This window comes from Cervus canadensis, chromosome 28, assembly GCF_019320065.1.
Source record: "Cervus canadensis isolate Bull #8, Minnesota chromosome 28, ASM1932006v1, whole genome shotgun sequence".
In the NCBI taxonomy this organism is placed as follows: Eukaryota; Metazoa; Chordata; class Mammalia; order Artiodactyla; family Cervidae; genus Cervus; species Cervus canadensis.
In genome coordinates, this window is record NC_057413.1 from 14,066,835 (window position 1) to 15,120,849 (window position 1,054,015).

The window sequence follows — 1,054,015 nt, forward strand, 5'->3', positions numbered from 1 at the left end:
GGTCCCGTTGCCATTTACTTTGTTGTTTTGGGTTCACGTTTATACAACCTTTCTGCATTTCCTGTCTAGAGAAGATCCTTTAGCATTTGTTGAAGAGCTGGTTTGGTGGTTCTGAATTCTCTCAGCTTTTGCTTATCTGTAAAGCTTTTGAGTTCTCCTTCATATCTGAATGAGATCCTTGCTGGATACAGTAATCTAGGTTGTAGGTTATTCTCTTTCATTACTTTCAGGACGTCCTGCCATTCCCTTCTGGCCTGGAGGGTTTCTATTGATAGGTCAGCTGTTATCCTTATGGGAATCCCTTTGTGTGTTATTTGTTGTTTTTCCCTTGCTGCTCTTAATATTTGTTCTTTGTGTTTGATCTTTGTTAGTTTTGATTAATTACTGTGTTACTTAGGGGGCGATGTTCGTTGGTTTATAACCGGTTTGGGACTCTCTGGGATTTTCTTGACTTGATGAGCTATTTCCTTCCCATTTTAGGAAGTTTTCAGCTATTATCTCCTCGAGTATTTTCTCATGGCCTTTCTTTTTGTCTTCTTCTTCTGGAACTCCTATGATTCGAATGTTGGGGCGTTTCACAGTGTCCCAGAGGTCCCTGAGGTTGTCCTCATTTCTTTTGATCCTTTTTTCTTTTTTCCTCTCTGCTTCATATATTTCCACCATTTTATCTTCTACCTCACTTATCCTATCTTCTGTCTCTGTTATTCTACTGTTGGTTCCCTCCAGAGTGTTTTTGATCTCATTTATTGCATTATTCATTTTTAATTGACTCTTTTTTATTTCTTCTAGGTCTTTATTAAACATTTCTTGCATCTTTTCAATCTTTGTCTCCAAGCTATTTATCTGTAACTCCATTTTGTTTTCAAGATTTTGGATCATTTTTATTATCATTATTCTAAATTCTTTTTCAGGTAGATTCCCTATCTCCTCCTCTTTTGTTTGACTTGGTGGGCATTTTTCACGTTCCTTTACCTGTTGGGTATTTCTCTGCCTTTCCATCTTGTTTAGATTGCTGTGTCTGGAGTGGGCTTTCTGTATTCTGGAGGTCTGTGGTTCCTTTTTATTGTGGAGGTTTCACCCAGTGGGTGGGGTTGGACGATTGGCTTGCCAAGGTTTCCTGGTTAGGGAAGCTTGCGTCGGTGTTCTGGTGCGTAGAACTAGATTTCTTCTCTCTGGAGTGCAATGGAGTGCCCAGTAATGAGTTTTGAGATGGGTCTATGTGTTAGGTGTGACTATGGCAGCCTGTATGTTGACACTCAGGGCTATGTTCCTGCGTTGCTGGAGAATCTGCGTGGTATGTCTTGCTCTGAAACTTACTGGCTCTTGGGTGGTGGTTGGTTTCAGTGTAGGTATGGAGGCTTTTGGACGGTCTCTTATTACTTAATGTTCCTTGTAGTCAGGAGTTTTCTGGTGTTCTCAGGTTTTGGACTTAAGTCTCCTGCCTCTGGATTTCTGTTTTATTCTTCCAGTAGTCTCAAGACTTCTCCAACTATACAGCACTGATAATAAATCTTCTAGGTTAATGGTGAAAAGATTCTCCCCCGTGAGGGACACCCAGAGAGGTTCACAGAGTTACATGAAAAAGAGGAGAGGGAAGAGGGAGATAGAGATAAGCAGGAGGAGAAAAAGGGGGACTCAAGAGGAGAGAGACAGATCTACACAGTTGTCTGTTCCCAGAGTGTTCTCTGTAGCCCAGACACCCACAGAGATTCACAGAATTGGATTGGGAAGAGAAGGGGAAAGGAGGAAATAGAGGTGTTCTGAGCTAGCAAACAGAGAGTCAAAATTGGGAGAGAATAATCAACACACTCCTGAATAAAAATGGGTACTGAATATTGGATTCTTAAATGTCCAAAATTTATATCACATACTGAAAAACAAAGATTAAAAATCTAGAGTAGAGGTTAGACTCTTAAAAATACAATATTAAAAACAAAAACCAAAACACACACAAAAAATTTTAGAAATATATATGAAGTTTGGTTTGAAAATAGGGCTTCTCTTTTTTTTTTGTAAGGTTATAGTGTAATGAAAATGAAAATTAAGGAGTAGTAGAGGAGTAATAGAGGACTCTAAAAGGAAATAAGAGAAAAAGAAAAAAAAGAAAAGAAAAAAGAAAAAAAAACAAGAAAAAAATTCTTTTCCTAATTAAAAAAATCATAAAAATATATGAAAATGAAAGTTAAGGAGTAATGGGGGAGCAATAGAGAATTTTAAAAGAAAATAAAAGAGAAAAAATAAAAAAAAAGAAAAGAAAATAAATTTTTTTAATTTAAAAAAAAAGTAAAAATATATCTAGGAATTTCTCTGGGGCTGTTGCGGTCAGTGTGGGTTTGGCTCAGTTTCAGATAGCTCCTCGTTCCAGCTTACACTTCTCGATATCTACAGGCCCCTTCCGGTGTAGTCAGTGTTATCTACAGGGATTTTAATCTGTTGCACCTGTCCCTTCTGAAGCGGTTCCCTTTGTTTATTTGGCTTCTGTTTCCCGGTCTCCTCAGTGCCTAATTGCCGCCCTGACACAGGCGGGCGGAGGTGGTCTCTTATTCAGGTCGCTAGTTCCGTCGCGCTTCGGGGAGGGACGGGCGCTGCTTTCCCCGTCTACGCTGCTCAGGCTCCCGGCTGCTCTATATGGAGCGTGCTCTGCGCTGCGCGCGGTTCCAGCCCTCGGGTGTTCCACAAAAGCGCGGAGCAAAAAGCTGCGCCTGCTTTTTGTGCCTTTCCCGTCAGAGCGGCTCAGGCAGCCAGGAGCTTGACGGGCGCACTCTCCCCGGGTGCGGCGCGCCTTCTCCCTCCGCGGTCCCAGTCTCAGTTTCCGCAGGCGCCAGTGGGGTGCGTGCGCCCCGTGTCTAGCTGCGACCCTCCTGGCGGATGTCGACCATCCAGAATCTCAGGAGGTCTTTGATTAGAAACTGGAGGCCTGCTTGCAGTGTGGTAGGGGATGCGGTCCTTAGGGCCGAGCCTGCCCCTTTCCCCTCCCCCCTGCCTCCTGTCTCCAGCGGGGCTGGGCCAGTCCGCAGCCGGCTAGCTCCTCTGGACTTGCTCGGTCCCTTTGTTCTGTGAACGGCCGGCAGTGTGTTCGGGCTGGTTAATTTTCTCTCTCTCTTTTGCTGTCCCACAGTTTAAGTTGGTAACTCACAAAAGCTCCCTCCGATTACTCTCAGGGCACTCAGGCCCGGTCCTTACCCTAAGCAATGCCGCCTGCTCCCCGTTCCGCCCCCACTTGCTGGTGGCGGGTGCGGGCGTCTGGGGTACTTTTCTGCTGGGAGTTGCTTTTAGGCACGTAATCTGTGGGTTTTATTTATTTTTCCCTCCAAGTTAGGTTGCCCTCCGAGATTCAAAAACTTCCCCCAGACCCACCAGTGCGAGGGTTTCCTGGTGTTTGGAAACTTCCTCTATTAAGACTCCTTCCCAGGACGGATCCGTCCCTAGCTCTTTTGTCTCTCTTTTTATCTTTTATATTTTGTCCTACCTCCTTTCGAAGACAATGGCCTGCTTTTCTGGGCACCTGATGTCCTCAGCTAGCGATCAGAAGTTGTTTTGTGACATTTGCTCTGCATTCAATTGTTCTTTCGATTAGTTTGTAGGGGAGAAAGTGGTCTCCCTCTCCTATTCTTCCACCATCTTGGCTCCTCCTCTCTATCGTTACCATCTTTTTAAATTCCATATATATGTGTTAGTATATTGTATTGGTCTTTATCTTTCTGGCTTACTTCACTCTGTATAATGGGCTCCAGTTTCATCCATCTCATTAGAACTGATTTAAATGAATTCTTTTTAGTGGCTGAGTAATACATGAAAAGATGCTCAACATCACTCATTATCAGAGAAATGCAAATCAAAACCACAATGAGGTACCATTACACGCCAATCAGAATGGCTGCTATCCAAACGTCTACAAGCAATAAATGCTGGAGAGGGTGTGGAGAAAAGGGAACCCTCTTACACTGTTGGTGGGAATGCAAACTAGTACAGTCACTATGGAGAACACTGTGGAGATTCCTTAAAAAACTGTAAATAGAACTGCCATATAACCCAGCAATCCCACTCCTGGGCATACACACTGAGGAAACTAGATCTGAAAGAGACACATGCACCCCAGTGTTCATCACAACACTGTTTACAATTACCAGGACATGGAACCAACCTAGATGCCCATCAGCAGACGAATGGATTAGAAAGCTATGGTACATATACACAAGAGGTTTTTTCTTGCAGGAAGAATTATCTACATAATTTGTCTCTAACCCGGTAGAGATTGCTGTATGTTTTGCAAAGATATTGAGCAGTCAGACATCGGGAAGACTTCCAGTGAGAACTCAGTAAGAAAACATGGCCGAATTCAAAACAAATCCTTTTTCCTACAGTGGCTAGGAAAATACATCACTCTGCCTACCTGTATTAAGAATTTGCTTACCTTATCTATACCTCAATTAAAAAATGCTAAATTTTAAAAAAGAAACATTTGTAAAATAAATTAGTGAATGATGAAACTATCATCCAAGTTAATTTTTTAAAATTTTGTTCAAATTTTTGTACAAAACTTTTGATTAATAAATTTCTTAAATTAAAAAATATTTTTATATTCTTATTTTCTACTTAAGTTCTTACTGGCTTTGCTCTGCTCATAGCATTTTACTTGTGGGAATGACACTTTGTGGGCTACAGACACACTCAATTATTTTTCTGAGAATTTTTTCAGTTATCTACAAGGAAAAAAAATGAAGAGAAATGATGTATATAAAATTAAAATTGAGATCTTTACACTGAAAATCACAAAACACATAAAAACAGAGAAAAATTAAAGGAGGTCAAAACAAAAGGAATTTGTGGTGCTGGAGAAGACTCTTGAGAGTCCCTTGGATGGCAAAGAGATCAAACTAGTTGACCTTAAAGGAAATCAACCCTGAATATTCATTGGAAGGACTGATGCTAAAGTTCCAACACTTTGGCCACCTGATGCAAAGAACCAACTCATTGGAAAAGACCCTGATACTGGGAAAGATTGAAGCAACGGTGGGGGAGCAGTAGAGGATGAGACTGTTAGACAGCATCACCAATTCAACGGACAGGAATCTGAGCAAACTCCAGGAGATGGTGAAGGACAGGGGAGCCTGGCGTGCTGCCGTCCAGGGGGTCACAAAGCATCCAAGATGACTTAGCGACTGAACAACAACCACAAAATGGAGAGCTTATACCTCATTCATCCAAGATTATACTTCGGATTAGAAGACTCAATATTTGCCAACATGACAGTTCAGTTCAGTCACTCAGTCGTGTCCGACTCATGGCAACCCCATGAATCGCAGCACACCAGGCCTCCCTGTCCATCACTAACTCCCGGAGTTTACTCAAACTCATGTCCATCAAGTCGGTGATGCCATCCAGCCATCTCATCCTCTGTCATACCCTTCTCCTCCTGCCCCTAATCCCTCTCAGCATCAGGGTCTTTTCCAATGAGTCAACTCTTTGCATCAGGTGGCCAAAGTATTGGAGTTTCAGCTTCAACATCAGTCCTTCCAATGAACACCCAGGGCTGATCTCCTTTAGGATGGACTGGTTGGATCTCCTTGCAGTCCAAGGGACTCTCAAGAGTCTTCTCCAACACCACAGTTCAAAAGCACCAATTCTTAGGTGCTCAGCTTTCTTCACAGTCCAACTCTCAAATCCATACACGACTACTGGAAAAACCATAGCCTTGACTAGACGGACCTTTGTTGACAAGGTAATGTCTCTGCTTTTTAATATGCTGTCTAGGTTGGTCATAACTTTCCTTCCAAAGAGTAAGCGTCTTTTAATTTCATGGCTGCAATCACCACCTGCAGTGATTTTAGAGCCCCAAAAAATAAAGTCTGACACTGTTTCTACTGTTTCGCCATCTATTTTCCACGAAGTGATCACTTCTTCTCAAATCAATCTATATCTCTGCTACTGTGGCTACTCCATTCAAGTGCCCAGTTCCTGAATGGCCAATGACAGGGGGCCTTGCTCATGTCAACTGGCTAGATGGCATCTCCCATGACCCATACTTTCTGATGGTTATAGTGACACAAATATCTTCACATTTTGTACCCATATTCATACACCCAACCATAGGCCTCTAATCCAGACCTGTTTGTCACCAAACTTCCAGGCCACTCCCTTCCAAGCTCCCGACCACACTTCCTGGATTTTTTCATTTATTTGACTGCACTGAGTTTTAGCTGCAGCGTGTGGGATCTCGTTCCCTGACCAGGGGTGGAACCGGGGTCCCCTACAATGGGAACGCAGTGTCTTAGCCACTGGACCACCAGGGAAGTCCCCTTCCTGATCTTATTTGATCAGTTTGAATTATATTTATTCTTCTGTGCACATCACATCACAGGCCAGAGAATTCTGCCTGCATGATGGGGAAGGGGGCCAGACCACTAGCCAAGACCTTCCTGCCCAAAGGTTTATCTACTGGGTGAGAACGAGAGTCAGTTTTCCGGCAGTAGTAGTGTCATGCTGTAATACATGATCTGAATAGATCAATCAAAATAAAACATAAGCTTTAAAGTGCAAATAGCTTTAGGGAACACTAGATTAAATCAGGTTTTTTAAATCTCTCTCTCTTTTTTAAACCAGATATTGTAATGCTTTTATCGTGCTAAGTTACACTGTGAATTCCAGTAAAGAACTAAAATAGTCACTACATCCAAAACTTAGTTGACCATAGACCTCCTTGCTTTTCTTTTGTGAACATCTCTCCTGATTAATGTTTCGTGGAACTCGCTTTAAGACGTGCCGTTCAATAGTTATATGATGAAAACAACACAAGTGCATTTTTGTTTCACATAACAACTTCTCCATTTTGCTCTGCTGAAGCAAATTGAAATTACCATTTATTGTGAAATCTGTATCTCTTTTCAGTCTTTTTCATCACTGGTCCATTTGTAGTACCACCTTCTACATCTCTACTCTGCATCAGGGGCGTACCTTCATTTTAAATTTCAAATTTTTCTGCACTTATAGATCTACTTCTGAAGAGTTTCAGTGTTTAATAGAAGATATAAGACACTCAAATAACTATGACAGATAACTAGAAAATGACTTAGAGATATTATAATAAAAATAAAAATAATCATATTTAAATGTATTTATAAATTATGATTCAACAGGTATGAGTTTAGTTTGTGCTCTCTGCCGAAAATATTCAAATAAACACTTTACAGTGTTATACTGGTATATGTTTAAAAAAAAAACTCACACTGAGTCAATCCATTGACCAATTAGATAGGTGATGTGTTTATGAGTAACACTAGATGACACACACTCTACACGTGTACTACATTACTATGTGATGCAATGGTTGACATGAAATACAGCTCTACCAGAATGGTAGAGTTGTGTTTAATGGGAAAGTGTTTCACACTGCTTTAGGTTTCTAAGTTAAAATGAAATAAAATGTGAAATATAGTTCCTCGGTTACTCTGGCCATATTTCAAGTACTCACCAAACACATGTGACTAATAGTTACCATATTGGCAATAGTGAAAGGAAATGCAGGGTCATGGGAAAGCGTCTCAACAGAAAAGAGAGACTTGCACACTTTGTACATGGAAGGGATGCTGCTGATTGGAGAGGGCGAGTGGGTGCCTCACAATGATGGACAAGGTCCCCAAGGAGACATGAGGATGTAGGATCCAGAGAGACCAGACTTGAAGAGGAGGAACATATTACTTCAGCTCTGAAACTACTTCTAGACCCTCATACTCCATCTCCATGTACCCCATCCCTACCACTCTAAGAACAGTACATAAAGGAAGTTTAGAGCCTCTGAAGATGATTGTAAAGGAAGGGCTTTTAAAAAGAACATAATCTGTGGCATCAAACAGATCTGGGTTCAAATCCTGACTCTATCATTTACTAAGTGACTTTTGTCAAGTCATTTAAACTTCTTAGACAGTTTTCTTCTTCTTTTTTTAATTGAAGTATAGTTGACTTACAATATTGTATTAGTTTCAGGCGCACAGCAAAGTGATTCAGTTATATATATATATATTTCAGATTATATTTCATTACAGGTTATTACAAGATGTTCAATATCATTCCCTGTGTTATATATAAATCCTTGCTGCTTATCTATTTTAAATACGGTAGTGTGTGTCTGTTCATTCCAAATTCCTAAGCTATCCCTCCCCCAAATGTTCCCTTTGATAAACATGTTTGTTTTCTATGTCTGTGAGTCTGTTTCTGTTTTGTATACAGATTCATTTGCATTTGCATTATTTTTTAGATTCCACATTTAAGTAATATCATATAATGTTTGCTTTATCTCTGTCTGACTTATTTCACTTAGTATTATATTCTCTAGGTGTATCCATGATGCTGCAAATGGCAATATTTCATTCTTTTATGGTTGAATAGTATTCCATTTTGTGTGTATGTGCGTGTGTGTATACACATATACATCTCCTTAAATCAGTCACCTGTTGATATGCATTTGGGTTGTTTCCATGTCTTGACTAAATAGTGCTGCTATGAACACTTGGATGCATCTTTTCAAATTAGAGTTTTCATCTTTTTGATATATGCCCAGGAGTGAGATTGCTGGATCATATGGTAGCTCTAGTCTTAGTTTTTTAAGAAACTTCCATACTCTTCTCCATAGTGCTGAGCCTGTTTTCTTATAATTAAGATAGGGACACTTCCTGTCTTCAAGAATGGTGTGAGAATCAAACAAGGTAATGCACACAAAGAAATGTTTCATGTGGTACCCACCTCATTAGAAGCACTCAATCTTTCACAACAGGTAGTAAGAACACCTTTCACCTATTTCTGCCTGAGACTGTATCTGATAGCTGTGGGGAACCCCAGGTCAGGCAAATCAAAGAATACTAGTGAGAAATCTGGACATTTTCTAAAGTACTTTCCCATAAACACCATCCTTTTCTGTGAGGCCTTCTGCAGCTAAACCTCCTGCCCTCTCATTCAAAGCATACTATGAGACAGAGGAAGATAAGGTAGTAGTAAAAGATGACCAAGTTGATACCTTGGTGATACCTAGCTGGGTATCGTACACTTGGCCCTTCTTCCCTGTATCTCTGACAACCTAAATGTGACATGACATTTCACAAAATATTTAAGAGGTTTCTCCCAATTTTGTGGGTAGAAAACCTTTCCTAGGCTCTTGAAAAGACATTCTTTAGTCCTCCAGTAGCCAGATAATCTCAGAAGGAACCTAACCAACACCTACCGCCAAGGGGAAGGGACTCAGAGAGAAAACCATGCAGATTCCTCCCCGCCCCACTCCCACTGTGCACAACGACATCAACAAGTTTTGGTGATGCTAAGAATAGACAAGTTCTTGAAGAACTGTACAAAAAAGATCTTCATGACCCAGATATTCCTGATGGTGTGAACACTCACCTAGAGCTAGACATTCTGGAATGTGAAGTCAAGTGGGCCTTAGAAAGAATCCCTATGAACAAAGCTAGTGGAAGTGATGGAATTCCAGGTGAGCTATTTAAAATCCTAAAAGATGAATGCTGTAAAAGTGCTGCACTCAATATGTCAGCAAATTTGGAAAACTCAGCAGTGGCCACAGGACTGGAAAAGGTTCAGTTTTCTTTCCCATCCCTAGGAAAGGCAATACCAAAGAATGCTCAAACTACTGGACAGTTGCACTCATCTCACATGCTAGTAAAGTAATGCTCAAAATTCTCCAAGTCAGACTTCAGCAATACATGAACCATGAACTTCCAAGCTGGTTTAAACTGTTCAAGCTGGTTTTAGAAAAGGCAGAGGAACCAGAGATCAAATTGCCAACATCCACTGGATCATCAAGAAAGCAAGAGAGTTCCAGAAAAACATCTATTTTTGCTTTATTGACTATGCTAAAGCCTTTGACTGAGTGGATCACAATAAACTGTGGAAAATTCTGAAAGAGATGGGAATACCAGACCACCTGACCTGCCTCTTGAGAAATCTGTATGCAGGTCAGGAAGCAACAGTTAGAACCAGACATGGAACAACAGACTGGTTCCAAATAGCAAAAGGAGTACATCAAGGCTGTATATTGTCACCCTGCTTATTTAACTTATATGCAGAGCACATCATGAGAAATGCTGGGCTGGAAGAAGCACAAGCTGGAATCAAGATTGCTGGAAGAAATATCAATAACCTCAGATGTGCAGATGACACCACCCTTATGGCAGAAAGTGAAGAAGAACTAAAGAGCCTCTTGATGAAAGTAAAAGAGGAGAGTGAAAAAGTTGGCTTAAAACTCAACACTCAGAAAACTAAGATCATGGCATCTGGTCCCATCACTGGGGAAACAGTGGAAACAGTGGCTGACATTATTTTGGGGGGCTCCAAAATCACTGCAGATGGTGATTGCAGCCATGAAATTAAAAGACGCTTACTCTTTGGAAGGAAAGTTATGACCAACCTAGACAACATATTAAAAAGCAGAGACATTACCTTGTCAACAAAGGTCCGTCTAGTCAAGGCTATGGTTTTTCCAGTAGTCGTGTATGGATTTGAGAGTTAGACTGTGAAGAAAGCTGAGCACCTAAGAATTGGTGCTTTTGAACTGTGGTGTTGGAGAAGACTCTTGAGAGTCCCTTGGACTGCAAGGAGATCCAACCAGTCCATCCTAAAGGAGATCAGCCCTGGGTGTTCATTGGAAGGACTGATGCTGAAGCTGAAACTCCAATACTTCGGCCACCTGATGTGAAGAGCTGACTCATTTGAAAAGATCCTGATGCTGGGAAAGATTGAGGGCAGGAGGAGAAGGGAACAACAGAGGATGAGATGGTTGAATGGCATCACTGACTCAATGGACATGTGTTTGGGTGGACTCTGGGAGTTGGTGATGGACAGTGAGGCCTGGAGTGCTGTGGTTCTTGGGGTCGCAAAGAGTCAGACATGACTGAGCAACTAAACTGAACTGCCCCTCCAAATTCCCCACCCCTCTTCCAATCACTTTCCCTACCTCCACTAACTGGTTGGAAGTTCTCATCCCTCTAGCCTGTCATTCTGGTGGTATAATTTCCCCAGTGGTAAATCAAAACACTGATAAAAAGAGTGGGTGTACAGAATAATTTGATGACTTTAAAAGTGATCATGGCTTCAGAAAGCCTGTGTACAGGTGTTTTATTATGAGGTATTTCAAACAGACAATAAACCAGGGAGAACAAAATAATAGGCTCTTAGTCACCACCATCCAGATTTTTCTCATTTTCCCCATGTTTATTTCAGATGTTTCTGAGGAAATAAAATATCACAGATGCAGTTGAAGTCCTCTTTACACCTCTTTTGGAAGTTGCAGTTATTATTATTCTTCAAACTTTATAAACACTAGGTTGTGAGCATGGTAGTAATAAATCTGAAAATAACATTCAAAGGCAAAGTGAAATTTTTCTTCTCCTGTTACTATGGGCTTTAATTTAACAAGTCTTAGGGCATGCTTTCCTTGTCATTTATAGGCCTTTTTTCCATTCTTTTCCAAAGAATCTCATACCCAGAATTAGAATTCATTGTGCTACTAGGCTATAAATAAAAAACAGATCTGAATGTGCTTTGAAAATTTTCTCTGCCTTCAATCTAAGTTATTAAAGTTTAAGATGCCCAAAAATATCATAAAAATCTTGTATAATTTCACAAGTTAAGATATTTGATTTTTTATTTTATTTCCCTACAGAGTAGCCATTTAAAATTGCAAAATTTCCTGCAAAAATAACTGATATCTCCTCTTGCCCAACTGAATCTCTTCCTATTCAACTTTTTACTTTTTTCCATCAAAGTCTGAATGGTAACTTATCCATCAATTACATAACTCAGGGTGAGAGCCCAGCATATGTAATAAATATGTATTTTTAGTTATTAATTAAATTTTAGTTAATATTGAAATTTTCACATTCTAGAAGACTAGACTATCTAGAAGTTTAGAAGCTTTTTTGGGTTATCTTCCAAGGACCCATTTGGAAAATCCAAACTTCCTTATCTTCCCCTCAATTTCATTCATTCTAATTATTTTTCCTATAAAACTTTGTGCCCATTCTCCTGGAAGGAAATCTCCACACACATGTACTCCCTCTCTTTTCCCACCTAGAGGTCAAAGAGTAAAACAACTCATAATCTTTCCAAGATATTTCCACCCCAGGTTCTTAAACCTTCTTAACTGTACAAAATTATCTTATTTTCCTCCACCATGGGAATTCCTGTAACACCTTCTACCACTTTTAATTTGTTCCTACATTCTACCCTATACAGTAGTTATTTGTGAACAACTCTCATGTCCCCTTACAGACATTGAATATCTTAAGGGGCAGGTATATACGTTACCCAGTCTTCTTATCTTGCATAACACCTAACTGTGCTTTACAGAGAGAATAATGAATAAAACAATGAATGACCCCATAAACAAACACATCAATTTTGGGACAGAATCTCATTCAGCCCCATTCTGTCTTGGGTATATAAGAAAAGATGACAAGCATAAGAAGACACGTTCTGGAAGCATGGTGTAGGGTAGAGTGGTGTTGAAATATGGAAAAATATGACCTTGGGAATCAGATTCTGGCCTTCTCCAATTCTAGCTCTGTTCCTAGCCCATCAGGAAATTGTTGGTTAAATGATATTTAGGCTTAGACTTGCTTTCTCTTTCTCTAAAGTAAAGAGAATAACACCTATTTTGTAACGATGTATGAATATTAAGTAACACAGTGTAAGTGAAAGTGCCTTGCTCTGATAATAAATAAACAATAATTATACATGGTTGTTCCTGGAGAGGGAGCTTGCTCATAGAAGGATGGAAGATGTTTCCCACCCAGCTCTAACACAGGCTGGCCAGCTGTGCAACCTTGAGGCAGTCATCACCCTGTCTGGGATTCCCTTTCCTCATTTGTGAAATTGAAAAGTACATATAATCCTTGAGATGTCTTCCAGCTCTATGACTTAGAAAATAAGTGTTTAATGTATCAGCTCCTTATCACAGTATGTCTGGGTTGAGGAACTCCATAATTCTCTTTTTAAACAACACAGTTGACAAATTTATAGTAACCACCACTTCTAAATTTTGTTCCCCTTGTGAGAAGAGTTAAGAATCCAACTTAAAAAAAAAAAAACCTATGCATCTTTCAGAAAAGAATATTTAATTGCCTTTACATATGACACCATCCATTGAGCATATTTTTGCTTCAACATAGTTTTGCTGAATGAAGGAATGAATAATACTTTAGTGGGTGTTTGCCAAAAGTTCCAAGAATAATAATTCAGGTTCCCAACTAGGCTTAACTCTTTATAAACAGCCAGCTTAACTGTTTTTTTTTTTTTCTCCCCAAATTGGCTTTGAGTCACTGATATGATTCACAACATTAAAAAAAAAAAAAAAACAGGTTGAACCTGAAATTGCCCTGGCAGGCAGGAAATGAGCTTAAAAAACACAGTCCAGGTGAAAGAGAGATGCCATCCGCCCCCCCGCCCCCAACCAGTAAAAAAAGATGAGTTCTTTTTTTATTTTCTAGTTCCCAAAATGAGATGACGACATGTCAGCATGTAGCCTGATTCTCATCTCTCTGATCACACTGGTTGAAATAGTAAACTCCAATATGAAATACAGAGCAATTAAATGTCTAGGCACCTTTTTTTTTTTCAGATGCGGTTGGTCTTCCCACTCCTCCCCCAGATGAGTCACTCAATAGGAGGTAAGCAGAGGAAGATGAATCAACACTTCTGCCAGAGAAAAGGCGCATACCAGGTCAGGTCTTGACCCACACAGAAGTCGCTGATGTCACACAGAAAGATACAGGTGGCAAGAGCTAGAGATGAGTACCAGAGAGAGGTGATGATGGTTGAGCACAGGTCGCCTGCTGACATCCTTGAAAAGGGAAGAGATGGCAGAGAGCCAGCAACACAGGGGCCACTGGGAAGGGGGTCTGCCTGACCAAAGGAGTCCAGGCACTTGCTTGTTTCAGAAAGTCTGCCATGTTTGAAGGAGGATCCTCAAAGGTGAAAGGGTGGTTTCAGTTCCGTTTTCGACATCCTCTCTGCAGCTCAAACTTCCGGTAATATCCGGAAGCTCCTTTGCCTTCTCCTGGCCTGTATATTCCCATGAATAATGGCATATCCTCGTGTTTGTCCAGAAGCTTATAAAAGCAATTATCTTAGGAAAATAAACAAGATGCACTGGAGAGTATATATTTTAGTAATACTGTTAAATAGGAGTGGGGTGGTTTAAGCCCTTCGGCAAGTACCCGGAAGTTACCTGTGGGTTACGATGTGGGCAAGAAAGTTTCCTGCCCTGGACTCCATGCATAGAAAGCTCCCTCTGGCTCTTCTATGTCCATCACCCCCACCTTCATGGGCAAAAGGACACACCAACCTGGAACTCATGACCTCTCTCTGAAGACCTTGGTGTTCCCTTCCCAAATGACCCCGAGCCCTCTTCCAAAGCTTGCCCTGGTCTCTTCTCTGGGTCTGGTGTAAGGGCAGACAGAACAGCCAGAATACCCACTCCCAGCCCATGGGACAGCTGTTAAGGAGGAGGCAGAATGTGGACAGAGATTCTGTGCGAGACTAGGGTGCCCACATGTGCCAAATGCCACAAAGCGCCCACAGTACTGGATGGAGCTGGTGATGGGAAGACAAGAGGGATGTCAGGGGCTGTATACATTCAACACGAAGTGGTCTAAGAATTCTAAATCTAACCTTGATTTCCAATCATGAAAGTACATCCATCGATATAGGAGGATAGAACATGTTTTGTTTAGCAAGTCGTTAGCTTGGTTTAACCTTTCTAGGGATCCCCAACCTCTGGGATCCAATGCCTGATGATCTGGAGGTATAACTGATGTAATAATAATAGAAATAAAGTGAACAATAAATGTAATGTGATTGAATCATCCAGAAACCATCCCTGCCTCCCCATCCATGAAAAAAGTGTCTTCCAAGAAACTGGTCTCTGGACCAAAAATGTTGGGGACTGCTGTTTAAAGCTATGCCATGTGGGTTTGTATTGTTGCTTTTGCCTGGGCCATGCAAGTGTTGGAAGTGGGCTGAGTATACCATGCACTTCAATAAAAGGTTGGTTATTTATTGCTTTCATGATGACAAGGATTTGAATTTGGTCAGTAGTATATGGCTGTTTCTTTGAAATGTGTCAACTTATCATTCTGTTAAGGAGATTGGTATGCTCTATACCCTAGAGCAGTTTATAACTTTTGTCAATAATTCATGACAATACCAGAAGAGGGGCTATGGTTTTTAATGTAAAGGAAAATGAAGGTGTCAGTTTGGATTATGGTTTCGAGAAGTTTCTAGTGATAGCTGCTCAATTTATTTAAATTTCTAGACACTTTCTTCCTAGATGTCTTTACAAAAGGACTTTTCGAGGTCTGAGTATTTAGTAAATTACTGAATTTTTGTTTTAGTTTATTTTAGAGAGAGCACTATCAAAATATTTAAACATCTTTAATTCTAAAAACTGTTTAGTAGCTCTCAGAATTTGCACTGGTTATTACTATAGTAACTAGCTTGGGGGCCGGGATCACTTGCCTTGCTGCTCCACTCATAAAAATACCAAATAGACACCAAAGTCTTGTTAAATGCATCCTGAAAAAGTACAGAATCCTGTTTTACAGTCTGTCTCTAACACTGTTTAAGTGACTAAGTTGCCAGGGAACCTCATTATCAGGGGATCTTATCTGTTCCCTGGCCCTAACAGCCATCTCGGGCAACAGCATGGTTGTAAACTGCCAATTACCATGAATACAGAAGTTTTCAAAGTCTTTGTGAAAAGGGGACAGGATTTTTTGTTTTGTTTTTTTTTTTTAACTTTTCTTAGCTCCCTCTCCATATTATTAGGCTTTGGGTATTTAATTAAAGATTTGATATAAGTATTAAATTCCATCCTCTTATTGGTTTGGTCACACAACATACAGTGGTAAAAGAATGTCCTGAAGAGAATATACTCCATTGGCCAAAGAGTTCACTCAGGTTTTTCTGTAACATGTGGGAAACCCAAATGAATGTTCTGGTCAACCCAGTAAGTTCACTCACCACCCAGATGAAACCGAACCCTGTAAGGATCGTTCCCTTTCAAGTAACAAACGCCCATAACTCAATCAGAAGTCTTCAGGAAAAGGGGTCAGATTCTCCCTCATTTCTCCCCTTCCAGAGGAATGCATGGACCCCAGGTAAACCCTTTTACCAACCCCAGGTTTTATTGATCAGGTTTCTCTTCATTGCACTCAAGTGCCATGTGGCTTCCACTCTCTCTGCGGGCCCTCTTGGCTGCCAGTCACCCTGCCCTGTCAACCACCAAGCTGGCACTTACTTCCTGACCACTGGAACCCAGTAACGGCTGTGACAGCTAGCCTCACAGACATCCCCCTGCCAGTGGCATTTCTCATTGTGCCCTGCCAGCCATCACCGACTCTGTCATCACTGGCTCTGTTGGCTCTCTCATATTAGTTCCTTGAGAAGCTGAGAACAGAAGGGACATCTCGGCTGTAGACATTCTGTTGCCCAATGCAGATCCTCGACATTGCTCTTTCTCTGAAGAGGTATGAGTCAGGCCAACTACCTATTCTTTCACACAGGTAGGTCAGACAGTTTCATTCATGTTCTTTGATTAGCAGATGTATAATATCCTCTCCTTCAGGCTGGCCTTTTACCCTCTTGTATGTCCCTTATCACAACACTTGTCTGTATCTCTTTGCGTTCACTTGTCCACTGGTGCAATATGGGCAGGACTGCATCTACCTTGCAAACTGTTACATTTCTAGCACCTGGTCCTCCCGCACCCCATAAATCTTCCTTAAACTGAACTGAACCTCAGAAACTTAGGGCAAAAACTGCACAGGCATCTTTCAACATGAAAGCGTGTATCTCCAGAACTTCTTTTCCAGCCATTATGCCCCTTCCCAGCTCAACAATCACAAATTTTGATCAAAGAGGAAACACCTTTTCTGTGGGGTCTTATCTGTCCTGGGGGTCCCACCCAGGGCATATGCTGGGCTATATTATTCTAGATGGTTGGGGTGAAGTTTTGTCTCAGTGACTGAGGTTTCAAAACACCTACTCAAAATTAGGGGTGTGACTAGTGACTAGGAGAGGAGGGGAAAGCACCTTTCTGTTTAGATCTGCAAAGGACACTGCATAATCTCCCTGCTGGGGAAGCCAGACTCTCCACTGAAAGCGTTTCAGCCTTCGAACCACAGCCCCACCATGTCTGCCCACCTGTCTTGGTGGTGAAATGAGATCAGGCATATAGAAATGGAATAGAAGAACATAATATAGAAAAGGTGTGCTTCCATGTTCATTCTTAGCCCAATAAAGTCACAATTAATTAAATTACAACTTCATTTTCCTCTAACAGGAGATATTTCTTTTTTAACTTTTTATTCTGTATAAAGTTGCACAATTGGCTTATAGCAATTACAGCCAGTTTATTCAGTAAATGTTATGATAGAGTTATATTTGGGCTTGTTTATTTAGTCGCTAAGTCGTGTCTGACTCTTTACGACCATATGGACTGTAGCCCGCCAGGCTCCTCTGTCCAAGGGATTTCTCAGGGAAGAATATTGGAGTGGGTTGCCATTTCCTTCTCCAAAGGATCTTCCCCACCCAGGGATCAAAGCCGTGTCTCTTACATTGTCAGGTGGGTTCTTTACCACGGAGCCATCAGGGAAGCCCATTCCTAGTATGCCTGATTGCAAAACAGTCAGGGCTTTGCTGGCTGCACAGAGCCCATTTTCTCTGTAGCATCTCTCAAGGGTGGACAGTGATCACAGTGGTGGGGTTCCATGTGCGGATTAGGCATGCCCAAGTTAAAGGGCTAGGTCAGTGGTTCATCAACAGGTGCGGAAGGGGAAGAGGGCTGGGGAGGGATGGGGGTTGATTTTGCCCTCAGGGGACATTGGACAATGTCCAGAGGCAATTTTGCTCCTCATAACTGGAAGGCATCTAGTGAGCATAGGCCAGTGACCCTGCTCAACACCCTATAGGGCACAGGACTGCCTGCCTACCACAAAGAAGTGTCTGGCCAAAATGTCAATGGTCCTGAAACTCTGCTCGAGTTTTGAACTTCCAAAGACTTTCTCAGTTTTCCTCACGCCCAGGTTGGATGCCGGAGAAACTTCGCTGATACTCTCTTACGACCCTCACCATATTTTAGCTCGTTTTAGTTATTGAATAACTTGTTTCATCTTCCCTGTCTCCTGATTAGTATTTGGAATACCAAAAAAAAAAAAAAAACAGGACCTCCAATCAGACTGGGGGGAGTGGTATTAAGAAATGCTTCCAAGGTTGATGTTTAAAATGAATCTTGAAAGCCAAGTATGACATGGAGAAAGGAGGAAAGACAAGGAGGAGGGAGGAAAAAGCAGGGGCATTCTGGGGAGAGGCCTTAGTACATGCAACAGCATGGAGGTGCCACATCTTGGTATGTCCTGGGAACCATAAATATGGCTAGAGATAACGGTGGGTTGCAGGATAGTGGGAGGTGGTGCTACATAAGTCAGGCGGAGCCAGATCATGCCATAGCCACTGTGCTAAGCTCAGTTTAGAGGACCACAGACTGGCTCAGGCTGTTTCCTCTACTGTCAATACTACATAGGGCAGAGAACAGATCTTCCTTGTACATTGCTGTAGCCTCAGTGCCTAGAATGGGATAGACTCTCAATAGGTGTGTGCTGGACAATTAGATTAATTTATTTATTGGAAGGAGAAGAGTGTTTCAATCAAGTACAGCTTTTAAATTAAATTAGATTAATTATTTATTGGAAGGAGAAGAGTTTTTAAATCAATTACAGGGAAGGACAACTTTTATTTATATTAGCATACAGTTACTGCAAAATTTTTTAAAAATGTAAAATACAACAGATACTTTCAGCTAAAGGTAAACAATTTTTTTTTGTTTTTTGAAAATAAAGATAAAATTGGAAAGAAGCTAGACTCACCAAGAAAAAGAGAGAATTCAAATAAATAAAATCAGAAATGGAAGAGGAGACACTATAACTGATACCACAAAAGTACAAAGATCATAGGAAACTACTATGAATAACTAGATACCAACAGATTGGACAACCTAGAAGAAATGGGTACATTCCTGGAAGATACACAACCTACCAAACTGAATTATGAGGAAACAGAGAATTATCAGTAAGGAGATTGGCTCAGTAATCCAAAACCTTCCCCAAGGGCTTCCCTGGTGGCTTAGTGGTAAAGAATCCACCTGCCAATGCAGGAGACACGGGTTCGATCCTTGATCTGGGAAGATCCCACATACCTCTGAGCAACTAAGCCCAAGCACCACAACTACTGAGCTTGCACTCTTGGGCCCAAGAGCCACAACTCCTGAGGCCTGTACACCCTAGAGCCCGTGCTCCCCAGTAAAAGAAGCCACTTCAACGAGAAAAGCCCATGCACCACAACCAGAGAGTAGCCCCTGCTCTCCTCACACAGTGCACAGAGAAAAGACAGTGCAGCAGTGAAAACCCAACACCGTCAAAAATAAATCAATAAAATTATTATTTTAAAAAACCTCCCCCCAAACAAAAGTCTAAGAGCTGAAGTCTTCACTGTTGAATTCTATCCAATATTTGTGTGTGTGTGCTCAGTTGCTCAGTCACGTCCAACTCTTTGCAACCCCATGGACTGTAGTCCACCAGGCTCCTCTGTCCATGGAATTTTCCAAGCAAGAATACTGGAGTGGGTTGCCGTGGCTTCCTCCCGGGGATGTTCCCGACCCAGGGATTAGACCCACATCTCCTGTAGCTCCTGCACAGGCAGATTCTTTACTGCTAACACCACCTGAGAAGCCATCAAGCATTTAAAGAAAAATTAATGCCAATCTTTCTCAAAAAATTGAAGAGGAGGGGACACTTTTGAACTCATTTTATAAGGCCAATTACCAAAACCAGACTAGGTCTCCACAAGAAAGGAAAATTATACGCTGATATCCCTGATGACCATAGATTCAAAAATTATCAACAAAATCTTGGTAAGCAAAAATCAACAATACAGTAAAAGGATTATACACCACGATCAAGTGGGATATTATACAGGGGTGCAAGGATGGTCTGACATCCACAAATCAATCAATGTGATGGACTACATTAACAAAATGAAGGATACAAATATGATCGTCTCAATGGATGTTGAAAAAAAACATTTTACAAATTCAACATGTGTTTATGATTAAAGAAAAAGCTTTCAAGACAATGAGTTGTTCTTAAGTGAATAGACATTTTCCTTAAGTAGACAGGTAGATGTCCAACATTTACATGAAAAGATGCTCAAAATCACAAATCATCAGAGAAATGTAAATAAAACTCACAATGAGATAACACCTTACACCTGTTAGAAAGCTATACTCTATACACCTGTATAGAAAGCTATAAAAAAAAAAAAAAAACCATGTTGCTAAGAAAGTGGAGAAAAGGGAAACTTTTTGCACTGTTTGTGGGAATTAAATTGGTGCAGCCACGATGGAAAGCAGTATGGAGGTGCCACACAGAATTAAAAATAGAACTACCATATGATCCAGCAGTCCCATTTATGGGTGTTTAGCCAAAGGAAAAAAACACTAACTTGAAAAGACTCTGGCACCCCCATGTTCAATGTAGAATCACAGTTGACCCTTGAGCTACTTAAGTGTTGGGGCACTGGCCTCTGCTCAGTCAAAACTTTACATTATAACTTTAGAGTTAACCCTCCACATCCAAGCTTCTACAACAGCAGATTCAACAAACTGATGATCTTGTAGTACTATAGTACATATTTGTTGAAAAGAAATCCAGTACAGGTGGATCCATGAAGTTCAAACTCATGCTCTTCAAGGGTCAACTGCATTTACAACAGCCAAGACATGAAAACAATTTAAGTCTTCACTAATGGATGAATGGATGAAGAAAAGGCATATATACACAACGGAGTATTATTCAGCCACAAAAAAGAAGGATTATCTTGCCATCTGCAATAACACCGAAGGACCTTGAGGACATTATGCTAAGTTAAATAAGCCAGACAGAGAACCATAAATACCATATAATCTTGCATATATGTGGAATCAAAAAACCAAACTCATTGATACAGAGAAATTGGGGAGGGGGGCAGAAGTGAGTGAAGGTGATCAAAGGTACAGACTTTCAGTTAAAAAATAAACATCATGGGGATGTAACATGGTGTATGGCGACTGTACTTAATAATACTATATTGCATGTTTGAAAGCTGCTAAAAGAGTAGACTTTAAAGTTCTTACTACACACACAAAAAAGACAACAAACATACAGTACCTACCACAATTAGTATAAAAAAGATTTAGATTCCATCAAACAGATCTCTTAAGGGTGCAAGGAGTTCTGGGGAGTGGGGTCCTTTTCATGTCTCCTTAGAAACACAGCACAAAGTATCTTTGAAGTTTACAGAGCTGGACAAGTGTCCCCCAGAATTTTAATTTCACATACTATGTCCCCTGCAATATCCCTTAATTCCTTGTTTATCTAAAATTCAACTTTAAATTGAATGTTCAGAATTTCATGTGTCAAATCTATATTATAGCCTTATAAAATACTGACTTATGTTAAACAAATATATTTAAATGCTAATCTTCACAGAGCCACTAAATAGATTCTGGTAAATAATATTTCTCTGAGAGGGAACTGAATGTGCAGTTTTTCTCAAACTTAACAGAAATTCGTGTTTAAAGTGAACATCCCCAAAAAAGTTAATTTGGAGGGCAATTACTCAACTATCTCTGGAGGTTCATCACCTTATTCACTAAGTGTTTCTATAATTTCTTATTGCATTCTGATCAAATCATTTCCCCATTTAATATTAGTAAATCGTTCCTTCCAAGAGAAAGTCTGAAATTCTTAGCTCGAAATACAGGCTTCCCCAATCTGTTACTCACCTTTCCAGCTTCACTCCTAGGTTTTCCTCAAACACACCCTACCTTCAGGTCTCACTGAGATCCCCTCCACCCTCTGAACATTCCGTATTCTTTCAGACCACTGTGGTCTTTGCACGTATTTCCAGAAATGCTCTTCTCTGGGCCCCTGTCTTCTCAGTAAGCCATTAATCACATAAATGAATGAAGATGTTTCTGACTCCTCACTGAACAGTTAGTCATTCATTCATTCCTTCTTTCTCGCACAACACTTGGTACATCTGTCTATTAGTACTAACCTTTCTGTGTTACAATTTATTTATAGGTCTGGATCCCCCTCCCTCACCCTCACCAGTAGAGAATCAACTTTCCCAAGAGAATCACTTTATTCCATTCTTTTCTATTTATTTTATTTTACTTTTTGGCCATGCCATGCAGCATGTGGGATCTTAGTTCCCCAACCAGGGATCGAACCTGCACCCCCGGCAGTGGAAGCATGGAGTCTCAACCACTGGACCACCAGGAAAGTCCCTATGCCATTCATTTTCAAAGCAGGGGATTTGACACATATATGCTGGAAAAATGATTTTGGAATTAATGAATAAATCATAAATCTGATTTTTAAAATAGAAGATTCAGGTTGTGGCATGCATGTGTGCTCAATCGCTTCAGTCATGTCTGACTCTTTTCGACCCTACAGACTGTAGCCCACCAGGCTCCTCTGTCCATGGGATTCTCCAGGCAAGAATACTGGAGTGGGTTGCCATGCCCTCCTCCAGGAGATCTTCCCGACCCAGGGATCGAATTACACATAGTGCCCCCCGGGAAGCCCTCGGGTTACGGACCCTTCCCCTTTTCCTCAATCCTCTCTTCTGCTTCTGCAGGAGACCTAGAATGCCTTCCAAGAAAACAACTATTTAACCAATAGGTACCATTTTATAGAAGTCAACCCAGAATTCTAATGCTTCCTCTGAAAAGAGTAAGATGCAATGAAACTAGGTAAATGTCTCCAAACATAGTACCTATCTCTCTATGGATCCTTGCCTTCCCATGGATTATGATTATATGATTAAATTATTTAAAACCTGTTTTTCTCTAATTACATAGTTACATATTCAAGGAGTTTTACTGACATTCCATTAACCTGTTATCTTCTACCTGTTCCATGTGTGAGGTATTACTATTTTCACTTTAAGAGGCTTGAAAGTGTAAGAAGCCACACCCACATGAGAGGAAACCCCCTTCAGGCATCCATCGGTCTAAAGATCTTGACTGATTGATCCACCTTCAACAACCAATTAGGGGCTTCCCTGGTAGCTCAGATGGGAAAGAATCTGCCTGCAATGCAGGAAACCCCAGTTCGATTCCTGGGTCGGGAAGATCCCCTGGAGAAGGGGTAGGCTATCCACTCCACTATTCTTGGGCTTCCCCCATGGCTCAGATGGTAAAGAATCCACCTGCAATGTGGGAGACCTGGGGTTGATCCCTGGATTGGGACGATCCCCTGGAGGAGGGCTCTGCAGCCCACTACAGTATTATTCCCTGGAGAATCCCCATGAACAGAGGAGCCTGCAGGTTGCAGTTCATGGGGTTGCAAAGGGTTGGACACGACTGGGCAACTAAGCATGCACGTGTGCACACAGACACACACACACACATACACACACACACACACACACACACCAGCTAATTAGAGACCATAAATGTTGCTCAATCTGATTCAGGTACCTCTCTTAAGAGTATATGAAGAACGACTTCAAAACTCAGGAATATATAAATTCAACAAAAAGATTAACCAAGACTAATGAGCCCACTATGTGGAATGAACAACATGCAATTTACTAACTACAGGTATATATTATAGATAAAAGAGCCAGGTGTATGTAACCTTTTCCCAATTGGAATTTTCTCTCACATCAAGTCCTGATATGTGAAGATTTATTTTCCAATATATTTTCAACAAAAAAGAGAGTTCTACTTCAAATATTAAAAAAAATGTGTATTAAAAGTTGTGATTCCCTCTATGAAGGAAATTGAAAAAGAATTAAAGGCAGAAAAAAAGGAAGTAAAATGAGTGATACAAGCATCATTGCATGCATGCTAAGTCGCTTCAGTTGTGTCCAACTGTGTGCAATCCTATGGATTGTAGCCCACCAGGCTCCTTTGTCCATGAAATTTTCCAGGCAAGAATACTGGAGTGGTTTGCCATGACCTCTTCCAGGGGATTTTCCCAACCCAGGGCTTGAACCCATGTCTTACACCTCCTGCATTGGCAGGCAAGTTCTTTACCACCAGCACCACCTGGGAAGCCCACAAGAGTGATTATTGGTATATAATATTTGCTGACTTGAGTTGGATCAAGATAAGGACATTGAGGTTTATGTAATAAAGTGAAGAGAAAGATACATTAAAAAAAAAAAGCTGAGGGAAAGTAAATGCAGGCTTTAGAAACACACTACTAGGAATGAGAAGCCTTCGATGGGTAAAGGAGGATCTGATGGCAAATTGATTGACACGAAGCCACCAAGGGCTGCAGGAAGGCTGGCTGCAAAGTCAGGCAGGCTGCTGAGCAACACGGGCCTGTTGGGGGTCAAGGAAGCTGAGCAAGGCTGATACAGCTCTGCTCACTGCCAGCTTTCAGTGATTATCTCTGCGGCCTCATAGGGATCCTACAATAAAAGTTTATTTATTTGAGAAGTAAACTGTCTGGGATCATAAAATGAGAAAGACATTCGCTCTGGGATGGAGGCCCAGAAAGACACAGAGGAGCCTCAGAGCCCCGCTGAGCGTCTGGCAGGACAGCTCGCGCAGCTGCTGGTGAGCAAACGAGGATGAATGGAAAGTGACTCCGCGGACCTCACGGTCTGTAAGGGGCATGGACGTGATCCTGAAAAGTGTCCTTATTTAGTCCATTGTCTTTCTGGCTTTATCCTTAGGGAGAGTGACAACTCAGCTTTCATACTCCAGGCTTGTTCAAGGGGTTTTACATAGAAGTCATTTAATCCTATTAACAACCCCGTGGAGTTTGTACTCATGATTTTCATTTTAAAAACGAAGAAACTGATACATCTCTTGAAAGATCTCTTGGCAAGTAAGTGATGGAGAGAGTAGTCACTGGAATCTAGTTGGTCTGTGCACGTGTACCCCCAGGGTGAAGGTTTCATGGTAACTATCCAGCCATCCTCCTCCAAGGGGTGCTGGGAATGACCAGGGTGGTGACTGTCAGGGTGCACTGTAGGGGCCGTCCCACACAGACAAATGCACCAGTGGTCGTGTCTGTGCTAAGCCAACATCCACTACAGAAGCTGCTCACTCCAACCCCAAGAAGGGTTTGTGACCCCCTCTAGGTTAACAGATAGCCCACGTCTTGGCTACAGTATGGTCCAGTAGTCCAAGCGTCAGAATCCCATATGAACTGTCTGAATCCTTCCACAGGATCTTTGCAACTGAAATTCAAAGATGAAGAGACATCTCTAGCTGCAGATCTTTCAGGATGTGACTTTGACAGTTGCTGAAGGCCATTTTTTCCTACTGGGCAGATAATGTCCATCTCTATTAACAGAGAAGGAAGCTTAAGTGGAACATATGAGAGAGAGAGAACCGGCGAGGGAACAACATTTGGGTTCTAGTCCATGACACTCCAAAATGGCTGCAGGTCTTGTGACGGTCCTTTGAGCTACTTCTATGCTCTTCTGATAAATTGCTTGTTTTGTTTAGCCTAGTTTGGATTGGTTTTCTGTCCCTTGCTGTTCAAAGTGTCCTGGCTGAAGACTCTTCTCTCATTTTGCATCTCCATCATCACATCCTGTTTCTTCATCAGCTGAGGTGCTTCTCCAGTGGACCACAGCCCATGGCGGTCCACCTCCTACGCTGATTCGCATCTGTCCACACCACACCCTATGCAATCCGATCCGTGGACTGCAGAGGAGAGCTCAGTCATTTATACCTACAGTTCTCAAAGTTTAGCTTTCAGACACATATGTATAATACTCACATTGTCATCCCTCTAGATATCCCCATTTTAATTGCTATTACACAGATTAAGTGGGGGTTATTACATTGATGCCATCTTAACTAAGTACATATGCAAAGACTATTTCCAAATAGGGTCACATTCCAAGGTTCCAGGTAGAGGTGAAGTTTGAGGAGATACTATTTAACCCACTATAGGAAATGACTGCTAAACAGATATAGGGTTTCTTTTACAAGTCATGAAAATGTCCTAAAATTGACTATGGTGATGACTGCACTAATCTACGAATATATTAAAAACCACTTAACTACATACATTAAATGAGAGCACTGTATGGGATGTGAATTATATCTCAAAAATAAAAACTATCTTAAGAAGCAAAAAGATTAAGATTCAACAAACTTCCAGTAATGGAACTTCTAAAAGATGTATAGGAAGAAGAAGAAAAATGATCCCAGGAAAAAGATAAGAAGTGTAGGAAAGTTGGAAGTTAAGTCCCTGAAGGTCAGAGATTTTGTTTTGTTTACTGGCTGAGTCCCTAAGTTTATAGTTGATGTTCAAAAATTATACATTGGGGAACTTCTCTCGTGGTCCAGGGGCTAGGATTCCGTGCTCCCAATGCAGGGGGCCCCAGACAATTCCTGATCAAGGAACTAGATGCCGCTGCCACTAAGAGTTCGCATGTCGAAACTAAAACTCCCACACGCTATAACTAAAGATCCTGCATACTGCAACAAAGATCGAAGGTCTCACATGCTGTAACTAAGACCTGTTGTAGCCAAATAATTAAATAAATAAATATTTTTTTAAAAAATTGCATATTGGAGAAATGGTTGATGAGCAAACAAACTGGTAAATGGGCACATAAATCTAAATAAACATTTTCATTAAACAATAAATTCTAACTTTTATGGTTAAACCAAAAAAGAAGATAAAACAAAAATAGTGGACAATAGCATGTAAGCTGGGAGAATATGATCAGTTAGAGCAATGAAATGCCTTGGCATTTTTGAGGCATGGGTTAAAGCAACTGATGGATGACAGATTTTATAAATGAAATAAGCATGAAAATATTTCAAAAGGAACCATTGCGAGAATAAAGAGGGTATAACTTCCTAGCTAATTGAGCAAAAACTTTAAAAAAAAAGAGAAAGGAAGCTCAGTTAATCCAATGGAATGTTGGAAAGGAGGAAAGAACAAATAATGTGGGACAATTAGAAAGCAAAACAGACAGGGCAGAAAAAATTCCACATGCATCAGAAATAGATGTAAGTGGACTAAGCCTTTCATTTAAAAGACAGGTTGTTATATTAGATTAAAAACAAATCCAGCTATGTGTATTTTTTCATAAATTTTATAAACATTGCTTTGCATCTACCCAATATATCATAAAAATATTCTTAAAAAATTAAATCTAGCTAAATGCCACCTAAAGATACATTTCTAAAACAAGAACATGGGGGAAAATATACATATAAAACATATATTTTATGTATTTAATTATATATGCAACTATATAAAATATATACTATATATCATATAATTTATAAATATGCTTATTTTATATTGTATTTGTTAGATAACATATAATGTGTATTACATATTTTATATATTATATAGTTTTATATATTTTATATAAGTATTTTATATCATATAAAAATGTGTACACACACACACACAAGTCTTTGATCCAAACCGTAGGATAAAATGTTTCCAAATTCATATTAATTTTAATTTATTTTAAGAAATTAATAGAGGTATGTGTTATACCTACATAACACCCCCAGTGGAGGAGTTCGATGCAGCACCTTTTAATCAAGCACAATAATATTTCTGAAAGAAACATGAATATTCACACTAAGTGGAATAAAGACCAAAGAACTTCACATCAGCACAGATCAGGTTTTGTTGCCAAATGAATCATGGAAAAAAACTTTTTCCAGAGCTTTTTGATCTTCAGAACTGCAGATAGGGATATTACAGACTTGAAGCAGGCAAGTATTAGGCAAAAGAACTGGTATTCCTAAGGTAATAGCAAACCAAAGAAGTTCTAAGGCAAATAATTCTATTAGGGCTTACCAAATAATATTTCTAGAAGCTTCTGTCCACCAGGAGGGTATAACAACTCTAAATGTATATATTCTTATTGAGAGAGCCTCCAAACACAAAGAAAAACTAATAGGACAAAAAGGAAACTTTGGTGAACACATAAAATAATTTCAACGTATGATATATTCTGTTCAGTATTTCAATATGTGTTTTGTCACCCCAACTAGATTGCAATAAATCAGCGATGAGTGGGTGTTTTCCTTCCCAGTGAAAGGCCCTTTGTACTCCCGACCTCCTTTGAGCTTCATGCCCCCATGCAGTAGGAATGGTGTGCCCTTGCTGCAACAAAGGAGATAAAGTAATCTGTCCAAAATCGCACTGCTAAGTATCAGAGTTTGGATTTAAATTTAGCTCTGTTTGACTCCAAAGAGCCAAGACCTTTACAGTGGATCCTGAAATAAGCATAAGACATCATTGCCTTTGCACGCACGCACGTGCCTGCTCAGTCGTGTCCAACTCTTTGCAACCCCATGGACTGTAGCCCACCAGGCTCCTCTGTCCATGTGATTTCCCAGGCAGGAATACTGGAGTGGGTTGCCATTTCCTTCTCCAGGGGATCTTCCCAACCCAGAGATCGAATCTGCTTCTCTTGGGTCCCCAGCATTAAATGCAGAATTCTTTACCACTTGCAGCACCTGGGTTACCATCCCCTGAGTTAGCGAGATTAAAATGGCAGTCATTGTATAGAAGAATTGCAATTGACACTAGCGACCTATACATAATATCTGTCATTTTTCCAAGAGGCATATTATCAGGAGTCCACGCACAGGAGACACCTTCTAAAGTCTTGTACAATCATCATCCTCCTACAGCTCCCCAAATCATGTCATTTTCTCCCTGACCTTCAGATAGCTTTGAAATGAGCTGAACTCACAATCCCAAGACATTCTGAGATTTCTCAGCCTTAAAATCACATTATCCCTGTAACACAAAAATGCAGAGTTGTTTGGGTTAGGAATGAATTCATAGTTTAAAATGTAAAGCCTTTTAAAACCTGTTTGAAATGGATTTTCTGCTTTCATTCACCAATTATCCTCCATCAAACAGAAAGAGAAAATGAAAACTAAAACCGGTGACAGTAACAGCAGTTGGCAGAAAAAAAGAAACAGAGAAAAATAAAGTCTAGAAATAAAAACAACATAGTTGTCCTTATGTTTCAAGAACCAGAGACCTCTCAAGGCGGGGCCTGTTTCTCTTCCCCAGGGATGGCAGAGGATGCTCAAGACAAACCTCGGCTCATCTCGTGTCACAAAGAACCCTGGAGCAAGATGGAGACGTGCATACTCAGAATCCACCACAAGAGGGTGCTCATCAAAAGGGAGTGAAAGGTCATCCTGCCCTAAATATGCACCGGAAGAGTAAATCCCTGTCCGAAAAGCCTGAGAATATTTTTATCATCAGGCGCTGCTGCTAGATGGCTTGGTAAAACAATGATCCAAATTAAGATTTTTTTTTTCCCTTCCAATACTATTTTTGTGTCGTCAATCCCATTTCTGTAATGAATTCTAAGAGACATTCTATAAAGAATGAAAACAGTTTCCTGTCTGTATGGCAAAACAGAAATCAAATAAACTGCTCACATAAAATAATTACAGTAAGAGTCAGCATTAAGTGAATGTTACTTTAGGTAGACTTAGTAAAAAAAAGGGGGGAGGGGGAATAAAAGGGATTCTGCCTGCATTTCCCTTTTAGAAAGGGAGGGAGGGAAGATGTGAATTTAAATTTTAATTTCTTATAAACTCTTGAAGAGTGAAAAACTTGAGTTCAAATTCCAGTTTTATCTTCCAAACATGTTGTTCGCAGCTGTCTCAGCCTCACTGATCTCCATATCATTGGTACAGGGTTTGTCTTGGATGACTCTCCTTCAAATGACTTCCACTAATAAAGCCGTTGTTGTTCAGTCACTCAGTCCTGTCCAGTTCTTTTGAGACCCCATGGACTGTAGCCCATCAGGTTCCTCGGACCATGGGATTGCCCAGGCAATTTTACTGGAGTGGGTTGCCATTTCCTTCTCTAGGGGATCTTCCTGACCCAGGAATCGAACCAGCTTATCTCGCTTGGCAGGCAGATTACCACTGAGCCACCTGGAAAGCCCAACAAATCCATCCTATAGATCTAATCTGTCAACCAGGAATCTGTTAGGTTTCCAGGTGCCCAGCAGCCAAGAAGTGGTGTGTGTCCTACAGGCCAGAACAAGCTCTTGGGTCAGGCATTTCTGTGTTTGATTGCTGGCACTACTTCTTACCAGATACTTGTAACTTCGGGTTAGTCTTTTAATATGCCTCAACCTGTTTTCTCATCTGTAAAATACAAATAATAATACAGCATAGATAAGGATTGGGAATTGGAGGTCTAAACTACCATGTGTAAAATAAATAAGCTATAAAGATATATTGTACAACACAGGGAATATAGTCAACCATTTATAATAACTATACACAGAGTATAACTTTAAAAATTGTGAATCACTATGTTGTACACCTGAAACTTACATCAGTTCTGTTCAGTTCAGTCGCTCAGTCGTGTCTGATTTTTTGCGACCTCACGGACTGCAGCACAGAAACTTATATAATATTCATCAAGTATACTTCAATTTAAAAACTAACAGAGTACAGAACAATTGTAAGGACTCAATGAGATTAAATGATATAAAGAATATAGTAAGGTGCTTAGTCCAAAACTGTGCCCAATAAATGTTAATTATTAGAATTCATTTACTCACAAATATTTATTGATTGCCTTTGCTGTGCCAGGTATATTCTGAGTGCTTGGGATACATCCATGAACAAAAATACAAGTGATCCCTGCCATTGGGAGTTTGTAGTCTATCAAAGGAAGGCAGTCAGTCAACAACAGGCATTATAAGTAACATATGCTAGAAAGGAAGAAGGTAACCAGAGTCACGGAAAAGAAAACTTGTGGCCAAGTAGCGCTAATGATAAAGAACTGCGTGCCAAGGCAGGAGACTTAAGAGATGCTGGTTCGATCCCTGAGTCAGGAAGATCCCCTGGAGGAGCGCATGGCAACCCACTCCAGTACTCTTGCCTGGAGAATCCCTTGGACACAGGAGTCTGGCGGGCTACCGTCCATAGGGTCACACAGAGTTGGACGTGAATGAAGCTACTTAGCACGCAAACACGCAAGATTTTCTCTGCACGGTGTACAGTTCTCCAAGCTTTGACAAATGCATGTGGTTACGTTGCCACTGTCATCGAGATACAGAATAGTGAGGGCACTCTACTGAAACATTCTGTGTCTCCCTGTGTGGTCAGCCTCTCTCTCTGCCCATGGCAATCATTGATCTGTCTCTGTTCCTATAGGTTTTGCTTTTCTAGCATGTCGTATAAATGAAATCATCCATTATGTGATCTTTTGAGCCTGGCTTCTTTCACTTAGCATAACGTATTTGAGATTCATCCATTTTGTTGCAAATACTAGTAGTCTGTTCCTTTTTCTGTTGTATGGGTGAACCAGCAGTGTGTAGAGCATTTAAACTGTTTTCAGTTTCGGGCAATTATGAACAAAGCCGTTGAAATCGGTCATCTTCAGGTTTTCATGTGAATGTTATATGTTCATTTTTCTTGGATAAACATACAGAGCATATTGTTGGAACATAAATTGTTGGAGCGGATAGTGTATTTAACTTTTTAAGGAAATGCCAAACTGTCTTCCAAAGGGACGGTCACCGTTTTACATCCCTGCCACAATATAGGATAGTTGTTCTACATCCTCAACAGCACTTGGTATTATCAGTTTTTTCTTTATTATTGTTATTTTCCCAGTTCTGGTAGGCTTATTTCATTGTGGTTTTAATACATATTTTCCTAGTGACAATGTTGAGCATCTTTTCACATGCTTACTTCCATCCGTATAAGTTCCTTGGTGAAATGTCTATTCAAATCTTTTGTTATTTTTAATTGCTTTGCTTGTTTTATGATTGGGCTTCCCTGGTAGCTCAGATGGTTAAAAAAAATATATATATGCCCGTAAGACAGGAGATACAGGTTCGATTCCTGGGTCAGGAAGATCCCCTGGAGAAGCGCATGGCAACCCACTCCAGTATTCTTGCCTGGAGAATCCCATGGACAGAGGAGCCTGGCGGGCTACAGTTCCTGGGGTCGCAAAAGAGTCAGACACAACTCAGCAACTAAACAACAACTATTACAACATATACACCAAAACAACAAAAACCTAGATCAGATAGAATGTTCAGAAGCCATATTAAGGGAGAAGCAAGGAAAAAATTCAGCTGCAAACTTGCAATGAGATGCTTATTTGTTCTCTGAGCTTCCTATATTATCTTCCAGAGCAAAAAAAAAAAAAAATTCTTTTGGTTGTTAATTGGAGGAAAATAATTTTTTTCATGAGAGGAAAACATTTTCCTTCACTAATTCTCAGACAAATTTGTCACATAATTTCTTATATAAAAGATCCATAAGAAATATTGACTAGCATCATGAAAACCAGTTTTGCAAGAGATGCAAAAATTTCTTCGTAGGAAATTGCATCGCATTCCACCTTCCAAATAATCTATCAGAACACAGAGTGTAGGAAAAGTCAATGTATTCATATCCAGTCTCTCAAACATGGTCTCTGGTACATGTGGGTCAAAAACCCCTGGTGTTATTATTTGTGTGTGTGTGTTAGTCACTCAGTTGTATCTGACTCTTTTCCACCCCACAGACTCTAGCCTCCCATGCTCCTCTGACTATAGATTTCTCCAGGCAAGAATACTGGAGTGGGTTGCCATTCCTGTCTCCAGGGGATCTTCCCAACCCAGGGATTGAACCCAGGTCTCCTGCATTGCAGGCAGATTCTTTACCAGCTGAGCCACTGGGGAAGCTGGTGTTAGTTGATACACATACAAATTCCTAAACCCCATCCTGGAAAAACTCATTCAAAATTGGAGTAGACAGCGCCCAGGAACCTGGTACAATGAAGTTTGAAAAACCACCCCGATTAAAAAATATGGCTACTTTTAGGTCCCATAGCATGCAGAAACAGAAATGGAAGGATTTGGGAAAATGAATAATTAAATAACATGCCCTTTAAACCATCTCTCAATATTAATTGCTTCCACTGTGCTTTTGGCAGCCAATTAAGTGCTGAGTTCTTTGGTAAGTGCCTGGGGTGCAAACCTTCAATATTATTGACTGAACCTTGGCAATTTAAATACTTTGAAGTGTGTAAGTCTACCAAAGAAGCCGTACTATAGATCATCTCTTGAAAAAAAAAGTCTCGATAAACACTTGAATTTTTTAAAAAATGAGGTTGATCATATTTTCACTTCTATTTGCCCAAGCTATCAGCTGTAAGCATGTTAGCACACTATATGTTAGTGTCTGCACCACCCATCACAAATGGGACATAAATTTTTTTGTGAAAGTTGCTCAGTCGTGTCCAACTCTCTGCAACCCCATGAACTATACACTCCATGGATTTCTCCAGGCCAGAATATTGGAGTGGGTCGCTGTTCCCTTCTCCAGAGGATCTTCCTAACCCAGGAATTGAACCCAGGTCTCCCCCATTGCAGGCAGATTCTTTACCAGCTGAGCCACCGGGGCTTTTTTATTTTACTTATTTGTTTCTTGCTATTATAGGTCTTCCTTGTTTCTTGGGTTTTTCTCTAGTTGCAGCAAGCGGAGGCTATGCTTCTTTGTGGCAAGCACTGGCTTCACATTGCAGTAGTTTCTCTTGTTGCGGAGCACAGGCTCTAGGGTGCTCCGGCTTCAGTAGTTGTGGCTCCTGGGCTCCAGAGCACAGACTCAATAGGCAAGGTGCATGGGCTTAGGTGCCCCGAGGCAGGCAGGATCTCCCCAGGCCAGGGATTGAACTCGTGTCTCCTGCACTGGCAGGCAGGTTCTTTACCACTAAGCCACCAGGGAAGCCTGCAGATGGACATAAACACAGACCAGGAGACCCTTAACTTGGAAATACCTTGCCTGAAGCTTTAGTTCACGTATGAGCCAGAAAGTCACAAACCACTGTTCTTTAAAACTATTCTCAAGTTTAGATTGTACTCACACACTTTGTTGAGGTTATTGAAGTGTTACAGTCTATGTTTTGTGAATCTCTGCATTCTTACTTCAGCAAACCCCTGGAGGATTTGTCAATTTTCTTGTTAAAAACAGGATAAACAGAAGAGGTGAACCAAGGAGAAATAAGTAGAAATTTCAAGTCTATTGCATTTATTTTATAATCCCATTTATATTTAGATCCAGTGCATGCCCAGAAGACCTTGATATACATTTATTTCCTTTGGAGGAGATGCCAGCCTATATAACAATATCTGCAGTCATTATCTGTGTCTGGTAGCAGATCACATTTGTTAAGCCCTGTGGGCATGTGTGAATGCTGAGTTATAATTCTTCTATAAGTGTTTACATTCTAGGGGTAAAAAAACCCTCCATGTTAATGTTGAACGTTGGAATAACTTGGATTCCTAAAACCCAGTAGAAAATTAGGAAGACGACTCCCACTGAAAAGAACATGCTTTTGAACTTTAAATCCACGCAATTAAACATTCCACTTTTCCTATCAGAATATGCAAAGAAAACGAATAACCACCAGTCATTGTTTGCTTTGGAACGATTGGAAAAACAAAATATGTGAACATTATATTTGACTTACGATTAGATTTAACTTTAAGTGCCATTTAACCCAATCCTTTTTGCCTCATGAGCTGAAAAATTCTGTTTCTCATTCAATACAGACCATCCTTTCTTCTCCCCACCCCCAACTTGAGCTCTCAAGGAATGTATTTCCTAGAGGAATTTTATGGTCTGTGTTCTCATTCCTGCAGTGCATACTGTATCATGCATACACGTAAGCATGTACTCTGTGCTGTTCACCCTTACAGAACTGATGTGGATGGTTACCCTAGCACTTGATTCCTTTTCAATCATGCAGTTGATAATAGCTGGAAGTTCCCTTAGAGTTCCCCAATTTTTAAACATTAAGTCTTTTAGACTCATTCCAGACCATTTCCTTTTCTAGTCTTTGACTCTTTCTTGAAATGACCCCTTTTAGTTCAGCCAAATGTAAACAGAACTGAATTTTAGCCCTGCTCTTACAGGGCTGTGTTTAGATTGTGATTTACTTCAGGCCAATGCTTTCCAAAGGAGGAGATTTTGATCTCTGGGAATCCTTGAAGGTGAATGATGACAAGGATTGGGAAGGCAAAATTAAAATTTTATATATATATATATATATATATATGTTCATCATTCTTATGTTAGAAGTGGAAAAACAAGATTTAGATGCAAGTAAAAAGCATCTAAGCATGAACAGACACTGTCGTAATTAAAAAATACAGAACTATTAACCATTAAAATAACTGTTTACTTATACCTCCATATTATTTCAAAATGAATTTTATTATGGTGCTCAGTCACTCGGTCGTGTCCGACTCTTGTGACCCCATGGTCTGTGGCCCACCAGGCTCCTCTGTTCATGGGATTTCCAGGCAAGAATACTGGAGTAGGTTGCCATGCTCTCCTCCTGGGGATCTTCCCGATCTGGGGATCGAACCAAAGTCTCTTTTGACTCCTCAATTGTAGGTGGATTCTTTACCACGGAGCCACCCAGGAAGCCCTTAATTTTATTATGTGATTCCATTCATATGAAATATCCACCATAAGCATATCTCTAGAGTCAGAAAGGAGACTGGCAGTTGCCTAGGTCTGGAGGGTGGAGATGGGGGGAAATAGGGAGAGGCTGCTCGGGGTGCAAGACTTCTTTTGGAGAAGATGAAAATGTTCTGAAACCAGATAGTGGTGATGGTTGCCCAACTCTGTGCATAGACTGAAAACCACTGTACTGTACACTGTGAAAGGGGGAATGTTATGGCTTTGTGCATCATATCCCAATAAAGCTGTTATTTTTAACATGTACATGGTTCCCATCCAACAGTAAGAGGATAATAAATAACCCAATAGAAAATGAGCAAAGGATATGTATTGGGAACTCTCAGAAGAGGAACCAGAATTAGATGAATAAGTGGTTTCCCCCCACAAAGGACTGGGGTAAATGCAGAGGGCAAACAACAAGGAGATAGGTAAGCCCATTATATTGGCAAAAACGGTAACAATTCCAAATGATATCAGGATGTGAAAGTGAAATTCTCACTTTCCCACACAGCTGGTGGGAATGTAAATTGGTACAAGAGCTTCAGAGGGCGATTTGGCAACATCTCAAAGTTAAAGATAAGAATACCCTCCCACCTGGCACTTCCGTTTCATTTCTCAGCACACTCACACAGCAGCGTGAAGATATATAGACAGGGACATCCATTAGCATCGTTTGTAATAGGGAAAAAAGGAAACAACTGAACGATCTATCAATAATGGGATGGGGAATTAAATTGTAGTACATGTTTACAACAGAATACCGTATAGCACTAAAATAAATTAGATTCACTAGGGAACCTTTAGCAGTCAATGCAAAAAAAGGAAATTTGATCAATCACAGAATCAGACCGTGATGGAAAAACACACAACTCTTCCTGACACTCAGATCCAAGGGAAACTTCCCCCAGGGTTTTCAGAAAGAGACAACAACCATGGAAGGTGAGTAATTAGCATCCTTGGTGTCAATCTTTCATTCATAAGAGACCCTCATTTCCACAAAGACACATCCCCGTGCTTCAGTCTTCAAGAGTCTGGCTTTGTCAGAATATTCATTTTCGAGAGCAGGGGTTAGAAACTGGGTGCTTTGCTTGGCCAGCATGGTGTTTAACATTTTTTGATTTGAATGCCTTCAGATGGGACATACACTCCTTGGAGGAGCCTTGCTAAAAACTCTGCGGTGATGAACATGCTCTGTTACCCGCACTGTGCAGTGTGGAAGCTGACAATCCCATGCAGCAACTTACTAAGTATGTGAAATGTGGCTGGTTTAGTAGAAGAACAGAATTTAAATTTAATTTCATTTTAATATGAATAGTCATGTGTGTCTCGTGGTGACCCTGCTGGGCAGTACAGCTCTAGAAGACCGCAGGTCCCACCATTTTCTACTCTATTAAACCTCCCACCCTCCACATCACACGTTTAGGCTATCTGGCCCCTAGAGGTATTTTTTTTTTTCATTTATTTTTATTAGTTGGAGGCTAATTACTCCACAACAGAGGTATTTTGTGTGTCACTCATGTTGTAAAGCACCACATTTTGAGGAAGGACAGATCGTCATTTTATTGCATATCCGCTTTTGTTCATTTATTCAATACTCTTTCTACATATATCAGGTCCAGGCAACAGATCACTGACCATCCCGGGGGTCAGCACAGACAAATCCATCTATGACAGCCCTGCAAGGATGGGTGATGTGTGTGTTGGGGGAAAAGCAAGGTCCTTGGAGGTCACACAGGATGGAGATGCTCTGTAAGGGAGAACTAGGAATAAGTGTAAATCAGCTGTGGGGAGGAGCAGTTTTCAGAAGAGGAAACAGCATGGCCTCCTCTACAGATTCAAAGAAATTCACTAGAATTTAGAATGTGGAGGTAGAGGATTGTGAAAGATTGTCAAAGGGTGAGATCATGCAGGATGTTTGACCTGACTTTGGACTTTGTCCTGAAGGCAACGGAGAACCACTGAAACATTTTACACAGAGAAGTAGATTCTTATGATATCTACATTCAAAAAACCCACAAGAATTACCATGTGATCCACTAATTCCACTTCTATAGATACCAAAAAAAAAAAAAAGAAGAAAGCACAGTCTTGAATAGGCATTTATATGCCCGTGTTCATAGCACCACTATTCACAATAGCCAAAAGATGGAAACAATCCAAGTGTCCATCAACAGATGAGTGGATAAATAAAACATGGTCTATACATACTGTGGAATATTATTTGGTCTTAAAAAAGAAGGAAATTCTGACACATGCTACTATATGGATGAATCTTAAAGACATCATGCTAAGTGAACAGATTAGAGACAAAAAGAGAGGTAGTATATGATTCCACTTATATGAGGTAACTAGAACAGTCAGATTCATAGAGACAGAGAGGAAAATGGTGGTTACCAGGGACTGGAGAGAGGAGGGAATGGGAAGTTATTGTTTAATGGGTACAGAGTTTCAGTTTGGGAAGATGCAAACTGTTCCAGAGATGGATGGTGGTGATGGTTGCATAACAAATAGGAACATATTTAATGCCAGTGAACTGTATACTTAGAAGTGGTTAAAATGGTAAATTATCTGCTATGCATATTTTATCCTAATAATAAATGAATAAAATTAAATAAACTCTTCATTATTTCTTGCACAAACTATGTAAAACCCTCCTTACTGATCTCCTTGTGACCATTCTTGATCCCTTATACAAAGTTTATTTTCAACTCAATAGAGCAAGTGATGGATGAAACATGAGTCAGGTCACCTCCTTTCTGGCTGAACAGTTTTCAGTGGCTGGACAGCCTCTAGATATCTGGTCCCTTATCACCTCCGTGGCCTCCCTTCCTCTACTTTCCAAAGGCTGACTCCACTCCAACCTCACTAGTCTCTTTGCGCTTATCAAGAAAGCTCTTTTACTTTAGGTCTTTCTCATTCTGGAACATCCTTTCCTCTGATGTTCCCACCTAGTTTGCTTTTTTACTTCATTCTGAAGGTAATATTACCCTTCAAACACCTTCCTTGACCTCCTTACCTAAAAATATGGCTCCCTTGCTTTCCTTTCTAGCACTCAACCCACCCATCATTTTAGTAAATATCCGTTTGTTAATTTCTTGTCTGTCTCTCTTGCAATATTAAGTTCCATGATGACTAGGACTTAGTTTTGGGTGCTACTGAATCCCAGTCATTGAAACAGAGGCAGTCATACAGGAAACATTCAATAAATATCTGGTGAATGAAAGAATGAAGATAGTTCTGTTACAGCACGATTGTGAGGATGGATTGCAGTGGGGACTCGAATGGGAGAAACCGGGTTGGGTGGCTGCTTCTTAATCACACAAGTGTTGAGACAGCCAGGATGGATGATGGTGGGGGTGGTGCACAAGGAGATTTGGGGAGACAGATATTTAGAAGAGTGAATCAAGCGGCGGGACGGAGGGTTCATTCAAAGAAGTAGAAGAGTCAGAAAGAGGGGCAGGTTTGCAGAAGTGAACTCCGTCTTCAACTCAGAGTGGACTTTCTTCATAGAAATATTCAGTGGGCAGTTCAATTTCTTCAACGGAGAAATCTGGGTTAGAAATGCAGATTTGGCAGTTCATAAATATAATCTCAGTGGAAATTTTGATAACTGTTGAGCAGCAGTTAGTTGGAGGTTATACTGTTTGAATAAGTATTTAAATGTACATATTCACTGTTGCCAATTAAACAGACTCATGTGCTCTCACAGTCAGCCAAGCTGGTCATATTTTTTAAACTGTAAGGAATGCAGGAAATGAAACTTTTATTTTAAAAAAATTGGGGTAATGCTACTCTTTTTTTTAATTGTAACTGGGTCAATTTTAATGGATGATATCCAATCCTTAAACCATATATTCTATAATTCACCTAATTAAAAATACAGATTAATGTTTGGCCTTTATGGGAACATTATTATCCTTTATATTTTAAAAATGGCTCCTAATTCAACTCCATCATTTCACTTATGTGGAAATAATATCCTTTGGATGTTAGTGATCCACCCATCTGAAAGTGAAAGTGTTAGTTGCTCAGTCATATCTGACTGTTGGTGACCCCAGAGACTGTAGCCTGCCAGGCTCCTCTGTCCATAGGATTGATTTCCCAGGCAAGAATACTGAAGAGGGTTGCCATTGCCTCCTTCTTTGACCCAGGGATAGAACCAGCATCTCCTGCATTGCAGGCCAATTCTTTGCCACTGAGCCAGCAGGAAAGCCCAACTCACACAGGTGGATGTAACAAAATAGAGCTGGAATCCAGAGCTCGTACTATTTCTCAGTAGCTCATAATTGTGGGCACACTGTTTTGATTTCCGTTTCAGTGTATCTTTGGAGGATTTCTTCAAAACTGCTCATCGCGACCGTATATGGTTTGCCAAGACCAAAGCTACCCAGAGATCCTGCGGTTACCAGCTGTCCCACCCAGGGAAGCATTGTTAGACACCAAGTCTTCACTCTTTATTACTTTTTCTGCAAAGGCGAATATGTACAAGAATTGCTTGAAAATAGAGATATGGCCTCCAAGACATGCTCAGGATTTCACATTACTAAAAAGGGCAAGGCATTTCTGCCTTCTTGATTTAAAGTCTGGACTTTGCAACGACTCCAGGCCTCTTCTCCAATGTGTTTCTTACTTCATGGAAATACATTTTTAGATGATGTCCCTAAGGATCAAAGTTCAGTGCCCACATCTAGCAATGAAACCTTACTTTAGAAGCAGAATAAAGAACCATCTCAATTGTAAGTGTCACTCAATCAGAGCTGGTCATTTTCTGACCATAGTGGAAACTAATTATGGAAGACTCTTTTATCACATGTGTGATTACGAAGGCAATCAACTTTTTTTTTGAACTTTTTGTTTTGTATTGGGGTGTAACTGATTAACAATGTTGTGATAGTTTCAGGTGAAGAGCAAAGAAACTCACCCATGCATGTATATGTATCCATTCTCCCCCAAACTCTCCTCCCATCCAGGCTGTAACTGCCGCAAACTCTTTAAATGGTTACCCCAAGCCTCCCCCACTTCTCAGACCTTCCTACTACAAATTCCTGAAGCTATCTGAAGTGCAGATAGCCAAGGGACCCAATTCAGATCCATGAGACATAAGTAGAGGTCTTCCCAGGCAGATGCTGGTCGTTGGCGTGATCCTGTTCCCATTTCCCTTTTTATGAAGAAAAGGGCCAAGCGAATCACACAATAGGGGCCCTCCCATTGTCTCACTGCTGAACCAAAACCCACCAATGCCAGATCTCTCGAGTGAGAAAAATTATTCTCTTTTTGTTTAAGCCAGTGTAGATGTATTTTCTGTTTCCCACATCTAAATGCAATTATATTAGATTATTCAATCTAATTATGGGGAGGTGGTGAAGTGATAGAAGAAATGAGAGAATTGGATTCTTTTAGTTTAAGTAAGTTTTATTATTTTAATTTTTAAAAATAAATAAATTATAAATAAATAGGATTATACCCAAAACACTAATGAAACAACTCAAGTTGAAAGGGTTGGGGACGGGGGTAGGATCTATCAGAATATTTGTAGTTGGAAGCTAGTGTGTATATGAGTGTACACATTATAAGTCTGTGTGTGTGTGTGTATATGTGTGTGTGTGTATATAGCCGCCAACACCTTCTCTCTCAATTGGGAATTATTAGTGCATAAGATTGTCTTCCAGTTTTATCCTTTTATACCACCATAATCAAGCATCAAAATAAAATTTAAAAATTTTAAAAAATGACCTAGAAAGTCAATATCCGAAGACAGCTTTCATACACAGGGAAACTTTCCTAATTTGTTAAAGACTGAAAATTGCCCCTAAAATTTCAGAAAATATCCTAGGAGCATGAAATTGTACAAACCATTAGAGATCATCTTAGGCCATTTGTGAAGCTCTCTAGGGCTGCACCCCCAGGACCATGTGCTGAAGAGATTAGGGAAAATCTGCTTTGCTCAGCCTGGGACGCGGGCTCCACGCGTGTCCTGACATGACCCTGTGACAGCCCACCCCCTCGTCTGTGCAGTACGCGGGGCCTCCGCTGACTAAGGAACTGCGAGCCCCGGACTCTGTTGCTATCAACACCTTGGCCACATCACTGCCAACCATCTGCTGGCTTTCCCTGCCTCCATCACTCTGCGAAGATCACGGTTCAATCTGTTCTTCCACACCGGGGGCCGAAGCTCCCTGATTGACAATGCTAGTCACCCCAGAAGTCAAGATCTTGCCAACAATGGATTTTTTTCTTAGGTCCTTGGGGGTTTTCCACCCAGTTCTACAAGTAACAAGGGTAGGAGGCCTTTGAAATCCAGAGGCATTTTCTTGGTTCTCTGACTTTGCAGGTAACAGCTGAGCACGTGTCTCAGCATTACGTTGTCATCCTCGATTTGACCACCAGGCTAAGAAACACCGAAATGGGTGAAGTCAGCCCACCCTGGCTCTGTTAGGACACCTGCTGGCACCCTCAGAGCTTCTTCTTCTCCCAGCTGCCACCTGATGACTCTCTGCCCAGCCAGTACCCTTCCCTGGAAACTCTACACACAGGTGTCCCCAGCCAATCACTTGCCACACTGGGGAGAGAGGCCCTTCGTGGGTTGTATGCCATGTGGGCACTGGTTCTTTAACAACCACCCCAAATCCAAAAGCATGAATTGGGTGGTAGTATTTCAGGCACCAGTTGACAGGCTGCTGGGAGACATTCTTCAGCAGCAGCTACCCCAAGCATGTCTAGATCCAGCCTGCCTTCATTAGAAGCCTCTGCATTCTCACTTTTGTCAGACATTTTGATTCCTCTAGCACTGAAAAATAGCAAAATAAAAATAAATACAACCTGCACATGTTTTATGTGTCCTCTTTCTACTATCAACTATTTCTTAAATCAAGTCATCTTTTTCACTAATCATAGGAGTTGTAAAACAGTGTCAGTGTTTGCTGGAAATCCTGGAAGCTCACCAAACTAGCCAACCTCTAGGTACACTACACTGTTGTAACCACACACAGGCAAAACTTGTCCAAGCAAGGCAGAAAAACAGCCCATTGGGTCACTTTCCTTCACATTAGCAGCATTTTCCAGCGACCACTAAGAGTCATCTGGTCGGTCTCTCTAATGAATGTTCCCTATTGTGACGTTGTTGTTGTTCAGTCGCTCAGTTGTGTCTGACTCTTTGCGACCCCATGGACTGCAGCCTGCCAGGCGTCCCTGTCCTTCACTATCTCCCACAGTTTGCTCAAACTCATGTCCATTGAGTCGGTGATGCCATCCAACCATCTCATCCTCTGTGATCCCTTTCTCCTCCTGCCTTCAATTGTTCCCAGCATCAGAGTCTTCTCCAGTGAGTCAGCTCTTCACATCAGGTGGCCAAAGTATTGGACTTTCAGCTTCAGCATCAGTTCTGCTAATGAATATTCAATGTTGAATTCATAGTCTATATTTTTGTTTCATGAATTAATTTCTTTGTTTTTTCTAGTTAATACAAATGAAACATCACCTGATTTTTCTCTCATTCAATGCAGCATCAACTCCCCCACTAGCTCTGCAAATTATTTTTTTCAGTGGTGTGTGAAAGCTGGCAGAATAAGCGACCTGTTATTTGTCTTGCTGCAGTGGCTTATGAAGAAAAAAGCATGACAATTACAAGAGCAATGTTTTCGGTACTTAAGGTTGATGTCGTAACTAATTTCAAAAGTCCTTCTGATCATCATAAGCTTCTCTCCTACCTTCTGCCAGATCATTTAGGTCCTGTTAAAAGAGCCTCTAAAATCATGGGAATTGTGTTCAAAGTAATTTAAGAAAACAAACTTTACACCTTTGCAAAAATAGTCCACTGGGAATTATTGGTGTCAGTTTTCAGCTCCGACAGACTGCGTGGTGTGAATTTCACCTGTCATTTGTTAAGGATCCCAAGGCTTGATTCAGGGCAGCCAGGGGAATCAACAGGAGACTCCTCACAACATAATTAGAAGGGAACCCTTTGTCCCAGGAGTATTTTTCTCTTTTTTTCCTGCCCTCTGCAGTATGGGCTCCAGGTCTAAAAATGCTACTTCTTAGAAGAAGCATAACAAGCAACAGGCAAACGCATTCTCGTCTATGATGGAAAGCAAGCCCAACACTGCTCACTCTCACTGGGATAAAAACAAACCAACACGGAGACAAAATGCATTACGAGGCGTACGAGCCCATGGGTGGAAGATTTCATCTCAGAGGCTGTTTCTGTCGTGATGGGCAGGTGCTCGACGGCACCAGTTCTGTTAACCAACCCCGCTGTGTATGCCCTTCTCTCCCCCTACTTCCCTGGGTGAGACATCACACGAAGCCTCTGCCCTCCCAGGTGTGAAACAAGCACGATGATAACCTCACACACCAGGTACCTCCGTGAGGACTGGGCTCACAGTCACGCCCCCGTCTACATCTGTGTCACTTTCCTCGCCTGTGCCCGCAAAACCCCCATGAAAATCTGCAAGGGGAATCTCTGTTTCTTTCTCTGTCTTTATCACAGCCTCTTTTTCTATTCCCACTGTTGACACAGTCTCTCTAGTTCTACACACTTCCATCTGGCAGCCAATTCATTCCCACAAAGCCAGATGGAATTACAACCCAACACTGCACCGTTCAAATGTGGATTTCCTCCGTGTCCCATACATCTTAGCTGTACTTTGATAAAAGGAGACTCTTTGGACATCATAAAGTGATAATTACTTTGTAGTGTTACATGTTCGAAGGTCCAAAAGAAATACAGGAGGGAGAGTCCTTTCTAGTTTCTTATTTTTTTAATTTTTTCTTTTTGACCACACCGCACAGGATTTTAGTTCCCTGACCAGAAATCAAACCTGTGCTCCTTGCTTTGGAAGCACAAAGTCCTAGCCACTGGACCACCAAGCAAGTCCCCAATTTCCTTTGTAAACTGTATGCTTCCAGTCAATCTGATGGGATTACATAGTGAACTTGTATAAGAAGTAATTTTGCATCTATTGCCTGCTAATCTGCAAAAAAAAATAGGGGGAAGAATAGGACTATTGTGCAATGAATTAGCTCAGTTTTAACAAGTTTTGTTAGGTAAATGATATCCTCAAATGTTTAAGGATTAGAAAATCCCAGCACTGGAGGTACAAAAACACATCTGTCAAACAATGCCAACCCTGTCAGCTGTTTTCCTTACCTTTGCATCTGGAGGGAATGGAATTCAGTATTAATTTCATGACAATTTTTTTCTAAAGCTAGGATCAAATCATGGCTCTTCGAAAAACTTTGAGAAAAATACATTTTTAGAGGCAGGGTTGTGAAAGTCGCAGAGTTATGTCCAACTCTTTGTGACCCCATGGATCGTAGTCTGCCAGGCTCCTCTGTCCATGGAATTCTCCAGGCAAGAGGCAGGGTTACCTGGAAGTACATAGAGGCCAAGAAATGAAGCTTTAGACTAACGTAGATTCACGTTCCGTCTCTTCTACTCATCAGCTACATAACTTGGACAGGTCACAAAGCCTTGGTTTCCTCATCTCAAAAAGAGGAATGAGAGCATTTTTTGTAAGATTTGTGGCATTGTGTATATAAAAGAGGCTGAGCACAAATACTGGAGTTTTCGACTTGGGATTGGATCCTGGCATTGTTATGTGACCTTGACCTTGCTATGTATTCCAGCACCATTATAGCTTAAAGGGAACCATGATACATGTCTTACAAGACTGCTGTAGAATTAAATGAGACTCTACTACAGGGGTCAGTAAACTTTTTGTAACAGGGTAAGATAATAAATATTTTAGACTTTGCAGGCCTTGAGGTCTTTGTCACAACTATTCAGTTCTGTCCTGGTCACAAAAAAGCAGCCAAAGATAATGTTGAAATGAATGGACATGGCTGTGTTCCCATAAAAGTTTACTCATGAAAACAAGTCATGAGCCAGATTTTGTCCACAGGCTATACTTTGCCAATTCCTGCTCCAGAGAATGATTAATAAAAGATAAAAACTGTAGTAAGAAACACAATCTTTTTAATTCACATAATGGATAATACATGAGAGAGAAAGAGAAAGAACTGAAGATTCAGTCTTTCCTTAGACATCCATATGCTTTTACATAATTATTCTATGTTATGGTAGCTCAGCTGGTAAAGAATCCACCTGCAATGCAGAATCTGGATGGATTCCTGCATCAGGAAGATCCCCTGGAGACAGGCTACCCACTCCAGTATTCCTGGGCTTCCCTAGTGGCTTAGACAGAAAAGAATCTGCCTGCAATACAGGAGACCTGGGTTCGATCCCTGAGTTGGGGAGATTCCCTGGAGGAGGGCAAGGCAACCCACCCCAGTATTATTGCCTGGAGAATCCCTATGGACAGAGTGGCCTGGTGGGCTACAGTCCACGGGGTCGCAAAGAGTCAGACACGACTGAGCAAGTAAGCACAGCACAGCATGTATCCATGTGAATTCTATGAACAATAATGGTGCATATGTTGTTGTATAGCAGAAACTAGCACATTATAGACTAATTATAGTCCAACTTAAAAAAACTTTAAAGTAGTGCAATAAACAATAAAAATACATGTACTCCAGTATTCTTAGCAGCACTGTTTATAATAACCAAGACCTGGAAGCAACCTAAATGTCCGTTGACAGATGAATGGATAAAGAAGATGTGAAGATGTGGGGTGTGTGTGTGTGTGTGTGTGTGTGTGTATAAATAAATAAATAAATAAATATAATATATATATATATAATGGACTATTATTCAGCCATAGAAAAGAAAGAAATAATGCTATTTACAGCAACCTGGATGTACCTGCAGATTATCACACTAAGTGAAGTAAGTCAGACAAAGACAAATATCATAGGATATCACTGACATGCAAACTCTAAAAAATGATACAAATGAACTAGATAAGTTTTACAAAACAGATAGTTTTGTAAAACAGAAACAGACTGACAGATATAGAAAACAAGTGTATGGCTATCAAAGAGGAAAAATAGACAGTGATAAGACAGGAGTTTGGGATTAATAGAAACATACCAGTATACAAAACATAAAATAAACAACAAGGTCTCATTGTATATTATGGGGAAGTATATTCAATATCTTATAATAACCTATAATGGAAAAGAATCTGAAAAGAAATTTATGTATATCTGTATATCACTGAATCACTTTGCTGTATATCAGAAACTAACAGAACGTTATAAATAAACTTCAATTTAAAATGATTTTTAAAGTATTTTCATAGTCTGAGTCCAAATAAAGCAAGGTCATGTGGGTTACGATATATATTTTGGACTTCATCCTGAGGGAAATGGAGACCTCCTATGGGGTTTTAAGCAGGACAGTAGCAGAAGTCAGATTTGTGTTTCAGAAGACATGGTGGCTATGTCTAACGGGAGAATGGACCCGTTAGGAATCTATTGCATAGTCTGGGCATGATGTAATGGTAGCCAAGACAGGATCGGTAGAAATGGTAGAGAAGAGTGAATGGACCAGAGAAATATTTAAAAGGTACAATTGACACAATGTTAGATTGGTTTCTGAGAATAAGAAGGCATGGGAAAGACTACAGTGAAAAGAGGATAACAGCCTGGGAGAAGACAAGGAGTGGATAGATGGTCACGTTATCTAGTGAGCTAGGGAAGAAGAACGGGTTGATTTAGGGACAAGATGCTTCCGTTTTGCACATGTGTTTGATGGAACCATGAGATGCCCAGTTGGAGAAAGCTTGTACCTCACCTTCTCGGCTGCCCACCTCCCGCCGTGCACCTCTGACCTGCTTCCTTTCTCCACTTGTTCTCTTTCTCTCCTGAGTTTAAGGCCTCCCAACCTCAGGTCTTTGAATTCCCATCAGAGGAAACAAAAATAAAAACATATTTACAAGAAGGACTCATAATTAATTCTCCCTAGAGAAGACGTGACAATTTCACATCAGAGTCTGAAGTATCTGCGTCCATTGATTGGATGGTATTCACTGGTCTGGAACGTCCCCACAATAATGGTTAGTTATATGGTTCATCTCATATCTGTTGATTAAAAGTGGTCTCCAGTGGGTTCTTTCTCAGAAGACAGCAAGACGATCACTGAAATATGTTTTTTTTTTTTTTTTTGAAATATGAGTTTTAACTTCTTTCCTAGAACCACCTGGGATTTCAACTACCCTGGTAGATATCTCACAACATATTTATATTAGAGCTATGATTTTTACACAATATCTAGTTGTGGAACCCTTTTGTCTAAAGAAAGTTTCCCTAGAATAGAAGTTCCCTAGCATAGAAGCTGAGATGGAGATTCTTGCACAAGTGATTTATGAAGGAAATGCTCTAATAAACTAATAAAAGGAGAGGAGGAATAAGAGAAGGACAGGGCAGGATGAAAAAACTGAACAAGGACAAGGATGCTGTCTCAGTTGGAGCCTAGCTTCAGTTTGATCCCCAGGGAGCCTGGGAGCCTATTTACACCAGAGTCAATTGCGCGTTAGGCAAGGGGTCAGCCTTTTGTATCCCACCAGTTGGTCACTGACTGGGGGTGGCTGAGAGGGGTATAACCTCCAGGCAGCTCCATGCCGAGGGCAATTTTTTGGACCAGGAGGGGCAGCAGTGGGTCATAAACAGTCAACGTTCCCTGCAGTGAGGGGATGGGTGCATCCATCCCCCTAGATTACCTGGGAAAGGTAACCTAGATAGGGAACTCATGGCTTTCTTCAAACAAGATCTTATCAGGAAGCCCAGTGTATGTAAAAGAAAACACATGCTCACATACACTGCTGATGCATGACACCTTCACCGAAAACTTTTTGACTCCTTGTCACCCCCAGAAGGAGAGAAAGCTCACCAGTTTGTATGAGACGCCTACAGGAGTAAATAGTAAATATTGTGTTTAAATACCTAATGTTTAAAAATGTGAGAAAAGTAACCAAATTAGGTAAGATGATCATCATCTCAAGATATAAAGAGCTTAAAGCACATTCTAAAAACCCGATGAATGAAAGAAGAAAGAATAGCAAAAATAAAGATAATTTTACAAGGAGGTGCAAGAAAAGTGTGTGACTAGTTCGATTATTGAACCCAATCCACACTGGGTACTTAATAAAGATGTGCTGAATTGAATGGTTGAATTGAGTATCTCCCCAAAACATCATCCTCTGAATGTTTAATGCTTTGAATTCGTTTGTTGAAGTCTTAACCCCCAGTATCTCAGAATGTGACCTTATCAGGAGACAGGTCTCTACAGAGATAATCAAGTTAAAATGAGAACATTAGGGCGGGCCCTGATCCAGCATTGCTGGTGACCCTATAAAGGGGGAAATGTGGACATAGACACATAGAAGTAAGACAATACGAAGAGAGATTGGGAGAAGACGCATGTCTGCAAGCCAAGGAGGGAAGCCAGGAACCACTCCTTCCCTCACAGCTCTTAGCAGCAACTGAGTCTGCCAACACCATGATCTTGGACTCAGCCCGGAGAACTGTGACTCAACAAAGCTTTGTTGTGTAAACCACCTGGTCTGTGGTACTTTGTTAAGGTAGTCCCAGGAAACCAATACATGTGCCAAGGATCATGTTTGGGGAAAACACTGAGGGAGGGGTTGACAAGGCTTTGCCTGTTTGATTATAGGAAAACTAAGAGTTGTGGGACTTCTCTGGAGGTCTAGTGGTTAAGGCTTCAGCTTCCAATGCAGTGGGGGCAGTTTCGATCCCTGGTCGGGGAGTTAAGAGTCCCACAGACCTCACGGCCAAAAATTTGAAACATAAAACAGAAGCAATAATGCAACAAATTCAACAGACTTTTTAAATGGTCCAAGTCAAAAAAGAAAGGAAACTAAGAGTTGCTATCTCACTGCTGGATTTCAAAGTGAAATAAAGTCATCAAAGAATAATCAAAGTTATAGTAAACAGCGAAAGTCTAAGAATACCAGCAGACCATGCAAGGAAAATATAGACAGAAATAGAATTGTACTTTGAAATGATGGTATTCCACATGACAAATCTGAAGGATCGAGATTGAACAAAGAAAGTGTGGGGTTGATTATTATTATAAATTAGGTATAATTAACAGACATAGAACACAGAAGTTAAACTTTGTTTAAGTACGATGGGTCATCAAAAATATCAATCAAATAAAGCACAAAAAATTTTCTTCACTTGAATAACAACAAAAAAAGAGATTCTACACACCACGTTCCCAAAGTAAAAAATAGTGCAACTTGAAAGAATAAACAATAGTAGAGCTGATTAAAATTTTAAATAATAATCTACATCAGAGAGGAAATCCACTATATAATACAGTATGTTTTAAACAACACATCCATTTGGTCTAACACCCACATGTGTTTGATAAAGCTTATACATGACTGTCACAAAATTTTGCAAATGCAAGTGAATGCATCAAAATAAACATAGTTGTCTTTGGGTTGTCAGACTCAGCCCTGATTTTCCTTATTTAATGAATTTTCTAAATTATCAGTTTAAAAAAAAAAAAAGAAAATCATTAAAAAAACTAGGAAAAGGAGAACTAATAAACTAAGCATAAATAAAGAAGCAAAAGGTATAGAATGAGTAACAGGAGGTTCTTTGACAATTTCTTAAAAAGTGTTAATCAATGAAATAAAAAGAAAACCCGGATTAATAATATTCAGTCCAAAAAAAAAATAGCTATCACAATTCAAACCAAAATTTTTTTATTTCAGTAAACTGGAGGACTATTATTTTCAACTGTATGTTAAAATACTTGATAACCAAAACAAAATGGATGAGTTTTCAAAAATATAAAAGCTAACAGAACTTACAGAAATAAAAGGTCTCATTTTGATTACTGTAGTGTCCTAAAGAATATCTCACGAGGTTTTCTGAGAATGTCTTTAAAAATTAATCTCCAAGCACCAAATACCTTTGTTATTCCAACTTAGAGTGAAAAATTAACAACAGGAACCAAAATTTTTTTATTTCAGTAAACTGGAGGACTATTATTTTCAACTGTATGTTAAAATACTTGATAACCAAAACAAAATGGATGAGTTTTCAAAAATATAAAAGCTAACAGAACTTACAGAAATAAAAGGTCTCATTTTGATTACTGTAGTGTCCTAAAGAATATCTCACGAGGTTTTCTGAGAATGTCTTTAAAAATTAATCTCCAAGCACCAAATACCTTTGTTATTCCAACTTAGAGTGAAAAATTAACAACAGGAGATGATTTATTATAACACTTACTATATTGGGTTGGCCAAAAATTACATTCAACTTTTCTGTGAGATGTTACAGAAAAACCAAGGCAAACTTTTTGGCCAAACCAATAGCAGAGAAAAAAACGCCCCAACAGAATTAAATAGAAGGGGGATAAAAAGGAAAAGCTTTTACAATGAAAAAAAAAAAAAGGAGAAAAGGCAACTGACCCTGCTAAATTTGCGGATCTTTCCAATAATAAATAATTCTGTCACATGTTGTTTCAAAAATGGAAAAAAACAATACGTTTCTGACCTGACTTTATAAGTTAAACGTGGATTTATGGCCCAAACCTAGGGCCGGTAACAAAGAAAACTATAATTATCAGCATATATGCAAAGGAAGAAAGGGCAAAAGGGAGGAAGGGGAAAAGGTGAGGGAGGAAGTGAGGTAGCAGGAAGGAGGAGAATGAGATTGTTCCAAACATCTAAACACAAATAATCACTGATGACTGAGTTAGGTTTATTTCAGGAATGCAAGGTTAATATAACATAAAACATGATCAAGACCATCATTATATTAACAGGAAAGAGTAAAGATCATATAATTATATGAATGGGTACAAAGGAAGTATTTCATTAAATACAAAATATTTTCTTGATTAAAACTCTAGGAATTTTTCTTTCTTAATCTGATAAAGAGAACATACTTAAAACCAATAGTAACTATCACACATAGCATAGAACTTAGCATTAGAAATGTTCAGCTTCAAAATAGGAAGATGACAAATTTCCCTTTGTCATTAATCCTACTTAATATTGTACTAGAAAAATTGTCCATTGTTATTCTAAATAAAAGAGATGCAAATACAGACAAAGGAAAAGATAATCTATGACTTTTTACAAAATGTTATATATGAGTTGCATGAAGAAGCAGGTTATAAGGAAGATCCATGCATCTTAATTGGATTGTCATAAATTAGTGACATGCCTTAAAAAAACAACCAATGAAATGGTACTAGATGTTTGTTCTAGAAACCAGGAAACAATGATTAACCAAAAAGAATACAAATCAGGAAGAGTCACTTGTTAATGAGTATTATTGGGATAACTAGCTATCCATATCAAAAATTATGTGGATTATTACATTATGTCATACAATGAAATAAAGCCTATTTTAAAAACTAGAAGCTATAAGAGTATTACAGCTATGGATGGCTGGTCATCACTGTTGTCAAAGATAAGATTTCAAAAGAGATGAACGGGTAGGATGAGAAAATACAACAAGACAACGCATACAAAATTCACAGGCTTACCATTCATTATGAAAATCAAAATTGAATAACTCTAGGATCCACCTTTTAAATCAGCTAAAATTTATTTATATAGCAAAAATCCAATACACTGGGATTGCATGCAGAAGGGCATACTAACAGCTACCTAGAAGCATGTCTCTCCAGGAAGCACTCTGACAATATTTAAAAACATCATCAAACTCTTCTGCACGTTGACAAATCTATTCTCATTCTCCTCCAAACTCCAAATTTTAGGAATAATAGTTTACATAAGAATGTTCAGGGCAGTGGTTTAATAGCAAGCTATCATAAACAGCTTAAATGCCCAACCAGGAGTAGATGCTTAAGCAGATGAAGGCAAGTGCTGCGTGAAGTGCTTGCTTTTCCCCTTCACCCCCTCTCTCAGTGAATGACAGCGCCTCCCACACAGGAACCCAACAGAGAAACCTAAGACTTCTCTCTTTACCATATCCCAGCCCTCCCCCCATCTGTTAGCTTCCTGACTGGTCTGGGCCTCCAAACTCAGACTCCTCCAGGTCATTTTCCGCAACAGTGCCAGAGTGCTAATTCTGAAACTTGAGTCTACTTGAAAGAACTATAGCGCCCATCCCCCTCTCCCCAATCGCCCATAAAATTAAAATCCAAACAGCATGGCATCCAAAGTTCTCCCAGACCTGACCCTACCTAGCCGGTTTATTTCTTCACACTGCTCCCCATCCCCCGCTCCCTACACACACACACACATACAACCCTGTTCTCTAACCATCTGGACCATTTTCAGTTCAGCAAGTTCATCACGCTGTTGACAATTTACAATGCTGTTTCCTTTGCCCGGAATGCTCTCCCCTCCCTTCTTGTCCTCCTGACAAACACGCCTCACCTTTTAACCTTCACTCAAGCTTTACTTCCTTATAAGTCCTCCGTCACATAGCAGGGGTAAAATGTATGCACTTTTGTCTCAGATAGGCAAAAATGCATTCCTCCATTGATTTCCCCTCTGTTGTATTACTCCTGCTAGGGATAGGGGCAGTACCAAAATGTATTGATAATTCTGGCTCTTGGGGTTTAAAACTGTTAACTTTCAGGAAGATTGGGGAGGTTCCAACATCTCAGGAGTCAAAATTCTTCTTTTTCAAAGAAACTTATGCACCCCCACCACCCCACCCAACACTGCCTGCAGGGACATCCCATATCTTCACCACGATGTGTCTGAAGATAGGAGTCTGCAGACACCAGTCTCCTTCCTGGCTTTGCTGAGATGGCACCTGCCTTGTGGGTTCTCTGAACACAACGAACTAGTAGCTGCTGAATATGGTGTCGACCTTGTCTGAGGACATTGTAATAAGAAATCCATGACCTTTGGCATCATGCCTATATTCTAAAGCCTCCTCAGTCTGAGCCCAGGAGTCTTTCCAGTCTCCTGGCTGAACAGTCCTGCTCCGACGTGTATGTGGAGCTTCTGGAAACCTCATGCCATATGCAGGCTTCCGGCACCTGGTACTCTGCAATCAGGCTCATCCATGGTCCACCCTCTGCCAATGCCATCCTATTGTTCTTGAGAGATACAGGGTGCGTTGATGTGATGAACTGCCCCCAAATAATACCCAAAGAAACAAGGGATCTGCCCCAATATAATACCAGACTGTTTCTACATCTTTTCCCAACCCTGAAGATGAAGTTCAACAGTTATAACTCAACTCTTGCCCTTCACCTCCTCTCTCCTGAGTGCCTTCTCTTAGTGCTGGAATGGGTTTCTGATGTCCCTTCCCAACTTAATAGGAATTACTTACATCAGTGCTTCTCAAACGTTGATGTGAATATAAATCCCCTGGGAATGCTATTAAAATGCAGATTTCTAAGTCGATAGTTCTAGAGTGGGACCTGAGGGTCTGCATTTCTTACGAGTTACCAGGTGACACCAAGCAGGCTCGTCAACCACCACTTTTTCAGGAACCAGGCTGATCCATCCTCGTTCACTGGATTGTATTTGTTTCCCCCCACTCCACTTCCCTGGGAATAGCAGAGATGGCTCAGAGAAAGAAAAAAGGCACTCAACGGGAAAATGTCTTAGAGGGTGTTCCGCCAATATTATCTCAGTCCACCACCTTTTCCTCTCCCACTGGAATCCTCCTGCTTCTTATCTGCTGTACAAATTTCAGCCACTGCTCCTGTATCTGATTCTCTGCATTTCTCTAAGTATAAGTTTCTTGAAAGTACAGAACAGAATTCCCAAACTGGTGGCAAAGGCCTGCATATGGTCCCACAGATGTTTTGTTTTACCATCACAGTGGTTTTAAAATATACGAACGGGTTGCCAAAGGTAAAGCACTGATTCTCACCCCCAAATGCACATTAAAATCACCCAGAAAACTTTCAAAACATGTCAGTGTCTGAGCCCTACCCTCTGAGCAATTCCACCTTAATTTAGTGCAAACACATCAGTGCTTGTTTTTAATAAACTTTTTTTTTTTCTTACCATGCCACGCAGCATGCAAGATCTTAGTTTCCTGACCAAGGATCAAAACCCTTGTTCCCTGCATTGGGAATGGGGCATCTTAACCAGTGGACCACCAGGTAAGTCCCTTTAATAAACTGTTTATTCTAGAACAATGTGAGATGTAGAGAATTATTGCAAATGTGGTGGCGGTTTAGTCGCTAAGTCATGTCCGACTCTTGTGACCCCATGGACTATAGCCCGTCAGGCTTTTCCATCCATAGCATTTTCTATAACAACAGACAATAATTTTTATTCTAGTTACAACTACATTTCCTAGACTCCTACACAGCAACTCTGGGAAGGGTGGTCCTGACAAACTTACTTTACCCATCTTGGAAGGAGGCATGAAGCCACATGAGGAGAAAGCTGGGCATAGGGAGAGCGGTTTTTCTGGCCAGTACAGTAATGGAGAAACATTTGGTTATTCAGAGACCGGCGGACCTGATTGGGGCCTGGAAGCAGCAGCCAACGGAGCCGGCCAGTCCTCAGTGTGCTTCTGGGAGCTGTTCCCCTAAACACAGCCTCCTCGATCTATTCTTGCATCTTCCCAACAATTTCTCCCTAAATTTATAGCCTGGATTCTGTCATCTTCATTTATTCCTCTTGAGTGATAGAATAATTGGTCTGAAACTGCAAATTGCCTACCCCGTATCTATTCTCTTCTTCACTAACTTCTATATTTGGGAGGTGTAAATATGTCCTGCTTTGAAAACATATGCTCCATCTCCATATCCCTTCACAGAATGAATGGCCAAGGAGATGAAATGGAAGAGTTTGGACAGCACTTTTGGGAAAGATCTAGAGGCAAGACCTCAGAGATACTGCAGGGTCGGTTCCAGACCACTGTAAGCAAGTGTATAGTACAATAAAGCCAGTCACACCAATTCTGGGGTTTCCCAGTGCATCTAAAATTATGTTTACACTATACTGTAGTCTCTTAAGTGTAGTCTATTAAGCGTGCAGTCTGTTAAGTCTATACTGTAGTCTGCTAAGTAGCACTATGTCTTAAAAAATATACAGACCTTAATTTTAAAATACTTTATTGCTTAAAAACATGAGTTAACCATCATCAGCTCATCTTACTGAGCCTTAAGCAAGTCATAATCTTTTTATAATAGTCATATCAGAGATTGCTGATCACAAATCACCATCACCCATATAATCATCATGGACAAGCTTGAAATCCTGCTCAGAGGTAAGAAGTGAGCAAATGCTGTTGGGAAAATGGCACCAATAGACTTGCCACAAACCTGCAATTTGTTTAAAAAGAAAAAAAAAGAGTTCAGTATCTGTGAAGGACAATGAAAAGAATCTCCATAAAACGAAGTGTGCCTGTACTTGCTGGCAAGCATTCATTTGTCCACAGACCATCCTCCAACTTGGACGAGATGTTTTTAACACCAGCTCTTGTGAAGATGGAAGCCATGTGCTAAGGATGGCAGAGAAGAAAGCCAGGAGGAGGAGGCTGGATACTGATGCCACAACGGTGCTATCACACCAGCCCTCGACTGCCTGCCTCCAGCCTTCTTGTTATGTGAGCAACAAACGGATCTTGTTAAAGCTACTATTATGAGGGCAGGGTGGGGAGGGGGGTTTCTCCTTTCCTAGGCATTTAAAGCAGTTCCTTCATAATATAAACATAATGCAATAAAATATCCAGCTGGAAATGAAACTTTTTGAGTGATTTTTGCTCTAGAGAAAAGTGGAACTAGAAAGTCAGCTTGGCCTTTTCACCTGCCCAGGCTAATCTCCTTCCAGCAGTCAAGAGGGTCTCCCTCCATCTTCAGAGCCAGTTTAAGGTCTGGATGTTCACCCAGGTGGTCAAGGTTGAGACGATGAAAGACTGCCCTATTATCTGGCAAGGGAATTCTTTCTTTTTAAAAATAAAAATTATTTATTTTTTTGTGTGGAGTTTTTTTTTCCTTTAAACTTTTTCTAGTATATTGGAGTATAGCCGATTAGCAGGGTTGTGAGAGTTCCGGGTGGACAGCCAAGGGACTCAGCCGTACATATACCTGTATCCTTTTTCCGTCAAACTCCCCTCCCATCCAGGCTGCCACATAACCCTGAGCAGAGTTCCCTGTGTTGTACAGGTCCTTGTTGGTTACCCATTTTAAATAGAGCAGTGTGTACCTGTCCATCCCAAACTCCCAGACTATCCCTTCCCTCCATCCTTCCTGCAAGGGGACTCCCTGTCATCAGCCCTTTATCCAGACTAAGCCCTGTGGAGAGCCTGACTTTGGATTCATTTGTTTATTCAGGGCTTCCTAACTCCTCCTTGTGTGTCCCACACAAACACTGTGTGTGCCAGACACGGTCTGGGCAGTAAGTGTCAACAAGGAATGAAAGATCAGGGTCTACCCTCAGGGAGCGGGCACTCTGGTGGGGACGCTGCTGGGAAGCCGAGCTGAGTTACAGAATCAGCCAAGAGGAGGTGACTGCGTGGGTGAAAATGGAGAAGAAATCTCTGCCCATGATGGCTCTGCAGCCTGGGACAGAGCCCCCTTGCCCTTTAAGGGAGGGTTTCTCTCTCAGGCCAGCTGTCGCTGTCTAATCTGCCCTCCCCACCGTGATCCCAGCTGGACCCACGGCTCACTAGCTTCCCTGTTCCTTTGTAAATTATGGATAGGAACTCTAGCCCTCATGTTCTAGGAATAGGAGAGGAAGCTGGGGTACAGTGAGCTTAGAGAAGGAGGGGCAGAGGTCTGGTTAGGTAGTTATTAAATCTTGGTTTTTAAAGACAGGTTTCTAATACAATATACACACTGATTATAACCATTTATTTTATAATGAACACAGACCATGGCCTGCCATGTCCAAGGCACTTGATCTTACTCAGTCGTCACAGAAACCCAGAGAGTGATACACTATTATCTTCATTTTACAAATGAGATCAGCGCTCAGAGAAGTTCATTATCTTGATTGGGTGCAGTAAGAAATCAAAATTGATCCATCAGGCTCTAAGGTCACTTCACCGTTCTGCCTCCTTCATGCCAGCCTGCAATTCAAGACCTTGGATCCTGGACAATACAGCCCGTTTAAGTTTTGCCAAGGAAATCATACAAATTGAAAACACAGCCACAGCAATCACCCCACAAGAACTGATGCTGAAGCTGCAAGTGGGCTGCCCAGCTTGGAGGAGAGCACTGGAACCATATGAATCCAAGAATTCAGTGTTTTTCAATAATTATCCCTCTCAAGAGTATATCCAGCCATAAGAAATATTTGACAGAACAATAAATTGCTGCCTTTTCTTTTTTTTTTTTTCGGTAATTTACATGACCTATTCTTTCTGGATGAGGGCTTAAGGCCAGTTACTGCTGCCCATAAGACAGAAAAATATTTTTTTTCTCACCATTTCACCTGCTCAGTCTTTGATTAACGCTGTTGGGTCTTCAGAAATACCCACCGGTTAATGAAAATGCACAGACGAGGGGAAATTGGAGAAGAAAAGGAGTTACCAGAAACTTTTTTTCCAGACCACTGGCTCCTCCTAGAACTAATTAGCTCGAGGCATGGAGGAAGAGAGATTATATGTCTCGTGGTCAGTAGGAGTGTAGGTTAGTCACCAACTGTTACCCTCTCCAGGCTGAGGAAACTTACTCCTCCAGACAGAGTCAGTGGCTCTGCTCCCATCACAGGGGAAGGTATCTCTAAATTTGTACTTAGCACACACCTGCCTCCTCAGTATCAGGAATGGCGTCATTTATGTCTCTGTGTCAAAACTCTTGAGTTGTTGGTGGCAAAAGACAAAAAGTTAATTCAAACTGGCATAAGCTAAGAGGAAGTGTGGTTTGTTTTTTTTTTAAAGGAAATCTATTGGCTCATGAAACTGAAAAGTTCAAGGTTAGTACCAGATTGATAAAGCCTGGACCCAGAGGCTCAAATAGTTATCTTCAGAATTCCATTTTTCTCCATCTCAGCTCTGCTTCCCATGGTGGGGGTTAAACGCTATGAGCTGACTGCTGGCAAGGTCAGGTTCACTTCATTCTTACTATTATCAACCCGAGAAGATATTAATGTAGTGCTAGTGCTTCCCTCCTAAGTTCTGGGTTCAATCTGATTGGGGAAACCTGAGCGGCTCAGCCATTTCTGAACCAATCACTAGCCAGGAGAATTCAGTGCTGCTATTGGTCAGTTTTGAGGTTCATGCTTCATCTCTGAAGTGAGGGATGGAGACTCTAAACCGTTGGGACTGAGCAAGGTTGGATGGGAGTAGTTCCCTAAAAGAAACCCGTGGAGCTGTTACTGGAAGAAAAGGTGGAAGGGATAGTAAGTGATCAAAATGTTACTCTTTGTGACCCCATGGACTGTAGCCCACCACGTTCCTCTGTCCATGAAATTTTCCAGGCAAGAATACTGGAGTGGGTTGCCATTTCCTTCTCCACTGATCGAACCTGGGTCTCCTGTATTGGCAGGTGAATTCTTTACCATTGCTCCACCTGGGAAACCCCAAAAACCCCCACATATTCCTGCAATAGTCCCACTGCCTAACACAGTGTTTGGCACATAGTAGGAGCTCATAAGTCTTTATTCAGTTTATTATTGCAGTGAGAGGTCTTCCTGGTGCAGATCTGTGCTTGGAGGAGTGCCTTGACTCTAGCACCCAGTGGTGTTGGTAAGAGATGCCCCTCTTGGCTTTCTTTACTCTCAGCCCCTATCCTCTGAGTTCTGACTTGATTCTCACTTGATCCTGCATAATCTGCTCTGCTTCACAGCATACCTTCCATTTCCTAGTCGTAACCAGTCAACCCTCTTTCCCCTGAGGTCCAGCTCTTTAGAAGGCAAAGTCCAAGTTGCCTCCCTCCCTGGTCTTCAGAACTCAGCTGGCCTGAGCTGTTCTGGGTGGTGAGACACAAATTGGGATGAGTGCATTGCTACACCGGGATGAAGGACAGGGAGTAAAAAGATGCCAGAACGGGGGTTCTGTTCTCTAGCTCCTTCATTGCATCCTTTTTCTGAGCCACCCAGGGCCTCCTTTCCACAGTTTATCTGGTTTGTATCCTGAGAATAAGTCCGGTGATCTTCCAAGATGGCAGCAGTTAGTGTCTAAGAAGTATAACTACACTGGTAAATTTCCACCTCAGAGTGTTTTACTCACTGGCCAGGAAATATTGTACCCTTGAAATAGTCAAAAGCTAAACCCTGTCTAGCATCTGTAAGAAGACACACTCATTTCCTGACTGTTGTCATTTTAGAGGTGATCCCCAAAGAACTTAAAGTTGACTGAATCGTCCTGAATTATAACTCTCACACACTAAGTTAGCCTAACAGGATGTTAGTAATATTCTTTTTCTTCCCACAATAATTAATTTTTTTTCCTCTAGATGTCTTCCTAATTGATCAGTTCAGTTCAGTCACTCAGTCGTGTCCAACTCTTTGTGATCCCATGGACTGTAGCACACCAGGCTTCCCTGTCCATCATCATCACCCGGAGCTTACTCAAACTCACATCCGTCGAGTCGGTGATGCCAAATTGATGCACTCATTTAAAAAATTTACATTGTATAGAACAGCTATTGACCTTTATCATGAAAATTGTGTTCCAGAAGGTAAAATATCCAATTCCCTTATTTTTACCACCCATATTATTTTTAAATAGGCCTGACATTTAAGACATTAATTATAGAAATGCATTCTAGTTCAGGCATGGTAGAAGAACCTGGAGGAACAAATAAACTTTTCATTTCTTATGCATTCCAAATAAGAACTTGAAAAGGAGAATGGGGAAGCAGTTACCCAGAACAGTGGATTTTAATGGGTGCTTGAGGATTTGTCTTCAAGTATTACTTTACAGTTAGAGGAAACCGAAAGTGAAATATAGCGTAGCTTATGATAAGAGACATAGTCTATGTCTGTACCATGCATTTCCTCACAGAATGTTGTAATCCTTATCTCAGTCATCTTTATAACCACAAGGGGAGTTGAGTAGGCGGTCAATGATTCCATTCTACAGATAAAGAAATTGAGGTACAGAATAATTGAGTTTCCCAAAGTCACATACATTAGAGATAACGCTGGGAATAAAATCCACTCTTAATTATCAGCCAGTCTAGAAACAACTCATATTTTTCAAAGCAAAAACCCACCCAGCTTGGTTATGAACCTTTATTCTGCACACTGCCGTTCTTTCTGTCTCCCTTGATTTTCTTCTCAGGTATCAATTCTCTTCCTGACACCAGAATCTTTTTTGTCCCCTAATCCTTGGTTGTCTCTGAGTATGAATTGATTTCCTGTTTGTGTTCCTAAAGCTCACGAGTGCATTTATTTTTACCAGCTAAAAGACATGAACCAAAATCCTTGTGACATACATTGAAATGCAGCTGAGTTGTTAAGTGGAGCACAAAATGTTGTACAATCAAAATACAATGGTTTGTGGGTGCAGAGAGTACAGGCCTTATGCTATTCAGCCTTCATTTCCAGGAGGCATGTGTCTGCCCTTCGCTGATGGAGGGCTAAATTTGACAAATTGATTTTTTTCCAACCAGGGTTAAATAACAATTAATTTCCCAGGGGGTATAACTTTCCTTAGGGGTTGTAGTCAAATGTCCTTGTCATTTCCATGGTTAGGTGACAGAAAAGTTGAATCTTTGGTTTTTAAATAGGCATTTGACAGCAAACGTTCAGAAAGTGTCCAAGGGCTTACGCTAAACACCAAACTCTTCCTGGATCACATCACTTATTCTTAAACATATTGCAGATTCCAGGAGGGGAAGCTTTTATTTAGCATGAATCGCCTTCTAGGTGTCAGGGTCTTCTAGACACTGTTTCCCTAATCGAAAATGTATCAGTGAAAATGAAGTAGAGAGAATAAAGAATCAATATTTGAGTAGGCTTTTAATAGGAGGATAGAGTGTGTTGATTAACAGCAATGGGCTGCAGAGAGCTGTGGACTCAGAGCTTAGCTCTCTGCTGCCTTGGGATAGATAGTTGATTTCCTGTGCCTGTCTCCTCACTTTTAAACGATGTTGATGGTACCCAGTTCCTAGCATCCAAACCGAGCCGAAGTGAGCATGTAAAGCATCCTTGTAATACTCAGTGGATAGCAACTGTTTGAGAGTATGCTTAAACATTTTAAGAGGCTGTTAATTGCACTAGTGTGTATGAGAATATTCAAGGCGGTTTGTCCCTGATGATTGGTGCTAACCTGAACTTTGCATCCTTTTCTGTTCATCTTGTATACAGTTGTATGTCTCAGACACAAGGTAGCAAAGTCACTGTGTGTCCATTTATAATTTGAATGAGTGCAGATGGTCCAGTTGTCTCACAGGCAAGTGGTAGAGCTTTCAGTTTCTGTAAGAAATAAGAGCATTGATTTCCAATCTTTTCTAAGAGGAGGGAGACAGAGTTCCTTCCACTTCCCTAGGGTCACAGAAAGGTAGTGGTGTATCCTTAAAGATTAGAAAACCCAGCTGGTTACCCTTTTGCAAGTAGAAAATCTTTGTAGATGTGATGGAATTGAATTTTATTTTTGCAGATGATCTAATTTGAAGCTCTGAGGTTAAGAGGGAAAAATCTCTTATTTACTAAGAACTGAATTAGAATTGGAGCTTATGATGTGTCCTTTGACACCCCCGTGGCCGTAAGGCAGCTGAGCCATGAGGACCTGGATGTAACCCAAACTCAATTTCTCTTCCATCTCTTGCTCTGCCGGATGTATTCTGCAAATGCTTAGGAGAATGCTTTGGCCCCCCTGCACCTTTTTACAACCAACGCGGCATCTGGAATTACCAGCAGCTGCCACTAGCAGAACTTTATGCAGGGGTTTCTAGGTCATTGCTTTCGGTTCACTCTGATACAGGTGTATAAAGCCCGGCAGAATCCCTGCTGATCAGATCACTGGTCATGGCATGCACGGAGCTCATTAGCACTTTTCCTGTGAAATGTGTTGGGACCACTGCCTTGGTGTTCGATTGGTGGGAGTTAGTTAGCCACAGTCAGACCAATTACCACCTATAAAGTCACTGTCTCTCTCTCTCTCACACACACACGCACACACACACACTCACACCCACCACCAGCTGCCCGACCTGTGGATAAACAGCCTCATCACATCCCCATCACAAGGTCAACGCCACTACTAACTAGGAAGAAAGACCAAGGACTCCTTCGTTTTGGGGAAAGTGGACAGTCCTACCCGAGGACGATCCTCATACCATCATTACTGGGAACAGCAATGCAAAGTGTATTGTAGGAACAAGGTAGGAAGAGTAAGGATTGGAATGATTCAGGAAGCAGGAATCAGAGATAAGCATGAGGTCATATTGGTTAGCTATTATTATGGCACTTAAAAAAAAACAAAACCACAGAATGTACTTGGGTGTACATGAGGGCCCCAAAAAAGTCAACTAGTATCCATTAAGCAACAACGTTGATCACAATATTGAGTTGGATGTGGTTGGAAGCACATTAGAAGTATCTGAATTCCACCCACCTTTTAAGGCCTAACTTAAGTACCACAGCTTCTAAAAAACCTACCAAGAAGAATCCTCTGAACTTCTATTTCTTGTCTGCCAGAAGTTTTCAAACTTTATTTTTACCTTGTTTTTTTTTCCCCTGTGCTATACAGTGGGTTCTCATTAAGTATCTATTTTATACACAGTATTTGTGTGTGTGTGTGTGTATATATATATATATATATATACACATACATACATACATATATATATATATATATATATATATATATATATATCCTAATCTCCCAATTTATCCCCCACCCTTGCTTTCCACCCTTGGTGTCCATACATTTATTCTCTATGTCTGAGTCTCTATTTCTGCTTTCAAAATAGGCTCATCTGTACTAATTTTTTTCTAGATTCTACATATATGCGTTAATATACAATATTTGTTTTTCTGACTTCACTCTGTATGATACTCTCTAGGTTTATCCATGTTTCTATAAATGGCACATGTTCATTCATTTTTATAGTTGAGTAATATTCCATTCCAGCACTTCATGGCAAATAGATGGGGAAAAAGTGGAAACAGTGGCATATTTTATTTTCTTGGGCTGCAAAATCACTGTGAATGGTGACTACAGCCATGAAATTAAAAGATACTTGCTCCTTGGAAGAAAAGCTATGACAAACCTAGAGAGTGTATTAAAAAGCAGAGACCTCACTTTGTTGACAAAGGTCCATCTAGTCAAAGCTATTGTTTTTCCAGTAGTCATGTATGGATATGAGAGTTGGACCATAAAGAAGGCTGAGCACCAAAGAATTTATGCTTTTGAATTGTGGTGCTGGAGAAGACTCTTGGGAGCTCCTTGGATAGCAAGGAGATCAAACCAGTCAATCCTAAAGGAAATCAATCCTGAATATTCATTGGAAGGACTGATGCTGAAGCTCCAATACCATGGCCACTTGATGCAAAGAGCTGACTTATTGGAAAAGATCTGATGCTGGGAAAGATTGAGGGCAGGAGGAGAAGGGGATGACAGAAGATGAGATGGTTGGATGGCATCGCCAACTCAATGGACATGAGTTTGAGTAAACTCCGGGAGTTGGTGATGGATGGGGAGGCCTGGCGTGCTGCAGTGCATGGGGTTGCAAAGAGTCAGACACGACTGAGCGACTGAACTGAACTGATCATTTACTTGGCAGTTAATTGGCATACACTGTCTTATGCTTCCCCCTGATTCTTGTAGGTTTGCCAACTTGATTACAAGTTTCTAAAGGGCAAAGATTCAAATGACAAGAGCAGAAATAGCAAGGGCTAGGAGCCAGAAGATGGAAGTTCTGGGCCTGACACTGCCAGGCATCAGGCCTTGCATATGCGTCCACTCAGTGTGCTGGGCCTTCGAAGACCAAACTGGATAGCACATAAGACATGTGACCCTAATTCCCAGTATCCCATGATAGTCTTGGTTTCCGTGTGCTGTAGATCAACGACTTAATTATTTTTAGGGCTCCTTTCTGGGAGTGAAAGGAGCCCTAAAAATATCCTATGGGCAGAGGAGACTTGCAGGCTACATTCCATAGGGTCGCAAAGAGTTGGACACAACTGAAGTGACTTAGCACTCACTCTCAGAAGTCTCCCGGTTTGGGATGATAGTCATATGACTTCTCTCTTTAAGGCTTCTTTTTAATTTTTTTTAAAAATATTTATTTATGTATTTTAATTTTTTGGGCTGTGCCAGGTCTTACTGTGGCATGCAGTATCTTTAGTTGTGGTATGTGACCCCTTACTTAGTTGCAGCATGTGGGATCCAGTTCCTTTGGCCAGGGATGACACCCAGGACCCCTGCCTTGGGAGCGTGTATCACCAGGCAAGTCCCATGGCCTCTATTTGATTCATGATGCTGTGCTGGTCCTACAGTCTTCCCTGATGGCTCAGATGGTAAAGAATCTGTTGGCAAGGTCGGAGACCCAGGTTCAATCCCTGGGTCGGGAAGATCCTCTGAAGAAGAGAATGGCAATCCACTCTAGTGTTCTTGCCTGGAGAATTCCATGGACAGAAGAGCCTGGCAGGCTAAAGTCCATGGGGTGGCAAAGAGTCAGACACAGCTGAGCAACTAACAGTTGCATGCTGGTGCCTCATCTACACATTCACACACCCTAACACGTAGACACACACACCCTAGGATCCAGCACTGGGCTTAGGACATAATAAGGACTCAATGTATATTAAATTAATTCATGGTAAGACATAATTATTAACCTAAAGGGACTCAAAACCTAGCTGAGGAGATGACTTACATGTATGAAGCCTCTGGAAATCAGTACAAACCAGTGTCCAGGGAGGGCTGGTAAATTGCAAGACACACGAGAAGGCCTGCAGGCAGATCCCACGTGCTCAGGACCACAGGTGGTCCTTCCCATCACAGCAAGTGAGATTCTGAACATCAGAGCCAGTGAGAGAAGCCAGCTGAGCAATGGCCAGGACCCAGACACGGCAGACCACCAAGTAGGAACCGTGACTGGGGCCACAGGGATTTCAAGGTAGTGAGTATCAGGGAGGCACAGTGTGGGCCTGGTTAGCTGGCTGGCTGGCTGGTAGCACTCACAGAGTGAGACAATTGACAGCAATCCAGGCAGGCAGCGGTGTCAGTCAGGACCTTGTGTGAATAGGCCAACAGCAGTGGGGTTAACGCGGTAAGGGCAAGCCAGGCCTTGGGTCCAGGCAACCCCATGCAGCTGCCAAACCCTGGAAAAGAACAAGGCATGTTGGGGGAAAGTGGATGCTCTAATTTGGGCTGATTTGGCCAAGGGACGTGCTTGGATCTCAATGGTGGCTGAGAACTGAAAGAATGAGCTGAAAGTTGGCAGAGACCAAGAAGTGGGATTAATGTGGTTTTAGGCATGGCCCCAGGGAGAGAAGCCGGATGTCCAAACCACAAACTAGGGTCTGACGTGGGTTAGCACCAGTGTTCAAATCTGGCAGCAGAAGCCCAGTCTCTGCCTCCTGTTAGACAGAACCAGGCAAAACCACTGGGGCTAATCCCACCAGATATAATGGCACCCTGGGCATAGCACGATTTCCCCAGGGTAAGCATTGCAGTGGGTGAGGCTGAAGGGAGAGACTTTTTTAATATAAATTTTAATATTTACACTGGATGTATTTTAAAACTGACTTTGTATTTGACTTCATTGAGCTTCCCTGGTGGCTCAGCAGTAAAGAATCTGCCTGCAATGAAGGAGCTGCAGGAAGCATGGGTTTGATCCCTGGGTCAGGAAGATCCCCTGGAGGAGGAAGTGGCAACCCACTCCAGTATTCTTGCTTGGAGAATCCCATGGACAGAGCCTGGTGGGCTACAGTCCATAGGGTCACAAAGAGTTGGACACGACTGACATGACTTAGTATAGTATAGTATATACAAAAAAAAAAATATTTCACAGGAATTAGATATAATAAAATATTAGGTGGCCAGTAGAAATGTGCTCCTAGACTCTAATAATCCTATAAAGAAGTATTTTCACTCTTATGCACCTACAATTCAATCTCTGTGGCATGAATAGCTTCTTAAGACAAATGAATGAATAATATCTGTTGACATAATCTCTTCAGCTCTATTGTTACTAGGAAAGACTAACAGCACTCTTAGTAAAGACAAATCTTTATAATGTTCACAGCAGCACTGCTTACAACAGCCAAGATATGAAAACGACCTAAGTGTCCATCAACAGATGAAAGGCTAGAGAAAATGTGGTATATACACATAGGATGGAATACTACCCAGTCATTACAAAGAATGAAAATGTTTCCATTTGAGACAACATGGATGGACCTGGAGGGTATTACGCTAAGTGAAATAAGTCAGACAAAGAAAGCAAATACTGTATATGATATCACTTGCTTGTGGAATCTAAACAATAAAACAAATGAACATAATGAAACAGAAATAGATTCACAGGTATAGAGATCAAACTAGTAGCTACCAGTGGGGAAAGGGAAGGAGGGAGGGATACAATAGGAGTAGCAAGTTAAGAGGTGCAGACTACTATCTATACAATAAATAAGCTGCAAGAATATTATTGTATAGCACAGGGAACAGAGCCAATATTTTATAATAACTAATGGAGTATAATCTGTAAAATTTTTGAATCATTATGTTGTACACCTGCAACTAATATAATACTGTCTATTAACTGTACCTCAATAAAAAAGTAAAAAGTAATAAATTTCAACAAAAAATCTTAGATGGCAAATCTAAAACTAGGTCATACTCAGTCAATGAAAAGCCATGAACTCCTTGTTTACTACCAATATAACCCTCCCAACTTCCTCTTCTGCTCCATAAAAGCGTCCTCTCTCTCTTGCTGTAGGGAGACTTAACATGGCTCACCATGGTTGCAAACCCCAGATTGCAATTCTCTGCTGATTCCCAATAAATTCATTCTGCTGGGAAAAACAAATAAAACTAGGTCATATAGCAAGGGTTTGATTGAGAAAAGTTTTTGAGTTAAAGAGCCCACTGGGAGATCAGGAAACTAGGGGAAAGGGGTGAGGAGAGCAAGGCACCCAGGACAGCTTCTGGGGCAATTTCATGACAAAATCTGAGCCCCTAGAGTGGTCTTTATATGTAGCGGTCCCAAGAGGGAATGACATAGATGCGCTTGAGCCCCTGAGAGAGGAGCCAACAGCACATGGCAACAAGCACCTGCAGATAAAGGTCAGGCAAGCAGTCAAGCAGGAGGGGGGCTCCTGGTTCAATGAGAGCCTGATCAGCTGAGCACAAGGTCGCACCAGGCAGCTGAGGGAACAGGTGCAAAAGAGGAGGGTAGGGAAGGAACGAGGCAGGATGCGAGGGCTTCAGCAAAGCAGACCGGGAGTCAGGCTGGAGCTTCGGGCTAGGAGGAAACGTCAGAATCGAGGACAGAAGCACAGGCACACGGACGAGGCACAAGGCAGTGAGGAGAGATGTGAAGCCAGAGCATGTTGCACCCGCCCAGGTCCACAGATCCTGGCCGTGGGCAGCAGGACTGCAGGGGGGTGGAAGCTGGCGTCCGCTCTGGACTCAGACTAATTGGGGTTTTTGCCCTGATTCTACCGTGAGCTGGCTGTGAGTCTGTCGACGGGTTAATTAACATCTCTGAGTTGCGGTTGTCTCATCCTGAAGATGAGGATAACAACATGGACTTGGCACACGGTGGCTGTGAAGATTATGTGACGGGATGTGTGTGAAGCCCTAAGCCTGGTGCCTGGCGCCATGCTAGATACTCTGTAAACAGAGCTATTACTATCATTAAGACTAAATCCAAACCACACCTACAGGGAGGAAGGCGGATGGAGCCTTTCATACGCTGCCAGGTTGGTCCAGATCAACAAAGGAAATGGATGATGCCTAGCCTGGAGGCTGGATGGTGCTGAGACAGAGGGACCAGGAGTGGGCTTGGTCCTCTGGAGAAAGCAAGGGCTGTGTTTCTTAAAATAGGAGTTCAGGTTCAGAGAAGAACCAGTCATGGGGTGCTGACTCACTGGCCTGTTTCCAGCTCAAGGAGCTCCGAGCCTATAAGCAAGGTCCAGACAACCCTTGCAGAAACAGGGAAGGGATGTGGGATTCAGCAAATAAACAGCTCATCACCTTGAGAGCCAGTGGACCCTGCCATCCAAAAAATACCCCCTCACCTTAATTCAGGACCATTGGTACCTAAAATTCCATCATTACATGTTCATTTCTTTGAGTTAGATGTTCTCCCTGGGCGTAATTGTTTAAAACATAGGCCTTGGAAGATGTGGAACACACTGAGGCACTCATAATTTGTGTAACCAGACCTCAATCTGCTGAGATACCTGCAACCCTCCCAGAGGATTCACGTGGGCACTGACCTTCCCCAGACCTGGAGCAGCCAGCACCAGAGGAGATGAGGAAGCATCTTTAGGAAGACTTGGGAAGAAAGTGAGAAAAGACGGAAGTTCACACAGCATTTGTTCTCTTCTTCCTCCTCACCTCGGGGTTTCATGGGGTCTATTTTCTAGATTCAGTTCTCAACGTAAGGACTACAAGCATCTGGTCATAGGGAAAATGGCCTGGAAAGGTAAGTAGAGGAACATTGTCTCTACCACTTCTTTTTTTTGTTGTCTAAACCCTGATGAGACTTTCCTTCATTCTCCAGACTTCCCCTGACGAAGCTAATACTTGGACACAATCTGGCTGAGGCAGCTTTGAATTTAGGCCCCAAAGCTACATGAGAAATGTATGTGTGGTTGGCTTGCAAAGGTAAGTTTCTGACCTGTAGCCTGTGTGGCTCCTGAGCCCTCGAAATGTGGCTGGTTCAAACCGAGATGTGTTATAAATGTGAGTTACATACCAGATTTCAAAGACTTATTACCAAAAGAATGTAAAATGCCTCTTTAATAATTTTATACATTGATTACATGTGGAAATAATAAGATTTGGAATATGCTGGATTAAATAAAATATATTATTGGAATTTAATTCCACTTTTCTTAGGTTTTTTTAATGTGACTACTAAATTTTTTTAATTTCACATGTGGCTTGCATTATGTTCCTATTGGACAGTACTGTTTCAGATAAATTGATAACTTAGTTTTGTCCAAAGAACCCCAGCCCCCAAAGGTCTGGCCACCCCCACGGTGACTGGTCAGTCAGGTGGGTACCTGACCTCTGGCCAATCACAGAGGGGCAGCTCCTCTGGTGAGAGGGAGGCAGTGACTCCAGGTAGGCAAAGATAACTGAACATTCCCTACAACAAGGGAAGCTGTCAACAAAATGAAAAGACAACCTGGGTGGGAGAAAATATTTGTAAATGATATAACTAATAAGGAGTTAATATCCAAAATATATAAACAGCTCATACAACTCAGTATCAAAAGAACTGACCCATTAAAAAATGAGAAGACTGGAATAGACTATCACCTTACACTTATTCAGTTCAGTTCAGTCACTCAGTCGTGTCTGACTCTCTGCGACCCCGTGAATCGCAGCACGCCAGGCCTCCCTGTCCATCACCAACTCCCAGAGTTTATCCAAACCCATGTCCATTGAGTCAGTGATGTCATCCAGCCATCTCATCCTCTGTCATCCCCTTTGCCTCCTGCCCCCAATCCCTCCCAGTATCAGGGTCTTTTCCAATGAGTCAACTCTTCGCATGAGGTGGCCAAAGTATTGGACATCAGTATTGGACATTCAACATCAGTCCTTCCAATGAACACCCAGGGCTGATCTCCTTTAGGATGGACTGGTTGGATCCCCTTGCAGTCCAAGGGACTCTCAAGAGTCTTCTCCAACACCACAGTTCAAAAGCATCAATTCTTCAGTGCTCAGCTTTCTTCACCGTCCAACTCTCACATCCATACATGACCACTGGAAAAACCGTAGCCTTGACTAGATGGACCCTTGTTGGTAAAGTAATGTCTCTGCTTTTAAATATGCTATCCAGGTTGGTCATAACTTTCCTTCCAAGGAGCAAGAGTCTTTTAATTTCATGGCTGCTATCACTATCTGCAGTGATTTTGGAGCCCCCCAAAATAAAGTCTGACACTGTTTCCACTGTTTCCCCATCTATTTCCCATGAAGTGATGGGACCAGATGCCATGATCTTAGTTTTCTGAATGTTGAGCTTTAAGCCAACTTTTTCACTCTCCTCTTTCACTTTCATCAAGAGGCTTTTTAGTTCCTCTTCACTTTCTGCCATAAGGGTGGTGTTCTGAGGTTATTGATATTTCTCCTGGCAATCTTGATTCCAGCTTTCTTCTTCCAGCCCAGCGTTTCTCATGATGTACTCTGCATATAAGTTAAATAAGCAGGGTGACAATATACAGCCTTGATGTACTCCTTTTCCTATTTGGAACCAGTCTGTTGTTCCATGTCCAGTTCTAACTGTTGCTTCCTGATCTGCTGTTAGAAGGGTTTAATCAAAAAGAAATAAGTGTTGGTACGAATGTGGAGAAAAGGGAAACTTTGTGCACTGTTGGTGGAAGTTAAATTTATACAGCAACCATGAAAAGCAGCATGGAGTTTTCTAACAAAATTAAAAATTGAACTACCATGTGACCCAGTAATTCCACTTCTGGGTATATATTTGAAGAAAATGAAAACATTAATTTGAAAAGATAGATGCCCTTCAATGTTCATAGCAGCATTATTTACAATAGCAAAGATATGGAAGCAAACTAAATGTCCATCAACAGATGAATGGGGAATTCCCTGACTTAGGGGCTTAGGAGTCTGCACTTTCATTGCAGAGGGCCAGGGTTCAATCCCTGGTCAAGGAACTAAGATTCCACAAGCTGCATGGCACAGCCAAAAACAAACAAAAAACCCCAAAAAACAGGTGAATGGATTCAGAAGATGAGAGTGTGTGTGTGTGTATACACACACACAATATATATATATATATATATATATATATATATATATATATATATATACACACATAATAGAATACTACTCAGTCATGAAAAAGAATGAAATCTTACCATTTGTAACAACATGGATGGACCTAGGGGGTATTATGCTAAAAGTGAAATAAATCAGACAGAGAAAGGTGAACTCCATCTGAGCTCACTTATATGTGGAATGTAAAAAACAAAAACAAATAGACTCACAAATACAGAGAACAAACAAGCAGGGAAAAAAAAGGTGGAAGGAGCAACATGGTGTAGGGGATTAAGCATGGAAACTACTATGTATAAAATATGTCTAAATAAGCTACAAGGATATAGTGTAAAAAAAAAAAAAGGATATAGTGTAAGCACAGGAAATGTAGTCAATATTTTATAATAACCACTAATGGAGTATAACCTTTAAAAATTATGAGTCAGTATGTTGACACTATGTTGAACACACATATATATAAGCTTATAGAAACTCATATAATATTATAAATCAACCAAACCTAAAAAAAATAGACTTTAAAAAATAACTGACTTTCCTTTTATCCCTGCTGTTGGGATCTGTTGAGGAAGTGCCATCTTGCTTCTTGTCAGACACACAGGACACTCAGGCAGCAGGAGAACCACTCCTACCCTTTCCCCACCATCAGCCTCTTATCGTTCCTGCCTGTGTGTGTAGAAATAGAAATTCTTAACTCTCTATTTCACCAGCTGGTACCTTGGAGGACACAACCTCCATTAAAATATCTTGCCAGAGCTCTTGACTCTGCTAGCACCCTCTCACCTAGATCCCAAAACCTGTTCTAGCTACACCTCTGAAACTAGAAGAATTAGTCCTTGATTAGATTACTAAGGACACAGACCTTACCTCATTTCTTTATTCATTCAACAAATATTTCTGCAATGTCTATTCTATGCCCAGCATTGAATAGGAGAGCTATCAGAACAGGCATCTGGCTCTACCAGCAGAATTTGATGAGTCCACCTTGAAATTTCCTTCCTGAAAAACTTGCTCCTTGTCGCCCCTAGACATCCCTTTTTCTTAGTTATTCCTACTTAACTGTCCAGTCCTCCATCTCTGAACTAGTTCCTAACTGCCCCAATCTTTTAATCCTGGAGCTCCCTCAGTCTTCATACCTCATTATTTACCGTCACAAACTCCCCAAGTTATAACTATCTTCCAATGCCTGCAAATTCAATCTATGCTGCAGCAACATCTCATCTCCATGACCAAACACCTGGTCCCACCTCCCCCTTGGACCCAGACTCATATATCCAGCTTTGTTTTCAACATTTCCACTTGGATGTGCAGTAACCATCTCAAATGGAACACATCTAAAGTGAACTTCTGCTTTCTCCTCTAAAATCTACTCCAACTTGATATATTGAAAACCCATTCTTCCAGCTGTTTAGGTCTGAAAACAACTCTGCTCAATGTTTTGTGGCAGCCTGCGTGGGAGGGGAGTTTGGGGGAGAATGAATAGATATATGTGTATGGCTGAGTCCCTTCGTTCTGCATCTGAAACTATCACAACATTGTTAATTAGCCATACTCAAATATGAAATAAAAAATTTAAAAAGACATGGAGCAGTCCTCCTGCCTAGAATGAAAAATTAAATAAAAAAATAAATAAAATAAAATAGGAAAAAAAAAAATCTTGGCATTGTCCTGACTCCTCCTTCTCTCACATCCCATTTCTAATCTGTCAGCAAATCCTACCAGCTCTATTTCAAAATATATTCATTTTCTGATCATTCTCTCCATGGTGACCTCTACTCCCTTGGGTCAAGCCACAGTCATCTCCTATGGGGGAATAGGGAGGAATATTACAGTTGTTTCCTAATCAGTCTTCCTACTAGTATCCTTGCCTTCCTATATGGTCTATTATTAAGTCAAAGGGCCAGAGCAAGCCTTAAAAAAATGTAAGCTATAGCATTATCATTCTCAGAACACTCCAGCCTTCCTCTCTCTAAGTGAAATCCAGTGTTTACTGTATCGACCAGGCCTACCATAGTCCCCCTGTTCTCTCCAATCCAGCCACCCTGGTCCCTGGTATCTTTGCTTTCTTCAGACATACCCGCCAAGATGCTCACACTTCAGAGGCTTTCAATTTGCTATTGCCTCTCCCTAGAAAACTCTTCTCCTAGACATTTTCATGGCTTGCTTCCTTACTTCCTTCAAGTCTCTACTCAGACGACTTTCTCCAAGAGGCCTTCCCAAACCACCTCTTATAAAGTAGCACTCTATTCCTTGCTATCCCCTTCTTCTGTTTGATTTTTTTTCCCTGATGCTCATCAGTACCTGTTGTATATTCACTTCCATGTTTTTTTGTGTTTTGTGTTTTGGCTACACCATGCAGCATGTTGGATCTTAGTCCCCTGACCAGGGATCAACCCACACCCCTTGCATTGGAAGAGCAGAGTCTTAACCACTGGACCACCAGGGAAATCCCTCACTTTTGTGTTTATCACCTGCCTCCTATTAGGATGTGAATTCTCTGACAATAGGGAGTGTATCTTTTTGTTCACTACTGTCTCCCAGTATCAGGTATAGCACCTGAAAGTGAAAGTGAAGTCACTCAGTCGTGTCCGATTCTTTGTGACCCCATGGACTGTAGCCTACCAGGCTTCTCCATCCATGGGATTTTCTAGGCAAGTGTACCAGAGTGGGTTGCCTTTTCCTTCTCCAGGAGATCTTCCCAACCCAGGGATCGAACCCAGGTCTCCCTCATTGCAGGCAGATGCTTTACCCTTTGAGCCAACAGGGAAGCCTGGTGAAGCATTGTTGTAAATGCTTGTTCAATATTTGTTGAATCCACAGAGGCAAAGAAATGGTTTCCTTCATGAAGATAATCATTGTAAGGGGCAGACAATAAACAAGAAAAGAATAAACACATATAATTACAAGTTAAGATGAGTGCTGTGAGGAAGCTAACAGGTACAGTGATGGAGAAACCACTTTAAATAGGATGGTCAAAAGGGATCTTGGGAAAGAAATGATGTTTAGGATTAGAAGAATGAGATAGGGCCAGCCCTGCAAAGTAGGGGGGAAGACCATTCTGGAAGGAAAAAAAATAATAACACATTCAAAGACCTTGAAGTGGAAATGAGTTTGACATCTTCAAAGTATTGAAAGGGTACCCAGAGTAAAGGAAAAAAATGACAAGAGATGATGTTGAAGAGGACCTGATAGACTATAGTAAAGTTTAGATTCTATTCACCATTCTAAGGCAAGATTTGTTAGCAGCAAGTTGAAAGGAATATCAGAGATGGTGTCCAGAGATGGAGCATGGATTTCTGGCCTATTTCCTTAAGTTTCTTAGTTAGGAATGAGGTGGTCTTCACAAGGAGAGTGCAGACTGGTCCTCCTACAACAGAACTGCCAAGATGCCATTTTCCATGCAGGCAGAAATGGCATCCTCTCTCTATGGGAACCAGTCCCCAGCTGCGGTCCCTCTATATTTATGTAGCCAGTTTCTTCTCCCACCACAACAATATATCACATGACATCTTCAGTCCAGTTGGTCTGGTCCCTATTATCTTGTTTACATCCTCTTGGCTGCCTCCCTAGGCCATTGCTTATGCTGTTTCCCTGCAAAGAAATACCCTGGCCTCACCCACATCTCCAAAACCCAACTCTAATCCTGAGACAACCAGAATATCTGACTTATAGGCCTGGCTCATGATTTTACATTTACTAGCACAGAAGCCTGAATAAATGTCCCCTCCTACTGCTGTCTCCCCAGATACCTAATCTCTCTTCAGAGGTTAGATATCCTAATCTCTGGAGCCTGTCAATGTTATTTCCCGTGGCTAAAACAGGACTTTGCACATGGGTCTAAATGAAAGATCTTGGCATGGGGAGAGTATAGTCCACTGTCTGGGCCCATCCTAAATGCCATCACAGGGATTTTTATTAAAGAACAGTAGAGGGGAAAAAAAACACAGACCAAAAGGGGAAAGGCAGTGTAATCATAGAAACAAAGATGGAAATGATGCAGCCACAAGCCCAGGGATGCCAGCAGCCACCTGAAACTGGAAGCGGCAAGAAATGTATCCTGTATCCTCCCCTAGAACCTCTGGAGAGGGTGGCCATATGACACGTGGTTTCAGCCAAGTGATTTTGACTTCAGTTATCTGAGCCTCCAGAACTGTGAGAGAATTAAGTTCTGTTGTTCGAAGTCACCAAGTTTATGGTAATTTGTCACAATAGCCATGAGAAATGAGCACAATTACACTGCTCTTTCACTTAGCGTCTTGTCCCTTTGGGAGGTCACAGCACCTTGCTGCTGGCTTTCCTGGTGAATTGCTAGATAATTCCTATTCTTAGGCTTCTTGATGTGATGCCCACTCATGTTTGTTGCATCCTAATTTCACAGTTTTCTGCATGGATGTTCTCCCTCTTGCAATCTTCATCTGAAATCCCCATGTCCTAGCTAGTCAGACTCCAGGCAAATCATTATCTTTATGATGCGGGTGGCAGAATCCAGGATAGAGTGTACTCAGCAGGTCTAGAGGCTAGTTCAGTCATCCATGGGGTGTGGACTAGTAGGTGGTTTGAGCTAGTTGGGTTTTCTTTTTTTTTTTTTATTTTGATAATACTGGGCGCCTAGAATTGTGATGACTAGAGGCAGATAACAAAGGCTGCAGGCTTTATTGTACCCAGGGACTTGATGACCTGAAAGGAAAGGGAAGAACTAGCAAAACATAATAGCTGAATGGCTCCAGGGGGTAAATAAAATAGAAACACAAGGTTTTAAACCTGAATCACTGGGAAGATAAATAGTAGTACTATTTACAGAAAGGGAAATATCAGGATGCAATGAGAGCTGGGGAGAGAAAATTATAAATTTTTTATTTGAAATGTTGAGTCTTAGGTAAATGGAAATGGCCACTTGAAAGGTCATCCCCTATGAGAGGGTTCCTCCTCACCTTTGGTGCTTTCAGAATCCTCTGGTTATGCGTTAATTGTAGCCCTGATGACCCTAAAGCATGATTACTGGCTTTTCTGTCTCCATAATGGGCTTCCCAGGTGGCTCAGTGGTAAAGAATCCACCAGTCAATGCAGGAGACATAAGTTTGATCCCTGGGTCAGGAAGATCCTCTGGAGAAGGAAATGGCAACCCACTCCAGTATTCTTGCCTGGGAAATCCCATGAACAAAGGAGCCTGGTGGAGGCTACAGTCTGTGGGGTCACAAAAGAGTTGGACACAACTTAGCAACTCAGCAACAATTGTCTCCCTAACCGCCTGTGAATTCCTTAGGGGAAAAATGGTGTCTTCTTATATTTCCAGCACCAAATACACTATCCAGCACCTAATAAAATCTCAATAAATAAATTTTCAATGAATTAACGAATGAGATGACCCTCAGACAAGATGTTCAGGCTTCAGCCAAAGTCTTGGAGTTAATAGCCCACTTTCATCGGTAAGCAGTGAAGCCATGAAAAATAGCACAGTTGAAACAGATGACAGCTTGTCATCAGTCGGGTTCTATAACAACAGGAGGTAGTTCTAGGTAAGTAGATTTGTAAACTTTGACCCAATATTCAGGTGTCAGGGATCACAATAATCAAATAAAAGGAAGAAGACAGGAGTCTGAGACATTATCATCCATCCAGAGCTTTCACGAAACTAAAAGTAATTTTTCACTAGCCAGGCAGGTCAAGGTTCACTCACCCTTATCCCTGTTGTCATGCAATCTTATAATAAGCTGCTGTCAGAGGCATAAAGATATTCTTTATGTGATGTGCCTGACTTCTGGGGACTCGTAATTATATTTTATGCCATATCAAAGATCTAGTCAGAGCAGGAAGCTCTACAAGCAGTATACTTTCTTTGTTGGATAGTTCTGCTCCTAAAAAGCTGCCAAAGGTATGGAGTATTCTCTAAAATGCATTTCAGGCACTACTGGAAAATGCTCTTTCTTAAATTCCCAGCCAGATCCTTTTTGTACCTCCTATAGATATCCGGATATGGGGGTCAACTTCCTCTGAATGCCAAAAGATTCAGATAATAATCCTGGCTGTTTCAGATACTGCTTTTACCTTCATAGCCTGGATCTATCATTAGATTTCCTTGGGCATTTTATGATATATTGATTGAACCTAATTAAGTCAAGAACTTGCTTACTATTATCTGCCTTCACAGCCTCTGCACAGAGCTATTCAATTCAAACAACATTTACTAAGCTACTAATAAGTACAAAGCTCTGGGCTGGACACAAAATAAATAAGACACAGTCCCTATTGTCTGGCAGACCATGGTCTCAGAACAATTAGGGTTTGTATGCATATACTCTAACCCAGGAAAACTAAGGTAAAGTACTGCAAAAGCAGTGTAGAGGGATCAACCTTTTTCACAAAGTTACTGGGTTGAAATGGTAAAGATCTGAATTACTTGTTGGAAATAGTAATGACCCTGCCCACAGATTTGTATGCACTTGTTCCTGAAACAGAGGATAAGGAATACTGACTCATGTGGTATTATGTACCTCAATCACTTTCTTCACGATTAACCCAGACACATTCTTCTGGTAACCACCTCCGTTGCTGCTCTGATTCCGGAGCCCGTGTTTAGACAGACACAAAAAGGTGTGGGATTATGTCCTAGGAAAATGCAGGAACATTTTTAGGATGACCTTGGAGGGCTTTGTTTCTTTATTTTTTTAAATAATTTTATTTATTTGTTTTTCTCTGGCTGTGTTGGCAAGATGGATGTTTGAGGAGGCCTTACAAATAACTGAGAAAAGAAGAGAAGCTAAAGGCAAACAAGAAAAGGAAAGCTATACCCACCTGAATGGAGAGTCCAAAGAATAGCAAGGAGTTAACAAAACCTTTCTCAGTGATAAATGCATAGAAATAGAGGAAGACAATACAATGGGAAAGTCTAGAGATCTCTTCAAGAAAATTAGAGATACCAAGGGAACATTTCATGCAAAGATGGGCACAATATAGGACAGTAATGGTATGGACCTAACAGAAGCAGAAGATATTAAGAAGAGGTGGCAAGAATACATGGAAGAACTATACAAAAAAGGTCTTCATGACCCAGATAACCACGATGATGTGGTCATTCACCTAGAGCCAGACATCCTGGAATGCAAGGTCAAGTGGGCCTTAGGAAGCATCACTATGAACAAAGCTAGTAGAGGTGATGGAATTCCAGTTGAGTTATTTCAAATCCTAAACGATGATGCTGTGAAAGTGCTGCACTCAGTATGCCAGCAAATTTGGAAAACTCAGCAGTGGCCACAAGACTGGAAAAGTTCAGTTTACATTCCAATCCCAAAGAAAGGAAATGCCAAAGAATGTTTAAACTATCGCACAATTGCACTCATCTCACATGCTAGCAAAGTAATGCTCAAAATTCTCCAAGCAAGGCTTCAACCGTATGTGAACTGAGAACTTCCAGATGTTCAACCTGGATTTAGAAAAGGCAGAGGAACCAGAGATCAAATCACCAATGTTCATTGGATCAAAACAGCAAGAGACTTCCAGAAAAACATCTACTTCTGCTTTATTGAGTATGCCAAAACCTTTAACCATGTAGATCACAACAAACTGTTGAAAATTCTGAAAGAGATGGGAATAACAGACCACCTTACTTGCCTCCTGAGAAATCTGTATGCAGGTCAAGAAGCAACAGTCAGAACCAAACATGGAACAATGGACTGGTTCCAAATTGGGAAAGGAGTATGTCAATGCTGTATATTGTCACCCCACTTTTTAAACTTATATGTAGAGTACATCATGCGAAATGCTGTGTGGATGAAGCACAAGCTGGAATCAAGATTGTCAGGAGAAATATCAATAACCTCAGATATGCAGATGATACCACCCTTCTGACAGAAAGAGAAGAGGAACTGAAGAGCCTCTTTATGAAAGTGAAAGAGAAGTGAAAAGGCTAAGATTATGGCACCCAGTCCCATCACTTCATGGCAAATAGATGGGGAAACAATGGAAACAGTGACAGACTTTATTTTGGGGGGGCTCCAAAATCACTGTGGACAGTGATTGCAGCCATGAAATTAAAAGATGCTTGCTCCTTGGAAGAAAAGCTATGACCAATCTAGACAGCATATTAAAAAACAGAGACATTACTTTGCTGACAAAGGTCTGTCTAGTCAAAGCTATGGTTTTTCCAGTAGTCATGTATGGATGTGAGAGATGGACCATAAAGAAAGCTGAGTGCCAAAGAATTGATGCTTTTGAACTGTGGTGTTGGAAAAGACTCTTGAGAGTCCCTTGGACTGCAAAGAGATCCAAACAGTCCATCCTAAAGGAAATCAGTCCTGAATATTCACTGAAAGGACTGATGCTGAAGCTGAAGTTCCAATTTCTTTGGCCACCTGATGTGAAGGACTGACTCATTTGAAAAGACCCTGATGCTGGGAAAGATTGAGGGCAGGAGGAGAAGGGGATGACAGAGGACGAGATGGTTGGATGGCATCACCGACTCAATGGACATGAGTTTGAGTAAACTCCGGGAGTTGGTGATGGACAGGGAGGCCTGGCGTGCTGTGGTCCATGGGGTTGCAAAGAGTCAGACACGACTGAGCGACTGAACTGACTGACTGTGCTGGATCTTCGTTGCTGTGCAGGCGTTTCTTTAGTTGCAGTGAGTGGGAACTGCTCTAGAGTTAGCATGTTTGGGTTTCTCATCGTGGTGGCTTCTCTTGTTGCAAAGCATGGGCTCTAGGCTCACAGGCTTCAGGAGTTGTGGATCCTGGGCTCTAGAGCACAGGCTAAATAGTTGTGGCATCAGGCTTAGTTGCTCTGCAGCATGTGGGATCTTCCCAGATTAGGGATCAAACCCGCGTCCCCTGCATTGGCAGGCAGATTCTTTACCACTAAGCCACTGAGGAAGCCCTGTTTCTTTATTTTTCTTTATTTCTTTTTTTTGCAAATTATCATACACCCATGAAATCAATTTTAAATTTCTGAGGGGAAATGGTTATTTTTTATTTTGCTCTTGACATCTTAAAACCATTCCTAGCTTTTTAAAGTTATTACTTATCTTTTTATTTTTTTCAAATTGGAGTATCATGCTGCGTTAGTTTCTGCTGTGCAACAACATGAATCAGCTACATGTATACATATATCCCCTCCCTCCTGAGCCTCCTTCTACTCCCCAGCTTTCTTTCTTTAGCTGCACAGTCCTTTTATCACATTCTCATTACTTGATTTCCAGTTCTGGTGGCTCAACACCATGTTACCTGGAAACATTTGAGAGCTAAGTTTCAACAGTTGTGTGTGGACTCTCCTCTCTGTGGGACTCTCCCTGGTATCTTAGCAAAGACTATTGATGCTGAGTTAACATCCTTCACAATTCCTTCTCACTCCTTCTTTCTGGGAGTGGCTAACATTCTGACATATCTCCACCACTGCCAACACTCCAAGACAGGCACTCAAGAAGTGGATGAATCCAAATCTTCAAGCAGGCAATTCTGTACCCTAAATTTTGATAGAAAATTATGTTTGTGGAAACTCATAGCTATTTCTCTAGAATATTATTTTACATTAAACTTCAAGGTAAGTGGTGCTTGCTTATGTGTGTGTGTTCATATAGATAGATAGATAATCTATGTGCAAACTTGTAACTTTGAACTTCATGGTTACTTTCAAAAACGATAGCTGTAATTAGAGCAGCCTATGACTGGGCATTAAGTGCATTGATTGCATCTCACAGACTTCCAGACTGCAAATGTATGGGTGGTTAATTTAGAAAGAAATTACCATGCTTTTCCTATACATAGTAGCTTGAACAAGTCACTTAACCTAAAACTTAGCCACCTTTTTATAAAATGAAAATGATGATATCTGCCCTTTTGAACTTTAAAGTGATTATGAGGAACAAATAGAACCATATTGGTAAGACCACCTTATATGAAACAAAGGGATTGTGATGATAATGATTCAAAAGTGTTTTCTAGACCTTTGGGTTCTTTGCTCTCTGTAGACCACTTGGCAACCTAGCTATTGGCATTAAAGGTGGACTTCTTTGTGTCTTTCCATTAAAATTACTTATAATCTTGAACCCCAAACATCTAAGACTAGAAGGTATTCAACTCAGAAAATTCAGAAACTTGTGTGCTGTGCTTAGCTGCTCAGTCATGTCTGATTCTTTGTGACCCCATGGACTATAGCCCGCCAGGCTCCTCTGTCCATGGGGATTCTCTAGGCAAGAATACTGGAATGGGTTCCCATGCCCTCCAGGGAATCTTCCCAACCCAGGGAATGAACCCAGGTCTCCTGCATTGCAGGCAAATTCTTTACCATCTGAGCCACCCTGTCAATTATTCAGTATTGTGTGTTATTAAATGTTCCTCTGTGCCAGGCACAGCAATAGACCTTGGAGATGCTAAGACAAATAATTCTGAATTCCTGCCTATAAAGGGTTTGGAATATGAATGAAAGAAACAGATAAATGCAATAAAATTTTATTGTTGGTATATAGAAGCTTGTATGGAGAAGAAACAGCACTCAGGAGGGAGTGGTTGAGTCCAGCATTGGTTGGGAGTTGGGGGGTGATAAATTTTGCTGACTGCCGAGCTAACAGTCACCCCTTCCCCTTCCCCAACTCTGCTACCCACTGCACAGACTTGAAGGTCAAATATTCCTTTTCTCACTCTCCCAAAGCAACTAAACATGCATGTGACACAGATGTGTTCAGTGAGACACAAGAATAAATTTACTAGCATTGCTTTCTTAATAAAAGCATTCATGGAAGATTGTATTTTTCAAAGATGGCCACAACAAATGGTATAGATGAACTCATTTACAGAGCACAAATAGAGATACAGGTGTAGAGGACAAATATATGAACATCAATGGTGGAAAAGGGTTGGGATTAACAAATACACTACTGTGTATAAAATAGAACTATTGAGAACCTACTGTAGAGAGCAGGGAACTCTAGTCCATGCCCTCTGGTGACCAAAACGGGAAGGAAATCCAAGGAAGAGGGGTTATATGTGCACGTGTGGCTGACTCACTTTACTATACAGGAGAAACTAACATAACATTGTACAGCAATTATACTCAAAAAAATAAGTAAATAAAGGTGGCCACAACCATGGCTCTCAGTCCTATGCTCTTCTTACAATGTGATCTTAAAGCTTCTCCCATTCAGAGATGGGGTCAAGGTCCCATTCCCTTGATCCTGGAGTGAGCATTGACTGTCTTAGGCAACAGAGTGCAGTAGAAGCACTGTGACATTTGAGGCGAGATCATGAAATTGCCATGTGTTTCCATCTTGCTCTGTTGGGATATTTGCTTCTGGAAGCCAGCCACCATGTTGCAAGAAGGTCCAGACTGTGCTGGGAGACCACAGGGAGAGACCATGCTTCGGTGTTTTGGACAAGACAGCCCACTGCACCAACTACAAGATGTGTGCATGAGGACATCTCTCAGTGACTGTAGCCCCTTCCAGGGAATTGTACCTGGCCTTCATCCTAGCTGAGACCCAAGACATGGTGGAACAGAAACCATCTTTCTCCCCTGTGCTCTGTACAAATTCCTATAGAATCTACAAGCAAAATAAAATGGTTCTTCAGGGATAACTAGATAACTAATGAGAACCAAATATATATCACAGGGAGCTCTACTCATTGCTCTGTAATGACTTAAACGGGAAGGAAACCCAAAAAAGAAGGGATGTACGTATACATATAACTGATTCACTTCACTGTACAGCAAAAACTTATACAATATGGTTAAGCAACTACCCTCCAATAAAAAATTTTTTTAAAATAAAGTAGCTCCTTTTATGTTACTTAGCTTTGGGGTGATTTGTTCACATCTGGAGTGTAGATATAGCTGGCCTGACCCTTTCTTTCTTCTTCCAACCTTGATTCTAGGAGCTGAGCAGAGTGGGAGCAGCAGAAATCTTACAACCATGTGGTAAAAGCACGATCTTGGCCTTGATACCAGTTGAGCTGCTGAACCAACACCCACAACTATCTCTCTCCAAACCTCTTGAAATGGGGAAAAAATTAACACACTCTTGTTTGTTTATGCTGCTATTTATACCAGATTATCTGTTACTTACAGTTAGCCTGGTGAGATCTGGTGGATTTTGGAGGGATAAAATTTGATTTTAAAATATTAGTGACTGTCTAATCAGAAAGTGGAGGTAGCAGTTGTAATCTACTCTTCTGAGAAATTTGACTCTGAAGAAAATAAGAACATGAAGTGGTAGCTGGGCTAGGGGTGGGGGATCCTATGGGAAAATTTTATAATCCATGAGGCACTATCTAACGAAGCCTGAGAGATTAAAAACTGGAAAAAGGATGACCTCAGCAATTCTTGGCACAGCTCAATCTTCCTTTGGTTCTCTCTGTCTTCAGCCAGCCTCCCATCCAAGTACTAATGAGGTCCGACCCTGCTTAGCTTCTGACATCAGACAAGATCGGGCACGTTCAGGGTGGTGTGGCCGTAGACCAGCCAGTCTCAGAGACTCCCTTGGAATTGTTAAAAACAGAGCCAGGACTTTCCCGGTAGTAGACTGGATAAGAATCTGCCTGCCAATGCAGGGGACATGGGTTTGATCCCTGGTCCAGGAAGATCCCACGTGCTGCAGAGCAACTAAGCCCATGTGCTCCCAACTACTGAGGCCCACGCACCCTAAAGCCTGTGCTCCACAACAAGAGAAGCCACCGCAATGAGAAGCCCACACACCGCAACTAGAAAGTAGCCCTGTTCGCCACAAGCAGAGAAAGCCCACACAGAGGAACAAAAGGCAGATGGCCCAGCACAGCCAAAAATAAATAAATAAAATCATCTTTAAAAAAACAGGGCCAGCTTCCAGGGCATGCAACCTGTACAGCTGCCCAGAGTTTTGTGCTGAGAAGGACCTCACGTGTGAAGTAACGCTCTGCTCTGTCTTGAATGTCTTGATTTTTGAATAAGGGCCCCCTGTTTTCATTTTGCAGAGTCCTACAGACCATGTAGACAGTCCTGCCTAAAAGTTTCTTGCTCCTACTACCCACATATGTGAGGTACTAAGAAACAACTTGGACTTTTATTACTAATGGATTTTTGTCTTAAGGGTACTATATTCCCCTGGCTTTAAATAATGTGGCACAGGGTGTCATATAAACAGATCCCCAGATGGCCATCAAGAAAGTGGCCTCTAAAAAAAAAAAAAGAAAAGAAAGTGGCCTTTTCCATCTAGGAAATTTTCCAGTTCCCACGAGTCTTGGGCCAGATGACCACAAGGGAAGTGAGACTCTTGTACTTCCATATTCAGACCATTCATTCGAGCCCAAGAATCTCTTGCCCAACATCTGCATCACAATGTCAAATGTGCGAGCAGACCTATGAATTAACTCCTCAAGAGCTATACCCCATTATACCCTGATAATTGGGCAGTTGAGTGGCCCATGGCTGACTAATACCTTCTATGTGACCAGCTGAAATATTCTTCCCACAGTAATTATGAATTCTCTGGTCCATCCAGCCCATGACTACAACTGCATCCACAGGATGAGCTCCTGGTCAGTCTCTAGGACACACTTCATGGGGCAAAGGCATGGTATGAAGTCTTTGAAAAAGAATGCAGCTGATTAAAGGGGATTCTATATGGATGCAATGACCTTGGTTGCCATACTCATTATATTTTATCTCTCTAGCTGTTCAGAAGACCTCAGGATGTCTCTCTGAGGACGTGGAGAGCTAAAAATAGTTAAGCAAGTGATCTGATCCGTCCACTCTTACTGATGTAGATGAACAAAACACTGTTCTCTTTTTCCTTTCTATGTTTAAGATTACCAGAAGCTGGGACTTCACCCATTGCTCCCCATAGACACCTTTAAGGTGGGGCAAAGGGGACAACAGAGTGTTTTGCGAAGCTGTCATTTACGAGCTGTCAGGTGTATTAAACAGCAGAGATATCATTTTGCCAACAAAGGTCCATATGGTCAAAGCTATGGTTTTTCCAGTAGTCATATACAGATTTGAGAGTTGGACTGTAAAGAATGCTGAGTGCCAAAGAACTGATGCTTTCAAACTGTGGTGTTGGAGAAGACTCTTGAGAGTCCCTTGGACAGCAAGGAGATCAAACCAGTCAATCCTAAAAGAAACCAACCCTGAATATTCACTGGAAAGAATGATGCTGAAACTCAAGGTCTAACACTTTGGCCAAGAGTGTGAAGAGCTGACTCATTGGAAAAGATCCTGATGCTTGGAAAGACTGAGGGCAGGAGGAGAAGGGGATGACAGAGGATGAGATGGTTGGATGGCATCACCGATTCAAAGGACATGAATTTGAGCAAACTCTGGGAGATAGTAAAGGACAGGGAAGCCTGGCATGCTGCAGTCCATGGGGTCGCAGAGTCAGACATGACTGAGTGACTGAACAACAAGGCATATGCCATAATTGTGGATCAGGAATCCCAGAGCTCATTCCCATTCTAGATAAAGACACGGTGACCAGGTCTCCAGCCTGCTGGGCTGAGCTTTAGTCCTACTGAGAATGGAAACCAAACAAGGGGGTGGGAGGTCTGCTGGGGGTGTGGCCCACAGATGATAAGGGTTTGATAAGAACCAGGGTCTGCATGTCCATGAGGGTGTCTATGGCCCCATTTTCCAGAAAGAAAGCAGCAGACTTTTCCCAAGCTCCCTCATCCTCCCCACCAGTGGGCAGAGAGCCGCTGACATACACCACCTGCCCTGACTCTAACTGGTTCAGGGAAGCAGATGGTCATCTCTAGCAGATGGGGGTGAGTGTGCCTGTGAGATGAGGGCGGTGAAAGCAGGAACTTCCCTCCTCTCCCCTTCCTTCTCTCTGTGCTAACGGAAAAGGCTGAGATGAATTTATGCCTCCATAGCCCTTTATGCAGGACTCAGCAACCATTAAAAAAAATAAATTTTAACACTCGTTTTTAATAACAAACACTAGCAAAAAGGCAGAAAACAGAATGCTACTCACTTAGAGGTGCTGTGTTTAGTCACTCAGTTGTGTCCAACTCTTTGCGACCCCCATGGACTATAGCCCGACAGGCTCCTCTGTCCATGGGATTTTCCAACCAAGAATATTGGGGTGGGTTGCCATTCCTTTCTCCAGGGGATCTTCCCCACCCAGGGATCAAACCTGAGTCTTCTGCATTGCATGCAGATTCTTTACCATCTAAGCCACCAGGGAAGAGGAAAAACTGGTAAAAACCGTGGGTGGTTGATAAATGTCTTCAAGACTCATTTCTGTGCCCACAGTAGAGAGCCCCGTGGTCTAATGCTTGCATATCATAGCAGCCTGAAATCACTTCAGCCCAAATATCTTGACAAGCCATTATGACATCCTTTTAAAAATCTTTTTCTTCTCTCACCCGCTGTTCTACACTCAACAGCTCACTTCTCGATTCTCAAAACCCTTCAGAAAATATCCTCCTCGCCCTAGCCAATATGCCTTTCCTCGTAATACTCATCACAAAGAGCCCAAAGGAGTTCATCTGGCAAGACAGTCTCTTCCACAGAGTTTGAGGGAGAGAAAATAAACCTCTCAGGCAGTTAGAATTCTCCTTTGCAAGTGGAGAGAGGGGAAAGTCGAGCTCATGTTCTGGTCATCATCTTATATGTGCATTAAAAAAAAAAAAAAGAATGCTTTTCTACATCGATCAATATTCTATGTCATAATTTTGACTGGCTTCATTGTATTCCATTGTACAGAGAAACTATAGTTTATTTAACCAAGCCGTTATTTAATTTATTTGCAACTTTCACATAAGGTCTATAATAAACTTCATTGGTTTTTAAATCTTTGCACATATCCTCAATTACTGACTTAGGGTAAATATCCAAAAGTACAAATCCAGAGGCATTACTTAGGATATTTTGGGCCACATGTGTGACATAATGGTAGCTTAGATAACATAAGAGTGTATTTATATCTGGGATAAAATCAGAGTTGGGATGGTGATTCTGCATCATGACATCCAAGATCCAGGTTCTTTCCATCTTGTGGCTCTGCCATCCTTAGACATTTCTCTTAGCTATGTGAGTGAAAGACACACGTGAATGCCTGGCAAGGAAAAGGGGGAACAAGACACTGCACCCCTACACTCCTGCCCTTTTAGGGTGCAATCCTGATGTTACACACATCACTTCTTCTCTCATCCCATTGGCCCGAACTTACTCATGTACCCATTCTTTGCTGCAGGGGAAGCTGGGAATATGATCTTTATCCTGAGTAACCTGGCTAAAAATTCCATTTCCATAGAAGAAGGGGTTAACAACATACATATTTTTAAGGTGTTTGATATAAACTACCTTATTGATCTGCAGAAAGACTGTAGCTATTTATATTTTCCTCTCTTGTGCCAACACAGGACAATTCAAATATCCTGCCAAATTAATAACTCAAGAAAATGATCATCATGCTATTTTATTTTGCATTTTCCTAATTTCTGATGATATCTGTAACATTTATTTTTCTGGTGAAATACATCTCAGAAGTGGCTTCTGAGATTCGAAAGGCAGAGGCAAGTGCACTCTCAGGAGTGGCCCTTTTTCTTTTACCAGGTATGGATCTACCGTTACCAAGTAGGTACCCACGGGTTTTACTATTTCAAAGACTTCATGGCATGGTGAGGCAGCTCCTTTGAGGCTAGGGCTGAATTCCTCAGAACTTAAAAGGTCTGTTCCTCCCAGGAATTCCAGGTAAACTAAGTTCAGTGTTATCTTTGTTCCTTTAATGTTACCAGTCACCCAGGACTCCCAGTCCTAACTGAGAGCCTGATCCAGGACCACAAAAATCGCTGCCAGGTCTGGGAGATGTTCAAAAGTATCTGTTATGCCGAGGTAACAAACCCTTCTGAATTTCAGTGGCTTAAAACAACAAAACTTTTTCACGCTTACACCACTGTCTATCTTGGGACCATTTAGGAGTAGCGGGCTCTACTCCACGCCCGTCTTAGCACGAGACCATGTCTAATAGAGCCTGACCATGCGGAACATGGCCAGCCCCTAACACAGCAAATCATGTACTTGCTCACAAAAGGTTTTTCTCAGAAGTGACGTGTGGGGACCTCCCTGGTGGCACGGTGGATAAGAATCCACCTGCCAACATAGGGGACACAGGTTTGATCCCTGGTCTGGGAGGACTCCGCATGCCTCGGAACAGCTAAACCTAGGCGCCACAACTATTGAACCTGTGCTCTAGAGCCCTGGAGCCGCAACTACTGAAGCCCAAGCACTGAGAGCCCAGGCCCCACAAGGAAAGAAGCCAGCGTGATGAAGAGCAGCCTCCCTTCACCTCAACTGGAGAAAGCCCAATCAAAGCAACTCAGGACAGCCAAAAATAAATAATACATTTAAAAAGTGACATGTACATGTGTTCCCCATCCTGAAACCCCCTCCCACCTCCCTCCCCACACAATAAAGAATGTTGTCTCTAAAAAAAAAAAAAAAGTGACATGTGACTTCCACTCGGATTGCATGGACCAAAGAAAGTCATACGGCTAGACTTCATTTCAAGGGGGAGGAGACGTGAAATTCTACCATGACCCGTGAAGGAGGGGAACCAGAAACACTGGAGAACAGCACTAATGATGATCAGACTCATTCCCAGGGATGTAGGGGATGGGGAATGCACTTCAGATTTTAGGAAACTTCAGAGTCATCTTGGTTGGTTTTCTAAGGGCTTTTAGGTTTGTTTTCCATTGTCCTTATGAACCTGCCATCTCCTTAAGATACAATCTTGTCTCATTTGCTTTCGATCCCCAACACCTGGCACATCTCCTGGCAATTACTCAGCAAATATTAATTGAATGAGGGATGAGAGAGGGAATTGCTCTTATATAAAAAGTGCTGGAGGATGGAGAGCAGAGGAACAGAATGCTAAGAAGGGTGACTGCCTGCTTGGGGCATTTCAATTCACTGCATGAAAAGAGCCAGAAATAACAAGTTTATATAACTAGGAGGCATGAGTGAAATGGTGGATAGCTGGCTAGGATGGAAGGATATTGACCCACTATTCTCATCATCACACACTCAGACTCATATCACCTTAACTCACACACACACTCTCAGTGCCTCTGAGTTCACATGTGTATCAGTTTAAATTCCAATTACCTCATAATGTTACATGGACACATCAACACACATATACATACACCCAGCACTAGCTGGTCATAAATGTCTTTTTCATTTTTTTAAAGGCTTGGTAATAATTACCATCACCTTGAAAAAAGAATTTTAAAAGCTCAAAAAGTTTCCATGATTTAATTTTTCATAGGCAAGAGGACAAGATTGATTTATTCTTTATGTTTGAGCTCATTAACCTTTTAAACTAAACAAGCAATACATGTTGTGTCAGTAAAAAGATAATTTTGTTGCAAACTGCCAAATCAATTTCGGGTAACTTAAAAACCAAAGACAAAACAAATAGAAGAAGCTGGGTAACCCTAAAATCAAAGAAATTCCTAAATCCTCGAGAAAGATAGAAACCAAGGAAGTTTCTGGTCTCTCTTTTAACACGGCCAACAGGAAATTCGACTCTAAAACCCATCTTTCCCTACATTATCTGTATCAAGATTTAGATTCCAGGGAAGTACCAGATTGGCTAACTTTAGGTGATATCTATCTGCTTTTCTGTTGGGTGGGATAGAAGGTGGTAAACAGAATCACACGGATGGAAAACAGGGTAGTTACTCAATAGAATGAACACCGATTAGGAAAAAAGTAATAGCTGTTTATGACATGTGCTTATACTTTTAAAATAAAAATAAATATACAGAAAGAAACTTTCAATCACCTATATTCCCAAGAAGTTTATATTCTGGTATATAGCCTTTCAGACACTTCTCCAATCATATATTTCTTTTCCTTGCAAAATTTGAGTCATACTGTATATCCTGCATTATAATTTGCTTTTTTTTCACTTAAAATGTTCAGTTGGCCAAAAAGTTCCTTTGAGTTTTCTGTAACGTGTCATGGGAAAACCCAAAGGAACTTTTGGACCAACCTAACACCTTGTGAAAACTCTATATAAATAGCAACAAGATCGAAATATAGTTTTTAACTCAGAGTGAGGAGAATCAAATGAATTGTAATCAAAGATAGTGACCACTAATCAACATTAGAGTAAAAATTTACAGCTATGCTTTCCAGATCTATATTCCTACCCAAGAACAACTACTACCAGTATATCTGAATTTCCATCTCTTTGTCTATGTATCTTTCTACCTACATACATACCTATTCATCATCTGACTAGCGACCTACTATATCAGTCATGATGGACTAACTTATGCTCCAGTAACAAACACCCATGAAATCTCTGTGGCTTAATAAATGTATTGCTTCATCCAACCACATGTCCAATCTAGGTTGGGGAGATTCTGTTCACCTAAGTACCTGGGAACCAAGGTAATAAAATTTCCATTCAACCCAGCAGGGACACCGAATATGGCAAAGCACATTCTAGTTCTCAAAGCCTCACCCAGAAGTGATACATCTTTTTACTTCCAATCATAACTCATTCACCAAAGCAAGTCTCATGGCCAAGCTAACCCTACGGCAGCAGTCCTGCCATGTGACCCTGCCATGTCCTCAGAAGAATGAAAATATTTGTGAGTGGCAAGTGGCAGAGATGACATTTTGTTTTTTGGAGTTTATAAACAATTTAGTAGTAGAAATTAGGTTTGGAATGGAGAATAAAATCTTTCCCAATTTGCAAATCCTCTAAGAGGATCAAATGATTTAACTGTATTAGTCAGAGTGTGCATCATAAATCATTTCCATTTCTATCTCAAACTGTATTTTTCCCTTGCCCTAATTCCTCTGTTCCTCTATTACCAAATGAACAAGAAAGTAAGGATGTGGACAGCTGGTGTCAGTAACTCGCACAGAAGATGACTTTGTGATATGCTATTAAGTAAAAAGCCCAGAGTTATTCATTCTAGGTGATCTAAAACAAATCCTGAATAGTTTTGATTATTTAAACTGCTTTAAAAACTAACCCGAGAAAAAAAAAAAAAAAAAAACTAACCCGAGGAATAGAATATTAATATTAGAGTACTATCATCAGTGATTCAGACCAGGAAACTATTATGAAAATACGACCTATAATAGTAGGTAGCTCAGGGACCAGTTTATTTCAAGGGTTGCCTACCAAATATATTAACTGATTAATGTTTAAAGTGTTTTTTAAAGAAGTGATATATTATATGGCTTTCCTGGTGGCTCAGTGGTAAAGAACCCGCCTGACAATGCAGGAGACATGGTTTGATTCCTGGGTTGGGACAATACCCTGAGAAGGAAATGACAATCCATTCCAGTATTCTTGCCTGGGAAATCCCATGGACATAGAAGTCAGGTGGGCTACAGTCCATGCAGTCTCAAAGAGTCAGACACGACTGAATGACTGAGCACGCGTGCAGATATATTACACAGAATATGGGAAAGCAACATCTTTAGCCATTGTATGATGCAACTAAGATATATCTAACTGTAACTTTCATTGGCAGATCCCAAAGGGTACAGTCTTGGGGAAGAGAAAGATGGACAAGGTCATCTTAAGAGGCGATCTGAGTCTAGGACAAGTTGGGTACCAAAGTATACAGCCCTCTGAGTTAGGTGGCTGCAGAGATGGAGGCAAAGGTAGCTGATTGAGTCATACTAGAAACTATGGATTTGAGGCAGACAGGTTCCAGGGATGACCTCTGATGAGACTAGACACAAATGCCCTTTCTAACCAATCTCGTCAACTCACTGGTAAAGGGCAGGAAAAGGAGAGATGATGGGATGACAATTGGCAGCCCTTGGAATGGGGAACCGAGCCAGCAGTGGGCACACAGAGGACTCCCTGAGGCCCAGGGCAAGTCTTACTGGGATGTGGGCAGGAAAGGACTTCTGCACCTGGGATAGCAGAGGAGGATGCTTCCTAGAAAAAATTCATGAAGACCCTGAAGAACCAAAGCTTGCTGCAGAGGAAAATTCCGAGCTGGGGGTTGAGGCCTTGGTTTTCACTTCCTGGTCCCTGCCTTCTGGTCCCTGAGCAGGTTAGGGATGGTGAAACTGGCCTCTGTCACACGCACACTTCTTGCCAGACCTCGGCTACCCTGAGCAGAGAAGTGAGGGTCTGCCAGTCCTAAAAACGGAAGGGACAGGCTGAGGGAAGAGGGAAAGATGAGGCGAAACTGGATTCAGAAAAATGCTGCCAATTCTGCTACAGCCCAGTTAGTCCACCCTTCTTTTAGAGTCCAGAAGGTGTATGTTTGGTGATATACATGCAAGTTTCAATCAAGCCAGCAAGAATTTTTTCAGTCCAATATAATAAGCAAAATGGTTGAGCTATCTTTTTTAGTGCATCAAATATACTGGAATTTTGAAAAAATATTTTGTAATTATAAAATTAATATCTGAAAATTTCAAATATTTTTGGAAAAGCAGAAAACTGTAAAGAAAAAAATTTAAAGTAACCATAAGCTCACTGCCAGGAGATGGCTATTGTTAATGTTTAAAATAGTTCCTTCTCATCTTTCTCTTTGCAATTTTTAACAATCTAGACTTGCAAAAACATTTAAAATTATATTTTACATAGTTTGGACACTATATTTGTCAATTTTAAATAAAATATGAATGTCTATATGTTGGAAAACTCTAACACTATTTTAATAGCTTTACATCATCTTAGTGGTTCACTAGCATTTATTCATTTTCCTATTGTTAGTCCAATATTGTGAGTGCAACATTTCATTATTATAAGCTATACTGAAAAGCATTCATAAATACATTTCAGTATAATTTAAAAACATAAATATGTATTAAATATAAGTATATTATATTATACATATATATAAGCATATAACTTTGTCCACATTTTGAATTGTTTCTTGAAGGTAAATTCTGAGAAGTGAAATCCCAGAGTCAGAAGACAAACATTGAAGTAGTTTTGAAACATGATCCTGAAATTCTCTGACACTCTTTCTAGGGATGACTGGGGGTCTATATCCCTTCTTCTTGAATCTCGGCAGGTTTGGGAAAACTTCAACCAACAGAGTAAGCAGAACTGATGCTGTGTGGTCTCTGAAATTTGATGGCTGGAGCACTCACACCTGAATCTCTGAGCTCTCATATACACAACATGACTACCCTACGGCTACCATGCTGTGAGGAAGCCAACCCACATGGAAGCCAAGTGAGGACTTCAGGGGACATGGCTGGCCTGTGCATCACTGGTTGAGAAACCAAACTTGTGAGTGAGCAAACCTTCTGAAATTTCCAGCCCCTGGCCACTGAGTCACCCCCAACCTTCAGGTCTCACTAGCTGAAGCCTCCACATGTCATAGAGCAGACAAACCATCTGCTCGAATGACAAACCCACTGTTTGAATTCCTGATTCCCAGAATCTGTGAACTTAATAAAATGATGTTTTAAGCCAAGTTTCTGGGTAATTTTTCATGTAGCAATAGTAACTGGGTCAAACATTTTCAGGGTCCTTGTTTTATCCTGTCAATTTGTTTTCTAGGCAGCTTATGGCAATTTGGCCTCCCACCTAGAGTACATGAAACCGCCCATTGCACTGCACTGATCCACACTGACGTATTACAGACTTCATTTCTTGTTTTATCTTTAAAGTTTTAACTATGGGAAATGAACATTCACAAAATGAGGAACTAATATATGAACGACCAAGTACCCATCAGCTAGCACCAATAATTCCCACTCTTACATCTCTGCCCCTTCCTACTCCCATTTCTTCTTTCTACCAGCAGAGCTGTTATATTTATACATTATTCTTCTTAAATAAAGACATATTTGCTCCTGTAGTCAATGAAGACCAAGACTTGCCAGAAATAGCTTCATTAAACAATAAACAATGGAGTAAGGAGATTGCTAAATACATGTTAAATACTACATATGAAATAGTTACAACAAGCAAGGCACTATTGTATCACATGTAACTACTTATTTATGCCTCTTAGGAATTCTAAGAGGTAGGTCAAATTAATTATCATCATCCCATTTTACAGATGAGGACACAGGACACAGAAAACTAACCTGTTCAAGTTTGCATAGCTAACTAGGAAGTGGTAGAGACAGAAATGGAACCCAAGCAATTTGGCTCCGAAGCCCAGGCTGATCATCACTCTCCTACTTCACTGGTCTTGAGGAAGCCTAAATTTTGTGGTTGGTTATAGCAAATTAGTTTGTATGGCACACTGCACTGATCCTCTAATCCACCATCATCCCAGTTACTAGGAAGATATTTCAAGGTTGAAGATAGATACAGCACCATTTGATGAGGTGGCTCAAGTAGAAGTATTCCTTGTTTGTGTGGAGCCTTGTAAACAAAAAAGCCAGGCTAGAAAAAAAGACAATTGTGTTATAGGCTCATGAAGTCAGGGTTTCTACTGCATATGAAATAGGTCTTTTTATGCTAAAAGGAAAAAATACAACTTCTGGATTAATATGGTAGAATGAAGCTGAATCTTATTGTGCTCCTAGGGAAATAATGGGAAAAAGTAGAAGCAAGTCCTCCAAAAATTCATCAGCAGAAATCCAGTGAGGAAAGGAGCCTATTCCACTGCCATAAACCTTCAAACGATGGTCCAGAAAGAACACAGACTCGGGGTCAAGCAGGGTTGCCAACCCCAGTTCCTTGGATCCCAAGTTACCAAACTCTAAACCTTCTCATCAAAACTTCATATCTGAAAATCCATGTGATTACCCTTATTTTTTTCTGCTTTCTGGATTGCAGGGAATGGAAATGGCTGCTGAGGTAAATTGGGTGAAATAGTCAATTGGAATAACCTGGACGGGGAAGCTTCCAGGCTACCCTCTAAACCAGGGGTCCCCAACCTCCAGGGCCTAATGCCTGATATTCTGGGGTGGAGCTGATGTAATAATAATAGAAATAAAGTGCACAATAAATATAATGTTCTTGAGTACTCCCCTGGTGGCAGAGTGATAAAGAATCAGACTGCCAATGCATGGGACACGGATTTGATCCCTGGCTTGGGAAGATTCCACCTGCCACAACTACTGAGCCTGTGCCCTAGAGCCCAAGCTCCACAAGAGAAGCCATCACAATAAGAAGCCTCTGCCCTGAAAAGGAAGAGTAGCCCCCATTCCATGCAACTATAGAAGACCTGAGCACAGCAACGAAGACCCAGAGCAATCCAAGCAAAAAATTATATAAATAAATAAATGCAATGCACTTGCCCCGATCCATCACACAATCACCACCATCCACTGAAAAATTGTCTTCCATGAAACTGGTCCCTGGTGCCAAAAAATTGGGGACCACTGCTCTAAACTGGAGAAGGGATCCAAAGCCTGTAGAAATGCAAAATGTGGAATGAACTCAGAGAGAAGCACAAAGCCCAGGTTTTCCAAGAGGGCTCCAGCCTCAGCAGAGCCCCCCTACCAAGGTCAGAGGGTGCAGAAAAACAGGAAACACACCGAGCCCTCCAATTACCCCACCACGCCGAAAACAAACTGGTTTCAGATAAGGTGGGAAGACAGTCACAGAGTCACCCACACACCATCAGAGCAAACTGGGGGGCTGACAGAGCTGCCCGAACTTGAGCAAGATGAAAAGCCTCAGCACTGGTGAGGACGCACCGTGCCTTGGGGCTGCGGGCGGAGTGGGGGTGGAAGGAAGCAAGTGGAACAAAAGACAAATACACTGCAGCTGGCGTGAAGATGGAACTCAAGGAAAAGAAAGCTTGACCTTACCAGAGTCTAGGACAAGGCAGCGGGACCTTTGAGAGAGGAGAGAATGGAGGAGAGGAGAACCAGTCAGAATGTGTCCACCTGAGACAACGCTGAAGACCCAGCTGGGGATGCTTGAGACCTTATTCCTTCATGCAATTCAAGGAAGTGAGCCAGCTCCAGCTTTAGGACTAATATTGAACCCATCAAGAGCTTCCCAGGTGGCACAGTGATAAAGAATATGCCTGCAATCACAGGAGACGCAGGAGACTCGCGTTCCATCCCTGGGTCAGGAAGATCGACTAGGGGAGGAAATGGCAGGCCACTCCAGTATTCTTGCCTGGAAAATCCCATGGACAGAAAAGCCTGGTGTGCTACAGTCCATGGGGTCACAAAGAGTTGGACACAACTGAGCATGCATTCACTCACACGTGCGCGCGCACACACACACACATACACACACACTGAACCCTGCAGAAAAAAGACAGCTATTTGAGTACCATAATGTATTAGGTACTAAGCTCTTTTTCTGCAGTAAATCATTGAATCTTTACAGCAATCCTATGAGATTATACTATTATCATCCCATTTTACAGATAAAGAAATTTACCCAGGGGCTGGAGAGGTGCATTCAGAATCTACCCTCTTAGCCATTATACTCCCCTGGGTCCCCTTTACTCAAAAAAAAAAAAAAAAGAATCTTCTTCTAGAGCTAGGGGAACCCATTAGATCTACTGGACAGACAGGAGAACTAAACACAGCCTGCCTATCCTGAGAGAAGTTAAGAGTTTTCTTTGATTTTCTTTTCCTTCCCACTCCTATCCTCAGAAACAGGTAAAGAAGGAAAGCATCAGCCACCCACTTGGTTACACTTTTGCTAACAAACCTTATTGTCCATGTAAAAAACCAGGTGAAATTAATCTGATCTCTGTTACGTGTTAAGAGCTTTCTCTTGGGTAAATGAAAATCCCTCCACCAACAGGTTTGGCTTCCCAGGCTGCAGACTACACCCATACATAAAACACCCACAAAGGCACACACAGCTTGCAGCCGTGTTTTAACACAGACATAATTATGACTCACAGATAACCATGGCTGGAGCATAAAGCACTCAACCAGAAGTTACATAAGCATGGATGACATCCATTTTCTACTAGAGCAGTACTAACATGATGCATCGTGGGTTGGAGATTCAATTAACAGAAGGCAGAATAGGCCATTTATTGTAATGAATTCTTGAAACGGGGCGGGGGAGGGGGGAACTGTCTTGTAATCACTAGTCCACTGCGGGGAGCGTAATATTTCAGCAATTAACAATAAACTCAGCGATAAGCCCAAACGTTTCTTCCAGAGAGGAATTTGGTCTCCAAACCAGTGACTCTGACTCAATATTTCGTGTTCTAGAGTTGATTACCCTTAAATAATTCCCACATGTGAATGATGATGGTTTCTTTTTGATATCTCCTGGAAAGTACCTAAATTATATCAAACTTCTCAAATCCAGAATAGGAGAGAAGGACAAAGCCCGGGTTCTCAGCTCAGAAGCGTGAGGGACACAGGAAATACCTATAGCCTGTGAGGCTGCAAAAGCATTTGACCCAAATGCTGTACCCTCCTCTCTGTTTTATTTGCTCCTTGATCCTTCTCTAAAGTTTTTGGTGTACGAGTGTATGGAAAACTTGTGAGAATAGGAAGGGTAGAAGGAGCTGATTATTGGAGACCTGATTATAAGAAGTTGACTGTAAAAAATAGATCGTTGGGGACTTCCCTGATGGTCCAGTGATTAAGAATACATACGTCCACTGCAAGGGGGTGTGGGTTCGATTCATTGTTGGGGAACTAAGATACCTGCATGCTGCCTGGCGCAGCAAAAAAAAAAAAAAGTCATTGGCGGCCCTATCCTCCGTGACCTATTCTCTATAAAATATCATTATTATTCCTTTCTCTATAGTACACCCAACTGTTGGCACATGTAAAGTTGTTAGGAAGATAAGGAGGAAGAGAGATCAAGTGACGTCAAAAGGAGGGTAGTGGCTGAAAGCGGTGTTGGCACCAGTAAAACTTCCCCCTCCAGCAATGAGGGAGTGCTTTAGGAAATGATCTCACATCTAGGGAGACTCTGGGGCCCTCCCTGAAGCAACCAGGAGTGTTTAGACTGTAAGTTAGAACAAGTCGGCAAGAACCACTACTATTTAGAATCATCAAGGATATTTAAGTACTTGCACTGGTATGAGTGTGGGGGACAGAAGAACAAAGTGCATCAGTGGAAGAATCGGGAAGAGTGAGAAGAGGGAAAAAGGGGGACCAGTGAAAAGCAATTACACGGAAGCCAAGAAGGTAGGGAGTTTCAAGAAGAAAGTTAAAAGTGTCCAAATAGTAGGTGTCTTGAAACGTTTATGTCTTTTAAAAAAAAGTCCTTTCTGAACCCTACACATCTCCCTGTGCTCTCTCCCAGGTACTGTCCAACCACGCTCTTCCTCAAGAGAAGCCCACTGTCCTTTCGTCACTCTCCACCCTGCTTCTGAGTAATTCCATCCACTCTTGTACCTCCTCGTTCAAGTACCCAGGTCACAGTATCTGATGCACATTTTCTGAGTTAATTTATAGATGAGAAAACCCTAACCAAATGGAAGAAATAACTACTTGATAATCATGAGCAGGTAGTCCCCACGCCTGCTGAAGCCTAAGGTGATCAGGTTAATACCTGTGACATCTGTTACCTCACCACGAACCAATCAGAGGATGGGGCATGAGTCTTACCCTGGAACACATCCCTCCCACTCCTGCCCCACTTACCTGGCCTTTAAAAATGCGTTGCTGAAACCTTTGGAGGAGTTTGAGCTTTTTGAGCACTAGCTGTCCTGGATCCCTTGCTTGGTGCCCTGCAGTAAATACTGCACTTTCCTTCACCACAATCAGACTGACTTTACTGCACGTGGGTGAGCAGATCCAAGCTTAGTTTGGTGACATTTCCATTATTTTAGACACCTCTGGTCTACATGTTCAGACTCCCAGATTAATCCCACCTCTCTCGATCTCTCCCTGAAGTTTAGGCAATTTTTTTTCTTTTTCAACTACTTGCTAAACAATTTCACCAGGATGTCCTACTGACCCAAGTGAACAATTCTCCCTGTCTGTAGCTTTCAGCTAGACGCACTACCATCTGATCACTACCGAAGCTGGAAACCTGAAAGGTGTCTTTTACAATTCCTTGCCACCAACCCTCATTTCTGATCCCTGAGAACTGCCTCTTTTGAATTCTAAACATTTCTCAGATTCATTATCCCCTCTCCAGCCTGAGTGCTTCCTGCCACTTCATCTCTCCCCTCCACCACCACTATGCATACACATGTGCACACTCAGTCAAGTCCGATTCTTTGCAACCGCATGGACTGTAGCCTGCCAGGCTCCTCTGTCCATGGGATTTCCCAGGCAAGACTACTGGAGTGGGTTGCCATTTCCTTCTCCAGGGGATCTTCCCTACCCAGGGATTGAACCCGCGTTTCCTGCATTGGCAGGCAGATTCTTTACCAATGAGCTACCTGGGAAGCCACCACCACGATGATCTCCTATTACTGGTCTCCTCTTCTCTAGTCTTGCCTCCCTCAAAGCCATCCTTCCCACATTCTCAAGGGCAGCTGATGGCAAAGCTCACCATTTCACTCTCCTCTTTCAAACTTCTCTGGGACTTCCCTGGTGGTCCAGGGGTTAAGAATCTGCCTTCCAATGCAGGGGATGCGGGTTCCAACCTTGGTGGGAGAACTAAGACCCTACACAGTGTGAGGCTACTGGGCCTGCATGCATGGAGCCCACAACAAGAGAAGCACACACAGGGGTAACAAAAGATCTCGCATGCCGCAATGAAGATCCCACGTGTGGCACTGAAGAACCGATGCAGCCAAATAAATAAACAAATACCAAAAAACCCAACTTTTCAATTGCTGCCATCACCCATGGACACTATGTAAACAACTTAAGTGTCCATCGATGGATGAAAGGATAAAGGAAATGTGGTATCAACATACAATGGAAGACCATTCAGCCATAAAAGAGAAATTTTGTCATTTGCATCAAAATGGATGAATCTTGAGGGCATTATGCCAAGTGAAATAAGTCAGAGAAAGAAATATTATGTGATCTCTCTTATATGTGGAATCTTAAAACAATAACAACAACAAACCCTCCTCAATAAAGAGAACATATTGGTGGCTGCCAGAGGCAAGAGGTGGGTGTGGGCGAAATGGGTGAAAGTGGTTAAAAGATACAAACTTCCAGTTATAAAAAAAATAAGTCATGGAATGTAATGTACAGCATGGAAATTACAGTTAATAACACGTGTGTGTGTTAGTCACTCAGTCATGTCCGACTCTTTAAGACCCCATGGACTATAACCCGCCAGGCTCCTCTGTCCATGGGATTCTCCAAGCAAGACTACTGGAGTGGGTTGCCATTCCATTCTCCAGGGGATCTTCCCAATCCAGGGATCAAACCCAGGTCTCCTGAATTGCAGGCAGATTCTTTACCATCTGAACCTCCAGAGAAGCCCATAGTTAATAATACTGTGTTGCATATTAGAAACTTGCTAAGAAGGTAGATCTTAAAAGTTATCATCACAGGAAAATATTTGCTATGTATGATGACAGATGTTAATTAGACTTACTATGGTGATCACTTTGCAATATATGCAACTATCAAATCATTACACTGTATATCTGAAACTGATATAATGTTATATGTCTATTATATCTCAGTTGAAAAAAAACTTCACTTGCTTCCCATCATGCATTGGATAAAAGTTCCACGTCCCTCCATCATCCAGCCCCTGTCTCCCTCTTCCATCTCCTCCCAATGCACTCTTCCCCAAACTCCAACAATAATGAAATTTATGAGGTTCTAGTTACATGAGATGCTACTTATTCCTCTATTTCTCTGCTCATACCTCTTCCCTGAACCCAGCTCACCCTGACCATTCATACTTTAAGACTCATAACTTTCTCCAAAAAGCTTATCTGGTCCTTCCAGGCTATTTTTCCTCCAAGTACCTTGTACGTTTTTTAGTTCATGCAATAAAACACTCAGAACTGTACCTAACACGCGGCCTAGAGTAATAACTCCAGTACACTACATAGCTACTCTATTGCATCCCACATCATATTAATAGTTCCTGTGCTTATTTGTCTTAGATACTGAGCTTAGATACTTAGATACTTGAGGACTTGCAGGATTCCTTTCATCTGTGCATCCAGATTCACTTCACCCTACTTCTTCTTGTTCTGCTTGAGGAGGCTGATGTACGGAAGCATCAACTGGGTTCCTCCTTCACTGGCTTCCAATCGGTTTGAAAGGGACCCATCAGGGTGAGGAGGTCAGGGTATTTATTCCCCAGCTCCCTGCTTGCTAGTTTGTCCTTGGTTGAATGGCACTCTTGACTGACAACCACACCTAGGCAGGAAGCATCTCTGCTTACCTTCCTGGTCCTCTTTCTCCTTCACCTCCCATGTTCCAGTAGCTCTGCTCCCCATCTCCCCCAATTTCATGCCAAACAATGGTAAGGGATTGCTGCTGTTACTAGTCTTAGAGGACTACACTATCCCGTATGTTTTCCTACACTCTGTCTGCGTTCTCTTCATTTTTTAACTGTCTTTCCACCATCTCTTTTTTTTTAGATTAGTTTTTATTGGAGTATAGTTGCCTTGTGATGTTGTGTTAGTTTCTACTGTATAGCAAAATGAATCAGTCATACATATACATACATCCCCCCTTTTTTGGATTTTCTTTCCATATCAGGTCACCACGGTATATTAGAATTCCCTGTGCCATATAGTACGTTCTCATTAGTTGTCCATTTTATACACAGTATCAATAGTGTACATATGTCAATTCCAATTGCCCAATTCCTCCCACCCACCGCCACACCCCACATTCTCTTCAACTTACCAAGTTTTAAATACCATCCATTTTCTACTGGAATCCTAACTGGTACAGGATAGTATTTCTGGATATTCCCATCTAGCAGTGTGCTTGGCAGACAGTAGGTGCTCAATAATGACTGCATGAATAAATACGTCATCCTGCTGAAGTTCATCAAGTCACAACTATGACTGAGGCAAGAGTGATAATTAACAAAGTAACTAACTTGGTTCAAGAGGAAATAGAAAGTGAAACTGAAAGTGAAAGTGAAGTCGTGTCCGACTCTTTGCGACCCCATGGACTGTAGCCTACTAGGCTCCTCCGTCTGTAGGGTTCTCCAGGCAAGAGTATTGGAGTGGGTTGCCATTAAGAGGAAATAGAAATACTATCAAAAGCCAAGGAAGGGGAGTAGTCCCAACAGAGGGACTCATAATCTGTTAGAGAAAGCAGGGATGGTCTTGATCTTCCTGGTAAATATAAGAGAAAGGAAGTTTACATTTGGAATGTAAAGAAGGTTGGAACTACTAATGTGAAGAAGGAGATATGGTAGATACAGAAAAAAGAACTATCAATTATCAGGGAAAGCTGAGTTGGCATTAGTAATTGTTTATATTTGCACATTTCTATAGTATGCCAGGGTAGTGACTCTCTAATGTAAATAGGGGGATGGAATCCAAATAAACACTGTGTTGAGTACTCCCATGGGTCAGGCGTTAGGGTATAATCTGGAGACATAGTAATGAATGAGATGTGATTTCTATATTCAGATAGAAAAAGAATAGTAGAGAAGACAAATACAAAAACAGATCATTTCAGGGCCACTTGGTAAGGCCGGTCTGTGGGGAGCACCAAAGGACATAGGAAGGGTTATCAAGCCAGCTTGGAAGAGAGGATGGGAAAGAAATCCAGGAAGACTTCCTGAGGCAGTGTCCTCAAAGAGTCAGCCAGGTGAAGAAGAGCAGCCCAGACTTGTAGTAAGTACAGTGAGCAGTGTATGAGAGAGTGAGGAAGTCAGTGGGGTAGAAACCCAGGGCTCATACACTCAACTCCAGACCGAAGATCCAAATACCAGGGGCTGCTTGGAAAAATTTGTTGTCTATGATTTGCTTTAATTACAAAAGTTATCATTAAAACATGTCTGTAAATAATTCAAAGAAGCCAAAAGAGGATTTACAAAGTAAAAACAGAAAGTCTGCTCTCCCCTCACTTTCAGTTCCCCTCCATTCCTTAGCGGTAAACCCCACTAATAACTGGGGAGGTTTCCCAAATTTTCTTCTGTGTGTGGGGAAATAATATGTTGATATATTAATCAGGGTGATTTTGTCTTTGATATTTGTTTTCCTTTCTTTTTTTTTTTGTAATTCTTTTTTATGTGATAACTCATTTAGTCATACTCCCTATAGACCCTACACACACACACACACACACACACACACACACACACCATGAAAACAGGACTGTGAAGCCAGGGCAGCATAGGAATCAAGGTCACTCATGGCCAAAGTTTTCGAATCCAGTGACCTGATATAAAAGTATTCTCAGTTCCCAATTCTTGATGGTATGTATCAAAAGCAAAGCCCTAAAATGCTGTGTTGTGCTTAGTCATTCAGTCATGTCCAACTCTTGCAATCCATGGACTGTAGCCTGCCAGGTTCCTCTGTCCATGGGGATTCTCCAAGCAAGAATATTGGAGTAGGTTGCCATGCCCTCCTCCAGGGGATCTTCCCAACCCAGGGATCAAACCCAGGTCTCCCACATTGCAGGCAGATTGTTTACCATCTGAGCCACCAGAATGCATTTTTTAATATTTTTGTGACTAAATGAAAAGTACTGAAGTTCTTGCAGGCAGCATAAGGGTATTAGTGAGGGATCTGAGTCAGAGACAACAGAATCACTCTAGCCAACCATGATAGAAATGGATTTATCACTGCTATATAAGCTTAAGGAATTTCCAAAAGGGCCGGGACCAGGTTTGGCGGCCACAGGGCCAGGAACAATACCTTCAGGATAAACACCCAACCGCACCAGGACCCTGTCTAACACCCACTCAGCTGCCGCTAGGACCACTGGACACCAGACAGTTGTGCCACCATCAGGTGGCCCTGGAGGGATCATAGTCTTCACCACAGAATTCTCTCTCCCCATGGGCTGCCAGCTCATGTCATTTGCTCCACCTTCTGAGTGGCAGAAGCTACTTACAAATGAGTTTGCAAAGTGGATTTTAAGCTTTCTAGTCTCCGAAGTACAATCCAGAAGGGCTTGGAGTGAGCTCTACACAATCAACTGGAGAAGGCAATGGCACCCCACTCCAGTACTCTGGCCTGGAAAATCCCATGGATGGAGGAGCCTGGTGGGCTGCAGTCCTTGGGGTTGCTAAGAGTCGGACATGACTGAGCGACTTCACTTTCACTTTTCACTTTCATGCATTGGAGAAGGAAATGGCAACCCACTCCAGTGTTCTTGCCTGGAGAATCCCAGGGACGGGGAAGCCTGGTGCACTGCCGTCTATGGGGTCGCACAGAGTCGGACACAACTGAAGCGACTTAGCAGCAGCAGGAGCAGCTATACAATCGACAGATTTCACTACAAGGAAACATACTTTTTCTCCCTAAAGATTCAATAAAGTTTTGTCTTCTGTGAATGAGGGGGTGAAAAGAGATATGATTTAGAAATATCTTTATTTTTGCTGAATTGGTCTCTTACAATGTGTCCTATACATGAGTGCAGGGCTGTGAGAGAGAATTAGTGGCTCCAGCTATAAGAACAAGGTAAGGGGACTTCCCTGGTGGTTTGGTGGTTAGGAATCCACCTTGCAATGCTGATGATGTGGTTTTGATCCGTGGTCGAGGAACTAAGATCCCACATGCTATGGGGCAACTAAGCCCAAGGACTGCAACTACTGAGCCGTTGGGCCTCAACTCGAGAGACTGTGCCACAGCTAAGACCCAACGTAGCCCAAAGTAAATAAATAAATAAATAAAAGAACAAGGTGAGAACTGGAAACCGGTGAAGATTCAACATTCCCAAACCAGGATAACTGATCACCTAATAATACAGATATGACAGTAATGGACATCCATGGCATTGTTCCCCCTCCCCGCCCCCAGCACTGACTTCTCTGCTCCTGAGAAGTGCCCTCCGCATCCCTACTCCCATCTATTCAATACATGGCTACTTCAGAACTTCCCTTGTTCATCTATGCTCTTTGTCATTCTTGCATGATTACATCTCCCAGTCAAATGTGGCTGAGCGAAGGGGTGGCAACTGGATCCAAACCAAAATAATGTCTACCTTTACTGGTGGTTTTGAATTTGTGACTTAGTGGTGGAACCCATAAGATCTGACCCAAGAGAGCTATTGGTAGCCCTGTCTCTTACTAGTCTGCAGTGAAAGAAATAAAGCCAACCCAAATGAGGGAAGCCATGGCCATAGACAGAGTTCCAGTAGTACTTGAGCTACTGGTTCAAGTCGTTCCCAGGATGTACCTGCATTACAGGCCTCTGTGACTTACCATACCTGATGAAGTTTCAGACACCATCATAAAAAGTTGCACCACATGTTATGTATGTATTTTATGTAAATATACTTGTAATAAAACAGTAATGTTCCATCAATTATCAGACTCATTTCAGAGTTATTTTTAAAATTGTAATGCAAATTTTAGAATCAATGAGATAGAGTAGTTATTCAACTCTTCCTTGGCATCTAAGCAAATTCAAGTTGGCTTGCCATGAATTACAATGACAAGAATAACTAATATATTATAGACTTACATATGTGAATGATGCAGAAAAAAGTTCCGACCTGGGAGTAGGATAATGTGAAAAACACACGGCAGTAAGTATTTCTTAAGGGAAAAAATATTTCATGCAAGAATTATAAACAGCATAAATTACCCTGAAAGTAAGCGTGAGTGCCAGTGTCCTCATTTGCCCCAGTATTACTTGGAAGCACTCTGGTGCCCCATCTTGAGGTGAAGAACTAATGACGGTAACAATAGTTTCAAGCAAGTCAATTAAGCTGTTTTCTTATAATTATAAAACAAACACAATTTTGGATATTGGTTCATACACATAAGCATCTTCTCAAGAGTGAGAAAGTCCTCAGAATCCAGCCTCTTTATATAATAAATCATATTCTAACAATTAGTGATGAGAGAATAATTCAAACTAAAGAAAGCTTTGTTGTTGTCCAGTTGCTAAGTCGTGTCCAGCTATTGGCGACCCAATGGACTGTAGCACTCCAGGCTTCCCTGTCCTCCACCATCTCCTGGAGTTTGCTCAAGTTCATGTCTATTGAGGTGATGATGTCATCCAACCATCTCATCCTCTGCTGCCCTCTTCTCTTGCCCTCAGTCTTTCCCAGCATCACGGTCTGTTCCAGTGAGTTGACTCTTTGCATCAGATGGCCAAAGCATTGGAACTTCAGCTTTAGCATCAGTCCTTCCAATGAGTATTCAGGATTGATTTCCTTTAGGACTGACTGGTTTGAGAACCAGTAAAAATTAACTTTTTTAAAGAAAGCTTTAAAACTTTACAAATAAGCAAACTTTCTTTGGGAACAAAACCATTGAGAAACTCAGATTTACCTTTGTCAGCACAGGTAAAGGGGACCAGGGGGAAGACTACAGAGATTTGCCAACGTTTAAAGGTGACAGTCCCACCAGAAAGAATTTACGGAGCAAAACAAGAACTCATTCTTACAGGTTCAAGTGTCCTGTAGCTCACTTTCATTTTAAATTTGATTCGTGGTCTCGCTTCTGCCATAGCATGAGCTGCAAACTCACACACTCTGACAGATGGCTGTGGGAAGCCCATTAGTTATGCATCACACATCCTGATCAAAACTGAAAGAAATTATGCTCAGATTGAGGAGAGATGCTCGAAAGTAAGGCAATGATTAGAATTTTCTGTATTTCTACAGAAGATTTCACATCATCACTGTCCATAAATAAACTCATTCTTATGATCTACAGACCCAAATTCTGGGATTGCTGCCAAAGGAACTCCTCTCATCGTTTGGGTCAAAACACGCACGTCCCTGTGATATTCATTACAGAATGCCATGGAGTTGATGCCTTTTCAAGGTTATCTCAAAAAGTCTGAGAATTAGACTGCAAGATAATACATTAAACATTGTGCCTTTCAGAGGAGGTCTGTTTTTTAATGCATACCGGGGAGGAAGAAGAGGAATTCAGTTACAAAGGAAGCTTATTAGAAACTTCAAGAGAACAAACTTGAAAATCAATGGGAAATGCAATGTATAAATATTGGTGATGAGAAAGATACTAAGCAGTACTTTGAAATGAACTGAGGGACCCAAAGTGCATACAACAATATCAACTAATTGCAAAATATATAATCTTTGAAATAAAATATAAGATCATATTTGTTGCTCAACAAAACCATCAGATTGTATTGTAATCATATGTTACCAGTTTTCTGCTAAGTAGGAGACATTCATATAAGGGCTTATTCTAATGTACTCTCCCAAGAAAAGTTCTGTTTTGTTAGTGCTTAAGGAAAACCAATTACTGTACATATGTCCATGGAAGCCAATCCCAGCTCCACTTGGTATTCTTCTTTTGGCAAAGAGTGAAATGAATATCTATTCTAGTCCTTTGTTTCCTCATCTATGAAATAAAAATTAAAATACCTATCTTTCGGGATTTCCCTGGTGGTCCAGGGGTTAAGACTCTAGGCTCCCAATGGAGGGGGCCTGGATTGGATCCGTGGTCAGGGAACTATACCCACATGCCACAACTAAAGATCCCACATACTGCAATGAAGACCCAGCACAGCCAAAATGAAAACAAAAACCTGTCTTTCTCCACCCACTGGGATGCTGTGAAGAAAAATGACAGAAAGGGACATTTCAAAGAGGGGAAAGCTCTGTCTTAGATGAAGAGAGGAAAATATCTGTCTGTCCTAGTCCCAAATTTTCTGAAAAAGCTAGACAAATGAACACTCACTGAGCATCTATGATAACTCCAAATCAGCTCCAAGGGAAGCTTAGAGGACCACAAACAGGCAACTGCAGAAATAGAAGTAGAGAAAAATAGCACAGTGGTCCAGGGTGAAGATGGCCCTCCAGTTGTAGGAGATGCAACCTATATATTCCCTGCTCCTATGGAGCATCCAGCCTAGTGTCCAGGGGAACCCTGGAGATGCAGTGTCTAAGCCTGGAGTGTCTCCATTACATTCACCTGGGAAGCATCCTACGAACACAATCCCTGGGTGCCTCTCCCCACATCCAGTGAACTGGAGCATCAGGAATGAAGAGGGATGTAACAGGTAGAGAGGTGATTAGATGACGTCCTGGACTTCTCATCCAAATTCGCATCACTGAGGCTCTGCTCTTATTCTATTCAGCAAGATCCTGGTTGAACAGAGAATTCATCATCTAAAATAAAATAAAATTAAATTAAACTTTGATTTTGAAACACCATAGATCTAATGGGCATTCTCCTGGACAGAAGATTATTTCTAGAGATTCATTCATTCATTCATCCTTCATGCCTTCAACAAATATTTCTTGTATGTCTCTTGCAGCACTAGGGTCTCAACAGTGAAAAGGACAAAGTCCCAGCTCTGAGGAAGCTCTCACCAACATAAACTGGGTATCCAGGCCCCCAGCTTTTGTTTTGTCAGGTTTGATTCTTTAACTGAACCAGATGTTCTTCCCATAATTCCAAACATTCCTTCTCACCCTACCCCCTTTCTGCCACCCTTTCTTCCCTCCAGAAAGTCATTTCTATTTATTCGCAAACACAGGTTTTAACATTTGCTCATCTGAAGTCTATTAGTCTCTGCATATTTCTGCCCTTGATTCTGTACTAGGCAGTGCAGTAAAACAAGTGCATCTGGGTAACACGTGCTTGCTCCTTGCTTCATTTTCTTCGTTCTATATTCAGGATGACATGTGGGAAAGACGTCTTGGAGCAGGATGTTTACATGTACGGAGCTTGGGTAGATACAATTTGATGGGCAATGTAGACATAATCAACCGACAAAGACTTACGAGACATTCCTGAACATACAAAACAGTATTCTCATTCTCAAGAAGTGTGCCAAGCTTCCTATGAGGGACAACACAGTCAAGGTAACAGAGACCTACCCTCTCCCTTCAGTAAGGTGAGTGGAGGAGAGGAGGGATTTTAAAGGTGGCAGGCAAATTACCTCCTGTTGAATTAACAGTCCAAAGTCAAAATAATAATTGCCTTGTACTGAACAGTTTCACATTAGGTACTATTTGTGTGTGTGTGTGTGTGTGTGTGTGTATGAGAGAGAGACACAGAGTAAATGAGAGATGCAAAAACAGGAATCAGTTCAGTTCAGTTCATGGGTACCTAAAGGGATGACCTTTTCACTGAATATCTTACCAGCTTTGGGCAGAATGAAAATAAGGTCACTTCTTGATAAAACCAACAAAAGGAAAAATAGGAAGGTAGCCCTGGGAGCATCCTCTCCTCCTTTGTTCCTCCTGCTTTACCCTCAAGTGGGCTTTCTCATCACCATCGCCTCATCAGCACCCCTCCTATCTTTCTGCTCCCAGACACTGCTACCCACGGTCCTACTGTTTGTCTTGCCTCCTCACTAGGGTATGAGGATGCAGCATTCTATCCAGGCCCCTCCTTCATTCAGCAACAGAGGAGGTCCAACTCTTCCGGTGGATGGACCTCCCTTCCTCCCTGCTTGAGAGCACCGTCCCCCTCCCCATCCGTTAAAGCTGACTGGCCAAAGAAGAGGATGACCTTCCCAGACAGAGAAGGGCTGTTGTCCATATAAAGAGTCTACTGGTCTCTCCAACATCCTCCAAGCTCAAGTTATTGTGCTTCTCCACTACCAAATTTAGCCTCTCTGATCCAGATTCTTTGACATTGCTGGCAAACTTTAGCAGATCAAGTAAATCATTCCAGGCTATTCAGCTCATGGGAGAAGAGCCATGGAGAATCTAAACACTTATCAGTTACCTCTCTCTCAGATGTCATCTGTGAATTATTACAATCTCTCAAAATAATGATGTCCTGACCTTTGTTCACTTAACCCAAAGAATTGACTGTAAGAGAAGGAATTTTAGGCTAGGGTAGACTGAGCGACTTCACGTTCACTTTTCACTTTCATGCACTGGAGGAGCATGAAATGGCAACCCACTCCAGTATTCTTGCCTGGAGAATCCCAGGGATGGGGGAGCCTGGTGGGCTGCCGTCTACATGCTTTATACACTTTCTGCCATAGTTTAAATTTAAAATGTTTTCACACAACCATAATGTGTAAGTAGCTCTCTATACATTCCCCCCCCCCCGCCAAAAAAATAACCTCAGAATTTAAAAAGAAATGTTTTTGTAATAAATGTTGGGAGAAATAATCATAGGGATTAAATATCAACTACTTGCTCTTAAACCAAGAACACATCATTTTTCTTTGAACTCTGAAACCATCATTGAGTAACTGAAAGATAAAAATCATATTGTTTCTGGCTTTTTATGAGTGCTTTCGTTTTGTGTTGAGAAACTTAACATACAAACAGAAAATACTATCCTGGAGAAAAGAAAGTGATTTTTTTTTCCTTTGGCAAATAAGATGTTAGCAAAGACATTTACCTTTGTAGAATTGATTAGAAACAAATTTACCTGCTGTGTTAGTATCCTAGGTTGCTGTCATGTAGGTATGTAAAACCAATGAAATTTATTGTCTCATAGTCCTGGGGGCTAGAAGTCTGAAATCATGGTGTCAGCAGGACCATACTCCGTCTGAGAGTTGTAGAAGAACCCTTCCTTGCCTCTTCCAGTTCCTGGTAGTTTTCTGGCAATTGTGGGCTTTCTCAGCTTGTATCTACACACCCCAATCTCTGCCTTCATCATCACACGGCATTTTCCCTGCCTGTGTCTTCACAAGGCCATCTTTTTATGCAAACACCAGTCTTACTGGATTAAAAGCCCACCCTATTCCATTATGACCTTGTTTAACTTAACTATGACTCTATTTCCAAATAAGATGACCTTGTGCAGCACTGTCAGTTGTTGTTATTCAGTTGTTAAGTCGTGTCTGACTCTTTGTGATCCCACGGACTGTAGCGCACCAGGATTCCCTGTCCTCACCATCTCCTGGAGTTTGCTCAAACTTAAGTCCATTGAGCCAGTGATGCCATTCAACTATCTCATCCTCTGTCGTCTTCTTATCCTCCTGAGGGCTAGGACTTCACTGTATCTTTTGGGGGGGAGGGACATGACTCAAGCCATAACATCCAGAATCTGCAGTTTTATTTGAGAATGACTTGGAAACCAGGTAAGGCTCTCTGGAGGAGCTGGGTACTCGGTCTAGACCAGAGATCCATTTTCAGAGCTCTGTTATTTATAGGTCACTGGGCTCCCATTTAGATGGTATGAGTTGTAGAAGTGTCACTGAATCAAGTGTAGGAACATTGGAGTTTGAAATTCAGCTCTGCCAGGGGAGTTTGGAGGAGAATGGATACATGTATGTGTATGGATGAGTCCCTTTGCTGTCCACCTAGAACTACCACAATGCTGCTAATCAGCTATCCTCCAATATAAAACAAAAAGTTCTTTTTTTAACAATTAAAAAAAAAAAGAAATTTAGCTCTGCCACCTAGCAAGTGTATGATTTGGGGCTATACATTTGATATCTGTAATCTCTTGTGTTACAGAGGGTAAAAATACCTAGGTTTTTCAGAGGATTAGACACACCTATGTATCTCAAGAGGCAAAAGCACCTAGCCGAGTGGGTTATTGGGAATATTTTAAATTGTTCAAAACAAGACTGTATTCATAGATTAAAATACCTACATTAAAAAGCTTAAGGCTTTATAATCTGTAAAGCACTCCCAAATTAAGATATTATTACACTTAAGAAATCATCAGTCAGTTCAGTTCAGTTGCTCAGTCATGTCCGACTCTTTGTGACCCCATGGACTGCAGCATACCAGGCCTCCCTGTCCATCACCAAATCCTGGAGTTTATTCAAACTCATGTCCATTGAGTTGATGATGACATCCAACCATCTCATCCTCTCCTTCTCCTCCCACCTTCAGTCTTTCCCAGCACCAGGGCCTTTTCAAATGAGTCAGTTATTCCTATCAGGTGGCCAAAGTATTGGAGTTTCAACTTCAGCATCAGTCCTTCCAATGAATATTCAGGACTGATCTCCTTTAGGATGGACTGGTTAGATCTCCTTGCAGTCCAAGGGACTCTCAAGAGTCTTCTCCAACACCACAATTCAAAAGCATCAATTCTTTGGTGCTCATCAAACCCAAGGTCTTAAAAATATTAATATTCTTTCCATAGCACCTGCCATTTATCTTAGACATCACTCGTGCAAGTAAATGGCATTTGACGCAGTTTTGTCCACAGCACTCCTACAATTCCACCTCTTTTTCTTCTTTTTGCCTTTCACCTTTCCCATTTGTTCTTTTTCTGCCTTTTCTCTATTGCTTCTTTCAGGGTTGCTTCAGGGTTGCTTCTCCGCTCGAGGGCATTCAGGATTAACAGAAGCAGCTGCCCACTAACACGGAATGGGTAAGGGTGTGGCCTGCCCACTCAGTTCACTACGTTATACTTACCGCTCGCCTGTGATTGCAGAGCAACTGTGCTGGAGTGCTCCCCAAGGCTGCTGCCCCTCGCGTGTGAGCCCAGCACCTCCCTACAGTTCTGCTTGAAGTTTTCTCCCAAGGTGAGGAAGCCTACTCAACTGGGTGCACCAGCAGCCCTAAATTCTGACACACGAGGGATCAGAGATGCTGGGTAGATGCCTTCGTCTCCCTTCCTTGGGAGGGGTGAGTCTGAGACGGTCTACCCAGAGGGTCCCCAGGTCATCAACAACCCCTCTTTATTGGATTTTGCTCTTTCACTGTCACTGCTTCTTCACCCTTGCTTTCTTCGCCCAAATAAGCCACCCACACCCTACTCCTTATCTCTGGCTATGGAGCTCAAACTAAGACAACATCTGATATTAAAAAAATAAAGAGACAACATCTCATAGACTTCAACTCCATAAGTCTTTAGATATGAATTGTTCCATTTGCATTAACAGAAATCCAACTCACACTAGATTAAGCAAAGAGGGTCCAACTCATAACTGAAAGTACACCTAGGCCTAGGGACTCTAATTGTATTGTTAGTACTTGAATTCTTTTCTTTTTATTTTTCACTTGCATTGTCCTTTGCACTGACTTCATTCTCAGGCAGTCTCTCTCTAAATGGTGGTCTCTAGATGATTTAGACATATACCTTCCCAGTTTAGAATACAGTAGAAAAAATTCCTCTGTTCCAATAGATATAGAAAAAAAAATCCTGAGTGGAGTTTCACTGGCTTGGTTTAAGCCATATGCCCACCGATGACACTCAGTTCTACCTCATCTTACCTTAAGAAAAGAAACGAAAGGCAAAAGGAGAAAAGGAAAGATATATCCATCTGAATACAGAGTTCCAAAGAATAGCAAGGAATGATAAGAAAGGCTTCCTAAGTGGACAATGCTAAGAAACAGAGGAAAATGATAGAATGGGAAAGACTAGAGATCTTTTCAAGAAAATTAGAGATACCAAGGGAACATTTCATGAAAAGATGGGCACAATACAGGACAGAAATGGTATGGACCTAACAGAAGCAGAAGACATTAAGAAGAGGTGGCAAGAATACACAGAAGAACCGTACAAAAAAGATCTTAATAATCATGGATAACCACAATGGTGTGATGACTCACCTAGAGCCAGACATCCTGGAATGTGAAGTCAAGTGGGCCTTAGGAAGCATCGCTACAAACAAAGCCAGTAGAAGTGATGGTATTCCAGCTGAACTATTTCAAATCCCAAAAGATGATGCTGTGAAAGTGCCACATCCAATATGCCAGCAAATTTGGAAAACTCAGCAGTGGCCACAAGACTGGAAAAGGTGAGTTTTCATTTTAGTCCCAAAGACAGGCAATGCCAAAGAATGTTCAAACTACTGCACAATTGCATTCATCTCACACGCTAGCAAGGTAAGGCTCAAAATTCTCCAAGCCAGGCTTCAACAGTATGTGAATTGAGAACTTCCAGACATTCAAGCTGGATTTAGAAAAGGCAGAGGAACCAGAGATCAAATTACCAACACCCGTGGGATCATAGAAAAAGCAAGAGAATTCCAGAAAAATATCTACTTCTGCTTCTTTGACTATGCTAAAGATTTTGACTGTGTGGATCACAACAAACTATGGAAAATTCTTAGAGATGGGAATACCAGATCACCTTACCTGCCTCCTAAGAAACCTGTACGCAGATCAAGAAGCAACAGTTAGAACCAGACATGGAACAACAGACTGGTTCCAAATTGGGAAAGGAGAACATCAAGGCTGTATATTGTCACCCTGCTTATTTAACTTATATGCAGCGTATCTCATGTGAAATGTTGGGCTGGGTGAAGCTCAAGCTGGAATCAAGATTTCTGGGAGAAATATCAATAACTTCAGATATGCAAATGACACCACCCTAATGGCAGAAAGCAAAGAGGAACTAAATAGCCTCTTGATAAAGGTGAAAGAGGAGAGTGAAAAACCTGGCTTGAAACTCAACATTCAAAAAACTAAGATCATGGCATCCAGTCCCATCAGTTCATGTCAAATAGATGGGGAAACAATGGAAACACTGACAGACTTTATTTTCTTGGGCTCCAAAATAACTGCGGATAGTGACTGCAGCCTTGAATTTAAAAGACGCTTGCTTCTTGGAAGAAAAGCTATGACAAAACTAGACAGCGTATTAAAAAGCAGAAACCCCACTTTGCCGACAAATGCCCTTCTAGCCAAAGCTATGGTTTTAAGTAGTCATGTATGGATGTGAAAGTTGGACCATAAAGAAAACTGAGCACCGAGGAATTGATACTTTTGACCTGTGGTGTTGGAGAAGACTCTAGAGAGTCCCTTGGACTGCAAAGAGATCAAACTAGTCAATCCTAAAGGAAATCAACCCTGAAGATTCATTGGAAGGACTGATGCTGGAGCTGAAACTCTAATACTTTGGCCACCTGATGCAAAGAACTGGATCATTGGAAAAGACCCTGATGCTGGGAAAGACTGAAGGCAGGAGAAGGAGACGAAAGAGGACAAGATGGTTGGATGTCATCACCAACTCAATGGACACAAGTTTGAACAAGATCCAGGACATGGTGAAGGACAGGGAAGCCTGGTATGCTACAGTCCATGGGGTCGCTAAGTGTCAGACATGACTGAGTGACTGAACTGAACTGATCTTATCTATCATATTATTTTTGGTATCACACAAGCACAGGACAAGCGAGCCCTGTTCCTATCCCTACAGGGATAAATCTTTCAATTTTACTCATGGATAGCTCTCCAGTTTTGGGTAGAATGAAAGTAAGGTCAACTCTAGGCAAAATCAACGGAAGGGAAAGTGGACCTCTGAGCTCTGAAGCAGGAAAATCTAAGGCTTAGGAAAGACTTAATGGCCAGGACCAGGCCACATTTGAATTTCATTTAATTTTTCACATCATGGGATATATTCTTCTTTTGATTTTTTTTTTCAGTCATTCAAAAGAGTAAAAAGCCTAAAAATTGCTCTTAGATTGTAGGTTGTACAAAAGCACACAATGGCCAGATTTGGTCCAGAAGCCAGACTGCCCATCTCTGACCTAGATCATTGCCACGGTCCTGGCCCCTCTAATACATTCCCCATCCTGCCACCAGAGGAATCCTTCTAAGACCAAGTCTCATCATGTTACACACCTGTCTCAGTGACCTTTCATTGCCGCCAGAATAAATTCCACATCTCTTGTTAATGGTAAGTTTCTTCACAATTTCTTGCTGAAACGCTTTCATTTCCTCCAACAAGTCATGCATCCCATATTCCCTGCTCCGACTCCACAATACTGAAATAATCCCTACTCATTCTTCTACCTACTTTTTTCCTCCAGGAAAACTTCCTTAAATTCTTCCCCAAGCCTGGGTTAGGTGTCCTTAGTGTTTTGATAGCACTGTGTAGTGCTCACCTCACAGCACCTATTAAATATGATATCATTAACATCATAATATGTAATTACAATGACCATGTTATTATCATTTCCTGTTTGCCAGCCTGTATCTTCAAGCTGGATGAAGACATCCTTAAGTCTATCTGTTTCTCACTTATATCGCAGTTTCTGAATTGGGGTCTGGCACAAAGATGATGTTCAACAAACATTTATTTGATGAATAAGTAATATGAGGAGAGCTATCTTAGGAGACTTTGCAGAGAAGATGTTCCCTGGGGAGAGTTTTAATAGATGAGTAAGAGTTTATAAATTTGACAGGGTGACTTCCCTGGTGGTCCAATTGCTAAGTTTCTGCATCCCCAATGCAGGGGAATGGGGCTCAATCCCTGGTCAGAGAACTAGATCCCTCATGCTGCAAGTAAAGATCCCTCATGCTAAGACGAAGATCAAAGATTCCACATGCCAGAAGTAGGACCTGGCTCAGCCAAATAAATAAATAAATATTTTGAAAAGTTTGACAAGGAGTGGTAGGCATTTTTAAAGTAGAGTGACAGTTATATTAGACATGGAAGTGGGAGAGACCATTTGAGATACTCAAGTGTGAGTACAGCTTGGAGTTCTTGTTGCCTACTGGAAAATGATGGGAAATAAGGCTAGAGAGATAACTGGAGAACTTGTAGGTGAAGATAATGACTTTAGTCTTAACTTTTCAGGTAATGAAGAGCCTCAGAAGGACAGTTTGTTGGATTTACATTTGAGAAATTTCACTTAGATTTCATTGCACATGGAGATAGTCTAGATACAATGAAAGTGCCTAGGATAAAGTAGACATGATCATTCTGGCAGTAGAGGTAACTGGACTTTGATGCCAGCCTCCTTAGGAAATAATATTGGAGTCTGCAGTGACAATGTATGTAAGCAATAAGGTCCATGTGATTAAAGGAAATGTCAGTGGAAAGTTAGTGGAAGTGTGTATTTAAAACAGGAAAAATGGCCAGATTGGAAATACAGAATTAGGAGAAGTCACAGCCTGTCAATAACAATGTCTGATTTACTAGCCCACATGTGGCTATTTAAATTAAGTTGATTAAAATTATATAAGGGGCTTCTCTGGTGGCTCAAAATGGTAAGGAATCTGTCTGCATTGCAGGAGACCTGGGTTCAATCCCTGGGTTGGGAAGATCCCCTGGAGAAGGAAATGGCAACCCAGAATTCTTGCCTGGAAAATCCCATGGACAGAGGATTAAAAACTCAGCTCATTTGTCAAATTAGCTACATTTCATGTGATCATTAGCCACGTGTGGTTAATGGCTATTGTATTGGACATGCAAAATTATAGAACATTTCCATTATTGTATAAAGTTCTATGGGACAAAACTACACAGATTGTTGCTGACATTGTAGCATATGTCAAGATTGTCCCAGGAGTTCCTCAAAAAGTTAAATATAAAACTACCATATGACCCAGAAGTTCCACTGCTGGGTATACAAGCATACTTCATGTTATTATGCTTTGGTTTACTGTATTTTGCAGACATTGTAGTTTTTTACAAATTGAAGTTGTGTGGCAATTCTGCACCAACAAAGTCTAGCAGCACAGTTTTTCCAGCAGCATTTGTTCATTTCATGGCTCTGTGTCACATTTTGGTAATTCCTTCAATACTTCAAGCCTTCCACCAACAAAAATATTATGAATCACTTAAGGATCAGATGACAGTTAGCAGGTTTTATCAATGAAACATTTTTAAAGTATGTATATTGTTGCTTTAGCATAATGCTATTGCACATTTAATAAACTACAGGACAGTATAAACATATCCTATATGCACTGGGAAAACAGAAAATGTGTGTGGCTCACTTCATTGTGATATTTACTTTGTTGTGTGGTCTGGAATCTAACCCTCAATATCTCCAAGGTATACCTATATATCCAAAAGAATTGAAAGCAGGTACTTGAACAGATATTTGCGTATTAATATTCATAGCAACATTATTCACAATAGCCAAAAGGTGGAAGAAACCTGAGTCCACCAGCAGATGAATGGACAAACACAACGTGTATACATATAATAGAATATTATTCGTCCTTAAAAGACATTCTGACATGCAACAATGTGGATGAACCTCAAAGGTACTATGCTAAGTGAAATAATCCAGACACAAAAGGACAAATTATCTGATTCCACTTAAATGAGCTACCTAGAGTAGTCAAATTCATAAAGAAAAAAGTAGAATAATGATTACCAAGAACTGAGGGAAGAGGAGGATGGGGAGATAGTTTAGTGGATACAGAGTTTTTGTTGGGGATGAAAAAAAAAGTTTGCTGTATAGATAGTGGCAATGGTTATACAATATGTATTTAATACCACTGAGTTTTACCCTCACAAATGGTTAAAATGATATCTACTACGTTATACAGATTTTATACTAATAATAGTATAAAAGATTACCCAGAGAGAATGAAGAGAGAAGGAAGAGGAGAAAGAGATTTGTAAGGAAATAAAGAAGAAAATGAAGCCATCAAGGAGATCCAGAAGGTCAGAGGGCTACAATGAGAAACCAGAGGTAGTGCTGTCAAGGAAATGAAGGTGGAGAATAAAAAGCGCTTTTCTGCCCACAGGTCCATTTGTGACATGCTGCCAACCACGTTCCCTATTTAAAACCCACAAGAAAGAAGTACGCCCAGATTACCAAGTCTGAAAAGGTAGCTTGCATCCTTCTGCTTCCTCCCATCCCAGATCTCATTCTAGCCATTACCTAAGGGGATTAAGGACCTTGACTCCACTTTTCTTCTTCATTTTTTCAAGTTCTCTCTGAGAAACTGAAAAGAAAACAGCTCATCACTTTACATATACATATATATACACCCACACATATGTATTTGACTGTGTAAGGTCTTCCAGGATCTTTAGTTGCAGCATGTGGGATCTAGTTTCCTGCTGGGATCGAACCTAGGCCCCCTGCATTGAGAGAGCAGAGCCTTAACTCCTGGACCATCAGGGAAGTCCCTCCCTTAACATTTGTTGGAAACATTTTTTGCTTATGTGGCATTGTTTCAATGACACTTCAATGTGGCAGTCTCAAAACAAACATTTAAAAAAGAAAAGGAAAGGTAAATCTGAACAAGAGGATGAAGCAGCATCATTTTTCCATCTCTCCTTACTCCCACATGAGAACAGAGAGACATCTAGATAGGAAAACCGAAACCCATGGGCTACAAGACTTGGTGGCACTGTTATCCCGGGAAGCCCAAAACGCAAATGAAGGTGAAGCAGCCACCAGCTGCCCTAAGAACTGTGTGGTGTCAGCCCCTGTATGTGAGGGAGGAGGGAAGACCTGCATGGCACTTGGTGCCTGCTGGACCTAAGAACAGGAGAACACCCACCCCTCCAAGAGACCCAGATCTTCACTGGGATGTGAATGGACTGATGGGGTAATGGTGGCTGGAACAGACAGTGGTTTTGCTTCCCAGGAGCACATAAGAGCAAGGGGCTGCAGTAGGAAAGTCTAGAGGGACCACAGCAGTCTTACCCAACTCCCCTCAAAACCGACCTCAGGGCTCCCTTTTAAGACAGAGAGGAAGACCAAGGAGGAACTGCTGGGAGTGGAATGAAAATTGATCAGGACAGCATGGAATCAACTTAAGTGTCCACTGACAGATGGACAAAGATGTGGTGTGTGTATCTAGATATATATAGTGGAATACTACTTAGTCATGAAAAGGAATGAAATAATGCCATTCGCAGCAACATGGATGGACCTAGAGACTGTCATTCTAAGTAAGTCAGGTAGAGAAAGAGAAATATCATATGATATTACTTATATGTTGTATGTAAAATGGTTCAAATGAACTTATTTACAAAATAGAAATAGACTTACAGACATTGAAAACAAATTTCTGGTTAACAAAGGGGAAGAAGGATAAATTATGAGTTTGGGATTAACAGATACACACTAGTATATATATGACAGATAACCAACAAGCACAGAGAACTACATTCAGAATCTTGTAATTACCCATAATGGAAGAGACTATATGAAAAAATATATACATATATATAACTGAATCTCTTTGCTGTTTACCTGAAACTGATGCAACATTATAAATCAACTATATTTCAATAAATTAAAAAAAAATAAACTTTATATCAGGGCTTCCCAGGGGACACTAGTGGTAAAGAAGTCACTTGCCAATGCAGGAGACTCAAGAAATGCAGCTTTGATCCTTGGGTTGGGAAGATCCCCTGGAGAAGGAAATGGCAACCCACTCCAGAATTCTTGCCTGGGAAATCCCATGGACAGGAGCCTGGTGGGCTACAGTCTGTGGGGCCGCATAGAGTTAGATATGACTGAGCATACAGTAAGGCATATCAACATTTTTAATGGGCATGACTAAATTATATTTCCTGGAGATGCATATTTGGGTGACAAACTTTTTTAAAAACAAAGAAGTGAAGACTTAAAACTACCAGGCTAATGGTACTATTTTGGGAGGGAAGGGGCTGTGATCAGGATTTGGGGAATGCAAAGGGCTTCAGGGGTGCCGATCAAGTTCTACTTTCTGACTTGAATGGTGCTTACAAGAGTGTTCACCTTATAATAATTCAATAATCTGTGATTTGTTTTGTTTAGTTTTCTGTATCTGTATTTTTTTGTTTCAATAAAAGCCTGGTAACTACTGTGTGATCCATAAGATTCTTCTAAGAAATTCGGCTTTTTAAAGATAAAAATACCACGCTGAGAGGGGTGACTTACTTATATCCCACACTAATGGGTGGTCACTCTATTTATAGGATCTTTAAAGTAAGTACATTTTCAGTGAGCTAAGGTGAATAAGGAGACAACTAAAAGTTGTCAAAAATTTTAAAAAGATTAAAATCTGCTTCGAGACAGCAAGGAAACACACAACTTTGAGATAATACCATTTTTTCCCCCATCCAGTATATTGTATCTAAATTGTTAACTGAGCAGCAAGAGCTTTAGTAGAAAAGGCAATCTGCAATCACAGTACAGTCTAAATAAATAGTTACACTAACAATGGTTAACATTAGTTGCTCAAAGATTCTATATACAAGAGAATTGTCTATGTCATCATTGCCTAGGAAGCCAATGCATAGAGCAGAGACTGCTGGGGCATGTATGCCTGTGTGGCAGCGTTTCCCAAAGTGTATTCTGTGGACCACCTGCATCACAATTATCCTGTTTGTGATGTGGATTCCTGGAGTCCAACCAGAACTTCAGATTCAGTAGATGAAATGGAGACTAATGCTCTAATGCAGGAAGTTCATCTGAGATTTGTTTAAAAACACAAAAGTTCTATCTAAACAGTACCTTCCTGGTCTGGTCAAAGAACTGAAGACAAGAAACTCTACACTGGCACCTAAACTATCTGTAACAACTATAATGGTCAATTTTCAAGGATGAGCACCTAGAAATTTTGTTACTAGTGTTTGCTATGGTACTGGCTTAAGGACATGCTCCTTTTCTCTCCTAACCAGGAAGATAAAAAAAACAGAATGCTATTTCTATGTGGGCAACCAACTGGATTGCAATAGAAAACCCTTACATTCAAATCTTTAGATTCAAAACTCTATACTCTCAATCTAATGCAGCAACCAGATTTGGCTAAACTAAATTAGAGGCACAATTTAAACTTTAGATGTTCCAAAGACTATCTGGGTTTGTGAGCAGTTTCCTTAATCTTGGAAACCCATAATTTTTCCATCTGAAGATTTAACATTGAATTCCAAGACAACCATTTAATATTGAATAGTATTATTTCTTGGGAGTTACTTATATAGATCTTATGGATGTTGGCCAAATTGTATTTGACACTGAAAAATGAAGGCTTTTAGAGAAACCTGTAATGTCAAACTTTATGCCAGTAGTGTGTATAATGTGTGTGCATGTGTATATATATATATATATATATATACACATATATATACATATGCATATTACGTTGCTTCAGTCATGTCCCACTCTTTGCAACCCTATGGACTGGGGATTCAGGCAAGAATACTGGAGTGAGTTGCCATGCCTTCTCCAGGGGATCTTCCTGACCCAGGGATCAAACCCTTGTCTCCTGCATTGGCAGGTGGATTCTTTACCACTAGTGCCACCTGGGAAGCCTGTAAATGTGTGTGTGTGTGTGTGTGTGTGTGTGAATAAAGAACTTGTTAGAATAAATGGCAGGATAAGAAGGTGCAGTAAGAGACTGGAAGCACCCATCAGGGTATTAGACATGGGGGTGGCAAGGCTGGCTGTAGCAATGGGAAATAATGGCCAGACTATTTGATCCTGGCCATCAACTCTAGAGCATAAAGGACTTACCTGGAGAGACTCGTTAAATGATATTCTCAGGCCCTGTCTCAGGGATTCTGATTGGCTGGGGTAGAGCTCAGGAATCTGCACTTTTATAATCTCCTAGGTTAAGTCTACACCAGGTGGTCAGCAAGTCATACTTTGAAGAATTTTCAACAGGAGCTATCACCCAGGCTGGCAATGAATATCATCCGTGTATAGTAGGGAATGGTATCTTGGCAACAATTCAAAACAGGATGAGTAGCAGCTAAGAGGTCTGAGGCTCAGGTAGGTAGGTTAACCGACCCAGGATTACCATAATAAATGACCATAAATGGGGGAGCTGAAAACAACAGAAACCTACTCTGTTGCAGGTCTAGAAGCCAGAAGTCCGAAATCAAAGTGTTGGCAAGGCTCTCCTCCCTCCAGAGGCTCTAGAGGAGATTCTGGTCCTTGCCTCCTCCAGCTTCGGGTGGCTGCTGGCATTCTTCAAATTCTGCTCCTCATTCCAACCTCTGCTGCTGTCTTCGCATGGCCATCCCGCCCTCTCTACACGTTTCCCTTCTGGGTGTCTAAGAATACTTGTCATTGGATTTAGGGCCCATTCAGATAATCCGGAATGATCTTGTTTCAAGATTCTTAGCTTAATTATATCTGCAAAGACCCTTCTTCCAAATAAAGTCACAATCACAGGTTCTAGAGATTAGTACGAAAATGTGTTTTGGGAGCACTGACACCATTCAAATGGAATCAGGGGCCAATTCTGGGACAATTAGTTGCCTTGAGTCACTGTCAGAGCAAGGGAGAGCGTGGGGGTGATTGGCAAGAACAGTCTGGCTCCAGTGCTAGAGCAGCCTGACCTTTGAGGGAAGGTCTTGGGGCTCAGATTTAGGGACCAGTCAGAAGCTGGCCACTGACAGATGAGCGGGTTGGAGTAGGAGCTGCAAAGTTGACCTTGTTACCTTGAACTTCTGAGTCAGGATTCTATAATCTCCCCTAACCAGGACTCGACTGTGCTCCTGCCCTTGAACAAAGCTAAGCTGCCACGGCAAGTGGACATCCAGTGGCAGTGGGAAGATTAGAGGCTGAGTCAGAACTGGACCAAAAAGAGCAATTGCACAAATTAGCAGAATCATAAATTGTTGTTTGTTGTTTAGTCACCAATTCACGTCCAACTCTTATGTGACCCCATGGAGTGTAGCCAGGCTCATGGTCCGTGGGATATCCCAGGCAAGCGCACAGGAGTGGGTTGCCATTTCCTTCTCCAGGGGATCTTCCTGACCCAGGGATTGAAACCAACTGTCCTGAACAGGCAGGCAGATTCTTTACTGCTGAGCCACTGGAGAAGCCCAGAATCATAAATACCTATTAATTAAAGTGCTATTATTATTGCCCCTTTTCATCATAATCTTGTGATATCAGTATTAACAATACGGGATCTCATTTAACATACAAGAACACAAGCTTTTAAAGATGAAAGTTAGATAGCCAGTAAGTAGAAGAGACAGAATTTAAACCCAGATCACTCTGGCTCCAAATCCCATTTTCTTTCTACTAAAACATGCTACCTCTCCACAAATTAACTTCCAGTCCTTCCTCTTCTCTCTTTGAACCCTTCCCACCCCATCCTGGGGTTCACTAAGCATAACATGTCAAAACATGTCTTTTTCCACCAAATACCTTACATTAAAAAATGTAACTTGGCTAAGGTAGAACGGTAAATATTTCAAAGCTTTCTAAACTAGAACCACAGGGGTGGGTCTAGGTGGTGAACACTTGATACCTGTGACTATGTCCTATCCATCTTACTGTGGGCAGTAAGGAGGAGCGTGAGGAGTTCAGGCAGAGATCCTGTGCACAGTCCCAAGTCCTAAGCTTGTCTCTCATCTTAAAATCAGGTCTATAATGAGAGTGCCTGTTGCCCATCACTCCTTCCACAATCCCCACAATATTCACCCAATTCATGCTGCCAGTGACGTTGTTATTGCTGTTCAGTCGTGTCCGACTCTTTGCAATCCCATGGACTGTTGCCTTGCCAGGCTCCTCTGTCCATGGAATTTTCCAGCCAAGAATACTGGAGTGGGTTGCCATTTCCTACTCCAAGGGTTCTTCCTGACTCAGGGATCAAACTCATGTCTCCTACAATAGAGGATTCTTCACTGCTGAGCCCACAGTGAAGCCCAGTGACATTCTACAGCTGGTGATATCCAAGTAGTTACTAGTTTCTTCCACAGTGACCCACAGTGGAATGTAACATTGATGATCAAGACCAAGGAAGTCGCTAATACCTTATGCCTCTAGCCCAATGAGGCATTGATGCCCTACAAATACCACCTAATCTGTCCTAAAGATAGTGTCAGTTTGATGACACGTATCATTTATGTTAATAAAGGTTTGGGTACTGGGCCTTGGATCCTCAAACAGCTTGAATGCAAAAACTAAAATTTTCCTGAGCCTGGTGCAAGTTTTAACAATCCTTTAGCTCACCCTATTTCAGGTAATAAGACTGATATATCTTGTCAGGCTTTTCATAGGACTGAGTATATGAGTTTTGGAAATTAATAATAGTCTTGCAAAAGGGCTGGAGGTATTGCAATGTTCATCACCCAGTGAACCAGATCAGCAGTTATTTTGTACAATTCTCAGTGACTGGAACTGTAAATGATGACCTGACCTATGTACACCTTTTCTCTCAACCTGCTTGGGGTCCTTTTCCTGCTTAGTCTCAAAGGCACAATCTTCAATTTAAAAATCCATGAATACTTGTAGCAGTACAAAAGTCAGTTTGACAACAATTTAATATTTTTTCTGGTGGCAATGTCTAGTTTACTTTAAAAAGTTCTTTGAAAATATTTTGGAATAGGTTTGGGTCGTCCTGTCTGAGAACTTGCTAGGAAACCAAAATTGTAAAGTGCTGGTGCCAGGCGTGCAGCGTTTGTTTGGAGCAAGACGTCATCGTGGGAAGCATGTACTTCTTCGGATTACCGTTCGGCGGATTAGAAACCCGCCGAGCAGTCCTAGGTTAGCCCAGATTAACTGCCCTGGGTGCTTCTGGGCCAGAGGGTGAGGGGTAGGAGGTATCTGCTGAACTCGAAATTCGTTATAAGATTTCACTTGGCAAAACATTTGGAGTTAATTTTTACTTAAATCCCATCAGGCTAATAATGAAACTACCAGAAATGATCTGGAATGGTAACTAAATGGTGCCCGCAACCACGTCAGTCGAACCTTCTGCCCCCACGATTCTGTCTGCCCACATGCTTCTGTCTGTCAGCCTCGGCCTCGGGATCAGCTCTTGCCGCATTGGTTGGATTTCAGGAAGGGGGAAACCCACGATTTAAAGGGCTCAGTTTCCACCTGCCAGGCGTCACTTGCAAGGTCCAACTTGCCTTTGGCACATACTTGGGAGAATCTCTCGCTGTCGTTCACCTATTACGATTACTGGTCAGGCGAAAGCGAGGCCCCGAAAAGTGTCCCCTTGGTCACCTTGACAATTTCTAAAAGCGAAACTTGCGCTCTAGGTTAAATCCACACTGAGTCTGCGGGGCGCGGAGTCCCTGCCCAGGTCAGCAGCGCCCGCCCGGCTGGAGGGCGGGTACGGGGGAGGAGCCTGTACAAGGCGTGGTCTTCCGTGGGAGAGAAGGCAGACTTTACCCCCCACCTTCTAAAACCCACACTCCATCCCAGCCAATCAAGGAAGCCTATGCAAATAGGGGCCCTGTCGCCCCGGCAACCATGATGCGCGGCAGCCAATTGAAACCGGTAAGTTGCGGCCCTGCTCCACGATTGGGACGGAAGGGATGAGACAGAGGCCCAATGGGCTGTGGGAACGGTCCTCGGCGGGTTGAGGGGCGGGGATATGCAAATATGGTTTGAAAAGCCGGCGGGAAATCTGAGTTTCGCGGGAGGACCTTGGCGCGTAAACCGTATCCCTTCATTCATTGTCAGCAGCAGCTTCCTGGAGCCATTTTTCAGCTGCCGGCCGCAGCACTCGGGCTGCCGCCGCCGCCTCGCAATCCATTGCATCGGCCGCCCCCGACGCCTTCATCCCCCCTCGGGGCCCGATATCCGTGCGGCCGGGACCCTCCTCTCTCCAGGGCCCCGATTATTTTTGGCCCCCGGGGCCCGTGCGGTGCGGAAAAATAAAAAGAAAAGAGAGAGAAGGGGCTCGGAAGCGCCGGGCGGGGAGGAGAGAAGGAGGAGAGACTTGGAAACTCCGACTGCAAATAATAAAAGAAATTGCAAACAATACGTTAATATTACCATAGCAATAAAAAGAGCAGGAGCGAGAGATGAGAAAGGGGATCCAGCCCGCCCTGGAGCAGTACCTGGTGACCGCCGGGGGTGGGGAGGGGGCGGCTGTCGTCGCCGCGGCCGCTGCAGCCTCCATGGACAAAAGGGCACTGCTAGCCAGCCCCGGCTTCCCCGCCGCCGCCGCCGCCCCGAGCGCGTACATCCAGATCCTCACCACGAACACTTCCACCACCTCCTGTTCCTCTTCCCTCCAAAGCGGCGCCGTCGCCGCCGGCCCCCTCCTCCCCAGTGCCCCCGGCGTGGAGCAGACCGCTGGCAGCCTCATCTACACCACGCCGCACGGACCCTCCGGCAGAGCCGGGCTGCTGCAGCAGCCACCAGCACTGGGACGCGGCGGCAGCGGCGGCGGCGGCCCTCCGGTAAATGCCCTCCCGTCCCCACCGTCCCCAGCCCGGGCGGGAGGTGGGCTCGCATCGCGCGGGGTGGTGGGCGCGCTGCGGGCGGCCCTTGGTGGGGAGCGCGGGGCCGAGCGTCTCGGGCTTCGGCGGCTGCCCCTCCAGCGAGGGTTTATTGTTAAAGACTCGTGTGTTGCCCCCCGCCAGCGCCCGGAGGGTCGGGGGGCTCCGCCGCGAGCGCGGGGCGGCGGGGATCGCCTAGGCGCGAACCACATCAAACACTCCGAAACTTTTCGTGGCCCCCCCTACTCTTCTTTTCCTGCACTTTTCCCTACCCCCACTCTCCCCTCCCCTCCAACTCGAAGCTTCCTCTTTCTCGGGCGTAGGAAGGGGTCACGCCCCGGATGGAGAAGGGGGTGGAGGAGGGAGTAGGGAACTGGGGAGTGGGAGACTCCGGGGGGTGGAAACCGGGGTGGGGGTCCTGGGGCTGATGGCCCCCCTTCCGGCCTCCGAGGCCCGTTGGCAGCCGGGGGTCCCTAAGGCATGCTCGGAGTGCAGGGGCTCTTGCCAGGTTGCGTTTTGACACATTTGGGGATCTGTTAACTCCCGGCAACAAAGGGCCTGGGGGGAGTGGAGGGGGGCGGTGGAGCAGGGAGCCGGGTGCGGGCCCGGGCGTGGGCTGTCTGGGGGGTGAGGGGCTCGCGGGCTGGCGGCCCCGGCCTGGGCGCATCCTGGCGGTGGCCGCGGCGGCGCCCGCGTGGCCCGAGCGCCCGGGCCTTCCTCGCCGGGCCCCGGGCCTGCCCTTGACCCGCCTCTCCCCTTGCCCCTTCCTTCCCCCCGCCCTGTCCCCCTCTCCGCCCCCCGGCGACGGAGGGCGGGGGCAGCCGTGTTCCCGTCCCGCCGCCTGGGTCTGTCCCTCTCCCCGGGACCCGCCGGTGACGTTTCGCACACGTGCGCGGAGGACGCGCCTGTGACTGGGGAGGAGGCGGCGGCGGCGGGAGGGGGCGCTGGAGGGGGAGAGGGGGCACCCACTTCCTCCTGCTCGCCGGCTCCCTGGCCTGGGACCGTCCCGGCGCCCTCGCACCCGCCCCCGGCGCGGCCACCCTCCCTCTCCTCTCCCCGGCACCCCCCCCCCCTCCACGGGCGCCCGCCCTCGCCCGGCGCCGCCGGTCCGCTCGGCCCTCCGGGCCCCCTCTCCAGCCGGCACCCCCCACCTCCCCCCCGGAGCCAGGCTGGTTTCGGAAATGCCCTTACAGCAGCAGGTTAGTGACCGGGACGGCTCGGGGGGCCGCCGCGGCCGCGGGGGCACCGGATTCTGTTGGGGGGCTGGAGCCGTGAGGGTAGGCGGTTGAGCGGGGTTTTGGAGTGGGAACGGGGGGTTGGGTGCTCGAGGGAAATGAGTAAGCAAGAAAAATGTAACTAAGTAAATGCCCCGGCCTCCGGTTCTAGGAACCCGGGGGGCAGGAGTGTCCGCCCCAGGGGGTAGGTATGGCGTTTACGTGGATTTTTTCCTAGGGGGGCCGAGGGATGGGCGATCGGAGGGGGGCTTCTCGCCGATGGCCGAGTTGAGCTCTGTTTTCTGTCTTCCTTCCCTTGTGCTGGAGGGGGAGGGGGGCGGGTCAGAGGGTAGGGTGTCTGTAGGATTCCCAGGCCACCCGCCACCCCCTCCCTTTGTCCCTGTAATTTATAAAGCGCCTTTGAGAGATGATTTAGGTCAGTATGCGGCTTCTTTTTTTGTTGATACTAGAAAGAAGTGTGGCCGGGAGGTCTTCCCCCTTTCTCCTTTTCTCTCCCGCATTCCCTTCCTCCATGCCTCCAGTCTTCTCCCGCGTGGTGAGGCTTGGCCCCCACGAGGCTAGGAACAAACCAGACCCAGTTTAGATAAATGGTGGGTTGGTCGTACCCGTCGTTGACCTCACCTTGTCTCGGCTCCGAATGGTCTGAAATTTGGGGAGACTCAAGATTCTGCAGAGGTCTTTAAGAGCAGCAGCACCCAGGCAGCACTTCGGGGGCAAGAGATGCGTCTGGGAAGAATGAAATATTTTATTTCCTGACTCTTCTCAATTTCTCCTAGAGTTGGGTCTTAAGTGCTTTTCAGCCCCGGAGATACTTGCTAGGGATGTGTGATACCTTCTCAGTCAAAGAAGCTCTCCTCGCGTTTAGTGACTAGGGTCTGCCAGCAGGGGGGAAAAGAGTATAGGACCTGCTCACACATACAGTATCCACTGTGCCGGATTCTCAGTCACAGGAATATGCCACGCTTTTACTGGCATTAAATACTATTACTGACTTGAACTAAACATGCTTGGATATATTTCAAGCATATATGCCCCCTACTCGGTTCTGCGCCTATATCATAAACCTAATCTGAAACAACCAGCTATTGACATACTTCTGGGATTGGATTCAGATTTATGGGAGGGTAGTTTTGATCATGGGAAATTGAGACCACCGGTTTTTTTTTTGGTTGTTTTTTTTTAACTTTTGAATTTTAGCCCACTTGGGCTGAGTCTTTGAAACTGTGTATCCAAACTTCTCTGTAGTTCCTTGTATTTAAGTATAGAAAATTACCCTCACCACCTTCCAAGCTATTTCAAAACTTTATCCTCCTTTTCATGAGATTATTATTGTAAAGACACGAAAACTGTATATAAAGTTTGGTTTCTTTTTTTTTTCTTATCAAAATTGTATTAGCCCTCTATTTAAGTCTTGAACTTTTGTTGATATTCTTTCCCTAAGCAGGGAGAGCTAAGTGATTGGCTGAGCAAAGAGATCATTTAAACACTTTCCATCCAAAACAGGTTGAGAAATCCTGTTGAGGTTGCCAGAGTTGCAGACCTACCTGGTTCTGATTTCCATGTTCTGTCTTTGGAATTTAAAACTAAGAGCATACTCTTCACCTTTTTTTTTTTTTTTTAATTAATGTGGGGGAAAAGTCCATATATATGTGTGTATCTATTATTTGTATATATATAATATATATATTATATATATATACACATTTAGTACGGTCTTACTAGCTGCAGTTGCCTGTGTCATTTACAAGTCATCAGATCTTAGGCAAATAATAATCTCTCTCACAACACCACTGTAAAAAAGGGGCAATAAGAAATATGAACATGAAAGTTTTTTTTAGGGTTAAATATGACAGTGCAAGTAAAACTTAGCACTGAACCAGGCAAATAGTAGATGCCTAATAAAATGAATATCCAGAAATGTTTGTGTTTTTTTTTAACTTAGAGAAATAATGTAAGAACATGTGCACACTGCCCCTTTGTTGACATGTGTGAGTAAAATGGCTAAAACTCTTCTAAAGTGGTAACATAACTATTTATACCTGATTAACTTGAGTGTTTAAATCCATATGTCACGGCGATCTTCAAGAATGGTTAAAATAGGGACACATCACTAGGACAGGCCTGTGTTAGAGATGGCGGTGATGTACTGCCCAAGCATGAGCTTGTGCCTTGAGTTGTGACAAATCTAGATCAACTCACCCTCACTTTCTGGCCTTGCTCCTCTCTTGATCCCAGGGACCTACCACCCTTGGGTGCAGCCTGTGCTGTGTAGCTTTTGTAGAACTGAGCTCTTCATCATTGCCATGTCAGGGATAGGCACCAGGTAAATGCAGTTTCAGATGGTGAGCTGTTGGGCACAGAAGCGGTCTAGGGAAACCACAGTCAACAAGTGCTGTTTTCTAGAACAGAAGGGGCTTCATCATTTTCTACCTCTGCTAAAAAGCAGCTGAATGATTTCATCCCACTTCTAGAAAGTTTGGGATCTATTAATGCAAGAGACAATGACCTGTCACATCTGATTTAATTTGATCCAGTCACAGCAACCCGCTGATTAGACTTTGGGAAGGAACCCACAATGCTTGAAATTTCCCTGTAAGAATGGAGAAACCATAGGTGCTACAGCTGAGTCTTTTTTTTTTTTTTCCTGTATGAGTATAAAAGAAGAAAAATGCTGGGTTCCTGTGGTTCTGTACTCAATAATCTTGCTTCTGCTGAGATAGATGGTTGGTGCCAAGTTTAAGCTAGGAGAGAATTTTTAGTCACTACATACCCCAAAATGGAAGTTTTAATATAATGCAGTGCCCAGACTCGGGCAGTACAAATAGCTCCACTATAATCAGTACCCATGGTGCCACTCTAATCATCCTCTGAAACAAAGCACTCTTAAATGTGGCTCTGTGAGCTAAGGAACCCAAGCTTGCGAACAGGAAAGGATTTTTTTTTTTTCTGTTTTTCTATAAATCGTCACCTTGTATAATACTTGGAAGAGTAGATTCTGAGATTAATGTTGTGTTGTGTAAAAGCTAACTTGAAAACAGAAAATAATACTCTAAGCTTAGACATGAATAAATAACAGCACCTGGAGATTGAAAGGTTGTAGAGAAAAGTGGCTTTTATTCTCATTTTTACAGGTATAATGCATAGTTGTCTTTTATTGCCACTCCCAGTGATACACCATCCATACCTTTAGCCTCTTTCCAAAGGACCTGGACCCATTTGGCAAGGCTTCAACTATTCATAGTTGATTTTCTGACTGCTTTTCTAATTTGATATGAGTTACATATATTCCATTTGTATGTCCAGTTTTCATCCACTTTCCTAGGCTGACCAACTCCCAATTCTTTTTTAACCACCTACTTTCTACTAACATTTTAAACTAGGATGAGTGAAAAATCAACCACTGCCTGTGTTCACTAAATCATGTCCCTCCTAGATGCACATGAAACCACCGCAAATAGTGCATGGCAAAGAAGGTAGATTGCAATTCTTATCAGATGCTGTTTCATTTTAGTTTTTAAATAGAGGAACTTCCCTGAATTCTTTGAAGTACTAGGCATGTGGCTTAATGCATATTTTTCATGCTTGTTAGCAGCTTAAAAATAGTGTTTCGGGTACTGTATTTACAATGGCTAAGACGCTTTTTTTTTTTTAACTAATCATTTTTCAGGGGAGTAAGAAGTCCAGCTCACTGGGAAAGTAGTGAGTTTAGGAAACCACCAATGGTATCTCCTTCCTCCTACCCTGACCCCCTCTTTGGCTTCCAAGAGTGACTTGGAAAATGTATCTTACACAAGGACAAGTTGTACAGCAGAAGAGAAAAAAGCGGCAACTGGGATGGGGTCAAGGAGTCCACAAAGGGCACGGGATAATAGAGAGGGATCATACATACAGCTTCTGCATCAGTAAAAAGGAAATCGGTTTATTTTCTGTTGGCACTTTTGCTTCAAACGCTCTTCCCCCAAAGCAATGCATTTTTAGAACTCAAAGAATGTGTGAGTTACAAGAATGTATTCTCAGGCCGCCTCCAACTTTACCTGGGGATCAATCTTGTTGCTGTGGCGGCTACGGTTATCTACAGTAGGGGTGCCCAAGCTCCTGGATCAAAGAGGTAAACCCTCTGGTCACCAGATTGTAATCACAAAGCCTATGTACCTTGCTTTGCTGGAGAACCTGGGTGAAACAGACCACTGCTTAGGTTTAGGTCAGCGGAGGTTGATAGAACAGACAGCTGATGGAATAGAGAGGACTTCAGAGGAGGTAGGAAGAATAAGTAATTGACTTCCGTCTGCTTTCTATTACTTTAGCCCAACCATCTGGGGCCATTTCTAGTGTCCCGGCAGCATTCTTATAACAATTCTTATAATTAGCACAGGCAATAATTGATATTCTTGATGGTCTTTGAATCATAACATGTGAGGGCTGTAAAAGAAGAATCATCATGTGACCCAATACCCTTCATTTCACAGGTGAGGAATTAAGACCCAGTGCAGTTGAGTTACTTACCCAAGGTCATAAGCTAACTAGCGACAAAGCCAGAACTGAAACCGGAGACTTGAATTCTTAGAAGCCTCATTCGCCAAGAGAAAGTTAACTGTGTCCCATGTGCCCTGTATGGGAAAATTGGGATGAGTAGAATACATTTCAGATTGCCTTCAGGAATGGTTACACTTTTTGAAAATAGACACATACAAAAGTGTCCTTTGAACAGTTGGCTTTAGAGTAACAGCTCATTCTCAAAGATACAAAATAAGTGAAGCTCCTTTAGATGTTCAGTGAAAGGGAATTTAAAAAAAAAAAAAAAACAGAAGGAATGACTGACTCATAGAAACGTGATAGTAGCATGTTTAAAGCTTTATGTGTTATTTGCAGACTTCTGTGGATATGACACTTCCGGTGCTCGGAAAGTGAAACATATACTTCACTGAGAATAGAACCTGGAAAGATTTTTGCCATCCTCTTTGGGAGAGGGGCACGCCGTCGCTCTGGTGTTGGAGATCTGTCTGGGCCGTCTACATCCTGGGTGACTGCTGTGTTTTTTAGAGGTCAGGGGCCCTTGCCTAGTGACCTTAGACCAGGTGCCCTGCCGTCTTTGAAGATTGCTGGCTAAACAGAATGGCCGGTCAGTTTAACTCTTTCAGAGGAAGTCCTCATCCCCTAAAAGCCAGAACTAATTTCCTTAAAACGTCTTCTTTTACTCCTGAAATTGAGAAAGCTTAAAAATAGAATCACTTCAAGCCCTGAAGCCAAAAAGTGAAACATAATCCAGTGTGGCGGTAGTCCACTGACTAGTTAGGAGGCGGGGATATATGGCTGGTCTATAATCCACAGACCGGAAAGGTGCCGCATGCAGGTACAGTCTAGATCAGGGCAACTGTTGGTGAGACCTGTGGTCAACAGTGAAGCTGATTTCCCCTGGAGGGCTCTATGGAGGATGGAGTCCATCTCTCAGGAAGCGGGGGAGCTAACCACCCTTGGTGCTCCCAGCCAGCTCATGCCTGGCTACCCAGGAGATCCCGTTGGCTCTTCCAGCCTGACTGCTGAGAAAGGCTTCTCTGAGCTCTGGTTTTTATGATCCTGAATGTTGCAGCTCTGGACACTGGGGGTCACGGGAGGTCCACTCAGAGCCTGTAGACTTCACCCCTCCTTTGCTCCTTTTCTGTGTCTGATGCTTTGAGGCTCCAGAAATAGAACCCGAGCAGCCATGCTGTGGCCCCATCCCTTCTGAGCCTTTCTAGGTTTGGCGGCCCTTAGGAGAGGTGAAAGCTTCTACGTACCCAACCCATACCCTCCACCTAAAGGGCAAAGTAAACGGCAGCCAAGTAGAAGATTCAGACGATGGAGCGTGAAGCCAGTGTCTGGGTTCTTATTTTCTCACCAGCTGTGTCACTTTGGGCAAATCCGCCTAACTTCTGCATCTTCATTTCCTCCCCTGTAAAATGGGGGCATCATCATACCTACCTCATGGGATCCGGAAGATTAAATGAGTTCATATCGTAAGGTGTCTAGACCAGTGCCTGGCCCATGGGAAGAATTCTGTGGATTCTTGATGAAATTGCTCTTTCCATTCATGCTGTCTCAGGCCCTTCCTCCGGTGGTTTATTTTCAGAACCAGCCCCAGCGTTCATCCAAACCCAGTGATGCCTCTAAAAATGACGGTGATGGGGAGGAGCAGTGAACCACGAGGCGGGTTCTCCTAAACGTATTCTTTAGGATTTTTGTATGTCTTTATAAATTGTGCATGGACTTGGGAGAAAGAGCAGAAAAATAAGCTCTTTATTATAATAGCCCTCTCAGTAGTGATAGTTTCATGACTAGAATTTTTATTTCTGTGATTATTTGTGCTACGAAAGTTGCAACTATTAACGTGCTGTCACCTCTGTACAGTAAACAAGGGCTTAAGACAGAATGGCGGAGATCAGGATGTCTGAGGTCTCTGGGCCCCAGCAGGATGGGGAAGTCCCCACGTCAGTGTGGGGGAGGGGGTCTGTCTCTGGGTGGACCCCACCCCCACTCCTTTCTCATCACTGGCTGGCGGTGCCCGGTGGTTTGGTGTGTTATGCCTGTTCCTGCCACTTATCCCCTCACCTCTCCCTCTGCCTGGCGTTTATAGAAGGATGCTCGAATGACTTATCAAATTAATTACAACCTCCTCCCTACCGTTTGAGGTCCCGGGAAATCTCGCCCTTCCCGTTCTTCTTCCCAGCTGGGATGCTGGCGGGCACAGCGTTTAAGGTGCTGCTGCTTTCCTTCTTTGTTGTTCGGTCGCTCACTCATGTCCAACTCTGTGACCCCGTGGACTGCAGCTCGCTAGGAGCTTTGGCTCTAGTGCATGTATTTGCTCGCTCTTCTCTGCTCTTCCCAGTGGCCTATCAAGGACACGTCCTGCACAGAGACTCCACTGATTCCCGGGGCCTCGGGCTGCCTCCCCTTCCTCGAGTTCCTGCTTCCTTCCTTCCTGTAGCACTTCTTAGTTCTCCTTCCATCCCTATCAGCCGTGCCCTTGACTCGCTCTTCCTCCAAACCCACAAGCTTCAAGAAAACCGGCCTGTGGTTTGTCTTCATGTTGTCCTTGCTTTGGCTTCTCCATCGTGGATGCTCAATTATTTGAGAAGAGGCCTTTTCATCAGGCAACCATAATGTGATTGGCACCCCAGTCTTCCTGTCGAGGACGCAAAAGAAGTATGAGGTGTGCGATCCACCCACTCTGAGTTTACAGTCTGTTTGGGGAGCCAGGCTTTAAACACAAGCTGAGTCGCAGGCAAGACTAAACAGGAGTCAGGATGAAAACACGACTCATCTCGTCCTCGGATGTACAGTGTCGACAGGATGTGCCTGCTGGGCCAGCAGAATGGGGAGGCCATGGCTCCCGTGGTCACCAACCTTAGAGCACATGCAGGTGTACTTCTGGATCACCTGGGCACTTTGGAGAAGTACCCCCTTCTAGACATGAGATTTTGAAAGTGTCCCAGGTCATTTTAATGTGCATTCAGTTGGAGCCTCTGGACTAGGTGGACAAGGAGGGCTGGGGAGGCTGATCATGGCTGGGGAGACATCACCAGGCCAAATAGGGAGGCAGGAAGTAGGCATAAGGAGACCAGCTGGAGCAGCGTCCGTACAGGGAAATATTCAGACCTGACACTGGATACATTGGGATGACTCGTCTAGAATAGAGATTGCCTTGCTGCAAGGGCTGGGGGTATGGGAAAGTGAAAGTGTTAGTCCCTCGGTGTCCGACTCTTCGCGGCCCCACAGACGATAGCCCGCCAGGCTCCTCTGTCCATGGGATTCTCCAGGGAAGAATACTGGAGTTGGTAGCCATTCCCTTCTCCAGGGGCTCTTCCTGACCCAGGGATCAAACTCAGAGCTCCCGCACTGCAGGCGGATTCTTTACTGTCTGAGCCACCAGGGGTGGGGAGGGGCGGGTATGGGAAGGTGAGAATAAGTAGCATGGGGGTTGGTCTTGAACAGAGAAGAAATGCCCTTTCTGAAGAGTGCCAAGGGACCCCGCCCCAGGTGATGGTTGCCAGAGGGGAAAGCAGGCTGCGTTTGTTGCCAGGTCTTCAAGTGTCTTAAAATGGCCAGGAATCTACCAGTTTTTAAATGTTGGCTCAATTAAAAAGGAAAATGTGCAAGCCAAACAAAATAGGTCTCTAGGCCAGATCCTGGCTTCAGCGCGGCCTCTCAGCAGTCTCTGGTCTATGGGATAATAATAGCTAATGTTTATCAAGTGCCCGCGCGTGGAGGGCACTAAACTAAGTGCTCTACGTGCATTAGCACATTATCCATATAACCTGTGAAGTGGGTATCATTATCATGCTTATTCTTCACAGGAAGAAGCAGACAGTGAGGGGTTAAGAGGCTAGCTCTGGGTTTCACTGAGGAGTGAGGCAGGTGAAATTGAACCCAAGGAGCCTCGCTCCGAGGTCTCTGCTTATTTTTTGTCTTTATCCTCTATGGTCTCCGTTGCAGTAATGATTCCATAGTACGGACCCGGATACCTGTCACAAAGAAGGGATCCGTGTTTATTCCAGGCTACTCGAGACTAGGAATTGCCTGCAGTGTTCCAGATGCAGGTGTCCAGGCACTTTACCCTCAGTCAGAGAAGTGCCCTGGCCTTCTGGAACATTTGGGAAACACCGCTGCAGGTGGTTGAGCACAAGCAAAGGTTCTTGCAGCTGGAATGAGCTGCAGAATCAGGAGCTGCCTCCAGAATCAGCGCACATTCCATTCATCCCAAGTCCTTCCTCGCAGACCCCAGAAACATGGGCCAGGTGCACCGGTATCCCATACCTCCCCTTTTCCCAACTTCTGTATTTCTAGCTCATTGCCAAAAGCAAACCATCCAAAGAAATGTGACCCAAAACCCAAAGGAGGTGAAACAAGGACCTCCCAAAAGGCCAAGAATCTTAGGGGGTCCAAGTGAGCATTGTTGCCTGACCCAACACCGCTGGGAACCATGGCAGTTCACTGGACACCCTGCCCTTGAGGGATTTGCTTTGCCTGATAGTAGGAAGGCTTTCCATTCTGTTGGGTCTGGGCCTGCCTGGAACAGGTTACCAAGTGGACAAAAAGCCAGAAATCCCCCTGGAAAGAGAATTGGGGCATACCATTTAGAGCCTGAGTGCTACAGTGTCAATGAATCTAGACGCAGGACAGCAACAGGGATGGTGTGAAAGGCAAGGTGGAAGAGAGAAGAAATACATGACCTTGGCTCCCAACATGGTTAGCTTATGGGGCTGAAAGAATGGAACTGAGTTTTTCCTCCATCAGGGTTTTGCACCACGTGGAGGGAATGATGAGTTTGGAATGTGTTGGCTGTGAGGGATGCCAGGGGCCACCCAGCTTTCTAAGAGGCTGGGACCCAGCACTAGAAATATGGCTTTGGCACAGAGGTTAGAGGGGAAGGCTTGATGAACAACAGCCAGCCAAGAACTGATCTCCCTAACTTTAAAAAAAAAAAAATTAACGTGGTGCCACATAAAACCTTTCATTTTCACTTCTCCCTTTATAATATGAAAACGAGACAGATTCATCAGGTTGATTTGGGGTGGGGGGGAGATCAATACTGTCAGGGCTCCCAGAGACGAGCCATCAGTTGTTATTTATGACGTGCTTTCCCAGGTCTGGGCCTGGCTCCTGGCTGCTCTGAGAAAGCCCACAGTTTGCAGGCTCTCAAAGCAAAGAGGAGCCAGCTGGAGAGAGCTATGCATAGAGAAAGGTCACATAATTATGTCTTGAACTAAGATGGCTTTTTTGACCATGATTTCCTAGGCTCTCTGATTTTACAGGTTAAAAAAAAAAAAATCTTGGATTTATTTTCTTAAGTCCTAGCATATTAAAGTTTAAAAATGAAAGAGCCGTGTAAATTCTTTGTTATTGATTTTTAAATAGGTAACTTGTGTTTAAGCCTATTTGCAATAACCCTTGAATTGACCGATTTTTGTTGGTGTGGTGGATACCCAAACTTGTGATGATTCCACTAATAATGTGGTAAAGTTTTCAACCTTTTATATTCCTGTTTTCCTTGCCAGCATCTCAGACACTCTAATCCTGGGACTGGTCTTTAGGAGGGAGGTTTTCAACTCTGGGGACCCATGGCATTGGTTGTGGGGTACGGAAGGAGCAGAGGGCTTGGCGATCTGGCTCCAGAAATGGGCCCTGTCAGTTACCAGCATGTGATCCTTCACAAATTCCATCTATGAGCTGTAACTACCGAAAATAGTGTTCCTGTCTCCTTCAGTAATTGAAAGGATTCAATGAGCTACGTTTATAGGAAGTGTACTGTGCATTCCTAACTTAGTGTATACACCCCACCACCCCTCCTCCGTGGTAGGAGCTCTTGAGAATTGATTACATCTGAATTCTCAGTGTTTTTACCCATTTGAGGGAAAACAAACTACAGGACAGATACTGAACACCCACTTTGAGCTGACTGGGTTCCCAGTATTCTGGGTGCTCCAGTGACTAAGATACTCTTGCCTTCAAGTTCATCAGGAGATAGGGGAGATGAAACAAGTTTTTCAGTAACTAAGATGAGACAAAAATGGTGAGGGCCCTAAGTGAGTATCGATAAAGTTTCTCAGGGATCCAACCCTAGCGGTGAGGATGGAGCAGGCTTTTGGAGGGTCAAAACAGGAGCAGCGTTTCGGCACCATTGACGTTTTGGCCAGACTCCTGTGTGGTGGGCAGGCAGTCCGGTGCATCGTGGGGTATTGAGCAGTGTCACTGGCCTCCACCCACTGGATACCAGTAGCACCTTCCAGTTAAAATATCTCTGGACGTTGCCTCAGGATCCCCTGAGGGCAAAATCAGCCTGCACCTCCGCCTGGCCCCCTCCCCCGGCCTGTTGATGAACCACTGAACTAGCTCTTTAACTTGGGCATGCCCAAGCCCACATGGAACCACATGGATCCCAGTGCTGGGATCACTGTCCACCACTGAGAGATGATATAGAGAAGACAGGCTCTGTGTAGCTAGCAAAGCCCTGTCTGTTTACCAATCAGGCAGGCGTACTAGGAATGGGCCACTCGAAGCCCCTCCCTAACCTGGAGAAGAAGGGATCAAAGTCTGCAGTTCCACGAAGGCCAAAGAAGTTTTGCATTTATCATTGACTCAACTCGGTAATTAAGACTTTCTGAAAAAACAGGGACCTTCTGCTCAGGACCAGCTTCTCCATAGATAGACTAAGGACTTGGTCATATCACTTACTTTCTAACCTGTTTCCTCACCCATTAAATGAGGAGAATCAAGTTTCCCATCTCATAGGTAGTTGTACAGATTGAACGCCCTAATGCATGTTAAGTGCTGGCTCCAGCGCTAGCCGCGAACTATATACTCTGACATGTTTGTGGTCATCATGTGTATCGTTATTGCTGTTGTTGCAATCATTGCTATCAAGCTGAGCTTCCCTCTCAGAGCAGTTCAGCTATTAAAAGCCTTTCCCTTTGTTGCTGGTGTTTCCACAAGCACTTCCCTCGCACCTCCATCCCCGTGCCGGCCCCAGTTTCCACCACGGGGCAAACTGATCCATTTGACTTACTTAGCAGGTATGTTTGGGGCACCGAGTATATATGCCAGCCCCTGTTCTGAGTTCTGGGGATGCAGCAGTGTAGACACAAAAATCCCCTGTCTTCATGTGGCTTGGATCACAATTGATGAAAATCTTGCCACATTTTGGCAAAATACCCACCTCCCACCGTTCCTGTCATTTTTTTTTTTTTAATTGGAGGACAATTACTTTACAGTATTGTGGTGGCTTTTGCCATACGTCAACATGAATCAGCCATGGGTGCACATGTGCCCCCTCCAGCCTGACACCCCGCTCCTTCCACCTCCCTCCCCGCCCCATCCCTCTGGGTTGTCCCAGAGCACCCGTCCCTGTGTTAGATGGATCCTGTTTTATGTTTTTTTTCTTTTTTTTTACAATGTTGTTTCTTAAATCTGTGGTTCTAGATCAGCAGCAGCACTTAGGCTGTTAGAAATGCAAATTTTGGATTTATACCCTAGACCTACTGACTCAGAAATTCTGGGTGTGGCCAGCAGCTTGGGGTTTGACTGGTACCCCCAGCCCAGGTCATTCTGAAGCATCAAGTTTGAGAGGTGTGGTTTGGGGAAAGATGCCTCTCAACAAAAAAGACTAGGGGAAACCAAGGTCTGGGTTGGGCTGTGTTACGTGCTACCATCAGAGAGGGAGTTGCCCATAGTGTGTGTGTGTGTGTGTGAACCCATAGTGTGTGTGTGTGTGTGAACCCATATATGTGTGTGTGTGTGTGTGAACCCATATAGTGTGTGTGTGTGTGTGAACCCATATAGTGTGTGTGTGTGTGTGTGTGTGTGTGTGTGTGTACCGCTCAGTTGTGTCTGACTCTTAGCAACACCATGGACTGTAGCCCACCAGACTGCTACCATCAGAGAGGGAGTTGCCCATAGTGTGTGTGTGTGTGTGTGTGTGTGTGAACCGCTCAGTTGTGTCTGACTCTTAGCAACACTATGGACTGTAGCCCACCAGACTCCTCTGTCCTTGGAATTCTGCAGGCAAGAATACAGAGTGGGTTGCCATTCCGTCTTCTCCAGGGGACCTTCCTGACCCAGGGACCATACCGGGGTCTCCCCCGTTGGAGGCACATTCTTTGCTTTCGGAGCCACCAGGAAAGCCCTGCCCCATATAGTACATTTCCCAAAACAGCAGAGCTTACGAAAGACAGTCTTAGATGTATGGAGACAGTTCAAAACTGGCAGTGTGCTTTGATCTCTTCTGGGCCTGGCCTCCCTCCTTAAAATAGGAGGATCCTGCAAGCCACAGCGCAGAACTCAGTCACAGACATTCTTAGCCTTCTTTGGACTTTTCCGCATCCCGTGAATGGGAAAACTGCTTCCTTCCCTTTTCTCCAGAGGCTTGTGATGTATGTGTTTGACAGTTATGCTCCTTCTTTTAATGTCTTCTCTTTTAATCGCCCTCTTATCTATCTGAAAGTGAAAGTGAAAATGAAGTCGCTCAGTCGTGTCCTGACTCTTTGCAACCCTCTGGGCTGTAGCCCACCAGGTTCCTCTGTCCACGGGATTTTCCTGGAAAGAATACTGGAGTGGGTTGTAATTTCCTTCTCCAGGGGATCTTCCCGACCCAGGGATCGAACTCAGGTCTCCTGCACTGCAGGTATCTACCATCTGAGCCACCAGGGAATCCCATTCTTTTCTATCTAGCACCAGAAGAAAAAAAAAAACCCTCACATCATAAGCCAGCTAGATGGACCAGGCTTCCCTGGAGATGAAATGGTAGCTCTCCTTACATGTCTGGTAATTTGGGTATTTAAAGATACCGTGAGGAGTAAATGAAATGAGAGACCCTGGGCCAGCATCCAGCCTGGAGCTGGGCACAGAGTGTCCAGCCACTTGATAAATTCCCGCCCCTGTTCCCAACTCATTATGAAAACCAATAAAGGCATTAAATAGATACCACAGTTATTTATGTGAAAAGCTTTTGACTATAGACAGTTTGAGTATGAATAACCATCATATAAATTATAACCAAAATCATGGAATCAGAAGTTTTGATCTGTTAAAACTTGTATTAAATATGTATGTAATTAAATAAACTTAGAGACCTAAAAGAAGTAGATGTTACCTGATTTTTCTTTTTCTTTTTTTTTTTTTTCATGAAAATGGATTTTTTTTTCTTTGTCTGAAAGAGATGTGGGATCTTAGTTCCCTGCCCAGGGTTTGAACATGCACCGCCTGCGTTGGAAGCGTGGCATCTTAACCACTGTACTGCCAGGGAAGTCCCAAAGATGGATTTTTATTTTTTTAAAGCCCTAATCAGATTAACAGAAATTCTTTGCTTCACTTACCCAAACCTGGTTCTGCTTATAGGGAATCTGTTAATATAGCAGCCATCTGCAGTTTACAAATGCTAATTAATTACTATTATGTTGATTATGTTAAAAGGCGTGCTTGAGGTGGACTGATGGTTCCTTTTGATAAAGGGTTGTGTCTTGAAAATGCACATGGAAGGTTATAAAGCTTTACTGTGGTCCAGCTTGATCCTGTTGCTGTCCTCTTCTACAAGTGTCTCTCCGGCCATTGGTGGGCCTTTCCTGCACCCCACCGCCCTTCCATCTGCCCACCTTCAGCCAAAACAGCTTCTGGTTACAGTGATGGTTTCCAGTTTATCATTTGTGGTTGATTGTATTATAGAGGTTGGGAAAATAAGGCGAGCAGTACTCATTTCTTGCTTCCTGCCTCGCTTGAGAATAAGGATCGGCTTTTCTCAGTCCTTGACTTTCGACGTGGGCTCCTGTATACGGCGAGGGTGGCCAGGGTGTGGCCCTGCAGTGCCGCCACCTCTGAACATCTGTCCTGACTCGGCGCCCCCCACCCTGTCCAAAACCAGGTCTGGGGACCAGGGTGTGGGCCTCCCCTGTGCCGTGCAGAGTCAAAGAAGTATCTAGACTAGAAGCAAAAGACTGGAGCCATGCTGGCTGCATAGTTGAGTTTGATAAATAATTTTTAGGCGGATCTAAACTCGCATTGTGACATTTGACAGTAACAAGTTACCAAGTGCTGGAGTTTTGCTGTAATGGAAGAATAAAGTTACAGTGGTCAGGTTGTGGGCTGCCCCCCTCAAGTCAGCTAAATCTCCAGCTCTTTGCACCTTGGAGAAGGGCACTCAATCAGACTAGACATAGACCCCAACTTGGCAAGATTAAGGACTTTATTTATTTATTGCCCTGGGGACTACTTGGTGTAAATCAGAGTTCTAGAGGTTGATGAACTGGAATGCAAACTTACTAATTTACTCTGAGAAACTTAACTGCCAAGTGGACAGTTGCAGAAATTGGTCTTGCCTTGGGTTTGCGATCAGAAGGTTATTAGCTGAGTCAGAACACAGGGGTTTGACTCATCCTGTTAGCATCTTCCCACTGTGCCGGCTCCCCTCTGGAGCTCACCTGCAGGGTCGGGAGTCTGCCTTCTGCTGGAAGAACATAATGGACACTGTCATTTACTCAGGCATCCAGTGGTGTCTGTTAGGATAACACTGACTAAGTTGCCTTTTTTTTTTTTTTTTTAAAGGGAAAATACTTGTTTTTAGTCCAGGTTTGTTATTTAAAGAAATCAAAGATGATCTAAGTCAGTGAAGTAAAATTTGAAATACCCTCTCCACTCCCTCCTAATCCTGCTTCACTTTCCAGAGGTGACTACCACAGCTTGGTTTGTCCCTTTTATATCCACTTGCAAATATATATCTTATATGCAGATGCAAATTGCAGCTTGCAGTTTGTACTTAACAGGTATTAGATGTATTTCCATCTTGATGTCCATTACACCTTGTATGTGAAAGTCGCTCAGTCGTGTCCGACTCTTTGCGGCACCATGGACTATACAGTCCTTGGAATTCTCCAGGCCAGAATACTGCAGTGGGTAGCTGTTTCCTTCTCCAGGGGATCTTCCCAACCCAGGGATTGAACCCAGGTCTCTTGCATTGCAGGCGGATTCTTTACCAGTTGAGCCACCAAGGAACTGCTGCCCATTATATGGGATATGCCAGAATGTAGTTAACTCTTCCTATTTGATTTTTTTTTTTTCCTATTTGATTTTTATAATCCTTCCTATTTGAATTTTATAAATAGTTCTACACTGCTTATCCTTGTACATATGTTTTTGTGTATGCATGTATTTCTGAAGGCTAGATTTCTTTAAAATTTTTTTATTTCAGGTATAGTTGATTTACAATATTATATTAGTTTCAGGTGTACAACATGGCGATTCGAATTTTTTATAGCTAACACTCCATTTGAAGTTCTTATATGTAGACTTCTATACATATATTGAATTTGTAGATTGTATATATTATATTGAATATGTAGACACATTCATATCTATGAATACATATTCATATATTGTATTGAATATGTAGATTTCTATACATATATTGAATTTCTGTCACAGGACACATATAGTAAAATGCTGGATTGTTGTTGTTTAGTCACTAAGCCACGTCCGGCTCTTTTGCAACCTCATGGACTATAGCCTGCCAGGCTCCTCTGTCCATGGGATTTTTCTAGGGTAGACTACTGGAATGGGTTGCCATGTCCTTCTCCAGGGGATCTTCTCCACCCAAGGATTGAACTTATGTCTCCTGCATTGGCAGGTGGATTCTTTACCACTGAGCTACCTGGAAACCCAAAATGCTGGGTAGATAAGGCCAAATTGCCCCCCACTAAAAGCCAAAGCTGTTCTTCTTCCTCTCACCAGTTTGGAGAATGCTTCTTTTCTCGTACTCTTTACAATTTGAGATCACCTTAGTTGTTTTGCAGTTTTGCTCATGATGGTTTTGCTAGAAATGCTAGATGCTATCTCCTGATTCTTGTTTTGTGTTTCTTTAATTATACGACTGTCATCACCACCACTGCAGCTATTATTACTGCTGCTGGTTAATAATATTTGTTGGATGTTTTATGTGACGTGATTGTTTTAAGCACTTTAAATGAAATTTACTAATTTAAAGTTCAACATCCCTGTGAGTTTGGTATGATTATTGTTGTGATTTTACAAATGATGAAAGAGAGAGGAATTAGTCAATTTAAGCATCTCTGCCCAATGTATTTCTGTGAGTTGCTTCTTTGAATCCTTTATCGTTTGTGTTTATACAGCTATTTATAGTTTTCTTACTGATTTATTGGAGCTTCTCAGATACTGCACTTTCTCTGTATGTATGTGTGTGCATACGTGTGTGTACTAAATATTTTTTTTGCCAGTTTGTCATTTTTCTTTTATCTGTGAGATGTATTTCTCTGTACAGAAATTTTGCTCATTTTTTAATATATAAAATTATAGTCTTTGCTTTTGTCAGTTTGGAGGCCCTTCCTAATCCTCAAATTATAAACTATTCTCTGTGTTCTTCTGATCTTATAATTTTATTATTTTGATGCTTAACCTCTTTGGAAGGGGTTATGTGTAGGTGTTAAAGATCTGACCCTGTATTTTTCCCAAATGGATAGCCAGTTATACTAGTGACATTTATTGAGTGGTTCAGCCTTTACCCATGAATTTGAAATGCCACTTTTGGTGTGTGTATGTGTGTGTGTGTGTGTGTGTGTGTGTGTGCATGTGCAGCCTCATGCATGGATCTGTGTTGATCAGTACCTGGACCTTCTACTCTGCTCTACTGATACCTTTGTCTCTTTCTAAGGAAATACCATCCCTCTAAATACAGTAACTTTATGCTATATTGTGCTATAAATTGGAAAAATCCCATCCCCTTTCATCTTATACTTGGTTTTTTCATTAAAATTGCTTTTCATTGTTGGTTCCTTACTGGTTTTCATTATTCATTCTTTTTTATACATTCTTGCAATTGTACTGACTGGGGTTCTCTCTCCCCTATCCACTGTCAATTTGGGGCCATAAGAAAGATAACAGTTGCCTATTTTATTGTGACTAAACCACCCCCACAACAACCTGATTGAATAGTTTTGTACACGAGGAATGGCAATGAATGTCTTATATATATTATTTCATCTTGTAAAGCAACCCTCCTTCATCTGTAAAGGGTGAAGGTGAGGCTCAGTGGTTAAGCTGTTTGTCCTCAGCTACACCTCCAGACGAGAAAGGATTTCAAACCTCTCCCTTAACTCTGATGGTCCCCGCCCACCCCCAGACACGTGGAGTGTCTTCATGGGATACCTACAGGCCTTTGTCTGGGGTGGGTTATCAACTGTTTCTATGTTCTGTGGGGCAGTTGATGGCACTTAAGCAGTCTTTATTGTGCGAAGAAGACCTAACAAGATCTCACACAGTGGGGCAGGAAGAGTTGAAAGACCTGGCTTTGCCAAGAGTAGTTTTTCCAATTTAGGATGAGTCAAGGTGGGGCCACCGTGTAAAATATAGAAAGTGAGAGGAGAAAAATCACTTAGCAGATGCTTCTTAGGCATCTGGATAGGCAACCAGGATACTGATTTAACTCGTCCTCGGCTCTGAGAGTATCTTTGGGTCAGGGCATGGATCATACAGAGGTGAGGCATACACAGCCCTGGATGTTAAAGGAAGGGCAATTTTGATGGAAGAGGCCACAGACAGGACCCTGGGAGCTTCTACATTTTCAGAGAAAGGGCAGCACGTGTTGGAGGAACAAAGGCCTGCAGAGATCCTAAGAGGAGGGTTTAAACAGGGACGCTTTCTCTCTGTGTCTAAATCCATCTTCCTACCAGTCTATGGGGCTTCCTAGGAGGTGCAGTGGCAAAGAATTCACCTGCCAATGCAGGAGACACAAGAGTCACGGGTTCAATCCCTGGACTGGGAAGATCTCCTGGAGTAGGAAATGACAACCCAGTTCAGTATTCTTGCCTGGAAAATTCCCCAGACAGAGGAGCCGGCGGGCTACAGTCCACGGGGCCGCAAAGAGTCGGTCACGCCTGAGCACCCGAGCACCAGTCTAAGACTTGCCATCCCACTGCTGGTTGCCTCTGGATTCAGTTTCTCTCGGGTGTCTTCTGTGGGTTTTTAAGGGTGAACATCAGGAAAGTAATTTTCTTCTGAGAACTTTGAAACTGCCTCCCAAACAAGTCCAGCTGAGCTCCCCCCAGGAGCCGTGGAAAAGTAATCCTATTTATTAGTAGTAGTATATTGATTTTGTGTGTAAAATGGACCCAGAGGCCTGTGACAATGAGTCCATTTGAAATTATAATTTAAAATACCTAACAGAATAGCCGGGGAAGAACTACTACCCCCCGAATGTAAATTACTAGATGCTTAGTGAATTTCTCGTGTGCAGTAAATTGGCAATCAGCAGGTCAAATTTTGTTTTTTAATGTCCTAAATTCTTTCATTTTTTTCCCTTTTCTTCAACAGTCACAGGTGTAAGGATAGAGGCGTAGCTATTAAATCTCAGGGACCTCTATAAAAACAATAATACATAGTTGTGTTTTGTTGTTCACTTGTTTGATCAGCCCACTTTACCATAAAACACAAGGCACTTCATCAAAGAATTCTTTTGCTACATGACTGCACTCTTAATTTTGTGAAAACTTGCAAGGTTTCCTTCCAGACTGAAAGGTAAATGTATGATTACTTTATTACCTATTTAGCACTGGCTGCCCGGCCTTGATTTTAGGTCTGCAGTGATGGCTGGTACATCCGTTTCAGTCCCACCTGCCCACTGGGCAAATCTTTCCAGTCACCACCTACTGTCCCGGGACTGTGACCCCCAGGTGGGCCGTGGGGGTTGCTCTGGCGGTGACCACGTGGTGCCAGGAACTCTAACGCCCTGGCTTCACCTCTGCTGACCTGGGCTTTCCCTCGCTCCTGGCGCTGAAGTTTTAACTCTGCCCACTCTATTAGCCGTTCTTCTCCATCTTTCTTTTAAAATATACTTTCACTTTTTCCTTTCCATCCACGCCCCCACCACCCCCAGTACAACTGCCCCGGCATCCTGGCTTTTTCCATTCTTGACAAATGATCTGTCCGCTGTAACCGTAGCTCCGTTGTGCTGATATCTGTTGAAATTAGACCTAGAATCTAAATGCGGCTTCATGGAACGATGGGTGAGACATTTTTTCTTCGAACAGCCTGTGTGATCTACTGCTACTCCAAACCACCTATCTGTACCTTCCCCACTATGATAACTGGGGGGGTAGGGGGAAATAGGGAAATAGACTTAGAATTAAAAGTTCTGTATAAGGCACTGCGTTAGCTGGTTTTGCCTCCATAATAAAGCAGCGGGGTGTTGCCCACCATTGCTAACTGCTCCTTCCCCTCAAGCATATTGAATGGACTTCAACCTCATTGCATTTCTTATCCTGTGATAGGAATCGAGAGCCTTCCCTGTATTCACACCCACAGCTGCTTCTTACCCCAGTGGGACTTTGTAACCCAGAGATGAAACGTTTCACTTGTGCTTTAGGGAATGTGCTGCCCAAATGGCGTTTTCCTTTAGAAGTTCAAAACAATAATTGGGTCCCGAATCTACTCCTGCAAAGATAGGTATGTGACAAATATGACTGTTGGAGGTGGGCCAGACTGCGCGGTGATTTCTTGGGAGGCTGCTTAGGAAAGAAGGATGGGCCAGGGCCCAGCCTGCAGAGGGGTTTGCTGGGGGGTCAGGGTTCTCGTGGGGACCTGGGGCCTGGTGGGGCTCACAGCTTGGAAGGGCCAGATCAGTTCTTTCACACATTGGCTCATTTCCGATCTGTCAGGTTTGAGCGATCTTTATGGCCTCCTTCTGCTCAGATCCCCTGTGACTTTGTCCACTAAGCTATGGGAGGACTTAGGGACTCAGGGTAGCCACTCAGCTGCACCCATGCATTGGGTGTTCCACTGGAGGTGACTGGGCCCCTGGCAAGGAGGGGAAACCACTGAGGGCGGGGTCCTCCCGTCAGTTACCACACCCTTTCCCAGCCAGACTTGGTGTCGCTCACTTCTCCTCTTTTCAAGTCCTAAGGGTTAATTATGCTGTTTACTGTTTACATTTGCATTCCTGATTGTGCGCTTTCACCGTGAGTTGGCTCCAGTTCATTTTCTAGTCTAAGTAGATCTCAGAAGCAGGGTGTGGTTCTTCTGGCCTTTGAGATGGGCACAGTTCAAGTGCAGCAGGCCTAGAGAATGCCACAGTCATTCAGAAATCGCTGAAGATCACCGCCTGCCCGCACCCGGGACTTTGATCCCTGCCATCTGTCTAACAACTCGCTGAACTGAAATTTAAATTCTTGCAGCGATTCTGAGAAATACTGAGAAATGTTATTTCTGGGTTGCAGGTGAGGAAACGGAATGAAGGTCAGAGACATTTAGTGACTTGTTTTTCCCCCACCTTGAGGTTAAGAGGTTAGAACTTTGCAGTTACTTAGTTTTAATATCTCTCGAGCTGCGGGGGCTCAGCAAAGTTATTTCGCTTTTATAGACCTCAGTTTACTCATCCATTAGGTGGGACAATTCATGGCCTGCATCTCCAGGTTGATGGAGAGACAGACGAGAAGGTACATCATATAAAGTGACCAGAAGGTTAGGTCTTCCTAGATGTGGTGAGTAAGTAGGAGAGATGGGGCTGAAAACAGGTCTCCAGTCTAAACCTTGCATTAGCGCTCCACTTCCTCATATAAAGAGAATTAGAGGTGTCTTTAGATAGATAGACCTGTTGCATTTAATTATACTATAAATATGTTTAGAGCAATTTTGATCATCATGGATTTGGTGCCTATTTTGTTATAGCTTTTCTTCCCGCCTTCTCTCTGTTATTCCAAGCTGCCCTGCAATGATACTTTTAAAAATTGCCGGGAGCTCAGGACTAGAGAGAGAACCAAGACACTAAAGGTTCTCCTAGGCCAGTGGTTCTCAACTGGAGCAGTTCTGCCCTCCTGGGGATGGATATTTGACAATGTCTGGAGACATTTTGGGTTGTCATAACTGCAGGTAGGAGGCTGCTATGGGCATCTGGTGGGCAGAGGCCGGGGATGTTAAGCACCCCAAAATGCACAGGGGCAGCCCTCCTTGCAGCAAAGGATTGTTGTTGTTTAGTCTCTAAGTTGTGTCTGACACTTTTGCGACCCCATGGACTGCAGCCCACCAGGCTTCTCTGTCTAGGTAAGAATATTGGGGTGGGTTGCCATTTCCTTCTCTAGGATATCTTCCTGACTCAAGGATTGAACCCATGTCTCTTGCATCTCCCACCTGGGAAGTCCAGTGTTAGCAGTGCTGAGGTTGAGAGGTCGTGCTCTCAGGTAATCCTACTTCTACTGCATTCAGACTTTCTTCTGTTATTGCAGAATCATTCAAATCTTTCCAAACAAGGTGTACTCATTTCCTAAGGTATAGTGTTTTCCATGTAAGCTGTCTTCTAAAGTCCTGAAAACCTTGGACCATGTCTTGGACCGTAAGGGAAGGAGGAGACAGGAGAGGAAATTGTTCAGCTCTTCCTCGAGGTGTGTAAAGCATTCAAATCCAGTCATATTTTCTCAACAACTTTCTTTTTTTTGTTTCTTTTCCCCCCAGGGTCATATAGCCTACATTAATATTTTAGTTTTTGTAAGCACTAGGTAAACAGTGGCAAGCTATACAAATAAAATGGGTTCTTACTACTTTTTTTTTCTTACTACATTTTAATTGCTCTTTTTTTGTATAGGTAGTTTATGACTTTTTGTTCCTACACATGGATTTCAGGGGAATTTTAATACTTATTCTTAAACTTTTTTATTTCTTTCAAATTGAATGGCCATAATTGTTAGAATGAACCGTCAGTTCTAATGGGAATCCTGTCTATTAGAATAGCAGCTTATTTGAACTAGTCACGCTTTTGAGCATGTGGTTTATAGAAGTTAAAATAGTAAGTTTAAATTCTAAAAAGAAATCTTACTTTTAAATCCTAATTTTGATAATTTTCCATTCTGGGATATTAAGGTAGGTAGGATTGCCATATAAAATAAAAGATGCCACGTTCAATTTGAACTTCAGATAAATAAGTACTTTTAGTTTAAGTATGTCCCATGCAATATTTAGGATATACTTATAATAAATTATTTGCTGTTTGTGTGAAACTAATTCAGCTGAGTGTTCTGCATTTTTATTTGCTAAATCTGGCAACTCTAGTGATAGAACTCAGAGTATTGGAAAATACCAGGAAATACCACTCATGTCTGGCATCTCCCTGCATAACTTCATCTTGGATGCTGTACTTTACAAAACTGTTAAATACTACGTTTCAGACGATTATTTGCCAAAAATATGGAAATAATTTTCTGAAGGCAATTTAGAAAATTCGTTCTGTGATCCCATTCATCGGTCTTTAAGGATAGCTTGAATAAACTAGAAGTAATCTCATCTGAAGTTCAGAAGTGCCATATATCTGACCTTAAAACCCAGCTTCAGATATTAAACCTGGATGGGAAAGAATCCTTTCTATGGTTTGCCTTCCAGAGATTACCTGAAACTTAAATGAGGACTTAATAATCTCTAAACTCTTTCTGCTGCTCGTTAAGCAGTAGAATTCCTTTCAGTGCTGAAGGGCCAGTTACATCAAATGGAACAGGTAGATTGTAAACGACTTTAGACTGGCTTTGGAAAATAGCAAAACAAAAAAACAAAAAAAAGCCAACCAAAATTCTTCTCTGAAAGACAGAAGTTTTTGTGGGACTTCACTGGTGGTCCAGTGGTTGAGACTTTTCGCCTTCCAACGCAGGGGGTGCGGATTTGATCCCTGGTTAGGCAGCTGAGAAGCTAAGATCGATCCCACATGCCAACCAACCATAAAACGTAAAACAGAAGCAATATTTTAACACTCAATAAAGACTTTAAAAATGGTCCACATTAAAAAAAGAATCTTAAACAATAAAAGGATTTGCAAGAGTCTACTGAAAGCCAGCATGCCCAAGTGAGTCTTCTGTAACCTTCCTCTCAATTATCTACTGATACCCATATTTACCCTTTGGGAGGAAAGCAGCTGTCATGGATGCCAACATCTTTTACGTCTTTGTGGCCTGGAAATGGGTCCATCGCAGAACGTTGCTGTCTTAAGGATGTTTTTGCCTCTGGAGGAAGAGCCAGCTGTGTCAACTGTCGTCACCTAACTGCACGTTCCCTCGGGTCCCATATCTTCTCCCTACGGTCCACCCTGTTTTCAGCAACCTCCGGTGCCGGCAGAACTACTTTTTGCTTTCTCCCGAGGAGCTTCTCTAGTGCCACACGCACTGCAGCCTACAAGTCAAGGGAGCTAACACCCCTAGAGGCAACCCTCCACTCCCTGGGAAAGGAAGGAAGCCATCAGTTAAATGGCCCTGCCTCCCAGAACAATTTTAGGGGGTATTCTGTTACCCATGGCTGTGAACTGGGCCACACACTCTTAAACAATACACCTGCCTCCTGCCCCCTGCTGCCCACTTCTCCCTGGGAACACTTCCAAATAAACTGTTTGCACCCAAATCCTTGTCTCGGTTTTTGCTTTTGGAAATGTCTAATGTTAAGACACCTGTTGCATTAGTTGCTAGGGCCGTCATAATGAACTATCACTGACTGGGTGGCTTCAGCAACAGGAATTTATTTTACAGAGTTCTGGAGGCTGGCAAGTCCAAGATCAAGGTGAGGTTCAGTTCAGGCCAGCAGGGCTGGTTTCTCCTGAGGCCCCGCGCATCTTGGCTTGCAGATGGCCACCCTCTTGCTGCCTCTTCTCATGGACCCTGGGCATGTGGATCCCGGTGTCTCTCTGTGTCCAGATCTCTTCTTCTAATAGGGACACCAGTCATTGTGCTAGGGCTCACATTAACGGCCTCTTTTTCACTTGTCATCTCTTGAAAGACTCACTTTGAGGTACTGGGGGCTAGGGCTTCAACCTGTGAATTCTGAGGTGGACTCTTCAGCCCAGAACACCTGTGAAGAAGAAAAGGTTGATGTAGAAAACAAACTATTGTGAAAGTTAGTCACTCAGTCGTGTCCGACTCATTGCAACCCCATGGACTATAGCCTGCCAGGATCCTCTGTCCATGAGGTTCTCCAGGCAAGAATACTGGAGCAGGTAGCCGTTCTCTTCTCCAGGGGATCTTCCCAACCCAGGGATCAAACCCAAGTCTCTGGAGTTGCAGGGAGATTCTTCACCGTCTGAGCCACCAGAGAAGCCTGCCTCACCATAAATATTTGGTCCCAAGTTTGTGGCTGTTTCCACAAAAATTTTCCATCTTGTCTATCCTAGAACCTTGGAGAGGTAGGTCTAGGAACTTGGAGTGGAAAAAAACTACAGTAGTTGGCTATCTTGCTTTAAATTTAGCGAGCAGCCTGTATGAGTCCACTCCCGCCCCCTATATTCTGGATCAGTCATGCCAGGCAAGGCTGCCTCTTAGCCTGAGCCTGAAGGAGCTTAATGTCTTAAAGAAGAAAAAGAGATCAATAGACATACATCAGCAGAAAACTGTTTGAGATACAACTGACTATATGGTACAGTCCATGAACTTAGAAGTTTAGGGGAGACGGGCTGCTTTGGTGGGGTTGAATTTCTTATCCCTGAAAGAATGATCAGATTATGACAGGTCATGGTTGAATTGGGTGATTTGTGGAATTCCTACCCTGAGATTCCCTGACTGAGAGATCAGTGTGGCCTGGAGTGTGTGAACACGTGTGATAGATGGAGGGAAGAAGGGACGGTTACGGCAGAGATGAACAGAGCATCTTTTGGGGTCTTGGAAGAGACCTGAGGGTCTGTGAGAGGAAACGCTGACAGGTCATGGTGCAGTCAGGTGTGTGGAAGGAGAAGGACCTTTTTATGTGTTTTCTCGAGGGTCCCACAGCACAAAGGAAGATGCTCTGGGTGTCTTGTGGGAGGGAAGGGGGGTCTAGGGAGTAGAGCAGCTTTTTAGAGGGAAATAAGTTAGGAAGTAAGAAAGGCCTGAGCCAAACTTCTTCCTGCCTCAGGGCCTTGGTACTTGGTGTTCCCTCTGCCTGGAATGGCCTCGCTCACGTCTTCCCACGTGGCCGTGGTTCCTGGTCGTGACTGACTCAGCCGTCCCTTCAGAAAGGGCCCTGCCACCAGCCAGTCTAAAAATTCCCCTCTCCCACCAGCCACTCTCTCCTCTTCTTGTGTTTTATTTGTGTCACATCAACCAGTCCATCCTGAAGGAGATCAGTCCTGGGTGTCCATTGGAAGGACTGATGCTGAAGCTGAAACTCCAATACTTTGGCCACCTCATGTGAAGAGTTGACTCATTGGAAAAGACCCTGATGCTGGGAGGGATTGGGGCAGGAGGAGAAGGGGACGACAGGATGAGATGGCTGGATGGCATCACTGACTCAATGGACATGTGTTTGAGTAAACTCTGGGAGTTGGTGATGGACAGGGAGGCCTGGCGTGCTGCGATTCATGGGGTCGCAAAGAGTCGGACACGACTGAGCGACTGAACTAAACTGAACCTCCACCTGGACCCGGGCTCTTCACCCAGTTCTTAGAATGTCGCCCGCCACTTACCAGGTGCCTGGTGAATATTTGCTAAATGAAAGAACTCGATTGGGCTCCAGGGCCTGGACCACCCAGTTGACCAGCTGTCCTCGTGGACTTGGCTTCCAGGTCCCATGCACCGGGTTTGTGAGTCTATTGCAGTGTATTAAGGATACATTTCTTTTCATTTGCTGGCAGTGGGTGGACTAGCTGAGATTTGGGAGGTTGAAGGTCACTGAGAGTTTCCTCAGCATCTTACTTTTTTTGTTGAAGGTCATATTTACTTAGCCTAGTTCAAACATTTACTGAGTGCCTGTCTTGTTGCTGTGTGTTGTGCTGTCCTCTGCTTAGTTGCCCGATGGTATCGGAGCCCACCAGGCTCCTCTGCTCATGGGATTCTCCAGGCAAGGATGCTAGAGTGGGTTGCCATGCCCTCCTCCAGGCTGTGCATTAAGCTTACTGTGAAATAGGTCTCAGGAATCACAGAGCAAATAAGACCTCAAGGAGATCACAGGTCAGTGTATGATCCTTCTTTTTTTTTTCTTTTTTTTAAGTTTGCAGTAACTTGTTTTTCATTCAACAATTTTATTTATTTATTTTTGGCTGTTCTGGGTCTTCGTTGCCACGCTGGCTTTTCACTAGTTGCGGAGAGCAGGGGCTATGCTCTAGTTGAGGTTCACGGGCTTCTCCTCGTGGTAGTTTCTCTTGTTGCAGAGCACGGGCTCTAGGGTGCTTGAGATTCCGTAGCGGGCTCCGTAACTGTGGTTCCTGGGCTCTAGGGCACAGGTTCAATCATTGCGGCACACCGGCTCAGTGGCTCCGTGGCATATGGGGTCTTCCCGGGTCAGGGATTGAATCCACGTCTCCTGCATTGGCAGGTGGATTCTTGACCACTGAACCACCAGGGAAGGCCCCAGTGTATATGGTTCTTGACGAGTTCCCAAATTGAATTCTAGATTTTCTTTCTTTATTTTTACTAGCCTCTAACTGAAATTTGGGGCTTCCCAGAAGGCTCAGTGATAAAGAATCTGCCTGACAATGCAGGAGATGCAGGTTGCATCCCTGGGTTGGGAAGATCCCCTGGAGAAGGAAATGGCAACCCACTCCAGTATTCTTGCCTGGGGAATCCCATGGACAGAGGAGACTGGCGACCTATGGGGTTGCAAAAGAGTGACACATGACTTAGCAACTAAACAACAACTGCAATGACTGAAATTTAGCCTTTCCTTTCATTATGAATGTAGGCAATAAATCAGAGCAGTACTGACAGTACCTGTGACTTCATCACCTATAGAAATCACAGATATTCTCATATCACATTACACTTGTTGGCAGATATCTTGAAATGCTCATCACAGCTTCAAAATGACAGTGATTTTTGGACCTGCTACTGGATATTTTATTGAATGCTTAGTAAAACACACAGATTACTGTATCATAAATGTCTTTTTAATATTTTGAGTAGCTGTATCTATCTCAATACAAGTGTTTCCTTTATAAGCGTGTGTTATTTTATCTTAGGCATATAAAAACATTAGTCTGAGCAAGCTTTCATGGGCTTCCCCAGAAGACCAAAGGAAGCTCATGGCACAAAAGAAGTTAAGAGCCTTAGTGGAATTATGTAAAACAAACAAAAAATACCCGGGTCCTATCACGTTATCTTAAATTAGGATAGTTAGTAATTCCTATCAAAAATGGCCCCCTGCTCTGGGCTTACTGATTCTTTTTGAGTCTTCTTCCAGCCCCCAGGATCTTTTGTAATTTTGAGATGGACCTTGTGTGAAAGATTGTTTTTTTCTCACAGTTTGATTGGAAGATGTACTCACCTTGACAGGACTGTAAGAGGATATTGCAAGCTTTGATGATAGAGCAGAAAAATCTTAGGACAGCTGGTCAAAACAAGCTTGTCCTGCCTTGTGGGAGGGACAGGGCTTTCAAATGATCTTTTGGTTTAAGACCTTAATTAAAAAACAGCCTAAATTCACTTGTGGCAAGAATTTATTAAAGGAAAATAACCATGAGTAAGTCTGTTGTGGTCTAAAGAAAGGAGCATGCCAGCAGTGGTCAGGAGGCTTGAATCCTGGTGAACCTGGTGCAGAGTACCCAAGAAACCTCGGACAGGTCACTTAACAGTTTGTGATCCATATAATTAGGGGGTGGTTTGGTCACTAAGATCTGAGAGTCTCTGAACCTGAAGACACGATGATCTGTGACATATTTACGTATAGTTTAAACTGTGATGTCAAGGTATTAGAAGAACAATTTACCAGTGAAAGATCTCAGTTTCACTTCTCATGCAAGACACCTCTTAGACCCACAAAAAGCGTCTCAACGCATCAGTGGATTCTTCAGTGTTAACAAAAGTGTTCTGCTTGTCCTTTTCTAGATGATAAATAGAGCAATGCGGGTTTCTTCCAAAATGTCCTTTTATTCAGTTTAACTGTCATACCTTGGAAGCTTCACTTCTTGGTCTCATTTGGGACCGGAAGGGGGCCAGGTAGCTGAATATCCTTTCCCTGCCCGGACACCCCATTCACTGCTGCAAGCTTTTGAACGCCTCTGGGCATCCTCGGAATGACTGAGCACTGGGGACCAGCCTTGCACCATACTGGGCAGAGCGAGTAGCTTCTCCCCTTCAAAATCAGCAGAGGCACATGCACACAGTCAGAGCCTGGCACATGGAGAGGAGGTGGGCAACCTAGAGGGTGACCCGTTCCAGGCATACTCCATGGAGAAAGGCCCTGGAGTGCGGCGCCAGAGCCAGGACAGTTGGCATCTGCCCCCCGCCCTCGGTACAGCACTGATGTGCTAGTGGGTGTCGCCATGGATGAGTGAGGTCCCACTGGATTATTTCAGAATATTTCATGATGGTTTTTATGTGCTCTTCCCAGCAACAGCTCTTTGAAGTAGTTTACTAGTGGGTCCATTTTACAGAGGACGAACTTGAGACCTAGGTTGGTTATAACTTGCCCAAAGTCATGTAAAAACCTAATAGTCCACCCTGAACATGTGGCGACTTGAATATTGCTTGGGCTTTTTGGCTTGATAACAAGACCAGACTGCTTTAGCATAGTAAAAGTTGTAAAAGTTTACTAAGTTGGTTTGTTAACTTAAAAAAAAGAGGGAACAATATGCGTTACTAAAATTCTTTACACTGGCTGAATACCGTGATTAAAGGGATACCGGACGTAAGAAGAACGAGCTCCTTTTGTTATTCCAGAATAAAAAAAGCGTTGTTGTTAGTCCCTCAATCATGTCTGACTCTGCAACCCCATGGGCTATAGCCCCAAAGGCTCCTCTGTCCATGGAATTCTCCAGGCAAGAATACTAGAATACTGGAGTGGGTTGCCATTCCTTTCTCCAGGGGATCTTCCCAACCAAGGGATTGAACTCAGGTGTCAGCAATTGTTATTACAGCTCCTTCTTTCCTTGCTTTCTTGTTCCTCTCAACCTCCCCTGGGGAAGAAGAGAACTTTATCAAAACTAAGATCATACACCAAAGAATTGCCTTTGTGAAAAAGGAATATTTGCGTTTTCTCTTAGAACATTTACAGTAGAATGGAAATCCTAGATTTTCTTCCTCTCTCTGTACATGAGAAGCTTTCTCTCATTAGCAGCCCTTTCCCCCCTCCCTTAAACAAAAGTACCAGGCAGGAGTAGGAAAGCATGAAGGTAAAGAGATCACAGTGACTGTAATTCAAGCCCTTGAATTCCAGTAAAGTTCTAATATGGACTTACATAAAATTGTAGCCATTAAGTCCATTTAGGGAGCAAGGAAATCTTTCATACCTTTAAAACATCAAAAATCAACATTCCCAGGTGGGATGTACTACTGAGAAAATGAAGTCTCTTGGTTGGACCTAACTGATAATGGAAAGTGAAAGAAACATCAGTCATTGCCAATTACAGGTGACCGGTTATTTTGAGTAGAATTTATCAGCTTTTGAAATGGCATCAGTTTTAAAGGAACAATGTTTCTCTCTAGGGCAAGACCGTTCTTATTCTGGCTTCTGATGCCCTTGATCTATCAGAAGAGTATAAAAATTGGCTGATGCAAATCCAATTTGGAAAAGAAACAGTATTCTAATCTACAGAAAACATTAGATGATTCTCAAAATGTTGGTTCTGCAGTTTGTTCACATATTGCTTTACTTAGGTTGGCCAAAAGTTGGCAAAATGCATTTCATAACCCAGTTTCTGTTTTGATCCCTGGTCCAGGAAGATCCCCTGGAGAAGGAAATGGCAACGCAGTTCAGTATTCTTGCCTGGAAAACCCCATGGACAGAGGAGCCTGGTGGGCTACAGTCCATGGGGTCCCAGAGAGTCAGACAGGACTTAGCAACTGATCAACAGCAACAACTACGTTCTGTTTAGTTGGGGAGGACGGAGAGTGATTGACTTGGAGAAGCAGCTAATATCCAGAAGGGGAAGAAATTCAACACGGAATTCTGAGTAGGCATGAACAGAAAAAAAGTGAAGCCACTCAGTTGTGTAACCAACTTGCTCTTGAAAGGACTTTGGAGATTCTCTACTTAGTACTTCTGCTTTACTATTTAGGAACTGAGTCAGAGAAATCGATTGTCCGGGGTCAGAGAAAGCCAGTGGGAATGCTGCCTTCTTCATTACCACCTTCCCCGTACCATCTGTATTCTCCCGCCGAGCTTGGTTATAAGATTTATTTAACGACATGTGTTGACCTAGGATTATTTGTGATGGTGAATACCACAGATTTGACCGGGTAATGTGATCCTTTTTATTTGCTTTAAGTTAACTTTAGCCCTTAGCATGTTGGAAAGGGCACTAAACTTGGATCCAGAAGACTTGAGTTCAAGTTTCAGCTTCGACCTTAGCTTCTCTTCAGCAAATCTGAGAGCCCTGTATTCTTAATCCATAAAATGGGGATAATAATACCCAATGTACCCTCCACAGTGTGAGCATTAGTTGTGAAAAGCTTTGTAAAGTATAAAGTAGTAAATAAGCATAAGGGTATTCATGTTTTCAAATTTCGCTCACCCTAATTTGCATGAGATGGCTGGATGGCATCACCAATTCAGTGGGCATGAGTTTGAGTAAACTGCGGGAGTTGGTGATGGACAGCGAGGCCTGGCATGCTGCGATTCATGGGGTCGCAAAGAGTCGGACACGACTGAGCGACTGAACTGAACTGAACTGAATTTGCATAATCAATACAAATGCTTTTTCTCTGTTTTTTACTGAGTATCTTTTCCCATTAGAATTTCTAGATGCCAGGAATGATAGCATCTCTCTTGATCTGGCCTTTGTCTCAAGGTGTATACACTCAAAGTAGTACCTCTGGTGCAATTTGTCAGTCCTTTGATCTGTCTTAAATTTTTGTTTCATTTGACGTGAGGCAAATGTTCAAACTTATATTGTGAAAATCCTAGCTTGCTCTCCACTGGGGAAGTGGAGAACGGAGTATGGTTTGTGATAAGATCATCGCTTTAAAACAGCCCACCTAGGCAATGCAGATTGGAAGGAGATCTGGTAATCACACTCTTTTGTTCTTCTATGAATATAGCCAATCTGGGCAATTTGGGCACCAGAGTGAATTTTTAGGCATGAGTTATCTGGTTAAGTTAGCCAGATAATTGCCAGCTGTCTCCTCTGCGCTCTGTTCTGTAGACCCCGGCCTGAGTAATTGTCTTGTTTACTCATGCAAGCAAGTTGCTGGTTTCCATTTTCAAACAAAACCAAACTACATACTAGAATGGTATTTTAATTGAGCTATTTTTGCCACTGATTCAAAGGCCCCCCATCTCTTGCCAAAGGAGTTACCCAGATGAGAACTCATGAATTTAGTTGATTTGGGGGGCTCCCTTGTTGACTCCAGGAAAGACTTACATACAATAAGAGATTTGGAAGTTGATGGTCTGAGATTTTGTGAAATATTCAAAACTTATCTCACATTCTGACCAAATATTTTTCTACTAATTTTCCTAACTAAATGGAAACTCCAGCTGTATAAATAATGATTTTTGTTTGAAAATATTTCTTCCCTTGTTTTTAGAACCATCAGGGGAATTAAATTATAAATAAGTAGCAGCAAAGCGCTGCTTTGTCAATGTGAAAACAAATGTAAAATGGCTGAAATTTTGAACTGAATTCTAGAATGTAGACACCACCCTTCCACATGGGTTGACAAAGCAAGCTCTCCTAACAAGAGGGAGGAAGATGCTTACTCACATGTTTCATTTTGTTTGTATGTATGTTTATTCTTAATTTATTTGCTCATTTCTCTGTTGGATCTGATTTTAATCCTGCCGTTCTTTCCACATACTTTTAACTGATTACCAGTGCAGCGATGTGTCTGTCTGTACCCATCTTTTTTCCTCCTATTTTTTTTCTTTAAAAAAAAAACAAAAGAAAGAAAGAAAGAGGGACTTCCTTGGTGGCCCAGTGGTTAAGACTTCTCCTTCCAGTGTGGAGGGGTGCAGGTTCAGTCCCTAGTCAGGGAGCTAAGACCCCGCGTGCCTCAGGACCAAAACACTCAAACCAAAGCAAAACAAAAAACAGAAGCAATATGGTAACAAATTCAATAAAAACTTTAAAAATGGTCCACATCAAAAAAAAAGACTTTAAAAAATTCACCTTTCACTGACCTCACCAACCTCATCCTACTTAAGCATATGTAATGAAAATACTTTATGACCCATGCTTTCTGTATATTTGTATTTTGTTTATAAATTCCAGTGGAGAAAGCAGTGAGCCATCAGGGTGCCAGGGTGTTCTCTGCCCAGTACTTCACCTGTTGCTGTGAAATCCCCTTATCAAAACATTATATGGGGACTTCTGTAAGTGGTCCAGTGGTTGAGACTCCAAGCTCCCATTGCAGGGGGCCTGGGTTCAATCCTCGGTCAAGGAACTAGATTCCACACACCGCACTTATGCCCCAATGAAGACTGAAGGTCCTGCATGCTATAACTAAGACCTGGTGCAGTCAAATAAGTAGAATGAAACTCAGTTATAATGATAAAATAAGCAGAATAAATATAAAGAAATAAAATTAAAAAAAACAACAACAAAAACACGTCTTGTGCTATTAGGACCCTTCGTCGCACTTTCTGAACTCCCGTCACTATACATCAAGGATGTAGTCACATTATTGAACTATAGGCTTCAGAGATTTTGAACTCATCTTTCATTGGAGGGAGTTGTATTCATCATTCCACAGACACTTAACCAATGCATATTTTGTGGCAGAGATATTACTACCAAAGAAATGGTAATAATGAATTATTTTTATTTAATTATAATAACGTAGGTTAATAGTGTCACCATTCTCTTACATTGAACTTTACTGTAGAGTTATTCAGTGGAAACAAGTGGTTGCTGTGATTATTATTATTATTTTTTTTTTTTTTGCTGCGAATTTTTACCTTAGCCCTAGCTTACTTCCTATCATGAGAGTTATATATCCATTTGTCCAAAAAAGAGGAGAAAATTTAGCCCCTCTCCTGTGTCCATCAGGGAGAGCAAAAACCATCTACATACCTCGAGGCTTCGCCTCTGTCTCTCAGGGTTCTTGGTAGGAAGTCAGTGACACCAGTACAAAAAGGCCGTTTTTCTTACTTAGGATTTGGTCTGCTCTCTGGAAACCAGTGGAGACACTGAAGTTTTCTTTCCATAATGATCTGAAGTGTTGGTAGTTACCGTCTCTGTGAAAACTCGTTAGGAATGAGTTCTTTTCCTCTGGACTGGGAAGTCACAGGCTGGAGCTCACAGTGGAACAACAGGCCGGAGGATCACAAAGCTGCTTTAACTCTCAAATTTATTTCAGCCTACTTCTGCCAGGAGTAATTTCAGTGGATATCTCACTGAGTACAGATGGTCAAGGAGAGGGAAAGTGGCCAGGGGTAGGGGTGGGGAGACCCAGCAATCCAGTGGAGCCCACACCGGGGAAGGACCTGCAGGGGTGAGCATATCCTTTAGGAATCTTTGTTTAGTTAGTTTGTTTTATTGTGGTAAGATATATATAACATAACATTTGTCATTTTTAGGTGTATAATTCAGTGGCATTAAGTACGTTTATAACGTTGTACAACCTTCACCACTATTTCCAGGATTTTTTTCAGCATCCCTAATAGAAACTTGCTACCTGCCACACAGTAATTCCCCACATCCCCCACCCCCCAGTCCCTCGTAACCACTGTTGTACTTACTGTCTTTGAACTTGACAACTGTGAGTGCCTCATACAAGTGGAATGGTAGACTATTTGTCCTTCTGTGTCTGCCTTATTTCACTTTGCCTAGTGTCTTTGAGGTACATCCATGTTGTAACATATATCAAAATTTCACTCCTTTTTATGGCTGAATAATATTCCATTGTGTACATAATACACCCGTTTGTTTATCTGTTCATCTTTCAATGGACTCTTAAGTTGTTTGCATCTTTGAGTTACTGTGAATAATCCTGCTATGAACACTGGTGTAGAAACATCTTAGTTCCTGCTTTCAATTCCTTGGGGTATAGATCCAGCAGTGGGATTGCTGGATCATATGGCATTTCCGTGTTGAACTTTTTAGAGGAACCTCTGAACTGTTTTCCACAGAGGTTGTTTTCCACATTCCCACCAGCCTTGCACAAGGCTGGGAATCCTTGTTTTGACCCCTCTGAATGTCACCTAACTCTGATTTGCTCACCAGGCCTCATTCCTCACTGGGTTTCCCATGAGTAACTGTTTTTCACTATCTGGTGAGCTGGCTGTGGTTGGGGAAAGGAGCGTTTTTGTTGTGTTGTTACCTGGTTGGACATGGCAGCCTGTTGATGAAGGGTAGGAAGGCTTCCTGAGGCCTGGCTGAGGGTGCTGTGGTCTCTGGGTTCTCCACTGTAAGGGAAGCCGCATGGCAAAGGCTCACCCTCCCTCCAGAAGCAGTCTACTTTCCGTCTTTTCATTCTCTCGGTAACCGTCTTAATAGCTGCTGGGTCGTCTAAATGAAAAATTTATCTAGTGCTGCTCACCCAAAGGAAAGGCTCCTCACATGTCAGATATTATTTTACCAATTATCTTGGTAACTTCTGTACTTTTCATTTCTTCAAGCAAAGGTTAGAATTATTTGAGCCTCCATAACCTTCAACTTTCTGCACCTTTTTATAATTAGTAACAGTAAACTAAGCAAACTTTAGAATTATTTGAAATGCTATGACACCTTCAACTGCATATATGTTTGTGTCTGTGAGTGTGTGCTTATATTTGGACATGATTCTTTTCCTTCATCAATGCATATAAAGCCTTTCATGTAGGTTTGCCAAATAATCATTTTTATGGAAATCTAAGATTTTTTAAAATTAGTTAATTTAATTAAATTTTAAATTAATTTTTAAAATTAATTGATATAATTGGAGGCTAGTTACTTTACAATATTGTAGAGGTTTTTGCTGTACATCAACATGAATCAGCCATGGGTGTACATGTGTCCCCCGGGCCCAAACGCCCTCCCTACCTCCCTCTCCACCCCATCCCTCTGGGTTGTCTCAGAGCACCAGCTCGGGGTGCCCTGCTTCATGAATTGAACTTGCACTGGTCATCTGTTTTACATTTGGTAATGTACATGTCTCAATGCTATTCTCTCAAATCTTTCCACCCTCACCTTCTCCCACATAGTCCAAAAGTCAGTTAGTTCTTCACATCTATGTCTTTTTTGCTGTCTTGCATATAGGGCCATCATTTCTTTCTAAATTGCATATATATGCATTAATATACTGTATTGGTGTTTCTGTTTCTGACTTACTTCACTCCGTATATTAGGGTCCAGTTTCATCCACCTCATTAGAACTGATTCAAGTGAGTTCTTTTTCACGGCTGAGTAATATTCCACTGTGTATATGTACCACAACTTCCTTATCCATTCATCTGCTGTTGGACATCTAGGTTGCTTCCATGTCCTAGCTATCGTAAACCTATGAAAGCTTTTATATTGTCACCTTTGAAACATTTGTATGAAGTAGGTAGCTTGGGCACCATTTTTTTGGCAGATGAAGTAGTGAGCAATGAGGAAAGCTGGACCTGCCTGCATTCCCTTGGGGTATGATGTGGGAAAGGCCAGTGTAGACTGAGTACCACCATCTGTGGTGGGAGCTGTGTAGACACAAGTGGGGGCAGAGACATCTGCTTTCATTTCTGTCTCTCTCTGTAGCCTTATACTTTTTGGGTCCTCATTCTTTTTCTCTTCCTGAATTACTATGCTGGATATGGACATAACTGTCCCACATCGCAACTTGTCGTCTCCCCATACCCTCACACTTTACAAAATACACACTTTCTTCATCTGGAATCCCCAGTATGGAGATAATCCCCATTATCCCCAGGGATTTGGGATAATGTTTTTTGAAAACTGTAGTGCTTCAGATGCTGTCTGAGCCTGTGTGAATTCCCATGGCTTTATTGCCTATGGAAATTATTTGACTGTGTGTATACTAATATAGGGGCTTCCTTGATAGCTCAGTTGATAAAGAATCTGCCTGCAGTACAGGAAACCCTGGTTTGATTCCCAGGCCAGGAAGATTCACTGGAGAAGGGATAGACTACCCACTCCAATATTCTTGGGCTTCCCTGGTGGCTCAGCTGGTAAAGAATCTGCCTGCAATGTGGGAGACCTGGGTTCGATCCCTGAGTTGGGAAGATCCCCTGAAGAAGGGAAAAGCTACCCACTCCAGTATTCTGGCCTGGAGAATTCCAAGGACTGTATAGCCCATGGGGTCGCAAAGAGTCGGACACAACGGAGCGACAATATGGGCTTCCCTGGTAGCTCAGACAATAAAGAATCCACCTGCCATGCAGGAGACCTGGATTTAATCCCTGGGTTGGGAAGATCCCCTGGAGAAGGGAATGGCAACCCACTCCAGTATTCTTGCCTGGAAAATCCCATGGACAGAGGAGCCTGGTGGGCTACAGTGTACTAATATTGCATGTCTTCCGTAAGTTAAAAGTTAGTGGTTATTTTATTTTATTTATTTCAGTTTAATTTCCTATTAACTATTTGATCATTCTTTAGCTTGTAAGTTTTGTTGAGATAAAAGTTCCATATTAGTGCCTTGTACCTATGAAGACACATCAGTGTCTTCCCTATGGTGTCTTGTACCACACATTTATGATTTGATACAGTACTTTCGAGCAAAGAGGTATTTTGTTGGGAGGGGGAGGAAGGGTAGGTGCTACAGCATGCAGGATCTTAGTTCCCAGATCAGGGATTGAACTGGTGGCCCCCTGTACTGGGAGTGTGGAGTCCTAACCACTAAACCACCAGGGAAGTCTCGCAAAGAGATTTTTAATATTAGATACTCATGATTCATCACAAGTTCAGCCTCTGTGAAATAAGCTTCATTCGGACCCTTGAAATGTCCAGTGTGTTTTGCAGAAGAGTTGCGTAGTTGACACCTTGAACAGATTATGCCAGCCAGTGCGTGCTCAGTTGCATCAACCTCTCTGTGACCCCACGGACTGTAGCCTCCACCAGGCTCCTCTGTCCATGGGATTTCTCAGGCAAGCATACTGGCTTGGATTGCCATTTCCTACTCCAGGGGATCTTCCCAAGCCAGGGATCGAACCTGTGTCTCCTGCCTCGGCAGGCAGATTCTTTACCAGCGGCTCCACCTGAACAGTTTAAAGGTTTATCCATCTCTTAGTTCATCCCTTCACAAAACAAGAACATCTAGTTTCTAGTATGATCCCTAGTAGCCCTCAAAAGATGCTAGTTTCCATCTCCACCTGTCCAAGTCATGGGTCTATTTCTCTTCATCCCATTGTGTCAATTCCTTACGTGACTGATTCCAGAAGAAAAGGCAGGAAAGCAGAGTGAGTGCCATCCTGGCAGTTCTGCCCACCTTGTTCACATCCTTACCCAGTAGCGGCAAGATCCTCGGAAATGAAATGTTATGTCAAAAGACAAAACAAAAAGAACAGAGAAAACACATTTTCTTTCTTGACCGTTCAATTCAAGACTTTCTACCAAGTCTGAGGAAATGATGCAGAGTCAATCCAAAGGCCTTGGAAAGTCACCCTGAGTCATGAATGTGTGTAGTTTATGGCCGGGACGTAGCATCAGGACCTCTGAGCTTTCATTCTGATGCTAAGTTCCCCGAAGGCAGGTATCACACGGGACCCAGGTCTAGCCCAGTTTCTCCCACATAATAGGTGCATGTTTTTTGAAACTTAACTGCCTTGGTCCTGCCACGCCTTGAACCCTTGGTCAAATCACAGCCTTTTGAACCTCAGGCTCCTCTGCAATCAGGGTGGGAAGTGGGGAGCAGGTCACTGTGAGTTGTCGCTTTTGTGTAAGAATCAGTGTATTTTCTCCATTTTCCAAGACATGACATTTTTTGGTGGATGTCATTTGCCTCTTAGCATTGATCTCTCCATTCATTAATGAAACGATGGTACATCTTGCAATCTGGGCTTCTCAGAGCCAAGGACTTTGTTTTCTCATCCACTCTTGGTGGGGAATTGGGTATTAGAGAGGCAGGTTCTGGGACTTAAAAGACAGGTTCAAGTGGCTGCTCGCTTTGCCATCGTTTCCTCATCTGTGCCACAGGAGTTCAGGAAAGATGAAATAATAATTTTGAGCACCCCAATCCAACTTTCAGCAGAGGCTCATTGCATGCTAACTATAATTATTTCACCAAAAGTTTAGGGACTTACTCCTGAAAGTTCAAGGAACACCCTCTTGACGAACATACAGGGGTTGGGTAATACCACGGGCAGTGCTTAAGCTGGACACATTACTGACCCCTGATGTAAAACACCTGTTTCTGGATTAGAAAACGAAAAGTGAGGTTTGTAACCCACCCTTTGTCTCATTTTTGACAGAATAGACAACTCTCTCTCTATATATATATATATAGAACCTAGAAAGTTTAAGAACAAATAAACCTTCATGCCATAAAAGCAGCTTTATAAAATGTCACTAGTTTACTGCATCTGTATAAAGAAACGCAGCACCTTGGACCCAGAAGACATTAGTTTTTAAAAGTTTCTTCCTTGGCTAATATCAGGATATAGTATGATAAGTTAGATTAACGTATTATCTTAGCTGTGGCTTCAGAGAAAACAGGGAGGTCCTCAGCACAGAGGCGAGAGGACCCTCCATGCCGTCTTGAATGCCCTTGGAAGGGGAATAGGACCAGCCACTGCCTTGGTGTTTTGCAGCTTTTCACAAACTTGGGGGAAGGGCCCAGGCTCTCTTGTGAGGTTTTTCGCCCATGGGACAAATGAGCTAAGCAGTACCGCATTATTGGTTGTGTGTGTGAGAGAGAGAGAGAGAAGCTCATAGTGGCAGAGCTGAATAGGTCCTGCCATTTTGCTTTACATCTGACCAGCCAAGCCACTGCCTTCTCTGCTTGGGCCTCTCAAGGAGGCAGTTCCCCCACTGCCCCCGACAGAGACCCACGGCGATCTTCTGGGATAGTTTTTCCTGAGTGTCAGTGATTTGTACTGATCCAGCCTCCAAGGGGAAGGGGACAGGATGAAATAGAGAATTTATTTTTATATTATGTCATCTCGTGCAGAGACTGCTACATAATCGGGAGTCGGAAATCGAAAGGATTAGGCCGTGAAGTCACTCTGCCCACGAGCTGGGTTACAACACACTCATTCATTGTAAAGCAACAGAAGCCACTGTCGTTGCCATAATTTATTCGTGACAGAGTAAGCTCGCGGAATTAAGCAACTTGGAGTTCCCGTCTCTGCTGGAGAAAGCTGGGGAAGACCTCTGTGAGACCTCAAGTACCACCACCGCCTTCCGGAGATGAGCACAGAGAGGCCCAGAGAGGAGCAGTGACTTGCCCAGGGTCACGCAGCAATTCAGGGCCGTATCGAGGGTTAGGAAATGGGTAGTTCTTGATACTGTCCTTGGGTCTTTCTAATCCATTTCCTGATGACACAGTGGATAGGATTTTGCTCAGATTTCCTTCTTTAGGGTTGAAGTGAAAGGTCTTTCACTTGTCCAACCCCATTCTGTTTTTCCAAGTAGGTTACAGGTAGCAATTGTAGAAATTGAGCAAGAGATGCTGGAAAGCTAGTTTGTGGAGTAGGTGGTTTTCTGTTTCTTTGTTTTTTGGTTTGGTTGTCAGGAGCACTCTCAGTGCACAGCCTAGAAACACCTCCCGGGAAATGATCGTTGGTTCTCCAGGGAGTGCTGTGCAGTGGCCGGGACTCTGCTTGCTGATAAACGCCCTTTTGTAGGTTCCTGCCGCTGAGAGTCCATTCAGGAAAGGTCAGCTGACTTGTTTTCTTTCATTGATATGTGACACAGAGTCATGGAACTGTAACTCTAGTGCCTTGACATGTTCCCAGAGTAAGTTAAATGTGTTTGTTTTTATTTAAAAAAAAATTTATATAACATTTATATATATAAGGTTTATATTAACTTTAGTTTTTGTTTTTCTTCCAATTTTATAGAAATGTTATTGACATGCAGCCCTATGTAAGTTTAAGGTATACAGTATAGTGATTTGACTTACTTACATCATCAAATAATTACCACAAGTTTAGTGAACATCTGTCATCTCATATATGTGCAAAATAGAAGAAAAGAAAAAAAAGTGTTTCTGGAGCTACTGGTAAAGAACCTGCCTGCCAATGCAGGAGACATAAGAGATGTGGGTTTGATCCCTGGGTCAGGAAGATCTGCTGGAGAAGGAAATGGCAACCCACTCCAGTATTCTTGTCTGGAGAACCCCACGGACAGTGGCGGGCTGTGGTCCATAGGGTCGCAAAGAGTAGGACACAACTGAAGCAAGTTAGCACCCTTGGCAAATGAGGAGAACTCAGGATGTACACTCATAACTTTCATATTTAACATACAGCAGTGTTAATTATATTTCTCTTATTGTACATTATATCCTTAGTATTTATTTATAACTGGAAGTTTGTACCTTTTGACTGCCTTCATCCAATTCCTCCTCCCCCCACCCCTCATCTCAGGTAACTACGAATTTAAGTTTATATTTACCTTATAAATTTTATGCGGCAACAGTCTGAACATAGAGGATGATTTTAAAATAAGATACTCCAAGGATTATGTAAACACTGGCATCTCTTCAGGGAGGCATGGAGGTATTAAAAATTTGGTTACTGTGACTTATTTGTGTATTCTATGTATTGTACTTGGTGCAGTATCAAAAGATGTTTCCTGGTTTTGAATTAGAGAAAAGACAGGTCTGGGGGGTGGGGAGAGGCTGTCATTCTTGATCTGATCTAGGGAATTTTATGTTCCTGAAGTCTATAATTAGGCGCTTCTGTTGATTGTTTATTTATTAAAGCAAAAGTGGGGGGAGAGTGCCACGGAGTGAAAAACACTGGATGGTAAACATCTGAGTGTGGCTTAAAAGCATGGGCTGCAAAGAAATGGAAATTCATTGACTTAATTGGAAGAGAATATTTATAGCAATTGAATGATCCAGTAAAATTAAAAGCCTGGCTTCTTTCATCTTCAGAGACCTGTTGTAGTAAATGCTCTTCTGAAAAGCCCTTGCTTGCGGAGTGGACTTTGCCATCTAATGTCTGGCCTCCTAGAGGTCAGTGATTTTGGCCCAACCCTATCACTTGACTTGTATTTGCTAAGCCCTTTTTTTTAATGGGGGCAGGGTGCAGAGCTTTGAAAGGTGCTGAAAACATGTAAAGGAAAAGTACTCACGCACACCAAAGTTTTCTCATGTTTTAAATAGTACTACACTTTGATTGGGGCTTCCCTGGTAATAACGCAGATGGTAAAGAAACGAAGCAACGCAGCTTTGATCCCTGGGTCAGGAAGATCTCCTAGAGGAGGGCATGGCAACTCACTCCAGTATTCTTGCCTGGAGAATCGCATGGACAGTGGAGCCTGGTGGGCTACAGTCCACAGGGTCACACAGAGTCGGCCACGACTGAAACAGCTTAGCACAGCACACTTTGATTTCAGTCACTATTACAGAGGATATCTTATGAGAAGGTGTGTTTGCAAATCTTACTCTCAGGCCTGTTCCCATTCACCACCCTGCCCTCCTGTTTCCATTCAGTTCAGGTCAGTCGCTCAGTCGTGTCCGACTCTTTGCGACCCCATGAATCACAGCACGCCAGGCCTCCCTGTCCATCACCAACTCCCAGAGTTTACTCAAACTCATGCCCATTGAGTCAGTGATGCCATCCAACCATCTCATCCTCTGTCATCCCCTTTGCCTCCTACCCCCAGTCCATCCCAGCATCAGGGTCTTTTCCAATGAGTCAACTCTTCCCATGAGGTGGCCAAAGTATTGGAGTTTCAGCTTCAGCATCAGCCCTTCCAATGAGCACCCAGGACTGATCTCCTTTACGATGGACTGGATGGATCTCCTTGCAGTCCAAGGGACTCCCAAGAGTCGTCTCCAACACCACAGTTCAAAAGCATCAATTCTTCGGTGCTCAGCTTTCTTCACCATCCAACTCTCACATCCATACATGACCACTGGAAAAACTATAGCCTTGACTAGATGGACCTTTGTTGGCAAAGTAATGTCTCTGCTTTTTAGTATGCTATCTAAGTTGGTCATAACTTTCCTTCCAAGGAGTAAGGGTCTTTTAATTTCATGGCTGCAATCACCATCTGCAGTGATTTTGGAGCCCCAAAAATTAAAGTCTGACACTGTTTCCACTGTTTCCCCATCTATTTCCCATGAAGTGATGGGACCAGATGCCATGATCTTAGTTTTCTGAATGTTGAGCTTTAAGCCAACTTTTTCACTCTCCTCTTTCACTTTCATCAAGAGGCTCTTTAGTTCTTCACTTTCTGCCATAAGGGTGGTGTCATCTGCATATCTGAGGTTATTGATATTTCTCCTGGCAATCTTGATTCCAGCTTGTGCTTCTTCCAGCCCAGCGTTTCTCATGATGTACTCTGCATATAAGTTAAATAAGCAGGGTGACAATATACAGCCTTGACATACTCCTTTTCCTACTTGGAACCAGTCTGTTGGTCCATGTCCAGTTCTAACTGTTGCTTCCTGACCTGCATATAGGTTTCTCAAGAGGCAGGTCAGGTGGTCTGGTATTCCTATCTCTTTCAGAATTTTCCACAGTTTATTGTGATCTACACAGTCAAAGGCTTTGGCATAGTCAATAAAGCAGAAATAGATGTTTTTCTGGAACTCTCTTGCTTTTTCGATGATCCAGGGGATGTTGGCAATTTGATCTCTGGTTCCTCTGCCTTTTCTAAAACCAGCTTGAACATCTGGAAGTTCACAGTTCACATATTGCTGAAGCCTGGCTTGGAGAATTTTGAGCATTACTTTACTAGGATGTGAGATGAGTGCAATCGTACGGTAGTTTGAGAATTCTTTGGGATTGCCTTTCTTTGGGACTGGAATGAAAACTGACCTTTTCCAGTCTTGTGGCCACTGATGAGTTTTCCAAATTTGCTGGCATATTGAGGGCAGCACTTTCACAGCATCATCTTTCAGGATTTGAACTAGCTCAACTGGAATTCCATCACCTCCACTAGCTTTGTTCATAGTGATGCTTTCTAAGGCCCACTTGATTTCACATTCCAGGATGTCTGGCTCTAGGTGAGTGATCACACCATCATGAGTATCTGGGTCATGAAGACCTTTTTTTACAGTTCTTCTGTGTATTCTTGCCACCTCTTCTTAATATCTCCTGCTTCTCTTAGGTCCATACCATTTCTGTCCTTTATCGAACCCATCTGTGCATGGAATGTTCCTTTGGTATCTCTAATTTTCTTGAAGAGATCTCTAGTCTTTCCCATTCTGTTGTTTTCCTCTCTTTCTTTGCATTGATCGCTGAGGAAGGCTTTCTTATCTCTCCTTGCTATTCTTTGGAACTCTACATTCAAATGGGAATATCTTTCCTTTTCTCCTTTGCTTTTCGCTTCTCTTCTTCTCACAGCAATTTGTAAGGCCTCCTCAGACAACCATTTTGCCTTTTTGCCTTCCTTTTCCTTGGGGATGGTCTTGATCCCTGTCTCCTGTACAATGTCACAAACCTCCGTCCATTGTTCATCAGGCACTCTGTCTATCAGATCTAGTCCCTTAAATCTATTTCTCACTTCCACTGTATAGTCATAAGGGATTTGATTTAGGTCATACCTGAATGGTCTAGTGGTTTTCCCTACTTTCTTCAATTTAAGTCTGAATTTGGCAATAAGGAGTTCATGATCTGAGCCACAGTCAGCTCCCAGTGTTGTTTTTGCTGACTGGATAGAGCTTCTCCATCTTTGGCTGCAAAGAATATAATCAGTCTGATTTCGGTGTTGACCATCTGGTGATGTCCATGTGTAGAGTCTTCTCTTGTGTTGTTGGGAGAGGGTGTTTGCTATGACCAGTGTGTTCTTTTGGCAAAACTCTATTAGCCTTTGCCCTGCTCCATTCTGTACTCCAAGGCCAAATTTGCGTTACTCCAGGTATTTCTTGACTTCCTACTTTTGCATTCCAGTCCCCTATAATGAAAAGGACATCTTTTTTGGGTGTCAGTTCTAAAAGGTCATGTAGGTCTTCATAGAAGCGTTCAATTTCAGCTTCTTCAGCACTACTCGTTGGAGCATAGGCTTGGATTACGGTGATATTGAATGGTTTGCCTTGGAAACGAACCGAGATCATTCTGTCGTTTTTGAGATTGCATCCAAGAACTGCATTTTGGACTCTTTTGTTGACTATGATGGCTACTCCATTTCTTCTAAGGGATTCCTGTGCACAGTAGTAGATATAATGGTCTTCATTTCCATTAGTGTCTTGTGAATTCTTCCACTGTTTGTGCAAACTGAAAAAACTGAATATTTTAATTTTCCTCCTTTTCTTATAAAAGATGACAGCTGTTGTTATTCTGCACTTTGTATTTACATTTAATGAAATAACTTTTAAAATTTCTGTTGGCGTATAGTTGATTTATAATGCTGTTTCAGGTGTATAGCAAAGTGAATCAGTTATACATGGACATATATCCAGTCTTTGTTACTATAGATTCTTTTCTCATATACTCAGAGTAGCGAGTAGAGCTCCCTGGGCAATACAGTAGGTCCCTTAATGAGATACTTTAATGCGCCTTCCATGTCAGAACATACAGAGCCACCTCATGATTTTTAGAGGTAAATAATATTCCGCTGCATGGAAGTGTCAGTTACTAAACCAAGCTTCTGTGAATAGTCTTATAGATTCTGTCATTCTTTTATTACAAAGTTGCAGGTATATCAGCTTCACCCACTTGCGACTGTAACTACAGAGCAGTTTCCTGAAGAAAGGGTCAAAATTTTGATCAGAGAATATGTTCACACATACTTGATGTTGTTGATTGCGCTTCCTAGGGATTGTTTTATTTTGCTCTCTTTCCTACAACATACAAGAGTTTTACCAACGGAGTGAGTTTTCACACTGTTGAAATTTTGCCAGTCTGATATGCAAACCATATCTCAATATATATTTTACATTTGCATGCCTTTTTTAAAGAGTGTGAGATGAGACATCTTATCCATTTAAAGGCCATTTGTATTTCTTTGTTTGCAAACTGTATCTTCCTGTGCTTAACTTACTTTTCTACTGAGTTGCTGGTCTTTTGTTATTAATTTATAGAGCGCTTTATCTAATAGGGAGATTAATTAGCTCTGAGACCATGATATGATCTCCAAATATTTTTCTCAGTTTATCATTTTCTTTAGTCTTTAAGGTTTTGATTTGCCACACTTGGAAGTCAATTTTTATAAAGCATATTTTCTTCCATTCTTTCTTTGTTGACTTCCAGATTTTGAGTCACAAAAAGCATCCTCCACTATCCCCCTTCCACATACACATACAAAGTTGAGTGCCTTTTTTTTGCAGAATTATGTAGGGTTTGTTTTTTTTTTTTAACATTTCAATATTTGCTTCATTTGAGGTTTTTCCTGCTCTTTTATAAAGCACAGACTCAACTTTGTTGTTGTTGTTTTCCAGATACTACTCAATGATCCTGACCACTTAGTTAAAAAGCCTACATTTACACCCAATTAAATGCTTCCCAGGTGGCACTAGTGGTAAAGATGCAGGAGATGTGGATTCGATCCCTGTATTGGGAAGATCCCCTGGAGGAGGGCGTGGCAATCCACTCCAGTATTCTTGCCTGGAGAATCCCATGTACACAGGAGACTGGCTGGCTACAGTCCATAGGATTGCAAAGAGTTGAACACAACTGAGCGACTTAGCACACACAGCAGAAATGCCACATTATGAAATGAGCATTTTGTGTATGAAAAATAGCCACTATTTTTTTCTGAAACAGGAAACCATGGGGGGAAAAAAAGAAATCATGAGTCGGTGTTTTTGTGAGGGCAAATTTTTTAAGGTCTTCCTCTTTTAACTTGAGACATCTCTTTCATTTTCTCCTCTGAGGGTAACATTTACTCACAAGTGAATGAATGAAGTTAACCCATCTGTACGTTTCTAGGGGGATGATACAGTTTTGCCTCTTGACATAAATCTCAAGATTTATCTTAATATCTCGTTTCAGTCAAAGTGAGTTTTCTCTTTATCACAAAGCCTGAAGCAAGACAGAAGCATTTCTTGTTACTTCAGAGCATGCCATCTGTGAGCCCTGGGGACAGGGGTCCTCAACATGTGGTCCCCACACCAGCAGCATCTGTGGCACCCGAGAACTTGGAAATGCAACTTCACATCCTCAGCCTCTAGAATCACAGATCTGTGCTGCAGGGTCCAACAATTTGCATTTAACAAGCCTTGTGGGTGATTCTCAGCGTGCTTAAGTTTGGGACCCATGGCCTTAGAAATTATGTTCAATCTATGAATGGAAAATTGCAACCTTAGTGCACTGCCTTTAGGGTGGATAGGTTTGATCCTTATCTTCTTGCCATGGGAAAATTAAAGACTGGTAAGAAATGACAATATCTGCACTTTAGCAGTAGTAGTCTTAGAATAGACATCTTTCTGGATTCTCCCAGAAGTCACAGAGATAATGTCATTAGTGCTTTGGACTAGTACATCTTCCATCCAGAATTCAGCTGATTGGGTCAGTGCTTCCCTTTGTCATATAATAAAAACCAGCAAAACTGGTTTCTATCACACGCTAGGAAGTTTTGTAGCATTGAAGACCTGCCTTACTCCTACAAAAGCATCACTGTTCCTTCTGTCTGTTGCCCTTCTGCCTTTAAAAATAATTTGGTATCAGAACAGAATACATATTTCCCTCCGATGAGTGTTCACTGTACCAAAATTGTGCTTCTATTTGGCAGGTTAAGGCAGACTTCCCATAAACAGCAGTACCTTCTGAGCCTAATTGCCAACCAGGGTTTACCTTAGAGCCATAGTTCTGAAACTTTGCTAGGCGTGAGACTCAGTTGCAAGGCTTTAGAAACTCTTCCTACCCATGCAGCCACATGGATGGACCTCGAGATGATCATATTAAGTGAAGTAAGTCAGACAGAGAAAGACAAAGAAAATATGATATCACTTATATGTAGAAGCTAGAAAATGATGCAAATGAGCTTATTTACAAGACAAAAATAGACTCAGACATAGAAAACAAACTTAGAGTTACCAAAGGGGATGGTGAGGTGGGGATAAATTAGGAGTTGGGAATTACCATAAACACACTACTATATATAAAACATAAACAACAAGGACCTACGGGATAGCCCAGGGAACTATATTCAATATCTTGTAATAACCTATCATGGGAAAGAATCTGAAAAAGAATATATATTCCTTTTCAGAATATATATATTCATATATATATTTTGTACACCTGAAACTAACACAGCATTGTAAATTAACTATGTTGTTGTTGTTTAGTCACTAAGTCATGTCTGACTCTTTCGCGACCCCATAGACTATAGCCTGCCAGGCTCCTCTGTCCATGGGATTTTCCAGGCAAGAATACTGAAGTGGGTTGTCATTTCCTCCTCCAGGGGAACTTCCTGACCCAGGGAACAAACTTGCGTCTCCTTCATTAACAGGAGGATTCTTTACTATTAAGCCACCAGGGAAGCCCAAATTAACGATACTTCATTTTAAAAGGCTTAAATAAATGAATATGAAAAACAATTTTGCCACCCAAACCACACCCATATACCTAATCAGTATCTCAGGGGTGGAGCCCAGGCATCAGAATTATTTAAATGTCCCAGTTGATTGCAATGTATGTCCAAGTTTGGGAACCAGGACTTGGGTGTTTATTTTACCGTCTTCCCGGATATTACAACAAAGACTCTTAACAGTGACCAGACATCACATGCAAGAAAAGGGTCCTGAAAATGCTAAATACAATCAGAACAAGAAACTTGTAGTTGAAACAGCAACTGGCTTGAAACTTAAATCACCTGCTTTGGGGATGACTTTCTCATCTTTTGACGATTCCAGGTGGTAGCATGTGTTTCTCTCCAAACCCCCTGTATTTCGTGGTAACAGTCTTGCTGATTTGGTTGGCTGCAGAGAAAGTGACAAAGTGCCAGGTGGGTCATTATTGGACTTTGCCATTGGCTCTGCTTTCATGCATTTAGTGGGTTGATTCCAACCCTCTTTGGAAACTTTGAACTCCCGAAGGTTCTGCTATCTGAGCGCCTCTGGGAAAGCCGTGGTCCCTTTCAGATCTTTTCCTGCCTTTTGCCCATCAGATACTGCTTTCTCTACAGCAGAAGTAGATAATCAACGCCTAGAAGTCTGTGACTTTATTAACTGACTGCCATATAATTTTCTCTGTAGAGAATCATAGTTGGCCGAAAGGGAAGGTAAAGATTGAGTGCAAACTTTCTGAACATTCTGCATTCCCTGAAGACAGGGCACTGTTCATAATAAAGCAAACATTCTTTTGCACAAGCCCTGAGGCAAGGGTGTCCCAAATGCTTTGACAAGGGTGCCATTTGGTCATAAACAGTGTGATAACAGGGTGGGGACAGAAATGAAATTCTCTCATGCCTTTTACATCTCCAGACAAGTCTAGCACCAAACCCTGAGGAACCCAGGGAAAGAGCTTGGGAAATGATCCAGAGGTTGCTTACATACCCACACACACACGTTGGCCATTCAAGTTTAACGGTTGAAGCAGCTGGGGAGAGGGCACAACTGTGTTTGGCTACAAAGTCAGTCACAAATCAAGAGACTTTTGCTCTTCTTAAATTTCTGCTTCAGGATCTATACAGCTTTTGAAGTGTCTTTATTTTCATAACTAATCTAGTAAAAATTTCTGGTGAATTTAGCACTTCCCAGGGTCTGGTTAGAACCCTCTTATGGAAGGGATCTTGCTCAGAAATGTAAATACAACTGAACTTTATTAGTAGATGAAGTTTCAGAGATGTTCACAGGCATTAAGGCTCTGGAACAGTATTATAGGGATCTTTCTAGTCCTCTCTTCACTGTGTACAAACAAGGAAACTGAGGCCCAGAAAGCTCTGCTGCTTGGCCAACGTTTCTTGCCCTTCCTCCACAGTCTCACTGTTAAAAGAAAAACCTTTTTTTAAAGTTATATTTTGTGAACTGACAAAAAGAATGATATACTACTGTGGTAGAAATAACAGTAATGTATATGTTCCTGTAGCTTCTTATTTTATTCCCCTTTATAAACCACTCTGAGAATATCAAAATAAAGAACGTTCTCCAAAATTGGAATGTGACTCAAATAGCCCTCTTTTCCTCTCTGCTTTTTATGAAGTGGCTGCCTACACTGCACATGTCTTTCAGTGAGCAAATGCAATTGTGAGTACAAATAGAGATTTTTGTGAAAACTCAGTGTCAGTTCATGAGTTGAAAAAAGTACCAAATTACAGGATTCATTAATAATATGTTTAATAAAAACTATCCAGGTTTTTTTTCTTTCGATTGGTTCCGTTTATTCTATAAAAATCTTAACATCCTCAGGTCAGTAAACGTAACTGGTTTGCAGAGATCAGGAAATTTGACTTATCACACAGATAAGTTGTTATTTTTAATAACTAGGTACTTACTGCACCTTTATAATAACTAATTGTGGAAAAGTTTAACACAAGTTATAGGAGTCCCTAGATGAACTCTGAAGTGAGACCTCCGGCCATTCTTTAATGTTCGCCAGAGGTCCTAGGTCAAGAAAAGCTATGCATTTCCGGTTTGTGACCTCACGTTGCTCACCGCGAGATTTCCTGGCCGAGAAGGCGCAGGAGGAGGATTGGTGAGAGGTCGCGATGCAGGTACCACTTCAGCGATGAGGAGCGTGCTTGTGATTCGTGCTTCCACCATGCCGGCATCTGGAAGTAAGTTCAGTCGTTCCTCGGTTTCCCCGGGAGATTGGGTCCAGGACCCTTGCGTATACCAAAATCCCTGGATGCGGAACCCACTGAGCCAGAGGGCGGACTGTATACAGACTAAGGGAGAAATTGTTCTCCAAGTTGTCAGGTTCAACTTGAGTCATTTTCGTGATCTCTCTTTTTTCTCCCAATTAACATAATATCTATCGAGATAACATCCAGGGCTCCGAATAAGGTACATAGGCTAGAGGAAGTAAAAAGATAAAAGGGGTTATTAAAAAAAACTCACTTGTAAAAAAGGAGACAAGCTCCATTGGCCCCTAAAAAAGAACCTGATTTATTCCACGACTGAGCTTAAGCGCTGTTCAGATAAATCGCTGCTTTTCCTGTAATTACCAAGCTGCTGAATAGAGCCAGGTCCTTGATAAGCTTTACAGTTTGTTATTGATTTTCATCATTACTAAAGGTTAACATTTATCATCATCTCCTATACAACGCAGTAGCTTTTTTTTTTTAACTCGTTGAGATAAGAAACATCTTTGCCCACATGCTCTTTGAATTCAGTATTATCAAGTTTGTACGCTTTTAGAGCTATTGTAGCACCAGTGTTCAGTCCCACGTTTTTCATAGCATTTATTCCTAGTATGTTTGCAAGATCTTTTTATGTGCGTTTGGGAAATGAACCGATTTCATATGTATTCATTAGCCATCACTGCCATAGGCCTTTCTGTTTGATTTTCTTCTGGACCTCAAAGGTAGTGGCTCATTATGAAGTAGAAAAAGCTAAGACCTTGTTCTGAACCTTTCCTGGGTAAGTGAAAGGATTCTGAATTATAATCTCTATCAAAATGTTTACTCATGTTAATATAACAGGGAATTAAAGTCCATTTCGTGTGTCAGAACCTGAGAAGTCAAAACTGCAAAAGTGAGTGAGAGAATTTGACTCCTTTCAAAGGGTTATATCTTTTTCTATCTTGATGGTTGTTTTGTTTTGCCCTGCAAATCTAAAAAGAGAGGATCCATGCTTTGTGTTCCCCAGACTGAGGGCTGTTTAAAACCTAGGTCAGGCAGCACCTACTCTTCAGGAATTGCTCCGCAGCTAAACCAGGGCCCCCACTCAGCCAGCCGACTCCTCTCCTCCCTTGCCTCAGACCATTTCTCCATTTCTTCAGCTTTAGAAAATTCACTAGCTGTCCTACTTGCTGAGAAATTTCTATTCTTTATTATTTAAAGAATAAAAATTTAATGTTTAAAGAATAGAAATTTAACATTGAAAATTCAACATTTTAAGAGTGTTGAATTCTCATCTTAGAGCCGATACATGTCTTATGGGTATTATTTTATTCATTTTCCAATGAATCCATTCTGTCTTTTAAACTCTGGTAAGTTTCTCAAGAATAGGTAGGCCTGTTGGTAAAATTCTGTCATTATAAAGCAGGTAAACTTGCATTTCTTTGCAAGTGGGTAGTTCATTTAAAATAATTTGTTCCCCAGAAACAGGAAGTTTCTGTAAAAGTTATTGGGGAGGAAACAGAATAATGAGGGTCTTCTATCATGTGCTCCCTGTCTGGGTGTTTTAGGGTGATTCTCCCATCTCAAAAGTTGTTTAATCCCATGTTTACTTTGTTGGGGATCATATGAATTGGGATCTATGTTAAATTTTCCATAAGTGTTTGCTCTTCAGTGATCTTGCCACGAAGAACACCAGTGGGCGAAATGAATTTACAGGGATTATCTGAAGAGACTCACTAATCCCAGGATAACCTATAAAAACCAAGACTCCCTTATTACCATTTTATGGAGAGACTACAATCAGCCCTTCCTATCCACAGGTCCTCCATTTACAGATTTACCAACCTCAGATTGAAAAAATATTCTGGGAAAAAATTCCAGAAAGTTCCAAACAGCAAAACTTGAATTTGCCATGCACACCAGCAACTATTTACATAGCATTTACATCGTATTTACAAAGCATATCAGATTTTATAAGTGATCTAGAGATGATTTAGAGTATATGGGAGGAATGTACATAGATTACATGCAAATACTATGACATTTTATACAAAAAAATTGAGGGTCCTTTGATTTTGGTATCCTGGTTGAGGGGCAGAAGGGTGGGGAGGCAGTCCTGGAACAAATCTCCCTGTGGACAATGAAGGACAAAGGAATTCCGAAATTCTCCAGTTACTACTGTATTATGTTTAATATTGTGCTTCTAAATAGTCAGTGTATCTGAGAATTGACATCACTATGTTTACATTGGTTTTGTTTTTTTTTAATAAAAATAAATTTTCATCTTAACAAGTGAAAAATTTGTCAGAGGACCCACCTTTCCTTAGTTAAAATAATCTATATGAAAGTACACAGTAGGCATTGGATAATCAATTTCCTTTCTGAAAATTTGAAAGTTACCTAATTATAGGGAAGCAGAGAAGTGATATTATAGAAATGGTCAATAATCCTAAAACCTGAAGGCTCTCATCCCCTTTTTTCTTCCTTTCTCTCTCTTATCCTTCCATCCTTTTCATAGACTTGATTCTTTGTCAGTCTTCACGGAGCTTCCGCCCACCCTACCTCCCAGAAGCCCAGCCATCCCAAAACCTCATCATCATAAGGGCCAGGGCTGGCTCTCCCTCACACTTCTCATCTTTAATTTCTAGCTCCTCACATTTGTCATTTACAAATTCCTGGTCCCTAGGCATTTTTGTTTTTAACGTTTCCTCTATTAATATTCTTTTTTAATCAGTTTTTAAAGTGAATCACAAGGTAGAGTATTATGATACACCTTCTAGCAGAAGTCTATAGATCCTACTGCCTTCCTTCACCCCTCACCTTCCTCCTCGTCGATGGACTTCCACTTAGGCCTTTTCTGTGTATTTTCAATGGTGGTGGTTTTTGCTTTTACATAGGATACCATAGGGAAAATACTGTTCTGACTTGCTTTTTATTTTTCTCTAACTAGATGAAGACAAAGGTGGATTTCACCATAAAATACTGCAGCTACATAATGTGGGTGTATAATGTAACGTTTTACCTAACCATTCCTCAATTAATGAACAACAGACATTTAGGGGTTTTTTTTCGCTTGTTTGTTTTTTTAGCTTCCCCCCCCCCCCCACAGTTAAATACATTGCTGTATTTAAATCCTTGTACTTACCTCCCTGTGCATATGTTTTTAGTATATCTCTAGGATAAATTGGTTCTCAGAAGTGCAGTTGTAGGGTCAAAATGATGTGCGTGTCTAAAATGTTGATCACAGCCAGATTACCTTCCAAATTCTTGGGCATGTACCTACTCTTTTAGTAGCCAACTCCTGTTCATTGTGTAATTTTTTAAAATTTACTGTAAAATGTTTCAGGTACAAAGGGTACAAAAAAATAGCCCCATGTAATAACATGAACATTTTAAGAGTGCTGAATTTTCATCATAGAGCCAATATGTGACTTAGCAGTATTATTTTGTTCACTTTCCAGTGAATCCATTCTATCTTTTAAACTCTGGGAAGTTTCTCAAGAATAGGTAGGCCTGTTGGTAAAATTCTGTCATTATAAAGCAGATAAACTGGCATTTTTTTTGTGAGTGGGTAATACATTTAAAATAATCTTTCCCAGAAACAGGAAGCCTCCATGGAACTTATTGGAGAAAAACCAATTAGAATAATAATGGGGGTCTTCTAATGCCAAAGAAGCTGAAGTTGAATGGTTCTATGATGACCTACAAAACCTTCTAGAACTAACACCAAAATAAGATGTCCTTTTCATCATAGGGGACTAGAATGCAAAAGTAGGAAGTCAAGAGATACCTGAGTAACAGGAAAGTTTGGCCTCAGAGTACAAAATGAAGCAGGGCAAAGGCTAACAGAATTTTGCCAACAGAACACACTAGTCATAGCAAACACCCTCTTCGAACAACACAGGAGTTTACTCTACAATGGAGATCACAAGACGGTCAATACCAAAATCAGATTGATGATATTCTTTGTGACCAAAGATGGGGACACTCTATACAGTCAGCAAAAACAAGACCAGGAGCAGACTATGGCTCAGATCATGAACTCCTTATTTTCAAATTCAGACTTAAATTGAAGAAAGTAGGGAAAACCACTGGACCATTCAGGTATGACCTAAATCAAATCCCTTACAATTATACAGTGGAAGTGACAAATAGATTGAAGGGATTAGATCCAGTAGACAGAGTGCCTGAAGAACTATGAACAGAAGTTCATGACATTGTACAGGAGGCAGTGATTAAGACCATCCCTAAGAAAAAGAAATGGAAAAAGGCAAAATGGCCTGAGGAGGCCTTACACATAGCTGAGAAAAGAAGCTAAAGGCAAAGAAGAAAAGGAAAGATATATCCATCTGAATGCAGAGTTTCAAAGAATACCAAGGAGAGATGAGAAAGCCTTCCTAAGTGATCAATGCAAAGAAATAGAGGAAAACATAATGGGAAAGACTAGAGATCTCTTCAAGAAAATTAGAGATATCAAGGGAATATTTCTTGCAAAGTGGAAGTTGCTCAGTCATGTCTGACTCTTTACGACCCCATGGACTATACAGTCCTTGGAATTCTCCAGGCCAGAATACTGGAGTGAGTATTCCAGTATTTCCCTTCTCCAGGTGATCTTCCCAACCCAGGGATCAAACCTAGGGCTCCGATATTGCAGGTGGATTCTTTACCAGCTGAGCCACAAGGGAAGCCCAAGAATACTAGAGTGGGTAGCCTATTCCTTCTCCAGCAGATCTTCCCGACCCAGGAATCAAACTGTGGGCTCCTGCATTGCAGGCAGATTCTTTTATGCAAAGGATTCCCATTTCATGCAAAGATGGGCATAATAAAGTCAGGGATTCCCATTTCATGCAAAGATGGACATAATAAAGTACAGACCTAATAGGCGCAGAAGATATAAGAAGAGGTGGCAAGAATACACAGAAGAACTGTACAAAAAAGATCTTAATGACTCAAATAACCAGGATGGTGTGATCACTCACCTAGAGCCAGACATTCTGGAGTGTGAAGGCAAGTGCATCACTATGAACAAAGCTAGTGGAGGTGATGGAATTCCAGTTGAGTTTTTTCAAATCCTAAAAGATGATGCTGTGAAAGTGCTGCACTCAATATGCCAACAAATTTGGAAAACTCGGCAGTGGCCACAAGACTGGGAAAGGTCAGTTTTCATTCCAATCCCAAAGAAGGGCAATGCCAAAGAATGTTCAAACTACCACACAGTTGCACTCATCTCACATGCTAGCAAAGTGATATTCAAAATTCTCCATGTGAGTCTTCAACAGTACATGAACTGAGAACTTCCAGATATTCAAGCTGGATTTAGAAAAGGCAGAGGAACCAGAGATCAAATTGCCAACATCAATGAAAAAAAAGCAAGAGAATTCCAGAAAAACATTTCCGTTGACTACGCTGGAACCTTTGACTGTGTGGAACACAATAAACTGAGGAAAATTCTTCAAGAGATGGAAGTACCACACCACCTTACCTGCCTCCTGAGAAACCTGTATGCAGGTCAGGAAGCAACAGTTAGAACCAGACATGGAACAATGGACTGGTTCCAAGTTGGGAAAGGAGTATGTCAAGACTGTATATTGTCACCTGCTTGTTTAACTTATATGCAAAGTACATCATGCGAAATGCTGGGCTCGATGAAGCACAAGCTGGAATCAAGATTGCTGGAAGAAATATCAACAACCTCAGATATATAGATGATATCATTCTAATGGCAGAAAGCAAAGAGAAACTTAAAGGACCTCTTGATGAAGGTGAAAGAGGAGAGTGTAAAAGCTGGCTTAAAATTCAACATTCGAAAAACAAAGATCATGGCGTCTGATCCCATCGCTTCATGGAAAATAGATGTGGAGACAATGGAAACAGTGACAGACTTTATTTTCTTGTGCTCCAAAATCACTGCAGACAGTGGCTGCAAACATGAAATTAAAAGACGCTTGCTCCTTGGAAGAAAAGCTATGACCAACCTAGGCAAGGTATTAAAAAGCAGAGACATTACTTTGCCAACAAAGGTCCATATAGTCAAAGCTATGGTTTTTCCAGTAGTCATGTATGGATGTGAGAATTCCCCCATAAAGAAGGCATCGCACTGAAGAATTGATACTTTTGAACTATGTTGTTGGAGAAGACTCTTGACTCCTTTGGATAGCAAAGAGATCAAAGCAGTCAATCCTAAAGGAAATCAACCCTGAATATTCATTGGAAGGACTGATGCTGAAGCTGAAACTCCAGTACTTTAGCCACCTGATGCAAAGAGCCGACTCATTTGAAAAGACCCTGATGTTGGGAAAGCTTGAAGGCATGAAGAGAAGGGTATGACAGAGGATGAGATGGTTGGATGGCATCACCAACTCAATGAACGTGAGTTTGCGCAAGCTCCGGGAGATGGTGAAGACAGGGAAGCCTGGCGTGCTGCAGTCCATGGAGTCACAAAGAATCTGACCTGACCGAGCTATTGAACAACAAATAATTCCATCTGGCATAATTTCTTTTCACTCGAAAGACTTCATTTAATATTTCTTTTAGTGCACGTATACTGGTTAAAGTTTTTTTCAGCTTTTGTGTCTCAGAAAAAAAAATCTGTTTTGCCTTTGGATTTTGAAAGATATTTTTGCTTGGTATGGAATTCTGGTTTGACAGTTTCTTTTCTTTCAGTGCTTTTAAAGATGTTGCTCCACTATCTTCTGACTACATAGTTAGAAATGGGAAAGTTCCCATCATTTTTATTTCCTTTTTTAACTTGTCCTTTTTTTTTAATCCCTCTGGCTGCTTTTTGGATTTTCTCGCTCTGTCATTGAGTTTTGAGCAATTTGATTGTGATGTGCCTTGATACAGTTTTCTTTATGTGTTTGAGATTCTGGACTTCTTGAATCTGTATGTTTATGTCACTCATGTCTCTACTTAACTTTTTGAACATATGGAATATAGTTACATTAACTTTTACATATGTCTTTGTCTACTATTTCTAACATTTGTGTTGGTTCTAGGCTCATTTCTGTTGATTGATTTTTTTTTTTTCCTCTTAAGTATAGGGTGGGATTTTCATGCTTTCTTGGAAGCCTGATAATCTCTGGTTGGATAACAGTCATTGTTGGGTGCTAGACATTTTTGTATTTCTGTAGATATTCTTGAGTTTTGTTTTGAAATGCAGTTTAGTTTCTTAGAAACAGTTTGATCTTTCAGGTCTTGCTTTTTTGGGTGGGACAAGAGCAATCTTTATTCAAGGGCTACTTTTGCCTCAGCAATGAGACAACACTCTTCTGAGTTTTCTACCCTATACCTCATGAATTATGGGTAGTTTTGTTGTTGTTGTTGTTGTTTTCTTCCAGCCTGAGAACAGTTGTAGGAACAATGTGTCTATGGTTTCAGGCCCTGTGGGAATTCTCAACAGTGTTTTCCATCCCTTTTGGGTGTTTGTTTTTCCTAGACTTGATTCGTGTCTTCACATGTATCAAAGGATCAGGGGTCTGCTGAATTCAAGGGACCTTCTGCAGATTTCCAAGATTCAGTCTTTAAATAGTTCTTTCCTTTTTGGTCCTTTGTCCAAATTGTAGCTATTTTGAACTCCCAGACTCTAAGCAACATCTTCTCAACTCAGCCTTCACCTGAGTTCCTTCCTGCTGTACTACTGCAGCCTGGAAACTCCCAGCCCTCAAATATAGGAATTGAGTTTGCCACAAAATGAAAGTTGAGTGAGTAGGAAAGCAGCACTTTTTGGCCATCAAGTCAATTGTACAGACTATTGCTGACATGATTTGACACTAGCAGATGTTAGCTTTATGTTCTTTGTATTTCTTGAAGTAACACTTTACTACTTTAAGAAGGAGTTCTTCAATTAGTTCTTAGGGTCATGAATCTTCCAAAACCATTCTTACTTCTTGAAGTCCATTTATTAATATCTTGCTTCTGTACCAGGAGATAGTTTTTGAATCTATGTCCTCCAGAGCCAAGTGCCCTGTCCCTTGAACCCTGGGTGATAATTAAACACATGCTGTTTTTCTGAGATTTAAGGTACCAGCACTGTGCTGCAAGCTATTTTAGCAACTATGTTTTGAAGCAAGCTTCTGTGAACTCACCAGTCTAGATTCAGAACAATTACCCTCATATGTTAACAGTAACTCAATGGGAGAAAGATTGCTGACATTTTTTGGTGCTAGTAATGAAACAGTGAATTACTGCTCTCTAAAATTGATCCATCAAACCCATGGTAAGAATTTGTTTATTATCTCTTTATTACATCTATAAACTATCTTTTTAGAGGTGAATGGTTGAGGACATAAAAAGAAGTACCTTTGTGTGTTTAATTATCATTGTTTTCCATGGATGGGATGAGGTCCAACTATTCAAATGGATGGCTCAGAGTTGCTTTTATTTTTAGTACTTGTTTTGAGTCCTCACAGATAACATTAAGCACGATAGAGATGTAATTTCATTAACCCAAAAGATGATTGGCTTTGTCACTTCATAAAATTTTAGTGTTTGGTATGAGCAACATAGATGTCCTTTGGTAAAACATAATGAAAATTTGTTAGGATGATAATGATTTATCCTGTGAGTCCATAGACTGTGGCCCAAGGCCATATCTGTTCCACTGCCTGTTTTTAAATAAAGTTTTGTTGGAATAGAGTCAGGCCTGTATATGTATGTGCTCTGGTTGCTCTCTTGTTACAACAGCAGATTTGCGCAGTCACAGCAGAGCTGTGTCCCACAAGGCCTGAAATATTTACTGCCTGGTCTTCCTGGTTTATTCCACTGCTGATGAAAGGAGGTAAAATCTGAAGGAAAAAAACTAGGAATTGGAAAGGGAAGTAGAGATTAAATAGTACTCCAGTGAGAGCAGCAGAATGAGAGCCTGTTTCCTAACTGCCCATCACTGAATATATTTTAAATACTTTTGCCAACCTCCAAATTGGAAATTCAGGTGTCTGAAGAGAAGAATTCTTGAATTCCATTTTATGGGCAATAACTACATATTCAAGTCTAGCAATCATTTAAATTAAAGAAGAACACATTATGAATTTGGTAATATGAATAAATGTAAAACTGTCTTTTAAGTTAGCAATTTAATTGCACAATTTTCCCTGTCATTTATTTTTCTGTAAGAGCATAGAAAATTCAGACTTTGAAGGGAGCAATAAAGCTTAAGCATTGCAGAGGGGATAAAAATTTTTTGCCCACTCTGATTTAGAGACCTCTATGACTCACAGATAAAAAGGGTCATCATAGTGTTTATTATTAAAAGTATTACTCACTTTTTCTTATTTCATCTGAGTAGCATTAGGTCTATATAACTTATTAATCATTACTTTGTCTTAAACTTCTTACCCATTTACTCTTAGTTTGAGATATATAACCAGACAGACAGATTGACAGAATTAATCTGTTAAAGGTTTTCAGAGGTCTTCACTTTTTAAGAACAGCATATTATTAGGGGTAGAAAGACATTAGAGCTTCAGCTCCTATTTGCAAAAGAAACAATTGCCTTTATTATGTGGGTCCGTTTACTGATACAAAGTGCCAAGCACAGTGCCTTATACTTAGAGACACAATAGTGTATGTGTCAATCCCAACCTCCCAACATATCCCATTCCCCAATTCCCTGCGCCTGCTCTCCCCGCCTCGCTCAGTGTCCATACGTCCTCTACATTTGTGTCTCTATTTCTGCTTTGCAAATAGGTTCATTGGTACCATTTTTCTGGATTCCATATTCAGGCGTTAGTGAATGTACTTAGTGCCACTGAACTATAGTGTTAAATATGGTTAAAATAGTATGTTTTCTGTTATGTGACTTTCACCACAATTAAAAAAAAAACACCTTAAAAATAATTAGTGGTATTAGGCTTTGCTATTCATGAAACAAGAACAACATGCTATGAAAATAGGTTGAGGGAACGAAACAAATGTCCCTGGAAATTAAAAATCTAGTTGCCCTTTTTTTTTTTAAGTCAAATAAAAGCTAAATTTGGTGTAAGCAAGTAAGTAAATTTGATGTTAGTGAGTAGAACAACAACAACAAAAAGACATGGAAAATAGAAGATAAAAGCTTTAGAGGATCAATCCAAGAGCAATAGGAATTCCAGAAAGATTAGACCACAATGAGAGGGAATGGCTTACAGCATAAATATTCCTCACAGCTGAAGGCCAAACATGTAGTTTCTAGAAGCCCACAGTAAGTGAAAAAAAGATGCACACCTATGTGTTGTGAAATTTTGCAAGTGTGAGACAGGCCTGGAAGCTTTCAGGAAGTTAAAAATTGAAGAGCTTCAAAGAAATGAGAATCTGTGACCGCAGGTTTCTCATCATCTACTCTGGACATCAAAAGCCTGGGAGCAGTGACTTCAGAGTCCCGAGGGCTGCTGAAGGTCAACCTTCAATTCTTAGCTTAGACAAACTATCAAGTGTGAGGGTGGAACATACGTTTCAGGTACATAAGGGCTCAGATTTTCTCTTCCATGCTACTGTTGGAAGGTGTTCCAGGAAAACAACGGATTAACAGCGGGACCAGGAAACTGACTCTGTTACAAGCAATAGTACTCAACTCTGGCCAGCTTAAGCAGAAAAGATGTTTATTGAAAGGATATTGGATAACTCCACTGAATTGTCAGGAAGATTAGAGAACCAGGCTTGGCAAACAGGCAGAAACAAGGAAGGATCTGTAGCCAGAACCACAGCTAAAACATTTCACCGCAGCCATCAGCCGCCGATCTGCTATTGTGCTGGAGCAACTCCAGATTCCAGATCCAGAGAAGGTGTATCTGCCTGTCCCAGCCCAGGGAACCCTAGCCCAGGTTCTCGGGAAACTGGGAGAGAGGACTGGGAGTCTTCAGTTTCTGTGGTTGATTCAAGAGGGGGGAATTTCTCCCCTACCCCTCTTGAGTTCCTTTGGCTAGTGTAATGATTTAATTGACACAAAACAGATTAACAGGGGGCGGGTGGGGAGAAAAAAAAAAAGCAATTCATATGCACAAGGTCTCAGAGGACTAAGGTCCCCAAAGTGACCAAAGCAGGCTGTTTATCATTTTAGACGAAGAACCAATTTCTTGTGAAAATTTAACCACAAAGGGGCTTGTGCTTGGGGTAACAACCTGATGAAGAAGTAACAAAGTTTGTTTATACGGCTTCTTTACCCTTGAATTCCCTAATTCTGATGATAAGGAGGCTTTCTATACCTTCATATGAGAGAGTATTTCCCACTTTAATGGGGAATGGGGTGGGGGTTGGGGGGACAGATAGGGTTTGTTTTTTTTTTAATATATTTTTTCCCATCTATTTCCCCAAGTAACTTTATTTTTTAACTTAAATTTATTTTTAATTGGGGAATAACTGCTTTATAGTATTGTATTGGTTTCTGCTATATACCCACATCAATCAGCCATAAGTGTCCATGCGTATGTCCCCTCCCTCTTGAGACTCCTTCCCACCTCCCACCTCATCCCACCTCTCTAGGTTGTAACAGTCAAGTAACTTTAATTCAAAGTTTTTAAATATAGAAAGGAAGGTAGTCACCAGTTCATAAGTAACTGACTTCTGTTCCAAGAGTTGTACATCAGTTTAAGATCTCTTTTCCTCTAGAAACACTCTTGTGTACCTGGTTAGATTCCCAAACTAGTCCACGAGTACAAGTTAGAGTGAACTTTAAAATGCCTAGATCTGCTGTTTACAAATCAAAAGAAGCAACATGGTCAATTTTGGGGTCCATTCTAGTAGTCCAGTGAGAAATGATGAAAGGATTTGGCTGGGGCCGTGAAGCAGGCGTGGAGGGGGACACCTGAAAAAGAAAAGAGACTATTCTTCCCACCAGACGCGCGTGGCTGGAATGTGGGACGTGAGGCGGCATCTCCACCGAGAAAAAGGCACACTGGCTACTGCCAGTGCCAGGTGCTCACATGTGAGCTTCCTGTGCGCTGTTCATCAGCCCTCGGAGATATGGTTTCTGAGTAGGCTTCTCATCTAACAGCTACTCTTGATAGATTCTAAACCTAACCTGTTGCTGGAAAAAACTCCTGGGAAGACCAGAGTTCTTGCTCTTAGGTAACCTCATGTTCAATGAAAGATGGATGCTGGCAGTGTGGTTATTAGTCTGGTACTTCAGGGACGATGATCCGGCCCTTTTTTCATCCTTTGCACCCAAGCTCCCCTCCTCACCCACCAGCCCCCCAAACGAGGGCCCTTGCAAGTCACTGAGCTTCTGGTGCTTGGACAGCCTGCTTAAGGCCTCCAGCTCCCACTCCCTTTTTAAATGGTTAACCAGGTTGAGTTAATATGTAGTCACAGCTGGAAACTAGGTATTCTTTTCTTAAAATCCCCCTGCCCTAACCCACTGACCTGATGGCCAGAATCCAAGTGAGTTTCGAGTGTGATCTGGTCTCAAGCTGGAGATCGCCTCCTTCGGGTTATTTCACTGTTGCATTGAATCTGGTCCTCATGCTATTTATTTAAAGTCTGTTTTCCTCTTATTTCCCTCCCTCTGTTCAGAATGCCCTGTCTTGCCCTTGACTTTGAGACAAAATATCTCTAAATTCTTTCCTTTGCTCAGATCTGTTAACCAGGGTAAAGGGAGTTTATCTTAATGTTCACAGCATGATTTTTTTCTTGATTTGTCTTTTTTTCCCTATGACTCAGTTGAATGCTAGATAAGAGTACCCCTTCCCTTCCCACTATGAAAATGGGATGCCTGTTCTGGTAGCACACCCCCATTTTTGTTTTGAACCAGTACAGTACCCATACACATTGAGTGGGTATAAACCACTAGACTTCTTTTGTTGAACTCCAAATGGAAGTGATTTTTATTTTTCTTTTTATGCAAGAAACCCACAGTCACTTTAAAGTGACTTAGTAATATTAAAAGTTAAGAAGAGGACTTCCCTGGAAGTCCAGTGGTTAAGACTCTGTGCTTCCACTGCAGGGGGCATGAGTTCTGTCCCTGGTCAGGGAACAGTGAGGCCAATAAATAAATAAACCCTTTTTTTAAAAAAAAAGTAAAAAAAGTTAAGAAAATAAAATCACTGTAATCCTACCACCCAAAGATGAATACTCTTAAATTGTTTTGTTATTATGTATCCTTAGATACTTTCTTTCTATGGATATAGTTTTCCCACAGAAGTAGTAAATCTTACTGGTTACTGCTTAAAAAAAAAAAAATTACATGCATAAATGTACATTATTAATTGCGTAACATTCCATTATATAAATGTAGAATAACTTCCTGAATTTTTCTTCTGAGATTGGGCATTTATGTTGGACATATGTGGAAAAGTATAAATATTCAAGAAACTGGGTGTGCTGTTTTTAATAGACAAACTGTAGAAACAACATAAATGTTCTCAGAATATACTCTGAAAAGTGGAAGTGTTAGTTTGAAAGATATAAATTTAATGTGTATACAGACACCTCACTTTGTGAAATCCAACCAAATATTATAGAACTATAAACATGAAATCATTACCTCATATTTAATTTTACTTCTTAGACATAATCTCCATTAACATTGGATGTGGATCTTTTCAGACTTCTCTCCTCTGTGGATACATGGGAAATTTCATATTGAGGTCTATAGTTTTATAGTTTTTTACCCCCATGAGATAATACTATACATATCCTTGTATAACCTTAATTTTCCCCGTTTATAAATATGTCTTAAAAAAATATTTCCAAACATGTAGATGTATGTATATGTGTGTGTGTGTATGTATATATATGTATATATTTATCTCTTCTATAGGTTGGTAATGTTGGAGCTTTGTGATTTACCTGCCAAGAAACTTTGGGAATTTATTCCTCAAGTCATTGAAAATAAATACGTCAGTTTGATTGAGTGCATACCATATGCAAGGCTTTGGGGAAACTAAGCTACTTAAGATCTGAGCTCATGGTCCAGTGTGGAAACCTGGAGAGTCTATGTGTTATGATAGTGAAATCATGCCCCGACAGCTCAGAAACCACTATGGCAGCAAAAGAGGGACATGTCAATCAGTCCAGGGAAGTCATGGTCACTGACAAGCTATTTGAACAGATTTGAGTTCAGTGCTGGTTTCTGTGATTTATTAACTGAGATTTTAGGTAAATCCTTAACTTCTCTGCCTCAGTGCAAGATGGGTTTAGGAATGCCTAGCCCACGATGCTGTCATGAATATTTATTGGGGAAGTGGTTATAGCATAGGAGTGTTGAATGCCCATTAGTAGGTGTCTGTCTTAAGGAAACAAATCATGATATATTTTGATGGATACACTATTATGCAGCTCTAAAAAATAAAGTCATTCTATGTATACTGATAGGGACCAAACTCCAAGACATTATTAACAGTGTGTGGTTTGGTACCATTTGTGTAAAAAAAAATTTTTATAAGGTGTGATGGTTTAAAATTATATGTACTTATATTTACACAGCTTATCTAAAAGGATATCTAAGTAACTTAGTAATGCTTGCCTTTGAGGAAGGGAATTGGGGATCGAGAATGGGAGAAAGACCCAACATTGAAAATCAACTATCCTCAATAAAAATTTTAAAAGGAACAGAAAAGAATGGGAGAAAGATTAGCTGTCCAGGTATATCTATTTTTGCTGCTTGAATTATCTTGTGCATTTATTATGTAAAGGAAAGTTTTTTAAAATTATGAATAAAATAAAACAGGTTTATCATAAAGTAAGATGGTATCAGTTTAATATAACTTCAAATATTTTTATATGCTAATCTTTCACTATCATTTTATGGAATGGTTATAGACACAGACTTTGGAGTACATATTTACTGACTGTGGGGATATTGGAAAAGTTATTTAAGAAATCTAAATCTCCATTTTCTCCTGTAAAGTAGGAAATTATATTAACCATTTTATGGGGTTGTTGTAAAAATAAGATACATAGTCGAGTGGAAAGCGATGAACCTGTTATATGATATATTGTAAGCACTCAAATGTTGAGTGTGCTATAGTTAATACTGAAAGGCTGTATCTAGGACTCTTGGTTGCAAGTGATAGTAATCTAACTGTTGTCATTTACCAAAAAGGGACATTTGTCAGCTCACACAAATGAAGGTCCAGGGTAGCTCTGTCTTTGGGACTGGTGACATCTAGCAACCCCTTTGAAGGGACTCAGTCTCCCTTCAGCTCTTAACTCTGCTTTCTTCTCTGTTGGCTCATCTCCTAGGGAGCTCCAGGCTCACGTCCTACCAGCCTAATAACTCACAGTGAAAAGAACCCAGTACTTTCCAACAGAAATCCCGTTACTGTCTGTTTCATCCTGCTTCGGTCATGGGCCCATTCATCAACCAGTCAGGTTAGCCAGCCGACTGGACCATGCTGATGGGTGGGCCCAGATTAAGGCCACCCACCTCTGCAACCTTAATGGGAAGAGCCCGCCTAAGATGCTGAGCAGTGTCAGGCATTTTGTTCTCAAGCTTGGAGACAAAGAAACCACCTAAACTAAGAACTGTGAAGAAGTTCCCCAGATGAAAAAATAGGAGCAACAAATACCAAGGTAGACAGAAAGCATGGATGTTCCCCTCAGCCCACTGCTTGGCTGCCTGACAGTTACTCCTGTTGTTTTCATGTGTATATTTTCTGAAACGCTTGATGGTGCAACTCTTCCATACAGAGTCATGTCACCATAGTTGGGGCTGAGGTCCTGAAGTTAGCACATACTTCCTTTCCAGTAAAAACCACCCTTGATAATAACAGCTCAGGAAGATGCTGCATGTCTCATGGTCAGCATTTACTCCTCCTCAGGACCAAATGGCTGGGCCTTCTGTTAAGTACCAGATGTATTAGTTGCTTTACTGGTAGGGGGCATGTAATATGAAGATCCCTTTATAAACAGGATAGCTCTCCGTTCGGCAAGACGTTCACACTAAGAGCAAATAAATACTGAGATAACCAAGAGGAGATTTTCCTCTGCGCTGATGCTCTGCCCAGGGTAGGTGGAGGCTACCTGCCCTGTTTAAATCCTCCCATCTGGCTTCTTGTTTGTTTCAGCAAGCATGTGTGCTCGAACTTGCTAAGGTAACCATTAAAGTAATGTTGCTGCATCATATATCAAAATGTGGAGCCCTTCCCCCAAAAGAGTCTAGTTATTGTGCCTGTCTTAAGATCTAGGACTTGCACAAGTTATGTGTGTGGTTCAGTTGAGTCCCTACTCACTGCATAGTGGAGGAAAGGTAACAGAATAACCGGAAACTTCCATTTGAAAAAGGGGAGATTACACACGGAGGTCACCTCCCGAAGGGTATCATGTCCTCCCCACAGCAGAAGGCTTTCTGGAGATGTGACCTGCTTGTGGGGCCAAAATGGCCACTCTGATTTCTATCCTTTGGGAGGATTTTTCTGAGGGTGCCCTTCTTTCATAGCTCATTCACAGGCTTAGTGATTGATTCCCTTAGAGACGGAGGTCTCATAGGCCATTGCTTTCTTGGGGTGCCTTTCAAATTGAGTCGATTTTCTATCTAGTATTGAGATTTGGTCCACTCTGGTTTGGTGCTTGGTTACCAAAGTCACACAGCCTGACTAGTTCTGGTCCTTGAAGTTGAATCTGAGTTTCTTAGCAACAGATCTCAGAATTTCCCCCAGCCCGCAGCCTACTGCTTCCATGGACCTTAGCCTCAGAGCAACTAGAAACAACAGCCTAGGATAGGGAAGCAAAAACGAGTATGTCCCCAGGCTGCTGGCCAGTGGATGGTTCTTCATTGAGGAGTCAAGGAGGATGCAGCCTGTAGGGTGCAGGAGTTTAGGATCCCAAGCTCTTTTCCCATTTTACTTTCCTTCTGTGGGTGCTAGCCCAGGCAGAGCATACAGCCCTCTTAAGTTCTTGGATTCATTTTTACAGAGAGAAAGCATCTCTAGAGCAGAGCTGTAGAGCTTTTCTCCTTCTCTACTTTTAGGTAAGCCTCAAATGAAGCTTGTCTCTCCCAGTAGTAATTTCCTGAAGACCACAAGAAGTGGCCCCCACACCCTGCCCCTTTTTGTGCTGGAGACCGTTGTGACTCAGCCATTCTGCCCACCTCACCTTCCTTCAGGAAGTCCTTCCTTCAGAAGGCCCTCGCGAGACCTTCAGGAGCCCAGCTCAAAGTGCTCTGAGGAAAAAAAGAGGCTTTATTGGCTAGTGTAACTGAAAAGTCTGGGCAAGACCAACCTCATGTCCTGACCCAGAGTTCTGAAGGATGACCTCAGGCTCCTTTTCCGCACTCCACTTTCCCCTGGGGAGGCCTCATTTTCAGGCCGCTTCCAGCTAATAATTTAACCTTACTAACAAGCCATACTCCTTCCTAGCAGTAGTTCCAGAAAACTTCCTTGGGTTGCCTTGTTCACCCAGGTTTGGTCCTAGGTCATCTGACTCGATTCACTGTCGGGGAGGGTGGGGATGGAAAGAAAGACCAGCCCAGTCAGGGTCACCTGTGTGCACGGATACACCTGCCTATGGTAAGAGATGCTCCCCAAAGAACAATCAGGGAACTTGCCCGATGAAGAGGGAATGTTTGCTGGGCCAACCAAAGCAACAGGCCCATACAAGGATTTGACGGACTATTTGGGAGCAGATGATGACATGCAGAGGGTTTCCCAGGTGGCGCTAGTGGTAAAGAACCCGCCTGCCAAGGCAGAAGGCATGAGACAGGGGTGGAGGGGTGCGGTGTTCAATCCCTGAGTCCGGAAGATCCCCTGGAGGAGGTCATGGCAACCTACTCCAGTATTCTTGCCTGGAGAATCCCATGGACAGAGGAGCCTGGCGGGCTTTGCTAGTCCACAGGGTCATACAGAGTCGGATACGACTGCAGCTGCTTAGCACTCACACAAGGTTAATTTGCTAATTGTCATTTCTGGGCCTTTGGAGTGATGATGTTTAGCTCAACACTGCTCAGTGGAAAGATAATGTGTGCCACAAACGCAGGCCACACTATAAAAAGATATACATGTGTGTATGTATATAGATATGGAAACAGGTAAAATGATTAATAGTAAATTATTTAATAATTTATAAAGCCAAAACCGCACCATTTTAACATGTAATCAATATAAAAAATGATTCATGAGCTCTTTCACCCATAGTTTTTGAAATCCAGTGTGTGTCTTAAATGGACAGCACATGTCAGTTCACACGAGCCTCCTGTGGCTCACGGCCACTGTAGTGAACAGAATGAATTTAGCTGATAACTTTTCCGTAGAGAAGCTGGGTATGTGTCATCAGCTGATAAGTTGTTACTTTGGTGTCTACGTCATGGGGAATTATTTTGAAATTGTGAATCTCCTTATTAGAAGAATCCGCCCTGAAATGAGCCTAAATGCAGATTGCCGTGTGGGTGTCTAGTTGGTACCACCCCTGTCTGAATGCCCTTCACACCCATGCAGTCAGCACTCAGCAATTACTTACTTAATTACCTGGCTTCTCTCCTGGTCTCTACACACTGGGAACCAAGGGACTCTCTATCTGTCTTGCTTAGCTCTGTTCCCTAAGCCCAGAGCCCAGTACACAGAAGACCCAAAGTGGATATTTTTAAAGTGAAAATCAGATGAAAAAGTTGGGTGAGAACTTACTCGTTTGCCTAGGTTGGTAACAAAATGCAGAAAGTAATCCTAGTGGAAGCCCAAGATTGAGTGTTTGTGGTGTTTTTTATTCTGATGAATGACCATTTGTAGTCTGTGACTAGTTGTGTTCCTATTCAATCACTCTTTCGTTCATTGAATATATCAATATATGTATATATATAGAGAGAGACTGTGTGTGTGATTGAATACTTACAGAAACCTAGGCTCTGTGCCAAGCCCTAGGTATGCAGAGATAAATGGGAAACAGTCCCTGCCTTAAAGGAAATGAGAAACAGATAAGTAAAATAACTCTTATATCCAGCAAGTGTTATGATACCAACAAACACAAGAGTGTTTGGGGGAGCACATGGAAGGGGCTTCAGTCCAGGTCAGAGATGGAGGTGTAGCAGCCGAGGTTTGCTGGGGGAAAGTGAATTAAAGTTCCACGGTGCCTGCGGTATTCTCAGCCTCCAGCCCCACGCCTGGCACATGTGTTGAATCCATGAGTAAATGAACAAAGTGGCTGCAGAGCCTGAGCCTGAAGGATCGTTGGATTTGTCCATCTGTGCACGGGAGGCGAGAGCCCCGCCTCAGAGGGTTCCGGGGAGCCCAGGCTGCAGGGAACTGAGCCCCAGAGGAGGCTGAGGGGCCCAGGGTAGGGCTGGTGCGAGCCTGCTGCATTTGGCAGGAGCCAGGCCGCAGCCTCACTTGTGACCGTCCATGTGACCCGCGACCAACAACTGTGCTGTCTTATTCCAGGCAAAGCGCAGGCTGGAGCTAGGAGAAAGCGGTCAGCAGTACCTCTCAGATGGTTTAAAAACCCCCAAGGGCAAAGGACGAGCTGCACTCCGAAGTCCAGACAGCCCAAAAAGTAAGGATTCTGTCCTCTCTCCCTCTCCCAGGTGGGAGCTTCCCGACTTTCAGAGCTTGTGGCTGAAGGGACGCCGAGGTGTGGACAATTTTGGCATGTTTGGTCCTTTTTCATTTCTGTCTTTGCCTGTCCAAAAAAATAAATATAATGTCTGCAGACACCCAGTGAAAGGTTTACAGAGTGAGTCCTGTTACCTGTGTGCTGACTTCAGGGGAGGCCTCTGCTGATGTGCGCAGTTTCATTTTTCAACTCCGAATGCAAACTCTTTGGCACCATTCTGTAGTCAAAGCTAACTTTTAACTTTCCTTCATGGACCTTACTTGAGGGACCAAGGCCAGCTGGGCGTTAGGTGTTACCTCTGTTGGCCTAAATCTCTAGCTCAGCATATGGCAGCATAAGAATTGATGGAGACCAATGAATTGCAGCTAGTTTGCATTTCCATCGACACGATCATTGTTTCTTTGAGAGAAAAGGAGGTTGTAAATAGCTAAATCGTCCTTTATGTCTCTGGCATTTAATGTGGAGGCTAAATTAATTTAGACTTCATCCCCTCCTAACCTGTAGTTTATGAATTAGGCAGTCCACAAATTGTGTGTCACACTCAGTTAAACCCTTGACCTGTATACCTATAAGAGAATAAATACAATATTAAATGGGGATATATTTCATACCAGAGGGATGGGGAGATGGGATTGAAAGACTTTCCTAGGCATTCTTCATCTACATTATTTGAAAAGTTGGTGAGCAAGTTATATGCAAACAGATAAAGGAGTCTGAAAAGCCAGTTAGGATGGGTCTGTCCTCAAAGGCTGGAGAGGTTCACAGTCTGAACCCGTTGAGTTAGGCTCCCTGTGTGCTGATTCCATGAGGCTACAGCACTTTTCATTCATTCAGCAGATAGTTTTGAACACCTACCATGTGTGAGATACTTCACTAGTCCAAGGGACTAGTCAAAATAGAAATTACTGAGAAATTCACAGTGAAACACTTTCATCAAACAGGAATTTTTACATCCCTTCCCTTTCTAATAAAGCAGTTCATAGCTTTCTATGACTCACCGAAAACATCAGCAACAACAGCTTTGCTTCTGACGCTAATGGCTGGGCTGCTGGGGGAGCGGGGGCTTGCTTGACTGCAAAGAAACCCTTCATTTCTTTACCTTTCCCCGTATCCCCCCCACCCGCTCGGTTTTTGTTTTTCTTTAAGCTCCAAAATCTCCCTCAGAAAAAACACGGTATGATACATCCCTTGGTCTGCTCACCAAGAAGTTCATTCAGCTACTGAGCCAATCCCCTGATGGGGTCTTGGATTTGAACAAGGCAGCAGAGGTGCTGAAGGTGCAAAAGAGAAGGATTTATGACATCACCAACGTTCTGGAAGGCATCCACCTCATTAAGAAGAAGTCTAAAAACAACGTGCAGTGGATGTGAGTATGGGTCACCCGCCCACACACCCCCCAGTTCGCTGGCTCTGGGCTGGGGTTGGGGATGGGGTTCTTTGCAAACTGCAGCAGGGTTTCTCCCAGCCCCAGCTTTCACACTCATGCCCACACTTCATTCCTTTTTTCTCCTACTCTCTTCTTCTCTCTCCTCTCTTCCCTCCTCAGTTCCATAGCCAGAAGTTCAAAGTCTCTTTACAAAGAGACCTTCTGTTTAGATGATGTCATAGATAACAGGATTTATATTCAATTAACCTCAAGCAAGGGGATCCTGGGATTAAATAGGGCTCTGCAGATGTATAGTAACACGCTGTTCAACTATCACCGTGATATCAGCATGTGTGCTCCCATGTAATCTAATAGATGCTTACACAGGTCTCTGGCTTGTCTCTAATAGGAATTTAGAAACTATCTATGGCTGTGTTTTAACACATACGTGTATATACACAGTATCTTTATCCATGGTTCTCACTGCAGGTTAACTCACTTTCTGTGTAAGTTAAGTCAAGACTTAAATGCCTTGGTTCCTTCTGGAAAGCTGAGATGATAATACTTGTCACCTACACACCCACACACATGATTAAATGTGTGATCATGTCATTTGTGAATTATGGACAGAGAATCTGAACACCCAGTATTTGAGAAGCAACTTCCAAAGCATTATTAGAGGGAATAAGTCTGTTATGGGTTGACTTTGAAAAAATACTACTTCGAACATAATAAAACGAACAGGTAGTTTTTTTGTACTTTTTGGAATTTTGTGACGATTCAGTAACCCATTTTAGCCAGCGGTTGAGACAGACCTATTGGGGATTGGTCTTTGTTCTTGCATCCACCACATCTGTGTTTCCTTAACCTCCTTTTCCTTTTTAGTTGTTGGTATAAGACCCTCAGAAATTACCTAGGTTTTTCATGCTTTTTTGGGATGATGTTTGGTTGAATTTTTGAACCATTCCGTCTTTTCCTTCCAGTCTTTCTACTTTGCTATTTCTTGCCTTTCCCCCTCCCATTTCTTTTCCCCGCTGGGAGGCACGTGGCGGGAAGAAGAGCTGCCTCCTTCTGCCTTTTGAATTTGAGTCTTCTAAAGAAACAGGCCTCCTATGGAGGAAAGAAACCTGAAAATAGCAGTGTTTCTTCACTTAATTTCTATGGTGTGAAAAGTGAAGGACCGTATGTATAAAAAAAATATGTATAAATGTTCTAATTTTAACACTTGGCTAACAAGCAATGTGACCTCCTGCATCAAGAGGGGACATTTACCCGAAGGACCATTTCTCCCAGCCCTCCCTTTCACTGCCCCCCCCAACATCCCCCCACCTTTGGCCTGCTGAACAGCCAGGCAGAGTCTGTGTTTGGATTTCCAGGGGCTGCAGTCTGTCTGAGGACGGGGGCATGCTGGCCCAGTGTCAAGGCCTGTCAAAAGAAGTGACCGAGCTCAGTCAGGAAGAGAAGAAATTAGATGAACTGATCCAAAGCTGCACCCTGGACCTCAAACTGTTAACCGAGGATTCAGAGAATCAAAGATATCCTTTGTGCCACCTGTTCAGTGGGGGTCAGTGCTTTCTAGACTGTTTCCAGAGTTGACCATCTGACTTTTATGTGCAAGGGAGAATTTTACCCTAGTTTCGTCCAAGTAAGTGGGGGGGTGGGAGGAGGCGCACGTATGTGTATTCAGTATTTATGAAATGATAGTTATTAGACTGCATCCTATCACCTCTCTTTTGATAACCAGGTAGGAACTGTTTTTTAAAGCGTTTTATTCACGTGTGGTTGGGACATACGGGTACATTCATAGCATAGGGCAACACTATTAATGAGATCCATAAGGTATCAGTATTCATATTACTGATAACATTCAGCAGATTCATCTTAGGCTTCCCAGATTTTGGATGGGTATTAGCTGTCATTGTTGGGGTTCTCATATTCTATTTTCTTTTCATCAGATATTGGAAGCAATTGGAATTTATTGACTCTGTGTGACTGAACTATAGTTGAAGGAATTGAAAGAGTGTAAGAATTGTTCTATAATTTTTAAAGCACATTATGGTGGCTCAGCGGTAAAGAATCTGCCTGCCATGCAGGAGAGGCGGGTCAGATTCCTGGGTGGCGAAGGTCCCCTGCAGAAGGAAATGACAACCCACTCTAGTATTCTGGCCTGGAGAATCTCGTGGACAGACGAGCCTTGTGGGCTACAGTCCATGCGGTCACAGAGTCAGACACGGCCGATCGACTAAACAACAGCGCTGAATCATAGCACTGAAGACTGATTTCAGAAGCACCCTAAGGCTTAAGAAATCTCAGTTTATCCATTCTTCTAATCCTTGGAAGTAAAAGTATTAAAAAGCCAACTCTTTTTCTTAACTGGCTGACAATCTGTTGACTACCTGAAGGAAACTTACTGGTCATCACTTCACGTCAGACCATAGGGGAGAGTGATTACTTCATTGTGTTGACAAGAAGATTTTGCAATCTTCTCAGTTATTAGTAGAAAACAAAACCAGTATTTTAAATAATCCTATCTCTAGTTTTAGCTCCACATTTATCCTTGTTAGACAAAAACCAAAATGTGACCTGCCCAGTTTGTAGTGTCTCATCTAAAGTAGCCTTTCCCTTAAAGTTATGGAGACGTTTATTTTCCAATTCAAGCAGTTTTTTTAAAAACTCAGTTGTTCATTTCCTGTTGGCCCAAGGATTAACCCTGTCAGCTCATGGTTAGTGAGCTGGAGAAGAGGTGTGATGATTTGACGCCCATCCCCCCTCCCTCTGTGGCCAGGGTGGGTTTACAGGGGAAGAAATAAGAATAGCTGTAGCTGGGCTGTTTCCTCCATTGTGTAGTCAGGAGCCCCTTAGAGGAGGAGATGTGGTTTTTACACATGATTGGCAGCTTGGAGCCTTATCACCTACATTAGCTTTCTCTGGGGCCTTTGATGCAGAAGGTGAAAGCTTCCTTGTAGTGGGCTGCTATCCCAAGAAACAAATTCAGGAGGGAGCCACAGTGGAAGCACTTTTAAGTTTGTAAGAGTAGAGAATATGTTTGCACAATTTATTTCAATTTGCCATTCAGTTCCGAACGTGGTACAGCTTGTTCACAGATGTGTTGAAATTTTCCTTCCTGCAGCATGTTGGGTAATTGTAGATGAGCTTTTATTTTAATAAGTTGTTGTCAGATAGCTTTCTGACAGTGGGCTGTGGGGCAAGTACCTAGTTATTAGTTTCCCCACTGTTCTCAGTAAAAATCCACAACCGTCAAGTCTCCCATTAAGATAGAAATTGGCTTCCGTGATGAGACCGATGATGACCTAAAACCCGGAATCCTGCATGAGCTGTTCTGTCAAGCTCAACAGTAAATTAGCTGTTGTCTGAACTTCTGAGACTTAACATGATAGTCTGTGAGATGCTGGCTGCCCAGTCGCTTTAGTTGTGTCCCAGCTCTTTGTGACCCCGTGGACTATAGCCCACCAGGCTCCTCTGTTCATGTGATTCTCCAGGCAAGAAGCCTGGAGTGGGTTGCCGTTTCCTACTCCAATAGTCTGTGAGAGATGCCCCTAAATGTGCATGCAGGGACTTCCCTGGGGGTCCAGTAGTTAAGCCTCTGTCCTTCCACTGCAGGGACAGGTTTGATCCCTGGTCAGGAAACTATGATCCCACATGCCACACAGCGTGGTCAGGAAAATTTTTTTAAATGTGCATGCAGATTATGGGTGAAGGTGTTTTTTCTGGACAGTAGGTTCATAGCTTCCTTTAATTTCTAATAAAAAGCTACTAATCTGAGGGACATCATTTCCTCTAGGCTAAGTCCTATGACTATATCGAACATATTAGATCACAGACTCCTTTCACTATGTTACCTTTGGGAATGCCTTCATTGGCTTATGATTTGCTGTTTCATCCTAGGCATTTTTTGGTAAGTTAATATAAAAAAGCAACTGGCTAAAGTCATTGTAGATTAATTATGTTATTCCATGTCCCTTGTAAAAGAAAGCTATGTGACCTATCCTCTAGTGGCACCAAGTCAAAGCCTGTCTCTCTAAGCAAGCTTGCACAAATACTTTTATCATATAATAAATACCATATTCTTTCATAATATCCTCTTAGGTTTGACTGTCAGTCGGGGCACTTTAAAGAATTGTTCAGTGCCCAGAAGTAGCTACCGAGAGTACTGAATATGATTTTACTCTCTTTTCCTCAGTCATTTAGTTTGCAGAGCATCTGGAAGCTGCTTTCCTCCTTGTGAGCACTGAAATATTGTAGTTAATAATATTATACAAAGGACAGTTTTCCTAACAGAGAAATAATGACACTCTTATCAGCAAGCAGTCTATAACACAACCAGCCCAGGTGCACTTAAGAAAACAAGCTGTCTGCCTGAGTGGGACTTGGAGTTCTTCCACGGATAAATGTATTTGCTACTCATTCATTCATTTTGGGTGGCTGCTGACACTTTCTAATAGCAGAGTAGCAGATAGAAGTTACTGCAGTTTAAACAAAATTATGGCTAATAGAGCTCAAATTTTTTTTCTGTAAATTGGGATTCTGCCATCATTCAACTTGAATGACAGAACACTCGGAATCTGGTTTGAAAAGCCCTGACCAAACTGAGTTTTAGTTTTCTTTTGAGAGTTTAACTATTCTGTTTCTGTGTTTATGTTAATATCTTAAGTAGCCATGGACTTTTTAGAAATGGGCAGGAAAAAAGCTATATATTTGATTTGTTGTTTGGAAGATCTAGAAGAAGATATCACTATCTTCTTATAAGACATAAAACACTTAAAATTTTTTCCATGCATCTATTTTGTTCTGTTCATAATGGTTACATCTGAGACAATTAGTTGGAAGAGTTCCTTAACGCTCATCACGTTAGCTTATGTTACATATCAAGATATTCGAAAAATTAGTGGCCTTAAAGACCAAACTGTTATAGTTGTGAAAGCCCCTCCAGAAACAAGACTTGAAGTGCCTGACCCAATAGAGGTAAGGAGATAATATCTCTGCTCATCTGCAGAGATCTTTTTGGAATTCCCGGTGTTTTTTTGGTTTTCTCCTTATAAACTTTTTATTTTGTGTTGGAGTATAGCTGATTATGTCCTGATAGTTTCAGGTAAACAGTGAAGGGACTCAGCCACGCATAGATATGTGTCCATCCTCCCCCAAACTCCCCTCCCATCCAGGCCGCCGCATAGCACTGAGCAGAGTTCCATGTGCTGTGTGGTAGGTCCTTGTCGGTTATCCATTTTAAATATAGCAGTGTGTACCTGACCATTCCAAACTCCCAGCTGTCCTTCCCCCGCAACCCCGCGACCCCCACAACCACAAGTTCGTTTTCTAAGTCTGTGAGTCTCTGTTTTGTAAGTTGTAAGTAAGCTCATTTGTACCATTTCCTCTTAGATTCCCCACATAAGGGATGTCATACGATATTTTTCCTTCTCTCTCTGACTGACTTCACTCAGTATGACACTGTTCGGGGTCCGTCCATGTTGCTGCAAATTGGAATGCCTAGTGTTTAAAGAATCATTGACGTCAGTTAATATCCTTATTTTCCTGAAAGCTTGAGAGTTCTTCCCCATCTGTTTTACTTAATCCTAACCTTAAAAGCATATCAACAGCTTGCTATGTATTGAATGTCCAAAAAGTCTAATTTTAACATAGCAGGGCCTTCAACTCAAAGTGGTTGATAGTTTGCAAAGTGGTATATGGGGCCCTGTGCCTCTTGTGGATTACCCTTTTTCATAATTTGTTATCTGGTGGTTCTGATTGATTTGAACCAGTGGGGACTTTTATGTTGATTACCCTGGATATGGTCTCCACCATGAATAGAGATATAGATGTTTTAAAGTAGCTCCTTACTTTATCTTAGCTCATTTAAAGAATTTATTCATTTATAACACATGAACATTTACAAAATCAAATGAGACTTTGGGTTTGTTGATAGATGAGAATATTATAAGAAAATAAGGAGCATATTTTTGTGATTGTTTTCAGATATACTTTGATAATATAAGCTTAGACTATAAGATAAAGAAATGTAGTAAAAGAATGCACACAAAATGAAAAGAATGAAATTTATAAACTCCCATCTAGGGTAGAGTTCTCACCTTAAATGATCATAATAGGTTTATGCCCTAGATGAAGAAGAATTTTAAATATTAGTGTGCTGTATTCTTTTATTAAACTCAGTTCCTAGCACTTAAGACTACTTACTATTCATGCAGTGGCGATTAAAGTTCAATATTAAAAAACCCTACTCTTCAGGAATGAGTAACATGGAAATATGGTATTTGGAACATTTAAAAGACCTTTTAATAGTTTGCATAAAAGAAATAATTTTTTTTAAAAGATTCACCTCCTCTTGGCAGGGATCAGCAAAGTTTTTCTTTATAAAGAGCCAGACAGTAAATATTGTTGGCTATGTGATCCCTATAGTCTGTTGGGACTACTAAACTGCACAGCCATACCGTTATAGCATTTAGAGAAAAAAAAAAAGAAGCCAGAGGCAACATGTAAACAATGAGAATGGGTGTGACTTTTCCCAATAAAACTTTATTTACAAAGCCAGTTGGTGGACAGGGTTGACCTTTAGGCTGTAGTTTGCTGACCCCTGCTCTAGAGGTTGACAGTCATTGACTGAGATAGACTACCAGTGGAGAAGCAAAAGCAACAATGAAAATTACCCTGACTTCCCATTTTTCCATGAAAATTACAAAACAGCTTCCAGTTTGTACTTTTCTCACTTCTATTCATAGAGCCTACAGATACATTTGGCAAGTACCCAAGGACCCATTGAGGTTTATTTGTGTCCAGAAGAGACTGAAACACACAGTCCAATGAAAACAAGCAACCAAGACCACAATGGGAATATCCCTAAACCCACTTCCAAAGGTAAAAATTCCACTTTGTCATTTGGAAACTATGTTAAAAATGAAGGTAACTAGAAGGATCCTTTATCAGAATCACAAGTCTTGGCAAGAAACAAAAATTTCTATCATTAATGTTGCATTAAAAAAAAAAATTCCAAATAGTTTGCAGAAGAAAATAATGATCTTGGGCAAACGGCTCCTCCACCCACTAAATGGAGTCCCTTCAGGCTTTTGCTATCGGCAGAAACCATTTCTTTGCAGTGTTTTGGAAAATCAAAGTGAAGAGTGAAGGTGTGAGCTGTCCAGCTGAATCACCAGCTATACTTGGCTGCATACCTCCGAGTGATATCACAGAGATCATTGGAGAGGGAACTGGAAAAAAGTTGGGAGAAGGAAGCCTTTTGCCCAAGAACTTTTATCTTAATTCCACCCCCCCAGTGTGGTGGGGAGAGAATAAGGGAAGAGAAGAAAAAATAAATATAATTCTTCCCTTCATTGTCTCCACAGCAAAGGAAGCTCTTTATAGTCTTTTTGTTGTCTCAGATTGGAGATATGTACTTAGTTTTTTTCTCCCTCCCAAGATAGCAGCAAGAAGTGATTTAAGTAATCAGATCTGACTCAATATTGAGCAAAAAAAAGAAAAAAAAGGTACCTCAAATGGTAAAACCAAAGACCACTTTTTTCCCCCACCCTAGAACTTCAAAGTGGATGTGTCCTTTTATTTGTATTTTTAGAATTATCTTTAATAAGCTAGTTGTTCAAAAAAAGACTAAGTTAAAATCAGTGATCTCTACTTGGGAGCCAACTTTTCAGTCTGCGTGTTTTGTTTTCTTTTGTTTTTCCTAAAGGATGACTAACTGGTATCAGGAACTTGTTTTTGAACTCGTTAGTCTCTAATCTTTGAAGCTACCTGTATTCTTGTTTGCTAACAGTTGATATTTTAAAAGATGAGTGAGTAGACAAGAGCAAAAAAAGGCTGACCAGAGTCCCTACTTAACAATGCCCATTAGTATAAGAGGTGATCTATACCATAATGTCAGGCTTCACTAGTGGCTCAGTGGTAAAGAATCTGCCTGCCAATACAGGAGACATGGGTTCCATCCCTGTGGTGTGAAGTTCCCCTGGAGAAGGAAGTGGCAACCCACTCCAGTATTCTTGCCTGAGAAATCCCATGGACAGAGGAGCCTGGCAGGCTACAGTCCATGGAGACACAAGTCAGACATGACTTACAGAGTAAACAACAACAATGTTGTAATGTCGTCTAATTGCCCTTAGCAAAAGAGTGCATGCGTCTATAAAAGCAAGAAGTATATGCTTCCTCCAAATTAGATTTTCACCTGACTTATTTTCTTGTTTCCACCACCTTTTTCTTTCTTCTCAGACTTGGCTTCAACCAACTCAGGACATAGTGATTGCTCAATTTCTATGGCAAACCTTTCTCCTCTGGCCTCCCCGGCCAACCTTTTACAGCAGACTGAGGACCAAATTCCTTCCAACCTAGAAGGACCATTTGTGAACTTACTGCCTCCCCTGCTCCAAGAAGACTATCTCCTAAGCCTCGGGGAGGAAGAAGGCATCAGCGATCTCTTTGATGCTTACGATTTGGAAAAGCTCCCGCTGGTGGAAGACTTTATGTGTAGTTGATTATGCTTTGTGTGAACTCCCCTTATAAACCAATATTTTTTTATTATGGAACCAGAACATGTGTCATGCAGTGTTGTCCCTTCCTCCCTTCTTCCTCCAAGATAGTATCATGAAGTAAACTACAGACTTCAGAACAAAGCTGACATTTTAATGAATTAAAAAAAACAAAACTGTCTATCAACGCACAGTTGCAGGCTCCCTTGGGAAAGCCCTGCCTTGCCCCAGGCTCCAAAATCTCCTGGATGAGTCAGCAAGTGAGAAAATGTGCAATCAGGTGTCTCTCACCCATCCTCTTCCTCCCTCCCTCCCTCCCGGATTGGCTTGCTGTGCCTGACGGATGGGCTGTAGAATGGGGTCTGGCCACCTGGCCCACTCGAAAACAGCAATCTTCCTTAATAGCATTTCAAGCCGTGCCTTCTCCGCAGAATGCATGTCTTTGGGGTCTGCTAATTTGGGATGGAAACTGCAGGAACTGTAAGCTTGAAGTCATGCAAAAGTATGAAATGGATTTCTTCAGCTCTTCTTAGGAATATTTAAATTACTGTCATAATTCAGTTTAAGCTATGGACCGCGTGTCCCACTCGGAGGCCAAGAGATCTTCCACAGCCTTTCGGATGAAGAAACTGTTCTCCAATATTCATCACAGATACAGAAGAACAGTCGAGTTCTGCCCCTCTAAGCTGTTGTGGATTATCCTGTCTCCATAAACCACTCCCACTCTCTTGCCCCCAACGTATTTGTAAGTTTGAAGTTTATAGCAAATGCCTACTTAGGAGTTCTTTGTGGATTTTTTTTTTTTTTTTTCCTTTTTTAGCTGCCATTTAAGCATTCCTGTGGCACCCATCAACCATTTCAATTTAATTGTTTACTTTGAAGCAGTTTTTGCTAATTCAAATTATTTTAAGCAGAGGTAGAGAACCTCTACTGATCAGAGCATGTGTGATCTAAGGCTTAATAGCCTTGGTGAGAAGCTTTGCCCCATCTCGCTTCCTTCCCCAGGAGGGGGTGCTCGGAGCGAGTGGAGCTCGCTGACGGGGGCGGCCCATTGGAGAGAACCAGGTCAGACCCCAAGAGCAGCAGGTATGGATGGATCCCTCTGTCCCTTGGGCTTCCCAGGCCCCCTGTGACCGGGGAAAGGGCTCTTACACTGCACTCAGGGAGACCACTTCTCAGGATGGGGTCGGATGGAGAGGCCTCTGGGTAGAAGGACATCCCCCGTCATGAGTAGCATGCTATCAGTGGCACTTTGCTTCAGCCGTTGAGAGCAGGGAGCTCCCACTGTGTCGGGGGCTACAGGAGTCCTGGCCAGAACCCCTGTTCCCCCTTCCACTGTGAAGGAGAAGGTTGGACCAAGGAAAGCTGGGGCTGTAGAAAAAAGGCAGGGCAGGATGCCAGGGCATCTCGCACTTAACTCTTCGGGAATAGTGTCCCAGGTCGGAGGCTTCCTGATAGCAGCAAAATCCTACCAGTTGAGTCCAAGAATGGCTTTGTCCATTGGCCAGGGGGCAGATGGCCATCTCCCACTGGGAATGTGGCAGAGTACCTCACGTCCATTCCTTGGATGCTAATGACTGTGGGAATGAGGAGTCATCTAATAAATAAATTAAACCTCAACACCAAGAACGGTTGAGTTGAATTGCTGTTCTGCCTGACACAGTGGGAGGCGCATGGTAGGCACTCGATTCAACGGGATGGGAAAAAAAAAAAATACTGGGTTGACCAAAAAGTTCATTTGGGCTTTTCCATACCATCTTACGGAATATTCCTTACTTATATCCCTTAGGAAAAGTACAAAACAAAACCCATGAAAGCCCCAGCCAATTTACTCTAGGTAGATTTCCACAATATGCAAAGTGGTGGTGGGGTCAACACAAGTGACACCAGCACTTTAAACTATTTGTGTAGGTATGCATGGGTGTGTGTTTGAGAAGAAAAACAAAGGTGCAGTTTACCCTCCTTTTTCTTCGGCCTCCACCCCCACCCTCCTCCCCTGGACACACACTGGACATGGTCCGAGATGAAGCATTGGGTGGGGGAGGGAGGGGGAGCTTCGTGTCAAGTGCCTACTGGAAATGCACTGTGGGGTTTTTTTCCTGTATGGGAAACCATTTATGCCAAGCTTTTCCCTATTTCCCATATTTATCTCATCTGGTTAGCTGCCTCTGCTTCCAGCTTTGTGTCCTTCTCTTTGCCAGCTGCACAAAGCTGATTTCTTTCCAAAGTCTAAAGACTGAGCTCACCTGGCTAGGTGGTTGTGTGTTTGCTTGAGTTTCTTGTTAAACCTTTTCGTAACGTGATGCCGTATTTATTGTTTTAAAAAACGAAAGGAATCCTAATAAGTCTTAAAAGTTCCTTCATGCATAAGGCTTTCCCAGTTAATGGGCTTAACTGGTGTACAGTAATTAGACGTCCATGCTGTATTCTGTTTGCATTAGTCATTTTTCTTTTTGACAGAAGTTTCTGGCACACGAAGTGGGTTAGTACTACAGTATTTGTGTTACTTTAAGTACTGAGTATGCAGGTTTCCTGGTACCATTGAGTTGCTGCTATTAAAGCTCACACATGAAATGGCTAAAAGTTACAAGTGTGCGAATTATGACTGCGTGAGCCTTAGAGAGTAAATTGTATAAAGAGCAACACATGAGCTGTCAAACAGTGTTAGGTGTGTGTTTATATGTACAGATTTGTGCGTAGTAATCATTTTATTTAAGTTGTTACGCAGTCTCCTCATATTTTCATTATCTAGCAATTTTGTACAAAAATAGCAATTAATTTGTAAACACTGCCAGAATATTTTCTAGCTGGTTTGTAATTTTTTAAGAGTGTTATTTTGTTTTTTTTCTTGTTGTTCTTGTTGTTGTGGTGGTTCTTGTGTTCATTTTTGTTGTAAGTGTAGATCTGTAAATACAATTGCAGTATTTAAAGCTTTAGCTTTCAGGAAAAAGAAAGTAAGAACTCAGTGTGTGCATGACAACTTGTGTGTACGAAATGAGGGATTTGAAGGAAGATGCCTTGCAGAGTGAGTCGGGTGGCAACTGTCTGATTGTGGGAATTTCTTTTCCTGTGGGGTACGAGATTTTGTCAAAAGAAGTATTTCTCCCAGAATTGGGAGTATGCAAACTACTAATCAGTTTAGCTTTGTGTTGTATGCTAGTTTAAAAAAGAAAATATGTAATATAATGTAAAAAAAAAAAAAAAAGCTTTTATGATGGATTTTGTAAATAGATTTGTTACAGGGTAACCTGTTCTCTAGCTGTGATCTTACCACTTCAAATGGGTGTAATTTGAATAAATTTTGTATGGTAAAGGATCAATAAAATGATTTTTTTTTTAAGAGTTCAGCCTTGTGGATGGTTTCTTACCATTGTCTTATGCTCCTACATTATATTTCTAAAAACGTGCTTAAGTTAAGGGGAAAGTTTGAAAAAAAAATTCAAAACATCATACGCCTTACCATTTATTTGGGATCTGGGGGACGTTAAGCAAAAAGTTTTTTGACCACTTGTGAGTGTTTGCCACTTTAGGAAGCAAAAGAACTTGCCATGTCTGATCACTTGGAGAAGCCACCCCAGGTATGGAAGGAGGATTTGTACACCGAGAAAACACCAAGTCGTCTTCCTCATAAGGAGCTTGAAGCCAGTAGATTATTTCTCAATACTGGTAATTGCCTCCTTTGTTCTAGATTCACTCCATGTTCATTAAGAGAAGTAGTTGTTCATTTATTCATTCAGTCATTCTTTGAATAAGCATGAAGTGATTACTATATGCCAGATAAGTTGTAAGTGCTGGAGTCCAAATAGAAAAAGACATCGATTTTTATCAGCATGAAGAAGCTTACAGTCTAGTAGGGAGAGAAATAAGTTTTAATTAGGAGAATTAAATTCTGAGGACAGGTTCTTAAGTGATTTTTTTCTTCTGAAGCCATATTTGGAAGACTTAAGGATAGATGCTTTGAGGCAAAAATGGAAATGAAGGGAAGATAAAGCCTTGCTATTGGAGAGCTGTACAAGGAGGAGAGATTCTGATCCAGAGAACTTTAGGGGGCTATGCATCGGATGCAGGAGACTGCCTGGGTGGGCACAACTCAAACTTGAATAGCCAATGGATTCATCTAGGATCTGGGGAGCTGGGGAGCACCTGAATCCAATCTAGACTACAATCCATGAAAGAAAATGGAAAGATTAAATTGTAGGTCATGCCTTGAGATACAAATGAGAATCCCTGCCCTGCTTACTTAGAATTAATCAGCCAGGAGTCAGTCAGAAGTTAACCGAAATACCATTAACAGCAGGAAGTTGCAGTGATCCACAGAATGCAAAGAGCAAGCTTTCTGTTGTGCCCTTAAATCTGGGACTTGAAGACTGAAAGGCAAATAGAACAGTTTCTTAAAATATTCTGGAATGTTTATAACACTAGGAATTACTATTATACTTTGTTGTGCAAAGAGTACTATCAAAAAGTTCTGGAATTCCTTATGCTGGGGTGTCTGAAAAGTGTGGGAAACAGAAGGGACAAAGTCCCATGTTATTACGTGCCTTAGAAACAAAACTGGAAATCCTGGCATGTTGGGCTTCTGTTGGGCTGTTTTAGGACTTGAGTATATACAACAGAAAAGACAGAGTTAGTTCCTAGGGAAAAGGGAGGATGTGTGTGTTTTCTCTTTCCTACATCAATTTCAGTAGCTGCCTGCACACATCAGGAATACAGAAACAAGGGGATCAGAACCATGTTTTAATTTAAGCAGGGAACTCAGATAAACCAAAAACATTAATTAAGGTCTACTTTTTTCAACTTGAACAAAACCATGTCAACTGATAATGACCAGAGAGTCACAGGATTTGAGTTGGAAAGCAACCTGATCCTGAACAAGGAGCTGGTTTCATCATGTGACAATTCAACCATCACTTTTTTTTTTTCATCAAAAAAAACCATCTCCAGAATCCTAATCCAGTGCTTTTTCTGCAATATTTTAAAGTCTCCTAGTTCCTCCTCCACAGACACACATATCAGAAACCTGCCTCTTCCCAGTTTTACTCTTGGAACCACAGCCTGGCTGACGTGGTTAATTCATCCTTCTGAGTTAACATCACCTTCTGGAAGATCTGTGACCATCCTGTCCACTGGCACTAATTCCTTGTACTCCTCCCCATCATGTCTCATGGATGCTATCACTGCCTTCTGTGCACAGTTACAAACAGAGAGATGGGAACCATTGGAAGGCTAAGTCGAAGGACACCTCAGTGGTTCTTTTGTCCTCAGTCTTTGATAAAAATGGATTTGCTGTATTTAAACAGAGGAAGAATTGAATCCACAACAGCTTCTAAATAGGATGTTCCATTTCCCCCTTGAAAGACTCAAACTTCTGTTCCTGTACAGACTACTTTGCAGCTCCAGAAGCCTTTAAGACTTTTTTTCTGCATAATCAAATTCAGGAATAGTTGCCTCAGCTGAAACCTAAATTATACTATATCTCTCAGCCTTGAACAACCCTTAGCATTGTACAGGGCTTTACAGTTTACAATGCATTTTCATCTGCCTTATCTCTGCATCTAAAGCCATTTGTAACTGATGGCATTAGCTGCAGAAGTAACTAATCAATCTAAAAATGACAGAACAGTATGTGGGCAGTGATATGAAGAAAGGACGAAAAGCAGTTAGCATTAAGCCATATTCTGGAGACCCAAGGAACAAGAAAGAACACTGTGATTCCACGGGAGAGATCTGAAATAAAGACATCAGTAAGTAAAAATTAAACCATGTCAACAAAGAGAGCATGTTTCAATGGGTTAGGGAAGGGAAGAGAGGTTGTATGTGCTGAGAAATGGGAGGAAGCAGAACGAGACCCAAGATGCTTGAAAAGAGCCACAGCCAAATCCTACCCTTGGCAAGACACCAAAGTACAGCTGTTCTTTAGTCAAAGAGACGGTACCATCACCATTGACTCAAAGTTTGGTTATCTATCAAAGGAATAAAGTGAGTACTAAAGACGGGGACAGGCATAGGGGTGCAACAAAGAAAAGGCGACAATAGAAGTGTAGAAATGATTCCCTTACCTGATCCTGAGAAGGAGCTAAACCAGCAACAGGGGAGCAAAGTAATTTCTCAGTGAAGAAGAAAGAATTGGATAGGACTCCTGCTCTGGCAGTATGGCAGATTAAATGGCCAGGAAACCCTCCTGTTACACAACATCTAGACTGCACAGAAAAAAATTATACTGCTGAGATTACAAGGAATTCCCATGAGCCAGAAGAATAAAAAAGAACTGAGCTAAAAAGAAAGATTGAAAAGCATGTAAACAATAAAGATAGATAAGCCTAAGGTTGGCTACCAGTTGCATTTCTAATACTGTTGCTGGAATTGAGGAAAAAATGTCTCAGGTCAACAAAGAAAGCCTGAAGAACTAACTTAAGATTCAGATTAAACCAGATAAACTGGAAGAAGGCTCTAGTGCTCCAGCTCAGAGTCATCTCTCTGGCTTTCAGCAGAGCAAACTCACCCATATTCTGGACAAGACCACATAGGACCACAGACTGTATCTGCCAAATAGAGTGTTGTTCACTCAGTCGTGTCCGATTCTTTGTGACTCCATTGACTGTAGCCCCCCCAGGCTCCTCTTTCCATGGAATTCTCTAGGCAAGAATACTGGAATGGGGTGTCGTTTCCTTCTCCAGGGGATCTTCCCAACCCAGAGATCAAACCTGGGTCTCCTGCCTTGCAGGCAGAGTCTTTACCATCTGAGCCACCAGGGAAGCCCCTAATATAAGATCACAGTGAAAGGTCAACAAATACAAAAGGAAACAAACCAGCATTGATAGCAGAAGCAGAAAACATCAGATTTAGACCTCAAAAAATTCAAATAATGGAATTATCAGATATAGTATGTAAGATAAATATGTAAGAAGTGTTTAAGAAACAGTACTACAAAAACGAGTGACCAAGAAGAAATGATCAAAACCTGCCGCAGAGACTTGGAAAAGAATAAAATGTTAGGAATTAAAAATATAATTGTTGAAGAAAAGAAATGATGGCTAAACCAGCAGTTTAGATACAGCTAAAGAGATCAAAATGAATTGGTATGACAAAATTACCCAAAGTGTAGCACAGAGAGAAAAGGAAACAGAAAATATAAATACATTTTGAGAGATCCAGATAATAAATATTTTAGGCATTGTGGGCCATAAGGTCTCTGTCAAAACTACTTAACTCTGTAGCATGAAAGCAGCCATAAACAGTCAGTAAATAAATGAGCATGGCTGTGCTCCAATAAGAATTAGGGATGCTAAAATTTGATTTTCATGTATTTCTCACTTGTCATGAAATAATATTCTTTTGACTTCTCTCAACCATTTTAAGAATGTAAAAACTGTTTTTAGCTCACAGGTTGTACAAAAAGAGGTGGTGGGTGGTTTCCAGTCCAACATGTAGAGTGTGGAAGCTGTCACGCCTGTCCGCAAAACAAGGAAAAGACTGAACAATGTGAAAATCAACAACCGTCAGAGTGCATTACAAACTCAAGGAGGGCTCAGACCAAGGGGCACCTCCCAGGACTGCTGCTGCCAGTGCCCCCGCCCCCACGGTGAGACACTGCGACCCACGTCTTCACAAGAAACCCTCCAACACTAGCAGCTCTCCACTGTTTCCCAATGGACCACAGAACGTGTCACATAGGAGCACCTCCATGAATGTTGACTGCTTTACCTAGTTTCTTTCTGCCCCCCATTTAACAATAAAGAACCCGAGACCCCAAGAGCTTAGGTGATTTGCTCAAATTCACAGGGTTAGTAAATGGCAAACTGGAGATGTGAACCCAAGGACACTTGACTCCAATGTTTTTTCACTCTGCCATACCACCTCCAGAAGCAACTAACACAGGTGGGCAAAATAGATCATGCTAGTCTTATCTGGAGACGCTGACACTACACAGGGGAGGTGCAGAGTTTTTTAACACATTTTTTAAACAAAAAGATGACTTCCGTATAAAAGACCAAGCCCTTGCTGACCTCACTTACTTCCAGAATATTCTCACACATTGTCTCTCACAATATGTCTCAACCCTTTGTGACACAGACACATATCACAACCTGTACCTCCCTGCTTCCTGGCCACACAGTTGGACTGCACTTCCCAGCTGCCCTTGCAGTGAGACACGGCACATGGCTGCCTTCTATGCAATGGAATGGAATGAATGAAAGCACTGGCTATCACCTCCAAATCTGGCCTTTAAAACACTAAAAAAAAAAAAAAAAAAAGACAGCCAACTGTATGTTATTTATAAGATATCTACTTTAAATATAAAGACAGCTAAATTAAATGTAAAAGAATGGAGAAAGATATGCCATGAAAATACTAACCAAAGCCAAGTGGATTCGCTATATTAATTTCAGATACAGCAACACCATTTGAATTAGTGCCCCCCAGAAACAAATACTTAGGCATAAACCTAATAAAATATGTATGAGATCTACATGAGGAGAACTGTGAGGCTCTAATGAAAGAAGTCAAAGATCTATATAGATAGAAAGCTATTCCGTGTCCATGGATAGGAAGACTAAAAATTGTTAAGGGATCAGTTGTCTCCTATTTGACCTATAGATTCAATCCCAAATTAAAATTTCAGCAAGTTATTTTGTGGATATCAACAAAGAGATTCTAAATTTTATATGAAAAGAGAAAATCCCCAGCATAGCCAACCCAAAACTGGAGAACACAGTTGGAAGACTGATACTTCCCAACTTGAAGAATACTATAAAGCCGTAGTGATTAAGTCAGTATGACACTGGTGAAAGAATAGACAAACTCATCTGTGGAACAGAAAAGAGAGTCCAGAAGTAGAACCACAAAAATGTAGTCAAGTGATCACTGAGAAAGTAACAAAGGCAATTCAATGGAAAAAGGACAATCTTTTCAACAAGTGGTGCTACAACAATTGGACATCTACATGCAAAAAAAAAAAACAAAACTAGACACAGTTTTTACCCTTTTCACAGAGATTAACTCCAAATTAATCATAGGCCTAACGTAAAACACAAATCCATAAAGCTTTTAGAAGATAGAAGAAAATCTAGGACCCCTTTGGTTTGGTTATGGGCTTGAGATACAACACCAAAAGCATGATTTGTGAAAACTGTTTTGATAAGTTAGTCAGTTTGATACGATAGTCATGGTCCTTTATTCTTAAAAGTAGGTAGTGAGTTCATAGGTACTCATTTATTATTAAGCATGAATCTTACATTCACCCTGCACATAATACTTTGTAAAATAATTACACAATTTTTTTCTTAAATTTTGAGGTTGGGCCTCAAAATGTCAGAAGGATAAAGGTAATGGATTGGCATGTTCCGCAACAACCAACTGATCTTTATGGTGGTTTATTCGCTAAGTCATGTCTGACTCTTTTGCCACCCCATGGACTGCAGCCTGCCAGGCTTCTCTGTTCATGGGATTCTTCCGGCAAGAAGACTGGAGTGGGTTGCCATTTCCTTCTCCAGGGGATCAAACCCAGGGATCAAACCCCGGTCTCCTGCAATGCAGGCGGATTCTTTACCAGCTGAGCCACCTGGGAACCAGATATGATAAATACCTGATATATTGCCAACCCACCAGAGATTGATTTATCTTTTTTTTTTTTTTTTTCTGTGCTGCACACTACAATAAAGCCTTCTGATAGATAAAAATAAGGAATTGGGTAGAATTAAGAGAAAGGCAAAGCTTTACAATTCATTATTTTTTTTAAAGCCAAGAGTTAAATCAGAAACAGAATGCTTAGAAGAGAAACAAGTAGACAGAAAAAATTAGTTTCACCTCAGCAGGACGACGGCATGCTCTGCCTAGCCCTTCTTTGAAGCGCTGATGTGTGCAGACAGAGTTCCACGAACTGCCCTCGATTAAAACTGCTTTTCCTCCAGGCCCCTTGTCCAGCTGGGTTCAGTTACCTTTTCAAAGGCCCCAGGCACAACCTGCTTGTGGATGGGTGCCAACAGGGTAGAGGTCGGTGAGAGGAGGAACCATCACTGATACTGAACTGTGTGCCTTGCCCCTTTTGTAGTAATTTCATGAAAACACTCCACAAAAACTGGAGTAAGAAAGGATTTTTTAAGCCATTCTTGCTGATTTATTCTCTCTTGCCTCTGTCTCACCTCCAAATTTCACAGCTCATATCATATCATCTTTGCCTTATCTTACTTCTTTCTTCCTTCAGGCCTGCTCTTTGTCAGAAGATCACAACCAGTGTGAACTTGATTCAGAGGCATACTGACCCAGCACTGACTTCCCACCCCTGAGCTCAAATCCCCTTTTACCACCCAGAGTTAACATTTCACATCTTAGACCTTAATATTCCAATTCTGACTCTCACCGTATGCACTAATGAAAGAGCAGAGACAATCAAACAATATTGCATTAACTATTCTCTGGAAAGAGCCATTCAACTCATTTTACAACCTTCTTTGGTTCGCTGATCTTTTTTCCCCCCACTTATTGTACTTTGAGGGAAAATTCTATATAATCTATATACTTTTATCCTTTAATTGTTTAGTTTCTTCCTCTTCTTTGCTTTCAAAATAGATTTTTAGGTATTATCAACATTTGGCTTAACACATGAAGGTCTAGAAGCATCTAAAAGTTATTTTTGACATTTTTTCATTTAGCTGCTTATGTTTCAAAAATCAGAAACCCTATATTGAGTAAAGCTGCAGTTGTGTGGATTTTGTCACGGAAGTCTCACGTTTCCTCCTAAGCAGTCAACCAATATTCATCATCAAGCCCAATTCCCTACCACCTGCAAGTTCAATGTGGCCTCTTCTTTAGTCCAGTGCAAACTACCCACATATACACACATTAAGAGTCTCCAAGTCACCCACAACACACAATAGTCAACACTCATCTGGTTGCTAATTACAAGTCATTCTTCTTGACACTGCCTACTAGCTGTTTTTTCCATTTCTCCCACAATACTCAAAACAACAAAAGAAACAAGTTCCTATTCCCTAGATGCGGAAAAAAACCTAACTCTTTACACCTTTTTTTATACCCCCTTATTCTGTACCCTACCTTTGTAATTTAGAAGGTTCAGGGTCTCCTTCACCTCTGCTACAGGCACCAGCACCCAGTTCCTGGTGGATCCAGGAGAGACTAGCATCAAAGTCCTACACCAGCCATATTCAGTCACCTTATCCACCAGAGGCAGCTGCAGAGCCCAGGCCATCCTGGCTCCTTCCTTCTGTGATTCTCCCCAAGGAGGGCAAGACTAGAAGATTCCAAATCAATATCTCCCACCTAGTACCGGCCAGCCACGCCTAAGTCCGACCCGCACTGCCTGCACCCTTTGGCTCCTGGCTCTTGGCTGCACTGACCTTAAAAATTTCTCTTCCCAGTTCTCTACAGCTGTGCGAGGTCCCTTTGGCTTAAGTCTTCCTGATCATCTGGAAGCACCCTGGACTCCCCACGTCCCCCTTGCTGGCTCTCCCCATAAGCTTGTGCTTCCCAAACAGACCAGTGACAGTGACCTGCCTGCCACCTACCCGGTGCTCTCAGGCGACTTTCGCACCTTTTCTTGCCCCCTTCAGACTGGAAGCCCTCTCCCTCCTGGGATCTTCTCTCTCACTTCCAGCCATGCCTAGCTTCTGACCATCCCAAGGTCTTTTCTGCTCACCCTTTCTCAACCCAGGACCCTTAGAACCAAATCCAAGGTTCTGCTGAGCCGACTCCCTGCCCTGTGCAGCCCCGTGTACCTGGAAACAGAGATGGAGAAAACCCAGCTCCAGCTTGAAACCAGACTAGCCAGGCTCCTCCACCGCCCCAGCTATCTAGCTTCTGAAAATCACAAAGGTATTTTGTTTCTGGTGAAATCACAATTTGGTCTTCATATATATATACATGATTATTTGACATAACTGAAATAGTACTAATGCTATGTCATTTATGAAAACTTTTGTTTTAGGATGACTATTTTTCTTTGTAGGGTAAAAAGGTGATATGATAATAGAAAAAGAAATGGGGGCTACTTCCCTGGTAGTGGTTAAGACTTTGCCTTCCAATGCAGGGGTTGCAGGTTCAATCCCTGGTCAGGGAGCTAAGATCCCACATGTCTCAGAGCCAAAAAACCAAAATATAAAACAGAAGCGACATTGTAACAAATTCAATAAAGATTAAAAAAAAAAAAGGAAATGGGGACCACTCTCTGGCCTCTCCCCATTTTGTTATGTACCACTTAGAGCTGCTACTCTGGAGATGCCTGGGAGATGCTGAACAAACATCACATAGAAAGCCTCAACTCTTAGTGTTACGTACATAATAAAGTTCCTATTGCTTCAGTTATCTAAAATATAGTGGTTTCAATGTAACCTCCTAAACTTAATTATATAGCTGTGTAGTTAAGGAGATTTTCCAGATGGTTCAGGAAAATTCTAGTGCCATCCATGTTTATTGAACAGATTAAGTTATAATTACAAAGACCCTTTTCTCAGTTCTCGTCTTGATCTCAGCAACTCTCTCTTACTTTAACTCACTTTTTAGCCCTGCCACCGCCAAACAAGGCTTCCCTGGTGGCTTAGACAGTGAAGAATCTGACTCCAATGCAGAAGACACAGGTTCGATCACTGGGTTGGGAAGATCCCCTGAAGAACGGAATGGCAATCCACTCCAGTGTTCTTGCCTGGAGAATTCCATGGACAGAGAAGCCTGGACAGCTAGAGTCCACGGGGTTGCAAAGAGTCAGACACGACTGAGTGACTAACACACTATACAATATACCCCCAAACAAAGAGCTTCTTCTAGAAACCATTACGTTTGTAGATCTGAGGAAAACAGCAGTTTTTGGAGGCGGGGGGACTGTGCCAGGTCTTTGTTGCTGTGCATGAGCTTTTTCTGTTGTGGCGACCTGGGGGCTACTCTCTAGTTGTGGTTCATAGACTTCTCATTGCAGTGACTTCTCTCGTTGCAGAGCTCTAGAGCACTCAGGCTTCAATAGTTGTGGTGCTTGGTCTTAGTTGCTCTTCAGGATGAGCAACTGACCTTCCTGGACCAGGGATCGAACCCACGTACCCTGCATTGGCAGGCAGATTCTTAACCACCTGACCACCAGAGAAGTCCCATAGCATGTGTTTTAAGATGGTTTTATGGAGAACAGTTTAAGCCGGTTTAAAAAAAAGCCAGTATATATACGCATGTGTGTTGTTGTTTCAGATGTGTCCGACTCTGTGCGACCCTATGTACAGTTGCCTGCCAAGCTCCTCTGTCTATGGGATTCTCCAGGCAAGAATATTGGAGTGGGTTGCCATGCCCTCTTCCAGGGGATCTTTCTGACCCACGGATCGAATAAGTCTCCTGCATTAGCAGGTGGATTCTTTGTCACTAGCGCCACCTTGGAAGCTCCTGTATACATATACCACATCTTTATCCATCTATCTGTCAATGACTATTTACAATAGACATTTAGGTTGCTTCTATGTCTTGGCTATTGTAAATAGTGCTGCAATGAACATGAAGGTGCCTGTATCTTTTTGAATTGTGGTCTTCTCCACCTGAAAGGTACACCATATTTAAATCAACTATACTTCAATTAAAAAAAAATGCCTGGAGCTGTTTTGACAACACATTGCATCATTGAGCACTTGGCTTTCCTTATGCTTAATGGTGAGAGATTGATGATATGTGCTATTTCTTTTGAAACTCTTAAAAGGAAGGCTGGAATGGAATGGATGTGAGAATCAAATCACATGATTGTAGCGGTGGCTCCCCAGCCCAAATCCGAGGTGTGATGATCCCTTCCCTCTTCCCTCCCTGGACTGGCTAGTGCTCTCTGTTTGAGGCTGGGGCTGATCCATCGCCCCTTTCTTAGCCCAGTTGCGCCTAGCCCACTAGGCCGCTGCTCCCACCACCCACCGCTGTACAAACTGGCAGACGGGAGCTCCACTCTGGAGGTGCCAGCTCCCAGACCACCTTGTTGGTCGCGAGGTGACTGGTGGGGCCAGCGAAGGGCTGAGCCCACGGTTCCCGCTGCCTCAGGCAGTGATCCTGGTTAACGGGTGTGTCAACTGCCTCTGCGTGGCCTTCACGATCTCTGCCGCCTGCAAGCCTCACTCCACTGAGGGCTGGAGGATGACGTTGCTGGAGTGGCGGTTACTTCTTCGGACCTGGCAGCTTTCTGGAGTCACACCTTTCAGCTCAGTGTGCTGTGGTGACGAGACGGGCTCCAGTAATGGCGGGTACGAGTTATAGAGGCCGTTGGTTGGTGTTCACATCGCCCCTCCCCCAAGCGAGCGACCAGTAGTGAGCAACTGTCAACTACTGACCGTTAGCGCTCCTGCTCAGCCATTGGTCGGTGCCACGGGGCTCCCCCTCCCCCCTCTTGTATATAAAAGGAGCCTGAATTCTGCAAGAGAGAAGTTGGTTTTTTGAGAGGCTAGTCTGCCGACTTCTCAGTCTGCTAGCTTTCAAGGAATAAAATCATTATTCCTTGTTCTGAGAACTCATCTCCCAATTTATTGGCCTGTTGTGAGGTAAGCAGAACAAGCTTGGGCTCAGTAACATGATGACTTTAAAAAAAAAAAGACTGGTCTGTTATATGGATATCCTATGGGTTCTGTTTTCTGGAGAACTTGACTAATGTAGCATCTATATAGTAAGAAATTGTGTCTGCACCTCCTCCAAAGTCAAACCATTGAGTCAAAACTGGTGGGCCCTCTGATTAATATTACATGACCCTCATTTCCTAGACTCAGCTGATTGAACGAAGTCTCTTCTCTAGGAATTGGAATTAAAGTTAAGAGAAATTCATATCTATTTCTTGAATAGAGGAGAGCAAACGATTCAGGAGTGTTGTGTAGCCATTTTTCACATGAAGTGAGTAGCAGAGGAAGCCATGGCAATTAAAGAAAAAGGAACTCCAGAAGTTAAGAGAAACTGAAGTAAGAGAGCTGTGAGTTCCACATGTTTCCTGAGGCCAGCAGCCCTCCAGCCCTGAAATTCTTCTTATAATAAATTCTTCACTGCTTACTTGGGCTTGAGTTTTTTGTATTACTGGCAACCAAAACCGCTTAACTAATTTAATAACCTAGTGTGTCAGATAGTTTATCAGCCAGTAGGGATATGGAGATTAAAAAAAAAAAAGATATTGTTCTTATCCCACCAGCCCACAACTCTCCACCAAAAAAAAAAAAAAAGACGTGGTCCCTTCCTGCAGGGAACTTCCAGTACCCAAGGGAGAGGTACACATGTAAGCAGATAAAGTCTATACAGTATACTAAGTGAGGAGATACATTGTGTTGCCAGATTTAGAAAACAAAAACAAAAGCAGGATGCCTGGTGAAATTTGAATTTCAGATAAACAATGAAGACATTTTAGTATAAGTGATTCCCAAATATTTTATCTGGCAACCCCAATGAAAGGATAAACCACAGACGGATGTTAGAGAAATGTGTGTGTGTGTGTGTGTGTGTATGTGTGTGCGTGCACGTGCTCAAGCATGTCTGACTCTTTGCAACCCCATGGACTGTAGCCCATGAGGTTCCTCTGTCCATGGAATTTTCCAGGCAAGAATACTAGAGTGGGTTGTCCTCCTCCAGGGGATCTTCCAGATCGAGGGACCAAACCCGTATCTCTTGTGTCTTCTGAATTGTCTGGCGGATTCTTTACCAACTGCACCACCTGGGAAGTGCTGTCAGAGGAGGGGGGTACTTAATTCAAACTATGTTGTCTCAGAAATCTTATTTATTTTTATATCTGCTTGGTTAGTTCTGGAAAAAGATCACTTGGGTTGAGTTTTAAAGGACAAGTGTGAGTTCACCAGGGGAAGAAAGGCAGGAAGTGTATTTGAGTGAGAGAGAGAAAATAACAGGACTAAAGGCATAGAGGCACGACACGGCAGTGTGTGAGAGGGGAACACAAGCATTTTGCTATCACCAAAGCTCCCCAGTGCAGGCAAGGAGATTTAAAATGTCAGTGAATGTTCAGGGATTCAGATAATACACTAAACATGATGGTTTTCTGTCTGTGTGTGCGCCTATTGGAATGTCAGGAAAGATATTTTTAAAAATGTAATTCATAATGACACAAGAAATGTAGAAGGGCTGTAGGCAGCAGATAGAAGAGTTGAGGGATTCATGGAAAATAGAACATTTATAGCATCACATTAGCAAAGCAACAAAATGGAGAAACTATAGGCAAAACACAAATAGGAGAAAGTCACTTCAGGAATATCTCAAGAGTAAGAATGAATTTTCCTAAGGAAACCCCAAGTTCCGTTGTCCATGCATAGAAAAAAGAGAAAAGAGCCTGGATACATCAAAATGGAATTACTGAAAAGTCTGACTTGGGACAGCAGGATCTGTTGGATCTCCCTCCCCTCCCTATGTACTTGCCAACAGTTTGCTCCCAGAATAAAGGCCTGGGAATGTTTTTTCTAAGCGTGGCAAGGCATGATTAGGGTTAGAATTATCATGATATTTGGGTCAGAGAGCAAAGCAGGGAGGTGCCAGAGGTAACTCTAGACTTTGGCCAAGACTATGGAGGGTGAACAATTCCAAATTAAAGTCAGGAGCACTGCTCTCTAAAGAGAATTGTATTTCAAAAGATAGGTAGAGGCCTCAGGTAAGAGGAAGGTGCCTCCAAAAATCATCCTCAATCTTTCTTCCTCTCTCTCTCTGTATATAAACAAGTACATACATACACGCATGTATATTATGTATATATCATCTTTCTACTTTGACAAATACTCCTTCATAATAAAAATTTTCTAAGTATTATATTCAAAGCCATGGTTTGCAAAATATTCAAGATGTCTGACTTTAAAAGTATTGCATCTGTCTGGATGGTCAGTTTAGGGACCAATCATGCTTAAATGTGCAAAAAAAAAAATCTATAATTAATAAATGATTATGTATTTAATCCATAGCATTTCTTTTTCTTGACCATACCAGCAAACTATTATTATATCAATATTTTCACAAAACTCGTGCTCTACTGGCAGTTATTATCTGAGGGATTAAAAATATAAACGTTTTATTATTTTAATGAAAATGTGTTTGAAAATATGAAAATTGTTTCTTATATAAGGTTTCAAGTGTTATTTTTTCTAGTTTTAAATCATTAAAATGACAAACTATAAATTTAAGTTAATGCATATTGAATTTTCAAATCAAATTACTTTTAAAACTGAAATTTAATCTTATTTTAAAAATTTTATTTAAATGTTAATAATTTTAAAATAAAATACATTAAAAGCTAGTCACATATTTAGTTTTTATTATCCATCTGGTTGTCAATAGAATCAGCATCATGTGACATGCCTATTATGTCTAAACATGTACATGTATATATGCAAATTTAAGAGTAATATGAATGATAATATTGGGAAATTTTATTCACCTGTACAATTGTTACAAATGTTGAGCTAATGTAAAAGAATCTTCAGATTCACAAAGGCAGGCAAGAAAAATGGATGCTGAGCCCTCTTAGAGAATAATCCTTCATTATGCAAGAATCTACTGCATTCACCTTGAGAGGAAGGATTTGTTACAAGTATTATTTTGTATTTTCTCTCCCTTCAGTGTTTCTGCCTCTTGAAACCTCCCTGCTGAAACAATACCCATTTCTGAAATTGACAGAACACAGCTAACAAATGTTCAGGGCCTTTGGACAGGATTGCTTTTTTTTCCATTTCAAGGTGTCAGACTTGAGGGAAGGTACTGGCATGACAGCCGTTGTTTAGGGATGCAGATCTCAATGTGCCAGGACTGAGTCCCTGTCCTGAGTAGAAAAGGCACCTGTGTTCTCTTTAATAATTTATTTCTGTGCAGAGTCTTTCATGCCCAAGTGTCAGAGTGTGAATGCTCCTGTTGCCCCATGACCCAGCTCTCACTTGCCATCATCAGAAATAGGTTTCCATGATCAAAACTTAAGCCCACTGGACTTCCCTGGTGGGCCAGTGGTTAAGAATCCACCTGCCAGTGCAGAGGACACAGGTTTGATCCCTGGGCTTGAAGATTCCACATTCTGCGAGGCAACTAAGCCCATGCGCCACAATTACTGAGTCTGCTTGCTGAAACCAGAGAAAACCCACGTGCAGCAACAAAGACCCAGTGCAGCCAAAAATAAGTTAAAAAAAAACAAAAAAAAAGGCAGGACCTTCTGTTTAAAAAACAAACAAGCAAACTTGAATCCACTGATAGGTAACCAGAGAGTCTCATTTGAGTCTTCCCAGGTGGCGCTAGTGGTAAAGACCCACTCTGTCAATGCAGGGGACAAGATGTGGGTTCCATCCTGGGGTCGGGAAAATCCCCTGGAGGAGGGCATGGCAACCCACTCCAGTATTCTTGCCTGGAGAATCCCATGGACAGAGGGGCCTGATGGGCTACAGTCCATAGGGTTGCAACGAGTCAGACATGACTGAGGTGATAGCACACATGCATGCTCATTGGAGTGTGGAAACAAGATGTTTAATTTAGGTTTACACAGCAAACATTAACAAGAAAGAAAAAAATGAAAAAAAGCAAGATCCACCAAACATCTGGGGAAGATCAACCCTTTGAAAGAGCGGCATCAAGTGCAGCAAGTAAGAGAATTAATTCTTGGTTAGATTGTGTTCATTAGAGGAGAGACAGACAACAGCCGGGTCCTGACAGGCCTTTCTGGTCATGCTAAGGAGACTGGATGGTGTACAGCTGTCAGAAGGCCAGGAAAGGTTTCATCAGGGAATGCCTTTATCATATTTGTGTTGTAGACAGGTCACAGGCTGCAGTGTGAAAAACAAGTTCCAGGGGAATAAGATTAGAGGCAGGAAATAATTTAGGAAACTATTTAACAGTCTAGATGGGAGTTGATAGATGGAGGCCTGAACTAGGCAGTGAGAGTAGGAATAAAGAAAATTATCTGAAAGTCCTTACAGATATTATTATTAGAGCATAATGACTGATTGGATGTAAAGAGGAAGAATGAAAGCAGTCAAGGATAATATCCAGTTTTCTGGTATTTTGACTGTCTGGATCATTGTCTTACTGATTTTAAAAAGACGACAGAGGAGGGGAAACAGATTTGGTTAAAATTAAAATTAAAAAAATAGTCACAACAATAACCACAAATAATAATATAGATGACATCTCATGAGTTTCCACTGTGTGTGTGTGTAGTCATACAATTGTGTCTGACTCCTTGCAACCCTTTGGACTGTAGCCTGCTGGCTTCTTTGCCCATGGGATTCTACAGGCAAAAATACTGGAGTGAGTTGGAGCTTCTACTATGTCTCTATAATTGTTTTATTCTTTGAAATAGCTGCATCTATTATTCTAGTTGATGTTACAGACATTCTGAAAAATGGGTACTATTCATTAGTCCCTTTTGACAGATGAGAAAACAGGATAGTAAGGTTAAATAACCTGCCAAAACTCACAGACAATACCCTTAACGAACAGTGTTACTGGTATTTTAGCAATAGTTTATTAGGGTCATTTCTTTTAATGTCTGCTTTAATCTATCACTGCATAGCAAAATACCAAAAGCTATTGGCTCAAAATGACAATAAACATTTATTATCTCATACAGTTTCCATGGGTCAGAAATTGGGGAGCGGCTTTGTTAGGTGGTCCTGGCTTGAGGGTCTCATGATGCTCCAGTCGTCAGCCAGGGCAGCAGTCTTCTGAAGGCTGGACTGAGACGGGAGTATCCCCTTCATGTTGGTTCACTCGTGGTCAGTATGTTGGTGTGGGCTTTTGGCAGGAGGCCTCAGTCCATCCCATGTGGACCCCCTCATAGGTCTACTTGACTGTCCTCAGCGCATGGCCACTGACTTTCCCAGGGTGAATGCTCTGAGAAAGAAAAAGATGGAAGCTACACTGTTTTTTATGTCCTAGCCTTCCAAGTCACACACAGTCATTTCCTCAATATCCTAGTGGTTCTCAAAGTCAGCCAGATTTGGTGTGAAAGAGGAATATATAAAGTTGAGCCTCTTGGGATCATCTTGGACACTGGCTGCCGTATGTCCCCTAACCTCACCTTGTGGCATTAAGTCATGAAACCTTTCAACAGTGTAATCTAGCTCTCAGCTCATCTGACTTAATCCACGTGTGTGTGTGTGTGTGTGTGTGTGTGTGTGTGTGTGTGTGTGCGCGTGCGCTAAGTTGCCTCAGTCATATCCGACTCTGTAGCCCACCAGACTTCTCTGTCCACAGGATTCTCCAGGCAAGAATACTGGAGTGGGTTGCCATGCCCTTCTCCAAGGATCTTTCTGACCCAGGGATCGAACCTGTGACTCTTAAGTTTCCTGCATTGGCAGGCAGGAGACAAGCATGCACTCCATACCCATAAGGCAATCTTTTACTAATATTGAACCTGTCAACTGAGCTTTAGTCAATGTTGAGTATCAGAAAATTTGACATGGTAATCACTGACTGGTTCCTTGAGACCAATGAAGCTTTCTTGGTGGCTGTCAGTATAGAAGGACTAGCATAGTGGGTCTCTGTCTACCTCCTGTCAGGCCACTCTCTTCCCATTCATATATTCCAGTTTCATTGGCCCTTTTTTCCACTTCAGAGCCTTTGAATCTGCAGACCCCTCTGCCTAGAATTTTTTTCCTTGCTTCCTCACATATTCTCTCTCCTCTGATTTCTTATTCTAGGCTTCAGTTTACATAGCACTACTTCAGAGAGTACTTTCCTCTTCATATGAGATTCAAACGAGTAATGGCCTCTCATAACTGGGGGGCCCTGAAACTGACATCTTGCCATGAAGCAGGTGAAAAGAACTCTGCTCTGATTGAGGAACGCAGCTCCATTAACACCCACATGGGGAAGAAATGGCACCATTTTTACAGTTATTATGAAGGATGATAAAATTACTGCTACTATTTGTCAGTACTTAGAGAGCAGTTGTACCCTTGTCCTCGTCTCTTTTAAGAATTCATAAAAACAAGAGTGAATAAAAGGGACTTTACTAAAGATGTCATGGGAAGAATGAGAAGAAAATAATCTGCAAATATATCTCCGTTTCTAAGCAACTTTCTTTGCTGCTTTGGTATATTTTATCTAGTGTTAAATGTTTACCAACCAGCTCTTTCAGGGGTAGAAAGGACTTATTTGTAGAGTTGCCAACTGCTGTGGTGTAAATATTCTCACCATAGTTGATTTAACACTATCAACATGATATCACTGAACATGGAGTTATGAAGAAATGCCAATCATCAGCCCTTGGGAGCCAAGAGGAGCCAACTAGAGCACCCTACTATCCCCTTAGCACCAACCACATCGATTCTTTTCTTCTTCCTCACAGATTTAACTTCTCTCTCAGCTCCTGACTATCAAACATCCCATATCTAAACCCTACTCAGAAAAACAAAGGGCCTCAGTCAATAAGATTCAACCTTCCTAAAAGGCAGTATATATATTTTTTATTTGATCAAAATTATTGAACTGCAACTATGTGCCCAAACCTTGGAATACAGCAGTGAACAAGGAGGACAAGCTTTCTGTCCTCATGAGCTTATAATCTAGCAGCCAGCCAGCCAATTACATCCATAATTTTAACATTACTATTATAATAAATGCTCTGAAATAGGCCTGGTACTAAAGTTTTAACAGTACGTCTTGACCTTCATTGAGAAATCAGACAAGGTCTCTGTGAGGAAGAAACACTTAGGATTAGCAAGGTGGGAAATGGAAGAGTGTTGCAAGCAGAGAGAACAGCCTGTGTGCCGGCTCTGAGACAGGAAGACAGTGAACAGAAAGCCAGCCAGTGTGACTGGAACATGGGGAACAAAGAGTGGGTGATGCCAGGCAGAGGCTGATTTACACAAGGTCTTTGGATGTAGGACTTTATTCCAAAAGCAGCTGGAAACTACTGAAGAATCGGCAGGAGGAAAGTTAGATGCTTAGGTTTGTTTTCCAGAGCTCACTCTGCCATGTGTGGAGGTTGTTGTTGTTTAGTTGTGAAGCCGTGTCTGACTCTTTTGAAATCCCAAAGACTGTAGCCCACTAGGCTCCTTTGCCCTTGAGATTTTCCAGGCAAGAATACTGGAGTGGGTTGCCATTTCTTTCTCATATGGCAGTATATTTTGTTGGCATAGCTTGACTCTTGGGATCTTAGTCACCAAAGTATTTCTTCTAAACTCAAATGTGCTAGGTCATAAGAGGAATTCAAGAGAACATTATCTCCTCTCTCTTTATTCATAGGTCATGTCTTATACCATGGCTGTCATTTGGGATATTATTATCTCAGTTTACCAATTAGGAAATTGAAGTTCAAGGAGTTTAAGCCATTTTCTCAAACTCACTGAGATAGGAAGTGGAATAACTAGGATTTGAAGCCAGCCTGTCTGGTTCCATTTGTGGGCTCTTGATCTTTATCTTACATTAAGTGCACCTGTGAACCATGCTGTGTCACTGAGCTCTGGCTGAGAAGCAATGATAGAGTCGTTTCTCGATCAGCCCCACAGTCTTTTCAGGATGTTGCTGGAGAACAACAGAATTAATACTATGACTCAAACTGTTTTAAATATGGAAATTCAGAAAACTTTTCTTTTGTGTCAATTTAGTGCAAAACACAAAGCCAGACAGAGCTGTGAGTATAAACTGTAACTAAGACCTTTTCAACATCTGTAGAAAAGCAGTGATTAAAGTATTTTAGGCCAAATTTCACAGGGTGCTGCATCTTGGAGGCAACCCAGAGGATCATTGTTAACTGGACAAAGGGTCAACATATTAGGGGAAAGTCTTAGAAAATCAGTTCATTCTTCCTAAACTGTTTCTGATGGATAGCATCCATTCACCCGTCTTTTAAAAAGAACGCTCATTTTATTCTGTGAAACCTTGCCTCCCCAACCTTCAGTCCAGGTGCTATAGGTGGCATTTATTCCATGTCCCACTTCCAAAGAGTTGGTGTGGGATAAACTTTATGGCGTGTGAACTTTATCTCAATAAAGCTGTTATTTAAAAAGTAGAATTCATGCAACTTAGACTGGCAAATTAAAACATTACATTTTCCTGGCCACAGTAAATTTGTTCAGGGACAGTTATGCAACTTAATCAAGCTAATAAAAAGAAATGAGACTTTTGCTGGGATTGTTGAAAGGCACACTTAAAAATAATTTTTTTTAATTGAATTGAATCTAGGAAGATGTTTCTACAGGTAGCCATCTCATTACCTCATGGAGCCAGAGAATAAGCCCAGGCTTCTCAAGACAAGAAATTGAAATGGTGTTTCCTGATGACATTTTGTTTCTCTTTTCTCCCAATCCAACCTTGATTGAAGTGGGATCTTAATCAAGAGTTCACTAACAAGCCAATAACCTATCTTTATTTAATCCAATGTGGATTATAGTTTCTGTTATTTGCAATGACAAAGAAGTTCTAAATGATGAAGAAATGCATACTAGAAGGACACTAGACTGTAGAACAATCTAGGGTAGGGTAGTTTCAAGAAGAGTGAAGAATCCTTTCTCCTGGGCTAGAAAGTTGGTAACTCTTAACCTTTCATGTAAAGTGGTAAATAACTGATCAAATGACTATCATGTATTTTATCTTGGGACTCAGACTGTTTATTGACAGAAGGATGGAACATCAGAGGACAAAGTAGAATGATGTCAGAATTTTAGAGTATACTGGCTATTTCTTGTGGCCTATGTTCTTGTGCTCCAAAAAGGAGGGCTTAGGTTGTAAGTGATTCATTATGAAATCGAAGAGCCAGCATGAACATTTTAAAAACACTCCTAACCCCACAGATTCAGTCTAACCACCTTGCAAAAAGCACTTCTGCCTGAGAAACTGAGCAAATACTGTTTACAAAAGAGTGGCTGGAGCAGAAGAACCTCACCTACCTAGCCCAGCACATCATTTTGAACTCTTCAAGACAGATGTAGAAAGAAACGTCACTAAACTAAGGGCTATAGAAGAACAACAGGGCACTGAAACCCGCTGCTAGGAAACAGAAGTCCATAGATCCTGTTCTAGACTCAACTAGTAGTCTGGCTTTGGCTGTTAGCCCAGAGAGTTGCAAAGAAGCAAGAGCCAACTAAACTCCAAGTCTGGCAAACAAAGACTAGTGATTATCTCACATCTGAATCTCTTGCCACACTATTAGTAGCTAAAGAGATATGGAGGGACAGCCTCCCCAAAGTCCACCTCCAAAATAGCCATGGAGAACAGGGACCATTTTGACCAATTAAGAAACAGACTCCACTGCTATGATTGGGGACCTTGCTATTCCTATTCAGCAGTGTATGATCTATATGAACTGGGGACCACTGTGTGTTTTTCCATACCTTTTCCTTTTTCAAAAAAAGGGTTGATGGAAGCTTGGTAACAAAGACAGATCATGACTTCACTTTTATTTCTGATTCTCTTCCCCAGATAACTTGAAATTCGGTTTAGAGTGTAGTGTTGGTTCTAGCCTATCAGGAAGCAAATGCTGATGAAGTCAGAAGTGCAAAAAGGTGTATTGGCCAGGGGTTGTGGGGTGGGAGGAATGGAGAGTGCAGGTGGGGAGAGCTTTATACTACTTTAAAAAAATTTATTGGGAGTAATGTCTATAAGGGCTTCCCTGGTGGCTCAGTGGTAAAGAATCCACCTGCCAATACAGGAGACACAGGTTTGATCCCTGAGTCAGGAAGACCCCCTGGAGAAGGAAATGCAACCCACGCCAGTATTCTTGCCTGGGAAATCCCATGCACAGAGGAGCCTGGCGGGCTACTGTCCATGAGGTCACAAAGAGTTGGACATGACTTAGAGACTAAACAACAACAACAACAAACGTCTGTAAAAGATAGAGGGGGAGCAAGTTGGGTAGGGAAAACCTTCAGTTGACAACAGCAATCAAATGAAGTCTAGGTCAGTGCCGTGGGCAGTTTTGTAGCAAAAACTGAAGTCAGAGTAATGGCTACATATGAATAAGTCTATCAAGTTTCATCATTACCTGGGGGCGGTTGCTCAGGAAGAGCATGGCCTCAGCTGAGAGGCTGGGGTGGATCCTGAAGGCGCTGCTGCTGAAGCTGGTAGCTAATTGCACTCTTCACAGCTTTCTTGAGAGCAGCCCTGCTGGTTGCACTTCCATGACTGCCACAGGGTGGTGACCAGTTGATTTGACCATCTGAGCAGCTTGTGTCTCTCATTACCAATAATATATATTGCATATGTTGGTGTGTGTGTGTGTGTGTGCATGCACATGCACACGAGTTATTTTTATCATTTAATTTGGACTTTGCTAGATTATATGGAATCACTTAGAGGACTTAGACATGTATTTCAATGGAGCAACTAGACAGGCCTTTGAGTTGTCTTAAGAATGGAGTGGTTGTGTTTTGGTTCCATATGGTATTCCTGTATACAAGTGTGGGCATGTTTTCAGGTGTGCATATGGAAAGAAGGGTATGTTGGAATGTTGAGTTGCTGAAAGGAATGAAACGACTAGTGAAAATCCATTTTTCTACCTAGTACTTGGTCATCATTCCAATTTTCCTCTATGGAGGCCCCCTATCCCACACCAGTGCGGGTGGTTTAGAACGAGCTTGTTCCACACTTGCATCCAGGGGTGAGTGCCACTCAGTCATTGTACTGCAGCCCCCATGCCATAGCAACTCTTCAAAGAGAGGCACAATACCCAGTCAGAGCCGACGGTCTCCAACGAGACTTTTGTTTTTAGATTATTTAGTGAAAAGTAACTTTTTCTTCTTTTCTTCTGGATTTGAATCTGGAAATTGGCCTGGAAACTAATGACAGAGTCTGAGAGTGAAAATGAGGTCAAAATGAATGACAGAGTCAAGACATGGAGGGAGAAATTGGTTGTGGGTGAAATTATTAGAGGCTCTAAATCTATTTTTTGCCTGGAGCATGAACCTTCCAAAGATTTCAACATCCAGTTTTACTTAAGAAAATCTGGTTAATGTGTATTCACACACACATCATTCCCCACAGACCTAAAATGTATATACACTCATATATACACATGCTGTTCTGTTTATATTTTCTTCTATATCTACTTCTATATTAAAAATGAGTTCACAGTGACATCTCTAATTTAAATACAGTACCACAGGGTTCCTCCTTATTTTGTCTGTTTTCATATTTCTCATTCTCTTGCTAGTGAGAAAACTTGGCTCCCATTATCCTCAATAAATTATTTGCTTGATCCTCTTATATGTAACTAATCTCCCATTGTGGCCACCATGCCTCTTCCCCTGTCATAGACACCCTCTCACCCTTGGAATCCCACCCTCACCCTTGGCAGATACTCTTCTTACTCAGTCTGAGTTCTGATACTTTGCGCCAGGTTGGTACAGGTGCTGTCCCATACAGATATCCTGGGTCATCCCTGGCAGGTAGTGTCCATAGTATGGAGATACCATTGTTCATGGAACCATTTACCTGTTGAAGGATGTGTTAGTTATTTCCAGTAATAGTGTGTGGTATTACAAATAAAGCTGCTGTGGACAGCAGCATGTTTCTGTGTTAACATGGGTCTTCATTTCTTCGGAATCAATGTCCAGAAATGTAATTTATAGATCATCTGATGTTTAGTTTTTAAAGAAACCACGAAGTTCTTTTCCAGAGTGGTTCTACCCCATTACCTTCTCCTAGTCTAATGACTTTTTCACTAAATTGTTCAGGCAGAGCAGAGCAAAGCAGGGAAAACAAGGGAAGGGAAGGAAAAGAGGAAAGGGAAGAGATAGTTGTAAACTATCACCTATAGTTAAGTCTATGTCTATGTCTGGTTTCTTTGGGCTTCCCAGGTGGCTCAGTGCTAAAGAATTTGCCTGTCAAGCAGGAGACAAGCTTTTGATCCTTGGGTCAGTAAGACCCCCCCTGGAGAAGGAAATTGCAATCCACTCTCAGTATTCTTGCCTGGAGAAGTCTATGGACAGAGGAGCATGACGGCTGTAGTCCAAATGGTCACAAAGAGTCAGACACGGCTTAGAGATTCAACAGCAAAACACAGCTGCTTTCTTTAATTTTTTTCTTTTGCTCTGGATTTCTGTTTTCATGCTACTAACATATCATTTTAATTTTAGTCTATAGAATGTTCTTTTATAAGAGCATTGTTTTGCATGTGCTTGCATGCTGTCTCTTCAGTCATTCCGACTCTTTGTGACCCTATGGACTATAGCGCGTCAAGCTCCTCTGTCCATGGTATTCTGCAGGCAAGAATACTGAAGTGGGTTGTCATGCCCTCCTCCAGGGGATTTTCCCCACCCAGGGAATCTCTTGTTTCCTGCATTGACAGGGAGGTCTTTTATCACTAGCACCACCTGGGAAGCCCAAGAGCACTTTTTAATCTATTCTTTTCAGAATTATTCTTCAATATTTTGTCCATTAAAATTTTTAAAAATCCAGTTTTCAGTTCAGTTCAGTTCAGTCGCTCAGTCGTGTCTGACTCTTTGCAACCCCATGAACCACAGCACGTCAGGCCTCCCTGTCCATTACCAACTGCTGGAGTCTACCCAAACCCATGTCCGTAGAGTCGGTGATGCCATCCAACCATCTCATCCTCTGTCATCCCCTTCTCCTCCTGCCCTCAATCTTTCCCAGCATCAGGGTAATCCAGTTTTATTGAGGTATAATATGCATACAATAAAGTTCAACATTTTTGGTGTGCAATTCTAAGAATTTTGACAAATGCACAGAATCATATAACAACCATTATTAAGATATTGAACATTTTTTAACACCTTAATATGTTCTCTCACTGTTTACAGTAACCCTTTCCTTTATTCCCAATTCCTGTCAGTTGATGTTTTCTGTTTTTATAGTTTAACCTCCAGAATTTTATACAAATAGTATCATGTAAGTATGTAACCATTTATGTGTTTTTCATGCAGAATATTTATATGTATTAAGGAATTCATTTCTCTTCCTGAATAATATTCCATTAAATGTCTGTACTAAAGTTCAACTATTTAGTAGTTGAAAGACATTGGGTTGCTTTCAGGTTTTTCTGGTATTTGAAAAAAGTTTATGAACATTTCCTGATTTCTACAAAAATTCTTTTGATACTAATTATTTTCATGTATAGTTTTACATTATTTTTTATTTGCTTGCCATGTCTATGTTCTAGCTTCTAATTATTGTTTTTTCTCTTTACTGTGTTATATCTGTCACTTGTTGTAGTAGTCTCTTTTAGAAAAATCAGCTGTTGATTTTGTCATGTGTTTTTAATTTCTAATTTATTTTATTATGCTTTTATTATTTTTTCACCCAAGGTTTAAAAATCTTACCTAAGATCTTAATTTAATGTTTATTTAATTATTAGTAACCAAATAATTTAGAGGAATATCTTCTCTTTTTTTAATTTTTTTTTTTTTTTTGGTGACATCGCATGGCTTGTGGGATTTTAGTTCCCCAGTCAGGATTCAAATATGGGTCCCCAACATCTTCTGCCCCCACAGTGGAGGCATGGAGTCCTAATCACTGCACTGCCAAGGAATTCCCAGCGTATTGAATTTACTTCCCTTTTACAGTTTTTGAGAAGTACTTTATTTTTTAAATTAAGTTGTTATTGTGTTCTTTCTGCTTGATAAGTCTAATATTTAGGAGAATTAAATTTTTTTGTATGTAACTAGGCTTTTTTTGGTTTAATATTTTTGTTATTAATTTCTGTTTTTATCACAACTGATGGCCTGGAGAACATTATGTATGCACTATAAATAGAATTCCTGCACCTCATTTAATTTATTACAAACATCAATTAATTCTGTATTTGAAGATGTCAGGACCTTTTATATAATACTTCATTCACTCATTCTCTCATATTGACAATGGAGAATTAAAATCTCCAGCATAATTTTGAGTCTGTCACTTGCCTGTATTTCTAACAAACACATATACACCAGGGTTTTGACACTTGGGTCACGTTCTCTACCTAATTTCTGCCACTTCTGCACATAAATTACACATTCCATTTCTTACTGTCAGAGTTTCTTAGTCTCACTCCAACTCTTACTTCCTTTCAACAGCTCACTCCCCTCACCATATCCTGGACTTTATTACGGTTTGGGGCTCCTCCGCTTATGACATTGCTCTCTAAGACCACATCTTTCTTCTTGATTCCTGACTCCCACAAAGCAACAAATTAATCTAACCATGTCCTATAGCCTCTCAGCTCTTTTCCTTCTTCCAGTTGGATTGATCCCATTTGGGATTCTCATTCCAATTTGACTCTCATTTTCAACCACTGCAGCTTCGTTTTCACTGGTACCTTGAATTTCCTTTTCTTCTTGGTCCTTCTATTCTATCTATCCTACAGATCCCCAACATTGGGTCAAGATGTTCATCTGCCTTCTCTGTCAATACACTCATTCAACTACGTTCAGGGGTTGCAGAATCAGTAAGGATTCTTTATTGACAATGAGAAGTTAACTGGAGCTAGCTTCAAAGGAAATTATCATGAATATTCACATTTGCACCCGCTCAGGACTTCTCTCTTCATTTTTATCTCTGTTTCTGTCTGCCTGAATGCTTCTTTCTTCTCTCATTCTCTCTCTTTGGATCAGCTTTCTCATCTCCCATAGTCACATGGATTCTTCTTTACAAACAACTCTTCTGTTAGATGTCAAAACTGATATTGGACTCTTAGTCTCAATTTTGACTTCATAGGGGAAGACCTTTGATTGGGCCAATTTTGGTCAGAGGTCAACTCTAGATTAATCTATTAGGGCCAGAAGGGCATGGTCATGTTTTTTTGTTGTTTTGTTTGTTTGTTTGTTTGTTTTAATTATTTATTTTTGTTTGCACTGGGTCTTTGTTGCTGCACATGGGCTTTCTCTAGTTGCGATACGCAGGCTTGTCATTGAGGTGTCTTCTCTTGTGGCGCATGATCTCTAGGGTATGTGACCTCAGTAATTGTGGTGCATGGGCTTTGCTGTTGCATAGCATGTGGGATCTTTCCGGACCTGGGATTGAACCCATGTCCCCTGCATTGACAGGCAGATGCTTAGCCACGGGACCACCAGGGAAGTCCCATGGTCATGTTTTATAAAAATGGCAGCTGGGGACTCTTGTTACCAAGGGATTGTGTTACCATGTGCTCATCCATGAACTTATGGCCAGGGAGGATAAGATATGCTGATGGGGCTTTCCCAGTTATATGTAAAATCCAGTACTGTGGTTGGAGGAATTCTGTGTTCTGATTGAACTGGTCTTAGTCACTTTCCCACTAATAGAGGCTGAAAGTAGTCCATGGCTGCCTGAACCACACAGAAATAGAGTAGGTTCTTCTGGACAGAGAAGAACAATGACCATCTGATGTAGTTGCTAAATGACAGATAATGAAGCTGAGAAACTTCCTGGTACATCTGTTTATTGGAAATTTTTTCATATGCAGGGCTAAGCTATGATCTAAGTTTTTACTCAGTATGTTTTTGTTGCTTTATTTGAAGTTTTTAAAAAGATCTTAGCATGTTAAAAATATCCACATTCATTGCCAAATATCAAACACTTTTTTCAAAGTCAAATATAAATGACCTTAGATTATTTTGGATTAACCACATCATTGTTTCCCTCCATTAGCCAAGATAATCAACAATCAACTAAATAAACTTATATGTCATTTGTCTAATAATACATCATAATTTTGTCAAAACAAGTCAACTTCAGGGAATACAGTTTTGTTTTGAGCAAATTCATTTAGGATATGAATTTTGCCCATATTTACACATAACATAAATATATCCTTTGAAAATAAATGCTTTAATTATTCAGTGAGTGTCTTTTTTTAAACAGACTTTTTTGCCTCCTTACAAATTATTTATTGAGAAATTAAAGTGGGTAAATATAAGAATACAACAAAAAGAAGACAAAATGTCTTGTTTCCTTCATTTTCCTTGCTTTTCCTTTTGATCTTTGTTCTTACTTTCTGGTTGAATGGACAACAAACTAAAGGGGGTCTTTGAGAAATTTAGAATAATCAAATTAACCATAACTGGACACTCTACTTCCTCCCCTCCTAACTATTGCAGCTTATTTACTTATTTTATTTATTTGGCTGTACCAGGTCTTAGTTGCAGCATGTGGGATCTAGTTCCCTGAGCAGGGATCCAACCTGGGCCCCCTGCATTGGGAGTACAGAGACTTAGCCACTAGACCACCAGGAAAGTCCCTGCTGTTGCAGTTTAAACCTGATTTCTCTGTAACTTCAGGGAATAAATTCTCATGATATCAGCTATGTGTTGATAGGGTTGGGTTGTAAGAGTTGTTCTGTTCTCTGGCATAGAGATTCTGACTAGTACTGTCCTCCACAGACTTTATCATTCTCACCACTCACTCTCAAAGAGATTTTCTCTCAGTGGAATTGCAAATCTCTGAATTTCCCCTACAGATTTATCACTTGTAAGAAAGTACTTGGAAAGAAGCCAGTGAGAGATATGACTAATAGAGAGCATTTAATGAATGCATCAAACACACACACATACAAGCCATGAGTATCCAATGGTTAAGGAGAAAAAAAGAAAAAAGGATTTTCTGTCTCTACATTTTCCTGGCAATGATCACATTCTGCTATTTTCCAGTGAAATACATCTCCAATATAATATATTAGTTGACTCTTGATGATCACTGCTAAGGTCTTACTATTTCACAGAAAGTTCTAGTTATTAAAAAGTCACATTTCTTTAAATATGCTTTTTAAAATAACATCAGGCAAATGTATTTGATTTTTTAAAACTAGGTGAACAACCTTTATTTAGTCTCCAAATATTTACATCTCAGGTACTATCATATAATGCTTAGAAAATCGTCACTGTCCTTTCTCAGAAGTATGACTTCAGTAGTTTTTCCCTCTTTGTACAGTACCATGAATTTTCCCATCTCCAAAGGATCATTCTCATTCAACACATAATGATGCTCTTGTTTTTCCTATCTTGACAAAATTTCCCTCCCTTTGAACCCACTTTCTCCACTTTTATAGTCCTGTATCTTTGCTCCTCTTTTAAAAAAATTTATTTTTAACATTTATTTATTATAATTGAAAGATAATTGCTTTACATTATTGGTTTGATTTTTGCCATACATCAATATGAATTAGCCATAGGTGTACATATGTCCCCTCCTTCCTGAGTCTCCTTCCCACCACACCCACCCCTGCCTCGTAGGTCTTCACGAGCACCCGGCTGATCTTTGCTCTTCTTTGTGGTAAAACTTCAAAGTTGTCTCTAAGTCCTACCTCCAGTTATCGTCCCTTCTTCCCCTTTGAATCCACTTCATTCAACTTTTACCCACTCCCATCTACCAAAACTACCCTTCCAAGTTGCTCAATTCAGTAACTTTTTCTCAGGCTTCCTCTTGCTTGACCTGTCCACGTAATTGGACACAGCTGATCACTCACTCCTCCATAATATACTGTTATCATTTGACTTCTGGGATACAACCCTCCTAATTTTCTTCCTACCTCACTGGTTACTCCTTATCAGTTTTCTTTGCTGGTTCTTCTTTCCTCTTATCTTAGTATTGGAGTGCCCCAGGTGTCTCAGTCTTTGATCCTCTTCACTTCTTATGTCAATTCTAATCTCATTTAATATTTTGGCTTAAATATCATCTAAATTTCTCACCCAAACCTCAGAATCACAATTCTAACTGCCAAGTTAACAACCCAATTGGATGTCTAGTAGGCATCACAAGCTAAATAGTTTTAAAACCGAGCTCCAGAAGCAATGCCACTTGATAGCAGTGAATGCACCCAATAGCAGTGAGCTCACATCTAGTTTCTAAATACCATTTCCCCCTGAAAGGAACCACAACTCCTTGGAGAACTGGCTGGTTCCAGGCATAGGACAGAGCAAGTGCAAGATGAGCCTAGGGCATGTTGTGCTGCCAGAAAATGAGGTGCAGGGGGAGGGGGGAAAGGAGTAATTATCTGGCAGTCAAGTGGTTAGGACTCTGTGCTCTTGCTGTCAAGGGCAGGGGTTCAATTCCTGGTGAGGGAACAAAGATCCCACAGGCTGCTCGACATGGCCATAAAAGAAAAAACAATGCGGATGTGTCAAAAGAGCACAGAAGCTGACCTGAAGGCCAATGGTCAAACCTGGAATAACATGAGCATCAAATTAATTCTGGTAGTGGATTATAAACCAGAGAATAAAGTAAGTATCTGTGAAGCCATACTAATATAAATAATTGAATAGGGACAGCCCATTTAATAGTAAAACTAGAAGGAATAATGGAAATGGAAAATGACCTTTGTCAAACAGCATAATAATAGCTGTTGTCTATATTCCTAGATCATTAAAGGATACTAAAACGGAGGCAAATACATGGTGGGAAACAATATTTATATACTCTTAAAGTATCTTCCCACAAGACACTTACTAATAACAATGGGAAATATAGTAACCTTACATTGCAGAAGCCATGTTCAGAGTACATCACTGGTAAGTGAGACCTATCAATATCGAGTACCTCCTTGATATGATGGACCGAGAGGGGCACAGCATCACTGCTGGAGAGTGTTGCCAAAAATTTGTAACCTGAATTTGGTCATCAGCAAACATCAGACCAGCTCATATTGAGGGACATTTTACAAAACATCTGATCCATATTCTTCAAAAGTGTCAAAGTCACCAAAGACAAACGGAGAATGAAGAACTGCCCTAGGCTGGATATCATATCAATGTTAATAGTATTGTATCAATGTTAATTTCCTGGTGTTGATAATTATACTTTGTGTGGGTATGTGTTAGTTGCTCAGTTGTATCAGACACTTTGCGATCCCACGGACTATGACTTGTCAGGCTTCTCTGTCCATGGAATTCTCCAGGCAAGAATACTGGAGTGGGTTGCCATTCCCTTCTCCAGGGGATCTTCTCAGCCCAGGAATCAAACAGGGGTCTCCTGCATTACAGGCAGATTGCTTATAGTCTGAGCCACCAGGGATTATACTTTGGTTATACAAAATGCTATCCTCTGGGGAAGCTAGGTGAAGGTTATACATGAAATAATTATAATAATTTTACAACTTTAAAAAATCTAAAAATTTTTCAAAATAAAAAAAAGTAAGCAGATTCAAAAATACCCTAAGTTCCTGATCTCCCCCTTCAGTAGTCTGTTCCATTTCCATTGATAGCAATTTCATTGTTCTTGTAGTCTAGGCCCCAGACTTGGAAGTCATCATCCTTTATTTCTTTTTTCTCCTGATACCCTAAATCAATCCACAGGAAATTCTAAGGACTGTGTCCTCAAATATGTCCAGAATCTAACCACTTTTTATCACCCCCTACTCATGCCCCCTTAGTCCAGGATTCCATCAGTGACTCCCTGGCTTATTTCAACAGCTTTCTAACCAAACTTCTTCATCTGCCCCTCCTCTTGGGACTCTCTAAAGTCTCCCGTTTCTTGAAAAGTCAAAGGTCTGAAGACACTTGTAGTTTGGTTTTGTTCAGTCTCTGACATCTTATTACTTACTCTGTTCCAACCATGCTTATCTTCCATCTCTTTTCAAAAAGATTGTTTATTTATTTATTTTTATTGAAGTATAGTTGACTTACAGTACTATGTAAGCTATAAGTGTACAACATAGAAAAATTTCAATTTACAGTCTTTCAAGGTCATACTGTTTATAGTTATTATAAAATATTGGCTATATTCCTTGTGTTGTACAATATATCTTTGAAGCTTATTTATTTTATACATAACAGTTTACACCTCTTAATCCCCTAATCCTGTCTTGTCCCCCCACTACCCTCTCCCACTGGTAACCACTAGTTTGTTCTCTATATCTGTGTCTGTTTCTTTATATTTGCTCGTTTGTTTTATTTTTTAGATTTCATATGTAGGTGATAATGTATAGTATTTGTCTTTCTCTGTGTGACTTATTTCACCAAGCATAATACTCTTCAAGTTTATCTATGTTGTTGGAAATGGCAAAACTTCATTCTTTTTTATGCCTGAGTGGGTATCACATCCTCTTTATCCATTCATCTGTTGATGGACCCTGCTATCTTTTGAACATGACAGGTGTGCTCTTTCCTTAGAGACTTTCCCCTGGCTGGTACCTTTTATTTGAATGCTCTTTCACACACATTTTTTTGCTAACCTCCTTATCTTTTTGAAGTCTTTGCCTAAAGGTCTTTTTCTCAACAACCCAACCAATGTAGGCTTAAAAATTGCAAGTCCATCTTTAAAAATTGCAGTGCTCACTCTTGGTTCTCCTTAATCTGCAGCAATTTTGAGGTTATTTTATCACCTCTGAACATACTATATAATTTTAATTTATATCATATTTATTATGTATTGTCTGCCTCTTACCTGCTGTCATATAGACTCTGAAGAGGGATGAGATATTGGTCTGTACTATTTCCCCTGAGTGTTAAAACAGTTCTTGGTGTACTGTATATACTCAATAAATACATTATTATATAGCTCAATAAATTTGTTATTTGAGTCATATATTACTGAAGGATAAGAAAGGATAGAGAAGGATAGAGAAAATATCATATGTCTCTTCTCCAATCAGGGAGTTAGACAACCAATATCAATTGTTTAAAAGCTAAGAGAATATGTAAAAATAAGATCATGAAAGTGTTAGTTGCTCAGTCGTGTCTGACTGTTTGCAACCTCAAGGATTGTCCAGGCTCCTCTGTCCATGGGATTTTCCAGGCAAGAATACTGGAGTGGGTTACCATTCCCTTCTCGAGGGGATCTTCCTGACCCAGGGATCGAACCTGGGTAGCCTGCATTGCAGGTAGATTCTTTACCATCTAAGCCACCAGGGAAGCCAGGGGTAAAAAAAAAAAAAGATTAGCCAGGACTCTTTTGGTTGCAATTGAAAGACATCTGCTCAAAGTAGTTTTAGGGATGAAAAGGGGAATTTATTTGTTCATAAAACTGAAGAACTCAGAAGTAAACCTAGCTCCAGGCATGTGGAAATAGGGGGCTTACAGCTGTCTTTAGAACTTCTTGATGTCTCCCTACATCACTCAGCTCTACTTTCCTCTGAAATAGCCCAGGTCTCAGGCAGGTGTTGTCCACGTGGTGGCCCTGGAAGTTCCAGCCGTAGATTCTCCCTCTGACTGAGAGCCCAGAATCCTCTTTGGCTTGGCATGGGTTACCTGTCCTGGGGCAAGGCAGTGTGGTGATCTCATTACTCTGGCCTGGGCCATAAGAACAGCCCCCAACCACCCACAGTGAGAGTGGAAGAAGGGAAAGATAAGATTAATTATAAAATTGAGCTAAACCAATTTGTGTAAATTGATAGAACAGGATAGCTGATACTAGAAGTATAGCACTCTGACCCCTAGTGGTTAGATTACACTGAGAAAATTCATCATGAGCCCAAAGACAATAGCAGGTTAATTTATTTCACATCATGTTTTTAACATGAGGTGTCTCAGATGATAAAGAATCCTCCTGCAATGCAGGAGACCTGGGTTCGATCCCTTGGTTGGGAAGACTCCCTGGAGAAGGGAACGGCTGCCCAGTCCAGTATTCTGGCCTGGAGAATTCCCTGGATAGAGGATCCTGGCAGGCTACAGTCATTGTGGTCGCAGAGTCAGACACAACTGAGCAACTTTCACTCACTCACTTTTTCAATTTATTTAAGGACACCAGTGTCCTTTTTTATCCTCTACATTGAAACATTCACTGATTTGGAACAAATGTTCCAAACGAATGTTCTTTTGACTATTCTTGTATCCTTTCTTAATTCTCTGTTTCTGCTATCATCTTGGTTTCACATTTAGACTATAGTGATAATATCCTTATTTTTTATCCTTTATGAAAACAAACACCTGAAACTCTTACTAAAAAACTGCTTTACTTGTATGGCATTCAGCTGGGAAATTTACCTAACAATTTATCAAACCCAATCAAAATCCCTGGGTCTAGAATTAATTTTCATGTGTCCCCTCATTCTTCTGTAGTTGAGAAATCATAGTTAGCTTTCTACTAACTAACTATGGTGGGAAGGTAGCATATGTAACAATATATTTACATAATACATGTTGACCTTCTGAACCTTAAAAATTGAGAACATATATATAAATAGATTAATTCATTTTAAATTTCATTCTACTAAACTTATCTAATATTCTACACAGAAAATTTCATATATATTTATTATCATTTTTCAAGAGTGAATTAAATGCATGATTTATCATAAAGAGATACTGATTGGAGCAAATTTATAAGTATGCCAGCTAATTGCCCAAATCATAAACTAAATGTTAAATATGGCTCCTAAATTTTTATAACTTTCATATTTTATTCTTTCTTTCTTCGTTAGTGGCTGAGATAGTAAGAATTCTCTAACTTCATTCTTGCCCACATTTTCTCTTCAATTTTCACTGTGAAGAATAACATTAAAAGATTGAGTTAATCACTCTGAAGGTTTATAATTTTACTCCATATTTCCCTTTTCATTCTTTTCCTTTTTTCTCCAGTGATTTTCTTTATTTGAAATTTTGCATTTTAAATGAAAGTATACAATTTCTTTCTTCTGAGTTATTTATATAGAGTTGAAACAAGCACAAAAACCTAAAGTCAGACTGCCTAACCTTCGGTTTTCTCTGTAAAAAGGGGATAATGAGACTAATACTAGTACTGCTAATTTATAGGGTTACTTACAGAGTCGTTGTAATGAATACATTTGATAATTCACATAAAGGACTTAGGGTGGTTACTGGCACGTGTAAATTCTCAAAATATGTTAGCTTTTACAATTATTTTATAGGCTCAGTTGCATGTTTAAATGTATCTTTTTATACACCAACTGGTTTGTCTACCACCAATCATTTATAAAGCATTAAAAATATAATATTTTAATATTATATTGTTGGCTGGAAAAACAATAACAATATGGAGTGTCTATTCTTAGCAAGTTTAAAAGCTAATTTGAGAAACAAAGCATGAATATTTAAATTTATAAACAAAATGTGCTATATACATAAATGGAATATTATTTACCCTTAAAATGAAAGGACATTCTGACATGCTGCCATATGGATGAACCTTGAAGACATTATACTAAGTGAAATAAGCCAGCTACAAAAGGACAAATATTGCATGGTTCCACTTATATGAGGAAACTATAGTAGTCAGATTCATACAAAAAAATTCTATAGGATGGTTGCCATCAGGGTTTGGGAAAAATGGGGATTAGGGGGCCATTGTTTAATAGGTAGAGAGTCTCAGTATGGGAAGATAAAACAGTTCTGGAGATAAATGGTTGTCTAAAAATGTGAAGGTACTGAATGCTACTTACTGAGCTGTATAGTTAAAAATGGTTAAAATGGTAAATTTTATGTTATGTACCTCTTAACATAATAAAAAGATTTGAAATTTAAATGTTCATAAGAAAAAAATACAGTGTAGACAGATAAACCAGTAAATAATAAATTATCAAATAAATTATCAAATATTTAATTTTATTTATAAAATGCATCCATTTACTTTTTGAATAAATAATACATCTGCATGGTCCAAAAATGAAAGGTTCAAAATGACATACATGGAAAAGCAAATCTTCTTTTAGCCATTCAGTATCTTTTCCTAGAGACATGATTATATTACCAATTATTTATACATCCTACCAGAGATTTTATACATGTATAAAACTGTAGTTATAGCTGTATTCACACACTCTTTTTCCACTTAAGAATAGTGCATAAAGAAATTATCCTTCAATTAAAAATAAATTTAAAAAAGAATAGATAGTGCATTAAAAATAACCTTGTTCTTTTTCAAGAACTGTATAGATACTATAAAGATATTTAACCTATTCCCTACTGAGAAGCCAGAGAGTTTTCAGTCTTTTGCTTTTGAAAGCAATCTTTCAAAGACTAATCTGGCACATATGTCATTTTGTGTAACCGTGAGCATTTCCATAAGTGAAATTCCTAGAAGTAGTGTCACTGGCTTTTCAAATTATTCAGATTGAGTGCCTTAAAGAGACAGATTTCACCAAAGAAGTGCTAGTGTCAGCTGCTTTATTCCCAAACTTGGAAACATCCTTGTATCCTCTCTTTTACACCTATCAATCTCTAAGGCTTGCTCATTTTACCTTCTCAATATCTCTTCTGTCTTCTCATTTCATTTTCCCATTGCTCACAGCCAACAACTTCATTTAGGCTTTTCGCTGTTTGTTCATGTTTGAAATGTCTTCAAACCCAGCCTCCTGCTCAGGTCCTTTCATGCTACCCAATACAACCAGGATTAAGTCTAATGTCTTAATTTTAGCAAACAAAGCTCACCTTAATCTGGTCCCTGCACCTTCCATTTCAGCCTTTTCTGCTCTCACCCAACTTTACTCTTTTTGCTTTTATAATATATAACAGTTTATAGTTTTAGGCCCCCATCTATTTGCCCTCACTGTCTTCTGAGTCTGGAATACCCTCACGGCACCCCAGGGGGAAGTACTGATTTCCTCAGGTAAGAGAAGGAACCCCCCTGTTGTGCCCACAGGCCCCTTGCATCCGTCTTCCATAGGGACTGCTCTTCTCTACTGAAGCTATATCCTTGAAGTAGCCTCAAAGAGTGGTAGGGAGTTGTCATTTTTCCTTTCTAACCCTATCATCCAGCATCATCTTGCTTGAGGTCACATGGCATGCACTCCATACACTTTCTTTGATTGAACTTAAATCAGATCTTGTGGAGAAGGGGTGCACTCATTTCTTCACCTCACATGTTTATTTGGAGGTTATTAAGTGCAAGATTATGTATTAAGCAGTGGGATTACCACCAAGAAGAAGAAGAACCAGGGCCTACTTTTGGTCTACAGAAAGAGGTGGGGCAATGTAACACACAATTCTAATTCATTTGGGTAAACACTGCCATGGACCTTATGTCACAATTTAGAATTTTTTTATAGATAATGATGAACAAAGTATGGCATTTTAACTGGAGGGAGTTGCACTAAGAAATGTATTTACAAAACAAATATAACCCCAATAACCCCAAATCAGTGTGAAACCCAGAGTCAGGCATAATTCTGAATTCCTGTTTGTGGCCTACTGTCTTATATAGTGGAGATGCTTTTTTGGTAAAGAAGGTCAAATATGATTGATGTCTAGAGTAAAGAATAAGGTGAGATAACTCATGTAAAAGGTAACCAGGTCAGAATCTGTACATACCCCTTATTAAAATTCTCTTTTTACTCTAAACTTCTACTCCTAAACTATCTTCTGACCGTTAAAAAACAAAAACAAAAACCAACAAAAACCCTTGCTTGGTGTTAAACGATCTATATTAAGTTTAATGCCGCTGTTCTTGCTTTACCCTTTTCCATGTTCGTTAACACAACCTCTTATCACAAAAGGCTGAGGAAGCTGGGAAAATGTAATGAAAAGAACAGGTTCTTTGGGAGTCCGGCAGAATTGGATTGGGTATGGAGGACAGTCACTACTAGCACAGTTATTTTGGACAAGTAATTAAACTCCTAGCTTCCTCTTCTGTAAAATAACAATGAATAAATGGGGAGACAATGTTTATATAAAGCGTCGAACACTGTCCCACAGTAGTAAGAGCTCGGGCACGTATGCATGCTCAGTGGCTCAGTCGTGTCCCCCTCTGCAACCCCATAAGACTGTATGTAGCCCGCCAGGCTTCTCTGTCCAAGGAATTCCCCAGGCAAGAATGTTGGAGTGGGCTGCCGTTTCCTTCTGCAGGGAAGAGCTTGGGGAGGTTAGCTATCAAACGATTCTAAAGAACTCGGTGTCTTGAAGGTCGTCTTCTCCCTGCTGGCGTCAAAGGAACTGTTAAGTGTAATCGGTTAAACCTGAACGCGCACGTTCGGCGCCGATGTAGTTTGACCTCTCCGGGCCGCCGTCTGCGAGCATGCGTATATAAACGTGGCGGAACGTACGTGTCATGGCGAGCTCCAGCTAAAGTCTCTGCAGTTTCCGGAGAGTGGCGTGTAGGTTCTGTTACTTTTGGTTGGCTTGTTATTTCCCGACTGCTGGGTAAGGGTGGCGGGTGGATCAGTGTGGGGCAGAGTTTGGCCAGAGCTCCTTTTACGGCAGAGTCGTGTCCCCCCCAGTTTCAGTCCTTTTCGTGGCCGTTCTCTGGTTTGTTTCTCGAAATTGAAAGGAAACTTACCAGCCGGGTTGGGAGCATTGGGAAGCAGCGTTGCCTGAAGTGAGGACCGGGACGTTGGCCGTAGGTGCTGCAGGACTGTTAGGAGTACTTAAGAGATCTCGTTGCTTACTGTCAAATTTAATTTCCTCCGTTCTCCCACTTTCTGCGTTAGTGAGTTCGTGGGACGGGATAAGGCTTTTTACAGTTACCATGCTTTCACAAGGCTGCATCTCAATAAAAATTTAAACTGAAGTTAGTTTGAAGAGTAGGTGTCTTGATTTTTCACTTTTCTTTCGTGTTTGCTGGTGAAACCTGTCTCTGAATCTCGGGACGACACGTGTCTTTCGGGTGTCTGGTGATATGGACACCTACTTCTTTGCTCTGTTTTGTAGTGTTCTTACTACTGGATCACCACGCAGTAGTCTAGTGCCGCATAGTATTTATAACTAAGGCCATATGCTGTATCTCAGTCATAGCAAATGTGGCAGATGTCAACATACCTGTCCTAATCAGTAAGAAATTGGGAGTAGTACGGAACACCGTTAACCTTGCTGTATAAAACAGCCTTTTATAGAATTTAATCCCTTTTAGGTAGTTTTAGAGGCCTTACTGTGGTTTTGTAAACTTGTTGCGAACTTTTTTTCTAAACAGTTTTTATTTTCCAGACTCATCTTTCAAGACGATTTGAGGCTAATTGCAAATAATCAAGGTACTCGTTTATTTTAAAACTTTTATGTTGGGAGTGATATTTACCCAATGTAACATGCAAAGAGGTAGCCTAACTTTAATTTCTTAGTGATTTTGTCGCCGTCATTATATGGAAACGCCAAGATCTCCGTATCACTAAATCCAAGAAACATTTTCACTCATTTTACTCAAGCTTTCATCACTTGCATCACAAGCAGCACTGATCATGTCCACCTGTTTGACATACTGTCTTCATTTTCCTTCTGTGACCCACTGATTTTTGTCCTTTGGTGACTGCTTCTTGATCTCCATTATAGGAGGTTTCTCTTCTGTTTGGTAGGTAAATTTGGAGTTCCTTAAGGCTTGGTCCATCACCTTTTCCAATTAGAAGAAATTCTATTCTTTTTCTCTCTGGTTGATCTAATCTGCTTCTTCAGCAACACTATTCTTTTTTATTTTAGCCATCCTAGTGTGTGAGAAGTGTCTTGTGGTTTTGATTTGTATTTCCTTGATAGCTAATGATGTTGACATCTCATGTTACTGGCCCTTTGTATATCTTCTTTGGAGAAGATACATATTTGCAAATATGTATCTTCTTGATGGTGTTCTTTGAAGTCCAGTCTTTTTTCCTTTGTTGCTTTTCTTTTGGTGTCATAAGAAAGATGTCATAAAAATGTACACCTATGATTTCTTGTAAGGGTTTTATAGTATTTCTTAAATTTAGGTCTGTAATCAATTTAATTTTTGTTTATGATGTGAAGTTGGAATCCAGCTTTATTCTTTGCATGTAGCCATCAAGTTGTTCCAACACCATTTTTGGAAAGCATACTCTTCCTCATTGAATATTCTTGGCACCCTTTTAGAAAATCAGCTGACTAGGTGATGTGTTTTTGACAGGCATTCTAGATGATTTTTATGAAAAAAAACAAACAACAACTCCAGGACAATTATTTTCAAACTGTAAGTGCATGTCAAAATCACCTAGAGGGTTTGTTAAAGACTGCTGAGCTTTACTCCAGGTATCTGATTCAGTTGGTTTGGAGGGGGACCAAGACTTCATTTCTAGGAAGTTCTCTAGTGACACTTAATTGTGCTGGTGTGGGAACCATACTATAAAAACTACGGGTGTAGAACTTTGGTTCCCAACTGTGGCAGCACATGAGACTTACTGGAAAGTTTTAAAAAATATTGATGGCTAGGCTGAGTTCTAGAGATTGATACAACTAGAGCAAGGCTCTAGTTGATAATTTTGTTGTTGATAATTTCTATAGCTCCTCAGGTGACTATAATGAACATCAGCTGAGAACCTTTGTAGAACAGTGGTTCTTAGTGGGATGTATAGTGGAATCACCTGGACAGGTTTTACATACCCACCCTTAAATTCCACTCTGGAGATTCTAATTCAAAATGGGGCCTCGGTATTTGCTGTTATAATACCTCTCCTAATAAATCACCTCTGTGAATAGCCAGTACTCTGTACTCAATCTATTCTTCATCATTTTCCATGTCTCCTTTTTCACTTTGTTTTTATTTCCTTTATCAAGCTTGATTTTCTCTACTTTTAAGAGAGAACTTTATATGATTCATTCTGTAGCACTTAACTACTATCTTACTTTCCTTCTATTCTCACACTTTCATTATTATTCACTTATTTAATATTTTCTGAAGGCTAACAATTCGCTTTACCGGTTTGTTGGAAGTAAAAAGCTTGTTAATAGTGATAGGTGAGTTTATTCAGGTGTTTATGATATGCGGCCAGGTTTAGGAATCTCTGCGTTTTATATTTGTCTCTTTCGTCTCCCTAGAGTGAATTTCTAGAAATGGAATTGCTGGGCTAAAGGATATATATGTGTTAAAGTTTGATATGTATTTAGATTGCCCTTCAGAAAGGATATGGCAGTCCTACCATGCTTTTAGCTAACAGTTGGGTTTTTGTCAGTCTTTGTCATCAGTGGAGTAGATGGAAAATAATTTCTTGTTTAAGCTCATGCCCTTAGTGTGTTTGAGCATTCTTTCCTATGCTTAATGGCTATTGACTTGCTTAAGTGTGTTGCCAGTTTTTCCTTTGCCCATTTTTTTCTGGGATGTTTTTCTTCCTTAGGGTCATCTCAGACTCTTGCATTGTTTGTGCTTTGCCAATGAAACGGAGTCATCTGGGGAGATCTTGGTGTTGAGAGAGGGTCCAGTTTTAGCTCTGTCAGTGGACAAATCTTCTAACTCCTCTGGACTTCTTCCATCTAGTGTAAGAATTTCCTTCTGTGTTATAGAAAGACTAGCTAAATTCAGCTTAAACAAGGATTTATTCATCCTTTCGTTCAGCAAATATTCTGCACTTGCTGTGTGCTAGGCATTGTTAAAAGTGTTGGTAGTTATAGTGGTGAAAAAGACAGGGCACTTCTGTTCTGAAGCTTACACTCTAGTGAAAAGACACAAGCAGTTATATACTTGGAGTCAGGTAAGTGTGATGAAGGGAAATGAAGCATAAAGTGGAGTTAGAGGTTGGTGAGAGTGTGTGGGATGCCTGATCAGTGTGTGGTTATTTTAGATAAGGTCATTAGGAAAAGCCCTCTCCACGGAGGTGTTATTTGAGTAAAGGAGTAGGCGGCAAGCCATCCAAATATCTGGGGATGATATTCCAGACAGAGGAAGAGCAAGTGTGAAGGCCCTGAGTCAGAAACTAGCTTGGTCTGCTTGGAGAATGTCAGAAAGGTTATTATAGTTGGGGCAGAGTGGGAGGTGGCAGAGGGACCATATTTTGTAGACTGGGTTGTGGACACTTAAAAAAATTTTTTTTTTGAGAAGTTGCAGTACGCTAGGTAGTTGTAGGCACCACCTGGGATAAAGCAGTGAACAAAACACTCAAAAACCTCCCCACCCCCAGAGTATATATCCTAGTAGAAAGAGAGTAATAAGATGATGAAGATACTGTCATGGAGGAAGAAATTTTCCTCTACAGTTCTCAGTTCTTCTGGTTGGTCTAAGAATTAAATTGACAGATTAATAGGAGAAAATCAAACAAAAGTTTAGTAGCATGTGGCATGTATACATGAACTTCCCTAGTGACTCAGGGGGTAAAGGATCTGCCTGTAATGTGGGAGACCTGGGTTTGATCCCTGATTGGGAAGATTCCCTAGAGAAGAGAATGGCTACTCATTCCAGTATTCTGGCTTGGAGAAGAATGAGTGGATACCTACTCCTCTCCTCCATGGACGGAGGAGCCTGGCAGGCTATAGTCCATGGGATTGCAAAGAGTGGGACATGACTGAGCAACTAACACTTTCACATACATGGGACAGACCCGGGGAAACTGAGTAACTTGCCAAAATGGCTGAAACTCTTACCTTAAATATTGTCTTCAGCTAAAGACAAAAGATCTTGGGGGTAGTGGTTTGGGACCTCAAAGGGGAGGAAGGCTGTTGCCGTGAGATGGAAAAGCAAATGTTTGGTAACAGTTTTAACAGACAGACTTTGCCTGGTTCCTCCCCATCTGTGCACATAGTTCATACTATAGTTATCTATGGGATCGCATCCCTTCCTGAAACATGTCTTTCTTTACATTCTTTTAGCAATTAGAAGGAGGGTCAAAGTTTCTTCCTGGTCTTAATTTGTCTTCAGCTCAAAATAATCCACATGGCAAAGAGACATTTTCGGGTGGCAGGTTTGCTCCTGTTTAGTATCTAAGCATGTGGAGAAGTGCTATGGTACGAAAGCAAGGCTGGGGGGAGGGGGACAGGAGGTGTGTGTACGTGATGAGGTGGGGGTTGTTCAGAAAGACCTCGCTGGTGACATTTGGACAGAGTTCCAAAGGGCTTGAAGGCATTCCAGGCATGACCAAGACCTTGAGATTAGTGTGTGCCTGGTGGGTGTGAACTAGCCAGAAAGCCCATGTGTCTGAGTGGAGTTGAAACTGTGCACCTCAGATGGGACTTGAATCCACGGGCTGGGACCCAGACCTGGCCAGAACCCAGACTGGGACTTGAACCCACAGTCTTAATTGAGATCATGCACCTGGTCTCAGGGCTTCCCCAATGGCTCATATGGTAAAGAATCTGTCTGCAATGCAGGAGATCGGGGTTCGACCCCTGGGTTGGGAAGATCCCCTGGAGAAGGGAATTGCAACCAACTCCAGTACTGTGGCCTGGAGAATTCCATGGACAGAGGAGCCTGGTGGGCTACAGTCCATGGAGTTGCAAAGAGTCAGACACGACCAAGCGATTAGCTCGTAACACATACCTGGTCTCAGGACTCTTAAGAAGCTCATGTTCTTCTTATCAAAAGAATTCAGTGAGAGACATAGTAATAGGTAAGAAGTGGGTTTATTTAGAGAGAAACACACTCCACAGAATGTGGGCCTTATCAGAAGGTAAGAGGCCCCAAAATATGGTGTGGTTAGTGTTTATGTCTGGGTAATTTCATAGGCTAATTTCATGGGCTTCCCTTGTAGCTCAGTTGGTAAAGAATCTGCCTGTAATGCAGGAGATCTGTGTTTGATTCCTGAGTTGGGAAGATTCCCTGGAGAAGGAAATGGCAACCCACTCCAGTATTCTTGCCTGGGAAACCCCATGCACAGAGGGACCTGGCAGGCTACATGGAGTCGCAAGAGTTGGACACGACATAGCGACTCAACCACCAGCCTCTAATTTCATGGGCTAATGAGCAAGAGGATTATTCTACTTATTCTGGGGAAGGGGTGGGGATTTCCAGGAGCTGGGCTGCTTTTCAGCCTTTCACGGGTGGCTCTGAGCTGCCCTCTGGGGGCTGTGTTGCTTAGTGTGCTGGGAGTCCAGGGAGCCTGTGAGGCCCAGGGCCCAGTGGGAGCTGAGTCTTCTGCCACCTCGGACCTAGTTGGTTCTTAGCAGTGTGTCCTGTGGCTAAGTCATTCTTTCCAAGGCTGTGCCCTGCCGCCTTCCCTCCTGTTTTAGAGTGAGGCAGGAGCGTGGGAGTGGTGTCCTGTCACTTTCACTTTTCTGAGGCAGGAAGCTGATTATGTCCTTGTAGAATTTTTTTTAAATATAATTTTATTTATTTTTGGCTGTGATGGGTCTTTGTTGCTCCATGGATTTTTCTCTAGTTGCAGAGAGTGGGGCTTACTCTTTGTTGCAGTGCACGGGCTTCTCACTGCTGTGGCTTCTCTTGTTACAGAGAATGGGCTCTAGGGTGCACGGCCGTCAGTAGTTGCGGCTCCCCGGCTCTAGAACACAGTATCAGTATTTGTGGCACATGGACTTGGTTGCTCCATGGCAATCTTGTGAAATCTTTTTGGACAAGAAGGGATCAAACCCGTGTCTCCTGTATTGGCAGGTGGATTCTGGATTTTTACCACTGAACCACCAGGGAAGCCCCTTGTCCTTGTAGAACTTAGTAGCAGTTTTAACTCTGGGCTTTTTACTCGGAGATGGAATACCAGTGGAAGGTTTTGATCAGAAACCTGAGATGAACTTAGGTTTTAGAGGGATCCCTGGCTTATGTACAACAAGATTCCTTTGGGAATTGAGGGTAGAAGCAAGGTGACTATGACAGTAATCCAGGCAAGAGTTAATGTTGGGACCAAGAATGTAACAGTGGGTATGGTCGGAAATGGTTAGATTCTGAATATATTTGGAAGCTCAGGCCAATGGGATTTTGCTGATGTATTGGACTTAGGGTGAAGGAAAGAGGAGTCGGGGATGATGCCAGGATTTTGGGCCTGAGAGGTTAGAAGGGTTGGTATTGCCTTTCAGTGAGATGGAGAAAGTCGTGGGAGGATCTGTGTGTTCCTCCTGGCTGCAGGTGGGGTGAGAATCAGGAGTTCTGTTCTTGATTTTAAGTTTGAAGTAACTCTTAGCCATTCAAGCAGGGTGTTGAGTAGGCAATTGGAGGGACATCTGAGCCTGAAGTTCAAGGGAGGCCTGGGACTGGTTATATAAGCATATAGCTAGTATTTCAAGGCCACAAGGCTGGATGAGATCACCTAGGGTGCGCCTGTAACGGAGCCCTGGGGGTGTTCTGACCTTGAGAAGTTGGAGAGATGAGGCACGGACCACGGAGACTTGGGGAGGGGCTAATGCGGTAGGAGGAGAACTCAGCATGTGGGACCCCAAAAGCCAGGGAAGAAGATACCTTGAGGGAATGAAGGGTCAGTAGTGTTAAGTGCCGCCGGTAGGATCACGTGAGATGGCTGAGAGCTGACTGTTCCGTACGTTGCTGCGAGTCATTGAATCAGGTTGGCAATTTTGGGGTGGTGGGGGTGAAAGCCTGGCATATGAGAGACTGGAAGGGGGAAACAAGACAGTTCTTGCAAGGAGTTTTAAAGGATAGAAATGTGATGGAGACAGTAGGTAGAGAAAGTGAGGCCACGATAAGGTTTTTGTTTTTTTTAAATGGGAGAAATAACAGTATCTGTATACAATTAGTGATTAGGTAGGGAGGAGCATGACTAGAATTCTGTGCTCAAGCAGGTTAGAGTAGAGGGGTGGTTCTTAGAGGGTGGGTAGTTCCTAGTAACAGGTTGGTATGTGGGCAAAGAACCATTTCCTGTTAGAGAATGCAGTCTTCTGTCTGCGGAATGTAGGATGTGATCTGAGGGTGGGCTTCACTCAGGCCTCCTGTTTTCAGTACCATCTACAGCCTCATGAAGAGGCAATCCATGAGAAATTAATTTTCAGAAACTTTCTAAGATAAATGAGTTTGTTTCTTTACTGTAGTTCTTCCCAGTCTTGCTCTCATAGTATATACATACATGCATGCACACACATCCTGGGAGTCTGCGAGAGGCAGAATTTTCCAAATTCATTTGACCACAGAACTAGTTTTTCACTGCTGGCTCATAGAACCAGTTTGGAAGAAACTTAGTTCATCTCACCTTCCCTAGTGTGCTGAGTCAGCCAGGGCTCTTGTTGGCAAGAGCAGAAAGCCCACCTCAAATGAATTTAAGCCTCGGGGAATTCCTGAGCTCACATGAATGGGCAGAGCAGGGCTATGTCTGGCTTCAGGCATTGGTTGGATCCAGCTGCTCAAGTATCTTATCTCTCCAGCTCTTATGAGACTTCCTGCCTTGGGTATTCTTCTGCTTTGTGGTAGGGAGGATGGCCCCCCAGTAGCCTCAAGTTGGCATCCTCCTAACTGAGCCACTTCAGTGAAAGAGAAGTTAGCACTGGCGTGGAAGTCCTCGTGATGATTGTGACTGACTGGGCGTGTTACGTCCAGCCCTGAGCCGGTCTTTATGGCTCAGGGTGAGTTACTCTGGCAGGTGTGGGTCACGTGCGCCATTGCCGCGCCTGGGGAGGGAGGACGCCTGTAATTGACCGGTGGTATGCGTGCTGTGGTGTGTTACAGGTTTGTAGTGATATCTCATTGTGGTTTAGTTTGTATTTCTTTGATTGCTGATAACGTTAAATCTCTTTCCATGTGCTTCATGTCCCACTCAGTAAGATTTGTCTGATTTATCCGATGTTTCTTGTTTTTCAGTATCTCTTGTATTTTCTGTAAAAGTTGAAGTAAAAATCTAAAGGCTTTATTAGATTCAAGTTTGGCAAGACTATTTCATAGGTGCTATGTTAAACAGATGTTCTGAGGACTCATGCCTGTATCATTTATAACTTGTTTATACGATAGAGAAGATGCCTTCTGCATCCTGTGATACATTCCTGGATGACATAGAAGATATCGTGTCCCAAGAAGATTCAAAGCCACAAGATAGGCATTTTTCGAGAAAGCACGTTGTTCCAAAGGTGCGAAGGCGAAATACCCAAAAATATTTGCAAGAGGAAAACAGTCCACCAAGCGATAGGTAAGCTTTTTTTGAAATTATATTCAGCATCATACCTTGGGAGAGGCTGTCACTACTGTATGTGATATACATAATGTATCTTTTAAAAGAATCTTTGAAGTTTTGAAAGGAAATATGTAGGGTTTTTAAAAATTTGAATGGTTATATTTAGCAAAGTCATTAATTAAAGGTGTCGAATTGCATATTGGCCTAGGGCAGTATTTGGCACAAAGATAGATCTCCCTGCCTCCCACCCTCCTCTGGCCAGATCTCTTTGATATCACTGTGGTTGGTATGTTCTTGTTACTTCCGCATTAATATTTTTATTGGAATTTGTGATTCTTACGAGATAGTGGTGGTTTGGGCATGTGGTTTTTCTTAGCAACATTTAAAGTACTTATGAATTAACTAAAGGCTTTGGACACAAATTCTTGTGCTGTTTGCACTATTAGGTGTCTAGTGAAATTCTAATGCAACCTAGCCAGAAAGGATTAGGCAGTTATATAGTTTTAATATGCTTATATTTGTATATCTAGTAAACTTGAACATTTTAATACATTTGGTTATTTGGAACAGAGTCATAAAGTCAATGAATTTAAATTTACTTATTTTAATACCTGAAATTTATTAAATTTGTCTTGAACATACCATTAAATGTAATGTCTACTTAGTTGTTAATTATTTAGGGCAATACAAGTTGAAAGTCCTTTTATTCCCTTTCTAAAAATTACATTTTTTAGAACTCTATATGTGGAATACTTTTATTATTAATAGTGCTGTACGGTGACAGATTTTCATTTTGATTCAGTTATTTATGTCTAAGTTATAAAGATTGTGGTTAGTATACAGTAGTCTTTAGATGTGTTTAGGTTTTCTTTATTTGCTGTTGCTGCTAGAACCATTTTCTGTGCTATTGTTGTTTGTACCTTTCCAGGAGTTGAACTTACTGGTAGTATTTAGTAGTATTGAACTTAAAATACAACTTAGAGAAAAGATATTCTTCACATAGAAAGAGAGTCTTAGAATTTTATACTGTTATTTTATCTTGATTTTAGACTTTTGATGTAACAGCAGATTATGTATTAAGTTGGTACTTTTAATGAATAACTTATGAATAGAATGCAGTGAGTGTTTTTGCATAATATGCCTAGAAATTAACTAGTGCTTTTTATTTTAAAAAATCCCTTAATGAGACTTATTTTTTAAAATTGATTAACAGCACTATTCCAGGCATACAGAAAATTTGGATACGAACTTGGGGTTGTTCTCATAATAATTCAGATGGAGAATACATGGCTGGACAACTGGCTGCTTATGGATATAAAATTACAGGTAATGAGATCTGTAATGTGTTTTATTGATTACATTTTTTAAAGCCAAGGTTTTTAGAGATAGAAGTTCTAGCTTTAGCACCTAAGGAATATTTTAGCATGACTTAACGATTTTTTTGTGTGTTTATTTTTATTAGTTGGAGGCCAATTACTTTACAATATTGTAGTGGTTTTTGCCGTACATTGACATGAATCAGCCATGGATTTACATGTGTTCCCCATCCCGATTCCCGCTCCCTCCTCCCTCCCCATCCCATCCCATCCCTTTGGGTCTTCGCAGTGCACCAGCCCCGAGCACTTGTCTCGTGCATCCAACCTGGGCTGGTGATCTGTTTCACCCTTGATAGTATGCTTGTTTCAATGCTATTCTCTCAGAACATCCTACCCTCGCCTTCTCCCACAGAGTCCAAAAGTCTGTTCTGTACATCTGTGTCTCTTTTTCTGTTTTGCATATAGGGTTATCGTTACCATCTTTTTAAATTTCATATATATGCGTTGGTATACTGTATTGGTCTTTATCTTTCATCTTTCTGGCTTACTTCACTCTGTTTAATGGGCTCCATTTTCATCCATATCTCATTAGAACTGATTCAAATGAATTCTTTTTAATATTCCATTGTGTATATGTACCATAGCTTCCTTATCCATTCGTCTGCTGATGGGCATCTAGGTTGCTTCCATGTCCTGGCAATTATAAACAGTGCTGCGATGAACATTGGGGTGCACGTGTCTCTTTCAGATCTGGTTTCCTGGGTGTGTATGCCCAGGGGTGGGATTGCTGGGTCATATGGCAGTTCTATTTCCAGTTTTTTAAGGAATCTCCACACTGTTCTCCATAGTGGCTGTACTAGTTTGCATTCCCACCAACAGTGTAAGAGGGTTCCCTTTTCTCCACACCCTCTCCAGCATTTATTGCTTGTAGACTTGGATAGCAGCCATCCTGACTGGTGTGTAATGGTACCTCATTGTGGTTTTGATTTGCATTTCTCTGATAATGAGTGATGTTGAGCATCTTTTCATGTGTTTGTTAGCCATCTGTATGTCGTCTTTGGAGAAATGTCTGTTTAGTTCTTTGGCCTATTTTTTGATTAGGTCATTTATTTTTCTGGAATTGAGCTGCAGGAGTTGCTAGTATATTTTTGAGATTAATCCTTTGTCTGTTTCTTCATTTGCTATTATTTTCTCCCATTCTGAGGGCTGTCTTTTCACCTTGCTTATAGTTTCCTTTGTTGTGCAAAAGCTTTTGAGTTTAATTAGGTCCCATTTGTTTATTTTTGCTTTTATTTCCAATATTCTATGAGGTGGGTGACTTAATGATTTTAGGAGAAAATAAAATGCTAATATGTTGTCTAGACTCTTGAGCAACGTGGCTTTGAGCTGTGTGCCACTCATCTGGGAACCTTTTCCAGTGCATATGCTACTGGACTTACAGTCTGGGGCTGGCTGAGTCCTAGAATGTGGAGCTCTCCAATAGGAGAGCCAGCTATGGCACTGGTTTTGTGTCAATTGTGGTATTGGCCGCAGGTCTGGGAACCCATCCCCTGCAAGCACTGAGGGATGACTGTATATATCTCATTTAAAAAAAGAAAAAAAAAAAACCACTCATTTTGAAATAAGTTTGGACTGACAGAAAAGTGGGAAAATTAAGTTTGTGTATGCCTTTTATATCTTACGTGGTTATGGTATAATTCATTGGGAAGTGAGCATTAGTGCAATACTATTATCTAAATGACAGAGCTTGTTTGGATTTTGCCAGGTTTCCCACTTACATCCTTTTTATGTTTCAGGATCCAGTCTAAGATCTCACCTTACATTTATTTGGAATGTCTCCTTAATCTCCTCCCATCTGTGCCAGTTTCTCAATTTTTTTCTCACTTTTTGTGACCTTGACACTTCTGAAAGAGAATTAATCATTTTGTAGAATGTCCATCACCTTAGGTTTGTCTGGTAGTTTCTCATGGTTAGAATAAGGTAATGAATGCATTTCTGGCAAGAGGAGCATACAAGTGATATTGTATCCTTCTCAGCTCATCGCGTAAGGGGCTTCATGATGTTAATACACTAACCCTTATCTGCCAGATTTCTCCTCTGAGTTATTTTTCTCATTGTAGCCAATAAATCTCCTGTGTTTCCTCAACCTTTTGCATACTAATTTTAGTATCTGTTGGTGGATCTTGTCTGCAACAGTTGTTACTATGATAGTTGCGTAGTGGTGGTTTTCTATTTTCTTTCCTTCCACATTTAATCGTTTGGATTCTTCTGATCCTCTGGAGAAGAAAATGGCAACCCACTCCAGTGTTCGTGCCTGGAGAATCCCATGGACGGGGGAGCCTCGTGGGCTGCAGTCCAGGAGGTCCGTGGGGTCACAAAGAGTCGGACACAACTGGGCAGCTAGGCTTGCACACATTCTCCTCTAAGGAAGCGCTGGCCTTTGGCCACCGTTTTACCTGTTTGCATCAGTATGAACTCACGGATATTTCCTCTGCAGGGTACAGTTGAGTGCTGTCATCATGGTGTTGCTTGTCTTGTTCCAGCTTTGGCCACAGGACCTCATCAGGCTGGCGCCTGTGTCTTTCAGACAGGCCCGCCTTGCTTTCTGAGCACGTCCTTATTTTCTGGCACCACAAGAGGTTCTGGTCTTGTATTGTCCCTTTCCCAGCCTCAGAAGCAACCACTTTTGCGAGGAATCCTGACGCTTTTCGTTAGGAGACTCGTGTTTAGAACCGGACCGAAGACCTGGGCAGTAGGTGTGCTCATTCCACCACGAAGTCCCAGTGCTTCTAGGTCCTGTCCGCAGACAGAGCTGGGAAATACGTGGTGTGCAGACTGGCGCACACGCATCTCTGTTTCTGCTGTGTGTGTGGGGTGGGAACAGAGTTTGAGTGCTTTGTGACCGGCAGTGGCCCAGCGCCTTATCTGTGTCATCATGCTTGTGCTCTGCTCAGTCGTGTCCACCTCTTTGGGACCCCATGGACTGTAGCCCTCCAGGCTCCTCTGACCATGGGCATGGACAGAGACAGGAATACTGGAGTGGCTTGCCATTTCCTTCTCCAGGAGACCTACGCAGCCCAGGAATCAAACCTGAGTCTCCTGCATTGGCCGGCGGATTCTTTACCACTAGCACCACCTTTAGTCCTTGTGAGATAAGGACTTACTAGTATTCCCACCTTTATAAGTGAGAATGCAGAGAGGTTGTTTCTTTAAACCTCATGGGCACTGAAGTCCATTACTCCAAACACTGCTTTTGACCGCTAGTCTGTGTCACATAGCAACTTGCTTTTGCATGTGTAATTGGCTGGTCCTAGGTTCAATGCGGATGTTAGGAGTAGGGAGGATTGCAAAGTTAACTCCTTTATAGCTTTCTTTCCTTCAATAAGCAAATGATCATATATCATTAATTTTGTTTTTGATAACATGGTTTAGAGAGCAAAATCAATCTTAAAACAGGTAAAAAAAAACCCTCAAAATCTGCTTTTAGAATCACTTTTCTGGGTTCATTAGTAATTTTTGTATAATTTAGCCTAGACTTGTCTAATACCTTCTGATGGTGCATTTGAAAATTAAGGAAATCACTTGAAAGGTAATTTCCTGAAACATTAAAAAAATTCAAAGTTTGATTTATCCTGTGTGTGTGTGTTAGTCGCTCGGTCGTGTCCGACTCTCTGTGACCCCATGGACTGTAGCCCACCAGGCTCCTCTGTCCCTGAGATCCTCCAGGCACGAAGACTGCAGTGGGTTGCCGTTATCCTGCTGCTGCTGCTGCTGAGTCACGTCAAGTCGTGTCCGACTCTGTGCGGCCCCACAGACGGCAGCCCACCAGGCTCCTCTGTCCCTGGGATTCTCCAGGCAAGAACACTAGAGTGGGTTGCCATTATCCTAGGTGATATTAAATATCCAACATATTTTAATGTTTTTGTCTATTAGCATTTTTTAAAAATTTTATAACAGTACTCTTCTATGTAAAGTAACAGTCTTAATGTGTTTACACAAGAACGTTAAGCTTTGTTATGCCCACCTAATTTTGGTTTCTCATTTGGGACTACTAAAAAGGGAGCATTAAGGAACTAATCACTTGCATATGAAATTTATTTTTCTTCATGTGGTTTATTTTATATGCCTGTGTTACTCATACATACTTGTATTAATTTTATATGCTGTTGATTTTACCCACTTCAGAAATCATAATCGATTTCAGTTTAGTATGGCTTGCATGCAGTAGACACTAGGACCACTTTTCATACTTGTCTGGATGCTGTAGGCCCAGAAAATATAAGCATTATCTTCAGTAGGACATTTAATAAGGAAATCTCTAGAAGAAATCTCTCATTTAAGTTAGATATATCAATGATTTCTGGATGCCTATGCCAGTGGTCTCTTTTGTTATTGTGAAATAATGGGAGTTTATAAAAAATATTATTGCTTAATAGCTTATAACTAATCAAATGTAGACCTAAAATGGGCTTCTCTGGTAGCTCAGCTGGTAAAGAATCCACCTGCAATGCAGGAGACTGCGTTTTGATTCCTGTGTTGGGAAGATCCCCTGGAGAAGGGCATTAACAACCCACTCCAGGATTCTTGCCTGGAGAATCCCATGGGCTGAGGAGCCTGTTGGGCTACAGTCCATGGGGTTACAAAGAGTTGGACATGACTGAGCATCTAAGCATTGCACAGACCTAAAATATTTTCATTTAACTCTATAATTGATAAGAATGAGGTATAAAATAGTTTATGTATAATGTACACAGAGGTTATTGAAAACAATACAGAGAAATTCAGAATTCTCAGTTACCAATGGTGGATATTTTTACTATTTGAGGAAAGTGGGTATTTTTTAGTATTTGAGGAAAGAAGAGAGATTATGTCAGTATATACTTGAACTGGCTGCTTTTGTGTAAATCTAGGAATATAATTACTCCACAGTAACACTGCACAGAGGCTTGTTCAGAGTAGTAAGTGCTTGTTTGTTGACTCTTTCAAACCCTTTTTATTTTGAGGAGAAGGTGATTTAAACCTTAGAAAATAATTCCTGCTTGCTTTTCATTTCATTTTCTGCCCTGCTGAGGGAAAAATGATGTCATTCCCCAAAGCTCGGACACCTGTTTACATGATACAATTAAATTAGTATCATGGAAAGCAGTCAAACTGTCCTGGTAGGTACAGTGGCTTTTAAAAGAAGTATGATTTGAACGCATACATTTCATGAGTGTATTCTTCAAATGAGCGATTTCTTATAGACTAACTAGAAAATGTCCTCCCCTCCTCACCATAATGCTTCCTTTGGTTATTGGTTTTGGATTATTTCTTTTGGAAAGTTGTTAAATTATTTTCAGTGTCCTCATTCGTTCAGTTCAGTTCAGTCACTCAGGCCTGTCTGACTCTTCGTGATGCCATGGACTGCAGGATGTCAGGCCTCCCTGTCCATCACCAACTCCCGGAGTTGACCCAAACTCATGTCCATTGAGTCGGTGATGCCATCCAACCATCTCATCCTCTGTGTTCCCTTCTCTTCCTGCCCTCAATCTTTCCCAGCATCAGGGTCTTTTCACATGAGTCAGTTCTTCGCATCAGGTGGCCAAAGTATTGGAGTTTCAGCTTCAACATCAGTCCTTCCAATGAACACCCAGGACTGATCTCCTTTAGGATGGACCGATTGGATCTCCTTGCAGTCCAAGGGACTCTCAGGAGTCTTCTCCAACACCACAGTTCAAAAGCATCAATTCCTTGGCGCTCAGTTTTCTTTATAGTCCAACTGTCACATCCATACATGACCACTGGAAAAACCATAGCCTTGACTAGACGGACCTTTGTTGGCAAAGTAATGTCTCTGCTTTTTAATATGCTGTCTAGGTTGGTCATAACTTTCCTTCCAAGGAGTAAGCATCTTTTAATTTCATGACATTTTAAGGGTGATCTAGTATGGACATTTAATAATATTAATGGCTTTAATGATTAGAGTAGTTGTTTTTTGCTGTCCCTCATTTTGGAATTTCTTCTTTTGTATGTAGTAGTCTCTTCTATGTAATCCTTATTAGAAGCCATTTTTCTCCTGGAGTGGTGGGCGAGAGGGATATATACCACTGGACTCCATGCTGCAGGGATGTGCACAGCTTTTTCTGTTCTGAGTGAGGAGTTGGGATTCACTGTTTAGTTACAGACAGTGGTGTCAGCTGAGAGCTTCCTGGTCCATTCCTACCTCCTTGATTATAAGGTCATTTCCCATCTTCTTGACTTTTGTATTCTTGAAGTTCTAGTGCAATTCATTGAAAGAATCATCAGCCATCTTAGTGCAGAGCTCTTAGCTTGCCTTCCATGGACCTCTGTAATTTAGCCTTCTTGCCCCTTCACCATCTCCACAATTATTTACATGTGGGTAGTGTCTTACAGTTTGTAAAATGCATTCATATCTAATTGTTAGTTTTATGTAGCTTCGGGATAAAGACAGAACAAAGACTTTGTTGACCTAGGCTTTGGAAAAGTTATTTAAAAATATCCTGACATATAGGTGGCTGACTTAAATTATATATATTAGTCATTAATGTTTACAATGAAAGGTTTGGTTGTGTGCTGAGTAGAACATTTTCTTAATGTAATACAGAATTTCCTTGCAGAAACTCTTTATTGTGTAGCCAGAGATAGTGCTTTTATCTGAAGGTTTTGAAGTCTGTCTGGAATTACAGTGAAAGTAAATTTTACTGTGATCATTTGCAGAGTGCTTGTAATGCAGAGGGGACTGCAGCTTATAGATTGTTGAATCTTAGCGTTATTTTAAAGCCCAGAAGTTAAACATAGAAAGGATTATATAAAGGGAAACAAAGCCTTTCCTCCACTAAAATAGAAGCTGTATCTGATCTGTAAAACGTCCTCATGTGGGCATTTCAGGCTAATATTATAAGCTTTAACTTTTTATGTATATCATATGTTCTAGAAAACTAGACTCTTATTTAAAAGTACTTTGTTTTAAGTAAGAAAGTACTTTTAAGAAAATACTTCTTACTAACTTCCCAGTAATTTACTTTCATTTTCTCTCCCTGGTTATTGTGGAAATACTATATTAGGTGCTTTTCATGTAATATTGTAAGAATATTCTTCATAAGTCATAAAATTTTTATGGTTACTTTTTGCCACTATTAAATCACTATTAAATGGTTACTTTTTGCCACTATTAAATCACCTAGAAAATTGAGAATTTTATTAAAAGCTGGTCTTGTATGAAGAACTGATGGTGCAGGGGTAGTAAGAGTAAACATTTTTTCAACAAAATAAAAGGGATGAACCAGTTGTGGCAGGGATGACAGTTGGTATTGGATCACTGAGCTCTGTTCTTTCTATGGAGTCTCTCTCCAACAGATTCAGCTTTTAAGGATAGAGGTCTTAAAGAGAAGTCTTAAAGACCCTTTTTATCTGCTCAGACAGAAGAAAAACCAAAACAACTCAACAATGTTAGAATTTGTAGGCAGAAGGTAATTTGGTGATATCTATATCTTAAATCTAAATATATATTATTTACTTTTATTTATTGGGATTGAAACAGTCAAACCAGAAAGTCAAACCACTTTCTTTTTGATTAGACCTCCTGTTCTGGGTAGCGCTTCCCTGGTAGCTCAGCTGGTAAAGAATCTGCCTGCAATAAGGAGACCCTGGTTCGATCCCTGGATCAGGAAAATCCCCTAGAGGAGGGAATGGTTACCCACTCCAGTATTCTGGCCTGGAGAATTCCATGGACTGTTTAGTCCACGGGGTCGCAAAGAGTCGGATATGATTTCCTGTCCTGGGTGGGTGAGACTTTGGCATCCTGTACTTGGAGTTCTGGAGTGGCTTACCTGAAACAAGAACATCCTTTTGTGATCTCAGAAGGAATCAAGTCAAGACAGTCTTCAGCCACATCCCTCTTTTGTTGAAGAAAGTTGATTAGGAATGGTGACAAAGTAAAAGATGCAATGGTTGAAGTGTGGAAGATGAGCAGCTATTTCAGGGGGCTAAAGTATGATTTTTAAAGTGGAAGTTGCAGCCTACAGATTTGATTTCCTAAATAAAACTAAAGACTGAAATGAAAGTCAGTGTAGGAGAATTAATTAGCCGAGGGTGTGAATGTATATTAATGAAAGACTCCATCATTTGAAAGAATGTGGACAAATGTAATTGAGAAATCATTTTTATAATTGGGTCTTAAAGTGCTTCCTTTTGGGAGGCCATTGATACATATAATTAATTGCCATATGTTGTGCATCACTTTCTGGAAGACTATCAGCTGTTGCCTTTGTGAGCTCAGGGAGTAAGTAGACTTCATAGAAGTGTTATAACATTGTTCGGTTACCTGAAAATGGAACTGAACATGTACGTTTCATAAGTGTTGTAATAAAGATATTGCATATCTTAATTGGCATATTGTGATGAATGGTTTTCCTGTAAGTTTTCTTTCTTTTTTTTTTTTTTTTACTTTTAAGCAACTTTATTGATGCATAATTTAGATTATATTTACCCTTAAAATTTACCTATTTTCCCTCTAAAGTCTTGTAAGGAAATTGTCTTTATTTTAAAATGAGCCTGAGATGACTGAGAAAATAGGAGAAAATTGCTTTTTGTTACATAAGGAATAATCGTATGCTCTATATTGTTAAAAGTGAATAGCTTTCTCTATTCAAGTGCCTAAAATTTAAATTCTGTATACTAAAAGTTTACTTAAATCCTGCAATGCTTTAAGTGGAATGAAACATCTCAAAAAGGTGTGTTGGGACTCTGTTACTGGGATAGAGATCGGGATACATGCTGGGTTTTTTTTTATCTTTACATTCTAGTTTTTTCTTCTTTAAATAGAGCATGGGAATATTTAGTTTGTTATTTCTCCTCTTTTTGTCTCAACAGGAATGTCCTCCTATCATAATAAGAAGCACAAAACTACATGTGTTTCAGACAGCAGCCAATGAGTGGCACTGGTTTTGACTGTTCTGTTGTCCATGCGGGTTAAGTAGTGTCAGCTTTGTCATTGCTGTTTACATCCTGAGCAGTGTCTCCTTGTATCTGAGAGTGAACCTGCATGGTTGATTAGAATCCTCACCTTTTTCAGCGATACAGAGAAAATCTAGTTTACTCTTGTGAGTTCTAAAATATTTTGGCTCCAGTTTGTGAATGCCCAGTAATAGTTAATACTGTGCATGGTAATCAAATTATTTGGATAAAAGGTCTGTGTTCTTTTTCTTAATTTTCTCACCAATAGGTGTGGGGAAGCTTTACCTTTTTTTTTTTTTTTTTAATCGTCTTTCTTTGAAAACGTGAAGATCATTTTTCATCCTGCTCCACTTTTGGCCTGACCTTTTCAAGTCACTTAAACTTCTTGTTTGCATTTTTTTTAATTAATTAATTTTGATTGGAGGCGAATTACTTTACAGTATTGTGGTGGTTTTTGCCATGTAGCATGTAAGTGCTAGTATTCAACTCACACATAGTTTCATTAATTTTTGTGAATAAACTGCTGTGGAGTGCTGAGTTGTATTAAGATAACGTCTTTCCAGAATTGCTAGCATTCTGGTACTGAACAACTTAAAATAGTTTCTAGATTCAGTATTTTAGAATTTTTATGAGTGACAAATTGACATAGACTGATAGATTTTCAAAAACTTTTGCTTATTGCTTAATAATTCATATGCCCTTTGGGATTTTATAAAACTTTTTTTTGGATAATTTAGAAATAGGCTGTTTTAAAATTTTATTTATTTTTTAAGAAAATGGGCAGATGAGTAATTACCACGAAGGCTTCACTTCAAAATCTTTCTAGGCATTGTTTTCTCTGATTTTGGGGAAAACACTTTTTTGAGATATTGACACCAGAAGGTGTAAAATAATGTTGGCTTTTTTTGGCCTTTAAATTTCAGTGGGCTTGGATTAGAGAGACATGTGTTTTTAGCTCTTGGACAATAGATGGCAGTGTTACATTACATGATCACTGCAGCTGTATCATTACTAGGAAACGTGAATTTCATGTTACAAATAGTCTTCTAATAAAATTATGAGAAGTCGTTACGTTTGTTAACTCTATTTTATTCTGACTTACTGCTTTTTAAACTTTTTAGTAGGACTTGTGTAAGAATTGGACAAATTGACCTTTTCAGAGGCAGCATGATTCAGCTTGGATACAGCCCACCATGTGTACGCTGGACACTGCATGTGAAATTACTCTTTCATTGCGTACTACTTGACATCCTTGTTGCTCTGTTGCCCTGACTGTGGTTCTTCTAGAATGTGGTTATTGTCCTTTTGCTGTGCTAAAGTGGGAGATTTTGAATCTGAGGACACACATTTGATTCCTTTTGCCATTATATTGCTTTCATGCTTAACTAAAAACTAACCTTTGTGTAAGGTACATCTTGAGTATCTCATTACTCCCCAAATCTGCTAACAAATATTGAGGTTAACGATGTTCCATATTAAAGGAGAATAGAGTGAATTATAGCACTTTAAAATTTCCCCCTCATTCCTGCTTTACCAACATGTGTTTGGTTAATTCAAGATGGTTTGAATGTCCAGGCATTTTCAGAGACTTTCCGTTTGGTCCTTTCTTCATCGTAGCATGGTGATTCTCAAATTGAAGAGTGTCTATGAATTTTTGTGTCGTGTTGTATACACCGATTCATGTATATGGGTGATTTAAGGGCTGTGTGTGTGTGGTGTGGTTATTCTTTTGATCACCTGATCTGATGATCATTTTAGATCCATTTTAATTCCTTTTACAGCTGTGTCTCCACTTGCTCTGCTACAGTTTGGCTTACTTCCCTTGACTTAACGTAGTAACTCAGCTACTTCCTGTCTTAGGATGATTTATCGTGTTTTTTCTTTTTTTTTACCTTTTCTCCCCCATGGTGTATGAGTTCCTTCTGTCTTAATCATCTTTGCCTTTGTTTGGCATCTCCGAGACATTGTAGCTTAGTGATTAAGAGCAGACTGTAGCCAGCTATTAATATTGAGCCAGACTGTGAAACCAGCTACCGCAGTGTATTAGCTTTATGACTTTGGGCAAAGGACAGTACCTCTGTGCTTCAGTATTCTTATTTATTTAATGAAGATGACAATAGCAATCCTTTCTAAACATTAAATGTTAGTATATACAGAAGTGTTCAGTGTGTGGTTTCATCATTATAATCAAATTCAGTACCTGGCACACAATAAGAATTCAGGTGTTTTTTTGTGTGTGTTAGTGAACAAATGAAAACTACTTTTTGACTATAATGAAGTTAACTTTATTCTTTATGCTCTAAAGAATATTTGTAAAATATACAAATTAAAAGTATATTCTAAAGGTTCAATAAATGTGTGTGGTGTGTGTGTGTGAGTCCCTTGAGTTTTTTCAGTAAAATCCTATTTAGTGGCTGTCAAATCCAGACTGCATGGTCCTGACATATCTTGGTAAGATCCTCATATTATCACTTTGCCTGGCATGGACACGGCAAATTATATTGAATCAGCAATCTAATTTAATCCATTCTTATAAATTGGAAGTAATTGCTTTCAATTTAGTGGGATTGAATTCAGCATTAGAAATCTTGATGTTCCTTCAAATGCAGTAAAATTTAGTTACATATATATTTTCATGTATCTATGTGTGTGCCTGTACATTTGCAGAGAGAAGTGACCTTGGAGCATTGCTTGTAGTCAAATGAGTTATTTGCAGGAATTGGTAAGGGGGCATATAATACAGGATGTCAACGAAAGTGACCTTTTCTCCTTTTTTACCCTTCCTACCTAGGGTAAAAAGCAAAAGAAATAAAATTAAGGGCCTTCAAAATGGGATTTTCATTCATTCAGAAATAGTGGAGGGAAATTGAGAGTATCTAGAGAAGATTTCTATGTTATTTACTCTTGAGGGGTGGGGGTGCATTCAGCCCTCCCAGGGATGAAAAAAGAACTGTGAGGGTGAAATGGAATCCTTCAAAAATGTATTTAGTATGTTTATATTCAATCTTTCCCACTAAGTTATTTTTAGAAATGGCTAGCTTTACCAGCTTTTATGTCTCACTGTGCTTGTTCTTGAATATATTAGGAACAAGAGGTGAGGCTACTTAATGAACATTTCTAGTTAATGTCTGATAATTGCATTTGATTGTGGAGTTTGGTTTCCCAGAAGATGTAGTACTTCTGACTCTTTCCTCTGGCTTGCTCTTTGCTTTTACTCTTTCAGTATTTTCAGGAACCATTTTAGTTACCATCTTACCAGCTCTTCTTTTGAATTGAGTGGCAGTATACAGTAATTTAAGGACTCATTACATATATTAACTATTTCTGAAATTTCCATAAATTACTATCAATGACTGCACTTTGAGTAAAATTCATAGTAACAAATGAATCAAAGATAAAAGACTGTTGAATATTTTCTTTTTTCCACGTGAGAGCTGAATTCTTAGTGAGCTTACAAAAATAAGGGAGTTGTGAAGGTGTTTTAGAATAAATATATTACAGTCTCATAAAAATTATTCAGGAAATCAATGAAAGAGATTAAAAATAGAAGACATTGAAAATGCTCTACAGACGTCTAAATATGAGATCAAATTAAGACAGAGAAGCTTTAGGGAGAGTATTTGAAGCTTATCATTTCCATCTCATCTGTAAGCAGCTTTTTATCTTGTGTCTTAGGTAAGTTGCAAATCACGTGCAAGCCATAAACAAGGGCTTTTTTACCCTGAGAGAAAAAAAATGAGAGAAGGTTTTTTAGTTTTCAGTGAAGGTTTTCTCTGTTAGCATAGAGGCAGGAAGAATACTGTGTTAGATGAAGGGTTTTTGTGCTTGTAAAATGTAAACAGCTGTGTGAAAGTAGTCAGTGCATGTTCTTCATGTTATGATTTAGACATAAATATCTTTTCTTTGAAAGTGTATACAAAAAACATTGTACAAATAATCGTTATTTTGCAAAATCTTATGTAGAGTGGAAATGTGTGCATTATTGTTCAGTTCAGTACAGTGCATTATTGTAACTTATGGGATTTGACTGATTAAGGAATTAATGTTGAAATTTAAAAACTAGCAGTTTCAAGATATTGAGGACTCAGCCATTCTTAACTGAGGGATTATTTGTGTCAGGCATTAACATTTTCTGAACCTCAGTTTTCTTTGAAATGACATGGTGGTCCGCCAACCTCATGAAAATGAAATGGAAGCATATACACATGAGATAATGCTTCAGTTTTTGAAAATATTTTTAAGTTTTAAAACAAACAGCTCATTTATTACACTTTAATGTTATTAAATTGTAAACTGGTGTTTTTAAAATTTCTCTTTCATCTGTGTATATTTAAAGGTATTTTTGTACAATTTAGAAGCTCAGTTCCTAAATATACCAAAAGGTGGCACTGTTTACATATGTATACTCTGCTTTTTGATGGGAAAAAATGTTGCCTGTTTTATCTGCAAATGTATTAAATTGAGGTTATATTTTTTACATTTAATTTTCTGTTTTGTAAATGGATTTTTAATTCATGTGAAGTTTGCTAGGACCAGGTTTCATTTTTATTTGGAAATGGTTTGGAAATTCAGATATTTAACAATCATCTTGTAGACATAAACTCCTGTATAATCCGGTATAATTAATGATAAAACCTTGTATTAATGTGACAGCCTGATGTTTCATGGAAAACACAGTTGCTTTTGTGTAGCAAAAACCATTAATTTTTTTTAAGCCTCTAAAAACTATCCAGTGATTAAAACATAACAGCTATAAATAAATGATTTGTGTGGCTTTTAGGTCATACCACATAGGTTATCCATTCTGCAGTGTTATTTTATGGTAAAAATACCTTTGAAAATTTACCAAGATCTTTCATTGCTTGAATTTCCTACTGGCAGTAGTGTGATGAAAGGAGACTCTAGATTCTATGAATAGCTTCTCTAGGTGAAGAATGCAAAAATTAAATAAAGTGAATTTGACTCGGAGTGAGGATTATTTATATAATAGGATGTGGTGAATACATTTCCCATGCTATTAGGTGAAAACCTCCTGATTTTTTTTTTTTTTAAATTCATGGAGCGTATTACATCCAAGTAGTTTATGACCCAATAAGATAATACAACTATTAATGTTATATTTTTAATGTCCAATCAAAGCTATCTGTAGTTTTTTTTTTTTTTTTAATATAAATAGAATTTGCCAGTGATTTTTGCTGGATGTAGACTAGCACAGAATGCTTCTGTGACTAGTATTATAAAATGCTTGACTTTTGTTTGGGGGTAAGATTAAGAAATCTAAGACAACTTCAGGTGTGGTTCCCCTGTTTCCTTTACTTAAGAGTAGAAAATGTTTCCAGCCAACATAGCTTGTATATTTCAGTTTATGTTATTTTCTTAAATATCTCTTTTTAAGGTACTAATCCTTAGAAATGGTTAACATCTTGCTCTATTAAAAACTCATCTTTACAGCGCTGACGTGATTGTCTCAGTTACTAAATGTATGTAGCTTGGGGGAAGTGAAGACATACTTGGCAGTTAGAGGGGTTCATTATGTTTATGAGAGTGTATGTGCTTATATCTAAATGTTCACTCTTATTGCTGCTCTTGCTGGTGTTACTAATATGATACATGTGTGATTTGTCTGAATTATTTAAAAAATGCATAATTAAAGGAGGATTTGACTATTCAGCAACTGTTTCAGTAGCTAAAAACTATCATTTAGACATTTTCTTCCAGTGGTTGACAATTTTTCCGTGAGCTATGGAATAGTATGAAAAATTAAAGGAAAGTATTATGACACTTTAATACTTCAGAGCCCATACTCTTAGGAAATTCTTATTGTAGAGGTTAATAGTGTCTTAATTATTCAGCAAGAGACAGATATGTTTTTTTTTTTTTTTTATAGAAAAATTCTTTAATCAAAACAAGTTTACATGTTGACACTTATGGCTTAACTAGAATAAATTTGTCCAAGTTTAAATTGTGTAAGGACCAAACAGATGTAATATCCAGAGTTCCGTCAGAACAGTGGGTCCTAGTTCCATTGTAAGGCCTCTCAAAAGCAAAACTCCAATTACTGAAATGATTCCAAGTTTTCATCTAAAGATGAAAAAAATTACCCGAGAGGTCAAAGCAGATATGTTTTTTAACCTAGTCTTTTAATATATGTAAAACTTGTGGGTTTGGTAAATAACAGATTATTTTCCTAAATGACTTTGGGTTTACAGATTGGTTGTAAGTTAGAGCAAAAATGCACTCATAATAACTTAAAAAAATTGTTTCTGTACATGAAACTGAGAGACAGCTAAGTGTCCTCAAAATGCTTTCAATAGGTTGCCACCTACCAGCCCTTCCCCAGGCTCCCCATAGCTTCAGATGTGCTTCTCAAGATAAGAGCTGAAGTAATAAAATGTGATATTATACAAGCAGTTTTTTTCCCTAAATAATGCTTGTGATTAAAAGAAATCCAGTCAATCAGCATTATATATTTGTATGGAAAAAAAAGATCCATCATACAAATTTTGTTTGGCTCCTTTAGATGCCTTCATAATGTGCTAATTTATGCTGCTGGTCTAACGATATGACCCTTCTCTGTGGCCTAGATATGTAAATCTGTTATAGCTTTTTAATTTCAGTCATCTGTGTTGGTTGAATATGCTTGTTCGTCCACCGTACCACTCACCAGTCTATGTCAGGGACTGGAAAAGAACAAGAAAAATGAATCTCAGAATCAGTTTCTTTAAGCATGCATTAGTAATGAAGGAAATTACAAAATAGACATAATTTTAATAAGACTGTTACATCTGAACATTCATTGAAAATAGTAAGTACTCCAAGTACTGTCAGCTTTTAATTAGGAAAGGGAATTGGATCATTGGTTTTATTAAGCAGAGGCTTATCAACATCTTTTTATTTTTTAATTTTTAAAAATGTCAATGAGAAAATATCTCAAGAGAAACAGACATCATAGACAGTTTCTAAGAAGTCAACCATTTTATTATGCTTCTTACCTATTCTGTGAACTTTGAGGGTCATGTATCCCCAAACCCCAACAGTAGAAAAATACTACCTGTGGTTGAAAATTGCAAGACCTTATGATGAATATGCGATGAGGATGACCAAGGCTTAAAATATGGGTGACTAAAATATTTTTAAAAACGTGTTAAAATAAAAATTTCATAGAGAACAATGTATATGACTTAAACATAAGTAATTCAACTTACCCATTCTTCTTCATCCAATGAGAATTACAAGGTATCTTTAGTCTTTCTATTCTTTCTATGAAAAATAGTCTGGGGGGGATTATTTATCCTTCTATTATTCAGCCCTTTATCTGAAAGTGTAATGCCCCTGTAGCTCTGTCTTGGAATTTTTGTTCCCCAGTTTTGGTTCTTGTCATAATCTGAAAGACACTGATCAACTCAGATGCTTGAACAACATGGGGTAATTTTTAAATATGCATACTTAGCATCACTGAGTAAGTATTTCTCATACCTCTCTGAGCCTGTGATTCCTTGTCTCTAAAATGGGTTATGGGGTTGTTGCAAAAATTAGTAAATGGTTGATAAAATGTTAGCTTTTGTTAAGTATTTAATAAAGAAAATTCACCATTATGTTTTAAATTTGAGTCTCTGCAATGAACTGGTAACTTAATGAAATTTAATTTAAACATGTGTTTAATTTACTGTAATCTATTTAAATATCTCTTAAAGTATTTCTCTTGCACATCTTTTTCTTATGGTGAGTGTTAATTAGGACATGAGGCTAGTATATTGAAGTAATGTATGACTTCTTCAGGGAACCAGCGAGGCAGAGTGGAGTGATTTCATAGAAGGAATAAGAGATTAGAAGTTGGGAGATTGGAGGTCTTGCTTCTAAGATGACATGGATTATCAGGGAATTTATTTATCTTTTCTTTGGCTTCCCCACCTGTTTTTTTTTAAATTTTTTTTACGTTGGACTGTGATTTTGTTGTTCAATCGCTCAGTAGTGTCTGACTCTGCAACCCCATGGACTGCAGCTTGCTGGGCTTCCCTGTCCTTTACTAGCTCCTGGAGTTTGTTCAAACTCATGTCCATTGAATTGTTGATGCCATCCAACCATCTCACCCTCTGTCATCCCTTTCTCCTGCCTTCAATCTTTCCCAGCGTCAGGGTGTTTTCCAGTGAGTCAGCTCATCACATCAGGTGGCCAAAGAATTAGAGCTTCAGCTTCAGCATCAGTCCTTCCAATGACTATTCAGGGTTGATTTCCTTGAGGATTGACTGGTTTGATCTCCTTGCTGTCATTGAACTGTAGTTGATAGTGTATACATTACATAGGCTTCCCAGAAGTTGCTAGTGGTAAAGAACTTTCTTGCCAGTGCAGAGATGTAAGAGACATGGATTCGATCATTGGGTTCAATCCGTGGGTTAGGAAGATCCCCTGAAGGATGGCATGGCAACCCACTCCAGTATTCTTGCCCGGAGAATTCTACAGACAGAGGAGCCTGGCGGGCCACAGTCCACAGGCTCGCAGAGTTGGACACGACTGGAGCCACTGAACAGATGCCCACAGTGTTAGTCTCATTACACATACACACGCATCTTGTTTTTGACTTTTTAATTCTCATTTGTGAAGTAACACATTTTGACAATGTGGAAATGTGAGGGGCGAGTGGACAGATCATGTTTTTTCACGTACTTTGTCTCACTTTGAAAGAGGTAAAGCTCCAGGTTAGGTACCAGGTGTGAAATCTTGCTAATTCCATTCCTCCTTATCCCATCTCCCTCACCACACCTCCCAAATCAGGCTTTTTCCTTAACACACTGTTACCACCAAGATCATCTTTATCTTTGCTTATAGCACTCATTAGACTCTAGAGTTATTTGTTTACATATCTTTCTCTTATAAAACTGAACTTGAGTACAGAGATAGCCCTTGTTTCTTGTATTCTTGGTACCCATTACCCTATTTGGCCTATAATAAACACTCAGTTCATGTTTGTTGAATGAATTTATATCAATATTCATGTCGCTCATGAGAAATGGATCAAATTTACCGAGTGATACCATGAAGTACTGAGGTGGTTTCTCATTTTCGTTGTCCTTTCTTTTACTATTAGGTGTAAACCACCGAGGGTTTCTTAACCACCTGAAAGAATTAAATTTAGCATTTTTTTTTTAGATCAAGTAGTCTTAAGTTTTTCAGATCATTTAATGAGCCTGACCATAGTAAGGGGCCTTCTTGGTGCATTACAAATGCTGTGATTCATGGGCACCTTAAGCATAGATTTCCTGCCTGAAATGACTGAACAGAATAGACACATTGTTCTTTGTTAGTTTCCTGAATTGGTTCTTTTAATTTTCCTGTTCCTACTGGTGATACCTTAAGGCATCTGGCCAGTGCTGAGTATTTCTTCCTGACTCATCATTTCTTCTGCCACCTGCCAAAGATATGCTTTTACTTTGGTCAAGAACATCTGGGGCGAGTTAGATTTCATTATGGTGTAGGTTATGGAGCACCTGAGAAATCTAAGCATGTTATGCTAATTAGCCTTGACTGGCAGCCACTAGAATGCTTAATTCTGGTGTTTTGCTTTTTAAACCTAAAGGTGTTATGGAGGATGGAAAAATCCTTTATCGGATTATGAAACTAGCTACCAAGTTTGAATACTTTACCCCACTCCCAGTATGGTTTTTACATTGTGTGAAGTTCCTATAGATTATACTTACTTTTTTATAATCCTTCAGGATTGTTAGAAGTTGTTTCCTCAGGTATATTTAAATCACCCCTTTTTAAGATAATTTAGAAAAGGGGACACTGAGGGTTAGTGATTAAAAAGGAAGAAAAATGGCTCCTAGATCGTTGGTAGAGACTTTAACCTTTCACACTGGAAGAGAGAGATACTTTGGGGCCCTAGTGCTTATCATCTTTTATCTGAGAGATGGGAGGAAGCTGAGATAGGTGCTGGAGGGTCCCTGGGACCTCTTGGGACCCCTCCCTGCAAATGGGAATCTGTTGGAATTCCTAGAAAGAATCTATTGGACTCATAAATGTTTGGATACATCCTGAGTATGCGTTTAATCTGCTGCAAGTCAAAAGAAGTTTACTCATATTTGAATTAAACTATACAAAGGAAATCCTGAATTTTCTCGGGAGCAGGGGAGGTTAGAGAACCTGAAAAGTGCAGTCTTCGTCATTACGAACTAAAAGTAAAATGTCACTGTTCTTTTCTTTTACTGTGATATCTTCATTAGATTGTAGTAAATTTTACAGATATTGATAGGGGCTTCTGTGGGTTCTTTTTCTACCTTTGGTTTCCCTGTCCTGTCTTCCAGTTAGATCTTAAATTCCTTCCAAATATATTATTCTCCTGCTATGGGAATCTTTAGAAACATTAGCCCCCTGATTGGGGAGGGTCTACTTTGCATCTGTATTTCTTAATCTCTAGAAAGATCTATGTTGAGCTTAAAGAATAAGTATTAAAGGTGGGAGAACAAGAAAAAACTCGATGTTAAAGCAGCATCTATTGTGTTAGACTCTGCAGGGCTGACCAACTTGCCTTGTGATCTTAGCCAAGCCATTTAATCTTTTTGGGTTTCAGTCTACTTATATCTAAAATGAGTGAGTTGAACTCCAGTGTTGTCTGGTTCTTTATAAATTCATTTATTCATTAGATATTCATCGTGTGCCTATGGTGCTGTGTATTCATCAGTGAACAAGGCAGATACAGTCTCTTCCTTGTAAGAAGACTTCTATTTCTCCTGTCTCTGCTGACCTGTCTTTCTGCCTGTTCTTCGCTTATCTAGTAATTGGGTGGATAATGAAGCAATGAAGCAATGTGAGGTGATTAGTTACAAATTTGGAGGCCCTGCTTATTTATGTACAGAATGGATCAGTGTTTTTTTTTTTTTTTTGGTGGGGGAACAACTTGTAAAGAACATAGTTTGTATATATTAAAAAGGTTATTAAAATGAAGTGAGTTATCTGCTAGTGGAAATGATAGGGTGACTTAGGAGTGAGAACTGAAAGACGGCTAGAGAATGATCTTGTTTGAGTTTAGGTGTGCCAGTTATAAATGGAATAGATTTATCCCTGGTCTTGAAAAGTAGTTTAAGAAGTGAGTTTTTGTAATATTTACTCATGCTGAAGGTCAGATGTAATTTTTTGGGGTGGCAGAGGGGTGGGGGGATCTCCTTGGTTGAATCAACTCTAATATCTTGAGCTTTATGCCTTTAGTCGGAGAACTGAATTTATCTCAGAAAAGGGGAAAACAATTTGAATGGAGCTAATTGAAATGAATGGAGTAAATTTTTACTTAATTAAGAAATACACTGAGGCATCCAAAATGAAGGAAACTCCTATATTTGGCTTCTGCATCTGAAGTGATCCTCTAGTCTGTGTAGATTGGTTCAAGAGCATTTTACTCTCTTGGAGGCCACCAGGTTAGCTTCATAGAATTTAAAACTCTGGCTTTTCCTGAGATACTGACGAAAGCAGCTAAATTTATTGGTTATTAGGGAGTGAGAGTAAGTTCAATTTTCTCCAGACTTGTGACAATTAGAGGTCGGTTCTAGCATATCTAATGCTTCAGTTTCAAGGCTCCCTCTATTTGAGAGCTGTTTTGGGGAGATAACCCTGTAACACATACATTTTAATGAGTACATTACTTTTACCACCTGCTGAAGTCGACTTGGAGTGACTGCTGACCTGAAGTGAATGCTTGTGTTCAATATTAATATGGCATGTCTGGATCCAGACAGCAATCTTTCATTTTGACATGCACATAGTCAAAGTAAATTAATGTTTAAAACGTGAACACTTTAAGTTCAGCCAGTGTGTGCATTCCATAATAATCCTTCAGAAGCAGTTTACACAGAAACGCTGAGTGCTTTCTTATACTTTATTTATCATATGTATGTGTCCACATTGCTGTATTTGTAACAAGATTTGTCCAGTGCTATTTTTTGTGACTCGTCTTGAGGTGGCTAAAGAAATTAATTATTTTAGATTTTAGTCTTTGCATGTTTTAAATAAAATTACACTATTTTTAAAGATATTCCTGGCAAGACAAGTAGTCTAATTTCAGTTATATTATTTTCAGATTTTTTTTTTTAAACTAAGCTAATTCCTTCCTTTATTTCTGCTCAAATCACACATTTTTGAAAGTATAGTAATTTCTAACAAACTAGGCCTGGAAATAATGCCTATTTGTGACTATTTATGTAATAAGGATATTGTTGGAGGATTTTTCTTTTCCTTATGTACCATTTTCCAACCTTGCTTATATTGGTTAAAGAAACATTCATGGCAGATGTAGTAATGGGAAAATTATATTAACATTTAAGTATTAAATTAGCCTGTAGCCAGTCTCCTACTAATATGATGACATTTAGTGAGTTTAGGATTTTAAGGACCACGTTGTGCAACTCATTGTTACACATTTCCTGTTTGCCTTTTTAAAAAAGTATGTTAGATCTGCCTTCTCAGATGGAAACTTTCCATTGTGGAATACAATATTCTTATTTTACCTTGCTTGTCACTGTTTGGTGCTTATGTATTAAGAATATGTGTATACATATTTACACACAAGTAACAAATGTGTGTGTCTGTATATATGTGACTATATATACACATTTACTATACACACATTCTTAATACATAAGTAAGAAACGCTGACAAGCAAGGTGAAATAAGACATAGATAAGCACACGTAGTGACCATAATGGGAATAGTATGTGATTGGCGCCGTCTGCAAACAAGACAGTTTTCATAACAGTTTTACAGTTTAATTTCAAAGAAGAATCTCAAGTTATATTTATTAGCAAACATATTTCAGTTAGCAAGCTTTTCATCCTTTAGAAAGATGGCAGATGGAAGTGAACCTAATATGTGTTTAAAGAAAATACACTGCATTTGTTTTAAATTCTATTTTTTAGAATCAGCCTCATGCTTTTTATTTTGTCTTAGAGTTGTAATAAATGGCATACTTTTGCTGCAAATATCAAAATTAGGTTTCTGCTCTGTCTGATAGAATTTTCTGTTCAGAAATAAATCATCTGGTTTAGGATATAGACCATCAAATAACAGCTGTTAGACAATACTTTTTTTAGTACAGTTTTAGTGTCCTGGATCTTGGATATTCCTCCATCAGAAAATTATGTACTTTTACCCATGATCCAGTGGGTTTAGATCAGATTTGGAATCATTGTATGGAGAACACTCTATTGTTTCCTGTGAGTGATGTGTGCCCTCCAGACCTGACCTTTGACCTTTGTGACCCACCGCTCTTCCAGTGCTCATGGGTCTGCCCTGATGCAAGCACAGTCTTTTGCTGGGTCCTGTTTTCAGCTCTCCTGTGTGACAGCTGGCTGGCAGAGTTAAACATCTGCCTTGTGGCTATGGAAGGCAGGGTGGCTAGCTGGCTTATCCTGGCTTCAGATTTACAGCACTGGCTTGGTGAGTATTATGCTGGCACTACCTGAGCTAAAACTAGCTGTGGATAAATTGCCTTATACCATATGAACATGCTCAATATCTTTTTGTTCTGCTGCATGGGGAATTTTTGTCCCTCCGTAAGGTTTTGTAAGAGGTTTTGTGTCTGAGTTTGGAGTCATTGAAAAATCAGTATTTTAACACCACCTCTTTTCCAGCCAGAGACTTTGTGAGTAACTTCCACAAAAAAGAGACCATATAAGATTATATGGTCAGGCCTATTATTCCTGATCTGACTTTTTATTTGCTTATTTTATAATTTTCTACCAAAAAAAATCCCAAGCAACCCAGCCATATTTTACCTCTAGAAAGGATGAGTTTAGCTGGAATATATGTACATGTAGATTTTTATGGAGGGTTAGACATCTGTACAAACACATTATAGAGGAAGTGCATTTTGTTGAAGTAGTAAGATCTCTCAGAAGTAAGAGGTATGGAGGCCACAGAAGTCTTGGACAATTTTGTTGGAAGCTACCTTATGCCTCCATCGACAGATGATGAGGCAGATATTTTCTTTGGTGAAAAGTAGTTCACAACAGACTCTGATATCCACCTCTTGCAGCTTTATGGACTTACTTCAGAGGGCTGGTTACTGAGAGCAAAATATGTGCATGATTATGTATAATCAAGGTTAATTTTTATCAAGGGTCACCATGTTTTCGCCATGGTCTGACAATCATGACCTACATTACAAGAGCCCTGTGGGTCTGTCTGGTGTATTTTTGCTTGATGTCTGGGTAGTTTATTTCAGATGCTTGTCAGTTTCATTATATATTATTGTTTGTGGCTCTTGCTAGGTTTTCAGGTATACCATAAAAACAGTGCTCTTTGCAATTAGATTGTCATGAGGGAGCTTCTGTTTTATGGTATGTAAACACTCTTTAATCTTGAAGGATGAGTAATTTGGAGGACGTTTTTCATTTGGTTTTGTGTTATATTCACTTGGTAGATTATTTTCAAATAGAACAGACTTTAGTTCTACAACCAAGATTCCATAATTGATTCAGTTAATTCTTTCTTAACTCTTCTTGGGGAAAATATTTTGGAGTTTTCAATTCAAATGCATTTTCCTTGCTTAAGAAAATTCCAGATGAGTAGTTTATTTCACAACTAGCAACTGGGTTGAATTTATAAGTCAGAAATTTACAAATATTTTCCCCTTTTGCCAGTACAAAAGGAATGGTAAATAGTGTTTTTAAAAAATGTGATTTAGGACATTTTGGTGACTCAAAAGACAAGACTTAATGGCTGGGTATTTGGTTTTGTAGCTTGAAATCATATTTAATTTTGGCCGTATCTATCTTAGAAGTTTAAAGGATAAACAGTTCAAACAGTAAGAAAAAAGCAGTTTGTGTTTTGTCAGTTTTCAACTTTAGATATCAGTAAATCATTGCTGTAGCCTTCTTTATCTTTTGTTTGCACAAAAAACCTGTTAGAATTATGTCTGAGGGGACCATCTGCTGTGGTTCCCAGTCTCGTCAGTGTGATAAGGCATAAGCTGTATAAACAGGGGCAGCCAAAAAAAAGAAAAAGAAAAAAAAAGCAGGCTGTTTTCAGGAAGGGAGAAGTATGGTGTAGGTTTAATTTTATAATGTATCCACAGAAAGTCGTAGGATTTTGCTCATAGTCTATCAGGATTGAGGGTGTAATGTATTTATTTAGAAACCACAGGTCCATGTTATTTGAATGGTTTATCTTCACGTTAATATTATATCTTCCTTTTTGATTGCAGGGTTCCTGTTTTGGAGGTCAGGCTTGTATAAGTTCTTTGAAAATATTTCACTATAACTCTTGACATTGCAGTATTTTCCAGATTGTTCAGTTTTTGGATTTTTTTTTTCCCCTAGCTGTTAATGTTTCTCGGAGTTGAATCGCCAGAAATCATCCTATTCCTTTCTCATTTGCCATGAAGTCATGGTGCTTCATAAGGAATAAGCCAGTCATTTCCATGGTAACACACTATCAAAACATGGCAAATCTGTCTTGTCCCTTACCTTTAAAGTCTCAAGTGCAGGAAGAAGGAGATGTGTAAGCAGTGGCATTATTCTTAGAGCATATTGGATTACAGAAGGGTTGGAGGAAGGAGAGGAAAGTCAATTAAAAAAATTAATCTCAAAAGTACTTTAAATTTACTTTGTTATACACATGTGCTATGTGTGTGTGTATGGTTGACTTTATTTTGAACCAAACATTTTTTTTTTTTAGGATGGAAAAATGAAGTTTCCAAAAAACTAATTTGAGACTGGTCATTTAGTGTCTATGAGAACAGCAAAAGAAGAAAAAGTAACTGAGTTGTATTATCCATGTAAACATATTAGTCACTCCAGTCAAGAAAAGTCTACCTTTGCTTAAAGGCTCTAGCACATTCTCATCCGTCATTTCGGCTTAAGGCAGTTTTGTTTCAGCATGAGAGTAGCACTTGAACTTCACAGTGAGTTCCAGAATTTTGTCAGTTTTTTTTTTCCCCCTGTTGGGAGGAGCTAGTGAGATGATGTGATTACCACTTGTTTATGGAATAGGAGGATAATGGGTGTTGAATCATTCTGAATCATTACGCACCCCCTGTTGCAGACTTGTGCTGTGTCTTCTCCAGTCCTGACTGTAGAGTCTACCCGCTGTATTCCTGCAGTTGGCACCCCTGACTATCCCTCCTATTTGGATGGCAGGCACTTAGGAGGCAGGAGCTTGTTTTTCTCTGGGTGAAGGTTGCGTGGAGCAAGTGTTCAATTAACATTTGCTTAGAGAATAGAGATCAGAATGAATGGAGTTAGTTGTTTATGATAAACTATTTTTTTTCCTATGGCAAAGGTATATATAGTCCCATTTTTTTTTTCTGTGGATATATAAAATGAAGTTGAAATATGTCCTACACCCCAGGCCTAACACATAGCCGTCACTAGAGAAATCTTAGCCTGTCTCCTCTCCCATTCACTTCCACTTCTGACCAGCTAACCCTGGCATCTCTAAGTTGTCTGTTGTGGGAGAAGCAGCTGCTGGTGGGGAACGTTTTCAAAGTCTACAGCCACTACTTGGCGGGTTGCATTAAATTTTTTGATTACAAAATACTCGACAGAGAAAAAGAGTTAAAAGAATAAGGCACAGAACAGCCATGTACTTCCCCCAACCCAGATTTAGAAACAAATGCTCTCGGTACAGTTGCAGCTCCCTTAGGTATAGGGTGGAGATTAGGTGGGAGTCTATTTTTCATTCTTTCTTTCTGCCTGTTTTCTCCAGAAAAGCTCTAGCCTTCAAAGGAAACCTTCCCCCTCCTCTGTGCTTTCAGAGTACTATCCTCCAGGCCTCTGAACCCAATATATTATGGCCATCTGTTCAGATGTCTGTCAGCTCTGCCAGGCTGGGCCTCACCTTTGTGTTCCCAGCACCGCACCCAGTCACCGGGATGGAATAGGTGCTCAGTAAGTGCTTGTTGCGTGAACGAATGAATGAATAGGTGCAATTCTTTCCTAACAAACACCATTTTAATGTAGGATTCTGTTCTGTTCTGCAAAACTGTTTCCTTGTCTAGGCCATAGTTATAGGGCCTTGCCGCTCTGATTTGAACAAATTGAATTAAACATAAAATCCTGTAGAACAGATGCATTTACAAGTCTCTGCTCACACAGCTGCTCGCCTATTTAATAAAAACATTGCTGTTTTGATTGAGTATTCATAGTCTTTCTTTCTGTTAACTCTGTTAGCATCGTGGTATAAGCAGAGACAGCAAACTCTCTGCCTTGAGTGGAAGAATGAGCCAGTGATCAGAACTGAGAGAGACAAGAGGAGATGGATGAGGTGGATATAAATAGGAGGTATGCTGTTACTAGAAAGAACAGATGCATATATTTGTTCTCCGTAGACTATAACTCATTAAGTTTTGACCCTAAATTTCACAATTCTTCTAGTCTTCCTTCCCCTAAATCACCTATATAACATCCCTAACTCTCATTTAAAAAGAGGTATTTGCTTTTTTAGTAAAAAATTCAGGTATAATTTATATCCAATAAAATATACAGGTCTTAAGTGTTCAGTTTGATAAATATTTCCCATTTTGTGTATCCATGGTCCAACCACCCAAAGAAGATGGAGACCATTTCCATCATCCCAGAAAACTTTGTTGTGCTTCTTTTCCATCCATCCTCCCTTTTCCTTCCCATCCTTAGCAGCCAGTTTCTGATACCATCTCTGCTTGTTCTTGGGAGACATGAGCAAAATCATACGGTATGTACCCTTTTGTGTATGGCTTCTTTTACTCAAAAATAATGTTTCTGAAATTCATATTGTTGCATATGCAAATTCTATTTGCTTCTGATAACAAAATGTGTACACTCACAACCAAATAAAAATGTATTTTTACCTAAAGCCGAGAGATTGAGCAGTGCTTTTTCAGGAGCATTGTTAATAGAAGTAAAGACGACAGCTCACACTGATGGAGTGCCAGCCCTTATGCTAAGCTCTTTGCACACATTATCTTATTTAGTTGAGTTCTGTGGTTATGTGTTTATTTAGTCCTCTGTGGAAGACCTGTTTGGTGAAAGTCTTGACATCTGATGAAGGACTGTCTTGTGTTGTAAAATTCTAATTGTTTTCCTCAGGACTGAGCCATGTTTATGGCAGGTATTGATGAGCTAAAGCATGAACCAAGAGCAGAAGCATAAGAGGGCCATGGAAGAGTGGCACCGGGTAGGGAAGACAGCTGTGCGGTAGCTCTGCTTAGATTCCCCTGACGTGACTGCAAGGAAATAGCCTTTGCATATATGAAAAGTTGTTGTGTTAAGACTTTTTAAAGATGCTTGTAATAATACAGAGCCCTTCTTTTTGTAAAGGATTTTCCATCCAGCTTTGAGTTTTCATGTCGGTTTTGTTTTGCTTGCACTTAGGTAATTCCTGCTGTGTGCCAGACACTGTCCTAACTGATTTACGTGTATTCTCACAAATGTGCAAAGTGGGAACTTTTTGTTCTTAATTCCTGTTTTGCACGTGAGGCTAAAAGCCTGGACCAAAGTCACGTGAGTCATAAAGGTGAGCTGGGATTCTTACCCTGGCTGGCTGGTTTCAGAACCCACGCTGCGTTTAGTCACTACAGTATAAGCCACAGTCCCCCAACCAACTTCTTCCTTTTGCTTGATCTTGGTGGTGATACTGGCTGAGTATTGGGTTAGGGAGGATTGACAGTATTTACACAGAGGTAGTGATTGGGACTTAAATGAAGACTTGTGTAGTCCATGAAATGGTGCTTCTTCAAGCCTTTATGCACAGAGGATTGATGCTTCTCAGCTAGTTGTCTGTACACCCTGAGGGTGAGAGGCTCAGCAGATTCGTTGTAGGGAAGGTCTCTGAATATATGTATGTGTGTGTTTTCTTAGTCACTGGCATTTGAAAGTAGTAAATCAGCATGTGGGGTCTTGTGCTTGGAAGGATTGGACACATCTGCACTAGGTCCTTGACGTTTGTGAGCTTAGCCTTCGGGGTTTCAATTATTTTCAAGCACCCAGAAAGTCTATGACATTTGGTAGTTTGTTATGAGAATACTATCAGTTTGGTAGTTGTAGGAGTTAGCTGTCAGGAGGTGGGATTACAATTTCTAGTCCTTTTGTTAGCCAGTGACCCCAGCTGAGGTTCCCATCTGCCTTTTGATGTTCATGAATTTGGGAGGATCTCAGAATTCATCCATTTGCCGTGTCAAGGAGGCACTGTCACTCTGGTCCATACCGGCACAAATTTCTTCCCTGGATTTAGGCCCTCAATGTAACTTTCGCCCCCTTGTCACTTATGGGGCAGTTCCTTTTTACTCCTGTTTGGTCTTTCAGGATGAAATCCCTTTATCATTTATTGTCTGTCTCCCCTCTCCAGGTTGTAACACAGACTGTTTATGGCTGCCACCTTTCTTAGCTGTGGGTTCAAGCATTCTGGATAGTATTTTCCCTTTTTCACTCTGCTGTAACTCTTGGATCTCTCCCTCAACTCATGGTTAGGTTGGCTTCACTGACGTTTTTTCCTCTCTCTAATTTTTTTCATCTTAAAATACATTATTAATGTTTGCAGGAGGAGCCCAGATGTTTTTTCAGCACGGCCTTCAGAACCTTAGTAGTGCCTTGATGCAGTAGATCATTTCTTTGCTTCCTACTAACTTGGAACTTCGGACCTTGTGGAAACCTGGAATGGGGTTATTATAATAACAAATTTTTCTTTTTTTTCAAAGTCATACTTAAATTTCACTGTACTGTAATTTGGGGATAAAAGGTTATCTCACATTTATATCTTAACAAATATACCATATGTCCTGTCTGGTAGAGATTATTTCAAATTCCGAATTCTTTTGTAAAAGAATATTTTTTCCTGTACTGACTCATGAGGTATACTGCCTGTGTTTGGTTCGGTAAACAGGCCAGCTTACAATTCTCTGAAATTCTTAGGAGTCGTTTTCGTAGCATCTGTGCAGTGTGTACTGAACTGTGTAAAAGATACTGAGGTTTGTGTTTGGGGGACTTGGAGATGAAACCTTGTCTTCCCTTCTTACAAAACATTCATCCTTTTTTAAAAGGTGAAAGGTGTTAATGTTTTGGGCAAACCAAATATAAATTCCTTTTGTTAGAGTATGGGTAAAATTTTGAAGAACAATTCTATACATAATCATTAATTTTTCACAAATTTCATCAACCCTCGTTTTTAATGCTGTTCCTTATTCCTTTAATGCTTTTCCTGCATTAATGCAGTGTAGGTATTAAAGTGGCCCACGCAGTGTGGCAGTCAGCAATGGTGGCGCCTTCAGAACTGAGCAGATTTACGACCAGTGCGAAGTGCCTGCAGTGGTCTTGAAGTACAGTTTCCAGTTTGGGTATTATTTTACTTACGATTTATACTAAATATCATGAAAAAGGCAGGTTTTGCCTTTTTCAGTAAAGTACAAGTCAGTAAACAACCTTTAACACCCTAGTTTTGGTTTAGCTATTCCTGGTAATATTGAAAATGTACTTAGCTTTTACTGTATGCTAGGCAGTACTCTGAATGCTTTACGTATATTAGCTTCATGTTAAGCATGGTTTTCCAAAAAGTAATACTAAATCTTTCTGGGAAAATAGAACAAAGCTGTCTTGCAGAACCTGGGTTTGAAAAGCCTAGCACTGTATCCCCAACTCCTTTTTTTAGGGGAAAAAAAAAAGTGCTTACAGATGTATAAATATATTTTCAAAAGAAGACCTACTGCAATTTTCCAATTCATGTATCTAATGCATAAAATGCTATTTCTTTCACAAGACATTTTATATCAACCTTTTCATTTATGTGAAGTCAGTTTTAACATGTTGCTTAGCTATTGAACGAATCTGTGAGATACACTGCTGCGGGTTGAGAGAAATGATTTTAAAAATGAAAAGATTCGGTCTTTGTCATTATTTTTTTCAATTATTGCAGGTGGCAAATATGTATGATTCTGATATAAAGTGGTGCCCTTGTTTTCCCAGTGAGTAGGTTAAGTAAAGTGTTTTGACTAACTGGAATATATAAAGTTTAGGAATGCAGATGAAATTGTCACATATCCTTATATTAAGTTATACAGGTGTGCTTTAAAGTTGCATCATATGAAGTAGTTTTTAAATGTTGCTTTGCTCCCCTGGCTTTTCGTGAAGTGATTTAAACACTTCGAGGGCATCTTGAACATAAGGGTTTTTTTCTCCCTCCTTAAATCACTTTGAATTACCTGACAGTTTTCAAGACTTTACTTCCATTTGACTTGTTTGAAATCCAACACATTTTGAGTCTTTGAGGTCCCTGGAAATTGTCTCCCTGGTGCCCGTTCTTATAATTAAAGGACAGTTGGTTTTGTCTTTCCTCTTGGAGAAGCATATATGTTGATCTCTAAAGTGTAACCACTTATTATAATGCTTTGTAAAAATTTGTCTTTGGAAGGACTTGTTTACAGTGAAATCAAATACTTGCCAGTGTCAGGTTGTATCCTTCGGAGTTAAATCAGGCTTAAATCCTTTACAGCCCTTCTGACCGATTCAGGTGACTGATTCAGGCAACTTCCCTAGGCTTCCAGCGATCCTGTTACTTGGGGTAACTTGAAGTGGTACTGTAACTCACAGTAAGGGGATGGAGAGAGTAAGAGCTGCGGTAAAAAAGAAAGACTTGATGTGGACTTAATAGGAATGTGAAACAATTTTCTCTTCTGAGGGATAATTGTTCTAGGAAAAATAAACAGTACCTTTGCATTTGGGCTTTTTTTTTTTTAATAGCTACCTAACACCTCGTGGAGAGAGTGGATAGTTGTATTTTAGCCCACTTTTTTCTTACTGTACTGTCACCATTGCATACTTGCTTTTCCTTGCCATGAATTTAGTTCTTTTTACCTGATTTTTATTTTTATGTTTTTCGGTTTCATATTACCTTGTTAGATTTTTTTCCCTCGTCAGGTGAAGAACCATTTATCACTATTGATGTCTTCAGGATCATAAATATCTGTAACTCTTATTTGGGGCATTAGAATAATGTTCTATTGGCTAAGATTCTACCAACTTGACCTCTAGTACATGTTGATGTATTTCTGGAATGAATGTTCCTGTGTTCCATCCTTGCACATCAGAAGTTTAATATTTGAATTCAGACCTGTGTAGTGCAGAAAGACAAAAGACGCTTTTAAAATATTTGCATGATAATCTAAAGAACAAAAACATTTAGTGGGAGTGGTGGTAGAATGTTTCCAGGATCAACACTTGAGTGCTGTAGAAGAAAAAGGAAATTATTTTAATGGATGGCAGGTGGCAGAGTTGAAAAACAGGTTTTTTATAATGGAAATGCTAAGAGTCTTAGCTATAGTGAATGGTATTGTTACACTAGATATAATAGATGTATTGCATTATCTTATCTAATCAGACACTTTTGTTAGTCAAAGCGTCCCCCCCATTTAGTTTCAGCATGCTTATTGCAGAGAATGATTCCTCTCAACAATTTGAACTACTTACAAAATTTTTGAAAGGCTGAGGATATTATTTTATCTTTGTCAAGTTTTAACAGATTTAATAAGCCTAAATTTATTTGGTTAGAAAAATACTACGTTAAGCTAGGAAAGCAAGTATAGGAAGCAAACTAGATGTAGTCCAGATTAGAGGGGACTTTGGCCCTTTCATGAACATCAGTAATGTTGACTGCTTTTTTTTTTTCTAATGTTACTACTCCTATTTCACATTTGATTTGTTTTCAATGCCCTTACTCTTAGAAAAGGGCTCAGGAAATTGAATTACGTTTTATATAGTTAATTTCTAATATTGTTCAAGTTTTGTATAATTTCTGAAAGCTCTTTGTAAACAGGGGTCTGTAGTGTTTGCAAGTTCAGGAGGCTAGGAAGGGAAAGACCACACAGGAGCTGGGTTTGATCACAATGAGAAAGGCACTCTATATGGTATGCTTAAAGGCAAAGAGGCTCAGTATAGTCTAAGAAAGGAGAACCACTTGGTCTGTCCTGAGTAAACAGACCACTGTCTGATGGGGGGCATCAGTCAAAATAAAAGTGGGTTGTTGCCACTTGGGGATTTTAATTCAACAGGCAGGAGACACTTTCTGCACAGGGAAGCTGGATATGTGTATCATCCTCCCACCCCATCCTGGAGTAACAGCGCTGTGTGGGGAGGGCAAGGCGGCGCACTGTGGTTGGTGATGACTGACACCTTTTCTTCTGTGGCATGCTGAATGTTCTCCATACAGAATGGATTGGTAAGTCCTGCACAAGTCAGGGCTTAAGCTGAGGTCCCTGTGTAGTCAGGTAGTTCCAAGAATATGTTTGTTGGATAGAACTCTTGAATAATTTATTGTGTGCCAGCTTGCTGGTGTTAGGAATACAATGATGACTGAAACACAGTTGATTCCTTTGAAAAGCAATGTCTAACGAGGCACATAAATGTTTAGAACCATCAGAAGAGAATAGTCACACGTTCCCAATACCAAATCCTCCTGTCTGCATGAATTTATTTCACCAGCCTACCCTGGCCCCTCCATGGCCCTTGATGAATGGTCTATGCACCCTTCTGGTGAGATGGTTGGATGGCATTACTGACTCAATGGACATGAGTTTGAGTAAGCTCCAGGAGTTGGTGATATACAGGAAAGCCTGGCATACTGCAGTCCATGGGGTTGCAAAGAGTTGGACATGACTGAGTGACTGAACTAAAATGAACTGAGGCCAGCTTTATCACTGTGAACTCACCTCCTCTCATCTGCTCAAGGACGTTCCTGCTGTTTTCTCCTTCCTCTATTGAACTATTTCCCCTCTTTATTGGATTATTCCTATCATCAAACATGTCATCTTAAAATAATCTCCTTCCTTGGTACCATATTTCTCTCCAACTGTTCCATGTCTTTTTATAGGTGGCAAAAACTTGTAAGCAGTTGTTTATACCTACTGCTTCCCCTTCTGCCCCCAGCTTACTCCAGTCGTACCCCTTTACTAAAATGCTCTTGTCAAGTTCACCAGTGACCAAATGCAATCAGTACGTCTTTGTCCTCTTAGTTTTTATCTGTTTGCATTTGTCATAGCTCTTTCCTTCTCGAAATGCACTCACTGGACTTCCTGGACACCACTCCCTCTTGGTTACTGGTTCTCTTCCCATTTAACCGGCTGCTCCTTGAGTCATATTTGTTGATTTCTTCTCATTATTATGATATCTGAATGTCAGAGAGTCTCCAGGGTACTTCTTTGTTTATCTTCTTGCCTATACTCACTGATTTGGAATTTTATAGAGCTCCACAGCTTTTAAATAACTATATGCTGGCATTCTCAAATATATTTTTCTGAATTTAATCTCTCCTTTGGACCCTAAGTTCTCTGGTTATGTATTATTTGATCATGGATCTTTAATAGGCCTGTCTATCTAACATATCTAAAAGTTCTGATCTCTCCAATAAATCTGTTCCTTCATTGTCTTCTTATCTCAGTAAGAGGAGTCCACTTTTCAGTTGCTTGGGCGCAAAATTTTGGCGTCAAGGATAACACCTCTGGTTTTCACACCCCACACTGAATCTGTCAGCAGATCCTAGTGGCTCTGTCTTGACATCTGGAGTCCTGCTAGTTTTATCACCCACACCTAGGCTACCATCTTACACTGAGTCAGCAGCATCTTGTTGCCTAGAGTATAATAGTTGCCCGACTTATTTCCTTGTTTTCACTCCTACAGTCTGTTTTCCACCCCGCAGTCAAGAGATTCTTTGAATACCATATTTTGCTGTTCAGCTAAAAAATCATAGCACTTTCCAATAAAACTTTCTAAGTGATGGGAATGTTCTGTTTTACATTGTCTAATGTGGTAGCTGGGGCTTCCCAGATGGCTCCATGGTAAAGTATCTGCCTGCCGGTACAAGAGATGTGGGTTCGATCCCTGGGTTGGGAAGATCCTCTGGAGGAGGAAATGGCCACCCACTCCAGTATTCTTGCTGGGATAATCCCATGGACAGAGGAGCCTGGCAGGCTACAGTCCATAGGGTCACAAAGAGTCAGACACAGCTGAGCATACATGCATGCAATATGATACCCATTGACCATAGGTGGCTGTTCAGCACTTGAAAATTGGTTAGTGTAACCAAAAACCTGAATTTTAAATTTTATTTAATTTTAATGAATTTAAATATAAATAGCCATGTGAGTAAAAGCCAGTTTTTATCGTGACTGTTGAGGTGTTGGATGAACACCCTTTTTGTTTCTGACTTCATCTACCACCACTGTCACCTTAATGTTCTTGCTGTTCCTTGAACACAGGAAGTATGTGCTCACACTTACTGTTCCCGTGGCCTGGACTGTTCTCCTTTCAGGTATCTACTTGTTCTGGTCTCACATTTCAGACTTTGTTCAAATGTTACCTTCTCAGAGAGCCTTTCCATGACTCCATTATATGAAATGGCCTCTTTCCCTTCTCTCTCTGTCTAATTTTCTGTATTTCCTTTGAGTAATGGTCACCAGCTGGTAGACTTATTTGTTTGTGATCTGTGTCTTCCTCACTAGTGTGTAAGTGCTGAGAGAGCAGGGGCCTGGGGTTGCGAGCCTGTTTGTAGCTCCAGAGCCAGAGCAGTTGTTGGCAGTCAGTAACTAGTTAATGAGTAAGTGATTAGAGTCAAGGTGATGATACACTCTTGTTGACTGATGAGTGAAGGCGTCTTGTCGTTATGGAGGAATTAGTAATGACTTCAGATTCAGGACTAGGACTGTCTTCATGGAACACTGAAACTCGAATTAGGCCTTAATAGAAAATTGTCTTATTTTAGGAGAGATAAAATTAATGTGACTTAATTTATATTTTGTTTTTACCTCGTTTTCAACAATGGTGACATTTAGGCAACTCAAATGAATACACAAGTTCTGTTGTGTGGTGGACTCTGTGCTGGGTCCTAGTGAGATAAAGAAGATTAATATGATGTTCTTGCTTCTTTCCAGGAACTCATTGTATGTGATATAGTGATATTTACTGATTGGAAAGTAGTGAAAAGTTTAAGTTCAGCTCTTTCTATTAGCATTTAAGTGATATATGGATTATTTAATAATTAAGAGATTGACATATAAAAATATATTGAGAAATGTCTGTTTGATTCCATTAGTACCGATAATGACCATTCCTCCTCATGGTTGATTTGCTCCAAGCTGTTGTTGATGGGGATCAAATTTTTTTTCTTTTTTTTTTTTTCCTACCTCCCTCCTCTTCTCATTGTGGGATCGGGTTCTGTAGAAATCTAAGCAGGCCAATAAAACTCATCAGTTGTCTATGAACTTTCAAAAATTACAAATCTGAATTGTTAAGATTTTCATTGTAAAAGAGGAGCACTAGCTAGGTTGATATGATAATCTTGGATTGCTGCAGAGTAGATACTATGTAAATACTTGATAAATTTAATGCTTTTTAAATTCTAGTAAATATAAACTGAGGCAATGTCTTAGTACCCATTTCCCAGTGTGTTATGGTTCATTTAGATGTCCTGGGTGACAAATGAGCTTTTCAAAACTACTTCCTTTTCTTCAACCCAAAGAGTATATTCTTCAAAGTCACCTTCAACATCCCTCCCTCACCCAAGAAAACTCATCTTTCCTCCTAGCTGCCTATGTTCCTCTTAATTCTTTGAGCCCACCTTTGAATTTTGGACTTGTAAAATTATAAACATTTGTAAATGTTTGATCTCTAAGTCCATGGAACAGCTTTAAAAATCTTCTTTAATCTCTGAGATGAGGCAGTCAAGAGTCAGGCATCTTCGATTATGGAATCTCTTTGAAGTTTTCTTTCTGTTGCAGTTTTTCCCTCTAGCACTCCTCCATTCAGTGGCTCAGAGGTGGGCTTTTTTCATTAAAACATTTTTTTTTTCCCGTTTCACTTAGGTCTCTTTGGCAGTCTTTCAGAAGTTCAGAGGCAAAATTAGTAAAATTAGGCTTTGAACTTTGTTTATTGTTTTCAGACTCCACCTCTCTACCAAGATTATTGCTTGAGTTAGATCTCCTTTTAAAGTGTTTTTTAAAATCTATTTTACATGTTATTGCTGCTTCTCTTGTAGGTATAATAGTCCTAAGAACAAGCTGTTGTTTTCCTTGTCTAGACTAGAAAATTCAGTTAATCAAGATGTCTTGAGTCTAGTCTAGCTACTATCCATTTCTGTTTAATAGGATTATACACATAAGTTTTGAAATGAAAAATCTGAAAACTTACAATGTGAGATTTTATTTTGTGGTTTTACACGAATCAGAGTCTTGGGCCAGGGAATAATATGAAAACTCTCACTATAAAAAAGAAGGTATCTTGTTTTTCCATTCAGGTAGCCCTGAGTGGGATTATTGGTAGTCTTTTTGTCTCATGTCTACTCTCCTACAGTGAGAAATGTGCTTTGCTTTTCGTTATCAGATTCACACGTTATGAATGTCCAGGGTAAATAGCGTTAGTCAGAGCTGTTGTACTACGTGTATCGTAATGCCTTGGTGATGGCTTTGCCTCTGCTTTCTCCTTTATACTTCGTACACACACATACACACACCCCTTCTCGTTTCAGATCGCTTGCTACTTGATTTTAGATGTCGTTAATACTTACTGAAAGTCAGTGAAATTGAAAGGCTTAACTTTGTAAGAGAGTTTTTGTTTCTTTAATTCTATACTTAATAATTATTGTTTCTCAAGTTTCCTTTGGTAGGTATTCTCATGGAACATTCCAGGATCCTATAATACTTCTTGTTTGATTAGAAAATTATCCGTGACCTGTCTCTCAGTTCTTTAGGAAAGTAGAGAGCCACCCTGTTCACATCAGTGAGACTGAATTTCAGAAAAAGAACATATTGCACAAAAATACTTAAAAATTATTTTGTTAGGTGAGTTTTCTCTTATTTCGGTGAAATTTTATGAAGCTCAAATTTACGTTTCCGAGGTTTACAGAGTGACTCATTGACTGTAGAACCGCATTCTGTTACTTTGGACCTTAGAGGGATGGTGTAGGAAAGCAGGCACCAGGCTGCCTAAGTCCAAGAGCCACTTCGTTACTTATTTTCTTTGTCACCTTGAATAAGCTGTTTAACCTCTCTGTACACAGTTTTCTCATCTGTTAGGAGGATAATAGTACCTATTCTGTGTGGTTGTTATGAATAATAAATGAACTTAGATGAAAACATTTCAGACACTTAGAAAGGCACTAAAGTACACTGAGGAGAAACAGTCCGATAGTAATGCAGCTGCTACTCCTGTTATTCTTGTCCTTGTCAGTGTTAACAGTTCTGTGCCTGGGTTCTTGCTTTGTCGTTGAATATTTATGCGACTCTCCCAGCTTACTTTACTTCACGTCTAAGTTTTCATCTTTAAAATGAAGATTATATTATGTTGTACCTAATAAAAGTCATTAGGAGGCATAGACGCATATCCAGATGATCTGCTACACTGATCTTCAAGCAGAGTGGGCATCATAACTTTATTACTAGCAGTCGTATTATTTAGTAATTTTTTCTCTTGAAAATCCTGCCTGATACCCATTTTCCTTTTTCTTTAACCTGTTGTAATGTTTCACTGTATCCTGCTAAATGAACAGCTAGAGAGTTTCCAAAAGAGAGGAACGCTTTTGAAATTCAGGACTTCAGATGGAATTGAAATAAATGTTGCTTAATTGCTGGCTGTGGGAGAAACATGGTGGGGACCATTATGGTTTCACCACTGACGCAGTGGTGAGGATGTGAGTGCTGGGCCGACATTTCCCCTCTCCTTTATCTCCTGTCTGTCTGCAGACAGGCCCTCCTCTTTGCCCGTTATTGTATCTGTTGTGAGGTTGTTACAGTGCCTGGAGTTACGGTGCAGACGCTATGATATGAATCACAGTCCTTTTAGAGTGTCGGCATGGGGCCACATAAAACTGTAAAGGCATTAAAGGATTAAATGAGTTTCAGAGGCACTGTTAGAAAGATGAAGTTGCATTTCCTTAAATTCTTACATTTGTCATGGTTATAGTTACAGAAAGCATGGGAATAATCTGGAACCTAGGGAAGGCTGTGGCATGGGCTAGTTTTGTGTCAGAATTTGCTTTTGCTAATGTCACATGCTGATTTTCTTTTCTCTGGAAGGCAAAATTGTTTCTAAACTGAAACCTCAGCTTACTGAGCTTAATATTGATTTTGAGGGCTGTATAGTGATGACTGAAAAATAGGTTACAGCCATTTTTGAAGCGAGAATGTGTTTGAACTTCTGCACTAAGAATGGCATGTGCTGTGTGTCTGACACATCTAGCTGAAGCAAGTTGGTAATGACGTGACCTCCTGTCATGAGCGCAGACACATGCTTTAAATTCACAAATGGTGGCCCACTGAGAAATGTCTACTGTGTTCATTAAAGTATACGTATGAAGCTGGAATCAAATTAAACATTTCAAACAGCTCATTTTATCAACTCTTAATAATTAATTAGTTTTTAGCACTAAGAATAAAGGTAATTAAAATAGATTTACTCCATGCTATAAGATTTCTGCCTCAGGAAGATGAAAGAGGACATTTATTTTTCATACACTTAAATATTGGCATTTTTGCTTTTATTCTCTGGGGCCTTTATATATAACAAAAGAACTTACTGAGTTTTCTAAATTAGAAAACTATAATTGTAAAATATATTTAATGCTTTTTTAGTCTACCTAAGTTCAATTACAGTCTGTTGAAATGTTAAAATTCCTTCTTTAACTTCTGCAGTTAATGAAAAGGTATTTTCTGCTACTGTGGTGTATTGTCAAATCATTTTATTTACATTTTTCTTAGTCTCTAGTGTGGCTTATGTCTTCACATGGTTTAAAATACCCAAGACATGAAAAGATTCATAGACAAAGGTATGTTCCTGTCCGAATTCATTCCTTATTTGCTCTGTTCTCATATCCTCTCCTTGTGAAAAACATTGATTAGTTTCTGTGTATCCTTCCATAGTTTAAAAAATGCAAACAAATACATTGTCAAATTAAAAAAAAAAAGGTAGAGATCCAGGCATATAAGGTAATAGATAGCAAATGTTAGATAATACCTTGGAAAGAACAAAGTCAAAGTATTGTTATTCTTGGAAATCATTCAGTTGTGTGTATTACCCGCTCCCCTGTTATTGCAGGTTGGTGTACGTGTTTGCTTCATCTTCAGAATAGAAAGTTCCTGGTGAAGATCTACCCTATCTGGAACTGTTTCTGTTGGACCCATCCTATGCAAACTTACTCAGTCATGCAAACACTGAGTGCTTTATACAAATATTACCACCTGTATTTTTTATTTGTGTTTCTCAAAGGAGTTTTTGGTAAAATTTGCATAGTGATTCAGCTCATCTAGTTTTGTATATTGTTAGGAGTTCAAATGCTGTGGATATGAAACATTATAGTGTGTACCAAATAGAAAAGTTCTGTGACAGGCAACGTTCTCAGGATAACTCTGTCTCAGATATTCAAATTTTAATTTGCATATTGAATCTAGACCTATGATTATTAACCCAACTCCATTTACAGTTGATGAAGATTTGCATAAAATTGGCCTGCTTGATAGCTTATGGTATAGTGAGCAAAATTTTAACTCCTTATTTATGTAGCATGTGCAGCTCTGACTGACTGTCATGATGAAAAGCTAATCTAAGCACATTTAGTTTACTGATAATTTTTTCTGGAAATTAGCTGTGGTATCATGTCACAGTGTCAGACACATGTCTGACAGGTTTGCCTTTTCACACAGGAGATGGTGGATGGCATGTTTCAAATCCTAGAAGCTGTGCCGTGTTAAATCCTCTCTATATGGATCTTTCAGGAGAAGGGTGTATTTTATAATTTTGAAAGAAATTGCACTAATTTTGTTTACTTCATGTTGGCTCTTGTTTCATTGTAGGCTTTATTTCTGGTGTTAACTGATAACTTCCCAGTCATCTCATCTTTTTTGTTATTGTTTTTAGAAGCGGATTCTTTTTTATTAAATACTGTGTGAGTGTATGTGTGTGTGATGATCTACTGGAGGCAGTGAGTGAGTGAGTGAGAGTCGCCCAGTCGTGTCTGACTCTTTGTGACCCCATGGGCTGTAGCCCACCAGGCTCCTCCATCCATAGGATTTTTCAGGCAAGAATACTGGAGTGGGTTGCCATTCCTTCTTCAGGGGATCTTCCCAACCCAGGAATCGAACCCGGGTGTCCCACATTGTAGGCAGACTCTTTACCATCTGAGCTACTAGGGAAACCCTCACTGGAGGCAGTGAGCTTATATAAATCTTTTCAGATAAAGTTCCTGGTTATTTACAAAGGTTGATTACTTTTGAAACAGTGATTGCCTGAGATTTGCGAAGGCAGAGGAAAATCACACCTCTTACTTTACCTTTCTCCATCTGTTAAACCTACTGTAAATATATTGGTAAGGGTGTTAGGCCATTGACTGGGCGGCTGTATTTGAACAGTTTGATTCTATCAGTTCCACTGAGGTCGTTATTCTCTGTACGACCTCAGGATGATATCAGGTTCGAGGTAGTGGCTGAACAAACATCAGTCCTTAAGTAGCACAATTTCAATTAAATTTCTCCTTTTATTATGAATAGTCTCTATGCCTTCTAAAGTAAGTTTTTAATAAGATGGTAATTGAGTAATACTCAAGATACTTGTAAAGTTTTGGCTGCCTTGAACAAATCTAATGATGTCCAAAAAAGCCTTGAATTATAGATATATAAATATAAAATATTTTGTAGCATTATTTATAAGTTGTTTCTGGCTAATGTGCACTTCTTAGTGTATTTAAAGTATTAGATTTGTAAAATTCACTTTATATACAATATTAGTTTAGGACGTGTGTTACATAAAGCCAGGCTTTATGTGTGTTATGTAAAGCCAGGCAAATGCCTCTGTGAAACCTGGCAAGTTTTTTTGTTCCCAAATTCTGTGTTGTGTGTACTGAGTGATAAACAGTCATGTTCTTAGTCAGGTTGATCCTGGATCCCCTGAGGGAACTGGTAATTTCCCTTGAATGGCATTTCTAAATTTCTAGTTTCTTCCTAACCTGTTCTCCGTGTGGCCCACACTGAGGTCAGATTGCTGAGACATTCAGTGTTACTGACGAATGCTTTGCACACAATTATAGAAGTCTCAGGACCTCTGAGAAAGAGGAGAGATGTAATTAAATGCAAATGGTAGTAACTTGTTTAATTTTGAGTTAATGTAGGTTAATCCCATGCCCTTGACCACTTGGGGATACGGGGTCTGTCTAATAAATGATTCTTAGTTTTCCTTTTAGATAAATTAATGTTTGAGTATAGCAAACTTTTATTAAGCTTGAGCAAACTTTTCCTGGGAGAAGGGTAAGTAGTGATTAAAGTTTTGAGTTTAATAAGTGGAAGGAAAAGAGAAGTCCCGAGAATTTATTTAAATTTGTCCTTGGAGGAATGGGAGTACTCAGAGCATCCCTGGTAGTGAGCTGGTGTGTGATGGTGATGAAGGTGGTGATATGAGTAAAAACCTGGGAGGATCAAGCACAGGTACACTAATAACACAGAACTTAAAAGTTTGCTTTGTGATTATAGAATTGTAGAATTGTAGTGGAGGAAGAAACTCTTGCCAGCACTTAACTCACACATGTATTGTATTAATAGGAAAACTGAGGCCCATAGAGAATAGGGAACTTGTGCCGAGTTATTGAACTTATAAGTGACCACTTGGATTCCAGGTCTTACTTGTTTAGCCCAGCACCTTTTCTTTTGCTACTATCCTTACTTGTTTGTTGGTTATATGGAATAATTATTGGGCTATCAGATGGTTAGGTGTGATTGAGAAAGGAGGTGGGAAGACCTCCTTTTTTCACAGTTCTACCGAGGACCAGGGTGGCTGACAAGCATAGTAGCCACTGTAGCATCGAGGGCTTGCTGGCTAAGAGCCATGGTGCAGAGAGCTTTCCATGTACTTGCCTGTAATCCTCGAAAGAGATCTGGGAACTAGAGAGCATTGTTATTCTATTTTGTAGATGCAAAAGGTAAGTCTTAAAGAGATGAAGTAATCTAAAGATAAGTATCTGCTGAGTGTAGGAGCGCAGATCTGAACTCCTGTCATATCCCATTCTGCTCTCCATTGTATGTCGGTCAACGTCTAAGGGAAGGCCTTTGAAAAAACCCAAAGCCCTTTCTAGCTCTTAACATCTAGTGACCACGGAATTTTAGTATCTTTTCTTCTGTTTTTCAGTTATAATGGGAAAGTTAGCTTATTGGAGCTCACTCTAACTTCTGAGTGAGTAGACTCCTTCATGTGATAGAGCTCGTGCTGGATGGTCTGATAACCCTTAGAAAGGGAGCAGTGAGGTTAGGTTGATCACAGATAAGCAAATAAATATGTAATTTTGGTCCTCAAGATTTCAGCCTTCCCCTGACTGGTTAGTGATTACTTTGTGAAGTGGTTTGAAACCATCTTTAAAATGGCTTCTTTACAGTCCTCTGAGGATTAATGGCAAATGGACAAGTTGCCCAGTGTACTTGATCTTTGAAAATTGGAATATTTACCTACCTTTTTGTCTTCCCATGTTTCCTTATTTCTCCAAAACTTCAGAGATTAGTGATGGATTCGGCAGCCTCACCTGCTTGTTCTCTCATTACCTGAGATATCAATCACCTGGGCTGGATTTAGAGCAGAGACACTTTATTCTTCCTCATCTTCACAGCTATTTCCTTTTTGTCACATTCATTGTTTTCTTCTCTGATCTGAAGAAAAGGGTCACATCCAGTTTCTCAAGGCAAGAAAAAAACTCAGTAATCATCTTTTCTCTGGGTCTCCTTTCTTGCTTGGGACTGTAGTCCTGGCACACTGATGAAATCACAAGGGGATAGATTTAGGGAGCAACATTTGCTTGTTCCCTTTTGGGAGCAAAAGTTGTATTCTGTGATTTTCTCCCCCTCCTACTTTTTCCTTTTTCTTGTGACTATTTGCCTCTGGCAAACACCAGTAAGACTCACAGTGCAGACGTCAAGGATTTAGAGGCAAATCTATGGCCTCTTCTGCAGATAATGATTCTTTTGAGAAATAGCTGCTGGCCTATATTGGGCCTTACTGGAGACTGAATATGCAGTCATGAGATACCAGGTGACCATGTGACCTGAACTTCCTGGGCACTGGGTATTGTCTAACCCATTTGGCCAGAGATTGGGAGTGAACAGCAGCAGTCTGTTATCAGATGGGAATGGTATGTGAGATATGGGCAGGTGTGGAATGTGTAAGTTGGTTGTGTGAGTGGGGCGGGGGGGTGTCCAACGCCTTCAATGCCAGCTTTTGTTGCATTGCTTCTTCTTTCTCAGTCTGTGTCTGTGGCCTCTTCGGAGTTCCTTATGATCAGTTGAGCAAAGAAGAAAACGACTTGAGCCTGGTTTACAGATGAGTCTGTGTGATATGTTGGTTATCACTCAAAAGCAGACACTATAGCACTAAAGCCCCACTCAAGATTAACCACACATGACAATGGTGAAGGAGAATCCCTACAGTGGGCAAACTTTGAGCAGTATATTTTGTTGTCTGCTATTCTTGGAGTGGCAGATGACCAGAGAGAAAGACCTAGATTGATTAACAGGCAGTTGCAGATGTTTTGTGTAGAAGGAACACAGTCTGAAGATTGGTGACAAGGAAGTCTAGGGAAGAGGTGTATGGATGGACCACTCTGAATATTCAGGCTGTGAAGATTGTTTCCCTTGTGAATGCCCACTAAAGGGCATTACAGCAAATGAGTTAGACAAAACGATGTATTCTGTGGATGTCAGTTAGCTTCTTTCTCCAGCTTCCCTAGGTCTTGTTCAGTTGGCCTATGAAAAAGTGACTGTTGGTAGGGCTGGAGGGGTGCTCATCGTTCAACAGTGTGGACTTTGTCTTAACAAGACTGACCAGACTTATGCTATTGCTGAGTGCCTAATTTGCCAGCAGCAGGTCCAACATTGAGTCCCTGACAGGACCCTGTTTTCTAAGGGAACCAGTCATCTGCCTGCCAGTAGTTGATTATATTGGACCTCTTCTATCATGGAGAGAACAGAGGTTTAAACCTTCACTGGAATAGTCACATACTCTGCATATGAATTTGCATTCTCACCTCTAATGCTTCTGCCAGCCCCACCATCTGGGTTCATAGAATATTTCGTCCACTGTCTGGCATCCTGTGGGTTCCCTGGTGGCTTACCTGTAAAGAATCTCCTGCCAATGCAGGAGATGCAGGTTTGATCCCTGGGTTGGAAAGATCCCTCGGAGAAGGGAAATGGCAACCCACTCCAGTATTCTTGCCTGGAAAGTCCCATGGACAAAGGAGCCTTGTGGCCTACAGTCCATTGGGTTGCAAAGAGTTGAGCACTACTTAGCGGCTAGACAACAGCAACGTGGCAGTCTATATTGTATTGCTTCCGGTCAGGGCATTCATTTCACAGCAGCAAAGGTGTAAAATAGGCTCCTGTCCTTGGAATTAACTGGTCTTGCCACGTACCCTGTTACCTGAAAGTGGCTAGCCTGACTGAAAGGTGGAGTGGCTTACTGAATACTCCATTACAGTAGCATCCTTTCAATACCACGAGAAGATAAGTTCTGCATTATAGGATGCAGTCTAGACTTTGAATTATATAGTTCTCTCTCTTCCACAGTTAGAATTCATGGCTCTGGGAATTAAGGATTGAAGTGAGAGTGGCGTTTCTCACTGTTTTACCTAATAATCCACTTGTAGAACTTTTGCTACCTGTCTTGGGAATACTAAGCTCTGTGGTTTTGGAGATCTTAGTCTCCAAGGGAGAATGTTTCCACTCGGGGTAATGACGGTGGCTCTGCTGAATTGGAAGATGAAGATACCATTTGGCTATTTTAGAGACGTTGTGCCATTGAACCAACATGTGGTGAAAAATGAGGCTAACTTATGCACTGGAGTGATTGATGTTGATTACTAAGGGGAATTTGGGTTACTGTTATTTTATGGAGTCAAGGAGACAAAATCTGGAACCCAAAGGGTTTTGGGGCATTCCACTGAGTATTTTTATTCATAGTAATAAAGGTCACTGGAAAACTGTATCAGTCAAAAAAGGACAGTGATTAATGACTCGTCTTTTAAAAATGAAGGTTTGGGTTCACTCTGCCAGTTGAAGAACTCAGAGCAGCTGAGATAGTTTAATCTCTAGAGATTCAATTTTTGTTTTTTTTAGTCTCTCAGGTCTATGCTTAATTTCTTGAACGTATGTAGTATAGTTATAATAACTTTTAAATGTTTTTATTGGCCAGTTCTAATGTCTGTGTTAATTCTTGGTCAGTTTTGATGTACTAATTTTTCTCCTCATTATGGGATTTTATTTTCCTTCCTTTTTGCATGGCTGGTAATTTTTGATTAGATGCTAGACATTGCAGACTTTGCCTTGTTGGATGTGGTATTTTTGTATTCCTGTAAATATTCTCAAGCTTTGTTCTGGGATCCGGCTAAGTTACTTGGAAGCAGTTTGGTGCTCTGGAGCATGACCAGAGCCATGCTTGATCAGGGACTGCTACTGAGGCAAGACCTTTCTGTGTACTCGCCACAGTGTCCCGTGAATCGTAAGGCTTTTCCGTCTGGCTAGACAGAATGGGCATTATTCCAACCCCGGGTGAGCTTTGGGCACTGTCGCCTCCATTCTTTTGAGGTCATTCTTTTTCTGACTTTGGCTTGTTTTCCTCACATGTTTGCACTGATTAATGCTCAGCCGAATATTTGAAGAGTTTCTTCCACAGATCTCTGGAGTTCTCTTTGTAGTTCTCTTGTTTCCGGTACTCTGTCCTGCAAACCATAGGAAACCTTGGTTTCTCCAGACCCTTAACTCGTCTCAAGACGAGTCTTGATTCCTCTAGACTGTCTTGGTCAAATACATCTCAGACTGGAAACTGTGAAGGCAGTAAGCTGAGGCAGTTGAGAGCCCACCTCCTTTGTATCCCATCTTGCAAGGCTCATTGTCCATCACAGTGTGATGTTCAGTATCTTAAACTGTTGTTTTGTATATTTTGCATGTCTTTTTTTGGTTGTTTCAGGTAGGAGCTTTTAGTATAGTGTTTGAGGCCACATATTCATGTGACATTTAATAGGCTAAGATTAAACAGAACAAAACATATTGATTACTTCAAAAGTCAAAAGAAAACCTTTCTGCATCATGGGAACCTGTTTTTAGCCATTATTATCCACTTCTTAATCTTGGCGAGATGTATTTTTATTGAAGATTTGTGTGTCTCCAGAGTGTTTTTTTCATAAATTCTATCAGTAGAACACAGAGAAGAGAGAATGCAGATAAGATTGACCTGATTGCCTCTGTAGGTTTGTGTTTGCAGAGCAGTTCAATGTAGAATTTCAAGGTGATAGAGAAGTTGAGAGGAGAGTTTCTGAGCACCAAAGAATCATTTGTAAATAAATGTGCGATGAAAACGAAGAATCAAAAGAGAAGCTTTTAATGCCCAGTATTCCTAAGGTCTTGTCTTCAGTATATGTTTCTGTGTTTGTTGTTTATTGATTTGAGATCAGCTTTGCGTACGTTGGAGAATTTATCAGGCTGAAGGAGTTGATCCAAACACGCTGCAGAAAAGCTGGGTAAGAAATGGGAGAGCAAAGAGCTAACTTTGTAACTTTTCATAGAATCGATCTCAATTAAGGGAGAAAATGGCAAAACCTTGTGGCTCCCACTGTGGTTTTGAAGGCTATTTTGGTTGTTGGTTTGAGTCTTTATGAAGTGAGGTTTTTATTCTTTTTAACTTCTTTTTGCCTTACTGTATGTCAGGTGCTTTCCCTGGAGAAGGGAATGACTGACTACCTACTCCAGGACTCTTGCCTGGAGAATTCCATGTTCTCCTCTGTAGCCCACCAGAGGAGCCTGGTGGGCTACAGTCCATGGAGTCACCAAGAGTTGGACACGACTGAACAACTAACTTTTTTCATTTCATGCCAGGTGCTTTACATATATTATTTCATCTTTTTTTTTCCTTGACAAATCCTGTGAAGTATTTGGTGTTAATCTCATTTTTAAAATGGAGATTTTTGAGGCTTATAAGGGTTTTAGGTAGTTTATTTAAGGTCACTGCTGGTTAGTGAGCAAGGATTGTGCTGGGGTTTTGACTTCATAGACGATATTCTTTATACTTGATCACATACATGGGTTGTGTGTTTATACCTTCCTTCTGAAGGTAATAGATAAAGGTTTCTTTCCGTGGGTAAAGAGCAAAAACTGAACCGAAAGTACTTCTTAGGTTATCTCAGTTTCTTCTGGCCACCAAATTAACAGAAAAAGGGAAGTATAGACCGAGTAGCCTGTCTAACACCCAAGTTTTGTGTTTTCCCTGTTCTGACTTAACGTACACTTTGTTGAAATGCCCAGAGTCACTGTGTTGAAGTGGACATATATGTTTCTAAATAAAAGTCACATTTTTTTTAATGCATTTTTTAAACTAGCTAATCATGCATTCTTGTAAATGATCCAAGGGTTAAAGTAAGTTTTTGCATCAGATAGCACTTGGAGTCATAATTTTAGTATCTCATGAAGATTCAGGGTCCATTTTCCAAATAAAATAATCTGATCTTGAAGCACAATTGAATAATACTATAAAAGCATAGTTGTTATGACTGGGGGGTGGTGGCTATACCTTTTCTTGAAGGCGGTGTAAGAATAGAGTTGAACACATTCAATGCCAGCTTGTATTCTTTTGTTAAAGCCTGTTGCATTATTAAGAATGTTAAACAGTGGTGTACTTAGATAGCTTGTGTTACTTTAAGTCTGGGTATGTTCTGTAGTTCCTAAAATAACATATGAGTAGTAGATTCTGAGATATCACCATGTGGACAGATGGAAGTTTACTGAGGAAGGCAGTTTAGTGCTCATCATATAAAAGATATTTCTGCTTTTAGTAATGTATTAAAGCCTGTGGCCAAAGTTGAGAAGATTCTTGCACTAATAAAAATAATTCTCATTGTGTGATTGTGACAGTGAAATTGGCACTTTGTCTACTTTTGTTTTCCTTGGTGTACTCTGTGTGTGTGTGTATGCTCTGTCATGTCTGACTCTTTGCAACCCCACAGGACTGTAGCCTACCAGGTTCATCTGTCTATGGAGTTTTCCAGGTAAGAATACTGGAGTGGGTTGCTATTTTCTACTCCAGGGATCTTCCCGACCCAGGGATCGAGCCAGTGTCTCTTGTGTCTCATGCATTGGTAGGCGGATTCTTTACTTCTGCACCACACTGGAAGCCTATATACTTGATATTTGAGGAAATTGAAAAATTTAAGAAATTGAAGATCTTTTTAGTACTTTTTAGGTTCCTGGTTCCAAATCGGTATCAGTTTTTATAACTGCATTGTACTGTGTTTTACTCTAGCCAAAACCAAAAAGTAAATAAAATTCATTGTTATATCCTTGACAAGAACACTATTTTGTTGCTGGCATATGGTTAGTCATTAGTTGTATTCAGTACCATACCTTCCTCATTTAATGGCACCATCTGTTAAAACTATGACTGATACCAGTAGAGAGGAAGCCAATTATTTATTTAGTTTGTAAGCATGGAGTAAACGAGAGTATGTATGAAGTTGCCTGCAGTCAAGTACTTTACAATGGATTTAGTCAAACAGTTGGTGCTAGTGCTACCTTGGGAAACCAGATCAGGAAAGAACATGATTTAGCATCTTTATTTACTCTTAGCAAAAGGGTAATGTGTTATAAAAAGTAAATAACACTTGATTAAGTTATTTTAAAAGATGTGCATGATATGCTTTGTTTTTAATGCTCTCGAACTACAGGTGTTTGTGGTTTGTGATTGCAGCTAATATGCTGAGGATTCAAAAAGGTGTTCATACAATGAGGCAGAAACTTTTACAAGAATGATTTTTATAGACTTGGATTTAGGACAAGTTTGTACAGTAAAATAAATCTTAAGAAAATTATTAGACATTTATGATTTGCTCCTTTTCATGGCTTTGACTCTGTTGTGAAATAAAAGTTTGCATTGCCTGTATGGGGCACTAGCACACTTAGAGGCCTTGTTGGGGGGTGGGAGTATACACATTGCTGGGTTGTGGGGGTAGTAAATGTGCATGCTGTCACTCTTCTGGTCTCTCCCGCTGGGCTCCTGGAACAGTTTTATTATTTTTTAAATAGATTTGACTTTGAAATTACTTACGGTTGTGCTTTTGTCTGGTGTCCTCTTAACTCACCCTTCCTGCCCAAACTAATTCAAGGACCAATAACCAGTATCAGATTAGGATTTGCCTTCCCTCTCTCTCCCCCTCCTTTCCCCCTTTCTCCCTTCCATGAGTAAATCTTATCCAGGTGACGAAACCAAAAAATTAACAAAATATAAAAGGTAGGGAGATATGGCAACAAAATTCACCTTTGACTTAGAATCTGTCCTGAGTCATTGTGTCTGAAGAGGTCTGCGGTAGTACACTGTCTGTTCCTCCTTGACCAAACATGATTCACACTCGTTGGAATGGACGTAGTTTTCTAGACCGAAAATGATTTTCCCTCGGATCTTTGAGGCATTCTTTCCTTTTAGAGTTCAGTCTAATAGATTAGAAGTCTGATGACAGTCTGGCTTTCTCTCTGTAGGTATCTTATCTTTTCTTATCTTTCCTTTTTAGAAAACATTTAGGACTTTATCTTCAGAAAGCCTCAGTCTGAAATAGCAAAAGGGTATTTCCAGGTGTGGATGATCTTTCCGTTACCATACTTAGCACTCTATTATCAGTCAGAAGGTTCCAAAGTCTTATCTCCAGGAAATTTTCAATTTTATTCTTTATTTCCATACCTTATTTCCTTTGTCTTTTTCTGCCAGTCTTCTTATAGATGTTGTGGACCGAACTTCTTTGCCTTTTAACTTATTTTCTGTTTATCTTTTTGCTTTCCAGTGGTACACAAAAAGATACCTGGTAGCAGTTAACTTTAGTGCATATTTAAAAATTCATATGTGCAATAACTATATCTAAAGAAATAAGTTTTCCATATTCCATATTTTCATGCAGATTGTTAATATATTCTCAAATTTATATATACATAAACAGTGTTAATTTTGTGTGCTAGGATGACCACCTCTTTATCAACAGTGACTTCTGGGCTCATCTTTCATGCCTCTCTGGAATTTTCTCTCAGTTCTCTGCTGTAGGTTACTTTCTTTTAACTACTCAGCCATCTTTTGCTTTTGCTGCCTCTTTCCTAGCCTGAGAAAGTGTGTAAGTGCCCATCTACCCACCCCAGAATAATTTTCTTCTAGTTGTGACCATTTCATCATCTTACTTCTTTAGTGCAGGGAAAGATGGCAGGCAAACCAGACATTGTGCCTTGATGATAGACTAGTAATCATAATGAGCAGTTAGTTGTGCCTGCTACTTCTGTGGATGTAGGAGGAATTCTAATAGTCTGATTGAGAACAAATTAGAGATTATTTTTAAGTGATAGTATCATTGTCTGGCATCTTAACTTTTTTATCAGCATATTTTGAGTAGGGAGGACTTTTTGTGACTCAGGACCAAAGCATTTGTTATGTCTTTCAGTTCAGTTCAGTTCAGTAGCTCAGTCGTGTCCAACTCTTTGCGACCCCATGAACTGCAGCATGCCAGGCCTCCCTGGCCATCACCAACTCCCAGAGTCCACCCAAACCCATGTCCATTGAGTCAGTGATGCCATCCAACCATCTTATCCTCTGTTGTCCCCTTCTCCTCCTGCCCTCAATCTTTCCCAGCATCAGGGTCCCTTTCTATGAGTCAGCTCTTCACATCAGGTAGCCAAAGTGTTGGAGTTTCAGCTTCAACATTAGTCCTTCCAATGAACACCCAGGACTGATCTCCTTTAGGATGGACTGGTTGGATCTCTTTGCAGTCCAAGGGACTCTTAAGAGTCTTCTCCAACACCACAGTTCAAAAGCATCAATTCTTTGGCGCTCAGCTTTCTTTATAGTCCAACTCTCACATCCATACATGACCACTGGAAAAATCATAGCCTTGACTAGACGGACCTTTGTTGGCAAAGTAATGTCTCTGCTTTTTAATAAGCTGTCTAGGTTGGTCATAACTTTCCTTCCAAAGAGTAAGTGTCTTTTAATTTCATGGCTGCAGTCACCATCTGCAGTGATTTTGGAGCCCAGAAAAATAAAGTCAGCCACTGTTTCCACTGTTTCCCCAGTTACGTCTTTCAGTTTTACATTAATAGTGTATGTAACCAAGACTCTGGTGTTTACTATTGCCATCATGCTTTTGAATCAGATGGAGAATATTTAAAAAAAAAAAAAGTTTTTGAATGGATAATTTATTCACATGGGACAAAATTCAAAAGGAATGAAAGGGTGTACAGTAATGTCTCCATCCGCTTTAGTTACTAAATCTTCCTGAAGAAATCTGGTTTTAAAATTTCTTTCTCTTTATAAAGAAGGACTTGGAATTATAATGATAAATGTGCATACATAATCACACTCACATGTGTAAACATACGTGTTTTTTGCTTCCTTTTACCTAAAAGCTGGCATATAATACACATGGTTTTGCACCCTTTTTATTTAACAGTATGACTTAGTGATTGTTTTTACCATTTCATTTGCAAATTTCCTTATTTTTTGAACTAGTATTGTATTCTACTGTATAGGTATAGGATCTTTTTTTTTTTTTAAACTGGACTGTTTGTTTTAGACATTCACACTGCTTCTGTTGTCTGTTACTGTTACCAACAGCACTGCAGGGATACACACATCCTTGTGTTTGTGTGTTATTTTGCACATATATATGTTGAATGAATATCTGGAAGTGTAATTATTGCGTCAAACAGTGTATGCATTTATAATTTTGGTTGCTGCCAAGTTGCTTTTTTTGCTAATGTGATGAATGAAGCATGGTATTTCAATGTCTTTTAATTTGCATTTCTCAGAAGAGCTATTTTTATCTCTTGTGACCTGTCCATATCCCTTTATCCTTTTTCCACTGGGTGATGCTTACTAATTGGTAGGCCATCGCTGTTTGGGAAAGTGTTCCTTTGTGAAATGATTTCCAGATTGTCCCCTCTTTATTGTACTTTTGTTTATGGTTGCTTTTGCCATGAAGAAAGTAATTGTTTTTTTATACAGTTGACCTTATCAGTGTTTTCTTTTATACCTAGATGATCATCATAATTCTCTCATCGCTTCTGTTGTGACTTTAATGGTTTCATTTTCCTACATTTAAATCTTTGAGCTGCCTGGAATTCATTTTGATTTATGTGTGACATGTGGATCCAACCCTCCCCCTCTCCCCAGTTGACTAACCAGTTCTCCTGACACTATTAACTGAGTCATTTATCTTTTCTCCTTTAATTTGAAATGGTACCTTTACCATACACTAATTTTGTATATGCATTTGTAGTTTTTTCCATATTAGGAGTTATGTTTGTTTATTGTAAAAGTGCAAATATCCACACAAGTAGAGGGTATAAGTTGAGTGAACCCTCTACACCTATCAGCAGGTTCAGTAATTAAAATTTATCTTTCTTTCATTATTTGTTTCCGCTTAGGAATTTTAAAGCAGTCCCAGATATGTTATTTGACCCTTATATAACTTTTGCCTGCAACTCTAAAAATACACATATTTTAAAAGATAAGTTAAATATTTGACTTTTTAATTTCAAATTCAAGAGAAAAAACATTTGAGGCTAACATTTGGTGTCTCTGTGCTTTTATTAGTCATCCGTTGCTTTAGAGGGTGATGTCATATTAGCCCTTCGGTTGTTTAGTGTTGAATCATCATGAAGTTCTCCTCCTGCACTGTTTTTTTTTTTTTTTTTTTGAGGAGCCTGGATCTGTGTACCATGGGTTTTGAGAAGTTTTTATTAGTGTAGAGGTGTTCAGATGATTTCACTAGTGGGCTGCATAATGACCAGTCTGTGTGTAGGGTATGTGAATAATAAAATTGTAAGTGGCGGTTAAATATAGCCAAATGTATGGATGAGAGCAAGGGAGTGATACATAAGCAGTTAAGCTACGTCTTAATCTATTTCTGACACTGTGGAGGAGGCTAGAAATCGTGCTTGAGAACCAGGGCTTCAGATTGTGTGTCCCGTTTGTTTCTAGAGTTCTATCACTAACGTTAGTGCTCAGTTTCAGGTGTGTCAGTTTCATATGAGAAATTACACGTCCACGATGCCAGATGGGTACAAATGTTTTACATAACCATAAATTTCAGTTTAACTTATATTTGTCAGATTTCATGGCTAGTACATTTCCTTTCAGTTTAATCTTAAAACTGAGCTAACTTCATAGAGCTTGTTCATAATAATTCAATTATATCCTCAGATTTACTTCCAAAGGCAGCTTCAGAAACTTAAAACATGTCTCACACTATAAAACTTTTGGAAATGATAAGCCATTTTCATCAAATAGCCCTGATACTCACTATGATTCACCAAATATCTTACTGTGATATAAAATGAGTTTGGAATTTAGTTAGCATTTGCACATTTCATATATCCAATTTGACTAGGAATTCTTCCTTTTTTTTTTTTTTTTTTTACCATTCCTTGATTTTCTTCAGTTTCACAGTGTTGTATATGCCTTGTTAAAATCTGTTATTGTCTAGTGAGTCTCATAGATATTTGACTAGTTAGGTCTTCCAGAGCCCTACAACTCCCAGAAATGATCTGTGGAGGCACTTTTTCGTTTATGTCATTGATTTTTACTATTTAGTCATTTGATTGAATTGAAATAAACTATCCATATTCTTAAGCTTTTAAATATCCCCTTAACTTCTGGTGTGTGTTCAGCTGACTTGGAAAGGTTATAGCACAATCTCTTAATGAATAATTTAGTGGAAGTCTAATCACACCTCTCTTATTTGACTTGAATAAACTGTTTGAAATAGTCTTTTCACCCTGTGGCAAAATTATCTATGGCAAATGGACTCCATTTTTCCATGTTAGACAGAATTTCTTAGTTTCCTTCTGGTAGGTTTTTGTCTCTTATTAAAACATATGTGCTGGCTAAGTAGATAAAACAGAATGTGGGCTGAAAACCTTACTTTTCTACATATTAAAAAACCATACTTTGAGGAAAAAACAAACACAAAACCTCAATCTGTTTGAGGGAAATGGTAAAAATCTCAAAGTAGGATCTAGGCATTGTGTACTTAACAAGATAGCTTTTCAGTTTTTATAAATTTAAACTTCTTTCAGAACTACTAAATTCAGAATTATTGAAAATAATTATTAATCCAGATCCTTAAAGACTTTAAATATTTGTACCATCTCTTAAGCTTCAACAGTTTGCTTCACAATTTGCTCTATCTTGTCCTAGTAACAACTTTGTGTATATCATCTTTAATTTTGAGAACAAATCCACAAACTGAATATTATCCCCGTTAGATGAAGAAACTGAAGCTCTAGAGGTTGTCATTGCCATTCACACTACTAGTATATGCAGAGTGAAGATTCAAAGCTACATTTCTGAATGCAAAGTTCTTAACTTTTCAACATTTGATGGTTTCTATTGAATTCATGAAGATGAAAAAACTGTCGATAGCACTCTGACATTTATTGTACTTTTATTCCCTGTCTATCTAACTCTTATTTTTGCGGGGTAGATTGGAGAACTTTAAACTTTAAAATAGTGAATATTTTTTCTTACTATGCTTTTTTGGTGGACAGTTTTAGACTTAAAGGTTAAACATATGGTACAGAGTTCATATATATGCCCCTACTCCCCCATGCATTCCCTTATTATTAACATATTAATATGGTTTATTTATTACAATTAGAGAGCCAATATTGATGCATTTTTTACTAAATCCAGATGTAGGTTGCCAGGCTCCTCCTCTTCAGACCAAGAGGCCGCCACTCATCTCTGAGGAAACTGCTCTGAAGAGGTAGAGCAGAAGCCAGTCTATATATGATTTTTGGCTAGGAAATATATGCAGCAAAGCATTCTTCTTGGTGAGAGATTACTGCTAAACACAAAAAATGAGTATTTCAGTTCAGTTCAGTTCAGTCGCTCAGTCATGTCTGACTCTCTGTGACCCCATGGACCGCAGCATGCCAGGCCTCCCTGTCCATCACCAACTCCTGGAGTTTACTCCAACTCATGTCCATTGAGTCGGTGATGCCATCCAACCATCTCATCCTGTGTCATCCCCTTCTCCTCCTGCCCTCAATCTTTCCCAGCTCAGGGTCTTTTCAAATGAGTCAGTTCTTCGTAATAGGTGGCCAAAGTATTGGAGTTTCCAGCTTCAACATCAGTCCTTCCAGTGAATATTCAGGACTGATTTATTTAGGATGGACTGGTTGGATGTCCTTGCAGTCCAAGGGACTCTCAAGAGTCTTCTCCAACACCACAGTTCAAAGGCATCAGTTTTTTGGTGCTCAGCTTTCTTTATCTCAAGTTAATGATTTTAGTGTTTTTCTGTGTATGGGAAGATGCGAAATCTGGGGTCATTGAAATTCTTCCGAGCTAAGCTTCTAACTATCTATGGAGCTAGTTCATCAAAAACAAAGTGCCTTATCCTCTTTTTTTCTTTTTCATCCTAAATTGCTCTAGGGTGCCTGTGAGTCAGCAGCTGCATTGACTTCCCACTTCACCATTGTGCAACAGGGTGGTGGGCAACACCCTTTGTTCTTCTTTGTTCATCCCCAGAAGCAGCCATTTCTCCAGGGAGCCCTGGTTCCTTTTACTGGAGAGAGGTGTTTGAAACCAAGGTTGGGGTGCTGGGTATACTGGTTGCCAGTGCTTGTCATTTCTTTTAGACCATCTCTGATGGCAGATCAAGGAAATATATATAGGTACTCTAACCCATGTGTGGAGCTTCCCTCCTGGCTCAGATGGTAAGATCATCTGCTTGCAATGTGGGAGACCCAGGTTCCATCCCTGGGTGGGGAAGATCCACTGGAGAAGGAAATGGCAACCCACTCCAATACTCTTGCTTGGAAAATCCCATGGATGGAGGAGCCTGGTGGGCTATAGCCCATGGGGTTGCAAAGAGTCGGACATGACTGAGTGACTTCACTTTAGTAATTCTCCAACCCAAGTATATGTACATATGTATAAATATTTCTGTCTGTATCTATGTTGGGTTTAACATGAGTTCTTACTTGTGTCTCCAACTCTAGTTCAGTATAACTTTAATTTTTTAAGTAATTAAAAAAAAATTTTTTTTTTTTTTTTACAAATTTATGGCAATTTTATCCTATCCCATAATAGATACCCTCTTCTGTTATTCAGTCTTGCTTGTTTAGCTATATTAGGTGGATTCATTGTTCCCTCCCACTTGTTTCCTGTAAGGACTTTTCCATTCCTGTGTCATCTTCATTCTTCTATGGACTGTATAGCTTTTTTATACTCAAGTTGCTGCCTCCTCCTTCCCCAGTGTTTGTGGATAACTGTATTTCCTAAGCTCTTACAATTTGAAATTGTATTTTAAATAAAAATTAAAAAAAAATTAAGTTCTATCAGTGAGATATTCGAAAATTTTATCCATTCACCTTTCATCCTCATGATATTTCTTTTATTTCTACATTTATTTATTTATTTTTTGGCCATGAGGCATGAGAGATCTTAGTTTCCTGACTAGGGGTCGAATCCACACCCCTTAGAGTGGAAGTGTGGAGTCTTATAACCACTGGGCCATCAGGAAATTCCCTCATAGTTTCTGATTTTGAATGGATAATGGGGGCAAAAGAGTGAAGGATAACTCTGAGATGATGATTAAAATATTTTGTTTTCAGTTTTATGTGTTTACTCTGCTTCCAGATGACATTAAAAAAAAATTTATTGATTAAGTTTGGTCCTTTCTCAGATTAGAATGCCGATGGTATTTTTTTTTTCTTTGTTAATTTTATTTTTTCTGTTTAGTTCATTGGGGTTTGAAAAAGACAGGTTCAGTGATTCTGTGTTAATCTGCCATCTTTTCCTTTCACCAGCACACTTTTTCCTGAAAGCCTTCCTACTCTGGCTTACTGCTTCCTCAAATTTACTATTTTCATTTCAGTACTATTGTGTCATCTAATTATTAATCTTAGCTGTTATCTAGTACAACTCTCAGTTTTTAAAGAACTTAATCAGCTGTCATTTTCATTAGAAACTGACAAATTGATTTTTTTATACTAATCTGAAACAGAAAGGAGACCACTTGGATTTGCCAGGCTTTTTCAATAAACTGTTTTTGTTCCTAAGCATCTTTGTGGGGATTAATTGTATTGTTTTTATATGGCTTTTTGGTGAAGAAAAATGTGTATTAAAGTTGTTTTGTTGGTTATTGAGCAGTGAAATATAAATCAAGCTGTAGATTTCCAGAGCAAAACTAACTTCTCTTCAAATAAACAGTTGTAGACAAGTTTTGTTATTGCTGAAGTCCCATTCATTTTTTTAGTAACAAAGAGTTTTAACATTCCAGCGAAATATATACCCTGACTTTAGTGGAATAAATTTTGAAAGATCTGAAGATAATCAGTATACAAGCTAACTTTTTAAGCCAAGAAAGCTAGTAAGTTTATGTAGTGATCCATTTGGACTGTGGACAGTGGGGAGATGATACAATATTATAACAGCCGGCCAACTCACTTGTTTTGTAACACTTAAGTTATTTACTGTATTAAAGATTTTAAAATGGGATCCTTTACAATATACTTTCCCAAGCTCCACAGGAAGGGGAAATTGCTATGTTGTGTTCAGATCTTGTTAAAATGAAGTCTTATTACTGTAATTTACAGAAAGAGAGGTATACTGATTCAGAAATTTTTTTATCAAGTGCAAGATGCTTACTGTATGTGTTTTTACAATGTAAATCAAGATGGAAGTTAGTAATTAATAGGGAGGTTTTGCTGATTTCTAAGTCATAGTGCCTGACATAAAGAAAAATAGTGCTATGTAATAGACCCTTATATTATTCCTGATATATTTTGAAGTGCTTTTAAATACATTTGACAGCAGGAGTGTATAAGTGGTGATTAAAGTTGAGAGTTTTGAGCCAGATTACTCAATTCAAATCCTTGTTTTATCATTTGGCAATGTGTAACCTTGGCCAAGTTACTTACGCCCAGGTTCCTCATCTGTAAAGTGGAAACAACCATGTTCCGTCTTGTGGAACTGTTGTAAGGATTGAATGAATTTATGCATGTAGAACTCTGAGAATCTGGCACAAGAATGTGCTGAGTAAGTAATAGTTATGATTTGTTATTTTGTTTACATCTCATTTTAAAAAGGCATATTGGTTTATTCATGTGCTTTCTTTGGGAGATTGTAGAACCTTTTATTTGCAGCTTATTGTGGAATTCTTTTCTTGAAACTAGATCCTATGAAGTTTGGGAGAGTTTACTACCTAATTCAAGGTAGTAGTTCTTACCTAATTCAAGTAATTACTACCTAATTCAAGGGGTTTGTTTTCAAAGTTAATGAGAAAGCATTTGGTGATTTGGGGTGACTGCTAGGGCGAGGGGCTGGTCAGCTCTTGGTTTAGGAGTGGAGTAGTAGTAGTTAAGAGGTGAGACCCATGGAGATGGTCTTTTCTCTTCAGTCAGTGAGGACGACTCATTAGGAAAAACTCATAGTATTTTGTCTGTTTTTGTAAGACTTTCCTTCTCTTTTGAAGATGCTTATTGTTATCCTCTGACTCAGGAGTAGGCTAGGCAGGTAATAGGGTATCCAGCTGCCAGGCAGGTAATAGGGTGTCTTGTATATAAAATATGAAAGTCCTGACTGTGATACACTTGGATCCCTACTTCTTTTCATCTTTATTCTGTGTCAACAACTCACCACCACCCTAAACTCCCCAAACTCACATGAAACTGGGCTGTCATTTCAGATGAGAACCGAGGGCCAGACTTAATTTAAAAGCATCCATTTCCACAAACGAAGGGAGTAGTAGGGGGAAAAAAGAGACATGAAAATCTGAAAAGTATTTCAAATTATAAGATGACTTAGTACTAAAATATGTACATAAACTTCTATGTTTAAAATGCTGTGTAGTGTAACATTTTTGCAGAGTTGATGGAAGCCAGTTTTTGTTTAATTGACTTTGTTTTATTCACACCAACAACTGGTATTAGAGTAGGCTGTAGAATAGAAAGTTTCTTTGTAACAATGATTTTATTGCAACAAAATTCTGTCTCTAATGCTTATATGCTTTTTGCATAGATCCTACCATTATGGTTTGTAAAAATAGTCTCACCTTCTTTTTCATCTGTTTTCTGAGTAGTAGCATGATTTCTCAGAATAGTTAGCACACTTAATTCAAAAAGACAATATTTGTCTTTTCTGTGGTTGCAGTGACATAAAACACTGACGCATTCTGGATAAAGATATTATGGACAGTTAATTCCTAGAAAAAATTATTTTATTTCTTTTAAAGCTTTTTGTAAGAATAAAGTCATAGATATGATTGGTATCTGTTTTAATAACTAATCTAGAAATAGTTCCATTTTCTATTCCACTTTGGCAAACTTCTTTTAAATATGTTGTAAAACTTTTATTTACGTAAGTTCTCTTATCTATCAAATGTAAGAATGGCTGTTAGAGAAAATTTTATTGGTTAATTAAGCTAGTGTGTAGTCAGTGTGCATTCATTTTACTTTTCCTGCATTGGTTAGTTAGACAAGAATTCCAGGGTGTCTGTATTAGTCTAGAATGTTACCCACGGTTTCTCACCAGGGAAATGTGTGAATTTCACTCAATTAATGAAAAGTTTTTAATGTCTTTGTGACTCATGACAAATTGCTGAAAATTGGGGCTTTCTAATGAGTCAAGTTATATAAGTAGTGTGTAAGAAGTCAATATATTGCTCTAAGGTACATTTTAATAAGTGTTTAGACACATTTGACTTAAATGCACTCTGTGTATTTTAACTCTCTTAAGTGATTTGTAATATTTAGATCTATTTGCCCCATGAGGTTAAGTAGAAGTAAGGCATTTAACAATCAATGAATTGCTTCTGGGTAGAACAGAACAAACAGATTTGGCTGTAGTGAAGGTTATAAAATAACATCGTAGAAGAAAATGTTGACTGGTAAAGTTAAGAAAAATTGTGAGATTTTATAAAATCAAAATTGAGAGACTCTACCCTCGTTTGACAAATCCTGCTTTTTTTGTTTTTTGTTTTTTTTTTTTTGGTTTAGGCTTAAAGCCATAGCACTGTCTCCCAGACCTACCTTAATCGCGTTTCCTATTACCCAACTGTTACAGTCTGATTTAGGATCTGTTTTCTTTACTGCAGTTCCTTTGTGCAGAGTGGGGTTGAGAATGTGAATTGAGTGCTGCTTTTTTTTTTTTTTCTGTTTCTTTTATTTTGTAATTATTTAACTTCTAACTTCATAGTTACTACCTTTTTTTCCCCTCCTAGACTCAGGGAGTTGGAGTAGTCTCTTTGAGAAGCCCCCTCCCTTTATTGTTTTTTTTCCTGATGCCTGTATTGTATACATTGCTTTGTAAGTGTGGGTATTGGGAGATACCATTTTCCATGTGTCTCATTTTACAAATCAGCTTCCTGCTAGAATGTAAGCTGACTGGAAACAGGCTTTGACAAAATCTTGATCACTTTGTTTTCCCAGCACCTGGTAGAGTGCTTAACACATAGTAGGCTCCTCAGGATACCTGTTGAATGAAGGAAAGGAATGAGATCCCAGAGAGGCTAAGTGAACATAGGTGGAGAGTGTATATTATAACACATACTATCAAATCAATATCCCTTATAAAAGTGCTCCAGAAGGCTTTAGAAAGATGAGTTATTATGTGTGATATTCATGCAGTAGTAAATCATTATTCATATTTTAAAAGAATCTATTACTAGATAACATACCTTGTTTCTAGGTAGGGATGCTTTATATTGTATATAACAAAACACCTAATCAGCAGTGGCTTAAACTCATGAGGATTTATTTTTCTTACCTGAGGAGAAGTTTGGAGGCAGGTATCTTGCTGACATTGGCTGAGCTGCTCAACAGTGTCAGGTCTGTTCTGTAATGTTCTTGGCCCTTCCTTCATGGTTGCAAGATGGTTGCTCCTGCTCTAGGTATCACCTTTCTGTGAGGGGTGTCAAGAAAAGGGTATGGATTGACAGAAGTATCTGTCAGGAAGCCAAAAGCCTTTGTGAGACATCTCTCTTCATTTCACTAGGAAACCAGAAGCTGTCTTGGAAACCGTGTAGCACAGCTGACTTTGCCCTAAGTGTTATTGCCAAAACTGTTTCAAGTGGTCTCTCCTGACTGAAAGGAAGGCTGAAAAAGCTTTTCCAGCCTTTGGTAAAGAGGGAGGAAGGGAGAAAGTTTGGAAATAGATATTGAGTTTGTTAACTGTTGTTTTTGCTTGGTCTCTAAGTCATGTCTGACTCTTGGGTGATTCTTTGGACTGTAGCCCACCAGTCTCCTCTGTCCATGGGATTTCCCAGGCAAGAATTCTGGCGTGGGTTGTCATTTCCTTCTCCAGGGGATCTTCCCAACCCAGGGATTGAACCCACATCTCCTGTATTGGCAGGTAGATTCTTTACCACTGAGCCACCAGGAAGCCCCTTATTAACCATCAGTTCACTTCAGTCGCTCAGTCATGTCCAACTCTTTGTGACTCCATGTACTGCAACATGCCAGGCTTCCCTGCCCATCATTAACTCCCGGAGCTTGCTCAAACTCGTGCCCATCAAATCGGTGATACCATCCAGCCATCTCATCCTGTGTTGTCCCCTACTCCTCCTGCCTTCAATCTTTGCCCAGTATCAGGGTCTTTTCCAGTGAGTCAGTTCTTCGCATCAGGTGGCCAAAGTACTGTAGTTTCAGCTTCAGCATCAGTCCTTCAACGAATATTCAGGACTGATCTCCTTTAGGATGGACTGGTGGGATCTCCTTGCAGTCCAAGGGATTCTCAAGAGTCTTCTCCAACACCACAGTTCAAAAGCATGATTTCTTTGGTGCTCAGCTTTCTTTATGGTCCAACTCTCACATCCATATATGACTACTGGAAAAACCATAGCTTTGACTAGACAGACCTTTGTTGGCAAAGTAATGTCTCTGCTTTTTAATATGCTGTCCAGGTTGGTCATAACTTTCCTTCCAAAGAGTAAGTGTCTTTTAATTTCATGGCTGCAGTCACCATCTGCAGTGATTTTGGAGCCCCCCAAAATAGACTGTCACTGTTTTCACTATGCCCCGTCTATTTGCCATGAAGTGATAGGACCAGATGCCATGATCTTCGTTTTCCAAATGTTGAGTTTTAAACCAACTTTTTTGCTCTCCTCTTTCACTTTCAAAAGGCTTTTTAGTTCTTCTTCACTTTCTGCCATAAGGCTGGTGTCATCTGTGCATCTGAGGTTATTGATATTTCTCCCGGCAATCTTGATTCCAGCTTGTGCTTCATCTATAGTATTTGCAAAGTATGTCACTTTGGCTAGCCAGAGTTAAAATGCAGCCTTCTCACGACTGCAGTCACCTCCTCTCTGGGGAGATGACATACATCTACCTCATAGACCAGGATGTCTGCTTGATATGTAGTTTTCTCCATCAGCTCTGGTTGTAGCCTGTTGTCTTCTGGTGACCTAAAACTAAAGGAGAAAATCTGCATCCTAGTATACTACAGTGGATTAAGGAACAAGATAACAAATCCTCCCACTTAGGAGAGTGGGGAATTAGAAACTCACTGGTCCACAAACACAGCATACTCTGGAGGATATGAATATCAAAGGTTTCTGTTCTGGCTGTGAATTTAACTTCCTGAGTTAATCTATCTGCTGCCCCATTTTATGTTTCCTGGGAGAATCTCCTCAGTCATAAAGGTCTTGTTTCCTGTAGCTATCAGGAAGACTGACTCCTCCCACTCTCCTCTTCCTTTGTAGAATTGTTTATGCTATTTTAGGGACTTTCTCTTTTCATTTAAATTTTGGAGTAAATTTATCTATTTCTACCAAAAATCTTACTGGGGTTTGATGGGAATTGCATTAAACTTATAGATCAATTTGGGGAGTATTGACATCTTTACTATGTTGAGTCTTCTAATCCATGAACATGGTAAGTCTCTCTATTTTAATTTATTTCAATGAAATTTTATAATTTTCAGCATACAGATCTGGTACATATGTTTCTTTTCTTATATTTATACCTATTTCATTTTTGTTGAAGCACTTTTAAGTGTTATTCTTTTTATTGACTTCTTTTTTTTCACTTGTTAGTTGCTAGAATATACATGTGCACTTGCTTTTTGTTTGTTGATTTTATATTCTGCGACCTCACAGAACTCGATTATTAAGTTTCTTTTGTAAATTTCTTGGGATGTTCTATATTGATAATCATATTATCTGCAAAAACAGAAGGCTTCCTTTCCAATTTGTTTGCATTTCACTTTTTTTCCCCTTCATTGTGCTGTCTGGACCACCTTGTGTTTGCTGGATTTGAGGGATGAGATGGGGCAGTTACCTGGATTTTTGATCTTAGGGGAAAGAATTGTCTTTCACCATTAAGTGATGTGAGCTGTAGAAGTTTTGGTAGATATTCATTATCTATTTGAGGAAAATACTTTCTTTTCCTAGTTTTCTGAGTGTTTTTATCAGGAAAGGGTGTGGATGAATTATAGATACTTAAAAATGCTGTGAGGGAAACTGAATTATTTTTTACTTGGAAGCATGTTACTGCATGAATAGCAGAATGATAAAGTCTCTTACCTAATACATATAGTACTTAAGACACCAAAGACATAAGGATCTGGCTCTGGAGCAACTTCACTTATTTCTCCATATTTACAGAAAGATTTATGAATATAATTACATGTGAATATTTTTCTCTTTAGCTTTTAAAATAGTTATTCCCTTAATAAAGAGATTTACAAAAAACCTACTTTGTCAGTATATTCGTTGGTCCTGCCAGACATTGTTCCCATAAAAATGGTGCCTATTTACCTGTCAGAGGAAAAATGCTTCTTTTGGATAGTCATGTTCCATGATTTTTAGTGCCTTTCATTCTCTTGCAATTTTTTTCATGGCAGTCTTGTGTGAATTCCAGTTGAGCTATTTCAAATCCTGAAAGGTGACGCTGTGAAAGTCCTGCACTCAATATGCTAGTAAACATGGAAAACTCAGCAGTGGCCACAGGACTGTAAAAGGTCAGTTTTCATTTCAATCCCAAAGAATGCTCACACTACCGGGCAATTGCACTGATCTCACACACTAGTAAAGTAATGCTTAAAATTCTCCAAGCCAGGCTTCAGCAATACGTGAACCGTGAACTTCCAGATGTTCAAGCTGGTTTTACGAAAGGCAGAGGAATAAGAGATCAAATTGCCAACATCCGCTGGATCATCAAAAAAGCAAGAGAGTTCCAGAAAAACATCTATTTCTGCTTTATTGACTATGCCAAAGCCTTTGACAGTGTGGATCACAATAAACTGTGGAAAATTCTGAAAGAGATGGGAATACCAGACCACCTGACCTGCCTCTTGAGAAATCTGTATGCAAGTCAGGAAGCACAGTTAGAACTGGACATGGAACAACAGACTGGTTCCAAATAGGAAAAGGAGTACGTCAAGGCTGTATATTGTCACCCTGCTTATTTAACTTATATGCAGAGTATATCATGAGAAACCCTGGGCTGGAGGAAGCACAAGCTGGAATCAAGATTGCCGGGAGAAATATCAATAACCTCAGATATGCAGATGACACCACTCTTATGGCAGAAAGTGAGGAGGAACTAAAAAGCCTCTTGATGAAAGTGAAAGAGGAGAGTGAAAAAGTTGGCTTAAAGCTCAACATTCAGAAAACTAAGATCATGGCATCTGGTCCCATCACTTCATGGCAAATAGATGGGGAAACAGTGGCTGACTTTATTTTTCTGGGCTCCAAAATCACTGCAGATGGTGATTGCAGCCATGAAATTAAAAGACGCTTACTGCTTGGAAGGAAAGTTATGACCAACCTAGATAACATATTAAAAAGCAGAGACATAACTTGGCCAACAAAGATCCGTCTAGTCAAGGCTATAGTTTTTTCAGTGGTCATGTTTGGATGTGAGAGTTGGACTGTGAAGAACGCTGAGTGCTGAAAAATTGATGCTTTTGAACTACGGTGTTGGAGAAGACTCTTGAGAGTCCCTTGGACTGCAAGGAGATCCAGCCAGTCCATCCTAAAGGAGATCAGTCCTGGGTGTTCATTGGAAGGACCAATGTTGAAGTTGAAACTCCAATACTTTGGCCACCTGATGCGAAGAGCTGACTCATTGGAAAAGACCTGATGCTGGGAAAGATTGAGGGCAAGAGGAGAAGGGGATGACAGAGGATGAGATGGTTGGATGGCATCATGGACTCAATGGACATGGGTTTGGGTAAACTTCGGGAGTTTGTGATGGACAGGGAGGCCTGGCGTGCTGCGATTCATGGGGTCGCAAAGAGTCGGACACGACTGAGCTGATCTGAGCTGAGCTTGTGTTTATGTTGTGGAACAGTCTGTTTTCTTAGTTACTTCATTTGAAAAATAAAAAATAATGTTTGTAGACAAGTTGTAGTAGCACTGTAGAAAATCCGTTTCTTTTTCTAAGCCATTTGATAGTAAGCTTGATGCCTTGTCACCCCCAAATACTGAGTGTCTGTTTCCTGTAAATTTATTGTCCAAGAAAAGTCAAAATACCTCCATCTAAAACAGGGAATTGACTCTTAGACCTCACCCTCACCTCCTCCTTGGCCCTCATACAGGTTATCCCCATAATGTCCTTTATAGCAGGAGGATCTGCTTGGGAATTTTTATTTTTAAAAAATCTATTATTAAGTGAAGGATAATTGCTTTACAATATTGTGTCGTCTTCTGTCATACAACAGTGTGAGTCAGTTGTAAGTATACATATGTACCCCCCTCCTTGAACCTCCCCCGCCCCACCCCATCCCACCCTTCTAGGCTGTCACCGAGCACCGCGTTCACCGCGTTGAACTCCTGGTGTGTTACACAGCGCCTTCTCATTAGCTGTTTTACATACAGCGAGGTATGTGTTTAAATGCTACTCTCTCCGCTCATCCCACCCTCTCCTTCCCCTGCTCTGTCCAAAGTCTGTTTTCTGTTCCTGCCCTGCAGTTCGGTTCATCAGTACTAGTTTTCTAGATTCCATGTATATACATCTGTTAATGTATTTGTTTTTGTGTTTCTGACTTACTTCACTCTCTGTAACAGGCTTTAGGTTTATTCACTTCATTGGAACTGACTCAAATTCATTCCTCTTTATGGCTGAGTTGTATTCTATTGTATATATGTATCACAGCTGCTTTGTCTGTTCATCTGCCTGTGGACATCTGGATTGCTTCCTTGTCCTAGCTATTGTAAACAGTACTTGTGTGAACCTTGGGGTACATGTGTCTTTTTCAGTTACGATTTTCTTATAGCATGTGCCCAGTAGTGGGATTGCCGGGTCATACAGTGGTTTTGGTCCTAGTCTTTTAAGGAATTTCCGTACTGTTCTCCTTGGTGGTTTATCAGTTTACATTCCCACCAACAGCACAAGAGAGTTCCCTTCTCTCTACACACTCTCCAGCATATATTATTTGTAGAGTTTTTGATGACGGCCGTTCTGAGCAGTATGAGGTGATATCTCATTATAGTTTTGATTTGCGTTTCTCTAATGATGAGCGATACTGAGCGTGTGGTCATGTGTTTGTTGGCCATCTGTATGTCTTCTTTGGAGAAATGTCTGTGTAAGTCTTCTGCTCACTTTTTAATTTTTTAATTTTTTTCCTCTTGGTATTGAGCTCCATGAGCTGCTTGTATATTATGGATATTAATCCTTTGTCAGTTTCATTTGAATCATTTTCTCCCATTCTGAAGGTTGTCTTTTCATCTTGTTTATAGTTTCATTTGCTGTGCAAAAGCTTTTAAGTTTAGTTAGGTCCCACTTATTTATTTTTTGTTTCCACTACTCTGTAAGACGTGGGTCAAAGAGGATATTGCTGTGATTTATGTCAAAGAGTGTTTGCCTATCTTTTCCTGTAAGAGTTTTATAGTTTCTAGCCTTACATTTAGGTCTTTAATCCATTTTGAGTTTGTGTATGTAGTTAGGAAGTGTTCTAATTTTGTTCTTTTACATGTAGCTGTCCCGTTGTATTCCTATGTACTAACAGTGAAAAATCAGAAAGAGAAATTAAGGAAATAATCCCAATCACCATTGCAAAAAGAAGAATAAAATACCTGGGAATAAACCTAAGGAGACAAAAGACCTGTTTACAGAAAACACTGATGAAAGAAATGAAAGACAGAAACAGATGGAGAGATATTCCACACTGCTGGGTTGGAAGAAACTATACTACCCAAAGCAATCTGCAGATTTAGTGCAATCCCTATCAAATGACTAATGACATTTTTCACAGAATTAGAACAAACAATTTCACAATTTTTATGGAAACACAAAAGATCCCAAATAGCCAAAGCAATTTTAAGAATAGTGGAGCTGGAGGCGTCAACCTTCCTGACTTCAGACTGTACTACAAAGCTACAATAACCAAGACAGCATGGTACTGGCACAGAAACAGAAGTGTAGATCAATAGGACGAGATAGAAAGTGCAGAGATAAACCCACACACCTGTGGGCACCTTACCTTTGACAGAGGCGGCAAGAACGTAACACAGAAAAGTTGGTCTTTTCAGTAAGTGGTGCTGGGAAAAGTGGAATCACATTTAGTGTTGAGGTGTCGCATCTCCTTAAGACTGTGTTACTCTGGACCGATTTCTCTTTCCTTGCCCTTTTCTTTTTGTCATTTTTGAGGAGTACAGGCGGTTATTTGAATGTTCATCCTGTGATTTGTGTTTGTCTGATGTTGCTCGTGAGTAGGTTCACGTTAGGCGTCTTTGGAAGGGCTGTCTTGAAAGTCGATCCTCTTAGTGTATCCTGTCAGGTGACACCTGACTTGGATTTGTCTCATTATCAATGACGTTAACTTTGATCAGTTGATTAAGGTGCTGGAGGGCTATTTTTTCCCTGTTATAGTTAATAATGTATTTTGTGAGAAGGTTCTTTGAGCTATGTGAATTTCTTCTTAAAACTTTTCACCTCTCTCGAACTCCTGTACTCTGCACCTTGCTGCGTCCTACGGGGGTGGCCTCCTCAGCCCTCTTGTATCCTGGTGTCCTGCGAGCACACCCTCCTCACAGCTCACAAGGCCGTCCTCCTGTGTGCATAGTCACCTCACCCTGTTCATGCTCCGACAGCGGACAGCTGCCTCCTCTGGCAGCCTCTGCACCCCCCAGACCAGGCTGCCCTCTGTGCACACGCCCCTCTTACTGTGCTCCAGCTCCGACACCCCGCTGGGCTGCCCCCCACGCCCCAGCTGGGATGCCCTTCTTGTTCTTCCGCCTTAGTGGGTGTTACCGCTTTGCTCAGACTCTGGCACTTGGGGTCAGGCCACACTCCTTTAGACTGTCCCTACCGTCTTCCTTTCTTGGCCACTGATACCCCATGCCAGTCACTCTCATCCTCCTGCTTGTGCTCTGACACTCCCGGCCCCACCCCCACCCGCTCGGTTGGGCTCTGGTACCAGTTCATGGCCACCACCCACCTTCCCCAGTGCCCGCTTTGTTCAGCGCCCCTCATCGCCCTGTAGGAAATTGTATGGAAGGTGGGGAGGGTGAGTGGCGCCCAGGTTTCCTCTTGTTACTCTCTTATCCAGCCCCCACGTTGTTGCTTCCTCATCTCCTCTCTCTACTTCGTAGCTCTTTTTTATGAGGAGTAGTTAGAGATAATTTATAACATTCAAAGTGCTAAATTTACTTTCTTTGGAGAAAAGTAGATGACTATAATCTGTGAGTCAGTGTGCAAATCTTAGCTGTTTTAAGTGTCATGAAAAAAATAATCTCCCTACATGGGCCTTAAGGCAACATCACTATTTCCCTCAAAAGGAAAAGCGATAGTTCAGAACACAAGGGCTTCAGTTCACCTGTTAGAGAGACACATCCATCCTGGTCCTGCCTCCTGGCTTCCAGCTTAGGACGCTAGTCCACAAGTCATGACATCTTTCTATTCCTGTTTCCTCATCCACAACCTGGGGATCATAAATCCTTACCTGAGCTGTTGGAGCTCAGATGAGATAATGTACTTGAAAGTGCTGTGCAGAGGGTAAAATGCCATGCAGATGTAGTTCTTCAGTTCTAATTTATTGCAGAGTCAAATGGGAATCTACAGGAAATTAAGTCAAGCATTTAAATTACACTTGTGATTTCTAGGCAAATTCCCTCTGATTCATAAGGCAGGAAAGAGGTCAGCATAGATTTTGCTTTTCGCTACCACTTTAAATCTATTGTTCTGTCACCGTTACTCAATCAGGCAAACACTCTTCTTTTGAAGTCCTGCCCACCCATTCTGCCTTTGTGACACATTTCCACCTCCTTGATGACTTTTACCCCAGGTGTACAGTAGTCCTCTTCACCACGGTGCCTGCCGTCTGTTGTCCGTGGTGACGTCTGCATCATCGACCTTATGTGAGTTCTGGGTTTGACCTCACATGAGTTGTTTGTGGTGCAGTTGTGTTCTCGAGATCACTGGAGAGGAGCTTTAAGTCAGTGTGTCTGACGCTGCAGTCACACGCCTTTCCTGTGACCTGCTCCTCCCTGCAGCTTCCATTTGTGTTACTGCTGTCACGCTCTGCATGCGCCTTCTAGGTTAGAAACCTTAAACCTTCTGTTGTTTCCTACTATCTAATTGATCTCGGGTGGCCTGGGCCTGCAGTGGCTTGAAAAGCAGGGCTTTGGTTTCCTGCTGGCGATTGAGAGCACCAAATCCTAGCCACTAGATCAGTGTTCAGTGACAAGGCCTTGACCCTTCAGCTTTGCAGAAAAATAACTCCCCGAAAGAAGGAAGGTAGTGAAACAAGTAAAGTATTTATCAGGAGGAAAAAGAGTACAGTAAGTGTGGATAGAAACACAGGCAGACTCAGAGTTGCTGAATTGCGCCATTGTGGTAGTTTGATTTACTTTTATGGGGCATTTCTTCCAGGTTTCCTATGGCCAGTCATTTTGATTTGCCTGGTTCAGAGTCCACATTTGATATCTTAAGATACCTCCCGTGTGTGTACATGCATCTCTTAGCCAGGATCGATTCCATACCAAAGAGGCTTATGGGTAGAACATCAGTTAGCATCACTCACTCCCGTTTTGACCTCCAAGGAGCCTTTGTGTGCTTGTGTGGTCAGGGAGGTCTCCTGACTTCAAGGATGAGGAATATGTCGTCTCTTATCTCCCATCTGGGCAGGACCCAGCCTCCTCCCTCAGCCGTCCTCCCGTTCTCAGATCCACAGGGAACGAATCTCCGGTTGCTCTACTCCGGTGGCACCCGTCCACCTCCTATCACATCATCATTCACTAAGTTATTTTGTTTTTGCAGAAACCTCTTTCCCACCTGAGTCTTCCTCTTCCTGTAATTAACAGCCTATCTCTGACCCTTATTACCTAATCTCTGAGCTATCAAAATAGCCTTCTTCAAGGCTAGTGTCAGAACGTTGACTTGACAGGTCCCAGCCTGGGCCTCTGTTGAATAACTGGATGAAGAGGAACCCTGGGGCCAAAGCCAGGTCTCAGAGGGGCCAGCCCTTGCAGATGCGTCAGTAGGATGGTATAGAACACGTCTCCAGAGACCTTAGTTGAGATCAGACTTGGGGAAGAAGCTCTGCCTTGTCAGGCTCAGACTCCTATCTGAAAGCCTCTAGAATTTAGGAAGAGCTCATCTTTAGAACATGAGCAGCATTATCTGGATGCAGCTCCAGTTAACATTTTGGCATGTTTCCTTCCAATCTATTTTTAATGCATAGTTTTTTTTTAAAAAACTTTTTATATAATTGTATGTATAAATTGCATAATGTCTATTAAATGGAAACATTTTCCATGGTATTTTTGCAAGTGCAACTGAAAAAAATGATTGGTGCATAGTGTTCCACAGAATGAAAAGTTGCTGCTGTCTTTCTTCCTGGAAGAAATACTGGATTGTCTGTCAGAGCCTGACCCCAGCTTCTGTTGAAAGCAGTATTTCTCTAGATTTAACTTTTGATTGCTGACAAAAGCTACTCTTTTTGCCTCCAAAGTTTGGTCTTGATGCAAATTCATTAACTGTCTTGACCTTTGCTACTTTGCTTATTTGTTCATCCACATGTTTTCCCTTCCCCTCTCCTTTTCTCTCTTTCTCTCCCCGCCCCACCTTCACCTCTTTGCCTCTCACTCCCTCCTTCCTTTACCACTCCCTTCCCCTCCTCCCTTCTTTCCATCCATCCATCTACAATAAGAGCATGTTCTCTTCTAAGTCCTGAGCTTGGCTCTGGGGATTTAAAGATGAATAGACAATTGAGGGACTTCTACCAAGGGAGAGACACGTTTATGATTCTTTGCCAGGTTGTGTCCCAGGCTCATTTGGGTGCACATGGGGAGCAGTGCCTTACTGTTTCTGAAGAGGGTAGAGAAGGCTTCCTGGGGCGGTGACTTGTACCTGAACTGTGAAAGGTGAGGAGGATTTTGCTAGGGCAGGTGGGTGGAAGAGGTATTTAGGCAGTAGGCAGAGAAATGAGAACAGTGGTGATGGTGTGGCTCTAGCTTATCTGTAGTACTTTGTTATTGTTATTTTTTAAAAGCAGTTTTATTGAGATAATGATTTTCCTACCATACACCATTTAAAGTGTACTATATTAAGTAGTTCTGAGTGTATTCGGAGTTGTGCATTCATCACCAGTCAGTTAAAAACATTTTCATTGCCTGAAATAGAAACTCCTTCAGCGGTCACCCCTCAGTCCCCCTGCTTTCCCAGCCCTGGGTAACCAGTAGTCTCTTTAGACATTTCATTTAAGTAGAATCATATGACATGTGCTCCCTTGTGACTGACCTCTTTCACTTTTCAGGTTTTCAGGGTCCATCCATGTTCTAACATGTGTTAGTACTTCATTTCTTTTTATTGCCTAATAATTCAATGTGGATATACCACATTTTATTTCTCTATCACCTGGTGGATATTTGGGGTTTTCGTGCTTTTTGTCTATTATAGATAATGCTGCTGTGGACATTGATGTACATATTTTTGTGTGGACATATATTTTTATTTCTTTGAGATCTACACCCAAGAAAGGAATTTCTGGATCATATAATAGCTCTATACTTAACAATTTGAGGAATTTCCAGACTGTTTTCAAATTAGCTGTACAGTTTTCCATTCTGATCAGCAGTATATCATGGTTCTAATTTCTCTACATCCTCACCAAGGCTTGTACTTATTTTTATTATAGTCATCCTATTAGATGAGAAGTAACTCCTTGTAATTTTGACTTGCATTTTCCTGATGACTATTGATGTTGACCATCTTTTCATGTGATGAGTTATTTGTATATATTTGGATAAACGTCTTATTCAGATCTTTTGCCTATTTCTAAATCAGATTATTTGCCTTTTTATCATTGAATTATAGTGATTTTTTATTGTCTTAAGTGTTTTGAAGCAAAATTAATACTACTTTGCTTTTGACTTTTAAGTAGAAAATGATTCAATCAAAATTTTGAACCGCCTAAAAAGAAAGAATTTAAATCTGAAAAATAGATTTGGAGATGGGGGTATCAATACTAATTTTCAAAAAAAATATTCGTAGGTTCCACAAGTCAAATGCTATTAAGTGATCATACTTGTTTTATCAAGCTTGTTCTCCCTGTTTATGTGCACTGCCTTGCCAGCTCAGCTTCTCAGTTGTGTATGACTTTGCAACTCCATGGACTGTAGCCCGCTAGGCTCCCCTGTCCCTGGGATTCTCCAGGCAAGAACACTGGAGTGGGTTGCCATGCCCTCCTCCTGGGGATTTTCCTGACCCAGGGATCGAACCTGCATCCTCCTGCATTGGCTTCTTTACTACCGCACCACCTGGGAAGCCCCACTGATGTGCACTGGTGTCAGAGAATTAAAGACTTCTCTCAGAGAGTCCCCAGCTGCTGTGACAAATGGGCAACATTTTCTAATAGCTCTTCTTGCCCAAATAGTCCTTTAAGGCAATTGTTTTTCATCTCTTTATCTCAAGTTGGTCAAACACATTTGTAACTTCGGAAAGTGATACTGTGATTTGGGGATATTATTTATGCATATCTGTCAGTCAGTTGAACAGCAGTTATTGGATGCCTGCTTAGGTATATGGTTGACTCACTTTGTTTCTCTTCGGGGGTCATACTCAAAATATCTAACATTGGTGTTGTGTGGACATTAGCAAATCAAAATGGAGACTGACTCTAAAGTACTTCACTCACAGTTTCATTATTTTAGTCACAGATCCTTTATATTATTAATCTTTGTATTTTGAAATCTAGCGAACCTATGCCTAGTCATAGCTTTTTTTTAATGTGGATCTTTCCTCCTTTGGTAGTTTCATGTATTTCTCTTTTGATTGCCAAATTGATAACTGTTTTGGCCCAGTAAGTTTGCTGGGTGTTAAAATCAGAGGTAACTCTTGTATTAGAGATAATAATATTCAGCAGATATAGTAAACTTTCCTTCAAGAAGATACTTCTGCGTTCTAAAATTGGTCATGGAAGTGTACTATTCCAAGCAGAGTTATCAAGTGCTAACCAGTTGAGGATTGTATATAATTTGAGTGGAAACCAAATTTTTTGGTTTTGCGAATTTGCTCATGAGTGGTTTCTTTAGGTCGTTAAGATTTATTCCTCAGCTGAATAGAACTCTCTTCCGTATACCACTTTAAAAATATTTGAATCAGGAAGAAAGTTTTCATGGAATACATGACTGTAAAGATATAATCGGACCAGTTGGCGGCCCCGAAAAGCCATCTTTTCCTTGTCCCTGAGCCTAGCTCCCTGCGCACCGCGGCCGTAGGTCTGCACACCTCCTCATCAGATGTGGACTCAGGGGACTGTGCTGCCAGAGTCCGGGAACTGGGCTTTCTCTTCAGTCTGCTGCATCGGATATCCAGGGCGCCCCACCATGTCAGACACCGCTGTGGACACCAGCTCTGAGATCACCGCCAAGGACCTAAAGGAGAGGAAGGAAGCTGTGGAGGAGATGAAACGTGGCAGAGGTGTACCCGCAGTGGGAAGGCTGGTGAGGAAGGTGGGGGCCAGGAGGCTGCCAGTGAGGTAGAAGAAGGCCCGGAGGAAGTGGTGGAAGAGGAAGGAGGTGTTGGTGAGGAAGAGGGTGAAATGAAGATGAGGAAACTGAGGCAGCTACTGGCAAAAGGGCAGCTGAAGGAAAGAGGGATGACGATATTGACACAAGAAGAAGACAGATGAGGATAACTAGACAACAAAAAAGAAAAAAAGAGGAAAAAAAAGGCCACCCTGAGCCATTCATTGTCTACTTCCTTTCTTAGGATCTCAATAACATGATTACCTTGGAGGGGTGAGGCTGTCCAGGCTGCCCACTGCAGGCAGAGCCCACCCAAAGGTGATGCATGCTCTCCACCACCCAACAAACTCACAGCACGAATTTGCAATAAGAGAAGGAAAAAAACCCCAAGGTTTCTAGGCATGTCCTTCTTAAAAGCGACATAGAAGACAAGCTTATGGTTACCAAGGAGGAAAACCAGGGTGGGAGGGGTAAATTAGGAACTGGAGATTAATGTATACACACTACTATATGTGCAGTAGATAATCAGCAAGGGCCTACTGTATAGCACAAGGAGCTATATTCAGTATCTCGTAATAACCAAAATGGAAAAGAATCTGAAAAAGAATAGGTTTATATTTATTTCAACCCTGAATATTCATTGGAAGGACTGATGCTGAAGGTGCAGTTCCAATAGTTTGGCCACCTGATGTGAAGAGCCAACTCATTGGAAAAGACCTGATGCTGGGAAAGACTGAGGGCAAAAGGAGAAGGAGGTGATGGAGGATGAGATGGTTGGGTGGCATCACTAACTCAATAGACATGATTTTGAGCAAACTCCAGGAGATAGTGAAGGATAGGGAAGCCTGGCATGCTGCAGTTCATGAGGTCTCAAGAGAGTCAGACACGACTTAGAAAGTGAACAACATATATATTTGTATAACTGAGTCACTTTGCTATCCACCTGAAACTAACACATTGTTGTAAATCAGCTATACTCCAGTTTAACAAAACTACTTTTGAAAGGAAGATTTGTTTGTATTTTTAATTTGGATTTTTATTTTTAAACATACTGTTAGAGTTTAGCCATTTTTAATGATTGTGAGTGACCAGACCAGCCTTTGGAGTGTTCTCCTTCCTATTTCTGACTTGACTTGTTGACTGACCATATTCATATAATTTCAAAGGAGAAAAAAAAAAACAACTTGGTTTTAAAAAAAACACAAAAGCAACAGCAAAAGCAGTCTTATTCCCAGGATGCTGGTAACCTTTTCTGTGTATGTACTTAACTGTACTCTAAGTAGTTTTATGAGATGATTATAAAGGTCAAAGATAAAAGGTTTATTTTTTCCACTTTTTTTTGTCTATGAAGTTGTTTATTTTTTTTCTTGTTTGTGTGAAGCATTGTTGTTCAAAAATAAACTGAAATATATTTTACTGAGTCATTTTTTAAAAAAACATAGTTTTTTTTTTTAACTCTATTTTCTGATTTGCAGCAAATTTTCAATAATGACTTATTTTCTCCTTACCAAAATATAGTTGCAAATAGCTGCCGATAGTATGTATCTTGTTCACCCAGTTTTCACTGTCCACATATATAGATTATCCATGATAATCTAGTGAAGACGAAAACAGCTCTTGCTTCCCTGTGGTTCATTGCTAATTTTCATAGTTACCTTAATGGCAGCCATAGGGAGGGGTGAGCCTGTGCTGTGGTCCAGGTGACTTAAACAAGAGTGTTGGCTGTGGAGATAAAGAGCAGACACATTGTTTTGGAGGTGAAATCCTTTGGAAGTTGTTGGATTTGCTGTGGGAGATGATGAGGTGAAAGAAGGATCGGTGATGATTTCCAGGTTTCTGGTTTCAGTATCTGAGTACATAAGCCATGAAATTGCAAGATGCTTGCTCTTTGGAAGAAAAGCTGTGACAAACCTAGACAGCTTATTAAAAAGCAGAGACATGACTTTGCCGACAAAGGTCTGTGTAGTCAAAGTTATGGTTTTTCCAGTAGTCATGTATGAATGTGAGAGTTGGACTGTAAAGAAAACTGAGCGCTGAAGAATTGATGCTTTCAAACTGTGGTGCTGAAGACTCTTGAGAGTCCCTTGGACTGCAAGGAGATCAAGCTCGTCAATCTTAAAAGGAAATCAAGCCTGAATAGTCATTGAAAGGACTGATGCTGAAGCTGAAGCTCTGATGCTTTGGCCACCTGATAGGAAGAACTGACTCATTGGAAAAGACCCTGATGCTGGGAAAGACTGAAGGCAGGCGGAGAAGGGGGTTACAGGATGAGATGGTTGGATGGCATCACTGGCTCAATGGACATGAGTTTGAGCAAACTCTGAGAGATAGTGAAGGACAGGGAAGCCTGGCCTGCTACAGTCCTTGGGATCGCAGAGAGTTGGACATGACTTAGCAGCTGAACAACATGTGCCGTTTATAGAGATGGGGAATTCTGGAAGAGGGTGGGGTCAGTCTTTTGCCTCTTGGCTCTCAGATTCAGTTTCCTGACTTCTGTCCTCTGTATTGCAGGGAACTGCATTTCACAGTCTCCCTGCCTTTTGGCGTTTGTGGTCAGATTTGGCACGAAGTGGGCACTGATGTAAGCCTAGCAGATGGGAGTAGGGATGAGATAGGGTTGTTCCTCTCTCTCTTTTCACTCTGGGTCAGGTCCCAGGAAGTGGCGGTTTCATTCCTGTGGCTTCAGTTCCTATCAGAGGGCTCTTCCTTTGCTTGCAGTCCTAGTTTGCGATGGGCAGCTCCTGTTGTTGCTCTTGTTGCTGCCAGTGGTCAGAGGCAGCTTCTGGGTTCTTCCAGTGGGTCCCTCTAGCCCTTGGGCTGGTAATGGTTTCCTGATGTTACTCAGCTCCTGGTTACTTAACCTTCTCCATTTGGTGCCTTGGCTTCTTCATTGCCCATGTAACCACACTTCGGTATTAATTATTCCTTATCTTAATGCCTAGAGTGGTTTCTGTTTTCCTAACTAGAACCTTAAGAATACGAGGGTGAAAATTTGAGAGTTCAATTTTGGAAATGGTCGGTGTTGAATTTAGTATTTTTTCGGTACGTTCCAGTGGAGATGTTGCTAGATGAGTTGAATGATGAGTTCAGATGGATGTCTGAACTGGGAATGTAAATGTGGGTACCACTCTCAGTGTGCCGGTAGTGTTTAATACTGTGAGAAATACAGTTGGAAGCATCCAGTGAACGGATGACAAGGGAACCAAAATCTAGGCTTTAAGTCTACTTCGTGGAGGACAGATGGGGATGGATAAAGTAGAGAGGCCAAGGAGGTAAGAGGGAAACAGGAGAGTGATGCTCTGGACAACGGAAAGAAAGGAATTTCGACTGCATGGTGTGCTGTCTTGTTGCGTTTGGTTATCCATTTCCTTGATGAAAGAAGTTTGCAGGAAATTGAGAGTGGTTGAAGCTCTTCATCAAAATGAAGTGGTGGAAGAGTGACTGGGAGGTAACAGAGTATAGCTGATGCAGAGAGGAAGTTCTTTCCAGGTATTTGACTGTGGAAGGGAGTGTAAGAAATGGGAAGATGGTGGGATGATTAAGACAAGCTACATTTTGTAAAATTGCTTTTTTTTTTTTTAACTTTTAAAATGCCGAAGTTTTGAATAGGCTCAAAAATTTTAGAACGTTATACAAGGAAAATATCTTCCTCTTGTCTCCCATCAATCCCATTCCACTTCCTCTTCCAGTCCCAGCCATTGCTATTCATTTCTTGTATACATGCCCCCAAATTTCTGATGCAAATGCAAGCAAGTATGAATATATATTCTTAATTTCCAGTGGTGGCATAGTATCGTTATTATTTAGTTTCTTATTTTCTTTGAACCATATGTTCTGGACATCTTTTTACTTTAGGACCTTGAGGGTATTCTTTTTTTCCCTTTTTTAAAGCAGCTTTATAGGAGTTTCAATTCTGAATATACTAATATGTCTTTAGCTGGTCACCTTTTGCTGTTACAAATAATGCTGCAATGAATGACTTTGCACCCGTGCAAATATGTTTGTCATAGGCTAAATTCATGGAACTTCTCTGTCCCAGGATATGCGTTTTCCATTTTTGGAGGTAATGTCAAGTTGCCTCCATGGATGATGGTCTAGTTTGTAACCCCTACTATGCACGAGAGTTCCTGTCTCCTCATTGTTACACCACCTCAGTGTTTTATCAAGCTTTGGGGCTTTTGACAATATAGGAAGTGAAGAAAAACGGTACAGGTGTAGTTTTGTTTTGTTTTTGGTGCAGTTTTAGTTTTCATTGATTAAGAATGAGGTTGAATGTCTTTGTTCAAGAGCCTTATATGTTTCTTCTTTCATAAACTCTGTTCATATTCTATACCCCTTTTTTAATCCAATTAGATTTTGGTTGTCTCAACATTTGAATTTTACTTGCTAGGCCTGAGGGCCTAAAAGCTCAGTGGTAGAACATAGCATATAAGGTGGGCTTTGGACAGAGGGATGGGGACCCGATCATGCAGTGCCCCGTAAAGTCCATTTGGTGTGTATATTGCTTCTTAGTTTAGAAGCCTGTTTAACAAATTTGAAATAGGGGTTCTTTGGACACAGTTACTTCTGAAGTAATTTTGTGTCAGAATCAGCAGAACAGTTTAACCTGGAAAGAGGATGGAGGAATATTAGCAGTGTTCTGTAAAAGGTCTGTCTAGCATTCTGATTTTGATTATGACCAGGTCTATTTAGGTATATAATTAATTTTCAGTGGTTATTGGTAGAGTTTTGCCAACTCTTATTTGTCATTTAGAAGAAGAAAAAAAAAATGTTCTTTTTCCCTTCATACAGTAAACAGGGTTCAAGCTGACCCTTGGCTTCCTCTTCGTATTTCTACAAAATGCTCAGCAGGAGTATTTTAAAAGAACAAACTCATTATGCATGTAATCTCCAAGCATAAGTGCTTCCCCGGGAGATGTTGTATTCTGCTTCACTCAGAAACATGCCAAACAGTCACCAGCACTGTCCAGTGAGAGGGAGGGTCAGTTCTGGCTCCAAGCATTTCAGCCTGGGAGCTGGAGATAACTTTCCGTCAGTCTGTCCCTCTCTCCCCGCTTCGTTTCTTCTCTTCATTTTTCCTACTCCTTTTTCTTTCTTGTCTTATCCCCAGCCTCCCAGCCCTCCAAGCCTGACTGGTTAAAGAGAGTGTACTTTGTCAGGATCACTTTGCTTTTATAAAATAGATCTTGAAAGCATGGATATTCCATGCTTTCATGCATTTATACATTCCCTATAAAGAACAATAAAATGTGGAAGGAAAATATGAATGCATTGACTGGAATTTTTATTTTTTGCCTTTCATTGGTTTGAAGATATTATTTTTCAATATGTTCCTTAAAAGTGCTTTAAAATTTTCTTATTAAAGCATGCCCCATTCTCTGAGTTTTTCGTAGGCATCCAGTGGTTTGTCTTACATAAAGAAATTCCCCAGCTGGATTAAACGTAATGGATATTGAAACTGTTGGGACATGATTTGTCTTCCAGAGTTTGGTGGTAAAGAAATTGCCCCCAGATGCTGCTGGGTCTAAAACAGTCAGGACCATTTGTCCCCCTTCTTTGTGTTCTTAATGGATTTTTATTGGTATCAGCTTGCTAGCTTCCTTACTTACATCTATGAATTTAAGTCTTTTAAGGCTCCTCGTACTGTTTGAGGGTGTTGCTCTGTGCACTTCACCGTGGAGCGGCTCGCTAAGGTAAATGTCTCGTTGTGAGCAGTGCTGCCGTGAACCATGCCCGTCTCTTCTGCAATGCCACCTTTATGCAGAAGGCTGCAGGCAGATGGAAAGGTGGGCTGCTTTGAGAGTCAGCCTGTGCTTTCCAGTGATGCTCCTCTATTCAGTAGTAAGCTTTTCTTCACTTGCCAGTTTCCCACTGCTTATGGAAGGCCAAGAACTGACGTGTTCATGGTCTTGGAAATTTTGGAAATAGCCTAACAGCTCCTTTTGAAGCCTGGTTATTTGCCTTTTTAGAAATAGTATCATGAGGCAGTCTCATGGTCATGGAATGCTGCTTTATTTTGTTTTTAGGTATTGGCTGTTATTTTTGATCAGGAGGCAAAGAACCACTAATGAGGCATTCTGATTTCCTTAAGTTTACAGTTTTGGAGTCAGTTTGTCTGGATTTCTAATCCTGCCCCCACTGTCTTACTCTGATTTTAGGCAAGTTACTTTTCCTTGCTATCCTTTAGAGTCCTCCTCTGTAAAACCGGAGTAAAAGTTGAACCCACCTCAATTTGGAGGATTAGATGGATAAAAAGAAAAGGAATATGACATGCTTGGCTCATTGCTGGGTGCATAATATATACTCAGTAATGTTAGCTATTATCATTATTGCTAATCAGATTTTTATTACTTTGGATTTGGAAGCAATTTATCTTATGTACATAAAGAAATAGTTCGGAAAGTAAATGTATTTCTATTAAATAATAGTTTGTTTCTCTATCCTCATACTCAAAGTGGGTGGTGTGTCAATGGCCATCATTTTCTTGGTTCAGTGAGTACAAAAGCTTTTAGCAGTGTGAAGAAGAGTCCCAGAAAATGTTTATCAGGTCACTGTTTTCATGATGGATCACAGCAGGAGCACAGTTTATGTTCTTACCTTAAAAATGAAAGAATGCTATTGATTTTGAGCTCTACAAAAAAAGGAAATTAAAAATGATTTTTTTAAAAAGACTGGATTAGTATTTTTAGTTGAAATGCTTTTAGAAATTCAAACAATGCAGATGGATATAAATTAAATATTAACGTGTCCCTTCTCAGGGTTAAACTCCATAAAATTATAAAAGTAATATCCATGCAAGTTTAAACAAAGAAGAGAGGGTGAGACTATAAAAGGTGCACATTAGACCATATTGGAGGCCAGCTGAGCCTTCGTCTTATTTCCAAGGGTAAACACCTCAAACACTTTCATATTTATGCTTCAAGAAATTTTGTTTTTTACTTAGAATTTCCTCTTTTCTCCTTTTCCTTTTTTAAAACACAGGGGAAGTACAAGACCTACTCTTTACCTTGCTTTCACTGATGATATAACAAAGATTATTATAAATAAGCACTTATAGATATATCTTGCTTTTTTCACAGCTAAATGGCTTTGTAGCTGCAGTCCCATTGTTTATTTAATGTCTCCTTATAATAAATATATAAGCTTTCTGAGTTCTTTGTCAATCTTCCATGTGAACTTTGAAGTTTGTGTGTGTGTACATATATACACATACATGTATATGTGTGTGTTTGTATATAAATATGTGTGTGGTGCAAGTATCCTACAAGCATGTGTAGGAGAGATTCTAGGGCAAGTTTAACTATCTGATAGCTATTCCTATGTTGTATTCCAAACAGCTTCATCAGTAGAGGCTCCATCGATAGAGTAGAGCTTGACAGCTTCCTCATTCTTTTGCTATCACTAGGTAGTTCCATACTTTTTAATATTTTTCAATTTGGTATGAGAACAAAGGATCTTATTTTGGTTTGCATGAAAAAAATTCAGTGCGAACAATGTACATTGGGATACAGTTCTAATAGAGCCAAAATCTAAATGTAAAACCCTGAGTATATTAAAATATGGGTGAATTCCTTAGTAATCTGGGAGTAGAGGAAGCTTTCTAATTATGACTCAGAATTTGGAAACAGTAAAAGAAATATTTGATAGATTAGCCAATGCAAGCTGTTACATGTAGGAGAGATAAACAACAAAGTCCTACTGTGTAGCTCAGGGAACTATATTTAATATCCTGTGATAAACCATAATAAAAATATGAAAAACAATATATATATGTATAACTGAGTCATTTTGCTTTATAGTAGAAATTAACACTGTAAATCAACTATACTTCAATAAAATTAAAAGAAGAGTTTGATAAATATGATATCCTGAAAATTAAAAAGCATGAGGAAACTATAAAAAGTAAAATAACAAGCCAGGAGAAAATATTGTAACTTCTATCACAGACAAAAGATTAACATCCTCTTTGTGTGTGTATTTGTATGTATGAGTAAATTAAAACATGAGATTAAAATGACTCTTCAGCCCAGTAGAAAAGTGGTCAAAAGATCTGAACAGACAGAAAATGGGGGTGGGGGTGGGGAATGACTCTGCAAATGATCCTTAAACACGTGAAAAGATGCTCAACTCATTCTTCATAAGAGAGGTGTACATATTCAAATCCTACTGGCTTCCTATTTCTCATTGCATTGGCAAAAGTACAGAGGTTTGATAGCACACTCCATGGGTGATGCTGTGGATAAGTAGGTAATCTCATGCATTGCTTATGGGAGTGCAAAGCTGTGTACCCCTTACAGATGGGAATTTATCCTTTGACTGAACAGCCCTACTTGGACTTGATTCCAAAGGTAATATGAGAAAAGTACAAAATGATACATGCACAGTGCTATTCATTGCAACACCATTTGTAATAATGAAGGGCTGTGAATAATCAAATCTTGGGCTCTAGATTCCATCTGGCCAGCCTCAAGCAGGTAGCTTTTCACACCAGTCCTGATATCCCAGCTCTGGCATTGGCAATATTTGGCTTATGTCCAGATGATTTTCAGCTGCAGATCAGGGGTTGACAAGCGCTAGAGGACAGGTTGAGGGTGGGTAGAATTCAGTCCCTCGGCTTCTCAAAGCCTGTGCCTCCCGTGTTGGTGCCTTCTCCCTGCTTTCCCTTCCTTGGTCCATTCTTGCTCTAATTCTGCTCCTCTCAGGACTGGAGAAGCTGCCATGGATTAAGGCAAGACCATGAGGTGTTAACCTTCTTTTAGCAGGTACTTAGTCCAATAAAACTTACCTTCTAGCAGTAGGATGTTTGAACATGTGTTTTGTTTTGGGTGATGAGGTTCTAGACACTGCAGGTGTTCTATTATTTCCTGATTGTTCTAGATGGTGCTGCTCTAAGGTAGATGTACCAAATACTAGCTTATTTCTTCCATTTCAAATGCATGTCACTCTCACCCTGCCTCCTATAGTAATGTTTGAAGTTGGGATGTATCTTAAAACTTAAAAGAACTGAATATAGTGTTCAGTGTAATAGCTCTTGAAGAGCTATTACAAAGTTGACTTGTGTTTCTTATGGTTGATGGCATTTTAAAACCCAGAAAATGGGTTCATAAGGGAACAGAACATGTGGAATCAACATTTCTTAATGGCAAGTAGCCATATATAATCTTTCTCGTCACTCCCCTTTTGTAATGAATTGTTCTGTGTTATTTAAAAACCTTAGAAAAAGGCCTTTGCTGAGTGTGTGTGGGTTGGCACAGAGCAAGCAAATACTCAAAATTGAGAAAGGAAAATGATAAAGGGTGGAGGATCATCTTAATTTTTTAGTAACTATACAGATATCTTTCTTTGAACTCTAAGCATTTAGTACAGTGGATTACTCCTTTTAAAAATACTCTCTTCTTGGATTTCTGTGATGCCATGGTCCCTGGTTTTTATCCTCTTATCTTACTGGCTCTTTCTTCTCGATGGCCTTTTCTCACCTCTGCTTCTCCATCAGACCTTAAAAGCACCAGTGTTCTGTCTTCTACTTTTCTCTCTCCTTCCCCACTATGTTCTTTCCTTAGGTGGGTGCATCCATTCCTATGAATTCAGTTATTTTTTGGGGTTTTTGAGTCTCCCATTTGTATCTCCAGCCTGGAAGACTCCTGAGATCAAATGACTTAACAGTATTTCTAGTTAAATGTTTAATCAGGATCTCGAATATAACATGGCCACAACAAAACTTTGGATTCTCTGTTCCCCAAATCATGTCTTTCTAAACCTTCCTCATCTCAGTAAATGGCACCACAGGCAACTGATACTCAGGCCAGAATCTTTGCCATGTGCTTAGGGATCCTATTTGATTGCTTCTTGCACAACACATACCTACGCTATCAGTTTTTTTTTTTGATTCTACTTCCGAAACATGCCTGTCTTCACTTCTCTGATTCATGTCATTGTTCTGACCCCAGTCCAGGTTTCCATCACCTTTCCATTACTCTTAGACCATTGCATTGCATCAGCTTCCAACTGGTTTTCTTGCCTTTACTTTTTTCTCCCACTTGTTTTTACTTTTACCCTATCTACAGACTTTTCTTCACAGTGATTACAGAAGGGGATTACTGAAGTAGAAATTAGTTTATATGTTTGAAATCCAATGGTGACTTCCCCTTACTCTCAGAATAAATGTAAAGCTCTTACATATTAAAAAGCAGAGGTATTACTTTGCTGACAAAGGTCCATCTAGTCAAAGCTATGTTTTTTCCAGTAGTCATGTATGGATGTGAGAGCTGGCTTATAGAGAAAGTTGAGTGTTGAAGAATTTATGGTCTTGAACTGTGGTGTTGCAGAAGATTCTTGCGAGTCCCTTGGACTGCTAGGAGATCAAACCAGTCCATCCTAAAGGAGATCAGTCCTAAATATTCATTGGCAGGACTGATGCTGAAGCTGAAACTCCAGTACTTTGGTCACCTCATGCAAAGAGTTGACTCATTGGAAAAGACTGATGCTGGGCAAGATTGAGGGCAGGAGGAGAAGGGGATGACAGAGGATGAGATGGTTGGATGGCATCACAGACTCAATAGACATGAGTTTGAGCAAGCTCTGGGAGTTGGTGATGGACAGGGAAGCCTGGTGTGCTGCAGTCTATGTGGTCACAAAGAGTCGTTGGACATGACAGAGTGGCTAAACTGAACTGAAAGCTCTTAAGTTGCCAACATCATCTGCTTCCTGCCTGCTTCTCTGACCTTTCTCTCCCTGTGTCCAGTCACGCCGATTATCTCTGTTACTGGAACTTGACAAGCTTGGGCCTTTTTCATGGCCTTTGCACTTGTGGTATTTTCCTCTTGGAGTGCTCTTTCTTCTGATCTTTGCTTGGCGGATTCCTTCCCATTGTGTCAATCTCAACTCAGATTTAAACTTCTAAGGGAGACTTACTTTGACCAGCAACCCCACAGTTATTCTGTGTTCATTACCCTCTTTAATCATTTTAATATTGACCAGTGCCTGAAATTACCTTGCTTGTTTCTTTTGTTTTGATCAGATTTCCTCTTTAAGACTGTGAACTCCTTGAGGTTGGAATCTCTCTTCACAGCCACATCCCCAGCACTTAGGACAGAGCCTGACACACAGTACAACCTCATTGTGTTTTGATTGTTGGTTGATTTATACTTCTGAGTAGAACAATCTTTTTCACTTCTAAGTAGAATGATCTTTTTGACAATATTAAATAAGATATGTTAGCTCAAAACTCAGTTCACAAATAACTGGGTAAGAAATTCATGTGTTTATTGGAGAAAGGACATTGTCTTTTTGGAGGTAGTTACCAAAAAGTTTGTCTTCCTTGGTGGCTCAGATGGTAAAGAATCTGCCTGCAACGCAGGAGATCCAGGTTCAATCCCTGGTTTGGGAAGAACCCCTGGAGAAGGGCATGGCAACCCACTGCAGTATTCTTGCCTGGAGAATTCCATGGACAGAGGAGCCTGGTGGGCTACAGTCCATGGAGTCTAAAGAGTCGGACACAACTGAGCAACTAACACACAGACACCAAAAAAGTTAGATAACATTGTGGGCATATTGGTATAGTCACAGGATTCCTGTTGATCACGAGTACTGGATCACCAAGCATAGTATTCACTTTATTTTGAAAGGCAGTACATTTCAACATTGGCAGAATTCCAGACAACGTAGAATAATGTGCCTTATTTATTAATGGAGTTCTCCTTGAGAAGTCTTTTGTTGAAGTATGGGGAAAGTGGTCTGATGACTTGAAGGTGACCAAAGAAAAGAATGTGCCAGGATATAGAGTTGGCATCTGCCACATATGGTTCTGTCTTTTGACTTTTGTTTGTTTGAAGTAAGTCCATAGTGTCTACATTCTTCATCATTAGCTAACAGACACCCATGACTTTTTCTTATGTGCATAATACATAGCTCATAGTACTTCTTTGTCTTTCAAGATTCAACATTCATTCAGTAAATAGGTATTCAGTGAGTATCTACTCTGTATGAGGCTTTGTGATAAGTGCTGGGGATCTGGCTGTGAATAAGGTAAAATCCCAGTCCTAAATATTTGTTAAATAAATTGGTGAGCTTCTTGAAGCTTATTTCAGAGGATTGGTGTGGCCTTCAGAGCTTTAGGAAGTTGGTAGAAGGCATCTAATGTCCCACATGTTATCCCTCTAGAATCTTTGTTTCTGCTTGTGCATTGTTTTGTTTTCCATGGTTATTTGCATGTCTGTTCTTCACCCATCACTTTGTTAGGCCCTGGACATTCAGATAACAGCAGAAAAAAATGTTGTCTTCAATATCTCCTTAATAGTAATATAGACAGACTGGGAAAATGTATTATTTTAATGCAGAATTATAAAGTACAAGGATAGTCTCAACACAGTCTACTATGGGAGTGCAGAGAGGAGGCGTCGAACCAACATCAAGGGGAAACTGAAGGGCAAATAGGAGTTAGCCAAGTGGGTAGGCAGATGAAAGGGGCATGAGCTTTTTCTGTGAAGAAAATCAAGTGTGCTCCTCAGATGGACTGGTGCAAACTTGAGGAATTTGCTTTGGTGTGGCTGGAAGGATAATGAATATAGGGAGAAATGAATATTGAAGTTAAGGAGGTGGAGATTTTTGAATACCAACTGGAATTCACTGGAAGATTGAAAAGGCATCTGATCAGATTGCTACAAGAAGATTGTCTTTTAGGTTGTATCTCTGGGGTTAATTTGGGAGGAACTAGAAAAGGTGGGTGAATACTCGTAATCTCTGAGATCAGTGTTTTACGGACAGCCCCTTTGGCTTCTGGGAGGGAAGATAGACTCTGGGGTGTGAGTGAGGTGTGTGAATGGAAGGACAAGCTAGCAGGAGTCTTAGTATTCAGCTGATGTATAGTAATGAGGAGCTTTTCTTTTCAGATAGCTGTGTATCTTGCCTCTTTGTAAAAAGAAATTTACCATTTTTATAAAAGATGCTGGGGAAGGTTTTGCTAAGTTTTATTGGAAGCTTGAACATGCTCACCCTCCTTTCATGTGTTCTCACTGGAAGTTCCGTTCCCAGGTAGAGAATGCACACACAGACATCAGTGTCCTTGGTTCTTCATTTCTTTTGACCTTTGCTTCTGTTCTTAATGAAATACCAGTGAAGGTGCTGCAGTTTTCAATTTTGGTTTTCCTTTCATCGTGGTAATCCTATTTTACTGTTTAAGTCCTTTTAGGCAGTAAGGTTGTTGGAATAGCATCAAGCACTTCAGGCATTTATAAATTCATTTCAGTTAACTTGAGTTTATGTGATTTGTTGCATTGCTAGTGAGTTTATTATTGTATATAACTATCTAATCGAATTAGTGAGAGGAATAAAAGTCTCACTTTGATGTAAATCATTAACTTTTTCAAAGAGGACAAACCATATTTTTAGTAACATCTCAAGCTGAAGAATATTCAGTGTATAATACATGTGCTTGAATAATGTTAACACACAGTCCTCAGACAAGCAATTAATTTCATATTCAGAGGTAAGATTAGGCCAGTTTTACTTTATCTTTTGGATGTTATTAAATACTTGCAGGTATTGACAATGTAGGAAGAAAATGCTTATCCTCTTTATAGTTTAAATGAGAAGATAAGAGCACAGTTTATATATTTTTAATATTTATCTCTCACCAGTGTTTCCATATTGAAGCAGCTACATATTGTATTGTAATGGCCCATTGACTTGACTCATCCACTAGCTCTTCCCCCCAACCCCCCAACCCCCGCAGTCCCAGTGCCATCTGAGTGAGCACTTGGATGTTTTTGGCTGATTAAATGTGATACTTACTTTCCTGTTTCATATTTGTTTTTAATAGAAAATGCATCAGATGCAGACTTATGGCTCCTGAATAGTTGTACTGTAAAAAATCCGGCTGAAGACCACTTTAGAAATTCAATTAAGTAAGTGAAAGCTGACTTTTTTTTTTCCCCTCATCTTTTCTAAGTGTTGTAAGAATTTTGGGAAAATAGCTTTTAAAAGATTCCTAACATTACAGATACTCAGGATGTTATCAATAAAAGTATGAGTTGGACTTTTGTAATTATACTGTTTGACTTTTATCTGATAAAGAGCGAAACTTGAATGTAGACTTTCCTAATAGATGTTTGAGTATTTATAAAGGTGGCTAATAAGTGTTTTGAGTATCTGTTAAGTATTAATAACAGTTTTCTCAGGGAATCCAGTCCCTACTTTTTGAAACTACCCAAAGCAGTCCTTACCTCTTCTCTCTTGCCTGCCTGTTAGTTAGTGCTGTTCTAGGTGCTAATAAGTCCTGGCCATCAAGGAAATTGCAGTTTACTGGGGGAGTAGGCATGTAATCCATGGTTATTGAATTGTTCTTCAACTTACAGTGAAAGAAGTATTCTTTTTTCACGTCTCTGAATCTTATTCCACCCACCTTCTTAGACCCTTCGTTCTCTAAATTTATATTCTCATTCACCTCTATTTTCAACCTCTCCAACCCCATTGGTGCCTTTTCATTGACCTATAAACACACTCAGGTCTACTCAGCTCCATGCACCCCTTTTAGCTGTGATCCTATTTTTCTTCTTGCCTTTCCTGAGAAACTTGCTAAGATTCTTCATTTCCTGGCTTCACTCTCAAATTCAGTCCCCACCACATTGGTTTTATTGTGAAATATGTTATACATAAATGAGTTTATGAAACATGTACAGTTTAAATAAGGGTAACAAATGTAACACTTATGCATCCACCACCAAGCATAAGAAATAAGGCATTACCAAGACCTTAGGTAACTGCCCCGTGTCCCTCTTTTAGTCATATCCTCAAGATGTAATCTTTATCCTGACTTGTGTGAGTCATTCCCTTCCTTTTATTTATCGTCTGCTAAATACATCTGTAAACAATGTGTTTAATTAGTTTTGCCCTGTTGTAAACTTTATTTATTGGACTTACACTGTTTGTGTTCTGAGAATTGCTTCTTTTCTCTACCATTTTGCTTTTAGATTTATCCACGTTGATGGATGTAAAATAACTCTGGCCATTTGTAGTATCTTACTGAATGAATATGTCATAATGTATTCATTTTATTATAGAAGGAGTTTTTAGTTTTCCCCATGTTTTGCTTTTATGAGCATTGGTGCTCTGAATATTTGAACATTTTCCAGTGCAGCTGTGCTAAAATTATTTTAGGATATGTACCTGGGAGTCGAATTATTGGGTCACAGGTGCATGCATATTCAAACTTCTAGGTGATGCTGAACTTTTTCCCTGATGGGTGTACTGAACCTCATTCCCACCAGTCAAGGATGTGTGTGGTTGTTCTCCATTCTAGCCAGTACTTGATATGGTCAGGGTTGTAAATTTCTGCCAATCTGGTGGTAGAGATGGTATCTCAATGTGGTCTTAATTTGCATTTCTATGTTTACTAGTGATGTTGAGCATCTTTTTGTATGTTTGCCATTTGAATTTTGTATTTTTTTTTTTGTGAAATGCTTTTAAAGTATTTTTTTCTGATACTTGTCTTTTTATTTGTGGGAATACATTCAATGCATTCTGTGTACTAACCCTTACACATTACATTTGTTGCAGCTATCAGCTGTGGCTTATCTTTCACTTTCTTTAACGGTATCTCAGGCTGAAGAGAAATTCTGGCTTAAAATTTTCAATCTTTGCTTTTGGGTCTGTGCTTGTATTCTTTAAGATGTCTTTCCTTACTCTAAAGATATTCTGTGTATTTTCTTCTAAAAATTTTGTGGTTTTTAATTTTTACATTCATATTTATAATTCATCTGGAATTGATTTTTTTCTCTTGGTGTGGTACCAGGACGGGGGTTCCATTTTATTTATCTTTTGCATAAACACCAACTTTTCCAGTATCATCTATTATTTTTTAAAAAAGCCTGCCCTTTCTCCTTTTATTTATTTATTACCCGCTTTGTCATAGGCTCATTGTCTGTAGATATTTGGGCCTGTCCCTTGGCACAGTGTTCAGTTTCATGGATCTATTTCTTTGTTTTGGTGCTTATTCTACATAGTCATAATTAGTATAGATTTATAACAGGCCTAAATGTTTGATAGCACTAGTGCCTTTTTGTTCTTCAATTTGAAGGAAGACATGTTTTAGTTTTGAAAATGCAAAGTTACAGCTAAATATTATAATAAAGTAATGGATAATATTTGATCTTTATCAAGTGTCTTCTGTATGGCAGGCACTGTTCAAGGTGCTTTACATCAATTGGATATTATTTAATTGTTGCAGTCTTCCAATGAATTGTAGTTTTCAGTTTTATTTCTGTTTTACAGAGGAAGCAGCATCTGTTTTGCAGTTGCTAAAGTTCTCTAAAACCCTTGAGTTCATAAATGGTGGAGGTGGGATGTTAAAGTAGGCAGTCTCACTACAGTCTGTGCGTTGTTCAATTTAATACTATGCTTTCCAGGTAAAGATGTCAGGTACCCAGTTGTAGATTTGGGGCAGATTATGAGACAACACTTGAGATACAGCTTTTTTATTTCCATAGAAGTGACCTTTGAATGTGATGGTGTTCTCAACTCAGTAACTATGGAAGGAGCAGAGAAGACTTGCTACCTGAATGATGGTGGGAGGCTTAGGAGGGTGGTGGTGATGTGGGAAGGAACTGGGGAGTTAGGCCTGTGGCTAGGACCAGAAGAAGGGAGAGTTAAAACAAGAGCAGAGCATGAAATTTGCCAGGTGCTGCTTATTTTCAAAGAATGCTTTTTATTTTGTGAGAAGTCTGTCGTGTTCCACATTATCTACTTTTTTCCCCACGGGAAAGGCGTAAGATACAAAGATATTTTAGTGCTACTGATAGCCTCTAAACTCAAAACCCAGAGAACTTATTTTCTGTGATTATCAATGTTATAATTAATTAATGGTTACACTTCTAGACTCTTTCTACAAGTTTACTTAAAAACTCAAATATAACTTGTGTCAGTGGGTTTTCTTATATAAACTGTTGTGAAAGTGGTTCAAGATAATGATACGGTGTTTGATTAAGTGAGGTAATCACTTAAGATGTGTTTGTCATTTTAATACTACAAAGCTAGTGGTAGCGAGCGCAGGTTCCTTTAATGCGCTGTTCTGCTTGATTAAGAGAAAATTTAAAAGTAGTATTATAGGTGATTAAGTATTTTTTTTTAATGGCTTTGAAGGCTTTTGATAATCACAACTAGCTCTTGTTAACGTAACACCTAAGCTAACCGTGGATTTGTTTCCAGAATAAATATAATCCTGTAGAAGGCACATTAACAATTAACATTGAGAAAACATCCATTTCAAGTGACATTTATATATGTAAAGACTTTTAGTGAAAGATTACCTACTCTTGTCAAGCATTTCACTTTATTTAAATGTTTTCCCCTCTTTCATCACTGTCTCCTAACAAAGCAAAACAAAGATGAATAGTTCATAAACTTTATTATGCGACATGTTTGTCTTCTCTCTACCTCTGGCTCCATCCTTTCCCTTCAGCCTGCTCACTAGATGGATTTTTTTCTTCTCATGGTAGTGAGGCAACATTTAAATGCAAGGAGAGCATATCGGGGCTTCACTGGTGGCTCAGACAGTTAAAAAAAAACCCACCTGCAATGCGGGAGACCTGAGTTTTATCCCTGGGTGGGGAAGATCCCCTGGGGGAGGGAATGGCTACCCACTCCAGCACTCCTGCCTGGAGATGCCCATGGAGAGAGGAGCCTGGTGGGCTACAGTCCATGGGGTTGGTCACCACGAGGGTTGCGACGCCCTGCCAGGGGCTGTGCTGCGCTGAGTTGCTCACGGTCACTACTGAGCGACTCAGCTCAGCACAGTACCTGCGAGGGTGTCGCATTTCTCCTTGTGCAGCTGCACCTAATCCCTTACGCTCAAACTCACCCTTTATTGAATGGGCTGGGGGCCATATTTCTCTAGTCTGAGAGCCCTACAAATGATGATTGCTTCACTGCCATTTATGTCTGGCTGTTTGTCATCATTTCTGATCATCTGCTTTTGTTTCTCTCCTGATGTAATCTTGATATTTAAGAGTAGGTTGTCTGCTATCAAATCATTTTATCTCTTGAGCTATCTCTTGACCCTCTTGTTTTAACAGGAGAAAAGAAAGAAAACTCTGAGAGATTTACTATCTTTTATGTGATTAATGCAGTCTTGATTAAGATCTCAGAACTGTAAATCTTGTGACAAGGCAGCCATGGCCTTTTTCTTTTCTCTTTGTGGTGGTGGTCAAAAGTATTAGGTTTGCAGCATCACAGTATAAAAAATATTGGGAGTATTATTTAACCTTTGTTGCAGAGCACATTGGCTTAAAATTATTAGGAAGTTTTCATTTTATACACTGGTGCTGATAATAAATCATTGTATCCTTAAGTAATTTCTTAACCTAGTCAAAATAACATAGTTGGGATGAAAATGCGTGTCTGTTCATCGGTAGGCTCTGCCGCTCAGGACTTTCCACTAGTTGATCTCATCACTGAGGTTTTGCAGTGTTTATATTATTGATACTCAGATTGATAAAAGAGTAGGAGTTTTAAGTAGTAAAAAAGGAGTTAAGAATGATTTTTTTGTCTGCTTTTGAACTCTGAAATCTTAAATGCTTATTGCCTTTACTAATTTAAAAAAAATCGCTAATGATCCCCATGTTTTGTGATGGCAGGCTGTTGCATGCATATTCTTTCTTCTTGAGCCCTTGCCAGTTGCCCCGTCCTTGTTTTTATCCAATATACCAATTTGATTTAGACAATATGGCCTTTAACTTGAGGGGTTCTTGAATAAACGAAAAAGATCAAAAGTTTAAAAAAAATATAGAATTTCCTCTTAATGAGAGTATCAAATAAGAAAACTCCTTTGGTTCGTGCTTTATAGAAATGTGGGATCTTTTCCATGCCACCTAAAGGAGGTCATTCAGAGGCTGGTGGAAATAAACACATCTTGTGTGTTATATATAAATGACAGAAAGAATAGCCAGCTTGCTTTGATCATGGACTGTCAACCTCTGTTTGACCTTGTGCATTATTAACCCAAATGGGCACTGTGGTTTAGCCATACTGATAGTAGATAGACAAGTCATGAGTTCTTTGAACCACCTTTGCCTGAAGAAATAAATGGTAATGTTAAAGGGGTGGTTTAGATATCTAAGTGAAATTACTGGAAAGAACCATGGAAATATAAGGACAAATGGACCAAGATGAAAGTGTGTGTTGAGACAGAGGGTAACCTGCTTTGTATGATATCTTCAGTTTAAAGGAGAGCTCTTTTTAGAAACAGCATCCTGATGATCAAACAAATTATTGGAACTTCATTCCTATTATGAAAATATTTTTGGTTTTATGTGGATTTAGTGAACTTCCTCATGGGGGACACATCAGAATATTATTTCAACTTGAATTTGTAAAATAAATTGCCTTCAAAAAAGCTGACTTATTAAGAACAGAGAAATGCTTTCGTTTTCAGTTAGTACTTACACAGTTTAAAGAAAGAAAAAAAAAACTCAACAGGTTCTATTTTTAACTAGATTTGTTAGTAATAAGGCAATCTTTTTTTAATTAAAAAAAATTGGCATTGGGAGATAAAAATACTAGCTTTTAGTTTGGCCTTTCGCAAGAAACAGGTTAAATAACAGTTTTGTTAAACTTTTTTTTTTTTTTAATGCTGTAGGTTATGGATTTTTTCTTCTTTAAACTGAGATATTTTAATTTTGGCTTTTCTGATTGTATGAAGTGGCTTTAGTTCAGTATCAGTTTTATGTTATTGTTTCAAGTGTCAGCCACAGAAGGCGAATCATTGCTTGTACCAGTCACAGTATCATGGTTCTAGCTCTGCTTTCCCACCTTAAAGGTCTCCCTCAATATGGAGTGTTAGTTCAAAATATTGTACTGTTTGACCTAATATGTATTGTTGCTCAAGTTTTGTCTAATGCGACTGTTTTTCTCAAAGCAGTGCTATTTTTAACATGAGCTTACATTTCCTCCTACCATTTCTCATAGATACTATCTGTGTGCTGATTACTCCCAAATTTCTGTTCCTGACCCTGGTCTCCCCTTCCAGGAACCAAGCTTGTAGGTCCAGCTCCTTTCTGGACTTCTTCATTTAGATGCCCCGTTGACACTTTAAATCATTGTGTCAGAACCTCTCCATTATCTGCCTCACTTTTCTCCAGCAACGTTCCGATTACCTGTCTTGGTGGGTTACAAGTCACCGACCACAGAGTCTGGGAGTTTTCTTTGCACTCTCTCCCTCCCCAGGTTTCCCTATCCTTTGGAATTGAGTCTCCTCCTTAAATACCCTTTCCTTCCTCCCTTCAGCTTCTTCCTTCTCTTTGCTTTTGCCCATTGCTATTAGTGTTTATTGCTTCTTGGAATTTGCAGTAAACCGCTATGTTCTCATGTTTCACCAAATTGCCATGGACTGGACACATACTTTTTAAATTCATTGTTTTCTCTCTATTCCTGTTGCTAATGTCTTGGTAACGGTCCTCCGTGTTTCTTGCTCTTAACATTACAGCAGAAGTTGAGCCTGTTCTCAGCTTCTTTTCTGTTCCAGTTCATGCTTTCCTGTCCTTCCCACTCTGTAACAGTTCCTTCTCAGCTACAGAATAAAGATAGAATTTCTTAGTTTAACAAGGTATTTTGAAATAATCTGTTCCTTGCCTGCCTCCATTGCCTCTTTTCTCTCTACTCCTCCATAGAATTTTACTTCCTGCCAAAATTGTATGATTTTCTAGACACATAATGTGTTTGCATATATTTTTCCTCTTCCTTGGAGTATTCTCTTCTTCCCCCGCAAATGCATGCATGTGAATACTCTCTCTTCTGTTCTCTTATGCACCCCACACAATCCTACTTGGCAACCTAGTCATCTTGTGGCGCTACTATCAGAGGTAATTCTGTGTAAGGTTATCTTCCAGGGTCCACAGAGGTAATCACCTTCTGCTCTGTGCTGCTGCTTCATCCCAGACAAACATCTATTGTTGCATATTACATTTTATTATTTGTTTACATATTTGGCTCTCTACTAGATTGTGGTCTTTAAGTCAGGTTATTGACCTCAGGAAAATCCTTTTTCATGAAGTCTTTGACCCTCTGCCCCCATCATATAATGATTTTCTTTTTCTTAGGAAACAGATACCATCAATAGAGTAAGACTTGCTTGTCAGCTGTTTGGAGACTCCCAAGACCACTGTGACTCCCTTGTAGACACAGGCTTTTATTTGCTAAAAGGGGGAAGAACTTTCTAAGTTGCAAAACTGTACAAAGAGGCTCTCTTTTTAAGGAATCATGGCATTTTGCTTATGTTTTGCTTATAAACTAGGAAGAAACCTGCTCCCTTGTTGTCCTAAATGAGATAAGAAACGTGCTTCTCACAATGAGTCCACAATTCTTCCCAGAGGGAGGTAGTGAAAGGAGTGAGGATTCTTCCCTCTTGGAGTTTCGCTTGGTCATGTTGGCAGAAGCTCAGCTCTGAGCGGCAGGACCCTCTTCTTCCTGCCACGTGAAGCAAGCTGGGCCTGCTTCAGAATCTTGGCCACTGGATTAATTGAGCTTCTCATCTCAAGTCAGAGGATAGAAATGGGTAGATAAAAAACAGGTAGTATTTGACCTTGTTTTAGACACAAAGTTGTACTCCACATATATTTGTACAATTAGGTTAAATTGATGGATTCTTCCTTTTGAGGGAAGAGTGCTTGGCATCATTCTCCTGTCAGGGCATCAACAAGTCATATGCTAATATATTATTATGTGTTATGTTAAGTATATTATTAATTATATAACTTTATATTTGAGTATCAAGTTGTCCAGTTTCAATGAATGAACAAAATATTAAAAACCCCAAAGTGGGAGAAAAAAAAATCAACATGACTGTTGTGGGGGAAGAAGTAGATGTTTTGGGGAGGTTGACTTGATACAGGATCTTTGTGAGAGGAGTGGAACAGTAAGATCTATGCAGACAGTGATGTTGTCTTGTTTACTGAGGGATCTTTAGTTTCTAGAATGGTGCCTGGTAAGTATTTGGCACTGAGTTTTTCATCTAATTGAAAGCTGGTTTGATGCAGGCCAAATTTCTCTGGAAAAGTTGCTGTTTATGTGTTAGATCTTCTTACTGTCTACCATATGTGAATTCATATTATTCAAGTCTTAAGTCATGGGTCTGTTTAGTCTACTTTCTGTTGTTCCTAGGACTTTGTATTGTTTTTCTCCCCCATCAGCTAGTCTGGGGTTAATGATGGTATTGGAGGAACATGCTTTCTGGAAACATAAATGAAGAACTGTTGATTCCTAAAGTGAAGGGTGAGACTTAAATAATTCAGAACAGATATTGACCCATTTCCTGTTACAGGCTTCATTTGCATGTACCCTATCCATGGAAAAGCATGGAAATGAATGGGAGTGAGGGGAGATTGGTACATGACAAATCCCAGTGAGAAGTTTGATGGGGAGTAAAGGAGAAAGTATATTTTAGGATTGAAGTCCTGGTTAACTTCAAACAAACAGAAAAGGAATAGTTAAATTTACAGTTGAAAGATTAGTTACTTAATTTGCAAATCAGGAACAAAAAAAGCAGTTTAGATGTAGTAAATCATTTTAAAATGCAAAGCTGAGTTTCATAGTTACCTAAAATGTTTTTGGAGAATAGTATTTTGCATATTTCATGATTACTGTTACATCAACAGTTGCTTTGTATTTGCTGTTTTAAACAGGAGAGTAAGTGAAAGAGGTCAGTGTATTATGTACTGGCAACAGCTGGCTGATAGCGTTGAATACTTACGTAATTAAATATATGTGTTGGCTGTTGTCCTAACATCTCTGTAGGTGGAGGCCCAGAAAGCATGCAGAAACTTGCTTCAGCAGGATTAAAGATGAAATCAACATGATCTAAGCCTGTGCTTTCAGCCAAGAGTGATTTCCTATTGTTTTGGTTTGAAAGACATTCTACTTATTCTTGGAGAGAAAAAAAGATGCTTGTGTTTTTTTTTTCTTCCCCTTCTTTTATGCTCTAAATGTGAAAAACATCATCCTTCTGAAGTTTTGGTGACTCGTAGTGTTGCCTATTAGCTGATAATAAAAAAAGAAGTATGACCTTTAAACGCATAGGACAAGATACTAAAATATTAAATGTTAACTGTTTCTGTCCCTTACTTGTGGTTACAATTAGGTTTAGGTGTCCTCTGGGTCATATTAAAATAGTTACTTTGAATTTTAGACTACATTAAGACTTGGTCGTCGGTGATCATGGAAAACTGGATAGGGGTGCAGTGAAGGATACATAAAATCATCAGGTTAAGTGCAACTCTGCCTTTAATGAGTGGTCTTATCTGTGGATGCACATTCTATCCAAAGTACCCTATGTTTAGCTTCTCTATTACTGTTTTTATAGCCCTAGGGCTGAGGGCAGAGCTTAAGGCAGACCTTTGAGCACAGACTTTGAGTGGATGGTACCATTGAGGGTATTAGAAAAATATGTCAATCTTTGTAGACACAATCTAACACAGCTGTGTGTGGCTGCCCCCTATAAATAGCCTCGAATTTTAATCATATCTTTGTCTGTAACCTATTTTGAAGTTCTTAAGGACAGCCACTATGTCTTTTATCTGTATCCCAGCACCTCATACAGTGGTTGACAATAATAGTTGAACAAATGAATGAACCAACCCATGTGTTCGCTTTCTTGGTATGTTGGCTTTTTTTTTCCTTTTTCTCCTGACCTACTCTACTCCCTGCCTCTGTCAGAACAAATGTCTTCCTTTGTAGCTTTTCATAGAACTTTTTCTGTATGTCTTTCCTATTAGATTGCATTACTTAGAAATTAAGTTCAGGTGCATGTCATAGAAGACCCTAAAAATAGAAGCTTAAGTAAGTTCTGGGGTTTATTTTTCTTTATATAATACAAAGTTCATAGTTAGGAAGTTGCTGGCTTTGGTTTACCAACTCACGGATGTTGAGGGCTGAGTCCCTAAAGTTCTGTTGATCTTTCCATTATGATGTAAAATGGTTGCTGCTCTTCAGGCATTGTATGTACTTTACAGAGAGGAGGAACTACGTAAAGGGACAATGCCAGCTGAGTTTGTCCCTTTTTTAAAGGAGCTTCATAGGAAGTCTCATGAAAAACCTTGTGTCTGCATCTCTTGGCTGGAGCCATATCACATGACCACCTCTATTTGTAAGGGAGGCTAGGAAATGCAGTATATTTTCATTCGATTTAGACTAGTTCTTGCCTGGAGAATTCCATGGACAGAGGAGCGCGGCGGGTTACAGTCCATGGGGTCGCCAAGAGTCAGACACGACTGTGCGGCTAACACTTTTACTACACTTCAGTCTTGTTTTTGCTCCCAGCAGAATTGTTAGTACTGAAGAAAGGGAGAATACTTACTGTGTCTTGATACCTCTGCTACAGGTTGTAGTCTTTGAGGCAAGATATGTGTTTTATTTATCTTCCTCATTTTTCACATCTAGAATGTTGGGTGACGTTGTTAGCACATTTGTGAACCGATGGTCCTTCTCCCTCCTCTTTATTCAAAATATGTAAGAAACAGCATAGTTGACGTTTGAGAACTTTTCTCCTTTTTGGTTACCCTGCACTATTTCAGAAATAATAATAGCAAAATGGGAATTTTCACATACTTTCTACTCTTAAGAACTGCAGTGACCATATTTGAAATGGAATTTATAAGGAAAGTATGTATCTCATTGTTTCTGATACTTCATTTTGTGATAACAAGTAAACCTGGTTTAGAAAAGTTTTAGAACAGTTTAGACAGAAAATAAAAGCAGAGTTTAAAATTTATCACAGAAGGTCTTAAACAATCGGAAGACAGGTTGAGACTTAAATCCATTCTATAATTAACTGCTAGAAAACAGTATTTTTATATAATTCTAAAAAGTTTGTTTCATCTGAGAGCAATGCTTCTTGCTCTCAGATGGAAGTTTAGTGTTTTGTGTTTAATTTGAAAATGGAGAATTAGATACAACCAGTGAAAAGCTAACCAAAGGGAAGAGTCCTAAAATACTTGTTGGATTTCTGTAGGTGCCATTGGATATTATTAGAGGAAAGTTGAATATCCAGTTCTCATTTCAGATTGTGACTTGAACATTCTGCAACAGCATCTTTGTGTCCCTGAAGAGATTCATAGAATACTTCTTTGTGCTCTTGTTTATTTATGGATTCATTAATGTTCTATTTTATATACATGAAATATTGTTTACTCTTCTGTTAATGGACATTTAGGTTTTTTCCCAATAACTGGCTATTAGAAATATTTATAAACATGCTTTGATAGGAATTTTATAGAGTATTAAACTTTTGTATTAATTTGCATTGTGAAATAATGTCATACTGAAAAGTTTCACAATGGTGCAGAGACTTCCTATGGACCTTTTACTCAGCTTCCTGTAATGTTTAAATACCTTACATTACCATAATGCAGTGATCAAACCAGGAAATTAATACTGATACAATACTATGAACTGTTGTATAGACTTCATTCAAAGTTTTGTGTTTTTCTGGTTCAGGATTCAGTTTAGGACCCTACATTGCATTTAGCTGTCATGTCAGTCTCTTCCGATCTAGGACAGTTCCTCAGCCTGTCTTTGTCTTTTACGACATTGACACTTTTGAAGAGTACCTGTGACCTTTGGTGTGGAATATTGCCTAATTGGAGCTTTTCTGATACTTCCTCATGATTGGATTCAGACGTTAGGCATTTTATGGAGAACACAGAAAGTGATAGGTTGTGTCCTTCTCAGGGTGTCATACTGAGAAGATTCAGGGTGTTGTGAAATGTTTTTTTGTTGTTGTTAACTTTGGCATATAGTGAAGTGAAGTGAAGTCGCTCAGTTGTGTCCGACTCTTTGCGACCCCCACGGACTGTAGCCTACCAGGCTCCTCCGTCCATGGGATTTTCCAGGCAAGAGTACTGGAGTGGGTGGCCATTTCCTTCACCATTGACATATAGTAGCTGGGTATTAAATTTATCTGCTTAAGGTGGTGGCTTTCACCTTTCTGCACTGTAGTTACTATCTTCACCTTTGGAATGAATGAATATTTTGTGATACTTTGGTATTATGCATGTATCCTGTTTCTTATGTTTTCACCATTAATTTTTGTCTTCATTGATTACTTTTGCATATAACAATTAATACTGTGTTATTTTTCAAGTGATTTTTTTCTGTCACCATCATGCATTCTGTGTTAATTAATAGGAATCTTGCTGTAAGAAACAGCTGACTCTTTCCCCCTTCCGTCTATCTATCAATGGCTCAAGCGGTAAAGAATCCACCTGCAATGCAGGAGACACAGGAAATGCAGGTTCAATCCCTGAATCAAGAAGATCCCTTGGAGGAGGAAATGGCAACCCACTCCAGTATTCTTGCCTGGAAAATCTCATGGACAGAGGAGCCTGGTGGGCTACAGTCTGTGGATCACAAGGAGTCGGACATGATTGAAAGGTTATTTATTTTAATCTTAGACAAAATTCCTTGCTGTCATTATTTTGCTGCTCAGATTGTTCTGGATTTGGCCAATGGACACTCCTCCAAGTTGGCTACTTCCCAGTACCATGAGAGTCTAGTCTTCTCTTGTGCTTTTCTTGCTTTGGTCTTGATTTGAGCCATTTCTCCAAGGAGCTCTGGTTTCTTTCATTGGTGAAGGGTATAAAGAAACCTCTGAGAAATAGGTATGCTCCTTGTTACCATGGCAATTAGGTACTGTTAATTGTGGACAGGCCTAGGAAAGTATATTTGTACACACATATTTATATCTGTGTATCTGTCCAGTTCAGTTGCTCAGTCATGTCCAACTCTTTGCGACCCCATGGACTGCAGCACGCCAGGCCTCCCTGTCCATCACAACTCCCAGAGTTTACTCAAACTCATGTCCATTGAGTCGGTGATGCCATCCAACCATCTCATCCTCTGTTGTCCCCTTCTCCTCCTGCCTTCAATCTTTCCCAGCAAAAGGGTCTTTTCAAATGAGTCAGTTCTTCGCATCAGGTGGCCAAAGTATTGGAGTTTCAGCTTCAGCATCAGTCATTCCAGTGAACACCCAGGACTGATCTCCTTTAGGATGGACTGGTTGGATCTTCTTGCAGTCCAAGGGATTCTCAAGAGTATTCTCCAACACTACAGTTCAAAAGCATCAATTCTTCGGTACTCAGCTTTCTTTATAGTCCAACTGTCACATCCATCCATGACTACTGGAGAAACCATAGCTTTGACTAGATGGATCTTTGTTGGCAAAGTTATGTCTCTACTTTTTAATATGCTGTCTAGGTTGGTCGTAGCTTTTCTTCCAGGGAGCAAGCGTCTTTTAATTTCATGGCTGCAATCACCATCTGCAGTGATTTTGGAGCCCCTCAAAAATAAAGTCTGTCACCGTTTCCATTGTTTCCCCATCTATTTGCCATGAAGTGATGGGACCAGATGCCATGATCTTAGTTTTCTGAATGTTGAACTTTTTCACTCTCCTCTTTCACTTTCATCAAGAGGCTTTTTAGTTCCTCCTCACTTTCGGCCATAAGGGTGGTGTCATCTGCATATCTGAGGTTATTGGTATTTCTCCCAGCAACCTCGATTCCAGCTTGTGCTTCCTCCAGCCCAGCGTTTCTCATGATGTACTCTGCATGTAAGTTAAATAAGCAGGGTGACAGTATACAGCCTTGACGTGTTCCTTTTCCTGTTTGGAACCAGTCTGTTGTTCCATGTCCAGTTCTAACTGTTGCTTCCTGAACTGCATACAGATTTCTCAAGAGGCAGGTCAGGTGGTCTGGTATTCCCTTCTCTTTAAGAATTTTCCACAGTTTGTTATGATCCACACAGTCAAAGGCTTTGGCATAGTCAAAAAAACAGAAATAGATATTTTTTTCTGGAACTCTCTTGCTTTTTCGATGATCCAGAGGATGTTGGCAGTTTGATCTCTGGTTCTTCTGCCTTTTCTAAATCCAGTATCTGTATGTGTATTAAAAAGTATATGGTCATGCTATATACCCTTCGATTCTATTTCAACTGCATAGGATTTATTTCTAGGCTTCTTTATTCTGCGTAACTGCATTCCATCCGAGTGAGAAATACAACTCTTATTTTAACAATATATTTATGTTATTTGTTCAGTCCTGTTAAACATACAGTTTCATAATTACTCATCCTACAAGAAAGACATCTTACTAACTAGAATATAAGGTTTAAGTCCTTTATGTCTTTAGCCTTACATCATGTAGTCAGACTTCTGCTTTCCAAAGTGACTATGGTTAGTTCTTTCCTTTGCCACCCCATTCAGTGTGGTTATCTTATTAATTTGTAATTTACTTGGGTTAATTTGTTACTTTAGCATTTCATTGTGAACTCTGCCCACTTCCTATCTGGTTTAATTTTTTTTTTTTTTTCTTTTTGAGTATGTGAAACATTAGCATGGTTCTCAAAGTCAAAACTGTACTGAACGGTTTACTCAGAAGTATCACTGGCAACTTATGCTGTTTATCATCCCCATTCTTCTCTTCTTTCCATCCTGTTCCCACCTGTCTCCATTAGCTTCTGGTTTCTCCTTTTTTTTTTGGTACATATAAGTGCAAGTCAAGTCTTGATTTTTCTATTTCCATCATGTCTTTTACATTTATTAATTGGACTTTTACTATGAGGGTAACAGTTTTCTCCCCCATCTATTTAATCATTTATTTATATCAGTTTTCACTCATGGTCATTTTCTCTGTGGGTCATTATTCCACATAATAAATATACAGAATTCTGTATGCAGAATCCATGTAAGCTTTAGAAGTCTCCCTCTAATTTAAATGATAGCATATTCTAGATATTTCTTTATTCTTTACCCTTTTTTGGTAATAGAGGCTGGAAACTCTGCTTTAGTTGATAGAGATCATCCTTTCTTAAGGCCGAATAGTACTTTAAGTGGCTGTATTTTCAGCTACTTTCATACATGTGCACATTTAGGTTGTTTGTAATATTTCGTAGCTCCAAATAGTGCTGCAGTGACTAAACTTTTGCATATATATTTTCGTATTATTGGAAGTGTATCTTCACGATTAATTTCTCGAGTAGACATGACTAGGTTGAAAGGTAAGTGCATACATAGATATTAGTTACCAAAGTACTCTCCAAAAAAAAAAAAGGACAGTCTCTTTGTTTTTAAGGTTCTTTCTTCTGATGGCACATTTGTGAGATTCTCCATTTCATATCCTCTAGTTCCATTGAGATTAAAATCCTTTCAGACTCAACTTCTTTATTTTATAAGTGTGGTTCCAGCACTATCCATGAATATTTCTAAGTCTTAGAATTCTGTTGTCAGTTGTGGCTTTAGAATTAAAGTGTTCTTTTCGTATTTAACCCTTGTGGCTTGAATTCTACTTTGCTCTTTTTTGTACTCTTTTTATACTTTTTTCTATCCCTTTAATTTAGCCATTCTGAACTACTTTGCTTTACTTTGTCACTTGTGTATAGAACAGAGTTGGATCTTAACTTTGTAAGCCAAATTTAAAATCTTTTTCTTTTAATAAAGAAAGCCAAGCTCCTTTGTATTTGTTGATATGACTGATATATTTGTGTCTCATCTCCGTGATGATATTTTGTGATTCTCTTTATATATATATTGTTTTATATTTGTTATGTTTCTCTATGAGATATACTTTTTTCCTTAGATTAACTAAATTGTAATTAGGAACATTTGTATTTTTATTTTAGTAGTTACGTTTGTCTTTGTACTGTTTAAATGATTGCATTCCTCTTTTACCTATTTAATCATTTACCATCTATTCATTGTTAGAGTTTAACTTCTGACATTTTGCCAACCAATGAACTTAGTTTTCTTTCTCACTTCCTCTCCCTTTTCTTCAGATTTTTTTTTTTCACCATTTGTACTTTGTTACAACTTACAACGTTTGTATGTTAATCTTCAGTTTTCAAAGATTAATGTTCTCACTTTTATTTTAGTCTCAGATTTACAGTTATTTGTATGAATGGACTTACCACTCTGTTTCTCTGAAATTTCCCTAGTCATTGGTTGATTGCATTAATAAGCTTATTTTGTAGTAGATTCTTCAAGAAAGGATTATGAATTCCTATATGTTTAAGACTTTTGATATAGCATTGATATTTGAAGGACAGCTTGATTGGATATAAAATCCATTATTCATACTTTCTTGCAATGAATTTCTATAAAAACAAAAACAAAAAGCTGCTCTGCTTTGCCGTGCATGGTGTTTTAGAAACTCTGATGTCAGTCAGACTTGCTTGCCTTTGTTCATTGTTTGTTTGTTTTTTTTGCCTGTGGGCCTTGAGTATCTTTATTTTAAAGCCTAAGAGTTTACTAAGGTTTATCCAGGGGATTCTTCCATGTTAACTCTCCTAGGGTATTGGAAGAATATGTAGACTCAGATCATTGTTTATTTCTGGAAAGTTTTCTTGGGTTCTAATTTTAAATATTGGCTGTATTCCTTTTTTTTTTTTTTAATAATCCAGTATTATGAATGTTATTCACATTTCCTGTTCTCTAATTCTATCACTTTCTCTTCGACTTGCTTTTTTTTTTTAGCTTCTTTATCTCTTTTTTTTTTTTGGTGCTGATTGATTTACTGCATTTCTTAATTACTCCCTATTGCATTTTTATTAGTTTTAGAATGGTTCTTTATAGTTAGGTGGGATCATTTTGGGGTGAACTAGTTGGGAAGGCTTTTGAAAGAATAGCTTTTAATCTAGATCTTAAATGAATTCTAGAATATTTATTTATAGTAAGAGAAGACCATTTCAAACATAGCAGAAAAACACTAAAAAAAACCTGTGTGTTAAATTGCCATTGCCATTGCTATTTCTGCCATTCCATTTCCAGCCCTTCTTAGGTGAGACCTAGATTATTAGTAGGAATGGAAATTATATGTGGATAGTATTTTGTTCTGCTTGGAACCAGCTGACAAAGGGTTCATTATGACCAGTAGCAGTGAATAGAATAAATCGAATTAATTTTTAATTAGTAATAGTGACTATGTGATAAAATGAGTGGCATTGTTATCCACAACCTGGGCCAGCCTGTGTGTTAGACTTCTATGTGGAGAGACCCTTTTAGCTATTTCTCCAGCAAATACCATCATCCCTTATGTCTTACACATTGGACAGTGTTCTGGAAACTGGAGCATGGACCCTGTCCTCAGCTATAGATAAGCCTCTTTAGGGGAGAGCTTTGAGTCTAAGTCTCTTTTGTGTTGAATGGTTTTAAAGGGAGGTTCTGGCATAATTGTATAGTTTCTGAAAGATGAATGAATGTTCCTTCTGAAATTTATTGGAAGAACATCTTAGGATACAAGGACATTATCAGTTATGTTTCTATTTTAAGAAAAGCTTTATTTTGTAATGATTGTAGACTCCCATGTGTTAGTAGTTTTTAAAGCTATAACGTTATATTTGAAGTTAGTTTTGTTGTGAGCATGTGCCAAATTAAGGAAAACTGGGAGTGAATTTCCTGACAGAGCTGTTAGCGGTGTTTGATTTTTTTATCTTTGTTCCTCAAAGCACTACTACTCTCGGACTAGTCTTTTTTTTTTTTTTTTTATAAGATGGTTAAGACTAGACAAGTTGTCACTTGCCTCGAATTGTTCTCTCAGTAAGCAAGACTGTTGCCTGTCACTGTCTATATCTGCGGTTTTCTTTATTCTGATTGAAAGAAAATCTTTACTTTCTGCATGTAGCTTTATGTGGGGCTTCCAGGTGGCTCAATGTTAGTTCCACCTGCTAATGCAGAAGATGCAGAAGACTCAGGTTCGATCCTTGGGTCAGGGAGATCCCCTGGAGGAGGAAATGGCTACCCACTTCAGTATTCTTGCCTGGAAAATCCCATGGACAAAAAAGAGCCTGGCAGACTGCAGTCCCTGGGGTTACAATGAGTCGAATGTGACAGAGCCGCTGAGCACACACACGTGTAGCTTTACATAGAAATCTGGCTGGACAGGGCGCTGTTGGATCAAATCTTGAGCTTTAAAAAACCTTGAAAAAGACAACTTAATGATGGTTCTGTTCAGCAAGGTGAGGCTTTTGATAATAGGGCAAAACATAAACCCATATTTCTTATTTGCTTGCTTGTAAAGAGGTATTTTGTTTTATCATCTAAGTTTTCTGACATCAGGATGTGATTTTAAGACGAAAAAAAGTAAGTTTTAGATATCAATGATACTAAAGTTTTTAATATCCGAGATGAACAATCAGCATTTCATGAAAACTGAGAAACAGGCTGGGAAGGATCCATGGTTTCAGTTTTGCTTGTTGCGTCACTTTAGGTGGGGATCTTCAGATCAAACCTCTTTCCTGTTGGCCGCCTTGCCTCAATTGTTCAGTGTTGTCATGAATGCACTTACAGTTCTTTTGCAGAATGGCCTCTCTCTTGTAGATGAATCCCTATAAAGAACATAGGAAGTTGTTACAGTAACTCCTAAGTGTGACCTGGAGTCAGAAATGTTTCTAGGCAGCCAGTCCTGTGCTCGCTGGATCGGGGAAATCAGTGCTTTTCTGCTGCTGAGTTATGTGTTGTCCCTGGCCTTTGGCTCAACAGGCTTGAAGCAAGTATTTGCTGCTGCTGCCGCTGCTGCTAAGTCGCTTCAGTCGTGTCTGACTCTGTGCGACCCCACAGACGGCAGCCCACCAGGCTCCTCCGTCCCTGGCATTCTCCAGGCAAGAACACTGGAGTGGGTTGCTGTGTCCTTCTCCTGAAACAAGTATTTGCCCGGGTCTGGATTGTTTTCTTTCCATGTCTTAAATTCCTACTAGGGGCCAAGGACCCAAAAATGAATACGGGAGAGTCCTGTCTTTATTTGTAGACTGTGCCAGCTCTCAGTTTACCGTCTCTCAGCCCCTAGTCCAGCCTTCTCTGTCTGGCTTTGTGGAACTGGAACTGGACCTGGTGATAATAGTTCTCTTGTTAGCTGCTGCAGTCAGTAGAGGGTGCTGGTGGGAAGTTGCAGGGCCGTAGGAGCAGGAAAGCACTTCTCTGGATTCTAGGCCGCCTTCCTTTCTCCTTCACCGCAGAGCCAGGCCAGGTGCCTAGCAGGCCTGGCGAGGCTGGAGTGGGCAGTACAGACCCTCCCCAGTGATGATGACACTGCAGGCCACCTCCCTCAGGCACCTCTGGGCCCGGCTGTACCATACCATCTGTACCTTTATGATCTTCCAATATCATGTTGATCCTTAGACTTTTAAAGCTATTTTTCTTCCCAATTATTTAAAAAATAAGGGAGCAGCAGATTGTAGAATGTTTGGAAAATGCAATTTCAGAGTTGCTTGTATTCCTTTGTGCAGTTAGCGTGCTGCTCTGTGACTCTCCAGTTTTTATCTGCATGGGTTCCTCTTTCATACAGATGAAATTGTTTTGTGCTATTTTTGTGTCCTACTTATACACTCAAGTTTATTACTTGATTAATATTAATTTTCAGTGGCTTTGTAATATTTCATGTTATGGATATATTATAGTTTGTGTATACTAAACTAAAACTATAATATACATTATATATATATTATATTGGCTGATGCTTAAATTTCATCCAATTTGTCATTCACTACAATACATGTATTATAAACATGAAAGAAATGAACATCTCGGGTGTAAGTCTTTGGGTTCATTGCTGGCTATCGTATATATATATATATATTTTTTCCCATTTATTTTTATTAGTTGGAGGCTAATTACTTCACAACATTGCAGTGGGTTTTGTCATACATTGACGTGAATCAGCCATGGAGTTACATGTATTCCCCATCCTGATCCCCCCTCCCACCTCCCTCTCCACCCGATTCCTCTGGGTCTTCCCAGTGCACCAGGCCCAAGCACTTGTCTCATGCATCCAACCTGGGCTGGTGATCTGTTTCACTATAGATAATATACATGCTGTTCTCTCGAAACATCCCACCCTCACCTTCTCCCACAGAGTCCAAAAGTCTGTTCTGTACATCTGTGTCTCTCTTTTTGTTTTGCATATAGGGTTATCATTACCATCTTTCTAAATTCCATATATATGTGTTAGTATGCTGTAATGTTCTTTATCTTTCTGGCTTACTTCACTCTGTATAATGGGCTCCAGTTTCATCCATCCCATTAGAACTGATTCAAATGAATTCTTTTTAACAGCTGAGTAATATTCCATGGTGTATATGTACTGCAGCTTCCTTATCCATTCTTCTGCTGATGGGCATCTAGGTTGCTTCCATGTCCTGGCTATTATAAACAGTGCTGTGTATATATTTTTTAATGTAGCTTATATTTGCAAAGGTATAATTTTGGGTGAAACAGCATTTCAAAAACTCAGGTACATTTTGTCACATTGTTCTCTGGAAAAGGTGTATGAATTAGTTTCCTGTCCAACAGTGAAAGAGACACACTTCTCCCTCATGTTCTTTTAGAATTACACCTTTTGACTTTGCTAATTTAATGGGAATTCAAATGATAGTTCCTTGTTTTAGTATGTGTTTCATTGATTATGAGTGGAATCGACTATTTTTAATGGATTTGGATTAGTTACCATTTACTTTGTCTTTAAGTACAGACTTTGTTTTTCACGTATGCTCATGGGAGCTGCTTTTATATTGAGAATCAGCCATAGGAGAACTTTTAAAGTCAGGGTTGCTTTACTGTGCTCTTAAAGACAGTGAAAGTGAAAGTGTTAGCTGCTCAGTCGTGTCTCTCTGTGATCTCATGGACTGTAGTCCATCAGGTACCTATGTCCTTGGAATTCTCTGGGCAAGAATACTGGAGTGAGTCCTCCAGGGGATCTTCCGGACCCAAGGATTGAACCTGGGTCTCTTGAATTGCAGGCAGATTCTTTACCATCTGAGCTACCAGGGGAGCCCATTTAGACAGTAATCAAGACAGTGAATTTAACATTCAGATCTTGGGAGAAGGTTTTGCAGATCATTTTTTGCTATTTTTCCTATGTATCCACTGTGGTTTGCTTGAGCACTTTCATCAGTGTACAGAAACAGGAGATAGAGATTATGGTATGTTATATTAATAACCATTTTTCTCATACATAATGATAAATATATTTTTCAAATAAGATGAAATATATGCTTCAACAAACACTGTATTACTAGACTTTTTTAAAAGTAGGAAATATTCAAGGGAATGGGCAGTACTGCTTAAAAAAATCTTTAGTGACTGTGGGTGGGTAAAATGCTGTATGATCTAGCTTCCGAGAGATTTTGTAGCTCTCATTTGTAAGCTGCCATTCATTATCCCGTCTCTTGTCTTTCGCTCTCTCCAGCTTTCTTCCTTCATCTTTGGACTTGTTTCTGCTGAAAATATGAGTTCACAGTGGTGGCCCTCCGGGCCAGGGCATCTCTGGGCCAGCAGACCCCGAGCAGCCAGTGCTGCTGAGAGCAGGTGCGTGTGCAGATGGTGTGGTGGGGCCAGCCTGCCTTCTGCTGGGTGGTGCTGGAGGTGATTGATCACACTGCTTGCCCTGCATGATGGTCTGAAGCAAGGGCAGCAAGCGTACCAGGCTAGGTGAAAGTCAGCAGTGGCAGGGCAAACATGCACACTTAATTTAATCTGAATTTTATTAGACTTCCTCATTAGTGCTCTTAAGCAGTAGCCTCTGTACATGCTGTTTTGCCTCCTTGTCCGTCTCTTGCCCTGTATCTTCTGATGGAGGTGATACTTAAGGTTTCAGAAAGGGTAGAAAGCAAAGATCTTGAGTTGCAGAAGATATTCAGTCATCGGTGCTCTCATAATTTGAATGGACTCCAAGGCAGTGTAAAGGCAGCTCATTACGTGCCTCAGTATGGTTTCTGTCTTGTCTTGTAGGTATTTCCAAAATAGAGTACACATACCCATAGGGTAGATAAAACAGTACATTGGGAGTTGGATAGGAAGAAAATAGTAAAAGCTTCATTTTTATCTCATTCTTTAAATTTTTTGTTTCTGTATATTTTTATAAAGTACACAATTTGCACAGTGAGTTGCATGTGTGCATGCTAAGTCACTTCAGTTGTGTCTGACTCTTTGTGACCCCATCGACTGTAGCTCTCCAGGCTCCTCTGTCCATGGGATTCTCCAGGCAGGAATACTGGAGTGGGTTGCCATGCCCTCCTCCAGGGGATCTTCCCAACCAGGAGTCAAACCCATCTCTCTTATGTCTCCTGCATTGACATGCAGGTTCTTTATCATTAGTGCCACCTGAAGAAGTATATAGTTTATAAATAAACATTTATTAATTGGGGTGGTATGCTCAGAAGCCTTTTAGTTTTGACTGTGTTTTCATAGCATGCAGCTTTTAAATTTTGTAGGACTTTGTCTTCTGGGATTTGTTGTATAGGTCTGGTAACTTTTGCGTATTAATACTAGGACATTGGTGAAGCCACAGTCCTTCTTGGATGGGACTTGAATCCATGATCCCTGAGTATCCGTGACAGTGGGACTCAAACCCACTGTCTTTTGTTTGTTTTTTTTTTTTTTAATTCTTTATTTCTTTAAAACTTTTTATTTTACATTGAAGTATCGCTGATTGACGATATTGTGATAGTTTCAGGTGAGCAGTGAGGGGACTTAGTCATACATATACACGTACCCGTTCTCCCCAAAGCCCCCTGCTGTCCCGGCTGCCACGTAACATGGAGCAGAGTTCCTTGTGCTCCACAGCAGGTCCTCGTTGCTTGTCTGTTTTAAACACAGCAGTGTGTCCATGACCGTCCCAAACTGGAGCTATCACGGTGCTGCTTAAGTCACGTGTATATTAGCAAAAGAGTGGTAGCATGCACTGAAATACGGTAACTCATCTCAGGTTTCGGTATAGTGTCCCCTTTCACCTAGTTTTTTCCCCCTTTCACCTAGTTTCTTCCCCCTTCACCTATATTCCTGTCTTGGGCAAAAGCAGAAATGCAACTCTTCAAGGACTGTTAACTGCCTGTCGTCATGTAACAAGATCCAGACCCCAAATCTACCGTCTTGTGTTCCAACTCTCAGGGCTTGTGGCTTGGGTGTGCCACGAGCTCCAATGCGCCTGCTCTTGCTTCAAGGTAGTGTAGATTGTTGCTGGGTTACTGGATTCTTTTCTTGAGTGGTCATTAGCTTAGGATAGTCTCCCAAACTCCCTTAAAATTCCCTTTCTGTCTTTAATCCCTTAGTGGGACTTTGAAAGTAACTATTTCATTATCCTACTCTATCCCTGTCATTGGGATATTTACATAAGATTACTGTCTACCTATTAAGAGTTTTTTTGTTCTACTTTTTTTTCCCCCTCAGAGTAAATCAGGCTTAATAGAGTATGTATGAAGGCCATGAGGTTGAGGACAGTTCTCACTGTTTCTTTGCCAGGATTGCATTCTGAATTTAAAAATGTCAAGAAGAGGAAAGACTTTAGAGATGGCTAGTGTGGATGTATTCTCGGTTTGTTGTTTAACCTCAGAGTTCATCTGGAGTTTTATAACTGTTTTAGGCAGCTTTCTGTTTGGAGCCCCAATCATTGTGAGCTCTTGTGAATTCTGTCTACAGCTAATAAATAGGTGTAATGATGGTAATTTGTCTCTGGTTTTCTTCATCTTTACTTCTTTTAAGTGTTTGTTTATGATGTTGAAACCAGTCTGGCCTTTTAATTTGGTGTATTGCACAGAGTTTCTGTATGGGTCACTGAGGGGTTAGTTATTTTTGGGAACTCTGATATTTTATTATTCTTGTGGTTTGAAAATCATGAAACCTACAGTGAAACCATTGTAGAAAGCTTATTGATGGGGAATATCAGCTGTGAGAATTTATAGTAATTCTCATTTTTGCATTTTTTTGCCCTTAGAATAAATAATTTATCAGTGCTTCATTTTTAGTTTTAGTTGTTGTTTTTCCGCAGCCCCAAATATGAGAAAGAATAACCAAACCACTTGGATAAATTTGGAAAACCTGTATTTTGAGGGGTCACAGTTAAGAGAAAATAGGAGCTGCCAACAGTGGCAAGAAGTTAAGAAGAAGTCAGAACTTGGAAGGGATCAGATCTCAGCTGGTCTTTTGAGGGAGGTGGCCCTTCCAGTTCTAAGGGAGACTCACTTTTCTTCCTACATTCTCATTTCCTTGACGTATGTTTTAAATGTGCAAATACTTACTGGCTTTTCTTGTTAGTCAGGAATACTAACCATTTGTCATAATTTACCCAACTTGAGATAAGATAATTCTTGTTGCTTGCACATCACTGAAATTCTTTTCAAACTAAAACTTGTAGAATTATCAGCTATTAGAACTTTTTTTTTTTTTAAATCAGAAGAAGAAGAGCAGTCATTTTCTTGTTTCCTAGAAACCCAGGAGTGAAGAACAGGACAGATGACCAAATTATCTTTCCAGATAGACGAGTTTCTTCCAGGGATGAATATTCTGATCTTGTTTTTTTTTTTTTTTAATTTGATAGACTTCATATTAATGTACACCTAGTACCACACACAACAACAGCCTTACTTTCTTGCCTGTGGCTTCCTAAAAGGTCAAGACCACAGAAATACTTTTGCCTTCTCTTGTCATGTCTCATCCATTTAATGTGGATGATTAAAGTCTTAATAGTAAAAGCTTTTCATAAGACCTAGTTATACTTGAACTTGAGGTTACTTGACTTAAAAAATTTTTGGTTTAATTAACTTGGAGTTCAGAACCTATAAGCTAAATTTGTAGGAGTCAGTTTTTGCTCTTGATACAGGAGGAACCCCTTTCCTTCCACAGAAGGAGAAGAAAGGACATCTGTACCTGTGCATCAGGATGCCATTCTTTGAGTTGTGCAGAGTGCTCTCTGCCCCCATCTTCTCCGTAGTTGGCACGTTAATTTGTTAGGAGGCATCCAGCAGAGCTAACAGGAACCACAGTTACGCTGATGCCAGGGCTAAAGAAACCCTTTCTGTCTTTCCCCGTACAGCCCAAGAAGGTAATGAAGCATGTCATCACTCACATACTGAAATACATAAAAAACGTCCTGAAGACCTCTGTCACTCCATTTCACCTCTAGAGAAGAAGTACAAATGTTTTAAGTCTCTGTATAATGCATAGCTGCCTCTCTGCCAGCTTGTAAATTTGAAAGTAGATGCAGGACTGTTTTTTAGGATGTTGTCTTCCTGGGAAAAATTGAGTTGTTTAGCACTTTCAGAACTCGATGTTCTCATACTTCTAGATGAAACTTGATCCTGATAGGGTTTGTCCAGAATCGTTTCTAAAAGGGTATGTAGGACATTTGGCCCACCATCCAATAATCCTTTATCTCTCTGATGGAGGGCTTGTTGTAAAACTCATCCCCTAGGGCTGTTCAGGTTATAGGTCTATCCAGATGTTCTTAAACACACAGTTTTCTCTTTTAGAGCCGAGCCCAGATGTCAGGTTATCCTTGGAGGAAGTGGTATTTCTGTACCACGAGGGAGCTTTGGGTCTTCATATCTGCTAATTCAGTTGCCACCTGGCTTCCTGATACCTGTTCCTGCTACTTCCATCCTTCTTTTGTTCATGTATTCTCTGGCCATGCAGGTATACCCTTGATTGCCACTCATTCTGCAACATGCTGTGCGCAGCCAGTCTGGGTTTTGCTGATTTTATCTTTTATCATGAAGAAATATACATAACATAAAATTTACCATTTTAAACCCTTAAATATGAAGTTCAGGTGGCACGAAGTACATTCAGATTGCTATGTAATGCTCACCACTGTCCACTCCAGAACTTTTTCATCTTCCCAAATTGAAGCTCTACCCATTAAACAATAACTTCTTTCTTCCTTCCCCCCAGTCCCTGGTAACCCCCATTCTACACTCTGTCTTCATGAATTTGTTCCAGGTACCTCACATAAGTGGAGTCACTGAAATGTAAAACATAGATCTGAAAAGATCACTGCCATGGTTCTTGAATGCCTGGCTTAAATCACCAGTTAAGTTTACATTTCATCTTCTCTTAGCCTGTGGCCCCAAAAGGCATTCTGCAGTGACTGGCCAGCTAGAAGCAAGAGAGGAAAACATGCAGGGAGACCCTAGAGATGATGGGCCTTCTTCCTTTTAATAAAAACTAATCCTGAGAAATTATCGAAAAGTGAGAGTTCTTTCCCATATGTTTTATAGCCCTCAGTGACAGCGATGTTGTAGTACTGCAAAACAGAACAAACTGCAGGTTACTCAGGCTTTACTTAGTCTCCAAAGATTTTAAGGTTAAACTGTGAATTCTTTAAGAAATTGGGTAGCTAAAGGCATCTCAAATTAGTGAACGAAATAAAGTCCATTCTTAGAAAACAAAAATTAGAATTTTGCCTAGCAATTCAGCAAAGACATTTTCCTTCGGCTAGCTTTTTCCTCTCTAACACTAGCATATGGACATTTAAATTTGGAACTCCTTTTTATCTGTAGCTCTCATTTCATGCTTGGATTAGAGAAATTTGTTTTTATTTTTTTATGATTTTTTTACAGTAAATATTTTGACAAAAGTGTATTTTAGCCAAATATCTCTGAAGTTATTTTTAATATAAAATGTATGAAATTGAAATATACTATGATTGAAGAAGTATCACAGCTGATGGTTATATAGCATTTGAGTCCATGCTGTTTTATCGTTTTGTTAACTTTATGAAAGTAAGTCCATGACCGCATCCACTGCTCCTTTTCCTTCCAGCTTTCCCCGGGTAGGATTTGATCCAAAATAGTACATGCTGAAGGATATTAGTGTGATGTTGGTACTCGACACTCACTTTTCATAGTGTTCATTTGTAATAAATTTTAGCATTTTCCCACATTTGCTCATGAGGATTGGAAAAAAAAAATCCCGTATGTTGTTTTATCAGACACTTGACTGCTTAGATGATGATCTAATGTTTAGCAGCATTTCTGGTGACTACATAGAAAGTTATTTTTCTATATCAGCTCATTCAGGATGAAAAAGATGAGAGAGGTGCAACTAGTGTAAAACATAGCTGAAGTAAACTGATTTTGTTTAAAATGAACAACAGCAACAAAAAACAAGCCAAACTAAACCCCACTGAGCTGTGCAGATCATTCACACCTTTGGATAAAATGGTTTGAAATCCAAAATGCATCATTGATTGAAAAATAATGACTTCTTGAAAGTTTTGATTTCTACTTAGGGTGAGATGTTTGGGATGTCAAGTAAATTGTATTTCCTAATAGTTAAGATCTTATCTGTTTTTGGAAGGGATGGAGTGATCATGTATATCAAACGAGAAGGCCCATTTGTTTTGGGGAAAATGTAAATTGCGTAATTTAAAAGAAGACTGATTTTAATGGAAAGAAACAGTAGTTGTTGGTTGACTTATATGATTTTTGAGACACAAATCATTTTAATAATCTGGTACAAGCTAAGGACATTCCTTCCCTGTCGAAAAGAAGCACATTCACAAACATGTGAGAAGTTTTCATACCATTTCAGTTGGATTTCTGGAAGGCCATCCGTGGGGGTGAGGTTAGAACATACACGGACTCCAGGTCTCTCTGTAGAGACGGTAGTGAATGGGCGTGAGTTGGGTTTGTCCTTCACGACACTTAGTTTTTGTCAAATGAGTTTGAGGCAGGGGGACTTCTTCTCTACTGGTCTCCCACCACATTAATACACCGTATGTGTTAGTCAGTCTTTAGTGAAGCAGGCTCAGAACAGTTAATGCAGTTTGTTATATAAGCTTGACTGAAGTTTCAGATCTCTGTTCTCTTTGGTGCCTCAACTGGCACCTTTGTCTGGAAGTTTCATCCAGGCAGATGCAGTGACATTTTAGTAGAATTCACTTACCATTATATTCAGCATTGACAGAGAATCCTTCTACACCCAAAACTGGACACAGGACCTTCTGGAGATGAAATTTTGGGAGCTGTCTCTAAGGGAAAGAGCCACGGACCTCACTAACTTGTCTGCCCTGTCGGCTCAGAGTGTGTCTTACCTCTGAATTGTTCAGTCAGTTCACGTGTCTTGCATCCCGTTACTTTCAGTAAGTGAAACCCATTTCTGGCAAGAATCCTGCACATCAACAAGCTACTGTTTTTACACACACACAAAAAAAACAAAAACAAAAACCCTCATTTCTGACATTTAATGTACCAATTAGCAAACACAAAGTTGTACTTGAGATATTGATAATAGAAATATCTATACTTGTTGTGTCTGAAATTAGGATTCTGGTTGCTGCTACTGCTGCTAAGTCTCTTCAGCCGAGTCCGACTCTGTGCAGCCCCATAGACGGCAGCCCACCAGGCTCCCCCGTCCCTGGGATTCTCCAGGCAAGAACACTGGAGTGGGTTGCCATTTCCTTCTCCAATGCATGAAAGTGAAAAGTGAAAGGATTCTGGTTAGAGCACCCTGAATGTCCCTAGACTCCAGGTTTGAACTACGGAAACTTCCTTTTTTATGCTCAAGTATTTACATTAGCTGACAGACATCGTAACAACAGATACTTGGATGCTTTCTCTCAGTGAGACCCTTGTTTCACATCCACCTGCTTGTAATCATTTTCCTATCAGGGTTGATTTCAGTCCCACGTGTGAAGTGTTGCAGTGTGTGTGTGCACGTGGTCCCTGTCTCATGGTGTGGTCTCCAGTACGTTTCCTTGTGTGTGGCCATAATACAGTGGCTCCTGAATGAGTTGTGACTGACTGAATAATGGACAGTCAAAATGCCTGCTGAATAAAATGTCAGATGGCATTTTAAATTTGGAAGAATTTTAGATTTACACAAAAGTTGCGAAGATAATGTAGAGTTCCTGTATACCCTTCACCCAGTATTGCTGTTAAGTCTTGTTTTTACCCATTCCTCACTGTTGACCTCTTATATCACTGCAGTGCTTTTGTTACAACTGAGAAATTCATCTTGGTACATTACTATTAAGTAAACACCGTGATTTATTCAGATTTCATGAGTTTCCTTTTCTCTGTCCCAGGATTGCATTTGATGCTCATGTCTTCTTAGTTTCTAGTCAGTGACAGTTCCTCAGACTATCCTTGTTTTTGACAATTTTGAGGAATACTATCTTGAAGAATGTCAGCTGTTCTGTACAATGTCCTTCAGTTTGCATTTGTCTATTATTTTTCCTCATATTTAGAGTGGGGTTATGGTTTGAGGGAGGAAGATCAGAGATGAAGTGCCACTTATCAAGAGTACATACTAAACAAAGTTTTAATACTTCAATCTCAGAGTGGAGAGGTGGAGAGAGCAAGACAGTGAAATTTTAAATCCGTTTTCCGTGCTAAAAACTGTGGTAAGGATAAGGCAAGGACTCTGAATCTTAAAAAAAAACGTAAACTTATCTGGGGGAATTCAGTCCTTGATACTCATGTCATGCATTGTGCTGTATGTTGGAGAGCTGGTAGTATTTACTTTATTTAAATGCTTGAGTGATACAAATCAGTGCAATGAAAAGGCCAGTGGTATAATAGGTGATACACATCAAGGTAGTACTGCAGTGATCTATAAAAAGTCTCTCAAATAACCAATTTTTTGAAGTCAGAAACATTCTTCATGGTATTTTTTTTTCCTTTGCGGCTCTGTGTTTTGCTTTCCCTGTGTTCTTCTGCGTTAGGGTTGATATTTTTCAGGCCGAGTTAATGATATTGAGAAACATTTCAAAGCATTTGACACCAGAGTAGTTTATCCCTTAATTAATGGTGAGGTGGTTTTGCAGACGGGTGGCACACTTTAATCTGTTGCAGAGACTAGTCTTGTTAGTTATTGATTAGTGAGGAATAAATTACTGCCATTTTTAATCAGAAGAAAATTTCTTTTGAGGATAATTAATCAGATTCGTATATTTCCCAACCAGTGTTGGGTTGTCATCTTTTTTAGCGGCAAGAATGAACCTGCCTGCTTCTGCCCTGGATAAATTCAGGATGGAGCAGACAGGCTTCCAGGTTTGTATTTTGATCTTTACTTTCATTTAGGCCGACGAGAAGTGTACTTACTTAAAAATTACTTCAAACCGCCTTTCCTGTTGAGTAGCTTTTGAACTACCTGCCTGACAGATGGTGTTGGAAGTAATTACTGGAATCATGTGTTTACCTGCACGTGGACATGTGTGCACCAGATGCAGCTGTTTACCCAGTGCTGCTGACTTCTTAAAGGAGTAGACACCTTCTGGACAGAGTTGCATAACTTAGGAGGAGGAATAAAAGCTCTGCCAGCCAGAGCGCTCCCGTCCTCGGTTGCAAAATCAGCTGTCCTGAGAAGGACACTGATTTCTGTGTCTTCATGAGTGGTCACATTAGTTGAAAGAACCACTTTCAGTTATTATTTACCTTTCCTTCTTTTGACTTACTTAGTATTTTTATTTTACCTGCCTACTGATTAAGCAAATAACCCCCACCCCCAACTGTATACTCAACAGTAAAGAGTGATCAAACTTTTAATATTATGGTTATGGTTTATTATTTGTACTCAGTATTTTAAAAACCATGTTTTCTAGGCCACAAGGTAAAGGTATATCTACTTTCTCTATTTCTACATTCTGATTTTGGAGATCTGGCCTTGGATTAAGCATTTTTTAAAAAACAACTTGTGGGTTAATTTCCTTATTCATGAAGTTGGAGAATACCTACTTTTAATGTTTTATTTATTAACCATCAAACCTGAGTTTATGTTTTCCCCCTCATTTCTATTTTACTTCTGTTTAAATAAAATTTTAAAAACTTAAATGTTAATGACCACCTTTTCACATGTGTGCCTTAAGTGTTCATGTTTGAAACTCAGTACATTTAACTGTCTATAAATCCTGAGAAACAAGGGGAGTCATTGTTTCAAGATTTTGACAGGTGCAGAGCTGTAAATAATTACAGGCCTGGGCAGAAACTAGAACAGCAGTGGCAGAGCAGCTGGCAGGCCTGACCTGTGACAGGTCTGACCTGAGTGAAGTAGCCTAGATTTCATGGCAAGCTCAGATTTGTTTTATAGCACAAAATTCACCTTCTGCTATAAGACTTCAGTGACTGAGACTAGATACCAGCTGCAAAGGGAGAAACATACACAGAATACTGAGAAAGGAAACTGTCCATTGAGTCACCTTTTGTGTGACTTCAGAACCAGATGGAATTTTTATAGATGAGTTTTTAAATTGATTTACATGTTGACTGAAATAAATCACTCAGCACCCAAGGAGGAGGGTGGTCTGGACTTTTTTCTTAAAAAATACTTTTTATATTGTCTGTTTCTAAAACATCTTGATTTTCAGTCTTTGGAGCATAGTGGCTTGTTTTAAAGAAGAAAGCAACTTTAGTTATACTTGGGAATACCTGAATTGTACTTTTTTTGATTTTCTTAGAAAATAATGCAAATTTTTAATGGAATGGGGTTTTATTACCTTCAGGTTCCATTAGGCAGTTCCCCATTTTAAAATTGCCAGGTTTGTTTCCCCCTTCATGCACCATGTTGTTATTGCTGGGGAAGATTATAATAATAATAAACAGGAAAGCATGGAGTAATATAGTTAGTAAAATCATATTAGTAAAAACTAGTGAAATAAAGCTTCTGTTATGTTTTGGGCTGCAACTCTTTTGGAGGGAAGAATATAATGGCAGTAAGTATGTAAGCATGACGTTATGTAACCAGTTTTACATGTAATATATTTTCAGGAATATATTTAATGCTTAAATGTGCACATATGGTTCATTGTGGTATTAATTTAAACTTTGAAAACAGCTAAAAGTTTCAATTATTAGGGAAATAGTGAAGTTTAATTTATGATCAATTTAAACATGAATTAAAGATCTTTATTGTTAATTTGTTTATTGTTTATTTTGAGAACATTTGAAAGTAACAGGCCTATATTGTGAGATTCGGTCAGCATGATGTTCAAAGTGTCTCAGGAATTAAGCACTGTTCTAGGCACTGGGGCTTCACTGAATAAAAAAAACACTTAGCTTACATGGGCACAGAGAGAAATAAATATGCATTGATAAGTTATTTATTGAGGTATACCAAATACTCTTAAGTCCTGAGGACATCGTAGTGATTAAAGCAGATCTTTTATGCAGTCTCTTATGTGTCTTTCATATAGTTTACATTGTAGTTGGAGAAGAGATGTAATGGGTAATTCTGGTGACATATGTTATGAAGAAAATGAAAGCAAAGTCTTGGGAGAGATTGGGGATTCTAGTTTGGATAGAATGGTTGGGAAAGATGAAGATTTCTCTGATCAGGTGACATTTGAGCTGAGACCTGAATGAAATGCAGCGCTCGCAGTGGAGATATTTGAGGAAAGACTATTCCCAGCAAATGGAATAGTGGTGAGAAAGTGCTGGGGTGGGACGTGCTAGGTGGTTCAGTGAACAGCCAGGACAGGCCAGTGTGGAGGTGGAGAAGGAGCCAGCGGAAGGAGGGCAGGAGATGAGTGTGTTTTCTGCCTAAGGAATGGCTGTGCTTGCATACCAGGAGTGAAGTCACGCGGGACCGAGCCAATTCCTGCATGAAGTGACAGTGGGTAAAACAAGAGGGTCTGTGGGGGATGTCCCTAGACCGGACCAGCAAATAACAGAGTCAATCTGCTCATTGTTCTTGAAATTAAATCTCACTTCTGTGCCTCTCTTGGCGATTTACTCTTTCAAAGTGGAATTCTACATGGTCTAGTCCATGCCCTGAGGTCTGTATAAATTGTTGAATTTATGGTGTGCCAATACCCATTACAGAGTGGCCATCCGGTTAATTGCAACAAAGAATATGAGGGTTGGAATAAATGGGTCAGAAAGCCTGACTGAGATGAGAATAACAATTCACATTCAATTAAAATGTGCACAGCCTGCAATAATTTTTCATTGTAGTAGGGTTAAGGGGAGACCAGAAGTAGAATGATAATTAATAGTTGTAAATTTAAAAGTCAGCTTTATTCCAAGTGTTAATTTTTCCTGGAAGTGTTGTGCAAAATGGTCAAGTTCCAGAAATTGTAGAAACTCAGATCTTAGTGTTTGTAATTGACAGGCATGCTAGGTAGCTGACCTCAAGTGTGAACTAATTAACTCAGGGCTTGTGTAATATGCTTTAGTAAAAGCAGATATTTAAAAATAATTGCTTTTTTTCATTTTACCAAAGAAAATATTTGTGGAGTTTTAATTTATTGTAATATCACTGAGCACTTTTTTTTTTTTTTTTGGTGATTTTCAATTTTGACACAGGTATCAATAAATGAAATTTTGTTTCAGACATAATATTATTACTTCAGTTTATTCACAAAATATTTATAAAGAAAATAATCAACTATTATAAAGCTACCATATTTAAAATAGTGCAGGTTTTTGAAACTCAGTGATGATTGTTGAAATGCCATACAAAGGTAAGACTGATTAGATCTGTACCATTCAGAGAAGTATTTCACCAAGAAGTCTTCTACATGTAAACAGATTGTGTTTAAAAAAAGTTCTTTTGCAAAAACTTGGCAGAATTCAGGATTCGTTTTTACTCAGGAGTAATAATATATATGGTATTTGATTTTCAGCCAAGCTCAAAATGTATTAGGAATCTATTCAGATGGATTTTAGAGACAACTCTGGTGCAATTTTGAGCAGATCTAATTTCCAGGAAAGACCTGTAGCTTTTCTTTCCCTGGTGCACGTGTTTCAGCAGCACACTCCTCCTCTGTTTAGAGTCACTTGTCTGCTGCCTGTGTTGCTTTGTCCCCTGTGATGGGTAAGGAAGTCTGTGTTCATAGGATTGCTTCATGTATTGGGTCTATAGCTGAGGCTGTTACTGATGTCACCAAACAGTTAACCTGTCACTAGCTCTTCCCCGGGTCAGCAGTTCTTACCCATGGGTCACCGTCCCTTGATTCTCAGCCACAAGAAAGCTGAGGCGATGGGCAGGGCAGCCCCTGACCCCACCTTGTGCCTCTCGCCGTGTCCCACAGTAGGAGGGGGTGAAGGCTGAGCACCTTGCCTTCTTTCTACCTAATGGCCCGAGGTGCGTCCTGCGACGAGTCCATTGACTTAACTTGACTCTAATGAGGGGATACCCACCCCTTTCACTAACTTTGCCTGATGTGGGGGTGCAGGGTTGTTTGTGCTGGGGCATTGGCTGGAGGGTAATTGTGTGGTGGGAGAAAATAGATAGGGAGGAAAGAAGAAAAAAATCACCCAGCCTAACTCCTTTTACTTTACATTAGGCTTTCCTGGTCCTTTTTGGCAAATCTGAAGTAGTGATAAGATGCCTGTAGGCTGACCCATCCAGCTTTTGCCTACTTCCCACTCTTAAATTTCTATTAAAAATATCCTGCAAGTCAAATTCAAGGAAGCTGGCCACACATTTCTGCTTCTCTTGACTCTATTTCAGATTTGTAACCTCTCACCTTTATTTACTGAAACAGGCGTGTTCGTTTAATTGAGCCCCCTAATTTTATAACAGAGGAAGCAGAATACCATCAAGTATATAACCATATTTAAGTACAGAAGCATATTTAAGTACAGAACTGCATATCTGTGTTTACGTGTATCATTTGTACGTCTGTTATACAGAGTAATAAATAATCCAGGAGCACAGCATCTGTCTCTCACCTGCTGCTCTCTTTATGATGTGAAGGGATGAGTCACATGAGTAATTGTATAACTTGTACAGAGTACTCGGAAGACAGTTTCACTTGCCTAAGTCCTTTGCTGCCTGTCATAAAGATGAAAAGTTTGAGCCATCTGTTACTTAAAAAAAAAAAAAAATTTTACCCTGCTGTACCACCTGGTGTTTAACTAGGCCCCGGGATTTGTTCCAGATACAGCACTGCTTCATTGAACAAATATTGGGGTGAGGGGTGGGTAGGGTTTGGTGATTACTTCTGCAACTTGGGAGGGGCCCTTTTCACTGAGTCTTGAACAATGTTATTTAGATTATTGTTATCTCCTATTGTGGTTTGCCCATCGTTAAAACCAATTTTGTCTTAATTTTGAAAATTGGATATGAGGAGTAACATGACACAAAAACAACATCATACAATGCTGGAGATAATGTTCTGGGCAGCGTGATTTAATTTGGAGCAGCGGATGGCCACCTGCTAGGCCTTTGTTCTTGTGGCAGTCTGGCAAGTGGCCCCAGTGTTTTGGTTCTTTCCTTGGTCACGTGGCCGTGGAGATCTGCCGGGTTTAGTTGCAAACCATTAATCTGGTAGCACTGAACGATGGAATATTTGACTACTGGGTGTTTGAATTAAGAAAACAAATCCCTTTTAAAGTTGTTATTCAGCAATCACAGAATGCTTTTATCTTGTTGATATAACATCTGAGTCCTTACATTTTATCTGAGGTTGGGTTATTCTTACCTACAACACAGTAACAAAAATCTAGTAGCAATATTTGGCGTTATGGTAACTAGCTACCATATAGCACCTGTCTGCTTACCCACTGTGGTAGAGTAAGCCTGTAATTCAGTTGACCAACCTGGTACCCTCTGAGAGTGAAAGAGAACCACTAAAAATTATACTGGGGTTAGAGGCATAGATGAGGACATATGAGTCCTGTGTGTATAAAGCATGGGCATTTTTATCCTCCCCTGTGATCAGGAATAACCAAATATTCCATATGCATTTAAGGATAATTTCTTTATATAAATTGCATTAATTGTGGCTGGTATGGTACCCCATACAGAGTAGGCATTCAGTATTTGCAATTTGAATAAATGTTTATATTTTTAAAATGTTTAAAGTTTCCTGCTATTTAAAGACATTTGTTTTTAAAAATGTACATTTATAAGCAACTTTGGGTTAAAAATCCTCTGTATATTTTCCCGATATTTGGGCCTAGTCTCAGGCTGCCCCATAGTGATAGTTCCCATTGGCTTATGATGTGAACTCTGAAACCATTTCATTATGTAATTTACTATAAAGGTAGGATAAGAAAATTGCAATTGCCTATGGTTCTGTCTAAAATAATTTAAAATGCATATTAAAAGAGTGAACCATTTAGTCAAGTGCTTATGACTTAGCCTAGTAACTTACTTTACCTTGTTACTTGAAGTTGTTAAACAATTCATTGGATACTTAGTGATTCCTTAAATTTCTTTTGATAAAAGTAGGACACCAAGTTATTCAATTTAGTCATCTGATAGTACCCAGTCAGAGAAATTCATAGTGTGGGAGCACTGCAGTTCTGGATAATTTTTATGCAGAGCTTTAAGTTTGTGTTTATCATTTTAAAATTTTTCTTTGATTTGAATTTTCTCTATTAGCCTTTATTTTTTACATATAAGACATAGCAAAGGGTGCAGGAATTTCTCTCTTTTTCTATATGAGATAATCAAGTGGTGTCTCTTTCTCATGTGGCCATCTCATGAGGTGGATTTTGTACCCTGGAATGTGGGTTACAGTGTGGTGGGTTTTGAAAAGTCAGTTGTGGTTTAGAGGTAGTCTGCGATGTGGGCTGGGAACTTCAGTGTTTTTTTCTGGTCTGAGATAGGTTTTTAAAAAATTTTTTAAAGAGAGGTATTAGAAGATTTGGGGTTCTAGACCTTGTTAATTGGTCTGACACACCATTTGTCCTAGTCTCTTTCTTTCTAATGTGAAAAAGAATTGAAATAGATGTTAAATTCCCATTTCTTTATTCATTGTGTCTGTGTCTTGATGATTTCATAGTCTTGATCTTTCTCCATCTTTCCCTTCTTTTCAATAACTCTGACCTGACTTTTTTTCCCCTCTTTCATTTTTTTTCTTACTGTTCTCAGGTCGTGTTTCTCTGACTTTTTCTTCATGTTAGTGAGAGTTCATGCAGTTTTCTTGTTTATTTTTACCCTAATGGTTCATAATTTTCAGATACTGATCATGATAGAACTTGCTCAGTGCTTCCTGATTTTTATACAGTGGAACTAAATCCATGAGGGAGATTTTTATGTGCTTGTTAATTATCTTTCCCTCTTTGCAGTGGAAGCTTCCAGGGCAGGCATTCTGTCTTGTTTATAGCTGTATTCCCAGAGCCTAGAAGTATGCTTGGTGGCTAATAACTATGTGAAAAAATGAATAGAAATGCTTTAGTTTCCTGATAGTTTATTAAGTCAAGATATTAATTAGGGAGAGTCTTGGAGTTCCCTTGCTCTAGAGAAAACCTGAGGCTTGGCTGGTATTTGAACCATCTCTTGAGGGGGGAAGTTCTTTGTAGTGATTCTTGTTGTAATAATATAGGCTTACAGCCTCTTCCTTTTCTAGTGCTTTTTGTCCCTAGACTTGATTTTACTATTTCATCAGTTAAGATACTTTTTGCTGCAAGTAATAGAAATCTCAGCTGAATCTCACTTACACAATAAGGAGGTGGGTTATCGTCACAACAGGAAGCCTTGGGAAGCTTCAAGGTGGGTTGACTGAATTTAACTGTTGTCATAAGAGATCTAGGTTCATTTATTCTTTTTCCTTTTCCTTTTACATTCTTACCTTCGTCCTTAAGCCTGGTCCTTTTTGTGGTTATAAGGACAGGAGCAACAGCTGAGTCCCTATTTTACTAAAAGTGGGGAAGAGACTGGCTTTTCCTTCTCTGAAGACCTAAGCAAGACTTCCTGCACGTATCATTGGCCCAAACTGACGTCAGACTACTCCTGAGCACTGGCAAAGAAGACGGAAGTATAGCAATTGACTTGGACTCATCATCTCTAGTGAAATAGATTTTGGAATCGGGTACAACACTAAGATCTCATATAAATTAACCTTTTAAAATAAATTTCTAAAGACTGTTGATTTCCTGAGTTCCAGGTTAGTACTTCCCAAAGGAATTAGGTTCATAACCAAGAGGATGCTGAGTGAAGTCAATGTTATCATGATAATTGCTTCATTAGGGAAATTATAGTGTTTTAAAAAATGTGACAATTTTGGTATGTCTTGTGAAAGTCTAATAAATATGACATGCTGCAGTGTTTTTATAAAGTAGAAAGTAGATATGTAAAAGGCAGAACCATAACTCCCCCTTAAGTGTATTTGCACTGTTAACAATTGGTGTGTTTAAATTATTTAAATAAAACTAAATCTTGTTGACTTGAAAAGTGAAAAAGATAAATAGGACATAGTGAAGCTTACTTTAAAAAATAAAAAGTCAATATACAAGGCAACGTGCATCTGTCACCTTAACTTACTAAAAGGTTTTTGCTTTACTTGAACATACAGTAATGGATTATTTTTGTTTGGCCAAGAATTATGAGTAAATATTTAATGCACAACTTGGAAGCACTGTGATATTGTGGGGAAAGCACTGAGTTAGGAATTTGAATCCAGATTTCTAGTTCTGATTCTGGCCCTAACTGATTTCTAGTGAAACGGCCACTGTAAGCCCTCATTTCTTTATCTGTAAAAGAGTTTCCCTTTAGTTTCCTAAAAATGTGCACTTCATTGGTTGAAACCATTCCTTTCCTTGGAGTTCAGTGACATATCTCTTTCCTTTAGAGGTGTAGTTTTTAGTGTAATTAACATTGTATGTACTTTAAGTTTATTTGAACTAGGAGGGACAGATAAAAAGTGAGTCCTGGTGGTGAGATAGATAGGTGTTTGGTCTTTAGTGCATATCATACTTACAGAAAAGAGTTTTTATGTTCTGAAACATACATATTAACTCATCAGAAAGGCAGTATTTTGTAGGTATAAGAGTCTTACATTTTCCCAACACTTCTTGTACCTCATTTGCCAAAATGAGCTTCTAGTGATGTCTGGCATCTGGAATAATGTCAGGCTAGTAAGTTTGTAAATAAAATGCAGATGCCTAGATTTCCTAGATCAACTGTAATTCAGTAAAAAGAGGTCTGGGTTTGGAGTCATAAGCTGGTTGAAATAGACAATCACCGTTTAGTCTATGAAAGGGTGAAGTGGCGCCGTTGAGGGCAACTCTGTCGGCTGTTAGGCAGGAGCATCTCGTAGTGACTGTCGCTGTCATGTCTGGTTGTGGCAAGTCCTGAGCTAAGGCAAAAAAAAAAAGTTCAAATTCTGGCTTAGCCAGGTAAGAAGAAAGCCTGGTAGTACAGTAGAATAATATGGACACCGGGATTTGTTTGGTTTTACTTCTACATTAATATATTATGATGAACCAAGACATTTCAGCTTGGCTACCTTTGGCTATAAGTAGCAAAAGACTCAGCCAAAAGTAGCGTGAACCATGAGGGTTTTATCATCTCACATAGCAAAAAGCCTGGAGGTCATAGTTCTGGTTTGATTAATTTCGTGGCAGCAGTATCTTCTACGATACACGGTCCTTCTGATGCTGCTCTTCTTTCTTTGTGGCAATATTGCTATAGGAGCAGTAGTTTCCAGTATTATGTGCACTTATGGTGCACAGCCAGTGAAGAGGGATACTACCCTCATCATTCTCTTTTTTAGCAGAGAGGAGAATCGTTCCTCAAAACTCCAACTGCATACCTCTGGCTAGAATTGGATCCCAAAGTCAGACCTAAAAGTTACTAGCAAGGAGAATGGAGACATCTTCACTGACTTCTTTAGACTACTTTTTTTAACCTGACCTGGGATTTTGGGAGACATTCCCAAGCACAATGCCTCAAAGGATTGACAACAAACAAAATCAAGTTTCTGTTAGTAAGAAAAAAGGTATAAGTTGGGAGAAGAGATATGAGTTGGCAAGCAATAGTGAACACTCCAGCTTTCTCAGAATCTAATAGGAGATGCACATAAACCAAGAGACTGCGATAATAGAATATGATACAATCTATGCTAGGGAAATGTATCAGGCACTACAGAAGAATACACAAAAAAAACCTCATACCTAAAGTTGCAGTGGTTAGAAAAGACTTTTCTGGAGGAAATGACATCTAAGTTGTTACTTGAAGAATGAGTGGAAATCAGGCAATTATTAGTCATGGGGCTGCGCTTTTTTTCCCCACATTTGTAAGTGGTCAAAACGTCATGATGGTGTATCTGAGACTATTTTAAGACGAGTTTTAGGGCAAAAGTTTTGGATTCAATACCCAACAGATTTAAGCCCCATTACCTATAGCTATAACAATTAATGTTCAGAATGTTTCTTATTCAAGTAAAAGTTAAATAATAACTTTCCAAGGGCCATATCTTTTTAGTATGAAACTTTTTAAAAAATTTTTTTCCATTTATTTTTATTAGTTGGAGGCTAATTACAATATTGTAGTGGTTTTTGCCATACATTGACATGAATCAGCCATGGATTTACATGTGTTCCCCATCCCGATCCCCACTCCTGCCTCCCTCCCCATCCCATCCCTCTGGGTTTCCCCAGTGCACCAGCCCCGAGCACTTGTCTCAGGCATCCAACCTGGGCTGGTGATCTGTTTCACCCCTGATAGTATACTTGTTTCAATGCTATTCTCTCAGAACATCCCACCCTCGCCTTCTCCCACAGAGTCCAAGTATGAAACTCTTATATAGGAGTCTAAGAATCAGGAACTGTAATTGCGATATTTGTAACTCCTGTACGATGCAGCTCTTACTTACCTGACACCTTGTAGTGAGCAAAGTGTTGAGTGGAACAAAACCTAGGATGACGTCCATTATTCAGGAGGCACAGATGAGAGACCTTTCCTTTTGATTAGGACGCAAAGCATGTGCAGGTGGCCCTTTTTGATAGAAAAGAGATGGATTTTCCCACTTGTTTCACAGAAGGGAGACCAGGAATTCTGATTGGATCATGCCTCATTTGAGATGGTTACTGGACAGCTGTTTGTATAGATGAGGTTGAGATTTGAGAGAAGTATTTGGGAATCCTCATTCTCGTATATAAAGCCACGAGCCCGAAGAAGTTTGCTTAGGGAATTAGGGTAGACAGAGGAGGAGAAGACCAAGGACTAGGAGCCAGCAGAGGGGTCTCAGTCCAGGTGGAAGAAACCAGGAGTGTTCTGTCTCAGAAGCCAAGTGAAGGATACGTTTCAAGAAGAGAGAGCAGTCCGCTGTGTAAGTGCTGCCGAGAGATTGAGTCAGTTGCAGACCAAGAATTGATCTGCTGAGTTTGTCAACAGGGAGCGGGCTGGTGGTGATTCTTGGTGAGCAGTTGCAGTGGAGAGGTGGGGATGGATATAGGACCGATGTGTGTGAATTTAAAACAGAATGAAAGAGTAAGACAGAGTACAGATTGCAACTTATAGGAGGCTTGGTCTATACAGGGAAGCAGAAATGGAGCTAGAGCTGAGTGGGGAAAAGTTTAGAGTCAAAGAGAGTTTTTGCTTTGTATTTTTATTTAAGAAAAGAAAAGAAGCAATCTCTTTGGCTGCACCAGGTCCCAGACGCGGCTCGTGGGGTCTTAAGTTGCAGCGCACAGGATGGCCCAGCTGGTGAAGAATCCGCCTGCAATGCAGGAGACCCGACTTCAGTTCCTGGGTCGGGAAGATCCCCTGGAGAAGGGATAGGCTACCCACTCCAGTATTCATGGGCTTCCCTGGTGGCTCAGACGGTAAAGAATCTGCCTGCAGTGCGGGAGACATGGGTTTGATCCCTGGGTTGGGAAGATCCCCAGGAGGAGGGCATGGCAACCCACTCCAGTATTCTTGCCTGGAAAATTTCCACGGGCAAAGGAGCCTGGCAGGGCTGCAGTCCATGGGGTCACAAAGAGTTGGACATGACTGAGCATCTGAGCACACACATGGGAGCAGTGTGCACGCGGGACTGGAGTCAGCATACGAACAGAAGTATCAGGCTTACGTGGCAGCGAGGACAGTCGGTTTATTTTAACAGATGTGGACACAGAGCAAGTAGTTGGATGGACACAGTGGTGGAAGGAAACCAGTTCTCTTCTGGTTGCTTCTGATTTTCAGTGAAACAAGAAGTGAGATCATCTGCTGAGAACCTTAGAGGAGAGAGGCCATGTCAGAGCAATAAAAAATGTCTTATTTTCTAAATAGTATTTTAGAAATATATTCTCCCCTTAGCTGTTGGGTTTTGTTGTTGCTATGATGGTTAGCAGTCTATGCCCAAATGCATTTTATTTAAACAGGGAGAGTTGAATTTCATTAGGGCTCGTACATCATAAATCAGACTCAACCTTCTCTCCTCCCACTGCCTTTAGAATATGGGGATTTGAAATTCTGTAACTGTAGGAAAGGTTTGGGGTTTTCTCTGTATTCTAGTTCTTTAATTTTTCAGTGGTAGAGAGGGAAGATGGATTCACCGAGTTCAGTTACTTTCTGCAGCATCCGCTTGCTTACAAGACTTGCGAGTAGTTGAAAACACATTCCTCCTACAGTGAAGTGTTCCAACTTCTGAAGCTCTAGTGGCCTCGGTACCCCTCTAGTGAGGGTGACCCAAGTAGAGAGATGCTTTTGAAACCCAGGTTTTAAGTGAAGTCTCATCTTTCTTCTTCAGCAGGTAGCAATCTCTTCCATATATTCTGTTGTTTTTTTTTTTTCCCTGAGTATTTTGACATATCCCTTTTGTTTTAAGTTCTAGAGCCTAAAGTTAATTTCCTCTCTTATTCTTTTATTCCATTTTTTTTAGCTTGCTTCTCTAACCTTCATTTTCCTTATTTGCAAAGTAATAATCCATCCTTTAACTCACAGGTTCTTCATGAAGCTTGCATGAGGCAGCATGTAATGTCTGTGAAAATCGTCCTGAAAAAGCCTAACGTGATGTAAAAAGGAATATTCTGTAGTCATGATGATCATGACAGTTTTACAAATGAATTTGTGAAACCATAAACCAGAATTTAAAATATTCAAAATGGAATTTCTTCTGTTTTCATTTGCTGATTTTCAACTCTACTGGAGCTCAGTGGGGTGTAAAAAGATTGAGCATCCATCACAGCTTTTTAGGGGGAATTTTCAAAGAAATTTAATTTTTTTCTAGTTAAATAAAACTTCCTAAATGGGAAAGAAAAAAATGTCTAATGATCTTTGCTACTGTGGTATTATTTGCTTAATCTTGGTGAATTCTCGTGGCAATTATTACCTTTTGGGGGCAAATACTTCTCAACCAAGATTTTTGGTGCTGGAATAAGTGTCAGTGTTCATCTTGTTGAACCATTTTCATGTGTATGTGAGAAAACAAAGACTCAGAGACGAAGGCAGTTTGTCTTGCTGATGCTTTGTGACACAGCCAGAACCCAAATGGACACTTAGGATCTCCTTCCTGCACCGCCTGCCTCTTAAAGCTCTCAGCTGTGTTCTCAGAAAGAGCGAGCGAAGTTCCCTGTCCCCAGTACAGAAGAGCAGACAGAGTGCAATTCTGTTCACTCTTCATGCTTTTTCATTTTCCTGCCCTTTCAGGGGTGTAAACAGCAACCAGTTGCCACAAAATGTAGAAAATAAGCAAGTTTTTTTGTGATGTTCTCTTGGAATCTCTTTAGTAGTAATTCTGACTTGCTTGGTCTCTTTCAGTGCCATTCCAGTCACCTCCTCCAGAGATGGGCAGAGAACAAAATACAGTCTTGTTTCTACAAGCATGCACTGGGGTTCTTCCAGCTAACTGTGACATCCTGTTTACATACCATGGGTTCAAACCGCTTTCGTGTGGGTTCTGAGATATATAGGGAGGTTGAAAAGACTTTAGAGACAGCTACCACACTTTTACTTCTGTTCCCCTTTTTGTTTACTGGGAAATCTGTGGTTATTTAGTTCTAGAGTATTTTTTTTTGTTGTTAGAGATTTATTTTATTTTAACTCTCCAATAATAAATTTTAAACTCTCCAATAATGAATTTTAAAATTTATTATAATCTTATAATATATAAAAATTATATGCCGAACAGTGTAGAGGTTAGGGAATTATTTTAAAGCAAACGCCCCTGTCACTATCCCCTCAGTCCAAGAAATAACCCATTTAGGAGAAAAAACCTGCAGTGTATTTTAAAATCTCTCTTAATCAGTAGGTTCCCCTTCTATCTCTTTCCTTATCTGTTGAAAATTTACCTGTTGAAGAACCTGGGCCTTTCGACCTGTGAATTCTTCATAGTCTAGATTTTGCTAAACTGCTTATTCCAGTGAGGTTCAGTACGTTCCCCTGTCTGGCTTTTGCTGCGGATTGGCCCCTTGCTGCAGTGCCTTGGTGGGATTTTAGGGTGAATTGTATGCTCTCATCAGGAGGCTAGTAATGTTTGGTGGTTTGTCTGTCTGCAGTGTTACCAGCCTTTGATGCATAATGCCTAGAGTCTGTATTTCTGTGGAGTTTGGAAAATGGTGACATCCAACCATATCATCCTGTTGTCAGAAATTTGCTGTAATGATGTTATAAGGACATGTTTCTCCTTATCTGCTATTTACTTGTTGGTAGAGTTTAGAGAGGAAAGCAGGTTAAATTTTAGATTCTTCTTGTTTACCAGGTTGCCTACATAATAACTTGGTTTTCTGTCATTCTCAGAAGGTGACTGATAATCCATTTTTTAGAAACCATAGTTAGAAACTCATGAGTTGAAACATATTTGGGCTTTAGTCAGTTGCGATTCTTGCCCAGGTTCAACCTGTCCTGTCTGGCCTCTGTGATGCCCTCGGGTTAGCTTCTGAGGCCCTTTGGCATGACCCTGGTGCTCTCTGGTAGCTTCCTTGCTCTCAGGTAGTTTGATAAGATGTTCCAAGCTCATCGTGTACATTTCTTGTCCCAGATATGCAATCAACCATTTCTCCGAGACGCCTTGGTTATTTTAATGGGAAATGGAGTTCATCACCACATCTGGGTGCTTTGCTTCTGTGTTGGTTATTATTTCTAGGCCTTTTCAGTGGACAAAAACACAACTTTTAAGATAAAATAGATCACGAGTTCATATTGACATTTCCAATTTATGCTTAAGATTATACGGTTTTCACCTTAATCTCATATATTGCATATATATATTTCCTTCTTCAGCAAGAATCCTAGTTCTCAAGTGCATTGAGGTTGATAGAATTAGAATTATCCCATTGTTGTCATTGGGTACCCTGGTGGCTCAGACGGTAAAGAGTCTGCCTGCAGTGTGGGAGACCTGAGTTCGATTCCTGGGTTGGGAGGATCCCTTGGAGAAGGAAATGGCAACCCACTCCGGTATTCTTGCCTGGAAAATCCAGTGGATGGAGGAGCCTGACGGGCTCCAGTCCATGGGGTTTCAAAAAGTCGAATAGGACTGAGTGACTTCACTTTCACTTTCATAGTTGTCATTAGTTTTTCCCACTTTCTACATATGGTGAAAATGTTAGATTTAGATACTCAGTTGTGTCCGATTCTTAGTGACCCCATGGATTACAGCCCACCAGTCTCCTCTGTCCATGGCATTCTCCAGGCAAGAATACTGGCGTGGTGAGATCCCCTTCTCCCGGGGATCTTCCCGACCCAGGGACTAGACCTGGGTCTCCTTCATTGACAGGTGGATTCTTTACTGTCTGAGCCACCAGAGAAGCCCTTATGGTAGTTTCAGGATAATACTACTTGTACATCACCAATTATGATTACTGACAATGTTAAAAATATTTTTTTTTTTTGCTAATACTATCATCCCATTCTCCTCCCAATTATTTTCCATGGGAATTCTCTATCATCATGTAGTTATTATATAATCTCTCATTTTCTACCCTTATTTGGCATTCATTCCATAAATGACTGTGTGTTTAATGCCTGCCACACCATCCCATGTAAATATCTTTCTGGTTATTTTTGGTGGTTTGAAGTGCGTTTGAGTAGGTTTCTTAGATAGGATTCCTGGGAACAGCAGCCTCCTAGTCATGGTATGTTGAAAATAGTGCTCTTTTTACTTGATAATCAGTTTTGTAGGATATAAAGTTCTGGGTCACATGTTCAAAGTCTGTTTCAAAGTCTGGTGACAGTGGAAGTTTTCCCCTTTTTAAAAATCGTGTGTTGTCTTTGCCTAGAAGCTCAAAGGAATTGTTTTCTTAGAGTCCAGTAATTTTATTAGAGTGTGTCTTGGTGTTGGTTGTTTTTGTTGTTCTGGGGTGATGTTCTCAGGTATATAGTATAATCTTCCAACATATTGACGAATCATTTAAAATGTTTTTACGTGGCTTTTCTTTAATTATAATTTTTAGTACACCGCTCCATTGCCTTCAGGTTTCTTTTTCTCTCTTAAGAGCTCCTCTTATTCATATGATAGCTTGTCTTTGCCTGTCTATTAACTGCTACTTTCTCTGGAATCCCGTGGTCTTGCTCAACTAACTTGTTAGTTCTGGTAGTTTTTTATTCCTTTAGAATTTTATACATACTCAATTATTTCATTTGTGAAGAAATCTTTTTAATTCCTTTCCCCTGTGGTTGTATGCCTTTTCTTTCCTTATAGCTAGGCCCTCTATTATAATACTGAATAAAAGTGATAAGAATGGGCATCCTTGCCTTATGTCTCACCTTATGGAGAAAACATGTTAGCTGTTAATTATAGATAATATGAAGTACCATGTTTATTAGTCCTGAGATAAAAATGAAGGAATATGAGTCTAATACTGTTGGTTCTCTCTTTTTCTCATGTATATAGATATGTGTGTGTTACTTCTGTGCATTAGTAAAATATAGTTACTTATAGGACCAATTAACTGATTAATTTCAGAGAAGAGTCTCCAGAGGAAAATGGAAACTTTAAATTAACCATGGATGTCAGCTAGCCTTAATAATTAAAAAAAGAAAACCACAAGATGCTTTGTTTGTATAGATAAAGGGCAATGGATAATTAGTCAGGTTATACAGTTAAAGTAAACCAAATCGTTCCCTTCATTCTTAACATATATAGTTTTTGACTCCAGATATTGCATGCTTGCTATATAGCAATTGTTTGATAAGTATTTGTTGATTAAGTAAAATTTTTTAAATTGCTGCAGTCCTATATGTTGTTCTTTGTGTGTGTGTATATATATATATACACACACATGTCATTTTACATGTCTCAGTGGGAGCCTGTAGTCCCTTTCTATGTGATTCTGCTGATAATGATAAAATAATGATGAAGAAATCTTCTCTTTAGTTTATTATGGTATACTTTAGTTTGAATCATTTTTCTAAATGGTAAATGTCATTTGCTTGGTTATTTCAGTTGATAATTTGAATTGGTGTCAAGGTGATGAAGTTTACCCTTTGGCTGGTGTTGCAAGCAGGAAAACCTTGACAGCCTCCCCCGCCCCAAAGTGGATTTTGGTAATGGGGCATTTTCACATAGAAGGCAGTGGTTTGTTTTGCTGAAATTACTTTGCTTCCAAGGTTTGTCTGTGAGGTTAAAAAAAAAAAGGTGTTTGTGATCGATACCTTTCTCATCTGAGGTCAGAGTAATTATAACTAATAGCTATATTACTTTTCTGAAGATAAGAGTTTAAAGAAGGAGTAATGGAGGGGACAAAGGAGAGAGTTGAAAGGAAAATGGTGCTGTTTAAACCCTATGAAAATAGTTCTGAATATGATAGTAATTCTTATAAACTGTTTATTTGATTTCTGAAAGTCAGAGACCTTTAAGGACTTACCAGAGAATTCAGAGTACATAAATGGTATTGATACTAATCAAAGGTAGTTCCTATGATAGGATTATCTATATTCCTGGTGATGAAAAAGATGGATTCCTGCTTAGTGTTGGCTTTATTAAATTGTAAGGGATATACACATGGCTCTTAATCACAACTTTAGTGAATACTTGATTCTAGTGTTATTTCCTGCTAATTGCTTTTTCATTGGTTTATTATATTGCAAGAAGTTTCTTGAAAATGTACTGAGGTGTGTAAAGAGAATCATCTAGGTATTCAGTTCAGTTCAGTCGCTCAGTCATGTCCAGCTCCTTGCAACCCCATGAATTGCAGCACTCCAGGCCTCCCTGTCCATCAACAACTCCCGGAGTTTACTCAAACTCATGTCCATCGAGTCAGTGATGCCATCCAGCCATCTCATCCTCTGTCATTCCCTTCTCCTCCTGCCCCCAGTCACTCCCAGCATCAGGGTCTTTTCCAATGAGTCAACTCTTCGCATGAAGTGGCCAGAGTATTGGAGTTTCAGCTTCAGCATCAGTCCTTCCAATGAACACCCAGGACTGATCTCCTTTAGGATGGACTGGTTGGATCTCCTTGCAGTCCAAGGGACCCTCAAGAGTCTTCTCTAACACCACAGTTCAAAAGCATCAATTCTTTGGCACTCAGCTTTCTTCACAGTCCAATTCTCACACCCATACATGACCACTGGAAAAACCATAGCCTTGACTAGATGGACCTTTGTTGACAAAGTGTCTCTGCTTTTTAATATGCTATCTAGGTTGATCATAACTTTCCTTCCAAGCAGTAAGCGTCTTTTAATTTCATGGCTGCAATCACCATCTGCAGTGATTTTGGAGCCCAGAAAAATAAAGTCTGACACTGTTTCCACTGTTTCCCCATCTATTTCCCATGAAGTGATGGGACCAGATGCCATGATCTTAGTTTTCTGAATGTTGAGCTTTAAGCCAACTTCTTCACTCTCCTCTTTCAGTTTCATCAAGAGGCTTTTTAGTTCCTCTTCACTTTCTGCCACAAGGGTGGTGTCATCTGCATATCTGAGGTTATTGATATTTCTCCCGGCAGTCTTGATTCCAGCTTGTGTTTCTTCCAGCCCAGTGTTTCTCATGATGTACTCTGCATATAAGTTAAACAAGCAGGGTGACAATATACAGCCTTGACGTACTCCTTTTCCTATTTGGAACTAGTCTGTTGTTCCATGTCCAGTTCTAACTGTTGCTTCTGACCTGCATATAGGTTTCTCAAGAGGCAGGCCAGGTGCTCTGGTATTTCCATCTCTTTCAGAATTTTCCTCAGGGAACTGACAGTCTTGTAGGGCAGAGATATCTATTGAAAGGCATAGTACTACCTAGATCAGTGCTAAAGATTGGAAATCATCTGCCTGAACAGTATTGATTATTTAAGACAATGACTTCTTCTGAATTAGCTAGTTTGACTAGAGTATGTTAAAAATGAGTTTTGTAATAGCACCCTAGGGACTTCTCTGGTGGTCCACTGCTAGGACTTGTGCTTCCAATGCAGGGGGCCTGGGTTCGATCCCTGTTTGCGGAACTAGATCCCACTTGCCACAGTGAAGACCCAATACAGCCAAATAAGTAAATAAATATTTTTAAAAATAGCACTGTAAAATGCTGATATTCTCTGTCTCTTCCCCTCTAATGCAACCTCTTGATCATGCAGGAGTTAGAGCTGCCTGAAGCCCAGTTAGGGCAGTTTCACTAAATCTCTTCTGTTGCCTCAGTCCTGTGGGTTGGGGATTCCATGACTGTGTAAAGTAGCCAAAGAGATGACAACTGCAGGTTTTCACCTTTCCCAGGGCAAAGTGTTTCCTGCTTGGCCAGTTTAAACAAAGCACGTTTCTGGTACTGCCACCAGAGCATCGGTTTTTCCATTAACGCCTCTTTGGAAAAGTTATTTTGAAAAGATGTAAAAAAAACTGAAACTTTCGTTTAGGAACCTTTTATAAGCTTTTACAACAGCTTTTTTTTTTTCTTTTTTAAAAATTTAAAAAAATTTTTTTATTAGTTGGAGGCTAATTACTTCACAACATTTCAGTGGGTTATGTCATACATTGACATGAATCAGCCATGGAGTTACATGTATTCCCCATCCCGATCCCCCCTCCCACCTCCCTCTCCACCCGATTCCTCTGGGTCTTCCCAGTGCACCAGGCCCGAGCACTTGTCTCATGCATCCCACCTGGGCTGGTGATCTGTTTCACCGTAGATAGTATACATGCTGTTCTTTCGAAACATCCCACCCTCACCTTCTCCCACAGAGTTCAAAAATCTGTTCTGTACTTCTGTGTCTCTTTTTCTGTTTTGCATGTAGAGTTATCATTACCATCTTTCTAAATTACATATATATGTGTTAGTATACTGTAATGTTCTTTATCTTTCTGGCTTACTTCATTCTGTATAATGGGCTCCAGTTTCATCCATTTCATTAGAACTGATTCAAATGAATTCTTTGTAACAGCTGAGTAATATTCCATGGTGTATATGTACCACAGCTTCCTTATCCATTCTTCTGCTGATGGGCATCTAGGTTGCTTCCATGTCCTGGCTATTATAAACAGTGCTGCGATGAACATTGGGGTGCACGTGTCTCTTTCAGATCTGGTTTCCTCAGTGTGTATGCCCAGAAGTGGTATTGCTGGGTCATATGGCAGTTCTATTTCCAGGTTTTTAAGAAATCTCCACACTGTACAACAGCTTTTTATTCAGACTAAGCCAACTGTAAATTCTAATTTTGCCTGGGTCTCCCACCAGAAATCAGGTTGGGATCTAATTGTACTCTAGCTCAAATTGTACTCAGGTTGGAACTCTAAATACGGGTGAAAAAGACCAAGTATGTGTTTTCCTTCAGAACTTTTATCCCTGTAATATCATGTTTAGTTGGAACAAGAACTCTGAATTTTCTTCGTTCCTTCCTCAAAATATAGATTCCTATCGTAAATTAATTTTGGTCTCTCTTGGTGTATGCGATAATTAGAGTAAATTATAATTAAATGTGCAAATTGGATGGCAAATTGAATAAGTGTAACAGCTGATCAGGACACTTCCTTTCAATGTCATCTTATTAAGGTCCTCCTATATACTGATATTTTTTGAGTTTTTTTTTTAACAACTTTTTCTTTTTCCTTTCTTTGTTCCTTTTCTCTGTTGAAGGATATTCTCAAGTGTTTGCTATGACTGGAGTATCAGTGTATTGATTGTAGGGAGGTGAACTAGTTACAGATTTGCTTTTCATTTTATGGAAATATTAAGTGCTATGCAAGTTCTAAATGCAGTTTTAAAAAATATTTTAAAAAGTCTGTTTGTAGTGAGGTATCATGTATACAGTGGTCTGATGTTCATTAGCTTCTTTCATCTTACTTTGCCTTGAAGTTATGTAAATTCACTAAACCTTAAACGTCATGATATAGGATTCCGGGGAACCTCTTTGTATGTACTCTCTTAGGTTTAGCAACTGGGGCATGTAAATTAAAGTGATAAAAGACAAACTAATCAGAAAAACAAAACAGACGTAATTATGTAAGTATGCAGGAGTTAGAATTTGGAGATTATTACCCTCTTAACAAAGTGGGTAAAGAATTGAGAAGAATTTAGGGTTTGGGGCTTATTGGGGAGGTATAAATTATGAGAAGGTAATTAGAAGATATACAATAAGAAAGGCTTTTTAGTAAAACTTATTATGCAGATAAGAGTCTGGTGATAAGAGCTGTCTCTGGAGTAGTTCTCTTCCTAGGACTAGAGAGGGAGAACCTTTACAAATGGAAATCTATGTAAAAAGCAGACTTTTTACAGATAAAAAAAGTCTATGTCCTGAGTCTGCTGTTTCTTAATTGCCTTCAGCCCAAAATAGTTCATATGGCATGTTTGGGGTTGGCATATTCCAACCCTTCAATGAGAAAGGGTCCTAGGTGACTGATAACATTACACTAGATTTTATGAGGCCTTATTTGTTGTTGTTTAGTCGCAAAGTCATGTCTGACTCTTTTGCAACTTCATGGATTCTTGCCTGCCAGGCTCCTCTGTCTATGGGATTTCCCAGGCAAGAATACTGGAGTAGGTTGCCATTTCCTTCTCCAGGAAATCTTCGCAATCCAGGGATCAAACTCACATCTCATGCATTGGCAGGTGGGCTCTTACCACTGAGCCATCACTTTTATTAACTGGTGGGTTCCTTGATTAAAAAGTTTGGTTGCTATTTGTCTGTAAACTTAATTGTATTTATTCAGGTTCTAACCTTGTGCTTAAAATATATTGCTTTTATATTTCTGTTCAGTTTGCATATTTCACACTTTTGTTTTGATCTTTTTAACTTCATGTGTATTCCTGGAGGCGCAAATTCCTTTTGGTATCTGGCAGACCTCTAAGCATATATTGTACAGATAACAGACACACAATATTTCATTAATGAATTTGTGAAAATAATTTAAAATGAAGCTTTTGATTGTTTCAAAATTACTCCAGAAATTTTTGTAGATTCATTGCATGGCAGTTAGAAATGGTGGTAGATTTGGATAGAAAAGTTAGAAGTATCTTGAAGTAATAGCTGACACACAGGAAAAAGAAGAATCAATGTATATGGCTTACTGAGATTGTTTATTATGGGGCCACCAACCTTATGAATCTTGTTACCCTCCCTGGTTAGGACATCATTATATCAAAGCAAAGAGTAGTGATGCATGACCACCAGTACTGTCTTTAATCTGATCTTGGGCAATCTATTTAATCTTTGTGGTCCTCTGTTTCCTTTCTTAAAAGTGAAATGACAGGGTTGGAAAGTTTTAGATGTATCTTACAGATGTGAAAGTCTATCTACAGTGATTACCTAAGGCAGTCAAATACAGGTTCAATTAGGTTCACAGTACCTTATGTAATAAGAAGTGTAGGCATGTCACGTATTTTGGAAATATTTCCTTGAAACGGTTACATATATTTTGCCTGGGATGTAGGCCAGTGTGTAGAGGATAAAACTTTGGGAGGTGAAAGAAGGCAAATGAGAATGACTAACTGGAAGCTATCTAGAGTTAGAGTTTAATAATACAAACATATGGACAAAAACAGGTATGTGGTGACTAAACAGGAAATTTTGAAGTAATAAACTTGGTTCCTTTGAGGAAGTAAAGCCGAAGCTACACGTCCACTTACAAGGGCTATTGTAGAAAATATTAACCATTTGAGTAAAATCTTGGCAACCTTCCTGTCCACTAGGAGGTCTGGGAATGTTGGGGACCATTTTGAGGTTACCTAACTAATCAATAACCTCAGATATGCAGATGACACCACCCTTATGGCAGAAAGTGAAGAGGAACTAAAAAGCCCCTTGATGAAAGTGAAAGAGGAGAGTGAAAAAGTTGGCTTAAAGGTCAACATTCAGAAAACTAAAATCATGGCATCTGGTCCCATCACTTCATAGGAAATAGATGGGTAAACAGTAGAAACAGTGTCAGACTTTATTTTTGGGGGCTCCAAAATCACTGTAGATGGTGACTGCAGCCATGAAATTAAAAGACGCTTACTCCTTGGAAGGAAAGTTATGACTGACCTAGACAGCATATTAAAAAGCAAAAACATTACTTTGCCACCAAAGGTCTGTCTAGTCAAGGCTATGGTTTTTCCAGTGGTCATGTATGGGTGTGAGAGTTGGACTGTGAAGAAAGCTGAGCGCCAAAGAATTGATGCTTTTGAACTGTGGTGTTAGAGAAGACTCTTGAGAGTCCCTTGGACTGCAAGGAGACCCAACCAATCCATCCTAAAGGAGATCAGTCCTAGGTGTTCATTGGAAGGACTGATGCTGAAGCTGAAACTCCAATACTTTGGCCACCTGATGTGAAGAGTTGACTCATTGGAAAGGACCCTGATGCTGGGAGGGATTGAGGGCAGGAGGAGAAAGGGACGACAGAGGATGAGATGGCTGGATGGCATCACTGACTTGATGGACATGAGTTTGGGTAAACTCCGGGAGTTGTTGATGGACAGGGAGGCCTGGCGTGCTGCGATTCATGGGGTCGCAAGGAGTTGGACATGACTGAGCGACTGAACTGAACTGAACTGAAGTAAGTTAGGGATGTAGATAGAGAGGTATATGGCACATCCGTCCTCTTAGGTTGGTCTTTATTCCAAGGTGATGTCTCCAAGAAGTTGGTCAACCTGCCTTACTTCAGACATTGGAGAATTGTTCCCTTGCCCTGTGTGAGTGTCAGGCTTCTAAAAACAGTGTTATGAGTGTCCGCTTTATTTTTCTTAATTCCTTATCCAATAGAGGTGACTATTATTTACAATTTGGGATATTTTCTTTCAGAATCCCTAGTGGGATGCAGAGAGAAGCGTCTTCCCCTAAGCCTGAGGGATCGTTCTCTCTCTCTGCCCTTGACTCCCCTTGGAGCTTGAGGTCGCTTAGGCCGCCCGGTGCCCTGTAGCCACGTTTCTTACCGTCTCCCCGGCGTGCACGCACCGCTCACCCATTTTCTGATTCGTGAGGGAGGCCCTTCCTCCTCCTCCTCCCCCCCAGACTTCCTGTCATTGGTCTCTTCCCCATCCCCCACCACTTTTACCCTATAGCTTTTTAAAAAAAACTTCTATTTTTATTTTTGCAGGTTCATATGTAGGGGACTTTCTGTAAGTCTCTACTTTCATGACAACAGACAATGACCCACCAAACCCCTGCATGTCACAGAAGAAATCCTAGTCCCTGATCCGTTATAAGAGCTCCTTCAGCCCTATCAACACTTGGCCTCGTCATAGGATTTCAGTTCAATACTAAAATTATCATTAAGTCCACTAATACTTTGACAGTATATGGATAATGATGAGACATCATCTGAGAAAGCCCCTGCCAAGGCCATCCTACGCCTGCTGTTCAAAAAGGACTTTGATCTGGACTCTTTTCAGAAGTCCTGTTTCTTTCTTTCTTATTTTCTTTTTCTTTTTTTTTTTAACACGTCTCACCCTCTCCTCCCCTCTCCCCATGTCCATAAGTCTATTCTCTCTGTCTGTTTCTCCGTTGCTTCTCTGTAAATCAATTCTTCAGTACCATTTTTCTATATTCTGTATATATGCATTAGAATACAATATTTATCTTTCTCTTTTTGACTTACTTCACTCTGTATAACAGGTTCTAGGTTTATCCACCTCATTAGAACTGATTCAAAGACATTCTTTTTTATGACTGAGTAGTATTACGTTGTGTATATATACCACAACTTCTTTATCCATTCATCTGTCAATGGACATCTAGGCTGTTTCCATGTTCTAGCTATTGTAAATAGTGCTGCAATGAACAATGGGATACATGTGTCTTGTTCAGTTTTGGTTTCCTCAGGGTGTATGCCTAGGAGTGGGATTGCTGGGTCATATGGTGCTTTTATTCCTAATTTTTTAAGGAATCTCCATACCATCTTCCTTAGTGGCTATGTCAATCTACATTCCCACCAACAGACTTTTTGATGATGGCCATTTTGACCGGTGTGAGATGATATCTCATTGTAGTTTTGATTTGCATTTCTCTAATAATGAGCAATGTGGAGCATCTTTTCATGTGTTTGTTAGCCCTCTGTATGTCTTCTTTGGAGAAATGTCTGTTTAGGTCTTTTCCCCACTTTTTGATTGGGTTGTTTGTTTTTCTGGTATTGAGTTGTATGGGCTGCTTGTATTTTTTGGAAATTAATCTTTTGTCAGTTGTTTCATTTGCTATTATTTTCTCCCATTCTGAGGGTTGTCTTTTCACCTTGCTTATAGTTTCCTTTGCTGTGCAAAAACTTTTAAGTTTAATCAGGTCCCACTTGTTTACTTTTGTTTTTATTTCCATTACTCTAGGAGGTGAGTCATAGAGGATCTTGCTTTGATTTATGTCATCAAGTGTTCTGCCTATGTTTTCCTCTAAGAGTTTTATAGTTTCTGGTCTTACATTTAGGTCTTTAGTCCATTTTAAGTTTATCTTTGTGTATGGTGTTAGGAAGTGTTCTAATTTCATCCTTGTCAATGTAGCTGTCCAGTTTTCCCAGCACCATTTATTGAAGAGGCTGTCTTTGCCCCATTGTATATTCTTGTCTCCTTTGTCAAAAATAAGGTACCCGTAGGTGCATGGGTTTACTTCGGGGTTTCTATCTTGTTCCATTGGTCTGTATTTCTGTCTTTGTGCCAGTACCAGTCTTGATGACTGTAGCTTCTTCCCAAACTTCCTGTCTTGGGTCTCTTCCCCATCCCCCATCACTTTTCCCCTGTAGCTTTTTTTAAAAAACTTTTTTATACTTCTCATTGTAATTCCCTTTCCTATAATGAACCAGCCTTCCTTACCCTGTTAACTTCTCCACAGTGGTCTATGTCCTTGTCAATTATACCTCAGTGACACTGGGAAGAAAAAAACGTCCATGCCCTATTCTCACGGTCTTTCTTAAAGTCACAGAATCCTTTGGTCAAACAAAATGTTTCATAGATTCTTGGTACGTAGAGCAGATGAAAGCACAGTAACAGACTGCAGGAGGAAGAGGAAGACTCTGGCTGTCAGAGAACCCACCTCTCCTTCATACCTGGATTCCCTTGGGTCTCTGTCCATGGGCACGTGCCGCTTCTCCCACAGAGATGTTCGTAGCTCTCCTTGCGACCTTGACATCTCTGTTCTCCCCTTTTATCCAAAAACCTGGGTTCTAAGGCCTGTTTCTTCCTCCTCTCATTAGATTGTAAACATCTTGAAGAGTAGAGATTATCCTCTTATTTTTTCATTTTCCTGTGTTTAGCATGTGGTGACTGGCTGGTGGTAGAATGGAAACATGAAATGCTGAATTAATGACTTTTCAGTAAGTAATAGTTCTTAGAGGTGAACCCAGGAACCTTGTATTGGCAATAAGCAGAGTAAAGGAAACCTGTTGAACCTGAAATTAAGTACAGATTGCCTGACTGGATTTATATGGCCAGTTCATCAGGGAATGGTAGCTTGTTATATCCAGACACACCTTGAAGACATGCCTGCTGTGTCAAGGGATTAACCACTGTGGTGATCGGCCTGCTTTGTTTGCCACTGTATAAAGTGTGGAGAAGCTTTAACCCCTCGGACTCCTCCGTTCTATGCAGTGAGGACCACTTGCCTTGCGGCAGCATTCTTGATTCTCGTGGATTGTCCAGTGTGCAGCCATGTTTTTAGCTTTGTTGGTTAAAATCACATTCAGTCTTGTGATCCTGAGATTATACTCCAGTTACTTTGGATTTGAATGTCTCCCGATACCCCCAGTTACATATTTGAATATATCTGGATTATTTTTTAGGTTGATAAATCCTATCAAGCCTGAAGAGTAACTTTATTTTCAACCTTTGGCAGCTCCTGGCCTAACTCTGCAAGTCCCAATAGCAGTCATGTCTGGAGACAGTGGCACTGTTGGCATAAACTTTCCTCTTTGACTGGTTGTTCCAAAACTTAGGAAGGACATTGTCGTTATTGACGCAGATCACAAACTTAGATCCTTAGTTGTTTTGTCTTAGATTATTTGCTGAGATATTTTTATGAGTTTCAGAGGGCTGTAGGCCTGCATGTAAATACTTAAAATAGCATCCTCTCACTTGAGTATTTGAATGGAGACAATACTCATGTGCAGAGTAGTTTAGGCTGCTTGCTTTGCATAGAAGCAGCTGGTTTTGACCCTTTTTCCAGTACTGCTGTGAATAAGAGTTTTTAGGAGTGTTATCAGTAGACATTTAGAAATAAAAAAAATCAGATGTACATTTAAGAATACTTTTTCATGAAAGAGAATTTTGATTGAAGGCTTAGATATTCTATGACTATTTTTATATAGATTAAGTGTCAATTTGCAGAAAGGATATAAGGAATAAGAGAAATGAACATGGAGAAGAAGCAACATTTCCTCCTTATCTGCTACTTTTAGAGAACTTTGCTTTTCTTGATAGATCCATGAATTTATTACTCTTCTATTAGTCTATGATTTTGTTCACGAGACTCAGGAAAACAAGAACTGTGAAGTATTAAATAGTGTTTCTACTTTGAAGATGTTCAACATAATTTAATCTTTGTCTTTCTGTGTTGTTTTAATCAAGAAACTTTGCTCCAATGTTTATTATACAGCCAAAACTCAAGTTTAAGTTATGTTCTGAAATGTGAGACTCAAGGACCCAGGAGATCCTGGGCACTCATCCCAGCTCCAGCACTAACCCCACAAAGTGTGGAACTCTGGGCCTTGACCATTGCATCTTCTTGAGTCTCATTTGTGAAATAATGATATTATGTCATCTTTATCTTCTGTTGTTGTTCGGTCACTAAGTCTTGTCTGACTTTTTGCTACCGCCATGGACTGCAGCACACCAGGCTTCCCTGTCCTTCACTATCTCCCAGAGTTTGCTCAAACTCATGTCCATTAAGTCAGTGATGCCATCCAACCATCTCATCCTCTGTCGCCCCCTTCTCCCCCTGCCCTCACGCTTTCCCAGCATCAGGGTCTTTTCCAACGAGTCAGCTCTTTGCTTCAGGGTCATCTCTTTGGTCTCCTGCATTGGTAGGAGGATTCTTTACCTTGCTGGGAAGCCCCTTATTTTCTATGATGCTATGAGTTTTAAGATTCTGTACGAATTGTCTTTTTATGCTTGGCAGAAAAGAAGAAAAGGTTTCTTTGTCTTCTGTATTATTCAGATTAATGCTTTAGACAAGGATATATCTCTATTTCAATTTAGAAATAGGCTTCAGAAATATGAACGATTATATTGAATTAACTTTTCAATTTTCATTTTAATTGACATTTCAAGGCTATCTAAAATTTATAGTATTTTAGAATTTCTTAAAGTATTATTCTTGTCAGCATTCATATTTTGAAGGATAAGGCTTTAAAAAATATGTCTGTGCTAGGTACATTTCTAAATAAAAGAAATTTTAGGCTTTATTTCAGGCTTATTAACCTGAACAAAATTCACTAAGCAAAAAGAACAGGATGTAAGAAAGGAATATTTAGAACAAGAACACTCTTTGAGAAATTGCATTAAAACTTTTGGTCACAGAGTGTAGCATCAATATTCCATAGCTGGGGTATGATTTTTGGCTTATAGTTCTGGTCTGCCCTAGCATTTTAAAGCCAAATTCAACAAAAAGCATGAAATAATATTTTAAATAAATTATTTAAGCATCTCTATTTTGAACTTTTCCTCCTAATTTTCTGATGTTCTGCTTACGCCCTAAAATCAGTCTTGGACTGTTGTTTCTTGACCTGGTCTAGTGTTGATAATGTCGGCAGAACACTTTCCCTGGGTTGTTGTATGTTGGCTGTACTGTTTTCAAAAGTACATAATGAAGACCTTGAGGAAGTGCATATAAATGCTAACCATGATTATTACTGCTGTTATAGAATTGTTGGTAGTGATTTTATCTTTTTTGTTTTTCACACTAATATTTTTTAGCCTATGGGAGTTTTATACATTGCTAAAGAACCTTACAGTTTTGTACTCCACATCTTTAGAGACTGTCACATCCATTATCACCAACCATCACTTTGGAATGCATTTCTAAAACCTACCCCTGATTTTATTCCCAGCCAGCCAGCCGAGTTGCATTTCCAGAGACTTGCTGGGCATTAGTGTCACCTCAGATCTGATTTGTCCTATTTGAATTTCCTTCTGTCCTTACTGGGGCTTCCCGGGTGGCTCAGATGGTAAAGAGTCTGCCTGCAGTGCAGGAGACCCAGGTTTGATCCCTAGATCAGGAAGATCCCCAGGAGAAGGAAATGGCAACCTACTGCAGTAGTCTTGCCTGGAACATCCCACTGACAGAGGAGCCTGGCGGGCTACAGTCAGAGTCCGACTGGGCTGAGCGACTAACACTTTCACTTTCTATCCTTATGACTCAGCTTCTGCTGATAGCTGGTGGCACCCTGTTCTTTTGTATTTTCTTAGAGGAGGGATTTGCAGTCTCTGGCCTTTGGGCCAAATCTCACCTGCTGCTTGTTGCTAATAAAGTTTTATTGAAACAAACACACCCATTTAAGTACCGCGTCTATCTACTTTTACTCTAAGATGACAGAGCTAAGCAGTTGCATCGGAAACCTGTGGTCACCAAAGCCTAAATTAATTCACTGAAAATGTTAATCCTTGCCTTAGTCTCAAAACCTTGGCACCACCTTTGATTCATCGTTAAGCTTTCCCAAGAGAACGCGTCTCCTTTTAACTTCTTTTCTTTTCTTTCTTTTTTGGATCCTCCCTGTGTGTTCAGGTCCTCATGTCCTTTTGCCTGGGGTATTCAATGCATTTCACCACCCCTTGGCTTCTTGTCCCCGTGCAGTTCATTTTGCACCTTGCCACCAGGGTCCTTTACTGAGTTTGGCTCCACTTGGTGTCCACTCTGCCACCAAAACTTAAAAAATTTCCCCACTGCCCACTAAGTTGGAGCCTGCACAGCCTTTTTTTGTGAGGCTCCTTCCACAGTATAAGCCCTATTCATCTCCTTTACACAGAAACTTTCTCTGTAATGAAATGCTTTCCCCCAGCTTTCTCTCTTCTTGCCTTTGTCCATGCTGTAACAACTGCCTGAAGCTTTTTCTGCCTCCATTTCACCCTCTCCACTCCTATGAGTGCATGCTCAGTTGTGTCTGACTCTTGGCGACCCTGTGGACTGTAGCCCACCAGGCTCCTCTGTCCCTGGGATTCTCCAGGCAGCAAGACTGCAGTGGGTTGCCGTTTCCTTCTCTAGGGGATCTTCCTGACCCAGGGATTGAACCGCTTCTCTTGCATCTCTTACATCGGCAGGCAGATTCTTTACCACTGTGCCACCTGGCAAGCCCTCTCCACTGTTTTCTTGCTTTAAAATCCTCTCAGATTTTTTCATAAAGTTTTTTTCTGTCTTTTCCTGTGTGCATATTCTTTTTCCCTCCACCATATGTTGCTTGTATATCTTTCTTTTGCTTAATGCTGTGATGTTGTTGTTCTTTTACTTCTTATCTGTTATAAACCAGAACCGTGTCAAGTACAAAGTGCGTGTCTTCCTCTTACTGTGGCCCCTTAAACACTCACTGTCATGACTTGTGTGGATACTCCTCAGTCGTGTCTGACTTTTTGCGACCCTATGGACTGTAGCCTGCCGGGCTCTTCTGTTCATGGAATTGTTTAGGCAAGATTACTGGAGTGGGTTGCCATTTTCTTCTCCATCATGTCTTAGATGTACTTAATAATTAAGTAATTGAATCACATTATTGGAAGCCAGCTTTTTTTTGGGGAGGGTTTAATTTTTGGTGACCAGTCAGACCCTTACACATTTGGCAGTGAATCTAGGTGCAGAGCTGAAATTTTTGAAGAAACCAGATATTATTCCATTGTATGTGTTATTAATGTAAAGAATTTTGTTACAATGGATTGATTTTTTTGTTCGTTTGTTTGATAATGTATTTCGCATTTACTACAAGAAAGCTATTTGTGTGCAATGATATGATTGGTACTGATTTTTTTTTAAAAAAAGTAAAACTAAGTGGCAGAGCCAGGCGGTAATTCTCTTGGTTATGTTAATCAATTTACCACAGTCACATTTCCTTGATTATGTTAACAAGTTTTTTCATGATTCCAAGTGGAGAAGTTGTACCAGAATATTCTAAGAAGTTATGGAAGCGAAATGCTTAGAGGTGCTGATAAACTAGTATTTTGCCCTCTGCCTGTTCATTCACTTATCATTCTCTGCATGCTTCCCAGCAGGTTTTGGTGCTGGCTGCTGGTCTCACATAGCTGGCTCTGTTAATCCACTCCTTGCCCCGCCCCCACCTTTTTTTAGGCTTTCAGTTCTGAATCTGCATACTTGAGAAAGTTGACAGAAACAAGGGGAGCCAGGTATAGACTTTTCACTTCACAGTGTGTAGCCTAAACTTTCCAAGTCTGGAAACGGGGCTGCTGATTCCCTTAGCTTTCTTGGTTGGTTTCAGAACCCTGCGCATTGCCTGGAGCAGACAGTCAGAAGCACATTTGGGTGTTTAAATCACCGTACCCGAGCAACCTGTGAAAAAAATATACAGAGTATCACAGGTCCAAAACCCACATACTTGAAAAAGAATTGAAGATTTAAAATTTTAATGTAAAATAAGCAAAGAATATGGATAATTTCCAGGAAGAGTTGTTAGCTCTGCTTGGTTTACCACTGTCTTCTAGCAAAGCACCAGGGTTAGCTGAATGCACGCATACCTAAACAAATGACTGACACCCTAACTGTCATCCACATCAAATATGTACCAGCTTCCTCCTAAGTAAAGAAATGCCTAATACAATAACCAGACATATATACCTTTGAACCAGCATTTCCACTTCTTAGAATTTATGTTAGGGAAATAGACAACTTGGCATAGCTGCCGCACCTAGGTGTTTATAATCCAGGAATACTTTCTCAAATATTCAAAGATTATCTATCTATCCATCCACATGTGTTTGTGCACGTATATGTGTGCACATATCTATATGCATGTTTATTGTAAGATAATTTGTAATAGTGAAAAATTGGAAATACCATAAATGCCTATCAGAACAAGGTTAGTTAAGCTATAGTATACCTACATTGTTATGTTTAAAAAGGATGAGATTCCACTCCTGGGTGTATATCCAGGATATGTAAATACTAATTCAAAAAAAATACATGCATCCCCAATGTTCTTAGCAGCATTATTTACAATTGTGAAGATTAGGAAGCAACCTAAGTGTCCATCAACAGATAAATGGATAGAGGAGATGTGGTATATATTCACTATATACACAATGGAATTTTATTCAGCCATAAAAAAGAACAGAATTGTGCCATTTGCAACAACAGGAGTGGATTTGGAGGGCATTGTGCTTGATGAAGTAAGACAGAGGAAGACAGGTACTTTATGATACCACTTGTATGGGGAATCTAAAATATAAAAAAGCTAGTGAATTTAACAAAAAATAATAGACTCACAGTGAAAACAAACTAGTGGTTACCAGTGGGAAGAAGGAATATCAGGGTAAGGGATCAAGAGATACAAACTTAGGTATAAAATAAGTAAGTTATGAAGATATATTATACAACATGGGAAATATAGCCAATATTTTATAATAACTATAAGTGGAGTATAACCTTTAAAAACTGAATCACTGTGTTGTGCACCTGTAACATATAATATTGTACTGTACTATCAACTGTATTATCAAATGTACTTCTATTAAAAAAAAGTAGAATACAAAAAAAGGGATGAGGCTAATCTTTAGGTAAAGACACAAATGATAAACAAGGTGTATTGAATGGAAGTTGTAAAATAAAGTATTGAAATATTGTTTCATCTTTGTGTATTTATAGTGAACACAGGTGTATTTACACATCATACCTTCATTGAGAGGGGTTGTCTAGACATAAGCATAAATAATCTATAACTTGTAGACATCTCTGAGGAACAGAAGTGAGAAGCTGTGTGAATTCTCCAGAGAGAGGGGGATATTATACCTTTTGTTTCTTTTCTGTTCAACTTTTTAAATGTATATTTTACTTTTATACTAGACAAAAAGACTAGGAAATCATATAGTATGTTTTAGGAATATTTTCATTAATATTTAAAATAAATATAACTTATTTGAATGGCTAATGTCTGTCTGGAAAATGTGGCTTTCAAGAATGATTTATATCCTTGAGAATTCCACATAAGTAAAATTTTTTTTAGAATGAGGTGGTAATGAATGATCTCACCAGATTGAACTGCCATGGTGTCCTTTACAGTGTGATAAATAGGCGCCTAGCCTAGTTCAGAAGTCATATTATAAACTATACTTTCTTGAAGCAGCTGTAAGAAAATCCTGTTTTGTGCTAGATGGGCTTGTTGAGTTCTAGGGAACTTATGTGCACTAACATCAGTGTCCCAGGGTACACTTGTGAGGAAAAGAATTAACACTGTTTTCTCTTCTATCTTTTAGAAAAGCTCAAGAGGAGAACAAGAAAATAGTGCTTGCTGGTTGTGTTCCTCAAGCCCAGCCTCGTCAGGATTACCTCAAAGGGCTGAGCATCATCGGGGTAAGCTCGCGCCTGAGGGGAATATAGTCCCACACTGTTAAAACTTGTCGTGGCCCCTTATTTTCTGTTTCCAGGTTATTTACAAGTTTGGTTACACTCCTCGCTGTCCTTCACACACTTTCCCTATTGCTGTGAAAATTTTGTTATGTCTTTGTAACATTGAACCTAACATGGAAACAGGTTCTAGGTTCTCTCATTAAAAAAAAAAACAAAAAAAAACCCAACACAATAAAAAGCCATGGTATGGAATTTAACTTCGTTAATTATAACCTGGTCTATGTCTGCCTGTCTAGCACTATCTCTTGCTGTTTCATAGTAAACAGATGCCTCTTGTGGAATGTCCCACTTCCGTCATAGTTGTCCCCCGAATCTTGGCTTCACCACTGCGCTGTCTCAGTCTGGGCTGACCGCTCTGTACCAGCCTCGACAATCCTGTCTCTTGGTTTCCCTTACTTATTATGCAGTTACCTTTCATTTACTCTCTCAGCATTTCACAGAGTCGTAAGTTTGGAGTTAACTTGTATGATGTTTTGAATACAGCCCACCTCTCTTTGAATTATTAGCTCCACGCCAGCAGCTTTTCTGTCTTTTTTTTTTTTTTAACTCTGACCGTGTTTCTCCAGCCTTTCCCACGGTGCCAGAGATACAGTAGGCAGTCTTTCAGTCAGCATTTGGTGACTGAGTGAAAGAAGTTTTCCCGTTGTACTTTGATGGTTGGTGTGCTGCTCTCCCTGTTGGGCAGTAAGCTCTCTAAAGTCGGGAGACGACGACCTACTATCTCTGTGGCCATCACTATTCACACATGCCCAGAGGTAGTGAGCATTCGGATGGTATTTGTTGACCAAATGTTGGGGCTTCATCCTTTCCACCATTCTACTACAGCTGTACTCACTGTACTCAGTGATGATCTTCTTTTAAAGAGGTTTCATAGTTTAAAAAATATATAAAAATATTACATGCTGATAGAAAAGACTATGTATAAAATCGCCATCTGGATTGAGACTCATTGGATTTTTTTTTTTCCTTTGATGTACTGTTGATAGGTTCTTATACTGTATTCTCAGTGTAATGAACTTGTTTTCTACTGCGAAGTTCTTGCCCCACTGGCAAATTTAATAATCTTTGAACAAACATTCTCCTGTTAAACAAACAGAACCTGAATGTTTGGGAACTTTAGTTTGTTTTTACCACTTGTCTGTTTACGTTTTGATTTCTCTTGGTTTAAGGAATGAACTGAATATGGACTCCTGAGTTATCTTTTCATGTCAAACTAGCTTTCTCCATAAACATGATCCTGCTGTGTTAGGGAAATAGAAAACTAGTCAGAATGCTGTTTTAGAGACAAAGTGTGGTAAAAGCTTGGAATTCATTTTTGAGTTTATCTCAAGGAACTAACTTCCCAGAATAGTAGAATTTCTGCAGTATGGCAGAAGCCTCATCCCTGTTTGCATTATAGGAACATTCCCCAGAACTCTACTATGTGTTATGAAGAGTTCAGTGTATGTGAGGATCTTGGAGAGATTCTCAAGATGTTGTAAGAGAGGATGCCAGTGCTGGTGATACGGGAGACAATTTTCAGAGATGATGTAACTCAAGGATGTGGCAGTAAAAATTTTTCCCCATTTAACCTAGCATGCTTTGTATTCTGTCTCCTTGTCTCATTTTATTACCTTTAAAATTCTTTAGATTTATTTAGTTTCTTTATAATTAGAGAAATAATATGTTTGAAAGAAGTGAATAGAAAGAAAGTTCATGGTCCTCTCACCCTAACACAATAGTTATAACTTTGCTTATTCTCTTCAGGGGCTTCCCTAATGGCTCAGACGGTAAAGAATATGCCTGCAATGTGGGAGACCTGGGTTCAGTCTCTGGGTTGGGAAGATCCCCTGGAGAAGGGAATGACTACTCACTCTAGTATTCTTGCCTGGAGAATTCCATGGATAGAGGAACCTGGTGGGCTGCAGTCCATGGGGTTGCATAGAGTCAGACATGACTGAGCAACTAACACTTTTACTTTCATCCTCTTCAGACTTTTTTTAACCTCTGCGTAGTTTACTTAATTGCAGTGTCAGAACTATTTTGTGTCCCTGTTTTTCTATGAGATTTTATCCCGTGAACTCTTTAACCATTTTAAGTCCTGTGTTAATATTCTACTGAAGGATATACCACAAGTTACTTAATTGTTCTTAATTGTTGGATATAACTAGTTTTCTAATTTTTAGGAAATATACATAATACAATAATGCTCATCAAGGGCTTTCTATCTTAAGATCAGCATATTGTGAAAAGTTTCCAAAAGTAGAATTGCTCTATCAATAACAACATTTCAGAGTTGTAATATAATTATATCTTCAGTAATACTACTAAAGTATAAGATTGTTCTCTGTCAACATCCTTTTACACAGCATTTGTATATTGTGGCAGCTATATGACATCTGTCATAACTGACTATGTGTAAAAACCGTGTCCAGGAGAATGGAAATCTTAAAAAAAAAAAAAAAAAAACTGGAGAAGGAAACGAGTATCATTTATAATTGGCATTTGGAGAGATCCGTTTCTGAATAGGGCTTCCCTGATGGCTCAGTGGTAGAGAATCCGCCTACCAAGCAGGAGATGCTGGTTTGATCCCTGGGTGAGGAAGATTCCTGGAGAAGGAGATAGCAACCTACTCCATATTCTTGCCTGGAAAATCCCATGGACAGAGGAGCCTGGCAGGCTACAGTCCATGGGGCTGCAAAGAGTCAGATACAACTTAGTGACTAAAAACCAACAGCAGTAGTTGTTGAATAGAACAGAAACAGTAGTTTCTGAATTGAATTGTTGAACTGCTACAAAATAAAAAACCCTCTGAAATATTGTGAGTTATAGTCAAGTAAAGAAACAAATTATATTGGTTTACCAATTCTGAAGTGTAAAACAATATGAAGATGTTTAAATTCAGTGATTTGGGAAACTATTTTTAGGAGGATATTTAGAGTTGTGTTAAACAGTTGATTTACAGACTGTGTGAAAACTGTCATTCCTGCTCAGTATTTCCCTCACAGTGTTTCTGTGATGGAGGCATTGATAGAGACGGAAGGAAGACCAGCTGCAACTATGTCCTGTGCTTCCACCTCCTGCTAAGATTTGTCTTTGTTGCCCCACAATCCAGGGAGGGTGGTCTGCTCTGTTGACCAAATGATTGAAATAAAAAAGCTTTAGATCGTGAGCAAGGTACTTATGACAACCCCGGGGTTAAAAAGACATTCTGTCCCATGTTTGCAAGTGCTCCTGGAGTAAGCATTTAAGAGGATGTTTACTAAGGAGGGATGATATTTGTTACCATTGGGACGTGCTAATTTCCACCCATAGCCTTTAGAAATGGGGCTTTTACATCAGCAGACGAATGGATAAGGAAGCTATGGTACATATACACAATGGAATATTACTCAGCCATTAAAAAGAATTCATTTGAATCAGTTCTAATGAGATGGATGAAACTGGAGCCCATTAAACAGAGTGAAGTAAGCCAGAAAGATAAACACCAATACAGTATACTAACACATATACATGGAATTTAAAAAGATGGTAATTATAACCCTATATGCAAAACAGAAAAAGAGACACAGATGTACAGAACAGACTTTTGGACTCTGTGGGAGAAGACGAGGGTGGGATGTTTTGAGAGAATAGCATTGAAACAAGTATACTATCAAGGGTGAAACAGATCACCAGCCCAGGTTGGATGCCTGAGACAAGTGCTCAGGGCTGGTGCACTGGGAAGACCCAGAGGGATGGGATGGGGAGGGAGGCGGGAGGGGAATCGGGATGGGGAACACATGTAAATCCATGGCTGATTCATGTCAATGTATGGCAAAAACCATTACAATAAAAAAAATAAATAAATAAACATTTATTTTTAATTGCAAAAAAAAAAGAAATGTGGCATTTAATTTGTTTCCATAATCAGAGATGGCAATGTGGTGGGGGCACATAGTAATTGGTGATTTGACGCCTGCGCTTTATAATACCATGTCTTGCATGCCCTCTGAATCCAGTTGTGATTAATATTATCTGTGTGGGATAGAGAAAGAGGACAGAATATCAAAACCAGAGGTAATACCTATCAACCTCTGGGTCCAGAAGTACTGGCTTCGGTGGCAGTAATCTTTAGACTTCTGCCATCCTGGTTTTTTCCTTGTAGTAGGAAAAGAGAAAGGACAGATTTGAAAACATATGTGTGTTGGATAAAAAGATCTTTTTTAACCAAAACTCTTTCCCTAATGTGATTAAATGAAGTTTATATGTAGAATATAAATTTATAATAAATTTATAGGTAATCAGTGAAGAATCAAGATCTTTTCCATTTTTAAGGGCTCTTGAAACATTTTACCTTACCATGAAAACTGTTACTTCTCTTTTGACAAATACTTATAGTTAACTATTCACCTTGCAATTAGTTTTCATGCAATGCCACCATTTTTTTTTTTAATCCCTGCTCTTAATTGTTTACATTGGTTACTCTGTGCCTAGCTGTAGGTAGTTCCAAGACTGTGTGACTGCTCTATTGAATGCTATTTTTCTTCTCTTTGTTCATTTTTTGGCATGAAAGTTGCTTTTAAATTAGTCAGCCAGAAAGGATGTTCTCTTTTAAAGTTTGGTAGCAGGAAAGAATAGCAGACATCAGAGCTCTGAAATAGACTTTAAATCCCAGGGTTGCCACATCATTCTTTCTTCTATTCAGCTAGTACTTACCAAGTACCTACTGAGTGCTAGCTACTGTTCCAGGTGCAAGGGATGCAGTGGTTTATAAAATCAACAGAGATCCTTGTCCCCACAGAGCTTACATTCCAGTTCTTGGGGAGAGAAATCTGGTTTGAGCCCAGAACATCTTCAGCCTCCTGGAGGATTTGGTGGGATGGGTGCCCAGGCAACAGGGAGATTGATGAGGTGGGAATTTCTTTGTAGGGGTCAGATGCAAACACACATTGTGTCCATCAGCTGAGAGTTCTGTTAGAAAAGACAGCTGAAATAGTATTTATTTACTTGAGCTCTTCCTGAGGTGGTGTTATTCCTCAATTCTTAGAGCAGTCATTATTGACAGGCATGATGTTTATTAAGCAGGTTGGTTTTTATTCTGTTACGAGAAAGCGGGCTTACAGAACTATACATTTTGTGTAGTTTTTTGTGCTCGTAGACAAAGACTTGCATCTGAACTTGGCTAGGTATTGGCTCATTAGCCTTGTCTTTGTATAACATCTCTAGAAATACTAAATAACTCAATTAATAAACAGGTTGTAACATTTTAAAACATGCAGTTCAAAATGGAATATACAGTTGGATGTTGAAAATTTGTTATAGAACTTCCTGATGTGCCAGCTGTGAGCCCTGCAGGCAGGTGCATATTTTCTTTGGAGAAATGAACAAAAATGTGCTTTAACACAGGTGTCCACTTATCTCAGGGACTATTACCAGGTTGATTTGCAGTGGTTTAAACATTTTTTCAGGCAGGCTACTCTAATCCTGAAGAGCCAGACAGCATGATGATTGTTTCATATATGAATGCTAATTTTGAAAATTATGTGTGTAAATAAAGGAGCATTTGAAAGAGGATATGTTTTAGAATATTTCTATGATATACTGTATTCCAACAGGTGAATTCATGAAATGAAACAATGTCCCAGTAACAGTGGCATCGATATTGAGGGCAAAACTTGAGAAACTATTCTATTTTTTTCTACTTCATGTCATTTAATATTTCTTCTTGTCATACTCCTTCTTCTTCTTTTTTTAACCTTTAATTATCAAAATGACAGCATTGGAACAGAATGACATGTAGATTTAAAAGCCCGTTCATTTGTGTGCCTTCCTAGATCTATTGTCTTTACTTTTTTTGGGCCTCTGTGTATATGTGTACATATTTTTCACCTACTGAATTATGTAAGAGGAGGTCTAGCATATTACGATTCAGGCTCATGTCCCTGGCCCACTGCTTGTTAGCTGTGTGACCTTGTTCAAGTTACTCAACCTCTCTGTGCCTCAATTTCTTCATCTGTAGCATGGAGAATAATAATAGAACCTAACTCTGAATTTTCTAAGGGTTAAAGTATTTAATAAATGTACTGTGCTTAGCATGGTCCCTGGCACATCATTAGTGCTCTCTATTAGCTTTTTAAAATTATTTAATTCTCTTACTAGGAGGATTAACACTGAGTACAGCTATGTGCCTGGAATGAAGCTATTTGCTAGAGATACAGAGCTGAATAAAATTTGTTCCCTAAAGACAGTGAAATCTGAAGAAAGCCACAAGTAATCATGATAAATACACAAAAGGATACAGTCTGGTGGCCACACAAAGGTTAAAGTCATTCTTGACTTGAGTTTCAAAGGTTGAGTAGTGGTTTGATGAATGTAGGAAGGAGTGAGGGCTTTTGAGCAGAAGGCTCATATCTAAGGAAAGGCATGTGTGCTTAAGAGTACCGTGGAGGTAGAAGGAATATCAAGAAGTGTATCCTGATTTGAGTATAACTTGGAGCCACTAGCTTTAAGAGGTGTGGTTTGAAGTATTGCAGACTAGTGATAAATAGAGTGGAAAGAAGGAGTTCAATGTAGTGCTTAAGTCAGAATCAGCATGACTGGGTGAAAGATGGGGGTAGGAGTAAGATAGTATGAAAAGGTGTTACAAGCAGTATAATCTGGTGGCTATTTCTATATACCCTTTGTTCATTATTTTAAACTCTTCTTCTATGTTATTGGTACTAACTTTTCTCTTTTAAGTAAGATTTATTGAGATAGAATTAACGTGTAATGAAATCACCATTGAATTTTATGTGGAACATTTCCATTGCACTGGAAAGTTCTCTTATATCCTCCACCCCCCACCCTCAACAAATGTAAACAGGGTCCCTGGAAAACATATTTCGGATTTCTGTCCCTACAGTTTTGCCTTTTTCAGAATGTCACATAAATAAAATTATAAGCATACCTCAGAGATAGAATGGGTTTGATTCTAGACTACTCCAATAAGGCAAACATCACAATAAAGCAAGTCACGTGATTTTTTTTTTTTTTTTGCTTTTCAAATGCATATAAATGTTATGTTTACACCATATTATAGTTCCTTGTAGCTCAGTTGGTAATGAATCTGCCTGCAATGCAGGAGACCTGGGTTTGATCCCTGGGTTGGGAAGATGCCCTGGAGAAGGAAATGGCAACCTGCTCCGGTATTCTTGCCTGGAGAATCCCATGGACAGAGTAACCTGGCAGGCTGCAGTCCATGGGGTTGCAAGAGTGGGACATGACTTAGTGACTAAACCACCACCACCATAGTCTCTTAAGTGTGCAATAGCACTGTATCTAAGAAATATATTCATACCTTAATTTTAAATGCTTTATTGCTAAAAATGCTGTGATCTGAGTCTTCAGTGAGTCATAATCTTTTAGGGAGTGGAGGTCTTAACCTCAGTGTTGATGGCTGCTGACTAATCAGGGTGGTGGTGGCTGAAGGTTGGGGTGGCTATGGCAATTTCTTAAAATAAGGCAGCAATGAAGTTTGCCTCATTGATTGATTCTCCTTTCCATGAATGATTTCTCTTTAGCCTGCAATGCTATTTGATAGCATTTTGCCTACAAGAAGAACTCTCAAAATTAGTCAGTTCTGTCAGATCCTGCTGCTGCTTTATCAGCTAAGTTTATGTAGTATTCTAAAGCCTTTTTTTTTTTTTGTCATTTCAGTAGTCAGTTAAGTTTTCTGTCTTACATGGGCACAGTTCATGGTGCCCAAAAATAGTTACAGGAGTGACATTAAAGGTCACTTATCTCAGATCACCATAACAAATATAATAGTGAAAAAGTTGAAAATATGGTGAGGATTACCTAAATGTGACACAGAGATAGAAAGTGAGCAAATGCTGGAGGAAAAATAGTGCCAAAGACGTTTTCAATACAGTTTCCATAAACCTTCAATTTAAAACCCTCAGTATTTGGAAAGTGTGATAGTACACGCTGTGCCTTTGTATATGTTACTTTGTGTTTTCACTTAGCATAATTCATTGTGTTCATACATGTTGTCCTCAATAGTTCTTTTACCTTTTATTGTATGGAGTTACTTCACTATATGGATGGACCACAGTTTGTCTATCCGTTCAGCTAGTTGATGGAAAAGTTGTGTTGTTTGCAGTTTGGGGCTCTGAAGAATAAAGCTGCCGTCAACATTTGTGCACAGTCTGTGTGTGTTTGCATTCTCTTGGGTGAATACCTTGGAATGATACTGGTTGGTCATGTAGTTAGCATTTGCTCAGCCTTTTAAAAATTGCCAAAGTGTTTTCCAAAACAGCTGTACTGTTTTGCATTTCTACCAGCAGTTCAGCTCCTTCACCTCTTGACCAGAGTTGGAACTGCCAGTTTAATTTTAGCAGTTGTAGCAGGAGATTGGTATTAATAGTGTCTCATTGTGGCTTTAATTTGCTTTTCTCTGTTGGCTAGTGATGCTGACCGTATTTTTTGTGATTATTTGCTATCCATATATCTTTAATAGAACATTAGAATTTTTTTTTTTTAATCACCTTCTCTTTTGGTGACCTTGAGTTAGGGAAGTGTTTCTTAGATAGGACACAGACACACAGACACACAGACACACACACACAGAGCACTGTTTTTTAGGACAGGAAGGAAAAGAAATGAATAAATCGGACTTTTCAAAGGTACTGTTAAGATGAAAAGATAAGCCACAAACTGGAGAAAATATTTCCAAAACATATATCTCCTAAAGGGTTTATATCCAGAATATATGAAGGACTCCTACAACTCAACAGCAGGGAATCAACCTTATTTTAACATGGGGGAAAATGTGTGTGTGTGTCTTTTAATCATTATTTTTTATTGCCTTTTAAAATATTGATATCGTGGAAGCTTGGAATTTGAGGGAGAAGGGAATGAGTGGGTAATATCTCCTGTGGTTTCAAAATTTAAAATTTATGTTTCCAGAATCTAGGAACAGGTCTGATAAAATATGTATATTTTTCTCTTTTAACCTCCCCCCACCCTTTTTTTTTTTTAAAGAATGGAAGGGATTTGTTCAACTCCTCAATCTGTTTGCAGTTTACCATCGTGAACACTTACAAGGTCCAGAAAGTCAGGGATTTTTTTGCTGTTATTTTACAGCTTTACATATTTTACATTATTTTCTGTACTTAGTGCCTGGCTCAGTAAATATTTGTTGAGTGGATGTTTGTTAAATATCAAGTATGCATTTATGTTTTTCCATATTGTTCTCAGTTTTGTCAGCAGCATTTATTTTTAAAATTTCTTTTCCTCCTTTGATGCTAACTCTTATCATGTTTGTTTCTTAATTAATGTATGAGTTTTGTATGTCCCTTAACAAATTACCATAAACATGGTTGCTTAAACTAACACTTTTATTATCTTATGCTTCTGGAGATGAGTTGGACTTGGGTTTTGCTGGGCTAAACACAAGGTGTTGATAGGCTTGCATTCTTTCCTGGAGTCTCTAGCTGGGGGTCTTCTTCCTTGGTCTCTCCAACTTTTAGCAGCACCACATTCCTTGACTTGTGGCCCCTTCTTCCATCATTACAGCCAGCAATGCTGTCTTTCTCTCTGCACCTTCCTCTAGCATTGCCTCGCATCTCCTGAGATGGGAAAGATTCTTTGCTTTTAAGGATTTCGCTTTTTAGGGACTAGATTGGGTCCCTTTGCCTAATCCAGGTTAATCTCATCATCTCAAGGTCTTTAATCATACCTGCAAAGTCCTTTTGCCTTGGAAGGTAACTTACTCTCCCTGCTATGGATCATGACTGGAACATGTTTGAGAGACCATTATTCTGCCTATTGCATGCAAATTATTTATTGATGATTTACATCCCTAATGTATATGTCTGTTTGAATTCTAATAGTACTGTTTTCTTCAACTTTAGTATTACTTTAAAAATAATTTTTTACTTTATAACATGTCCTATTATTTAACATGGCCATAATATTCTAATGTTCCAGGGAATGCTTCTTTATATAATTGAGTTTAGTGTGTTGATTAGCTGCTTAAGGTTTCTCCCTCTTGCCCCCAGAAAGTTTTATAGGTATTTTAATTGGATTTAAGAGGGAAAAGTTCCTGGTACCGATCCCCATTTTGCTGGCATCCATCTAGGCTGGCTTCATCTTTCACTTAGTAATTTTTATCTCTTACTCCGTGTTCGTCACTCACTGGTACCATTCAGGTAGAAAGTACGCTTTCAGTGGTGTGTGGAATGTGTTGTCACATAACTTTTGATGAAAGGGCAATTTCTACCACTGGGAAGAATTTTTCTCAATGAAGAGATGAAAGGAGATCATGTACTGGCAGATGAGAGAGTTTTTTTTTTTTTTTTTTTTTAAAGTTAAACCACATGTAATGTCAAATGCTCTTTTGTGTAATTCATGAGTAAACTTGTTCAGGGACTTGTGAATTCAAAAAATTTTACTCCAGTAGAGTTAACTAGTGACTACTCTGGACTTCCCCAAATTTAAGAGATTTGGAAATTGAGTTCTCTTCCAATAGCATTTATAGAGATAGGGACTTTCCTTAACAGCTTAAAGAAAAATTTTTTTAAAGAGAAAAATTTTTGTTTTTAACCATGAAGTCAGTATTGAATTTTAACCTGTGCTGATTATTGGATCAAACTCCCATTATGGTAAGAGTGAAAAATCTGAATATACACTTAATGGAAAAGGCTTTTCATAGTATAGTTACTCACAGAAAAAGAAAACCTTTTTTTTTTTTTTTCCTTTCAAAGGTTGATAGAATTTTTAGGTGGTTTTAAAGTTTTGGTCTAATATTGCTTAATTAGAATGAAATGGCAGATTGTCCTAGTTTATTTGTGTACAGGCAGGGTTAGGAGTGCTAATGAGAGAGAGTCTTTATGTTGATGTGTATCTATAGTGTATAACCTTTGTTACTCCTGAAAGGATCTGAAGTGTCTTGGGATAAAATCAAGAGATAGTGAAACCCCAGCCAGATTCACGCAGGTATAAAAAGACCCACACCAAGTAATAGAGAAATATGGATGAAGAGTAGTCTTTGCACATTTTCGATAGTATTAACCTGAGCGATGCTGTTGAGATTGTTCTGTTAATCCTTCAGTGACTTCTTCAGCAGGTAGAATAAAATCTGATCGGCACATCATGAGTTGCAAGGACTTCCATAGGCTCCCTCCTGTGATTATCTCACTTCATTACCTACCACGGCGCCCCTCCTTCGCCATGGCTTCCGTCTCTCTTCCTCTGTGTCTGTGTGTGATCTTCCCCCTGGAGGTTCAGACTGGTGTTCCTGGCTTGTGGCTCAGGTCCCAGCATTAATAGTGCCTGTCCAGAAGTTGGCCTGGCCCGCTGTAAAAAACTGCCCTCTCCTCCTCCAGTCACTCCCACATTTTGCTTTCTTCATAGGGTCTGCATGATAGGAAATGAACGTGTTGTGTTGTTTAGCTGTTTATCTCCCCCAACCAGAAGCAAGGACTTAGTGTTTTTCGCCATTAGTTCCTGGGTTCCTAGAACAGTCATCGTGCTTGGTTGGTGCTTAATAGATACGTGTTGAATGAACGCATGCACAGCAGAGGTGATTTGCGGATGAGCATTTGGGGGGATAGTTGTTGCCCGGGTTCACTTGAAAGTCCAAGTTCAGTTGTGAACTGATTTAGTATTTAGTAATGACGTCTGCATATAAAGGAAAAGGGAAATTCGAGAAACCTGCCCCCCTCGGTGCCGTTTCTAGATAAGATTTACTAAGACTCAGTTCAGTTCAGTCGCTCAGTTGTGTCTGACTCTGTGACCCTGTGGACTGCAGCACGCCAGGCTTCCCTGTCCATCACCCACTCCCGGAGCTTGCTCAAACTCATGTCTATTGAGTTGGTGATGCCATCCAACCATCTCATCCTCAGTCATCCCCTTCTTCTCCTGCCTTCAGTCTTTCCCAGCATCAGGGTCTTTTCAAGACTACTTGGTAAGAATTTAGCAGGATACCTTCATGCCTTAGTTCCCTCAGCCTAGGAAATAGCAGTAAGTATCTACTGCCGAGGGATGTTGTGAGGGTTAAAAGTGATGGTGCATGTGGCATGTTAGTACAGAGCCTGGGGCAAGGTAATTGCTCATTATTACTAGTCATTAATTTATCTAGTTGCTGGTTGTTGAGAACAAAGGATGCTTCATGCACATACTAAAGCTGTATCTCTGACTGTAGGACGGTTTCAACCTCTTCCTGGTCTGTGCTTTTATTTTAGCCAGGTTGGCAAAATTGTGTTTGAGGTGTGTGTTAGTTTCCTGGGGCCGCCTTTATCAAGGCAAACTGGGTGGCTGTCTTAGCCATACTGCAGTTGCCAATAACCACAGGTGTATATTTGAATGAAATAAAATTAGAATTCAGTTCCTCAGTCACAGTTAGCCAGGTTTCAAGCAGGCAGTAACTACATGTGACTAGTGGCTGCCATGTTGGACAGCCCCACATGTAAACATTTCCCTCTTTGTAGAAAGGTCTATTAGAGAGCACTGCTCAAAAGAATTAGGAAACAGACTAGCTCTTTTATTTGCTTTGGGTAACTTTGTATAGTTTTATTTCTTGAATATATGTTGCATTATAAATTTGGAATAGTTCATAATAGCTGAAAAAATATTTTTATGGGCTTCTTTTAAAAGTTCTGGAGCAGAATGACTCATTAATGTTATTTATGAATTGTTTATTCACCAACTCTTTTCTTCATTGTCAAGAACATATGGAGTCAGTAATAGAACATACTGCATGTATTTTTTTTCCCCTTGTATATTTATAACGAAGTGCCTGAAGGACACAAGATACTGTTTTATTTATTTTATTTGAATTATATGCCTGAGACTAAGCTCTTGTGTATTCAGGGCTACAATTTATAGTATTAATTAAGAACAGCTTTCTTTTTCTCCCCAGAATGAATTCAATATATTCTTCATTATTATATGTGAATCTTGAGTTTGTTTTCATTCATGGTTGTTTTTTCTTCTCTCCCTGCCTCCCACCCTGTGCTTTTTGCCTCTTGACCTTTCCTTCTTCCATTTAATTCCCCCTCCCCTGACTCTCTTTCTTCACTGGCTCCTGTTCTTTCTTTTTTTCTCCCACTGCTTCCTCCAGTAACCTCCTTACTAGAAATGGAAATGACACAATATTCACTTTAAAGCGTTTAATGAACTTCTCCCCTGCTTTTTTGTAACCAAATGCTTCCTCCCCCCTTTTCCTTAAAGATACATGCAACAGCTTTTTAAAGATACAATTGGAACATCATACTACCTTCCATTTGAAGTGTGTAATTCCGTGGTTTTTAGTATATTCCCAGAGTTATGTGCCCATCACCACAATCAGTTTTTAAAATATTTTCATCATTTCAAAAAGAAACAGAATACTCCGTAGCAGTGCCCGCCTCTCTGTTTCCCCCCACCCATCTGTAGGCAGTCACTCATGGACTTTGACTCTCAAGGTTTCCCTGTTATGGTTATTTCGTTTGCATGGAATCAGACAATATTTTTTCTTCCTCTGGCCTCTTTCCTTTACATAATGTTTTTAACATTATTAATACTTCATTCCCTTTTATGGTTTAATGATACTTTGTTGTATGCATAATACCAGATTTTGTTTATCTGTTCATCAGAAACTGGGAGTTGGGTTGTTTCTACCTTTTGTGTATTATGAATAATGCTGTGACTGTGTACAAGTTTTTTGTGTGGACATATGTTTTCATTTCTCTTGGGTATCCACCTAGAATTGGAATTGCTGGATCATATTGTTCAGTGGTTTGAGGATCTGCTAGACTGGTTTCCAAAGCAGCAGCATGATTTTATTACATTCCTACTAGAAGCATGTGATGAGGGTTCCAATTTCTCCATATCCTTGCCCACACTTGTTACTGTCTGTCTTTTTTATAATAGCCATCCTAATGAGTATGAAGTAGTATTTCATTATGATAAAATATGTGTAACATAAAATTTATTATCTTAACCAGTTTTAAGTGTGTAGTTCAGTGGTGTTAAGTGCATTCACTCTGCTGTGTGACCATCACCACCGTCCATCTCCAGAACGTTTTCATCTTTCCAAACTGAAAATCCGTGCACATTAAACAATAACTTTCCACTTCCTCCATTGTGGTTTTGATTTGCATTCTTTGGTTGGCTAATGATGTTGAACGTCCTTTCATGTGTTTATTGGCCATGTGTATATCTTCTTGGAGAAGTGTCTGTTCAGATCTTTTGCCCATTTTTAAGTGGCTTATTTATCTTTTTACTGCATTGGAATAGTGCTTTATATAGTCTAGATTCAAGTCTCTTTTCAGGTATATGATTTACAAAAATTTTCTTCCATTTTCTATGTTTTGTTATTTTCTGGGTAGTGTCTTTTGATATACCAAGAGGTTTTAATTTCCATATTCAGTTTGCCTTTTTCCTTTTGTCGCTCATACTTTTGATTTAATAGTAAGAAACCGTTGTCTTATACACAGTTCATTTAGCTTTATGGCTGTGTCTTCTTCTAAATTTTACAGTTTTAGCTTACCTCCAACTTTTCAGCTGTTCCTCCCACATGCTATTCTGACTCTTCTCTAGAGATCCTGCTTCTTATTGAGTCCATGAGCTGCGAGATTGGGTGCAGTACTCCGTTTGAACTGCTATACTCCAAGTGCATAAGAAAGAATTTTTGTTTTGGTTCCATCATTGAATTATTTCATATTGTGCTTCTTTTATGCTGCCTTCATCCTCAACTGATGTGTCGGTTGTTCACCTACACTGGCTGGGAAAGGTGACCAACTCTTCCTTCCTTGTCCTACCCGTGTTTCTAATATTGTGGGCAATCTGAGTATCCATATGGAATGTCTTGCCAACATTCTAACCTTCCTTACTTCTCAACTCCAGTGGTTATCACTTTTATCCTTTTCCAGCAAATTGTTCTCATGACAAGATCTTGCTATTCTTCAAAAATGCTAAATGCTTATACCTGTCCTCTATTATCACCTCCTGTTCTCTTTTTCTTCTCTCTCTCTGTCCTCTCTCCCTCTTACCCATCCTCCTTTCTTTCTTTGGTTTCTCTAATGCCCAGCCACTTTGTTTCTCCTTCCTGGCTCTGCTCTGCACCCTGTACTTGAAGTATCATCTTCTCCACAGGCATAGTTAGTTCCCTTTTTTCTGTATCCTTCATGTCCATCCTGTAAATCTCTCCATGCTCTTTCCTCAGCCTTTTGAACCTTCCTCACACATGTTGTTGTTGCTCAGTTACTAAGTTGTCTGCAACCCCATGAACCGCAGCACGCCAGGCTTCCCTGTCCTTCACTGTCTCCCAGAGTTTGCTCGGACTCATTGTTCATCACATATGTTAGATGTTCAATAAATGATGAGTGAATGAATGAATGATAGAATGAACAAACCTTGGATCAGTTAATTTAACTGTTCAGTTCCTGCAGAAGAATTGCTGGGCCCTGGGAAAAATGACACCTATACAAGGAGTCCCTGTTAGAAGTTCATGGTGTTTCAGTACCGTGTTTCAACTGGGGTCTCAGTACTTTGGCAATTTTTATGTATTTCTAGTCTTTACTTCTTTTAACAGGTACTAAACCTTTTAACACGTATTTTAAACATCCACTGTGTTTTTATTTAACAATATTCTTTCTCTCTCATAGCAGATGAACTTCTATTTCATGTAGGAAGTTGAGGCCAACAGATGGGAATCTTGCTTAGTATTTTCTGGCTTCTACAAGAATAATAGCATCTGTTTTCATGCTTCACTCCTAACCCCCTGTTTCCGAGGAGGACGACTTGGCCCCTCTCCCATGCTGGGCTTGTGTCTCTACTGGTGTTTTGGATCTTACTCTCTCTGCCTCCTGAAGGACCTAGCTCTGTTAGTTATTTCTTCTGCCTCCATTTCTTTTTTCCCTATGCCCCTTCTCTACTTAGCATGTATACTTTAAAAAAGGAAAGAAAGAAGGAAAAAAAGGATTAATACACTAACACGTATATACTCAATTATTTTTTTTTTAGCTACAGGTGTCCTCTTTCTCTTTTTTTCTACTTGGCTTTTAGTAAGCATCATCTAAATTAGCTGTCACCATTTTCTTATGATCCATGATTAATGAACTGTTTCTCCTAGGTTAATTGACACCCTTATTGTTAAATCAGACATACTCACTTTACTCTTTATGTTACTTGTTACCTCTGAAACATTTGACACTGTTGGCTACTTCTTCCTTTTTGAACTCTCTGCTATCTCAGCTTTGATCACAGTCTATTAGTATAAGGAAGCCATGTGGATTTCTTTTATAACCAAGCTTGATGGTTCCAGTGGTTCTAGGTGGACACATCCATCTCCAGTTAGGTAGGTTTGTTGAGGAGTGAAGATCTAACTTTGAGATTTACTTTGCCTTTGACAGTTTCCCAGCAATTATTGTTAGCACCGCCATCATGCTAGGCTGAGTGATCACAGGTGGGGCTGGCTTCAGTGTGTTCTCACACGTCTTCCCTTATTTCCTATAAGGCACTGAGGCCAGAAGAATGTTTCAAAGAGATTTAATAAAGTGTTTTTAAAAGGTTCTTCTTGTTTCAGTTGGGTTTATTGTGACGTTTTTGTATAATAATGAAAGATGAATAACGGAAATGTTCATCAGTAGGGGAATGTGTGGATTGTTGCTGTTGTCCAGTTGCTAAACCACGTCTGACTCTTTGTGACCCCATGGATGGCAGCACGCCACACTTCCTTGTCCTTCACTGTCTCCCTGAGTTTGCCCAAGCTCATGTCCATCGAGTCGGTGATGCCATCCAGCCATCTCATCCTCTGTTGCCCCCTTGTCTTCTTACCCTCTATCTTGCCCAGCATCGAGGTTTTTTCCAGTGAGTCGACTCTCTACATCAGATGGCCAAAGTATTCAGAGCCTCAGCTTCAGCATCAGTCCTTCCAATGAACATTTAGGGTTGTTTGCCTTTAGGATTGACTGGTTTGATCTCCTTGCTGTCCAAGGGACTCTCTAGAGTCTTCTCTAGCACCACAGTTCAAAGCATCATTTCTTCAGCACTGAGCCTTCTTTATGGTCCATCTCTCACATCCGTACATGACTACTACAAAAACCATAGCTTTGACTATACAGACCTTTGTTGGAAAAGTAATGTCTCTGGTTTTTAGTACGCTGTCTAGGTTTGTCGTAACTTTTCTTCCAAGGAGCAAGCGTCTTTTAATTTCATGGCTGCAGTCACCGTTTGCGGTGATTTTGGAGCCCAAGGGAATGAAATCTGTTACTGTTTCCACATCCAGGACATCTATTGGCCACAAAGTGATGAGACCAGATGCCATGATCTTCCTTTTTTGAATGTTGACTTTTAAGCCAGCTTTTTCACTCTCCTCTTTCACCCTCATCAAGAGGCTCTAGTTCCTCTTTGCTTTCCACATTATTTTATATCCATACATAAGATAATAGGCACTAGAAAAATGAATGAAGTAGATCTAGGTGTATTGATGATGTCTAGAAAAAAAGTCAAGGTGCAGTTCTGTTACTTTATCTGTCATCTCTCTCATAATTTGTAAGGGGAAAAAACACTATGGAACAGAACTATGTATAAATGTTTAACAGTTGGTATCTACTCATCAGACCATTTTGAGTGATTTCATCTAAGGAGTGGAAATGGAGAGTGTTACAAATTACTTTATTTCTCTTTAATATTTCTGTTTTGTAATAGAACAATAATGATTTTGAGGATTTTAAATGTAGAAAAAAATATCAGCTTATGACCTATTCTTACTTACTTGTCTTGCTCTCCTTCTTGCTTCTTGGGCTACAATCTTTGCTTGTTTTCATTTTCCTTCCAAACTGTAGCCACTCTTCTGAATCCCCTTAGTGGGCTTCTATCTTAATCCTGTTTATCCCGCAAGAGTCACCTTTGGTTCCCACTAAGCACTGCTGGATTACTCAGACATCTTTTATTATTAATGCCTTCCCTCTGTGTTCCCATGGCACCCTGGGAAATCTTTAGTCACTGGTGTCTGGAGCAGGAGCCGTTATTTGATTTTGTATTCCACGGACCTGAGCGGAGTGCTCATCACATGGTAGAAATTCATTAAAAGGGGTTTCCGTGTTAAAATAATAAAGCATCAGATTTGAAGGAGATCTTCTTAATACCAGCAAGTCCTTTTTTGTAGGTTGTCATATTATGCTATTTTCCTTGAAGCTCTGTGTGAAGATACATGTTTTAATTAAACTGCAGTTTATATCTCAGGATGTGCTGAGTTTATATTTGATAGGCTATTCTAATTGAACTCCAGGCAGTTTATTTAAATGTAATATGATTTCTTTAATTATAATTGTAGGGTGGTGAGTGATAATTTTATACTTCATTGTAACACAAAACAATATAGAGTATTTTTATACTATCTTCAAATGCTTTAATTAAAGAAGACCTGCATTTATGTGTTTCAAAATGTGTTCTCTTGACCCAAGCAGAAGGATAAACAAAAATTAATGTTTCTTTTGCATGTATATTGCTTGCCTGACAGTTTGTTTTCTTTTTAGGTTCAACAGATAGATCGTGTAGTAGAAGTTGTGGAGGAAACAATTAAAGGTAAATGTTGAAAGTGAGATAATGTGTATATTGTTTGAACTGTATCATAGATGAAGTAGATCTAAGTGAATTGATGATGTATAGAAAAAAATCAAGAGACAGGTCTGTTACTTTATCTGTCACCTATCTCATAGTTTGTAAGGGGGAAAAAACACTATGGAACAACTATGGATAAATGGCTAACACTTGGTATCTACTCATCAAACCATAAAGTGATTTCATCTGAGGAGTAGTACTAGGGGGTGTTATGAGTGGGGTAATGTATATGTTTGAAATATATCATGAAGGTACTATACTTAGTTAACACTTGTTAAGCATTTTTATGAAAGTTATTGGACAAATATCATAAAATTTTGTCCTTGCCTGCTTCATGCATTGACCAGTCCAATATGGGAGGCATATGTTTGGTTGGCTTATAAATCATGTTTTTATTTTAGTGTAAAATAGACTTAATTTGAATCTGGAATCAGGAAGACAGGATTTAATCTTAAATTAAGGAAATGGCTTTATTTGCTCTTTTTTCAGTTTTATTGAGGTACAATTGACATTGTTTGTTTTTATATCATGTAATTAGTTGTAGTTATTTCTTCTGAAAGTACTGTTAAATGTAGTACTCAATTTTGATTTCTCTTCTGTATGTAATTTTTGTAGTTACACCAGAAAATGGGATTATCCTTTGATTGTTTTATTAGCCAGTATTCTTTGAAATAGATTCTTATTGAAGCCACTGAGGAATAAACCATTCTTAATTCTGTGGATTAATTTGTAAATATTTATAGTCTACTTCTGTTAGATTAGTACAAATGAAAACTGATAATATGATATTAAAATATTAAGTGAATTGAGGCTCTCACTTAACATTTTAACCATTTTTCTAATAAATGCAAATTTTGTGGTTTTTTTTTTTTTAAAGTCTGCTTCCACAAAGTTGAGATTTTTAACCACATACTTTTCCTGATGGATTGTATTTACTACCTTCCACATGCTGTTATTCATTAATTTTGAATCTTTAATTTACTGTTGCTGTTGAGTTGCTAAGTTGTGTCTTACTCTTTGCGACCTTGTTGACCGCAGCATGCCAGGCTCCTCTATCCCCCACGGTCTCCTGGAGTTTGCTCAAATTCATCTCCATTGAGTCAGTGATGCTATTTAACCATCTCATCCTCTGCTGGCCCCTTCTTTGTCTTTGATCTTTCTCAGCATCAGGGTCTTTTCCATTGAGTTGCCTGTCTGTATCAGGTGGCCAAAGTATTGAAGCTTCAGCTTCATCAACAGTCTTTCCAAAGAATATTCAGGGTTGTTTGCCTTTAGGATTAACTGGTTTAATCTCCTTGCTGTCCAAGGAACTCATAAAAGTCTTCTCCAGCACCACAATTCCAAGGCATCAATTCTTGGGCACTCAGCCTTCTTTATGGTCCAGATTTATATAATTTATTAGGTGCCCACAGAATATGAGAATTTTAGACTTATATATTAGTCTTCCTTGAAATTCTGAGATAAAATGAAGTGTCAGGATTAAAACTTTGAGGCAGTGATAATGTTGAAACTTTTTTTCAAACCATACCTCAACGCAATCTTTTAAGGTTTATTTATTTATTTTTTTCCCATTTATTTTTATTAGTTGGAGGTTAATTACTTTACAATATTGTAGTGGGTTTTGTCATACATTGACATGAATCAGACATGGATCTACATGTATTCCCCATCCCGATCCCCCCTCCCACCTCCCTCTCTACCTGATCCCTCTGGGTCTTCCCAGTGCACCAGGCCCGAGCACTTGTCTCATGCATCCAACCTGGGCTGGTGATCTGTTTCACCCTAGATAATATACATGTTTCGATGCTGTTCTCTCAAAACATCCCACCCTCGCCTTCTCCCACAGAGTCCAAAAGTCTGTTCTGTACATCTGTGTCTCTCTTTCTGTTTTGCATATAGAGTTATCATTACCATCTTTCTAAATTCCATATATATGTGTTAGTATACTGTAATGGTCTTTATCTTTCTGGCTTACTTCATTCTGTATAATGGGCTCCAGTTTCATCCATCTCATTAGAACTGATTGAAATGAATTCTTTTTAATGGCTGAGTAATATTCCATTGTGTATATGTACCATAGCTTCCACTTACAGAATGACAGGCACTGTACTAAGCATGGAGTAAGCCATTTCAGTATTTTGCAACAGTGCTGTGAAGTGGGTACATCTGTTTTTCCTCATTTTTCAGAAGAGAAAGTTTGGACACAGGGGTATACAGGTAGTAAATGACGGAGTTGGAATCTGAATCTAAGCATTATGACTGTGATGCCCCTGCTCTTAAATTTGCCACTCCATTCACACTATACTATGACTGCTCTGCTCTCTCCTGGTTGAGAATCACTACCTTAACAGTTGTTCAATTGAACTCTTGAAAGTAGTGTTTCAGGATGCTTGAGGATTCTATTGTTTGTCTTGAGTACCTGGCATATACTGTTGTTGTTGTTTAGTCACTCAGCTGTGTCTGACTCTTTGTGACCCTGTGGACTGTAACCCACCAAGCTCCTCTGTCCATGGGATTTCCCAGGCAAGAACACTGGAGTTGGTTGCCATTTCCTTGTCCAGGGAATATTCCCAACCGAGGGCTCGAACCTACTTCTGCTGCATTAGCAGGCAGGTTCTTTACCACTGAAACATCTTGGAAGCCCATCAAGCATATACTAGTCCCTAAATTATATTTTAAAAAAACTAAATGACAGTGAAGACAGGAGAAAAATCTAGCAGACTATGGTTGTGGCAATGACTTTTTAGATGATATACCAAAGAGGGACTGTTTGTGAAAGATAATTGATGAGTTGAACCTCGATAAAATTAAAAACTTCTGCTCTGCAAAAGATAGCATTGAGAGAATGGGAAGATGATCCATAGACTTTTGCAAAAGACATACCTGATTAACTGTAAGCTTAATTACACAGAATACCTCTTAAAACCCAGCAGTTGAAAAATAAACAACCTGATGAAGAAATGGGCCAGTGACTATATCAGAAACGTCCCCAATGATACACAGGTGGAAAATAACCATATGAAAAGATACTTCACATAATATGTCATCAGGGATGATACCAACCAGCCTCTTTGCTCCAGGAGTTAACTCATTAGTACAGATTCAGATTTGCTTGAAAGGAGCTTATTATGAATAACAAAAGATGCCCCTCCCACTGCTGTCACTCAGGAAATAATAAGAGTTTTAGGAAATTGGTACCAGGAATGAGGGATGGTTATATATTTCTGTATCACAGAATCACAGAAGGCTTATCACTTCCAGGTTGGTTTAATTAGGGATAGCCTGTCACTGAAGAGTTTTGCTAAAGATTTATTGGAGAGATTGTAGTTGAGTTTTTGATAGTCTACAGCAAGAGTTGAGTTGAAGATGAAGTTGATGTGGAGTTGATGTGGGTATTCACTGGCAGGTTGGTTTGAGGATGGGAAGGCTGAGGATTTAAATCTTAGTAATACAGATCGGGAAAGGAGTACGTCAAGGCTGTACAATGTCACCCTGCTTATTTAACTTAAATGCAGAGTACATCATGAGAAATGCTAGACTGGATGAAGCACAAGCTGGAATCAGGATTGCTGGGAGAAATATCAGTAACCTCAGATACGCAGATGACACCACCCTTATGGCAGAAAGCGAAGAAGAACTAAAGAGCCTCTTGAAAGTGAAAGAGGAGAGTGAAAAAGCTGACTTTAAACTCAGCATTCAGAAAAGTAAGATCATGGCATCCAGTCCCATCACTTAATGGCAAATAGATGGGGAAACAGTCAAAATAGTGACAGATGTTATTTTTTGGGACTCCAAAATCACTGCAGATGGTGATTGCAGCCATGAAATTAAAAGATATTTGCTCCTTGGAAGAAAAGCTATGACCAACCTAGACAGCTTATTAAAAAACAGAGACATTACTTTGCCAACAAAGGTCTGTCTAGTCAAAGCTATGGTTTTTCTAGTAGTCATGTATGGATGTGAGAGTTGGACTATAAAGAAAGATGAGTGCCGATGAATTGATGCTTTTGAACTGTGGTGTTGGAGAAGACTCCTGAGAGTCCCTTGGACTGCAAGGACATCCAACCAGTCCATTCTAAAGGAAATCAGTCCTGAATATTCATTGGAAGGACTGATGTTGAAGCTGAAACTCCAGTACTTTGGCCACCTGATGTGAAGAACTGACTCATTGGAAAAGACCCTGATGCTGGGCAAGATTGAAGGCAGGAGGAGAAGGGGCTGACAGAGAATGAGATGGTTGGGATGGCATCACTGACTCAATGGACTTGAGTTTGAGTAAACTCTGGGAGTTGGTGATGGACCGGGAGGCCTGGCATGCTGCAGTCCATGGGGTTGCAGAGTTGGACACGACTGAGTGACTGAACTGAACTGAATACAACAAGAGAATTTTAGAGACAGAAGAAATAATTTTGGTAGACGTCCTTAGTTTGCAGATCAGGAAGCTGATCTAGGAAGAAGTTATGTGACTCATCTGAGATCTTCTGGTGAATGGAAATCTGGGCCTGATTTTTCCATTCTTCGCTATTTCTTCTGCCAATCCTTACTTTCCTTAAGACAGCACAAGTTAGTGAAATAATGTGGTCCTTGTAACAGTTAACTATTTCCTGTCTGTCTTTCAGTAAGTTATTTCTCTGAGGCTCAGTTTAAAATGGAGAGGATTAAATGGATAAGACTTTTACGATACCTGGGGTATACTAGGGGAAAATTCTTGTGTATTTATTTCTACCTCCTTAATACTCAGGCTGCTGGAATAATCTAACTGACCTTCAATAGCAGAGATGCTCCTTTCAATTGGACTGTGTATATGGCCTTCATGTTCTGGAAATATTTTCCTCTTCTGCACGTGTACCTTCCGTGGTTGCCTGTTACCTACCAAGTTAACTGGTGACTTCTGCCTCTTCCACCATTTCCACTGTTTCTTCCATTACTTTCACACTAAACCTTTTGCTCCAGACAACTGCAGTGTTTGATGTGTCTTGTATATTATTTTCAATTTGCTCTACGTTCATTTTAGGAACTTACACATAAGCAGAGAAGTTCTGTTTGCTGACCAGACCCATTCCCTGCCCTTCCCCACCTCGACGTCTGTCCATGGAGGCAGACCTGTGTGGACTACATTGGTAGGATCCTTGCTACCCACTGTCTAGTTGCATTTCTCTTGTTAGAAGTGTGAGATGGGAGGATTCATTCCCTTCTCTCAGTTCCTTCTTTCCTGCTCATCCTAACCCGAAGGTCATACCTCCTATCAGGTGGCCCTCTCTAGTCATCTGTTTTTCTCCTGGTTCCTGTAACTCTTCCTTTCCTCTGCTTTTTCAGGCCCAAGGCTGGAAACAGCACCCTGTTGTTGCTTGCCTGAGACTCTTGCATTGTCTCTTGTTGGTCTTCCTAACCTTGCCAAACTTTAGTAATTAGCGCCTTTATTAAAATCTCTTCCATTATGCAGTGTGCCATCTGCTTTGCTGGGACCCTGGTTGATAAATGCTCCGTGGAGAAGAAGGCTCTGCCCAGAAGGGCCAGATGGAATATAGGCTGACTAGGGGATTCTGCTGTAACTGTCTTGTTTCCACATTTGATTCCTGTACGGCTCCCTTCATATGTCTTCCTTGATGGGGGTTTGGACACACAGCTCCTACCACAGCCTGTTTGCATTGTTTTTACATTATAGGAAATAATTTTTTAAAAAACATATTAATAAGACACTTTGGTGACAGATATTTAAATCTATTGTATTGGGTTGGCCAAAATGTTCATTCAGGATTTTCTGTAAGATGTTATAGAAAAACCCAAATGAATATTTTGGCCAACCCAAATAATTATAGTAAAACCATATAAAGCATATTCCTTTTATGTCTCTCTTGGTTGGAGGAAAATGGAGAATTCAAGTTAACGCTTAAAGACTTACAATGTTTAACACTAGTGGCCTGAAAATACCATCCTATATATCATTTGCTTTAGGAGAGACCAGATTATGATGACTTTAGGATTTTCTTCTGTGTCATCTTCACAGTTCAACAAAATATGCAGCTGAAGCTATCAGAAGGAGTATAGTATTTAAAGGATTTACATTTCTTTAAAAAAATACTCATTGCACCTTAGTCATGTTTCACATGATCATTAAAGCACCCCACCCCCTTTTTGGTACAAAAGCTTTGGAGGAAACACAAATCTAAGCATTTTTTCTGATATATGAAGTCCTCTAAACAAAAAAAATCTTTAAAAAATGTTCTCATTTTTGTAAAAGATAGCCTAACCAGGTAGCTTAAGATAAATGATTGCAAATAAATATTACATATTGAAAATAGAAAAAATGTTTTTGCTGTTATGTCGTATTTCTTCCCTCATCAGTCTCTAGTAAAAGAGGCCTCTGTTGTTTTATATGTTTTGCTGGTATTTTATTTAGTCTAATTCCAGATGCCTCCAGTGTTAGTAATTCAAAGCTTTCCAGTACGGTACAATCTGCAAGTTTAATTGATTTTCCATTTCTTCTGACTTCTTGGTAATTGATGTGGTCCTGGATTAGACTGACCTGAATTCCCAGGGTACTTCACCAAACAGTTCTTTCTTATTTAACACATTGCTATTAATCTTTACTCTGTCAGAACTGTACTTTGCATTTGTTACTGATTTAGAATATAAACTTTTTGTAAATTGAAACTGCAAGACGGAACTGTCTCAAGTATGGTTTTACCAGTGTTAATGACTGAGTAACCTCCCTACAAAGTCCAGTGGAGATTTTCTTGAAGATGTTTCAAACTTAATAAGCAAGTGACCTGAGCTTGGATAAGTAGCCTCATACACCTGGGATAGTATTGGATCACACATAGAATTGGATCACAGCTGCTTTTTCAGTATTTGCTTTTCAGTAAAATAATTTTCTTGATTTTTCAAAATATGCTTTGAAAGGACACTCCTACACAGCCTATCGTTTTATGTTATCTCTGATGTAGTTACTATAGTCTGAATATAGTGGAAAAAGGTGGATGTTGGTTCTACATGTTGTGAACACTTTCCAGTCTCACTGGTGCAATGAGATAGGTGATAACTTCTGCCTTTTGAGAACTAAAGGAGCCAGAAATTTATTGCAGTCTTTCTTTTTTTCATGAGCCTATTTGTTTTACCTGTATGTTCTGTATTAACCTGTGATTACAGGTTGGTAAGCATTGCATTTTTACCTCCTTAGATGTGTCAGTTAATGTTCTTTCCATCCTCTTTCCTTTCTCTCCTCTCCTTTAGTTTCCCCGAATAACCATAGTCCTCTACCTTTACTTATTTGTCCTCTATATTTCTTGTATGTCCTAGAATGAACTTTTTATTCATCATATGTCTTTTAGATAGCATTTTTCAAATCATAGTAGTTTTAGAAATAAGACCAAGCAAATTTCTTTATGGCCCCAAACAGCAAAGTTCTCCCATAAGACTGTAAGTTGATTTCTTCACATCACTTTATTCTGTAATAGATGGTTTGGAATAATGACTGGATAGGACTGTTTGTGAGAGGAAACTAGCATGTCTTGTCTGGATATCTATAACTTTATAAATTATCAATCCTGTTTCTAGCCACAGAAATAATAAGCAGTCCCAGTATTATTTATCTGCTTCAAAAATAGCCAATAGATGCTCTCCCAAGAGTCTTCTTTAAACATGGGAAATAGTCATGTTTATTTTTGAAAATAAAAGTAGGTAAAGAACTTTAAGTTGGTCAAATACTTTTCTGCCATTAAAGCTTTTAAAACTCAAATGCATAAGTATGTTTCCCAGGTGAATTCTACTATGCTAACTTCAGTGTTTTGTATGTTTTGGTTGTGTTAATTAAATTACACTCCTTTTGTATGTTCATCACTTATATTTTCTATTCAGAGATGCATGTTCTTATGGTTTGCAGCTACCTTCACTGATAATTTGTGAATGTTTATAAACCTTTATAAAGGTTTGTGGTACGGTGGCTCAGAGGTTAAAGTGTCTATCCACAGTGCGGGAGACCTGGGTTCGACCCCTGGGTTGGGAAGATCCCCTGGAGAAGGAAATGGCAACCCACTCCAGTATTCTTGCCTGGAGAATTCCATGGAGAGAGGAGCCTGGTGGGCTACAATCCATGGGTTCGCAAAGAGTCGGATACGACTGAGCGACTTCAGTTTCACTTTTCTTTCACTTTCTTTCACTGATAATGGGATTTATTGATACGAAGACTTGGGTGTTTCATTAACTTTGATTTCTTTATTCCGGAGTGGGGTGGGTGCATAGTGTTGATTAGTTCGTTAGGTTGATGATTGTAACGTAGTTTTCACATAACTATTATAATGGTTCACTGGATTTGATTGTTCAAAACAAGGAAAGGAAATTACTTTAAGTTTGAACTTCTCAGGCTTCCCATGACCCAGCCCATGTGTTTGTGGTCTCAGTGATCTGTCTGGTAAAGCAGCTCCATCCTTCCTTGTTTAAATATTAACAAGGACTTGCCTGCTGTGAAAATTAGGCTTACGTGTTAACTCTGCAAAGTTTGATACTGACTTGGCAGATTGCAAATTGTTGAAATCTCTAAAAATGCATTATTGTAGCCTAAACTTTTGTGAGTGCTGTTCACCTTAAAACAGTTTATAAAGTGTGAACATCAGTCACATTATTCATGTCTGTAGATTAATAATTTTCTTTTCAAGTATTTGGTATTCTCAGATATAAAGGTTTCTGAGTCCTGTAGTTCCAATTTCTGTTTACTTTATGGAGAAGGAAATGGCAACCCACTCCAGTACTTTTGCTTGGAAAATCCCATGGACGGAGTAGCCTGGTAGGCTACAGTCCATGGGGTCGCAAAGAGTCAGACACAACTAAACGACTTCACTTCACTTCGCTACTTTCTTCAGTAATGCCAAGTAGATCAATTAATCCTATTTTGAGGGTCTCATAGAAGTCCTTAAAATTAATATAATTAAAAAAACTTCAGTGTACTTAGGTTTTTTTATTGTAACTATCTTTTTAGAGAATTAGCAGGCGGTACACTGCTTTTATACTCTGCATGTGTATATGTGCTTTCTTACTATTTGGAAAAGTTTGTCTTCATTTAAAGACTCTACTATTTTTGTTTAGTAAAATGTGGCAAGAATAGTTGAGACTATTGAATAATTCTATCAGCTTTATTACATTTTTTAAATAGAGAGTAAAATTGTAGGTTGATTGTGGTGTTGTCTGTTCCAATATGACTGTCAACAAAATAGTAAATTGTATTGGTAATTCTTCTTTAGTACTTTATTGCTGAGTTCTATAAAAATAGAAATACAAAGTGAAAAACCAGGTCATGTTAGAGGTGCACTATCTAAAACTCCAGTAGCAAAACTATACATGAAATTTTGACATCTTTGAAAAATTTCTTAAAAACATTTTATTGCCAGCAAAATCATATATCACAGACAAGTGAGAAAATTGGCCACATAGAGTAATTTGATGGCTCAGATGTTACTGGACAAGAAATTGAAATCTGATCCTCTCTTTTTCTTGAACAGTTTAAAGTTTTGTATCTAATGTTTGGAGATGCACATATTTTCTTTGAAAACTTCATCCCATAACCCTCTACAAAGCATACAGCATATGTGCAGCCATTACTTTGGAGACTGCAAGAATAAAGACCAATTTCACTTACTTACTAGTTAGAGGATGGAAAAATTCATTTGCAGAATCTCCAGTTAGGAGATCAACTATGGATGGGTTTTTAAGCAGAAACTTAATCAGTACTACTATAACAAAGCATATGCTGTATTGAGTAAGAAAGAAATAGTAATTGAAATGTCTTCATAAAAGATGCTTTCTAACACATGAAATCTTTATTGTAACTCTGAAAATTCAAGTGCACCATTTCTTTAAGCTGCCCTGAAGTCTGGTGCTGTAATGGGTGAGAATCATTGATTGAGACTATGCAGGGTTATGCTGAAATACTTGGCTCTGCTGCTCACAGTCTCGTGTTTAACAACCCACACAAGCTCCTTGGTTCTCCATTTCCTGGGCTGTAAATTGTAGGACATGGTAGGTCCCTTCAACTCGGAAATTTTAGGAGTGTTGGGAGTCTACAATATAAAACTGAGCTTCCGAGCCTGTCATTAGAAGGCAATGGTGACATTTTGGACAGTGATCTCTAACAAAAGTTACTGTAATGTCAGTAGCTTTTTCTCGCAGACTAATCTCCACATGCCAGATTTTCCTTTTTTTCCCCTATGTCGTCTTACTTACAAAATGAATCTGAAGGCATTTGTGGCAGACACACTGTGCATTTTTCTTCTCTGTGTCTTCATATTCTCCAGTGAAAAGGGTCTTGAGTAAAGACAGTTCCCACAGGCCTTTGCCCTTATTTCATTCCCTGGTATCGCCCTCCTAGGTGATGACAGGCTGTGTACTTCCCAGTGTTGCCTAAGAGTTTCGTGCTTCTCTAAAGCAACTTCAGTTCTACCCTGGGGCGTGTTTATTTTGGGGCTTTGAGACAGGTATTTTGCATCTTGGTGGCTGGGATTGCTGGGGGGGAAAAGTAATTTGAGAGGATTTAATGTAAGGCATGAACATCACTTGCAGCAGTGATTCTCTAGAGTGTTTGCTGGGAGGGGGACCCTTTGCCAGAATGGCAAGATGGCAGGGTCTTTTATCTGAACCTGGGGAAGCCAGGGGCTGCTGGAGACTCTGCCACGTGGCCTCTCACCTGGATTCATTGCCTTGTGAGTCACTGGTATGATGCTAAGGATCCTGTCACTCAGGTGTCCTGGGGTGGGAAGATAGCGGTGACTGTCCGGGCACCCATGCTTAGACTTACCCAGGGCCAGGTGCAGTTCCTGGAGCCCTCCTTCTGGCTTCTTTCTCTTCCTTCATATCCAAGAAATTGTATCAGAATGCTAGTGAGTGATCTGAGAGGGATGACCTTGAATCTACTTTGATTTATACATTAAAAAAAAAATTTGAAAACCTGATTATCATTATCAATGCAATTATTTGTGACCTATATCCTAGCCCTCCAGAGGTTTAAAGATAAATGGAATCTGACTTTAACTTACAGTGCTTTAAAGTTGTAAAAATCTCGCTGCTTTCTTCCTTTTGAGAAACGTCGTTTGCATTATAGGTCTTGATAGGATTACAAGTGCATTAATTACAGTAGCAACTGTAATTAACTTCTTTCTGGCTCTTTGTAGCTTACCCTTTCGTACACGTTAATTCATTTGTACTCCACAGGAACCCTGGCATTGCTGATTATACCGTAATTATGGTACATTGCAGTGTACCATAATTTGAAACCTAGTCCTGTAATCTCAAGTTCTGTTAAGCTGCTTACCTTGAATGGAGAGAAGTGAGAAAGTGAGACCTATTTATTATCTCCATCCCTCCTGACTATTGACTGAGGTCCTGGCTCACCTATCTCTAGTTCCCTGTCATATTCTCTCACATATTTTGTTCCTTTACGTCTCTTGTTCCCCTCTTTGATTTCTTTTTCTCGCTCCTTCTCAGTTTTGCACGTGATTTTATTTTGTGCCAACATAAAAAACTTTTTGGTAAGGAGTTAATAAAGATTTGCTGGTTGCTCAGCTGGTAAAGAGTCCACCTGCAATGTGGGAGACCTGGATTCAATCCATGGGTTGGGAAGATTCCCTGGAGAAGGGAATACCCACTTCAGTATTCCAGCCTGGAGAATTCCATGGAATGTATAGTCCATGGGGTCACAAAGAGTTGGAATGACTGAGCGACTTTCACTTCACTTCAATAAAGATTTGCTGTATCTTTTAAAAAAATTCTGAAAAGCATATTTTAGTCTTAATCTTGTTGTAAAGGTATTTAATTTAGGAAATGAGTGAGTACACATATTTGTTAACTGTAAGCAACCAATAAAAAGTTAATCTAACCAAAAAAAAAAAAAGGCTAAGAGATTGTGCAGAACATTCTCTTGGGTATTTTTTTAAGGGTAATTTTGAGGGTTTTAAAGTTAAACACAGTTTGTATAGTTTTTACTGTCAAATGACTAGGTCAAGAAAATCCTCCTATGTTTTTTAAGGATACAGCCTATGTTCTAAATTCTAGTTTTGTGTTTAGGCCAGATAAGTATTGAAGCTGTAACCAGAGGATTTTGATGTAGATAGCTTTCAGTCTTTAACATTTCATAATCAGTATTAATTGTAATTTCTTTAATTAAGGTTGTTTTTCTTTTCCCTCCAGTATTCAAGACTCAAGGTTTGAATTAAGCTTTAAAAATAATGTTTGGCCAGTCTTCTGATTAGAACTAAGAATGCATCTCAAACCCACATAATTTCTACCTCGTAAACTATGTTTAGACACATTTAATTTTTGAAGGTGTGGTTTTTCACAGTGGAGCTCCTTTATGCCAAGTCTTAATAAGTCTTTTCAGTGAATTCTGATTTTAGTGATAGGCTGGTTTTAAGAAGTGGAAAGTGAACAAGCAGGAATTGTAGCAACGATCTGTGCTCACTGTGTTAGTGGTGTGGGGTCCAGATGTGCTGGGAAATGCATGCAGTAGTGTATGTAACTTGGCGCCTGTCTTGCTTGGCCTCCCACACTACCATGTCATTTCTCCTTGAAGCCTTTCTTGATCTTTTTTCTTTTTTAAGGAAAGCTGACCACTCTCTCATGGTGAACCACTTAAAAACGTGCTTAAAGACGTTGATCACCTCTGGCTCTTCATTCCAGTTATTTGTTTACAAGTTGTTTCCCTCAAGACTTTAAGTCCCTGTAGGGCAGAAGTCACTGTGCTGGCTCAGGACAGACTAGTTTTTGGGGGTCGGGGTGTTTGCATTTGGGGAGTCTTTATGTTGTACTAAATACGGATACAATATTTCAAACATACTGCATTTTTGTACTCATCTGTACCATTTTGGAACTTTTTTCAGTTATGCATGTGCGTTAGTGTAGTGTGTTGTGATATAAAATGTGCTTCCTCTTTGTTTTCCTTACATTTCTATACTTGTTTCACTGTCCACATTCCTGCAGAAAGGCAGTGATAATGCCTGTCACAAGGGGTTGAGGACCACAAGTGTGAATTTAAAGCCAATAAGCAAGTGCCAGATGCCCCATTTCCTACCTTCCTTCCTTTGAGGCTGCTTTTATACTGTTCCCACCTCTCCTCTGTCATATTTTATAATGATTTGAATAATAGCAGGAGGAACTTGACATGTTCATTTGTGACTGGACTTGGGGATTGGAGCTTCAGTTTTTGAAAGGTAAATGTGGCTTTCAGGTTCTCTATTCTTGTATAATATCGTTCTCCCTTTTTTTAAAGGACCTTGAATGCCATCTGTTATTAGGTCTGTTATCTCTGCTTTCCATTACTGGTACAGTAATTTGGGGAATATGGGTTTGAGCATGAGCAATGATTAAGTTTTTGCATTGCTGCCATGGGTGCTTTACTTATTGAAACTGAAGTGTTCAGTAGCTTTACTGCCATAAACATTAAAGTCTTGGAGCTACTTTGGAATTCAGGAGGGCCTACTGTAGCCAATGACCTGAGTTCTTTTAAGAGTCAGTACTAAGGTGGAGTTACTGACATGGGACTGCTTGGACATTTGAGTATTTTGATGTACACTTGGTTTAGATTGTGAAAAATAAGTTGGCACCATACAAGTCACCTCTCACTGTCATGAAAGATACATCCACCTGGAAAAGAGGTAATTAAAACATACAATTAAGTGCTTTTGGTAGTTTGCCTCCAGAGGGTATCTCCATTAATGAAGATATCTTGCTTATGCAGATTGTTTATTATAAGTATTCTTTGTCCAGTGTGATTACTTTAAAATAGTTGCCATTAGTTATACCAGTAACTGTGTGCAAATAAAAGAAAAAATTGCCTTAGAACATTACATTCCAACATGTTTTCCTCTTTACATCTTCCATAGTTCCAGATGCTGCTGCTGCTAAGTCACTTCAGTCATGTCCGACTCTGTGCGACCCCATGGACTGCAGCCTACCAGGCTCCTCTGTCCTTGGGATTTTCCAGACAAGAGTACTGGAGTGGGTTGCCATTGCCTTCTCCCCATAGTTCCAGATCATACATTAGTTTCACATCATGATAATTACAGTATAAATACAGTTTTGTGCAACAAGAGTTTTGATACTTAAGTAACCCTCAAACTTTGTGGGGAGGGAGTTAGACTTTGTACTCTGCTCTTGTCCTGTCTTCCTCTCCAACCCCAAACTCTGAAAATGCATGCTGGTAACATCAGAACCTTAGTAGGCTTTCTTCACTTTTACTTTGATCCATGCTTTGAATTCTGTCTTTTTGGACAGTTGATTCTTACTATTCTTCTCTTATTGTCTTTTTTCCTAAGTGTCATTGTTCTAGTTAATATTAAAAATTTTCATGATTGCTGAAATCTTAGTAGTTAAAATTGGCGCTTGAATTGTACTGATCTTATGTTTTTGCGTCATTTCTGGAATTTCAGGTAAAAATTTCCAGCTTAGATTAGCTGCTTCTCTCACTTAACCCAACTTCTTTGTTTTACTTTGCTCTCTTAAGATGATGGTATTTCAAGAGAGTTACTAAGTGTTACTATTGGAGAATGCTGGCTTTCTTGGGAGGAGCCTACATTCTAAAGAATGACATTGGTTGGAGTAGAGACAAACTTCTGGCCAAATTTTTGTTTTTCTATGTAATTAAGTAGTTAAAAAGCCTTTGGAGTCTATGCCAAGAAACAACACCAAGCGTACTGTAGAAAAACAGAGTAAATTGACCATTGGCTTTCTAATCTTCTTAAACCATATTCAAGTTGATGGGACTGTATTTACTTAGGTGAGAGTTGTGTTTGTAGCACATTTACTCGTTTTTAGAAATTTTTGCTTGAGTATATATCTGTCTTCTCTTACCCTCTGTCCCCAGCATCGTGTTGGATTGCTTTATTTGGAAGTTTTCCAGTGGGCTGACCCAGAGCTTAGGGTTCACATAGGTCTTCTGAGTGTCTATTAATAGGACTGAATATGTGTGAAGTGAGAGCAGTTAGTAAGGGATGAAAAAAATTTGGCATGAGGCCTCTCTGGTGGTGGTGGAGGTGGGTGGTCACATATTAAGGAAATGGTGAATGACCTTTAAGATTTGGTGGAATGAATGAAATATTGAAGGAAAGTCTGGCTGTTTATAGAGCCTTTAGAAGAAAAAGAAATTAAAGGGAAAAGAAATAAACAATTGAAATACAAGTTGCCAGATTACCAGTGCTTCTCTAATGTGTAATGATATTCTAAAGCTTTTGTACAATTCACTTTAGTTTGAAGAATCAGAGGGGGAAGTTTGATTTTTATATGGAAACATAGTTTCACTAATAAATTGTATTTTGTAGGTAATTCTATTTCTATCACTGTGTGTGTGTCTGTTTATATATACACTTATATTCCAGGGGTTGGTACGTTTCTGCTTGTAAATTACCATTATAATTTGCTTCCTGATATGTCGACAGATTGGGTTTTCTAGTATGTATGGGTGGATGTTTTTCCTCAGCTCTAATAACGTTCAATGCAGTTAGCCCTGTGAGATTTGGAAAAGATTATTTGCTCTTGAAAAAGCCACAAACAACATTGAATGTTGATTCAACAAGTATAGCAATTATTGTTCAAAAACATGCCTTTTTTCATATAGGTTTATCAGTATTATGAATTCACAAGTATGCATAAATAGTGAATTATAAAAGCAAATTAGCTTTAGGTTCCATACTTTGTAATGTGTAATAATTTTAGCTAATGGTTTAGTAACTTTCTTTACTGAATTAGATCAAATGTAAAAACCAGCACAGAATCAGGGTTTTGTAGCTGATTTATAAATAACTGCTGAAAGCTGCAGGCTTAAAATTAAATTTGGTTTAACAGGACGAATTTTATGTGGCATTTGTAAATAACAACTTAGATGTTTATTAAAGATGGTTAATAAGCCCACTGAGACATATTTGACCATTATTTAAAGGAGATGAAATGTGAATTTACGTTGAAAATTGGAAAGATAAAAGATCTCTGGAAATAGAACATTTGAGTGTGTCCCATTCTACATATAAGGCAATCTTCTTTTTTCATCCTTGCATTAAAATCATACATTTCTGTTTTAATCACTTATGTCTTTATTTCTGTCTCCTCAGTGGTCTTATATTATTATCAGTTGACCTGGTCACCCTGAGCATAATTGTTTCCAACTGTTCCTGTTAATACTTCCTCCTCTTACTATGTGTGATTGAGAAAGTGAAAGTTGTTCAGTTGTGTCCGACTCTGTGACCCCATGGACTATATAGTCCATGGAATTCTTCAGGCCAGAATATTGGAGTGGGTAGCTGTTCCCTTCTCCAGAGAACCTTTCCAACCCGGGGATCGAACCCAGGTCTCCCACAGTGCAGGTGGATTCTTTACCAGCTAGGCCACGAGGGAAGCCCAACAATACTGGAGTGCGTAGCCTATCCCTTCCCCAGGGGATCTTCCCGACCCAGGAATTGAACTGCGGTCTCTTGCATTGCAGGCGGATGCTTTATCACCCGAGCTATCAGGGAAGCCCATTGAAATGATGTAAAAATTAATATTTTCACTCAGCTTTTCTTTCAAATTCTGTTGTCCTGTTTTCTTTTCTTCCTCTCCTCCTATTTAGCCACAAAGGGTGATGAATTTCACAGTAGTCACAAAATAAATCAGTATTCATTGAACAGCATTCTCTTTCTGTTACAGTGCTAGGCATCAGTGATCATCCAGAAGGAATTGAACAGAGAAGCCATGTGTGAGTGTCTAATGGTGGTCCATGTGGCTTGGTCCCTTCAGAAGTACAGCATGTTCATTTTCAATATAAATTTGCTCTCAGAGTTTCCTTTTTGCCTTCCACATTTTTATTCCTTGAGCATGTTTCCCTTTCCTGAGTCCTTTTTTCCTATCTTTCTGTCCTACAGAAAAACCTTGTTTAAGACATCTTCAGTTTTATTCTTTATTTTGCCAAATTTCAGTTTGTTTTAGAGGGTAGTATTGATACCTACTCATATAATGGGTAATGATTTGTATTAATATTAAGAGTATATGTTTTTATTCTGTGGTCTGTAGATATAAGGAGTTAATTTGATGCAGCAATTCTGTTTGCAAAAAGATTTTTAAAAGAGATGGTATATAACAGGTATAAAAGTTTTATACTGCTAGCCTGTTTTTATTTTTAGTAATCATTATGTGATTGAATTTCCTTTCTTTCATCTTTGGCCAGATATAATGAAGGGCTTTTATATTATTTCCTACTTTATTTTTGGTGTAGTATATTTTTTCAATTAAAAAAAAAACCCAGACTATTAGGTCTGCCACTCTTTAATGAATCATTGGATTGGAAAATAACTCATTATATCATCAGGCAGAGATATGTTCCTTTATTTGCATGTAGATAGTGGAGATGAATAATTTATCAAATGTTATTAGTACGGGCTCATATTGCTGAAGTCTCAGCAGGATATAATGAAATTTGTCTCATGCTAGTATGAAAATAGCATGCCTTTGCATAGTCATTATCGAACTTTTGGCATCTCTCAGAACTATTATGTTATCATGCCAATCTTGCTCACCTCTTCATTAACTGGACTTGTGATGGAAGAGTTGAACTTATCTTGGAAATCTGTGAAATCTGGTATGCCAAATGCTTGCCTGAGTCGAGCTATGTTTCTCCACCAGAGCAAGAATTTTCAGAGTAAATGAAGTACTTAATGTTTCTTATTAAAGTGATTAGTACAAAAAGGCTATGACTAATGGTTTTATTACTTCTAGTCCTGAAAAGCTGTCTGTACAGGAGATGTTTAAGCAATATATCTTTCTGAATTGAGGGATGATGAAACATATATATAATTGCTTATATGAATCTTATATCTGTGCTAATTATGTATTTGAAGTTATTTTAAATAATTGCTTTAAAAAATTTGGCTTTGATTAGTTTGTGGCATGACCATATGTGAAGGTCAACAAATCTTCCCACAAGCAGCAATAAAACTGGACAAATGGTCTAAAACAATCTATTCTGGCACTGTGGAAATTGACCAATAGCAGTCAGCAAACTGAGAAGTGTTTCTTTGTGCAAACAACTGAACTTTGGGTAAAAACAGTGTGAGTCTAAGGTGTTTGTGCTTTGGGTAAGAACAGTGTGAGTCTAAGGTGGTACTGTTATTTTCTTTCCTCAGCTCCATAGGAAAGGTTGTTCACCTAGGGCAGAGCAGGCTGTGAAAACCAGCAGCTTCACTGCTACACCAAGAAGGCTTAGTTGACTTGGAAAACTGTTTAGACTTTAATGGCAAGTGACTAGTGGTGAGTAGGTTGGGGTAGGGTAGGTAGGGGATCGAGTGTCTCTGACTCTATATACCTGAAGTTGTAGCTTGTTCAGCAGAAATAGTAGACAGACTAGCCACAGATTTAGCAGAGACTTCTGGGAAGTGAGACAGAGAGGATGCTTGATAACTCTTCACAAACTGTAAGTTGATTAGAGGGTGCATATGCCCAGCAGGGACCAGAGTGGACCCAAGCCACTTAAACTTACCTGTCTGCTGGAGCTTGCATGCACACCCTGAGAAGATGGGAGAGGACCCAAAAAAGTCCAGGAGAAGGTAAAAGGTGGGGCAGACTTGAAAATGGCCCTAACATTGAATGCTCTCAACTCACACACAGACTAGTCAACAACACATAGTTAGGAATTTTACTGGCTTAAGGTGTTTGAGCCTATGTTGACTAGTCCTTCCCTTAGCTTTGCTATGCAGATACAGAATTGATTGCTAGAAAGTTATGTTTGGGGGCATAAAAGCCAAAAAAAAAAACCAAAAACAAGAAAACCAAGAAGGGAGATCAATGGCCATTCATTGTGGAGACATAGAATTCATAGATTTAGTCCAGATGAATTACTAAACAAAGACAGCAGCAACCTTTAGGGGATAAATCTGAATTGAGAATTGCTGCAATATATTACCTAAAATTTCTAATATTTAATAAAATATTATAATGGATACAAAGAAACCAAATATACATGTAACTGAGCCACTTTGCTATGTAGCAGACATTAAACACAACTTTGTAAATCAACTATGCTTCAGTGAAATGAAAACAAAACCAAGTATAATCATAATAAAGGTGGGACAAGCAGAAGTATCAGTTGTCTTTGGCCAGAAATGTTGGATTTAGAAGACAGAGACTTGATAGAACTAAGTGAAGTGATGTTAAAAGTCTTAAGAAAAGAATGATGACAGTGACTTGAATAAAGAATCAGAAAATAATGGAAATTATATGAGAACCAGTAGGAAATCTGGAGTTGAAGAGTACAGTACCTGAAGTGGAACATGTATTAGAGAGACTCAACTGCAGATTTGAGATGGCAGAAGAAGAACACTTGTGGATAGACTAAAAGAAAGACCTGACTTGGGTAGGAGAGCAGATGAAAAATGAAAAAGGCTTCAGAGACCAGTGGGACATCTGGCACACCAACAGATGTATCATCATGGGAGTCACAAAAGAATCCAGTAAAAAAGCAATAACAACAACAACAACAACATTTTTTAACAGTACTGGGTGAAAACTTCCCAAAGTTGATGAAAACTGTTACTTTTGGATCCAAAAAGCTAAGTGAGTTCCATGTGGAAAAATCCCAGAGATCTGCACCTATGCACATCATAGTCATTGTTGAAAGAGAGGGAAAATCTTTATTGCATAAGACAAATGACATATTAATGCTATGTGTGGGAGAACAACAAGATTAATGGTTGACTTCTCATCAGAAGCAACAGAGGTCAAAGACAGTGGAGTGATGCATTTGGTGCTCAGAGAACAAAACTGTCAACTAAGATTTCTATATCTAACAAAAGTATCCTGCGCAAATAACAGCAAACTAAAGACATTTCCAAATAACAATTTTTTTTGGTTTACAAGAAATATTAAAGATGATTTTTCAGGCAGAAAATGGTGCCAAATGGAAATTCCCAGGAGGAAATGAAGAGTGCTAGAAGTGGTGATTATGTGGGTAAATATATTGTACTCTGTACATAGATATTTTTAACATTTTAAAAAACATGCAATTGTATGTTCTAGCATTATATTTTTGGGTTTATACAACTATTTGAGGGCTTCCCTGGTGCCTCAAATGGTAAAGAATCTGCCTGCAATGCAGGGGACCCAGCTTCGATCCCTGGGTTGGGAAGATCCCTTAGAGAAGGGAATGACTGGCTACTGTCTCCAGTATTCTTGCTTGGAGAATTCCATGGACAGAGGAACTTGGTGGGCTACAGCCCATGGGGTCGCAAAGAGTCGGACACGACTGAGCAACTAACACTTTGACAGCAGTGTATGTTAACATATGTGATGACAGTAGCACAAAGGAGGAAGAAGGAAAAGAAATGAAGCTGGGACAGTTGAATATCTGTGTGCAAAAATAAAGTTAGACCTTTATTAAAACAAAGTAACACAGTGGGCCCTAGACCTAATTATTAGAGTGAAAATGATAAAACTTGTAGAAGAAAATGTAGGAGAAATCTTTGGGCTCTTGGGCCAGTCAAAGAGTTCTTAGATATGACACCCAAAGCATGAGCTATAAAATAAAATATAGGTGAGTTGAACTTCATTAAATTTAAAAAGGCTTCAGTTTTCAAAATATGCTATCATGAAAGTGAAACTGTAAGCCACAGACTGAGAAAATATTTACAAATCATATATGTCATAAAGGTCATATAACCAGAATATGTAAAGAATTCTTATAATTCAGTAATTATACAAACACTACAACTAAAATATAGGCAAAATACTAGAGTAGATACCTGCGCTGGTGAGGGTTCCCCAGATAAAGAGAGCCCAGTAGGGGTGTGTGTGGGTGTGTGTGTGTGTGTATTGGTGAGGGTTCCGCAGAGAAAGAGAGCCCAGTAGGGTGGGTGGGTGGGTGTGTGTGTAAAAACGCATGTATTATTACGTTACTTGCTCCCACCATCAAGGAGGCTGAGCATTCCCAGTGTCTATAGTCAACAAGGTGAAGACTCCAGAGACCTGATCCAAGTTCTGGTCCAAGCCCAAAGGCCAGAGATTCAGGAGAGTTGATGGTGTAAGTTCTGGTAGGAAACTGGGAAGGCATGAGACCCCAAAAGGTCTAATATTTCAATCTGAGTCTGAAGGCTGGCAAAGACCGATTACTCAGCTCAGTAGTCAGGTGGGAAGAGCTCCCTCTTACTCAGCCTTTTTGTTCTATTCAAATCTTTGATTAATTGCATTATGCCTACCAGTGTTAGGCTGAGCAATCTGCTTTACTCAAATCTACTAATTCAAATATCAGTCTCATGCAGAAACACCCCCAAAGACACAAACACCCCCAAAATAGTGTTTGGCTACATGTCCGGGCACCCTGTGGCCCAGTCAACTTGACGTATAAAATTAACCATCACAACATGTTTCCAATTGGGAATGCAGTTGGCTAGTCACATGAAAAGGTGCTCAGTATCATTATCATCATGGAGTGCAGAGTCACTCGAAGCACAACAATATACCACTACATGCCCACTTGAATAGCTGTTCTCAGAAGTTAGAGTATGAGGTCTTGGTGATGTGCAGAAACTCAAACCCTCGTACATTGCTGGTGGAATATAAAATGGTAGCACTTCTTTCAAAAACAGTTTTTTCTTATAAAATTTAAATTTACAGCATAACCCACAATTTTCCTGGATATCTATCCAAGAGAAATGAACACATATATCTGCATGAAGATGTGTATTCAGATATTCATAGAAGCATTATTATAAAAGCACTATTATAAAAAGCACTATTATAAAACAGTCCAAATGTTCATCAGCTGGTTGATAGATTAACAAAATGTAGTATCTTTGGTATGGGAGCAGGGATAGACTATAAATAAGCTTGAGGGAATTTTGGAGGTGATGTTCGAAAAATGGATCATGATGACTGTACAGCTGTGTAAGTTTATTTAAAACTGTTGAATTGTGTATGTACAATGGGTGAGTTATATAGGAGTACCTCAGTGATATTATTAAAAAATCATATGTATGTATATAAATAAAATGGCAAAGTAAATACAGAAAATAATAATCAGGATATATCAAGCAGATGGAAATTCTTTGTTCAGTTCTTCCAACTTATCTATAAGTCTACAGTTAATTCAGAATTTTAATGGGTCTTAGTGTTCTAATTCTTTTGTAATATTTTTGAAAAATTGTTTTAAAACTTTTTTTCTTAAAAATCCAAACCTCACGTGTCATTTTATCTCAGCTTTTTATTTTTTACTTCTTTGATTGACAGTTTGCCTTGAGCAGATGATCTGCTTTTGCACTTGGCCTTCAGGACCAGTGCCCAAGTGAACCCTTCCTACTTCCTGTACATATCTGGTGTGTGTTAGAGACCACTCAGACCTGTGGAATGACACTCTGAAGATTTTCCTATTTCTCTCATCTGTGCAGTATAAATGTGCAAATATTCTAAGCAAGGCGCTTATGATTGGAGGACTTGGCCACAGCTGCCTTTCCCTTTGGTAGTATTACTTAGGGTCAATGATCATATCTACACTCTTCTCTGGGTCATTTTTGTTTGTTTTCATAAAAGAAAAAGTTAAATGCGAATATCAACACATTTGTGGAAAGCAGTAAATTAAAGTGATGTTATTTGACTCATGCTTACATATATTTATGTGCTTTATTTGAAGGTCACTCTGTGAGACTGTTGGGTCAGAAAAAGGATAATGGAAAACGTTTGGGGGGAGCACGATTGGATTTGCCGAAGATTAGGAAGAATCCACTCATAGAAATCATTTCCATCAATACAGGGTAAGCTTCTCTTGCACTTACTCATTAAATATTCAGTAACTCTAGTTTTTTTTTTTTGTTTGTTTTCCTGGCTATATGATATAGGAAAGTAATGGAACGTTTCCATGGGAAAGAAAAATAAAAAATGAATTTTTTAAAGAATCATACCTGTATATCATTCCCTCTAAGATGTTTCCTGTACACAGTTACGCTTATATTTGCAGCAAGGGTTTTTGTCTTTATAAAGATAAAAAATAAAAAAAATTAACATTATTCTAACTTCTCCTTTTTGGTTATAAACACGGATTTTATTTTTCAGCTCTGCCCTTGGATAAAATCTTTTTAAGAAGTGTATTTCATTCTGTAAAATGGTTACTATACCCATCATCTTTGACTATTTTCAGTGGATTTTATAGTAAATATTGTCCAAGATCCTAACCATATTCTGATTCTTAACTATCTGAAATGAAGGTTTTTCAGTGTTACTTTTATGAGCCTTAAACTGCAAATAAATACACGTTGTGACTGGATATCAAGTACTCTGAGTTCCATGTTGATCTGAAGTTCTGCCTGACTCTAACTCCTGGGATAACCAGTCATGCTTGGTTTTATTTCCTTTTGTTTAAATTATGACTGCCTCTGATAAAGTTACTTATTTCCCACTTTGATCTACATTATCATAGGCTGATAATAAACTTAAACCTCAAGGGGTCCCTCCATTTATGCAGCTGCCTCACATTTCCCACAGATTTAAGCCTTCCTGCTCCTTTAAAATTTTGTCTTCCTTCCCTCTTTTAAAAAATTGTTCTTTACTTGCCCTTTGCTTTCTTCATGCTCTTTCCCATTGAGAACAGGTGAACTTATCTTTCCTGCTTCAGCATCTTCCTGCCTCTCTCCCAGCCCATGCCATCCTTTCCCCCTACACCATGGCAACTGTCTTGTCACTGGTCATCTTTGCTCTTGTCTCATCACCTTCTGGTTCATCCCGCCACTGCGGCCAAAGAACAGGGAACGTTGAAGACGTTTGATTTTTCCCTAAAAGCCCTGGGGGACTTTTAGCTGACTTTGTGAACTTGTCCAGGACTGACTCCGGCTCTCAGTGTGGAAGATTCAGAGCCCCCCGCCCCCGCCCCAAGCAAGTCTTACTCCTCCCCCACTCACTCATGGGCCGTCCTGCTGACAGTTGGTGCCCCTTTCTGTGGGTGGCTGCTGGTTCCTCCCTCACCACCAGGCTGAATACCTTCCTCTACACCTACAGCATTCCCTGTTTGCCTTGATTGTGGCACTTCTCAGAATGTATAATCTATATTTTCTACTATATCATGAGCATCGTCAGTTTAGGAAGTATTTCAGTTATCCCTGTTACTACCTCTGACTTCAGTGTGTAGTACAAAGTGAGTACTCAATTAATGTTGAATTAATGTTGTATTTTTAAATTATTTCTAATTTATTTGGCCATACATTTTTCAAAATTTCCCCTAGGTAGCCATTGTAAATGCATTAAGTTAAATTTCTTCCCTATATTATAATTCAACGTTTTCTTTTCTTGGACTTAGTGTTTCCTAAAATGAGGCTGTGGACTTTTTAAAGCTTGCTGGATATTTCCTTTCACTCTCTCATCCTCTTACATCTCTCTTATTACTGTATAGGATTGCCCCTTAGTAAATTAGCAAACATTCTTCTGCTATTAAGAAGATTCAGTTCATATTGTCACTCATTGAGGTAAGAGTTTCTAAACTTCTCCGACTGCTAATCATTCTTCAGAGTGAATTGGAGCCCTATCACTTGTTCCCAGATGAAAGTATCTCTGTGAGTGTTTGTCAATGATATCACTCTTAACATCTTTACCTTGATTTTTTTTCTTTTTAAACATCTGATAGAACTCATAACTTTTTTTTTTCATTTACATTTAAATATTTTAAGAGTTCTGTGGGTAGTTATTTCTTTCAAGTGAAAATGATCATCTCCATTAAAATCTTAAACTTTTCAAAGTTTTATGGCTTTCAAATTAAATATGGATATACAAGTTTCATTTAAATGTATTTATCAGTTAGGGAAAGGATTCTATTCATAACAAATTTCATTCCATGTGTTGGTAAATTATCAAAGTGACTGTTAAACTCTACAGTTTTACAGTTCTAACTTAAAATGTAAAAGGAGTATATTAGTTGCTTTAGCCAAGAAACAGATTGAAACTCTAAGATCATGCTAGATTGTGGATGAGTTGAGACGACTATTTATTTGATCATATAGTGTATGAGTACCTTTATTTCTTAAATAACACTTATCTTTTCCTTCTGTACTCTCCCAATTTCATGTTCAAGTATTCATCCTGCTCATGTTTGCTATATTGCCTGTATAAATTTGGTCCACTCTGTTCCTTGTCCCAATTTACAATGTTCTTTTTTGTTTTTGAGATGAACCTTTTGAGGTTAGCTGCCCCTGTCCAATGTCATTCTTATTTCTAGACTCCTTGTAGACATAAATAGGCACATATTTTCTAATAGGATGATAAAGCTATTTGGATATGACTCAATACAAATGAGAGTAAAATTAATCATTGCTAATGTATATATCAATGCCAAAGAATATTCAAACTACCATACAACTGTGCTCATTTCACATGCTAGCAAGGTAATGCTCAAAAATCCTTCAAACTAATAAACTTTAGCAGTACATGAACCGAGAACTTCCAGATGTACAAGCTGGCTTTAGAAAAGACAGAGGAACCAGAGATCAAATTGCCAACATTCATTGGATCATAGAGAAAACAAGGGATTTCCAGAAAAACATCTGCTTCATTGACTACACTAAAGCCTTTGACTGTGTGGGTCACAACAAACTGTGGAAAATTCTTAAAGAGATGGGAATACCAGACCAACTTACCTGTCTCCTGAGAAATCTGTATGCGGGTCAAGAAGTAATAGTTAGAACCAGACATGGAACAGCAGACTGGTTCCAAATTGGGAAAGGAGTATGACTGAACAATAACAACAACAGTGTATGTTAAGTGCTTAATATGTGCCAGACACAATTCTGTGAAACGCATATTTTCTCCTGTATTTAATCCTCACAACAGCCCAGGAGATTTTTTTAGTAGATGAGGAAACTAGGTTACAGAGAAGTTTGATGACTTCACTTTGTCCTGCAGCTTAGTAGGTGGCCAAGACTGTGACTTATCTACTGTTCCCGTCAGATATTTTTGTGGGTTCATAGGAACCAGGGGTCATATCAAGTGAGGGGACAGGATAATCTTTGCATTATAATAACATTTGAAATGCTATATATATACATATATATATATATATATATATGCTACACATCAGTATCTGTAGGCCACCCATGTTTCTTGCCTGTGGTTCTGATAGCAACCCAGCCAGGAAGGAACAAGTGCTTGGGTGGTAGTGTCGGGAATGAAAGGCTAGGGTGGCAGAACTGTGAAATGGTTAAGAAGATGGGCTTTGGCATTCTTCAGTGGATTTGTTTGTTACCATGGAGTCAGAAGTTCTAAAAAGTGGTTGGAGGTAGAAGTACAAGGCTGAAAAGAAGCCTTAGTTGGAGGGGTGAGAGTTGAGGTCATTGAAGGTGAATGGTCAGTGCCTGTGTACAGAAAATAAAAGAAGAGAGAGGCGTTATTTATGAGGTAGAACTAGTCAGAGGTGAAAGTTTTATGAATGTGTAATGTCTAAATATCTATTGCTTCTGATTCCTTAAGGAGAAGCAGTACTGGGATTGTTGTTGCTCTTCAATTGCTAAGTCCTGTCCAACTCTTTGCAAACCCATGAACTGCAGCGCACCAGGCTCCCCTGCCCTTCACCATCTCCTGGACTGCTCAGACTCATGTTCACTGAGTCGGTGATGCCATCCAACCATCTCATCCTCTGTCGCCCCCTTCTCTTCCTGCCCTCAATCTTCCCCAGCATCAGGGTATTTTCCAGTGAATTAGCTCTTCACATCAGGTGAATAAAGTATTGGAGCTTCAGCATCAGTCCTTTCAATGAATATTTAGGGTGGATTTCCTTTAGGATTGACTGGTTTGATCTCTTTGCTGCCCAAGCAACTCTTAGAGTCTTCTCCATCACCACAGTTCAAAGACATCAGTTCTTCAATGTCCAGCCTTCTTTATGGTCCAATTCTCACATCTGTACATGACTACTGGAAAAACCATAACTTTGACTAAACAGACCTTTGTCAGCAGAGTAAGGTCTTTGCTTTTTAACATGCTGTCTAGGTTTGTCATAGCTTTCCTTCCAAGGGGCAAAGTGTCTTAATTTCATAGGTGAACCACTTTGAAAGAGTGGGAAAATTAGAAATCTTGTTAGAAATTAGTAGACTTTGCTAAACTCCTCTTTGGAGGAGTTCAGCTATAAAATGAGAGAGATAGTCTTCAGAAAGATTTTTCTGAGCTTGTTTATAGAGGCAGAGAGGTAAGGATTAGAAATATATTGACAGGAGAAACTGAAGAGGAACAGTTGTGAACATAGGTAGACAGGTAAGTGCTGGGGAGAAAGATGCTTTCATAATTCCTTAGAGATAGGATTTAAGGACGTAAGTTTAATTGCAGAACTTATCACTTCATTTTTCTTAAAGATTTTCACTGATTTAGAGAAAGATGTTAAGTCCCTCCATGCTGTCAGGCAAGATGGAAGGTGGAGGTTATGTGTCACCTCCCTTTAAGCTTTGGTTGATATATTAATGCCGTGGTCTCTCTTTGATGCCACTGACTTCAGATACAGCCAGTGCTTGATCAGAATAACCCTCACCTTCTAGGATTTATCACTTTTCTTCTCCCCCCCCTTTTTTGCCTTTGATGGTAGTGTTCAGCTGATATTCTACCCTTGGCATTTTCTATAAACCGGAAGCCATATGCAATCTGAGATTCTAATTAAATATTTGGCCAGAAATAATCTTTTTTCTGAGGATATAGTTAATGAAGTTTGAAGATTCATCCAGAGTGTTTTTTTGTTTCTGATTTTTTTTTTCCTTCATTAAATTCATGGAGTGAGGTCATGGTTCTGACACACAAGAGAGTGGGAAATCTGTGGGTATTTATGTAAAGCGTATCAACCAAGTGTTCTGGTCAATATAATGGGGAGTCAACATGTGCAGAAAAGGAAGTATGCTGAGGTTGAAAAGCTCAGTGTTTTGTCCAGGGACCCCTTTGTGTGATTGCTTGATTTGTTTATTTTTTTTTTTAGTAGTGAGAATGGAGTGTGGGGATAGAAGGTAGTGCTGGGGACAAAAGTTAAAAATCAGAAGTTGGGCCATAAAGAAAATCTCTGGTTCATTTTTCCTTCTCTGTCATTATTAAAGTCATCATTTTTGACAATCCCTTGGCAATTTTCATTCTTCCGAAGCCAGGAGTTGGATGCTGCTTAGCGGTTCTGATATGAGGTATGTCATTTTTTAGACACTACTATCAGATTATCCCCAATTTGAAGGGATAATCCTCCCCAGGGCTAAACACATCTTAGAAAATACCCTCTGACCCTGTAATACTTTACTGATACTTTCTCTTTTAAAATTTATCTTGTCTTTCTTGTTATTTGCCATCTGCCAGACATAAAATGATGGTATATGGGAACTTTTAAGGGGAATATAATTTTTTTGAGATTACATACTTGAATTTATTATCATTTTTAAAGTATCTATGTTACTTCTCCTCCCCGCCCCATGACATTTTAGCTTTGGGAAAATAAACTAATTTGGATGTTTTAACTTTTTTTCTGTAATGTCCAGAATTTATAAGTCCCTATTCCAGAGCTAGATAGGTAGGTGACTGAAGGAATGAGAGAGCAAAAATGCAAATTTCTCACATATAAGTGATGTTATTTTTAGAGAAACAGAATTACTAATAACATTTGGTTATCTTTCTGGTTCTAATGGTAAAACATGAAGTAGCTATTAACTTGATATAATCACAATGCATTTGAAAATACAATTATTATTGCTTTCCACATTACCAGGTATTGTGTTAGATATTATGACATATACAAAGATAAACATTTCCGGAGTCAACAGGTGGCCAACACTGACTGAAATAATCTAATTAAAACATGCGGCTCTAAATGCAGAGTAAATAGCAGCTCCTGTGTGGGGAGCTTATTCTGTTCCGTATTCTGGGGAATGAATGCTCATAGGTTCTAGCATGACCCTCGTCTAGAGGTGAGGATACACAGCAGTGACTCCTGAGACCTCAGAAGGTAAGAGATGTGAGACACTCAGTTATCCTCTTATTGCCCTTCTATGAGATGGACAGCCACACAGAAAAATGGTCGTCTTTTCCTTGACCTTTGTCATCAAACAAGACTACTGCCCTTATCAGTACATACGTGGAAAATATAAACCTCAAATGCTATTTTTTAATGTTACTTTTAAATTATAGCTTTCAGAAAATAATGTTTTCAGAAAATAATGTTCTGTTAAAAGAAGTTTTTGGAGGTATTTAATTGTAAGTGTTCTTATAAAGTTTGAATTAAGGTTTCAAAGAGATCCATAGAGGGCTGAATATATGCAGATTCACACTGAATCTTTCTAATATTTTGTAAGTTGTTATATCTTAGCATGGTGTCGATAAATAAGATGTTCTTTTCTGCTCAGTTATACTGTACTGTTCTGTTCACATGTCTTGATTGTATTAACCATGTTCCTATTCTGAATCTGCTCTCCTGAGAAAAGTTCCCTAAGCCTGGTGCCATCCTCAGAGACATCCAGGTCCTGACACCTTTCTCTAGGAGACAGTATCTCAAGATAAAACATGTTCCAAAAAGAATTCAGCAGACTTAATAGTCACTCATTTACTTAAAATTTATGGTCAGTATCATTTTTTTACATATAGACCACTGATTGACTATAAATTAATGTAAGTCAATTTTGTCATGTATAACTCTAGAGGTTTTTTGATCGACAGTAGTAGCTACCAATGAGGATTAGTTTGCTTTCTACAACCCAGCTGTCAGATTATAATGAAAGCAAGTCCCAGCACAAAATCTGCATTGAGAGTTTAAGTAAACTGCCACCTTCTACCTGTTCTGGGTGATTAAATCAGACCTTGCAGGAAAGGGTCACTTGAGTCAGATGACAGTATGATTAGCCTCAGGCAGCCAGAATCCTCTACCCAGTGTCAAGAGTGAGGGTAAAGGAGGGACCAAGACAGAATAGTGTCCTTAAGGGTCGAACTGTTTCCACTGTTTCCCCATCTCTTTGCCATGAAGTGATGGGACTGGATACCATGATCTTTGTTTTCTGAATGTTGAGCTTTAAGCCAACTTTTTCACTCTCCTCTTTCACTTTCATCAATAGGTTCGTTAACTTTTTGCTTTCTGCCATAAGGATGGTGTTATCTGTGTATCTGAGGTTATTGATATTTCTCCTCGCAGTCTTGATTCCAGCTTGTGCTTCATCCAGCCCAGCATTTCACATTATGTACTCTGCATATAAGTTAAATAAGCAGGGTGACATATACAGCCTTGACATACTGCTTTCCCTATTTGGAGCCAGTTTGTTGTTCCATGTCCAGTTCTAACTGTTGCTCCTTGACCTGCATACAGATTTCTTAGGAGTCAGATCTGGTGGTCTGGTATTCCCATCTCTTGAAGAATTTTCCACAGTCTGTTGTGATCCGCAGAGTCAAAGGCTTTGAAGTAGTTAATAAAACAGAAGCAGATATTTTTCTGGAACTCTATTGCTTTTTTGATGATATGGTGGATGTTGGCAATTTGATGTCTGGTTCCTCTGCCTTTTCTAAAAATAGCTTGAACATCTGAAGTTCACAGTTCATGTACTGTTGAAGCCTGGCTTGGAGAATTTGAGCATTACTTTGCTAGCTTGTGAGATGACTGCAGTTGTGTGGTAGTTTGAACATACTTTGGCATTGCCTTTCTTTGGGATTGGAATGAAAACTGACCTTTTCCAGTCCTGTGGCCATTGCTGAATTTTCCAAATTTGCTGGCATATTAGTGTATCACTTTCACAGCATCATCTTTTAGGATTTGAAATAGCTCAGCTGGAATTCCATCACCTTCACTAGCTTTGTTCATAGTTATGCTTCTTAAGGTGCACTTCACTTCACACTCAAGAATGTCTGGCTCTAGGTGAGTGATCACACCATGTGGTTATCTGGGTCATGAAGATCTGAAGATCTTTTTTGCATAGTTGTTCTGTGTATTCTTGCTACCTCTTCTCAATATCTTCTGCTTCTGTTAGGTCCATACCATTTCTGTCCTTTATTGTGCCCATCTTTGCATGAAATATTCCTTTCGTATCTCTGATTTTCTTGAAGAGATCTCTAACCTTTCCCATTCTATTGTTTTCCTTTATTTCTTTGCACTGGTCACTGAGGAAGGCTTTCTTATCTCTCCTTGCTGTTCTTTGGAATTCTGCATTCAAATGGGTATATCTTTCCTTTTCTCCTTTGTCTTTAGCTTCTCTTCTTTTCTCAGCTATTTGTAAGGCCTCCTCAGACAACCATTTTGCCTTTTTGCATTTCTTTTTCTTGGGGATCGTCTCCTCTTGCACAATATCACAAACCTCCGTCCATTGTTCTTCAGGCACTCTGTCTATCAGATCTGATCCCTTGAATCTATTTGTCACTTCCAGTGTATAATCATAAGGGATTTGATTTAAGTCATACCTGAATGGTCTAATGGTTTTCCCTACTTTCTTCACTTTAAGTCTGAATTTGCCAATAAGGAGTTCATGATCTGAGCCACAGTCAACTCCTGGTGTTGTTTTTGCTGACTTTATAGAGCTTCTTCATCTTTGACTGCAAAGAATATAATCAATCTGATTTCAGTGTTGACCATCTGATGATGTCCATGTGTAGTGTCATCTCTTGTGTTGTTGGAAGAGGGTGTTTACTATGATCAGTGCGTTCTCTTGGCAAAACTGTTAGCCTTTGACCTGTTTCATTCTGTACTCCAAGGCTAAATTTGCCTGTTATTCCCAGTATCTCTTTTGCATTGGCTTGGCTTCCTACTTTTGCATTTCAGTCCCCTGTAATGAAAAGGACATGTTTTTTGGGTATTAGTTCTAGAAGGTCTTATATGTCTTCATAAAACCATTCAAGTTCAGCTTCTTCAGCATTACTGGTTTGGGCATAGACTTGGATTAATGTGATATTGAATGGTTTGCCTTGGAAACAAACAGAGATCATTCTGTCATTTTTGAAATTGTACTCAAGTACTGCATTTCGGACTCTTGTTGACTATGAGGGCTACTCCATTTCTTCTAAGGGATTCTTGCCCACAATAGTAGATATAATGGTCATCTGAACTAAACTCGCCCGTTCCAGTCCATTTTAGTTCACTGATTCCTAAGATGTCGATGTTCACTCTTGCCATCTCCTCTTTAACCACTTCCAATTTACCTTGATTCATGGACCTAACATTTTAGGTTCCTATGCAGTATTGTTCTTTACAGCATCGGACTTTACTTCCATCACCAGTGGCATCCACAACTTGGCGTTGTTTTTGCTTTGGTTCTGTCTCTTCATTCTTTCTGGAGTTAACTTTTGTGCTCTTCTCCAGCGGCATATTGGGCCCTTACTGGCCTGGAGAGTTCATCTTTTGGTGTCAGATCTTTTTGCCTTTTTGTACTGTTTATGGGGTTCTCAAGGCAAGAATGCTGAAGTGGTTTGCCAATCCCTTCTCCAGTGGACCATGTTTTGTCAGAATTCTCCACCATGACCTGTCCATCTTGGGTGGCCCTACGCGGCATGAATCATAGTTTCATTGAGTCAGACAAGGCTGTGGTCCCTGTGATCAGTTTGATTAGTTTTCTTTGTGGTTTTCATTCTTTCTGCCCTCTGAGGGATAAGGACAAGAGGCTTATGGAAGCTTCCTGATGGGAGAGACTGACTGAGGGGGAAACTGCATCTTGCTCTGATGGGCAGGGCCATTCTCAGTAAATCTTTAGTCCAATTTTCTGTTAATGGGCAGGACTGTGTTCTCTCCCCATTGTTTGACCTGAGACCAAACTATGGTGAAGGTGATGAAGATAATGGTGACCCCCTTTAAAAGGTCTTCCTGCAGCTGGTGACAGCAGCCATGAAGTTAAAAGACACTTGCTCCTGGAAGAAAAGCTATGACCAAACTAGACAGCATATTAAAAAGCAGAGACATTACTCTGCTAATATAGGTCCATCTCATCAAAGCTGTGATTTTTCCAGTAGTCATGTTATGGATGTGAGGGTTGGACTATAAAGAAAGCTGAGCGTCGAAGAATTGATGCTTTTGAACTGTGGTGTTGGAGAAGACTCTTGAGAGTCCCTTGGACTGCAAGGAGATCCAACCAATCCGTCCTAAAGGAAAACAGTCCTGAATATTCATTGAAAGGACTGATCCTGATGCTGAAACTCCAATACTTTGGCCATCTGATGCGAAGAACTGACTCATTTGAAAAGACCCTGATGCTGGGAAAGGTTGAAGGCAGAAGGAGAAGGGGACGACAGGGATGAGATGGTTGGATGGCATCACTGACTGAATGGACATGAGTTTGAGCAAGCTCCAGGAGTTGATGATGGACAGGAAAGCCTGGCATGCTGCAGTCCACGGGGTCGCAAAGAATTGGATGTGAGTGAGTGAGTGAACTGGACTGGACTGGACTGGACTGAATGGTCCAAGATAGTGCTACCTGAAGTGTGATCTGTGGACTAGTGCCAGCTCATTAACAACTGTGGATGGCTTGTCTGTGACAAGTATAGAAATTGAGAGCAAGCACCTTAGAAACTTTTAAGATGGTTTAACGTTGCTGTGATGTCTTATAATTCTTTTTCATTGTATTTTACAAAAATACTGGTTTACAAGAGGTTGGAAACAAAAATCCTGGTCTGTCACTACAGTTTGAGAAATATCAGTCTCAGTTAGGGTGTTGCAAGATTCTTTACCCTCTTCCAGCAAATGTTCCAGCCAATCAACTCATCTTGAGAGTCACTGATTTCCATAATGAGAATCCATTTCTACTATCTTTTATGCTGATCAGTAAGCACTTGTGTTTAGGAGTCAGCCATTACTTTCAGAAATAAAAATTTATTTCTGTCATTTATTATGCTAATTTGAAAAGCCTCTGCTGTTGACCAAAGATAAAAGACAGCTAAAATGTATCAATTATCTCTGGAAGGTAATCTTTCTAATTAAGTACTAGCAAAAGGAGTCTGTTCTTAGTTGTAGCTTAAAATAACACAGTTTTATGTTACACCCTTGACTTTAGGGTTTTGGAAAGTAACTTAAAGAAGTCCTAACAGGGCCACGTGAATCTTGAAACTGAAGGTTATAACTATTCTTTTGGCACATCCCTAAAGTCAGTAGATAACTGTTAATATTCTTGTGCTTCTGCAAGCTTATGGAAGACAGGAAATATCTCTTAGTAATGAGGCTGGAATGTGGCTCCAGTGTAGTCCAGAGAAGATAGAATTTATGGTTCATCGAAGGGACCTCTGTGCTTGGGGTTTAGAGTCATCAGTTCAGTTCAGTCGCTCAGTCGTGTGCGACTCTTTGTGACCCCAAGTATTGCAGCATGCCAGGCCTCCCTGTCCATCACCAACTCCCGGAATTAACTCAAACTCATGTCCATCGAGTCGGTGATGCCATCCAGCCATCTCATCTTCTGTCGTCCCCTTCTCCTCCTGCCCCCAATCCCTCCCAGCATCAAGGTCTTTTCCAATGAGTCAACTCTTCTCATGAGGTGGCCAAAGTATTGGAGTTTCAGCTTCAGCATCAGTCCTTCTAATGAACACCGAGGACTGATCTCCTTTAGGATGGACTGATTGGATCTCCTTGCAGTTCAAGGGACTCTCAAGAGTCTTCTCCAACACCACAGTTCAAAAGCATCAATTTTTTGGCGCTCAGCTTTCTTCACAGTCCAACTCTCACATCCATATATGACCACTGGAAAAAGCATAGCCTTGACTAGACGGACCTTTGTTGGCAAAGTAATGTCTCTGCTTTTTAATGCTGCCTAGGTTGGTCATAACTTTTCTTCCAAAGAGTAAGTGTCTTTTAATTTCATGGCTGCAGTCACCATCTGCAGTGATTTTGGAGCCCCCAAAAATAAAGTCTGACATTGTTTCCACTGTTTCCCTATTTCCCATGAAGTGATGGGACCAGATGCCATGATCTTAGTTTTCTGAATGCTGACCTTTAAGCCAACTTTTTCACTCTCCTCCACTTTCATCAAGAGGCTTTTTGGTTCCTCTTCACTTTCTGCCATAAAGGTGGTGTCATCTGCTATCTGAGGTTATTGATATTTCTGCCTGAATCTTGATTACAGCTTGTGTTTCTTCCAGTCCAGCGTTTATCATGATGTACTCTGCATATAAGTTAAACAAGCAGGGTGACAATATACAGCCTTGACATACTCCTTTTCCTATTTGGAACCAGTCTGTTGTTCCATGTCCAGTTCTAACTGTTGCTTCCTGACCTGCATACAGGTTTCTCAAGAGGCAGGTCAGGTGGTCTGGTATTCCCATCTCTGTCAGAATTTTCCACAGTTTATTGTGATCCTCACAGTCAAAGGCTTTGGCATAGTCAATAAAGCAGAAATAGATGTTTTTCTGGAACTCTCTTGCTTTTTTGATGATCCAGTGGATGTTGGCAATTTGATCTCTGGTTCCTCTGCCTTTTCTAAAACCAGCTTGAACATCTGGAAGTTCATGGTTCACGTATTGCTGAAGCCTGCCTTGGAGAATTTTAAGCATTACTTTACTAGCATGTGAGATGAGTGCAATTGTGCGGTAGTTTGAGCATTCTTTGGTGTTGCCTTTCTTTGGGATTGGAATGAAAACTGACCTTTTCCAGTCCTGTGGCCAGTGCTGAGTTTTCCAAATGTACTGGCATATTGAGTACAGCACCTTCACAGCATCACCTTTCAGGATTTGAAATAGCTCAACTGAAATTCCGTCACCTCCAGCTTTGTTCGTAGTGATGCTTTCTAAGGCCCACTTGACTTCACATTCCAGGATGTCTGGCTCTAGATGAGTGATCACACCATCATGAGTATCTTGGTCATGAAGATCTTTTTTGTGTAGTTCTGTGTATTCTTGCCACCTCTTCTTAATATCTTCTGCTTCTGTTAGGTCCATACCATTCCTGTCCTTTATTGAACCCATCTTCGCATGGAATGTTCCATTGGTATCTCTCATTTTCTTGACGAGATCTCTAGTCTTTCCCATTCTGTTGTTTTCCTCTATTTCTTTGCATTGATCACTGAGGAAGGCTTTCATATCTCTTCTTGCTATTCTTTGGAACTCTGCATTCAAATGGGAATATCTTTCCTTTTCTCCTTTGCTTTTCGCTTCTCCTCTTTTCACAGCTGTTTGTAAGGCCTCCTCAGACAACCATTTTGCCCTTTCGCACTGGAGTCATAGACGCTGTTATTCTCTAGCTCCATGACTCAGATAAGTTGGGTAACTTCTAAGAGCAGATGTCTTGTACGTCGGACACACACCACCTGCTGTAGACGTAGCCAGACCCATCGTGGGCATTTCCGTAAGTGCTTTCCACAGCATTGTGGTCTTGCTGTATCCTGTCCTCTACCAGCATTCCCCCAGCCACCTCTGCTATCCTTTCTCTTCACCCTTTGCACTTTTTCGGCTGGAAACGTGCTGGTACTAGAATTTAAGGTTAGGAGTATATCTGAGAATCATCAGCTCTTCAACTTCCTATTTCACTTGTTGAGTTTTAAGTGAATGTTTGATAAATAAATGGAAAAAAAATTAATCTTAGTCTCACCCATAGCTTGCATAGCAGTCTTACTCAACATATTCACTTCATAAGCATTTTAGTATTTCAGTGACAGCAGGTTACTTAAATGCAGGAAGTTCTCTGGCTGAGCTGGAATATAATTCTAATTACTTCTCTCTGGCTATAGATGATTGTTTTGTAGAGAAAAAAATGTTAATTTGGACCATGAATGAAGTGAAACTTATCTCAAAAAATTAAATGTTTGAAATTGAAGCATTCATGTCAATTTTGAACTTGCTTTTATCCCAGAACTAGTTTCCTGAAACTTACAGCTTTTTTTATATCTTCAGTGAAATCTCCAGATACCTTATCTCCACTTAACTATTGTGCAAGTAAAATTTTAAAGTAATCTTATTTTTAATGCATCATAACAACTGTATTTGGGCAAGATCATTTATAAGAACAGTTGATGGCACTATTGGCTCATACCTGTGAAGTAATTATCATTAAGTTGCAGAACTTTGAAATGCAAGGTTTAATAAATGGCTTTATGTGGCCCAGTTAAACATTTTAGGCAGTGTTAGGGTGGATATTTATTCTTAAATTTTGTAACTTGTTTTTTATGTATCATTATTTTACATAAACTTTGAAATGAATATATAACTTTTAGTAATTATATATAATGGCTGATTTTTAAAAGCCATTTCAAGTTCTATCATGTTATAGTCTATAACATCGTTGTAACTAAAAAGTGCATCTTCCTTACTATATTTCTCTGATCAACAAAATTGTTTAGTTTGATGAAGCTAGAAGAACTCTGAATTTGTATAAAAAAGCAAAATTTAAAAGTACTCAAATTTCAGCATGGAGATTAGACCCCAAGGAGATCAAGACATAAAGGAAATCAACCCTGGATATTCATTATAAAGACTGATGCTGAAGCTGAAGCTCCGATACTTTGGCCACCTGACACGAACAGCTGGCTCGCTGGAAAAGACCCTGATGCTGGGAAAGACTGAAGACAGGAGGAGTAGGGGACGACAGAGGATGAGATGGCTGGATGGCATCACCGACTCAGTGGACATGGGTTTGAGCAAACTCTGAGAGAGAGTGAAGAACAGGGAAGCCTGGCGTGCTGCAGTCCACAGGGTCACAAAGAATCAAACATGACTGAGCAACTGAAGAACAACAAATTTCATCGTATCATTAAAGCAACCTTAAAGTTAATTGAATAGAATGGTTCACATTTTTTTTCAGTTTTGGAGATTGTATAGTGAGGATATACATTAGTTATAGATACTTACAAATGCTTTTATAGCTTAGAAAGTTTATTATTTTATTTCGTGTATAGAAGTCTTTTATATTTGTTCTTTAAGACAACTGAAGAACCCTGTTTTTGGACATTGATTTATTCAACGAACATGGCTGAACATTTGTTAAGTGCAGAGAGTTGAAAGGTGCGTTAGTTTGTTGTCTGCCCTTAAGAATTCCACAGGAGAGAAAGTAAAACAAGCACAAACACTTAAATGGTAATGTTGTAAGTGCAGTAGTACAGGAGTGAACAGAGTTGTTTATGAGCATGACGGATTGTTTGGGTGAGTTAGAAGGAGCTTCACTGAAAAGTGAATCCTCTCTCTCAGCGTGTATCTCATAGATGGGTGCAGAGGCAGTTTAAGCAGCCCCCCCTCCCACTGCCATGAACAGTGGTATTGACTTGTGAAAGGCAGTGTGTCACGCAGAGAGTGATGCGTGGATCAGTGTGGTGGTATTGGGAATAAGGGAATGGTAGGAGAAAGGCTGGGAAGAGAGAGCTTGAGTTTCCTTGGGTTCAAATTTGGCCTCATCATTTTATCATTTGCTTTGTGATATTGTAGGTTATTCAGCTCCTCTCTAGATCTCAATTTTCTCATCTGTCAGTTCAGTTCAGTCGCTCAGTCGTGTCCAACTCTTTGGGACCCCATGGACTGCAGCACGCAGTCCATAGGCTCACCTATAAAAGGGGGTAGTGACTGTGTTGTGAGAATTTAAAGAGATCGTCTGTTTAAAGTAATTAACACAATACATAGCATGTAGTATCTGTTCATGCAACGATAATTGTTTACTGCTGTCGGAGGAATTGATGCTTCCAAACTGTGGTTCTGGAGAAGACTCTTGAAAGTCTCTTGGACTGCAAGGAGATCAAACCAGTTGACCCTCAAGGAAATCAACCCTGAATATTCATTGAAACGACTGATGCTGAAGCTCCAATACTTTGGCTACCTGATGACTTATTGGAAAAGATCCTGATGCTGGGAAAGATTAAAGGCAAGAGGAGAAAGGGGTGACAGAGGATGAGATGGTTGGATGGCATCACCAACTTAATAGACATGAGTTTAAGCAAACTCTGGGAGATAGTGAAGGACAGGGAAGCCTGGCGTGCTGCAGTCCATGGTTGCAGAGTCGGGCATGACTTAGTGAGTGAACAGCGACAACAATCAACTGTGTTGATTGAAGCTAGACCTCAGGCTTCACTAGATTGCAGTTTCCTTAAGACCATGGAGGAGTAAGTGACAGAGTCCTAACTTAAACCACATCATCTAACCAGTTCTTTTCCCAGTAAACCACAGACTCACTGGCTTCTAGCAGAGTTTTCTGTTTTTCCTTGCATTGGAACCATAGCTGTTTAGTTAGCAGAAAGTGAAGCTAGTCTATAGGATAGTCAACTAAACTCAGAAAAGATGCTCTGGGCCCTGTGATTTTATGAGGAGAATGGAAAACATGGGCTGTCAAGTGAAGCTGGACTGGGAGAATTTCTGCTGTTAGGTTGTACAGGGTCAGCCACCTCTTAAGATACATTAAGTTTATCTACTGGGATAGAATCTGAGATTCCTATTCTGATGTTTAAAGTCTAGGACTGCTCAGTCATAGAGATTTAGAGATAGGTGATCAGCATGCACTCCTCTCTGGTTGTTTGTTCGGCTTTTTGTTTGGTGTGTTTTTCAATCAGTGCTTGAGTTAGGGCGCTCTTCGTTGTTGTTGTTTAGTTGCTAAGTTGTGGACGACTCTTTGCGACCCCATGGACCGTAGCCCACCAGGATCCTCTGTCCGTAGAATTTCCCAGGCAAGAATACTGGAGTGGGTTGCCATTTCCTTTTCCAAGGGATCTTCCCCACACAGGGCTTGAACCTGCTTCTCCTGCATCGGCAGGCATATTTGTTATCACTGAGCCACCTGGGAAGTCCAGGCTGCACTTAGAAGGGCACAGTAGGAGTGGATGAATGGATGTTCCCAAAGCACTGCCATTTGTCACTTTTCCTGTTGCTTCAAGAAAACTTGTTTTCCAGTCTTGTCAGGAAGGGGAGAAAAACCCCAATACTTGTGTTGCTCAACTTTAATTAAGTATAATTGGTAAAAAAAAAAAATAAAAATAATAAAATTAATTAAGTATAATTGGACACACATGTAGTAAAAGCCTCTCAGTTTTTTAATACAAAAATAATACATATTTTATATTTATTTCTGAAACCACTTTGTTTTTATTCTGCTACATCTCAGTGGGGTAGTACACCAGTTGTTTTATTTTTGCTAACCCTAACAAAGCAGAATGTTTTGTTTGGCTTTTTAAAAAGGCAATAGTGCGTGTAGTTAAGACTTCCTTTACTTTATCTGATGAAGTCATCTCTGAGGAATGTTTATTTTTCTGTAAATCCACTAAGGAAACGGGATTTAAGACGAGGTCATCTCTTAAAATCCTGGTTTTCTATTTTTAAACAATGTATATAGTTCTGTGATTTGTAATGTGTATTTTTGTGGTTCTTTTTAGGTTGTCCTTAAAATATTGATGGTGAGAGATAATACAGATTTAGGAAAATCTTTGTACCTTGAAGAGTACCTTTTATGTATTGTTCCATTACTGCTCTTGGGGAAAACAAACTGTCTGAAATGAGATTTTTAGTCTGTTCTCCTCCTCCCCTACTTCCTTTTCCCCATCTCTGTTTCTCTTTTCTACCCCTTCTATAAATTTTTGGGAACGAGGTATGTACAGATGGATCAATTTATTTAGGACCGATAACCCTTCTGACTGAACAATGTCCCTAGTCATTATTGATGATCATATACTTTATTCATTGGTTTGTTCACATATTCGTTTGTTTATTCTTCAGTTGTTCAGTTATTCAGCAAACATTTACAGGTGTCTGTATGTATCAAATCCTCTACTAAATGCAGTGAAAGAAACAAGGTTTACCTATTTTATCACTATCCCATGAGTCTTTTATTACTAATGTAGTTTAGTTAACTGGTAAGTAACCCTGTTTTAATCTTCATTTAATATAATAATCATCAGATTTTTTTTTTTTAATATGTGAGACATAGAGCTATGTGCCTAGAAATGGCCACAAATATAAAGAATGTATAGAACAGAACTTGTCTCATATATGATGGCTGAAAATGGACTTGTACAACAGTAGGATATCACTTTTGTAACAAGTCAACTGGGTAGGCCTCCTTGGTAAATCGATTACTGTTGAGAATTACATCATCCATTGTCACATACTGTTTTCACTCTGGAATTCAGGAAACCCATGATCTTTTGAATGTGATCCTCTGCCTACTCTCTGAAACACCTGATTTCCTTTCTAAAGAATGAAACTGTTAAGACACCTTTTTGCTTTCTCCAACTTCTCTCTCATTCTTATTTCTACTATTATGTTTACTTTTCCATTTTACTACCATAATTGTCAATAACATGCAAAGAAGCAAGACAATAACAGTAAAAGCAAACAAAATTTTGAAAAATTTTCACGTATTTTTCTTTTGGTGCATCTCACGGCTTGTAGGATCTTAGTTCCCTGACCAGGGATCGAACCCAAGCCCTGGCAATGAAAGCTCCAAGGCCTAACCATTAGGCCACCAGGGAATTCCCCCAATTTTTTTCGTATTTAAAAAAATATCTCTGTGTCCAATGCCTACGAGGAGAGAGTGAGAATGAGGTTCTATTGGTGCCAAAAGCAAATTTTAGTAATATTTAGCGACATCTGATGGTTGCTACATGATGATTGGCATACTGCAAGTCTTATGTGTAACTGAGTTGACTTATACTTACATATTTTGCTTTTTACACTAATATTTTGAGTAATAACTCCTCAATTTTATTGTGATTTTGGTGTTAAATTTTCTATTTGCAATATGACTAACATAATTTAATACTCCACTAACTTTAAATTCTGTGATAGTTTTTCAAAGGTGAATGATGAAAATAAGAATAATACAGATATTTCAGGGTTTCTTCTTTTTATAAAGTTTTAATTTGGTTATCTTATTTTTGTATACCCTAATTCAGAATCCAAATGTGGGTAAAACTCATATTTAGAGTACTTTCCTGATATATTTTAAAAATGCTTATTTGAAGCAGCATCACTGTGACTTGCCTTATTTTTTAGTTTCATTGTCTTTTTTGCTTGTATCTTAAAAATATATCCTAGACAGCTTTAATTAGTTGATCCTGTCATGTCTATATTTTCTGATTTGTCTTATAGTCTCTTTATTTTCTTTAAATTATTTCTTTGTTCCCTTCCCATTCCCATTCTTCCACCTTTTATGTCTTCTGTCTTTTCGTGTGAGGTATCATTACCGTGAAGGTGCTTTGACTACTAGAATAGTTTGGTCTTAAGAAATCACTAATGTACTGTTTTCTTCTCTACATCTGATATGGAATTATTAGTATTTTGTTTGTCTTTTGTTTTTGTGGTTTTTCTGAAGAGTGGACCCTGGCAGAACTTTTTTCCTGAATTGAGAACATAGTGACAACAGCCAGAAAGTTGGTTTTATGATCTAGATTCGATGATCTCTTCTTTTTAGAACATAGTACTTTATAAATTTATCTTTGTCCTTTTACTCTGATGGGCTTCCCAGGTGCTCTGATGGGCTTCCCAGGTGGATTACTGGGTAAAGAATCTGCCTGCGATGCAGGGGATGCAGGAGACCTGGGTCGGGAAGATTCGCTGGAAGAGGACATGGCAACCCGCTCCAGTATTCTTACCTAGAGAATCCCGTGGACAGAGGAGATTGGCAGGCTACAGTCCATGGGATCACAAAGAGTCAGACATGACTGAAGTGACTGAGCACACTGTTGGTCTTAAGGCAGTTAGCTCTGACACATCTAACTTGTACTATTACATATTGAAGAGCATAGATTTTCAAATAAATTCATAAATTCATTAGGGTGAATTTACAGAAATGGAATTGTTATATCAAGGTTAAGGACCTTTTTATGGATCTTGAAATATAAACTCAAATTGCTTTCCAAAATATTGTCATTTACAATGCTAACAAGAGGCACACGTTTTACTTCAGTGTAAAGTCTTCATTATTATTCCTGTTTTAGAGAAACTGAGGTTGGAGAGATTAAATAATGTGCCCAGAACTACCACCTTAGTATAGATACAGCTAAAATTTGCAGCCTCATTTTATTAAAGAGGCCTGTTAGGCCTAGTGTTGGGAGTATAATTCTGGAGCCAAACTTCTTGGGACTAAATCTTGGCTTCAGTGCTTGACTATGTAATTCTGGGCAGGTTTCATTGTTAGTTTTCTCATCTCTAAAGTAGGAATAATAATGAAAATAGTATGTTTCATAGGATTATTGTGAGGATTAAGTATACCTCTATATATATATAGCTTAGAAAAGCATCTGGTAAATATAATTGCTGTATAAAAGATTGTTATCATTATCACCATTATTCTTTCTAAAACAACATAGGCATTTGGGTAATCAGATTACTGAACCATTCAAACCATGGTTTGTGTGCATGAAAGAAAGCCAGCCAGTTAGCCAACCAGCTTAGAACCCACATCTTTGGCTTTTATATAATTATGATGTTTTACTAATGGCCTTCTTATTTTGATATACTAGATGAGAAAGAACTAGTCTAACTTAAAAATGTCTATTGTAAACATATGGATTTGTCCTTTGTAACATTTCCTTGCCAAATGTTTGGATGGGTCATAGAGTAACATATGATAGTTTGCATTTTAAACAGCAGTTTCATTTAAGCTATTTAGTAATGGGTTATACTGCCTAAGATCTTTTGCCAATTAATGAGAATGGTCTGAGGCCTCCTTTTAAATAAGGGATGGAAAAAATAAAACCTTTTAATTAGGGATAGACTTTGCAAACTATTTAAAATTTTCTTTATTATTTGTAGCCCCATGGCAAATACCAACTGCCCACACACCTTCTTAATATGAATCTATTCTTGGATAATTAAAAATCCTTTTGGCAGGTTTATATATTCAGAGACTGTTAGAGCCAGAAAAGATTTTAGAGATTCAAAATCTTTTTTTCACAGGTGATGAAACTGAGGCCCACAGGACACTCAACAGCCTGAGGTCTGGTGGCTTGCCTGTCACACTAACTTTTGGAGAATTTGGCTCATGACAAACAGAGACCACTTTGACAGGTGGTAGATCCTCACCTTTAGGATTTCGAAGGTTGGTGGGAGGATTAGAAGCATTTATAGTCTGCAAGACATCATAAAAATGATATTTTATTTTAGCTTGTGTTGAGTTAAATATAGATCAAAACTCCAGAAAGTGTTATCGCTTTGGCCATTAATGTTTGGCCAATAAACAATGGAAAACAGTGACTCTATGAAGTGAGTTGGATTGCATGGATTAACAAGGCTATTGAGACCTAAGATTTTCGTTTGATGTGTGAGAACCTTCACAGCAGCTCCAGACCTCACATATCCTTGTGTTGCTCTTTTATTGACTCATTATTTGCCTTTTCTGTCAATATTTCTGGTTATAATCAGTACCTTACATTTATTTCTGTTGGTTTATGTGTTTGCATCCTTAGCACCTGTATGCTAATAGCAACTAGCATGCAGATGCTCTCAAAAATGATTTTATGACCCAGTAGTGGTGTATTTTCATTTTTAAGTGTCACTGTTTCCTGACTTGGCTATGTACTCCAGCCTTTCTCAGTTTGTGCTTAGACTAAGAATTAAGCCTAAACTTACAACCCAAATGTTGTAGGCATTCACTGTGGTTCGTGGATTATCTTCTCTCACGGGCATCTGGATTGGTAAATAGCCATGTACAATTCTTGGGAGAAGTGAGAAAGTGATCACTTAGATTATTTTTTCTACTACTTAGTTATCTTGGCACACTGGTTGAGAAAGTCTGGTTTATTCACTTTATCTGACCCTCTAATACCCTTCTTAAAACTTGCTTTTCTAAGAAGTGTCATCATTGATTGACTTCATTTGGATACCAGTTTTTTTTTTTTTTTTCCAATCCACATTCCCTTACGTTGTGTAGACTTAAATTTTTACTAAGGGTGGTTGCTAAGTTTGCTTTTTTGCTGAATAAGTTACAGAAAATTGGCTTATTCTTTTCAAAGAACCAGCAGTAATTGTGTAATGGAGTTCTCATGTTTCTGTATTTCTCTCCTGTAAAGCCTTTACTACTTGAATGTCAAACTGGTCACTCCTTGGGTGGGCTTGTATGTCATGGTCGTAGCGTGTCTTACATACCAAAATATCATCCATGTATGTTATCTGTGTCACTGCTGGAGAAAGGAGTACTTTGTGTACGTCCCTTCCTGAGAGAGAAAACAGGAAGCCTGTGTGTGATGCCTCCAGTCTTCACGTAATAAGTTGTTTTTCTCTTGCTGATTGCTAGAATCAACTATAGTCCTGAGTGCAACAGTCTCCCTTATAGTGAGTCACCACGTCTGTGCATGGTCTTGGGTCTCCTAAAGCAGGAGTTTACTGTGGGATTTTGCACTGATGCTCAGCGTGTTACAATTTGCAGTTATAACTAATTCAGCAGTGTTTTGAGATGTGTATTGCTGCTTTTATTTTATTTTTGATATTTTTGATGATCAGAGCATAGCCAGTGTCCCAAACAAAAGACAGGTATACTTTGAATGTCTCACTGTTAAAGGTATAGTGTAATGAGGATAAGTTTGTTACCAGATTCAGTGGCAGAGCGTTGTGGTTATTATCCCCTGGCACTGTGCCGAAGGAATACAACACTCTTTGACGTAACTAGAGTGAGCACTCATCACAGGTTCCTCAATCCACAGGATGGCAGCAATCAGAAAAATTGGCATTTTAACATAAAATATCTATTCACAGCAGAATTTCTTTAGAAAAGTGAAAAAATGAAAGTGAGGCTTGCAAGCAAATTAAGTTTCTGATGAGTACTGTTGTTAGCCAAATAAGAAAAGCTGCTCATCAGTAGTGACTTAATTAAATCATGTTTGATTGTAGTGCTAAGGAAGTGTATCCAGTGAAAATAAACTTGTTAAACGTTAGGTGAGAACAGTTGCTCAAAGAGTTGAGGATGTGGGATGCTACATCAAGAGTTAATTAAAAAGCAAGACAAATGATTTTGTGTGGTTTTCTCTGGGTCTTTATTAGTCAACAGATGTTGCTAATGCTGCCTGGTTATGGTTTATTAGTGGAGTCACTGATGAATTTGTGGTGATGGAAGGATGAGCCTCTCTGAATAGACTGTGTGGAATGATCTAAAGGTGAGAATTTTTACAAAGAAAGTAAGAAAGCGCTAATTCAGTACGAGCTGGAATGGAATCTGTGAAGATGTGTTCAAATTTTTGATGAAGTTACAAAGAGAAATTGTAAGATGTGTAAAGCATATAGTTATGTATTGTTTTATTCATCAGCAGATAAGATTTAAGGAGAATAATCTGAATCTTGGCATGTCTTATTGCACCAGTGATGTCATTGATGAACTTCATTTTTTGTCTCAGGCTGTCTTTCTCATTTCCATGAATTTTTGTCAGAAACTGAAGCTAAATATAATGACTTGCCTTACTACACAGCAGTTGGCTACTTAGCAGTGGCAAAGTTGTACTGTGACTTTTTTTTTGAGATGGGGACTGGAATTGAAATTTTTTGAATGGAGAGAACCATTCCTAGCTACTATTGCTGAATGTTCAATACCTTTGGAAATAACAAATCTTTGCTAAAGATTTGATAATATTTCTTGAAATGGTAAAATGGGACTTACATGTAAAGCTTATACTATAGTAAATTCATTGTTTGCAACTAATGTTCACATCACAAGTAATCTCCACCTACTCTCTGCTTCATGTGCCATCAGAACTTAAACTAGGAAACACACTCTCCATTCCCCACAGGTTTTGTAGCAGATACATCTTTTGATCTGCAACCACCATCCTAGTAGCATTTTTTTGGACCACAGTGTCAGAGCAAAGGAAATTTCCATACTTTAAAATCCATTTGAATGTGCAGTGAGGAGCTCCCACCTGGTCTTCATTGAAAAGGATTCATCTGTCTTGTAAATGACAGACTAAAAGGCAAATATCAAGAATAGAATTCTGTAGATGCCTTCCAAGTGATGAGTATGCTCAATTAAAATCATCCTTTTGTGTGGCTCTTCATATTTGCCATTACCTATCTGTGTGAAAAGATGTTTTCAAAGGTAAAATAGATGAAGCCTCTTCATGTATCAGTCTTAACAAATGAACATTTGTAGTTGATGATTAGGGAACATTAACTTTGAAATTAAGTAAAATGTTCTCTCTCATAAGGAAAGAATGTCACTCTTCTCATTAATATACTTTATTACATTAATATATTAATGTATTGATTAGTTCAGTTATTTTATTAACAGAATTAATTTTTTATATAAGCACTTACATATTGACCTCGGTATTGCCTTTTGGCCTGGAAAGCCTGGCCTGAAAAAATATTTGTTCTCTGGCCCTTTCTTTAAAAAAAAATGTTCCGTGCCTTTGTTAGTTGATTGAATGTGGAGAGGGAATAATGGTGGCAGGACACATGATGCTACCCGTGGTAGCAGGAGCAGCCATGGTTTCTGGCGGGCCATTGCTGTGATGTTCTTGCAGACAGGTCAAGAGAAGAGGTTTGGTGGGGAGACAAAGATGAGCAGTTGAATTTTGGCCCTGTGTTTGGCGTGCCTGGGTGAGATTTTCAGGAGCCAGTTGAAAATTTGGGTCTGGGTTTCAGGAGAGAAACCAGGACTAGATATGCTGTCACTAGCATAAGATGATGATAGAAACCAAGGGTATAGTTTTAAAGGTATTCTGTAATCCTTTAGGAAAAAAGTATGTTTTTCTACTATGTTTTCTGTTTTGAAACAAGCCTTATTTTTCGTGAACTTCCTAAAACACAGATTCTGGTCACTAAGTAACTACTGGTCTTTGATTTTATACTAAGTGGAATATTTCACATTATGTTCTTGACTACATGATGGAATTCTCTTTCACTACACACACCTTTAATTCTCAGCTACAGTGCTTGAAGTAGCATCTAGAAGATCTTTTTTGAAGGCAAATGGCATACATGCATTTTGGCTCCACCAATGTTGCTTGCAGAAACCACAGTGTTTTTATCAGGGGTAAAGCAAAAACTTGTTTATAGTGGAAAGCATAACAAAATCTGTGATCTTTTTTGCCTGAGGACTCTTTCCAAAACAACTTACTGTAACAGACATCTAAGGTCAGTATTTCCTAATTAAGACTATTCAGCTAAAGCTGGGGCTCCCAGTCCCAGCCGTCACCCATAGGGCCATTCCTTACACAGTCCCCTCACACACTCCCCACACACATACACACATTCCTTCCATAATACGGCGTGTATTTCAAGTTATTAGTCAGCATCTGGGGGCTGTGCTTTTTTTTAACTTAAAATAATATGTTACGAAAAGTTGTTTTACTTCATATCACAAGTGATTTTTAACTTTTATTTTTGCCTTTTTTTGAAAAAGTAAATTAGAAATTCAGTGTGCTGAGTAGTAATATCTCTTCAATAGCCAACTGTGAGCAGAGAATTTAATGTATTGATATTTTGGTATCTGGAGTATGTGAGATCAAGCACTGGCCCAAGGAGGCAACACACTTCTTTTTGTTCTTGTCTGCTCTCATCAGAATGCCTCATTCTAGTGAATACTCAGTAAATATTTGTTCAGTTGAACTCAGTAAAATCAGTGAAATAGAGGATTAACAATTGAAGAATAAATACATTTTAGAAAGGGAGAAAGGAGACACTTGCAGATGAGTTGCTCTGGTTCTTAAAGAGTGACAGAAATTTGGGGATTGGTTTGGCTTGTCCCTTTTAGCTGATTTTTTCTTTCTTTTAAGACTGTAACTCCCTGAAGAAAGGTAATTTTATTTTTGAGGTCTTATGAATAGAAATTACTCAACAATATCAACCATGTTTAATATTCCAGTCTTGTCATATGAAAAAAATTAACAAATTCAAAAAGAAAGGGAATGCAGTGAATCAGTTTAAAGGTGCATCTAAACTTCCAGGGCTTCCCTAGTGGCGCAGAGGTAAAGAATCTGCCTGCCAAGCAGGAGATGCAGGTTCCATCCCTGGCTCTGGAATGTCCCTGGGAAGCAAATGGCTACCTACTCCAGTATGGTACCTATTCCAACCTGGAAAATTCCACGGACAGAGGAACATGACAGGTTGCAGTCCATGGGGTCACAAAAGAGTCAGACATGACTTAGCAACTAAACAACAACAAACTTACTTATAGGTAGACATCACTATAGACTGAAAGTTATCCTTTACTTTATTTTGTGTCCCATTTTTCTGCCTGTACTCTTCCACATTTCCTTAATTTTTTTTTGTTTTCATTTTGGAAAAATTTAAGCATATAGAAAAAAAAAAAGGGTAATATAATGAACCCTCAAGCATTCACTAGGCTGCAGTGACTACCAGCTAATGGGCAACCTGTATTATTTCATGTGCCTCCCACCACCCCCTGCCCCTTGTCTGCCCTAGCTCAACTTGATTATTTTGGAGCAAGTTTCAGACATTGTATCAGTTAATTGGTAAGTATATCAGTTATATATCTCTGAAGAAAAGATCTTGTTCATGCTTTTTCCGTATGTGGAGGGGAAGGGAAAGAGAGGCCAATCTAATAGCATTGTTATACCTAAAATAAAATTAATGAATTTCTTTACTATCAACAAATGCATAGTCAGTCTCAAAACTTCCCACTGATGCCCTTGCTCATTCTTCTCCTCCTCCCCAACCATCTTTACAGTTGGTTCTTTTGAATCAGGTCCTGAAGGAGATCCACACATGCTTTTAGTTGATATATCTACCATCATAGCACTGGTGTTACGTGTCCAAGTTGGCTGTCAGACTCATGAGACTCAAGTGAGTTTAATCTAATACTGCTTTTATTTCAGTTCGTAGAAGGACCAAGGCCAGGAGACAGAACAGGTACAGCATTTTCGTCTCAGCAGGAAGCCTGGCCTACCTACTCCACATGCAGCTTATTTTAGCCTGCACCTGTGTTGAGCATTTCGCCTGCCATGGTCAAGGCTGTGGATGCCACATTGACACAGTGAAGCTTCAGCCTCAGTTTTTTCCTAAATTTTTAAACCATTCCGTTAAGTAGGCCCCACCCTGCGTACTGCTTTGCTGAGTACCAGGGGCAGTTCCATACTGCAGATGAAGCAGGCATAACATTCTGATTTTATAACCCCAACATTTCCAAGTGGGAGAAGAAGGACACTGACATCATTCCCATGATGTCAGCCCTGGCCATTATTAACCCTTTATTCACCTGTTCTCTTTAAGTATTTTTTAGTTTTTTTCTTTCTTTTTGATCTTAGGAAATCATTTCATGTGTCCTCCAGTTTCTCACATTCTAGGTTTTGTTGATTACATCCTCACCATGATATTTAATATGTTTCTTTATTTCCCAGTTTCTGCTGTGAACTAGAAATTAGATCTGGAGGCTTGATCAGAATTTAGAATTTTGGCAAAAATACTTCATAGCAAGTGGTATGTACTACTTATTGCATCATATCAGGAGGCTTATTTTTAGTTACCTTACTTTTGTTAAGCTGTACTTAGCCTGTTTGGGCTGCTGTAACAAAATACCGCTGAATAGTTTATAAACAACAAAAATTTATTGCTCACAGCTCCTGAGGCTCGGCAGTCTAAGAGCAAGGTGTTAGCATGGTCACCTTCTGCTGAGGGCCTTCCTCTTGGTTCAGAGCCATCACCTTGCTGTGTCCTCACATGTGAAAGGGTCACACAATCTCTGGAGCCTAAAAATTATAAGGGTGTTAATTCCATTCATGAGGACCCCACCCTCATGACCTATTCCCCTCCCCAAAGCCCCACCTACTAATACCATCACTTTTGGGGATTAGAATTTCAACATTCAAATTTTGTTGTTAATTGTAAATTTTATGTTCTTGAGAGAATTTGCTTCTGTTCCTAAATTGGCTAGGGATGTTAATCATGAGTGGATGTTTAATTTTGTCAAATGCTTTTTCTGCATTTATTGAGATGATCATGGGCATATTTACTCATTTTTAGTCTTAGTATGGTGAACTACATTAAAAGATTTTTAAATGGTAAACCAACTTTGCTTTACTGGTTGGTATAAATCCCACTTGGTTAAGACATATTATTATTTTATGTATTTTTGGATTCAATTTGCTTAAAGTTTGCAAAGAATTTTAAAACATATTTTCATGTAAAATGTTGGTCTGTAGTTTTCTTGAAGTCTAGCTTTTATATATGGGAAATGCTGACCTCCATCTTTTTATTGGTATGTTTAAACCACTCATATTTAATGTGGTTATTGGTGTGCTGGATTTAATTCACCCATTTTGCTATTTGCTGTCATCACATGTGGTTTGATTCCATTTGTCCTCTTCTCATGCCTTCTTTTGCATGAAATGTGAACTTTTTTTATTCTATCCTTTATTTTGGTTCCATTTTCTTAGCAGTTGCTCTGCACAGTTTACAGTATTTATGTTTACTATAAGTCCAAGTCATACCATTTTAGATACAGATTAAGAACTTTATAGCAGTATATGATTGCATTCTCTTTTCTTCTTTTATTCAATTGTCCTCCATTTTGCTTTTTTATATATTCTAAAAACCGCATAATAAATATGATTTCCTATTGCTTCATCTTGGCCAGAAGCTAAAGTCTTTTTGCCAGTGTTTTATTTAGCATTTTTGCTCCAATATTCTTGGGAATGGTTGCAGTTTTGGTTTAATTGTAAGATTTCTGAATTATTGTCATGTTTGTTTAAGAAGAAAAGTATTGGATAATTTCCTTGTTTTTCTGTGTTTAGAAAGAGTTTATGTAGCACTTGAATCATCTGCTCTCTCAAGACTCAGTGGTGGAAGGATGCTTTAGATTATCTGCTCTGATATTGGGTCTTTTTCTTCATGTCTTTTCTGGGATCAGTTTTGCTAATTTGTATTTTTCTAGAAGTTAATTCATTTTACCTAAAGTCTTAAAATCATTTACATAAGTTTATGCAAAGTAATTTCTGATTTTTAAAATTTGCCTGTTTTGATGATTATTTCTTTCTTGGCCTTTCTGATTCTGCATGTTTTTTCCTTTATGCCTTGCTTCCTGATTAGGTTAGTGTTTGTACACTTTTTTTATGGAGTCATCCTTTATTGGCTTTTATTCTGATTTAAAAAGTAAACATGTTTATTGAAAAATGATTCACAAAATTTGGAAGAAGCACAGCTAACAGGATAGAAATCAGCTAGTCTACCACTCAGAGATAACCTTTGTTAACAGTTTGGTGACATTTCATGTGTTCCTATGTGTGTAATCAATTGCATGTTAATTTAACACAATTGAGATCAGTTTTCTGTGCACATATTCGTATTAGTCTCCTAGGGCAACCATAACAAAGTAAACTGGGTGGCTTAAAATAACAAATTTATTCTTTCATGGTTCCAGAGGCCAGAAATCCAAAATCAAGGAGTAGGCATGGCCATGCGCCTTCCAAACAGAACTCTAATCTCTGTTCCTCTTCATGTGGCTTTCTTTCTGTGCGTTTGTACTTCCCCGTTCTTTTAAGGACTGTATTCACTGAGTTAGGGCTCATCTGAAGCCAGTTTTTTAGGTCATCCTAATTATGTCTGCTAAGACTATGTTTCAAATAAGGTCACAGGTTTTGGGTGGACATGAATAAAGGGGGTATACCATTCACCCAGGGCTTCCCTTGTGGCTCAGCTGATAAAGAATCGCCTGCAGTGCAGGAGACCTGGGTTCAATCCCTGGTTTGGGAAGATCCCCTGGAGAAGGGAAAGGCTACCCACTCCAATATTCTGGCCTAGAGAATTCCATGGACTATACAGTCCGTGGGGTTGCAAAGAGTTGGACTTGACTGAGCGTCTTTCACCATTCACCCAAATACTATATTCTGTTACTTCCCCTTCTATTTATTACAAGGCCTTCTTTGTACTTTTGTTTTTATAGGTGAACTTTAGGATCTGCTGCTGGCACTGTCAGTGCTAGAATTAATCAGCATTGTGATGAGCTAGCAGCAAACTACATTTACAGTTTTCCCACAGGCACAAATTGCTGTCTTTACCTAACAAAACATCCTCATAGAAAAGAGGAGCAGGGTGCATTATGTTTCCTTAGAGCTTATATTCTGGTTCATTTTAGAGGATGAGAATGTTCTTGAAAATAATTTAAATGTATCATATATAAGTGCAGAGACTGAATTTGATATTTTTAAACCCAAATTAAAGCAAATATTTAATCAAATTGTGTCATTGGAAAACTTAGAAAAAAAATGGGTGGCTTGAGTGGTTTTTTTTTGGTTGTTGGTGGTGGTGGTGGTTTTTCCTGGACCTTTATCATGATACCCATCCTGGTCCTCACGTACCCTGTAACATTATCTAGTTATCGTCAACATTTCTTTAACAAATATTGGTCTAGTTCCATTCCTGTTTTTGTAACACAGAAGTCAATGGCTTTTCCTTGTTGTGATGACATAATAAATAAGTCCTTACTGTTGTGGCTGTTTAACATTTTACATTTTCATCAGTCTGGATTCAGGATTCTAGAAGGCAGGCTATGGGCAAGGACCCAGACATTCTTTGTGGATATTACATGTAATGTACTGTGTGCTATCCGGTTGTTTTTCCTTGTTTCCTTAAACTGACTGAAAGGTAAGTATTATACCACACAAGAGAAGACTCTACAAATGGACATCACCAGATGGTCAGTACCAAAATCAGATTGATTATATTCTTTGCAGTCAAAGATGGAGAAGCTCTATATAGTCAGCAAAACAAGACCGGGAACTGTGGCTCAGGTCATAAATTCCTTATTGTCAAATTCAGACTTAAAATGAAGAAAGTGGGGAAAACCATTAGACCATTCAGGTATGACCTAAATCAAATCCCTTACGATTATATAGTGGAATTGTGAATTAGATTCAAGGGATTAGATCTGATAGACAGAGTGCCTGAAGAACTATGGACAGAGGTTCCTTACAATGTACAGGAGGCAGTGATCAAGACCATCCCCAAGAAACTGAAATGCAAAAAGGCAAAATGGTTGCCTGAGGAGGCCTTACAAATAGCTGAGAGAAGAAAAGAAGCTAAAGACAAAGGAGAAAAGGAAAGATATACCCATTTGAATGCAGAGTTCCAAGGAATAGCTAGGAGAGATAAGAAAGCCTTCCTCAGGAATCAATGCAAAGAAATAAGAGAACAACAACAGAATGGGAAAGACTAGAGATCTCGTCAAGAAAATTAGAGATACCAATGGAACATTTCATGCAAGGATGAGCACAATAAAGGACAGAAATTGTAGGGACCTAACAGAAGAAGATGATATTGAGAAGAGGTGGCAAGAATACACAGAAGAACTATACAAAAAAGATCTTCATGACCCAGATAACCAGGATGGTGTGATCACTCACCTAGAGCCAGACATCCTGGAATGTGAAGTCAAGTGGGCCTTAGGAAGCATCACTATGAACAAATCTAGTGGAGGAGATGGAATTCCTGTTGAGCTAGTTCAAATCCTAAAAGATGATCCTGTGAAAGTGCTGCACTCAATATGCCAGCAAATCTGGAAAACTCAGCAATAGCCACAAGAGTGGAAAAGGTCACTTTTCATTCCAATCCCCAAAAAAGGCAATGCCAAAGAATGTTCACACTAGTGCACAATTGTACTCATCTCACATGCTAGTAAAGTAATGCTCAAAATTCTGCCAAGCTAGGCTTCAATAGTACATGAACCGTGAACTTCCAGATGTTCAAGCTGGATTTAGAAAAGGCAGAGGAACCAGAGATCAAATTGCCAGCATCCATTGTATCATCGAGAAAGCAAGAGATTTCCAGAGAAACATCTACTTTTGCTTTATTGACTATGCCCAAGCCTTTGACTGTATGGATCATAACAAACTGTGGAAAATTCTTCAAGAAATGGGAATACCAGACCACCTGACCTGCCTCCTGAATAATCTGTATGCAGGTCTAGAAGCAACAGTTAGAATTGGACATGGAACAACAGACTGGTTCCATATCGGGAAATAAGTACATCAAGGCTGTATATTGTCACCCTGCTTATTTAACTTATTTGCAGAGTACATCATGAGAGATGCCGGGCTTGATGAAGCACAAGCTGGAATGAAGATTGCTGGGAGAAATATCAATAACCTCAGATATGCAGATGACACCACCCTTATGGTAGAAAGTGAAGAAGAACTAAAGAGCCTCTTGATGAAAGTGAAAGAGAGTGAAAAAGTTGGCTTAAAACTCAACATTCAGAAAACTAAGGTCATGGCATTTAGTCCCGATACTTCACGGCAGATAGATGGGGAAACAATGGAAACAGTGAGAGTCTGCTCCAAAATCACTGCAGATGATGACTGCAGCCATGAAATTAAAAGACACTTGCTCCTTGGAAGAAAAGCTATGACCAACCTAGAGAGCATATTAAAAAGCAGAGATATTACTTTGCCGACAAAGGTCCGTCTAGTCAAAGCTATGGTTTTTCCAATAGTCATGTATGGATGTGAGAGTTGGACTATAGAGAAAGCTGAGTGCTGAAGAATTGATGCTTTTGAACTGTGGTGTTGGAGAAGACTCTTGAGAGTCCCTTGGACTGCAAGGAGATCCAACTAGTCCATCCTATAGAAAATCAGTCCTGAATATTCATCGGAAGGACTGACACTGAAGCTGAAACTCCAGTCCTTTGGCCCCCTGAGGCAAAGAACTGACTCATTGGGAAAGACCCTGATGCTGGGAAAGATTGAAGGTAGGAGGAGAAGGGGATGACAGAGGCTGAGATGGTTGGATGGCATCACCGAGTCAATTGACACGAGTGAGTAAACTCCGGAGTTGGTGATGGACAGGGAAGCCTGGCGTGCTGCATTCCATGGGGTCGCAAAGAGTAGAACATGACTGAGTGACTGAACTGAACACCATTTTCAGTGTTAGGAACATGAAGACAAAATTATATCAGTTGTTATTGGTATAACTGGAAATGTAATTTAGGCCTTAGTATTCAAAATTTTGCTTATAGCACTGCAGACAGGATTTTCCACCTTAGATTATTGTGAAAGTGATGCGCATTCAGCAGCAGTCTTACTTGAAACTTTTCATTCATCTTTTCCCAGGCTGGTGGTAGGGGGTGCAGTGCTTTTCCTTCTCACTGGGCAGCCGTGGTGAGCAGCCCGCCACCTGCCAGTCCACCAAGAGGGTAAACACCTGCACACTTGCAGACATTCCTGACCCGAACAGCCGTTGTTTTTCAGTTTCAGTACAGAATTCTGTACACTAGAAGTCCAGCACTTTATTGTCGAATAGGCTTTATGTTAGGTGGTTTTACCCAACTGTGGGATAATGTAAGCGTGTGTAAGGAGAGGTAGGCTATACTAGGAGGTTTGGAAGCTTACTGTATTAAATGCATTTTAGATATAGCCATATTCTCAATTTCGAAGGACTATCTTAAGACCTGCTCTCATTGGAAGTTGAGGAAAGTGTGTAGTTCATATTAGTAAATGTACACACAGGCCCCGGTGTACAGACAGGAGATACCTCTGTGTGTGTGTGTGTGTGTGTGTGTAAGCATCCTCTATGAAGTTTTCTGTAAGGAAACCCATATTTAAGAGCTGAAGTGGAATTTTGCTTAGTTTTTTATTTAAATCATTTAAATTCTCAGCCATACACTGTCCCTTCATCATCATCATAGGTTTAAAACAAGTTATTTGTCAAAAGGTCGGAGAAAGTCATTGTCAAACTGCCTTTATTTTATGCTACTGACTTGTTTTATGTTGTTGGATTAAATAAAAGTGGACTTTTTAGGTATTTTGAAAACCTGCCTTAAAAAAAACAAACCTGTCTAACAAGAAATTACTAATATTTTTTGAAGGGTAATGATAATATAAATTTGCTCTCCATCTCCAGCAAGCACACAAATGCACCACTGTCTAATCAGCTTGGTGTGACCTGAGAAAGCCTACTTACTACATTATACTGAGAGTTTTTATGGTTTATGTCAACAAAGAACTTTATCATAGAATTTTTGTGGGGAAAAAATGGTTTGATTTTACAGAATGCTTTGCAGAAATAATGGCAGACTGGATGAATATGAGTATAACCTAAAGTGCCTGGCTCTCAAAGAAACTTCCTATTCCTTAAAAAAAAAGGTCTTTTTACCCTTTTCCAAGCTTTGCATTCCCATTCCCAACCCCATCCCCGTCAATACTTACCAAGTGGTCATTACGTTATGGTTCATACTGTGGTATCAACTTTTCCCAAAGGTGCTCCCCTCAAACTAGTGAGTCATTTCTATGATGATGGCTTATTTCAGAGCTTTCACAATCTCTCATTTGGTCTTGTGGAACCAAATGTTACACTGTCACAATCAAGGGGTAGATTACAGTCTTTGATAACATGTCTCAGAGTTGGAGTAAGCACTGTTTCTTCACCTGAGGGATGTTTCAGGATTGAATCCTGTAAACTGTTCTCTGATAGTAATACCCTGTGTCTCAGATTAGTACCTCAGTCATTACTCACATACAATGGAGCAAGAAAGTCAAATTATTATATAACATTATTGGGTTGTCAGTGTTATAGATAGTAAGCCAGTATCAACTAATTATCTTTTTTGTCTGAGTGTTTTGTATTTAAGAAAAGTGATAAGGTTCTTCTCATGAAAATTGAGCCAGTGTTACTTTTCTACCTCCTATAATTGAAATCAGTTACTTCAAAGAATTGTAGATCTGTATTAACCACAGAAAATAAAGAAGAGTAACTACATAATTGCTCATTCTGGGCTTCTCCTTAATAAGGCTTCATTCAGAATCAAAGAATAAGGTTTGTTAGAACAGATGTGTTCAAATCACGTAAACATTTAAGAATTCATAGTAAAATTCATATCAGTGAATTATGTTATACCAGTGTGGTATATATATTTTAAAAGTGTTCCTTGTCAAGTCACAGTGAGATGCTGAGGTACCCTGGGGAGAAAGGAGAGTGGCTCAGTGTTCATCCTCTTGTGACACATCTTATAGAATGTTTTAAAAGTCTTTTCAACCTCTATGTGTTATTAACTGATGGCAGGAGTATGTGTTTCTCCAGTTCATAGATGATGCAAGAGCTTGATATATGTTTTCTGTTAAAACAATCGTTTGGCTTCATTGTGTTTGCGAGTTACTCAGTTGATCTGACTGTTGAGCAGTTTCTCATAGTGCCATTTTCAAAGGTGTTTTCTATATTTTTAGCCCTCATGTGGGCAGTGTATCTTGTTGCAAAACTTTGATTTATCTGTTTGCTGTTTTATTTCCCCATGTTTTGTATGCTCAAGTATGTGTTTTTTACCTATATTGATGAATTGTTTGGCAAAGATGGCAGTCTGATGGGTTGTCCAAAAATGTTTCAGGTGGGTTATAAGCAAACATCTTTCTAAATTTGCTTGGGAAAAGATTTAGAGTATAGAGATTCCCTGGTAGCTCATTGGTAAAGAAGCCACCTGCAATGCAGGAGACCCAGGTTTGATTCCTGGGTGGGGAAGATGCACTGGAGAAGGGATAGATGACCCACTTCAATATTCTTGGGCTTCCCTGGGACCACCCACTTCAGTATTCTTGGGCTTCCCTGGTGGCTCAGCTGGCAAAGAATCTGCATATATATATTTTTTTTTACCTATGTTGATGGATAGTTTGGCAAAGATGATAGTCTACTGGGCTGTCCAAAAATGTTTCATGTGGGTTATAAGCAAACATCTTTTTTAATTTGCTTGGGAAAAGAATGAGAATGTGATAGCCGTGCCTTGTAGATTTCTCCTGACTCCAGGCCTCTATGGATACAGTGATTTGGAGTATTTTGAAGAAGTGGCAGGATATTTCATTGTTGCTGGCAAATGTATTTCTTTTGGGTTCATTTAGAACTCTATCTTAAGATGGTTGGATGGCATCACCCACTCAATGGACATGGGTTTGGGTGGACTCCGGGAGTTGGTGATGGACAGGGAGGCCTGGCGTGCTGCAGTTCATGGGGTTGCAGAGTCGGACATGACTGAGTGACTGAACTGAATTGAGAACTCTATCTCCTATATTCCTAATGGTCTAACTAATACCTGAACTCTGCTTCACCCCTTTGGTGACAGAAAACACCAACTAACTAGATACGGCCCTGTGGTGACAGATGATCTAAGTGTTCATCTTCTGATGCATTGAAATCTTTGATCACTAAGCACATGAGACTTTCCTATACTTGAAAAAAATGCTAAGTTGAAAGATTTATTTACGGTGTATGAATATTTTTCTTATATCCTGCATTACAAATGGATTTTTATTACAGAGATAGGAAGGTAGCAGTAAATCCCATGCCAGAAAATGTTACCTCTCATCCAGTGTTCTGAGTGAATATTTTAGAGGATTTCTCAAGAACCTTGCTCACTCCTGCCTGTGACGCTGTGAGCTGATGTGGAGGCTGCCTAGTATCCGTGGTTGCCCTGGCTCCCTCCACTCCGAGAACTCCAAAGGGCTGAAGTCTAGGGTGTAGCCTGCCCTGGGCACCAGTGGATTCTCTGCAAGAAGTTGGGGCTTGCTTTCCATTGGTGCGCCTCAGAAATCCCGAAAGTAAGCAGAAGTGCTTAGGCCTAAAATGTGTCGACAGTATTGTCACTGCTCACAGCCCCTCAGAAACGAGGATTGTAATAGTGCCGGAAGAAGAGAGTGTGGGCTTCTGACTCTGATTTCAGCTCCTATTGCTGCCAGGGATTACACCAACACATTTAGTCTCCCTGGAGTCAAGTTTTCATGTCTGGAAGCCGGTCTGTTCTTTAACGGGGTGATGGCCGTGGCCGTGGCGGAGGAGGAGGGGGAACCCTTGTGCTCTGTTTGTTGGTGAGACTATGGATTGGTCGCCACTGTGGAAAACAGTAGGGCGCTCTAGCTCTGTGGACTGAGACGCTCAAAATATGAACCTTGTAAAGAATGTGTTACTGGTGTAAGACAAGGTCCGTACAGAAATAGTCAGTGTTGAGAAGTTTTGCATCAGGTTTGTAAGTTTGTTTTGTTTTTGGCCATTTTGGATATAAGTAACGTTTCACTGTTTCGCTCCTGTGCTTTTATGACCGCTCTTGTGAACTTTTAGAGGGTGATGCGATTCTTCTTGGCTGCACTTGTGACATGAAGGCATGTCCCTTGCTGTCACACTGTGTGCACTGTAAAGACTATTAAGAACTTTTGCTGATAATATGTCTAAGAAATAAATTTTTAAGTGATCCCAGTTTACAGATACTGACCCAAGTTGGTTATTTGTAAGTGCCTTAATGAAGGTATTGCCAGATTCCAAATATGGGCAGGCTCCACAGGCCCCGAAACCTCTTGTGGTCTGTTATTTCTTTTGAATTTATATCTCCTCTCCATTCTACTTTTTTTTTTTAAATAAAATTTGAGGGATTACGATGTTACATTATATTTGAGGGGAAAATTAATTTCTTTTTATTCACAGAGTAAATTTGGTCCTGGATGAGAGGTTTTTGCAACATGTAATTATTTAATGTCCTCTTCATAGAGGATCCACATTTAAGTAGATGTAGCAACTCACAGTCTATCTGCAGCCTTTCTCTTTTGAGATAGAAGTGGAGTTTTGAGGGAGAATTGCTCTCAAGGGAAGCCAGTCCCGCATCCTGGTGGGCTCTGCCAGTTGGCTTGACGAAAGAATGGTTGTCCTCATGGACTTCATGGAAATGCAGGAAGGAGGGGACCTGCTGAATTAAGTCCTTACGACAAAAAGCTGTGACTGTTTGCTCCCTAAATATAATAATTTCTTACTGTGACATATTTCATCCTCTGATTTACAGTGTTTCTTTTTTGTCTTTCTTTCTTGCTTCTTTGGTGAAACTTGCTATTTTCAGGTGTTTTGATTTGGAGGGAGGTTATAAATGGAATTGTGTATTTTGGAAAAGGTCATCAGTCATCACATGCCTATCTCCCTTTTTTATTTTTAAACAGCACACGAGTGTCTGACTCGCACGTGGTGTTTCTTGCTTGGCCGGCTGGTGCCAGACGCTGTGCCTTTTGTTTTTAAGAGATAAACGTCTGGTGGTTTTTGTTTTTCTGTGAGACACATGTGAGTCATACTTATCATGAACTGTGTCCTTCTTCCAAGCGTCTAATTATTTTGAACAACTTACCTAGGCATTTAGAAGCTAATAGGTTAAAATTTTCAACTGTGTGTCTGTTTATAAAGGATAGCTGACTCATCTATACTTTTTATTCCTTCATAGGTTGCTGCAGTTTTGTCTTGGTTGAGTATCTACCAGTCCTGTTGGCACCAGCTTTGTTAAAAAAGTATCACTCAATCTCTGTGACTTACAGCCTTCTCAGTCATATGCAGTACCAAAAATGTAGATTTCATTTGTGTGTTGAATCCTGTGAGTTACACTCTCTAGTTGAGTGGCTCATAGTTTTAAAAAGCAATACTAATTATCAAAAAGACAACTGAAATATTTCATATATTATTGAAAAACCTGTTCAGCATGATCAAGATCCCCTTTATTTCCCAAATATAGTATGTGTAATGGTTAAAAGAATGGATGTGGAACCTGCCCTGTCTGGGCTTATATACTAACTAGCTCTAGCAGTTAACTGGTTCTGTGATGTTTGTAATATTTGTCAAATCACTTTGTCTCTATGTACTTCAGAAAAATAAGGAACAATAATAGTACCTACCTCAGAAGGTTGTTTTCAGGATTAACTTAATATATATAAAGTGCTTACAACAGGTAGGTTTATGTAAGTCTTAGCTGTCATTAATCATCTTTGTGATTGTCTAGTGTTACTAACGAATAAAACTGTTAATAACAAGAATTTATTCTATATTAAAAGTATGTACTGGGATTTATAGTTTTTAAAGCTAAAAATTTCCTGTAGAAACCATTTTTTACCCATAACTCTTTAAGAAGTGAACAATTGAAGCAAAACACTTTTTGCTACCAAAGACAATTGCAAAGTAGTGTTTTAAACATTCAAAAAAAAAATTGTACCTGGAGTTGTATGAAAGACCAAGGAATGTGGTTCTACCATTTTTAGCATTCTTTGTTCTTTTAAGATTTACTTAAGTTCCTAGTTCAAGACATAAAACATCTGATTTTCTACAGAAAGTAGATACCAAATCTTCTATGTCTTCTATCTAAAACTTCAGTTTTCATTGAGTTACCACCTAAGTTTTCTTGACTGTTGATACACTTCCACATTATTGTTTTAAATAGTCTTTTTTTTTTAATTGGGAACATTTCCTTGAACATTCACTTAAAGTATCAGAAGAAGTTTTTGTTTGTGGTTGGAAAAAATGTCTTTAACCTGCCAAGAGAACTTAAAATTGCGTAAGAAAATGGGTGTTGATGCTGAGAAGTGGTGTGTAGGCTGCAGATCTCTTGTTCTGTCTGAAAACAGTGATGAAACACTAACAACAAATGTGGAACTGCTGGTGCTCTATTTTTGTGTGGGAAAGACAACTTCAGAGAAGGAGAAAACTTTCTGCCTCTTTAATAAATTTTTATTATATTTAGGCATGGGATTTTCTTGGCGATCATTATAGGGATCATGAAAGGCTAATTTCTATAAAAAGTCCTGTGGTGCCCATTTCATTATATTTGTGTTGAAATTTAGCAGGAGTTTATAACTTGGGATTCCTTGTGGATCTTTAGGTGATCTGTGAACTCTGGAAATTATCTATGGAGTTTACTTTGTTTTTGAAGACTTTATGATATTTGTTTTCACTAATCAATTTTTACTTTTTTCTTTTTTAAACATAGTAAGATATATATAACAAAATTAACCATTTGAACCATTTTTAAGTGTACAGTTAGTTCATTGGTATTAAATACATTCATATTTTTGTGTAATCATCAGCATTGTTCATCTCTTAGAACTTTTCATCATCCCAAGCTGAAACTCTGTGCCCATTAATCAGTGACTCTCCATCCCGTCCCCGACCCCAGGCCCCTGGCAACCACCATTCAAATGTCTGTCTTTAGGAACTTGACTACTCTAGATACCTCAAATAACTAGAATTATACATTTGTCCTCCTGGCTAATCCTCATTGCAACATGGGTCAGAGTTTAATGTTTTTAAGGCTGAGTGACATTCTTTTGTATGTATAGACCACATTTTGTTTACAGATTAAACTGCTGACAGACATTTGGGTTGTTCTGCATTTTGACTATTGTGAATAATTCTGCTGTAAACACTGATGTGCTGTTTAAGTTTCTGCTTTCAATTCTTTTATGTGTATACGTAGAAGTGGGATTGCTGGATCATATTGTGATTCTTTGTTTCATTTCTTCAGGAACCAGCTTACTGTTCGCCGCAGTGGCTATATTCTACTGTCTGTAGAATTCTGCGTTGTCTACATTTTTCTTGGGAATCAATTATGAGATTTGGTCAAAGTCTCAAAGTGAGCCATTGTTCTAGTATTTAGTCCTTATCAGGTTCATTTTAGTTCCTACATACCTAATACAGTGAATATTGTATTCCAGGCATTATTTTTATTAAGCCACCCACTTGTTTCCTTGTTCTACCGAAACTTCCCTGGGAAGGTAAAATGCACTGCATTACCTTTCAGCTTTAGTCTTATGACTTAACATCAAAATAGGTAGCTGTAGGATTAAGTAGAATCTTGTGTTCAAGTCATCCTGAAAAACAATTTTTTTTTCAAGCTTACCAAAAGACTGAGATGACAAAACACAAAAAACAGCTTCAAGTAATTTATCTCAGGTCCTTCTGTCCTGATGGTATGGCAGAGATCTGACATTTATAGTTTTGATTTCTCAGATTCATAGAAGAGACTGTATCATGTACCTCTTAGTACTTGGGTTAGCTGTTTTCAATGTGACTCTGATAATGTGAATATGATAATGACTTTTCATAAGTATTTTAACAGTAGGTTTTTTATTCTCTAAGCTTTAAAAGAAGCAGGTGATGCTATCTCACCCCACCTCTTTTCTCCTCTTCTGTCAAGGATCCTTCTTGTTGATGGGACCGGGGCCTGTCTCAGCATTTTCTTTGGTCAGGAGAAAAGGTAGACAACAAGTAGTACCATTAAACTGCATTTTAGAAAACATGCTTTTTTCTTTTCTTCTTCAAATTAGTTAGCTGAATCACTCAGTCTCCATTTCTTACTGGTAAAATGAGAGGATTGAACTAGAAGGATGTTTTTTCTAACTCTGATTTTCTTCTGTGTGGCGGGGGGGGGGGGAAGGAGTATGATACTGGACTCTCTTTAGAAACACCCCAAATTCTGAAACCTAGCACATTACCCAAGTAATCTTTATGGAGTCTTGATAATATGTCTATGATATAATTCTTTCCTAATTTGAAGGGTCTATCTGTCTTGTACTGAAGCTGAAACTCCAGTACTTCGGCCACCTCATGCGAAGAGTTGACTCATTGGAAAAGACCCTGATGCTGGGAGGGATTAGGGGCAGGAGGAGGAGGGGATGACAGAGGATGAGATGGCTGGATGGCATCACCGACTCGATGGGCATGAATTTGAGTTAACTCCGGGAGTCGGTGATGGACAGGGAGGCCTGGCGTGCTGCAATTCATGGGGTTGCAAAGAGTCGGACACAACTGAACGACTGAACTGAACTGAACTGACTGATCTGTCTTGTAAACCTCATATCTCCCAATATAAGGCATTTTTCAAAGTTGGCACCTAGAAAGAATGCAAGTGCAAAGAAAGTTGTCCAGGTTAAAGTGAAAGTGGAAGTCACTCAGTCGTGTCCGACTCTTTGAGCCCATGGACTGTAGTCTGACAAGCTCCTCTGTCCATGAGATTTTCTAGGTAAGAATACTGGAGTGGGTTGCCATGCCCTCCTCCAGGGAATCTTCCAGACCCAGGGAAGGAACCCACGTTTCCCACACTGTAGGCAAATTTCTTTACCATCTGAGCCACCAGGGAAGCCCTGTTCGAGTTAAGGAAGGTATAAAATTATTGTGGCAGACAGCATTTAATTGGTTCTTAGAAGCTCTTAATGGATTTTGCTGCATATATTGTTGGTAGCATTCACATGTTTCAACTACAGATCATCAATAACCTAATGATAATGAAATATAATGATTTATATAATGCTAAGTTAAGAGATATACCTTACTTCAGTGGCTTTGTTTGCATTTTTCTGTGGTATTTACAGCAATCTTCCTCTGACTTTCAGAACATCAAATGGTCTTGAGTGCAAACCTGTACTTTATAATCTCTAAAAGAGAGGGACTATATTTTAAGAGCAAAAAATTTCCCCCAAAGTCTCAGTGCATTTTGTTGATAAGAATTTTATTCTTGCACACTTCAAAACTAATTCCAGTTTCCATAAGAATGCCCTGTGCTGATTGGCTTAGTTCTGAGTTCCTGAAATCATTTATTGGAAAAGGGAAAGGGATTTCTCTGTAATCATGCGCTACTCTACAACTGCTGCTGGAGCCGGTTTTTCGTGAGCTTTATGGATGACATGAGGGAGGAATCGATCCCTGAACAAAGCCAATATTCTTTTAGAAAAGGGAATGGGACTAAGTCCAGGGCAGGAACCTGACGACATGCCCTATAGTTCACTTTTCACTCCCAGACCCCTCTCATACATGTCCTTAACTAAAATTTGCCCTTCAACAAGACACCCTCACCACTTCTCCAAACAGGGACATTTCAATACCTCATTCAGTTCCAAGGCCAGGTCTTCTTTCTCCGGTCTGATGGGACCCCTCTCAGTCTTGCAATCTTAGTCAGTGTACTTGACAGCAAGTGAATTTTACCTCTGAGAATGTTTCCTTTTTCTTGTCTTCCATGGCACATCTGGGTGGCCTTTGGGAAGGACTGTCCATTGGGAACTGCAGCTTCTAGTAACTCTCCCACAGTGGATGGGAGGCCGCCTCAGAGCAGTGGTTTTCGGTGTGGTCTCTGGACCAGAAGCACAAGTATGACCTAGAGAGCAAATTCTTAGGTGTCACCCCAGACCTGCTGAGTCAGAATAGGGCCACCAGCAACCCGTCTGTTGACAGCACTTTCTAGAGCTCTGGACCTACTCTCGAGTTTCCGAGCCGTTGACATAGACATTTAGCAGGTTTTATGGTTTCTTTGGCAGATTAGCTCCCGTAAAACCCAAGTAGACTACTGGTCGATTTGTGGTCACTTCCCATTCTAGGTACCCAGGCTTGTTCTTCTTGAGCCTGTTAGAACCTGAAGCCTCCACCCAGGCCCTGGGACCTTAATTTAAAGGCCATTGCCCTGTCTTGGCCTCTGCTTGCTCCTTACCCTTAGGCTGCATTTCAAATACATTTTCACAATGAAGTGTATTGTCTTCTTTGTTAGTCTAGGGCAAGGCCTATTAGCTGGAGGTGCTCTGGAAAGGACAGCTGTGGGGGCGGGAGTTAGGTGTCTTTTAGGCTGCAGTCTCCTGTCCTGTGGAATCTGACTTCCCAGACTGTTTCATAAACCTTAGTTTGGCTTTCACAACTTACCTTTTTGTTTGCTTGGTTTTTGTTTTAACCCTGCTGGAGTCCGCATAAGGCCAGACTTTTAGGTTATTTGGGTTTTAGATGCAGAGAGAGCCTCTTGTAGCAAAGATCTGTTGTTTCCCCTCTCTGCTTTTAGCCTCATCATTTTTGGGTTGCCTCTCAAAAAAGGCTGAGAGAGAGAGAACGCTTGTGTCCTTCAAATTAACCCTCTTCCTCGCCCTCCTTCCTTCTTCTGAGCATTGGAGCAATAGCCTGTGGGTTCCAGCTTTGACCTCCTTTTCCTCCTGTGTAATGGAAAGGTAATATCGCCCACACATGCACTGTTGAGTTGTGAATTGACTGAGTACCTGGTGTCATTTGTTTGGAAATGGCAGTGGGAAAAGGTTTCAAGTGAATCAAACTAATGATTGTGTTTCAGTTCAGTTCGGTCACTCATTCATGTCTGACTCTTTGCGACCCCATGGACTGCAGGCCTTCTTTGATCTAGGCGTCCCTGTCCATCACCTACTCCCAGGGTTTACTCAACTCATGTCCATTGAGTTGGTGATGCCATCCAACCATCTCATCCTCTGTCATCCCCTTCTCCTCCTGCCTTCAATCTTTCCTAGCATCAGGGTCTTTTCAAATGAGTCAGTTCTTTGTATCAGGTGGCCAAAGTACTGAAGTTTCGGCTTCAGCATCAGTCCTTCCAATGAACATTCAGGACTGATCTCCTTTAGGATGGACTGGTTGGATCTCCTTGCAGTCCAAAGGACTCTCAAGAGTATTCGCCAACACCACAGTTCAAAAGCATCAATTCTTCAACCCTTAGCTTTCTTTTTATAGTCCAACTCTCACATCCATACATGACCACTGGAAAAAACCGTAGCTTTGACTAGACGGACCTTTGTTGGCAAAGTAATGTCTCTTGTGTTTCAAAGGCTGTTTCATTTGCTGAATTTTGCTCATTAGCTCACTGTACATGTAATTAATTTGCATGTTTTGCAAATATTTTCTCTTAGAAATAAAAAGGCAGCACCACCAAGGCAATCATAGCTAGAAACTCAGCTTAAACTTGCCTTCTGTGGTGAATTGAATGACTTTACAGTTAGAAAGAAATAGACGCTCCTGCTCCTGTAGCACATTGCAGTGGGGGATGCCTGGCAGGCTGAGGAGTGGTGACTTTGCAGGGTCTGCCGCTGTTCTAGGTTAACATTAGTATAGCTTACAAGCTACTTTTCTTGAAATTTAAATGCCATAGGATATTGATATTTGGTCATGGATATCAGAACATTAATGGGATCTTGTCTGTTAATCTAGCTAATTTTGACTATGTATCTTGAAGTCAGATGACCTAGGGGTTCTTAAGTTCAAGTGCCAGCCATACCACTCATTAGCAGCCTTTAAAAAAAGAACTCACTGGACTATAGTTGCTTTACAATGTTGCTAGTTTCTGCTGTATGGCAAAGTGAGTCAGCTATACATATACATGTGTATCCCTTCTCTTTTGGGTGTCCTTCCCATCAGGTCACCACAGAGCATTGAGTAGCGTTCCCTGTGCTTGATTCTCATTAGCCATCCATTTTACACACACCCAGTCTCATTCAACCTGTTTTTTCATGTGTGAAAGAAGGTCGATAAAAACATGAACCTCACTAGGTTGCTGTAAGGACCGAAAGTGATTTTTTGTTTAGTCACCAAGTTTTGTCTGACCCCATGGACTGTAGCCCACCAGGCTCCTCTATCCATGGGATTTCCCAGGCCAAAATGGGTTGCCCTTTCCTTCTCCAGGGGATCTTCCCAGACTGGGGGTCAAACGCGCATCTCCTGCATTGGCAGTCGGATTCTTTAACACTGAGCCACCAGGGAAGCCCAATAAAGTGATTTGATACGTGTAAAGTGCTTAAAATAGTACCTCACACACAGTAAACATTGTGCCCCTATTAGCTTACTCTTTATTATCATGCCAGCAGTAGTGTTTTGTTTTTAAGAATCTGTAGTTGAAAGATTATTTCTTTATAAACTGTATACAAATTGTACAGTTTTTTTTCCTATTTATTTTTATTCATTGGAGGCTAATTACTTTACAATATCGTAGTGGTTTTTGCCATACATTGACATGAATCAGCCATGGATTTACATGTATTCCCCATCCCGATCCCCCCTCCCACCTCCCTCCCCATCCCATCCCTCTGGGTCTTCCCAGTGCATCAGCCCTGAGCACCTGTCTCATGCATCCAACCTGGGCTGGTGATCTGTTTCACCCCTGATAGTATACTTGTTTCGATGCTATTCTCTCAGAACATCCCACCCTCGCCTTCTCCCACAGAGTCTAAAAGTCTGTTCTGTACATCTGTGTCTCTTTTTCTATTTTGCATATAGGGTTATCAATACCATCTTTTTAAATTCCATATATATGCGTTAGTATACTGTATTGGTGTTTATCTTTCTGGCTTACTTCACTCTGTATAATGGGCTCCATTTTCATCCATCTCATTAGAACTGATTCAAATGAATTCTTTTTAATGGTTGAGTAATATTCCGTGGTGTATATGTACCACACCTTCCTTATCCATTCGTCTGCTGATGGGCATCTAGGTTGCTTCCATGTCCTGGCTATTATAGACAGTGCTGTGATGAACATTGGGGTAAATGTGTCTCTCTCAGATCTGGTTTCCTCGGTGTGTATGCCAAGGAGTGGGATTGCGGCGTCATATGGCAGTTCTATTTCCAGTTTTTTAAGGAATCTCCACACTGTTCTCCATTGTGGCTATACTAGTTTGCATTCCCACCAACAGTGTAAGAGGGTTCCCTTTTCTCCACAGCCTCTCCAGCATTTATTGCTTGTAGACTTTTGGATAGCAGCCATTCTGATTGGGGTGTAATGGTACCTAACTGTGGTTTTGATTTGCATTTCTCTGATAATGAGTGATGTTGAGCATCTTTTCATGTGTTTGTTAGCCATCTGTATGTCTTCTTTGGAGAAATGTCTGTTTAGATCTTTGGCCCATTTTTTGATTGGGTCGTTTGTTTTTCTGGAATTGAGCTGTAGGAGTTGCTTGTATATTTTTGAGATTAATCCTTTGTCTGTTTCTTCATTTGCTATTATTTTCTCCCAATCTGAGGGCTGTCTTTTCGCCTTACTTATAGTTTCCTTTGTTGTGCAAAAGCTTTTAAGTTTCATTAGGTCCCATTTGTTTATTTTTGCTTTTATTTCCAATATTCTGGGAGGTGGATCATAGAGGATCCTGCTGTAAATTGTACAGTTTTAAAATGCAGTAAAATAGTATTAGGTTGGAAATAGAGATATTGGGAAATATTGTGAGGCTTTTAACACATATTAGCAGATTTGTCTTCAGAAAAGTTAGACCAATTTGCACCCTTATCAGCAACCTTTGAGAACCCTGGAAATGGAATTACCAAGACAAATTAGAATGATTTTATTTTGAAAAATCTGAAAATGAACTGATTTCCCCTATTTTATCTAGAAGAAAAGTTGAATAGGAGATACTGAAATTTTCCGGTAGATCTGTTGAAAGCCAAAAAAAAAAAAAAAAAAAACAACCAAACAGAAGGTAAGACATCTACTCTGGAAGAGACTAATAAATAGCATTTCCTATCATTTGTTTTATATTCTTTGGGAGTTGTGGGCACTCAGCTACCTGGTCTGATCTCCAAAATTTGGGTAAACGTTTTTACCCAAGCGTGATTCTTTAAAAAGGATTAAATTCTGTATTTAATTGGGATAGCTTTTATCAGTCCTCTCCCTGTCCCCCAAAAAGGGAAGAAAAAGAGCTTTTTGGGGATCACTAGGGGTTCTTGCAGTTGTTCAAGGAAATAGGTGTAATATGTATGAAGGAGGAGAACACTGTACACAAAACAAACCTTTGTGCAGCTGAGACTTGAGTGCAGACAACGTTTTGGAGGTTTTGGTGTTTTGCTTCATGGGCAGTGACTTTACATTAGGGACCTGCTGGTCCCCTCATTTTATTGTTGATATGTGCTATTTTGTCTTGGCCCTGCTTTAGGTATAATTGCCAAATGGAAGAAATAGGTAGATGGATTTTACTCATTCAGTTATTTTAATTCTAATTAGAATTGTACTTCTCAAATTTGGAGGTTTTGTTGAAGTTAAAATGGTGAGTAATTGCATAAATGCTTGGGTGTTACTTTTACATTTCAATTTAAAACACCTCCTCTTCATTATGTAATTGCACCATTATTTGGCACAAACTATTTTCCTACACAGGTTAGAAAATTATCTGAGTTTAGCTTTCTAGTTTTAACACAGTTGGAATATAAGATTTTTTTTTTTTTTTTCTTTCCACAGAATGTTTAGACCCATGTTGGAGCAATACCTTTTATCCTAGGCACCAAAATATGGTACCTGTTATATGTTATAGAATTCATTCCTGCTAGTATTTTCTGTGAGACTTGACCCTGGCAGATGTCTGCCTCCAGAGCCACAGAGGAAGCAAAAACAATAGCTCTTCGCTGATACTCTTACTTTTTAAGAGATTTTGGGGTCAATTATTCAGGTTTTTATTCTCTTGGTGTAATTAGTGTGTGGTTCATCAAACTTTGAGGAGATTAACCCTTAGATAAGTGTTGCTGGAGATTAGTTCTCATATGTTATTCATTAGAATACTTGGAAGTGAAGCTTCAGTTTTCCTTAATAGCAGATAACGTTAGCAATATGTTAACTATTAAGCCACAAGAAGTAAATTGTTATTTCTAATATCACCAAGTAAATTTGGCCTCAACTCAGGCATATAAAAACAGTACCACTTTTTACAAATGCATATGCCTTGGTTCCGTTCTTGTAGATTCTGATTCAGTATGTTTGGAAAGGGAACCAGTTGTCTCTATCTAAAAAAAAAAAAAAAAAAATCAAAACTAAAAACAAACTCAGAGATGCAGTGAATATTTAGGAGTGAAAGTGGCAGAACTCTCTGTGTGTATGTCTGTATACTTGCACATCTGTGCTTTACATATAGGTATATATCTACTTGATTATATTACCTTAAAAGAGTATTCATTACTGCTTTTTTGACCTTATCATATATATATATGATTTACACACACTTTGTAAGTAAAGTGCCTTATTACTCTGTTAGCAGATAAATAGTTGCCATCAGAGTCCCTGTTTCTTTTTCAGCTTGGACATAAATAAGTTAATTCACATCTTCTGCACATAGTCACTTTGGCCAATCGGGTGTGTTTGCTTCACTAGTCAATATTACTTGATGACTACAGCTATCTCCACTGAGAGAGAGAGAGATAATCACTTAACCTTAGTTGTTTGTACTGCTGTTATTGTTCTATAAAATTAAAAATAACAATCAGATGGAATAAAAGAATATTTTGGAAAAGTATGTGCTTTATGAATGTCAGGATTTCCTCATCTTTCACCATGCTGTTTTGGTAAATACATTCAGAAAACAGTTGTTGCTGTTATGGGTGTGGAACTGTATCCCCCAAGGAGTAAGCCACTAGCTACAAATAGAACACATTTGGAAATCCAACTGGTGATTTTTATTGTTGCTTATGAATTATATTCTATGTTTGTATCAGTTGGCATGTTATTTGATTTAGGCTAATATTCAGTAAAAATCATCTTTTTTTCTGCTTTTTTCACCTATCCATCTTCAATTCTAAAGGCTATCATTGACCAAAGAAGGCATGCAAATGGCCAAAAAACTCATGAAAAGATGCTCAGCATCACTAATTATCAGAGAAATGTGAGTCAAAACCATAATGCGGTATCACCTAACACCAATCAGAATGGCCATCATCAAAAAGTCTACAGTCAGTGCTGGAGAGGCTGTGGAGAAAAGGGAACCCTCCTATACTGTTGTTGGGAATGTAAATTGTTACATCTACTATGGAGAACAGTATCTGTGTTCCTCAAAAAACTAAAAATAGAACTACCAATTTTTTGCAGTATAGCTCTGAACTGGAATTGCTGGATCATATGGTAATTCTACTTTTACTTTTCTGAGGAAGCACCATACTGTTTTCCACAGTGGCTGTACCATTTTACGTTTCCACCAGTGCCCAGGGATCCTGGTTTCTCCACATAGTCTCCAACACTTGTTTTTTGGATTTGTTTTGTTATTTTGGTAGTAGCCATCTTAATTGGTGTGAATTAGTATTTCACTGGAGTTTTGACTTTTATTTCTCTAGTGATTTGAGTATCTTGTCATGTCCTTCTTTTGGTCATTCGTAGGGCTTCCTTGGTAGCTCAGCTGGTAAAGAACCTGCCTGCAATGCGGGAGACCCTGGTTTGACTTCTGGATCGGGAAGTTCCCCTGGAGATGGGATAGGCTATCCATTGTGGTGTTCTTGGGCTTCCCTGGTGCCTCCAATGGTAAAGAATCCACCTGCAATGCAGGAGAGCTGAGTTTCAATCCTCAGCTGGGAAGATCCCCTGGGGGAGAGCATGGTGGTCCACTTCAGTATTCTTGCCTGGAGAATCCCCCTGGCAGGCTACAGTCCATGCGGTTGCGAAGAGTTGAGCACAGCTGAGTGACTAAGCACAGGCATTAGTCATTCATATGTCTTCTCTGGAGAAATGTCTGTTCGAGTCCTTTGCGCATTTTTGAATTGGGTCGTCGTTTTTGTTCTTACTAAGTTTTTGAAGTTCTCTGTATATTCTGGACATTATCTTTTATCAGGTATTTATTTGGCAGATATTATCTCTAGTTCTGTGGGTTCCTCTTTTACTCTGTTGATAATGTCTTTTGATGCAAAAAATTAAGAACTTTTCCTGAAGTCCTTTGTCTGTTTTCTTACATTGTCTGTGTCTTTGATGTCGCATCCAAGAAATAATTGCCAAATCCAATGTTGTGAAGCTTTTGTCCTTTGTTCTTTTTTCTAAGAAGTTTATTGTTTTAGGTCTTGCATATAGGTCCTTGATCCATTTGAGTTATTTTTTTGCATATCATTTCAGGTAAGGGTCCAACTTCACTTTTGCGTATGGCTATATAGTTTTCTGAGCATCATTTGTTGAAAAAGTGATTTTTACTCTCGTCAAAATCTTTTGACCATATACATGAGGGTTTATTTTGGGTCTCTCTATTTTATTCCACTATTTTACATGTCTGTTTATGTCAGTACCACACTGTTTTAATGTAGCTTTATAGAAAGTTTTGAAATCAGGAACTGTGAATCCTCCAGTCTTTCTGTTTTGTTCAAGATTGTTTTGGCTGTTTGGGCTACCTTGATATTTTATATAAATTTTGGGAAAGGTTTTTCTATTCTTGCAAAAAATGTCATCGGAGTCTTTTTTTTTTTTTAATGGATTTGCATTGAATCTTTAGATCATTGTGGATAACATTGACATTTTAATGATATTAGGTTTTCTAATCTAACATGAGGTCTAGTCACATTTATTTATGTTTTATTTATTTTCTATGGGTAACATTGACATTTTAATGACATTAAGTTTTCTAATCTAAATTGATGTCTATATGTATTTTTGTGTTTTCAATTTCTTACAGCAGTACTGTAGTTTTCAATGCAAAAGACTTTACAGCACTTTGGTTCAGTTAATTTGTAGGTATTTTATTCTTTTTGATGTTATTGTAAATGGAATCATCTGCAGAGATCGTTTTACTTCTTTTTCCTAATTTCGATGTCCCTTCTTTCTTTTAGTTGCCTAATTGATCAGGCTAAAACTTTAAGTATTGTGTTGATTTGAAGTGGTGAAAGTAGGCATCCATGCCTTGTTGCTCATCTTAGAGGAAAAACTTTCAGTTTAATCACTGCACATGATGTTCTTTGTGAGTTTTTCATAGATGGGTTTTTTTTTTATTATGTTGAGGAAGTTTCTGTTTCTAATTGTGTTGATTGTTTTTATAGTGAGAAGATGTTGAATTCTGTCAAATGCTTTCTCTTCATCAACTGACATCATGTTTTTTTTCCTCTTTCATTCTGTTGATATAACATATTATGTTGATCAGTTCACATTGTTGAAACATCCTTGCATTTCAGCAATACATCCCAGTTGGTTGTACTATATAATTCTTGTAATGTGCTGAATTCTGTTTGCTAGCATCTTGTTTATTGAGGATGTTCACAAGGGATTTCCTTCTCCTTTTCTGTGATTTCCTTCTCTTTCAGTGGCTTTCTATGACTTGAGCATTAAGGTAATTTTGCTCTCAGAATGAGTTGGAAAATATTCCCTTTTCTTCAGTTTTCGGAAAAGCTAGAGAGGAATTACTATTAGTGCTTCTCTAAATGTTTGATAGAATTCACCAGTGAAATAATCAGCTTCAAAGCTTTTATGTGTTGAGAGATTTTTGATTACTGATTCAAGCTCTGGACTAGTTACAGATATATTCACATTTTCTCTTTCTTCCTGATTTAGTCTGGATATGTATGTGCTTAGTCATGTCTGACTTTTTGCACCCCGTGGACTGTAACCTGCCAGGCTCCTCTGACCATGGGATTCTCCAGGCAAGAATACTACAGTGGTTTGCCATATCCTCCTTCAGGCGATCTTCCAAACCAGGGATCGAACCCAAGTTTCCTGCATTGCAGGCAGATCGTCACTGTCTGAGCCACCAGGGAAGCCTATTTTGTCTGAATAGTTTTTTTTTATTTTCAGATTTCATATCAACTGGGTCATTCAATTTGTTGGTGTACAGTTGTTCATGTCAATCTTATAATCCTTTGAATATCTTTAGAGTTAGTAATAATGGCCCACTTTCATTTCTGATTATAATAATTAGTCTCTTCTTTTTTTTTTTCTTTATCTAGATAAAGGTTTGTGATTTTTATTAATCTTTTTGAGGAATCAACTTCTGGTTTTGTTGATTTTTCTCTTTTTTCTATTCTCTATCTTCTCTCAGATCTTTATTTTCTTCTTTCTTCTAGTCTTGATTTTTAGTTTATTCTTCTTTTTCTGTTTACTTACATTGTAAAGTTGACTATCGATATGAGTTTTTTTTTTTTTTTTGACATGTTTTTAGCTAGCTTTGAAATTTCCCCATAGTACTCCTTTATCTGCACCCCATAACTTTTGGTGTGCAGTGCTTGTTCTTGTTAATATCTAATTGTTTTCTAATTTCTCTTTTGTGGTTTCTTTTTTGATTCATAGGTTATTTACAAATGTGTTGTTTGATTTCCACAATATTGTGAATTTTCCTCTCCTTTTTTGTTACTCACTTCTGACTTCATTCTCTTGTGATCTGAGAAGAAACTTTGATACCTGTCTTTTAAAATATTTGGAGTCTTAACTTTCAGTCTAACATCTGGCCTGTCCTGGAGAATGTCCCATGTTTATTCTGTTGTTATTGGGCAATTTGCATTCAGATCTCCCCCTGGAAGTTGCTAGCCATCAGAAGACTCCAGAATTCCAAAGTAGTTACATCAGACAGATTCTGCCAGTGCAGTTGTTGTCTAGGTGGGGAGACAGATTCCTAGAGCTTTCCACTATGCCATCTCACCGTAATCCTCCCCAACAATCATATATTCTTACCTAGAGTAACTTATTGTATTTTATGAGAAGTAGAGTACAATCCATGATACAGGAATTTCCAATAAGATCGATTGCATCTTTCACTTGGCCACCTGTGCAAATTTGGACAAATTCTTTAATCCTTTTCAGCCTCAGTTTCCTGTATGAAAGTTAGGAATAATGATACTTATACCAAGATTGTTGCAAGGATAAATGAAACAATTAATATAAAATTATTGTATAGCTGAGTGCCTGGCAAGCATTCCACAGACATCTTTTACTCTTACTAGCACTTCCCCACCCCAGATGACTTTAAAGCTTGTGTTGACTTTTATGGAGATTGATTGATGATGATGATAAAGATATCTTTCAGGTAAAGGAAATGAGAAATAAGGGAACAGAGTTTAAATACATTGACACAACTCCTTGAAGCAAAGGATGTAGCACAGCAGTTAATGGGAGTAGGATAAGGAAAAAATGTAGTTGCAGTTGTTTTTTAATTTAATACAAATAAAAGAAAGGTTAGCAGCTGTGCTCCCAGACCCTTCTATCCCAACCCTTGCAATTGCAAAGGGCATAATTACAGTTAAAGACAGAAGCAACAGTTATTACAATGAAATTTTGGAGTAGGACATTGAGATTGGATATGGAGGCAGGAACTCAAGTGGAGAGATTTGTTCCATGGGAGGAGCCCTGGCCATTAGTTCAGTTCAGTCGCTCAGTCGTGTCCAACTCTTCGCGATCCCATGGACTGCAGGCCTTCTTTCATCTAGGCCTCCCTGCCCATCACCAACTTCCGGAGCCTACTCAAACCTCATGTCCATTGTGTCAGTGATGCCATCCAACCATCTCATCCTCTGTCATCCCCTTCTCCTCCCGCCTTCAGTCTTTCCCAGCATCAGGGTCTTTTCCAATGAGTCGGTTCTTCACATCAGGTGGCCAAAGTACTGGAGTTTCAGCTTCAGCATCAGTCCTTCAATGAATATTCAGGATTGATTTTCTTTGGGATTGAATGGTTTGATTTCCTTGCAGTCCAAGGAACTCTCAAGAGTCTTCTCCAACACCACAGTTCAAAAGTATCAATTCTTCAGTGCTCAGCTTTATTTATAGTCCAACTCTCACCTGACTACTGGAAAAACCATAGCTTTGACTAGATGGACCTTTGTCAGTAAAGTAATGTCTCTGCTTTTTAATATGCTATAGAGGTTAGTCATAGCTTTTCCAAGGAGCAAGTGTCTTTTAATTTCATGGCGGCAGTCACCATCTGCAGTGATTTTGGGGCCCCCCAAAATTAAGTCTCTGTTTCCATTTTTTACCCATCTATTTCCCATGAAATGATGGGACTGGATGCCATGATGTTAGTTTTCTGAATGTTGAGTTTTAAGCCAACTTTTTCACTCTCCTCTTTCACTTTCATCAAGAGGCTCTTTAGTTCTTCTTCACCTTCTGTCATAAGGGTGGTGTCATCTGCATATCTGAAGTTATTGATATTTCTCCCAGCAATCTTGATTCCAGCTTGTGCTTCTTCCAGCCCAGGGTTTCTCATGATGTACTCTGCATATAAGTTAAATAAGCAGGGTAACAATATACAGCCTTGATGTACTCCTTTCCCGATTTGGAACCAGTCTGTTGTTCTATGTCCATAGGAAGCTTAAAGAATTTAGGATATATTCTAGTTTTTCAGGTATGTTATTTTTCCTCTGCTTGTTCAGGATTTTGTTCTTGGCAAACAGAAATTATCATTTGAAGCTCCAGTCAGATTTTGCTGATAAAGAGTATCTTTGGATTTGTTTAAAAGATCAAAAAGTTTGTAATTTTCCTGGAAGTACTCTTGAATACTTTAAAAACCATGATGAGGGTTCACAATGGACTATATTTAACAATCAAGTCTGGCGCAGCCTGCAGGGTGTGAACCTTTCTGTTTCTTGAGCTTTTGTTTTTTCTTTGCTTCATGAGGGTTCCATATGGAAAGCCGCAATATGATTTCTCCAAGGTTTTGGTCTACAAAGGACTTATTTTGTAAAATTTGAGGCTTTGAGAAAGATGATGCTCTGTCAACTGATTAAAAATAAATAAGGATTAGAGTATGTGAATGACACAGAAAGTTAGTTTGAAGTGTTAATGCTATTGTTAAAAACAATAGTTTTTGCATATTTAAAATCATCTTTGTCTGGAAGCAGAGACAGAATCCTCAGTCACATAATTTTTTCTCCCCTTAAAAAAAGAGATATCAGTATGGGTGAATTTTTAAAAGTATAACTCTGATTTTTAAGTCATTCTAAAGCTTGTGATATCAGAAGATGCTCCTTAGGAGAAAAAGCCTAATGTATCAAAACTTTTAATTTTCATTCACTCTATGTGGTTTAGGTATCAAATTAGCATGTTATGCATTTGAACCCTTTGAAATATTTTTTTCATAATTTTAAAATTGTGGAAATTCATTATTTTGTTTCATTTCTATAATGTAAAACTATTCTACCACAGATGTCTTTCAAGACGTGAGTTATCCTGCTAAATTAAATGCCTGGTCTGCCTCTGCCTTCACTGAGGTTTTCAGTTATTTCTTGGCGTGTGGCCATCTAACAACCTGCCCAAAGATGGGTAGGTGGAGTGTGCTAGCTTTACCCTTCTGTGACAACAGGGTATGTCTGTTCAGGATTTTGCTTCTTCCTTACAGTTCAACAGCCATCTCTTTTTGGTTTTGGCTTTCAACAGTCAACACTCAAAGATCTTTTGTTTTCTGACAGTTAAAGAAACAGGCTCAGTGTTCTTACTCTTTTTTTTTTTTTTTAAAGTGTTCTTACTCTTAAACAATTACTTAATTGTTTACAGATAACTGAAACTACGAAAGGTTTCTGTGATGAATCTGCTTTGTTGGAGGCTTATGTGTGGAAATGATTGGTCATCATAATTCCTGGTGATTGAGAAGATTGTTTTTAAACCAAAGAGCATCAAAAAGCTCACTCTTCTGATTTTCATTGGCTGTTTTTCTTGTGTATTGTAACAAACCTCTCTCCTTTTTAAATGTAAGATGTAGCAGACTTAGTGCTTGATTAGTGCTGTTTTAACATGCTTAAGAAATACTCTCCTTAGAAATTTTCACTTTATTTTAATAATAATAGGTATTACTGTGGTAACTGCAGATAGGGATGAACCTATCTTATACAATGGAGAGTTTAGAATGTCAAAAATGCATCACATCAACAACTCTAACCTGGAGGGAGCAGTTTAGTAAAGAATATTTTGAATTCTTAATGTAACATTTATACTTACTGCCTTGTTGTGATTATTATAAATGTTTCCGTGTATCAGTCACCTTGTTTTATTTAAAACATTTAAAGGTACATTTAGTACATTTTCCTGATTGGTTTTCCATGGGGAGTGCATTCCCACCTTTATTAAGTGGCCAGTAGGAAAACATGATTTGGTTTCCATAGTTGATTGAAGTCAACCTATCAGCAACACATCAGTTCCAGAGGTCAGGTATTCCTGGAGCATGATGGTGCATAATGATTTCCTTACAGAATTGTTGAGCATGGTCATAGTGAACAACCACTGTCCGGTACTTACTGATCACTTAACTAGGTGCCAGCAGTATTCCAAGTGTTTTATTTGTGTTAATTCATTTATATTATATATACTTAAGTTGCATTTTTCCCTTCTGTTTTCCTCCCCCCCACCCCCAGGCTAGTGTCCCTTAAGAAAGTTATTTCTAAGAAATAGCACAAGTTAGAAATAGTATCAGCTTTTGTTGAGATTGTCTACTTAATTTATGGAGGTCTGCTTTGGGAGTAGGAGAAATAAGAGAATGGGTCAGGAAAAATAGATCAGGGGAAGTAGTATCAGGGGGTAGAGAGCATTTTCCCTGGAAGGGTGCTGGTTCAACTTGAGTGAATGGCAGAGGGATCCTGGATGGATGAATATGGGGTGTGCTGCATCGAGACCATCATGGAGCCACTGGCGAGAGGGGCAGAGAGAGCACTCAGCTTGTAGGACCTTAGCTGTAGAATTTAAAAGCCACGGCAAGACCAAGAGAGTGACGCATTCTGCCACAGAGCAGCTGTAAGGTGAAAATAGAACTCTTGTAAACAACAAGGGTGAAATAACTAGTTTGGGCCAGTGGGTGGACCGGAAGCCTAGACTGAGATTTCCAAAGAATGAAAGAGAAACGGGTTTCAGACAAATAATTCCATACACAAGAGGACTTCCCTAGTGGCTCAGATGGTAAAGCGTCTGCTACAATGAGGGAGACCTGGGTTTGAACCCTGGGTCGGGAAGATCCGCTGGAGAAGGAAATGGCAACCCACTTCAGTACTGTTGCTTGGAAAATCCCTTGGACGGAGGAGCCTGGCAGGCTATAGTCCACAGGGTCGCAAAGAGTTGGACACAACAGAGTGACTTCACTTTTATTTTTCCATACACAAGATGATGAGTACCAGCTGTGTCTTTGAATATCCGTGCTGCATCACTTTACATCTCATGTCAGATGATTGCTTATTATATCTTATCTGCATTTGTCTGTAGCTAGGTATTGATGGGCTTCCCACGTGGCACTAATGGTAAAGAACCCACCTGCCAATGTGGAAGATGTAACAGATGAGGGTCTGATCCCTGGATCAGGACGCTCCCCTGGAGGAGGTCATGGCAGTCCATTCCTATATTATTGCCTGGAGAGTCCCATGGACAGAGGCGCCTGGGGGTCTACAGTCTATAGGGTTGCAAAGAGTTGGACACGACTAAAGCAACTTAGCGCGCACACACAAGATATTTGATACACATTTACTCTGGGGAGGCAGCTTGTTATGGCAATAGGAGGGAATTTGAAATCTGATGGACTTGTGTTTTGAATTTTAGTTGTTAGATGTCTTGAACAAGCCACTCATCTGACTCTGCTCCCCCTGCACTGCCACCACAGTTTCACTGAGATTGTAATTGACATATAATATTGTATGAGCTTAAGACATAAAGCATAAATATTTGATACATGTATATATTGGGAAATGTTTGCCACATTAAGTTAATATTCCTCCTTTTATATAATTACAGATTTTTCTTGTAATGAGAACTTCTCAATTCTCTTTTCTTACTGCTGTTCAGATATACAATACAGTATTGGTAACTATAGTCATCATGCTGTACATTACACCCCCAGAATTTATTTTATAACTAGAAGTTTGTACCTTTAAGCCACCTTCACTCTTTTTCCCCACCTCTCACAAATCCCACCCTCTGGCAACCAACAATCTTTTCTTTGTTTCTATGAAGTTGTTTTTTGTTTTGCTTTTGTTTGTTTGATTTTGAATTCCACATAAAAATGAGATCATACAGTTTTTTTCATTCTCTGACTTATTTCACTTCACATAATGTCCTCAAGATCCATTCTTATTGGTGCAAATGGCAGTTTTTCCTTCTTTTAATGGCTGAGATATATCCCTTATATAAACGTATCACATTTTCTTCATTCATGTATTTGTTGAAGAAACAGGTTGCTTTCCATGTTTGGCTGTTGTAGGTAATTCTGCAGTGAAAATGAGGTTGTGGGTACCTCTTTGAGATAGTGATTTCATCTCCTTTGGAGATATACCCGGAAATGGAACTGCTGGATCATATTAATTCTATTTTTAATTTTTTGAGGAACCTCTATACTGTTTTTCATGCTAGCAATACCAATTTATGTTCCCACCAATAGTGCACAAGTTTCCTTTTGTCAGGTGTTGTTAACTCTTGGTTTTTTTGATAATAGCCATTCTAACAGGGGTGAGATGCTGTCTCATTGTGGTTTTCATTTGCATTTCCTTGATAAATTAGTAATCTTGAGTATCTTTTCCTGTGACTGTTGACCACTTGAATATTTTCTTTGGAGAAACGTCTAGTCATAGTCTTCGGCCATCTTAATATTCAATTATTTATTGAGCTGTATGAGGATTTTTATATCTAGGATATTGACCCCTAATTGGATATTATGAATCCCTTATTATGGAAAAGGTCAGTTTTCATTCCAGTGCCAAAGAATGCAGGAGGAGAAGGGGACATCAGAGGATGAGATGGTTGGATGGCATCACCGACTCAATGGACATGAGTTTGGGTACATTCCGGGAGTTGGTGATGGACAGGGAGGCTGGCATGCTGCAGTCCATGGGGTCGCAAAGAGTCTAACACAACTGGGCGACTAAGTGGAATGGAATTATGGAATAATAATCATCTATTATGAATCACTTGTTTTGAATCAGATACGTGGTTTGCAAGTGTCTTCTCCCGTTCTGTCGTTTGCCTTCTCATCTCACTGATTGATTTCCTGTGCTGTGCAGAAGCTTTTCAGTTTGATGTAGTCCAGCTCGTTCATTTTTGCTCCTGTTATTTGTGCTTTGGGTGTCATATCCGAAAATAAAATCGTTGCTCAGAACAATGTCAAGGAACTTTTCCCTTGTGTTTTCTCCTAGGAGTTTCTGGTTTTACATTTAATTTTAATTGTAATTTATATGGTTTCTGATTTTATATCTAAGTCTTTAATTCATTTTCTATTAATTCTTCTCAGTGATATAATAAGTGCTTTTGCAAGTGAATATTCAATTTTCCCAGCACCATTTGTTGAATAGACTGTCTTTTCTGTACTGAGTATTTATTCTTGGCTGTTTTGTCAAATGTTAGTTGACTGTATATTCATGAGTTTATTCCTAGACTCGCAATTCTTTTACATTAGCCTATATGCCTGTTTTTTTCACTAGCACCTACTATTTTGATTACTGTAGCTTAGTAATATAGCTTGAAATTAGGTATTGAGCTGCCTTTGGCTTTGCTCTTTTTAAAAATTTTTCTTTCATCAATGTGTTTAACTTTTCATTCTGCAGATCTTTAACCTTCTTGGTTAAATTCATTCCTAGTTATTTCATTGTTTTTGATGCTGTTGTAAATGGGAGCATGATTTAGTCTTGGTGGGCTGCGAAACATAGAAACATAGAAACCTCTATGTTTCTAGGAGGCTTTATTTATTCTAGGTTGTTTAGTTGGTGTGTAGTTGTTGCCACAGTAGTATCTTATGCTCCTTTGTGTTTCTATGGAATCAACTGTATTACCTAACTTTCTCAAAGCATCTGTAAGATGGAGACAGTAACACCCAATTTGAGAAGAGTTGAATGGGATAATGTAGTACAGTGTCTAGAAACATGCCTGGTGCTCAGTCTGGGCTAAACAAAAGGAAGTTAGTCTTCCACAGTGTGAAAGTGAAAGTCGCTCAGCTGTATCCGACTCTTTGCAACCCCATGGTCTATACAGTCCATGGACTTCTCCAGGCCAGAATACTGGAGTGGGTAGCCTTTCCCTTCTCCAGGGGATCTTCCCAACCCAGGGATCGAACCCAGATCTCCCGCATTGCAGGCGGATTCTTGACCAGCTGAGGCACAAGGGAAGCCCTAGTCTTCCAAGGAGAAGTTTTTAAAAAAGCTTACTTTTTTCCTTATTATGGAACACATGAAAGTTCAAAAGAGAAGACATGTAGCAGGGGGGACCAGAGCCTGTGTTCATATGAGAGACCACAGTTTGCGTGTGTGCGTAAATGGCTTAGAAAGAAGGGATGTTAGATTTTTAAGAGTATGTAATCAGTTAAACAGTTACAAATCCTTGCCAAAACAAATGTGTTGTTTTACTCAAGAGTTCCCTGCAAAAATAATTATAAATTAAGCATTACATTGTTGCCTCCTGATTTATATGATTTATATGTATTTTTAAATTATATATTGACAAAATGACACATTGGCCACTTGTAATTATTAGAAGTTTAATTTTTCTCAGTTTGAAATTTTAAAGCATTTTCTTAGTGATAGTCTTTAAAAACCTTGCTATTTATTATAGCAGTTGAATCTTTGAAGAGATGTTATTCTTTGTTTTGTTCAGTGTTGCTGAGACTTATGTTTTTGGCAAAAGGATATTTTATTATGTGCAATGGTTTTTTTAATATAATAAAATGTATTTAAACTATTTTTAAATTATAAGAGTAGAACCAACATTTTCATTATTAAAAGACAATTCTTTATCATCTCTTTATGTATTTTGGGAGATAATTCTATTTTTTAATTTTTTAAAACTAATGTTGTCATTCGGTTTCTTTGACTAATATAATCCCAAAGAGCATTCATTGGACCTGTTTTAATATTTCTTTCTGATTTTGAAGAGTTAAAGATATTATCTGAAGATTACTAAGAATGTATTTTCTTATGAGAATTCTATGTTGCTGATTTATTCTTTAGTTAAAAGTTAAAACTTTTTCATTTATGAATAATGCAGTATATATAAGTGATACTAAAATTTTAGTTTTATAATTGCCAAATAAATTCCATTGGTTTAAAAATCAGGAATTTTTTTTTCTTTTGAGTGACCATTTTAAGCATTTATAAATTTTGTTCCATATTAATGTGTGCATTTTAAGTTAATATTATGTGGTTTGTACAACCATTCTTGAATAGTTGAAACTTAAAAGAATTACAAATTGCAGATTTCTGTGCCTGGTGGAAATAAATACGAAGTTTGGTAGATACTCATTTTTCATATCTCTAATATAAACTGGCAAATGATACTAAAACAGCAGTTTGGTGTATATTTTGGATATTTTCCCCCCGTGTTAAGTGTCTTTAAGAGTTTTAACTGTATTTATCGCTATCATTTGAACAGGTGTCTCAATGCTTGTACCTACTGCAAAACTAAACACGCCAGAGGAAATTTGGCCAGTTATCCAATTGATGAGTTAGTAGATAGAGCCAAACAGTCTTTTCAAGGTAAGAGTTTCTAGAATTCTGTGATTTCAGTCTCTTTAATAAATTTTAATAGTCTTCTAAGTAAAACTTGACTTTAGGTTATGCTTGTTTAGCTTTCTGAAGAGTTTACAAATGTTTCAGCTTATCTAATAGAAGGTGGTGTCAGATTCAGGTTATGATATTTGCATGACTTTTCTTTCACACTCTTCTGTTTTCTTATGACTCTACGGTAGGTGACATACTTTGAAATTTATCACCTGTCTTTATATTTCATGGAAAAGACAAAAAAATAAAAATGAAAGCCATGACCTTCTGGTGTGTGTTAATTAGACTTTGGTGGACTGAGTGAAATATCTTTTAAAGATTTCTGTCTCTTTCTTTGGTAATTTTTGGGCCATTTAGAAAACAGAACTAATAAGGATTATCAAGAGTCTTGGAAAGAGAAGGTGGATTTTACTTTGAGCAAGTAAAGATAACCCCTACTCATCCATAGGACTGTTGGAGCTGGGAAGATTGGTAATGGTATAGAGTCCTAAAAAGAATAATTCTTTGTGTGGGTGGCCAGCTACTTCTGATTCATCACTTGCTGGAAAATGTCATTGCCTTGATATCTCTCAGCATACAGTAAGACATTTGCAACATGAATCACAATTGTGTTGACACATAACCATAAGTTTCCTCTTTTGTCTTTGTTTATAGTATGTATATATAACATTGGTGTGTTTTTATAACCAACGTGAGATAATCTATTGTCTCATAATCTTGTGGGTTAATACTTATCGACAATGTGCTTTTCCTTTTAGCAAGTAACTTAGAGTGCTACTCCCAGTACTTCACACCCCAAATCTCAGAAAGTATGTGTTACAAACACACGTATTTAGTCAAAAGCTTTTATCAACATGAATTTGAACTGTTCTTTAAAACAAAGAGAAAAATACTCTTGATTAATTCAACACTTCTGGACAATTTTATTTTCTAACTTTATATCCTTAGCACAGTCCCGTTTTCTGTTCACATTCAACTTGTATTGAAAGAAATAAATGGAAACTCATTGACTCTTGTAGTTGTCCTGTTTCAGAACCAGCTGAATTGGCTAATCAGAGAAGTCTGAGTGGTTGTCTTTTCTGCAATATGGCTACTTTAAGGATTCTTTAGAAAGGGAATGAATTCATACAGAAGCCTACTTTGTTTGAAAAATGATCCTTTGCTGGCATTCTTACTTGGTGTTTGTTTTTCTCTATATCTATTGAATAGCAGAGATATTAGAACTGTATGATCTATCCACTAACTCTGTGATTAGAAGGCATACAAATTACAAGTGGGTTTGCTGATTAAGATGAGTGACTCAAAGAATATATCAGAGGTTAACAGTGACTTAGTGGCTGTTTCTAGAGGAAGTATTAAAAGAGATTTATTTAATATTACTTTCATCATCATGATCAGATACATATGTGCTTGGTTAGTCCCGTTTCCCACCCCCCACCCCCCACACCCCGCCAATGAAATGTGTGCAGGACAGTGTTTTTCTATTGTCTTGTTGATTGAAGGTTAATATTTGAACTGATGGGCTCAATGGGTTGATACATGGAACTGTTACTAAAATACCAAGGTCTTAACTTTCTAGGTAAGCTACTGTGTTTAGGGAATTTTAAGTTGTGAGTATCTGATGCTCTTTGCCATAGGATAGTTTGAATTCACAGCGCTCTGCTGGGTTCCAGCCACGTGATCTGACAAAGGTACTTGATGTATACAAGTCATGGTTTTCTCATTACTATGACATGTAGTGTTGCTTGTTGTTTGAATTTGAGATAACTTACATGAAGTCATTGGTTGTGCCCTTATCATAAAGAAGGCATGTGACTTAAACTGGAGGAATTTAAAATAAATTGAAGAAGAGAAGTCTAATTTTTTTTTGAGAAGTCCAATTTTGAGTGAGAATATTGTAATATCTATAACATTAATGATTAGAACCATGAGACATTTTCTTTTACTTCTAAAATATGTTTTATGAAGAATGTCTTTACAGATAGGAACTATTGAGTATGACAGTCACCTTTTGCTTTCTCAGTTCGACAAATGCAAAATCATGTTAAGGATGGCCTTATAATTTCACAAGAGGAAATAGCAATCTATAAGCTCACATTTTAAAGACATTGAGTTAGCAGCATCGTCTTTTGTTCTGCAACAAGCCTTGGTATCATAATGGTTGTATAGACTTCCTATGAGTTTTTAAAATTGCTGTGAGTTTTTAAATTGAAAAGAATAATTATGAAGTTAAATGTAATATTAGAAATAGCCCGTTTTTCTTCTTTGGTGACTCTTGCATATCTCATTCTTTAATAATTAAGAAATTAGGAATATTTAGAGGATAGAGCCCCTTAAATTCTACATTATTCCATTATTAAATTTTCCCATAATCAGTAATAAACATTATGGTTCTTTGAGAATTTAATTAGAAAAGTCTAAATATGCTGTCACTAAATTTTAGTGTTTTAAAGTTGTTATGTCAGTGCAAGTTAAATTTCCCAGCTGAAAATTGCATTCCTTTTCTTACTTTTTCTTAAATTTTTAAATGACTATGTGTCACAAATACAAAATGGTTTTTAGAAAATCTCTATACCAGTTGTAGAATAAAGATTACATCCCTGGTTGCCTGTCATGTGATAGACTATACAATAAGGTAACAATTTCTTTCTGAATAGCATATTCATGGAACATTTTATATTCATAAACATTTATTTCTTAGACATCTAATGAGTGAAGAGACTAGTGCTAGCCCATAGGCAAGGGAACATTCAGAAGAGATTCTGAAATAATCATGAAATCATTCTGAATATAAAGTGGCTTCCTAAAGTACTAAAAATATACTGACTATACATTCAGCTGCCAAGAATGGGAAAAGGAGCCCATTAACTTTTGAATGGATATCATTAAACAAACTTTATATTTTTTAATAGAAACTTTACCTTTTATGAAAAATATATATAGTTTATATTTTGTTGGTTTCCTAGCTTTTTTTTTTTACATTTTCGTTGACTATTTTAACCTTCTCATGTGTTTTTCATTTTTGTTTCAGTTCTGCATATGAGTGTGATATTTACCAGGTTAATTTCTGGGTATCATCTCTTTGTTCTAATAGACCGTTGGGAAACCTCCCACCCTCACTTCACCTGTGCTGAGCTTTAGGTTTTAAAAATTCCTAGCCATGACAGTCTTTGGGGACTGGGGTTTGACATGGTTGCATTTTAGATATCTGGAAAAACATGTCAAGCGATGACCAGGACTTTGTTGGGACCAGAATGAATTTACAAGCTAGTGTTTTCTAGGATATTTGTATTGATTTTTCTCCAGCAGCTAATCAATCAGTTTCAGTTGTATAAGTGATGGAGCAAACCTTTTTAAGTGTGCTGGGTAAGTGGTGTGGAAACAGCACCTTTCTCTGCTGTCTCTGGAATCAAAATGTAGAGATGATGGATGGGCTGTTTTCATAGCTCTGGTGTGCTTTTCTAGATCTCATTTCTGTGTTGTTACTTTTTTTTCTTCCTCATAAATCTGAACAGCCCCCCACAAGATAAGTGGCAAAAACTGGTTATGGAAAGGTGAATAAATTAAGATGAAATATTCAGAGCAAGGAGAAAATTTCTTGATGCTTAGTAATTTAGAGGTCTATGTTGGAATTTGATGAATTCAGTTTTATTTCAAGACTTGCAAAGATACCATCTAATGTGTATGAGGTTAATTATGCAATGCAGCTGGAAAACATTACTTCCTGCCCTTTTGGATAGGAGAGAATATGAGCAACAATTGATTTTCTGGTGTATAAACTTGAAATTGTTGAGTTGTATGGTTTACATGAAGTCGCATTTGACTTATAACCTTTAGCAATTAATACTGTATATTGATTTTCATCTAAGATGAAAAAGAGACCAATAATTGCATCCTATTAATTTATATGGCAGTTGTTTAAATGTCTCTTTTTTTCTTTTATCTTTTCATTTGTGCTGTGTTCAAACTGAGAAATCTATTTCTTCTGTAGGATTAATAACATTAATATATGTATTTCTTATACATTGTCAACTTCCACAAAAGGATTTTAGGCAGCTTACATTAAAGGATTATATGTAATAGACCATAACAAAATAAAAGCCTTTATATGAAATACTGTATTGTGTTTCAAAAGAGGAAAGATAATTATACCAACTCGTGAATCTTGGCTCTCCCAAAGAATAGAGGGTTAGGGTGATTTATATAATTTGATAATCAGTTTTTAATCAGAGAAATCCACATATCTCTAGACTGTAAATACTAAGAAGAGTTATTTGCTTACATCCTTTTCTAAGAGACATCGACAAATATAATAGAAATGCCTTTAGCCTGTAATGAGGAAATGGCAACCCACTCCAGTATTCTTGCCTTATGAATCTCTTGGACGGAAAAGCCTGTTGGGCTACAGTCCATGGGGGTCACAAAGAGTCAGACACGACTGAGTGATTTAGCACGGTGATGTATATAGAATTTCAAGATAGTCTCTCCATGGCCTTTTCTTCTGTTGACTGTTACAAAACCCCCCAATATAACATTAAACTGTGACTTTTAAAATAAATTTCAATGGCAGAGCTAAATAAATTTACGTAGTATGTATAACTTGATAGGAGGATCTGATACCTAAATAGCTGTTTGTCAGATATTTGGTTTAAATAAGCTGAGATTAATCACTTTGGTGTCAGAGAATGTTAGTAAAGGTTATCTACGGCAGACCAGAGTATAACTGACTTGGTTCTTGCCTCTTCAGACCTTTGAGTTTCTAAGTCAGTGGTGTTCAAAGTTTTCTTAGCAATAAGACAACTCTTTTTCCAAATGAAATTTGAAAAGTAAAAGCAGAATTGCCAGGATTGAAGGATTGAAGGTGGGGTCCTGTTTAATACGAGTCCTTTGCTGCTGAGGCCTTTCTTTCCTCAGAACATTGAGGATTCAGCCTGAACTGGCTGGTACTGATTAATGTTTCTCTGCTCTATTCCTTAAATACACCAGTCCAGGGCTGGCAGATGTTTTCTTAAAGGGCCACATCATACGTGTTTTAGGCTCTATGAGCTACAAGGTCTGTCACATCTGTTCATTTTTGTCCTTGTAGCATAAAACCAGCTACCTGTAGACATGAAAGAATGGGTGTGGCTGTGTTCAAATAAGGGTTTAGTGGTCAGCTTTGGGGAAAGGTAACTTAAATAAGATTATTGAGAACTATCTTATGGTCTCTAATATGCTAGCTAGTACACATAAATTCATAAGAAAAGGATGTAGTCTCTAGGAACTAATGTTCCTCTGGCATCGATTAGTATTATCAGTCTGGCTGTTCATTTTAGTCAGTTGTAAATTTTGTAAAACCAAAACCGCACTGATGTCTGTGTCCCCTTGCTGACAACTGCATCATCATTTCTGTGGATTGGGAGGCCCTGCATTTTCTAAAATATAGATGATTCTAACGTGTAAGCCAGAGTTTTGAACTTGAATTGAGATCCACTAGTTTAAATGATTTTTTTGGTTGAAGTTATTAAGTGAACTGACCCTCTCAATCTCTACTGAGAGGGACTGTGAGGAGGAAACCCTGGTTGATTAGTAAAGAATGAGCCAGGCTAGGGAGGGTGGCGGGGCAGAATGAAAAGTGAAAGTGAAGTCTCTCAGTCTTGTCTGACTCTTTGCGACCCTATGGATTGTAGCCTACCAGGCTCCTCTGTCCATGGGATTTTCCAGGCAAGAATACTGGAGTGGGTTGCCATTTCCTTCTCCCATAGTACTATTCATTTGTAGATACCACCCTGCTGGTTAACGGCTGGCTTCAGAATCCCCTGATGGTGCTTACTTAGGTGAAGAGGCTCAATGATTTTTGTTTTCACTAGGTATCACAGAAGGGTCAGCTGGTATTTTACAAGTGTTTCCTGGGCTCTGTGGAAATCAGAAAGATGGAAAAGGCTTGTCTCCAAGGAGCTCCTCCTAATTCAGGGGACAGAGTAGCCAGTTGGACTAATGAAAATTAAAGAACACCGAGCCAGGAAAGACAGTGTTCAGATGGCAAAAAACATTGAGCTTTCTTAACTTTGGATTTTGATCCATGATCTGTCTTCCCAGCTCCAGGCAGCCTTCACTGATCAGCCAAGCTTTCCCCTCGGAATCCCTCTCAATACTGAGTGCTATTCACCACTGCTTAGTATTCTAGATAAACTCTGCTTGCCATTCTGAATCTTAAAGTTTGTGTTAGGCTGGAGGTAGACGGAAGAAACCACAGTAACTATTGGAACGGTATAGTTGTTGTTTCGACATTCATTCAACAAATACTTATGGAACATTGATTAGAAACAGTTCCTAGTTTTACTGATAGGTATGTGCTTTAGATATGTGGTGATAACAATGCATTATTATAATCAATCTTTGATTACTTCTGCCAGTAAGATAGGGAGACCAGTGGTGAGGTTTGCTTATCCCTGCTGTGGGAAAGAGAGATGCAGTCCCAGGGCTGTTTTACAAAACAGCATCTGTTTATAATTCTGTAAACTTTCATAGTTCAGAGTACATATAACCCATAAGTACAGAAAATTTGGAGCTTCTGGGAATATCATTTTAAGTCTATCCCTAGGAAAACTAGAGTGTAATCAATCCCCCACTGTTACTGGTGAGTTTTACCTTTTCCACTCTGTTTTGTTCTACAAAACAACCTGCAGGTATGCAATTAGATATGAAAAATTATATGTAATATGATAAGACCTTTGCAAAACAGATGGGAAAAGTCAAGACTTGGTGTGGAATTGGAACTTGGGAAAGTAGGCCATAGTCACATATGCTATTTCGACTCTGAACTTGTCTTAAAAGCTTATTTTCTGTAAGACTAAAAAAACCAGCTTTGGCATTAGATTTGAAAGAAAATTTTCACTTGTGAGCTCTTGTAGGGAATGGGAAAGATGCATTAGGTCTCAACAGCATCCCCTTAACACTCAGATCCACATACCAAGTTTCTTACAGTTGTATGTTTTGGCATTCCTTGTTAGGACTTGCAGCCATGCCCTGTAAAGCATAACACTCTGACAGGATTTCTTGGGAGCCTAAGAGAATACATTCCAAGTGTTTGGGACTTGCTAGTGATCTGGCTCCACTCCCATGGTCCTTGGGTACTACAAAGGAATCCTGCTATAGAGGCTAATAGCTTAGGGTTTGCACACCCGAGATTGTTTTGGGAGATGATATGTCAGAGTGCAGGAAGAAGATATGAGGATTTGTATTGATTTGTATTTTCTCTTCCCTAAAAGCTTTTTTGGTATATGTTTTATACTGTATATAATAGCACATTAGTGCTTGAGTATAATTAGTAGGTACATCTCCATGGGGATTCATTAAACCTTTTTTTAAATTCATTCAGGAGAGTGATTTTCTAAAATATGGAGACCACTGATTCAGAGAACAAATATCCTGCCCGTTTACCACTAGAAACCCAATTCTTTCCACCAGGCATCTGGTTTGAGTAGGGTTTGCTCTCTGTCAGGGTCCTAAGGTGTCCATATTCTGTTTTGATTGAGGGCAAATCCATCTGCTTTTGAGATCAAATAAGCAAAGAATAAAGTTGATGATCTTTGGAGGAAACCCGTAGTACTTAATGAAGACTCTTGCCGAGCATCTGCTCAGAGGCAGGCTCTTAGTCCTCGGCAACACGTGTTTCCACTCTGCTTCCATCTGGGTTTCAGATCACTGGAAGACTGAGCCAGGAGGGTGTCGGGTCAGGCCTCGGTGACAGTCTACATTTGGGTTTAGTAGGTGCTCAGTAAATGTTGAATCGGTGGCCGATCCTGAATTGATTATGCTCGATGAAATTCCATATGCGACTTGGAACCTGCAATGAAAATATAGCCTGGAAAAGCTATATTTCTAAAGTGGGCAAGGGGTATTGCTTAGTTTCAGCTGCTCTTCCTTCACAATTGAGTACTCTGTCTCATAACACAGGCTTGATTTTATGACATCAGACATTTGGTGGTGGTGGCTTTCTAAGCTTTGCAGAAGATAATTAATTTACTTGCGGAAAGTATCTCCTGGTAGTTAACAGTACCTGTCATTTTACCAAATGAGTATATCCATGTAGGTCCCATGTTTCTAGTTACAATTAAACATTTGCTTTGACATTTCTCTTCTGCAAAACAGAATTCAGCAAACAATTTGTGATGACATGGGGACCAAAGTTAACTGAGGGTTTGCTTTCGGAAGTTCGAACTGAAGGTAATCTGTCTCTGGGATCATTTTGGTGAACTTTAAAGGCTGCAAGTTAGTTTTGGAAGGTTGTTTAATGGAATTTTAATAGCCCTTGAAAGATGTGAAAGTGATACTGCTACCTGGTGGTTTGTAAACCTGACCTTTGTGAGATGTTTTCTGGGCAAAAGTACTATTTTGTGATGCCAGCAGCTTTTATTGATTCTGCAGAGTCTGCAGTTTTCTAACACCGGCTGTCAATTCATTCCAGCTGAAAAATTATTAAATTTCTTCTCCTGCTTGTGTGGATATTAAATTGCAGTAAACATGCTTGCACAGTGTCAGGTACAGCAAGCACAATTTTCTGCGTGAAAAAAATGTTTGTTAGTGGGACCTTGGCGGTTCAGCACAGGTTATAAATTTCTGTATTTCTTTTTATTTGTTACTCTCAGTTATGGTTTTTATTTCTCTTGGTAAGTTTCTTGTTATTTGTAATATAAGAAAGAAAAGTTTGATTTAGACTGCTGACTTTAAAAACTATGCCCTTTAGTTCATTTCTGGTCTTGTCAAAAGAAAAAGATGGGAGTAAGAGGATTTAACCAGTAAAAATATGATTGGAACAGAATGAGAAAGATCTGATGAAAGAATGAATTGAATGAAAAAGGGAAGGGATAAATAATTCGATGATCATCAATTCAGTTCAGTTCAATTGCTCAGTCGTGTGTGACTTTTTGCGACCCCATGAACTGCAGAACGCCAGGCCTCCCTGTCCATCACCAACTCCCGGAGTTCACCCAGACTCGTGTCCGTTGAGTCGGTGATGGCATCCAACCATCTTATCCTCTGTTGTCCCCTTCTCCTCCTGCCCTCAGTCTTTCCCAGCATCAGGGTCTTTTCAAATGAGTCAGCCCTTCGCATCAGGTGGCCAAAGTATTGGAGTCTCAGCTTCAACATCAGTCCTTCCAATGAATACCCAGGAATGAGCTCCCTTAGGATGGACTGGTTGGATCTCCTTGCAGTCCAACTGACTCTCAAGAGTCTTCTCCAACACCACAGTTCAAAAGCATCAATTCTTTGGTGCTCAGCTTCCTTTATAGTCCAACTCTCACTTTCATACATGACCACTGGAAAAACCATAGCCTTGACTGGACGGACTTTTGTTGACAAAGTAATGTCTCTGCTTTTTAATATGCTGTATAGGTTGGTCATAACTTTCCTTCCAAGGAAAGAGTGTCTTTTAATTTCATGGCTGCAGTCACCATCTGCAGTGGCTTTGGAGCCCAGAAAAATAAAGTCGGCCACTGTTTCCACTGTTTGCCCATCTATTTGCCATGAAGTGATGGAACCAGATGCCATGATCTTACTTTTCTGAATGTTGAGCTTTAAGCCAACCTTTTCACTCTCCTCTTTCACTTTCATCAAGAGGCTCTTTAGTTCTTCTTCACTTTCTACCATAAGGGTGGTATCATCTGCATATCTGAGGTTATTGATATTTCTTCCGGCAGTCTTGATTGTGCTTGTGCTTCCTCCAGCCTAGCGTTTTTCATGATGTACTCTGCATATAAGTTAAATAAGCAGGGTGACAATATACAGCCTTGACATACTCCTTTTCCTATTTGGAACCAGTCTGTTGTTCCATGTCCAGTTCTAACTGTTGCTTCCTGACCTGCATACAGGTTTCTCAAGAGGCAGGTCACGGGGTCTGGTATTCCCATCTCTTTCAGAATTTTCCACAGTTTGTTGTGATCCACACAGTCAAAGGCTTTGGCTCAGTCAATAAAGCAAAAATAGATGTTTTTCTGGAACTCTCTTGCTTTTTTGATGATCCAGTGGATGTTGGCAATTTGATCTCTAGTTCCTCTGCCTTTTCTAAAACCAGCTTGAACATCTGGAAGTTCATGGTTCACGTATTGCTGAAGCCTGCCTTGGAGAATTTTAAGCATTACTTTACTAGTGTGTGAGATGAGTGCAATTGTGCGGTAGCTTGGAATGAAAACTGACCTTTTCCCGTCTTGTGGCCACTACTGAGTTTTCCAGATTTGCTGACATATTGAGTGCAGCACTTCCACAGCATTGTCTTTTAGGATTTGAAATAGCTCAGCAGGAGTTCCATCACCTCCACTAGCTTTGTTCATGGTGATTCTTCCTAAGGCCCAGTTGACTTCACATTCCAGGATGTCTGGCTCTAGGTGAGTGATTACACCATCGATGATCATACATAACACATAGATCCTTTTGAATTGCAGAATTCTAGTTAAGCAAGGTGGAATGATGGTCAGGTAGTAAAGTGGTTCTTAAACTTTCCTGTCTCTGAGACTAATTTTTGGACGTTGGAGGTGTATGTTTAAAATGCAAGTATCTGGCCATCTAGATACCACCCTTATGGCAGAAAGTGAAAAAGAACTAAAGAGCCTATTGATGAAAGTGAAAGAGGTGAGTGAAAAAGCTGGCTTAAAACTCAGCATTCAAAAAATGAAGATCATGGCATCTGGTCCCATCACTTCATGTCAGATAGATGGGAAAAAATGGAAACATTGAGAGGTTTACTTGGGCTCCGAAATGACTGCAGCTGGTGACTGCAGCCATGAAATTAAAGGACACTTGCTCCTTGGAAGAAAAGCTATGAGCAACCTAGACAGCCTATTAAAAAGCAGAGACATTACTTTCCTGAGAAAGGTCTGTCTAGTCAAAGCTGTGGTTTTTCCAGTAGTCATGTATGGATGTGAGTGTTGGACTATAAAGAAAGCTGAGTGCTGAAGAATTGATGTTTTTGAACTGTGGTGTTGGAGGACTCTTGAGAGTCCCTTGGACTGCAAGGAGATCCAACCAATCAATCCTAAAGGAAATCAGTCTTGAATATTCTTTGGAAGAACTAATGCTGAAGCTGAAACTCCGATACTTTGGGAGTTTCCACCTGACGGGAAGAACCGACTCACTGAAAAGACCCTGTTGCTGGGAAAGATTGAAGGTAGGAGGGGAAGGGGACGACAGAGGATGAGATGGTTGGATGGCATCACCGACTTGATGGACATGAGTTTCAACAAGCTTGAACAGATCTGGCCAAATTTGCGATTCAGTAGGTCTGCCATGGCCCAGGAATTTATATTTTCAAATGAATCACTCCTAATGACCCAGATGCAGGTGTTGTGAGGAACACTTCCAGAAACTTGTCTAGAGAATTTTCTTGATTAAACACACCAAGTCATTTGATCAGAATATTGAAGGGAAGAAGAAATGTACTGTTTATGTCAAGAATATCAGCATAAACAACGTAAGCTACACAAATGGTCTTCTACATGTTCATCTTATTGGAAAATACATCTTTCGTTTCTCTGAATACCTTTGTCAATGGATGTGAAGTGACAAGATTCAGTGGTGGGTGTGGGACAGTAGCAGTGTTTCATGAGTCAGGCCTGATACAGAATGTGTGTGTGCATGCGTGCACATTTGATGTGGCATGATTAGAGCCCAGAAATATGGTCGAACTCAAAAAAAGTAGCCTGGAAAGGCATCAAGGCAGAGATCTGAGCCAGAGATTAAAACTAGAGTCTGAAACCAAAAAGACAGAGAGAAAATATAATCCAAGTGCCTGGAGAATAAATTGGTGAAAGTCCTAACTAATTAATTAGAATGGGCCATATTGCTTGCTTGCTGCTTGCAGAGTGATGAACCTAATTCAGGGTTTAAAGGCAATGTGTGCAATGGACAAAACCCACTTTTGGCATTATAAACTGTTTGAAATATTTAAGCTTAGGCTTTTTATTTTTTTGTTTTGGCTGTGCTGCTTGACATGTGGGATCTTAGTTCTCTCACCAGGGCACCAACCTGTGCTCCCTGCAGTGAACACATGGAGTCCTAACCACTGGACCACCGAAAAAGTCCCATAAGCTTAGTTTATTTTATGTTTCATAATTAATTACTTATTTTATAAATGCATTTTAGAATCTAAGATTTAACAAACCCAGCGAATCATAATCCCTGTTTTCTTCTCTCTAAATATCATGTGGATGAACAGTGAAAAATCTATTACTCAGTGGCCACCATTGACTCACTCCCCTGGTAGTCATGCTTTTGTGTAGACAGGGCCCTTCTACATTGGCCGTCTGCTTGGCATGTGTCTTGCTTTGGCCGTTGGAGCATGAGAAAGCCTGATACAAGCAGTTTTATAAACACTGGTATACTGAAGCTTGTTCTTATGGAATGTGGCTTGGATCCCTGTGTCTCCTTGAAAGTGGTCCAGCTAACCTACTGCAGTTACTGCATGGACATACTCAGCCCACAAATGTAGCAGCTGAGATTCGAGATGTGAATGAGGAAGCCATCTTTAATGCTCTCACTATCACACTGATCAAAAAAAACAAAACCTAATCCACGTCGCAGAGCTAGAACAATAATAAATCACTGTTTTGTGCCACTAACTTTTTGTGTAGTTGTTTTTCAGCATTAAGTATATTGTGTTAGCTATTTTAAAAATGTATTTTAAATTAAAATGTAATAATGCCATCATTATATTTATAGTACCTGTTCATTTAGCCAAATGGATTCAGGATTACATTTTGGTTATAAACAGAAAGGGTTAAATTCTGTGACCTTAAGAAAGCTGTTTGTTCTCTCTCAGGTTCAGTTTTTTTATCTGAGCAGTAGAAATAAAGCATACTCATTAGATAATCAGCATGGATTTTAAGCAAGATGCTGTTAATACTAAATCTATGATACTTTGAGAATACTTAAAAACTGTTGTTTTTGTTCAGTCACTAAGTCATGTCCAACTCCTTGCGACCCCATGAACGGCAGCATGCCAGGCTTCCCTGTCCATCACCAACTCCGGAGCTTAATCAAACTCATGTCCATTGAGTCGGTGATGCCATCCAACCATCTCATCCTCTCGTCCCCTTCTCCTTCTGATTTCAGTCTTTCCTAGCATCAGGGTTTTTCCAATGAGTCAGCTCTTCGCTCCTGTGACCAAACTACTGGAACTTCAGCTTCTGCATCAGTCCTTTGAGTGAATACTCAGGGTTGATTTCCTTTGGATTGACTGGTTTGAGCTCCTTGTTGTCCAAAGGACTTTTGAGTCTTCTCCAGCACAATTCAAAAGTATCAGTTCTTTGATGCTCAGCCTTCTGTATGGTCCAGCTCTCACATCTATACGTGACTACTAGAAAAACCATAGCTTTGACTACATGGACTTTTGTCAGCAAAGTGATATCTTTGCTTTGTAATATGCTGTTTGTCATTGCCTTCCTTCCAAAGAAGTCTCTTAACCTCCTGGCTACAGTCCGTGTCTGCAGTGATTTTGGAATCCAAGAAAATAAAATCTGTCACTGCTTCCCCTTTTTCTCCTTCTAATAAATGGTCACTATTATTATTGTGTTTGTTCTTAATGACTTAGTAAAAGGACAAGAAGGGGAAAGGGGAAGAGAAAAGAGAAAATGTTGTTGCCATTTTATTTTTCTTTCCAAATCTGCCCTGTGTGTATTAGTGCATATAGGAACATGCCCAAGCCTGGCTATTTTTAAGAGGAAACATTGGCTGGTAGATGTGCTTCTCACACTTTAAAGGGCAGACAGATCATCTGGAGATTTTGTTAGCATGCAGATTCTGTTTCTGATGGGTCTTGAGTGAGGCCTGAGAATTTGCATTTTAAGTTCTCTATTGATACTGATAACTGCTGGTCCTCATGACCTTTCATATTTTAGTCCTGAATCCCCTCTTCAGCCACCATCTTTCACCATTCATAATTTGTTCTTCACTCACTCAAAAGTTTTTCCTCATACGTCTGTGATAGCGCTTGCCAGGTGTAGTTAAAGTGATCTGTTTAAATATTTATATTTTTCTGCATTACCTCTGCTGTGATCTCTCTGTTAAGAACTGCTTGGGTCTCACTTTTCTTGCTATCACAATTAATGTTCAATAAATGTCTTGATGCATGTCCTTATGATTCTCATAACTGAACTGGGAACTTCATCTTCCATTTTACTAATCAGAAATAGTAAATGTTCAGAGAATGAACCTTCTCAATATCTGGCTGTGAATCCTGGAGTTTGAAGGAATAGTCAGCTAGTGTCCTTGCTTGGGGATAAGAGAGGAATGGATTGTTCACAGATGTGAATAATTTTGGGAGGATAATGGGGATTGGGCACAGTTCAAACTGTTTCTTTTTGTGAATATTAATGTACACCCATACTATATCATATAAGCAAATAGTAAAAAATTAGAATGCTTGAAGCAAATTTAATGTTCTAGGTAGGAAATGTTAAAGAAAGCTTGTATTTAAAAAGATAATATCTGTTTTCTTTGAAAAATTGGGTTGCTACATATTACGTATAAGTGAATTCATTTCTGCTTTTGTATCTGTATTTGTTCACTCCAGCTGCATCTGCGCTTTATTTTTTAAACTAGAAATAATTTATATGCAATGGTCTGACCTTCATTTACAGTTGTTACTGACTTTCAGATATAATTCACTGTGTAATTAGTTTTAGTAAAAAAAAAATAATAATAAGGGGAGGTGAGTAGGAGAAGCCTGGGACTATGTTAAGTGGAGAATAATTGAATAAAGATTTTAAAAATAATTTCTCTAAATGTATTAGCTCTGTATTTGAATATTTCCAGCAGGATTATTTCTGCACCTAAATTTTCAAATAGTATGTGCTTATTATAAATTCATAAATATTGTAATCACATGGAAATATACCTCCCCCTGTGAATTTTGAAAATCTATAAATTTTTTTGCTCTGATTGACTGACATTTTGCTGAATAGTTCTTGATTTGAAATGAGTACATACAGGAAAGTGTATGTTGTTTCATTTTTTAAGACCCTTGACCAAGGTTAGTGTTAGATTTAATCTTAATTGTTATTATTATTTGTTTATTTAACAAACATTTGTCAAGTACCTAGTAAGTGGGGATATGTGATAGTGAAATCCTGCTTACATTCTACATTTTCTGTAGTGAATCTTGGGACATCTAGAGGAAACAATTTGTAATTTTTAAGTATGACTTAATAGCAGGTTATGAGACATATATTTTTCTTCACTAAAATACAGAATTTGATAAAATAAAAGTTGCTACTTAAAAATGACAGACTTGTTCAGAATAATTCATATCAAAGGAAAAGTAAATGGACACTTGGATCAGTATATTTTAGGTAAGACAGGATATTTCTCAAGTTGGGTTTTAGCTAAGTCTTGACATCTAATCACATATTCAGCCCCTACATTGCTAATTATTTTTTTTTAATTTTTTTTTTTTTAATTAGTTGGAGGCTAATTACTTCACAACATTTCAGTGGGTTTTGTCATACATTGATAAGAATCAGCCATAGAGTTAACTCTATGGCTAATTATTTTTAAACGTGGACTTCAGGAAGCCAAATTGCCATCCCTAAGCAAAGAAAAAATTATTTTGTACGCTGCATAGTATTTATCATATTCTACCACCAAGCAGCATAGAATTTTTGCACATCACTAATTTTCTTCCTTGCTTTATTTTATTCATGTTAGTGACACTGATTTTTTGTGTATGATGAATAGAGGTACGATTGTAAATCTCATTCAATTAATAAAACTGTGTAGGATGTGAGTGTCAAGTAATGTTCTTTGTACTTTTACATCTAGCGTTTCACTTCACCCTTAGGTTCATGGAGTGAATTATAGCTGCTGTGCTTGTTGGCCCTGTTTTACTGCCGCGCAGGTTCCTCTGAAGGTCTGAAGAAGAATGTGAAGATAGAGATTTCCTGATGGATGGGCCCGTGTGCTTTGCACTGTAGCTTGCTGCTCCTTAGGGAGAATATTGCAAATGCATTGGTTGCCGTAGCGCACTTTAACCTGTTGCGATAGCTGGGGTCGTTTCGTCAGCTGGGATCGTTTTGAGAGACGCCCCTCGTGGAGATGCAGTCGTCATGTTCTCGAATGGTGGCACTGCCACATTCCACAGGTGTTCAGCTTCTTAGGTCATCGCTCTTTCAAAAGATCAGATACCTAGAAAAATAACAGAATGCTGAAAAATCAGGCCCACACAGAAATTTTAGGTTCTAGGTACCTTAGTACACCAGGAGAAAGTATTTACATTTAAGTCCGTTCATTAAGTAGTTTATTAAGGTACATTTAAAACTCTGCCTTATTGTAAAATTACCTGTTCTTTTCAAGTTTGGAGATTTAAAAATATTTAAAAGTGTATTTCAGTGTACGTGAAACGAATATAGAAATGATGTTAATGATGCAGAAAGATTAGTTCTATATGTAACTATTAACTTGAGACTTCGGATCCGTGAAGATCCTTACTTTGTAGTGTACCCATCAGAGTAGCTTGATTGCCTAAAATCTATGTTCTCCTCACACCACAGACTTGCACTAAATGAACTGTGAATTTTAATATGAAATGTATTTGGAAACCAATTTCTATTAAAAAATGGATTTGTAGCTTGAAAACCGGGTACCTCAGAAATGCCAAGTAAATCCAGTTCATCTTCAGTTGCCAGTTGTGTCTGTTTTTAATTTTAGGCAATTGCATTTGTGACCCACTCTTGTTTGGCTTTACTTTTTGAGAACCAGTGCTCTAAAGAAAGAAAAAATAAACCCACTTTTGTTCCTAGTTTATTTGCAAACCAGGTCGGACACCCTTGATTAGCTCTCAGTTGGAGGATAATTTGAACCTTGACAGACTGAACCCAAACAGCAGGGCTTCTCTAGTCTGGCCAACAGATAGAAAAAATAAAATAAAAGCTAATTCCAGTTCATAAGCCATACAACAGGACTGAACAAACGTGCAACTGTTAATGAATAGCTATTTCAAATATTTACAAAAGGCCCAAGAAAAAAGAAAAGATTAGCATCTTAGGCAGCTGTTCTAAGGGAACCCTATTAAAAATAAACATGATAAGTGATGCTTGAGAGCTTATATATCTGTCAAATATCAAATACATTAAAAAAAACACTATTTCAGAAAAACAAAAAACTATTAAGACTCTTTGGAGCATGGCTATCCTGCTTTGTGGTTTACAGTGGAATTTTATTTTTATTCTTTTTTAAATGTATCATTTCTAACCCCTCAAATATTCTTAGGGATGCTGTTTTTATAGAGTGTAAGGTTATGGGTAAGTGAATAAAATCCTTTGAATGGTATCCATTGTGATTACATTGGTTAGGAACTTTAAAATTCAGCTGTCTGTCATTTGAAGACATACTGTTAGTTTTTATTTTATGGGATTGAAGATGACATAATGGTTTGAATATGGCTGTAATAACATTTTAGCATCGTGGCAATTGTGCTAGAAAATGCTACGTAGAGATGGAAATTATTCCTGACTCAGTGAGGTGTTGGTTCCCCACACTGATTACAAGTACAGTTATTACTGTCTCTGTGTGCTTTGAGCAGTGTTTCTGCAAATCCACTCCAGTCTATTTATGTAAAGTACGCTTTGTGTGCTTAGCTAAAATAAAAGAAACTCTTCCTGCCGTACTTTAGTGACTTACTTGGCATATCTTTGGAGTTCAAGACTTACCATTCATGTGTCTAACTACTTTTGATTCTTTGAAATTGTGGAGAGGAGCAGTTTGAATTTTCTGAAGCTTGAATTTGTATTTGAGTAGCTGTGTTCTATGGAAAAGGCAATGGCACCCCACTCCAGTACTCTTGCTTGGGAAATCCCATGGATGGAGGAGCCTGGTAGGCTGCAGGCCATGGGGTTGCGAAGAGTCGGACATGACTGAGCGACTTCACTTTCACTTTTTACTTTCATGCACTGAAGAGGGACATGGCAACCCACTCCAGTGTTCTTGCCTGGAGAATCCCAGGGACGGGGGAGCCTGGCGGGCTGCCAACTATGGGGTCACACAGAGTCGGACACGACTGACGTGACTTAGCAGCAGCAGATGTGTTCTGAGGCTAAAGTGGAAGATCAAGTCACTTATCTGATGAGTGAGTTTAGATAGCAGCTCAGCATTTGTCTCATGTGATGTAGAGTAAGTCTCTTGTAATTTTTTAGTTGTAAATGACTAAATCTTCGTTTCTGTGTCCAAGATGTCACGTAAAGGAAAGCCAGTACTAGTGGTGTAACCTTTGTGGATTTGGAGATCTGTAGATAATGAGCTACTGTATTAATAATTGAATATTTGAAAAGTTTAAAAAGCTTAGTTTGATTTGAGGTCATTTCTGATTTGTAAAAGTGCTTTTTCAGGTGTATAGATCATTTTGTGGAAGTTCAAAAAACATGTCAATGGTTGACACCTGCATGGGTGTGATGTCTGTGATATAAATATAGAGTAGCTTGGTCGTGATCTCAAATATAAGTCAGATCAGATATACTGATGGATTCTTAGGCCCACTGTTTCTTTTCAGGCCAGTTTCAGAACCAGTACAAGAGTGTGGCCATCCTTAGTCCATTCTAGAAAAGGGGGACCAGGCTGACAAAGGATCATGAGATGTTGTGATCTGATCCTAGACTTCTCTGACTTCACGTTCCATTCCTCTCCAGCAGTACCTTTATGGACCCATTTCCCCTATCCCCACCCAAACTGGCACAACTGAATGCTCCACAGTACCCTATCACCTGAAATAGCCTTTAATCACCATTGATTCATTCTTGCCCTCTCATGTAAAGGTTAGAAAGTAGGAGGGAAATGACTGAAGAACGTAAAAGTGATGAATAAAGGGGGCATGAGTCTGTAATAAGAGCATGAGGAAGAAAGACAAGTCAGTCCTTTTCAGTCACAGGCGGCTTCTGTGTCATAAACAGTGTTACTATTAAATTACTGTTTCTTTGAAATGTACACACTGCATATACACACACCTGAGGGGAATTATGAGGTACACATGTAAGGAGACCAGTATTGCAGTTTGATATTTTTAATGGTAACTTTTCTGTTTCTGCTCTATTGAAGGGGTACTCAATATCACCCCCTTTCTGAAAGTGGTTTTAGTGAAATCCAAAAGGGTCTGTTCCTTTGAAAATACTTGGGTTTAGACTCCATTGATAGTATTACATTTTCATGCTGTTCTGCAGTTATAGTAGACCCTTAAACTTAGAGACTCTCTTTGTGCTTCATCATTGTAATTCACACACTGGGCTGGTACATTCTCTTCAAGACAGTTTGTCTTATGCCTCCAGCTGCTCCCCAATAGCCATTGTGCTGAATAAGCACTTATTTCAGTATGTCCTTGATACAATTAATGCAGGCATCTGCAGAAGCGGCGGCGGCGGCAGCAGCTGCAGTGCCTTATGGAAGCCAACTTCTGCTTAGCATTGTGATAAAAGAAATAGTTTTGAGCTGGAAGCTAATGTTGGCTTATTTTTAGCATAAAAAGAGTTGCACCTGCCAGGGCTAGTGGAGGACTGAGGTTTGTTGATTACACGTTCTTGTTAGTGCCATTGTTATTGGTAAAATGGGGATGATGTCATCCTTATCAGACTGAATTGGCACCCTGTAGAGTGACAAATAATTTACCCTCTGCGGTTTTATCAGCATGGGCCGCATGTTAGCAGCAGCCAGAGTGCTGGGTTTTCACAGTTGAACGCTGTGGAACTGCAGAGGTATATGAAAATGAAAGGGATTGATACTTGTAATCAGTGCACATAGTCACGGCCAAGGTGTAATGAAACATAAGTGCACATTTAGGGTAATTATGCCGCTACCAGGTGGGGCCCTGGGGCTTTGCATGTATAGACTCTGCTTGAGGTGGCGGATGTGCAGCGAGGGACCCTGCAGCAACCATCTGGTAGATTCTCATTTTCTCATTAATTCTTCTGTCCCTTAAGTCTGGGCTACATTGACTTGGAACAGCGCTTCATCTGTTCAGTATCTCATGTCATCTTAGTTGGGACTTGCTTTCAGCAGTGGTATTGATATGATGTAATTCACAGTCTCAGCTATGTGAAATATATGAGAGCAAATCATCGAGGTGATTGTTTTGTTTTTGCAGTAAAGCTAACTGTCTTTGGTAATATCCACATGGTTAATTATAAACGATTCACCACTTTCATAGTTATTTTTTAATAACATAAGTAGAATAGCTGTTCACATTGGCTAAATGTACATGGTTCTCCAAAACATTTTATAAAACACAAGATTATTTTATTTATAAAATTTACAAAAGTGCATTTTCTTTGGTAATTACTAATTATATGTCTTATTTCTACAGGGTGATATAATTTTTGTCTCAGATAATAACAAAAACTTAGTTTACAGCCACGCTTAGGGATAAATTATTTGCACAACAATATAAGCCCACTCCAGTGTTCTCACCTGGAGAATCCCAGGGACGGGGCAGCCTGGTGGGCTGCCGTCTATGGGGTCTCCCAGAGTCGGACACGACTGAAGTGACTTAGCAGCAGCAGCAGCAGCATAAATACACTTAATGCCCTGAGCTGTACATTTAAGAATGATTAAAATGGTTCTTAAAAAAAAAAAGAAAGTGATATTTGAAGTTATGTATGTTTTGTAGGGAAGTTAAATGCTTGAAATTTGCTAAATTTTATAAATATTTTCACATAATATTAAGAAAAATAAATCTAAGGCACCTAGCAATAGCATCTGTAGGTAATTCTCATGACTGCTTTATTTATTAATATAAATATTAATATCTTAAAAAGTTTTAGTGAAATCTGTAGTATACATTCATATAAATACAAAAAATAACACAAGTAACATCTACTGGATGACTATTTTACACCATATATTTTATATCAGAGTTTGATATATCAGAATAATGTGGACAGTCTTCTGGAGTCTGTGGTTGCATTTAACTGACATGAGATTAGTGATTTCACAGTCTTTAATAAATACAAATATAATATTTGTATGGTTTGCATTGTTCTCTAAGAGCTTTTTATAAATAATAAAAATACCCCTACTGAAATTTTCCACCAAGGGAATCCCCATGCATTTTATCATTCCATTTCCATGAATTTTCCTAAAATGGAAAATGAAAGAAAACTATATCAGCTTCTTCTAAAAACTCTAGGCACGCCCCCAGCGATGGCCCTGCATCTGTCTGTGGGCTTCTCTAGGTGCGGCAGTGCTGCCGTCTGATCATCGCTTCAGTGGCTCCAGCCTGGTACCAGATACCCCCATCTGCATGGAAGGAGAGGGTTAAAAGCAATTTACTGCTTTAAAATACCCAACTATTTTTTTTTTCATATTTGTTTTGAATAAGGTTCCTAAAACATTAATGTATCTCATTTCCCCTCCTTTCTATTTCTATAAATTCATTTAAGGCAGCAGATGAGAAGAGGTTGAAAACTCCTTGTAAGTTATCTCTTGGGAAATTATTTGATTATTACTTACTGAGTAGTATGGTAGTGTACAGAAAACATGTCCTCAGTACTTTATTCCCTCAAAGTTTACTCATTTGTGTTCAGAGCATTTAAATAGGATTTTTTTCCCCCTCATACATTCAACGGATATTAGCTAAATCACCTGTTTACTAGGGTGTGAGCTTAGCCCAAGTCTGGGCAAGAGGTCAAACCATTTGAATCCTGACTTGGCCACTAACCAGATATGTGACTTTGAGCTAGTGATTTAACCTTCCGAAGCCTCAGTCTTCTCATCTATAACCTGGAAATAAGAATCCTTTACACAAATCATGAGAATTCTCGATAAGGTATTCCTGGCAGAGGGCCTGTGAATGGGCACCCAGTGGACGGTTGCTGCGGTTACGGTTTTTTACTTACAAGTGTGATTAAGAACCTGTATTCCAGTGTTTAGATTATCTTCAAAGAAACCATTACCCAGAAAAATGCAAGAGCAAGTCATCCTATACTGACTAGCACCACACGTTTCTCAAAGGCAAAGGTGGACATTTACCTACATCGTTCCAAGGTATTTAATAGATTAGAAATGCAGCAGCCATGTATTGATCAATTAGGAGAAATACTTACATGTATATCCCTTCTCATTGTGGTATTATGTATGTATGTATTATGTATGTATTATTTTAAAATACATAAAATACATAAGAATAAAAGAAACCAATTATATTGAAATATCATCAATGTGCAGAAAGGACATTTTTGCGGTACGGGTTTTTAATGAATATATTAAATAGCAAGATGCAGCTACATATCTAATAATTTTAATAATTTCCTAATAGTGATATATCAAAATATCTGTAACAACTATAATATATAAAACTATAATTTTTATGGACAAAAATTATAGGTACTGTAAATACCTGTAACTTGGTACTGTTATTCTAGAAATGCAAAAATTTGGCAAGATTAGTGAAAGCAGAGTTGTGATTTTTTTTCCCCCTCTCATTCAAGTTCAGGCATTCTTTCCTCCACCCCTCAAATCTGTCATACCTTCAGATTTTTTGTACCCAAAATAAAACCCCCAGGTGGAGCATAGGTAACTTTCAACTAGCTTTCTTAGTGAAGGAAGAGATGTATACAACAATGACAGAAGCTAATATATACACTTATCAATATCAACAAAACAATCCAAAAATGATTCAGACTAGCTGGTTTTTTGTTGTATTAGCCCTTGACCAAGATCCCTGATAAATGGACTCTTCAATACTACCTCTGTCCATCCCGTCACGGTTTTATACTCAATAGTTCCTTGTTATTTGATTATGTTTACAAATACACTTAACTATTTTATTTGAACTAGAATACAGATTTTCCATGAAATTGATATAACTTCTTGTTAGGTCTGTCATAGGTCTATAACATTCACTTAGTTTACAAGAAAATATCTATTCCTTTACCTGTGAGCAAAGATTATTCAGAAACACAGTAGACTTGGAGTTCCCAAACCATGTGATGTTAGCTTGAGTAGATACCTAAATTGAAATCTTCAGATTATTTTGTCCAAACATGGAGCAACAGGAAAGATCCAAGCATGTTTCTTAGAAATTGTAGTTGCATAGTTTTGTATATCTTTAATTATAGAAGATTGTAGGCACAAAAATATACCATGTTTTTAAAAACATATTCAGCAACTTATATTATTGAAAACATTTTAATTTAAAGTACATACTTTAAAGCAGCAGTACTTCCTTTTTTTTTTTTTAACTCTGAAAAGCTTATTTTTCCTAATATGGGCTTTTCTGATTAGGGTTTTAATTATCAAAATTGTACTCAGAGCTAAGTAAAAGTAATTTACTGAGAGTCATCAGAGTGCAGAGAAAGATGAATTTTGGCTTTCAAGATGGATGCAGGATTATGTAGGAGGTACCTGTAAGCTGAATGTCAAAGGACATGTGGGATTTGATAGATGGTCATGTGGTAAACGCCTTTCTAGGCTGGAGGAAGTAATGGGAAGTAAAAGTGAAAGTGTTAGTCACTGGACTGTAGCCTGCCAGACTCCTCTGTCCATGGGCTTCTCCAGGCAAGAATACTGGACTGAGTAGCCATTCCCTTCTCCAGGGGATCTTCCCGACCAAGTGATCGAACCCTAGCCCCCTGCATTGCAGGCAGATTCTTTACTGCTGAGTCACTGGGGAAGACAGCTCTAGACTGGAGAAAGAATACGATCAAATACTGAAGAGTGACATACATATTTTCATTAGGAGCAGTCCGAACAGCTAGGTTCATATCAGTGTGTGATGGACTCTATAGAAGCCCAATTATTGAAGATTTATGTCCACAGCTAAGAAGCTTAACCATTATTTTGTAATTATTGGAAGGAAATAAACTTTTCTTTTTTTAATCAGAAAAAACATAGGAACAAATCTACGTTTTAGGGACATAATTCAGGTTGTGTTACGAAGGATGATGAGAAAAGGGAAAAACTGGAGAATGAGATTGTCAAAGGCTGTTCGAATGTTTCAGGTGATAGAGTTGAACTTAGCATTGGGAATTTTGAAAAGGATGCGTTAGAACCAAGGGATACCTTAGGATACAGATTTTAAAAAATTAGAGGATGGGAAAAACATACACAGTTGCAAATAACTGAATTTTAGCCTGCATGATTGGAAAAGGAAATGGAAATCGAAAAAGGAGGAGCTTGCTTTAGAGGAAAAGGCAGTTTTAGGCTTAGGCTCAGTGTAGTGTTGGAAGCTTTTCTTCATAGAAAAATATAGCTGCCTATTGCAAATTCTCATCTGACACTGTCCTAAGAAGCTCAAGTTTAAAGAAGATTGGGGAGTCAAACTTTAAAGCAGAAAGCTAAAGAGGTGCCATCTGTTTTGCAGAGGTTGACTAGGATGAGATTTAAGAAGATATCATTGATGTGAAAATTAGGAACTCATTGATTACCTGAAGAGAACAATTCTATTATAGTAGCCAGCCCCATACTTTAGAATGGCCTTAGAAAGCTTGTCTAAAATGTAGGTTTATTAAATCTTTATCACCGGTCTCTAGGACTAGGGCAGGGCCTAGAAGTCTGCTTTGAAAATTACTCAGATGATGATGATGATGATGATGGTGGTGATGTTTATAAGTAGCTGATATACACACACATACATATATACATATATATATACACAGACATATATATGATTTATTATATACTAGACACTGTTTTAAGTTGATTATAATCATAGTGTCATAAGAACTCTATGAGGTATGTACCATAATTGCTCTATTTTACAAATGAGAAAACTGAATCACAAAGAGATTAAATAACTTGCCCCAGTTTACACAGCCAAGAAATGATGACTCCACAGCTTGTGATCTTGACCACAGCATTGCTTCCAGTGAGTGCCGAGAATCAGTAACTTAGCACACCCGGCATCAAAGGCAGCTAAAGGGAGACCATTGACTCAGCCTTTCATCTACCGATGTCCTTAGTCATTGTACTTGTTTATTTCTATGGGTGTCTTAAAAGGCATTGCTTTGTTTCCTGTTATAATTCTTGTAACCCTGTTTTGACCTTGCTTAATTTTTTAATATTATTTGAGCCTTGAAAAATGTTAAGTGACTAGGTTTCTTTTCACCTTCCAGAGGCCCTAGGCAAGTGATTGCAGAGGGCGTTGGATTGCAGTGAAATTAGTAGGTGAGGGGAGGCAGAGAAGTCAAAAGTAGCTGGGATTTGGGGGTTAAGGAGTAGCACCTGGCTCAGAAGTCTATGTAGAAGGGACTTCGGGAGACCATCTGAGGTGGGGAAGCTGTGGCTTTAAAACAAACACAGTGAGTCCACAGTGAGTTATGTTAACTTGTACTACTTGGTTAGGGCATTGGGCCAGGGATACAGAAGGAAATAATTGAGGTTGGGAGTTGGGGTCAGGGGGAGATTGCTAAAGCCCCATTGAAAACTACACTTCAGTGTCCCCAACTATGGACAGAAGAACAAAAATGATTTGGTAGATGATGAAATTGTATGGAGGGACTGCTATTTTTACATTAGGGGCTATTTATGCATGTGTCGGTATGACAAGGAAAAAGAAAGTAGAGATAAAGATTTTGGTCTTACTGAAGAGACAGATCTTGCATAATGGGAGAGCAATTTCAAAGGAAATGGGAAAGGATAGCAAGGTTAGACAAGCAGAAAACTAGGAACACTTGTTACTGTGACACAAAAAGGAAAAAGGAGAGTTCATGTCAAAAAAAAAAAGAGAAATCTTGAAGTGATAGAAGGAAGGTTAGAGACTTTCAAGATGAATGTTCTCCAATTTTTTTAATAAGTTGGTCGCAAGGTCGTTGGCTCCCAGGACTCATTGGGGATTTGAGGAGAATGGTTGTATATCACCTGATAATTATATGTTTCTGTAGACCTTTAAGATTAGTAAGAGAAAAAAGTAATAGAAGCTTTTAGATGTTTCAGTATTTAAAACGTTTTATCTTCACTGTTGTTTCTGAGATGTGTTGGTGGGGGTTGGAAGACTCATTCCAGGAGGGGGCAGCAGCGCTATAAGCATTTAATTTGGGTACATATTTCTTTCCTCTGTTCACTTGGCTTTTAAAAATTAAGTAATAATGTTTTCTGTCCCTATTACCTTAACTAATGAAAAAAATACAGTCTATAAAGGTACTTAATTTGTTTTACAATTTATTAATTTGTCTCATACTACTAAGCATAGCAATTGTGGAAAGTACTAAGAATTATCCTTCTATGTAATAGTTTGATTTGAAAATTTTTGATTTGAGATTGGCCTAATTTTGCCTCATCTCTGTGTGCGGCTTGTATAATAAGAAATTAAAAAAAAAAAAAAAGCTCACCAGCTTAAATGGCTTTTAAAATGTAAACTGTGGGAATATAGGACTAATTGTGCTTATTGAAAGAGATTTTAACATATAAACATTAATTTTTATTGAGCACAGACTGAATTGAAAAAGGCTAAACCTCCATGTTAAAATAATTTGGCAATCTAAGTACAGATTCAAAATTTCTGAAAATATAAATAAATTAAAATGTTAGGCAGTGTTTTGCCATCTGTAATGAATTAGCATTCCATTTTACCAGCTGCTGCTGGGGTTTGGAAGCTAACTCAGGATCTGAACACACTGGTGGGGTGGTTGCTACTGATAGATATAAGAACCTGTAGTTTAGACTGAGGGAGGGCTGGACCAGTGATTAGAGAAGTCACTGCAGTTTTAAGCAGCAGAGATTCTTCCATCTGAGGCAGGAAGTAAGGGCCCACTTTGTGTATAGATGTTAAGTACAAAGGAGGAAGATGGGTACCGCTACGTGCTGCTAAGGAGTCAGAACATTCAGGATGTTGTTCTGACTCTTCAGCAGTAGTATTTGAGCAAGGAGTTGTCCTTGCAGGGGAAAAAAAGAAAAAATGGCACCCGTCTTTTATCTCAGTTCAGTCACTCGGTCGTGTCAGATTCCTTGCGACCCCATGGACCGCAGCATGCCAGACTTCGCTGTCCATCACCAACTCCTGAAGCTTTCTCAACCTTACGTCCATCAAGTTGGTGATGCCATCCAAGTGTCTCATCCTCTGTCGTCCGCTTTCCCTCCTGCCTTCAGTCTTTCCCAGCATCAGGGTCTTTTCCAATGAGTCAGTTCTTTGCATCAGGTAGCCAAAGTATTGGAGCTTCAGCTTCAGCTCCAGCCCTTCTAGTAGGTACATTTTAGGCTAAATGGCAGTATTTGTATATTGCCATGAAATTTCATACTCCAAATTCTCAATATTTTTTCCTCTTGCATTTTATTTCCAAAGCTTTTATTCTGAGCCTAGAAGAGAGAATGATTTCTTGGAAAGAAATTGAACTTTGAAGTAGACATACCTAGAAGTAAATTCAGACTCTGTCGTTTCTTAGGCATGTGATCTTGTCAAAGAAGTTGCTTCAACCTTCTGCGCCTCAGTTTCCCCATCTATAAAAGAATGATGGTATCTATCTGGTGAAGTTGTCAGGACGATTCTGACACCTTGGAAAGCCACCTCACTCTGATAACTGTTTCTTTAGCCCTGAACATATTTAAATCGAGGGAGAAAAACAACAATGGCTTATGTTTGGTCATTACGCCTTTCTGAGGGAATAAGCTCAGTCATCTGTTGATTTCCTCCACCATGTTAAGATCTGTGATACTGTGAGTAGTAACCAAGACACAGATGTGAAGCTTCACTGAGCAATAATGTGCCAAAACGGCGCTGTATTCATTTCACAGATAGGAGATTACATTGGTAGCTCAGCTGGTAAAGAGTCCACCTGCAATGCAGGAGACCCTGGTTCGATTCTTCAATTCCTGGGTGTAGACTTATCAAAAGGACAAATGCTTACTAAAAATTTGTTTGCTTCAGAATTGAAACATCGGTGTCCTACATCCTTACGTTGGCAGTATCATGAGAACTCAATACATTCTGCTTCTAGAACAGATTTCGAATTCAGTGTGTGATCATTAAACATTTTGCTATTTTTCCTCATATTGAAGAGGACAGTCACTTTTAAGTGTTTTGCTTTTAGCACCTTTAAGTAATGAAAACAGTTATGCAATAGATTGATCAGTTCCCAGTGTGACACACACATATGCACACATCTCTGTGTTTCCCTCTTACCTCTTGACTGTCGATCTTCTTCCCAGTTAGTCTTCTAGATATTGTAAGTCTTCTAGAATTTACATGCTAGCCAGAAACAGCTCAAAGTCAATATTCAGTCAGCACACAATGTTTTTAGTGTACTGTGTGTGCTAGGTATGGGAAGACCTAGCTGTGACTGTTACAATCCTGGCCTCACATAGCTGACATTCTAATGGGAGTGGAGGGGGTGATGGTTTGGATGGCTGCAAATGTCTGAGAAAAGACAAGCATTTGTACTGTGATCTGGCCAGTGCTGTGATGGGGAAGACTAGCATGGTGAGGGGAGCTTTCCTGTAGCCAGTGGTACAAAATCTGCAACACTTTACCCAAAAATGTCTGTAATAGCAGTTAGGACAGGGATATGAAAATGCCTCCGTTGTTCGATAAACATAGTGATTCTGACTCTGACAGATTTGTGCAGGCCATATACAAACCTGTGTGGTCTAAGACCTGACCACAATTTAGAGAATTTTTAGGTAAGTACAGTGAAAGTATCCTGGGAGTTTTCAGCTCTCTCTTTGTCTAAAATTTCTGTCCTGTTACCACCATCACAGAACCTTCAGGTGTCCTCCCAGGTTGACCAGTCCTGAGAGTACCCACCAGGCCTGCCTGAGCCCACTGACGCGCAGACTTGTGTCATCGATTGACTAGTGACTCACCTTGTGTTACTCTGACTGGCCCTGACTGCCTCCTCAGCGGGAGTTCAGTGTGAACTCAGAACCTCTTTGTGACCCTAAATTAGTTCTGTGTGCATTTCTCACCGTTACTCATCCATGCATGACTCATGGCTTGGCTCTCATTTTAAACGTGTGCATTGGGGTCACTCTTAATTGAGCCTTCCTTCTCTTAGAAGCAGAATCTCTTATCCTGTACTTACCCTGTGTTGACTCAGCCTTTGAATGTTTGAAGTGTCTGTGTTTGGCTTTGTATGGTTATAATCCTAGCTCCATAGCCTGGAAATTCAGGCTACTTGTGGTCTCTATTTCCAGCCGGTGGCCTAACCACCCCACTTCCTGCTGCTCCTGTCAAGCTCACCTACTTAGACTTTTCCACGTGTGTTTCAGGCTTTCCCACCAAGATGATGGATCTTTGCTGACCTGTTTCATTCCTTCAGGTCAAGCTCGAAGTTGCCACATTGGTTTTGAAATTTGAGGTGATTTCTCCTACCAGAAATAATTTCTCCCTATTTGAAACTGTCTTGTATTTAGTAATACTTTCCTTTTTCTCCTTTGCATTGTAGTTTATTTGTTTTATGCCTTACCCCCTCTACTAGAGCGTAAGATGTTTTTGTCCATGTCCCGTGGAGAAGCAAACGGTAACCCACTCTGGTATTCTTGCCTGGAGAATCCCATGAATAAAGAGGAGTCTGGTGGGCTCCAGTCCATGGGATCACAAAGAGTTGGACATGATTGAGTAACTGAGCACATATGTACTGTCTCTTACATATAGGTTCTAAGTAAAATTTTGCTTAAATTGAAGAAAGTGGGGAAAACCACTAGACCCGACCGTTCAGGTAGAAAGTGGGGAAAACCACTAGACCGTTCAGATATGACCTAAATCAAATCCCTTATGATTATACAGTGGAAGTGAGAAATACACTTAAGGGACTAGATCTGATAGCGTGCCTGATGAACTATGGACGGAGGTTTGTGACATTGTACAGGAGACAGGGATCAAGACCATCCCCAAGAAAAAAAATGCCAAAAAGCAAAATGGCTGTGTGAGGAGGCCTTACAAATAGCTGTGAAAAGAAGAGACTCGAAAAGCAAAGGAGAAAAGGAAAGATATACTCATTTGAATGCAGAGTTTCAAAGAATAGCAAGGAGAGACAAGAAAGCCTTCCTCAGTGATCAATGCAAAGAAATAGAGGAAAACAACAGGACTGGAAAAGGTCAGTTTTCATTCCAATCCCAAAGAAAGGCAATGCCAAAGAATGCTCAAACTACAACACAATTGCACTCGTCTCACACACTAGTAAAGTAATGTTCAAAATTCTCCAAGCCAGGCTTCAGTAGTACGTGAACCATGAACTTCCAGATGTTCAAACTGGTTTTAGAAAGGGCAGAGGAACCAGAGATCAAATTGCCAACATCTGCTGGATCATCAAAAAAGCAAGAGAGTTCCAGAAAAACATCTATTTCTGCTTTATTGACTATGCCAAAGCCTCTGACTGTGTGGATCACAATAAACTGTGGAAAATTCTGAAAGAGATGGGAGTACCAGACCACCTGACCTGCCTCTTGAGAAACCTGTATGCAGGTCAGGAAGCAACAGTTAGAACTGGACATGGAACAACAGACTGGTTCCAAATAGGACAAGGAGTACGTCAAGGCTGTATGTTGTCACCCTGCTTATTTAACTTATATGCAGAGTACATCATGAGAAACACTGGGCTGGAGGAGGCACAAGCTGGAATCAAGATTGCCAGGAGAAATATCAATAACCTCAGATATGCAGATGATACCACCCTTATGGCAGAAAATGAAGAAGAACTAAAGAGCCTCTTGATGAAAGTGAAGGAGGAGAGTGAAAAGGTTGGCTTAAAGCTCAACATTCAGAAAAGTAAGATCATGGCATCCAGTCCCATCACTTCATGGCAAATAAATGGGGAAACAGTGGACACAGTGGCTGACTTTATTTTTCTGGGCTCCAAAATCACTGCAGATGGTGACTGCAGCCATGAAATTAAAAGACGCTTACTCCTTGAAAGAAAAGCTATGACCAACCTATACAGCATATTAAAAAGCAGAGACGTTACTTTGCCAACAAAGGTCTGTCTAGTCAAGGCTATGGTTTTTCCACTGGTCATGTATGAATGTGAGAGTTGGACAATAAAGAAAGCTGAGCGCCGAAGAATTGATGCTTTTGAATTGTGCTGTTGAAGAAGACTCTTGAGAGTCCCTTAGACTACAAGGAGATCCAACCAGTCCATCCTAAAGGAGATCAGTCCTGGGTGTTCATTGGAAGGACTGATGCTGAATCTGAAACTCCAATACTTTGGCCACCTCATGCGAAGAGTTGACTCATTGGAAAAGACCTTGATGCTGGGAGGGATTGGGGGCAGGAGGAGAAGGGGACGACAGAAGATGAGATGGTTGGATGGCATCACTGACTCAATGGACAAGAGTTTGGGTAAACTCTGGGGGTTGGTGATGGACAGGGAGGCCTGGCGTGATGTGGTTCGTGGAGTCGCAAAGAGTTGGATACGAGTGAGCAACTGAACTGAACTATCCATCTTAATGTTCTTATGCATTTCAAAGTAAGATGCAGACATCAGTACAATTCATTCTAAATACTTAGCAAGCACGTGTGGCTATTTATTTTTAAATTAGTTAATATTAAGTAAATAAAAACATTCAGTTGCTCAGTTGTATTAGCCAGATTTCAGTGTTAAACTGCCAGTGTACCTAGTGGCTACAAAATCACTGGAGGAATACCCCATCACGCTCATAGATTCCACCCACATTCAAAGGGAGGGAGTTATGTAAGGCATGTACAGCAGAGGGCGAGAATCTTAGGGACCATATTTCAGTTCTGCTCACCACATGTGGGAAAGTGGCAGCTGCCTGGAATTAGACATCCTGATCTTGACGACAGTGCAACAACTGTGAAAACGAAGCATGCCAGAGAAGGTAAGAAGAGCTCAAGTTCAGTTCCTCATGCTCTGTTTCCCATCCAGTCACCTATTAAGAATTGGGTTTTATTATGCTTCAGTATAGATCTGAGACGCTCCTGTTGAAAGAATAATTGGGGCCCTAGGCTAATCTATAACAGAACTCATGGTAATCCTTAAAGTATCCAGTTTTATCTATGGCTCACAAATGACTTTAGACCACTCTCTTACAAAGGATGAATTTTAAAAAACTCACACTGAACAAAAATTTCAGCAGAAAAACAGAAAATAAAAAAATCAAGTACTAAAGACAGACAAGTTTCCATCAGTACAAAATGTTAATATAAGAACTTTCTGGAAACTTGTTCTTAACACGCAAGACACTGAGTCCAGAAATCAGAGGAAGCCATGGTGAGAAGAGAAGACATCACAGTAAGTAAAGACTACTTGAAAAAGAAAAACTTGTGAGGAAAGTCAGAAACTACCTTGGATGTTATTTCACAAAAATCTATACATAAATTTTTACAGTGGCTTTATTGATAATTGCCAAAATTTGGAAACAATGCAAAGGTACTCCAATTGGTGAACTGATAAAACAACTTATAGAATGTTCATACAATGGAATACTGCTCAGCAATAAAAAGGAATAAATATGCAATAATATGGGTGAATCTTAATTACACTATGCTAAGTGAAAGAAGCCAGTCTGAAAGGTCTGCATACCATATATACTTTATGATTCTATTCACAAGACATTCTGGAAAAGGCAAAACTACTGGGACAAAAAACAAATCTGTGGTTTCCAGGGCTTGCAGTGAGAAGAGGGTTGGACAGGAAAAGAACAAAGAGGACATTTTTCATGGGTGGTACAGCTGTGTAATGGGCTTATCAGGTGGCTCAGTGGTGAAAAGTCCGCCTGCCAATGCAGAAGATGCAGGTTCAGTCTCTGGGTTGGGAAGTTCCCCTGGTAAAGGAAATGCCAACTTGCTCTAGTATTCTCACATGGAAAATTCCATGGACAGACACCTGGCGGGCTATAGTCCATAGGGTCCCAAAAAGCTGACCTGACTAAGTGACTGAGCACGCACATCTGTTTAATATCTTGATTGTAATGGCAGTTACAATTTCCAAACAGAATGAATTTTAAACTATGTAAATTTTGAAAAAAATTTTTAATTTGAAGGCAGATATAGGAGATTTCAGATTGCATAAAAATAAATAAGGACAGACTTAAAAAAATAAAACCTTAACAAACAAATAACAGCAACATGGTAGCAGATAGGAAAAACATTTCGCAGAGAGCCATTTCTGGAATAAGCAGAGTTCAAACAGGAAATCAGATAATATGGGTGTTTACCTAGAAAGCCCAAAAGAAGCAACTAAAAATCTACAGGATTAATAATTAATAAGGAAGCTTAATCAAATGTCTGGTTAAATATAGCAAAATCAATAGCTTGCCCATCTGTAGGTGATAAAGTCAGAAGACATAACCAAATAAGAGAATCCATTCACAAGAATAAGCTAAAAATAAAATCATAACAAATAAAGGAAAAAAATTAAGGTTTTTAGAGTTACATATCATATATATAGAATATATGTTTATAAATATTTAAAGAAGGGGCGTGTCAGGTGGTGCTAGTGGTAAAGAATCCCTGCCAATGCAGCAACTCAGGAGACCTGGATTTGATCCCTGGGTCAGGAAGATTTCCTGAAGAAGGAAATGCAACCCACTCCCATATTCTTATTTAGAAAATCTCATGGATAGAGGAGCCTGGTGGGCTACACTCCATGCGGTTGCAAAGAGTCAGATACGACTGAGCACTTGAAGTCAGCATAGTGAAGAAGGAATAATACAGTGGAGAAAGGAAGGTCTCTTTCCAGTGATCCCTGTGAAGTACAGTCCCAGACCACCACCAGCAGCAGCATCTTCAAACCTGAAAGAAATGCAAGTGCTCATGCTCTACTCTAGACCCACTGAATCATAAACTCTGGGGATGAGGCCCAGAGATCTGTTTTTTTTTTTTTTTTTTTTTTTTGAGATCTGTTTTTAATAAGCCTTCCAGGTGACTGTGATGTTCCTCAAAGCTTGAGAACCAAGATGCTGATGCTGATTTTGGGATCATACTCGGAGAACTGGTAGTTTATTTAAGGAATAGTGATGAAACAAAGACTTAGCAGATATCTGGAAGGACACCGCATTAATTTCTCATTATATATACACAATTTATACTTAAGGGTACCAAGTGGGGCAGTGGTAAAGAACCCGCCTTGCCAATGCAGGAGATGCAAGAGACGTGGATTCAATCCCTGGGTCGGGAAGATCCTCTGGAGGAGGAAATGGCAACCCGCTTCAGTATTCTTGCCTGGAAAATGCCATGGATAGAGGAGCCTCGTTCAGGAACTATAGTTCAAGGGGTCTCAAAGAGTCAGACATGACTGAGCGACTGAGCACACACACACATACATGTTCTCATATATATATTAACAGATTTTATCCAGCATAAGTGCCAGATGGGAAAAGAGTAGCTAAGGGCGATGCCTTGGTAATGCCCCATCCTCAGAGAGCTGGTGACCCCTTGCCGAGGAAACACCCAAACCCATCCAGCCAAGTCACCTGTGGATGTTCTTCCACCTGCCAAACTGCTCAGGTGTCCCAAGAACCAGTAATAACAAATTTCATAATCGTCCTTTAAGCCTTATGGGAACTTAATTAGCAAACTTCTGCCCTTTATAACATTTAACTCAATATATATATATAGTTATATAACATATAACTCAAATTTCTAGATAGTCAACCTTCCAATATGTTTTCAGATCTACATTATAAATTCAGGAGACTTTCTGCAGATCATATAAGATAATATAGGTCATAGTGAAGTGAAGTTGCTTAGTCGTGTCCGACTCTGCGACCCCATGGACTGTAGCTGACCAGGCTCCTCCGTCTGTGGAATTTTCCAGGCAAGAATACTGGAATGGTTTGCAATTTCCTTCTCCAGGGGATCTTCCCAGCCCAGAGATCAAACCCAGGTCTCCTGCATTGCAGGCAGATGCTTTACTGTCTGAGTCACCAGAGAACTATATAAATAACAGAAATACCTATTATGACATAGCATCTTTTACATTAAAGCAGTAATGTAAATTTACATATTTTACATTAAAATATTGTAAAAACTGAAAGAATTTCATTTCTCTGATTGGGGAGTGGGGGCGGGAAGCCCATAACATAAAATATGTAGAACTTCTTACCCTTACTTCACATTCCCATTTTAAATATTCTGGAGCCCTCACCAAAACTTCTTTGTGTTGATGCATCAGGAAATTACTTACAACAATTCCAATATAATATTCCTGAGTGCTTCTCTGCCTGTTATGTTGAAGACATGGAATTTATTTATAAAAATTAAAAAAAATAATAATTGAACTATTAAAGTCACAACCTCTGAGAAAATTAAAATGACTCTCCTGGTGAACCAAACACTGGGAAACAGTGGCAAGAACATGGCAGACATTCCTGCTCGTAACAGCCAAGGAAGCCTGAGACAGAAGAAGAAAGGAGCAAGCGGATGTAAAACACAGTGAGACAGAAATTGAAAGAACGCTGGGAATAGCAAGAGGATAATCAGCACCACAGTCCTGCCTGTAATTAAGAAATGGGCAGTCGTGGTGAACTTTTTAATTGACAATGAGGAAAAGCCTGTTTAAGAAACATGGTCAACTGCTTGCTTTTAATGGGTTGGATTCTCTCACTAAATATCACTACAGGATGCAGGCAGCTAATAGCAGGGATAGTTGCACAGACAAGGACCCGGAAGTCCAGGAAATCAGGGATGACTTCTGAAACGAGAGAGGTAACAGTAATTAGAGGAGGTCAGGGGCAAAAAGTGTAGAAATTCAGCAAGGATAAGAAGGAATTAGCTGATAGAAAGGAAAATGAAGTTTAAATTAATTTCAAAACACCAGGCAGAGACAGCAGTAAGCCTGACACCAGGACATACATTTTTGCTTCCTGTATCTTGGAATCTCAGGCTTTTCATATATAAAATCAGGAATGATAATTACCCAAAAAAGTTGTTTTGAAGATTAAATGACATAAGAACTGTTCAAAAACCTTGTACATAACTGGCAGGAAATTCTATTTATTGAGAGCTTTTTAAAGCGTATATGAGTTGTTTTAAACCAAGAGGTGTATTCTGTTCCTCTTAACCAGGGTGTACCAATACTGTACTTTAAAACTGAATGGAGATTCTTACTGCACTTTCCTCTCACTTCTAAAGTTCAGCTTTGTCAGTGGTACTAATGGGCTTTCTGGGTCCAAAAAATGGGAAGAAAGCCCAGATGACCATCAGCCTTAATACTGTAAAATACTTCTCTGTTCTCTTAGTACTGGAAAGATCTCTGATGAGAGAGATTTATTTAAAAACATAGGGTGGTTATGGTTGGCTTCAAAGGTTCATCAACTTGCTCAGCGATTGAATGAGTGCAGAACAACAGTGCAAAGCTGCTCTATGTAGGAATGAGGGCAGGGGAGGTGAGCACAGAAAGGGGTGCTGGAGATCAAAGTCTTCGGGGAAACAGGGAGAAGCTCATTAGGTAACAGGTAAGAAGGACATTCAATCTTGCTGCTCTTGGTTCCTAGCTAACATCTGGGAGCCCACCCCTTTCCACTAGCAAAATTTTCAGTTCAGTCGCTCAGTCGTGTCCGACTCTTTGCGACCCCATTAACTGCAGCACGCCAGGCCTCCCTGAGTCGGTGATTCCATCCAACCGTCTCATCTGCAATGTACACCACCACTGGTGTACATTCAGTATAATCAAAATTTAAAAGGTTGACAGCACTAATTGTTGGCAAGGATGTTGAGGGACTGGAATTTCACTCATTGTTGTTGGGAATTGAAGTTTCTAACCACTTAGGTGGTTTCCAGACCACCAGACCACCTGACCTGCCTCTTGAGAAACCTGTATGCAGGTCAGGAAGCAACAGTTAGAACTGGACATGGAACAAAAGACAGGTTCCAAATAGGACAAGGAGTACGTCAAGGCTGTATATTGTCACCCTGCTTATTTAACTTATATGCAGAGTACATCATGAGAAATGCTGGGCTGGAGGAAGCACAAGCTGGAATCAAAGACTGCCGGGAGAAATATTAATAACCTCAGATATGCAGATGATACCACCCTTATGGCAGAAAATGAAGAAGACCTAAAGAGCCTCTTGATGAAAGTGAAAGAGGAGAGTGAAAAGGTTGGCTTAAAGCTCAACATTCAGAAAAGTAAGATCATGGCATCCAGTCCCATCACTTCATGGCAAATAGATGGGGAAACAGTGGACACAGTGGCTGACTTTATTTTTCTGGGCTCCAAAATCACTGCAGATGGTGACTGCAGCCATGCAATTAAAAGACACTTACTCCTTGGAAGGAAAGTTATGACCAACCTATACAGCATATTAAAAAGCAGAGACATTACTTTGCCAATAAAGGTCTGTCTAATCAAGACTATGGTTTTTCCAGTGGTCATGTATGGATGTGAGAGTTGGACTATAAAGAAAGCTGAGTGCCGAAGAATTGAAGCTTTTGAATTGTGCTGTTGGAGAAGACTCTTGAGAGTCCCTTGGACTGCAAGGAGATCCAACCAGTCCATCCTAAAGGAGATCAGTCCTGGGTGCTCATTGGAAGGACTGATGCTGAATCTGAAACTCCAATACTTTGGCCACCTCATGCGAAGAGTTGACTCATTGGAAAAGACCCTGATGCTGGGAGGGATTGGGGGCAGGAGGAGAAGGGGGCAACAGAGGATGAGATGGCTGGATGGCATCATTGACTCAATGGACAGGAGTTAGGTTAAACTCTGGGAGTTGGTGATGGACAGGGAGGCCTGGCGTGCTGCAGCTCATGGGGTTGCAAAGAGTCGGACACGACTGAACAACTGAACTGAACTGAACTGAACCACTTAGGAAAAGGTCTTGCAGTTTCTTGTCAAAGTGAAAGTGAAAGTCGCTCAGTTGTGTCCAGCTCTTTGCAATGTCATGGAATATATAGCCCATGGAATTCTCCAGTCCAGAATACTGGAGTGGGTAGCCTATCCCTTCTCCAGGGGATCTTCCTGACCCAGAAATTGAACCGGGGTCCCTTGCATTGCAGGCGATTCTTTACCTACTGAGCTATCGGGGAAGCCCAAAAGTGGATGTACAGTTTTCTAATGATCCAGGTAGTCTACTCATTTACTGAAGAGAAAGAAAAGCAAGTGGTCAGAAACGATTTGTACAGGAATGTTCATAGCCATTTTGTTGACAGTAGCCAAAAAAAAAAAAAATTGGAGACATCTCATGTGTCCATCAGTTGAAAATGGATAAACCAAGGATAGTTTATTCACACAGGAGAGTATTATTTATAGATTAAAAGAAACCACTGATAGAAGCAAACACGGATTTGTCTCAAAACGTGCTAAGTCAAAGAAGCACTACACAAAAAATACTCAAGGTATGTTTTCCATTTGCATGAGTCTGTAGAACAGGCGAAACTAACAGACGGTGGGAGAACGTTCAGTGTATTGTTTCCTCTGGGATGTGGCGTGGGAGGAGGTAGTAGAGGTTGATTGATCAGGTGTGTGGGGATCACTTTCCAGAGGAGTGCTGATGGCATCTTGAGACTCATTTGGGTTCCACAAGTGTGTATATTTGTCAAAACTCGCTTACAATCTGTGCATTTCCTTTTATGTAAATTTTGCATCAAATGAAAAAAAAGACTCTAGTTCATGCTATAAGAGGAAAATAATTCTAAGCTTCGAAGTCAGTCGCTCAGAAGCATAAAACAACTGCATGTCTTATGGGGCTGTTACCAACGGCCTTGGGCAGCAAGAGCCTGCTGTTTTACAATGCACTCACCATGCATCTTAAAAACAAGCGCTCTAAGCTACATCTTGGTGTTTCTGACTGCTTAATTATCAATTTGTAGACTCTGAGCAGGATGCACAAATGCTGTTTATGGAAGCTTTCCTTTCTCAAGAACTTCCTGTCTAGTGATAAAGTCTTTGGGGCCCAAATTTGAACACTGTGTGCATTTGTAAAAAAAAAAGGTGCTCAACAATGAAAGTGGAGGAAAGTGTGCAGTAGATAATTCGATACGGGGATGACAGAGTATTTATAAAATCGTCTTTTTCTGTTTGTGCCCCTTTTAATTTTAGTCTGATGGCAAAGAACCTTCTGGTGACATCCAGATTTTCCCTTCCTAATTTCTTGGTGCGCTGTCGCTCAGTCATGTCCAGCTCTTCACAGCCCCCTGGCCTGTAGCACGCCAGGCTCCTCTTTCCACGTGATGTTCCAGGCAAGAATACTGGAGTGAGTTGCCATTTCCTTCTCCAGGTGTTTCTTTAACATTGCTTAAAATAAGAATCACCTGGAGTGTGGGTTCAAAATACGTTTTCTACACTCCCCTCCTGGACATTCTGCCCCAGTATGTCTGGATGGGAATCATGGTACATGTCTTTTGAACAAGTACGTAAGGCAGTTCATGTCAAATTGTTTGGGAGACACTGCCTTTAGATTGCATGTAAAAACATCAGACATGAAGTACTCTGGTAGTTCTTAGTGGTGACCAATAATAGCTTAATTAGTAGGACAATAATAATTATACAATATTAGTGAATATGGCACTGTTAATGTCGTCCAGTCACTCTTCTGAATGCCTTGTTTTTATTGCCTTGTTTAATCCTCCACACAAGAAGAAGGTGCTATTATTATCATATTACAAATGAGGAAATAGGCCCAGAGAGGACAAATATTTAATTTGCCCTTGGTCACGAGGATAGAAGGTGACAGGATCAGGCTTTAAACCTAGATATTCTGGCTGCAGATCCCATCCCTTACCTAGCACTTTGCTTGGCCACAAAAATAGGTTGTGGAAAGAACCTCTTAAAAAAATTTTTTTTAAACCTTGAGAAAATTAAAAAAAAAAATACTTATTTACTTGGCTACCTCAGATCTTAGATTTGGCACATCGGGGCATCTTCCATCTTCACTGGGGCATGCAAACTCCTAGTCTCCACGTGTGGGATCTAGTTCCCCGACCAGGGATTGAACCCGGGGCCCCTTGCATTGGGAGCTCAGAGTCTTAGCCACTGGACCAAACAGGGAAGTCCCGAGAATATCTTCTTTTGAAGGGTGGAAGGAACTTTTCTCCACAAGTGTGATGAGGTAGAACGATGATCCAGTGCCTGGATCTTTCCTCTCTTTTCTCCTTGCTGACTCTCTAGCACTCTTGACCTTGAACCACATAGGGGTTGGAAGGCTTTGGCTTGACCTGTGGCAGGATCGCTTGTTAGCAGCAGGATGGTGGGTGTGTTGCAGCCTGTCCTTCCCTTGAGCTCACAGTGCCTCCTGTGTGGCTGGATCACGGCAGGGGATGCAAGGGGTGTGTCACCAGTCCTCTACTCCATGCCGTTTCACCCTTTGCTGACCTTCGTTCTCTTTTATGCATATGGGGCTCATCCAGTTTTCTTGATGTTGCCTGTTTTTCTTTTTAGCTATTACTGTTTAGTCACTAAGTCATGTCCAACTCTTTGTGACCCCATGGATTGCAGCCCACCAGCTCCTCTGTCCATGGGATTTTCCAGTCAAGCATACTGGAATGCCCTCTTCCAGGGGACCTTCTTAACCCAGAAGTCAAATCCGAGTCTCTAACATCTCCTACATTGGCAGGTAGGTTCTTTACCACTTAGGGCCTTTTGTCTAATCTCCAGGGTGTTTTCTCCTCAACTCTTTCAGTTCCTGTAGCTTCCTTAGAGCTGCTCTGGTTTTGTATCTCTCCTCTTCTTTAGCATTTTGTGACTTTTGCTTATTGTGTATCTCTGTAAAAGTAAGTGTTTCCACACCACCCCCCATGAAGAATCGGTACCTTAAAGTTGAACTCAAATTTGATGAAGGCAATGTCGAAGACATAGGGACCTGGGAAACTGTACTTGAGCGATGCAGTCAATAAACTCCAGACTGAGGAACTTTATGGGATCAAAGACACGTGTCTTCATCAAAAAAAGAGTGATAGGAAGAGAGATGGAAGGGGAGCCATATAGATGAAAGGATTTTAAAAGAAAATTGTGGAGTGTGGAGTGTGTGTGGATCATTATTCATTCAAACTTTTAATAGATGAACACTTATAAAATTGAATACTGATGAGTTAAAAAATATTTTAAAACTTTTCAAATGTGGTGATGAAATATCTGTAGTCAAGTGATATATCTGCAATTTGCCACAAAAATCTCTGGGTGGGGTCAGAAGGAAGGGCATGTATGAGTGTGTGGTCCTGGGTCTCTATGGGTTCTATTTGTTGAAGCTGATTGGTAAGTATGTGAGGGTTCATTATACTATGCTATCTACTTGTATATACATTTGCAATTTTTCATTATAAATAGTTAAAATGAAATACGTGCTTATACTCCTTATTTATCTGCATCAACCTCCAGAGTCAATGAAGCAGTTCTTACTTTAAAATGGATTCTTTATCAGGAGTTTTCATTTACCTTATAGTAACCATCCACTTCTACCTTGAACTGCTAAGATTTTGTTCCAGTATTTTCTGACAAGATCTTCGAGATAAACCAAGCCTTTAGAAAGCAGTTCCCCTTAGCATCTGTCAGTAGTCTGATCAGATTGGTTAAATTAAATGAATTCAACTGAGGCAAAGTCAAGTGCATGAGAACCTCCTGGTCTCCACCGAACATCTGCTCATGGTGACAGGCTCACAAAGGTCAGGCTATCTGCTTTACCTGAACTGTATTTGAGGGAGCAGGTGCAGAGCCCTTGGCTGCTTTTGTCCTGCACCTGCCTTACCTCAGGTAAGGAGAAACAGCTGTGGAAAGCAGAATAGCATTACTCTGTAGGTGGTGGGTCTGGAATGATATCAAATAGGCAGCTCTCTTTGCAGCCTCATTTTTAATAGCTGAAAGCTTTAACTTGGCATCACAGAAGAAACACATTAGGACATCTGAATAAGGTACTAAATTCTTTGAGATTTTGATTGGAGTCAAGTAATGTGTTTCATTCCACTGCCTGCCCCTAATGCAGTCTAGAGCCTACTTTCCAGAGGTGTTTCTGGCCTTTTCCTTGTCTCAGAGCCACAGGATAGTAGGGCTCGGTGCACCTGCCTTCCTGCTGTATGGCTCGATGGTTCTTGGCACATTCACTGTAGATCTCAGGCCTGTGGCAAGTGTTTAATAATTGCAGGAAAGTGCAGGAATGTTTCTAGTGCTGAAGAACCTGCCTGCCAATGCAGGAGATGTAAGAGTGCAGGTTTGATCCCTGGGTCAGGAAGACTCCCTGGAGGAAGGCATGGCAACCCACTCCAGGATTCTTGCCTGGAGAATCCCACGGACAGAGCAGCCTGGAGGGCTATAGTCAGAGTCATAGAGAGTCATAGAGAGTCAGACATGGAGTCATAGAGAGTCAGACATGACTGAAGTGACTTAGCTTGTGTGCACGAAGGCATGTTACATGATGTGTTAAAGCTGGATTGTTTGAGTGGGGAGGGTCTGACTCAGCAGGGCACTTAATGTAAATTTTAAGGTGTATTTGTCTCATTACATGATTTTTATTTGTAGTAAAGAGTTGCACTTATCTATACAGTTTTCAAGGTTTTCTCTGGTAGAGTATAGAATGTATAATGGTTAAGTAATTGACTTAACCACAGTTAAATGAATTGCTCTTCTCCTATTTGTTGAATCTCCATGACTTTAAATAACTTATTTAACATAATTATCCTCAGTTACTTGTCTACAAAGTGAGGAAACTGATAGAACTAACCTCATGTGTTGCAGTGGGAATCAAATGAAGAAATGTATGCAAAGGGCTTGGCAGGGATCGGGCTTGAATAGCTATTTAAGCGATGGTGATGATGGTGGTGGTGATGGTGAAGTGAGTAGGAGTATAGTAGTGTGTGAACAAAGAGTTGGGTATATAACTGAACATTTTTAGAAATTAACATTATTTCATGCTAACAAAACAGAGCTTGCTCAAGCATTCAAGTGGTGTGATTATAAATGACATATAAATACATTAAAAAGTGTTGCAAGCTTTTGACATATAATTGTGTACTGAGCCCATTTTTATCAAGGCAAGAATGGAATTACTGCCAAGGATACTGGTAGTTCATTTGCTTATTGGCTGCATACTTAGTATCTAAAAATGTCATTTTGGGAACTTCCCTGGTGGTCCAATGGCTAAGACTCTGTGCTCCCAATGCAGGGGACCAGGATTGGATCCCTGGTCAGGGAACTAAGATCCCACATGCCACAACTAAGACCTGGCACAGCCAAATAAATACAAATAAATATTAAAAATGTCATTTTGGAGTCAGTCTGATACACTGGTTTTCAATTCAGTGTATTATTGACCTCAACTATTTGGTTTTTAAAAATTCAGCTTAACTATTTTTTGAGTCAAACATGGTAAATTAGTAAATTAGTATACATATTCAACAAAAATCCTTTTATTTTTTACCATACCATTCAGATGGTTTTAATAAATCGACAGTAATAAATTTACTAGTGTTAGAACTTGGGAGAATTGACCTCTGATCTTGCATTGTGAACTATTTTTGCTGTGTTTTCGATCATATAGGAAATAATTCTTCAAGTGGTATCAAGGGGAAAGCACATTAACACCTTAAATTATTTTAAAGCCTTAAATTTAAGCTGTTTTTAAAAATAATTTTGAATGATAATCTTGTTTGTAAAGGCTGCTCTTCTAAATGAGAGATTTTCCATTTGGGAAAGTTGGAAGAAGGTCTTTTATTTCATGTTTGACTGTTTCAGGTATAATAAGTGACCCTACATTTATAGAGCTGAACCACAGATTTTTAGAAATAACCATTATTTTTATTTTTCACTAAGCTGTGTACTTTCTAACTTTAGTTTTGACAAACAAAAATAACATGTGAGATACATAGCTATTATAGCAAAAACAGAATTTTTCAAAGAGAATGAATAGATATTGGTATTGTCACATGCTCCTTAGTTTTTTTAAGAAATAAAATATTATAAAGTTGAAATACCCTATCATCTCCCACCAGGTTTTATTCTCCTACTTTTCTACCAAAAGTAACTGCTGTCATGAATTTGGTATTTATCATGTGTGTATGTTTTGTAACTTTATAACACTGAAAAATGGTTTCATGCTCTAAAGTATTTTTTAGCTTTTCTTTTTTCACTCAACATGTTCTTTGACAGTGCTATCCATGTTGGTCCATATATCTGTTTCACTCATTTTAACAGTTCTATAGTATTTCATTTTACGAGTTTACAGTTTATTCATTTATTTGGTGATGAACATTTGGATTCTTTCTGGGTTGGGAAGATCCTCTGGAGAAGGAAATGGCAACCCACTCCAGTATTCTCGCCTGGAGAATCCCATGGACAGAGGAGCCTGGCAGGCTACAGTCCATGGGATTGCAAGAGTTGGATACGACTTAGCAACTAAACCACAATTACAAATATTGAAATCAAAATGAATATCCTTATGCTTATTTCCCTGCATACATGTGTGGTAGTGGCTTCAGGGTTTACCTCTAAGTGAAATCTTGGGTTAATGGATGTGTTTATTTTCAGCTTTACTGGATATTGCTTTACTGCTCTCATATAATCCTTCCAGAAGCATATAAGTATTTCTGTTTCCCCACATCCATACAATTCATTTTTTAGAATTCAGAATCTAAAATTTCTGTCAGAAAAATGATGTAAGCTGACAGATACATAGATCAGTGAACAGATAGAGGTGCGTTTGTTCAGTAGGTATTTACCATCATTGTGTCGATAATTTCCATTAGGAGATTTCAGAGTTTGCAGGTTACATCTAACATTGGCTGTTGTGAGAAGGTCAGATAAGTCTCTTGTCTCTTTAGCTTTGTTTAACTTCCACTGTTTATAATCATTCCTAGAAAGAACAGGAATGGATTCCCGTGATAATCTGCCTTAGTGCGAGCACCGCTGTGTCCAAACCACACTCAGGTGCTTGATTACCCAGTAGAAATATGCATGTTTCTTAATCACTCCTTAAAATTCTGTTTCTCAGCTTTCTTTTCCCCTTTTGAAGAAGCTCAAAGTCTGATTTCCCATGCACCATGGCAGCATGTCAAAAATAACTTAGCATTCTGGACATAGGCTAAAAGGGAACACTGACAGATAAAAATTAAAAGATTGGGATTTGGAAATGGCTTTTTTTCTTTTGAAATCACTTTATGAAATTTAGAAATGATATTCAGGAGGCTGGATAACAAAGTCTTGGTAAAAGCATATTAAGTAGGACATATATATTATGTCCTTTATGTATGTGTGCTCAGTTGTGTCCGAGTCTTTTGTGACCCCATGGACTGTAGCCCATGAGGCTCCTCTGTCCTTGGAATTCTTCAAGCAAGAATACTGGAATGGGTTACTATTTCCTTCTCCAGGGGATCTTTGCTACCTGGGGATCGAACCCACCTTTCCTGTATCTCCTGCATTGTGAGCAGATTCTTTCCTCACTGAGCCATCTACGTCCAGTTGATGTAAAAATGCATATTTTGGAAATTGCTTGTATGAGTGTCTTCTGCTCATCTGAGAATGGAAATAAAAAGGTAAAGAATATTTTAAATCAATAATGAAAGCCAGGATTGGGTTTTGTGGTTTAGAAAATAAGTATGTCTAGTTGCGTTTAATTTGTGAACTCATCAAATTAATGTGGTTCTTTCATTTTTCAGTTAACATTTCAATGTTGATTAGGTTTCTGCACCCCACTGTTTGAGCCTGAGACTGCTAGATGTTACAGATTAGGTGTGGAGGGCAGCAGGGACCACCACGATGAAAACTCCATCCCTCTCTCTCCCTGCCTTTCTCAAAGTGAATCTGTCTTCTCAGAGAGAGCTGTGGCCTTGGAACCCTGTAGTTCGTAGAACTCAGTTGGGTTAAAATGTTCTTGAGTTCAGAGAATGGTCTCAGAAATTATTTTTTACTTAGACCTGCTGTCTCCAACAGTAAATGAAAAGGGCTTGAAACTTCTGTTGGTAAAAGTGAATTTTAAAAGAATTTCTGTATGAAACTTATATTTAAATGAAGAGCTGCCAGGTAGAGTATTGATAAGTGTGACAGTCTTGGCTAAATGTACCTAATAATTTGGAAACTAATTGTTTTATTGTTTCCAGGACTCCTGTGCTACTAATGTAGATTCAAAATTGTCCTAGAATTATCTTAGTGTGTTCAACAACCAGTGTTCTGCTAGAGACATGGTTATCTTTATGGAAAAGATGACCTTCTTAGACCAAAAACAACTGAGATATAAGGGTGGATGAGAATTTAAATAAGTAGTTATCTCTCAGTAATGGAACTTATTTTAATTTTATATTATATAGAATTTTTACAGTGAAATCTTTTTTCACACAATTAATGTGAATCACACCCCCCCATTATAAAGTAATAAAAAATACATAGCTAAAGCACTTAATGGTTTTAATGCTGCATAGAAAGTAGGAGGATATATGGCAGCTGTGATTTTTGTGTTATTTATTTATTCTTTTTTTTTTTTCAGTTAAATGTCTTTACAACTAATAAATCAATCTGTTTAAGATTGGATTATATGAATGACTCAGTCAAGGTCTGATGAATTGATGAAATTAAGTAAAGTCCAGGAAAAGTGTAGTTACTCTTCAGGGTGTAGTCTTGTTAATCAACAGATTTTTACTCATTCACGCCTGGGTGGAGAGGGATATCCCAGTGACTCTTGGGTACATTTCAGTTTGTGACAGTTTATAACAGCTGGGTTCTGTAATGGGGGACTCCTTGGGCTCTGTTTTACTGTTGTTGCTTGGTCTGAGTTTTGTTTCATTTGCCTCTGTGTATCTCAGCATACACCGTCCTGTCTTTCTCTGTACCTCTAGATCTTCTCTTGGTCCTTAGGGGTGCAGTCTTTCTGCCCCAACCCCCTCCTTTTGTCTCTCTTCTTGTTCCTGATCAATTTGTAGCCCTCTCTAGTTGGGGCATTCTGATGAGATATTTAGATAGGCTAGACCTTAATGACTGGAGCAGACTCACTAAATGTGACTGTCATCCAAAGAGTGGCTTCATGCCTAGTTTTCTTTAGCTTCTTCTCAGAAGTGAACTCATTTTTGTAGGAATGCTATCATTATTCTGAAGTGGCCTACTCTTGACTAATGGCTATTTTTCTTGGCATCTGAAATCTAACAGAAAACCAATTCTGTTTTCTACATACTATGAATTCAGTAGGATTGGGAATACTTATTGAGAGTACTGATAAATGGACCAACATTTGAATACTACCACCATGAAAATTATTGAATAAAATAATGTTCTATGAAGTCAATCATATATATTATCTCATTCTCTAACAGTAAGAATCTGTAGTTAATCTTATGATGGAGCTTTTTGCAAAACAGTTCCCTCCTAATTTATGTTTGCTCAAACTAGCTTATTGCTAAGATTGATGACTTCCAGAGGTTCCCTCTATATAAAATATTTTATTGCTAATGAGTATTTTGGATGTCATCTTACTAAATTGCATATTTTATTTGTATGGAAATTGAGAGCAAAAGGAGCTAAGTGACTTTCCCATGTTGTATAATTATCTAACTAGTTCTAGTGAACTCAGCACAACAAAACATAGTATCCTAGAATCCTTCTTCTATTCCACTCCCAGTTCTGTGGTCTGTCACGTGCATGTCAAGTTTGTTGATGATATACAGTTATAAAGGTGGAGTCTTTATTTGTGACTCTTACCTTTATTTACAGAGTCTGTTTTTTTCCTTTGAATTTTGTTTAATATCACTATTCAGGTATAACATATATACAAAACATTATATGAATCTCAAGTGTACAGTTTGATTTTTGGAAACTGAAACCATAAAATGTAACATCTAATGGCACCCAGATTAAGAACCAGAACATTCCCAGCAACTCAGAAACCAGTTTCTCATCTCCCAGTCACCCACCAGAGTAACTGCTTCCCTGACTTCTAATACATTGATTAGTTTTGCCTTTGTAAATGGCCAGATTATAGGTTTGAACTGTATTTAAGAACAATGGAAAGAAGTCATAGCAAAAGTTTGGAGGAAGAGAGGTGTCATCATCTGATTTGCATTCATAAAAGATCAGTAGCTGCAGTGTTGAGAACAAGTAGTAGAGGTCCAGAATTGAAGTGGAGGGACCAGATAAGAGGCTGTTTGATGAAATCACCTGGCGGTTTGACCTAGTGCCCTGGCAGTGCAGATGAGAAGAAATGGACAGATTGAAAACACACACACACACACACACCCCTTGCCTGCACAGTTGGCTAGGTCAAGTAAGCAGAATTGAGATGTAAGATGTGAGGAAGAAACAAGGGAGGCACTAATATTTTCCAGGTTTATTGTTGTGATATGATGTACTGAATAAGAAGGACCAGAAGAGGCACAAATTTGTCTCAGAAGCTCTGGAGGTCCGTGTGGGGCATGTTATTTTGAAATAACTGAGCTGTCAAAGGGGGATGATCAAGGAGGTGGTTAAATATATAGCTATATCTGAAGTTTGAGAAAAAGAGGCTGAGCTGGAGATCTGAATTTGAGAATCGCTAAAGGACATGATTTAAGAAGGCATGGGATACCATAAAAGGGAGACAGAGAAATGAAGATGTGATCCAAAAGGCAATAACTGAAGAATGGCCATTGGTTGTGGATGGCAGCGGGTCATTTAGGCAGGCAATCCACACGGATGATGGATGAAGAGCCTGTTGAGGTAAAGAGCTCCTGGGAGCCCAGGAAAGCAGTGATATGCTTGGTTGTGACCTTAGTGCTTTTGCCCAAGAGTCATTCATCTGTCATACTGTGGCTATCACTGCATTCTATAGGCTAAATAGCACTTAGCTTATAAAAGTTAGTTCAGTCAATCATGTCCGACTCTTTGTGACCCCATGGACTGCAGCATACCAGGCTTCTCTGTCCATCACCAGCTCCCAGAGCTTGCTCAAACTCATGTCCATTGTGTAGGTGATGCCATCCAACCATCTCATCCTTTGCCATCCCCTTCTCCTCCTACCTTCAATCTTTCCCAGCATCAGGGTCTTTTCCCATGAGTCAGTTCTTTGCATCATGTGGCCAAAGTATAGGAGCTTCAGCATTAGTGTAAGTGGTGATTTTTGAGGGAAAATGGGTAAGTTTGAAGTTGCGGATGGAAAAGCCAGACTATTTTTAATGTATATTTGCCAGTCCTGCTTACAAAATGTCTATGCCTAATTTCTATATCTGAACAACCAAGCTTAACTGCAATCTTCCCTTCCCCCCTCCCCTTTATACACACGCACACACACACACACATACCTTTAATGCTGAATATCTTAATTTTGATATCAAAGCTTTTCTGAGGATGTTAGTCTTTGAAACACTAGCTCCTTTAATCTTCCCAAGCATCATTATTTGGAGATGTGTTCTTGAATAAAGTGCTGCTGGAATTAGTAAATGTGTATGTTCATTACTTGACTCAGCCCAAGTTCCTTTGAGACTTTGTAATTGAGCATTAGAAGTCTGCAGAGATCAATCTTGATGTTCCCTCTCTTAGCCTTACTGCTCTTACGTGCCCTTATATATTTATTGGAAAAGACCAGATGATTTTCTGCTCCTGCATGCTTTAGTTCGATGGTTCAGTCACGATTGTATTTTCTATGTAGAGCATATAGTAACATAGAAGATAAAAGAATTCTGGCAACGAACATGCTATTTTTAAATAGAAAGTGTTTTATTTGGAGGTGTGTATAACCAACCCTAAGGAGTAAATGAAACTCAAATCTCTATGCAGTCCTGTCATAGAACAGAGCTGGACTTGCTTTGTTTTGTCATGGTAGACATAAATCCTTTTAGGATTAGAAATTGTAGTCTCAAAAGTGACTATGAAAAAAACCTAGTAATTAGGGAAACAAATAACAACCGTTAGCTGATCCTTTCACCACTGTGGTCTAGGAGGTATATGGATCAGTTAGGCCTGTCAGGGGAAGCAGGGCCACTGCGAGTTATGGGATAAAGGATTCCCTATAGGAAGTGGGAGAAGCGACAAATTCTCCAAGCGAGGCTTCAACAGTACAGGAACTGAGAACTTCCAGATGTTCAAGCTGGATTTAGAAAAGACAGAGGAACCAGAGATCAAATTGCCAACATCCGTTGGATCATTGAAAAAGCAAGAGAGTTCCAGAAAAACATCTGCTTTATTGAGTAGGCTAAAGCCTTTGACTGTGTAGATCATGACAAACTGTGGAAAATTCTTCAAGTGATGGGAATACCAGACCACCTGACCTGCCTCCTGAGAAATCTGTATGCAGGTCAAGAAGCAACGGTTAGAACCGGACATGGAACAACAGACTGGTTCCACATCGGGAAAGAACTACGTCAAGGCTGTATATTGTCACCCTGCTTATTTAACTTATTTGCAGAGGACATCATTCGAGATTCTGGGCTGGATGAAGCACAAGCTGGAATCAAGATTGCCAGGAGAAATAGAAATAATCTCAGATATGCAGATGACACCACCTTTATGGTAGAAAGTGAAGAAGAACTAAAGAGCCTCTTGATGAAAGTGAGAGTGAAAAAGCTGGCTTAAAACTCAACATTCAGAAAATGAAGATCGTGGCATCTGGTCCCATCACTTCATGGCAAATAGATGGGGAAACAATGGAAACAGTGACAGACTTTATTTTCTTGGGCTGCAAGATGACTACAGATGGTGACTGCAGCCATGAAATTAAAAGATGCTTGCTCCTTGGAAGAAAAGCTATGACCAGCCTAGACAGCATATTAAAAAACAGAGAATAACTTTGCCAGCAAAGGTCCATCTATTCAAAGCTATGGTTTTTCCAGTAGTCATGTATGGATGTGAGAGTTGGACCATAAAGAAGGCTGAGCACTGAAGACTTGTTGCTTTTGAACTGTGGAGAAGACTCTTGAGAGTCCCTTTTACTGCAAGGAAGTCAAACCAGTCAATCCTGAAGGAAATCAGTCCTGAATATTCATTGGAAGGACTGATGCTAAGCTGAAGCTCCAATAGTTTGGCCACCTGATTCGAAGAGCTGATTCATTGGAAAAGACCCTGATGCTGGGAAAGACTGAAGGTGGGAGAAGGGGACGACAGAGAATGAGATGGTTGGATGGCATCCCTGACTCAATGGGCGTGAGTTTGGGAGTTGGTGATGGATAGCGAAGTCTGGCGTGCTGCAGTAAGAGTCGGACACGACTGAGCAACTGAACTGAACTGAACTGATAGGAGGTGGAGCTTCCACAGTGGGGCAGAAACTGAGGATGCACCTCCAGGCGGGGGACTGGCCTAGGGCCTCAGGCTGCTGCTGATCCACAGGGTCAACTTGGACACACGCGCTGGAAACCAAATGGAGGAGAGTAAGTTCGAATCTGCTGGCGTTTCTGTTTTGTCAGCACTCCTAATTACAATGAGTTTCATTCAGAGTTGGCTGTTGCGTCACTTTGGCTTCCAAGCCTGATGTGAACTCCTCCTTGGGCAGCTTTTACTCAGGACAGAGCAAAGTAGAAATAGACGGCCACAGTGCAGAATCTGAGCAACAGGGCTCCTGACAGTTGATGTTTGCTTTCAGCCACTTTAAATACCAGAATTATCGAATGGAGATAAAAGAAATGTTAAAGTATTTTTCACTAGAAAACAAAAGTCTTGAATATGTAAGGTCAACTTATTAAAATTACATACTGCATATGTTTATCAGATTTAGATGGGCCTAAGTGTAATTGCTTGAAAATATTTAGTATTGATTAAAAATGTTAGGAATTATGAGTTCAAATTTAATTGAGTGAATACAGTGAATTCCTTCCTGAATCTTCGTTGGTAGGCATATGAAAAGACAGACTGGGCCTGGCATGACTCTCTCTCGATTGTGACTTGGCATAAATATTTAATGTTTTTCATCTTTACCTTCTTTATTTATGGAGATTAAAAGAAATAATGTATGTGAAAACTAAGAAACAGTATACAATCTTCAGATATTACTATGTCTTCAGGGGAAAAGTTCCCTCCAATCGACAAAAGGTTAACTGGTAAATGTTTTTATTTGAAGTAACAACCTTTTAACGAATAGACTATGTGCAATACCTAGAAAGTCTGACTCCAGTGAAGTCTGTCTTCAAGCAATTGTAATGTGACAGAATGTTTTTATTAAAATTTAAGTATGTATATTTCTTGATTGTTGTTCTAAGAGGATTCTTCACCTGTATTTTCAGTGAAAGTACTGGGTTAGCTTTAATAATATGAAAATTATTCATTTTCATCCTAGAAATTATATCCTTGTTTGCGCTGTTGCTGCAGCACATCTGAAGGAGCACTAGGCATTGATCTGTTCTAATGATTTGTCAGGTTTTGTGGTTGTTTCCTCTTTGGTGCTGTCTCCTTTCCTCATATACAAAACTACACTCAATAAAAGCTCAAGCAGTATATGTTAAAACCCAAAAACCAGTAATGTGATAAAACCATGTATGATTTTCTCTCTGTGATTTGTGTGTATGATGTGATACATACAATGGTTTTGTTGAATTTATGCCTCTCTAGGACAGAGTTCAAATTACACAGGGCTGAGAAATCTTTCTAAATATCTCATACAAGAAGAAAATTGAGGTTAGGTAATCAGAATTGATGAAGGGGCCAAAAATGGGTCAGATTTTCCCAAGAATGTGTCACGGATCAGCTCCTCTTAGAATTAATGCAACAAATCTTGACTTATTCACTATAATTTAGTTTTGTAAACCACTGATAACTTTGCTTAAAAGGCCACTAGTCACATCTAGACTATTACTGCATAGGCAGTCAATAAGTTTTATCTAAATGCTTTAGGTGCTTCATTTAAAATCAACTTAAAACACAGATTTTATTTTCATGTAGTATTTGCCCTGGTTTGGTTTTGTTTTCCAGTGTTTGAAACATACATTAGTACGTTGAGCTGCACCCAGACCACCCACCAACTAGGTGCAACTCTGCCCTTACTCTCCATTTACAGGGAGAAAAATGATGCCCTCGTAGGAAGGAGGCTGAGACTCAGGAGGCAGGAAGAACAGGCTCCTGGGCAGGCCTCAGGCAGAGCAAAGCTGTGGTGCCCAGAGAGGCAGACAGCAAGTGCTTGTCTTCCCGCAGGAGAGGCCCTTGGGGGCGGAGCAGTCTAGTTTACAACTTGAACCTGGTGGACTGAGCCCAGCGGGGAGCAGTGTAACTCAGTCATCACACCCACTCCTATCTCTCCAGAAGATAAGCATTAATTATTTGTGGTTATCAAGTCCTCTTTCCTCTATTCTCATGCTTTAAATGAGAAAAGGCTTGTTATTCTCAACTGGTTTATTTCTAGATGTTTCCACTTGATCATTCTTCTTTGTTCTTATTCTAGCAGCTGTTCTTTGTCCTCAGCTAGCCCACTGTTTCCCAGATGTCTTTGGTAGGAGTCATCTTGGCTACTGGTTAAGCTTCTAGCTTTCTAGCCTTTGCCCATGGAGGGTGTGCTTCTGTGATTCTGGGTGGAGCCTGGGAACGCACGTGTATAACAAGCACCTCGGGATTCTTAGGGTTTCGGCGGCGCTGCCTGACCTCGACCTCCGTGTGGCAGTGCACCAGCAAATCCGTATGTGGGTAGGATGCCAGCTTTGGCAGAGAAAAATACCTGAGACTCATGGAGCATACTTAGGCCCCAAATTATTCATTGTATATCTGAAGTTCAAGCTTAACTTGGTGTCTTATCTGGCAATCCTACCTTTGGGAAAAAATAGATCTCTACTGTAGACGTGCCTGTTTGAACTTATATAGCTTGGGGGCCAGATAAATTCTAACCAGAGTGAGAAGGCTCTCTCACATAAAATGGAGGTGCCTCTTCAAACCCTCAATGTGTCGCCTTTCCCAAATTCATATGTTGAAGTCCTAAGCCCCAGTACCTAACCTTATTTGGTGATAGTGTCGTTACAGAGATAATCAAGTTTAAATGAAGTCATTAAGATGGGCCTTAGCCCATTATGACTGGTGTCCTTATCAAAAGGGGAAATCTTGTTGAGAGGCACTCACACAGGGAGAATGCAATGTGAAGCTGAAGGCAGCTACGAGGGTGATGCCCGGGAACACCAAAGGTGGCCAGTGACCACAGGAGGCTAGGAGACAGGCGTCAGGTTCAGCCGTTATAAGGAACCAGCTGTTCCAACTCTGGGGTCTTAGACTCTAGCCTCCAGAGTAGGAATTTCTGCTGTTTCAGGCACTCAGCTTGTGGTGCTTTGTTAGGGCAACCCTAGCAAGCTAATAAACGCGCGGTACAAAAATTGGGCTGATGAGCTTTTTTCCTCACTTTGGTGTGGAAAATCTGTAGAATGTGGGCTTGACAACTGGCGTGATCTCCATTTTACAAACGTGAGAGCTGAAGCACAGAGTAGTTAAATGACTCACACCAGCTTACACAGCAAGCCACTGATCACAGTGTTTCATATTTACCAACTTTTATTAACGTACAAACAGGAATCATATTTATTGCCAGTAAAGTAAAAGGTACTAACCTTTGTTGAGTGACTGTCTTATGCCAAACACTTCATATACATTATCTATTTAATCTTCAAGATAACCAGTGATTAGGGACTGTTAATTTTTCATTTTCAAAAAAATCAAAATCATTTTTGATTTTCATATGGATGAAAATCAAAGCTGAGGAAGATGAAGGGTTTGGGCACAGTCAAGTAGTGCTCCTCCAAGAGGAGGGGCCAGGAATCAAGTTCCAGTCCTCTGGTTCCAAGCTCTATTCTGTACTACTTCTGGACAAGAAAGACGCTCACCACTTATGTAGCCCTGTAAAGGAATAGATGAGAGAAAAATAGGTTATTTATTTAGTTGGACTTTTTTTTTATGCTGTAGAAGTATGTATTTTGCTTCACGTTTTCATTTTGCATATATGCACATAAATCAGTAATCTTTGATGTGGGCAAGATCACCCACAATGTGTTTGTTCATGAGTTTTTACCAAGAATTAGAAGAACATGATAAAAGTAAAGTTTTCATATTATTACAGGTACTTTTATTCATGCTGTTTCTGTTTTGCCTTTAGACCAGAATAGATGTTGTCAAATTTAATTTCTGAGTTTTAAATTCCTATTAATGCTCAGCAGTTTCCCTATAGGATTGCTGTCAGTAAAATCTTTCTGATGAGGGAAATATTAAGATTTTACTTCGGTATTCCTCCTGTGCCTTCCCCAGCATCTGAGATTTGTGGTACAGATTTATTCTTTTGAGCCTTTCACTGCAATGTATCTAGTCCAGCATTTTAACAGTTAATGTTTGCCTGGTAGCATTGGAAAGGACGATTTCTCACCAGAGGTGATTTCTGGCATGCAGAGTGTGTGGCTTCTGAGATTTATTATTTTTATGGGGTGGAGAAGTTTCTCCAGGCTATTTCTGTGAATGAGAGATCAAAGTCAGATGGATCTGACAACTTTCCTCTGAGAAGGACCACCCAATAGTTTGATAGTTCTTGTTTTGTTTTTTTTTTAACCACTCAGTGATTGATGTTCCCATGATCCACTATCATTTTGTTTGGAGTGAAAGCATATGAAGAAGCCCCTGTTTCTGCTCTTGATTTTTACCAGGAAACTACTGGGTGATTTTATTGTTGTTATTATTGTTTCATTCAAATTCATAAAAATTTCCCATGTTCTTTTCCCTCCAACCACCCCCCAGCTTCTCCTTAGCTACTATTTGTTTTTCCTTCATCTAAAGTGGAGTTCAGTGAAACCTATTTGACTCCCTGTCTCGGTGGGGAAGCAGCAGACTTTCCTGGATTGGGTTCTGGCATCAACTCGGAGACCAGCTTCACCTTCTCTTGAGGTGAAGTTGGTCTCCTAGATTTTGCTGATGAATAGTTTTATCAGGGAAGTGGTGTATTACTTTGGCCTTCAGTTCCTTACCAAGGGTAGGGCATTCAGAAATCTAGATACATGAGGAATGGAGTGATCTAATTTAGGAATAGCTGAATGAGGTGGGTAATCAGAAGTGAAATCAGAGGCATCTTGTGAAAAACCAGATAGCTCAGCAAGCCGGATTAAGTTGGAGGCACACACGGTCAGACAGTTGATCTAAGAATCGACTTTAATTCAGGGAAATTTCTGCGCATCTCACTTTCCACGTTGCCTTATGCGAGGTCACTCACTTTTAAAAAGTCCATGTTTCACACAAAACTTTCTCTGTTAAAAGTATTTTCTAATGTTATTTTAAAAAAAGAAAATGAAAATCATAATAATCTTGAATTTTTCTAGAAGACAGCACTGTAGGTTAGTTAGATTTTGGAACTATTTACTCAGTTAACGAATCTGCCTGTTTTCCCTAGTGGAAGAATTGTGACACATGGTCTTTCTTGCACATCAGAGAAAAGCCACAGAGAAGAGTAAGTCATGCTCATTCTATAATTCTGCCCACATTTAAGTACTGTGAAGTTTTGTGTGTGCTTCTAATTATTTTTAAGGCTTATACAGTCATTCTACTTGACTACAGGAAGGGATTCCAGGACTGTTGGAGACACAAAAATCTAGATTGCCCAAGTCCCTTATATAAATTTGAACAGTACAGTTGGCCTTCTGAATCTATGGTTCTACATTCACTGATTCAACCAATGGTAGGTTGGTTTCGACCAGGGATTGGTTGAATTCCAGGATGCAGAGTCCACAGATGCAGTGAAGACCCACTGTAAATGCAGTGTTTGTTTTAGGACTTCCGCCTGGAGGTTGTAATCCTCTTACATCTACTTCTCAGTCTATTTACTCACTTATATTCCTACCCCTAAATACAGTTTTTCACATGGGAGGCTCCATAAAGTGATGCTGTCTTATGGAGGATTAAGAAACAGAGATCCACCCATCTTTGTTGTGTTTATCCGTGCATGATGCTGAGGTGAGCAAGAATGCCACCAGCACTTGGCTTTCCTGGATGATCCTACCCTCTAGGATTGACTAGTAGCAGTTTTGTACGTATCTTATCCTGAAATCCTTCACTTTATGAGTCAGAACAAAGTGTCATGTTACAGAGGTGGCTCCACGTGAATACATGTGTTTAATGATGAAAGTGGTTTTTTGTGAGAACTTAGCAAAAACTAGTATGTCAGTAGTCATTGGTTACTAAAGGTAAAAAGAAAAAGCCAAGAGGAAAAGGAGGATCAAAGCAAACAGAATTCACCAAGTGTGACATAAATCAGTAAAGGGCGTGAAGCATCAGCTGTGCCTGTACAATTTGGAAAGGGTGAGGGTGACTAATATGAATTGGAAATGTTGGCACCAGACAATTTGAAACACTGCAAATTTTCTTCCTCTCTGTTTATAATGGACTTAAATCATGCTTGAAGATACTACTTGAGCCAGACCATATTTGTTTGCTGTATTTGAAATAATTACTTGTTTTAAAACATTCTCTTTTCCACGATGTAGGGAGGAAAGCTCTTCACTTTCTTCTTTGTGAGGCTGTTTATTTGGTCTTAGCAATTTATAACTTCATCCTGTTGGCATTAGTTGTGTTTGCTGGCCACCCAGTACCTTTTGAACTTTCTTGGGTGTAATCTGGGATGTTTCCAACCTTGGAGAACCACTTCCCCAGGATGGAGCTCAGAAAACCAACCTCCTGTGCCCTAGGGCACTAGAGCATGACCTCGATTCCACCAAGAAATCTAAATTCTGAAATGAGCAACTTGAGGACAGAGGCTCCACCTGTAGTCCATTTTTGCTAGCCATAGAGGTGGAGCAGCCGCCTGCGCTTGGGGTGGCCGTGTTTGCAGGCTTGGATTCTTGGTGCAGCGGAAGCACTGACATTCTCCTTCAGCCTGTTTTGTCTTGTGTCATATGTTGTTCCCGGAAGCTTAGTACTGAGCCTAATTCTCAGTATACGGTTAATAAACTCCCTTTTCTCCCTAATCCGCTGCTGTTACTTACAACTAGGAACTTGAAAGGTATCAATTCTCAATTAACAGTGAAGCATCTCATTAGGGTGCCAGACTAAACTTATCATGCCTGTATTTCAGTGACAGATAAAGGCAAAAGGCAGGGTCTAGACTTAAAACTTGAAGAGTGATACCATTTTTAGGACTAGACCTAGAACGGTAGGCCTGTCAATGAGAAGTGATGCCTGGATTCAAGGTAAAGGTTTGAGTTCACTCTGGGAAAAGACAGCTCCAACATGAGGTGACAGTAGATATCAAAGTCTATAAAGTGAATGGAATACGTTAGATTCATGCTTGATTGGCATGTTGAAATATGGGTAATTTTTGTCTTGGTTTTAGAAAATTTTAGATGTCAATACCATTTTTTGATTCTGACTTTCCTTTGTCATATTTCCAAGATATGAAGTCTTAAAAAGTTTCAAAGAATTGGGTTCTTTGTCTACTATATACAGAAGTAACTAAGCCTAAATTATCTTTATCTTTAGGATTATTTTATGTATTATCATCCACACTTCTGTTTAGTTGATTTTCTTTTTTTTTAGTTGATTTTCAAATAATGATGCTAATTTTTCAATTTTTAGTGAACAGTATGTGCAAGAAAGTACTTAAAATGAAAATACACTTCAAAAATTGTGGACCTGTGAATTTATCATTTGTATACTCTTAGTTTAGTAGATTTATTACAATATTGAGAGTTTTACTTAAAATGAATACTGACTCTTAATTTGGGATTATGACAGTCAGGAGGTAATGTTATTTTAATAATACAAACCAAATGCTAAGTGCCTCTCTTCCTTGAGATTCAGATGGTTATCTTAAAATCCTTCCCTTACCTACACAACTGAAGGATTCCTTCTTAAAATTTTCTTATTAAGTGTAATGATAATAATAAAAATAGCCTCCATTTATTTAGTGGTGATTGGATCCAGTCTCTGAGTTATATGTTTTACATAAATGATCTCTAATCTAAACAACACCCAGCAAGACAAGTTGTTACCCTGTCATATTAATATCAAGAATTTAAGGCTCAGAGAGCTTAAGTGACTTGCTCATAGCCCTCCAGGTCTGTTTAAAGTTGATGTTTAAGAGTAATTTTTTGTTTGTTTGCTTTTGGCCATGCCAAGCAGCAGGCAGGATCCTCCCCGACCATGGATGGTACTGTGCCCCCTGCAGCAGGAGCGCCGCGTCTTACCCACTGGACTGCTAGGGAAGTTCTCAGAGTAATTTTAAATTAAATGAAAGGAGACAAAGGTGCTTTTATTAGGAATCTTTACGTGTTGCTTAACCCTGAACCTGATCTCAGAGTGTTAAGTATAGTGACCCTGTGGCCCATCCTAGCTTTTATACTCAGAGAAGAGTTGTCCTTACTCTGTGGACCAGATCTGTGTCTTGATGTCACAAGTTATTATCTTGTAACAACCAGCAGTGACTACTGAGAATGATTTCATTTCACTCCCTGTTGAAGTAACTCCTCATAGATTTCAGCTTCACTTTGTCTAGTTTCCATTCTTCACGCATGGCCAAAACAGTAAAATGAGTTGAGAGTGTGCTGTGTTGAGAATGTAAACCCTCTGACTTGTTTCTCAATATCTGCAGATACCTCCACTATTTTCTTGTTCTAAGAAGGAAAAATAAGTCAAACGTTTCCTCTTATCCTGGGAGATGCCAGGCCTGATTTGCACGTACTTTAGAAGCCTTAATATATTATTTGTATGCTGTTAACTGTGAATGAAGTACCTCAGATAGATTTTCCAGAGCTGTAGTACTTAAAAGCATAGGATATTTTGAATAAAATATAACAGGACATTTGAGCAAAGTTCCACCTGGTTTTGCGATAAGGGCATGCATTCTGAGCCAACGCAGAGAGAAGAATCACATCAAACTCCTCCTGTCAATCCTCCTGTGCTGTTTGGGGAACAAACTTTATATTTGAATAGATCATCACCCCGTCAACGTTCAAAGGATCGGCTTCATGTTCCATAATGAATCACATACTCAAAATACAGACATAAAAGGAAGCACTGTAAATTTTTTTGTGTGTTTTCAGCTATAAAGAAATTGTGGTTTTGAAGTTTTTCTTTCCTGACCCTCTTCAGTATTCTTATTTCTGGGATGTCTGAGTAGGGGTGAAGGAAGAACTTAACAAGGCAATGATCTCACCTGAGAAATACTGGAGTCAGAGAGAGGAGACAGTATGGAAATGAAGATTTTCAGTCTTACGTAATAATCTAGTAACATCTAGTCGTGTGTATGTATGTACTGTTTTGGGAAGGATGACAGGCAAACGTCCATAGTGAAAAAGTGGCGAGGTTAACCTGAGGGTTCCTTCATTTCCCTATGTATTGCATTCAATATTATTTTTTAATTATTGGAGTCAAACAGCTCCAAGCTTTTTCACCCAGAAAAATAGTCTACAGTTTGCAAGATCTGACTGAAGACTGGGATGAGAATAGAGAAATGGGAGTTGAATTTTATGGCTTGACTTTATTCACCCAAAAACTATGCCTTTGGAAGCTTTTGTTCATTACAAAAATAGGTTATTTCAGTAAGTCTAAATAATGCACAGAAATTTCCATCATTTATCAAATGGTTTGTAAGTTCAGCTGCATCTGCATACATTTGAGCTGATATATTAAAAATAATGTATAGCACAACTTATGTTTAAGGTATAGGTCTTAAGCATTAGGAACCAGAATATTTATTAGGTGGGATGGTATTTGACTCAAAAATATTTTATTATGCAAAGTAGCACTTATAAAAATGATACTGTCATTTTTAAAAGGTATTTAGAGGAGTAAAGCATGAACATATAAACTTAGGTATTTAAGGTGTTCAAAATTCTAATAGAGAAAGTTGGTTATCAGCACACTGACTTATTAGTTAACTCTCAAGCTTACATTATAAGTACTACATTAGTGATATTCTAAGATGTACTTACTATAGAATACAGTGTTGCAAGAGTTAAAATCCACAGTACCCTGTTTAGTAAATTTTAGGGTACATTGATTTTTACTTTGAAGTGAGGATGCATTTATATATCATTTTACACCTAAATAAAGATATATTTTATAAATGAGGAAATGTTGTAATTATTTGGAAACATTTTATGGTAGCTTTTTCGTTTAGAACCACATTTTACAAAGTGTATTTTATTTTTTCCCAGTTTTATTGATACACAATTGACATATAACAAAAACAGTGTATTTTGTATTGTTGGTGTCTTACATTCCATTATATATAGTAATTATCTTTTGAGTATACACATCAATAAATAAGAATTGTAAAGATACTAGAACCTCAGCCAATTTTGAGGTTCTAGTGTTAAACCAGTGATATGGGTTGGTAAATACTATGGCATCTTGAGAGGAATACTTCCAATTAATTTTCTCTCTTTTATGATAGGGATGGCCCAGCCGAAAATGTGAAAAGAAATTAATGTTGATTATCCAGACATCAATAAAAATTTTGACAAATTCCAATATATATTTTCCATAAGAATGTTAGGAAGATGAACTCAAACATATTAAAAGATATCCTACAATGGTCTATTAATGTTTAGCCTGTGGATGGTTTCCCACAGATGATATCATTAAACTGGAACATTATTGCACTTTATTTAGTAAATAGAATGAAAAGCATACAGAAGGTATTGATGTATGACATGAGTATGGGAGAAACTGGTGGTGTTAACAGAATGGAAGACTCTGAATTAACTGTAGAAGATTTGGTCTAAAACATCAATAGGTGTATTAGCATGTTGAGCTTGTATAATTGTTTCCATAAAGAATTGAGGTTTAGCACTCACCCTGCTTGGGGGGTTGGGGGTCTGGGCAGCTCATTTAGATTATGTCAAGGATATTATTTTGGGGCAAACTATTGATATATAAGTATTGAGAAATAATTCTGTTAGTCTCTGGGGAAATTCAGGGAAAATGGGTTAGAAAAAGAGACCTCTGAGAAAAATTTTTAAAAATTCAAATGGTCTGATTTAAACAGAAGAAGCATCAAGTGATTGAGTTATGAGAAGAGGTGCCAGCTGTCCCCCATTTCTGTGAACAGAGAGTAAGAATAAGTGAGTGTCAGTAAGAGTGGGAGCAGGCGGTCACTGTATTAGTACCAGAAAGAAAAAGAGGAACCTATTCTTAGGAATTTTGAGTACAGCACATAATTGTACCTGGTAATGACTATGTACTCATTTCATAAATATTGAGTGTCTTCCATAGGAAGGTCTAATGTTAGGTATTGATTCCTGTTTGAAGCCAGGAAACTAAGGACTAGATACACAGTACCCTTCCTAATTCTCATTCATGAAAGTGGTTAGCAGGCTAAGTGAGACTTCTTGAGAAATGGAAAAACGTGAGTGGTATCTATTCCATGAGGTGATATATCACTGTTACATACAGTCAAGAATAGGATGGTTCTATAGAGTTCGTCACTCTTTGATGTCAATTAAACTGACCTTCATATTGAAGTGTCTTTTGCATATTCCTTAAGAAATGTCAAGAGAAGCAAGAGAAGGTTAGTAATGCGTCTTATATTTTCTTTGTCACTATTTACAGTGTATTATGTACATAGTGTAATCTGTCAGCCAACTTTAATTTCATAAGCTATTCATTGTGTTTAAACAGTGCCTTTCTTATATTAAATATTTATGTCAGTCTTTGAGAAGAATACATTAAAATGGCAGATGGGGGTTGCTTTAAACATTTCCTTGATTGAAGGCAAGGGACCCCCTTGTGAATTTATAGTTTACTTTCAAAGAAAAGTTCACAATGTCTGATAATAACCCAAGGAAGCTAGAATTCCACCAATTCCCAGCACTGTGATTTCAAAAAGCAATGGCTGCAAACAATCTTCATGCTTCAGCACCTTCCATTTTGAAATTGTTTGCAAGGGCAGTGAAGAATGATGAACAAAAACATTTACAGTTGTATTGCCTATTAATAATTCAATAGGAGTACACCTATTTTGCATTAATATTACTTTTTCATTGATTTTTATCCACAGTAACAAAGATAAGTGGAAAATCAAATTTTTGACCTATGTTGTACAAGAAGATATGTCCTAAACTCTAGAATTCTGCAACTTAAAGGATACTCTGGGAGTCACGTCCTTGGTTTCCTGAAGGAGGGATGTGCCCTTTTGCTTTACTATTTTCTATTTGCCTTGGTAGCTGATAAGCCTGAATGATGGTTATTTATTGGAAACCATCCAATAACACTTAACCAGGAATAACACTTATTTTTTTTTTTTTGCCTTTGAGAATGATGTCTTCTAGGTTAAACTTGGAAGAACTGTCTATCTTTAATTATATTACTGTCTTGAGTAGTCATGATAAAATTTGTTCTCTTTAATAAGAGCTTTGCTGAATATAAAAATGAGTTCTGTGAATTTTTAAGAAAATCTTAGAAGGTTATTTATTAACTGTCTCATCTGACTGTTGATAATTGAGATGCTGTCTTCGTAACCACTCTTTCTCTTTCTAAGTGAACAGCCTGCGTTTGATGTAAAAGGGTAATGACTATTTCTGAAAACAAGTTATTTTAGTTCATCCAACTACTTCATTAATGTTTGGTGAGAGCTTTGAAAGTTTCTAGTTGGTGAGAAGTTATGACTCTTGTATTACTTAAGTCACTTTCCAGTCATTAGTGGCCATCCTTGGTTGATAAACTGATTATTTACAACTAGCAGAAAGTATGGGTGTGTGTGGGTACCATGGACAGTCTGGTAATTTCAGAGTTCTTTTAAATTTATATATTTCAAGTAGTTGCTTGACAGTTATTTAGTGTGGATGTTAGGCAGCTGATTTTCTAGTGGTAAAAATTGTGTATCTTAATTTTTTTTATGGTTTATTATGTGTGTGGTCTCTAGCATCACATTTTTAATACATAATTGAAGAATTCTTCCACACATGTGCTTTCAGTCATCTTTGAATCCCCTGAAATAGCAAGCTAAATATGTGGCTTATTTCTGGAAAGGGATCCATAACTTCCACCATGTCAAAGGCAATCTCTAACCCAGAAGATTTGAGCTAAGTAGCCTATCTTAATTTCCTTATTTTCCAGATGAAGAAAGTAAGAGCCAGCAAAGTCAAGTGACTTATTTAAAGGTAAACAGTATTGAAATAACTTCATTTAAAATCCTTTCTCCCACCATATACTGTCCCTGAGGTTTCCCTATTTTAAGAGTTACATGTGCAAAACCTGGAATTGAAAAAAATTATGGACCTTTTCCATACAAAAATCTATTCAACCCAAGATACATATGAGCTAGAGACCTGGACTTATAATACATCTGAGATGCTGTTTTCAGTTGCATCTGAGCTTGAAGTTATTATCTGCAGAAGATAGCCAGCATTGATTCCATTTTGTAAGAGGAAGTAATGCCTCCTCCTCTGCCTAATTTTAACCTTATACAGTGTAGATTTAGCTTCTCCTTCTTCTGACATTTATTGAATAAATCTTGCTAGTTCCCAGGTAATAAGGAGGATTCCCAGTAGACCCTGGAAAGATCCTCACTTAAAGGCCCCAGGTAAGTGAAATGGCCTTCCTGTGAGGATGGTGACAACATATAGCTTTAATACATGCAACCGCTCATTTGTTGGGTTTTCTTTGGGGATACTCCTGGTCGTCTTGGGGTGAGGGCACATAGAGATATTATCCCATTCTTTCTGGTATTAAAGGCTAACTTGAGGGCAAGGATACTAGTTACCAGTGTAGGAGAATATGGAGGAGAGAGTCCCAAGGAGCAGAGATGGTCTTCATCCAGAGCCACAGTAGGGAAAGTAAGATACAGTCAAGACAGTGGGATGGGGATGTTCTGACAGGGGCAGTTACTCACAAGGAAGGAATGATAGCAGATTGGATGTTTCCTGTTTAATCTTAATCCTGTTTTTTAATAGTCTTTCTGTATATTTTGATATCAGCAGCAGTGATTTTTGCCTTGTATTTGGCCTTTCTTTAACATTCCTAATCACCAAAATAGGGTCTTGGGGTTTGATTTGTAGCAGGCAGGGCATGGGCTAGATTTATTATTTTTAATTTTTGCTGGCTCACACTAGCCCTCATTGAAAATCTACCCCTGTCCACCTCAGTAGTTGCTGGCACCTGTGTTCTTCTCCATGGGCAGGAGGGCTGCTGATGGCCCCTTCCCACACATCATTCAAGGACCAACTCATGTCAGTGTCTCCCATCCCATTTGGACCAGAAAATATACAAGGAAGAAAGCCTAGAGATTTAGTGCACTTTTATTTAAAAAAAATAAAAAAGGTGTCAGCTCCTGGCTTATGATGTAAGTACTTGTTTAAATATTCTAAAACTGTATTTTCTTTTCTTCTCTAATTTTAACTCGTCTTCATAAAGTTCATTTTCAAAAAAATTTATCAAGTTGGTTTGGATTTTCCAGATCAAAAAAGTGTCAGTAATTTCTGGACTTCTTTCTTGACCAAAAAGTGCCAAGAAAAGCTGCATTAAAACAACAAATCTAATTTTAAGAGCACTTCATGTGTTAAAAAGCAGACTCAAACCAAACTAATGAAAGCTATTTAAGAGAAGTCAGTTGAAGTGGTTCTAAGCACTTATTTCATTGCTTTCTTAACTCCTTGACTGTTAACACTATAAATGTGAACTTGAGAAAAATTAACTTGCTTTTGAACTCTATAAAAAGTATTTTTTTTCTTTTAATTAACTTTATTGTTTTTAAAGCCCAGCATCAAGCTCTATTTCTGTGCTTGGGTAGTTCCATTTGCAAATGGGGCCGTTTCTGCATATAGGTCTGAACAGACTGTGCCACAATTATCCTTTTTATTGTAACTTGACTGTCAAATAAGTAGTTTTCTTCTCCAAATGGAAATTCAGAGTAACTCAAATGCCTTCGTAAACATATTGTCATTTCCAATTTCCAAAGGCAATGGCCCCTGATCCAGCAAACAAAGCCCACATTGAGACCTGAAATGGACCCAGACGGCCTTGTTACTTTGGTGTTTCACATAATAGTAATGTTTCTAGTATTTGTTGTCTACTCTGTGGCAGCCAGAGTGGGAATTGCTTTGTATGGATTATTTTGTTTATCTTTATATCTCCCCTGTGAGGTGTGGGTATAATTATCTTCATCTCACACCTGAGGAAACTTGTGCTCTGAGTTATGGAGTTGACTTTACCCAAGGCTTTCTTGTTGTTTAGTTGCTAAGTCATGCCCAACTCCTTTGTGACCCCATCGACTGTAGCCCACCAGGCTCCTCCTTGTCCATGGGATTCTCGAGGCATGAATACTAGAGTGGGTTGCCATTTCCTTCTCCAGGGAATCCTCCCAACCCAGGATTCGAACCTGCATCTCCTACCCAGCTGGCAAATGGTAGAGCCAGAATTCTAAACCAGGCTGACTCAAAAGCTCCTGTAACGTACTGAGCATCTATGCTGTACTGATACCCAGGGATGTATATTTGTCTGTGTGTTTCTAGTGATAATTCATCTTTGAAGCCTCTTCAATTTAGAAGAGTAACTATACAAAGTAGTTGGCCTTGCTGGCTTTAGGTCCTCTGTTGAGTTCTTTACTGGAAAATTTGCCATCGTTGATTTGTCACAATCCAACGTTGCTGTGCCAACTTTACAAACAATACAGAGGATTTTAATGTGGTCATTGTCACTGACTAGTAAAAGGCCATCGTGGGGCATTAGAACCTGGTCTTTCTTACAAATATCATATGATGTCACTTGTATGTGAAATCTAAAAAAAAAAAAAGAACTTATTTACAAAGTAGAAACAAACTTAGAGAATGAACTTATGGTTACCAGGAGGGAAGCATGGGGAGGAAGGGGAGGTTGAAAGTTTGGGATTGACATGTATACACTGCTATAATTAGAATTTATAGTCAACAAGGACCTATACTGTACAGCACAGGCAACTCTGCTCAATAATCTGTAATAACCTAAATTGGAGAAGAATTTGAAAATGAATAGATACATGTCTATGTATAACTGAATCACTTCTGTCTACACCTGAAACTAACACAGCATTGTTAATCAACTATGCTACAATATAAGTAAAAATTAAGAAAGAAAAAGAACCTGTTCTTTCTCCAAACAAAACTATTTTTCTATTTCTGGGTTTTCTATTTAGAAAATAGAAAAACTATTTTCTATTTCTGTACTATTGGACAAGCTACACAAAAGGATTAAAGTACAGATGTGGGGGGGGGTTTGTTTGTTTGTTTTGTTGTAGTGTGTGGTGGTTGTTTGTGGGATCTAATCATCTTCAGAACACTTTCTAAAAAATTGTTTCCTAACTACAGAAATATTGGAAAAATTTGTTATTAAAAAAGAATGCATCCTTTCCACAAAGGTTAAATATTTGAATCATTTCCCTGCTTTCTGCCCCATTGCTTTTCTTCCTTTAGCAAATATTAGTTAAGTAGTTATTACATGCTATGGGGGCAGGAGGAGAAGGGGGCGACAGAGGATGAGATGGCTGGATGGCATTACCGACTCGATGGGCATGAGTTTGAGTAAGCTCCGGGAGTTGGTGATGGACAGGGAGGCCTGGCGTGCTGCGATTCATGGGATCGCAAAGAGTCGGACACGACTGAACGACTGAACTGAACTGAACTGAACTGATGGTCATTGTATGAAGAGCTGAGAGCACCTAAGTGAATGAAACACACCGTGTGACCTGTAAGAACTTCCAGGTGCTTTTTGAGCAACTACTGGATACTGCTTACTTTGAGGTTTACAAGTAAAGGAGTAAAACTCCATAAGATCTGCAGGGGATTGATTTTATAGTATAGGTTATCTTTACATATTTAATATACATCTCAAAACACTGAGATCTTATTCTGTATTTTAGCTCCCACACCTAACCATAAAATCTGGCCATTGTCTTATCTCTGTTCTGTGTTTAACTGTAGTGGGAAACCTGTTCATCATGGTGACGTAAGAATGATTTGCAAACTCTTGTTAAGGATCGAGAGCCTGTAATCCTTTTGGGAATCAATAATTGGGGAGTAGGAAATCATAGTGTGTTAACTGATTTCAGGGAGGGAATTTTAAAAGTCTTGAAAAGATTTTTTTAAAGAATTTTGATAATATATTTAATTGTTGTTGCTATATACTCCCACAAAGCCTAACCCCTGGCGTTTCTCTAGGTGTGGTTATCAATATCAGCAGAATACCTAGACTTAGATAGACATCACCCAGATGTACTTCGGTAGAATTTTACCCACCCTGCTTGAATTTTTAAGATGCTTTGTAAGTGATTCTTAAGCACAGTAGCACTTAAAATCTCTCTTCTTGTTGATTTTGTATGTATTTAAGCAGAAGCAACTCTGGTTTGAGTAAAACAGAAATCACAGAGGGATACTTAGTGACTTGTGAGCCCTAAAGAAAGCCTTACTAGATGTCCATATGCCTTCTGGCCCAAAGCTGTGCCTTCCTTTACAGATGAGATGCTCTTTTCTTCAAAGGTTCTAAGTAGGGGGAGGCCAGAATTCCGTAACACCAGATTCCAGAGCTTTGAAAACTCCCACTTCTCAAAGAATCTAATTTCCTAACCAACACCAAAAATATTCCCTTAAAAAAAAAAAATGGAGGGAGAATTTATTTTTTTTCTACTTAGTTTCAAAGAGACCTCTTTTTCTGATGAATTCATGTAATCCCCACAGACCCCTCCCAGGAAACAGTGTTAACTTCTTTTGTTATATCCTTGCTACGGATCAGACTCTCTACTAGTTATTTTTGTGTTAATGAATTGAACAGTTAGGTGAGATGGTTATTATTTATCCTTACATCCTAGTTAAATAACTAGCCCAAAGATACCAAGTTAATCAGCGAAGATTTTAGGAATGAAACTGTGGTTGGCTGAATTGCACAACCCTCTTCCTAAGGCAAGAACAATGGAAGACAGCACTTCCCATTCTGAGCCCCACACACAGAAATTCCCATCCGATGAAGCCAACATCTTTCCAAGCTTCTCAGCAGATTAGTACTGAGTGAAGGGACTTTCTTCATCTCCCCTGGAAGAGAAGTCACCCTCTTTCTGAATTTAAGTATTTACCTTACTCATGAGGCTATAGTGTCTATACTGTCCTTTGCCTCAGAACAGTAAGATACTTGTTTTGGTTTTAGAGGTCTTTCCTTTTGACTCTTACAGGTTTAGAATAAACAGAAGTTATGTTTTAGTAAACAATATTATACAGCCAAATAGGTGACGCTGTCCATGTGAAAGTTGGATGAGAGTTGACTCTAAAACAGTGATGAGACATTTCTGAACTAAAACTAGAGACTCAAGATTGTCTCTGCAACTGTAACTTTAGCACATTTGACTGAATGTTATAATGTATTCACTGTAAAGTCTAGAAGCCTTATAAATATATGACTGGCAGTTGCCTTAGGCAGAAATCTTTTACTGATGCAATGAGATAAAAGTAATTAAGCTACATGTAGACTGATGGGTAATTAAATCCATGTGAAGCATTTTGTAACTAATTGCTATGTTCTAATCACAGATTGCTTTCTATTTGTCAAGGTAAGTGTATATAATTACACAGTCCTTATTTTCTTTAATCTGAAATCATCCCAGTTGGATGAATATTTTTAAGCACTGAATCTTAGACTATATTCGGTACATTTCTTGCATAAAGATAATTTGCATATTTTGTCATTTGAGGGCCTTTTATAATAAAATAGCTGTTAGGGTCACTGATGGCAATTCTGTGGTCAATAGAGATTTCTGCAATCTAGGTTCATTGTTCGTTTTCATTTATTTTAATAGTAAAGCTGGTTTGTTATTTGCTGAAACTGGTGATGTTCAAAGCATCATGTGCACTGTGGTGCTGATCACAATCGTTTGAAAAGACCAAGGGTCAGTACGTGGTGTGAAAGAATTTCAGTCAAAAATGGAACTAGAGGATGTGAAATGGAAAATCTCAGAAGGATGGAATTTAACTGAGAGAATGATTTCCCATGAATATCTGATTTACAGAAGACGGAATCCTATCTCTTGCATGTTGTTCGGTCGCTAAGTTCTGATTCTTTGTGACCCCATGGACTGTAGCCCACTAGGCTTCTCTATCCATGGGATTCTCCAGGCAGTATACTGGAGTGGGTTGGCATTTCCTCCTCCATGAGATCGTCTTGACCCAGGGATTGAACCCAGGTCCCCTACATTGTAGACAGATTCTTTACCCACTGAGCCATCATCGAGGAAAGCCCCTTTTTATTGCTAATGACTATTAATAGCCTTGTAATTTATAGTAAATATTCTTTACCTTTGGTCTCCTCTGGTAACTGTTACGCAAGTCATGGTTTCACGATGAAATGTAATACATTTGATAAAAAGCCAGCTACTTTCCCCCCTTGTCCTTCCCACTGGTTTTCCTCCAGTTGTTCAAGTTGCCCTGTGTGCGTGCGGAATTGGACTCCTGCTGCTGCACGCCAGACCCTCGCCTGCCCTCTCTATGGAAGAGGGCGTCTGCACCTTCCCAGCGATGGGACCTGCTCCTCATCAGTCATACGTGTTATGTTGATTCCCTTACACCACAGTTTCTTGTCCTCTAGATCTCCTCTGTGTTAGTGCTTGTGTAATAATAAAATAGATGTCACATGGCTGATCTTTGTTACTTGCTGTGCTGTGCTGAGTTGCTCAGTCATGTGCGACTCTGCGACCCCAGGGACTGTAGCCGCCCAGGCTCCTCTGCCCATGGGATTCTTCAGGCAAGAGTACTGGAGCGGGTTGCCAGGTCCTCCTCCAGGGGATCTTCCCGACCCGGTGATGGAACCCAGGTATATCTCAGCTTAATACCTCAGAAACATGTAATATTCTTTCCATTGCATGTTGGCATTATCATTTTCACATCTCCCTGGCCTACTCCTTATGATTATTTACAAGATAGATAATATCTCATAAATATGGAACTTAAAAATATTCTGTGCATTTACTTTTAAATTCTGTTTCATAAACGTGTCATCCATTTTGTTTATAAGTGCCTTAAGAAACTGGCAGACGTCACAAAGGACTCAGTGGTGACTTCTTATTAAGTACTACTTTGTGATGTTAATGGCAGTAATAAGACCTGTTTCAAAAGCCGGACTTTTCACTTCTAATAGCGAATAAGTATATAACAGTTTTCTTCTTTATGTTATGTGTGAAGCTTTTAATTTGAAGACAAATTCTTCAAATTTGGTTCATTTGATGGTATTTTTAAAAAAAATAAGGTGATAATTTTTAGAAGCATCCTGACATTAGCTACTTTAAATCAGGAAGTTGTACTCTTTGCTAAAGGAAATGGGTTCTTGATTTGCATTGTTTTTATGGGGGAATGGTGTTTACACCCAAGGTCACTAATTGTGCTGTCTGCTTCTGGCTTATCATCTTCTGGCTTGATCTTTGACATTTCAAATGTGTGGAGTTCTATGGAACTGAATAAGTGCACTTCTGTATAAAGTGATGATCTTCAAATGATTCTCTAGTGGAACTTTTTTTCCCATTAAAATAATGCTGTTTTCTTCATTTCAAAAGGAAAATATTAACTTAATTCATAGAAGTATCTCAATTGTCAGTATTTTCCAGAGAACTTTTTCTCATTCTTTTGATGTCTAGCCTTTACTTGACTGGATGTATGAAAGATGACAAATTAATTCCTAAATAGAAAACATGTATTAACTGAAACTCAAATAATTTATTATGATTATTTTATAGTCTTTGATTTTTTTCTGTTAAATGTATATTTTAAGTATTTTTTGATTGTGCAGTTTTCTACTATAATGAGGAAAGCATTTTTTTACACTTTAAAAATTTTAATTGGTGGATAATTGCTTTACAGTATTGTGTTGGTTTCTGCCATACAGCATCTCAAATCAACCATAACTATATATATCCCCTCCTTCTAGAAGCTTCTTCCCAGCCCCCTCCCATATTTATATTTTGTATTCTGCCTGAAATTCTATGACTTTCTTCTCTTCCTGACACTTAAACCTAAGAACTGCATTTGTAGGCTCCTAGTTTAGTCCTCCATCTTCTCACCCCCGAGTTGTCGTCTCCGTCTCTAGCACTTTCTTCCTGTCTTTTAATTAATTGAGTAACTAAATCAACAAATATACCTTGGATGCTCATGAAGTCTCAGGCAGTGGTCTATTACAGGAGATACATTAGTGAAGAAAACAGGTGAAAATCTCAGTCTTATTGTAGTTTTCATCCTAGTTGGTGGTGGGTAAGAACGAAAATACACTATAAACATAATTAGAAGTAAGCTATTCTGTGTTAGACATTTTTCTCCATATTTCCTTCTGCTGGCTCTTCCCTCCTGTCCTGTTCACCGAGTTACCAGGGATACTTTTGGAGATCTTAAGAATAAATAGTGAAAGAGACCCTTTCTAGGACCTCAGCTTAATCCTCAGCCAGTTGAAGTCACATGAAATGACACCAAAGAACTAGGACATTTCAGAATACAGAATAAATCCCCCCCCCACACACACACAAAGGGTTTTTTATTTTTTTAAGAATATTTAAGTAAACCCATTTGAAATATTGAGATTGGATTTCCTAGAAGAGATTTTGCAGACTTAATAGAGGTAAATTAAAGCATTAAAAAATGTAACCAGTGCTCACTTCGGCAGCACATATACTAAAATTGGAATGATACAGAGAAGATTAGCACGGCCCCTGTGCAAGGATGACACGAAAATTCATGAAGCGTTCCATATTTTTACTCCTGCAGCTCAATTCCAGAAAAATAAATGACCCAATCAAAAAATGGGCCAAAGATCTAAACAGACATTTCTCCAAAGAAGACATACAGATGGCTAACAAACACATGAAAAGATGCTCAACATCACTCATTATCAGAGAAATGCAAATCAAAACTTCAATGAGGTACCATTACACACCAGTCAGAATGGCTGCTATTCAAAAGTCTACAAGCAATAAATGCTGGAGAGGGTGTGGAGAAAAGGGAAGCCTCTTACACTGTTGGTGGGAAGGCAAACTAGTACAGCCACTATGGAGATTTCTTAAAAAACTGGAAATAGAACTGCCATATGATCCAGCAGTCCCACTCCTGGGCATACACACCCAGGAAACCAGATCTGAAAGAGACATGTGCACCCCAATGTTCATCGCAGCACTGTTTATAATAGCCAGGACATGGAAGCAACCTAGATGCCCATCAGCAGACGAATGGATAAGGAAGCTGTGGTACATATACAGCATGGAATATTACTCGGCCATGAAAAAGAATTTATTTGAATCAGTTCTAATGAGATGGATGAAACTGGAGCCCATTATACAGAATGAAGTAAGCCAGAAAGATGAACACCAATACAGTATACTAACACATATATATGGAATTTCAAAAGATGGTAACGATAACCCTATATGCAAAACAGAAAGAGAGACACAGATGTACAGAACAGACTTTGGGACTCTGTGGGAGAAGGCGAGGGTGGGATGTTCAGAGAACAGCATTGAAACAAGTGTACTATCTATGGTGAAACAGATCACCAGCCCAGGTTGGATGCATGAGACAAGTGCTCGGGGCTGGTGCACTGGGAAGACCCAGAGGGATGGGATGGGGAAGGAGGTGGGAGGAGGGATCGGGATGGGGAACACATGTAAATCCATGGCTGATTCATGTCAATGTATGGCAAGAACCACTACAATACTGTAAAGTAATTAGCCTCCAACTAATAAAAATAAATGGGAAAAAAAATAAATAAAAAAATAAAAAGCTGTTAAAAAAAAAGTACTAGAAAATAGAAAACTGTGTTTGCTGTTTAAATACTTGAAATATTAATAAGCTTTATATCTAAAGTCAAAGTTCCCTGGTTATAACTACAGAATTTCTGATCCTATTTGACTGTATGTTTGGTGGAGTTCACTTGTGAGAAAGACATTTAGGATCAGAAAATGTTAGTCATAAAAATGTTCTGTTTATAAATGTTTTTATAATAATTATTTGTAGTAATTAGGTAAAATTATTCTGTAATAATTTAAGTTATGTTTGTTCCTCATTCTGTAATTGAGTTCAGTAGCCAAAATAACACCAAATCTTTTTTGCTTTTTTAGTTTCCTTTACCCTCTAAGCTCTTCTGTAGCTGTTCTAGTTTGTCTTGGAATTTAGATAAATTTCTGCCCATCACTGTGATCTGCTCATATTAATCTTCTCTGAGACTAGGTCCTGCATTACAGGTGTCTGTTCTTTCCTCCTCCTACTTCCTTTTTTATCTATACTGTTTGGACTGCTGGGAGTGGAGCCTGCTGTAATTTAAAAAAGAAACAAAAACAAAATAACATCCCTCCCTACATCCTATTGAAACACCAGAGGGTCCTTTCATAGACACGACTGTCTGTATTCTCTCTAGGGGTATTTAAAAAGCCCGGTGTATGGAGCAGAACACACTGGTATTAAGAGGATAAACTTAATCTGCCTCATTGAGGCTTATTGCAGATTTTTGGAGACTGGAGAGTCAGATGCCTTATTTTTAGAAAATGTGTCATCCTTTTGTGGTGTTTAGTTTGGTTTAGCTTTCCATTATTTCCAAATTCTTACGAAAGTGTGGAAATAAACAATTTTTATATGATTATGACCTTTCAAAAGGAATTAAGTAGGTTGTTTTTATTTAACAGCAACATCGTCAGTCTATTCCAACAATTTTTTTTTTCTGTGTATGACTGCAGTCAGATGTCAGTGTACTCTGGAAATACTGTTTCTTTGTTAACTCTTATTGTTAAAGCACTTGAAAAGATCATTTTAAAGTTTAGTAAATTTATGGATAATTGATTCATCTGAATTTACATGTACATGGGAAGTTTTACCTCTAAGTAAAAAGATGGTTTCTATTCACTTGCCCTGGTATCCTGTAATTACTATCTGTTAACAAAGAACTGTAAGTAAGGATTGCTTAGAAGTTAAGAAACTAGGCAACAAACGTGCAGTATTTAAGTTGCATTTTCAGTGTCCAAAGAAAATTGATTTTGATATTTTCTCATTGCCTAGTGCAGAACCTGGTACATTAATGTGTACACTCTGGGTGTATTCATGTGCATATACATATATGGGGGCAAGGAAGAGGCACTTTCAAATGTTAGCTGAATTCAACTTAATTAGTCATTTTTACTGAACACAATCTTATTAATTAAATTGATTGGAACCACAGTTTATCGAGGGCTTCCTGTGTGCTAAGGCACCATAATAGGTCCTCAGCATAAGTGTATTAGGAAGATCTTGCATCTCTCCCCGGAAGATTCTTCCATCCTCTCAGGAGAGACAAGCAGTTAAGCCAGTAATTATAATGCATTGTGGTATGGAATTTTGTACAAGATGCTGGGAAGCACAGGAGAGGAGCATCTCAATTAGCCTGGTTGGTCAACAAAGTTTCCTGGAAGAGGTGTTCATTACGCAAGAAGAGTGAGGTGTCTTTTAGACAGAACAGTGTGTGCCAAAGCATTGAGTTCTGACCACAGCGTTCTCCAGTGTCCCCCTTGCCTGGAGTACTGGTTATATTGTGAGAATGTGAGGGAGAATGTTCTTGATCTTAGAAGACATATACTGACATATTTAGAGGTAAAGTACCCTGATGTCTGCAGCTAATTCTCAGATGGTTCAGGGGGAAAAAAAAGAAAGTTGTATTTGTGGATGTGGAGAGAGTGTTGACAAATGTGACAAGATGTCATTCCTGAGTCTGGGTGAAAGAGGTACATGCATTTGTTGTACTGCTCTTGAAAATTTTCTTGAAATTCAACACTGTTCAAAATAAAAACGGGGCAAAAACCTTCAGGCCACTAATAAACTTTAAGTTTACAAAAATAGTATAAACATAATTGAAGAATTAGCTCATCAGTAACTATCTTCTTTGGTGGCCTGTTTGGGTATTTGTCCATGATAAATCATTGTTCTATAAAAGATAGCCTTGATTGGATCTGCTGTGATTCTATCTTTAATAAAAGTGTTACTTAAGCCCTTTTTATCTCAATGGAAACATAAGATCGCTGAGTGTCTAATAGTAGGATTAGAAAGGACCAAAGAGTTATATTGTCCAATTCACTCTTAAATGAATTAGCTAAATACATAGAAGGCTACCTGTGTATATTATTATTTAGAAATATTGCCATTGAAGAAATTTTTGTGACCTTTTATATGATTAAACAGAGGGTCATATTCAATTCTGAATTTTCTTTAAGATAATTTTTTAAGAAGAAAGAGCCCATAAAAGTCTAGTGCATATACACTGTGACCCTTAAAAGAGAGAATGGGGAATTAAGAGCAGAGAATGTAATGCAGACTCTTCAGTCCATGGGATTTTTCAGGCAAGAGTGGTAGAGTGGGTTGTCATTTCCTTCTCCAGGGGATCTTCCCGATGCAGGGATCAAACCTGACCTGTGTCTCGTGCATTGCAGGCTGATTCATTATCAGGTGAAACATCAGGGAAGCCAAATAAAGATAGCAAATAATGTATATTTAATTCCTATTCCCTACTGGCCTATATTCCCCATCTGGAGAAGAAAAGGGAGCATGAAGGCTGGGACGGATGGTGAGAAAGACGGGAATGGAATTGTAGGAGAAAGGGAAAGACAGGGCCAGTAGTGGAAAGCACAGGAGACAGGAGGCAGAATGCGTCTTCTCAGGAAGAAAGGTGCCGCAGATTTGAGGTGGTTTTTTTTAGTATAAAAGTATAGTTGATTTACAGTGCTGTGTTAGTTTCTGGTGTACAACAAAGTGATTCAGTTATACCTATGTGTGTGTGAGTGTGTGTGTATGTATCTTTTTCATATTCTTTTCCATTGTGGTTCACAGCAGTATATTGAATATAGTTCCTTGTGCTGTACAGTGAGGCCTTGTTGTTTATTTTATGTATAGTAGTTTGTATCTACTAGTCCCAACTTTCTGCTGTATCCCTCCCTCCAGCCTCTTTCTCCTTTGGAAACTGTATGTTTGTTTTCTATGTCTGTGAGTCTGTTTTGTAAACAAGTTCGTTTGTGTCTTACTTTAGATTCCATAAGTGATATCATATGATATTTGTCTTTCTCTGTCTGACTTACTTCACTTAGTATGATAATCTCTAGGTCCATGCATGTTACTACAGATGGCATTTTGTTCTTTTTTATGATTAATATTCCATTGTATACATGTACCCCGTCTTTATCCATGCACCTGCTGATGAACACATGAAGGTTGCTTCCATGTCTTGGCTGTGGTGAATAGTGCTGCAGTGAACATAAGGGTGCATGAATCTTTCAAATTATAGTTTTTTTCTGGATATATATGCCCAGAAGTGAAATTGCTGGATCATATGGCAACTTTGTTTTTGTACCAATCTACATCCCTACCAACAGTGGAAGAGGATGCTCTTTTCTTCACATGAGGTGGGTTTTTTGAGATTATGTTTAGTTGGTATTGATTTTCTTACCATATAGTGCTAAGAAAACATCACAATTTGTAGTTTTTACATTGGTATAGTCTCTATTTTTAGAGACTACTCACATGGAATAACTGAAACAACTCATGATGGTGGAAATTTTTCCCAGTGATAGAACATGAGCTACCAGAGAAATATCACTTGTCTGATCAGATGAAATCAATCATCACCCATATTTTAATTTATTACAATAAAGCTTATGCACAGGAAAATTTATAGTGAGTCATAGTCTTTTGGAATTGAGTTTTGGCAAAGTTTGGTTTTTCAGAAAGGATTTTCTTTATTTTGAGACTGTTTTACTGAGAATATTATCGTTCTTTTACTATTAACCTTTTATGTCTTCTACTTTTTCCATCCCCTGTCATCTCAAATTACTGTGGAGCAGAGATCAAAATCCCACTGTTGATGTTGCTCTGTCTTCAGGGAAAAGAGCATTTCAGCTATAGGCTGATCTGTAATTACTTGCGTAAAATGATAATAAATTCCAATAACTAAACTTTTTAAAGAATTTTCCTTTGTAAGATGCATTTCATTTCTTCCTGGTATATGCTTTTTTTTAAACCAAAATTAACACAACCAAAGTGTGATAGATGATCTTATGAACTTAGTGTTCATTAGAAAGGTCAGATAGACAGTAAGGAACATGAACAAAAGTCATTTTTAGGAAAAAAATAAGATATCTCCATGGATGCTTAAAAAAATTCCTGTCTCCTGAGTTTCTACCCACCACTTTGCATGTATTTATTATCATAAATATGGAAGGATTTATTGGTGATTCACTTCTCTTATCTCAGTTCTTCCTGCCTCCGACTCTTTTTCATTTCCATGTGTTTGTTTTTCTAAGATGTATCAGTATTAGTTAAAATCTGTGTTGCAGTGTAGACTGGCTCTGGGTCCCTGGGGTTACCTCATATGCACTTCAGGCCCCTCAGATTGCCTTTGATTTCCGTTTCTCAGGCTATGTTCTCCAGCATCCATCCCTGTCCACCATCACCACTGATAGGGATGTATATGAAGTTCCCAGGGCGTCTGTCAGTGTCCCCTCACCGACACCTGAGTAATAGCCAGCCTCAGATCACAAAAGTCTAATGATGAATCCATGTCTGTCATGAGCTGGAAGAGCTGCAGGGCACATAGTAGGTAAGGGCCTCATAAATGTTTGATGGACAAATAAAGAAATGAATGTGCAAAGGGATAGAGCTCATAACTGAAGTCCTTGAGGAATGAAGCTGTTTAGGCAAGCACTTCTGTCCATAAGTATAGCCAATTAAGTGTGCAGCTCGAAGCATGCATGCGTCCTGATATCCATTAGTGATCACAGACTGCAGCCTTGGGTTTCCCTGGTGAATTCATATGCAGGCTGACCTGACAGGAACCGCTTGCACTATGAATAATCACAAGGCTTCCCAGAGGGCAGGGTTTCACTGGCGGAGATTCCGCACCACAGAGCTTCACCTGTGCCATGAAATGGCTTTCTGTGTCCTAACGGTGGGAGGGATCCACTCTTATTAGAATGAACGCTTGAAAGGTCGCCTTCCAAAACCTGAACTTTCTGACGTAAAGAGCAAAATCATCTTTGACAAAGTTGGGAATTGAATGAGCAAGGCACAGTTCTCCTCAAGTCCAAGGACTTCACATTTTGCACATGTTTTCTCATTTCCTTGTGTTTTACACCAGGTCGCCATTATATCAAGCATTTTAGCAGCCTTGATCTTGGAGGCAGTGAGACCATTATTCCTGTTGTTGCTGACTCGGTGCTACAGCTGCTTCCTCTTTCTGTGATTTAGTTTGAAGCTTCAGCCCACCAGGGGGCCGTTGGTCCCCACCTATGCAGACTGAAGAGCTGGCTGCTGTTTTCCGCGTGGCTATTATTTCCATCCTATTCATAGCGATTTTTCCCCTTCTATATTCATCTAGCAAACAGCAAGGCACTGTTCCAGGAACTTGCTCTCTCTACATAAGGCATAACATGGAACCATTTGGATGGAAAAATTATAAATTAAAATTATTCTGTTCATTTTAAAATATTCATATTGTGTTGCTCAAATGCCAGTAACTGGAAAATCATGGATAATGTCCTGTTTTTATAACCTCTTTCAGAGTGTTTTAAAATCCGTTTATGTTGTTACTTAGCCATCTCTTTTCCTGGAGTGGATTTTGTGATAAGATTTAAAAAAAAAAAATGGTTGTATGAGTCTAGTGTCTGATGGCATATGTCATGTTAAAATACAGATGATACCACTAATTGCAACCAGTTTTTTTCAACAGAAAAACACTCTGTGTACAGAGGATATTTATAAAGTTATAGAGCCACAAAGATAGCCTGTTTATATGCCAGATTATTTACTTTGAGGATAAAACTTTTTATTAAATGATTAAAACTAAGCAAATGTTTATTAGTTTCTGAAACAACATATTTAAATTAAGAAAAGACATATATTTGTAACATTACAGATTTTCAAATATGAGGTGTTAGAAATGTTTAAAAAAATCTCTAACTTTTAAAATGGAACTTTTTTTTTAAATGTCTTCTTTAATTTGGGGAAACTAAATTTTATTTCTATCCTTGTTTTCCATGTTGTCTGGGTGTGAGTGAGGATGTGCTTGTCTGAGAAAGAGAATCAAGTGGGGAAGAATTAATGTTTTTATGTCGGCTGATTAGTTTGTTGATAAAGTAAATATATCTCTTCTTCTAATGGCAAGAGCTGTGATTGGAGATCTTCATGTATATTTTTCCTCTGTGCAACACATTAAAGAGTGAATATCTTTCTTTTTTGCTTGTTTTTTCTGTTGAAGTTCACATTCACATAGAAACCGTATGTTTTGTTTGTTGTCTCTCTTGACTAGGAATATTTAAGTGTATTTTTTAGATTCTCTGTCAACCAAAGACAATTTGAAATTTTAATTTTTAAGTCTCTTCCTAGAAACTTCTTTTGGTTCAGGCTGTCGTATTTGTTTGTGTGCCTTGTGTGTGTGTCGAGTTTCTTCGGAAGCAACAAACCACATTAGCCTGAGCAAATTTCACAGGCCCTTGTCACTATTTGTTTTCGCCTTGTGAATCATTTGGCCTTATAAAACAGGCTAATCCTTTAATTGAATATGCCTTCAGAAACATTCTGTGCACCCTACAAACTTGGGTGGCTCTTGCTAACTCTGCTTTATTTATTTTAAATAATACTAGGTGATCCCAAAGTATTTCCTTTCAATTTTTGGAAGACTGTTATTGCAAGCAGTAATGTTTGAAGTCAGGATTCTTTATAACAACAGTAGCAAGAAAACGTAGATACATTTTGCTAAAGTCCAACTGATAGAAAATAGGATGCAATCTGTCCTATTTTTAGTAAACAGGTTTTCCAACACAGATGCTTGGCTCCTACAGCGACCAGCTTCTTTGAATGCAGCAATACAATGCACTCTATTCTTAATTGAATAAAGAAAACAAATTGGCATAGTTACTGCAGGAGAAGTGGGTACCTCATGATGAATAATTTGTGAGTCCAACTTTAACTACACTTGACATTTTTCCTTAGGTCGCTGACAGACTGATTAGTGAGTTAACTGCTGATGGTACCTATTCTGTGGAGGGACTCTTTCAGTTCTGGGACTTATGCTGTTCAATCAACTAGGTATCCTCTGTGATGGGACTAAAGCCTCAGTCTTGATCAAAGGGCTTTGGAGGAAGCATGGTTGAACTGATTGGCTGTGAATGTTAATCACTCCATAGGACGCACTGATAATTTACAGCATTGTTGTAACTCTCTGGTGTTCATAAAATGAACTTAATAACCCGGTGCCACCATGGGATAAGCTGCTTTCTCTCTGCAATTGAATACACAGACTTGCTTGCATAATGGTGTTGAAAAAACCTGCATTAAAAAGAGTGAGCAGCTGTATGATGAAGGAGACGGCTCTGCAACAGATTTGTTAATTATCTCCTTTGATTCACAGAGGGTGTTTGTGAGATATGGTTGACCAGTGAAGACACGGGGGCTTACGGCAGAGATATTGGCTCCAGCCTCCCAGCCCTGCTATGGAAGCTGGTTGAAGTGATTCCTGAGGGAGCGATGCTGAGGCTGGGCATGACCAATCCACCCTATATTTTAGAGCACCTGGAGGTAAGGAAAAGCAGCTTATTTCCATGCTGACACAGACCTGAACCAACGCAGACAGCGTGGTGGCAGCCTCAGCACCATCCCACGAGTTTCCTTTAAGACCACTTTTCACATTTCTTTTGTGGTCTCATGTTACCAAGAATGAATTGGGAATTTCAAGTCCCCTTCTTTGTCATTCTGCACATCTTGTTTCTGTTTCCTCACCCTTAGTTAATGTTGCCTCGGTTTTTTAGCATTTGCCATCTTGTCCCAGTTCTTTGTATCTTGCTTACAACCCTTCAGTTTTCCAATGTGTAAATTTGCCTCAATCCCTCCATTTTTAACCCTTGTCTATTTCAGGACAGATAATATGGTGCATTGATTTTGCAACCAACTGTGAACATTGCATTATCTGAACCGCTGTTAGCCCTACCAGTAAGGATACTGTGCTGCAGAATTTTTAAACTCCATCCCTTTGTCTGGCGATAGGGGTGAATTGAGATCAAAGAGACACAGAGCTTCATATTCTTCCACTTGGTTCTCTTGTGACCAGTGTGAAAAAAGGAGTTATAATAATGCAAGATCCAGAGTCTTATTTTTGTAACTTCCATGGATCAGGTTGCTTACCCTCAAGTAGCCTACTGTTAAATTAGGAAAATGGACATTTGTACAAGTAACTATGGTGGTTGTTATTGTTTAGTCACTCAGTTATCTCCAACTCTTTTGTGACCCCATGGACTGTTTGCCTGCCAGGCTCCTCTGTCCATGGGATTTTCCAAGCAAGAATACTGGAGTGGGTTGCCATTTCCTCCTCCAAACTCTTCCCAACCCGGGGACTGAACCCATGTCTCCTACGTTACAGGTGGATTCTTTACCACTGAGCCTCCAGGGAAGCCCAAGTAACTGTGGTACTTGATGACAAATGATACAATAAGTATGAGCAAAGAATATGGACAAGGGAGCAACCATTTAAATGAAAAAGTATGTGCTGGGATCCATGATTTTTATTTGAGAAGTAAATTATGCTATTAATCTCATAGTTGAGGACAAGTACTCTTGGAAAATCATGCACAAAGTGTAGAAACAAGTCACTTATATTTTTAATCAGTTGTGTTCTTTGCAATAAGTTTGCACAGAAAAATGACTTTGCAAAATTTTAAAAGCAAGTATAGTGGCTGAAATTAAATGTGTAAGTGCAAATAAATATCCCTGAATTGCTTCTGTTAGTTTGGTTTAGAGGCGTTTACCACGAGGTTGTTTCTGAAAAGTCACGCTACTCTGAGCAAACTATTTTAGAAATTCTGAAAACAGTTGATCACAATCTGGTTGTTAAATATAAATATATAATGAAGAGATTTAGCAATTTTGTTACATTTTCCCAGCAAGATCTTTTTAGTAACTGTGTGTGATTTATATGTTAACTGTGGTACTTTGGGCAGTGTGGGACAATTATGATTTGCTATTTAAAAATAAGTTGCAAGCATGTCTGTTTTTACTTAACTCTTCGACTTTGAACTTGAAAAACCAAGATGATACTCTGTAAAAACTCAAATCTGCTAAGAGCGGTCTTGCTGTGTCTGCAGTAAATGTGAGGCATCGTGAAGACCAGGAGATGTGTTGGGTCTTTGGTGGGTAGGAAGAGAAGTAAGCCCTGCCAGCATACAGATACAGGCCACTTTCTTTGGATTAAAAAAAAACAACAACTCATTAAAGATCAAGGGAACATTGGTAGCCACAGTCAGAGAAGCTCAGGTGGGTATAAACACAAGGGGGAAAAAATAATGTATTGGCTCTGAGATGAGTAACCTAATATCTCTTGGAAAAAATTCAGCCCTTTAATTAATTGCAAAATTGCAGAAGCTAATATTGCAGTTAGAGCAAACCCTAATGCTCAGCACCTGGCAAGGTGCTAGAGTTGTTGACCTCCAAATTGATGCTCCAGAAGAGCCACTAAATCAACAGAAGATGCCAAATGCAGCTTTATGCTTTACCTGGAAAAACAGTAGGTGTTTAGTTCATAGATTGTAGTTAGATTGAAAATAACTTTCATTTGTCAAAACGTTGTTGTTGTTCAGTCACCCACTTGTGTCTGACTTCACAATCTCATGAACTGCAGCACGCCAGGCCTCCCTGTTCCTCACTATCTCTTCACTATCTCCTGGAGTTTTCCCAAGTTCATGTCCATTGCATCGGTGATGCCATTCAGCCATCCCATCCTCTGTAGGCCTCTTCTCCTGCCTTCAATCTTTACCAGCATCAGGGTCTTTTCCAATGAGTTGGCTGTTTGCATTAGGTGACCAAATTATTGGTCATAACATTACCTTTATAAAAATGCTTGCTTTAAGATATCTATAATGTTGGCCTTCCCTCCTTCATTCTCATCTTCATGACGGCATTGTCATCATCTGTCTCTTGATACCCCAACCAGTAGTGACTCAATGAATGAGTGCATCAAAGGGTGAATAAAGAAGAGCTTTCTTCATAAAATAGATTGTAGATCCCATGCTGTAGTTTTGAATTTCAAAGTCTTAACATTCTGGCCAGAAGAGGCAGCACAAGATGACAAAGTAAATGAGCTTCAAGGGCTTCCATGTGTGAAAAAGGACATTAGGGAAGGGAGCCAACCCGAGGGAGCCTCAGCCCGTACCCACAGTGCATTGTATTTACCCATTTTCCTCTTACTAAGCTTAGACCACTCTGAAGAAATTACTTTATTTATCTAAAGTGCTGAAGAGAGTTCATCAATAAGGAAAGAAAGAAAACAGAAGAAAAGCTGAAAATAGAGGGGAAAAAAAATTCCACTGAATGACCGACTTTTTTTAAACCGTCAGGATAGAAGGTAGCCACTCTTGAATAACTTCTCTGATGCTTTAATACCTTTATGGTGGGCATTCCTGGCAAATTATATAGGGAGGACCCAGCCTTTTTTGTTTCTGGAAGATGCTTCATGCTACAGACTTTAATTACAGAGCGCTTTAGTAGGTGGCTTTACTTCCTCTTGGTTCTGTTCACTTCACATTACCTGACTCTTGAGATTTTTCTTAAACTCTTTTAACAGTTTCTTTTTTTAAAATTGAACAGTTGCTGTGGTACATATACACCATGGAATATTACTCAGCCATTAAAAAGAATTCATTTGAACCAGTTCTAATGAGATGGATGAAACTGGAGCCCATTATACAGAGTGAAGTAAGCCAGAAAGATAAAAGAACATTACAGCATACTAACACATATATATGTAATTTAGAAAGATGGTAACGACAACCCTATATGCAAAACAGAAAAAGAGACACAGAAGTACAGAACAGACTTTTGAACTCTGTGGGAGAAGGTGAGGGTGGGATGTTTCAAAAGAACAGCATGTATATTATCTATGGTGAAACAGATCACCAGCCCAGGCGGGATGCATGAGACAAGTGCTCGGGCCTGGTGCACTGGGAAGACCCAGAGGAATCGGGTGGAGAGGGAGGTGGGAGGAGGGATCGGGATGGGGAATACGTGTAAATCTATGGCTGATTCATATCAATGTATGACAAAACCCACTGAAAAAATAAATAAATAAATAAAGGAAAACAAAAAATAAAATAAAATTGAACAGTTTAAAGGAAAATACCAAAGTTTCTATCATTATTTAAATGTGTGGAAAAATGGGTCTGTTGAAAATATATTTTATTAAATCTTCCTAGGAACAGAAGATATCACACTTAACATAGGACGTAGGTTTAAGTTTCTATTGAGAGTCTAGCATTATGTGTGGCACTTTATATAGCAGATATTGCATAAATGTGTAATGAATAAAAGGAAAGGAGGGAGAATTCTTAATCCCTAACAGGCAGTCAAAGTTGAGTATCTGATTGGAACACCTAAAAACCCTATTTTTAACTTATGGATGCTGTAAAAAACCATAGGGGATTCATTTTAAATGGTGACATAACTGACAAAGATATCTTATTTATACACACACACATATATATGTATATATAATCTATATATGCATGTGTGTGTGTATAAAATGCTTGGTGGGAAAACGTCCTGAAATTGAAGTAACATAATTATAATCTATGTAATAATTATTAATTTGAATATGAAATAGGAACTATTGATAAAATAATAGATTAAAAAGCATTTTACCTCATGTAAGATCTGTGATGCCTCTTCATTACTCACCATGTAAAGATAAACTCTTTATCATGACCTATAGGGTCCTGCCAGCAAATTTGGAAAACTCCTCAGTGGCCACAGGACTAGAAAAGGTCAGTTTTCATTCCAATCCCAAAGAAATTGGCAATGCCAAAGAATGTTCAAACTGCCACACAATTGCACTCATCTCACAGGCTAGCAAAGTATTGCTCAAAATTCTCCAATTCAACAGTACATGAACCGTGAACTTCCAGATGTTCAAGCTGGATTTAGAAAAGTCAGAGGAACCAGAGATCAAATTGCCAACCTTCGTTGGATCATCGAAAAAGCAAGAGAGTTCTAGAAAAAATCTGCTTTATTGACTATGCCAAAGCCTTTGACTGTGTGGATCACAACAAACTGTGGAAAATTCTGAAAGAGATGGGAATATCAGACCACCTGACCTGCCTCCTGAGAAATCTGTATGCAGGTCAAGAAGCAACAGTTAGAACTGGACATGGAAAAACAGACTGGTTCCAAGTTGGACAAGGAGTATGTCAAGGCTGTATATTGTCGCCCTGCTTATTTAACTTATATGCAGAGTATATCGTGAGAAATGTCGGGCTGGATGAAGCACAATATTGCCAGGAGAAATGTCAATAACCTCAGATACACAGATGATACCACCCTTAAGGCAGAAAGGGAAGAGGAACTAAAGAGCCTCTTGATGACAGTGAAAGAGGAGAGTGAGAAAGCTGGCTTAAAACTCAACAGTCAGAAAACAAAGATCATGGCATCCAGTCCCATCACTTCATGGCAAATAGATGGGGAAACAATGGAAACAGTGAGAGACTTTATTTTCGGGGGTTTCAAAATCACTGCAGATAGTGAGTGCCGCCATGAAATTAAAGGACACTTGCTCCTTGGAAGAAAAGCTATGACCAACCTAGACAGCATATTAAAAAGCAGAGACATTACTTTGCCAACAAAGGTCCATCTAGTCAAAGCTATGGTTTTTCCAGTGGTCATGAATGGATGTGAGAGTTGAGCTATAAAGAAAGTTGAGTGCCAAAGAATTGATGCTTTTGGACTGTGGTGTTGGAGAAGACTCTTGAGAGTCCCTTGGATTGCATGGAGATCCAACCAGTCAATCCCAAGGAAGTCAGTCCTGAATATTCATTGAAAGGACTGATGCTAAAGTTGAAATTCTGATACATTGGCCATCTGATGTGAAGAACTGACTCATTGGAAAAGACCTTGATGTTGGGAAGAATTGAAGGCAGGAGGAGAAGGGGACGACAGAGGATGAGATGGTTGGATGTCATCACTAACACGATGCACATGAGTTTGAGTAAGCTCTGGGAGTTGGTGATGGACAGGGAAGCCTGGCGTGCTGCCGTCCATGGGGTCGCAAAGAGTTGGACATGACTGAGCGTCTGAACTGACTGACAGGGTCCTTAAGATGCTTTTTTCATTACATTCCTGTTTGTTCTTCCCTTTGCTGTCCTATGATATCTCCTGTATAACCTGCATTTTTAAAAACCATTTTATACTCCTGCTATTTTTACTTTAATTTTTTTTTACATTTCATACTTACCATATGATGACAGTGGGTAGTAATCAGTTAATCAGAATTAATGTTTGCTACTGCATACGTTGACTAATATATTCCCCTAATATGTGCTCCTATAGCATCTAGTAAGAGATATTTTCCCTTTATTTTTGCTTTCTTGTTGATACCGCTAAGATAATAATGCTGGCATATTCCTCTTCAATGAACTCTGACCTTCTAGATGGAGTGGCTTGTGAATTTAATACTCTTGAAACTACATTGCTTGGTTTTGCCCTCTGTGTTGTGGGTAGTCCACAGGTAAGGTATTATGTTACTTCAGACTGACCAGTTGGTGCTAGTGGTAAAGAATCTGCCTGCCAGTGCAGGAGATGCAAGAGATGTGGGTTCAATCCCTGAGCTGGGAAGATCCCCTGGAGTAGAAAATGGCACCCTATTCCATTATTCTTGCCTGGAAGATTCCATGGGCAGAGGAGGCTGGTGGGCTAGTCCGTGGGGTTGCAAAAGAATCGGACACAACTGGGTGAGTTAACAGCATCTTCATTTCATTGACAGAGAAGCCAAGTCTTAGAAAGCTTTAATAATTGACTGCATTACATAAATGATGAGCAGCTGCCTGGTCTCTAATCTCCTCTGATTCTGAAATATTTTCTACAATCCTGCATCTTCCATAAGACCTTCCCCAATAATTTCCAGTTTCTTTCCTCGTTTTTTCAGACTCTGCCCACCATGTCTGTGTTGGCATTCGTCATGGGGCATCATGATTCCTTATTTACACCTAAATCCAACAAAAGCGTTCTCATCTTTAGGGAGAGGCTGTATTGTTTGTCTTTGCATTTCGGCGCCACGGAAAACATGCACTTGAGAAGTGTGTATGGGATGATGTGCTGGCTCTCACGTTACCTGCTATTTGACTGCATGTCTTACACATATTGAGGCACTTTCATATCTGGGCCGGGCATCTGGTTTTGGAATAGTTTGTGGATGGTTGTCATACATGCTTCTCACTGTGAGTCACCCTAGTGTGAGGAGGCACTAGGTGGTGGGGGAAAACCCACCTAAGTGGTATGCTTTAGTTAATTGCCCTGCTAACATATCATGGTGACAGATCCTCTCTTTAGAACTACCTAGAGCTAATGAGTTCATTATATGATTACTGAACTTGTCGATTATTTAGGTTTTTAGCTTCTTTCTTCTCTTTCCTGCCTCTTAGCTTTCACTGCTTTTTATCACCTCCATCAGAGAAATCAACAGTCAAGGATGGTCAAGGAGGAGAAATTAAAACCAGGCAGTTCGTCTTGCTCTTTATTTTATGGGTTGGCTGGTAGGGAAAAGATATGAAAGCTGTTGACCTGTAAGGGATATGCAGATTATCTGTGAATTCGATTTATCTAACCTATCCTGTTCTCCTTGTGTTACAAATAATTTAAAATAACTTTTATCTTCCTTGAAGATGCCTGTATGTCTTAGAGTCATATTAGAATTTTGGTGTACTACTTACAGCCTGGTCCAGAGAGAGCGAGTTGATTAATCTGGAGTACATATGCTTTTTATTAAGGACTTTTCTTATGTTCGGATTATGAATAAAGCAAATTGGTTACTTTTAAATTTATGTTACTCTGCAAAACATTGCTGAAAAGTATTGCCACTCACATTTACATTATTACATTTTAATCAGCTTGATTTAAAATGTATAGTTTTTTACAAGATTTATATTTAGTATATTTGTTATATATATTATATTATGCAAGTTTAATCATAGTGATATTTTAAGTATTCCATGCATTTTTGATTGAGAAATCTTGTAGTTACTATAAGATAGTTTCCTGCTACTCTTGATTTCTTGTATATTTTATTTACTTCTATTTAAAAGACCTGACATTTTAATCTAATTGTTGATTTAGCAAAGTTAATTTATCTGGTGAAAAACAGTAGATATCTCTCAAGGACTTTCGCTGCATGGTAATTTATGAACATTAACAGTATGTTTGGCTTGGTCGACTTCTGAAAAATGCCTCATAGTTTCAAAATAATAGCAAACTCAGTACCTGCTGTGCTTATGTTTCATCAAAGCAATACAGAATTTTCAGATTGAAGTGAACAGTTCACATGTGTCTTTAAAGCTTTGGATTTTTCCTTGAGATTTGTACTTTGCAGCATAATAGAAAAATATGCAAACAGATTTTGTGCTGTTGTATGCAAACTATTTCACCCTTTCCGTGAATAGAAGGGCAAGGAAATGAAAAGGAGAAATCTTTTATTTCTGCAGTCCACTATAGCTTTTGAGTCTTGTCAGTGTGGTTTGATGTGACTGTTGGCACCCAGCTTTCTACTAATTAGAATTACCAGCACTTTACTTCATTCTTAACCTGCCATTGATTTCTGACTGGATTTCAAGAGATCAGTGAAACTTCTGAAACTGGAAACCAGAGTTTGTGCCTCTGAAAATTTAGGGGGAGGAGGCCTTCATCAAAAAGGATTTCTATGTCTTTAATAAAGAGCTCGTCAAGCCTAATTCTGAGAGCTGGGAGCAGCACCCCCTAGAAAGGAAGATAAACAGGGCTTGTGCCCCAGTCCTGTTTGCTGAATGACTTGAATCCTGGTAAAATCACAAAATAAATTCATTTATTTATGAAAGCACTGCTTGTATTTTTTAAATTAATTTTTATTGGAATATAGCTGCTCTACAATATTGTGTTGTTTCTTCTGTACAGCAAAGTCAGTCATCCACACACCCAGTCTTTCTTAGATTCTGTTCCCACATAGGTCATTACAGAGTACTGAGTAGAGTTGCCTGTGTTACACAGCAGGCTCTTATTAGTTATCTGTTTTGCTTATAGTAGTGTTTGAGTGACTAAGTCTCGTAACAGCACACAGGCCAGAGGACCCAGAAAAGAAACGAGCTCATAAAGAGTTAAGACTTGCTCTCAACAAATACCTGTTGCTATCCTCACAGCCACAGACTCATCAGTTTCATCAGGAATTTTATGTTTGTCATCCCAGGTATATTTTTCCCAGGGGGAGAATGAACTATCTTGTGCATGACTGTTTCTCATGTTGAAAACCTTATCTCTGTCTTCTTGGGGAGAACAGTGGAAAATCCATGTTTTAAGATTCTGTTTATGTGGCGGTAATTTATACAGCGACTCACCCTGTGGGCCACCCTGCTGCCCTCAGTTTCTGAATGACCAGATAGCACGGACAGGAGCGTAGACTCAGCAAAGGAATATAGATAGATTGGTTTTGGTTATCATAATATGGTTTAATCCACTTGGTGATAAAATTATCTGAACTTTGCAACCACTGATAACATTTTTTCTCTTGCCATTGGCCTAAATTTTTACGTATTGCTTAAGAAATCTAGTGACTTACTGACAATCATTCCCCGAAGAGATGATCATTTTCCTGAGAGGAAAAAACATGGAGATAAAACGTGGGTCAAGATAATAAGTGAAAAGGCCTCAGCAAATGCCTTATAAAGAAACTTATGTCACAGTCAAATATCTGGAATTATGTGAGTGTGTGTGTGTGCATGTGTGTATCTTTCTCTCTCTTTCTATATATATATATATAATTTATATATCCTTTAACAAAGCAGAACACTTTAATATATCAGAATTGTAAATATAATTCTAGGATACTAGAAGTCTGGAAATTCACGTATTTTGATTGTGGCATACAAAATAATCCTGTTTCATCTTTTAGTATTCTGGTGTACATCTCAGTTTCCAAAGAAGGGCATTAGATATGTATATGCTTTAATTTGCATCTTAAAAGGCATTTCACTTTGCCATTTTCCTGAATCCTTAATTTCACAGGAGTAGCTGAGAAGGCTTCCATGTCACCTGTCAAAATTAGTATAGTTCAAACTCCACAATACACCATCTGTGGGCTTTATCTTCCTCATTAATTTAGGAAGTCAGTTATGCTCAAACCATTGAGAAAAGCTGCCTCTGACTTTTCCTTCAACAGCACAGAACATGGCTAACACATAAGGCATTCGATGTAATTTTTTCTTTACACCTTTCTTTGAATACTAGGATCATTTCTGTATTGATTTCTTTGCTCTGATAGCCTACAAAAGGCTACCGTACACCATTGCTAATTCAGCACTTAGTAAAGTGAAATCTTCATAGTCAGGTGGGTAATGGAATTTTCACGTGATTCATGGTGTAGAACAGAAAGGTTGGTAATGAAGTTAATGGTTCATAGAATAATTGAGAGACATTCTGCACATTTTTCAGAAATAGTTCCTTGGTTTGCTTCTATTTATTTTTAATCTAATAAATTGTTTGTTGTTTTTAGATCCAGTGTGCATCTGTCCTGTTTCCCATATCTTCCTTTGCCTACCACAAAAATAATCCACATGAAAATGTTAGGCTTTCACATTTTAAGTCCAAAATTCTTTAATGTCATTTAACAGTAAATGATGGTTTACTTCTGGCCAACTCTGTTATCTTAAAATTTAAATTATGGGAGTAGGTCTGGTGAGGTCTTTACAACCTCCAGACATTCTTTGGATTCATTGGAGAGTATATAACTCCATTGCTAATACTAGCAAAGGGGTACTCTTTTGCCCCCTTCTGATGCCTATGTCAGAAGCTTTCTCTATCTCCTTTATACTTTAATAAAACTTTATTACACACACACACACACACACAAGAAAATGTTAGGCTTTCGCATTTTAAGTCCAAAATTCTTTAATGTCATTTAACAGTAAATGATGATTGTGTCTTAAATTGGAAACATAAGGGTTCTTAAACTATTAAGAATGCCTTTATTTGAATGTGTTGAACAGAACTATCAAGTAGATAATAAGCATGAGTGGTATATGTATAATAAATCATTGTTAGCATTAGTGGGTGCTGCACGTGGGCCAGATAAGTCAAACTGTTTAGAGTAATATTGAAAGTTCTCCAGTTGTTCATTAGTTTAGGGGGTCAGAAATCTGTTCTGTAGCTTTATAGCTTGTATTTTTCTCTGTTTTTCAAATTGCTGTGAAAAGTTTGCTCCTCGTAAAACCTAGTTTGATTAGAGAAAATATTGTTGATAAATCTATCTATAATATGTGGCAACAAAGAAGTAACTTTCATAGTTAAGTGTTAAAATATGTCTAAAAAGCAAGCTTTACATCAGCCTTTTATTACATAGTCATATGGAATAGCAGCCTAAATGCTACTCATTTGAAATTTCAGACATTCATCTTTTCCTTCATTGTGTGCTCTATATTCACATTTCATTTTTCCACCTCAGTAGATCTTATTTTTTGTTCCTCTATTGCTCTATTACTGTTAGGTAGGTAGCATAGGAAACAGGAGTCCAAAATGGCGGTGGAGAAAAGACAAGGAAGGGAAAAGCCCGCGAAAATAGAACAGAGGGAGGTCAAGGAAGGTCGGAGGACCGGAGTGAGGACTCCAGGGAGGACAACGCTCCTGGCCAAGCCCGATTTGCATAGGGCAGGCCCAGGGCGAGGGAAAACATATAAAAAGAGGAGCCAAAGGGCTTCCCGCCCCCGCGTGTGCATGCGCGCTTTCTCTCTCTCCCCATCCCTCGCGTGCGTGCACTCTTTCTCTCTCCCGCGTGTGTGCGCGCTCTCTGTCTCTCCCCCTTCTCCCATGCATGCATGCACTTTCTCTCTCTCTCCCCCTCTCTCCCATGCGTGCATGCGTGCTCTCTCTCTCCCCCACACATGCATGTGCTTTCTCTCTCTTTCTCTCTCTCTTCCGCCGTGTGCGTGCACTGTCTCTCTCTCTGTCTCTCTCTTCCGCGTGTGTTCGCTCTCTCTCCCCCCACGTGTGCATGCGCGCTCTCTCTCTCTCTCTCCTCCCGCACTCGCTGGCTCTCTCTACCCCCAGGTGCAGTGCACTCTTTCTCTCTGTCCCGCGTGTGTGCGTGCTGTCTCTACGCCCCCGCCCCAAGCGTGCATGCACTTTCTCTGTCTCTCTCCCCCCACGTGCTTGCACTCTTTCTCTCTCTCTCTGTCTCTCTCTCCCACGTGCCTGCACTCCTCCACTGCCTTCTGTAAGTGTCTTTGGGTTGGCATGCCCTCACACTTGGAAGATGGGTTCTCCTGCTATCTTCTAAATAAAATAGAGCTGTAACACTGATTTGTCTAAGAGCTATAACACGGTTTGTCCAAGACCCAAGAGCTGTGACGCGCCGCGGACTTTAATGTCCCTCGCTCCAAATCTTTGTTGTGAGGAGACAGAGAACTGAGGAGCATACACTCGCCTGACAATTACTGTCTTTGTGTTAGCTTCCTAAGGTCACTGTAACAGAGTACCACAGATGGGGTGTCCTAAAATAACAGAAATCTCTGCTCGCAGTTTGGGAGGCTAGAGGTTCCTGAGTCCAAGTGTTGTCAGGGTTGGTTCCTTCTGAGCTGTTCTCTCTCCCGGCTCCTGCTGATTGCTGACAGTCCTTGGCGTGCCTGGGCAGGTGGACATAGCACTGCAGTCTGTTTCCACTGTAACATGGTGTTCTCCTCTCTCTGTGACTAAACCTCCTCTCCTTTATGAGGGCACCAGTCATTGGATTAGAGCCCACACTAACTCACTGTGACTTCATTTAAACTTGATTACATCTGCAAAGACCCTGTTTCCAAAGAAGCTCATTTTCATAGGTTCTGGGGATGATGATGTCAAAAATGTCTTTTTGTGACTCACAGTTCAGCCCACAACAGCATTCTTTTGTGGTAAATACATATCCTCTATATGCCATTTGAATTTATATATTATAATCTTTAAAATTACTTTCTCAGTGCTTACTTTGGTATCTTAATCTATAGTAGTCTAGTTTAGGCTAATATCAACTTTGCGATAGGATGCACAGTTTTTGCTTCTATATGTAGCTCAATTCTCTCTCCCCTTCTTTATGCTGATGTTATCATACACAAGCATATTTTTATAAAATGTACATATAACTACATGTTCATAATTAATGCTTCATGCAGTTAAGTTAGAAAGACAAAAATAAGAGTTACAAACAGAAACCACATTTATATCATCTTGTATATTTACCTTTACCCGTGTTCTTTATTTCTTCATGTGGATTGGAGTTTACTATGTAGTGTCATTTCATTTGGGCCTTGATGGACTCTATTTAGTATTTCTAAATTGAGGTTCTTAGCGAAGTATTCTCTCAGTTTTTGTTTATCTAGGCATGTGCTAAGTTGCCTCAGTCGTGTCTGACTCTTTGCAACCCTGTGGACTGTAGCCCACCAGACTTCTCTGTCTGTGGGATTCTCCGGGCAAGAATACTGGAGTGGGTTGCCATGCCTTCCTCTAGGGGATCTTCCTGACCCAGGGATCAAACCCACATCTCTTGTGTCTCCTGCCTTGGCAGATGGGTTCTTTACTACTATCGCTACCTGGGATAGCTTAGCTTTTTCTTTACTTTTGAAAGATGGCTTCTCTGGAGAGAGAATTCTTAGTTAGCAGTCTTTCAGCAGTTTATATTTGCCTTTCCACTACCTTCTGGCCTCTGATTCCTGATAGCAACTGTTAATCTTATTGAGGATCACTTATTAATGATGAGATACTTGTCTCTTGCTGTTATCAGGATTCCCTTTTTGTCTTTCACTGGTTTGTGAGATCGCTACGTATAGATCTCTTTGAGTTTATCGTATTTAGAATTCATACAGCTTCAAGGTTATGCAGATTAATGGTTTTCCTCAAATTTCTGAGTTTGGGGATATAATTGTCTCAGATATTTTTCTACTTTTTTCTTCCCTTCTAAAATTCATATTATGTATGTATTCACATGTCTGATGGTATCCCACAGATTTGAGACACTATTAATTTTTACTCATTGTTTTTTTCTTTCTGTTCCTCGGACCGAGTAATCTCAATTAACCTATCTTCAATTTTGCTGATTGTTTCTTATGCCAGCTCAAATCTGCTGAGATCCTACTGTGAATTTTTAAATTTCATTTCTTTTACTTTTCATACCAGAATGTCTTCTCATTATTGGTATTCTTTATTCAGTGAGACATCGTTCTCATGCTTTTCCTTAATTCTTTAAGCATGATTTTCTTTACTTCTTTGAAAGTCTTAATCAGTCAATCGTGTCTCTCTTTGCGACCCTGTGGACTATAGCCCATCAGGGTGCTCTGTCCATGGAATTCTTCAGGCAAGAATACTAGAATGGGTAGCCATTCCCTTCTCCAGGGATTTGTCCCAACCCAAAGATTGAACCCAGGTCTCCTGCATTGTAGGCAGATTCTTTACCACCTGAGCCACCTAGTTAAAATAATGATTTAAAGTCATTGTCTAGCAAGTCCACCATGTGGGCTTTTGCTGGGTGAATTACTACTGATTGCTTTTTTTCTCTGTGTTTTTCATGCTTTGTAATTTTTTGTTGAAAACTAGACTTTTAAATATAATGTGGCAGCTCTGGAAATCAGATACTCTTTACTCCCCAGGATGTATTGTTGTTGGTGATGGTTTAGTGACTTTTTAAAATTCAGTCAAGTCAGTACTTTGTTATATGTGGCCAGTGAAGTCTCTATCAAATTAAAAGCTTAATAGTCAACTAATGATTGGACAGAAATTTCCTTAAATGCCTAGAACCAATAAGTTTTTGTCTTTGCAGAAGAGCCCTTTATGCATATTGGAGCATCCTTCAGCACTCAGGTTGCTTACCATTCCTGTTTGTGTAAAATCTCAGACTTAGCCAGAGGTGAGAGCTAAGGGCCTTCTCATGTCTGCTGAGTAGGTGCATAGCGAGACACGCACACGTCCTTGTGCCTGCACACAGCCTTCTAGAGTCCCAGGAATATGTCAGTGTATTTCAAAACCCCTTCTGGACATCACATTCCCTAGCTTTTCCTTTTAAGCTTTTTGATTTGCTTATTATTTGCTCTGTTATTTGCAGCCCCAGGCAGCCATGATGTTAAGCAATTGCAGCTGATTATTTTTGACAAATGCCCCTGGGAAAAAGGCTTTTCTCACTGGGTGAGTGCCAGGTCAGGTTAAATAAGAAATCCATGTGAGTGGAGTCTTCCATGAAACCACGACACAGGTCAAATAGTGACAGTTTTTCTGGGAATGGAGTTTTGAAGGAGCTCCAACCCTCTTCTGCCCCCTCCAGTGGCTGCCACAGCTGCCGGTTTTCACCATGATTAAAGATGGTTGGTTTTTAAGGCCACCACAGAACTGAGGAGTGGGAGGTGAGAAAAGAGCCAGTTTAAAATGCCACGTAACTCTGTGTTCTTACCGAGACTCCTCCACTTTTCCTGAATAAACACTCCTCAGGTTGCTGTAAGCCTTTAGTTAATTTCCAGAGTTCTGGAAAAAAATTGATTCTGACCATTTTTGTCACTGTCCTCATCGTCTTTTTATGGGAGAGAGGCTTTTCAGGGGTGTTTACTCTGCCATCCCTGCTGATGTCAATAAATATTCCTCATACCTTAAAATGAGCTGCCTCTGTGTCTGTCAGGCCAGGAGTGTATGGGGTTGGCTCAGTATTCTTCCTTAATTTTTGTGTTCCACGTCAAAGGTGCCATCAGCCACCTATGGTTCCATCTACCCTTGTAAAACTTGTGAGGAGGAGGTCATGTTATCAGTAGGTTATTGACTGCAAAAGATCACTATTAATTGAGTCTCTCAGTGGCCTGTAACAAACAACAGCCTCATAGAAGGCACCGAGATTTAGCAACTAAAATGCATCCCTCATTAGATACTCATAGCTGTGGGCATCAAACAGGATAATGTCGCTTACATCTATGGAACCTTGCCTGAGATATATAGTTGCTCCCCTGTCTTTTTTTATTGATTCCTTTTCTAAAAACCATACCAAATATTACTCTGTTATATATATTCTAATAGATCAGCCTCAAAATCACTCTCCTGTATTGTTGAAGCTATTGTAAATCTTTTCTCATGAAAATGCTTCATTTTCTTGATACATGGTATTTCCATCTGTGTCCCATCCTCTGGGTCATCTTCCAGAAAGCTTTGTGCATCAGTTGACTAGGTATCTGTTAATTAGAAAGAGGTTGGCTGTTGATGCTGCTTTACTAAACTAGGAAGATATCAAACTTAGAGTTAAGCTGTAGAATTTGCAGTGAAGCACTGGAAAATATTGGTAATTTGCAGATAGGTTTCTCCTGAAATTAAAGAGTCGTTTTGAAATTTGCCGTGCATTGTTTTACTGTCACAAAAATAAACAGATTTTTAAAGTAAACATAGATTTTAAGGTTTACCAAAATTTTTGTTAAAATATCTTTATGATGTTTTTCTTTATTATCCTTCTAGCTGCAAGGGACATGGCTGAACTGAAATGTTCACAGAAGTAGGAGACCTGAGTCTGAATCAGTTTGTCATTAATCTGGGAAACTAGTTGAATCTTGATCACTCTATTTACATTTCAGTCTTTTTGAAAAGGGAACGTCATTTTGAAGGGATTGAGATGAATGAGATAGATTGAAATTTTTCCATTTGATCTCTTTAATTCTGAGCCTTCTAAAATCTTGGCAAACTCATTTTACTTGATGTGACCTAGAACTTTAAAATATAGCATTTCAGAGAATTGCTGGAATTCCCTGGTGGTCCAGTAGTCAGGACTTCATGCTTTTATTGATGAGGGCACAGGTTCAATCCCTGGTCAGAAAAGTAAGATCCCACAAGCTGTGTAGTGCAGCCAAAAAAAAAAAAAAAAAAAGAAACCCACAAAAAAACAAACAAAAAAAGCCAAAGACATGTTGTGTCATTTCATCATTCCATATTTGGTATGAAATAATCATCCTATTACTTTCTTTGACAGTTGTATCATGTTTATATAAGCCTGTGAATGAGAGGCCTGGATCACAAAAGCTTTCTGATTCTGTAGTTAAATGTGGGGAATCACTTAATTTGTATCCTCTGCCTAACACCTGAGAAAGTAACATGGAGCTCCTCACTTGCAAGTGCTTTTCATGCTGCAAATGATACAGTAGAAAAATGGAATCTGTAGAAAACCATATCAAGAAGCTCTCTCTTATTGAAGGAATAATTGTTCCATAGACCATTCTGGTTCCCCACTTACAACCCTGGAGAGGAATTGGGGATCCTTTGTGGGGCTGGCACCATAAGCCCTTCAGCATGTTGCCAGCGTTCACTCCCAGTTTTCCTGGGTTTGGAGCACTTGACCCCATGGACTATACAGTCCATGGAATTCTCCAGGCCAAAAGTCTAGAGTGGGTAGCCTGTCCCTTCTCCAGGGGATCTTCCCAACCCAGGGATTGAACCCAGGTCTCCTGTATTGCGGGCGGATTCTTTACCAGCTGAGCCACTTGGGAAGCCCATGGGGTTGCAAAGAGTCAGACCCGACTGAGCGACTTTCACTTTCACTCTCTGTTCTCTTAGTGTTCTTTTACAAGTCTCCCAGGGCACCAGCCACTCTTCTTTTATATACAAACCTATCTCAATTAATTGCATTTACCAAATATGGTGCTTTATACAGGTTTAAAAGGTTTGCGGCAACCCTGCATTGGGCGCCTATCAGTGCCATTTTTCCAACATCATTTGGTCACTTCATGTCTCTTGTCACATTGTGGTAATTCTTGCAATATTTAAAGCTTTTTCATTATTTTATTTGTTATGGTGATCTGTGATCTTTGATAAATCTATTTCAAAAAGATTATGACTTGCTGTAGGCTCAGATGATTGATTAGTGTTTTTTAGCAGTAAAGTTTTTTTTAACTAAAGTATGTACACTTTTTTAGACATAATGCTATTGCCCACTTACTAGACTACAGTAAAATATAAACATAACTTTTCCCACCCTTTTTCCCTTCCCCCCCAACTTTGAGTTATAATATAATTGACACACAATATTGTGTAAGTTTATGATGTACAGTGTGATGATTTGATTCAAATACGTGTTGTGAAATTCACCACAACAAGGTGAACTGACACATTCTTCACATCACGTAATTACCACTTTGTTGTTGTTCTTGTTATGGTGAGAATATTAAAGCTCTGTTCTCAGAGCAGATTTCCATGATACAATACAGTATTGTTAACTATAATTGCCATGCTGTGCTTTAGATTCCTAGAACTTAATTCCTCAGGGTCCTTACCATTTCTGTAAAGAAGTTGTCAACATAGAGCAGGAAAACCAATAACCTACTTCTGTTTCTCTGTTCTTCTATACTTCGAGTCCTTTTTTTGCTGGGTGATGGGGAGGCTGTGCTGTATGGCATGTGGGATCTTAGTTCCTCAACCAGGGCGTCAAAACCTGCACCCCCTACAGTGGAAACGCTGAGTCTTAACCACTGGACCACCAGGGAAGTCCTGTACTTCCTTATTTTGATATCCTGGATGTGCTGCTGCTTTGTGTGGGGCACTGAGGAAATTTTTCACATTTCTCTGGGTTTTGATATTTTCACGTATCAGCCGGGGCATAGTAGCAGTTACCTGTACAAAGAGTATTAACTGTATCACCAGTGCTCTATGGGATGCTATATAAATGTAAAATTTTGTTTTAGTTGGATTAGAGTAACATTGGCAGAACAGTGAACATCTTAGAATAGTATCTAACATATAGAAGTACTTAATAGTTTTTAGCTATTAATATTACCATTATTATATCAGAGTTTTGGAACTTTACCTTAAACCAATGCATCAGATCAGAAAGTACATAACTTGTTCTTTTTCTGTATAAAGGTATCTTTTGGATCATACATGCATTTGCTTATCAGAAATCTCACAATTAATAGAATGAACTTGAAGTATAGGGTCCTCATGGGGAAGGAGAAAGAGATCTAGTGAGGGAGTGAAGCAGGACTCCTTTGGGAAGTGAGAGACTTTCCAAGGGCTCTGAGGGAAGAGTGGCTTTTAGGTAACTGGTAACTATGAGCAGAGATGGAGGGATGCCATCGTTTATCTGGGCTCTGCAGTGATGCTGCTCTCTGTCACTGACCACCAGAATGTCTACAAGAGTCCCCCATGTTATTCTCTGTATTGGGAATTTGTTACTGTTCCATTGTTGTGAAGTGTTCCATCATGTGAGTATATCATAGTTTGTTCAGCTATTTTCCTGGTGAACACTAGCGTGATTTCCAGATTTCAATTATTGTGAATAAAGCTTACATGAATATTATCATATGCATCCTTTACTGAACCAGTGTATTCATTTCTCTGAGGTATTTCTCTAGGAGTGGTATTGCTGGGCCATCGGATAGACAAATGTTTGGCTTTGATAAAATTGCCAGCCTTGTGTGAGAGTTGTCACTATTCCCTTAAATAGACTTTCGAATGAGAAGACCCTTCAACAGGTGGCCTAGTATAATATTCCCCCTGTAAGGCTAGTAGTTTGGAATTGGTTGCAAGTTGGTTTTCTTCAATAGGTACTTGATGTAATACCTATTCAAGAGAATTTTAAAAAATTTAATGTTAAATATGTTTATATGATAGCAGACTCAATAATTGAACCAAATATTCCGTTAGAATGCCTTTTGATATAATTTAGTTTAAACTTCCTATCATACAATACAATTTAGATTTATATTTGAGAGGACACTGCTCTGAAAATCTGAAGATCTTAGTTCTAACCCTAATTCTAGGACTATATATCTGTTTGACCTTAGGCAAGTCATGTAACTCCTTTAAATCTTCCTATAGAAGTAGTAGAGGTAGAATGGGAGTTTGATATATATATATATCGCTTAGTTTCCTCATTCTATGATTTTTTAATATGTCAGTTAAAGTTAATATTGTATTCTAATTAATATCTAAATAATAAATTAATGACCTAACATTATTTTTCATTAACTCAAAGAATAGAAGTGGTTACAGACTCAAGGACATGGGAAGTGACTCTCAAATTTTCAACTGCTGAGACTGTAGGATTTAGTAAACCAAAAATGTTAAGTTCTTAAAAAATAAAATGCTAGCAACTTTTCTGGCAACTACTTTGGTTTTGTAATATGTCACAGATGTGTCTACTCCGCTACTACATAACCAGAATCCTAAAGGAATTTCCACATATAACATTGCAGAGGTTCAGCTTTGGACTGGGTTTTGTAAAGTCAGCTTAAAACAGATTCAATCCGTCTGTGGCCCTTCAGATCCTACCTACACTGATTCCGAGTTTCACATGTGGCTAGTGTTTTTCTTACAGTTACTAGTAAGTGCCATAGTGTAAGGAAAAGGGCAATAGCTGTTTCTGTTCTGATTAAAGGTAGAAATTTCCTTTCACAGTCTTGCCATTTCAGAATTTGATTCTTCTATTACATCCAGATGGGACTAAAGGAAGCCTTATATTGTACTTTTTCTTACTGAAGAATATATAATTACATTGAGCAATGCAGAATACCTTGTGAAAATATAAACAGGAAACAGATGTTAAGTTAGACATACAGATAACTATAAAGTTGAGCTGTATCGGAGGAGTACCATGTTTTCATATTCTCTTTGGGCTATAAGTTAATAATTATATTACTGAGTGATGACATGTTATATATTCTGTTTGAAATGGGCGTGGGGATTTATCACTGCACATTTTAATGTTGAGCAAAAAAATTAAAATGTTTAGTCATTTTGTTATTGGTTGTTATTTGAGAGACATACACAGTAAAATATAGTGAATATGAATTTTTTTGCTTTTTGGGAATGTAGTTTTTCTGCTTAGAAAATTTCATATTTTGAACAGGAAAAATTTAAGATATGTTTGAGTATTTTAGCATTCGAGCAGTATTGTCTGCTCTTCAACCGATTGGCCTTGTCCTGTGACCTCCTTGTATCTTAAAAATGGCTTTAATTTTAGGTTCCTATAATTTAGTAATACTTATAATTGGTCTCATATTTGCAAATGGTGACAAATTATTTTTTATTAACTTCATTAAAAATTCTACTGTATAAAAAATGTAAGATGTCCATTGATGAAATGAATGCATAAAAAAAACAACAACCTGAATGGACCTTGAGGACATTATGTTAAGTGAAATAGGCAGAGAAAGACAAATACTGTATGATCTCACTTATATGTGAAATTAAAAGAAAAAAGAAAGCTTACAAAAACAGAACAGATTGGTGGCTGCCAGGGGTAGGAAAGTGGACAAAATGGCTAAAGGTAGTCAAAAGGTACAAACTTTCAGTTATAAAATAGACAAGTCCTGGGAAAGTAATGTACAGCATGGTGACTATAGTTAATAATATTGTATATTAGAGAATTGCTGGAAAAGTCCATCTTAAAAGTTATTTTCACAAGAAAAAAGAATTTTGTGTCATGAGGGATGTTAACCTGACTTGTGGTGATCGTTTTGCTATATATATATATATATATATATGTGTGTGTGTGTGTGTGTGTCAAATCATGAAGTACACCTGAGACTAATATAATGTTATATATCAATTATATCTCAATTTCAGAAAATGAATGCCAATTTTGCTTTTGGTTGAACCACCATACAAAGTTACTCAAACTGTACAAAAAAGCAACACTATAATCTTCAAGCTTAAAGTGCAGAAACTTAGGTACACGCTACCTATAAAGTTGACGATTCCCTTGGAAGGACATGCAGAATCATTGAAAAAGCCAAATTGAGAATTGTGAATACTGAGTCTGTAATTTGTCTCACTTAAACACATTGATCCATGATGAAATTAACTGCTATTCAACTCAAACAAAAAGATACCAAATATTTTTTTACTTCTGATATGGTGGGGGGTTGAAATATAAAGTGCTTTAAATGAATATTGAAAAGAAATGACCCTTTGGGTACCTTGTGAAACACAGGAAGAATTGATATATAAGATGTGGGTAGTTTTTCATAGGGAGAAGTAACTTGCAAGTGAGGAGTTGCATTCTAGGCTGAGGCTGACATATGAACAAGGGTGAAAAATCTTGAGCACATTCCAGGCAAAATGCCATGGGTCTTTTTTGAGTGGAAATGGCTTCCCAGGGAGTTGGTATATGTTGGAAAGAGAAAAGAAAGCCTTCAGGGAAATAAGATTGTTCAGAGAGCAGAATGCCAGACTAAGATGTTGGGACTTGGTTTTACAGATCCGTGCATGCTCAGTTAATCAGTCTTGTCCGACTCTTTGTGACCCCATGGACTGTAGCGCACCAGACTCCTCTGTCCATGGAACTTCCCAGGCAAGAATACCGGCATGGGTTGCCATTTCCTACTCCAGGGGATCTTCCTGATCCAGGGATCAAACCTGCATCTCTTACATCTCTTGCGTTGCAGGCGGGTTCTTTACCACTGTGCCACCTGGGAAGCCCATGAGTGGTATTGAAACTTTTGCTTGATATTACTCCAAAATAATTTTTTATAATCATGTGCCACCTCATACATTTTTTGATTGATACTGAAGTTTTTTCATGGTAGGTTTAAATAGTTTCAAAAGATGTAATATTTGCTATATTTTAAATAAAGAATTGTAGTCAAATTAAATTGTTATCACTCATATGTATTCAAATAAATATTAAAAGTTAGAAAAATTTACATCATCCTTTTTTCCCCTGGATTTAAATCTCCATTTTCTCTATAGAAGCCTGCTGCTGCTAAGTCGCTTCAGTCCTGTCCACCTCTGTGCGACCCCATAGATGGCAGCCCAGCAGGCTCTGCCATCCCTGGGATTCTCCAGGCAAGAACACTGGAGTGGGTTGCCATTTCCTTCTCCAATGCATGAAAGTGAAAAGTGAAAGTGAAATCACTCAGTCGTGTCCTACTCTTAGTGACCCCATGGACTGCAGCCTACCAGGCTCCTCCATCCATGGGATTTGCCAGGCAAGAGTACTTGAGTGGGTTGCCATTGCCTTCTCTGACTACAGAGGCCTAACAGAGTGTATTTTTAAGCTTGAAAGTCATCTGTTGATCATTCTATCATCCTTCTCTGTATCAAAATATATAAATATGATATGTCACCTTCTCTGACTTCACTCAGCATGACAATCTCTGGGTCCATCCATGTCACTGCAAATGTCATTGTTTCATTCTTTTTAACAGCTGAGTAATACTCTAGTGTGTGTGTGTATGTACATATATGGGCTTCCTTGGTAGCTCAGACAGTAAAGAATCTGCATGCAGTGCAGGAGACCTGGGTTCAACCCCTGGGTTGGGAAGATCTCCTGGAGGAGGACATGGCAACCCACTCCAGTATTCTTGCCTGGAGAATGCCCATGGACAGAGAAGCTGGACAGGCTACAGTCCATGGGGTCATGAAGAGTCAGACACAACTGAGCAATTAAGCCCATATGGGCTTATTTGTACTTTTTAAAGAACACTGTTTTATTAAATTGTCATTAGTAGTAGTATACAATTCATCAGAAACTGTAAATACTTAGTAAGCATTAATATAGAAATGCATTATAAATTCTGCTTTGAATGAATGGATGTTGAGGGTAGCAGGCATGGTAACTCTTTATGTTGCTTTGAAAAAGGCAGCTTCATAAGTCCCTGTGTGGTGACCTGAAGGTGTTCAGTAAAAGTGAGAGGGAGGTGTGACGGGAGAACTCCGAATGAAGCCTTGACCACAGACAAATTGGTTTTATGAAAATGTACAAATGCAAATTAGAGACCTGGACATGGATTCATTTTTAAATGACCCTCGCCTACTGGTTTGTTTTGCTCTAGGAATACTCTGTGCCCATTTGAAGGGCTGCACTTACACTATGCTTTATAAGAAAGAAGTATATGACCTAGACAGTGCAAAGTCATGTTCAGAAGGTGGATTTGGCCAAATATCAGAGACTTCTGAGGGTTGAGTGGTAGAAGAAACACACAGTAGCTGATGGGGTGTAATGGATGAAGGTGAGAAACACAGAGATTTTGAAACTGATCAGGAAAAGGTTGTAATTCTTTGGCAAAGATATGCTGAGTTCATTTTGTAAAACTTAGCTATAATTGACATATTACTTACTAGTGTCAGATGTACAACATAAAAATTTGTTACTTGTATGTATTCTGAAGTGATCACAGTAGGTGATAAGACTAGGCAGCCACCAGTCTGTTCTCTGTGTCTTAGGAATTCTCTTTCTTTTTTTAAATTTCGAATGTAAGTGAGATCATAGAGCATTTGTCTTTTCTGTCTGATTTATTTATTTCATGTAGCATAACACCCTCAAGGTCCATCCAAGTTGTCACAAATGACAGGATTTCCTTCTTTTTTTGGTCTGAATAATACGTATACTGTTGTATACATACACCCCATTTCCTTTATCCATTCATCCACAGTGAGTTCATTTTTAAACGTCATATATATAATCAGTGCTTGGGAAGGTCTTTCAATAGTTTATTAAGGGGAAAATAAACACCCAGATGGGAGTATCCCATTTGTTTTTAATTTTTAATGAGTAGTTTTAATATCTAATGTTTAAACCTCTAAGGGATTGGATTTTCCTGTCTTCATTTCACTCAGCTGAAACATTTCACAGTGTTGATTGTTCTCAGGGCAGCCTCTTGGGAGAAAGTTCTTTATCTGGACCTTGTTCTCCTGCTTCTTAATACCATTTCTTCAGGGGCACTGAGTATTGTTTATTCAGAATAAATTATTATTCTTATTTCAATATAATCCCAGATCTTTATAGATCACCTGTATGAACTGTACCCATTTAGGTAGTTCTGTGGAGAGGCTGTTTAGAGTCCTGTGGAGATGGGACAAAGGAGATGATCTGAACATTCTATGGACAACTGTGGATGGCACCATCATGCTCCACAGGGTTCATTTCAATGTATTGCATGTTTTGTTAGCCTCTCTTTGACTCTCTGTTTTCCTGTCTTTTCGATTATCAATCACTAGATAATTTTGAAATATTAAGAAAGACAGAATAATTGACTTGGAAATTCTTTTTCTCACCTAAGACAGAAGGAAATACATAGCATGTAATATGGTGTCTTAAATCTCCTTAATGATTGTTAATCCATATTGTAACACACATTGCAGGTGGATTCTTTACCAGGTAAGCCACCAGGGAAGCCCAGGAATCCTGGAGTGGGTAGCCTATCCCTTCTCTAGAGAATCTTCCCAACCCAGGAATCAAACTAGGGTATCCTCTGTTGCAGGCAGATTCTTTACCAGCTGAGCTACCAGGGAAGCTCTTAATGATTGTTATTTAGACCTATATTTATCCAGTTTTGAAGCCAAGTAAACATGTGAATAATATATATTTATAATGTTTGATCATTGGAAAGATGAAGTTCAGGTCCTACTCTAGTATCTTTATTTTCTAAATAGGTAAATCCTCTAAAAATGGCAACATGTAAGATCTGAAAATACTTTTGTATCAAATGATCACTTCTCTCATTAGGCAGATCCTTTCAGAAAAAAAGTACATTAGTTTTTTATATTTTTAATGGCCACAGACTTTGACAGAAAGAAGGAAAATAAAAATCTTCATTTTCCCCTCTAATCTGAGGAAATCTATTTTAATTGCATAGGATTTTAACTTCAATTTTATATTAAAAAACACTTTAAAAAAATATTAGGTTGGTGCAAAAGTAATTTCAGTTTGGGACCATGAATTTTAAATCATTATGACTAGGCTCAAACACATCTTTTTTAATCAAAATTGGAACCATTGCAGTCAACATATTTTTGCCAACAAGCAATAAGTTTGGTTACTCCTGTAGTATAAAAATCCCAACTTTAGGATTCAACAAACTCTTGGAAAGCATTTTCCTCCTGCTGTTGATTGTGAAAGGATTTTCCCTGCAAAAAGTTGTCGAGATGCTTGAAGTGGTAGTCCGTTGGCGAGCAGTCTGGTGAATATGGCAGATGAGGCAAAACTTTGTAGCCCAGTTCATTCAACTTGTGAAGCATTGGTTGTGTGACATGTGGTTGGGTAGTGTTGTGGAGAATTGGGCCCTTTCTGTAGACCAATGGGGGGCTGCAGGTGTTGCAATTTTCAAAGCATCTCATTGAGTCGCTGAGCATATTTCTCAGGTATAATGATTTCGTCAGGATTCAGAAAGCTGTAGTGGATCAGATGGGCAGCAGACCACCAGACAGTGACCATGACCTTTTTTGGGGTGCTGGTTTGGCTTTGGGAAGTGCTTTGGAGCTTCTTCTCGGTCCCAGCACTGAGATGGTTATCGCCGGCTATCATATAAAATCCACTTTTCATCGCACATGACAACCTGATCAAGAAATGATCGTTGTTGCATAGAATAAGAGAAGGCGACCCTTCAAAACAATGTTTTGTTTTTGGTCAGCTTATGAGGCACCCACTTATGAGCTTTTTCACCTTTCCAGTTTGCTTCAGATGCTAAACTGCTATAGAATGGCTGATGTTGAGTTTTTCAGCCACTTCTTGTATAGCTGTAAGAGGATCAGTTTCAATGATTGCTCTCAATTGGTTGTTGTCAGCTTCCAATGGCCAGCCACTGCACTCTGCATCTTTAAGGCTCTCATCTTCTTTGTGAAACTTCTTGAACCATCACTATGCTGCACGTTCATTAGCAGTTCCTGGGCCAGATGCGTTGTTGATGTTGTGAGTTGTTTCTGCTGTTTCATGACCCATTTTGAACTCAAATAAGAAAATCGCTCAAATTTGTTTTTTGTCTAACATCATTTCCCTAGTCTAAAATAAAATAAGCATCAAGTAATAAATCTTTAGCAAAAAACATAAAGGAGAAGTCCCCATTCAAATGATGTTTAACATAACCACATTTGTTTATTCCAATATCGGAGGGAAGATTTCAACAATGCAAAAACCGCAATTAATGCTTGCACCAACCTAGTAGCTCAAATCTTAACAGGTAAATTTGGCCATCAAATGAAAAATTTTCCTGATATTTCTTTAAATTCTAGACAAGCTATCTGATCCTATAACTTTGGAACCATGGTGCTTAAAAAAGCAGCAGATTCAAATCTCAGAAAATACTCTGTTAAGGTGTTCTTAGACAAGCTAGCCTACCATGCAGTAACTGGAAATGCTTTCATTTCAGGTCCAATTAAGGAACTGACATGTGAAACCAGTTTTACCAAGTGAGAACAATTAAAGTAGTACAAAAAAGAAATAGTCCTCTTTGTTCCTTTGTAAAAATCATATACCCATTTATCAGTTTGAACTCAAATTCCATATTATTCGATAACAATAGAGTAAGAAGAGTCTATTAATTTGTTACCTTTTAATTTCAAGTACTGTAATAAGAGCCATTTAATTCATGCAATTTGGGAAAAATTCACATTTTAATAAATCAAACGAAAGGAGAATTTTGCAAACTGAACATTTTTAATTGTCTTTGTGGTTTTGGTGTTGTTTTGGAGCGAAAACTCTTCACTGTTTATTTGCAGCCCTGCTTCTGGTAATGATTTACTGTTTACATTGTCATGTGAATTAGTTAATGCTGTTCCTCAAAAATTATTTTAGATTTAGTAAGGACACATTTGTGAGACACATTTTGGTGGAGCAGAGTGTAGGAGAGTAAAAAATCTTTTTCTCTCCCTATCTAAGGTTCTCCAGGTGGTTTCTCTAAGTTAGAGTAGCCAAAGATAGATTAGTAAGAGAAAAAATGTTATTAACATGTGCTTCCCGCCTACATGCATGGAGGCACCCAGTAGTCAGTAACCCTAAAGGGTTATTAGAACTTGGGTTTACTTATCATCGTGTGCTAAAACTAAAGAAAATGTATTTGTAGCTTCTGGGTGTGGAAAACTAGTTATGGGAAAGTGACTAGGAAATGTATAGTGAACCGGGATTGTTTAGAAAGGTTTCTTATGCATATTTAAGTCTTGTCTTCACCATTGATTTGTTGTTGTTGTCCATTCACTCAGTCATGTCCGACTTTGTGACCCCATGGACTGCAGCATGCCAGGCTTCCCTGTCCTTCACTGTATGCTAGAATTTGCTCAGATTCATGTCTGTTGAGTCAGTGATACTATCTAACCATTTCATCTTCTGCCAGCCCCTTCTCCTTTTGCCTTCCATCTTTCCCAGCATCAGGGTCTTTTCCAATGAGTTGGCTCTTTGCATCAGGTGGCCAGAATATTGGAGCTTCAGCCAAGGTATTGGAGATTCAGCCTCAGTATCAGTCTTTCCAATGAATATTCCAGACTGATTTCCTTTAGGATTGACTGGTTTGATCTCCTTGCTGTCAAGGAGAGTCTTCTGTCACCACTGTTGATAGGAATTGTTAAAATTTTGTTCTCAGTGTGGAATTTCCATGTTTACATCTTTTATTGCCCAAAATTTCTACCTTTAAAAATGGAAATTTTATATGTAGAAATTCCTTTTACCAAAGGAAAATGAAGGCGCCATTTTTTGAACTTTTCCTGGGCCTGCTGGTTCTCAGTCACCTTTAGCTCAAAATAACATGTATGCGAAAGAGGCATACTTGAGAATTGGTCTATTGTAACTTTAGTCAGGGTGACTGTGTTTACATTAGAGCTGTACCATTGACCTTGAACAAGGTTTTAACTTCCCTGAATCTTAGATTCAGTAAAACTACTCTCTAGGTTTGTGCAGAAATTTAAATGAGATACTGAGTGTTGTTATCAAAGTAAACTTGAGTCTGCTCTCCTGAGTCACCAAAGCCAGTCTGCTGGCACTAAATTGTACGAAGGAAAGTATAGCATTCATTGCAGGGTGCCTTGGAAGGAGAAATGGCTCCTCCCACTCCAAAGACCTGCGCTTCCTGATGACTTTCAGGGAAGGATTTTTAAAGACAGAATTTGGGGTGAGGGTTGCAGCTCATGGACTTCCTGTGATCCATTGGTGGTGAGGTAACAGGGTGATGTTCTAGAAATCTTAATCATCCACCTTATGGTTCACAGACCTGTGATTGTACCACAGTCAGAAGTCTAGAGCTGTGGTCAGCATGTAATTACCATCTTCCACGTGTGGGTCTTAAGTTTCTGTAGAACCTCTCAAAGGTGTGTGTCGCCTTGTTATGTATATCCCTTGAGGAGGCGCTTGGACTCTCTTTTATCCCTAAACTATTGTTTAAGCTTTTAGTGCTTTTCTTGCTTCACTACTTTTCCTTTGTATCTGCGTTCTCTAACTTGGATAATTAGACTTTGAGTCTGCTCTTTGGAACTTGGGGGATGCCTAAGGGACTAAAACGCCCCTGAAAGCCCTTGCCCCTCAGCTCTCAGTGTGAATCAGCAAATGGCACCCCCTGGCACCTAAGGAGGCTGTTTGTCATCACTGGTGTTATTACTATGACTGTTGGCCTTCCCTGGTGGCTCAGATGGTAAAGAATCCACCTGCAATGCGTGAGACTTGGGTTCAGTCCCTGGGTTGCGAACATCCCCTGGAGAAGGGAAAGGCCACCTACTCCAGGATTCTGGCCTGGAGAATTCCATGAACAGAGGAGCCTGGCATTCCATGGACAGAGCAGCCGCTTTCCATGGGGTCACAAAGAGTCAGACACGACTGAGCAACTTTCACTTTCACTTTTACTACTACTGTACCACTTAATAGTATGTGATTCAGAGACTGCTGAGATCTTTCTCCTTTCCTCTAATAATCATTCCAGTTAAATGACTGCTTATGGTCCTTTTTTTTTTTTTTTAAAAATTCCCTTGTACTAATTGGCTTCAGTCTTATCCAACTCTTTGGGACCCCATGGACTGTAGCCTGCCAGGCTCCTCTGTCAGTGGGATTCTCCATGCAAGAATTCCCTTAGAATAAATTTGAGAGTGGGGAAGAAGAATTTCCTATCCCTCTTCTCCTTTTACTTTCATTCTCATTTTTGTCTTCTTTTTGAATAAAGAAATTTCTTCCATGTCTGTTTTTTTCTACTCTCTCATCATAGCACCAGGGGCAACGCTGCTCCAATGGTAATAACTTCTCCAGGAATGATTCTGAGCTGTTTTGCTGATTCTTATCTCTGATTCTCCTTTGTTTGTTGTTTTCGTATTCTAGTTTCTCTCTCCTTTTATGCTAATGTGGGAGCATTAGGAATCCCTTGAGTGTAAGAAGCTGGGTGATTTGGACCCTGCTTAGAAGAAAGTTTTGCTTCTTTCATTTCTGAAGAAATAGAGCTCTCACAGAATGATATACTGTCAAGAAATATTATTAACTTGATATTTGGTCTTTGAAAATCATTTTAGTTTTTCTAAGCCCACTAGATCGTATCAAGTATAATTTTATAATTGTCTCATGATGATAGTAACAACTTTGCTTTAACTGTGATTTGTTTTTCTCTATTTTTTTTGTTTTTCCAAAACCTTAAAAATGAGTATCTATTACCTTTGTATAACATAAGGACATTCATTTTTTAAAACAGAATAGTGTGTTTTTTTCATTATTTTATGTTGACTAATTACCATGTACATCTTTATTTTAGAAGTGAGTAACAGTGAGTCCAACCCTTAAACGATTCTTTCTTTAAAGTAATTTCAACAAATAATTTTACAGTCGGTGTATTTGATAAAAGAGTGAATAGGTAGAGAATCATTAAGTGGTCTCCAAGCTTACTTATTACTTTTCCCAAATGTACTTTTAAAGATAGAATTGATATTATTCGATTAAAAAAAGCAGAACTGGTATGACAGGTCACTGGATCACTTTATAAGATGTACCGCCTTATATCTTATGTGTTGGTATACCTGTTGGCCGTTGTTGAGTGTACAGTTCACTGACATTAAGTACATTCACAGTATTATGCACCCATAACCACAGTCCATCTTTAGAACTTGTTCATTTTCCTAGACTGAAATTCTGTGCCCATTAAACAACATACTCGCTGTGCCTCTCTCCCGCTTGTCTCTCTTGAGTGTGCCTACTGTGGGTACCTCATGTAAGTGAGCTCATGCAATATTTTTCCTTTTGGTCTGGCTGATTTCACTTAGCATAATGTTTTCAAAGTTCGTCCCTGTTGTAGCAACATTATGTTATGTTAAATATCTCTTTTTTGGGTAGTTTTATTCTCACCGCCAGAGCACTCTGTACAGACTTCTTTAGCTCTTCTGTCCTACAATTTTACCATCCATGCACATACCCCAAGAGAATACTGTGTTTTTCTGTATCTCCTCATTTCTTTGCTTAATGCCTGGCACTTAAACAATTAATTTATAGTTGAATGAATGGATGATGGAATGATTCAGTTGAATAATCAACATGGCTATTTTGGAGTAAGTCCTACAAAGGTTTCTAGGTAAAGGTAAAATGTTTGATTAGGACAGACATTTGTCTTCACTTATTTTAATTCAAACACTGAAAATGTTAACTCTTTGAAGATTTGCATTAAAGACAAAATCAGTGCCTGTGTTCTAGGAGATCCTATTTCCGGAGTCCCCTTCAAGACTCTTAAAGTCATATAAGTCAACGTAAAATAAGACCAGAGTTATATTTCACCCATTACGTCATTAATGACACTGTATCAGTCACTAAGTCAATTCCCAGTGTCTAAACTTATTGTTGGGGCTTCCCTGGTAGCTCAGTGGTAAAGAATCTGTCTACAGTGTAGGAGCTTTAGGAGACTCGGGTTCCATCTCTGGGTTGAGAGGATCCCCTGGAGGGGAGCATGGCAACTGACTCCAGTATTCTTACCTGGAAAATCCCATGGACAGAGGGGCCTGGCGAGCTACAATCCATGGAGTGGCAGAGAGTCAGACATGACTCAAACAACTTAGCACACCCACACACAAACTTCTTGTCAGCCATCTAAAGATAAATTCTCATTAATAGCATTAGAAAGTGAACTAGGGAGCATAAAAAGAGAACATTTCCCATCCTTATATCCCAAATGAAAAGGAGTTGATATTGTGAACAGATTCTAATTTACACTTGATCTGTAACTTAATTATAATAGGAAATTCACTTCTAAACTGCAGAGAGTTAACATTTTCAGTATTTGCATTAAAATAAATGAAGACAGAATGTCTGTCCTCATTAGCTTTCACAGAAATGTTAACAGGACATTGGTGCTCCTTTACCATTACCACTTCACCTCAGTGTCAGAGTCAGTAATCAGACTTTACATTATGAAGATAAGAGTATATGTTAATCTAAATGTCAAAACGCTAAGAGTTGTAATTATACACACATTTATTTTCAACTGATATTATCAATGGTTTGCTTTATTTTTAAATTATTATTCTATTCTGCTAAGGCCAAGAAATCAAGAGAGAGCTCTTGTATCAGGATTGTGGTGATGGTTACATAAACCTACACATATATTAAAATTCATGAAACTGAACACATAGGAAAAAAGTCAGGTTTACTGTACTAATTTTAAAATAAGATAAAACAGAAGAAAGCTAACAACAAAATCTGTTGTGATTCAAACACTATATAACATGAACAAGTATATGGTAAAAAACAAGTATATGTGTGTGTGTGTGTGTGTGTGTGTGTGTGCGTACTTTGAAAAGTATATATACTTTTCCCTTAAAAAAAGACCATGTCTACCAAACACTAAAAGAACAAATCAATACCTGATCAATTTAATAGGGATAGTATTGATACATTCAACCTAGTTAGACTGAGCATTCAACTCAGACAGTTCAGTTGGCTTCTCTTTAATATGAAGTAAATAAATAATTAACATTGACAGGTGGGTTCTTTACCACTAGCACCACCCGGGAAGCCCCAATTAAAGAATCCAATCAGAAGGCAGATGTTAAAGATCTGTCTAGAAATATTCAGCTCTCCTTTATTTATGATCTAATTATCCCAAATGATGCTAATTTCAGATAACTTTTGTTTCATGTGTCACATGGAATAGAGTGGAAAGTATGTTCTGGTGATTTCTCTGCTCTAGTTACGGATGCTTTGTATGTAAAATGATGCAGCAAAACAAGTGTTTATTAAACAGCAAACTGCGTCTCTGGGATAGGGATGCAAAGAAGGCAGTAACCTCCTTTGCGTTTTCTAAACATGTGAACACGTAACAGCCTCCTTTGATGAAGGAGCGCTCACTTGAGTCAGGCACTCCACTGAGTACTTTATGTATATCTCATCTGACTCCTCCCTCTTTGGTGTAGGTATTTTTTATTGTTTCTCTGGTAGATTGTATCACTGCTTACCAGACATTCTGGTTTCCCTCTCTGTGATTCGATTTCTGGGCATATGGTTCAAGTTGATGATTCTCTTGTGTCTCTCTTTGCTTCCCCCTCTTCCACATTGGAAGTGAAAGTGACTTAAGCAAAGCTTCAACCTGTCCATGACATTCCTGTAATAGGAAGAGTTACATTTTTGTTGTTACAAGCCACCAAGAGTTTTGAGATCATATACTGTCCCTACTGATACACTGTCATTTTATGAATGAAGAAAACAAGCATTCAGAGACATTGAAATAATGTGTCCACAGTGAAGAACAGTAACTGGAATAACTAGACTTAAAGCCTAAGCCTGTTCAGATTGCTGAGTCCTTTCTCTTAGCCACTTTTCAATACACATTGGAATGGAAATGTATATCAATTACAAAACTAGAACACGGGACAGAGGAATGTAGTTTTATGGGCAACAGAAAGTTTCACCCCAAATGGAGTGTACTTATTTTTTAAACTTATTTTTTAATTGAAGGATAGTTGCTTTACAGAATTTTGCTGTTTTCTGTCAAACCTCAACATGAGTCAGCCACAGGTGTACATCTGTCCCCTCCCTCTTGGACCTCCCTCCCACCTCCCTCCCCATCCCACCCTCTAGGTTGATTCAGAATCCCTGTTTGAGTTTCCTGAGCCAGACAGCCAATTCCCACTGGCTCTCTATTTTACATACGGTAATATAAGTTTCCATGTTACCCTCTCCATTCATCTCACCCTCCCCCCCATGTCCATAAGTCTTTTCTCTATGTCTATTTCTCCATTGCTGCCCTGCAAATAAATTCTTCAGTACCATTTTTCTCGATTCCGTATATATGCATTAGTATGCAATATTTATCTATCTATTTTTGGCTTACTTCACTCTGTATAATAGGCTCTAGGTTCATCCACCTCATTAGAACTGACTCAAATGTGGTTTCTTTATGGCTGAGTAATATTCCATTGTGTATATGTACCACAACTTCTTTATCCACTCATCTGTCGATGAACATCTAAGTTGCTTCCATGTTCTAGCTATTGTAAATAGTGCTGCAGTGAACGATGGGATACATGTGTCTTTTCCAATTTTGTTTCCTCAGGGTGTATATCTAGGAGTGGGATTGCTGGGTGGAGTTTACTTTTGAGTGATAAGAATTTTCCAGGCACACTGCACCATCCTGTGAATATGCTAAAAACATTTATTAATAATTGCTTACTTTTTATGAGTGAATGGTATGGTATGTATTTATATATCAAATAAACTATTTTTTAATTCCTAAGGGTAAATGGCATAGTTTCTTTTTTATTTTTTAAGGTATTCTTAGGTTAGTTTATGTATATTGTGTATGCTTGCTTCTTAGGTTAGCTCATGTATCTTAAGTTAGCTAAAAAAAAAAAAGCAATGTTAAATTTTGCATTGTAAGTATGCATATACTTCCTAACAAAGTTATAATCTGAGAGGGCTTTCCCTGTGAATGAACTGCAGGGGCATCTGAATGCAAGTATTAATGTATATTATACACTCTCACATACTGAGTGACTTTGTTGGCTCCTAGTGTATGTATATTCAGTACCCAGGTAGAAAATGATGACTAATTTGATAATTGCAGGGCAATAAATGTGAGACTTAACATTGTTTTTAAAAAATATATCATATATAAATTACTTTTCAAAATTAAGCCTGTTTTCATTCATTATTTTTTTCTTTGCTTTTTAAGTTCATTAAAAAATCACAAACACTGAGATGATTACCAGCTTGTAATAGGAAAATTCCATATGAAAACACCAGATAGAAATACTATTTTCTTGATCTGTTAGGCATTCTGTGGTCCTTACCTACAAAGTAGTCAGCATTTGTATTTTAAGCAGCCTTGATACTTCAACCATCACATTAAAAACGAACTTGTATTAAAATATTAATAGATACTGTTTCTATGCTAGATGCTACAAGGGCTCCTCCAAACACACACAGGCATGTGCACACACATACAGACCCACACATGCCTGCTCACATACTTGCCTGTTTTATTGTTGTTCAGTCACCCAGTCATGTCCAACTCTTTATGATCCCATGGACTGTAGCAATACGCCAGGTCTCACTGTCCTTCACCATCTCTGGAGTCTGCCCAAATTCACGTCCATTTAGTTGGTGATGCCATTTAACCATCTCATCCTCTGATGCCCTCTTCTCCTCCTGCCCTCAATCTTTCCCAGCATCAGGGACTTTTCCAATGAGTCATCTGTTTGCATCAGATGACCAAAATACTGGAGCTTCAACTTCAGCATCAGTCCTTCCAGTGAATATTCAGGTTTGATCCTCCCTTAAGATCAACTGGTTTGATCTTGCTGTGCAAGGGACTTTCAGGAGTCTTCTCCAGCGCCACAGTTCAAAGGCATCAGTTCTTTGGCATTCTACCTTTACAGTTCAGCTCTCACAACTGTACGTGACCACTGGGAAGACCATAGCCTTTAATATACAGACCTTTGTTGGCAGAGTGATATCTCTGCTTTCAGTCTCTATTACCCACCTCAGAGCTTAGGGTTGCTCTTGATTGCTATTCTTGAGCGCACCATTTGTAAATTACTTCCATAAGAATATACACTGTGATTTTAATCCAAAGCTCCAGCAGATGTTTAGAGCAATAACCCATGGTGGGGCTACCTAGAAAGTACCTGATCTTGGCTTCTAAAATTGTTTGCTGCTGTTCAGTCGCTAAGTTGTGTCTGACTCTCTGTGACCCTATGGACTGTAGCACGCCAGGACTCCCTGTCCCTCACACTCTCCTCTCATCTTCTGCCGCCCTCTTCTCCTTTTGCCTTCAACCTTTCTCAGCCTCAGGGTCTTTTCCAGTGACTGGACTGTATCAGGTGACCAAAGATCTACAATTAAGGCAGGCCAATTATCTTGTATACCTGCCTGCCTATGTGCTTATCTACCTGCTTTAGCCAAGTGGAGCTAGTGGAAAGTTTGTTTTACTGTCAAACATCAATTATATTTTAAGTCTTTCTCTTTGTATGTGGATGTAGTTTTGACTTAAGTCTCCATTTATATGTTTGGTGGTGTATACTTGGCATAGTCCTAGCCATTGTAGAATCCAGCAAGTGGAATAAGACTTGATTACTGCCCTTGTAGACCTTCTGTTTGGGAGATGCATGGCCATGTTGCATGGTAGATTTAAGGAAATACGTTGGTGATAGCAGGAACAGGTTGCTGAGGCATCACGAAATAAGAAGTCATCTCTTATACCGGAGAATCTGGAACTCCAAACTAAACCTTAAAAATAGAGAATTTTGAAAGGGGAAGTAGCCCAAAGATTATTCATTTGTTGTTCAGTCACTCAGTCGTGTCCAATTCTTTATGACTGCATGGAGTGCAGCACACCAGGCTTCCTTGTCCTTCACTATCTCCTGGAGTTTGCTCAAACTCCAAATGAAGTCCATTGAGTCAATGATGCCATCCAACCATCTCATCCACTGTCGTCCCCTTCTCCTCCTGCCCTCAATCTTTCCCAGCATCAGGGTCTTTTCCAGTGAGTCAGTTCTTTGCATCAGTTGGCCAAAGTATTGGAGTGTATGTAACCAACAGTATTAAGTGAGAAGAGGGACAGAAGGAAAAACAATACAAAAAATATCTAATTGTCTCTTTGGGTTATGTTAATATACATTAAGTTGTGGTTCTTCTAGTGGTAAAAGTATAGACTTTATGCAAGGGGTGAGCTTATTTTTATTTTATGTTTTGGAATCTACCTTTATGAAGTTACAAAGTCTGTAGCATGAAGCTGAAGATAATTACTGTTGGGAAATCTTACTTTGAGAGCCAAAGGGGGAAAAAACCCACCAAATTTATCCTGCTTGTTTTCTATTAACGTTTTAATTTGAAAATTGTCATACTGTAATAGGGCAATGCTTCATCTAGTGAAGTATCCTGTTTATACTAGAAGGGCCACCCTGAGTGTTTCCAACAGAAACTGCACCCTTTCTGGCCCCAGGTCATGTTCACTGGGAACCCCTTCCAAATTTATTTTTTGCAAATCAGTACAAGTTATCGCTCCTTCACTTACTAGTTAAGGAAGCTACCTTGTTGAAAAGCTATTCTGTTTATTGATGATTCATTAACATGTATGAAAATGTGTAACTATGAGTTTTAAACATTCTCCGAAGAAGAAGAATGTTAGATAATTTATGTCTTAAATGCTAACACATAAGCACTTTACTGGGTTGTCTTATTCTTACCATAGCCCAGTAACCCTATGAGGTGGGTATTACCACTGTCTTCATTCTTCAGATAAGAAAACCAGTGCACAGAGATTGAGAGGAGAACTTTAATTCACAAATTGTTTTACTTGTAAAGGTGTAATTTTTTTTGCCACAGTATGTACATTGCAAGTTACCCAAAGCTGAGTCCTGCCCCTTTAGAAAACAGAGATTTTTGTATAATTGTTTTTTTTTCACACTGTTCGAGAATCTTGATACTCGGGTGTAAAAAACCTGAAAGACGGAGAGAATCATAGCAGGAGGCCAGTGTATTTACTCAGAGTCAGTAGTGACGATAAATGTTCAGCCCTGCCTCCCATAGCCTTATAAATGGTAATCTTGAATAAGGAGGTGAAGGGCCTTCTGACTAAATACCCAGCCAAGAAATGTAGGTTTTGTGAAGGAGAACTTCAGGTAATGTGCTAGCAAGTTATTTTGCTGCCAAATAAATTCTTGAACTTCAGTTCCAATTTAGTAATCTATGTTTAACACAGCGTGTTTGTGTGTGTTAGTCGCTCAGTCGTATATCCCAATTAATTCCCGAAAGAGAAGGTCGATAAAGGATATCCATGAGTAATATCATTTGGTTATTTGAATTTCTTAATCAGAAGGATTTTTTTTAAACCAACTAAGCTGCTCCTAAGAAACTAAGTCGCTTGAGTTTGTCATTCTTTTCTTCCACTTTCGTCAAAATACTAGTATTCATAGTCAGTGGAAAGAAAATGAAGGGACAAAGGGCATGGGTGATACATATATATGACTGAGCCCCGAATAGCAAAGAGGCAGTCACCTCTATGGAATTAGGTGGCTCTTTGACTCCACAAGATCCCTCAAAATGCTTTTCTAATGATAAAGTTAGACAGCAGATGTGAGAGTGCAGTATGGTACTCTGAAAACTAAAATCACTGGACACATGCAAGTTATTAAAGAGCAGTTCCTGTTTTGACATTATCTCTTTCGGACCCTTAGTGACCACTCTCTCTCTCATCTCCCTCTCTTCCCCCCTTGCCCCCACCTCCCCCACCATTGGTGGGCCATAAGTTCGTCATATTTTTCTTATTGCTCGCATAAATGGTTTCCTTACCTCAGTTTTCCTTTTACCATTCTTTTTCCTGCCCACTTCACATCCTTGGAGGAATTTAGAACAATCTATGTATTTCCTAATGATTTCACTCAAACCTGCTCTCTTTAACTTTGCCAGACAGATTCTTCTTCCTGCTCTTCCCTTCTTTCTCCTCTTTGAGACTGCAGCTTATAGGTAGATGCCAGTAGGTGACCAGAGGTGAATTGACTGGCTTCGTTGTCTGATCCTGTGCCTTTTGCATGCTCAAAAATAAGTGTTTGCTAACTAGCTGAAAAAGAAACAGGTGAGGCACAGATTTCTTTTTCTTCTTTAGTATTAAAAAAAAAAAAAGTGTTGGCTTGCTGTAAATTTGGGAACTTTATTCAAGTACTCAGGATTCTACAGCTTCAACTGTTTGCCTTAAATATTGTTGTTTCTGCTGCTAATGTAACAGGCCAGAATATAACACTGCCTTGAGGCAAGGGAGGAGTGGTGCTTATTTTGAAGAACTCAGAAATCTTTTTAGTCTCTAGGATTTGCATGAGTTTATCTCTGTTTTGTCACCTGAGAGAGGCAATGACCATGGGGAAATAGCTCTTCTGTTGAATCCTCTGGAAGTCGTGTTAAACTCCCAGATGTCGTCCGAGAGTGCAGCCAGTGGACTTCACTTGAGGAGCCTAGAGGACTGGTCTGTTTTTAGCTGTGCTTATTCACTTGCACTTGTGAGAGTTGATCTGAGGGAAACCCTTCTCTGATTTGTTAAAATGATTAATGTTTTCTCCTTCCATCTTTCTCAAGGAAATGGCAAAAATCCTTCATCACCCCCGAGTCTATGCTTTTCTGCACATACCAGTCCAGTCCGCCTCTGACACTGTGCTCATGGAAATGAAAAGAGAATACTGCGTGGCTGACTTCAAAAGAGTGGTGGATTTTCTGAAAGACAAGTAAGTCTGTTAGCACTTAAGAAAATCACCGTTTCTTTTTTCTTTTAAAAGCATGTGGCAAAAATGCACTTATGGTAGCCACAATTAAAGGCACCAGAGAGAGGTGAGACTTTTGAAGCTTTCAAAGCCTTTAAGTTTTCCTTAGACACCCTTGATGTGGTTTCTTCTTTCCTCTCAGTTTTATCCACCTTCCATCTGTGCATCACACACCATTAATTTGTGTGAGGTTGCCAGTCTTCCCAAGGTAATGTGCATTGTGATCATTTCTGTACCTGACCTAGAAGATGAAAACTGCTTTAGCTTTGCTCTGCTTACATCTCCTTTCATGTGGCTTTTTGAAGTTGTCAACTGTTTCTGACATGGAGATAGGTCAAATCATGTCACTACAAAAGAGATAATTTTCTACGAAATAGCATTTTTGGAAGAGTATCTGGGAACGTCTTTGCTTTTACACACTTACCCCTGTAGTTTTCTTGAAGAATGGAGCTTTATAAGGAGGTTTTGAGATTCTGTTTTTTTTAAAGTTCAAATTGCCATTGACCAAAATTAAGGCATATTTACACAATCTCAGACATGAATGATAATTTTGCTTCCACAGAAAACACTTGCAGCCTATAATTATATTCTTAAAAATCCTACTTCTCATCATCACCAAGGGTTGAATGCCTTCTATGATTATACAAGGCAGGAAATAGTGCCGGCCAAGGTCATTCGAACGTTCTCAAGTCCAGGGCACTATTCTCCCCTTGGGGAGTATGTCATTTATCTTGGCATATTTGTGGCATGGGTCTTTCTACTTTCCATAATTTTTTTCCCATAATTTTTCCTCTGTTGTTTTTCTTAATTAAAATACAACTCTTTATTTCCATCTTGTTTATAATTATGTACCTTTGTACCAAGTACTACTGGATATGATTGCTTTATACAAATTGTAAGCAATTATTTTTTCCACCTTCAATTAGTCACTTATCCTGACTACATATGAACCTTTTTCTTCTGTTTACTTTCTCCTTCCTTTCTCATCTTCCCTTTATGTGTCTAATTTTTTTCTTTCACCTCTAGGCGTTTCTTGATTACCCTAACCACCAGAAATAAAGACACTTGGTTTGCATTCGAGCAAATCCAGCTAATTGTTCAAATATTCAAATCAGTGAATGGAAAGTACACTTATTCTAGGATTTCATAATTATAATCATTAAGTATATACAACTTTCAAAGTAGAAAACAGAATAATGATGAATCTCTAATACTTCCTGATTTTGAGAACTGAGGGCGAAGCTAAAGAATAAGGATTTTTTTTTTTGTTTTAAGAATAAGGATTTTTATGTTAGATGTTTGTTGCTGGCCTGTGTCCCTCCTTTGAATCTGTTCTAGCTTATTCTAGCTGAAGTTGTCTCATGTGCAGACAAGTTGGGCACACCAGTATTGGTGAACGTCTTGTTTTCAGAATTACAGATAAATTGTTGTGATTTGTGCTGTCCTCAGTTGCTTGGTCGTGTCTGACTCTTCTGAGACCCCAAGGACTGTAGCTCGTCAGGCTCCTTTGTCCATGGAATTCTCCAGGCAAGAATACTGAAGTGGGTTGCCATTTCCTCTTTGAAGGTATCTTCTTGACCTGGGGATCGAACCAGAGTCTGCTGCTTTGGCAGGAGGATTCTGTACCACTGGGCCACCTAGGAAGCCTCAAATAAATTGTTAACACCTGTGAAATTTCTTGCCTCTTGCTTACTAGAGCAGTAGCAGGTAATGCAGTGGCAATAGCAGATAAGCACATGGTTCATACGTTTGCACAAGATTTTGCCGAGAGCAGACATGTAGCCTATTGTGCAAAATAGACAAGAGCACTTTCCAAATAGTTTTATTAATGTGATTCAGTGAGGTAAAGGAATCAACAGCTTCCTTTGCCTCCATTTGGGTGAGTGCTGACTCAGTTGTTTGGGGACTTACTGTGGCTGCTTAACTGGGCAACAATCTCCTGACAAGTTCTAGCCTTTTATACTACTCCAAAGATGGACCTTTTAAATCTGTTGCCTCTTGAACACTTTCAGCAGCATCTATGAGCTAAATAGGGGTCAAAAGATGGATGACGTCAAGGTATTAGAAAATAGTGCTGAGCTCATTTTTCTTTCTTTGGATTCTGAATTACTCTGAGGCATCCACAGAGGTTTCCTAGAATTACCCAAACTGTCTAGAAGACTCCAGAACCTACCCAGGATTTCCAGCACTAGAAATATCAGAGGTCCCTACAAGAGGGAATTAGAGATTCCTGGAGAAGATAGCCCATCCCACCCAGCCATCCACAGTTTCAGTTTCAGGTGCTGTGAATCACTGGAACTGGAAAATACAAGTCTAGCCAGTTAGGATCCAAACTTCTTTTTTAAATTAACTCTTGTACTATTTATAGTTTTAGACAGTTCATCAGAAGCAAAAAATTGTATGTTTTGTCCAAACTGTCTTCTTGCTTAGACTAGTATAGGCTCACTCTTGTACAGACTCCAGTCTAACTTTACTCTTTAGTAGAAAACTTTTCCTGTCCTCTCAGTCCATCTATCCAGTGAATCATTTCCAGTGATGATGGATATGTAGGAATAAATGAAATATTTTAAGCTCTGACATTTGCTTATTTTTCCCTATAAAAATCTAGCATAACTTCAAGCGAAATAGATTCCTGCTTCTTGGAAACACCAAAGTTTCATGGACTTCTATAGAACACTAGTCTGGGTAACTGATCCAGCACATAGTTGTTTCATCCAGTGTTTATTAAAATTTAATACAGTGTTGTCATTCTTAGAAAGAAGGTCTGATACTACCATGTTGCTCCTGTGTTGTTGTTCAGTCTATAAGTCGTATCTGACTTTGCAATCCCATGGACTGCAACACACCAGGTTCCCCTGTCCTCCACTATCTCCCGGGGTTGCTCACACTCTTGTCCATTGAATCAGCAATGCCATCCAACCATCTCATCCTCTTTTGTCCCCTTCTCCTCCTGCCTTCAGTCTTTTCCAGCATCAGGGTCTTTTCCGGTGAATCAGCTCTTTGCACCCCGTGGCTGAAGTGTTGGAGCTTCAGCTTCAGCTTCAGTCCTTCCAATGAATTTTCAGGGTTGATTTCCTGTAGGATTAATTGACTGGTTTGATTTCCTTGCAGTCCAAGAGACTCTCCAGTCTTCTCCAGCACCATAGTTCTACAGCGTCAATTCTTCAACGATCAGCCTTCTTTATGATCCAACTCTCACATCTGTACATGACTACTGGAAAAATCATAGCTTTCACTATATGGCCTTTTGTCAGCAAAGTGATATCTCTGCTTTTTAATATGCTGTCCTGATTTGTTATAGCTTTCTTGCCACAAAGGAAGCATCTTTTAATTTCATGGCTGCAGCCACTGTTTGCAGTGATTTTGGAACCCAAGAAAATACTTCCCTTCTGTTTGCCATGAAGTGATAGGACCGGATGCTATGTTGCCCTGTTTTGTGCCTCATACTAAATACTTGACAATGGTGCTCACTGAAAATGGTAGGTCTGGTACTTGCCTCTTTTGCTTTTTAGCTTCTGTATAAATGTGGCCCTTTTTATTTGCATCTTGTTTCCTCTGAAGCCTTTTCTGTAATGAACCTTTAACAAATGAAGAGTCACATTAATTCATTTTTTCTCCAGCAGTGTGAGGCTTCTCAAATAATCATGTTATGAATTAGGGACGAGGCATTTCCTAATCTGTTTCTTCAAAAAATTCGATCTTTAAAACAACCTACTGCATTTAAGAGTGAAATCCACACTATGGGATTTTACCTGAAGCTGCACGCTCTTAAACTCCTCATTCAGCAGTATTTGTGGTGCCATGTCTCTCAAACAGCAGAGGTGAAATCTTTTTAATTAATTTTCTTTACAGTTGAAATTGGCCCGTGTTTTAGCTAGGAGCAGTAGAAGTTTACATATGAGCCAACTTGAAGCTGATTCATTATTCTCTTCAGTTGGTTGAAAGTTGGCAGCTACTATCATAACAGCAGCTGGATTGAAGATAACCTAGCAGTGTTGGCACGTGTGCAGGGATATGGGACTTTATTAAATCATGCAACCTTTGCAAAGAAGAGTGTCTGAATTACTTAATGTCCTAATTTAAAACAGCTGGTCATGAGCAGACACTCATATGACTGAAATTATTCTATTCAAATTTATTAATCTAGTTGGAAAATTAACTGTAGTCCTTTGATGTTTTTATTTAAATGAATAAGATGATTTCTTGAAAGATGTAATGGGATTTATAGGGATATGGAAGGAAACTATATAGAACAAAGCATGAGATGCAATTCGAGTTTTCAAGAGATTTGTGTTTTTATAATTTTTAGTAAATACCTCATAAATTTACTTTCATTCCCTGTCACTTTACTGGTTTCTCTGTTGTCCTCTTAAGATAATACTGGGATTTAAGAAAGTAGAAAATTTGAATCATTTACTTTTGTTTTCTCGTGTAATTTTAAAGAGTTACCTCCCAATGAGAGAATTTTTCATCATGATATATGAGAAGATTGTAATGAGGGTTCCCAGGACCTTGGGGCCTTAGATATAAACTTTGAGTCCTTCCCCATTTGAGCTGTGTTGAATTTACACAGTCACTCCCCAGTGAAAACTACATATTGTCATACATGTTTAAAAAATGATAACATGCAGAGTTCTCCTCTCAATCATGTGTTCTAATGCTAAGTAAAAGAACTGCTTAGTCCTCAGATTTACACATGAATGTGTGAACGGAACAAGCAAGAATGTCCTATTGATAGATGCCTCTTAAGAAATGAAATAGTTTATGAATTAAAAGACCTAACTGTTTATACAAATTATTTTGTTAAAAGTCCAGTGGCCTTGCGGTTTATGTTAAGTAGACCTTAAACATGGGAGACAAGATTCATCTCCTAGGCAAGGATGGGATGATTTGAGAGAATAGCACTGAACTGTGTATTACCATATGTAAAAAAGATGACCAGTGCAAGTTCCATGCATGAACCAGGGCACCCAAAGTCAGGACTCTGGGACAACCCAGAGAGATGGCGTAGGGAGGAAGGTGGGAGGGGAGTTCAGGATGAGGGAACACATGTGTACCTATGGCTGATTCATGTCGATGTATGGCAGAAACCATCACAATATTGTAAGGTAATTATCTTCCAATTAGAATAAATTAATTAGTTTAAAAGAGAAGATGTGATATGACACCTTCCCCGAGAGGATCTTCCCAACTCAGGGATCGAACTGAGGTCTCCCCCATTACAGATGGATTCTTTTACCGTCTGAGCCACCAGCAAAGTCCTATAGATACACAGTGGACTTAAAAAAAAAAAAGGATTCATCGCCCTTACTCAATAAATGAAATTTGAGTGAACTAATGACCAGTTTATTTTTACTTGCAAGTTGCATGGGTCTAAAGTAAGTCACACCATATGATAGCATCTTTGTGTTGCCTTATAATTTTATGATATTTGCTGTCTCAGAATTTACCTTTATCATTTGTCCCTTCCGTCCTGTGATATCCATTCACATACCCCTAAGTTTTCTATACTCAGATTTCCCAGTGAAATGCCAACAACCAATAACTAGTGAGCACTCAGGGGTTAAAGAGGAATCTTCTAGTGGTGAAAACAAAGCAGAGGTGAAGTGGCAGCTTTGCAGAGAAAGTTCTGACCTCTGATCTCTCCACTCTCCACTCCGACAACGAAGGTCACAAGGGCGCGAAGCCAGGGTCACCGGGGCAGGCTGGTTTCTCTAAGTGAGTCATGGAGTTAGCACGTCCAGTCTGTCCTGTGCCCTGCTTTGTCCATCTAGCTGAAAAAAAGTACTGCTCTCTCTTTAGCATGCTGAGTTCTTTTTCTTCCTTTCCTGTGCCCATACTGGAGCACAATCTGATAAAAGGCAGATTATATTAAACTTGTATTTTATTCCATCCCCTCCCACCTCCATCTAGTTTTATTCCTAGTGGCTTGGAAACTAGCAATATTTGTCAGAATAGAAGAAAAGAAAATTGCCAAAAAAAAAAAAAAAAAGAAGAAGGGTGATTCAAGAAGGATTCTGTAATTAAGTTTTCTTCCAGATGCCTTCCCAGATGTGTTTCTGTTCACTGAATACCCACCTCCAAAATAACTTAGGCAAAACACTTCCCTCAAATATATTTTCTGGCTCTTTATCATCATCTTTAATATCTTTAACTCGGTTGTTATTTTGGGGAGACCCTAGGGTCTTTTTCACACTTTTATCTTTTGTCAGATTTTTTTTCAGAGGTAGTAAAGTTCTGCTCTTCTCCCTTCTCTCCCCTGCTGCTTTTAAATTTTTTCAAGAGAATGAATGCGTATCATTGGAGAAGTTACCTGGTCAAAAAGCAATTGCTTTTTTCTTTTTGAACATGGTATTATATTTGGAAGATTTTGACATTATATAGTAAATACCATTTTACTTGTGGATTACCCCAAACTTGACTCATTGGTTTGAAGGTAATTAACTTTTCTATTGATTTAGCTATTTTCCTTCTAGCCCAGTTAAGAGAAAAGTCTCATCACCCCTAACTTCTTCCCACCTTCTTTTGTAAAATGATTGTAATATAATATTTCTTGTAGAAACTGAGATGTTACCTTCCTTCAATCCATTGTATGTTTTCTCTACCTAAGTGTTTTCTTGTAAACATTAGAGACTGTAAAGTCATGTACCAATAGTAAGCATTTTTCCTATCAGAGTGCTTCTTTTATTTCATAAGGCTCACACATTGTCATAATGTTGTCACAGAAACCTAGGCAAATATGTAGGTTAGGTGTTTTCAATCTGCACTATAGGATGAAAGTCAAGGTTCACATGGTTAAAAAGACTTATTGAAATCCCGTAGTGATTTAATTCATTATAGGACTAGATCTTCAGTTTCTACTGTTTCAGTCTTCCATCTGATTCTAATAATGTTAATTAAATGGTTCAGTTTTTTATTTATCTGTTTTGTGCCTAACACTATAATAACTGGAACAAAACCAACACGTATATTTATGAATATAAAAGTCATGGTTCAGCTTGTCTGTGAATGACAGGAAAAAAAAATAATAATGGCATAAAGAAAGTATTTATTTTTCAGTCATGTAAATGAAGTCCAGAGCTAGCAAATAGGGCTTTATAAGGCTTGGGCATATCAGGGATGCAGGCAGGATAAAGTTTTCATCTCATGGTCCAAGATTGAGTGCCAGCCGTCAGATTTACTTTCTAGTCTGTAGGAATGTGAGAGGCAAAGAAGAGTATGTGTTCCTTCTCTTTAAATGCTTTCTGAAAGTCATACATGTTACTTTGTTTATATCCAGTTGGTCAGAACCTAGTCATGTGTCTGCACTTGGCAGAAAGAAAGGCTAAGAAAGGTAACCTTTATTTTGAGTGGCTTTGTCCCCATTTGTAAATGAAGAACTCTGTTGGAAGTAAAAGTAGGTGAGATAGTAGGGAACAACTAGTGGTCTCTGTCTCAGCCTGTCCCGTTTGATCACTCTTCTTACTATGTACAGAGCTCATCCTTTATCTGAGAGATAACCCAAGCCCCATCTAGTTACCCTGTCCTACTGTACCATGATTTGTGGTTGATGCTCCTTCCTTTTTAGAAGGTCCAGATGTGGCTTTCTATGGACTGATGCTATAAACTAAAGAGTGGTGTAAAGTCTTTGTTTAAAATGGAATAAAAATAAGATGAGTATTATAACTTTTAAAGTCCCCATTTGAAGAACGGGAGAATGGGAAACACATTTCCGCTACCATTTGGTGGGAATTAACAAACCCTGCTTGGTAGAAATCATGAAGATTTTCTGCCCTAGTACTGAAATACATTCTTTAGTTGTCCCATCTGATAAGCCGTGATTTCCTTCTGTGGGGGCAGCTCCCCAGTTGACAGGCCTTCATGGCCATATCTGAGACAGACAGTAAGCAATGTGATCGTCTGTCTGGGTTCAAACACTTCCATCCCTGCTTCCTTCTGGTGCTGAGAGACGTGGAAATTGCTTTAAGAGCTGTCCAGTCTATACATGGCATCCTGCTGTATCTTTAGCAATTTGATCCCCTCAAAAATTTAGTATGCTTTCAGTCTGTTTGTTTCTTGTCAGTTCCATGAACAAGTGTAGTCAAAAGTCATGTCTGGACACAGTTTTGAACCTGAAGGCTGTCTTATTTATTGACCTCTGGCCTCTTTATCTCCCTCCTCTGAACTTACTGATGACTCCTTTCAGACCATCTAAAACACTCTTAATCCCATCACTGCCGGTAAACTGGGGCTAGTGTATGACAGGTCACCAGTTCCATCTTCCATGGTATTGTAGCCAGAGTCTTCCTTGGCTTTTGCAGACCTGCAGACCTCAAAATCACAGGATTCTCAGTCCAATTAGACTGTAATTCACAAAGATTTTCATAGAAAAGCTCTGTTTTCTTCCATCTCAGCTTGCAGCTGGCTAGCCCAAGTCTGTTCCTTGTGGCTAAGAACAGCAAGGAGAAGCCAAATAGTATTTAACATTCTGAATCATTGGTAACAATTCTACTGCTGCAGCATTTGTAACATTCTACTGCACAGACTTAGTTAACATTTGGTTTGTCTCCCAAGGTTCAGCAGGTGGCAATTTGACCAAGTATTTTGCCAACTTGTAACATTAATTAGCTTTCCAGCCTGCAGTGTGAGCTCTTTCTACCTCTTGCCCTGCTAAACTGCTGTACTTTTTGGTTCTGTTGCATGTAGCACTCCAGTTTAGATAAGGTTCAGTTCAGCTCAGTAGCTCAGTCATATCCAACTCTTTGAGACCCCATGGACTGCAGCGCACCAGGCCTCCCTGTCCATCACCAACTCCTAGCGTTTACTCAAACTCATGTCCATTGAGTCAGTGATGCCATCCAACCATCTCATCCTCTGTCGTCCCCTTCTCCTCCTGCCCTCAATCTTTCCCAGCATCAGGGTCTTTTCAAATGAATCAGCTTCTTCGCATCAGGTGGCCAAAGTATTGGAGTTTCAGCTTCAACATCAGTCCTTCCAATGAACACCCAGGACTGATCTCCTTTAGGATGGGCTGGTTGGATCTCCTTGCAGTCCAAGGGACTCTCAAGAGTCTTCTCCAACAACACAGTTCAAAAGCATCAATTCTTCAGTGCTCAGCTTTCTTTATAGTCCAACTCTCACATCCATACATGATCACTGGAAAAACCATAGCCTTGACTAGACAGACCTTTGTTGGCAAAGTAATGTCTCTGCCTTTTTTTTTTCCCATTTATTTTTATTAGTTGGAGGCTAATTACTTTACAATATTGTAGTGGTTTTTGCCATACATTGACATGAATCAGCCATGGATTTACATGTGTTCCCCATCCCGATCCCCCCTCCCCCCTCCCTCCCCATCCCTGCTTTTTAATATGCTGTCTAGGTTGGTCATAACTTCCCTTCCAAGGAGTAAGCGTCTTTTAATTTCATGGCTGCAGTCACCATCTGCAGCGATTTTGGAGCCCCCCAAATAATGCCACTGTTCTCTACTGTTTGCCCATCTATTTGCCATGAAGTGATGGGACCGGATGCCATGATCTTTGCTTTCTTAATGTTGAGTTTTAAGCCAACTCTTTCAGTCTCCTCTTTCACTTTCATCAAGAGGCTCTTTAGTTCTTCTTCACTTTCTGCCATGAGGATGGTGTCATCTGCATATCTGAGGTTATTGATATTTCTCCCAGCAATCTTGATTCCAGCTTGTGCTTCCTCCAGCCCAGCGTTTCTCATGATGTACTCTGCATATAAGTTAAATAAGCAGGGTGACAATATACAGCCTTGACGTACTCCTTGTCCTATTTGGAACCAGTCTGTTGTTCCATGTCCGGTTCTAACTGTGCTTCCTGACTTGCATACAGATTTCTCAAGAGGCAGGTCAGGTGGTCTGGTATGCCCATCTCTTTCAGAATTTTCCACAGTTTATTGTGATCCACACTGTCAAAGGCTTTGGCAACCTTAGATAAGGTTATGAATGGCCAAAAACATAAAATAATATCTCAAAGAAGATGGATGTATATTGCCCTCTCACATCTAAAGAAAAAATTGAGGAGGTAGTGATCTTGAGCTGATGGGATGGTCCCTAGTAGCAAAGATTCAGGATTTGATCTTGTTGCTCAGCTATCCTCAATGTGAGTTTCTGTGTCATGGTCCGTGATGACTGCTTAAAATCCATCCATCAAGTCTGCATTCCAGCTAACAAAAAAGAGAAAGAATTGAAGAAAGGGCTTCGCGGGTAGCTCAGTGTTAAGGAATTCACCTGCCGATGCAGGAGATACAAGTTCAGTCCCTGGGTGAGGAAGATTCCTTGGAGAAGGAAATGGCAACCCACTTCAGTATTCTTGCCTGAAAAATCCCATGGACAGACCAGCCTGGTGGGCTACAGTCCATGGTTTTGCAAAGAGTTCAACACAACTTCGCGACTGAGCAGGCACATACTCCTCCTTACCTTAAAAGTTAGCTTCTTGGAAGTTGTATATGACACTTCCACTTATATATCATTGATTATAACATGGCCAGCCCTAGCTGCAAGGGAAGATGGGAAATAATACTTCCTTCCAGGCATCCATGTGTCTAGCTAATGATATGTTTCTATGGAAGATGGTGGGAATGAATATGGAGGGGTCACCAACAATCTCCACTACTACATATACTTTTTAAAAAGTTCTTATGTTAAAGTTTGATAACTGCCTCTAAAATGAATTGTATTTGTAATCATAATTCTAAGCATCTAGGTATCTTTTCTCAATATCATACCTCCTTTTGCACATAAGCCAATAAATATTCTTTATTCTTTTATTGTTGCTGGTGGGGATGATGATTTTATTTTTTAAAATAAACACATACTGAAACCACCTCCCAAACTAAATAATATTTTGGCAAATTATCAGTTGTCTATTTTGAGTGATTGTCAGAAAATGTCATTTAAAACTTGAAGACTTGAAGACATTTAACATCTATATATATATATTTTTGCTCTCATGTCAAATAGAAATCAGTGTGAACTTCAATTTTTCTTATCTTGATGTCCTTTTTGTGTATACTATTAATTGCCTCAGCGTCATGGTGAGTCCCTTCTTGTGGTTCTGTAACTTCTAGGGCATATCCTTCTACCCACTGCTTGTATCTGTCACGCTAGATCAGAAAGTAGATGCCGATATCTTAGTGGTAAAGAGTCCACTTGCCAGTGCAGGGGACAGGGATTCCATCCCTGGTCCAGGAAGCTTCCACATGCTGCAAAGCAGCTAAGCCTGAGTGCCACAGCTATTGAAGAGCCTGTGCTCTGCAACAAGAGAAACCACCTCGAAAAGAAGCCTCCATACCACAACTAGAGAAAGCATGGCACCCAGCAGTGAAGACCCAGTGCAGCCAAATATAAATTAATTAATTAGTTATAAGAAAGTAGATGCAAAGTCTTAAGTATATCTCTTCTGCTACCATCTCCAATTCAAGACGACAGTACACTGGAGCTGCCAATCTGTCACAATATTGTAACAAATCAAATAAAGACTTTAAAAATGAGTGTGTTGGTCACTCAGTCATGTCTGACTCTTTGCAACCCCATGGACTGTAGCCTGCCAGACTCCTCTGTTCGTGGAATTCTCCAGGGAAGAATACTGGAGTGGGTTGCCACTCCCTTCTCCAGGGGGTCTTCCCAACCTAGAGATTGATCCTGGGTCTCCCACATAGCAGGCAAATTCTTTACCATCTAAGCCACCAGGGAAGCCCAGTATCCTTGAAAGTGAGCATATTTCTCTTCCCTGAATTATTATTTGGAGTAAATTGTTTTTAGTCTAAAAATGTAAATAAGACCAAGCATTAAATATGTTTAGAAAATACTGCTTTAACCATCCAATATTGGCTCTTTTTCATATATTTTCCCCTAATTTATTGTGATTCAGTGTTTTAATTGTATCATTTGAAAAAAATACTATTCTTTTCAGTTTTTCCTTGAAAAAAGTTGCTTCATTGTCTAGTTTGTTCTGACTCTTTCAACAGTTATAATTGGGTTTCATTCTTTTTTCTTCTTTTGAAATAATTTGTGCTTTCAAGAATCATGATATAATTAAATTTTGCAGAAAGTTTTTCTACTTAGAAGAAAGTCAGAATTCATCTTAACTTTTATAGCAGTGTAATTCCCTGAATTTTTCTTCTAGTGATAAAAGAGACTAAATTTAATGGGAAACACTTTATAACATTAAGAATCCTGGTACATAGGAAGCTTTAAGAAAACTATTCAATTTTAAAACATTTTCAAGCAATATTTTCATGCATAAAAGATGTATGTTTTCCCTTTCTGTAAGCTAAAATAAATCTCTGTTTTTTCCCACATAAATAAACAGCAGAAATATACAAATAGAAAAACATTTGCATAAAAGTATTTACACTTAGTGTCATGACCTTTTGTATATGTATTACTCACTGAATAATTATATTAATAGCTAATACTTATTGAGCACTTAAAAATGTCTCAGTCACTCTTCATATTGGTTTATATATATGAACTCATTTAATTCTTAAAACAACCATATGAAACAGGTGTCTTTGACAGTCACATTTTAGAGACAAAGAAAACTGAAGCACGGAGAGCTTGATGTCACATAGATAGTAAGTGACGGAGAAAGCTTTGAGCCCTAGTTGCCAGGTACCAGAGCTAGTTCTTTTTAACTGTTTATTGTGCTCTGCTATTGAATGTGCTCTCCTGTGAATAAGTACTGCTCAAAAACTGGCTCATAGACCAGTGCCTCTTTGCAAACTCTTTGTCATTGATGTACAAGATTATTACTGAAACTGAAAGCAAGCACTTAGATTTTCTAGTCATTTAACATTTCCAGGACATCAAATTTATGATATATATTTTTAGTAATTCATCTTACTTACATTTTAGAAATGTATCAGTCCATAATGAATTGGAAGGAAAACTGGTTGTTCTCCACAAATAGTTCAAGAAGCGCTGTTCTGAGTAAAGTGCCTTTTTATGGCTGTTAGGTGCATTTAAATTCATAATTTCATTCAGTTCTCACAATAACCTTGGAAGTTTATGGTGCTATTCACTTATTTTTTAGGTTGAAAAACTAAAGATCAGAGAAGATATATATACATATATATGTGATAGATCTACAATTCAAAGCCTGTTCTTTATTCTATAAAATACAGAAACCATATTCTTCTGTCTCTGGTGACATTCATATTGAAACATATAAATTTGTTGAAGCCTTTCAAGATATTTTTTTCTTTTGTCGGTTATCTTCATAAAAGAGAACTTTGAGAAAGTAAGAATTTTTTAAAAATGTAAAGATTCTTGAGCTCTACGGAGACTAATACAACCTGGTCATTTATTAATACTTTGGTAAGATATTATTTTTATTTTTTAGAGGCAGTTCTTCAAATGTTTATTGACAACTGTAGTTCCTTCACTTACTAGTAAATATTGCTTGGAATGAGGACTTCAGATCTTCTTATGGTAACAGTAGAGGATAAGGTAGCATTTCCTCAGATTCCTCATCTATAAAATGGAAAGGGTGTGGGACTTGCCTGGCGGTGTAGTGGCGCTTCTACCAAAGTGGGTACGGGTTTGATCCCTGGTTGGGGAACTAAGCTCCCACATGCTTATGCAGTACTGCCAAAAAAAAAAATTTTTTTTTTTCATTTAACTTTCAAAAGGATGAGCTAAGTTATTTTGAATTCCAGTCTTACTGAAGATTTGTATCATTTCCCCCCCTCCCCCACCCCACCCTTTTCTTAGCTTTCTTCTGATGAATGTTAGTCTTTTCTTCTTTCCGGTTACTCCCATTCTCCAGAAACCCCTCATGGAGCCTGCATTTACCTGTGACTCATTCCTCCTCACGCCCACTTTCTCTTGAAGAGTGGCCGCCTCCGCTGCCTGCCTCCAGCCTCAGCTTTCTCTCCCTCCTCAGTCCTCTGGGGTCTGGTTTCTGCCCACTCTGCTTCACTCCTGTCAAGTTCCTCATTGCAGACTCCGGCAGGCAGTCTTCTTCCAGCCTCAGTTTCCTCCTCTCTTACGCTGGCCAGCTCCCTCCTGTGAGTCAGGCTCAGTCTAGTCCAGGCTTGTCCCCTCCCTCCCCAGGCCTCACACACGTGCATCCATCTACAGACTGCTTTTCAAGGAGAGCCTTTCGCCTGGGTGTCCCTCAAGTGCTCACCTTTCATGCTTACTCTTCCTGCCCTTCTGTTCATCTTACTAAGAAGCCCCCCATTCATCCACCAAGTCAGAAGCACGGTTTTTTGGACTTCCCTCTTACCTTTTCCCACTCAATCTCATCTCCCACCAGGTCTCATGAGTTTGATCTTCCACTCAACTCGTGTCCCACACCTTATCCCCACTGTCACTGCCTTCATCGTGGAGGTTCTCTGAGTTGCGTTGCCTCCTAAACTTCTTCCGAAACTCCAGGCTCATTCCCTCCAACCCATTCTTATCTTCGTTGCCAGATTGTTCTTTCTAAAATATGTACTGACCTTGTATTTTTTAGACAAAATTATATTCCAGTAAAAAAAAAAAAAAATCATTCTTCGATCCCCATTTCTGGCCTTCAATACCAGAAATGACAACAGTAGCCCTTATACCAACTCCTAGTCACTGATGTGTATGCCAGAAATTCTGCAAAGGATTTCACCTGCATAATCTGCTTATAGTTTATCTCCATTGTGGTGTTTCCCACATGGTTCTATGCTTGTGTTTCCCTCCATAGACACTCCCCCAATCCTGTATAACTTCATGAGTCTCTTCATGTATTTCTCTCCAGCACCTGCTATAGTGCCTGAAACATAAACCCATTCTATTTCTGCTGAATGAAGGGTTTCTGTTGTTGTTGACATAGGACTAACTTGTGTTGTGGGATGTGGAGACTTCAGAAACCTGTAGTAGAAAAGCCTACAGTAAGGACAACAAAGGCTTTTGCTAGTGAGGACAGAATACTTGTCCCAGCTCAGGGAGCCAGAGGCCCTGTAACCCAGCGCCCCTGGCTCTTTCATCATCACCTAGATGCAGCAGGTCTCAGAAAGGGTGAAAACGATGGTCTTTATGCTTTGATTCAGTGCATACAGCCTCCTACTAGCAGCCTCATGCCCACATGCACCATACTTTAAGGCAAAATAATTGTATTCTGTAGAAAATAGCCTTGGAAATTTGGTTCCCTTCCTCGCTCCAGTTTGTCTCATTCTTCACTGCCGACCCCCTTCACTGAAAGACAGTGATTTCGTTATCGCTACTATAAGAGAGCTGACTCTTCCAAGCTGTTTTTTATTTCCTAAATGATCAGCCTTCACACAACACGGTATTCTCTGGTTAGCAGCAGAAACGGTTCTTCTTAATTTCCTTTCTTGGGTGTTTAATTTAAAATATATAAAGTTTAATTTAATTTTTTTCCATTTCTGAGGTGTTCAAAGGGTGTAAGCTGAGCTTGTGAACACTTTTAGGTCAGGTTACCAATAGGAATTTGACATTTATATGAATAAGAATAATACCAAGAGTTACAAAAGTTAATAAAGAATTGCAAGGACTCTCAAGCTCTGTGCTTGCGGCCATAAATTGATTGCCAGCAGGAGTCAAACAGGAGTCTCTCCTTCCTCCGACTTTCTCCCGTGGGTAAGCCATTGCAGTGTTTGGTGCACCAGCAGAAAGGGCAGAGTGAATTTACGCCTTCCTTCAAACAAATTGCTAGAATATTCACTGCTTAAGATAGGTGTAGATTAATAGAATTTCTTACTTAGCTAAATGTAGGGCTCAAGATTACTTTTCTAGAAATAATACCAAGCCAAGAGAAATAAATCTAACAATGCAGGCAAGTGTACACAGACAGGCTCTGTTTGGTCCATACTGTATGTTTCAAGACAGGATTTAGCATTTCTGTTTCTGCTCTAATAGCAGTTGAGAAAAACTAAAGAAACACTGATTTCAGAGGAACTAATTTGGTGCTGATTCCCTAAAAGAAAATGCAGAAACCAAAGTTGATCCTTCAAGTATAAATATGTATATGTTCAATTTTTCATTGTGTCTGTTTATTTCATATTGGTTTAATAGAATGTATTCTTATAAAAATGTCATTGAAATATTGGAATAAGCTTGTGTTTAAGTGATAGAAATTATACTTACATATAAAATAGAAGGATTGTCTACCCTTTTGCAAATATTGTGACTTTGAGTGCTTTTGGTAAAGGTGAACTCTTAAGTCAAGCAAACCTTTAATGGCCTAAAATGAAATAATACAAGTTTCTGCATTATTTTATCATTTCTAGTCACTACTTTCCATTCCTTATTGTGGTCAGGGTATCTTTTGTGAAGGTAGGAAGTGAACTCTTTTTGGTCTGCATTCCCTCACATGTTGTTTAAGTTACATCCATATATAAACTAGGTGTGTTTTCTTAGTGGCAAAAGGGAGGTTATACCTCGCCTACCTTATTTCATTTCTGTTGCCTTGTCATGTGTCATATGTCTCATTTGTTGGGTGTTTTCTTGTTTTGGTTTGGTTTTCACTTTTAACTATGATAATTGATTTCTATTGTGCTCGTCATTGAGTTATTCCTTTTTTCTTTTCTCTCTGTCTCAGCTGAAAAAGAAACTATTTCTGGGTGCCCGTTAGTTACAATACTGCAGATGTATTATTATTTTTTTTCCTAACTGAGATCCCATGTGTTATTCTTTCTACTGCTGTGTCAAATACTGTGTACAGAATTAGAGTTTCTAAAGGAGTTGTTCTTTGCATTAAAAAAAACAAAAACAGACTGGAGTCTAAATGGCATACGTCTTAGTGGTTTTGGGTATGATTGGATATATGAAATGTAAATAATAGCTTTGCCAGCGCCTTAGAAGTCACTCAATATCGTGGTAAGTAGCCTGTGCTTCAGCTGTTGTTCACAATGAACTGCTGTCTTGTGTGGCATGCATCTTTTAAAAAAAATTTTCCTTACTTAATTGGATGTACATAAGGATCATCATCCATACAGCATTAAGCAAAATATAACCTATTTAAGTCTATCCTTAAAAATGTATCATATGCCGGCAGGCCACTAGGAGATGCTAAATAACAATATGGCCATTTAATTTACTTACGTCAGCTAGCATGAAGGAAGGAACCTGAAATGTTGCTTCTGGCTTCTATATATATATATATATATATGTATTTTTTTTTCCACTTTACCTTTTTTCAAAGCATTTTATTTATGCAGTGGTCATTTTCTCTTTCCATCTTCACCCCCCAAATATTTTTATCTGCAAATTAAAAATGCTTCTTTAACACCAGCATCCTAAATGATACTGTTTAGAAGTTTTAGGAGCTATGGTGGTAACCTCATTAGAAACACATGTTTCTTCCTCTTTTTCTTTTATCCTTTACTCCAAAAAAAAAAGAAAAGATATGTGGTTTTGCCAGTTTAATTAGTATGCTCATGAACGTAAGGAATGAGAAGGAAGCCTAGAAACATAGTCTGTCTTTCCTTATTTTCAACCAAAGCCTAGAGAAGTTTTGGGGTTTCTTTGATTTTGTTTTTTCTGTTTTATGTATATTTAACAGGGTTGCAAAAAAGTCGGACATGACTTAGCAACTAAATACCAACAAATGGCAACATCAGTCTCTGGTTTTCTGTGGCACCTCTTGACTGCCGTAAAAAAGGTCGTTTCTGAAAATGTCAGACAGAAATCTGTAAGTTGGTTGTATTGGAGATGGCCGCATATCTTCATTCTGAACAAGAACTTTTTTGTGTAGAAATAGTTAAAGTCAGAATGTTGGAGCACAGGCCAGATAAGCTGGGTTTAAATCCTGACTATCTTTGTAATATTGACCCAATTGCTTAACCTTTTTGGCCTTGGTTTTCTTACTAAAATGGGGATAGCAATACCCTTTCTTTAAGGTTCTAAGACAGATGAGCTAACATGCAGCGAGATATACCTAGTACAGTGCTTGGTATGCACTCTTTAAATTATTGCTTCTACTTTTTCTTCTAATAGCAATAACAACAGCAGCACAGCCACTACACAGAACAGTTGTTAGGTGATAACTAAGAAATAAAAATACAATGCGCATGGCCCATGCAATCTAAGATACACACAAAATCAGTATGGAAGAAGAAAAACTCACTGAAAATATTTTTCTATTTTATTTTCTTCTGCAAATTCTTAGAAAGTGTCCCATTAGGTTAAAAATGTAGTTTATTTGGCAGAACTCATCCAAAAGATTGAGAAGAAGGTGAAAGTGTAACACCTACTAATTAAAGTCTACTAATGTCTCTAAGGGTCATGCTTTGAATTGGGGTCACTTTTTTTTTTTTTTTTTTGAGAACTAGAATTTCTATCACCATTTCAAGACCTTTCTCCCTTGTTTACTCCATGGCCTCATTCAATCCGCAGTTGTGCCAGTCCTCTAAACCTTTCAGTCTTTCTTCTTCATTGTTGTTGTTCAGTCACTCAGTCATGTCTGACCCTTTGCGACCCCATGGACTGCCACACACCAGGCTCCCCTGTCCTTATTGGGAACAAAACTAGTGAAGGTGATGGAATTCCAGCCGAGCTATTTCAAATCCTGAAAGATGATGCTGTTAAAGTGCTGCACTCAGTATGTCGGCAAATTTGGAAAACTCGGCAGTGTCCACAGAGTACTGGAAAAGGTTAATTTTCATTCCAATCCCAAAGAAAAGCAGTGCTAAAGAATGTTCAAACTACCTTACAATTGTGCTCATTTCACATGCTGTCAAGGTAGTGCTCAAAATTCTCCAAGCTAGGCTTCAGCAGTACATGAACTGAGAACTTACAGATGTACAGGCTGGTTTTAGAAAAGGCAGAGGAGCCAGAAATCAAATTGCCTCCTCACTGTAAACCTTTGCTTTCCTGGAACACCTCAAAATCTTCGTCACTGGCAGTTAATTTTGCATGAAGTTATTCTTGTTGAAATGTCATTGATTGATAATGCCTGAAAACTTCTTTCCTAAATAAAATTTACATTTGGCTGGGGTCTTTATTGACTTAAGGAAAAGAAGAAATAACAGAAAATAGGTTAAGAACTCTGAAGAGCCAATATGCAAGATAGATAATCTACCCTCTTTCAGTAATGCTCAAAATTAACTCTTGGGCTAGGCAGAAACCTGTGCAACAACTCAGGAGAATACTTTTCTGTATTTATTTTAAAACAATGGAACACATGCCTGATTCATGTCAATGTATGACAAAACCCACTGCAATGTTGTGAAGTAATTAGCCTCCAACTAATAAAAATAATTGAAAAAAAAAATAAAACAGTGAAACAGGGTAATGTGTTACACTACCCAGAGATGACAGAACTAATTCTGCTTCTAAATGAAACTACATTTTGTACCTGGGGGCAGAAATGGAAGAGGCAGTGGTTAGGGTAGATTATCTTCAAAACTCTCATGGCCTGGCTACTGCCCAGAGTCCTGGGAGATGTAATCAGTTTCAGTTAATTCTAAACAATAGATTGTGGCGGGAACTCCAGTAAGTGGCGGGGTGACTGCGCCCAAACTGTTGATTTAAGTTGTCAAGAGAGCTTGACTCATACTTAGACCTAACACCAGTTTGGATCAGCTGACTTATCTGTAAACCATTACCAGTAAAGGAGGCTGCTTTTGTGTGTGAGGAGGGAGGGGATGACCTCTGGTCATGTTACCCCTCCTCCCACTCTCGGTGGCCTTCCCAGCCTGGCCACGAAGCTCTTTCAGTGACTTTTCATCTGCCCAGGCTTTGGCTTCTTCACACCACTTGTTCCCATCACTGGTTATCCAGTCACGGCCCCAGGGAGATGCCAGTGTGGTGGTGGGGTGTAGTCGCCAAGTCGTGTCTGACTCTTTGTTGTGTTTTAGTCACTAAGTCACTAAGCCAGTGTCCTGTGTGCTTTGTCTGATTTCTATTTATTTCTGTCAGTGATGTTTAATAAGAAGTGCATTCGTATTCACTTTATCATGTGCTGCATCTATGTTGCACTTCATGATTTTCGTAGGGAATCATATCTGTCCAATATACTTTAGGCTAGGGCAGGGCAAGAAGTACATTGCATCAGCATTAATCATCCTTGTTACCTTATGATTAGATCACTTGGGTTAAATACTGGTTGGAAAAATGATCTAAGGTTGAAAGCATGAGGATGAATATGGGCAAAACATTAACAGTTCAGTATGATTTTTTTTTTAAGTTTGAAGGTAAATGTTTCTCAATTTGTATTCAATTGTTTTCTACCATTAGCCTGAAGATAAGTAGTGATTCGAAATTGAGACACACAGACAAATGGAAACTTGTTAGCCCTTTGATATGGGTTTAAGTGTATTTACTCTGAAGTGACTGAATGTCCATCTATAGGTATGTTTGTTTCAGTAGATCCTCTTAAAGGGTACTTTTATTTCATGGGGAGGTCCTGTGAGGAACTGGACCCCAGGGGCTGAGCCAAGGTGGCTGTGACCTCACACCCTCCTCTTAGTGCCTGACTCTTGAGTCTCAGCAACCCTTGAGGACCATGCTTTGATGTGGTTATCTTCATGTTCTTTCTATGAATTAGTTTTTGGTTTGGAAAGCCAAAAAGCTGCAGCTCTTTAAGGACATAAATCAAGTGATTTTCTTCTTCTATTGCCTTATCACACTTTATTCCCTGTCTCTTTCCTGTTACAATTTTGGAAGTCTCCAAATCATTTAAAAGATTTGCTTCTCAATCATAAATGATTCCATTTTCTAACGACTAGTATTTTATCTTTTGGAGACAGAGAGAGAGAGAGTGTGTGTGTGTGTGTGTGTGTGTAAGTTGCTCCAGTCGTGTCTGACTCTTTGAGACCCCATGGATTGTAGCCCTCCAGGCTCCTCTGTCCGTGGGATTCTCCAGGCAAGAATACTGGAGTGGGTTGCCATTTCCTTCTCCAGGGGATCTTCCTGACTCAGGGTCGAACCAGCATCTCTCTCCTGCATTGGCAGGCAGCTTCTTTACCACTAGTGCCACCTGGAAAGCCCCTTCTAGAGAATATCTGCTACAAATTTCCCTTGGTTTTTTTTTTTTTTTTTTTTAATTTTTTATTGTTATTATTTTTTTTTTTCCAGTGGGTTTTGTCATACATTGATATGAATCAGCCATGGATTTACATGTATTCCCAATCCCGATCCCCCCTCCCACCTCCCTCTTGGTTTTTATTTTACTTTTCTGTTTCGTTTTCATTTATCTTAGAACAGAGTGCAAATTTTCATGAGAATGGAAGCAATGGAATGGCATGATATATTTTTATTTACCATTGATCATGGCCATTTCGCTTTTCCCTGGCAAAATGGGGACAAATCCATCATGGCTCTTTAATCATTTTCTATGTCATTCACTTTAATGGGGTACATTAGTTACTCACATGGTGTGACATGGGAAAGGAAAGTTACAATTGTTTTCCTTTGGTTTACATAATGTCTTCACATGAGAAGAAACTGTCCTCAAAGAATGTGTCATGAATTTTAGTGTGTGACATTTCCTTTTATATTAATTTGTAAATAAATATATCATAGAGATAGTAAAATAACAAGACATGACAGTTCTATTTTAGCCAACAAAATAATATGCATATTTTTAAATCTGCTAGGTTTTACTTTACAGAGATGACTTGATAAAAAGCATCAATATTTGGGGGGGGGGGAAGAGAAGAAAAGAAAAAAAGAAGAAAAAAAAAAGCATCAATATTAGAAGTAAATTTTTGAGGGGACAAGGTATGAAACAGTTTGATACATGACATGAGCTTATATAATTTTAACATATATTAACAAAATTTATTCATTTATACCTACACTCAGGAATTGAGTAGTTTATAGAGAAATGTGAAATGTATTTTTTTTTTAATGCAGTTGAAGAAATCAAGAAAAAGGAGAAAGTCAATGTTGGCAAGATAAGATGATGCCAATGGTCAGGTTATTATTAAAAATATACATCCTCCAGTGTCGAGCACTTTTCAAGTTGGTTCTGGTTAATTGTCACTTGTACATTTGTCACCCCATCCTTCTTCTTCCCCCAAATTCCTTCTGCTTTGTGGATTGTTAAGATGGGCTAAGATAGTATTTCTTATCAGTGTAATTAACACTCAGACACACTTTTTCTGATTAAGCATGCTCTTATCTAGTTGTTTTTCTGTATGCTTTCAGTTTGTTTGTTTGTTTGTTTTAAAGACTTACTTGTCTGCTCTAGTTTTTTGTCTTGACTTGGTTTTGCTTGTTTATATTTGTTATAAATTTAAGCAAGTTTTAAAGAAATGCAAAGGTAGATAAATGTTCTTGTCATCCGTCTCCCTCTAGAACTTTCAGGCCACCCCTCTGACTTCTTCCTTATTCCATTTGGAGACAGAGATTTGGGTCTGTTAAATGAGCAGTGAAATGGAGATGAATGAAAAGAATTCAAACTATTGTTTTCTCTGGGCCTTGGAAACGAAAGCTTTAAGGGAATTCTTTGAATATATATGTGCTGTAATCATTCTCTTTGAAATAAATAAATAGTAAACTGATTTTGTGAACCCTTGCTGCTCTTTCTAGCTGCCGAGGAACTTAATATCAAGAGAGAGAAAGCTTCATCCCAAACTTGCCTGACAGCTTGCTCATTCATCTGCTTGCTTTTCATTAGTTTATATTATGGACATGGAAGAACTTTATAGAAAAGAAATATAATGTCGGTTAATTTTCAACTATTTATTATTGTTCACTGAATTTACAGTTGAATACCTATTAGTTTGTATCCATTTCTCTCACATCATTCTCTTGAATACACATTTCCATGATTCAGTGTTGTCCATGTATTTATCAGTTTTAGAGGTTATATCACTTTTCAGTAAGTTAACATTCACTTGTTTCCTTAGTTATTCCTCATTGTTGAACATTTGAATTGTTTTCAACTCCCAACTATCATGTAAAGAGTTGGCTAAGAATTCCTTTTCATTTTTCCTGAAGTGGAGACTATAGAAGTTAAAATTCATTGTATAGTTGTTTCTTGGTATCCCCGGAGAATTGGTTCTAGGGCCCCAGTACATGTCAGAATCCGTGGGTTTTCTCTTTCAGTCTGCTTTCCATATTCATATTGACTCAAGTCCCTTACATAAAGTGGCTTAGTACTTGCGGCTCTCATGGGTTCCATATCCTTGGATACGGATGGGCGACTGTATGTACAGCTAATGTATTAATGTTAGATAGTACAAAATTATGATACTATAAGTTGCATTTTTCATTTATGTAGATTCACTGTAAGTAGATTATATATCCATATATATTCAAAATAAACAGTATAATTTTGCTCATATTATGGGATTCTTTTGAAATAGGCTGTGAAGACATTTATTTGAAATAAAAAAAATAGGTTTGTTGAATTAGAAAAATTGATTTAATCGTTGTAACTTCAATTTGAGTCTTATCTTTTGAATGCAGAGAGTAGACTCATCATGTTCTGAAGTTCACTTTTGCTCTAAAAATGCTACCATTCTAAAACTTGGAACACAGGTTTGCTGTTTTAAATTGTTATACATTATTATTATTATTATATCTTTGCTTTTTATGATATATTCTTGGCCCTGATTTACTTAATGTTGAGTCACAATCAGGAGGACAGCAACCAATATCTTTATTATTCCTTTGGGAAAAGGCAGACTTTCATGATGTTTTTTCCAGGAATTTATTTTGGAGAAAAGTGGAAAATACTAATGTGTGAAAACAAACAAATGTGTGGTTAACTAAGATGTTGTCAGAAAAAAATGGCCTCATTTCTAGACACTTCATCTCTTATTGGGCATGATTTTATACATTATGTTGTCCGTTTACAATAATGAGTGGCTGCCAGAGGGTAAACTTCAACCTCCCTATGCTCTCTCTTTCCTGTTCTTCATCCTTGTCATGAACTGTCATCATTTGATCTCTCCTAATTCTCTGATCTCCTAGTATCCACCTGGCCTGGACCCCATTGTCCTCTCTTAGTGACATTCTTTGATAACTGCTTTGACATTCCTTTACTTCTAATCCCACCCTACCACTAGCCTTGCCCCTACCCCTAGCGTTCACTTCTCCCTGCTCCAGATTGCTAAATATGCCTATAGGAGTCTGGCTTAAACCTTACCAAAGGAGTCAAATGTTTTAAATCTTTATCTAGCCCTTTTTGCTGGTCATCGCTGTTTCCTTTTTCAGTCTGCTTTCCATATTCAAATTAGCCACATCCATTTTCCGCCCCCCCCACCCCCCCCAGCCCCGCCACCATCTCTTTCAAGTGTAATACCCCACCTAACATATTTGGCAATGAGATGGGACTCCCAGCAAGTACCACCTTACCTCCCCTCCTTGTGGAATCAGAAGGTAGTTGTACCCTTCCAGTTTCCACATCCTTCCTGCCTAAGAATCTGTTGCTCCTTGCTTCTCTCTTCAGCCGAACTGATGCAGATCCTAATGGAAAGAGAAACGAGAGGCATGGACCACATTCTGGAAAACAGAACGCAGTGGGGAAGAGCCAAGCAGTTACAGCCAAAGGCTTTGGGCTGGGAGTCTGAGGTGGAGATCACTAGGCCTGGGGTGTTCAGTAGGGCTGGAGAGGATGAAATCCAGGGACGAAACACAGGAACTGAGGAGGAGTCAGGGAAGCCAAGAAAGGAACAGATGGGCCCTGGTTCTAGGGAATCTGAAGGAAGCTGGTATGACAGGGTCATCTGGGAAGAATGGAGTCACTGTGGTGAAGGTAAGCCCAGGATCTGAATCAATGAAATACCTTGGTTATGAAATAACTTTCAAGTAGGTCCTTTTTTCTGACTCTTAACTCACCTCCCATTTCCAAAAATTATAATAGTTAGCCTTTAAGGATCTGTGCCAGGCAGTATCTTAGAACTACATAAATGTTAATCTCATTTGATCTTCCCAGCGTTCGGCTAGTTAGGTTTTACCTCAGTTTGTAGACTAAAGCATACAACCTTAAAGAGGCTCAGAATTTCTCTAAAACTGGGGGGTGATGCTAAAGATCATACAGCTCTTTACCAAGTACTTGCTAGACCTTTTAACCTGAATGTCCCATTGATGATTCAGATTCAGCTTCCAATGGAAATCGTATTCCCTTCCTCAAGCTGGCCTCACTGATTTAAAGCTTTATTGTTTCTCTTCACTGTACTTATGCTTTCAGAGTTGCTACAACTTAAAATTTGGAGATACTGAACTTAATGCTCTTCTCCTCCTCCTCCCTCCCATCTAGCAATTAACTGGTTGTCACTACTCTCTCTCTCTTTTTTATAATGTTGATCACTCTCTGAATGAACAAGAGAAAAAAATTAGATGAAAGTCAGAGTGGAGATCATTGGAAGTCAGAGTGATGGAGGTGGTCATGGAGAAGCCCTGTGTTCCTATAAAATTTCCTATGAAACTTAGAGCTTCTCTGTAGGATAAATACATTTTGATATGTGGATTAAGTGCTCTAACTTTAAGGTTTGTATGTGTATATGAGCATCAGTTCAGTTCAGTCACTCAGTCATGTCCGACTCTTTGCGACCCCATGAACCACAGCATGGCAGGCCTCCCTGTCCATCACCAACTCCCAAAGTTTACTCAAACCCATGTCCATTGAGTCAGTGATGCCATCCAACCATCTCATCCTCTGTTGTCCCCTTCTCCTCCCACCTTCAGTCTTTCCCAGCATCAGGGTCTTTTCAAATGAGTCAACTCTTCGCATCAGGTGGCCAAAGTATTGGAGTTTCAGCTTCAGCATCAGTCCTTCCAGTGAACACCCAGGACTGATCCCCTTTAGGATGGACTGGTTGGATCTCCTTGCAGTCCCAGGGACTCTGAGGAATCTTCTCCAACACCACAGTTCAAAAGCATCAGTTCTTCAGTGCTCAGCTTTCTTTATAGTCCAACTCTCACATCCATACATGACCACTGGAAAAACCATAGTGTTGATTAGACAGACCTTTCTTGGCAAAGTAATGTCTCTGCTTTTTAATATACTGTCTAGGTTGGTCTTAACTTTCCTTCCAAGGAGTAAGCGTCTTTTATTTTCATGGCTTCAGTCACCATCTGCAGTGATTTTGGAGCCCCAAAAAGTAAAGTCAGCCACTGTTTCCACTGTTTCCCCATGTATTTCCCATGAAGTGATGGGACTGGATGCCACGATCTTCGTTTTCTGAATGTTGAGCTTTAAAGCCAACTTTTTCACTCTCCACTTTCACTTTCATCAAGAGGCTCTTTAGTTCTTCGCTTTCTGCCATGAGGATGGTGTCATCTGCATATCTCAGGTTATTGATATTTCTCCCAGCAATCTTGATTCCAGCTTGTGCTTCGTCCAGCCCAGCATTTCTCATGATGTACTCTGCATATAAGTTAAATAAGCAGGGTGACAATATACAGCCTTGACGTACTCCTTTTCCTATTTGGAACTAGTGTGTTGTTCCATGTCCGGTTCTAACTGTTGCTTCCTGACCTGCATACAGATTTTGCAAGAGGCAGGTCAGGTGGTCTGGTATTCCCATCTCTTTCAGAATTTTCCACAGTTTATTGTGATCCACACATGAACATCAGTTTCCACTAAATCCCGTCTTCTGCTGCTTTCTTGAAATCATCTGCAGATTTGTCATGATGAATTTCATTTTCATTTTTTTTGTAATAGAGAAAAAATTTCAGAAAAAGTACAAAGGGGATACAGTCAAAAATAAGTCTCTCACTCCAGCCAGTCAGTTTCTTTTTTTCTGGGGTATTTTTAATTGAAGGGAGTTGATTTAATTACTCTCTTGTTCCATCCTCTCTTTTCATTGAAGCTGACAGGGGTTTTAGTACAAGTCTAGGACTTGGCCTTAGTTCAGTCTTTCTGTCTTCATTTCTTATTACTGAGTGATAGATTACGACATCTCAAAGCCCAGTCTCTTTCAAGTGTGTTATTTGCATGACCTTTGAATATTATTAGGAAAATGCTTCAATGTCCCAGGGTTCCCCAAAGTGTGGAGTCATCTAGGCCTTTATTCCTGCATTACCTGTGGTGACTTTTCTTTTTCTTTTCCTTTGTTTGCCTAGGACCTTCCTGGTTTATGCCTGTTGTCCTGGCATATTTATTAATAACACCATGATTTCACTCCGCAGTGCCTGTGCTTGTATGAAGGATAAATTGCTTAGACACATAATCTGTATCATTTAGCTTCCACGAAGTGCACCTTTTTCAGCTTCTTCTTTCTACCATCCTGATACTGTTTTATTTACTGACAACCCACCGACCTTAAAGCTCACCCCGTTACATCATTGGTCATATGCACAATTAAGGGGAGGATGATGAACAGCGTCAAATACGGTAAGTAGGTCAAGTGGAATCAGGGCAGAAAATAACATCCATGGATTTGCCAGAGATGAGGTCATTTCATCGCTGTGCTGGGGCAGGAGCCAGGTTATAGCAGGTTTACCAGGAAGTTAATCATGAGGAAGTAGAAGCAGCAATGATGGACTGTTCTTCCAGAAGTCTGGAAGGGAAAGGAAAAAGGGGAAATATTTGGAGCCAGTTAGGGAGAAGGGATGGAGGACCCAGGCAAGACCAGCTGGGTAGATTTTTTACTTAGTGTAGACAAGCCACCGTATAGAGAAGAGCATGGTGCTGCTAAAGGAAGGAGCAAGCATTAGGGACAAGAAAGCCCATCAGGGTCTCTAGCAAAATGGAATGCAGAGCACAAAGAAAACAGTAAGTGTGTTTCTAGGAACCTGGAGGGAAGATACAGAAAATGATACCAAACCATGCTGATACGTGTGGATGAAAACAAAACGCTGGTCCTGCCCGGTGGTCTCCATCGTCCTCAAGGAGCCAGTGTTATTTTCTCTCACCATGTTGGGTTTGCAGCTGGTCCTCTTATGAGTTCCCCACTCTTTACCTTTGAGCTGTGTTTGTCTCATCTCTGGAGATTCTAACATCCTCTAAGTATTTTTAATTTAAAAAAATGTAAAGGAAAAAACCATTTGGAATTATACCTATTTAATTTTAAGTAAGTGGCCAGTTAAAGCAGCTCATAGATGAGCTAGTCCGATAGGCTTTATGTTATAGAGATGAATGCAGTTTTTTAAAGCACACATGTAGTTTGATTTCAGGGCTGGCCTGTACCTAGTAAAGTTAGCCAAATCACTGAGGAAAACATCTGCTTTGTTATCAGGCCAACACAAACTGCCTACAAGTTCAGTGCATAAAAGACTTGCTCATGTGAACATCGGGTTAGTTTAATGCAGCTGTTTGTTCATCCAACCAAAAAATGGATAATCTAATCTCAGCAAATTATTTTTGTTATTTTTTAAAGAACCAATTTTGGTTCAAGATAAATATGAAGAAATAAAACACGAGCAATTCATGTATGACATTTTCCCTATGTAAACAAAAGAGACAAGGGTACAAAATTCCATTTTAAGAATTTTATTTGTGAGTTGTAAACTCAATTACTTTTGAAATCTTTTAATCTATAAATTTTGCAGTGTAGTGGATTTGTCTGCATGGCATGTGTAGAGATACAATGTGTTTTTACTGGTGCTCATTTTTTACAGGATGCTGAGAACTTTTCATGTTGATATATTTATTCTGTTAATGTTTATGCTTGTTGGTGTTTATGCTTGAGATTCAATACAAATTTTATTTCAGCATCTTTCTCTCCTTATCAACAGCAGTCTTAGGCAGTCTTAGGAAAATATCACAGGAACATATAAGATTTAATTAACATCAAATATTGCCTAAAGAGTCAAGTTCTCAATAAGCAAGGTTTTGAGAGCCTCGATTGGATACTGGGCTTGTTTCAAATCTGTTGAAATTCTCTTTATAGAATTGTTCAGACTAAAGTGCAGGCAGCCTCTGAGACGAGGTCCACCTGCCTAGTGCCTTGGGAATCTCCCGTGCTCTGGTGCTTATCTTTACTGTTAAATGATATAGCTGCCATAGATTTTGTTTTCAGCATAACATATCTGAGAGGAATGCTTTACTTTTATATATATTTTAAACTATTCAGAGTATTTAGAGAAGCATCTATTATAGGGATCAGCAAGATTTTTCGATAAAGGGCTGGATAGTGTTTTAAGATTTTGTAGATCAAGAAACAAAATCAAGGATGATTTATGTACCATCCATCTCTAAAGAACACCAGCCTTCACAAATTTTTATTGTTAAAATTAAAAATATAGTAATAATGTACTATAGTATTTAAAATATTGACCTGCTAGTAAGAAGGATGGAATTAATTTATTTGAATAACATTTCACTTATTGGAGTAAAAAATTAATGTTCCCTACCATCACTCAGTCACTAATATTCATTTGTCAATGTTGATATCTAATGAGACTTTTTATGTATTTCTTTTTTTGAAAATATCTTTTCACACAGATCCATAATGCTGAATATTGGTATCACTTCATGATATCAGTATATCATGGCTTTAATTCAGTATTTCTATCACTTGGCATTTATAGAATTCTGTTAGATCCTTTTTTTATATATATATTTTCCTTTTATCAAATCTGTCACTTCCAATTGAAGGTTGAGTGGAAACTCCTCTAAGTCATACAATTAAATGATTGTTGAATGTGGATGTTTCCCAAGCACCTGTATTAAGATCAGAAAAAACGCTGCTTATACTGTAGTTTGAACTCAGAAAATAAATCTGCTGGAAATTTGTGTGGGAATGGAGAGCATGCTTCACTTTTGACAGCATAGTAAATACACAAAGCACATGAACATTGTGATGTAAACACTTGTGATTTAAACAACTTAGTTGTCGTCATAAATGAGTTTGTGTCTGTGTGTGTTAGTTGCTCAGCCATGTCAGACTCTTTCCGACCCCATGGTCTATAGCCCACCCGGCCTCAGGCTCCTCTGTCCATGGAATTCTCCAGGCAAGAATACTGGAGTGGGTCGCCATTCCCTTCTCCAGGGGATCTTCCCAACCGAGGGATTAAACCTGGGTCTCCCACATTGCAGACAGATTCTTTACCACCTGAGCCACCAGGGAAACCCATAAATGACTTTACTGCAGTATAATAAGTTTTGCATAAAAGCTAAACTTGCTGTTTAATAGGTTGATTCATTAAGAAATTGAATAATTGAGTTGAATTCATTAAGAAACATTATCAAATCTATAACAACGTATAATCTTCAAGACCTTTTGATAATATTGGTTGGAGTTGATTCTTCTTGTCAAGAAAAATTTCAGTTATCAACCTCCATCTCAAAAAAATCACTATATGACTTTATCACTGCTAAGCCTTTGAAGTGGCTTGTGGTAGGGTGAGGCCAAATATTCAACTTCTGTCTCTAACAAAAATTCAAGGAATTGATGAAAGTTAAGTCCACAAGAGTAAGTGGAATTGTTGGTACTCCTGGCTCAATAATATAAGATTCAAATATTTCCACCGAGTACCTGCTCATCAGTATCATTGGCTTTCATTCTCACAAACTTATAAATTTGTTCACCTAAGGCTTTCTTTGTGTTTCATTATTTTTACCTGCCATCAGTTATGTCGTAGCAGATTCCACTTCAGATTGTAATGAATTGCCGTTTTCTCAACTCCTTTGAAAATATTTTTGCCTGTAGGTGTGCCATGCAGATTATTCACAGAGGCCAATTTTCAGTTACTTCAATTTTGGCATGGATTTCACTCATAAACATGCTTCCCAGGTGGCTCAGTGGTAAAGAATCTGCCTGCCGGTGGAGGAGCCACAGGAGATATAATTCCATCTCTGGGTTGGGAAGATCCCCTGGAGAAGGAAATGGCAACCCACTCCAGTATTCTTGCCTGGGAAATCCCATGGACAGAGGAGCCCGGTGGGCTGCAGTCCATGGGTTGCAAAGAGTTGAACACATCTGAGCACACACGCACCTTCTACTTAACCCAGAAACAAAAATAACTTTGCAGCACTTGTGACATTTGTTAATTCATCAGAGCCAAGGGTTACATGTCATAATCATTCGCTTTGTTTTCTAGTTGATTATGGGCGTTGGTCCTAATATCCTCAACACTGTGTGGATAGAACATTGAAAAGAAGGAGGTTGTGGGGAAAGATGAGGCCAGAGGAGTTAGGTTGTTACAGGCGTTACCTGCTTGCTGTTCATAATACTAGAGATGTATCTTCCAGGACATTGAAAGTTTCACGATTTTTTGTTTGTTAGCTTGCTTAGCCTCACAGGCCTTTATTGAGAGGAAAAAAATATCTCCAGGGTAAACCCAATCTGGAAGAGTTAAATGTGAAGTTGTTTTGGTTGAAAAGTCAGGAAGTGGGAGACCTAGAGCCTGTGGTCCTAAAGTGCCACTCAACCCTGTTCCCTTAGCCTTTCGTGCAGAACAATTTGAAACCACTGTTTTTAGCTTGACTGGGGAACATGTGATAAAATGTCCTTTGAGCAAAGTGCCATTGCATTACCAGAGCAAGAGGGAAGAGACTTAACCAATCACTGTTATGTATTAGACACTGAGCTAGTAAGTCTTTTAAAATATCTCAATACTCATGGCAATATAATGAGTAGATATCACCAGTTTGTGAAACGAGGAAAAAGAAACTTCAAATTCATGGTTAGAGAGGTGTTTTTTGTTTGTTTGTTTGTTTGTTTGTTTTTAAGTATCTGTAGAATCTCAGCTCTCAGGAACAGTGCTATTCAATAGAGCTTTTTACAATGATAGTTACAAACGAAGGTTCTTTATCTGTGCTGTCAAATATGATAGAAAGTAGGCGTATGGCTACTGAACCACCTGAAAGGTGGCTGGTGTAACTGAGGAACTGAATCTTAAATTTATTTGCTTTTAATTCACTTTCATTTAAATAGGTAGATAGCATCTCCTATATGTGAAAATTTAGCTCTAATAACAGTCTCATTCAAACTGATTTGTTCTCCAGTGATCCTCTTACTTTCATTTCCTTGGAAAGATTATTATGTGATTTATATTTATCTTAGACTATTTTGTCATGTGTATCAATAAATATTTAATTTCACTCATTTAAACTAAAAAGCTGACAATCAGGCCTCAATAAAAAAGCATTTATGGGATTTGATTTTTCCTCCTTAACAGGAGGAGTAGATCTTTCACTGATTGATTAATGTTTAGTCAGCACCCACTTTGTGCCAGGCCCTGAGCCGGACCCTGGGAATGCAGTGGTATCAGGACTGTCAGTGTCGTCTGGAAACTTAGCAGTCCCAGTGGAGAAAACGTGGACGTAACAAGCAATTACACTGGAACATTAGAAAGTATGGAGGACTTGGCAGCTTGGAAAAGGAGTGAGTTAGTCAAAGTGCAGGGCAGTTTTCCTAGAGAACATGCCCTTTAGTTAGAGACCGGAATCATGAGGCAGGGTTAGCTTTTCCAAGAAGACGTGGAGCAGCAGTAAGGAGACTGTCGTTTGTGACGTCTTCAGCTAGAGAGCAGGGACTGCAAAGAAGGGATGGAAGTTCAGTGGGGTGGACTGGGACAGGATACGAGGTTCAGATGACGTGTCCTATACAGCTCAGTTCCCTAGGGGCGCATGGCAGGGCACAGAGGCTAGGAAGGGCTGGCAGGGGGCAGGGGACAGAATAATTGGCACAAACTATAAAACTTAGATGGTGTTTTGGTTTAATAAAAAGCAGGGGTTTTTTTTTTTGTTTATTACTACACTTACTAGGCATGCTTACTTTCATTACCATTCTTTATTAATTAATTCCAGCTTGAGAGAATTTGGGGGATCACTCAGTAAGAACTGTAAATCTACACTCTTAGAAAGATGCTTCTCCTCTTACACCTCAGAAAAATCCTTTTTGTACAAATCTGAAATTCCTCTTGAAATGGTCATTTTTCTTAAACTGCCTTAACATATTATAGTACCTTAAAGGCTTATTCGAGAGATACGTGTGTGTGTGTGCTCAGTCATGTCCAGCTCTTTGCAACCCCATGGACTGTAGCCCATCAAAATTCTCTGTCCATGGGATTTTCTGGGCAAGAACATGGGAGTGGATTGCCATTTCCTTCTCCAAGGGTCTTCCTGACCCAGGGATCAAACCTGCATCTCCTGCTTTGGCAGGTAGATTCTTTACCACTGTGCCACCTGAGAAGCTTCACTTGAAAGATGGCCAGTATATAAAGCTTCTCCATTATCAGTTTTTAAGTTAACTTTTATTGCAGTATAGTTGTTTTACAGTGTTGTGTTAGCTTTTCTCGTATAGCAGAGTGAATCGTATACATGTATCCACTCTTTTTAAAATTCTGTTCCCATGTTGGTTATCACAGAGTACTGAGTAGAGTTCCCTGTGCTATAGGGTGGGTTCTCATTATAATTATCTATTTTATATGTAGTAGTATGTATATGTCAATAAATCCCTATTTCTCAATTTCTCTCTCCTCCCTCCCATATCAGTTTTATGCTTAATCTTTACTTTCCTCATCTAGGAATAAAGAAAATATTAGTTGCCTAGTGTATTTAGCATTGGTGTAGGTAGTAGCACTGCCTAAGAATGAAACCTCATGCATGAGTATATTTACTCTTATATTCAGTTTCTTCCTTGAGAGCTGAATATATGGGACCTATTTGTACATATATATCATGTAAAATCGTATACATTAATTAAATGTCTGATGATGATATTGATAACTAGGCATTTCACTCAGCATAGTTTTCTTCTTACATCACTAACCTAATGAGAAGTGGGTGCGATTTTCAACAGCTCGCCATTAAGCTTTACATTGATACACGCCTGCTCTAAACTTGTGAGAAACCTATTTAGAAATTAGCACCTTGTAGAATATAGGGACTATTTAATTAGGGCCTCTACCATCATACTTGTGTTTTAGTGTGTTTAATTTCTTGCTAAATATTGATGAACTTCATAATCTTCATAATTCCAAGAGGATTTAATTAATTTTTACTTTTGGAAGCATGTCTGTAAAAAATGAAATCAGAGCAGTATTATGCCTATAGAAATCACTTCAGATATTTTCCCTTGAATAACTGCAAAGTATGGTTGAAATGTGGGGAATTGAGCCACATGAACCAATGTCAGTCAGTAGACTTGTCATATAATTTTCTCTATTTTGATGTCTTCCATTACATTTTTTTTCTATTCATGCATGATGATTTTAATGTTTTACATGGAGGAGTTATATAAAAAATTAGTGTAGTTTCAGTGGCTGATTTTGTGCAACAAACATTAAATCAGTTCCCATGAACAGCCCCTTGGTGCAACCCTTAATAAATGCAAACTTTATTTTTAGTAATGACCTTTCGTAATGTGAGCCTTGATCCATTGAGATGCTCTTCACTTTTGATGCATCTCCAAATCCCTTTTTTTATGCATTTTAAATCAACACACGCTTGCTCTGAATTTATGCATGTGGATTGACGGAGATGTAATTTAAACACATCTGTTCAAATATGCATTTCAGATCAACTTGGTGCCGGTTCTCATAATACGATGGAGTTCTTGACGGGTATTATATCCCTAAAGTACACAACAGATGGCATTTATTAGAGAATGAATAGAAATGAAGTTTAAGGGTGTTGAGCTTTTTGTCTTAAGTCATTCATTTTTTAGTCATAAAACAATAATGGTCTGAAGTCCTGTGCCCCTGTGATAAAGCTTTGTGTGAGCCTGTTCTGTTTTAGATGAATGTCTCTTTGTCAAGATTAAAAATATTTTTGTTGATGGCTCACCATTGCTGAGAAAGTTAGATAAAAAAGGGATAGAGTAAATAGTAGGCTGTTAAAAGTTAGTTACTAGCTATAATTAATACTTTACAAGCCATATACATTGAATAGCTTCTTGAAAAATCTTTACCACTTTAGGCATATGTCAATGAAGAGTTTCAGATTTATTAAAAATATTGTTACATTAATACTTTGGGGTCCTTACTTCAATGCTAAAAGTGAGATTTCTGTATTAATCTTCAAAGCCAACCTTTGTAACTTTTAGTACAACTACTTGTACTAAAATAAATGACATAATATAATGTCATTTATTATAATAAATAATATTATTTGCTATAATAATCTATTGTTATAGATTATTATAATAATATTATTATAATCTATAAAAGGATGATCTAAAATAAATGTAAATTAATTTAACATAATAATCTATAAAAAGATGATCTAAAATCAATATAAAGGAACTCATTGCCTTTCAGATTTACCATTTTCAGTTGTGAGATATGCCTAAACAATTGTTATTTCAACAAACGTAGAAAAATATGACATAAACACACATTGTGCATTGCTTAATTCCTTGCACCCCTCACTGTCTGAAGCGTCGTGCCCCCGCACGTATCTCTGTGCCCGCTCCTGTGGATGAGAAGCTGACAAGACTGCAGTGGCTCATGAGATGCTGAGCCCTTGAGAACAGTGAGGACTGAAAGGTTTTCAGAGCTATAATAACTAGTTTTTAGCACGTATTTCCTGTCCTAGAGTTTATAATGTTGGGAACCAGTCCCTAAGAGCTGAATCAAGGATAAGAAACAAAATCTATATATGCACGCCTTTCCCCTGCATTTAATGGGAAGCTATATTCTCGCATCTGTAATCAGATGCAGGTAAACTAGACTGAGATTATTTTTTGAGCTATTACTGACTTCTACAAATAACACCACAAATAAGTCTCCCCCTCTCCCCCCCAGAGATTTAGACAGAGGGAGTGCAAAAAGAAAGTCATGGTTTGTAAGGTAACCTGCAGTTATGTTAGGCAGTAATAGAAAACATTTTAAAATATTTGAAATAATATAATTGCTTTGCACTGGGAACACGCACATGAATAAAAGATGTTAGCAGGTGTCCTGCTAGTATGGAATCTCATGCTGTTGTATTTATTGGAAATATGCACACCATCAGCAGATTTAAATTTGTAAAAAGTAATTGGACCAAGTTTGAATAAAAAACTCAGGCTTAAAATCATGTAACTCCTTTAAACTGAATTTCCAATTTAATAAAATAGAGTTTCTGCATCAAATTACCTTTTATCTTAGATTTTTCACTGTTATTCTGAAATTCATATTTCTGGGTATTTCATACTTTCCCCTTGAAAATACTTTAACACACAATATACAGTAATTGCCTATCATATGTGGTGTGTCCTTTGCATAATATGATAATGGTTTTTGTAGAATTTCTAATATTTGACTATTAGGGACTTAATGTTTAATGTCTGTCTTGGTTGTAATTTTTATGGTGAGTAGCATACAGATTTGTAAACATCTCTTTATTATAGTTGATGTACAAAGATTCATTTTCTTGTTACTTCATGTTCATCAGCACAATCTGTTTTAATACAATAAATTACATGCATAACAGTTTTAGCTTTGTATAAAGGAATAGTCGTCTATAATACTAGAGTGCAATTTGCTTTCTGGTAAAAGTGTTTTGTTTTGTTTTGTTTTTCTCCTTTGGTTCTGTTTTTATTCTCTTAATGTTCTGAACTACATGGTAAATGTAGAGTCAAGTCTTAGTCCATCTTGAGAGAGTGCGCCTGCCTTTCCAGCGCTTCATATCATGTGGTCGTTATGCTTACCTTTCAACTTTACCTTTTAACTTTCCTGCTATGTAGTCTACCACCACTACCACCATCCACCCACCCCTGCTCCTGTGCTAACAAACACTGTCTACAATTGACATACGACATTATGTTAGTTTCAGGTGTACAACATAATGATTCGATATTTGAATGTATTATGCAGTGATGGCCACAATAGGTCTAGTTAACATCTGTCTTCATGCAGAGTTACAAATTGTGTGTGCGTATCCGATGAGGACTTTTAAAAAAGATCTACCCGTTAGGTATGATGTGATAGCCATCGGTTGTGTTTTACCACCTTGAGTTTCTTCTTTTACTTTTTTGATCAGAAATTGATTTGTTAAAGCTTTTTGGAAGTATTCTTCATGATTGGCGCTACATACATAGACTGAAGTGGAATGTCGAGTCTAGTGATGTCACACTTGGTTCATTTCAGGAGATTGTACGTTAGAAGGTGGCACTGTGGGGCCCTGTGCACCCTGTCATGCCTTGTTGTTATCATGCCAGCAAGCCTCTGCAGTTTTTCCTTGTGTCCTTTCTCTCCCCATCTCCAAACCCGTATTATTCCTAATTTCATGTTCTCTATGGTTCATAATCCCATTTATCTCACCACCTTCTCCCAAGCATGGAATCTGGCCCCGTCAGCCGCGTTACTGTTACCCCCGCTGGTGCATAGCCCTCCAGTGGACTCTGATTCTATTTGCTCAGTCCTTTGGTTTGCAGGTGAAATTCAGTTATTGTGGGCTTCCCAGGTGTCTCAGCAATAAAAAAAAAAAATCTGCCTGCCGATGCAGGAGACGCAGGAGACCTGGGTTCAATCCCTGGGTCAGGAAGATCCCCTGGAGGAGGAAATGGCAGCCCAGTCCAGTATTCTTGCCTGGAGAGTCCCATGGACAGAGGTATTTGGTGGGCTACAGTCCCTGGAGTCACAGAGTTGGACATGACTGGGCACGCCCACACCTTTCAGTTGTTGTATGTTGGAATGCATCAAATTGCCTTTAAATCAGGCTTTCATCTGGTAGCTCTTACCACCCCAATGCCTTTCTGATAGACTACACATCTCTGTTTACATTGGTGCTCACACACCAAATTTTTTGGTGGTCTAACATCACAGTACAAAAACCTTTTAGATGGAGTGTGGTTCCTGAGAGTTGTCCAGTTCAGTAGGTTTGAGAGGTAGTCCTGTTCCTCTGTGCAGAGGCTTTGCCTCTCAGAGCCTCTGTGAATCTCACCCCATCCTTCTGAGATGGTTGCTTTGATGTCTGAAACAGCACAGAGACAGCAATATCAGCATGTGATACATTGTGGTTCTTTAGAGCAGTTAGTAGTCTCTGAGCTGTATGCGAGACAGAGGTACTTTGGTTTTTGTGCCAGCCTGTGAACTGTCCAGGACTTGGAATCCAGCACCACCACAGTTATCTTCTGACTATTCCTTAGATTGTTTCACCAAAAAAGGATACAATCAGGGCTACTTTCTAGACCTTGCATAATTTGGGACGTGCTGTGAAGTGTTAAAAATTATCAAGATTTTTTGCTTCCTCACTGGCTCTCTGAGCCAAGAGCTAGTTCTGTCTGCTAATGTTTCTAATCTCCTGGGAACCTATCTCTTCTTCTGATTTGGGCACTGCTGAAAATGTGTGTGATAAGATCTGAACTTTCATGAATATCTTTTTGCTAGCTACTGGCACAGATAGGCTATCTGGTGAGGATTTTTTTTTCCCTTGCTTTCTCTTCTACATTTCTTTTCCTTGGCTGAAAGGGTAAGTATCTGAGTAAAGGACTGGGAGTCAGAAACCATAATCCCAGGCCTGCTGTCCTGTTAACTCACTCTGTGTGACTCTGGACAAGCGACCTTGTCCTCAGTGACCTTGTTTTTTAGCATGAAAGTAATAATTGCATAACTGAGGAGAGACTGAGCAGGTAATGTTAAGTGGGTCTTTTTGTTATTTCATGGTTGTGGTCTCATCAGATGGCACTTGTGTTTCTGGATGAATGTCTCAGTCAAGTCACTCTACAATGACGTCCGGTAGTTCGTGTTTCTGAAAAAGGAGGTCTTTTGGAATAATTGTATATAGCACTCCTGGACATGCACTGCCCACCATCGCAGGGAGGCAGTTTGTCCTTTAAAATCACAGACTCTGAAAACAGACCCAGGCTGTACTTCTCATTGCTGTGTGACATTAGGCAAGAGGCTTAATCTCTCTGTGCTTCTGCTGCCACATCTATGAAATGGAGAAAATATTACCTATCTCATTAACTGCTGTGAGGATTAAATGAGTCAGTATATGAAAAATACTTGAAGAATGCCTGGAATAGGGTAAGTGTTCAATAAGGTTCAGAGAGGCTGGCGTCAGAAAGCGCCACACAGCCAACCTGGAGCTGAGCTAATTCAGGTGTGACTAGCTGTGTCTGTCTTTTCTCCTAACGGTGACTTTGGAGTTTGTTATAGTGGCCTGATGTTCCCTTATGCAGTGGCTTTGCTCCTGGCTTTTAGAATGTTTCTTGGTTTAGGATCGGCTTCCACCAGCCTCAGAGTGAGGCCCAGTATCCCAGCCCCGCTAAACCCAGCGTATGAGGCACAGGCCGCCTGCACACAGCTGCTGTGGTCAGAATGGAACTGGATTACTCACCGTCGGGGCGAGCCTCAAGCATCTTCAGGCTTGGAGAAGCATGTCTTAGGCCGTGCCGTGGAGGGCTGGGGGACAGCCGCTGCTGACAGACCAGCCTAGCGTGGTATGAGACAGAGCAGAATTGCTCCTTTGGAGGGAGAGATTTGCACAAACGGGGGATCCAGAGGCAGTGTCATAAAGAGTGACGGGCCCTTCATGTAAAATCTACAGTGTTTCATACACAAGCCCATTTCATGGGATATTTGTGTGGAAAGAGCTCTGGTCCCTTGCTGCCTCTCTGCCACAGCAGCCCCTTGAGATGTTCCCTATCCTGCTGCTGGGAGGGGCATCCCCAGAGGCTCACTGGGTAAACAGTCTGCCTTCAATGTGTTAGACGCAGGAGATGCGGGTTTGATCCATGAGTCAGGAAGATCCCCTGGAGGAGGGCAAGGCAACCCACTGCAGTATTCTTGCCTGGAGAATCCCATGGACAGAGGAGCCTGATGGGCTTCAGTCCGTGGTGTCTCAAAGAGTCGGACGCAACGGAAGGGACTGAGTGTACACACACTTTACTGAGAACGTACCATCCACTTAATAAGCAGTTTTTGAATGATGGGACTTAGCACCCTCAAAAACACAAGGAAGCAACTCTAATGCAGCATTAGAATGAAAACTTCTCTCCCAAGTCTCATACATCTGGCTTCAACTTCAAACATTCCAGCTCAAACCCCATTTCACCAAATTTTAAACTGAAAGTTACAAATAAACGCAGGTCATTTAAAATGAGCTTTGACCCCTTGTAAATGTTTTACTTATTTCTAGAAATAAGAATTAAGAGTGAAGCAACTGTTAGTGAACTAATACATATTTTTAAAAGTACTCACTGGAGAATCACTGCCCTCATTGTAAGCAGGATAGATCAACTCTGGTGGCCAGTGTCTGGGCAGCATCCATGAAGCCTTTACTCCAAAGAGAAGCTTGTCACTTAAAAGCCCTAAGAATCGCCCCTTCTCTTCCCTTGCCAGATAGATAAAGGCCAGAAGTGGGCTTCTAGGACTTTGAAGTAGAATGCTGAGATTGATATTAGTCAGAACAGAGATTACTCGTTAGTGCATATAAATAAGGGGCTTCCCAGGTGGCGCAGTGGTAAAGGATTCATCTGCCTGTGCAGGAGACGCAAGAGACACGGGTTTGATCCCTGGGTCAGGAACATCCCTTGGAGTAGGAAATGGCGACCTGCTCCAATATTGTTGCCTGGAATATTCCACTGGACAGAGGGGCCTGGGAGGCTATACCCATGGGGTGGCAAAGAGTTGAACACAACTGAGTGACTGAGCATGCTCACACACACACACACACATATGAATAAAGCCTATTACTTTATTGAAATTTTTTGTTCATCAACCCTGTCTTTTTTCCCAATTCTCCCTTACCCGTCACCTTTAATTCAATGGGCACCTTTATTGAGCCTCAACTATCGGTAAAGCTGCTACAACCTTGCTGAAGAGTATGAGAATGTGACTCTAACCCCATCCTAATTCCACCAGGTGCTTATGATTTACTGGAACGCATAAGACAAGACAACCAATGTGAAAGATGCCAGGTGCCATCATAATCTGGCCTTCACAGAGGTACGAAATAGGAACCAGGGAGTCGAGATGCTGAGAGAAAATCAGAAAATATTTTGTCTGAGAAATGTGTCATGAGGGATGAATTGTACAGATAGGTGCTAATAGATTGTGCACCAGGATTCCTCAGGGAGAGAGTATTCTGATTTGAACTGTATCAAGAGGACTTTGGTGATAATGAAAAGATTGATTTGGGCTACATTTTGCAGAGCATCATATGCCCACTGACACCTCCTCCCTGCCCCCACCCCATCCCCCAGCCAGTTACCCTGGAGTGTCCCTGGGAGTACTTACCAACAATTAGACTCATCAGTTTGTTTGGTTGTTTACAGTAGCTGCAAGTAATACATATTTTTGGCTTTGTGATTGCAACCGTCACAATTGCTCTCTTCTTGTAGCCAAAGCAGCCACAGTTGACATGGATATGAATGAGTATGGCCAAGTTCCAATAAAGCTTTATTTATAAAAATAGGCAGTGGCCAATTTTGCCCCACAGGCCATAGTTTGCCAACCCTTGATCTGATTTTGAGAGTAAGCAAAACAAAACAGGAGTTCAGCCAGTGAGGGATAAGGAAAGTGTGAATACTGCTTCTGTGTTTTGGTTTGATGGCTTTTGGCATGCCCCCTCTGTCTGTATTTTTCCAGTATTACTTAAGATGCTGTACCGATTGCAGTTTAGGATAGCATAGACTTGAAATGTGACACCTCTGAGTTCTTGATGATCACAACACTTCTAATAAAAGTAGACATTTGTCTAATTTCTCATTTGTAGTTGACGGGATAGCATAGTGATAACACAGTTCTATCACTAAAGCATTTTATAAATCATTCCTCCTGAGCCCAGTGCTCAGTCACCTTCCAGTCATGCTCTCCTATTGGAGAACACTGTGCTCTGGCTCTGAGTCTCTGCAATTTCAATAAGTGATTTTTTTTTTTTTCAAAGTTTAATTTAAAAAAAAATTAAGCAACTTGCCCAACTTTGTAGTTTTTGCCCTGTCCTGATATTCGTTTAATTGGTTCTGCTAATGTGAAAACCCTTTCAAATATGAAAAAAATAAAGCAAGAGAGAAAAGTTGATTATTTCTGTAATTGGATTTTCTCTTGAATAAAATGATTTTACCCACTTTATCTTTCTGACTTAAGGGATGGGGGTGGGGGACCAGTTTTCTTTCATATTGTAGTCAGAAGCAGACAGAAGGTTTAGTCTGTTCCAAGGTATCAGAATAGTGTATTGGTTCTGGTTGTAATTAATTACCGATGCTGAATATACCCTGGCCCCTGCTTTCATTCCCAAATCTAAATTTCCACTGTGTGCAAAATAATTCCATCCAGGAAGAATTCTAATTACTTTAGTAATTATCGTCTTATCTCTAAATGGAATTCAGACATTTGCAGCAGTTTATGAATGTTAGAAATGTTTCATTTCCTTTTCACCTCGAGTAACAGAAAAATACACATTACAGAATCTGGCTTCATTGAACCTTATAATTCACGTTACCATAGAAACAGAAAAACTCATATAAGAATTGTGTTAACAGTAGCATAGATAGTAAATACCTTCACTTTAACCAGCAATATCATAAAATGATTTTAATAAAAGATGTGTAAAACTTGTGTGAAATTTAATATGGTTCCTTTAAGTATTATAACAATATTATCCAGTTTGCTTACTTTTAATTTTTAAAGCAATATCTTTGGTCTTATGTAGGGCTTTGTGCTTACTCCTACATATTTGCTGTGGAAAGCAAGCATGGTGTTACAGGATAAAAAACTTACTTAACATAGTATTTATTTAGTTTTTAGTTAACTGTGATGATTCATTTGATTTTTTTGCTTGAAGCCAAACTGTATATTCTGGATTTAAACCAGGTTTAGAAATGTAATGGATGACACTAAATTATTTGGTGTTATGCATATGCACAGCCCCATCTTTTTTTTTCCCCCCTATTTACCAGCTACTTTTCTTTCTGAGTTTCAGAAACACTTCTGATTAGTTTTTACATGACATTTAGTAGTCTTTTTTTTACCATTTAATTTTTTTTCAGTTTTTAATATTTTTTAATTGAAGTATAGTTGATTTACAATGTTGTTATACATATGTACAGCAAAGTGATTCAGTTATACATATGTACTTTCTTTTTTGTAAATATTCTTTTTCATTGTGGTTTATCATAGATATGGAATATAGTTCTCTGTGCTATCCAGTAGGACCTTCTTTATCCATTCTCTCTCTTTATATAAAAGCTTACATCTGCTAACCCCAACCTCCCATGCCATCCCTCCACCAACCCATTTCTTTTTAAATTCTGATTTAAAAATTTTAATCCATTTTAAATCCTGATTTCTTAGAATTTCTAGAAATTTGCAAAGCTTTAACAGATTATCTGTCATTTTATCCATCTTCCTTTGCTTGTCTCATGTATATTACTTTTTTTACTTCAAAAAAGTAAAATTGTACCAAATTTCAACAGTAAACATCTGAATTTTTTTAAGCTTATCAAAAGATTTTATTACTTTCAAAGAGAAGGAATAATTTTAAAAACTAATTACTGCTAGCTGCTCTTTCTCAGAGAGAGACCTTGAAAGTCTATCCCTGATTATAAATATCACTTAAAATTACTATGTGAATTATATATTAGCATGTAGATTTTGGCTACTATTGAAAGTAATTTCTTCAAACAAGCAGATTAAACTGCTCTCTGAAGGTCAGGAATTTTATATGTTCTGTTTTGAAAAAGATCACAGCTATTTATTTGTAGGAATACATTTATGTTCTTACTGTATTCAGCTTCTTAAAAAACAGGGTTTAAGTTTTTCTAAACCTATGTTTTTACCATTTATTTGTAATTTTATCCTCAGGGAATGTGGTCTGTGTAAATGTGATCTCATTAAGGTAGTAGAATATGAACTTTGATGAGTTTGATTGTTTTGATCAGTGTCCTTCCATACGGAAAAATTTTGCAAGCTTTTTCTAACAGAGGATATTTAATAAACCCAAACATTTCAGCCTAATCAGTGCTCTTTCCACTGCTCTTCTCTGGTGATTATAGAGGCATTTAAAGCCTAAATGGTTACCTGATAATATATACTTTTTTATCTTTATCATCACTCATCAAGAAATAGGTAGATATAATTATTCCTATTAACAGATGGTTCCGAGAAAGGAAGCAGTAATAATATCCCTAGAAAGAAATCATATTTTAAATCCAAACAGATTTGGGTCTCTAGCCCCAGTTTCTAGCCACTCAGTCATAGATTATCTTAGTTTTCTGAGCCTTGGGTCCTTCTTTCACAAAATAGAGATGACAACACATCCCTTCCTGGACTGCTGTGACGACCAAGTAAAGTGATGAGTATGAAGCATTTATAATAGCAGCTGTTGTACAATACGTGCTTAATAGATGCCAGCTTGCTTTTGTGTTCCTTAAGAGACTAACAGAAATGGGGAACAAGACCATGCCAACTCCCTTGAACGTGGACTCGTCTCCTTCTGCTACACTTAGGGCCCCTATTTCTGCTCATGTTTCTTCTGAATCTGATAGTGTGGGTAGTGAAAGTGAAAGTAGCTCAGTCATGTCCGACTCTTTGCGACCCCATAGACTATACATACAGTCCATGGAGTTCTCCAGGCCAGAATACTGGAATGGATAGCCTTTCCCTTCTCCAGGGGATCTTCCCAACCCTAGGATCGAACCCAGGTCTCCCGCATTGAGGGCAGATTCTTTACCAGCTGAGCCACAAGGGAAGCCCAAGAATACTGGAGTGGGTAGCCTATCCCTACTCCAGTGGATCTTCCCAACCCAGGAATCGAACCGGGGTCTCCTGCACTGCAGGCGGATTCTTTACCAGCTGAGCTATCGGGATAGTGTGGGTAAGTGTTAGTAAAAAATTATAGCAGTAGTATATGATGAGAATATAAAAGACTTTAAGAGTTGACATGCCATTATTAGTTTGATACTCTTCATCACACAAAAAATTAGAAGATACTGACATGGTGATGTGATTAAAGTATAAATATGTATGAATATGGGTAAACTTGGAAGAAAAGTTATGACCAACCTAGACAACATATTAAAAAGCAGAGACATTACTTTTCTAACAAAGTCTGCCTAGTCCTTTGTTGGGCAGGCGTCAGAAGGCCAGCCTCTCGCCGTGGTCCTCACGTCGGCTGCAGGCTTCCTGACGTCTCAGCTTCATACCTCGGTCACTCCGAGGGGCCAAGGTGGCCGCCTCCCCGTGGCTGTGTCGGAAGGCCCCCCAGCACGGCTCAGCCTCCACGTCTGGTCTGTTTTTACCCCTGGAGGAGCCGCTGTCTGGTTAGAGCCGGTGCACGGGGCCGCGGGCCAGGACCCCCCAGGGACTCCCCTCCCCCGACACAGGCTCTGGGCTCCCCCACCCCCGAGTCACTCTTCCTCCCAGTGACGTCAGCCGCTCGGCACTGCGCTCTGCCTCCCGGGTTCAGCAGGACCACCGTGTTCTGCTTGGACGCTCACCCCTGTCCTGCGGCCAGTCAGCCGCCAGGACAGCCCTGCGAAGGTTCCCTGGTGGTCAAGGCCGGCTCCGTGAGCTTCGCTTCTTTCAGGGGTCGTGGACTTGTATTGCTTGCTGTTTATGGCCCGAGAACCAGCCTCTGTATTTTCTCCGTCTGCCGGTTGTCTAGGGAGTGGGCCTTCGTCTGCCACTAGTGACCCTGCCCGCACTGGGGGCCCTGGGGAGCTCCCTCCCGCCGTGGGGGCCCTCCACCTATCTTTCTTTTGTGTTCAGTCCTCTGTTTGCTGGGTCCCCATTTTCTTCATTCTGGTTGGTTTCAGCAGCTTCCTGAGAAAGGGTGGCAGGTAAATTTTCTGTGTGTCTGAAAACACCTTTGTTAAACCGTCGCACTTGACTCTTAGGGATTAGGGGAGAATTCTGGGCTGGAGGTCATCTCCCTCCATAATTCTAGGCATCCTTTCATTGAATGTCTAATGGGATGTGGCTCTTTTGTGCAAAACCTCGAGACCCATTTTTCCTTCCTTTTTCTTCCCTTAAGTGTAAGGATCGCGGAGTTCCCGCAGCCAGGAGTTTGTGTGGGTCCGTCTTCCTCCACTGTGTCTGCGTGGGGGGCCCTTTCAATCAGTTCCAAGGAGATTTCTTGAAGTATTTTTTTGAATTTACCGTTCTTTTTTTTTTTTCCCCCAAACCTCTTACTGTCTTGATGGTGGACCATGTAGGCGCTTCCACAACTTTATTCTCTCTTTTCCATCTCTTTGCATTTTTTTGTTTTTCCTTTACTTGGAAGGAGTTCTGGTTTGTCTTCCAACCCTTATGTCACATTTTTCATTAATATTTTTAACTTTCAAGATCTCTTTCTTTCCTTTCCAAATGCTCCGTCTACTGAAAATAAAGGTGTTCTCTTACCGTTTAAAAAAACAACAACAACAACAACAAAGTCTGCCTAGTCAAGGTTATGGTTTCTCCGGTAGTCATGTATGGATGTGAGAGTTGGACTATGAAGAAAACTGAGTGCTGAAGAATTGATGCTTTTGAACTGTGGTGTTGGAGAAGACGCTTGAGAGTCCCTTGGACTGCATGGAGATCCAACCAGTCCATCCTAAAGGAGATCAGTCCTGAGTATTCATTGGAAGGACTGATGTTGAAGATGAAACTCCAATACTTTGGCCACCTGATGTGAAGAACTGGCTCACTTGAAAAGACCCTGATGCTGGGAAAGATTGAAGGCGGGAAGAGGGGACGACAGAATCAGATGGTTGGATAGCATCACCGACTCAATGGACATGAGCTTGAGTAAACTCTGGGAGTTGATGATGGACAGGGAGGCCTGGCATGCTGCAGTCCATGGGGTCACAAAAAGTCGGACACTACTGAGCAGCTGAACTAAACTATAAGAAATTCTAAAATACTCTTAATACTAACAATTTCTGGCCTCAGCACAACCTGACAAGTGTCCAAAAATATCTAACACAGGAATTACACCAGCACTGAGTTTGTTTCTGTAGTTAATTATGTTAAAACCTATTGCACAAATAAAAACTGGTCAATAGAAGTTGATAACTAAAAACAAAATTAAGTAGAACTTAAAATATCTGAGCCAAGTTTCTACTTAGAACGTAACTTAACCAGCAGTTCTGTACACAATTTTCTGTTTGGTAAGGTTAGCTCAAATATGTACATAAGTGTGATCAGTACCTAAGTGACACAGATAAGAGATAAGACTGACCCTTCCTTTGCCATATAGTGGAGTGGGTAGTTGTTCCCTTCTAATACTGGAGTGGGTAGCCATTCCCTTCTCCAGGGGATCTTCCAGCCCAGGGATTGAACCCAGGTCTCCCTCATTGCAGGCAGATTCTTTACCAGCTGAGCTACCAGGGAAGCCCAACAATACTGGAGTGGGTAGCCTATCCTTTCTTCAGCAGATCTTCCCGACCCAGGAATCAAACCGGGGTCTCCTGCATTGCAGGCAGATTCTTTCTCAGCTGAGCTACCAGGAAAGTCCTACCGTTTAGTGATTCTGTGACTGTTGGCAGTGTCTTCTACCTTTCTGAATTTTATTTCGCTCATGTTACTTTCCTTTTCATAGGGACTAAATAGACTCTACCTTACATGGAGGTTATATTAAACAAGATATTTAAGTTCACATATTGCCTATTACTTAGTATCATATGATATACGATGGTTATTGTTAACGTCTCTATGACGGGATTAGAATAATACTGGTTAAAACGTCAGCATGTACTATCCTAAATCAGCTAGTATATGTACTGACTCATTAATCCTTTTATCTGGGAATACTTTCACTATTCTCATTTTATAGAAATGGAAACTGAAGCATCCTAGTACTAAATAAGTAACTTGCCTAAAAGCTTGCAGCTAGTTAGTAGCAGAGCCCCTCAGGGAAGATTTTTCTCCTAGTCACCCATGTTAAAAGATTAGGAATGGATTCCCAAACCTTCTATTCTATCTTTGTCCTAGTGACCCATTTTGGCTTTTCAGCCCTTAGCTAAATGTGTCAGGGATTTTTCTGTTTTCAGTCCAGGTCCTTTAAGAACTTTTTTGTAAATTTATGAAAGCAAATTTAAAGCTGCTGAAAATTCTTTTAACTTTATTTGAAGATGTCATACTGTTTCTCCCTAAATTTCCTCTTTCAGTATGAAGAGAATGACTCCTTGTTGTCATAAATCAGTAGTTGGGAAATAAGTTCAAGTTTTCTTCCTTCTAGTCCTTCGTGAAAGCAGGCTCTGAACATAACTCCCTTTTAACCTTAACTTTACCTTTTATTATCTTTGCCTTTTCTCCTCTATTTGACCATATTTAACTCTTGGGCTATGCTCTGTCAGAGCGTGGCTAAGGACTTCTTAGAATAAAGTATATTATGGAGAATTCCGTAACTGTCTATCTTCAGACAGATAATTTTTGCTTGGGTGTTATTTTTTCACTTTTAAGAGGGTTGTTGTGGGTATAATTCGGATGCCATCCAGTATGCACCCAATGTAAGTGTGTGTTTGAAGATTTTTAGTATATGTATACATTTGTGCAACCGTCATCAGAACTCAGTTTTAAAACACTTTAGTTATGACAAAGATTCTCTTAATGACTACTTGGAGTGAATCCCTGCTCCCAGCCCCAGGCACCCACTGATCTGTTTTCTGTCTCTTTTGCTTTCTGTCTCTGTTTGCTTCTTGAAGAAATTTCACACAAGTGGAAACAATAAGTAATCCTTTGTCTCCCTTCTTTTACTTAGGAATGTTTTCAAGGTTCATCCATGTTGGTGCATGTATCATTAATTGATTCTCTTTTATTTGTAAATTTTCATTGTATGCATATCCATTTGTTTATTCATTCACCAGCTGATAGACATTTGGACTGTTTCCAGGTTGGAACCATTATGAAGAAAGCTACTGTAAAAATCTACGTACAAGTCTTTGTGTGTGGACGTATGTTTTAATTTCTCTTGGTGCATAACTAGAAATAGACTTTCCTAGTAACACTAAGTGTGTTTCTAGCTTTTAAACAATTGCCAAACCATTTTCCAAAGTGTGTCACGTTAAATTCCCACCTGCAGTGGGTTAAGGGTGTAAGTTTCTCAATATGCACACTGATGTCTGCCGTTTTCCAGTGTCTTTTCAGTATAGCCATTCTCCTGGGTATGTGTCATCTTACACAGTTTTACCTTGGGTTGTCCAAATTACTAATGATGTTGGACAATTTTTTAATGCACTTTTTTGTACTGTCTGTGTATCTTCTTTAGTGAAGTGTTAAAAACCCTTTGCCCGGTGTGCAGTTGTGTTGTCTTCCTGTGTGGATGAGCCAAAAGAGTTCTTAATATATTTTGTGTACAAACTGTACAAATCTTTTTATCAGATATATGATTTGTAAAGCTCTTCCCAGTCTGTAGCTTCTCTTTTTTGTTTTCTTAACAGTGTGTTTTTCAGTCAGTTTATCCAGCTTTTCTTCATAGATTGTGCTTTTGGTATTGGTGTTATAGCTGATAGATCTTTGCCTTACTCAAGTCTCAAAAAGTTTCTTCTGGAAATTTAGTAATTCTAGCTCTTAGATCTATATCTATGATTCATATAGAAGTACTTTTTATGTATAATGCAAGATAAGGGTCTAATAAGTTCTTTTTTTTTTTTTCTTTTTTGGCGTATGGTATGCAATTGCTCCAGCACCATTTACCAAAAACACTGTCTCTTGCCCTTGTTGAATTTCGTTGGCTGTTTTGTTGAAAATGAACTGTAAATTTATGGGTGTATTTTTGGGCTCTCTGTGTTGTTTCTCTCACTGGTCTGTCCTTATACTGCTACCATGCTGTCTTGATTACTGTAGCTTTTGTAGTAGGTCTTTAAGTTGGGTTTATCCATTCCACTAACTTTGTTCCTTTTCAAAATTGTTTGGCTATCTTAAGTCCTTTGCATTTTCATGTAAATTTTAGAATCAGCTTGCTGATGTTTTCTATGGAAAAACATGCTGAAATATTTTGATGGTGGTTGCATTGAATCTTCCGTCAATTTGAAGAGACCACCCATCTCAACAACAGTAAAATCTTCCAATCCATGAAAATGATATTTTTCAGTTTATTTAGCTATTCTTTAATATTGCAGCAAATTTTAAGAAACTCTCTATAAGTTATCTGTTTTTATGCTCAAATGTTTTCTTAAGTATTTTTACGCTAATGTGAATGAAATTCTTTTCTTAATTTAATTTTCTCATTATTCATTTAATATGTAAAAATACAATTGATTTTTGTATGTTAATCTTTAGCATTAGTGAACTCATTTTTTCTAGTAGATTCATTAGATTCCTTGAATTTTCTACATATGAGATTATGTCACTTGCCCCCAAAAAAACCTTTTCCTTTTCAATCTATATGGTTTTAATTTCTTTCTCTTGCTTTCCTTCCCTGAATATATGTTCTGCTCCACTGAAATGCTGAATTGAAGAAGAACAGAATTCTTTGCCTTGTTGCTGTTCTTAATGGAACAGCATTTAGTATTCTACCAATAAATATGATAATAGCTCTAGACCTTTATCAGGTTGCAGTAGTTTCCTTCTGTTCTTTCTTTGCTGAGAATTTTTATCATGAATCGGGGTTGGTTTTGTAAACTGAGTTTTCTGCACGTACTAAGATCACCATGGGGTTTTTATCCTTTTTTCTTTTCATATGGCTTATTTTGTTAATATTTGCGTCTCATACCAACCCTTGCATTTCTGATTAAAAACATAGTCATGATATAGAATGCTTTTTATGTATTTCAGTACTCGGTTTGCTTATATTTTGTTAAGGATTTTTGTCTCTGAGTTCATGAGGATTATTGGTCTGAAAATATTAATATTTCCATCTCTTTCTCTGTTTTTTCATATAGGCTCCATTTGCTGGACTTGTAAAATGAGTTTATTTCTCATCTGTTTTTGAAATCATGTCTAGGAATTCCTGATTATCCAGTGGTTAGAACTCAATGCTCTCACTGCCGCGGCTCCAGGTTTGATCCCTGGTCAGGAAACTAAGATGTGGCATGCCAACTGGCCAGAAAAAAAAAAAAAAGAAAGAAAGAATCTCTGTAGAATTGGTTGTATTCCCTCTTAAATATAAAGTCATCTGGACTGGGTTGTTTTGTGTTGTTTTCTTTGACAATATTTTAACTTACAGGTTGGATTTTTGTAGTAGATAAAAGGCTGTCCAGATTTTCCTGTCTTTTTCAGTCCATTTTTATAACTCACATCTTTAAAAGAATTTGCCCATTTCATCTAAGTGTTTAGTTTCTTGATACAAAATTGTTTATAATACTCCCTTAGTGAAAGTGAAAGTTAGTGAAAGTTAAGTCACTCAGTCGTGTCTGATTTTTTGCGACCCCGTGGACTGTAGCCCACCAGGCTCCTCCGTCCATGGGATTCTCCAGGCAAGACTACCAGAGTGGATTGCCATTTCCTTCTCCAGGGGATCTTCCCGACTCAGGGATCGAACCCAGGTCTCCTGCATTGCAGGCAGACGCTTTAACCTCTGAGGCACCAGGGAAGCCCATGATATTCCCTTAGTATCCTTTGAATATTGATAGCATCTATAGTGCTGTCTCCTTCATCATGCCTGAAGTTGGTTATTTGTGTTTTATCTTCTCAGTCTACTACTAGTTTAGTAATTTTATTATTTTTAAAGATACACCCTTACTTTTGTTGTTTTTTTCTATTTTTTTGTTTCCTTCTATTACCTTTATTAGTTTATTTGTCTTACTTTGGGCTTGATTTGCTCCTTTTTAAACCTCTTAAGATGGAAGGTTAGATTATCGTTTACCTCTTTCTAACACATTTAAATTTATTAATTTCTTTCTAAGCACTCCTTTAGCTGCATCCCATATATTTAGATATGTTATATTTTTATTTTCATTCTAGATTTTTTTTCTCTTTCTACTTCTAAGTTAGTGTTTCCTGAAAGTGTGGACTGATCGTCCTAAAATGAATCTCCATAAGACGAAAAAATAATTCTTTTAATCATGTATTTTGTTTATGCTTAATAATTTTAATAGGTCTGATCCTTTTTCTAATCCTTTTTACCACTTTGATAAATAGCATGTGTGTTAGTCTTACTTTTTTCACATGTGGAATTTGAAGCTCATAATTTATTGAGACGTAAAGAATGATATAGAATCATCCTTCTTATACTTTTGCTAATAAAACACCAAATTGCAAGTGAAAATATTGAAGTGAATTAAAGCACCACATTTTTTGTAGCATTTCAGATATAGTATGGAGTGTATATTTGTACATATTTTCAGTCAGTCTAAATAATAAGTATTTTAAAATATTTGGAGTTTTCTTAAATGCTGGCCTACCTACTACATAGGTAGTATTCTCTTCACATGTCCCTGACTGATTTCTCAGAACTAATCATAAGATCAGAGCAGAGGCATAGTTTGAAATGTTCTCATTAATTCCATTCCCAAGTTATTTAATGAACCTTTTTTCAAGTGAATAACTAGCGTAAGTTGGGAAAAATACATCAAAATTTCTCTTACTTAAGCTAATTGAACATTTTCATCATTCTTTCAGAATTAATACTATATGAAAATGTAAATACAGAAGGTCTTCTAGATTTTAAAAAGGCTTAACAGCGCGTAATTATATTTATTAGACTCACAGTTTCAATAAATTTGTGGAAATGGTCATTTAAAAATATTAGTATTTTAAAACTCATACTGTCTCAAAAAGCAGCATTTACTCACAATTAGCATTAAATATTTGCATTAATATTCTGTTTTACGCCCCTTAAAATTTCCTAACAGACTCTGAAATCATATGCAATTAATTTAGAATTTGGTCCACTTCAAACTTGTTTGATTTTTCTCATGTACTGAAGAGAATTATTTACTAAGCAATTAACAGTGTAAATATCAGATTTTTTATTTTTGGTTCACCTAAGGAGCCCAGTTATTTTGAAAAACCTAAGTAGAATGATTTGCATATACAAAATCAATGTATAGATGAGTTTCAACATTAAGGTGTAGTCTCTAGTTTGAAACATTTTATGGGTAGTCAGTTTATGTTGTTACATACGTTGAAACTTAAATTGCATTTGCTTTTAAGTACTAACTTAGGTCTTTCACTAATTCATAGTGTCCTACCCTCACCTCATGCATTGAATACCCTCTTCCTTAACATTTATGACAACTACTGTAAAGCTTTGTCTTTCCTTTTTGGCTATGGACTTGAAGGCCAAAGTAAGCAGGTGTTGCATCATACTGAACTGAATTACACGGGATCAAGAAGGATGCTGGGTGAGGGGGGAGGAGCAGTAAGGTACTTTCCTTTGGGAATGCCCCACAGTCTAGTGCCAAGTTCATTCCAATTCATAGCCTAGGACAATAGCCAATTGTCTTTGTCACTGCAGTGTTTCACAGGCAATTTCTCAGATTTTTTTCCCTCTAATTTCCTAGGGAGATGGACTCGTCTCTGTCATTTCTGCTGTGATCTATTACTTTTATTTTTAGTTGTGGATTTCTTTTGTTCAGAAGTAGTTTTATGTCAACTGTAAAAAAAATTGCTAATTGAAGTTATTGACATAATTTTATTTCACATGCTTTAGTAAGTCTAGAAAACCATCTTTTTATTTACAACTTACTATTAAAGCATATGTTTTTTATGATATTTAAAAATAATTTTTATAATTACCCTTAAAAGAAAAAATATTTTTATGTCACAATAAAAATTAAAAAAATTTTTTTTTCCAAATAAGCTATTTCATTTTTCTCTGCACATTTTGTCTCTTTTTCTGTCTAGCAGCGCATAGAAAAGTTCCAGACGTTGGAACTTTTACTAATTAAAGTTCAGCCAAATTAATAGCTGGGTGAGACTAAGCAGAAAGCAAGAAACATTTTTAAAAACGAATTTGTCCTTCTTTCACACAATATTGTAGCATACTTATGGAGAAACTCAATAGCCAAAGAGAAATGACTGCCAAGAGGCTAACGTGAAATTTTTAAAACTTTCAAAATAAAATGAACACCCTAAAAACATAAAAAGTTAGGGGGGCCCATGTAAAAAAGTTTGCATCAGAGTAAATCTGGAAATCTCATCAGCATCTTGCTGGTTAAAAAAAAAAAAAAAGAACAACACAGCATTCTGATGGCTATTACTTTTTATTTTGGAGTACTATGCACAGCCACACTATTGGTCAGTTGTGTGGATTAAGATGTTCAGAGATGCTAAGACAATAACAACAAAATTTCCCTGCCACTCTTTTTGATGAAGCTTTTGAAAGAATACTCCAGCAGAGTTAAGGAGAACAGAATAGTCAAGTATTAGGAAGACATAGGATCCAGGAAAAAAAAGGTGATTGAAAAGACCAAGGAGCCATATTCAAGAATGAGAGCTGGTCCATTATGAAAGCAACTCATGCTTCAAGAAAGTTAGGAATGGCATTTCCAGAGAGAAAAATGGAACCGGTGAATTATATGGTACTTTGAGAATTTAGAAAATAATGTTGGATTTTGACAGAACTGATGGATCTGGAAAACATTTAATTAAGTATATAGAATATTAAACATTTTTTTAAAAATTAGGCAGTTATTAATTCTACAAAAAATTAAATGTGCAAAAGAAACCCTATTGATAGTATACCAGTTGACTGTAGAGTGAACACTATCTTAGCAATTATACCAATGGAAATACCATTAATACTGTTAATTTAACTATAAGTTGAGCACTGATTATGTTGGGAAGAGAAGGATATAGTAATTTAAAGAGCTAAATCCTTGTTGAAGTCAACAAATGCTGCCTAACAATCAGTAAATCTAGAAATAGCAGAATAAGCATCAGTAATAAAATGTAAAAGAAAAGACAAACATCTGAATTATTAAAAAAAAAATAGGTACTTTTGGGGAATGGTAGGGGGCCATGTTTTTTATAAAATTTTGCTATTTAGGGAATTTTAAAACTCTTTGCAAACGTCCCTTTCCTAAAAATAAAATTTACTTTTTAAAGGAATAATGGTATTTAAAATGTCAAGGAAGTAGAATAATTATGGATTGTAGTCAACTTTGTACATTTTTGTCTCATTATTTTCTAGAGTTCCTGGAATAACTATTGCTACAGATATCATCTGTGGTTTTCCTGGAGAAACAGACCAAGATTTTCAAGAAACAGTGAAACTTGTTGAAGAGTACAAATTTCCAAGTCTCTTTATTAACCAGTTTTACCCAAGACCAGGAACTCCTGCTGCAAAAATGGAACAAGTTCCAGCACAAGTGGTAAGACACTTTTCTTGTAAGATATTAAATTTAGCCAGAAGCTATAACAATGCAGCTGTGTTGCCAACCTTCACACAGCCAGCTCATGGTTTGACCCTTAAGTTACAAATTATGGAGTGTTTGTTCCCAGTTGGGGTCAGGGGCAGGGAGACCTTAGTATACTAAATGACCTTAGGTGACTAAAATGTTACCTTTTTTTTTTTTTCCCTCTTGGGGAATGAGGGTCAGATAACACTGGGAAAAATTTTTTAAACTTATATTTAGTACTAACTATATTTACAAGATAAGTCCTTGGATGTTTGAAAAGAAGGCAAAATTTAAATATCTGTGAGTGAAGGAGGCTTCCCTGCTTCATAAGAGCTGCTTTTCAGAATGTGTTGCTTACTGGGGAGTCCCCTGGTTTTTCTCCCTTTCCATAGGATAGATTTGATGCTGTCTTTCTATTTTGGATGTGGTATTGCTTTCATAATGAACCTCAATTTCATCCTTACATGTTCATTGATATATTAGAATAAGATGATATGAAATAAATGTGAAAGAGCTTGAGATCCAGGAAAGGTAAACTGTTTCCCAGAATGCCCCAGAAATTAATAGCCTCACACAATTTCTCACACAATAGGCCAATTTCAGTTAAATTCATTGGCTCAAGATGAAAAAATATTAGTAAGCCTTAAGAGGAAGTAGAATTTTTTCAATGAAAATTTTCTGCTTTGTTTTTGATAACTAAAACAAATTGTGTGCTACCATTAATTTTTCATAAACATAAAAAGAAATCAAATGAACCTTGCTTTTTATATCTAAATTATAATTTTTATTGACACATAATATGCATACAACAAAATTACCTCCTTCCAGCATGTGGTTTTTTGAATTTTGATAAATGCATTCACTACTGTAACTGCACCTACCATCAAAATACGAAACAGTTCCATCAGATCCCCTCAAATTCCCTTTTACTTTTTTGTAGTCATCTACTCTCTCCATCCCCAGCTCCTGGCAACTACTGTTCTGTTGTCCTTAAATAGTCTAATTCATTCTTTTTTAAATTTCTTAAATTAAAAAAAAGGTTTTGAACTATGAAATACATGCAGAAAAATGTGTTTCTAGATGTTTTCTGTTCGCCTCTTTTCTGGTTTCTTGCTGTTTGTGGTAGCGAGGAGCGAGGTGAACAGCAGCAGGGGCATGTTTGGTCCCCACAAAAGTAAAGCTGCTGTCCACCCATGGGGCTGCTGGAAATGCAGGCTCTGAAGCCCCACCCCACCGCAGACCTCCCCAGTCAGTCTTCCTCTCCAAGTGATTTGTGTGTACATTAAAATTGTGGTCTTGGAGAAGACTGTTGAGAGTCCTTTGGACTGCAAGGAGATCCAACCAGTCAATCCTAAAGGAAATCAGTCCTGAATATTCATTGGAAAGACTGATGCTGAAGCTGAAACTCCAATACTTTGGCCACCTGATGCCAAGAACTGACTCATTGGAAAAGACCCTGATGCTGGGAAAGATGGAGGGCGGGAGGAGAAGGGGATGACGGAGGATGAGATGGTTGGATGGCATCACTGATCCAATGGACATGAGTTTGAGTAAACGCCAGGAGTTGGTGATGGACAGGGAGGCCTGGCGTGCTGCAGTCCATAGAGTCGCAAAGAGTCAGATACGCCTGAGCGACTTAACTGAACTGATCCTAGTTTACCATTACTTTACTCTACATATGGACATCACCAGATGGTCAACACTGAAATCAGATTGATTATATTCTGTGCAGCGAAAGATGGAGAAGCTCTATACAGTCAGCAAAAACAAGACCAGGAGCTGACTGTGGCTCAGATCATGAACTCCTTATTGCCAGATTCAGACTTAAACTGAAGAAAGTAGGGAAAACCACTAGACCATTCAGGTATGACCTAAATCAAATCCCTTATGACTATACAGTGGAAGTAGGAAATAGATTTAAGGGACTAGATCTGATAGACAGAGTGCCTGATGAACTATGGACGGAGGTTCGTGACATTGTACAGGAGACAGGGATCAAGACCATCCCCAGGAAAAGAAATGCAAAAAGGCAAAATGGTTGTCTGAGGAGGCCTTACAAATAGCTGTGAAAAGAAGAGAGGCGAAAAGCAAAGGAGGAAAGGAAAGATATTCCCACTTGAATGCAGAGTTCCAAAGAATAGCCAGGAGAGATAAGAAAGCCTTCCTCAGCGATCAATGCAAAGAAAGAGAGGAAAACAACAGAATGGGAAAGACTAGAGATCTCTTCAATAAAATTATAGATATCAAGGGAACAAAGATGGCAAAGATGGGTTCAATAAAGGACGGAAATGGTATGGACCTAACAGAAGCAGAAGATATTAAGAAGAGGTGGCAAGAATACATAGAAGAACTATACAAAAAAGATCTTCATGACCCAGATAATCACAATGGTGTGATCACTGACCTAGAGCCAGACATCCTGGAATGTGAAGTCAAGTGGGCCTTAGAAAGCATCACTACGAACAAAGCTAGTGGAGGTGATGGAATTCCAGTTGAGCTATTTCAAATCCTGAAAGACGATGCTATTAAAGTGCTGCACTCAATATGCCAGCAAATTTGGAAAACTCAACTGTGGCCACAGGACTGGAAAAGGTCCGTTTTCATTCCAATCCCAAAGAAAGGCAATGCCAAAGAATGCTCAAACTACCGCACAGTTGCACTCATCTCACACGCTAGTAAAGTAATGCTCAAAATTCTCCAAGCCAGGCTTCAGCAATACGTGAATTTCAAATCACTAGTGTGATATCACTCAACATGAAATTGGAAAGAGAAACACATAATCAACTCTTGTGAACTGGTAAAAAGCCTGAGCAAACCAAAATTCTGTGGTGGTTACCAGGGCCTTTTCTTTATGGCAGGTTTTCAACTTTTAATTTTTGTCTCTGCAAGCTCATGAAAACCCTTAAGGCTCTGCATAGTTACTCAGCCTCCTAGCTTTTACTTGTCTTCTCAGGCTCCCATCCATTGCTTACAAGTTGATAAATACCCAGAGGGGAAAAGTAGATTCAATATTGAGCTTTTCTCTAGGATTTTAATTCCTCAGGTTCTCACTGCCTTGATAGCTTTTTGATGTTGAAACAGTACATATTATAAATTTTATTCACCTTTTCTAACTTTTGTTGGCAAGATCACTGGTCTGATACAAGCTGGTTTGCCTTAGCCAGAAGCAGAACTCTGCATAAAATCAGCTTTCAGATGCTTTTTATTTTGTTCTTTCATCTTTTACACATAACCCCTTAGCATCTTCCTTACATTATTAGACTTCAGTCATCCAGCCCGGGCATAGCAGAGCCTTTTTTTTTTTAATGACTTTATATATTTTAGAGCAGTTTTAGATTCAAAGCAAAACTGAGTAGGAGGGACATAGAGTTCCCATATAGGCTGCCACATACACATGCAGCTTCTCCTGATACCAGCATCGCACGCCAGAGTGGTATGTTGGTTACATCATTATCACCCAAAGTCAGGAGCTTATATTTCATTTCACTCCACATTCTGTGGGTTTGGGGAAATGTGTACAGACATGTAACTACCATTATAGTATTGTACAAAATAGTTTGATCTTCTATACAAATCCTCTGTGCTCTCCCTTTTCATTGTTCCCCTGCCCCTCAATACCACTGATTATTTTTACTGTCTTCATAATTCTGCCTTTTTGACTGTCATGTAGTCGAGATCCTAGAGTATTGTAGCCTTTTCAGATTGCCTTATTTCACTTAGTAATACACAGTTAAAGTTTCTCCATGTCCTTTTATGACTTAATAGCTCATTTCATTTTAAAACAACAGAAAGTCATTGTCTGACAATTCTGGATACTAAAGCCCAGAGGCAGGCCCCTGCTTCTCTGGACCACACAGGAGAATCCTTCCTTGCCTCTTCCTGGCTTTGGGTGGCTTCCGGATCGTCTTCCATTTGCTCATGGATAATGATCTGCCTTCGTGTTCACGCGGTGTCCCTACATGTCTCTTGCCTTCATGTGGCTGTCTTCCTGTAAGGGCTCCGGTCAGAACAGGCTTGGGACCCACCGCACTTCTCATCTCAACTTCTTACATCTGCAGTAACCCCCTTTTCAAATAAGGTTGTGTTCTGAGGTTAAGGGGTTATGACTTCAACATACAACACAATCCACAGCACTTCTCTAAATTTCTGTAATTATGCTCTAGGTGAAAACTGTAGCCTGAAAGACTTTCATCTTTATAAAATTCAGAATCTTAAATAAAGGGAATTAAGTACTAATGATGAAACTTCAGACTTTCCATCAAAGAGAGGATGTATCATGTGCCTTGAATCTCATTGGTTTTCTTAAATTTATCAGAAATTAACAATTGTCTACTCTAAAGTAGGTACTTTATGAAACTCCTTAGTAACTAGACTTCACTAAAGTAAAACACTGCTACCAAATACTTAGATAGCAAATTCTTCTCTAATTTGTTTCCCATTTCCTTATCTAAAAAATCAGTGATGAAAATAGGCCCTAACCCATACTGAAAGAAAAAATAACAGTTACTTTCAAACAACACTTTTTATCCTGTCTTTAGAATGCCTCTTGGTGAAAATATGTTGTTGCCTTAAATATATTTATTTCCGTTAAAATCAAACTCCCCAAATGTTCTTTCAAAAGGTCAAATTTGCATGTTTATATTTTCTATTTCATTGAGTCTTCATTTATTAGTCTTCATTAATCTTAAGTAATTCTATTAGTAGTTTAAAAATTGGGGCTGAGGTTCTTAGTCTAACTAGAAAAGGTAACTTAAGTTGAAAAAGTCCTTTGATTCTTAGCTATCATTTCCAGACTTTCTTTTTAAGAAAATTTTGATGAAGAATAAATAATGAAACTGTAATGAAGTCTGTGTTTTAAGAGGCCTATGACTTGAAAAAAATAATTTTTAGGTGACAAGACTAGCTTTGGAATGTTCATGTTGGTTTAAAACATTACCTTGTAATATTAAATCCACCTGCTTGCTTGTCTTACATCTTGGAATCTGAGATAGAGATAATGTCTTTCGATCTATGTTAGCATAAAATACTCATAACTCACTCACGTGCAGTTTCTAGTACATTTACCCTAGGGAGAACACTTCTTCCTCATCTCTGAAGAGTGTAGGTGCTTGTTTCTGAGACAGCTGCAGGGCCATCCTTGGGGTAGATGAAGGTAGCTTCGCTGAAACTGTCCCTAGTGGATTTCGCTGAGGGAGTGAAATTTTGCTGGAGGTATTTCAGATCAGGGCGAGGTGACCACTTGGAATAGATGTCAAATAAGAAATGTTCTTAAATCATATGCAGATTTAAGAACAGTGACATATAACTGCTCTCCCAAATCTAGCTGCCTGTGAATTCTTTCAAAAAGCAGAATGGAGAAATAAAGCAGATAGAAAAGAACTTTGTCACTTTCTGTAAATGTTTTTAAAACTTGTCGTTGTTTCTGAATATGATGTAAAAATTTAACAGCTCAATATTTTAGAGAATCTCAAGTTGCCTTAATGGAAGGAATTCTGATATTTTTACCTTGCTTGACAGCATAGTTACATTATTTACACAGTTTCTGATTTTCAAATTAAACTTTTTTCTTTGGGAGGAGAAGGAGAAGTAATTTCCAGAGTTTTTATACTCTAGATTGTTCATTGTATTTTATTCTAAACCAATTTCCAATCATACCCCAAGGCAAGCCCTTTTTCTCATGGTCTTTTTCATTTGATTTATCTTTTCAGAAGGAATATTTTGGGTTTCTTAAGCAATTAATAGCATTTGGTTCCTCCAGTGGGTCTTTTAAGTTTCTTTTTTCTGGACATGTCATATCTCTTTCTCCTTCTATTTTTGATAGAGTTTTTAGCCTGACAATAGTTTTGTTTTTATATATTTCAGTAGATTACTTAGAATCTTTTATGATGACTCTATAGTAACAGTGAGAAGTATCAGCTAGATTTTCATCCATATCGGTGGTTGGGACACCCCACTCCAGTACTCTTGCCTGGAAAATCCCATGGATGGAGGAGCCTGGTAGGCTGCAGTCCATGGGGTCGCGAAGAGTTGGACACGACTGAGCGACTTCACTTTCACTTTTCACTTTTATGCATTGAAGAAGGAAATGGCAACCCACTCCAGTTTTCTCGCCTGGAGAATCCCAGGGACGAGGGAGCCTGGTGGGCTGCCGTCTATGGGGTTGCAGAGTCGAACACGACTGAAGTGACTTAGCAGCAGTAGCAGGTGGTTGGGAATCACCAACCTTGTATGAGTTTTAATACAGATGGTATTCATTTAACAAATGGAGAATCAACTTGAATGGTCTCTAAAGCCCCTTGAAACTCCTAATCGTCTTTGATTCTCTATCATTTGAGTTTAAGGCCACCATTCAAACCAATATTTAGAAAATTTGGGTGCTTTAGTTTCCTAGATCATCCACTTAAATATGTTTTCTGCATTTCCCTGTTCTTTCACCTTTATTATAAATCTGATGACTTTTTGTTTGTATAATCAGTTAATTAAATGGCTTTTTCTTGCGTATAAACTACTAATAGTAAACATAATAATTAGTTTTTTGTGGGGACTTGAAATGGTAGCAGTAAGACCAACTGTGGTAGAGAAAATAGTTGGCTCCCAAAAATGTCCACAGGCTAATCCTCAAACCTGTGAATGCATTGGCTTATAGAATAAAAAGGGCTTTTAAGATGTGATTAAGTGAAACCATGTGAAATGAGTGGGCTCGGTGTAATCTCAAGACTTCTTCTAAGAGGAAGGCAAGAAGGTTAAACCTAGAGAGAGGAGATGTAAGATCAGAAGCAGAGATCAAGTAATATGCTTTGAAGATCAAGGACAGGACCATGAACTAAGGGATGCACATGGCCTCTAGAAACTGGGAAAGGCCAGGAACAGATCCTCCCCTAGATGTTCCAGAAGGAACACAGCATTGCCAACACCTTGATCTCAGCCCATGAGACCTGTTGTAGGCTTCTCACCTCCGAAACTGGGAAAGAGGTAGCATGAGTGAGACTGTTCATCTTTACTGCCATAGGTGGGCTTTTGTTTTTTAAGGCGATTGCTCCTGATTCCTCTGAGCCTGAATCATTCTCCAAACAATCCCAGCCCGCCCTCAGTGACTCCTCACTGCCCCTGCCTTGCTTTCTGCACTCTGAATCTGTCCTTTTGCCTCCCTGCCGGCCACAGAGCACTGCCTAACTTCTTAAGTCCTGATGTGACGTTAATGAACGAATTCCATTGTCATGTAAATCAGTTCTCATGCAGTCAAGCCCACAGGACTAGACATACGTAGACTGCAGCTCCAGGATGGAGCCATGTTTTGCTCAGGATGGTAAAGGTAAGAAAAAGCACAGATTTTTGTTAGTACCCGAAACCCTTTCATATGACTCTCCTGTTAAATACAAGCCATTGTAAGAAAAAATTAGAGATGGCCATACTTTAGAACTATAAGTTTGTCTTGAAAATCTTAGTATTTCAAGTTTTCTAAGATAACCCAAGTTTAGGACAGTGAAAAGTCGGATATGATTTGAGAGCCTTGAGTTCAGTGATAGCAGTCTGAATTTGTACTTTATAGTGACCTCATAGAAAGTCTTCTTTTTTAACCTTTCTTAGAAAAAAATGCATTTGTTTCTTATGATTTTTTTTAAGATTTGTTGCTTTCATTTTGGCGTTTATTTTTAGTCTGCTTATTTTATGAATTTAGAATTACCAAAATAGTGGGAAGGTATATGGTTATAAGTTTTCTCTCAGATGCTGAATAATTGTGGGTTTTCGGATTGAGAAGGACTGAGTGATTTTGTATTAAATAAAGAGAATATAAATTCTATCCTTTGCAAAGTCATCTTTATTATATTTTAGTCTAACTTTTTTCAGTGATGATTACATGCTTTGTTTCATATAAGTTTCAGAAAAGTTGGAAAGATCTACATAATTCTTTTATGCCTTTTATATGAATTTGATTTATTAAAATTGTAATATTCAATTTGAACTCACTTTTATTACCTTAATAACAATTTTAGAGCTGAGTAGACGCTTCAAAGTAACTTCTAAAGATAAAGAACCTTAGGATCTATCCTGTTTTTTGATCTTATATTATTTTTTCTGTGATAACTATAGTTCATTAATAACTCCATGTTATGACCTTCCAAGGGATTTATATGTGTAGTTCCAAGTATTAGAGCTAATGTTAAATGTGTATTTAGGTCAACAGAATATATTTGGCAATTTAATATGACACTCTTTTCTAACTTCTGCCTCTTAGGATCATGTTTATTTCATAATTAAGGACTATCTTTATTTTTGCTACTCATAATAAAATACCTTTAGCGAAGTGGTATGTAATATTAGAAGATATATTGGCAGGGAAAAGAACCTTTGATTGTTTGAATATTAATATGTGCCTGAATCATATAGTCTGTATTTTTCATGTACTTTGTCCCATGTTATTCTTCCAACAATACTTTTAGGTGTTGTTTCATACTTTAGGGGTGAGTTAGGTGAGACTCAGAGAAGTTAAATAAACTCATCCATGGACTTCCCTGATGGCTCAGTGGTAGAGAATGCACCTGCCAGCTCAGGAGATGCAGTTTCAGTCCCTGGGTCAGGAAGATCCCCTGGAGAAGACAGTGACAACCCACTCCACTGTTCTTGCCTGAAGTATCTCATGGACAGAGGAGCCTGGCGGGCTGCAGTCCACGGGGTTACAGAGTACATGACTGAGCATGCACGTACACATAAGTGACATGTCTGAGACTCCATTCTTTCTGACTCTTGGCTCCATACTCTTATAAACAGTAAAATAAGTATTTATCCCACAGATTCAAAATAATTTTAGGAATATTTTTACCAAAAAGTGTTGGTTCCCAAAGTTGTTTTTCTATCATAGCAGTGATTTCTAAAAATTTTTATTTCTTAAAAACGATTTTAAACTGGTAGAAAAGTTGTATACCTCCAGTATAGACTTTACCCAGACTTATCAATTTTTAACATTTCCCTACATTTGCTTTTTCTCAAGAAACAGACATTTAGACATTGGCTTTTCCCTCTAACCTACAATGGAATATAATCTGAGAAAATATACACACACACTCACAAAACTGACATCATGCTGCTTTGCCCCTTAATATTTAGTGTGCATTTCCTAAAAACAGTTTCTTGGTCACAATATTTTTATCAAATTCAGGAAACTTAACAGTGATACAGTGCTTTCTTTAATCTACAGTTCAGATTCCAATTTTGTCAAGGATCCCGACTTTGTCCTTCATAACTGTCATTTTTCTGATATGGGACCTGGTTCAGAATCTTACATTTAAGCTCTTTAGCCCTCTTTAATCAAGATAGTTTCTCAGCTTTTCTTTATATTTCATGGTGTGTCGACACTTTTTAAGAATAATGGCCAAGCAAAAAAAAAAAAAAAAAAAGAATAATGGCCAGTTATTTTATGGCATGTCCCTCAATTGGGGTGTGAATTTTCCTCCTGTTTAGATTCGTGTCACATATTTGGCCCTGTTTAAGTAAATAAATGATGTTATGTCCTTCTCAGCGTATCATATCCGGAGACACATAATGCCTTTCTGTCCCTTGCTGGTGATCATGCGGTTAAGGTGGAGTCTGATTTTCTCCACTGAATACTTACCTATTTTTAGCAAAAGAATGTTTAATCTCAAGTATTTAATAGGATCATAGACTGGGATAAGAAAAGAAAAGGCCTTGAAAACTCAAAAATTTTAGTGGTTTAATTCACACTTTCAATTTTATGATAGCTTGAACTGCCATACTGATGTAATCAAAACAATTTTTCATTTCTTAGTTTTAATATATTCTAAATCTTTGGATTTTTTCTATCAGTTTTTTAATCCTTAGAGTACAGTTGTTTTAAACAAGCTACTTTTTCTGTCTTTTAATTGAAGTATAGTTGCTTTATAATGTTTTAGGTGTACAGCAGAGTGATTCAGTTTTGTGAATGTGTATATTTGTGTATTTTCTCAGATTATATTCCATTGTAGGGTATTACAAGAAACTGAATATAGTTATGGGTGCTATGCAGCAAATCCTACTTGTCCATCTGTTTTTTTATTTAATGTAGTGTATATCTGTTAATCCCAAATTCCTAATTTATCCCTCCCCACCCCTGAACATGACACTTTAAATTGAGTGTGCAGTGACAGAGAGGGGAAACTAAAATTGGAAAGGCAGAAAAATTGTTTCATTGACATGCCTGTATATTTACACAGCAAATAAGCACATGTAGAACTTTCATTCTTAAAAATTGTGCATATCAAAAACTTGTGTGGATCAAGAGGAGCTAGGAAAATTCATGGATCTTTAACATTTGGAGGGATTTCATAGGTCATGAGTTAGATATTTCTCTTGAAATACTGTGATAGTTACCAACTCTGTTGGAATATACTCAGTGTCAAAGTTATAACTGTTGGAATAAGAAATATTTTCCATGTATCTTTTATTCCTTTACTGTCTTTCCTCTTGAACTTTATTATCGGTGAAATGAAAAGGTATCCTCTCAAACTACTTTCTGAGTCATTTTAACTTATTATTTTAAGACAAACAAATATAAAAAGGTGGAGGGAGAATTCTGTATGTAAATTCCATGGCGGAATCCAGTTACTGTTGGTTCTACTTGAAATCAAGCACAGAAACATGATTGAGATCACTGGGGACATTACAGAGTTAATGAAAAGATTCAGTAATTGATGGATCTCTTCCCAACTAACTTGATATTAAGTCTTAGAGAGCCCAGGAGCTCCAAGACCCCCCAGGGAGCAGCCCTCTTTATTCAGATGCTATTAAAATGAAAATCAGAGTGTTCTTCAAAGGTCTAGAAAGGTTATCCAAATGGATAATTTGTCAGGTACCTGAAATCCTATTCCATTAGAGAATTTAAAGACCACTGTGAAGTAGTTTAATTTGATTTCATCTTCTATTAGTGGCCAGAATTATACAGGGACAGATTGGAAGATGGAAAGAGGCTCTCTGCTGGCACCTCGTACCAGTATAACGTAACCACAGCAGTCAGAGTGCCCATAACGACCAAAAACATGGTGCCAGGGAGTAATTTAAGTCTCTTGATCCCTTTGGAAATTGGATCTGCTATTTTTAAAAATATAGTTAAAACTATAGTTAGGGTCAAAAAAGTCAAAGTGTTAGTCTAGGTCTCTAATTCTAGGTCAATGATCTTAACATTTTTTGAGAATTTGATGATGTATATAAATATAGTATTTACTACACATACATACATGCATATATATTCATACATGTGCATTCTTTCTAGAAAAAAAGCAAATTTTCCTAAAAATCTTAATGTTTTTAGAGTATATAGATATCCTTAAGCCACCCATGATAAGGACCAATGTGCAGAGTAACCTGACTGGCCTACTGTTGTCTCTGTTGACTTCCTGTCCACAGTTGGACATTTCCTCAGAGATGGCAGGTGCCAACAGTGAATGCTTGCTGAATGGATTAAAAGATTAAGTGTAGACTAACCACATGATTGCTGAAGAAGTCTCATAAAAACAATAACTTTGATATCTAGATTCTTTCACGAGGAAAACATACTTGAACATATGGTTAGTGAATATGCTTCATGTAAACCTGACGGAGAAAACCAAGTCGAGAACAAAGATAGTACAGCACTTCTAGAAACTGGGTTTATAGAGGTCTGAGATAGAATGAGAAAGAGACCGCTCTAAGAGTCATAAAATATGACCTGAAACTGGAAAAGAATCCACTGAAGCAGTTTATAAATGGCACTTAAATGTAACTGAAACAACGCCCATGATCTGTAGGTTAAATGATTGGTTGGATTTTTGTTGTTGTTGTTTTGGGTTTAGGGGATGTGGAAGTTCTATCAGAATGTAATCATCATTTATAATGAAAACAGTGCAGCCTGATTCCAAACAACCAACTTACTTCATCATCTGCATTTTGGGGGAGACACAGTTCAGTTCCTATATCTTACACTTAGGCAATCAAAGATTACTAAACAGCTGAGGAACGCCACTAACTAACATGAAGAATAGGGCTAAAGCAAACAAAGAGAAGTGGGATGAGAAAAAGGGAAAAAAATAGACACAGGACTATGCAGAAGGAAGAAAGCTTTAAAAAAAAAAATCCTTGATATTCTCAGAGAAATGAAAGAAGGTATTGTATTCCTGAAACAAGATCAGACTGCCAAAAGTAAAGATTTAGAGAACAAGAATAATTCTTGGACATTAAAAGCATGGTAGCAAAGTGAAAAATTCAGGAGAGTTAGAAAATAAAGTAGAGGAAATCTCCAGAAAGTAGAGCAAAAGGAAATGAGATAGCAGACTTACTCAGGAAAGAAAGGAAAATTAAAGAACCAATCCAGAACAGGCTAACATTCAAATAATAGGAATTCCAAAATAAGTAAACAGAGAAGGATAAAATTATCAATGAAATAAGTCAGGGATATTTCCTATGACTATAGGACATGAATTGCCAACAGAAAGCCATCATCCCGAGCCCAGCAGTATGTATGAAGACTAGACCTATACTAAGACAAGAAACACGATCCAAGTCACATTAAAAGGATCTTTAATCAGAATGGCTTCAAAGTTTTTAATGGTACCCAGAAAACAAATGATGCCACCTCAATTCTGAAGTAAAATGCTTCCCATCCTAGAATTTACTATCTCACCAAAGTATCAATCAGGTTCCAAGTTACCTCTTTTTCAGAAGGCTTTTAGAGAGTTTCTGGGCATCATCAAAACAACGGAGTATACTGAGAAAGGATTTAAGATAAAGGAAACAGAAGACTCAACACAGATGAGAGGCAAGCAGAATCTCCAAGACTATGGTTGAAGAGAGAGCCGTGAATCAGAAGAGCTTGGAGAACAACCAGACTAAACATTTAGTCTGAGGGAAAGACTTCAAGAAGATTAAAAGGATAGACTACTTCATGTGAACGAATTTCTTGAACGAAGACTTAGATAAGTGGAAGGGAATTGGGGATTGAATTAGCAAATGCATAGAAGATTAAGTAAGTGAGAAAAATGACTTTAACTCCAGAAAAAGAAAATATACATGAAAGGAAATGTAATCATAGTTGTTACACAGCCAGATGCTGAATGGCATGTGTATGATATCATCATATCAGGAAGTGGGGGTAGGAAACATACAAGTAAATAGGGGGAGGGAAGGAGTGAAAGCTTATGTCCTATAGTGAAAGATCCATACATAGTATTTAAGACTAAAAAGTAAGAATAGTAATAAAGACATGTTACTTAGCAATATGATGATAAATAGAGTAAATACTACCGAGGAAGCAGAATTGGGAAAGTGCAGCTGGGAAGTTTGTTGAGGTTGACTCTTTCAGATTAGATGCAGGTATAAATGATTTTTGAAAACAACGGAAAAGAAAAGCAAATGATGGGGAGATTAGGATTGAGAGAGTTGCTAAAACCAAACAACACACACAAAAAAGAGATTACCCCATCACTGCAAACTCTCCAACCTAGGAACTTGTCGAGGTGCACATAAAAGCCAAGGAAGAGGCCAGCGGTGTTGAAGAAGAAAAAGAGTTATAAAGAATCTATAGCCCTCTCTACAACGAATAGGTTCATAAAGAACTTCCAACATTGCTCTGAAATTAAAAAAAAAAAAAAAAATGAAGCTTATGGTCATTTGCTGTTGGTAATAGAGGAAACCAGTTTATCCAGTCACTGGGTGACAAGACAGAGGTTGAAAGTTGCTTAGTCGTGTCTGACTCTTTGTGACCCCATGGACTATACAGTCTGTAGAATTCTCCAGGCCAAAATACTGGAGTGGGTAGTTGCTCCCTTCTCCAGGGGATCTTCCCAACCCAGGAATCGAACCCAGGTCTCCCACATTGCAGGCGATTCTTCACCAGCTGAGCCACCAGGGAAGCCCAATTGCTGATAAAATGCTTGGAGCATTCAGTAAATCTTTGAGTAAATGGATAAATACTTATCATTGTACAGTTATGAGCACTTTGAAAATATATAATGCACTATATAAATGTCAAAAAATAGTGTTTGGACTTTGACATAAAAGTTACTTTAAGCCTAACTCTTAAAAATCATCATAGTCAGCTAGTTTATGCAGCTTTTTCTAAGACACTTGTAATTTTGCATTGTAAACGTGCGTGTGTGTTTACCTACAGGCCTTTTCTTTTCTTTTCACCTTAGGATCATCTCCCAGTGAAAAAGCAGAAAGCACACAATATTCACAATAAGTAGCTATCAGGGTCTTCTCCCTTAGCTCTTCCTCTTTGGAGACAGAAAGATTACCAGTAAGAGATGAGAGATTGATGAGGGTGTGAGGATGTGAGAGTGATTCCCTGAGGCTGAGGAGGGAGTCCTACCCTGAGCCCCGAGGAAACGCCTCAGGGGATGACTCCCAAAGAACCAGGAGCCTGGCTGACAAGTCAACAGTTGTACAACCTCCAAGGAAGTTTGTAATCCTGGACTTAGTAGAAGCATGCCTGTCTTCTCATTACTTACCTTAGTCAGGCCTGTCGTTTGATACAGAAACCCGCCCTCTCTGGGTGATTTTTTTTTCCTACTTGTGTGAACATGGGTGAATTTCCCCAAAAGCTATTACGTAGCATGAGTTACATTTAGCTGGAGTAGTCTGAAGTGTTGGAATGGGCACAGGGCAGCCCGCAGCCACTTTATGTTCCTCCTATCTTGCCCTTTGTCTAACTTCCCAGGCCTCAACCACCTACCCACCTCCACCTGCCTCTTTCCTGACAGTGGCTGAAAATATTATTTGTCTTAGAGCCAACCTCAGAAATTTTCATCCACTGGCTGGATGCCTAGTAACCTTGTTCTGCAACGTGAAAAAGAATCAACTGATTTCTGAAGTGAGGAGGACAAGAGAATGGAGAAGATTGAGCTATATATTAAATTGTCTTCTGGTTATCAAATAAAGAGTCCTCTGTCACAAAGGCCAATGATAAAAAAAAGAAAATGTGTATGTTTAATACACAGAACAAAAATAAGTCTATTTTTGACGTAGGACTGGAGGAGAAAATAGGTCAAAAAGCCCAGCCGCCCCTGAAATGAATTTTAGACTTATTATTGATGTGATGGGGCAGAGAGAGATATGGGTGATGGTCGCGTTGCTGATAAAAGTGATTTTTTAACAGTAGGTGCTGAATTAGATGTAGAAAGCAGAAGAGTTATCAAAACTACATTGTCATGTCTGACCTTCCAGGTCCCAGTCATGGAATCATAATAAAAACGAGTTGTGGGCTTATCTTGAGATGCAGCAATAACCGGCACAGAGCCGTTTTCGAGCTTCTCTTTGAATGGAGTGATACCAAGGGTTCTTTGGGGTCGTGAAGGAGATACATTGGTTTTGATCAGTTTTTAGAAACGTAGAGCAGCTTATTTGTGGGTCAGAGAAATTTAGTTTCCTTCATTCTCTTGTCATCATTTTTCCCCTTGGGTGAGAGGTGGGTTAGCTTCTGGAAGCCACAATGAGACTCTGAGCCTTAATAGAGTTTGTGCAGATACAGACTACAACCCTGTGCATTTCACTATGTTGGGCCCCAAACTCACCAAATGTCAGATACAGTAAAAGCATGTTACCATCTCTGTGTAAAGGACAGGAAGGAAAGTATTTAATGGCAATACAGAAAGACCTAGGACTCCAGAGCACTAATTAGAAAAAGCCAACCTGCATTTATTTTTATCCACTTGCAAAATAGTATCCTCTCATAGTTAAATCTCTGTTACGACTTCCTATTTTTACCTTTTTTCAGTTATATGATTTGTCCTTACGAAAATGGTTTACAGACATCAGATGTTATTATTAAGCAAGTAGGAAAAAGTTAAATAAAATCACTTGTCCCTGCCCTCTCCCTAATTTCAAGCAGGTCATAGCATAGTCAAACTTTGGAGACAAAAATAAAGACCATGAATGCATAGATGGCAGCGGATTTGTTGCCTGACCCTGTTCACTGGGTTGTGATGATGAGCCAGACTTCCAGAGGGCTTTAGCACTGCTAACTGGTCATTCTAAAATACCACAGTGAGAACAGTTGTCACATGTTAAAGGGAATTTTAAAAGTAACAGTGAAACCTCTTCTTGTATTGGTAATATTTATATATATGAATTGGTCTAGAAATTCTCAAATTGTGTGAAAGCAAATTTTACAGGAATGAGATTAAGCCCATTTCCGGGATTGCAAAGAGTGGGACACGACTGAGTGACTGGACTGAACTGAACTGAACAGTTTTCTTTCCTTTGGCAAACTGCTTAGATGAAGAGTAACCAAAGGGATTGGGTGGGGGAGTGGAAAAACCTCCATGGGGAGGTAATATTTATTCTTGCTCAGCAAGTGTTTGAGGTATGTTGTAAAAGCTAGTACTGAATATATGGATAGCAAGTCAGTTATCTGGTTCTATTCTGAACTGTTATTGGTTATTTTATTTACCTGTTTATTTTAAATGTTAGTAGTTCAGTCACGTCTCACTCTTTGCAGCCCCATGGACTGTAGCCTGCCAGGCCCCTCTATGCATGGGATTCTCCAGGCAGGAATACTGGAGTGGGTTGCCATTTCCTTGTCCATGGGATCTTCCCAACCCAGGGATCAAACCTGAGTCTCTCACTTTGCAGACAGACTTTACCATCTGAGCCACTAGGGAAGCCCTTGTGGGTAATGCATGACTTATAGCTGTTGATTTTGTCCTTTCCTAATATTTTTTCTACCTGGCAAAAGATACTGGTGCTGTCCTTCCCCTATCCTGTATATAACTTGTGAGAGAGAGGAGCAGGGTTTATGAGAGTGTAGACATGCTAACAAAAAATTGTGTGTACATATAACTTGACTCAAAAGCAAAGTCCTGTGGAAATAAGTTTCAAATTCTGGAAAATAAGTTTCAAATTCTGGAGTTTTTATGATTATCATCTTGAAGCAGCATTTTATGGTTATAAAAATAACTATCAAGCATAAAATTAATTTGCATTGACTTAGTAATCTGTATACAAACCATAAACAGGTCATTTGTTAGCACAGTCACTTAATAAACAGTGTTAATGCCAAAATGTCAGTAGCCAGAATTTTTGCGATTCGTTTAGCAAACATTTAAGTACTTGCTGTCTGTGTTCCTGGTTGTGGTTAAATGTTATTATTTCTCCCTGCTCGTTTGTAAGTTCTTTTGAGTCCAGTGGCCTCATCTGACTTGCTTTCCATCTCAACAGTGATTAGTATGACCCCCTGGGCACACAGTCAGTGCATCAATTGAATGAATAATCAATTCTATTAATAGCTGAGGGTTTCCTTTTAATTTATTTTACTGGAGTATAGTTGATTCACAACGTTGTATTAATTTCTGCTGTGCAGCAAAGTGATTCAGTTGTACATATACATTGTTTTTTCATCCTCTTTTCCATTATGATTTATCACAAGACATTGAATATATATCCCTGTGCTATGCAGTTGGGACCTTATTGTGTATCCACTCTGTATATAATAGTGTGCATCTGCTAATCTTGAACTCCCACTCCATCCCTCCCCAACCCCCATTCCCCTTGGCACCCACACGTCTGTTCTCTAGATCTGTGAGTCTGCTTTGTAGATAAGTTCGTGTCATATTTTAGATTCTACATGTAAGTGATATGGTATTTGTCTTTCTCTTTCTGACTGACTTCACTTAGTATAATTTCTAGGCTCATCCATGTTGCTGCAAATGGCATCATTTCATTCTTTTTTATGGCTGAGCAGTATTCCATCGTGTATATGCACCACATCTTCTTTATCCATTTATCTGTCAGTGGACATTTAGGCTTCTTCCATGTCTTGGATTTTGTAAATAATGCTGCGATGCACATAGGGGTTTAGTAACTAAATTTTAAAGCTTGGAGGAAGAGAGTGAAGACAGAAAAACTCTTGAGGAAGTTCTGAGGAATGACCAAGGAATGCTGCAGTGGCTTTGGTTCAGAGATAGTACCCAAATTACCCAGGGGGCAAGTGATTGGATTAATATGAGATGGGGGAGCAGGAGTGGTAGGGAAAATGAAGGACAAAGGAATATGTGGAAGCCAAGGTTACCAAGTTGAGTGTTGTGTTCATGAATCAAGAGCCTGGGGGAAAAGGTGACCTGGGTTAGTCGTTTGAGACTCAATTTCAAAGGATCAGTGAAAATTAAACCAAAATGATGTGGGATTATGGGGGTGGCAGCATTTGTTGGACAGATCCCACATGCAAGTCACTTTTTTTAATAAAACATTGTGGACGGAAGTGATGACCAGGACATGGCTTCTGCCCCACACACACAGGGAGGGTGGTGGAGAGATCTATGGAAGCCCATGGTTTAAAAGGTTCTTTCTGTTTTGCTAGGGAGGGGCGGAGATCCAGCACGAATTTGAACTGGGCTTTTCAAATGGATATAATATATGGAGGTGGTAGGGAAAGCATTCCAGGCAAAGGACCTAGCGTTAGCAAGATATGGACTCAGGAAAAGGCAGGGTCTACCAGCAATGGGACATTGTCTTTGGTGTTAGTGGGGAAAGTGGGATGAAGCCCTGATGTAATACTTGAAACTTGATTCTCTGAGTGATGGGAGCCCTTGCAGGTTCTGAAAGAGGAGTGTGACAGATGATCGTGTCTTAGAAAATTCACTCCAGCCTCAGGACAGAGTTGGGTTAAGCAGTGGTTCTCAACCTTGGCTTTATGTTAGCCTCACCTGCAAAGATTTAAAATTGCAAATCCCAAGCTGAACCCCAGATCAATTAAATCAGCTGTGTGTGCTTAGTCGCTCAGTCATTTGCAGCCCCATAGACTGCAGCCCACCAGACTCCTCTGTCCATGGGATTCTCCAGGCAAGAATACTGGAGTGGGTTGCCATGCCCTCCTCCAGGGGATCTTCCCAACTCAGGGACCCAACCCAGGTCTCCCACATTGCAGGCAGACTCTTTACTATCTGAGTCACCAGAGTCTCTAACAGTGGTGCCCAGACATCAGTATTCTTTAAAGCCCCCAGCGATTCCAGCGTGCAACGAGGACTGCACACCGATGATTTTGAACAGGGCTTGGCAGACTCTTTCTGTCAAAAGCCAGATAGTATTTTTGGCTTTACGGGCCACAGGGTTTCTGTTGGAGCCGTCCCAGGCCGCCTTGGCCCACAAAAGCAGCCACACACAATATGTGAATGAATGAGTGTGGCTGTGTGCTAATAAAACTTTATGGAAATCTGAATTTCATATAATGTTCACAGGTCACCAGTATTCTTGTTCTCTGGAATTTTTTTTTTGTTTAACAGCCGTTCGCAAATATAAAAGCACACTGCAGACTGTACAAAACTAGCAGCCAGTCATTATTTGGCCCTCAGAGTCTATTTTGCCAGTTCTTGATTTAGAGGGTGAAAATTGGCCTCAGGTAGTCCAGGAAAGAAAACATTTCTACAGCAGTTCAGATAAGAGGTAAAGTTAACTCTCTTTTGTGGTTCATTGCAAGGGCAGAGTGAAGATAAGTGATATTGAGTCGATATTTATAGCGACTCACGTTCTCATGCACTACTTTCAAGCACCCAGAGGTTAGTGTACAAAGGAACCTGGAAGGAGGAACCATTGTTCGTGGTGTGTAGAGCTTAGTTCCCCTTTGACTTTGTTCTCTTTGAGGGGATTTGTTTTACGTTGAAAGGCTGTTTCTTTTCCCACTGCTTGTGATGGCTTTTCATTCAGCAGCACCCATCACCTCCAAAGAGCCAAGTCTCCTTCCTTTCTTATGTGCCAGCCATGCCTTTGTTTTCAAAGAATGACCTTTCCTTGCAAACAAAGTAAGGTGAGCCTGATATAAGGAGATAGGGCTACTTATATTTTATTTTATCAGATACCACTGAATTTATGCAGAATTCCCCCTACATTTTCTTCCAGCATTTGTTGCCTAGTTAAGGACCTGCCAGGGTAAATGGTGCCCCTGCTCCTCCACCACCCCTACCATGAAACCCAGAGGCTGATTCTTGCTCCTTCTTTTCACTATTTTAGGAAACATAATGCTGGTGAAAGTTTCCCACTGATACCTACTGTGCTTTAAAATCAGTGGTACATTTCCACGATGGCCTGGTTATTTTATTTGAGCACCATTACGTCGAGTGAATGGATTCACTTACCTGTTTCCTGACTTTCACTCTTAGAAGTCTGCATCTCAGTGTTCTCCAAGAAATGCCTATCCTGACCCCACCCAACTGTGAAGACTGGAGAAACAAAAGAACACACTCACTCCCCTTGAATTTCCTCTTACAGGAGGGAGAGGAGATTTAAGACTACAGCCAGCAGCGTTCATGGTCATTTCCATTTTCTTGCAGATCTTACTAGAAAATAAGAGGTAAAAAAAAAATCTATGAAGTTAGACCAGTTTTCTTTTTCTTTATTCTTCCTACCATCCTCACAATAGAGTTGTTTCTCAAAGAACACAGAAGTAGTAAACATAACATATAAAGGAAAAGCAGATGATATTCTGAAGAGTCTGTCTGTTTTCCTGAGTGTTTTGGGGTGTTTTTGATCACCAAACATACTTCCCATCACTAATTTTTTTCCCACCAATTTCTAAATGTGGGGGTCCATTGTTTAAATTCCAGGGACTTGTTTTTCCTTCTTTGCAGTGACCTTGAATGATTATCATCATTTTAGGGACACCAGCCAAAAACATACAACGTAAAAGTGAGGTTGTGATTGAACACTGATAATGTCAAGTGCTTTTAATTAAGCTTCTGACGTTTTATACATTGATAACAAAGTAAAGGTTCAGGTTTATTAAATTAGCTTTCGACTTGTTTTTTCAAAAGCTCTCACCACATAGGGAACTAAATATATAACAGCAGTCTGTTCTCTGCAGTCAAAGCCTCAATGTGCCCCAGAGGAATTCCTGCGTGGAGTCCCTTTTCAAGGAAAGGAAGAGGTCAGGAAATAAGGCAAAGCCACAGACATAATATGGGGATTAAGAATGGGGATGTCTGGTCTAATTCACAACCCAGGATGGCAGCAGCTGAAAGACAGGGGGGAACTGAAATAGAGGAACAGAGGTTACCAGTTGGAGGAGACCTTAGAGATCACCTGAGATAGTGGCTCTCGGCTTTGGCTGCTCACTGGAAAACTCAAGAGCATTTAAGTCACACACTTGCATAGGTTCCACCACACCAGTGAAGTCAGCATCACCAGGGATGAAGACTGGAGCACAGGTTTGCTTGAAAGGCTCCACAGTGATTCTGACCTGCAGGCAGGGTGGAACCTAACGCGACTCCTTCATCTCACACTGAGGTCCAGAGCAGATGCCCTGAGCAGTGGTCAGAGAGGTGTTGTCAGTCCAGGTTCCTTATCTGAACGTAGGGCACCCCTCTGCCGTCAGCCGTCTGTGCCAGAAATCACGGTGTCTTCCTCTGCCCTCCCCCTTGTACTGCTGCCTAACCCAAGTGCCCCCGTCCTGCCCCTGGGCTGTTTCTCCCATTCAACTCACCCCCTCTCCTTGCCCCTCGCTTCCTGTGGGATGGTGTCACCTTTTGGAACCACCGCACCCTCCTCTCTCAGTCTTCAGCCTCTAGCCTTGCTCCCATGCTCCATCTTTAACACCATGACAAAAACTCTCTCCGAGACACACATCTGATCGTTTGTCACAGTTCTTACACCGTGCGCTTGAATCATTTAGCCGTTTCTTTGGTTCAACAAAGCCACGTCCTTTTTTCTCTGTCTCTGCGTGCCTGTGCTCGACCTACTTTCTTATGGTTTATAAATGGCACAATCTATCTATAGACTCAATTCTTTTCTTTCTGCTTTTATCAAAAACTGACCTCCCCCCAGGGCGATACGATTTTCCCTCCTCAACCAAACGTTGTCCTATTTCAGCTGAGTTTAATGGGCCCCACTTTGCCCATACCCTGACCGGAGGAACCTGCCGATGCAGAAAGTGTAATAGAGGATCCCATGGTCAACATAAGCCCCGCCTCAGCCCCAGACCACGTCCCTGGGAGTCACGGCCTTCGCTGGCCTCTGCAGGGGTCCCAGCCACTTCTTCTCATCCCTGACTACTCTTTGCTGAGTGCTTGTTCTCACGGGGGTTCTCCCAGTTCCTAGTCCTTCACCAACAACCCTTTGGATTTTCAGTCCTTTGTTATCACCTTGCAACTCTTGGCTCTCTCCACCCTTTTGTCTCAGGACATGGTTCCCTGGCTTTCCTGTGGAACACCTGCCGCTTCTGTGTCATGTGGTGACTGACCAGTCCCTGTTCCCTAGCCCTTATTCCCTGGAGTTTTGACTCCAGCCCGTGAGTTGAATTTAGAGCCGCACTCTCCTAGTCTCCTCGGCACCATCACTGCCCGATAGTCACCACTGCCTCTGTGCAACTCAAAGGGCAGCAGTTCAGAACTGATCGTCCAGAGCCTGAGTTTCCTCGGCTCCCGTCCTCTCACTCTGACTTTGTGGCTGCTACTTGCCAGTTAATCAGCAAACCACTTCTTAGACTGGCTGCCAGAAGGGAAGCAGGAAAACGAAAGTGTGTTGCAACTCTCCTTTCTTAGCGTATCAGTTATACTTAGAAAAGCAACTAACTTATTTTATTGGTTGCTCTAGAATTTGCAACATCCATTTCTAACTAATCCCTCCCCAAAAAAGATCCACTTTCACATAGGATGATAAACTTCACAGGTAGTGTGAATACTTTGTAATAACAAAATAATGCTCATTCCTTCCTCCCATCCCTTGTATGGTGCCCTTACAGGAGGAGTAAGGCCTTATTTCACATATACATGAGCATGCATAATCAAAAACGTTGTTGTTATTATTATTTTGAACAAACTGTTGCCTATTAGATCCATTTATTTAAGGCTCTCATTTCTGACCTATATTATTTTCCTTTTTTGTAAAGAGTTTCTTTTAACCAATTCCGTCAATTTTTCTTTGTCTGAAAGAGTCTTCAGTTCAGTTCAGTCACTAAGTCGTGTCTGACTCTTTGTGACCCCGTGGACTGCAGCATGCCAGTCTTCCCTGTCCATCATCAACTCTCAGAGCCTGCTCAAACTCATGTACATTGAGGAGGTGATGCTGTCCAACCATCTCATTCTCTGTCGTCCCCTTCTCCTGCCTTCAACCTTTCCCAGCATCAGGGTCTTTTCCAATGAGTCAGTTCTTTGCATCAGGTGGCCAAAGTATTGGAGCTTCAATGTCATTCCTTCCAATTCAGGACTGACTTCCTTTAAGATTGACTGGTTTGATCTCCTTGCTGTCCAAAGGACTCTCGAGACTCTTCTCCAACACCACAGTTAAAAAGCATCAATTCTTGAGCACTCAGCTTTCTTTATGGGCCAACTCTCACACCCATGTGTGATATGGGTCTTCATTGTCCCTTTATTTTTGAAGGATCGTTGTTCAGGGTACAGAATTCTGGGTTGGTGGGTTTCTGTCTCTCAACACTTCAAATATTCCATTCTGCTCCCTCCTTCCCTGCACGGTTTCTGAGGAGAGGTTTAATGTAACTCTCACCTTTGCTCCTCTGCAGGTCATGTGTTTTTTCCTTTCTGGCATCTTTCAATGTTTTTTCTTATCTTTGATTTACTGTAATTTAAAAATGATATGCCAAGGTGTAGTTTTCTTGGCACATGTCCTGCTTGATGTTCTCTGCGCTTTCTGAATCTGTGGTTTAGTTCCAGAATCTTCCAGAATTTGACCTTAGTTAGGGGAAATTCTTGGTCATTCTAACTTCAAGTGTTTTGTCTTTTCCCCTTTCTCTTTTTTCCTCCTCCTCTAAGTCCAATAGCATATGTGTGATACCTTTTGTCTCACAGTCTTTGGAAATTCTCTTGTCTTTCAGTGTTTATCCTCTGCTTTGCAGTTTAGAGGTTTCTATCAAAATATCCCCTAGCTCAGAGATTCTTTCCCCAGCTGTGTTCACTCTATTAATAAACCTATAAAGGCATTCTTCATTTCTGTTACATGATTTTTGATCTCTAACATTTCTTTTGTTTTTTTTCCTTAGGATTTCTATCTCTCTGCTTCCAATGTCCATTTGTTCTTGCAGGCTGTTTGCTTTACCCATTAGAGATGTTAGTGTATCAATCATAATTGCTTTATGATAATTCTAACGTCTGCCATGTCTGGTTGTGACATTTGCTCTGTCTCTTCAAATCGTGGGTGTTTTTTTCCTTTGACATACCTTGTGATGTTTCTTGATCATCAGATATGATGTCCTGGTTAAAAGGAACTGCCTTTAATAATATGGCAAAATATGTGTGAGGGGAAGTATTCTGTATTCCTGTGATTGCATCTCAGTCTTTTAGTTAGCCTAGGCCTCTGCACTGTGATCTTCACAAGTGTTTCTCAGTGTTTTTGTCTCTCTTTAGGTGGGATAGGATGGTGAGGTGGGCTGGAGCTGTGTGTTCCCTTCCGAGGTCAGTTAGGCTCTGGTAACACCCTAGCGGGTTAGGCTCTGGTTAACTAGCTTCTCCTGGGAGCAGACTTTGTGAAGAGCAAAATGCACTGGTGTATTCCAAAACGATTCCTTTTCCCCCTCCTCCTGCCAGAAGCCCAAGGGGATTTTTCTCTGATTTTTCTGTGGGGCTTCTGCTGGTAAATCTCATAGTCTTGTGGGGCCCCCCTACAACTGGATCCCACTGGAGTCCTTAACTCCCAAAGTTGTGAGCACTGAGCTTCCAGTAGTGACTGTTCGGGTCTCCCTGCCCCAGCCCTGGTCCCAGCAAGGACCTCTCTGCCCGGTTGCTAATTGGTCTCTCCAGTTGAGGGTGGGAGGGTGGGGAACAGCGTTCCGTGTGTCCTTTGCTCTCGTCTGGGTCCAGGACGAGTTGCTGATTTTTCAGAACAGTAACTTCCAAGTTCCTTGTAGACAGAACCAGAAACCAGCAGTCAATCCATTGAAACTCAAACTTGTTCTTTTGTCTTCTTACCACAAAGTATGATGAAGACCTGCTGAAACACTTGTGTTTTATTAGAACATACCTTAACACATAAAACTCCTTGAAAGCTTGTAGGTTTTCTTGTTTTTGAGAATCCATATGTAGAGTTATTACAGTTTTACCTTATACTCAGCACTATTTTATTTTAGAAAACTTTAATCTATAAATAGAGAATGGGCCCAGAAAGCACTGAATTTGTTTGGGGAACCAGGAGAAGTAAAATTGGTGGATACTGTTAAAACTCAATTGATTATATTTTGATCTTGTTCGAAATACAGGTTCTCATCACGCGTGGAATGCCTTTCAGATCTGAGCTCTGTTGTTATCTTTGATGAAAACTGAAATAATTACATTATCTGCAAACCTGAACTGTTAAAAAAATCCTCCCGTAGGACCTTTAATTTTTTTTGGTTTTGTCTGAAAGGGAGTTTAAACATGGACATAAAAGGGGTCATTGGTGTTTTCTGTCCTTGCAGAGTGAGATTCTGGCTTCCTATGGAGGAGGGCATGGCAACCCACTCCAGTATTCTCGCATGGAGAACCCCACAGACGGAGGAGCCTGGTGGGCTACAGTCTATGGGGTCGCAAAAAGTCGGACACGACTGAGCGTGCACGCACATCTCTGTGACCTGGACCTTGAGATTAGTGATGAGGTGGACTTGAAGGCACCTTACCCAGTTCTCGGGGAGGTGTTTGCCGTACTTATTGTACTTTGGCCACCCTCATTCCAAGTTCATCACACAACTTGTTTAACATGTTTACTTTTTAAACACTTGGAGAATTAACAGGTGGTTGCATGACTGAGATGTTTGTTTTAACAGGCGAAAAAGTGGGAGGTAATTTAGACACACACTGTGATGCAATAGGAAAATACCTAATTATTCCATTTTTGGCTCAGCTTTTAGTTTCAGTTAAAACTGCTGATAGCAAGGTGTAACAGGTCTTGTAGCTTCGTATTGTTAACACGGTCTGCATGTGAGAAACTGGCTCACTAGCAACTGGCTTACTTTAGTTACTTGTCCGCAAAACCTTCTACTTGACTTCAGTGCTAGAACTTAGTAAAGGGTCTCTTCTCAAAGTTTCTGTCACCAACAGCTATAATGTGGGTACAGAAAGCTCCAAAAGCACTATATCTATTTAAGCATGCTCTGAAAAACAATTGTAACATTCTCTGTCTGAATGTAGAATGCTCAGAATGCACAATTCTGAAAAAACATCTGATTGATATTTTCCTTGATATGTTCATCCCGATATGTCAGGGTATAGGTTATGATTGATTCTTGAACTGTCTTCATTCAGTGAGCAAAAGGAACAAGGAATTTTGCTAGGCAAGTAGTTGTTCATTTGGTTTGGGGTCATGGGACTGTTGCCAGAAATGGACATGGTCAAAGATAGAGATTCTATGAATAGATCAGAGATGGCTGTTTCTGTAACTTTTTTCTAAAGGGTCAGAGAGTAAATACTTCAGCATTTATGAGCTATAGAGTCTCTGTTGTAACCACTCAAATTCTGCTGTTATCGTGTGAAGGCAGCCATAGGTAATACATAAGCAAGTGAGTGTGACTGTGTTTCATTAAAATTTTATTTGCAGAAACAGACAATAGGCTGAATTGACCCAGGGGCCATCATTTGTCAACCCCTATTCTAGATCCCAGAAGATGCAGCTCTGGGCTACATGACTCTGACCTCACTGGGAAAACAGCAGTGGTATTCAGTTAACTAGACTAATAATATATAACCTTCCATAGTCACAGCCAAGACTTCACTGTAGTTGTATATAGTAAATTTGTTGTCAGACAAAAGGGCATTCTTTCTTCACTGTCTTCTTTTGGGGTTTAATCTGAATAGTGTTATTTGCTATTTATTTATACCCTACTTTGTTCCCCAAATAATAGAAGGTATATTTAGGTTTTAGCATCAAAATAAAGATATAAAATCCAAACCCACATAAAAAGGCCACACCAAACTACCTCTGCCTATCTCTTATCCACTTGCTGACTCAAACTGGTAGCTTTACCATTTTTGGACTGATCAGTCCTGGGGACACCTCCTAAGCTGAATACTGATATGCCGCCTATTTTATCTTCTCTAGCATAATTTCCTTTTTAAAAAAAAGAAAATTCCCCAGTGTTTTATATTGTCTCCTACCAAAGGAAGTGTTAATATCCGTCATTTCTCTTCTGATTGAAGTATAAGCCAAAAACTGTTAAACCAGCTAAGTGGGTGTATGGAAAGGAAAGAGAAAATTAGAAGCTAATGAAAACTCTGGCGGGCAGGTGACCTGTTCAGAACAGATGCGAGGGCTTGGAGAGCCATGAAACTGTTTCCATACAGTTAAACATACATCTCTGCTCTCCAGAGAAATGGAGTTAGGCTACTGGGCAGCCAGGTGGTCAGCAGGTGGGCAGGGGAAGTGGGAATTTTGGCTGAGCTGCAGGAAGGGATGTCTGCTAGTGAGTGTCAGAATGTGGAAACAGGCCAAGTGATTTGAAGGACTGCTTACTTGAATTGGGCTCCAAAGACAGTTCCGAAGTAAAGAACTAACCTGTACGAAACCCGTGAGTGTGTACAAATGACTCTAACACAAGGACCTCATTGATACTAGCTCTGACTCTTCAACCAGGTAGATGCCAAAGGTCACGCAGGACCTATGCTGGAGATCTACGTGGATTTCACCCTGGGGAGGTGCAATGTATGTGCTCAGGAGGAGACTGGAGTTTAAAGGAAGGAAATCCTTCCCCACGAAATATGGCTACCAGGCAAGGATCAACAACATCAGAGTAGACCCAGAAGCCAGATGCGGGTAGTCTTAAGGACAGACTGGCCACTCTCATGACAGAATTTTAAAATGCTGTAGATGAGATGGTTGGATGGCATCACCGACTCAATGGACATGAGTTTGAGCAAGCTCTGGGAGTTGGTGCTGGACAAGGAAGCCTGGTATGCTGTAGTCCATGGGGTCACAGAGTCGGACACGACTGAGCAACTGAACTGAACTGAACTGAAATGGGCTAACTCTGTGATACACAAAATCTAAATACAAGAAATGAATGCATTCTATAATCCACAGCTGGGATGGTGTTTAATACCTGTTGTTTAAAATGTCTTTTCTCTAAATTTATCAATGTTCTAACCTTTAAACGGCAAAGAGAAATTAAGAATTTCCAACCTAATCCATAATCCCTTTTCTCATTCACTCTTGGTGAGAGGAAAGTTGGTCTACTCTCTGGAGGAGGGGTCTGCCTGGCTGTTCCTATCAAGGTAATAAACATGCCTACTCCTTGATCCTGCAACTGGACTTCCATAATTTATCCTTTTAAAAAACACACACTCACAAGCTGGCCTAGATGTTTGTGCAAAGATTATCATTATATTTATAAATTGAAATGCATTGCAGGAAGAAAGTTCAGATTTCAGGAGTTTTTGGATTTTAGAACTCTTAAGGGATCACAGTGCTGGATATACAGGCACTTAAGTTTGGCAAGGATAAATAGTGAAGTGGGAAAAAAGTAAATTTCAGAAGAATGTGTACAGAATGATCCTTTTTCTTTGAAAGTAAAAGTTATCAGTTGTGTGTGAAAATACATGCACAGAAGGTCTGGAACCATCCACAAAATTTCTCACAGTGGTTATGGGAAGGTGGACAGATCACAGTGGGTTAACACGTTGATTAAACAATTAGTAAACAAAACAATCAGTAAAACAAAAGTAAACAAGCTGATTGTTACAGTCACCTCTCCTAAGAGAACAGCACCCTTCATTATCACAGATGCTGGGAGTAAGGAGTATGGAGATGCTTCTTGTAATGAAGAAAACATCATGAGAAGGGAAGGGGGCTTTTCTTCTCGTAACTGTGTATGAGAGTCACATGTTGTCATTACTGATACAGTTGGTATGTGCCTGTTTATCTCAGGTATATTCGTTTATTCATTAGTTCAGCAAATATTTATTGAGGGCCCACTGTGTGTGAGACACCATTATATCTATAGCAGTCATATATATGTATGCGTGCACGCATGCTAAGTCACTTGAGTTGTGTCCGACTCTTTGTGACCCTGTGGACTCTAGCCCACCAGGCTTCTCTGTCCGTGGTCTTCTCCAGGCAAGAATACTGGAGTGGGTTGCTCTTCCCTTCTCCAGGGGATCTTCTCAATCCAGGGCTCCAACCTTTGTCTCCTTCAGCTTCCGCATTGCAGGCAGATTCTTTTGCCACTGAGCCTCCAGGGAAGACTCACTCATGCCCAACTCAGAGTAACAGAAGTTGGTGTTGCTGTGAAATTGAAAGTGTTCTAAATGTATTTTCTTTCTTCTCATAGTTTTGTTTTTTTCATTTTAGTGTCTGAATTATGCATTTGTAATAAGTAGAGTTGTAATTATGAAACTTTCCAGAAAGAGATTGCCTGGCTGGTCTGTGACAGTGATCCACATGACCATCAAGTGGCCTTGGTTTCTGCTTGTATCCATTCATCCCAAATTAACTGTGTAGGTCCTCAGCCTGCGCAAAGGAAAAATCTCAAAATAATGTCATAAAGTAGATAGAGGGAGAGAGCTAGAGATCTACATTTAGATATATACACACGTGTGTGTATTTTTGCCACCTGTCAACTCAAAGGTTTGTGTTTTCTCCCACAGAAAAAGCAAAGAACAAAGGAGCTTTCTCGGATATTTCATTCATACAACCCATATGATCACAAGGTAAGAGAAGCATGTTATTAGTGTAATTGGGTAATATAAGTCCTTCTGAACATAGAGCACAACATTCACCAGTACACAGTGATTTTGAAGTACATTTCTACCAATTACATTTATATTTCGTTTTAATTTTTAACTCTGTATCTCTTGTAAAGAAGAGAGAAAATTTGTATTTCTGAACTAAAATATTCTTCTGTATTCACATTAAAATCTGGTTACATATTGTCACTGAATCCTCAAAGACTGTGAAAAGACAGATTTGGGCGTGTTTTTCGATTAGTGGGTTTTTTCCTTTCCAAACAGTGTAGTAAATGAACTTGGCTTTTGAATTGATGAAGATAGTTGAAATATTATCTGCCAACTCTCGGTTCACCACTGGTCCTGACAGAAAGTTATATTTCTTAAAAAAAAAAAAAAAACAAAACCTCTAACAGAAAGCAGTGCCTAGAATTATAACTGAAATATTCACTCCCGAGAGCTTTGCTGTACCGAAGACCACATGGTTAATGACCTTGGCCCTCCATCCATCCAGCAACCTCACAGATCCACAGCCAGTCTTGTTGCATTTATACCCCACACTCTCCACGCCCTGTCTTTGAAGAATTCTTAAGCCTCTTCTCACTGACACATATTTCACTATATATTTGTAAAACATAAATCCTTAAAAAAAAAAAAAAAAAAAAGCCCACTGACATTTTAAAGAAAATGCGCAATACCACATCTTCGTGGGGAAATATATGAAAATATCCTGAGACTTGTTCAAATCTTCTATATCTTGTAAGGTTCTGATAAATCTGTTAATTTGACGTGATTTCAAAAGCAAACAAAACATTTGCATGGTTGAAATGCTAATATAAACTTAAATCTTTATCTATGAATTTACAAAGAGACATGTGGTAGGGATTTTTTAACTAGCCAAAATAAGGAGTGTGAAAACTACTTTCTTCATTTGAGAATACAGAGATGTCTGGATTCAGGAGGAAAAATGTGCCAGTTGTTCATAGAAGTTGAAAGAATTTTAATAGCTCCTGGTTTTTCTATAGTGACCAGTTAACTTAAGCATCAAAAATCTAAGAGAGATGTTTGTATTCCATGTGACCACAGTGATGTACAAGACTAAACATTTATCATTTCAAGTTAAATTTTTCAAGTGAAATCGATCACTGCAGAATAGCAATTTGTTGGAAAGAACTTGAGCAAGCCAGGAGTGTCTGACAATGCAGGCGGAAGGTGCAGACTGATAAGTAACACAACAGCCAGAAGAATGAGATTGGCCAGATTTCCGATGGGAAAGTTGCCTTTTTTTTTTTTTTAGACAGTGTCATTTAATTAACATAAATGCAACAGTGGCTGAAGTTAACATTTAACGGCAGCAGCAGCAATAGACTGTGACAAACCAGAGGTTTTGCCTGACTTGTCTAATTTTGCCCACTTCTGACATTTTTTGAATTCACTGTTAGGGGAAATTCCATTATTCTTTTATTAGAACTCTTAATGGAGCTTAGCCACTCACAGCTTCTCCTGGCTTCCTCTTCATATCCTTTGTGGCGTTGTATCAAAGTCACCTCAGATGATTTTGGCTTCCTCTGTGAAGACTTCATTCCTCTACAAATTAGTCATCAGGCAGTGAGGAATTGAACATAAATGCTAGATGGAGTTCCCTTTGATCTTTGCTTTAAGGTCAGTCATAAATTACTGTTAAGTAGCTGGAAGGCTTGATGAGTGATTTTTGAAGCACCCAAGGTTTAGCCTGATGGCATTCTGTTTTATTCTATATGTGCAGTAAAAAGGGGGAAATTTTCTAGGAAAATTTCTCCTTCCCCTTACTCACCTCCTCATGTTTTTCTAAACTCCTTCCAGGCAAGTTTAACCATTTTAGTTTTAACCATGTCTCTTGAATCATGGGCATTGAGTGAGGTGCACTGTTTTCTCAATATTAGAATGTTCCTTTTTTCTCCATAAATAAAATAATAGAAGATTGTGATTTGAGTTACCTTGTCTTTTTAATTACCCAATTATATTCAAATTAGTTTTCTAGGCAGATAGATTTTAGTGTAAAATGTTTTGTAAGATGTGGTTAAAATTGATTTAAACATCTCACGCTCAGTGAGCTTTCTGGAAAGATCTTTCAGGTTAAATATATACATATGTCGTAAATGAAAGCTTATATAAAATAAAATATAGGCTGTCTGGGATTTGCTTTAAAAAAGAATTAAAAGGGGGACGTGAGTAGGGCACAGTAAAAATAAGGTTGGCCTTGTGTTGATGATTATCAAAACTAAATTATTGGTTTGTGGGAGTTCATCCTTCTAGTTTGTGTATTTTTTTTATATGATTGAAATTTTCCATAGTAAAAATGATGCCAGAAGTTTAAAAAAAAAAAAAAAGCCCACTATGGTCTACTCCTAGGAGTGAGTATTATGGTATTCTGTTCTTCTCTAGCTAGATTTTTTAAATTGTTCATTTTTCCCTTTTACATCAAGTAAATTTGTACCAAAGAAGGAATACTTAGCATTTCAGAAGGTTCATAATGCTGAGTAAACTCAGAAATGCAAATCCTGTTCTAAAGTTGGCATAATTTTCTGGGGGTTCATCCCAAATTATAGTGGGTCACTTAAATGATAGTCTTGCCTCCAAGAAACTGTTAAAAAGAGTTGTAATGACAAAGGGGAGTCAGTCCCACCATTTTGTTCTCAGTGAGTCACTTATGTTTGCTCTCCTTTTCTCCACCAAACCCAGACTGCGCCTGCCTGACCCCAGACACAGGAAAGTCACCAGGTTAAACAAATTTGTTATTTGAGTGAAGCCAGGTGCGTTTCTTAATCAGACTTGAAAGCCATTGTTTAGGTTGTAAGTGGTCACTTGGTTTTCTGTAAGTGCTGTTGCAAAAAGCAAATAGAGCTTAGGGCAAAATGAGCACTCAGAATGAGTCTTGAGGAAAATATTCGATTTGTTTTTTTTATATTCTAAGTCAAATTTTGCTGGAGCCTGAAAAAATTTCGCTTTGGATTGTTATCTCTAGTCCTATGTTCATCTTTTTTAAAAATTGCTTTTAGGAATTCTCGTAAACATACACAGAAAGGCTTGACCAAACCCTAAGTCTCATTTCTCTCTCCTAGTTAAAAGGGATTGGTAAAGGAAATCCAGTAGCTGCAGGTAATCCAATTGTGTTTTGTACGTTATATTCTTTCCTCTGTTGTTTTAATAAACACATAATAAACAGAGCTTGGAATTTCTGAAACCACATCACAGCTAACCACAAGCTTATAGGACCAAAGGTCTCCCAGGCCAAGGACAGCCAGCCTGGAGTTGCATTTTTCCTTTGGATAAGTCACAGATAAGTGGAATAGGTTATCATGAGAACGTTGTTATTAAAGCTATGCAGATTCGCATATGCTTTTTGTCTCTGACCTGAAGAAAATATTGCCATGCATATATAAGATGTCTCCCTCTTTCCTATTGCCTTCTTTTCTTTCTTGTTACATATTATCAGAATTACGTGTTGGGGGAAGTCTAGGTTTATCAGCTAAACACAGATGTTTATAATTTGCTATCGTAAAATGCTACTATAAAATATGAGCATACTTGGAAAGGAAAAGGTTCACAATTCTGTTTAGGTCTGTAGTGGTTTTTACATCTGCAAAATTCAGTACTTCCTAAACATAGATAATTTATATGAATTAATATATACTCGACCATTAAAAGTGAGTCTTTTTAACAGATTGTCATGGTTACAGTTTCTGTATTTTGTGAAGTGGGCTTCTCATTTTCTTTTAGTGACTGTTGTTGTTTGAATAATTTTCTACATAAATCAGTGGACACACATGAGTAGAAACATACTTGTGTTGGTGAAGTAAACTTTTCTTTGTCTTTTGGTGACCAGGTTGTTTTAATGATTTTTTTCTACAAACATGGACATGTATCGCTTGAACTGTAAACAGACTCATGTGTGTCCAAAAAACAGCTGCCTGTGAATTGAATACACTTGAGAAGTTAGCATATGAATAGACAGAAAATCACTCAACTGGAGGTCTTTTGTGTAGTGATCTTAGCTGTCAAAAACACAACCCAGAACCTGAAAGTAAGCCAGCCTAGGTCCAGACTGTCACAATCATCTAATTCTCTCTCTCCCTGCCTCATTTGTTCTTCAGTTCTCCATTCACAAACGGTCCACTTTAAAAAAAAAAAAGTTCTAACAAACATAGATGCCTGATTTCCCAAACCACAGTCAACTCTAGCAGCAGTTAAAAAGAGGGTGGTTATTGCTTCAAGAAGTCAGAGCTCCATTAAGAAGTGGCAGCATGCAAAATGAATGCATGGACAAGGTCGGCTGTAAAAGCTCTAAGTCATTAACAGAGGGATTCTAAACGTGCAGCTGCCCAAGGCCACTTAACATGAATCCAAATATCCCTATAATACATTTTTTTGTAGTCCCAGAGTAAAATAATTGGACCTAAATTACCTCAGGAAACAGATATTTTCTTTAAAAAATAGTAGAGATGTGTATAATCTATTTTTGCAAACATTGATCTTTTAAGAATAAATTGTCTTTATCCTGAAAACTCTCTTAGGAAGAGCTGGTTGTTAATCACGTTGGATAAATGAAGTATGTATTACTATAGAGAGTGGTTTAATAAATGAGAAATAGTCAAAGAGTGGTTGAACACGTATTGGTAATTGGGTAAAGAAATTAACCAGGTGGGACAGAAAACGTATGAGAGCATAAGAGGGGAGAACGGTAGAATCTGTCTTCCCCCCAATTATTTATTTATTTAATTAGATACTCTAAATTCATTAAAGCCTTTGAGAATCATTATATTTTTATCCTAAAGCTTATTCTAGGCATAACTTGAGTGAATACTTGTAAGTAGTGAATCAGTACAATGCATTTTTTTAAATTTCTTCATTACTGTGGGCGGCACTGGGTCTTCATTACTGTGCACAGACTTTCTCTAGTTGCAGTGAGTGGGGCTACTCTCTCTATTTATGGTGCATGGGCTTCCCAGTGTGGTTTCTTCTCTTGTTGCAGAGCACGGGCTCTAGGCGCGCGGGCTGAGTAATTGTAGCATTGCCCTGAGGCATGTGGAATCCAGGACCAGGAATTGAACCCACGTGCCCTGCATGATAGGCTGATTCTCAACCTCTGGGCTACCAGGGAAGTCCAGGACAGTGCATCTTTACCTGCAGTATTAAATATACGAAAATAATTGACATGTATTTCCCTTATCCACATTTCCTAAGATTACCTTAAGAACTGTTGTGAACACAAATACTTCTTGGAATTCATACCTACTAGTGTATAATGAACTATGTAACAGAAAGTGTAAAATTACATTTTCTGCAGCTTCATTTGGGCAGAAGCCCAATCTATTTCAGAAGTCTTGGGAGAAAGAAGTCTTTGGTTATATACCGTCCTTTCTTCCCTTAAGAGACTAGTCAATCTCTATGGCATCAAGTTTCATAAATCCACGTATCACAACTTAAGCCAAAGGAACAGTTGCATTTCAGAAAATCATCTACTGATTTACATTTTTCCATTAATCACATCTGTCTAGTAATTTAAGATAGAAGTTACTTTATCCAGTTCTTTATGTTTGAAGAGTCACAGCCAGTTGACTCAATCCGGAGGCAGCTACAGAGCTGTCAAAGCTTCATCGTGCCCTGTTCTTGGAGTGAAGTGGCATCAGAGTGCCTTGGGTTGTACATTTAGAGAAGGAGACGTGAGTTTGGATTATTGCCTGCTGGCCCTGTTGGGCTTTGAGCTATCTGCTGTCTGGAAATAGCAACTTCAGTTCTTAATGGATCCAGCACTTTTTGATAGCCAGATTTTCATGGCACATGCAGAGGAAGAGACAAGTTATTGATTTGCCATGTTTATGCCATGCTTAAAACGGTTCTCTGCAGCAGATTGGGCAAAGCCATTTGTGCACTTAACTCTAGTCCCCATCTTTGGCAAAGACTAAAAGTTGTTTAAAAAGTAATTTGGGGGATGTTGCTAAATAGCAGGAACAATTGGATAAACGTCTGATTAAGTTCCCTTATTGTTACATTTGTCACATGTCATACTAAAACCATAGTTTTAGTTTTAGTAGACTAAAAAGCATAGAGCATACTAAAACCATGCTCAGGTTATGGCCTTGGAACACAGGGAAGTGAGCACTTCAGTAAATATTAAACTCATTTCATTGGCCTCAGGAACTCTACACTATAGTCGTATGAGTAACTCAGTCTCAAAATAATGGACATTCTAAAGAGCTCTTTTGGTGTAAAATTTGTGCTTCCTGCTCAAGGTAACCATGTGATTGTTACCAAAGAGGCAGATATAGTTCTGTTATTTCTGGCTTCAAGAATAGGTATCTCTAGACACCATTTTGCTTCCTGATCCATGCCAACCTGATCCAAAAGCATTTTCTTTATTTTTAGCTTTTCTCAGCTTGTGATTCAAGTTGAATAACAGGTCATGTTTCCTGGAGCCTAACTTTGATATTGTACCATTGTATTTTTCTCTTTTCCTTCTAACATGGCATTGTTCTAAAAATTAAACTTTTTTTTTTTAACACATTGATTTATTACTGTAACTTCAGGGATAGGTTGTATGGAAGTTTATGTAAATAACGAAGATTTTAGTGGTGTGTTAAAATGCTATATCCAGGGACCCATATATGTCAGAAATTCTGCTCTGGCAGTTTCTCTGAGGATTGGCAAGGAGACTGGAATCTGATTGGATTATCATCATCATCATCATCATTACATTACTTAAAGCACACGCCATGTAACTGGTACTAGTCTCAGAGCTTTGCATATACACGTTTAATCTTCATACCAACTCTATCAGTACTGTTATTGGATTGGCCAAAAAGTTCATTCAGGGCTTTCTGTACCATCTTACTGAAAACGCTAAGAAATTTTCTGGCCAACTCAGCAGTATCCCTTGTTTTACAGATGATGGAACTGAGACATAGGTTAAGAAACTTCTCAAGGTCACGCAGCTAGTAAGTGACAGGACAGTTTAGCTCCAGAGTCCACGCTTAGCATCCCTGCGCCACAAGCCACTGCAGATCTGCAGATTAAGAGGTTCTAATAAAGGTGGATTGATGAGCGCAACTCAAGTTCTAGGTCAAAATGGGCCTTCTTACCCTCCACCTGCAAATCTAAATCTAAATAAGCAAACTCTATGTAGACACAGAGGTAGGAGAAGGAATAAGAAGAGAGGACAGAAATAGTCCAGGGGAGAAGCATCAGGGCTTCCATAGACTGCTTCCCCATAAAGCAGACAGTAGAGCAGACAAACATGCTGAGAACTACCGCCTTCACCTCACTCTTCCCCAGTCTGATAAATCCACCATCAGCCTGGGGCAAGGGAAACTTAATGTAAGCTGGACATCAGGGCTTCTACCATCAGAGACTAACAGATGACTATTAAGCACTGTTGGGCACTCTGTTTGCAGAGCCTGTTCACCTTGCTCTCCTCTCAGCTCCCATCTGTGAGGATGGGTATGGTACAAGTTTCAGCTAAAGGTTGGAGTGTTTAGGGCCAAGACAGCAGGAGATATCCAAGCCAGAGAAATAGGGCAAGCCAGCCTATAAGCCTCGAGCCCAGAGAAAGTTGAGGAGGGAATCAACTGAAGTCACATGGAGATGGGAAAATGGCAGCAAGACAGGTTGGAAACCTGTTTCATTTATCAGGACCCCCGCTGCATTTCTGACTTCTTTTATAGGCAGCTGGGGCTCTAAATTAGAAGTCAGAAAGTTCCCCAGGTCCTCATTTAAGAATGTTTTATTTAATAGCATGCTCTCTTACCTCACACCTCTTTGCCCAGCTGCTCCCAGGAAATATCAGGAATAAGGAGAAACAAAGTTCTTGATCAAATATTTTGCTAGCATTCAATGTAAAAGTATTGATAAAAAGTAATCAAAAGAAAGTCTAAAAGGCAACAGAAGCAAAAATAAACAAGTGGGACTACATCAAGCTAAAAAGCTTCTGCACAGCAAAGGAAACCATCAACAAAATGAAAAGGCAACCTACCAAATGGAAGAAGATATTTGCAAATCTTATATCTCATGAGAGATTAACTTCTGAAATATATAAAGAACTGATACAACTTAGTAGCAAAGTAACTCACAAACAGTTCAATTAAAAAATGGGCAGAGAATCTGAATAGACATTTTACAGAAGAAGGTATACAGATGGCTGACAAACACCTGCAAAGATGCTCAGCATCACTGATCATCAGAGTCAGAGGAATCAAAGTGAAAGTCTCTCAGTCGTGTTCAACTCTTTGGGAGCCCATGGACTATATAGTCCATGGAATTCTCTCAGCCAGAATACTGGAGTGGGTAGCCTATCCCTTCTGCAGGGGATCTTCCCAACCCAGGGATCTAACCAGGGTCTCCGGCATTGCAGATGGATTCTTTACCAGCTGAGCCACAAGGGAAGCCCAAGAATACTGGAGAGGGGTAGCCTATCCCTTCTCCAGCGGATCTTCCCAACCCAGGAATCGAACCGGGGTCTCCTACATTGCAGGCAGATTCTTTACCAGCTGAGCCATAAGGGAAGCCCTTATCACTAATCATCCATCACTAATCATCAGGGAAATGCAAATCAAAACCACAGTGAGATATTAACTCACACTGTTAGAATGGCCATTATCAAAAAGTCAGGACATAAGTGTTGGTGAGGACGTGGAGAAAAAGCATCCTTGCACACTATTGTCACTTGGTGCAGCCACTGTGGAAAACAGTATGGTGATTCCTCAGAAAATCAAAAACAGAACTGCCAAGTCATCCAACAGGTCTACTTTTGGTTATGTATTCAAAGGAAACAAGAACACTAACTCTACAAGAGATATACACTGCATTGTTCATTGCAGCCTTCTTTACAATAGTCAAGACATGAAAACAACCTGAGTGTTCATGGATGGATGAATAGATAAGGAAAACAAGTGTGTGTGTATACATACACACACACAATGGAATATTATTTAGCCATAAAAAGAAGTCTTGCTAGTGGACCTTGAGGGCATTATTCTAAGTGAAATAAGTCAGGCAGAGAAAGACAAATACTGCCTGATCTCACTTAAATGTGAAATCTAAAACAAAGCAAAATAAACTCATAGATTAAAAAACAAACAAAAAAATAGATTGATGATTTCCGGAGGCAGGTGGTGGTGGTAGGTGGGAGAAATGAATAAAGGGAGTCAAAATATAGGACTTTTGATTATAACATAAATAGTCCATGGAGATGCAAAGTACAGTATGGCAACTAGAGTGAATAATTTTGTAGTGTGTATCTGAAAACCGCCAAAAGAGTAAATCTTTAAAGTTCTCATTAAAAGCAAAACATCTTACATGTATGGGGACATATGTTAACTGGACCCACTCTGATCATTTTGCAGTATATACAAAAAGTGAATCGTTATGTTGTACACCTGAAACTAACATAATGTGTTTCAATCATATCTCAAGTAAAAAAATAAAATCTCCATAGAAGTGGCAGTTACTATATTCTAAATTATTTATCAAGTCTAAGGGTATCTCGTTTTCCACTGTCGTTGTTATGTGCTGCCTCTGTGAAATTGACTAGCGTGAGGAGGAAATCGGCAGAGGAGGGGAGAGGACCTGCATCAGCGTGTGTGCGTGTACCGGCCAGCCCGGAGCTGCTGGCCTCCCTCTGCCCCACCCGTCACCCCCCAGGCTGGTCTTCTACCGTCAGCCTCTGCGTGCAGCTAAGATGTATCACCAGCCTCTTTCTGTCCCGATCCACACCCTGCCCCAGCCTTTTTCTCTGTGTCTGACCACCAGCGGGCACTATCCCTTACCAGCCTTGCCCAACAACATACTTAGCCAGCCCTCCACTTGACGCATTAGGCCTGTTGCATGTTGGGTTGTCATCATCGTTCAGTCGCCCAGTCACATCTGACCCTTTCTGACCCCATGAACTGCAGCACGCCAGGCCTCTCTGTCCCCCACCACCTCCTGAAGTTTGCCCGAGTTCATGTCCTTTGCTTTGGTGATGCTGTCCAGCCATCTCATCCTCTGGCGCCCTCTTCTCCTCCTGCCCTCAATCTTTCCCAGCATCAGGGACTTTTCCAGTGAGTCAGCTGTTTGCATCAGATGACCAAAATACTGGAGTTTCAACTTCAGCATCAGTCCTTGCAACATGTCAGGTTGCCAGTTAGCAAATGAAAACAGAGGATGCCTGTTACACTTGAACTTCAGATAAACAACAAGTTGTTGTTGTTTGTTTGTTTCTTTTTCTTTTCTTTTTTTTTTTTTTAGTATAAGTAAGTCTCATGCAATATTTGGAGTTTACTTGTACTAAAAATTTATTCGTTCATTTGAAATTCACATGTAAGTGGATGTTTTGTTTTTATTTGGCAACCCCAGTTGTATGTTATTACACTTTACATTTTGGCAAATTGAGATAGAAAGATGGAAAAGAATATCCCAGAGAGAATGAACTAAAAAATGAGTTTAAAACCTCCCCTATATATAATATGAAGGATATGTGCAAGTTTCTTCCTATTTTTAACCCCATCCTTGTATAATGTGCCTGGCCTCCCTGCAAAGACTGACACCAATGTCAGATGGTTTTTCAAACATTTACTGTTTTAATGAAGAAGATAAAACAAGTTACTCATTTAACTTTTGTTCTCTAAAATCTTGTGACTGTGTTTTAACCTAGGAAACTTGTTTGGAAAATTGCTTGGAAGACACAGAAGTTAAAATTAAAAAGTGCTCATAGCTTATTTTCAAGGAAGAGTTTTCAGATCCCCCCTGAAAAGTACTTTGTTTCTCCAGCAATACATTTTGTTGTAAAATATGTTAATGACTTCTCTGCAGCTGAAGTTCTTTTTATTGAGATGTTTTGACACTAAAAAGCATTAATGCCAGTGATGCTTAAAGCAAGTAATGCGGGCATCCACTAGAGAAACGGGTAAGCTACTCCTGATTTTTTTTTCATCTACAGCTCTGCTGCTCAAGTTTTCAACTGGTTGAGAATCTTTTCATTGGTGGTGTGAGGGTGGATGCTGTTTGCAGAGTTTTCTTCCCAGGCTTGGCCTCTATCTTCCTCAGCACATTTTTAGCAACAGGTACAGACCTCATTCTGTGTACCACTCTCCTATGATCACCAGCCTTCAATACAGATTGTGACTTCCACATTTTCCAGAATTCTCTTGACAAAGAGTAGTGAAGTGAAGGTATTTCCGTGGGCCAGTAATTCATTCTCTCTCGGGTTTCTGTGCAAGATTAAGAAGACATAATTAACAGTTAGCAAAACAAAAAAAAAATACGGTTAGCATTGGTGGCATTTTTAAAATATATATATTAACACTCTTCTCTTGAAATTGGAAATCTAGAGAATTTTAGCATCTGAGGAAAAAATGAGTTAACCAGCTTCTTCTCGTGATTGTTAATATTTTTCATTATTCAGCGTTTTAGCTTTGGATGCTTTTCAGAATTCCAGAAGTATTTTAAATGCACGTGTGTCAAATAAAAATAAAGGAGTTTTGAAGACTCAAGTTCTTTTTAATGTAGCTCTGTCATTATATGGCACACACGTGAGTAAGGAAACTATTCCATTTTTAATTGCTGTAAACTATAATCATCTGACATGGATCTCTCGTTCAACTTAGGCCCTTTTTTTTCTTTTTGAGGGGGTAATTTTAAAGTTGCTTGTTTGTCTATATCCCTCACTTCTTATTTCTTATCAACTATTTATTTTTCTAATTTAAAGCTATGATGTAGTTAACACTTCTACAGTTGCCTCCCTCCCCTCACCTCTAGGAGCTTCCCAGGTAGCACAATAGTAAATAATGCACCTGCCAATGCAGGAGACACAAGAGACTTGGGTTTGATCCCTGGGTTGGGAGCCTCCCCTGGAGAAGGAAATGGCAACCCACTCCATTCTTGCTTGGATAATCCCTTGGACAGAGGAACCTGCCAGGCAACAGCCATGGCGTGGCAAAGAGTCGGACACGATTGAGTAACCAACATGCACATACATGCACATACACCCTCACCTCCAGGGCCTGGTGCTTCCTTTGGTTATTCTTCAGCTTGTCTCTCTCCCCGCGAGCTAAATATCTTCCTCACCCATTGTTTGTACTATATCTCCTTACTATTCCCACTTACTTTTACATCTCTCCACACAGTTTCTTAGATGTTTTTGCTTTTTACCCTCTAACATGTTCCTGCTTGGAGCGTATGGGTGATAATTCTTGGGATCTTCAACATGGTGACGTATTCTGGGACTCGCTACCCTTCCCTTGGAGACAGAAACATGAAAAATCAACGCTGTGTCCAGCCCTTCCCCCTTCTTAAACTAGAGAGCTCCTGTAATCCCACCACCCTCCCCGTTCCACTTCTTGTACACATAAGGAAGTCTCTCTGGTCCTATTGAATTCTTCCCCTTACTTCAAGACTCAGTTTCCTTTTACCATCTTTGCATCTTTTCTGATGTACCTGGGAAACTGTTCTCATGCTGCCTCTATGACGGGCGTGTGTCTTTATTATTTGAGTTGTCATGCTCTTAGAATTCAGCTCCATTCAACAACCATGAGGTTTGCTTGCTTTGCTTTTTAGGGAACAATACATGGAACAATAGGTACAATACCTGGGATAAAATGCTTAGAATCCAGGGGGGCAAGAGGAGGAGGTGGCAACAAACGCTGCATTAGAGTCATTTTGTTCTGTTATGTATTTATTGCTGACATAGCTGTTTCCTCCTATTACACCATGAGTGTCAACAGGACAAAGATCATATCTTATCTTTTTCTTTCCCCTGCAGGGGAAGACCCTGACTGATGGACTAGAATCGAATGTGCTGTGTGTATGAAGTGTATTTTGTTCTTCTTTTGCTCTGCATACCATAACATACTTCCCTTACCCGTTATCCCACAGCAAACACAGGGTGAAAACGCAGCCTTCTAGCTGCCGGTTTGGTGCCCTGGCCGTGACACTGTGTGGTTGGAATGTTCCAGTAGTAATGACCACCGCTGCAGGAGGACGCACTGTTTGTTCTTGGTTTTTAATCATAGAGTAGGTAATACATGCACTTAATACCATATTCAAAGAAAGTCTCCCTCCTAACCCGTTATTAGAGATCCCTGTTCCCCTCCAGAGGCAACCACTGTTTTAAGTTCTTTGTGTATACCTTAAGTTGCTTTCTGCATATAAAAACACATACCTTCCTATGTGTCTTTATGTATATATATACTCTTTTTTTTAATTAATTTATTTAAAAAATAAAATTTATTTATTTTTTAATTGAAGGGTAATTGCTTTACGGAATTTTGTTTTTTGTCAAACCTCAACACGAATCAGCCATCGGTATACACATATCCCCTCCCTTTTGAGCCTCCTTCCCGCCCATCTCAAATGCTTCTCCTTTTCACTTTATAATGTGTCTCGAAGATAATTTCAATCTGTATGTGAAGAGCTGCCTTTTTCCTTCTTATAAAAAAAACTGATGTATATGTGCTGCTCCAGATGTGTACTGTATTTATTTAAGTAGACTCTTACTGATAGATCTTCGGATAGCTTCTGATCTTTTGATCTTATACTCATTGCTTCAGTGTATAATCTCACATGTCATTTCACGCATGTATGAATATTAACTGTAGGATAAATTTCTACAAGTGGAATGACAGGATCATAGGTGTGTGCATTTTAAATCACGATAGGAATTGCCAAATACCCACTAGACAAGATGTTGCAATGTACATGCTCATCAACAAGGTCGCTCCCCCACACCCGCTCTGACATACTTTGTCAACTGACTTTTAAAATCCTTTCCTGTTAGAGAAAGACATCTTCTTGTAGTTTTCATTTGTATTTCTTTTTTGAGTGTAGTGACTCAGTTGTCAGAAATAGCCACAAAAAATAGAATAATTGAATCTTTGATTTTATGTAGCTGTCTCCACATTTAAAACTTGAAATTCTGACACATAGGTTGGCTTGGCAAAAAAAAAAAAATGTTCATTCAGGTTTTTTGTGTACCATCTTACAGAAAAACCTGAAAGAACGTTTTGGCCAACCCAATACATACCAACTGTGTATCTTTGCCAAGAAACTGAAGCTGTATTTATCTCCATTTTCTCCTATGCAAAATGAAAATGTATATAACCCTAACAAAAGAAAAAACTCTAGCTATTTTAATAGTGAGACACCATTCATTAGAAGATGCATCTCAAACTGAGAAATGCTAAAATGTAAAGGATAAATGTGCAGTTAAGAATCAGTGAAATTTGCTTGTACCTGCATCGTAGGGTTGTCCTGAAGATGAAATGAAAAGCATTTGGAATAGCACCCAGAAGGCACACAATAAGTGCTCAAAAAATGTCCATTATTGTTCTTGCAGTAAAATCATAATTAACAGAATGTCAGCTCCACCACTAGTACTAAGCATATAGTACATTCTCAATGAATAACTGCTGCTGTAATTATTTTTAGTATTAATGCAAAATTTATTGTTAGAATGTAATCAGGGATTTTGTTGGTTTTGTTCAATGCTGTTTCTCCTCCATTGGAAACAGTGCTGGCCTATGGCGGGTGCTCTATAAATGCGTGTTGATTGAAGAAATTAATCTGCTGCCTCCTCCAAAGCTTCAGCAGAATTGTATGTAGAAATCTTCATTTTTTCTGAGTAGCAGCGTTGGGGGATCTTAGGGTTCTGTGGTTTTGGGCTCTTCTCTCCGTACTCCACCCCCCCCGCCCCCAGCCACCTCCATACTCACTGAAACTTCTAGACCTTATTAAAAAACACCTGCTTTAGTTCCAGAAATAGCAGAGCCCTATGGAGCTCAGTGTAAACATTTAAAAACCTATATTTATAAAGCTAAAAACTTTGAATAGAAAGAATTCTTCAGAATATTGTTAGTATAATTTTTTTTTTCCAAACAATAGTCAGACTATTGTTCGGTTGAAAAAAAAAGTAGTTTTATATAATCTGTACATGATTCTAGGGCTTCCCAGGTGGCACTAGTGGTAAAGAACCTGCTTGCCAATGCAGGAGACATAAGAGATGTGGGTTCGATCCCTGGGTTGGGAAGATCCCCTGGAGAAGGAAATGGCAACCCACTGCAGTGTTCTTGCCTGGAGAATCCCACGGACAGAGGAGCCTGGTAGGCTATAATCCATGGGGTCGCGAAAGAGTCAAACACAACTGAAGCAATTTAGCACATACATGATTCTAATAAGAACTAACAAGGTTTGTGTAAGTCCTACATTTTTAGAGTTTGCATTGTCAAACCACAGTATAGTCATCCTTCAGTTTCCATGGGGGATTGGTTCCAGGACAGCCCCCTTGCCCAAGGGTACCAAAATTCACAGATGCTCAAGTCCCTGATACAAGATGATAATAGTATTTGTATATAACATACACACATCCTCCCATGCACTTTAAATCATCTCTAGGTTGCTTATAATACCTTGATGTTCAGTTGCTAAGTGATGTCCAACTCTTTGTGACCCCATGAACTGCAGCATGCCAGGCTTCCCTGTCCTTCACCAGCTCCTGGAGTTTGCTCAAAGTCAAGGCCATTGAGTTAGTGATGCCATACAACCATCTCATCCTCTGTTGCCCCCATTTCCTCTTGCCTTCAATCTTTCCCAGCGTTGGGGTCTTTTCCAGTGAGTCAGCTCTTCACAATCTGGTGGCCAAAGTACTGGAGCATCAGTTCTTCCAATGAATATTCAGGTTTGATTTCCTTTAAGATTGACTGGTTTGATCTTGCTGCCCTAGGGACTTTCAAGAGTCTTCTCCAGCACCAGAGGTCAAAACCATCAATTCTTCAGCACTCAGCCTTCTCACTCCAACTCTCACATCTGTAAATGACTAGTGGAAAAAACATAGCTTTGACTATATGGACCTCTTTTGGCAAAGTAATGCCTCTGCTTTTTAATACCCTGTCTAGGTTTGTCATAGCTTTTCTTCCAGGGAGCAAGCGTCTTTTAATCTCATGACTGTAGTCACTGTCTACAATGATTCTGGATCCCAAGAAAATGAAATCTGTCACTGTTTCCACTTTTTCCCCATCTATTTGCCCTAAAGTGATGGGACCAGATGCCATGATCTTTGTTTTTTGAACATTGAGTTTTAAGCCAGCTTTTTCACTCTCCTTTTTCACCTTCATCAAGTGGCTCTTTAGTTCCTCTTCACTTTCTGCCATTGAAGTGATATTATTTGCATATCTGAGGTTAGTGATATTTCTCCTGGCAGTCTTCATTCCAGCTTGTGAGTCATACAGCCTGGCATTTCACATGCTGTACTCTGCATATAAGTTATAATACTTAATACAGTGTAAATTCTATGTAAATAGTTGCTCTGTGTGTGTGTGAGCTCAGTTGTGCCCAACTCTTTGCAACCCCATGGACTGTAGCCTGCCAGGCTCCTCCATCCATGGAATTTTCCAAGCAAGGTTACTGGAGCAGATTGCCATTTCCTTCTCCAGGGGTCTTCCTGACCCAGGGATTGAACCCTCATCTTTTACATCTCCTGCGTTGACAGGCAGGTTCTTTACCACTAGCACCACCTATGAAATACAGGAGATATGAAATATAGACTTCAAGTGTGTGTATGTGTCTTATAAATATTTGTGGGGTATGTGTATTTAAGTGTGTAGAGAGAGGTGCATGTGTGATATGACAAAAATATAAGCTCTGGCTAATATCAAGGTTGGGCTTCCCAGATGGCACAGTGGTTGAGAATCTGCCTGCCAATGGAGGAGATGCAAAGAGACATGGGTTCGATCCCTGGGTCAGGAAGATCCCCAGAGAAGGAAATGGCCCCCTCCAGTGTTCTTGCCTGGAAAATCCCATGGACAGAGCAGCCTGGTGGGCTATAATCCATGGGGTCACAAAGAGTCAGATGCAACTGAGCACGCAAGCAATATCAAGGTTAGCTTGAATAACTTAATTCTCTGCAAATAGCCAGTTTCTGGGTAATTGTTCCCACCTTAGAAGTGACCTTAAAATTGTTTGGCTTCAACCGTACTCAAAAATTAAATGTGGATGTTTTTACCTTAAATTTAGTTGAGTGTTTGAGTGACAGTTGGGTTGAAAATTCAGCTATCTCTTAAATCAGCAGAGCCTGGCCCTGCTCTCGGGTCCTTAGTGAAGGAAAGAGGGCCTCTTGCTCTTGTATGAGCATCTCGGTGTAGCTGGAGGTCAATCCCACGGGTTATAAAAGTCCCTTTTTATCACAGCCCCATTTGCTGATGGGTTTATCTGACTTTAGAGTCGCTTACCTTTCACTTACTTGAAGAAGATAAGGTCAAAACCTGAAAGTTTGCTCTGAAAAATTGAGGCAAACCTGGTTTCTCCTGCTGAAATGCTGTCACAATCTGTAGTGAGGTTAGAACAACAGAAGAGAACGGCTACTGAGTTGTCACTGAGTTCGCGCCACCGAAGGTCAGCGGCTGCCGAGGCTTCAGGTCAGTCAGTGATGCCTCTCTGCCTGACGACCGAGTTCAGCTTCTCTTTTTGGACTTGATAGGTGTAAACATCCACCAGTCTTCACTTCAGTTGTAATATGCAAATATACTCATCTTAATTAAGACATGGTTTTAATTCAGGGATGAGGAAGCTTTTTCAGATTAAGTATGATGACAAATTCTGAAGATGGAACACACATGTATTTTAAAACGTCCCTTAAGAATTGCAAAACCCTCATCTATGGATATAATTTGCTGATTTTCAGGCAATAGGTTCATAGTGTAATACACACACATTAGTTTGTTGATCTCTTCCAGGGTTTCCCCTCACCTCCCCGGTCTCCCCTGCAGGCTGCTCCTCGTTTGTGTCTCTGACGAAGGTAGCTCTCGCCCGTTCACAGTAGTGTTCTGTTCCTTGCGTGCCCGTGGATGCTCCCAGGAACCTGAGCATCCATGCAGCAGGCTCCAAGCCATCTCCTTTTGAATCATCCCTTAACCTCACCACATCCTGGACTGCATTTACCCCCTCCCTCCACTCCACACCCAGCACACCTCCTCTGTGTTTACCGCCTTGACAAATGCCAACAGGTCATCCTGGCTCCTCAGCCACAGTCCCTGGCCTCTTCCCTCCCCCTTTACCCGCCACCTTTGCCTGGCCAGATTTTCCCAGATCTCCTCCTGTGCTTTATCTAGATCTGACCATGGTCTTCATTGCAGACACCCTCATGGGGGCCTCTGACAGTTCTCGCCTGAGTTTCTTCACCTGCCTCAGCCTGATTTCCCTGTTTGCATTCTCACTGTGCTCCCAAACCCCAGTCTGTTCTCCTACTGCTTTCTTTTTTCACCTGGTTGATTGATTGTGGTTTTTTTTTAATCTAATAGTAGATTGTTTATTTTGTTATCGTAGTGTAGTTGTTTACAACTATAGTTGTGTAACTGTAGTTGTATAGCTATATAGTTGTTATGTTAGTTTCTGCTATAGAGCAAAGTGAAACGGTTATACATACACTTTTTTTTTAAGATTCTTTTTCCATATAGGTCATTACAAAGTATTGAGTAGAATTCCCTGTACTGTACAGTAGGTCCTTATTAGTTATCTGTTTTATATATAGCAATGTATATATGGGGCTTCCCAGGTGGCTCAGTGGCAGAGAATTCGCCTGCAGGAGATACAGGAGATGCGGGTTTGATCCCTGTGTTGGGAAGATCCCCTGGAGAAGGAAATGGCAACCCACTCCAGTATTCTTGCCTCGGAAACCCCGTGGACAGAGGAATCTAGTGGCTACATGCATGGGATCCCAAAAAGTCAGACACGACTGAGCACTCAGACACGACTGAGCACACACACGCACACAGTGTATGTATGTAGTTCCCAATTTGATGGGGATATTTATGAAATACAATTCAGAGTGTGTTAATCCCCTGCATGAAATACTTCCACAGCCCTGAGTCACTTACAGAATAAAGCCCCAGAGAGATAGCTAAGGCCCTTTCTGGCTGGTTGCTCCTTCCTTTTACCTCATTCTCCAGCCCTCCCAGGGCCAACAGAATTACATGCCTCTCCCAGGTACCCCATGCTCCTTCTGCCCCCCATGTCTCTATTCTCCCTGTTTTCAATTTCTGGGAGCTGCTCCTCTTTCATTTCCCTGTTGTATCTTTCCTCTTCCAAACTCAAATCCAGTCACCTCCTCCAGGAAGCCATCCTTGTCTTCTTCCCTCTCCACCTGCTCCCCCAGACTCTTGGTCCTTCTGTCTCCCCTGGATGACTGAACTTATTGAGGACAGAGTTTGTGTCTGTGAGGTCTGCAGCCCTGAAGGACTAGGGATGGCTGACACACAGAAGATATTTAATAAATGGTAATTTAAGAGATGAACATAATGTTTTGTCAAGGTCTGATTGTCTCATACTCTTGGCTGTGTATCTCTGAAGCATCTGTATCTGTGCACGCATGGGAAATTTGTAAGCTTGTATGGACAAGCAGTGATCCCACTGGATTTCTGTATTTCATATTTAAGATTTATCTTTTCTGTTCCCAGTTATGCTACCTTTATATAAAATTAAGGAGAATGGTTTGAAAGCAGGGTTTGCTTTCTTCTGTGGCTGAGTGGAGTGTACAAGGGTGTGTTGCCTCTTCCACACCCAAGGTTTACAAATTTGATGGCAAATTAGAGTAATGGGGGTGCTTTAAAATGTACTGATGCTTGCATCCCACATGTCTGCACAACTTGTGTGTGTGTGTGTGTGTGTGTGTGTGTTACGTTGCTTCTAAATGTTCTCTATGAGCGTAATTGGCTTCATTATAAAGTTATGCGTTCCCGTCTCAGCTGAACCCTCAGTCTTATCCTTTTCTACATCAGCAGTCAGCTCCCTTTCTCATTTCTCTTGGCACGTATCCTAAACCTTTATCACTTTTCTGAGTCCTCTTGTCTCACCACTACCTGTAACATGCACACACACACACACACACACACACACACACACACACACACACACACACACACACACACACACACACACACACACACACACACACACACACACACACACACACACACACACACAGCCCAGTCACGAACTGGTCTTCTGTTAATATTGCTCAAACAGAAGACCCAAGTCTACAATTTTGATTTGCTAGTTTTACCCACATTGTACTTAATTTGATAATGTGACATATCCCTAAGGATCCTAATTGACTTATTGGATATTTTATTTAAAGTAATGTTGTGAATAACTCAACTCATGCTGACTTAAACGAAGAGACAATTTATATGTATAATTTATCGGCTTCCTTAATTGAACTGTCAAGGTAGATTTTTGCATTAAGCCAGGTTTGATTCAGAACTCACACGGAGTCACCAGTAGCAATCTCTGCTCTGTCACTTGGCAGGATTTGATGTATCAGCCATCCTCAAGCTCCCCGCCTTGGAGTGAGCAAAGTGGCTGTGGCAGGCCCCCTCCTCACACCACCTAATGTAAGGAAGAGAGAAAGCCACTGTCCCGAAACATCCAGCTGAAGTGCCACCAAACCTGATCAGTTTGAATTGTATGTACTTCCCTGACTTGGGGGTCAGTGTGCTTATTGACTGAAGCCAGTCAGCGTTCTCACCCCGGGCGGCAAGGGATGTTGTTAACTCACTCAGACCACATTGGCTGCAGCATGAGAGATGAAGGGGCAATGAATTCCCCAAGGAGTAAAGAATGAATGCAGCTAGGGCAAACAACAAATGTTCACAGTCCCTACATTATCATAATATAGTCTGTCTATAAGGATTTCATCCACATTTGAGCAATGTATATTTAATTTGAAGTTTCATGCATGTGGATATAGTAAAATTGCTGGGTCATATTGGACCATTTTGATTTTCTAGTGAAGCGAATGCCAAAACATAGTTATAATATGCTCTGTTTTTATAAGCAATATAGGAAATCACTCTGTCATTTGAATTTATGAGTTTAATTTTTTTACAAATAATAAAATTGCTCCACTAAATATTAGAATTATGGTAAAATAGAGTCTGAAGTTATTGTTGTTCAGTCAGTCATGTCTGACTCTTTGCAACCCCATGGACTACAGCACGCCAGGCTTCCCTGTCCTTCGCTGTCTCCCAGAGCTTGCTCAAACTCATGTTCATTGAGTTGGTGATGTCATCCAACCATCTCATCCTCTGTCATCCCCTTCTCCTCATGCCCTCAATCTGTAGAACCAACTTCAAATCAGTGCTTCATCACGTGATGTTGGATACATTATTTTGTCTGATCACTATTTTTGTTAACTGCTAGATGTAGATACAAGCAATACTTGTCTTATTTATCTCATAGAGTTATTGTATCAAATGAGGTGATACATGTTAAAGCATATAATAAAAAACAAAGTTAATTGTTATTTATTTCACTGTTTCATCAGGTTGAGTTTACCTGACCAAAGAAAGTATCATTATAATTAAAATATTATTCTCTTTTACTGACACATTGCCTTCATTACTTAAAGCCTGTTTTGTTTTTATTTTTTGGCTTTATCTGAAGCTTCAGCATGGCTTATATAAAAGTACGTAATACATTTTAGAACAGAATAAGAAGAGTTGTGTTGTTTGCCCATAAAGTCTGAGTCATTGCTCCAGTTGAGAATTAAGAGCCTGGGCTTCTGGGAAGCAAAGGCAAATAGATAAACAGCTAAATGCACAGCTTTCATTTTGTAATAACGGAAAGTATATCACTCAGGAGGAGTGACAACCTTTTCTTAGGGCAAATCTCTAAATAGAATATACCCCATCAATCTTCCTGTTAAGGGGCATTGAACAGCATAATGGGCTATTGTACCATCAAATTTATAAAACCCAGTAAGCTTTCAAACTATTTTGGACAGTTTTCAAAAGAGAACACTGAAGCCTGGGTTTTAATAGGCCGTTTATTAGCTGTGTGACATAAGCAGTTTGCTAAACTTCTCTGAGCCTCAACTTTCTCATCTCTGTAATGGAGATTAAAAAAATAATACCTACTCCCATGGGATTATTACAAGAAATAAAAAAGAGAATGTATGTTGGAGAGATTGATACAGTGCTCCAAATGTTGTGCTTAATAAACATTAAAAAATAAATCCACCAGTAAACTTGTATTGCTATAATTAGATATCTTTTAAAGAATATCAGCAATGAGGTAATTTTATGGCAGTTAAAGCATCCATGTGATTGGATACAAGAAAGTATCACCAGGGCCCTTCAACTAGATAAAAATCTAACCAGCTTGAAATCTAAAGGAGGGAAGTGAAAATAATTGTTCAATTCTCTCTGTAAACTGATAGTTTCTGTTATATGTATATTTTTGAAGTAAGTCATTTTAGTATAGCACTGAGGCACTCCGGGATAGCATAACAGTGAAAAGCCTGTGCTGTGAAGGGCCAAAGAGCTAACTAACATGTGTGAACCTAAAGTAGACTTCATAATTCGCACTTTCACTGACAGTACCTGCCTTAGAATGCTGCTTAGATGTGTGTTGCCATATTAGCATATCACAGCCTAGTTGTTGTGGTCCAGCCATTCCTCTGTATAATCAGTATTGTCTTGCAGGATGCTAACTCTAGTTTATCATTTCCCCCACCCCACCCCCAAAAAAGAACAAGGAGAAAAAAATAAATTGTACTGATAACTGTAGATATAATCCAAAATAAGATTACTTAGATTATTTTACATGCTAATACATTGGCAGTAGATGGTTTTTACCTTTATCCCTTAAATAGTCAAAGTAATAGGATATATATTTAGAAGCATTAATGTTAGCACTGAGAGGAATTGTTAAGGTCAAATTAATAAGCAGTTCCTTCTTTTTTCTTTCTTTTTAATTTAGATATGAAAGCTGTGGCCCACAGGGGTTGCGTGCCCTGGCAGTTAGCTAATTAATGATAAGACTGCACCTTACAGTGAGATTTGCCAATTCCTGGTCTGAGAGGCCTTTCACCTCACCACAAGGTGCTTTGGAGATTTGGGGGCATCATTGTATACTTTTGTTTGTAGCTATTACTGATTTTCAATATTTGCATTCTACAGAATAAGAGCTTCCTTATTTCTAGTTACTCTGGAATTCAGACCTTCAGTGAACTCCACATTGTAGCAAACTGGACTTAACAGTTTAAGCCCTTCAGGTCAACGTGCAGTTGATGTGTGAAGGTGACTTTGCAGGTGACTTAGCCTTTTATCAGTTTTTGTGGTACAGTATCACAGCACACCTACTGTTCTCGGATTACCTAGGCCTCTTTGGGATTTGTATGGAAGGAAGCAACTGTGGTGGCCTTCTTGGCTTTTCTTCTGGTAGAAGGTCACAGAATTGGCCAAGCTAGTTGGTAAGCCTTCGGTTCCCTGGCAGACCTCTCCATAGCCCAAGGAATACAGTGGTTAGGGCTGAGAGAGGACAGTGTGACAGAAATCACCAGTGCCAAGACAGCAAGGACCTGCCACTTAGAAGTAAATTTGATTTCTCTGTTATAAGCTATCAGTCCTCTTCCCCCTGGTTTGCCCTCTGCAATAGCTACCTGCCACAGTGGACTGAAAAAGAGTGTGTTCTCAAAGACTACCTAGCCATACAAAGTCACGCTTATGACTGTACAGAGTTCAAAAAGCAGTTTCAAAATGGCATATTCAGTATGATGCAATGTTAGGTATCAGCGCTTCTGAATTGTCTACCTTTTATATAATATGATTTCTCTAAGAGGAGTAAAAGGAGTAAATATTCCTTTCCTTTCAGAAGTCTTTGATTGGGCTGGAGAAAATTTGGATGCCTCTAGATTTTTCAGACTCTGATTTTTTTTATCTGTATTATCTGCTTTAAATATAAACACTACTGAATTTTGGAACTTCCAATGGAGGACAGACACCATCTTTGAGGGCGTTTATCTCAATAACATGTAGTTCTAGAAGGATATACCGTTTCTGTATCAGTTTAATTTCCACTTTCTTGTTGGCCTTTCTGATGGTGTGATGTTGTATGTGTTGATCACAACAATTTTCTTTTTTTTTTCCTAATGGAGAGCAATTTATTCACTATATGCATAAGTTAACCTTAAAAAAGGTCACAACTATTTTCCATTCAGCTATTACCATGCATCTTCATTACTTTGGTGTGGTCCATGCTGTACTGTATAGAAGAGAAAGTCACCATAAATAAGTCAAAAGGAGCTTGACAAACCACCCAATATTCAAGTTTTAGTAGACGTCAAACAGAGAAACATTACATGGGAGGGAATTACTCAGAGAGGTAAATGTTCAACTTTCCTGACACTGAAAAATTTTAATGAAAACTAGATGGCTACTCTAAAGTGTTTTTGATCAGTTCAGACTGTTTAGTTCTTTACATTAAAGTTTCATTGATTTGAGGTAGTTTCCAGGGAGACTTGGTACTGCATTAGTCATATCCTGAACTAAGAAAGTATAGACACGTCTGTTTAACATGTACTCATACATAATGTTACATTAGTTACTAATTCAGCCTGCAAAACAGTCATAATGTATGCAAGGTCCAAATTAGTGAAAAATGTTTATTTTTAAATAAGGGAATATTTAGTTTATACTAAAATAATATGGATAATAAATACATAAACTTGAAAGCTTATTACCTTCAAGTAATCTCAACTGATTTCAAAGAATTAGACAAATTCAGTATTCCAAGGAGGAGTATCTTTGATTTATTTTATGAGTAGATAAGAGTGACACATTTTCTAAGACATCAATAAGACTTTAAAAAGGAAATGTGGTTATTTAACCACAGAACAATTCTTAACCTAGCCAGTAATTAAAGTAGTACAAGTTTAAATTATAATAAAGTATTATTTTCAACCATAAAATTATGAAGACTTTTAAATAGAGACTACCAAGTGCTGAATGAGAATATAAATTTTAGAGCCCTAAAATTCATGTCATTTAGCTCAGCAATTCTGCTTCTGAAAATCTATTCCAAGGAAATATTTCTTAAGACAGAAACACCACTTTTCACAAAAATGTTCACTGTATTATTAATGATAATAGGAAAGAGAGAGAAAAAAAACTCAAATGTTTGCCATTAAGAAAATTAATTATATAAGTAGATCATAATATATAAGTGCAGTGGAATAATACCCAGCTGATAACTATTATTTACACAGAATTTATAACAATGTAAGAAATGGTCATATTATTAAGGGAAAGATGGTAACAGAATTTTACATAACTTTGCATGTTAGTCCTGGGTTAAAGCAACAAAATATTGAAAATAGAAATATAAAAAGTTAAAAAATCTCCTAAGTACTGCAATTCTATTCAGGGTCTTAATTATGTAAATATGCATAATCACTTCTCTTTCCATTATTGCTACAAAAGTTAAAGTAGGCTGTTCTCTTTCCAAATTATCTCACATGTCAGGCTATGAAGGTCATAATATAATTTTTATCTTTAGATGGAAATATCTTTAGATAACACATTTAAGTTTTCCAAATATTTTTATTTCCATTAGCCTTTTAAATTTGTGGTTTTCAACAAATTTAAATATCTCATTTTGCTGCATAACTCTTCTGGAAGGAGTATACATTTCCTGGAATTTTCTTCTTGGCTGCACATCTGTCTACCTCCTCTAAATTCTAGAAAATTAGAATTCCGAGATGGTATTTCAGTGGCTATTATATATATTTGTTTTAAATTTTTTCTCCTAGTCCTGCAGTGAGTGGGGATTATTTAACATTTTCTAAGCACACATGATCCATTTACAAAAACAAAGCACCTTGTGTTTCTGTAGTTATTTTTTTTTTCTGTAGTTATTTTTATGTAAAGCTGTTAAAGGAACAGGAAACATCTTTCGACCACCTTTCTGCCTACAGCTGCCCCCAAAATAGTCATTAGTATTAAACATAACAGAGACTAAAATTGTTTCCCATAGATCCATGGAGAAAGGCTGCAAAGTAATGCTAAAGCATTTGGGGTTATTTATAATAAAGCCTGTGCGAGAGAAGCGAGACGCCAGCTCATGTGTCCGGCAGACAGTGGCAGCTGCTGTGTTGCTACATGGCACCGGCCCATCCCAAATCAGATGGGAAGTGGATGCTGTTTGACAGATACTGTCATCAGCGCAAACATTATTAAAATCATGAAAAAACTTCTGAATTTCTTTGTTGCTAACCTTAAGGACAGACTGTTTGGTTGTTGGGGTTTTCCCAGCTCTGATGCTCAAGGGCTCCAGCGACGAGTGCCCACGCCAGATTTTGTATCCCGCCAAGCCTGAGCTGCGCCTTTTTATCCCAGTGGGACAGTGCAGCTATGTTCTTGGCATTTTCTGCCTATTACCAGTTAGGGTCTGTGAACAGCATCTCCATTTGTGAGAACCTCATTGTGGAGAGCACGCAGTGGTCTTTTCATTTTGATTGATGGTTCTAGTTCTGCACCATCTGGCTTCTGATAGGCTGCATTAATCATACTCTGAACTAAGAAAGTGTAGACACGTCTGTTTAATATGTACCCATACATAATGTAACATTAGTTATTCATTCAGCTTGCAAAACAGAGTCATAATGTATGCAAGGTCTTTATATAGTAAAGCATAAATATTAATATGCGACCCATTAATGCTGTTTTTACTTGTGCTAACCTCCCACTAGTACATTTGTTTGTGAAGATTGAGGAATTAAGAGAAAGAAGGCCATGTGCACATTTACATGAACATATATATGTTTTGCTGATGTCGCCTATGAATTTAGAGCACTGCATGCTTATAGCACTTATCTTGCCCGTATTTACTTTGTATATCTCTCTAACTGCTTCTTAAAATGCAGGTTAAATGCAGGCTGCAACACAGATTCACTTTTTCTCCTGTGAACTGCTTGCATCCAATGTAGGTCATCCATTTGCTGGGATCGCTGGGATTGTATGTGGCCCGCTCTTTTGTGCTGCCTCCGGCTGGGCCCACCTTTGACACATTCTGTCTCCTGCTGTGTCATAACATCGAAGGGAAGAAGAGAGAGGATAGAAATTCTCAAGTCTGAGGAAGTTGTTCCAGATTCCAGACTATCGTACTTCTCTGTAGCTTAAATTTGGTTTTAGAAATTTGCTAGACCCTTTCCAGTGAAGAGAGATTTAGTATGCATTAATCATAATCGTTTCAGCACCTCGAAGAGGAAGGGTAAAAGAGGATTTGAATTCTCTTGGGAAGTTCCCTTGTACACAGTTGCAAGAGCATATTTCTTAAGGTTGCAAATTAAAACCATAACTTTAAAACACATTTTGTGTTTTATTAATTACATTTTATCCTAACAGCACAGTAATCCTCAGTGGTTACGTCTTCTTAATGTGTGCCTTAAATTCTAAGGATGTATTTTAATGAATCCTACTCCTAAAGAAAGAGTGAAGGTTAAAGCTTCACTTTAACCTTGCATACACCCCAACTCTTAACACGGCTCAGTCCTGAAAGAATACATGGGACACAAGGCTGATACCGTGTTTTTTTGTTGAGAAAGACGTAAACTGCAATTTCTGTTTGAAATGTCATTTCATTGAGGTTTAATGTGTCACATGAGCACTATGAGTAATACCAATAGAAATTGTATAAAATGTAATCCATGGGTCCAAATGGACATCCAAAGGGTTTGTGATATTGAGGTAACATTATCTATAAAGCTAGAAAAAAGTAGTTTTTAAAACTTAAAACAGTAACATAAAATATTCATCTCATCTGTTTCTTATTTTAAAGCTCTTTTAAGCTATTTCTTCCAGCAATTTACATCCCATTATTACTTAATTCATTCCATTAATTGATTTCAAAAGATACACTCAACTGCCAAGAACACTGCATTGAAAAACTAGAGAGCAGAAAATCTGTGATAAACAGATCTGTGACCATGAGGACACCGATGTAGTTCTAGGAATTTGTGAAAAACTCTAATTTTGCTAAAGGAAGGCAGGATTCATATCTTGGCAGTGCCACTCGGCTAGCTGAACAGTACTGAAAATGGGTTCAAACTGGCCAGCCTGTTTCCAGTAATTTACATCCCATTATTTCTTAATTCATTCTATTAATTTATTTTTAAAAATACACTCAACTATTAAGAACACTGCATTGAAAAACTAGAGAGTAGAAAATATATAATCATCCTTCTCATACGTAATAGTCTCACTGAGCTTTTTATCTAAAAAAGAAATATCTTTAATTCAAACCTGATTTATTAAACATGGTTTGTGAGGGTCAAATGGTATAATGTGCACGTTAACTTTTAAATACATGAGAAATATATGTGTTATAATTTGTGTCGATGAAACTTCCCTGGATTTCATCTGTTATATTCATGAGAGAGAGTTTGCACAGTGATACATACCCGTCCTACATCACAGTAAATTTAAAAACCAGTGAAATGATGAACACATGTGTTTCCTGGTGCCTGGGTTCCTCCTCTTGTATAAAATCCCTTTAGAGTTTACAGCAGAGGTTGAAAACTTTTCTTTTCCTGTAAAGGACCATATGCTAGTGAAATAAAACTTAATTTAACTCCTTCAAGCAACATCTAAACTACTGGACCGTGCTTCTTTAAAATGAAGGACATTCATCCTGAAGCCTGGACAGGACTGAAACGGTAGGGCTTCTGAGCAAAACATTTCATTGGTTCAGGAAGGCAATGCCAGAAAGACAGCTTTCTAAACCCAGTGCTTCACTTCTCTTTCGGAGAACCGGGGCCACGCAGAGAGAGGGCACGAACAGATGGACAAGTTACAAACTAGACAGCTTTCCCCTTCCTCCGTGACTCATCGTTAGACTTTGATTCAAAAGGCGATAAAGTCCCAGAGTGCCAAATAAACCTCTTTCAAATAGTAAATACAAGAACACAAGTGACTTTTAAATCTGTGACTTTTTAATGAATCTACACTATCCTGATTTGGCATTATCATGAATATATAAACATTTACTTGTTGTTGAGTTTTAGGCACATTTTAATGTTGCCAGCTTATTGGAGGAACGTGTATCATTCTGCAAATCAGGAAAAAATAAATTCCATTCAAGGCTGGATTTTGTGTTTGCTCTGACTTTGGATGAAATCAGGTGCCTCTGTGCGCTGAGCCTGATATCACAGGGCGAATTTTAATGTCTGTAAACAGTAAGTCTTGCCCTGATGCCAGCTTTGTCCCCATTTAACTCGGGACTCAGAAATCATTATATGAAATTTTATAAAATTTGCATTTGTTTATTCAGTCGCTGTAAGCAAGGCACTGGAAACAAAGAATCATGTAGGCCAAGGTCTCAACACGTGGTGAGGAGGAGAGAGGTGAGCAGCTAATTTTAATTCTAACAGCCACACCCCAGTGCCACTCACACCACTGTTACCAGTGACTCTATTATAGTAACATTGTTCATAGCAAGCTACAGATACAGTTCAAAGGAACCACATCGTAGGAAACTTCGAAAGCACAAGGAACTCTGTACCAGCTTCACACCTGAAGACAGTTGTGGGGATCAAGGCTCATTCATTATTTGATTCAGGTCAATGTATTCTTCATTCTCCCAAGTCCTAAAATTACCCACATTTCCCCCCTAAAATTCACATTTAGAAGTTTATCTAAAATTGTCATGGCCCTTGTATTCATTCACCAAGAGGGTAATGGTCCCAGTGTACCTCTGTGGGTTTCTACATCCAGCTTAAATTGTAACCAAAGAACCAGCATGTGCCTGTGCAGGTAACTTCCCAGTGCTTTTTCCTTGATAGAGGAAATACTCTCATGTATTACGTCTTTTGATGCTATCTCAAATCATAAAGATAATACTGGGGGATTGCTTCCTAGCTGTCTCTTCTCTACCACAATAGATTATTTGCCCTTGTATCTTCCCCAAGGTCTCCAAGGTCTCCAAGGTTATTGATAGTCCAGACTGGTGTCTACCATTTCCACCCCCTCACCCTGACCCCTGACTAATGTGTGCCCTGCGCCACATCCATCGACATGGAGTAAGTGCACTGACTGGAATAAAAGCAGAAAACTCTATTGGGAGGAGCTAGAGGATGGGACAGTCATGTATTATGCAGAGTTTGTCAGCATTAATGTGAACAAAAGGTCATCAAGGCTCATTTACAATAGGGAAAGAACATTGGCTCTGTAGAATTCTACATGTCATAGTTAACCTAGTTTGCTGTAATTATTTAGTTTCATGTTGAAAATACACATTCTTGCTATTAAAAAAAGCTAGCTGTTTTCGATAATAGTTGGTCAACCTGTGTATTAGTTATGAGTTATTTCAGTTATTTACAACCTGCACTTGACCTTCACTGCCACAGGTAGATTTATAATATTAAAGAAAGGAACTACTCTTAACTTACCTTCTTTTTCAATCTGTTACCTATTTTCAAACTATTTTCAAAAGGTAGTTTAAGCATGAAAAAGTCTTGAAATGGTAAATAGACTGAAGTCTTCTAAATATATGGGATATTTATCTTTTGAAAGAGTCTTCATTTTATGATGTAGGGTTTTTTAAAAAATAAGACACATATAAAACTGTGAATTGGTTTTCTTTTCCTAAGCAGTAATTTCACTAGAATTCTTTATTAAAAGAATCTATTCACAGGGCATAATGACAGCTTGATGGCTGTTAAAGCTCATTTTTTTCAGATGGCAGAAAAAATACTGAAAGGAAAGCTTCTTGCACGGTTAATAGAAAGGTTAGACAAGATAGGAAGTCGCTTGTCAGAATCAAATAATATATAGGTCAAGGTGTCCCTATTTTTCCTAAGAATGGAAAGTCTTAATATCAGAGCTATTCAGCTTTTCATTCCACATGTATTGTTTATAAACATTCCTAGAAGAGCTCCATGTAACATACAAGTGTGCCCTGTTCTCCTCACAGATCCTCCTCCCTCCTTTCAGCCTCATTTCAGTTTCATTCTTGCTGTTTTATTCATTTTCCTCTCTCTCCCTTAACATTAGCAAAGCAATTCACTTTCAAATGTGTTACTAAGACCATATTTTTATTTCAAATGATGCTTGATGCCCTTAACCCCAGAAGATCTATGTAGATACTTTATTGCCATCTCGATTTTGTCATGCAAAAGAAAACAATTTCTCCAAAGTCAGTAGCTCCGGCATAGTAACCAGTGTTATCAGCGGGTGTGTGAGTTTGGAGTAAACCATTATTTAACATTTCAACCCAGGCAACCACAACCCAAAGCTTTTTAAATGCCCATCCTTTAGCGAACATAATTTTTTCCCCATTTCTGTAATCTAAATTTGGCAAAACATCTGGACAGCATAGCAAATAGGAGAGACAAAAAGTAATCTGAAGGTTAGGTGAACCTAGCTTGAAAAGTGCATTTTCCCTTTTACTAGCTGTGAAACGTTGGGTGCATTTCCTAGTCTGTCTGACCCTCTCATTGGTCATCTGTAAGCTAGAGGAGCACAGTTTCTAATTGTTGTGAGAAATGAACCTCTCAAAACAACCGATTCATTGTACGTAAGTGCTCATAAAGCCTCTTACCCATTTCCTTTCCCTTCCTGCTGAACAATTACTATTTAATATGCTCAGGAGTCTAGACACTTAGAAATACTGAATTATTGAATATTTTCATGTTGTATTTCTCACGCCTTTCCATGGCAGTTGAGAAAAATACATCGTAATGAAAATACACACACATCGTGGCTTGACTCAGTCAAGGCCATTTTTATACATAAATTCAAAGTCCAGCCCAGACCTGGAGAAGGTTGTGAAGTCAAGTTTGCCTCTTGTGGCAGTTACCTTCCCCTTTTCCTCTCTGCCTGACCTGCTCATTGCTCCCAAACTCCTCCACCTCTCACAGTCAAGCCACTTGCAGGAAAGAATATGGTAAACATGTCCATTACCAGGTATAAATTATTGAAAAGGGTCAATGTGAGAATCTCCCTGGCTACTTTCATTTTAATAGAAGAGACAAGGACTCAAGCCCAAGTATTCATAACTAATTGTTCACTCACCTGTGTTAATGAACCTTCTTATTTTCTAACAGACTTTCTGGAACTGATCAGTTATGCAATCTATGAAAATGATAACTTGAAATTAGCCTTCTCCCCAGTGGGAGGTTACTTTTGATGACTATGATCCCAGCAAAGAGATGCACAAATCACTGGCAGCTATCCCTTTCAGGCAGAACCCGTAACACTTGGTGACCATGTAGTTCAGGAAAATGCAGTGTCATCGAGGAAGAGAACTAGGGTGAAGAGAGGATGGCAGCAGCAGCACAATGACCAGAAGGAGTTATTTCTGGTCACCAGCGTATCCTAAGAAGGACACAACAGCACTGGAGAAGGCAGAGAAAAACAACCTCCACCTTCAGCGCGAAACCGGTAGTAGTGTGTCTTTTCTTAAAATCATCACTTACGGAGAATATAGGAAAATCATGTTAATTGTTAGGGTATATGTTACAGGCAAGAATAACTTTGTTTCCTCTTAGATAAATTAAGATTGCATCTTCTCCAAAATCCCTAGTAAGGGAGAGACTGGGAAGACTGGTAGGGAGTTGGTGGTAATCTCTGCTTTCTGCCGACTTTCTGTTTCTTTGTTGCGCTTCTCTGATAGAGGATGTGGTCAGATATGAAAGATCAAGGAGAAGGAGTAAAGAGGAATCCACTTAATTGCTAAATGTTCCCATGAAACATATGAATAATGCTCTTGTCAAGCATGGGATTATATACCGCCTTGTGTGTATGCTTAATTATGTCTTGGCAACTAGATTATAAATTTCTCATGGGTAGAGGCCATGTCTTACATTTTCAAATGCTTTAAAGGAAACTAGGCCAGAGGTTGACATTTAATAGGTTCTAAGTAGATACTTGATGAGTGGAATTGGATTTACGGTAAAGTTATTTACAGATTCCCCCCTTGTAGAGGCCAGATGTAAACACTGGAGGAATCTGATGTGATTTTTCTTGGGAAAAACCTGGACGTGACTGATGTGATCTTCCTTGAACACATGATTTAGGATCACACTTTTAATTCAGACTAATTGGTTCCACTGCGTCTTCTTAAGAGACTTAGCCACTTCTTGACCAAATAATGTGTCTACCTGAAGTTCTCAACCAGGGTTCTTGTCATACTGTGATGATGTCCTGACGTATGGTACCCAGGGTCAGGGATGCTCAGCATCCTGAGTGTTGCACAGCCCAGTCCTGCACGGCTTAAACTTGTGGTCATGAGCTCATAGGAAGCACTGCATTCCCTATTTTTCCCTGCCGCCGACTCACACCTTGTGTTCACGCCTTGCCGCTTACCCGCTGTGTCTAAGCTTTACTCCCCTACTTGATTCTCAGTCATGCCAAGCTCCGTCTGCTTCGTTATCTTTGCAGGTTCTGTTTCCTCTGCTCTTGCCCTGCGTTCTCCTCTGGTGAATGCCTTCTAACCCACTGGGACTCAGCTCAGGCACCAGCTCTTCCAGGAAGCCTTTGCTTGTTTCAAACCCAGACTGGCATAAGTGGCACTGTCATATGTGTCCATCCTTCTGCCGTGACGTGTATCCCCATGAAATTGTGGTTATGGGTTTGTTTCCTGTCTCTCTTATTAGACTGACATCTTCTTAAGAATAAGTTGGATGTCCCAAGATCTCACCGAGTGCCTGACACATACTGAGCACTTCATAAAGACTTTTTTGAGTGCGTGAATCAATCAGTGCAATTTTCACACAGGAATTAGTTCATTCAGCAAATATTTATTGTGTACCTTTCATAACTAGGATGAGCCTTTGCCATGAGGCATATGAGGGTATCAGCACTGTTGGCATTGTGGACGGCGAGGGAAGGGATGAGGTCAGGAGAAAGGATGGAAAATTATCCTTCCAATGGGGCCAGCTCAGGTTTGATTCACTCAGTAGGTCTGAGACTGTACGTGGGACCCAAGAGCATAAGAAGCCTGGCCCATGCTGTTCTAAGTGAGGTCATCAGATCCAGCAGATCCTCAAACATTTTGATCTCAGAGGAGCAATGTACAGAGGTGGGAATAAGCATTTAAGAATTTGACAAAGTAATTTATAAGTTAATTGGTTCCTGATGCATCTGAAATATTTTTCAGAAAGGAAGAGAGGAAAGAGGGGAAAATTTTTTTAAGCTGCTCTTCACCTCAGATATTTGAGCATCATTGGTCCAGGCAATCCCAGAATAGTGATGAATTTGTTTCTCACCAGACTTCAAGTTGGGTGATGCCAAAGCAGGAACTTCCTGCTAATTCTCACCTTCCTTTCCTCCCCTGCTGGCAAGGGACTAGTGAACTTGAGACAGAGCCACGGGGTTAGAATTAGGGACCTCTCTGCGTACCTAGGGCTTTCCTCATAGCTCAGTCGGTAAGGAATCTGCCTGCAATTCAGGAGATGTGAGTTCAATCCCTGGGTCAGGAAGATCCCCTGGAGAAGGGCATGGCAACCCACTCCAGTATTCTTGCCTGGAGAATCCCATGGACAGAGGAGCCTGGCGGGCTATAGTCCATGGGGTCACCAATCAGAAAACCAACAGAAAAGAAAGAAAGAAAGAATTTGTGTGGATCAAGTCAACCTGTCAGGAGTTTCCAGAGAGCTGAGACCACAGAAATTGGGATACTCCATTTTCACTTCAGGCAGCAGGGTTTAGCACACCTAATTTCAGCTCCTACCTCCTAGTGAGCTAGTGGCCACCAACGTACCCTCCACGCTGACAATGATTTAGCTCAAGAACTAAGTGAGACTGGCTAGATTCATCAGCTGAGAACTCTCATTGGCAACAACTGAGCAGGTTACGGGAGGTGGAAGCTGACATGCTGAGGATATGAGGAGCACTGTGTCCGGTATTACGAAGGTTCAGAGGTGAACAGTTGTGTTGACAACTTGAGCCAAAGCATAGGCCTGAACACAGAACTCTCTCAGAGAAACAGGAAGTACAAATTGTAGTAAGACATTCGTCAAGAATAAACATGAACTAGTTTGTGTGCAGATTAAAGCAAGAAAACATTATTTTTACAAAATTCTTGCAAAAAGTCAGAGACGGGAATGGCAGTGGTACATTTATTGACTGTTAAATGAGAAACAGTATGACCCTCATAAAGATTGTTTATGCGTGATGGGGTAGAAGTGCCACATGACAAAACTCGTAAGCTTTGCTCACAAGAGTTCTAACTAGTGTAGAAAAAAAAAATTCCTGCCAGACAACATGTCTGCTTTGTTTGAAATAGCAGCATAAATATCTAATTTGCCTTGTTACAGAGAAGAATGCATGATCCGACAGCCTGTAGCCAACCAAATAATCATTCCATCAGGCCGAAAATGTTGGGAACATAATTAATTTGCTGATTTGGCCTAATCCTTATTTTCCAATGAAGAAACAATAATCTGTAAGTTCATATTTCATTTAGTCATATTTTATTTTTTAGAAGCTCAAAACAATTTTGCCAGGACATCAAAAATAAGAGCAACCAGGATAGGTCAGTATACCCTTAGTTGGGGAAGTTAAAAACACACACAGTAATAAATTTCTAAAAGTTTGTTTTTCTTTGAACATATCTCTGTTTTATAGGGGTTGTTTTTTTCTATTTTCATGTGTATCATCAAAGCAAGTGTGTCTGTAAGGATGACTCATGTCTCATGAGTGCAAGGTAGGACCATGTCAACCTTTAATATTAGTATTTCCTCCCCAAAGCCCTGCTGTTCATTTTTCAATGGCAGAAAAACGAGGGTGACTAACAGCTCACACAAAAGCTTTGTGTTTGTTTTTAAACAAAATCGGCTTGATGTTATTTAAATTAGAACTTGATATTTTGCTTCTTAAATTTGCCAGGCTTTCATTTTTTTTTCAGCTGGTGTCTTGCTAGGTGTTTCAGTTTCCTGGTGCAGTTGTAATAAGTGAAAGCAAATACATTTTTATTAAACCATAAAAATGATCAACTATAAACTCTTCTAGAGAAAGCTTATGTGCAGCGTAATTGTTTAATACTGTTTTCTTTCCACACAGAGTCAACCCTTTTGAAAGACTGTTGATTGTACCAAACCCCATTTCTTAATGCCATAATTCTCCAGGCCTGTGTCCCCAGGGACCCTTGTCAGGAGGGTAATTGTGTGTCTTGCTGCTTTCTGTTGAATGCCCAGTGACAGGCCGTCTGGAATAGCTCAGGTCATAGAAGAGTGCATTTCCCCATGCTGACCGGCCTGCTGTCTGCCACAGAGGAGGCACACCTCTTCATGGGTGGCTAAGTGAAGAGGGAATTTGAAGGTGGGAAACACCAACATTTTAGTAGTCATATTCAGAAAAGAATAGCATACCCCTTCTAGGTGAAGTTTTAATTTTGTCTTCATTTACAGAGATATGCCAAAATCATCCTAGTAATTACTTTCATTTGTATAGTACTTTACACAAGGCACCACCAAGCCCTGTTCTCTTCAATCTCTCACTTCCTTGAACCTCAGTTTTCTTATCCATGGGGGAAAAAAAAAGAATGGGCATAAAGTTGCAATTGGTCTTCTTAATCCCACCGACCTGTGAAGGTCAAATGATGTAGAGTTCGGTCAAGCAAGTGTCAGGTCTCTTCCCCTTGGCTCAAGTAAAGTTGCCTACATCCATTAACAACTGTTTTTAAGCAACCACCCACTGGTAAGGTCTGAGCCATGAGCGGAGAGCCCAGTGTCTCACAGGCGCTAGGAATGGATTCTGTGATGGGGCGGGTCACTCTGAATCACCTGTCAGTTCTTCAAAATGAAGAAAACGGGTGCAGGCAAGCTGGGACCCCAGTGAGGAGGCAACCCAGGAGAATGCCCGCCATCACTTCACATTATTTTCTGAGGCTTTTCTGTTTCAAGTATTCTTACTCTCAATCAGAGATTTACACACAGTGGCTTCAACCTCATGAAGTGACCAGCATTAGCTCTCCACTTTCCCTAGGCTTGAGCGCTAGGTGGTCACGTCGCCGTCAGTTGCCTGGAGCCTTGAAGATTTTAACATCCTCCACGTGTTTCTGTGAGGTCTGCGGAGCTGCGTGTGCAGGACTCCTATACGCATACTGGAGTCACAGCCTCTCTTCCCAGGCAGTTACGTTTGCCTTCTCAGAACAATGTCTTGACTGTTAAAAGTGTGCAGATTTTCGTATTTGTTTTTAACAATGAAGAGCAGAAAGTCTATAAAAATTTTAAAGTAATCATGTCAATGTCTTCATTTACAGAACTGAACTTTTCACGTTCAGAATAAACATCTCCTTTGTAGTAACTCCTTAAAAAGCAAAAAAGATTCCAAAAGCTTGTAGCATTATTATGAGAAGAGATTTCTTTTTTCCTCCTGTGTTTGCGACATCCCAGAAAACTGGAATTCTCTATTAACCCCTAGGTCAAGCATCCATCTTGACACGCATCTCTCTTATTCTACCTCATTTGTAAAGGAGCAGTTTTTTCTTAACTTGATTCCTCACCTCTTTTTAGGGAGCATTCCAAGTTAATCTCAACAAAGAATAGTAATTTGGATTTGCAGTCTGTGGTATTAGGGAATAGGTGAAATCAAGTAATTTTAGCATTAGAAGAACCATAGAGATCGTCTTATCTAACCACTTCATTTTGCACTGAGGCTGCCACAGCCCAGAGAAGCTGAGTATCTGTCTAAAATCACGTGGCTGCTTTCTGACCGATTCTATAATTTGATACACTAGGCAGCATAAAGGGTGATATTTCCTAAAGGTTATGGTGGACTAAAATGTAATGTTTTTTATTAAAATAAATACATGTGAAAACTGACTTGGAGACTTTGCACTTCCAAACTAGTATTCAGTATTACGTCTTCCTGCTGTCCTTACTGGGTCTGGACTGTATGCAATACAATCGCCCAGTAAAAGAAAACGTATCCTCGGGTATGGCTTTGGGAGTCAGGGACCAGGCAGGTGCCTGAGCGCCAGCATGTACTTTCTGGGTCTTGGGTTTTTTTCCCCTGCTCTGAAATTTAGCATGATCAGGTAGCTGACATGACCAGCTATCAGCTCCACAGCATACCATTCTTCCTTTAAGATTACCCCAAAATATTGCAGTTGTTGTCCCACAGCCCAGAGGAACAAATGATTTTGATTTCAGACCCTAACCTCTCCAATCTACCATACAAATTTGAAGGTAGGTTCAACTCAGAGTAAATATGGAAAGACTGGACTGGACTCAGTTGCCTCCACTCTTAACATTGTGAGTTTTGAAGTGAGAAGGAAAATAGGTAGACATATTTCTAGAGAGTCTAGCATTGTTCCTGGAATAGACTGGTCTCACTAAGACATTCTTGAACTCACTTTCCTACCCAGGTGTCTTCAAGTCTTTGCTGTTTTCCTATGATGAAAATAAACCTCCTTTCTCCTGCACTCTCCTGTCTGCTCTAGATCCACACCTACACTTCGGGGAGCCCACACTTGTCCATGCCCATCAGCCGTCATGGCTGTGGGCGCCATGGCCAAAGGCTCTTCAGCCAGTACAGGCAGAGAGGTGACTGTCGATGCCCTAGAACCTCCCATTCAGCAGATTGGTTTTCGCTGTGACTGTATCACACGATACAGGTGAGGACCAACTTGGCTTCTTTTTCAAATATCAAGTCATTTTTATTGAGATGCTTCTTGACATATAACACAGAGTGACTTCATTTAGTACAGAGAACGCTCAGCAAGATGAAAGTCTGGAATTAGGTCCTCAACTTTATGGTGTATTGTTTTTCACTTTAAAAAATGACTTTCACCTTTAGTCGTCTGAAAGTAGCACCGTGTGAGTGAGTAACTTTCTTACCAAACTGGCCAGTAGAGCCAGGTGGGGATTAATGGGACCTTTGGAGTTAGGAGGCCTCTCTGGACCGGTCTGGACCTCGGAAAGATCAGACCATCACACAAGGACTTAGAGCCTAAACTAGTGGGAATAAAGAAGCCTAAACTGCATCTCCACTTCCCTTGTCAGTTCACAGGAGCCTTGCAAGTCATTTGAGCCAAGCTCCCTGGTTAGTGCCCTGCAACCAGGACCACCCTCTCTCCTTAGTCATGTGGGATTCTGACTCTACTTTGACTTGAGAAGAAGTTAATTATGGCTTGATTTTTTTTTTAAAGAATGATTAATAATCACTTCCATTTGGTGGGATGTAATCTGTGGAGGCAGTATTAATGCTTTTACTACCTTATAAAGCAACATAAGGAAGAAAGAAAAGAAACAGGAAGCCTGGTACACTTTTTTGCAACAAGCTATAAAATGATATATTTAATCTTGAATAATTAAACAAAAACATTTTTATTCACATAATGTTACAATCATATTGCTAATACCAGCTTAATGCTTACTTTTTAACTAATTCATTTTCTCATTTGTGGCAATCGAGAAAGGTTTATTAAATCTAATGACTGTTTGAGGATTAAGTAGGGGGAAAGCATGTTCTAATTACAGGGATGGATAAAAGCAAACTAATTAACCAAAAACGTGTATTTCCTTCCTGAGAGCTGTCTGGTCAGCCATATCCGAGATGAACTTGGGTTACCTAACTCCTGAGTTTTTTAATCATGTTTTTAGATTGCATTTTGTACACCATCTGTACCATTAACACGACTGTAATTTCTGTCACAGTTGGAAGCTTCAGTTAATAAATGTTTTGTTTTGGAGGGGGATGGGGAGGCAGACAAGAAGATGGGAATGTTTATGAATGAACCAAAGGAAGAGACTGTGTCTTAACTGAGGGGTTATGAAGTTAAATGCTAGACATGTACGACTGAGGTTTTGGTGTTGCCCTTCTGTGCTTCACATTATTGCTAACGTTTACATTGGGAAATAGTCTTAATTCATCCTTCAAGAAAATCTGATCTCATAGATAATCACCATCTAATAACAACAACAACAATAATACCCTAGATAACCTCATTCAGAACATATACAGAAGAATAGATCTTTATTTTCTGAAACTCAGAAGCATTGATTGTTCAGTGTTTTGTATATTCTGAGCAAAGCACAGAATCACAGTGCTATACTTTTGAGCCCCCAATAAATTATTTTATCCTTTTTTGAAAAAATTACAGATTTTCTGGACATGATTTCCTTTTTTAGCTAGCAACTACCACAGCAGTCTTTTTCAAACACTTTGATTATGTTTTCACAGCTACAGAGAATGATCAGAGGTTTTTAAAGCATCTGATTATAATTTCAGAGAACGGTAGTGTACTGATAAAATGTCCACAGGAATAGAGGATAAAGTTGAAGGGTGGGGGGAGAGATGAGACACAATTGGAGTTGCAGACTGTTGTCCAAAACCAAGGCTACATACTTTGCAAATGGAAAAGATGGCCACTCATGACTAAAATCTTAAAAACTATATGAAGACTGAATTTTTGGTTAAGTCCGAGAATACGCGGGTGCAATTTTATATCTGGAGGCAGAAGAGACATTAGCATTCGTTCTGTGTAGGAAACACCAGTGTCTGCTGTGTGCTTAGGGATATGGAAGATAAAGATAGCCTCCTTCAAGGAGCTTATGGTGTCAGTTTTGAGGGACTAGCAGTTAAAGCAAAACAGAAATTGTAGTCATTTATATACAAAAAAACATTCTAAGGAGAATTTATATGATAAAATGATCTTGGTAGTATACAATGAAAATAGCACTGATCTGGTTGCAGTAATTTGTATATACAATGGCCTTTTGGCGTTCTGCCAGCTATATATCCTAGAGCCTCTGTGAAACTACAGATTCCCCAACAACCTTACAGCTTATCATTACCACCTACATTATGCTAATAAAAGTATTTGAAAATTTATTAAGGGCTGACAGCTTCAGGGCTTTCTGAAAGAGACTGTGTACACTGGTGGTAAAGAAGCCATGTAAAGATGTAAACACTGGGTAGTTGGCTATCTTCACTCTTTAAGCAAGTCCTTCCCATCCACCGGTCTTGAAGTTGGAAATTCCAGATTGTGTGTCACCAAAAAAGCCAGGAGATATTTGTCCTGAACATCCCGGTTCAAAGGAGTAGTAAGGATCTCACACTCATTTGAAGAGTTCTTGCACTACTTGCACATTTATCAAACAGCACACACTTTGAGGAGCAAGAGAAAATGGCTTTTGGGTATTCATAAACAAGGTACACAGGTATCCCTCATTTGCAACACTAAAAGTCAAAACTTCCAGTGATGCCTTTGAAAGCATCTGGTGGAAGCTTGTTTACATGGCTTTGGTCCAGGACTGTATTTTCTAGCAATATGTTCTTTTTAACAGAATCCCACCACTGAAGGGAATGGTTCAGACAGGAATTTTTTTGTAATGCGCATTTCTCTATATAACCAAATTGTCACCCTTAAAACCTAGTTAAGATGATGAGGGCAAGTATAGTCAAAGCCTCCATAAAGTTCCTTGAAACCTGGCTCAAGTATCAGCTAGCCAAACATTCTTATCAATAAAACCAGTAACCTTGGAACTGATCAGATTAAGTACTCCTGCCAACTTAATATGTAAAACGCTTTCAGATAATTGCCACTGAGCCTTATTAAATACAGCAGCCTGATTTCAAGGTTATCCTATCAACTTCATCCTGACTGGCTTTCCATATTCCATTGCTGGCTTTCTCACTCACTCTTCACCAGACTGAAATCAGAGTAATGAAAACAGTCAAACTGCTCATAAAATGTCACATTACTATGAGAGCACACATTATTTCTACAGATATTTTCTGTCAGTCACTAGATCACTACTCAAATGACAGCAGTCCCAGCCTGAAACAAGCTTTAAAAATGACAACCCTGTACTGTAAAGACTACTCCGGCAGTAAAATTTACTGCGTTGTCCCTTTGATCTCAGCCTCCAAAAGATACCAAATGTTACTCAGGAATAAATAAAACATTTATAGGAAAGGGGAGAAAAGGTTATATGCTTCATTTTGCTTATCAATGTCATTTCCAAGCCAACAATTTTATTAGGGGTAGGGGTATGGTGACATGCTATTTTTAGGTTGTGGGGGAGAAATGTGACATTTAGAACAAATGTCATAGCATTTCTTCAATAAAAATCCATGCTGTCAGCTGCCTAGCTCTGGAGAATTACAGAAAAGCCTTACCGAACTGAAGGAGAAGTAACAATAACTTGCTTTTTACCTTAACCCTCTCAGACCCAGCCCCGGCGTGGACCGACATTAATGACGGCTTTTGTTTGTTGTATAGCTTGGAAACAGGCCTGTGTTTGCACAGAATGTTTCTTAAAAGAATCTGTTCTGTCTACTTAAGAAATGACCCTGTTTCAACCAAAGCTTTGTGACTTGTTTTGTTCAGTGAACCTTGAGGAGAAGCAATTTCTTCACAAACAAAAGAACTCAAATGCGTACTAAAATAACTATTCCAAGATGAAAGCCGGAAAATGACTTCTTATTGACTGTAAACAACAAAATGTGCAGCAGCAAAAATGAAAAAAGAAAAAAGGGCAGAAGAGATAATTATTAGAATTTAATGTGAAAAGAAGTAACATGTAATGAATGTAGTTCTTGTTATGGAACTTCTTGCCCTTATCTCTCTCACTTTTTTTTTTTTTTTTTTGGCATCTGTTCACATTCTACCATGAAGTATCTCTGGGTTGTTATTTAACTTCTCAGGGACAAGAGCCGTATCTTACATTTCTCTCAATTCCCCGCAGTACCTAGCACAGTTCTTGATAAAATTATTGAACAATTACAGCACTGGTTTGGGAAATACAGTTCATATCTAATTTATTAGATGTTTTAGTTCTCGCTAGCATGCCACCCCCTCCCCATACACGCAGTCACTTTCAGGCTCTATTTTCAAGGCTCAGATTCTACTCAGTCCAGCTTTATTCCTGGTCAGATAATAATGTTGTCTTTGCTGACCATGACCTATGCACTTTAAAAATAAGTATCATTATTTCATTAACTGAGAAGACAGAGACCACTGTGACTTTCTAAGTATTCTTGCCTCCCCCGGGAAGTAACCCTGCGCTTCGTTCGTGAGCTTTCCTTTCCTTCCTGTCCCAAATAGGTCCCTCTCCTCCTTCCCCTCGACTCAGTCAGGTCTCTGCCGGCTTTCTGGAATTCTCTCGCTTGTCCCCAGGAGCCTTTAGTTTCCCCAATTCTGGGACTCCTTCCTTTTTGCTTTCTGATGGGCCTACTAATCCCCGGGTTAACCTGCCTTCTTTGTGTGCTTGCTCACTCAGTCATGTCTGACTCTTAGTGGCCCCTTGGATGGTAGCCCATCGGGCTCCTCTGCCCATGGAATTTTCCAGGCGACAATACTGGAGTGGGGTGCCATTTCCTACTCCAAGGGATCTTTCTGACCCCGGGATCGAACGCTTGCATCTCCTGCATTGGCACATGGCCTCTTTACCACTAGCGCCACCTGGGAAGCCCACCTTCTTTAATGACCATTAAATACTAAACATGAATGAATACTCAATGGGTCCCAGGCGTTGGGCCAAGTAATCCACGTGGGTATATATATACCCACGAAGCTATATATATATAAGCTTATATATATATATATATATATATAGCTTCGAATAAGGTAGAATGTCTTCAGTAGCTGACAGCTGTCAAACCGATGCAACAGGTAACCTGTTCTGTGTATCACCCCCACAAACAGTCATTCAGCAAACACCTCCTGAGTCAAATCCAAGTGACACAGTGACGGCTAATGACACTGCTTGCTTGGGGATTGCAGAGTGTTTGCAATTCCATGAGCCCATGCAAGCCTCACATCTCATTTTGAACTTGCCTTTGTTTCCTGTCCCAAATTCTGAAGTGTATTTTACATGTATCCAGAATGCTTCATGTGGTTTTTCTTCAATTTTGGTAGAAACATTTTGAAGGCAAAGACTGTTTTTTCAAAACTGAATTGCGTTTTGTCTTTCATGGTCATTGCCTGACAGGGGACGCTAAGCACAGGGCCGCCTCCTGCAGCCCCTCAAGCTGTGGTCTGTTCAGCTCCTGGGGGACCAAACACATCTCCATCTAAGTGACTCCTGGTGCTCAAGAAATATTTGACTCTTAGGATGCCAGTGATTTATGAAACATCGTTTTGTTTTCAAAAATGTATCCTTAAATCCATTCTTTCTCCTTCTCTCTTCAGTTTCCTCTAGAACATAAAGCCATGGAAATAATTCACACTCACTGGTTCAGAAGTAGGTGATGTTTTGAAAATTCATTTTCTTAGGAATCAGATACATATGGTTTAGTAATCTGTGTATGCCTCCAATTATATTCCTAACCTGTTGTTTTCTAATGGTGTTTTGACATGACTTTGTAACACTTGTTATACATATTGACAACCTCATTGGAAGGGTGGAGGCATGTGATTTCTTTTTGTCACTGAGGGTTGTCATTTCTAACCATGGACTCTCAAAGAAGAATGATTGCTCTTGTATGGATTTAAGACTTCAGAGAATTAACGTAATGTCATTTAAACTTGAGTTGGTTCTGCTTCTGTTCTGATGTCAGTGAACATACGTCAGGTTTCTTCTGTTATGGCAGCAGTATGGCATCAATAGCAATATTTCCTATTAATCAAAATCTAAGATGTCTCACCTTTATCTTTGTGTGCATATATAGGGCAAGGTGGGGAGGGTATCACTCTCTCAGCTTGGAAAAGAATTTCTCTTAGGAAAGGAAATAGCTTTATCTAGGAAACTACTTTGAGAAACAGTTTTATGGATGAAAAAAGAACCTGAGGCCATGAATTAGAAGGAAACACGACTGTGAAAGATAGAACTGAGTGCTTGGCAGTAGAAAAATAGAAGAAATTTTTCTTTCAGTATAAATGGAAGAAAGTGATTAAAGAGAGGAATGAAGTGGGGAAATAATTAATATTCAGTTCAATTAAATAATTAATAGGTGATTTGTACTTTTTTTCCTCTGTGCCCTTAATCACAAAACTGAGTCAGAAGACCAGAAATTGGAAATTAGATGTGACCTTGAGAATGCAGGACCCCTAGATGTTGAAAGTCATGGGGAGAAGGAACTGTACCTTTTTTTTTGATAAGACAAGATGTGGGACATTGGAGCCTAGATCTAAAGGAGCAAGAAGACCCCAGATGACATCTGTGTTTCATATATAGTCATGCCTGGCTTTGATTCTCAGCTCTGCCTTTTTTACCAGCTGTGTACCCTTCGGAAAGATATATAATTGCACTGTACCTTAGTTTCCTCATTCACAAAACAGAAATAATAAAAGTATATACGTGTGTGTATGTGTGTGTGTATATATATATATATATGTATGTATGTATATGTACGTGCATGCATGCTAAGTCACTTCAGTCGTATCTGACTCTTTGCAACCCTATGGACCATGGCCCACCAGGCTCCTCTGTCCACAGGGATTCTCCAGGCCAGAATACCGGAGTGGTTGCCATGCCCTCCTCCCGGGGATCTTCCCAACCCAGGGCTCAAACCTGAGTCTTCTGTGTCTCCTGCATTGGCAGGTGGGTTCTTTACCACTAGTGCCACCTGGGAAGTCCATGTATATGTGTGTAAAAAAATATAGATTCTTTACTTGCTGTGCCATTGGGGAAGTCTATAAAACCCATTTTAAGTAGTTAAAATTGATTCAAAATCAATATATTATATTTATATAATATAATATAACATATATTATATATAATATAATTATATATAAAATATATGTATAAAATATATATTATATATAATATATGTTTTATATAAATATATAAAAATATATCTATATTTTTTTAACTGGGTTCTCTTGGTGAAATAATTTAATACGTGTGAAGAGGTTGGAAGAGTTCTGTACTGGATGTGGCCATATACATCATCCGTCCTCATGCAAGCACGCATGTGATAGAACATTTGGGTTTGCTTTCCATGTATACCCTTAAAACTGAGTTCCAAAGAAGTGATACATATAGAAGCCAAGCTCTTGCTGAGTGGCTCAGCTATGCCCGAACTTTTTGGGACCCCTATGACCGTAGCCTACCAGACTTCTCTGTATGGGGTTTTTCAGGCAAGAATACTGGAATGGGTTGCCATTTTCCTCCTGACCCTGAGATCAAACCTGTGTCTCCTATATCCCCTACATTGCAGGCAGATTCTTTACTTGCTGTGCCATTGGGGAAGTCTATAAAACCCATTTTAAGTAGTTAAAATTGATTCAAAATCCATTTTTTCTAACACCCTTATTTCTCTCTTAAATATAAAAAAGTAGTTTATACTTAAATGAGTAATTTATTAATCTGTATATCAATATGTGTTGATATCTATGTATGAATATATATTGATATCTATATACTGAGATATAGATACCTATATGTTGATCTATATCTTGAGATATAGAATCTATATATATTGTCTGTATATTATTTGGCTCCATATGTCGTCTTTTTTTCTTCATTATATATTTTATAAGACCAAAATCTTATCAAAGTCTTGATACATTTTCCAATCCGCATATATTTGCTCTTCAGAAGTAGTGCTTTGTTTCTAAAGTAATGGGATAACTAGGACTCATTAGACATAACTTTTATAGTTTTAATCATTGCGCCCTTGTCTGCATAAAATGGAAAAGCAGCTTACTTCGTAGAAGTTATTAGCTTCAGCGGTTACTAAATGCTGTCCTGTGTAAAATATTAAACTACAGGGATGGTGATGTTATTTTGAGAATGTAATTACTGTGTGTTTTGATTGCTTCCTTTTAAACCTTTAGGCCATTTACTACTGACCAATTTTGGTAGCCATTTATGTTCGTAAAAACTGTTTTACCCTATTGATTCCAATATATCTAGAAACTTAGCCATGAAAAACTATAATTTATATCTAAATAATTTCTAGAAAACCTTTTCCCCTAAATAACTGTTTGTTTTACCTAATTTTTCTCCAGAATTATTCTGCCTTTTAATCAATGTGTATGTAGGGTGGCAGGGTGTTGTAGGGGCGCAACTTTAAAAAGATACACTATTTAATAGTGATTTCTTTTATAGTTGGGAGGGAACTTTTGAAATAAAATATTCTGTTTCAGCTCAACACAAGTTAGAAATAGGAAACACGGGAGAACAAGGGAAATCGTGATGGCAGAAAGGATGAGGGACCTGACTTGAGAAGAACATGGAGAAATCCGACCTCGCTCAGGACATTGGGCCAATCTCAATACCTCCCCCTTTACCTCCAGACACTTTTCCAACCTGGTCTTTCCTCTCTGTTCTCAGACCTCCCTCCCATTTTTGCACTTTTTACATCTTATTGTTATTGCTTCCTTCATTTTCTGTCTTGATACAATGAGAGCTCTTTAGGAACAAGGACTGTGTCTGCCTGCTATATTCCCAGTACCTAGGGCATTTAGAAGGCTAACGAGTATGTGTTGAATGGATTAGTGAATTCACTTATACGTCACTTTGCAAGTTGGTGGTTATTCACTGTGTTCAAAAGACCCATTTCCCATGTCTTAGTACTTAGTCTGGCAGGGAATTAAATCCATAAAATCTGTGAGAAGGACAGCCTGCCAGGACATATCAAGGCCTTCCAAGTGTATTGAGGAATATGTTAAAAGAAATAGTCGTGAATCTGAGTAAACATAAATCTATGAGAATGTTCATTACAGAACTGTTTGTAATAATGAAATGTTAAAAAAAAAAAAACCCTAAATATCCAAAAATAGGTAATGAGTTAATAGATACTCTACATTTACAGATAAGGCCATGCGGTCAGTGAAAACCATGTAAAGGAATATTTAATGATGGGGGAATGTTTATTGATGTGTCAAAAATAGAAACAATATCTTTGATATCAACTTTATTAAAATAATAATTACTACACATTTGCTTAGAAAAAAAAATAAGACTGTTAACACATACCACAATGTTAATAATAGTTATCTCTAAGTGACAGAATCCTGGGTGGTTTCCATTTTCTCCTTTGGTGGCCTTTCTGAATTTTTTGAAAATTTCTAAAACAAACACATAGCACTTTTGTAGAAGGGTGGAAGAAAGGAAGTTTTTCCAGTGTCACTTTGTGGGACAAACGCATGAGAAAGGAATTGAAAGGGCAATGGATGGTGAAGAACGGAGATGGTGTGTGCTCAAGATGCAGATGTCTCAGTGGTCAAGAGGAGCAGCCACCAAAGCGTTTGGTGGGGTCAGTAGAGCTCGGATAGCTAGCCTGGTGCAGAGAGATCCCTGGGACCTGAGGAGCAAGATTGGCATGCATCACCTTTGTCATTGCTTTGGCATGGAATCCTCTGAAGAATATTAAGCCATGTGAAGTAGGTGGAAAACAGAATCCTGGTAAGTTGTGTCTAGAGGAAGGGTCTGTATTCTGCCTGGGTGGGTTTTTTTCAGCGTAGGATTAGCCATGTATTCCTTTGACTCTAATATGCGTTATTGCTTTCTTTTTCTGCACCTTGTTCTTTGTTTCTACAGTGATATTTTGAGAGACAGTGGGTAGAGTGGAAAGATGTGGGCTTTTGAGCTTGGCCGAATGCAGCAGACAGGACCTCGAGCCCTGCTTTATCAACTCTGAGCTCTATGACCTTGGACAACTTTGTTTCCATGCCCTGAGCCAAGAGTATTAAAATGAGGCTAATAACAAGTACCTTGCAGGGTTTTAAACAGGATGGATGTATATAAAGTCACTAGCTCAATGCCTTTCACAGTCATAGAAAGCTAATAAATGTTAGCTATTGTCCTTAAGATTGTCTTTTCTCATTGTTCTTGCTTACACAAGCACAGTGTATCTTATAATTACAAAACCATATGCTTGTGTTGATGTCTTGTTTTGTTTGTCATTTTCAAAAATTTTTTTACGTAAGTAAAGAAAAACTAGTCAAAATCTTTAAAAAGTTCAAATCTTCCCCAGTCAAAGCAAGCTGCTTTGTTGATTCTGAGTGATCCTAACCAAAATCAATAGTGTGGTGATACTTCTGTTTCATTCTGACATCTAGCAGTCACCTAAACTGGCCTTCCCAGAACAAAACAGTCTTTGAGAAATGCAAGCACATCACTCAGCCTTGTTATGGAAAACTGGCAGACACCTGGATGTGCCCACAGGGACTGTGATTCCATTTCTCACTCCATAAGCAACATCCTTCTGTTGTGAATTAAATCTTCACAGTCGAAGTCTGTGTCTGCATGTGCTTGTTTATTTGGAAAAGAAATGTTATTCAGAGACATTTTATTTGTAATAGTTATGGAGCAACATGAGAGTGGGTGAGCTGAATAGTGGTATAGTGCACTTTCCATGTGAAGATTCCTCATGAGCATTTATTTTTCTTTCTGGCTTAACTCTCATTTCCTATTAGGACAAGGGACAAGTTATATTTTATACATAGGCATGAGTGTGAGGGCTTACATGTGTTGGTAACATGTGTGGATATTGTATGTGGTCTCTATGTCAATTGGTGTATATAATACCGAAGCTGTATTGAACATGAAGCTGTGCATGTTGGTGAACTGATTTCTGTTTGCCCAAGGAGGTTTCTTTTCTCTGGTTTCACCCACCCTTGCTTTACCCAAGAGGGTAAATGCTGTCCTCTTATCTCACAGCCCAAGCCGAGTTCAGCATCTGAAGAAGCTTAAGGTCCCAATACATCAAATTATTGTGCTCAAACTGTTGTTTATTACAGTCCAGTTTGTCCTGTCATTCCAGTGACAGAATGTCAAAGCTTTTCTTTCCGTTACCTTCAGCTCTCAGCATCTGCAGGGATCTGATATGCTGTTCCTGCTTTACTCTGGGGGAAACTCTGAAATGCACGAGATGAAGGCTGTAGGCACTGGTTAACCCTTTTGCTGATACTCAGATTTCTGCCCCACTGTTTCCCTCACCAGACCGCAAAAGTGTGCTCCATTTTCTGGCTGGCTGGTAGTTTCTTACATATTTCCATCACTCTTCTTCTGAGCAGTGAATAACTAAAAGCAAATCATCTGTGATAGCACTCATGAAAGTATTGACAGTGTAAGTCTAGAAATTCAGTGTGCGTTTCATCACTAACTACAAGTATACAATCTGTAATCTGAGTGATTCAATTTGGATAAATAGGAATCTTGTATCCTTTAAAACTCAGTCTAGAATAGCTAAATACGCACATGAATTTCCCACTGGATGTTTAAACTCTTCAACTTCTAGACTTTCTTTTTTTTTAATTAGACACATGTATACATAATTATGTATTTTTGGTTTTACATGGCTGTAATCATACATGTAATTATATATGACCTGTCTTTCTGGGATGAAGTTTTGTGCTTCCAAAAGATGCTTTCATTGCTAGGATAGAATGCAACTTCTCTTGTTCAGGTAAGAGAAAATCTGCCAGTAGTGAAAAATGCCACCCTGATTCAGGGAAACATTTGTGTATTTCTCCTTAAAATCTTTGACCAGGGCAGCCCTCTTCTCTCACCTGGACTTCAGCAGTCACCTGCTTCCTCATCCCTCTGCATTCATTCTTGTTTCCCTCTCAAATCTTTTCACTGAAGGGAAACTAGAATGATCTTGCATACCAATAAATCTGATCATATCTCTTTTCTGCTTGAAACTTTATGAGGACTTTCCATTCCATGGAAAGCCCTTGTACATGAAGCTGAATCTCTTCCCGTGCACCCCTGGCTCTCTGCTCTGAGCACACCTCACCTTCTTCTGCTCCTTCATGCAAACCTTGTTCCTTCTGTGCTGTTTCTCTGCCCAAAATGCTCTGCTCACCCCCTTTTTTTTTTTTTAACACCATTAGCTCCTGGTTACCTTGTGATCTCACCCCAGAGCTTCCTTAGAGAACCTTTCCCAGACCTGTCTGCCAAGGCCAGATCACCATCCTTGATAATAACAGGTGACATGCCTCTTAAACACGCATCCGAGTTACTGTTTTATACCTGTGTCATTGTTTGATCATGGTTCATCTCCCTCACTAGACTGAGTTCCGTAAGGACAGGGATCATACCTGGTTTTGCTCACCATGTCAGCAGAGCCCAGCCCAAAGCCTGGCATATGGTACGTGCTCAGTGGAAGCTTGCAGGAGAATGGAATGAAGACAACCATATCTTAGTATTTTCTGTTTTGTGAAAATATATCCTCAGTCACCCTGGTTTACAGTTTTCACAGATATGCACCCTTTTTTAAATAAATTGAAGTATAGTCAGTTTACAATGTTGTGTTCATTTCTGAGGTACAGCAAAGCAATTCAGTTATACGTATGTATACATTTTTTTATATTCTTTTCCATTATGGTTCCTTGTTCTGTACAGTAGGACCTTGTTGTTCATCCATTCTGTATATAATAGTTTACATCTTATAACCCCAAACTCCCAACCCATCCCTCCCTCCCTCTCTCCTCCCCCCGCCCCCAAACAATCACTCTTAACAGTGACACCTAATTCACTTAATTATCATTGTTGAGAACTTGCTTCCCTTGTATATTCATTTTGTAGTCCGCAGTGTAGACTAGCCTTTTAAAAATTAAAAAGCTTGCTCCAAGCAGGGTTTGAAATTGAAGAAGAAAGTGAAATTAAAGTCACTCAGTTGTGTCCAACTCTTTGAGACCCTATGGACTGTAGCCCGTCAGGCTCCTCTGTCCATGGGATTCTCCAGGCAAGAGTACTGGAGTGGGTTGCCATTTCCTTCTCCAGGGGACCTTCCCAACCCCAGGATCAAACTCAGGCCTCCCGCATTGCAGGCAGACTCTTTACTGTCAGAACCACGAGGGAATCAAAAAATTCCCTCTAGTTTCAAGCAAAGGATCACGTTTGAGGATATGCTTCCATCAGAGACAAGAGAGGGAGATCATTGACTTCCTAGCACCTCTTGGAAAAGATTCTTCCAGTGAGACCTGCTTATTTTCATATCGTGTATTTTCAGAACAAGAGATGTTAAAAAAGAAAAAGACACCGTGACACCAGATGGACAGGATCTGTCCCTATAGTTTTGGATTACTTTTTGCTTTTTGTCCGTTTGTGACAGTTCTCTCAGGGATTGCTTTGCCAATCTGGGCAGTATGTGGCATGTTTGTGGTCTGTAAATAGTTTTGTAGATCCACTTTAAACCACACTTAGACCTAGGCTTGAGGGTTCCAGGGAAAGATCAGTAAGAATCTTTTGGCTTTAAAATGACATCTAAGCATGCTACCTTTTCATTTTTGTTTCATCTTTTAGTTTCAAGGAGGAAAAAAAAATGATTTTTTTATTCACTGTAGTTTTTGATACATATATATTTTTACTTAACCAGTGGCTAATTCAGTCAAGAAAATAGCTGTTAATGAGAAAATGCAAGTTTAGGAAAAACAGGAGTCAATTGTAATATAGGAAGCCTAGGGGATGTGGTGGAGGTGGGGTCAAGATGGACAGAGAATGACCTTGTGGTGTCACCAGCTCAATTTGCGTGTCACAAGTGCAGAATAATGAAATACCCCACTCCTCTGAGCTAAGAGATTATGGAAACCTTATATACATGGGCCCATCTTCCTCCCATACTTGACGAGGCTACATTTTTTTCTCCCCTCCAAAGATACTGTATAAGATTGACATTATCAGAACGAAAATAATGTTGCTTGCTATTTTTTTCCTAAACAGCAGCAGATAAGCAGAGGCCATTTTCTAAGTAACAGTGACTTCCTGCTTCATTAAAAGATTATTTATGTTCTGTAGCAAAACACTATTGAAATGATAGTTCCAGCAAGCAAGTTGGACCAATATCTCTCTTCCCAGTCACTGCAGGAGATAAACCGTTAGCAATAATGAAGAGTTGCCCACCAAACTGAGAATATACTGTTTTGTGATAAAGAACTTTGGGGTGGTTTTAATCACTTTTGCCTTTCAGGAGAATTTGTCCACTTAATATATTAATAGAAGGAATCTTAGTTTCAGATTTAAAATGTTTCTGAATATATGTTTTTCATTGTACACATAAAAATTAAATTTAGAGGAAACAGTCTCAAAAATCACTCTTCTGTAAAGCTGACTATAAACTCTGCTTCTCCATTGCTGCCATTATGGGATTGGAGTAATTAAGCAGACATAATATAACACATAAAGGAATTTATTAGGCTTTTATTAAGGCTGGATAATTTGAGTTTCAGATTTTAAATCTCAAAGGGCTCATAATTGTTGTCATTTTCTACTAAAAGCCACATTTAGAAAGAAGTTAAACTACGGCGGCGCAAAGGAAAAGATGTGTTTGAATGGAAAGTACATAGTGCCATTTTCATTAATTCAGCACTTGAATGCGAGTGCCTATTGTGCCTAGCATGAGGCTTTTAATAAGTAATAAGACTCTGCTTGCCTGAGTTCCCTAATTTATGCTGATATTTTTCTTGAAACAGTGTTAATTGCAGCAAGTCGTCATTGGAGATGGAGATGTGCCTTGGTAGTGAAGGGAGAGATTGGTTTCAAATTCCAAAAATGTGAGCGACTAATTTGCCAGACCAATTTAAAATCTTAGAAAGGTTTTCAATTTGATTATTGACTCAAGAAACACACTGAAACAGCCCCAGGACTCGGCAGCGTGAATTTGGAAATGGTTTGGAAGACTGAACAGCCGTCTTCTGTCCTTGCAGTTTCAACCTTTGTTTTTAAAAATTCTGTCTGAAGAGTGTCAGTGAGTGTGGTATCTTTGATTTTTTAGGACTTTTTTCCCCCTGCATATTAATATATTTGGTACTGAAATTCTCTCTGTGGATATTGTAAGGTACTGAACTTTACTGTCCTCACAAAGTTCCTTGAAATTTTGCCTCTCTGATTATGAGCCTTAATTTACAGTTTTCTCCCAGAAGTCCAGAGAACATCCAGAGCCTTCCTAGTGGCATGGTTGTCAGGGCAACAGATACGTGATACTTCCTGTCCTGTCTCCTTGTGTGTGGTCATGTATGCTCTGCTGTGTGTCTGACTCTGTGCGACCCCATAGATGGCATCCCACCAGGCTCCTCTGTCCCTGGGATTCTCCAGGCAAGAATACTGGAGTGAGTTGCCATTTTCTTCTCCAATGCATGCATGCACGCTAAGTCACTTCAGTCATGTCTGACTGTGTGCAACCCCGTAGACAGCAGTCCATCAGGCTCCTCTGTCCATGGGATTCTCCAGGCAAGAATACTGGAGTGGGTTGCCATTTCCTTCTCCACATGTATGCTTAGTTGTGTCCAACTTTTTATGATGCCATAGACGGTGGCCCACCAGACTCCTCTGTCCATGGAGTTTTCCAGGCAAGCATACTGGAGTGGGTTGCTGTTTCCTCTTCCAGGGGATCTTCCCTACCCAGGAATGAAACCTGAGTCTCCTGCATTGAATGTAGGCAGACTCTTTACCACGGAGCCAGCTGGGAAGCCCCCATCCTATCTCCTTACAGACTCCTCATTCCCCATAAAGCTGCATCTCTTTGGGGTCATGAAAATAAATATTTCCCCAAGAGAGGCAACATTTTAAAATTTAAGAGACCCTGGAACCAAAAGTTTTCATGGGAAGGGAGTAAATGGGGCTCAGAACTGTAAAGTTCATTCTACTGTTTTGCGTACAGCCAGCCCTGGCCCAGGATTCAAGTTGGATGAGTTCTGTTTAATGGTGGTTTTGTTCTTATGTTGAAAATGAAAACAAAACTCCAGGGATCAGTCAGGCTGAGCATCACATTTGTAGTTTCCGTGCCGCCCGTTTGTTCTCATGGACCTGGCATAAGACTCCTGATGTCGCATTTCCTATGTCACACCTGGGCCCATCAGGGTGGACTCAGCACACCCACAGAGTGAAGTCAGGACATCTGTCTCACAAAACACACGGAGTTTGGCCTTAAATTCCTGCCCGATGTAGAGAGCCAGCAAATGGCCCTTTCCCCCTCCTCTCTACTCCTCGGTGGTCCCGCCTTGTGAAAAAGACGCCTCTCTCCAGGTGGCAGAGGCGGGCGTGGCGGTCTCTTGGCCCGGGTTGCGTCTGGCTCCTTCCGGGGTTTCTCTAGTACCCTGTGCCGCTTCACGCCTCTCCACACTGCAGAGGCCTCACGTACACTCCTCACCTCTTTGAGCTGCACCCTGGCCTCTCGGTCTTCACAATAACAGGAAACAAACACCAGTGTGGAGCCACAGAAGGAACCCTGTGTGGTTTGGGGACAGAGTAGCCCTTGATTTCAAGTCACCACTGTTTGCTCTTTCCTTGGCTGTTTCTCTTCCACCTTAGTCCCTACCATTCTGAACCCTTAATGGTTCTCCAACCAAATGCCAAAATCCTTACTCCATGGAGGCTTGGAAGCCACAGACATTTGTTAGATGAATATCAGGAAAAGGCATATGGAATTGAGTTCTCAAGCAAATCATCATAAACTTTGTGGTCTTATAGTGATTCTGTGGTTTTAATTAGCTGGGCTTGTGGCTCGCAGTCTTGCCTCTGTAGCTCTGTCTAAATTATAGTCCCAGGATGGTCTGTCCCAGTGTTCTTAAACCTTCAGTGCTGGTCCAGGGTGATGTTTTCACCAATCTAACACAAGGATAGTACAATACAGTAAATTTAAAATCACTGTTGAAGAGATACTTTTTAAAGTGCCTTCCTATTTTGAAATGATTATGATCATAAATATTAAATCTTCACAAAAGTATGCCCCTACTTGTAAAGTAAGAAAACCAAATGGTTAACCTTATAAACAAACTGGTTTTCTTTCTTTTTTTAGAAGCTTCCTCTGCCCCCTTCCCCAACTTTCCTAGTATTCCTGCTCTGTCTAATACCCTATAATACCCACTGGTATCTAAGCTTCACCACAACACAAAGGCCTGAACTGGCCCCCTCTGCTTTCCATCATCTCTTACCATTTCCTGTCTCAGAACTCAATTGGCTGGATGGCATTCATTCCTAAAAGTACTGGCTGGGGAAAAATACATCAATGATGGTATAATATAAACCGAGAAACTTATATTCATAAAGTCAGGGTCAAAATTTTCTCAATCCTGAGACTAGATCAGAATGCCTTTTCCTCTTCTATGGCTTCTTTTCTGCTTGAACCAGCTCTCCCACCTTTGTAAACCTGATTAATTTGGGGAGGTTTGGTTTGTTTTTCTTTTTTTAAAAATTGAATTACTGTTTTTCATAGTGGCTACACCAATTTACATTCCTGCCAACAGTGTAGGAGGGTTCCTTTTTCTCCATACGCTCTCCAGCATTTGTTGTTTAGGGACTTTTGATGATGGCCATTCTGACCAGCATCAGGTGATACCTCGTAGTTTTGATTTGCAGTTCTCTAATAATTAGCAGTGTTGAAATCTGATGAATTTTTATTCATCCTTGACACTTCACTACCAGCTTCACCATCAGTGTACCAGTCTCTGTGCTTCACACCAGTGCTCACTGCATTCCTCAAGAGCATGGGCACATTATATCAGAAAGAATCTTTTTTTACATCTGTCTCCATCACTAAGCTGGAAAGTTCCACAAGGTAAGGAATCTGTCTGACTTCTTCATCTTTGTAACCTTTGCACACACTCGGAAGATTTTTTGAACTGAAACGAATAGAACAGACAGCTAAGATGTGGCTAAGCAGGATGGAAGCACTTTCTTTCTTCCTTCTCCAAGTGACCCTTCAGAGGAGCAAACTTCCTTCCTGATTAAAACCCTGTTGCAAAGCTACTGACCATAGCTTTGGCAACAACAAGGAACACTTCTTACATCCCTTCCCTTCCACTTTCTCTTTCATGAGGAGTGGGACCGCCTCCTTCTTATTTAAATCACTCAACTCTTCTAAGAGTGTCTGAGCAATCACTCCACTCCTGAAATCAGTTTCTCTGTTGCCCAGCTCACCTAAAATTTGGTGCTCAAGTTTTTGTGTGGTGGTAAAGTAAAAGAAGTATTAATAGTATTGTTTAGGGGTCTAAACAAAAGACCCAAAAAATACTTGATTGCTAATCAAAATATCAGATTGTTTTTATTTGGTCTGACATGATAAATAAGCTAGTAGGTTCTTTTTATTTTCATATTTATATGAGATTTCTTGATATTGCCTTATGGAGAAGGAACTACTAAAAAACACTCAGATTTGAGAACCATCTTGAGAACCATCAGAAGAGACTAGATCAATAAACTGCTGTGTTGATGTATTGTTCTCATTGTAAGAACATTTTTCATTTTATTCAAGCAAAATGCATTTCTTCAGAATGGACTATGTCCCAGGCTTGTGGCAGATACCAAGGAGAGGGTGAAGAGGACACTGGCCCCTGTCCCAGACAGGGAGGCTGGCGGGGTCAGCACTGCATATCACAGAACACTTACCGAAGAGCGGACAGAACGCTGTCAGGGTGATACCTGTGAAGAGCAAGGGCCTTAGCTACCTGAGGACTGGGGCAGGCAGGCAACTGAAGGGACCTTTCGCAGGGGAAGAGAAACCTGAGCTGAACCTAAAGTCGAGTTCAGAGCTTAGGAGGACATTCTGGAAGCAGACTGCCCAGATTCATATCCTAGTGCTTCCATTTACCACCTGCGTGACCTTCAGAAAGTAACTTAACCTGCCTGCACTGATAGCTTTCTCATAAGTAAATGGAGGGTAGATGTAGTCCTTACCTCTTACAATTTTTTCTAAGTGTTATACATTTGAAATGACTCATGTGATACTCACTGAGCACTTAGGACAGTGCCTGGCACAGAATTAACTTTAACTACCATTAGGAGTTGACCTGACAGTTGCATTAGGGAAAAGAAGTCAATGTGGGGGTATAGAGTGTGAGAGAGCCTACGAAGTTCAGGGAACTGTGTGTAGTTTTTCAGTATTGCCCCCAAAGGAGCTGCTACACGTAAGAGTAAAGAGAGGTGAAAACTGAGCAGAGGAGTTGGGACTTTACTCTGTGATAACGTGACGGGGCACCCATTAAAAGGCTCTAGGTGACTGGGTTTGGGCTTTGTAAAGAATATCCTCCTGCCAGTTTTAAGGCAGGAAAAGGAGATTGAGGATAACGTTAAAGCAGATAGTATGACATGGCAGACAAGCAGCGGGGTGGATTCACAGGAGCGGCAGAGGAGAGCGTGCTCCACTCCTCACATGGAAGTTTTGTTAAAGGCTAATTGCTTTCATCCCTTTTGATGGGCCACGTCCTTTGATACACTAGTCATCAGCCAAATCAAACACTACTACAAGTATACTGTCCTCATTTCAAATTTAACTACTGAAAAATCTTCAGATGGACAACGGCTTAGCTTTCAATAGACTAATCAAAGAGAACATAGTCAAAAATTATTATTGGAGAAGAAAAATTTAGACCTGTGAACTATTGGGAGTATGGGTTTTTAAAACAGAGGAATAATTAAATAAGTTCAGTGAAGGTGGTTGTTGTTGAGTCTCTAAGTTGTGTCCAACTCCTGCAACCCCGTGGACTGCAGCATATCAGGCTTCCCTGTACCTTCACTGTCTCCTGGAGTTTCCTCACACTCATGTCCATTGAGTCAGTGATGCCATCCAACCATCTCATCCTCTGTTGTCCCCTTCTCCTCCCACGGACTCTTCCCCAGCGCCACAGTTGAAAGCATCCATTCTTCGGTGCTCAGCCTTCTTTAGGATCCAACTCTCACATCCGTTCATGGCTACTGGAAAAACCATAGCTTTGACCATATAGACCTTTGTTGGCAAAGCTTTGCTGGACCTTTGTCTCTGCTTTTTAATACGGTGTCTAGAAAAGCTGTCATAGTTTTTCTTCCAAGGAGCAAGTGTCATTTAGTTTCATGGTTACAATCACTATCTACAGTGATTTTGAAGCAGGAGCTAATAAATACATGGGTACCACACTTTGACTATCTCATATGTTGCTACTAAACATCTATTTATTGTCTGCATCAGTACCGGTCTATTGTGAGGGTGGAAGATACAAAACCCATACAACTGACAATGCGTGTGTGCATGCTTAGTTGTCTCTGACTCTTTGCAGCCCCGTGGACTGTAGTCTGCCAGCCTCCTCTGTCCATGGAATTGTCAAGGCAAGAATACTAGAGTGGGTTGCCAGTTCTTTCTCCAGGGAATCTTCTTGACCCAGGGATCAAGCCCATGGCTCCTGCATTTGCAGGCAGATTCTTTACTGCTGAGCCATTGGGTAAGCCCTGGGTGACTATGAACATATCCCTTAACCTGTGAGAGACTTGGTTTCCTTTTCAGTTTCCTGGAGATAATATAGTCATGCCCTGGTATCCTTGGGAATTACAGAATGCACGCGCACATGCATGCAGACACACACACACACATAATACCCACACCAAAATCTGCGGGTGCTCAAGTCTCTTATATAAAAGTGACATCATACTTTCATATAAAATACACACATCCTCCTGTATACTTTAAGTGGTCTGTAGATTTTAATAATACCTAATACAATGTAAGTGCAATGCAAATAACTGTAAATACAATGCAGCTGCTATCTAACAGTTTCTAGGCATACATAAAATTCAAGTTTTGCTTTTTTGATCTTTCTGGAATTCTTTTTCCAAATATTTTTGACCTGCAGTTGGTTGAATCTGCTAATGCAGAACCCACAGATATAGAAGGCCATCTGAACTTCAGATGGTTGTCATGAGAAACAGATGTGATAATGTAGGTGAGAGTCATGTGAAACAGAAAAATAGCAGAGGTGCTGTGGTTTGCCAAGCTATGCATCTCCTATGGGCTATTTTAAGCTGTTTGTCCTCTGGTTCTTATGAATTTGGGTTTAGTTTTTGTGGAGTTTTTGAGCCAGGGGAGGAGATTGAGTTGTAATGCTGTTCAGTTTTAATTTTTGAATTGCTTTTCCAAAATGTTTCTTCCAAATGCACTGTCAAAGCTGACAGTTGATTGACTTAATCACTTGTAATGAAAATGCCACTAAAAGTAACCATAACTAATTCATATGAAGGGCTATTTAATAAATACCAGAAAATATTTAACTAGCTTGGAAACAAAGACAGCAGCTAGTTTATAATAGACATGACGATCTTACCTAGCAATGGCTACTCAACTTTATCATTCTGCCTAGGTCACTAGAATTATTTAACAATCTTAGGCCTCACTGTGGTAAAGTATATGCACTACTCACAACAGTTTTATGGTCTCTGTACTCTGTTCTGTGACCTCCCTTTGACACAGTGTGAATGTACCCTCTCAGATGACTGCTGCAAAGCTTGTAAACTAAGGGACCAAACTCATGAGTATGTTTACATGGATGGCCAGTTGGCAGACCTTATCTAACATGTTCTTCTCTGCCATTGAAGTAAATCAGGACTGTTAGAGATTCTATTTGATTTAATTTAATAAACTGTATTTTCCATGAGGCATTATGCACCTTACTCAGGGAGACACAAGGGCCTACAAGCTGATGTCGGAGTACATGTGTGAGTTTCTGAGGCCTTCTTGCATTGCCTTCTACGGATGTCTTCAGAAACCCTCAACTCTGTCATGTGTGATAGATGCCTAGAAGGTATGCTGGATTATAAATGGCTGCACACAGTTGGCGACACATTAGTGCTTGACAGTTAGCCTGAGGCCTGGTGCGGTTCTATCAGGCTGTATGTGTGGGATGTGGCCCGTCTGTGGCCACAGACTGCAGGTGACCGAAGGAAGCATGCTGACTGGTGGCTTGAGAACAACAGAAGCAGAAGATGAAATGAAGTCCGTCAGTATATCCTTTGAGAAGATAACAGACAACTTCTCACACCACTGAACTCAACTTGCAACTCTCAGTGAAGAACCGAATTCCACGCGGGTAACATCCAGGCACTCAAGCTGCTTCATCAGTGACGCTTACAAAGGGCATTTGAGATTAAAGCAAGATGGGGTCATGATCAGGGTGGTCAAGTGTCAGCCAGCCTGGAAGACAACTCGTTTGAGCAGATGCTCTACAGGCAAACATGGAGGCTACAGAGAGACTCGTTTTGAGTCACTTTGGGGAAGAACCTTTAATGCTTAACTGACAGAGCTACACACGAGGACATTTTTGTAAGTAGACATTTCCTTGGACTCAAAGCTGTTGTCTTACAAATCAGAAAGTAATACACCACAGTTGGGGAAAGTTGATAGGAGTAATTTCAATATAAAAATGCATACCATCTGTTTCTAAGGGCTAAAGGGAATATTCTGAAAATCAGGGTGATTTCCAAGAGCTATAGAAACAATTTCTAATGTCTCCATAGCCCAGGTAAATAGCAAGCTTTCAGAAGCTTTCTTTTAGGTAATATATTTAACCCCAAACCAAGAGCACTTACAGTATTTTTTTTTTTCTATTGTAATGGTTTTGCCATACATTGACATGAATCTGCCACGGGTGTACATGTGTTCCCCATCCTGAACCCCCTCCCACCTCCCTCCCCATCCCATCCCAGTATTTTTCTGTCTCTCTCCATCTTGGTTTCTACTCCTGTTCATCCCACTCTCTCTTTCTCTCGTCTTTTTCTCAGAGATTCCTTTTTCCTCTTTACAAATATCCTCCTTCCCCAAAACATAAATATGTAAGTGTATTCTTTCCTATCTGAGACAAGAGCTGATGTGATGTGACTAGATCTCTTGGGCTATTAAACAAAGTTCCAAATCAGTGAGGACTTGTGAGAAATCCATGTGAGAGGCAATAAATTATTTATTTAGAGAAAGGAGGAACCTACACAGGACAGTTTTTATCCCAATGAGAGGAATATAGGAAAAAACAAAATAAGACGGTCTACAAGTTCAACATTAAAAATCTATATGAGATTAGAATGTTTCACAGAGTCCGCCCCATCACAGTATAATGTTGATACCAATGTTGAGCACCTGTGTCCCTACTGAGACCTCATATCACACCTAGCCTAACCCTCCGTGGCCTGGTCAGTCTTCTGACAGGATGAAGAAAAGAAAGAAAATAGAAAAGCCATCAAGTTTTTGCTGGACGTAGATGAACACATACCTACCAGTGAGAGAACAAAAGTAATAATGAGAGTAGCCATGACCTGTGGAACTTGCCAGTGAAGCTCAGTGTGTCCGATCAGGTGCCTGAAAGCATGCCCGATCACCCGAGGCGATTATCAGGAGTGTACCGCACTGTCACGGAGGATGGGCTGGTTGACCAGGAAATCGTTTAATATTAGTAAGGCCAGAGTTACAAGGGAAGGTTGCAAAAGAATTAATAGTTTTATTAGTCATCTTATTTCATACGTATTACCTACTTAAGGATTTTTTTAGGTTTCCCTTCTACTTCATGAAGTTTGGAGCAAAAAATCATGACCCAGTTTCTAAAATATTTCTGAGGCCATGAATATGTTTCACGGTTTTCACAGGAAAGGTAGGGAAAACTTCCTGCCATTTACAGAGGCTGAGAAAGTATTGATACCACAACCTACCAAAACAGACTCTATTGCAAAGCCAACATTAATTCACTGCTTAGGAGAGTTGCAAGGTAATGGTTTGTTTGCAGCTCCTGTCATTCATTGTCAGTATTCTTTAATTATCATAATATTAAATAGAAAGCTCAAACAATTTTATAAGCAAAAGTTACAAAACGGGGAGTGGGTGTTCTGATGATCCATTTGTTTGCTCACCTTTGTTAGTACGATACACATCTTGTCTGTTGCTTGTTTGCTAGTTGCTCAGTCACATCTGACTCTTGGGACCCCATGGTCTGTAGTCCACCAGGCTCCTCTGTCCATGGGACTTTCTAGGAAAGAATACTGGAGTGGGGTGCCACTTCCTCCTCCAGGGGATCTTCCCGACCCAGAGATCGAGCCTGCTTCTCCTGCTCCAGGTGAATCATTACCACTGAGCCACCTGGGAAGCCCCTATGAGTAAGATATTTTTATTAAATGAGCTTTATATGATTGTTTTTAAAATGCCTGTTGTAGAGCATCTGTAAAGGAGGGAGGAAGGGAAGGAAGGAAGAGGATGAGGCACTCATAATCCCGCCACCCAGAGTTAACCATTAGCACTTTTTTTGTGTATTTACTTGCTTTAGCTTATGTTCCTTTATTTTATGATGCTGGCATTATACTCTGTATTCAAGTTAATTTTAAGAAATTACACTGTGAATGTCATTGGTGTCTTTGAAGTTCGTGAAGTCAGGAATGGCTACACACTAAACCTGGAGTGGATGCCTCAGTTTGCTGGCTATTCATCTATTGTTGGACACTCAGATTGTTTCTCATGTTTTGTTATTATAAATTACCCCATAATAAGCATCATATAACACACATTTTTTGGTCCCAATATCCATTTTCAGTAAATGTATTTCTGGAAGCACAATTTTAGGCTAAAGAGCATAAATATTACTCAGTGAAGGGTTCTTGATAGATGCTATGAAATTGTTTTCTAGAAAAGCTGACCACTGTACATTCTCAACCCAGTATAGCCTTCAATTTCAAAGATTAATTTTGGGGGTACCGAAGAATGATTCTTCTAATGTGCTGTTGTATTTATTTTGCTTATATTGCATCCAGATTTTCTACATCTGTACTCTAAAGTAAGATTAATGTGTAACAGTGGGTCTTAATTTGGAGGAAGTCATGATTCATTTGAAAATCTCATGAAAACCATTAACCTTCCACTCAGAAAAATTGACATACCGACAAAATGCATAATTTTACATATTTTCAAGGGAGGACTGTCCGCAGTCATCCCCTTAAAATATTGTGGCTGCCATTATACTAAATGCTTTACGAGGATTATTTTATTTAATCCTCACAGTTTGGGGCATCACAGAGGAAAATAACTCACTCAAAGTGACATAACTAGCACAGCTAATGCTCAAACAACATGCATTCAAGTTGCACAGGTCCACTTCTATGTGGATTTTTTTCCTTCAATAAATCCATCCTGCAGTACTGCATGATTCACAATTGGCTGAATCTGCAGACACAGAACCACAGATGTGGAGGAAAGACTAAAGTTACTCAAGGATTTTCAGCTGCACGGAGGGTCGGTACTCCTAATGCCTGTGCTACTCAAGGGTCAGCTGTGAGTGGCCAACTGGGATGCCAGCTCCAGAACCTGCCCTTTTATCCAACATATTACATTGTATTGAGATTAAGATACCTCATCTTTCATCTTCCTTTTTCATATTATTTTCTCAGGTTTTTTCTAGTGACAGTAATGCTGACTTCCTAAAAATCTAATGGGGAGATTTGGCATATTTTTCGATGCTCTGGATCTGTTTCTCTAGCATGAGGTTACCTGTTTCTCAAAAGGTTGAGTTGACTGCTAAAAAGCTTTTTTGCATAGTCTTTTTTTTTTTTGCATAGTCTTTTAAGAGGAAATTATGTAATAACCTTTTCAATTGCTTATATGCATATCAGTTTTCATTTTGAGTCAATTTTTGTAATACAGTCCTACAGTCCGTCCTACACTGATTTCCTTTTTCACCTTTTTTAGCATAGAGTTGTATATAATGTTCTCTTGCCCTTTTCATTCCTCATTTTTCTTTTTTCCCCCATCTTGACTGGTTTGCTAACATTTTGTCTGCTTCAGTATTGATTTATTGCTGTGTTTCATTTTAGTGTTGTGAGCTCCTCCCCCCTCAACATGAACAAAAATATGCTTGAATGATTAATTGTTCATATTTTTATGTTTTCTATTTCTGGCTTTAATTGTATTCCTTTATTCTGCATTTCATAGTGTGTGGCCATCCTTGGGGTTGTTGTTGTTCTTATTTCTCTAATTGCCAAACTTACATATTTGTCAATTTGTTGTCTTCTTCCCTGTCTAGTATGTAGTGTTCTAATCTTATTCTTAAATTGACTTATTTGGAGGTTTTCTTTTCTCTTTGGTCTACTGATTAGCATAGTGTTTTTAATCTTCATATGTATTTTAATAGGTTAATAAGTCTTAAGATAGTAGAATCTTCAGTTCATTCCATTTAAGAAGTTTGACCATCATGGAGAGGAATGAACATGAACTGACACTCATATGTGAATTTACATTTTAAATTCTGTTCAGTTCAACGACTGTTTGTTGATTCCCCACTGTGTGCCAAGATCTATGCTAGATAGTAGGAACATGCCAGTGAAAAGATAGACGTCATCTCCTTTCTCAGGAAAGTTTTACTCTGGTAGAGCATACAGACAAGTGTACAGGTACAGGAGAATTAATTGAAAAACTAAGGGGTGTGAGCCAGGTACAAGATCCCATCAAAACTAAAAGTAACAGAAAAAGACTGTTTAAATGAAAGTAATGGAAAAAGATCCCATTCACAATAGAAAGTAAGCAATACATATGCCAACAGATAAATCCGGTAACAAATGATAAGATCTTTAGGATGAAAGCTGATTTTTTTGAAAAATATAGAAGGTATATTTAAATTATAAAACATAACACTTTCCTTTGTAGACAGTTTAATATCATGCTACTGTCAGATTTCCCCATATTATTCTATATTGTCAATATAATCTTAATCAAAAGGCCAACAGGACTTTTTGATAAATTTTGCTACCAAAGAGTAAGCATTTCTATACAATACATGATAAAATTAAAAGATAGGCAAGAAATCAGGGGAAAATATCTTTAATATTTTGTTGTTGTTCAGTCACTAAGTCGTGTCCAACTCTGCGAGCCCATGGACTGTGGCACGCCAGGTGTCCCTGTCCTTCACTGTCTCTCAGAGTTCGCTCAAACTCATGTTCATCGAGTCGGTGATGCCATCCCACCAATCTCATCCTCTACTGCCCACTTCTTCTCCTACCCTCAATCTTTCCCAACATCAGGTCTTTTCCACTGAGTCAACTCTTTGCATCAGCTGGCCAAAGTATTGAAGCTTCAGCTTCAGCATCAGTCCTGCCAGTGAATATTCAGGGTTGATTTCCTTTAGGGTTGACTGGTTTCATCTCCTTGGTGTCCAAAAGACTCTTAAGAGTCTTCTCCAGAATTACAGTTCAAAAGCATCAATTCTTCGGTGATCAGCCTTCTTTTTGATCCATCTCTCACATCCATACTTAATCATTGTACTTTAGTAATTGCAACTTAATAGGCAAATGGGCAAATTGCATTCAACAAAGGTATGAGAGATATTCAATCTCACTAGCAACTAGATGAAAATTACACCAAAAATAGTTCATTACTTTTTATGCGACAAAGGTGGCACTACTGGTAAAGAGCCTGCCTGCCAATGCCAGTGATGTGAGACTTGGGTTCGACCCCTGGGCTGGGAAGATCCCTGGAGGAGGGCATGGCAACCCACTCCAGTATTCTTACCTGGAGAATCCCATGGACAGAGGAGCCTAGCAGGCTACAGTCCATAGATTTGCAAAGAGTCAGACACAACTGAAGTGACTTAGCAAGCATGCACATACCATGTTGTTGGGTCTAGGAAAGAAAGCCCTGTATGCCAAATGGGAAGGTATAATTGATAAAGCCATTTTGAAGGACAATTTGGTTGTATATGTGAAAATTATAACTGTAAATATTCTTCCTTCAACCTGGTGATTCCACTCCTAGAGAAATGCTCACCCATGTGTCCAGAAAGGTATGCATTGCTGTTTTTCATAGCCAAAAACTGGAAACAAGCCAAATGTCTATTAATAGGGAAGTAGTCAAATAAATTATGACATCTTTATTACATGGTCTCCTGTGCACTGATTTAAAAAATAAAAAATGGCTTTATGTGATAGCTTTCTCCTGAGAGCACTGGGGAACCATTGTAGGATTTTAATGGAGGTGTGCGACATGACCAGACTTGAGTTTTTAAAATATCTCTCTAGATGGATTATAGGAAATGGATCTGAGAGACAGAAAATAGAGGCTGTTAATCCATTTGATTATTAGTGGTGGCTCTGTGGTATGGCAGAGCTTGAAACTGTTGTTACACAGCTAAAAAATACTCTTATTAGAAATTTATTTTGTGCTCCACTTTAATATGTATTTGTTGTTAATTTTCATTTTATATTGGAGTATAATTAGTTAACAGTGCTGTGTTAGTTTCAGATGTACAGGAAAGCAATTCGCTTATTTATATACACATTCTTTTTCAAATTCTTTGCCCATTTAGGTTATTACAGAATATTGTGCAGAGTTCCCTGGGCCTTGTTTTTAAAACTAGGTCTCTTGCCTTTTACTGTGGAGGTTTTGGGGGTTTTTTTTCCTCCATATTAATACACTGGCTTATTTCCATTTTTAGGATATTTTGTTTGTATATATCATGATAATTACTGTTTTGCTAAATTGAACACACCTCACACACACACTCATAAATCCTATTTTGTAGAAAGTATATCTGTTATCAAACACAAAGAGGAACTAGTTCTAGTTTCTAACGATTACTTATTTTTCATAGATTTGATTTGCTTGCATAATTCTGTTTGGAAACCTCATATGATTATTTTTCTTTTTTTTAAATTATTTTTCTACTCTCTTGGTTAACTTCTAAACGTGAATATATAAAAAGTAGATGTTTTGAGCAAAACCAGAAGACTTGACTTACAAAAACAAAGACTTGATTTAAAGAGTGTGATATGATTTTCAGCCCAGCTAGGTATTAAGATTTTCATCTTTTAGTAGCAAGACAATGATACATTACCTCAAAGATAACTGCTGGATCTACTCGAACATTTGTTCCATAAGGAAATTGGAGAATCATCATTTACTGAGATATTTGATGATTTTCCAAAAAGATAATGAAAGCAAACACATAGAGTGATAGTTTATTTTTTATTAAAAAGTTTTCTTAGAGCCTAGCAACCTAACTAGAAGTGTTGAATAAACCAATATGAGGAGTGACATTTTAAAATATATTTCATAGTATTTTAGCTGCTATTTTTGTGTATGTTTCTTTAATTCTAAGGTAGTTGGATGTAAGCTTTTCCCATTTTATAGGCAGCATAAGTGAATGGCTTATCCAAACAAAAGTCAGAATCTCACTTGACCTCAACCTGTTTTGTCACCCCTTGATGTTCCGTCTAGTCTGTCAACTAAGTAGGGAAATGTCACTTACAAGATAGGAGTAGCCAGTGCTGCAAGCACAGAACAGCAGAAAAAAATAAGAAATGAAGATTCAAGGTGCCATCATACAGTATCCAAGGTGAGGGCAAGTTACTGGGGAGAGAGTAAGATGAGAGAGAATGGGAAACTGTCATGAAATTACATTCTTATCATCATTCTAAACCATATGACAGGGGTGATATATTTATGATTTTTAATAATATAAAATTCTTGCACAAAGCCCGTGCCTATTGTTCTTTGTAAATCCTTCACCATCGATGTTGCGATTGCACTGATAGTGGAAAAGACATCAATGTGCTAATAATATAGATGTGCTCTGTGTAGATTCTGAGCTCAAATAATGAAGAAGAGGCTATACTTTTTAGCTTTTTAAAAAAAAAAACTTGGTTTTAGTGTTAATTTTAGGGCTTCCCTGATGGCTCAGATGGTAAAGAATCCGCCTTCATGGCGGGAGACCACGGTTCCATCCCTGGGTTGGGAAGCTCATCTGGAGAAGGAAATGGCAATCCACTCCAGTATTCTTGCCTGAAGAATTCCATGGACAGAGGAGCCTGGTGGGCTACACAGTCCCTGGGGTCGCAAAGAGCAGACACGACTGAGTGACTAACACTTTCACAATCACTTTTAGCGTTAATTTTAAATTGTATATGTGTGTGCATGCTCAGTCATGTGGAGAAGGCAATGACAACTCACTCCAGTGTTCTTGCCTGGAGAATCCCAGGGACAGAGGAACCTGGTGGGCTGCCGTCTATGGGGTCGCAGAGTCAGACACGACTGAAGCGACTTAGCAGCAGCAGCAGCTCAGTCATGTCTGGATCTTTGCATCCCCATGGGCTGTAGCCCACCAGACTCCTTTGTCCATGGAACTTCCCAGACAAGAAATACCGGCATGGGTTGCCCTTTCCTACTCCAGGGGGTCTTCCTGACCCAGGGATTGAACCTGTGTCTCCTGTGTTGGCAGGCAGATTCTTTACCACTGTGCCACCTGGGAAGCCCTAAGTTGTATATAAGGCTTTTTAATTGAAAGCAAGGAGGAATCACATTGTCAAAGATGATCCTGTCAAAAGCCATTGCAGAAGGAATTGTTTGATAAAAAATGGTACCCAAAAAAGTTTCTAATCCTAGGCAGCTTCCAGAAATAACTTCCTCACTTGTACAATCCCTGGTCCTCTGTAGTTGTAATGGTGATACCAGCATCACTAGCAACTCATTTTCATGGAGCAGGCATCACTATCTTAAGAAAGCACATCTGCTCTCATTTGTTGAGTGAACTGGCAGTACTTACCTCTGATTGAGGACCAGAGAGGACTTTTTAAAACACAGGAGAGCTCAGCTCTGGTCTCCAGCCAGGTTCCATGTTCTCTCTGTAGCGCTTGGGTCCCTTGCAGAGCACACAGCTTAGGGAGTGAGTCCAGCCTGCCACATTTTTCTGAATTTTTACACAAACAACATTTCAGCTGAAAAAGTGTGAGAGGATAGCTGTCACAATGAGTTTTACAAGTTTAGAAGCTTCCTCGCCAGCATTGCTATTATCTTTTAACCTAGGACAGAGCAAGTGAGAGACTCATTAGAAGGGAAGTGACTTCCATGCTGTCAAGTATGGCTGCATATCTTCCCTCACCTCTTTTCAGGGTGTGAAAAGGCCCCAATATCTTTGCAAAGAAGGTCTGGGATTTCAAAGAGGGAAGAGGAAGTGGGGTGCATGGGTGGGGGCATGATGGGCAGGGGAAGAAAGAATGAGAGAGAGAGAATGAATGAGACCATAATAGAAACATAACCCAAAATAGACTTATAAAGTCAGTTGCCTAACAGTTCTTTATCATGGGTGTGCTTGTTGATAGTCAGATGTTTCCTTCATTTATTAGTCTGAGGCCTTATTTAACCTCAGGACTAATCTAAACAAAGTCACATACTGAACATGAAGCTGCCTAGTTAAAGCAAGTAGTTTGGGGGAGGGAGGGCATGAGAACCGTATTTTCTAGGGTGGGTATATTTCAGTAATTAGCCTTAACTTTTTTTTTTTTCCTATTTCTTGCCTACTAGCTTTCTGGCAAGCTGAAGAATTTGGAAGTAATTGTTTATTCATAATAAATTACTTTGTATTTTTAAAAACTCAGAGATAAAACTTTTGTGACGGAATATCGTAGCCTATGAACTATGCCTCCCTAAAAAGGAAATTATTCCACTTCAGCATCATACACTTTGTGACCTTGACTTTCTTATACCTCTTATCGAGGGCCTTGTTTCCTGCTCTCTTCCAGACTCAAAATAAGGAGAAGGATGGTGCAGCATTGGAGACTGCAGAAAACACTTGGCTGGGATGCTTGGTGCCCGGGGAGCTGTATCTGACTCACTTAGCCTTGAGCTAGTTACTCCACTTTGTGTTTCTCGGTCTCCGAGTCAGAAACAACAAAAGTACTGGTGAAAATGAGAAACAGGGAGCTGTTGTCATCCTTCACCAGAGTAGTGCGTTTGTTACACATTGTGAGCCTACGTTTTTACATCAATAGACACCGTGCCTCTGTCGGACAAGGAGATACACAGAAAGTCTCTGAATCCTCCGCTCAGTTTTTCTATGCACATAAAACTGCCCTAAAAAAAATAAGGTCTTTAATAAAATTAAATAAGAAGCTATGTCAGCAAAATTATTGCAGCTGCTATTGGGCTTCCCAGGTGGCACGGTGGTAAAGAATCCGCCTGCCAATGCAGGAGACACAGGAGAAGCAGGTTTGATCCCTGGGTCGGGAAGATCCCCTGGAGGAGGAAATGGCAACCTGCTCCCGTATTCTCGCCTGGAAAATCCCATGGACAGAGGAGCCTGGCAAGCTGTAGTCCATGGGGTCACAAAAGAGTTGGACATGACTGAGTCACACACAGCAATAGTTTGTTATGAAGGTGGTAACAGAAAAAATGTATTTCTTCTATGTTCCTTGGAATAAACTAGACAATTAAATTGTTTGAGAATAACCTCACTGATAATTTGATTCCAGTTTAGCAAATTTTTACAAAATATCAGTGCTTGAGTGTAACTGCAAAATACGAATATGTACTCTTTAAACTAGTTCACTCATTCATTCAACATTTATTAAGCACCTACAGTGAACCAGGCATGGTGTTGGCACTAGTGATATAGCTGTAAATAAAAGAAGCACAATCTCTGATCTCATAAAATGTAGAATCTTGTGAGCTTTCATCTAGGTTATTTACTTCCCCTAAAAAAAATTTAAGGTATCAGCTCGCCTACCGTAAGTAGGATAGTTTGCCCTGCTATAGGGCCATGTGTATGTACTGTTCTTAAACTTCCCACTGCCCTATGCACTGTTTGGTAACAGAATTGTTTATTATTGTGATTCTGATATGTTAATGAAGAGGTACTCATTTGCAAATAACTGTTTAATCTGTAATTAAAATCTGGCAGCTCTCTTAAAAATAAAGACAGTTAAAATGCATAGTCACTGGCCTGCTGTATTAAATTTGCAGTTGCAAGACATTAAGCAAGGCATATCCTATTTATCACTTTTAATGAATCTTTCACCCTAGTCCCACTGTAAGCCCTTGATGGTATTCCTGTTATCCCACCCATATGCTTCTGAAAGCATTAACTGCTCATGGGTCTGTGCATGCCCCAGTATAAAATCAAAATCTCTAGGGTATTTTTGATCACATATAAGCAAGCTTTAAAAAAAAAAAATTACCACTACCATATCCTCATTAAGATGATGGGCCTCTGACCATATCCTGATGTTTGCCTAGCAATCTGAAATTCATGTATGCAGAAGGAATTTTTCTTATCCTTTTGAAAGAAGAATGATAAATATTTATATAGCCTTAACTCTTTCAGGAAGCACAGGATCATGTTTTAGAAATGACAAGAAGCTGCTTGGGGTGTTGTTTTTTTTTTTCTTTTTTTAGCATAATTCATCTTTCCAATAGCTACTGAAAAATTGTAGGTTTATCAATATTGGACAGTCTTCTTCCTTTTTTCCCATTAAATGTGTTCTGTCTTCTCTGAAATCCTTTCGAGTCATGGCTTTGAAAAGGAAGTACAGAGCTATCTCTGCTTTGGGGGCAGATTTCCTCAAGAAAGGTAACAACAAGCCCAGTAAGACACTGACCTGGGGTCCTTAAGGCCCGGGTCCTAATTGCCCCTGCAGCCTTCTGTTTTGTTAGCCTGTTTAGCCACCATTTATAGACGCTAAAGAGTCCTGCATCCATACGGCGTTGCTTTCTAAAACTTATGCCTATTCTGCAGCAGTAATTGAATAGAGCCCCAAGATGATTTTCTACTTAAAATTAAATTTTTCTCCTGACTCCTTCAATCAAGATATCCAGGAGTAAGGTTGAACTCATAAATATGTTTCAGCTAACAGATCTACCTTCTACAGCCAATGAAAGATGCATGAAATTTGGGAATTTACTTCTGGCGGGAACAGGAGTCCCATCAGCTGTAATGCCAGGAGTCATCCAACTTTTCCAGCACACATACTGACTCCCACAAGTTAGGTCATTAATCTAAAGACAACTCAAGATTCAAACCAGGTAATTATTGTAATTGTTTCTTTCAGACAGGTAAACTGAATACCTGAAATGTTACTCCCATTCATTCTTCTGTTCAACCTTGCCTTTGGCAAGTTTTATTAACTCCAGGCTACCTGTCGGCCCTGGAAGTGAAGGGAAGGAGCAGTGGTGATTAGCCTAGTGCTAGGTGTGCAGCAAGGGCCAGCCCGCCTGTGTCCAGGGGATGCTCGAACCTGCGGCCGCCCCCACGACCGCTGCCTGCTGAAGTGCAGTTCCCACTGCGGGCGCTTAGCCCTCACTGCAGGACACCTTGCCGGCACTGCTGCCTCCACGGATGTGTGAACCAGAAGCAGCCTTTCAGTTGACTGGTTTCAAACCCCCTTTAAGATGAGGAAACTGAGGCCCCAGAGTCATTTATTTGTGGAGTCAAACAGCTTGTTAGTGGCAGAGGTCAAACCACAGGCTTCTGGTCAGTCTGATTATTATGTGTCTTGGTGTGTTCCCCCTTGGGCTCATCTTATTTGGAATGACTCTGCACTTCCTGGACTTGTGTGACTGTTTCCTTTTCCATGTCAGAGAAGTTTTCAGCTATTATCTCTGGCCCTTTCTCTCTCTCTTCTCCTCCTGGGACTCCTATAATGCAAAAGTTGGTGCTTTTGATGTCGTCCCAGAGGTCTCTTAAACTGTCCTCATTTCTTTTCATTCTTTATTCTGTTCCATGACAGCGATTTCCACCACTCTGCCTTCCAACTCACTGATCTGCTCTGCTGCTGCATTCATTTGGCTATTGATTTCTTCTAGTGTATTTTTCAGTTCTGTTTGATTGTTTTATCTTCTCTTTGCTAAAATGTTCTTGTAATTTATCACTCTGTGCATCCTTTCTTTTCCTGAGTTCTTGGATCATCTTTACAATCATTACTCTGAACTCTTTGTTGGGTAGATTTCCTGTCTCCACTTCACTTAGTTGATCTTCTGGGGTTTTATCTTGTTCCTTCATGTGGGAAACAAAAGAATTCTTGATTCCCTGCTTAGTACTCTTCAAGCTTTTCTGTTGGCCAGGGCTCTGTCTTAAAAGAGAATGAAATTCTACCAGTCTACCCAGAAAGCTTTGTAAGATATTAGACCATAGATTCAGACTGTGATGGTTTCCAGAGATCTAGTTACTGACTGGGAATTAAAACATCAAATTGTTATGCTTTAAAATGTAAATTAGGATAGACTTCATAATAACGTGTTATATTTGCATACTACTTTTTTGCAAAACTTTAAGGTAGAAATAGACAAGAAGGTGTTTTGTTTTGTTTTTTTCTTTAAAGCTATAAGGTGATCTACTAAACAGGAAAAATTGAGTGGAAGAGAAGATTTTTAAAAACTCACTCTTCCTCACGGGTGGGAGGTGGAAACTGGCTCTTGAATGTGGAGTAGTTCACCAGAAGGAGAAGGGTCTTTTAAGATTAAAGTGACTTCTCAAGTTTTATTTTAACTGTATGCTGCCACATGCAGAGTTGCATGTAGCATCAAAATATCTCACTCCATGTCTGCCATTCATGATGTGAACGACCTGAATATTCTCAAGGTCTCAGTCCCTGCACGGCAGTGACTTTACCACTGTGTGGACAATCCAGATGTACTACACAGGCTGAGGAGGTTTTCCCAGCTGCTTGATGCGTTGGCTCAGTTTCTGTTCTTGAGTCTCTGTAACACTTATAGAGGTCCCTGTCCACCCCTGGGATCAACAGCTTTTCCTAGAGTGGTGTTTGGGTTTAAGTAGACTCTCGTATTTGGCAGGAAAGGCCATTAAAAAAATCAAAGCAGCCCTCATAACTAGATTCCTTTTTGAAAGGTTACTGACCAAAAAATTACAGCTCAGAATTGGAAATTGTTCAATTTAAATAACTGCATTATTTTCTCTTTCCTACCCTCTCAATACTCAGTCCTTCCCCCAAAGTAGATTGATATGAAAAAATACATAGGATTACTTGACACTTTCATCTTTCTTAGTGATCACCCTGGAAGAATATTTTTTTATCCTTGGTTTAACTAGAATCTTTTATTTTTGGTTTAAATTTATACAAAAACTACCCACGTGTTCACCTGCAACCTCAATTTCCTTGTGTTGAATTTCATATATTTTCTCAGTTGTCTATGATCAAGAGAAGATGGGGAGAAGGGATAGGTCTGAACCAGACATTTAAATTTCATGGTGTGGGGGTGTGTGTGTGTGTGTGTGCGCGCCCGTGCACATGCACACATGCTCAGACTAATTACTGGTTGCAATAAATTTGGTCGAATTTCAATTTAGCTTCATTAACTCTGAAACAGGATAGTGATATCAAAGGGAGGGGAAAAACAGAATAAGGAAAGAGAAACAGATCAATTGTCTTTAAAGATATTTCAGAAGGGAACTGGTATTTATTTTTTAAGTTGCCCTTGCCACTTCTCAATATTGTATACCTATAAACAGCCCTATAGTAGGACTTGCCATGTGCTTGGAGAAGCTACATTTCCACAGCAGAAGAGGAAAGCAGAATAAAGCACTGAGATGCAGGTGCACAAGCAATACAAGTGGCCTCTTTGCTTGCAGCCATAATGCCTGGCCAAGAAGGCAGAAGCTCTCAAGCCCAGCTCTCAGGGTCTCCCTGAGCTAAGCCAAGAAGCACGGAGGGGGGTGGGGCTGGAAGGGAGCAGGAGAGAATAATTGTTATTCAGGCTTCTTTAATGAGATGTATTGCCCACTGCTGAAAGATTGTAGCCGTGTCTTTTGTTATGTTAATTAGACACCATTAGAGCTTGGCTGTCTTTGATTTCTGCTTAATCCTTTCTGCTTCCTCTGCCTCCATCCTGACTGGCATATGATTGAAAGATGGTGGGTGCGCCGCACGTGTTATTTATTGCTCCCATCTATGCTGAGTTCTTTGGTAATAGGGTTGCTAACAAAAGATTGATCTTACCAAAGGCGGTAGGGATTTTGGATGTTCATTTTGGCTTTTTAAAAAATGAATTTGAGAATGGTCTATTTCTGCCAAACATCATTGTTTTTTATATGGTTGCTCTTGCAGCCACACTGAATGGGAAATGACAGATTGGAAATTTTAGACGGCCTTTCTTTGGTTGCCCGGATTACCTGGAAGACAACCAGCAAATTGATCATGCCTTAAGCTTTTGGAAAGGCTAGGGTTGACCAGGAAAAAAAGGAAACAAGACTAATTTAAAGGTCAAAAAGAGAAATTTAGTAGTTTGAAATCCCTGCGTTTAACTAAAATTTATAGATATTTAGGTGTTCTTTTTTAAAATTAAAGCATTGTATTTACATAATTAGTGCAAATAAGGGTGTTTGGGGTGAGTTACAGGAAAAAAATTAATCTGGTTCTAAATAGTGAAAGGGGGAATTTCTGCTAAATTTTTAAAAATCACATAGTAATGTTTTAGAACAGCACTATCCAATGGAAGTGAATCACAGATGTTATTTTAAATTCTCTAGTAGTTACACTAAAAAAATTAAAACTAGGTGAAATAAATTTTAATATATTTGATTTAACTCAGCATATCAGAAATCATTATTTCATTGCCATACAACAGATAAGATTGCCATTTGTTTCTCCAAAAAAATAGATTTATTACAGATCAACAAAGAATTGCAAGTTTGGTGCCTACAACCGTGGTGCATGTGTGGGTACTTAGTCACTCAGTTGTGTCCAACTCTTTGTGACTGTAGCCCTCCAGGCTCCTCTGCCCATGAGATTTCCCGGCAAGAATACTGGAGTGAGTTGACATTTCCTGTTCCAGGGGATCTTGCTGACCCAGGGGATCAAACCTAGGTCTCCTGTATTGGCAGGAAGATTCTTTACCTCTGCACCACCTGGGAAGCCACAACCATGGAGCCACATGCAGGTCTCCACAAAGCAAGGAGAAGAGAACTGTTTTATTTATTTATTTTTTTTTTATTTATTTATTTTTTAATTAGTTGGAGGCTAATTACTTCACAACATTTCAGTGGGTTTTGTCATACATTGATATGAATCAGCCATAGATTTACACGTATTCCCCATCCCGATCCCCCCTCCCACCTCCCTCTCCACCCGATTCCTCTGGGTCTTCCCAGTGCACCAGGCCGGAGCACTTGTCTCATGCATCCCACCTGGGCTGGTGATCTGTTTCACCATAGATAGTATACATGCTGTTCTTTTGAAATATCCCACCCTCACATTCTCCCACAGAGTTCAAAAGGTCTGTTCTGTATTTCTGTGTCTCTTTTTCTGTTTTGCATATAGGGTTATCGTTACCATCTTTCTAAATTCCATATATATGTGTTAGTATGCTGTAATGTTCTTTATCTTTCTGGCTTACTTCACTCTGTATAAGGGGCTCCAGTTTTAAAAAAGGCGAAAAGAAGTCAGGAGGGCTATAGGAAGCGAAGAGTTCCCTGGAGGAATTGAGAGTTCAGAGCACTATTGTAACTTTTTTTTTGGCTGCGTTGTTTCAGTCTCACATTGGCTGAGCTCTTGCCAGGAAAGTAGAGGAAATCTTCTTTATTCTTGGGTGGTACAATCCTCGTAAAGCACAGAGCTTCCCCTCCCGGCCTCTTGACTAATTTAATTGAGGTTTCTGTTTATCAGTTTTAACGACTTCAACCTGTAATCAATGTAAAATTAATAAGTTAGTTTGCACACTCTTTTAATTACGTTAAATTTTTGAGATCTGCTAAGTTTTTTGTCCTGGTGTATGTTTTCCCGCATATCTCATTGAGGGTTTGCCACATTCAGGTGCTCCGCAGCCACCTGTGGCTAGTGGCCACTCTACCGGGTAGTGCAGTTTTAGATTATTTCTTTAATTTACCACACGCCTAAAAGCACCTGTCAGGATAAAATCCAATTTTAAAGTTACAGATAAACTTACTAGTACAGCCGCTATGGAAAACAGTGTGGAGATTTCTTAAAAAACTGGAAATAGAACTGCCATATGACCCAGCAATCCCACTTCTGGGCATACACACTGAGGAAACCAGATCTGAAAGAGACACGTGCACCCCAATGTTCATCGCAGCACTGTTTATAATAGCCAGGACATGGAAGCAACCTAGATGCCCATCAGCAGATGAATGGATAAGGAAGCTGTGGTACATATACACCATGGAATATTACTCAGCCATTAAAAAGAATTCATTTGAACCAGTTCTAATGAGATGGATGAAACTGGAGCCCATTATACAGAGTGAAGTAAGCCAGAAAGATAAAGAACATTACAGCATACTAACACATATATATGGAATTTAGAAAGATGGTAATGATAACCCTATATGCAAAACAGAAAAAGAGACACAGAAGTACAGAACAGACTTTTGAACTCTGTGGGAGAAGGTGAGGGTGGGATGTTTCGAAAGAACAGCATGTATATTATCTATGGTGAAACAGGTCACCAGCCCAGGTGGGATGCATGAGACAAAGTGCTCGGGCCTGGTGCACTGGGAAGACCCAGAGGAATCGGGTGGAGAGGGAGGTGGGAGGGGGGATTGGGATTGGGAATACATGTAAATCCATGGCTGATTCATATCAATGTATGACAAACCCACTGAAAAAAAAAAAAAAATCACCAAAAAAAAAAAATAAAGTTACAGATAAACTTGATGAGTTATATGTTAACATTAAATCTCTCTCTAAAACTCAGCTGCCTACCTTCCTTTCTTTTTGTAATCTGAATTATTTATTGTGTTACCAATGAAGCAAAAAATTCTAAAGATGCTTTCCAAGGAGGTAATCTGTTCAACAGTTCTAAGATGTAAGTATGGTCACCTTTGCACTTATGTGAAAAGCTCATCAAAGAACAGTGGCCCAGACATGCTGAGCAATGATTGATAGGGACCAATGGGAAAAGATTGGGAAGGCAGAAGCAAATGGAGATAATTTGTTCAATCTTGGAACTGAAATCTTAATAAAAAAGGGTTCCACATACATATCCTACGTTGGCCCCCGCTTGGTCATCCCATTAATAAGATCTCATGAATCGATTTTACTGGCGACATCTGGTTTTAGCACTTTTGATAGTTTTTAAATGTTGAGCTCTTTCCTATACCACATGGGCATTGTAGAGCTTGCCTAGTTTGGGAAAAATACGTGTAACGTACTTGTGCCAAATATGTGATAAGGAAAGGCAATTTATTTGGACTTGTTAAGAGAATAGATCTCATGTTGTATGTTCTTATCACAATTAAAAAACATTCTATAAAAGCATTGCAGATAATACCTCAGAACGTTCTAGATTACCAAAAATCTCCAGGCAGATAATTAAAACTTGATTGGTTTTCAAATTGGAAGTTCAATCAGCGCTGAGGTACAGATTTCTAATGCAGCCAAGGAATCAGGTCAACCTTTGTCATGTAACTATTTGCTGTTGAGAATTACTATATCAATAAAGCACTGTTACTATACTGATTATTGTTGGCTAACTCCAATATTTTGGCAACATGATACAAAGAACCGACTCATTGGAAAAGATCCTGATGCTGGGAAAGATTGAAGGCAGGAGAAGAAGGGGACAACAGAGGATAAGATGGTTGGATGGCATCACCAACATGATGGACATGAGTTTGAGTAAGCTCCGGGAGTTGGTGATGGACAGGGAAGCCTGGCGTGCTGCAGTCCATGGGGTCGCAAAGAGTCGGACACAACTGAGCGATTGAACTGAACTGAACTGATCAACCAACAGTAGAAAAAAAAACCTTTGTTAGGAATGAAATTGCCTCCACCTGGGAAGAGACCCCTTTGGTTGCCTTTCTCTTACTGGGATGGGCACATAGCTAGAAGAAAATCAGCCAGCAACTGAAGACAAAAACACAAGGGCCGTTATTAGAAGAAATTTCATTGTCTGATTCGATTCAGCAGAACCACCTTGGGTCTGGTCTTTGTAACTTTCATCACTGCTTTGGGAGGAAGGACTTTGAGCAAGCCAGATTGTTTTTTGTGTGTGTTTAGGTTATTTCTGAAATGTGAAGAAGGAATAATAGAGACACTAAGATACTCACGGCAATTACTAGATATATAAACACTTTAGAGGTATGGATATTCTGCATTAAAGGAGCGTTCTTTCCCTTTGAACACACTTAATTCTAATAGTAAGAATAGCTAGCGAATATGTGTTTTTTTCACACAGAGGATAGTATTAAAAAGAAATCTAATAGAATGTATTTCCCATCATTGTTTAAGAGTCGGATACAAGTCCAGCCCCTTTCACAGTGAACTGTCCTCCATCGTCTCTCGGGAATCCTTAAGCAGACCAGCAAACTGATGGCAGGCATTTTCAATACACTGGACTTAGAGGCTCATTACTTGTCTTCTGTGCTATCATCGTGTTGACACACATTCCCATGTCACGGCCCTGTTTTCTTATAGAATGGCATCGTGGATAAGGATGATATTAAATTTTAATGTTATTGCTATTATTACTGTTGACTGTTTTTAGCTTAAGTATGCCTGCTTCTTTAACTCCAGCTTCTGCAGGGCCAGAAAACAGAAGTGTGCATAAACAGTCAGGAAAATTACTGTATGCCCTGGAGACCCAGCATCGCATGCTCTGCCTGTTGTGAATGATGAATCAAAATGGAAAGGTTATCATTTTCATTAGCTAGGAAAGAACAAGACCATACTTTCCTCCAAGTGTAATTACAGTGGTTCACTGGCAACATTACACTGCAGTAATTAGTCTAAAGGTGTATGTGAGGGCAGGCTTTTGCAGACACTAGAAATATTATTTCAGAGTTTAAGGTCACAGCCTTGTGTTTAACATGTTCCAGGCAGCTTAGGGGGAAAAAAAAAAACTAATTTGACTGGAGCTAAAGAAAGACATTTGACATTTCCCAGAGTCATGCATTCAGAAACCAGTCAGGTAGAAAAATTGTATTTTATTATCTACAATTAAAAAAAAAAAAAAAACTTAGCTACAAAAGTAGCATGTCAAAATATTATATAGGATAAGCAGAGATAAAATTCAAGTTTATTAGAAATGTGCAGTAAATAATTACGAGAGCTTTTGATACATGTGTTTTAATCTCCATTTCTCCACCTAAGGCAACTGGACAGAAAAATTAATTGCTAGAAACTTTTCAGAGGAAGCAAAATAATTCCTCTACCTTCTTATAACTCTTTTCAAGAAATAAATATTTCTCTTACAGAAGTCTAATATACATCTGTCCTTTATGAATGTTTTTGGGTACTCTGAGCAGTTATATTGAATTATTGAAATCTCTGTAACCTGACCCTTTAAGATTAGAAAGTGAATTGCAATTATTTTCCAAAGCCACAGGTAAGGTTTTCTGTTTAAGTAAAACAAAAGTGAGAAGGAAAAAAAAAAAGTTGAGAAAAGTAAAATTTACATAAAGTTTCTATTTTAAAGCCACATTATGGGCTTAAAAGAAACTCTGCTTCTTCTAGTTCAAGGAATGCTTATACAAGTCACAATTCTTACTGGGTTAAAGGTAAAAACCCAAGTACTCTTAATGCCTTTGTTAAATTTCAGTATTATCTGCCTGTCTTGAAGCAGTTCTTTTACATCTCTCTTTGCATCCTGAAATAGCCGTGCAGAATGTTGTTTGTTTTAGGACCCGTGGAGAAAGAGAATGTACTTGAATGAGCATTCATTCAGCAACCCAGTTCCGTTGGAAACCTCTGCTTTTTTCATGCAAGAGTGTGTTTTCTGTGTGTTATCTGCCCATATGGTTAGAACTGATGTTTCTCACCACTTCAGGCACTCGGGAAATTTGAAGCATAGATGTGACACAAATAACACAGCCAGCTGATTATATAACGGACTGAAAAATCTGCCCCCAAATTGAATTAAAAAAAAAAAGCCACTGCTTTGCTGCTTTTTGTTGGACAGATGTTCCCCTGCTCAAGGAAAGCTGCACACTCCAGAATCAGAGCCATGATGTTGTACGTTTTCTGCAGCTAGGAATTCCATAGGAGACATCTAGTAGCAAGGATGCTTCTGAGACTTCTCTCGGCCACTGAACCGATCAGTGCATTTGGCTGAACCTCAGTCTCCTCTCCGTGAAATCAGAGTTTGCTAAGCCCCTTTCAGGTTCTGAGCTTCTTTGTCTATTCAAGGGAATGCATTCTTTATTTTCTGCCTTTGTATTTGGGGGGGAAAAAAAGCAGAAGCGCTTTTTTTTTTTTTTTTTTTTTCACATCTTTCCAACAAAGCCTGGAAAGTTCTACCCCCACCTACACCTCCCCCCTTCATAGGAGGAACCGTGGTTCCCATCAGCTCTGTGAGATCAGCAGTCATGCAGGATCCTGTGGGCTTGTTCTGTACGTTCAGTGACCCCATCTGTGAAATGGAGGGGTGGTTTCATAGGACTGTTTCTGTTACAACAGGCTCCAGTGGATCCCAGAGATGTGTTGAGGTGTTGAGGCAAGGAAGAGACTTCAATCGAGGAGCTGGAAGACAGAGAAGATGGCAGGCTAGCACCTCAAAATAACCATCTTATTGGGGTCTGGATGCCAGATTCTTTAATAGCTCAGAGAGAAAGAAACAATGAGGAACTAAAGTCAAAAGGTAGAACAGAGAGGGAGAGGCACTGGGGAAGTCAAGTGACAGGGTCTTCCATCTTGCCAAACATCTCCAAGGGAATGGCCACACCCCTTGGAAGGGGTGTGTTAATCTATTCACAGGTGGGCAGGAAGAAACTGTCTCTCCAAGAGCTGAACAAAGGCACTTTAGTTTACAGTCAAACAGAGGGGCAGGGTCCTCCAGGCACGCCATGGAGTATCAATAATAATAAGCCATGGAGTATTGATTATAATAATAAAAGCAACAAAATGCAAGTCAAGGAAAGTTTCCAACGTGGAGTCAGAATTGGCTTCCTCCCTGCAACATTTCTGCAGTTCATTTCTCATAAAATGTAATTTTGAAGTCAGGTTCACATGGACTGTAGGAAGTTGTGTATGTCCTAGGAAAAGCCACTGTCTTCACTGACATCTGATGAATAAATTACAGAGTACGTCTGGCTGCTTACAGCAGGTGCCAGGTCTGACAGCCACTTTGAAAAGTTCTGACGCGTGTCCTGAAGGTCAGACTTTATAAATGGAAACTGAGAAGTGCAAGAGACTGTATTCCCAGCCCAACTTCTTAAAATCTAAAATGTTTTAGAAATTAAAGAAGTATTTTATTAAATCAGCTATAGATTATGTACCGGTAAAGCAAATCAAAAGGCAAAGAAATTATTTTTAAAAAGGACTTTGTTGGGAAGATTTTAACAGGATTCTTCAGGTACAGGTCACTGGATAGCTTTATGAGAGACTTGGTCAATGTTTCTCTGGTGGGTATTAAAATCAAGTTGTTCCTTTCAGGGCAGCAAGAAAGTGACTCTAGTTTGCAGACGGCTCTAAGCATGCATTGACTGGGAGAAAAGGGACAGCCTGGATTCAGAGTACAAATTTCCTTCATCTGAAACCTTGTCAGCAGATCAAATCTACTATGAATGACGACTTAGAATTTTGGAACCAAAAGCTCCTCTAAAAATCAGAATCCACTTCCTCTTTGGTCTGCTCGCCTCTCACCTCCATGTCACTTCTACCAAACTCTCGTTTTTTTTTATCCTGTGAGGAAATCAAAGGCCCAAAATGTAGCCAAATTTCTTTTATCTTAAAAATAATCTACTCAGACCCATGTCCTCTGGCACCACTCTCCAGTTTGAATATGTGGCATTTGATGTCTTTGAATAACACTTTGTCCTCTCCCCAGGGTTCTGCTGGAACTGTGCATTCCTGCTTCTGACCCTTCCTTCTCCCTCCATCACTTTCCCCTTCCATCCAGTCCTTGAAAGTTCCAGTTATCTGGGAGTCACCCTCTGGATCCTTCTGTGGGTTTACAGTTCCACTTGCATCTTAATCGTTCCTGCTGAGTAGCCATATTGTGCTACCAGTCACAGAGGGTATTGAAAGTATTTTCAACCTCCTTAGTATTCTCTTCCTCTCTCTATGGGCGTGTATATGCTTGTATGTATATATATATATATATACTTGTACATATATTCTATAAACTCAGGTGTTTGTTCGTTTTTTAAATCACACAAGCAGTCATTCTGTTAACTTCCTCTTCGAGGGGCTTGTCTCAAAGCCAGTGAGGTAGCCTTGCATTCCTGTCAGAGATTGCAGTTGCTAGGGGAGGTTCTGTCAGCAGGGGTGAGAATCCAGGGAAGAGGCCTCCTCCTCACAGAATCTCAGAACGTCAGCAGAGAGTAGATGCTGCAGAATCTCAGAGAAGATTCCGTGTGCACCTGTCCTTCTGTGAGCCAGGCTGATCCGTCTCCTGGGGGATCACTCTGCCTTTAGTATATTAGAGAGCTGGGTGATGGTAGTCCTAGGGACCTCTACACACTTCCTTAACTTTGTTGTTTTTAAGGTTATTTGAAATCATTGATTCTCTTAAAAGTCATATTTGATGTTCAGTTCACTCATTAAAAAGTACTGCGTTAGAGCATTTATTATTTATTTTTGTGGCAGGGAGGGCAGTCTCAGGGGGTGGGGATAGATGGCATCAATTTTTGGTCAAAGTCCTAGGTGGCTCATGCTCATCTTTGCTCAGTAGCTTTTGGGGAACTTAAAGAGCCAATGAGACAAAATCAATGGCTGAAGGGACCAAAAGGGTCCCTGGAGAGGTGTTTGCCACTATAAATGACTTCCCATCGCAATTTTCCTGAATCCCATTGGCAAATAGTTAAATACTCCATACAAATTGTTCTCTAATGGTTGGTCAAATGCCCTGCCCTGTTCTGTATAAACACAGCAAGTTTTTCTAACTCTATGTGTATGTATTACTGTCATGGTTAGTCTTCCAGATAAAATGGAATAACCCCCAAAATGATAACTGCAACCATCCACATTGATTCTAACAAGAGGAGAGCCTCAGCATTCGTTTTTGGTGGCTTTGCAGTCTCGTACTCTTGTTAATTTCCTGAAAACTTAACGTTAGATGAAGTGTGATTGCAGATTTCCTTAAGAACCATTGACAGATACTTATCCTAAGTCATAAGCAACTCACACTGTGAAATGTGTGCAAACATCCTAAGTTTCCTTCCAGAAGAATATACTTCAGTGAAACCCAGTATTCATCAGTTTTTGGGTTTTTGTTTGTTTGTTTTGTTTTTTAATAAACAGGGCCATTAAAGCTCAAAGTAGAAGTTAGGAGAACTTCCTTTTGTTGTAACTTGATTTTTAAAAGAGGTTAATGTTGTGGGAACTTTCAGTGGTTTTCAAGGAGTGAGCTACATCAGTCTGTGATGGGTCGTCTTGGAGACCTTACTAAGTGGCTACATTTGAATGATAGAGTTTAAAAAAAAAAAGAGCAAATTATAGTGTATTGGCACTGTATAATGGAGAGAGGAGTTTGGTGTGTTCAGTTTTTTCTTTTTAATTGTTAGGTGGTCTATTTAGTGCAGCTGTGTTTATGTTTCCTAAGTGGTAACTGCCTGAACATGGTGACAAGTCCCTACATATGAGAAAAGGGATTTTGTCCAAAAAAATCTTGCCAGTGTACTTTAACATGGAGGGTAGTATTTATCAAGGAGCAGTGGCAAAAATGATTCTAGGCATAATCATCTAATATAGCTGGTTTGCTATATCAGCCATTTTGACAACCTTGTTTAAAGAAAAAATAAATAACTGATACTTTAAATGTTGCATTTCACAGTGGAATAAACTTGGAAATGGTAGAATAATTTAGAATGGTCCCATTGCTTTAACCAACGTTTTGGCTAATTTAACTCCTTGGTTATTAAAAATGCATACTTAAATCTTAAATACAGATCCTGTAGAGAATAGCCTGTTAAAAAAATAAAATGAATATGCAGTCACAGCTGCAGCAAAAAAAGAGACAGTTGCCCATGAGAGAGAAAATGTATATATTAAGCAAATAACTGAATTAATCAATAATTTCAGAATTGCATGCAGTGTATGAAGTGTTTAGGTGCAAAGACTTAATGACTAGTTTTTGAGGCGTTTTCTATAGTGTTACATCCCCCATAACTCAAATTAGTGTTTATTACCAGTCTTTCATATTGCCAAAATATTTTCATGAATTTGGATTAGAGGCAGCTTGTTCTGGCTTGTTTTGCAACTTTGTTTCAAGAAACAAAGTGATATTTAGAAGATTTTTGTATGTCTCAGAAGCCTTAATTATCTAACTTCTGTTGAAGGAAGACATAAGACCAAGTTTTGCTTCATAGTTTTCTAAGACAATAAAATTTTTTCTACCCAAATTTCATATTACTACATAAGTAATAATGCCTTTCTGGAAATTTGAATCAGTGATTCTTGTATTGGCTGTTAAGTAGCTAGCAATCTGGATCTGCTTTAAATTCAAGAAGACACGACTTGGGACTTCCCCAGTGGTCCAATGGTTAGGACTTCATCTTGCAGTGCACAGGGTGTGGGTTTCATCCCTGGTCGAGAAGCCGAGATCCCCCATCCCTCACAGCCAGAAAACCAACACATAAAATAGAAGCAATATTGTAATAAGTGCAACAAAGACTTTAAAAATGGCCAACATTTAAAAAAAGAAATCTTCAGAAACAATTTTAAAAGACGTGACTTACTGGTCCATAACTCTTTGGGTTGGCGTTTGTTTTGGCTTCTCAGACATTTGCCTGATGGCTCCTATTTTTTTCCTCCCCTCTTTCCGCAGATTGGTCAGAGACAACAAGTGTTAGTCACCGAAGAATCTTTTGATTCCAAGTTTTATGTTGCACACAATCGATTCTACGAGCAGGTAAGAGACACTCCCACGCTCTCAGGATTTCTCCAAAATGAGAAGGAGTTCTGAAAGTAAATCACTTTAAGCAAAAGAGACTTAAAGTAGCAGAGATTCGTGTTGATAGCATTTTGTGGCAGGAAGGCTATTTTATAGCATCAAGCCAGCCAAGCTAACATGGGGCTTATCTTTGTGGCTTAATCTACAAAACATTCTATCCAAAGGAGTAAGTGTGTTTTAGTCCTCATTCGTCTTTGATGGGAGCAGCCTCTGGTGTTGGGGAGTTTAACAGGCAGGTCTGACCACCGCAGCCTCCCACAGCCTGGCACCATGGAGGGAAAAGTTCTGTCCAGGGGACAGGAAGGATGTCTGCACCGGCGACATCAGCCTGGAAGGGCGGGGACTTCCTCTCCCTGTCTCAGCGCTCACACAGGCTTTTGGTTGGTTGTCTATTGGTTGGCTTTTTTAGTTTCAGGGTTTTATTTTTTTGTATTGCCTTTTTTTTTTTTTAACTTCCATCATAATGAAAAGTGCTGAGGGCAAAAGGAAAAGAGTGTGTTCCTTGGACTCAGCTCACATTGTGTGAACAACTTTGGAGACCAGAGTGAGGATCAAGCTAGCTTCACTTTGAGAGTTTTCTTCTAGGCCCACCTGAAGGGACTCCTCAGTCCCTGCCCGTCTAAGGCAACGTGCTTTGCCGCGCCAGCAGCCAGACTTCTAGTTCAGTGTTTGGGATTGCACTTCCCCAGGGGGTAAAGCAATTCAGAAGTGACTAAAGCAAACAATGCCTCCTTCAGGGGCCATTAGCCCTGGCAAGGCAGAAGTGCCATAGGCCCCTCCGGGTTAGAGACACTCCTAGGGGAGAGGGATTCTGTGGGTCATCCCTGGATTATATTTTCTTAATATCAGGTGGGTTTTCCTACTTTTTTGTTCTTCTCTCATCAAATGAGAAGTGGACTTTTTTCCTGAGGATCGTGGCTTGGGAAGGCTCTTCAGGCCAGTATGGGCCACCCCAGTAAGGGATGAGCAAGTGAGGCCCACCGCCTGTGTTAGAAGCAGGGAAGCAGGAGTGGGAGGGGGTTCCAGCATGGGTGTTCCATGTGGACTCATCTCACACCGGGCACTGGGTTCTCAGGGAACAGGGGAGAGCTTTACAAGGCCCAGGCTGAACATGCCCTGTTCAGGCCCCAGTAGAGACTACACTTGAGGTGGTGGTGGTGGTTTAGTTGCTAAGTTGCATCTGACTCTTTGCGACCCCATGAACTGTAGCCCACCAGGCTCCTCTGCCCGTGGAATTCTTCAGGCAAGAATACTGGACTGGGTTGCCATTTCTTCTCCAGAGGATCTTCCCGACCCAGGGACTGAACCCAGGTCTCCTGCATTGCAGACAGATTCTTTACCTTCTGAGCCAGCCAGTTGAGGACTGATCCCAGCCCTCCATGTTTGAGCTGAGCCTTCCCCGTTTTCCATCTCAGTAACTGACTCCAGAGAACCCTCTTCCTCTTCAGGTCAGCCTTCTGCTCAGCTCTCTGGAGGAGCTGGATTATATTTTGGTAGCCTCTTTCCTCTTCTTTCTCTTGCCATCTGGGTTTTTGCCTCAGCAGGGAACTTTTTTTCCCCTTCATTTTAAAGGCGATGGCATGCCTCATTAGCTGTTTCCTCCAATTTAAAGCAGTGGAGCTTTTTCCAATTATTAAAACCGGAGGGGGAAAAAAACACTGAGCCCTTCATTCAGATCAAGGCAGCAGATCAAGGAGAGTTATTTTCCCCCAGAATAGTACCAGATCTCCCAGGGACAGTTTACTCTAGAGATTTTCTTGTTTTATAAAAACTGATTTAAAAGGGCTTTCATATCCTGACACTAAGGCTCTCTTAGTTCATTAGCTTGCCATGAGTAATCCACCACCCAGGTGACCTTTTTCCTATACTTTGATGAAGCAGTGTACTCAGTGGTCATAAAAAATCAAACTCAGAAAGACCAAGATCCAATTTAGCCTCTCGGAGAAACTGGATGTGGAATTTCTGGCTCTCATCTGACTTTTTTTTTTTTTGGTCTCTACAACCAAGCCTATCAAAGATTTCATAGGAATTATTTTTCTACAAAAGATGACCTCCAGAAGTGAAGATTGTATCTAGATATCAGAGTAGACTGCTGGATCAGAATTAGTCTGTTTATTTTAGATTCTGACTTGAAAAGATTGGCAGGTAGCTCCAATTCTGAAATAGAAGTGTCAGGGAGAACAGAATACATACGGGCTACCCGTAAGTCCCAGAGGAGGGAAAACATTTGCTGGAGGTAAACAAGTACCTTGATCTGCAGTCTCTAGTGGAAAGAGACCATCTGACAGGTTCCTGTGAGCCAGCCAAAGTACCCTTCAGAGGAGCTGGTTCTGTGTGGACGCAGAACTAGCAAATAACATGCATTTTATAACAGAGCGAAAGAAATGATGGAAACCATCAGTTAAAGAAGTCATTTAGCTCCAAACACCAAGGTTTGAACTTTGGCAAAGGGGGCTGTGAAATGTTCTTCTCCCCCCAAGACAGCAGGCATGTACATACACACACACACACACACACAGACACACACACACACATGCAACCAAACGTGGAGACCTCAATTTAAAAGTGGCTGCTTAAATCATGACTCTGACAGTGAACTTGGAAGGTTCCAAACGTATGAGGGCTTCATCGGTGTTGTCCCAGTTTTCTTCATTGCCTGAGATCAGCCAAGAGCAGGATATCAAAGGCTGTTCAAAAGTAACTGGCAGATGCCTGAGGGGTTCCGAGCATGCCTTCCACGTGCCTTAGAACCACAGCCATCCTTCGAGGAGTGAGCACTGTCTGCAGCCCACCCCTCCCAGAAATGCCCTCCTTGTCTGCTAGATACCCAGATTTTTGAGCATCTGGAAGATAGAGCCCACTTAAGATGGGATCTCCGAAGAGAAAAAGGACATTAAGGGACAAGTGAGGAAATTTACATAAAGTATAGAGTTTAGTTAATAGTAATACATCAATACTTTGTCCACCTCAAGAGCCGACTCATAGGAAAAGACCCTGATGCTGGGAAAGATTGAGAGCGGGAGGAGAAGGGGATGACAGAGGATGAGATAGTTGGATGGCATCACTGACTCAATGGACATGCATTTGAGCAAGCTGTGGGAGATCGTGAAGGTCGGGGAAGCCTGGCGTGCTGCAATCCATGGGTTCACAAAGAGTCAGACACAACTTAGTGACTGAACAACAACAATGCATCATTATTGGCTTATTAATCGTGACAAATGTATCATACCAACGTCAGATGTTAATGAGAGGGAAATTGCGCCTGGGGTGTGTGAGCTGTCTGTGCTATGTTAACAGTAATTCTGTAAATCTCAAACTGTTCTAAAATAAAATTTTATTTTTAAAAACTAACTCTTCTGTCATTTTTTTTTCAGGTTTTAGTGCCAAAGAACCCCACATTCATGGGGAAAATGGTTGAAGTGGACATTTATGAATCAGGAAAACATTTTATGAAGGGGCAGCCAGTTTCGGACGCCAAAGTATACACGCCATCCATCAGCAAACCATTAGCAAGAGGAGAAGTCTCGGGTTTAACAGAGGTGGGTAAAAGTGGCCTTCCTCTCTGCCCAGCTAGTAAAAAGGCAGCTGTGGAATCTCTGCGATTTCCAACCATGTTTCTGTTATCTTGTACAGTTCCCATTTTATATATGCATGAGGCTTTAATCCTTTCTGACAGATTGAAATCCGAATTAGAAAGATGCATTTTTTGCTGATGCCTATAGCTTTGCTTCTCTGCCTGCGGAGGGAGGAAGCTCTTTCTGCTTCTAGGCTAGAGGCAGAGGGCAGAAGCCATTATTTCCAGGTGAAAGATTTAACACCAAAGATGATCTGATCCAGTGTGTTTCTGTGTCAGTAGATCCTGAGTGGAAGCGGGTAAGGAAAGGATCATTTTCATGCTTTGCGAAGATGATTATAATATAGTAAAAAAAAACAAACAAACACCTACCTGCAGTTAAACAGGCATTAAACCGTGTCAGTGTATGTGGTCATGGTGCCTTTCTCTAGGGTGTTAGCTGAGTATCTGCTTTAGTCATGTGGAGTGAAAATTAAACATTTTTTTTTCTTTGTATAGAAAAGTAACCTGACCCCTATTTTATACCTTGGTAAATATGGCTGTTTGCCAGGCTCTCTCTTACATTTCATTGAGCTACAGCTGTAAAAGCTGATGGAGTGTGAAATGAAAATGTGTATCACGTTTCTAAGCATCATTTGATGTCCTTTCTTCAACACAATTGTTAAGTGCTCCAAAAAAAATAAAAAGTAGAGCAATGACTTAACATTCAGAAAAATGATGAGTGATATTTATCTGGCTGTATAACTCCAGTTTTGTTTTAGTAGATGTATTATCTGCCCCCCACCCACCCCACCCCAAAGAGATGGCAAAGGCATGCTAATTAAATGTTAGGAATAGTGACAAAGAAGGTCGTATTATCTACATTCTTACCTATTGTGATGACAGTCTCTGAAACCCGAAAGTGAGTGACACTTCTCACAAGCTTGACAAGGACGTGAAGACTCTGGGGATGCAGCCCTCTGACTGAGGACTCTGTGGGTTCAGCCCTCTGACTGAGGACTCTGTGGGTGCAGGCCTCTGACTGAGGACTCTGTGGGTGCAGCCCTCTGACTGAGGACTCTGTGGGTTCAGCCCTCTGACTGAGGACTCTGTGGGTTCAGCCCTCTGACTGATACCAAGTGATGGATGGGAAGACTCTGTGGGTGCAGCCCTCTAACTGATACCGAGTGATGTCGGCCAGCTTTTGTCGAAACCCTGCCAATTGTGTCAGCCTACTTGACCAGGAGTGAACTCTCCAACTTGATAAGCATAGAAATTAATGCTTTCTGTTGTTTAGAAAAAAATCATACATCATACTGGGGGTTTGGATGGATGACCAGGAAGGAGCAATGAAATCCAGCATTTAAATTATATTGCTTTTGATATGTTAGGTAATACTTCAGAAATTTTTCAAGCAAGTGACTTTAAAAAAAAAAAAAAACTCTTTTTCCTCATGGTCTGTTTTACAAGGTTGATTTTAAATTGCCACAGTGAAAAGGATTTTATGGCAAATAGCAGCAGTGGCCAGAGTGTTATTTCAAAGAAACCTGCCTGATTTAATTCCTTCATGTATGCCTATCAAAATTGCTGGTATTTTAAAACATCACATTATAATTATATACAAATGAGGAAAAACAGCACCCTTTCATTGGTTCCTTCACTGGAATGTTACTTTCTAAGAGGGCAGCCCCATTTAAATGCCATGGGCCAGCCTTTTCTATTCTCCTCTGCCTCCCTCCAGCCTGGGAAATGGTGTCATCAGCTCCCCGACCAGCCCTCCTCTGGGCTGGGTTGACCCTAAAGTCCTATGTGAGATGAGGATAAAGGTCATTTGACTGCTGGCCCTTCTGCCCCTCTAGGAAATATAGGTTGATCTCAGGCATGAGGCCAAAGGGTTCAGAATATTGATTTGTGCATTTACATTAAGGGGAACATCCGGCAAGCCCTTTATCACCATTTGTGACTTCATGTAAATTAATGAACAGAGCTTTCCGCTTCATTATTTGTCTGCTTTTAAAGATATGCCAAACTCGGGGTTCAAAAAGCCTTCTTCAAAAAAGCATTTGTCCTGGTGTTACAAATGTTTTTGCTGATGATATGAACCAAAATAGATTAAACAGAAGAACAGCTTCCATTTTTATAGGATTTAGAGGAAGGCGATAGAGGTTATAATCCTGCCTCAGACATTTTGAGCTCTGATAAAGGTGCTGGAACTCTTCAGTGAAAAAATGAGCTTCACTCTGTGGATGAAATGTGACCCTGGGGTCAGATAGACCTGAGTTTGCATCTCGACTTGTCAATTTACCCCTCTGAGCTTTGGTTTAGTCTGTTAAATGGGGATAATCATTTCTTTCATGGGGTTGTTGAAAGGAATGCATTCAATAGTGTATGTAAACCACCTAAAACTAGGCTTGGGACATAGTAAGTAGTTACTAAGTGGTTATCTCCCCTTTCTGCTAAATCTAGCTGCTTTAGAAACAGCAGACTCTGAAGATGACCTTTGGTTGTTAATTAGTTAGCTGTGATTATGCAGTGCACATAATCTGGGGGTGGGGGGGGGGGTTGAGCGCAGAGTGAATTTCTCTGATAGGGTAATCTATTCAGTGCCAAAGAAACTAATCCCATCAGAATTTCTATCTTCTTAAATTTTCTTGGCTCTTCCTGAGTTTTTCTACAGTAAATGCTTCCTCCTCGTCACATTATAAAGAAATCTAGAAAAGCCAAAACATCTAAAGCAAAATACTGTTAAAAAAAAAAAAGTGTTTCCCATAGTAAATGTGTTTCCTTAATTGAGAATATTATGATTATTCTTTAAGTCTTTAGTCCTACGCTACTTTGGCCTTATTTTGTTTCACTTTAGGCACCACTGACTTCTGATAAAACTGGGAGAGGTACAACAGACTGGGGGAATGCACAGGCCAGGTGGGAGTTACGAGATCTGGATCATGGGATTCTGGCCTCTGCAGTAATAGACTCTGTGACCTTCTGTACATCACTTAGGTTCTCTGGACCTCTGTTGTCTCTAAGACTCTGTGTTTGAAATATTTCATCTGACAAAAACAGATTGAATGCCTACCCTTTGGCAGGACTTTGAATTCTGTAAATATTAATAGAAATAAGGCCTACTTATTTTCAAACAATGATAGTTATATAAATACCCATAGCATGGTGGAAAAGGAAAGCGTCTGTAGAGTCAAAAGGTAACTGTCCTCTAAGAAATTATATTCTAATAAAAACAGCATATAGTAACATTTTTTAATCGTTATTGCTATTCCTCTTTTCAGTTTGGTTAGAGGAATACAAGAAGAAGAGGAGACTAGGATAGAGAGACAAATTTCTCTGATTATTTTTAGAGAAGATGGGAGCCAAAAATGCTACCTCTAACCAAATAGGGAACATTTTTGAATAAGTATTCTTTAAGGATAATTAATTTCAGGAAAACAAACAAAAAAAAACTATGTAATAGTTATCCTGCGGAAAGCACTATAGGGCTCAAAGGGGTAAAAACATAAAGGACAGATCGTGCATTTTTCTCTGGACACTGTCAGGCAGCTTTGTTCTTAGGATGAAGAAGAGATGGGAGAAAGCAGAGGAAATGTACATTTTCATAGATGTTCTATGATAGTTGGAGAAGGAAACGGCAACCTACTCCGTAGTCTTGCCTGGAAAATCCCATGGACGGGAAAGCCTGGTAGGCTACAGATCATGGGGTCACAAAGAGTTGGACATGACTAAGTTGGACACGACTATGATAATGATTCTCAAGTGTGGTCCCCAGATTTGCAGCATCAGCGGTATATGGGAACTTGTTATAATGCAAATTCATGGGCCACAACCCAAAACTGAACCAGAAACTCTGGGAGAGGGACCTAGTCCTCTGTTTTTTTTTCAGAGGCTGTCTAGATAATACAGATGTACACTGAAGTTTGAGACCCACTTTTCCAGGAAAATGGTGCTGAAGTGGGGGAGGAGTGTTTGATATTTGTAAAAGCGGTTTTACTATTTTAATGTAGTAATACCAGACTTTTTGTATACCAGAGCGAGCTTACACTAGGTACAAAAAGAGGGAAAAAAGGATGAGAAAATGTACAGTGTTAGCCGTCTTCCCCTTGTTCTATGAGGTGTTTGAGCTGTGAGTCTGCCTTAGGAATACCAGGTAATGTGAGCATTGCTGCTTCTTGTTAAGACGAGCCAGATTCACTGCTGATGTTCATCCTCCTTCTGTGGCCCCTGTTATCACACACCACTTGAATCCTCCCATTGCTTAGATCCACAGTCAAGAAGTCAGAGCTATTTTGTGCCTTGAAAAAGAGAGAAAAAAATAAAATTCTCTCCTAATTCTAAACTTAGAAGTAGGCAGTTTTCCTCTTTTTAGGTTTCTTTATATTTGTAAAGAATCACTTTAAAGAAAGAAGAGGCAGGGTAACTTCTGAAAAGAGCTTGAGACTTGGAGTCTGTCAGGTGTGGATTCAGATCACAATTCCCACAATGGTGTACAGCACACCTTCTTCAGTCAAGTCTCTCCATCTGTAAAATGGAGATAAGTGATTTGCAGAAGATTAAATTAGATAATGTGGACAACATACCCGCTGCATAATATGTATGTTAGTATTCGATAAAGGGATGCAGTAAGTATTCCTTAAAAAATCAGTGATTTAATGGCTTTTATTTTAATGTCTTTACTGTTCTAAGTGGTACATTGCTTCCATTGGTCTCCGCCACCCAGCACAGTATAGCAAATAAGAATATGGATTCTGTATTCTGATCATCTGCATTTGAATCCCTGTTTTACCATAAGAAACACAGCTTGGGCCACTTATTCAACCTCTTTCCCACTTAGTTCTTGCCTCTAGAACTGGGGAATAATAATAGTCCCCACTTCATAGGATTTCCAGAGAAATGATTCAGCAATCAATAAATGTCAGCTCCTGTCACAGTAAATGTTGGTCACTGATAATTAATAATAACTATCATTATAATTTGCACCACATGCTAGGGCATCATTTTACTTTAGGCAATGAAGTTAAAAATTGCACAGTCTTGTATCATCGCAAACATTGTGCTCATCAGCCATTGATCTCGTACAGAATGGCAGATGAAACCAGATCGATTTAAGGGTTCCTCCACACAGAGAGAATGACAGATTCCCAGAGAGAGACTCATAACAATCTTACAACACTGACTGTTCTTACTGCCAGGCGTTTCTTTCTCTTATTCCTTACACCGCCTTTTAAAGAAGAATATTCTAGAATGGAGACCAGGACCAGCCCTGTTTCTCACAAGGGAAGGCAAGGCTGCCCCAGGGTCCCCGGCTGTCGCCTGTTTCTCATCTGCCGGGACTTTGATCCTAGTAATGTATTCACTTGAGCGGTCAGATAGCCCAGCACCAACACAGCCGACTGCCCGCAGAGAGGAAGCGGGAGTTTTAAAGGGTGGCGTGGTTTGCCTCATTACCAGACAAAGGGCCAGCAGGATACTCAGGTGTACTGAGTTTTATGTACAAACTATACTATATTTTCAGAGCTTTGACCCTTAGAAAAGCATCGTTAAAATGCTTTCCTCTCCATCTAACATTCATTTCCAATACCACTGAAGTAAAAGGGTCTATTAGTTCAGGGCCAGATTTGAAAGTGCATGAAAACTGCATTCATGAGGTTAAGAAATGGCTTAATAATTAAGTTAAAACAGTTGAAAGTAGATCTAATTTCAAACAGATCAGCTAACCGTGTTAGAAGCAAATGAGGGCGTGTTCCTTCCTATTTTTCCTTCCATCCCCCAAGATGCTGGCTCTAATCCCAAAGCAGTTTTCCCTAGCTTTTTTTTTTTTTTCCTTTCCTTTTTAACTTCATATAAAATTGAATTCTTCATTGCCCACATGTTAAATCGGTGTCACAGTGAAAACTGTAGCACATTGAATATTCCATTTCTTCCTTTCTTGTGGCTTCTACTTAGTTTCATTTGTAGATCTGTTAGGGCGTATTTGGGTTTCACAGTCTGGATATATAGCTTTTATTCTGTGCTCTTGAGCTGAATTTTTTTGGGGATTACAGCCTAACTTATATGACTATGTCAGTTCAAAAGGCCTTTAGTATGTTAGCAGTGCCTTCCACTCTCCAGTTTGAGTACCATCCACAGTATGGTCAGAGCAAGCAGAAGCTAAACAATTAGCTTTCATTTCACTTGTATCACTAACTGTGCAATCACTCATGATCATATTCCCCCTCCCGAGGCTTGTGGCCGGGGCATGGTGAGGGGAACTGCATGCATCAAGGAACTGACTCTACCTCAGTGATGATAATAATAGCTGCCATTTACTGAGCCTCTACTGTGTGCTGAGGGTTGAGGCTTCTTACCTGTGTTACCTCTACTTATTATTCCAGCCTGGATCGGAGCAGCAAGAACACTCACAGTGTTCTTGACACGGCTGTGCATACTCACGAAGAGGGATCCTAGGGTGGGACTGGGTCCTCTGCATCCTCTGCCCACATGTGGGGAAGCAAGTGCAAGGGGCAGTGGGCTCGAGGCAAAGGCGCGGGGCAGGCTCCCGAGCCTGAATGACTCACACGTTCAACCCACAGGTAATGCCTGGCCCTAGGATATGTCTCAGCACTTATTGAACGTGTTATCCCAGCACTGGACTGCATATTGGAGATAGAAGTAATAAATATGGTCTTAGCTTCTGAGGAGATTTTAGTCTGGATGTTCTTCTGGTAACGCTGTGTTCTGTTGTGACCCTTGTTGGGGGATTGGAGTGAGAGAGAGGGTCCTGTGGGTGTGCACTAGCTCCCCAATGTGCCGTCACTGCTCTGGTGATGCCCGTTTCATAGGTGGTGCTCACCAGATCTAAGGTGTGCAGGGCTGCTCTTTGGTGCTCTCGTTTGGACTATGTTCCTTTCCTTTCAAAAGTCTTGAGCTTTTTACTCAGGCATCAGTGAGCAGTGCCGAGTATGATCACTTCTCGGTTTGTCTGGGACGGTCCTGGTTTACACCCGCTGCCGCTAAGTCACTGCAGTCGCGTCCGACTCTGTGCGACCCCATAGACCCACAGTCCTGGTGTAATTAATAACAGTGCCCTTTTTTCATTCTCTGAGGGGTCCTCGTTTGGATGATAAATTAAGTGGTCCTCCGATCAGTCTGTAAAGTAGGTCCAGCACTATCCCAGTCACTGCTTGGGGTCAGAAGTCTAAGGTGTGATCCTTGCCCTCAAGGAGATGGAAGTGTAGTTGGGAAAGGCAGGCAGGTGCTTTTTGAACAAAACCTGTAAATATAAGGTGACAAATGAGATGATGGCAGATCATAGAAAGTGGAAGATGGGAGACCTTTGTAGAGTTGAGGGATCAGTGAACATATGGATCAGGGTTCTCTAAAGACGGCAGAAAACAGTTAAACAGAAAGGGGTCTAAAAAGGGATACTGAACAGTTCACAGAATAATTAGAAGGGCTGCAGAGCAGAGTCCTTGCTAAGTTTTCCAGAAATAAGACCCAAACCACATAGAAGCTGCTGGTAAGAGATGTTGCCTCTGCCCCTCTTGCCCCAGCAAGACAGAAGCCCCAAGCTCCTGTCTACTGCCCCACGAAGCTTGCTTCACAATCCAGGTCTCAGACCTGTTGCATCTGAGTGTAGAACCAGGGCCTCAGATTTGCACCAGAAGGACAGAGGAGCATGGGAAGATGGAATGTGTTTCCTGGAATCTGTATCAGTGAGGTGGAATTTACAGTGTGGAGAACACCAGTGTGATGAGGGTATTCACACAGTTCTCACCACAGAGGGTGTCATGGGTCTGATGGGATTAGAACTGGACTGGAAGGTAAGAAGGACTTAATCAGGCAAGTGAAGGAGAAGATTCTTCTCAATGCCAAAGGAACATAAGTCAGAGACAGAATGAGCAGGAATGAATTTGTCTTTCTTTGGGCATCTGTAAGTAGACGTCGGCAGTTGGGCGCAAGTGTATAATAATGTTCATTGTAAAGAGTGGGCCTCTGGGCTTTGAAGTGAAGTAGCAGATTATATTGGGTTTACCAGGGGGCTCAGTGGTAAAGAATCCACCTGCCAATGCAGGAGATGCAGATTTGATCCTTGGGTTGGGAAGATCCTGCGGAGAAGGAAATGGCAACCCACTCCAGTATTTTTGCCTGGGAAATCTGATGGATAGAAGAGCCTGATCAAAAAAAGAGTCAGACATGACTTAGGACCAAACAACAATAACAACAGCATATTACACTGGGTTGACTAAACAGCTCATTTGGGTTTTTCATAAGATGTTACAGGAAAACCTGAATGAACTTTCTGGCCAACCCAATGCAGTAAAGCACATGTATTAGTCTATGTAAGTTAGGCTGTGCTACCGTAACACATTAACCCTGAAATCTCAGGCTTAACACAGAAAAGGTTTATTTCCTACTCTTCACTGCAACACATCTAGTACCATTTATTGGATGATCTCGAATCAGGGTTTGTCTGCTCTACACAGGCACTCAGGGACCCGGATCAACTGCCTGGAGAGCCAGCTCTTCACTGCCTCAGCACAGGAGGGGCGTAGGGTATTTCTGTTTATGTCCATTGGCCAGAAGTATTCACGTGGCCTAGAGTTTAGGAGATACACACTTCTGCATGAATAAGATAGGAAGGAGTACTGGAAGTTTCTGCCATGCACGTTGGAAGGTTTTTCAGCACGAGTGTCATGGTGAAGGTTGCCTGTGTGAGCCAAGCTCACAGGGGCAGGGCCGCCCTGTCTGCTCCGTTCACCGCCAGCTTTGGGTCATAGCACGGAGCCTGACTCAGAGCTGGTGCTCTGTACACATTTGTTGAATGAACTTGACTCTCCCTGATACGCATGGTAGGAGGGAGGGTTTCTTGACCAGAGGCAGGAGGTTAACAGTGCATGATAGGTTGATAATCTTCAGTTCCTTCAACTTAGGACATTAGTATATTCTTCAAAGGCTAAAAAAAATCGCAGTCAAGCCACCCAACCTGCTCTTTGAAGTCATTTGACATCTTGATAAGCAGATTGCAAAAGCCTCTTTTAAATTGATAATAATCTTGCGAGTTTAAATTCTTTTCATGGAAACTGTAACGATGAGTACCTTACAGCCAGGCATGCTTCTAACCATAAATTTTCAGCCAGTTTCTCCTGTTGTCTTCAGAGTACTAACTTTGAGTTGTGCCTAAAATAATAGAACCATGAATACCTTTTGTTTTGTAGCATAATTTGCCACGTTTTATATTTAAAGGGCTTCAGAGAAAGAAATTCTCTCCTGTCCCTCAACCTCTGCGATGCCATTGTATAAAATTACTGAGAAACATAAATGTACAAGCCATGTGTCAAGTCAACATTTATCTGGTAGGAAGTCAACTTGTAAAAGTAAGATCTGGTAACTTTCAAATTTGCCACCACTTGAGAAAGAAGTCCAAAGGACAAAAAAATAAAAGCCAAAAAACACACTGGAGATTTACTTAATCAAGGTCAGCATTTTCCTTCTGGAGGCCTCTGGCTCCTGGGGATTCTTTCTTGCAGATATTTACACTGAAAGACTAGTATATCCCTCAAGCACATTAACTTTGTGATCTGTCTACAGAGATTTGGGATTTTGGTTCTGTCCCTTATAACTGTGTGATCATTGACTGGTTACTTACCATCTCAAGGTGTTTCCTCTTCTATAAATTGAGGGTGATAGAGTCTATTCAATAGAGTAATTCTGGCAATGAAATGAGATAATGCATGGGGGGTCCCAGTGGTGCTGGCACGGAGGAAGGGATCTGTGACTACGTGGTACAAGACTGGTGGCATGCTGATGATCACTGGAGATTGATTTGGGCCCGGTTAACTGAGACGCTAATATCACATCCATGACATATATACCATGAGAAGAGGAGGTGGTCATTGGCCTTTTCAGTAATAATTATAACTGCAAATGCGTTTTTAAAAGTACAGTTAACTAGGGTGAAACAGATCACCAGCCCAGGTTGGATGCATGAGACAAGTGCTCGGACCTGGTGCACTGGGAAGACCCATAGGCATCGGGTAGAGAGGGAGGTGGGAGAGGGGAGCGGGATGGGGAATACATGTAAATCCATGGCTAATTCATGTCAATGTATGACAAAAACCACTACAATATTGTCAAGTAATTAGCCTCCAACTAATAAAAATAAATGAAAAAAAATTAAAAAATTTTTATAAAAAGAAAAAAAAAGTATAGTTAAATACCTAAAATAAATACTTTGTGATCATGTTTCTAAGTTTCCCCTTTTCATTGACTTTGAGTGCTATTTCTTTTCTGCTCTTCTTCAGATGATGTCAGTTCCTCTGAACTGTCAAAAAGCATCCAGGGTATAGGATAGTGTTACTTGCTACAGGCTTTTTTTAAAAAAATATTCTTGTAGGAGGTGGTTTTCCATGCTCTGTACTGTATAATCTGATAATAAACACAAACAATCTGCCTAATTGGTCTCCCTGTTTTTACCCTCTATAAAAGTCAGATCATCTCTCTTTTGCTCAAAACCATCTAGGATTCCATGACCTAACATATGTACCCAACAGAATTAAAAGCAGGCATCCAAATAAATACTTGTTCTGTTTGTATGCCAATTGTATTGTATACCAGTGTTCATAGCAGCGTTATTCACTATAATCAAAAGCTGAAAACAATCCAAGTGTCCATCAACAAATAAATGAATTAAACAGAATGTGTTTGATATGTTGATATATATACATGCAATGGAATTTTGTTCAGCCATAAAAAGAAATGAAGTTCTGATACATGCTACCACAAGGATGAACCTTGAAAACATTATGCTAAATGACCCGTCAGACACACAAAAAGCCAAATATTACATGATTCCACTTATATACAAGATCTAGAAAAAGCAGAGCCTCTCTCTGTAGAGCCAGAAAGTAGATTAGAGGTTGTCAGAGGTTGTGGGTACAAGAGTTGTTTCTTAATGGTTGTAGGGTTTCTGTTTGGAGTGATGAAAAAGTTTTAGAGACAGTGGGGATGGTTGTACACCATGGCAATCATAGTTGCCACTGATCTGTACACTTAAAAATGATTCAAATGGTAATTTTTATGTTATATATATATCTCATCACAAATTAAAAAGAAAAAAAGTCTAGGGTTTCCCATGACACTCAGAATGGAAGCCAAAGGCCCTGTTGTGACCTCCAAAGCCTTGTGCCTTGCACACTCCGCTGGTCTCTCCACCTTATTATCATCGACCTCTTCCCCGTCGAACCCGCTGAGCCAGCCCCCAGCTCACGCCGCTCCTTGGATGTGAGCACACCCAGTTTGCTCCGTCCAGAGGGCCTTTCCGCTTGCTTGTCCCTCCACGTGGAGCATGCTTCTCTTAGATGCCTGTGTGACATGTCTGTCGGCTCCTCCATTCAGCTCGCTGCTGAAATAGCACCTTATCCACGAGGCTTCCTGAGGAGCCCTCTGTAAAATAGTTACCCCCACCTTCCGTCAGACCTAGTACCCACTGTGCTTACTCTGCTTTTCTTGATGGTACACCTTACCATCAGACATAGCAAATATTTACGTGTTTGTCTCTAACTAATACAACAGGAGTCCCATCCATGAGGGCTGAGCTGTTCTGCTTTGTTCACGCCTTTGGCCTGAATTTCTGAAATAGTGCCTGCTCACTCGGTGTCTCTTGAATGAATGAATGAATGAATATATTTGTGCTGTTAGGATAGCCCTTACCTCATTGATTCTAAAACCATATATCCAGCAGCACTGAGGATAATACTTAGGATGACAGAGTTGATTGTGACAGCAGGTAACATCACCCATTTTTTTTGTTGTTCTTATTGTTTAAAACCCAAACATCTGCCAAAACACTCTCATGGTGACCTATTTGGACAAAATCCTTAAGAGTAATTATTTTGAGTTGAATTGATTAAAGATTAACTTTAAGGCACTCAATTGTTATGTTCATCTGCACCCCAGTTTCTCCATGTAAGAAGGAGGATGGTTTCGATTGTGGTTTAAGAGATTATGGAAAGGACTTAATTGTCAACGAAGCATTTTGACCCAATTCATCCCTTCTTTTTCTTTAACTTTACCACACCTGTGGAGCAGTTTGCTTATTTCCAGCCAATAATTTGGAATAGATGAGTTCTGATTTCTGCTACTGTCATGAACATTGTAATCCCAGGCTTCATAGTTCTAAGCGAGCCTCTTGGAGTGGAGGGGTGTGTGTGTGTGTGTGTGTGTGTGAGTACACATCTGTGGCTGATATTTAGTAAGCAGAAGAGAGAACTGTACTATTAATTTTGAATCTGACTCTCTACCCTACCCTGCTCCTTACTTTGGTAAGTGTAAGAAGTTGAAAATAAGGAAAGTATAGGTTTATTTGAATGGACATTTGGTGCTAAGATTAAGAAGGTCAAAAAAGGTGAAAGCGTTCAAAGAGAAGGCCACAATGGAGGGCTGAGAAGGCAGCGAGACTCGGTAGTCACCTCCATTCATCCCTTCTTCCTGGGACTCTCTCAGCAGAGTGCCCATTAGGGATGCTCGAGTGAAGACGTGCCTCCCTAAGTTTATATTTTGGGGATTAAATGCAGTTACGATAGAGATAATTTTCTGCTATGAAGATAATTTTATATTTCTAAGCAAACTTTTCAAAATTAGGAGATCTTGAATTTCTTTTCCAATCGTGTACTGCACTGCATAATGTATATTTTAAGACAGTTTCCTTGCATTGATCACATATTTGGTTTCGATAGATTTTCTGTGTAGGCCATATGTTCAGGCTCAGTTAAAAAAACATTCTAAACTCTAATTTATCTTGAGTTATAAGATATCAAACGATTTTTCCTTCCTCCCTGTTAGCTTCCACTTCAAGCTGTAACAGTGCCTCTGGGCCATGAGAAGATTTACACACAAGAAATATTTTGAATTCGTTAAGAGAAGTTCAGAGCTTAAGAGTTGTTTTCAGATCTCTTGAGTAGGATGAAATGCGATCTTACAGGAAATAATTAGGTGATGGGCAGATGCCGAGCTTTGGTTTTGATATGATTATGTATCTTTTTTTCACTTGGTGCCCCTCAAGTCAGCAGGTCGGGCACCTAACAAGCGGGGGTCACCGAGACCACACAGGGGCACATCAGATCTATTCCTTTGGTGGACGTCAAGCTAGAATTATTCAGAGTAGAATCTGAAATGCATTTGATCCTATGGTAGATAGTTTAATAATTTATGTTTGGCCTTATTAGCAAAGCCATGTGTTTACTCGATCACCAAAATAAGATGAAAAAAACTAAGATCATAGTGAGTTTTTTAAGTGTGTATGTGGTCCAGTTGAAAACATTTTCCTTGCAGTTTTAATGATCTGATAGCAAGTACACATTTGAGGTGAGGGGGAGGGGAAATGACACATGAAGAATGGCTGATTTAGAATTGCTCATGCCCCAGAGTGGCGCCCAAAGGCTGATAGTACCGTGCTGTCATCTTGTAATTGCAACAGAGGTTTTCCAATGTCAGTTTTCTCCCAGAATAAATAAACAGGTGTAATAGAGTCCCAGTTTCATTTGTTGACCCTCTTACATGATGATGTACCTATAACACTAATGGACTATACGTGTAGCGTTCTTTCCGGAGACTGCAAGAGCTAGAAAATGCTCCCATGTTTGGTTTGGAGATAGTGAACCCTCTTAGTGACATGGTATTAATATGCTCCCAATTAGAGAAATGTCTCGAAGAATAGTGGAGAAAGGTACCTTGGCCCCAGTAATCCCGTCTGTCCTGGCATCAGATAATGACACAAACACAGGGACGAGGTTGTCTGTTCGTCCAGGAAGGGGGACTGGCACATGGAATGCCGTCTCTGGGCCCTGGCAGCACCTGCAGGTGGCAGGGGCTGAAGAATTCATTTAGAAGCTGCGCTGCAAGATGGGGAGACAGGTGGCAGCTCTCTTACAGGGATGTCTTTTATTTGCGCAGAACCAGACCAACTGTTCCTCATTAAAACACATTTTGCAACTTGTTCTAATGTGAGCAGATTAGGGACGTGTGCATGTCACCCGTGCAGAGAAAACCCAATGACAGACCATCCACCGGTCACGTTTACGGAGTCTCAGCGTGGCTCAGAGCCGCAAGACAGATCATGTGAAATCACCGGACCTGAGGCTGGTTTTCCCGGAAAGGCATTCTGTAGGGAAACACAGAATAACACCATTACCTCCCTGTGAAGTGGACAGACTCACTTTGGTAGGAATCTTGATACTGGCGGTTGTTTTAATAATTAAGCAGTGCCTTGATTTTTCTCATTTCTTTGCGTTGCATTATAAGTGCATCTCTGGTGTGTAACTACCAAGCTAGACTTAATATGACTAAAGCCATGCCTCTCCCCTCGTTCCCCATTTACACCTACTCTATAAACTGGGCAAGTACTTCAAGTTGGGAGAAACTCATGTTAACTTCTTCACTGATTGGTTGGGAGAATTAAAGGAGAGATGGCCTGGAGAATAAAAACATGTGCTGGACACTTGGGGAATGTTCCAGAAACACTGCTTCTTCTCCTTAGTGTTTTTACACAGAGCTTACCTTCCGCCTGTCTTGCTGGATCCTTATGCCTCTGGTTCTGCATCCATGTCTCACTTTATAAATGTTTTTGGTGAAAAGGAGAAGGAAGTTGGAGTTGACTGTGACTTGGTTCCTTCCTTTTTAGTTTCCTTGAAAATAGCACCACAACAATATTAGATATTGGAGGAAAGTGTTATCTGGTTCCTGAAGTTTCTGAACATCAAAATTGTTTTGGTTTCTTGAGGTTTTTTTTTTAGTATATATTCATGGTTCTATTCTAATAGATTTATTACTTTAATAGGATTTGATAAGCTACACCTTTGAAAATTCGTAGAATATGTTTAAGAATTTGGATGTAAGTATGTTTAGAAATTAATCAGTGAAACAGTGAGATTTACAAGGAGGAAAGATCATGTTAATTAAAGTTAACACTTTCTCAATATGTCCTTAATCTACTATGACTAGATAAATACATGAATCTTTTTGACTGAGCAAAGGTCATATCCTGCTTTGTTTCTATCTGTTTTGTAAAGGCACTTCTAAATGGAATTTGACTTCTTAAGAATTATAAATCTGAGCGTTGATGTTTGGTTATAGTAAATAATAAAATTTCTTGTATTTGTTATAATATAGCTTGAGAGAAACAAGTGTGTCTTGAATTTCAAGAGTTAATAACTCTGAAAATGTTTAAGAGGTTTATGGAAGGTTCAAGCCTTCTGTTTACTTTCCAGAACTATTGACTATGCCGAGTTTTTCTTCTCTAAAGTCAGTTATGTGCATTATTCTATGCACATGTGTGTGTTTAAACTTTATCTTGCTACTGGTTATTTATCATCACTTCACCTATAAGCACTTTTTTTCAGTACAGCATGGAAATACTATATACATTATTTTCTATCTGTGACTGCTGCTTCTGACTGTGGAAACTTCAATAGTTGTGCATTTGCATGTTAGAGGAACTTGGACTTTATGAGAAAGTCCTTATATTTCCTTTATTTCCAAATTACTTTTCCTTCAGTATCCGAGTGGTAATTGACAATTGAAATGTACAAAGCTACACTGTAATTGGCTACCAATTACTCTGTCATCTGAGAAAATTTTTTTCAATCATATTTAAAAACATATCATCAGATTCTTTTAATCAAGATCATGAATTGGTACAGAGTGAAGACTTGGAGGCTCAGATGGTAAAGAATCCACCTGCAATGCGGGAGACCTGGGTTTGATCCTGGGGTCAGGAAGATCCCCTGGAGAAGGCAATGGCAACCCATTCCAGTATTCTTGCCTGGAGAATTCCATGGACAGAGAAGCATGACGGGCTACAGTCCATGGGGTCACAAAGGGTCAGATACGACTGAGCAGAGATAATAACAGAAGCACAGCGTGGTAAAGACAGGCTGCATTTTCTCTCTGCTGCCCTGTTGTCAAGCTCACCTTGATCTCAGAGAGAGTGGCAGGTCAGGGGGCTTCTTGTGGCTGTGGAGGGATGCCACTGCACTTCCATATGCTCCTGTGACGCAGCCTGTCCCTCCAGGACAGGAGAGTGCTGAACATAACAGGGTCAGTTACGTTCAAATGTGTTCAATGTTTGCGTGGGAGCGGAAAAAAACATCGGTGCCTGAGAAAGAATGACTAAGGCAGACCCAGCCCCAGGTAATATACAATAGTAGTTTAATAGGTGCCATTTCTGTTTTGAGCATAATTTTATGGCAAATGAGTTGGAAGGAGCAGAGGAAAAATTTTTATGAAACTCTTGTTAACAGTCAAAGGGATTTTTTTTTTCAGACTCGGAGCACAAATACTTTACCTATTCTTGTAGCTTTGTGAAGCAGAAGGTGTTACAAAGTGAAAGTCGCTCAGTTGTGTCCAACTCTTTGTGACCCCATGGACTATACAGTCCATGGAATTCTCCAGGGCCCAGAATACTGGAGTGGGTAGCCATTCCCTTCTCCAGGGGACTTCCCAACCCATGTTTCCCAGATTACAGACGGATTCTCTACCAGCTGAGCCACAAGGGAAGCCCGAGAATACTGGAGTGGGTAGCCTATCCCTTCTCCAGCGGATCTTCATAAAACCAACGAAACAGGTGGCTCAGTGGTAAAGTATCCAGCTGCCGGCACAGGAGATATGAGAGACGTGGATTTGATCCTTGGATGAGGAAGATCCCCTGGAGAAGGAAATGGCAACTCACCTCCAGTATTCTTGCCTGGAGAATCCCATGGACAGAGGAGCCTGGTGGGCTACAGTCCATGGGGTCACCAAGAGTTGGGCACAACCGAGTGACTAAGCATACACAAATGATTAAAGCTTGGAGACTCACCTAGTCCTGCCCCAGGGCAGCCTGACCCCTGGTGCAACACCAGTGATCACCGAGTGGCAGCTTCTGGAATTGCGGACACAGAACCAAGGTCCAGCATTCAGAGCTGAGGGTTGGGATAGATCTTCCCTGAAGCTAGTATTAAGACTCAGGACCTCACACTTTGAGGGGCCTGCTCCAAGTGCCTGTACGTAATTTTGAATTGATTTTTTTTTTTTGAGAGAAAGCATCAGGCCCCACGGAATCTGGATCTGTGAACCCCCTGGAGTTATCTGCCAGGTGTGAGCCAGGCTGCGTGTGTATGTGCACTGACGCCTCCACATTTTTCTGGGGAACAGTCTGTAGTCCTCATTGACTTCTCAAAGCCATCTGCGACTTAAAAAGGTCAAAGGACGCAGGCCTAGGAGAAATTAATCGGCCTCTTAGTTCTGGTCTTGTAAAGCTAAGCTTAGAAAGTGATGCTTTAATTGCTAGAGGCAACAACTCATGACTCATGTATAATTATGCCCATTGATCACCAGAGACATGGCTGAGCCTGTTTTTGACCAGCTAGATCTCATCTGCAATACATCCTCATACCCATCCATCCATCCATCCATCCATTCATTTCTGAGCACTTGCTGCATACTTGCTCTGTGTCTGCAGCTGTGGAGGTTCCAAGAGCCCAGCGATGAACTAGGCGACCTCCCTGCTTTTGAGGAACTTGCAGAGCTTCTGTCATTTCAGCTGCAGAAGTACACGTTCTTTCCCAAGGCTGCCATTATCCATATGAGTGCTGTCCTCGAGACCTTGGGGCTATTTCAAACCAATCAGAAATGAAAGCTTGTCATCATATTCCCAGCTCCAGAATACCACACAGAACACCCATCTTAGAGGAGAGTGATTCCCAGGGCGTGTCAAGGTGCAGGTGTCTCTGCGGTGGGGACAGTGTCTCCATCTGACCAGCTGTGAGCCTCCTTGTCTGGGCCCCCTGGCACAGGGACAGCAGGGGGTCAGCCCAGGTCCCCAGGGAGCCCAGAAGGAAATGATGGTGTGACTGCCATTGGAATTGAGAGATTTATCCGTGTGATCAAAAGCTGTATAAATTTTGCAATTAGTCTCCTGCAGTCAAAGCAAGAAAATTCTTCCATATCTTTCACATGGAAATCTTTGCTGGTAGAAATTGGGTTGTGAAAGTTCTTTTCATTTCCCCCTTCCTATTCTTCGACCCTCCATTACCCGCTTGGCTGAGCTCAAGTACTGTTGATTCTACATCAGAAGTCTGTCGTTCCCTCCTTTCCATGCCTCCCAGCATCATCCTAACAGGTCCTCATCCCCCTCCACCCCATCTCCCGCCACAACTTGCCCTGGATTCCCGACCCCCGTTCTCTGCCCTCCCCTCACTCCACCCTGCTTTCCTGCCAGAGTCGCCTCTGTGAAGCACAGTGGCAGCGCTTCTGATGTGCACAGTGGGGCTGCCGTCCCCCGCAGAGGCCGAAGCCGTCACCAGCGGATTGTTTGAAAGCGTGGAAAGAAAGAATAAGCAAAGGGAAGTGGCTCTTCAGAGACCTTTGGTGCGTCCGTAGATTTCTTGTTCTTCCGCGGTCATGCCCCTGGGTCGCCCCCTCCTCCCCATCCCTGGTTCATTCCTTCCACCCAGTATTCTCCTTCCCCCAACCCCACCTCTGTCTCTCAAAATGTTATTCAGGTTTCAGCAGGGGAGGCACTGGTTCTAAGGCCCAGGCATCAGGTGGAATCTTACATCATGGAATCAGAACTACACTTTGAAACCCTAGAACCACCCTGAGAGTGGCCAGGGGACCCCGTCCTCCCCACACCTGCAGAGATGCCTCAGGGAACAGACACCACCTCAAAATTCTGCCAGGTCTCCTGGCTCCTTGTGCCCCCACCGAGCTGGGTTTCCCAGTCTTTCCATGTGTGGTACCCAGAGGGTCACCCAGAGGGTTATATGGCACCCCAGGGTCAAAGGAAGGGCTGCGTGTGGGGTGGATACCTCTGGCCACCCAGACCCCTTCAGGTGCCCCCAAGGGTCAGAAGCAGCCCTCCTACAACCGGGGTGTTTGCTGAATAGAATTGCTTCCTTGGTTTTTCCTTTGTCATTGTTCTTTGCCTGAGTGAATACAGTTATATCCCGCAAAGTTAAGCTCCTTTGTGATGCAACTCCACATCAGTTCTGCCCTTCAGGAATTCTGCCTTGATGCTCCATAAACACTCTTTGTCTCTCCCATATAGTTTGAGTATAACCTGGAAATTTATTAACTTGGTCTGACCCTTAAAGGAAAGGAACCCTCGCTTATACCTGACTTGGCCCACCTGACTGTGGTGGGTGTTTGAATGCGTCTGTGGTGAAGGAGTAAGTGATAACTGCTTCTTACATCAAACTAGAACGCTTCTGCAGTGCAAGGGAGGCCGTCAACAAAAGGAAAAGGCATCCAACCGAATGCGAGAAAATACTTGCAGACTGTATATTTGATATCTGATGGGGGGGTTGATACCCCAAACATATAAAGAACTCATGTAGCTCAATACCAAAACAGAAAAGTGAATTTAAAAATGGGCAGAGGATCTGAATACTGTAGACAGTTTATCAAAGAAGACATACAGATGGCCAACATGTGCGTGCAAAGATGCTCTTCAGCACTAGTCATCAGGGAAATGTAAATTAAAAGCACAATGAGATATCACCTCATACCTGTTAGAATGGCTATTATCAAAAGAGATGAGAACTAACAAATGCCCGTGAGCACATGGAGAAACAGGCACCCTCGTGCACTGTGGGTGGAAATGTAGACGGGTGCAGTCACTCTGAAAAGCAGTATGGAGTTTCCTCAACAAATTAAAAATAGGACTATGGTTTGATCCAGCAATTCTACTTGCAGTATTAGCCCAAAGGAAACAAAAACACTAACTCAGAAAGATACCTGCATTCCCATGTCCATTGCAGTGTTTTTTACAGTAGCCAAGACATGGGCATGGAAGCAACCCATATGTCCATCAATGGATGAATGGACAAGGAAGATGTGGCCTATATATGCAATGGAATATTACTCAGGTATAAAAAAGAAGGAAGTCTTGGCATTCACAACAGCACGAGTGAACCTTGAGGGCATTGTACTAAGTGAAATGCGTCAGAGAAAGACATGGAATCTAAAATAACAAAACCGATTGTATAGATGCAGAGAACCAATCAGTGGTTGTCAGAGACAGGGGCGTGGCAGGTGGGAGACATGGGTGAAGAGAGTCAAAAGATACAAACTTACAGTTAGAAATACATCCCTGGGAAGTAAGTACAGCATGGTAACTATAGTTAACAATTCTGCGTTGTATATTTGGAAGTTCTAGAGAATAGATCTTTAGAAGCTCTCATTACTAGGGAAGAATTTTGTAACTGTGCTGTAACAAGATCGACTGTGATGCTCATTTCAGTGTATACAGATATTGAATCCTTATGTTGTACAACTGAAACTGATACAATGTTATATGTCAATTATATCACAATAAAAAATTAGTTCCTTCTAGGGATCTTTTGCTGAATTGATATAATATCAGTGCTTTTTTTCTTTTTTTTTTTTTTTTTGGTCTTTAAAACCTTTCGCTTTCCTCTATGTTTCTCTCTCCGTAGGAATTCAGAAATAGGCTTGGGAACCACCTGAATTCAGTATCCCACACCTCAGCTGCAACCCAACGAGACTCGGCCAGTTCCCGAATGGTGCTACGATTGCAAAGCCTGCACCGGGACTTTGCACTGAAGATGTCTGTGGGCCTGGCTCTGCTTGCTCTTCTTTTTGCGCTTTTAGTCAAGGTCTATAATTAAAACACAACCAGCTGAAGCATCTGTGAAGAAGAATGAATTTCTATTTCAAACCTTCAAAGAAAAGGAGAGCAACCACATCAGTTTTCAAAGGGCAATGATTTATACTGGCCTCACTAATGGCTCTTCAGCCACAGTCTTTAATGAGGCTTCCCTGTCTCACATTGAGTTGGACCCATTGGTTATTTGACCTAAAATCTAATAACGGCTGCCATAGCATATCTTTTCAATTAAGCGCCCTTGGGTTTATTTTTAGGAAAAAAAAAATGCAAGTGGTTGCATTTTCTTTAAATCACCAGTCTTCAAGTCAGAACCTGTTTGTATGGTGGGTCTGGTTACCTCTTCCTCATGCAGGAAGAATTTTCCATTTTCAATAAACATTTTAAAATCTTATCTTTCTCTTTATGCATTGTTTAGGGCCCCATATTACAAAGCTTTTATTTTCCACAACAGATGTGTTACGGAAAAGTTTATATGGAAACCTGTGTTTGGAACTTCAATCCTTTCGGAATGCACAGGAAGAGCCTGCCAATGAAAGAATCGTGACAACATTTTGAAAAATCTGAGGAATCACCCCCTTCTTTAATAACCCACAAACTTTCAAAAACTGGATTTGTCTAAAACAAGCTCTGCCTCTTTTCTGGCATTTTTTTTTTTAATCTATTTACATCAACTGTTTATTTCTACCTGATGTCATTGGTGTTCACTAAATGAAGTGATTTCTGTCACAATAAAAGCAGTTGGTGTGATGAACAAGTCTCACGACTATCAGCGTTGAAATAATTTATTTGGATTGTATAGTCACAGGAACATCAGGCACCCTGTGGTTACAGGACAGTTTTCATTTTAAATCTCCACCCTCTTCAGTTTGTGGTTTTATCCCAAAATGTTTTAGCCTCTTTTATGTCTTTAAGGAATCTAAGTTCAAATTATGTCATCAGTCATTGAGTTTAAAAAAAAAAAAATCAAAGACTTCAGTACATACCTCCCAAACCTGGTATGTGGTTCTAAGAAGAGATCACATTTAAAATGCAAGGATCTGCTCTTGACCCTCTGGGAGCCCTGCAGTGACTCAGCCACTTATGATCATCCTGTTCCATCAGCAGGAAGAGGGGGAAGTGTTAGCCGAGTATTGGAGGGAGGCTGCTGGGTGCTTCCTTTTTGAGATACGTGCAGTCATTTCTTTATTAATAAACAGTGGGTTCCAGCATAGTACTGATTTAATGAAAACCTTGCAGACGTGGAAATACCACCGAAAGCCTAGAGTCACACTATCCAGGGCAGAAGAAAAGCATCACCTCTGACACTGGAGACAGGAGGCTGCCCGTGCACCTTCCCAGTCACTAGCTCTGACCCCCAAAAGCTTACAGTCCTTATTTCTAACATCATAGGTTGGTCTGCATGTTCATGAGTTTCATGTAAATGGAATCACATGGCGTGTGCTGTCTTGTGTGTCTGCCTTCTTTTGCTCAGCATTTGCACGTGAGACACATCCAGGTGGTTGTGTGTGGCAGTCGTTCATTCACTTTCCTTGCTGAATACAATTCCATTGTATGAATATACCCCATTGTAATTATCCATCCTACTTTTGAGTTGTTTCTGATTTTGTGGCTGTTGGAATGATGATGCTGTGAACGTATGTTTGGGTCCACATATGTATGCATTTGTGTGAACTTACACCGAGAAGTGGTGTTGCATTTGTGCACACCATCAAATGGTGCTTTGCAAGGGTTGTACCAGTCTCCATTCCCGTCAGCAGTCATTGAGAATTCTGTATGTGTCCACTTGTTGACGTGTACCTTGCCATTCTCCCCACTGTTTCTGCACCTTTGACTTTCTTCAGCTGATCTTGTCTCTGTTGTCTCTCATCATGCCTAGCCCTGTTTTCATCATAATGACAATACTGATAATCATTAACCATCTAGCCTTTAAAAGCATCAGACAAAATGATGTGGACTTTACAAGTGTTCCTCCTGAAAACACAGCCCTGAGATAGGTATTGTTATTCTCATTTTGCTGAGGGAAAACAAAAACTAAAGCCCACGAGATTAAGTAACTTGCAAGGGACACAGAACCACTAAGTTGTAGAGGCAGAACCAGAACTCAGCTTGACTCCAAAGCCTATATGCTCCTGGGCTGGATACTCCTCCTACTCCCTTGACTCCATCTTCCATATGGACTTGACCTGAGCCGATAACTGTGTATCTAGGATTGACCCTGTGGATGCTTGGGTTCTGTGGGAGCCCAACCTTGCCCTCTGTGTTGTCCTGCTCCAAGAATGTGTGTGGTACTTGATGCACTTTTAAAAGATGTATCATGCAAGTTTATTTTCTCTCCCTTCGTCCTTCCCTCTCCCTCTCTCTTTCTGTCTTGCTGGATGCACCAAATGTGAGACTGTCAATAAGATAATGTAAAAATTCTTTGGTGAAAACTTTGCTTTGTTGCTGGGGAAATGTGTCTAAACATCAGATTTCCATATGTCGTTCAGTCAAAACATAGGCTTTTCCATTGATTTCACTCCAGGTTGCATATTTCAGTGTAAAATATAAGATGTCATGGAGAAAGAATTAGAGTTACAAATGAAGCTTCAAGAGGCTTTAGCATTATAAAACAAGCATAGGAAAAAAATGTAGGAAGGGAGAAAGGTAGAGAAGGGAAGAAAGGAGGGAGAGAAGGAAGAAAAAAGAAGGGAAGTAAATGATTTTCTTAAGGCTCGCCTGACCCTAGGCATCCCAAGGTGCTGTAGTGAGAACTATGGGATATTTTAAATTTTTGAAGGAAACAGAGCGAATCTGTCAGATTCCATGTAGAATAATAGCTCAAAATAGTTTACAGTTCCGACATGAAAGTGCACATTTTTTGATGTTACCATGGGCTCCCCGGGTGGCTCAATAGTAAAGAAGCCACCTGCCTAGCAGGAGATGCTGATTTGATCCCTGGATCAGGAAGATCCCCTAGAGAAGAAAATGACAACCCACTACAGTATTCTTGCCTGGGAAAATCCCATGGACAGAGGAGCCTGGTGGGCTACAGTACATGAGGTCATAAAGAATTGGACGTGACTTAGCGACTAAAGAACAACAACAAAAATATCTTTCTAAGACTAGGTTTTAGGTGGTTGCTGTGAGAAAAAGCAGGTATGAAGTGAAAAATCAATCTTTAACAAGAAATGAATGTGATTTTATTTCAAACTTTGAGAAGTTGAGCAGTGCCCAATAGATGCAGATAATTATAATTTTAGAATGAAATAAAGATATCTTTATTTCAATCTACATGTATATTTTTTTAAACACTTTTTGTAATATATTAAGATGGAAGTACTTATTAAGTTGTTAGTCCCTACCTACTTAATGAAAGAAAATGGAGCTGTTTCTTTTGGCCTAGGAGCACCTTGAATTAAGAAAGCTTGGGCACCTCTGTTCTACGATGCAGCCTAATCTATAGCATCCATGCCAAATTTATATTTAATCTGGTGTCCTAATCACTTCTCAAAGTGCTGTTAAAAGCTAAGTCATCAATAGCACATGTTTAATAAACTTACACTTGCTTTACCATTAAGCTTGGTCCCTGGGTCGGGAAGATCCCCTGGAGAAGGAAATGGCAACTCACTCCAGTACTCTTGCCTGGAAAATCCCACGGACAGAGGAGCCTGGAAGGCTACAGTCCATGGGGTCGCAAAGAGTAGGACATGACTGAGCGACTTTACTTATTTTACTTTGGTTTCTGCAGTGTTGAAACTGTAGAATTTGAGTTAAGGAACCATGAAGGAGTTAAGGGCCTGGATCGACTGGATTCAGATCTCAGTTGTCTCCAGTACAAATCTGAGGAAGACAGTATAGGGAAAGAGCATGAGATTTTTGACATCAACCAAAGTTTGGTTTACATTTGCAGCCAGACCACTTCTTTTTTCTGAGCCTCATCTGTCAAATAGGAACAAAACTCCATTGCAGGGTCTTCGAAAGATGAAATGAGATCACATTTATCAAGTAGCGTGTCCTTGGGACACATCCTTTCTTCCCCTTTCATGATTCCTTTAGCAGTTTAAACATGAAAATCGATTTTATAAATAAGGGTAGGTGTTTTAAATTTTGATATTAACACATGGCCAAAAGAATTATATGTGGAATAAAAAGATCTCTGCCTCAAGGGACTTACAGTCTAATTTTAACAAATGCAGCAGAGGAAGAAAAATTCAAAGAAAATGGGTTGCAGCTGTATTTGAGGAGATCAAATTAATGAATGCTACACAGATTTGGGTGGCCAATCTAAGATCAAGAAGCAGATTTTTCCATGGCCAAAGATGAAAAGAGCAAAGAGATTAATAGGGAGGTCTAGAAGTCATGCCCTCCTCCACCCTACCTTGGGGATAAAAGGAAATGCAGACACTATTATTCTTCATTAGTTTTCTGTCAATTATTTCATACCAGTACTGTTTCCTAGAGCTCTATAGCCAAAATATCCCAGCTGCAGCAGTTGAAGCAAAGTTTCTTTTGGTTTCTTATGGTCTTCTTAATTTATGGGCATCTGAATACACTTATAAGTACTGATGAGGCAAGTGCCTAGAAAAATTGTGGAGGGAAAAAAACCCCAAAAATCTTGGATCAAGGTAAAGGAAAGCTGGGAGTTCAGAAAAGCCTGAAGAACCAGGAAGTTTAATTCTTGGGTTTATCTAATCTGCTTTTAATATGCCTGGTTAATCATAATAACTAGAGAGTTATCCCAGACCGTCCAATTCTGAGGACAAGCTTTTACCTTTGATTTTTAACTCCCAGTTTCTATAAAGAGCTATATAACACATGTGTTTTTTAAACAGACCTCAAGATTTTCAAATGGATAATAAAGCAAGTTGTGTACTTATGACTTGATATGCTCTAACCCAGCCTTTGTGACCTGAAGCACACCATTCACATAATGTATACATAAGTAATGAAGTAATGAATCTAATTACACACTGCAGCTTACTTTTAAATTGCTATCTCCCTCAAAATGTCACTTTGGAATTACTCTGATGATCAGTCCTGAAAGTAGTTCCTCATGCTATCTTGTGAATCTTTGCCCTTGCAATAGGAATTCATATATTTTTCACTCTTGCAGGTGTAATTTATTTTGAAATAACCAGAAGTAATTTAAACAGTGAAGCAAAAGACTGAACTAAATGTATTGGTAGGGGTTCCTGGGAAAATTCTTTTGTGGGCTTTGGCTCTCTTGAGAAAATACCTTGCAGGAGGAATTGTTTTCTTTAAGCACTAGAGCTTCATCCCTGACTAGCATAGACGAAGAAAAGTCCAGGAGCACATGGCTTCACAGGTGAGTTCTACCAAATATCTAAAGATAATTGACATCAATTCTTAATCTCTTACCCAAAAAAACGGAAGAGGAAGGAACACTTCCTAACTCATTCTATGAGGCCAGAATTACCCTAATATTACAGCCAGATAGACACTAAAAGAAAATTGCAAATTAAAATCCCCCTATGAATTCTGAAAGAGATGGGAATACCAGACCACCTGACCTGCCTCTTGAGAAACCTATATGCAGGTCAGGAAGCAACAGTTAGAACTGGATATGGAGCAACAGACTGGTTCCCAATAGGAAAAGGAGTACGTCAAGACTGTATGTTGTCACCCTGCTTATTTAACTTATATGCGGAGTACATCATGAGAAATGCTGGGCTGGAGGAAGCACAAGCTGGAATCAAGATTGCCAGGAGAAATATCAATAACCTCAGGTATGCAGATAACACCACCCTCATGGCTGAAAATGAAGAGGAACTAAAAAGCCTCTTGATGAAACTGAAAGAGGAGAATGAAAAAGTTGGTTTGAAGCTCAACATTCAGAAAACTAAGATCATGCCATCTGGTCCCATCACTTCATGGGAAATAGATGGGGAAACAGCGGAAACAGTGGCTGACTTTATTTTGGGGGGCTCCAACATCACTGCAGATGGTGATTGCAGCCATGAAATTAAAAGACACTTATTCCTTGGAAGGAAAGTTATGACCAACCTAGATAGCATATTAAAAAGCAGAGACATTAGTTTGTCAACAAAGGTCTGTCTAGTCAAGGCTATGATTTTTCCAGTGGTCATGTATGGATTTGAGAGTTGGACTATAAAGAAAGCTGAGCACCAAAGAATTGATGCTTTTGAACTGTGGTGTTGGAGAAGACTCTTGAGAGTCCCTTGGACTGCAAGGAGAACCAACCAGTCCATCCTAAAGGAGATCAGTCCTGGGTGTTCATTGGAAGGACTGATGCTGAAGCTGAAACTCCAGTACTTGGCCTTCTCATGCAAAGAGTTGACTCATTGGAAAAGACCCTGATGCTGGGAGGAATTGGGGGCAGGAGGAGAAGGGGACGACAGAGAATGAAATGGCTGGATGGCATCACAGACTCAATGGACATGAGTTTGAGTAAACTCCCGGAGTTGGTGATGGACAGGGAGGCCTGGCATGCTGCGATTAATGGGGTCACAAAGAGTCAGACACAACCGAGCGACTGAACTGAACTGATGAATATAGAGGCCAAAATACTCAGCAAAGTATGAGCAAATTAACTTCAACGACATATCAAAAGGATTGTTTACCATGACCAAGTGGGACTAATTCCAAGAATACAAGTTCAATATAAAACCAATCAATGTAAGGTTAATGAATGTAACATCACATTAATTTTAAAAAAACGGGGGTTGGAGGGGGGTGGTTCCTGTGATCATCTCCCCTGATCCAGCAAAGGCATTTGACAAAATCCAACACCCTTTCATGACAAAAACTTCTTAGAAAACTAAGAATATGGGGGAAATTCCTCAATATGATATTTATGAAATATCCATGTAGTGGTGAAAGACCAAAAGGTTTCCCCTAAGATAAGGAACAAGACAAGAACACCCACTTTCACAGGTGCTATTCGACACTGTGCTAGTAATCCTAGTCAGAACTGTTAGCTAAGGAAAAGGAAGAAAAGGAAGAGGAAAACCATATTTGCTGATGACATGATGATGCTATGTATAGAGAATTCCGAAGAATCCACAAGAAATTTGCTAGAGCTAATAAACAAATTCAGCCAAATTGTAGATGACAAGATCAACACAAAAATCAGTTGTTTCTGCACAACAGCAGTGAACAATCTAAAGAGAAATTCAGAGAGCAATTCCAGCATTTAAAAGAACTAAAATGACAGCATTTAAAAGAACTAAATACTGAGGAATAAATCTCACAGAGGAGGTAAAAATTTGTGTGCTGAAAACTACCAAACATTGCTGAAAGACATTTTTACATATCAAAATGAAGAATATCCACTGTTCATGGATTGTAAGACTTAACATTGTTTAAATGTCAGTACTACCTAAAGTAAGCTACAGATTCAATACATTCAGGTTTGAAACGGCCTTTTTTTTTTTTTTTTCCAGATATGGAAGGTAACCTTTATTCTACTTTCTGTCTCTATGAGTTTATCTACTCTACACTTATGAATGGTTACAATGATCAATAGTATGTTATACATATTTTACCAAAATAAAAATGTCATTGTAGTCTACGAATGTATGTATGGTGAGTTTGAGAAACAGTGTAGCTAGAGTGAAAGGTATATAAGAGAAGTGCCTGGAAATTACATTAAAAAGAAGCTCAGGTGGTGACAAGTTTTTATCCCATTCTAAAGAATTTAGGCTATTTGATAGTCAAAGAGCCACTGTAGGACTCTAAATGGGCTTCTAAGCTCTGAAGAGATTCCTGATTGGAAAGATTAGCAGTCTGGAAGGTGGCCTGTTCTCCTGTTGATGATCGGGTCTATGGGCTCCCCTTACCTCACCCTATTCTGCCACTTTTGAAAACATGCATCACTTTTCAGGGACCACAAAGCAAGACTTAGGGAAAGTTAAATATCTGTCCTTGGGTTTAAGTTTTTTATCTTCTGCCAAGCTTCAAATTTGTCCATTTTCAAGAGAACCATTTGCCAAGGCTCACTTAGCCAGTGGGTGATAGTTCTTATCGTTGCTCTTCCTGACACTGGTACTGCTGATATGGGGCTTTATTTTACAGTTGGTGCTGTAACACGTAACTAGAGCTGGTTGTGTGGATCCCATCAGTATTTCAATTAAGAGAGTGCCTCAGTAAGAGTCCAGCTCCTGTCTTTGTAGTTCAGCGTGTTTGATCCTTAATCTTTGCTTTGGCACTCCTACACCGAGGAGCTTCTGGGGACCTAGCAACCGTCTGCTCCTCCAGCACCTGCTACTTACTCTGCTTATCTGCAGCGATTCCAATCAGTGACTCCAGCTTTCTGGTCTTGATCTCCTGTATCTCAAATTCTCTTACTACACCAGTTCAGTTAAGAATTCACATGCTTTGTTCTCAACACATGGATGAGAATCCTTAACCAAAAAGCCACCTGGGATAACTATCGCAGGCTGTGACCTTAGACAGCAGATGCTCCTGGGTTTTTTGTTTCTCTGTTTTTGGAGGTTTCCGTCAGTGTGATTTCTGCAGCCTTACCTGGTGTCATTTGAGATACAAGGGAAGGGTTTTTGTTGCCACAGAAGCTTCATGGTCCACTACCCTCCACTCCGAACTCCACAGAAAAACTCCAGATTTTTTATTATTGGCCCATGGAAGTGGTAACACTTGTCATGTCCTCAGAACAAGGAGAAACTAGGTTACAAGTTGGTCTCAACTCCATGTTTTGGGCCTGAGGAAGGAAACTCGACTGTAGCACTTTCTCTCACCCGGGAATCAATGGAGAATAGTCAATGCCGTGTCTTATTTGGTTCCATACCTGATAATAAAATTGGAAGTTAAACAGAAAATTAACAAGCAGATGGAACTTGTAGAGTCTGGGTCCCCTGAAGAGAAAGTAAAGGAGCTTTAAAATTCAGTTTTAAATGTATTATATGAAGAGACATTCGGGATGGGTTGAGTTTTGTGTCATTGAAAAGGTCTGCTCTAGCTGTTGCCCTTGACCGTCTTTCACCCTTCCTGTTTTTATGTCTTTTTTGGTCTCTGATTTTCCAGTAGGTTTTCTTCTTATACATTTCTTTCACATGTAAGATCTCTAACCCTATTCAGGCAGGATAAGATTCACAAGCCTCCAATTAAGATCCATCTTCTCCTTTTCCCCTTTTAACACAACATCCTCCAAGATTTTTGAGGTTAGAGAGGTTGAAAGTTCCAAAGCAGTTTGACAAAAAGCACACGTTGGTTGGATCCCAGTCTGAAAAAAAATTAATCTTACCAAACCAGCTTGCCTTGGGCAGTCAGAATTATACCAACTACAAGAACATTCACTAACTAAAAATGTTGTTATTTCAGGTTGAAGAAAATTTTTAATGCCTTTGGACACACAAATGGAAAGGAGAGTGGGGGTTGGGGGGAGCAATTTAACACCAGCTTTCCCTCACGCTGTGTGGCAGAGTCAAGCTGTCTATCTGAGGAGCTGCAGTAACTCCAATTAATATTTGAAGCAAAACTCGTAGCAGCCCAACACTGAAGTCACCCCTTATACCTGAAGTGTAAACCCCTGGAAGGTCACCAGCGGCTGCCTTCTGGTAATCAGTCCCAAACAGCGTCTGTTTCTTTGCAGCGTGTCAGGGAGTTTAAGCTTTCCTCCAGTCATATTGGAAATTTGAATAAGTTACGCAGAAAGACTGTCCTTTCTCATTGCTTGATAAAAGCCTGGGATTGCCGCACGTCTTTCTGCTTCACCCATGATTTGGGCTTGCAGGAAAAGTAGGGGTGGTGAACCCTGCAGGTCAGCCTGGAATTAAAATAGGAGGGGCTCATGAAAACGATAGAGTTGAACCCCCTGACCTTATAGATGGCAAAACTGAGCTTAGGAGGAGTTTGGTGACTTGTCTAAGATCCACCCCTCTAGTCTGGAGCATTTCTGAACAGGAAATCCAAGTATTCTCTTTGGTGTTGAGACGCTTTGGGACTTACCTGTGTCCAGACAATGGGTCTCTTGAGGTCCCCCCTCATGGCTAAGAGAATGCTATGCAACCCAATTCCAGCTGGGGCCAGAGATGTCCCCTGCACCTGTCTCCATCCCCTCAGTTCTTATTCCCAACCCCAGAAGAGGCAGTGGGGGGCCCTGTGCTGAATCGACCCAGACTGACTTATCTCTCCACTGGAATGGGCTTATAAAAAGCTGAGTTATAAGAAGAAACTTGAGTGGAGTTATAAAATGTGTATTCCTCAAGCTCGAGTGTATTTCCTCCCTGCCATTTTTAGTTTTAGAAATGATGCTTAAGGATTGGTTGGATTGGCACAAGAATCAAGGCAAATGGAAGCTTAGCCAGAATACCTCTGATGCACGTAGCAGTAATAGTAAAAGTAAAGAACAGCATCGTCATTGTAGCTATCATTTACATAGTCAGGCAATTTCCCCAGCACTTTGAATACATTAGGTTATTTAATCCCTGTAGTCACTCCAAGCAATTATTCTAGATGAGGAAACTGAGGCACAGAGGTGTGACTTGCCCAAGGTCGTTAGCAGGTAAATGGCAGAGCCAAGATGACAGCCCAGGCAACCTGGTACTACAGCCTGTTCTCAACCAGTTTACTGCTCTGAAGTAGAGGGTGGGCAGGGCACCCACAGATGCATTGAGACCATGAACATGGGAGGTGCTCACGGTAACTTGAGGGCACTGGGAGGAACAGGATCCCTTCTGGATGCAGGTTGAAGACTTTCTGAAGGAGAAGGATAGCTTGGCAGTTGTTTGGTGCTGGGTGCCGGGCACTGTGCTTGGCACTGGAATTGCAAAAAGTGAACGGGACAGTGCCATCCCTACCTTTGGGAAGCTGGGGGACAGTTGCAATCCAGCTGCTGAAGGTAGAAAATACAGGGAATCATCAGAGCACAGGAGGGACATCTAAATATGGACTGGGGAGGCCCTCAAAGGCTTCCTAAGGAATGCTAAGGGACTTCCCTGGTGATCCAGTGGTGAAGACCTGTGCTTCCAATGCAGGGGACACAGGTTCGATCCCTGGTTGGGGAATTAAGATCCCACATGCTGCATGGCCCAAAAATTAAAATTAAAAAAAAAAAATACTAAGTACAATGAAAGGGCAGATGTCATGAGATCAGGGGGCAAGCAGAGTATAAACCAGGTTGCTAAACAATGAGGGGATTTAGCCAGGCAGAAAGGTCGGGGTAGAGTTTGGGAGAGACTGAAGGCAAGGGCCAGCAGAGAGTAGGGCAGCAGGACCTTTCCCAGAAGGTATCCCTGCTGATGGACCTTCTAAGGGCAAGTTTCCTATAATCGGACGAGTGAAATGTCATGCCTAAAATTTACCCTAAAAATGATCAAATGAGGAAAAGTAAAGCCCATATATGAATTGTTTCTACCATCTAGAACAAAAAAAGCCACAGATTGTAGCTATTTACCTAAGCAATTTTATTTAGCCCCTTCTCTTTTCTTTCTGACCCTCTGTAGAAAAAAAAATTAATTCTGGAACCACTTAGTACTCGTCAGAACCCCCTCATCTTCAGAAGGTGGCAGGTGACAAGTCTTTTCCTTTGCTGATAATTTTCTCTATCTCTCAGTGTTTCGTAATCAGATGTGGTAGTTCTAAATTCCCTTTATTCCAAACATAGGCAGGAAGCAATTTCTCAGACAGTTTAACTTTGATAGCAGGTAATTTTAATCCATTGCAAACATCAACCTGACGTGGACTTGCTATCTTCATTATTTTAATTACTCTTTTGGGCCACTTCCCCCATGCACCACCACCCCCGCCCCCAGCTCCTTCCTGGAAGAAGTGAATAGAAATTGGCAGCTTTAATCTTATCATGCCAAAGACGAGATAGTTTTTTGCTTAATAATGATACCATTTAGCTGCATACCTTAAGTAATGAAATTTGTTTGTGAAACTCTTTATCTTAACCCCCCCAAAAAGAGAAGAAGTTACTCTTTTTGATGGGAGGTCAGTCCCCTCTGTCACACTGCTGTCCATGCTGTTCTGAGCAGCTGACAGTTTCTGTTAATTTACTTTCACTCCCCAGTCCAACTTCCCATATGGAAAACTGGAGTGATTTTTGAATAACAGCAAGTAATATGTGATGTGGCAGCAACTGGCAACTCTGACATTGAGCTCGGCTGTGGCCATTACCCAGGATTCCTCACTTCTCCTTGAGAAGCAATTACAATTTCACAGGCTGGAATTAAAATTCCCTGTGGTCTGCAATAGAGCAACTGACACTGTCAAAGTGATTTCAGGCTGCTAATCTCTTGCTGGGGTATGAGTGCAAAAAAAGAGTTCCTCCTCATGGAAACAGAGGTCTGACAACTTTAAAACTCGGACTCTTTGATATGTTGTAATTCACTCTGAGGTCAGCGGGCACTGCCTCCTTCCAGCATAACTTGTTATAGCACTAGATTGCGGAAGACAGGTGTTTTCATAATGATGGAGCAGAAAGAGGGCTTGGGAGGGGAAGAAGTGTTCAGACTAGGAAGAAAATGAATGCAAATGGGGAACTTCCCTGGCGGTCTGGCAGTTAAGACTCTGGGCTTCTGCTGCTGGGGCCGTGGGTTCGATCTCTGGTTGGGGAGCTAAAATACCACATGCTCTGTGATGCAGCCAAAAATAAAGAAGAAGAAAGAAAGGGGCCCTTGCTATTGTATAAACCAAATGAGAACATGAACAAGTTCTGAGCCCTAACCTGGGAAAGGACACAGAAGCACATGGCCTTTACCACAGTTCTCTAAAAGGTCTTCATTGTTCTCTTCTGCCCCAACCCTGCAAGGGAAAAGCAGCAGTGTGTTTTAACAGAAAACTCAGACATTTGGGCATTAGACTTGAGTTCTAGTCCTGGCTTCTCCTCATATTGTGTTATCTTTCACAACAAAATTTAACTTCAAGGCTCAAGTTCCTTTTCTGTCAAATGGGGCTCATAACACCAATCTCTTTGCCTTTTCATACTGTTGATGGGGTTCCCATAGCAAGAATACCACAGTGGTTTGCCATTCCCTCCTCCAGTGGACCATGTTTTGTCCGAACTCTCTACTATGACCTGTCCATCTTGGGTAGCCCTGCCTGGCATGGCTCATAGCTTCGTTGAGTTAGGCAAGCCCCCTCACCGCAGCAAGGCTGTGATCTGAAGGGGAAATGCAGAGTATGTCATGAGAAATGCTGGGCTGGATGAATCACAAGCTGGAATCAAGATTGCTGGAAGAAATATCAACGACCTCAGACATGCAGATGATACCATTCTGATGGCAGGAAGTGAAGAGAAACTAAAGAGCCTCTTGATGACAGTGAAAGAGGAAAGTGAAAAAGCTGGCTAAAACTCAACATTCCAAAAACTAAGATCATGGCATCTGGTCCCATCACTTCATGGCAAATAGAAAGGGAAAAGGGGAAAGGGTGACAGATTTTATTTTCTTGGGCTCCAGAATCACTGCAGATGGTGACTACAGCCTTGAAATTAAAAGACGCTTGCTCCTTGGAAGGAAAGCTGTGACAAACCTAGACAGTATAATAAAAAGCAGAGGCATTACTTTCCCAACTTTTGAATTATGGTGGTGGAGAAGACTCTTGAGAGTCCCTTGGACAGCAAGGAGATCAAACCAGTCAATCCTAAAGAAAATCAACCCTGAATATTTATTGGAAGGACTGTTGCTGAAGCTTAAGCTCCAATACTTTGGTCGCCTGATGCGAAGAGCTGAATCATTGGAAAAGACCCTGATGCTGGGAAAGATTGAGAGTAGGGAAAGGGGGTGACAGAGGATGAAATGGTTGGACGAACATGAATGAACCAACTCAATGAACATGAATTTGAGCAAGATCTGGGAGATAGTGAAGGACAGGGAAGCCTGGTGTGCTGCAGTCCATGGGGTCACAATGAGTCAGACACTACTGAGCAACTTGTGATGGATCGGATGTGAAAAGTGCTCTACACAGTGGCCTATCCATAGTAGATGCTGATTAAATATTAGCTTTTATGACCAAACATAAAGGCTTTTCTCAGTTATGAAGTTTCCCAAACCTCAGGACTTCTGTCACAGTCAAGTACCATTGACAGAGTTGCTTACTAAATAGTTTGCTTTTAATCAATTACTTTGGAAACTTAAGTTTATCTATTTTAAAAGAAAACATTTATTACAAATGGGAAACCTTTATCACTTGCCATCCATAGAAAGTTACCATTTAAAAAATGAAAAATAAAAGGTGTTAATAAATTCTACTTAGCACTGGTGAAGAAGGCTCTGGATTTGGGGCTTACACTAATTGATTAAAAAAAGTAAAATGGAAAAGAGGAGACAAGAGAAATGATAGAGAAGCATCCAGGGCATTCTTGCGTCAGGCTGAGCGTCTTCCCTGAACCGACGTCTCAGTCCTGCTTCCCCATCAGCTACTCACTCCTGCAGGTGTTTGTGGATCTGATCATTTTCCGTGAGCCTGTTGTTTCATTTTCTGTAGCCTCCTTCTTGCATTTGAAAATAGACAACCATATAGCAGAGAAGGGAGTTAATCCCTCTGAGTCTTTCTTTCACTCTACTCCCCAGACCCTGATGCAGTTTACAAGCGGAAGCACGCGGGTAAAACTCATTTTCTTTCTGATGAAGAAACATGCAGACCTGCCAATGAGAGCTGGCAGTTACCCAGTAACACCCATTCTGCTACAGAATTTCTCAGTGGTCAGGAACCGTGATGGAGCAGAGCTGGGAGATGTATCTCCCACACCCTGATTTCATTCCCTCCTTCCTGAGTGCCCCACTCAGCAACACAGGCCCGAGCAGGGACACTTTTTGTTCACTGTTTTCACATTATCCAGTTATACCCTTGGTTCATTTTGATCTCATCAGTTTTTCAAAGGAAAAATTATGAAGCAGGTCTTTTCTCTACAACTACCAAACCATGTGATTTTATCATCTTATTTTCCAAGTTAATCTTTATCTTCTGAAAGAGTTTTTCTAAAATTTCCACACCAAACCCATAAACCTTCTGGGAATGATATTAAGACCTGTTTCAGCTACATTTTTAAAGCTGTATTTAATGAAAAGGTCGTCTATAGGTGAAAGTCCATGGCTAGCCTCAGACTGGCCACATCAGTATTTCTGGGACAGAGGAGTTAGACGATGAGAAATTTAAATTTCTACTGCAACCTTTCTACTTAGCTCCTGTGATCACCCCTCGGGATGCTCCAATAGCTCCCATACCCCAGGTAACCAACAAAGGCCAACCCCTTGGAAAACCTCACCTGTCCATTCTCAGTCGTGTTGTCCACAATTTGATCTCAAAAGAACCTAGGGGAAATAATTATGCAAAGGAGGGGAAATAATTATGACATTGAATAAAAATTACATTTTAGAGGGAAAAATATAAAACTCACCTGAAAGAAGGCATACAAAGACAAGGAAATTACTAAGATTAAGTAACAGATGGAAAGTAATCCTCGGATTCATCTTTTATGTAGAATGATCACTTAGCATCAGGCAGTGTCTGGAGCCAATGCTTTCCATGAGTACAGAGGTAGGACACCTGTTTCTCAGCTTTTGGGGGGCTGACTTCCACCTTTTGTTTTTGAATTGAGTGAAATTCAAATAACATAAAATTACTTTAAAAGGAACGTGTCAGTGACATGTAGTATATTTGCAATGCTGTACAACCTCCGCTTCTGTGTTCAGTTGAACCCCTTCACCAGCTTGGGGTTAGGGCTATCAACCCTCAGCGCAAAAATCCACACACAACTTAGAGTTGATTCCCAGTGCCTGAGGTTGCTCTATATCTGTAATTTTCCTCCATATCCGCAGTTCAGCCAGCCACAAATCCTGTAGTATCAAAACTATAGTATTTACGATTGGAAAAAAAGTTGCATTTAAGTGGACCTGCACAATTCAAACCCGCGTTATTTGAGGGTCAACTGTATTTCCAAAACTTTTTCATCACCAGAGACAAACTCTGAACGGAGTAAGCAATAGCTTTATTTTCCCATCCCTCCTCTCTTTGTAGCCTCGGTTTTATTTTTTGTCTCTATGAATTATGCCCATTACACATACTGCGTTTAAGTGGCATCATATAATAATTGTCCTTTTGTGTCTGACTTATGTCACTTCACATAATATTTTTAATCCACATTGGAACATGTATCAGAACTTCATAATTTTGATGGTTAAATAATATTCAGTGGTATGTATATACCATTTTGTTTGTCCACTCGCTTGTTGGTAGTTGTTTGGACTGTTTCCATCTTTTGGCTATTTTGACTGGTGGTATTATGAATATGTGTGCATATGTATTTTAGTTCCTATTTTATTTCCTATTTTACCCTTTTAGGGTATATACTTAGGAGTGAAATTTCTGGGTCATATTGTAATTCTATGTTTGACTTTTTGAGGAACTGTCAAACGGTTTTCTTACAAATCTGCTTCTGGTAACTCATTCTGTTGGAGTATGCATTTCCATTTCCTTAGATCTTCTTAACAATTTGCTTTAAAAATTTCCTAACATATCTAGAAATTTAAAATACAACAAGTCCCATGCAGATACAACTTATCTGCAATAGCCGTCAACCTTCTGCTACAGCTGTTTCGTTATTTCTCCGCACAGACTACTTCATTTGGGGTTCGTGAATCATATAATCCCTCCATTCCCCAATCAAAACTTAAGTATACTACTAAAAATGAAGAGCAGAATCTTGTTACATTATCACCATAACCAAATTAACATTAATTCTTCAATAACAACCAATTAATAGTCTATATTTACACTTCCCCAATAGTCTTAAAATACTGTATTGCCTTTGGTCTATTTGAATCAGGATCCAAACAAAATCCATTGTATTTCATTGGTATACATCTGAAGTGTCCCTGTAAATTGGTTTTAGCATCTTTCCTTTTTTTTTTTTCTTTTGACTGCACCTTGAGGCTATGGGATCTTAGTGGCCCAACACGGATCCAACCAGGGCCCATGGCAGTTAAAGGGCCAAGTCTTAACTGCTGGACAACCAGGGAATTCCCAAATCTTTTTCCCTTTTATCCATGTCATTGATTTGTGAAAGAGACCAGCTCAGGGTTTCCCCGATGGCTCAGCAAGTAAAGAATCTGCCTGCAATGCAGGAGATACAGGAGATGCGAATGTGATCCTGGGTTGGGAAGATCCCCTGGAGGAAGAAGCGGCAGGCAGCCCACTCCGGTATTCTTACCTGAAAAATCCCATGGGCAGAGGAGCCTGGCCGGCTATCCCAAAGGGTTGCAAAGAGCAGGACACAACTGAGCAACTAAGCTGCAGCACGCAGGTGTCTTACAGAAGGTTCTCGTTTTGAATGAACCAGTTTCTTCCTCGTAGTATTGTTGATGTTCTCTGTTAAGGTAAACATACTTTGTTTATAATAGTGATATAGTCAATTCTTACAAGAGTCAATTCTTATATAGTAGTCAATTCCTGCAGTAGTCAGTTCTTATGTAAAGCTTCTTTCAGACTTTAAAACCAACAGTAGGAATCACCTGAGATTTTTTTTTTAATGCAGATTCTTGGCTCTTGTGCCCCTCCCTTCATATTCCCCTCTGCTCCCCAGAGTCTGAATGAGGAGGTGTGGGTTACAAACCAGAAATCTGCATCTTAAGCAAGCTTCTCAGGCAATTTAGTTGCAGGTGGTCCCTAGCTACAAGGTAGAAGCCTCACCTTTATGGTGCAGTGTGATTGGACATGTGTATATTTTAAAGTCACTTCTTATTCCACACTTTAGCCATACATTTCAGTTACCCAACTAACTGCTGCTGCTGCTAAGTCACATCAGTCGTGTCCAACTCTGTGCGACCCCATAGACGGTAGCCAACTAACTGACCCAGTATAAATAAGAATGTTGCTACTCTAATGCTACCCTAGATAAACTAGAAATGACCACCCAGCACTCACTGGCTGATTCAGTGACATCTCAAGTTACCCACAACTTCATTATCCAAGGAAAGGACTAAACTCAGGTCCCCACCTGGGCCTGGAAAAATGTGGATTTCCTCAGCTGTAAGGTATCTAAGGGAGGTCTGGGATAGCTGATGGGGTGTCTCAGTATATCCCAGATGCTGTATATTTTATCTATTTTAGACGTATTTTTTTCTATATTTGTCATGTTTGTATTTGTCCTGACCGTGGGTAGTAGGTCAGAAAGCACTGAAAAGAGTGCTAAGGCAACATCTGGCCAACCTTATGGACCAATTTTCTCTCTCATTCCATGTTAATAAATGGCAAGCAATAAATAAACAGATAATGGCAATTGTTGTGGACAACAAATGCCTTATTTTATACATTGGTATGTATTCAATGTTCTATTCTGAGTGTGACTAGCAAGGATAAATTCTTAGTGGATTTGGGGAATTTAATATCCTTGGATGCATGTCTTAATATTGTAAATATTGATATTGTAATGTGTACTTCTATAACATTATTTGGAATATCTTAAAACTACATTTATTGTTATAAAACTGTAGTGTTAATTGCCTAGCAACTGTTGTTCCTTTTTTAATTTGTTGAATCATTGCCCCATCTAAAATCACTTGGTCAAATAATTTTGTTTAACAAACAATCTTATAATTCATCTTCTGTGTATGAATGCAGGGCTTGAACTGACGGAAGGCTTTTAAATAGCTTTGGGGATAACTTTCAAATTACTGAAGGCATTTGCTTTAAATTGTGATTCACTTCTCTGAGCAGATTTATTTCGATAAGCTCTTAAAATTAACCATATCCTCCAAAGTAAGTTTTCTTAAACACTGGCCTTTGTATTTTATAAAGAATACTTACATTAGCATTTGCTATTATATTACTGTACAACTATGGATTTTTGAGAAGAGAATTGTCTGTGAGGTCCTTTATTTAAGACGAATTCTCCCACCTACTTTCTAAAAGTGCCTGAGGTTCTTGGATCTTTGTATCCTCCTGTGATCACTATTCCTGACATTTACAAAATAATGAATCTACTTTTTCTATTCATTATTAGTTCTTTTTCCTAAGAGATTTCAATACCAGCACATGTCTGATGTCATGAGCCACAGAATATTAATTAAGGGAAGAAAAGGTCATAAGTCCACTGCCCATTCATATGAGGAAAGCACCAGGAGAATGAATCCTTGGCTCTTGGCTCACTGTCCTTCATTCATATTCCAAAACTGTCATCCTCGTGGCTGTCAACCACCTTCTCCCTATGCTATGACCTGTATAGTTATAACCAGTCATATTACTGTCAGGAAAGATTAAAGATTAAGAGATAATAAGGAGGAGAAAAATGAAAATATTGGACAATTAGAAACATTTTCTCAACTTACAATTTATTTTCAAAAAATGCTTTTGATAATTTTTCAAAGCGTTTTCAGTAACACACAGCAGGTGTAGAAGAGCATCTCTGTAAGTCCCGATTCTTGTCACTAGTTAAAAAAGAAAGGGGAAGGAGGCCGGCATGTGCTTCTTTCATTATGCCAGACACACACTAGGCACTTTATAGGAGTTGTCTCACTGAGCATAATTAATAGTATTTAGAGTTCTCAAAATTTGGAAATAGTTTAGTCCATATAGCATTGAGACAGGACCCGCGAATAATATGATACAAAGACAAGTTGAAGATGGTCATGTTTTCTTTAAGGAAATACCTAGGGACACTTGATAAAACTCAGGGAAGAAACCTAGAAGTAGAGAGGAGTTGAGCTTTGTAATGAAAAAATACTTTTTTATGAAGACCTGACTTTTAAAATGTCCTCTTAAAATCCTTTTATATAGGCTCTGAATAACAACAAAACTGCCTTAAACCAGCCTCCCCACCAGAGGCCAGCATGGGAAATTGTTTACAAACTGTTCCTCATTACTTTCCAGCCCTCTAAGGATGGGTTCCTTCTTTCCTCCTGACATATACATCCTTCCTCCTTTCTTTCTTCCAGACACTTAATGGTATCTATTATGTGCTAAGTTCTATTAAACGATGGGAATATGAAGGTGAAAGAAACACGCTCTCATCCACAAAGAGCTAATAGTGTTTATTTAGCAGCATGCCTTTTGGGGGGTATTAAAGAAATATCTGTGCTCAGAAATGCTAGAAAAATAATGCTTTCATTGTTTTGCATTATGTGTGTGTGTGTGTGTGATAAAGAAGTGAAAATATTAGTTACTCAGTTATGTCTGACTCTTTATGACCCCATGGACTATAGCCCGCCAGGTTCTTCTGTCAAAAACCTGGCTCCAGGCAAGAATACTGGAGTGAGTAGCCATTCCCTTCTCCAGGAGATCTTCCCAACCCAGGGATCAAACCCAGGTCTCCTGCGTTGCAGGTAAATTCTTTACCATCTCAGCCACCTTATATTATGAAAAAATGGTATGTATGGTCTTTAATTCTGGAGCCATGAAAATTGACAAGCAACCAGATCCAAGAAAATTTCAAAAAGAGTCATGTAACTAACAGGTGATAAGAGGATAGAAAAAAAACCTGTGTTTTCCAAGAAGGTTGTCTCTAAAATATAAATGTGCTCTGCTAACGATGCTTCTCTCTCTTCCTACTTTATCTTCAGTTCACACTTTCCACCTAGACTGCCTTGTTACCTCTGCTGTGGAAATCTCCTATTAGTTCATCTGGTCCCTTTCTTCTTCGGAGGGCGTATCACACAGTCCAGGAATATGAGGGAGAAAAAGCTTAAACAAGTGAGGGGGGAATACTTTCACATACAAGAAGTCTGTGGATTGGCTGGTAAAGTGGCTCCCTATGGCTTCGGGAACCCAGCTTCTTTTCAGATCTCTACTGAGACCTTCTTAGTGTGTGGTGGTGATGTCCTCTGGGTGGTGAGATGGGCATCTATTCTGTAGCCTCGCCTTTGTGCTTCAGGCAAGAATAAGGAGGACAAAGGCCAAAAGCACTTCTTGTGGATCTGGCTGTTTTTTGAAGAGTTTTCCCAGAATCCTCACTTTGTGACTGCTGCTTACAGCTCATTGGTCAGAAACATATCGTATGTCCATCCAGTCATACTTGCAAGAAGCTGGGAAATTAGTGGGTAATTTTTTTTTTTTTTTACTTTTTATTTTATATTGGAGTATAGCAGATAGTTTCAAGTGGACAGCAAAGAGACTCAGCCATACACATACATACATCCATTCTGCAGCCTCCCCTCCCATCCAGACAAAAAGCTGGGAAATGTAGTGTTTAAAAGCTGGGCACATTCTGTGAGCAGTGAGATCAAGCAAGGATGAAGGAGATGGAATTTAAAAATCCCATGCCAGGGGGCCTTCCCTGGTGGTTTGGTGGTTAAGAATCCACCTTCCAATGCAGGGAATGAGGCTTCAATCCCTAGTCGCGAAATTAAGATTCCCACATGCCTGGGGGCAACTGAAGCCTGTGCCCCAGACACAACTAGGAAGGAGCCCACACATTGCAACTAAGACCATTCACAGCCAAAACTAAATAAATATGTATTTTTTAAAATCCCACTGCCAGGTCTCACCCCAGACCACTGATGTCTCACAGTGGGTTTTAGCCTTGACTGCACGTTGGAATCACCTGAGAAGTGTTAAGAACTCCTAATAACCTGGTATCACCTCCAGAGAAAAGCATGTGATTGCTCTGGGGTGAACGCTCCCAGGTGATTCTAATACCTAGCAACGTCTGGGAACCACCATGCTCCCAGCAAGCCCGGCCCTCAGTAGCTGTTTGCGCTCCGCAGGTGATGGCAATGTGCAGCCCGCCCGAGAACCACGATGTGAAGGCAGCTCCTTTCTCAGCAGAAAGCGCGTGGGTGCTGAGTCGGGAGCTGCAGAGGATCACCATTCCTGCTCTTAAAAACTGGGATTTCAGCATTGGTATCGTTTGAGCCTGTAGACAGACCATGGAGAGGATGCTTTTGAAAGACAATGATTAAGACAGAGGAATAATTCAGTCTCTACAGCCCTGTATTGTCCAATTCATGTCCGACTCAGTGGACATGAATTTGAGCAGATTCCGAGAGACAGTGAAGGACAGAGAAGCCTGGTGGGCTACAGTCCACGGAGTCGCAGAGAGTTGGACACGGCTTAGCAACTAAAAAATGACACGCTTACAAAGCACTAGTTGTCGGCAGAAATTTGCAAAGGACTTTTTCATCCTTGGATATTTTTAGGTCTTCAGTTCCTTCTCTGAGGACCCTCTCAGCAGCTAGGTGAGTATTATACCTTTTATTTGTGGGTGATGGGGTTGGAGGGTGCTGTGAGGAGGAGGGAGAAGCTCTTCTGGAGGTAATGAATTTTCTGCCCGGGGCTGCCCTGTGAGTTGTTCAAACTCTTATTGGGGGGTTTATTTTCAGTGAGTCCTTGTCTATGGTCATACTATCCTGCCAATTCTGGAAGGGTGAGAGTGTGTTGTGTTCAAAACCTGACTGCTTTGATTTTGAATGGAAATCAGAACGAGCTTGAGATGATTTTTTTTCCCCACTCACTTATAATTAATAGAACTTGTTTCATCTATCTTTGAGCTGGATGATTTCACCTGTGGCAGAATACATTATTTCAGAGGCCTGATTCATGGTTTTAAAATGCTTTTAAACCATTTCCAGAGCTTGATCAGTGGCCCAAAAGTTTGTTTTAGGGAGAAGGTAAGCTAAAGCCCCTTTTGAGGAACACAGTTCTACAGTAAAGATGAAGGAGATGAGACCGGAGTTGTTGTTTAGTTCCTAAGTCATGTCTGACTCTTTGTGACCCCATGAACTATAGCCCACCAGGCTTCTCTGTTCACAGGATTCTCCAGGCAGGAATACTGGAGTGGGGTGTCATTTCCTCCTTCGGGGGATCTTCCTAACCCAAGGATCCAACCTGTATCTCCTCCACTGCAACTGGACTGAGCCACCAGGGAAGGCCCTGAGACTGGAGTCTCACTGATAATTAGTACAAAAGACAGTATTGAAATTGAAAACATAGATCTGGCTCTCAGAGTCAAAGTGGAACCAAATCAAGAAGGTTTCTTGGATAATGCCCCATAATGTCACCCTGATACACTGTATGTATATTGGTCTTAGAATTTATCCAAAGGTTTGAGAGATTGGAGTATCAAAATGAGTTTGTTATAATAATAGGTACCGGGTTTTAAGTACCTATTTTGTACAGGACGCTTTTCTAGGTCTATTCTGCATATTATCTAATCCTTACAATAGCCCTTTTTACAGAGGGCTTCCCTGGTGATTCAGGCACTAAAGAATATGTCTGCAATGCAGGAGACCCCGGTTTGACCCCTGGGTCAGGGAAGATCCCCTGGAGAAGGAAATGGCTACCCACTCCTGTATTCTTGCCTGGAGGTTTGAAACCAAGTCCCCCCTTAGGCCAGCACTCCCCATACTTTTTTGGCACCAGGGACTGGTTTCATGGAACACGATTTTTCCAGACCAGCAGTGGGGGGATGGTTTCAGGATGTTTCAAGAACGTTACATTTATTGTGCACTTTATTTCTATTATGATTACATCAGCTGCACCTCAGATCACCAGGCATTAGATCCCAGAGGTTGGGGACCCATGCCTTAAGGAATTCCTTTAATTGCATTATTTACAGAAGAAGGAGAAGGAAAAAAGAAAGAGAAAAAAATCTGAGAAAGTGTTACAGAAATGTTCAACTATCTGTGGCTAATTTTTCAAAATATTTTTATCTGATTACTCCACCTCCAGATTTATTTCTAGACATAGGATAGTCATTTCATCAACCATGTTAAGAGGGGGGGGAGTCATGACAGGCCCTCCCCAAGTGTGAACTGAGTGTGTGAATGTGGTTTCTGCCATCTCCTCACTACAAAGTGAGTGTCAGTGGGACCAGAGGAGAGGTACTCAGTTCTGTGAGCACAGAGTTGTCCTTTCGAGGAAAAGGACTTCTGTTTGTATCATTGTGGAGCATCCTATCTGTGGTAGAATCACCAATGGCAGCTAAGATTTGGAAAAGTGATAAATATGGCCTCGGCATTTCTTTCCATGGTTCCTCCCTTCTGACTCTGAACTCATGCTCTGTAGGAATTCAAGTTCTGTAGAGACTTATCTTGTGCCTTCTGTGTGTCTAGCATTATCCTGGGTGCTGTGCACACCTTAGCCATAATTTTCAAACCAGAAATTTATTCTCAATTTCTAGTTTTTTAAATCTTAAAGCTAAAGGTGATTTTAGGAATTGCCATTGGCTGCCAGTTGTTGACCAGATAACATCTGAACACCTTAGCTCGGCTCACCTCATTCTGCCAATTGCCTTGCCAACCTAATCCCTTGCCAGTCATCTCCGTGGCAACTCCAGCTCCTTGGAGATTTTCATTGTTTCCTGGGTGGTGCTTGGTCCACTGATGACTCTATGCCTTTGCATATACTATTTCTTCCATTTTGAATTCCTTTCCCTCTTAATCTGTCGGGTATATTCCTGTCCATCCATAAGAGCCTTATTTGCACATCCCCTCTCTGTGAGGCCTTCCTGACTGTTAGGCAGAGTGAGTTGTTCTGTCTTCAGTTTTCATGATTCTGTTCCCAAAGTAAAGTAAATATAAAGTAAAGCCTATAACAATACTTCCTATTGACACTTCCCTCCCAGTGGAATTTGAGAGCACCAAGGGCCAGAACTATATTTTATTTATCTTTATCTGCATTGTGCCTGCCTGTTGTAGGATTTCAGTAGATGTTTGGCTGAATAAGTTGATAAAATGACACAAAATTGAAACTCCATTCAGAGAACCTGAGATTTGGGAAAGTTCATAGGGACAGGAGAGATGTTGGGAAAAGATCATTCCTGATTGGATAACTTTGAACAGATATGGAGTAGAATGATGAATATGTAGGAAATAACCAGGGTGTTTAGACATATTAAAAATTAATATATGACATTTATAAATATAAAGAAATTCAAAGTAGAGATGTAGTGTCTGTGACCTTGAAATTATTTCTAGAGGCTTTGTGGAGGAGATCAATTTGAAACATGTGCTTGAAAGATAAGATGGAAGGTTCTCTTTGGTTCATAGGGAGATAGTCTCAGAAAGCCATCTGCATTGAGGGAAAAGAGGCAAGAATCCAAAAACATGGATAACTGAGTGCCTGGCGCCTGGCAAGTCCTCAATAGCTATGTGATCTTGCCGGAGTGTTTGGAGTATCCACGTGCCCCTCGTTGACTCAATTCAGTTAATTGAGAACAAACACTAGCAGTCAGATGAGTAACAGAGTTAACAGTTTCACTAGCCAAAACACGCCCCCTGGGAAACTGGACAACGTGTTCCCTGAAACGAAAGGCCCAAACCTAAACCCCAAATGGGCTTCCCGCTCCTGCGTCTGCAAGATGGAGGCTGGTTCCCACCTCTTGATGAGCTAGTATGCAGCAAAGACTCATAGCCATCAGAGACAGCCACAGTCACCTAATGAACCCAGTCAGTGGCATGAGGGAGAAAGCTGGGGAGTGGAGGCGAGAACTGGAGGCTGGCTCCTCAGGCAGCTTCTAGAAGCCAGACTCTGCACACTAAGAACCACAGGGACGCAGAAGAGAAGCAGGCTCCCTGCCACCTTTGGGAGTCTGTGGCAAGGTTTTAGGGGAGAGAGGGGAAGTGGAGACAGCTTCCAACACCTCTGACACTTTGGTGTTCGTCTTGGAGTTAAACTAAAGCATCAGGGTCTCTTTTCTCCTGGGAATAGCATAGACTTTAGTAGGGTTGTGCTGTGCTAAGTCCTGTCTGACTGTTTGTGACCCCACAGACTGTAGCCTGCCAGGCCCCTCTGTCCATGGGATTCTTTAGGCAAGAATACTGGAGTGGGTTGCCATTTCCTCCTCCAGGGGATCTTCCCCACCCAGGGATCAAACCTGCATCTCCTGCATTGGCCGGCGAATTATTTACCACTGAGCCACTAATAGTGTAAGAGAAACATGTTTCTTTGCCCTTGCCCATGTTTAAATTGGGACTCAAATCTGGTTTAAATGAACATCTTTAGGATCCCAAGGGGAGGAAGGAAGTCTGTTTCAAGAGATGCTTGGCTGTGGGACTCTCAAGGATATTGTATTTATTTCCCAGGGCTTCTGTAACAGATTACCTCAAATCATGTGGCTTAAAACAACAGAAACATAGTCTCCCCCAGTCCTGGTGGCCAGGAGGCTCAAATGAAGCTGGCAGCAGGGCCACGCTCCCTCTGGGGTCTCCAGGGGTGCATCCTCCGTGCCTTGTCCAGCTTCCAGTGGCTCCAGGCCTTCTCTGACCTGGATCTATAGAATCCCATCCCTGCCTGTCTCTTCACGTGGCCTTCTCCCCTGCGCGTCTGAGTCTCTCAAACACTTACTCTGTCTTTTTTCTTATGAGAACACTCACTAGTCACTTTATGCAGGACCCACCCAAATCCGGGGTGATCAGATTTTGAGACCCTTAATTAATCTGTAGAGATCTTTCTTCCAAATAAGATCACCTTCACAGATCCTGGTGCTTAGGACTTGGACTTCTTGTTTGGAAAGTTCATAACCCACTGCTTGTGGGAATGTTTCCACTGAGATGGTGGCCCATAAGCTAAAACCTCTTGGGAACCGTGTCAGCTCAGTCCTGTTCTGACTTTCTCTGTTCTTCAGGGCTTAGGGCTCCCCAGACTGGACCCAGGAATCCAGGAGCCAAATCTCATCTCTCTCTACCACCCCCTTGTCAATCTCCTACTCACCCCCAACCCCCTTATTCTCTCTTCTTGCAGTAGGAAATGCCCACTTTAAACACCTGGGCCTGGAGACGTGAAGCAATTTGTCAAGGTTATACAACCAGTTAGCAAAGGCGGGACCAGAGTTCTGTAGTACTAATCTGAAATAGTTATTTTAAAATCATATGGCTGCAGTTAGACAGCATGTGGAGTAGCGCTTTGGAATTAGAACATTCCGCTTCCTGCATTCCTGGCAGCCTTTCCAGGCTGTCTCCAGAGAAACTTATCAGCCTGTCAGCCTTCTCACCAGCCCCTCTTACCTTCTCCGTGTCACAGGCACGACAAAGTGCAGACAAACTCGCTTCACACAACCTCCTCAGCCAAGCGCTCCAGAGGCCTCCCATCCAAGGCGAGCGACTGCAGTGACTTCCAGGCAGCCAAGCCACCCACGAGCTCTGTGAACTACGCTGTCGATTTTTATTTGAATCCTCCTTTATTCACAGTGTGATTTCATTTAGGGTTGGCCTCACTTCCTGTTCAAATGCCAGGCCTGCAGCCTCACACTAACTGGCAGAACTATCTTGTCATCACTACAAAGAAAGAACTCTGCCCCTGGACTCTCGCGGAGGAGTGGGGCGTCTACGCTAACTCCATCTTCCCGGGCAGCTCCCAGTCCTCAACCAACAGTTGAGAGAGAGCGATGCGGGATTCCATCTTTACTTTCTGTTGCTGGGAACCACCCTGGCTTGAAATTGTTTCTTGTTCTCAGGTCAAGTTTGCTTTCTCGTGTTCTCGGGGAGTAGAAACAGAGAGACCAGGGTGTAGATCTCTGAAATGATGGCTCCCATGGAAAGATCTTCAAAGGGAAATGAATAAAGTATTCTGAACCTGCCCTTGGAGTGCTTATGGAGTCAGAAAATGCCTTCTTTGGCAAAGGAGTCCTCTCAGGACACATGTAAAGGCTAGAAGCTGATCTTTCAGCAAACACTAAATAAAAACTGGAGTATAGGAAATAGAAATGGGACAAAAGAAGCTCACTGCCATGACATTTTCAGTTGGGCATCTTAGGGTGATCAGCGGGAACTATGCCACAGCTGGGAAGGGCCGGGATGCAGCTGACCACAGCGTAAGAGAACATCCCTGAAGGTTGCTTCCGATATTTTGCCTGTATTCTCTGATTTGGTATAAAGCCACTCTAAGTGTCTGCCTCTTTGTAAAGTTCGTTTACAGTTGGTGGTGGTGGTGGTTTAAATCTGGGAAGTTTAAGCCTGAGAAAAGCAGAGGCAAACCTGAGATCGCATTTGAGCTAACGTGGATGCACAGGCTTCAGAAAGGGCCAGAGGTTCGTTAAGGTGAGCTGGATACACACCAGCTAGCAGAGGTCATGGACACCAGAGCTGAGGCTGGAACTGGGTTGCAACTAAGCACATATGAAATGAAGCTGGGAGCAGAGGACAGAAGCAAAAGTGGTGTTCAGGTCTTTGTCTTCTTCTCAACAAGGGGCCAGAAGGCAAAGTATGCTCTACCCACGTGTATACTCAAATCAAACCACATAGTCCCCATGAAAAGAGGACAGGTAGATTCCTGAAGTTCCCCACATGCTTTTCAAGCTGAAATACCATCCTCTTCTCCCACCCTTTCTAGGTTTCTCTTACCGTTTATTCTCATCCACAGCCATAAATGGAACTTCATACCTCTTTTGAAGCCTATGGAAATGGTGAAACTGAGGCTCAGAAATGAGGAAACTTGCTAAGCTCACACAGTAGGACTCAAAGCCAGGACTCAGAACATGCAATTCCAACTCCATGACCAGTGTCTTTTCTCTGTTTGCGGCAACATCAATAAATATTTTAGGTACATAGCGTTTGAGTTGGCAACATGGCACCCATTTGGGGATATGCAACCAGTTAACAGTGGATCATGATCTAGGGAAAAGTCCAGGCTGGAAATGTCAACTTGAAGAGTCATTTGCTTGAGAGCTGGGAGGCTGGTGAGAATGTTCAGAAAGAGAATATTGAGGAAATAAAAAAAGCTTGATGATAAATCCTAAAGGAATTCCCAGTTTAAGGAGTGAAGGACAACATGTGAGCAGACAAAGATGCCCTTGTGGCTCAGACAGTAAAGAATCTGACCCCAGTGCAGGAGACCCAGTTTGATCCCTGGGTTGGGAAGATCCCCTGGAGAAGGAAATGGCAACCCACTCCAGTATTCCTGCCTGGGAAATCCCATGGACAAAGGAGCCTGGCGGACTACAGTCCACGGGAGCTCAAATACTCGGACATGACTGAGCAACTAACAGAAGATGGAAGAACAGTGAGAGAGGTGGGAAGAGGAGCAGGACAGGCTGGTGCCAGAGGAACTAAGTTAAGACAGAGTTGTAAGGAGGAGGCAGTGTCAGAAGGTTTTAATTGGAGGTAATGTTTCACAGGGGATAAGCTCCAAAAAGAGTCTCTTTGAGTTAAAGTTAACGGACCAGTTGACCTTAGAGGTCTTCAGGCTAGACCTCTTTTCTGAGTTCTAGCCTTGTATGTTGAAGTAGTTACTGTACTTTGCCAAAGTACCCCAAATCATATATTCAGCTGTCCTGGACTTACATCCTCCTTCCTGCATTCAGCTCCCCAATTCAAATGCTCTTCTGTGGTTCTTACTTCCATGAATGTGTCTATCATCTATTATGTTTTCAAAGGTAGCTCTTGGTAACGTCTTATTCCTCATCTATTGAGTATAACTCAACATCTTTCTAGCTGCAAGGGATGCTGGGAAATTGGGCTGGAGTTGACTTGGACCAGGGCTTGGCAAGTGTTTTCTGTGAAGGGCCAGGCAGTAAATATTTGAGGCTTTGCAGGCCATATGCTCTCTGTTGCAGCTGCCCAAATCTGTCCTTGGAGTGTGAAAACAGACACAGACAGCAAGTAAATGAGTGGGTAGGTCTGTGTTCCCATAAAATTTTATGGACAAAACCAGGTGGTAGGCTGGATTTGACCCAGGGGTCGTTTTCCAGCCTCTGGCTTAGACAAAGCATGACCTACTTCTGAGCGCCAGGGACACTGGAGCTGCAGACAGTCATGATTCCGTAAGCGTGAAGGCAGGCAACCCCAGCAATTGGTGGGCCATTAACAGGGCCAGCCATGCCTGGTCAGGGGCATTCTCTTCTCAGGCATGGGAAATGCCCCTTCCTGTGACTGAAGGCCACAAACTAGACATTGGGAGTCTTTGTTGAATCGTGGAAGCCATACTTTTGGTTTTTCAGTAAAAAGTGCAGCTGAATGTTTTCTTCCCTGTCTATTACTTATCAGAAGGGTTAGTCACTGATCAGAGCCTTTGGCAAAGGGACCCACCAAGCCTACAAATCAGCAAATTATAAAAATTTTAAACTGGTGCTCTGGCTCTGGAAACTTGGTGGGAAGGAAAGTGGGACTGAAATAGCTGGAGGGAGCTGTGAGGCCAGGGCACCTGTGCTGGGGTGTATGTTAATTTGTTTGGAAATATTTATCTATGCACACATAGATGGTGCACTTGATGAGTAACTATATTTGTACTGCACTTACATGCTTTTTCTCCGCCTTTAATGCAATCAGTGCACATTATAGAGGCATGAATATGCAAATGTTGAATAAAGCTTGAATTTTTTAATTAAAAAAGCTAAATCAGGGGAATTGTAAGTACCCAATTTAACATTTTAAATATGAAATGAAATGTTCTTCATTCCCATTCATGGCCATGGATTTTGTTGATATTCATCATGGAACTTGATTATTTTGTGCCAATCTGTTTTTAAAGGAGCTGGCTTGGGCTTTCGTGAGATCACAAGGACTAGAAGTTGGGGGTGTGGAGAGGGTAAGACTGGGAGGAAAATGACTATCTAAAGAACGCCTCTTTTCCTGTCCTGGTTGATGCTACTGGCACGTGAAGCAGTTTACAGTGTATGTACTTGCGAAAACTATCAGCATATAAATACTCAGTTGGGAATTAAATTTCCAAAAGGAAGCTTAATTCAGAAAAATTACTTTTAATTTGATGTAACACAGCAGCTTATAACAGTTACATTATTCTCCCCCAGGAATAAATGCAGACTTTTCTCTGCTCCCTTTTCAAATTGGTAAACAAATGCTCTCTCTTCAGGTTTTGCCCTTTTTGAAGAGGAAAGCGAGCCTGTCTACTGGCTTGGGACTGAAGAGTTCCCATTCCGATGGGTTGCTCGTTTATTAAACACTTCCTCACGTGGGGTTCACTGCTGTCCATAATTAAAGTGCAACGAGTCCATGCCAGGTTCTTTGGAGTTCAGAATCTTCCATGGTCTGTGCAGCTGGATGACCTTAGCCAAGTGGCTGGTCGTGATATCAGTAGTAATTTTACTTTATAATCTTGCAGCAATTTATTCAAAGTATTTGTGCCCATGTGTCCTTGTTTCATTTGAAATCTGCCTGAGGGACTCAGGAAGAGAATGGGTCAGACCATTCTAAGTCTCTTCTGAAGCTACCACTATGAGTTCAATAAGGTGGTTAAGTGAGAAAGAAAAGAAACGGCTAGCCTAATGATGATTGCACCAAATTTAAGCCTAACTGACATGCTAGTGTGAACAGGTAGTAGGAATTCCAGTATACAGTGACTCAACAATGCTTGGTCCACACCTGCCGATAAACTCTCAGGATTTGGAAGGCTTTTCACTTGAGGTTCCCTGGTTTGGTCATTATCTAAGGGAAATTCCCCCTGGAGTTTGTCCTACTCCTAATATTTTATTGTATTTTATACTAATTACTGTCATAGTTCAAGGCATGCGATTTGGAGTTTTCCAAGAATGTGAATTCTTCAAATTCTGAGACCCTCCCCACATTAAGAGAGGGAGTACAAAGTTTTCAAGAAGTGACCATGATCTGATGGTGCAAACATTGCATTCATGGCAATAGCAGAATTAACCTGTCTTTTCTGAAATGAAAGGGCTGACAAAATGTCATCTTGTAATACCCCTGTTTAGTTTAAACTCAATGTTTCTTTCACTTACACCCAAGTGAGGAAAGTATATATTTAAAATGTTTTTAAATAAATGCTTCATTTTTTAATAATTCTAGATTTGCAGAAAAGTTGCAAAGATATTACAGTGTTCCCACACAACCCTCACGGAGTTCTCTCTACTGTTAGCATCTCACATTACTATGGTACATTTGTCAAATCTAAAAAACCACTGATAGCCACTATTAATGCAACTCCAGACTTTATTTGGGTTTTACCAGCTTTAGAAAAATATTTTCAAATCTCCGATGTCTAAGTCTGTGTACATGGGTCAGTTCAGTGGTTTCAAGTTCTGTTCTGAACCCAAGCTGATGATGTTGAATCACAGAATGGTATAGTAGAGAATTTTAAGATCCACATAGTGCTACGACATTTTTAGAAATGAGAGAAATAAAGTCCCTGGGAGAACAAAAATCATACAGAGCCAACATCACTTCAGTTGTGCAGCATATTCTGCCCAGACACCTCTGACTAGTGGCCACTTAGGTCTTGGCTGCCCTTCTCTTGGTGATAAAAAATCCTCAGATATACAGACACACCTTCAGGACACATTGAGATGAGAAGTCCCTTCCATTGTAACATGCAGGAAGATCCCAGTTCTCCTGGTCCTTCTAATCTGTTCAAGGAGAAATTCTATGGCAGGAGCCCAGGCAGAACAGGTAGGCGGAGCTTCTGAAAAAAGTGTGATTGAGGCCTATTTCCAGTCTTGAACACTACAGCAGAGAAATGGGTCATCCTAAAACTGTTCAGGTATCCCGGCAGTAGGCACTTCATTTGGGCTGTCTGTGTAGATGTGGGTTAACTTCAGGTACGTGTAAGGTGGTGCGATCTTGCATGTCAGCACAGCAAGGGGCGCAGGAAACACTCTGTCAACACGCATAACCATTAGTCTATCTACAGCTGATGCCTTTGAGCCATCTCATTGAGGATCAGGGCGACCCGAATACATTCCTTCGTAGCAGTACAGATGGATACCAGGAAACCGAGCAGATGCATCGTCTCTAATCAGGCAGAGACACAGCAGGCTAACTAAGAGCGAGGATTCACATGCCTTCGCAAACCTTAATTAAAGAGCTCGGTGCCTCCTTTTGTTTTATCTGTTGCCAGTGTTTGGTCTCCTATTGTGACAGCTTTTTTTTTTTTTTTTTAAGTAGTCATCAATTCGCTGTGATAATGGAATGGGGAGACAGAAGAGTAAGGTATCTGTGAAACAGCCATAATGTCTGGCCAAGAGTTAAGGAGCTGTTGCTTTTGCAGCTGCAAACCAGTGTCTGCAAGAACCAACCACAAGGGAGTCCAGAGAGAGAACGCAGGGGTCTGGATACCTCGGAACCCATCCCACATCATCTTCTGTCTTAGGCAACAGCCAACAGAAACCAAATATCCTGTCCTTAAGGGAGGGAGTGCTAAATTATTGAGCAGGCTCTCAACAGCAGGCGAGTGGAACAGGCATCTGTAGATTTGTGTTTCACACCCCAGTAATAAATACAGTGTTGAGAGGCGAAATCTGTCCCAGCAAACGCACGGGGCTCGGGACAGACTCTGCTCACAGGCTCTTCCATTTTGCAGAGATTTGAGGCAAAGGTTGTTGGCTGGGCTCAATGTCCCTCCATGTGAGCTGAGGGAAGGGCTGGGGGTGGAGAAGAGATACCTCAGCTCATATATAACAGAGCTTCCTGTCATTGAGGGAGTTCAAGAAAAGGAAGCCAAGGGAAGATTTCACGTGGTAGAGAATATGCATGAAAATGTAGCTCCAAGCCCCCAGGGCAATCTTCTTGAGGTGAGGAACCCTCTCTTGTTTGCCATCCTGTTTCTAGTTCTTTAAATAGTCTCTGGTCATAGTACTCTTACTCAAGAAATATCTCATGGGCCTAGTTTTGTAGAAGTCTCTAAATGACACAGTCTCATAATTGTTGCTGGAGGGCAATGGAGAGACACATTGCATCCTAATAATTTGCAAGTAAAAATAGCTGGGTCCTTAGAAAGAGTATCGAATTAGGAATCAGAAGTCCCAATGAGTTGGAGTGTACTTTTTAAATTCAAAAGTTCTTTTGCCAAGATACATGATCTCTTTCCATGTCGGTTTCTCAGGACAATCCTATTTGATGGTGACGGAGGGTGCTAATGGGCTTGTCCACTGCCCTGGGCGGTGTGTTACCCCTTTACATCTTCATCACCCCCTAGATCTAGACAAATTCATATTTTTGAAACAAGACTGCCTCAGGCCCCTCCTCCCCTCCTCCCCCAAAGCAATGAATTCCAGGTATGAGGGTTAGAGAGACCAGAGATACCTGGATCTGAAGACATTCAGAAGGTTTGGGTGGTGTGCTTCACTAGTGTGCGATCAGCCCTATTTTAAAACCCTTGATGTGGGTTTACTCACCCATACTAAGCACGTGCAGTCACAGTGGCCCGGGCTCAGTGACCTCATTCACTCAGCCTACAGTGCCTGCTTGACCTCAGCTCCCCGCTCCTATGCCCTGGCCTTGGGACCATCTGGCTTCATCTTCTGGGTCATGATATCGACCTAGGATCTGCCATGTTTGGGTGACCCATCGGACATTTCCCAGCATGCTTCGCTATAGACTACAATAGATCCAAGATGGTGATAGAAATGAGTCTTGACATGTGTGAGTTGATGCCTGGAGTTTAGTCAATTACAATTAGTTAAGTTATTAAGTCAGGCCAGAGACAGGCATAGATTGGCCTCATTGTAATCTTGAGTCTCACAAAGAGGCCAGCTGACAAACCATGTGGAGAATGTATGTAGCCCACATTTGGAGAAGCCCAACATGCTTTCCCTCCTAATGGGAAAAGAAAGACAGGAGAGGAAACCATTCTTTGACCCTCTTTTCTTCATTGGCTAATAGGTTTTTCTTTAAAGCACCTATCTTTCAAAAAGTTAAAATGCTTTATCATTACTTAGTTACCTGTGAACTGGCCTAGAGGCTCCTTGGAGCCCAAGATTGGGCTCCAAAATCACTGCAGATAGTGACTGCAGCCATGAAATTAAAAGACACTTGCTCCTTGGAAGAAAAGCTATGACAAACCTAGACAGCATATTAGAAAGCAGGGTCATTACTTTGCCAACAAAGGTTCATATCGTCAAAGCTATGGTTTTTCCAGTAGTCATGTAGGAATGTGAGAGGTGGACCATAAAGAAACCTGAGCACTGAACAAATGATGCCTTTGAAGTGTGGTGTTGGAGGAGACTCTTGACAATACCTTGGACTGCAAGGATATCCTGAATATTCATTGAAAGGATTGGTGCTGAAGCTGAAGCTCCAATACTTTGGCCACCTGATGCGAAAAACTGATTCATTTGAAAAGACCCTGATGCTGGGAAGGATTGAAGGCAGGAGGAGAAGGGGACAACAGAGGATGAGATGGTTGGATTGTATCACTGATTCGATGGACATGAGGTTAAGCAAGCTCTGGGAGCTGGTGATGGACAGGGAAGTCTGGTGTGCTGCAGTCCATGGGGTCGCAAAGAGTCGGACACGACTGAGTGAACTGAACTGAGAGGCCCCATGGATTCTGGAAGTCGTCAGCCTATAGCTTGTGTGTTAATTTAGGTTTGCCTTGTAAATATTTCTATACTCCAGAGAACTTCAGATTTGCCTAAAGCACTTCTGGAATCTGAATGCAAGTTTGGATCCATGTTTGTTATATCCCCACGCACACACACTGTCATCTATGTATCTCTGAAAGGCTAATGCTGGTTGGTCCTCAGCAGAATATTTGGAGAACTACACCCAAATGCACTCTCATCAGTCTTGTCAGGGTATTTCTACCTTTGGTTGGGATTTGTGTTCATCATCTACCAGTGGCTCAGATTTGAGGGTAAGTGAGCATATTGAATTTGCTCCAGGGCGTTTGAAAATGCACTGGAGTTAGGAGTTGGTATTGCGTTTTTTGTTTCTCATTCTTACCCTTCAACCAAAGACAAACATTGAACTCCCGCTGGGTGGGTGCTGACCATCAGCCTGGAAGCTGAGGACAGCTACACAGAAGGGAGAGCTCATGGTTTGTGTCTGGGAAGAGTGTAAATGGCAGAGAGAGAAACTGAAAAAGGAAAGGGACTGAAACAGGTTAACACTCCCACAATACAATCTGACCATTGTATTGATTAAAAATAACCTTTCCAGCAGATTGATTCAGGGGGCATTCTACCTCTTTGGGATACAAAGACTTCAATTTTCCTTTTGCCACCCATGTCTATCTGAGTCTATTATCTTGCTAATTCATTAGAAGTTTTTGTTTAAGTTGATGAGTTAGATTTTAGCCACACACATTTTGCTAATTCTCACAATATTTCAAACCTTTTCATTATTATAGTTGTTGTGATGATCTGTGACCCATGATCTGGATATTACTACTATGACTCTCTGAAGGCTCAGATGATGGTTAGCAATTTTTGGTAATAGAATATTTGTAAATTAAGGTCTGTACATTTTTTTAAGCATAATGCTATTGCCCATATATTAGACTATAATATAATGTAAGCATAACTTTTATATGCATTGGGAACCCAAAAAAATTCGTGTAAGTCACTTTATTGATACACTCCCTTTATTTCCGTGGTCTGGATCCAAATGCACAATATCTTCAAGGTCTGCCTGTATTACTTTGCAAAAGACCATGACTTTTGTTGTCTTCATACTCTCTCTCTTGCCATCCCCTTTGCTTGCCTGATGAAGCCAACCACCATATTGCATGCTGCCATGTGAGGAAGCAAGGAATAGAGTAAGGTCTCTGGCCACCAGCTCATGGGGAACCAAAGCCCTCAGTCCAACAGCCCAGGAGGAAATGCCTCCTGCCATCAACCTCTTGAGTGATCGAGGGCAGTATCTTCTGTCAAGTCCTCAGCTGACCACAGGCCCTGCCAACACTGGGACTGCAGCCTGTGAGAGTCTCTGACAGCAGAAGACTCACATAAGCTGCACCTGGATCCCTGACCCATAGAAACTGTGAAATGATGAATGTTTCAAGTCATTGAGTTTGGGAGTGATTTGTTAAGTAGCAGTAGATAACTACTTTGGCACATTGAGTAGCTGACCTCTGATATTGCTTCCAGACCTGTAGGGTTCTATGAGTTTTCAGAGGTTAAAAAAATGAAACCCAAAGGTATTGACTATATTGATATCTAAGCTGTGTTTTTTTCTTTTCTTTCGCCTTTTTTCTTATTAAGCCCAATAAATAGCTGTGCTATCTGTTGGGATTCATTTTCCCTTGTATTCAGGCTTGTCAGCTGTAACTTTATTAGGCTGGCCAGAGAAAGTGAACTAATTCAGGCAAGAGTCTTTGGAAATCCTAGAAAGTCCGGCAGGAAAAGGAAAATACCATCTGGTCGCTAATGTAGTGTGCCTTGCATGTGAAGTAAGAGCGATCAGAGCTCAAATAAAAAGAGTGCTGAGGTGTCGTTGATTGCTCTGGGTCTGAGCAGTGGTTTCTAATCCAATCTATTATTTTTACCTGTAGCATCAGGGCCCTTCAGTGCCAGTACTGAACGGTTCCTGAAGTCATCTATTTGAGTTGCTGCCACAATTGCTTTCTGCATAGATACATTTGTGACTTAACTGCTCTTGGTTCAATAAAAGAATTACAGTGCTTTACTGTGACTTGAGGAAGCCCCGGCAAGGTTTTGCCACTGCAGATCCAAAGATCTATTACTCTGCCAGTCCAGCCGACTGAGTTAATGTTTTATATTAAGATTTCTAGTCTTTATTCCTAGAAACAGAGAGGCAAGTGACATGCTAATGCCTGATGTTGAAAGAAATAGAAGATGTGGTTTGAAATTTAGGTGATTTAAATAAAAGAAAATTCTCGGCACAGTGAGCCAAACTGACCCCCTTTCCCCACAGGGGCGGACTTCACAATGCTTGAGCATTGATGTATTTTAAACCAACAAAATGGTCTAGAAGACCGACCCTGTGGAGCTCAATCATGTGAAAGAAATCATCCTGTGCTCTCAGCACATCATGTGCTTAGAATCTGTTAGGAAGGGGCACAACTGCCTGTTGATGCTTCTAAATAGTGTTCTGACTGTGAGTAGCAGTCTGTCTTGGGGGTGGGTGGAGAGAGAACGAGAGACACTGAGGGGAGCATGCCTGGGAGAGTGCAGCTGTCAGCTTCAGTATCATCCCAGTGGCCCGGTGTCACGAATTTCTTCAGCCGTTGAGTATGTGCTCAGTATGGTAGGTCTTACAGTTCTCTTCCAAAAAAGTCTCCATTTGCAGGACATCCCCAGTGGTCAAGCCTCTGTGCTTCCAATGCAGGGGGCACAGGTTCAGTCCCTGAACTCAGGCCCAGGGAACTAAGATCCTACATGCTGTGCAGCCAAAAAAAAAAAAGAAAATTTCAAAAGTTTCCATTCGCAAAGATTTTCACAAAATGAGTTATATCTCCCATAATGTACCAAAGACAATAGATCTAAGGGTATAACTGAGGAAACAGAAACCCAGAGGTTAAATCTTTTTTGTTTTTACTTGGGATAAAATACATAGAACACGAAATTGGCAGTTTTAACCATCTTCAAGTTTGCAGTTTCATGGCATTAAGTACATTCACAATGTGTACATCTGCTCCCACCATTTAGGTTCAGAACTTTTTATCACCCGATGCGGAAACCCTTATGCACTAAGCAGACACTCCCCATTCCCTCTCCCTGCAGCTCTTGGCAACCACTAATCTGCTTTCTGTCTCTGTGTATTGGCCTATTCTGTATATTTCATATAAGTGGAATCATATAATATGTGGCCTTTTGGGTCTGCCTCTTATCAGTATTTCATTCCTTTCTGTGGCTGAATAATAGTGTGTGGTATGGATGGACCACATTTAGTTTATCCATTCATCAGGTGATGGACACAGATTATGTGCTTTTGACATTGATTAACAGCAACATTAACTGAAAGTGTTTTAAGTATCTACCACCAATTAATAGATAACTGTATTAGTAATAATGACCACTTAGTCCTAAGTTCTTGAGAGTCTCTTGGACTGCAAAGAGATCCAACCAGTCCATCCTAAAGGAGATCAGTCCTGGGTGTTCAGTGGAAGGACTGATGTTGAAGCTGAAACTCCAATACTTTGGCCACCTGATGCGAAGAATTGACTCTTTTGAAAAGACCTTGATGCTGGGAAAGATTGAGGGCAGGAGGAGAAGGGGACAGCAGAGGATGAGATGGTTGGATGGCATCACCGACTCAATGGACATGAGTTTGGGCAAACTCCGAGAGTTGGTGATGGACAGGGAGGCCTGGCGTGCTGTAGTCCGTGGGGTCGCAAAGAGTCAGACATGACTAAGCGACTGAACTGAACTGAGTCCTAAACCAAGTAGCACATCATAAGAATGACCTCCTTGTTCTGGAAGATTCTTGATTTTGAATCGTCTTCTAAAATGCTGAGACAAAAAGGTGTTTGAAAGATGTGATTGTCTTGAAAGTGAATGTACTGAATGCCACGAGATGTTGTTACTGGTTCTGGCATTGGCATTTCTCTGGGGAAAACTTGGTCCCCAGTAGCATGACTGTGGACTGCTTTTGGAAAGGTTCTAGGAGAAGGGTCCAGGAAATCTCTCTTAGGTAACGTATGTGTGTGGAGGCTCTGTCCCATTGCCTTTCTGGTTAGAGCTTTGTCGATGTTCATTAACAATTCTGCCTCAGGCATGCAAATGATCTTCCCCTAGCAGAGACATTCTTGTGTGTGGGTTTCTGTTACTCCAAGGTCTCACCATTACTCCCAGTATGATTGGCACTGTTGAGCTTGGGAAATGGGACAGAATATAGGAGGGGAGAACCCACAGCCAGAGAACCTGGCAGTAGGTCTGAGATGGAGAGGTTGGGCTGGTATAGATAGAAGCATCTCTAACCCATATTCACGTGAGGACAAGAGCTATTCTGATGTGTAATCAGACACCTTCTGTCTAAAAAATGAGATGATCTGGGAACTTCTGAGGGTAGATAAACATCCCAGGCCAGAGGAATGGAAGCATATTTTGTTCTGTAGTTCACACACATGTTGGTCAGTTTTAATCAACTCAGCCTTGTGTATTAAGAGACTCCCATCAGAGTCATCTTTCAAGACACTTCTCAAACTCCAGCAGTTACATCAGAGGAGAAAAATGCCAGCTTCTTCTTAAACTGAGAAAGTGAGAACACAGGTTATTGCCTGATTCTTTATATCTTCTATAGATTTTATGAAAAAAAAAAAAATCATAGATACTCTCTGATTTTGTAACAAATTCCTAAAGTGTTCTGCACAAGCCAAGCTGTTACAACTACAATGGATAGTAATTGCCTTTCCTTTTGGAGAAATAGCCCATGCCCTTAATTAGATCACTGTGTGCACTGCATGGCATCTGTTTGCGTGGTGCTTGCCGGAAAGTCTAATGTTTTAGCAGTGTTGAATACTAATGTCCTGCGTCCTCCACCATCACACATCCAGATGTGAGCTGCCACTTCCACTCCAGTTTCTAGGACTGGCATTTTTTCCCTGGCCCGTCCCTGCAGTTCTTAGGACAAGATCCCAAACTGGCTCCTGTCTGCAAGTGAACATTGTGTGGGTCAAAGTGATTCATGAACTGTGAACATGATTTATCTACCTGGGCAGGATAACTTTTCAAGGAAGCTGCATTGTCTTTCTAGAAGGGTGTTAATCAGAGTACCTTGGTCATGACAATGTAGCACATTCCTAGAAAAAATGCACACAATTAAATATGAGTATCAGTGTACCAAGGACATTCACATAGAATCTGGAGCATATTAAGTGCTTCATATCATGAGCCTTCATTTTGAAACCACTGGCAAAAGTCTCAGTTCAGTTCAGTCACTCAGTCGTGTCCGACTCTTTGTGACCCCATGGACTGCAGCAAGCCAGGCCTCCCTGTCCATCACCAACTCCCGGAGTTGACCCAAACTCATCCATTGACTCGGTGACGCCATCCAACCATCTCATCCTCTGTCATCCCCTTCTCCTCCTGCTTTCAATCTTCCCCAGCATCAGGGTCTTTTCAAATGAGTCAGCTCTTCACATCAGGTGGCCAAAGTATTGGAGTTTCAGCTTCAGTCCTTCCAATGAACACCCAGGACTGATCTCCTTTAGGATGGACTGCTTGGATCTCCTTGCAGTCCAAGGGACTCTCAAGAGTCTTCTCCAACACCACAGTTCAAAAGCATCAATTCTTCGGTGCTCAGCTTTCCTTATAGTCCAACTCTCACATCCATACATGACTACTCGAAAAACCATAGCCTTGACTAGATGGACCTTTGTTGACAAAGTAATGTCTCTGCTTTTTAATATGCTGTCTATGTTGGTCGTAACTTTCCTTCCAAGGAGTAAGCATCTTTTAATTTCATGGCTGTGGTCACCATCTGCAGTGATTTTGGAGCCCCCCAAAAATAAAGTCAGCCACTGTTTCCCCATCTATTTGCCATGAAGTGATGGGACCGGATGCCATGATCTTAGTTTTCTGAATGTTGAGCTTTAAGCCAACTTTTTCACTCTTCTCTTTCACTTTCATCAAGAGGCTCTTTAGTTCTTCTTCACTTTCTGCCATAAGGGTGGTGTCATCTGCATATCTGAGGTTATTGATATTTCTCCCGGCAATCTAGATTCCAGTTTGTGCTTCATCCAGCCCAGCATTTCTCATGATTTACTCTGCATATAAGTTAAATAAGCAGGGTGACAATATACAGCCTTGACTTACTCCTTTTCCTATTTGGAACCAGTCTGTTGTTCCATGTCCAGTTCTTTTTTTTTTTTTCCCATGTCCAGTTCTAACTGTTACTTCCTGACCTGCATATAGGTTTCTCAAGAGGCGAGTCAGGTGGTCTGGTATTCCCATCTCTTTCCGAATGTTCCCTTGGTATCTAATTTTCTTGAAGAGATCACTAGTCTTTCCCATTCTATTGTTTTCCTCTATTTCTTTGTACTGATCGCTGAGGAAGGCTTTCTTATCTCTCCTAGCTATTCTTTGGAACTCTGCACTCAGATGCTTATATCTTTCCTTTTCTCCTTTGCTTTTTGCTTCACTTCTTTTCACTGCTATTTGATATATTCACTTAGCACTAGCAATTTTAAGTTGTACTTATGTATTATATTAAGGAAGCTCTTGTTTTATTTGCTCTCCATCCATGACACAATATATTTTCTACTTTAAAAGCACTTCTTAAATAGTTAAGATAAACTTAGAAAACCTTATATTCAATTACAAACACACTAGAGCATTGGACTGTGAATTAGTCTGCTCAGAGTGGCATAATAAAATACCATAAAATGGGTGGCTTAAACAATAGATAAGGAGGCTAGAAGTTTCAGATCAAGGTTCTGGCTGATTCAGATTCTGGTGAGCATCTTCTTGGCTTTGCAGATGGCCACATCCTCTCTAGGTCCTCACATGGCCTTTTCTTGTTAAGCACATGTTTATGGTTAGAGAGTGGACTCTGGTGCCAATTCTCATAAGAACACTAATCCTCTTGGATCAGGGCCCTGCTCTTATGACTTAATTTAACTTTACTTCCTTAGGGACCCCATTTCCAAATACAGCCACACTGAGGGTTAGGGCTTTAACACAGTGAATCTGGGGGGAGATGCAAATATTCAATCTATAGTATTCTGCTCCTTGCTCCCCAAATCCATGTCCTTCTCAATGTGAAAAATACATTCACTCCATCCCAAAGCCCCCAAAGTCTTAACTCATTCCTGGATCAACTCCAAAGTCTAAAACCTAAAATCTCACCTAAAGATCACCTAAGCCAGATATGGGGGAGACTTGAGGTAAGATTCATCCTGAGGCAGAATTTCCAGTTTCTAATTTTGCCATTGAGAGTGAATTGTCACAAATTCACATGTGAAAGCCCTAACCCCCAATGTGATTATATTTGGAGACATGGCTCTTAGGAGGTAATTAAGTTTAAATAAGGTCATAAAAGTGAGGTCCTAATCCAGTAGGGTTGGTGGCCTAATAAGAAGAGGAAAAGAGAGATTTCTACTGTTTAAGCTACCCAGTCTATGATGCTTTGTTATGGCAACTCAAACAGACTAACCCAGTACCCCACGCTGCTCTGCCTCTGCTCCTTTGCAGGTAACCTTAGTTTCTTCTCTAGAGGTCTTTAGGATCTATTGTTTCTAATGTTCTGAAATATGATAATGCATCTTGATGTGGGTCATTAAAAAATATGAACTTAGTAGACATTTTCAATTTGGAGATTCAGCTTCATTTATTTCAATTTTGAAGTTTTTCTCTTGTATTATTATATCTCCCTAAGATCTTCTCTGCTTTCTTCTTTTGGAATTTCTATTATTTGGGTATTGGACATTATTGTCCAACCCTTAATTTTCTTGCCTTTTTCTTCCTATTCTCCATTTTTATCATTTTTTTAAAAAGTCTTCCCTATCTTTTTTTTTAAAGTCTTCCCTATCTTTTAATTGTATTATTAAAGTTGTAAGTCTGGCTCTCATATTTTTTAGCTTCCAATCAGCTCTTAAATGCTGATTATTATTATGATTATTAAATATATCTTATCAGGGCTTCCCTGGTGGCTCAGAGGGTAAAGTGTCTGCCTGCAATGTGGGAGACCTGGGTTCGATCCCTGGGTCAGGAAGATCCCCTGGAGAAGGAAATGGCAACCCACTCCAGTATTCTTGCCTGGAGAATCTCCTGGACGGAGGAGCCTGGTGCAGGTTACAGGCCATGGGGTCGCAAAGAGTCTGACATGACTGAGCGACTTCACTTTCACTTTCATTCTTGTTTCATGAATGTAATGTCTAAGTTTTCTTTGACTTTCTGTGTTATTTTTATTTCCTGAGTCTTTTGTGGGGGAGGGCAGTTATATGTTTATAGTTTTCTCCATTTTGGAAGTTTTCCTCAATAAAGTAAAGGCTGAGGCGGCGGCAAGAGTCAATTTGTTTCCTATACAGAATTCCAAACAATTTCCCTGTATTTATCTCATATCTCATATATATGTCCTTCAGACTGAAACTGTCTCCAGTATGCTCTTCTGGGTTTCTGAGATGCAACGTAATGCAAAGTAGCTGGTTTCTCAGCATTGTCATCTCTGCCAACTCTTCAGTTTGAATCCTCCCTTATCTGCAAAGTATTTACTGTTCCTTCCTTTTCTATCTTTATATATATATATATATATGTACATATATATCTATCTTTATATGGTGTTGTTTCCATTACAGTTATCTTCTGGTTTCATTAAACAAAAACTTTGTGTTTCTACATCCTTGTTGTTTTGAGGGGGTTTGAGGGGTTCTTTTCAAGAGAAGGGGGCCACAAACATGTTTACCATCTAGAGCCAAAAGCACTTCAGACCATTTGAGAATGTTTTTCTAGTACCCTGGTGGGAAGGCCAGACATTTTGAGCCCCTTGTGAAGATAATGGACTTTAAAGCCAGAAGACGGCCTTTGTGTGTCCCACAGAGGATCAATGATGTAGAAGAAAATTGGAAAAAATTCAAATCCCATCAAGGGTTTTTCTGAAATGCAGAAAATGGATAAATGGTCTATTTGAATTATGGAATTTCCTGTTTGATAATGCCCATTGCTTGTAACTGGTTGGTCAAAATTAGATTTCACAGAGACATGTTTTGATTACAGTGTTAGAATCCTACTGCAAGACATGCAATGTGATTTGAAGTCCTCAAACTCCCTAACTGTCAAACTGAATTTTTGTAAGCCATACTTGTTCAGCCTTTGGAAAAACAGAAAAACTTGGCAATGTTCTTCTGGCCAGAGTGAAGCAGAGTGGGAATAACCATGTCATATTTAAAGTGGGGATGGTTAAATACTGCCACTCTTTTCAAAATAATCAAGGTGAAGATTAACTTTCCCCGGTGATTGAAGAGAAAGATCTAGGACTTGACTTTGGGCTTCTCCAAGGTACAGAATGGTTTTTTGGTTCCTGCTCTCAAGGATATTGAAGGAATAATATTTTTAAAAAGGCTTAGTCATTCTGTGTGTGTCATTTACCATCTATATGGTTTGCATTAGCAAGACTTCTGCAAATTGTGTGGAAGGGATTTAAAACAGTTCTCTGGCTTATAAGAAAAATGAGCCCACAGTTCCTGGCTCAGAGTTCCTTGTGGGAGTCCTGGTGTAAAATGATCTTTTACATGCCTGGTTGGAACTATGAGTCTAATGACATCTGCATTTTTTAAAAAAATAATCATTTTGCATGTTGAACTAAAATTTTCTATTTCAGCCTTTTTTTTAGTACAGAGTAGATGGATTCTTTGTATATACATATTAGTACACAGAGAAGAATTGTCAACAGATTTAGAATACATATTTGAGGAGATCCTGTGGTGATGACTGTATAACTGTTTTGGAGTCGGGGTTCTCCACTTTTTTCCCAAACAGTGTTGTATGTTAAAGGAAAATTCTCCCAGGTTACAGGTGCCTATGGCCAAGTCAAATTTTGCCTATAGGCAGGACCCTCTCGTGTGATTTTAGGCAGTCAAAAAATGTCCTACCTCTCCAAATAGCTTATGATACTATTACCCTCTGATAGAGTCTCTTGTTCTACTTCTATAAATCTTTTCTCTATTTCAGCACTTTTGGGAGAAGTAGCACATTTCCAAAGGCATGCATGTCCCAGACCGGGTGGTGAATTTGCTTTCAGCATGGACATGAGAGAGAGGAGGAGCTGGAAATGCCCATAAAACAGAAGACAAGGAGAGCTTGGTTAAAAGGAAGATTTTGTAGTGAGACAGACAATGGGATTTGAAAACCACAAACTACTTAGCTGTCAGACTCAATTTTTAGAAGCCCAAAGCCAGAAAGGTTGCAGAACCTAATGAAGGCAAGCTTTTCTTACTTTTCAGTTTCACTGAGGGCGAGCCCTGCAGATGGACTAGGAGCCAGAAACTTCCATGTCCTGCATGATGAAAAGGCAGGATGACAGAGTAGCAGATGGGCCCCTGGAATGTGGTTTCTTTGGACCATCAAGTGAACTCTGAGCTGGAGGAGGGAACTTTTGGTTCTCCACCACCTGCCCGGAACACGTTCCTAGGCATATCTGGGCCTAACAAACAGGATTCCTCATCTTGAGAGCATATTAGGTCCAGTGGAGAACAAAGGGAATTTTACTCCTAGAGGTATTGGCTTATAAAGAGTTTCTAATACTTCGTAAAGTATAAGCCCATCTTAAAAAAATCTGAAAGAACTTTTTGGCCAACTCAGTATCTCTTTGAGAGAGTAAAACTGACAGAAAAAAAAAAAAATCCTAGCTTCCTTAAAAGGAAGTGAGGATGGTTGTTACAAGTAATACTTGAGTGGCAGATTCCCAACTCTTCTTTGTAATACAGGAGAAAAGACTCTGGGTCATGACCTTCTCCAGGTTAAAAAATGTTCTTTGACTCCTCTCTACCCACAGCAGTTATTCTTTACCTCTGTGAGAATCTTTTAAAAACTCTTCCCAGGAAAATGTGTGCACACACGCACGCATGCACACACTTACACTCTTTAATTATTAATTTAATCTTAGGCGGCTCTAACATTTTCACATGAGAAACTACGACCTACAGAAAAAGGCTGGTTTCCAAAGCTGTCCTTTCGTTCATTTATCAGCCTGGTCCTTCCAGTCATCGTATCCACATCGGGCAGAGATGTCTTGCCTGCCTGACTGAGTTGCCCTGCCCCTCTGGGCTGTTGGCTCCTGTGTCTGCCCACATCTCCATGTGACTTAGATGCTGTGGTCTAAGGCCGACCAGCCCTTCTTAAGGGCATCTCTCTTTCTTAGTCTGCTTGGGTTGCCATAGAAGATACCATATACTGGGTGGCTTAAGCAACATACATTTATTTCTCACAGTCTGGAGGCTGGAAGTCTGAGAGCAGATTGCCCTCTGGGTTCTGGTGAGAGCTCTAGAGTTCTCTTCCTGGCTGGCAGATGGCCACCTCCTCACTCTGTGCTCAAACGGTGGAGAGAAAGGAGGCTCTGGTCAAACCTTTTTCTTGTAAAGACACTGCTCCCATCATGGAGGTCCCACACTCATGACTTCCTGAAGGCCGCATCCCCAAACACCATCACATTCGGGGTTGGGCTTCAACAAAGAAACTGGGGAGGGACACAAGTGTTTAGTCTATAATATTTTCTCCTTTCTGACTGTAGATTGAAAAGAGGGTAAGAAGTGACTTCCAAGGAAAAAGACAGAGTATACCTGAAGCATTGTAAATCAACTATATTTTCAATAAAATAAAATTCTTTAACTCAGAAAAAATAATAAAGTCCATTTTGTCTTAAAAAAATGAAAAAGAGAATTGAGGGCAGAGGTGAAAGAGGATTAGAAGTGAGGAAGCTGAGGTCTTCAGATTTGCATTCACCTATTATTTCCAGTGTTTGTAACTTTAGAGACCCTTTCCAGACACTTGACTAAATACTCTGATGAACATTTTAACTTTCACATTGAAATATCTTTTCAGTTCAGAGGGGAGGTTTTCTGGGAAAATGTTGGGTTTCATTTTGAAACAAATGGTGTCTATAATTGAGATAGAGATTAAATTATCCTCCTCCAGATTGTATAGACCTTCTTTTTCCTTGAAGGATCACATACAAATTTCATGCATCCCCTGGCAAAATTATGGCTGGAGACAAGAGTCTGCCATTGAGGACAAAAATGTAATCTCTAAAGAGTTCCATCCTTGACCTCAACAGAAATAGAGTGTTTCCATGTGGTCGCCTCTTGGACGAAGGTCAAGATGAGCAGAGACCACCAAGTACATTTCAAGAAGGATATTAGATTTCACTGGAGCCAGTAGCTCAGAAGTCAGTTATTAGAGTTTTGTTTACTATACCCTCTGGCTATATCCTTAATTAGGTGGAACTGATAAGCTTGATAAATTTTGAACTATTGCTTTCTGTTTGCCAATAACAAAATATTACTGTGTAGGATGTTAGTTATTTTCCGCATCAAACCCCTTCTATTTTCCTGAAAATATCATTAGTTTCCATTTCAATAGGCCTTTTGTTTAGAGGGAGAAGAATGTCCTTTTTACCTTTTTTAATTAAAGCACCTCAGTGACTAGTATACAATTTCTTTAGACTTTACCCTGACCCCAATTCTCTACTTCCTTCTCTTCAAGGCTCCAAGGTTTCACTCTCTCAGGTATAATTAGATCAAAGAAAGGATTCAGGCACAGGTTATTTCTCCCCAATTCTCACACATATCATTGCTTACAATTTTTCTTTCTTCTTCTTTTCGCTCCTTCCTTCCCTCCCCCTCCTCCCTCCTCTCTTTCTTCCTTCCTTCCTTTCTTTCTCCTTCAACTGTGAATTAAGCAGACCCTACTGTATAGGTATAGGAATTGGTATAGGAATCTTACACCTATAAACATTATATTTCTATTATAAACTGATAAAAAGATATATGGACAGTATTTTAAGGAACCCCAAACCACTGGGGTAACAGCAAGAACAAGAACAACAACAAGAAAACATAGAAAGCAACTATGTGCTTGTTTATGAATCAATTGCATACTTAAGTTTATACATATAATTACACGGATATGACATGTTGGAATATTTCCTTAATGATGTCTCGAAACTATAATTATAATCTTAATGAAGCATTTCGTCAAGTTTTAACAGGTCCAAGAATAATTATTTTACTGTTCTGTTTGGGATGCAAACTTAGAAGTCTAAGAGTTCAATTAATTATCTTACAGTCGAAAGAGTTTGAAAGTGGAAGGATTTTTTTCCAGGGTAGTGTTTAATATAGATTTAAGTCTGGGTTTGGTCTCTGCAGGCCAGAAAGATATCCTCTTGCTAACCCTGTCATTCAAATACATCTAGGAAGAATAGTCCAAGTAATCACACCTAGGAAATGAATCAGCTTATTGAGAGGTAAAGGGAAACACCTGGATTTTAGAAATGAACAGCAAGCTCAGCAAATGAGATTGCCAAGAATATCTGTGGGAAGGAATAAATCAGCAAGTATTCAAAGATGAGATTCATAAGTTGTTGCAAGTTACCCTCAAAACAGAAGAATGTGAAACAAAGGCTAAAATGCTCTTTCATCTTATACAGAAAGATTGCCTCTAGGAAGAGGCTATTTAGGAAGATGGCGCTTGAATCGTTTTTGAAAAGTTTCTTCTTTTCTGACTTACATCAAACATGAGACTTCTAGACAGCCTTTTGTTTCAGGATGTTTTCTTTGGTTGGTTACTAACATGTTTTTCTGTGGCTGGGCTAATTGAAAGAAGTAGAAGAGAGGGTTGAGGTAAAGAACACATGGGAAGAAAATAAAACTAAGGGTTGGAAGTGGCAAGTATATGGGTAAATATAAAAGACTGTGTAAATGTATTTTTTTATGTTCTTCAAAAGACATTTAGAATTGTATAAAGCAATAATTACAGCACTGTACTGATGGGTTTATAATATATATACACATGATATGTGTGGCAGTAACAACATATAGAAAGAGGAAGGAAATGAAGATATACTGAAGCAAAATTTCTATATTTTACCGGAATTAAACTGGAGTATATTGTTCTAATTTAAGATGCATAGTGTAATGCCTAGAGCTATGAAAACCACTATGAAAATAGCTTTAAAATAGAAATTAAAAAGAGGAATTAATATGGCACATTAGAAAATATCTATTTCACACAAAATAAAGTAAAAGAGAAATAAAGAAGACTTGAAATACAGAAAACAGCAAAACAACAAATATAAGTCCAACCAGATTAATGATTACATTAAATTTGAGTGAACTAAACATTCCAATTAAAAGGTAGAGATTGCCAGAATAGATTACAGAACAAAAGCTGACAATATTCTGTCTACAGCAAATACATTTTAGAGTCAAAGGCACAATAGACTGAATGTGAAATGGTAGAAAAAGATATACTATGCGAATAATAATCATAAGAGAGTTTGACCATATTACTATAAGACAAAGTAGTCCTTAATAAAAAATTATTACCAAAGGACAAAGAGGGACATTATATAATGATAGAAGAATCAATACATGAAAAAGATATGACAATATAAGCTTACATATATATAACAACAGTACTCCAAGATACATGACCAAAAACTGACAGAAGAAAAGAAAAAATGCCAAATTGAATAATCATAGATTTTAATACTCTTCTTTCAATAATTAATAGAATAAACAGAGCATGATCAAAGATATAGAAGATTTGACCAACACTATTAAACTTAAATGACCTAATGACATTTATAGAACACTCCACCCAAAGACAGTAATTAATATATATTATTTTCAAATATAAAAGGAATATTTTCCAGGATAGAACATATATTATCTCATAAGAATAAAGAGATTAGAACTATTCAACCCTAATGGAATTAAAGTAGAAATCATTAACAGGAAGAAATTTAGCAATTTCCTGTTATTTGGGAATTAACAGAATTACAAATAACACATGGATCTAAGAAGACATCAAAAGGGAAGTATTTTGAACTGAGTGAAAATTAAAACATACCAATAGTTATGAATACAGCTAGAATAGTACTTGGAATTTACAGATTTAAATACCTATGTTAGAAAAGCAGTTCTCAGAATAAATCATCTAAGCTTCTACTATAAACCAGCTAAAGAGGAGCAAATCGAACCCAAAGCAGGCAAAAGGAAAGAAATATAAAGGGTAGAACTCAATGAAATGGACAGCAAAAACACAATAAAGAAATCCAGAGAAATCGAAGTTGCTTCTTTGAAGAGATGAAGGAAATTGGTAAACTGTTACCTACCCTGACCGGGAATGAAAGAGGGAAGACACAAACCATTAAAAACAGGAATGAAAGAAGGGACATCACTGGCCCCACAGAAATGGAAAGAACTATAAATGGAATATTATAGAACTTTATGCTAATAAACTAGACAACCTAAAAGATGGACAGATTCCTAGACAGGCATTAATTACCAAAATTAAGAAGAAAATAGAGAACCTGAATAGAAGGATAAGAAGTAAGAGAAACTAAAGTAGTAACTAAAAATCTTGCTACAAATAAAGTACCCCCAGTCCCAAGTGGTGAATCCTATCAGTTATTTAAAGATGAGATAATACCATTTCTAGATGATGCTTTCAGAAAGTAGAAGAGAAAGGAACACTTCCCAATTCATTCTTTGAAGACATTAGCCTTGATAACAAAGCCAATCAAAGATATCCTAGATGCAAAAATCTTTTTATGTTAACAAACTGAATCTAGCAACATCTAAAAAATGATGATACTTCATTGATGGGTAAGATTCATGTCTGAAATGCAAGGTTGGTGTAACGTCTGAAAATCAATTAACATACCATATTAATGGCTTCCCTCATAGCTCAGTTGGTAAAGAATCCGCCTGCAATGTGGGAGACCTGGATTCGATCCCTGGGTTGGAAAGATTCCCCTGGAGGAGGGAAAGGCTATCCACTCCAGTATTCGGGCCTGGAGAATTCCATGGACTGTATAGTCCATGGGGTTGCAAAAAGTTGGACATGACTGAGCAACTTTTGCTTTCACCATATTAATACATAAAGGACCAACTTCCCCACATGATTAATGATAATCACTAAATGCAGAAAAGGCCATTGGCAAATCCGTCTCCCAATCATTATAAAAACTCAAAGAATTACAGGGAACTTCCTTAACTTAATAAAGGGTAGGTATAAAAAATCTATAGTTAATGTAATACTTAATAGTAAACTGAATGCTTTTACCATACCTATTCAACACATACCAAAGTTTCTAGCTAGTGAAATAAAGCAATAAAAAAAGTCAGTGGCGTCTAAATCAGAAAGAAGTAAAGGTGTCTTCATTTGCAGAAACAGAATCCAGTATAAAAAATCTTAAGGAAATTATACAAAAGCTACTAAAACTAATCAAGAGTGTTTAGCAGGATTCCAAAATAAGAGAGTTAGACACAACTGTTGAACAACAACAAGGTAAAAGGTCAGTACACAAAAATCAATTGTTTTTTCTATGTATTAGAAATATATAATTAAAAATGAAATTAGGAAACAATTCCATTGATAACAGCTTCCAAAAGAATAAAATACTTCAGAAAAAAATATCAAAAGAGCATGTCTCTAAAACTTAAAATTGTAAAACATTGATGTCAGGAATTTAAGACAATCAAAATAAGTAGGAAGACATCCCATGGTCATGAATTAGAACACTCAATATTGTTAAGATGACAATTCTCCCCCAAAGTGATCTATAGATTAAACACTATCCAGATCAAAATCCCATCAGTTTTTTCCTTTTGGGGTAGGAATTGGCAAACTGATCCTTCATGTATGTAAAAGTTAAAAGACCTAGGAATAGCCAAGACACTTCTGAAAAAGAAGAATAAAGTTGGACAACTTACACTATCCAATTCTAAATCTCACTGTAGAGGCATAGTAACTAAGACTATTATAGCACTGGCATAGGATAATCATATAGATCCATGGAAGAAATTTAGCATCTAGAAATAAACTTTTACATTTATAGTCTTTTTTGACGAGAGTGCAAAGCAGATCAGTGGGAGAAAGAACAATCTTTTCAACAAATGGTTTTGGAACAATTAGCAACTTTTTTTCCCTTAAGTAAAAAAGGAATTTCCACCTAGACCTTACACTACACAAAAAAAATAAAATAGATTACAGATTCAAATGTAAGAGCTAATGCTCTAGAGGTAAACTTAGGGAAAAATCTTTGTGATCTTGGGTTAGCCAGTGGTTTCTTAGGCACCAAAGTTACCTTCCATTTAAAAATGTTGATAAATCAGACTTCATCAAAATTAAAAATGTTTGCCCTCCAAAAGACACAAGAAAATAAAAAGCCATGTCACAGACTAAGAGATAATGCTTGCAAAACTAATAAAAGACTTCTATCCAGAACACACACACACACATGATATCTATCTTATAGATAAATATCTCTATACCTTATAAAATATCTTATATAAATCTCAAGTATTTTATAAGTATGTCTTATAAGATATATATGTCTCACTGTAAATCATGTATTTGTGTATATAATAGAGGGCTTGTAGTTGGAGGATATTGTTTTAAACTCTTACTATTAAATAATAAGGAGTTTCCCAGGTAGCACAGAGGTAAAGAATCTGCCTGCCAGTGCAGCAGATGCAAGAGACACCAGTTTGATCCCTGGATCAGGAAGATCCCCTGGAGTTGGGAGATGGGGGAAATGGGGTGATGTGGGTCAAAGGGTATGAACTTTTCATTAGAAGATGAGTAAGTTCTGAGGATCTAATGTACAGTGTGATGACTATCCTTAATACTGTACTGTATACTTGAAAGTTGCTAAGCGAGTAAATCTTAAATGTTCGCATCACAAAACAACAATTGTAATTACATATATGTGATGTGATAGAGGGGTGGGCTAATGCTATGGTAAGTGTATCAACACATTGTACACCTTAAACTTACACAGTGTTCTATGTCGGTTATATCTCAATACACCTGGGAAAAAGTGTTCAAATCTCCTTTATCTCTTAGTTGGTTTTTGAAACATTTGACATATCTGGAGTTTGTTCTGGCATCAACCCTTAACACTGCAGTAAGTGGTACAGTTGGCCAACTCAGTTTCCAAAAGTATTGGGTAATTGGTACCAAAGCCGATGACATATATTTAGTTCTAAAAGTAAATTTTTGTGCAGAATATTTATCATCTACCTCCAATATATTATGAATTCCACTGTGGTTTTTAGAGATAACCTTTTGCAATTTTTGTGGGAGAATGTATTTAGTGGGCAATAGGAGAATTAACTCTGTAGACTGTAACTGTTATCTCTTCCTTCTCTGAATTGGCTGAAGCTGGTGTGGGCTAGCCAGGAAAAGATGTGTTGTCAGAAACGAGAGTAATTGGCTTTTCTCTATGACTGCTTAATGGGATCTTACATTAATGTGTATTAATGTATCCAAATTAGTGTCATTTTTTAAAGCAGTGCGAGTTTAGAAACTGAACCAAAGGAATGCTATTACTTCTTTTGTTTTATAAAAGGAAACTGAACAGAAGGTTGATTATAATGTGGCTGGTTTGCATGTATTTTAATTACATTTTGTGTGGCCCATAACCTCAGGAATAATGAGATTCTAGGAGTATTCCATTAGAATCTTGGTGATGATCTGAATGTGTGAAATATATACATAAATTCTCTGCCTTGCCCCTCCATCACCCCAACACATGCAAACATATCATTTAACAAGACAGTCACATCTGATTTCTAAAAAATACACATGCTAGAAATTCTATCCCAATGGCTTCTACCACCTAATCACTCTGAGACTAAAAGCTTATTAAAACAATGTTGGTCAAATGTTTCTTTTGCTCAAACCAGTTTTGACTATTTAAATAAATACAGCTAGAACTTGTCTCAGATTTTTTAAAACAGTCAAGTTGACAAACCTTTGCCCTAGGAGGGTGGCTTGTTTGAAAACAACTGGGATTCTTTTGGGGTCAAACTTGATGATTAAGATGGTTTATCAGGTTGGAAAATATAATTTCTAACTGAAAATAGTATATCCTGATTAAGTATTGAGATCTTTACTTCTGTGGTTTATAAATTCTTTTAAGGAATGGAAGTAGCTGTTGATTTCTTTTATGGAGATGAATTTTCTAGTTATGTGGAATGGAAGAAACCTTTTAGTCCAGCAGTTACCATATAGTTCTTGGGAATCATAAAAATCATGTTGTCAAACTGAGTTGAAAGTTAGATACTATGGTTATATTTTCAGAATTCTTAAACAGCTGTGGAGGGTCACAGCTCCTCAACTATACTGTTGTCATTCATCACTAATCATGTCTGACTCTGAGACTCCATGGACTACAGCACAACAGGCTTCCCTGTCCTTCACTGTCTCCCGGAGGGTACTCAGGCTCATGTCCATTGTGTCAGTGATGCCATCCAACCTTCTCATCCTCTGTTGCCCCCTTCTCTTCCTGCCCTCAAGCTTTTCCAGCATCAGGTTCTTTTCCAATGAGTCAGTTCTTCACATCAGGTGGCCAAAGTATTGGAGCTTCAGCTTCAATATCAGTCCTTCCAATGAATATTCAGGGTTGATTTCCTTTAGGACTGACTGGTTTGATCTCCTTGCTATCCAAAGGACTCTTAAGAGTCTTCTCCAGCACCACAGCTTGAAAACATCAATTCTTTGGTGCTCAGCCTTCCTTATGGTCCAACTCTCACATCCATACGTGACTATGGGAAAAACCATAGCTTTGACTAGATGAACTTCTTCAATTATACACATAAGGCTAAAGTTCCTCTTCTCTCCCCCCCCCCCAATCCATCTTCTATTTGGTATCAAGAGTAATCTTTTTTTCAATATTTATTTATTTGGCTGTGCCAGGTCTTAGTTGCATCACATGGGATCTTTTTTTTTTTTTTAGTTGCAATATGTAGGATCTAGTTCCCTGACCAGGGATTGAACCCGGATACCCTGCATTGGGAATGTGGAGTCTTAGCTACTGGACTACCAGGGTAGTCAGAGAGTAGTCTTTTTAAATGGTAAATGAGTGTCTTCTCACTTTGAAATTTTCAATAGGAATCAATGATTAGATGTGAACAGTGAGGAAAAGAACGGGATCCAGAGTGACTTCTAGGTTCTAGTTTGAGCCACTGGATGGACTCTGGTGCCATTTGTTGGGAAGAGGGCAGCTGTATGTTCCTGCAGAGTTTCCTGGGGTGGGAGTCCCCATTCATGCCCACCCACCCCAGCTCCTGCTCAGACACCCTACTCTTCCATCTTGATTTGGCCAACTCCTTTTTCTTTAAAACTTCAGCTCAAGAGTTGCCTGTTCACAAGCCTTATCTCCCCTTCTCCTACCCAGAGATACACTGGATGAGTGTCTCTCCCCTCCTCCTCCCCTGGTGCTCAGTATTTACGTTTGTGCACTCAGACCAGTGTCTTCTCACAGCTGGTTTCATGTCTGTCTCCTCCCTTAGACCATGAGAACAACAAACCCTGTACCTTACCTGTCACCCTCTTTCAGGGCCTAGCGCCGTGTCTGCACGTGGTCCACAAAGAATGTTTGTTCAAATCAAATGGAGCTCCTCTCCAGGTTTCAGTGGTCACCATTACGCCTCCCAGCTGCCACGCAGCAATGGCAGGTTTTAGAGACTTTTTCCATGTCTATCTGTGTTGTGCCTTTCAAGGTACTGATGGTGTCCATTGGGTGTTTGTTTAAGATGGCAACATCTGGGGTGGGTTAGGGGAGGCTTGGAATGAGTAGAGCAAACTGTGATTACATCTCTGATCCCAGATGCTTTCAAGTCCGCTCAAGTCCTTCATCAGCCATACTGACTCAGAGACATTTTCAAACACAGTTTTCTCAACCTTATTGGGGTTTTGCAAGTACGTTCCTTTCATTTGTTCTCACAGGTACATTCAGTACAACATAAGAAATGCTCATTTGATGCCCTTTTCAAATAATGCCTCTCTTAATTCCCCCTGAATTGTTTCTTACAATGCTGAAGACCTGCAGGGTCATGCAGGCAGTGCAGACCCCCTGGAAGAGCGAGCCCTTCTCTTGACCTACACAGATTCTGTACATGGAATTGATCGATATGTGCACCAACGTAGAAATCTGCCCGTACTCGGGGCAAGATGATGAGAGTGAGACTTTAAAACAGAGAGCCTGTTCTCAGTTACCGGGGAGAAATCAAAGCTATCAAAAACACCTCCGATAAAGGATGGACTAGGATATACAAGGAAAACCACTCCATGTGGGTCTCTCTTTGTGCTTCCTCCTTCTGGCTTCCTCTCCCTTCCACATTTTTTTCTCCTGCACATGCCTTCTCACTTTTTCCTACCTCTTCTTTCTCTGTTTTCTCGCCACCTCTCATCTGCCCCCTTTTTGGGAACAGTTGATGAAGAATTACCATACATGTATCACACATCTGATACATATGTATATGTTGTTTGTACCTGTAACAGAATTATATATATTTCTTGAGTGTATGGTGTAAAGCTTCCAATTTCCAGTTTTTAATTTTAAAATGGGTGCGTTAAAACGGTTTATATTTCTTTCTCTCTCAAAACAGTTATTTGTTCTTTTTTCTTTGTAATGTACATGTGAGTCTTTCTTATTAGCTTATTTTTCTTCCTAAGGATCAGTTTCCTTGCCTGCCCCACCCCCCCCTGCATTCCTGCTTTCTGGCTGAGGAAGAAAGGAGGAGAAGAATGGGATGAAATGTGCTGTGGGGGGCAGGGCTGGGGGCAAGGAAACCAGGTCCCAAAGAGGGGGTGCCCCTTCCCCTTTGCACTTTTCTCAGCTAGAGCTTTGGACCAAAAGCTTTATTTAAAACAGGAGCTTCATTTTCCTCAACAAAAACAGAAAGCCATCTTTCCCCATTACAAAGGCGCTTTGCTCTTAGTGTCATTTTTTCAGGGAGCACTTGACTTGCTCGCTCAGTGCCCAGGAAGCCACACTCTCTCTTGTCACCGCAAATGAACCAGAAAATTCTCTGAAGCGACAGGACCCAACAGACAGAGGCTTGACTTCTTTTGTGTGCACATGTGTGTTGTGCATAAGAAATCATTATCTTTCCATAGACTGGGGTCATTTTCTTCTCTCTTTCTACTACCAACCTATAAATTTAATTATTTGGTCACTGCAGCTTTAATTAAAAAGTCTTACTTATCTTTAGAGGTTTCCTTTTTAAATTTCTAGAGATTAGGATTATCCACAACATGTCAGCTTGTTTTATGTCCATATACTATATGGTTTCTATAATGATATAAAAATGAATTACTGAGATCCTATGAAGCTAATCATATTCTGCATTTCTCTCCTAATAATCCCAGATTACATTAATCATAAATGTCAGCAGCGTCTCTAGATGACTTCTTGACTTTTGACAAAAAGCCTTCATCTTGGCCCTTTAAATTCCAAGGTCAAGGAGAATGTAACATTCAGAATAATTATTAGCATTATTTTACGTTGACATTTCCCCCCTGCTTCCAGTTTAACATTCCACCCAGGCAATGAAGACGAATGTCATCTTTCGATTCACTGGAGGGAATTGCCCCAATTAAACCTGACTTAAAGGCTATTGGAAATGCTGTATTAATTTGCCGTTCTTCTTTAAAATAGAAAATATTTCATGAAGGAGAAGAATTTTCATTAAAAGCATTAAGGATTTACCATGACATGAACAAGCAATTTTTGAATTGACTTCTTTTCTCCCCAGGCTAGAATAATAAGCACAGCGCACCTCAGCCAGACCAGGGGCTCCCTGTCAGTGGGCATTCCATCCATACAAGCCTCCTCCTTCTCCTTTCAGCTCAAAGGTCATCATTACAGTTTTGTCACATCAAAAATGATTAGAGGTGTCTTTTAGAAATCCTGGCCTTTCCGTGTAGTAGGTCCTCCTGCCTGTACTTCCTTTCCCCGGACCCCACCCTCTCCACTTAAAAAAAAAAAGAAAAGTCAGGCTAAGGTTATTGGCTGGGAGAAATATCAATAACCTCAGATACGCAGATGATACCACCCTTATGGCAGAAAGCAAAGAACTAAAGAGCCTCTTGATGAAAGTGAGAGAGGAGGGTGAAAAAGTTGGCTTAACACTCAACTTTCAGAAAACTAAGATCATGGCATTCAGTCCCATCACTTCATGGCAAACAGATGGGGAAACAGTGGAAACAGAGACTTTATTTTCTTGGGCTCCAAAATCACTGCAGATGGTGACTGCAGCCATGAAATTAAAAGATGCTTGCTCCTTGGAAGGAAAGTTATGACCAACCTAAACAGCATATTAAAAATCAGAGACATTACTTTGCCAACAAAGGTCCATCTAGTCAAAGCTATGGTTTGCCAGTAGTCATGTATGGATGTGAGACTTGGACTAAAAGAAAGCTGAACGCTGAAGACTTAATGCTTTTGAACTGTGGTGTTGGCGAAGACTCTTGAGAGTCCCTTGGAGTGCAAGGAGATCCAACCAGTCCATCCTTAAGGAAATCATTCCTAAATATTCATTGGAAGGACTGATGCTGAAGTTGAAACTCCAATACTTTGGCCACCTGATGCAAAGAACTGACTCATTGGAAAAGAACCTGATCTGGGCAAGATTGAAGGCAGGAGGAGAAGGGGACAACAGAGGATGAGATGGTTGGATGGCATCACCAACTCGACAGACGTGAAATTGAGCAAGCTTCAGGAGCTGGTGATGGACAGGGAAGCCTGGCGTGCTTCAGTCCATGGGGTCACAAAGAGTCGGACACAACTGAGTGACTGAACTGAATGACTGAAGTTTACTGGGGCATGTTCTGAAAAAGCATCTAATGCTATGGTTGCTATTTAAGATGGGGGTGCTGAGCTACTTTCTAGAACATAAGAGCCAGGAAGTCAGAGCCCCTCTCTGACTTATTCAATGTTGTATCTCTAGCAGCTGAGCGGGGGTCAGGTCAGTATTTCTGATGTTAATGAAAGGAGGCCTGAGACTGTGAGTTCTGGAATCCAGACGGCGATTGTATCCCCACTCTTGCCATCTACTTGATTTTGTGTCAACTTGTGTCTACTGGCAAGTTATGACATCCTTCTAAGCCTCAGCTTTTTCATCTGGAAAGTGAGGGTAATAGTACCATGGGGTTGTTGTGAAGATTAAGTGAGATAATGCTTGTTATCTGGGCTCAGTGTTGAACTCTGGGCCTGGCAACATTTCAGTCTTTGGAGTGAGGCAGAGATGGGCCAGGGTTAATATCACATCTCCCCTCCCTGCCCCTGCCCCACTTAGATCTGTTGCCTAACTTTTGCCTCAGGATGTGGGGAAACCTAAACACCCAGGTACCAGGTGGTTTGGGGCCACTGCTAAATCTCTGCCATTCACTTTCCAAGCATCTCTTGTGAAACTGTAGGAATCTAACCCCTACTCCCTGACTAGTATTCTAAGGCAAAATTCCTAATCCAGTCCTGCCTGCCAGGTGCCTGTTCCAGCCACCAGTCTGAGCTTACTGCCTGCAGCAAGTTTGCATCTTGGATGCTTGTCTCTTTGGACTGAATTTCCAGGCCTGGCTTACCTGGATCTCACCTACATCTATGCCTCAGCCTCACCTTCCCTACTGATTGGATGGGGTTCCCTGGGTTTTGCACATGTTAACTTGCCTGATCCCCCATCTCCTGTGACTTGTGGCCTGACATGGGACGTGTCTATCCCCCTGCAGCCTGGCCTGGCCCTTGGTTTCAATTCCTTGTCCTTTCATAGAGCCACCTGCCACTGAGCACCCCCCTGATGTCATCACCTGCGCAAAGTTCATATTGTTGTACACTGGGGCTTGTCTTAATGTCATGTTCACTATAGGTAGAAATATTGGATTGGCTGAAAAGTCCATTCATGGTTTTCCATAAGATGGTACAAAAACCCAATCAAACTTTTTGGCCAACCCAGTGTTTCTTCCTTCATGCTACCTTCTGAAATAAACAAACAAGATACTTTGAAATATATCAGACATGCCAACAAAAGAGAGAGAGGAAATGAAGAGATAAAATAATACCCCACCATCAACACTAAACAAACATTGGCATTGAACTGCGCCGGCTTCAGGCTTTAAAAGCTGCAGGGTGCAGACAGTCACGCTCCTTTCCTGAGCCCTCCTCAGCGCAGCTTCCTTCCTCCTCCCTTGGAGGGAAGCGCTGTGCTGAAGCGCGTCTTCTCCCTCCCGCACGTGTTTTCATACTTTTCACTGTGCATTTATGTGTCCATGCATTATATCCGCCTTGGTTTTTGTTTTACGGTTGTATATAACTTAAAATTTTGTGCAGTATGCGGATGGTATCTGTTATGGGTTGAACTTTGTCTCCCTGAAGGCCTCTGTTAAAGGCCTAACCCCCAGGACCTCAGAAGCTGGCCTTATTTGGAAAAAGTACTTTTGCAGACTAGTGGAGTTATGGTGTGGCCCTACTGAAGTCGAGTGAGTCCCTGTGACTGCTGTCTTTACAAACAGAACATCCTGGGAATAGAAAGCCCTCCAGGGGGAAGATGGGGTGTAGACACAGGAGAACACCTTGAATAAGCCAAGGAATACCCGAGGTATGGGAGCAGGTCATCCCAGCTCTCAGAGGGAACCCTGTCACCCCCCTTTTTAAAAAGCGCACCATAATGTCTATTTTTATTATGAAAACATTGAGTGTTGACATGTTGCTTTATTGCTTTTTTAAAAACCTACTTTCTGACTTAAGCCTATTCAGCAAAAAAATGCCAATAAATCATATAAACTATAGTTTGGGTCTTTTTAAAACTAGGAACATGATCTGTTTAATAATAATCAAACAGTAACACTCAACCTGAGATGTATGAGCCTTTAACTTATAGTTCATTTCAATATTGAGCTTAAAATAAACCCAGATAAAACAAACAAAAACCAAATAAAACCAAACACATGTGATACACGGCTGCAGAAGTTTCTGAGAAACGCCGTCCTCTGCCCTGTGTCAGCATCCTTCTGCCTCTTCACCGAGGTACAGATGCAGCCAGATCACGTGTCAAGGCACATTCTAGACTGTGCTGTCCTGCTCATCTTAGGAGTCACACTGGGTGGAGGGCTGATGCTGTGTTACCCCCAGACCATGCTATCTTGCCTTTAAGTAAATCCATTTCTTTAAAAGGAAACCATTAGCCAAGTACTGCAGTATCCAATTTAGAAACAATGATTCCAACACATTAAATCAAATGTGTTAGTACTTAAAGTCACAAATTCTGAAAAGTAAAAATAGACAAAAACAGAACTTATATAAGCAAGCAATGAACTAAGGCAAATAGCATTGTCACCACATGCCTCAAAATGTTATATTTTTGGTGTCTGTAGCTCTTGCAAATTATATTTTGGGACAGTTCAGATGAATTTAAGTAAAAGATGTGTGTTCTGCATAAAGTTAGAGTAATAGGATTATCAACATGGGTGGCATCATTTTTTTAAAAAATACATTAACAGTCATATTAGTGAATGTTTTTCATTTGGTTTCTAAATCATTCTCTGCAGAAGCAAACTGAAGTGCTCTCTTAAGACTCTGTCTTCAAAGTTACAATATAATCTCTATTATTCCTAGAGATTTTACAGCTAGGTATGGCCCTGTTCCTTGCCATCATCTTCATTTTCGTCATTCTCACCATCTTGGTCTCCAGATTCATTTCATCCTCTACTTCAGCCTCTTGATCTCAGGTTCCTGACCTCCAAATTCATGAGTGAATTTATTTCTGAGGTTGAAGCCACCCAGTCTGTGGTGCTTTGTTAGGGCAACCCTTGCTGACTGATACAGTCTCTTTCCACAGAGTTACTTTCCTTGCCTCAGAGGTATGCTGTCTAGGTTTAGCAATGTCAGAGGTAGCTGACCACCACCCCCATCTGAAATATCAAATGTGGTAAGGCTAACATCTTTTAAGACAACATAGCCCCACAGCACATGCACCTCTTGTTTATTCTTTCCATTAAAAAATGTTCTGAGCACCAACTATGCACTATGCCCTAGGACTGCGGGGAGAGCTGATGAGCGAGGGGGAAAGGCATTCTGGAGCGAAAGGAAATGACCTGGGGCTGTGAACAGCAGGCCAGCAGGGAAGGGCAGTGGGGAGTGCCCGGGGTGGCATGCGTGTCTAAGCTGGTGGTGTCATCGGGGGAAGGGAGCTGTTGTTGGAAGCACCATGCGTCCAACAACTGCTGCTGCTGCGGCACGGCACTCCTCTGTTGCAGGGCTTCCCACATTTCATCAGAATCCCTTGGAGGGTTTGTTGGAACACAGATTTCTTGGCCCCACTCCCAAAGTTTCTGATTCAGAAGGTCTAACTGGGGCCCAAGGATCTGCACTTCTAACAGGTTGCTCAGGTAGTTCTGATGCTGCTGGTCCAGGGAACACACTTTGAGAACCACTGAAAAAGAAAGTGAAAGTCGTGCCCAACTCTTTGCGACCCCATGGACTCTCGTCCATGGAATTCTCCAGGCCAGGACACTGGAGTGGGTAGCCTTTCCCTTCTCCAGGGCATCTGCCCAACCCAGGGATCAAACCCAGGTCTCCCGCATTGCTGGCGGATTCTTTACCAGCTGAGCCACAAGGGAAGCCCAATTGGTCTGTTGCATTTGACGATTCTCTCTGTAGTTTTTGTGGCTTCTTGTTGTTGTTTAATCAGTTTTTAGCAGGATCAAAGCATACATGTGTCATATCTTGGGTTGTAACAGTTTTGCTCTGATTAGTCTTTTTTTTTTTTGGTAAGTCTCTGGTAGTGTTTGAGAAGTTTCATTTTATATCAGTTTCTTAGTGTACAGTTCTCACAACATCCAGTGAGGATATGTACATCCACACCTTGTACATATTACAAGGGCTTTTCTCTCTGGTGATCTTCACACCCTTTTCATCCAAAGCCCCTTATAAATGGTGAGGAAGTTTCTTAAACTTTCTTACTGCCTCTCTGAGCCTCTGTGTAGGGTTTTTGTCAGCCTCTGTTATGGACTGAACTGTGTCCCCTAAAATTCGTATGGTGCAGCCCCTAATCCCTAGAACCTTAGAATGTGACTGTATTTGGAGAAGAGATCTTTAAAGAGGAGTTAAGGTTACGTGTGGTTATATGGGTGGGACCCTAATCTAATATGACAAATGTCAGCATAAGAAGAGAAAGAGACACCACGGATGCACAGAGGAAAGACCATGCAAAGGTCACAGGGAGCAGGTGACCATCTGCAAGCCAAGGAGAGAGGGCTCAGGAGAAACCAAATCTGCCAATACCTTAATCTTGCACTTCCAGCCTCCAACAGTGTGTGAATGCAAACTTCTCATGAGCCGCTCGGGCTGTGGTATTTTGTTATGGTAGCCTGAGCAGAGAGTACAGCTCTTTTTAATGGCCAGGGTAGCTCTTCACTGTGGACTGTATTCTCCCATCACCATCTACAGGCAGAGGCTCTACCTCTTATCTCCGTGAACACCAGAAACCCATAAGTCGACATCTAGGAACTTGGGAAACCCAGCGAAAACCCAGGGGACTGCTTCTGCATCAGCTTCTGCTCATTTCTCTGACTTCTTTCCTTTCTGGCACCTGGCCATTTCACCTGTTTTCCGTCAAGCTCAGCTCTCCCTCTGTATTTGTAAGTGTTCTGCTTTATCCAACATTTGAGTATCTTTGTAACTGGAGGGATCAAGGCTGCATCAGGTTCATCTGCCGTGCTGCTGGAAATTCAGTATTATATCCTGAAATCCATTGAACACATTCTTGCATGCAACCCAAGGCACATTCCTCCCAGTGATTTTCATAAGACAGTATTATCACTTGCAGGTTACAGATGGAAATCTAAAGGTCAGAGAGTTTCAGTGATTTTCCCCATGTTGCAATGCTAATAAATTTGGGAACTGGTCCCAAAACCTAACACCGATGCCCTTCCCTCCCCCCTGGCACCGACTACAGCCTGAGTGTAATGGGAGTGTTTCTATCAGGTACGAGAGGAATATTCTAGTTCTATAGGACATAGACTTATTTAAAAAGCCATACAATATGCTTGGAAACTCTCCAGGTTTCAAAAACACTGCTGAAATTCTTTCAAGTAAAGCTGGAAGATGCTGTCAGGAACATCCACATCCAATGTGGACAGGAAATGTCCACGCTGGACATTTTCTCTTCTGTGGAGCTAAAAGCATCTTTCTGAGAATCTGAGAAAACTTTCTTTTCCATACCATCCATGCCATCAATCCCGTGGGACAGATTTTCATTTCTGTTTATGCCTGGATTTAGAAGAACCCCCCCCCACCCTTTTTTTTTCCTAGTAGATTCCACTGCCGGCCTCCGAAGGATTTTCCTCAGTTTATAATCTCAGAACTCTTGTGTGTTATGAAAGGAGGAATATGGAAATCTAACTTACCTGTTTGGAAAGAAATTTTAGGCTTAGCTTAAAAGTAGATTTTAAGGTGGATTTTCTTCTTTTATCCACTGACTTGGGTGGATAGAGGACTTCCCCACGTGGATGCAGCAAGCATCTGAGTTAGCTTGCAGTTTGCTGCTCTGGGATCTAACATTGAGTTCTTTTGAACTGTCTTGATCTCTCACTTCCAACTTGGGTCAAGCAAACTGCAGATTATCCTTCCGCCTGGGGAACTCTAGAAGATCCTCTAGTTTCATTTAGATTCTCTTCATTTCTGCCCCATTTCCATCCACCTCTGGTTTGTTTGTTTGTTTTTTGTCTACTGTCATGTATGTTTCTTGTCAACACCCTTCAGCCCCTGCCTTTCCTGAAACTCATTTCCTGGCTGGTCTTGCGAGAGCTGCGGTGGATTTGCTCTTCATTCCTGTAACTGCTCACCTTTCTCTATACATGGTGTCTCTATACATTTGCATCCTTTTATTCTGACCGTCTGATATTGACATGCAATACCCATCTTTGCTCCTATACCCATAACTTTTTTATGAACACAGAGTTATAGTCACAGTAGAGTCCTCCCTCTGTATCCATGGGGGATTGGTTCCAGGACCATGGTACCAAAACTGGGGGACGGTCAAGTCCCTTATCTAAAATGATGTAGTATAGTTGGCCCTCCATCTGTGACACCAAACCCATGATTACGCAGAGCAGACTGTACCTACTTGAGGCGGAAGAGTTCTTCTTGCATTATGGCGCTGCTTCTGTGTTGCCCTGGCAGTGCCACCAAGGAACCCTGTCCGGATAGCGGTAGATGCTCAGAACCTGAAGCCTCCTTTTAGCTCCTTGGTGGCAGGATTATCACACTGCAGCAGTACCGCCTGTCCATGTTCTCGGGCACATGCTACGCTGCGGATAATCACAGAAAAGAAAGTTCTGGAGTCATGTCTTTGGAGTACTGTCCCCTAACTGTTTTCTGCTAATTTATTAAATGTGAAAAAACAAGATGGGGGTCAAAGCCCACGTCGTCTCCTCAGCACAAAAGGCATCTCGCAACAACAGTGCTAGAAGCCTCCTGCTGACAAGTAGTCTTGGGGATATTATCAAAGTGACTTGGAGATGTGGTTTCTTCTAGGGAAAAACGATGCTGCCTACACCTGCTGCGCGTCCTCCGATCAGTCCCTCCGGCTGCACTGTGTTGCTTGCGGCTACCCACACACTCGCAGCTGGCCCTAGTGATGCCGGGAACCTGTTTAATTGTCTAACGTGCTTTCATGCTTCTCAGGGGATTCAGGTGATTATTTCAAACGGCAGGATTTTTGTTTTTTAATGGTTGAGGGGATAAACAATAATCAAAACCAGAGCGCCACTTGGATCATTTTTGAAGTGCATCTATTTTTGTTTTCTGCCTGAAACCAAGATGCTCTTGGCAAAGTTTGTCCCTGCAATGATAAATATCTGAAGTCACGGAGTCCAAAAGAAGGCAGGGGGCCCAGTGTGCTAGAAACCAAAGTGGGAAACAGAAATCCAGATTTGAATACTTGACTGTGATTTCCTGGGTGAGTGAAGTGTTGGGTAAAATAGACCTTTCTTCGTGTGAAAAAAAAAAAAAGAAGATACTTATTGTTACCACTCACTTCACAAGGATGCTTGGATCCAACAGCAGCTTGGCAAAGCATGAGAAGTTGCTGAGATTTCTACATCTGTGAGCTAAATGCTCTTGGAGGTTGGTTTTGTTTTTGTGGTTGTTGTTGTTGTAAACAGAAAACATCTAAGCAAAAACATCATCTGAATAATTGCTGTGAAGGAATTCGGCTTCTTGGATGGACTTGGGAAGTCTGTTAGCTTACCAACATCTTCCATTTTTTCCATTCCTACTTATGTGTGTTGAGGGGAGACCAGCAGATGAAGCCACAATATTCATCATGTGCTTTTACATTTGCTTCTTGTTTTAAACACCTTGAATCTACACTTATGTCAAGGATCTTACTGTGCATCTTCGGGGCCTGACCCTGTGGCATTCACATCGTGTCTTAACCCAGCATTCCTCAAGTCCCAGGACTGGGCCTGGGCTTTGCTTGATGTCCACAGGGTGTTTAGAAATAGCTTCCATTCACAAAACTGGAATCGGCCTGAGTTTTCTGAGAGCGGAGAATGGGGAGATTCATTTGTGTGGCTTCTATTGAGTTTGCTCAATACAGAAAGGGAATTTAGGGTGAAACACACCAGAGTGGCAGAGTAGGTTTTTCTGAAATTTCAGTTGTTGATTTACTTGTTTGATTGGGGTGGCGGGTTGTTTCTGATGCTCAGAGGAAACCCTCCTTATGCTCTGTGGTCAATGGCTTCTTTGTTTTCACATTGTACCGCTTCTCACCTCTGCCCTCAGGATTCCAGTCTTGATTTCCACTGAGAGAAAAATCTCATTCGATTTCATACGACATGACGGGGAAGAACTGCTTTGAGGGTGTGAGTGGAGCTGGCGGGGGTCTCACCTGCGGCTCAGGGTGGCGAGAAAGGAAATGACACTCTCCATCATTCTATCCGTGCCTGTGCTGGGTTCCATGCCAGTGGCCGGGCGTCTCCATCATTGATGCTGAGTCTGGACAGGCTTGTAACTCCTCTCTCTGTTTCCAGAGGGTTCTCTCTGAGCTCCCGACAGAATGATTAATAGCCCCTTAGGTCAACCCTCCAAGACGGAGGAGACAAATATACCTCGTTCCTGGGGAAACAAGCCCCGGGACATATATTATCTAGGAAAAATGAGGTGGCCAATGAGCTGTTTCGTTAGGTATTTATCAGCTTTAGTCTTTATTGTCAGACTTTATTTGGTTTTTATATACATATTTATATGTATGTATATTTTTAACTCTATATACATATATATACTTTATTAAAAACAAGAAGAAAGCACTAGATAATAGAATATTATTTGTGAGTTGCTTTTCTTCCATTTTTTTCTTGTTTCAAAAGGTGAAGAAGACTGAGATCAAAGTAGATTTAAGCAAAAAAGAAGCTAAAAATAATCTATTGTTTTAAAATCACAGAAATAAGCTACTATTAACAATTTGGTATATATCTTTCCAGTTATTTGTCAATGCATTCAAAGCCACTTCTTTAAACAATGAGAATTATATTGTGTATACAGTATTATAATTGCTTTTTTAATCTCAATATATTGTGAGGATTAAACAGGGTAAATTATAAAAAAAAGTTTCAACATACAACGTACTAACATCCACTAAAGAAACCTTCACTGTCATAGTTATTATTTTGTGTATCAAATATCATTACCTGTTTTAATTCTGAAAATTTCATGGACAGGTCATTACAGACAGCTATTGTTATTTCTTTCATATTGTTACTTGGAGAATGACTGGGTTAAGGATATTCACTTATTCATTAAGCAACTCATTATTGAGTGTTTACTGTTTGCCAGCAACTGTCTTAGGATCCAGAGCTAACAACCAGAATAATAAGACACACTTGGTGTCTGCTCTAGTGGAGCTTGCACTCCAGAGGGGGATGAAAAATAATTAAACAATTACAGAGAATTTGAGGAAGAACAAATTCAAATGGTCAACAAACATAAAAAGATATGCAGCCTCCCCCCCACCCCCCCTCCCATAGCAAGGGAAATGCAAATTAAAATATCAATAAGCTGTCACATTACACCTATTAGAATGACAGAACTAACCAACAAACACCAAAAGCCAGCCAGGATATGGAAGAGATGGGTGCTCTTGGACCCACATTGCTGGCTGAAATGTGAATTATTATCACAACTTTTTAGGAAAGTAACCTGGCCACATTTACAAAAAAATAAAATACACATATACTTTAACTCAGCACTCCTATGGAAATAGTACTTAAGAACATACATTTGAAGAGGATCAGTTAATGAAAGAATTTTAATAGAATTTATTTATCAAATTTTTAAATTGAAATATAGTTGATTTACAATGTGTTAATTTCTGCTGTATAGCAAAGCAATTGATACACACACACACACGATTCTTTTTTTAATATTCTTTTCTATTATGGTTTACCATGGAATATTGAATACATCAATGGTTCTTTATGCTATACAGTAGAACCTTGTTGTTTATCCATTCAATATACAAAAACTTACATCTGCTAACCCTAATCCCCCATTCCATCCCTTCCCCAAACCCCTCCCTCTTGGCAACCATCAGTCTCTTTTCTATATCTGTGATTCTATTTCTGTTTCATAGATAGGTTCATTTGTGTCATATTTTAGATTCCATATATAAGTGTTAACATATGGCATTTGTCTGTCTTTCTGTCTCACTTCATTTAGTATGATAATCTCTAGTTGCATCCATGTTGGTGCAAATGGCATTTTTTCATTCTTTTATATGGCTGAGTAATATTTCACTGTATATTTGTACCACATCTTCTTTATCCACTCATCTATGTTTCTGTGTCTTGGCTATTGTAAATAGTGTTGTTATGAACATAAAGGGTGCATGTATCTTTTTTAATTATAGTTTTGTCTGGATGTACGCCCAGGAGTGGAAATGCTGGGTCAGATGGTAGTTCTATTTTAAGTTTTCTGGGAAACTTCCATACTGTTTTCCACAGTGGCTGTACCAGCTTATATTCCCACCAACAGTGGAGGAGGGTTCACTTTTCTTCACACCTTCTCCAACATCAGTTATTTGTAGACTTTTTAATGATGGCCATTCTGACCAGCATGAAGTGGTACCTACTGTAGTTTTGACTTGCATTTCTCTAATAATTAGCAGTGTTGAACATCTTTTTAAGTGCCTATTAGCCATCTGCATTTGTTCTTTGGACTTCCCTGGTAGTTCAGTGATAAAGAATCCACCTGCCAATGCAGGAGATACAGGTTCACTTCATGGGTCAATTTCCTGGGATACAGGAAAGATACCCTGGAGAAGGAAATGGCATCACTCCAGTATTCTTGCCTGGGAAATCCCATGGACAGAGGAGCCTGGCAGGCTACAGGTCATGGGGTTGCAAAAGAGTCAGACACAACTTTGTAACTAAACAACAACAACAAATTTCTCCTTTGAAGAAACGTCTATCTTGCTCTCCTCATTTTTAAATTGGGTTGTTTGCTTTTTTGTTGTGAGTTATATGAACTGTTTGTATATTTTGGAAATTAAGCCCTTGTTGGTTGCATCTTTTGCAAATATTTTCTCCAGTTCTGTAGATTGTCTTTTGATTTTGTTTATAGTTTGCTTTGCTGTGCAAAGTATGTAAGTTTGATTAGGTTCCATTTGTTTTTTCTTGTTCTTGTTTTTATTTCTATTTCCCTGGGAGACTGACCTAAGAAGACATTGGTATGATTTATATCAGAGAACATTTTGCCTATGACCTGTTATAGGAGTTTTATGGTGTCATATGTTTGTTTTATTTTGAGTTTATTTTTGTGCATGCTGTTAGGGTGTGTTCTAACTTTGTTGCTTTACATGCAGCTGTCCAACTGTCCCAACTTGCTGAAGAGCCTTTTTTCCCACTGTATATTCTTGCCTCCTTTGTCGAAGATTGACTATGAGTATGTGGGTTTATTTCTAGGCTCTCTCTTCTGTTCTGTTCACCAATCCATATGTCTGTTTGGAGCACAGAATTGAAAGTAAGTTAGCTGTCATGCAGCAGAAGAGTCAGCTTTCAGTCCTGGGGCATTCCTCTCTCTGCTTCTCAAGCATTCCATCTGTATGATGGGTAACTTCTCTTGACTTTGTAGGATGATCAGCAGGATACCACTAGGTGAAATAGATGAAATGGCCCAGTATGAACCTGTCATGAGGGAAATCCTCACAACATGTTGCCTGATCTGAATCTGCCCACTCAGTCTCATAGTGAAGTGAAGTGAAGTGAAAGTCGCCCAAATAGTGAGGCAGGAACAGCTGTGAGGGCGCTTGGGAAAATGCGAGGCCTGCTGCCCAGGGGAGGTCTTGACAACAGCCAGGGAACCAGAGCTGGAGCCCGAGGGCTGGGCAGCCACTTGGTTCTCAGCTACATTCTTTGCATACTTTTCGCTGCAAAAAGTTGAACCAAGTACAAGAAATTGGTGACTGGGCTAACGGCCGGGAGAATGAGGAACTGGATGGGGTGAAGTGCTCCAGAGGAATGTCTGGCACAGAGTTCGTATTTCCAGAACTTTCCAGCACTGGCAGGTGTGAAGTTGTGCAGTCACCATCAGCCTTGCCAAGAAGATTCAGCACTAACTAGGGAGCACAGAGGGGAAAGTCCCTTGCGTGCCAATCACAGAAGAGGGCATGATGAATATCAGCTCCAAAGATAATCTGCAGGCATCAAGGCTTGGCCTGTTGCAGAGCTGCAGTGTGCTGGCCAGCTCTGAACGGTGGGGGAAGAAAGTGACCAGACAAAGCCTGTCCCCACCATTCTTTTCAGAAGGTTCAGTGGGTACAAAGTGTCTCATACCACAAGGGGAAAATATCTGAAAAGACAAGGAAAGGGGGAGAAGTCCTGCCTTATATTCATGAAACTGAAGCCTTTGAATGTCGTCCCCCCCCCACCTCCCCTGCCCCGTATGCACCTAAAACATGGTAGGGCTCCCAGCCTTCTTTCGAATCCAGCTTTAATTGTGCTGCATTATGTTTTTGTTGTGTGCTTTGACCTTGAGGTAGCAATCTGCTGCCAACCCATGCCCAGGCCCAGTTCTCCTGAGAGAAGACAGGGAGCTACTGTGATAGATGGCTGCGTCCTCACGGGCCCCAGCTATGGAAGCGGAAGGAGTCAAGGGCAGCCTTGAATCTGCAGGTAGGCGAAGGTCAGAGGACAAGGGGCAAAGGATGAGACTGTGACTAAAACACATACTTTGCTTTTGAGTTCTGAGGTAAAAGCCTTTTCCAGATGGGCCTCCTTCCTTCTTCCTTTTATTCTACACCTTCCTGGCTTGATGACCTCATTGTCTCAAGTTCAGTCATGGTGGAAGCCCCGTGAAGTAACTGACCTCACACAAAGTCCGCTCCTGTCCTCGCCTCCTGTGGTCCGCACAGGTCTAGGTAATCATTAACGAACCGTTTAGTGCTGGCTGTTTCTGTTGGCCACAGACATACAAAGGCTTCAGTACAAAAACAGTGCCACGCAGGAGACCTGGGTTTGACCTCTGGGTCAGGAAGTTTGCCTGGAGAAGAGAACGGCTGACCCACTCCAGTGTTCTTGCCTGGAGAATTCCATGGGCAGAGGAGCCTGGCGGCCTACAGTCCATGGGGTTGCAAAGAGTCGGACACAACTGAGCGACTAACACACATACACACAGAGAAAAACAGCAGCTCAATAATTTCCTGTATTTATGTGAAAAAATATTCAGAAAAATGGAAGGTACTGTAAATTCAGTAGCTTTTTCAATAAAAAAGAAGAAGAAATTGCTGTGCCAGAATTGCTGTTGGTAGGACCTTAGCACTCTGGGGGGATTCTAAGCCTGACTCTCATAATGTTTATGAGGACAAGTAGCTTTCCTTTTTCTCATACATGAAACGAGGAGGTTGAACTAGAAGATGGCTATGTTTCATCTTCTAAAGAAAAAAAAAAAAGACATGATTCCACAATTCTTCTGCCTCAGGCAACAGTTAGGGATTACCAGATTGAGCAATATTTGGGACACACTTATTCTAAAAAAAACATTTGTTGTTTATCTGAAATTCAGATTCAGCCCAGTGTTCTGTATTGTATCTGGCAACCCTACGGGCAATTACATTTTTGCTGGGAGGAGATCAGCTGACCCAGGCTCTGCTCCCTGACCCGGGCTGGAAGCAGGACCAGTGGAAGGTGCCTGTGAGAACAGGCTCCCTCCCACCCCATCGCACTGGTCACCACAGCTGCAGAGCAAGAGAAGACCCCGCTGTCTCACTCAACGTTTCTCTCATCAGGGACACAGCAAATTAAAATTTCTCCAGATCTTTTTAGGCAGAAAAGCTCAAAATTATATTTAATTTGGTCACATTTCTTTTTTTTTGAGTTGCAGAGAACATTTTATTTCTTTAGGTTCATGCAGTGAAACTCATGAGATAGACACCCTTAAAGCAGCACTATTTTGAAGTTTCAATGAGTGTATGCTGATTCAATAATGTGGTTTTTTTCTTACATTTTCTTTTTTTTAATTTTTAAATTTATTTATTTTAATTGGATACTAATTACTTTACAATATTGTGGTAGTTTTTGTAATTTGACCACATTTCTAATCAGCATTGAAAAACAAAAAAGTAATAACAACTCTTTTTCAGTATAAGGAGACAGTTTTTTTTTTTTTTTTTCTGTTTCTTAAATGGAATCAAGCATGTAAGCAAGGAGGTAGGTCCTCCTCAACAAAAAAATCTTGGACACTGTATGCATTGGAATAAAATTCACTTTGTGAGGGTGACATACAGAAAAGATCTATACAAAAAAGATCTTCATGACCCAGATAACCACGATGGTGTGATTACTCACCTAGAGCTAAACATCCTGGAACGCAAAGTCAAGTGGGCCTTAGGAAGCATCACTACGAACAAAGCTAGTGGAGGTGATGGAATTTCAGTTGAGCTATTTCAAATCCTAAAAGATGATGCTATGAAAATGATGCACTCAGTATGCCAGCAAATTTGGAACACTCAGCAGTGGTCACAGGACTAGAAAAGGCCAGTTTTCATTCCAATCCCAAAGAAAGGCAATGCCAAAGAATGTTCAAACTACCACACAATTTCACTCATCTTGCACACTAGCAAAGTAATGCTCAAAATTCTCCAATCCAGGCTTCAACAGTACGTGAACTGTGAACTTCCAGATGTTCAAGCTGAATTTAGAAAAGACAGAGGACCCAGAGATCAAATTGCCAACAGCTGTTGGATCATTGAAAAAGCAAGAGAGTTCTAGGAAAACATCTACTTCTGCTTTATTGACTATGCTAAAGCCTTTGACTGTGTGGATCACGATAAACTGTGGAAAATTCTGAAAGAGATGGGAATATCAGACCACCTGACCTGCCTCCTAAGAAATCTGTATGCAGGTCAAGAAGCAAGTTAGAACTGGACATGGAAAAACAGACTGGTTCCAAATTGGGAAAGGAGCACTTCAAGCCTGCATATTGTCACTCTGCTTATTTAACTTCTGTGCAGGGTACATCATGCGAAATCCCAGGCTGGATGAAGCACAAGCTGAAATCACGATTGCCGGGAAAATATCAGATATGCAGATGACACCACCCTTATGGCAGAAAGTGAAGAACTAAAGAGCCTTTTGATGAAAGTGAAAGAGGAGAGTGAAAAAGTTGGCGTAAAACTCAACATTCAGAAAACTAAGATCATGGCATCCAGTCCCATCACTTCATGGCAAATAGACGGGGAAACAATGGAAACAGTGAGAGACTTTATTTTCTTGGGTTCCAAAATTACTGCAGATGGTGACTGCAGCTATGAAATTAAAGACGTTTGCTCCTTGGAAGAAAAGCTATGACCAACCTAGACAGCATATTAAAAAGCAGAGACATTACTATGCCAACAAAGGTCCATCTAGTCAAAGATATGGTGTTTCCAGTAGTCATGTATGGATGTGAGAGTTGGACTATAAAGAAAGCTGAGCACTGAAGAATTGATGCTCTTGAACTGTGATGTTGGAGAAGACTCTTGAGAGTCCCTTGGACTGCAAAGAGATCCAAGCAGTCCATCCTAAAGAAAATCAGTCCTGAATATTCATTGGAAAGACTGATGCTGAAGCTGAAACTCCAATTCTTTGGCCACCTGATGTGAAGAACTGACCCATTGGAAAAGACCCTGATGCTGGGCAAGATTGAAGGCCAGAGGAGAAGGGGACGACAGGATGAAATGGTTGGATGGCATCACCGGCTTGATGGACATGAATTTGAGCAAACTCTGGGAGTTAATGATGGACAGGGAAGCCGGCGTGCTTCAGTCCATGAGGTCGCAAAGAGTCAGACACGACTGAGCAACTGAACTGAACTGAGGGTGACGTACCCAGCACCTCAGTGAGAATAAGTGTGCTCTGAATCTAAAAGCAGGATTCACCTTCACAAGAAAAGTGGGATGAGATGTACATTATGTAGTTTTTGATAGCTTATAAAACTTTTCTTACATTGTTTCAATTAATTTTTTTTATCAATAACCCATTGAAAATTGTGGGTTTTTCCTGGTAGCTCAGATGGTAAAGAATCTGCCAGCAATGCAGGAGACCAAGTTTCAATTCCTGCGTCAGAAAGATCCCCCGGAGAAGGGAATGGTTACCAATTTCTCCTGGAGAAGTCCATGGACAGAGGAGCCTGGCAGGCTCCAGTCCACGGCTTTGCAGAGTCAGACGCAACTGAGTGACTAATGCTTTTCAATGAAAAGATTATTGCCTTAATCTTATTTTACAGGTAAAGAATTTGACTTAGAAAGGTTACACTTCTTCCCCAAATCACCCAGCAAGTCAATGGAAGATGGGGCTTGAACCCAGGTTTTTAACCACAGTTCCCTCCATCTGCCCTGCTGTCCAGGACTGTTTTTCTGGAAGAGTCACATATTTCTAGGGTCCCCGTGGGATTTGGAAAGAAAGTTTCAATGCCTTTTTGACGCTTTTGACAGAATGGTAACATGCCCATCCTTACACAGGCCCCAGTTCTGGGCCAACCCAGCAAGCCAGGACAGAGGCTCTGAGAGCTGGCTGATCAAAACCAGCTAGGCTGATTAGCATTATTTCCACAGATGAGGAAACTGCAGGTCAGATGGTTGATATCAGAGCAGGCAAGCCACCGCTCGCCTCTCTGCCTCCAGTGATCAGGCCATGCTCAGCCCAGGCAGCCCGGGAAATGCTCAGAAAAGCTCACACTGTGAACAGAAATGGCTTACGAAAAAACACCCAGTGCTGTTTCTCGTTTCTGTCGCTGATACAGGATCACACCCGGCGTGTGTTTGGTGACCTAGTAATTACTCTATTGCCATTGGTCCGATTCACTTCTGCGGTCTCCGCATGGGTGGACTGGGCTGGGTTCCAGGCGTTGTTTATGCCAGGAAACTAGAAAATGGACCAGAACTCTCATATAAGCTCCGCCATGCTGCTCTGAAACACTGAGGCTAGTGTTGGGGTTTTGAATACTAATGGCATTGTATTTGAAAAGCATGTGCTACTGATTTTATATATTAATTAGTTAATTTAGCTCTTGAGAAATAAATCTCTCACATCCCCTTACAATCTGTGGGTATCCCGTTTGTCTTTACTCATTTATATGCTTTACACATTTACATATATTTTGATCACCAATGAAGGAGAATAAAAACTTACTGTAACGACATAGGACAAATGACTTTCGGAAAACAGACACCAGATGAGATTGTGGAATGAGTTTTTAGATTCTTCTTCCACTCTTGTAAATATAAAATGCCTTAAACAATCTTTTAAAAATTATAACCAAAGGGAAACCTCCAAGTTGCCCAAGCTTACATCTAAAAACCGATCTCCCCAATTGCCTAACAGTCGCAGTTCTTTCTAGCTGTTGACAAACAACACATATTAACATAATTGAGATAATTAAGGGCAGTGCCAGGTACTGTTATGCTACAGGCTTCTGCGGTGCAGGGGCTGCCAGTTTCCGCTCCCCCCTAACAGCCTGAAGGCGTGGAGATTAACACCTACAAAGTGTGGTAGCTTGAATATAGATGAGGGGAGAGAGACCGGCTGCTTCCTTTGATTGAAACATTACAAGAATAATTATTACAATAGTGAAATGGCTTTGGCCTTCTGTTAACTTTTTTTTTTTTCCCTCTCTCCTCTAGTTTATTCTGTATCTCTGGAACTTTTTTTTTTCCCCCCGTTCCTCCATATGGCAAATCACTGTCATTGAAAAATCTTATACTTCAAATTGAGAACATTTTGTATGGTTTGAATTGGTGGTCCCCAAGACAGGGTAATTTTCATTGTTGCCGAGGAGAGGAAAATATTACTTCTGGAGAGCCAGCAGGTATTGTATTAAATAATTGTACCAGCTGGAAAAAAATCATTGCCTTTATTTGAAGCTACCAGTTTGAAGTTGGATGCATTCATTTCAGTGGGACATAAGTGACAGGACCAACTAGGGTTCTTGCGTTGGCAGGTTCCTCAGCAGGTCAATCTAGACCCAAATCAGGAGCAACACTGAGGCTACTGGCTGCTGTTTTTACATCAAGGCTGTGGCTGTGATTGCTTTTAACTTGCAGACTGATTTCACTGTCACTCTTTTCTCTGTCTCTGGCTCTGGAATATTTAAGAAGGTTGAGAGGAAGGGAGATACACATATTGAGCAGAATCCAAATGCAGTATCTATGTACTCCTATTTCAGTTGTGATTTCTACAAAATTATGATATATTATTGCTGCAGCCTCTGGGTCCCCTCTGTGACATGAGATAAAAGACAGTCACTGCATTTTTGCAAAGGACAAAGACACTCTGGCTTTATTTCTAAAGATCTTGTGATCCAGAACTTGGTTCTGTTCTTGGAAAACAAATACAGGCTCAGCCAAAAGTAGCACGAGCCGTGTTATCAGCTGATATCTCCATTCTGTATTTTTAGTGGGCAAATAAAATCTATCAGGACAGTGTAATTTAGAAGGGTGGAGAGAACCGCATAATTTCCAGGGCTGGGAAAAGGGTTCTCTGGAGCATTTTTGGTGGAACTGATCTGTTTTGGCAGTAACCTTCAGCTTCCTTTTTTTTTTTCCTATGTGTGGGTTTGTTTTTTTGTGTTTTTTTTAATGGAAAAATACAGCACAAGACCCTGAAAGTTGAGAAGCGACTATGGAGAACACTGCCTGTTGCTCTCTCACTAGAATTTGTTTTCTGCTGCCTTCTTGCTGGAGACCTGTTTACTAATAAAGTGCCTTCCTATCAGAAACTTAATTGAACTTATTCAAATCTTGGGGGGGAAGTGCCTTTTGATCATTTCATTCCTTCAAAATCTGTCATACCTTTTGACCTAATTGATTAAAACCCAAAAGCCCTTCATTTAATCATATGGGTTGGGAACCCAGATCATTTTCTCAGCCAAATCATCCTCCTCAATCCTCCCCTGGAGCCCACTCTGCTCTTTTAGTTTCTCAAGGGAGATAGAAATCAACTTTGAGTAAACCAACACTTTTTTGAAGATGGTGCAAATGAGACAGAATTAGAATATCATGCTAGATTAAATGGGAGCTGGAATAGGGAGGGTTTGCACCTTCAATTCCAAATCTAGGAAGTTAGCACATAGAATCCCATGTTCAGAGCTCAGAAACCAGCTACCAAAGACATGTGCTCACTGTTTGGAACAGAGGGAAAGGATGGAGCTGAGTTTGGTAGCATCGCATCAATTCTTTCTCTGTGAAACACAAGTGGAGTCCCTGGTGAAAGGTGGTGACCACCTCCAGTTCCATTTGATTTGGCAGGTCAGTTGGTCCTATGAGAGGATGCCCTTCCTCTTCCTCTCCTCCCCAGACAATGAGACTGAGGGAGATGCTTCTTGCCTCTTCCATGTTGGAGGGAAGAGCTAAAATTAGATGCACCTGGCAGGATTTATATAAGGTCTGAGTACTTGGAGAATTGCAGAAGCTCAACTTGAATATATGTATCTCTCTGTGGGTGTACATTTGAAATTTAACAAAAAGTACAGTAAGAAATAAATACCTGTGTTCCTTTGCTGTAACAAATGATCATACACTGGTGACTTAAAACAACAGAAGTGTATTCTCACCCTTCTGAGGCTTGAAGTCCAAAAACAAGGTGTCAGCAGGGCTGTCCTCTCTCTGAAAGCTCAAGGCGAGAACTTGTTCCTCACCTCTTCCAGCTTCTCGTGACTGTTGGCATTCCTTGGCTTGTAACTGCATCACTCTATCTCCGCCTTCATCTTCTCATCACCTTTCCCCCTGTGTGTCTCTGTGAAGGATACTTGTCATGGATTTAGGGCCATAATGATATCCTCATCTCAAGATTCTTAATTACATCTGTAAAGGCTTTTTTTCCCCAAATGAGGTCATATTCACCGATTCTGAGGCATGTGGGCATAACTTTTGGGGGGTCACCATCTTACCCACTATAGTCCCTCAAACTTGACTTTTTGCTCAGAAGAAAATGTTTGGAAATAGGTGTGATATTATAAACTGGTTGATTAATTTGCATAAATGTAGTTCTTTTTCTTTTATATGCCTTAATTTATTCCCAAAAGGTTTTAAGGTAGAAGCATAAGATCATGCATTGTTTATGAAGAGAAATGGTTTTTATTCCAGACATGTATTGTTCTTGCAGGTACACATGATGGTCAGTGGGAATGACAAGCCTTTCTCAGGCACCTCCAAGCCCAAGGAGCACTCATTTCACAAAAGGAGGGAGAGGATATTTCTGCTACTGTCTTGCCCACATTCTACCAAGGACCTTGTCATCCCCAGTTTGCCAAGTCTCCTGGTAAGCTTCTCCCACAGGCTTTTTCAAAAGCAGTGATTCTCTACTTTCATGCAACTGTAGACCCTCATGCAGTCATGTTTGTTGACTCACACTCCTTAAAGGAGGTTAAGGAGAGAAATGTCCTCAGCATCCCAGAATATTGCCTGGCCAGTTGGCCAAAGATGAAGAGACAGAGGACCTCAACTGACCAGCATACATTTCTTTGGTTTGCACCATGCCATGCAGACACAGGCTCAAGGGAGACGTGGTGACCAGGCTGTAAAATGATACCCATTCTCCCTTGTTCCGTGTGCATCTTGCCCCTGTTCCCTGAAGCCATTACTGCCCATCTTCTCCCACAAAGTGTAGCCCTCTTAGAAACCTGACTCACAATCCCTCTTAGGTTTCATCATATTTTAAACTCTAGATCCCCACAGATGTGCCCCAGTGGGCTGGTCCCTAGTCTTGGATTTTCTGATAAGTTGGGCATGAAGCTCTTGCTTAGACTGGCGCTTCAGCTGTAGACTTGAGTCCTGGTTTTATCAGAGAAGCTAGCACTGGGGATTGAGGAGCATTTGTGCCATTATTAAGACTCTGCATTTTGATTCTTCTCCCGTGACTGTTCCTTGAGTGTTGCCCATGCAGAATCCTGGAGGGAGGTGGGGCATTTGTAGTCAGGATGCAGACATTCTTGGGTTTCCACTCACGGTGCCTTCAAAGCATCATCAAGCCCTCTCACAGGGGACACTCACTTCTTTGACTGGATCAATGACATATTATACTGATTATAATTGACATCTGGCATCATAAAAAAGGAATATTTCTTCAGAATCTACAGACTACAACGAAACCCCATACAGTATCTTAGCGAGGGCCTCTGCCCTCTACCTGAGAGATTGTGAGGGAAAGAAGCCCAACAATCAACCTGAATCATGACTAATCAGATCAGCAATTCCTCCTGAGTGGGAGAAAAAGCAGAAGCAGATACAATATGAGCAGAGCAATTCATTTCCCTCCCCACTTCTTTTAGTCACCTTGTTTGTGTTGAACTTGACCGTATGATGGGCCCTATTTCATTGTTATCACTCTGCTAGATCAAGGTTGGATCAAATCCGTAGTCCCTCTGAGGTGAGCTGCCATGGAGCCTTAGCCTGTTTGATATCCCAGTCTGACATTTCTTCTCTAAAATGTCTTCTTCCTATAGCTTGTATTTATACTTAGTGAAGGATTTCCTAGACTCTGATCCAAGAGGCATGAGTCCTGAGAGCTGTTTTGACAAGAAGAATAAAAGGTGGTCTGGCGTCTAATATGTTTGGAAAACTCAGCATGCTGTAATTCCCCACTTGGAGATTCATAAGAAGCATTAAAAGTCTCCTTGACCTTGGTTAATGTGGAGTTTCCCAAACTTATTTGACTCCAGAACTCCACTTTCAGGTGACACCTATTAATAGAGAGAGGCACATTCTGGAAAACACTGGCCGGGTAGGAGATATGTTGGATTTTGAAACAAAAGACCTTTGTCCGAGTCTCCTCTGTGATTTTCTGTTGGCATCAGATAAGTTACTAGTGACCTCAATTTGCCTTGTATATAAAATGAGAGTATACAACACTGGCTTACCTGCCTACCTGGGGGGTGAGAAACCAATGTGTCTGTGAAAGCACCTTTAAAATTATAATGACCGTTCAAAAATGGTTCTGTGTATGTAGGTCTAGAACAGCACACTGAATCTGCCCTCATTCCTGATTTTGTAAATAAAGCTTTATTGGCACACAGCCATGTTCCTTTGCTATATCTGTGGCTGCTGCACCAACAGTGGCTGAACTGAGTCCCTGAGACAGAGACCATATGGCTTACAAAGCCCCAGCCTGGAGTCTTGTCTCAGGGTGCCCAGGTGGCTCTGACCCCTTCACCAAGTAGTTCAGATGCTATGGTCTCCAGGACTAAAAGGAAGATGGTGAAATAAATGCACACAGACTTTCTCTAGATAATAACTTGGGTGATGAACATGCCTGGACACTTACAGTAGATTCTAGAAGGTTGCCCAGTCCACCCCAAGTAGAAGGAGGAGCCAAAGAGCTGCTACTCCAGGCCTATGGAAGGGGCAGAGGGACATTTGTCACAAATGCATTATTGTCAATTACAGCCAAGGACCTGATATCTCTATGAGTTTCTGAAATCCTTAGGAACCAGAGACAGGTATCCACTTGCAAGCACCCTTCTCAAAGGATTAGCAGAGCGTTGGAATATCGTGGTGACCCTTCTTAACATTTCATCTTCAGGTTCCCCCTGGTGTGGGAGCTGGTGTTCAGGAACCCCCGGTACCCACCTCTCAAACTGCGGGAAACACTCAGATCAGCATTCTGAAAATCCATCTCAAAGATTTTTCTGGAACTTGGCACCCTGAACTCAGCTGCTTGATGTTCACAAAACATTCCTGAAAAGAAGAATGCTCTCCACTTAGTTGGCGGGTGAGTAACACGATAAGAGCCTTACGGCCGGGAACTGGATGCTGGTCGTATCACTCAGACCCCTGTTTCTGGTCTCCGCAGTCAGGAGCTGCTAACAGCATCTGGCGTCCGTAACTCTTGGTGGAGGAATGCTAGCTGGGCTATTTGTGGCACCTATCTCTGAGAGCACACTTAAGACACCTCATACATCTCCAGCCTTCCTCCCCTGCTCGCGTGGGTGCGCCGGCAGTGATTGCGTTTGTGACAGGGAGGGATGACATGCGCCGAAGAGTCACCGTGACCTTTCAGGGCTCCGTTTGTCTTCTGAGAATTGCTCTTGAGAGTGTGTACTTACTCCTAGTCCCTGGGGATCTTAAAAAACTCAAAGAAACAGGGTGAAAATCACAACTTGAGAGCTGATTATCATCCTGCCTGCTCCCCTGCAGACACGTCAACTGCCCTGAGCAATTCAGAGGCAAATGGACTTTCCTTCTTCTTGGGGTTCACGGCCCTCTACAGCCTGGGGACGGTTTTGTTCCCCATGACTCTCTGGTCTCCCGTGGTGGACAGGTGGGAGCGTTCCTCTCCCTTCTGCTTGCCTCACTAAGGCTCTTCTCTTCACCCCTCAAGCCCCATCTTTCCTGACATCTCTCAGCCCTTTTATCTGAACTCCCTCAGAACCTAAGCTCTAGGTTGCAGTTTAACATTTAAATAGATCCTGTGACTTAGAGTCCACTTGAAATACATTTGTATTTTTACTCTCTTCTTTCCGGCAAGAAACATCTGCTTCTTAAAAGCAAAAAACCATCGACTTCATCTGGGCCTCCCCATCAGTCTAAAAAGGTGGTTACCATATAGTAGTTTGTCAGTAAATGCTGTTGCTAAAGGAGAATTTTGAGGAGAGGTTTCAGGGTGTCTCTGATGACTACATTTAGAAAAAAAAATGCCAGGTTTCAGAGAGCTGCAGTGGCAGCTTCAGTGTGAGCTGTGTTCATTCTAGGACTTGAATGCATCCGGCAGGCCAGGGCTAGGCCACCGAGACCTATTTGCATTTGATCCAAGGAGTTTCCTAGGAAGGGACTCACCCTCAAGGAAGTTAAGAGCTGTGATATTTGGACAAGGCCTTAAGCCAATAAGGGGCAGAAGGGATGTATCAGTTTCCTGGCAGTGCCATAACAAAGCACAAACTGAGTGATGTAAGACACAGAAATGTATTCTGTCACCATTCTGAAGGCTAGACGTCCAAGATCACGATGTTGGCAGAGAGGATTTGGACCTTCCTTGTTGCTTACAGCTTCTGGTCTCCCAAACATTCCTTGGCTTGTGGCCGCATCACTCCAGTTTCTGCCTGGCCTCATGTGGCCATCTTCCTCTGTGTGTCTGTCTTCACGTGGGGTCCTCTTTCTTACAAGGATACCAGACATACAAATGAAGCCCCCTATGACCTCATCTTAACTTGATTGCATCTGCAAAGACCCTATTTCCAAATAAATCCACCTCCACAGGTACTGGGGGCTAGGACTTCACATCATTCTGGGGGGCATAATTCAGCTTATAATAAGGGACATCTTTAATAGAGTTATCTGTTACTCTTTAATATCTTTCCTTTCCTTAAAGCCTGGGAGGAAAGAAGTCAGTAAAAGTAAATCTTTATAAAACATTGAGTTTATATGCTTTTGTTGTATACAGTCAGCCTTCTGTGTCTCTGGGTTCCACATCTGCAGCTCCAGCCAGCGTAGATCAAAAATATTTGTTTAAAAATATTCCAGAAACCAGAAATTCCCTGGTGGTCCAGTGATCAGGACTCTGCACTTCCACTGCAAGGGATCCATGTTCAATCTTTGGTCAGGGAACTAACATCCCAAAAGGCACACAGCACAGCCAAAAAAATAAAAAATTTCCAGAAAAGTCCATAAAGCAAAACTTGAAGTTGCCACATGCCGGCAACTATTTACATAGCAGTTACATTTTACGAAGTATTATAAGTAATCTAGAAATGATTTAAAGTATACAGGAGGATGTACGTAGGTTATGTGCAAATACTATAGCATTTCAAGTAAGGAGCTTGAACAGCTGTGGGTATGGAGGCCTCAGGGTTCCTGGAACTGATCCCCTTGGACACTAGAGTGGGCACACTGGTGACGTTATGGAAATCTCCCCTCATCTGGAACCTGGTGGAAGCTGAATGAGCATCTGGGTCTGAGCAGAGGCAACCCTGCCTACAACAGGAGCAGAAAAGCATAGGAGCAGAGGTTTTAGAAGAGGCCAAGAGGCCTCACAATACGTGTGTCTAAGCACGTATTGGAAGGAGTCAGACCTCACCAGAGACTACGGGCAACCCTCTTCCTTCCTTTCCCGCCTGCCTCTCAGCTCCCCTCCCACCGCCACATTTCCTCTATGGGCGGTCTTGTTTCTCCAGCCCTCTTAGTCTCAGGCTGTCTGGGCTTCACTTCTACCCTTTCTTCCTATTCCAAGACCCTATCAAGCCATTTTATTCAGAGGGAAAAAAAGAAACGATTTTCTCTTGTAGAGAGTGTCATCTGTATCCTTAGAGTTCTTCTGGCTCTGTTTTTCATTGTGTCGCTTTCAAGGAACGTACCTTTGCCTTGACAAATGAACGACCCCTGCTTGCGCTTGAAAGCCCATCTCATTGCCCAGGGCTGTGGCCCCTGCTGCTCTCCAGATGTGGAACATCCTCTGACCTGTGCCACCCAGGCAGTGGAGGGGGTCGACAAGCCCCTTGGAGCTTTAGGTGGAGAGATCAATTTCTAGAAAATGTGAAGCACCCCCCTTCCAACCCACTTCCCTCTGGCTTCCCTGTCCCGCTGATCAGCAGAGGGTGGAGATGACCAGACGTTTCCAGGTGTCACGAATGCCCTCTGGTTGTAGCAGCTCTGAAAAAGTGAAATGAAAGTGTTAGTCGCTCAGTCGTGTCTGACTCTTTGTGATCCCATGGACTGTAGCCCACCAGGTTCCTCTGTCCATGGAATTCTCCAGGCAAGAATACTGGAGTGGGTTGCTATGCCCTTCTCCAGGGGATCTTCCCGACCCAGGGATGGAACCTGGGTCTCCCACATTACAGGATTCTTTATTGAATCAACTGTTTTCTTGCCCTGGACGTGATCCCATGGGAGCAGCAGAAGCCAGGCGGCGGCGGGAGCAACCACAGCCCTGGCACAGCCTGCGGAGCCGGGCCTCTGGGGATCTTGTGACCGGCAAGGCAAGCTGCCACAGCGGGTCACAGCCTCTCCTGAGGGGCGGAGGGGGCAGGGAAGGAATGAGTGCCGCCTTCCCCTCCCCACCACACCTCCAAGCTGTGCCCTTGTTCACCTCCCTGGTACCCAGGCCCTTTCAGGCTGGCACTGATGGAGTAGGAGGATGCTCTGGTCACAAGCACACCAGCCAGACCCCACCTGATGCATTTGCCGGGGGTGTAATCAGGGCATTAGCGGGAACTTGACAAACCAAAAGAGTAAAGCAAAGTCCTGAGATTTGGGCCAATATTTAGGAATTGAAAAATCTTTGTTAACATGAGCATGTCTGCAGATGATATGTTCTTGCATATGTTTGTGCTTACATATTTACTTACAGAGGCTTAATCATTAAATCATGTTATCCCCTAAAGATGTTCTCAGCGGCAACAAATCTCTTGGCATGAGATCTCATAGCAATAAAAACCCCTCGTGACAGGCAAGATGCTGCTGGAGTGCAGAAAATAAATTTGAAAAACTAGGTTAAAACAGTAGGAGGCATGATAGTCTAGCAGAAATAAAAAGGACAATCTAAGATTGTCACGTCTAGATCCTTTTCTGAATCATCACTGCACTATTTTTAGCTCTGACTGTGTGTGTGTGTGTGTGTGTGTGTGTGTGTGTGTAAAAATGATGAGAGCATTGCCTTTTCTCCCTGTTCCTGCCCAGAGCTTCTCCATCTTCCTTGAGTCTGGAATCAATATAATTTTTTTTTTAAAGGAAACAATAAGATGTCATTAATTGATAGATTGAGAAATTGATTCAACAAATTGGGTTCAGAATAAATGATAGTGATGAGGGGGAAGGAAAGAGGAAACTTTTGGGAGCACAGAGCACTCTCTTTTCATGTTTTTTTAAAGAGTTTCTTGTTACATGAAGTTGGCTATGATTTCTTAGACTGATATCAGTTAGTCAAAGATTAATAATAATACGGCCATGTGACAGCCTGATGGAGGCCCTTTTTCATTAATTACTCAATCACACCATCTCCCTGGGGAAGGTGGAACACTCCCTGTTTTATAGATGAGAAAACAGAGGCTCGAAACCACCAAATGAGTTGCTTACGCAACTTGTAGCAATTGGCGTCTGGCCAAAATACCATGAAATGCACTGGTGGAAATATCATAGACCTTCGATGTGGATATCCTATGGGCCACTCATTATCTTCTATCATTTACCCTCCCTTTCCCCAAGAAACTTCCTCTCGTGCTGGGTCCTGTGTGCCTTCTTGGTTCCAAGGCGTTAGCTACTTCCCCAGCCCAGGATAGACTGAGAACAAATACAAACTTGTCCTCTGGCTAGATCTGGAGACCAGGAGATTAGGTCACTGTGGCTGCTGGACCAGTCAGTTACTCAGTGACTCAAAGGCTTTCATGATTCCTGGCTCTCCCTCCCCATACAGAGGCAGGCCAAAGAGGGATGAAAGTGATGCTGCCTCAACTGGCAGACCCCAGGCAGTGTGTGGACCCTGGCTTCATTTAGTCCTAGGGCATTACATGTTCCAAAAGGCAGCCTGTGAGACATACAGATGTTCATTTTTTGAAATTTTTATTTTATATTGGAATATAGTTGATTGACAGTGTTATGTTAGTCTCAGGTGTATAGCAAAGTGGTTCAGCTACACATATACATGTATCTATTCTTTTTCAGATTCTTTTCCCATATAGGTTACTATAGAGTGTTGAGTTCCCTCTGCTATACACTAGGTCCTTGTTGATTAGGGATGTTGCTTTTTAATCTCTGTTCTCAAGGACAGAGATTGGAGAATAGAGGCCTGGTTCGTGTGTGCTCTGGTCGGGAGCACCTGCCCCCGGGGTGGTCTGTTCCACATGCAGCCCTCTCTACTTTACAGTCCAGACGTGGCTCCTTGAACGCTTTACTTCTCGGCTGTCTCCAGCAGCAGCAGCACAGGTTTTGTGAGTTAGCACAGGAGATGTTCGGAAACACTTTTCATTGTCAGGACAAGTGGTGTTGAAGATACAGGCACAGGCTGGGACAGTCTCCAGGCCCCTCTGCCCTCGACAGACGGGGCTGACCGCTGCAGTCAGCCTGGTCACAGGGCCTCCTCAGAATGGCATTTTGTGTGGCCCTGATGCAGTCACCTGTCACCTGATCTCCACTGGAAAGTAAACAGAAGTTTTCTGTTAGGGTTGAGGAATACACACCTCAAATGAGACTATTTCAGAAAGTGCTTATTGGGATGTGTAAACAGACCTGGGATTTTACTCAAGCCCTTCAAGAACATGCTCTGTGACTGCACGGGTACCTGTTTGCTGGTCAACATTTGCCAAGGCAATCTAGGACTCACTTTCATGGTAACATGTCACTGCTGGTGAGTGTGTGTGTGTGTATGTGTGCATGCCTGCTCGCATGCACACCTGTTATCCCATTGGTTGGCTGGAATTGCACACATTGACTGATGTGGGCTGGAAAGAGGTCACTGTGCAGATCGCTTCTCAACCCTGTGTCACAAAATAGCTTAAAATTCACCATGAAAATGAGCAAAAAAAAGCTGGGAACGCTGGTCATTAAACATTCCCTGGGAAAGCTGGTCATTAAACATTCCCTGCACACCACTGCCTGTAGCCTCTGGAGGCTAATTGAGAATGGCCAAATTGGTTTAAGAGAGTTTGCAATGTCACTAAAATAAATCAATCTGCTTACCTCTATTTTAATCCATAATGATGCTCAGAGTAAGGTTTTAATTTGTCTTATAAGAACCTTAGAGTTAAAATATATATATATATATGGCTTCTCAGGTGGCTCAGTGGTAAAGAATCCGCCTGCCAAGCAGGAGATACAGGTTCAATCCCTGGGTTGGAAAGATCCCCTGGAGAAGGAAATGGCAACCCACTCCAGTATTCTTGCCTGGGAAATCCCATGGATAGAGGAGCCTGGTGGGCTACAGTTCATGGGGTTACAAAAGAGTCAGACATGACTTAGCAGCTAAACACCACCACAATAATACACACACAGGTACACACAAACACATATATATATACCAGGTTTAAAAATGCTAAAAGCATCACACTTTATGAAATAGTAAGACAATACAGAGGAGCCTGGCCAGCTACAGTCCATAGAGTCGCACAGAGTTGGACACGACTGAAGTGACTTAGCATTCACACACACAAACAGACAATATAAAAAACTGAAAAAAATGGAAAATATCATCCTTAGTTCTACCACCCAAAGATAATCATTTTAAAAGACAGAAATTTCCAAAGTTAAGTCACTTGACCAAGCTTTACCTTTAAGAAAGCAAGCCAAAAAAAGGAAAGCCTTCTTGATTTTGTTGATCGAGAAGGAAGGCCCACTGTAAAGGTGACTGTTCAGTTTTTCACGATCACTTAAATGAGTCACAATTCTAAACAGAAAATCTGCTTTTCCACCAACTTAAAACAAGTTTGAAGTTGGCCCTCCCTTTGTCTTAGATTCCAGCGTCCAAAAAGTCACAAGGCTGTCTGACTTCAGCGTGTTAACAGGAGTTTTAGGGGTTATGAAATAGCAAGATAAACCGTCCTCCAAATTCTCACACTCTGCCGCATCTGAGCTCCCTGAGAAACTGTTCTCGGCAAGGAGTTCAGTCTTCAGAATCACTGAAAAGGCCCCTTCCGGTTGCACAACGAGGAGGTCAGCAGTCACTGTGGTGAATTCATAGGCCCACACAGTGCAGCCGTCAGGGCCTGGGTTCAGAAGCCCACAGCAGAGCGCATTAGCTGAGACGTGTTTGCTTTGGAACCAAGGCTGTTGTAGAAATAAATCGAGTATCCAAATGTAATAAAAGACGCAGAGCCAAGACTCTCTCTTCTTTTTAAACAACACTTGCAACTTGTTACCCTGCCTCTGATGCTGTCACCCTGCCATTGAGCTGAACTCACTGCAATCTGGCTCTGATTAAGTCACACAAGGAGATCCAACCCACTAGCCTTCCAGGGCACCACCACCACCCCTGTCCTGAAAACGCACCCGTGTGAGCTCACCCCTGATGCGTTTTGTAAAGTCAGGCTTGTGACTCTTCCCAATCTATAAGATAAGTGTAATTCTTCCATTCTAGAGCTTGAAGTCCACAGCAATAGTTGTACAGAATGTTGATGACTCGGAACTAAAGTCCCTGCCCTCATGATGGGGGACATCAGGGGAGAAACATCAATTCATAAAGCCCAGCAGAACTCAGAGCTCAGAGCAAGTGTCATGAAACCCATTGCTGAAAAAGCTTCCACTCACCAAGAGTGAACCTAATGTAAACTAGAGACTCTGGACAATAATGATACACTGATGTAGGTTCATCAGTTGCAGCAAATGTACCCCTCTGATGTAGAATGTTGGTAGAGGGGGAGACTTTGTGTATGTGGGAGAGGGAATAGGTGGGAACTCTGTACTCTATTCAATTTTGTTGTGAATGCTCTTAAAAATAAAGGCTATCTTTTAGAAGAGCTTCCATATTCAAAGGGTGGGAAGAGTCAACTGCCAGAGCAGTGACATTTCTGGCGACACTCTTGAGTATGTGTTGAGGGATGCACTGGACTCTAAGTCATTAGAGATGAGTTTTAAAAGAGAAAGAGAGAGATGAGGGAAGGAAGGAAGGTCATCTGTAAGCCTGTGTTTCCAATAAACACATTCACCATTGATTTGCAAAAGTTTTCAGTTAGAAGTGATGAGAGAAGGAGAGATGATGCGTGTTCAGTATGGTGCCTTTGAGAACATTGTTTCCGGAAGATTTGATTGATTTCAATGTGATGCAATAGAGGTAGAACAAGGGAGAAAGTCAAAGGTCCAGAGATCTGTAGTGTGACTTCCCCCTGCCAACCCACAAATCTCTAGTAAAATCTGTAAAGAAAAAAAAATTCATAAAATGCCTGCCTTGGAGTCATCAGAGAACAGGCTGAGTTTTGTGTTCTGGGTGTCACAGGGACAGCTCCTGAGGGTCTAGGAGAGTGAAATCAAGAGAAAAGCATTTGAAAGGGAATATGATTGTCATAGGAAAAATAATTTTATTAGTGCTGGTTTTCTTAAGGATGGTAATGGTCACTTTGAGGAATATTGTTACAGCCAGAAGGATCCCTCTGGTGGATACATTATACCCGAACCTAGAAATTGCTGACATCAACACCAAAGCCAGATGGTGGTTTCTAAACTGATTTAATAATGGAATCCAGTGGTGTCACACAGAAGGCCTACAACTACTAAACCAATTTAATCCAAAATGATGCTCAGAAGGTATAATAGTGAGAGACAGGATAGCGCCAGTCTTATGGGAAACTACTCACGATCCATCAATGTTGGAAGGTTATTGTAGAAACAGAGACATCACCTGGGGTTTGACTGTTTATTGTTAAAAGATAAATTGAATTCCATATATATGCATTAGTATACTGTATTGGTGTTTATCTTTCTGGCTTACTTCACTCTGTATAATGTGCTCCAGTTTCACCCATCTCATTAGAACTGATTCAAATGAATTCTTTTTAATGGCTGAGTAATATTCCATTGTGTATATATGTACCACAGCTTCCTTATCCATTCGTCTGCTGATGGGCATCTAGGTTGCTTCCATGTCCTGGCTATTATAAACAGTGCTGCGATGAACATTGGGGTGCACATGTCTCTTTCAGATCTGGTTTCCTCGGTGTGTATGCCCAGGAGAGGGATTGCTGGGGGAATTTAAAAAGATGGTAATGATAACCCTATATGCAGGACAGAAAAAGGGACACAGATGTATAGAACAGACTTTTGGACTCTGTGGGAGAAGGCGAGGGTGGGATGATCTGAGAGAATAGCATTGAAACGTGTATATTATCAAGTGTGAAACAGATCGCCAGTCCAGGTTGGATGCATGAGACAAGTGCTCAGGGCTGGTGCACTGGGATGACCCAAAGTGAGGGAGGTGGGAGGGAGGATCAGGATGGGGAACACATGTAAATCCATGGCTAATTCATGTCAATGTATGGCAAAAACCACTACAATATTGTAAAGCTCAGCCTCCAACTAATAAAAATAAATGAAAAAATAAATAAATAAAATAATAATAATTTTAAAAAAAGATAAATTGAACCACACTGGGAGGAAGTCATGACATCTGCTAAGTACTTTGAACTTGACCAGAAAACCACATATCTCTTCTTGGTGGCTGATGTCTCCAAGGTGGCTTTGACAGGACTTACTGCTTTTCAGCTCCTTCATAATCAGACAAGAAAGAAGGTGGCAGGATTTTAGTACAATGCTCAGATACTTGTGGGAGAAACATGTCGTGTATGTTTATATTAACTTTCTCTTCTGCTAGACGTGGAGTGGATCTGGAACATCTTTGTGTTGGGTGACTGGGAGGGATGATGGGAGAATGCAGGTATTTCAAGGTGTGGATAATTGATCCCACATACATTTAGGGCCTCTGAAGGGCAGGACCATTGTGGGGGAAGGGGTGGGGTTTAGTAGGAGCTCACAGCGCCACCATCCCTATTGTTGAGCTTGGCACTGAGGGAGTGAAGCCAACAATGGGACCACTGGACTTTGAAGGGATTATGTGGACCTGGGGAAATAGTAGCAGTGTGACTCCCCTAGACTAAGGACCAGGCCCGCTTCCATTTTCCCAGGCCCAAAGACATGTTTTACAGCCAAGCTAGTTATAGCTGCCCAAGCACCTATATCAAAATCTACCTTCAACTGCCTCCTTGCACGTCAGAGCTGGAAACAGGTGACCTATTCCCAACCTTCCCCAGGGTTAAGCTCTCGTTGTCCATGGCATGTGACTACTACTTGCCCCCACTGGACTCCTTACGAAGTCTTTAGCTCAGTGTTTCTCAATCGTGACTGCAAATTAGAGTCACCTCTAACCATACTTATGCTCTAAATTTGGACTGGAAAGGGCTTGGTATAGACAGGGTTGATTATGGAATTTGGACTAAAGCATAGCTCAGATGGTTCTAATATATAGCCAGGGCTTAGAACCATCCCTTAGCTGAATCTACATCTGGGTTCTGCCCAGGGTTTATCTGATGCTATTGTATTAACTTCTATTAAGCTGACCTGGTATTGACTCCCCAGTGTGCCTGGGTTCTGATCTTTGATATTTATTTGTCTTGTCTCCCAACCTATTGCCTACTTGTCCTCTGAAACTTGCATTCTTCTTCACAGTCTTCTGGAAAATGGCTTTTCCTGCAGAAAAACCCAATCATGTCTAGAGGCATTTTAGTAGGATCTTTACTTCCAGAGACCAGAACATGATTTTCTGGTTCCATCTGCAGTCTCTGGCTGTGAGACATTAAAAAGAAGAATCAGTAGCCGGGGGTGCCCTGATAGCACAGTCCCAAAGCTGTAACAAAGTGTCTCTAGGGTCTCGCTGTCTGCATGGCTCCCTGAGTTCGACACCCAAGGTTGGAAGTTGTGTACGGGCGGCTTCCAAGGTTCTCCATCTCAGAGCCAGCTCTCCAATTATAGAATTTTATACACCTCAGAATGGGTGGAAAAACAGGGTGATCACAGGTCACACTTTGCCTAAGTAACACGTTCTCCCAAATATAGGAAATTTTTTCTTCAGAAATGCCCAGCCTCTACTCTGAAACTCCTGTGTGGTGTTAAAACTTTTATCATTTCACTGTTGAGGAAACAGAAAGGACAATGGGTGGCTTCTGGAATCTAGATCAAGGTGAAACTCTCATAAACCTTTATTAGACCTCACTAATCCCTTCCCTGCTTTATGTCTGTTATCCTGAGACACAGGCTTTGCTGGGTGACAGTTTGAAAAAAAAAAAAAGAGTGAGAACTTCCCATGTCTCAACAACTTTGGTTAAAACCTCCAGGAGTCCTGGTCTCTTGCAAGTGAGACATTAAAAAAAAAAAAAAAAAGAAGCTTAGGAGTTGTGAACTCTTCCTTTGAAATTCTCATTTGCTTTTGAACATTCCCCTTTTCATAATGTAGGAGACTCACTTATGTTACCCACAGCCCAAGCTGACTAGGAGAGATCTTCAGTTCTACAAAGCTAGCCTGGTGTTTTGTAGGATTATATCTTCTATCTTAAGTCTTTTTTGTGATGTAGAGTGATGGTTTTCCTGAGCTCAGGTTCTGAGATCTGACGCACCACCCCTAGGTTATCAATCTGAAATACAGCTTTAAAAACCTGCATAGATAGGGTGGTATTTGAAAAACCAAAACCAAAAACCCAACTCCCATATGTGAAATTGTCCTCAAAAGATATTGAATCATATGTTTGCTAAGTTAGAAATATTATTTAAAGCAGCTTTATTTGTTAAATTACTGTCTATTCATTATGTGAAGGACACATAAAATTTAACAATAATTTTCTAGCTACTATTCCTTTGTCATTATGGGTAGAGATGCCAATTTTTCAAGAAACTGGAATGGTGATTTCAGGTAAAATACGGGTTTAGGCTGCCTAGTGAAATTCAATGAAATCAATAGGAAGCTCCCATGCTTGCATCCTGAGCGTGGAAACTAAGGAGGTGTCAACACACGTACATTTGCCAGTAATGAAGCTTCAAGATGTGCTCCTTAATGGAAGATAATCAACTGCAATGCAAATTTAATGAACTCTGATTTTGAAATGCAAACCAAATCCAGTATCCCACAGAAGATTAACCTAGTCGATAATCTCATTTGAAGCTTTGAGCGGTGAGAACCATCCATGGCACTGACCAGATCTGCCTCTCGAGATGCTCGTGAGAGGTGGCCATCCTTCTCAGGCTTACTGCCGGTTCCTGTGGTCTTTTCTGCATATTTCACTGTTGGCTAAATGCTACCACTCTGACCCTTAACAGAGGTACTATCAAATTTACAGTAACTACCCATGAAATCTTAGCCTGCATTAGACTGTTTAGAAAAAGAAGAAGAAAAAAACTTATCTGAACTCATGTTTTTAAAAAAAGAGAAATGAACAGATGAAAATATTGGCTTTATTACTGGTAAACTGAATTGGCAGAACAGCTGGAAACTGCAGATGTCTCTTCAGATTCAGAGCTCAGACCGAAGACTTTTCAGAAAGTCACATATTTAAATTTTAATGGCAGTCATCTAAAGATAATGTGATGAAATGGAAACAGTGTTCCAATTCAATTTACCAGTAATAAAGCCAATATTTTCAATTGTTCTTAAAAAAAAAATAATAAACCTTAGAACTGTACCAAGAGTGACCTTAATTGTAAACTATAGACTTCAATTCATAATAATACATCGATATTGGTTCATTAATTGTAATAAATGTACACAGTAAAGTGTTAATGGAGAGGAGAAAAGGAAGAAAACCTTCTCAGCCAAACCCTGCTCTGGTTTAATGCAAGCATCCACCCCTCCATGGAACAGCTTCTCTTTTCCCTTTGCATCCTCCATCAAGCCTTGCGGGAACTCTTCTTACTTTCCTTGAACCACAAAGAATCTCCCTCAGCCCCTCTGTCTCAGAAAACGGGGCTGTTTGCCCTGTATCAGCGCTTCAAAGTGAAACTCCCTTCCTTGATCCCATGGCCCTTTATCCTTCAAAGGTCCCCAGAGGAGGCCACCTGCAGAGTCCCCTTCTTTCCAATGTAAAACTACTTCCTGCGGTTTAGGTGCCTCACCTCACACCATGTGTTTTTAGGAGTGGCCGACAATCAGTAGGTCCAGGACGTTTTTCTGGCTCTGTTTAGGCACCCGGGTGCCAGGCCGAGCAGGCAGCGGAATATGTAGGTCTGCAAAGTAGGAGAGAGGTCACTGTCATCCCCACCTGGAGCTATTCATTGACATGAGTAGCTAAGCCAAGGAGATGGAAAATGGCAACAGAATTCCATAGCACCTTGAGCTCCATGGGGCCGGGGCTTGGCCTCCTCCTTGTGAGGAGGAGAGTGGGAAAGTTGAAAAGAGAGACAAGTGTAGCAACTTGAAAGTCACACCATGTAGAGAATTCTCACGGCACAGAAAAAGGACGTGATGCCATTTTGTGCAGCTCTTCTAAGTTAGTGAGGAATACAGGTTACTAAGCCCTTTGAAGAGTGTTTTGGAAGCAAATAAAGCCTTCTGTAGAAGTTAATTTCTGAAGATTTATAGACTTGCTACTAAACAACTGTACTTAGAGTAACTGCATAAGGGAGAAGAAGACTTAGCAATAACAGCTTGGAAACAATAAGGGCTGCCATACTGCGGTTGGTGTGATTTGTGGTTCACAAACCGCATGTGGCATATACGGTGGGATCAAGACTTGAGATGAGGAGAGACTGTTTCTGAAGCCACATTTGTGTTCAAGGTTATTCCCTCCCCGCCCCCCACCTCCGCCCCAGTTCCTTAGAGGAGAAAGAATTGGAAGCACGTGTTACAAACCTCTATGTAAACTTTATAGTTCATTTTGTTTAAATAATCACAGTGTGCGTTGTAAACTGAATCTGGGTTGCCAGATTTACCAAAAAAAAAATATATATATATATATATATATGTGTGTGTGTGTGTGTATATGGGACACCTAGTTAAATTTGAATTTGAGGTAAACAATGAATAATTGTTTCAGTGTCTGTTCTGTATTTTATAGGACAACCTTAAACTGAACGCAGTTCTCATTAGAGTATCATATTCAACATTCTCAACAAAACCTACTGTTTTTCTCATGAGGCTCCCAGTGAAAGGCCATCTTGGTTTTGCTGTTGTCCTCTGAACGAACTGAGTCCATTTGCTGTTTCTCCAATTTCTTTATAAAATCTCCATTGTGCTGCTGTTGTTGAGTTGCTAAGTCATGTCTGGCTCTTTGTGACCCCGTGGACTGTAGCCCACCAGATTCCTCTGTCCATGGGATTTCCCCAGGCAAGGATACTGGAGTGGGTTGCCATTTCTCTCCCTTATGTGCCAGAGGAACATTCCAGATTCTTGCCTCCTGAAACTGCTAGCTCCTTCCTGGGCTTTTCTATCGTTGACCCTTTTCTTCTAGTTTTTTCTCTTAACCGGTCCACTCCCCCACTTCTTGGCTTTCCAACATGACCCGCCCTTATCTATAGATGTCCTCTGCTTCACTTCCCCAGCCAGGGGCCAACCTTGCCCACTTCCAAGTGGGAGCTGCTTTTGTGGCCAAGATGGTGCACTGCACCCTACTTACCCCAACTTGCAAGACCAACAGATCTCATAGATCCCCCTTAACTAGTCAAGCCTGGAATTTCATGCCTGCGGAGGCCAAGATGAGGAGGCACAAGTCCCTCTTACAGAGCACTGTCTCTTTAAGGCGAAGTTCTGCAAAGTTCCCACAGTGAAGGCTGCTCAGACAGCCCCGGGGGGCTGATTAGAGGCCGGTTCTCAGAGATCTTAGGTTAAGGCAGGGGCACATCTGAGAGTATTTTTGCACTATTTTATTTTATAACACTAGGATCTGGAGGGAAGGGCATTGCACCATTTTCTTAGGAGCTCCAGACTCCAGCTCAAAGCCTCATTCCAAAGAACCCTTTCATATTTATTCACCCTGAAATAAAAAGATTTTAATTTGAGCTGACAATCTCGACATTTCATCAGCACTGAAATCAAGTAAAATCAATTCATGTCACCAGGATTGTTTATTACAGAGAAGGAATAATATATATATGTGTGTGTGTATAAAACCACATAGTGGCATTTTCCCACCCAATGGTTATAGAGAGAAGATGCCTTTCTTTGCAACTGATGTAAATCCCATCCAGTCCCCTGAAACTGGTCTCCCTGGTTACCTCTGTGGGGTTATCTCAGCACTTCTGTGACCTGGAGCCCTGAGAGTTCTGTTTTGGGTCCTCTGAGGCATGTTTACCCCTGCCCAGGCTGGCAGTGATAAATGCCTTATCTTTTTCAACCAGAGGTTATTTCTACCAGAGTTCTCCTCAACTCCTTCTAACAGCTCAGTACCTGGGTATAGTCCCTGCAGTGGCCCAGGGTGGGTTAGATCTGGGCAGGACTGGGGCAAGCCCCAGGAACCACTCCTAGCTAGTTAAAACATTATTTCCATGTGAGCTAATGCCATTCCTTCAGCTTTTCATGGAAACAGCTCAGAATTATCTAGCAACATCTGGGATGACTCTCTCTCTCTTTTCGCTCACAGCTTGAACACTGTCAGAGATTCTTAGTTCATGTGACTATTCGCCCTGTATATGTGATTATCATAGGAACTGCATTTATCCACGTGGACAAATGAGTTCGCACACATAAAAATCTTTGGAGCCAAAGCCAAACAAGGCCCCTTTCAGAAATGCAGACTTTTTGCCACCCTTCATTCCTTCAAGCTCACAGCTTTTTTTTTTTTTTTACAGCAGCTCGAAAGTCTTGAGTTTTGGGAACAAGCCAGATGTTTTGGGGTGTGTCTGTGCAGATTCAGAGATCTTTTGGTGGGGGGGAGGCAGCAAAAGAAAACAATTTTCCTTCCCTTGGTTTCTAAGCATTTCTGTTAATCTGCATTATGTTTGTGAGTGTTATGCTAAGTTGCTTTACATTTGGGAAAATAGACTGTATTTTAATATTCTCTGTAATCTTGGTTTTCATTTCCTCTCAAGTCCTTTATTCTACTGCCAAGTTGCTGACCTGTCTAACCTTTGCTGCAAGGATAAACTCTGACCTTCATGGAAATTCCACCATCTCAGGAAAGGAAAACTTTAGCTCCAGCCAGGCCTAGAATCTTGCAATGAAAGGAAGCTGAAATGAGATTTTTATTGGAATAGACACTGTCCAGTGGTTTGCTCAAAATTTAAAGAGCATTTTTAAAGCATTTTAAAGAGTTTCATTTGTTAAAAAAAAATGTCTCCAACATTATTGTTTTAAAATATGTAGCTTCAGATGGTGCCTGGAATTAGGCTGTTAAAAAATAAAATAATAACAAACTCAATGTTTTCTCAGTGTTCAGATCCTAAGTTCAAATCTTCAAATTTTATCATAATGATGTGTGTGTGTGTGTGCTAAGTCACTTCAGTTGTGTCCAACTCTTTGCAACCCTATGGACTGTCGCCCAGCAGGCTCCTCTATCCATGGGATTCTCCAGGCAAGAATACTGGAGTGGATTGTCATGCCTGCCTCCAGGGGATCTTCCCAATCCAGGGATCGAACCCATGTCTCTTACGCCTCCTGCATTGGCAGGCAGATTCTTTACCACTAGTGCCACCTGGGAAACCCAGCAGTTCTTAATATCACAAATAGGAAAAGCTGCTTTATGAATTACTTAGTCTTTCTCTTCCATATCTTCCCATTTCCCTTTCCAGTTTGATAGGGCATTTTTAGTCACTAAATATATTGTGATATTGTGTTTCTAAACTTTTAATTCCATGGGCTATGGAATTTAATAAATTCCATTTATTAAAATGGGAGTGACTCCCAGTACTGTAGAAAAAGTGTTCTTTTTGTGGGGAGGGAACAGTGTCAAGCCACACTATTATCCTTACTTGCCTATGTGTTATTTGATTTTCAGAAAGAATTTATAATTAGTCTGAGGTCAAAGAGTCTTTGGGGCTTCCCAGCTGGCACTAGTGGTAAAGAATCTGCCTGTCAGTGCAGGAGACTTAAGAGATGCAGGTTTGATCCCTGGGTCAGGAAGATCCCCTGGAGGAGGGCGTGGCAACCCACTCCAGTATCCTTGCCTGGAGAATCCCATAGACAGAGAAGCCTGGCGGACTACAGCCCATGGGGTTGCAAAGCACCGGACATGACTGAGTAAGCACATCACATATATATGTTAAATATATGCATATATATAATCCTAGCTACATATATTCCTCATCCCTAGAGAGGGAAACGGCAACTCACTCCAGTATTCTTGCCTAGAAAATCCCATGGATAGAGGAGCCTGGCAGGCTACAGTCCATGGGGTCACAGAGTCGGACATGACTGAGCAAGTAAACAACAACAAATTTTTCTTATACTTGGTATACTAAATATGTTTAGTTTTAAGTACCATTTTTAATATTCTAATTATATGTGCATGTAACATATGTATAATCAAGGTACACACATTTAAGGCTGGAAAATATTAATGTTCCTTAGTAAAAAGAATTATTTTTGTACCATATGAGAATTATATTTGGAAAAACCACCCAGCAGGGGGATGTTTTGCAAACTTCTTTGGCTGGATCTGTTGTGGAGGCTTCCTGTGGCAGAAAGTCTCCATGTTGTATGTATATAAGAAGTTGTGTATGTGTAAGGAATATAGATCAACTATGTATCTAAGGGAAAGGAGAAGGAGCTGTGCTCTGTATAGATTTAATTTGACCATTTGCTCCTCCAACTTTATGAAGTACAGTTGTTATAACTGAATGTGCAAGGAAGTTAAAACTTCTAAAAGAGGGGTGTCACATTCTTGACACCGACAGCTCATTTCAAAAGCTCAGCAGCAGTCCTATTTTCAGAATTTCTAAACTGGTATAGATTTGAGGTGCCAGCTAGTTAGAGAAGACGGAAATATATATTAATAGACTCAGGTGGTGTGACCCGAAGGTGTGACTTTAACGTTATAAATAAAATCCCTGGTTTTCAAAATCCACCCTCCCCCAACCCCATCCATCTCCAGTCTCCCACACCCCTACTGATGGGTCATCAATTCCCAAGTTCTCATAATTGATGACAGTGCCTTCTGCTAAACAAAAATATATCCCTGAGATATGGGTAGCACATGGGCTGAGATGCAAGCTGAGCACCAGGAACAGACCTCAACCCTTCCTCCCTGGTACTCTTATTCAGTAGGTCTGGGTGAGGCTAGGAATTTGCATTTTAACAAGCACCCAGGGCTTCCCTGGTGGCTCAGACAAGAATCTCCCTGTAATGTGGGAGACCAGGGTTCAATCCCTGGGTTGGGAGAATTCTCTGAAAAAGGAAATGGCAGCCCACTCCAATATTCTTGCCTGGAGAATCCCATGGACTGGAGCCTGGCAGGCACAAAGTCAGCCAGGACTGGGCAACTAACAGTAACAAGGGCTCAGTGATAGGAGGGGTACTTGGAGTATACCTTGAGCCAGTGTATATTAAAGTGTGCATGGCTGAAGGTGGACGCCTCCTCCAGAAGTCGAGGGAGCCCTGGGCATATGCTTCATGGGCAGTGCAGAGAACAGACAAGCTTGGGCACACCATCAGCTCCTCCACGCTTTCTCAGGACCAGCTCTTGATAATTATCCATGAGACAGGTGTTTAGAACATAGAAACAAATAAAAAAGACTAGAAAAAGCTCTTCGCCTTCTTAAGAACAGTGTGAGTAAGATCATATGAAGGGACTATTTTTTTACTGGAGGGAGGAGGGTTCGAAGCCTTTAACTTTGGAACCCGGTGAATGAATATCAGCAGCGTTTGATCTGCAGAGTAGACAGGGCACCAAATGATCTGGAATCGTTGCCCTGGACACCCTCCCGATGGACATCTCTGCTCCACACACACTTGGAACTCTGAGGACACAGGCGCTTCACTGCGAGGAAGGTTAATTGGATTTGTGACCAGGAGCTGGGGCAGTCAGCCGGAGGGACCACTGGGCAGGGGTTGAACTTGGTGGGAACGGCGAGGGCCTCAGAAATACTGAGCACACGGAAACGGGGATGGCCCCGGGGCAGAGGGACAGGCCTTCCTGGCCAAGCTGGGGGTGCCCTGGAGGACCTGAAGCGGACTGATCTTGATTTGTGTCGACAGGAAAGCTGTAACAAAACACAGTAGGGAGGCATCACTTTGGGTAGAAGGTTTTAAGGAGAAATAGCATCAGCTAGAGGGACCTTGAAGAAAGAAAGGCATGTAGACATCAGATAGGGGAGCGTGGGAAGGGGCAGGAGCCCAGGTGCTAAAGGATGCTCGCAACTCCTGTGATCCAGTCCATTGTCCACGATAAAGCTGAAAGGTGGGCTGGGAACAGCTGTATGTCAGGTTAAAGGTGTGTGCGTGTGTGCATGCACATGTGTGTGTATCAGAGATGTGATGGAACAAGTGAGTACCACGATGAAGCCCAGGTTTTAGGAAGATTGAGTTTAGGAAGCCGCAGATAAGGTGGATTCACGCAGGGCGAGAAAGAAGTCAGAAACATAAAGGAGATTCTTAACAGAGCCAAGGGAAGTGTTTTATGGAGGCCTAACTTCAATACTTTGGCCATCTGATGGAAAGAGCTGAATCATTGGAAAAGACTCTGATGCTGGGAAAGACTGAGGGCAGAAGAAGGGGACGACAGAGGATGAGATGGTTGGATAGCATCACCAACTCAATAGACATGAGTTTGAAAACTCCAGGAGATGGTGAAGGACGGGGAAGCCTGGTGTGCTGCAGTCCACAGGGTCACAGAGTCAGACACAATTGAGTGACTGAACAACAGCAACAAACAAGGATGGTGGCAATTAGGGCCCCTGGGACACTTGAATTTTGCAGTGGAGCTGGGCCTGGTCAAGGAAAATGACCAGTTTGATTTTGAACCTACTATTACATCTGAGATGCTGGCAGGCAGTCCCTGTGGAAATGTCCAGCTGGCAGCTGGGGACATGGGCCTGATGGTAGAAGCCCTGAGTTAGGGAACAGAACCTCAGGAGCTGCTTTGGTTAGAGACAGGAGCGGGCGAGGTGGGGAGGGAAGGAGACAGGAAAGGAGGCGTTCCCAGGGGAGGGACCGCTGTGGTGCAGCGTGATGGGAGCCAGCAAATCAAAGAACCTCAAGGAGGAAGTGTCAGCAAACAGTGTCAGCTGCTGTAGCAAGGCCAGGGCTGATGACCCCAGGGGTCGGGGCTACTGTTGGCATTAGCAGTACAGGCAAAATACAGAATTACTTGCAACCTAGGTGTCGGAGCCAGGGAGCCGTTTATCCTTACACCAAGTTGGTAGTGTAATCAGGGGAAGGATTTTCAAAATATTCATTCATTCATATTACTGTCAGAAAGACAGAGGTCCTTTTGTCAGGGAGGTGTAAGAAAAGAGTGCAGAGGTTGAAGATACGAGCAGGCCATGTCCATGGAAACGGCTCAGAGAGGACGCATTGAAGGAGAGCCGTGAGCAAAGGTCTTGGCACAGAAGGGGCCCCTGTTTTCTTCAGGCACAGGATGGAAGTTGCTGGTAAAGTTACAGAGAAGGAATGTTAAAAGAGAAAGCGGGTACAGAGCTTCAGTTCGGGTTGATGAGAAAGCTCTGGAAATAGAAGGTGAATGTACTTAATACCACTGACTCGTACATTACACATGGTGAAAGTGAGAACTTTGGTGTGAAGCTCTATTTTATCAGAGAGAGAGAAAGAAAGGGTGTGGTCAGTCTGGCAGTCAGGTAGGTGGGCCGTCCCCTCCGTCGGGGACAGGGGGGAAGAGCAGTGAGGACCCCTACTAGGCAGCACAAGAAGTGGGCACCAGAATGGCCCAGGCTCAGGGGTGCGGTGGGAGCTGCTCCTTTTCTTGGTAAATCTTAATCCCGTCATGTTCATCCTTTGCCCAAAATTTGTCAGTGGTTCCCCATTTCTCTGAGGACAGAACTCTTTAACTCTACCAGGACCTCCCAGGCCTGGTGGGAGCCGACCCCTGCTCACCTCCCTAACCTGACCCCCAGCACCCTTCCCCTCAGACTCCTCCCTTCAGCCACACAGACCTCCTCAGGTCCCTGGACGTGAAGACAGACGCCCTCCCCAAGGCTTTTGCCTGTGCTAGTCCCCCTGAATGGCCCCTCTCATGCTTCAGGTTTCCGCCTGGATGTCCCCTCCTGCGGAAGTGGGCTCCCTTGTCCCCCATCACGCCCAGCCACAACATCCGGTCACTCCCTTCACAGCGCTTGTCACATTGGGGAGCAGTGTATGTATGTGTCAACTTGTTCATTCACTGTCCTCCCACTAGTCTGAGAGTGTGGTGGCATTAAGAACCACCATGTCTGGCCTGTCTCTTCCCTACAAAGGGCTCTCTATGCATAGTAGATATTTGTTCAGTGAGGATCTGCTGCGTGAATGAATGAATGACTAGATCAACCTCTTGATATTTTGCCACAGTGCCCAGCAGTCTGGGCACAAGAGAAAAGAAAACAGAGAATGGCAATTCCACAGGAGTAGGAGTGACTATGGGGAACATGTGCGAGAGTCTGGGAACAAGACTCATGAGAAAAGAATGTATGAACCCACTAGGGCTTTGAATAGACTGAGATGAAAGTCCTCAGACAAGGAAAAGATGGCCATGCTCAGGTTTATTGTGTGTGTGCGCATATTTCTGCATAGCGCACTGAGGGTGGTCAGGCCAACAGCCCCAGTAGATTCCCAGCCAGGTTTCTTGAGCACCTGAGATGGTCTGAGACAGCAGCAGTAGTAAAAGCTACTCTTGGGCACTTGCTCCAAATCAGTGCTTGTACTTGGCGAATTAGCTTGTTTAATCCTTACAATAACCCTCCATGGTGACTACCTTTATGAAGAGCAAGCAGTGAGCAAGATGGCGGAGTCACTGACAGAAGGCATATCTTCCAGGTGCTCGTGTGAGACAAAGGGTCATTCCCCCACCCAACATTGAAAAATCGGATGAATCACTTGCCTTGGGGCCTAAAGTCTTTTCTTCTGCAAAGTATTGTTTAAAAATGCCTTGTCCCTTCAGTGATGACTTGATTAGAAAGCCCCCATGGAAGCACTGCCTCTTGAGTCATGAGAGTCATTCTTCCTCCTCCTTTTAAGCACCAACTGCCATCTTTGGCACTGTGCAGATTGGACAGAAGGTTTGCCTTCAGGGGCAGAGAGTGAAAGCCATAATTTTCTGCTCCACTTAGCACGATAGGCAATTTTCATTTTCTGTTTATAAAAGTGATTAGCACCCATAGTATAGGAGCAACTTTTGGGGTGGAGTTTTGTTGAAATTTCAGCTTGGGAGCTTGGAAGGGAAAATAAGATCAAAGTGGAGTAAGAGGAGGAAATGTAAATATTAGGGAAACGGCCTGGAGAGGAGGGTGAAACACCAGTCCATCTGACAGCAGGTTTCCACAGAGAAAAGTATTTTCATGACCAGTTCACATGTAAATAGTCCACGGCATGGGTTATTTTGGCAAAAGTGAGTTCAGAAAATCTGCTCAATAATATTCATTCAACTTCCTTTGCTTTCCTGTTGACGTCAGTATTTTCCAGCATGAGCAAGTGCTCAGGAGCCACGTGGAAGGTGTGCACTCCAGGCAGGAAGCCCCACCCCCCACCCCAGCTCCCCACCCCCAGCATCAGCCTCCTTTGGGTCAGGGAGAGACAGTTCCCTTCAGGATCTGCTAGAATGGTTTTCAGTTTTGGTAATAGTGATTGTGAGGACTGGTGCTGAGAGAGACCCCTGCCTCCCTTCCCAGCTCCTGCTAAGCCTGCAGTAGACAGTCTTTTCAGTAGTAGATGTTCACATCGTTAGGGTTGAACATGGAATCACCATTGAAAAGCAGAAGAAGTGTTGATGTTATTATGGCTCTGTGAACTATTTCTCCTTATTTTCATTGACCTCTGTACTGCTCCTTGTTAGAGCAGAGTAATGTAAAGGATACAGCTAGGTGGTTTTGAAGGAAATCTAGATTGAAAACTGTTCTGGAGATTACTCTCATCTTCATCAGACCGAAGCTGTGTGGGAAGTAAGTTAACCCACTGATAACCTGAGGTGCACAGGATTTACTGAGGGGGAATGACTGAAAAAGATTGTATTTTGGTTTTCTTACTAAACAGGGAAGATTTCCATTCATTCCTATGAGACTCTCAATGTGTCACTTGGTAAACACAAAGCTGATTGTGAAACCTGTGGGAAACTGTCTAAAATTGAAATGGGTACCCACACTCTTGTATTCATGGAGAGATGGCCCTGTTTCCAAATCATGGGTTATAAAATATTTTTTATATTTTTAATATTTATTTACATGGCTGCCCCAGATCTTCACTGTGACATGTGAACTCTTAGTTGTACCATGTGAGATCTAGTTCTCTGACCAGGGATTGGGCCCAGGTCCCCTGCATTGGGAACATGGAGTCTTAACCCCTGGACCACCAAGGAAGTCCCTCAAATCATGGCAGTTTTAAATACAAAGATGTATTGGTTTTCCAGGGTTGCTGTACCACAAACTGGGTGGCTTTAACAATAGAAACATATCGTCTCATAGTTCTGAAAGCTAGAAAATCCCCAAGGTCAAGGTGGCCCCATCGTTGATTCCTCTTGAGAACCATGAGGGAGACTCTATCCCAGGCCTGTGTCAGCTTCTGGGGGTTGCTGGCCATCTTTGGTGGTCCTTGCCTTGTAGAAGCATCACCTTGATCTCTGCCTCTGTCTTCACACGGTGTTGTCTTTATGGGCATGTGTCTGCATCCAAATGTCTCCTTTTTTTTTAATATTTCTTTGAAAAATATGTTTTTACCTTACTTTTGGCTACACTAGGTCTTTGCTGCTTTACGAGGACTTTCCCTAGGTGCGGTGGGTGAGTGGAGGCTACTCTGGGTGGCAGTGTGCGGGCTTCTCATTGCGGTGGCTTCTCTTGCTGTGGAGCTCAGGCTCAGTAGTTGAGACGCATGGGCTTAGCCGCCCCAAGGCATGTGGGATCTTCCCGGACCAGGAATCGAACCCAGGTTGCCTGTACTGGCAGAAGGATTCTTACTGCACTGCACCACCAGGAAAGTCCCAAATGTGTCTTTTTCATTAGAAAGTTATGTTAGATTAAGATTCACCCTACTGCAGTATGATCTCATTAACTACATCTGCAATGACCTACCTGCAAGTAGGGTCACGTTCTGAGTCATGTGGGTTAGGATTTTAACATACGAATTTTGGGGAAAATACAGTACAATCCATAACAAAAGCATTGGCCTCTTGAGTTATGAGCTTATTAACTAACTGATAGGATATATAGGCTCTTGATTTCCCCTTTTTACTTTTTGTTGTTGTTGCCTAGTTTCTTATAATAAAAGTTAGGTTAAGAAGGAAAAAGTAAAGTTCAAGCTAATGTATCTCACTTTGTTGCATGCAGCTTTGGGAATAGGATGAGGGTCAAAATGAGGCTTTTAGTTCATGGTGTGTGTAAGTGGCTTCCCATCTGGCTGAATTAAGGATAGGTCCCAGATCTAATCAGAATGACAATGATGAAGTAAGGATTACAATCTACCTTAAAGTCAGGAGCCATGATATTAATGTTTTCTGGCAATGATGCTCACTGCCATGTGGTTTACACTTGTTTGACACCTTCATCCAGGGTGTACAGGTGGCAGGTTCTGATCTAGGCTGACCTCAGAGCCCACACTCCACAGAGTGAAGCTGGCACATCCCTACCTGGAGGTCCAGGACAGGGGTTGAAATAGGCTGTGGCTCGTTGAACAGACTGGGAAGACTGGTGGGCTTTATACTGACAGACATGCTTGTTTGCAGGTCAAAGGGTGATGCAGCTCTTATTTATTAAAAAAAAAAAAAAAAAGACAAACTTTTTCTTCCCACGTAGCACCATCTCATTTTCCTTGTAGCCCATTCTCAAGACCTCAGTTATGTTAGACATGCTATTGTTTCCCATCTTTCCATCTCATAAACTGATTTTAGACCAAATAGTTTTCACAGTTTTCTCCAAGGGAAATTATTCTGAAATTTCCACCACCAGAGTTTCTTTTTTTTTTCTCCTTTTCTTTTTTTTTCGGAACATTCTAAAATGTAACCTCTGAAGGTATCAAGGAGATGTTTAAAAAATGAAATTTCATTTTACTAATTGCCATGCTGCATAGCTCTTAGAGGGCTGTGGTTAGGATTACGGGAGGGAGGCACCAGAGTGGATTACAACACAGAGCTGACCTTTTACCACCCGGCTGAAGCTCGAAAAACAAAACCAAATCCCATCTTACTAAACCATACCTGCGTCTTTTCTGGGAAATACCCCCAGAATACTAGTTTGTTTGTTTTGTAAGATGGTTTTCCTCGCCTGGGAGAATAGTCCCGAAACTTAAATCCTTCGGTTCTCATGCTGCATAAGCGCTTTGCCTCCTCGGGTTGGGCTTGAGGCCTTTTTTCCTTTCCTTCTCCAACACTCATCAAATGCTTAAGATCACAGTTCTGTCCTGGACAGGTTATGCAGTTTTAATCTTATAAATATGAAAATAAAAGGCATAATTAGAGCTAAAACAGGATGCTTTATTTTTAATCCAAAGGAAGCAGAAACAGCAACAGAGAAGTAAAGAACCCAATTAGGACTGTCTCTGGGGTAAATATCCACTGCCCCTAGTTTCTCCTACTTTTCTCACTCTTCTCCATCCCCACCCCATCGCTCTGGGTCTTCTCCATCTTGTCTACCTCGGTGACACTCTCGTGTTCCAGTTCCACCCCAGCTTGGGCCACTAAAATAACAAAATTTAAAATACAGGTTTAACCTGATGTCTTAGTGACAATGCATTTTTCACTCTCAAGAATAAAGGGGGCTGGGGCGTCCCTGGTGCCTCAGCAGTAAAGAATCCATCTGCCAATGCAGGAGACTCGAGTTCGGTCCCTGATCCAGGAAGACCCCACAAGCTAAGCCTCCAGCCACAACTCTAGAGCCCAGGAATCGCAACTACCGAGGCCACGTGCCACTAGAGCCTGTGCTGTCCAACGAGAGAAGCCACCGCGATGAGAAGCTTGAGCCTCGCAAATAGAGAGTAGCCCCCACTCTCCACAACTAGAGAACAGCCCCACAGCAATGAAGACCCAGCACAGCCAAAAATAAGAAAATACTTTTAAAAAAGAATAAAGGGGGCTTTAGAGTTGGGGAGATACTTGAGCCAGTGAGTGAACTGCTGGTGGTGTCAGGGAAGGTGGTCCCAGAGTGGCAATGGCCTAGTGGTATAGACCCCATTAAGAATAATGGCTAATACTTACTCACCACTTATGTGTACATGTGAGAATTTGTTTGTATTTTATACAATCCACAGCGACAGGTGAAATGGTTTCATTTCACAAGGAGGGAATTTGAGGGGGATGAAGTTACTTCACAAATTACTCTACTCTCCTGATAGAGCTGGGAAAGGAATGTAGGTCCTTCTGACCAAAACATTACCCATTACTTACCCTCTATCTAATAATAACAGGGCAAGAACCAGAACAGGGACGCAGAGTTCTCTTCCTAATCTTGAAGGTAGAGGTATATGAGCTCTAAAACTTGCAAGTGCCAGGCAAGGTCATTAAGTTGCAGTGTTTCCATTCTCCTTTGGTCATGGGGCAGGATGAATGTGGTTTCCACTGAAGATGAGGCCTGAGAAAATGTTACAACTAAGGTTTAAGTATCAAATGTGTGCATACAATGGAATATTATTCAGGCTTTAAAAAGAAGGAAATCTTGACATAATGCAACCACACAGATAAACCTGGAGGACATGATGAATGAAATAAGCTGGTCACAGAAGGACAAATACTGCACGATTCCACTTATATGAGGAATCTAATATACCCAAAGTCAAAGGCATAGAAACAGAGAGTAGAATGACGGTTTCCAGGAGCTGAAGGGAGGAGGGAATGCAGAGTTGCTATTTAATGGATATAAAATTTCAGTCTTGCAGGATGAGTAAGTTCTGGAGACCTACTGTGTGACATTTGTCTTCAGTCAATAATACTCTATTGTATGTTTAAAAGTCTACAGAAGTAGGTCTTAGGCTGACTATTCTAACTACAATAAAAACCACCACAACAAACAACCTCAAGTGTGTAATGGGCCCACTCAGCTTTTTTCCAGCAAGGGGTTAGGGGGCTGGCAGCGTAGGAGAAAGTCAGTGATTAGATGGCACTTGAGAGGTGGATGAGAGAGAGGGGCAAAGCCTCAGAGGACACAAAAGAATAGAGAGGATGCTGGCAAAGCAGAGACAGAGAGAGAGTGTGTAAACTGGAGGGATCCAGGGTACCTCACAGGTAAGTATGGAAACAAAGCCGGTAACTCATCTTCTTGTGATTCCTTCAGCCATCCCCTCTTGCTAGCTGCCTCCTGGTTGTAGCGTAGCTTCTATGCCTCCAGCTGACACGCCTGCTTCCCAGTAGAAGGAAAACAGTGTCAAGGACATCCTTGGCAGCACTGTGCTTGTGTTCCATTGGCCAGAATGACTCCTGGACACCCCAGAGTAGAAAGGCTGGGAGAACCAGTAAGCCAGCTGGGATTCCACTAAAAACTATAAGGAAGAAAAGAGTGGGTAAGCAAGGTATCCACTTCTGGGGTTGCTGTTAGAGCCTTAGTGTAAATAGCTGGCTATTTTTCCTAGATCAGTTGGCTTTTTTCCTAGAAGCTGTTACACTATAGGAAAGGAATTTGGGCAGGTATTTAGGACAGAAATAGACCCAAGGAAAGGAAGGACAGTTTCATTGTACTGTGTGCTTCAAGAAACCAGGTTTCTGGGAAGTTCAAAGTGCAGATCACTAAATAGGTAGCAAATAGCCAGGCAGTCAAGGGTCCCAAGGTGGAAGCAGGGCTGAGTGATGGAATCGGGTAATGAAAGCAAGAGGTGATGGCAGCAGTGATGAACCCAACTACAATTGAAATTTTCCCAGTATCAACAACTTTTCTGGTGTCCCAGTTGCTCAACAGCTTCTTCAGTGCCTGTTTGTTTGGGGTTTTGGTTCTGTATTCATTGCCATGCAAACTAAGACTTCACAGATGCCAGCTGTCAGAAAAACCACACCCAGGACCCTTTCCAGGCCATTAAGAAAGATGCTAGCAACCTACAACAAAGCTAGAGGAAGGAGCAGGAATGCCCTCCTGGCTTTGCACAGCTGTTGCCTTTGGGAGTCAGCCTGTTCATCACCGAGCTATACGGGCTTAGAGGGGCAAGGCCAGGACAAACCTCTGGATGCTGCCTTCACTTAGCCACAGATTCTTACAGCCAATCTTGAATTAGTTTATCAAGAACAAGGCCAGTCATGAATTAATTCAGCAGGAAGAGCCAAAAGGAGGGGAGAGCCTGAACCCTCCCATTTAATTTATTTTCTCTCATTTATTCCCAGTTAATTTTAGTTCAGTTTCATCTTAGAAGTTCCTTTGGCTGCAAAGGCATGGGTTTTCCCTGCAGTGAGGTCACAGCACTGGGCTTGGGGAGGATCATTTACATTTTTTGGTCTCCCGAAGGATGGAGCCGCTGGCAGCTCTCAAAGGCAGACAATTACTCTTTGTGGACACGGCAGTGAGTGACTTGCCAAAGGTCATCCATGGAGCTGGGGAGAAACTGCCACCCTTGGGGCTCCCAGTTGAACTTGGAGCCCAAAGGAAACCCAGAGGAAGGTTTACCCTTTTAGTGTAACTTCTGTTATCTCCAGTTCAAGTGTTTGGCCTCAAATTGCTAGAAGATGGTTTTTTAAAACTTGCCTTATTTAAAGTGATTCCATCACGCTACAGACCCACCTGCCAGTGCAGGAGACTTAAGAGATGCAGGTTTGATTCCTGGGTCTGTAAGATCCCCTGGATGAGGGCATGACAACCCACTCCAGTATTCTTGCCTGGAGAATCCCCATGGACCCAGGAGCCTGGCGGGCTACAGTCCACAGGTATCTGAGTCAGACATGATTGAGCAACTTAAGCACTAACATAAAGGGAAAAATATAGGCTCTTCTGAGAGGTAGTTTTCATGCTAAGGAATGAATCTGTGTTTTCTATTCAAGTCCACAAAATTAATTTCAAAGTGATGTGAAAATTAACTGTTGTACAATTTGACTGTTTTTGGGTTCATCTCACAGATCTCTGTAGACACCTCCACTGTATCATGTGCCCCATTCAATTCCAGCTCTGTGTACTTGCTTGTCTCCGCTACCAGCCAGTAAGCTACCAGATGATTTTGGATGAATAAATAAATGTTGGGGAATGAAAGGAGTAAAATCAAACAATGAATAATGAGTTAGAGCAATCCTTTAAAAGGTGCCAAGTACTGAACAGAAGTGCACAGTTTAGCTCAGGTGCAGTCTTATTAAGATACCAGTATAGAACCACACAGAAATATTTGCATCTTATTCCCCCAGATTTAGTTAGGGTCCTTTTGGTAGTAGAGAGTAACAAGAGTGGGGATGAAGGTTTCATTTTCCACCCATCAATATTGACTTGTCCGTTGAGTTCACGTCAGTCCCACCTTCACTCACACCCTTACCATCTCTCCTGGGTCCTCCTGCGACAGCCTCTGAGTTTGATCTCCCTGGCCTCTCTTTACATATAATCTTTGCAAACTATGGGCCTGAATGTGTCATTCCGCCTTTCAAAACCACCCAGTGTCTCCTCATCATCTTAGAAGAAAAGAAAGCCAAGCATCTCCGTGTGCCCTGCTGCTGGGCTCCTCCTCACCCACCCTGTCTACCACCAAGTGGACTATATGTGTTAGTTATTGTAAATTTCGTGCAGTCCTGAACTCTCCATGTTGTTTCACATCTCTGGGCTTTTTGCACATACCGTTTGCTCTGCATGGACTGTCCCTCTGCCCTTTGTCTTCCTATAACCCATCTTCAGTTTCTAAACTCAGCTCAACAGTTGAGTCACTCGAGAGCGCCCCCTTCCTTCGTTCTGTCCCTTTGTGACTGAGTTTATCTGCTTCTCTTGTAATATCTCTTAGTCTGTTGGTGTTATCCTGTGTATGTGGTGATCATCTCCCGTGCACCGGCACGACGTGGGTCTCGTTCATCTCTGTCCCGAGGATTCATACAGTATCTGATATGTTCCGTATTCCTGATTCATATCCGTGAGAATGACTGAGTGAAGGAATATTTATGAACTTTGTTGAAGAGGTAGAGCTGTGGGAGATTTTCAAATGGCGAGGATGAAAGATGTAGAAAGGCCTTGTAATTCCAAAGTGTATGTGGATTTAGGTCCCAAATACTGTATATTAATTTTAGGGAAGCCCCCTTTCTAGTCCTAGAGCAGTGGTTCTCAAAGTGGGATCCCCGGATCGCAGCATTAGTTACCTGAGACCTTGTCAGCCATGCAGATTCTCAGGCCCCATCCCAGACCTGGGGTGAACCCAGCAACCTGTAGTTTAACAAGCTCTCCAGGTGATTCTGATTTAAGCACACTTAAATTTGAGAACCACTGCCTCAGGGAATAAGGAAGTCAGGCTTATGCAGTATGCTGGTTTTCTAGCTTGAAGTCAGTGCAGATTAGTGAGTTTGCACAGACCCATTGGTGTGGGGAAGACCGCTGGGGACTCTATTCAGTTAAGTTAGTAAGACCCCCATCCCACTTCAGATCCCCTATCATTTCTTAGTCTGGCTTTCCCACATCCCTCAGTTCCTAATGGCAGAGCAGAGAGTTCTAGAAAATAAGATCTAAAACATTTGATTAACATGAAAAGATATATAGGGAATGCAAAAGACCTGTTTGTATTGAAACAAGTTCATTAGCCTCAGAGTCTGTTGTATCCCCTGGGGGAAAGGGAAGGACACAGTGGCATGTAGTGGGCAGATTGTGGCTTTGAAGTCAGGGATATGTGGACAAGAATCCTGCCCCCAACACTGGGAAGCTGGCCAGCTCCTTGACTTTCATGGGTCTTAATCCCATCAAATACTAGGTAATAATCAATAAGGGAAAAGGATCTGAAAAAGAATATATATATATGTGTGTGTGTGTAAACTAATTGAATTGCTGTACTATACACCTGAAACCTACATGATATTGTAAACCAATTATATTTCAAAGTACAGTTGGTTTACAACATCATATAAGTTTTTTGAAAAAGTTCAGCTGTATTTCAAAAGACATTTTTTTCTTAATGTGAAAGGGGAACCAGTCCCTATCCTGTAGGTGTGTTGTGAGAATCAGCTGGGACACGACAGAGCTCAGGTACTCAGCAGATGCTCCCCACTTCTGTCCCCTACCACCTGGTAAAAGCCCTGTCTTCGGCCAGATTCACGAGGAAAAGGAAGGATAAGGCTGAATCACTCTGTGCTACGACCTGAAGCCAGGCAACCCCATGGCATTCCAACAAGAACTGGTGACAGAGAAGCCCTGGCAGGTTGCCCGGTAAAATAGGGGGCACCCAGTTAAACATGAATTTTAGATAAATGACAAATAACGTTTTAGGTAGTACCAGTACATCCCAGGGCTTCCCTGATAACTCAATTGGTAAAGAATCCACCTGCAATGCAGGAGATCCCAGTTCGATTCCTTGATCGGGAAGATCCGCTGGAGAAGGAATAGGCTACCCACTCCAGTATTCTGAACTGGAGAATTCCATGGACTATACAGTCCATGGGGTCGCAAAGAGTTGGACACAACTGAGCAACTTTCACTTTATCCCATGTAACATTTGGGATACACGCTCAACAATTACTCATCTTTTACCTGAAATTCACATTGAACTGGCTGGCTGTATTTTTCTTTGTTCAACCTGGCAACCCCGACTCACCTTTAAGGTAGAAGTAAGTTCCATGGCAAGGCTTTCCTCCGAGCTCCCTAGCATTTTAATAAAGGCCATCTCTGAGCAGAACCTTCTGAGCACAACCTGATAAGAAAAGTCAGCACTGGAAGATGTACTGGGTGGTGTGGGAGGAGGGCAGGACGGCTGCAGGTGGAGATTCTCCCCTCCATTAGCTTTAGCAAAAGAACTGGAAACCACCTCTTGCCTTCTCGCCCGCGCCCCCAACGACTCCAGGCCCCTCTGGAGGTGAAGGTGTGGCCACTGCCCCCTGTATATACAACTTTAAGTCACGGGAGGGATTAGAAGCCACAACCTTCCTTGTTAGGATTCGATGGTGTTGATTTTCCAATTTGGTATTAGAATGGTAAACGGGCCTTCAATCTAACACACGAGTTGGATCTTAAAGCATTTGCTTATTTCCACCCCCCTTTGAAAGTGCTTAGCAGTTGAATTATTTAAAGCTGAAAGAGCTGAGGGAGTTAGGAAGGAGGGCTGCCTGCCCCAGGCACAGCCAGGGGAGGGTGCTAAACGCGGTTATCAAGAGATCAAAGACCAAGGAGAGACTCCTTTGATCTGCTGCTTGTCAAAGTTGCAATTAGATCTTTGAGACTTTGCACTTGGCCCCCCACCCCCACCCCTCTCCCTCCCCACCCTTTCTTGGGATTTCTTCTCTTCTCCCGGACACCTGGAAGTGGTCGAGTGAGGCGTGCCCCGGAGAACCAACACCATGTGGCTGAGTGTGCCCTAGGCCACCAGAGGCATAATCTGTCCTTAAGGAAAACCCCTTTTCGAAATACAGTTGCTTTCATTCATCATTTTTGAGGGGAAAAAAGGTCCATGTGAAATCCCCCCCAGTTAGACCTGCAGATGCACGTCCCAGTGTGTGAGCTGATATGAATCATAACTGTGCTTTCAACGCTTTTCCTTTGATACAAACGGGAAGGGTACCAACTGACTGGGACTCACTTTGAGTTGCCTGGATTTTCCAAAGGTTTGGATGAGAGGGACGGGGCGGGGGAACCCGGGGAGGTCGGTCAGATCTGAGCAAAGGCTGCTGCCTATCCAAGCCATATTCTCTCTCAGATTTCTGTGACTTTTAAATTTTTTATTTTGTATTGGGGTAGAGTCGATTAGCAATGTTGTGACAGTTTCAGGCGGACAGCAAAGTGACTCAGCCATACATATTCTCCCGCAAACTCCCTCCCATCCAGGCTGCCGCAGAACACTGAGCAGACTTCCCTGGCTCTGCAGTGTGACTTTTATTTTCCAGATAACACAACCACATTTATGAGCCCTGCTCTGCCTTCCCTTTACCCCCGAAAAGCTGCTTATCCGGGTCCTTAAGATCTTTTTCATGGCAGTCTTCTGAGCAGCCTTGGTCTCATCCTGAGAAGTTTCTTACACAAGTTGTACGGGTTGGAAAAGTACAAGAATAATGGGTACATTTCTGCGATGAGTCAAACACTTCATCCCTATCAGTCTGTGTGAGGTACAGGATGTCTGTGGTTTTAATGTTTGTGTCCTTAATGGACAAGATTTGATATGTGTGTTTCCTAATCCTGAGCTATTGAAATATTGATTCTCATCCTGACCTGGCCTCCTGGGCACAGAGCCAGTCTATCTGCATCTCTGCCCTCCACATTTAGCCTGTCTTCCTGCTGGCCTAGACTGGGAACACCAGGGTGAGATTAGATTTGTTGGGGGGCAGGGGGAGGAATGTAAAACCCAGTGAAATAACTGTCTGGCCTCATTTCTGTTTGACAGAACGGGGCAGCTATTCTCGACATTCTTGGCTAATGTTATCATGTGTTTACCCTAAGAGCCTTTTGCCTTTTATTTTCCTATTTGATTTTTAAAAATTTTATTTTATTGAAGTAGAGTTGATTGACAATAATGTGTTCATTTCTGCTGCACAGCAAAGGGATTCGTTTATATATATATATATATATAAATGTGCTTTTCCATATTCTTTTCTATTATGGCTTATTATAGGATATTGAATATAGTTCCTTCTACCATGTTGTCCTATTTGATTTGAATATACAGAGGCTATCAGTGAAAATAAGAAAAGAAATCCAAGCTAAAGATCCATTTGAACATCTCAATAGGGTTGTCTAAAATATGTAAAATATTTTACAAGGAATTCCAGAGAAAGGAATAATCTATACCACATCGAAAGTATCTTCTGGCATGGAAAATATTAGAAACTTTTCCATTTTTTGTGTCCTCTTTGCATATCGATGGTTTGGAACCAAACTCACAACCTGGTGCTGGGCAGTGTCTGAGGGGCTATCAGTTCAGTTCAGTTCAATCGCTCAGTCGTGTCCGACTCTTTGCGACCCCATGGACTGCAGCATGCCAGGCCTCCCTGTCCATCACCAACTACCAGAGTCCACCCAAACTCATGTCCAATGAATTGGTGATGCCATCCAACCATCTCATCCTCTGTCATGCCCTTCTCCTCCTGCCTTCAATCTTTTCCAGCATCAGGGTCTTTTCAAATGAGTCAGCTCTTAGCATCAGGTGGCCAAAGTATTGGAGTTTCAGCTTCAACATCAGTCCTTCCAATGAACACCCAGGACTGATCTCCTTAAGGATGGACTGGTTGGATCTCCTTGCAGTCCAAGGGACTCTCAAGAGTCTTCTCCAACACCACAGTTCAAAAGCATCAATTCTTTGGTGCTCAGCTTTCTTTATAGTCCAACTCTCACATCAATACATGACCACTGGAAAAACCATAGCCTTGACTAGACGGACCTTTGTTGACAAAGTAATGTCTCTGCTTTTTAATATGCTGTCTAGGTTGATCATAACTTTCCTTCCAAGGAGTAAGCGTCTTTTAATTTCCTGGCTGCAGTCACCATCTGCAGTGATTCTGGAGCCCCCAAAAATAAAGTCAGCCACTGTCTCCACTGTTTGCCCATTTATTTGCCATGAAGTGATGAGACTGGATGCCATGATCTTAGTTTTCTGAATGTTGAGTTTTAAGTCAACTTTTTCACTCTCCTCTTTCAGTTTCATCAAGAGGCTCTTTAGTTCTTCCTATTTGAACATGGCTGGTGGGGAATGTATATGCCAGGCAACCATTCATCCTCATCAGTTCAACCCCTTTGCACCATGACAACGCCTAGGAAATAGAAATAAAATAAAGGTGAAACCCGAGGAGATGAACAGGCCTTCCCATAACACGTTTAGTGTTTTCCTAAACCTTGTTGACCTCCTTCCTCCATTCCTGTGCCTCACACCATTTTTCAGCACGCTGACGCAGTCATTCACCTGGACAAGGGCGGTAACTTCCTCCTGTGGTTCCCCTTACTCAGGCTTGTGCCTTCCAGTATTCACCCTCCATACCATTGGCAGACTGAGGTTTTGAAGATACCCACTCATTTACAGTCCCCTGTGCTGAGCTGTGTTTAGTCGTTCAGTCATATCTGACTCTTTGTGACCCCATGGAATATAGCCTGCCAGGCTCCTCTGTCCACTGAGATTCTCCAGGCAAGAATACTGGAGTGGGTTGTCATGCCCTTCTCCAGGGGATCTTCCCAACTTGGGGATCAAACCCAGGTCTCCCACATTGCAGGCAGATTCTTTACCATCTGATCCACCAGGGAAACCCACGAATACTGGAGTGGGGTAGCCTATGCCTTCTGCAGGGGATCTTCCCGACCCAGAAGTCGAACCGGGGTCTCCTACATTGCACGCAAATTCTTTACCAGCTGCACTACCAGGGAAGCCCATACAATCCCCTAGGAGCCTTTTACTACCCAGAGTCCCATGGCCCTTTATTAACATAAACAGTCATCCATCTCCATCTGCAAACTTGACTTCCTTCCAGATCCATCTTGAACTTTGCCTTCCAGAAATACTGAGATGCCATGTTCCGTGTTTGCCTTTGCACATGTAGTTCATTTTTCTTGGAGATCCATTCCTTTCTTTTTTCGTTTTGGAGACTTCACTCAAGGACATCTCCAGGAATGCTTCCATATTTGCCGTTTTTTCCTCCTTTAACTTCCCTCCTTCGCAGTCCCTGTATTTGCTTCCGTTGCTGTCCTCTCCACATTTACTGGTTTCCTTTGGCCCATTCATCTCCTTGACTACACAGTGAACTCTTTGAGAGTAGGAGCAGGCTTTGTTTACCTTTGTATCCATAGTGACTCACTCAGTGGAACAGAGAGAGTGCTTATGAGGGTTTTGGACTGAAATTTTAAGAGGATGCTGAGAGTAGAAACAGGAATAATAAAGGCAAAAGAAATGGGCATTGGTTACATTTTTATTTCAGTAACAACCCTTTGAGGAAGGATTATTATCTCCATTTTATTGATGAGGAAACTGAGGGTCATAGAGATTAAGCTTGGCCAAAGGTCCCAGACAGCAAGTGGAGGAGTCACAACCCAAGCATGAACATCTAGAATAGTTCTAAGAAATGATCAATAAAGATAAATAAATATTTGTTGAATTGAACTGATTGCTAAAATATCTACAAGCTTGAGTGTGTTCATCATTAAATCATACACAGGAAGAGAATTTTTAAAGACCATCTGGTTTCTTTCGGTAGGATTTTGTCTTAATACCAACTTGATGTCGTAAAATTAGGTAACACTCTCTGGGATTTAAAGAGTCATTCATTAGTTCCTTCAGCAAGTATTTATCAAATACCTATTATGTGCCGGGCACTGTACTAACACATGGGAGTGTGATTTGGGGGAAGAAAACTTGACCCAATGATGCTTTTCTGGAAAATAATCTGTCTAAAAAAAAAAAAAAATCCCTGTAATAACGTGGAATGAACTAACCATTGACTCACCAGTGGCTGAGATATTTTACCAACCAGACTCATATAAATCATACACACTCGTAGACCCTGATCGCTGAAGCCAGGAGCACTTATGAATCACCAAGGACTTCTGGATCTTTGGGGGTTTGTTAGTTGGAACAGAAAGGACCGCAAGCAGCCAAAGAATTTATTGAAAAGATTTGTTGGCTCAGAGAACCTGTAGGACAGCTGAAGGACCAGGCTCAGCAACTGGGCAGAATCAGAAAAGAGGCGATGCATCAGACTGTTGGCTAACATCCCTCTGCAGAACGGGCCAGTGGGACACTGCTGCTGTCGCCGGTCTGCAGTCCACATGGCCGCTGGCCCCGAACTCGGATGGCCCTGACACCACTGCCTCCACTGGTAAAGGGTTACGCTGTGTCCCCACATCTTGTTATCATCAGCTTCTCTTCCTTATGGGGACTTATAACTGGTGAGCCCAGTGCACATTTAAATCTGTGCCTTGACTGGCAAGGCTGCTGGAATCGTACCCACCTCTGCAGATCAGGGGCTCTGCCTCCCCAAAAGGCCTATATGCGGGGGCATTCTCCAAACACAGGAAGGGCATCTAAATAGAAAAACCACTATAGTCACTAAAGTGGACTTTTAAAAATCTCAGTGATTGCTACATTGTGCAGTATCAGTTTAGTCAGTTCAGTCACTCAGTCGTATCCAACTCTTTGCAACCCCATGGACTGCAGCACACCAGGCCGCCCTGTCCATCACCAGCTCCCGGAGTTTACTCAAACTCATGTCCATTGAGTCAGAGATGCCATCCAACCATCTCATTCTCTGTCACCCCCTTCTCCTCTCACCCTCAATCTTTGCCAGCATCAGGGTCTTTTCAAATGAGTCAGTTCTTAGCAGTATTGTGTAGTATGCAAATGAATAAATACTTACTTTTGTTAACACTACTAATTAAGTTCCTGAACTATCTCGGGTAATTAGTTGCAGTGTTTTATAGAAATAATGGTCAAAGTTTTATCACATGCCTTTCTTTCTGGAAATAATAAAAGTGAAACAGTAATAGTTTGTGACCACATCTATTTTCCTCCCTCCCTCTCCTCCTTCCTTCCCTTTCTCCCTCCCTCCTACCCTCCTTCTGTAAACACTTATCAAGTGTCTACTATATTCCAGGAACCGTGCTTGCTGCTAGAAAATCAAAGATAAAAGATAAATAAGACATGCTTTTTACTGTCAAGTTGTCCCTAACATTATGGAGGAGAGACAGACAGGGAACAAATTTTGACTCCACCATGTTCGAGGTGCTTGGATAGAAATTGAAAAAGGACTCAGTCAGGACATGAAAGGTTGTATGTTCATCTTTACCCCATGAAATTGAAAAGTTGGAGCTTCCCTGGTGGCTCAGCAGTAACGAATCTGCCTGCAGTGCAAGAGACGTGGTTTGATCCCTGGGTCAGGAAGATCCCCTGGGGGAGGGAATGGCAACCCACTCCAGTATTCTTGCCTGGAGAATCCCATGGACGGAGGAGCCTGCTGGGCTACAGTCCATGGGGTCACAAAGAGTCGGACACGACTAAAACAACTTAGCATGCATGTATATCAAGAGGTTAGGACAAGCTTTGTAGACAAGGTGGTATGCGAATTGAGTCTTCAAAGATGTAAGTGGTCACCCGGAGGAAAGGCAGAGGAACACGTCCAACTGGCAGGGTAGGGGGATCTCATGATGAAAGAAGAAGGCGTGAGAAATTGCTGACTAATCAGAGAAACTCTGAGCACTTGAAACAGCTGGAACGTAGTGTTTGGGGAGATGCCTGATGGACTGTAAGATGTAAGACCTGAATGAAATAAAATGATGAAAGCCGCTCATTGCCCACAAAGGGGTTGGGAGCTTACCTTGATGGCCCATGGAACCACTAAAAGAATAACATGATCCGATTTATATTTTCAAAAGATCACTCAGATGGCAGTGAGGAAGAAGATCTAGAATAAGATGAAAAACCAAGAGGCCAATAAGGAAATTATTTTAGTACAGGTAAAAGATGGCAAGATCGTGTAGTACTGTCATCACAGTGGGAATGGAAAAGAGGATAGAAAATAATTTTTTAGGAGCTGGAGTCTATAGGACTGTATGGCTGAGGAGAAGACCGGGGTGTCCTTACTGAAATAGAGACCTTGGGAGGAAGAACAGGATTTTGTGTGGGGGGCAGAGGGGCTGGTTGGGTGGAGACTAAGATGACTATGCTGTAACCATGTTGATCATCTAGATGGAGATGTTGTATTGGTGGCTGCATATAAAGGACAAGAGCTCAGGAGAGATCTGGGATTGGGGTCAAAAATAAGAGTTTTGTCTCTGTAATTACCTTACTAAGAAATCTCTAGGCTCCCCTAGTTACTAGAGGAAAGCTGATAACATATATTCCCAAAGCATGAAACTGGGAAATTCAGGCTTAGTCTCAAAATTCCAAAGTAGGAGCTGAAGTTTGCACCCTTTTAAATCTCAGAGTATTTAGAACAAACAATATTGAATTTAGAAATGCATTTTTGACAATGGAAAAGACACTGGGCTGGCAGTTGCATCTGTATCTTCTGTAGAAATTCTACCCATTACTTGCTTTGTAAATTACTTTGGACTTGATTAGATCTTCTCTGCAAAATGAGAACTGATTGATTTCTATAGTGTTTTTTTTTGGTTCTTGTTGTTGTTCAGTCACCAAGTCGTGTCCAACTCTTTGTGATCCCATGAACTGCAGCATGTCAGACCTCCCTCTCCCTCACCATCTCCTGGAGTTCACCCAAGTTCATGTCCATGAACTTGTTTGGTTCTAAATTAGCCAAAATAATTAGAGTCCCACCCTGAATACATATGAAGCCACATCCTTTTGATTCTTAAGTTAGGTCTAGCTTAGGCCTCTAGAGGTTGACGGGATATCCAGTGTCTCTAAGTTATCCAGACTCCTCAGTTGTGGGAGTAAACACCTCCTGGAGACAGACCTGCCCTATACACGAGGTGGCCCACCTGTGGCTGCTTTTGCTCCATCACTGCCTTCCTGCGGGCCCACATGGTCTCAGCTCAGTGCTCCGGCCTCTCCTGTGACGGCGCCATTGCTGCTTCAGGTCTGCGCCGAGAGGATGATAACCACTCTCTCAAGGTCCACAGCTCTTGATTTACATTTCCTTGCTTGGCTGATTCCCACCACACCCACATTGTCCCTCCTGCACCAGAACCACCTCTCCATCACACTGTTCTTGTGGATCTGGGCTTATGATTCCTGGCTCACTCTCCGCCATCATGCTGAGACCCCCTTTGGGGACCCTTGATGTCTTTTCCTGCCAGAAGCCCTTAGTTAGTCTACTCCAAGGCATCAGAGACTGGTTTGTTTATACCTATTTATTTTACATTAAAATGATTCTCCCCAGAGCCAGGGACACCTCCAAGAGGACGTGCCATCTCTAGGATAGAGAAGTGGCTTACAAATTTTGAATAACTGCCTACTATCATTTTTTTAAAAAAGCAATTCTAATTAACCAGACATCTATGTAACATTATATATCTCTATAAACAATGAACAACAGTAAGAGAATCAGAAACACAAAAGGAGGGACCTGGAGAGAACTCTGAGTGAAACTTTTGTAGTCAGCATCCCATTAAGCAGATACAGTCCCTGTTTAGAAATCATTTTGTTAGGACCCAGTTTTTCAGCTGAGGCTATAGGAAATTCTTGTGGCGTGTGCGAAGGAGGGTGTCCATCATCACGACAGAAAGGATAGTTCGTGCACACCACCCACCCAGCGATCAGCTCTCAGCATGTGGTGGCCACATGTTGAGAGCTGCCCTTACTGCTTCTCCCAACTTATGAAAGTGAGGGCCAACCGCGGACTGCCTGGGGGTGGGGGCGAGGCTGGGGGTGAAAATGTCCACCCCACAGCATCACAGAAGAGCCAGCAAGTGGGAGGGTCTCTGAGACTGCTGAGTAATTTTCAAAGAGAAAGGGCAGTTTTTGCAAGGCAGCGTGGGGAAAGCAAGCTGGACTGATGTGTAAGGAGGCAAAACATTCTAGAAAAACATCACCATTTCTTGCACAATCAACCACTGAGCATGTGTCATCAAACACGAGATGATCCTTACCTGGCAATAACGCAGCTAAAATAGATCATTTAAGTAATTTCTCATTGTGACTGAGCGCAACATGGTCTTTAAGCGTCCCTTCACAAGAATACTGACACAATAGTCTGAAGTATAGGAACATTTTATTTTCTTCATAATCAGATGAAAATGTTGTGGGTACAGAGGCAGAAAAGAAGCTCACACTTGGTTTTTCTGTGCCTTAAACAGCTTTTTAATTTTTTTTTTTTAACAGTAACTGTACTATCCTAGTAAACTTTTTGAGATGAAATGAAGAATTTGGGTTTCATCGGGAAATCTACGTTCACCTTAAAGAGGATATACAATAGCCTGAACTTCGTTATTTTCTGAGGATGAGTTCTTTGGGAGTCAGGATCCTGTTTTTGCTCTGCACTCACTGCATGTGTCAGGAAAACATGAAAGCCAAAGCCCAGTGGGCTGACTGCAGCCACGACAGCCCGAGGTACTGAGCATGAAATATGCAACGTGCGTAATTGCTGGATCCTACATCCCATCTAATGAAAACCCAGGACGGTGACTTGCTGATCCTTGGTTTCATAATTAGAAGTTTCGCAGGAACAGACCAAGTCAAGAGAAGAGGTACACTTCTGTAACTAGTGGTTGCTATAATTAAAGTTATTAGTTAAGGAAGGGCTGTTACTTGGGGCAAAACAATCAGAAGGAAGTTTTAGCAATTAAGTCAAATTCACTGTGGTTGTGAGGGTTTGGGTTTCTTGTCCCCCTTTCTTTCTGGAAAACAAAACAACCTCAGGCAAGGGTTCTGTACTTCTCAAAGAGCATCTTGACTCTGCAGTGGCTGGAGGACAAACAATGAACAGTGAACTACGCTGTTGATTGTATCAGCAGGTTAATTAAGAAAGCTGTTAGTGATGATGAAAAAAAAAAAAAAGCCAGCACATGTTCAGTTCATATTGACAAAATCCATGACCTAGGCAGAACCGATGTTTGTTCAATACGGGGAAGACATGCTCGAGGCATTTAGAGGAAAAGAGTGACAGAAAGCTGAAGGTCCAGTTTGGGATGTCCCCTATTAATAGTGTTAGCAGAAGTGATCGTTAGAAATTCCACATGCTTTTTCCTCTCATATAAATTATGTAAGCGGAAGTGTTCAGGCCCTCAGACTCATTCTGAAAAACCCAGTTCACTCATGATGGAGTCATCATAAAGGAGCTCTGGTTTGGGAGACTGGGTTCTGGTCCAAGCTCTGAAACGAACGTGTTACCAGTTTGGGGACAGTGGGTTTGACTCTGCGTTTCCACTTCTAAACTTCAAGACAGTCCAGTCTCAGGAGCGCAGAAAACCCATCTTCCCCACGTAGCATCTTCCACTGGGGGAGTCTGTTCACAGCTCTGGTAAGGCTGGTAGGAATGCATTGCCCACAGGGCAGTGGCACTGAGCGGCACCTCCTTCTGCAGGAGGAATCACCCCATCTGCTGCCTGGGCAGAGACGAGGAATTTGAGAGGAGACCATATGGGGGGTTGTCCTATGTTTGCAAACCCTGAAGTCAGACCTTGATGAGGAAAAGGCTCCCTGTTCCCTAGTTAAGCTTCTATTTCACTGACCTTGGTGTTGGATATTCTGTTTCTCTTTCCATGATCTGTGTGTGTGTGTGCTAGTCCCTAAATCATGTCCAACTCTTTGCAACTCCATGGACTATAGGCCACCAGGCTCCTCTGTCCATGGGATTTTCCAGGCAAGAATACTGGAGTGGGGCACCATTTCCTCCTCCAGGGGAATCTTCCCAACCCAGGGATTGAACTCAGGTCTCCTGCATTGCAGGCAGATTCTTTATCATCTAAGTAACCAGGGAAGCCCATTCCATGGCCATGAGTCATTCCCAGTCCCCCAGAATTTGTCCCCTTGGAAACACCACAAGCCATTTCCTCATGTTGCTGACAAGCTTGAAGTGTCTATGGGATTGCTTAAGGGTCATGGAAAAGAGGTAAAAGGCAGTAAAAGGGCTCCTCTTAGGCCTGGCATTGACTTTCCCTCCCTGTCCCTTTTCTCCCTTAGAGAGGCCACCACTGGTGATGCCCAGTTGGGATTGGTTCAGGGCAGGAGCCACCACAGAAAAAGTTAGGGAGAAGGGACCTCTCTCAGGAGGCTCAGGATGTAAGGGATATAACTGACAAACCTCTGACTGCAAATAAGTAAGTCAGGTGTACTCAAAATGTTGTTTGATACAGTTACTCACTGCCTCAGAGATGAGTTCACAGCATCATTCCCTGAGGCTTTTTCTGTCTGTCAACACTTGAGCATCTTTAGAGACTTAAGCTCCAAATTTAATCCTGTGATATTCTGCACCCTTTAAAAGTCTGGTGGTAAGAGATACAAATATTGACTCCCCAAAGTGAGTTCAGAGATTTGATTGAGAAATGAAAATACACTTAAATAATCTCACTCGCTCTGGTTTATAGGAGCAAGGATATTGTATATTTGGACAAAGTTGGCTAGATGGCATATTGAAAAACCCAGATGAAAACAAGGAGGAGGGAGACTTTATAAGTTCCATGGAAGAATCACAGGACATCCCTGGGAAGGTCATAATAGCAAGAGTCTTAATAGAAATAGTCATAGCAGACCTTAATTAGCAAGGTTTTAATAACAAGGCGCAATAGGAATTGGAATGAATAGAGTTGGAATAATTGAGCTCTGAAAATATACAGGGAGATGGAAACTCAACTCAGGGAACTAAATACACCATAAATTAGATAAAAGCAGAATCTCAAAACCAGAATCTATGCCAGAGGCACAGACAGGGAATTTTTATTGCTTTTAAAGGGTGACAGTTGGAGTAGCATGGGACTTTATTGGTTTTTTACCTCTGTTCCATCCTATTTGTACCTACACTTTGCTTCATATGATAGAAAAGCTTAACTTGTAAAGTTGCATTGGCCAAATGCCAGGCAGAAAGATTGAGGAAGGGGTGCCACTAAAAATGAAAATTTCACATTGAAATTTGCTAGTGAAAATTTTACTTTTTTTTTTTTTTTACAAGTAGTCATGCTACTTTCAGGTACACATGCATTTTCTCCACTTTCACAGCCTCTTTCTTTTAAGTCTCTAAATATCATATTCTGATTATATCATTTCCCTACTCAAAATCTATAAGTGTCTGTGGAATAAAGTCCAGCTATCTCAGCCTAGCCCTTGGGAAAGCTCTTCATTATCCAGATCCAGGGGTGTTAACCTACAATGTACAGCAAACCTGTGCTCCTTCATAGAAAGATGTGACAAGTGCTCGTCCCCATAGTGGATGTTAGTGGTTTGCATTTGGCGCCCACTTCTTTTCCTCCTTCCTTTTTCCTGGCAACCCACTCCAGTATTCTTTCCTGGAGAATCCCATGGACAGAGGAGCCTGGTGGGCTAGAGTCCATAGGGCTGCACAGAGTCAGACACCGCTGAAGTGACTTTGCAGGCATCCTAAGATAGCCCTTATTTTTCTCAGATCTCCATTTATACTCTACTTGGAAATGTGTCTCAGAGTAAAAGGGAGGCTTTGATTGGTCTAACAATAATCCAAATCCTCTTGTCAATGATTGGTTTAGAAATGTGCTAATTACACAGTTCTGGCCAATGAGATGTGAGAAGTGTGTCAGAGGCCTCTGGAACTTTTCTTGCTCTTGAGAGAGGCTTAGAAAGAAGTGAATTCTGTCTTTGGATGCTGCATGTGACTGAAAGTAAGCCAGCCCCGAGGATGGAAGAGCAGAGAGAATCTAGGTCCTTGATGGCATACCCAGGCTACTGAAGCAGCTACTAACTCTCCAGTCTGCCCTACCTCTGGACATCCTATGATATTGATATGATACTATTTCATAGTTTAAATCAGGGCCAGCCTTTCAGCTACTTGCACCCAAAAACATTGCACTCAATGTTGTTCCCTTTTTATTTACTGCTTCAACCTCATTCCAGTCTGAATCTTTACCACTTCAGGGTCCCCAACAAGATGTATCTGTGCCTCTCTATAAATGCCCCCCCCAAACACCCTTCCTCCTTCCCTCTCCCCAGCTTCTGAAATCCTCACGATTAAAAAGCTTTTAAAAACATCCTTACTATTAAGAACTCTTTCCTGATAATCCACTCTCTGCTCCCAGCAAGTTTTCCCTCCTTTGAATTCCTAAACCCTTTCTTTACATCTCTTCCGGCATTTTTCCTATTCAGGCATTATAGTTATTTGTGTGAACATCAGGTCTTTTTCTCATTGGAAAGTGCTGACCTGTGTCATTTATAGCTTTGTATTCACCTCCTACCTACAGTAGAGTCTGTGTTTCATATAAAGCACAAGAAATTTGTTGATGGAATCGGATATTACTAGACGGACTTACCACCCACCCTCTGAGAACTCCGTGGACACTAATTAGTGTACTGATGAAGTAGGAACACTAATGATGCAGTTGATTCTCTAAAATGTCACCTCCATGTGAGACATGTATGAAAATGACATGTTTGAAGAATCTGGCCTCTCCAGTAGATCCAGTTGAGTGAAATTTACTGGTGACAACTGAATGACACTGTAAACAATAGGATCAATTCACTGAGAAAGCTCTTTGCATTTAAAATGCAAGAGTAAATTGCCCAAAGAGCTTGGCTCTGGGTTTTCAGTTGAGTGGAACAGTCAGATGCCCAGATTTCACGAGCAAAATTGGAACAAAACATAGTGCAGAAATTATGCTCCCAACTCATCTGATGAAATAATTGGCTTGTAGGATTTACAATACTGTGACAAATGTAACAAATTAGGAAACTGACATCTTGGTTTGAGGTGAAGGCTACGTATTATACTGTTAAGTGGCAATGGAATATTGACTTTATTCAGAAATCATGGGTCCCATTTATGTTCACCTTATGATAATTTATTGACACACCAGTCATGATTTCTGCACTTTTCTGTCAAGGTGTTTTGTTTCCATAAAAGGATGAACATAATATACTGTTCTTTCATGAATACAATATATTTTAAATAAGAATATTAATGTTAATATTTTCTGTTCTATGCATTTCCTGGTTTTTTTGGAGAATTTTTTGTTCTTATGTTTTGATCAAGTCTTCTTCAAATGTCTGGCAACCCTTGGTTGTTCACATACATTCCAGACTATGGCAATAAAAAGTGTGTTTAGAAGCTCAAAAAGAAGGAAAGAAATGAGGGGTCAATAAACTTGCATTTCTTTTTCATGGGATCTTTTAAAACAATGACATTATTTGTTGATCTCTGACCCAAGTCTGGCTGTAAAGATACAACCAAGATTGGAGACACATTTTAACGTCATCATAGTTTATTTTGATTAATTTGAAATATTTTATACATACAGGAAAACATAGAAGCTAATGTTACAGACACCCCATATATACCCAGCATCCTGATATAACATGATAATATTAGGCTTCATTTGCAATATTTATTTTATATTTTAGATCTCATCCTTTTGTGTGACGCTCAGGATAAATTTCTACTCAGACTTTGAATTCTGAGTAATCATTATGACTTTCTTGAGTTTTATTTTTAATTTAGGCAAAATTTACAGAGAGTAAAATACATAGTAAATAAGTGTAAGTCCAGTCAGTGACTTTTGACAGACCTACACACCTGTGTAAACAAACATCCCAATGTAGATGTACATTTTCATCACTCTAGAAACCTTGCTTGTGCCATGTTGCAGTCAATCCCTCTCAAGAAGCAAATCCTGCTCTATCACAGTAGACTATTTTTGCCTGTTCTTAAATGCCATGTAAATGAAATCATATGGTATATATATTCTTTTGTGTGTCTGACTTCTTTAGCATGACAAAAAGGGTTTAAGATTTACCCATGTTGTTACATGTTTTCATTTTTCTCTTTAGATTGCTTAGTAATTTTCAATCATATAAATATACTATAATTCCCTTATCCATTCTCTTGGTAATGGACTTTAGGGTAAGTTTGGGCTTATGAATAAAGTTGCAGTGAACATTTTTGTGCATGTCTTTTGGTAGATATGTGTTTTAATTTTCTTGAGTTAAATACTTAGAATGGAATTGCTGAGTCATGGGGAGGTACATTTTTAATTTTATAAGAAGCCAAGAAACTTTTTGTGTAGGGGTTGTACAATTTTATATACCCAACAATGGTATGAGAGTGCTAATCACTGCACATTCTTGCCAGCATTTGATAGTTGTTAGTCTTTTTAACTATTATTTTTTTAGTGGAATGAGTGGCTTTTCATTGTGGTTTTAATTTGCATTTCTTTGTTGACTAGGAAAATTGAGCACTCCTTATGTTTTCTTTTTATCATACTAATTAATACTTTTGGTGAAGTATCTGTTTAAGCATTTTGCCCATTTGAAAATAAGTTTCCTTTTTTAAAATATTGATTTGTCGTGGATTTATGTATTTTGGATTCAAGTCCCTTGATATACAATTTTATATATATATATATATATATATGATTTTTCTCTTGTGACTTCCCTCTGCATTTTTTTAATGGTATATTTTGATTAGTAGAAATTTTTATTTCTCCTTTCCTACTTTTTTGGAGTTAGTAAAAATTTTTTTTTTGAGTTAGTAAAATATTTTTTAGTATTCTATTTCCTCTATTAACTTTTAAAAACAGCTTTATTAAGGCATAGTTGACATACAATAAATAGTACATATTTGAAGTGTACAATCTTACAGGTTTTGTCATATGTATACACCTGCAAAACCATTACCATAACCAAGATAATAAACATATCCATCACTCCTGACATATTTCTTCAGTGCTCCTTCTGTAATCTGTTTCCGCATCTCTTCTCCTCCCCATTTTTTTAATCCCTTTGTAGTAACTGCAGATATGCTTTCTGTCACTATAGATCAGTTTGTGTTTTTTAGAATTGTATAAAAATGGAATCATACCCTGTGAACTCTTTTTTTGTCTGGCTTCTTTCAGTAGCATAATGAATTTTGGTTCATCCTTATACTTAAAAGTGCAAGTCGCTCAGTTGTGTCCAACTCTTTGTGACCCCATGGACTATACAGTCCATGGAATTCTCCAGGCCAGAATACTGGAGTGGGTAGCCTTTCCCTTCTCCAGGGGATTGTCCCAACTCAGGGATCAAACCCAGGTCTCCCGCATTGCAGAAAGACTCTTTACCAGCTGAGCCACAAGGGAAGCCCTCCTATACTTGAGTATATCAATTCATTACTTTCTATTACAGGGAAGTATTCCATTTGTATCCATTCATCTAATTATGAACATTTGGACTGTGTTCCGTTTGGGGCTATTAAAAAATAAAATTTCTATAATCATTTGTGTGCAAATCTTAGTTTTGACACATGCTTTCTTCTCTCTTGAGTTAATGTCTGATCGGAGAATGGCTGAATCCTGTGATCGGTTTATGTTTATTTTAAGAAATTGTCAAGCTGTTTTCCCATGGTTGCATTATTTTATATCCCCATTCTCAGTGTAGGAATGTTTCAGGTACTCTACATATTCATCCATACTGATATGGTTATTATAATTTTAGACATTCTAATAGATGCTGGATCTGTGATCCACTCTGAGTTAATTTTTGTATTGATAGTTTACTTTTTGCATATGGATATCCAATTGTGGGTATCCATGTCTGGTGGCTCAGACAGTAAAAGAATCTGCTCACAGTGGGGAGACCCAGGTTCACTCCCTGGACTGGGAAGATGCCCTGGAGAAGGAAATGGCAACCCACTCCAGTATTCTTGCCTGGAGAATTCCATGGACAGAGGAGCCTGGCAGGCTATAGTCAACGTGTTGCAAAGAGTTGCACATGACTGAGCAACTAATGCACACACATCCAATTGTGATGCACCATTTGTTGAGTGTTGGTTGACTTTTTAGGTATTCTTCTTTGTATTTTTTAAAAAACTATTGCCCTAGGGAGTTTATTATGCGTTCTTAGTTTGTCATAGTCCACTTAAAGTAATATTGTACCACTTCATGTAAAATATGAGAATCTTGCAGTAGTATAATTCCATATGCTACTACTCCATTCTTCATGAATTATCATGTATTTTGCTTCTATATATGTTATAAAATCCAAACCAAAATGTTACTATAGTTAATTTAAATCGTCAACTTTGCTTTAAGGAAATTTAAAAAAATAAGAAAGGCAAGTTTTTAAAAATATATCCACATATTTACTAAGAGTGATATTGATTTCTCTTTGTATAATCAAAGTTCCATCTGTTTTATCCAGAAATTTATTTAAACCTCATTTATTGAAGGATATTTTCACTGACTGTAGAATTCTAGATTGACAGTTTTCTCTGTGTGTTTTATACATATCCATTATCATTCCATTGTTTTCTGACCTTTGTTGTTTTCTGTGAGTAGTAGTCATTCATAATTCTTATCTTTGTTCCTTGACATACAATATCTCTTTCTTTTCCTCTAAATGCTTTACAATTTATCTTTGACTTTTACTACTTGGACTATGATATGCCTATATATGATTTTCTTCATGTCTTCCATCAATTTTGGAAAATTCTCATCTACTAATGCTTATTTTTTTCCCTCTGCTCTCACTCCTCTCCTTCTTCATCTCTACTTACACTATGCTAGATCACTTTGTATTGTCCCTCAAGTCACTGAGGCTTCATTTGTGTTTATTTCCAACATTTTCTTCTTCATGTTTAGCAATTTGGAAAATTTCTATTGAGCCATCTTCAGGGTCACTGATGCTTTTTTCTATAGTATCCAATTTACTATTAAGTTTATCCAAGGGATCTTTATTTCAGATTTTGTATTTTTCAGTTTAATATCCATTGGCTCTTTTTTTATTGTTTATATTTATTGACTAAGATTCCCATCTCTTACATCACATTTATTCATGCTTTATTTCATATCCTTACGGATATTTATAATAGGTGTTTTAAAATCCTCATGTGCTAAACGTAACATCTGGGTCATTTCAAGGTCTGTTTCTATTTTTTCTCCCTTGATTCTTTGCAGATTTAATAATATTTTATTGCATGCTATATGTTGTAAATGATACATTATAGGGAGAATTTGTTGTAGGGAGATGTTGTCTCCCTTTAAAGGGTGATGAGTTTTGTTTTGGTAGTGGTTACATAATTTGCATTGATAGATCTTGATCTAGTCAGACTTTGTTTTAGAATGGTCAATTACTATTTTTGCCCTAACTCCTGTGGAACGGCTTTTATTCTAGGATATAAATTTTACTAAGAAATGGCTTTACTAAGGTCTCAATTGAATACCTTATGTTTTCACTGACGGTATCCACTCTAGCTGGGCCGCAATCCCAAAGTCTCCGAGCTCTGAATAATTGCTAATATCTCTTCAGCTCTCAGCCTCCAGCAGCAGAATTCAGAGTCAGTCTCTGTACATGTGCTTCTCAGTTCTTGGCCCAGGATCTGAGGGATTCTCCACTCAGTTTTCTTAGGCTCCAGCTCTGTATAACTCCCCTTCCTCTGGCCATGCCCCCACACATTCTAGCTGCCTTCAAAACACCTTCTGATAATAGTGGTAATATGGATAGCTCTATCTTGTTTCTGATATTAACAGAATTGTCTTTAGTATTTCATTGCTAGTTTCCAATAAATGCTCTTATTTACAATTTTTCTTTTATTTTTATTTTACTTAGAGATTTCACCATGAATTATATCAATTACTCTTTTACCATATATTGGTATGGTCCTATAATTTCCCCTGAATTTGTTAGTGAAATAAATTATGTTGATAAAATTTCTAATTCACATTCTTAGATATCTGTAATAAATCCATCTTTTATATACTGATAGGTATGTTTGTCAATTTTTAAAGCCCTTAACATTTCAATTAACAAAGCAGAATAATAAGTTTTAAAACATAGTGTGCTTTACCAAGAAAAGAAGAAGCACTAAGTTTCAGTCATTTTGTCTTAACATACCAAGACAAGTAAATATAGTTAAAAGAAGTTTGTACTTCATCTCTCTACTTACGTAGTTCCAAATACTTACGTACTTACTAAGTTCCATTCAGCTTTATAGAAGTATAATTGATGACAATTGCACATTAAAGACTAAGTTGATATTGTGAAGTGAAAAGACTTTAGACTCCTAGCTCTACCTCTTATGAACCAAGTGACCTTGTTTAAATGACTTACCCTCTCAGAGCTTCAGTTACCTTCTCTGTAAGATGGGGGGGTAAACCACACCTATCCTGCAAGGTTAATGCTGGCATCAAATGTGGTGATGGATGGGGGTATGTTTTATAAGCTGTAAGTTATTGTTGGTGGCTATTTTCTTTTTTTTTTTAATTGCTCTATTTCTTTTTATTCTTTTAAAAATTAATACTTTAGTATTTTTTAAAGCAGTTGAAGGTCCACAGCAAATTTGAGAGGAAGTTTACAGAGCTATCCCATATACTTCCTGCCCCTACACATGCACAGCCTCCCTCATTATCTACATCTCCCACCAGAGTGATGTACTTGTTACAATTGATTCACTTCCATTGGTACATCGTGATCCCCCACAGTCCTTGTTTACACTAGGGTTCACTCTTGGTGCTGAACATTCTATGGGTTTAAACAAAAGTATAATGACATGTATCCACCATTATAGTATCATGCAGGGTATTTTCACTGCTCTAAAACTCCTCTGTACTCTGTTCAACTCTCTGTCTCCAAACCTCTGATAACCACACTGCTGGATTTTTTTTTTTTAATTATCTCTATAGTTTTGCCATGGCTATTCTTTGCTACCTGTGGTCTCCAAGGACTGCATAGTTGGCACAGGACAATCCTTGTTAAGGAAAGGACTGTAGGGAGATTCTCTCCTGATCCCCGTTGTTACCTGTCCACCACTGGGTTCACTACCCTGGCTGTGGGACAGGACCCCCCTGTTGTTTTTTGGACAGGCAAAGAAGGGAAGAAGAAATCCAGTCTCATTCCCTGCAAGAGAGAGAAAAAAGGAAAAGGGAAGAGAAAATTCATTGGTCTCTGAGGGGAAAAGGAGGAAAGAAACTTAAAAGAAATACACTTCTGTAGGCTGGGACTCTACCAAAAGCAGAGTTTTTACCATGCCTCCAATATCCCTGTGAGAACTAGGTCTTAGTTTTTCTTAAAGAAACAATGGGAAATGATTTTAACACTCCAGTTCAACTACCTTAACATTTAAACAGATTTTTAGAGGCAGGTTTGGAAACCTAACCACCTAAAGAATTCTGGGAGATTTTTTGTTTGTTTGTTTGATTATTTCTTTTTGTGGGTTTTTTTTTAATGCATTATATATTAAACAATCATACAAAAAACAAAAAACCTTGTAAATCTGTTTTGTAACTTACCTCACCTTTCTGTCTCTACCCAGATGCTTCATATACACATCATCAGCTCAAGCTCAAGATGCCTAAGCCCATGACAGCAAGCAATGCTTATGAAGGGTCCTATTGAATGGCTGAAGAAAGGTGATCAGACATCAGAATTTATAGCAGAGAAAGCAGCTGTTCTGTTTTGGAAAGTCATGGAATTGCTTTGGGGTGGTCCTCAAGAAGCAGTCAACAAACCTTCAGGTGAATGTCAGATACTCAGGGCTGCCTGACCCCAGACAATAAGAATAATGGAGAGTTGTGAACAATTTCAGAGTTGAGAGTATCTCAAAGAAAATTCAGTAAGACTATTCTTGGCAAGGTAGCCAAAGTTTTACACCTATAGAAACATATTAAACAAATGTGCACAGATGCCCTTCAACTTGTGACTCTGAGCAGTAAAACTATTAAGTTGCAATATTAGGCCTTAAGTACATTCACTTGAACTAATTTAACTTATGTTTCAGATAATGAATCAAGTAAGTTCTTGGAATTTCACTCTTCTTATTCTTCTGAATTTAAATCCTAGTTCACCCCTAGGCTTCAGTATTCTTGGAGATCTTATTTGTATAAAATAGATGTAAAGAGAAGCCCTCTGTATTTATAACCAGACCAGAGAATAGTCAGTGGTGAGAGAAACACCCTCCTGCTTCAGGTCTGTGATCCTGAAGACAGCTAACGGAGAATTTGGTTGGTAGGCAGATATCTGTTGATGGTATGATGCACTTAGATCTGCTTTCCATGGGTAATGTTCTGTTTAGCTGGTAGCCTGGTTTATTGTTTTTCAGGAAAAATACTGCAGACATACACGTATACTTCCATGTTGCTATTCTTCTGGTTTCCACAATCCAGGATCTAAGCTTGCCCTCTGTTTCATTTGTGTCCCTTTAGAGACTCAAAATTGATATATGAAGTGGAATTAGCTTGGGTTGATGCAAAGAAAGGTCAGGGACTTTTCAAAAACAGTGATGCAAAAAGGGTTAAACAAACCAGACAAACCAAAATGGCAGGAGAAAAGAAAAAAGAAGGGAAGAACCGAAAATGATGATTGATGTTGATGATGCTGGTTTAACTGAGAAATTTAAAGGCTGCAAAACATTGTGAAATCAAATTAATGACCTGGAAAATAAACTCAGATTAAGAAATGTCAGATTGGAGAATAATCTTGATGGGGTAGAAGTAGAAGAAACAATGACAGTTTTTCCCCCATAGAACATTGCAAAACTCCTTTGGGTGAATAATTTTTAATTCCTTCCACAAGCTGTATCTTAATTTCACTAAAGCTTGATGCAATCTGTATTTTATATGTGAAATGAGAAATTCTTACAGCGAAAAGACAAGTATCTTAACTTGCTTTGGCCTCTGATGACTTTCTGTAGAGAAGCTGACGGTTACTGGCTTTGATTGTTTTTGATTATATAGGATGAAAATCAAAGTTGTTAAGAGTACTAAACGTTATGAGTCAAATGCTTATCTGGCTAACTCCAGTTATCATACTTAAAACACATACTCCCTCGAACTATTATCTTGATAAGTATCTTTTCAAGATTGTGCTGAACCAAAAGAATTTTTGAATAGTAAAAAGGAAAGTATTTTAGAAAGGATGAGAGCAGCAAAGTATTTTCTTTGTTCCTGATCCTAACTTGGAGATTCCCAGAATCAGTCCTAGAGTCAGAGGGTAAATGGCCTTTTTATTTACGGGACGTGGTATGATGCATCATTATTACACAAATAGTAGATAACAGTTGTTGAACATCTACTCTATGTCTATGCCAGACATCGTTCTAAGTGCTGTATATATTTAAATTCAGTTGGGTTGCACTATCATCCGTGTATGATTAGTATCCTCATTTTAAAGATGAGAAGAGCGAGCTGCAGAGTTAAATCATGGCCCCAGGTCACACAGCTATTACAAAAGAGGCTGGACTCATATCCAAGTTATTCTGGCTCCTGAATCCATTCTTTCAACCACAATACTGTGGTTCTGAGTTATTTAAAGACACTAGGATTTTAAAAATAACCTATTTCTGGCAGTAAGTATAAAAATATATTCATGTATCCCAGGAATAGTTTTGTTAGCAAGAGAAAATCTCTCTCTCTTTTTTTGTTACCCATTCATTTTAAGTCAGTTTAAATACAAAACAAGTCAAAGTTTTCTGCACTGCCGAAAAGACTACATGAGGTGTGGGGCACACAACAGAAATGCATGCTTAAAGGGACTTTGTCTTAACTTCCTGGCCTGAAAGGGATCATATTTTCCTTTTTTAAAAAAATATGGAGCTAAATTTTAAAAGAAACTTGATTTTTTTGTTTTAATTAATTTTATTTCCTTTGACATAATGGCCAGTTTATTTATTTGATCAAACCGCGAGGCATGTGGGATCTTAGCTCCCTGACCAAGGATGGAACCGGTGCCCCCTGCAGTGGGAGCATGGAGTCTTAGCCCCTCAACCCCCAGGGAAGTCCCCATAATGGCCTGTTGATAGTACACAACAGCAGTGGTTTTTAAAAAACGCTTCAATTCAGAGCAGAGAAGGAGGAACATGTTTTGAACCATGGAATGAGAAGGTGTGAGTAACTCCTGGGTTACCAGGAGCAGAGAGAAACTCTGAGAAGAAGGGAATGAGTTGGTTACTACATCCCTCACTGCAGTAGGAAGCACAGCATCTCTCAACATGATGGATATCTCAACACCAGAGCTGGAAAGAGCGTTTGTTTGTTTGTTTTTTTCCACCCAAAGGATAATTTTACATAGTCCCTCAAGATGGTTGAGGTGGCTGTAATCTGGCCGAAGTTTCTCGAAGGATGGACAGCACACATACAGCAAAATAGAGCAGAGTGACCAGAAACAGTGGGAGAGAGGAGCCCCACCTGCGATCCATCCACTGCTCCACCCGCCACTTCTTCGTCCTGCTGTGTGTGGCTCGGTGTTTGCCGCCAAAGCGGAAGAAAGGGTCTTTGTGAGCCTGGGAGCTCAAACAGGTGAGGGCAAAGGCACCTAAAGAAAGAGTGCTAAGAGTTTAGAAAAAATGTTAAAAGCCATGGAATTCCATCAAAACTCAACAGAATGGAATTCCATCCAAACCACACATCTTAGATGCCACTGCTGAGAGTCAAGGGAAGACTGAGCTTAGATCCCTACTTTTTACATTATAATTAGGAAAAAGTACATAGCTTCCTTCTTGTTTACAGTGTTTTCTGGCTACAGGAAAAAAAAAATCTCTCAAGGTTTTGTGTGCAGAAAGATGGCTTATATAGCTTTAAGGGTTATTTCTTTTGCAAAGAATATGTGTCCTTGCAATTTTATTAATTAATTTATTTGTGATATCAGAGGTTAAGCCCACGTTTGATGAGAATGCTGATGGATGAAGACATGCCTGTGCTGCGATTTTGGCCGTGGACCACGGTTCTAGATTTTGTGCTGGAAGATACAGACAAAGCAGATACTAGGTCTCTTGGCAGATATTGTTATTTGTAATTGGGACACTTCTGGTTGCTTCTAAGTGGTGAGGATTAATGCACTGGTGGTGCTGAATAATGTTGCTTAACTTGACAACCTGTGAGTAGAGATTTGAAGACTTGAGTGCTGCAATGAGCAAGGTATTAGTATCACTTCTAATTTTCTAAATTGTGGAATTGTGAATAGCAGCTCTGACTGCAGATTGCACATGAAGGCTCTCAAAGGCATTTTACTTCATGCTCTCTGAGATGGTAAAATCATGATAAACTTTATGCAGGTCCCCAAAAAAAGGGTAGAGTTTGGGTGACCTTTTTTTTTTTTCAATATAGCCAATATAAAGCCAGTTTACAACTGAAGAAGAGTTAAAACTCCACTGAAGATTTATCTTCTTATAGGGTAAGTTTTATGTATATTTTCCAAAATTATGTGCTTTATGATTTTGTCATAAAGTTAATGTCCATTCATTAAAATATAGAAAATTAGAAGTAAATATGTCTGTCTTAAAGAGTCATGTACTTCGACCAGTTCCACAAGCAGTGAGAGTAGAAACAGAGTTAGGAACCCAGGCAGTCTGATTTCTGAGCCGATGCTTTCTCTGTGACGTCACAGTTTATCGTTCAGCTAATTTAATATTCTTTTTGTTTTGACTTAACATTGTGCCAAAAGTGTATTTGAAGTGAATCTTTCTTAGGGGGAGATAGATCATTCTACCAAGTACCCCACCAGTGTTTCTGAACAAGTTAAAAAAAAAATCATGTCAGTGTTCAGGGTAAAGATCAAAATGCTAGAAGGTTCGCACTGTGGTGTCTGGACCCTGCTGGAAACACAGGGTTTTATACAAAGGCTATTGCATCCCTCCTCACCCCTGGTTGGGGCTTTGCAGGGTCAGTAGGAAGAGGTGATGACCACACCTATCTTTATTTCTAGAAGTCAGAGAACAGCTTAGTAAATGTTATCTGAGAAGGAGATAGAATTTTTAAAATATTAAGTATGTTTGTATGTATGCCAGGTCTTAGTTGCAACATTCGGGATCTTTGATCTTCACTGTGGCATCCGTGATCTTTTTAGTTGGAGGGTGTGGGATCTTTAGTTGTGGCAGGTGAACCTAGTTCCCCGACCAGGGATCGAACCCGTGCCCCCTGTGTTGGGAGTATGAAGTGTTAGCCACTGAACCACCAGGGAGGTCCCAAGAAGGAGATAGATTTTTGTTTCAATATGTATTTATTTGGCTGCATCAGGTCTTAGTTATAGCAAGCCGACTCTTCTTTGCATCATGCGGACTCTTTCACTGCGGCATATGGACTCTCTCACTGTGGCACAGACTCAGTAGTTATGGTATGTGGGCTTAGTTGCCGCATACCATGTGGGATCTTAGTTCCCCGACCATAGGTCAAACATGCATCCCCTGCATTGCAAGGTGAATTCTTAACCACTGGATCACCAGGGAAGCCCCAGGAAGGAGGTAGAATTTTTAAGAGAAATATCTAAACCATAAGAGAAAGAAATGGACATTTGTTTCCTAGGAATTACTGAAGAAAGAAAGGAGAAAAATCTCCTCTAGCTCACTTGGTTAAAGTGTGTCTTTGCACTCCAGTGAGTGTGTAAGGGGGTCAGTTAGTTGTTTCTAAGTTTTAGATCTGTAAGGGACGGACAGAAGTCAAAATACAAAGCAAAGGATAAAGAACAATTCAGCATAATACTCTCGAAAAGCCGTAGCTGAGTAATACTAGCACCCAGGTTATCGCAGGACGTGGGTTTTCTGATGACAGGTTTGGGAACCCTCCGTTCCTCCTGAGGGTCCCCTCCATCTCCCGGGAGGCCTTCGCCCACTGCCACTCTGCTCCCTTCCAGGCAGCTGTTGGCTGTTCCTTCATCTGCTGTTTCTGGGCTCCCCCATTTTCCTCCAGGACATCACTGCACTCCAACAATCATACACATGCTCCTTGTCATGGATACATCTCCTATGTAGATGTACTCTATAGCTGGTGAAGTACCAGACTCATCTTACAGTCTGTAAATTATGCTTGGATTCAGGCTCAACCTCTCTACCAAAGCTTGTGCAGCTAAGAGCTACAGCTCACATCACATGCCCTGAGTAACAACCGATTCCCCCCGCCCCGCCCATCACTTGCCAGCAAGATTTGTTCTCTCTGCAGAAAAACATGCATTGCCCCTCACTGGCAGTCACTTGTTTTAGCACTGGCTAATCACCAGTACTGTTTGTGTTAAGTGAGATTCATAGATGCTGATTGCATTTATTGCATAAATTACTTCATTATTAAAATCAGGTCATTTGAGCCCCCAAACCATTAACATGAAGGTTATTAACATAATTTCATAAGCTAATAAATCAAGCACAGGAAAAGAATTAAAGGGTTCTTGGTGATAAGTGTTTCTTCAGAGATTAAGGAACACAATTTTCTTATGCATATATTAACATTTTATGAGTAGGTTCTCGCAAGAGCAGTTTTTCTCTCTCTGCATACGTGACTCACAGTCCATCTTCTTCATACTCAGCCTTTCTGAAACTCATTTTCAAAATTAAGGGTTTCCCCCCCCCCTTTTCAAATAACTATAAAGCAATTTTCAGCTGAACCCATTAGCCTTCTGTGATATGCACTGCCTATAAAAATTCTTATCTTTTCACACTTCTTACACTGCAAAAGCCTTGGGAAAGAGGGAAGGCAAGGTGGAAATGGAAGAAAAAATACCTTGGATTGGTCTTAGATAATGTCATTTTCATTCCAGGTGAATTTCAAATATATTCCTAGTCTTAAGAGGTCCTAGTGAAGTTCTAATTATCTCTCTAATTACAACACATACTGAGGTTAAGTGTTCTTATCAAATGGTGCATTAAAAATGGGTTTTATTCCCAGGCTGGATCTAATAGGCTCTGATACTGGCCTGAACACACAGAAACTGGTTCCCTCGTTCATTTCACTCACCAGATTGTGAAAGACTCTGCGGGTCAGAGCCATCATTATCCAGTGCAATGATGTTGCCTAGAAACGAAGAGAAGTTCCAATGTAAATCTGACTATAACAACTTTATCCTGTGTGCAATTTGTGTAATGTTTTTAGCAAATAGCAACTGATGGATCATAATTGAAATACGTAGACTGTTGTTAGCAAGCATTACGTGTGATTTTACGGGTGAACTGGGGAGATGGGTGGGACCAGTGATTCTTTCTAAGAACAAGTATAGTGATCACACCATATCTTTCCCTCTATACCTTCAGTGACTATGAATATTCCCCTGAATAAAGCACAAACTCCACCCAGACCTACTCCTTCCCACCTGCTTAAAACCTTTCAACAGTATCTCATTGCTCATTGGTTAAAAAAAATTTTTTTTCTCAGCATGGCCCACAAGCCTCATGTGATCTAGACTGTCCTTATTGGTCCAACCTTGTTTCATAGCTGGCTTTGCTATTCTGCTTGCTTCAGTTGTTTATAAGCACTTTCCCCCTCTCCATCACAGGGCCTTTGCACAGGTTTCCCTACCTAATTATAATATTTTCTGCTCTCTGAACCCACTGATTTCTATTGATTCTTCAGATTTCAGTTCAAGAATCACCTGGTCCAGGAAGGCTTCCTTGACTTTTATGATTAGGTCAAATCTTTACTGGTTCTGATAATGCCATGAGTTACTCAATTAGATGTTAGCACAATTGCCATTTTAAGTTTTCTAGTGTGTATTTTTCCTACTATAAACACGTTTACATGGTGAAAAAATCAACATAAAAAAAGATGTATATTTAGCTATCTAGCTTCGATTCTTGTTCTCCTTTACCCCACAACCTCTCCTTTGAGAGACATATTTTTCTTTATTAGTTTCTTATTTATCTTTCCAATATTCCTTTTTTGCAAGAACACATACAAATACATATCTTGTTTCTCCCCCATTTAACACAAAAGATAAGATACTTTATGGGAAGGGAATAATGTTGAAAGGGAAGGAAGTATATAGAAGCTAGAACAGACAGGAACAGAAGAGACTATTTTTTTGATTGGTTCGACTTTCAACTTTTTCTTTTATATTGGAGTATATAGCCAATTAACAATGTTGTGATGGCTTTGGGTGGATAGCAAAGGGATTTGGTCATGTATATATATATATATATATATATATGGTGTGTGTATATATATACACACACAGGTATCCATTCTCCCCCAAACTCCCCTTGCATCCAGGCTGTCACATAACACTGAGTTCCCTGTAGTATATATATAGGCCCTTGTTAGTTATCCATTTTAAATATAGTAGTATGTGCATGACCATCCCAAACTCCATATCCTGAAGAGACTACTTCTTACAGATCCTGTGAAGATGGTAAAGTATACATTTCTGCCCTCAAGGAGGTTATACTCTGGTAGAGAGCTATGCACATTCCTTAGAAGAAAAATGTGCAGTATGATAGAGCCAGTGCCTGTGATGACTTTTTTTAAAAAGTCTTTTTTGAATTTGTTACAATATTGCTTCTGTTTTATGTTTTGGTTTTTTGGCCACAAGGCATATGGGATCTTAGTGCCCCAACTGGGGATTGAATCCGAACCCCCTGCATTGGAAGGCCAAGTCTTAACCCACTGGACCACCAGGGAAGTCCCTGTGATGACTTTCTGTTGATGTGCTTCTAGACACCTGCCCTCCAGGCTTCTTTTACATGAAAGAGAAGTAAGAGCTTTGTCCTATGCAAGTCTTCCTTATTTGATTTTGTTTTTCAGTCTCTAAGTCATATCTGACTCTTTGTGACTCTTTGTGACACCAGACTTCCCTGTCCTTCAGTATCTCCCTGGGTTTGTTCAAACTCATGTCCATTGACTCAGTGATGCCATCTAACCATCTCATCTTCTGTCATCCCCTTCTCCTCCTGCCCTCAGTCTTTCCCTGCATCAGGGTCTTTTCTAGTGAGTCAGCTCTTCGCATCAAGGGACCAAAGTACTGGAGCTTCAGCATCAGTCCTTCCAATGAATATTCAAGGTTGATTTCCTTTAGGATGGACTGGTTTGATCTCCTGGAAATCCAAGGGATTCTCCAGAGTCCTCTCCAGCACCACAGTTCAAAAGCATCAGTTGTTCAGTGCTCAGCCTTCTTTATGGTCCAACTCACACATCCGTACCTTATTTAGGGTTCCGTTATTCACAGCCAGACCTAATCCTAACTGAATAGACTCATAGAAAAGACCTGGAGAATTACTAACAGCCCTTAAACAAGACCCACATGCTGTGTCTGGATAATAATAATTAAAAAAAAAATCTTTACAAGGGAGAGGAAGATCAAAATTGTATGTCAAAGGGCATGTTCCCTTTATATGACCATAATGCAGTTCAAAGATTCTGGAAGGGCAGGAAGTACCAGGGAACTAAGCTCTGAGCAAAAGGAAGCCCACAAAGCATTAAGGAAGCGGGGATGTGACACACACTGGCATTTTGGGCTCTCAGAAGCTGGGCTCAAAACGTGCGAGATGTAGACTTTGGTGGCATGGTATGTGTCAACCATGGAACTGACTTTGGTTTATGGTTACTGACATATTAAAATCACTTTATATTAGTAGTGATGATATCTCTCCTTATTTAAGCCACTCTTGGGAATTTGAAAGGACACAGCCAAAAAAACTCCAGGCCAGCATGCTTCCACCGAACAAACTACCCAAGGAGTTTCCTGCTGAAAATGCAGTGACGTGCATGTTGCGTACAGGAGACAGACTGAGCTCCGAGAAGGAGGGTAACTCTCCCTAGACCACCCAGCTGTTAGTGAGGCTTTGAACTCTCCTCCCTTGAGGCTCCTAAGCCCGTTCACTCTCCTCAGCACTGGCTTATCTACAAATTTAATCCACTCTCCTTCAGGAAAACTGGTCATGCCCTGGGAAAGGGGGCTGGAGCAGAGGAGAACATTCATCTTGGCCATAAAGTCACGGGTAATCAAACACTGAGCTTTCATCTACCACCCATAAAAGAGAAGTTTAGCTTTCAAAATGTCTGCAGAAAAAGTTCTTTCAAGTTGTGCCTTTCTGACTGTAAGAAATGAGTCCTGCATGAAATGGTGCCTGATGAAACCCTTGGTGTGGGGTTGAGAGACGCAGGGCAAGGCAGTATTCTCCTGTCTTCCCTGTGGAGTTAGAGATCTCCAGGTCCTAAGAATTGACAGTGGACCAGTCACAGTTATGGTTACAAAGTTGTACTTGAGATCATGAAATCATAAATAAAGCAAATGTTTTCTTTGGTGCTAGATGATAATTTCCCAGTGCACAGAGCCCTTCAAACAACAATATTGCTGGTTTTTGTTGTTGTTGTTTTTTAAAAAAAAAAAAACCCAATGTGCTGCTTTTTTCTACTAAATCTTTCAGCATATTCCTTACTCGTTGCAAATTTCTAACACCCATCTGTGTACAAAGGTGCTAAATCTGAGTTGGATATAACAAATCCTCATATAATGGGAGTCGTGCTTTTTTCAAAGGCTTTCTTCCCCGTCGCTTCAGGAATGTAACTATCTTCGAATCTCGGGTTTTTAACACTGAAAGAAACCTCTTAGTTCAATATATAAAAGAATCCAATCCCTTCGTTTATAAATGAGAAACACTGAGGCCCAAAGAGAAGAAAGATTGTGCCCAAGGTCACGGAGCCAGTTGGAGTTTTAATAAGTATCTCTTCAATTGCTTTTCTATCTTTGCAGAACAGATTAAAAAGAAATAGCTTTTCTTCTCCTTCTGTTTTCTCAGCCACCCAGCATTCCAGTTGAGGTCTCATGTTTGGAATCAGAAATATAGGACAACAAAGTACTACAATATACAGCTCATCATATATATATATTCATATATATATATATCTTTTTACTCTGAAAGAACAAAATGTATCATAACAATTCATTCTTTCTCACCTTTGTCATCAGCCTTCTATGCATGAGATGAACTGGCTGTTCTCTGCACCGAGGTGCATGTGTGGAGATGTCATGTGTTAACAGCTAATTAGGAGCATCTCAGAGCAGAAGCTGGCCTTGCTGATATAACTGAGTTTCTGTGTCACAGTGCCGTTGGATGCGGCTGCAGCTCATAGGTGTCCACAAAGAAAGCCCAGCACAGTGGAGACAATTAGCCCAGGGTTAGAAGAAGCTTCTGAGAGCAGCCAGGGTGCTCGCTTGCAGCCTGCCAAGTAGCCCTGTTGGCTGTTGGTCTGAGCAAACTGCTAGATGCCCAAAGGCCCCTGGTAGCCCACCGTGAGCTCCCAACACCTCTTCAGACATTCACAGGGAACAAACTGCAGGCATCCAGAAGGGGCAGCAGATACTTGTGAAAAGGGCCGTAGTGCTAAGAGGAGGAGACCGAGATCATCGGCACCGCTCTGCCTCTAAGTGGGTGATGTTTCTGTCCGATTCACCTGCACTGTCAAAACATCAACAGCCGTTGGCCAAGCTTTAAGTCCCCAGACAGAAGTAAAACAATTAATGAAATAGCATGCTTTGGGGAAGGAGGAGGGAGCATGACATATTAAGATAACATCACTAGGAGCTGATAAAATCCACACCTTCTATACATGATGTATCTGATTTACTACCGACAGTATCACTAGTATATATCAAAGTTCTATTTGAAGCATTCCAGGGAATTCAGTATTTTGCCTTCATTGAAATTGATTAGGGTGTAGTAGTTTTCACTTCTCATTTCAGACATTTAGAATGAGAAGGACCTTGCTTTTCTAGCTTCAACTCCAGAAAAACAAATAGTGGATTCCTCAGTATCTATTCAGCAACAACTCAGTATTCATGGACCTGTGCTCAAAGATATTGGGATTAAAGCTTGACCCACCCGATTCTTGGAGTACTTTTTAAGCATCATTTAATTCATATAAATATTGAGCACCTGTTCCGGACCAGGCAAAGAAGACTGTTTAGACATTACTATTTTGAGATGGCTACTAGTGAAGGACAAGGAAGCCTGGCGTGCTACAGTCCATGGTTTTGCAAAGAGTTAGACACAACTGAGCGACTGAACAAGAACTGGGTAATTGGGGCTTCCGAGGTAGCTCAGTGATAAAGAACCTGCCTGCCAGTGCAGGGGATGCAAGAGATTCAGATTCAGTCCCTGTGCTGGGAAGATCCCCTGGAGAAGGAAATGGCAACCCACTCCAGTATTTTGCCTGAGAAATCCCATGGACAGAGGAACATGGCGGGTTATAGCCCATGGGGGCCGCAGAGAGCCAGACATGACTGAGCACACACAAATACACACTTGGTAATCGTCACCTTCACTTCCTTTCTTTTATCTTTACAGGGAATTCAAAAACTTCTGAACCCTTTCACTAGTATTTGGTGAAAACTAATAGAAACTGATTGTCATGCAGAACACAAAGAATATAATTGGTTTCACAATTACTTAATTCTCCCTAAAAACAAACCATCGGGACTTCTAGCTAAACATGGCAGATAAAACAAACAAACATGATTATACCTCCATTCCCACTGAAAGCCTCAGTAGGATGACGATAAGAGAATGAAAAGCACATATTGGTAAGGGCCATGGGAACAAAAGAGGAAATAACATTATTTTGAAAGCCAGAGAGCAGATGGATGGGCAATAACTAACTTACTAGACAGGAGAAAGCTGAATGGCAAGAGCCTCTAAGAAGCAAAGCCAAAAATTGATTTGATGGAGCCGCAGAGGCCTGGAGAGTCTCAGCAGCAGATGCACCAGCTGCCCCCAGAGGGGTGTGGGCAAGACTGATGCCAGGAGGAGTGACGACAAATCTGTTTAAGGAATAGCTGGACCTAGATTCCCTATGGTTTCCTGCACTGCCAGCCACTGTCTCCTCCCTACCCAGGACAAGTCTGGAGGTTTATTCTCAAGAGAGGCTGAGAGAGAACATTCTGGATAGAGGAACACTGGGCACAGCTGAGGGCCTTTGTAACATGTGGAAACCAGGGAAGCTGGGCGGGGCATCTGCACGCCAAAGAGCGGCATCACCAGCACCACGTTTTTTTTTTAATTGGGGTGTAGTTGCCCTCCAGTGTTGTCTGTTGCTGCGGTACAAGATGAATCAGCTGTGTGTATGCATATATCCCCTCGCTCTGGAGCCTCCCTCGCTGCGCCCCTGCCCCACATCCCACCCTTCTAGGTCAGCACAGAGCCCCGAGCTGAGCTCCCTACACCAGCTTCCCATCTGCTTTACACATGGTGTGTATACATGTCAACGCTACGCTACCCTCCCAGTTCACCCCGCCCTCCCCTGCCCCCACTGTGTCCACACATCCGTTCCCTACGCCTGTGTCTCTATTGCCTTCTAAACAGGTTCATCAGTACCATTTTTCTAGATCTCACATACGACATGCGTTGATACACAATATTTGTTTTTCTCTTTCTAACTTACTTTCACTCTCTATTGACAGATTCTAGGTCTGTCCATGTCTCTACAAAAGACCCAATCTCATTCCTTTTTATGGCTGAGTAATATTCCATTGTATATATGTACCATTTCTTCTTTATCCATTCATCTGTTGACAGGATATTTAGGTTGTTTCCGTGTCTTGGCTATTGTAAATAGCAGCACCATTTTACCCTTGTTCCCAGAAAGCCAGCAGCCAGGCTGCACATGCACTGGCGGGAGAAAGGAGGCTTGGGGTAAACTGACCAGCCCCAAAGAAAGTATGTACAGATATGAGGTATCTGGTAAGCAGTGTGATGTTCAATCCTAATCCCTGAGACCTGTGACTATGTGAGGTTACGTGGAAAAGGGTAATTCGGGTGGTAGATGGAATTAAAGTTGCTAATCAGCTGACCACAATAAGGAGAGGGTCCTGGGGTATTCAGGTGGACCCAAGGTCATCACCAAGGTCTTTAAAAGTGGAAGAGAGAAGCAAAAGAGGTCAGACTGAGGCCATGTAAAAAAGACTTCACCCACTGTTACTGGCTTTGAAGATGGAAGGAGACGGCTAAAGGTCAAGGAATAGGAGTGGCTTCTAGAACCCGGAAAAGGGAAGGAAATGGATTGTTCCCCGGAGGCTCAGAAAGGAATGCAGCCCTGCCAACAACCTGAAGCGAGGCCATATCAGACATCTGACCTCCAGAACTGGAAGACAGTAAACATGTGCTGCTTCAGCTGCCAAGGTTGTGGTAATTCGTTACTGTGGCAATAGAAAACTAGATATGAAGAGCTGGGGAAACCCAACAAAATCCTCATCACCCTCTAGTGAATCGCATTCATTGCAAATCCCACCCATAAACTTTCATTCCTCAGACAGGAACTTTTGAGGACTTCTGCCATTGACTTTTTAGGACTTCTCTTGAAAATGGACAGCAAAAGAGTTAACAGATATTTGAAAGAAATATTTAATATGGAAAGTGAAGTCAAAAATTAATAAATATTACAGAGGGAACAGACCATTCAGGGAGCAGAAGAAAATGTAAATAAAACAAAACCCTCAGAGAAGTAAGAGAAGACGTTGCATCCATAACACAAGAACAGAGTTCTTATTTTTTAATGGATTTTTTTTTTATCTAGAGGATAACTGCTTTACAGTGCTATGTTAGTTTCTGACAGAGTGCTCTTAAAAAGGAACATTCACAAGACTTAAAGCACTTTTAGAATTTCAAAATAGGTACATAAATACAGTAGCATTTTATAATATTTTAGTGAGACGTGATTTAGTCGCTCAGTCACGTCTGACTCATTGCAACCCTGTGGACTGTAGCCTGCCAGGCTCCTCTGTCCATGGGATTTTCCAGGCAAGAATACTGGAGTGGGTTGCCATTCCCTTCTCCAGGGGATCTTCCCAACCCAGGGATCAAACCCAGGTCTCCTGTATTGCAGGCAGATTCTTCACCTACTGAGCCACCAGGGAGCCTGATACAACAGAATGAATAAACATTAAATAGAATGGTACAGAAGTAAAGTTTTTACAACTTCAAAAAAGGTCCATGGCAAGCCATCAGCATGGATCTCTGTTGAAGATATTAACAATAAGTCTTATTTTAAGAGCTACCAAGTGAATTTAGAAGAAACAAGAGGATAAAATTGACTGCTATGCTCAGAAACACTGTGTCTAAGTGTGCACAAGTGTGAATGAGTCCATCATAACTCGCTAGAGGATGGAAGATGGCATGGAGAGTGGGACAGGCACTCTAGCTGAGGCCACTTCAGCTAGCCAGCCCCCAGCAACTCCAGGAGCCAACCACAGCTGACAATGAGCTCAGTCAAGACCAGGATTGCCCAATCCAGTTCAAATTTCTGATCCGCAGATTTGTGAGTATGTAAATGGCTGGCTTACCAGTATGTTTTGGGATGATTTGTTACACAGCAAAAACTAACTGATACTATGTGTATGTGTGCATGTGTGTATACAGGAGTATGTAGTAAAGTGAAGTTTGTGTGTTCTATAATGGGAAATCAATACATCTATCTAAATTTGAAAAAGCAAGCACCACAAGAGAAGCAGGTTCCTTAGAAACGTGGGGACAAAAACAGTGAACAGATTTTAAATGGATGATCCAGTCAGTAAATGGGTAATCTGAGAAGTATAAATCAGGGGTTGGTAAAGATAGAGGTTTTCCTTACAGGCTGGTGGAATTGTTTGCTTTCTAAAAATTAAGCAAACACTTCATTTTGATAAAACTGCAAATTAAGTGGAAATTAAAAAGGAAAATAGCCCAACTTCCAAGTTATTGGTAGTCAGCTGGTGTAGAGCATCGACCATTGCCAGCAGGAGTCATGTGTTCAACACATGCCCTGGCAGCTGGAGGAATTTCCTACTAAGGCCTTCAGCCGCAACCAACCCAGTTTTCCCTTTTGATTAGTATTCAGTCTTCAGGCCTGCATACTTGTGGTTAGTACACAGTGGGAGAACTGAAAAAAGAGCATATGGAAAAGTTAGATGCCGAGTCTCAGACACTGCAGGTGTTCTTCAAGTTGGTACTCTCCATCCTCGCAGAGTCAAATAAGGACCACAAACATCAAAACATCATGGAAAACCGGCTGCAACCAAAAGCAGGGCATGGAAAAATTGGTCACTAAAAATCGTTCTGTGGTCACACTGTTGAATTGGCAGGGAGAAAAAAAATGGATCAAATCACCATGCTCAACACCACGAAGTAACACCATGAAAACAACACACACACAACAGCAGTAACAACATCTGTTGTCAGACGATCACCCTCTCCTCCAATACTATACTCTCTGTGCTTTTATGTACTTTTCTTCTTTGAAATTATTATTTTTTAAGCGTGTTTGTTAAATTTGTTTTCTTCTATTACATTAGGAGAAAGTAAGTGATATTTTGAAAAGGCACAGAAGGTAAAACTAAGGTACTAGACCTTAAGTGATGTATTTATTAGTCAGGATAGGTAGATGCTGTAGTAATCAAAACCCCCGAACCCCTGGGACTTAACATCACAGGCTACACCTTCAAACTCAGGTCTTCAGAAGGACCCTGGCTATCTAATTCACTCAGGATCTGGGTTGATTGATGCTGCCACGAGCACTTCCTTTCAAAGGTGACCAGAAGTGACACTCATCACTTCTGCTTGTTTTTGTTATTTGTTTTTAGCCTTTTTCACATGGCTATGTCTAAATTCAAAAGAGTGAAAAGATATAATTCTACCAAGTACTTACCCAGAAGGAGAACTGGAGTATTTGTGACATGTGCCAACTCATTCTGCTGTTTTCCCTGCTGCTGAACATTGTCATACATCACCCAGAATATAAATGAGCTATGTGTATTTTTATCCAAAGTATAGGAACTTTTGCTAGACATGTTTTACTCTGGAAAATTATCATGCTTTAGAGGCAGATGATGAATCTGGCTAAGAGGGGAGGGCCTGGGAGGTTACATGAGGTTTGAAAGTTATATAAAGTAATGTGGTTTCATTTTTGTTTTTTTCTTCCTGTGGTTTAATGATGCAGCAAAACATAATGGAAAACGCACCAATCCTGGTCTTCTTCAAGTGGTTTCAATAACAAGACAATTTCCTTTCACCCGATCACTAATCAATTGTTTTTTGCTTTCAAGTAGAGCCTTATTTTGGCCTAATTCTTTTCACCTTTTGAACTTTTTAATTTTGTATTGGGGTATATCTGATTAACAATGTTGTGATAGTTTCAGGCAAACATCTAAGAGACTCAGCCCTACATACACATGTACTCATTTTCCCCCAACTCCCCTCCCGTCCAGGCTGCCACATCAATTGAGCTGAGTTCCCTATGCTGTACAGTAGACTCTTGCTGGTTGTCCATTTCAAATATAACAGTGTATACATATCCATCCCAAACTCCCTAACTATCCCTTCCCCCGTCTCCCCCCGCCCCCACAACCTCGGTTCATTCTCTAAGTTTATGAGTCTGTTTCTGTTCTATAAATTCACTTCTGCCATTTCTTTTTAGATTCCACATATAAGGGATGTCATACAATATTTCTCCTTCTCTGACTTACCTGACTTACTGTGACAATGTCTAGGTCCATCCATGTTGCTGAAAATGGCATTGTTTCATCCTTTTCAATGATTTTTGCCTAAATTTCAAAGACTGTGACCACAAGGGCACGCCACTTTGCGGATTTAAAAAATAATCAGAGGTGGCCTGGATGTAAAAATGCCAATGCATGAATAAGAAAACTTTATTTAAATCTCAGAGCAACAGTTGAGCTTTGAGAAGAAGCAGTTCAGGTGAGCAGGGCCTGTGGCTCTGCAGGATGAAAGGAGAGTTTTCAGATGAGACACTGGGGTGGATAAGAGGGGAGGAGGTTTCCATCTCTGAGGACAAAGGAAGGAAACTTATTTTCCTGCTGTTATTTGTGAAGAACTTCAGTGATAATCGCTGGGCTTCTCTCTTGCATCAGGATGGAAATAGATAGAGAAGTAGGGGTTCCAAATATTTAGGCAAAGTCCCCAAACCCTTTGATCCTGCAGCTTCAAATATGTCATGCATCACAGCCAAGTATGGTTACAGTTCCTTGCTAAAATCCAAACAGAAAGCTGAAATAATCAGAACTCTTTATTGCCTGGGAGTCAGGGAAAAAAAAACCAAAACAAACATGGCAAGTAAACCAGCTGAAATCAGGCACACCTTCAAAAGAAAAGCAATTCCTGGAATGCTACAGGGTTAGGACTGACTTCAGCCAAATTTCTTAACTTCTTCGAAACACATGGCACATTCAGGCAGAAATAAACTTCGCTGAGATGAACCATTTACCACACATTGCTCATTTTGAACTCAAAAATCTTGGTTAAGGAAGGTTCCATCTAGTCAGAATTCTAAACAATAAGTTCTTTACCATGAGACCTAAGGAGACTTGTTGTGAATATCTGTATGGATACTCAGACGCATAAGTATGTGCCTTAAACTGCAAACCATCTATCCAGGGTTCTGAGAGGATCCTCCAGCTCTTCTGAACGTGCTGGTGACATGTGAGCGCCAGGGTTCTGAAGGAGCGATGTGAGCTGGTCTGCTTTGCTGTCTCAGGCTGCCCACAGGTGATGCTTCTGGCCTCAGGCCCTTTATCTTGCAAACGGAAATTTATTGATCATAGATTACTATATCAGACCCCATGGACTATAGCCCGCCAGGCTCCTCCATCCATGGAATTCTCCAGGCAAGAATACTGGAGTGGGTTGCCAATCCCCTCTCCAGGGGATCTCCCTGACCCAGGGATTGAACCAGGTCTCTTGCATTGCAGGCGGATTGTTTACCACATGAGCCACCAGGGAAGCCCCACTACATCATATGTAGTCCATTATTTAGATGGAGATTTGTAGGTTTCACAGTGTTCACTTTAAGATCTTTTTATACCTTATTAATTGAATTCTCTCAATCAGAGTTTCTGTTTTGGCACGGTGACATTTGGGATGGGTCATTCTCTGTGATGGGGGAAGACTGCCCTGTGCCTTGTAAAATGTTTTGCAGCTTTCGGAGGCCTCTACCAGCTAGATGTTCATGGCAACTACTCCTTCCAGTTGTCACAAACAAAAGATGTCCCAGACATTGCCAAATGTCCCTTGGGGGCCAAAATCTCCTCCATCTGAGAACTGCAGAGCTAGACCACTGTTGTCCTACAGAAATATGATGCAAGACCTAAGTGTGAGCCTCAGAAGTAATCTTCAGTTTTCTAACAGCTACAAGAAGAAACTAGCAAAAAAAACTGTAATATTTTTCACTTAACCCAGTATCTTGAGAGTCTGTTGGACTGCAGGGAGATCAAATCAGTTGATCCTAAAGGAAATCAGTCCTGAATAATCATTGGCAGGACTTAATGCCCATGCTGAAGCTCTAATACATTTGGACCTGATGCGAAGAACTAACTCACTGGAAAAGACCCTGATGCTGGGAAAGATTGAAGGCAGGAGGAGAAGGGGATGACAGAGGATGAGATGATTGGATGGCATCACCGACTCAATGGATATGAATTTGAGCATGCTCTGAGAGTTGGTGATGGACAGAGAAGCCTGGTGTGCTGTAGTTCTTAGGGTCACAAAGAGTCAGACACAACTGAGTGACTGAACTGAATATATCCAAAATATTATCATTTAAACAGGTAAGAATACAAAATATTATTCATGAGGTACTTGCCATAGTATTTGCTCCCCATACTAAATTTTTGAAATCTGGTATAGAACTTACACTACAGGACATCTCCATTTGACTGAGCTTTCAAGGGCTTGGTAGTTACCTGTGGCTATTGGCAATCCAGATGGACAGCCCAGGTCTAGATGGCTGTTAAGAACTTTGTGTTTTGTCTCTCCAAAATTCATGTGTTAAATTCATCCCAGTGGATGGTATTGGGAGGTGGGTTTGGGACATAATTATGTTTAGATAAGGTCGTGAGGATGGAGGCCACCCCCCAACCCCCATGCTGGGCTAGTGTCCTTAAAGGAAGAGACTCCAGCTTGTTCCTCAGCCACGTGGGCATACAGCGGGAAGACCACTGTTTGCAAACCGGGAAGAGAGCCCCCACCAGACAGCAGTTTTGCCAAAGTAACACTTACATCTTAGATTTCAGGTGGCAGAACTGTGAGGAAGAAATGTCTAAGCTACTCAGTCTATGGTATTCTGTGATAGCAGCCTGAGCAGATGAAATCAATGACTTTGCTTTTTTCCACTGTCTCCTGCAAAATGATGCCTGCTTTGCTTGTTGACAGTTTGAATGCCATGATTCTCTGTCTCTCTAGTTAGAATGTAAGTACTGGAAAGGCAGGGACCATAACTTATGCTCACAGTGGTAAATCTATTGCCTGGCCCAGTGCTTGGCACAAAATCAGCACCAATTGTTGAATGAATATGAGTATACACCTGCCCTCTCCATGAGCTGTGTCTTCTTGCCATGGTGATGGAGAAGGCAGATAGAACCCAGACAATTCTGCTTAGTCACTTCATGCCAATTTTGTGTGGGTATGTTTGTACCCGAAGAATTACCCAATGAGAACTAAAGACATGAACTTCTTTAATTTATCCAAAAACTTATATTCAGGGATGGCGGGGGGGGCGTGAAACAGGTAGAGGAGATCAGCCGTATTGGATGGAAACTAACTTCTGGGAGGTGAGCATGCTGTAGTGTATATAGAAGTAGAAATAACAATGTTGTACACATGAAACTTACACATATTATAAACCAATGTTACCTCAATAAGTTTAAATATTATATTCACAATATGTTTACTGTTAAATACATGCATGAAACAGTAAACATCATTATTACTAATTTATCATAATGTTGGATTAATTAGAATTCTCTACCACACATTCTGGAGGAATAGTAAATTGTAATTTTGTTGTTTTGTTTCACCATATTATGTTTCTGGGGTTTTATTGATTTGTTTGTTTTTTGGCTACACAACCTATAGGATCTTAGTTCCCCAACCAGGGATCAAACCGGTACCCCTGCAGTGGAAGCGCTGTCTTAACCACTGGACTGCCAGGGAAGTTTCCATACTAGGTTTTTGGATGAATGAATCCTATTCTAACACTGGTTAATAGAACTGTGTGCAACAAAGAGCCTGAAAGAAACCTCAGTGATGGCCATCCTTTCCTATAAAGACCCTTTTTTTCCATTTGCAATTACCATTTAGAGAATTAAAACCAGTTTCAGAGTAGCATTTGCATATGAGCTAGCATGGCTGGGTCTGTTTTTTCCCTGGTTAAGAATGATCTCTTCTTTGTATTTTTCTTTGTGTTGCTCCATCCCTGAGTCTTCTCGTCTGACAACCATCTCCAAAAATACTGAGGAAGCAATGGTTAAGAAACCCCTAAAGCAAGTGATTTTTCCTTTAATTCTTTCATTCGGAAGCAGAGAGTTTTAGAAATTTTCTATCACTGTCTCCTTTCCAAATCTGTGAGATCACCAGAAGAATCCTTTGGGGTGGGCAGCTTTTAAAAAAAAAACAAAACTAAAGGGGCAGAAAATATATAAAAGGGAAATGATGAAAAACATTAAGAGGATGACATTTCCAAACAGGAAATAAAAAGAAATATGGAAGTGTGTCAGGCAGTTGACTAGTAAACGTTATTTTTCTCGAAAAAAAAGTCTTAAAGGATTCCACCCTCAGAGATTACATTTCATTGGCTCTGGTGTGGGTCCTGATCATTGCATGTTTTTAAGCCTCATGGGTGATTTTGATAATCAACAATAGTTAAGAATCAATGGTTTAGTTTCCTATATGAATTAAAAGAGGGAATATGATAGGAAGATAAATCCTAAAATCCTTTGTCTTTTGTGAGCCCATCTCTGGGCTAAGTGAAGTCTTGTCCAGTAATGGGTCCTAGACATAAGTGAGGGTTAATAAGAAATATTTTGAGCTAAAAGTGAAGACAGGTTTAATTTTGTTTTTGACAGTCTGTCTTTAATCAAGTCATTTATTCTTGCAATCAGTTTTTCTACCTGCAAATTGGATTTTATAAACAATTACTATATGTTTGTTGACAATGTGGTTTGAAATGTATTTAGGCTTCAGAAGGTACCTTAGTTAAAACTGTTATGATTATTCATTGGTATATAAAACAAAAGATCCAACTTACTTCTCAGTATCCACCCCCTCCCCCCAAAAAAAGTTTTCTTGCTACTTTTTCTTTTTTGGTCATGCCTTGTGGCATGGGGGATCTTAGTTCCCCAACCAAGGATCAATCCTGTGCCTCCTGCAGTGGAAGCTCAGAGCCTTAACCACTGGACAGCCAGGGAAGTCCTGTTGCCACCTCATTCACTGGTAGAAGAGCCTTTATTCCCATGAGAAATCATCCTAAGATTCAGTCTTAGAAAGCAGATACAAACAAACACAGTAAGATCACAGATACATAAGAGGTAGGCACAGATAAACATGGTTGCTCTGATCTCAAGTAAAATCTTAACACAAAATTAGTTGCATAAAATTATATCTTGTTTTATAGTATATTTTCAAATATATGGGTTTTTTAACTTATTTGGATAATATTTCATATTTAATGCATAAAAATGTAAAGCATTCTTTGGTTAATATTTTCTAAATGATAGGGCTAATTTCAATGAGACATAAAAGAAAACTGTGGTTAATAACCAAGTATGAAAACATGGCTAGTTAGAATTAATTTGCATATGTAAACTTAATTAATGTTTATTTTATTCAAACTGATGCATTTGCATAAAATTTGAAGGGCATTTCTTTTATGGCATGTTTTCATTTTGTTAAAGCTCTGATACTTTATAAATATCACAATGGCTCCAAGCAGTTATTATTCTGAGATAACAGGGTGTTATAATGACAGCTCAAAATTTGTGGTGAATTTAATTTCGTGGATATCCAGTATTATATACCCCATCAAGTGTGTTTAGAATCTATCTTCAGAGAAGATAGAAGAAGCACATACTTACCTATTAATGTAAAAATCTCAGTGATCTAGAAAGATGGAAGGTGGTCTCACCCAGGATTGGGCTGCTTTGCCAAGACGCTATTTCTCTGATTGGTTTATCGCTCATGGGAAGAGGCACACATGTGGGAACCATCTCAGATAGAAGCCAGCACCATATGCCTCTTGTAAAATACCACCCTCAGAGGCAGAGGAGAAGAGCTCTTTCTTCCCATCTCTATCCCATTTCCTGCAGCTTCTGTGAAGTCACAGAATTTGGGGAAACAGTGACACTTCCTGGCCTCCCTGTCTCACCATCTGGGAACCAGAATGAGAGGCCCGGCCTGCCACCACCACTTTCATCTGCCACATTCTCGGAAGTTCATCACCCACGGGATGATTCTAGCCGCAGCAAGTCACCCTCATCCAGGGGAAAGAGAAAGACTAGGATGTGAGTCCTCCCGGAAGCCTCCTCCTGGCCACGCCTAAGGGCCACCACATCCTGAGCAGAAAGGCCTTCGGCTGACTCCCAAGGTGGCCGGTCACTGGGCCCCGCCCTGCCAGCTTCTCTCCCCAGCCAAACTGGCCTCAGGGATCCCTGAACAGACTCTTCCCTGCTCCTGTCTTTGTGGAGATTGCTGCTCTTCCCTGTTAGCCTTCCAGGGGGCAGCCCAAGTCCCAAACCTCAGACAAGTCTTTCCCAATTCCTCCAGCTCACACTACAGTTCCTCCCTTTTAACCTTACAATTTTATCTGTAACAAGTAATTTAGAATCTAATTACATGCTAGGATGTATTGTCCTTTGACTGCTTCATGGTTAATTTTAGTTCCCCCACTTAAATTGTAAGCTCCTTAGGATAACATTTGTGACTAATGTCTCTCTGCTAAACTTTCACTTTCCCTTTCTTCCGGCAACTATCAGAGTACTACGTCCATAATAGGTGTTCAATAATTCATAGCATCTTAGACTCGGGACTTTTTTTTTTTTTGACTCGGGACTTTTAAATCCAGATAAAAAATGGCAAATAAACTCTGCTGTATTAGAGAAGTAACCACTTCCATAGTGCTTTGTTCCTTCCTTTCTTCTTTCCTTTGTTCCCTCTTCCAGTCTGTCTTCTTCCTCCCTCTTTCCCTCGCTTCCACATTTATGCTCAGTTGAAATCTCTCCACCTTTATTAGTTTATTCATTCAACCAAGATTCTTGAGCACCTTCTGGGGGGTAGACCTTGCTAGGCGCTGAAGATATAAGGGTAACTGTGACCTGGCTCAGTCTTTAGGGAAAGACAAATCGGTGAACATGGTACAATATGAAAAGAAATACACTGGAGGGAGGTTTAAAATTGCTGAGAGAGAGCCTGCCTCTCCCTGAGGGTCACAGTTTTGCAGTCCCATAAGGTCAAAGCAGATCATTACTAAGATTTAAATAGCATTGATTCCATTGTGAAGATCTACTACAGATTCTTAGCAGGGAAATGGGTAAGGTCAACTTAAAATCATACAAAGGACTTTGAAAATGATGTAGGACATAATTAAGACAGTGGTGTCCTAACAGTCCATCGCTAAGAATATTCTCTGGGACTTTGGAACACCTTTTTCTAATTCACGTGCAATTTTGCATAGTCATTATGTCCTGGGGCTAACACAGAAAAACCTATTCTATCCACTATATACATAAAATTTAGCACAGTATAGTATTAATATTATAGATTAATATTAGTATTATAGAATCTAACCATATGTAAACAGACTTTTTTAGTAAAAAGGAGAGTGCTAACTTTGCACATTGTGACCACGGCATCCTGCCCCTTCCACTGCTTCAGTGTGCTCCCCACACCCTACCATTATCAGTCCCTGTCCCCCACCCCCATTTAAGAAACACTGGACTAAATAGTCACCCAGCCTTTATCATAGCAGCCTAGGACCAAAGTTTCAAGAAGGAGCAGAGAGAACATTTTGCTGTTGTTCAGTCGACCAGTCGTGACCAATTTTCTGCGATACCATGGACTGCAGCACGCCGGCCTTCTCTGTGCTTCACCATCTTCCAGAGTCTGCTCAAACTCATGTCCATTGAGTTGGTGATGCCATCCTACACCATCTTGTCTTCTGTCATCCCTTTCTCCTCCTGCCTTCAATCTTTCCCAGCATCAGGGTCTTTTTCAATGAGTCAATTCTTCACATCAGGTGGCCAAAGTATTGGAGTTTCAGCTTCAACATCAGTCCTTCCAATGAATATTCATGGTTGATTTCCTTGAGATTTAACTAGTTTGATCTCCTTGCAGTCCAAGGGATTCTCAAGAGTCTTCTCCAACACCACAGTTCAAAAGTATCAGTTCTTTGGTGCTCAGCCTTCTTTATGGTCCAACTCTCATATCCATACATGACTAATGGAAAAACCATAGCTTTGACTGTACAAACCTTTGTCAAAAAGTGATGTCTCTGCTTTTTAATATGCTGTCTAGGTTGGTCATAGCTTTTCTTCCAAGGAGCAAGTGTCTTTTAATTTCATGGCTGCAGTCACCATCCACAGTGATTTTGGAGCCCAAGAAAATAAAGTCTCTCACTGTTTCCATTGTTTCTCCATCTATTTGCCATGAAGTAATGGGACCAGATGTCATAATCTTCATTTTTTTGAATTTTTAATTTTAGGCCAGCATTTTCACTCTCCTTTTTCACCTTCATCAAGAGTCTCTTTAGTTTCTCTTCACTTTCTGCCATAAGGATGGTGTCATCTGCATATCTGACATTATTGATACTTCTCCCAGCAATCTTGATTCCAGCTTGTGCATCATCCAAGCCCAGCATTTCACATGATGTACTCTGCATATAAGTTAAATAAGCAGGGTGACAATATACAGCCTTGACGTACTCCTTTCCCAATTTGGAACCAGTCCGTTGTTCCATGTCCAGTTCTAACTGTTGCTTCTTGACCTGCACACAGGTTTCTCAGGAGGCAGGTAAGCTGGTCTGGTATTCCCATCTCTTTAATAATTTTCCACAGTTTGTTGTGATCCACATGGTCAAAGGCTTTAGCATAGTCAATGAAGCAGATGTTTTTCTGGAATTTTTGCTTCTGGGAGTTTTGCTTTTTCGATGATCCAATGGATGTTGGCAATTTGATCTCTGGTTTCTCTGCTTTTTTCTAAATCCAGTTTGTACATCTGGAAGTTCTTGGTTCACATACTGTTGAAGCCTCACTTGGAGGATTTTGGGCATGGCCTTGCTAGCACATGAAGTGAGCACAATTGTACAGTAGTTTGAATATTCTTTGGCATTGCCCTTCTTTGGGACTGGAATGAAAACTGACCTTTTCCAGTCCTATGGTCACTGCTGAGTTTTCCAAATTTGCTGGCATATTGAGTGCAGCACTTTAACAGCTAATCTTTTAGAATTTGAAATAACTCAACTGGAATTACATCACCTCCACTAGCTTTGTTCATAGTGATGTTTCTTAAGGACCACTTGACTTCACACTCCAGGATGTCTGGCTCTATGTGAGTGATCACACCATTGTGGTTATCTGGGTCATGAAGGTCTTTTTTGTATAGTTATTCTGTATATTCTTGCCACCTCTTCTTAGTATCTTCTGCTTCTGTTAGGTCCATACTGTTTCTGTCCTTTATTGTGCCCATCTTTGCATGAAATATTCCCTTGGTATCTCTGATTTCCTTGAAGAGATCTCTAGTCTTTCCCATTTTATTGTTTGCCTCTATTTCTTTGCATTGTTCACTTAGGAAGGCTTTCTTATTTCTCCTTCCTATTTTGTGGAACTGGGCATTCAGATGACTTTATCTTTGCTTTTCTCCTTTGCCTTTTGCTTCTCTTCTTTTCTCAGCTATTTGTAAGACCACCTCTGACAACCATTTTGCCTTTCTTTTTCTTGGGGATGGTTTTGATCACTGCCTCTAGTACAGTGTCACAAGCCTCCATCCATACTTCTTCAAGCACTCTATCAGATCTAATCCCTTGAATCTATTTGTCACTTCCACTGTATAATTATAAGGGATTTGATTTAGGTCATGCCTGAATGAGTATGGTTTTCCCAACTGTCTTCAATTGAAGTCTCGATTTTGCAATAAGAAGTTCATGATATGAGCCATTTCAGCTCCCTGTCTTGTTTTTTCTGACTGTATAGAACTTCTCTATCTTTGGCTGCAAAGAATAAAGTCAATCTGATTTTGGTATTGACCATCTGGTGATACTCATGTGTAGAGTTGTCTCTTGTGTTGTTGAAAGAGGGTATTTGCTATGACCAGTGTGTTCTCTTGGCAAAACTCTGTTAGCCTTTGCCCTGCTTCATTTTGTACTCCAAGGCCAAACTTGCCTATTACTCCAGGTACCTCTTGACTTCCTACTTTTGCATTCCAGTCCCCTACAATGAAAAGGACATCTGTTTTGGGGTGTTAGTTCTAGAAGGTCTTGTAGGTCTTCATAGAATTGTTTAGCTTCCGCTTCTTTGGCATTAGTGGTTGGGGCATAGCCTTGGATTATGAACTGAGACTGAATGGTTTGCCTTGGAAATGAACTGAGATCATTCTGACATTTCTGAGTTTGCACCCGAGTACTGCATTTCAGATTCTTTTGTTGACTATGAGGGCCACTCCATTTCTTCTACGGGATTCTTGCCCACAGTAGTAGATATAATGGTCATTTGAATTAAATTTGTCCATTCCTGTCCATTTTAGTTCACTGATTCATAAAATGTCAATGTTCAGTCTTGCCATCTCCTGTTTGACCACTTCCAATTTACCTTGATTCATGGACCTAACATTCCACATTTCTATGCAATATTGCTATTTACAGTATCAGACTTTACTTTCACCACCAGACACATCCACAACTGGGTGTTGTTTCTGCTCTGGCTCAGCCTCTTCATTCTTTCTGGAGCTATTTCTCTGCTCTTCTACAGAAGCATAATGGGCACCTACTGACCCGGGGAGTTCATCTTTCGGTGTCATCTTTTTGCCTTTTCATAGTGTTCATTGGGTTCCCAAGGCAAGAATGCTGAAGTGGTTTGCCTTTCACTTCTCCAGTGGACCACTTTTTATCAGAACTCTCCACTATGATCCATCTGTCTTGCATGGCCCTGCACAGCCTGGCTCATAGTTTCACTGAGTTAGACAAGGCTGTGATCCATGTGATCAGTTTGGTTAGTTTTCTGTGATTGTGGTTCTCATTCTGTCTTCCCTCTGATGGAGAAGGATAAAAGGCTTGTGGAAGCTTCCTGATGGGAAGGACCAGCTGTGAGGAAAACTGGGTCTTGCTCTGGTGTGCAAGGCCATGCTCAGTAAATCTTTAATCCAATTTTCTGCTAATGAGTGGGGAGGTGTTCCCTCCCTGTAGTTTGGCCTGAGGCCAAACTATGGTAGGGGTAATGGAGAAACTGCCTCCAGAAGGACTTACGCCAGCATGCTGCACCTCCCAGGACGACCCACACCTCCACCAGAGACTCCTGGACATTACAGGCAAGTCTGGCTCAGTCTCTTGTGGGATTACTGCTCATTTCTCCTGTGTCCTAGTGCCCACAAGGTTTTGTTTGTGCCCTCCATGAGTCTGTTTCCCCAGTCCTGTGGAAGTTCTGTGATCAAATCTCACTGGCCTCCAAAGTCAAATTCCCTGAGGGTTCTCAGCCCCTTTGCCAGATCCCCAGGTTGGAAAATCTGTTGTGGGCCCAAGAACTTTTGCAACAGTTTGAGAACTTCTTTGGTATAATTGTTCTCCAGTTTGTGGGGTGTCTGCTCAGCAGCTCTATAGTGGGGCTAATGGTGACCTCCTCCAAGAGGACTTATACCACACACCATGTCTTCCAGGACTGCTGCTGTCTTGAGAACCCCCACAGTAGGCCACTGTTGACCTGTGCCTCCACAGGAGACCCTCAACCAGTCACCAGCAGGTCTAGCTCAGTCTCTTGTGGGGGGTCTCTGCTCCTTTCACTGGGTCTTGGTACATACAAGGTTTTGTTTGCACCCTCTGAGCATCTCTGGCGGGTATGAGGTTTGATTTTAAATGCGACTGCACCCCTCCTACCATCTTGTTGCAGCTTCTCCTTTGCCCTTGGACAGGGGGTATCTTTTTTTGGTGGGATCCTACATTCTCCTGGTGATGGCTATCCAACAGCAAGTTGTGATTTTGGTGCTCTTGTAGGAGATAAGTGCACATCCTTCTGCTCCACAATCTTACTTACACATGGGAGAGGATAAAAGAGCTTTGCATGTCACAGCCACATTCTCCCATTTTTTAGAAAAAATGAGGGTAAGCAGTGTGGCAAAAGATTTTTGCATCGTTTTCTTGACAGTAGTGGCAGTCTGGTAAATGTTATTTTGTCACCAACTTCTGCAATTTCTAACACATTTTCTCCCTTCCTGGGTTGTCATAAGGATTAGAGGCAATGTATGCAAACTATCTGCCTGCGTAGTAATGACCATTAAGAGTAAAATAAGTTTAGTATTGTTGAGGGCTTACCATTACTATTAGATACTATTAGGTATTAGCAGAGATGGATGCTATTTTAAGCTATTTTTCATATTATCACTTTTAATTTTCACAAAAGTTCAGTGTCTGACTAGTATGGCTGGTTTATAAGTGAGAAACTGAGATTTTGAACATTAAGGAGGGTCACTCAGTCACTACGTGGCAAAACTGGTATTCAAAACTGAGCAGTTTTTGTGCCAGAGCCCAGCCCTCTGGCTTTTGCTACTATTATCTGTAGGGCCAGAAGATCATTCAAAATAGAAACTGTCTTAGGAAATTCAGGACACTTGATCTTGGTAGTTTTTAGTGGGTGGGCTCAGCAGAGGCCTTCTCTGGTGGCTCAGCTGGTAAAGAATCCACCTGCCAATGTAGGAGATGCAAGAGACTCAGGTTAGATCCCTGGGTCAGAGAGATCCCCTGGAGAAGGGCATGACAACCAACTCCAGTGTTCTTGCCTGGGAAATCCCGTTGACAGAGGGGCCTGGCAGGCTACAGTCCACGGGGTCACAAAGAGTCTAAGGTGACTGAGCATGCATGCGTGCTCAGGCTCAGCGGAGGGGACAATGCTCGTGAACATGTCACAGGGGCAGAGTTGGGGTGAAGAGGGGAGCCACTGGACTCACATCTGCCATGAAGTCCAACCATCTTGCTCTCACTCAGCCACAGCTGCCACCTCACACATTCTCCTGGGACCCATTTGAGCTCCCTGAGAATGCTTTTACTCTTCCACCCCACTGGTCTGTTATCAAATGTCTCGATTTCACTTGCTCGACTTTTATTTTAATTTTTTTTAATTGAAGGATCATTGCTTTACAGTGTTGTGTTGGTTTGTGCCATACAACAATGTGAATCAGCCATAAGTATACACATATATCCCCTCCCACACCTCTAGGTTGTCACAGATCACCAGGTTGAGTTCCGTGTGTTATGCAGCAACTCCCCACTAGCTATCTGTTTCCCATACGGTAATGTGCATGTACCAGTGCTACTCTCTGAGCTTGTCCCACCCTCTGCTTCCCTGGCTGTGTCCACACGCATGTTCTCTTTATCTGTTTCTCTATTCCCGCCTTTGCATGGCTTTTAGAAACCAGGGCTCCCTTCTCGGTTTCTAGTTTTGCCATCTTTACAGCCTTCACACAGCAGTGTGGGTCTTTTGCCTTTCCCCTCCACCTTTTCACTTTCAATTTCAACCAGTAACAGAGATAGATTCATTAGATGATAAAAGCTAACAGCAGATTACTCCCAAACACCATTATTTAAAGTAAAAATCACACTATCCACAGGGGATTGATTCCAGCACCAGGCAGATTCCAAAATCTGAGGATACTCAATCCCCTTACAGAAAGTGGTGTAGTATTTGCATATAAGTTACACATATCCTCCTTTATTGTGTGTGCTAAATCACTTCAGTCATGTCCAACTCTTTGCATCCCTATGGACTAGTAGCCCCTAGGGGATAGGGGGTAGCCTGGGGGCTACTAGTCCATAGGATTCTCCAGCCCTGAATCCTGGAGTGGGTTGCCATGCTCTCCTCCAGGGGACCTTCCCGACCCAGGGGACCTTCCCGACCCAGGGATCAAACCCGCATCTCTTAGTCTCCTGCATTGGCAGTCAGCTTCTTTACTACTAGTGCTACCTGGGTACTTATAATACCAAATACATTGTAGATGCTACATAAATAATTGTAAATACAATGTAAAAAACTTTTAGCACACTGCAGATTCAAGTTTTGCTGTTTTGGGATCTTTCTGGAATTTTTTATTTTGAACACTTTCTGTCCAAGGTTGGTTGAATGTTGGGATGCAGAACCCAGGGATACGAGGGAGCAACTGGACTCTTTTGTTTTAGTCAAAGCCCAGCTTCAGGGTACCACTGAGGACTTGGTGGCCAGAACAGAGGAAGAGATACTCGGGGGCTTCTGGGAGGTAGAGCATAGGGTGGGCGGTTAGGTGAAGCTGAGGAGGCAGGTGGGGTGGAAGAGAAGAGTGTCTGGCTTCTCTCTCGCTCTTCTCCCTCCGCCCCTCACCTTTATCTGCTCTGATGTCATAGATTCTGCCCTTGCCCAGCAGGGTGAGATAAGGACAGCCAGCAGCCAGAGGTTGGTGAGCCGGAGTGGCCTGGCGGCTGCTCCGGATCTACTTATGTGCAGGAGATAGATAAAAGCTGGCCCAGTGAATTGCGCTTGCCTGCCTTTTTTTTTTTTTTAACCAAAATTCAAATGTCCCATTTTAACTTATAGAAATTAAGTGCAGAATCACTGTAGAAAAATCAGGATACTTTAATCCAGACAGCACTTTTTCTGATCTCTTTTTGTTCCATCCAAATAATAGAATCTGCGGTCATCTCAGCTGCCGACTCGTCATTTGTGGTTTTATGCTAACTTCAGATTTGAAGGATAATCTTAGATTTAGATTGCCCCCGGTGCATGAATATAACGGACTCCCATAACTCCTTTACTCCTAGGCCAGGCCAGAAACAGAAAGTAGAATACAATCTATCAAAATAAAAAGAGCAAGGCAAGACAAATTTTGAGAACCAGCATTTTAATTTTTCCAGCTGAATGTATTCACAGCCCAGTTTCTGTCTTTTTTTCCCCTTTCCCCTCCCTCCCTTCCTCCCTCCCTCCCCTGCCTGCCTGCCTGCCTTCCTCCCCCCATCTCTCTCAAGCAATGATTTTGCCAACCTGTAGAGAAATGAGTGGTCTCCGGGAGATTGAATATTGTAACTGCTAACAGTAAACTCTGAAGGTGGAGTTGGCCCAGAATGTCATACAGCTGAAGAATAACTCCATGGGGGGCTAGATAACAGCTAGATAACATGAGGACAGAGGAATCCTGATGGGGTCACGGGGATTGTGTTCAGGTAACCTTGAATCATAGCAGTTTGCAAAGAGGACTGAAGTTGCTGACTGCCTTTCGTGTGGAGAGAAAGGGAAAAGGTATCCAGTGGCTGCACAGGGTTCACTCATTCCTTGGCCAGCCACTGGGCAGCATTCTGGGGGACAGGACACCTCGGGACTGAAATTTGGGGATTCCACATCTCAGTTGTGCCAGGTGCCAAACCTAGAGCTTGCCTTCTTTTTAAGGAATCATAGCCCCAGCCTCACCCGCTTTCCCAAAGTGCCTTCTGGCTCTTGGCCTGCCAAGTCAATGTGTAGAAGCATGTCCTGTGAATGTGAAGATGGCAAGAGAAATCAACAGGGGACCTGAATTCTAAGCCATAAGCCCAAAGGAAATGGTCTTCCCATAAATAAATACCATGTTTGTCATCAGAAACAGATCAACCACAAGCCTATACTTTGCTTCTTGACTAATGGCAGGTGACCTTCAAAAAAAAAAAGATAATTAATAGAAGCAGAGTAAGACAACATTAACAATCACAGAGACTGCTTTAAGGGCACTTCCTCCCCTGGTTCCTGTATTTGTATATTCCACAGCTGCCTTCCCATTGCTCAAAATGTAATTAAGAGGTGATAATGATATGTATCCCCCCCTTATCAAAGTCATTAACACATTATTATTGTTGTGAGTGGGCCAGCTATTGCATGGTGGTGGAGATGCCGCTGCAGAAGTGTCTTTATATGGCTCTACCAGGGGTTTCTGCTGTGATGAAGAAATTACAGTTTGGTGATGAATTAGCAGGTCACATTCTCTGTGAGTTTGAGTGTCTGATTTTCCCAGACCCTGTGGGTTTCTGAGAACCCCCAGAGCCATTCTGACTCTCAGTTTAACCTAACCACTTTCCTCCTTTCCAAGCTGTTTTCTGTGACTTAGGGATGGAACTCCCTTCTATCCATCAAATCGTACATCTATTGTACTCGAAGGTTTGCCTCAAAGCCCCCTACCCTTGTACCTTCTTGGAATCTGTACCCAGATAAGGACTCTATACACATTCTAAGATCAGGTGGTTTCCCGGTTTGGTGAGCAAGTGCTGCCATGTACAGATTGTGGCAGAATTTTTTAATTATGTAATCTCTTAAACATCTTGGGAAAATATATATATGCTTATGGAACTTTTTCACATTTTAAAGATTTCTACAGATTGGAGAGGAGAAGGAGAAAACTGCACTCACATTGGTTCTAAAATCTCCTCCAGCTTTGTTGTATTAGAAAATGGTCTGATTCTTCTCAGATTTGTGTTTAAATGGTATGATCCTTGAGGGTAGCAGTGTATCTAATTTGTTGGTCATAAACCTCCTCAGGATCAGAGTTATGGAGCTTAAAAATGACTCCAAATTTATCCAATAAATGTATGTATTTCAAGGGTCAAATATTTCTTAAGATCTTTAAAAAATAAAGACAAAATCCACAGTTATACTCCTGCCCCACCCCTTTAACACCCGTCCCTGCACATAGCTACTGTAAATTGATTTTAGCAGTTCTTCGGGTGTTTACTTACATATTTCTAAGTAATATATGTGTCTCACCAGATCATTATTTGGGGACTGTTACAGTTGGGGAGGACTTAAGTCTCCTCTCCCACAACACTGCTTCCTCTTGTTCCCCTTTTTGGCTAAATCAATATTTAGGATTTATATTATTATAACTGTGTAAATAATGTTCTCCACTGAGCTAACACCACACTATAATTACCTTTCCTTTCTTGTACAACTTTTTGTTTTTCTTGGAGTTAATAATTGGCTTGTTTTTTTCCATCAGCCTGGCTTTGTATGTAACTATCCCCAACTTTCAACAGCGTCCCCACACGTTCCACATGGTAATATAGAACAGGTAATCTGTCGGTCTAAGTACCTCCTTTCTGGGACCCTTGACTTCTTTTTTCCAACCTGGACAGTTTTTCTTCTGGGCCACTAACCACTGTTCTCCTGGGACTACCCTCTGCTATCATCTTGCGGATTCTCTTCACCTCCTTCCTGTGTTGGAGCCTCTCCTTCTTGGTTCCTCCCTGGTTTTCCTATTTCTTGCTTTTCTCCCTCATTTTGGTGGCACACCCTTCCCAAGATGGGTGCTTGTGAGGTAAATTTACTGAGAGCTTTCCTGCCTGAAAATATCTTTATTCTACCCTTGTATTTGTTTGGCAGTTTGGCTGAAATTTAAATTCTAGGTTAAAATCATTCTCTCTGAATTTAAAGGCATCACACCATTATCATCCAGCTTCCAGTGTTTCGATTCCCAAGTCTATAATGTCATTCTGATTGCCCATGATTTTTATGTGAGCATTGTGTAGTTCTGAAATTCCTAAATGATATGCATTAGTTGAGTCTTACTGTGTTTGGCATTTAGTCATCCTTTTAATTGAAAGTTCCATATCCTTTTGGATCTTTAAAGATTCATATCCTTTGGGTGTATGAAATATTCTTAAAGTGTTTCTGCAATAATTTATTGCTACCAACCCTGTTTCTCTCTCTACTCCCCAACCTCCCTGATTTCTCCTATGGAACTCTTATTGGTCATTCACCCTTCTGGATTAATTTCACATATTTTTATCTTTTCTCTCACAGATCCCTGCATTATCTTTTTGTTTTATATTCTGGAAGATTTCACCTAGTTTGTCTCCTGAACTTGCTATTGGTATTTTTAAAATATCAAGACCCACATTTCTAATTTCTAGAGAATCTTTCATGTTCTAGGATCATTCCATTTTTCCAGTACCTAAGCTTGGTGTGCTGTTTTATAGATGCCATCTGTCTTTTGACCTCTCTGTGAATAGCGATCATACTTTATTAGAAGGGTTCTTCTAACCTCTGCATTGTCTTTCTTCCCTCTGGTTATCTTGTTTCCTGTTTGCTTGTTTTGTCTTTGGCTTTCCTGTTGGAGGCTGCCCCCCAAATCTTGTGATCCTTGGCTGTGAGGAGTCACATGTGAACTGAACGTTCTGGGTTGTGTAAAGCTCACCAACTGAGGGATTCACTATAGAATGATGCAGCAGCAAGCCAACATTTTTATTAGTTTACTCCTGAACCCTACAGATCTTTTCCTTAAACCTTTTGATTTCTTGACAACAGGCTTTTCCAAAGCTCTTCGCCGGGATTATAAACTTGGCTGGGGCCTTCTGGGTGGTGGGCAGGAGGAGGCGAGAAGCGTCTGTTGATGAGACTTTTGCTAACAGCCCTGGTTCTCTGTCCTGGCCTCTGCCCTGACTCCCTGGTTCTGAGCCCATGCGGTTCAGTCTTTTGAGAGAATTAAGTCACTGTCTCTGGAGGTGGGAGGCAGGTGGTGATGATGGATGGACTGAGGAGCTGGCTGCCTTATGTCGACTTTCACTCACCCTTGACCTCATGCCTGAGCCTTCTGCAGGCCCCACACCTCCAGCTCTTGAGACTTCCTGGAATTCTGAGGGATGGCTGGCTTGTTCCTTGTTGGGTTGCCTCTCTGGGCTCACAGAATCCTCAGCTTAACCTGTTAGCACTTCTCCAGTAGATTTCATATAGCATATATTTGTTGACATCCTTGTTCACTGATGTCCTCTTTGCTGTTCTGTTTTTCTTGTGAGTTTTTACTTTTATATTCTTCTACTGACATGTGAGTGGGGTTCCAGGAGGAAGTGGGATAAATATATATATGTAGGCATTCAGTATCTCACATTTAAATAGATATGAATTTTGTATCTTGATTGCTTCTGAGTTATAGCTTATATATTGATAAATGAAATTAGAGTGGGAATTTATATATAATATTAACATAGCATTTATTTCAAGGTTGATAGGTGTCGACCCAATCTTCCCTTATAAATTAAACAAATAATATGTGAAAATGAGATATGCTAAACAGGTTAGACCAGGGTTTGTTTTATTCAGTTTCATGTCAACCATTCTCCTAGGACTTAGCCCACAGACTTGTACAAATAAACTTAAAACAACAATAACAACAGTGAATTAACATGCATGCAGTTTTCTCCTTTTCTTCAGTAAACATTGTAATGATCATCTACTATGTGCAATACACTTCTGTATGAGCTAGAAATATGATGATGAAGGAAATAGTCCTCAGCCTGGACAGTATCACAGTCTAGTGAAAGAAACTGACAAGAAAACAGACAAACATCAGGCAATGTTTCATCTTAGTTTAGAAATAGGTACCCAATAGATTGGGGAAACAATGGAATCAGTGAGAGACTTTATTTTGGGGGGCTCCAAAATCACTGCAGATGGTGACTGCAGCCATGAAATTAAAAGACACTTGCTCCTTGGAAGAAAAGCTATGACAAACCTAGACAGCATATTAAAAAGCAGAGACATTACTTTGCCAACAAAGGTCCATCTAGTCAAAGCTGTGGTTTTTCCGTGGTCATGTACGGATGTGAGAGTTGCACTATAAAGAAAGCTGAGTGCCGAAGAACTGATGCTTTTGAACTGTGGTGTTGGAGAAGACTCTTGAGAGTCCCTTGGACTGCAAGGAGATCCAACCAATCAATCCTAAAGGAAATCAGTCCTAAATATTCTTTGGAAGGACTGATGCTGAAGCTCCAATACTTTGGCCACCTGATTCGAAGAACTGACTCATTTGGAAAAACCCTGATGCTGGGAAAGATTGAAGGCAGGAGAAGAAGGGGACAACAGAGGATGAGATGGTTGGATGGCATCACCAACATGAGTTTGAGCACGTTCCAGGAAGTGGTGATGGACAGGGAGGCCTGGCGTGCTGTAGTCAATGGGGTTGCAAAGAGTTGGACAGACTGAGTGACTGAACTGAACTGAGCCCCCTAAAGGTGATAAAAATATCTAAATCACTTTTTTTGATGCTCTTTATGCAGGATCCAAGGCTCTGACTAGTGTGAAGGTTGGAAATGAGCCTATATGGCCATAAGTTCTATCCTAGATATATAGCTAGCTATATGTGATAGATGATAGAGCAATACAGACAGACAGACGGATGGATGCTCTATTTTAGCAAGCCCTGTAGCCTACAGGAGTATCACCAGAGATGGATGGAAGCTGTAAATACATCTTCTGCTCATTAAGGGGAGACTCCCCAGGCTATGCCTTCAGAGTTGATCCAGTGGTGGGGTGGGTGTGGGTTCAGAAATGCTCCTCAGTCCTGAGAAGAGCCCTGGCAATCCTTGAAAAGTGATGTTATTACTACAATAATCATATCGTTGTTATCATCTGTAAACATGTCTGTGTAATCTTTGAGGGCAGACTGAAGGTCTTATTCTTTTCTGGGGGTCCCATGGTGCAGTGCAAAGAACGCGGTCTTGTGTAGGGAAGCTGGATTTGAATTCCACATATTGGCTGTGTGACTTTGATCAGTTACTCGTTCTTGCTACACCTACATTTCCTAGTATCTCAGATGGATGTAGTAATACCTAAATCCCAAACTTGTCATATTAAATGAACAAAGCCAGATAAAGGGCTGTGCACAGTTCTTGATGGAAAGTCGGCACAGAATAAATGGTAGCTATTAGTTTTTCTTCCTTCACCATCAGGCTGTGAACCTGAGAGAGAGACCATATACTGTTCTTACATGTAGCCCCACCCTTTGTGCAATACGGGGCATGAATTTGGCACTTCAGGCATATTTAACAAATGAGTGAATAAATCAAAGAATGTTTGGATTGCACGAGTTGAGGTTATTTTCCTGATATATGAATCATTTGCCACTTTCTTCCTTTAGAATGTATTTCCTTAACAATTTGCTAATACTAATACACTGCTATTGCTTTCTGAGCTCCTGGATTTCTTGTGCTATAGTGCTGCAAATAGAGCTAAAGGACACTAACATTTTAAAATGCCCAAATAACATTTCAAATCCAATACCAGAATAAAAGGAGGCAACAGATTGTCTCCATTCTTCATTTAAAAGACTCTTTGGCCATCATTTCCTTTGGTGGGTCTGCAGATAAGGTAGTCTTTGGCTGTGAGGCTCTGCAGTGAGAATAAAAGGTGAGAGGAGATGGTGAGATGTAGAGTTCATGTGTCTTTATTTTTTATTATGTGTCTTTTCATGCATTGGTAGCTTTCATCCATAGAGCTGGAGTGGGGCATTTCCATCATATCTTTCTTCCATTCATGAATGCAGGAACAATGTTGGCTAGACAGTCCTTCATCCTTTTCTAGTTGGGGCAATGCCTTTCTCTTATGGTCATTATTTTTAAAGTTCTAGCCTCAATGTCATCCATACAGTAGCAATCTGGGCAGTAGCTGCTTTCGCTCTTTGTGGAGCTAAAAGGCTTCTCGGCAGCTGGCATCTTGGACCACTGCAGAACATTGCCCGCCACCACCACCCCCCGCCCCCCGCCCCAGGTAACTGGCATCATGTAATTTAGCTCTGAGTTCAGTACCACTCTTTGGGTCAGCTTTTTCCCCCAGCTATTATTGGAAGTCCTTTGTGTGCCAAGACCATTCCTTCATCATTTATTTCCCACTGTGCTAGGCACATGCCTTGCTCCTGAGGGATCTACCATCTAACAGCCTCTTGTCTGTTAGTGTTTCCTTGAACTCTGCAACAGCGTCTTTTTGAAATACCTTTTTAGGTTAAACTCTCTTATGAGAACTTCTTTGAGCTAATGCTTTTGATTCTTCGGTATTATTGCTGATCATGTCTTTTTCTTTCCTTTCCCCAGGGGAATCTCATCTACTTCCAGGGCTCAAATTATGAATTCTATGCTAATAACAGCTAATCTACATACTCATCTTTACCCCTTAGGAAATTCACAATCAATACACCTAAAAGGAAATAAATTACCTTTTTACACAAATCAGTATTCCTCCCTCTTGGAATTTATTTTAGTCTACCTTGTTTTTATTTATTTAAATATGTTTCACTTGATTTTAAACTGTCTCTCCAGCTATACCTATAGATTTAAAGCTATGTGTCTATGGATATCTCTATGGATATTTATCTCTGTACCCCTTCCTCACTTGGCCTATATAGATGCCTAGTGAGTCTTTGATGGTTCATCTTGCTTCATTGTTCTGGCCTTTATATTTATACAGAGTTAGGTCAAAAGGGCAGTGCTTTGAGCTGACTATTCTTCCAATCCAATAGGAAGGAACAGATCCAGTGTGTTCTCCAGAAATGATTATAGGGTTTCAGACCAGGAAAATTAAAGTGATAAGGCCATACATATACATTTTTTAAAGTTGATATTTTAAATTGGAATATAATTGTTTTACAATGTTTTATTAGTTTCTCCTGTACAACGTCATGAACCAGCCATATGTATACATATCCCCTTTCTCCTGAGTCTCCCTCCCACCTCTCATTCCACCTCTCTAGGTCATCACAGAGCACCTACCAAGCTCCGTCCATTATACAGCAGCTTCCCACTAGCTAGCTGCTATTTGACACTTGGTATCCCCTGGAGGAGGAAATGACAACCCACTCCAGTATTCCTGTCGGGATAATCCCACGGACAGAGGAGCCTGGCAGGTTACAGTCCATGGGGGTCACAGAGAGTCGGACACGACTGAGCACACACGTATATGTGTCAGTGCTGCTCTATCAATTCATTTCCTCCCCTTCGTCGCCCCCTGTGTCCACAGTCTGTTCTTTGCACCTGCACCTCTTTTCCTACCCTGAAAATAGTTCATCAGAAGGAACTATTTTTTCTAAAATTTTTTATGCATTTATATACAATTTTGTATTACAGATAATAGTTGATTTTATACAGGAAATCACTAGGCCATGACAACTCAACTGGAGGGTCCAAACTAGCTCAAGGTTGTATTTTTAAGGCAGCTAGGATAGAGGTTAGAAGAATTTTGTGCAGTATTATTATAGGTGACATGAGTTAAGTCATCTTTTTCAGAATAGTCTTGGAGAACGTGTTTGTTTTTATGATTTCCAAGAGATTTCAGGGATGGCCCTTGAAACACAAGGATTGATAAGGTAAGTCTCAACAACTCTCGAACTCAAAGGACAAGCACATGGTGGTAAGACCACAGAACACATCACATCCAGCGGGTGCTGTCACTGCCCCACCCAGTGAGATGGGGAAAGCTCACTGAACTTGCCAGGCAGACAGACCACCAAAGTGGGTCACTGCCGTAGAACCTTCTCAGTGAATCCCTCCTCTAGCCTGCAGTCATCTTTTGTGGTGCTTCCGATTCACCAGTGTCTTATACACCCAAACATCCCAACCATGCACAGATTTACAAGTGAGGGTACTGGAACCTTCCATCTCCACTCCAAACTGTCTCCCTGGAGCCTCCACTGTGGTCTCTGTTTAGACTGGACCTTAAAAATGCTAAATGTGCTTTTTCTCCACTAGAAATTTGGAAAGGGGACTGTGAAATTTACAGCACAATTCATATCATGGCAAGAATATTTTAAAACAGTGGTTTATAGTGTTTAAGCAAGCTGATTAGTCAATGGGGATTTCTGCTGATGGTCCTTGGGATAGAAAGTTAAGAATAGCTGGCTGCATGTCTGTGTTTTGGGCTTTGAAACGCTTTGGTTTCTTGGGCCACGCTATCACAGACTTCGCTGCATTTTCAAACAACGCACATAATAAATGACGTCTCCAAGAATCACTGTGAGGCTTACCTGGATCCCTCTCCCCTTGCTTTGCACTCCATCATCTGTTGCTTACATTTAAAAGCCTTCTGGAGACTGTTTTTCATCTAGCTCACTAAGGCAGAGTAGTTTTTCATGAAGAATTGGGTTGTTGGAGTGATTGTAATTCTTCTTCTGACAATCTTGGCACCAGAATCGATTTAAAAATGTATACATTTAGCTGGGTTGCTTTGACTTGCCCTTTGATGGTGGATTTTGGTTGAATTCTCAGGCCTATACATGAACATTGACATGCTGATATAAATTAGCGTTTATATCTGCAAAGTCTCCAGTTAGATGCAATAATATTTAACTTAGTTGGAGAAATGAGAAACAACAACACTTTACATGTGATGCTAAAATCAGAGTATATTAAGATTCCTGTCTTCAGGCAGTACTTCTGCAGGCAGTTCTACGTGGCAGTAACCACGCCAGATGGTTAAGTTAAAAAATGCTGATAGATCTACAGATCTTTTGAGTTCAGTTAGCACACAGTACATTTCTCTGGTTCTCTGAGACTCAGGCTGTCTGTAACCAGACATAATTAAAAGATTAAAGAGACATTTAGAAATGTGAAGCTGGTCACTTTTTAATCAGGGAGATTGATTTTCCAATCCCAATGTGGAGGTGGAATCTTAAATAATTTATAGGGTGGAGATCAGTGGCTTGTCACAACTTGGCAAAGAGAATAAAGGCAAGGGGGAAAGAGGGACTTAATTTTTTTCTTCTTCTCTAAGTGCTTTATGGAAAGGAGCATAGAAGGGAGGGAGCCATGATTGGGTGGCTACGGTTGAGATGTTTCCCAGCCTCCATATCTCTGCTGGAAGAATGAAGATTAGTTTGGTCCTTCCCACCCTCCTTCCTTTTCTCCCTGTGGCTGGAGGTCTGGACAGATTCTCTCGACTACTCAGCAACATTTCTCTTTTATCCTACAGATACCAGTCAGGTTGCAATTGGGCTAAAACCAGAATCTCCTAAAGAGGGATGGTGACTGTAGTACAATGATGCTTCCATTAGTCACAGAGGGGGGCATTCCAGGGACACCCGTTATCAGAAACGACACGATCAGAGTCAGAATACAGGAACCCTCCTTGAGTAAGGAGGGCTCTGTGGGGCTACTTCAGGGCACATCTGGTATTAAAAAGTGTCATCAGATTGTAATGTAGGTCCAGTAATATGTGCAAGAAGATATTAAAACTGTGTCTTAGACACCTTGATGGTAAGGGAAAGAACTGATTGGTTTGTTGGTTGATTGGCTGACAAAAACCAGAAGAAAGCTTGCAGGGAGCAGATTGCTGGCAGAGGCGATTCTTCTAAGCGTACGGAGCGTTCAGGAAGGATTGAACAGAATTTCTCCTACACCCAGGCCTAGTTGGCAGGTCCCCCCTGAGTCCGGGGGTGTCAGGTAACAGGCTCACGGCCAGTTGCTTCTAAGCACGTGCCGATTATGACACCTGTCCCCTCTCACCCAAATGAGCTTTCAAAACCACGTCAGACTTATCTTCAGACACAGGAGGCTAGGTGAAATTTCCAAATTTAGTTTGCCCTCACCCAAGATCTCTCTGCTGCTTTGAAAGTCTGGAGTGGCTCTGCCAGCCTGGAGGGTGGAATGGAGAAATCCTTTTATTCCCCAGAGACCCTGTGACGTCACTGTTTGCTGTTACAGTGCATCGACCAATAACGAGAAGTAAGTGACGGCAGAGCCTTCTGTACCGGCTCTTAGTCGCCTGCCCTCACTCGTGGGGAAGGAGGAGGAGGGACGGGGAAGCAGGAAGACAGGTGAGGGTTAAAGCACGCGCGCTGTGCTGGAGGAGAGGTAGGAGGAAGTTCCTCTCATCAGAGGAAAGGGAATCTGGAAGATGGCCTCACGTGGCATCTGTCTGCCACGAATTTGGCTGGAAGAGTTAGAAGCCTGGAACTAAGACATTCTTGCCACTCAGCAAGATGCATCAATTGAGTGATTTATCTTTAGGAAATTTCCTCCCATAGAACTTACTGATTAGAGGTATCACTGGAAGAGGAGCCCAGAGCTTCTTAAAGTGAATTGGCTAAGATTCCTAGCCTTCTCCTTCTGATGGTGATGAAGAGATTAAAGGTAGGGACTAAAAACGAACTGTCTAACTAGTAGACTGTGGGGCTGGACATAACAATGAATTTCTGAAGATGAAGAACATTCAAGGGCCACTTTCTGCCTTCATACCCTATATCCCTACATTCCTGTTCCTCTGCAAAGTGTGACCAGAAACTACTATATGTCAGTTCTGTCATTTCTACCATCCTGGTTCCCTGCCCATAAAGTAGGGCTCTTCAACTGCAGCACAACTGATACTTTGAGTTGGACCATTGTTTTTTTGGAAGAGGCTTTCCTGTGCCTTGTAGGATCTTTTGTAGCATCCCTGGCCTCTGCCCATTCGATGCCAGTAATATCCACTCCCATCCCCACTTGTGAAACCAAAAATGTCTCCAGATATTGCCAAGAACCCCTGGGAGAATGGGGCCAAACTGCCCACTGTTGAGCATCACTGTCTTAAACAAAACCCTATAATTTCTATTGAATTGGTAGGCCAATTGCAAATCAAGTTGAATCTTCACCTATTTATTACACTTCCCTACAAATACATAATCAATAGTAAGACCACATTAGGCATGTGCCTGTGGGTTTGAGCCATGCCAGAGGCATTCTCTCATAATTGTTACCTACTCTGTTTACACCCATGTTGCAATACAGTCCTTAACAAGACTCCACACACAAAGTTGTCCATTACCACCTTCATTTCACCTCTCTTCCTCTTTGCCTCTTTTTGCAATGACCCTCCTCCCACCCGCTTAACCACCAGTTGACTTAAACATGATACCTCTTTGAAAATGTTTTCCAAAAGGCACTGCTTACTGTAAAGAAATGATTCACTCTGGTGGAGTTTCAGGCAGCGGGGCTCAGGTGGCCTGGGAGGGAGCTGGCCCCTTTCCCCATCCTTAAATCCCACCAGGCAGTGGCCACCCAGTCCCTCTGTTCGTATGGTTGGCGGGTCACGTTATGTATGTCCTCTGACAGCTGGCAATAGTCGTCGGGTCGTGGCAGCTCTGCGAGGAAACGGATCTGGTTTTACAGCAAAGGATATTGTCTTAAAGGAAATGGAAGCTTTCTGCCCCAGGAAGGGAATAAACGCAATCAATGATTCTTCCAGGGCTCCTGGTCCAAGCAATTTTGATCAGGTTAAGCATGTCAGCAAACTGAACAAAGTGTTAACTATCGCAGATTATGAAATGCCGAGTCTCATAAGGTTACCAGTAAATGTAGGAATTCCGGGTCAATAATGGCAAATTCTGGGTGAATGAAAGCCAAAGAAAAATTAGGGGGAGAAATCAACCAAGAACCACCTGTACAGTTACCATAAAGAGCTCTTCACTTAACTGAATGAGAACGGGAAGTATAATTTCTGTCTGTGAAACTGAGGGCCGTCATCAGTTAAGTCCCTTAAACTATAGCTTGCTTAATAAATAACATCCTGTTACCTGCCTTCACTGACTAATTGTTCTTACACACTGCATACCCTGCAAGCTTCACGCAGCTTAGGCAGTTATATTACAAAACTCCTTTCACTGCCCCCCTGTAGATAACACCTCAGACTTATGGATCACTATGTTTATGGTTGATTAAGTTGTTTTCAGGAACTTAAGAGTTAGTTGCTGTCCAGATTGAGTCCGAGCCAGTTAAGACAGGCTGGGGCCACCAAACTGACAACTGGACACACACAAGTGTCTGTTCAGTGACCTTTTGACATCAGAGGGTCAAAAACCCCATCCTCACATCATGCTAACGCCACCATTTTCTGAACATACATCCCAGGAAAAAGCCTGTAACTCAGAGACTCCTGCACAGAGCAGCCATTACCGTGCCTTTGTCCTGCCTCCATTCACCTTGCCCTATCCCTCCCACCTCATACTCTCTTAATTCACAGACACCCCAGGCCCCTTGCTTCCGGGAGGCAGAGCTGAGAGTTGTTCTCATCTCCTAGTTCAGCTGCCTCATGAGTAAACCCCTTCTCTGCGGCAGACCTTGATGCTTCAGTATCTAGCTTGCTACAAGTCAGGCAAATGAATTTGGTTCAGTAATAACTGCATTAGCATAGTGTTGCAAATGATGTTTGATCACCAGGTACATGCCGGGGTTGGGGGGCGACCCCTGTCCTAAGGGTCTTCTACCACTCAGGCCAGCTAGAGGAGGGAGTGGACACTTGGGGTCACTGATACCTAGGTGTCTCTGATGATGGCCGATGGAGCCTGAGTAACAGCCAGTCCCTCTAAGAGCAAACGTTGGTCTATTCTGTACCATTCTGATGGCTGAAGAGAGTGAAAAAAAAATGATTTTGTTGGTTAAAAATTCTTATGCTGTATATTTTGAAAAGTTTCTCTGATTACTGGAAACACACATGTTTATTCAAAATAGTTAAATGAAACACAGACTGGATAAATTCAGCAATCCATCTCATGCTTCTACCTAACTCTCCTGAACTGGGATGCTGTTCTTGGTAGGAACACAACGTCCCTGAAATCTATAGAGCAAAGGCGGGGCGGCAGCGAGCTGTAATCTGTGACTGTGAGGTCTCATCCGTGGAAATCTGCTCCTATCTGTCTCTGGACACATGCCATCTCTCCTGTCTGTACATAGATGTTGACTCTTTGCTGAACCCTTTTGAGATGTCTGGTGAAAACTGGATCTGGCGTATAAATGTTTACTGAGCTTCCAAGCTCTGGAACAACTGTTTTCCTCCCCACATAAATGATCTGCTCAGCATAAGACTCAGGCCTGTTTTTTCCTTGACTTTCAAACATTGGGTAACTCACTCCCATGTGATCTCATTCAGTTTCAAGGTTTAAATACCATCTGTTTGCTGATGTCTCCCAATTGGTGGCTCAGACGGTAAAGAACCCGCCTGAAATGCAGGAGACCTCGGTTCTATCCCTGGGTTGGGAAGATCCCCTGAAGGAGGGCATGGCAACCACTGCAGTATTCTTGCCTGGGAAATCTGCATGGACAGAGGAGCCTGGTGGGCTACAGTCCATGGGGTCGTGAAGAGTCAGACATGACTAAGCGACTAAGTGCACACCCAGCCTGCTGTGTCCTCTAGTCCAGAGTTTTATCTGAACTCCCGCTTCTCATTCAGAATCACAACTGGGATGCATCACGGGCATCTCAAACCTCTCCTGTTCATAACTTTGACTCCTGATTCCCACCCAGCAAGCCTGCTCTCCCTGTGGTCTCCCCCATCTCAGCAAATGTCAGTTCACTCTTCCATACAGCCAGACCAGAAACCTTTATCCCCCCATCCCTCATTTCCCATCTCTAATCCATCAGCAAAACCGCGGGTTCCACCTTCAAAGACCAGTGATCCAGAATCAAGTCATTTCCTGCAGCCTCCACATTTGATTCTGATCCAAGCCCCGCCTCGACCCTCGCCTGGTTAAACGCAAGGGCTTCTAACCCAGCTTCCTGCTTCCTCTCTTGTGCCCTTTTTATCTGCTTTCTCAGCACAGCAGCTAGAGGAGTTCCTTTAAAATTGCTGCTCTGCTTAGGATCATCCAAAGTCCTCCCATCTTAGAGTCAAGCCAGTGTCTTACGGATAAGAGGCCATGGTGATCCTCCCAACCGCATTTCCTGCCCCTCTTCCTCTTACTGTGTTCCAGACCTACTGTCTTCCTGGTTTCTCCTTAAGCCCACCAAGACTTCTGAGTCTGCACTTGCTGTGACCTGCCAGGACTGCTGCTTCCCCAGACAGCAACCTGACTTCCACTCTTACTGACTCTTCATTTCTGCTCAAATATCAGCTTACCAATGAGGGAGTCCTTGCCCCAAGTGTCTCCAGCAGCACTTGGACCTGTGCTCCCCACAGGAACCTCTCTACCCCCTGACGTCTGTTATTTTTCCCCATGGCATTTACCACTTAATACTTTTACACCTACTTGTGTCCTTTGTCTTTTACAAAGATGTAAGGTTTATGAGGGCAGGATTTTGTTGACTGCTGCATCCCAAGGGCCTGTCAATGACTGGTACCACCATTTGTGGAATAAATTGTGGAATTCCACCATTTGTGGAATAAATGGCACCTTTTAATTCCATTTACATGTCACTTCTGTAGGAAGCCTTCCGTGATCCCCTAACTCTAGGTTAACTGTCCCTCCCACAGCTGTCTGCACACTCCCTGGTACAGTGCTTCTCACACTGCAGGGCGGTTGCATGGTTAATTTATTTTTAAAAAACTCCATAAGGGCTGTATCTTTTTCACTGATGAATCCCCAGTCATTGCAAAATGGTTAGCATATCATCAACACTCAAATATTTGTAAAACTGAATGCAACTTATATACATATTTATATGTGTATATACATACAGGATTGTAACTTGAGTTAAAATTCACATAATATAGAATTAACTATTTTAAAGTGTACAATTCAGTGACTTTTCATACATTCACCATGTTGTGCAGTCATCACCTCCATGCAGTTTCTGAGCGTTTTCATCACCCCAAGAGGCAACCCCACACCCGCGAAGCAGCTGCCCTCTCCCTAAGTCACTGCAGCCGCTGGCAACTACTAATCTTTCTGTCTTTATCTAGTCTGGATATTTCATATAAATAGAATCCAACAGTATGGGCTTCCCTGGTGGCTCAATGGTAAAGAATCTGCCTGCAGTGCAGGAGACGCAGGTTCAATTCCTGGGTCAGGAAGACCCCCCAAGAACAAAATGGCAACCTATGCCGGTATTCTTGCCTGGGAAATCCCATGGACAGAGGACCGTGGCGGGCTACATTCCACGGGTCACCAAGAGTCGGTCACAACAGAGACTAAACAGCAACAACCAAAGGGGACTTTTTTGGTCAGTGAGGTTTTAATCTATGTGACTTAAAACGTCTTTAGTATAGCAAGACTGTTTTTAATCCTATTGGCATGGGTAGCAGTATGTTTAACTTGAATCTCTTTCTTTCAAGTACATACCACCTGAAAAGGCTAAATAAATTAACCTGAAGAACGTTCTTCCAAGTTATCACTGGTGTTTTACCAGAAGCCTTTTCTAGCACAATGGCCAATCCTTCAAGCCTTCATCTTTCTCCAGCTCCCCCATCCTGTGTCTTTTATTCCATCCCCCCCACCACCACCAGTTTACTCTCTTCTCTCCCACCTCTTTCTTGATGCCTGCTGGGATGAAAGGGCTGGCAGTAAAAGACGAAAGCAGAGGGGAATGGATGAAAGTCCATAAAATCATGAAAGGTAGAGAAAAATCTGTGTAAGAACTTGTTCTCCAAATCTCAGAATCTTTTTGAAGCTTAGAGGCAGTAGTTTAAGGGAAAAATAAAAGAGAAGTTCTTCTATCTTATGTAGTATTTTGAATACATACAGAGCTTGTTATCCCAGTGAAAAGATAAATAGCTTTAGGGTTTAGACAAATATACAGACGATAAATCAATAACAGGCTGTTGAGAGGAAGCTGGGGAGAGGAGTTAACATCCGAGGGCAATTCCATTCTCTCGTACAAATGCCCCCTCATTGGGGCAGGCACTGGGCTGACAGGCCCAGGGTGGGTCTCATGGTGACAGGTTAACTGGGGCCTCCTCACTACTTCATCTACTAGACTGTCTCTTCCTCCAAAATCTTCCTGGAATTGCAATCAGCTTCATATTTTCAGAAGCAGATTGCACAAACTATCAGTGAATGTGCCCTTGTGCTGGCCATGAACATATTTCTGGCTTTGGACTATTTCAGAACTTGGAGGTGAGAAAGGTGACAGAGGAAAGAAAGGCAGGGAAACCAATACATTATTTTCCTTGTTACCAAGAGTGGATTCGAATCTACCTTGGAGGAGGCAAAAGCAATGATTCTGGATTACTTTAAGTTTTCAGTAGCCTGGTTAATTAACAAGGAACACCTAAGAATTAACTGAATAGTTTCCAAACTTTGTATTTGATTAAACACCTTATTGAAGAAACAGCATGTCTATTTTAGGCTTTGACTTCAGCTTGTTTTTACTATTGGAATTTTTAGTAATTTGCATGCTCAGTTGCTTGGTAGTCTCCAACTCTTTGCAGCCCCATGAACTGTAGCCCACCAGGCTCCTCTATCCATGGGATTCTCCAGGCAAGAATACTGGAGTGGGTTGCCATGCCCTCCTCCAGGGGACCTTATTCCTGATCCAGGGATTGAACCCACATCTCTTGCATCTCCTGCATTGGCAGGCAGGTTATTTACCACTAACACAACCTGGGAAGCCCCTTAGTAATTTGGGAAGGGGGCGATATTAGCTTAAACCTGTTGTACATAATTCATTCTATTGTAATATCCCAATGCAATGGTCCAAGACTGATTTGGTCCCAATATATTGCTTTGTTTACTAGGACTGTTAATATATATGGTTTAAGCTGGGGCATGCCAAAGTTTCCCTGAAACAAATGAACAGTAGTAACCAAATATCGTTTCCTTTCTCCAGTGAAAATAGCTGGCTCGATGGATGGGCCGAAGAAAATGAAAGCCAAAGCAGTGAGATTTCTTTTTAAAAGCTTAGCAAAGAGGCAACTAGAAAAACTCACAGACATTTTGACTTCTGAAAACGAGGGTGTGCTTTCCTCTCAAAAAGAACCTGGTAAAATTTAGCATAAAAATGAAAATAACGTCAAAGCTTCAGGCACAATGCAGAGATTATTAATCTAGGAACAAAAGGCACTTGGCCAGTTAAAATAATGATTTTAAACAAGGACTCCAACTTTCCCAGCCATGGCTGAAGCCCAATTAGGTCTTTCCAACTGGAGTTGTAGTGCATTCTTCCAAATTATGCAGTTTGGCATAATACAGAATGAGTAAACGTTCAAAAGAAAATAATATCATTTAGTGGCTTGCCCTGAGCCAGTATTAATGAGTGGGGAGGGTGCATTTGCTAGTTAAAGACATGCTAAAGTCCAAGGGTAGGAGGTCCCTTGACAAGAGATGACAAATGAAAAGACACATGTTTTTGATTTGTGTGGTTTCCAATAGGAAGTAACTGATCAACTCACATGTGTTTTTTTAGGACCTACTTCATGTCTAGCCCCGTGCTGGGTGTTGTTGGGTTTGCAGGAACTTAGCTCATTTGGGATCCTTGCGTCCCTCATCATCATCATCACCACCATCACCATCAACACAGCCCCTGTGAAATGAACTATACATCAGGCATTTTCAACTTATTTTACTGAATGCTGACAAATCCCCTGCAAGGGAGATATTATTTTGCCTATTTTACAAATAGGAAAACTCATGTTCAGAGAGATTAAGAAACTTGTCCAGCGTCTTTTATCATTGGCAGAGTCCAAGCCCCAAATTCTACATTTTCAATACCTATAAATCTTTTTAGAATTTACTGAATTTTTTTAAAAATGTATTTTAAATCTGGTCAGTTTTAGTTCTTAATTACTTAGAGGAAGTTTTAGTTTAAAGCAAAGCTGAAATTTTCTTCTTCCACAGAATAACTTGGTTTTCCAACTATTTCCATGTAACTATTTATCATTATGTATGACCACTATTTTAAGTCACTTTGGCATGCTGTGATTCATGGGGTCGCAAAGAGTAGGACATGACTGAGTAACTGAACTGAACTGGGTCACCTTTGGAGCTTTAAAGTTATTTTTAATGTACATGTGTATTGATGGAAAGGGACAGATCTGTTCCACCAAGACATTCTCTAATAAACAAATATAGCACATCTGAAATTATTTTGTTTCTATCTTGACTAAAATTTATTAGACTGCATTTTTCTTCTGAGAGATTTAATTTGCATACCATTAAATTCACTCTTTTAAAGTGTACAATTTGGTGGTTTGAATATAGACACAAAGATGCACAACCATCACATTCTCACTGTTCCAGAAAGAAACCCAAACCCATTAATGGTCATTCCTCATTCACTCTTCACTCCATCTCTGACAACCCCTAATTTATTTTCTGTCTCTATAGATTTGCCTATGCTGGACACTTCATATAATCATACAACATGCAGCCTTTCGTGTTTGGCTTTTTTCATGTAGCATAATGTTTTCAAGGTTCATCTGTGGTACAGATGTATCAGTAATAAGTAATGCCTTTTTATGACTGCGTAATATTCCATTGTGTGGATATACCACCTTTTGTTTATATATTAGTCGGCTGATGAACATTAAGTTTGTTTCCAGTTTCTGAAAATTATGAGTAATACTTCCATGAATAGTCACAAAAATGTTTTTGTGTGGAAATATGTTTTCAGTTCTCTTGGATATATACCCCAGAGTAAAACTTCTGGGTTATACGGTAATTATGTCTAGCTTTTGGAAGAACTGCCGTACTGTTTTCTATAGTAACTGTACTATTTTACTTTCCTATCAGGAAGGTAAGAGGTTCTAATTTCTCTACATTATTCCTAATATACTTGTTATTGTCTTTTTAATTTTTAAAATTGTAGCTATCCTAGAAGGCATGAGGTGGTATCACCTCATGTGTTTGATTTGCATTTCCCTAAAGACTAATGATATAAAGCAGCTTTACATATACTTGTTGGCTATTGTATATCTTCCTTGGCAAAATATCTATTCAGGTTCTTTGCCTATTTTTTAATTGGGTTATTTGTCTTTTTGTTGTTGAGTTTTAAGAGTTCTTTATATATTATGGATACTAGACCTTTATCAGATATACTGTTTACAAATTTTTTTTCCTATTTTATGGATTGTCTTAACTTTCTTGATATTGTCTTTGAAGCGCAAATTTTGATAAAGTCCAACTTTTTTTTCTTCACTTGTTTTGCTTTTGGTATCATGTCCAAGAAGTCATTGCTTAAGGACATATAGAAAAGACATGTCTATGTTTTCTACTTGGAGTTTTATAGTTTGCTCTTACATTTGGGTCTTTAATCTACTTTTGTATATGGTGTGAGGTAGGGTTCCATCTTTAGTTTGTTTTTCTATTGCTATAATTAAATGTCTTGGCAGAATAGCAGAGTGATTAAAAGTTCAGACTCCAGTATCTAACTGCAGAGATTTAAACCCCTCTTCAATTATTAGTTGTATGATCTTAAGGAAACTCCCTAATTTCTCTATGCTTCATCTTTCTCATGTAAAGAGAGATACAATAGTAACTATTCATTAGTCTGCTTTACAATTCAAATAATAGAACTGTCATAAGAATTGAGTCTCTGCATTTAAAGTACTGACAGTAAGTATTGACAGATAATAAGTTACTATCATCTCTGGCTATATAAACTCTCCTTACATATAGGATTATCTCATCATCTCTTCTAGGAATATGTTTTCAATGACAGACTTGACAAGTGTCTTATCAAGAATACAATTTAGATATATTTTAACATACCTCAGATGTTCCAATAGGGGTGGATGTGGGCTGAGTTTATAGTTGTAACTGAACACAAAAAGAAATAAAGTATTTGGAGAAAGGCATTTCCAATCTCTTACAGAGCTTCACACAAATAAAGAGATGAAAGCAAGGCAAATGTATTAGTTTGCTAGGGCTTTTGTAACAAAGTACTACAAATGGATGGTTTAAACAACAGCAGTTTATTTTTTCACAGTTCTGGAGGCTAGATATTCTCTTCAGTGTCCTCTTTCTGGTGGCCCTGCCCACACCAGCCCCCTCTGGGGGCCAGTCCTCTCATCCAACTAGCATCATTTTGATCACCTAGAAAATTAAGACATAAAAGAAACCTAATTTCCACCAATGTGCAAGCAACTTAAAATGTTACCTGTTGATCCAATAATGGATTCCTTACCCATGTAGCACCACCAAACTATGAATTGTTTGACTCCCAAAAGGAGGATCTGAAAGCCTGACTTACTTGCCAAAAAAGGTTGCCAGCCCTGATTCGACTTTCAGTATCCTGCCAAGAGAGTGTCCTCTGCTACCAGTTGTCCTGTTGATCTTTGCAAAACTAAGCTTCATGCTCCAGGGCTTTGGCGGGGCCCTTCTGATCTGTCTTTGCTGGACCTCCTTCCATGTGAGTGGGTTCCAGTAAGAACCAGAAGTTAACTTCTTCTTGGCATGTGTACATTCTGATGCAGAAGCAAAGGCAATGCTTAACTCTAAAACTGATGTATTGTGAAATTCTGAAATTTGCAACAAGCCAATGAAGGCAATGCATTGGAAAGGAACATGTTTTTGTTAACTCTCTAATCTTTTCATGTAGGGAACAAACTGCCTTCATAGCACATCAGTCTTTCTGAGATGAAAGGTCCTTAATTTGGATAGTTTGTAGAAAAGATTTACCAGGAAACTTTCAGTTCACATAACAAGAAACTTCTAGGTAACTTCTAGAATTTCTTGTCTTCCAGTGTGAACTCAGTATTCTTGAAAAGGCAAGGGTTAGTGCTTCCTGGGATTTGGCTTCAAGTAATTAATACACAGTCACTGTCTTCAACTAGAGGAGCAGGCATGGGGTAAAAGTGTTGCCTTAGGGAGACTTTTGTCAAATGGATAATTCAAAAAAGTCATTCCGTTTGAGCTTGGAGTCATTAACTCCTCTAGTAACCAACTGTGAGAGTTATGTTTGAACTTGTCTTGAAAATTACTTAAAAAAAAAAAAAAGGAATAGACAAGGGGCTGTTGACTTGGCTGCCAGTTTATTTACACATCTTAAGCAAGAAGCTGCATATACTTGTTTTAAGATTCGTTTGGAATCCTACTGGCATTCTTCAGTCATCTCACAGAAGAGTCCGTCTGTGTTAGAATCAGCCCCTGCTACAGTGTAGATCAGGCTCAGACACAACAGACAGTAGATAACTCATCCCCTTTTTTTTAATTCAAGACAACTGGCATTCAAATACTTGTTCTTATATGCTCAATCATTTGAGCTGTGCCCTGCTTAGTCACTCAGTTGTGTACAACTCTTTGAGACCCCATGGACTGTAACCCACCAGGCTCCTCTGTCCATGGGGACTCTCCAGGCCAGAATACTGGTGTGGGTTGCCATGCCCTCCTCCAGGGGGTCTTCCCAGCCCAGGGATCGAAGCCAGGTCTCCTACATTGCAGGCGGATTCTTTACCAGCTGAGCCACAAGGGAAGCCCAAAAATACTGGAGTGGGTAGCCTATCCCTTCTCCAGTGGATCTTCCTGACCCAGGAATCAAACTGGGGTCTCCTGCATTGTAGGCAGATTCTTTACCAGCTGAGCTACCAGGGAAGCCCAGTCAACTCAAAGGAAACTCTTTAAGGACAAACTCACTGGCTGGTACCTTATTCAAAAAAGTGACAGCTCATCAGAGTGCTGTCAGTTCTGTTGGTTCTTATTCACTGTGATGAACCTGAGGAAAGAAAAAGGAATTCCAGCTCTCATAGTGTTTGGGGTTGGAGTAGGTATTTCAGTTCGTCAGGATTGCTGTAACAAACACCGATGAGGAATGACAGAAGTGTATGGTACCACACGGAAGCTGGGAAGTCCAAAATCAAGGTGTTGGCATGGCTGGTTCCTTCTAAAGGCTGTGAGCCTTGGCTAATAGATGACCATCTTCTCCATCTGTCTCCCTTCCATAAGTGCTCTATGTCCAAATTTCTCCTTTCTTAAGGACACCATAGTGTCACTGGATTTGTTCTTGCTGTTTAGTTGCTCAGTCGTACCCAACTCTTTTGCAACCCCACGGACTGTAGCCTGCCAGGCTCCTCTGTCCGTGGGATTTCCCAGGCACAATCAGTGGAATGGGTTACCATTTCCTTCCCCAGGGGATCTTCCTGACCCAGGGATCGAACCCACTTCTCCTGCATTGGCAGGCGGATTCTTTACCCCCGAGCCACCAAGGAAGCTCTGTACTGGATTAGGGCCATCCTAATGACCTCAGTTTAAGTTGTTTACCTCTATAAAGACCCTATTCCCAAATAAGGTCACAGTTTAAGGGCTTCCCTGGTGGCTCAGGGGGACACAAAGAGTCAGACACTACTGAGTGACTAACACTTTCTAAGGTATTAGATGTTAGGACATCAACATATGAATTGTGGGGGATGAAATTCAACCCATAACGGGTGGGGTTGGGGGGGAGGTGTGGCATTCAGTGAAAACCCACGTGAGGGACACCCACTGCTGATTTCTAGTAGCCTCACTGATACTCAGTGCAAAAACAAATGCCTTCAGCATCTCAAAAACAAACCTCCTAGAAGCAGTCAGATTAGTTCACTGTGTTCTATTAACTGATACACAGAAGTGCCCAGGACCTTTTGGAAAAGACTTTCATCAGAAAGTATTAAAAAGACTTGGTATTTGAAGGACCATCATTTTAATTATCAATGACTTTAATTTATATGTTAATACCTCACTTACTGATCTTTCATTCTGAATAAGTGAAGCTCCTACATTTAAAATTATATTGTAACCTAAAGTTGACTCATTGGAAAAGACCCTGATGCTGGGAGGGATTGGGGGCAGGAGGAGAAAGGGATGACAGAGGATGAGATGATTGGATGGCATCACCGACTCGACGGACATGAGTTTGAGTAAACTCCGGGAGCTGGTGATGGACAGGGAGGCCTGGCGTGATGCGGTTCATGGGGTTGCAAAGAGTTGGACACGACTGAGCAACTGAACTGAACTGAATTCATTCTTATCTAGAGGATACCTAGGACAATTTGTCTTTAGCATGGAGTAACGAAGATAATTTCAATGGCACTTTTGTTGAGATGCACAGATCTACCTCTTAAAATCTGGACTACTTTGGGCAGGTGACTTAACCTCTCTGCACTTCTCTTCCCTTATCTATAAAGTGGCATAGTAATAGAGTTGGAGAATCAGATGAGATAATGCCAGTAAGCTCTCAGTTTGGGACCTGGCACATAGTAGATGCTCAATCAAGTGGTAGTTGTTCCAACTTTATTATATTTTGTATCTTCATAAAGCAGGATTGTGGATCACAAGCCAGGTCTTTAGTGTCTACAGGCTGAGAGCAGGCGTGGTGGGCCTGTCATAAAGGGGAGCTTCCTGATTCTGAGGACACTTTAAAAGCTGGTTGACCCACACTCCCAACATCCTGCATGTCCCTTGCACGTATCACAGTATCATTGCTTCATCTGGACTTCCCGTTGGTATGCAGTGGTGGTCGGCGCCACTGTGGTGCAGAATACAAGGTGGAGACGAAGTCAGAAGGGAGGAGAGACAGGAAGATCTATGAGTAAAGAAGAACTGAAATTCAGAGTATTTAACCTTTTAATCACCTACAATAAGGAAATGATCGAGAGAAGCCCATGCTGTTTAAGATACATCTATTGATAGAAAATTCCCCTCAATCTTGTTTCTATCTATAGTCTTCAATATAATTAACCCTTTACCTAATTATCAATTTTCCTTCCTAAAGTCGATTCTCTTGACTTTCTTTGGTTCTCTTGGTTGCTGGGTCACTGGTCTTTCATCTGCATAATCTCTGTGTGACTTTCATACTGTGTGTGCAACCAAACATATTACTTTCCCTGTATTTCTGGCTACTTCCAATTACTTAGAGTCTAACTGGCTGTAGACAGTGCTTAATGGAGAAGCTCACTCTGATCAGCAGACAATTCAAGACCACCCAGGATGTTCCTCTGAACCATTTTTCCAGCCTCATTACCGTCATTCCTTACAACAAGCCCTTTAATCAGGACAAATAAGTGACTTAGTGTTCCCCCCGAGTTCCCAATTTCCATGCTGTTGTTTTTTTCTCCCTGGAATAATCTATTTCTTTCCATCTCTTCATTGCCCCTGCCACCGCCACTTCCCACCCAAAACACACACATAAACCATAGCCTCCAACCTCCAGCTCGAAAAACGTGGCCCCTGCCCTCCCAAGAAACAACCCCACTGCCTCTCCCAAGGAATTTTCTTCAGATGCCATCCCACGCCACATCTAACAGTATTCAGCCTTATTCTGAATGATCTGCATGGTGAAACCGAAGTTCCCCACTCCCCAGAGCCGAGCTCACTGCCTGACATAGAGGACCACTTGACACAGGTTTTAATGAAGGGGCAAGTGAACGAATGGGAGTGAACAGTAACAGGGAAAATCCCAAACATCAAATAATCCCGAAGTAATCTATATGTGACTTTGGAATGTATTTTATACACACATTCAGAGAACATCAAACACCAAACTTCAAACACAGCAATGAGGCCAGCCTGTGCAGATCCCAGCTGGGTGGGGTGGCCGGGGAAAAGGGTGGGAATCCTAACAGGAAGGGAGGAACTTCTCACTAGGCAACGGCCCTTCCCCAGCCTCAGTGGCTTATCGAGAAATCAGGGAGACTCCGTATGGCTTACAGCTCAAGGGTGCAGGGCTGGGTAATGAATAAATGATTGTAATGTCTTTGGAAATGGAAGTGCCAGGCAAGTGCCAAATGATAATAGGAGAAAATAATCATCTTCCATTATCTTCTTTAAAGATGTAAATGACATACTCTTTTAAATCTAAAGTGGGTTCAAGAAACAGCAGTATTCTGAACGGGGAGGTGCACCAAGCGATCCCGCAAACCCATTCAGCGTGCTGAACGCAATTATAGTGCGACATCAGCCCTGAAAACAAATTACAGTAGCTAATGACAGGGAACAGTAATTAGAATGTTTTTAGAAAATTACTTGGAAACAAAATTGTCAACAAAGACCACTCAAATATAGCTGTAAACAGCTTAAATAACAGAATAATGCAGTGACCTATGCCCCCAAGTGACACGAAGACGATGTTAAACACATTCCGGGTCCCAATCACTGTCTTCCAAAGTGATTATGTACATTGTTTTTAACCTCAGTCTTTGTGGGTCATTCCAAATGAGGTGGACAGCCAAGTGCCCTTGAACATTCTGCTGTTTAGTAAAGTCTTATCCGGGTTCACTCGTATATTCTGGATAAGTCTCCCTTTCCCCTCTCCTTTGCATTCTTTGTTATCTTTGGCATTCGTTTTTGAAAAAACATGCGCCTCACTTGGAACAAATCCATTAAAGCAAACAACCTTAAAACTTTCCCAACCGCCCCCACGGCTGTGATCCGCAGGCGCCCCGATACTGGGGGCAGGGGGGAGGGGCTCACCTCCCAGGGGTTACAGTGCTTGTGGAGATCCTGCTGGAAGAGTTTCTTGTTAACTGTAATAGGATCTGACATTTACCTATCTCAGTTTTAATTCCCTGCAGGCTGGTACAGGTCAAGCCTGTGATAAGTCGGGGGATGGAGTATAGAGGGAAAAAAAAAAAAAAGGCATGGGTGGAGGGGGGTATGGAACAGGAGACAAGGGATACACTGCAAACCTTGAGATTGAAACACGTTCTCATCGCACTTTATTAGTAACAGAGCAACACCAAATTTCCCCAAACAGGGAAGTTTGAGGAGAGAACTGCTTCAATAAAAAGTTGCCACTTTTTTTTTGACTCAGAAAATCTCAAGTTTAACTCATTTTTCTTGCCTGTAATGGAGAATCGAGCAATTCCTTGCAGTTGTGTGCATCTGTGTGTATTTTAAGGCAAAACAAGTACCAAAAATATGTGTTTAAAAGAAACCATATTTAGTGGAATTCTTTCTGAAATGTGTGTTCCACATCCTTCTCTGACTAGACAGCATCTGAAGGAGGGTCAGAGTCTTATAATTGAGAGCTCCAATGCCATTATTAGAGCCAGGTGCCACAGAAATGCTGGACTACATTTATGCTTGGCACCTAATATGAAGTCATTCTGAAAATGTTTTAGTCCACTCTGGGGTGGTTTTCTCTACCTCTGGACTTTACTGTCAGGCTAGCTAATTTCACTTTTCACAACCCCATCCACTTTTCAGTTTCCTGCTTCTATGGCCTAAAACTCTTAATGCCCAAGAACTGCAGCCTAACTGGCTCTCAGTAGGGGCCTGTGAGTAAAGTGACATTGACTGCTTGTTAGAAACTTTGTATTTTTCACTTTTGTTCTTGGACCACATTCCAAAGATCTAAGCTGACTGTATAAATGGGGTACCACTGAAATTAATAAAAGCTGCTAATTATAGCATAGGATTTAGGCATCTGATAGAGATTTATATGAGATACTCAGATTATACAACCTTTTTTTTTTCTATTTTCTGGCTTTTAGTTTCATAGTTTCAGGATGATGCAATATGTTAACATGCTCTTTGTTTCTAATTAATTTGTAAAACATCCACTAATAGGATTAATATAACTCTATTACAGAGAATTTGTTATACAGAGGAACAACCACCCTAAAACCCATAGTTCTGAATCTTAACCCTACCATGCCTTGCACTTTGGGGTATTTCTTTGACATGTATACACATGCTTTTGCAAACATACTGACATCTTCTATATAAGTTTATATCCTGGATTTTTTAATGTACTGAAGTATAGTTGATTTACAATGATTCGGGTGTAAAGTGATTCAGTTATGCTTATGTATATATACTACTCTTTTTCAGGTTCTTTTCCATTATAGGTTATTATAAGATATTCAATATAGCTCTCTGAGCTGTACAGTAGGTCCTTGTTGTCTCTTTTATATATAGCAGTTTGTATCTGTTAATCCCAAATTCCCAATTTATCCCTCACCCCTTCCCTTTGGTTTTTGTTTCATACTTTTTATTTAGATTCCACCTACAAGTAATATCATATGGTATTTGTCTTTCTCTGATTTCACTTACTGTGATAATTTCTAGATCCATTCATGTTACTGCATTCTTTTTTGTGGTTATATCTTTTTTTTTTTCATTTATTTTTATTAGTTGGAGGCTAACTACTTTACAATATTGTAGTGGGTTTTGTCATACATTGTCATGAATCAGCCATGGAGTTACATGTATTCCCCGTCACGATTGGTTATATCATTTTTATGGTTGAGTAATATTCCATTTAGATTGCCTCCATGTTTTGGTTATTGAATAGAGCTATGGATATTGGAGTGCATGAATCTTTTCAAATTAAAGTTCTTATCTTTTCTGGCTATATGGCTAGGCACAGGATTGCTAGATCAAATGATAACTCTATTTTTTAGTTTTTTGAGGAACCTCCATACTGTTTTCCATAGTGGCTGCACCTATTTACATTTCCACCAGCAGTATAGGAGGGTCCCCTTTCCTGTCTGAGCATTTTAATTTATTGCTGGGTTCAGTTTGCTAGTATTTTGAGGATTTCTCTATGTTCATAAGTGATATTGGCCTGTAATTTTCTTTTTTCGTGATTTTTTTTTTTTTTTGGTCTGGTTTTGGCATTAGGCTGATGGTTGGTGGCCCCACAGGATGAGTTTGGTAGTGTACCTTCCTCTGCAATTTTTTGAAATAATTTCAGAAACAGGTGTTAGGTCTTCTTTAAATATTCGGTAGAATTCCCCTGTGAAGCTATCTGGTCCAAGACTTTTGTTTCTTGGGAGTTTTTTTTTTTTTTTCCCTTGGGAATTTTTAAATTACGATTCAATTTCAGCACTGGTAACTGGTTTTCTATTTCTTCCTGGTTCAGTCTTAAGAGATTGTACCTAAGAATTTTTCCATTTTTTTCTAGGTTGTCCATTTTATTGGCATATTAGTTCATAGGAGTCTCTTTGTATTTTTATATCCTGTGTTTAAAATGCACTATGTCATGGATAAAGAAATTGTGGTACATATATACAATGGAATATTTCCCAGCCATATAAAGGAACAAATTTGAGTTAGTTGTAATGAGGTGGATGAACCCAGAGCCTGTTATACAGAGTAAAGTTAGAAAGAGGAAAATATAGTACATTAACCCACATATATGGGATCTAGAAAAATGGTACTGATAAACCTATCTGCAGGGAAGGAATGGAGACACAGAGATCGGACGTATATGGACACAGCAGGGGAGAGGTGGGTGGGACGAATTGAGAAAGTAGCATTGACATGTGTACACTACCATGAGTAAAACAGAGAGCTGAGATAGCTAGTGGAAGGTGCTATAAAACACAACCCCGCCTGACACACAGTGATGACCCAGAGGGGCGGGAGGCTCATGAGGGCAGGGACATGTGGTGATAACTGATTTGTGATGTTGTGCAGCAGAAACCAGCACAACATTATAAACCAATTATCCTCCAATAAAAAATAAAAAATAAAATCCACTCTCTCATAACTAGTTTCCTTGTTGCTACACACACACACGTCTTCATGGCTATTCTTTTATTTTTTTAATTGAAGGATAATTGCTTTACAGAATTGTGTTGGTTTCTGCCAAACATGGCTATCCTTTTAATGACAACAGATTATTCCACTAAGTAGCTATATAATCATTTACTTGCACATTTTCTTATTATTGGGACTTTAGATTATTTTCACTATTGTAATAACCCTGCCATGAACATCTTCCTGAACACAGAGCTTGCTTGCTTGACTTGGGATTTTATCCTTAGGAGTCTCAGAAGTAATATTATTTAGAAAAAGAGTATGACAGCTTAGAACCAAGTCTTAGAAATTTTTGAATGGGTGTTGGTAACTTTAGATAGCAACTGAGCACATCTCCAAACCAGGTGGCATGAACCCCAGAGATGAGAGGTACTGGGTCAGGGGAAGGTGTCCCACAGCTCTGCTGCTACGCTTCCAGTACTGCTCTACCGTGGGAACAGAGGCTCAGGAATGTTTTTAAAAAGACAATGGGGAAAGTGTATTTAAATCACTGCTGAAATGAAGCAGCTATGTGGAGAAATCTGTATCATGGCACCACCCGTGTTCAGGATGATTCATGGGAGGGAGAAAAGGGAAAGAACTAGCTGGAGAGAATCCTTACTTAAGTGTTCATCCAGAAAAGTTCTTATTTTAAGACCAATTAGCAACTACCTTATACTTGTGTTTTTACTGAATGCCACATGAATGCACTGGGATGGTTTTGACAAGTAACATAAGATCCAAATAAGAGCCTAAACTGGAAAGGGTTTATTATTTGACATAATAAAAATCCACAAGAAATAACAGTATTAATAGTCATTTCAGAAATAACATTAAGGACTAACTCCCAGGTATTATTCTATGCTCTCAACATGTATTAAGTCATTTATTCCCTTGTATAAAGCTCATGATGTGTCCCCCAACTTGAGACGAGGCAACTCAGGTATGGAAAGTTTATTATTCAAGTTTACACAGAATTAGGTGTAAGATCCAGAATTTAAACCCAAGCTGTCTAGCACCTACTCTTTTAACTACTATAGTAGGACTATTGTCTATATGGTTAATTCATTGGTTCTGTAATTTCATAGATGATAGAAGCACCAACTCAAGCATGCCATGTCACTTACAGTTGGTGTGCATTCTGATTTGTTGGCGCCTGTAGTATACTGCTTTTAAATATTTGCTATATCACCTTTGGACCTAGGTAATTTCCAGTTTTCTCCTTTGCCGTCTTCATCACATCAACAATAGCTTCCTTCATGGATAAGGGAGGTTCATTAATTGGAAGGGTCACGGATATGATGACATCCAGCAAAGGTGAGTTAGACATTTTAGCAAAGGTGAGTTAAACATTTTAAGAATTTACTACTTAGCTTCTTAAAAAGTACAACATACATACACAAATCTAAAATGTTCAGCTTGATAAATTTTTACCAGAACACTCAAGTCATCACCATACAGATAAAGATACAGCACATTAGAGGAACTTTAAGCCCCCTCTGAGATTATTCTGATGAAATTCTCCACTTTTCTGCTATTTTATTAAACATGGTGGTCATAGTTATTTTTACTTCCTTGTCTGATTACTCAAATATCTCAATCACCCCTAGGTCTAATATATGTTTCTATTCATTTGTGGGTTTTTTAAGTCAATCCCATTTGTTTAACATACTGCTTAATTTTTTTTTTTCCTTGACTGTCAGGCATTGTGTATGAAAAATTGTAAGGCTCTTAGTAATGATATTTTCATTCAAAGAGGATTTAATTCTTTTCTGGAAGGCAGATAGAATAATTTCAGGTCAACCTGGTTTGGCTAAGAGTGGATCCTAGGCTTTGTTAGGCTTGACCTTGTCATAGTTTGTTCTTGCTCTCATAGTAGAGTCATCTTGGGGGGCTCTCAACAGTATCTGGGCCCTTCAGTCATGCTGGGCCTCAAACTTCAACCTCTATCTGTTCATCCTCTTTGTAAACTCCGAACCTGAACTTTTTCCAGTCCAGAGAGATTGCCCCTGTGCCCAGCTGTCATTTTCTGTTCCACCTTCACTCCTTACACCATTGATGAGTAGAAGTAGAATGTCCTGATGGTGGGGGGAAAGAAAATGCAGGGCTTCTTTCTCCTATCTCTCCAGAAATTTGGCCACTCCATTCCTGTTTGCCTTCATTGTTCTTCTATGGCTTTCAGTAATTGGTTTAAATATTTTGTTCAGCCTTCACAAGGAGGGGAGAAGGGGAAAGTCTATCCAGTATGCCCTCAACAGAATACCTCTTAGGCAGTCCCTGCCATTGGAACTTCAGTGAGTCAGTGACAAGGGCAAAGAGACCATCATATACAGTTAGACCAATGTGGGCACATGGACTGAGACTCTGCCAGAAAATAATGAGAGGAACTGGGATTCCAGACTGCTTATGTGATGGTGCTTCTCCTTACAAGGACTATCACATGGGGCACTCTCCAGTCTTAATCTCCAGATAGACCCACCTTCTGATATAGGCACTTCTTTTCTGCTTCGATTCCGTTAGTTTACAAGCTCCTCTAGACTTGTGCTCTGCCTCTGTGTGTGTGTACGTGTGTGTACGTGCCTGCTCAGTCATGTCCACCTTTTGGGACCCAGTGGACTGAAGCCCACCAGGTTCCTCTGTCCATGAGATTTCCCAGGCAAGAACCCTGGGGCGAGGTTGCCCTTTCCTTCTCCAGGGGAATCTTCCCAACCCAGAGATCGAACCCACCTCTCCTGCATTGGCAGGCTGACCACCAGGGAAGCCCGCCTCTTTGTATCCCCTATCTAAACTGTATTTAAAATCTAGATAAGGGAGGTTCTACTATGAAATCATTTGATTTTAAATGGAATTTTCTTATGTGAAACATTAGAAATAACATAATATCATTAAAATTTGTGTTAACGATGCATCATAAAACTTTGAAATAATGGACAATCTTCTCGATACCCATAACTCCAGGAACTTTTAAAATTTTCTACAGGAAGTTTATATTATAGAAACCTATATAAATTATTTACAATTGGTTTTTCTCATTTTTTTAAAAAGTACTTAGGTTCCTGGACAAGACGGTAGAGCAGAAGGAGCTTGTGCTCACCTCCTCTCACAAGCACACCAAAGTCACCACTAACTGTTGAACAGCCGTTGACAGAGACTGGAACCTCCCAAAAAAGGTATTCTATATCCAGAGACACGAAGAAGAACCCACAGCAAGACCGCAAGGGATGCACTCTCAATATAATCAAATCCCATACCCCCCAGATAGGCAACTGACAAACTGGGGAATAATTATATTGCAGGAGTTCTCCCACAGGAGTGAGCTTTCCGAGCCCCACATCAGGTTCTCCAGCCTGGGGGTCTGGCACTGGAGGAAGAACCGTCAGAGCTTTTGGCCTTGAAGACCAAGGGGGCTTGATTACAGTTTTCCACAGGACTGAGGGAAAGAGAGACTCACTCTTGGAGGGTGCACACGAGGTGTCATGTGCCCTGGGACCCAGGGCAAAAGCAGTTGACTTCATAGGAGCCTTTAAAACTTATCTGAAGAGATAATAGCTGAAAACAGCCAAGAACAGGAAGTGCAGGGAGTTCCATACAGGATTAACCCAGGGAGGGACATGCCAAGACACAGTAGTAATCAAACTCACAAAAATTAAGGGGAAGATACTAAAAGCATAAGGGAAAAGCAATAAACAACGTACAAAGGAATCCCTATATACCAGCTGAGTTTTTAGCAGAAACTCTGCAGGCCAAAAGGGAGTGGCAGGATATATTTTAAAGTGATGAAAGGGAAAAAACTTACAACAACACTGCTCAATCCAGCAAGGTTCTTGTTCAGGTTTGATGGGGAAATCAAAAACGGTACTGAAAAGAAAAGCTAAGAGAATTCAGCATCATCAAACCAGTTTTATAACAAATGCTAAAGGAACTTTTCTAGGTGGGGGAAAAAGGGTCACAACTAGAAACAAGAAAATTATGAAATGGGTAAAAGCAAGCATACAAAAAGGTAGGAAATCACACACAAATATGTTATCCAAGCCAGTATTGTGAGAGGAGGGGTACAAATGCAGGATATTTGAAGTGCAGTTGAAATTGAGATCAGCAGCTTAAAAATAAGCATATATATATATGTGTGTGTGTGTTTTATGTATAAAAACTGAATCATTTTGCTGTATGCCTGAAACCCAATAACATTGTTAAATCAACTATACTTCAGGAAAAATTACTTAGCCATTATAGAATGTTAGTTGCTCAGTTGTATTCGACCCTTTGTGAACCTATGGACTGTAGCCCACCAGGCTCCTCTGTCCATGGAATTCTCCAGGCAAGAATACTGGAGTGGGTTGCCATTTCCTTCTCCAGAGGATCTTCCCGACCCCCAGATTGAACCCAGGTCTCTAACATTGCAGGCAGATACCTTACCATCCGAGCCACTTGGCCATTATAGGATGTCTGGAAAATTACAGAAATGCACGAAGAAAAAAAAAAATTAACTTCAATCTCACCATCCTGGGATTTGTTACTACGTTGTTAACTTTTGGAGAATACCCGTAATGATATTTTTTTTCCTCTGTCTCTGTGTGTGTTTCCACACAACTAAAATAGTTTTAACACTGTGGACATGTTATATATTTTCAAAACAAACTTTAAATCTTGATTTGTTTCCTTTAAGGTACAGATAAAAATTATAGTAGTAGCTTATCTATTAGGGCTTTTTATTTAAATAAAAACTATAAAAGTGATAATTCCTTTTGACAGTGTTTTTCTCCATTTGAATCATATGACCACACATCCTGGGAGTTTTGAAGAAAAAAGTAAAAATTTTATGAGAGTTAGGTCACAATGAAAACAAACAGGAACTCAAGGATAATATGTGGAGTTTCACACTGTCATGCCTACAACTTCACAGCAAACTTCTGAGATCAAACTGTGATACTTCCAGACTGAGACTCCAGAACTCGAAACCCTCCTCCTGTTTTATTTCACCAACATATGCAGAATATTGGTGGTCTCATAAGAGAAACCTGAATAGAGAGAGGAAATAGCCAACATCAGCGAATATCCTAGAGGAAGGAAACCATGATTTCCTTTCTACCAGAAAATGTAACTGCTCAGCTGAGATTTGTCTTTGCTCATGCAAACCATTTATTGGGGTGCAAAAAGAAAATATTAAAACTGTAGTTTTATTTCTTCATTAAAAAATATGTTCTCTATATATCTTGTATGATATATATTAGTACAGTATAATATATGCATACTTTATTATGTATATTGGGGTTAACTAAAATTTGTATATGTTACACAAAAAGATATTCTCATAATAGAAGTACACAAGTAAAACATTTGGAGATCACTATCATCCTTCAAAAGCACTTCTTTACTGCAGTCTGAACTGTTAAGTGGTGGAAAATCATCTCCTCACTGGAAAATACACTGTTTAAAAATGTTATGTCTTTTACAACAGAACTAAGTTGAAGCTGAAACTCCAATACTTTGGCCACCTGATGCGAAGAGCTGACTCATTGGAAAAGACCCTGATACTGGGAAAGATTGAGGGCAGGGGCAGAAGGGGACGACAGAGGATGAGATGGCTGGATGGCATCACCAACTTGATGGACATGAGTTTGAGCAAGCTCCGGGAGCTGGTGATGGACAGGGAGGCCTGGCGTGCTGTGGTTCATGGGGTTGCAAAGAGTCGGACATGACTGAGCGACTGAACTGACGTGAATTACTGAATGAAGTCTAAAGAAGAGGACTTCTTTTCCAGCCCCTTCCCTGTGCTAATGGAGAAGAGATTCACTCATTCACTCAGCGTGTATCGAATGCCGCTCTTTGGAGAGCAGCATCCCGAGCACAAGGAAGGAAACAGGATTAAGACACAGTCCAGACGATCATCTGGCATTCAAGGAAAAGTGAGGTGGGAGCTCTTAGTTCAGACTGGGGGTATTGGGAAGAAGGTTTCCAAGTGAGAGATTTCCATATGCAAGGGAGTGCCACGCAGTCCTGGATGAGGAACCAAACAGAGCCATGCAAGCGCAGAAAGTATTTGAGCTGTTGTTGGAGATAAGCCAATAATTCAAAAAGACCAGATCCCAGTGTACTCAGCGATAGAAAGGGCTGCAGACTGGACTGGAAAAGAGACCATAACAGTTCTTGGTTATTGTACTGAGTCTGAGCAAAAGCTTTGTAAAAATCATATTACTATTCCCATTTTTATACTCAGAGAAGCCTGGTCACAGGTGTGCATAAAACAGAACTGACTTCCAAGCTGATGTTCTTTTCACTTTTCATTTATAACTCCTAGTCATATAAAAAGAAAAATGCAACATCTCCTTGAGTCATGAGAATAAAAGCAAAAATAAACAAATGGGACTTAATTAAACTGCAAAGCTTTTGCACAGCAAAGGGAACCATAAACAAAATGAAAAGAAAACCCACAGAATGGGAGAAAATATTTGCAAACAAAGCGATCGACAAGGGATTAATCTCCAAAATATACAAACATCTCATGCAGCTCAATATCAAAAAAAAAACAAACAACCCAATCAAAAAATGGGCAGATGATCTAAATAGACATTTCTCCAAAGAAGACACACAGAGCCAAGAGGCACATGAAAGATGCTCAACATCACTAATTATTAGAGAAATGCAAATCAAAATTACAATGAGGTGTCACCTCACAACAGTTAAAATGGCCATCATCAAAAACTTCACAAACAACAAATGCTAGAGAAGGTAGAGAGAAGGGAACTCCCCTACACTGTTAGTGGAAACGTAAATTGGTACAGCCACGATGGAGAACAGTATGGAGGTTCCTTAAAAAACTAGAGAGTGATACCATATGATCCAGCAATCCCACTCCTGAGCATATATCCAGAGGAAACCATAATTCAAAAAGATGCATGCACCCGATGTTCATTACAGCACTGTTTATAATAGATAGGACATGGAAGCAATCTAAAGGTCCGTCAGCAGAGGAATGGGTAAAGAAGATGTGGTACATATATGCAGTGAAATCTTAGTCATAAAAAAGAACAACATGATGTCCTTTGCAGTAACATGGATGGACCTTGAGACTGACACATATACACGACTATATATAGAATAGATAACTGATAAGAACCGAAAGCACGGGAAACTTTTTTCAATACTCTGTAATGACCTATATGGGAACAGAACCTTAAAAGAAGAGTGGATATATGTGTGTGTAACTGACTCACCTTGCTATATAGCAGAAACTAACCACATTATAAATCAACTATTTGTTGCTAGGTCATGTCCAACTCTTTATGACCCCAAGGACTACAGCCCGCTAGGCTCCTCTATATTTCAATTTTAAAAATGCAGTGTGAAATGTTTTTCAGCATTGTTGCTTATTGCCATGTGAGTTTAGAAGAGGTAAACTGAAACACCTAATAAGACTGAAGAGCCCTTTTGTCCTTTATATTATCAGGCCTTTTAAATCATTGTGTGTGAAAGCTTGCTGCAGCGCTCACAAAGGCTGTCATTAAAGCATTAATGACAGGGACTGAAATCTCTGTACTCCACATCCCTATGTCTGACATAGTACCTGGGCCCGTGCAGGTACCTAGTAAAGAAGGAAATAAAAACCAGTTTTTCCGTTTTCCTTTTAGAGTAAAGAAGTCCATTAAATTTGAATTCAATCAAGAAAGTTGATTAGGGAAGGGCTCAGTCGCTTCAGTCATCTCTGACTCTTTGCGACCCCATGGACTGTAACCCACCAGGCTCCTCTGTTCATGGGATTCTCCAGGCAAGAATGCTGGAGGGGGTTGCCATTTCCTTCTCCAGGGGATCTTCCTGACCCAGGGGTGGAACCCGCATCTCTTGGGTCTCCTACATTGGCAGGTGGATTCTTTACCAGTGCGCCACCTGATTAGGGAATCATGCACACAAATACATCTGCAATCAATTTATGTCCCTTTACTGTGGATTTGGAATTTTCTTTATGATAATTAGGGGTTTTGAACATCTAGTTGACAGCTACCTACTTACAGTAATGGATAGAACACAGTGATGGGAAGTATTACAGGAGTTAGATTTAGGTAAAATCTTGGTTCTACACATCAGTTAACCATGGATAAGACTGTATTTCACCTTAGATATTTTCTAATGTTTCATTTTTCTCCTCTGTGACACTGGAATATTAGTACTACTTTGCAGGGTTGTTGGAAGGCTTAGAGGTATAAACTCTGTATTTAATATAAAGTCTCTTGTCATGTAGTAGGCACTGAATAAGTTGTTGCTATTACTGCTATTTTCTATTTTAATTTAAAAAAACTCAGTTATACTTCTTGACAAATAGTCATTTTGTTGGATGGTATTCAAGCATGTGGAATCTGTGAATCTGTTCTATAGCCATATAATTTTTTCAACCTGTGTAAGTTTAAATACAGAATAATCCTGTTGGTCTGGGTAACTTTGGCTCAATTGTTTCCTGTCTGTGAAAATATCACCACTTGTAATAGCTTCTGTCAGAATGGGGTTAAGGCAACCTACAGAAGAGTAGTAAAATCGGGCTTAAACAAATCTGTTTATACTTAATTCTCTCTACTTACTGATAGAATGAACAGTTTTATTAGAAAATAATCAGCGTGTGGATCTCTTTTTTCTACATTCGCTCCACCTTCACCACACAGACCCTCTTAATCTTCCAGTGATTCTCGTTGAGTTGGGTCCTTAACAGATAACAATGAACTTTAAGCATAGTATTTACCACACTCTTCATTCTCTGGGGAAATTGATTTGATGGGAACAGCAGATTTGAAGTTCTGACCTGGGATGATGTAGAGAATTTACAGAAAAAATAAGTAACTCGGCAGAGTAAACAGTATCTTTTGAAAACTTATCATTCCCTCTCCAGAAAAGGCTAGCTGAGTGATTCTTCTGCTATGTATCTTATTTTGTTGGAGACATAAATCTCAGTTATAAAATCAGTTGAGGACTCTGCAACTTTACAACACACATGCTTGTGGGCTTCACAGAGTTCCTACAGATCAGAGCATCCGGCTCATTCCCATTCCCTCAGGAATGTTTCATTGGCAGCTTGATACACGTGAGTTAATAGGGTTTGTGACCTCCATTCTGTTTTTCCTCTTTGCAGGTCTCCTAAGAGGATTAATTTACGCATTCTATTTCAATAGAGACTTTCGCACTAAAAATGTCAAATTATTACCCATATCATTTTTTGTCACTTATTAGTGAAGTCTCAATTGCCAAGTCCCCCCTTCACCTGAGACGTTCACGTGGGAGATGCGTCCTGACTTTTCCGCAGTCACCCCACTGAAGCTCCGCACCCGGGATGTTCTGCGTGCAAACCTCAACCTGCAGACAAACGGTCCCCTCTCACCCTGCAGTCCTTCAGTAAAGACAAGTTTCGTCCTGCTTCGTAGTGGGTATGTGTTAGAATCTAACAGTCTAGCCTTTTTGCCTTTTTACCAGCCACACAAATTCCCCAAATTGCTTTTCTAGTCAAAAGCAATAAAAAATAAATAAATAAAAATGGAAACAACCCATGTCGTAATGAGCTCTTATTTTGTGGCGAGAGCCCAGCGGTCTTTGCCGAGGGTGCCCTGTAGTTTGCTGGGCCTCAGCCAGCACCCACGGAGGACACGCGGGTGGGAGGCCACGGCCTCCCCTGCAGCCGTGGAGCTGAGCTGACAGCCCTCGGTCATGGCCTGGGCCCTGCAAGCTCCAGCTGGGAACCCTGATTTGGGCCCCTTCTCCAAATGCACCCACTGACTTATAAGAAGTTTCCCCTAACCTTTACAGGGCAACTGAGAATAGGTCCAGAGAGAAAGTAGAGTGGTGACGGCGAGGGCGTGAGGGCGGGAGCAGTGGCGAGAATGGAGAGTCAGGGTTTAACGGCAGCCTCAGTGTGAAGATGAAGAGCGCTTTGGACAGCACCGATGGTTGCACGACATTATGAATATGTTTAACACCGCTGAACTTAAAATTACTTAAGATGGTAAAGTTTACGTTATGTGGATTTTACCATGATTTTTTAAAGTGGGGACAAAAGAGTAAGTCCAGAGTTATTGTCCCACCTTTAAAGGAAACAGGCTCAGCGCAACTTCAGAGTCTGAGCCCAGACTGCACTGGCTCAGATGCCATCTTGTTCATTCTCGTCCTAGTTTCCTCAGAGGGCAGCTCTTGGCCTCCAGCCATTGGGCCCTTCTCAGCAGGGGTCATGGCCTGTACCCGCCTGTGGGATCCGCAGCTCACATTTGAGGGTTGGAGAGAAGGGCCCCACAGTGGCTTGGTGGACGCCCCTCCCCCGCCGAGTCCCCGCTGCTTCTCCCGGGCTTGGTGGCACAGGCTCATTCATCTCTGTGCCCAGGCCTCCGTCTACAGCACAATTTGGAAGCTGTTCTATCCTGGGGAAATTTCCTTTGAGATGATTTTCTACTGAGGGTGAAGGTAAGATCAGTGTTCTGATGCTCTAAGAATTCGAGGTACCATCAGAATGGCCACCAGCAGAAAATCTACAAACAATAAATGCTGGAGAGGATGTGAAGAAAAGGAAAACCTCTTGCACTGTTGGTGGAAATGTAAATTGATACAGCCACTATGGAGAACAAGGAGATGCTTTAAAAAAACCAGGAATAAAACTACCACATGACCCAGTGGGTCATATGGGGTCATATACTCCCACTACTGGGCATATACCCTGAGAAAACCATAATTCAAAAAGACACATGTACCCCAGTGTTCAGAGCAGCACTATCTACAATCTACTCATTCCTTTTCATGGCCGAGTAATATTCCATTGTATATACGTACCACATCTTTATCCATTCACCTGTCGATGGACATCTGGACATCTAGGATGTTTCTGTCCATCGACAGGTGAATGGATAAAGATGTGGTACATATATGCAATGGAATATTACTCAGCCATGAAAAGGAATGAATCAGTTGTAGTGATGTGGATGAACCTAGGGGCTGTTACACAGAGTGGAGTAAGTCAGAAAGAGAAGAACAAATATTGTATATTAATGCATACATACGGAATCTAGAAAAATGGTACCTATGAACCTCTTTTTAGGGCAGGAATAGAGATGCAGACGTAGAGAACAGACATGTGGACACAGCAGGGGAAGGCAAAGCTGGGACAAGCCCTGACGTGTATACACTGCTGCTGCTGCATCGTTTCGGTCATGTCCGACACCAAGCTCTGCCGTCCCTGGGGTTCTCCAGGCAAGAACACTTGAGTGGGCTGCCATTTCCTTCTCCAATGCATGCAAGTGAAAAGTGAAAGTGAAGTCGCTCAGTCGTGTCCGACTCTTGGCCACCCCGTGGACTGCAGCCCACGTATATACACTACTGTGTGTAAACCAGCTGCTGGGAAGTTGCATGTATGGCGCAGGGAGCTCAGCTTGGTGCTCTGTGATGACCTAGAGGGGTGGGCTGGGGGTGGGGGTGGGAGGGAGACTCAAGAAGGAGAAGGTCCATGTCTGTTTCTAACTGATTCACGTTATTGTACAGCAGAGACCAACCTAACATCGTAAAGCAATTATCCTCCAATTAAAAATTTAAAAATTCAAGTATCCCAAACTTCAAAGCTTTTCCATCCCATGAATTCTTCCTAGTCCACCTCTCCTCACAAACTTGCCAAGGGAGAGAGTAGCTCTGACCTACGCTGCAATTTCTCTCCCTCCCCTGTACCTTTCCATGGTTTCATATAATTTCCTACACTCTTCCATCCTCCTTCTCTGCTTTACTTTTCAGCCTCAGCACTCATGCCTGTCTGATTTACTACAGTAGTTGAAAAATGTATCTTATTATCCATCTGCTTTTTAGAACATATACCGCATGATGTCAGATCGTCCATCCTTTTTGTTCATTCCTGTATCTCTGGCCCCTAGAATAGTGCCTGGTACAGATTACGGGCTCAGTGATCATTTGTTGGATAAACGTGAATGAGGAGCCCAGGGCCATTTACTGCCATTCCTGACTGTGCTCAGCGGAGGACACCCAGCTCATCTTCCCCAGGGGCCACATGGTTCATCAGAGGTGCCCCCCAGACTCTGGTTGTGCCCCTGACAGCCTGAAATCTGGTGGATCCCCTTTTCATTGGTCACTGACCTGGCGGAGGGTACAGTAGTGAAGGGGTTCTTTGTATGCATAAACTTAGTAGCTCAAGCCTCACCCTTGTCTAGAGCCAAGGGAGATTACTCTGACACTGAATCATCAATCCGAGGCGCTCTCAACTCCCACCCCCGTAACTGCAGGCCCTCGACTCCTCTTCCTCTCCGTATTTCTGACACGTTCTTCCATGCAAACTTGGCCAAGGCACCTGCCCGCCATCCCTGCAGCCAGTGCCCTCCTGAGGATGGTCCTCACGATGTCAGCCCCCTGAACCACTTGGGAGTCACCCCTCCTCAGCCCCGGAGCTTCTCTGTGGGCCTTAGGGGGGTGATGGGGAGGACTCTGTAAAGAACCTGCCTGCCAGAGCAGGGGACATAAGAGACATGGGTTCAATCCCCTGGAGACGGAAATGGCAACCCACTCCAGGATTGTTGCCTGGAGAATCCCAGGGACAGGGCTGCAAAGAGTCGGACAAGACTGAAGTGACTTCGCACGCATACACACACTGCTTCTGCTCAAAACTTCACTGACCACAGAGCCTCTGAGGTCTGGGTCTGCAAGTTTTATGAGCAACCCCCCAGGCTGGTGGGGAGTGGGGTAGAGGACACATTCACCTTGCTTCTCCTTCCAGGTGCTCACACAAAGTAACACCCCTCGACTCCTGCACCCAACACAGAGGTGTCTGTGCAAACAGATTTCAGGGGCTGGGCACCTGCAGCTGTCACCCATGGGCCAGAAGTTTCCAGCCTCTGGGCCAACAGGACCCCACCTGCAGCTCATCCCCTCCTATTTCGAGGGTCCCCTAGGGTGCTGATCCACTCTCTGTTTCCGCCTCAAGTTCACGCACTGTGGATCAGGAGGGAATTCTTAGTGCCTGCACCCCCTGCTGAGAACACCATCCCAATCCTTCTAGAAGTTCTGGGAAAGCCTGCTGCAGGTGTCAATGCACTAACCCATCTGTCTATCATCTATCTTTCTCTCTATCTTTCTTCCTTTCTTCACACACATACTCACTGAACGAAGCACAAACCAGCACAGCCCTGATGGATTGAGGGCCACTTGCCCTAAATTCAAAAATCAGTATCCTTCATGTCACAGCTAAGAGCTACCTGGTAGAGAAAAAAATACCATTCTAAAGTCATCCTCCTTGTGATGTCTTCCTTTACTTCAGAATCCAAAATTATGCCCTTTTCATGTCCCTTCCATACATGTAGCCCCCATCCCCTCCCTACACAAAGTCTTGGTCAACTTGTGACACACATAGGCCTTAGGTTTGAAAAAAATGTGGACTTTAACAAACTAATATGTATACCTTCAAAAGGGAATATGCTGCTTTCAGCATCTCTTAATGATCTGGTTGTAGCTAAAAGATGCCTATTTGATGTCAGCAGTGGGACTAGACGATGTTACTGTCTGAAGCGACCAAAGCGTGGTGCCCATGTCTGAACGGTGAAGGACGGTGGTCCTCCAGTTATAAATAAACCCCCAGCAGTGAGCTCCGCGTGGCTGCTCCTGAGGCCAGGAGGCCTCTCCCAGACCACATGTCTCTCTGCCCGTGTCGACGTGCCCCGGGCTTGCCCAGTCTGTTACTTTGCACACATGCCCTACTTTGCTTTAGGACAAACAAGTCTGCAGAAGCTCCCAACTTAACGCTTCTCTTTAAAAATGACTCAAAGCTGAGAAAACAGTGAGGATCAACTGTTCTCAGAGGAGGAAGAAAAATGTGGAGGGCTTGTCAGTGCCGGGAAAAGTGGCACTAAACTTTGACCTGGAAGTATATACTATCTTTTTCCAAAGACTGTTTTTAAACGCCCCCCAGCTAGTTCTCACATAGCAACAAGACAGTCTGCCCAAGTGGGGCAGTGGACCGCCTCTAAATCTCTGATCTAGGAACCTGCAGGCCTCAGGCCAGTTCTTTGCTAGATAGTGGCCTGGAGTGCTGTCTGTCAGGCTCTGTTCAAAGTCCACAATTTTTATAAATAAACATTTCTTGTGGAAAGGGTGTTTTAAGGTTGCTGTTTTGAGAGCCTGTTTTTCCAGAAAATGTGAACTGTTTTCATTATCAAATGTCCTTTAGCCTTGTGATCTGAAACAAAGTATCACAAAGGTCTGGATGTCATAAACTTGGGGAAAAAAAAAACAACCTGCCTAAGCCAGCATTTTAATACGTGAAGATGTCAATTTGTAATTAAGGCTCAAATTTTCAATCGCCTAAGTGGCTGACACGGATTCCACTTGGAATCATTGTTGATTTATTTATCCTGGAATAAGTGCAATGCCATTATGTCTTGGTGACAACAGAAATAAGCTTTGGCCAGGTCTGTACATAGTTTGGGGATGAAGAAAATAGGTTTTGAAAGGCAATGGGCATTGCTGATTATAGATTTTTATTAGGAACAGATGTGGGGCCCTGGTTTTCAGCAGGAGACAAACTGTTATTGAAACAAGCAGCTGACTAAGAACCATATAATATCTTCTTTTTTAGGACAGAAAAATAGTAACAAATTGAATTCAGAATCTTTTTCTTCAAGGGGTCACCTAACCATCAAAAAAAAACTCTAAGATACTTATTTATGCACATGTTGAACAGCCCACAACAAACATTGGGGGTTGGGGGGAGCTGTTTGTGATAAGCAATCTCCAGGCTTAGAAAGAGGTTTAGAAAGAAATTATAAAGAACTTCTTTTACCACTGTGCTTCAGATTGCTAACCCTAACCTAGAGTCTGTCACACAGAGTGAAGTCAGCAAGAGAAAAACAAATATCATATATTAATGCATATATGTGGAATCTAGAAAAATGATACAGATAAACCCATTTGCAAGGCAGCAACAGAGACACAGATGTGTGGACACACTGGGGAAGGGGAAGGTGGGATGAATTGGGAGAGTAGCACTGATGTATATTCACTACCATGTGTAAAACAGATACCTAGTGGGAACCTTACAGCTCAACATTCAGAAAACTAAGATCATGGCATCCGGTCCCATCACTTAATGGAAAATAGATGGGGAAACAGTGGAAACAGTGGCTGACTTTATTTTTTTGGGCTCCAAAATCCCTGCAGATGGTGATTGCAGCCAAGAAATTAAAAGATGCTTACTCCTTGGAAGGAAAGTTATGACCAACCTAGACTGCATATTAAAAAGCAGAGACATTACTTTGCCGACAAAGGTCCATCTAGTCAAGGCTATGGTTTTTCCAGTGGTCATGTATGGATATGAGAGTTGGACTATAAAGAAAGCTGAGCACAGAAGAATTAATGCTTTTGAACTGTGGTGTTGGAGAAGACTCTTGAGAGTCCCTTGGACTGCAAGGAGATCCAACCAGTCCATCCTGAAGGAGATAAGTCCTGGGTGTTCATTGGAAGGACTGATGTGGAAGCTGAAACGCCAATACTTTAGCCACCTGATGCAAAGAACTGACTGATTTGAAAAGACCGTGATGTTGGGAAAGATTGAAGGCAGGAGGAGAAGGGGACGACAGAGGATGAGATGGCTGGATGGCACCACCGACTCAATGGACGTGAGTTTGGGTGGACTCTGGGAGTTGGTGATGGACAGGGAGGCCTGGCATCCTGCAGTCCATGGGGTCACAGAGTCGGACACGACTGAGCGACTGAACTGAACTCAAGTGGGAACCTGCTATCTAGCACAGGGAGCTCAGCTCATTGCTCTGTGATGACCTAGAGAGGTGGGATGGGGGGTGGGTGGGAAGGAGATCCCCGAGGGAGAGGATATATGTGTGTGTGTGTGTGTGTGTATACAGCAGAAACTAATACAACATTGTAAAGCAACTATAATTTTTAAAAATCGTAATTGTAAAGAACTTCTTTTTAACTGCGTCAGATCACTTCACTCTAAATTTGTTTGCGGCTGCCTGCCCCATTTAACAGTTTCATCCTCTTAGGATGAAGCAGCACCAATGCTAAGTTACATACCGTATGACCATTTTGTGTATTACAGGCCTATTTCCCTCCCCCTCTAAGGACAGAGTGAGAATTTTGGATTACTTGCTGCCCAGTTTGAGGCTGTGTCAGCTCAGGCGACTGTCGACATTACAGATGATTTCCATCTGTCTCTGCCATCCTCTTTTGTCCCCAGTCATTTATTGAGACATCCCCCCCCCCCACTTTACTTAATAACACTTCCCAGAAATTTCAGATGATGCCTCCAGTCATATGCCATTGGTCAGCACTTATTCACATGTCCACACTTAGCTTCAAAAGGAGTCTGGGAAACGGAGAATGATCCTGATCGGGCCAAGTGCCAAGTTAAAGAATCAGGGTTCGACTTTATAAAAGTGAGGCAGGCTGGGGCCCGGGACCCTTTGCTGCAATGCGTGCTCCTGGACAGACGTCTCTTTGAACACCAACAGCAACTGCGTGCCTGTGCAGCCGGGGCACATTCTACAAAAAAACCCGGAAAGCAGAAGTGCCATTTCTGAAGAGCCGGGAGCAAGAACAAAGGGTCGGGAACAAAAAGCGGGTACTGCACACACCGCCTGCACACAAGGCCACCAAAGGGGTGGGCAAACCACCCCTCAGGCCTGACTCCGGACACGCCCCTACCCTCACCCCACATAAGGAACCAGGGTGCCCCGCCTTGGTGAGTGAGCAAGCAAGGGAGCCTGTTGTTTCTTCTCACTCCCTGCTTCTGCAGCAGGAGCCCCAAGAAAACCTTGCCTGAATTTCCTGTCTGGCCTCCGATCAATTTCTATTGATTAAGCAGGCCAAGAACCCTGGTGGGGGGGGGGGGGAGGGTAACAGAAGGGGAAATGGATACAGTAGGCTGGAAATGGAAATTAGTAGGCTGTACCAATGACTTGTACCAATTTACACTATCATCGAGGTATGAGAGTTCGTTTTCCTCCACAGTGGTCATTGAAATTTGGTATTGTCAGACACTTTGATTTTGTCAATCTGATAGACACTCTTTTTTTTTTTTTAAACTTTTTATATATTCACATACTACTGCCATTGCCTTCCTCTCCCAGACAACCAATCTATTTACGTGCTCAGATGCTCAATCGTGTCCAGCTCTTGGCAACCCCATGGGCTGTAGCCTGCCAGGCTCCTCTGTCCATAGGATTTCCCAGGCAAGAATACTGCAGTGAGTTGCCATTTCCTCCTCCAGGGAATCTTCCTGACCCAGGGATTGAACCCGTGTTTCTTCTGTCTCCTGAACTGGCAGGCAGATTCTTTACCATTAGTGCCACCTGGGAAACCCCTAATATATTTAATATATATTCATATTATACAGGATAGGTAGTATTTGGTATGCTCTACAGTCCATGGGATTCTCCAGGCCAGAATAATGGAGTGGGTAGCACTTTTCCCTTCTCCAGGGGATCTTCCCAACCCAGGGATCAAACCCAGGTCTCCTCCTGAGCCACCAGGGAAGCCCAATTGGCATGCACCTATTTTGAATTCTTTAGTTCATAAAATGGTTGCATTATATGTCTTTTCTCACTAAGCACCGTGTTTTCAAGGTCTTGCTATGTGCACAGCTGTTCTGTTGCTTCTGCATCATATCCTGTGATTTTCACCCATACATCTTACTTGTCCACCCTCCCACTGATGGACACTCAGGTTGTCGCTAATTCTCCGACATCACTTATGCCTTACAACAAACAGGTTCAGGGCTTTCCTGGTGGCTCAGTGGCAAAGAATCTACCTGCCAATGCAGGAGACATGGGTTCAATCCCTGATCCAGGAAGACGCCGCATGCCACAGAGCGGCTGAGTCCACGCACCACAACTATGAGCCTGTGCTCTAGAGCCGGGGAACCCCAACTACTGAAGCCCGCACGCCCACAGCTCAGCTCTGCAACAAGAGGAGCCGCCACAATGAGAAGCCCATGCCCCACAACTTGAGAGTAGCCGCCGCTTGCTGTGTCTAGAGAAAAGCCTGTGCAACAACGAAGACCCAGAGCAACCAAAGATAGATAAATAAAATCATGAAAAAGAAAACTGAGGTTCAGAGAGGTTAAAAAGAAAGTTAGTCCCGAGTCCACAAAAACAGACATGTGGCTAACTGGTACATAATAGAGAGTCCAGGAATAAACTCACACATTTACAGTCAATCAATCATCAACAAAGGAGGCACTAATATACAGTGGGCAAAAGACAGTCTCTTAAGCAAGTGGTGTTGGGACAGTCGGGCAGCCTCATGTAAATCAATGAAATTAGAACATACCCTCACACCCTACACAAAAATGAACTCGGAATGGCTTAAGCACTTAAATACATAAGACTTGATATCATAAAACTCCTAGAAGAGAACACAGGCAAAACACTCTCTGACATAAATCATACCAGTATTTTCTTAGGTCTCCCACAGCAACAGAAATAAGAGCAATGATAAACAAATGGGACCTAACCAAACTTACAAGCTTTTGCACAACAAAGGAAACCATAAGCAACATGAAAAGACAACCTACAGACTGGGAGAAAATACTCGCAAAGGATGCAACCAACAAGGGCTTAATTTCAAAAATATCCAAACAGCTCACACAGCTCAATTAAAAAAACAATAAAAAAAAGTGGACATTAGACCTAAACAGGCATCTCTCCAAAGAAGACATACAGATGGCCAACAGGCACGTGAAAAGATGCTCGTCAGCACTAATTAGCAGAGTATAAAAACTACAATCAAGTGTCACCTCACACCAACCAGAACGGCCATTCTTCCTAAGTCTACAAATAACAAATGCTGGAGAGCGTGTGGAGAGAAGGGAATCCTCATACACTATAGGCAGGAATGTAAATTGGTGCAGCCACTATGGGGGACGGCATGGAGGCTCCTCAGAAAACTAAAAATAGAGCTACCTCGTGAGCCAGCAATCCCACTCCTGGGCATATACCTGGACAAAACTGTAATTCAAAATGATACAAGCTCCCCAGTGTTCACAGTGACACTATTTAGAATAGAATGTCCATCATTAGATGAATGGATAAAGAAGATGTGGTATGTATACACATGCACAATGGAATACTACTCAGCAATAAAAAAGAATGAAACTTGCCTATTTGCAGCAACATGGATACAGCCTGAGATTATCATACTAAGTGAAATAAATCAGAAAGACAAATATATGCTATTGCTTATATGTGGAATCTAAAATATGACGCAAATGAACTTTACCTACAAAAGAGAAACAGACTTACAGATACAGAGAACAGATTTGTAGTTGCCAGGGGTAGGGGAAGGATATACTGGGTGTTTGGGATTAGCAGAGGCAAACTAGTATATATAGAATGGATAAACAACAGAGTCCTACTGTGTCACACAGGGAACTATATTCAATATCCTATAATAAACCATAATGGAGAAGAATATGAAAAAGAATGAAAAAAATTTTGATTGAAAAAAATGCCCCAAGTACCATAGCTAATGTACCCTACTGCCATTGGTGAATGGTCTCTAGAAAGAAAGGGTGCTAAAGAAATCCACTTGTAAGCAGAAGAGCTAAGTGTCTGGTATAATTTCAGAGATTCCAGGTAAGATTTCCTGCTCCAAAATCTCTCTTCCAATCAGCTCCAGTGATGCCTCAAAGTTAAAAGCAGAGATTCCTTTCTTTGACTTAATGCTCTCTCTCTGATTAGAATCCTAATAGATTATAAATCTCATTGGTTATTTATGCCTTGTGATTAACTTAGTTTTCAGCCTTTTTTTGGAGGTAAAAGATTAGGTGAGCCATATAGTTATTGAGGGCTTAAAGGGCAGTGTATCAGTGGGGACTGTATTCAGCTGTGAATGTGTGTGTGTGTTAGTTGCTCAGTCCTATCCAACTCATAGTGACCCCAAGGGCTGGAGCCTGCCAGGCTCCTCTGTCCAAGGAATTCTCTAGGCAAGAATACTGGAGTGGGTAGCCATTCCCTTCTCCAGGGGATCTTCCTGACTCAGGGATCAAACCAGGGTTCTCCTGCATTGCAGGCAGATTCTTTACTGTCTAAGCCAGCAGGGAAGCCCTATAGCTATTGAGGGGTTAAAGGGCAGTGTATCAGTGGAGACCGTGTTCAGCTATGAATATATTAATGTAAAAACAGTGGCTTCAACAGATGGGCGTTCCAAGTGGTTCTCGCAGCCTGATCGCTGACCAGTGGAATCAGCATCACCTGGGAACTTGTTTCAAGTCCTACGCCAGAACTTTTGAATCAGCTACTCTGAGGGAGGGGCCCAGAAACCTGCGCTTTAATCAACCTCCGGGTGATGAAGAGGCCCGCTGGAGTATGGGGACACAGGGGTCATTCTAACTGGGAGCCCAGGGTTGAAGCAGTTGGGGCTGGTACTCTGACTTAGCCATGCTGAGGATGCCAGCTGTTTCTCTCCCCCTGCTCTGACATATTCAGCATGCCGCTCTCATCTTCGTGGGAGCAAGATGTACTCTAGATCAGGAGTCCCTAAACCCCAGGCCATGAACTGTCAGGAACTGGGCCACACGGCAGGAGGTGATCGGCAGGGGGAACTGAAACTCTCCACCCCCGCTGGCCCCCCACGCCCCCCAACCCCAGTCCGTGGAAAAACTGGCTTCCACAAAACTGGTCGCTGGCGCCAGAAGGTTGGGGACCATGGCTCTCGATGCCGCATCGGCACGCCAGGTAGGAAAAATGGGCAAATCCATAATGAGTGGGTCCTGTATCTTTCCCAGACAGTCTCTGCTTATGTCTCCGTGACAGTAAACATCACACAGCCATGCCGGGACGCTACAGAGTCTGGCTGTCGAGTGAGTATGTGTTAACTGTGCACACCGCCGATGTCCCCTTATCCCGAAGAGGTTAGTAAGAGGGACGGCGGGGATGGAGGCGTGGGTGCTGTACGCAGGGAACTCAGCGGTCTCTGCTACTTGCACTTAAAAGCAGAGATGGGAGAAGCCAAAGTAGAGCAGTAAGTGGTCAAGAAGTCCTTAACCTGCGTCTGTCATAATTGTTCCGGAGGCTGGGTTAACGTGGCGAGAAGAACTCACCACTCTTGACAGGCTGGTACGCTGCGGGGAGATGGCTATTTCACCTGGCAGGAACAACAGGCATTTAGATTTGTGGCCAGCGGTCCCCTCTTGTCCTCAGAGATCAGGAGACGTTCTATCCTTCACAGTAACTAAACCTGAAACACTAGCCCCAGCACCGAGCAGGGCCTCCTGTGCGGCAGAAACCACAGAAGTGATTAGTAGTGGGACAGGGACAGCTTAAGGAAGGCTTGTTATGATGAGTTTGTTTACATGAGCTCCCCGCAGCCCAGGAGAAGGGATGATCATTTGTTTTTGCCTCTCGGCCTTGAGCCTGCTTTTTTTTTTTTCTTCCCTTGAGTTTATCTCTGCCTGTTGACTTAACTCTCCAGCTCAGGGAGTTCTTCATGTATTTCCTAGGTGTGCTTGGGAACAGGGAGCCCGATCGGAAAGAAAGTAAATATCTTTATCTTAGTCCCCCAAGGGCCATCGTTTGCAAAAGGAAAACCTAGAGCCTCCATGCCGTCAGCCTGGGGAGATTATGAAATGCGAAGGAGATGCTTTTCCCCGTGGTCCTCAGGCAGGATGGCGCTTCCTCCAGCCTCTGCCTGGGAGGGGCAGGGCCGCTGCTGCTCGCTCTAGACCTTGCATGTCTCCCTGCTCCTGGGAGCGGGCTGTGCCCGTCAACACTACAGGTGGGTCCCGCGCAAGTGCCAAACAAGCAGCTGCACAGCCCAGGGACTCTGAGCTGTTTGCAGCCCTCCTCTCTTTGTATCCCTGCCAGCTCGCACACACCTGGGATTTCACCAGCTGCCTGCCCACTGCGGCTCCCTTTCCCCCCTGCGACCTAATCCTCAGACACCTGCTCCTCTCCAGGGCAGCGAGTCTCATCCCCACCTTGCCTCAATAAGGCCTGGGGAGCTTTGAACAAGACCTACGCATTTCATGCCTGGAATAGTCGACTCCCACTCATTTCATGGCAAATTAGGAGGGATTAAGGTCTACTGTGAAGAAAGGCTGGAGCTGACAATTAATCAGCTTGGTCATTTGGGGATCAAATTAAATTGGACCTGAGACCTTGGCTCTAAAATGGAATCAAATTCTTTCTTTGGCATGATGCGTGTTTTGGATCAAGGTAACAAACACAGATTGTCACCATCCTCCTTTGTTGCCTATAGATTTTGGTTTAGCAATTTTAAAACACAGCAAGGGGTGAAGCAAGTACTGCAGTTTGGGTTTTTGAAGTGAATGCAGGGCTTCAATTCAGCAAAGTTATTTTGTCTTTCCTTTGTCTAAGAAGTCTCTCGGGTGCTGGGGACAGTAAGTGTGATTTTGACCTCCATGTCTTCACGGAGGTCAAAATCCAGTAAAAGATATGGAAGTGCTATTAATATAAATTTGACTATGGAGCACTAGAAATATTAAAAGCTATAGAAACTATCAATTCTGATTGTGGACTGGCAGTGGCTTTACAGAGGAAGTGACATTTGAGCTGAAAGATGAGTGGTAGTTTTATACTTCCTTCGAGCAGACACTGGGGAGTGGCCTGCAGTCAGGACCTTTTAATTGTGTCTGACATTGTTTTTGTACCATTACTACTCCTTACATTCGGGGCATGACTACAGTCCAAGACTAAAAGAGGTAATCACCCTTGGAAACTGCCAACAAACATGAATAACTCTTCTGGGGCCAGCTTTTCTCGAGGAAGTAATAAAATGTACCCTTGTGGCCAATGACAGCATGAACGTCTCTTTCTGGCTCCCTCACTGCCTTGTGACTTTGAACAGGAAACATAACATATCAATTCATTGCCCTTACAAATGTGGTTTCTTTATGATGGTTTGACCTAATCAACAAATGAGTTGTAAGTACTCCCTATGTGCTTGGTACTATTCACTGCCACTTCTCTGAGTCACAAAAGTGCAGGAAAGATGAAAAATAGGGAACTGAAAGCACGCTAATGGCAATGTAAGTGAATAGACAGCCGTGTTATTCTAAGACAGAGTATTGTTTTCAGAAGTGGCCACGAAGGTTTTATAGTTTGTAAAGGTTTCGAATTCTAACTGTTCTAGTAACTCTTAGCACCCACCCCAGGGCTCCCTCTTGGTTAGAGATCATTCACCATGGTACACTGATAGGCATCACCAATATTTCTGGTCCTCTTTTTGGGACCACAGAAGCCTGCATTTTGTTAGCTTCTTGAGTTTAGGCATGGCCATAAGTCTTGGTTTTACCAATGAAAAGTGAGCAGACATGGTATTTCATATCTGAGTCAAAGCATCTAACCACCAGTCCTCAGTAACAGGACCCTCTTCTCTGGCCTCAGTGTCATGGAAGCCTACTTGCTTAAGGAGGTGTCTTGCTAAACCATCGAAGGAGGATAGTATACCTGAAGAGTCACACAGACCTGCAGCAGCCTTTGCCTACGGGGGAAAAGCGGTCAATGTGACGCCCAAGTTCTTTCCTTTATCCCTGCTGCCTCCCGGGATGCTTATCTAAACCAGTCCCTCCTGATTGAACTGTTTTATCCATATTTACATAAATCCAAAGTCCATATGGGCCACGTAATTAGCTTCCCTCTTTTTAATGGTCTCTAGCCTCAATCTCACTTGAATTCTGAATCAAGTGCCTGATGAGGTCAGTTGTCAAAGAAACCAGAGAGGAGAATGTAGACAGAATGAAGCAATCTGTCCCAACTTCTAGAAAAAGCAAACCAAATTAATTGGCCAGTGGAGTTACCATTATGTTTGAAAACAATACTTTTATGAAATACGCAGATTAAACAAGAAACCCAGAACTTAAAAGCTCTGAAAATGTTGTCCACTCTTTTTTCTTTTTCTAGAAAAGGTGACTGTAATCTAACCGATGCATGTGTAAACAGTCCTCTAATGTCAGTGATCTCCAGTGAGGTTTTCACAATTTCATGTAGTAATTTGTTTTCCTAGTACCCCTCAATACAGATAAGCTCCCCAATTTCTAGCCTTACAGCCCAGCATCGAGCTGTACTGAGAGTGAGGCAGGGACCATGACAATCTTGTTAACTGATGGATCTCAGTGCCTTCATTTGATGCCCAGTAGGTAGTAGATTATTAAACACATTTGGAAAACAGATGAACATAAACATCCTATGCCCACTGACAAAGATGACAAAATAAACACAGAAATAAGAATGTGGTTTTACCAAAATGAAAGTTTTGTTTAGCCAATGACATGAAGGACTGTCACCTAAGATCTGCTTATGCAATCATAACTAAGTTATATAGGCTTACTTGAAGTCTAAGTTCAGAAATGGAAAGTAACTCCTCCCTGTATATTTAAGCTGAAAATGTTAGATTTTTCTGTTTCATGCATATTAATTTAATATTAAAAAGAACTATATTACTATTCTGAACATATACCTTGCTATGCTTTTGAATTGTGGTGCTGGAGAAGATTCTTAAGAGTCCCTTGGATAGTCAGGAGATCAAACCAATGTATCCTAAAGTAAATCAACCCTTAATATTCATTGGAAGGACTGAAGCTGAAGCTCCAATACTTTGGCCGCCTGATGGGAAGAGCCAACTCAATGGAAAAGACCCTGATCCTGGAAAACATTGAGGGCAGGAAGAGAAGAAGGCAACAGAGGATGAGATGGTTGGATGGCATCACCAACTCAATGGACATGAGTCTGAGCAAACTCCAGGAGATAGTGAAAGACAGGGAAGCCTGGTGTGCTGCAGTCCATGGGGTCACAAAGAGTCAGACACGACTTAATGACTGAAAAACTACAATACCTTGGAAAAAGGCAAAATTAAAATTGGGGACTTTTGAGTTGGTGGGATGCACTTCCAGTGACCCCAGAGTGGCCAGCATGCAGGTCTGCAGACAAAAAGGAGTCAGTGCAATCTGCAAGGGGCTGTGGGTAGGACTGTGCAGAAGCAGTGAGAAGTGGATGCCTGGTTATAGACAAAGCAAGTCCTCATTCCACAACATTCTCTTCTTCCACTGGGGCAAACCATAATTTGTTTCACAAGAACACCTGGAGGACTGCTATTAAAGTTCTGATTATTTCCATGAGCTTTTCATTTAAATAAAAGACCCTGGGAAAAATCCAATATTGGGAGATGGAGACAAGTGGAGAAATAAAAGATGTGCACTTACAAAAACACCAAAATCAGAACTAACTGCTAAACAACCATCAACAAAAAAAACACTGCAACCTACCAAAAAAGATAACCAATACCTAAAGACAAAGCAGGAGCCACAATGAGATGGGAGGAGGGGCCAGTTTGCAATAAAATTAAATCCCACACCTGCTAGGTGAAGTGAAGTGAAAGTCACTCAGTCGTGTCCGACTCTTTGCGACCCCATGGACTATACAGTCCATGAATTCTCCAGGCCAGAATACTGGAGTGGGTAGCCTATCCCTCCTCCAGCGGATCTTCCTGACCCAGGAATTGAACCAGGGTCTCCCACATTGCAGGCAGATTCTTTACCAACTGAGCTACCAGGGAAGCCCCCCTGCTAGGTGGGTGACCCAAAATCTGGAAAATAATTGTATCACAGAAGATTGAGGGCCAGAAGAAAGTGGCAAGATATATTTAAAGTGATGAAAGGGGAGAAGTTACAACCAAGACTACTCTATGAAACAAGGATATCATTCAGATTCAATGGAGAGATCAAAAACTTTACAGGTAAGCAAAAGCTAAAAGAAATCTGCACCACCAAACCAGCTTAACAACAAATGCTAAAGGAATATCTCTAGGTAGGAAACACAAGAGGAAAAAGGAAAGACCTACAAAAACAAACCCAAAACAATTAAGAAAATGGTAATAGGAATATACATATCAATAATTACATTAAATATAAATGGATTAAATACTCCATCTAAAAGACACAGACTGGCTGAATGGATATAAGACCCATATATATGCTGTCTACAAGAGACCCATTTCAGACCTAGGGGCACATACAGACTGAAAATGAGGGAATAGATAAAGATATTCCATACAATGGAAATCAAAAGAAAGGCAGAGTAGTAATACTCACATCAGACAAAATAAACTCTAAAATAAAGACTGTTACAAGAGACAAAGAAGGGTAAATCCAAGAAGAAGATAAAATAATTTTAAATATGCACCCAATGTAAGAGCACCTCAATACACAAGGCAAATGCTAATGACCATCAAGGAGGAAATTGACAGTAACACAATAATAGTGGGGGACTTTAAAAAAAAATAGTGGGGGACTTTAACACTCAACTTCCACCAATGGATGAATCATCCATACAGAAATTTAATAAGGAAACACAAGCTTTAAATAACACACTAGACCAAATTGACTTAATTGATATTTATAGGACATTCCATCCAAAAGCAGAATATACTTTCTTCTCAAGTGCACATGGAACATTCTCCAGGATAGATCACATCTTGGGTCACAAATGAATCCTGGTAAATTAAAAAATTAAATCATATCAAGCCTCTTTTCTGACTACAATGCTATGAGATTAGAAATCAATAACAGGAAAACAACTGTAAAAAAATAAACACACAAACACATGGAGGCTAAACAATATGCTATTAAATAACCAAGAGATCACTGAAGAAATCAAAGAGGAAAAAAAAATCTACAGAAATAGATCACAACTAAAACACAATGGCCCAAAGCCTATGGGATACAAGAAAAGGAGTTGTAAGAGGGAAGTTTATAGCAATACAATCCTACCTCAATAAGAAAAATCTCAAATAAACACCCTAATCTTACACCTAAAGCAACTAGAGAAAGAAGAACAAACAAAATCCAAAGTTAGTAGAAGGAAAGAAATCATAAGTCAGAGCAGAAATAAATTAAATGGAAATGAGGAAAACAATAGCAAAAATCAATGAAACTAAAAGCTGGTTCTTCAAGAAGATAAACAAAATTATATACCTTTAGAAGGTTTATCAAGGGAAAAAAAAACGACTCATCAAGAAGAAAAGGTGGGGAGAGAACACAAATCAATAAAGTTAGAAATAAGAAAGGAAAAATTACAACTAACACTGCAGAAATACAAAGGATCATAAGATACTACTACAAGCAACTATATGCCAATAAAACTGATAACCTGAAAGAATGTACAGATTCTTAGAAGGGTACACGTATACCCTCCCAAGACTAGATTAGGAAGAAACAGAAAATATGAACAGATCAATCACAAGTAAAGAAATTTAAACCATGATTAAAAATCTTCCAATGAACAAAAGTCTATGACCAGGTGGCTTCATAGGCAAAGTCTATCAAAAATTTAGAGACACGTTAACACCTATCTTTCTCAAACTCTTCCAAAAAATTGAAGACAAAGGTGCACTCTCAAGTTCATTCTACAAGGCCACCATCACCCTGATACCAAAACCAAAGATACTACAAAAAAAGAAAATTACAGACTAACATCACTGACGAATATAGATGTAAAAATCCTCAACAAAATAGTATCAAACAGAATCTAACAAAACATTAAAAATATCATACACCATAATCAAATGGGATTTATCCTAGCTATGCAACAAGTGTCAATATATGGAAAAATCAATGTGATATACCATATTAACAAATTGAGAAACCAGAGATCACATTGCCAACATCTGCTTGGATCATCAAAAAAGCAAGAGAGTTCCAGGACAACATCTACTTCTGCTTTATTGACTACGCCAAAGTCTTTGACTTTGGATCACAACAAACTGTGGAAAACTTTAAAGAGATGGGAATACCAGACCACCTTACCTGCTTCCTGAGAAATCTGTATGCAGGGGTCAAGAAGCAATACTTAGAACCGAATATGGAACAACAGACTGGTTCCAGATTGGGAAAGGAGTACATCAAGGTGACAAGCTATATTGTCACCCTGCTTATTTAACATCTATGAAGAGTACATCACGTGAAATGCCGGCCAGATGAAGCACAAGGTGGAATCAAGATTGCCGGGAGAAATATCAATAACCTCAGATATGCAGATGAAACCACCCTCATGGCAGAAAGCAAAGAAGAACTAAAGAACCTCTTGATGAAAGTGAAATGGAAAGTAAAAAAGTTGGCTTAAAACTTAACACTCAAAAAACTAAGATGATGGCATCCGGTCCCATCACCTCATGGCAAATAGATGGGGAGACAAGGAAAACAGTGAGAGACTTTATTTTGGGGGGCTTCAAAATCACTGCAGATAGTGACTGCAGCCATGATATTAAAAGACGTTTGCTCTTTGGAAGAAAAGTTATGACCAACCTAGACTGCATATTAAAAAGCAGAGACATTACTTTGCCGACAAAGGTCCATCTAGTCAAAGCTATGATTTTTCCAGTGGCCATGTATGGTTGTGAGAGCTGGACTATAAAGAAATCTGAGCACTGAAGAATTGATGCTTTTGAACTGTGGTGCTGGAAAAGACTCTTGAGAGTCCCTTGGACTGCAAGGAGATCCAACCAGTCCATCCTAAAGGAGATCAGTCCTGAGTGTTCATTGGAAGGACTGATGCTGAAGCTGAAACTTCAATACTTTGGCCATATATGTGAAGAACTGACTCATTGGAAAAGACCCTGATGCAGGGAGGGATTGGGGGCAGGAGAAGAAGGGGATGACAGAGGATGAGATGGTTGGATGGCATCACCAACTCGATGGACATGAGGTTGAGCAAGCTCCGGGAGTTGGTGATGGACAGGGAAGCCTGGCGTGCTGCAGTCCATGGGGTCACAAAGAGTCAGACATGACTGAGTGACTGAACTGAACAAATTAAAGAATAAAAACTATATGATCATCTCAGTAGATTCAGAAGAAGCTTTTGACAAAATTTAACATCCGTTTATCATAAAAGAAAAAAAAAACTCTCCAGAAAGTGGGTATAGAGGGAACCTACCTTAACATAATAAAGGCCATATACAACAAACTCAAAGCAAACATCATTCTCAATGGTGTAAAAGAAAGCATTTCCTCTAACATCAGGAACAAGACAAGGATATCCACTCTCACCACTGTTATTCAATGTAATAATAGTCCTAGTCACAGTAATCAGGGAAGAAAAATAAAAGGAATCCAAACTGGAAAAAAAGTAAAATAGTCTTTACAGATGACATGGAACCATACACAGAAAATCCTAAAGATGCCACCAGAAAACTACTTGTGCTAATCAATGAATTTGGTAATGTTGCAGGATACAAAATTAATGCACAGAAATCTCTTCCATTCCTAAACACTAGCAACAAAAGATCAGAAAGAGAAATTAAGGAAACAATCCCATTTACTATTGCAACAAAAAGAATAAAATACCTAGGAATAAACCTACCTAAGGATGCAAAATACCTGTATGCAGAAAACTATAAGCCACCAATGAAAAAATCAAAGACAACACAAATAGATGGAGAAATAGACCATGTTGTTGAATTGGAAAAATCAACATTGTGAAAATGACTATACTACCCAAAGCAATCTACAGATCCAGTGCAATCCCTATCAAATTGCCAACGGCATTTTTCACAGAATTAGAAGAAAAATTTTTACCACTTGTATGGAAATATAAAAGACCCCAAACAGCCAAAGAAATCTTGAGAAAGAACAACAGGGCTGGAGGGATCCACCTTCCTGACTTCAGACTATACTACAAAGCTACATTGATCAAGACAGTATGGTGCTGGCACAAAAACAGAGATACAGATCAATGGAACAGAGCATTGGGAGTGTTTTAATTTCATTCTTTTACATGTAGCTATCCAGTTTCCTCAGCACCACTTATTGAAAAGACTCTGTTTTCTCCCTTGTATATTCTTGCCTCCTTTGTCATAGATTAGGTGACCAATAAGTGGTGCTGGGAAAACTGAATAGCTACATGCAAAAGAATGAAATTAGAACACTCCCTAACACCACACACAAAAATAAACCCAAAACAGTTTACGGAGATAAATATAAGGCTGGACACTATAAAATTCTTAAGAGGAAAACATAGGCATAAACCTCTTTGACATACATCACAGCAAGATCCTCTTTGACCCACATCTTAGAATAATGGAAATAAAAACAAAAACAAACAAGTGGGACCTAATTAAACTTAAAAGCTTTTCCACAGTAAAGGAAACCATAAACAAAATGAAAAGACAATCCTCAGAATGGGAGAAAATAATCCTTTTTCAGTTGCTTCATTTGCAATTAATGTCCAAAATATACAAGCAGCTGATGCAGCTCAATATCAAGAAAACAAACAACCCAATCCAAAAATGGGCAGACCTAAACAGATAGTTCTCCAAAGACGACACACAGATGGCCAATAAACACACGAAAAGATGCTCAACATCGTTCATTATGAGAGAAATGCAATCAAAATTACAATGAAGTATCACCTCTCACCAGTCAGAACAGCCATCAGCAAAAATCTACAAACAATAAATGCTGGAGAGGATGTGGAGAAAAGACAACCCTCTTGCACTGCTGGTAGAAATGTAAATTGATATAGCCACTATGGAGAACAATATGGAGATTCCTTAAAAAAAAAAAAAAAACTAGGAATAAAACTACCATGGGACCCAGCAATCCCACTAGTGGACATATACTCTGAGAAAATCATAATTCAAAAAGACACAGGTACCCCAACATTCATTGTAGCACGATTTTCAATAGCCAGGACATGGATGCAACCTAGATCTCCATCTACAGATGAATGGATAAAGAAGTTATGGTACATATATACAATGGAATATTACTCAGCCATTAGGAACAAATTTGAGTCAGTTGTTATGTGGTAGATGAACCTAAAGCCTGTTATACAGAGTGAAGTAAAGTCAGAAAAACAAATATTGTATATTAACACAGATATATAGAATCTAGAAAAATGATACTGATGAGCCTATTTGCAGGGCAGGATTAGATGCAGACATAGAGAACAGACTTGCAGACACAACACGGGAAGGAGGGGGTGGGATGAATTGAGACAGTAGCATTAAAACACATATTAACGTGTGTGAAACAGGCAGTTAGTGGGAAGTTGCTGCTTAATACAGGGAGCTCAGTCTGGTGTTCCATGAAGACCTAAAGGGGCGGGAGGTGGGAAGGGAGGGAAGTTAAAGAGGAGGGGGATATATGTATACTTATGCTGATTCACGTTACTGTACAGCAGGGATCAACAAAACACTGTAAAGCAATTATCCTGCAATTAAAAATAATTTTTTTTAAAAAACTGAGGAAAAGATAGGCAAAACACTCTTTGACATAAATCACAGTAAGATCCTTTTGGACCCATGTCCTAGAGTAATGAAAACAAAAATAAACAAATGGGACCTAATCAAACTTAAAAGCTTTTGCCCAGCAAAGGAAACCATAAAAAAAGATGAAAAGTCAACCCTCAGAGTGGGAGAAAATATTTGCAAACAAAATAACTGACAAAGGATTAACCTCCAAAATATACAATCAACTCAGGCAGCTCAATATCAGAAAAACAAACAACTCAATCAAAAAATGGGCAGGAGACCTAAATAGACTTTTCTCCAAAGAAGACATACTGATGGCCAACAAACACATGAAAAATAGTTCAACAGCAATAATTATTAGAGAAATGGAAATCAAAACTATAATGAGGGCTCACACTGGTCAGAATGGCTATCATTAAAAGTCTACAAAGAATAAATGCTGGAGAGGGTCTGGAGAAAAGGGAACCCTCTTACACTGTTGGTGGGAATGTAAGTTGGTACAGCCACTATGGAGAACAGTATGGAGGTTACTTAAAATCTAAAAGTAGAAATACTGTATCAGCCAGCAATCCCACTTCTGGGCATATACCTGAGAAAACAATAATACAAAAAGATATATGTAAGGGAAAGATATACCCAACTGAATGCCGAGTTCCAGAAAATAGTAAGCAGAGATAAGCAGGCCTTCTTCAATGAACAATGCAGAGTAGTAAAGGAAAACAATAGAATGGCAAAGACTAGAGATCTCTTTAAGAAAATTGGAGAGATCAAGGGAACACTTCATGCAAGGATGGGCATGATAAAGGACAGACACAGTAAGGGCCTAAAAGAGGCAGAAGAGATTAAGAAGAGGTGGCAAGAATTACACAGAAGAACTATACAAAAAGGGTCTTAATGACCCAGATAACCATGATGGCGTGGTCAATCATCTAGAGCCAGACATCCTGGAGTGTGAAGTCAAGCAGGCCTTAGGAAGCATTACTACAAAGCTGGTGGAGGAGATGGGATTCCAGCTGAGCTATTTAAAATCATAAAAGATGATGCTGTTAAAGGGCTGTACTCAATATGTTTGCAAATTTGGAAAACTCAAGATTGGAAAACTCAAGTGGCCACAAGATTAGAAAAGGTCAGTTTTCATTCCAATCCCAAAGAAAACAATGCCAAAGAATGTTCAAACTGCCAGACAACTATGCTCATTTAGCGTGCTAGTAAGATAATGCTCAAAATCCTTCAAGCTAGGTGTTAGCAGTATGTGAACTGAGAATTCCAGATGTAAAAGCTGGATTTAGAAAAGGCAGAGGAACCAGAGATCAAATTGCCAACATTTGTTGCATTATAGAGAAAGCAAGGGAATTCCAGAAAAACATCAACTTCTGCTTCATTTACGTGCTAAAGCCTTTGACTGTGTGGATCACAACAAACTGGAGAATTCTGAAATGGATGGGAATACCAAACCACCTTACCTGACTCCTGAGAAACCTGTCTGTGGGCCAAGAAGCAACAGTTAGAAACTTACATGGAACTGACTGGTTCAAAATTGAGAAAGGAGTACAAAGCTGTATATTATCACCCTGTTTATTTAACTTATATGCAGGGTACATCATGTGAAATGCCAGGCTGGATGAATCACAAGCTGGAATCAAGATTGCCAGGAGAAATATCAACAACCTCAGATATGCAGATGATACCACTCTAATGGCAGAACAAAGAACTAAAGAGCTTTTTTTTTTTATTTTTTTTTTAATTTATTTTTTTTGGTCATACATTGATATGAATCAGCCATAGATTTACACGTATTCCCCATCCCGATCCCCCCTCCCACCTCCCTCTCCACCCGATTCCTCTGGGTCTTCCCAGTGCACCAGGCCCGAGCACTTGTCTCATGCATCCCACCTGGGCTGGTGATCTGTTTCACCATAGATAGTATACATGCTGTTCTTTTGAAACATCCCACCCTCACATTCTCCCACAGAGTTCAAAAGTCTGTTCTGTATTTCTGTGTCTCTTTTTCTGTTTTGCATATAGGGTTATCGTTACATCTTTCTAAATTCCATATATATGTGTTAGTATGCTGTAATGTTCTTTATCTTTCTGGCTTACTTCACTCTGTATAATGGGCTCCAGTTTCATCCATCTCATTAGGACTGGTTCAAATGAATTCTTTTTGACGGCTGAGTAATATTCCATGGTGTATATGTACCACAGCTTCCTTATCCATTCATCTGCTGATGGGCATCTAGGTTGCTTCCATGTCCTGGCTATTATAAACAGTGCTGCGATGAACATTGGGGTGCACGTGTCTCTTTCAGATCTGGTTTCCTCAGTGTGTATGCCCAGAAGTGGGATTGCTGGGTCATATGGCAGTTCTATTTCCAGTTTTTTAAGAAATCTCCACACTGTTTTCCATAGTGGCTGTACTAGTTTGCATTCCCACCAACAGTGTAAGAGGGTTCCCTTTTCTCCACACCTCTCCAGCATTTATTGCTTGTAGACTTTTGGATAGCAGCCATCCTGACTGGCGAGTAATGGTACCTCATTGTGGTTTTGATTTGCATTTCTCTAATAATGAGTGATGTTGAGCATCTTTTCATGTGTTTTTTAGCCATCTGTATGTCTTCTTTGGAGAAATGTCTGTTTAGTTCTTTGGCCCATTTTTTGATTGGGTCATTTATTTTTCTGGAATTGAGCTGCAGGAGTTGCTTGTATATTTTGAGATTAATCCTTTGTCTGTTTCTTCATTTGCTATTATTTTCTCCCAATCTGAGGGC

General features: G+C 40.2%; 2 protein-coding genes, 1 long non-coding RNA gene and 1 other non-coding gene across 11 annotated transcripts; 3 read left to right on the forward strand and 1 right to left on the reverse strand.

Annotated features, from left to right (window-relative positions):
• The first annotated feature begins 126,266 nt into the window (after positions 1-126,266).
• E2F3 (E2F transcription factor 3) lies at positions 126,267-210,811 on the forward strand. 3 transcript variants are annotated; one of them, XM_043449663.1, is made up of 7 exons: positions 126,267-126,791; positions 197,432-197,543; positions 198,750-198,969; positions 200,346-200,504; positions 203,838-203,952; positions 205,722-205,857; positions 207,217-210,811. In XM_043449663.1, the coding sequence occupies exons 1-7, from the start codon at positions 126,411-126,413 to the stop codon at positions 207,477-207,479; spliced, it is 1,386 nt and encodes a 461-aa protein (XP_043305598.1). In that variant the 5' UTR covers positions 126,267-126,410; the 3' UTR covers positions 207,480-210,811. The 3 variants fall into 3 exon arrangements, with proteins under 3 accessions (XP_043305598.1, XP_043305599.1, XP_043305600.1); XM_043449664.1 differs by having other exon boundaries at positions 198,768-198,969; XM_043449665.1 differs by lacking the exon at positions 126,267-126,791 and adding an exon at positions 127,631-128,029 and having other exon boundaries at positions 198,768-198,969.
• Positions 210,812-248,211: 37,400 nt separating this feature from the next.
• Positions 248,212-827,692, forward strand: CDKAL1 (CDK5 regulatory subunit associated protein 1 like 1). 6 transcript variants are annotated; one of them, XM_043449768.1, is made up of 16 exons: positions 248,213-248,289; positions 249,116-249,159; positions 256,731-256,905; positions 258,104-258,216; positions 345,868-345,952; positions 409,154-409,250; positions 427,772-427,820; positions 450,481-450,601; positions 512,128-512,231; positions 593,249-593,415; positions 632,096-632,241; positions 686,988-687,168; positions 716,706-716,768; positions 802,610-802,693; positions 806,110-806,274; positions 826,748-827,692. In XM_043449768.1, the coding sequence occupies exons 3-16, from the start codon at positions 256,736-256,738 to the stop codon at positions 826,937-826,939; spliced, it is 1,737 nt and encodes a 578-aa protein (XP_043305703.1). In that variant the 5' UTR covers positions 248,213-248,289; positions 249,116-249,159; positions 256,731-256,735; the 3' UTR covers positions 826,940-827,692. The 6 variants fall into 6 exon arrangements, with proteins under 6 accessions (XP_043305701.1, XP_043305703.1, XP_043305705.1 ...); XM_043449765.1 differs by having other exon boundaries at positions 248,223-248,289; positions 249,102-249,159; XM_043449769.1 differs by lacking the exon at positions 248,213-248,289 and adding an exon at positions 248,492-248,510.
• Positions 584,488-584,594, forward strand: LOC122430236. Its single transcript, XR_006266309.1, has one exon. It is a non-coding gene; the product is annotated as a U6 spliceosomal RNA (small nuclear RNA).
• Positions 820,184-853,932, reverse strand: LOC122429454. The gene is made up of 6 exons (XR_006265985.1): positions 853,797-853,932; positions 844,070-844,227; positions 842,126-842,171; positions 823,754-823,920; positions 820,830-820,957; positions 820,184-820,434 (listed from the first exon to the last, which is right to left on the reverse strand). It is a non-coding gene; the product is annotated as an uncharacterized LOC122429454 (long non-coding RNA).
• Positions 853,933-1,054,015: the final 200,083 nt, after the last annotated feature.

What these genes read in the sequence shown, in the direction of transcription:
- E2F3 (XM_043449663.1), top strand. Translation starts at nt 126,411, where the DNA reads ATGAGAAAGGGGATCCAGCCCGCCCTGGAGCAGTACCTGGTGACCGCC. An exon ending in AAAAACAACGTGCAGTGGAT is followed by an intron (nt 198,970 to 200,345) that starts GTGAGTATGGGT and finishes TTGGATTTCCAG; the next exon opens with GGGCTGCAGTCTGTCTGAGG. An exon ending in GAGGATTCAGAGAATCAAAG is followed by an intron (nt 200,505 to 203,837) that starts ATATCCTTTGTG and finishes AACGCTCATCAC; the next exon opens with GTTAGCTTATGTTACATATC.
- CDKAL1 (XM_043449766.1), top strand. Translation starts at nt 256,736, where the DNA reads ATGCCTTCTGCATCCTGTGATACATTCCTGGATGACATAGAAGATATC. An exon ending in AAGGGCTGAGCATCATCGGG is followed by an intron (nt 409,251 to 427,771) that starts GTAAGCTCGCGC and finishes TTTTCTTTTTAG; the next exon opens with GTTCAACAGATAGATCGTGT. An exon ending in AGCCAAACAGTCTTTTCAAG is followed by an intron (nt 512,232 to 593,248) that starts GTAAGAGTTTCT and finishes TTTGATTCACAG; the next exon opens with AGGGTGTTTGTGAGATATGG.